General features: G+C 32.7%; 50 protein-coding genes, 6 long non-coding RNA genes and 3 other non-coding genes across 100 annotated transcripts; 26 read left to right on the plus strand and 33 right to left on the minus strand.

Moving 5' to 3' along the window:
* Positions 1-267: 267 nt before the first annotated feature.
* On the plus strand, positions 268-5,841 carry LOC135134326 (phytanoyl-CoA dioxygenase, peroxisomal-like). 2 transcript variants are annotated; one of them, XR_010281284.1, is made up of 10 exons: positions 268-350; positions 406-500; positions 1,958-2,074; positions 2,129-2,240; positions 2,531-2,698; positions 2,749-2,892; positions 5,005-5,139; positions 5,198-5,335; positions 5,389-5,524; positions 5,576-5,841. XR_010281284.1 is itself a non-coding variant. In XM_064062967.1 (9 exons), the coding sequence occupies exons 2-9, from the start codon at positions 472-474 to the stop codon at positions 5,461-5,463; spliced, it is 918 nt and encodes a 305-aa protein (XP_063919037.1). In that variant the 5' UTR covers positions 268-350; positions 406-471; the 3' UTR covers positions 5,464-5,841. The 2 variants fall into 2 exon arrangements, 1 of the variants encoding a protein (XP_063919037.1); XM_064062967.1 differs by having other exon boundaries at positions 5,389-5,841.
* Positions 5,842-7,476: 1,635 nt separating this feature from the next.
* LOC135134446 (phytanoyl-CoA dioxygenase, peroxisomal-like) lies at positions 7,477-11,459 on the plus strand. Its single transcript, XM_064063123.1, has 6 exons — positions 7,477-7,578; positions 8,825-8,938; positions 8,993-9,107; positions 9,359-9,526; positions 9,577-9,720; positions 11,342-11,459. The coding sequence occupies exons 1-6, from the start codon at positions 7,538-7,540 to the stop codon at positions 11,393-11,395; spliced, it is 636 nt and encodes a 211-aa protein (XP_063919193.1). The 5' UTR covers positions 7,477-7,537; the 3' UTR covers positions 11,396-11,459.
* LOC135134448 (uncharacterized) lies at positions 11,455-11,824 on the plus strand. The gene is made up of 3 exons (XR_010281311.1): positions 11,455-11,472; positions 11,531-11,586; positions 11,708-11,824. It is a non-coding gene; the product is annotated as an uncharacterized LOC135134448 (long non-coding RNA).
* Positions 11,825-12,797: 973 nt separating this feature from the next.
* LOC135134307 (protein phosphatase 1 regulatory subunit 42-like) lies at positions 12,798-14,878 on the minus strand. Of its 4 annotated transcripts, none has more exons than XM_064062948.1 (7): positions 14,778-14,878; positions 14,011-14,142; positions 13,651-13,956; positions 13,360-13,594; positions 13,200-13,316; positions 13,014-13,148; positions 12,798-12,963 (listed from the first exon to the last, which is right to left on the minus strand). In XM_064062948.1, exons 2-7 carry the CDS (start codon positions 14,113-14,115, stop codon positions 12,854-12,856), a joined length of 1,008 nt encoding a protein of 335 aa, XP_063919018.1. In that variant the 5' UTR covers positions 14,116-14,142; positions 14,778-14,878; the 3' UTR covers positions 12,798-12,853. The 4 variants fall into 4 exon arrangements, with proteins under 4 accessions (XP_063919018.1, XP_063919020.1, XP_063919017.1 ...); XM_064062950.1 differs by having other exon boundaries at positions 13,360-13,552; positions 14,747-14,878; XM_064062947.1 differs by having other exon boundaries at positions 14,747-14,878.
* Positions 14,879-15,453: 575 nt separating this feature from the next.
* On the minus strand, positions 15,454-163,085 carry LOC135134368 (pikachurin-like). The gene is made up of 9 exons (XM_064063022.1): positions 162,646-163,085; positions 126,657-126,773; positions 115,186-115,548; positions 84,611-84,812; positions 55,377-55,711; positions 46,604-47,001; positions 33,347-33,681; positions 18,565-18,885; positions 15,454-16,407 (listed from the first exon to the last, which is right to left on the minus strand). Exons 1-9 carry the CDS (start codon positions 162,755-162,757, stop codon positions 16,143-16,145), a joined length of 2,448 nt encoding a protein of 815 aa, XP_063919092.1. The 5' UTR covers positions 162,758-163,085; the 3' UTR covers positions 15,454-16,142.
* LOC135134387 (uncharacterized) lies at positions 81,827-82,279 on the minus strand. The gene is made up of 2 exons (XM_064063049.1): positions 81,973-82,279; positions 81,827-81,913 (listed from the first exon to the last, which is right to left on the minus strand). Exons 1-2 carry the CDS (start codon positions 82,277-82,279, stop codon positions 81,909-81,911), a joined length of 312 nt encoding a protein of 103 aa, XP_063919119.1. The 3' UTR covers positions 81,827-81,908.
* On the minus strand, positions 100,934-101,005 carry Trnap-agg (transfer RNA proline (anticodon AGG)). Its single transcript has one exon. It is a non-coding gene; the product is annotated as a tRNA-Pro (tRNA).
* Trnap-agg (transfer RNA proline (anticodon AGG)) lies at positions 101,350-101,421 on the minus strand. Its single transcript has one exon. It is a non-coding gene; the product is annotated as a tRNA-Pro (tRNA).
* Trnap-agg (transfer RNA proline (anticodon AGG)) lies at positions 112,454-112,525 on the minus strand. The gene has a single exon. It is a non-coding gene; the product is annotated as a tRNA-Pro (tRNA).
* An 8,416-nt stretch (positions 163,086-171,501) lies between the features above and the next one.
* Positions 171,502-182,590, minus strand: LOC135134399 (putative ferric-chelate reductase 1 homolog). 4 transcript variants are annotated; one of them, XM_064063066.1, is made up of 9 exons: positions 182,339-182,590; positions 174,179-174,582; positions 173,664-174,129; positions 173,450-173,606; positions 173,172-173,398; positions 172,883-173,120; positions 172,716-172,828; positions 172,547-172,663; positions 171,502-172,492 (listed from the first exon to the last, which is right to left on the minus strand). In XM_064063066.1, exons 2-9 carry the CDS (start codon positions 174,577-174,579, stop codon positions 172,349-172,351), a joined length of 1,863 nt encoding a protein of 620 aa, XP_063919136.1. In that variant the 5' UTR covers positions 174,580-174,582; positions 182,339-182,590; the 3' UTR covers positions 171,502-172,348. The 4 variants fall into 4 exon arrangements, with proteins under 4 accessions (XP_063919136.1, XP_063919138.1, XP_063919137.1 ...); XM_064063068.1 differs by lacking the exon at positions 182,339-182,590 and adding an exon at positions 182,004-182,081; XM_064063067.1 differs by lacking the exon at positions 182,339-182,590 and adding an exon at positions 175,219-175,301.
* On the plus strand, positions 175,376-177,482 carry LOC135134408 (uncharacterized). Of its 3 annotated transcripts, none has more exons than XR_010281298.1 (5): positions 175,376-175,851; positions 175,901-176,082; positions 176,132-176,482; positions 176,535-176,829; positions 176,882-177,482. It is a non-coding gene; the product is annotated as an uncharacterized LOC135134408 (long non-coding RNA). The 3 variants fall into 3 exon arrangements; XR_010281297.1 differs by having other exon boundaries at positions 175,376-175,510; positions 175,654-175,851; positions 176,132-176,829; XR_010281296.1 differs by having other exon boundaries at positions 176,132-176,829.
* A 432-nt stretch (positions 182,591-183,022) lies between the features above and the next one.
* LOC135134407 (protein lyl-1) lies at positions 183,023-185,661 on the minus strand. 2 transcript variants are annotated; one of them, XM_064063086.1, is made up of 5 exons: positions 185,268-185,661; positions 184,977-185,183; positions 183,443-183,615; positions 183,334-183,394; positions 183,023-183,276 (listed from the first exon to the last, which is right to left on the minus strand). In XM_064063086.1, the coding sequence occupies exons 1-5, from the start codon at positions 185,268-185,270 to the stop codon at positions 183,028-183,030; spliced, it is 693 nt and encodes a 230-aa protein (XP_063919156.1). In that variant the 5' UTR covers positions 185,271-185,661; the 3' UTR covers positions 183,023-183,027. The 2 variants fall into 2 exon arrangements, with proteins under 2 accessions (XP_063919156.1, XP_063919155.1); XM_064063085.1 differs by having other exon boundaries at positions 183,023-183,394; positions 185,268-185,659.
* A 5,573-nt stretch (positions 185,662-191,234) lies between these two features.
* Positions 191,235-199,424, minus strand: LOC135134196 (uncharacterized). Of its 2 annotated transcripts, none has more exons than XM_064062822.1 (6): positions 199,015-199,424; positions 193,325-193,545; positions 193,094-193,275; positions 192,279-193,044; positions 191,673-191,902; positions 191,235-191,622 (listed from the first exon to the last, which is right to left on the minus strand). In XM_064062822.1, exons 1-6 carry the CDS (start codon positions 199,043-199,045, stop codon positions 191,295-191,297), a joined length of 1,758 nt encoding a protein of 585 aa, XP_063918892.1. In that variant the 5' UTR covers positions 199,046-199,424; the 3' UTR covers positions 191,235-191,294. The 2 variants fall into 2 exon arrangements, with proteins under 2 accessions (XP_063918892.1, XP_063918891.1); XM_064062821.1 differs by lacking the exon at positions 199,015-199,424 and adding an exon at positions 198,799-199,000.
* Positions 199,425-201,227: 1,803 nt separating this feature from the next.
* On the plus strand, positions 201,228-203,121 carry LOC135133943 (spliceosome-associated protein CWC27 homolog). Its single transcript, XM_064062506.1, has 6 exons — positions 201,228-201,519; positions 201,572-202,113; positions 202,167-202,276; positions 202,332-202,542; positions 202,597-202,878; positions 202,927-203,121. The coding sequence occupies exons 1-6, from the start codon at positions 201,478-201,480 to the stop codon at positions 203,078-203,080; spliced, it is 1,341 nt and encodes a 446-aa protein (XP_063918576.1). The 5' UTR covers positions 201,228-201,477; the 3' UTR covers positions 203,081-203,121.
* A 1,019-nt stretch (positions 203,122-204,140) lies between these two features.
* LOC135133944 (uncharacterized) lies at positions 204,141-205,485 on the plus strand. Its single transcript, XR_010281221.1, has 2 exons — positions 204,141-205,083; positions 205,142-205,485. It is a non-coding gene; the product is annotated as an uncharacterized LOC135133944 (long non-coding RNA).
* A 508-nt stretch (positions 205,486-205,993) lies between these two features.
* Positions 205,994-208,181, plus strand: LOC135133942 (transmembrane protein 209-like). Its single transcript, XM_064062505.1, has 8 exons — positions 205,994-206,150; positions 206,205-206,348; positions 206,398-206,576; positions 206,630-206,791; positions 206,844-207,170; positions 207,228-207,691; positions 207,742-207,954; positions 208,006-208,181. The coding sequence occupies exons 1-8, from the start codon at positions 206,137-206,139 to the stop codon at positions 208,132-208,134; spliced, it is 1,632 nt and encodes a 543-aa protein (XP_063918575.1). The 5' UTR covers positions 205,994-206,136; the 3' UTR covers positions 208,135-208,181.
* A 2,314-nt stretch (positions 208,182-210,495) lies between these two features.
* LOC135134389 (RING finger protein nhl-1-like) lies at positions 210,496-212,908 on the minus strand. Its single transcript, XM_064063053.1, has 4 exons — positions 212,776-212,908; positions 212,177-212,579; positions 211,803-212,126; positions 210,496-211,753 (listed from the first exon to the last, which is right to left on the minus strand). Exons 1-4 carry the CDS (start codon positions 212,880-212,882, stop codon positions 210,719-210,721), a joined length of 1,869 nt encoding a protein of 622 aa, XP_063919123.1. The 5' UTR covers positions 212,883-212,908; the 3' UTR covers positions 210,496-210,718.
* Positions 212,909-222,249: 9,341 nt separating this feature from the next.
* LOC135134136 (uncharacterized) lies at positions 222,250-234,145 on the plus strand. Its single transcript, XM_064062752.1, has 6 exons — positions 222,250-222,520; positions 222,596-223,044; positions 229,723-229,988; positions 230,042-230,408; positions 233,518-233,667; positions 233,720-234,145. The coding sequence occupies exons 3-6, from the start codon at positions 229,724-229,726 to the stop codon at positions 233,790-233,792; spliced, it is 855 nt and encodes a 284-aa protein (XP_063918822.1). The 5' UTR covers positions 222,250-222,520; positions 222,596-223,044; position 229,723; the 3' UTR covers positions 233,793-234,145.
* A 5,034-nt stretch (positions 234,146-239,179) lies between these two features.
* Positions 239,180-240,482, minus strand: LOC135133970 (ras-related protein Rab-43). The gene is made up of 3 exons (XM_064062536.1): positions 240,095-240,482; positions 239,703-240,044; positions 239,180-239,640 (listed from the first exon to the last, which is right to left on the minus strand). The coding sequence occupies exons 1-3, from the start codon at positions 240,305-240,307 to the stop codon at positions 239,530-239,532; spliced, it is 666 nt and encodes a 221-aa protein (XP_063918606.1). The 5' UTR covers positions 240,308-240,482; the 3' UTR covers positions 239,180-239,529.
* A 142-nt stretch (positions 240,483-240,624) lies between these two features.
* LOC135133969 (superkiller complex protein 2) lies at positions 240,625-249,923 on the plus strand. The gene is made up of 12 exons (XM_064062535.1): positions 240,625-240,789; positions 240,842-241,027; positions 241,078-241,291; positions 241,341-241,502; positions 241,553-242,414; positions 246,948-247,365; positions 247,818-248,096; positions 248,148-248,375; positions 248,427-249,177; positions 249,227-249,417; positions 249,468-249,602; positions 249,655-249,923. Exons 1-12 carry the CDS (start codon positions 240,787-240,789, stop codon positions 249,859-249,861), a joined length of 3,636 nt encoding a protein of 1,211 aa, XP_063918605.1. The 5' UTR covers positions 240,625-240,786; the 3' UTR covers positions 249,862-249,923.
* Positions 249,924-250,034: 111 nt separating this feature from the next.
* On the plus strand, positions 250,035-251,539 carry LOC135133914 (uncharacterized). The gene is made up of 3 exons (XM_064062463.1): positions 250,035-250,236; positions 250,287-251,111; positions 251,161-251,539. The coding sequence occupies exons 1-3, from the start codon at positions 250,176-250,178 to the stop codon at positions 251,439-251,441; spliced, it is 1,167 nt and encodes a 388-aa protein (XP_063918533.1). The 5' UTR covers positions 250,035-250,175; the 3' UTR covers positions 251,442-251,539.
* LOC135133913 (protein-cysteine N-palmitoyltransferase Rasp) lies at positions 251,529-254,085 on the minus strand. Its single transcript, XM_064062462.1, has 6 exons — positions 253,250-254,085; positions 253,001-253,182; positions 252,395-252,940; positions 252,127-252,344; positions 251,733-252,073; positions 251,529-251,684 (listed from the first exon to the last, which is right to left on the minus strand). The coding sequence occupies exons 1-6, from the start codon at positions 253,356-253,358 to the stop codon at positions 251,572-251,574; spliced, it is 1,509 nt and encodes a 502-aa protein (XP_063918532.1). The 5' UTR covers positions 253,359-254,085; the 3' UTR covers positions 251,529-251,571.
* Positions 254,086-254,235: 150 nt separating this feature from the next.
* Positions 254,236-254,847, minus strand: LOC135133917 (transcription initiation factor IIA subunit 2). The gene is made up of 3 exons (XM_064062465.1): positions 254,660-254,847; positions 254,379-254,613; positions 254,236-254,326 (listed from the first exon to the last, which is right to left on the minus strand). The coding sequence occupies exons 1-3, from the start codon at positions 254,729-254,731 to the stop codon at positions 254,295-254,297; spliced, it is 339 nt and encodes a 112-aa protein (XP_063918535.1). The 5' UTR covers positions 254,732-254,847; the 3' UTR covers positions 254,236-254,294.
* Positions 254,848-254,927: 80 nt separating this feature from the next.
* Red (red Malpighian tubules) lies at positions 254,928-256,330 on the plus strand. Its single transcript, XM_064062464.1, has 3 exons — positions 254,928-255,479; positions 255,530-255,789; positions 255,867-256,330. The coding sequence occupies exons 1-3, from the start codon at positions 255,315-255,317 to the stop codon at positions 256,057-256,059; spliced, it is 618 nt and encodes a 205-aa protein (XP_063918534.1). The 5' UTR covers positions 254,928-255,314; the 3' UTR covers positions 256,060-256,330.
* Positions 256,331-256,887: 557 nt separating this feature from the next.
* Positions 256,888-265,502, minus strand: LOC135134398 (protein bicaudal D). The gene is made up of 5 exons (XM_064063065.1): positions 265,146-265,502; positions 263,244-264,585; positions 258,753-258,980; positions 258,448-258,702; positions 256,888-258,366 (listed from the first exon to the last, which is right to left on the minus strand). Exons 1-5 carry the CDS (start codon positions 265,353-265,355, stop codon positions 258,116-258,118), a joined length of 2,286 nt encoding a protein of 761 aa, XP_063919135.1. The 5' UTR covers positions 265,356-265,502; the 3' UTR covers positions 256,888-258,115.
* Positions 265,503-265,632: 130 nt separating this feature from the next.
* LOC135134397 (dynein axonemal heavy chain 10) lies at positions 265,633-284,153 on the plus strand. Its single transcript, XM_064063064.1, has 15 exons — positions 265,633-265,924; positions 266,196-266,363; positions 268,830-269,123; positions 269,172-269,311; positions 269,366-270,091; positions 270,157-270,396; positions 270,448-270,638; positions 270,689-271,280; positions 271,328-271,628; positions 272,009-272,466; positions 272,524-282,928; positions 282,976-283,107; positions 283,157-283,536; positions 283,585-283,764; positions 283,814-284,153. The coding sequence occupies exons 1-15, from the start codon at positions 265,687-265,689 to the stop codon at positions 284,108-284,110; spliced, it is 14,742 nt and encodes a 4,913-aa protein (XP_063919134.1). The 5' UTR covers positions 265,633-265,686; the 3' UTR covers positions 284,111-284,153.
* A 48-nt stretch (positions 284,154-284,201) lies between these two features.
* Positions 284,202-287,588, minus strand: LOC135134406 (trimeric intracellular cation channel type 1B.1). The gene is made up of 4 exons (XM_064063084.1): positions 287,468-287,588; positions 285,073-285,229; positions 284,749-285,021; positions 284,202-284,688 (listed from the first exon to the last, which is right to left on the minus strand). Exons 1-4 carry the CDS (start codon positions 287,586-287,588, stop codon positions 284,409-284,411), a joined length of 831 nt encoding a protein of 276 aa, XP_063919154.1. The 3' UTR covers positions 284,202-284,408.
* Positions 287,589-287,770: 182 nt separating this feature from the next.
* Positions 287,771-294,673, plus strand: LOC135134402 (putative glycerol kinase 5). Of its 3 annotated transcripts, none has more exons than XM_064063073.1 (11): positions 287,771-287,859; positions 291,857-291,974; positions 292,028-292,121; positions 292,562-292,731; positions 292,782-292,871; positions 292,924-293,235; positions 293,285-293,516; positions 293,569-293,663; positions 293,713-293,876; positions 293,930-294,063; positions 294,121-294,673. In XM_064063073.1, exons 2-11 carry the CDS (start codon positions 291,867-291,869, stop codon positions 294,276-294,278), a joined length of 1,557 nt encoding a protein of 518 aa, XP_063919143.1. In that variant the 5' UTR covers positions 287,771-287,859; positions 291,857-291,866; the 3' UTR covers positions 294,279-294,673. The 3 variants fall into 3 exon arrangements, with proteins under 3 accessions (XP_063919143.1, XP_063919142.1, XP_063919144.1); XM_064063072.1 differs by lacking the exon at positions 287,771-287,859 and adding an exon at positions 289,224-289,564; XM_064063074.1 differs by lacking the exon at positions 287,771-287,859 and adding an exon at positions 289,276-289,340.
* A 2,134-nt stretch (positions 294,674-296,807) lies between these two features.
* On the plus strand, positions 296,808-303,798 carry LOC135134404 (microtubule-associated protein RP/EB family member 1). 7 transcript variants are annotated; one of them, XM_064063081.1, is made up of 7 exons: positions 296,808-296,913; positions 297,161-297,225; positions 297,412-297,680; positions 301,055-301,265; positions 303,113-303,222; positions 303,272-303,409; positions 303,466-303,798. In XM_064063081.1, the coding sequence occupies exons 1-7, from the start codon at positions 296,834-296,836 to the stop codon at positions 303,520-303,522; spliced, it is 930 nt and encodes a 309-aa protein (XP_063919151.1). In that variant the 5' UTR covers positions 296,808-296,833; the 3' UTR covers positions 303,523-303,798. The 7 variants fall into 7 exon arrangements, with proteins under 7 accessions (XP_063919151.1, XP_063919152.1, XP_063919147.1 ...); XM_064063082.1 differs by having other exon boundaries at positions 303,119-303,222; XM_064063077.1 differs by lacking the exon at positions 301,055-301,265 and adding an exon at positions 301,712-301,976 and having other exon boundaries at positions 296,811-296,913.
* LOC135134409 (uncharacterized) lies at positions 297,691-301,048 on the plus strand. Its single transcript, XR_010281299.1, has 3 exons — positions 297,691-298,978; positions 299,024-299,270; positions 300,548-301,048. It is a non-coding gene; the product is annotated as an uncharacterized LOC135134409 (long non-coding RNA).
* Positions 303,799-303,800: 2 nt separating the features above from the next.
* LOC135134400 (TRAF3-interacting protein 1) lies at positions 303,801-306,809 on the minus strand. Of its 2 annotated transcripts, none has more exons than XM_064063071.1 (5): positions 306,739-306,809; positions 305,726-305,985; positions 304,545-305,648; positions 304,301-304,496; positions 303,801-304,238 (listed from the first exon to the last, which is right to left on the minus strand). In XM_064063071.1, the coding sequence occupies exons 2-5, from the start codon at positions 305,976-305,978 to the stop codon at positions 304,094-304,096; spliced, it is 1,698 nt and encodes a 565-aa protein (XP_063919141.1). In that variant the 5' UTR covers positions 305,979-305,985; positions 306,739-306,809; the 3' UTR covers positions 303,801-304,093. The 2 variants fall into 2 exon arrangements, with proteins under 2 accessions (XP_063919141.1, XP_063919140.1); XM_064063070.1 differs by having other exon boundaries at positions 305,726-306,040; positions 306,739-306,756.
* LOC135134403 (protein arginine N-methyltransferase 1) lies at positions 306,602-308,802 on the plus strand. Of its 2 annotated transcripts, none has more exons than XM_064063075.1 (2): positions 306,602-306,859; positions 307,236-308,802. In XM_064063075.1, exons 1-2 carry the CDS (start codon positions 306,617-306,619, stop codon positions 308,310-308,312), a joined length of 1,320 nt encoding a protein of 439 aa, XP_063919145.1. In that variant the 5' UTR covers positions 306,602-306,616; the 3' UTR covers positions 308,313-308,802. The 2 variants fall into 2 exon arrangements, with proteins under 2 accessions (XP_063919145.1, XP_063919146.1); XM_064063076.1 differs by lacking the exon at positions 306,602-306,859 and adding an exon at positions 306,990-307,096.
* Positions 308,803-309,134: 332 nt separating this feature from the next.
* Positions 309,135-312,323, minus strand: Sec10 (Secretory 10). Its single transcript, XM_064062661.1, has 15 exons — positions 312,043-312,323; positions 311,869-311,993; positions 311,698-311,815; positions 311,454-311,651; positions 311,342-311,406; positions 311,106-311,289; positions 310,729-311,057; positions 310,581-310,676; positions 310,371-310,530; positions 310,080-310,315; positions 309,942-310,028; positions 309,785-309,890; positions 309,575-309,731; positions 309,363-309,520; positions 309,135-309,310 (listed from the first exon to the last, which is right to left on the minus strand). The coding sequence occupies exons 1-15, from the start codon at positions 312,073-312,075 to the stop codon at positions 309,224-309,226; spliced, it is 2,139 nt and encodes a 712-aa protein (XP_063918731.1). The 5' UTR covers positions 312,076-312,323; the 3' UTR covers positions 309,135-309,223.
* Positions 312,324-312,363: 40 nt separating this feature from the next.
* LOC135134067 (transmembrane protein 50A) lies at positions 312,364-313,206 on the plus strand. Its single transcript, XM_064062663.1, has 3 exons — positions 312,364-312,573; positions 312,623-312,890; positions 312,939-313,206. The coding sequence occupies exons 1-3, from the start codon at positions 312,469-312,471 to the stop codon at positions 313,043-313,045; spliced, it is 480 nt and encodes a 159-aa protein (XP_063918733.1). The 5' UTR covers positions 312,364-312,468; the 3' UTR covers positions 313,046-313,206.
* Positions 313,192-314,366, minus strand: LOC135134066 (G patch domain-containing protein 11-like). Its single transcript, XM_064062662.1, has 3 exons — positions 314,024-314,366; positions 313,511-313,970; positions 313,192-313,460 (listed from the first exon to the last, which is right to left on the minus strand). Exons 1-3 carry the CDS (start codon positions 314,071-314,073, stop codon positions 313,200-313,202), a joined length of 771 nt encoding a protein of 256 aa, XP_063918732.1. The 5' UTR covers positions 314,074-314,366; the 3' UTR covers positions 313,192-313,199.
* Positions 314,367-319,450: 5,084 nt separating this feature from the next.
* Positions 319,451-320,921, plus strand: LOC135134142 (pancreatic triacylglycerol lipase-like). The gene is made up of 4 exons (XM_064062760.1): positions 319,451-319,548; positions 319,606-319,977; positions 320,032-320,406; positions 320,466-320,921. Exons 1-4 carry the CDS (start codon positions 319,494-319,496, stop codon positions 320,723-320,725), a joined length of 1,062 nt encoding a protein of 353 aa, XP_063918830.1. The 5' UTR covers positions 319,451-319,493; the 3' UTR covers positions 320,726-320,921.
* Positions 320,922-324,419: 3,498 nt separating this feature from the next.
* Positions 324,420-326,364, plus strand: LOC135134102 (phospholipase A1-like). The gene is made up of 5 exons (XM_064062709.1): positions 324,420-324,449; positions 324,509-324,732; positions 324,789-325,160; positions 325,217-325,591; positions 325,643-326,364. Exons 2-5 carry the CDS (start codon positions 324,678-324,680, stop codon positions 325,912-325,914), a joined length of 1,074 nt encoding a protein of 357 aa, XP_063918779.1. The 5' UTR covers positions 324,420-324,449; positions 324,509-324,677; the 3' UTR covers positions 325,915-326,364.
* A 2,975-nt stretch (positions 326,365-329,339) lies between these two features.
* Positions 329,340-331,229, plus strand: LOC135134416 (pancreatic lipase-related protein 3-like). Its single transcript, XM_064063097.1, has 4 exons — positions 329,340-329,435; positions 329,626-329,994; positions 330,282-330,638; positions 330,940-331,229. Exons 1-4 carry the CDS (start codon positions 329,375-329,377, stop codon positions 331,158-331,160), a joined length of 1,008 nt encoding a protein of 335 aa, XP_063919167.1. The 5' UTR covers positions 329,340-329,374; the 3' UTR covers positions 331,161-331,229.
* Positions 331,230-347,976: 16,747 nt separating this feature from the next.
* Positions 347,977-420,875, plus strand: LOC135134294 (leucine-rich repeat-containing protein 15-like). Of its 2 annotated transcripts, none has more exons than XM_064062931.1 (4): positions 347,977-348,282; positions 417,603-417,778; positions 417,830-418,137; positions 418,190-420,875. In XM_064062931.1, the coding sequence occupies exons 2-4, from the start codon at positions 417,604-417,606 to the stop codon at positions 419,858-419,860; spliced, it is 2,154 nt and encodes a 717-aa protein (XP_063919001.1). In that variant the 5' UTR covers positions 347,977-348,282; position 417,603; the 3' UTR covers positions 419,861-420,875. The 2 variants fall into 2 exon arrangements, with proteins under 2 accessions (XP_063919001.1, XP_063919002.1); XM_064062932.1 differs by lacking the exon at positions 347,977-348,282 and adding an exon at positions 416,967-417,033.
* Positions 406,509-408,628, minus strand: LOC135134372 (lysozyme). The gene is made up of 4 exons (XM_064063027.1): positions 408,294-408,628; positions 407,700-407,788; positions 407,527-407,590; positions 406,509-406,724 (listed from the first exon to the last, which is right to left on the minus strand). Exons 1-4 carry the CDS (start codon positions 408,421-408,423, stop codon positions 406,594-406,596), a joined length of 414 nt encoding a protein of 137 aa, XP_063919097.1. The 5' UTR covers positions 408,424-408,628; the 3' UTR covers positions 406,509-406,593.
* LOC135134144 (uncharacterized) lies at positions 412,121-412,631 on the plus strand. The gene is made up of 3 exons (XR_010281236.1): positions 412,121-412,190; positions 412,300-412,426; positions 412,486-412,631. It is a non-coding gene; the product is annotated as an uncharacterized LOC135134144 (long non-coding RNA).
* Positions 420,876-421,032: 157 nt separating the features above from the next.
* On the plus strand, positions 421,033-428,090 carry LOC135134761 (neuronal acetylcholine receptor subunit beta-3-like). The gene is made up of 11 exons (XM_064063592.1): positions 421,033-421,143; positions 421,190-421,510; positions 421,561-421,727; positions 422,571-422,711; positions 422,854-422,898; positions 426,765-426,871; positions 426,935-427,154; positions 427,209-427,386; positions 427,438-427,590; positions 427,641-427,807; positions 427,854-428,090. The coding sequence occupies exons 1-11, from the start codon at positions 421,068-421,070 to the stop codon at positions 428,007-428,009; spliced, it is 1,731 nt and encodes a 576-aa protein (XP_063919662.1). The 5' UTR covers positions 421,033-421,067; the 3' UTR covers positions 428,010-428,090.
* On the minus strand, positions 428,083-467,207 carry LOC135134762 (synaptic vesicle membrane protein VAT-1 homolog-like). Of its 2 annotated transcripts, none has more exons than XM_064063595.1 (7): positions 466,850-467,207; positions 448,702-448,831; positions 438,758-438,973; positions 429,692-430,003; positions 429,449-429,643; positions 429,115-429,398; positions 428,083-429,009 (listed from the first exon to the last, which is right to left on the minus strand). In XM_064063595.1, the coding sequence occupies exons 1-6, from the start codon at positions 467,104-467,106 to the stop codon at positions 429,156-429,158; spliced, it is 1,353 nt and encodes a 450-aa protein (XP_063919665.1). In that variant the 5' UTR covers positions 467,107-467,207; the 3' UTR covers positions 428,083-429,009; positions 429,115-429,155. The 2 variants fall into 2 exon arrangements, with proteins under 2 accessions (XP_063919665.1, XP_063919663.1); XM_064063593.1 differs by having other exon boundaries at positions 429,164-429,398; positions 466,850-467,206.
* A 3,536-nt stretch (positions 467,208-470,743) lies between these two features.
* LOC135134050 (retinoblastoma-like protein 1) lies at positions 470,744-479,266 on the minus strand. 4 transcript variants are annotated; one of them, XM_064062639.1, is made up of 17 exons: positions 479,004-479,266; positions 478,696-478,942; positions 478,506-478,639; positions 478,241-478,450; positions 478,000-478,190; positions 477,650-477,943; positions 477,436-477,516; positions 477,341-477,372; positions 477,120-477,289; positions 476,876-477,065; positions 476,621-476,824; positions 476,313-476,490; positions 476,131-476,262; positions 475,286-475,446; positions 471,677-471,977; positions 471,499-471,617; positions 470,744-471,444 (listed from the first exon to the last, which is right to left on the minus strand). In XM_064062639.1, exons 2-17 carry the CDS (start codon positions 478,831-478,833, stop codon positions 471,136-471,138), a joined length of 2,844 nt encoding a protein of 947 aa, XP_063918709.1. In that variant the 5' UTR covers positions 478,834-478,942; positions 479,004-479,266; the 3' UTR covers positions 470,744-471,135. The 4 variants fall into 4 exon arrangements, with proteins under 4 accessions (XP_063918709.1, XP_063918708.1, XP_063918706.1 ...); XM_064062638.1 differs by having other exon boundaries at positions 477,341-477,375; positions 478,696-478,957; XM_064062636.1 differs by having other exon boundaries at positions 477,341-477,375; positions 479,004-479,265.
* A 455-nt stretch (positions 479,267-479,721) lies between these two features.
* On the minus strand, positions 479,722-482,870 carry LOC135134031 (WD repeat-containing protein 64-like). The gene is made up of 9 exons (XM_064062597.1): positions 482,830-482,870; positions 482,148-482,466; positions 481,768-482,091; positions 481,550-481,708; positions 481,308-481,496; positions 480,965-481,156; positions 480,270-480,613; positions 480,059-480,212; positions 479,722-479,990 (listed from the first exon to the last, which is right to left on the minus strand). The coding sequence occupies exons 1-9, from the start codon at positions 482,868-482,870 to the stop codon at positions 479,754-479,756; spliced, it is 1,959 nt and encodes a 652-aa protein (XP_063918667.1). The 3' UTR covers positions 479,722-479,753.
* A 2,464-nt stretch (positions 482,871-485,334) lies between these two features.
* On the plus strand, positions 485,335-487,117 carry LOC135134344 ((Lyso)-N-acylphosphatidylethanolamine lipase-like). 2 transcript variants are annotated; one of them, XM_064062990.1, is made up of 6 exons: positions 485,335-485,653; positions 485,716-485,810; positions 485,870-486,076; positions 486,132-486,458; positions 486,505-486,619; positions 486,677-487,117. In XM_064062990.1, the coding sequence occupies exons 2-6, from the start codon at positions 485,720-485,722 to the stop codon at positions 487,038-487,040; spliced, it is 1,104 nt and encodes a 367-aa protein (XP_063919060.1). In that variant the 5' UTR covers positions 485,335-485,653; positions 485,716-485,719; the 3' UTR covers positions 487,041-487,117. The 2 variants fall into 2 exon arrangements, with proteins under 2 accessions (XP_063919060.1, XP_063919059.1); XM_064062989.1 differs by having other exon boundaries at positions 485,335-485,810.
* Positions 487,118-487,785: 668 nt separating this feature from the next.
* On the plus strand, positions 487,786-496,228 carry LOC135134178 ((Lyso)-N-acylphosphatidylethanolamine lipase-like). Of its 4 annotated transcripts, none has more exons than XM_064062803.1 (9): positions 487,786-487,881; positions 491,686-491,792; positions 492,257-492,366; positions 492,668-492,747; positions 494,394-494,600; positions 494,653-494,973; positions 495,027-495,141; positions 495,193-495,379; positions 495,625-496,228. In XM_064062803.1, the coding sequence occupies exons 3-9, from the start codon at positions 492,308-492,310 to the stop codon at positions 495,802-495,804; spliced, it is 1,149 nt and encodes a 382-aa protein (XP_063918873.1). In that variant the 5' UTR covers positions 487,786-487,881; positions 491,686-491,792; positions 492,257-492,307; the 3' UTR covers positions 495,805-496,228. The 4 variants fall into 4 exon arrangements, with proteins under 4 accessions (XP_063918873.1, XP_063918872.1, XP_063918871.1 ...); XM_064062802.1 differs by lacking the exon at positions 487,786-487,881 and adding an exon at positions 488,858-489,192; XM_064062801.1 differs by lacking the exons at positions 487,786-487,881; positions 491,686-491,792 and adding an exon at positions 491,968-492,193.
* A 329-nt stretch (positions 496,229-496,557) lies between these two features.
* LOC135134177 (uncharacterized) lies at positions 496,558-498,073 on the minus strand. The gene is made up of 4 exons (XM_064062799.1): positions 497,266-498,073; positions 496,944-497,215; positions 496,788-496,895; positions 496,558-496,731 (listed from the first exon to the last, which is right to left on the minus strand). The coding sequence occupies exons 1-4, from the start codon at positions 498,005-498,007 to the stop codon at positions 496,609-496,611; spliced, it is 1,245 nt and encodes a 414-aa protein (XP_063918869.1). The 5' UTR covers positions 498,008-498,073; the 3' UTR covers positions 496,558-496,608.
* Positions 498,074-498,524: 451 nt separating this feature from the next.
* LOC135134509 (uncharacterized) lies at positions 498,525-500,305 on the minus strand. 2 transcript variants are annotated; one of them, XM_064063210.1, is made up of 5 exons: positions 500,013-500,305; positions 499,247-499,958; positions 498,920-499,194; positions 498,764-498,871; positions 498,525-498,710 (listed from the first exon to the last, which is right to left on the minus strand). In XM_064063210.1, exons 1-5 carry the CDS (start codon positions 500,217-500,219, stop codon positions 498,588-498,590), a joined length of 1,425 nt encoding a protein of 474 aa, XP_063919280.1. In that variant the 5' UTR covers positions 500,220-500,305; the 3' UTR covers positions 498,525-498,587. The 2 variants fall into 2 exon arrangements, with proteins under 2 accessions (XP_063919280.1, XP_063919279.1); XM_064063209.1 differs by having other exon boundaries at positions 499,247-500,305.
* A 1,053-nt stretch (positions 500,306-501,358) lies between these two features.
* LOC135134413 (fibrous sheath CABYR-binding protein-like) lies at positions 501,359-503,093 on the minus strand. Its single transcript, XM_064063095.1, has 6 exons — positions 502,543-503,093; positions 502,394-502,493; positions 502,311-502,339; positions 502,141-502,256; positions 501,665-501,858; positions 501,359-501,610 (listed from the first exon to the last, which is right to left on the minus strand). The coding sequence occupies exons 1-6, from the start codon at positions 503,030-503,032 to the stop codon at positions 501,445-501,447; spliced, it is 1,095 nt and encodes a 364-aa protein (XP_063919165.1). The 5' UTR covers positions 503,033-503,093; the 3' UTR covers positions 501,359-501,444.
* Positions 503,094-505,507: 2,414 nt separating this feature from the next.
* Positions 505,508-509,608, plus strand: LOC135134507 (mitochondrial potassium channel ATP-binding subunit-like). 2 transcript variants are annotated; one of them, XM_064063207.1, is made up of 11 exons: positions 505,512-505,684; positions 505,738-506,065; positions 506,118-506,276; positions 506,329-506,474; positions 506,539-506,755; positions 507,467-507,829; positions 507,891-508,010; positions 508,059-508,162; positions 508,215-508,568; positions 509,281-509,428; positions 509,477-509,608. In XM_064063207.1, exons 1-11 carry the CDS (start codon positions 505,638-505,640, stop codon positions 509,558-509,560), a joined length of 2,070 nt encoding a protein of 689 aa, XP_063919277.1. In that variant the 5' UTR covers positions 505,512-505,637; the 3' UTR covers positions 509,561-509,608. The 2 variants fall into 2 exon arrangements, with proteins under 2 accessions (XP_063919278.1, XP_063919277.1); XM_064063208.1 differs by lacking the exons at positions 509,281-509,428; positions 509,477-509,608 and having other exon boundaries at positions 505,508-505,684; positions 508,215-508,389; positions 508,448-508,519.
* Positions 509,609-509,709: 101 nt separating this feature from the next.
* Positions 509,710-902,370, minus strand: LOC135134514 (hemicentin-2-like). 3 transcript variants are annotated; one of them, XM_064063218.1, is made up of 9 exons: positions 902,019-902,370; positions 725,953-725,979; positions 655,358-655,404; positions 565,749-565,833; positions 538,336-538,529; positions 536,914-537,078; positions 531,379-531,519; positions 515,387-515,600; positions 509,710-510,901 (listed from the first exon to the last, which is right to left on the minus strand). In XM_064063218.1, exons 4-9 carry the CDS (start codon positions 565,822-565,824, stop codon positions 510,798-510,800), a joined length of 894 nt encoding a protein of 297 aa, XP_063919288.1. In that variant the 5' UTR covers positions 565,825-565,833; positions 655,358-655,404; positions 725,953-725,979; positions 902,019-902,370; the 3' UTR covers positions 509,710-510,797. The 3 variants fall into 3 exon arrangements, with proteins under 3 accessions (XP_063919288.1, XP_063919289.1, XP_063919290.1); XM_064063219.1 differs by lacking the exons at positions 655,358-655,404; positions 725,953-725,979; positions 902,019-902,370 and adding an exon at positions 591,492-591,600; XM_064063220.1 differs by lacking the exons at positions 655,358-655,404; positions 725,953-725,979; positions 902,019-902,370 and adding an exon at positions 566,903-566,977.
* On the minus strand, positions 582,623-584,498 carry LOC135134510 (phytanoyl-CoA dioxygenase, peroxisomal-like). The gene is made up of 8 exons (XM_064063211.1): positions 584,110-584,498; positions 583,934-584,050; positions 583,770-583,881; positions 583,549-583,716; positions 583,345-583,488; positions 583,147-583,281; positions 582,957-583,097; positions 582,623-582,905 (listed from the first exon to the last, which is right to left on the minus strand). Exons 1-8 carry the CDS (start codon positions 584,115-584,117, stop codon positions 582,831-582,833), a joined length of 900 nt encoding a protein of 299 aa, XP_063919281.1. The 5' UTR covers positions 584,118-584,498; the 3' UTR covers positions 582,623-582,830.
* LOC135134511 (phytanoyl-CoA dioxygenase, peroxisomal-like) lies at positions 585,608-587,656 on the minus strand. Of its 3 annotated transcripts, XM_064063214.1 has the most exons (9): positions 587,551-587,575; positions 587,181-587,246; positions 587,005-587,121; positions 586,837-586,948; positions 586,618-586,785; positions 586,418-586,561; positions 586,095-586,229; positions 585,905-586,045; positions 585,608-585,848 (listed from the first exon to the last, which is right to left on the minus strand). In XM_064063214.1, the coding sequence occupies exons 2-9, from the start codon at positions 587,186-587,188 to the stop codon at positions 585,774-585,776; spliced, it is 900 nt and encodes a 299-aa protein (XP_063919284.1). In that variant the 5' UTR covers positions 587,189-587,246; positions 587,551-587,575; the 3' UTR covers positions 585,608-585,773. The 3 variants fall into 3 exon arrangements, with proteins under 3 accessions (XP_063919284.1, XP_063919283.1, XP_063919285.1); XM_064063213.1 differs by having other exon boundaries at positions 587,181-587,656; XM_064063215.1 differs by lacking the exons at positions 587,181-587,246; positions 587,551-587,575 and having other exon boundaries at positions 586,998-587,115.
* LOC135134512 (phytanoyl-CoA dioxygenase, peroxisomal-like) lies at positions 589,380-591,534 on the minus strand. Its single transcript, XM_064063216.1, has 8 exons — positions 591,023-591,534; positions 590,847-590,963; positions 590,679-590,790; positions 590,460-590,627; positions 590,260-590,403; positions 590,062-590,196; positions 589,872-590,012; positions 589,380-589,818 (listed from the first exon to the last, which is right to left on the minus strand). Exons 1-8 carry the CDS (start codon positions 591,028-591,030, stop codon positions 589,744-589,746), a joined length of 900 nt encoding a protein of 299 aa, XP_063919286.1. The 5' UTR covers positions 591,031-591,534; the 3' UTR covers positions 589,380-589,743.
* LOC135134032 (zinc finger MYM-type protein 1-like) lies at positions 742,480-743,892 on the minus strand. Its single transcript, XM_064062599.1, has 3 exons — positions 743,856-743,892; positions 742,560-743,146; positions 742,480-742,491 (listed from the first exon to the last, which is right to left on the minus strand). The coding sequence occupies exons 1-3, from the start codon at positions 743,890-743,892 to the stop codon at positions 742,480-742,482; spliced, it is 636 nt and encodes a 211-aa protein (XP_063918669.1).
* On the minus strand, positions 816,011-816,879 carry LOC135134033 (uncharacterized). The gene is made up of 3 exons (XM_064062600.1): positions 816,699-816,879; positions 816,367-816,628; positions 816,011-816,302 (listed from the first exon to the last, which is right to left on the minus strand). Exons 1-3 carry the CDS (start codon positions 816,877-816,879, stop codon positions 816,011-816,013), a joined length of 735 nt encoding a protein of 244 aa, XP_063918670.1.
* Positions 891,539-893,290, minus strand: LOC135134314 (uncharacterized). Of its 3 annotated transcripts, XR_010281277.1 has the most exons (5): positions 892,650-892,729; positions 892,519-892,591; positions 892,086-892,460; positions 891,646-892,035; positions 891,539-891,594 (listed from the first exon to the last, which is right to left on the minus strand). It is a non-coding gene; the product is annotated as an uncharacterized LOC135134314 (long non-coding RNA). The 3 variants fall into 3 exon arrangements; XR_010281276.1 differs by lacking the exon at positions 892,650-892,729 and adding an exon at positions 893,034-893,290 and having other exon boundaries at positions 892,086-892,591; XR_010281275.1 differs by having other exon boundaries at positions 892,086-892,591.
* A 46,060-nt stretch (positions 902,371-948,430) lies between the features above and the next one.
* LOC135134306 (myb/SANT-like DNA-binding domain-containing protein 3) lies at positions 948,431-949,725 on the minus strand. Of its 4 annotated transcripts, none has more exons than XM_064062946.1 (6): positions 949,653-949,725; positions 949,186-949,576; positions 949,080-949,126; positions 948,948-949,013; positions 948,780-948,866; positions 948,431-948,701 (listed from the first exon to the last, which is right to left on the minus strand). In XM_064062946.1, exons 4-6 carry the CDS (start codon positions 949,003-949,005, stop codon positions 948,502-948,504), a joined length of 345 nt encoding a protein of 114 aa, XP_063919016.1. In that variant the 5' UTR covers positions 949,006-949,013; positions 949,080-949,126; positions 949,186-949,576; positions 949,653-949,725; the 3' UTR covers positions 948,431-948,501. The 4 variants fall into 4 exon arrangements, with proteins under 4 accessions (XP_063919016.1, XP_063919015.1, XP_063919014.1 ...); XM_064062945.1 differs by having other exon boundaries at positions 948,927-949,013; XM_064062944.1 differs by lacking the exon at positions 948,948-949,013.
* Between the last annotated feature and the right edge of the window lie 29,453 nt (positions 949,726-979,178).

Here is a 979,178-nt window from a genome sequence, read left to right on the forward strand (position 1 = left end):
AACATTTAAAGAAGGATTTTTTTTTGGAAAATGACGAGGACCGAGTGACAGTGATGCTATGGGTCAAAGAAGAATCTGAGAGCTTTTTGCCCACAAGTAATATCTATTATAGAAAAAGCACATGTTTATTACTAGATAAATGTCAATATTTATGAGTATAATCATATAATCGTACTTTAGACCTGACGCCAATAATTGCTCCTACAAAAAGTGAACTTTATTGTAACCAAAAAGAACGCAGAGTTTGTTGTTGTGTTAAAGTTGTGAAATCAGCTTACAAAATAATTTATTGTCAACACTTTGGCTCTGATGATAATGAAATAAACAATGTACTGATGGTTAATCTTTGCGTAATTGATAGTTTGTACAATTTGAAATGTCATGCTTATTGTTTTAATCTCGTAGTGAGTGCTGTATGGTTCAGTTTCACTGGCAGTTTATCTGTATTCACGAACATACAAACTTAGAAAAATGGACCGTAGTGTTGGTAACAATCATGGGTATGTATTTAAATTCCAGTATAAAGGTGCTCGGTTAATAGAAATAATTTGAAAACATAATTTTTTTAATTATAGGTAAAAGTATTTTTCAAAATTGTTAATAGGTTTTCCTGAATCTTCGGCACATTTTCTGATCATTTTATGAAATATCCTTTCAAATATGTACTTTTAAATTTCACTATGTTTTTGGGTGAAATTTTTCTTGGACAGTATCCAAAAACGTAGGATTCATTTCACAACTATAAATATACCGATATCCCACATTTTGTTTTATAGCCAATAATGTTCTTATTAAAGTCAAGCTAGGTCATTACTAAATTAGAGTCAAAAATGTTCACATTATAAATATTCACCGAAACAAGAATTTTAGTTCTAATAATTAAAGAAATACAAAGGGCGTTACTGTGTGATTACATGTTTTTTTTTAGTTATCAGCCCATAATATTTAATGATTACTTATTTATCTTTATTTATTTATTTGATAAACTTGTTATTTTTATCACCAATCTGTCCTCTCAATCTTGTGGTCACTAGTGAAAAGTTTGTTTTTGTAATTTTTTGAATACTTGTACTCTGAACTGATCAAGTATTATAACAACATTAATAACCTAAACTCTCGCTAAAAATCTTCGCTCATGCGCATTAACTCAAGCCACTGAATAACTTACAGACCATGACCTATGCCGTTCGCAAGGTGAACAAGAAGTTCCTGAAGAGAAAATGTTTTTCTTGATATTTTCCCATTGAGATGAAGATTTTGCGAGAATTTTACTTACCATAATTTATTATTCATTTTTGTATATACAAATTTTGTTTTATTTTATTTTATTGTATAAACCATCACCGGTTAGAATGTAGTCTAACACAGGAATAATGATATATATGCAGTTTTAAAATCTATGTCAAAAACAGAACAAAATAAGAAACGTGGAAACTAGGATAGAATGACGTGAATGCGATCTGCTAATAAAACAACGTTTTTGGAATCTTTAGCTGGAGCAAAGGTTGCCTGATAAGAAAACATAAATAACGTGCGATTAACAAAATTGCCCTCTAATCGGCCCTGCATTTTAAACAGTTTTTTCATTTCCTGTTTTGAGCAGTGGACAATGAGAAATATAGTTTCCTCGTTCATATTATAAATTAAGCTTAAGCGTATATAGATACTAAATTAAGCTTCTTCCTTCAACCTAAAAACAATGACGTTTACAGTATTTCAGTATTTCTATCCGTTCTCACCTATGTATAGTTTTTGGAAAAGATAGCATTTAAAAACAAAAATTTGTTCTAAATTCGATTTTTACTTACATATCTATATTTCTACCAATAATGTAGAATATAGGCTCTTAGATAGAATTTAGGATACTTTATACAAAATTGATAATGAGTATCACTTTTTAAGTGAGTTGTGAATAATAAAATTACATTTCTATTTTCATGATAAATATTTACCCCAGGTTCAAGTACACTGTTGGTGGAGGTGTTCTTTCCGAAGAGCAACGCCGATTCTATGAGGTTAATGGATACGTCGTAATAAAAAATAACGTCAGTGAAGCTCTCATAGACGAAGTTAGGTATTTACTTTACTGAAGCATAAAGTTAATTCTTTATTATAAATATTATTGTAGTAACAGGCTTGTGGAAATTTGCGATGGCAAAGTTAAAGGGGGTTTAATGAGAATCGTGAAAGATCCTTCATTGAAGCAAAAAGGTGTACAAGGCATTAATTCAGTACATAAGGTATTTTGCTCCAAAAATAAATTTGCTTGTAGAAGAATAAAAAAAAAGCAATTCATGTGTATATCTGTTTCATTAAGCAAATTGTACTACTTTGTCGTTATTAAAACAGACATTTTAGTGTCATATTCTTTTGCCAAATTAATTTATTTTGTCCAAGGTTATTGAACCAAAAGGATTTTAGCAATTCATTGCAAACAAATTTATTTAATTTTATCAAGAAAAATACAGATGTGATAGTGACATAATTAACTTTGAGCTAACTTTGAAATAAGTGAGTATGTAATTTTTAGGTTCAAGATTTCCTTTATGATGATATTCTTTTTAAATATGCCAGTGATCCTGCAGTAACGGCTGTTGTTACTAGTATTATAGGACCTAATATTACTGGAACACATTCTATGCTTTTAAATAAACCTCCAGATGCCGATCCTGGTTCTTCATTGCATCCGGTGCATCAAGTAATTTTTTATATTTTAACACTCAAAAATTTGGCAGCTGAGTATTTTAGGATCTTCACGCTTTTCCATTTAGGCCCGCGGACCGAATTGTAGCCTCATGGACTGCAATGGAAAAAATTGATAGGAGCAATGGAGGTCTTTATGTCGTACCTGGATCACACAATCTGGAACTGCAACTGCATGATTATTTTGAGGTAAAAAAATATGTATATACATTAGGGTGATTAAAAAAAAAAATAATTTTTTTTTTCGTGTCAAAGAGGCTCAAAAGTTTCTTTTCAACGTAAAAAAATACCAGTTAAAAGTTGAGCTCTTAATATTAATATTAAGACCGTCCGCATCGCGTTTTTCTATTTCCCATAAGAATAACATGGGAAAATTTTTGTTTGCACCTTCTGATTTTTATTGCTAGCCCGTCGTGTGTCGTGAAAAAAATTCAATCACATATTTTTATAGAGAATTGAACGCTCTACAAAAAGTGTCTCCTATGATTTTGCGAGAAACCGGACTATGATTTTTTAACCCACTGATGCTGAAAATGTTCGGAAAGAGTTTTACTGGCCTTATTATAGCATAAAATTATAAACAATTACTGTTTAAAAAACTAAATTTAAAATGTGTATACATTTTTGTGGTGATTTATTCCAATAAGACCATCAAATTTATTGTAATGCATCAAAAACGTCAAAATTTGGATAAATTTAACTTTAGCCTAAAATAACTCTTCAACTATCAGGTTTCTCGCACAATCATAGGAGACACTTTTTGTAGAGCGTTCAATTCTCTATAAAAATATGTGATTGAATTTTTTTCACGACACACGACGGGCTAGCAATAAAAATCAGAAGGTGCAAACAAAAATTTTCCCATGTTATTCTTATGGGAAATAGAAAAACGCGATGCGGACGGTCTTAATATTAATATTAAGAGCTCAAATTTTAACTGGTATTTTTTTACGTTGAAAAGAAACTTTTGAACCTCTTTGCACGAAAAAAAAAATAATTTTTTTTTTTTTGAATCACCCTAATATAATAAGCATTCACGTTCGGTAGAAGTAACTGACAGAAACTTTTCTATGGTTAAGTTGCAATCTTAAGATCACTAGAAATTTAAGATTGGCATCAACTGTCTAATTTTCTAATTCAAATGTCAAATCTGAATTGTGTGGAAAAAAACCGAAGTTTTTCTAATTTCAACACGCTTCGTTTCAAGAAAATCCTTAAATACAGCATGGAAACAATTTCCATAAAAGTAATCACGAGAAAGCTCATTTTAAAGGAAAAGAAACAAGAAATATTTCGTGGTTTTCAAAAAATTGGGTAAAACGGAAACAGTTAAACTGGTGGCAGAAATATTCTCCGTAAAGTTCGCTAGTGTTGTCGAGTGTTTTTCGAATTTTAAAATAATACAGATACAGCGGCGCTTGTGCCGTTAATATTATAATCAGAATCAGAAAGACGCCTGCGCAGATTTATATACCTACATGCTTTGTTGGTTCCGTTCTACAATTGGTTTTTAAGTTTTATATAATCGTTATTGTTTTGTAAGAGGTAAAACACTCGGCTTTGAAAATAATTGTACGTAATACACGTATAAATTTAGGTTTCCGAAGGCGAAGTTTTTCACATTTTAAACACGTTATAGCTGCCAGAATCAAATTTCTAAGGCGGTACCTATCTCCAATTGCGTGATTGTGGTGAAGATTTACTTTTCATTTTCTTGGATGAGACATGGATATACCAGAACGGATCCATGGTGAAATTGTGGATCCATGATGATGACATCAAAGCTTGTCCTCCTAAAAAAACTAGTGAAGGGAAAAGATTCAAAATTTTACATGCGGGTTGCTCTTTGGGCTTTTAGAGGGATGCGATTTTCTCCTTGGTTCAAAAATAGATTCACCAGATTACCACAAAACCATCACATTTTCGATATTTGACCTTTACTTACTTACATGTCACATTTTTGATACCTACTTTCTGACATTCCAGTAATACATTATACACTAGAACAATTATGTCCGCAATTACACAGCTTAAAAAAAAAAGTTACCAAATCTAGTTACATCTACCGAACGTGAATTCCTTATACATACATGTTACAGTGAAAAGTTTAGATGGTCCTTATTTCAAGTCTAGGAACGGTTTTTTATTTTTATTTTGTAGAAAAATTTGTTTGTGTATTACTAAAAAAGTTTCGCTTTTGGTGAAATATTCATAACAAAATTACAAAAGCATTATCTGTGCATATTATGAAAAAAATATTTATTGTAGTGGAATATACTGAGCTGTTCTTGTTTGTTTCAGGATTTCAAAAATACTTTATATTTTGGGGTAAAAGGCTTTGATCACTTACCTAAAGCCTATTTGGAAATGGAGAAGGGGGACACCGTATTTTTCCATCCACTTATTTTACATGGCTCTGGACCTAACTTCACAAAAGTACTTTCTTGTGTAAACATATATTGAAGTGATAAGTAGTAAACGATGTTATTTTCAGCGATTTAGAAAAGCAATATCTTGTCATTATGCTGATTCCAATTGTTCATTTTTTGATGTAAAAGGAACAGTGCAAGAAAACGTTGCGGTTGAAATCATGGATCTTCTTTCAAAATTTGGATATTCAGGCAATTTTATTGTATGTGAGATATTACTTGAGTTAATAGTAGTTTTAATGTCAATTTGTTTTAGGGATACTGGAAAATGAAAAGTCGTTTAATCAAGGGACCTCCTGGAAACTTTCAAAATTTTGATAGCCATTTATAGAGTTTGTGATATATTCTCTCTTTTTTCCTCACATTAATTAAAACTAAATGTTTAGAACTTTGTACTGAGGTAGATATAGTGTAAACTTGTAGTGCTTTCTTTTTTTTTACAGGAAGTACCACAAAATAGTATGCCACAAGTAGCTGTGACTATATATATCGGTAGCAATAAGAATTTTCTAATCTGATTGAAATTAATTTCACAGTGTGATCTATTTGTGAAAACAACAAAAATAGTCAGAAGGACGTTGTAAAAGGAACCAGAAATGTTATATATCCTTCAGGGTGTTTACTGTTTAAACTAGTACAGTAGAATTGAGTTTTAGGATTTGTGCGTAAACCATTGTTTTTCCTTGCAAATTATAGGAATTACGAATGCTATTGTTGTCTATTTTACGAATACAATAACCAATTTGTGGTAGTGAGTAACACTGTGTTAATGGTATAACATTAAAAAAAAATCAAAATAAAATAAAAACATTGAATTACTCTCTCTACTAACTACTGGACTAATACATATATGTTAATATAGTGATAAATGAAGAACATACAACGGCTGTGGGTTAATTTTCTTTTGGTGCATGGAACTCGTAAACACTGTGGAAAATTCTTGTAAGAACGAATTATAAAGTATGATTTAAAAGTTGAAAGGACAGTGATTCACTTCAGATTAAGTGATATTCTTTTTTGGTCTAATTTTTTTCAATCTGGTTATATCATCTACAAATTGTGATTTTTGTTCCTGGTTTTTGGTGAGTTATTTTCATTATTATTTATTCGTCAAAAATACAGACTAGTGTCTTTTTGGCTTTCTCAAATTTGAGGCAAATTTGATTTTTAAATTTATATTACCGGTGTTATTCCTTCATTTCTTGTCTACTGATAAGTCGTTCTTTTTTTGTGGTGAGAAGTACGAGATCGTGCTTCGATTTTTAAAGTGTACTTGTCCATATTTGGAACAAAGTGTGAGTTTAGCACCTGATAGTACCATCAGAGAATACCAGAATGGTATTTTTATCAAAATTAGTACCCATATCATCAGAAGAACACCACTGAAAAATATTACCCAAAGCCAAATCCCTTTGTAATAACATGCAATCATCTAAATTCTTAATCGCTTTGCACACCGTTGAATCATCCGCGAAAAGAAGTAATTCTGAAAATTTAACGGCATCGAAAATATAATTGATAAAAATAAGAATAAAAGTGGACCACAATACCAGCCTTGTGGGACACCTGGACAAACTATAACCGGATCAGAGATAAAATTCTCTATTTTGATGAACTGTTTCCTATCACTAATAAAGCTTTTAATCCATCGAAGAAACCTGGTACCAAAATTTATCATCTTTAATTTATGTAACAAAATATTATGATTAACTCTATCGAATGCTTTGGAGAAATCTTCATAGATGGAGTCAACCTGAAGTCCTTTATCCAAAGCATTGACAATGTAATCCTGATAAAATATTAGTGGATCGTCCTTGACAAAATCGGTGTTGCCGACTATGAATAAAATGCTTGCACGATAATTTTAGCTGGTTAGATATAAGTTTGTCTAAAAGCTTGGGAATAACCGACTGAGTACATACCCCTCTATAGTTTGTAACGAGTTCTCAGTTTCCAGATTTAAAAATAGGGACTAAAAAACTTTCTTTCCAGATATTCGGAACCACACCAGAAGAAAAGAATAAATTATGCAAAAGGTGTATGTATGGGTTAGGTACAAGAAACCAGAAATCTTGTTGAAATTTCATCAGTATAAGTTAATTGATTATTACTATGGATTTAAATATTATCGACTAGAGGTTTTAATAGTGTGAAATACTTAGTTACGTAATCATTATGTATAGTGGTGGTGTTTATCCATTAATCTGTTATGAACTCTCATATAAGAGTTGTTCTTACCAGTGTAAACAGCTCAAATGCACATAATTAAACAGTTTTTTAATTTTTCAGATAACTTTATGGTTACTACACAAGTTAAAAAATCTGTTCTTAAAGGAAATTAAAATTAGGAAAAAGAAACAAAAAGTAATTATTCACTTAGTAATATTACAGAAAAATTTTACGAAATGATGGGCTTTTTGCGGACTATTACTACTTCCACATTGGGGTAAGATTGTACTTGTAGTCTTTGTATTTTCTTAAACAACTTACTAATTTAATAACTTTCTTATTAGTATTACCAATACATTCAAAAACTTGGGAGTTTCTTAATTTCTTATCGTTAATTCGAACTCTATTATAACTTTTAGACGTCAGCTGAGATGGTGAAGAGAGCACATACTTTTTACTGTTAATGGTTTTCATGTTTTTGTTGTTTTTTTAATATTATTTGCTGTTTTCATGTACAACCTTCTTGTTACTAACCCATGCTGGGAACAGCAAAAAATATTCTTTTTTTTTATCATTTCTTCCTTGAAAATAAAAAAAATTGAAACCTCGATGGAAAAATTATAGTAGGTGCATAAATCACATTTAATAAGGCATACAGTTTGTTTTTCCAATTTGACCTCGTACAGTGACTTTAAAAAACATACTGTATTAGACTTTGTAACGGTAAGTTTGTAAACATTTTATGCGTAGTGGTTGTTTTATTTCATTTGAAAAGTCATCCAAATATTATCTAAATTTTGTCTTGCTCATCCCTCCTAAAAAATTGATGACGTCACCTCAAAATATTGCTGAATAAATCCTATCTTAAATGTGTAAAATATGATGAGTCTCTACTTGTGATTTACCACTGCATTAATATTTTTTAAATTTGCTTGAACAGGTGTCTTGAAAACATTAATGACTGAGTTAATTTATTTTATTGATTAAATCAAGAATTGCGAAACTGATTACTTTGATATCTTACACACGTTTTGAAGTTGTTGTAAGAACAGTAACTTTTTAATTAAAATGTATGTGTTTATCAACCTCAAAAAATTTTGTCGGAAAGATAGACAGACGGAAACGGGAGACCTATTTCTTCGTAATTTAGGGGTCATGAAAGGTCGAGAAAGAATAAGTAGTAGAGAGTATTAACTTCTGGCAAATAATGTTTATTACTTGTCTAATTACGAATAAACATCTGCACAGACGCAAAGTAATGTCAGATGGAAACGATTGGCACATCTTTTGAAGAATTATTTTTTATTACTGAGAAAACATGAAATCAGCGGATTGATTCTGTTACAGTCCTTCCTTAGCTTACACTCGTGAAATAAAAATTTAACATGACATTAAACGAAATATTGCCTTATAAACAGATTGTGTTAATATCTAGGAGTAAAACATTTTAAGCAAGTTGTTATAATCACTTTTTGCAGATGATTAAGTTAACACCCTATATTTTAAACTTTAATCGATTGCAGGAAGTATACTCATGGTGGAGGTGCTTTGTCTGAAGAGGAACACCGATTCTATGAAGTTAATGGATACATTATAAGAAAAAACAATGTCAGTGATGCTTTATTAGACGAAATTGGGTACCAATTTTTCTGAATCAGAAAATTAATTTCGTATCATAAATATTATTTTAGTACAAGATTTGTTGACATTTGCAATGGTAAAATTGATGTGGGTATGGAGATCAGACTTGTGAAAGATGCTTCGCTGAAGCAAAAAGTTGTAAAAGGCGTTAATTCAGTGCGTAAGGTGATCATGTTCCCCATATTTGAACTTATCTGCTAATGAAAGTAGCGAGTGTTCAAATATTTATGCTTGTTTCTTAAATCAGTGTGTTTATGTAAGACTTTCTCAACATTAATTAAATTTGCACCAACTAAAACATATTTTTGATACTATATTTCGCAGAATTTAATTTTTTTCGATTGAAATTTTTTGTGTATAGGTATATAATTCAAGTAACTGATCATGAAATAAATCAATCTTTAAGTAATTTTTAGGTACAAGATTGTCTGCATGATGATATTTTTTCTAAATATGTTAGCGATCCTGCTGTAACGGATATTGTTACTAGTATTATAGGGCCTAATATCACTGCAATACATTGCATGCTTCTAAATAAACCACTCGATGCAAATCCTAATTCTTCAATGGATCCACTACATCAAGTAAATTTTTATAATTTATTACACAAAAATTCGACTGTGCAGTATTTTAGGATCTCCATGGTTTTCCATTCAGGCCCCCGGAACGAATTGTAGCCTCATGGACGGCATTGGAAAATGTTGATAAAGACAATGGAGGTCTTTATATGGTACCGGGAACACACACTTTAGAACTGCAACCACATGATTATTTTGAGGTAAAAATATTTATAAATAATAGTTATTTATGTATTAAGGGCATAATCAGGGAGATTATGGCACGAGGGAATGTTTAAAGCCCGACGAAGGAGAGCTTTTAATTTCCCGAGTGCCACAATCGACAATTATGCACGTGGTACATAACAACGTTTTATTCTATTTTAGATTCTAAACTATTTTTAACGAAATATTGAGTATTTTCGGCAAGACTGTGTGAATTGTGCCGATGCGAATTTTAATACATAGCTGGCTATTATTTTGATGTTGTTATGGATACCACGTTGATTATTTGATAATTCGTTTTTCAAAATGTAAATTAAAGAAGCGGAAAACGTTTATTCAAACGAAAGTTTAGAAGAATTTGAAGTCGGTCAGGTAATGATTTGATAAAATATTGTTTTTCCAACTTAAGAAAAACGTTGAATATCGAAGCGTGTTTGAATAATTGATTAGTGTAAATGAACAATCAATTGTTGCTTAACAATTTTTGACAGATTTGTGCTAAAAAGGCCAATTTAAGCCCGCATTTGGGTGCTTATAAATAAGATTATGGTTCTAAAATAGAATAAATGTATATAAATTGTATCACAGTGACAAGTTTGTATAAAACGTACTGTTACGTTGAGCACCATGGCTTGATTTGTTTAAGTTTCCTTTATTTAATAAAATGTAAAAAGGACTAACTATTATAACGATTTATGTACAGAATAACTTCGTGGTTCACTTGTATGAATTCGCTCACTCGTTGAGCTCGGCTTCTTGACTGTATAATCGTTCCCGACGGTGGCATCTATTTAAATCCCTGCATTTCTATAGATGGATCGCAAACGCCGTTTCTAGGTTTTTTCTAGACCCCACAATCGAGACTTCCCGGTAGACGACTCCAGACTTGTCTTTATGCGAACGCCGCGTTCGCGTTCGATGAGTGATCACCGGCGTACGACCAGAAAGTTCTCGACGGCCCATAGACGTCGTACTGGGGGGGTGGGGGGGGGGGGGCGTATGAGTTTATTTCGTAACAATATATAACTAAACGTATTTTTTATTTAATATTTCAATTGTGTACTGTTTTAATTGATTTTATTGTTTTTAACAGTGAGATTATGACAAATTACTAATTAATGTTTCTTGAATTTGTGTCTTTCATTCAGTCCATTTTTTGTTAATATCTTTTTGAAGCATCATTGTAATTTAACATTTACTTTTAAACCTCCATTACAAAGCAATTCTTTCACAGTTCTTATACATATTACTTTAATGGATGTCGACTGATGAGTAATTTTTTGCTTTTTTCGGTAAACTTAATTATGGTAAAATATTGATATTTTTTTTGCTGGCAGGCTAGTTTATATTATGAAAGACGGATTGTAGTGGAATACACTCAAGTTATTTTTGTAACATCATTAAATTATAAAGATATTGAATTTTTGTTTTCGGCTTTTAAAAGTACCTTATATTTTGGTGTAAAAGGTTTTGACCATTTACCAAAAGTCTATTTGGATATGGAGAAGGGAGATACAGTATTTTTCCATCCACTTATTTTACACGGCTCTGGACCTAATATCACCAAAGTATTTTGTGTGTGTATATGAAGTAATAAATAGTATCCGTTATTTTCAGTGGTTAAGAAAATCAGTATCTTGTCATTATGCTGATTCTAACTGTTTGATGTGAAAGGAACGGTGCAAGAAAACGTTGGGACTGAAGTTGTGGATGTTATTTCAAAATATGGGTATTCATGCAGTTTTGTAGTACATAACATAATTATTACTTAAATTAATTGTAATTTTCATATCTACCATATTTTAGGAATACTGGAAAAGAAAAAGTCGTTTAATAAAGGGCCCTCCTGGAAACTTCCAAAGGTTTGAAAATCACTTATAGAGTTTTCATGTTTGTATTCTCTAATTTGTATTTAATTACTGAAAATTAATGTAAAATTTTTTATCCAGGAGGATACATGTAAATTGATTATTTTTTTTACAGAAAAGACCAGAATGTACTACGGTGGAAGAAATTATACTAGACGTTATATGGGTAATAAGAAGAATTTAACCCTATTGAAATTAGCTTTACAGAATGGAATATGTTGGATAATGCAGCAAATACAAAAAAATATTTTAAAAATTAGTTAACAATGGTTGAAATACTCTACGAACTAATACTAAACTAAAATGTGTTACTAGAACTTGATAAATAAAGTTTGTTGCTTCAATATTTTGTTATCGGTGTATATAACCAACATGGCGCACAGTATCTGTATTTTCATATATAATAATGAGATAATAAAGTATAAAATCCCTTGATCCTTGTTAAAATAATATTAATTCCCATGATCTTAAAGTGTTTTAAATTGTAACGGGCAACAGAAGGTTTAATAATTTTTTAATTTCATTGTTTTTTATAAAAATATTGTAGGAATATTGCGTGAATAATTTTAATAGGCGTACGCACTGTGAATAGTTTTCAGTTCAAATTTTTTGGATACATATATCATTAAATCAATAAACAAATGACAAAAGTGGTGATACGCATTATGTAGGGCTTATCTTTTATAGCTAATTAGCTTTTCGCCCGCGGCTTCGCTCGCGTAGACGATTCGTTGTGTTGAAGAGCTTTATTATCAGCCTTCAAGTAAAAAATGTGTTGAAGGACATTAATACAATTCCAGTAAAAATCAACATAAAAAATGTTTGCTCATAAAAACTTTGTCACCCCCTTTCATCTTCTTAGGGGTGGAATCTCGAAACAATCTGAAAAACGTGTTTCATTATTTGTGTTGATGAGTATTAATACCAAGTTCCCCGTAAAAATTTAAATTTACGGTAGAAATATTTTTCCATACAAACTTCGCCACCACTTTGTACTCCCTTGGGGGTTGAATCTTGGAAAATGCTTAAATACGGGTTTCATTCTTTGTATTGACGAGCATTAATTTAATATCAAGTTTCACGCAAAATTTTAAATTTACCATAGAAATACCTTACTATCTTGTATAAGAACGAATTATAAGGTATTGCAAGATCATCAGGTCGGTTCGCCGGAAGGTGAAGATAAATAAATTAAAAAAAAGTAATATTTGTATAAACTGACACTTTACTGCTCCTTTGAAAAACAATAGAAAATAAGCCATCATATTTTTAATTGGGCAAACTTATCTTCAGCATTTACGCTTCGTTTTTTTATTTTCTTCCGGTTTTTAGTAACCAGTTGCAATTTTGAAACATTTTGAGGTGTTGGTACTAGAAAATACATGATAATTTAAAGTATTTTGCTATTTCTGCATCCTTACGTGTTTTCCATGGAATGTAAACAGCATTTTTCTCGTCGAAAATTTCTGCATTGTCTTCACTTAGTTTTTTATTTTGTTTCAAAACACTGATTGAGACAGCTTTTTGTATAGCTGAGGGGTAATTTTTTGGTAGATCTATAACATGTGGAATTAGTGATTTTTTTCTTAATTATTGATGTTGATTACCAGGAATTTTATCCGCTAAGTTGATATTTTTATGCAGTCTATGCGCTATTCTCTCCCCGTGTAATCGTTTCAAAAAATTTCTCGTATGATCAGAAATGTTTTTTTGGTCCAGAATTTCTAAAATAACACATCATTTTTTTTAGTGAGGGATTATGCTTACCTAAACAATAAGCTGCGGCGATTAAGTCTTCTTTGTATAAACGATTTTTACAGATAGGATTATGAGCCAAAGAGAGATCTTTAAGATAAAACCATTCTCTTATTGTTTCACAAAGCTCATCAATGTTGCTGAGGTCATTGTGGGAAGCATTAAATACCCTTATTGATCTTAGTGGCGCTAAAGATGATATTGTCTGTATTTTATTATAAGATATATTTAATACTTGAAGAGATTGCTATATAGATAAAGTTAAAGAAAATATGTGTATATTTTCAATTATTTTATACTTACGGAAATTGCATAAATACTTCTAGGGTCAAAACACAAAGCATTTCCTTCGCATAAATATTGCTTTTCCAAATGCAATTCTTCGAGATGCTGCAAATTTTGTAAACCCTCTACTACGCTAATTGTATTGTGGCCTAAATACAATTTTTTTAGCTTTTGTAAATTATTTAAGTTTTCTATCTTAAGTATCCTATTTTTTTGTAAATATAAACTGGTTAAGTTATGGGCGCCGCCTAAATTTGCTATTTCATCGATTTCATTGTTATGAAAATAAGCCACAATTAGGTCTTGAGGATTTGATAATCGAGGCTACAAGAGGCTCTATAATGAAAGAACGTATCTAATTTATCAGCAAGTACTTACGATTTTTTTCAGGTATCTGTCATTCAGGTATATGTGAGTAACTTTTTTGTCTTTAAATTTTTGCACCAAATTTCTGGAAGATTTGACTTCAACTTTATCGTTCATACTTTCTCATTTTATCTCAACAAATTTCTAAAATAATAAACCTGTCAAAATAATAGTGTTACTTAGCAACCTTATTTCCATTCAAACATATGCACAGGGATCTTTCAATCGATAGTTTCAGTGTTTTCTATCTCTGCTTCACAATGTTATACGCTAAATATTAGTATATTAAGTATTAAGAACGGTAAGGGGTGTTTACTGGTCGAAGACAAAAGTTTGAAGACGGAGCGAAGCGACGTCTCCAATTTGTCTGAGACCAGTAAACCCCCTTAACGTTCGTGATGCTTATACTATTTTTTGTACGACCATCAAAAGATTTGCATCTTTTTATCAAATCCATAAATTGAAAGAATTTATATCGAACATCAACAAGGTCGTTTTTATAATTTAAAATTTGTTACTATGGTTTCGTTTAATATTAACAACAATTTTAAAAATCAATTTCCATTTTGACCTCTGTCGATTTAGATTTGATCTGGCTCTATTTGGAGTCAATTTTCCATCCGCGACTATTAGTGAGTGGTTTATTTGCTTAAAATATCAATCACGAGTAACTCTGAAAGCGAAAATATCGAAGTCGAACAAGCATGGAATTTAAAATAAAAAAAATCTTGAATGCATGATTACTTACCGTTCAGCTGAACAGTAAGTAATTTTCTTACCGTTCGCCTCTTGGTTGTTAGTCATAGCAACCCGTAAACTGAACTTACTGCTATGGAAACGTGTACGGTAAATGATCGAAAAAGTGATGGTCGTACAAAAATGTATTTTAGGTTATTTCATATAGGTCACTCTTTATTCTAAGCTTATGTATTTTTATTTTTGTCATTTTTGACACTACAGGCGTGCTAATACTAGATGCGACGTGACAAATCTTTTACTTAGTTAAGGGTGTTAAAAAAATAATTTCGCCAATTACAGTTTAATGAATATATTTTTTTAAATTGTAGGTATTTATTTTAATATTTTTTATTGATTAATTTTTAAACCAAGAACAGTCATCCCGTCCAGTATCTTGTTGTTATTATTATAAAAAATTTGAGTTTGGCAACCATACTTTATTTTAAACATCATTTTTTGTAAAACATGTCAAATAATTTCTTTCTGATGCAACTCCTACATATTTTTTTTATTCCGACAGGACAATAAAACCACGATCAAAGGCAGCCACGGATTTTTAATCATTGTATTTTCAATCTGAGTCTTCAATTTCTTAACGGTAATCTAAGAAATAAAGTTCATTATATAGTGTATCCAAAGCTCTGGGTGTCTACGTGCATCATACACGTCTGGAAGCTCTTACAACAGAATGTGAATTTTTTAAATTAAAAACATGTATTTAAGTCAAAAGCGCTTTATTGTTAACACACAGTAGTCTACCTGTACAAATTAGGTTTTCATATACATACTTATTTAACAATGTGAATTTTACACTGGACCGATTAGTATCTACTTTATTGCAAATGTAAAATAGGCAAGGGAAAAAGTCTAACGATCACACTGTATATGATTGCTCGTCTAGTGTCAGCTACTCTACAATGATATGAAGACAGTGCGTTTGTGTGTAAAGGCACGTTTACACCACCTCCAACTTCAATCCTTGTTATTTAGAAAGTGGAAACGTTCCCTAATGCTTCGTTAACTCTTTCCCACGCGCAGATCAAAAAGAAATGAAAAGATACAAAAAGCTCATCCTTATTCTTAATCAAGACTATCTACAATCCTAACACAAATCCTTAGAGACCTGCCGGAGCCGTGTTAGAGGCTCGGATGCAGATATGACACACAACTATTATTAATAGGGGCTTTGTGTGAAGAGACGACGACACGAATCACCAAAAACACCTAAATTAGGCCTTCTCTTCAGACAGATTCGTATCGTTTGTTTCTTACTATTGTTCCCTTAATAGCTCCAAGTAGTCAGCCTTATTTTTAATTTCAGAAATCACACATTAATTAGTACACATTAATGTCATCGGTGAAGTAGAAATTGTTTTTAGGCTCGCTTCCACTTCTGTTTATTGACTTTAAACCTCACATTCTCCCACGTTGTGTCCCACTTCTGAATGATTAATTACTTGCAGTCGATAGTCTGTGTTCAAGACTAAATCTGCAACGCAGCCTTTGATTCCATGCTTGTACCTTGTAAAGGACTGAAGGGAAGTGTTTGGCATTCCTCCTACGTAGAGGCCTTCATTCTCTCCTAGAGAAATGCTCATGGGAGGAATTTCTACGGACTGACGGGTCATCGCTGGCCCGTTGTCAACAATCAAGACAGCGGACGATCCATCTCTGAAATAAATTTTCATTACAATCCGTGATCTACAGCATGTGAAAAACGATTTTATACATCACCACTTCTACGCTCATTTTTATGTGACAAAACAATTTCATTTTAAAGAAAATCAAATGGCTTAAAAAAATGTAGAAAAAAGAAAATTAATCTTCGTACCAAATCAGGATAAACTGTTAAATTCTTATTGATCTGTTGGGAAAAGGCCATGTATGTGAGAGAGCGAGGGAGAGAGAACCGCAATTTGTTAAAATATAATGATAGTGTTATTTTAATTTTTAAATTTCAGAACAGCGTCATGTTGACCAAGGGTTTAATAGCGTGACCAGCATAAGATTTGATTTAAAGGTGAAGTTAAATGAGCTGTGTTTGAAACAAACGTGCTAATACATACATATGTAATTTTGTTTTAGATAATTTGCTATAGATAAAGCAGAAAGTTGAGCATGCACGATTTCTGCCTGAAAACCCGATCAGTAGCGAATTCAATTTATAAATAGCGTTAGACGGAGAATCCTCATAGATAGGTAAACACATTTATAAATGTAGTAGTCTACTGTCCTTGTGCAAGGAACCACGTTTTATATAGTTAATAATAAATAAACGATGAAACCGGTTTTCATCTTTTAATGCTTTCGAAACGTTCCTACATAAATTTGGTCCTTCAAGTTGGATGAAGGAACGGACATAAATTTGGTCCTTCGGGTTCAATCAAGAAACACACAAATAATGTAAAATGACATTTTTTCAAATTGTTCATCCATGTGACATTGTTTTTCATTTAGCAGACCGTTGGAACAAGCACCTATCGAGAAATGTGTAGATTATTTAATGTTACTTATCCTGATCCAATGCCACAATGAACAATGAAAAGTTTTATAAATGTAGGACACGTCCGAGATCTTTCTCATACTAGACGTCCTACAATGCAGGAATGGGTACAACTGGATGTATTATTGGCTTTATTAGCTTGTATCAGATGCTGAGATAAGAAAAACCATGTAGACAAAATATCCCGAATAAAAAAGTAACATATAAATTCCAGTTGTATGAGCTTGCTGAAGGAGACTTCAACAAACACGTAGAATTTTGCGACACAATAATGCTCATGTCTGATGCAGATCCACCTTTTGATCGTTCAGTAAATAAAAAAAGATGTAGATAACGTATTCGAGTAAGTAAGATGGATGCGAGAATTCCGCACTGAACATTCTTGTAAAGTCAATATTTCTTTGATCGGACTTTTCTTTTTTAACAGGAATCAGACGAAATAGTGATTTAGATTTTCTGAACAGTGTTTTTATTTCTGAATGATGAAGATCCGCATGTACTTGGTTGAATAATACTTTGTGTTACGCTACAAGGATGAAAGATTTTTGTTGGTCAGTTTCACCAGTACTTATTTCTTGTAATGAGTTTGTTATAAAAACAATCAAATTGCGAACTCTGTCACGCTTACTTTTACGGCAACGTTTAGTTGAAAACGAACATGAATTTTTAATCCCTTGCAGCAGAAAGAGGACAAGGTGGTAATTATTTATTAGGTTCGTTTAGATAGCTTTTTCTAAAAATACATCCAACGTTGTATTGTAACCAAGTATCAGAAAATAAATCCACTAACGTTACGTTTACTAGAACTAATGAGTTTCAGACAAAAGCTATAGATTTTCGAGTCAAATCCTGCATAATGAAACTATTCATCAGTTTAATTACAACGGTAAAAGGTACAAAGACAACGTAGTCATTAAAAACACGAAAAGCTAAGAAAACGAAACTTGCAATAGTAATGCGCAACTAAATTTGTTTTAATGAGCAAAGTATACCCAGTATATAAATTAATCATAATCACCTGATAGTGCACACGACCCATTAGACAGTTAACTGTAATCACCTAATTTAAGTTCATAAAACTTTGAATTCATTTTTTATTCTTAGCTTAATGAGCTGAAGTGAAGATTTTCCGAGTATGAAACGAGTACACCATTTGTCATCGTATGAATTTTCTTAAAGGCGAGCGCAGTTTGAATAATTAACCATGTCGCAAGATAAAATGACAATGGTGCTGTAATGTCAGCTCATTTTAAATCTCGAGGGATTCCACCGTAATGAAAATTAGTTATTTCGTGCAGAATTAAAGAAGACTCGAGCCTTATTACCTGACTGCTTTGACCCTGTGCCAGAGATTGTCATGGACGGTAGTAGAATTGTGCACAACAACCACTTCCTCTCCTCTCACAGTAAACCTGAGCACCAACGCGCCTTCTTCGAGTCCTAACGACAAGAATTCTCCATAACCCGAATTCATCCATAGTAATAATCCGGTTTCTGATGACACCTTAAACCGAACGTTAACATCTAGTGGATCAGAATTGAGGGCTTCGAGAGTGAAGGGCTCGTTATAGTGGAGGTAACTGTCTGTGCCGCGGAAGGAAGGAGGCCCTCTTGCACACAGTTGATCTCGGTAGCCCGGCTTGCATCTGAAACAATTTTCATAAAATTTAATACTTGATTTTAAAAGATAGTGTCATAAGCTTTCTAGTGTTATATACGGAAAACAATTTACGATGCAACATCTAAATCCAAATCTGGTATCTACTAAATCTCGACGTTTCAACAGAGCTGGAAGCGGTTATTATTAATAAAGATGGCACGCCAGAGGATAAAAGGCCCCAAAGTAAAAAATGTGTGAATACCATAAAAAGCATCACCAATAAAGTTTGATTAATCAGCAAGTGAACTAGACCTCCACACCATACCCAGATAGAAAAAGCTTGTGTGAGTAGTTAGTAAAGCAAAACCTGGTGATAAATCATCAATTCAGGGCGTTTCTAACTTGAATTCTGGTTGCAGGTATATTAAGTTGAAACCGGACACTCCGGAAAGGATTAAATTCATTTCTAAAATACAAAGTTTGGAACTTCATTTCCAAATAAAGCAGCTCAACCCAGATCACTAATATTCATCTTTAGAAAAGCAAGTGTAAACTCTGTGTGCTGTCAAAACGTGGTCATCAGTAGTTGCGTTGGGTTTTGCGTTGGTGTACATTGATTAACTCAAAATGAAAAAAATATACGTTTTGTTAATTAATTTTTCTTTCGTTCATTAAACAGTTTCAAAGCATACGGTGTATATTTTATTCAAGTGAACAAATAAATCAGTTTGGAATTATTATTTGTACAAGAAATAAACCGCTGTTGGACCACTCGTTGTATTGTATTGACCCAAGAAACATTTACTTTAAAGTCATTCATAGATTTCAAACTTATATTGACAATATTTTTTAACGAAGATGCATTTCTCTTTTAGTATTGCATCGACACACACGTTCTTTATAATGACGTCCATTGATTTTCTTCGTGTTAGAAGCACGATGTTTAAAAATGGACCTTTCATGGTGACACATCCTTTTATACCGTCGTTGGTATTCATAAAGCTGATCCAATTCGTTTGCTACACTTTCCAGAAAGCAAAAAATATTTTTAACATAGTTTCCTCACTTGTCCTAATTGTGATTCCAATTTCGTCAAACAACTTGTTTTGTTAACTAAAAATCTTTCACGTAAGTATAACTAGGAACAACTGATAGTTGCCTCGGTTTGAATAACGGCGTGGATGTTTCATTAATTCCAAGCCAGCTTAAGCAATGACAGATATTGCAACAGACGATGTGTTTATCTTGATGAAACAACACACCTCGTCTGAATTTGCCTCGTTGTCTGTCTCTTAATGTACGGTGTAATTTCGTTATTAATTAAGCAATTGCGTGTAATAAAATCACGTAATTGGAGTTCGTTTATGCAAATAATCAATTAAAATTATTTTCTCTGTAGACGGAATTATTTTGAATTTGCCTGCTCTGGCGAATCTTGTCTCCGTGTCTTGCTTTGGGATTTGCTTTGGGAATCGTGGTGATGAATCCACGATTTCACGATTCATCCATGAGTAAAATAGGAAATATTTAGTGCATTTTTACCATCAACAAAACGAGATTGCTCCTCTAGGAATACTATCGCGATTCAACTATGACATGATTATCACATTGTTCAATCGACATTTTTTCCGTGACTGCTACATCATATCCCATGTCGATAATACTGGTAATGGTATCATCAACACTCAAAAACTATGTTCTCATTTGTTCTTTAATTAACATGCCGGGTTTTTGTATAATTGTGACTACGACATAATCGTTATACACACGTTATAAGTAAGTATGTTATGAATACTATGAGTCAAATATTTAATGTACTAAGAATATGTGCGTGTCCAGAAAAAAAGTTGCTATTACTTAAAATTCACTTGACAGACAATATGTCAGATTACGCAGGAGAAGTTCTATCCCACCACGCAATGTCTCAGTATTATAATAACTAATAACTTACACTGATTCTTTGTTTATTTATTTTTGAAGTTTCGAACCTATTTATTTTCGTTTCAACTTTGAACAAAATATACTTCGTTGGTTTATCGCAAACAAGAATCCTCAGGGTTCGTCTCTTTGAGTTGTCTTTGTTCGTAATGCTAAATCAACGTTAGCCTTTAAAGACAAGTCGATATTTACAGCATCTCTGATATACTTGACCCATATTTTAGAGACTAATATGTAATAGTATTTCTCAATACAAATACAATACTTCCGTTAAAATAAAGCCAAAAATGCATTGCTTTGCAATAATTTTTTAATAAGTTAAAGAAAAAATGCTACTTCATCCGTCTGTAGTGTTAGTTTTTTGATTTATAATTAAAGAAAGGAAATACAATCTTACAAAGTTAGCCCTATTTGGCTTGGTTAAGATGCTAGTTTCTATGAAATATAGGAACATTTTTAAAAAAGTAACACTAGAGACATATAGATTAAAGTTTTGTCGTAACGATGGTAAAAATTATTTTTTGAAAATACCTTGTTTATCCAGAAAATTGATAGAAGTACAAACTATCTACAAAACGATTTGTACGTCAATGGGATGTGCTGCCTCCTGGTGTAATTTGATGAAAGTTTCAAAAGTACATTCCACTTCAAAAGTCGATTTGTATTGAAATAAGTAGTAGTGACGAGAGAGGCTTATATTTAAAAAATTTAAATTGTTTACGATGTATCTGAATGCTTTAAAAGCATAGCGTATGTTAGTTTAGTTGACGTTTCTACCGGAAGTAGCGAGCCTCTACTGCTTATGTGATTGATTTTTTCTTCTCCTCAGTTATTTGAAAAAATAGAAATTTAAAATATAGATTAAGGATTAATTAACACAAAGAAATTTTTATGTGCGTCAAATAGAATATATATTTTTACTATTTAAAAAATTTTTAAATAATGACATCCCAGGTTGGGGTACCATTCCCTAATTCGTTAAAATTTGTGATGACAGTTATATATTACAGAATGACGGTACCCCTACAGGAAACAATCCGGATTTAATTTTAGCGACCGATAAAGGTTTTATTCCCAATATTTCGTTGCTTGCTCGTTGCCGGCGTTCAAAACTCAATTCTCTTCTTCTTCAATAAGCTTATCTAAAAACTGTAGGCGATGGTGGTATAAAATAAAAGAAAAGAATGCATATTGTAGATAAGATAAACTTGCAAATATGCCGAATTTGCGCTACTTGATGTCTGGTCAACTGGTTTTACATAATCTGTTTCAAAGCTTTACCTAGTTCAGGTGCTTTTCTGTCTTTCAACTCGTTGTAAGTATTATATAGAATTTGAATACCACTACGGATACCTTATCAGTGAATTTAGTGTGTTGTGACAGTGTAGTTATTTCAAAATGGTAAAACGGAAAGGAAACAAAACAGGACTTTTTTTATCCGCGAAACGTCGGAAGTGTACAAATCTAGTAAATTATAACAGGTAAGATACAATTATGTAATTAGATACATAAAAATTGGTGTATATTAGTTAAAATTTATTTGATATCGTAGATACATACAGGGTTGCTAAAAAGTAAGGAAGTAGTTGAATATTGCGAGAACGATTTAACGGAACTTATTGACATTTGATGGTATACAAGTAAAAGTATTTGAACTCTTTCCTCTCAAATAGTATTCAAAGTTCCATAAACAACTTGATTTTTTTTTTAATTGGCATGAGGGGTCAAATTTAATTCTTTCTTTATTTGCACTAAAAAAAACATTAAAATAATAAATACAATTTGGAATATGTGAATTTTATTTGGCTTATAGGAAATGTTGTCTTTACCTATCATTGGTTCTTTACCACTTGTGCGTTGATAGAAAAATTAAATAAAAGTTAATAATAATTTTAAAAATTTAACTGAAATACAAGCAAAAAAATCCAAATTGTATTATTTTAATAGTTTTGTTGCCATTTATTTGAAAGAAAGAAAGACATGTGTTACATTACTGATTGCAGAAAAAATTTCTTTTTTAAAAAATATTAAATTTGACCCTTCGTGTTTTAAAAAAAAATCAATGTCGATAAAACAAATATTGATCAAAATTTGAATAGTATTTTAGACTAAAGAGTTCAAATATTTTTACTTTTGTACCACATTTCAATGAATTCTGATAAACCGTTCTCGCGATATTCAACTGCTTCCATACTTTTTAGCGACCCGTACATACAATTAATGGTTTAAAAAAACACGGGGCAAGATTAGCAAATCAGCTTCTCATAGATCAATAAAAAGCAATGGGAATGAGACATTTATGTCACTCTCATTTGCTCTGTTTTTTTCGATAAATGTATGTATTATATCAATGTTTATCTTAGTACCTATATTTTGGAAAACAATTTCTATATCTACTAATTTTTTAAAGGTGTAAAAGAGCTGGTTTACCCTACCTTAATAGAAGTACAACCTCGAAGAAAACATCAGCATCTGATAATGGAGAACCTTCTAATAACGAGAGGTATGAGTGTGTCTTTACCTTAGATCATATAATAAATAGATACCAATACTCAAACTGAAAGGTGTGACTAGACATGAAGCTATCTGTTGTCGTTTTCTACGTCCAGGGGAGTAGTATAATGCTATCCTTGTGAGATCACCACATCTTCATCTTTGTTATATGCATTTCATCTGTATATGTCTATTTCACTTCCATCCTTGTACCGCACCAGCGCAACAAGTCGCTTTTGACAGATGTTTCTTCTAACCTCTCTTTCGAGTTGTTGCACAAAAAACAATTTTAGAATTTAGAACAAAGATCCTATTTTAAGTGATGTAGTCATAAAGGATCACAATTGCTGCCCAATAATTTACTATTGCTTTCGTTATCTACTGTGAATTATTTATAAAATCAAGCTGTCAACATCTTTCTTCCGAAGTTAGTTCAGACATACTTCCTAAAACTTAGGCGCGCAAAATTCAAATAGTGATCAGGCAAGGATAGCTTCATTGTAATCCCTCCATGCACGAGAGAGATGTGTGACAGGAGGATGTCGTCACAGGCTGTCCTAGGGAAAGAACACAGCATGGTGGTATCTATTTATTATATGATCTAAGGTCTTTACTACATTAAAAATGCATTCTTTACTCTTCATTTTTTTATTTTAGTAGCACATGTAATGAAAGATTAAATTTTCCTTCTACGTCTTCCGCACACATTGAAGACTTTGAACAAGTAGAGAGTTCCGAAGTAAGTGTAGTATTTAACGTGTTTTTTTTAATTTGTATAAATATTACTTACAGAGTTATGTTTTTTCGAGCTGTGAAAAAAATTCAGAGGGTCCTTCAACAAAATCTTCTAATGAAACTCTTATTGGAAGACGTGTGGTTCACCTTCAACATTTTGTGGATTCATTGAAGACCATAAGCTGCCACAATAAAGTTTTTGGCTGTGATATAACAAATTTAGAATGTCGTAAGGAGACTCGACTTGGATTAAATTCTATCATTACTTTTAGATGCAATATGTGTAACGTCGATCTTAGTATACACACAAATCCTTTTGAGGGAAAAAATGAAAGTAGTAGCGAAAATATAGTGCAAGAATGTACTAAAACTATTAACATAAATACATCTTGTGTGGAAGGTATCATGAGTATTGGGTGTGGTTTTTATAATTTGCAAGAATTTTTGTCCTCTATGGAAATTCCTTGTATGGATGAAAAGACTTACAAAAAACATCATGACACAGTTAGTAAGGTTATAGAAAAAACTGCATTGGAAGAAATGAAAAAGTCTGCTGAAAAAGAAAAACAAATTGCAATAGAAAAAGGACATGTTGATAAAGACGGTATACCGTGTATTACAGTGGTAGGAGATGGCAGCTGGTCTAAGAGAAGTTATAGAACTAATTACAATGCTTTGTCAGGAACCGCGGCTGTTATGGGCCTTCAAACGGGTGAAGTATTATATTTAGGCATCAAAAATAAATTTTGCGTAATTTGCATCATGGCTCAAGAAAAACGTGAAGAACCTAAGCAGCATCAATGTTTTAGAAATTATAAAGGAACTTCTGCCGGCATGGAATCAACGGCGATCGTGGAAGCTTTCAAACAAAGTATATCCATGTATGGGTTAAAATATACAAAATTTGTGGCTGATGGTGACAGTAGCACCTACAAAAAACTTATTGAAGCCAGACCATACAAAGATATAACTATAGAGAAAATAGAGTGCAGGAACCATCTTCTCCGCAACTACGCTAATAAATTACGAAAATTGACCATAGACACACATTATCCTTTGAAAATGCGAAAACTTTTGACCGAACATAAAATAATGAAATTAAGAACAGCTGTTAAATGTGCTATTAATCAAAGGAAAAATGAACCCGAACTTCTTTCCAATCAGATAGAAAACTTAAAAAATGATATAGAAAATAGCATTTTACATGTTTTTGGATGTCATAAAAGTTGCAGTAGTTACTTTTGTAAGCGCGATGATGAAGACAACAATTTAATTAGTACATTAAAGGCTTCACCTCAATTTTATAATAAGTTGATGGCAATTGTTAAACAGTTATCGCAGCATTCCAGAAGTTTAATTCAAGATCTAGACAGTAATATAGTAGAGCAATTTAATTCGAAAATTGCAAAATTTATAGGAGGTAAAAGAATAAATTACTCGAAAGGAGGATCTTATCAATCACGGTGTTATTTTGCTGCAATTAGTCACAACACAAAAAGACCTCACTATCTTATTCACAAAAACCTCGTAGGTAAAAGTCCAACAAAAATCAAAAGTACATTTGAGTTAAAAAGATTATCTAAATCCAAGCGACAATTGCAGTATAAAAAAAAAGTTACTTATAAACCACAAATTAAAAAAAATATTAAAGATCCTGACTATGGTGTATACTGCCAACAACCGGATATGGATATAGATTTATTCGAGAAAGAAAAAGAGGTGTTTCTAAATTCGCTTATATTAACAAAAAATGAGAAAATAAATTTAGAAACTAGTACCACGTTACAGGCAGAAAGCGGCTTATGGATCGAAGAAAGAAGAAAAAGACTAACAGCTTCCAATTTCTATCGAGTATGTGCAAGACGTTCTACAACTAGTTGCATAAATATAGTTCGCAGTCTTTTATACGATTCAAAAGAGATATTAAATCATGTAGATGCTGTTAAACATGGAAGAATGTATGAAGAGCAAGCACGTCAGCAATTGGAACACCAGCTCGATTCTCTAATAAACAAATGTGGACTGTTCATAGATAATGAGTATCCATTCCTGGGTGCGTCACCTGATGGGTTAATTGGAAATGACGTCATTGTAGAGATAAAATGCCCATTTTCAGCATTTAATACTCCAATAGATGTTGCGATTTCCAAAAGAAAAATCACATTTTGGAGAAGTGATATGTCAATCAATAAAAATCATTCCTGGTATTATCAAATCCAGGGACAACTGAGGATAACAAATCGGAAAAAATGTATACTTGCAGTCTGGACCTCGGAGAGTGAACCACTAAAATTGGAAAATATAACTCGAGACGATGACTTTTGGAAAGTAAAGATGGAAGGGAAGTTGGTTAATTTTTATAAAGACTGTCTTCTTCCCGAACATGTTGATCCTCGTCACACTCGAAATATGCGCATTAGGGACCCATATTTTACAGAAGCGCTTCAAGAAAAAACCTAGATTCTTTTGTTTTTCTAAAGATATAAAACTTTGAAAACATTAACTGTTCTTTAATTAGTATCTAACTTTTTTCATTGATTAATTTTTAAAAATATACATGTATATTCATATTATGTCTAGCTGTCTCTCGTTGTACGATAAAGTTTTTTCGCTGTTTTTGAGTTTTTTTTTTTCGATTAAATTAAATATTGCATATACCGAGTGTCTGGAAAATGGCGGATTAATTCTCCGCTACGCTCGTAACAATCAACTGGTGAGTCTAGGAAAAATAGTAAAAAAAATCCTTCTCACATTTTGTTAGAGTTATAATGATTTTAAAATTAGGCCTTTTGCTACGTTTCACAACTAAACAACACATTCATTATCAAAATAACTAGTAATAAAACTTTTAGTTAATAGTTCTCTTGCCCATGACCATCTTTAAAATTACCATTTCAGTTAGAATGCACAAAGATATTACTGTGTTGTTTGTGTAATAATTTGATAAAATTCCATTTGACAACAATGTTTGCCTGATATAAAGCGAGGGTGGATTTCAGTCACCATCGTTACTAAGAAACCAGAAAGTAAGCCGGAAGTATTCACGCATTAGGTGTGTGCAGTGTTGCCAATTTTACTTCTATAAAATTACGCTTTTTTCGTAATCTACATCATAAAGAATTTTTTTATTATTTTTTCGGGACTCCCGAAACACCCGTATATAATGTACTGAAGAGGTAATCCGCCATTTTCCAGACACGCGGTATAATACACAGTAAATTATAAATTTTTGCCTCTCACCGGCGCCGTATACGTGAGTAAATTGTTTCGTTATTTTATTGATTATAACAAATCAATATTCAAAACGACCCAATTCATTTTCACGAAAATTTGGGAATATAATAATTTTATTCTTAGTATTACACTACATCTATCCCAACTGATATACGTGTCCTCGCAAAAATGTTGATGACGTCCTCGCATTTTTTTTTTTTTAAAGTCGTCAAGTTTCCGACAGCGAGGGAAGTACTGTCTAAACTCTTTAGACCAATTTTTTTTTACTTCTTTTCTCGTTTCCATCTCTTTGTTGTTATTAGACAGAAAGATAATCTCTGAAACTACTGGTTTTATGGTTATTTGTCACTAATTTACGCAATTTTACATAGCGATGTATCAATAAAATATTAACATCAGCGAACCCAAATATTCATACATATAATAGGCTTAAACTGATTTATTGCTGTTTAAAATTAAGTCACCTTTAGGGAAAAAAGTAAAACAATTATTAATATATATAATTCAGTAACAATCAACAAATTCTGCTGCTTTCTGTTAACGCTAAATATTGAAGTTTCCTTATCAGAGCGGAATTTGTTTAATTATACTATGCCATTTATCTGCGACACCCAGTTGACACTCAATAGCGGCGGGTTTCGGGTTACATTAGGTACGCATCGGTATCGTTTAGATTCTGGTAAGAACTTTTTCACAGACGGTACCAATAATCCAGTAGTGGGGTGGCCGTTAACGCCGCCTCCAACAATACGTTTTTTTCGTCCCACCAACCCCTCTAAAACTCAACGGCACGGTCCTGATTCCTCTTAAGGGAAGTTTGCCTCTAACTCTGAATGATTCATGTACGATGTGCATTTGAACAGTGAACGATAAATGGTATTGTTATGTTGATCGGTAATTTAAAATCGGCGTGGGTAAAACTCAACAATTTATTTTTCAGTAATACAAATGTACACAGCGGTTATGTACAGAATAATTTCGACCCGATTGCAATGGATTTGACTAGACTCAGTCTCTCATTTACTGGACTCCACTGAATGAATCGTTCTCCAAAGGTATGTGGTATTTAAACCCATACTTTTCTAGAAATTCCGCGATCCAGTACCCATCGCGACTTCCGCTTCCCGGTTTTTCTTTAGCGAGCGCCGCTTTGCGCCGTCACCGATGATGCGTCACCCATCATCGCCATACATTCTAGAAAGCTCTCCAGAAAACCCATAGGCGTCGTATCGGGACGGCGTATGGGTTTATTTCGTAACAGTATCTGTGTCTGAGATTAACTAGAAACTGGTGGAGCTTTTGTTCTTTGTGGTGGATAATTTTTTTTTAACATCTACCCTTAGGGTGTACTTTAAGAATTTTATTTAATGAACATGGAGAAAGACTCATTAAACAGGCAACAAAATTTGTAACCGACATTATTATAATAAGTTTAAAAATTGAGCTTCGTCCAAGATGCATTGCGGTAGAGCGCCGTTCTTGCAAGAATTATTTTCTTTGTTTAATTTCTACACTTTCAAACAAAAATCTGGAAAAATGTAATTTACAAATATTAGTGCTATAAAGGCGTTTTCGGGTTTGCACATTCAATTTTTTTTTACAAATATTAATTATGATCGGTAGACAGTCTAGAGTAGCAGGCAAAACTCAGACTTAAGAAGTTTAATTTTTTTTCTAAAAATATGTAGATAAAAATTGAAGACGGATTCATAAACTTCACGTGTAGGAGTAGTACTAGTCATTCGCTGGATGGCTTCTATTACAAACTTCTTAAGATTGCTCGAAAAATAATAAGACCATGAACTGATCTAAACAATTTCATAATCAAAAAATCGTTTATTTAGCTGAGTTTTCACCCGAAATCCTATAACTTATGGTACGTTTACATCTGACATTTATCACACGATATGTCGGACAGTAATTGTGGCTAGTGTAAACGGTACAGAATTTGTGTCTGACATACGTGTTTCGCACATCGGTAATATATGTATGTCCGGTAACAGGTGTAAATACTGATAAGATCCGACGTGTCTGAGAGAAATTACTTTAGTTAACTCCGCGTCTACTTTGGTGAAGCTGTCGGAAACATTGACTGAAAACAAATTGAAGATCGAATTAGTATGTACACGGGAACGTTAGGGCAAATCATTCTCGAACACTAATGCCTAATCTGAATTTGGTATCTTGCTTTGTTACTGAAGGTCCAATTTTTACAAGCTAACTTTTCAAACTCGGGTTGTTTTACTCTCAAAAATTTGAAAATGGAGTTGCATCCTCAGTTGTGAGTTCGGACATCAATTGATTAAAAGCACTTGGTTGATCATATGTCAAAATTCTCTCTCGAACCAACACAAAATGTTGTATCTTTCTTGTTTTCAATAAAATGTGGAGAACAATCGCATAGACTGCAATTTTTGGTCTTTCATCCGGTAAATTTCCTGATTTTTGGAAAACAAGTTATTTGATACCAATTTACGAATCTGGTGACAAGGAGCTTATAACAAACTATAGGGGGATTTGCAATCAGTCTGTGTTACCAAAACTTCTAGATCGATTAATTGCTGATCAGTTAAAAGTAGTATGTAAACAAATAATCGTCGATGAACAACATGGATTCTGTCAAGGCAGATCAACTTCAACAAATCTACTTATATACCAAAACTATATTGTAAGCAGTCTTGAGAGGGGTAATCAAGTTGATTCGGTCTATGAAGATTTTTCAAAAGCGTTTAATAGGGTTAATCATCAAATTTTAATATATAAACTTAATGCAATGAATTTTGATGATAGGTTTGTTAAGTGGGTAGAAAGCTTCATTACAACTCGTTCTCAACTAGTAAAAACCGGCAAATTCCTCTCAAAGGCAGTTATTGTAAAATCCGGAGTTCCTCAGGGGTCCCATTGTGGGCCTCTTTTATTTAATCTCTTTATAAATGATATAGGCAATTCGGTAAAATATTCGAGAATACTTCTATTTGCAGATGACTTGAAAATATTTAGGAGTATATCTTCGGTACTGGAGTGTTCGCTTCTCCAGAGTGATCTCCTAAAGGTTGAAAATTGGTGCAAATGGAACGATATGGAAACAAATTTTGACAAGTGTTATAAAATCTCTTTTTATAGGACTAAATATAGCATTGTTTTTTCATATAAAATCAATCAGATACCGGTCAAGGTGGTTTCGGAAATTCGTGATTTGGGTATTATAATGGACTCCAAACTGTGCTTTGTTCCACTTACACAGTACATTGTTAGTAAGGCTTACATAATGCTTGGATTGATTAATAGATCATTGAAATTATTCTCCGTCAATTCGTATAAATTAGTATATAGCTCCATTGTAAGGTCTCATTTAGAATATGCAAGTGTGGTATGGTCGCCTATGTATATGACCCATATCAAAAGTTTGGAAAAGGTTCAAAATTCGTTTCTACGCACTTGTGCATGGAAATTAGGGTACACAAGAGAAGAATATACTTACCAGAATATAAGGAACGTACTAAATTTAAGCACTCTTGAAAGCAGAAGATTACATACTGACCTTATTTATGCTTTTAGATTATTTAATGGTTATATCAGCTGTTCAGAACTGTTTTTAGTTTAAACTGCCCCACAAGACAGATGAGAAGCAATCCAACTTTTCACACGAAGCTGCATCGTACGAATTATGGATTTTTTTCTCCAATAGCTAGATTAACTCGGGAAGTTAATGCATATGATGTGGAAATTTTTGGTCCGTCCTTAAGACAATTTAAATCTAGCATTGAGAATTTAGTTATTTAATGTATGTAATAATGTAATTTGGGTTTAATTTTAAGTTTATTTAATCTGATTCACCTACATCAGCACTAATTATTGTAATGTGTACTAAAGGGGTCTCCCGTGAATAAATTTATTTATTTAATTAATTATTTATTTATTTATTTATTTATTTATTTATTTATTTATTTATTGATTTATTGATTTATTTATTTATTTATTTATTTATTTATTTATTTATTTATTTATTTATTTATTTATTTATTTATTTATTTATTTATAGATTTGTTCGAACTGGCAATCTCAACAAAGGGAAATCTCCTCCTTTCAATATCTGAAGAAGTTGTTGATGATTTGAGGTGTCGAACTGACAGTGTCAATAAAGGGAAATCTGGAAGGCCTTCAGTGTCTAAGGAAGTTGTTGTGGATTTGAAATGACTCGATCAGAATCCATAAACACCTTTGGCAAGATTGTCTCAGCAGTCAGGAGTTCCTGTTGCAACATGGAATGAACAATGGGTCCAAAGCACTGACGACATTTTGTAAATTAAATAGAATTTTTTTCTTTTTATTGTAATGAATTAGTTTTATTTTTTTGAGATATGAAGAATTTAGGCAACCAGCTATACAGATGCGTCTGGTAACTGTCGTGAATCCTTGGGCATTGAGTAACATTCGCATAAAGTGATAGGCGGCACACATCCATGACCTACTTCGACCCGATAATCACTTATAGAAACCCTGTATAATCCCTACAACTGGGCGTTTTTATTGTTATTTAAGACCATGCGTATATTTTTAGCATTAGTTGGTAATGAATGAATTTTTAATGTTTTAGATTTTCTAGACTCATAAAAAATTAATTTACAATAACCACATAAGTACCTAACATGTGTGTGGGGAAGTGATCCAGTTTTAATAAACTTTTAACATTTGGTTTGAATAATTTAAACGACTATTTGCCAGAATTCCAATGCCCAGTGAAATAATAAAATTTTACAAAAATTTAACACATTTTATATTTTTTATTTTTTAGTAATTCCGAGTATAGTTAATTGATGCGGTATATTTTAATAGTTTCTCATCAATCCGAATACTAAAAAGTACTAATTCATGGTTTACTTTTAAGTGACCAGGACAGTTCTATTCAAAAATTTTTATGGTAAGTAAAGTAGAAACTTTAATTCAGGGAAAAATCAGTCAGTCAAGCGCCATTTTTCATTAAAGCACTCATATGGCAAAAGTGTTTCAATTCAATAGTATAAAAGCTACTTAGAAATCTCCACTCGTATAACAAATAAATTTAAATTGAAGATTCAACAAAATAAAGTTTCCTAAGTAATGTCATAAAATGATCGTAACGCTACCACTTTACTTACGAGATTATCTTTACCAATTTAAGTTCTAAAATCTTGGATGTACAATATGCAAAAGAAAATAATAAAAAAATTCAGCGGAGATTACAGTTAAAATACTTTGTAACATCCAATTAAAATGCTAAAGCAAATACATTACAAAGAATATAGGAGCAATTGTTCATTTTAAGCGAGCTAAAGTAAGGAAAAAATAAAGACCCAAAATTCTAACAGTTGCAAATAATTCCAGTGTAACGTAAAGCAACTTCAACTTGTTTACTCAAAAACCATAACTAACTGATAAAGAAAATGAAAGACAAATAAAAACGGGAATAAAACTTAGATGAAGAACACACGACGAACAATAAAAAAATGTTGATTTATACGTCTACAAGTAGTAATTAATATTGGACAAAAGAATAACGAAACTAGGAATATTTAAACGTGTATTAGATATTTCTTCACTTCACAAACAATAATTATCAGTCAATAACAACATTTGTTAATTCAGTGTCAAATTCACGATGACGGTGGAAGCAACATAATTCCACAGGTCTATTCGAAACTACATCTGACATTGATGAGGCATAAAATAGCTGTTGCGTCTGCTTATTCTCATAAATCGCTCTACTCCAGCCAACCGTGTTATTAACTAACTACAACAGTCTGCTTTTCCATTGTAATAATTTAAATTAATGCCTGACTTTGTTTCGTTGCAAACATCGAAACAGAGAATTATACATTTTTCTAGAAATAGTCAAATAAATATGTTGCATGTAATGAAAATCGACGTTCGCTTTAACAAACCGTATTCGTCTATTTTGATCGTTATTTGTAAGAAAAGAACTGTTTCCACTCAATACATTTTCAATCAACTTTAACGTGTTTAATATGTTACCATAGAACGTATATGTATGTATATTTGTATTATGAAGATTTTGTTATTTCAGTTCTTTCTTGGAACACGTTACTAAAATACGAAATAAAATTTACCTGCAGGTGAAGTAATCTAATTCGGGGACGCATTCGCCGTCTTCTCCACAAGGTCTTGCGATGCAAGGGTGAGGGCAGTTGTCGACGTTCGCTCCGCCGAGGGCCTCTGCCAAAATGGGGACGGTTCTGCCGTTGATATTTACCATTTGGACACAGCCGATAAAGGCTGTCCGTACGCGCACTTGGGGAGAAACGATGCCGAAGTTTGGCACGCCTCCGAGGTAAAGGTTTAAAGGCAAGGAAAGTTGGGTGAAGGCGCCGGGAGAGAGGACTTCAGAGGGTAATTGATTATCGACGGAGAGGATGGCTAAACGACCGGTTCTTGATACTCTGACCTGCAAAAAAATATACAGCGTTATCATATCATCAATAAAGTACCTAATTTTATTTTCAAGAGCAACTTGTAGCATTAAGCGGATTAATTTCGATTGTCTGTTTTTTACAGGCCAAACTTATTGTCAAATGAGATTTATAACTTTTGCTTGACAAGTATGCTTGTCGTCAACGAGGAAGGAAGTTTTACATGTCGGCAACTATACAAAATTCAGACTTCCTTCTTGCATTCTGCAATAGGTTGTCCTGTGTAAATTTTAGAAGTTTGTTGGGGTTAAATTGTTTTTCCTTTTCTTTTATATTTATGAGTTCTGCGTTAAGTGTTTTTTGTGAACTTCATTTGCGCTCAACAGTTGGCCTCGATGTTAAATTTATAACATAAAACTAGTTAAAACGTGTTCGCATGTTCAATGTAATTAAAATTCTCTGAAAACATTGATGTTAGGTTTTCCTGTACTTGAAGCTTAATACTTTCGTGCACCGTATTAAGACACTATTTTTTTTATCAAGTAAAATATCTTTTTTCACGACATTATGTTAATTAAAAAAAAAAGAAACAATGTTGTACTTGTGTGGACTGTCATTTGCATAATAGTTAAATAAAGTGGGCGTTTCAGTACTGAAATTTATATCGTACAAAAAAGTTAATGTTTCGTGATGGTTTAACGTTGTTAATTACGCACAATATATTTATCAGTGTCTTGACCACACTTGATTAGTAACAAAATCTATATTAAATTTTACAACTTAGTTTAGAAATTAAAATGTTTGCTCTATGATGAATAAAATCTTTATTCTTTCTGGTAACAGTAAAATATGTGTGTGGGTAGCAAAGATGGACATGTTCAGTTTTTTTTTTTATAAATACGTAGTAAAAACGTTGGTTACTCAGTAAAATAAATAGTTCATTGCATTCACTTTAATTCATGTCAGTATAATAAATAATATAGTTATAATAATAATTAGGAGTCATATAATACGAAAATCAGGCGATAACTAAAAATAGTTGTTGCCATCTATTGATCCAGTCTTGTTTGTTTTCTAGCCTGTTCTAAAAATAAATAAACAGAATAACTGATGTTCAACAACTTGATTTAGCCAGAGAATTAACCCGGTCCCCAAAAAATACATACATACAAAAGTACTGAATCTTGTTCCACCATTCAACCTTTTTAATTTTTAAAAACCGTAGCCGCAACTTTTTTCATCATGAAATATTTAACACGCATTCTGGAGGTGAAAGCTTAATGTAAAGGTTTCTTACCTCAGTAGCATAGTTTCCCAGCTTTCGTTGATAAATTTAAACCGATTACAGTTGGGTAAATCCGATGGGTATCAATTATTCATCGAATCGTAATGCTGTTCTCCCTGTATTATCCGTTCCCTTGAATGTAGCTAACCAATTAGCTAACAAACCAGTAACGCCAAATTCCATACGATCCGATTTACAAAAAAGGTACCCATTACAAGTAAAAACGAGAATTGCTGAATCATTGCGATAAATATTTATTCCTTTATTCTGTTTAGGCAGGTTTTGTGGTAATGAAACACGAATACTTGTAGCAACCTCAATAATGTTGAAGGAAGTTTGAGTGGAATTTAGATTTTTTTGCTGCTTTGATATTTCAGCAGTGTAAGGGATCATGGACAAAGTTAACTTTGGAAGTTGTTGTATTTGTTTTTGTGATTTACTAAATTAATATTCCACGATGATACAACTACAAAAGTTGGTGAATATTTATTAATATATTTTTTGTCTAAGAATTTGTTTCACAGAAACACTAATGTGTTTATGAGTGCATATTAGGTACAAACTTTAAAAGCTAGGTTTAATGACATACTGAATAATATATAAAAATGGAGGTAAATGTTTATCATACCCAAGCTATCGGCCTCTATTTTTTGATATCAAATGGAATTTTACGTACAGATTTTTTGTAATATGTCGACGGTTCTTAAAAAATGTGTCATAAAATGAAAACATTATATACTGGGTGGAGCAAATTGCTGAAATCGTTAAGTGTGTTAATTTTTGAAGCAAGTTTTTCCGGCTACGTGAATAGGTCAGAGGGGAGCAACTGCACGACCGGCTAGATCTCCAGAATTGACTCCTCTTCATTTTTTATTTTACGTTTTCATTATTGTCAAAAAGAAAATGGTTAGCATTTAGCCACCTGTTGATTGTTTCATTTTATAATACTTACTCCACAGAATTCAGAAAAAAAACCAGTTTTTTATCTTAAATTTAACTCATACTGTCATAAAAAATTGCACTGGTTTTTATTTTCAAAACGAATTTTACGTTTTCCAAGATTTATGCAAAATAGTATGCGCATACCTATATTGTAAATATATTCAAAATAAAGTTCTCAAGATATAGATAACTACCGTTCTTCCATAATTTTATCAAAACATCCAGTTTTAGGAAAACGGCAATTTGATAAATTGAAATTATCTGTGGAACAATGATATATTTATAATAAATGCGCTAAAAATGTCACTTTTTGCTGATATTTTCCAAATGAAATCGGTGGAGGAGTGCAGCAATATTACAAACAAAATAAAGCAGTTTTATATTTAATAGAGTGAGAATACTATGAGAAGAACATGTTGGCCATCACAATCTGTTATTTAGGCTTTGACAAGTGGCGTATGATTTGCGTTCAGAAAAGGGACATTAGTACTAATCCTTCATTACAAAAGTTGAAGAACTCTCTGGATCCGAAAGGAAGTGATTTGAATAAAGTACGAAGAACACTCATAAACTTTGAAAAGACAAAACGAAGCATTATTAGGTTAAATCACTAAGAATCACAATAATGAACGCTGTGGCCAGTTTCAGTGCACTACGTTGTATTGGTGTATTCTTCTCAAAGTATTTCTACTCTACCATGCATATCACATAATATTATAACAGCAATAAATAAAAAGTTTACATTTTTTTGTCGTGTATATTTTTCGATTTAAATTACGCTGTTAGTGGATCTTTGAATAAGATGAATAGAATACATATATTAATATGTACTCGTAATATTGCGTATCACTGAGTTCGTCTATTCTTGAGGGTTTTTATTGAAGAGGAAATCAGGGTTAAAAAAATTTTTAATGACACATTAAAATTTAATAGGCTGAGTGAGTCATTTTAATAAATTATCGCTCCTCGATATCTTATTAATTATTATTAGATATAGCCCTAGTTTATTTTAGAAATTCCGATGTGACATTGCTAAGTTATCCCAATTTTTTGAAAATTTTTAACATAAAAAAAATGGAATAGAGTTATTTTTCAAATCTGGTTTACAATATTTTGTGAAAAGATAAAAAAATATACGTACTGTATTGTAGTTTAAATATATATATATATATATATATATATAATCTGTTACCCTCTTTTACCCATTGGGTGTCGAGGGGGGAGACGCACCGAGCCGCTCAGATAGGTATGGCGATCTTGGCCACCTATCCACAAAGTGACTGCGGACAGCGTTGCTTCATGAGCATTATCGCTGTGCCGCGCTAGGGGCTATCTGAGCCGTACTGCTCCCTTAGTTTAAATAAATTTGGGTTTTAATCTACAGTGTTTATATAAAAAATAAATTATAGGAGTAACAAATAATAAAATTGGCAGCTATGGAGATTTTTAAATTTTTTAAGGAACCCACGGACACGCCGAAAGAAAGAAAAAATAAATAGAGTAAAATGTAATAGTAAAATACAGGGTGTTTTAAGTGAAGAAAAAAAAATATTGATAATTGAAAACTGAAAAGTTTATTTATTTTTTTTTGTATATTAAAATTATATTTAATTGATACCATAACAAAACACGCACTTCTGTTTTCCTCTGTAAAATATTGCAATACAGATCTTGAAAAATAAGGTTGTTGATTTTTTTGTGAACCTTTGATTAAAAAAATAAAAAATTAAATAATTTGGCAACGTCCCATTGGAATTTCCGAAATGAACTAATTTCACACTCTGTAAAGTCGAAAATAATTTTAATGTATGCTACTCCAAAGTATCGTATAATTTTTGACCCTGACTTTTTTCTATCTCTAATAAATTAATGAGATATTGAGAACCGCGAGTTTATTGCCTCACCCTGTATATAATTTTGGTGATATATCATAAATATCCTTCACAAAGTAATTAGCTTTAAGTTTATAAAAAAAAAACAATTCTGTGATGCAGGTGACAAAAACAGAAAACAATTTGACTACATTTTCATTTTTATAACATGGTTACTGTTTATAGAAAGTATGCTTCAACAGGTGTCAAAAAATTTACCTTTTACCAGGGGCGACTGGTGCCAAGGGGCACAAGGGCACGTGCACCCCAAAATTACAACATCTACATATACGTTGGACATAGCAAATAGTAATTTTCAATATTTAAAAAATTATCCGGAAATTTGTGTCATAATTATCAAAACTAATTTTTATCTCGCTCCATTTGTATAAAATGTATCAAAACTTATATTCACTTACATCTAAAGATGTTGTGTCTTGGATATATGATAACGAAGTGCTGATAAAAACCGGAGACCGAATCATGGCTGCTTTAGACTTTTGTTTACACCGTTACCATGGAAACCGTGCGTTTTATCGCGGCATTGAAGTGGAATAGTGCACTGTTCCGACAGTGCCCAGTTCCTGTAACTTAATTGTGGTTTTAATTTTTATTCGGCGAGAGTGAAATTGTTCGATTTGAAATAAAAATAATGAATTCGGTGGAGTATTCAATAAAAAACCGTCTTCTGGCTTACAAGGATACAATTTTAGTGAAAAATTTAGAGATAACCACCCCCGATTTATGAATGAAAAAAAGTGTTTATGACAAAACAAGAGAGTAAATTTTGTGCATGTGCGGTTTTGAAAAAAATAATAAATTGTTTTGTTTTGTGTGTCTCCTCAGTGGACAAGTACTTTTTTACTTTTCTTGAATGTATTTCTGTATTTGTTTCTGTCACACAATTTTGTCTATTAATTGCTAATAACAGCCTGTTTTATTTTATATCTTCATATTTAACTCATCACTCAAATTGTGTCCCCCTATTTCAAAACGTCACGAGCCGCCACTGCCTTTTACCATTACACATCAGTATGATCTCTTATCAAGAAAAGAAAATATTTAGAGTGAGGTACGTACGATTTGGAAAAAACAAGATAAAAAAAATTGTCCAAGGTTATTTAGATAGAATTTCTCTAACCCCTAAAATTTTTTAAAACAAACCCAGCTTTTTAGAAAAAATATAGTTATTGGGAGGGGATAAACATACATTTTAATTAACGCTTCCCGTGCTTACGATAATCTTAAAATGTTTCCGAGATTTCAGAGTATTCGATTTTGCAGTTTCTATGTTATAAAATATATTGTTATACAATTTTGATGTTTATCCTAAAAACCTAGATGTTTAGGGTAAACAATCAAAGTGGATTTATAAAGCACATCTGCAGAAGTATATTATTTTATAAAATTTAAATAGCATTTATTACGCAAAATTTTGACATGATGTCATCAAATTAATTATTGGTGGTGATGATCAGACAAATTTTTGTTGGTGATTTACTCTCTACACGATATTCTTAAAATATACATAAACTTCACAACAAACAGTCCAGTAGTGTTCGAAATTGTTTGTGCAATAAAATCGCCAACAGGCCATAGACGACAGACGGAAACGGGGGACCTCTTTTTTATATTCTAGGTGTTATGAAACATCGAGAAAATATTAAATAGATTCGATTACAATTTGCACTACTTTCCTCACTTATGCTCCGAAAGTAAACGTACAGCTTTGTCGTATAACTTAAACGGATCACTGTGTATGTTTAATTAATTATAGTTCTATTAGACTGGGCTGAACAATTTTTTCTTCAATCTACAGTGCATATTTAATTATTAAAAATTTTAATTCGGTGTTGTGTCAAAATAAAATAAAAACGCCTATTTAAATTGATTTTTCTAATTTGTTTTTGGCGAAATGTATGCAACGTTGGTAATTTCTTATGCATCCAGACAACGCGAAAATTATGTTCTGCTAATAATACTAATGAATGATCTTGTAGTATTTTAATTAGATTCATTTACTGTGCGTGTGTCGGTGAATAAAAACTCTGCAAAAAACATTTGATACGGTATATGGCGATAATTTTTTGTCCATTTTTACTTCCCGAGCGTAAGCAAAGGAAGTATTGTAATCGAGTCCGTCGGCCGACTCTCTACTTTTACGTTTTCTCGATCTTTCATGACCCCTAGAAGACGAAGAAATAGGTCTCCCATTTCCGTCTGTCTGTCCGTCTGTCCGTCTGTCCGTCTGTCCGTCTGTCCGTCTCTCCGTCCGTCTGTCCGTCCGTCTGTCCGTCTGCCGTTCCGGATTTTTATTAGACAGATAATCTCCGAAAGTACTCGACCGATTGTTGTGAAATTTTGTAGTTATATTAAGAATATCATGTAGATGGTAAAACGCTAACCAAAATTTGTCTAATCATCCCCACCATTAATGCGATGACGTCACTTCAAAATTGTACATAGTAAATGGGTTTTCAATTGTATAAAATAACATAGTCCTGCACATGTAGTTTACAACTCCGAATTGACTTTTCACCCGAAACGTCCAGATTTTTGAAAAAAAAATCAAAATTATAAAACAACATTTTGAAATTTAATTTTCAATCTGCTAACCAGAATGCTTTGAAATGTTGCAGATGTTTTAAGGCTATAAAGAGCATCATAAATCTTTAGTCAAAAAATATTTGCTTATCCCCTCCAAAAACTTGATGACGTCAGCTCAAAAGTTTGTGGAATAAATCATATCTAAAATGTACAAAATATGATGAGTCTGTACTTGTGATCTATCACTCCATTCATATTTTTTGGATTTGCATATACAGGGTGACTCAAAAAAAATAATGAATGCGTAAATATATTTTATTGATTTAATCAGGAACTACAAAACCGAATTCTCTGAAATCTTGCAGATGTTTTAAGGTCATAAAGAGCATAATAAATGTTTAGTCAAAATATATTTGCTTATCCCCTCCAAAAACTTGATGACGTCAGCTCGAAAGTTTGCCGAATAAATCATATCTAAAATGTACAAAATATGATGAGCCTGTACTTGTCATTTATCACTCCATTCATATTTTTTGGATTTGCATATACAGAGTGACTCAAAAAAATTAATGAATGCGTAAATATATTTTATTGATTTAATCAGGAACTACAAAACGGAATGCTCTGACATCTTGCAGATGTTTTAAGGTTATAAAGAGCATAATAAATGTTTAGTCAAAATATATTTGCTTATCCCCTCCAAAAACTTGATGACGTCAGCTCGAAAATTTGCCGAATAAATCATATCTAAAATGTACAAAATATGATCAGTCTGTACTTGTGATCTATCACTCCATTCATATTTTTTGGATTTGCATATACAGGGTGATTCAAGAAAATAAATGAAAGCGTAAATTTATTTTACTGATTTACTCAGGAACTACAAAACCGAATGCTTCGAAATCTTGAAGATATTTTAAAATTATCATAAGCATGGTAAATTTTTGATCAAAACGTATTTGGTCGTCCCCCCTAAAAAATTTATGACGTCACCACAAAATTTTGCTGAATAAATCCTATCTAAAATGTACAAAATATGGTGAGTCTCTTCTTGTGATTTATTATTCCATTCAAATTTTTTCGATTTGCATATACAGGGTGACTCAAAAAAAATTAATGAATGCGTAAATTTATTTTATTGATTTAATCAGGAACTACAAAACCGAATGCTTTGAAATCTTGCAGATGTTTTAAGGTTATAAAGAGCATAATAAATTTTTAGTCAAAATATATTTGGTTATCTTCTACAAAAAACTGATGACGTCAGCTCAAAAGTTTCCCGAATAAATCGTATCTAAAATGTACAAAATATGATGAGTCTGTACTTGTGATTTATCATTCCATTCATATTTTTGGATTTGCATATGCAGGGTGACTCAAAAAAATTAATGAATGCGTGAATTTATTTTATCGATTTAATCAGGAATTACAAAACCGAATGCTTTGAAATCTTGGGAATATTTTAAAGTTATTATAAGCATGGTAAACTTTTGTTCAAAATGTATTTGTTCATCCCTCCTAAAAAAATTGATGACGTCACCCTTAAATTTTGCTGAATAAATCCTATCTAAAATGCAAAAAATATGATGAGTTTGTACTTGTGATTTATCATTCCATTCATATTTTTTAGATTTTCTTAAGAGGTGGTTCAAAAAAATTAATGAAGTCAATTTATTTTATTGATTAAATTAAAGGCAACACTTATTATTAGTATTACACCCCAACCAACCCAATTTGGTAGACACAAAATTTGTTAAAGGAAAAACTCAGTTGAAACATAAGGGTAGCACGCTTATTTACATCGACTTTAACATTACAGACCTGCATTTGTTTTATGCGCTCACTTGGTTCCGCGAATGTGAAATAGACATGTTTATAATCAACCAATTGTGAATTTCACCGTCAAGAATTAAAATAAAACCCAATGTTTTATATAATAAGCGGAAGTCGAAGCAATAAAACCGATGGTCGTTTTGTTTATAGTTTCTCTGTTTGACTCTCACGTATGCTGTTACGCCTGTCATCTTAAATTAAGAATGTTTATACATACACGATTTTCAGTTGCCTCTGATACGTATACGTGAGTAAATTGTTTCGTTATTTTATTGATTATTACAAATCAATATTCAAAACGACCCAATTCATTTTCCCGAAAATTTGAGAATATAATAATTTTATTCTTAGTATTACACTACATCTATCCAACTGATATACGTGTCCTTGCAAAAATGTTGATGACGTCATCGCAATTTTTTTTTAAATTCCCACTTCAAAAATGTAATGAGAAAAAAAACACAATAGGCATGCAGTCGTCAAATTTCCGACAGCGAGGGAAGTACTGTCTAAACTCTTTAGACCAATTTTTTGTGTTACGCCACAGAGCTCTGTCGGTTTTGACTTTGTTAAGTGCGTGTGCGGTGTTGTGTCAATTAGTTTGTTTAACTGGTTAATTTTTGTTAAAAATAATTTTGTTTTGGGGTTTAAGTGAAAGGTGGGTGTTGTGTTGTGTCCATGAGGAAGGAGTTTGCAAGAATCGGCGCGGAAGGAAAGGAAAGCAGGATTTAAAGGGTAAGTGTTACTATTAATCTTTATATATCGATTTATTATTCGATATATTGTGCCCTATTTCTTCAGTTCTTTTATTTTTATCAATGTTAAGAACGGATCGTTCTTACGTTTATTATTCATTGCATCTTTAGGATGTCGTTAATTTCCAAACATAGTGTATCAGGGTTATTTTGATTAAACTTTCAGTTCTTGTTTTCTGGACGTTCCCCAGTTTATGGAGTACGAAAATGTCGATTTCCTGTTTCCGTCTCTTTGTTGGCGAATTGTTAGACAAATATTTTCCGAAACTATAAACTGTGAATTTTTGGGTGTATTTTGAGTCTGTTATATAAATGGTAAAACTCTAACCAACTTTATTGCTTATCCTCACCAAGAATCCCATGATGTCATTGTAAAATTTTGCTCAAAATTTATATTGTTATTTCAAAACTTCTTCTGATTAGTATTTTTTAAATCTTATCCATTTAAACCTAACCGTGTAATGTTGATTTGGTACCGCGTCAATTCGTCGCGCACAATTCGTCGCGCGACAATTGATCGCAAACAACTGATCGCAGCGTCAATTGGTCGCAGCGACAACTGGTCGCAGTCACAATTCATCGCAACACAATTCGTCGCAAGTACAACTGGTCGCATGCGACAATTGATCGCAGGCGAAAAATCATAGCGTTTATAGAGAAAATAAGTAATTGTTATGAATGCGGAAAATAAAATAAAGTGCTATATTCTCAAAAATTTTATTATTTCTAAAAAAGTGTCAAAATAAATACATACGAGTTCCATAAAAACAGTAACTATTAGGCTCATTTCCGACTAAACCATAGTGCAAAAAAGTGAAAATATTATAAAATATTTTTTTTAATGCTGACATATCTCGTCGGTATGCTACTGTAATGTTCATTTGGATTACTCATCTTATTGATTAGACACTCGAGTAAGTGATTCAAGCTTTTTTTCTCACAAGTTTAAAGTTTGTCAATTAAACGAGTGAAAAAAATAGCATTTAAAACGTATTGCACACGTCATTTTTTTTAATAAAAAATGGTTTTAAAATTATTACAACTGTCGAATTAAAAAGTTATAGATTTATCATAATCAATGAAATCGTGAAAAAACTCTCGTTACAGTTTTAAGTGAAAAAGTATTATTTTCATTACGTTTGATAGTTTAAAAAATCAAATATATATTTTTTTTAATAAATTTGGTACAAAGAAATTTGAATTTATATATTAACAATTAATCTTGGAGTTTACTGCATTCTTTGCAGACAATTTTTTGGTCACTACAAATTAGTTCTGGATTATCTTTAATCCATGATAAAACCAAAGATGTTTTTTCATTCAGACCTTTTTTGAACGCTCACACTGTTAATGAGGCGCTTGTAGATACGAAAGAATGAATAATTTATCTCATTCCCTTTGCTAAATACCTACATACCAATCTCCACTTTTACGCCATTTGTGTAAACAAGATCGTAAAAAGATTAGTTTTGACCATGGAGAAAAGAATATACTCATACTGGAGGAAGTGCCAGACTTAAAATGATGGTTTCGAGCCAAACCGGTAAAGTGTCATAAACAGTACCCCTCATTACCCAGATAAGACTGCTGATGACAGTGACGTACAGTTTTTTTTTTTTTGAAGCTGCTCATGGAATAAAAATTGTTGAATAAAACAACGCACATAACAGATTTATATTCTTCTCTATTAATTAATATTATTTAAAATATTTAAATCAATCAATACATCACGAGTAACAAGTAATACAAACAGTGAAAACCGTTAAAAAGTAGAAACGACCAGGATGACGACGCCACTGAGTACTGGTTATTCGCAATGGCGTGACTAATTTTTAGCTTGGGAAGTTTGAAAAGTTTATTGAGGGGCATTTCACTCGAAAGGACGACTATTCACTCAGAATTATTTGCCTAATCTGCCGGATGTAGGTGGGCTTCCCCAGCCCATGTTGTAAATTTTTCTAGGATGCAAAGTGCAGAGAATAATAAAATCAGGTAGCAGCCCGTAGTAGGGTCATTCATGGAAAACTGCCAACCAATTATTTCTTCTTTTTTTTTTAGATCTAAGAGCTGTTTTACACGTCACAGAAATATCTATCGCAAAAGGAATTTTTAGAAATAATTTTCTGGTAATTAATCGGTTGCAAAAGATCAAGAGGCACTCGAAGCAAGCCCTGATAAACTTATTAGCGGCGCTAGCGGAGATCTTCAACTGGCTGCGGTACATACATACAACCACCATGGACACTCGCGTAACCTCCTTTTCCAGAATTGTCAAAATGACATTGCCAAACTCAAAGCAATCATGGATTAAGCATTTCATTTTAAATTCAGTTAGGGTGTTCGTATTTTGGGTAGCGTAAAAATAATTTTCAGAAGTAATTTTCTCGTGACTAACCCTGTATATGTATTTTTTACACCCACATATGGTACAACAGAATTTTTCTTCAGTACAATACTAGTCACATAATAATAATTAAAAAGTAAGTTTTTCGTTGCGTAAGTACCCACATTTCTTAGATTTCCCGGTAACACAAAATTATTCTTGACGCTCTAACAAAAGTTTTTGCAATATATATTTACAATACACGTAAACCTTTCTCAAACCCTGTAAACGATCCGTTGCAATTTACAAGGGATTAAAATAAGTATTATATCCGTCCAGTGGAATTTACATTCGCTGCATATGGATACTCTAGGTGTACTATTAGTTCATAAATTTTATTGTTTGGTGATATGTATAAAGACAAGAATAGACAATAGAGGCAATTCTGTATCAAAATGTGTTAAAATTTAAAGGTTGTTAAAAATATGATTTTTTAAATAATTGTATAATAAATCTAGTTAAGAACAATAAACACTTGTTTTTAAATATGTTGAGGACTTATTATAATGAAGCTAGTTCCTATAATATAATAGGTAAAATAAGCAACGACATAAATAGTAACAATCTCTTAAAAAAAATAACCAAAATGACAATTTATGAATAAAAAATCTTATGTATAATAACAAGGTGTTTAGGCTCGTATTTTTTAATTTTTAAAGTGCAACTACAAACTTCGTCATTTATCTATATTCAAATTGTTTTTAATTCGATATTTACACCTTACCTGATTGCTAAATTTATTGCAACTTAAAATTCAGAATACAAAATATTTAGTTTTAATAAATGAAAATACTTCCCGATGAATTTTACCTTGCGATCAATTGACGCTGCGATAAATTTACGTGCGATCTATTGTCGCGGCGATCAATTTACGTGCGATCAATTGTCGCTGCGATCAATCGTCGCCGCTATCAATTGTCGCGTGCGACCAGTTGTGCTGCGACGAATTGTTTGCGATCAATTGTCGCGCGATCAGTTGTTTGCGACCAGTTGTCGTAGAATCGTTGATTTGCCCCGTTGTTAAAAATTAGTGTGTATAAAGTTGATGGCATTTTTTTTGTGTACACAAAAATTGCATGGTGGTTGGGTGTTGTTTTTTTAAGTTTTTTTATCCTTTCTAAAGCTATAATCAATAAAATAAATTGCGTGAAAAGTGGTTTAACATCACGTTGTTTAATTCTAAATGGAGCTTGGTAGTTAAATTATTCTGAAAAAATGCATTATTTGCACGAATCAAACTGCAATTAGGGACTTTTAATTCGACAAAGCTCCATTAAAAGCTCTAGTTTTAGACGATCGTATAAAACCATTCTTTTAATTCACTTGTTGCTTTCAACTTACCTGATGCCATTCCCCTAGGCTGATCCTGTGTTGGCTAGTAACAATCCCGGCTCCGGTTCCCAGATCGTAAGCGAATTCTATGTATCCGTCATACAAATACAGCGCCATGAAATCGCCCAAACCGTCACCTCGATGACCGTTATACAATATCAGACCGTTCGATGCCGTCGGTTTTAGAGTAATCTCGAAGTCTAGCCATGTTAGGGCTTCTTCACCCAATCCTCTATACCTCAAATGACTCGATCCGTTGAAAGACGGAACTTGGAGGTCGACGCGAATCTCACACAAGTCGCCAGAAAATCCCAAGGGACATAAACAAACAGCTGAATCTTCACTGGTCAAACATTTGCCTCCGTGTTGACACGGAACGCGGCTACAACGGTCAGCAGTGCACTCCTCTGTAAAAATAGAACAAACAAAGTATGAATGTTTATACCTTCCAATATGCTCGCTTTTGGAAGGCGCTATTGTTCATTTTAGAATTTATGGGTCAAAAGCGAAAGTTCCTTCATAAATCATATAAATTAAAAAATCGTTAGTCTTGTAAAACAGTTTGTAAAAGATTTGTTGCGACAACCAGTGAAAACGTGATAGCTAAATGGGGCGGTTTTCTGAGCTGTACTCGACTGGATTTTTAACATTTCTCTTTAATTTTATGCCAGGTGCTACGTTGTTCACTGCTTTATTTTGCATAAAACTGTTGATAAGATAAATTTGAAGACAAAAGAGGACGCTCATTAAAGGGTTTTTCAAGCTTCAGGTGTGGTAGGATTTGTTGTGCCAGACATTTAAAAGATGTGGAGATTATATACATTAAAAAAAAATTCGCAGTCCCGGTATTACATTTTTTCTAACAGTAGAAAATGAAAACACATTGATGAAATTTATACAACCGTAATTTGAAAAATTTGCGGACTTCTTGTAATGAAAGACTGGATTTCTCTTTTTGGAATTTCTGTTATTATTAATGTAGTCCTCCTGAATTTAAATGTAATTTGCTTCGAAACGCTCTAATGCCTGTATTATATCCTGAAGTCTCATCCTCAAAAGGTTCTTTGTTTAGCTTAATATTGGTAAAAAATCGTTAACCAGGCCAACGTTTTTAATGTTAACAAAAATCACACATTGTTTGAGTAATTTTGCACACTACATTTCCAACTGAATTATGCGACACTTTCGTGGGATAAAACTGATTATACCTTTTGTTGAAGGGGAATCACTATATTTGCATTGTTTTATATGCCATTTCCTTTCTGAGACATTATGGTGGCTTCAAGCTTTATCAGTCAATGAATAAAGTTAGTCGTATTCTCCATAAATCAATACAAAATTTTCGAGAAATTTGCATTTGGTGCGTATTGATCATGCGGCATCTGGTTTTTAAGAAGTTTTCAGTTATGGTAAAAAATGCAATACTTTCTGAAATTATGACACATGTTAGTGCTTACAATAGGCGAAGCTGTTAAAGGAAATATGACGATGAATGAATTGTTGTGGTATCTGGTTAAAAATTATATGATTATTGATCAAATAGATGAAAACGAGAACCCTACATTTTCGTATTGTACAAGCTGCGAACCTTTGAGAATATATGGAATTAGACGACATTCATCAAAACAATCTTATAAAATATTTCCCTAGTTTAGGCTCGGGAAACAAAAATTATCCAACCTTGGTGTGTGTGTGCGCGAGTTTTTAATAAAAACTTGAGAAATTGAGAAGGATGGTGAAAGCGATACTTTGGGATTTTTTCACAGCTAAAATTAGGGTAATGTAACAGATACGATTTTAATAAGAAGTATAAAAATTACTCGGAAGTAACTATTTAGACCTTGGCGCATACTAAATGAATATAAAGTACAAAAAGTTTGAGAGTTTTTAAAACACTGAATTAAAGTATGTGGTTCTATGCATATTTTACGCCGAGTAATTTTATAAAGCGAAACATTATCGTCCACAGTAACCGCGTTATAAAAGTCAGAATGTTCTTTTTTATCCTGTTATTAAAATAATTGCTTCAAACTTTCTGTAGTTTGTGATTTATGGCCAACAACTTTTGCTTTTATTAAGTTTCATGTCATATGATAACTCTTAATTTTTTTACGATGATAAATGGGACTTCATATAACTAACGTAAAGTTTTGGAAATATAGAAAGTTTCGAAACCATGTAATTACAAAAGTCAGTGTGTTTGGTTGAAAACCTTTTGTGTAAAATTACTTTCCCATAATGTAACGGCCCTGAAAATCAATATGCATGTAAAGCTCGAGTTAAAAATTCACACATGCTCTTAACTAAAATATATAGTGTTAGAGTTAAAAATGGTTCACGCTAACCAAAGGCATAATAAAAAAGTCTTTGATCCATTTTTAATGCCTCTCACATATGGGTCAGGATGCTGAAAGCTTTGTTACGATACACACATAATTTTGTGTGTTTTAGTAATTTGAAGATTAAAATTTTAGGAAGAGCAATTTTGTGGATACTGTGCCTGCTATATGATGGAAACGAAGGAGTTTTTTGCTACTTTTAAAATTGAGTCGAGGTTCAGTATTAGAGGGATTAACAACCTGTTATATTAATTAAGATGATTTAATTAAGGTATGTGATTTATAGGTGAAAATCCAAAATTTGCCTACCCGTCTAAACAGGTTTTTTATCCACGGTTTAATAATGATTAGTAGCGCTGTTGTTTACTTAATTCCACTGAAATTCGTTCATTATATACACAACTTAAAAAAAAAAATAGATCAGTGTGTCCCTGTTGTGCCTTTGAGGAGAGGAACGTTCGGTGCAACGCCATTGCTATTGATTTCTTACCTCCTGTGTAGTTTTAGTTTACTCTGTAATCAGTACAAACTGTAATCTTCTTTTAGATATGCACGAAATCGCTCTTGCGTAATTGTGTCAACGAGCTTTCAGCTGCTTATTTCTCTTAATTGGTTGTTAAACCTCAGTTTGATGTTCTAATTTAGGGACTCTGAGTTGTAAATCATTTGATTCATCAGAGTAACGTTGATTGTGACAGCTGAGGATAGCAGTCTAAATTTTAATGGTGCGAATGTGGTTTGACCGTCTTATCCAGATTGATCAATGGTTATAAATCGTTCAGAGGATTATAAGCACCAGCGCTAGAAGCGAGCTTTCGGCGTTCGTGTAAAGTAAGCGTGGGAACTGCATTACAGTTATCCGGCTTTATTCCCTTTAATTTATAGTTCATTACACCGAACAAACAATTATTTTGCCATTAAAATCTCCACTCGTGCTTCGGCTAAAATAATCAATAAAGACTTAATAAATGCAAATATGAAAAATGATGTCATAAAGTCGTGGCATCAAAGCCTGCGCGCTGGTGTCATAAAGGTAAGTGTCGTAACTCCGTAAGTTTCATTTAAAATGCAGTGCCGTATCGACGCTTTTTTATATTCAGATATGCATTAAGTGTAGACCTTTTATACGAATAAATCTACATAATGATATTATGTCGATAATATGGAAAATACTTCATACACACGCAAAGGGAAACCCGGCCAATTTCCATTCAAATTATTGGAGACATGTTCCAGAGGGTGACCCTCTTCAAGTGCTTATGTTCAGCACCACGATCAATTTCCTCTCCATCATAATTTTTTCCTCAGTTGACAAAATGAATTTTACTTCAGTCGCTGATGTTAAAATTCAACTGTTTGCGGTAATCCTTACTCAGCACATATGTTAGATTTTAAAAATTGAACGAGAATTATAAATGAATAACGAAGGGTTGTTCAGATGATACTTGGGGGAAACGATTTAGATTGGATAAAAAGAGTTTAGAGGATATGTGAGTCGAATGGAGAATCTATAAAAGCTAATAGAGAGACATCGTCGGGATAAAGATACCTAAGATGAATTCTTTGCATTGGTGGCAAAAAAGTTTGAACGATAATTTGACTTCATTTAGATTTTCATGAACAAATTCAAAAGTATACAAGCACCCGAACATCCTCTGCTCTAGTGAAAATTAGTATCGAGAAAGTTTTACAATAGAAGCCAACTTCATACCTACTTACCTTAAATTTAAAATGTGACGCTTTGAGTCAGGACGTTAATAATCTCCTAATCCAATTCACTCTGTTTAATTAACACGATTTTTAACAAAGCAAAATTTTAGCACATTTCCCAGCATATTTTTGAGAGGCACGTTATAATCCAATATTTAAGAGTGTGTAGACGATTTAAGCACTTAATTTAACAAAATCAGTGTTCTATTGGAAGAAGAACACAAGGAAAAACAATCGTTTTGAGACAGTTTGTCATTATTAGAACTAACAATTTGCTGTATCCAGTACATTTTATTAAATCACTGCCAAGTTTAATTATTTTCCCCTAGTACAAGATGGCAAGCCTCAACTTTATGATCAACAGGCTCCCTACTTTTCGTCTGAATGAAAACAGGAGCGCTGAACTTAGTCACCATCATTAAAACTGGAGCCAGGTTTAACGATTTAGTGGTGTTACTATTAGCTTATTTGTATTTTAAGATATCAAATGGGTAGTACAAAAGTAGTTTACAATTTTGGGTTAAAGTTACAAACCTTCTCGACAGCTTGAAGAAAAAATAGGGAGGAGAATTTGTGAAATCAGTGGTCACGAGCATAACCAAAAATACACTGGACAAATAAAAAATTTATTCACGACCAGAAGTAAGAAATTTGATAATTTTTAAAATTAAATACTTATTAAAATAAAAAAAAAAATGCTTTTAAAGGAACCCTGATTGAAAAACTTAAAATACTTTCCTATAATAGCTATTTATTTAATAGTGTTTCAGAAACACCTATAATCTCAAAATAGTGTTGTTTCCAAAAGTCTGTTGTGAAGTTTTCAGATAAATTTTGAAGTCTCATAATTTTTACGACCAGTTCCATAAAACACATTAAAAAATGTATACATCGACGTATAAAATATTCATCTAACCAAATCCTGAAATTTTGGAAATACAATAAATAATCTAATGATTACACAGAGTTGATGATGTCATTAAAAAAAAAACAACTAATCTTCAAAGAAAAATACGCTCTGATGTAAAAAATTCAGGTCCATCCAAAGTCAAAATTTTACTTCTAGTTTAGACTAGTTTTAAAGAAAAATTAGTTCTCTTATTTCTCAGCTGCAACAGTACTATTGAAGTCAAAACATCTAAAATAACAAACGAAATATATTCACATATTTTGTTTGTGTCCTTTAGATTTTATTGGAATATTTATTGATAAATTTCGTTGTAATTTATTTCACATTAACTTGTTTAATTTGAATTGTAACGTCAAATTGCATTTTAATGTAAAGATTTTAAATAAATGATAAGTTTATTGGTTCATCAATAATCGATTCATTTTACAAATTTAACTGATCTTACAGTTGAATAAATTCGAATTCAATAACATAAATAATATTATGATATTGAATGATGATTTCCGAGCATTTTTAACACAAAACGTAGTTTGTGTGCCGTATCTGATTATTATTGTAAGTATAATCGTTTTCGTTAACATAGTCATACTAGAGTAACAGGAATGACGTTCTTTGATGTCATTCGTCTGTGATTACAGCAGCAATCTACAAACACAATTTAGATATTTTTGACTATTTTTTGATTTCATCTTTTACCTGCAGTATATATTATAAGTAAATTATACTTCTTTGAATACTTGTATGTAGTTCCTGCCTTCAAATAATCCCGGCAAATTAACGCATAAATATTCCATACAACACTGCCAAGTAAATGTGATACTTGTGAGATACTAAAAAATCTTCTGAGCAACTTACAAGACGTAGGAATGCAGAAAATTCCTACGACACACATACGCCCAGCAGCCGATCCGATTAATATGCAGAACACCACAGAACTTATTTTGTTGTACCTCATTTTTTCAGAACGTTACGAAACAACAAAAATGTTGTTGACTTTTCATTAAAACCGACATTGTGTCGCGATTAAGGATACTAAAGGCTTAAAGAAACGACGATACTTTAAAGTTTGTGTACATTTAATTATCATGTTTTGAAGTAATGGGACGTTGCTCCTGGAAAAGAAATGGGATGTAAAACACTGAGTGTTTTTAGCGAAATGCACATGCTTTCATGAATCGAATGGGATGTTCTTTATTTCATTTGCAGCTCCTGCGAAAATATACCAATAAATAGTTCGTCTGAGGATAGATTCAAATTTATTCAAATGCCGTTTTGAACAGGAGATGATTCTATTGTGTCCATATGCTGTCTTTCCCACCCCAGAAAATTTAAAATAACGGCAAATCGCCAAAGACGAAAAATTATCACAAGCTACTTACAGTAACGAGAGACTGTTCTTATGAGATGACTAGCTAAGAGGAGCAGTTTGTTTTTTTGTTTCCTGATACATTCCTTGTTTCATGTTAAACTTTATTTCTTGTACGAGTAACGATTTTATATTTTACGCAACGGCGTACAATCAGGAGATTTAAACGAAGTAGGAAAGCAAACATAAGTCGATAATGTTGTCCCGTTTTAAAACGTGAGGTTTCCATATGTGTTAATTTTTGCAAACAACAATAATTTCTGTCAAACTTAAACCACTGGTCCATTAGAAGAAACCAATACTTCTTAGTTCACTCCATGCACCAGTTACCCGTTTCAGCAATGGAATGCATTGTGATGGATGTAATCTATAAAGTTTGATGCCTACATCGGACTGATTGTGCACCCTGTTCTGTGTATCTCCAGCAGAATGGAGCATCACCATTATCTTCGTTCCCTATAAATGTCTGTGGATTCGGAATGCTTCTGTTAGAACAGGTTAGTTCCTGGTTCTAGTGTCCTCACTGTATACGCCAACCTAAGCACAACCATTGTCAACGGTTGTTCGGATGTTGTTATTGCCACTACTACTATTCCAATTATTAATATAGAAAACCGACTAAAAATTTTATAAATTGCCAGTGATGATACCTCCAAAAAATAAATTGTCAAGTTTATGCTAATTTCTTCGAGATGTGGTGTATTAGGCAGACTTACACAGTTTTCTATCTCCCATTGTCAGATCAAGCACAAGGAAATATTATAACAGGAGCTTTTTGTTAAGGGAATAATGGTATAATTTTATTTCAACCGACCAAATATCAAATATTCAAATATTTTACTGGTGAGAAAAAGATCATCACTGCTTTTCATAATTTAATTATTTCAACATTGTGCAAAATCCGATAAATTAAGAGCTTTTAGTGTGTGGCAAGAGAAACCTAATTTAATATTTAAATGAAGTGTGGTCAATCTGGATTTAATTGTATTTTCTAGTAGTTGTATAACTCACAAATAGTTATCATAGCCTGAAAAGTTAATGTAGCTATAATGAAGGTTTTAGAGAATGTTTTCTTTCCTACATATACCTAAAAAATAGTATTTTGGAAATAAATTTTAGGTTCGGGTCATTCTTCTCGCATAGAATCAAATTATGTACCGTTATTATACTGAATCGATAAATAATTCAGACAATGATGATATTATGTGGACTATTGAATCCTTATATAGCATTGGGTCTACGCTTAAAACCAATTCGTTTATTGTGTTATTTATTTCTGACTGTTAGACTTCGGTTGATTGGTTGATTTGTCTCCACCGGCTTCAGCCGAATATTCTGGTAATAGATGTGATATTTCTTTCTTCTAAATTCGCTACATCAACCACAATATGGTAGGTCGTAACATTTGAACACACCATATTTGAAAATCCAGTTGATTTAAACAACAGTTTGTAGAACTACATAAATTATTGTATTTTATTAATAAATTCATTAAAAAATAGCTTTAGTTATTATTAAAATAATATGCAGTGTCCACTAGACATTTTCCTGAAACATTCTATTAAATTTTGTGAAGGATAATTATTTTTTAATCACAGCATTATGATATTCAATATTTAATTTTTGGGGCCATCATTAACAAATCTTCTAAATGAGCTAATTTATCAAATAATGTAAAAGACGTACTTTGTGTGGATACAAAAACGTAATTCTGCGACATTATACAATCTGATAAAAATTCGATAATGTTAAAATTTTCGGGTTGAAATCTAAGTAAAATCAATAGACAGTTTAATGAGGCTAAAAATACGAAATTATTTTAACTCGATTACGTTTTTTTAACATTTATGAAAACTGAGTAACTCCGTTAAACATGAAGAACGATTCTGATAACAGTTTTTTTTGTGTGAACTTGATATGATGTAGTTTTGAGCGAGCAAAAATGAAACAAAAAATTGTGAAACTTAGTAAAATTTAGGCCTAATTAAACTGCTGGCAGATGCTTATGATTTAAAGAACTGGTTGAATTTGCAACAACTTTTACCCTCTGCTTCTGGATCAGTTAATTAAACTAGATTCAAAATATTCTCAAAGCCTTAATTTTCTTCCTTTATGCCATAAAATTTTATACAAAAATGTCAGCGACACAATTTAACTAGTGGTCTGGCGTACGGCGTATTTGCAATTTTTGTTGACCACGTTAACGAAAACAACTTCGAAACAGAAACAGTTCCAGCAGGAAAACAGATGTGTGATATCACTTTTTTCCACAAAAAAATGTAGAAACTTTAAGAAGATGTTAACATCTAAACTTGAAAAATATGTTTCAAACGCAAGGTCAGCATAAATTTACTGTAATAAAAAGGATTTCTCGCTTAAAATGGTAATAATTCACGAATTTTTTCGGCATGGTGATTCGGCTCTACCTTCATATTATATTCATAAAGTAAACATTACCAATGCCGTATCCTTTGGAAGCCTCCCCGTGTGGTTCGAGAGCGAATTTGTAAACATGGTCATTAACTTCCAAGTGCCGAATGCACCCCTTCAAACCAACTGCCACTGGTAACTTTTCCGACAAGCCTGTGGTGTTCCCTGCGCCGCCTATAAACAAGGGCTCTCTGAAGGTAATTCGAGAGAATAGGCCTTTGGAGCGACCCTGAACGTGTTTGCCCCCGTTTAGTTGCAGCCACGCGTCCCACCTGTGTCTGTACAGGGTGATGTGATTCCACTGGTTGAGCAAAACTGTTTCTTCTGATCGCACGACTCCAACGCCGGAGCCGCAGTCGAACCTGCAACAGAATAAAGTTTAATGAGCTTTGAAACAGAAATTAAATGAACTACGCATAAGGTAATGGTAATAGCCGCCGACACTGACCTCGGGGGTGTCATTCCACATCTTTGCAGAGAAAGAGACACAGAAAACTTTCTTTGAAAATTCTAGGAAAACGATAATGGTAATAGTAATAAAAACAACAGCGACACACGTCTTTTTTAATAGGAATTGTATTGTTTTAATAACGCTATATAAAACCTTTGAAATGAAAAAGTCAGAAATAAGACATATCTTAACCTAATATAATTTTTTAACTTCTAATTTAGATTCAGCCTCGAGTTGAAGAAAATATATGGTAAACAAAATGCGATATAAAAATGTTCGTATTATTATCGAACGCTTGCTTACGGGGCTATATTTTAGCAATAAATATGTTAACGTCAGTTGTGACTTTATCTACATCCACTGAGTATATGGTGTTTGTTCGACAAAACGTCGGTGGTGTTATATCGGTTTTTATATTTTTTTATATCTATCCAGTATCTAATTGCTCGACATTTAATAATAACAATAACACTGAAAGATTGTTTGCTTGACTGCAGTTGTTAATTGTTTTCTAAATGGAAAAAAGCATACAAAGTTTATTTTTCATTAAAATGGGGTATGCATTATATTAATGATAAAACAATGATAACTTCTAGGAATACTAGAAACATATAATTTATGCGAGTATTTAATGTAATTATTACTCAAAGCAAAGTAAAAAAATAGTTTTGAAGTTGGTTTACTACAAAAATAATATTTATAGAATAATACCTCAATTCCCTTCAAACGGTAAACACCCTAAATAAATGTAATAAAAAATTCAATAACGAGATTTTATAAAAAGCATCAGGTGGGTCAAACGCCACGTCACGTGTTCTACATTTAAAAAATAAATTCAATATTTAACTTGTGCGACACAATAGTTATTTAAGTGATAAACTGTGTTTGCAAATTATATTTTGAAAAACTATCAAAAATTTGGAAGTACCTATAACATTTCAAACAAATATTAAATAAACATTAACAAAAATAATGACACAATAACGGTATTAGCTCGACGCATATTGATCATTGTTTGCATACTTTTATTACCAGAAAAAAAAATTGAAATTCAGTTAGAGCACGGAAACATTGCAACTAAGTACATCTTGAAATACTTGAAATACTTGATGTTATATTTATTGATGGTATTTTAAATACGTATCATTAAAAACGTGGTTGAAGGTTATTTCGACAGAACTTCCCTCGCCCCTGAAATACAATAAGACAAATCCAGGTTTTTCGAAAAACTAGACAATTTATTTATGCGAATTTTATATTTTTATGAGAACCCTTATAAGTTAAAATAAAAGTATGTATGTATGTACGTAGCAAATGACTTTTCCTTTAACAAAATTTTGTGATGACGTCATCAACATGTTTGCAAAGATATGTATATCACTTTGTGTAATGATAATGACAATCCAACGGGCAAATTTTTAACCAGTGACATGACGATATAGTTTCAAATTCAGCCAATGGGATTCATTAAAAAAATTTTCAGCAAAAAATTTATGTCAAATTACTTACAAATAGAATCTTGTGTTCTGCCCGTATATTTGCATTGGGTTTCTTGTGCTGCATTGTGTATTTCAACTACCGTTTTATTTCCAAATCTTCCACTTATACCTATCTACCTATCATTAAATTTAACCACCAAAAGCACAAATAAAGATCGATGTGATTTTATTGTTTATTTTCTGCGTTGTCGTTTTGTTGCTAGACTGCTGGGTAGACATAGTTAAGCGCTGGACACCAACTAATTCTCTGTTCATACTTCACACGCGAATAAAAATTTTCTTGTTGGATTGTCATGCTGAATATTTATAATTCGTGGACTGATTTTTTCTTCAAAATTTGTTCGACAAATTAACTAGTAGCTGTTGCTTTATAAAATCGTCGCAACAGCTACTCGGTAATTTGTCTCACAAATTTTGTCGGAAAAAATTAGACCACTTATTATATTTTATGTATATGATAACAGTATTGTATTTTGAGACACCGGAGTGAACCGTTCCCGATTTAATTAATAATTGAGTCATTCCTTAATTTTTATGAGTCACCCTGTATAAGAAATTTAAAGACTTTTAATGCAATGGTAAATCGCAAGTTTAGACTCATCATAACTTGCATATGTTGGATAGGATGCCAAAATTACTCTTATCTTAACAGGTACTAGCGCTGTCCATTCGCCATCTATTTTCTTAGAAGGTATTTGATTCGCTAAAATCAGCAGGTACTAGCCCCGCCCACCCGTCCTCTAATTTCTTAGAGAATATGTCATTTGCTAAAATCAGTGTTATCTTAGCAGGTGCTAGCCCCGCCCACCAACCCTCTATTTTCTTAGAAGATATGTGAATTGCCTAAATCAGTATTACCTTAGCAGGTACTAGCCCCGTCCGCCCGCCTATTTCCTTAGAGGGTACTTGATTTGCCTAAAATAGTCTTATCTTAGCAAATACTAGATCCACCCACTCACCTTATATTTTCTTAGAGGGTACTATCTTAGCAGGTACTAGGCTCGCCCACCTGACCTTCTTTCTTAGAGCATATACCTAGCATTTGCCTAAATCAGTCTTATCGTAGCAAGTACTAGCCCCGCCCACCCGCCCTTCTTTCTTGGAACATGTACTTATCATTTGCCAAAATCAGTCTTATTTTAGCACGTTTACCATGTTTACGATAACCTTAAAATATTTACAAGATTTCAGAGCAATCGGTTTTGCAATTCCAAACTTATATTGCAAAATAATGTTATTCAGTTTTGAATATTTTTCTGGATGTCTATGGTGAAAATTCGACACGGATTCACACACCATAACTGCAGAAGTATCTTATTTTATGAAATTTAAAAAACTTTTTATTACAAATTTTGGAGATGACGTCATTGGTGGTGGGGATGATTAGCCAGATTATATAATCTACATGATATTACTAATATACATACAAAATGTGACAACAATCGGTAGATTACTTGTCTAATAAAAATGGATAACGACACCAGACAGACAGACAGACGGAAACGGGAGATCACTTTTTTGGTACTCTAGAGGTCATTTCAAACATAAAAGTGGCAATTCGGCCGATGGACTCGATTACTATGTACTTCCTTAGCTGACGGTCGGGAAGTAAAGATTGTTTGAGATTTTGGTTTTCTGATAACCTCTATAAAGTAAAAACCAGTGGCGTAAATTACACTCCCGCAGCTTTTTTGACTTGATTTTTTTCTTCATTTTTTCGATTTGCATTTTTTCGAATTTTTTAGTATAAATTTTTCAGTTTTTCAATTTTCCAATTTTTGATTATTTTAATTTTTAAATTTTGTGATTTTCAAATAAAGTTTTTCGAGTTTACAATTTTTAATTATTCAATTGTTCGTTCCGGTTTTTTATTTTCTTTATTGTTTCAATTATTCGATTTTCTAGCGTTTCGATTTTATATTTTTTGCTTGTCCAATTTTAATTTTTTCAGTTTATTCTATTTCTATTTAACATTTCTCGAGTTTTCAATTTTTAATTTTTATTAGCTTACACTCGGGAAGTAAAAATGTAATCATATTAAAAATCATTTAAGCATAAAATATTGTTGTGGAATAATTTAGAAAGCGTCATTAATTTTAAACAAAGTTGTTAAAAGTTTTAATTTACGTTTTTCTTCTTTATTATTTTTTTACAGAGTCCAATACTTACCAGACATTGGGTAAGTAAACTGCCTATTATAAGTAAAGCAACCGACTTTTTATTTCATTTCTGATATTCACAGAAGAATTGTGATTAGGTTATATACATATTATTCATGGGGATAGTTGAAGCATCACAGAGTTACATTCATACGAAATGACGGCTCAGAACCAAGTTACAAACTTGTTTTAAAACTTAATATTATTTTAGACAAATGTACGAATAATAAATTACTTTTGTTGCCCAACTCTAAAAAAATATACTCTACTCTTTTCGAAGTTGTTCATTTATTTGAAATGTCATTAATAAGTTAATAACAACTGTGCTTCGCTAAATTTCATTTTTTGTTTCCTCGTTAAATTTTAAAGACAAAATTTAGGTTTTTTTGCAGAGTGATCTCATGTTTTATTTGATGGTAAAGTGATTACTAGTCTAAAAATAAACTTGTTCTGAAATGTCACCGTATCGAGTTTACTTCCTCGAACAATCCAGCAAAATTCTTTGTTTTTGCTTAATGACTCTTTCTCGATTATGACGCCGGTGCTACAAGAACAAAAATAAAATTAATTGTGCGGTTGATTGTACTTTCAGCCGCAAGAGGCTTGTGTTCGTAAAGTACAACTTCTGGCTGGTGCCATGTTTATGAAGTCAGCGGATTCTACTTGGTAATCCACGGACTTCCTGCTTGTTTTACACCACAGTGGTTGTTGCTGTATGTACGAGCTTCCAAGTGAAATTCTAATTAACTAACACGTTCATTATGTTACGTAAACATTTGACTTCGTGAAGATATACGGGATGAATGTCACCAGCTTTAGAATTAAATTGCATAATTATTGCTTGTATGGTTTATCTTAGAGCTTATTGTTTTTCAGAATTATGCGTTACCTACTTACTGGGGTGTGTTTACTTGAATGCTTTGCAACTAGGGCTTGAAAGCACAACTGATTATAAGTTCGGAAAAGCGTACTCGAGAATGAGGTTGCATGTAAGATAACTGAAAGTCTTCAATTATAATTAAATACAAAGGTGTCAACCAGTGGCGGCTCGTCAGGGGAGGCAGGGGAGGCAGTGCCTCCCCTGGAAAAATTGACTATTAGTTTTTGTTTTAATATCTGTTAACTTCAAATATATTTTACAGATATAGCAAATAACTTTCATGGAACACTGTGATTTATTAAAACGCGTCTTGGTATAAAACATATTTTGAAGTACGCGCTTTCGACAGGAATAAGCGCTGATCACCGCCGTGTAGGCCAGCTTCAGACAGAGGCATGCCTCAGAAAGACGGATATCTTCAGTATGATTAGTCAGTGGCGCTAATATGTTTTTGAGTAAGACAATAGTCATCAGTGCTTTATCAAAGCGCCAGCGGAGGCACCAACGCCTACCGTCCTTAAGCCAATCAGATCGGATTTTTTAATCTCACGGTGAAACTGCACAATGCTGAACAGGGATGCTGAATGCATTTACTTAGTGTGCATTTAGTTGTGCATTAATTAGACGCGAGGAAAGGTGTTCACTGCATGTGCATTGCCAAGGTTGTGTATTAAAACTTTTAAGTTAACTTGAACAGAGTAGGACAATGAAAATGTCAGTTTTGCAATTCTGATAGCAACATAAGAATCTATAATCTCCAGAATTTCTTATAAAGTTTAAATATTTAAGCACGGTTTTCTTACGACGAACAATTGTATGTCAAAGATTTAGAACCTCTCATCCAGATTTGAGGAGAACTTTATTAATTAATTGATTAATATATTTAAATTAGCCCTAGATCATATGAATTAATATTTAATGCTAAGAAAGCAAATTCTATAGTCTTTAAACCTTCTCGTTGGTTTGTGTGAAGCAATTAAATGTTTTTTATTCGAGAAGTGTACTCATATAGAATAGAGATGTGTTACTGACTCAAAGCTATTTGTATTGTTTTCATAAAAACGAATAAACAATCTGTCTTTTAACAAAAGTAATTGCCAACATGTTAATTAATACCTGCTGATTTTGAAACGAAATTGTTGCCTCACCTAACGAAAGGACCACCAGCCGCTACTGGTGTCAACACCGCCGCATGAGTAGATGATTCTTGTTTAAAATAAGACATTTCTGCAACTAAAGTAAAATTATTATTTTTTCAGTCGTAGAAACATGTTTCACGATTATTTTTTTCTTTTTCATCTATTTGTAACAGCATATTTTTGTGTATTAAGCCTGTTATACATATATTAAAACTTGACGCCATCTATAATAATAATTTGTCAGTAAATAAATCTTGACTAAAGAATACGTCTGGCAGTGCAGTATTGCTTGAGCTTCAGTAACTGAAAATAAAGTATACTTATTTTAAAAAATATTCTTAATATTTTAGACTTTTTCAGTTATGTTTTATATCAGAAACAAAACATATTAAATCGATATTTACTGAATAATTTCGCCTAAGGATATCGCTTGTGCTTGGGTTTTATTCTTCTATTTTTTGCTAAAAAAATTAATGTATGAATCGATTTGTTTTATCAGAAACGCCGATCTAGTTTCCTTGAAATTCTAGGAAGGCAGTTATAATATGATTAATATTACTTCATATCTATCAAAATCACAACCATAAAACTGATGACGTCATTAAAAAGAATTATTAGATATATCCTTTGAAAAATTGACTCTGACACGCATGCAGTACTTTTTTAAAATAGTTTAATTTGAACAAAGCTTTATGAAATATCTATTTAATTTAATAAAAATCAAATCCGTTAAAGAATTAATTTTAAATGCGTATAATTGTAATATTTTATGTCTATTCATTTCGTGTACAATATCGTAGTTAATAAATATTTTTAGCCCTGAGTTCGTGCTTATAGTCACTATAAAGTATTATGCCATTGAAAGAAAGAAAAAAGTTGACTAAAATTTCGATTGGCATTTCTGCTTTGTGAATATCCCATGATGCCATAAGCGTGTGTTGAGGTTAAGATTAATTGCCACGATGACAACTAACATGGGTCTGTGACATTTAAATTAATTAACTCTAACTTCAAAACACATTGCCAGCATGGTATGGTACGTACAAGTGGATTTGCTTAAAACCATTGCTAACTCTAACTTATTTTTGTCTCATGGCGTGTTATGTCCAAGCCAAGCAGTATAATTTATCAGAAAGTATATATTTTTAGAATTTCTTCCATAGGAATTTATTAAACTCTTACTGTAAATTGATACAAGGCATATTCAAGTTTTATGGTATACACAAAGCTATAACGAATTTCAGTGATGTTACGTTTTCATCATCTTTCATCCAAGTTTGTAAATGAATGTCAGTATGAATATAGGCAATAAGAGAGAATGTGCATATAAAGGAAATTTCCTCCCATAAGGTGACATTTCACTAATTTAAAGCATGATATTTAATTGTAAAATAACTTTAGAGATGTGATGTGTAGGGTTACTTTCAACTATTCGCTTCGTCGAACCAAGTACAACGTTCGTTATTGCAGAAAGTTACGATAATGTGTTGTACATTTAAAAATGACAAGGGTCATTTTATCAAAACATAAAATATGAAACAATTCAGGATGGACAAAAATGTTAATATATAGTACTATATTTAAGTTATTTTTAACTTATCAGTTATGCTATACATATTATATTATTATATTAACGTTGTGTCAAAGATATTGGAAACGTATAGAAGTACTGTTTTACATTTATGGTATTCGTAATTTAAGACAAGTAGCGATAACACTTATCAACCTATCGACGCGAGAGTGAAATAGAAACTACACTGAAAGATGTTTTCTACGAATTGCAATAACCGAATTACCGCTTATTCAATAAAACACTACATTTTATTTTGATTTTCGATGTTGTAATTCACATTTGGTTAATTATAACTTGTCTAGATTTAGGGGAGGCTCAGCATCCCCTAGCCTTCCCCTAACTACGGCCTTATCTAGGGGTTATGAAATATCGAGAAAATATGAAAGTACCAAATTGCCCGATGGATTCCATTACCGTACGTCCTTGGGTTATTCTCGATAACAAAAACAATTTGAAAGTGACATCGGAAGAATGTCACGTAGAAATTAGTTTGATTTGAATGAGTTTATTCGTTTATTCCCTCCCAAAAAATTGATTGCGCCATCTCAAAATTTTGCCGAATACATCTTATCTAAAATGCACGATTTTGATTAATCGCATTATTGGCGGGGATGATTAGACACAAATTTTGGTTAAATTTTACCATGATATTCCTTAAATAAACACAAAATTTGACAACAATCGGCCCAGTATTTTCGGAAATTATCTGTCCAATAAAAATCCGTGACGGCAGACAGACAGACGTACTCTAGGGGTTATGAAAGGTCGAGAAATCGTAAAAGTAAAGACAGACTCGATTACACTACGTCCTGCGCTTACGCTCGGGTAGTAAAAACGTAAAATTGCACAAGTCTCATAATATTGAAGATTATCTGTCTAATAAAATCACCAACAGATGACAGACAGACGACCGGCAGACGACAGACAGACGACAGGAATTCTACCCATTTCCTAGATTCTGCTCGTTAAATAAAAACCTACATTTCAGGTATTTACATATTGAATACAATTTAGTGGTGTTTCTAAGTTATTTTTATTTAAAAACTTCTGAATACAAATGTGGAAATTATTTTAAGTATGTAATACTTCAAACACACTTACAGCATGACTCTACCGCGTGATACGTAAACAATTATAATTTAAATATTTTAAATTTAAAACTATTTAACATGAATAATAGAACACTTTTATACAGCATTTATACATGAAACAATTCGTGTCTGGATAAATGAAAATTAAAAAAACTGTCAAGGCCAAACCATAGATGTAAAATGTTTTGTTTCTATGTGAAACAACCATTAGTTTTGGGTTCGTGACATTTTCCATAAAAAATAATAAAGGTAAATTAAATACTGCCATAGATACCTGTCATACATATTTTTGGGCTCTATTAAATTTACTTGTTTTAGAGTGTTTTGTGTTGGTCTGTGAAATTTGGAAGTAAATTAATTTAATGTTGTTAATTTTTAATGTTTCCAAATTTTGGAATGGAGCACTATTTGACAATATTATAATATAATTTCATATTTTACCACAAAAATGAAATATTAAAATAACTTACATTCAAGAACAAAACCTATAAAACACAAACAAATGAAATATTAGTGTGCCTATTTAGTTAGTAATCTAAAGTAATACATTTTAGTTTGTTTGAGAATAATTGTAACAAAAATTTTACGATTAAAGCGAAAATTGAAACTAATTATTTTCATACATAAAATATTATGATAATTATTACATAATGTTCAATTTGGCCACGAAACTGTAAATTTTATTGTAAAATAAAAACTTATAGCGGCATTACACTTTATTTCTGCTATAAAATGTTTCATTTTTGTTTTAAACATCGCTTTATGATATGGGTTCACATAAAGTTGTCTCCATTTTTGAAGTTTATTATCTCTGTGCTGGTAGTGTATAAGAATTTTTTTCTATGTGTTACAGTAGCTAGGTATTTTATTTGTGCTGATTTTTCCTATTATTTATGGATGAAATTATTATTCTTGCTACTTCTGACTTTTACTCGTATGTGACGTGCACTTTTTGAAAATCGACTTATTACACATTTTGCTACAATTTGGGTAACAATAGTTTTGTTTATTACCTTTAAAAATTTCTACTAGAAAAGTAATATGTTACGAAAAAATTGTGTGTATATTTTACGAACAACCTACACTGTAAAAGAGAATATTCAGAACAATATATTCCAAAAAGATATTTTTAATATGAAAGTTTAGCTCATGGAAAGCTTCTCTCTTTAGTAAATAATAATATTACTAATAATAATAATAATAATAATAATGTAATTAAAATTTCTGAACGGGTTACGAATTTTTTAATTTCACACTCGCACCTGAAATCTTTTATATATTACTTTTATAGAAAGAGATAAAATACAATTGGTAATTTGATTAAAAAAGTTACAAAGAGCGGCAGATTATAAAAGGTTGATTAATTTTTATTATGGAAGGCAGGCTAAATGGACAGCAACTGAAAACATAACAAAATTAATTTTTCTCAGACGAAGAGTGGATTAGCTTCGGACGTCCAACAAAACAAAAATATGAATATTCCATAAATATCAAAGTTGATAGCCTTTTTGAATTTTGCATGTTGATACAACGTTATTTACTTTTTGTGTGGCGCAAACGAAATCCTGTACACTCGTACAAAGACTTCATCCACTTGGTGTTTTTTCTTCATCCATCTAAATAATGCCACATCGCGTCAGATAAATGTCGTTTCGAGTCAACCTCGCCAACAACTCATCTGCAGGGTTTTAGCACGAAAGTAATAAAAGCGAGTGAGAGACGTCAACTTGAAGCCTCCTCGTTATTGACACAAAATTTTCCAATTCCTGGGTAATTAGAATTCGAAAGAAATCGTTTTTGTATTAATTACAGTCCGACTGACAAATCGTCACTTATCGTGAAATATTTGTGGAAGTTTCAACAAGACAAATGGGACAGCGTTTTCTCAGGGCCGTACTGACTAAGAAGTGGCTGTCCACGGTGACAAATTGAAAGCGAGCGGCAAATGCGAGTTGTCCTTTTTAAATAAATACTATTTTCATCACAAAACATTTATCAAAGAACTGTATATCTCAGAACAAAAATGGAACAAAAGACACAATGATTGTATGAATCCAAACGTGCCGCTTTCATAGATGGAGTACTTGGCGATGCATTAGGGGAATGTCAGTTAATGATCTGACTTGCCTGTCTCAAACTTTCGAGATTAATTGTTTAGTTACAAAATAAAATTCAACTGTAATTATGGATACAAAAATTCACTTTTAAGCCATACTTTGACGTAACCTCATATGTATTATAAATAAACTTAAACATAATCGACATTTGTACCCCTTATTTTGGTTATTTTTTCGCTTATTGGTGTCATATAATTTGTCAGTGACGTCGGCTCGAGGAGGTAATTTACGCGCGCCTAGAAGCGGCGGGTTTGTAAATACGGCCCTGCTTTCTTCTAAGACCGGCCGTCATTTTTCCTGCCGCACGTAAACTCTTCAAATTTGCCATGAATAAGGAATTTGACCCCGAGCACGTGTCGGGCGACCCCTGGTGCCGGAATTTTCCGGGTATACACCACCTGGCAGGTATTCGATCAATATTATCGTCTGTTGAAATGCGTGTTTTCGTTAAATACGCCATTCCATGTCATTATTATACATTTTTGTGGGTGTAACGTGATGCTGATCGACCAGAACGATACCGGTAACGAACTTGACTGAATCGAATTCAGTTGGATTGCTGTGTTTTAACGAAATCATTTTCTCAGCTATGGATTTGATTCTTTTCTTTGAAAGGTTTCTCCATCGTTCCTGGGGGATACGGATTTTCTTGCGCCGTATGAGTCTTGGGGGTAGTAAAGGTTTTTACAGTAATATAAACAAAACCATCGGGGACTTTTATTTTGGAACACGAGGCGCATGTATCACGTGAAATATTTTCCCGAGGCCACGTTTTACTACTAGATTGTGTTATTCAAATATTTAGCATAATAGGATAAGCGAAATAAAATTTCAAACTCTCGTGCATATCAAGATGGACTAGAAGTTTCAACACGAACTGCTTTCAAAATAGTAATTACAAGAACTAATGATTCCATAAATTAACACAGTTTAAATACGACAACTTAAAAATATATAAATTAACAAATAACGTACTGAGTATCACTCAGTCATCTCTGGTTGACAGAAAAGTGATCAAGATTTGCTCTTCCAACTTAAATCATTTGAATTGTGGCTTTCCATTTTGATTTTAATATTTTCGAAAAATAAATAAATACTATTTCTAAGACCTACCTACTGGAAACTTTTGTTTCGCCCGGTATATACTTTAATTAGACTGTTTTCCAACACAAACTTCACTTTTCAAACTATCTAAAAGTTGTTGATTAGCATTTCCCCATTTGAAAGCTTTATTTTTGCTTCCCGAGCGTAAGCTAAGTCCATCTGACGAATTGGAACTCTCATATTTTCTCGACTTTTCATGAACCCTAGTGTACAAAAAAAATAATCTGCCGTTTCTATCTGTCTGTCCGTCTGGTGTCTGTATCCATTTTTATTAGACACATAACCTCCGAAACTACTGGACCGATTGTTGCCAAATTTTACATGTATATTAGGAATTAGGAATATTAATCATATAGATAGTAAAACGAAGTCCCAAAATTTTTCTAATCGTCCCCACCAGTAACGTAATGACGACCGTTCAAAATTTTTCATAGCAAATAGGATTAATGTTTTATAAAATAACGTACCTACTCCTGTACTTCTTCTTTATGAATATGTCTTCAGATTTTCCCCAGAGCATCCAAATTTTCGTGTTTGGTCTCAAATAGGTACGCGAAAATAGTTTACGGTTCGAATGTCGCATAGATTCTTATTATGTTTTTTTATATTATTACACTACTATTATCCTTTTTTTTATATATCAAATCTCACTGCATGTAATATTATTAGTATTACACTGCATGTCGGAATTGTGTATAAAATTTAAAGCTTGTTAAAAATAAAGAATCAATCAAATTTACGAATTTAACTCGTTACTCTGGAAATTGTCAATTTAACACCCCTTAAATTTAATAAGTTTTACAGAATTGCACATATAAACTCTACCTTTATCAAAGTATTCAGGAACAATTGTTAATCCGTTTCCTGTCATGGTCACTCCAAACGAAATTTAAACAAGTGCGTTTTCGTAACATATTGCACTTGAATGCAAACTGCCAGAGTATGGGCAATTAAAGTATAATACATCAATGGATTCAGAAAGACAAGCTCTACTAAATTTCTGAAAAAAAATGTATATGTATAGTATCATAAAAAAAATGGGGATCTTAGACATATAAAAAAAAAGTATGTCAAAACACATTTATCGCATCTCATTTAGCTTTTTAGACTCTTACTGGTATTGCTTATCTATTCAATTATTTTTATTTTAATGTATAGAGATTATCATAAATAAATGTTTGGATTTTTTTATTTTTCAAAGTAACGGGATTTGTTGCCTTTTCTTGAATATTAAACGACACAATGTGATTTCAAATTTAAATCAATTCACGGAAATATATATCATCTGGGAATCTTTGGAAAAATTTATGTCAAAATCATAGTTAACTTTAACTTCAGAGAATTAATTATTATACTGAAATGGAATTCATAGAAGAGGATTTTATTTTTTTATCTGGTTGAAAACAAAAACGAGAAACTGCCTGCATAATATTTTATATTTGTTAATTAAATATAATAATTAAACAAGGAATTATAAACATTTTTTAATGTTTTTAACCTTAATGAAAAATTCAATTATATTTGCTTGCATAACATTTAATCAGTTTAAAAGGTCAGCTTGTTTGTGATAATAGTTACCTATTTATAGCATCATCAACAAATAAAAATTTCCCCTTTATATTATGAAGCCAAATATTAATTTGGCTTGACACAGTTTCATTTGTGGTAATTTTCCCGGCAAAAAGTACTGTTTTATTTGACTTCAGAAGTTGCATCAACAAACTGTGCCTCGTAATTAAGCTTTACGGTATTCTCCACAAAAATTAGCTAACCTTTGATATTATCTGCCACAAAGCTTAGTGAAACTTCATGAAATAACTTGTCTTTTAACGTAAACAATGTTTAATACAAAACTAAACACAGCAAAATGCACATTATTTCGCAGTCTTCGAAAACGTAATTATTTTTTCCTGGAAGAGTAAATTTATCGGTACTTAAAGTCAACAAAGTTTAATTAACAAGGGTATTTAAATTTAACTAAAAAGTTAGTGCAAAGTAAAATGCGTTGCTGCAGTATTGCTTATGTCAATAGCAAAAATTCAATTACGCCGCATATGTATATTCTGCCAACTTTATAATTAAACATTCATTATTAATTACTCCTGATTTTTAATTTAGGTTTTCCTTTGTAGAAGATCAACAAAATCCTTAACACTATTATATATCATATTGATTGCTTTAGTTAATTAATTAAATATGTACAAGCAACAATTATTTTCTTTGTCATTTAACTAAGTTGGTATTGTAGATGTTACTATGATGTACAATGGATATACAGCCTGCTTGGAAGTATCGAACCAAATGTTGCCCTCATCAGAGTATTAGATTGTACGTTGTCTTCCCCATTAGTGGACCTTTCATTAGAAGAATACAAGTTACGTCGAAGGAAAGCAAAAAAGGAAACCGTTTCCTATAAAAAAAAACAGGCAATCTGATTGAGTTCGGAAGTCATACTCATTTATATAAAGTACATCTCTATTGTTTTTGTTTGTGTGTTCAGGTTGTCATATAATCTTAATCTTATGGTTCATGCTTATTATTGGCAACAAAGGTTGTTAAACTTAGTTGTAGATAGAATTTTGTTAAGCTTTTAATTCTTGATTTAACCTACGGGTAGCAAAAATGTAGTTAAATGAGCCCTCGTGAAAAACAGGATACATTGTTTTACATATCAAACAGTTTTAAACTGAAGTGTAATATTCCGGTCATCAAATGACGCTTTTGAATGGAAATCAGGACGGCACAATATTGCTAAAGTGAGAAGAGCATAGGGAGATAAAAGATCTACATTAAGTAAATTGTTTTAATGCTGAGTTAAATTGGAGTTTTACGATAAATTTATCGAGTAGTCAGTTATTATATGAATTCTTGTACAACGAAAACATACAAATGTTAAAAGGCGCCAGTCCTAGATACAAATCAGGCTCATAGTTTGGAACAAAAATTTGTATGTATGTAAGACGCTGAATTTCATGGTAGATTAAACATTCAACAGCTTTTTGCGTCTCGTTATCAGTTAAAGTTGCAGTTGCAAGAATATAAAGTTTATTCAGAATTTTAGTTTAATATTTAGATGAAAAATAAGTTTACATTTTACTGTAGTAGTCGTAAAGCTTAACACATTCTCACGTCAACACTGTTACTCGAGCGTAAGCTAAGAAAGTATTCTAATAGAGTCCATCGGGCGAGTGCCTGCTTTCATGTTTTCGAGACATTTCATGACCCCAAGAGTACGAAAAAATGGGTCCTCTATTTCCGTCTGTCTATCTGTTTGCCGTCTGTGTCGATTTTTATTAAACAGATAAAATAATAATTTAATATGTAAAATTTAGCTAATTAAAAAATACAAACATTCTGTCTCAGATTTTATAAGCACATCATTCTCGACCTTTTAGCAATTTTGTAATTTTTGCCACTTGTCTTCTATCATTAAAAGCTAAATGAAATCGGTCTCCGTCTGCGTTGCCTTTTATTTGAATTATTTTTTTTACTGGCAATTCCCAAGTTATTGATCGATCAGTTGAGATTAAACACACTGACAGTTAGGTAACGAGTGATAAGCTTCTGTATTTATTTCTGCAATAACGATTCACTCCGAGGAACTCGAGACATTTACATATTTTTCATTTTCATTAACTGTCTGCTCTTTTTTCATAAAAAATTACTTCATTATGTAAAACAGTGATTATGTCCGACTATTAATCATTTGGAAAATACAGGAAACTTCGCGAAAATTTCATTTTATCTGGCATTTTAAGTTTGAATTTAGTCATTGTTAGTAAACGTCAGTTAGCTGGTAAATTAAACGTCTTTCACCATAGTCGTGGCACGTAAATATATTCTAGAAATGTTTCAAAGTTGCGAACAAAATTTAGGTCGACAAATTTTATAAACCACTAACTAGTTTTTATTTAATAATTAGAAGATTCATTTTAGTTCTGTGGAAGGTTTTTCTCTGGTTTACATCTCCAACTACCTCTGCTTTACCACATCAGCAACAAAGTAAAATTAGTTCATCAAGGGTTTCTCAGCGCTGGATATTTAAAACCAGCTGAATTATTTAGCTTGAATTACTTCCCGGAGCAAGCTAACTGTAAAACAAAGTAGAAGAAAGGATAAATGAATTTATTTTATAACGAAAAACCTTCACCTGGACACTCTTTATTAAAAACTTGAATAATTCACAGCTAATTTTGCGCTACGTCTTCTGATTTAACAAATTCCATCGTGACAAACTCTGGATTGTAAACAGAATTAAAAGCTTTCTTGTGTCTGTCTTCAACGTGCTTTCTTTTTGCCGACAACAAACTTAGTAATATTTTTGTTTAACTTTAATGAAATTAATTTTATATAAGGTGAGACGCTACGAAATCTTGTTCAACTTGTCAGCAAAGTCACACAATAGATATGAAGTAGCAACTTGACGCTCTAAAATAAAAGTTTTATATGGCTTTCAGAAGGTATTAAGAGTAAATCGATCTTGCCATAGGGAAAGACTACAGGGTGTCTTGTTTGAGTGGCTCTCGGGATTTTATTGTGGTCTAAGGTTGCAGAGAATCTGAACTGAAGACAAACTGATCGACCATTGCCAAATTTGCATGAGAGGGTTGTTAAACTGCCTCTTCAAATATTTAGGATGGAAACACCAAAGCCTCCTAAATTACCGGAATTTTAGACACTGTCAGCAACTAAGGTAATTATCGGCTTCTGCTAACAAGTCTATTTATAAAATTTGAATGTCGGACAGATTTTTAGACTACGATATATGCAGCGATAGTAAATTTTAGCACACTTAATTATGCATGAACACTAATGTTGAATATTTATTTATGGAAAACTTTATTGAATTGAACGTTTTAAAATAAGGATTATACTAAAATTCTGTCCGATTCAATATTGTATGTTGGTTTGACTAAAAACAACAATCAGATAAAACCGTAAAATTTGAATCTGTAAAAAAATATTTAGAATCTTGTGTCCTCGCTGAATATGGAAGATACGTAAATCCAACTCAACAGTATTCAAAATAAGAATCAGATTGGCAGAATCTGGTGACTATAAATCCCAGAAATTCCCAACTACAAAATTTCTTGGTTGCATTTGTTTGCCTCCATTAACTATGAAAGACTGATTACACTAAAAGCAAAAGTCAACAGTTTTATTATATTTAACATCCTTAGAACGCAACATTTCAGTGTTAAATTTGGAAACTAATTAAATTTTAAACGTTCTTGCTCCCCTTGCTTTTACACGTGACAACAGTTTTATGTAAAAGCTTAGGTAAGCACGTTTAAAAGATAATTAGTGTTTGAAGAAAGACAAATTTAATTTCAACACATCATACAGCTTAAAACTAACTGATCACTTATTGTTTAAATTGAATAAAGTGAGTGTTTTATTATATCACAGATACTGAAATCAAATGGCCCGTTTATAATCGAAAACTATCAACTGTTGGATAAGGGTGTAAAACATTTTTCAATTAATAAAACCGACAATTTGCACCAAAATATGATTTTGTGGTAGTTTTTATTGTTTTGTGGAAGTGGCAACTAATTGTACGTTGGTTCATGTCTGTCCTAGTTTATTTCATGTTTATGCATTTATGTAAAACACGTATTTTCATTTAGATTTTTAAATACTTTGTAACTAGTGTGAAAACCATTTTTCCACTCTGTTATTGAAATAATGGCAAATTTGATATATAACTATTTTTGTTGCTTTTTCAGTAACTTTAAGGAAAATTTGTGATCTTTTTTTTTTGAAAAAATCTATTATTATTCGTTTAGCGTTTCCTGTTGTGGGATTTGATAATTTCATAGCAACCGTATAGTACACACAATACATGAAAAATTGATTTGTTTGAAGGCAAATTAATAATGATTTTTCCCGTAAATAAAAGTTTTACCAAATAATCGTTTAATACGACGAAACGATACCAAATTATATAAAAAATGAATAGTTGTTTTTGGGGCAGCTGATGATTCCTGAGGTAATCATAACATATTCGAACAATATTCTGCAGAATTCGCTTGCTTTTGTTTTTCAGTGTTCTTGCGTAAATAATTATCCGAACAAAAAATCATTCCATTACCCTTTAATTCCGCACAGTTTGCTGCATTAGAACTCCCCAATTTGGCCGATTATTAAGTTAATTAATTACCGAACTTCTCGAATACCTTTCAAATTTCCGTTTCAATAGGATTACAAACTTTACCGAGATCTAATCTGATTCACATCACCCTGGAGCAAAACATACATTAACGTGGTATTATTAATAGACCAAAACAATTTCTAGATTAGTATAACTGTTAACACGGTAACCAACTTCCAAGCTGTTAATGATCCATAAACTATTCAGTCATCAACATTGTAATTTAGATGACATTTTTGATGTCTTCAGAAAATTTGTTGAGGATAAAGTGATAGTGTAAGCGTGAATTTTTTGATAAACATTTTTCAAAATTTACCAGTATTTTCAAATCCTTGAAATGTCGAAAAGTTACAGCTAAAATATTGTGCGAATTGTTGTATTGAGTTTGCGTTCATTTTTTTATCACCGACTGTTAAATATGTAGCATGTTATAAATATATTTATTGTTTCGGCTAGCTTAAATTAGTTTTTTTCTTATACATCTAACCCTCCAATTATGTTTACGACCGTGCCTCCGGTCCGGCCAGACGTTCGGGATCACCACGTCTGTGACCCTCACACGTGTGTGTGGGAAAAGGGGATGAAAGTGCCAAAAGAACCACCAGCGGCATTTAGTAGCCTTTCGATCTTCAAATCGATCAGTTCGATAAAACACCCCTGCGTGTCCTTTCGTGTCGCAATTGACTTTCTTCGTACTCGTTATCGCTTAGTGCCTATACGGTACTCATTTCGTCGTCTGTCGCTACTCATCCCCTTCTTCGTTACATCGCTCACAGTCGCATCACCAGGTAAGTCGTAACTCATTGGAGGCAATTATTTTTGTTATTTAATAAATTTTCGCGAACATTTATTTAATCCGATTATCGCGTAAATAACCAACAATAGGATGGCGTCAACCCCAAAATTTACATTACTAAAATAAATATTATGAATCGGTGTTTAGTTTTTACCCTAGACATCCAGGTTTTTGGAAAAAAAATCAAAATTGTATAACATCATTTTGCAATGTAACATGTCAGAATCTTGCAAACGTTTTAAGGTTATCGTAATCATGGCAAATCTGTAATCAAAATTTATTCGTTTAACCCCTTTCAAAAAATTGATGGCGTCATCTCAAAATTTTGTCGAATAAATCCTCTCTGAAATGCTATGACTCTATAATTGTGAAAATTTTGGAATACAGTAATGTTATTATTAGTATTACACTGCATCTATCCAAACTGATATGTGTCCTTGCAAAAATGTTGATGACGTCATCACAAAATTTTGTTATAGAAAAACTCACTTCAAACACACGCCTTTACATTTACTTTAACATTACATACATATCTTTATTTTAACTTATAAAAGTTATCATAAAAATAAATTTCGCAAAATGAAACGTTGTAATTTTTCGAAAAATCTGAATTCATTTACCTTCGACCAGTTTTTTTTAAATTACTTGTTTATAAAAGTAGTCCAGTCATATTAGCAATCAACCTCGGAATGAGAGATAATAAGCTGAATTTTCGTATATACCTTCATTTTGGCGTTCTGAAAGTTGTGTCAAAAGTCTCATAAAATCTCGTGTCTGCGTCGTGAGTTATTCCAGGTCAAATGTCAAAAGAAACAGTTTTTCGCGATTATCTTGGTTTCTATTGCTCCAATGAAGTTAATATTTATAATCATAATTGTAGAGCACAAAATTTGGGACAAATTTTATTTGAAACATTTTTTGATGCGCTCAATCGTTTTTGAGATAGATGGCGGTAAGAGTGCAGCGCTCATCCATACGTACTGTAATGCAAGATCAACCGTGAATATCTGTGAATAGCTTGAATTTTGAATAATTTGTATTATTTATCAATTAATACATTGTATTTAACAACATTTTACATATTTTCAATATATTCATTTAATAATACTTACCTACTTTGTGTAATTTAAAACTCTTTAAATGAAATACTTATTGTATATATTAATTTATTGATAGTAGATTTTAAGTAGAAAAATAATTAAGTACTTTATCTTTAAACCGTGTAAGTTTAGTAGATATATTAGATAATATATTATACTTGTTATACTATTATATATGTTAAAGTTATATTAATTTATTCAAAGTAAATTTTAAGAAAATAAAACGAGTTAATATATTTTAATTTTATCTTTATTCAGCAGCTGTACATTTCTTACGATTTTTTTTTGATCTTGCGCTACAGTACATATGGATGAGCGCTGCGCACTCACCGCCCTCTATCTCAAAAACGATTGATCGCATCAAAAAATATTTCAAATAAAATTTGTCCCAAATTGTATGCTCTACAATTATTATACTAGACTTAACATCATTGGAGCAATAGAAACCGAGATAATAGCGAAAAACTCTTAATTTTGACTTTTGACCTTGAATAACTTACGACGCAGACACGAGATTTTATGAGACTTTTGAGACAACTTTTAGAATGCCAAAATTAAGGTATATACAAAAATTCAGCTTATTATCTCTCATTCCGAGGTTGATCTCTTTTTTATGCTAAAGTGACTGGACTAAAGGCTCAGTAGGAAAAAGTTAAACTTAGCCCCGCCCACCCACCCGTTCTTTCATATGTTTCATTTGAAATAAGAAATACATCTAACTATATAGTAGTTAGTATAGTAAAATATAACGAAGAAATGCCGCTCAGCATTTTTTTTTTTTTTCTTTTTAACAATTTACGTTCTATTTGTTCCCATTCCCACTCTACATAAAACATAATGATTCCTCCTCCATTTTTGTGATTCATTTTATCTAGCGAACAGCGAAGGTGAGCGGAGCTAGTACTTGCTAAGATAAGACTGATTTTAGCGACCCTCTAAGAAAATAAAGGGTGGATAGGCGGGGCTAGTCCTTGCCAAGAAAGTTTAATTTTGGTAAATGATGTACTCTCTAAGAAAATAGAAAGCGGGTAGGCGGGGCTAGAACTTGCTGATATAAGACTGAACAATATTAACAATAATAATCATTGGAATGAACAGGGGGTGGGTGGACGTGATTACTGCTCGTCAAGACTTGAATAAAGCTAAATTTAGCCTCGCCCACCTCTTTTCTCCATTTCGCCGACTTATTTTATTTATAATGGAAATTGAATTCTATTTTGAGAAGCGGAAGAATCTAAGATTTAAAACAAAGTCGTTAGTGACGTGGGAAAAACGACGACACAGTCTGTAATAAGAAAATATCGAATTAAATCCGGGCCAGTTGTTAACGTTGGTTTAAGCTCACGTATTCCTTCATTTTTCATTTTCTCGATTTTATATCACAGTTTTTCGTTTTTTTATTTGCTTTAATTTATTTAGTGTTTCTTTTAATTTTATAATTTTCCGTTTATTCAATTTTTCAAAGTTTCAATCTTTGATTTTTAATTCCTCGATTTTGCAATTTTTAGATTTCTCAATTAGGTATCCGATTTTCAAAGTTCTTTAATTTTCAATACTTTGATTTTACAATATTTCGTTTTTTTTGAATTTGCACTTTTTCCATTTTTAAATCTTTCAAGTTTGGTCGAATTTACAATTTTTTGTTTCTTCAATGTTTCAGGTTCTTGATTTTTCAAATCTTTCACTTTATAGGTGCCTTTTCGTTTTTTCATTTTTACAATTTTGCAGTTTTTGGATTTTTTTTTATTGGAAAAATTGAAAAATCGAAAAACTGAGAAACTAGAAATTGCAGAACAGAAAAAGTGGAAAATCGAAAAACTGCAATTCGAAGAACTGAAGAAACGAACAATTGAAACAATGAAAAACTAAAAATCGAGATACTTAAAAACCGAAAAAAATTAACGAATCGGAAAATTGGGCAAAAGAAAAAGCTAGTCGAATCGAAAAATTGGTAAACCCAAAAACTGTGAAATCGACAAATTATGGAATCGTCAAAATTGTCGGAAAACTGTGACATTGCAAAATCGAAAATTTGAAAATTAAATATTTAGAAATTCAAAACTTAAAATCGAAACATTGAAAAATCGAATAAATGTTACAGTTTTAAATCCAGTAATTGAAAAATGAAAAAATTCTCAAAGCGAAAATGGGTTTTTTTTATATTATGTACTTAAAATGAAAATTAGAAAAACTGCAAATCAGAAATTGAAAAAGGAAAAATTAAAAAATGTAAAAGTTTAAAAACAAAAAAATTGAAAAATTAAAAATTGAAAACCCAAAAAATTGCAAAATTTATAAATTGAAACATCCAAGAGTCGGAAAATCAAAAAAATGAAAACTCGAAGAGTTACATATTGTAAAATTAAAAAACTGGTTTAAAGTTGTTTCGATAGAATATTCCTCGCTCCTGAAATACAATGATAATTTTTTTTGAGTCACCCTGTATATGCAAATCCAAAAAATATGAATGGAATGATAAATTACAAGTACAGACTCATCATATTTTGGAAGGGATAACCAAATATATGTCGGAGCCTTTATTAAAAAAAAACGAATTTTTTGGGCGCTCAGGGTCGTACTACGAGCACTTTGTGGAACTTCGCGATCCGACGTGACCGGGCCTCTCTTTCTCACTGCCCCCTTGTCCCGCCGTTCCGCGCGTGGGAGAAACCCTTTCCCCCTCGTGTTCCTGCTCATTACCATATATGGCTATATGTCCGTCGACCTTCAATATTGTTTATGGTTCTGGGAATCACACAACACTTTGTGGCGCCACCTATGACGTCTAACGTCTTGCTTGTATGTTTGGTTGCCTACGCCACAGCCACAATGATCACCGTCGCCGACACGGCCATCCTGACGTGTGCACGCCCCTGTGCACCCTTCTCTACTTCCTTTGCCTAGTCTGTAATAAACTAGTCCGCTTGAAGACACTGCGCTAGACTTATATCATCTGGCCTGAAACCAGGATCGACTTTGCAACGACTCTCTTGCCTGCCTCTGAGTTTTGACTCAGGCTCGACCAAGTACTGCCATCCGATTGACACATCGGGCTCAACCTCAACACTCAATAAGTACTTGACTACACTAGAACGAGGACCTCCCAACTGGTTCGACACAGATAAGCTCATCCGACCCCCTTTTACCTCAACTCTTTGGTCGGGATCGACACTCTACTAGCCAACTCGGGCAACTCATCAGTTGGAGCGACCTTCAACATCTGACCAACCCTCGGCCAGGATCGACAATCGACATTCGTTATCACAACGCTACTGCAAGAGGACCTAGCCACTCAAATCATTCCACAAGCCTACCTTTATTAATTAGCGTTGACAGAGGCTCTTCATCGCTATCAATTAACGGAGAGACATGTCCCTGTCCATCGGGAACTCTGGTCAGCTGATCGTGAGCAAACTCAAAAGCGCGACCCTTACCTTTTTCCGTGAGTCTAACTACCTCATACCGGTCATTGTCCAAAACTTTGATTATTTTAAAAGGTCCCCTAAATTTTGGGTCAAGTTTTGAAATCATTCTTTCGTTCTGTTTGCTATCAACAAATTCGCCCAACGAAAATGGCTGAATAGCGGCTTTTCCAGCATTTTTACGTTTCAAATCGTTTGCAGCTGCCTTGACCATATTAGCACTAGCAATTTCGCGAATTTTTGCTAACGCAGTGGTTGCTTCGGCAGCTTTTACCGGATCATAACAACTTTTCTGAATTTCTAGCGAGCGAATAGTAGGTCCAAACAAAAGCTCAGCTGGACTGTACCCAGTAACAGTACTGTTTAGAGATAACTGGACCTCACCCAAACTATCTTGCCAATTTTGCTCACTCGCGGTTTCTACAGTAGTCAAAACATTTTTCAGCGTCTGCATGACCCTCTCGACTTGACCATTTGCACGGCTAGAACCGTGGGCAATGAAATGTAACTCAATGTTGAAGGTATGACAAAAAGTACGGAACTCACTACTCGTGAAACATTTGCCCTGATCAGTTATGATTCTAAACGGGGCACCAAAAATGTAAGTAAACTCTTTTAAACACTGGACGGCCACGTCTGCTGCTCAAGAATGAATCTTTTGTAATAAAACAAATTTAGAAAAGGCATCGATAATAACAAACACATACTCCTTTTTATCGCTCTGTCCAGTGAGTTTTCCCGAGATATCAATGTGCACGGTATGCCATGGTTGAGAAATCTTTGGAATTGGATGCATCTGAACCTGTGTTTTTCCAGTTTTGTTCTTGGATACTTTACACATTAAACAATTGTCAACAAATTTTCTCACTGTTCGCGACATTTTGGGAAACCAGTACAGCTCATAAATTTTGTCAAGAGTTTTTTTTTCCAGCCTAAATGTTTTAGATTTGTGTGCACATGATTAATAACAGACCAAATCATGGAATGCGGAACAATCGGCAAATAATGACAAGAACGGTTGCGTTGAATTTTACGGTACAGCACATTATTACGTACGTCATAGGTTTTGGCAAGATCAGGGTTAAGTTGATCAGATTTTAATGCGGTTGTAAGTTTAGTTAATTCGTCATCGCGTTGTTGTGCCGCCGCGAGCCAGTCCCGATGTAGGTTAAGTGCCTGAGTGTGATAAATTTTATTACACTGGGTATTAACACGTCGTCGATATACGCAACAGCAAATTGATTTCGTACCTCACCAAGAGCTTTGTCTCTTACGATTTCACGCTCTACTGGGGCCAACCGATATGGTCTCCTTTGTACTACCTTGTTAGGATCCTTTAGACGTATGTAAGACGAATTTTGGCCAGATAGCGGCTTTAGCGCAAACTATCAACAAATATTCATTATCAATGACGGTCAAACGGCTACAGCCAATTGCAAACTACAGATTCACTCACCCCTACATGTGACGCTCTAGTACAGGTCCGGCCTCGCGACAATTCGGCCCCAATCATGACTATGAAAACAGACACACCTGACTTATCCGTCGCCAATGACCAAGAATGGGGCCACTCACCGGGGGGTCTCCACCCCCTAGCCCACTCCTTGTCGATCAGCGGTTCCAACTCACGGCGTCGTCTTCAGCGCGCAATCTTCTGGTGATGTTGTCGAGTTACCTGTAATCGCCCTAGCCGTACAGTTTGGGATGTACTGCCCGCCCACAGCCCCCCTCAGAAGGAGCGCTGTCTCGGCCAAAGTGGAGAGGACACCTCCACGTCCATACGTCACTAGGTTTCCTCCAGAAACCGGGCTAATCTCCCAACCTAACCAGCAAACGTATTCTCTGTTGCATTCGGTTGCCACCACCGCCACCACCGGTCGGTCAACAGCCAGGACACCCCTTTCACGGCTTTCGCCAACCTGCCGTGTCATGAGCCAAAGGCGCCCCACCTGAGTACGCCCTCAGTGCTCAGGTACATACCATGGTATCTGCCGGAGCTTTTACGCGTTCACATTACTCTCGTGGCCCCAGGTTCACCGTAACCTGCCACCTTCTCTTATCAACACCTTAACACCCAACTCTTTGGGCTTAACACTCAACCCGAGTCCGGCCCTGTCACCACACAGCTGGGCCTTCACGCCCACCGCTATTTTACACACTTTCACGGACTCTGACTAACTCGGACTAACTGCCCTCAAAATGCACCCTCTGCATCTGAGATGTGTCTTCAGTGGGGGTTAATTATTAAAACTGATTGGTTTGTCGCCTTAAAGACCTGCACTAAAAATTCCGCTTACACGTATTACTAAATTACCTGTTGTTACTCGGCTTGAAGGGGCTCCATCGATAAAATTATTCTAGTACTTGTTCAACAGGCTTATTAACTTGTCTTTATCAGTACCGGTCGCATCAGTCCGAATGTGGTCCGAAGTAATCACTGCTTTTTGACAACTTTGAACTTGTAACTCGCGGGATAAAAATAAACCAGTTGAGCTATAATTAACACTAATCCTTTGTTCGACCAAATCATTTCCTAATATAACTTGGGCGGAGATGAAATCATCTGGTACGACAAAAAATAATATGTCAACAAAAAGACCTTGAATTTCGATTCTTGTCAAAATTTGTTCAGAATAAACGAAAGAGCCGCTGCCTATGCCCTTTAAGTTGGTAATCTTACAAATTCTTTTACCGCAGAAGCGGTCGGCTACACTCCTTGTAATTAAAGAACAATCGGAACCCGTATCAAACAGAAAAGGAAAGGTCTCACCGCTTCCAAGTTTCAGCTGTCCCGTCTGCGCCATCGTGCAGAGATTGACCCGCTTTTCAGGAACTTCCCTTTTGCTCTTTGGACATTTTGTTGATATGTGTCCCTCTTTTTCCGCAAGTAAAACAGGTGACAATCTTGGACTGGTAATGTGTACTCGTACTTGCAGTGCTCCTTTCCGCATTTGTGGCAATTTCCGGTAAAACGGACAAACTTTTCAGGCTTATGTGGTGCAAGCGGAGATGAGGCGCGGTGCTTCGAACCGGTGTGTTGACCGGAAGGAAATAGCATCTGGCGCTGATCTCATCTACCCTGCAGCATCGCGCACATAGATTTTGCGTCTGTTGGATGCTCTTTCTGGTAGGCACTACCCACAAACTCATCCCGTCGGGAGCCAAAGTAGCATGCAACGAGAACTGCGAACGCTTCATCACTCTCCCGGTTTTGCAAAAGGTTTAATGTAACCCGCATGGAGTGCAGCATTTCCTCGATCAACGGCGAGTCTTGTTTCATGTCACGTCGTCCGGTGACAGCTTCCGAAAATTGTTGCAACAGATCGACTGGTTTGCAGAAAATGGAGAGAAATTCCGCTTTCAACGCCTCCCAGTTCTTTTCGGTGGGCTTTGCCGAAATGAGCCCACTGGCTGCTTCGCCTTGTAAAGTATTCGAAAGGCCCATAACCAAAGCCAGCTGGTCGGGCTGATGTTTCGCCACACATAAATCCACGATAGCGGTTCATCCCTCGGGATCGGCAAACCGAGAGGTTGGATCACATGGTGGAAGTTTGACCTCGCCAGACCGTGTCACTACTGTCTGCGGTGAGGAAACACTCGGCGTCGTGGTCACAACCGGGGGTTGATTTTGAAATCTTTTGGGAGGCATTCTGGCACGCACTTGTAGCACTTTAATCCCACTTCTGATGTCGGAGCCTTTATTAAAAAAAAACGAATTTTTTGGGCGCTCAGGGTCGTACTACAAGCACTTTGTGGAACTTCGCGATCCGACGTGACCGGGCCTCTCTTTCTCACTGCCCCCTTGTCCCGCCGTTCCGCGCGTGGGAGAAACCCTTTCCCCCTCGTGTTCCTGCTCATTACCATATATGGCTATATGTCCGTCGACCTTCAATATTGTTTATGGTTCTGGGAATCACACAACACTTTGTGGCGCCACCTATGACGTCTAACGTCTTGCTTGTATGTTTGGTTGCCTACGCCACAGCCACAATGATCACCGTCGCCGACATATATTTTGACTAAAAATTTATTATGCTCTTTCTAACCTTAAAATATCTGCAAGATTTCAAAGCATTTGGTTTTGTAGATTCCAAATTAAATGTCAAAATGTTGTTTTCTAATTTTGTTTTTTTTTTTTTTCAAAAATCTGGACGTTTCGGGTAAAATCTCAATTTGTATTCAAAAAGTACATGTGTAAGATGTTATTTGGTACAATTTAGAACCCAATTACTATCTACAATTTTGCCGTGACGTCATCACATTATTGGTGGGATGATTAGGCAAATTTTGGTTAGCGTTTTACCATCTACATGATATACCTAATATAAATACAAAATTTGACAACAATCGGCCCAGTACTTTCGAAAATTATCTGTATAATAAAAATTCGGGACGGCAGACAGACGGACAGACAGACAGAAACGGGAGACCTATTTCTTCGTCCTCTAGAGGACATGATAGGTCGAGAAAATGCAAAAATAGAGAGTCGGCCGACGGACTCGATTACATTACATACTTCCTTTGCTCATGCTCGGGAAGTTAAAATTGAAAAAAACAGAAAAAATGAAAAATTGAAAACTCGAAAAATGCATATTGAAAAAATGATAAAACAGAAAAAATGAAAAATGGAAGAATTGAAAAATTCTAGCCAAAAAACTACAGAAGTGTTGTTTCCGCTACTGGTTTCTGATAACCTCTGTAAAATTAATACAGAGGTTATCAGAAACAAAAATTGCAAAAATATTTATAATTTTTCAAAGAAGTGGGATTTGTTGGGCTACATTTCAGGGGCGAGGGAGTCTTGTCGAAATAACCTTCGACCAATTTTTTTTTTAATTTATTGAATATCAAGTTAAAATTAAACCAGATTTAAACTTTAAACTTATTCAAACTTTAATTAAACATCACTTCCAATTTACGTTAAGAAACCCAGTGAAAAAACATGAATTTAACTGACGTTGATCTTCGGACAGAACAAGCAGCTGCTCATGCTACGGAAAGTCATATATTTTATTTCTGTCCGTTTTCGTAAGAACATATTTTACTTCTGAATTTTTTGCACACGAGCACTTTATTGCATTCTCGTTTTACGCACAAGTATTCGGTACAAATTTTTTATAACTTTTACAGTTTACATGATGAAAAAATATCCACATATTGCGTTTATGTAAGGTTCACTGAAAGTTTGGGACGCCCACCATTTTTCCTGAGCGTTTCTTTGGCTACTTAAATTGCATTATTAAAAAAGTCTAATCAATATATTTTCAAACTGAACGAGAAGAATGTTTCTTTTTAAAAACTTCAGAACAAATATTTCTGAATAAATTCCATTTATACAAAATATTTCACACGGCTATAAGAAAACTGTTTTTTTTTTTTCTCAAAGCATTTCAAGCAGAAGTTTTCGTAACATTATTAAATTCACCACTACAACCTCCACGACACCCGGAAACCCTTTTTAAATGTTACATGTAGTACCCTCCTTTGTTATTGAAAACACAGTATTTACAAGTCTTCTTCAACATTATCAAACCTAAATACTTCGGACAAAAGTTTTCCCTCGTGTGTTAAATTTCTAATACACCTTGCAGGATTGATATCACTTTTGATATTTCCCCTGTGACACTTTTTTATTCCTGTGTTTTTCCACATACGTTAGAATGCACGTTTCGTGAAAACATCCACCTGTGTGTTTCATTTCTCACAATGATCCTGTCATCATAAATACTGCCAAGATAAATTACCTATCTGCGAGCAACACTGACAGCAGACTTACCTAAACTCCACAAATCCTTGATGCAGTAAGAGGGCCATAAAATCGCCGGCCATGTCGTCCCTTTCTCCCGTCAAAAAGAAAATTCCGTCGTAGGCCTCCGGACGCAGCTCCAGGCTAACTTGGACGTGCTTGTAGGCGCCACGAAGGGCCGGAAATGCCAGCCAACTTGATCCCGTGAACCGCGGCGACCGGATTTCCATTTCTGTTCACGAGAAAAATAAATAATACAAGGGAATATAGACACCGATATGGGTTTATGGGGCAAAATCAATCGAAGAGAAAATGCCGCTCTCGATTGATTCATGTTATGTGAACTACCTGTAGCGTAAAATGAAATACGGTGCCCGTAGATCATAACTGTGTGCTGAATAAAAAATAACAAGTTTTTGTAGTTCTGTTGGAACTTTTAAAATTCAATTTAAAAAAGGTTTTTTGTATTATTAAAAGTGACAACTTTTGCAACCGAAAGGCCACTTTTTACTGAGGAAAATATTGGTTAAAACGCTCACTTTGATGTTTCCGTGGCGTTTTACAATATATAGAATACGTAAATGTAGATCTCCCTTTTTTTGCATATCTGTTGAAAAATTAAGTATGTAATATGTATATAAATTCCTGTCAGATGATTTCATTGGCAACCGTATATTTATGTAGTAATTCACCTAAATTTTTCAAAACTTCGAATTCGAATAAAATTCATCATTTTGCTCCTGCCATCTTTGACCCGGGTGGATAATTTTTAGTGTGGCTCTTTTTTAGTTTCGTGCGATGTACTTTGACGGATAACAAGAGTTTGGATGCAAATTTAGTCCGCAGCCGCAGTAAATATAATTACGTATTTAATACAATTTTGGAAATTTCTGTTTCTTAAAAGAAAACTGAGGGCAAGCAGACCCTGGACTTTATGTTGAAAATAAGCGGATTATACGGGTCACTAAAACATCTGGTGGCTTTGTAGACACCGTAATGATGTGACTCCTCACATATTTTCGTTTGTTTCGTTGAGTGGCATTTACTTCTTCGTATTTATTTATCAAAAAGATTTTTTTCTGAACTTTTGTAAAACGAGTAATGAAATATCTGCTTGCTAAAAATTTTGAAAGTATTTTGCAAGTCTGTGATAAAAAAAATTGGTCGAAATATCGCCAGAACTTCCCTTACCACTAGGGATATTTGTTTTCTGATAAACTCTATAAAGTAAAAACCAGTGGCTTAAATATCACTCACTCCCGCAGCTTTTTTTATTTCAATTCTTCATTAATATACATTTTTTGTTTCGTCAGTTTTTCTATTTGCAATGTTTCGATTTGAGTTTCTGGAGCTTTCAGTTTTTAATGTTTCAGTTTTTCGATTAAAAATTTTTTGTTTCGGTTTTTATTTTCTTTTTTTTTCAACTATTCGATTTTTCAATGTACGATCTTATAATTTTTTGTTTGCTCAGTTTAATTTTTTTTTAGTTTTTCATTTCTTCAATTTTTCGATTCTTTAATTTTTCATTTCAATGTTCTCATTTTATAGTTTTTTCAATGAAAAATTTTTCAGTTTTTGATTTTCTTCAATTTTAGATATTTCAGTTTCCTGAGTTTTCAATTTTTCGTTTTTCTAATTTTTGAATTACAATTTTTCTAGTTTTCATTTTAAATATGTAATAATGATAACTATTTTTAAAACTTTTCATTTATTCAACTTTTCAACTTTTCGAATTTTAATTTTTCAATTTTTCGAATTTTAATTTTTCAATTTTTCTTTCAATTCTTCAATTTTCTTTTTCTTCGAATTTTCGATATGCAATTTTTCGTTTCGGTACTTCATTTTCATTATTTTTACAATTTTTCAATTTTTCAATGTTATAATTTTTTGTTTTTTCTATTTAAATTTTTTGAATAATTCGTTTTTCAATTTTTCAATTTTTCATATATATTGTTTTGTTTCTCTCAATTCTATAACATGCAACTCTGAGTTTTCATTTTTAAATTTTTCACTTTGTCGATTTTCCAACTTTTGGATATTTTAATTTTGCAATTTTTCGATTCCTTAATTTTTCATTTCTTCAATTTTTCGGTTTCCACTTTCACGATTTTTTACTATTTAATGTTTGTTTCAATTTTAGATATTTCAGTTTCATAATTTTTCAGTTTTTCGTTTTTTAATTTTTGATTTGCAATTTTTCTAGTTTCTTTTAAATAAATGGTAATAATTTTTAAAACTTTTCACTTTTTCAGTTTTACGACTTTGGAATATTTTCATTTTACAGTTACTGGATTTTCAAACTTTTTCATTTATTCGACTTTACAATTTTCGATTTTTAATTTTTCATTTTTTCGATTCTTCAATTCTGCCTTTCGGTACTTTATTGTCATTATTTTTACGATTTTTCGAATTTTTAATGTTTCGATTTTATAATTTTTTGTTTTTTCAATTTTAATTTTCCCACTTCCTCGTTTTTCAATTTTTCGATTTTTCAACTTTTAGATTTTTTAAGTTTTTGTTTTTTCATTTTTAGACTTTTTAGGTTTTCATTTTTTTCGGTTTTTCGTTTCTTCAATCTGTTATTTACATTTTTTTCTATTTTTCATTTTAATCATATAATAACTCTCATTTAAATTTTTTTTCACGTTTTCAATTTTACGATTTTGGGTTTTAAAACTTTTTCATTTATTGCATTTTTCGATTTTTAATTTTTCAATTTGTCGATATTTAATTTTTCAATTTTTCGATATCTTAATCTTACGGTTTTTCGATTTTACAATTTTTTTTTCAGTTTTTCGATTTTTCAGCTTTAATTTTTCAACTTAAATGGAAAAAATGCAAAATTGTGAAACCGAAAAATTAAAAATGAAAGATGAAAACGTATAAAATGAAAACTTAGACAGGATGGACAATAAAAACATTTTACAGAGGTTCAAGCAAAAAATAATAATAATAATAATAACTAAATTAAAGATCGCAAAAAATCGTAAAATGGAAAAACTTTAAAATTGGAAAATCGAGGAACTGGAAAATCAAAGATTGAAAATTTGAAAAATTGAATAAATCAAAAATTGTAGTCGAAAGAGGATATGTAAAGACGAAAAATTGTAATATAAAATCGAGAATATTAAAATTAAAAATCGGGAAAATGAAAAATAAAAATCAAGAACTTCAAAAATTAAAGCAACGAAATATTGAAAAATCAAAAAATTTTAAAAATCGATTTTTTTTAAGGGAATAAACGAATAAATTTTGATTACGATAACCTTGAAACGTCTGCAAGATTTCACACATTCGCTTTTGCAGTTTCAAAGTTAAATTAGAAAATGTTGTTATACGATTTTTGTTATTTTTTTCAAAAAATTTGTATGTCTAGGGTGAAAACTCAACACGGATTCATACATCACAGTATCTCAATGTATAACTAAATTTTGGATAAAATTGGTCCAGTAGATTCGGAGATTTCGTGTCTAATAAAAATCGACTCAGACGCCAGACAGGCAGACAGACAGACAGACAATAGACAGAAACAGGACGCCACTTTTTTCGTACTCTAGGGATCACGAAATGTCGAGAAAACATGAAAGTCGCCCGATGGATTTGATTACTGTTCTAATAAGTAACATATTTGTTTTTGCCGTTTGGTTATTATTATTATCAAACAATTTAAACTTTTTCAATGTAAATAATTATCTCTGAAACTCTTTTATTACTTCTGAAACTGGGGGAACTCCTGTTACAGATATTTTCTCGTGTGAGGTGTGATATACAATTATTGTAATATGAGAAAATTCATCATTATCATAGAATTTCAAAAAACAAGAATAATAAACTACAAATAAAAACAAAATTTAAGTCACAATTCGTGAAGTAAAGTATTTTCCATTTTAACACAAGCCACTTACTTGCACAAATACTGAAAATTCGAAAGGCGGCAATTGAGCAAAAAAAAAATAGGTAAACATAAAAATAAACTCCGAACATGACAGCAATATTGTTACAATGTCGTGTAAACTTTATAACCCCTATAGCTCTATAACTTTATTGTGGCAAGTGGAACACAAACAGATTTTATTCAATCGATTTTGTTGCCGAGAAAATATGATGGCGTCTTGGCTTTGGTGTGACAGTGTTTGCATTCAATTTTCCAACAATTTTCAAGATCTTATATAAACGTGTCGTAAACCCCTCCAAATAACCGCGCACGCACTTTGTACTTGACACTAATCGTACACTTTTTAATCCAAAATTTAAAATTGCTAGCCAGCGAAAAAGTGTCTCAAGAAATTTTCCATTTCCATGTCTGCGACCCTATTCTCCTTCATCCATCCTTTCCTAATAAAATCTTATTTATTGTACACTTGACTTTATTCGCCGCCAACTTTTTTCTGGAGGGAAAATTTAATTTTCTATTCAGGGTGAAGCCGTATGAATTTATTTAATACAAAGGGTTGGATTTGCCAAAAAAAATCGGACAACAATTACAGAGATTTATTGTTGATTTTAATCAAAAAGGCGGTTTATAAGCGGCGAAGTTTTATTGATTCAATCTTAAATTGATAAAATTGATTTCGAAATGTTTTCATGGATCTCTGGGGAACGTGAAGCGGAATAAATAAAGCCGAGTTAGGCATTGCCACTGTTGTTGTAGGTAATTCATAATTCCCCTATTCTCGACGAGTAAATAATCGGTTACTGCTTTCATGTAACTCATGGTAAATAATGGATGTACACTGGACGAATTTCGTGGTTGCGTAAGCGGAATTCGAGTGTACCACCGCTCTTTCATTTAATCCCTAATGACTAGAGGGGACTCGGATCGATGTGCATTATTGTTGAGTTATTGCTCATCATTACGTTATTACTAAATATCTAGGGGAACTTTTTCATTTTCCGCTTTTCCGAAACTGAAAATCGTGTTAACAAGTGGTAAGTTAATTAATTTCAGTAATTTAGCTTCAAAGAGTTCGCACTGTTTACTGCTATTAAATGTTTTCACCTCAAAATCACTTTATGTTGTTCGTGATAAGTACCAGATTGATAAATGTGTAAATTAAACACTGTAAAACACAACATTAATTGTTATACAACATTTGAATTGTTCTAAATATTTAAGCAAACGATAATATATGAACCCAGCTTACGTTGTACAGATGTTGAATTTCTCATTGTTGCTATATGGTCAGTCACAATACTTGAAAACAAAATTGGATTAGTAGATTAGTTCACTGTGTGAGAGGAAACTTCAATGTCAAATTAATGTCATAAATGTGGCAAGAAATTTACTATATTTTCGACAAGACAGACATACCGATAGACAGACAGACGGAAATGAGTCGAAGGTTATTTCGACAGAATTTTCCTCACTATTGAACTACAAGTCCAACAAATCCTTTGAAAAAATACAAAATTAGATTTTGGGATGTTTCTTTTGTGACAACTTCTATAAAAGTATAATTCAGCATCATAAAAAACACCCCGCAACCCATGCGCTGTGGAAGCACAATTTCTTGAAATTTGCGCTTCGAGGTACGAACTATATAAAATATAGTTAAAGCAAATAACCTGTCCTCTCAAGCTTAGCTTCAAGTGTTTATGCTTATACATCGAAAGAATGTCACGTAGAAATTTGTTTTAATTTTGTGATGACGTCATCAATATTTTTGCAAGGAGACGTATATCAATATATGCAGTGTAATACTAATAATAAAATTATGTACTGTATTAGCAAATTTTCGGGTGAATGGACTAAGTCAATTTTGATTTAATTAATAAAATAAACTGCCTCATTGATTAAACTTTTGTAGTTAGCTTGTATAAGTAATTCTAAAAACTATGAGTGCATTGATGCACATTTCATAAAGGATTTATTAGGAAAAAGTTTAGCATGACCTCATCAATAAACGAATAAATTTTGATTAAAGACCTTAACTTGTAAAGTATTGTTATACAGTTTTGATTTTTTTTTTCCAAAAATTTGTATGTCTAGCGTGAAAACTCAGAACGGGTTCATATATGACAAATGAACGAGTATCTTGTCTCAAAAAGTAAAAACATATAAATTTTTATAAATTTTGGAGATGACGTCATCCCATTTGTGATGGGAATGATTAGCCAAGTTTTGATTATCTTTTTACCATCTACATGTTATTTCTAACAGACATACAAAATTTGGCAACAATCGTACCTAATAAAAAGCGACACAGACGCCAAACAAACAGGCAGGCGGAAACGGGAGACAATTCTTTTCGTACTCTAGGAGTACTTATATAGTGGGGCTCCTAGGCCAGGTCAAATGAGGTCAAACTGGCTTAGTAGCCCCACTACTTTTTATCGAAGGTTTGTCATCTCCTTGTGCTCAGTCGACCTGACTCCCAGTTCGGCACGGTCGTGTCTTGCTCAGACTCGAGTTTTCTTCCTACTATTATCTCATCATATAGTCATAGGAAAGTACTGATTTATAAATAAGACGATTTAGTGTATTCAGGTTGGCTGAGCCGCTTAAGACGTCAGATTTAAGCTCTGATTTTCGAAACAGACTGTGGCTTCGAATCCCACACCTGGCAGTTTTTTTTTTATCAATTGATAAATTATATACTAAATAAAACAGTTAAGTGTAGTCGAGTTGGCCGAGTGGTCTAACACGTCAGCTTCAAGATCTGATTCTCGAAAAAGAGCGTTTTGCCTAGATCAGCGCGAAAAATTCGAATTATCGGTCATGAAACATTGAGAAAACATGAAAGTGGCAAGTCGCCGATGGATTCGTAAAAATATTAACTATATTAACTATATTATCCATAGTTTGAATGTCATTAATACATAGTTTTTAGATATACGTAAATAATTTACAAATGTCAAATGTCCCAACCTCATATTGTAGTCACAGTACAATAAGTTAATTCGAGCTGTTTGAATTAATAATGAAAATGCAAGGTAGAAAAAATCACAATTTTTGGACAGTAGAGGAATTTAATGCAGTTAAAATTAACAATAAATTTGCTGTTGTTTGTAAAGCTTAGTCGACAATACTTTTCATAAGACGTATGGCGAGAGAGAGGACACATGACAATATCCATTTTACGTCTTACGATAAACCAATCAGAGAACACTGGCAGATTACAAACGAACAACATAAGGTTATGTTAAATGTCTTTTTCGTAATCTACAATGGTGAAAACGAAAGGTTTTGTATTAATACTCTTAGCCGCTAAACTAATGGGAGTAATAGGTGTATACCTATTAATACCTACGTAAAAAAAGTAAAAGATGGTTAAACAGGAAATGGCGGACTAGGCAAGTAAATATGAGAAAGTCCGAAAACGGTGATTATGAGAATTTATTCCAAGAACTAAAAAATGACCCATGGATGTTTTTTAAATAATACACAAATGACCGTGCAAACCTTTAATAATAATCTGGCAAAGCTAGTGATACCGTATTTAGAAAAACATAGCAAAAGACCATCTCTTCCTCCAGAACTTCGTTTGTACTTATGTACTTAATCAATGTAATAACGTACAAGGGAACACCGAGTCTGACAAATGACAAGTGCTACAACAGAGAGGAAGGGAGGTAGAAAAAGTGATTTGATGGGTTATCCGTAAGTGCTGTTCCGTAAGATTCCAACCTTACGGAAATGTCCGTAACCACCCTACGTCGTACGGAGTACTTACGGATTACTGCCCATTCACAATGGACATAAGACATAAGAACGAGCGCATAACATAATTTACGTTTTTAGTCTGTGTCTGGCTTATGCTTATCTACGTTCACAGTGGACAGAGTGAACTCTGTAAGAATTGTTAAACTGCGCAAACGCAGAACGGAATAACGGCTAAACATAGAAACGGCTAACCTCAAACTGAGTCAATCAAAATATCTAACCTACAATTTCATACGATATTCGAACTTGACAACTCGCAGTACAGAACAGACTCGCAGTGTGAAGCTTTGATTATAATTTATATAATATAATCAAAGGTGTGAAGTGCCAAGTGCCAACTGTCAAAGGGAATTCAATAGCAGCATTCAAAAGTCCCTAGATTTTAACATAATTTTGACATAATTCGTGCACAAAGTTGAACTTGTTTCAACTTTGTGTACGCACACAAGGATTACATAAAACGTTCATAAGCATAAGAATTACGTTCGTCCACTGTGAACAGGGGTACACGTTTTCCATCGTTTCAACTTTATGTATTTATGTAAGCTTTATGTACTTGTTATGCCTTATGTCCATTGTGAATGGACAGTTATTGTGTATTGGTGTATTCCAATATCAGTGACGAAATTTTGTTACGTCTAACGCCATACGTCTTACGTGCTATTGTGTATTAAGCTTTATATTCGTAATAAAATTCTGACAAATACCGAAAAAGAAAGACTTCTTCCTCATATGTATGTTTTATATTTTATATTATTCACAGTTTATAAATATTTTTATTTATAAATTAATTATGTTTGAAGAAATATATTTATTGGAAACAATTTTGGTTAGCGTTTTATCATCCCAATATAAATACAAAACTTGACAACAATCGGCCCAGTACTTTCGGAGATTATCTCTTTAATAAAAATTCGAACAGACGGCAGACAGATGGACAGATATACAGACAAACAGGCAGACAGACAGACAGACAGGCAGACGGACGGACAGACTGACAGACGGACAGATAGAAGGAAACGGGAGACCTATTTCTTCGTACTCTAGAGGTCATGAATGGTCGAGAAAACGTAAAAGTAGAGAGTTCGCCAATGTGCTTGATTACAACACTTCCTTTGGTTACGATTTCTCATAAAAGCACTGCATTCTCAAATTTTCTGGAAAATGGAGTGAGTCATCCTTGATTTAATTAATAAAATAAACTGCCTCATTCATTAATTTTTTTGAGTAACCTTGTATAAATAATTGTAACAACTATGAGTGAATATTGACAAACCAGAAGTATAATAATATTTTGCATATTCTAGAGAGAGGATTTGTTAGGCAAAATTTTGAGATGACTTCATCAATTTTTTGGGAAGGGATAAATGAATAAATTTTGATTAAAGATTTACCATGATTAGGATAGCCTTAAAACGTTTAGATTTCAGAACATGCGGTTATGCAATTTCAAAGTACATTACAAAATGTTAGTATACAATTTTGATCTTTTTCCCAAAAATCTGGATGTCTAGGGTAAAAACTGAACAAAGATTCATAAATCACATGTAAAGGATTATCTTGTCTTATAAAATAAAAAAAATATATTATTGTAAATTTTAAAGCTGACGTCATCCCATTTGTGGTGGGAAATGATTAGTCAAATTTTGGTTATCAACTACATGAATACATGATATTCCTGCTGTACTTACATACAAAATTTGACAATTGGTCAATTAGTTTCGGAGATTACGTGTACTTATAATAAAAATCAACACAAACGCTAGACAGACAGTCGGACGGAAACGGAAGATCACTTTTTTGTAGTTCATGAAACGTCGAGAAAACATGAAAGTGTTAAGTCGCCCAATGGACTCGATTACTATTATACTTCCCGGAAGTAAAAATATAAACGACAATAGCTACATTACTCGTAGTTTTTAATGTCATTAATACGTACCTATGTTTTTAGATTAGAACGTAATTAATTTACAAATGTCAAATGTCCTAACCTCACAGAATAATAAGTTAATTCGAACTGTTTATTAATAATAAAAAATGTTAGGTAGAAAATATCACAATTTTTGGACAGTGTTTAAAGTATAATTAAAATTGACAAGAAAGTTGCTGTTGTTTGTAATATTTGTAATAAAGTATATTTTATATTATTCACAGTTTATAACTATTTTTATTGATAAATGTATTATGTTTGAAGAAATATATGCAGAATAAATAATCCGAGTGAAGCAGAAAATGTAATCGAATACGAAGTCATAAAAAGTTCTAAAATGAAGTGGAAAATGATGATATCAGGGTGAGATATAAATAAAAGTAATCATTTATTAATACATTTCATTGTACTAAACAAGTCCTGTCCTCTGGCAACTGAACATGAAACTGACATTTATTTGGCCAAAAAATTTAAATTTGGTAAATGTAAAAATTGGCGTCATTCATTGTGTAGTTTATTGAAAATTAGTAACGTAAAAATAATAAAAACTATGCATAATTATACTGCATAATGACACCTCATTAACTACTTACAAACCCTGGTTATGACACGTTAAGAACGAAGAACGTCAACTCCAGTCCAGATGAATTATTTAGTTTCACGTTTGTTTCTACTTGCATGGATTTTGAAATTGGAATTTAAAAAGAGGACAGCTAAAATGTATGAAAAGTTTACAGTGAGGTGCTCTTATCAGTTTGAGCTATGAGGGATTAAGACACTTCAGGTAGTGTGATATGATCTTTGAACCGGAATTGATTATCGTCCGTTCAGAAAACATGATGAACCCTATTACAATACTTCCTCAGCTTACTCTGCGGAAGTAAAAAATTACAAAAAGAAGTACATATTGTAACTTTAGAACTGAAAATATTTAGAATCAATATGAATATACGAGTATTTAAATGCACTGAATTATTAATTACACTTGGGAAAGTTTTAACCGATGTGCGTAAATAAGTTTCCTGCAAATTTTCATCTCCTCGATTATGTTCCGATAACTCTTCCGTACTTACAAGTTCCACTTCGCTGTGGTGTTCTTTGTAAAATCAACAGAATTTTACCGAACCAGCAAACTGGAAAAAACTGAGGTAGAATTTTTAATTTAATTCTGGCCAAAAGTTGAAAAACAAGTAGTTGAAACGTAAATTAAATACATCAAAAAAATGAAACACGAAATACCGGTGATTCTTTAAGTGACGATCGTAAAACCGATTGCTATTAAGCTCTTAAGCAACTCCATAACTCTGTTATCTGATGACCTGTGCCTTGTAATTAGGAAGTTATCAAATTGCCATATCCAATTTGGAAGTTCTGTAACAAGCAGTTATACACAAATCTTTGCTCTTGCCGGAATCACGAACAGTTGCAGTGCCGTGTCGTGACTTCTGCTGAAGCTAAGTATAAACATTACGCAACAGTAATATGTGAATAGTGAAGTAGTAATAACTACACAGTCCACTATCCGACAACGTTATGACGAATCTAAACTAATTAGATTGTAAACTATACTCCTGCATTGTTTTAATGCACCGACTTATATGCTATAGGCTACCTCAGCTCTTCATACTAAGAGCAATGAAAGAGAAGTGAGCGTCCTTCCCCGGAATTTCCCTAAGCTGAAAGCTACTACAGTTTAAATTGTCCATGCTACGAGATTTGATGTGTGACTTATATAAAAAATATGATTTATGACCTTATTAGGCGCAGGGAAAACAGGCCTCCCTTTCCTTCCGTTGAATACCCGCCTCTGTTTTATGCAGACTGTACTTTAAACTCCTCTTTCAACTTAGATTTGAGCGTGGTTTGTTTAGTGCCGTCCCTGCTGTCAATCTCGTCAACCCCATGCATTTTTATTTCCTTTGCATCTGCAAACGAACATATTTCCTGAAATATGGTGGTCGCTGGTGCATTTTCAGTACCCGAATCTCGTACGTGATCCAATAAAGCCACAGTGAACAGTCAATTTTCCGTTACACTTGTCTGCGGCACATATGGTGAATCTGATCATTGAACGTTTCGAATCCCTTTAAGTACGTAATTTCAGACATGTATGACGTATGAGAGTGTACTCCAATATGCAGCAGAAGATGTCTTGCTAAAAATGCATATGCTTGTCTGGGCAGAAGGTCGATGAATTATTATAGTGGAATATCCTTCAGAAGATGAATTTTAATGATTGCGCGTATTATACTGAAAGATAAATGGTGCAGGAGTTTTGCTGTATAACTTATAACATATTTCAAAAAGTAAAATTCAAGTTGATGAGAGGAAAAACGACACAAGATTTTTTCACGTGCAAGAACGCATCACGCTGCTGATTGATATCGTTTGAAAATTGGATTTAGGAACTCAATTTAGGACATGACTTTTTATGGAACTGCTGGACCCAATGTTATATTATTACCGAGGACTTTTTCTGTATTGCGATCAATTTGTGATTTATTTGTTCCTGATGTTACGGAATGATTTATGTCGTGTCTTTTACGATCGCCTGCAAAATATTATCCATACAGTTATTGCATTACTAGATATTAGTTTAAAATATATTGTATGTAATAAGTAATAAGTAATAACGTAATCCGCGATTTAGCACTAAAGGATGCAAATGCATGCATTTTCCCATATTTGTTTCCCTTTAAATGTGTTGGCAATTTAATGACATAAAGTGTATATTTGGTTGCATAACTTAGTTTTTATTTTTTATTTTTAAAGATTTCGATTATCAAAAAAATGTTGTAACTAACACCTTGGTTAATGGATAGTTAACAATATCTGGATTGTCAATAGCCTTTGTTACTCAACTCGTTTAAACATATTTCTATTTTTAAAACAATATTATTTCAGGGCAATATTTAATGGATATGTACTATATATTTAATTTGTTTGAAATTGATACATAGTAAATGGGTTTAATGACGTTAATATTTTATTGTATTATGAATATATCTGACATTATAATTCAAAAGTAAAAAAAAGTATTCATTAAAACGGAATATTGATATGAAATATTATTGTTTCATTCCACAAGCAAATATATATTACTGTATAAATAAATATAACATATACGAATATAAATTTGATAGGCTGCTCTTTTCTAATCGTTCTGTAGTTAAATTTATAAGTTTTGAGCATTTTCATGAACTGTTATTCTTGTTGTCAATTTCCATTCAGCACAATTATGTGTATATAACAAAAAAATATTCATTATGGTTTAAATTTGTATCGTTAGCAAAATGAATATTAAAAATGTTGGTTACTTTGTCACCACACCTAATTATCAGCAACCATTTCTTCCCAGCCAAAAAATATAATTTGAGCTTCTGTTTTATTTTTTCCGTAAATCTTTCCAATAGGAGCTCTACTGTATGCCAAACCAAAGAATATAATAAATAATGCATGCTTGCAGAGAGTACCATCAGACTCTATTCAGGCAAATATTTGAATAGGAATGTGCACTTAAAAGAGACGCAATTTGTTGAGTAAATACGGTGACAATTACTCTATTCTTTGGCAAATAGTCACTACGCAACACAATTTCATCGGCAGATCACACATTACACCCCCATTGAACCCTGTCCTTACAGTAAAATTCTTACTTTAAAGTTTAAACGGTTGCGAGCAAAAATGCCACTCACAACGCACATCTGCATAAAAACTTCCATTCAGCAATGTTTTAAGCAATAAGTCGTTATTAGTTTTACAGATTTACAAAAATTCAACCTGAAAATTTTGCATTCATTAAAACTTTATCCAGGCACCTCCATCTGCATATTCACTTCGATATGAAAATGCAAATCAGCTTCGACGTAGTAATTTCAAATTTATTACTTTCATAGAGACTAACTTTGCAGTGATTGCATTTCATGTTAAACTAGCGGGACCCTTTTTTATGAAAGATGTAGAATTCTGCATTCTATTACCTACTTTTGCAGAATCGGATGTTTAGTATACTTCTTAAATATGTCACTACGAAAATTAACATAAATTTAATTAATATGTAAAACATAAAATTAATATCAATGTTAATAAGAATGTGCTTCAAAGATGACATTAATTAATATAAAGCTAATAATATTTTATTTATGTATGTCATAGCTTGACTATATATTTTTCTCAGAGTTTTTCTTTCAGGCAAAAAAAACAATGCAGCATTTAGTTAAAAACTTAGAATTTGCTTTCTGTTAAGAAAGCGAAAAAACAATAGGAATTATTACTAAGTTTTTATGCAAAATACAATTGCAGAAAAATGTTTCAGACGAATTTTAAATTCGGTTACGTCTCGGAAAAAAAATTTCGCTTTCGTAAGCGGCAGACTATATCTTGGATTATTTGTATAAAATAAGAAAAGAAATGTAATTGCCAATTTAAAGTTTGCGTAAATTTTTCACCTTAGAGAAAATCAATACAGAAACGAAAATATGTAATAAAGAATTAACGACGCTTTTAAGTTCGATTAATCTTTAAAAGGAAATCTTAATGGCGGGATCATTTTATTGGTTGATCCATTAACAATAATTTAATCATCACGTCCTACCACTCTTCTAATGTCCACTAAACCATTTTAAGAGCACCGAAGTTGAAAAAAATGGGCCAATAAAAAAATTCCATCGACTTTCGTCCGTAAATAATTTTCCTTGAAGTAGAGTTCTGGATCTCGCCTCGAATAAAAGGAAATTGTCGTGTCAAGTTTGCTTGTATTTTTTATTTACTGGTCCAGAAAAGTATGAAAATTAAAAGAGTCACAATGAAAAATGTGTTTATGGAAGAACAAAACAGGCTGTAATAGCTCTGTCTTCCGTTTACATTGTTATCTGACCGAATTAAAATTGTGCTCGCTTGGCCTGTTGCCAAAGTCTTGCTAAGTTTATTTTATAGTAATTAAAGAATAAAAACGCTCTGAAAGAATTTCCCTTTTGCGAATAAAAGCTTTTGTAGGATTTGCTTAGTATTTTTTCTGAATTTTATTATTACTGCGACGTACTTTCCACATTCTTCAACAAAAAATTGTCAAGAATTTAGAACTGTAGATGTCTAAGTACATATTACGTAATTAAATAACTAATTATTAAATACTTCGATTTCTACAGGTTCGGATTCTTCACTCATCGAAAGCTAAAAATTGAATAATTTTGTGAAGGAATTCGTTCCAGCGTTAGACATTTGTTTAATTAATAAGTCTGAAACTTCCTTTACATAATTTGAGTGTTGAAATTCAATTTAATAAGGAACAATTGAAAACTTGACAAAATACGCAACACTTCCAAGTTTAATGAACGTGTCTGTGGTGAAAATTTTATTGAATGCTGCAACAACAGTCAGGAGGGTAAGTCCCCCTCGAAATCAAAGGATAATAACTTGGAATATAGCAACCCGATCCTGACGGATTTAATATTAATCAACGGAACGATTTCAAACAAAGCGTGTCATGTAATGTTACAGGGCCTATTAATTTCCGGGTTGAACGCAAATTGCATTAAACTTGCCGAAAGTTTGAGTGGATTCAAAATATTAGAATGTTGAAACCACGGCAAAATTAGCAAAATTAAGTTGTTAGGAGGGTCGACAACAACAATTTATAATAATAATCTGTTCTCTAATGGTTAATTTCTTTTTTAAAGTCCTGTGGATAAGTGTGAATGAGCTTTTGCTGAGATAATATATGGCGTCGTGAAGCTTTTGGAGGAGATAAATTTTGACTAGCAGTTACCACGCTGACGGCACTCTTAAAGCACATGTAAAATTTCAGTGCAGTTGTTAGCTCTAAAGTTGATTGTAAAATAATGTCACAGGATTTTGATTTTTTTTTTCGAAAATTCATATTTACGAAGTTATAAAATAAGGACGGATTAATAAACTACAGGTACAGAATCAGAAGTTTTAGGCAGAGGTTGTGATAACCTTAATGCTATTTTGCCCATTTTATGTGCGATTTATCCTGAAAGTTTCGAAAACAACAGAGCTCTTGGTGGCATTTAGAAATGGTTCATGATAAAAAAAAATTGGTCGATTTGGACTTGGCAATGAGTATGCAAAAGCTGATATTCTTCTACAAAAAACTAATATAAACGAGACTGTCAGAATATACAAACTCACAAAATTACGACGAATCCACTTCAAAAGAAAACGCCGGGAGAGGATTAACATCACTGTAAAGAATTAAATAGAAGAACTGAGAAAAAATGTGTTCAAATGCTTTTGTTGTACTATCCTCTAGTCTAGACAGGTACAAAGTCAATTTATTTTAGTTCAATATTAATTAGATAGACAGTTAGAATTATTTTATTGATTGATAAAAATTTTAAGACTGATAAATGGTAACTTAAAGAACATTTTTGTTATCGGAGATTAAAGTAACAACAAATTTTTAGTGTAGTCGTAAAACTTATTCATTAATAGACTATAAAATACTAGGTTTACTTATTTAGTAGGCACGGATTATGAGATTGCCTACAAAATTAGCATTACATAATTCGATTCCTTTCCCGGTCTCAAGAGCATAATGAAAAATGAAGAACTTGCAATTTAGCGGTAATTACATCGGAACTCGCATTGCATAATTTAGGTAAAATATAATTTTGGTAAGCCAGCGAGGCAGTGTTTAAGATTTCCACTAAATTATAGAACAGGTTAAGCTAGTTTAAAGGAGATTAATTTTATTTATTATTTACCATTAAATTTAAATTTTAGAAGAAAAAAAACTGGGCTCGTCCGGGATTTGAACCCGGGACCTCCCGCACCCTAAGCGGAAATCATACCCCTAGACCAACGAGCCGCGTTGGTCATTGCGCTCGCGGAGTGGTTCATCCAGGTCACGTGTGCCGATATTTCAATGTGGCAAGAGAAAATTGATCCTATTAACTCTCTAATTATATTAAAATATACGATAAGTTAGCCAATTTTACTGATGCTAAGATACAAGAAACGAAATAAAGGCTGTGTTCTCTTCAATGTTGGTTAAAATTGTACCGTTTAATAAATCTGTATATTAAGTGTGTTTGTTCTGTTTTCAATAACTTTGCCGACGGAAATTTGACATTCAATTTAATTGTCCCTTGATTAAACATGAATGGTAAAAATAACATACAAAGATGGAACTTCTAGGAACAAAAAAGATGTGGGCTCGTCCGGGATTTGAACCCGGGACCTCCCGCACCCTAAGCGGAAATCATACCCCTAGACCAACGAGCCGTTATTGCAATAACAAAACACCTAATTTCACGCCATATAATATTAAGTGAAAGTTTAAACTATAGTGTTTTAACGATAAATCCGGTGTACACATAGTTATGCTACAACCACCGAAGAGACACAGTAGTCAAAGTGCGTGATCAATGCGTGAACAATGAAGCTACCGTTCCTACTGACTAGAAAATACGCGTGTTGAAATTGAAATATAAGATCTTAAAATCGCAACTCCAGATCTCGTTGAGTAGGCGATTTTGTGGTGTTTTATTCAGCTCAACCATTGATTTATTATTTTAATGAAATCAGAATTTAAGGTTTATACTAGTTCACGTAGAATTATTGTTTTGATTGTGGCTGCTACTTTTTGTACTTTTCCTGGTTTTACTAGTGGAAATTAAATATCGATTTAATATTAGAGAACCTTCATGCTGGCGGTTCACTTTTACGTAATAACTGTACTTATTCGGCAATTCTAGTGAACTAACACTAACTTGCAGCCATTTGTTTTAAAAAATTATTTAATGTTGAAAATTTTACAACCGTTTCACTTTTCTTTTTATTTTTTAAATTTTATCAAACAAAATTACAGCACTTATTGTATTATTTACGACAAAATTTTAAAATATGTATATGGTAACTGTTTCCAACATTTTTCTGTTAAAGACCAACTGATTTCATTTACTTCATATACTAGACAAAATTGAACTATTTTTTATTAAAAAAAAAGTACTGCTATTTATCTTTCAAACTATATACATATATCCTATAATAATAGTGAAAAACGTAAGTATTCTTCGATTTATTTACCGTAATATTTGCACTCATGTGTTTCGTGTAAATCCTTTTACAGCGCTGAATCCACAAAAACAACAATTACATTCATCCTGTAATCAAATTATGCATTAATTGATGTTTTCAATTAAATTCTAACTAAATTTTATAGTGTAATGGGAATAAAAACTGTTGGACATATAAATTGTGGAATAACTGGTGCATGTTTTAGACAGCCGCAAACCAAATTCAACATAAAGAGTAATTTTAACGTTATGCATATGGTGAAAATTATTGGTGTATATTTATTGTTGAGATTAGCGTGATTAAATTAATGTTATCCTGTTGCTGTAATGAAAATAACATGGTAACAAAATAATAATTGGCTGATTGTAGAAAAAACTACCTGTACGTATTATTTTTAACACTTCTTACGGATTTTGAAATTTTTTAATTTAATAAGAACATTGATTTTTTTTATACCACACACTGGTGTGCTATCGTATTTATTAAGTCACGGAAACATTCAATATAACCCCGATTAAACATAAATTGGCTTTTATTTAAAATGTAGTCAATTTTCTAACATTTTTATCTATAAATAACATGAACTATTACATTATAACGCCAAATGATTATAGAGTTTTCAAGTATTTTTATACAATATATGTCTTTCATTAAAAATGAAAATGATCGTAATTTTATTTTGTTGGATATGATATAAATATATTGTTTAGATAATGCCAACGTGGTTGGCGAAATGCGTTGACAATTTTACTAATTTTGTATTTTCGCTGTTGTAGGGTAATAAACGTTATAAACTTTAAGCGTCAAAATTCAAACTTCTTAAATTAAATTTCGAATAAAATTGTCTGTTTTCCGACTCATGAATTATTGGTTGCCTATACCACAGGGGTGAAAACTGACAAGAAAAATTTCACGACGACAAAAAGTCTAAAAACAAAAACTTTTCATCAATAGAAAAATTCATTGACATAAACGTTTGACAATTATTGACATCAAACAAGTAAACAAAAATTGACTAAAATTCAAGAAGGTTTGTTACATGAACAAAATCAGTAAGCTTTTATGCTTTTAGCAGTTTAGTTATGTGCGAAATTACCCTCAAATCTTCATAGTAAACCCTCTATACATAGTTTCACTTTACGTTCACTATTAATATTCAGCTCTTTCAACATGCACAAATGAGCTCTAACAGGAGCGGAATGAAAGTGTTTGTATTCGTAATTTTGAAACATGTGTCCTTGAATAGCAGAAGTTTTCTCTAACCCATTTTTTTTATTTTAAATATTTGAAATATTTCAAATATTCTTAAAAGTTAAAGTAAAAACCTTAATACTTTTTTGCAAATTACATTTTTGGATCAATCAAATGATACAACAATAACCTGCTTCAAACATTCTTAGAAGAGAACGCTCAATAACTAATTTTTAAACAGTTTCACCGGAAATGACATCAATTTTCTTTTTTTTTTATACAAAAGGGTATAATTTTTCAATACATTCAATAGTGCCCTCTTTTGTCTTTTCAACAATATATCACATGATACGATGTTATTTACGTGAATGTTTTAATACGTCTTTAAAATATATAAAAAAAGAAATTTAAAACGACTATATACAACGAAGTATTTTAATAAAATCAAACTTTAAAGCAAAATAAAACGATACAAAAACAAAAACTTTAAATTAAATTTTCAAATTGACGAGGTTCTGCCTTTAAACAACATTCTGCTGGATGAAGTAGATCTCTACTTGTTACTATTTGTAATATTTCTGGATTAATCCTATCAAATTCTACCCTAATTCTTTGGTTAAGGTCTTCTAATAAGTCCCTTAGAGGTTGCTGACACCCTATCTTTTAAATAGCCCCACAAATAAAAAATCGAGAGGTGCTAGATCTGGAGATCTGACAGACCACCAAATTACTCCATTTTTTCCAGTCCATCTATGAGGAAATGTATCATTTCAATAATCTGTTATTATTCACGTGTTATGTGGTGGTGCACCATCTTGCTGGAAATACAATCATTCTTTCTCTCAAGACGAGTGGAACATTTAATAACACGGGAAGTTCGTTTACCAGAAATTCTAAATAAATTTACGAATTTAGATTTCTTTCGTAAAATTTAGGCCCGATAATTTGAATATTGGTAATTCCACACCAAACGTTGATTCCCCAAATGTGTTGAAAATTACTTTCTCTCAGTCAGTAAGGATCTTCTGAAGCCCTGTAATGGGAATTATGTCGATTCACAATTCCATTATTATTAAAACGAGTTTCATTTGACCATAAAATATAACTTATGATACCATTTTCACGTGCCTCCAGTAGCCAAGCAATAAAAGCCAATATTGTTTCAAAATCAGGTGGTACTAAAGCTTGATGTAAATGAATTTTATAAATATGATATTTGGCCGTTTTTAAAATTCTTTGTATAGAGGATTTTGAAATATTCGTTTCTTCGTGTATTTGCCTGATGGAAATATGAAGATCCACATTAACCCTCCCCAAGACACCGTAGGTACGTTCTTCATCTGTTCGCTTTTCGTAAAAAGACTGCGTTTTTTTTTTTGAAGACCCAGATTGTTCTAAATTTTTTGCTAATCTTGCGAAATACACACATTTTGGTTGTTGTCTCTTCGAAAATCTTTCTTCGTATAATGTTCTGGATTGTTTTCTATTTCGCCTACACTCTCCGTAAATAAGTATCATAATCATATCTAACTTTTCGGCATTGCTGAATCTTTCGTTTTCTATTTCTTCACACTACAATATTTTATTTATTTTAATTTAGAAGTGATAAGCCATAACACGAAAATAAGAGGAAACGTTGCTTGAGAAACGCCACCATATTATTATTATTTTTTTTTAATTCACAAGCGTTTTAAAGCTTCTAGCTCTGTTATACCGAGTCTCCGAGTCACTGAAAAGAGAAAAAAAAAGCTCACTTTTATAACTGTACTCTTTTAGATTTTGAAAAAAAAGTTGATGTCATTTCCGATGAAACTGAAGCTAATACGATGCCAATAGTCTACTCATTTAATATATTGTATTACATATATTGAACATGCCTAAGTTCAAGTTTTATGTTTTAAAATATGTAATTGAGATATTTGAGTGGAAGAGGCACGCTGGGATATGAATCTTTTGCTCAAAATAATACAGTATCGTTAATAAAAAATTCGTAAACGTACAGTTTGCAGCCATACAATTTAAATAGACCTAAGCAAAACACGATAAAAGTGCCTAAAGGGGATACTATTCGTGGAAATGACAGTTTAACGATACCCGTTGTAACAAGATGGGTTGTTCCAAACCCCCAAACAGCCGACAAAGCAGAACACGTGATGTCTTATTCTTGTAAAATTTCAATTTACTGTGCTCTGTTATAATAGCATATAAGATTGAATGATCCAATTTAATGTAAATATGCCTCAACAGTGTTCAATGCAGACTTTTTATTATCATCATATTCAAAATTTATACTTATGGTGTCGTGGTCACAAATGAACTGATTTATTTAAAAGTAATTTTTGCATTACTTTTTTCAAATACAGTGGCTGTTGACAGCAGACGAAAAAATATCACCGAGCCATAAATACCTCAGGATACGGTTAAAAGCTCCTCAGGAATAAGGGCCTATAAAACTCAGCTTCGCGATGTTCAGAGTCACGCAGATGTTGTTTGAAAGCACGCTACTGTGTGTCTGTGTCAAATATTCCAACCCTGATCTTCACCACAAGGTTTATTCATTAAATTACTTAAATTAGGTTTTCCCTAGGAAAACTAACAAAGGTCGAATTGTTATAATGTTCAAATTTGGTGCCGTACAAAAGTACAGTTAGTTTTTCAAGCAAAATTTTGTTATTTTCTCTGTAACCGTTGTGCAAAAGCCATTCACTCTTAAATTAGTTGAACAGAAGCAAGATTTCATTAATCACATTGTTGACTCTAAAAACACACAGAACATCATTATTTTATTATACATGACATAAGTTTTTTGTGGGTTGGCTTTTCTGTTTAATCCGCCCAAAAAAGCTGTTTGTCATATGTGTAATTTCATTTCCGGCAAAAGTAACCACATAAGTTCATATCTGAAAAAAAAACATTATTTTCTTTGTAAAAACGAAATGTCCACTGACGTTAAAGGTTACTAAAAATAACCGGCTATTTGCTTTCCGAAATTTGTTGTAAATTTAAAAATAAAATTGGATTTATAGCCACCAAAAATTAAGAAAAGTGCATTTGTTTGTTCTATAATAATTAATGCGAAAATAAAATAGAAAATTTCCAGTGTGTACAAGCCGTTTCCATTTAGGGTTGTAGAAATGGCTTATTTACGGTTATCGATTTTGCAATTAAGGTGTGTTCGGTGCCATATTTTACCACGATTATCGATAACGATGGCAAATGTAGCTGTGCTCCATTATTTAACTGGCAATTTTTCAGTATTGTTTATTCATTACTAACATAAAGTAGAAAACAGAAATAAGTATTAATAAAAGGGATCGTTAGGAGCAGGCTAAAATGTCATTATGTGCGTAAAATGAGTAGGCTCAACAATAACTCAATCATGACAGTCTTTGCTTGAATAAACCTCCTGTAAATACAAAGGGGGAACACAATGGATGCACTTTTTGTTGGGAAACATAAAGAAATTTTAACAATGAAAAAATACGATTGTTAGAATCTGCGAAATTACGAAATTGATTACACAAAGGAAAAATGATAACCTTAATAATAATATTCTATCGATGAGAGCCGGATTTTCTTTAGTGGCTAAAACTCACTACGCATTTTAATGGGGCGATTGGAATAGAGCCATTGTCAATTTGCGTCGACTGAATGTGCTATTCTCGTCTTTGCTAATAAAATTCGTGGTTCTATTGGTTGCTTGAGTAATCCACTATCCACTATACTTGGATTAAATCGTTTTTGAAATAAAAATCTTCAACTTACTTAATACTATAAGTTGTAAAATTCCAATGAAATATAAAACTAAAACACTCTCGTAACAGTTTCAGTTACATGTATAACACAAACTTTCGCGGCAAGATAGAAAAACAATGCTACCAACTCTCAAAACACATAACTATTTTTTCTCCTTAATCCAGTTCCCGTATCATCAAAGAATAGAGATGTTGGAATAAAACAACTTTATCTGAGCGTTGCACACAAATACACCGGCAATTTCTTCCCCGAATTGATTGTTTTCTATTGAAATGGTAGCAGGATACGACTTCTTTCTTATTGTATTTACCTCTAGCCTTTGTAAAGAAATTTACGACGGAGATAGAACTGGCATAATATAACACACATACATTTTAAACGTGGATAGAATGATCGAAATGTAGAAAGAACGAACTCTCGAAGTCGTTTTCAGTAACTGCTATGAATAATTGATGAAAAGTCTTCGGACCATTATATTAGTCTTGCTACATGTTTTTTCTGGGATCGCTTAACGACGTACATCACTAAATTAAAGTTGATTTGAATGATGCTGAGATATTCCATTATTTGGTTTTTATTTCGGCTTGCATTATAAACAAACTCAAACATTAGTTGAGTTAAATAATTCACATTTTTATACATTTAACAACCGCATCCACAATATGTGATTATTTACTTATAGTAGAGGTTTTGTTGTGCAAAATAAATTTCAATAATTATGTGTTATAAATTAAAAACTGTGTGTAGAAAAAGAATTGAGAGAAATGAAGCTTGAACAGTAGTAAAAAAGACCTATCGACGATTTTGTTACACATGCATTATATTATACACGTTAAAAAATCAAGACTGATTCATAAACCACAAGTGTAAGAGTATGTTATTTTATAAAGTGTAAATAACATTTACTATGCAAAATTTTGAGGTGATGTCATCACGTTGTTGGTGGGGATGATTACACTACTTCCTTAGCTTACGCTCGAAAAGCAAAACATGTAAAAAATTCGCTCTGATATTCCGACATATTGTGTTCCACGGACAAAGGAAGTTGTGTCTAAATAATTTAAGATCATTCTGTTAAGAATTGGTGAACAGCGTTTTGTTCTTGAAGAGCCCTACTAGAAGTTTTAACTATTGAAATCCTAATTCACACAACCACTTTTGTTTTGTTAAGCTGTTTACTAACATTTGTAGTTGTCGGAAACGTCGGCATGCTTTACACTGTTAATCACAATTTATCACTGTTTATTTCTCCACCTTCTGGGCAATCTCACGTAGGAAATAAGGCATAGCTGTCAACGTCTCTCTTTTTATGTCTGTCATACCGTACGATCAATAAAAAACGTTCTCAAAACAGTTCTTAAAGAAACAGGCACTGTGATGTGAAATATTAACATTTTTTTGTAATTTATTTTCTTCATATGACACTATGAATGTTCTAAAATTGTGGAGTTTTCCTATGACAAACCTAAACAATGTATTCATGAATTAACTATTTAACCATTTGTAATTGCTAATTAAAAAATGTTGTAAATATAAAGGGTTATTCTGTTTTTCATTTTGTATTTTGACAACATTGCTGAAATAGATGATTGTTTTAATTAAGCAAAAATAATTTGACTTGGAAGTTATTTTCGTATGCAAGAAATACTTTTTGGTATTTAACTTTTTTCATTTTTGCATTTTTGGACAAAATTTAGTTAGTAATGCTTTAAAACCTTATTAAAAATGAGAAGAACACCCAGTAGGCGAAATGTGCTCTTTATTAAATACTAAACTTTCCTCGTGAATACTGCAAAGTCTCGCCGGACGTAACAACTTCAATCTGCAGCAGTTAATAGACGTGGACCGACCCTAGTTTCATTCTGAACCGCCCCTGTTAGCAGTCGAGCCGATACAGTGGGTGGAAATACGACGCAAGGGTCAGATTACCCACCTGCAACCCTTATTTATTACGTCCCACACGTTTGCGACGGGAGTACTACGTCTAGGCATTGCTACCAATCTTTGGAAAAGTTTCTCACAGGAAGGGATGGAGCTATAACCTCTATAGGAACTTTTACGAGTTCTGTTTGTTGGATTTGTAATAAAGGAAATATGTTGTGGGGTATCAGTTTGGAGGACATGTCGTCTTCCTAGCATTTTTCTTAATTATTATTGCGGATATTTCCACAATTCTCGGCTAAAGCCCTCTTACGGCCAGTTTGATATAGAAAGCCTATAATAAATCTTTCCCGCAATTTCAAAGCATGCCTTCGCTGGATTTTATTAAGGAATTCCCTTTTGCCCAACATAAATAGGTAATTCTTATCAGTGCAGGCACCGAGAACTGTAATAACTATTATAAGTTGGGATAAAATCAATACTTAACCCGGCTGCATTAAGCACGAACTGATTTTCCACTGCAACACTTGGGGGGATATAATAACTAGTGAATTATCTAAAGTTTTGCAGTGTGTTGAGCAAAATTTAAATCCGCTTACCTCAAAAAATTGTAGACTGTTAGTAACGGGTTTAATTAGTTAAGAAAATTAAGTGCCGTCGTTACATTATCTTGTGCTGTTCTTACAAACATTAATGTGAGGACAGCACTTTATTAACAAGACAGAGACATTGTTATAATGTTACTAAATAAGTACACACCTCGCTTTAATGTATTAAATTGTCAAGAACTGTAAAATAATCTCTTATCTCGAAATAAATGTTGTAAAAATATAATGGTTCGCCGAGTAGCAAATAATCTGAAGACTTATCAAAGTCTAGACAGTTGCTTAAACTTTGAATACAAAATTTTATTGCGGATTCCAATTATATGACTACTGCAGTATTTTATTGATTGAAAGAAAAGCTTCCAGCGATTCTAGCAATATTATAAGCGCTAGAGCACACAGCGTATTGGAGTAAGCATAAAGCAAAATTACATGCCAAATTCGAACAACTGAATTATAGATAAGTCGCTTCATATTTGTCTTTGTTTAACGTAATTATTATTTAGCTTTTAATAAATATTTGTTTACAAGGTGTAAAAATATTGCCAGAAACTATGAACAATGAAAAAACTGAACCATTTTTTGTTCTGCCCGTGAAATTTATCTACTGAGACCGGAAAGTCGAAGATTTATTTTAAAAATAAATTATTTATTTACAACTAAATAATTGTCAAAAAAATTTTTCAAAAATGAAATTGTTTTTGGTTAACATGCAGAAAAATAATGTCAGTATTACAGGCTGTAAAATATAGTAGTATTAATTTTGAAAAAATAGTTACTTAGTAAAAAACAACAAACAAAAAAAGTGGTGAAATATGTTACAAACAATTTTCAGATTTTTGAAAAAACTGGTATTAAAGAGAAGCAAGTCAAAGAGAAAATTGTTTATAAAAAAACATTTTGGGTTATTTTATAAACACAGAAATTCAAGCATATAAAACCATACCACACAGTTAAAATTGTTTTTCAATTACGATTTTTATAAGCAGCAAAGACTGTAGATTGGAAAAGTTGGGAAAGTTCTTCAGTTCAATGGCCAGAGTGGAATTTTGCGTAATTACAAACACGTCATTTGGTAGATTTTTAATATACAAAGAAATGAAGGCATCGGCGATGTATACAAACTCATTTAACATTTTTGATACAAGTATTTGAATACTCTTCGAAGACACCTTCAACAAAATTAATGAAAGACGCTGGAAAATGAAGAGGCATAAAAAATTAATTACTGCGGTAGCTAATAGATGGAAATTTTATTTAAATAAAAGACATTTATCATCCAACAGAATTCGTTCAGTCTGCGCAACTAAAAGATACTCCCATTTTTGGGAATTTTTACTTCCCCAGCGTAAGCTAAGGGTGGCGACTAACTTTCATGTTTTCTGGACGTTTCATGACCCCTAAACCTTCCGATTAAAAAAAAACGACAAAATCTTGTAACACTATCTTATAATTAAGTTTGAAACGGTAGAATCGAATTCTCTTAGATGTTGTAAACGCTTTAAGGTAAACCGTTAATAATAACAATGTTTTAAACTCTAAACTAACTACGATCTGCATTATTTATTTCTATTGAATCGGTACATTTCTGACAAAAATATGATCACGGTATTTACGTTTAATTTATGCCTAACTGAAATTTATCTCTGAAAGTTGATTCGTAATTAACAGAAAACATTAAATTAGAAACGTGTGTTTTCATTTTCGATGATTTACAAAAAGTTTCATTTTCAGTGTAATTAATCAATTTCTATTTCCACTCCGTCACTTGGTTTTCGATGTGGAGGTTTTCCCGTTTCACCTGTTAGTTCGTAACTTGCACCAGTTTACTAATAAATGGCAACTAAAATCAGTCTGGATGTGTAGAGTTACAGTGGATTCGATTTCGTTATCATACATCCTATTAATTTGTTGCTTCGTCGGTCTCTGTAACGGTAAATAAACTACAAATTTGTTGTGTATGGGGAAATTCTTGGTAAATATGGTTCTAGTATCTATTTTGACGACAGATGTTTGCTTCCTGTGCAATAATTACAGAATTGTTTAAATGTTCGAAAAGAATGTGAACACGTGACCATGGAGTACCTAGTGTATGCCAGTAAAAGTCACAATAAAATTAATAGCCGCAAAATTATGGATCCATGATCTTCCTTATCTTATCTATAATTCAGCTCTATGGCGAATCAGATGAAGTACGTAGAAGACATTTAGATTGTGACACTTGTGATTTATAAAAACTTATTTTTTAATTACTTCTACTATATTTTAAAACAATTATTAGAAAACCTGTTACTTTTAAAAGACAAAAACAGTAAGATTAAAATTCAGACCCACTGCATGGTCAAACCGGTAACACAGTGTTCTTGACTTTCTCTTTTGACGGTGCTGAATTCTTTATAAAATACTTACTTAATCATACACAATGCAACACTTTCGAACACATTTTGAATAAACCCACACTCAGTTTCCTTTTTTTATTTATACTTTTAATGAAAAGTCTTCAAGACAAAAGAATCAACAAAAAAAATTAAGACCAAGTACAAAAAATAAATTCATCAAAAATTAAGCAATAAATCATCTCGTTTACAATATTAACAAAAAACGTAATAATTCAAACAATTTAAAATTTCAAAACTAGTGAATGTGGTTTCCATAGTGTGCAATACCCAATTATAAAATTTCACTATTATTGCAATTTTGTTACTGATACAATTCATTTTAATATCGTGAAAAGTAAATGGGTAATTAATATTTCGGAAGCAGCAGTAAAATTTGCATATTGCGAACATTTAAAAAAAAAGTTTGGGCTCGTCCGGGATTTGAACCCGGGACCTCCCGCACCCTAAGCGGAAATCATACCCCTAGACCAACGAGCCAGCTTGCTTACAAATTGACCAGTAATGTAATCGATTGGAAAGTATTAAAAGCTGAAAACTAAATAAGCTTATATTGATTTTTTTAAGCTGTTAACACAATTTTTAATCGAATTATTGATTAAATTCAAGTTTAATATTTCATTTCTGAGTTTACAAAAATAAAATTGACAATGAAAAGACAACAAGCCAAATAAGTAAATTTCTTATTTTTAAAATTCGCTCTTCTTTTAATTTTCATAACATAGTTGTGGAACATTCAATAATTGTTATAACCTTTGTTGTTTCAATGCGTTTCAGACATTCGTGTTAATTTAGTAACAAATTATTCTGTTTTTTTTTATGATCATAATTAATAGATATAAATTTTTGTCTGTCAGTATTCAACAGTAATAATGACGAAAATTTAAAACCAGCATACATTGTACATGTAGGTATTAATTAGTTTGTTATGTGAATATTGGACACGACGTAGCGCAAGTACTAGAGGCATTACTGACGCAAGCAAAAAAATAACTGCTCTATTAAATAATAAATTTGTAATACTCATGCAAATTTATCATAAAATTTGTTGTAATTATATTTTAAATTTTCAAACAAACAGCCGAACATTTATTATAGTCAATTAAAAATGTATCGTTAAGACAAAATTAGAAGCCTACCCAAGTTTTTTTAATGAATGAATAACCCCCTTACAATACTTCAAATATTTTATTTTGCCTCCATTGTAATTAACATTTTATAAGGCAACATTTTTATCCTATTCAACTCACTGCAAGAGACAACAAACCAGAAACCCCTACAACAAAAAAGGTAGAAATTATAATCAACGAAAACGTATTTAAATTTGAGGGGTTTAAAAGTAAACAAATGATATTTAGTTCAAATAAATTCCCCTTATTATTTTAAAATGAAAATTTTACTTGAAAAGTTGAGAAAATCTTTTTATAAATACGGTGATGTTTTGATAACGAGTAGGGAGTTACCTTAGTAACAGGTAGACCCCAGCTTATCACATTATAACTGGCGGATGGTTCACAACGAATTTGAGAATTTCCAGATGACGGATTAATTCAACATTAACAAGCAATTTATGTATTTTCAGATACATCGTTCCTTATAATTGGATTTTTTAAACCAAGAATAATTTCCGTTGTAACTTTTGCAATGAGAAATCGCACCATTAATAATTATGGAAAGTTTTTCTTACAATATAAACAGAATTTTAGACTGAAGCAGCACATCGCCTATTTTTTGTTAAAGACGTTGTATGTGAAAATAGGGGCATAGCTGAGCGAGTCTCAAGACACCATCTATTAAAATGTAAACAGAAAGAGAGTTGTTTGTGCGATGTTTATCTAGTCAGGCCTCCATTATGCATTCGAATGGACGGTAAAAAGCTCCCGACTAGCTTTCTTAGCTATGAGCTTTTTGTCGGTTTGATATAAAAATCAAAGATTATATCTGCTACGTGCCTGAAAACCTTTTTTACGCTACATTGAGTGAACTGGAGTTATCGGCATACAACGATCCAAAAAGGTTCAATTGTTAACCCAGAGATTAAAAAATAAATTGTATTTGTTTATCATAATTGAGAGAAATCATGAATTAATACTTTTTTATTTTTCACGGGCCGCTGAAAAGCGTTACGAGCAGTTTATAAAATAGACGTGCCTCAGCAATTATTCTCATTTCTGCAGAAACAGAATAAATGAAAATGAGTAACTCTAGAATAGTCCGTTATGTTTGTCTACTTTTTATTTAATTGTTAAACTATGAACCAGATAATAAAACATTTTCACATTTCAGGTTCATTAACTAATTAAATATGTCTTTATTACGCTACTGTCACAATTTTGGTTGCTCGTATTTTAAAAGTTCTTCAACCAATTGACCAAACAATGTTTGAGGCAAAATTCATTAATGCTACCTGTGTTACATTTTGATGGAAACAATTCTAGCAACAAACTACAGTTCCGGATGTTTTTTTCTTTAAAAAAAGTCGAAAGTAATAATATTCATATCTGTATAGTATAGATATATAGCAATGGTTTAAATATTAAGTACCCTTAATTAAGTATTTAACTCAATGCTTCTAGAAAATTCATAACGTCATCTCAAAAACTTGTTAAATAAATCTCTAATAAAATGCAGGCTCCGAGAATCGATGTCAACAAGTAGTTCTTGTCAAAAGTTGTCACTGAAACTCTGTATACGTACGATTATGTAAATGACATTTGTAGTCAATTAAATGTGCATACATTATTGATATTGTTATTATTTGTTTGATATTAAATATAATGTCTCATCTGTGGGTTGCAACCTGAAGGCATTTTTTTCCAACAAAACCAAGACAAAGTAAATTCCCTTTTCATAACAGAATATTGTATAGCATCCTAAGGCTTTGAATTATAAACGACCCTTGACATTATGTTCACTTATTGTTAGACACACTAAAGCTAAATTACGTTAAACTCATAGGTCTTTACCGAATAATTGAAATTTGAGTCAGGTAAACTGAACCAATAACATAAAATCTTTCAAGAGCTGTCACATACAGACGAAATCGAATTTCAAGTGCCCCAATTCATCATCAATAATCGACACCTCGACTTTTAGCCCAATTTACGTGACCTATCCCTCATAAACCTCTTTAAACTCACCCTTTTCGCATCGGTCGCCGCCCCTTCCGAGCGGACATAGGCATGCGGGTTCTTCATTTGAATTTCTAAGCACACAGCCGCCCCCGGGGCCGCAATCCAGGGGACACGGTCGTTCAGTCGAGATAGGCAAAGTGGCTCGCGGGGCACCCGATACTTCGGTTAGTTTTTGCTCCAAGCTGGGACCTTGCGTTGTGCTGGATGGGGAACCGTTGGTTAGATTACTGACAGCTTCCGTCGAAACGTTGGGGGAAACTAGTTCTAAAGCGTCGAAAACGGCGTCTTTCTGGTACAGGACGTCTTCTTCTTCTTGATTTGAAGATCTTATTTCTTCGGGAGTTGGGGGGGAGGCCGTTGAGTTAATTTCTGAAAGTAATCGAGATGTATTAGTCATTTTAAATGTAACATACATGTTACATAGATGGTCTAACACTACTTCAAAGTATAAGCTAATTTATTTCCCGATAGCCTCTGTTTGCCCAAGTTCAAATTTGTATATACAACATGGCGTAATCCTTTGTCTGTTATCCGAAAATTTATCACAGAACCTAGAATACAATTTTTTTAATTGTGCCATTATGCTGTCCAATGATTTAAATCTTCGTTTATTAAATGAGATTTATTTATTTGTTCCTCCAAAAGTTTACGGTACTATTTGAAAAAAAATCTTTTTTGGTATCTACGTTGTGTTGATTTGTAAAATTTTGATAACAATGGTATTAAAATTAATATATGTATTAATCATCAGCAAAAAGTTAGTGGCGTCCCTTCGAGATGTATTAAAATAAAACGTTACTTAAAAAATTCCTCGTACGGTACTTGGTGTGTTTTAGAGGAATTTCGACATTTAAAGTACGTGACCTCATAAGAGCATTGGTCGCAACGGACACATCGGTGGCTGCTATCGAATTTTAGCAAATGTGATTTCGCCCATACGCAATTCAGACGGATAAACCCACTCACATTTAGACAATATCCTGAAATAAAAAAAATTAAATTCTTTGCTGCTGACAATATTAAAGTTTCTGTCTCAAAGTGGGATTTGTGTAAACAAATAATGACATTTCTGGATTATTTACACTGAGAACTTTGATGAAGTGACATGTAATAAACTAGTAAAGTGGGTAAGTAGATTAAAATAAAAATATCACTCGGTGTAGTTCGAAAATGTCGGACTTCGGTGACACAGTTGCTAATTAAACATACGTTCCCTTTCGCATTGTAGAAAAGTTGTTCTTTTTTTCACAGACACAGTAGCATTATTCGGTACAAATTTTCACTGAGAAACTCTATACGAGAAGATTAAATGTGGTGAATTACAAAGGGTGTAAGCAGACCTTTATTCGGTTGTATAACTTCTGTGCTTAATACATGACATTTCCTATTGTATATTCATTAGATGTACATACTGTGCTTTAAACAGTTCAGATCAATAGTTCTTATAAGAAATACATGCTTTGAAAATGCGTGCTTTATTCTGAATAATATTACCATAAATAGTTATTTAACGAATGCTATGAAAAACAAAGTATCCAGATTGTTAACTAGTCATTAACTAACGTGTTGGTTACAATATTTTTTTGATGATCGAAATCTTTAAAAATTAAAAAATTAAAAATGAAAGAACATTATGCAACCAAATATACATTTTATATCATTCAAATTTCTGTGTTCCATTCTTAGATCATATGTTGCATTCTCCCATTTCAAAGTATGAAATTGACAGACAGGCGGAAGGGAAAAAATTACACATTTTAAAGACGATTACTAAAAAATAAGAAAAATACAACTTCAGTAAGCCAATAATCCTAACATGAGTGTGATCTTATAACTTTTATGAAAATTTATGGTAAGGTTTATAATTGTACAGTTACTGAAAGTGAAGCGAGGTTGCAATGAATTATCAGCAGGCCTATGATATTCTGAATTTAAATTCAGGTCTATAGCTTGATTTTTGATAAAATACGTCTGTATTTGTGATGATTAAATGAATCTGTGTTGAGTTTTCACCCTAGACATCCAGATCTTTGGAAGAAAAAATCAAAACAGTGTAACATTTTGCAACTAAACTGTAAAACGAAATACTCTGAAATCTTGCAATTTTAAGGTTATCGTAATCATGGTAAATCGTTAATCAAAATTTATTCATTTATCCTCTCCCAAAAAATTGATGACGTTATCTCAAAATTAATAAATCCACTTTGAAATATGCAAAATATTATGACAAATTCGACCAATTTTTTTGTACGTAAAACCTATCCTTCTTCCTTGCACTCAAGCCATCCTTCGACATGTCGCTTAATTTCTGCGAAATCCATACCAGAAGCAGAAGACCGCCGAAAACAATGTCCAAAGCGGTTGCTCTACTTTCAAAAATGTTGCTTTTCGAAAATATATTGATTCAAGAAGGCTGTGTTGAACATCTATTAATTGTTTTTTTCTAGAAAATGAAGAATGGGTTATGTAGAGTATGAAATTTAATACCGTCTTTTTTCGTTTTCTACAATCGTAAATATTCTTAAATAGGGGTATTTAGTTTGCATATATTATGTTGCTTATTTTTTCCGCCCCTTTAACAAATGAACTAAAATGGACTAAAAAGAAAAAAATTAACTGCTACATTGTGATCAATATAATTTGTGATAACAATCCCTGACAAAATAACTACTGGACTGATTGATTCATACTTTTACAGGAGCCTCAAATTCCAAATTAATGGCACAAAACAGAATCTCACTTTTGACAGGAGCCAGACGAAAAAAAAAATTTTAATAAACAAAATTTTGCGGCCAAACTTTTAGGCGAGACTACGTAGGCTGTCATGCTGGAGGCAGGATTTTATAACATATCATCCAGTCTCAGTAAAAAAATGTGCAAAATATAGTTAATAGTAGACACATAAAAACCTTAGCACGGCAGAAAATACTAAAATGTTATACATTTCCTGAGTAAACATTAAAATTCGACGTGCTTTACTGAATAAAACAAGTAAAAACCCTGTCTGTATCTGAATCCAATGAACAGGGCAACTGAATTTTAAACGAAAAATGTTTGTTGCAACATTTGAAATGGTGAGACGTGTATAAATAGAAATGTATAAATAAATATTATAATATACTTTTGAATTTACTTTTACATGTGCTTCGGCACATAAGCTAAATGGGCATATTGCTGGGAAAGAAACTGTGGCAATTACTCATATAATTTTAATTTAAATGTAACAAATGTGAATTACTAATACTCTTTGATAATAAATTAGAGTAATATTGAAGTTAGTCTATCAATTAATTCAAGAGTATTTTATTTTGGACCTTGTTCTTGTTTTGATGTTCTGGCCAATTTGGAATTTGAGGTTCCTATAATTGAATAGACAAATATATGTTCAGATCCAATTGTTTTCTCAAGAATTAGGATCACAAGTTATATTGATCCTAGGCTACACGTCAGTTGTTATTAAACTGTCCAAACAAATATACCTAAATAATGTCCCTAACTCGAGCTTCCTTTATTCTGCCCCCAGTTATAGCTGTCTTAAACAGAGCTCGCTTGCAGAATCGTCTAAAATTGCTTATGGAAGACACGCAAGAAACACAATAGGTTGCCTGTTAGAAATTACTAGAAAAAATTCTGTCATCTTTTCCAGTATTACAATTATGTAGCAGCAAATGTCGATACGAATTTAAATCGTGAATTTGGATCTCATTTTTAAATCAACACATTATTGTTTTGTCTGATTATAATTTGTGTAGACCACGATAACATAGAATTACTTTTATTGAAAACAACGGACAAAAATATAAATCAATTTTACGTTTTTTATGAACAGTTTTACCAATTTTATTTATTGATATAGAAAGCAATTTTAAACAATTTCTGCTCCATATGTCATTCAAACTGAATATAATTCTCGACAGCCTGAAACTGTATATAATTTAAACGTTATTTATTTATTAAGGAGTACCTCCATCGCAGTAAAATCATGCATAATTAATTAAGGGAATGTTAATATTCCTTTTGAAGTTATTTTTCGATGTAACTCTGTTTCATTACTGTATGTATTTGATAGTACAGAAAGTCTAAGAGGAAAACATTATACGTTTTATGACGGCTTAATAGCAAAGGACAGTCAACCACCTCCATATACAGAGTACGAAGAAATATAGCCATTCTTCAATCCCAAAGTGTGCGTATTCATAATCTTTTTCTATTTTTTTCGTAACTATGTGGATGACACTTTTGCCCCATATTTATATTAAAGCTGTTAATAGTAGAAATTTGTGTCTACCAGTCTTAGCAATTTCATGAGTATAAGGTGAAATGGAGGCCAAATAATCTTAAGAGTATCAACCAACAAATCTTTAAAATTCGTATGAATTAAACAGAATATTTGATATTACTTATATTTTTCCACTAACTTCTTTGTTGTCTCTCAGTAACTTTTCTACAGTGTTTTCCTCTGACCACAACCGCGCTGTATTTTGTTCGCCAAAAAGTCCGTAATTTAAAACCGTTTTTCAGCCCACAGAATATCACTAAGCTTATAAAAGCTTAATTATTCGTGCATTGAAAATAAAAATGCAAAGTGATAAAATACCCATGCAAAGCGTTGTTTCCGGATGGATTTTTGGGTGCTCGCAAGCGCAGAAGCAATAAATATGCTGTGTGTTTTGTGTTCATGTTTATGCAAAGCCGATCACACCATGCGAAAAAATAAACGCAACGCAACACAGAGGTAGATGGTAGCGATTTTTTATTTAAACGATTTCACTGCTGGAAGTATGTTATCTTGTTGGCTGATTTTTCAAGAACTGTAGACTGCGTGGGGTTTTCACCAGGCCTGGAATCGTGCAATAAAATCTCCAAAACCATTACTCATACACACGTGAACATTTATCTAAAAACACTGCAATTTCGTCGCACGAAGACCAAATCAGCACCACATTCGCAATGTAAAATCAGCACTGGCATGTTATGTAAATGATTCCTCAGTGAAGTGGCGGAAAAATAACCGAGGAAAACATGCAAACAGAGTTTATCACTTTCGAAAAGCTAATTTCATTTACACTTTATGATAATATTTTGATGTTTTCATTTTGGGAAATTTAGAGTGCAATCTGGACAAATATTCATGGGTATATTTTACATATAGATACATATATGAAATATAAATTAATTAGGTACCTGTTTTTAATTTAAGTAAAAATAGATTTATTTTATAATGCGTTCATTTGCAATTGTAACTGTAAGCCCTCATTTTGAAGTTTTTTAATAATAAAAATATTACAGAAGCTTTTATTTATTCATAAATATATACGTATATATCATCAGTTACTGTGTCTTTAATATAAAATTAAAATGAAAAAAGGATCCACAGCTGTTTTTTTTTATATTTTTACATTCCCTTGCTAGACTATTGATTTTTACCAAAACATTTCCAGTTAACAAAAAGAATCAACTACATGAAGAAGTGTGAAAAATGCACCAAGTATTCATAAAATAATCTGTTTTGATTATGCGTGAGCACAGAAAAGAAACCGATTTTATTTATTTCAAAACACACTATACATATGTATTAGATACACCACTTGTTGGTTTAATTGATTTATTATAAAAGTTTCGCCACAAACTTCTCCGTGAAATTTATGCGTTGAAGGTAAAGCTCGAAACGTATGTAAATTTAAAACATAACAACAACAGTTTCAATTAAAAAAAGTCGAAAATTCAAATAAAATTTCGTTCCAAAACTCGACCTAGTCCTGAAACTTATCGCCTACGTCGACTTTTTTCACTTCCACAAATTTCAGATGCGTTGCCTCTATAAGAACAAATTTAGATGCTATTGGTGTCGTAAATTTGACTTAGTGAGACGCATCTTATTAATTAAAGTGGGTAAAACTTGAACAATAAGTTAAAAGTTTCGGAACAAGCTTCTAAAACAAATAAATTTGACTCAACGGAATAGACTAAGATATCATATCCGCCAAATTATGTTTTCTTTCCTTCTGTTTCCATTACCCGAAAGCGTTGGAACGGAAAGTTGTGTCTCAAGTATACTTACTTGTTACATTTTCATGACAAAAAGAAAACCAGCCGACCAGACATTTTGCATCATATATCCTGAAGTTTTTAAATCAGGCGTTTACCAGCAGCTTGTTGCATAAAAACATCACCAACACTTTTTATTATCGTGTCGGGCGTGGATTCACAAAATTCGAGGGATTAAAATTAAAGGAGTGCAACAGCGAGAAATCCCAAGTCGATTTCGATGTTATCCTGAAATGATCGTCGCTGTGAGTGAACAACTAAAGTGAATTTGTATTGATCGAAAACCTAATATAATTTGACAGATTTGGAAATATAATTTATAGATATATTTTCGTTCATAATAGAAAAAATATATAGGGGTTTTTCATTCACCTAAATTGACAAAATTCAAAAGTCAAAAATTGTTTACCTCTACCATTCAAACACTCAGATCAGTAAAACACAAACACAGTTCGTTTAGCACATTATATTCATAAATAATAATTACCTTTAGTATACTCTGATTGTAAGTTATATACTAAGGGATTGAATGGGCCTTTCAATTCCCTAGTGTGAAGTTTGCTGCTCGAGTCGACTTTAAGGGATTAAAATATACTTAAGGCCTGCGATACATAAGGCAATGAATTTTTTATTTTCCGCTATTGGGATTTTGTGGGTGGTAAGAAATACGAACTACGTAAAAGTATAAAAAAATGGTCTAAAGAGTTTCCTTCGCTTTCAGAAACACGATATTCCGTGCTTGCCACATATTTGACCGAAACTTTCAAGGACACAACAGATAAATTTATTAAGGTACCTAATTAATTTAACCATGATGTTGTAATTAGTCACAAAAAAGCATCCCATCCTGGAGGGTTTAACGCATAATAGACGAAAACAGATCATCGGTAGGCTATATTTAGATACACCACAAAACCACAGACAAAGCAACATCCCACAACATGAATTTTAAGCGAGTTTTAGTTCGTCAAATTTTCAAACCAAGTCATGAAATGTTTGCTGAAAATAATAAATACATCGTCGCTTGAGAACTTGTTTGATCTATAGACCAGAGCGTACTCAAACCAATATCGACTCTAAGCCGACTGTCGTTAGAACTGATTTGACTGATACACATCCACTGCAAGGAACTAACCGGTTTCGACCATCTGGTCGGACTTTACAACGAATAAGTGAACATCTTAGCGATTTAATACATGTTCCCGAATGACAAAATTTACATTTCAAATTGTACATATTATCAAATGGTGAAACGCTCAACAAAATTTGTCTACTCATCCCCACCAACACTAAATGTAATCTCCAAATTTTACAATAGTTAATGTTATTTAAATTTTATATCCTCTGTTTATGGTTTATGAATCCGTGTTGAGTTTTTACCGCAGGCTTTAAGATTTTTGGAAAAAAATCAACAACATTTTACAATGGAAGCATGCTAAATCGTTCGTCAAAATTTATCCGTTCATGCTCCCCAGGAATTGATGATGTCATCTTACAAGTTTGTCGAATAAATGTTATTTAAATGTTAAAAAGTAGAAACGTATTCATAAACCCTGAACTTGTGGTTTATGAATACGTGTTGAATTTTTATCCTCGATATTGGAATTTTTGGGTTTTCCGATTTCTTGCTTTTTCAACTTTATATTTCTCAATATTTTGATTTTGGGGTTTTTCAATTTTTCGATTTCTCAATTTGTTTCAGTTTTACAACTTCTCAATTTGCCGATGGTTCAGTTTTACGATTTCTCAGTTTTTGGATGTCTTCCAATTTTGAGATTTTTTAATTTTTCGATTCTTCAATTTTTCTTATATTTTTTAATTTTTTGATAGTTTAGTTTTGACATATTACAGTATTTCGATTCTTCGACTTTTCGATTTTTTTAATTCTGGAGTTTTTGATTAAGTAGTCGATTTTGTACATTTTGAATTTTCAATTTTTCTTTAAACTTTAGATTTTTCAATTTTTCGATTGTTTTATGCTTCGATTTTTCAATTTTTCAACTTTTCGATATTTTAATTTTTCAACTTTTAAAATTCTGGATTTTTCAACTTTTAAAATTCTGAATTTTTCGTTTTCTCGAGCTTTCGATTCTTCTATGTTTCAATTTTCCAATTTACGAATTTTTAAATTTTGGATTTTTTAAATTTTTAATGTCTTGATTTATCAAGTTTCCGACATTTCGATGTTTTGATTGTTCAACTTCTCCAATTATCAGTTTTTAAATTTTTAACTTTTCAATTTTTCGATTTTGGCCTATTTCGGTTTCCCAATTTTTGGACTTTTCGATTTTTCGACTTTCTCGATCCTTTGATTTTTCTATTTCCCGATGTCTCAGTTTTTGAAATTTTCGATGTTTCGATTTTTCGATTTCTGGGTATTTTGACTTTTTACTTTTCGGCTTTTCGGTTATGCGATTTTTCAATTTTTTTAAAAATTGAATTTTGTAGTTTCGATTTCCCGATTTTTGAATTTTTCGATATTTAAATTTTTCAATGATTTAAATTTTAGATTTTTCGATTTACAAATTTTTCAATTTTTTACTTTTCGATTTTTTGATTTTGGCCTATTTTGGTTTCTCAATTTTTCGACTTCTTGACTTTTCAACTCCTCTAGTTTTCGATCCACTGTTTTTTCAATTTCTCGATGTTTCAGATTTTGGAATTTTTCGGATTTTCGATTTTTTACTTTTTACTTCCAATTTTTCGAAATCTCGATTGTTCAGTTATCCGATTTTCAATTTTTCAATTTTTTAAATTTTGGAGTTTCAATTTCTCGATTTTTTTCGATTTCTAAATTTTAGAAATCCGAATTTGTTTTTTTTTATGTTTGGATTTCTCGATTTTTCAATTTTTCGATAGTTTAATTTTTCAATGTTTTAAATTTTAGATTTTTCGATTTTTCAGTTCCTCATTATTAGCCTCTTAGTAAGTAGGTATATTAAAAAAAAAACTCAAAACTTTTCTTATTTTGAATTGTTTTTATAGTTTTGAGGATTATCTTCGGTGTAGAAATTCTAACAGTTTATTAATTTAATGTGTTGTATTTGACTTGTGTAAAACTATATTTGGAAGTTTTTAACACCAATAAAGTATTGAAAGTGAAAGAAATATTTCTAGTTTTCAATTTTTCGATTTTTCAATCTTGCAGTTTTACGATTTTTTATGTTTCGATGTTTTGCTATCTTGTTTTTTCGATTTTCAAAGTATATTTCACTTTGCAATTTTTAGATTTCTCGATTTTTCATCTTTGCTATACTTTAAGTTTTCGATGTTTAAAATTCTGGATTTTAGGATTTCTCGAGCTTTCAGTTCTTCTAAATTTCAATTTTTTAATTTCCCGAATTCTTAAATTTTCGATTTTGCAATTTTTGAATTTTTCAATTTTTTGATTGTTGAATTTCGTGATTTACTTATTTGATTTATTTTTAACTTTTCGACTCCTCGATTTCTCAATCCTCTTATTTTTCGATTTATCGATGTCTCAGATTTTTCGATTTCTCGATTTTTCGTTTTTTCAATTTTTCGATTTCTATATTTTAGATATCCGAATTTGTTTTTTTTTTATGTTTGGATTTCTGGATTTTTCAATTTTTCGATATTTTAATTTTTCAATGTTTTAAATTTTAAATTTTTTGATTTTTCAGTTCTTCAATATTAGCCTATTAATATATTAAAAAAAAAACTCAAAACTTTTCTTATTATGAATTGCTTTTATAGTTTTGAGGATTATCTTCGGTGTAGAAATTTTAATAGTTTATTAGTTTAATTTATTGTATTTGACTTGTGTAAAACTGTATTTGCAAGTTTTTAACACCAATAAAGTATTGAAAGTGAAAGTGAAAGAAATATTTCTATTTTTCAATTTTTCGATTTTTCAATTTTGCGGTTTTACGATTTTTTTATGTTTCGATTTTTTGCTATCTTGGTTTTTCGATTTTCAAAGTATATTTCACTTTGCAATTTTTAGATTTCTCGATTTTTCATCTTTGCTATACTTTAAGTTTTCGAGCTTTTGGTTCTTCTAAATTTCAATTTTTTAATTTCCCGGATTCTTAAATTTTCGATTTTGCAATCTTCCTCTTTTTAAAATTTTTCAATTTTTCAATTTCGTGATTTACCAATTTGTAACTTTCCAATTCTTTCATTTTGGACAATTTGGGTTTCTCAGTTTTCAATTTTTCGACTTCTCAACTTTTCGACTCCTCGATTTCTCAATCCTCTTATTTTTCGATTTCGCGATTTTTCGGTTTCTCAATTCTTCAATATTTCTATTTTTTAATTCTTCGATTTTTGGATTATTCATTTGCCATCTTGGTTTTTCGATTTATAAAATTTTTCGACATTCCAATTTTTAGATTTCTTGATTTTTCAAGTTTCTGATTTCTCTTTTTTTTTTAATTACCTGTTATGGAAACTTTACAATTTCTAGTTTTTTCAATTTACCAACTTTTCTATTTTTCAGTTTAATGACTACAAAAATCGTCGTTAATAATATGTAAAAAATAATGCAAAGTAAAACACAATACATATTTCTAAAAACATTAAAATAACTGCACTTACTGTTCCACTAGTATTGCTAATTTAGGATGTTTTGCTAGTATCAATCACGATTAAATTAATTAATTTTTAGTTAAACAAAAAAAATGGTTGCATGTCAAAATCGAATGAAACATAGGAAATGTGATATTATGTTTGTAAATAAAAGCATCTAAATAATAACCCCCAGAAATTCTGAACGCTTAGAGTCGACATTGGCCTGAGGGCGCTCTGGTCTGTAGATCAAACAAGTTCTCAGGCGATGACATTCTAATTTGTCATTGACCATGTTCACGATAATACATATTAAATCCTGTGCAAAATTTCATGACAATAAATTTTTTTAATTTCTAGCTACAACAAACTAAAATTTTTTTGCTCAATTTTGATTTTTTTTTTCAAAAATCTAGATATGTACAGTTGAAAACAAGAACGTGTTAATCAATGACATTGCACCAAAATAGTTGATTTATTTTTGTAATGTAAAAGTTCTGAAACATGATTGAGGTCTTAGAAAAGGGGTTGGAATAGCAGAAGTTATGACGCTTCCTTTATCTAAGACCTACGTGCAAAATTGTGAAAGTTCAACTGAATCATACTAATGGTACATAAGCGTCAACTTTATTACAAAAGAAAACTAACATACATATATCGTTGTCACAGCAGCTGTATATTTTTACTTTATTCCTACAAAACTAAAATTTAGTTTTAAAAATGACGCTTTGGTTCTGTCAACTAAAGAGAAAATTGCACTGCAGTCCCGTGTGTGTCAAAAGTTAAGAGTACAAATATGAACGAGTGTTCTCACAGTGCACTGCATTATTAAAAAACCATATCCCTGCTGCATTTTGTCATGTCTTCCCCTGCCGTAATTTTAAGAGCAAAGCACTTACCGTAGCAGCTGTAACCGTCGGCTCGGAGTATAAACCCGGATTTGCAGTCGCACTCGTACATGCCATCATGCAGTTCGTAGCACAGCTGTTCGCAAGGACTCCCGCGGTCACATCGCCCTGAAACAGAAATGGCACAATTATCCTTACTCTCTACAAGCCAGAATTGCGACACAGCTATCAGGATAATGCGTCTCAACGCCAAGACAAATCCTGAGCTAAGCGTATTATCTTCAATTCTTCAGCCGTCTTTTCAGCAATTACACACCAAAGGTTGCCATATTCTACGCTCGCCTCAGGAAATTGGTGTTTGTGCGACAGCCACATGTTCTAAATTAGCAGTTTCTTCTATTAATTAATCATCTTAGAGAAACCTCAAGCCGAGATTTGCCCTTTGTAGATCTGACAGCCGTGTCTCATGAGTCGCGATGTTTGAAATTTATGGTTGATGATTTCGTATAATATAATTGCTTAGATTGACACAGCTAGCAAGTTGTTAATAGCTTTAATGAAACATCTTGCAAATAAGTTCAAATAAGTTCAGAGGATAGTTTGATTTTTCTAGATTGATTTAGTTGTTATAGCCACTTTAAACAAGTACAGAATTGGTGTTCAGAATTCTAAAAATCCAAGTGGGATAAACCAAAAACTTCGATAGCCAGGTTAAATGACCAATAATTGGGTGTCCTGTTCAATTTATGAAAAAGCTCCAGGGCTCGGGGGATTTCTACCCATAATTCAAAATCTGTCATTGTCCTCACTGCTGTCTATATAATTAACTGATTAGATCACTCTCCAATCCCGGCAAAATTTTATATTGACGTTTGCGGAAGCCAAAAGCATGTTGCTATATCAAACATAAAATAATGTACCATTGTTTCTGCCTTAATATTTCACAAAATAAAAAAAATTAGTTTGCTTGACGAACCCTATGTACCCAAATTAGAAAAATTATACACAATTTAGAAGGATTTTTTTTTATCATGAATGTGTAAATGTAAAATTTCCTGGTACTGAAAAATATAATAACCAAATTTTGTTGTGTGCATATGCCGACATGTTGTCAGTGTGTATTTAGATTTTAGAAAATCCATCTGTTGCCAAGCCATTAAATTTTTAAAAGCCTTAATTGAAAAAGAAAATGGAGATAGCAATTACCAACGAACATTTCAGGTGTCATTTTAAAAAAGAGGTAGAAAATTGAGAAAATGACCTCGGTGCGCTTTTTAGCTTTGGAATTATATGGAGTATGTAAATGAGACGGGGACCTGTATTTATTAAAAAAGTCCCGGATTAATTAGAGAAGTTTTATTTCGTTGCGCTCTAAATCGTCCGAGCCCGGAGAAGAAAATTCGTAACGTTTACTGTACAGCTGTATTGTTGCTATTTGCCTTAAAATTACAATAGTTCTAGTAGCGAAAACTAATTCATTCTTAAAATCATTACCTCAATTTATTCTTTTCGAGTTTATGTTAAAGACAAGTATTGATCTGTTTAGCAGATCTATTATCGATAAAGTATATATTGGAACTTTTTCTCGTTGCTTATTTTCGGCGAAAAAGCGTAAAAACATACTTTGTTATAATAATAATTCGCATGACCAGCCCCAACAAACAGATACAACAATACTAAAACAATGTTGGTCTATTAAACTATTTTATTGTTAAATTCAATTGTACTTGCGCAATTTTTTTGTAACTTTAGCGCAATAGTTCTACGTCTGTGCGTTATTTTTAGGTGCAGTGAGGTTAAAATTCAAACCGTCGATAGTTTCCATTTTTTAAGGTTACTTATATTCAAATAAAAATAATTACACAGGAGTTTGTGTCTCAAGATTCATATTAAAGCCATGAAATTGTTTTTAATTAAACTGAACCAGCTATTTAGATTTCAGTAAAATCAGCAGTTTGTTGCAAATTAGTATTGTCCGTTGCCCAAATGTAGCCGCTACTCGTCCGAATAGGGATGTTATGGCTCTTTTAAACAAATTTTAATTCTTAATTGCTTTTAACAAATTAGTTTTGTATCTTCACCCACCTCCATAGCGCTAACACAAATTTTACTACACATTTCCCATATATGTCTAAGAGTCACAATCGTGTAAAAGTATAAAATTAAAGTCGCTTCTCTGGTAGAGACACTTCTGTGTAGCTTATTGCAACTATTTTATTTTTTCACTCACTTTGTACTGTGCATTTTTTTTTAATTTCTGCTCTAGTTGGCAACTAGAAAATTAAAAAGATTTTAATAAGATTTCTTATTGAAAATAAAATGAGTCTATTTCTAGAAAATTGCCACGTTTTAATCCCATCAAATTTTTTATTTGTAGGAGCTTTTTAACAAAGAAAGCCATTCAGTGCTAGCAGATATCTGAGAAAATACGCAACGACTCTCTACCCTTACCCGAGTCGACAGAAATGAAAATTGTAAAATAACTCAAGTGTCACAAAGGAACAAAATATAATATAAAAACTTTTCTTTTTAAATAGTTTGTGTAGAGACGATGGTCTCCAACTGAGCGGGTCGAAATTAAAAAACTTAGTCTGACTTTAATTGAAATATCACACAACACAATTTCCTGTTGTCAGAAGAACAGTGTAAAAAATTAATACTTCCAGGATTTCTGCTTTATGAGTTATCTTTGATAGTGGCGCTTAACACAAAAAAGCAATTTAATAAGAGATAATATCGACTCAGCTCGGTCAATATTCTCTCCCTTGACATAACGCTTAAGACTAATATAGTGCTCTCCCTTGCTTATGCAAACCTAAAGCAACCCTCTACTTTCAAATGTGTGCCTCTAGATTAACCCGGGATTAGATAGTCGGTAATCTCTGTCGTCACTCCTTGCTATCTTAGATGTGGTTGTCAAGTTCACTCCATGTAAATTCCTTTTACATTTTCTGTTATATAAACTTGGATGTTTACTTTTCTGCCTTCAGAGCTTGAAAGTTTATATTTACAAGTTTAGTGTCGCTTATATCTAGATGTAAGAGGCACGTAAATTAAAAAAAGTGTTTAAAACTTAAAACTTACACACTCAAAATAGGACAAAAAGTGCATATTTACAGTTTTCCAGGTCCTTAGCTATGTTACTTTTCAAACTGTGACACCCCTTTACTAAGACTCCCCGTCCAGTTATAACTTGTGTGCGAATCTTCAATCTAGAATCTGCGTCATTATTTCCACATTTAGAATTCTGGACCGAGCCATAAAACCTTCTCGGCAACCCGAAGCATAAAGTAGCACCAAATAAAAAATCGGGAATGTATGAAATCAGCTGTAAAGATTATAACCGAAAATATACTGAACAAAAAATAATATCAAGCTTCACAGAGTTTAAAAAGCACAAAGAACACATATGCTTTGATAGATGCGAAATATGAAGTCTTTAAAAATATCAAAAAGGAGGAGACCTTTCAGGGTAGGTATATAATATATAGTTGCATAAACATCCTGATGATGTCCTCGGTAGTGAAACGAGTAGACATTTTGTGTCAAATTTCGTATTACCTACTTTACATTTGAATATTGTGTAACATTTTTGACAACAAGTATTTCGCTGCATATTTCACCCTGCAGTAGATTATCAAAATAGGAATATATAATTAATATAACAATTATATATTAAGCTAAGCAAAGCAAACAAAATTTTTTTTTACCAAACTTGTGAGATAATCTAACCTATACCATTCATTTGAGTGGGACGTGTTAAATGAGTGTGGTAATGTCATTACCTAACTCAAATGAGTGGGATAAGTTAAATTTGTCCCATTGTTATAAATAAAAATTTAGATCGTTTCCAACTTTGCTCCGGGATCAATAGTGAATTGTACAGCAAGCGTGAAATTGTATTCATTTACTCTAAATGCAAAATGTGCGATCATTTCATACAGGTTGTATATTAAATTTTTTCTACGATTATTCTTGTCGCTAAATTTTACATTATGAAACTCATTACTTTGTATTTAATGGTAAATAATAATTAACTATAATTAAACATAGTTAAATTATTCTATTAATTACTATTTGTGTACGGGTAATGAATACGTTAATAAATATGTACGTACTCAATTATGATTACTAAATACTTAGCCATTAATGACAACAAATGAAGTTGAATTAATCACATTTAATTACTAGTTCATAATTGCTGGAATTAATTTTCAAACAGTCACTGTTTTAGATGCTAGCAACGAAAATTGGTTCTAATTGTTTGAAATGAACCAAAGCAGCAGGAAATTAATTAATTCGACAATTCTTACGGAATGTAGAATACACATTGTTCCTAATCAATAACACATTCTGTTACATTAATTTTCTTACGTCTGTTAGTAAAGTTTTGCTCTAGCTGTGCATTTCGACATCCACACAACAAAGACTTTTCTAAAAGCTCATACGAGGAAGTTGTAGAACTTACGAACGATTTAGTCAGAAACTATACAATGGGTTTATTCTGTACATACGCTTACGAAATGGATAAATAATTCAAAGTTAAGTATACCCTAACAAAAAACTGAAGAGAATATAAAGTAGATTAAAAATAACTTCAGGTGTTTTTACATCGTTTTTATATTTTATCAATATTTTATAACCGATACCTGTACGTATCCAAGTAGATTTCTTGTTTTTTTTTATTGGTATGTAAATTTGTCACGATCTGACATTTAAAATACGCATATCACCCACAAGAAATTTAAAATACAGATAACCGAAGTTTCGTTGCGTAGGCTTTCTACCCTTTTTTACTCTAATTCGAAACACCTACACAATCATGAAGTAATTTTATCTTCAAAGGCAGTTTCATTTTATTACACACCGTAAAACGTTGCCGTAATATGTTTATTAAACTACATAATTTAACAATACACTGTACGTAATTTAATGAATAATAATTTTTAAATCCGTGCCGGCCTTAGTTACGAGACAATATTGCGGACGAATATCCATGTTGATTTTAAGCATACACTGAAAATACGCTTAATCTCGTGGTTAGTAAAAACCCTCTACACTACAATGCTGTCGACATCAAGCCTCCAGTTTTAATTAATGACTCGGCAATCTGCATCGCAAACAGATTAATTATGAACCACCAAAAAGCGACTTCGCGTTGCTATAATATAATGAATTCCGATTCTGTAGAGATTCCAGTGCTTCATTACGGCTATTTATTACGATCGAGATGTTCGATCCGGTACTGGAACGATAACTCCGGGCCAAATGTGCCGGAATTGTGCTGGAAACGTGCCCCGAATATCAATAACACTTGCGGTGGTGAGGACGCGATATATCTGAATTTTCATTTTCAAGCAAGATAACCACCAGTAAAAGGCTATTTTCGTTAGATGCGGTCTTCAGTACAAACGTTCGAACAAATTGAGACAACCAATAGCGGTATTAAGAAATGAAGCGAGTTTTATCTGAAGACACCGTAATATTATGTTAGAAAATTGAAAAGTGAACTTGCGTAAACAGACGTATTTTAACATGAAAGTCATTAGCATAATAAAGCGTTAATATTATTTTCACTGAAAATTAACTGAAGTAATGCTGTTGCTAGCAAGTGGATAAACTATGACCCCTATTATTGATACTTATACTGTATGTTAAAAAATAATTTTAAATTGTAGCACTAAATGAGTTCTAACAAACTGCGTCAAAGAAATTCACGAGGGATCCGTAATCTCCCCCCATCAGATCGTGGGGACCTATATGTGTATGTATATATGTAGTGAGCTTACAAAATATTAAAGAAACTTTTTTTAACTGAGGTAGAACTTAATGCGTGTCAAGGGATATGAATGTAGTTGACCATAAGTTTTGTGAAAACGAAAAATATTCTACATGACAGAATTTTAGCTGTCGCTTTAACAGCAGTTCATATAAAGCTTTCGCAAACAAGTTATATTTCCATTTATCATAACAAGTGCGCATTGTATCATGTTTCACGCGAATATTTCAAAATCTCAGGTACAGAGTGGGAAATAAATAATACACAACCATATGTAGATTTATTTTGATTCATCGCAATTTAAGCTCTTTAATCATAAAATATAGCGTATTAGTCCCATCAATCCGCCACCTTCCGGCTTTGCAGAGATGAATCAGACGTTTCACAACAAAGCTTAACAGATGTAGGTACAACACAATTTATTCGTAGTTCAACCATAATAATTCGAGTTTATGTCACTCGAACAATAGTCGCCATTATCTTGATTTATGACTACGAGTGAATAATTTGTTAATTGATGGCATGTCAGCGGCGTCGGTATCGAGCTGCCGACGCCGACGTCGAGATGAATTTTTGCTGGGAGTTTCTCGTGGGATGCAGGGCCGTCGTAGGGGGCAGCGGAATCTACATTGCCACAGGCCGTTTTTTTTATACGCGTGGGCTTCGTAAAGATAAAAGAAACACTCAAACTTAACAAGCTACCAGAAATTAAATTCCTTTCTGGAGAAAAGAAATGATATTTAAAACCTACAGAAGAGCTACTTTTTGATTTTATCATCCACATGGCAATCTATGCAAAAGAAGCGAGGCGAATACAAAAAGAAACAAAAACAAGCGGCATTACGAAACAAACAAAAATGATGGAGTAGAACAAACGAAAAATAAGCACCAGGTAGATTTATAAATTATAAAACACGGAAAATGATAGGAATTTAATAAAATCGTTGTGAGCTGAATATATATATTAATTACTTGAAACGGCTGCATTCTTCGCAAATTCCTAATCATTATTACACACAATTTTGATGGTTTTTTATTGTAAAACACGCAAAAACTGTGCTGTTGAAAAAACATTTATAGATTTTTATTAAACAGATTGTTTGTTATTTGTTCAGGTAGTTCTGTCGTTTGTAATTTTAATATGAATTTATTAGACACACAATTTCCCTCTTATGACGCGATTACTTTGAATTTTAGGTGTACCATGCAGTGTCGGATTGAGGATATATAGTGTTGTATACAGATGTTGTTTGGGTATTATTATTACTATTATTTTTTTCAGTTTTGCTGGCGACATTGGCGTTTTGAAAACATGATGTTTTTGGACTTTTGATGACGCTACCAAGAAAAACAAAGCTATTAAAAAAATTGTGGAAGGTTATCTTGACAGAACTTCCCTCGCCCTTGGAGTATAGTTCGACAAATTCCGCTTCTTTAAAAAATTATAAAATGCGTTTTTAAATATGAAATATATTTAAAGCAGATAACTAAGGGGAAAAAATGTAGACATTCTCAATTTCTCAGTATATGGTTAACTTCGACTGTTTATGTTTATACTTCGACCGAATTCGACTATTAGCACGTTCAGATTACAAGCATGAGTGGTTAAAAGAAAATGAAATTTGGTTGATTCTGTGTCCCCAACGCAGTTTTTTTCCAAAAACACGTAAATTTGAAGAAATTCGGCAAAAATGTAAGATGATAAACTTTGATTACCGGTTTACCATGTCGCAAATTATCTTAAAATATTTGCATGATTTAATCGGTGGATTTTGCAATTTGAAAGTTAAATTGTAAAATGGTGTTATACAATTGCTGATTTTTTTTTTTTCAAAAATCTGGATACTAAAGATAAAAACTCAACACGGATTCATAAATCGCAAATACAAGAATATGTTATTTTATACTTAAAATTTAAATTTCTTCGGCAGAATTCTAAAATGACGTCATAATTTTTTGCGAAGGCCTTAAACGAACAAATTTTGATTAACGATTTATCATCTTTCCTATAACCTTAAAACGTTTCCAGACTTTCAGTACATTCGCTTTTGCAATTTTGAAGTCAAACTGTAAAATATAATTTTGAATAAAATATTATTTTGCACTAAGTTTACGCTCTGAAAGTAAAAAGATGCTCTTATTTAATACTTACATATATAGTTTTTTATACGTCTGTTATATTTTTAGGAATATTTATTGCATTTAGAATTGTAACATCCTGTATATGTAAACAATCTAAATAATTGTGCATAAAAAAAGAAGTGACTGTTTCGTACTTTCTCTACCCCAGTTTATTAACCAATGCAAAGAACTGGAAAAAAAGTGCACACCTCCTCATAGAAACCACAGGAGCCTTGCTCATCTCTGAACCCGAGACCATGCTGGAGAAAGCTGACTCGGAGTCGACTATCCTTTTCCTTTTGTCTGCTCATCTTCTCAAAGAAATGGATGGAGTCACATCAAAAGAGCACTTAAAATATACAGCCTGTTATGCTTGTTTGCCTGTGGTTAAATAATCCTTCCACAATTGCTTAAGAGGTTACAGAATGCACTTCTTTATTGTAGCAGGACGACACTAACTTTAATTAAGTATTACAGACTTTGCCCGTAAAAAGTAACGAACTCTTCTAACAAACATTATTACATAAATTTTTATTCAAAAATAATCCCTTAAATGTGTCACTGTTGGTGCTTCAATAACTTCAACTTTTTTTTAATTACGTAACATGTCTTTAAAAATGAATATACATTAATCTTTGGGTAGATTCAGCTAGAAATTATTTATATCAAGACTTGGAGGTTAAAAATTGACGGTAGTTGGTGAGTAACTAATATGTAGAAACTTCCATTAAAACTCTGGCAAATATTTGTGGAAAATGTTCATCCTTTCAAGATCCCTTTAATCAAAGCATGCATGTCGAGATCTCTATCTCTTGAGAATTCTCACCAGTCGAATACTTTGAAACTAAATATTTCAAAAATCGTGAACCGATTAATTACCATTGTGTATAAACATTTTTAAAATTGTACCTAGTGTATAAAAACTATAAAACTGACCCATCACATATCCATTGATTTCATTTCAAAATTTTGCTAAGTAAATCTCGCTTGAAATTTTCTTTTTTCTGTGTAATTATATCCAAAATGTAATTTAATGAAAAAGCTTGCCTATTTTCAGTTTCAGAAATTCGAATCGTACTCCTCTCTACACACTTGGATTGAGTAGATCCTTCACCATTACGGAATGTTCCATTACGATAATAAGACATCACAATAAATGTATCTTATTCCAAAGAACAAACCATTATTATTGATAAAACAACATTCGAGTAAATTGAAATGTTTTTAGTCCAAACAAATAAACTTCTCCTTGAAGTAAAGCAAAATAACGAGTTTACTTAAAAAAAAAAAGATTTGTAAAAGAGTGAAACAATTTTACTCCAAGATGAAAATAACAGTTATAATTACTTCGACTGATAACATATTATTTAAAGCTCTAAAAATATCCAATTATTTTGATTCTATTACCTAATAAATGTTATAGTGACGTTCAACTAACTAGGTATCTGGATGTGGGTGACGTGGAGTACAATACGGTGGATAAAACAAATGGTTCAAACTTTTTCATTGAGTGGTTGGGACTTTTGCTCAAATATCCACACGAGGTATTGGTCACGTTTTAGAAGGGGAAAGACGTACTCTTACATTCTTTGGATCAACTTTTATACGTTACTCTGTAACCATGATATGAACTACCCACTTGTCTGAAATCCGTTGGGTCCTAGCAATTTCGAACAAACTCAGTCGACAATTTCCAAAAGAGTGTAGTACAATTTATTATTAATAGTTTGGTGATGTAGTTGCATCTTTTAGGGTTCCATTACGGGAATTCACTTCTAGGCTTCTAAAATCTCGTTTTAAATTCTATAACTGATGTTTTACAGTCGCGTGTGGAAGGACATTATAAAGTTAATATATTTTTCATCTCGTTAAAAATTTACGTTGACAATAACTCTGTTTTAACAATAAACTTTATCACAATAGAATGTGCATTGTTATACACATCGAAAATTGCAGTGAAACGATTTTGTCTGAAGAGCTCTCGACAAGAAAACGCTTGATAGCTTTATTTGGTACGTTAGCAGGGGCGGCTTGTCCTGTAGCCAGTGCCTGACGAATGAATCTGCGTTTTATTATTTTTTTGTTATTACTTCTGATCGATACATTTCTCACATTTATGTGTTTAATCTTCAAGTTGGATAAAACCGGTGACAAAGTTTGATTCAGATTACAATGCATTTACGTATGCAAGAGTTAGTAATGATGCATCGAAAAACTCTTCGAATCGTGGAAATTTTAAAGAACTCGTCTCTTTAATTAGCAAATTCAATCTCCACTTAAAAGCTTTTTTGCAAAATAATAATGATATATTAATGTCAGATCTGTTTCTTCCTGGAACATGGCAAAGAATTCAAAATGAATCAATGGTAGATTCTGTTGCGTTTATTTTAAATAAGGAAGTAGAAAATTAAATTTCAATTCTATATTTTTTCTTGACAGGTCGACAAAAGCACAGACATCAAATGCCATTCAGAATTATCTGCGATATTTCGTTATGTGCATGAGGGGTGACCTGTCGAGCGATTTATGAAATTTTGTGATGTTAGTTCCTGACTATCTGCCGAAGAACTGTCCCAGTATTTAGTAACTCAAATTTACAACAACTGTAATGTGTCTCGAATTGAATGGAAAAGTTAAATATCTCGCACCCATTTTACGAACATGTTTTTAATTTGGTTTTAAGTGGACCCTGTGTGGTTTAATACAATCGATTAGAATACAACTTTATAAGGATTTTCACCGTATTTTGCTAAATTTATTGAGAGCACGTCTTGGATGAATATTTTTCTAGAAACTTTTGCAATAATTTTTCAGCAAACCAATACTGTTTTTCTCTTGTACAAAGTAAGTTTGCGGTTATTCTTGGAACCAGGAATTTGTTACAAACAACTTTAGGAAAATTATGCCAGTTTAGAAGCAGCAATGATTAAAAAAAAAATGTGAGAAACATTAATTTATATATAAATTACTGTCGAAATGTCGTAACGAAAGTGAAATGCATTATAAGATAGGGAGTAGCTATTAAGTCAAACCTTTTTCAAAATTCTTGATAATATAATTTATAATTAAACAAATGCAAGTTAGATTTTTTGATATAACCATTTACTTTTTTAGGCGACCATTATAAATCTAGTCGTTTAACGTCGATAAAACGACCATTTTTTGTACTCAGATGTCGAAATAGTATATTATTAGCCAAGGTTGCAAGGCTAAGCATTCTAGACCGAGCGCAAATTAGAACCCGAGACGCGCAGCGTCGAGGGCTCTGAAGCGCGAGGTCTAGAAGTGGCTTTGCAACCGTGGTTAATATACTATTTTTTTCACTAGTAGAAACCATAAGACAATAAATTGAAAAAATAAACGTTCAATTTTTTGACGCAACATGATTTTGTTTTGATTTCTAATCAAACTTAATCTAAATCTTCAACACAAAGAAAACCGTTTATACTTGTCGCTGAGTTAATCATTTTATCTTCCACCGTCTACCAACTACCATGTGTATACTCAAGTAATGTTTGTAGCACACATTTGTTCGTTTTTTAAGAAATAATCACATCAAACATTGCGTACATAACCTCAATTTTACTTTTTGAACCCGTGGTAGCAAAAGTTGAATTTGCTACCACTAAATGAGTCGACATTTGCATGCGTCATGGCTGCTAGTGAAAAATAGTTATTTTTGTTACAAGTACCTAAAACATAGTTTTCTGCTGCGAAGCCGAGTCCGAAATAGCAAATGAGTCCCAAAACACGTTTATTTTTATACGCTCCTGAAAATAGTTACTTTACGTACTCAAAAGTGTAAAATGAGTCTTTTTCGGACTCAATCCCAAAAATTTACCATGGCGACTATTGACAATCTTCTCGGATGATACATTTTGTGCAAAAACGACCGACAAATTTGTTCGTGTTTACGTTAAACAATCTGGTTATATGGTGGCAGTCCACTATGTATTTTCGAGAAATATTTGCTTTACAGGGCATTGCTTCCGGCGAAGTTCTGCATCTCTGGCGGCAGATAGTGACGTTGATTTAATCTACTTGAAACGGATAGGAGGATGGAATAAGTTTTTTCGCAATATTATTGTCTTTTTTTCTAAATAATAACAAACTCCGGGTCGTCTTCAGTGGCAAAAACATATATAGAAGGATCTATTGAAAAGAAGAAAAATATATGCAGAATGTTAATGGAGGAGAAAAAAAGAGAACCATCGAATAATATATTATCGGTTAGTATTGAAGCTACTACTACGACATCAAGAGAAATTAACATTATTCCTTCAAGTTCGGGTAATTCGTTTGCGGATAACAGTTTCCAAAGTGCTCATGACTGTTCGTTTCATTTTCATTTTGGGAAATAAGTATTTAATAATCATAACATTATTAATTTAACTTAAACAAACGTATTTTCCTATTGTTGCCCTCTTTAGATTAAATATAGTTATTTAATTATTGTATTTAACCATTATGTTTTATTTACCTAAATGACAATCCGAGATGATCATCATTCATCAATATTTGCCATGGTAATTTTTTGGGATTGAGTCTGAAAACGACTTTTTTTACGGACACTTTTGAGTCCGTAAAATAGCCGTTTTTGGGAGCGTATACAAAAAACTTACTTTTGCGTCCTTGATCTTATGTTTTGGACCAACAATTTTTTAAGTATATAAAAAAGCAAAGAGCGCAGTTATTTGAACTCTACCTTTACTGAAAATCGATACGATTATGAAACATGACCGTACCAATTTTTTTTTAACAATGGAATAAAGTATCATTTTGGCTTTTATCAAATTGCAGGGATTTTGCTCTAAAAAAAAAGCTATTCTAACCTCAAGACCTAAAAAACGTTATGTATACTTCGGTCAAAGAGAACTTTTTCGACCTCACTGATTTTTAGACCTTGCTACGCCTCAGCCTCAAACTTCAGATCGTCCTAAAAAGTTCTTCTTTATAGCCTTGATACACAAATAACTATTAAGCGACCATTACAAATCTAGCCATTTTCGTCCCCAATCATCTCTGAGGCGACAGTTTTTCGTACTGAAACGTCAAAATTACCCTTTTGAACTCATTTGTCACTTTTTTGTACTCAAATATCAAAAACTTATTTTGCGTTCTTTCGCTTGTGTTTTTGTTTTTTTAAATAAAAAAGTCAAAACTGCCGTTGGCACAGAGAATTTTTCTAATATTTGAACCTTTAAACCCGGTTTACAGAACCTCAATTCAATATTTAATTGCGATTTAATTTTTAACACGGCGTTAAAGTACCATGTGACTGACTCTACGCCAATCAGACGTCGCTAATGGCCTTGTTGAATGCATGATCAACTTAATCTCAGTTAAAATATTCTATAAACTGGCCCTTAGCGTTTCAACCTTTTATCGTTGTGAAGCATGACGGTACTAACTTTTTTTTAGTAGAAGAGCAACAACATCTCTTGGTTTTTATCAAATCTCCAGGGCTCATCAAAACCACTCATATAACGAACTATTTTTCTGTACGATCGCCTAAAAAATGTTGTATGTACCTCGGCTAAAGAGAACTCTTTCGGCCTCATCTAATTTATAGACCTCGGCTACGTCTCGACTTCAAGTTTCAGATCGGCCAAAAAAGGCCACAAATAGACTATTGTGCCGTTATTGTACTGCCAGTAAGATCTGTTTCCACAGAAAGTAGTTTTTCGGGGTTATAGAGGATGAAACTTATTTCAGAACACCAATGGACAGGCGCGGCTAAATAACATGACCAAAATTATGATTGAAAGATACTTTGTAAAATCTCAAACTAATAACTTCATTAAAGAAATAGCAAACCATTTCGCTGACAAAAAAAATTGGTCTAATGAGTTTAGACAGTACTTCCCTCGCTGTCGGAAACTTGACGACTGCATGCCTATTGTGTTTTTTTTCTCATTACATTTTTGTAGTGGGAATTTAAAAAAAAATTGCGATGACGTCATCAACATTTTTGCAAGGACACGTATATCAGTTGGGATAGATGTAGTGTAATACTAAGAATAAAATTATTGTATTCCCAAATTTTCGGCAAAATGAATTGGATCGTTTTGAATATTGATTTGTTATAATCAATAAAATAACGAAACAATTTACTCATGTATACGGCGCCGGTGTGTAATATGAGAGGCAACTGAAAATCGTTTATGTATAAACATTCTTAATTTAAGATGACAAGCGTAACAGCATACGTGAGAGTCAAACAGAAAAACTGTAAACAAAACCGATGGTCGTCTAGAAATTTTTATTGCTTCGACTTCCGCTTATTATATAAAACATTGGGTTTTATTTTAATTTTTGACGTTGGAATTCACAATTGGTTGATTATAAACATGTCTATTCCACATTCGCGGAACCTAGTCAGCGCACAAAACAAATGCACGTCTGTAATGTTAAAGTCGATGTAAATAAGCGTGCTACCTTATGTTTCAACCGAGTTTTTACTTTAAAAAATTTTGTGTCTACCAAATTGGGTTGGTTCAATGTAATACTAATAATAAGTGTTGCCTTTAATTTAATCAATAAAATAAATTGACTTCATTAATTTTTTTGAGCCACCTCTTAAGAAAATCTAAAAAATATGAATGGAATGATAAATCACAAGTACGAACTCATCATATTTTTTGCATTTTAGAGAGGATTTATTCAGCAAAATTTAAGGGTGACGTCATCAATTTTTTTAGGAGGGATAAACAAATACATTTTGAACAAAAGTTTACCATGCTTATAATAATTTTAAAATATCTCCAAGATTTCAAAGCATTCGGTTTTGTAATTCCTGATTAAATCGATAAAATAAATTCACGCATTCATTAATTTTTTTGAGACACCCTGTATATGCAAATCCAAAAATATGAATGGAATGATAAATCACAAGTACAGACTCATCATATTTTGTACATTTTAGATAGGATTTATTCAGCAAAATTTTGGGGTGACGTCATCAATTTTTTAGGGGGGAAGAGCAAATACATTTTGATAAAAAATTTACCGTGCTTATGATAACTTTAAAACATCTCCAAGATTTCAAAGCATGCGGTTCTGTAATTCCTGATTAAATCAATAAAATAAATTGACGCATTCATTAATTTTTTTGTCACCCTGTATATGCAAATCGAAAAAATTTGAATGGAATGATAAATCACAAGAAGAGACTCACCATATTTTGTACATTTTAGATAGGATTTATTCAGCAAAATTTTGTGGTGACGTCATAAATTTTTTAGGAGGGACGACCAAATACATTTTGATCAAAAATTTACCATGCTTATGATAATTTTACAACATCTTCAAGATTTCAAAGCATTCGGTTTTGTAGTTCCTAAGTAAATCAGTAAAATAAATTTTGCGCATTCATTAATTTTTTGAGTCACCCTGTATATGCAAATCCAAAAAATATGAATGGAGTGATATGTCACAAGTACAGACGCATCATATTTTGTACATTTTAGATAGGATTTATTCGGCAAACTTTTGAGCTGACGTCATCAAATTTTTGGAGGGGATAACCAAATATATTTTGACTAAAGATTTATGATGGTCTTTATAGCCTTAAAACATCTGCAACATTTCAAAACATTCGGGTTAGCAGATTAAAATTAAATTGCAAAATGTTGTTTTATAATTTTGATTTTTTTTCCAAAAATCTGTACGTTTCGGGTAAAAACTGAATTCGGAGTCGTAAACTACATGTGTAGGACTATGTTATTTTATACAATTTAAGACCCATTTACTATGTACAATTTTGAAGTGACGTCATCGCATTAGTGGTGGGGATGATTAGACAAATTTTGGTTAGCGTTTTACCATCTACATGATATTCCTAATATAAGTACGAAATTTCACAACAATCGGTCCAGTACTTTCGGAGATTATCTGTCTAATAAAAATCCGGGACGGCAGACAGACGGACAGACGGACAGACGGACAGACAGACGGACGGACAGACGGACAGACAGACGGACGGAAATGGGAGACCTATTTCTTCGTATTCTAGGGGTCATGAAAGATCGAGAAAACGTAAAAGTAAAGAGTCGGCCAACGGACTCGATTATAATACTTCCTTTGCTTACGCTCGGGAAGTAAAAATCAAAGTAAATCGGTAGTGCAGAATGTATAAGGGAGTCATTTACAATTTTTTTATTTTTAGAGAATTGTGTTTTAGAATTTTACTTCCCAAGTGTAAGCTAAGAAAGTATTGTAATCGTCTCCATCGGGCGATTAACTACTTTCATATGTTCTCGAGTACGAAAAAATAGGTCTCCCGTTTCCGTCTGTCTGTCGGTCTGCCTTTCTATCTGTCTGTCTGCCTGGTGGTCTATCTAGCTGTCTGTCCGCCGTCTCTGTCGATTTTTGTTAGATAATCTCGGAACTACTGGACCGATTGTTGTCAAATTGTATATGTGTATTAAAAATGTCGTGCCGTTGGTATAACGATAACCAACAATGTGATGACAGCACTTCAACGTAGTCATATACGTGTAGTTTTTGAACCCGTGTTGAGTTCTTACCCGAGACATTCAGATTTTTTGAAAAAAAAATCAGAATTGTCTAACATTTTGTAATTTAATTTTGAATCTCCATAATCGAATGCTTTGAAATCCCGCAAACTTTTAAAATTATCGTAGCATGGTAACATCTTAATTAAAATACATGTCTAATCCCCCAAAAAATTAATGACTACATCTCAAAATTTCGCCTAATAAATCGTATCGAAAATGTGCAAAATAGAATGCGTCTATTCTTGTGATTTATCATTGCCCCATATTTTTTAGAATTGCTTATACAAAAAATTGAATGAGTCAATTTATTTTATTGATTAAATCAGGAACGGTTCACTCTATTTTCCCCAAAAATTGGGACAACAATACGGACCTATCCAAATTGATATACCTACGTGTAATTGCAGAAATGTTGTTAACGTCATCACAAAATTTTGTAAAGGAAAAACACCTTTGAAACATAATCGTAGTAGGCTTCTTTACTTTTAATTTGACATTATACATATATCTTTATTTTAACTTAAAAGGGTTGTCGTAAAAAAAAATCGCAAAATTTAATTTTGTAATTTTTTTAAAAGCTGAATATGTTTTATAGTACTTTAAGGGCGAAGGGAGTTCTATCGAAATAATCTTCGATCAATTTTTTTGTTATAAATTACATTCAATATATTGTTGTCCTTAATCATAGTTGGTAAATTTTCAGGTCAGACCTATTACGTCGTTTTGAACATGGTTAATGATATGGAGAAAGGCGAACATAATTTGGTCACCCTTTGTGAATTGAGTAAGGCATTCGATTGCGTCAATCATGCCACATTAAGCACAAAACTTGAACTCTATGGAGTCAGAGGCTTATAGCTCAAGCTCTTGTCTTAATATCAATCTAATATACAGCAAACTATTAGTACAAATAATGGTCTGGAATGACTACGGTTAGACATGGAGTTTCTCAGGGGACCATGTTAAATCCGTTACTCTTTACAAATATACACAATGATTTTCGTAAGTTCATTATTGACACATCAGTAATTACTTTGGACCGTAATATTAATATTCTATCAACGAACTCGGTTTCAGCCATGAAAGGTGTTGACAATTGGGCTGCAAATTTATCTTGGTTCGATCATGTTAGCAAGCTAGCTAGTAATTTATCCTCCAAGAAAAGCAAAAGTCACTGTCGGCTTCGTCGTGCCTTATGTTTAAATTTTAGCAATCGTGTCTGTTTGTATTATTGCAATTATGGCATATGTAATTAAGTAAATATGACCTTTGTTGTACAAGTTGTATACATTGTTTTATTTTTATCTCTACTTCTTGTAGCGTGTACCAAACACTCTCTGTCTTATGTTCAAACAAATTATTCTTAGAGGGTCATCAACTCCTCCAGTCATGAGCCTCCCCTGTACATAAGACCCGTTACTCCGAAAGATAAGACACTATAATGCATTTTGTCTGTTATGCCGCGAATATTTCAAGCCACTCAGACTACGAAAATAGGACTTTAAAGACGGGGGGCTCTTTTTCCAGGCCCGGTACTGTCGGAATGCTTTCCAATTCGAAATTGAAAAAGCCTGGCATTATTGAAATCATCGCTTCCTCCGAGATTGGCGGCGTTTTGGCCCGGCATGCAGATGGCCCCGGAATGTTGTTTTCCGTCGAAACTTCGTACGTGACAGACGTCCTTTTCCTAATTTTCCAGATTGAATCGGGGCAAAGTCGCGTCGGTCATGGCCGTTTCGGACGCGGCGCTATGCGGACCGTTTCCACGGAGACACGATCAAACATTCACCTGACGCCTACTACGAATTGATTCAAGAAATTTCAAAGGGCACGAGCAGGCCGCCCTTCAGCTGGCGTTAAGCGCCGGGATATTAATGTGGGTGCGAACGACGGAAGATCAACCTGTTAATCACGATTGAAATATTTATGGCGGTTTTAATTGGAAAAAAATTGTCTATCTGAATTGTGATAAGGGCGAACCACGAAGGGTTTACGAGCGTTTCAAGGGCGCACTCATCGGCTGTGAAAAAATTACGCACAAATTCAAAGTTAAAGATTGGTTTACAACACATTTATCAGAGTGTAAACAATCATAATAAGAATACATATTAAAAAACAATAAAAAAATTAAGGAATTATTAGACAAAAATGTATTAAATGAATTATGGATAGTACATTTCTGGTTTTTACTTCCCGATCGTAAGCTTAGGAAGTATTGTAATTGACCTCATAAGATATTCCTGCACTTGTGGTTTATGAATCCGTGTTGAATTTTTACCGTAGACATGAAAACATTTTTCAATTGAACTCTAAAACTGCAGCCTTTTCAGATTATTGTAAGATTGGTACATCCTTAATTAAAATTTTAAACAAATGCATTCGTTCATGAAGATCCCCCAGAATTGATGTACTTAATCTTATAATTTTCTCGAATAAATGTTACTTAAATGTTAAAAAGTAAAATAGTCCTGAACTTGTGGTTTATATATCCGTGTTGAATTTTCATCGTAGATATCGAGATTTTTGGAAAAAAAAATTCTCGGTTTTCCAAGTTGCGATTTCATAATTTTTCGATATTTTAGTTTTGGAATTTTTCAGTATTTTTAATTTAAATTGTTCGATTTTTCAATTTCTCGATTTTCCAATTTTTCAATTTCTCCATTTTCAGTTTTTCAATTGCTCAATTTTTCGATATGTTATTTTTGAGATTTGCGAATTTTTCGATTCTTCAATTCTTCTATTTTAAAATTTTTGGATTTTTCAATTTTTGCGTTTCTAAATTTTCGATTTTTTGATTTTTCGAATTTTCGATTTTTCGATATTTTGATTTACCCATTTCTCGATTTCAATTCTTCAATTTTTAGATTTTTCGATTTTTTGAGTTTTTAGTTTTTCGATGTTTTCGTTCTGGGATTTTTCAGTTTATCGATTCATCAATTTTTGTCGATTTTTCAATTTTTCAAAATTTTATTTCTTCGATTTATCGATTCATCAATTTTTCGAAATTTGAGTTTTGGGATTTTTCAATTTTACTATTCTTTGATTTTTTATATTTTAATTTTTTGATTTATTAAATTTTAGCTTTTTCGATTTCCTGATTTCTCGTTTTTTCGATTTTTCGGTATAAATTTTTCAGTTCTTCAGATTTTATCAACTTTTCGAATTGTCGATTTATCGAAATTTCCATGTTTCGATTTTTCAATTTTTCGATTTTTTGATTTTTCGACTTTTCGGCTTCTCGACTTTTCGACGTTTACCTAGATTTTTCCATTTTTTTATTTTGATTTTCCCATTTCTCGATTTCAATTCTTCAATTTTTCGACTTTTTGGGTTTTGAATTTTTCAGTTTTTAGGTTTTTCGACTTTTGGATTTCTCGATTTTTCAACTTTTCGATATCTCAGTTTTTCTGTGTTTCCATTTTGGGATTTTTTAGTTTTTTGATTCTTCAATTTTTTCCGATTTTTCAATTCATCGATTGATCAATTTTTCGACAGTTGGGTTTTGGGATTTTTCAATTTTTCAATTTTTTGACTGTTATTTTAATTTTTTGATTTTTTAAAATTTAAAATTTTTCGATTTCCCGATTTCTCGTTTGTTTGATTTTTCAGTTTTTCAGATTTATCAATTTTTAGATTTTTCGATTTCAATTTTACATTTGTTGAATGCTTCGATTTTTCGATTTCTGGATTTTTCAATTTCTCGATTTTTCAATTTATCGCTTTTACGATTTTTACATTTTTCAATATTTTAATTTTTCTCTCGACTTGTAGGTTTTTCAATGTTTAAAATTTTTCAATTTCTCCATTTTTGAAGTTTTTGATTTCTCAACTTCTCGGCTCTTCAATTTTGGGAATTTTTCAATTTCTAGATTTTTCAGCTTTTCGGTATTTTAATTTATGATTTTTTGGTTTGTCTATTGCTCAACTTGTAGACTTCTCAGTTTCTCTATTTCTGGATCTTTTGATGTTTCGATTCCTCGATGTTTCAGTTTTTCGATGTTTCGGTTTCTCGATTTGTCAACTTTTCGGCTTGTAGATTTCTCGATATTCGAATTTTTTTAATTTTGACTTCCCGATTTTTCAATTTTTCCGTTTTTCGACTTTAAAATTTTTGATTATAGAATTTTTCGACTTTCGATATTTCGTTTTTTCTATATTACGTTTCTTGGATTTTTCAATTTTCTAAATCTCGATTTTCGAATTTTAGGCTTTCGAATTTCCCGGATTTTCGAGTTTTCGAATATTTGTTTCATCTAATTTTCGATGTTTGGAGATTCGAATTTTCCATTTGTTTCCTATATATTTATACCTATATAGTATATTTTTCAATGTTTCAATTCTTTGATTTTTCAAATTTTGGATTTTTAATTTTTTGAATTTTCGATTTTTCAATTTTTATATTTTTCAGTTTTAGACTTCACTTTTTTACTTTTCGGTATTCGAAATTTCAATTTTACTTCTTGGTTTCTCGGATCTTAGTTTTTTTAGTTTTTATGTTGTTTAGTTTTTAGACTTTTCAGTTTTTTTAATATTCGATTTCCCAAATTTTCATTTCCATTCTTCAGTTTTCCGATTTTTACATTTTTTTACTACTCGATTTTTTGATTTCTGGAATTCTCTATTTTTCGATTTTTCAATTTTTTATTTTTTGGTTTTCCGAACGATTTTTCTACTTTTTCAATTTTGAACTTTGGATTATTCGATATTCCGATTTTCGAATTTTTGATTTGTCGATTTTGAAGTTTAGGTTTTCTAATATCCCGCATTTTCGATTTTTCGAATATTTATTTAATCGAATTTTCGATTTTTCGATATTCAAATTTTCCATTTTTTTCCTTTTTGATTTCTAGATTTTTCAGTTTTTCAATTTTCCAGTTTTTGGACCTAATTTTTTGTTACTTTTCGGTATTCTAAATTCCAGTTTTTTTACTTTTCGATTTTCAATTTTTTCATTCTTTAATTTCTCGGGCCTTCGATTTTTTCATTTTTATGTTCTTTGGTTTTTATACCTTTCAGTTTTTTTGCTAGGCGATTTCTCAAATTTTCATTTCCATTCTTCAGTTCTTCGATTTTTAAATTTTTTTCTATTTTTGATATCTGGAGTTCTCCATTTTTCGATTTAAAATTTTTATTTTTCGACTTTTTCAATTTTCGAACTATCGATTTTTCGATTTTTACGTTTTTCTATTTTCTGTTTTTCGGAGTTTTTATTTACGCCACTGGTTTTTGCTTTATAAGGATAAAAAACAAAAATCACAAAATCAAATTTTAGAATGTTTCAAAGAAGCGGGATTTATTGGGTTTTACTTCAAGAGCGAGGGAAGTTGTGTCGAAACAACTTTCTACCAATTTTTTTTGTAAGTATAAGGTTTATTAAAATTTATTCACACGATCCAGTGATCTATAAATATTTTAGAGGGGTTAGTTAGGTGCTTTTTACGGTAAATTGAAAAACTGTGTTGTAGATTTTTTTACAATAATGTGAAACTAACAATAAGATACTTAAAATATCGATAAGGCTAAAATATCGAAACCTAATCATGTCAGTTATTTATATACTTTGTTCATGGAAAAGTATAGAAAAACTTATCCAACAGTTTAAAAATTAACAATGAACGCTTACTTTTATGCATAGCATAAATTCCCGACAAAAAATCAGTATCACTGTGAAAACAAGGTTTATCTCAAAAACAGATTAACAAAAGTATAATTTTAGGAAATTGAAGTCATACATAACAGTTGTTCAATTAAAAAAGTCATCAAGTTGGCTTTGATTTTTTGTAAACATTGCGAAGTATGTCTACAACGTCGTCTTCGTTGATTCACTATTAAAGTCTCTCCAATCCCTTAAATGTGACATGTGAGGGCGTATACGTCGGGAGGGAAAGGAATCTGTAATGTCGGCGAAATGTCTGTCATGGTCTGACTTTTTGACACAATTTGACATCATGTATTTCGGTTTTTACTTGAAAAAGAGGCAAAATTTCGGTACCGGTGCCAAAGTCACAACGCCATGGGCGTGGATGGTCTTCAAAGGGATATGCAATAGGAAAATTTTTTTTTGAGGTGTTTACATTGTTATCGGAATGTGTCTCAGGAATTATGAAGCTGCATTCTGGATTACGTTTAGTGTTTGCTTGGTAGCTTGAAGAAGTAGGAACAGGTAGCGGTGACTTGGATCCATGGAGGAACAAAGTAGGAACAGAGCCGGGTTTAAGTCTTTTATTTGAATAATAACAACTTCTCTCAAAAGTGTTTACCACAAATGTATAAATTATTGGCAATATTAACACCTGAAATGGTTTTAATGGCTATACATTCCCTTAGGTAAAAGATTCATGTTGGGGTACCTACTTGTAGCATTAAAAACCTTTTTGCACCACAACCTTTTGTTCACAGTGTTTGAAGGGAATCTGTGCATTATTTTGTGGTCTCTAGGATCCTTGATTACTACACAAGCAGGCACAGAGCAATATTTTTTGGACATTTTGATAATATCAATTCAAGCACAAACTGTTTTGGCGCGTAACAAAACGGATTAATTACAGGTTCCTGTAACTCCCGAAGGTGGTGACATCTTTTGATATTTTCCCTTTTGACAAGTCGGACGATTGTAACCAATTGGAGAGACTTTAATAGTGAATCAACGAAGACGACGGTCTACAATTACCCCCAAATTTAATCGATGACAGCTGACAACAAGGAAATGTCAATTATATAGAGCAGTATGAATTAATAAAACACATGGGTTTCTCTACGTTTTCTTCTATCAAAAAAACAAAGCTAACTTGATGACTTTTTTAACAAACAAACTACATAAACTACAGACAGATATAAACGGGAAACCTGCGTTCTATATGTGAAATGACAAAAAAGAATAAAATTTGACTATCGTCAAAACATATTCCAATACATATAAAAAGATTCAACTGCTTCGTTTCAAAGGCTCGCAAATCCAATATCTGCCGTCGTAATATTCTGCGAGTGTTATTTTTAACCTTATTATGATCCCGATATAGCAAATGAAAATTTATTCGTCCAATATTTAATTAGAGAATCTAACCGTGGAGCCGTCTAGCCCTTCGAGTACATAACAACAAGCCATTTAACGACCTCTAATAAATCTCAAATATAGATTTTGATTTTACCTTAAACAGTATTAATAATACATTTCCAGCCTGTAAACTCTAGATTTATTATTAATTTGTGCTACAAGGATGCCTTTATTTCTGGAGTACGGATTACACATTTTATTGTCTGCAAGAATCCTCTAATGAATACAGCATTCAAATGGAAGCACCCCGCCCAAACCCTGTTTAAATAACATCAGCTTCTCTTTTGTTCTACAGTTTCTATTATGCAATATATTCCATTTAAATGAAATGTTTAGAAATTTGCGATAAATGTCTTTAACATGGGAATCGTAATTGGAAGAGTAAAAAATAAGAAAATCGTAAAAATCTTGAAGGATTAAAGGAAGTAGCGAAACAAGGATCAAGAAGTAATGAGGAAATATTACCGCCAATCTTGGGGATTTTACGTAAATTCTGAAAAATATCCCCCCTAATGTAACGCATCTTGTTACTTTAATTTAATTTTCTGGCATAAATCTTGTTAACAATTTAAATTATGTCGAAAAAGAAATTGTTTCAGGCTTCCGACAATAAAGACGCGATAGTCGGAAAACGAATTCCACCCTAGTAATATTTATATGCCCTGGAATCCACTTCGGGTAATATTTTTTTATGATTAAAAATCGACGATTCTTACCAGGTAAGTAATAATATTTTTGTAGACGCTTTGGAAAAAGAAGGTTCATTGCCTGGTAATGGCATATAGATAGCTGGCTGAATTATACATGACCACTGGAGTGGAATTATTGATTGGTTCTCTTTCAAGAAAACCAACTTCGCAACTCTAATTTATCCACTAAACATGGAAAAATGTTTCAAAGATGAGTGCCTTTAACTCACGAAAACTTTTTACGGTTTCTCACAGGAAACTGTTTACACTTTCGCCAAGTCAATTTCTGTTACCGCTAACACAACGATAACTTTAATTCGATAGCAGCACATGGTGACCCTCCAGACACTTTATACCCCTAAATAAAGTTTTGCCAAAATTTCATAAAATAATATAAAGTGTTAGATGCTTTTACTTAAAAGTTATAAGCGGTTATATTTTTGACCAGATTAGCAGCTTTCATGGATTTATTTTCTTAACATTTCTTTCCAGAACTTCGGAAGCTAGTCTCAAAGACTGAAATTCCGATGCAAACTCATAAATACCAGTGCGAGTGAAAATACATTGGCAGAATGTTCATGTCCTGCGTAATTCATTTTTAGTTTTGCAATTTTTTTATCATAATTTTTTAAATCGTCTGCAATGTGCAGCCTATAATGGTATCTAAAGGATTAATTGCAACCGATATCACTATGTAAGAATATGGTTCAAAGGTTGTTACAGAGTATTACTATTTTTACTGCTTCCGTCCGTGTAGCTGTCGAAACGCATCGACAGGTTGTTGAAAATTTTCCGTTGTAGCGTAAATAATCAGAGGCATGTGGTACCGGGGGGCACGGGGACCCCCCCCCCCCTCCCAAATTACAACATCTATAACACCTCCTAACACACTGGACATAGCAAAATAGTAATTTAGGTTGCCATGGGAACCGCGCCTCTAGTCGCTGTATTTGGCTGCCATCGGGTCACATTTGAAACAGTAACCGGTAGCAATAATTCATCTACGGGAGTTCATTTTCATTCTGCGCGAGTGAAATTGTTTGATTTTAAATTAAAATAATCAGTTCAGTTGAATATTGACTAAAAACATGTTCTCTGTCTTACGACGATAAAATTGTAGTGAAAAATTTAGGGAGAGCCACGCCCGATTTATTAATATAAAAGTGTTCATAGAAAAACGAAAGAGTTTCATAGATATTTTAATATTCATTATTATTATATTATTGTTATATTTTTGTATTTATCTCCGCCACTCAATTTGGTCTATTAACTGGTAATAACAGGCTGTTTTATATCTTCATATATAACTCATCAATCAAATTGCGTCCCCCCATTTCAAATGGTCACGAACCGCCACTGGAAATAATAAGAAAACTATAAAATACAAGAACACAAAAATTTGCAGAAGTGTGTTATTTAAATAATTCTAGCCCCGTTTATTTTTAACACTTTACTTCCCCAGCGTAAGCGACGAAAGTATTGTAATCCAGTCCGTCGGCTGACCCTCTACTTTTACATTTTCTCGACCTTTTATGACCCCTAGAGTACGAAGAAATAGGTCTCCCGTTTCCGTCTGTCTGTCCGTCTGTCTGCCGTCCCGGATTTTTATTAGACAGATAATCTCCCGAAAGTACTGGAGTCAAAGTTTGTATTTATATTAGGGATATCATGGTGAAACGCTAACCAAAATTTGTCTAATCAAATCATCCCCACCAATAATGTGATGACGTTACTTCAAAATTATACATAGTAAATGGGTTTTAAATTGTATGAAATAACATGTACCTATATTCCATATTGAGTTTTTACCCAAAATCAAAATTATAAAACAACATTTTGCAATTTAATTTTGACTCTGCAATACCGAATGCTTTGAGATCTTGCAGATGTTTTAAAATTATGATAGGCATGATAAATGTTTAATCAATGTACATTTATCCAAAAAAATTGATGACGTCAGCTCAAAATTTTGCCGAATAAATCCTATATTGCATATACAGGGCGTATCGAAAAAATTAATGAATGCGTGAATTTATTTTATTGATTTAATCAGGAACTACAAAACCGAATGGTTTGAAATCTTGGACATGTTTTAAACTTATTATAAGCATGGTAAATGTTTGATCAAAATGTATTTGCTCATCCCCCCCCTAAAAAATCGATGACGTCGCCTTAAAATTTTGCTTAATAAAACCTATCTTAAATGTGCAAAGTATGATGAGTCAATACTTGTGATTTATCACTGCATTAATGTTTTTTAGATGCGCTTATACGGGGTGTCTCAAAAAATGAATAACTGAGTCAATTTGTTTTATTAATTAAATGAAGAATTGAAAAACTGAATGAATGAGTGACGCAATTATTGTATTGATTACGTTAACAACACTCCATTTTCCCGAAAATTTGGCAATACAGTACTGCTGTTATTAGTATTACACTATATCTGTGCAAACTGAAATACAATCCTTGCAAAAATTTTTAAGACGTTATCACAAAATTTTGTATTGGAAAAGGAGGGATCTTCTGTAGACATTTTTTTTTTTTTCATTTAAAACAATAAAACCGTTTAAACTGTCATACAATTCAAAGCCCATTAATTACCTGGAATTGTTTAGTATTGTGCTAAAAGTGCACATATTGACATAATCACAGGTTAACCCGTCGTGTTTCACATAGTTCTATAGCCTTATCAACTAATGTGTATCAAACAAAGGCAATAATTTTCTAAAATATGGACCCAGTTTACTGTTACGCTTACGAAGTGACGTTTAAGATGTATTCTTACCACTTAGCATTAAATTCAAATGACAGCCCTGATTAAAACTTTTTTCTTGCTGGCACTGAAAGACTTTAAAGTTGCAAAGCCTCCTCTTTCAGGAGTCAGCATTCCATTTTTCCTGGGAAAACTCAGAAATATTGATACCAAGGATGGAAAGCTATTCTCGAACAAATAGAAGTTGATAATCATTCTATACAAAAATAGGATAGATGGATAAAATTAATAATGAATCGCTTTTTTTTACACATTGTGAGCAACTGAATTAAATTAAAAACCCTCTATTGTAAGCGTATTTCCTATGAAGAATATGCTTAATCCCAAAACTTCAGCTAGCAACTTTGATTTTTTATTGAAAATAAATTTAGATTTAATTGACATGATTTCCCGTTTTATCCAGATTGAAGCGAGGTGCGTAAATTGTTGGCCCATTGTTATACACCCTATGAAATACAAGTAAGTCAATAACTTAAAGTAACGACGCCGACGCTTCATGGAATATGTATTTACAGCTAGCTGTTACGTAGTTACATATCCCCTGACACATTTATAAGAAACAATGCTTTATTCACACCATTCATATAAAATATTGAACCGATTGTATTGATTAGAAACCTTTTTCAATAAAAACAGGTCAGTATGATTGATTGTCGAAGGTTAAATATCAAATTTCGAAATCCTGCGTCAAATAATATGACTGATGTGTCAGTTAACACATAAAAGTGATGAATCCGATTTACAGTAACTGTAAAATATAATTTGAACCGAGTTGAGCACCGAAGTCCATAAATTCAGTTTAACAATTTTCCACTTGCAAAATGACGCGTTGATCAAACAGATGAAGTAAGTAGCCTGGATTTTTTGCTTTTAATGATTATTATCTGAAGAAACATGCCCATGTACCCTTACTTTCATTTTCATTTCCATTGTTTCAAAATTAATTGGGGTCTCCTCTAAAACTCCAGAGGAAAACCGCAGGTCAAGCCAATAAAGCCGAGACACGTTGTTTCTGATGAGGGTAAATGAAGCTAAATACATTAAAGATTAGTACGTACCCAGCTGATTACTTCTTGTACTTAGATATTTAATAATACATTTTCTCAAAGTAAAGCAGCATTTGATTTATAGTTGCATTTTGTTGCTGTTTTTACTTGTAAATGTACTGTTCTGTTTTGAAGATGGTTGATTCGAAAATACCCAGTTGATTAATGTATGTTTGGTTGCATATACTAAAGCTGTTTATAAACGAATAAAGAAACGATTATCGAAAAAATAAATTCAATAATCACATCACCTTCATACTTCAACATCACCCTGTTGTTGTTTCTTAAAAAGTTGATGACTTCATTACCGTGAAAGCAGTAAACAGAAATTCTAAAAATGATCATTCTCAGACAGAAACTGTAACAAGCCACGAAGTCTGATTAATGTTCAATTTTAGAAAAGAACTTCTCCAGTCTTGGAGAAAGAGAAGTATTTAATTATTTAGCACAAAAACGCCTCCTTTAATAGCTCCCTTTCTTATTTCTCGATTTACTCATCCATTTTCAGTAAATAAAATCGAATTAATCTTCGAGCTAACACTGGAGAAGATCGATTGCGGTTTCGAAACAATTACTATTATTACATGTATTGATTGCACGTAACAGTTCGTATTTGGGATTGTTGGATGCGAAATAATTTATGGTCAATATTGGTGATCACTATGTACATAACCCAGTTTAGTATGCTACTGTATAATTTATAACATAAGCCGAGATATGTGCAGATAATAGCCCATTTCCACCGACGGTTGTAATGTCTATTGATTGAAAGGACTCCAGCAGAGACACAGTTCATATTGGTTTTGTTTCAAAGTTCGCTGCCAGACGTATCAAACACAAACAGCTAGCACTTAACTTGGCATTACTGCAAGTTCTGTCGACGCGGTTTCGCAACATGTCCACTATCACCAAGAAATAAAAACTAAGTTTAATTAAAAAATAGACTATATACGAAAACTGAAAACCACAGACAATGAACTTCAACTTCACACTAATTTTAAGACATATGTGAGCTTCAGGTAATAGATTTGGCAGTTTCCATGATAATCTATAAACAGGAAAACGGACAGACGGAAACGGAAAACCTGAATGTTATATATTATACGGCTATAAACCTTCACGAAACACGAAATTACTCGAGAAGTAAACACCTGAAATAGTTTGCGCTAATCTGTCTGAAATAAGCTAGTTCATATTATGACACGAATGAAGCAAAATTTCCTTGGTGGTAGTAGTAAATCGGCCTTATAAAACTGGTTTTTATATGTTAAAGCAGGATCTCATTAGGAAGCTTCCACTCTGCTTAAAGGAATTAAAAAATACTAACAGTTGTAAAATTTTTCACATTTTGTAACTCTTTATTAAATTTCTTTGGAAGTGTCTGTTTCAGAAATTAAAATCAAACAAACGATTTTCATTTAAAACGAAATACTAAACGTTATTATTGTTCTTTTTATCATAGTAATTTGCGATTTTTCAGACAAAGAATTATAAACCCGAGGCACTCACTGCCAAAAAACGGTAATTTTTTGTGTCCTGAAACTGAAACACTTATTAATGTGTAAAAGTCGCACGAGCAAACAAAACTAATTACCAAAATGAGTGCAAAACGAAGAGGAATAAAGCGGTTATCCCAAACGTTTTTTGAAATTAAATTTGTATTGCGGTGGTCTGTAAACCTCCAACCTGTCAGGAATTGCGCGACAATCTCTCCATCAAACTCTCACAGAACAGCTCTCAGTCTTTAAACTAAAACTAATAAACGTGTTAAAAGCTGGAAAATAAACTAGAAAACTGATTAACGATTGGACCAAGCCTGCATCACGTTCTTCATTAACTTTGTAACATTAAATTGTCACAGTTTACGCCATCGTCATTTCCACCAATATTGGCAGTTGTGGCTTATTGATTGGGAAAATAACAACCAAAGTTCATACGCGTGGGTAGGCTGCACTATATTATTAGTTATTAGCAACTAAAGTAATCAATCGCTTATTTAAACCATAACAATTAAAATTTGAACCATGGTGCCTATACAGATGTCCCAGATGAAACTTTAAATTACTTAAATATTAATGTACTATAAATTAAAAAGATTTCGTCTTGCCAAGATAAACCGTATGTGGTAATCAAAACTTTAAAGTACATTAGAGTCACTTTATGAGTGGAGCTTATAAAATACTGCACAGAAACTTATTTTATCCCTAAAGTATCTACTTTCTTGGCTCTAAAATGCTTTTAATGCTAAGCGCCGTAACTGACACATAAATATTTTTATTGGTTAATTTTCAAAGAAAATGAAAATTCTAGTTTATAAGCACGAGGAAAATCCTAATACAAACTAGATTTAAAATTGTAAAATTGTATTTTTCTTGTAGCATACAAATTAAGTATCTATCTAATAAAAGATACACTCACGCATTCGAAATAGCTAGTATTAAACTTTTAAGAGAAGCAATATTTGTTTTATTATCTCTTGAGTTCCGTTTCACGATGAGTTTGCAAATAAAGATTTCTTTCAGGTTACGAGCAAGCGGTTACTGAAAAAATATTAGAACATCAATTTCCATCAAGTTGTTGCCTGGGGCACCCCCACAAATGTAGAAGCCACAAATAGACGTAAAACAAATAATCAGCGTTGTTTATCATTGCTTCGTTCATCACAACGAAACGAAAATACAAATCAACCACGGAACCACCCCAAGACATAATACACTTGCAGAAATATTAAACAAAAGCGGTCTTTTATGTAATCATTTTTTATCAAATAGGCAACCTTTCCAAATCAAAGAAATATTGCAACATTCAAGAAAAAGCTTTTTAACATAAAGTGCCGTATGTTTCTTTAAAATACACTTTCCTATATTTCACTTTATCCTTCAGGATAGGTCTAAATATATGCTTCCGCAACAATTTAAAATAGAATTCTTTCGCTGACAACGTTGTTTGATCTGAATACCAAAAACAAAACCCGTAGCGGTCAGCAGCTTCAAAGTTCTGTCCCAAACCATCAATAAAAAGAAACAATATGCTGCCTGACAAAAATATTTAATATCCGCAAACATGTTTTGTGTTTCGACTTGGAATTTTTCTTCGGACAGAGATAAGAACATCAAAATGATTTGGTAGAGTGCTTTTACACTCAAAGTTTTATTAGATATTAGAAAAATACAAAACCAATTAAGTATTTATAAATTATCTCCATATATTTTTCCCGCTCCCCTTTTAGCGACAAAGTTAAATTTCTTTATCAGCTCAGACGTCTACTCGAACCAAGAATAACATTTAACCTCCGAGAAAAAAGGCTCTGAGCTTGCAACAACACTGCAGTATTACACTTAGTAATCTTAAAAATGGAAATTGTTTGACAATTTTCATGAGTTTCTGCTTAATGCCTAAATCTACATTGTAAATCCGTTAAAATATGTACTTACTTTGGAACTTCAGACAACTTGTTAAGAAATATACATTAAAGAAAAGTCATTTCATGCAAATTATTGTTGCTCACAAGCAGCTTTGACAGCAAAGTCAATATTACATGTTTACATCCAACACAAATCTCACTCCAAGTTCACTCGAATATTGTAAATTAGAAGCCTTTGCCTGGCATGTTTTTTAAATTTAAACGCACAGCAGTTGTACGACGTTTTCAATATATTACAGAAATATTATGTTTCTTTTAAATGAACAGAAAACACTTACGTGTCAGGAAATAAAATAAATGGAACGACGTCGATTCTTGCACCTGCTGGAGAGAAGCAATTTCAGCTCTAGATTTTTAGCAAAAAAGGTGTTCAAAGCTGGTTTGAATTATCTTAAAAAATTAACACTTTTTTAAACATTTTTCAGTGAACATTTACTCACAAGTTTTTTTATTGCGTTACTTGTACGCATTGAACCAATGTTGCAAACTTGTAAAATTTTATTTTTTACGACAACCCGTGTACTTACCCAACGTTAATAATGTGAGCACGTTATTAGACAACAGGAATTTAGTTAACAAAATTTTAGCAGTCTTTGAAAATGGATGAATAGATAATAATTTATGTTTAGAGTTTTACCATCTACGTAATAATTCACAAAAACACGAAATTGGTCTTCTCAAAGTAACCCTACAAGAATACCTTCTTTAGCTTGCTTATGAGAAATAAAAATACAAGAAATCCGACATACAAAAACTTGTAGTAGAATTCCACAAGTTGCATGTTTAAAATGTACTCGTACGTTTGGTTTTATTCAGGAGTACTACATAGTTTTATTACATTGAACTGAAAGAATCGAATGTTGTCATGAATGTACCTTGCTTTCACAGTAAACTGTTTATTTTACATTACAAATTGTTAGTTTAAATAATGAGATTACACCTTGTTTTTGACACATCTGGGAGAGAAACACTCATGTGGCTTTAGCTTAATAAATACCGCTTTAACCTCGAGAGCTACCAATTTACTCAGACTCCAAAACAGTTTGTTCTACTGTTATATTCGAGGTGCACTTTACGGAGTCAAAATAGATAAAATAGAACTCAAAGCTAGATGAATTTTTTACTCAAATACTTTTTTGCAGATACTACGCTTTAAATGAAATTAGAAATTCTTCAAATCAAGCAGGAACATGATATTACTTGATCATACTCTTAACACGGCATGAACTAAATGCCGTGTTAAGCCGCTTAAAAAAAAATTAAACTGAGATGAATGTTGAAGTAGTCAGACCTGTATGTCAATTCCGACACGTGCAGCATAAAACTAATAATAAGACACTGCGGTGTATTGTTCTTGAGATTTGATCAATAAAAAATATAATAGAGTAAAAAATAACAGTGTAAAAAATAAATAACCCTATGCCAAATCGAACGTGTGCGATTTTTTAATTCGAAGGCAAACACTGCTATAAAATAGCAAATAACCTTGTATGAACTCCGAATATACTAGTATTAAAAGTTATTGTACAATTTTGATTTCTTTGCTAAAATTTGAACGATTCGGGGAAAATCTCAAGACGGTTTCATGCACAACAAGTACAGGAATATGTTATTTTATAGAATTGAAGTCATTGAAAGACACTAGTAGTGGTAGTAATTTATTTCGACAGTACCACATAAATCCAGATTTTTCGAACAATTCTAATATTTGACGAATTTTACTTTTACTTCACGAGCGTAAGCAAAGGAAGTATTGTAATGGAGTCCGTCAACAGACTCTCTACTTTTACGTTTTCTCGACCTTTCATGACCCCTAGAGTACGAAGAAATAGGTCTCCCGTTTCCGACTGTCTGTCTGTCCGCCTGTCTGCCGTCTCGAGTTATTTTTTTCAGATAATCTCCGAATGTACTAAGCCGATTGTTGTCAAATTTTCTCATGTAGCGTTTTACCATGTAGATGGTAAAACGCTAACCAAAATGTATCTAATCATTCAAACCAATTATGTGACTCCAAAATTCTACATAGGAAATAGATTTTAAATTGTATAAAATAACAGTCGTAATATGTAGTTTATGACTTCATGTTGAGTTTTCACCCGAAACGTCCAGATTTTTGTAAAAAAAAATGAAAAATATAAAACATTTTGCAGTTAATTTTGAATCTGCAAAACCGAATACTTCAGAAATCTTACAGATGTTTTAAAGTTATGATGATAAGTATGATAAATTTTTAATCAAAATATATTTGCTTATCCCCTCGAAAAAATTGATGATGTCAGCTCAAAATTTTGCTGAATAAATCCTACCTAAAATGTGCCAAATATGATCATTGAGCAGTCTATACTTGTAATTTATCATTGCATTCATATTTTTTAGATCCACTTATACAGAGTGATTCAAAAAAATTAATGAATCAGTCAATTACTTTTATTGAATAAATCAAGAATTGCAAAACTGAATACTTTACAATCTTGCAGACATTTTAAAGTTATTGTAAACATGGTAAATTGTTAATCAAACTATTTAATCCCTTCAAAAAAATTGATCACGTCATCTCAAAATTTTGCCGAATAAATTCTACCCAAAATGTGCAAAATATTATGAGTTTTTACTTGTGATTTATGAGTGCATTCATATTTTTGAGATTTGCTTAAACAGGTGGCTCAGAAAAATTAATGAAAGAATCAATTTATTTCATTGATTAAATCAGGAACGGCTCACTCCATTTTCCCAGAAAATTTTGGGAATACAAAACTGTTATTTTTAATATTACACTCCAACATCCAAGTTGATATACGTGTGTCCTTGCAAAAATGTTGATGAGGTATCACAAATTTGTGTAAATAAAAAACTCAGCTTGAAAATGTTGGAGCGCAAGAGCGAAGGAAGTTCTATCGAAACAACTCGACCGAATTTTTTTTACTTGTAATCTTGAAATAAACAAAAACGAAATAGACTTGTATGTTTCAAACGTCTTTTCTTCTCGTCTTTTGTTTCTTATCCATATTATAGTATAATGATTTAATCAACCTTTGTACAATATTGTTAGGAAACGGGAGTTCTTGAAGCTTTCCTGGCCTCCGAGGCACGTAAAATATCGTATTACATGAGAAAACGAATTTTCGAAAGCTTTGTTTAACAGATAATATTTTAAGATGACGTCATCAACTTTCTGATGATAATAATTATTAGATTTTTTAATCATAATAATGTAACGCTAATTATAACGCGACCGTATTCTCACAGTTTTAACCAAATTAGATAATCGATAACACAAAAAGGTTCATTAATTTGTTGAAGCAACTTATATCGTCCACTCTAAAAAATTAACGTACATTTCAACTAATAAATTTATTTATCATATTTAATTTGTTACATGACATCATCATCTTTCTGCAAACAATGAATTGATTAATATCTTCTTTATTAACTTTAGTGTAGAGTTTTATCATAATTTAAAAATTATAATTTATGTCGTTTCAAAAATAGAATTTAAAATTCATTTGTGCTTTTTTGTAACAATATGAATTTTCCAATATATTTCTGAAATATAAAACGCTTCAGGGATGATACTGTTAGATATCAGGTGTAAGTATTTCTAAAAATAAAATTCCCATCTCAGGACCTCCGATAAATGTTTGTTTAATCATTTTTCCAAAATAAAAGCATCAATTTCGAACATGATAAACAAACTTTCTTAATATTCTGTGATCTATTATTTGATCCATAATCTTTTCTTTGTTGTTCAATTAAATAGTATTTGATTTTGTTTTTTATTATTCCTATAAAATTGTAAACTCATCTAGTTCTAAAGGTACTAAAACATGCAAATAAAAGTAGTTCAAAACTTATAATTTACGCCTGCATGATTTATTTTAACAACGTGAGAAACACTTTGTCGTGTTGTTCATCAATTATTCCACTATATAAATCAATAGTTTTAAAAAAGTGTAAACTGTAAGGAACATAAAAAATGACTTGGCTGGTCACCGGCTAAAATACTATAATTACTAGATTAAATTAATATTTCATGTTTCTTTAAAAGTCATAATAATTATATTATTATTAACTAGTTTAATATAGAACTCATGTATATCTAATTTACTTTAATAAGCTACCGTTTGTAAATTTTAAATTTCTTGTACAAAGTTCTATTCAGTTCCTGACGGAAATAAGATTGTATCTTGATTAGAAATATTAAAAGTATAAATTAGTTCTAGAGTTTATATACATATAAAATTAGTTGTTAGACCTACAATTAGCTAAATATACACCCTAGATTACAATTTAAAAAAACATAAATTAGATAATATATTCAATAAAAATCCATGTCCATAGTCAGTCAAATAAAATCATTCCGGTTTCCACTGTCTTAAATATTTGATAAATCTTTGAAAGTTCATTATCAACCAACCCCAAATATTGGAAATGTGATGGTCAGTTTTCCTTCACGCTTCAGTTTCCCCACGTGAACTAACTTCTTGTTTTCTAGCAGCAAATGCCGTCCTTTTAAATGACACAAGTAGTAAAGTAAGCCGCAAAAACGCATTATTCAAAAAATGTGTAAACACTCAAGCTTACGAGCCTCCGAGCAACAAAAGCTGTTTATAAAGCTCTCAGATGCCGGTGAATTACCTTGAAAAGCCGCCTCGAACTGTATTTTATTGGGGTCGTCGGCATCGTGTCCGCCGCAGTCGTGAAACTGGAGGGCTGCCAGCCCCAACAGGACGCCCCAAAACACCTCCATGGCTAGTGGTTCTTCATCACGTCAGTCATCACACACACGCCACCCGGGAGACCAGTAAACCACTTACAATCACATTACACAACATGCCACTAATTAACTAGTTATTATTCATGAACATTTAGCGTCAAACTGTTGCATGCCGCCGCTGTGCGGACACCTTTATTAAAGTCTAACCCTTGTTATGTCCCCGTAATATTTATTTTAATTGACGTGGTGGCCTGAGCTTGAGTCGTCGGCTTGTGATGACTGTTAAGGAATCATACCTGCGCGCACTACACGGCCCTATAATTGACTATGGCTGGTGAAATTCTATACGACGTTCAATACTCTGGTGGTAGTGCGATCGAAGTGGCGGCAGCGCCAGTCGCGGTGAGCTTTGTAAATAAGAAAGGGTAGAACGACGCCGGCGACGCCTGGAAAAGCTTCGCAGGAAGAGTAGGGTTGACTAGCGAAGTGAAGCGACATCTGCAGGATGTACGCCTCGGCTTATTTTACATGGAAACAGTTTACTCTATAGTTCGTTTCGTCTGCAGAAAATTTCCTGTTTCGTAACAGGACAACAGTTGCAGGAATTGCAGGACTTCGTTTAGATTTCTTGTAGAACTTTTTTTTAGGTCCAGTAGACGGAAAGGCGGCAAAGTTTAATTTTGTGAAAAAGTGACATGTGACTTTTGAAAGATTTTTTAATGTTAACTGTTCTGTAGTGATTAATTAGACGCTGTATTCAGAAGGAACTGAAAAAAAAACATTGGTCAAACGTAGTCAGAACCTTAGATCATATAATAAATATTATATGATCTAAGGTCAGAACTTCCTTCGTCCCTGCCGTACGAGTATAGAAAAATTAACCAGTTTTTTCGAAAAATTTTGCATATTTAAGATGGGATTTATTTGGCAAGATTTTCCTAAAATGTGGATGTCTAGGAATAAAAATTAAAACAGACTCATAATAATAATTTAGCTAAAGCTACAATTTTGTAAATAGAAGCTTAATACTATTTAAGGAACTATACTATACATAAAATGTAAATTATTACTAAAAATATTATACAAAGTTAAAAGCTATTAATTTCCTCAAAGGATTTGTTGTATAGTACTTAAATATAATTCCTTAACTTGACGCTTGGATTTTTTTAAAGTTGGTTGACTTTTTATACTCTCTGTTAACGTGTTATATAGCCTGATGCGTGATGCGCTTGTAAAACAGTGAATTTATTGAAGACTGTTTGGTTTTTGACGTTAGATATAAATTTCCTTCTTGTCTCGTATTATAACTATGTTTTGCCTTCATATTTTGAATTTTTTTGTTCAAATAGTCAGGTCCCATTTTACTAATTAATTTATGTATTAAAATTAAGGTCTGGAGCTTAATGATATTAGATACATCCAACCACTCCAAGACTCTCCTTATATCAGATATTCTTGTATATCTACTGCACTGCAAGATAATTCGCATTTCTCTGTTTTGGATCCTCTCTGATAATACCTACATATGAATAATTTTTGTTGCTTATGATCAAATATTTTGTTTTATCGATATTTAACTTGAGTCTATTATAATTCAACCAATCCATTAACACTAACATTTCCTCATCTAATGTATCTAATATTTTATTTAAATCTTCGCCTGACAGGAGGAGTAAATTATCATCTGCAAACAGATGGATAGTCCATTTGTTTACAGCGTTTATTATGTCGTTAATGTATAATATGAATAATATTGGACCTAGAACGCTTCCTTGGGGGACCCCGTATTTTACATCTACTGATTCAGAAAGAATATTATCACATTTTACTCTTTGTGTTCTGTTTGCCAAATAATTTTCTATCCATTTTATTACGTTTCCGTCTATTCCTACCTTTTTTAACTTTTGCAATAAACTTTTTCTGTCTATTGATTCGAAAGCTCTATTGAAATCTAAGAAAACTGCTACTGTGGTTCCGGCGTTCCTTCATATCTGCTATTACATTTTGTAGTGCTGTTTCACAGTTGTGTTTTTTTCTAAAGCCAGACTGATTTGCAACTAAGATTTTGTTGTGATCGATAAATTCTAGCAACTGATTGTACACTGTCATCTCAATTATTTTTTCAATTGTTGGTAACCTATGTTTAGGTTTTTGACTATATTTATTTCCTTCTATCACAATTTCATCATATTCAGTCTTTTTTGTTCTTATTAAGCTAAGTACCTTATTTCTACGTGTTTTATATTCTGTCCAGTCTTCTTTATTTCTTGTAGTCTTAAATTACTCTGTATTTGGTATCTCCTTCTTTGATAGCCTTATGAATATCTTCACTAAACCAAGGAGTTGGTTTACTAAGAAGTTTTAAGCGTTTTATTGGTGCAACTAATTCTAATATTTTTTCAATGTTCGTAGTCAAATTTTCATAATATCCGTTCGCAAAACTCCCGCACTGTCAGAATGACATTCTGTTGGTATGAGAAATAATCCCCTAAAAGATTTTTAAGTTTATGTGATTACCGCCTTGAATTTCAAATTTTCAAAATTAATGAATGAAAAATCAAATGTTTATTAACTATTTTACTTTTTTGAGTTGCTGAAGTGTTCAATGTGTTTAAAGAACTTGTCAGTAATTCAAACAAATTGGAGCACCAGAAGCATAGAAGTGGACAGTAAGGTCAAAAATATATATTATTCAAAAAAAGCTTTCGTTGTCGTTCGTGTGTCATAGTCTTTCTTTACTTGAATTGATAAAAATCTTCAATTAATGTGCTCTTGACATTTTTATTTGACAAGTTATTTTTAGTTACTAATTTGTCACTAGATTGCAATTTTGCAACATATTGTACAGGTTTTTCGCATCTCACCACTGAGTACACTCAGGTCATTTTTTCCAAATCTGACACTGACAGTGCGGGAGTTTTGCGAACGGATATTATTTGGTATCAATATCATTGTACTTATATATAGATTGCCAGTTCACTGAACTAAGATTTCCAGCAAGTCTTTGGTAGTTAATTTTTCCCCGATTGCTGAACGTTTTCTTTTCCTCCGATTTAACTTTGAGAATATCTAAATTATCAATTAATATTAAACTGTAATCAGTAATCTTTGGTTCATCGAGTACGTGTACATTGCATTCTTCATTGGTCAACCAAGATCAATGGTACTTTCACTTACACGTGTAGGTCTATCAAGAAGTTGTAGCATATCATATACCTCAATCTCTTTAGTTTGTTTTTGTAAAAATTATTAGTGTCAGCCCAATCAATATTAAAATCTCCTACTATTACCACCTTATTTATAGACTCTAATAAAGCTTCATCTAGATATTCCAAGAATTCTGCAATATTCGTGCTTGGAGAACATATAACACACATTTTCAAGTATTGATATGTGACAGGGTCCACTTCCTCCACAATTGACGAGTCATCATACCTTTTATTGTACCATTTTGTGATTATCTTAAAATAAGAACCCTCTTTGTGTCGATGTTGTTTTCCTTTATTATGCCGGCTTGTACGTCTTCATTTTTCATATTTTCTACACATTTTATTCCATTTACTATCATTGACTCTTCTGTCAGGACACCCTTTCAATTCCTCTCCATAGTGGAATCCGATTTTGCCAATAAACAGTTATATGAATGGGTTTAGGCCGAACTCCGTCCTCCCCAACCGAATTCAATAAACCAAAATTCATGGACTACATCGTGAATTAAATTCCCCATCACATAGATAAAAAACACCTGTTAAATATGTTAAAATAACAATTTTCATAACCATTAAACTTTGTTAGAACCAGGAATAGTTAAAAATTATAACATGGACGGTGATTTTACAAACAATAAACACAAATTTACAACACGTGTTAACATTGGTGAAATTTTGTAACATTTCAAATTAGAAAACCACTAATAATTAATTACGCTTATGGGGGAACAGAACATTGTTTAAATATTACAACATTATCATTTATCACTATCAATTTTCCCGTTAATTTAGAAGCGGCTTTAAAAATGACTATATCAAAGACGAAAATAACAGATAAATAAAAACTGACATTTGGAAGAACACAATAAGTAAAATTAATTTACTTCTCGTTCTTGGAGAGTTCTAACTACATATGCTGGAATGTCTTCTTTCAGATGATCTGTTCGTTTTAACAAGCTATCTCCAATCTCGTTTTGCTAATCAAAATGTTGTGCTAACTTTCTTTTAGTATCCTCCATCTAGATTCCAAGATTTGTTTAATACATATATACTGTTGTTTTATAATTCCGTTAAATAGTAAGTAAATTTTCTCCATAAACCAGTCTATTTTTTCTGATCTTCAGGACACAAAAATGCTTTGCGTTATGGCAAGAAACATTATCCACTACTGTTGCACTATTTTTGCCATACTTGAAATTTAGCAATCCTATGGATGTAAAAATCGTGGGAAAATTCTTGACCTCTAACACTCAGAACGTCTATGCCTACACCACCGTGATAAGTTCGATGGTTCTCTGCGGTGGAGCTTAACGATAGCTAAAATATTTCTGATCCTCTGAATATCTCCTCTGCACCTGTAGGCTAATGGAGATCAACTCCATCTTCAAGATGGAGTACGGTAGTAAGATGTTCCTTATGGTGACAAATGATTTATACGAGATCTTGATCTCCATGCCAGGGAACATGCAAGGGTCGTGAGAACTTTCAATAGAATCTACATATTCACAGATAACTAAGCTTCTCTCAGAGATTCACAATTAAACAGGAACACATCAAAGCTCGTCTGGGAGTGTAGAATGAAATACAGGATTTAGCTAAACGCAACAAAATCTGCTTTAGCAGATAATTGTTCAATTAGTTCAATTATTTGTTTTTAAATCTGAAGTGGCAAAACACTCTTTAAGCAATAATCGATTACTGTTATAATTGTTATTAACATCAAGACGAGCATTTCACATTTCAACAACATATGTAATTAGATCTTCTATATAGTATGAAGTAATTTCTACGTAACTTTTTATTTCTTTATTTCATTCGTTTAAACAGAGTGTCATAATTGTTATTGTTTATTATAAGTATAAAAATTAGTTTCTGTTTCTGTCCTTCGCTAACAAAAATAACATATGTACAGAGAAAAGAGACCATCTTTGACGTAGCATTTTTTTTAAATTCTATTTTTTTAATCAGGTAGAGGTCAGATAATACAGGTAATCAAGTATAACGTTTTTAGCATAGATATAATAAGATCATTATTAATAAATTGATCTCTGAAACTTCTTCTGGTGAAAATAAGTTTAACAATACTTCTGTTTCCTCTGCAGTTAATAAAGACTTAGAAACTAATTTTGTGGACTGTTTGAACTTGCTATATGTGGACATGACGAAAGTAGGAAATCACAAAATCCACGTATATTTCGAGGTCCGATTGATTTTACGGCTGAATTGGACTCTGCTTGATCAGATCATTTGAAAGAAGTAACGGTTTTTAAAGGAACGCCTAAAACTGTCCAACATGAACTTTTAGATGCCATCAACATAAAATTTTGACTGAAGGCAAAACGATATGTGGACAAATCCTTTTTTACTTTTATTGAATGTATTTTTGTATTTATTTCCGTCACCCAATTTCGTCTATTAATTGGTAATAACTAGAGAGCGGATTTATAAGCACAAAAAAATTAAGAATAAGAGCTTAAATAAGCGCAACATTTTCAATAAAAAAGTTTTATTTTAAGCAAAAAAGCATTAAATAAGCATAAAACTTTCATTAAAAAAGTTTTATTTTAAGCAAAAAAGCATTAAAAACATAATCATATTACAAATCAAAGAACACTTCTTAGAACTTTGGATAAAATGTTATTACAATAATCCTAGACTTTATATTTTACACAAGTATTTCAGTTTTCTTTAAAACAATTTATGATTGTAATATGTTCCAAGTTGTCCACTGTAAAATTTTTTCGCTGATCATTTAAAATGTAGGTATTTAAAATTGGAGAATGTGCGTTCAACATCCACACTCGTTGTTGGCGCAAATTTGAATTTTGCAACTAATGTTGAATCTAACTCCAAATTTTCCACCTTCTGGCCTTGTAAAACACGAGCAACGTCGGAAAGAACACCGAAACCTGCATTTTTATTTAACACTTCGTCAAGTTTTTGAGATACTCTAGTACCAATATCACCCCTTACTGCGTTTGCTTGTTGTTTAAATTCTTTCACTAAGTTTATGGCATCTACCAACAACATGTTGGGTTTTTCTAACTTTTCTGTTATCTCACATACGAATTGATAATTGCTTCTTAGAAAAGCTAGATTTTGTCGCAAATCTTTGTTTTCCAAAATATTTATGCAATCTTTAATCGATTGAGAAGAATCTTCGCTAAACTCCGTAACTACTTCCTCAAATTCTTTGATATATTTGCCATAATAAAATGTCGCCTGAAACCATGTTCACCACCTCGTTATAATCGGCTCTGGGGGCAATGGTATGTCTGGAAACTTTTCCTTAAAATGCTGCACTCTTAGTGGAGCTTTAACAAAAATCTTTTTACCATTTGCCACTAATTTATTAACAGTAGGAAACTGCAAACGTATTCCTTCAGCCACTCTGTTTAAACCGTGGGCAATGCAAGTAGAGTGAATTAAATTGGGGTACAATATTTTTAGATTATTCCCTGCTTTCAACATATAACGAGCTGCATCCGAGATCATCAATAAAATTTTATTCGCCGGTACGGCATTTGGCAAAAATAGTGACGTAAGACTGTCATTTACAAATCTGATAATCGTATTGCCATTTGTTTTATCTAACATTTTCAAACTTACCACTTACCCTCGATTGGAGAAATTTTCATTTAAGATTCCAACAATTAAACTTGCCACGTATCTTCCACAACTATCGGTTGTTTCATCGACAGCGAACCATAAATAATTATCTCCAATGCGATGTTTAATTTCGTTGTAAACTCGCTGAAACACTGGGCCTACATAATTTTTTCGGAGAGTACTTTCAACCGGAATATGTCGATTGCGGTGTTTTTCAAGGAATTCTTGAAGAGGGCCTTTCTCCAATTTTTTTAAAGGTATATTGGACTGGATTATCATTTTACATAAATCGAAATTAAACTAAAACTGCTCATCTTTTGTGGAAGTAGATGCAACAGATTCATGTATGGTCTGCTGTTTAATTTTAGAAACTTGAAACATTTTCTTCCTTTCTACATGAAGAGTCGTTCTGACATGTTGCGTCACGTTATATTTTTTATCACTTTGAATCTAAAACAACGTACATACACAGGATTAACAAAGGAAAATACATAAAAAAATTAGTGGGCTTACGGTTTTCACACAAGCTCTGCAGAATATTTTGTTGTTTTCTAATTTTAATTCTGGAAAATCCCTTATCCACTCATCCGGCGTCGATTTTACTTTCGGCATTCTTTTAAAATATTAGTAATATTACCAAAAAGAATTCAACATGTAACAAGGGAGAACCACGTATAACACTGTACTACGACAGATGCGATAGACTGATGGTTGTGAAATAAACGGTTCATTTACTTAAAAGTTTCCATTAGAAAAAATTTAAGGTAAGTAGTTGGGTACAATAATCCTTTTTTCTAGAAAATCTTCAACGGTCTTGCCGCAAAATGCCGAAAAAGAACATCTGGTTAAAAGCTTTAATTCATTATCAACGGAAGTAAGGATTTAAAGTCATAAAATCTATGGAGTATTTTTCCAATCCTATAATAAAATTTTATTACCCAAACGACCGGAACCTATTCACAGAAAGGGTCTTGAGTAAGTGTACTTCAATGGTCAAGTCCAGGTAAAATGCATACGATACGATACGCCTAACTAACAAGTATTTGTCATCCCGACAAGGCCGGCATTTGAACAAAATATGCATTAAAACTCATATTCGTCGAAAAAAGCATTAAATAAGCATATAAGTTTTAATATGCATAAAATTGAAAAAAAAGCAAATAAGCATAAAAAAATGTGTCAAATGACTCCAAATTGTATCATAGTTACAGATATAAAAAAGTTTTGAAGTGCTTACATTTTTCACAAAAAAGCATTAAATCTAGAAATCCGCTCTATAGTAATAACAAGCTGTTTTATATTTTCATATTTAACTCATCAATCAAAGTGTGTACCCCCAATTCAAAAGGTCACGAGCCGCCACTGTTTTATTGTCCGAGTAAATGCTAACTTAGTACTTGTAAAATGCATCTTATTTATAGAAAATCTTTTATCTGTAAAAATTCTTCGAACAAATTCCACGCTGCTTACCTACTTGTTATCAGAATTCAAAACCTATCGTACTCATTCCAAGATATGAATCTAAACGTCTGAACTCTCAATACTACTTACTACTTGAACATCAAGTGCAGATATTTAAACTCTGTGTGAAACGAGAGAACCGACATTTTAGTGATCTGATATTTAAAAGCCGCCTAGTGCATGTCTAGTTATTATTATCAGTTCACATTTAATTGGGAACGAATGGACACTGCTAAACAAAACACTTTTTCTAAAATACCTGGAGACATTTTATAACATCTAATAAATAACTAATTCGCACACTGAATGAATATAATTTTTGATAATTAATTTATTTGAAAATGTTTTGATAATATTATGAAAAAACTGACGAAATCCTTGACATACAACTTACATCACACAGCTCTTTACATATTTTTGCATTTTTGATTTTTGAATACAAAATTTATAGAAAACACAAGGTTTGTATGAATAAGAATCCTTCTCTTTTAACTTTTATTTAAAATTTAGGTACATTTAAAAATTTGCTGCTCCCTCGTTTTTAAAAATGACAGACAACAGAAATATAATAAGGACGGAAATGTAATAGACATACATATTTTAGTTAATATTATAGTGTTTTTATAAAACATTGATAAGTATTAACTGATGGGATGTGCGTATTGCAATTTGCGATAAATTAGGTAAATAGAGTTACAGAAAAATGAAAAACATAATTATGATAATGTTGCCCATATTCCATCCAGATACATATTTTATGCTATGGAGTTATTTTCTTCGCAAGAATATAAAGCAACTAAAATCACAAAAATGTCTTCTATTGTCAATTTTATACTAAGATGGCATGACAAAATATTTATTGTCTCCGCTAATTAGTTCTGTTAATTTGAAAAACATACATTCATAAATTATAAATTTTATTTACAACCGTATATAACATCTAACATTTATTATAATCTAACAATTATCTGACGTATTCGAACTAACAATATATTAAAAAAATATTTACGTGGTAGTAATTACTGTTCGACATCTACGTACAAATTACATAATATATAAATTAATTGTGTTTTCACTGATTGTCCAGTGCATATAGGTAACTTAAATATGAAACGGTACTTAAACATATTTAACACAGCTATACACATAACAAACTTAAAATTCCAAAATCTTCACTATTGCACTCATTCATATATTTCATGCAAGCACCAGATTTAAGATGTACAATTTTGTTAAAATCTTAGTAATGTAAAACAACTGTTATAAAATAAGTCAGTCATATGTTATGAGTTGCACGATGTCATTTTATTTGGTACTTTCCAACAATACGTTTGTATGATACTAACTATTCCGACTTCATCACCGAATCTCTTAAGTTTTGCCACGACTCTTCGATTGGCGCTAATGCTGTGATTACGATTAATGCGACAACAATCGCCAATATTACTACAATGTAGATGGCTAAAATAAACTTCCGGAATCCGGAGTACTGAAAAAATAATATAGTTACAGGTTAGTTAGTGCAAATAAAAATTTAAGTTACCGGGGCATCCGCATTTCGATCTGCGTAAGCAGAACTCCTACCGGAACCACCCAAATCTTTCATTGGGAAAGAGGTCACCCTCCTTTCTGACGATTTTTCAGATATGCATCCTATAATCTAGTAGAAAAGTGTTTTTACAATTGTTTATTCCAGTTTCTGAATGTCTTACCGATAACACTAGATGAACTACGACATGGAAAGCAACATAGGCAACTAAAATCCAATCCATAAACTCTGGTAATTCAGCTTTGGCTAATTTAACAGCATAAAATATGGTTACAACTGAAACAGTCATTTATATAGTAAGTAGATAAAATCAAAATTAGTACAACTCACTGCCAATAATGTGAGCAGCGTTTCCACCAAACCAATGAATCCAGTTAAAAATAGGTCTTCTTGGAGTTCCAGGATGTGGCCTAAAGTATGCTCCTATAGGTTGCAAGAAACATAAAACTGTCGTTATAGTGCCTAAAATTGGGTGTGGACCAGGTGACCATGCCCTCACTTCGACAAAAATTAAAACAAATCCTGTAACCGTTAGTGCCCATGTGAGAACCATAAACATTCTATGCCACTAGAAAGATTCGATTAATGGCACTGAGACAAAGAATTGTGAAAATCTTACAGCAAACCATATGTCTTTACCACAAATGGAACTTCCAACCCACGTGGTACGATAATACCGGGCTAAAAGTGTCCCAACAGAAACTGTACCAATCCAGGCTGCTAACATAAAGGAACCATGTAATCTTATCAAAAGTTTAGACGCAGCAGCAACGGCTGACACGTCCGAAAGTGATTTCTTTTCACCACTAGCTAGATAAGCTAAAGAGTGGAATCCTACTGACGTAGCTACAATGAATTACTGTAAACTAAGGTCTAAATTTTTGGGTTGCTACCTACCAGTGACGTCCGAACCAGCTGCTACTAACAAGTGGTACTTATCATTAGCTAAGTCAAAATCTTTACCATTGACTTTAGTTTTTAGGTCTCTCGCTACTTTGCAGTATATTACGTTGTTTACTACGCTACTATTTAATAGACGAATTCCTAATTGAGGCTACAGTGACAACATAAGTAAGTATATAGATTAGTCTCAAAACATTTTTACACTTACATTGCGAACTCTAGCTGCCCCAAAATTTGGTGAACCACTAGTCCACGACATAAAGGCTTTAATAGGACGATTTCCGTCTCGCACACACTCAATAACAGAGTCATCACCCATTTTGGCATCGTCTGATAAACCTACACCTACCCATCCCGGATTTACATTGGCTTTCATCTCAAATTCGTATCTGTCACCACTTACAGTAACAGCAGCCACAGCTTTACAATTTTTTGAGTTAACGCAGTTAGCAGGAGCCCCAAAACATAGCTTGCTTACGCTACATCCTTCGTAAAACGGATCAAAAACAGTTTCAGACTGTTTGACGGTGTCAGGGAAAAAGTTTGGAGGAGTAGTTGATTTGCTCCTACTAGGTACGTTAGGCACGGGATCATCAGCAAACCTTTTTCCCACGCGCAGAGGTTGTGACTCAACTCCAACCCAGAATGTCTGGTAATTCTGAGCGAAAGTAGTACTAAAATTGTATTGTAATTGCAGAAAAACCCATCACGTCAAAAACCTACTTGAATATCACGGGTCCTTCGTAATCTTCAGGTGGTTGCCACTCGACCTCAATCATATCTTTATTTTGAGCAGCATTGTGTGTTAGTGTGTCTTCGGACTGAACGCAATCAATAGTATGAGCTTCGTTTCCGATAGGTTGGAAGGTTCCCAAAAGTTCTCTGTTGGGTGTTTTTGCTTGTAACATGAAACCTTGGAATGGAATGTTGAGGTCTGATTTAAGTGTGACAATCACGTTTCCTCCTTGCCGTCTCATGTATATAGAATAAGGAGAAGTATCAGTCTGTGGAGGTATTCCACCCCCATGGAAAGGTCTTATGGTGCCGCATACTTTTGTAGGGGCACCTTGAGGTAACGCTTTAATACTGGCGAGAGAAAGGAGGAAGAGAAAAACCACGATCATAACCTGTAACAATAGTAATTAAATTATTAAAATTTTATGAGAGTTCCAATGTTAGCGAAATCATTACTTTCAAAACGGGTGATATTATTTGCTGCAAAACCTTAAAATGTTTCTTAATCTGGCCACATATTTTTTGTTTTTTAGTAATCCGTTCAAAAACTTTTAATTGTACGAAATAAATATAACCTTCATTTCGTATACTCCGACTACATATGAATCATGAACAATGAATTGTTAAAAAACCCAAGGAAAAACCATGACCCTGAAAAGTCTAACGCATTTAAAAACTGAAACAGTGTTGTGTGCTGGATTTCCGAATGAATCACTGATGGGACCAGATAATGAATGAAAAGTATGATATAATGATGTATGTTTATTATTAATTTACGAAAAGTCGTAAACAAAAATTGTGGATATATTTATTTGTTTCCGATTCCCAGACAGATGTGTTTTAATTACAATAAACTCATCTGTTTGCAGCAAATGAAATGCTTATGTCACGGCAAAACAAATTTTTCTCGGAAAAATAATTTAAAAGTATAATATATGCAGAATAGTACTAAGAAAAGTAAAACTTAAAATTTAGAAAATTCAGTACAATTAACATATGAAAATAACTAGAAATAAATAAGTACTTACATCGTTTTTAATTCAGATAACTTTATACAATATAAGATTTTGCAATAAATTAAAAAACATTTTTTAGCTAGGCCAATTCAGTTGGAATCGCTAATATCGTAATTTTGTCAAAAAAAAAAAATCTAAAAATTACTTTCTGAAGGAAATAACCACATCACTATACTCAGGATCACGAAGCAATGCGTACACGTCATGGATGACGTAGATCCGTTACCAACACTAAATCAAAAATACGCGCCGCAATACGTGGCAATACGGATCAAAATCGATCAATTTGGGGGAAATTATATTGGTACGACTGATAGCGAAACATATGCTAAAGTTTTATCGATTTCACAAGTGTCATTGGTGTCAACTTTGGTTATGTTGTGTTATTGTTTGATTTTTCGCGTTTTTCTACTTTTCTGCTCGTGTAATCTTATCAGTTCTTTTCAGAACTATAACAGTTCTTTATAGAACTCCAAGTTAACTGTCCTGTACCGTGGTACGTGTCGCTTGCTTGAACGTAAACATTCCACCATGCCGAAGCCCTTGCACAAAGATGTAAAGCAAATGGACGATAATTTAGTGGACTATTTTGCTAAAGAACGCGATAGCGGGGAACCTCTTTTACCACTAACAGCTGTTCAAGACGTAAGTAGGTGTATTTTATTACAATTACTAATGCAGTCACATTGTACAGAGGGTTGCTGCTGCTCTGGGTGTATGTGTGCGAACAGTGAACTCCGTGGTACAACAAATAAAAACCGGAGAAGGTGTACATTCTCCCAAGAAATAGAGACCCCCGAACAAAGCAAGTGTGTGATATTAGCACTTCGGAGCAGTGTGCTATTCGAGAATGCTTATATGGAATGGTCGAAGAAAGTATGAATTTGATGCGCACGCCTTATAGATACTAACGACTATTTTACAGAAATACATGTTACACGATCGCCATTAATTGATTGCTTGAAGGAGAAACATATATTTGAGGGTTCTGTGAGCTCGTTAAGAAAAATTTTACATTCTCAATTGGGTTTCGTTATTCGCCAACCAGTGTACGGAAGCGTCTTATGGAATTACAACATGTTGTTCATGCAAGAACCAAATTCTTACGTGAATACATGCACAATCAGCAGAACCCAAATTCTTTGCCATGTGTATGTCTTGATGAAACATGGATATTTGAAAATGGTTCGGTAGTTAGGTCATTGCAAGACGATAGTGTCATAAGTATCAGGATGTTCAAAATAGAAGGGAAAATTTAGTAATGTGTCAGTTTCACGTTGGTTATTTATTCTTCTCACTATATTTTAGGTATATTGTATTACATGCAGGTACAAGCAATGGATTTATTGATGAAGCAGCGCTAGTATTTTCTTCTAATACCAAAAATCCAGACTATCATGGCGAAATGAATCAACAGAATTTTCTCAAGTGGTTTCAATTGCTCATGAACCTTGAAGAACCATCACAGATTATTATAGACAATGCAAGCTACCACAGTACCTTTGCAAACAAATGTCCCAGTGGTTCATGGAAAAAAGCAGAAATTCGTGAATGGCTTTAACAACATGACATAAGTTCAGATTCACAGCTGTTAAAAACGGAACTTCTTCATTTGGTTGCACAGTAATGCATATACTATTCTCTATCGTTTCATTTAAAATATCATGTTTTTCAGAAATAAACCTCCAAAAACGTATGTTGCCGTGAATTGGGCCAACAGAATGGCCATAGAGTATTGCGATTGCCGCCATATCATTGTGTGTTTAACCCTATAGAAAATATTTGGGGAATTACTACAAATTTTTATTCCAAACACATTGGGCGTGATGGTTATGGTCAAAAAATTCCGTGGAAATGTGGAAAGAAGCGTTAGCACATGTCACACCCACAATGTGGAAAAATACTGTTGACCATATGAATAAAATAATACGGGAGTGGTGGGAACGGGAATTAGTATTTGACCGTGAAGAGATTGCGCCGTTTATAATCGACATTAACGAAGATTCACATTATAGTTTTAGTGATTATGACAGTGAAGATTCTAATACTGCAGAGGGCATTCAGCCACTGTAACATGTAGGTTATTTTCCATTACCATCCTAATTGATTGTACTAGCGGCATGTTCTGCTGATGTCTTTTATAATCACACTATCACTTCACTGGCCAAATATACAAATCACTGGTCAGACGACGACGTTGTGCAACATGCATACTTATTATTGTTTATACTTTACTTTTGTATCTATTCCATGTCAATAAAGTAACTTATTCTGTAGATGTGACGTGCCTATTGTGGCATTGAAGACGGTAAGCATATTTCTCTAACTTGAAGCCTGTCACAACTGTTCAATGCTGTCTGTTTGAGACGTATGTTAACATTCTCGTTGGTAGCTTTAAGTACAGTATGAAGCCTTGTACCACCCTCCAAGTATGTGTTTAACACCCAATTGTCAGCAGTTTTTACCAGCAGTCAATGCAAAAATGAACGTTCTTAAAGCCAGTCATTCACGTTCCAACGCCGGGGTACGATTGTATTGGATACAACTGCTGTACAATTCTGCTGAAAAGCAGCAGTACACACACGTTACGACCTTGCAGTTAAAAATTTGCGATCGTGGTGGCAACATGTCCGAAGAAAATGGACTTTTATACCTGCTTTCACGGTTTGTATAACATACACTGTCCCCACACGATTAAGTTTCCAACCAATACAACACGATTGTACTGCTGCAGACAGACTTGTTCACCAACCGTCCACATCCAACCGATTTGCTTGATCGCATACACAGATGTTCGAAAACACTTCAATTTTGTCATATCCTACACAATTGTACCGCGGCGTTGGAACGTGAGTGGCAGGCTTCAGTGACTAGGAACACGTGAAAGGGGTTACAGTCGTGATCTTTCCTGTGCCTGAGTTTGTAATTCATAGCGTCTATGCAGCCTGCAGCATGCCCTTGTATGCTGAAACACTGCAAGTGTAGCTTATTTCTAAACTGTTGCTTCACACTAACGGTCTTCTCATGCTATAATCATAAATAGAACAAACCAAAACAATAACAAGCCGACATGTTTGTTGACAGTTTTCAAACCGATTCATTTGTATGATAAACGTAGTAGACGCATGACGTCATACAGAGTCCGTGACGTGTACGCATTGCTTCGTGATCCTGACTATAGAAGGTGTTTAGGTGCAATAATAATACAAGTACGCATGTCAGGTTATGCCCATGGTCACTTGTGTTGTCGTTATCGGTTTCGTATGAAAATGTATTCAAAGCGAGGATATACTTAGAAAACTTGTTTCTACATTCAAAATCTGCAGTTATGTATTTGCACTTAATCTTGAAAAGTCTGTTATGCTGTTTCTGGGACAGTGTAAACTTTAATAGTTCTAATTTTTTTTTTTTGTGACTTTTTTTTGTTTAAAGTTAAAAATACAGACGGATTTCTAAATCATGAACAAACAATATGTAATATACAATCATTTAAATAAACAAATAGACAAACGGAAAAATGGAAATTGCACATTTTTGTATTCAATTATTGCAAAATTTTGCTATGTGAGACTGCGCTCAAAAAAAGTAAACTATATTGTCAACCACAACATAAATCCATAGATCAATTCAAGAAAATTTTTGAACTGCAATTTTAAAATTTTAAACATCAAAGTAATCGACGTACCTGCACTTATCGGCTACAAAAAAATTAGATAAGATAACAAGTAGAAAACAGCATGTACCTAAGTGTATAAGTTGTAAAATAAAGTACCGGGCCTCATATTAGGACTACAATCAACGTTTACGCTCCTTAATTTTAACACAGATTTTTCAATTTTGCAGTTAATTTCATTTTCTTTAGGAAAATATTTTCTGTGTGATTCAATACAAAAAATTCATTATGTGGAAAATTGGACACTTGAAAATTTGAACATTTACGAGATAGTAACTACATTCAGATTTAACGAAATTTGAGTGACACTTACACTTTTAGATATTTTATTTGATAAAAAGTTTTCAATTCATTTAACTTTTAGAGTGGTCTGTGTTAATTTTTTTTCCAATTAAGGTGATAGTGAGCGTGAAGCTCCAAGACGCAACTAAATAAACCCAGAAAATTAGATTCTTTTAACCTAAAAATAAAAATTTAAACCGCATTTCTTACAAATAATAACTCAATTAGAAATGGTAAAGACACTCCTTATGGGGATAATTTTCTATGAATAATGCATACAATAGCTTTGAAGCATAATTTGCAAATTGACAATCCGTTTGCATAATAACTGCACATACTTTACGACACTAGAAATATACATATGATACTTTAAATCGCTTTAACATCAACTGTTAAAAAGAATACAAAAGATTTAATCCGACAGTTAAAAAACGGATAACACATTTCAAGAAAAGTCTAAGAATCTTTAAAAAAAATAGACACGAGCATAATTAAATAAAAAAATTAATTAATCTTAACAAAAATAGAACTACGCTCCAATGATTTATAATATTAACACAACAGGTGTAACTCATAAACATAAATATGCCGGTATAGAAACACCGATACTTGCAATTTACAGTTATCAATTTTCAGTTATTATTATTACAAATGGGTGTTGTATGAAGAACAAAGACGCAGAAATATTGTGCATCGTCCATAAAAATGTGCAGTTACTTTTAATAAACTTGCCGTAATGATAATTAAAAAAACAAAACTCACGTGCTCCTAGCGTCAAATGCACGGCGGAATAAAAATTAAACTGGCGTCACTGACCAGCAAAGACCGACAGGTGATTTATAAATTCAGGTCAAGTAAGAAGCTCAATACCATTACTTCTAACAGAAACATGCTCTTTTGTATTTTTATTGCATCAAAATAAAATAAATTTAAAAGAGCCTGCTGTAAAAGTAATTAAAATTCACAAACGAATCAAAATTCATTTTGGTGCCTTGGTTGCGCGGATTCCACGTTTTGTAGTGTCAATAGTGAAAGTTATTGGGGTGAAAAGGAGGTAACCGTTCGCTGTAACACCAACACCGTAGTTGGTATTAGTAGATGATCAATATTATTAGAAATTCATGGCGTTATGGAGAACGTACTTTACTCAGAAACCTAATTTTAGCCGACATTTAAAAAGCGCTACAATTACGGTGAAAAAAGTGACTCGTGTGACTCAGACCAATTTTATTTTGTTTTTGCAATTTATCAAGAAATGACAGCCAATTATTCTAATTATTTCCCATGACTGGGTAATAATGAAGCCAAGGCAAGCTATCAATAAGTATGCATTTTCAAATACTACTGTCGCGGTTTAAAAACAATTAAAGATTACAGAAAACAGTTAAATACGTGTAACCTTCACGCATTTGTGACGGCAAAAATTCGTTTTACCTAATTCGTGTAATGATAATTTAATACGTTGAGTACAATAACCCTTGTTGTAAGCTTACACTTATTGTCAACGTGAATAAATCAATTAACATTGATTAATGGTAAAACTTATCGCAGGTAAATAGTGTATCAATATTTGTTATTCACTTTACGTAAAATTGCGTATGGTGTTACTTCATACACTACCTATCTTTTATTTAGAGAAAGTTGAAGCACACTTATACAATTTTATCCAAAGGCGGCGACTGCACTACCTACTTACAAGTGTGTCAGCATTAATTCGAATTATTAATTTAAATTGTTGTAAAACGTACAAGATTATTTAACAGAATCAAGGAAATACCAGGATGAATTTAAACCTAAAGACAAATCTTGATTCGCACTTTTGCCCAACAATATTTTGAATTTTGATAATATTTTTTCCTAATTAATAATGCACAAGATTATTCACAAAAAGCTTACAGCCCAAAAATTGAAGACACCCCAGAAATACAATTTCAAAAGCATCTGGAAAAAATTTGTGTCAGTGATAAAATAATAAAGATTTTTTAAAAAATTTTGAACTTGAACGACAACTAGCAACACCATATGATTTTATCATATGACATGATCGCGTAATTTGTGATTTTTTTAAATAATACACAGAGTCGTCTAGTTTAATGAACTACTAAATCGCATTCTATGCAAATTATTCAACAATTATTTAATATTACATTTTCATAAAAATACTTTTTATATTCAAAATTATACTTTCAGAACTGCTAGAAAATTTATACTAGTATGTATGTCAATAAATATGAAACACGTTCTAAGAAATCGAACAAAAACAATCAAATCAATGAGAAACCGCCACTTGATGTCACGCAAATGTCAAATTTTTGGTTGAATCGGCCTAAATCGTGAGGTCACTGACATTTTTCAGTACAAACCCAGTTTTTTTTTTGTATATTTCAAGAGAATCTACACAATTCGATGCAGTCGGACTAGTTTTATGACTGACATAATGTTTATATTGTTCATTCAGTTTAGAAAATACCAAGACCAAAAGCTAAATTAATTTGTTCTACAACTTTTGCTAAATTCATTTCTAATTTTTTCATGAATTTATTCCATTGTAAACGGAATGGACAAGATTTATAATAATTAATTAATAAACAACTATTCTTTCTTTTAAATACCATAAAATAAAGAAAATACTTATTTAAATAACCACTCAAGTTAAAACCTTATTCTTCTATTAACACAACTAGTCCCATTAGAAATTATTACTATTTAATGTCGCATTAAATGACCTCCGTTAACTTGAAGTTGACACATCGACTTTTTATAGACAACAAATTGAACTGAACGGCGCCAGTTTTCTTTAACAAAAATTTGAATTTTCACTTTCACGATAACCGATACTTACTTGGAAAATATTACTCCCTTTATTATTGCGAACTTTTTAGTACAGCGAATCTTTGATAGTACAAGTTAATATTTACTTCAAATGCAGTTAATATACCTACAAATTCTACAACATATTTGATTATCCAGCCGTGACACAACTAAAAACTTAGTTAAATTAAACTCTCGTTTTTAATCTTAATAAATTTCAACCTCAAATAAAACAGATTACTTTAACTCTTTACAAATACTGAAATGTACATTTAGGTACTCGCATCATAATGATAACGTTAATTAAATTTTAATAAACTAATCCAACTATATATTAACAACAGGCATATTCTCACTGACCCTCACCTTGTTCTTCGTTCTTATCCGATCTATAAGATTTCTCTTTGGTACTACACCAATAGTCCAATTTTCACTTTTTTAGGTTCTTAATCACACTTAACACACAATCACTTCATTTTTTAACGATCACAGGCGCACAATGTCACAGTATTGTTGAGTTTACACACTGTTATATTAGAAAGGATGGTATTATTATTATTATTATTATGAGGTCGGCGAGGAGTGTGCACACGATACGTGGTACCTATCTCAATTTCTTCGACGCAGTGAACGCCATCGGACCTAAGAGCCCACTCCCATTGGTCACAAGGTCGACAGGTGTGACGTCATGGTACTACTAGTGAAGGTACATACCCAAGTGAAGATGAGAGGAAGGAAGAACTGCATATCTACTTCCGACTGATTAAGAATCTACGATAAGAACATTTAAATGACAGGATGTTGTATTGTTTTTTCAACACTTGACAATACTCACACATTTTTCGACATCAACGCTGTCGGCGAAAGAACGACTATTGCACAAACGTTTATTTTTACGGAATTTTGTAATACATAGTATAGTTAGGTATTCCACAGTAAATGCATTGAACATGTCGTAAAAACAACACAATAATGATAAAACAGGTACTACATCACATTATACTTAGATATATAAATACATTGCTTTATAAAACGTATAGTATTCTTTTTTGTTTCTAATCTTTGGCATATTTTTCTCTGTTCACTTCCCTGTCTTCGTCTTTATCTTTCGTGGTTTCATCTTGCTCGATTTTGATTTTTCCCTCATTCCTTCGACCGATATCGACAAAAACATTCACTTTTCTGAGCGGCAGGTGATTATTGGGTGCAATCATTAATAAATTATTTCCATTTCTATCACATAAAGGAAGTGGTTGAGATGGTAAACCACTTCTTCTCAGTCGTGCCCTCATGCGTAACGATTGCTGTCCGGAAATAACAGATGAGTGACGGCTAATAAAAATGGAATCCTCACATTTCACCTGTATAGGACCTTCATGGGTTTGTTGCCATTCTAACACGTTACTCAATAACCTAATATATCTAAAAATTACAAAATTAGCACTTTCCAATTTTTAATAAACTGCGTACCTTATCGCCATGCGTAAAATTTCATTTTTTGATAGTTTCTTATCAGGCGGATGTGTTGGAACAAGTTTACGTAATTCTGCAAATGCTCCACTGACGTTCTGTTGCCTCCAGCGTTCCCGGCTGTTGGTGAAAATTTTTTTCACCACTCCTCTGGTTGGAATTTCCACTGGAGTCTAAAATTGACACAAAATGAAATTTTTAAAATTGCATGTCGTAAGGTTTTTCTTGAACCACATGAAATGGGGAAAAAGTCTATCTTTAAAAGAGTCTTAGATTTCATTTAAAATATGGATTCGTTTTTTTTTGCATTTCTTATCTCGTAGAATAAGAAAATGAAAGTTTCTGCTTGTTGTCGCCTATCCGTCTGCGCTAAATTTTTTGAAGAAATCTCTAATATTATATGTCAATTAAACAAATATTTTAAATATAAATTAAAACTGTCTTCTCAAAAATAAGGGTTGATACATTTTACCTATTTTTGGTTTAGGCACAAGTAAATAAAATTTGTGCAATAAAATTTTATAAGTTATCTTGGAAATTACTTGATGAATTTCCTCAAAATTTCAATTAAACACTACTCGTATAACATTGACTTAATGATTGCATTTTGCAATAGTCTGGAACGACTCATCTATTTGCCCTGCAATTCTAGGAACATATTAACCTTATGATTAGTGTTAATACACAACTCTCCTAAAAAATTGATGACATCATTTGATCTGATTCTACATAATAAATCTGTGCTGAATAAACGAAAATTTATATACGTTTGTAAATTCATAAAATTTTTATTTTTTCTCTGTTGTAGATCAAGTTTAATTGATGAAACTGGGTACTATTAAGTTTCTTCAAATTCAGCAAACGAATTAATTATTGTAGTATTTACAATTACAATTGGTGAGTAAATTAAACGGGGCATAAATAACTCGAATGTAGGTACAATGTACACTTTATCTACAAACAGTACAAACGTCACACTCATCGCAATTATTTAAACTGTTTGTAGGTAAGTGCTACCGAAATGCTAAACAAAAAGTTCTCTATAATGATTTTTATCACTGACACAGTAAAAACTGAATTGCATTGCCTTGGTTTGTAATATCTATTTTGGTTTACCAAGTTTAGCACCACTTTAGCTACAAAATATGTCACGGTTAAATTTAAAAAGCGTTAAAATTTTATAATAAACAATTTTGGTTTAGTATAATACAATATTTAATTTTCTGGAGTCAATTCGACTGTTGCACATTTTAAACAGTCTTTCACAGTTGGTTGCATTTTCTGGAAGTCCATTATATTAGTCAACCTTGAAAGCTTGCGACAACATTTAGATTTTGTGACTGATATTTTCAGGTGTTTGTTAAAACTTACTAACAACACATTTATCATGTTGAAATAATAAAAAAAAATAGCTAAGATATAATAACTTCTAATATTAAAGTTTGTGAGTACAATTCTGTGACTCATGTTAGATGTAAAGACAGACAAAATATAATTAGTATATCTTTTTTTAAAGTATGTAATAACTAAATACCTGAAGAACAGAATGTTGCGAAAAAGCTCTTTGCTTTTCATCATCGCTATCAATAACCGAAAATTCATCCGAAAAATCGTCTTCATCTGACAAAGAATCCGGATCTGGATTCTGCTGAGAACGTCTAACAATTGGAGATGAAGAAGCGCTATAATCCGTATTGTCCCCATCTGCAGGCCATTCCATGTCCGGAACTGTTATCATAGGCTACCGAAAACAATAAGCGTCATTGACCAAAACCACCGTAACGCATACTTCCATATCACAAAATACCACTTCCATATTACTCACCATTTGACTCACGATTTTTGTTACATTAGCACTCGACCAGAAACAATCGCGAAATTTTAATAACACTAATTTTATTCCATTATTTCGTCGTAAAAAGCAGCTGCCCTAAGTGTCCGCGAAACAGCAACTGTAATGCCAGTTTAAACGGAAGTGATCAAAGCGACAATATCGAAATATCAGCCACATATCCTGTTTGCCGGGACTGTTATCTCGAGTTGGCAGCCACCCCCGCTGGACCAATGACTTCAGCAAATATGCAGCATAGGCGGGAAAGCAAACGAAACTCCACCCCTTGCTTCCACGGGGAAGTTTTAAGCTCTGTTACGGGGTAAAATAAGAATAAAGCAAACATTTTATGGAAATGTTTGGACGGCATCAAAATGTGTTTGGCGATCTGGAAAATTAAAAGTAAATACTTTCTTAAATAACAATGCAGAAATTACTGCAATGTGACAAATATCTTGGTGAATCGTCAGTACATTATAATATTGTTAATATTATAATGTACTGACGATATAATCACCAGGATCAGCTGAAACTTCAAAAATAAAAATCCTTCGAAGTTATTAGCACATAATTTAGATTGACGGAGGAACGACCCAACCGCATGCGTTTCTAAGTATATTGTCATTTATTATTAAGTATATTTTTATTTTTATTAGATAAGCAACTTGTACATTGTTGACTCATCAAAATAAAAAAAAAGAGAAAGCTATGAAGTAGCAAAAATCGTATATAATTTTTTGATCCTTGCAGCTAGGAACATCAGTAAATTTATCGCATTATACCTACATTATCAGCATTACTATTTAGAGTTTATTCTTTATTTCCTTGTTTATTCGAGGAAGTCGCAGGATGATTTTGCTCAATTTTCGTGAAAAAAATTACACATTTTTAGTATATGTAGCATTCACCTCTAAAAAACTCATTTGTACACAATAATCTTCTAAATTTGACAGAAAATAAAACTAAAATACGAATGACGACTGCTTTACAGTATTTTCAAAATTTATACTGTGTTTTATAATAGGGTCGAACGGACTAGCTACTTTCATGTTTCCTCGATCTTTCATGACCCCTAGAGTACAAAAAAGTTCCATCTTTCTTCTACCGCCCGCTGTCTATGTTAACTGTTATTAGTCAGATAATTTTCGAAACTACCGAACCAGTTGTTGTCAAATTTTATATGTAAATATGTTAAAACGCCAACCAAAATGTATCTTATCGTTCCCACCAACAATGGGATAACATCATTTCCAAATATTACAGTAGTAAGTGAAAATAAAATAACATACTCCTACACTTGTAGTTCATGAATCCGTGTTGAGTTTTTACGTAGACATTTAGATTTTCGGAAAAAATCAACATTTATATCTTTACAATTTAACTTTGAAATTACAAAACCGAATGATCTGAAATCGTACTAACATTTTGAGGATATCGTAAGCATGGTAAATCGTTAATGAAAATGTATCCGTTTATGACCCTCCCAAAAACTGAAGACGTCATCTTACAATTTAGCCGAATAAATGTTATTTAAATTTTATAAAATAGCATACTCCTGCACTTGTGGTTTACGAATCCGTGTTCAGTTTCTACCCTAGACACAAAGATTTTTGGAAAAAAAAAGTGAAATTAAGTAAAAACTTTTTAACTTTGGAAGCGGAAACCGAATAGTTGAAAATCTCTCGAAGGTTTTAAGGTTATCGTAAGCAAATTGTAAATTGTAAACCTCTTCCCGAAATTGATGACACCGTCGACAAATTTTGCCCGATACATCCCATCTAAAATGTACAAAATTTTATGAGTTATCACAAAAAATAACAAAATAAAATTTTATATATACTTTTAACAAAGAAACGGGATTTTTGGAGTGTCCCTCAGGGGTGAAATCACTTTCGACCAAATTTTTTAATATTGTTTTATTTTCGACAAGATTTGTCGGTGTAGTAATACTAGGTAATGTTTAACTTCCAAAGAGTTATTTAAATCGAAGTATATGGTTTGATTAAGTTTTATTCGAAGGGTGTCTAAGTAAATAAAAAAAAAATAGATTCAGTTATAGACAATTATGTTGTTTCAGGAAAATTAATTGAGCGTTTTCTAAATAAATCGATTCATACATTCTTTTTTTTTATGAAACTGTGAGCAATAATTAAAAGAAAACATAATATTGTCAATATATTTTATATATGACGTCATCTACTTTACGAAAGGAATGAATCACAGATTTTAATTAATATTTTATGGTTTCTATCTTAAGGTTACTGTTTTACTAAAATTTCTAGCAGATTCAGACACAGATGGTGGACCATGAACAACGAAAGATATCAGAACAAGCCTAGAAGAAAAATAAATATTTGACACTTCAAAATTAGTTCGACCGTCCCAAATCACTTGGCCCCGCTACGAAAATTTCAATTTATATGGTTAATATAGGGAAGGTACTAATTAAATAATTAGTAATGTTATTTTTTTGTTTTCTCGGGTACTTAAACAGTAATGTTTTTAATAAATACGCAACTGGAAATGAACCAGCAACCTTTTATATTTATGCATATTTACAGTAGTCCCTTTTGGTTCAAAATTTAGATGGCCTGTACAAACTTACATCTGGGCAAAATCATCTTAAAAAAGTTGTTACCAACTGATAATCGTTAACAGAGTTTCAAAATTAATTTTATTTGTGAACATGAGCAGGAGATAAACGATTGACTTTCAATGCAATTTCCATTAAAAAAGATTCCAATTAAATTTATGTTGTTATTAATTTGTTTTCATAATAGTTAATTTGTGATGACTCTTATGACACACAATGTTGGAAAACCCATGTTAAAAATAAAAGTTTTCACAATCATTGAGTCAACCGACCCGGGGTGAAGCTCATACCTACGTCGATTTTAAAAATTAAAAACTATGTAAGAAAACGGCGAGATTTGGAGAACCTCAAGTTCCAAATTGGAACTATCCTACAAATGAAACAGTCACCTAAAACCACATGAGCAAATCGAAATTGTTAATAATGCAGTCAACACCAAAATGTTAACTATTTAGTTATAAATCATCACAAAATTCTAGCAAAATTCTGAAGATGGTGAAAAAAGGCAAATTCTGGAATTTTATATATATATATATATATATAATATAAAAAAAACAGTATAATTGCAAACTTTTTTCGAAATTGTAATTATCCCTACAAAAAGACAAAACTATGTATTTAATTCTCCCAAAAATGAGGGGCATACAAATTTTTATTAATTTTTACCGAAACAAAACAATAAACTAAATTTACTTTGATGAAATGTGAGAACATTCAATTTCTAGCACAATATCTATGTAAAAGAAATAACAAAATTAATAATAGGCAAAAAGTCTTTTACATAATCTAATGAAATGAAAACACATCAGAAGCGATACTTTTTTAGCTTATGTAATGACAAATTTAACGGTCGAATTTATGCAACACTAAAACATTGAGAATTGAGAATTGTGTTCTCTGATGAATCTTATTTTTTTTTATATTTTTTATAAACATAATTTTATGCACCATTCTTATGAATTAACACTGTATGTACATATCCCAACTAAAACTATTAGACTAGGCTCCGTTACGTCCCTCTATCACACTTTTCATTGAATTAATTACCTTACCTATTTTGCAGTCTCTCATCTCTTACCATTCTTCATATTCCATCATTTCTCATCGGATGTTTTGTCTTCTTCAAAAAATTGTTTTGCTTTCTGTTCTTCGCTTTTGAATTTTACATTTTCTTCAATTTTGGCTTTATAATAAATATTGTTACGATTCTCCGTAATTTAAAACTCAACAATTTATTCCTTACTAATTCAAATTTACACGACTAATTAAGCGATTATGTACAAAATGAATAAATCGTTCCCAAAGGTGGCCTCTATTTAAACCCATACTTCCTTCTAGATGTACGGCGATAGGGGTCTTTCTGGAATATCCATCGCGAGTTCCGCTTCCAGGGTTTTCTTTAGCGAACGCCGCTTGGCCTACGTCATCGACGATGAGTCATCATCGCCGTACAAGTATGTAAGTTCTAGTAAGAACTCACAGGCGTCGTACCGGGGCGGCGTATGGGTTTGTTTCGTAACAATATCTTTATCTCTTATTACTGTTCTACACCAAATTCCTTCATTTTTTTATTTTTAGATCTGCACGTTTCATTTATAGCTGTTTCTTCCTTCATTTTTTCTTCCTGTTGTACATTTGTTCTTATTTAGAGCGAAAAAACATTTATTAAGTATATAATCTTTTTTTCCTACGAGCTACGTTGAATTTATACAGTAATAATGATCTAAAATTACGAACTGACAATAATAAATAGGTACATTGATGGAACGAAACACGTTTCTATGATAACATTTTTAACTTAAAGGAATTTGCTTCGAAATTTGGTAGCCAACTTGTCCAATTAATCACTTTCTCTGATTTCCTTGTTTTTGCAAAGAGGAATACATTTTTTACGAATACCCGCCTTAATCTGATCAGCAATTAATCATATAAAAATAAATTTAATCCGTGGATTAGATGCTTTAGTCAAAACAAAAATATTTTGACGAGACTGATTCGTGGTATAATCTTGTGAACAACAGTAAAATTCGAATTAATTAATCACGATAAACAACAATAATAGTATTAAAATCTAGTTTTAGCACGTGTTTAATAAATACTTTCTGCTTCGATACTCAAACAAAAAATCCAGTTTCTACTTAAACAAAAACCAAACTTTTGAATTGTTCTTCCGTTTGTACAAATAACAGAAAGACTACTAACGTGTTTCTATTAATCTTCAGACTATGTATACTTCTTCATACGTTATCGATGAGTAATCAATATTTTTAAAAAGACGAGAAGACATATCTGCTCTTTCTCCGCTAAGCACACAATTGATGTTTTTCCAAGTGTAAACTCAAACATACCTGCAACTGCGAGATAACGTTGGAACCGCCCCCAAATCCGCTGCCGCCCTCCCCCAGTCACCAAGCGTCGATCCATTACGTGAGAACTAACTTTACATGAATATAAAGGGACATTAAAAGTTTCAGACCACCAAATAACGTTAAAAACTAATGATTCTATATATGAACTTTACTATTATTAAAAAATATAGAAAAGATTAGAATCAATAGCATCTACTCCTCAATTTAAAAGGACTAGATTTCAAAGCTAATATGCTTTTTATGGGCATATTAGGGTCGTGTGGCAACACACGTGATCAAAACACCCTTATAAAGAAAACGTGCTGGGAACCACCTACGGGTGGCTTTTTATTCATAACTTTTTTTAGATGAGGGAGCAATCATTCGTTAAAAATAGCATACGCGTAAAAGTCACCTTTCAAATAAAAGTACTATTGCACTGCTATAAAAGATTCATAATTTAATTACGAGTTTCTCAACACGGTGGCCAGTTGCATCGGAATGTGAATATAAATGTTTGTTTAATTTAATTTTCATGATCACTCGAGCCTAATGTGATAACAAAGGTTGTTTTGACGCATCCCTAAGGCAAACTGAAAAAGGGAGGGATGAAAGTCGAAAGGGGATGACGCTTTTGTCAGTCTGTCAATGGTCCTGAGGATTTCAAACTAATTCATTGTTATCACAACCAACAGATTATCTACACAAAGCAATAGTACAAGCACTTAAGACGATAACGCATTGTTTCCGCTCGCTTGTAAGATAGGTTTCTAAATTTTTCTTCGATAAATGACTTTCAAAAAATAAAGTTTTCGCGCAAAATTACAACTGAGAGGATCGACGTAGAGAGTGAAGATTCACCCCACATTTTTAATCAGTAATCCGATCTTCTCGTCGCTTGACTTAATTAATTTGGCCGAGGGATTAAAAACGCGTGTCATACAAATTATGCTTAGGATTAAAGTAAAAGTTATCTCTTTCCCATGGAAGCACTTCAGTTTGAGAGAGGCATTTAAAAGCTTTGCGAATTTGGAATAATTTATTTTTTTTTTTATAAAAATATCCACATGTTTGAATATATCACGAAAATGCAAAAAGTATCACAAGAACAGGTACAGCTATCACACAAATTGCATAAATCATAGTTCGTGGTTCACATTCTGATACAACCACAAACTCCTCGTTCCAAAGCGTGCCGTTTTCACGGAGTGGTAATTCCATTACTAATTTTTCCGATGAAAAAAATTTCAGGTCCATTGTGCATTCTTCAGAACTGTTTAAACAGGTTGATACGGCGTTAGTAACGTTATAAACAGATTTTTTCAAGTGAAACTGTACTCGGATATAGTTTGGTTGCACCTCATTTTCACTGTTGAAAACAAAGAAGTAATAACCATTCACAGGCACTCTAAAACAAAACTTGTAGATTCATCTGTATTCACTTGGCGTAGGCCATACTTATAAGTAATCGTGTTGGCAAGATATGTTTCTTCAGCTTGTTCTTCTGTCAAATGGGGACCACAATTGTGGTGAGGAGTCAGTGGCAAATTTAAAATCAGTCCAGCGCAATTTAATAAAGCCTCTTCAGAACTTGAAAACGAAGACCAAAATTCACTATTACTGTAATCGTTCAGTGTGGTTTCATTGATTGTCCCCCTGTGATCTGCAATGCCATCGGGAGTGAAATCCTGAAAAAGTAAGAATAACGTTTATTTATGTACTAAGGACACCATTTACAATAAACATTTTTCCAAAACACTAACTCAAAAATCTATGACTGACTTGATAATTCAAACTGACTTGTGAAAATCTACAAGGGATTTGATCTACGAGGTGGTAACGAGTTTGAAAGAAAAATTAACATTTTTTGCTGGACCGATAAAAACTTAATTAACTTTTAGAATGATCTTAATTTGCACTACGCTTAACTTTGTTCAGTGTCATAGCATGCAAACTCTGGAATCCTTGAAAGATAATACCTTTGAAAGTCAGCATGAATTGTCATTTCAGCCGTGTTTGTTAAAAAGTATGAAATTTTCTTTGTAATCGAAAATGTTAATTCACCTCTTCTAGTCCCAAATCATGCTCACTATCATCTTCAGTAAAATTGGACCTCATAGCATTTGAAATAACAATTTCTCGCCTTCTCCGTCTAGCTCTGTCAATACTGTCGTCAAACTGAACCGAAGGTTTTGAATAGTGTCTTCCTTTTACGTCAAATTTCTGTTCATTTTTGTCGTTGGTTTGATTATTTCTCCCAGTTTCAGTGTTGTTTCTAAATTTTCTGTTAATTAGATCTAGAACGGCATTACTTTTATTACCCAAACTTTCCAGCCGTCTAATAATATCATCATATGCAGCTGCCGAGTTTGCTAAATCAAGATGTGGTGGTTCAATCTTAAAATTTTTGTCTTCGCCTTTCGCTATTGTCGAATTTCTGTGAACATGCATGTGCTTCTCTTCCAGACTCTGTTTTTGATTTTTCTTTGCTTTAACTTGAAGCGAGTCCAATATAGGTTTCAACATCTCGGGGTCTGTAATATCAGCGTCGTCAACAGCTTCCTTTATGGTATAGTTCTTGGAATTTTTTTGATGTATTGGGTGATGAAACTCCACGTCTTCCCTGTGACGTTTCATCATATCTGGCTCGTTAGCTGGAGCGCGATGGTCAGTTGTGGCATTGCGTTTATTTTCATTTGTTTCAATATATCCTTTCTCACGAATTGCTTCCATTAGTTCATCTAATTCTTCTGATGAGTTGTCGCCAATGTATGCACATTCGTGTAAGTGCTTGTGGCCTCTTATGACAATTAAGGAGGCACCGGGCCACCTAGAGACTAGTAAATATACAAAGTTTTATTGTGTTGTAAATTATGTACCTTACACAAGTGGATACTGTAACTTTAGAACCTTCCAAAAGATAAAAACCCCAGTATTCCTTTGTATCGTCTTCCAAAGTCAAATGGCGGACCATTGTCAATGGTTTTAAGTGTGGCGATAAAACTGGAGAGTTTTCCAAAAGGAAGGCATTGAATGTTGTATTGACTTTTACTAGTTGTCTCTGTAATTTCAAGATTAGTCATTTAGTGAACGGATGGACAATAACCTACTTGACACCATGTTGTTGATACTTTGTTATCAATTAGTCTCATATCAGACATAGCCAAAGGGTAGAGTTGATGGCCATACACATGATATCTCATGTACAAAGGAACGGCTATCAGCACACTGGGAAGAAATATTCCTAAAACACATAGTCGGACGACTCGAAGAGGCCCTTTAAATGTTCTTGGACGCTTTTGGCACTGAGTATTATTTTTTAAAGGGCACTCTGTAAATTATTTTCATTGTATTATAATAGAATGGAGCTGTACAGATAAAAATATATGCGAATTTTTTGAATAAAATTTATTTTTTAATTGTGATTCTAGTACAAAAATAATTAATCTTCATTCACATTATTTAATTTGAGAGGTTAGTCGAGACAAGTCATCGTTCATCATCATTATCATCAATTCATTTGATATACATATACCTACGTAAGCTAGTTTAGTATGACGCAAAATCAAATATGTACTTACAAAGTTGGAATGAGTGGAACTTGGACCACGAGAATAGAAAAAGTCACAAATTATTACTTTAAATTAAATTGAAATGAAAAATTGATTATTCTTTTCCTTGGCCTATACCATATTGTCAATATAAAATAATTTGCTATGACAGCCATTGATGTTACGATCACCCATGATTTTTTGTTAATTAAATAAGATGCATAGGAGTTTTTTGTGTGTCTGATTTTATAGCAAACTGTAATAATGAAGTAAAAGTTAGGTCAAATGATATGATACGAAATTCTATGTTATTCTGTTATTACTGGTATTTTTTTAATTTCACTATTTTTTAATGTAGTGAAAATTTTCAGATTTACAAACCTTTCTGAACATCTACAACTTCACATTTTTGACTACTTGTATTTATGAAAATTTGTTAAGCGATTTCATTTTATTTTAAAAATAAAAAACAGTGTCATTCTTCCAGTCAGAATGAATATTACTCAGTGTATAGTCAGTAAGGAACATTCTTAACCAAATGTAGATATAAGGTGCGATCAACAAAAGACATCTTCACATTGCCACTGGAAAGTACATTCTTTCTCATCGTCCACTTTTACAGAGGAAAGAGTACGACTAAAAATCTAGCGTTAACTAAAGGACGATTTTTGTGTTTCTACCTTTTGTAAAACCAAATAAGTTATATGTTTTGTCGATTTCCTGTCTGTTTATGAATGAGTCCAAATTAAAAAAATGTACCTTTGGTTGGAAAATGCCTAAACATGCCTCTGGTTGTGATTTAATGCTTATTAATACGTAGGCATACACTGATGTAACATTAATAATGATATTCGAATCGTTACATTTTCTGGCATAACTGCTTCTTATTTATTAACTAATGATTACATACTATACATATAGAGCGTGTAGTTTATTTTCATCACTTTAATATTTGATTGATGGAAAACTTATGGACTATGAAACCCCGTAGGAATACTTACGTCAATCGTACTGTCAAAGCAGATTAAGGAATTAGCTATACGTCAAATGATCAAATACCGACATTAAAGAACCGCGATTCGTAAATAAACCGATAGCATCAAAAACTATCCATATTTCGTAAATCGATGGTCATCTGACGCAATTTCGTATCATTTTAGATACGATTGGAAGTAAATCTTTCTTTCGCACATAACATTCATAATAAAAAATACTAACAAATAAATAAATCATTACAATCATTGCCAAAACATATTCAACAATTATGGAAACTAGTGCAAGCATTTTTAAATGTTGCTAGTCAATTTCAAATTTACTTAAATGATGTGTTTTTTCTGTTTGTAAATTAATAGTTGCAACTGTTTACAGGTATTTTGATATTTCAATACTTTAAAACTGCTGAAGCTATCTCACTACTTATTTTATTACGTAAATCAGTAAATCTAATTTAAAATGTTCCTTTAATTGCATTCTTGTTTTGAATTGTATAAACATAAGAATGTTTACAACCAAATTTTATATTTTATCTCAGAAACTACACAACTTTGAACTTTGTAAATCAAATTAACAGTGATTTAACAGTTGCAGAAAATTAAATGAGATTCACCAATTCACTCCATTGTCCTATAAAAATTGATATAATTTTATTTGATAAAAAATTGATAACGTCTTAAAAAATTAAATTTATTAAATAAATTTGCACAGAAAAATACGTGGTCACCAGAGAGTTAATGAGATCACCTGATCTGCCAAAATTGACTATACAAAAGTTTTATGTTAGATATATTATGCAGAATTAAAATTAAAGCCTCTGGCAATCTGGTTTCATTGTGACAATAGGCATCTCCCTGTCACACACTGAACTGTACTAAAATATTTTTTATATATATAATTCATGTTCAAAATGTGAACAATGAAATTAAAACAAAGTAGTTTTACACCTCGCCTGGGACAATAGAAGATTTCAATCCATTAGAACGACACAATTAAAGTGCTTGTAATAAAAATGCCAACTGATTACTTTAATTGTGGTCAATGACCCAGTGTTTAGTTGTAATAAATATTATTTTGCAGATATATTTGCTACTATAATTTTGTTATTCCTCATGGTTGACCGAGCAAGTAACAGTAAAACCCAATGTTTAAAAACATTTTTTTTTAGTTATAATTGAAAAGAATTTGGAAATTGATGCTCTTCATAATTGTATGACTTAGGAACGTTATTTCATTTTTTTTACCTTCTGTGTATCTGTTAATTATTTTCATTTTATCACAGATATAATTTCATAAAAATAATTACAAATTACCATAAAATGAAAAAATTTACGCTACTAAAAAATAAACTAAGCACACGTGACTAATTTTATTAGTAAGTAATAAAATAAAATACGATTTTCTTAATTTCAAGTATCTTAAATTGCATTTTAGATAAACCTTGATATTTATGGTTAAAAATTGCGGTATGTGAAAAATATAAATTTTGATTGCGACTACCAAAACAATAACCAGTCATTAAAATCCTTTGATAACAAGTTTCATTTTTGATTTAATAATACCGTGCGTTCATTAATTATTTAGATCAAAGAATACTGCGAGATTTTGAACATATGTCCTCTCGGTATAATCGCTTGTTGAGTCGTGTCGAGTCGTATATTGCGATTATTTTAATAATTTCTCTAATTTTCAATTAAAAAATATGTACCTAAGGTTATAACATGTGATTTTTTTTTCAATTCCTGTTCTAGTTAATCATGACGCGTACGTCAGCATTGAAACGACTGACCTCATGGGCAACTTGAGCAGAAATTTAAAAAAAAACACCCAATATTTTCAGACATCGTAATTAACTTTAATTGGGATTTAATATATAAATTTGATAGCATAATGTAACACTAACCCTAATGTTATTATGATCCCAGATAATCTACAAAATAATTCGATTCATTCATTCATTTTTCTCAGATATTCTGTATGACAATTTCTTAAAAAACAAATTAGGATTACCACTTGTCATCAATTTCCTGAGATTAATAACAAAAATTAGTTACTGTCTTGAAATGCTGGTGTCATACCAAAATTTCGAAAAAAATCCTGAGATAAGCTGTACAGTTTGGTACTCCAAACTTATGTTAAGATTTACATTTTTTCATTTTATAAGAAAGGATTAAACCACAAGAGAACTGCATGTTGTCCGGTACATTTAAACAAATTTTATTCAAGATTTACTAAAATAAATTTTTAACTAGCGGTTCACTATCTTGCCTATAATTTTAAAATACATCTAAAATTTCAAAGGAATAAGTTGTCTGGTGTTGCAGGTTATTTATTTAATAAAATTATGTCAAACTGTGTATTCCATGAGAACATGAAAGAAGTAACACTGATAGTGTAAAAAACATTAGCTGTGACCAGCGGCTGCTCTGGTACCAGTGATATTTTAAAAATAGAAGATTTATTGATTGAAAAAATGTTTATCTGAGTTAACAAAGTTGAATAATAAACGGGACTCTCACCGTCGATTATTTATTATAAAAATATTATATTCACAAATATATAAACTAGTTAAAGTAAAGGTATTTTTTTTGCATTTTCTGACGAGTGGCCTGTACTCTGGCATAGGAAACTTCTTTAAAAAGATCAGCTTTCCAATGTTTGATGATATCAAATTCTAACATAATGTTTTTAAACCAACATTTTGCGAACACGATTTGGCAAAAGTTAAATTTAGTCACTGATTAAATGTGGGAAGATACATAATCTTCAAGTTGGAAACACTTTTTTCTGTTAGACGGGAACATTCACAAAAATGAAAACTTAGATTTGTGAAATTAAAAATTTAAAGTAGGTATATATTTCTTTGTTTTGTGGATGCAATTTGAAGAGCAGATTGAAATTTTTAATGCTGTTAGACATTAATTCACCATTTTTTGACTTCAGCAATATGCCGTATACATCTTGTTGTTCCACCTAAATACAAAAAAAAGAAAACTTAGAAGTGGGCATAAGATTTAAAAGCATAAATTTGGTTACTGTGTGTGTTCAACTTTTCACTCAACTTAGCTTTTACCACAATTAAGCTAGAAGAAAAGTGAATAAATAAGTGAAATCTGAAATATTTAACATTCAAAAATACCTGATAATGAATTTCTTATTTGTTCCACGGAAAATAAATTGAATTATTTTAGTATCTCAATAATCAATCATGTGAGATAAGTGGGTCTTTAATCAAAGAATGAACTTAAGTATGTATATAGTGAAGTTATCCCACTATAGTTGGGAAAACGGCTTAAAAGATATCTTAAACAAAAATTCTAATGGACTGTAAAATCATAGATTCATTATTGTCCTATTATTTAGCCATAAAAAACAAATACTATAAACTAATTGTTTTATCAACCCAAACAGTTTGTGTAACACTTTTGTGATTAATGCAGATTTAAAATAAAGTGATAAGATTATTTTGTCTGTAGAACCTTTAATAAAATAATGGAAGTGTATTCCATAAAGATGAGTTATTTGAACTATATTTTATTATCAGTTACAGATAATTAGAGGGCTCCATAAATGCTAATCGCTAAATATGTCAATTCAGTATTTAATTTTGCAAAGGAAAATTACTACAGTTTGAAAAGTAATTTGTATACATTTTTCTATTTACTTATTTTAAATTGCAATTAACGATTCACTCAGAACATACACATTTTGTTTATCAGTCGTTTTCTGGCGAATGTATTTTCACAAGAGGAAATTAAAGTCTTATAATGACTTTATCAAGAAGTATAATTTCTAATTTAAAGACATTTTAAAGTATGTATGTATTAGAACTATAAAATTTAACGAAATGCAACAAAATTAAATGACACACAATAAAAACAAAATGTTTGATCGTTAAATTGCATTTTTGGGTCAGGTTAAATTAAACTCAAATAATCTTCACTTAAACGAACTTCAACAATATCAAGCATTCTGAATTTTTGCCAAAACTGTGACAAATAAACTGCGCTATCACAATTTATTTAGTTTTACTGTTTTACCTTCAACAAAGGTGAACGTTCTTCGAACTACATTATCAATACATAGTTCCATGTCAAGCACTACACAAAGTAATGTGTCGAAGAGACCCCAGTTGCATCTACTGACCCAATTTTAATTAAAACATTTATACAATCGTTTGTTTAATATTAATTACGAGGATAAGAATTTCAACCAATAACATTAAACATGATGTGAATAAAACAAAATAGATTTACCTTCAATACTTGAACTGTCGGACTTGAGCATATCTTTCAGTCGGTGCACTTCAACATAATATTAACACTTTTTGGTAGTTCTCGCAGACAGGTGAGCAATCATATTGTAAGAAAAAAACACTTATCTGTCAGAATTGTATTCAACTTTGTTATCGCTGGATTTCTTTATCATTTCTAAAACACTAGCCTTTATTTAAATGAATGCTGCGTCTGATTTAAACACAAGGAAACCAATTCTAATTCTAGTTTACACTCGAAACTGTGGATCCACTACACTTTAATGATATAACAACATTTTAACGTTAATCAGTTTACACAGATATCTATTGGTTATTTGATTTAGATAACTCTGATCCTGATAGTTGTTATAATACAATAACCAACAATTAAATAATTATTAATGTACAGTTTCCTTTTATTTAAGGTCGATGGTTCTAGACTGATACGCTCAAAAGCAAAATAAGATAATAAAAACAGAACTTAACAGAGAGTTCTATGAGCAAATCTTTCTTGTCATAGTAATCGCATGTATATTTAAGTCTCCACAGAGTTTTATAAAACTAATTTAGCTCTTTATTCGAAAACAGTGCTAAAAATAGAAGAGAATAAATTGAGACACACGAACAAACACCTAAAAAGACCGATGAAACACGTTTTTGCGCACAATTTAATTATCATAATTTTGAAAACATTTCTACAAAAGAGAACATCAAAGAAAATATGCTCCGCTTTTGGTATGATATGAAAGGTATGAAATATACACAAAATAAACAGTTAGAATAAATCGTGGAACAGATCAATATTATGTTTTTACAAATATATCAAAATAAATTATACACATGATTTCCTTTTAAATAATAAGCTATTGACGTCACAAGCATTTATATTTCTGAAAATAACAAAATGGTTTCGTAGTTTTAATAATTTTTCTATTTTCTAAATCGTTCTGTAAAAAGTTTGAATAAGAAAGTCCCGGAAAAATGAAAAAATAATTGTTTTAAAGACAAAAGATCGTCATTCAACAAAAAGAAATAGTATCTTATCATAAAAATTATTCGCTTTTTTAAATTTACTAAAGTCACATCTAAATTAAATTAATAACCGAAATATTTTTGGATAACAATGAAAAAATATCTGATTGTTATTCTCTTATCAATTATCATCCAATAAGTTTATTTCGAAAATTTTGTAAGGTTTACTTACTGCGCTATTTATATTATTCAGGTATCACCAAAAAAATCAGTGATTGCTAATAATAATTATACTGATAACTGACTTGACCTACAAATGTGTATATTTTTAAAAAACAAAATCAACTTGTTTTAGAATTTTTCCGTAACTTGTTCTTTCCTCATTTTTGTATCTCTGATATTTTAAAAACAGATTGGCAATCATAACTACAAGTCTGAAAATTAACTTTTTGGAGCATCCTAGATAAAGCACACACATAAATTCAGCAAACAAACTAGATGTTAAAAATATATAAAAACTGGAATGAATCATCGATCATTGTCTGGCTTATCATTTTAGAGTATTGACATTTACCATCAACGAGAGCAAAAATTCCGCAGACAATCGTCTGTAAATCCTGAAACATGTTTGAAAACTGTGATTAAACTACATAATATGTAAATACTTTTTCAAAAAATATGTAAATGTAGATATACAGGATGTCCCAACGGTCTAGAGATTGTACACATCCCCCATGAATTACCGCAAAAAATATTTACGTAGTCTGATACATCTCATTACAACTACAATTTTATATACAGGTGTTTCGTTCGAAAATTACACATCATAATTGGATTTCTTACACATAACATCCTATATATTTTCACAAATTTAGACTCCTCGTTACGAAGGGCGAAAAATTATATAGGCGCAAACGTTTTTTGACCAACAATTTTCAACATAAGTAATAAACAAATTTATACACTGCCCCTTTTTTTTTTTAATATGACCATTTTTCCAAGGAACGCAGATATCTTGGAAACTGTTGATAAAAAACCTTCGTATCTAAGTTTTTTTTTCATAAAAATTGGAAATAAATATTCAGAAACAATTTCCAGAACGTCTGAATTCTGTACAACCCCGCATTCATCGTATTTAAATGAAAATTTATTGAAGAACCGTTCACTATATGACAACATTTCCTATTTTCTATGCATAGTGCGACTATTGTGCAAAAGTGTTTAAGCAAAGAAAGAAGCTTTTTAATATTCTAAGGTTTAAGCTTTACATCAAATAACTAAAGCATAACTGAAGGAGGGAAAATAATATGAAATCGATATACATGATGACGTCACACCCGCCTGACTCGGTTGCCTTGTCCGCCTCACTGAAATTGGTCTTATTAGAAAACTAACAAAAACTTAACCTCTAAGTTTGACAGTTACTATTCATCAAAGTTAAATGTCACACAACACCTTTAAAAAAGTAACAAAATAACATTTTGTGGGAAAAATGAGTAACGTTTACATTCTAGAACCTCCAACTACAGGAAAGGTAAGTCTCACAAACATTGTTAACGATAGATTACTCAAATCGTATATTCTAGGTTCTATTAAAAACAACAGTTGGTGATATCGATGTTGAACTGTGGACTAAAGAAACCCCCAAAACATGCCGCAATTTCATACAATTATGCCTTGAAGGCTACTACGACAATACAATTTTTCATCGAGTTATAAAAGGTTTCATTGTGCAAGGAGGTGATCCAAATGGGGATGGAACAGGAGGTGAATCAATTTATGGCGAACCGTTCAAAGATGAATTTCATCAAAGATTGCGCTTTACGCGTAGAGGATTGCTCGCTATGGCGAATGCGGGAAAAGATGACAATGGGTCCCAGTTTTTCTTCACACTGGGGGCTGCGCCCGAATTACAAGAAAAACACACCATTTTTGGAAAGATTACTGGGGAGACAATTTTTAACATGCTTAAGCTTGAAGAAGGATTAGTGAGAGATGAAAGGCCGGTTTACCCACATAAAATTATAAGAGCAGAAGTGTTGAACAACCCTTTCGCCGATATTGAACCTAGAATGAGACAAGTGGAAGTGAAGGAGAAGAAAAAGAAAGAGAAAAAACCGGGAGTCAAGTAATCGTGAACCACTACTGGATTTGATTGTAAATTCATTACTTTTATTTCAGAAATTTTAAGCTGCTATCTTTTGGAGCAGAAGCTGAGGAAGATGAAGAACAGTCAACAAGAGAAAATGAAAAATTTGTAGGAAAAGGAAAATCAACACATGATATATTAGGTATAATGTTTGTTTATCATTTTAGTAATGAGTTAAACAAAATGTATGTTTATAGATGACCCAAAACTGAGCTCCAAAACTGAAGACATTGATTCAGAAGATACTGAAGATGAGGTTGATCCTGAACAACAACTTGAGACCATACGGAAAAAGTTAAAGAGGGACCATAAAAAGGCCGTACCTGTTGCATCAACAACAGCTGAACCATTAGATACCTATGAATCTTTTTTAGAAGAACAGAGGCAAGAAAAAAAGAAAAAGCAATAGTAAGTTTTGTTGCATATTTATCCAATATGGTAAACAAATCACGTAATTTTTAGTGACGAAATTCAGAAGGAAATTCAAAATGTAAAAAAAGAATATCACCAAAATAAATTAAAAAAGAAAGAAGAGAAAGCTTTAGAAGAAAAAGAAGTGGAGAAAAATGAAACAGTGCAAGAATACATCAATGAATATGATAAATATAAAAATAAAACTAAAGCGTTACCAAAAAAAGGCGCAGGGAGGGAAAAGTTTACATTAGAGTTATTAGACAAATTCAAAAAAAAGTTGCAGTCAATGAAAGATGGGGAAGAGACACAAGATGAGGAGGAACGTGCTTGGTATATTTAAAAAATAATAGAGAAAATACAGCTCACATATTTTTTTAGGTTAAAACATAGGCTCTGTTTTGAAGAAAAATCTCCTATTTTAGCTAAAGATGCTAACAGAAAAGACGATGATTGGTTTGAAATTTATGATCCTAGAAATAGTTTAAATAAAAGAAGACGTGGTGAAACTGTTGCTAAATTTAGTGGAAAGTAAAATACAATTTTTGTAAGCACCAAATAAATTAACATTTGAATTATGCTGTTTTATTTGAGTGCCTCATGCCAACCACCCAGAGATATGGAGAAGGAGAATGAGCTTCGACTTCTGCGCATCGGTACACTATGGGGGCCGCCATTTTATCAGTTAACCTTAAAGTTTTGTTTACCTACGAGGTTAGGACGTTGTTGAACCAGTTGTAATTTGGAGTTAAAATTATTACTTAATTTGTTTTACCGTTAGTGTACGTGTGAACGTGCTTGTTAGTGTTAAAGGACATTATTATTGACAACAAACATGTCTTGTACAGTTTCTCACTGTAAAAATTGTCAACGATTTCGTTCAGAAGGTGTATCTTTTCATCAGTAAGTTTTCTTCATTATCTTATTAAAATCGAATACGTAGATATTTATAATTAATAACAATTGGTTATTGCAATACTATGTGATCAATATTTATTATATCTGATTTTAGGTTTCCGAAAGATCGAAAACTTTTAAAAAAGTGGCTGATTGTTGTGAAAAAAGATGACAGCTTCAAACTGACTAAGTATAAGCTGGTGTGCTCAGATCATTTCACAACAACTGATTTCATTGTTGTAAATGAGTGAAAACGATTGAAATCGAACGCAATTCCCAGTGTGAATTTAGATGAAAGTCTAGAAGCTTCTTCAACTTCAATGAGTACTGTGAGTGCTACTTCAGCTGATATTTGAGAAGAGTCTCCATCGATTATACCTCAAGGTGTAAAGAGGACATTAAGGTTTGAATATTTTATTATATTGAATTTTTTACTACTGTTAATAATTATTATTTAGTGCTGCGCAGAGATACCATGGAAAAAGCAGTAGCAGTACAAGTGGAAGTAAAAGCAAGAACTCAAAAAGTAGTTCTGACAGTAGGGAAGGTGATAAGCTGGCGTTACATAAAGAAACTACATGAATTACAAAATGATGAATTCCTAAATGTTGCAAATAAATTGAAAAAGGCACATTTGGAGTGATGGAAACATAAAATGAAAGTAAGTTGTTTTCCTTACAATATTCCTTATTGACAATAATTAAGTTCTATTATAAGTGAGTTTAGCAGCACAAACTCTTAGCAAGAGTTGCGGATGCACTTGAATTTTTAAAACATCTTGGTATTAGTGACTTTCAAGGTTGTGAAACAACAATAGAATTCATCAGAAGGATAGATTCTTTATTTGATATTCTCAATTCCTGAAGTGTACGTGCTAGAATTTTAAGGCACCTTTGAGAGAAAACAATGAAGAAATGTGGCGTCCATTTCTCATCGACACCAGTGAGTATCTTCTGAATTTGAAGGATGTCACTGGCGGGCCTTTGTGGTGCACGCCCCGAAAAACGTCAATTCTGGGCTTTGTTATTTCCGCTACGTCGTTCATGGGAATTTTTGATGAATTTGTTAGTAGTAAGAGGTTGAATGACTTGCTAACATAAATGTAGTCAAGATCATCTAGAAATTTTCTTCTGCTCAGTGCGGTAAGCTTTTAAAAAAACAATTGTATTACTTTTTTATGCACTGGAATTACACAAATCTGTATTTATTTTTCTGTTTTCAGATCGAGAAATGGGTGAAACAATAACCCTACTCCTCTACGATTTTGTAAAACTTAGAAGATTGCTTCTATTTACAAACATAACGAGGGAAGGAGGAAATTGTAAAGTGCTTTGCACCACCTGTCTGCTCTCTGTTAGCATTGGCCCAAAGCAAAAGAGCACAAATGTTCAACAATCAGTTGACGTGTTTGTCTTGAAAAAATATGATCTCGATATTTTGACTGAAGCACTTGCAGATCATGACTATGAACGTCTAATTTTATTGGGCAGAGTGAAGTGGCAGAAAACGTGGCATATATTGGTAGCTATGTTGTCAAAATGCTGGTGAAGACGTTTAAGTGCGCAGACTGCATTTCTTCTTGCATTGAAACACGAGGAAGTGACTTACAGTTTTACAGATTATTGGACAAAAAAAACATGGGTAAAATAAAATACTTACAATAGTTATTTTTTAAGTCTTAACAAAATTTTGATTTTAGGTGGGCTTATTAAACCTTTTGCTGGGGTTGTGAAGACTTGTTGTTACTGTTAATACGAAAAATTTTGCAACTCACCGATAAACTTCCAAGCGATGAACAATTTTTTAAAACTTTCGGCATGCCAGCATTCTTTTTCCTAATTTAGAAGACCCACGCACTCGAGACGGTGGCCATCGATGAAGGCCATTTATATATTCTTATTAAACAAATAATTAATGCCTACATGCGAATAAGAATGTTTAATTTGAGCAAAAGACTTTCATGTCTTGCTCAAGGCACTTCTGTTAGACATGTGTACACATAATTAGTACTGTTTTCGCATCAATAAATATATTGAAGTATAATTATGTTTATTTATTCGTTTAAGGTGAAATATATTTTAGTTGTGATTTATTATTAGGTGATTGTAATTAATGATTTTAAACTTCCCGCCCAATAATGAAGCAATTGTCTAGGGATATCAAGTTCTGTTAGTGATTTGTGATTATGTTGGCAACAGTCAACTGATAAAATGGCTGCTTTCAATTTTAGACCAAGGATTTCGTCTGCGCATGGGGAAGCTCATTCTCCTTCTCCATATCTCTGCAACCACCACATAAATTAAGGTTCATAAGACTACTGGAGCTTCAAATATACAAATTTGAGAATTTCCTCAACTGCTAAAATTATACAGAAATAAAGAACCGTAAAAGTGTGTACAGCCAGTGTATTTATTAGATTTAAGTTTTTCTAAATAGATTTAAAAAAATATTTTCTATTTAGAAAACTAGTGTCAGTATTATCTGCATATTGCGCAGAATCCGAAATCCAAAAGCAAATAAATTTTGTCTTTTTCTTGTTGGCAGAATTGAAATTTTGCCGCCGTCGTATATTTTAGGTTAGATTTATTCAGCATTTTAGGTTATAGTGCTGTGTTTGCCGGAAAAGTTCATCCACTTTTTGGAATATTTTTAGCTCGAAATGTGAATATTAAGTAAAATAATAAATCACTAATCATGAGTATTTGCACGTAAGTTTATTAAATATTGATGTAAATCAAATTTTAAGTTAATGTTATATTCAGACCAAATCGTAGCGTTTTCAATCCGAACAGTTCTTCACTATTGGAAAAGAGTTTATCGCTGAACAAAACTCGACGAGTGATACGCAGAAGTGTTATATGGGGCTCTGTAAATTTTCTTATTTTAGGAGTTTTGCTTTATGATATGTAAGTTAAAGTTGGTTGTTGTTTATAGATACATATTTTAATTTTTTAGCGCGTATTCGTGTCCGTTATACTACGATTTTTACGATTACATTAAGTATGCATTTGTTGCTTTTACAACTGTTAATATTTTTTATTATGCTGCAAAAATTATAACTTCGAATTTAATTTGCCAACAAAAAATATTTATTACTTCAGAACAGAAGAAACTATTAGGAATAAAAGATACAGGTAACTTGTGTCACGTAAAAATAGTATCGTTTTTTGTAATCTTGTGTGTTTAGATCCAAACTTTAAAGTTGTTGATCAGTTAAATACGTCTGCTGTTCAAACTCCAACACATTCTTTTCCAAACACTCCTAATAGTAGCCCCAATTTACCTTCTTCAAGCACACCAATGAATACGACAGCACATAGTTGGAGAACTAGTTTGAGCCCAAATGAAAGTTAGTTTTCTTCATTTGCTTCATTACTTAGTATAACTGTATATGATTTTAGGCTTAAATTATTCATTATCATCTCCCTCATGGACTTACCACAAAATAACTTCTGATCAAAATTTATCTCCTTTCTCCTCTGGCAGTTCCATTAATGATCTTCAATACAGAGACACTTCAGGAATAGAATTCATTTCAGACGAAAAAGATTTAGACACATATTTAAAAGAATTTGAAGCAAATTCCAACATAAAGAATTTAAACAATCAGACACAACAAACATCAAACTTGTTAAGTTCATTTTGGAGTCACCCTGTAACAAAAACCGCAAAAGATATGTCAAGTTTCTTACGAAGATGTACATATCAACTGTCAACACAATCACCCAGTATGAAATTTTACCATTTACTATATTCCATTCCAAACTAATTATTAAATGTTTCAGCTAATCTTAATTCAAGTAGTCCAAAAAATAAGACTGAAAGCAAAACCTCACCAACCACTGCACAAACATCAACCCCTTGGACTAGAATCAATGTTGATATAGTGGCTTTAACACAGTGGAATGAAAATTTGCGTAAATGGTTTTCACAGACGATTTTAGAAAGACTTGTTAGAGAATTTGACAAAATTAATGAATCTTTTGAAAGACATGGACTAGCAGATATGAAAATAGGAGGTGTAGGATTAGACCGATTAAGAAAGACTGCTCAAATAACACATGTGACACATTTTATTCCCAGCTTACCTACTTTAATACCGTTTCTGGAAATCACATCAAATCAAGAATATCTAGAAAAGAGAATTCGTGAACTCGCGAAAGGGGGCTGCATGAGTGAGTTTAAGTGGAATGGTGGTAGCAGCTATAATGGGAAAGAATGGGAAGAGTCTCTTCCAACAGATTCAGCTGTAATGTTGTAAAAATGTATGTGATCTTCATTTACTACTGTTTTTTTTAGATCATCATGCATCTGCTAGCGTGCTATTTAGATACACAGCTTATGCCATTACCGAGTATGCCTGATACTAAACCTTTCAGCGGCTTGTACTATTTGAAATCCAAAGACAAAATACCTCCGCTCACTCCAAACAGCCTGTTTATTCAACAAGTATCAGAAAAACCGCCACATTATCGCGTGGTAGTAGGGGAAACGGTCTATGAAATGGTCAAGGTAGTTTTTTTTGTATGTGTCTATAATGTTGTTAAAAAATTGTTATTTTAGGGTTACAGTAACTTATTCCACAGTATTTTATTTTTTCTGTATCACGTGAACAAGGAAGAACATGGAATGTTGGGAAGAGTAAATTTAGGTAGAGCTGGAGTAAATATGCTCTGGATTATTGGACAGTAAGAAAATTGAGTGTTTTAATGATTTCATCAATAAACGTATTTTTTTAATCTGTTAATAGTTTCTTCTTGTCTTCTCCATTAACGAATTTACAAGAGTGGGATACAATTTTCAATATCAAAATTTTAACAATATTTGCTTAATTCAAGTGTTTCTCATGAATGTAAAATATTGTGAGAATTAAGTCATTTTTTAAACATTTAATTTGACCTTGTAAAAAAAGTATAACGCGACAAAAGAATTTTTATAAATAAAATATTCCTACAGTGTTAAAATATTCAACATTTAAGTAGACACAATGAAATAAATGGTATTTTTTCTTTGGGTGGATACATACACCCTCATCCTTCATATACCAAGTTTTAAAAAACACAATCAGCGCATTATAGAATTGTGATTATGCAACCAACATTACAGAGCAGAACGCAATCGTTAAAAGAAATAACAAGGGCATTGTTTTCTTATCACAAAAAGTATAATTTTGTCAACAATATTTATGTTTCTTGTACCTGTTCCCTATGTTATTTTTAAAACAATATCTAACGAGAAAAATTGAGAAAGTTTTGATTATTCTGATCTTTCTCAAATTTAAATTAATGAGAATTAAACTTACACAAAATTAAACACTTAATTACTCTGCGAAGAATTTCAAACAACAAATAATTTGCACGATGTTAAATATATAATATTATCCAAGTTATTGATTAAATCAAAAATGTGTTCACAGATTACATTGTCATGGGCCGAAAGTAAACCCCACATTACATAAAACAAAGCACATATGAAAATAAACACAACAACAAATTTAAATATAGTCAAAATCAAAATCAGGTGGATTTGGTGCGCATCCCACATTGCGAGAATGTCGCAACAATAAAATCTCCAAATTCAAATTGTCGAACAGTGATACATAAACAAGAACAAAAAGTTTCAAGATTCTTTCCCTCAGAATGGATCAACGTTTAAGATTAGTTTAAATGCTATAAATGAACTATTACAATTATAAATCTCGTTTAAGAAAATCATGAAGTGTGGATAGAGTAACAACTTAAGTAAACATATTCAGAACTTTCAGATACATGGTTAATTTAAAATAATCTAAGCGTGAATAAGTAGTAAATTTATAAAATTACAAATTAAATTTAACCTACCCATTCTGTTTGCAAACACTTGTTCACAATGGCACAGCAAAACAAGAAGTAAAACATGCATGGTTGCCTACGTTAATAAATGATTTTTCTTATTTTTAATTTTTTAAATGCGTTTCGCGGCGTTTTTTTCGCAGCGCGAAATTTTAATTTTAAAATACAGGACACCACAAGTCATTGATTTTTATACATTTTTAAATATCCTGAATAATTGTCGTATTATCATATTCTGTGTAGTTTTCTTTTAAAAGCTATCAAAACATATTACTCATTCGACAAATTTTATCGATTAATTCGAAATTAGTGTCTCTATAAGATATGCAAGTCCAAAGTATTTTGATCCACCGTATGCGGGTCCAAAGTACAAATATCGCGTACACGATTTAGTAATTAAAGGAACTGAGAGCATTTGCTATTTCTGGAGTAATATTAAAAATAATGTAGCAACTGTTATTTGTTAAATACTAAATTAGAATCGTAAGGTGTTAGCAGTTTGGATTATAGACGCAAAAATGGTGGAATCTACGTTGTGTACACAGTGCATATTTTTAATCTTACTGGTACGGTGGAATTCGAACTTTGGATGCATGTATTTTGGACAGTTTAAACTTTGAAACGAAAGATATATAGGTATTGGTTTAGAATATTTCGAACACATTTACGATGGACTCAAGTATTTGAGGCACGTTTACAATTTAGACACGTTTAAGGTCTCCTAAATAAGTGCACAGAACTACTAAGTAATTACGTTAAGAAAGAAAAAACCGTTACCTGTAATGAAAGTGAATAAATAAAAGCTTGAAGAGGAAATTCAAGAATTTAATAAGCAACAAATTTCAAAATTATTCAAAGCTTACGAGTAGAGATTTATATGGAAAACTAATTTAACAAAGAGAATCTACAAAATAAAATTTATATTAGAGCACTAGAAATTGAAAATTATGTTTTTATTTTTTATAATATATGTATTTACTAAGTGGTGTCCCTATTTTAGTTTTTAACTTCATTTTAAAAATTAGAGTTGCAGGAAGTTCTTAAGTCGAGAATCCATTACAGGAAAAATCCAGGTTTTTATTTCATCAGTCTTGTAATTATGTATTTACCGTAATACAGAGATAATCTTAATTAAAATTCTTCCATACATATGGCTCATATACATAGTTTTTTATTTTCAAACAAAATAAAAACAAATTAGAACAAAATAAAAGTACGTGTATGTAGTATAAAAACAAATATATTTACCCTCCACCGTCTGCTAACATTTTAAATAAATTAAGTTTATTTGTAACCACTTAAAATTAAGAACCGCAGAATTCGCATTTACGTTGCAAATTTACAGTCATCACGCTATTTACCTTTCAGCAATCATGAAAAACTCGTTCTTAATTTTAATACAAGAGATACAAAACTTTAAAAAAGTTCGTGCCAAGCTTAATACGTTAAAATATCTTCAAACATCGCGTTTTACTATCAGCAACAATAACATCGAATTCATTGGTTATGCAAATTCCTGACACCCATCCAAATCCGTCATTGCCTTGTCCGGGCCCTCCAAAAATTTTGACTACTCCGCCGTCGGGTTTAAACACTTGTACTCTAGCATTTCCTCCATCTCCTACTAAAATAAACCCTAGAGGATCCACAGCTACAACTTCAGCTGACCTAAATTGACCTCTGCTTTTTCCCAGTGAACCAAATTCGTGAATTTTTCTACCATCTAGGTAGAAGATTTTAATCCTGTGGTTTCCAGTATCAGCCACGATTATTTTATCACCGCTAACCGCCACACCTGTCGGCATGTTCAGCATTGTTTTTTTATCAATAATACCAATGGTGGACAAGTGTTCTCCCGTTTTGGAGTCAATTAGTATTATTCTGTCGTTTCCACTATCACAAATAACAAGTTCTTCATTTGGGCCCATTGCAATACCATCGGGACTTCTCACCTTACCATTTCCATTACCTTTGGATAGCATGTCTCGAAGGTAGTCACCATTTTTTGAAAAAACGTGGATGCAGTGCTTCCATTTATCAGAGACGTAGATTTCTTGATGCTTTTTGGAAAATGCTATCCCTTGAGGATACAACATTTCAGAAGAGGTTAATCGTCCTTGCAGCTTCCTTCGATCACGGTTGAGAATAAGAACGGTATGGGTATCAGTGGCTGCTATATATAGCAAACGACTATCCCATGGTGGAACTGCAACGTTTGCTGGTCTTGGACATTTACTCCACACTAATTTTGGAACAAATGAACGATTCCTGTATTGTTGACTCGCATTTTCATATCGTTCCAGAGAGTTGGTACCACGTGGAGGTGCATTTTCACCATCTTCGACTTCGTTGTAAATACCCTCCGTAGCCTGGTCCAGTCTGAAGGACTCAGGGTCAAAAATAACACGAGCTTCTACAAAACGGCTGACCGCAGAAAGAAGACTAGAAGTTTCTCGGTGGAAATTCATGAAACTGAAAACCTACCACAGATATTACACAGTGTCCACGACAGCGGATACAAGAACTCACCTTCCCATTGTTGTTATGAAACGAATTACCAGAGAGCTTCGTTTTTAGTTCTTCTAGTCTGGTACTAATATCGTCATAAGTTGTGTTTCCTTCCCCCACAAGAGTCTCCACGTCCTTCAACACTTTTTCTTCTTTGGCTTTCAATAACTCGATTTTTTGAAGGGTCGTTTCTTTAATTCTTTCAACCAACCGCTGGCACCGATTTTCGAAATTTTCCAGTTTGTGGTCCAGCCGCACTTTTGACTCATCAACTTGTTTGACTAACACGGATAAATTTGATTCTAATTCGGTGAGATGCTCGTTCCAGCAAACATTGCAAAATACCTAAAATCCGAGATTATAAAACGATATGGATAAGGTGTGATTTCCGGCACCTGCATGCAGTGCTGGCAGCACTGTTCTTCTTGCTGTGAAAATGTGTGGCATTTTACACAACGATTGTCAGACTTTGTACTAATTGGGGAAATGTCCCCTGCGACTAGTTTCATTACTGAATCGATGTACAAGTTTTTCGGTAAATCGGCCAAAGACTCGACGCCCTTTTCCAGGTCAACTCTCTTCTGACAAACAGGACACTTGATAGCTGCTGGTTTTTTGGAAACTGCATTTTGACTGTCTAAACTTTGTTGCTTTATTAGCACTCTGTGAGCCATCAGATGCGAATGAAGGCAGTTTAGGCAGAATGTGTGTTGGCAGGGTAACATTTTGGGTTGTGTTAATTTTTCTAGACATATTCCACATTGTATTAATTCTTCTATAGCTCCAAGAGAATCCTGTCTAAAATGTAGACACCAAATTAAAATTGTACTGATACTGTTACATGTTTAGAGATTTAAATGTCAACACGATTAAAAACAGTTTAAAACGTACTTAGGAATGAACATACTCTATTTTTTGTAATATCTTTTCAAAAACATACATCTGTTTATACAGCTAATTTTTTAAAATTTAGTAAAATTAAATCAGATCTTACCTTTGCAATCGCGGTTGCCGCCTTAACCGCACATTTTTGGTAAAGCCTTTTGATTTAGAAAAACTTTCAGTTTTTGAAACTACGGAATTTCTTTGAGAGTCGCCCATTCTGTATAAAAAAGATTAAGAAACTGAATTCATTGTTGGATTAATACAGTTATCTTATCGTTTTATTGAAAATAATATCGTTTATTTTAAAAACAAGATAAGAAAGATTGACACATATCTATTGTTTTTGAAACGTAAACATATTTCTTTTAACAACAAACGCACGGACATTGATTGTATTTATTTTTTGTTTTTCTTTCAGCATTAAGTATAATTATATGATAAGAGAATTTTAATTAAATATTTATCTTAAAATTTACAAGTGCGTTATGGTGATTCAAGTAGTTTACTACTTAGAAGGCGAATGAATAAAAAATAGTATGATAATATGATAAACAATTTGTGCCATAGGGGTTAACATAACTCTGTAAGACATTGTACACACATTGTTGTCGCTATAACACATATTATGTTGTAAAAAAATAGGACATTGCCTTTTTCTATAGTTTAATACCAAGAAAGCAATAAAAAACACGATCAAAGGCAGTCATATATTTTTGAAAATTTGTCTTTGATAGAATTTTCGTCAATTTTCAAAAATACATGGCTGTCTTTGATCATGTTTTTATTGCTCCTTCAGTAGCCTGCAGCAAAAAGTTCATTAGATGTCACACTTGTGACTTAAAAACCTGACAGATAAATTAATTAAAAATTGATAGACTTGTCAACTATAAACATACTTACAAATACGACAAAATTGTTAAACTGGTGCTTTTTAATCAATACTATGTCCGAAATATGTAAAATATTACACATCTGATCATGATTTAGAAAAAACAAACACTAACTGGATGATTCCTGATATTTTTTACTGCTTTTCGAGTATTTTATTAACTATATAATTGCAATTTCTTACGACGGTAATTCACATGTTACAATAACTGACATTCTTAAGTGAGGGTCCCACAGTAGCTACTAATCCATCAACATTATGATAAGTATTTGAATAGTAGATAACAATTTTCATTTTAGGTAATTTTATATTCACTTGTAAAAGATCATAACATGATCAATCAAACTACAAAAAAAAATACTTGTCCGTTTTGATGAAATGTGAATAGCTTGTTAGTCTTTTGTACATTTGCAGTCTCAAGTAATTCACAAGTGTCATTTTCTTTTTTTTTTTTCATATCGACTTTGTACATACAGGTTTTGTTAGTTTTTAAGTCAGTTTGATCATCACTAGACTGTCAAATTCATTCCTAACCCGTAATTATGTATCGAAAGAACCATAAAAAACACGATCACAGGCAGTCACGGATTTTAAAAGTTGTCTTTGATATTTGTATTTTTAACTCAAACTTTCAAATTGACTACAATCTAACAAGGCGAAAATTCTATCAAAGACAAATGTTTTGTGGCTATCTTCGATCGTGTTTTTATTGCTTTTTCGGTATGTAGGTATACAGTGGCAGCGTAAAGGGGGTCCGCCCCGAGTACCAAGCACCAAGGAGTGATAACGACAACTATGATAATAAGGTTCACTAATATTAAGCCATTTAATCACCTGTTCACCGAAACCCTCATATTTTAAAATGGCTGCCATCATTTTCTACAGTGTAGCTTTCTATCAGTACTTATGCATTTTTAAAGATAGTTCTCGACATTTAAATCGACAAGATTTATTTCTATTCGTCTCAAAAACAGATTACGTACAAGGGCTTACATTTTGCCCTTTGTTTCTTAATATGTGTAGTCTTCTTTTCACAACAAGAAAGGTAAAACATCTTTAAAATGGTAAATTTTTGTAGGAAATGTATCGATTTTGCAATTTCGCTCCGCCTCTCGGTCTGACAACGAATGAAAAATTCATCACGGTTGACATCGAGACGGACGGGTGGGGCTTCTCCTTTGGTTTTCTTTTTTAATTAATAGATTTAGTTCTCTTTGTATAACACGATTACTTAAGAACATATTTCACATGGTAATTTCTCTTAGAAAAATTAGCATGTTTAAGCTCCGCCCGTCGGATTACGATGAATAAAGAAAAATAATCAGAATTAAGATAGGGCGGGTGGGTGGGGCTTATATTTTGCCTTTGTTTTTCTTAACATACATAACCATCTTTTCAACAAGAAACTTAGAACCTGGTTAAAATGGTACATTTTTGCAAGAAAATTGGATTCTGCAATTATGGGGCGGAGCCTAATTGCAAAATCGATATTTCCTTATACAAATTTTCCATTTTAAACATGTTTTAAGTTTCATGTTCTGAAAAGAAGTGTACACATACTAAAACAAAAAGGCAAAATGTAAGCCCCCCAAGAAATTAAAAACATGTTTTTGAGTATCGTGTTGTCCAAAGAATACTATGTATTTCAGAAAAAAAGACAAAATATTAACCCCGTCCGCCTACCCCATCTCAATTGTGATGATTTTTTCAAATTCTTGTAAACTTAAAACACGTTTAAAATGGTAAATTTTTGTAAGGAAATATGGATTTTACAATTAGGCTTCGCCCCTAGGTCCGAGTGAACACTTTATTACCATTTAGATCAGGGCAGGTATGGGTAGGGCTTAATCTTTGGCTTTAATTTTTTCTTAATATTAATATAGTATTTTTTGAAGAACACGAATCTCAAAAAAATGTCTTAGATGGTACTTTTTTAGAGAAATAGTACAAATTTTGCATTTAAATTCCGCGCCTTTGGCTTTGGACAATTAAATAAAAAATCATCACAATTGACATAGGGCGGGTGGGCGGGGCTTGTAGTTTGCCTATTTTTCTTAATATTCGTAGTCGTTTTTTCAGAACAAGAAACTTAAAACATGTTTAAAATGGTAAATTCTTGTAGACAAATATGGATCTTGCAATTAAGCTCCGCCCCTCGATCGGACAACGAACAAAAAATTCATCACAATTATAGTACATACATACATAGTATTTTTTGAATAACACGATACTCAAAAACATTTTTTTAATTTCTCGTAGAGAACTAAGAATTTTGCAGTTAAGCTCTGTCCCCTTGACTCACGACGAATAAAAAAAATCATCACAATTTTATATAGGGCGGGTGGGCGAGGCTACATTTTGCCTTTTTTTTTTTCTTAGTATGTGTAGACTTATTTTAACAACAGGAAACTTAAAACATATCTAAAATGGTAAATTTTTGCAGTAATCAACTTAAATCCTTCACTTTTCTTCTGCAATTCTTTTAAATACGACAAAACTTGAACATCTAAGTTACTATCAACGCCAACTTGCCAACGGAGTTTATAAATGACAAAACTTCAACGTCAACAGTAGATAAGTTTGTAAATCCCACTGCTAACGTCATCAAAAAAAGATGTTCACGGACTAGTTCCAAATCTGATAAAAATCTACGATGAATTTTCTGCAGAGGTCATAATTTTGGATATTTTATGACTGAGGCGCCAGCTGGAAGCCGCCAGCATTTCTTCCCAAGAAGTGGTTCAGTGGACTACATTCGAGTTTTTCTGATTCGTCGTAAAATGGGGCTATTTTGAGTCTGTTTTGAGTGTAGCGCTGTCCCTAAGATTTTTTTAACCATTTGGTGGCTTTATATGGAAGAAGCTTTTCAAAATTCAAATTGACTAAATCATGCTTTAGGTCCACAATGAGCTAAACGCGACTAAACAATATTTCCATTTTATCAATTGAAAATAAGAGGAAAGTAAATTTTGATAACATAATAGAATATTTTGCTCAAATAAAGACCCGTAAGCACGTTCAGTATTTGTTGCTTTATTATATGAGGGGGGTGCTCAATAGAAAACCGCCCTGGGTGCCAAACCACGCTACGCCACCACTGTATATATGTACAAAATACTGGGAAAGCGCCGAAAAAGTGTCAGACTTTAAACTTGCTTCAGTATTTTATTTAATCTTCGAAAATTTGACTTCAAATTACTAAGTTTTGAAACCAAATTTCGAAAAAGTTAAGACATTTGCAACTTGTAACTGATTTTTTGGCATCAGACAGTGGCTTTCTAACCACTGCTGATCATTAATTGACTCAAAATCACTTTCCTCTTTCCAATTCAGCGTTCCTATTAGCGTTAAATGTTGCACCTTTCAAAATTAATGTTTATGCTCACAAATAGTTTTTATCGCATATGCATATTTTTAAATATCCGTTAGTTGTAATTTAAAATTCGCTGAAGTTAGCTTCAGATTGGGAATTAATTAATAAACGGTTCACACCGATAACGAATATATCTTATAAATCTATTTAGATTTTGAAAAAAAATTGTGATTTCACAAAAAGTGAAACCTATATTTTTTTACATGTATTTCGATAGGACCTCGTAGAAACAAAAACTAACTAAAGCGTCAGTGTCATTTTCTCACCTACTAAGAATCGCCTAAATTTATCAACTACATATGCTTGTGCGTTAAGTGAGTTCTAAAATATTAAAAATTTTTTGCTCTAACTGTGTTCTTGATGGATTTCTTTAATTGTACCCTCAGGACAGTCTTTGAGACGCCCAATTAATTTTAAGTTTAAAAAATAAAGTACACACCACAAGACTGAGGTACCTTTTACTTTCTCATGTGACTATCAAACTTCGCAGTTAGGATTAAAAAAATATTTAAGTATGCAATACACCATTCCTACACTGTTTCGTATGTAGGTATGTCAAATTAAAAAAAAAGTACACTTGCTCCCTACAAGCCGCTACTGCAGCAGTTCTTTACCCATACTCACCAATTACGAAAACCCAGAAGCAAGTGCTTATTCCAATTATTTCTTTGTCTCGAATCAGTCAAAGAAACGGCAAAAGACGTGTACACACATGAACGTCCATGGAATTAAATCGAAGCAAGATAAATTATTAAAGAATCCGTCCGTTATATAAGAATAACAACTCAGATAACCGGTCTCGTTTGACACTTGGTCAGTAGAACTGCACCGGTTCATGTGCGACTTCTTTCCAGTATCAACCAAGCCTCCAGTACTACTCCATTTGGCAAAAATCCACCAAAAAAAATAATGGCATCTAGCCGCATTCTCATTTTCAATTAAATCTAGACGTGTCTTCGTCCCAATTAGAGACCGAGAGCACGGAAATGACACTTCTATATTAATTACAAGATATCCCAAGAACTGAGATTGAGGTGTTCGTTCGATTAGCTGTTATGTTGCAAAAACACGAATGATACAGTGCCGATGGAATTTTATTGCATTACCGTTTAATGAAAATTTGCATCGTATTATAAGGTCAAGTTGAATGATGCAATTATTTAACAAGACCTAAATATTGTTTTAATGCATTGCCGATAAAAACACAACGGGTCTTGGGGAAGAGATAAATATAAGTATACCGATTGCAGTACCAATTTTTGGTGGAGAAGGTATCAGTGGACTAAATAACTTCTGGGTAAAGGTTCCAATACCTACTTATTAAATGCAGTCAGTTACAAAATTACGCATTCTACCCGAATATAAGAGTCATACATTTCTGTGGCTTATTTTTATGATAATCCGTTACATGTTTGTTTACAACCAAAGTGGCATAGCCTCATATTCCACAAATACCACAACGACCTACGAATAAATCAAGTAATAGTGTTATTATTACTATTATTAGTAATAACATCTACTAATCTTTTTTAATAGAGTATGAATAAGACATAAACATAAAAATTAGAGCATCATCACAGAGAACTACACAGTTCTGTCAAAAAATTCGAACACCCTAGTTCAATTATTAAAACAAAAGAGAAATACAAAGTGAAACACATTAAAGGATTTCTTGTACATAGTAGATACTTCTTCATTTGACTTGATAAATATGCTAATGCCAAAAACATTTTAACAGTAGTTCAAAAATATCAGGCGCTATAAATGATTAAATTTAGGTGTGGCTCTTAGAAGTTGCAAAACTATTCGTACTATGTAATCGTATTACCTATTTATTAGTTTACTGTTATATGTATCAGGAATAAAAATTTTATTATTCAGAAATAAATTTTATATTTAAAGTAAAAAAAGTACAACAAATTATTTTTGTTTAAGCCAGCGTTTTCATGTTTATTAGGTCATGTATTATATTGTCTTATACATATATCACAACTAACAGTGTCAACTGATGCTGAATTTTTTATTTAGAAAATAATATAGGAGTTTAGCTCGTACGCACTTTGCCATACCTTCCCCTATTTGAACTTTCTGAACTCACTATTTTAGGTATTTTTCATACGTTTTTAAAAATAGTGTTAACACTATTTACAGCATGTAGAAAACTATCTACAATCCGTTTATTTAGGTATCTTTATCGATTACTCTCAAATCGTCAGTTAAGCTTTTCGACACCCCTAAAATGTATCAGTAATTGTTGTGGCAGTAGCTAATTTCAAGCACCTGTCAATTTTTTCAAATCGTATCTAACTCTCGTGTTATTTTCGTCGATAAGTTCCAGATTAAATCTCATCCACTTCAAATAATTCCGTGTTTCAAAGTGATACCTTATAGAATAGACTCACCCACTAATTGCTTAGGAACAGGATCGTAAAAATTCCTAAGACAAGTCACAGCGACCAATGAAAACATTTACATCCCGCACATTTATGAAACCGAAATCTGGAAATCCAGTCTTCGCAAAATTAATTTGATTAAGAGTCCCGTTGTGCGTGCCACGGGTTTTTCTTACTGGGTCACGGTCTCAAATAAGAAAAAAAGTGAAAACCGAAATATACTGTTTTTGTTTTATATCAACTAGAGTCCGAACGTTATGCAGAATATGCCTTATAATTAAGCAGCTTTGATTTAGATTGACAGAGATGTGTTGGTTATACCGACCGTACACAGTGTACATTAGATACCAAAATATTTTTAAATGTGTTAAAAAATAACCACTATATTTTGTGATGCCATTATACATGACACATTTAATTTTTTATTTTGTCACACTATATATCTATATATTTATAAAAACCGTAATTTTGTATGTAAATTAAAAGAAGCGGAAAAATCAGTATTTGAATAAATTTAGTACAAATGATTTTAATTTTCTTTGGATTTTAACTTTGTAAATTTTAGAAAGCTTACAATGAAAATAATTAATAAAAATATTCAGAGAAAACTTATCTTACTTTTACTTGCGTCTATTACGCAAAAACTAGTTGTTAGGTACCATATTTTCCTTGAATTTTCTATATTTTATCACTGTTGCGATTCTGTGAAAAACACGACGTAACTTCTAATCTAATCCTAAAATCAAGGATGTTTTGAGTTACTCTGTGATTATTTGGTGATTAATAATACGTAATAAATACTACAACAAGTATCATTTATGAGAAATTAGGACATCACTTAAAACTTCTGATACTCGAAATTTAATTTCTTTAGTATAGACGTATTCATAGTTCCAAAATTTAGGTACTTCCATAATTTCTTCTTTCAATGCTATTATATCTAGTTAAAGATGTCATCTATCGTCTGTTGGCGATTTTATTACGTAGATAATCTTCGAAACTACTGAACTGATTGTTATGCATTTTTAGATGTATTTTAATTATATCGTTTAACATTAACGCTTTATCACGGACAAAGTAAATCACTATTCAGAATTCACCTATCCACTTATTCCAAAAACTGATGAGGTTGTCTTGAAATTTTGTCGAATAACTCTCACCGGAAGTTTATAGCGTGCCTTATTCCTTTATTTATTGTTTAATGATGTATCCATATTTTCTAGAATTGATTATCCACGATTTACGGTTTACTTAATAAGAAGTAGAAGTGTTAAAACTGAGAAAGATGTAAGGAACCATAGATTAGAACAGCTAGAAAAGAATCTATTAAAAAAAAGACAAAAGAATTTTGACTAAATTTCAAGAGTATAGAGACATCGAATAATTTTAATCTAACTAAATAAAGAAGTTTACTTGTAAATTCGATAATGTCCTAGAAAACTTCTTTTGTTCAGCGCAAAAAGTTAGCTGATGCGAATTCAAAAAGATTCTAGAAAATCCATTCAGAAACAAAAAGAGACCGACGAAGGTAGATAGTACGGAAAAGAAAATAAATGAAGTTTCGTGGATATTGTAGAACAAGAATTAGAACTGCTAGAGACAATCTATTGAAAAGAGCATCAGACGACAATGGAACGAAAAAATTCCATCAGACTCATTGGTAGAGATAAAATGAAAGAAGATTTGTATTTTTGCGAGGTAATTCAGCAGTTACAAAGGGACTATATGAAGAATTTTAGATTTAGATTATTCTATTAAAAAGGAATATTGGATTTTTCTTTGTAAATGAGAACGATAGTCAGTAATTTAGCAAAATTGCTCATTGTTCGAAAAGATCAGGCACAAGAATTTTTCGTAAATAAATAGCCGAATCGGATCGTGCCAATAGTTATGATTTAGAAAGTGACGGAAAAATAAATCAGACAGCGGAAGTACAAAAAAATCACAAAGAGGAACAGTTAATTAAAGCAAAAATGTTATCAAAGGAAGTTTAAGAAAGACAAGATAGAGTGCCATATCGAATGTCTATACATCAGAGTTGAATTAAGAAGAGAAGCTTCAATAAAATATCAGAACATAAGTAGATTAAAATCGAAACGACCAGAATTAAGGGAAGAACAGTAGATATTATGAAAAATCCCTTCAAGAATCTTCTAAAAAGAGAATAGTTGAGGACATTCCATAAGGATATAACGTAATGTTTTAAAAAGTTGCGCCACCAGTGAGTCAAGTTCTGGACTGAAGAAGAAGAAGAAGAAGAAGAAAAGAACCGTAATTTCTTGCGTGATATGAAAATGAAAACTGTTTTTCTTACAAATGAAAAAATATGTGCAAATTTTTCTTGAACTTAAAATTATTGAAAAATGTGTATTTAGTACAAATTTGTAATAGTCGGCAGCCATAAAAAGCAAATATTATTTGCTTAACTTAAAATTTGGCAATTCTTACGATATCACACCTCAAAACACGGTGGCGGATTAAGATCACCATAAAATATTGAAACATTTTTTAACTGGATCATTTCTATTCTCATTTTTGCGATTTTCAAGATAAGAATAAAAGGTATATAATTAGATAAATTAATCGCTTAATTAATCTTATTAAGCTAGAGTAAGCAGAAAATAATTAATAACGCTTTTGTATAAAAATAAAATTTATATGATATACAACAGGTATTTTTAAATTTACAGTGTTTATCCGGGGTTTTATAAACAGGTAACACGAAAAACCCAAAATTTTAAACAAACATTCTAAACCTAAAAATTTTGTTATCGTGGTATTGATTAGATATTTTTTATGATCGAAGATATTACGTTTACAGTTACGTCTTCTGATACAATGCATGTTTTATTTATTCGCTTTATAAAACAGTTGCATCACGAGTTGGACCCACCTGTTGGCAGTGTGACAATGCAAAACTTTAAAGCCGAGTTGTTCTCATTCTTAATCTCAAAGAGATTAAAAAAATTTTCAACATCTTCGATCGACTTCCCAACGTGGTTCTGTTAATTATCGCCAAAAACCATACAAGCGCCTTCACCTCTTAACGCAAATTCCTCACCCATTTAGATCTAAGTTTTGCAGTCGCCTCGAACACTTCATTAAAATAATAACAGAAGCCCATGACCAGCTAGCATAAAATCCACCAAGCTTAAACGTAACCCAAACACGTTCTTCCCCAGCTTGAATCAAAAAGAAAGTATGCAAATTAAATACGTATTACTCGAATTTGTAAACCAAACAATAATCACTAACAGTTATTTTTTCTCCTTAGGCCGACTGACAAACGACCAAACCGTTCCGATTCGAAGAAAAAAAACACACCAGTGATCTACTTTGGCTCGCAGCCCCGAAGCGGGCACTGGTTCAGTAAGTTCAGCAGACGACATCCTGAAATGGTGACGTTGGTCAGGACAGAGCTTGATTGCAGAAGAATTGGCCAGCGTACACCACGGACTCGGTCAGCGAAGTAGAGAGTGAGCGCATTCGCACGCGAATAATCCTCGACGAAGCACCTTCAGAACTCTTCGCCGGTTTCGCAAAGACGCACCTTGACCATAGAGAGTACTTCACTATTATTTTGTTTTTTGTTGTGTGGCTACTGGTGCAAGCCCCAGGAATGAGGGTGACGAAAGAACGTGGGTGTAGCATGCTTTGGGGTTTTCAAGACGAAGTCCACGCTTCCCCTAAGGTCTCGGACTTGTAGAAGACGCAGGATTTGAGGTAATGGCACCATTTTTATTGACTTTAGTTCGAAACTGACTTTCATTTCTCCAAATTCTCGAGATAATAAACGACAGTTCGAACTTTTTAGAAATCGATAAAGTGGAGAAAAGAAGACTGAGCCACTTTTTGAAATTCAATTTTGATGTAATAAATTAAGTAGTAGGCATTTTTATGTGTTTAAGTCAAGTGTAGAGAAAATGTTTAACATAAATATAGTGTCCGAGATTTGCTGTCTGATTAAAGATTTATAATACGAAAAAATGTACTGCGGGAATTCGTTCGAGAGCACATGGTATAAGTGTTATTACTTATTATATAAGAAACAGCTGCGTTATCGACTTTTGGTCCTAAGACAACTAATTACTTATAGTTTACACATATTACCATTTGCATTAAATTTGTTTTTTTTTTTCATATTTTGAAATCTGTTTCAAATTTGTTTATACTTTTTAACAATAATAAAACAAAACAACGCCAAATGTAACAATGTTTTTTTATTGCACTAACTGTTTAGAATTTGAAATAAATACTCTTTTTTAAGTCATACAAAACTCAGTTTTCACACTGAAAATGGCAGAGTTTTATGAAAAGAGAGATTTGTTGGCAGTTTTTAATCTTTCACTAACAATTTTTTAAAGTTAACCATTGTTTTAATTAATTAACACCTAGATATAATCAATATACTACACAAAACAATTATTATTAACTGCCATAACTTAAATTGTAAGTGTCAAAATTTCGGGTGATGATATTGATCAGATTATTCATTATTTATTTGTACAAGTGATAATGATCTAATTAGATAATAATTTAGTAATTAAGAAATTACTTTTACAAAATGTCCGAATCACAAGATTCGCGACACGTGTACACAATTATATTGCACAAAAACTAAACATAAATTGATAAATGATATCATAATATAATACTATCAAAGTTCCAGTGAATTCTATTCTGTGAATTATATGTATTTCTATATCATAACAATTACTAACAATTTTGAACAATACCTATGTATAGTGTGTACTTTTTTTTCTGTACGGAAATTCGTTTTTAGACAAGTCTTTGGGTATCATATTTTATTAATATCAGAACAGCACTGACTAATTTTCATTTCTGTTATCGTCAAGAGATATATTCATATACTTCATAAACATTCATTTTTGAATTTACACTACAAAAATGTGATTAATTTTCGTGACAAACGCAACTTAAGATATACTAACAGAAAAAAAAACTTTAATACAACAACATTAAGACACTCTAGGCCACTATTACATGTAAATTAAAATTAATTATGCCATAATCACTGAATTTTTTCAAAAAATTCTAAATTCGTTTATGACTAAGAGAAATAAGTGTAAAAGAAAAAAGTTTTCAAAATTTTAGCTATAATTCATATTTTTTTAATCTACTTGTTTAGTGTTTAGCTCAAAGTTTCTTTATTTAATACTTGACAATTGAATTAAAAAATATAGATAACAAATATGCTCAACTTTGAAAAAATTGAACAAGATGCTTAAAATTAAGGTTATTTTGTTAACAATAATATCTACAACGATAACAACAACAAAGAAAACACACAAAGTCTGACCTACTTTTTATTTATAAAACATATGATTTTTCGGTTTTTTATTAATCACCCGTGTTAAAAATCTATCTTATCTACATAAAACTTCCCTCACCCCTGAAGCATAACAAATACACATATCGGAGCCCCTTTTTCAGCAAAATGTATCTAGTGACCATTGCTCAGTTTTTGGTGCTGATAAATTATTTTAATTTTGGGCACGGACTTTGTAACGGTAATCTAATGGATGAAAGAAATTGATTTTCTGATACAGAATAATTGATGATGAAGTCATCAACTGTCTGGAGGCGATCGATAAAATTTTATATAATTTTCTTTAATCTCTTAACCAAAGTTTTAATCAAAATTTCAAAGAACTTCAGTATAGTTCTGGATATTCATAATACACGTGATGTTGTTGGTTGGCAGCAACTAACTTGGTGTCAAAATGTCAATTTGACAAAATTTTAAATATGTGCCAACCTAACAAAAAAAAAATACCAACATTAATAGTCACTCGATATTTTTAACAGATAAAATACATGTCGAACTACCAACAGACGATAACAACAATTAGGAAATTTATATTTTCGTGTTCTACAAAATGTAAAACGCAAGAAATTATGAAATTAGACATTCTCGTAACTATAGCTCCGGAAGCAAAATAAGTAATAAAGTCTAAAGTCATCACTGTTAATAAAGTTTAATAAAATCTTTTGACGATTCCACTTTCATCATAATTAATTTATTATTAATTTGAAGTGTTTATCTACCAGCGAACGTGATCTTGGCAACTTTTAACAGCACTTTGAAGCAACCTCAGTTCAAAATTAAATTACGATTTATTCCAAGACTCAACGAAAATGGCACTTTTTATTAAATGGTTTCCACAAAATGCGTCAAAATGATCCACAAACACAATTAAGCTCCAAGAATGCGCTAGATATCGTAACACGAAATTTAAATGAGCAGATTCACTCTCTATGCGTTTCGTGTGACAATAATAATAATAAATGTGTGTCGGTAATTAGTCGGTCAGGTTGACATTTTGGGCCAGTAAGAACGTTAACTTTATATTCCTGTAACATTGCGATTACGTATAAATAATTCAACGACTTTAATAGTATTCGCAAACGGTACCGTCTTATGGACGCTGTCTAACAAACAACTGTAAAAATTACTTGCATCCACAACAGTTTCCAATGTAATTACTGCCGGGATGATTTTGCCAAGATTTTTTTTGCACGCTGTACAGTTAAGCGAGTGCCAAGCACGAGGTCTTCAATTTGAGTATATGCTAATCGTAAAATTATCTATGTAGATCAGCTGGTTAATAACGTGTTTATTACATTGCTAGTTCTGTCAACTCAGTTATTTGTCTAGCTAGGTCGATGCTGCAAATTTGAAACAGGTGTGACCGTTAACGCCCTTATTCGATGAAGATAAGGCTAACAAAATATTTTAATGACAAAGGTTATTTTAATGGAAATATTGGAGTGCACTGTGTGGCTAGCAATAATTATCAGGAGAACTCAACTAAGCGATTACTAAATAATTATAAATTCTAATTGAAAGTAAAATAAATGAATTAAGTTCTAGTTCGTTGGGCTCAGATTCCATATAAATACTTCAAGCATAATATGTATGTGGAACGTAGTGTCATTTAAGTATGAATAACATCACTATTGTTATATTAAAATTAATACAATGTGTGGTACTGTACATGAACATATTTCAGCTCAGATCAAGTCCTTCAGCAACCGTGGGTGTTGTATGTAAATACTAATATGGTAAGTACATTATTGCAACACGGTCCGTATCACAATCTGTACAGTTATTAAGTGGGTCCACCTAAATTTAGGTACTTCTTTCTTTGAACTTTAACATGACAATGACAGCCCAAAACTGTGCTGGAATTTGATAACGATTTAAACATCAAGATTTTTTAATACCATATATAAAAATTAAAAAAGAGAAAACTTCACTTAAAAGCATAAAACATCGATTTTAAGCATCTTAAAGAAAAAGCAGAATCGATTTCTTATCGACTCCTGTCGAATAAAAATTAGATGAAAGTTGTTTTGAATAGAGTGCGTGCTGAACACACTGATTCGCATGCTTTAAGTTTGTACAAAACGTGTTAAAAGAAAAGATAATCGTATGTCTACAAAGCAGAACAGCTTGCAAAAAACACGAATGCTAAAAATACTGTCTCCCACATTATCTCTTAATTACAAAGTGCAATATAATTTATTGCCGATTAAGAGTGATAGGAAAAGTTTGAAAAAAACTTGTTTTTTCCTAATAAAGAACTGTTTTATGGTTTTTTGTTGTCATGATGAAAATATAATACCTTCAATAATTGAATCTTTTTATTAAAAAATCCAAGATTAATAATAATAATACAAAAGTCTGGTCAAAAATTGTTTCGCTAGTACACTTCATTGTTTCAGTATAGTTTAGAGTGAAATTATGTGGGTTAAGAAATTATTTTTAGAAAAATATGTCTCAACTTCATATAGTTTTTATTTCAAAATCATTATATTTAATCTCATAATGTAATTTTACGTCGTATATGATTCCAGTTTTATCAGACCCCACTTAAGCTAAAAATACACATGAGATAAAGAATGGCTCGCCTTCATTTAGTACTGCACTTCTTTCTTTTGAAATTCCAAACAATTTCGATGTACTTTCACTAAAAAAAATTGTACTGAAAATGGTGACACAATCTTGGATAAAAATACAACAAAAATGGATAGTAAAACGTCGGTTTTTTAATAAAATGCGTAATGTTTACAACACATCGTTTATCAAGCGATCGACGCAGTGCCGTCAGTGCCGATAAAGATTAAAAAAGATTAGATGAGGTCTTAAAAAATCTCAAGTATTTCAAAATCGAAGGTTAATTGACATAAACCCACTGCAGTGATAATAATTATAAACAAATCAAAAAATAAAAGCAATGTGTGTTGTCAACTCTGTTGGAAAGAAACATGTAAAATTTGCAGAACATCCGAAAAATGTATAATTCTAAATGCCATAATTATGGTTATATAATGGTTCTGGTGCACTGTGTACATTTCCAAATATGTAGGTACCGGTTTGGTACTCTTTCGGAAAACTCCTTACTTGTATGTTGATATTTATTTATTACAGAAGCAATTCAGTGGGTTAAAATCTTGATTGTAATAAACGTCATTTAATTCAGTTAAGATAACATAAAATGATAACATAGTAAAGCGTAAAAGTAAAAATACAACAAATAGATAAAACTATTGAGAATATCTCAAAATCTAGTAAGAAGAAACATTTTTCTTTGTTTTTTTATTTCGTTTGTAGTTAACACATATAATTACTACCTAAAAAAATTTGTGTCAGAGACTTTGCAACTCATATTATTTAATAACCTGGTCTACCACATCTCAGTTTTCTGTTTCTGAGGCAGTGAAATAAAATTCATATATCTTAAAGAAGGAGTTAAAACTATAATTACTCATATTTTAGATTTTTTCTGGCATATAATTTGCTGTAAAAAAAAGAGAAAGGCAGATCTATGGTTTTTACTGTTCATCGGGTCAAACGGTGCGTCCCTGTAGGACATTGGTTTATTCCCAATTAATCATTTCAGATGAACCCAAAAGTAACAGTGTATATCTTCGCTAATGTGGAATTACCGAAATTTTCGACTTTTGCAAAATTCGACAGAGTTTAAAGTCAAATTTTAGGTTTTAAAAAGTAAAATAATTCTTACTCTTATGGTGTGAAAAAATTTGTAGAATGTTTAATTATTACAAGATAAAAATGAAATAAAATTTAGTGTGATATCTAATCAAAGCATAGTATGGACATTAGATACTCGTGGTTCGAGCAAAGAATAATCTATGGAATTACCACACTTATCTACTAGATTCTATCAGTACATTAATTAATGCAAATTTCCCATTTATATCAAACGGGACAATGGAAATTTATCACACATGACAAGCAATAAACGTTGAAGAGACTTATTTATGGAATCGATTGTCCATGGTACTTTTGCATGGTTATTCAATCAATCAAACTCCATCAATCACTTAGAATTTTCTCGTCAACATATCTTCCATCTTACATCATAATGTGATTCCAAAAACGACCTAGCATGGGTGGTGCCTCGAATTTTTTATCGTACCGGCTTTACATAACCTGTTTCGCATCTTAATGACGAACTCGTTTAAGTATCAATTCTTTTCGCAAATTGCACCTGACCGACATTTTTGACTCGATCAGAAAAAAAATACCAGGAACCACCAATAAGTAGTACACACCATCGCGTGTTTCTTACATCATAATTTCAGACCGTTATGCGATAGTGGCGTTTAATTATTATCAATAAACATATGGATTTTTTTCCCGAAAAAAAAAGCGCGACACTGATGAGGCTGGAAAATACCGGATTTTCCGAACACTCGCCAGTCTAGTCTATAATTCACCCACTTAAACTCATTGCCCTCTTTTGGCATTTTAATAACGGGTACGTAGCCTCCTGTCTTTGTTTCAAGAACGTGATGGAACTGATGGATGAGTTACAAGAATGGAAAAACGCCCTACAAAGTCGGCTCGAAAGTTCGAACACATCCGTCATATCAATAAGCGTTGTTGAAATGCAGGAATTGAACTGTTAATTATTCGAAAGAATTTGCAAAACGCCGAGGACTGCAAATGATTCGGTCAAGGTTGTGGAACTCGTTCTGAGTTGCGTAATCATGTGTAAAAATCCCACGATTACCTAGTTTCGATTCAGAAGAAATGCACTTGACTTGAAAGTCGAAGGAGACTATTACATAACGCGCAGCTTTGCAGCTTCGCATCAAACTTTATTGCTATGCACAAAACAGGACCCGAAGGAGAGCACTGAGGTGACTCGCGCTATTCGGAAACGACGCAATCGCTAATGCTGATTTATTTCTGACGTTTTCCGTTAGAACACTTTAGCTTATTTTGCGAGGAACGGTTGCCATATTAAGATGTTTTTGGGTGAGGGATTTGGATGAATTTGGGTTACGTTTAACAGCTTTGTGAGCATTCTCGAATATTCAGATTCTGAATTTACATTTTTATTTCAGGATGAAGATTTTACTACCGAGGAAACACATGTGGAGAGAAGTAAATGCCATATCGTTCGTAATACTATCTCTTTTATTACCTTCGTGCCTATCCAAGGAAGAAATTCATTCTAGACAAAAAAGAATATTGTGGGTAACAGCCGATGGTAGATTGGCTTTACCTCCAGGCACCACTCTAGTCATTTCTCCTTCTTTATCGTTGCCATTTGTTAGGTATCCCCCCGATGGATTTTTTTCCAACATGACTGTCAGTTTACCCTTCACGAGTAAGTTTTGATTTGTTATCGTTAACACATTTTCCTTATTTTGATTTTTACAGTTGACTTTAATAAACTCGGTTTAACCGACAACGAAAATCCTTTTGGTGTAGTGCCTCCAGTTTTAGCACGCTCTATGGGAAGAGCGGCAGGAGGAATTTTAGCAGATTATATAGGAAGTTTCTTAGATCATCGAAAAAGAAGTAGAAACAAGAGATCACTACAAGATGCTACTCCTCAACCACCTGAGCAATATAAACATGCGTTTCATGGTGGTGAGAGAGCATTATTGTATGTAGTTTTAGAAGAATTTTTGGAAAGTTTTGGAATGGACGGTAAAGCTTGCCTATTACGAGCAATTTGTGAAGTACACGCTCATCCATTGAAAAACTTTGGACTCGTAGGGGAAATGCTGAAATTATTTTTAACGTAAGTATTATTTAGATTTTGAAATATATGTAGTTTGTGTACTTTTTGGTATTGCTGCATCAAAAGATCTATAAGTTTGTGGTTAGCAAATGCATGCACATAACAACCATAGTACATTTCATGTCTCAGTGAGGTGAAAAAATACTATAATAATTTTATTTTGGAAACTTAAGGTACCTATTACTGTGTTCTAGAAATGTCCAAAATATACCAATAATTTGTTTTTTTATTTATATTTGTGTCTCACACTGGACAATTATTTCAAAGTTATTAATATCAGTTTCTCATAACTTCATTCATTACTGTACAACACTTAAAATCGAATAAATATATACTTTATCACAATTTTAGGAATCCCAAAATTAACCCTAAACTAAAATTTAATAGTTTTAAGAAAACAAAATAAAAAGACGGATATGTATTTAAAAAAAATAATATTATGGCTTTTTTCGAGTCACTGAGATACGACCATTTTTAAAAAGATGAATTAGGTATTCCCTTTAAACCTAATAATAAAATTTTTAACCAAATAAGTATGAAGCCACGTTTTAAGTTTGTATTGGTATTTTGTCTAATTTACGTCAAAAAAAATGTAAAAATAGTAACACATTTGTCACTGCTCAATAATGTGTCTAATATAAGATCTAGATTAAATGGATTGTATCCAAAATGAATGACTTAAAACTAGGGATGTACCGACTAGTGGCCGACCGGTCGGATAAGCCGACTATTCGGCCGTTTTTCATCGTCGGCTGCAGTCGGCGACTGGTCGGCTAAACAGCCGATCGGTCGGCTTCTTTTATTAAAATTAAAATAGTATATAAAACAAAACCCGGTTTACACAACCTCAATTAAATATTTAATTGCGATTTAATTTTTAACCCCTCGTTGAAGTACCATGTGACCGACTCTACGCCAATCAGACGTCGCTAATGGCTTTGTTAAATGCGCGATCAACTTAATCTCAGTCAAAATATTGTATAAACTGGCCCTAAATTGTGTTATTCTTTATTTTTGTACTGAGTTACTACAAAAAATTAAATGTTAAAATTATCCAAATAAATTTAACACATTTTTTGGAAAACAAAGGAACTTTAGTTATTCCCTTTATTAATAAAAACAAATTTTTAAGGTAGTCAGAGAAATAGAAAAAAAAACACACTGTCTGTCGCATTTATAAACCGGTTTTAGCAAAGCCGAATAGTCGGCCGACTAGTCGGTTTTTACTGGCCGAACAATCGGCTAGTCGGTTAGTCGGCCAGACCTACAGTCGGTACATCTCTACTTAAAACATAATTCAGTTGTAGATAATTCACTACAGGTGAAGTAGAAAGTGGAGAATTCGTGATTTTCACGTCTAAATTCAATTTATAAATGATCACTACAGGAATCTGGTTTTTTATATAGAACTCAGACTCAGGTGCACGTGACACTTATTAAAGATTAAAAAAAAAATGATAATAATACGCACTTGTGTTTTTTTTTTTAGTGATCTGAATGTCAACGTTCCCTTTACTATATGGTGTGAAGACAGTTAATACGAATCTCCTGAAAATTTTGATTGTTGCTAAATTTTGTCTGAGTTAGAAGAAACTCAGAAGTCAAGAAACATTAAATACAAAAAAACATACTATTAAAATTTGATAAAATTGGACGAACATTTTAATTACAGTTTTGAGACTTTTTGATTGACACTTTCAAACTTATCCATCTTATGTGTGCTACCTAGACAATACCTCGACGATGTCACAGTTTTGATGGCGACAACTAAAAATATTTGTTCGTTGATTCAATTCATCTAGTATTATCTGAACTTTTTTTACAGTTAATTCCCTTTACTTATACTTTGTTTTATCTGTAGGTACTTATTTTCAAATAATGGCATACGTTTTTTTAATCAAGTATAAAAATTTTCTGTTAAAATGTGATCTGAATAATACAATCAGTTTGTCTGGCAATTTAATTCTCTCTCTCGACATTTTATAGCTTATATAGAAATAGAAAAAGTAGATCTCCCGTTTCCCTTCGTCTATAGTTTGTCTGTCGTCTATTTACCCATTATTTTATTAGAGAAATAATCTCCGACAATACTGGAAACATTGTTATAAAATATTAGACGTATTTCAAGGATGTGTGGTGCAACTGGTAAACGTATAATTAAAGTTTGTCTGTACATCCCCACCAAACATGTGATGACGTCGTTTCAAAATAATATGCTTCTATACCTCTGATTTATTAATCCAGTTTTATTCTTATCTTTATACCTACATGTAGATTTTTAGAAAAAAATGCAAAATGATACAACATTTTACAATTTGTCTTAGAAATTTTACAACCAATAATTGCATTCAAATTTTGCACATGCTTTAACATCATCGTAAACGTGGTAAATCGTCAGTCAGAATTTATCTTCCAAAAACTTTTCTATTATTTGTACAGGGTATCTCAAAAATTATTGAATGAAGCAATTCAATTTATTGATTAAATGAAAAACAGTTAATGTTATATTTCTTCATGTTGTATTAGTACTAATAGAGTGTAAAATCATACAACGAAAAATGTACGCCCGTTTTTCGAACAACCGTTTAATTTTATGACTAAGTACTACGCAAGTGGCGATAAAATAGAGAAGCTGGTCGTTAATGAAACCGGACTAGAGCATTTTTCTGTTTAAAAACCACCGTGTAGTCCCAAAAAGTTACAACATGTTTGTTTGTTGTACACAGTTTTTTTTTTTGTTACGTTTATGACAAAAATTATCAGTTTTGAAAGCATCCATTTAAACAATTAGAAAAATCAAAAGTTTTTCTTTATAAGGTGTGTCACTAAAAGTAGAAATTAATCAAATACCTTCGATAAAAATGTGTCGCCTCTTAAGTTGCTCTTCAGCATAATGAATTGGAGAAATTATTGTTTACATAGTAAATCTAATTAGTAATTACGAAAACGCATGCATTCGAGTACTAACACACTTTACCTGCCGTTAAAATTTTAAACATAATTTAGCAGATCGTCGGTACTTGTCGTGATTACCAACCAAAGTACCTAGCTTAAGACGACACGTTTATTTGTAAATTCGAAACGGTGATAATGTTTATTGTTCTTTTAGAGCGAGTAAATCGCCGTACTCAGAATTACTAAATGAGTATGTAGAGGCTGAAAATGCGGGTCGTGGCAAGTCTGGTGGACCAGCTGAATGTTGGCCTTACATGAAAGACTGCCCCAAATCCCTGTTTCTCCCTAAGCATAATCACTATAGGTATGTATACACTTAAAACGACTTTTATGATTTACTAAGTGACGTTTTTCAGTGAAACAAGTGAAGAAAATGTGATTGAAGAAGAAAACAAAGTTACCTACGACACCACACTAAAGAATATGTAGTAAACCCATGGTTCTAAAATATAGTGATATAATTTATTATAATTTAAACGGGTGAGAATGAAACTAAGTCAGTGTAGACGATTTGCGGTAAATTGTGTATAGAAAGAACCGTGCTCAAATAGTAGGATATCTTTGGCGTTAGGAAATGGTACGACTGCCTAAACAGATTACATGCCTGCAGTAGGTAACTGCTGTAAAATAATTTAATTACTACGATTAAATTTCTTGATGGGAATATCAACAACGTAATTTTATTATCTTCATTATCTAAGTAACTGTTTCTGAAAAATATTGCTTGTACAGAATGTAAATTTAAATCTTGTAAATAAACATTATATGTATACGTCTTGTAAGAGTTGTTTCATTACCACCAAAATAGAATCCCTCATTAGCGACGCAATAATATTGAAAAATATTGGAAATATTTCCAGTGAGGTTGTACTTCAAAATATGTGTGTCACCAAAAATGCGTAAATTATACAAATATCCACACAATCTTGGTCAAGCAGACGTACACACAATAAAAAAAACAACGGTTTAACGCATAATTGGTGTCATCTAGCTGGAATCACGGAAACATGCAATTTGGATGACTCGTATTCGCCATTATTTGGAAATTGTATATATTTTCATCATTTTATAATTTACACTTTAGGAGAAATTAATGGGGAAATAAGTTACATAAACACATAACAGAAAACAAAGGTTTATAAACACAGAACAGTATTATCCCCACGACACCGACTTTTTTAACAGTTTGTTCACTCAAATAATAACTTAATTGTGTTAGTAGTGGTAAAAAATCCAAAACCTTGATTGAAATCCTATTTTTATAACAACTGTTAACAATTAACGCTCTGACATTAACTATTCTTTGGATCTCAACAGTGGTTGTTTTCTACTAGCCACTCAAGTTCAGAGTCAGACTTCCGTTCACAACGTTGCGCTCTAGACGCTTCCTGTTCCAAAGTATTCTCAACACTTCACATCGGTCACCATAAATAATGACAAATAATTCTTAACTTTAGTTGCAGTTACCAGCTATGTAACAAAAGATGAAACTCTACGCAAGAATCCCCTTATCATCTTATCTAGCAGTTTCAGACAAAGAAATTTCTTTCTTGCTAACCGCTAATTCATTTTTTTGTCTTCTGGATTTTCCTGGATGCTGTTCTCATACTGGTTGTTCGTTGTCGTCTGCTAAGTACCGAGAGTAATTTTGGCAAATAACATACCCTCTAAGAAAAAAGGGGGTAGGTGGGCGGGGCTAGTAGCTGCCAAGATAATACTGATTTTGGCAAATGAGATCGCTCTAAGAAAAGAGAGGGTGGGTGACTGGGCCTAGTACCTGTTAAGACTGATTTTAGCAAATGACGTTTCTTCTAAGAAATTTAATTAAATTGTTACAATAAAAGACACTAGAGGCTCCAAAGCACTATCAAATTATTTCCAAGCAGGAACACCTAGAACCTCAAGATTGTTTTAAATTAAAAAAAAAAAAAAAAAAAAAAAAAATGGGGTCTCAAAATTTACTCAAAAACGGGTCAGGTCAAAATTTTCCAAAAATAAAACACCCAAGTCCCCCAAAATTGTTTTAAATAATTTACAAAAAAGATCTCCATGGGCTTCCAAATTAATACACCATGGGCACCTAAGAGTCTCCCGAATTAAAAAACAAGAAACACACCCCGCCTTACATTGACATGCGAAAAAAATTTAAAAAGCCCGCGAAAAATTCAGAAATTCAAAAATGTGGCTTTGGGTGTGATCGTCTAACAACATGGAATCCTGCATTGTATTTATTTTTTTTGTGGCGGAATGCATTCAGATGCAAGTGGTGGACCCCAAGGTTGGAAAATTACCGCTAAATAAAACACAAAATATATGGAGGACACAAAATCATGTATTCCTTCCCTGACGAAAAAAAAAAAAGAAAAAAAAAGCTCCGACTAAGTTGGGCAGGTTGAATACCTCTTAGTGCTCAGCTACAAAAAAAAACTTGTCTTACTTTAAATGAAATCAAATTAAACGTTCTGAATCAATGCAAATATCTGAATATCACAAATTTAATAAAAGCAAAGAAAAATTTGAAGGAAAGTAACTAACTAATTTAAAATTATGGCATTCAACAAGAGAACAAAATTTTAATAAAAACTATGCAGCGGCAGCGGCACTAGAGCGCTTCCTCGTGAAAGCTTATGACCCCAAAAGTGAGGCGGCACCTGGATCGTTATAAGAGTGTGGCAATCGAACTGTATCAATTTCATTCTAAAGCACAGCAAAATTACCCATAGATGGCGTTGTAGCACGAGCGGAGTTTGGGGCTCCTGGTTGTGACTGTTCTCCCACCACGACGGTGATTTTACTCTATCGGCAAGCACATACCGCGTAGCACCCCTTTATCTAACGAAGAAAGGTGCCGCGCTAGCAGGTCGTTACGGTCGCAAACTCGTGGTTGGGTCCCGGCTATTTGGACAAGCCGACAGCGTCACGTCATCCCGACCGCCCCTGACTTCTATTCTAGACCTGCGGCTTTTATGCAGATGGCGCGATAAATCCCGCCAACTCGGCTAGGAACCACGCTCTCCGCTTCGGCCACGTGTCTCTGTGTTATTTACCTCAATTCCACTTTAAATGTTCACTTTCAATGACTCTGAGATTAAACTTCAACTGAACAAGTGTTAAAGCTTCAAAAACAACATAATAAACCACATTTAAATTCGCCATACGCTCCCGCGAAATTTTAAACAACAACGAATTCTTATCTGGGATTAATAAGATTGGACATCAGGCGATTTCTACATATGATGGAAGCATTAATCAACAAAATATTTACGTAAAAAAAACTCGGTTGTCTGTAAAGTCGGTTTACTGACGATAGTTGAACGTGACAACGGAAATATTTTTAAAAGTACATGTACGGCGTTCGTCGTTTATGAAGTACGGCGTTGGTTGTTTATAAAGTACGGCGTTTGAAATTTATGTATTACGGCGTTCGAAATTTATGAAGTACGGCGTCCCGTACCGGGTACGTATTTTAAAATTGACTAAATCGTGACAGAGCGAGGTAACGCCGCATGAGTCATGCTTTTTCGTGCGTGCAGCCGGCTCCATCGATTTATAAGACGTTGTCACGTCAAAAAAGATCTGGTGTGAAATAAAACTTGTGTAGATAAAAAGTTACGTGAGGTTAGGAACTGCAGAGCATGAAAATTTACGTTCAATTTAAATTATACAACAAAAAAAAAAAAAATACTGAAGTTAAAATTGTGAGATAAAGAAAAATTGCATGAGGTGAAAACTGCAAAGCTAACAAATTTACATGAGGTTAATATTTTGTGTCCATTCGAGTTATTGGTTAATTTATAAAAGTGAAGTTATCCATCTGCATTGTGTGTTTTACATCCCCCCAAACAAACACATAAACAAAAAAACATGGCAGACAATCTGGGGCCTCGGGTAAAAATAATGGTCTAAATCAAAGGAATAAAATGCACGCCCCTCATGACTCACAATGTTGTTCATTTGTTCAACGAGATTTTACAGTTCAAACATATGCTTGGTTTAAAAAAAAAACCCTTTCAACATGGCCTCTGCCAGAACAAACAATTTACATGATGCTAAACTATGTCACACTTTATCAACGACTCAAGCAAAGAATTTACATTATGTGAAATTATGGCACACTTTATCAACGATTCAAACAACGAATTTACATTATGTTAAATTATGCCACACTTTATCAAAGATTCAAACAAAGAATATATTATGTTAAATGATGCCTTGCCTTGATCCAAATGACTGCTTACTTAAAACAATTAGCTTGGAGAGTTTATATCGTGAACTGTCCCCAACTTATCCCAAACAAAACACATTATAAATAAACACAAAATGCATCCGGCGTTGCGAGAAAAGCTTGTCGATTACGTAAATTCAACGTTGCGAGAAAAATGTCTCGGTGATGTGATGATGGTAACGATGATAACTGCCTAAAAGGAAACATTTATAATCCCCCGGACCTCAGACCACGATATTATGCATTCTACCGTACTTTCACGATCCTTTTACCAGAGTGGGACAACGTTAGATTGATTTATCTGCCGTAAATAAACAATTAGCAATCTTGTGTGACGAATTAAGAAGTGTTATAAGCATCCAGAAACCTTATTCATAATTCGATAAACAAATGATGAGCCCTGCAGCCCTGACTAAGTGAATTTCATGAAATCTGTATCTAAACAATCTCTGACGGTTAAATTGCGTTAGAACTAGTTAACGATTAAAATCCTCACATGAACTGTGAATTTACAAACAATAAAACAAATTTACACCACGTGTTAGCGTCGGTGGAAAATTCTCATATTTCCGTTTGGAAAAACCGCAAGAATTAGCTACACGTGTTGGGGAAAACTGTGGCATCGCAATCAGTACGGTTAATTTTCGTTAAACAAAGGCTCTCCCTTTTTTATTAACTACCAAACCAACTAAGTAAAAACGAAACAAAGTAACGCGCCACCTACACTTTACCAAACAAGTCATCTTTTCGCTACCAACCCTCTAACTAAAATTCCCTAGTAGAGCTACCAGCCACCAGAAAAGAAGTAAACGTGCACATGGTTGCCTATGTTTAACGATTTTCTTGATTGATTTTTTTTTTGTTCTCAAATTCAAATTATTCAAATACGATTTCGCGCCGCTGTTTTTTTTTTCAGCGCGAAATTTTAATTCAAATTTGGACACCACACTACGAAATCTATTTTTAAAATTATAAAGTTGGCAACATCAACGCGTTTGTTGCTGTTTGACAGTAAACGGTCAAATAACTGTAATGCCAACATCATTACTTTAAAAATAAATTTCATAACCTACTAGACGACTTTTTTCGTACTTGCATTTGATTTTTTAGATGCAAAGTGTTTAATCACACCGATTTTTTAGATGTTTCGTTTTTTCCATTGATCCAGTTATCAATAGAGCTCATTGTTTCTTCAAATATCGTCATTACTGTTTCTATTATTTGAAAAACAATTCATTTAATTTCTCAAAAATTCGTAGAAAATGTTTATTCTTACGAAAAATGTATAAATAACGTTCTAACGTGCATGTAAGATTTACTGTGCTTCAGAGACGAGGGAAGTTAACTTAATTTTAGGTCAGTGTCATAATCATAATACACAGACAAGAAACGTTATACACAATTGTAGTACAAAACGTCTGATGGCGTTTCAGACGATTATTAAAATTCTAGAACCACAGATGTTGCAGCCTTCTAACAACTTGTTTATCAAGAAACCAACCTGCTTACAATATATGTGACCTACTTACTGTTAATATGGTAATAAAAAAAGGCATAAATGAATTTTTTATCATTATTATTGTTACATATTTTCCACATTTTTTTACTGTATTAAAATCACTAAAGCTAATAAAATCATTGATCGATTACTCCACACACAATAAATACTTTAAATATCAAAAATTAGATTACATCTTGTCAACAACATATCAATAGGTATAACTACTACGTAACAGTTAAATATCACCTTTCAAAACCTAAGATTAATTACTGAAACATATCATTTAACTTTACGTGAGTATTAGCTCGTCAGTACATCCATATTCATGAGAATATCTACAAAACATTGTAAAATTTCAAAAGAGATTAACTTTAAAAATGCACATATAAAACAAAAAGTAATAATTATTAAGGCACAAATGTGTTATGCTATCACACTACTTAAAATAATTTTTGCGTGCAACTACTACATTTTGACACTGCTTTACTATCACCTAACTTGACAGTATCTTCATCATCATCATTTCCCAACAAACCGTTGTCATGTCGTCTCTAAAAAACTCACAATCATAAACGCTGTTATTTTTTCATTAATAATTATTAATAAGACTTACCTTTAGTTCTGTGGCAAGACAAAGGAAGGCTTCTTCAATATTCGAGTTATCTTTTGCACTAGCTTCTAACACAAACAAAACTTCAGGCATATACTGGCACATAACTTCGGCTTCTTCAAATTCGACTTCTCTTAAACTTTCCATATCAGCTTTATTACCTACCAAAGCTAAGAGTACAGCACTGCCTGAATATCGACGAACTTCTTCCACCCATCGGGCCACTGACAAAAATGAAGATCGCTTTGTAATATCATAAACTATTATCACGCCGTTTGCAGATCTGTAGTAGCTTTGTGTGATGGTACGAAATCTTTCCTGTCCAGCGGTATCCCAAATTTGTAGCTGTTACAGTGCATGATTAACAAACGATGGTCATTATTAAATCATATTACCTTGACTTTTTTTCCATCAACCACTACAGTTTTCATTGAAAAATCCACACCTATTGTATTACCGTGCCTTTCGATAAAAGTTCCGTTTTTGAATCTTTGTACTATGCAAGTCTTTCCAGTTCCACAGTCCCCAATTAAAACAATTTTAAATAAAAAGTCGAAGTTATCTTCTGGTGGTATTGCCATCAAAGTTGTAGGATTTCGAGCCGTCATGGTTTTTTTTAGAGTGTGGGGCTATTTCGAGGAAATTCTTTAATTACAAATATTTACCTCCCATTTCGAAGGTTATAATTAAACCCCATTACTAGATTAAAAACATCTGATGAGAGAGGGCGCTGACCCCGTCAACTTTGTAGAATAGCCAACAAAAAAATATTACAGCTAGATTTAACATAATTTTTTAATTGATCTATTACGTTTCAGATTGTAATAAAATTTTCCAGTTACATGAGAAAATAAAATTGAGATGTTCGAAGGGTGAAACAAACGGCATTTACAAGCACACATCTCGGAAAAATATTTTGAAATTTTATGGAATGTTGGTGCTACTTACAAATGACAACAATTATTTCTGACATTCTGACATTTCTGTGATTGCTTAGATAAAACATAACCTCTTATAACCCACACATTTTATTTAAAACTATCAAAAATTTAGCAAATGCATGCCGTAATTTAAACATAACTCAAACATGGTACGAAAATATATATCCTTTTAAATTGTAATTTTATTAAATGTTTTTGTAGGATAAATTGGAAGTAGATCTACCTCCAATTTTACCTGACGTTACTGAAGTACTTAAAGATTATGTTATTTGTCCAGAAAGACTCCCTATTCACAGATATGAAAGAAATCAAGAATTTTGGCCTCGAAAGCCAAATTTGAAAGATTTACTACATTATGAAGGGTTTCCCTTATGCACCACATTAAAGGTTTATTATTTTGAATACACTTCTACCAGTTTTCTGAATTAATTCCATAGGTACAACGCGATCCAAATACTGGCGAAATAATTGAATTTAAAGAAATACTGATTCAAACAACTGGAGCCAATGCTAAGAATTCAATGTCTTTAAACCGAGCACCTGCTCCTCCATCAGAAGCTGTCAGAGGCAATGCATCATACATACCCTTTCAACCAGGCAGCTTTCCAGATCTAGTTTCACAGTTGCCAAAACAAGAAATCCTAGATACTGGTTCATATTTTTCTTCCAAAATTATTTAAAACTAATTTTTCACTTACAGAGTTATTAACAATACCACCTGGTTTTTCCCGAGGGATTATTTTTGATAAAGATGGAAGAACAGTATTATCAAAAGATAAAAAACCTGCAGAAAAAGAATATGTTGAGAATTCATCTGACGTCATTAACTTGTTAGAAATTATACAAGAACATGGTTTTTCTGGTAATTTTAGATCAACTTTTTTTTACACTATTTTTAAATCAAACTTGCAGGATCCCCACAAAGTCAGGCCATAGAACAAACAGATGGTGAAGAAATTATTCAAACCGAAAAACGCGATACACTTCCAGAAGAGGACGAAGTTTTGCCTAATGACCCCCCTGTTTTAAACATTAGCGCAATACCGCCTCCTACTGAATTTAAAAGCACTGAATGGGCTATTCTTCTTGATACTTCTAAACCAGTTAGAGATTTTAAAGAACGAATACCAGAAATGGCCTACCAATTTCCATTTGAATTGGATACTTTCCAGAAATTGGCCATTTTACAGTTAGAACAACATAATCATATTTTTGTAGCTGCTCATACCTCAGCTGGTAAAACAGTTGTAGCTGAATATGCCATTGCATTGTCACAAAAACACATGACAAGAACTATTTACACTAGCCCTATTAAAGCTTTATCTAATCAAAAATATCGCGATTTTAAAAAAGAGTTTAAAGATGTTGGTTTAATTACTGGTGATTTTCAAATAAACCAAACCGCTTCTTGCTTAATTATGACCACAGAAATTCTGAGGTCAATGCTGTATTGTGGTAGTGATATCACTCGTGATTTAGAGTATGTGATATTTGATGAAGTTCATTATATTAATGATCGAGAGAGAGGGCATGTTTGGGAACAAGTACTTATTTTGTTGCCAGCGCATGTTTGTGTTGTGTTACTGAGCGCAACTGTTCCTAATACTATAGAATTTGCTGATTGGTTAGGTAGAACCCACCAAAGAAAAGTTTATGTTATCACAACTTACAAGAGACCTGTGCCATTGATTCATTTTCTATACACAGGAACAGGTGGGGGTTCCAGAGATAATCGCTACATGGTTTTGGATTCTGAAGGCTGGAAACTGAGAGGGTAAGTAAAAATTTACTTCTAGTAGCGTTGTCATTAAATTATTCTCCAATTCATATACCGGGTGTCTGGAAATTAGCGGATTAACTCTCCGCTACGCTCTTAACAATCAACTGGTGAGTCTGGGAAAAATAGTAAAAAAAATCCTCAGATTTTGGTGGATTTATGATTTTAAAATTGGTTCTTTTGCTACGTTTAACAACTAACCAACACATTCATTATCACAATAACTAGTAATACAACTTTTAGTTAATATTTCTGTCGCCCATGCCATGACCATGTTTAATTACCATTTCATGTAGAATGTGCAAAGATATGGTTGTGTTATTTTTCTAATAATTTGATAAAATTCCATTTGACAACAATGTTTGCCTAATATAAAGTATTGTAATCGAGTCCATCGGCCGACTCTCAATTTTTACGTTTTTTCGACCTTTCATGACCCCTAGAGTACTATTCCGGACAAAAAATTTCAAACGACTTCACATTACATTGACATTAAATTGTAAATGTGGCTTTACGAACACCTAACCTGGGTGCCGGTCTACAGACCCAGTCGCTGTCCACTTGCGAACAATTGAGTATAATGTAGCCTTTGCAATACCCAACTGAGCCGAAATTTGTCCATACGACATGCCAATTTTACGAAAACTTATAATTCGGGCTTTATCAACTGGAGACACTGCCGGCATTTTGACAAAATAAATTCAAATTGCCAAAATTTGAAATTTATTTACGAATGTTTGTCAGAATGACAATAAAGGGTGATTTACAATGATGGTTTTTAAAATGACAGAAGCTGATTGTTTGAAATTTTGTGTCCGGAATAGTACGAAGATATAGGTTTCCCGTTTCCGTCTGTCTGTCCGTCTGCCGTCCCGGATTTTTATTAGACAGATAATCTCCGAAAGTACTGGGTCGATTGTTTTCAAATTTTGTATTTATATTATTTATATTTTGTCCAATTTTTCTTAATGTACGAAGTCTTTTTACCCAACAAAAAACTGATGACATGTTAACCATCTTATTGTTGAAAGAAAACTATGTATGTTAAAAAAAAAAGATTAAACCCCACCCTCCCATCCCGATCTCAATTGTGATAAGTTTTTCATTCCTAATCAGATCGCGGGGAGGAGTTTAATTGTAACATCAAAATTTCTCTATAAAATTCTACCCTTTTAAAAACATACTCCTACTTCATATGGTAATTTCTTGTAGAGAAGTGATAATTTTGTAACTAAGCTCCATACTTTAGCACACGATGAATAAAACATTCATCACAATTGAGAAAGGGTGGGTGGGCGGGGCTTATAATTTGTCCATTTTTCCTTAATAAACGAAGTCTTTTTTCCCAACAAGAAACTGAAAACATGTCATATCATATCCTGTTTAAAAAAAACCTATACTTATATTAAAAAAAATAAAAAAAGATTAAAGGGGAGGAAGTTTAATTATAACATCAAAATTTCTCTAGAACATTCTACCCTTTTAAAAACATATTTTATATGGTCATTTCTTGTAGAAAAAGGAGGATTTTGTAACTAAGCTCCACCCTTCAGCTCACGATGAATAAAAAAATTCATCACAATTGAGATTGGGTGGGTGGGCGGGGCTTATCTTTGGTCCATTTTTTTCTTAATATACGAAGTCTTTTTTCCCAACAAGAAACTGAAAACATGGTAACTATCCTGTTGTTGAAATAAAACTCAATATATTAAAAAAATGCAAAAAAAAAACAAAAATTAAACCCCACCCACCCGCCCCTATCTCAATTGTGATGAATTTTTCATTCGTTGTTACAGCGAGTGGCGGAGCTTAATTGCGAAATACATATTTCTCTATAAAAATTGACCAGTTCCAACATGTTTTAAGCTTCTTGTTGTGAAAAGAAAGCTACTCATATTAAGAAAAAACGGCAAGAAATCTGTCAAATTAAACAAAGGATAACAATCGAAAAAAGGAAATATTGTAAATTCGAAATATTGGAAATTAAAAAATCGGAAAATCGCATAATTGAGAAATCCAAAAATTGCAAAATTGAAAAATTTGAAAATTGGAAAATCAAGGAATTGAAAAATTTTAAGAATGAAACAAACGAACGAAAAATTGTAAAATCGAAAGAAACATTGAGAAAAAGGAAACGAAACGAAAAATTGTGAATAAAATCAAAAAAATGAAAATCAAAAAATCGAAAAATTAAAAATTGAGAAACTGAGACGCGAAAAATGAAAAATTATAATATCGAAAATTAGGGACGCTTTATGGAAAGGGAATTAAAATATGAGCCCGTGATTGGTTAAAAGTGTTAAAACATACATGTTGCATAGCAACGGACCTCAATTAATGGACCTCAGTGGCGATGAACTTTTAATTTAATTCGCTTTCCATAAACCAGATCTTAAAATTGCAAAAACGAAAGATTATTATGAAACCGAAACTTTGAAAAATGGAAAAATTCAAAAATGAAAGAAACTGAAAAAACATCTCAAAAATAGCTTAAAAGTAAATATAAATCCAGATTTTTCGAAAAATTTTATTTTTTTATGATAACCCTTATAAGTTAAAATAAAAATGTGTATAATGTAATGATATTTTGCATATTTTGGATAGAATTTATTCGGCAAAATTTTGAGATAACGTCATCAATTTTTTGGGAGGGTATAAACGACTAAATTTTGCTTAACGGTTTACCGTGATTACGATCACCTTAAAATATTTACAAGATTTCAGAGTAATCGGTTTTGCAGTTTCGCTATGAACTAAATTTCTAAAACGACTTCACGTTTAACAAGTCAAGGATACTTGACGACAGTAATTTGAAATTGTTATGTTGTTATTTTGAACAGTCGGCTTATCAGTCTGCAACAATAATTCTCCATTTACGAATACTAAACCTATATGTAGATGGTAACACGCTAACCAAAATTTGCCTACTCATCCCCACCAATATTGTGATGACGTCACTTCAAAATTGCACATAGTAAATGGGCTTTAAATTGTATGAAATAACATAGTCCTACACATGTAGTTTACGACTCCGTATTGAGTTTTTAAATCAAATCAAAATTATAAAACAACATTTTGCAATTTAATTTTGAATCTGCAAAACCGAATGCTTTGAAATATTGGAGATGGTTTACAGTTATGATAACCATAATAAATTTTTAATCAAAATATATTTACCTATCCCCTCCAAAAATTAATGACCTCAGCTCAAAAGTTAACCGAATAAACCCTATCTAAATTGTACAAAATATGATGAGTCTGTTCTTATGGTTTATCACTCCATTAATATTTTTTGGTTTTGTGTATACAGGTGACTCAAAAAAAATCATTGTATTTCAGGAGCGAGGGAAGTTCTGTCGAAAGAACTTTCGACCAATTTTTTCTAAGAGTGTATGTCAATTGCCAAAATCGGTCTTATTTTACCACCCACCAGCCCTCTATTTTCTTAGCGGATATGTCTGTTGCTAAAATTAGTTTTACCTTAGGCAGGTACTAGCCCCGCCCACCCACCCACCCTCTCTTTTCTTAGAAAGTTTGTCATTGCCAAAATCAGTTTTATCAGTTATCAGCAAGTACTGATAACTAACTTTTACAAAAAATGATCAAAATGTGGAAACATTACGAGCTTACTTATATGCCCAAGGCAGGAATTTTGAACATCTCCAGTGTTCTCTTTTGTTATTTTTGTTTTTGTTTATAATTTAAGTCTTATTAAATTTTTTGGTTTATGTATTAATGAAAAATAACAGCATGTTTTATTAATAATAATGCACAACGATTAATGACTACTGGTTGTAATGGTAAAAGGTATATTCAGCCACCATCGTTACCAAGAAATCACAAAGTAAGCCGGAGGTATTCACGCATTAGGTACGTGCACTGTTGCCAATTTTACTTTTATAAAATTACGTTTTTTTCGTAATCTACATCATAAAGAATGTTTTTATTATTTTTTGGACTTCCGAAACCCCCGTACATAACGTACTGAAGGGTTAATCCGCCATTTGTCAGACACCCGGTATAGAGTTGACAATATAGGAATCTCAAATACAATGTATTTTGAATGAAAGACTTTGAAATCCTGTTGCCAGCTTTCTTGAAACACCGAATTTCTGAAGAGATTGGCCTTATGAGCGTTATGAAAAATTATCGTAATCACAAATTTTTAGAATTATTTATACAGGGTATATCAAGAAAATAATGAATGAAGTAATTTATTTTAATAAGTAAGTCAAACACGTCTCGACCCATTTTCCTTAAAAAAAAATAGGAGTACATTTGAAACATCAAGTTTTACAGCTTATTTCAGAAATTACTGCCCAGAAAATTTGTGTAAAACATTAACATTTTTTAATCATTCGCTCTAGAAAATTGATGATATCATCTCAAAAAATTACGGAAAAATCGTTTCTGAAAAATACGTTCTGTAATGGAATATTTGTAAGACTGGGGGAGTTGCAGAGCTATCTCTCTTTAAATAGCTTTAAAATGTTGATTTTAATATAACCATATGTTTAATAATTTTTTCAGTTACGCCGAAGCAGTTGCATCCCTGCCAAAGGCTGATCCGAAATCAACATACCCTCATACAAAACCCCAGTATCATAATTTTACGCCTAAACAAGAAAAGGTTCTTTGGAACGGCTTAGTAGATCATTTGAAAAGAAATAATTTATTGCCGATCGTTGCGTTCACTTTTTCGAGAGCTAAATGTGACCAAAATGCCGAAAATTTAATGAGTTTAGACCTAACAACAAACAAGGAAAAAGCACAGATTCATATGTTTTTTGAAAAATGTGTAAGAAGCCTTAAAGAACCAGATCGCAATATACCTCAGATATTAAGAATGAGAAATATTTTACATAAAGGTATTGGAGTTCATCACAGTGGAGTGCTTCCGATTATCAAGGAAATTGTTGAAATGCTCTTCCAGAAAGGGTTGATCAAGGTGCGAATTTTAAAAAGTATATTTATGCAGATTTTTGGCCATCTACATAGCTGATAATGTTTTTAAATTAAATCATCACTTTTTGTTTTTAATGTGGTTTTAGGTAATATTTAAGTCTTATTTGAACAAACAGTATTTTCAAATTTTTTACAGGAAATGTCACAGTAAGAGAAAATTTTGATGATAAATACGAACGTCTCTTCTTTGTAATATTTTGCAACATATCGAAAATATTTTTCGTTTAGTATATACATAATCGTACTGTCAATTTGTCAAAAATCAGCTTTGTATGAATACGATCGAACCAAATGAAAATTCACAAAAAAATTGAGCTAACAGTCACTGTATCTTTCATCTGAAAGAATTTACGGACCAAACTATTACTAAATATTTACTGTTTTTTCATGTGAAGCAAACTATCCTAATTTATGTGATTAATCCTTTTATTGTAGTTGCTTTTCGCAACTGAAACTTTTGCAATGGGCGTGAACATGCCGGCACGTACTGTAGTTTTTGACTCTATTACAAAACACGATGGCCAAGAACGACGCAACTTAAAACCTGCCGAATACATTCAAATGGCAGGACGAGCAGGACGTAGAGGCCTTGACAGTGAAGGAACTGTTATAATTTTGTGCAAAAATAAAATTCCGAAAGTGGAAGAACTTCAGGCCATGATGATGGGAAGTCCTAATGTATTACAAAGCCAATTTCGACTAACTTATGGAATGGTAAAATTAAACTAAATTGAAAATTATAATCTTACTGTATACTACATTCAGGTACTGAGTTTACTTCGCGTTGAAAGTCTCAGTGTGGAAGGAATGATGAGTAGAAGTTTCAGAGAAGCGGACCACCAGAAGAAAATGGTGGAAAAACAACAAGAACTTGTTACAGTTGACAAACAAATCAATGAACTGTGCACCCAAGAACTAAGCGGTTATCTGCAACCCCTCGTTAAATTTTATAATTGTGCCTCATCCTATTTGGACGCAAGAAACAAATGTTTGGTGAGTAAGTTTTTGAAATGTGCTTAGTAACTATTTTGGGTAATTGTTTAGGACAATGTAATGTCATCGCCTAAAGTAATAAAGGTTCTGACCCCCGGACGAATTCTTTTATTAACGCATAAAACGCACGTGAATAAACTAGCTCTCTTACTATCTGTACTTAAAGGCAAAAAACCCTCTTACAAAGTCCTAATCTTGACTGACTCGAGCGCAACGGAACACCAATCGCAGAAACAAGACCTGTGGTATAAAATGATCGCTTTAGCTAACGACAACGTCTTTATACCCATCGGTTCGCCTGGTCATGAAGTTTTAACTATCTCAGCTCAAGATATTTTTGAAATCGCTGATAAAACAATAAAAATCGACACAGAACTAGTTATTAAAGACTGGGAAAAGCGGCAGATCGAACGGTTTAAGAATGATCCAATTGGACAAACATGCAAACAAGCGATTCAAGAGTTGCACAAACTGACCATGTCACTTAACGAATTGACAAAAAATAAAGACAGATTGTCGTACCTTCATATGATTCAAGATCTAAAAGTTAATGAACAACAGATTCATGAGGATCTTCTGTTGATGTATAAATTTAAAGACATCTTAATTGATCATTTGCCGAGTACACAAATTCCTAATTTTGAGGAGCAGTTCTCGTCTGTTTTTATAAGGACATTTTTGGAGAGGAAGAGAGATAGTTTGAAACATTATCTTTCCAGTGCTAGTCTGTCTTTGTATCCAGATTATGAAAATCGAATTGAATTGTTGAGGAAACTTAATTATGTTGACTTACAAAACAGAGGTGGGTAAAACATATAAAGCTGTATTTTTACTTGATATACAAATTTTAGTTCAATTGAAGGGGCGTGTTGCCTGCGAAATGGGTATGAACGAACTATTAATTACGGAATTAGTTCTTCGCAATGTACTGACTAAACTGCAACCTGCGGAAGTCGCAGCGTTATTGTCTGCTTTAGTGTTTTCGCCGAAGAAAGACAACAAAGAAGAAGAACTCGTACATATTACGGAAGATTTGACCAAGGTTTATTTACCATTGTTCTGCAACAAAAATTGCATTTATTTTATTTTCAGGCTATGAAAGAAATGCAGAAAATTCATTATGATATTGCAAACCTAGAAATGAACTTGGACATCAAAACAGACGAATTTCAAAACGATTTAAATTTTGATTTGGTTGAAATTGTGTATGAATGGGCCTCAGCAAAGGTGTGTGTGAAATTCTGCAATAATTATTGCTATTTGAGATTTTATTTTTTAGCCTTTTGCCGACATTATGTGCCTAACTGAAATCCAAGAAGGTATCATTGTACGCTGCATACAACAACTGAACGACACAATTTGTGATGTTAGAAATGCTGCAAGAATTATAGGAGACCCAGAACTTCAGAATAAGATGGAAGAAGCGTCCACTGCCATCAAAAGAGATATAGTTTTTGCTGCCAGCTTGTATACGAACGATTTATAAATCCGTTTTTTTTTACTTACGTGACGTACGTGATTTCCAATAAATAAAAAAGTTATAAATTTTCTTATAATATTCCTGAAAACCACCCAAATTCAAAAGGAACACAGTGGCGCGAAATCATTTGTCAAATGTCAAACAGTGCGACAACAAAGTCACTAGTAAAAGTGTCTAAAAAACTGTTTGGTTCGATTTGATTTTAAAGTTCCTAACCACACTTTTTGCTTCACATTGAGTATTTGTTATTATAAATTAATTATTATTTTCATCATTCCAATAATAGTGCACATTGTATGTGATTTATATAATAGAAAGACATGACCACAACACCAGTCTCTAAATCAAAGTTATCATGTAGAGTGGTAAAAAGTAAAACAGGTACAAAATTCATTGTAAGTTTGATGTAAAATCTAACCATTTCATTTAAGATGCCAAAAAAGAAGTTGAATCTCCTACACTTCAGTCAGTCGCGACCACCCCAATTAAAAATGGGCATGTTAATGCAGATACTGACTACAGTCCATTGTACTTTCCCCTCACACAAGAAACAAATGAAGAAATTGATGTTCTCTGGGACTGGCATTCGCCTCAAACCAGCCAAAGAAAAAGAAGGACGCAGAAACGGTTAATACCTGCCCAATCTCCAAAATTTCCCCTCAAGCGACATCCTTCGAACAACAACAACACTCAAAATTTTGAGAGATTGCGAAATGAGCTTAAAATTTTACAAGAAGAATTGGCGATGCCGGATGATGAAAGTTGTTTGTGTGTTTCGCCACAACAGGAAATGGAAATTAAAAGGGATGAAAGCAATATTTTAAGTTTAGAGCAAAATTGTGATGAATTCGAAGATTTGTTTAATGATTCCATAGATGAAGAACTTGTTTTGTGTAGCCAGAAAATAGAGCAAGAGTTGGAAAGTAAAAGTGGTATTAACAACGCACGAGTGGATTTGTCTACAAATATTTGTGATAATACAGAGATAAATAGTTTAATTAACAAGTATAATGACAAAAAAATTATCACTTCTAATAGGGATTTAGCACAGGAAAGTTTTGACATTTCATTTGATACCTTTCGAACAGAGGACAGAAATTTAGGTGTGCAAGTATCAAAACATTCTAAGCTGACTTTACAAAGAACACTTTCTGATATTCCTGTTAATAAAACTAATGTTATACACACAGCATCTGGGAAGTTGGAATTTCATAGAACAAAGAGCTTTGAACTAGCTGGACTTAACACACATAATCGTAAGTTGCTACTATTTTAGAAAATAATATTCTATCTTTGACGTTTTAGAGAACTTATCAAAGACTACCTTGGATGAGATTGAAAGGAAACGACTTGAAGCCAAAGCTAAATTAGAATTAAAGAAACAAAAAGACACATTCATAAGATCACCAGACAAATGTTCACCTGAAGAAATAGAGAAAAAAAGATTACAAGCGCTTGCTAAATTGGAAGCGAAACGAATACAGGATATTGTAGAAAAGAAAAGACAAGAAGCTTTGAAAAGGCTACAAATCAGTAGAATGAAAAATGCTTCTCAAGTAAAAAGTACGCTGACAACTAGACTTTGAACAAAATAGTTTACAGTAGTAAGTTAAGAGTTATATTTGTTAATCCATATTTTCACTACATTTAAATTGATTATTAAAAAAACCAAATTTGTATGAAACTTTTATTATCTGTTCTATTGCATTTACATTCTTAATTTTTTTTATGTTTTTGGGAAGATCTCTTTTCTTTTGATTTAATTTCAGTTGAAATTTGGCACATGGTGTATAAAATTATCAACAAAATCAAATTGCTCCACAGGATATCTAAAAAATGATGAATATATCACAGTTGCAATGTATAACAATCCTTACCATAATTTAGGAGTCTTGATACAAAAATATATCCAACTTTATTGCCACTAAAAAAATAAAAATTCGAGACGCAAGACATTGCAAGAAGAGGGCTAGCAGCTGCACATGTTATTCTTCTGCGCCATTTGGGCCCAACCATGATTTCCAGTGTTGATTTTTTCAAATATTCGTTATCAATCCACTTACTAAACTGTTCAATTACAATGCCAACATAATTTAAAACTGACCACACAAGGATAGACTCGTCAGTTCCATGCCATACGTAAATAAAAGTAAAACATATCAGACTAGGAATTAATCTGTACTTAAAATAATTCTTCATGAGCGGAATGTACATATAGCTACAAATGTTTAACACTTTAGTCAATAACTAACATTTTTCTTATCTAATTACCTTTGTAAAAAGTTATATAAACCAGCATCAAAGTACCTCCACATATCTGAATATAAGTGGACACGTCCAATACAAATAGGTAAAGAAGGCACTTCAATATTTTCAAATTTCTGAAAACTAGTAGATAGGCCATACATTATCACATATTTGATATGAAAAAATTGACCCATCGTATAACCATACCCATATAAAGACCATGAGCCAAGAGTTTGAATCCACTTAAAAAAATATATTTTTTCTTTATAACTTATTTATAAACAACACATACCTCGTAGTGGTAAACAACGGCATTCACATAAATAAAATGTAAAAAAAAGTCAGTAAAGACGAACCAAAATAAAAATCGAAAAATATTCAAAATTAATTTTAAAAAACGGTCCCACAAGTACTCGTCTGTTTTGTAACATCCTTCAAAATTTTTGTATGAAACAAATGGGCCAAGAACAAGATTCGGCATATGTAGACAATATGATGCAAAAGTTAGACTAATATGTTCTTGTTTAGAATCTATGAAGTCAATGCAGTATGATACGCATTTGAGATTCATCCAGTATATTGTAGTTACAATTACATGGGCAGACTGTGGGTTCAATTTATTTTCTGCTAGAAATTCTTCACTGAAACCAATGTACCTGTACATGAAAAGTAACAACAAAGTTAATATATTTGTAACCCAGATGATAAATTTACTTCGCGTGAAAAATAATACAAGTGCAAATAATAAAGGCTGAAATACTATTAGTCCCAGTGGAAGAATTCCTAACTCTGTAATTATAAATGTAGTTGAAATTAATATTTGCCACACTTGTAAAAGCTGTAAAATATAATTGTTAATGCTGGGTATTACCTACTAAATATGTGCCGTAATAATTACTTGAAATAATTTAAACTGACGGAGTACTTCTGACACCAAACACGAAAAAATAATCCATAATGGTATAGTTTTCAGTAATAATTTCATCAACCGCCATTCAGCATCACTATTATCTTTTCTTCGAGAAATTAGTGACCATCCCTCAGTAAAATCTGAGTAGTGATCTTCATAATTTTGAAAATCTACAAAATGATGACGGTATTGGTAAACAAAGTTTCTTTTGGGTAAATTTATGATTAATCAACTTACACTTGTTGGCGCTTGTTGCAAAGCAATATATTGAGAAAAAAACACACGTAAACCATATCAGAACATAAATAACGAATTCACTTTGTGAAATATCACGCCTCAGGTGCATTGCTTTGGGTAAAGTGTATCACGTGAAATCTATCAAATTCTTAAAAATCTTTTCCAGTTTACAAATGTTTTGTACAAAGTCTATTTTTAAGTAATCTGGATTAAAAACATTAAATCTGTGTTTGTTAAAATATGTTTGCTGCAAAATGAGTACACGTATGGCTTGTACCTTCGAAACTTGGAAAATAATACACGTTTTATCAAAAACATAAAACATTTTATAGTTTCATGAAGGCGTCGTTATAGATAAGTACTTCGTATTTTCACAGAACTTTTTAATTATCAACATGACCTTTATTTTCTTTATGCACTTCATTAAAAATATGTTTGTTCATATTAGGTCGTTCTACATAAAAAGTGCACAGTAGGTACTAATTGGTTGTTTTGTACTTCTGTAGTACTAATAATAGTCTACTTCACTAGTCAAAATCGATTATCTCCCGACACAAAATTAATTGAACACCACACAATTATCGGTTTTAAATATTTATATAAAAGGACATGAAGTACACCTATTTGGAACAATTTATAGGTTATGTAGTTATGTTGATTAAAATGTAAAATGTAGGATAGTTTTAGTTTTTTGCATTCAAACTCAGTGCACTTGTAATTTGTGCCTGGGAAATTAACAAACTTTATTAATGTATTATTTGAGTTTTAAACCATTAAAAAGTTTCAATCGCCGTGAACGATTACAACGTATTTTTATAAAACTATGACTACCAACATGGCCTTCACTTTCTTTGTTTACTTCATTAGAAAATTTATTTGTTCAAATTAGGTAGTTCCACATAATAACAATAAAAAAAATGCACACCACTCAGTCTACCTCACCAGTCAAAACTGATAGTCTCTTAACACGAAATTAAACATACAAACAATTATCAGTTTTAAATATTTACATAAAAGGGCATAAAGTACACTTGTTTGGAATAATTTATTTTTTTGAGCTGCCTTCATCACCAACATCTACAAAAAAATAATCGGTTACTTCACTTTTCCATATTTACAAATAACTTACTTTTTCCATCACAGGCTACAATTTTCACTTTATCAACTTTAGTAATTTCTTGTACTTCTCTAAATTCAACATCGTTAAGCATGAAAGTCCACACATTGTCACAAAAGCGGTACGTATTGAGTTTACCTGCTTTAAAGGTTAAACGCGACTTTACACGAGTCGCTAAAGTCATGTTAATAGATTTGTCAAATAGTAACAATACTTTGCACGCTAACTGTGGAGTTATTTGACCATACTGAAAAAAATTAATGTTAAAATATCCCATAAATTGTCCGATGTACCTGTATTAATTCGTCCAAACTCTCCTGTAACGTGTGTCCTAAAGTTGTATTTCTATACAACTGATAAGACATTGCTATGCAATGTTGCTTTGCAACGACTGTTAAAAGTAGTAGAGTAAATAATTAATGGTTAGCAATAACTTTAACACAATCAATTCTGAACCAAATAAATTGACAGGACATCAACATGCCAAATGTCAAATATCAGGAATACCAAATGACACTAGATAAAGTCCTAGATTGCTGCCTTGTCAAATTTGCTTCTGTCCGCAACGAAAATCTTGTATATTTTAACATGCACAAAGAACTAAAGAGTACGCAGTTTGTACCTCTCATCTGCAACTTCGAATAATGTTGGGTTAATTTTATCCATAAACTATTTTTTTAAATAATTAATCCTCGAATAAGTGACAACACCGGCAGAGGTATGAAAGAAAGTTATGAATGACATTTTGACGTTTCAAATGTCAACATTCTTTAATTTATTTTTTTCACATTGAACAAAATTCGCAGCAATGTAATCCGTTAAACGATAAGTCCCACATTTCTTATCACCAACGGAGACGTAAATAAAACGTGCTAGTGGATCAGTTATCATAAATTTTCCATAATTCGAACCGTCTCTCTTTCATTACTCTGTCTATAAATAAATACAATGGACAAGGGATCATACGAAAAATTATCAATAAGGGAGTCCGCCCGGTCCTTAAAAAAATACGGTAGTACTAGCAAACATGTAAATAGAAATGAAAACTGTATTAAACACTATGTTTCGAATACTGACACACTTCAAGGAATAGCTTTAAAATACGACGTTACGGTAAGAATTTTAGGTTTTTAGGACAAGTGACCTTATTTATTTTGTTGCAGATTGAGCAGATTCGTCGGATTAATCGTTTATGGGCTTCGGATAGTTTATTCCTTAAAGAATATTTATTAATACCAGTACGTGATAGTAGTGTGCCCGTTAAAACCAGTGAACCTCCGCCGATAGTCAGTCCAACACAGATCTCATCTCCCATAAGCAATAGCAGTTTCGATGAAGACAATGTAGAAGATTTTTTAGGAAAAATAGATGCCGCGATTGCAAATACGAAAAAAGAAGTGAAAAGAACACAAAACAATAGCGAGTAATTTTATCATTAGTGTTTTTGTTACTCTAGAAATGTCGGCTGAGCTGTAAAAATAATATACTTACTTGTTACAGATATGCATCCAATACAGAATATGAAATAGAGAAAAGGAAAGTCCCCATTTCTCGAATGAGAAGGTCGGTCAATAATAATGGCTCCAGTGATCTGTTTTCACCACCTCATACTATCGTAGTACAACAAGGGCGAAAAGTAAAGTCGTCGCTACAACAACACGAGCAACAACAAGATGAATTGTTCGAGTTGTAGCACACGCATTCAATAATCTCATTTTAATGCATAATCATACTGAATGATTAAGTACGTATTTAAATTACATTCTTATTAAATTTTAAAAGTTTGTTGTTTATGTTATTAATTTAATTATGTTACCTATGAAGACTTTATTTAATTGTAGTCTTAAGTTTATTTTGTTTGGAGTTTTATTTTTGTAATAAAATTGTTAACTGCAGGAGTTACTTCCAATTGGAATTTATGGCTACTTAATGTTACTACTAATAAAATATTTGTACTACTGAAAGTCAACTTATATCACTGGCGGTACGTCTGCTAACAAACGTGAGGCTACAAAATTTAGAAAACTACTACTAAAATCTAGGATCTTCCTTCAGATCATAATAAATCTAGAATTTACTTTAGAAATGTCACCACTGATATCATATCCTCTGAATATTGGCACAATGTTTCGTAGGTTTCTTTAAAGAATTATTCGTTGATGTTTTTTACTTTGTTCAGTTAGAGAATGAATATATAGAAAATATTAGATCGATATAGCAAACCATATATTTTGTGATTTCTTTGAAATTATAAAATAAATATATCTTTTCTATAAATGTTTTATTTTGAAATCGTGAAACAGATAAAGATAATATTACTGATTTGTTTATATTCACACATTACAAATATAAATATTTGTTTAGCTTTTGTTGTAACCTTCATTTTATGAGTAAATGATAATTTATAAAGGTCATATTGTGTAATGGATTTCCTTGTTGTGTATTGCGTACAAGCAATTTGGTTTTTCTGTCTTCTTAATGTTGATGTAAGGTGTGTGAAAGGCACAATTAAGAGTCGCTCTTAGTTAAAGTAATAATTATATTAAAAATATTAGGTACAATTAAGTAACATTAACCACATATAAGCAAAGTTAAAATAATTTATAACAATAAATATAAAAAAAGTAACAGGTTAGCTGTCTGACGAACAAAAAAATTGAATCGTAATTGGTACCATCATAACAAAAATACGTGTTAGAGCATGCACATTTTTTTTTCAAACATTAAGGATTTTTATATTATTGTAAGGGACGGGCATTTCCGTGGTCCATAGGCTCGGAAACAGGACAAATAATCAACAAACGTCATCATCTTTATGATTATGGACTTAGAACCAACGGAAAAGACGAATTGTGATATTATAGTCACTATTAAAATTACAGCAATTCGCCATTAGTTTATAATATTATTCTTAACCTACGTCTTAACAAGTTATTTTTAACTATTTTTCAAACCGTAACAATTACACTTTAGTACCACAGTTAGAAAATAAATATGTTTACTTACTTCTTGGTTAGACTTTCTTCAATTACACTTCAGACCACAGTTTTTTATTATTACGTTGCCCTTTAGTGGTATTAACGCCAATTTTGGGTGAAAACTTTCAACCAGTTTTCACTGACAATTATTTCACAATATTAATTTACTAGATTAGTTTAGTTTACACCACCAAATAATCACTAACTAATGTATATTGCAAAATCCCCTCAAGGGCTAATTTCAGTAGACTAAATAAACACAACTAAAACTGTTTAAAATCTATACATCACACGAAATATGGGCCACATCTACCAATAAATATATATTTGATAATTAAATTCAATTATAGGCTACTCTAGCTTGAAAATTTCACTAAGGGTCAAGTATTTTTTAAATGCTATAGTTTGCAACGTAAAACAACTAGTATTGAAGTTACGACGAATTGGCACCGGCCACTCCTACCAACACAGAAATTAGTACCTGCCAATTTTACGAAAATTAAGAAAATGGAAAAGTCTGTTAATTGACGACATAACACTAATAAAAACTACAAAACGTCTAATATATAATTTAGAAATAAAATATTACTCCAATAAATAAATGCACTATTTACCTCACATTTCGTTACAATCAAAATACTTTCTCCAGAACTGTCCACGACACTTCTGTTACGTTAACGCCAATTAAAAAATACATAGTTGATGAAAACTCTAAAGTTTGAAGAATGTGGTGATAAATGCAATCGCGTAAACCACAGGTTTTGACCTGCGCTAGAACATGTCCCTGTTTGATCGCCCCGGACGTTGAAAACTGCGATTGTTAGGCTTACGTGCGTTCCTTATTTCTCTATCCACTTCCAATTCTTCCAATCTTTGCGTCAAACCCAATTTTTGTTGCACAGCTAATCTCAAAAGTTGATTTAAAGTCTTCTTCTCTTCTTCTGCGGCACTTAGTTGTTGCTGTAACTCGTCAACTTGAGTGACGTACTCTTCGCAACGAGCTGCGAACATCGCACGCAAACCTAAAAAAGAGTCAAACGGAATTTAGAACCTTTTAAGTACATAAATGACTAATTTCGGAGTTTTAAAATTGCGATACTCACTCGAGAACGTTGCGGCATCTTCTTTAAGCAATCTTAGCTCATTTCTGAGCTTCATCATCGTTTCAGATACGATAGTCTTCTCGTTTTCATATTTGGCCTTCAGATTCGTGAGTGCCACTTCGGCAGTATTTTTGTTAGACTTGAGGACGGTTCTTAACGTGGCGATTTGTTCCCGTTTAGTCGAGAGCAAACTCTTCAATCTTATCACTTGTTCTTGTAATTCGGCAATTTCTTCGGTGTTCTCATCTTTAATAGCTGTTAATGGTGATATGAGAAAAATAGAGTTTGAAATACTTTTAACTTACATTCGTACAACCCGTTCGATTTTTCTCTTTTTATTTTAGATAATTCTATTGTATTTTCGATGGCGTTTCTGAGATGTTTTATTTGGTCCACAATGGTGCATACATTTCGAGCGAAAGCTGATGTATCATTCAAAATTTCGAGGTCGTGTAGAGGAATATCACTCTTAAGCCGGCTTCGCAAGAGTTCGATCTTTGATATTTCTCCAATAGGTGGTGCTGTTTCCGTCACTATAAATAAAACAAGTCTATTGTAAGAATTCTTGCTATGTAATGTTGGTAGATAAAATTAGAAGGATTTCAAAGGATGTACGTTAAAAATACCGTGATACTAAATTTACGATAATCTTAGTGGGAAATGCTCAAATAAATAGTGGTAGTGGTATTTGTTTAATGAGCTATTTTCAATGTATGTTTTCTGTGTAAAAATTGATTGGGTCGCAATGTATGAATTAATTGATGTAAAACGAACCACTGACTACAATATAATTCACCAATGCATTTAAATCACTGTATATATTACAGAAAATGGTTTACTGATATACCCACAAATATGAATACGATAAAAAGAAGAAAGTAACAATATATAGAATCTACTAACACTGTTGGTGGGCATACAAAATTATCCACCATGAAATTGAATTGTGAAATTGTTCTGTTCATACATTACATTTACGCATTTTGTGGCATCAAGAAAGAACACATGGACTTCTAAATTTTGGGGTCAAATGATATTTGAGCATCCTGGGCTTTATAAAAAAATGACAATCAAGGTGACAACAGTCTGAAGATCTTGTCATGTATATATGTATTAGACTAAACTGTAATTTTTTTATTTAAATATATGTATGTGTGGAAAGACGTCGAGACTTATTTTTTATACATTAAGAAAAACGAAGAAAGTATACTGGTCCACATTATGAAACTTTTTGTAATCACCAAAAATTAAAATATACTCGTATGTTCCTAATCTAATTTTTCCTGCTGATTATTATGAGTCATAAGAATGAAGTATTTACGCGAAATAAATCATCATCGAAAGGACATAAAATTCAATTAGTTTGTGATCAGTTAACCATAAATATTAATAAATCAAACAAAAATTCCATGTAACTCTTTGAGACACTATCACATTGTTGTCAAAAATATACCGATTTGCATATTTCCTAGTCATGAATGCATATTACTTACGTCATGTCAAACATTTCGATAATGTGACGTGCCAGAAAAACTAATTACATGTTCAACTTAGTAAAATCCACCTATTCTTTATCTTGATAAGTTTTGATTATAGACTAGTGTAATTTTTAGATAGTTGTCTTGTCAGAAAAAAAGGTGATACTTTTTAAAAAATTGGTCGAAAGTTATTGTGACAGAACTTCCCTCGCTTCTGAAATACAGTCCAACAAATACTGGTTTTCTGAAAAATTATAAAATTTGATTTTGCAGCATTTTACTATTTCGTGAAAACCTCTATGGAGTAAAAACAATATAGAAGGTACTAGTCACAGTATGATAGCAAAAAAGAAGGTTTCATCTTCTTAAAAAAAGACAGTTGGAAGCCCCGACAAGATTTAATGTTCTTAAAAAAGACACTTGGGGCTCCCGAGAAGGTTTCACATTCTTATAAAAAAAGACATTTGGGCCCCCAAGAAGGTTTCACATAAAAAAAGACATTTGGAGCCCCTGAGAAGGTTTTACATTTTTAAAAAAGACAGTTGGGACTCCTGAGAAGGGTTCACATTCTTAAAAAAGACATTTTGGGTATCCAAAAGGATATTATATTCTTAAAAAAAGACAGTTGGAGCTCCCGAGAAGATTTCACATTCCTAAAAAATTTGGACATTTGGAATCCCGAGAAGGTTGTACATTTTTTAAAAAGACAGTTGGGACCCCTCAGAAGGGTTCACATTCTTAAAAAAGATATTTGGGGCCCCAGAGACGGTTTCAGATTCTTAAAAAAAGACAGTTGGGGCCCCCGAGAAGGTTTCATATTCTTAAAAAAGATATTTGGAACCCCGAGAAGGTCTTTTGTTAAAAAAAAAGACAGTTGAGACCCCCGAGAAGGTTTCACATTTTTTAGAAGAACTTCCCTCGCCCCTGAAATACAATAAAACAAATCCAGCTTTTTCGAAAAATTTTAAATTTGATTATGCAAATTCTATTTTTTTACGAGAAACCTTATAAGTTAAAATTAAAATATGTTTGTGAATAAGCGTGCTGGGCTACGTTCGAAATGAGTTTTCTCTTAACAAAATTTTTTGATGACGTCATCAACATTTTTGCGAAGACACGTATATCACTTTGAATTCCTGATTTAATCAATAAAATAAATCGACTGATTCATTAATTTTTATGAGTCACCTTGTATAAAAAATTAAAAACATTTAATGCAATGATAAATCACAAGTATAGACTGACCATTTTTGCACATTTTGGATAGGACTTATTCGCAAAAATTTTGAGATGATGTCATTGCTTTTTTGGGAGGGGATAAACGAATAAATTTTGCTTAATGATTTACCATGATTATGACAACCTTAAAATATTTATAAGATTTCAAAGCAATCGGTTTTACAGTTTCAAAGTTATACTGCAAAATATTGTTATTCAGTTTTAAATTTTTTCCAAAAATTCTGGATGTTTAGGCTGAAAATTGGACACGGATTCATACTCCACAAGTGCAGAAGTATCTTATTTTGTAAAATTAAAAAAAACTTTTTATTATAAATTTTGGAGATGACGTTTTCTCTGACCAAAACCACGATATTCCAGTTTTTAAATTAATAAAAAAAATCTATAGTTATGCGACTTTAAAACTTGAGATAACACCGACATAGAAAACGAAAAATAATCCTTTGTTCAAACAAGTAACAAAAATAAATTAGTTCCCTGACTTTCAACAAAATTCGGTAAATTTCCCTGACCCGTTACAGAATTCCCTGACTTTTCCCTGATATTTTCAAAATTTCTAAACTCCCTGTCATTTCCAGGTTTTCCAGAAAAGTGGCAACCCTGTTATCCAAATTTTAGTTAGTATTTAACCATATACATGACGTTCCTAAAACACATACAAAATGTAATAACAATCGGTGCAGTAGTTTCGGAGATTACTTGTATAATAAAAATGGATACAGACAGACAAACAGACAGACAGACGGAAACGGGAGACCACTTTTTTCGTACTTTGGTGGTCATGAAACGTCGAGAAAATATGAACGTGGTCATTCGTCCGTGGACTCGATTATTATAACTCCTTATTAAAATAGTAGTACTACTTTGAAGAGTGATTTTTCTGTGAGAGGTACAGGTCAGTAAACTTGCGCAGAAACGAAATTTGAGTCGGCTTTGCAAGTGACAGAATCATTTCCAGTGCAGTTTCTTATACCAAACTCCTTAACTGAACAAAAAATACGCTACTGACTATTATAAACTAACCTATAATTTATTTTTGCCCAACTCCATGCGCAGAACTCTGACTCCGCCTTTCTACCTCTTACAGAAAAGCACTCTAGGTGGTAATTCAGTCAGATTGATCTTTTTTTTCTTTGAATGAACAGCTCTGTATAAAATCTAAATAATAATTACTAGTGTAAATTTTGGAGAGCGTTTTACTATCTGCACGAAATTCCTAAAATACGTATAAAATTTGAATAATCGGTCCAATAGTTTCGGAAATTATCTGTCTAATAAAAATCGACACAGACAGCCGGAAACGGGAGACCGATTGTTTGGTATTCATGGGGTCATTAAACGTCGAGAGAACATAAAAGTAGCCAGTCGTCCGATCGACTCTTTGTCTTAGTTTCCGCTCAAGACGTAAAAAGCAAAGTTCATGGACAAAACAAATAAAATGTTTCGTCATTTCTTTCTTTAGAAATGCTGAAACTCAAGTATCTTATATCATTTTCCTTCTAACAAAGCAACTCAAAAAATTGTATAAACTCCGTTTTCGCCATTTTTCAATAATTATTATTTCTTAACATACTTTTACAGCTACATTGTAATTGGCATATTCAATATCAAATACAAGAGTATAAGAAAATTGATATGTTCTAATCTAACCACACAGGATGAATAGATTAAAAGATAACTTTTGTTCTAATTTATTTCAACTAGATTCACACGTACTCAGAACAAAATTTTATCGACGATAAAAAACGTCGCCATTCATTTGATCCCGTCGGTTGTGCGTGCGTTCATCCATTCACGCCAATTTTATGCAACTAAAATTTGTCATCGGCGCTCATACAAAAAAATTCAATTCATTTGAAACACCTGTTGATTTTTTACTCAATGCTATTTTAATCAATAGTGTTTCATGTGCAGACTCATTGTGACTAATTCTGAATCTCCTAAACAATCATTTTGTAATAATTATAGGAAGTAGTCTCTGATTTTTTCATTTCAACTGTACGACAATTAACACAAAATATATTTCAATTTTCTCGATATTTTGGAAAAAAATTAATATTAATGGTCCTAGAAACTTACTTGGGGTCATCCCTTCTTTTTCATGGTCCAGAACCACCCGTGTTGGTGTCTCCCCATTAACAGTACACACATGATGGTACAACTGCGCCAGTTCTTCCGTAACAGTTTGTAAATTATTTTGAGTTTCATCCAATGACGTTCCAGCTTCACTGGCAAATTCCCGCAACAGTTTCAAATCACCTTCTAAATCCATACTCTTCTGCTCAGTATCAGACAGCTTATTTTTCAAATTCGTGATCTCGTTCCTCAATTGTAACGTCGCATCTGACACATTCGTCAATTTTTCCAACTCCCTTATATCTTGTTTCAGCTGCTCTATTTCTTTACAAGACATTTTAAACCACTGTTGGTACTGATTTAAAATTTTTCCAGCCTCTTGTGCCGGTTTGGATACATTCTTATCAACATTTTGGGAAATGTGTTGTAAAGAATCAACATGAGCCGCCAGCTGCGTCAGTCTTGCAATAAAAACTTGTAATTCGCCTTGACTCTTCTCAACCATGGCTTGATTATCCCTCAAGTTTTGAGTCAAAGTTAATTTTTCTTTTTCCAGTTGTTCAAGTTGTTTCTCTAGCTTCCTCAGTTCATTCAAGTGAACTTCAGAGAACAGATCGACTTGTTTATCATCAGGTGATGCCAAATCTGACGCGCTACTGCCACCTAAACTGGCTTCGATTCTTCTGAGTCCTGGAATATCGTCTTCACCGTCGCTGCCCAGCGCCGGCTCGTCACCCATCCCTCTAATACTGTATGCCAAGTTGTTAATGTTGTAGAACGATTCTCGATTAATATGCTGGTCCAGTTCTTTCTTTAAAGCATATTTCGCCTCTCGTTCGGTCTGCAGAGATTCTAAAGCCTCCTCCATATGTTTTTCCGCTATTTTCTTTAAATTTGTAAGTTCTTCAACTTGAAGATTCAGCAGCTCCATTTCTTCATGTAACCTTCGAATTTCATGCTTAAGACTTTCAAATTCGACTTGCGAACTTTTTAACGCCGACACTTGCTTTTGTAATGCTATATTTTCTTCTTCTAATTCGGCATAATCGTTTATTAATCGGTTTTCTCTAAATTTTATTTCACGAAGTTCGGTTCGCAATTTCTTGCACTCCATGCTTTTGTCTTCTTTATCTTTTCCCATATCGGTGTTCTCCTGTAGCATGCGATCTCTTTCTGTAGTAACTCTGTCCAGCTCATGGCGAAGTTGTTTTATTTCGTTTTCTAATTCGATTATTTGGGAGTTTAATGATGTTTCTCGAGCGGCTGATTCAGATAATAAGGATTCTTCCGTTTCAATACCTGTCTTTGTTGTTACTTTGTGACTAGACTGGAACTTGGCTAAAGCCTGTATGAAAAGATCAAAGTTAAAAAAATTGTTGGCAACAAAATGTACATTTTAAATAGTATTCATGAAAAAATACACTTAATAAAAATTTCTCATTTGTAATTCGAAATTTCAAATGTATGTGGTATTTTAATTTTTTCTTACTTTAATGTATTAAATATTAAGAAATGAACATCATACAGGTAATCCAACCACAACTAATGATGTAATCTACATAAATATATGATGATAAAACCTCATATGAAACTATCAAATGAACAGTAGAATTAACAAACAACTATGTACATAATTTCATGTTTTTATACAAAAGCCAACAGCGCGTGATAATCATCAATAGAACACCTGAATTTCATTTAAATAATTAATGTAGTTCCGACACAATTAGCAAATTGACTAATCAATAATTCCGTCTGTCGTTTTTTGTAAATATAGCGAAACTGCAATAACGGTTTCTGTATCACTTGTTACTAGGACTGCTAAATTGTTCGTTTTAAGCACAGTAATGCTTAAATCGAAAATGTGCTAAACAAACAATGCATGTCATTTCGAAGACGACTTACTTCCTGTGTAACCTTAAGTTCGTGCTTTGTATTTTCATAAGCCACTTCTAGATCTTCACATCTTCTTTGCAAATCCGTCTTTTCTTCGAGAAGCACAAGGCCGTACTGAGCAGATTGTACTTTTTCGCTGCTTGCCTGATCGAGTTCCCTCGAAAGTCGTTCGATTTCATTTTTCAGCACTTCAATATCACTTTCATTGGTCGAAGCCATTTTCAATAAATAATAAAATTAGAGGATAATTAATAATATCTTAAACTAAACTGTACGGTTATCACTGCATCGTTCCAATAAATATTTTGTTCAAAACATGTCAACTGTCAAAACAACACGTCATTTTACAGAACGTCAAAAATTTAGTGGAATCTAGCGACTTTCACATTTTTAAATGTGGTAGGAAGTTGGCGCGAACGCAGCTTTTTTTGAAATTGACTTAGCAACCGCGGCTAACATGGAAACTTGTTTGTAAATATTTTGACAAGAAAATAATTTTCGGAGCATAATTTATTTTTGAATACTTTTTATATTATAATTATATATTAAAATGACTACGGATTTTCGGCGGGACTGGGTCAAAAACAGCGTCACCAGATACTTTGGCCTAGATTCTGGTGAATATTTCGAAAACATGATGGTCCAAAACGATGATTTGGAGTACCAGCTGACATCGTTTTTGGATGACGATTTCCTCAAAAAGGATGAAGCGCACAGGAGGCTATTCTACATCTATAAGACCTCCTATGAAAAGTTGATCGATGAGGAGATCATGGTGCCTGAAGTTGGTAAGCAGTTAGTTAAATATTCACACACTTCTTTTTGTACTTACCACAATAAAAACTAACTGTTTGGATATATAAATTAATATACCAATTAATAAAACAATATTGAAATTAAAACTGAAAATAAAATTTGTATAGATATATAGGTACATAAAAAAAACCAGTCGAATACAAAAATTGAACCACGTTCGATGTCAACAAAAACAAAAAAACAAACAAACGAAAACTCATTTCAAAGCTAGATTTATATAATAGCTCATTTTTACTTTTAAAGTTAAGAAAGCGTCAGTTCATGAAGAATCCGCCGAAGAAGATAAGACAAAAAAAGGTAAAGGAAAAAAAGGAAAACAACAAAAAAAAGGAGGAAAGAAGCAAGGAAAGGGACAGAAGAAAGGAAAAAAGAAGGGAGACGGAAAATTAACCTCTTCACCGTCTGCTGAAGGTAATTAATTACATACCTACATTTTTCATGGGGGCAAAATGATATTTTGTTATTTACTTAAATAAATGTTGCTGCAATTGCTAGTGGCACACTGAAGTTCTTATAGTTAAAATTGCTCAATAAAAAGATATTGAAAACTTCAGATTTCACTGTAAAACTTTAAAACAGAGAGTTTAAATGCAAGTGATTAGATATCTATTTGAAGTTACACTATATAAAATATATGACGAATTTTAAATGCAACCCAACATATATTTTCAACAATGACACAATAAGAAATTAGGTACCTAAATGCGATTAAATTAATGATTACCTATATACATATTTATCAATTTTATAAACATTAGCTCAACTTAATTCAACTTTTATAAAGTTAGTACGTAATGCAATAAATGTTGATTTAGATTTGGATCCCCTTTTTGAAAACTCTTTTTCGAAGGACCTCTTTTAAACGCTGCTTCTCGATATATATGACATTGAAAGATTTTTTTTCTTTAGGATATATTCATTTCAACTCTGACACTTTTTACCGACTTTGTCCAACGCAAACTGACCTCCATATTTGCAATATACTAAATATAAGCTCCTCCCTTCAAGTTAAAAACAATGGCGTTTACAGAATTTCAATATTCTATTCGTTTTCAAGATATAAGACCGCGGAGTTTCTGGCATACTTGTGTAGTACTTAAAATTGTAGTAGTCAATGTTTACAATTTTTTGGCATATTGTTTCGTAGGAGACCGACATTAAACACAGAGAGAAGATAACGTGAGTTCAAAAAGATTCTAAAAAAAATTCTATTTTGAGAAGAGAAAAGAATTAGGTAATTAAAATATCCCTAACCTTTGGCACGCAGTTTATTTGTGTTTATTACTAAAAATGCACGGAAGTTTTTTTTGTATAACAGGATATTGTAATTATTAGCTTCAACTCGTATAGGCTAAAAATATAAAATTTTAAAATTTTGGTCTAGCGGTTGAAAATTAAGTATATAAATCAGAAAAAAAAGTTTCTTTCTTAGGTAATTTTCTGAAATATCGAACTAAACCATGAATTGAATTAAATTAAATTAAATTCTGGAAGTTGAAATTAATAATAAAACAATATCTTTTCTTTTTCTTCAAGAATAAGATTTTCGAAATATTTTGTTCAAATTCAAATTTTTGAATTATTATTAATTCATTATTTTGAAATTTGCCTTATTTCATTCATTTTGGAGATTCTGGGAGTATGCATGATAAAAATTTTCAAAGAAATAAAACCAAAAAACATTTCTGGAAAATGAAATCAACTAAGCACTTTTGGTAATTTCTGAATGTGTTATGTTCCCAAAACCAAGATTTTCGAAAGATTCTATTTGGAATTCAAATTTTAAAATATTTAAAAAATTGCCTTATATCATTTTGGAGACTCTTCAAAAATGATAGGAATTTCGATGAAATGAAACCTCAAATCTGGAAATCACAATCCAAAAAAGAATCGCTTTTGGTAATTTCCGAACACGCTGTGATCCTAAACAAAGATTTTCGAAACATTCTCTACCAAATTCAAATTTTAAAATGTCCCAAAAATTGTGGTATATGATTTAGGTGATTTTCGAAAAATGGTAGGAATTTTGGAAGAAATGACACAAAAAAAGTCTGGAAATCGAGTTAAATAGAGGAATGTCTTTGATAATTTCCAAATGTGCTATGTTCTAGAAGATTTTCGAAATATTCTGTTCAAATTCAAATGACCCAGAATTTACCGTATTTGATTCATTTTGGAAATTCTGGAAAAATGGTGAAAATTTTCGAAGAGGCAAAACCCAAAAACAATTATGCAAATCAAAATCAACAAAAGAATCTCTATTGGTAATTTCTGAATGTGTTATGTCCCCCGACCAAGATTTTCAAAATATTTTGTTTGAAATTCAGATTTTAAAGTATATATTTCAAAAATTGCCATATTCTGGAAATTGAAATCAACAAAAGAATCTCTTTTGGTAATTTCCGGAGGTGTTGTGATCCCAGACCAAGATTTTCTAAACATCTTTCAAATTCAAGCTCCCCCCACCCGCCCTTTATTTTCTTAGAGGGTATGTCATTTGGCAAAATCAGTCTTATCTTGGCAAGTACTAGCCCCGCCCATCCGCTCTTTATTTTCCTAGAGAGTAGGTCCTTTGCCAAAATCAGTCTTATCTTGGCAAGTACTAACACGTCCCAGCCGACCTTTATTTGTTGAGAGAGTTTGTCATTTAACAAAATCAATCTTATCTTAGCAAGTACTAGTTCCGTTCACTCCCCCTTTATTTTCTTAGAGAATAGTTCATTTACTAAAGTCAGTCTTATCTTGGCAAGTATTAAGTAATTTAATTTACCTTTAGTTTTATAACTCTGCACGTAATTAAAAATGCATTATTTAATATAAAACGAATACAAACTTTCCAAAAATACTAATAGTAAATAATCGTGAACGTAACAACAGGTACAGACAAGGAGGAAGGAGAAGAAACAAAGATGGAAAGTGAACAAGAAGAAGATAAACAAACGTCCACAGACGCAACAGAAAGCAAAGAATCACAGAAACATCACGAAGAACGTGATGAACCGTCTCCAAATCAGGGAACAGTCTCAGAAATAACCGAAACAATAGGACAATCAACGGAAACAGAAACAGCGGAGAGTACAGAACCTGAAAGTACAACGGACATATCGAAAGTTAAGAAAAAGAAGAAAAAAGGAAAAAAGGGTGCTTCAGAATCCGAACTAACAACTGAAGGTTTAGTAAATTACATAAAACTAACAAAAACTAAAGATGTAATTTAAGGTTCAAGTACTGATCGAAGTGACAAAAAGAAAAAGAAGAAAGAGAAAAAAGGCAAGAAAGGTAAAAAGAAAAAGCATAAGGAAGACAAGGAGGAACCGGAAACTGTGGAAGAGGAAGAACCAGAAATTATTTATGTTCCGGTAAAAACGAATAGTGTTTGTTACGTACTCGTTGGTTGAAGTATAATTTTTCAGAAAATTGTCCAAAAACTTGTCATAGACCACACTTTGCATGGGAACTTTGGGACCATAAATGAAGCTGTCATTAACACAGACAACAAACGTTTTGTTTATCTTTTTAGAAAAACCGAAGAAGGTATTTCAGTCTCAAATTTTGATACACAGGAAGAAGCAGAAGCTGAAATGCCATCATATTTTTTGATCGGCTCTTGCAATGGAAATTTCTTAAATTCCTTGAAATATTCTTTCAAAGAACAATTTAAGCCCATGATGAAGGATTTTTTTGCAGAACCAGTCATAAAAAGAACAGCTTATAAAACACCTTCAGATCAAGGTCTGAGTAATTCATCTGATCAAGCCTTTAAATCGCCGTCTGATTTTCGAAAAATTAGCCCTGACAAAGAGAAGAAATCGGAATCCAAAATAAAAGCGACGGAAAGTACTGCTACAAAAGCTACGGTTGAAGAATCGGAGGAACAGAAAGGCGGTACACTTTCTAGCACCCCTATTAAGGATGATTTAATGGTCGAAATAACGGGACTAGAAAAATCCTTAAACTGGACTTTAGAGCACGTAGACGATGATATCGATTTACCTTTAACCGCGTTTCCAGAAGTATTAATGACTGACGTTCCAAATGAGGAGTTGATCAAGGATAAGAACCTTATAGAAACACTACAAAACATCGTCATGGCTTGGGAACGACATATTCTTAAAGTTCTTGAAATCTACTTAGCAAAGGTAATAATCTCTATCAATGACAAATAAAAATGAATACAGAAAAAACAATTGCTTATTTCTTTTAGACCCCCGAGGGATTTGGTCCTATTCCTGAATACGAATATTGGAGAGAAAGAGAAGCAGCTTTAAGCGCTATAGTTGAACAGTTGAAAAAACCATTAGTCGTTAGAGTTAATGACGTTCTAGAGTTGGCAAAATCTCCCATCATGGATGCTTTTATTAATTATTTAGTTGATTTGAAGAAATATCATATTCAAGCTCGAGACAATGTGAAGTTCTTATCAACAGTTTTACGTCACTTTAAGGTCTATATTTGTAATTTAAACCACCAAGCAGAATTAAATTTAATTTTACAGACTGTAACAACATGTGACGATTTTGTGCGGGTGAAAGAGTGTATTCCAGTTCTTATTGAGGGTTTACATCTTATTTGGGTTTTATCTCGATATTACTGTGAAGACGAAACGATGGTTCCACTCATGGAAAGAATTGTCACTTGTTTGGTGGAAAAAGTTAGAGTTAATTTAGACACTGAGTTTTTGTTTAGGTGAAATATGACATTATTTTAGCACTCAATACATATTTTTTTTTTTTTAGAAATCCAATAGAACTCATCAAAAAGTTGACGCAGTCAGCTCGGGAGATGCTTGAAATTTGGAAGTCTTCATACATGGAAACGAGACAAAAAATTGAAGATTCTGGAAAAGGGCAAAGATGGGAATTTGACCAAAAGAAACTTTTTGCCGAATCAGATTATATGGCAACAGTTTGCAGAGATTTGTATGATGTGGCCACTATCGTTGAAGAATTTAACAATATCTTTGGTCCTGAATTACGAGCGATGGTTGTCGACCCACAAAAAATCGATAACGTCGCGAAACGAGTTGAAAAATTAGTTATTCAAATTGAATCTGCGGACTTTGATATTTTTAGCACAAATCATAAGGAGAATTGGGAAGCTATCATGAATTTTTTTTATAAGGAAGTCAGAAAATTGGAGCTCGAAGGCGTTAAATTCATCGATCAAAGCTTTAAGAATCTTAGGTCATCAGAAAGCGCTTTAGAAATGCTTTCTAAATTGAAAAATGTTCAAACGAGACAAGTTATTTTGGACAGACTATTGACAAAGTTCGATGTTATTTTGGATCAATTTAATAAAGAACTCCTGGTGATTGATGACGCGTTTACGGTATGTTTTGGTTTAATTGATGTCTTATATTACGCTGTAATTTACAGAGGAATAAGCGCCACCCTCCAATCTGTAAAGATCATCCTCCACATGGAGGAGCCATATTTTGGGTCCAGTCGCTTATCAATTTGGTGAAAATGCCCATATTGAAATTTCAAAAAGTTCCTGAACTTGAAAATTCAAGTCAAAAAGAAGAAATTTTTAAGAACTATTTAATGATGGTGAAAACTTTAAGGTCCTATCAAAATTTTAAATACAATTTATGGCTGGAACATTCAAGTCCAATCATGGATCAAGCGATGCAGATGGATATACTGAAGTTTGTGAATGCCGCACCTCAATCAAAAAGTAAGTGAAGCTTCTGTAAATAATTAGTACACTTAATTGTATTAAGCTGCTAAGTAGTTGCCTTTCCAATACATATTATATAAAATTCTTGTAAAGAATTTCAATTTGTCACTAAAATTTTAAAGACATCGTTGATCTTTATATTCGTATTTCTAATAAATTTATCCCAAGTAAGTGTTACCAAGACGAAATATAACTAATTTGTATTCTTATTTACTTTATCTAATAGTTTTTGCAGTTACAGTCAGTCAAAATTTTTGGCAAACGTAACACACTGACCAAAATTCTTTTGATATGAATAACCTACGATTTTTTCTTAAAAACTCTAAAATAACTTGTTCTTAATTTCGTGACAAATGCTTATCTAATCAAAAATTTAGGTCCTGAAATCGGGAAGAAACAATTCGGCAAAAGTGTGACGACGTTACAGTCAGGTTCTTCGTTGGCAACCCCAAGCAAAACTAGCTTGCATCAGGTTCGGTCACAGCCTAAGGTTTTAAAAATATCCACGGCTGGTCACGTGGTAAAATGGGTTTCGGGTAAAAAAATGGCCAACCAAGTCATGGACAAAATTCGTTCTGAACGAAGTCTCACTTGGCACGAAGTCATGGGCGACAAGATAGTGGTTGAACAGAGTATAGAATTTGCTCTTAATTTCAACGACGATTTGTTCAGCTGCATACGTGGTGCGGAACTGTTAGATTCGCTAAAGTACGAACTCCCGGACAAGGTGAAAATGATTGCGTCTAGAAAGGAACGCCTGCAAAAAGACGTTTTTGCCGTTAAAAATATGCTGGAACTTTATAATGCTATCATGAAGAAACTAAGCGTTCCTCAGGTACTTAAATTTTACTAAAATTGAGCAGATAAAATCATAATTTTTTTTCTTAAACAGATGAATATGCTAAGAAACAATATAAGACAAGTCGAGTTGTACATTCAGCAAGGGTTAACCCGAATTAACTGGACTTCTTTAGGCATTGTAGAATATGCAGAGAACTGCAGTAAACAAATTTATTATTTGCGAAACTTGTACAACCAGGTGGTACACATTGAAAATGAACTCAAGTTGAAGATCAAATTACTCTCTTCTTTCAATCTTTTCGACTATCAGACCGTTGATGAAGAACCAGAAAGATTACCGTGCAAACAATTCTTTTTACAAATGGCAGAAACACGAGTAAAACAAGTTTGTCAGATGATAAAGATATACGAAAGTCTGGGTCCTATTTTAATAAAAATTGAAACTTTAGTGCTGGGTACGAATACAGGACAATCATCGTACATGGCCAGTAGTTACACATTTTGGGAAGTGGAGATCTATAAGGCCTTTATTAGCTTTACTCTTCGAAATTTCGACACTTTCATGTCGAAGATGCAGTTAAAGAAACCGATATTTGAAGTTGACGCGGTTATTGTAAGTCCTGAGCTATTTCTAAAACCGACTTCGGCAGAAATTTATAACATTATGGTAAAAAGTGTTAGAGATTTCCTCGATAAGCTTAGAAGATTTCCACGGTGGATGAACGGCATGTGTCTTTTATCTCAACCACAGAAACTTCCTAGTGGAGAAGATTACCTCTACTCGTTTTATGACGATGTTCTACGTGTCCCGGACGTTGCTGATATACTTCAAAAGCTTCAAGATATTGCCCAAAAGACGATACTAGAAGTTCACAGACACCTACAGAAGTGGAGACGTTATCGTAACATATGGTGCTATGATAAGGAATACACCTGTGAAAAATTTGTAGAAAAAAACAGCCAACGTGCGAAGTTTGATGAAAAGTTCATGTTCTATGCCGACATTATAAGGGACATGGAAAATCATGAGAAACATGTTGATGTTATGTGCATTCGTTTAAATCTGAAACCTCTCTTGGAGACCATAATAGACCATACTGTAGAATGGAAAGACACACTTGGTGCAATTCTCGATCAGAACACTAAAACCAAGATGGATGAAATGAAAAGTACGATGGACGACCTTCGATCAATGGTCAACCAAAATATTAGAGGCTTAGAAAAGTTTAAAGTTGTGATGAACGCAATTGCAAGTATACTAAAGAACAACGTCGACATGGAATTGGATTATCTATATTGTCAAGATATTTACGCCATCTTGGAGCAACACGATATAGATTTTGATCCAGCACATGAAGAACTGGCCTACCAACTCGAAAAAGACTGGAAATCGCTTCATTTTTCGGCACTGTATAGAGAACAAAAGTTAGAACTGACCAAAGACAGATTTGCTCAATTGACTCTTATAGAAATTGATGACTTTTGTCAAATTCTAGCAGAATTTGTTGCACGATTTGAAGAATATGGACCTGGTGCAGTTGGTGAAGACTTAGATAAAGGTGTTCTTTTGATGGAAGAATACGGTAAGGAATTTGCCGAGTTAGAAGCGCGTCGAATTGATTTGGTTAACGCGGAAATGCTGTTCGACATCCCTCTAGCAGATTATTCTGAATACTTAAGAGTGAAAGACGACTTTGACGCTATGACGATTATTTACAAATTTTATAGAACTCAGAAACATGCTAGAGAAGTTTGGGGGCGCACTCTATGGGCCAATCTAGATCCTCAGGCCTTGAGTGATGGTATAGATGGTTTTATCCGGGACTACAGAAAAATTCCAAAAGCAGTTAGAGCTCTTCCTGTTGGACAGACCATGGATTTGAAAATGAAGCAATTTAAAAATGTCATTCCTTTAATGGTTGCACTGAAAAATGAAGCTATGAGAGAAAGACACTGGCAGGAATTGATGCAGAAAACTGGTATTGAGTTTGATATGTCTCCAGAGAGATTCACATTAGACAACATGTTTGCAATGGAACTTCATCGTTATCAAGACATTGCTGAAGAAATAATCAATCACGCCATTAAAGAACTGGCTATAGAAAAAGGAGTCAAACAAATAGCGGAAATTTGGACTACTATGAATTTTATATTACACAAACATATGAAAGGGAATGAAGACCGTGGCTTTGTGGTTGGTTCTACTGAAGAAATTATGCAAGTACTGGAAGATAATTCAATGAATTTACAAAGTATGGCCGGATCTCAGTTTGTAGGACCGTTTCTAGTACAAGTTCAAAAGCTGGAAAAAAGTTTAGCCAACATTGGAGAAGTAATCGACGAATGGTTGTCAGTTCAAAGAAAATGGTTATACCTGGAAGGAATCTTTATCGGTGGTGACATTAGAGCACAACTCCCAGAAGAAGCGAAAAAATTTGATGACATCGACAAATCATTTAGAAGGATCATGATAGAAACGGCAAAACGACCGAATGTAATGGATAGTTGTAATTCAGCTGGACGCCTAGAAGAATTCCAAGGTCTTAGTGAGGGTTTAGACAAATGTCAAAAATCTCTAAACGATTACCTAGATTCGAAACGGAGACGTTTTCCAAGGTTTTATTTTATTTCTACCGAAGAACTCTTATCCATTCTTGGAAGCAGCAACCCAGAGGTGGTGCAAGAACATATGATTAAAATGTTTGACAATATCAAATCTCTACGAATGCATTTAGACAATAATGACAGAATGATTGTTAGTGCTATGATATCTTCGGAAGGGGAAGTAATGGAATATCGCAAAGTTGTAAACGTTGTTGGGAAAGTAGAGGACTGGATGAATGATGTATTGAACGAGATGCGTCGATCAAATCGATTTATTACAAAAAGTGCTATTTTCTACTATGGCAAAATTAGAAGGCCACGAGCTGAATGGATGCTGGAATATCAAGGTATGATATGTCTTGCTGGTAGTCAGGTTTGGTGGACAGCAGAAGTTGAAAATGTTTTCGTCAAAATCACGAAAGGTAACAAGAGAGCCATGAAAGAGTATCTTCAGACGTTAAATAGTCAATTAGACGAAATAGTGATAACAGTAAGGGCAGATCTTTCCTCCAATGACAGAAATAAATTTAGAACGATAGCTATAATCGAAGTACATGCACGTGATATTATCGAAAGCTTTGTAACCAACAGTGTTACGGACATTAGAGAATTCGAGTGGGAGAGTCAACTGAGGTTCTATTGGGTTAATCATTTGGACAACTTGTGGGTAACCCAATGTACTGGATCCTTTGAATATGGCTACGAATACATGGGATTAAATGGGCGTCTTGTGATCACTCCTCTAACTGACAGAATTTATTTAACCGTCACTCAAGCGCTTATCATGCATATGGGAGGGGCTCCGGCTGGACCAGCCGGTACTGGAAAAACGGAAACTGTTAAAGATTTGGCAAAAGCTATGGCTTTGTTATGTATTGTCACAAACTGTGGCGAAGGAATGGATTTTAAAGCTATCGGAACTACACTGGCAGGTCTAGCTCAATGTGGTGCTTGGGGTTGCTTTGATGAATTTAATCGAATTGATATTTCCGTTTTGTCTGTGATCTCTACACAACTGCAGACGATCAGAAGTGCTCTTACGCTACATCTTGAGAAGTTCACGTTTGAAGGGGCTGAAATTAATTTAGATTCTAAAGTAGGAATTTTTATAACTATGAATCCTGGATATGCGGGAAGAACGGAACTACCAGAATCCGTTAAAGCATTGTTTAGACCCGTGGTTTGCATCGTACCCGACTTGGAGATGATTTGCCTCATTTCTCTATTTTCGGATGGTTTTCTTCAGGCCAAGCTTCTTGCCAAAAAGATGACAGTTTTATATAAACTTGCCAGAGAACAATTATCTAAGCAATTTCACTACGACTGGGGTTTGAGAGCTTTAAATGCAGTTTTACGAATGGCTGGTGTGTTAAAAAGAGCGTCTCCTGATCTAAATGAAGCTGTAGTGCTTATGAGAGCTTTACGCGACATGAATCATCCGAAATTTGTGTACGAAGATGTTCCTTTATTTTTAGGTTTAATTAGAGATTTGTTCCCTGGTATGGACTGTCCTAGAGTCGGTTATCCTGATTTTAATGCTGCTGTAGAACAAGCTCTAAAAACACATAACTACATCGTACTGCCATACCAAGTTGATAAAGTCGTTCAAGTTTATGAAACGATGATGACCCGACATTCCACCATGTTGGTAGGACCTACCGGTGGCGGTAAAACAGTCGTTATTCAAGCATTAGCACGTGCGCAAACTATTCTTGGTTTGAAAACTAAGATTTTTACATTAAATCCCAAAGCGTGTTCTGTTATCGAGCTTTACGGAATTCTAGATCCAGTTTCTAGAGACTGGACCGACGGACTTCTATCCAATATCTTTAGAGAAATGAACAAACCCACTGATAAACCAGAAAGAAGATACATTTTGTTTGATGGAGATGTGGATGCGTTATGGATCGAAAATATGAATTCCGTTATGGACGACAACAAGTTGTTGACTCTTGCCAATGGTGAGCGTATCAGACTTCAAGTGCCAGTTTGTGCTCTACTTTTCGAAGTTGGTGATTTACAGTATGCTTCACCTGCGACAGTTTCCAGAGCTGGCATGGTTTACGTTGATCCTAAAAATTTAGGTTTTCAGCCATACTGGGATCGGTGGGTTCAAAGTAGAAATCATCCTCCAGAACGGGAAGCATTTCAAATTTTATACGAAAAGTACATTCCCGATTTGCTAGCTTATGTTTTAGAAGGTGTAGTGGCTAACAAACAAGTTGCTCCATTAAAAACCGTAATTCCTCAAAGTGGGCTCAACATGATGACGCAGTTGTGTATCATGATTAACGCAGTTTATCCGCAACCAGTGGAAGATACACGTGATCCTGAAGAAGAAGTTGATATAGACTTGATTGAATCGATTTTTCTTTATTGCATTTACAATTCTGTTGGAGCAGCACTTCTTGATAAATGTCGTGAAGAATTTGATGAATTTATTAAGACGCTGTGCACCATGTTAAAACAAGATGACACGATAGATAAAAAGGCTGATCACAAACATCTACCCGCATCTTTCCCTTCGCTGTATGATTATTACTTTGATGTAAAAGAAAAAGTTTGGACTGCGTGGAAGTGGGTGGTTCCTGAATATGTTCATGATCTCCAGAAGAGATTTTCTGAAATTCTAGTGCCAACTGTTGATACTGCTAAGGTTACTTATCTGCTGACTTTAATGAATAAAGTGGGAAGACCCATTGTACTGGTAGGTGAAACTGGTACATCCAAGACTGCCATTATTCAAAACTTTCTGAGAAATTTAAACCAAGACATTAACATATTGCTAAACATTAACTTTTCGTCCAGAACTACATCTATGGATGTACAGAAAAATTTAGAATCATCTGTAGAGAAACGAACTAAAGATATTTACGGTCCTCCACTTGGAAAAAAATTGATATGTTTCATAGATGATATGAACATGCCCCAAGTTGACGAATACGGAACGCAACAACCTATTGCACTATTAAAGTTGCTCTTTGAAAGAAAAGGATTTTTTGATAGAGGAAAAGACTTGAACTGGAAAATTCTTAAAGATGTTTCGTACTTCGCTGCAATGGGTGTGGCAGGTGGAGGTCGAAACGAAGTTGATCCTCGTTTCATGTCAATGTTTTCCGTATTTAATCTTGTTTTTCCTACGACAGAAACTTTACATCATGTATATACTTCAATCCTACAGGGACATTTGCAAGCATTCCCTGAAGAAGCACACCAAGCAAGCACTTTAATCACAATGACGCTGAATCTCTACAACGTAATTATTGTACAACTGCCTCCAACTCCAAGTAAATTTCACTACATTTTTAATATGAGGGATTTATCAAGGATCGTAGCTGGAATGTGTAAAACTACACCGAAGTTCTTTTTTGCTGTTCATCAGATTGTTAGAGTTTGGAGGAACGAATTTACACGAGTCATCTGTGATCGACTTATTAATACAGATGATCAAAATTTTATGACCGATCAAATTAAATCGCAGATAGAAAAGTACTATCCTGCTATAGTCAAAGAAGAAGTAGTAATTCCAGAAAATATTGAAGAGTTGTCAACATTTGAATTTCAAGATCCAGCCGAACAAGTGCAAGAAGCACCATCTGAAGAACCAGAAGAACGCGTCGACGTTACAGAATATGCAATGAGAGATCCTTTACTGTTCGGAGATTATCGTAACGCGGTTAACGAAGACGAAATTAGATATTACGAAGATCTTTTAGATTACGAAGCGATTTATTTCCTTTTCCAGGAAATTATGGAAGTGTATAATGAACGTAACGATAAAATGAATATCGTGCTTTTTGATGATGCTTTGGAACATTTAACTCGTATCCATAGAGGAATAAGGTTAGAAAGGGGGCATGTGATGTTGGTGGGAGTAGGAGGAAGTGGCAAAACTAGTCTGACCAGAATTGCGGCTTTCACGGCGAACTGCGAAGTTTTTCGAATCGTCCTTTGCAAAGGGTACAATGAAACCACGTTCAAAGATGATTTAAAGACGTTATATACTCAATTAGGAGTTTCTGGAAAACCTACCGTTTTTTATTTTACTGCGGCTCAAATCGTAGAGGAAGGCTTTTTAGAATTCATTAATAACATTTTGATGATTGGTATAGTGCCAGCGTTATTTACTGATGACGACAAAGAACAAATTATTTCGCAGCTAAGAACTGCTGCTGTAAATGCAGGTTATGGAGTGGCGAAAGATTCGGTTTGGCAGTATTTTCTTCATCGATGTGCTGATAATTTGCATTTAGTACTTGCGATGTCTCCTTCTGGTGACATCTTAAGTAAAAGATGTAGAAGTTTTCCTGGTTTGGTTAACAACACAACCATCGACTGGATTTTCAACTGGCCAACCCAGGCATTATTTGCAGTAGCACAAGTTTTCCTCAAAGAGAATCCAAAAATTCCCGAAGTATATCGCGACAGCATAATAGAACACGTTGTGCATGTCCACAAAAGTATGTCAGATTACGTAAGAGATTACCTCCTGACACTGAGAAGAAAAAATTACGTCACACCTAAACATTATTTGGACTTAATGCAAATATACTTAAAACTCTTGGACGAAAAAAATGCGTACATTGACAGTCAATGCAATCGACTTCAAAGTGGAATGACAAAAATTAATGAAGCAAGTGCCGAGCTCGCCGTATTAAACAAAAAACTAGCGAAACAAAAAATTCGAGTAGAAGAAGCAACACGACAGTGCGAAGAGATGTTGGCTGAAATCGACGAAGGAACGAGAAAGGCAACGGAGAAAAAAGACTTGGCATCTTTAAAAAGTAGTGAAATTGAAGAACAAGCTAGAATTATTAGTTTGGAGCAAGCTGATGCTGAAGAGGCGTTAGCTGCAGCTTTACCTGCGCTAGAAGCTGCCAGATTAGCATTATCAGATTTGGATAAAGCTGACATTACTGAAATTCGATCCTTTGCTACGCCGCCAGAAGCCGTGCAAACCGTATGTGAATGTGTCGCTATAATCAGAGGGTACAAAGAAATCTCGTGGAAAACAGCGAAAGGAATGATGGCCGACACGAATTTCTTGAGAACTCTGCAAGAAATGAATTGTGATCTTATCACTCAAGCACAACAACGAGCTGTTAAAGCGCACATGAAGAAGTCCTCTAAATTAGACGATATGGCGTCCATCAGCAAAGCAGGTTATGGTCTTCTAAAGTTCGTGCAAGCTGTGTTGGGATATTGTACTGTTTATCGCGAAGTAAAACCCAAGAAAGAGAGAGTAGAACAACTGCAAAGAGATTACGACGCAGCAAAGAAAAGTCTAGAAAAACTGTACAATGAAATAGCGAAGTTGGAAGCAGCTTTAGCTGAATTAAATCAAAGGTATGCTAAAGCCATGAAAAGACGGCAAGAACTTCAAGAAGAGACCGATATAATGATGAGACGACTTATTGCCGCTGACAAACTCATCACTGGTTTGAGCTCGGAAAGGGACCGATGGACTAAAGATCTAGAAAATTTACACATGGAAAAAGATAGACTAGTTGGAAATTGTTTGTTATCTGCTGCTTTCTTAAGTTACGCAGGTCCGTTTACTTTCGAATTTAGAAGACAGATGATTTACGAGGACTGGCAAAGTGATATTTTGGAAAGACAAATACCCTTAACACAACCCTATCGAATTGAAGGAAATCTTACTAGTGACGTGGAGATTAGTACGTGGAATTCTGAAGGTCTTCCACCTGATGAACTATCTGTTCAGAATGGTATACTGACTTTGAAAGCATCTAGGTTTCCACTTTGCATCGATCCTCAGCAACAAGCACTCAATTGGATTAAACGAAAAGAAGAAAAGAATAACTTGAAAATTTTGAATTTTAATGATTCCGACTTTCTTAAGTTTTTGGACATGGCTATCAAGTACGGTTCTGCGATATTATTTCAAGATGTTGATGACTATATAGATCCAGTTGCGACTAACGTTATAGAGAAAAACATAAAAACCGTTTCGGGAAGGGTTTTTGTAATGTTAGGAGATAAAGAAGTCGACTACGATCCGAACTTTAGGATGTATATGACAACAAAATTTTCTAATCCGGTTTTTAATCCAGCAGTATATGCCAATGCGGTTGTTATTAACTACACAGTAACGCTATCTGGTTTAGAAGACCAATTATTGAGCGTCGTCGTAAGAAATGAAAGACCCGATTTAGAAGAACAAAGAGAAAGTTTAATTAAAGAAACTAGCGAAAATAAGAATTTGTTACAAAATCTTGAAGATTCTTTGTTGAGGGAATTGTCAACTACAACAGGGAACATGTTGGATAATGTTGAATTAGTGGAAACTTTGGAAAACACTAAATCTAAAGCTAAAGAAGTGTCTGATAAGTTGATATTAGCTGCAGAAACTGCCCAGGATATCAATAAACTCAGGGATGGTTATCGCTCCGTAGCTCAACGAGGTGCCATTTTGTTTTTCGTTTTGTCGGATATGGCTGGAGTGAACGCTATGTATCAGTATTCATTGGCTTCATATTTAGAAGTATTTGCTTATTCTCTTCGAAAAGCACTACCTCATACGATTCTTGTAAAACGATTAAGCAATATTATAAACACTTTAACAAAAAATGTTTACGATTATGGGTGCACCGGAATCTTTGAAATCCATAAGCTGCTATTTTCGTTCCAAATGACCACCAAACTCGAACAAAATGCACAACATATTTCTCAACAAGAACTGGAGTTTTTCATTAAAGGCTCTGTGACATTGGAGAAAACTCCTCGAGAAAATCCAACAAAGTTTATATCTCCTAGCGGTTGGGAAGATTTAATGAAATTAAGCACAGACTTTCCCGATGCCTTTAATGAACTTCCTGATGAGGTAAAGAGACGTTTAGACGAATGGCAACGGTGGTACGATTTGGACGCTCCAGAATCTACGGATTTCCCGTGTGGGTACAAGCAAAAATTGAAACCGTTCGAAATACTGATGTTACTACGATGTTTCCGGGTTGATCGCGTGTATAGAGCTGTGGGTGATTACATCACAGAAGTTATAGGAGAGGAATACATAATGCCTCCAGTTATCAGTTTCGACGGCATCTACGAACAAAGTAGTCCACTGACACCTGTGATATTCGTTTTAAGTCCCGGTTCCGATCCAACAGCTGAGTTGATGAAATTAGCCGACAGAAGTGGTTTTGGTGGAGGAAAGTTCAGATATCTGTCACTTGGTCAAGGCCAGGAAGCTGCTGCTTTAGCACTTTTAGAGACCGCCGTTGCAAGAGGACAGTGGTTGATGTTTCAGAACTGTCACTTGTTGCTAGCTTTCATTCGACAACTGGAAAAACAGTTGGAAAAAGTTTCGAAACCCCATCCCGATTTTAGACTGTGGCTGACCACAGATCCTGTCAACAACTTTCCCATTGGTATTCTTCAAAGCTCTCTGAAAGTGGTTACGGAACCACCTAACGGACTTAAGCTGAATCTGAGGAACACGTATTTTAAAATCAGAGAACAAACGTTGGAAGCTTGTGCTCACCCTGCATACAAGTCGTTAATTTATGTTCTTGCTTTCTTCCACGCAGTTGTGCAAGAACGTCGAAAATATGATAAAATTGGATGGAATATTTGCTACGACTTTAATGAGTCAGATTTCCAAGTTTGCGTGCAAATTTTGGACACATATTTAACGAAAGCTTTGGAAGCTAAGGATACGAAAATGCCTTGGAACAGTCTCAAGTATTTAATTGGAGAAGTGATGTATGGAGGGCGAGTTATTGATGATTTTGATAGACGTATTGTTGCCACATATATGGATGAATACATGGGCGACTTTCTTTTTGACACGTTTCAACCTTTTCATTTTTATCACGATAACACCGTCGATTATGTAGTACCACCGGATGGTGTAAAGGACGACTACATTGGTAAGTTCTTTCCTTCCCGAACAACACTAACTAAGTTCTATCTTCAGCTGTAATCGATGAACTTCCGTTAACAAACAGTCCAGACGTTTTCGGTTTACATCCGAATGCAGAAATTGGCTATTATACACAAGCTACAAAAGAAATGTGGCGACTACTGATCGAATTACAACCACAAACAGGTACAAAACGTTAGAAATATCGATTTTAATCACAATATTTTTTCCGCAGCTACTAGTGGTGAGGGAATAAGTCGGGAAGAATTTATCGAAAACGTTACCAACGACATACTACAAAAGATACCCGAGGAATACGAAGTGTGGAAAATTAGACGATCCTTTCAAAGAGTTATGTCTCCGACTGTAGTCGTACTTTTGCAAGAACTAGAACGATTCAACATTTTGATAGCAGTAATGCGGCGTACTTTAACCCAACTTTTGAAAGCACTAGCAGGCGATATCGGCATGGACGCAGTTCTGGATAACGTTGCATATTCTCTATATAACGGTCAACTACCAAGTGCTTGGAGGAAACAAAGTCCAGCAACTTGTAAGAGTTTAGGAGGTTGGATCGAACATTTTGAAAAACGACAACAACAGTTCTTCAGCTGGGTAGGTCTCAAATGTTTTTGCTTAATCCACATTCACTCTTCTTTTTAGTCAAATACGGGAGAACCAGCAGTATTGTGGATCTCAGGGATCCACATTCCAGAAACATATCTAGCTGCACTGGTACAAATTGCTTGTCGACTGAATAACTGGCCGTTGGATAGATCAACTTTGTATACCAACGTCAGCGAATATGTTGATCCGAATGATGTCACTCTTCGACCACCTCCAGTAAGTGAGCTTTAATTTTTTTCTAAAAAGATTTTACAATAGTTTGTAGGGGAATTGCATGATTCATGGTTTATACTTGGAAGGAGCTGCTTGGGATACAGAAAACAGACGTTTAAGAAGGTCTACACCGAAAATTCTAGTAGAGCCGCTGCCCGTTATGAACGTTATTCCTATCGAGGCTTTCCGATTGAAACTGCAAAATACTTTAAGGACACCAGTGTACACGACCTCGTTGCGACGAAACGCCATGGGTGTGGGCCTCGTTTTCGAGGCCGACCTAGGAACCCCCGAACATATTAGTCATTGGATTTTACAAGGAGTCTGTTTGGTTTTAAATACGGACTGAATATCTACCACATAAGTTTTGAATAAAAATAACTGCAACAAGACTTTCTCTTTATTTCTACTACGATTATTTCGACAAACAAAACAAAAACTGAAGAGAAATAGTTTATTAAATACAAATAAAAATATCTTGGTACATACGTAATTATTGCTGTTAACATAAAACCCTACATCTCTTTCCAATGAAGGATTTTATCTTGTAAGTCTTAACCGAAAACAGACAAACAATGAAAAGATAAATTTGATCTTCCGCACCTAATCAAATTTATCCTTTTCTTAAAACTTAAAAGAAAATCAGTTCAATTCGTTTTCTTTGCATCTTTAACTTCTCCTTCTTTGGGTTGTCCCCTGCCCAAAATCTTTGCCAAACTATCCCAAATGCCTCCAAAGAATAATGCACACATTAAGTTTTCAAATGGAACGAACGGATCGTGTATTCCCAAAAGTATGGAAGATAATTTGAAGTACACAAAGAAGATCACAATTCCGAAATAGACTAAAGCGTGTGGTGCCGAAATCAGCTCGGTCTTCCTGTCTAAAATAAAGATGAGGGAAGCCACAAGTGAAGCTTTCGTGTAGCTGGAAATTAGTTTCAATTAAAAATGTAACCATAATGTGTAGAAAAAAAATGAGACATACAAACTCGGCTGCATAAATTCCATGGCAGTTGGTGTCCATACGCCTCTGATAAGTCTTTCTAATAACCTGGTAAATCCAGCACCATTTCCTTTTAAGGTTCCAATAATTATCATTATGAGGTATCCATTTGGGTACAATTTGGCAGCATGAGTTACACCGTCGTACACTTTTTTACATCTATAAATTTCTTTCATCGCTGAGAAAACTACTTTGATTGGAAGAAACTTGGCTAGTTTGTATCCCAAGTCAATTGGCGTGTAAAAAATTACATACCTGCACAGAGTTAATTAAAACGTGAAACACACAACTTTTGCAATGTTTTACCAAACTAATGTGGCGACTACTAACTGAGGTGTGTTTTTGAGCGGTGCTAAGATCGGTTCTGCGAGGAGTCCATTTGCTACCATACCACCAGCAAACACCACCAACATATACGACAACCAACATGCTAAGGGGTGTTTACGTGAAAATGTTTGAGCGCCTAAAAATTCACAACACGTTAGAATTAAGCAAGCCGTACCTATGTAGCACACTCTAAAAATCGACTAGTTTCTTAAATCTCAATTTTTACAATAACTGTATATTATTGGCCTCCAATTTTAAGCTACATTATGGGTCTTACTTATTAAACTTGTCTGAGAGAAACAATACTATAATGCAGTTTATTCGTAATCATTTTCATACTTATATTGTTTCACTAATGCAAGAGTTGTATGTAGATCCATTGCATAAATTTATGTGTTTAGTATCCTTAATTGTATTCGTATTTATGAAAATTCCATTTTTTGTGGCTCAGTAAGACTACAAAAACGAAAATATATTTTGAAAATTCCACACAGCACCACCTTTCCCCAAAGGAGCCAACAAATATTACAATTGTCAGATCTAATTGTTCTAATAGCAGACATACGACAATTACAATTTTGGAATTAATTAAAGGAATTATTGTCACAACATGAATAACCAGTAACGTTATATCAAACAACAATAACGATAACAAACGTTTAAAATAAACGTACTATCCAACAGAAAAACAAGTCTGATAAGCCAAACTACATAAGTAGAACCAGACTATTTAAATAAATATTACAAGGCCGTTGGCACTACTCATATTCATTATTAATTATATACAGCTGTTTCAAATTTTACTAATTTTACAAAACTAAAATACTCTTAAATTAAATAGAAACATTAATACAGAAAGCAACTTTTCATGCTTATAAATGAGAAATCCTGCAGCTATGATTTTTAGACCCACCCTATTATTATTATTATTATTATTATTACTAGATAATTATTTCATGCCCGACAAACATTTACTTACATATTTGCTATACCAACTAAGAGTATGTATTTCTATAATTTGATTTCACACATTTGTAAATTTACATCTGAACCTAAGGTTGCATGACCTTTAAAAAAATTAAAAAAAACCCTTTTGTCATATGATGTGTTAGACTTTAAAACATAATCTTTACGTCAGTTCACGTTTAATTGGCGGTATTGTCAATTCGATCAAAGTACCTCAGATTTTCCAAAAAGTATACATGAATCCTATACGACTTATAGTCGAGAAAGATTACCATTATCACCTATTGTTATTCAAATTTGATTCGAAGTTTCGATTTTTCTTAAATCTTCATGTTTTAAAACTACATTTTTCTCTTAGTTATTACAAAATACGAAATTTTATCTTGGTTTTTAAACGTAATTTACTTAAAAACGGCAGATTCTAGGTAATATGTTTTTATTGTATTAATTACTCAAATTGTGGTTTGAAATTTTAATATAGAGCACTACAGACTTTTATTTACTCAAATTTTATCGTTATTTTTCTGTATTAACCAAAGTTATCATTGACAGTTATATATGCGGTCTAAATACATGTATACATATGTGATTGGACATGTGTTTTATATAACACTATGTAAAGAACAAACAAATATCACATCGTGATAATTTTACAGTAAATATAATCTACTACTTTGGTGTTGATCTTTCGAAAAATTCTCGATAATAAAAAAAAAAAACAAAATTCTAACATATTGCAAAATACGACGTGATACACAGAAATATAATTTATAGGAAAACTGAAAATTGAAGAAAAATTGTAATTTAAAATAAAATATTTAGAACTAAATAAATTATGGAGGACCGACGTATTTATCAACTTCTTCAGTAATTCGAAGTTTTTTTTACGAAGTGGCAGTAAAACCAATTTAATAAAATTATGACAGTTTAGACAATTAAAATTTATCGTTTTACACATGAACTTGTAGTTTACAACGTAAGGTCATTTATTTATAAACTCATGCTTTCGTTTAATCTATTTTTTTTACCGTCATGAATGTGTGAAGAGGACAGGATCTAAAATACGAAATACCAGCTGACCAAATTTAAAACTTTGACATCAACGAGTGCATCATGATACATCCGTCTATTAAAAAATAATGTACCTACAATTCCTTAAATAACTCCGACTCCTGCTTTATTTAAACTGAATGAAATCCATAGATAAAACACCCATATCACGCAAGCGCCGCACCGCGCTGCGGCCTCGTTACATCATAAAAATACACTCTATGTAGAGGCTTCTGAATAAGACGACACCGAAAACTATTCTTAATTGCAAGTCCGATCTAAACCGCAAGTCATAATAAAAGTAGGACGGCCAATGTTGTCTCTAGTCGTACGTTATTGTGTGCATTCGTTCACCTACCGCTTCCCAGGTCTTCCCTTACGGACAGGGCGCACAAGGTGCAGTGCGCAATGTCGAAATAGGGAAACATCTTGAGCTTGACCACCTGGTTGGCGATGTCGAGGAAAGCCTCCGGATCCATCTTGAGGCCGGTGCAGATTGTTCACACTTTCACTACGAAACACTGAGATAAAAGGCTTAAGTGGTTGGACCAAAGATAGGAAATTAGCGACGCTCGCACATGGCTGATTGCCAGGCTCGGACTAGGTTATAGCTCGCTGGGCCCGACGCCGCAAAATCCTGACCCTGACGCCGCGACGCTATTTTAAACCTTCAGATGGGAGAAAATTTTCAGGATTTTTGGGAATGCTCGGAATACTGACAGTATTGCTGGTTGTCTACACCACAGACAGGTAACTACTAGATGCTTTGTGCACGTTGCTTTTATAGACAGCCACGTATCTGTTCACCTAGAAAGTCATTTGGAAAACTTTTGAAAGTTTATTGTTCAAGTGTTTTCTGTTATCTCATCATTCGGTCTATGGATGTAATTACTGTGTACATGAGTCGTTAATTATGTGTAAAATCAAAAATTTTACCAAACTTCATCAAGTTTCTAGAGATGTTACGAAAAATGCAAACATTCACAATTATTAATATTTTAATTTTATCGTAGTCGTTAAAACATCCTACAACGAAAAATTTGTTATGTTAATGAATGAGGACTTAACGCAAATTTAAATAATAAATGTGGTGATAAATTAATTTGTTAGTTCGTAGTTATCGGGTTTCAAAGTAAAAGTGTCCCTTTCTGGGGCGTTCCTGCTCAAAGAAAATCGCTTTTCAACTATTATGCTGAATGGACTTTGACAAATAGCCATTTTCATATTTTCTCTATATTTTACGGCTTGTGCAATACGAAAATGTCAGTCTTCCGTTTGAAGATTTTATTACGTACAGTTGCGGCCCCCAAAAGTCCACGATTTTTCGTTGTCATGGAATTTTTTTAATTTTTAAGTTAAAGTAAATTTGCCTATTACCAGTGGCGTAACATTTTTGAATAAAGAAAATGTCAAATTTGACATACATTTACAATAGAGAAAATTATCGTGTACTTTTGGAAAGCCGCAACTGTACACAATTTCCGAAAGTGCTATACCGATTGTCATGAAATATTAGGTGTATTTTAGGAATATCGCATACATGGTAAAAAGCTAACTAATATTTTTCTGTTCATCCCTACCAACAATTTGATGGCGTCGCTTCAAACTTTTATCAACATACTTCGATAGTTGTTGTTGTTGTTATTAATCCGCCCTTTTTTTGTCCTAGAGACACCTAATTTTTGGAAAAAATATCAAACAATTTGCAATTTGGCTTAGAATTTATAAGACTGACTCTTAACTTAAAAAATTGTTTTCAGCGTGACTATTAACATACATAACAACTAGGTATGTCGCATATTTTCAAATGTGTTTGTGAAATTTATAATAATTGCAATTGCATATTTGTGGTTGGTTTAGACACTGAACAGATTTTAACAATTGTCCCATGTTAAAGTAAGATAACTGTAAAAAATATAGTTATAAACGAGTAAATAAATAGCTTATTTGAAAAATATTTAAAGTTAAACTGGGATATTATATTTCTTCAGTTTTAACATACTTGAAATAATAAATTTTATTTTATTTGATTTTATCAATGTAAATTACATCACACCTAAGTAATATGTAAGTACTTGGAATTTTTGATACTTGACATGTATTCGGATTACACTAGTTTCAACTGTAGATGAAATCATTAAGGAGATTGCTAAATCAGACATGCGCAAAATACTCAGAGAGTATTGCAGTAATTGTAAACACTGATATCCAACTCAGTTATCATGAACACGGTAAGACGCTATTGTGATAAACAATACTCAATTGAATCGTGAAGTCAACGATATTCATGTTGTGATGTGAACAAATGCTTGTCATTCACCAAGCTCTGGAGGTCAACAACATAGTTTCGTTGGCTTAGTGAAACGCATTAGTAGTGAAATGCATAAGAAGTGCTGTCTAGCGTGTGTTATTTTAACAGTGAAGAAACTAAGATACATTTGAAAACAAGATCCAGGTAATTTATATATGTAATGGGTAAATCTAATTTAAAATTATGTGTGTTAATTGTTTTTAATTAGTTGCGATGTAGCTGAGTGTTTTCTGTCTGTACACTTGAAACGTGTAATTTTCTCATAAGTTTTTTAAATGCTACTTGAACTAAATTCCAAAGATCTAAGTACAATTAACTAACTACACTTATACTTAAATGAAAATGTGTTTCCTTGGTTATTTCCAAGTTATATATTTTTTGAATTCTAAAAATGTTCCAAATTTTTGGAGTCATATGGTGCAAATAATACATCAAGACATAATTAACCAAGGTGATGAGGCGACGAAGTATTGAATATAATATCTAGCTTTTTAATTATGGTTACACAAACAGTGATTGGAACAATTACTTTTAAGAACCAATGCATTACAATTACTCATTATTCAGTAACAATGGTAACTCATTACAATTACAAATTACGTTTTTTTTTAAGGAATTCATTACAATTACTCATCACTTGTAAAAAGTAATGAATTACTTTAACAATTACTTTTTGCACACAAAATTTGATGAAGACAATTTTAGATATTTGTTGTATGGGTCCAAAGGGTCAAGAAAAACGTGTTAGAATGAAAAAGGCAGTGAGTGATTTATTTTACTAACGCATTTGTTATATATTCACATCAGTAAATAAAATAAAACAAATACTTCACGCAAGAGGACTATATTCATGATTTAAATTCAATAATAATTGACATTCAAAATTGTCGTCAGCTAAGGCATGACGTTTGTCTTTAAAACATCCGCGCCAACACTAAACATCCATTCCACTGCGGCGCTAAATGGAATTGTTGTGTTATATTTTATAAGAAACAAGTCTCTAAAACATAGAGCACTTTGATTCAGTAGATCTAATTGTCTCCTTTTATTCTTTAAACAATTGTCAAAATGTGTTTTTATCAAATCTTCATCTGAGGGAATAATTTTCCAACTTAACTGCATTTCTATGAGTCTTTATCTCATCCATTACCCAGTTGTAAGCCTCTTGTTTTTTTTTTCAGGGGGAATCCAATCCAGTTTGAATTGTGGGTGGATGCAACTTGAAATTACTATAGCTCGTTTCCACCAAATACGTTAAAATCTAAAATTTGATTAACACACTTCTTACTTGAATACCAAAATATTTCCAACTTACCTTATTAAAATGCCGTCAATTAAATTTTATGGGTTTTATGAAAAATGGCTAAAGTTTGTTTGACCACAAATATTAAATTTTCTGCTCCTGTTTACTCAATTCTTTATTGAGATATTTTATTTCTGTAAAGCGCAATGGATTTTTTAATACAATTTCTACTAACGTACTTTTTTAAAAATTTAAAACTGATCCATAAATAGCGAAAACCAGATAGTCTCATACCCATCATAATTTTAACGAGTTGTAGTTTATTTTTGATAACAAAATTTAAAAAACGGAAAAGCAGTCTGGATACGGTTTTTACGCTCATTTCAACGGTCTGAAGTTTATTACAATCGGGCGTATACTTTTGGCAAAAACTTGGGCAGAAGTTTATATGTCTTTCCCTATGCTGGAATATGCTTTAGCTCACCCTTAAAATGATGCAGAACTTATGTTATGTTATGGTTACCTGGTTCTTTAACAAATTCTGTGCTAAAGTGGTTTTACATTTTAACTACCTACTCTTTGTGGGGACGAACCAGGTACAATAATCCCAGCAGGTCCGATAAACCATTCGTAGAGAAAACAAAACAATATTTTTGAGTATTTATGTTAAAAATAATTGCAAAAAGTAATTGTAAAGTGACTGAATTACTCAAAAATGTAATTCGTTGCAAATACTCATTACTTAAAAAGGAATTGAATTACAGTAATGAATTACTTGTAATTGAATTACTTCCAACCACTGTACTTACACAAATAAGCTCTACGTTAACACTTGACAGATGCTGCCGATTTTCAAACTATTTTGATTCGCTGTAAAAATTGATAGAAACTTAATGATTTTTGCAATGTCATGATTTAATATAAAATAAAAAAGACATTTGTCACACTGCCAGATAGCGCAAATGAGATTCTTGATAACAATTATAGTAGGTACATACTACAATCATGAACGAAGTTCGTAGTTGAGTTGCTATTGTTGTTGTCAACCACGCCTATGACGTATATACATTAATTACAACAACTTCGAAAACATTCATTCTGATTACTTTTTAAAGGCACATTTTTACCTTTGCAAGTCTAGGCAGACCTGCTCCACATTTAGTATACTTTCTATTTTCTTTTTATTTCTTAAGGTATTGAGCTATGGAGTCTCCGGATTCTTACGTAGCTTCGTTAGACATTGGGACTACCACAGTACGATGCATTATTTTAAATCGTTTGGGTCAAATTGCTGGATCTGCTAGTTCCACTGTAAGTACCGATGAATAGCAAATGTTCCAAAAGTTTTTTTAACCAATTTACAGGTGAAACTAATATACCCTAAACCAGGCTTTGTTGAAATCAGCCCAAATCATCTGTGGGATCAAATTCTGAATGTGATTAATGCAGCCGTTTCTGGTAAATACTATATTTATATTTCAGAAATATATTTACACAAAATACACACTTCATTATAATGTCAGAATGGGACAGTATATAAACAATGATTAACCTATAATCACAATACAGTACAAAAACTCAAAGATATAAAACTACGAAAATGTTTCATTACTGTTGCGTAACTGAGTTTTTTTTTGGTGTTTAAAACTTTTAAGAAGTCTAATCCGTGCCACTTTGAACGGCTATTTTCCACAGGTTAGCAGCTATTAGCCGCACATCTATATTTTGGATGTGTACAAGACATACTGAAGGAATCTACTTCTAAAATTTGTTCCGTTAATATATATTTCTTTTTTCATTATTTTCAAAGCAATACAATTTTTTTTCCATCAGTAAAATGATACTCCATCTTGGTTAAAACAGCCCTAAACTAACAGATATACTATTTTATTTTTTAGACGCCAAACTAAATATAACAAACATCAAATGCCTTGGAATAGCTACTCAAAGATCAACATTTTTAACGTGGTGTCGAGATTCCGGAAAACCGTTCCATAATTTCATCACATGGAAAGACATAAGGGCAAAAAAACTATGTAAACAACTAAATTCGTCTCTATATATAAAAGTATTATTGTAAGTAAGCAACACTTTCAATATTTAATGTTAAATATCTAGGCACTCCGAGTGGGAGCTTACGGTATATATTTTGTAACCAGAAGCAGCAGATTTTTAACTGGAAGTCGACTAAAAATTTCGTCAAATCATGTACGTAACCAAATATCTTTCACTTACAAGTAGGTACTAAAACCATTAGTAGGTAACCGGCAGACTACTATGGGTTCTCCAAAACATTCCAGAATTAAAAGCAGCTGTTAGTCAAAAAACTGTTATGTTTGGAACTATTGATACATGGTTATTGTACAAATTTTCTAAAGGAAACCTACATGTGACTGATATTAGCAATGCAGCTGCGACTGGGTTTTACGATCCCTTCGTTTCTGAGTGGGGTTCCTGGGCAACTCTTCTCGGAATACCTGAACAAATTCTCCCTCAAGTAGTAGAAAATGATTTTGATTTTGGGAACACGGCTGAAGATATTTTTGGGGTTTCAATACCCATACGGTGTGTGGTATGTAATGCAACAATTAATTGCAACAAAATTTGAATTTCTGTTTTAGATGGCCGACCAGTCATCATCGATGTTTGCATCTTGTTGCTTTGCCACCGATGACGTTAAAATTACTTTAGGGACTGGCGCCTTCTTGGACGTTAATACATCAACAAAAATCCATACAAGTGTTACAGGGATCTATCCGTTAGTTGGATGGAAACTTAAGGGTAGGTCGACATGCATAGGAGAGGTACCCTGCAATGACTGTGGTTCTTTAATTCAGTGGCTCTTGAATATAGGTAATCCACTAATTAATGTAGGTGATCAGATATTAGTTCCAATATTTTGAAGGCTTAATTAACAATCCTTCCGAGATTGGCGATATGGTTACCAGTATAGATGACAGCGACGGAGTTTATTTTATACCCGCTTTCAGTGGATTAGGTGTAAGCAACCATAACAATGAAAATTACAATTATTTTAATTAAAATTCAGCCTCCAATTAATGACGAAAAAGCCAGTTCGGGTTTTCTGGGCATCAAACCAACTACAACCCCCAATCACATGGTTCGATCAGTGTTAGAGGGAATAATTTATCGAATAGTTCTTGCCTTTCAAACTTTAAAAAACGAAAGAAACAAAGAATACGATAAACTTGTGTAAGTGATTTTTGTCAAAATTCGTCCCTTGTCTTTAATTATTACTTGCGCAGTGTTGATGGAGGCGTGTCCAAATGTGACTTCGTTTGTCAGATGCTGGCAGATTTAACAGGAGCGGTTGTGGAAAGATTACAATTCTCAGAGATGACAGCCCTAGGAGTTGGATTTTTAGCCGGATTGTCATCAGGTATGTTTTAATAAATAAACAGTGTGGTCAATTGTCTAATAATTTGCTTCTATGCAGGTATCTGGAAAGACTACGGTGAACTGAAAACGCTCAATCAAATAGAAAAGTCGTTTAAACCAACAAATAATTTTGATGTCAGACAAAAATATTCAACGGATTTTAAGATATGGTTAAATGCTGTAGACAGATTTAAAATATGGTACGAAGAAGACTGAAGACGTATTTTCACACAAAATGTTACTACAGAGGTTAGAAACCTCTGAAACAGTTGTTTTATAATTCTTCTGTGATAGTGGCAACTTAGTAATGTCAATCATTGATACAAATATAGAAAAACAAAATTTTACACTTTTATATAAAAAAATAACACTTAAATTCTACATTCCTGCTATACATTCTTTTTCATTCAGTATTCATAGATGCGTTAGATATTAGACACATACACGACAAACGCATAGGTACGTTATGTTAATACAACGTTTACGTTTTAAATAAATTACTCTATTTTTGGTATCTCTTTAGAAAAATTATATACATGAGGGTTTATACTTTATGGTGAGGATAATGTTAACAAAAATGGTTACAGTTGTTAATAGATTTTGTTGTTGTACGATGTTTGTTTTTTTTAACGACACATCCTTAAGCTAATTTAAAGTGTTAAGGTAGAAATTACGGTTTTAATGTATCTAATTGGATACATGCAATGATAATTACAGGAAAACTAATGGCAGCGACAATTAATGAATTTAAATATGAATTAAATCGATATCCATACATGGAATATCCAGTAAATAACGATTTATAGATGAGTCATTCCAAATAATCGATACAACTGTAATCAAAATATTTCATACCACTATGTCGAGGTCGTAAAAAAATCATAATAACGAAACAAATCGTGTGGTCAAGGAACAACCGATGTCCAAAACGGTAAAATTTGTTCTAACACTCTACAACGTTAAAAGAATTCTTGTTGCATGTGTCCAAATTTTAGTCGCTTAAGAATGGTTGCATCTGAGGGGACTATAAAGAAACTGTTACTGTCACATCATAATTGCTTCAAAACTACTACCTGCTTAGCAAACAAATTGAAAACTATTAAAAAACTAACCACAATAAAGTCTCTTTTAGAATATCAGAAAACTGGTCACAATAAATGCAGAAAACTTTTATTTTTAATGTTTGTAAATGTATTTATATACGGAAGTGAATTTGGCTTTGTTGAGATAAGTAAATATCCGGGAAGTTTGGCGACGTGTATCGCCGTGGTTTCCCAACAGATTGACAAAAACCGATACATACAAGTAACAATATGAGCACCTACTTAAATAGAATATAAATTTAATCATTAATCATTGTGTATCTTCACCTACACTTGTAATAAAGCGTAGTAGATCTCCTTGTAGAATGTGGACGTAAATTTTACAAATACATTTTATTTCTAAAATTTTTTTCTAGAATGTTGTAAATTTTTATTCTTTTACATAGCTTCTCCAAATTTATAATTTTATTGGAAAAATATATAAAATTCTCAGTCTACATCCATGATAATTCTAGAATATTTGATTCACGTTTTTCAAATAATTACACTAAAGCACACGATACGATACATAAATCTTACCTGCCTTGGCAACGCTGACAAATCAATAAAAGCAAACCGTATAAAAAAATAAACAGGTTAAATTGTTTATTAGGAAATGCTCTGTAAAAAAATTATCGAAACTTTTTTATTGTTAATGTTACGCCGAAAAGTTGTTATCAAAAGTTGTAGATAAGTGTATTATCTACAAAAAATGCGCCTTTCAAAATTTTTGTCATGCTTACGATTACAGAGATAAATCAGAAAAACTACTGCAGCCTTATTTTCAAGATGGCAGCGGAATGAAAATACCCCCACTCCCGAAAATTCACTGTTACATCCCCCTGTGAAACCCACAAAAAAAAGTTCGCTGCCTACTGAAAATCCACGGTTAGCTAATTTTTACGCTTGGACTTACTATAGGTATGTTTTTACAAAAACTCTGCACTAATAACTATTAACACTAATATTTAATAGATTTACGTTACATATTTGATGTGGGTGTTATTACTGATGCAAGCAAGTTTATCACACCGTATTCAAAAATTCAGTTGTTTATAGAAAAATCGCAAAAACACCGCGGCCTAGAACACTAGGAAATATTTTTAGTTCTCAAGGATAAATCTAACAATAACAAGTCCTAGGTTGTTGTTGTTATTGTTATGTATGTATTATTTACAGTGACCATATTTATTGGTTAAACTATTTCATAGAACATGTTAGACTCAGAATTCAGTATCTTTGAGCCTTTCAGAAAATGGTGTTAAACTGGTCAAAGTAAATTTAAGACAGATCATACAAATACATTCATTATACATTTGCGAACGAATGTGTTATATACCTTACCAGTTTTTTAATGTTCTGGCCAATGAATCAATTTCTTTTCTATGTTGTGTATAGAAGTAACTTCCCACCATGGCATGGAGGTATTACAGGTAACCCATACGACTTAGACTTGACAGTATCTAAAAGAACAACAATTAAATATAACTAATTCCCTACCATGCCTATACTTTACGTTTCATTGTTTTCACTTCACATATTTGTATTTAAATTTTAAACTGTCTGGAAATTGTTGGTTTTCCACTATTCCACTACACACAGTTATGCAACCCGTGTGTCTGGTGACTTTCAACGGCGCCTTTGACGGATTTAGGAACTTTTAGTTTTATTAAGTTTGGAATATGGTGAATGGCCGGTAGGCCGGTGTTAAATTCTCTGCTAAATTTCCAACCACTCCCGATCAGAGACATTAAATTAATAATTCACAGGTAAATATTTCATTAGTATTAAACCCACACATTTTAAATACCAACTAAAATGTGAGCAAATTTCTCATGATTTCCGCAACGCACTGCATGGAGGTTTGTTCTCAATTGCAATTTTTGAAACGTCAATGCCATGGCCGAATTACAAAATTTTCACCAAATTTAACGAATTGTTTGAACTTTTTCCAAGTAAAAGTGCTACAATAACGTCGATTAATAATTTTAAGGCACTAATGAGTCTTATTTTTAGAATCGACGCGTTGGTTAAGCTTTACACATTTCACAATAACGGAACAACATCCCGTGTAAAAACCGGTATGCATCATTTTCGCCTCAAGTAATTTACAATCAAACTATTGAGTACAGCTACCGAATTTGACTCGTCTTCGCAATCCGTGTGGACTTTGTATAAAGTGGACCGTGTTTTCATTTAAAAAAATTAAAATATTTATCTTTGAAAAAAATGTGACGGTTTTTCTTAGTAAAAAATTTTTATTTTAGAAATGGCGGTGAATGTCTATTCGACGAACGTTACTTCAGATAACTTATCCCGACATGATATGCTAGCCTGGGTCAATGAATGCTTGCAAAGTAATTTTGCCAAAATTGAAGAACTATGTACAGGCGCTGCGTATTGTCAATTCATGGACATGTTATTCCCTGGTTCGGTTCAGCTTAAGAGGGTGAAATTCCGTACAAACTTAGAACATGAGTACATACAGAATTTTAAAATTTTACAAGCTGGATTTAAGAAGATGGGTGTAGATAAGGTAAGGATTTATTTATGATTCATGTACAACAATAATTTTGCGCATCATCATACAGTTGGACACTGCCCTAGAATTAGGTTACTTTATTATTCTTATAGTAAGAGAAAAAGGCACCATTTACACAAAAACGGTTAATTATGAGCGATTAGCGTACTATATATACTTCCCCATAATAAATAAAACCCATTTTTAAAATATTACATCAATGAAAGGTTTGCATCACACTATATTCCAGTTCATTAAAGGCAGAAAGCCAAAAGATTTCCAAATATAAACATTACTAACTGTGACATATATGCATTATTTAAGTAGTTCATTTGTGCATTTTTTATTGTAACTGCTATTGTTGTCATATTCGACATTTAAGAAACAATAAGATAACGTTATTGTTATTGTTTTAATTAAAAAAAAATGTTATTTGGTTTGTTATTAATAACGCAGTAAGTGGATATTACTGGAAATGTCATAGTAGTATGAGTATTGACGAAACAATTGTTTCCTCCATTATCTGAAGGTTTACTTTAGGGCTTATACCACTTGAGTTATATAGTTTAAGAACTTCTTCATGCCAAAGAGAAACAATTTGACAATATAGGACTGTTAATGATTAATCAGTTTAGATAATGTTATCTTATGTTAATATTTTTAAAATTAAATGATGTTGAAATTACATTTTCTCATTTCAAATACATATATGTACTTTTCTCGTGATTGTAGATAACATACTGTTCCAGCTGAGTGATTGCTTTCATAAAAACGCGTAAAAAACGAGTCAATCCAAGAAAGAAAATTATCATGTTTCTTGAAATGAATGGAATTAACCTAATTTTAAAGATTATGACATATTACAAGAAATTTTTCAAGTCTGTCGGAATTTTGTTCAGTAGCATCATTTTTTCATAATTTCAAATTTTGTTGAACTTATTGAAAACGAAAATGCTATCGTCATACCAAAGTGTTTGTTTTACACTTGTTATTTCTTCAAAAATTGTATGCGTCGCGGAAAAAACCATGTAAGAGGGTAATCAAAAACCACTTGAACTTTTATTTTCAGAACCATGAATTCATGCATTCATACTTCTTGAAACTTGCAAAATGCCAACTGTTATCTTTGAAAATTTATAGATAAATGATTTAGTAGAAAAATATTCAACATTGTATGATATTGGGTGACTCATATTGGTATTTCCACCCAGTGTCTTTGAACTGCCTTAACGAATAATATTTGTGACACCAAATTAAACAATTAAAATCTATGAATGTGGAGGTTTTGTAGACCGCGGAATATTTTGCTTACGGTTTCCGATCAATTTAGTTTATTAAGATTTCCATTGAGCATTAAGTGGTGTTTGATTTCATATTTGTATTACAATTATTATAAAGTTAAAAAAGTATCAGAAATTTTGTAAACAGAAAAACTTTATCAAACAGACTTTATAATATCTATACCACTGTGTTTGGAAAGAAAAATTGATAGTCACGTCCGGAGAAACTTGAGTCATAATTTATTCTTTGTCCCAAAGTAAGCATCTTTAATATCATTCTGAATCATCCGGTATATTGTACATTGATATCTACCTGAAGTAGATTGTTTCTATTTAAGACTGATTCTACAAAAATGGGAATTATTTTATAGTAAATATGGATATACAAGTTATCTAAATATTTCGAGATGATGAGTATTTTATGAATTGATCGATATTGTATCAAGGCTGAAGCTAAAAGGATCATTCAAAATAACAAATATTTATGATTTTATAAGCAAGGAAGTGAAATCTGAGTTCTTGATCTTCCGAAATGGAAAGCTTGGACTTCCTCATAATACTTGGTGTAATAATTTTATGAAAAATCCATATGGATCACCACATCTCGTTCAGTTAACGATGCTGTTAGTGCTTTTAATGCGCTGTACTGATGAACAATATTGGTCTCATGATAACAAAATTTTTTCAAATCATTCTCTAAATTTAAAATCATTCTCGAAGTGATAATTCCAAATGTTGTTGTAGATGAACTTGATGTGGATGGCATATTTTCTATAGCGCACTCATTTGCTGTTGTTTGTTTAGATTCTTGTTTCGAATAATAAGTTGGCTGTTTCTGTTTTCTCACGTTTTGTGGCCCAGGAAACTGAGAACAGGGAACTGAGAATTTTGTCTTTATCATGTAAAAAAAGCTTTTTATAATATCGTATGTAGTACAACATTTGCATAAGAGTTTTGCACCAAGTGTTTAATTCATCTATGAAAAACATAAAGTTTCCAAAATTGACAAATGTTAAATAAATACTTGCCAGGAAACTGATAATTTGACTGAAACCACACGCGTTCACTGATGAAAAACATTTTATTTAATAACGGACATTGAAAGTTTATCGTCAAATTGCTAACACGCGCCAAATAGACATCAAATTGGTCCAAACTGTCTAATTGGTATCTTCGCAAAAGTAACGTGATATTGTAATAAAAATTAAATATTGCCGACCAGGGAACTGAGAAATAAAACCGGTGGACCCTGTTTCACGTTGGTTAAAAACAAAAAAATAATAAATATCAATTCAAATATGCTAATATCAATTATTTTCACTAATATTAATTAAGTATGTGCCACAATATTTGAATTAGCAGCAATGCTACTTATTTTATAACACACCACATGTCAATTTACAGGGTGAGGACAGACCAGGGAACTGAGAATTTTATGTTTTAAAAATGTTTCTATAAACTTATTAGCATATTTTATCAACTATTTATCATTTGTCGGTGTCAATTCATGTATGATCTTTTGTTGTAAACAAATTTCAAGACAATATTTATGTTACATAAGGACAATCATTGGTGGTCTTTTGAAAATTCCCATTTTTGTAGAATCAGTCTTAACGAGGTCGTTATTTTTAGTGAACATTAATATTTATTGTTGTTTGAGATAACGACATGTACTTAGTACAGTCAAAAAACGACCTTTAAACTGGACCATAATAAGAGTAATTTACGCCAAACCTGTTTCTTTGTTCAAGATTAATTTATTGCAGATCATTAAGTTTAGGTAAAATTTCGAAAGTGAATTTTAAAAAAGTGTACATCATTTGATATCTAGAAAACAAACAATACATAACCAAAAATTTAAACAGTTGCGTACGTAGCTACTGGGTTCAACGTAAGTAGTTACTCGCAACAGTAAAAATTTGTATATTTCTGCTACCAACCATTGTTCTTATTTACATAACATCCTCATTTAAGTATCAAGTTAAAAACTTTGCTCTCATGTAATTTTCTTTCATATTTTCGCATCATTATGTCGAAATCTTTAACATGAACATTTTGTTTGGTACGAAAATTAATGATCAATTAACGGGTTATTTGCGATAATTGTAGATTATACCCGTAGATAAATTAATAAAGGGACGTTTCCAAGACAATTTCGAATTCTTGCAATGGTTTAAGAAATTTTTTGACGCTAATTACGATGGTAGAGATTACGACGCAATAGAAGCCAGAGGTGGTATCACTCTCGGTGCGGCTGCACACGAGCACCACATTGGAGGACTTGTGCCCCATATAACAAAAACCGCACCTAATAAACAGGGTAAATCGACGTACCTGTCCCACGACGAAATCAACCCTTAACCATATAAAATACTTGTTCAGTAAAAACGTTTTCAGTGTATCTGATAAAACTTGACCGCCTTAAAGGTCAAAGACCAACCCAAACCACAAATCATAATTTGTGCAGTTGGTTATTGTTCTGCTTTAAGCATTGTTTGACTGCCTTATCACGCATGCATCGAGAGTTTGCATTATTCGCTGAATTTTATTGGAGTAGTGAAAACGTTTCTACAAAGTGTGGGTCGGTTTCGTTAGTTTGCGCGCTTTTGCTTATCTCCCTGTAGCCGTGGGGTAGTGGCCTTCAGAACGACGTTCCACCCCCCTTTTCGTTCGACCATTATGTTATTTTGTTTTCGTCAAGCATGTTGTCTTTCCGTTCTAGTTTGTTTCATTTCGCTTTGTTTTTGTTTTGGTGGCTGCGATTAGATAGTCCCCATTGACAAATTGGTGAAAGGACGGTTCCAAGACAACTTTGAATTTTTGCAATGGTTCAAAAAATTCTTCGATGCTAACTATAGGGGTAACGAATACGACGCTCTGTCGTGTCGGAACGGCGAAGTTATGGGAGGGGGCGGCATTAACGCTCCAAGAAGTACCAACTCATTGGTGGCGAGAAGAGCAGTTCCGACTTCGCCAGCCAAAACGGCACCGGCGAAACCAATCGGCCGAGCGAGTATGTCATTTATTTATGGTACGAGGGTAATTTGAAAAATTCGCGGCTTGCCGTACACAATAGGGGTGATAGGTCTTATATTTTTAATGTATTGTAATGCCTCGCCTTTCTCATTGGTCTGTCAAGTAGTTTGTTATAAACAGCAAGTCAAAGCCATACACCGTATTTTTCGTTGTGTTTGAATTGCACGGCGTGCTTGGAGAAGATGGTTGATAGAACCGGTTAACATCAGCCAGAAATTTTAACTAAATGAGAATGCTGCACTTTCACATCTACGGGAAGATGCCTGAAGAATTAAAGGTGATGCCAGAACTTCAAAAATGGACTTCAAAAAAATGTCATCACGCCAGAACTTTTAATAACTACGATTTGTTGTTAATTAAGGGTGTCCGAAATTGCCAACACTGGTGTTCAGATAATCCAAGATGGTGTGGTAGGCTGTTTCAAAATTAAAAAATTCTAAACTAGTGCACTTCAGTACTGTGAATTTACTACTAAAACTTAAATAGGAAAAATGGTTACAAAATTCGCACAAAAGAAGTCGCAATCCATTGTTTGTTAGACCCACCACAACACATTAGGAACCGTGTGAATATTTAAAACAATGAAAATATAATCATTCTCTGTCATCTAAGAAGAAATTGTCACTTTTATTTAAATTTACTGCTGTTCTGATATCTATGATGGGCAAAAAAGGGCACCAAATTCATACTAATTTTCATCTACGAAACAAGAATATTTGAAAAAAAATCCTCATACTAAGCTAATAATTCATTGTATGTAGTTAACAATTTTTGAACGCCACAGCAAATTGTGATGACTTTTAAGAATCTGATTTACAAGATAAGATAGACATTCAACAAAACTCTAATTCACTAATTACTAAAAAGAAGAGTATCTTGCTCTATCAGGCCGCGAATTCTTCAAATTAGCCTCGCAGTAACATCTGTAGTATGTGTAAATATAACTTGATTCACCAAAGAGGCTACCTGGAATTGCACTGCCAAAATTAACACTTCAATCTTCCTACTAGCCTTTTTACCACTGCACAATTGTTGCTGCTTCAATTGGTTTGTTTGCATATTTGAACATTTTTGTTTACATTTTTGCTAATGCCGATTTAACATATACATTGGCTTCGTTCAATATAACAGTTTTAGTGCCCAAAGTCAACACCGTTCGACCCATCACTAAAAATCCTCAAAACAAAGGAGGAGATGCAGGTAGACTAGACGAATTGACCAATCAGATCGCAGAGTTTAAGGTAATATCGGTGTTTTTTTGTGTTGCTCTTTCAGTGTGTGAATTTTTAGATCACAATCGACGGCTTGGAAAAGGAGCGAGACTTTTACTTTGGAAAATTACGAGACATCGAAGTGATGTGTCAAGAAGCGGAAGAGGCGCAGAATCCGTTAATTCAAAAAATCTTAGACGTTCTGTATGCTACAGAGGTAAACATGTAGTAACGTTCCAGTTTTTATTAAAAATCGTTTTTTGGAAAATTTAGGAGGGTTTTGCACCACCAGATGAAGTGGAAGCTGGAGGAGACGAGGATGAATATTAGCATAAATCATGCCTTTTATATGTTTAAAAAAAATTTTGCAATGTTTTAAATAATGCGGATTTAATAATGCAACTTTATGTAAGTTTTTCTGTTTAATTTAAGATAATACTTCTTTTTATATGAGTGTTGCTGCTTACGTGTGTGCGTTGGTCTCATACTAGTAAGTTGTTGATAATTGTCTCTATTTATGTTCGCCATTTAACGCCGTTATAATATTTAAGTTAAATGGATAACATGTTTGCAAAATTATTGTCACATAAATCTCGGTTTATTTAACATGGTTGCCTGTTATTTATTCACCTGTCCTTTCTTTACTAATATAGTTTTAAAACGCATTGCTATTTATTTAATTTTACTTATAAAACTATTAACATTACACTTGGGCCAGTTTTGTAATAAAATGTAAATTTTACAACAATACAGTTTCAAAATCGATTTTTGCTTTATAATTATTTTAATGTTAAAAATTTAACCCGTGGTCTAAGTTAAACGTCTAAGCTATTTACAAAATTGTGCAAAGAAATCACAAAATCAACAAAATCGTAAATAACAGTAATAAAACCTTTAAACTTTATTTTGATAATAGTTCCTTTATTTTGGCGTCGTTGCGTAAGATGTTATTCCTGGTGATCACCAATTCGTCTTCGATTTTGCGTATTTCCTGATTCAAATGTTCAAGCTGTAAAACCAAAGGTTTGTTCTTCTCGGCGCTTATCCTAAAATAAAAAATCATTTTAAAATACCGCACAAAAATAAATATCTCTAAATAACATCCTACTTTCTCTGCTTGTCAATCTCGTCGGACAACTGGCGTTTAGTGTGGGTCCACGATTCAAGTTCAGCATGCATCGCATCTATATCTTCATGAAGATAATTCAACAGTTTCCCCAAAGGATTTGCAGTTTTTGTAAGCGTTTGTATAAGTGATCTCAAATTGTTAGTTTCTTTAGTTGTGGAATCTTTCCCATAAAAAACTTAAAAACACATAGTCACCATCGCCAATCACTCAAAAACATACTTACTGTCTTTCTGCCACTCATTCTCCGTCGTACTGACTTTATTCACTTCACTTTCATTGATCTGTTCCAAAATCTGCTCAACCAAATGACCCTTATTATCACGAGGAACATCGCTAATGTTGTCCACATGCTCCTCTACGACTTCAGGATTACTCTGAATAATTACAGTCTCTTCTTCGTCATCTTTATCAAAATTTTCAACGATAACGTTAATTTTCCCCATTGGAACAATCTCTTTAATAGGAAGTGCGGAATCAGGCCTTAAACGAGGAGCACCGGGTCTGGCACTCGAAGGTCTAACGCTTGGCGGTCTCAGGGAACTTTTAGGACGACTTTGAATGTGCACCGGTTCTCTACTCTCTTCTTGAATGACCTTATCCTTCAAGTCACCACTTCTTGGTCGTGCAGATTTTGGGCGTGACGCCGATGTGCTTCTTTTTTTCGTTTCATTTTCAGTTTTAGTTTCACTGACTAGTGAAGATTCCGGGCCTTCCACAGATATTTTAATCGTGTCTTCATCTGGAACGGATCGATTACTATTCGCTTCATTGTTAGAAATTTCAGCAGTTTGAGCGGCGTTTTTCGCGTTAATTTTGCTGACTTCTGCGGCTGCATCCAGAGTCGAAGCTGCGTTCTGAACGTTTTCTTTCTCGGTTTGAATGACATCGTCAGACACAATTTCTTTGACTTTGTCTTTCTTTTTGGACTTTTCTTTCGTTTTGGTTTTTACTTCTTCTGAATCTGGTTTGCTTTTAGTCTCTTTGGATGTACGTCTTGTCTTATTTTTGTCTCTGTCTGTGGATTTTGGGGTTTCATTATTCACTTGCTTCTCGTTAGTTTTTGAAGGGCGGGTTTTCGTTTCATTTGCGTTGGTTGTTTTAGGTGTTTTTTTAACTTTATCGTTTTTCTCTGCAGGTTTCTTTGTTTTTTTATTTTTTTCGTTAGTAATGATTTGTCCAGACTGTAATTTATTTATGTATTCAGTACTGTCTACTTTTTTTTCTATTGCTTTTGCAATTGCTTGCAATAACAAGTTAGTCTCAGTTGGTTCCAATCCAGCTATGATTTTACTCGGACGCACAGCCAAATTGGTGTTTGTGAGTGCCTCTGTAAAGAAAACAAAGAATCACAGCATTTTTTAAGTGCATTTGAGAATAAGCATGCAAAAGAGTCGAATTACTTACTAACGGCATCAATTAATTTGCTCAAAAAGGCCAATTTGGCATCTTTTTCTTTCACTTTTTCGGAATTTAACTCTTCTTCTGAGAAAAGTCCTTTTAAAAATCCTGTTTCTTTTATCACTGTATTGATCACATCATGTAAAAAACGAAATGGCGGTTTCTTTAGCAATTTATCACTTAGTGGCGGTTTTTTCACATATTTTCCCAAAGATTTCTGTGTTTTCAGCACTACTTCGTGTTTTATCTCCTCAGGCATTTTACGTCTAAAGTTATTTTATAACAAGAAATCATCATGTGGCAATGTTGACAGGGGCGTTGCTAAGGTAACATTTAATGTATATCAAAAGTCACGCTATAATTATTCTAAATAAACGTTCTATCAGTTTTATTAGATAAATACATAATATTCCAACAATCAATTATTCTTGTATGTGACCAACAAAAAATCGATCGATTTTTAGACCAACAAACAGAGTTTTAACTTATAATAAGTAAGAGAATGTATATTATGCATTAAAACTTGAAAGTTACTCATTTGTCACGAATGTGAAAGCTTGGGGCATGAGGCAAAGGCGAATGTTGCAGTTCGTACGAATAAAGAGTGAGTATTTTTTCATGCGAGTTGCATATTGTATGTTTTTTCCCAAACACTTTTGCGGCAAAACGAAATTTAATTAAAGTCGTCAAATACTTTAAATAATACATATTGTCCATGGTTGTTGTTTCCTTGATCTGTTCGCAAAATTTTGAAATGACGTCATCTAAATTTTTCCGACGATGAATAAACAAATTTTAATTTTGGTTATTTAGCGATCTATCAAGTCACTTAGTAAATTATTTATAAGACTTCAATAATGAAATGCCTAAATTGTTTGTGATTTTGGTCATGAATACATGCCTGGCGTCGGTTCAAGGAATATATTTAATCCAGTTCTGTGCAATTACGCCAACTTGTGCGCATATGCTATTAATCGCGAATGCGATTGGCTGCAACAAAATAAACGTCAAGGGCGCACCTCTCCCCTGCCTCCCTCTTTTCGACCAGCTTCAGTTGTTTGTAAGTTGACAGGAATGGCGTCTTGTGAAATAAAAGAAACGTTGGTGTTTAACAACAGCACAGGAACCGTGGGATCAAATGTTCGTACACATTAATTATCTAGTAATTTGTATTGTAACAATAATGGCCGAAATTTTAATTGCGTACTTGTAAACTTCTTGGTTTTCGGCATTTTGTAAAAAGCACTAAAATTGGAAGCGGTTTAATATCAAATTTCCCTAAGTCGTCAATTGTCATTCCGACTGTAGCGTGACAAAAAGCGTGCACGTTCGGCGCCAAAAAATTAGAGAACTTGAGTAAAATCGGAAATATTGCAGGTAAAATTATCACCAAACTGTTCTTAGAAGTTTTGTTCGTCTATTCTGTTGCTTAGATTTGATTTTTGCGTAGTATATTTACCGCGTGGAGCGGTAACCAGAAAATGCTTTGTATCAATTGCAATTATCTGTTCTGCAGGATAATCTCAGTAAGATGGACACGACGGATATTGCCACAACAAATAACCATGTGCACAAGGAAGAAAAAATGGAAGATATTCCGGCTGAAGAAATGACCTCCCGGGACTATTACTTCGACTCGTATGCTCATTTTGGAATACATGAAGAAATGTTAAAAGATGAAGTAAGGACTTTGACGTACCGTAACTCAATGCACCATAATAAACACTTATTCGCGGGTAAAACTGTGATGGATATTGGGTGTGGAACGGGAATTTTAAGTATGTTTGCTGCCAAAGCTGGTGCTAAGCGTGTTTTTGCAATTGAATGCTCCAATATCGTTGATTATGCACGAAAAATCGTTGAAATGAATAAGCTGGATCACGTTATTACCATAATTAAAGGCAAGGTTGAAGAAGTTGAATTACCCGATGGAGTCCAGAATGTGGATATAATTATCTCCGAGTGGATGGGCTATTGCTTATTCTACGAAAGTATGTTGGATACAGTATTATTTGCGCGCGATAAGTGGCTTAAACCTGACGGCCTATTATTCCCCGATCGTTGCTCTCTGTTTATTACCGCGATTGAGGATAGACAATACAAAGATGAAAAAATTAATTGGTGGGATGACGTGTATGGCTTTGACATGAGCTCCATCCGTAAGGTGGCCATCAGTGAACCATTGGTGGATGTCGTGGATCCAAAACAAATTGTTACCAATTCATGCTTAGTGAAAGAGGTTGATTTGTACACTGTAAAGAAGCAGGACTTGGAATTTGCAGCACCATTTAGTTTAATAGTTCGTCGAAATGACTACGTCCAAGCTCTTGTCACTTTCTTCACAGTGGAGTTCACTAAATGCCACAAGAGGATTGGATTTACAACTGCCCCAGATGCACCTTACACACACTGGAAGCAAACAGTGTTTTATTTTGAAGACTACATGACTGTTAAAAAAGGTGAAGAAATTAGTGGAACTTTTACAATGAAACCTAACCCAAGAAACAATCGAGACTTGGACTTCGTTATCGAACTTAATTTTAAAGGCGAACTGTGCGAAGTTCATGAAAACAATAGATACCGTATGCGTTAAAACATTCAATTGGAAATACAAGTGCTTATTTTTCAACTTCCCAAATGATATTTTCACAACTTTTTTCAGACATCTTGATTTTTGAGGCTAGTCTAACAGTTTTATTATTCCCTCATGAGAAGCCAGTGTGTTTATAATGTACAGTTCTTTTTTTATCAGTTTTGCTTGTTTTAAATTGCTGTTTTCAGTATCCCCCATCATGAATCTCCCTGTGCATTTTAAAATTAGGCAGATAATAAGTTGTAACATTTTTTTTTATTAGTTGTACATCTTGGTACATGTTGTAATTGTTTTGCCGGTGTAAATTTTTAAAATACTTTGAAAGCAGCTGATTATTGTAGGATAACAACAATGAATACTTACTATCAATATTAAAAGAAAAGATTTAAGTGAATAATTAGTTTCAGTACCTATTACTATTATGGATTAAGTATGTAATTCTTGCAAGTTTACATTGTAAACAATATAATAATAAAAGGAAGTCCTTTAATAGTTTTTTTTGTACCTTATGACAAACATGTTAATAAATTGGCTGCATTTTCAATCATTCATTTTTTTCCCCACTTCATGGCAGTTCTACAGATGTGATGTGGAACCAATAAATATTGTGGCATTCTTTGGTGTTTTTTTTAATACTGCAAAAAATATATATAAAATTTTAACGTGTTGTAAATGTAAACAGCTTTCAATACTCGCCTTCCATTCGGGAAAAAATCATTTTGAAAATCACAAAAATTGGAGCTTATGAAATTTAGATGTTGGGGAAATTTAATAAAAACAGTTCCAGTTGCATATATGTACTTAGGAAATAAACACAACAGAAGAGTTTAATATTTTTTTTATTTCTAAAAAACAAATTGTTATAAAACAAACTCTTATATACTTCAGTGTTACATAGTACATATATAAATTTACACCTTCAAGAAATTTTGTTTTTGTGTCTTAAAATCACTGCGCAATTGAATAAAATTATGAAGCACCGATCTGTCCAAATTAACCTAAAAAAAAAAAAGAATTACCAGTGTTTTAAGCCACTCAAAGAAAAAATACCAGAGAGTCTTCTGAACAAACTTGCTGCAAATTTTCTGGTTTTACTAAAAGCAGATTACATAGAGCATGCAGAGTTTCAAACAATTCAGCCACCAATGGTCCTAGACGCTTTGTACATGATCTGTACTCATTTAAATCGCAAATTGCAACCATCGCTCCTATGAAACATAACAATAAGACTTCAGTCCACATATTTATAACAGTAACTTTACCTGCAGTGTTGAACTGAAATTGTAATAAGTGATCATAAATAACTCTGTGTAGTCGCACGCCTAATTCTTGCAGCAAAGCTGATACATTATTACCATCTAAATTTGTTTGAATTTCTTTAATAACATTAGTTATATACTGAGAAACTGCCTTGCAAGCCTGAAATCATATAGTGTTAAAATATAAATTTATAATAAAACAAGGTTGAGTACTGGCGAAGCGACAGTATCAAAGTCATCAGTCTCTGGCTTGAAATCTGTCTTTTTCTGTTCTGACTGTAGATAAAGTTTCACCCAACTGGCGATTGCATTCAAAGTCCTAGAAAAATATAGATACCAAAGTGCATCAAGCACTGAATCGTTAAATTACCTGTCCAGTCCAGTGTTCACTTTCTTTTCAATGTCTTCTAAGACAAACTTTTTCTTTTGGATGCAATCGTTGTATTTTGGTGTGTTACTAAAATATTGATTGTTTATAACAAATACTAATACCGTTTGTTACACTCACATAATCAAGGGTACCGCCAAATCAGTAAACTGTTTTTCTAGCAAGTGAGTAATATTATTGCTCTGATGAACGACAATGAAAAAATATAAGGTAGGTGGGGTCTTTGAACCTTCAACGACAGGTATCGCTTGAAGTCCTAATTCCAAAGCATAATCTACGTGTTCTATCATTAAAGAATTCAATAAACGGTCCAAAATTTGTGTGGCATTAGAGGCCTTATCTTCAGATTTTGAAAGCTAAAGGTGCGGTAATAATTAAAATATAACTACGTACTTAAAAAGAACCCATTACCAATTGACAACGCTGGAAAGCATTTTTCGTGTCCTGTAGAATAGTGATGGCTAATTCTTCTGATAAAAATGTTTCTCCTCCGTAGTTTTCTATTTGCGCAATATTTATATTAGCTCTCGTTCCTATAACCGCTTGCAAATCGCGACGCAAATCTTGAAAACTAAAATTATTTATTATTTTTTTGTGAAAAACCCGTAAGAACTAAAATACCCTCCTGATTGGATTTGTTTTTTCTGGTGATTTTTAGATTCATAGTATCTTTGCAAATTTGCAGAACTGCGTTCTTTTAAACATTTAAGTTCTAGTCTAGAATACAGACAAGTAAAAAATTGTCAGATAAAACTTACTGGTAATTTACGCTATGTAATTATCTATGTATTTATTAAATATATTACTGGTTAACTTATTTAAATAATTCTTGTCACTGCCCATGTTAAAAACGGACAGTTCTTGAGACAACTGGTTTGTCCTGAAATATAATTCATATAAAGTTTTCAAATAATTATAACTGTCTAATTTTGAAGACAGCTTCGAAGCTATATATTCTTGTATTTTTAAATGGTAAATGTTGAGAACAAACTTTGCCATTACTTGTTCTGGATTGTTAAAGACTTTCTTAATAACTTCATAGTTGAGTTGACATAATGGCACCAAGTGTGCAAAAACATCTTTGCTCAACAGGCACCCCTAAAACAATTAATGTATTATCAAGATTTTTAAATTTTAGTATTTTACAGCTTGGCTTTTTTCAATGTAGGCATCAATACACTGAGGATACCCTTTAAACTGTGACAAAACGTTAGCTATTTCCTTCATTCTTTTGAAATCATCTCTCCTCTGTGCAGCTGAAAATTCTTCAATTAAAGCTCTTTCGGTTTCATCATATTTCCTTTCAATTTTGCGCTTTAAACCTTCAAACCTGAATAATGTCACATTGAGTATTATACAAAATAACTATAGAATAGAATTACTTTGGTGATGGTAAATCTTGTGAAATTAAATACAGCTTTTGTACAATTTCTGCCGCTTTATCAACCTATGTAGGATAAAATTACTTTCATGTTAATATTATTAATCATATACCTTAGTAGGATCTGTAAATATTCCAGATGTGAGTGGTCCAGTGGTTAAAAACTCATTCAAATGTGTCATCAAGTTTTGGGCATCTACTACCCTTGCACGAGGACCATTCACACTGTCCAACTGATCACCCAAATGTAAAACTTTAGTAGCAACATGGTTAATTTTGCCATCCAATTCTTGGAATGTATCAATCGCTTTCTACAATACATTCAGTGCATTTTAGTTTCAACTGAAAATTTGTTACCTTATTCTGTTCTAACAGATTATGGATTTCTTGAAAGAATTGAGCCTCATCTTCGCGAACTGCAGCCTCAAGCCGTTCACATTTCTTTTTCTGGCGTTCTTGCAACAATGTTAAATCTCTAATAATAATAAAAATGATATTAATTATCAGCTGTATCTATTATGTACTTACTTTATAGCTTGTACAAAGGAATCATGCAACAGACTAGGATTAAAATTTTCGTCGTCATCAGTCTTAGTTTCAGCTATGGTTCTCCATGCTAGTCTCTCGACAAATTCCTCTGCATCAAATGGTTCCTAAGACAAATTCTGTTAATACTTCAAAATATGAGAAAATTGTTCATACTTGTTCCAGTTCTTTCATATATTGTTGCATCATTTTGAACGAATAATATGAACTGTTTTTCCTGTTAAGGGGTGTATTGTTGAGTGACGTTGACAAAGTGTGTATTACATTTTTAAAATGTTTTGAATGAAAGCATTGGAAGACTGTCAACTTGCCTTATTACCTCTAACAGTGAATTTTATAAATTAATATTTAATATACGCAATATGCAATCTGTTTTACTTCTAAAAACTTAAAATTTATATTGATAAATATTGAAATAAATGCTATTTTGACATCCTTTTAATGTTCGTTGACAGTAGTAATAAAAATAAAACCACTAGGTAAATGACACGCCTGACAGATTTGTCAGATGGTTGGATGTCAACATTGTGACAAAAGTAATATACACATTTACGTTTTACACAGTGCGTTTTCTTGATAAATATGGGAATTGGTGATTGTTTCGAAAATATAAATCTGCCACCATGTATTTGGTTTGAGGGCGGTGACAAACGGAACGCCTATGCTTCTATAATTTCCGGATTTCTGGTAAGGATTTTGTATCACTAAAAATGGTTATGATTCATCTTGGTTTTAGTTTTTTGTAGGATGGTGGATAATAATCGATGCCGCAAGTGTCTACCCCGGAACAGTTGTCGCGGGTTACCATATGTGTGGAGTTGTCGGAACTCTTTCACTTATAATGATAAATTCTGTGTCAAATGCTCAAATGAGAGGTGATGCTTATGAAGGTGGCTGTTTGGGTCCCAGAGGCGCCAAAGTTTGGTTGTTTGTGGGTTTTGTTATGGGTTTTGCATCAGTAATTGCGTCATGTGGTATTTTATTTGCTAACTTTGCAGGCAAAAGTAAGTGTTAAAACATTATTTTTCTTGTACTAATAAATTTATTTTCAGAAAATGCCCATTACTGGCCTGGTGTAGGATTATTCTTACAGAATGTTTTTATATTCATTGCTTCTCTGATATTCAAATTTGGTAGATCTGAAGATATTTGGACATAAGTTACAAGTTTAATTTTAATTTTAAGCTTTTGTGATTATTTATTAGGTTGTAGTGTGTGCAGAAAGTTTTTTTGTAACAAAGTAATCTTTATGTTTGTATTTAATATTAGCTATTTATTTGTTAAAAGGATGTATTAAAAAATAAAACTATTTTTTAACCATCATCATGATCACTTCGAGATGGTCCTGGACAATTCATTTTTAAATCATCTTCATCTGTAGCAACGAATGCGCAGAACATGCAATATAAGTGCGTTTCTCTAAGATAGTTAATAACCTGAAATAAGTTTTCATCTGAACAATAGGAATTAAATTCTTCATTGAACTCTTCTTCCTCCTCTTCATCTTCAATTCCTTTCTTCTTTTTTATTGTTTCTCGTGTCCAAAAGAATTCTTGTACTGGTTCATTGATTTCCTACGAGTACATTTTTCAATCTAATTTTATATATATAAAAAAATACAAACCTTTCGTGTATCCAGATCTTCACATGCTCTCTGTGCTGTCACAAAATCCTTGTATAAATATCGCTGCATTTGTTTCATTTTATTACTTTTTTGAAATTCATCTAACGTCTTTGCTAGATCTTGAGTTTTCAATTCTACTTTCTTTTTAATTTTTTCTTTGAAGTGGTTTTCCATTCCTATGCCTGACTTACTGTTTCTTACTTCAATTTTTATGGGTTCTGTAATGCCAGTTTTCGCTTTTCCTAAACCTTCACCAGGCTTGAAACCCATTTTTGTTAATAATTTAAATCCCTTATTGTCATCTGAAATAGCCGTGTTTAAAGCATTCTGTCGAAGTTCTTCTTCTCGTTCTCTGCTGTTTTTAGGTTTTTTAGCTTGTAGTTCTTTTTTCTTTTTTTCTAATTCATGTTTTCGCTTTGTTGTACGATTAAAGACTAATCCGGGACGAACATCTTCTTGGCTTAAATAGATTTGTTGTTAGTGGTGGTAGTAAGATCAAATCACATATGTTACCAGGTTTGTAGAAGCTTGTCGGACATGTAATCATCTTCAGAATCAGACATTCCAGATATTTGACCTGACTTCAGAAAACGACTAAATACATTAATACGATCAATTTGATAATGTGGGCTATGTATGGGTTTCACTTGGCTTTGCTTTGAAGTGCGTAACAATCTTAGGGTTATTTCCACTACTGTTTTTAGGTTACGTTACAAGATGTCAGTTATGTTTGGTTATGTTTAAAGGTCCTAGATTACCAGGGACTTTAGTTATGTTGAGTTACTTAAAATGTCAGATGGAATACCCGACAGGTGACCTGACAGTACTGAACTGGTACTGACAGTTTGTTACTGTTACTGGCAGTCTGTAGGCGAGATAGATCTTTACTGCCAAATCTTTTATGATAGGGACAGAATTGAATTCCCTATAACCGATTGTTAAGTTTGTATCGTCAAATCTGTACAAATATAAATAGTACCTGCTACGATAATTAAGATGATCTCAGAAACTATCAAAAAATAATTAAAAAACAACAGCTTTTTGTCCTTCGAACACTTCGAAAATTAGCCATTTTTTATTAATTCAGATCTGTAGAAGTTATTTTCGGTTCCATTTCTTCGAAAATTCCAACAATTTTACCAGAAATGATTAAATAAAAAAATGTCAATTTTCGAGGCAAAAAACTCAGGATCAAACAAAATTTTTCGAAAATTTTAGTCCGGAGGCATTAATACTTTGTTTTTTAAATAAAAAAATTCTTTGAGTATTTTTAACCAACTTTTCAAAAATCTCAAATTTTTAATACCCTCCTCCGCCGTATACATGTTTTCACCGTTTTTCGAGCATGAATCGGAAATTACTCAAAGACATTCACTTGTAGATTTCAACTGGTTCTTGTAGATTACAACTTTTGGGCTTCATTTTCAAGATGTAGATTTGAAAAATTTCATTTCAAACTGAATTTTTCGAAAATTTTGGTCCGGGACCATTACCATGTTATATTTTTAAATCACTTAAAATTTTGATAATTATTGCCGTAATAACCACTTATATCAAAAATGATTAAAATATGCTTAGTATTACTGGGTGTTCTGATTTCCATATCACTGAATATAGAAGGTACTAGTCACAGTGTAATAGAAAAAAAGAAGGCTCCACCTTCTTAAAAGAACACAGTTGGGAGTCCAGAGTAGATTTAATATTCTTAAAAAAAGACACTTGGAGTCCCCGAGAAGGTTTCACAATCTTAAAAAAGACAATTGGGACCCAGGACAAGGTTTCACACAAAAAAAAGTTGGCTCCCTCGAGAAGGTTTTACATTTTAATTTAAAAACCTGCATATGTCAACTTTGTTGGTATAAAGTGATACATTTTTATTAATGTACACCTAAAATTTCACAGTAGGTAATCAGTTTAGTAGTTTCTGAGATTTTCTTTATAATAAAACTGACAGACGGAAACGGGAACATTTTCGTTTTCTACAATCGGTGAAATACTATAAGAAAAGATGAATTGCGATATTTGTTGAAATTGTGTCATAATATTTACATACTTTAGTTTACGGCTTACGCTCGGAAAATAATAAAGTTTACTACATTTTTATTTTACTAATTACTTTATTCATACTAAAATTTATTAGCATCGTTACGAAAGAAACCCATACGCCGCCCCGGTACGACGCCTATGGGTTCTAGTACGAAAGCGGAAGTCGCGATGGGCAATCCAGAAAGACCTCGACTGCTGAACTTCTAGAAAGGAAGTATGGCTTTAAATAGACACCACCTTTGGGAACGATTAGTATTCAGTCAATTTAGTTCACGAGAGTACAGTCAAGTTGCGCTGGATTTATTATGTACATAATCGTTGTGTAATCAATGGTGTAAATTTGAGTTATTGAGAAATAAATTGTTGAGTGTTACCTACGCCGACTTTTTAAATACCCGTTCAACAACACTGGTGTCGAAAGTGAGATTTGAGATCAATAATAACTGGTTTTACGACGACTTCCGGGCAGATTGGACAATAATTCTGAAGATTGATGCGTGTTGAGAGTAGAACTCAAGCTGCGAAAATGGAGGAACGAGTAAACAAGATGATGGCTATGCTCGCACAGATGGACGCAAGAAATAAAGATATGAAAGAAGAAATGGGGACAAAAAAGGAAAAAATAGATGAAAAAATGGATGCAAGAAATCAAGAAATGGGCGAAAAATGGGCTCAAGATTGGACGAAATGAACGGAAAGATAGATGCAAGAATGGAAAAGATGGACGAAAAAATAGATAATTTCGGAGGCTTCCACGGCCCGAATCAATACATGATCGGTTTCCGTGTTGGGACTGTGTAAATTGAGTTTTTGGGCTCAACGTTTAGCACACTTTCGTAAGTGGCATCTTCAGGAGCAGGGTTAAGAATAAGATAAAAGAGCACGGTAACTCAGTATGTCAACCATACCAGAGGCGAAACTCTGCAAACTCTTTGCAGTCATCGAGTACCTCAGCAGCGTACTTTCAAAACCCGAGAAGAACTACTGTGCCACTAGGAAGGAGTTGTTCACGATTCTCAGAGCTATTGAACACTTCCATAAATATTTCCATGGACGCGAATTTCTGATTAGAACCGATCACGCAGCGCTTACATGGGTCTTTCAGATGACGAATCCTGAAGAATAAGTGGCTATATGGCTTGAACGACTCCAAAAGTATCACTTCAAAATTCGACACAGGGCTGGTAAGCTTCACAATAATGCGGACTTTTTGTCGAGAAGACCGTGTAAGAACCAAACACTGTGACAAAATCGAGCAGCGTGAAACGTCGTTCAACTATGGAAGGACAGAAGTCGCGATAGGCAATTCAGAAAGACCTCGACTGCGTAACTTCTAGAAGGGAAGTATGGCTTTAAATAAAGGCCACCTTCGGGAACGATTATTGTTCAGTCAGTTCAGTCCGCGAGAGTACAATCAAGTTGCGCCGGATTTATTTTGTACATAATCGCTGTGTAATCACTCAGTCATGTATGTATATGGAATTATACCTGTAATACCTGACCATCTCATTCACAAATTGACTAGGTAGAAGATGATAGAGTTCTAATCTAACAGCTCTTTTCAAATAAAAAACCGAGAGGTGAGATGAGGCGATTTGAGAAATTGAATGTACATTGTGTGCTCGATAAAGATAATATAAATATGTAATACTAATGATATTGAAGATTTTATTTGAAAAAATGACTAAGATTTTTAGGTATCTACATTATTACTTTTTTTCAAGATGTGGCAAATTGCTTACATGAATAATTAGAAACATAATTGTAAATGTAATGTACTAGATAAAGTAAGAATAATAATAATTAATAACTTTTGACTTTTTGATAACAGTGATTGAATAAGCATCACACTAATAGCGGTGCATACAATTACAAAGTACGCATATCACAGATAATAATAGGTCAGAAATGTTATCGTAGTGATACAGAACACTTCCTGTCAAGAAAGATACCTGCCAAAATTACACAAGAATAAAACACAAAGATAATAAAAATTTAAATGATATGTATATGTATCCACTGTAAATTGGGGTACAAACGACCGTTAGGTTATTATCAGCAGAAATAAGAAATTTTTAGAAACGACTGTTTAACACAACAGAGGATATAAACACACAGTGCCTTAATGATAACAAAATCTTCCTAAATGTTTTTATTTTTGTTACCAGGGTACAAGGTGACTGTAATTTGGACCACTGTGGCCATATATTAGTTAAACTTAGAAGTTTACCGTTCACTAAATATCAAGTGGTACACTACCAAAAGTTATATAGTTATAGTGACACCCTTGTATTTCGAAATTAAAATTTATGAGTTGTAGTGCAGAAATATACTTGTAGAATTTATTATATTGGGAGTTGTGTGTAACTATCGTAATTTATAAACATTCTTAAATTTGTTTAGTTTTTAATAAAAAAAGATGTGATGAGTTATACGTTAGTCTGTAGTTACAAAAAGAAATATTTTAGCTGTATGTATGTAGTTAGCTAGGGATGCACAGGTCGAGCTCGGGTTAGCGCTACCCGGATTCAAGACTTGAATGGGTGAACGACGAGGATCGAATTGCCCGTCTGTAACACAAAATGGATATGTGTGTATGTATGCGCTTAAAATTATTAAAATATATTTTAAACATATAGTAATACAATATGAGATCCCCTATAATTTTATTTTGTTCTAAATTCATGTGTTGGAATAAGCAAAAAGATCTACAAAAAGTTCTGAATTACGATTATTTTTGTGCTGTTTTGCAATTTTACAGTATATTTTTGTCACAATGTTTTGATTAATGGCTTCAACTACACATTTTCCGTTAGCTCAGCGAGCAAGATAACAAATGCTTTATTTTTTGCCCATAAATTATCTTATCTCCTTTAACTGACTCGTCAGTAAAAGTAAATTTTGCTTGGATATAAGTTTTAAATCTTATATTTTATTTTATTGCTTTTATCATGTAGAATTATAAATAAATTAATCTTACCTTTATCATTAAGACTCTTCACCCAAAGTTTCTAAAAAATAAACCTGATTATTTTTTTCTCCAAAGAGATTCCATGCTTTCACAACTCGTAAAATAGGAAAATCCTAGTTTACCATCAAGTTTAAATTTTAATGACTTTGCGAGGACCGAAAACGTGAAGAACGATAATCAAAATTTGCTGTTCGTCTTTTTCGAAAAGTAAGTGACGCCATTTGAAAACAAAATTTAACAAATTTAACAGAAATGTCCGTGCTTGTTTGCTTGTCCATAATACTCGACTCTCATTTTTAACTTCAGGATGGAACTGCATTAAAAGTAACACTTATAAGACGTGATTAATCATATTCCACAGTTTTTTTAAGTTTCAGGAGTAGAATAGAACTTATGAAAAGCTATAAAAAGAATTAAAATAAAACCTATGTAAAATTGATGTCTTAACATATAAACGGATTTTCAGAAAATTTGGTAGTAGTACTAACATTTTTAACAATTATTTATATTTAAAGCAAATGATTTAAAAAAACACAAAAGTCTGTCATCTGACTTAATGAACACGTAGAATCATTTAGTTATTTAATTTTTAAAAATGAAAATTATTGAAAATATGACGGGCTGATTACAAAGCATTCAACTTATGGGTTTTTATTCTTATATTTTTTCATCCTGCCTGGCAATTACTACGAAAGTAAAAAAAGGATAATTGTAATAATAATAATGATTTTTTTTTAGCAAAGTTAAGAGTATCTAATTGCGTTTGACATAAATAATAATTAATCAATAATAATTTTACTGCATTTTAGATTTGTCAGCATCAGCTTGATTTTGGTATCTAATTGACTGTAATTCATCTTCTGTATTTTTAGTAAATAACGATTAGTTGAGCAACTTGACCTTCTGAACTTTACTTTACGGGTGCATATATTCAAAATATCATTCTTGTAAGAAATTTGGAGAAAAATGCAGGAACAAATTTTAGTGCTGCTATTTTTGATTTCAACTGTCTGTTTCTCAGGTAAGTTAAAAAATTATAAATAATCAGTTTCATTTAACATTATTGCCATTACTTAAGAAATAAAGTCGGAAATCGAAGACCGTTTCAAAGAAGATTTTTACAACATCTACAAACATGTCGCTATCGATGAAAAGGAAGTTGCCAATGAACACGTTACCCCGGATAAGATAAAATATGTTTTATTTACTAATAAGAATCCAGAAAAATCTATAGAAGTAGATTCTTCTGATCCAAAAGAACTAAATAATCCCAACGTTCCCATTATTTTCATTATTCACGGCTGGATTGAAAATCGCGAAAAAGAGTGGTACAAAGACCTGAAAAATGCATTTTTAAATAGGAAACCTGAATCCTACGTTATTGAAGTAGATTGGTCAGAACCAGCTCATCAATTGTACTCTGTTTCGTCTTGGAATACCAAGGATGTTGGTAATATTAGAAAATTAGATACATAGTAGAAACATACACATTTCATTATTTTAGGAGCAACAATTGGAAAATTTGTTGTTGGTTTACACAAAAAATATTCTGTACCCCTAAAGAACTTCTTAATAGTCGGTCATTCATTAGGTGGTCAGGTTTCTGGTTTCATCGGTAAAAAAGTCAAAGAACTAACTAACGAACAACTACCGCGCATAATCGCATTGGATCCGGCCGGTCCTGCATTTACTAATCGACCAGAAGACGAAAGACTGAATAAAAACGACGCAAAAGTAGTCCATGTCATTCACACTAATGGTGGTACTTTTGGTTTTAAAGCATCTTGTGGCACTATCGACTTTTTCCCAAATGGTGGCAGTTTACAACCGGGTTGCGCTACAATTGATTTAATGGACATCAAGAGCGTCGCGGAGCCTGGTTAGAAATGAAACATTTTTGTCTATCTATTGGTTTTTAAATAAACAATTTAATTTCAGTGGCGTGCAATCATCAGAGAAGTTGGAAATACTTTATCGAAGCAGTTTTAAATCCTACGAGTTTTATGGGTGTCAAATGTGGTGGATGGTTGCAGTATAAAACCAATTTCTGCGACAAGAAAGAAGTAGCTATGGGAGATTTAGAAACTACTGAAACAGGAGATTTTTATTTGGAAACAAACAAGGATAAACCTTTTGGAAAAAAAAGCGGAGTAGATGATAATCCTTATGTGTTACCTGTTCCGACAAAAATATTTTAATCTGTAAACATGTATCGTATTTACAAGGGCGTAATATTAATGTAAGCATTTTTGTTGGGGTTTTATATTATGTTTTGGGGCTTTATTAGTAGATATCATATTGTAGCGCTTTTAACAAGTTCAAAATTGGTTTAGTTTAGTTTAGTTTAGTTTAATCTTCTTTAACATCGTTTATATTACCTAATAAATATCTAAATGCATAAGAATGTGTTTTAGTGTTAATTTGATACAACCTACTCTTGGAGTTGTCTTTAATATTCGAAGATATTTCAAAAGTAGTCTCAAGGTATGGCTATATAAGTGGGTTTATTCGTCCGTAGACGTCGAAATTTACCTAAGGACGTTCTGTTGTACCTACCATTTTTTCAAAATCGCCCATTGAAATATGACAATTTTTAGAAATTTAATTTTAATTTGAAGCTATATCCTCTTGCATGATTGTTTTGGTTTCGGCGGCTTGTTATTTTAAACACAGGTAGACATTTCAGAGAAAACAAATTTACAGTACCCCTATACATTATAACATAGATAATCCGAATTAATTGGGGAAAAACTGTGTTTGGATTAATGATTTATTCGGATCAGCGAATTTTCCAAAAATTTGAAAGGAAATTGAATAACAACTTTATTCATAGCTAAAAACAAGCTTTAAAATAAACCATAATTTTATTAAACAAAAATAAAGTTTTCTTAAGCAACAATAGATAATAAATACATTAGAAAAAAATATTACTATGTGACCATAAACACGCTATATTTTTGGAATCAGCACGTCAAGATATACAACCCTGAATTTTTTGAGAATTTTTAGACGGTTTTTTCAAAAATAAAATTTTCTACTACGCATATAATATAATGAATAAAAAAATCATCACAATTGAGACAGGGTGGGTGGGCGGGGCTTATATTTTGCCTTTTTTTTTAATATGTATAGTCATCTTTTCACAACAAGAAATTAAAAACATGTTTAAAATGGTAAATTTGTACAGGAAAATATGGATTTTGCAATTACGCTCCGCCCCTCGGCTTACGACGAATAAAAAAAATCATCAGAATTGAGACAGGGCGGGCGGGCGGGGCTTATATTTTACCTTTTTTTTCTTAATATACATCGCCATGTTTCATGTTGTGGAAAGAAGTCTACACATATTGAAAGAAAAAGGCAAAGTGTAAGCTCGCCCACCCGCCCTGTCTCAATTGTGATGATTTTTTTTATTTGCCCTGAACCAGGGGGGCGAAGCTGAACTGCAAAATACTGATTTCTTTATAAGAAATTAAAAACATGTTTTTAAGTATCGTGTTGTTCAAAGAATACTATGTATATTAAGAAAAAAAGGCAAAATATAAACCCCGCCCACCCACCCTATCTCAATTGTGATGATTTTTTTATTCTTAGAAACTTAAACCACATTTCAATTGGTAAATTTTTGTAGGGAAATATGGATTTTGCAATTAGTCTCCGCCCCTCGGCTTACGACGAACAAAAAAACTCATCAGAATTGAGACTGGGCGGGCGGGCGGGGCTTATATTTTGCCTTTTTTTTTCTTAATATACACAGCCATCTTTTCGCAAGAAACTTAAAACATGGTTAAAATGGTACATTTTTGCAAAGAAACGTGGATATTGCTATATTTAATTTTCGTCACATTATTGGTGGGGATGATGAGACAAATTTTGGTTAGCGTTTCTATCCAAGCGAAAAATTCACCCTAGATTACGAATTTGTAATCCTATTTGTCATCTCTCGTAAATTGCAGAACAGAATAAAATAAAATTTTCAAAAATTTTCAAAAAATAATAAAATTAGGTGTATTTAAAAATTACCCTAAATTCATCGTATGAAGTTCTTTTAGGACACCTCTTTAAATCTTTAATAAACTGAAAGAGTTCGATTTTAATTTTCAAAAAAAAGGTAAATGTGCTATTTGGGCGGAAAAATATCTGTCTGTAAACACTTTTCCACGGTTACGAATTTGAAATGTTTTATGCGACACTTCTTTAAATAATCGAAAAAATGAGATTTCGATTTACAAAAATTTTCCAAAAAACGATGAAGTCGGAAAAAGATAATATTTTATAGAAAACTGATGCTAGATTAGAGATTACCAATCTCCAGTATTATTGGCTTCTTCAAATAATCAATAAAATTAAAAAGCAAAGCAAAATGTAGCCCCGTCCACCCGCCCTTTCTCAATTGTGATAATTTTTTTTATTCGTCGTGAGCCGAGGGGGCGGAGCTTAAATGCAAAATCCTTATTTCTCTACAGGAAATTAAAAACATGTTTTTAAGTATCGTGTTGTTCAAAGAATATTAGATATATTAAGAAAAAAATAAAGCCAAAAATTAGGCCCCACCCATACCCGCCCCGATCTCAATTCTCAATTGTGATGAATTTTTCATTCGTTGTCAGATCAAGGGGTGGGGCTTAATTACAAGATCCACATTTGTCTACAAGAATTTACCATTTTAAACATACTTTAAGGTCCTTGTTCTATCTCAATGTAGTGAGTTTTTTTGTTGTTGTCGAGAGCCAAAGGAGCGGAATTTAATTGCAAAATCCTTATTATTTCCCTACAAGAAGTTACCATGTAAGACATGTTTTGAGTATCGTATTATTCAAGAAATACTATGTAATTAAGAAAAAATTAAAAACAAAGATTAAGCCCCACCTAGCCCTGATCTCATAGTAATGAAGTCTTCATTTGTTGGCAGACCTCGGGGCGGAGCCTAATTGCAAAATTCATATTTTCTAACGAAAAACTTACCATTTTAAACGTGTTTTACATTTCTAAGAATAAAAAAATCATCACAATTGAGATAGGCCTCATTTTTTGATAATTCCAAACGTTCTTCTAAAAGCGCCCACTGAAATATCGCGATTTTTAAAAATTTCAAAAAATTCGAATCGTTGCAAATGGATTTCGACCCATTTTCAACGATTTTTGAAATTTAACTAAACACATTTTCTTGTAAATTTCGGGCCGCAGAAGTCACTCCCGGTTTCCTTTTTTTGATAATTACAACCGTTTTTCCAGAAATGCCCTGTAAAATATCGTAATTTTATTAAAAATTTCAAAAAATTCGAATTTCACACCTAATTTTTCGAAAATATTACTCCATAACCCTAAACACGTTATATTTCTGGAATCAGCACGTCAATATCCATAATCTTGAATTTTTTCATAATTTTTAGACGACTCTTTCAAAAATGAAATTTTCCTCATTTCTTCGATAACTCCAACCGTTTTTCCAGAATCGCCCATTGAAATATGTCTATTGTTTATCTTAAAACTTAAGAACATCTAGGAGAAGAGAAACTACTAATTAATAAGTACGTTCACAAACATCAAAATAAGAATTCAGGACAAAACCACAAAAAATGTTTATCTGGGAATTATTGAAAAAATTGCTGGTGGGCAAATATTTTTCGGTGGTAATGTAGATACATACTTAATTGCCATTATAATATTGTTGAATTAAATTGGTTTAATGCCGTAGGACGGTAAATAATTATACACTAGTTTTTAGGAAACTATAAAAACTGGCGTCTGCTATAAGAAAATTGTTTTATCGCCAAGAAGTAGCATTCGTTTGTAGGTATCAGGTGTATATCTTTAAACAAAGTAAGTGATTTAAATTCTTGTAATGTTATATTAAATCTAAGATGATGTTTATTTATACAACAGTAGTAGTTTTGCTTTAACCGTGACTTTTAAAACAGCGTAATATCTCATTCTTTCACGCTGTCAATAATAATTTCATTAACTCAAATCCATTTCAGATTTATCTGGGTTTAGTTTCATCCTAATATCCACCTAATTTACTCTAATTAATTTTCTATACCATTAACAAATAACGACTAGTTGTTGAGCAACTTGTCGACCTTCCGAACTATCTTTTATTGGGTGCTTAAATTGAAATCGGCATTCTTGTGAGAAATTTCGAAGAAAATGCAGGAACCAATTTTCGTGCTGTTATTCTTGCTTTCAATTGTTTGTTTTTCAGGTAAGTCAGAAAATACAGATAATCAGTTTCATTTAACATTACTATAACCATTTCAGAAGTAAAATCAGAAATCGAAGATCGTTTAAAAGAGGATCTTTTTAACATCCACAAACACATCGCTATTGAAGCAAAGGAAATTAAAAATGACCACGTCACCCCGAATAAAATAAAATATTTTTTATTTACCACCAAGAACGGCGGCAATTTTACAGAAATAGATCCTTCTAATCCAAAAGAACTAAACAATCCTACCGCACCCATTATTTTTATTATCCACGGTTGGACTGAAACCCGTGAGAAAGAGTGGTATGAAGACCTGAAAAATGCATTTTTAATTAGGAATAATGAATCTTACGTGATTCAAGTAGATTGGTCAGAGCCAGCTGATCAGCTGTATACTATTTCGTCTTGGAATACCAAGGATGTTGGTAATGTAAAAAAAATGGTACCTAGGTAACAAAAATGTACACATTGTATATTTTAGGATCCATAATTGGGGAATTCATTGTTGGTTTACATAAAAATTATTCACTCCCGCTTAAGAACTTCCTAATCGTTGGTCATTCGTTAGGTGGTCAAGTTTCGGGTTTCATCGGTAAAAAAGTTAAAGAACTAACTAATAACAAACTGCCGCGTTTAATCGCACTGGATCCTGCCGGTCCTTGGTTTACTACTCGACCAGAAGAGGAAAGGCTTAACAAAGATGACGCAGATGTAGTCCATGTTATCCATACTGATGGTGGTACTTTTGGTTTTAAAGATTCTTGTGGCACTGTCGACTTTTTCCCAAACGGTGGAAATTCACAACCGGGTTGCGCTAGAATCGATTTACTGGACATAACGAGTGTTGCGGAACCGAGTTAGAGATGAAATATATTTTTGATTTTTTAAATAAACAATTCTATTTCAGTATGGTGCGACCATCACAGAAGTTGGCAATACTTTATTGAGGCAGTTTTGAATCCTAAGGAATTTTTGGGCAGCAAATGTGGTGGATGGGCCCAATTTAAAACCAATATCTGCGATAAGGCGGAGGTGGCTATGGGAGATTTAGAAACTACTGAAACAGGAGATTTTTATTTAGAAACAAACAAGGATAAACCTTATGGAAGAAAAATTGGTGGTTTTGGATTACGTAATGTAAGTGATGTGTTGTCGTCTGTTCCATCAAAACTGTTTTAATTTATTCTCACAAACATATGTACAACGGCGTAATATTAATGTTAGAATTTTTGGTGTAGGTGTTTTGTGTTATGTTTTAGGACTTGATTACTGTAATTGTGTTGTAGTTCGTTTTAGTCTTTTTAACATGGTTTATATTGCTCGATAAATAACTAAATGTGTTACCAATAGGTTAAAATTAATATTTTTATAAGATTGCTTACTTGCTGTTACATAAAATTAAGCAGGTATATACATATTTCAGTATTAATTTAATACATACAAGATAGTACTAGAACAGTCTTCAACTTTAGAAGAAAAAAATAATGCAGGTTAATATAGTTTAAACGATTTTTAATTATCAACGTTTGAGTGAAGTCCACGCGGTTTTAGATTGGCCACCAAAATTAGTCAAAAGTAGATGTGTGAGGAGTTAGTACTTTTATAACGTGTGGAAAATTACTTTTTTGTATTCGTTCCAGCTTTTTCAATAAAATACAATAATTTAAATTGTTTGTTTTACTTACTGTACTGGTATAACGCTCTTCTAAAATTGCTATTATAAAAAAATTTTGAATGTTGGCTAAGAACCGGTCGCCTTCTTGGAAAAATTTATAAATAGAAATTCTAACAATTAAATTTCTCGGTAAATATACCGAATGTTATATATTGCGCAGTCGCTTACTTTGTTTTTTACAAATATACATACATAAAATACATGTAAAATAGTACGTGTCTAGTTTAATGGAAAATTTTCTTAACGTTTCACCTTGATTTTAATTATAACGTGTTTTTTGTCCTGACATGTATCAAATTCTAATTAAACGAGAATTTTTCCGCTTAGTTTACATATTTGGACATGTATTAGATTGGTTAGCAATAGGAGTAATTATTGTTAAAAAATAGTGATATCTACAGGGTTTTGTCATATTGCGGTTCTTGTAAACAACACATATGACGTTTGATCTGCGTAAGAAATGTTCTTTTTGTAACAAAACTCAAAACTGACTTATAGGAAGAGTATGTTTGCTAGTCAACAAGAAAACATTGCAACAGAAATTATCCTTGTACCTTCACAAGAAAGTGTCTAATTAAGAGCCACTTAATTGATATGCGTAGTAGTAGTAAATCCAAACTTGTTTCTTGAAAAGGTTCGTTAAACGTTGTTTTAAAACTATTCTGTCAAATGTATTTTCTGTAGCACCTTTTTGCATGGATACTCTGACCGAATAAGAGGTCCGTTCACTAACCGTAGGGGTTACGGGGTTGTAATAGTTTGCTTAAAGCTTTAGTTGCTTTAATTAGGAGAATAGAAACAGCATTTAGTATGAATCAAAATTTTTACATAAAAACGAAAAATTATACATTGAAAAGGGTTTAGTTCGTAGACTGATTTTCATAGAACCTAAAATACTGTCCAGTAATACAAAATAACGAAATTTCTAGGTATAATTTTGTAAAATGTGCTATCAATGTGCTGGTGTCACAAACAGGATCGAAAATTATGTAGAATAAATTTACTGACAGTAAATTTACTAAATTTTTATTAAAAGTCCGATTCAGAAATTTTGAGAATTAAATAATTTTATTTATGACTTAGGTATCTAATTAAAGCGAGACAGATTAACCCCTGAGAAAAAATTTTACCGCAGGTCTATCAGAGATTATATGTTACCTACCAAGTAATTACAAAATTTTGTACCACAATTCGGTCATGGATTAAAAGTGTACCATAGTGCGGACAGGGCGGTGTAAAAATGGTTGCATACTGTTGAGTACCAAGAATCGGGGTTGCATTTCTTCCGACCTCAGGTAGCAGTTTCCACTTCAGTATCCATGTTAACATTCATCAATATACTCTATACAGTTTGTTACTCATCCAACAAAATCATCCTGAACTATAACACTCAGCTCATACTAAGCATAAAAATAGACGCTAAGTTGCTATTAAAGCAGTCATCGAAACTTATTTTTTTAACCTGCATTTACTGCAGGTAATTATAATATGTTAAGATAACATTTTAACAAAAGACGTCAGCAAATGTTTACTGCCTTGAAACATAAGCCAATAAATATATGTGAAAAAAAAAATAGATTTCAAATGTTTCGTTTTTAACTTTGTTTATTGGAAAAAGAATATACAGTGGACGCCGCTTAATGTGATCACTTTGGGACTCAGACAAATTGATCACACTAACCGACTGATAATAATAAGCGAACTCCACCATCAAAGACAGTAGAACTCGAAACAAAACAAAATCATGAACAAGACAGTGTTTATTATGCTGACAGATGAAGGTACATAAACATTAGAATTTATTTTAAATTTTGGTTACCATTCTGAGAAAGGAACCCTTGATTTCCTTTGGTTGTTGTAGAAATTTGTTAAGTAAGGGCTGGGAATTTTTTTTTCTCTGATAAACTAAGATTTCGTCGTTTCGACGTGCTAATTTTTACATAAATACTACTCAAATTTAAAACAGAAAGAATTCGTTCGTTCAAAAGTCGAAAACACACTGATTACTTAAGCCTGTTTTTGACCACTGATTGTGGTTGTATAAAGTAAGTGGTATAAGCGAATATACCTTTTGAGAGCAATGAATGTTCATTAAAACACAATACCTACTAGTTTCAGTCGTCTCGCTTCTCCAAAAAAGCAATTCCCGTTTGTATAAGAATTGCGAGATTGATCACAATAAGCGAAATATTGATCACAATAAACGGAAAAACTGTAATACATAGGTATTGCGTGGGTCCGTCCCAAGCCATTTTGATCACACTAAGCGGTTGATAACATTAACCGTGATCATATTAAGCGGCGTCTACTGTATTTTAACGGAATTAATTTTCTGTTGCTTTTTAGTGTAATAACAAAAAAATTACAGTTACACAACAAAATTTTATAATAAGTGGCCTTAAACTGACCTTAAACAAGGTTGTTATTGCAACTTACCGTTACAACTTTTGGAAAACAGTTATTAATATCGTGTGATTTTTTCAATGTCTGCTCTAGTTGGCCAAGACATAGAATAGTTTTTATTAATGAAGTGAGTAAATGATCTCCTCTGAACAATTGTAAAATATGGTGAAGAGTTTCGCCAGCGTTTTTTTTACAATGATAAGCTAGAGTTTAATGTTTTGAGCAACTCATTTTGAATCGCTACTTTCTGATTTTTGTCCTTCAGTCAACTTGTTTTTGATATAAACTGTTTAGATTCTTTTATTTTGAATTCAGTGGGAGTGCAACTTAAACACAATTTTTTCTGTTGGTTTAAATAATTTATATTTATTTATGCAAAATACTTAAAATATCTAACGACTATTTTTATCACAACTTTTATTTATGGATGCATAAACGTTTTCATTTGTTAAACAAATTAATTTTTGGAAGCACATAAAAACTGTGACTTTTGGCAAAAATAGAACAAACGTATCCGTGCCAAGGAAGAATATTTTGAAAATAATATAATATTAACAAAACATGCTAGCAAAAATTTTTCGAATATTACTTTTTATAAGTGTCTTAAAAATACAAAGTATAAGTGAGTATAAGTGATATTTTACTGTTAAACTCAAACCAACCTAACTTTTTTTTTCATTTTCAAAATTGAAGAACGTTCGTACGCTTAGTTGTTAACATCGATCAGTATTAGTGCTTCGTACAATATTCTGAATGATACTGCTTATTTTTTTAAATAAAAAATATATTATCTAAATTCTACTTGGTTTCAGTCTTAATATCGGATTTTTGGGATCGTGACGATATTAAGGAAGATTTATCTGCTATTTACTCCGGTGGGCCTCTCAGTCAAAGAGACGAAAAAAATATATCAGTTACAGAGGAACAAATAAAACTGTATTTATTCACTGAAGAAACTTCCAAAAATTATTCCACAACCAATTTTTCTTATCCTATTGATAAATGTAAAAGAATCGCTGTTATAGTACACGGATGGGGTGAAGATGTTAACGTACAATGGTATCAAGACTTAAAAAATGCATTTTTAAAAATGTATCCTAATTATTGTATTCTCGAAGTTGATTGGTCGTTTCTTTCGAAAAGCGGCTATCTTACAGCCACATATGGCATTAAAAATGTTGGTGAGTTAGTATTTACTGAGTAAAAAATATTCAAGTACATGTTTCGAAAAAATAATTTCAACTAGATTTGTAAGTAGTATTGTTAACACACATTTTACAGGGGCACATCAACATAACAATTTCAATCTAAAAACGTGTTAAAATCAGTACATAACCTTCGTTGCAAACTTTAAAAACAAGGTTAACCCAAAATCTTTTTTTTTGTGATAACACGGTCAATAATTTGGCCTAATGTATAATCATACTGCATACGTTTTCAGAAAAAAAAACTGATTAATTTTTTTTAGGAACAATTTTTGGAGGCTTCGTCTTAAATTTGTGTAAAAAATATTCCGTTCAAATGTCGAAGTTTTTATTTGTTGGCCATTCATTGGGAGCACAAATTTGCAGTTACATAAGCGAAGAGGTTAAGAAATTAGATCAGTTATCTAGAATTATAGCTCTCGATCCTGCTGGTGTTTTATTTAATACTAGACCAGCTAATGAAAGATTAAGTGAAGACGATGCTGAGTATGTAGAGGTTATCCATACGAGTGGAGGCACTGCTGGATTTTTGGAACCTTGCGGTAGAATTGATTTTTTTCCAAATGGTGGAAGCATTCAACCTGGATGCGTAGCTGATTCACTAAATCCAGCTAAAATAGGTAAAAATAGATTTATTTTATGTTAAAAAAACTGTTCCGTTAGTGAAACAGTCTAAACTGGTATGTAGTTTATTACTAAATGGTGTTTTTGCGGTACATACATACAGAGGTTCTCTATAAGGAAAATGCACAATTGTCAAAAAACGATAGTAATTTGTTTAAAAATTGATATCAAGTAATTAATTTAAATCTTTGCACAATAAGAATAATCCTAACTAAATATGTAAGCAATAATAAAAAAGAACACATCAGTTTCAAATTGTGGTGGTATATTATTTTATTTAAATTAACTTTTTTTTAGTTGCATGTTATCATGCAAGAAGTTATGAAATTTTTATTGAAGCCGTTCTTAACCCCAAAGAATTTAGAGCAAGAAAATGCGATAATTATTTTAAATATAAACATATGTTTTTACCATTCGTTTCATGTGGTAAGGAATATGTAGATATTGGAGATTTAAAAACCAAGGAAAGTGGGAATTTTTATCTTGACACTAATAGTAAGCCGCCGTATTCTAAATAGATTAGAAGAGGTGCAAAAATGAGGCAGTTCCATCTTTATCAACAATCACAGTGATGTTAAGAATTGATTACCAACTTAGATAAATGATGTATATGTTTTAAATAAAAGTGAAGATTAAGCTTCTTAGTTTTTTTTTTAATTTAGATTTCTTCATAATATACTCAAATTCATTTTATTTAGTCCGTACAAATTTTATGGCAGAAAAACTTGAGTCCAAGATTTCAAAAATACAATCTCAGTTTTTTAAAGAAACATTTGAATAAATCTAAGTTGATATAAACTTAGAACTTTCATTACTCTGAAGAAGAATCAATTCTGCATGTATATTAAAACGCATTCTTTGACAAGCATTTAGTTATTAATTTTTTGCAAGAATACACATTTTAACACATAGTATAATGCAACATTGTCATGACGTTACACTGGTCAACAAATTTTAATTTCAAATTTCGTTTTGAAATGAAAGTTAATAATGTGTTAAACAAGCCATGCATAGCTTTTAAAGCAGATCGTAAAATTTTGTTTTATTTTTTTACTTAGAATTTTTGTCGATAACCCACTTGAATAAATTTGAAAATAGTTGTGGGTTAATAAATCACTTGTACAGAAGTATAGTCTCTCAAATACTACAAGGTTATATGGCTGCTGTAAAATTAGCGTATCGTGAAGACGAAACTGGAGCAGTTAACAACGCAAACCCACAGTTGTAAATCTTTGCGACTCCGCGAGTCATCCATTCCAGAGACGGTTGAGAAGATTGAGCATGTTTTCAAAACATGAACAGACAAATTATATTTGGTTTAATGTACCAAAAATGTTTAAGTGGATTACCCAGCAGTAGATATTGATGGGGCAAAATATTAGTACAAATCCTTGAGCTGTGCTTGAGCCGGTAACCAGCCGTACAAAAGCAATTATAACATCCCATTACTATTTATATAGGATTCACTTAACAGAAGTTTTAGATGACATTATTTATCAAATCAGTTTTCATCATGTCCTCCCAGAAATTTGATCGGAAATTCTAAATTCACGATAGGGTACTCGTTACGTTTTAACTGGGTTATGCTGTGCCATGTTTATATTGTTACGAAATAAACTCATACGCCACCCCCCTACGACGCCTATAGGACGTCGAGAGCTTTCTACTATGCACAGAAATGATCTCATGAACTCATCGTCGATGACGGCGGCCGAGCGGCGTTCGCTAAATGTTGAAATTAATTATTTTATACATCTAGTGGTTAGTATGTTTGTAGGTGAGTGAGAGGACCAGATAGAAATGAGTAATAAAAATGGCGGTGTAGTCTTGATATTTATTGAAGGTATTGAAAGCAAAGTCTGTAAGGGTCCGTCATTTTAATATTAGTATGTGAATTGCCAGGGATGTTTCTTTAGTTACAAGGCGCCTTTTTTGTTCAATAAAGAAACCCAAAGAAAACTTAACATTGTCTGACTTGAAATACAAAGAAAGCTTAACAGGTTATTGGCCCAGAGACGCTGGACAAGTCAGACAAGCAATAAAAGTCAGTTAAATCAGTTCAGCCTCTGTTATTGTTGTCAAGTCTTGAGTGTCAGAAACGTTGTCGAACTCAGCAGAGTGTAGTCCAGTAGAAAACAACCAAGTCGCCTTCAGTCGAGACCTGCCCAACGAAACCATCATTTGTCAACAGCATAACGTAAAAATGTCATTGCAAAATGGACACAACAAAGTCGAATATTGAAATGTTGTCAGAAGATCAAAATGGTGAAGTAGATTATGAAGCCTGGCGTTTTAAAATTATTTTAATTTTAAAGTCGGAGAAATGTTTTGATTATGTAATTGGTGCAGAGCCAAAACCATCTGGTGATCCAAACCAAAAAGAAGTAAAAGAGTGGTTAGATAAAGACGTAGAGGCTCAGACAATTATTGGTTTAAATGGTAGTAAGAAAATCGCGAAACACATCATGTGTCGTAAAACGTCGCAACAAATGTTCGAAAAGTTAGAGAATTTGTATGGCAAAAAGTCAGATTATGAAATTGAAGGTCTGCAGCGAAAATTTTTCGGCTTTCTGTTTGACAGCACAAAATCAGCTGTTGAAAACTGCTATGATATACAACAACTAGCTCAAGATCTCAGTGCACATGATGGAAACGACTATGAACAGTGGGCAATGACTCGAATGCTCACCATATTGCCACAACGTCTCTACCATTTTCGCACATCATGAGACAATGTCACTGGAAATCAGAGAACCATTTCAAACCTGATTGAGAAGTTGAGATTAGAAGAGGACAGAATTAAAGCAGCTGAAGGATCAAGTGAACCTACAAGCAACAACGCACTCGTGATGCAGCACAAGAAGAGAAGCCAACAAAAGACAATCAAAAACAAAACAAGCAAGGTGGAAGTGCTGCCAGCATTTGTTTCAAATGTGGACAGAAGGAACATATAAAAAAGTACTGCAGAAACAAACCTTGTGGAAAGTATTTGGTCTACTGTAAAGACAAATTGGATAATGAGAGGTCGGAAAGGAATGAGAGAAGATTCGGAGGTCGTTCGAACAAACTTTATGTAGCCGTCGGTTTGTCGAGTACTGAGCCCCCAAAACAACAACGAGTAGAAGATGTCAATGCTAACTGGTCTCAAGACAGTGGAGCCACACAACATATGACTTCCAACAAAAGCTGGTTTGTGAATTTGAGACAACTGAAGCAACCTGTAACAGTCATTATGGGAGACTCAAATCAACTCAAGACCTCAGCGGTTGGAAACATAGAACTTGAAGCCTACAGTGGTAACAACTGGAGACTAGTCATTCTGGAAGACGTACTCTATGTACCAGGTTTGAACTTTAACTTGATTTCACTCAGTCAAGTGATGGACAGAGGACACATTGAGACGTGCAACAAAGATGTATCAAATATCAAGTCAAGTGACAACCAGACTGTTCTTACCATGGCTCAACGAGAAGAAAATTTGTATAGAGTGATGCTCCGACTACCCAGTATGAACACCAGCCTAATTGCAACTTCAATTGTCACCTGGCATGAGAGACTTGCACATCAGAACCTGAAATACGTCAAGGACATCCTAGACAGGAATAACATCAAGTACATAGACGACTGGAACAATCGAGTCTGTGAAGGATGCATTTATGGGAAACAACATCGAATTTCACATCCCAAAAATGAGAAGGTAGCAGCTCAATTATTGGATCTAGTTCATGTAGATCTCGGGGAAATCGATCGGAGGAGCGAAGTATTTCCTGATCTTTAAAGATGATTATTCGCACTTTCGAACTGTTTACTATCTGAAGTCGAAAGATGAAGCTCCAGACAAGCTGAAGATATTTCTGACACAAGTTGAAAATCAATTTGGAAGGAAGGTGAAAGAACCGAGGTCGGATCATGGAACTGAAATAAAGAACAAAACCACATGTCAACTTTTGGAGGAGCGAGGAATCAGGCATACGTTCTCAAACGTTCACACACCACAACAGAATGGCAGAGTTGAAAGGGAAATGCGAACCGTGGTGGAATCTGCGAGGTCGGTCATACATGCGCGAAATTTGAAAGAACATCTATGGACAGAAGCTATCAACTATGTCGTGTTCACCTTGAATCAGACTGGCACCAGCTCAGTCAACGCCAAGAGTCCAGTAGACTTATGGTTCGGTCGTCGTATTGATATCAACAAACTGAGGAGTTTCGGATGTGACTGCTACGTTCTGAAAACTGATCATAGAAGGAAGAAACTCGACAAAAAGTCTAGGAAGGGAATCTTTGTTGGATATGACACCGAGTCATCAAGCTATCGAATATACATACCTGGAGAAAGAGAAGTCATTTGCTCTGATAATGTGATTTTTGATGAAGAGAAAACGAGATACCGAGACATTATAGGAAGTGTGCCAATAATATCTGAAAAGACTGATCTAGGTCATGAAGATGAAGAATGCGAGTCTGATACAAGTCTGAAGGATGAAGATCAAGAACAAGAAAATCTTGAAGGCGAAATTACTGAAGATGAAGATGAAGAGACAGCACCTCAGACAAGGCGAGGACTTCGTGATCGATCAGCGATAACAATGCCACACCGACTGAAAGATTATGTATTCGACGGTCTCACACCGAACAGAAGTGCAAATGTAGCTTTGATAGGAGAAATCCAGGATATCACTGTCAATGGGGCACTGAAGGATGATAGATGGAAACGTGCGATGCAAGAAGAACTTAATTCTTTGACACAAATGAAAACTTGGAGACTTGTGAAATGCCCTGAAGGAGTTCAGCCGTTGACATGCAGATGGGTGTTACGTGAGAAGATTGAAAGCACGTTTGGTAGCACGCGGTTTTGAACATGAAGAAGGGATTGATTATATGGAAACGTTCAGTCCAGTAGCTCGCCATACTTCAGTTCGTCTTATGCTGAATCATGCAGCTACCCAGAAGATGAAACTTGTTTCCTTTGATGTCAAGACAACTTTCCTATATGGTAACCTGGAGGAGGAAATTTACATGCATCAACCGGAAGGATTTGAAGATGGCACCAACTATGTCTGCAAATTACAGAAAGGATTATATGGACTAAAACAGGCTCCGAGGAACTGGCACGATATGATTTCAAAATTTCTTGAGAAGAAAATAGGATTAATGAACACCGATGATGATCCGTGTTTGTATTATAATAAGGATAAGACTATCCTAATAACTTTGTTCGTCGACGACGGACTTATCGCTGGCTATGATGAAAAGAAAATCTACAAGATACTCGACATCATCAACTCAAAATTCGAAATCACATACAGCCGTCAAGTTCAAAACAAGGTCTCATACCTCGAAATGGAAATTCACATTGACAAAGAAAGCATCTTTGTAGGTCAACCAAAATATACAGAGAAGATCATTCGACGCTTTAAATTCGATACGTGCAATGCAAAGTCAACTCCCATTGAGAAAGGCATGGTAACAGGAGAAGAGGACAAGATGAACGATCAACCCATATCGCCATCTATCCCATACAGAGAAGCGATTGGAAGCCTGTTGTACCTGGCCATAATTTCTCGACCGGATATCAGTTTTGCTGTTAACTTTCTAAGTTGCTTTAACGGAAAGGCAATGATGAGTCACTGGCGAATGGTAAAAAGGAATTTTCAATATCTCAAAGGAACACCAAATCATGGTGTCTTCTTTGACGGAAGCGACACACTCGTTGCTTACTCGGATTCCGACTATGGTGGAGATCCTGAGACTAAACATTCAACTACGGGAGTACTTGTGATGAGAGGAGGACCAATCGTTTGGTACACACAGAAACAACGTTTAGTAGCAACATCCACTGCTGAAGCAGAGTACCGAGCAGTCGTATCTGCAATTGACGATATTTGTTGGATCAAAAGAATTTGTCTGGAACTTGAAATTGAAAAGGATGATAAACCCATCGAATTACTTATCGATAATAAAATCAAGCCGCAATTCATATGATGTACAACGCTCATGAAGGTAAAACTATAAAAGGAAAGAAGCATATAGAAATCCCACGAGGTTCATTCAAGAACATGTTGACAAGATCGTCACATTCAAACATGTTGATAGTGGTAACCAACTTGCTGATATATTTACAAAATCTCTCCCAAGAAAATTGTTTGAATCACTTTGTTCTAAAATAATTAAGGAGGAGTGTTGAAATTAATTATTTTATACATCTAGTGGTTAGTATGTTTGTAGGTGAGTGAGAGGACCAGATAGAAATGAGTAATAAAAATGACGGTGTAGTCTTAATATTTATTGAAGGTATTGAAAGCAAAGTCTGTGAGGGTCCGTCATTTTAATATTAGTATGTGAATTGTCAGGGACGTTTCTTTAGTTACAAGGCGCCTTTTTTGTTCAATAAAGAAACCCAAAGAAAACTTGAAATACAAAGAAAGCTTAACACTAAAGAAAAGCCTGGAAGCGGAAGTTGCCATGGGTATTCTAGAAAGACCTCGATCGCACAACATTTAGAAGTTTATGTATGGGTTTAAATAGAGGCCACCTTCGGTAACGAGTCTCAACCAACAAGTGAGGTCGAGGAATTATTCTGTACATACAAATAAATTGTTGAGTTTAACCCTTGGGTTGGCTACCGATATTTGGAGATGACTTCACTAATTTCTAATCGTCTTAAGGGCTTTTACCAGCGGGATAACCGCCCACTGCAAGAAACGATGGGACTCGAAAAATTTGAATATAAACTTCTTTATAGCACAGTCGTGATGGACACATTTACAGTGGGGCTAAACAATAAACCATCCTAAGCGCATTACCCACAGTGAAGTTACCTCCAAATATCGGTAGCCAAACTATAACAATATCATATACATATTAAAGTTAAAATTTTTATGGTCAAAGAGTATTACAGAAACCACTACATCATGGTGTCTTAAAGATTTGTAACAAGGAAAGTTATAATATTTTGTACTTGTCTGAATGCTGCGCATTACAATGTAATTTAAAAATGAGCTATCTTTTCCAACAAAATGAACACATGGAGAGAATGTGGAAAGTTATGCACCACAGTTTACACTTCCGCTCGCTTTGCCTACCATAGATGTTCACGCTCACATATTCCTTTTTTTCGCAATCGGTTTTTTAGTACGCATATTTAATTTTCGTAATCTGTCATACTATTACATCTTCTACAAGCAGAAATGCAGTGTAAAGATATATGAAATATATGAGGCACAGCTAGATTTCTTGGACTGTGTTTCAGGAAAGAAAGAACTTCTGTTTAACATTTAGACCAATTTTTTGACAGCAACACTTGAGACGAGTACACCAAAAAACTGTTGAGGAAGGATTTTTGGGCATAGCAGACCAAAACCTAAAAAGTGATGTATAGGTTGCCCACATAAATAATGGTTTTAACTTTTCCAAACTCCTCGTTTGCGAAGAAATAGCGTCTTCACTAATATCTCTTAATATAAACAATTCAATCGGTTGTTGTTTTGATTTGATTCTCCCTTTAAAAGAAAAATGAATGATACTGATAAAATGAAACTATTATTTTTGGGAATCATTTATTCAACGTATATTAGATACACATATGTGTCTATGATAATATGTACAGTAAAGTAAATAAAATTACAGCTATAAATTATTTTTATTCCATTTTGACAATTTAAACTGACTTTATTAACTCCATAGTAACCTTCATAAGGAGTTCATGATTCACTAGTGAAATCAAAGCGTTTGAATTCACTAGTAGAATCAAAGCGTTCAGTGAATTAAAAAATTTCAATTAAGAACAGATTTTTATTTCTTCTCCAAAAATATTAACATTGAATTAGTCTTTGTCATTGTAGTGTGAAATATAAAAGTTACAATTATTCAAATTATTAAAATTTATATCAAATTTCCGATGAATGGGCAAAATAATGTCTTGATGATTAGTTTCTTGTTGTGACACGGAATTTGACGCAGAGGAGCCTGCTACGGGATTCAAGGCAGATCTATTATCAATTATTGTTGATGATCGCTCAATGATTTTTCTCGAAATTTCGATTTTATTATTCAGAGAATCCTCTATGTATCCTTCCACAACACTATTCGAACGCCAGCCACCGTGTCTCTTTACAACTGTTAAATCTGCCCCAGAGTCTGCTAGTAGAGTTGCACTCGAACGCCTAAAACTATGACCGGTGTATTCTTGTGGATTTTGGAGGCCTAGAAATTGGGCAATTTTTTTGGGAATTGTTGAAAAAGTGTTCACTCCAACTGGTTGTACCGTGTATTTTTTGTTCTTGTAATTAATGAACAACCGTTTGTGTGAAATCTTTTCAGGCCGTAATATTCTGTACTTCCGAAAAACGTCAATAGCAGGAACAGAGTTACTTCCATTGATGATGGTAAATGTTCTGGGTTTATGAGTCTTCGTGTCTGGAATTTGGACTACAAGTACGCTACCCCTGTCTTCAACATCATCGACTGACATGGCCACCAATTCACCCATTCTACATCCTCCAAAAACTCCCACGACAAAAATTACTTTTTGCAGTAAATATTCATCATCAGAAGCATTATCTAAAAACCTTTCCATTTCTTCGAGCGTGAACACTTTGGATTTCTTTGGTCTGTGCCTCTGTGCCCTACAGACTGTTGTTTTAAGAAAGCTGACACTTGATGAAATCTATAATAATGAATATTTTAAACCTTATATTAATCATTGCGATGTCACAAACCTGCTTATATCAATATTTTCCTTCACAGATAACATCTTCTTCAGTTGGGAATAATATGACCATAGTGATGAAGATTTAGCATTTTTTGACCGTTCCGAAATATAAGCCAAAATTATTCTTTCATCTACTCCTTTTGCATGCTTTCGTTTCCTCCATTCACAAAAATTCGTATACTCTTTTTCATATGAATGCTTGGATTTTGCTGGCACCACCTTATTGATAGCTTCCAAAGCTTCGTCTAGGACTGCTGAGGGTACAAACACTTCGTTTTCGTCTTTATCTTCCAAAATTCCAGACATTTTTGTCTAGGAAAACACAAATGCCGCCAGTGTCACAAATTTAGAAAAATGTAAACAACTGGTTGTTAAGCTGGTTGTCACGAAAATTAGTTTCGCAGTTTACACGATTTCTCGATTCGAATTTTTATTTATTGAAATTTTATTAATAAAATTCGTCAAAATGGAATAAAAACATATATACACCGCGTGAATCAAACATATTTATTCACTCGAAGAAATGATCTCACCCGCACTGCGTGCTCGTGATATCAACATCTTCTCGTGAATAAACGTATGTTTGATTCACTTGGTGTATAATATTTATGAAATTTAAATGTATGGCATATAGAAACAAACCAAAAATAAATACTATTCAGTTTTGTTTTGGCCCATTGTTTACTTTATATTTGAAACAAAATATAATAGTAATTAAAATAAGTGTATGTATAGTAAGTAATACCTATTAGGTGTAATCGTTTTGCGCTTATTATTATTTTTTTTTTGGTATCGTTGCAATGATGAACGTTATAAAATAGTAACTTTAACTTCAAATAAAAAATGTATAGGCTTAATAGCATCTATACCTTGAACTTCTGTATTTAAGTATATAACATTTACAGAAGATAATATAAATGGAAATACTATAATATATATACATATAATAAATAATCAATAATCTGGATAATAAAAATGAAGAAAGTAAAAAAAAATAATATCAATAACATTTATAAACGGAGATAATTCAACTATTTCGTACCTACTTATTTCCAAGAAAAAACTTAAAATTGTGTCTATAAATCTTTTTCAGTATGTATATTTCGGAGTTGCTCATTTCAAATTCACCGCGAGTCAATAATTTCTGGCATACCAGTTAAATAAAATTTTTCTAAATCATTTGCCATATGTTTATACCAGAGGTCCTCATCTCTTTCATCAAACAATATTCTAAATCTACATCAGTGTAAAGTGTAGATAATAAAATAGCACCATTAGTTATATGCAGTTGACCCTGCACCTGATACATATAGTGTGTTTCGAAATAATTGTATTATCTGCATTTATTGTAGAATAATTAATCAGTTGTTTTTTGCTTTTGTGCTTACCAAAAAAAAATTTTTCTATGAAGAATGCGCAATGTCCCTAAATATATATCTGTCTACCACTTACCTATTCACTATTCTAAAAAATATTAAATTAACCTAAATACTGCATTAACTAAAAATTAATCACAAATATTTGCCTATTATCCGACAGTTCATAAAAGTCACACAAAAATACACGAAATAATATGGATAAGGATAACACAATCAAGGAGGTATGTAACTTTACACTGACAAATCACAAATAATGAAATCGTGAAGCCTTTCCATCCATGTATACAGAATTCTCTCCCCCTAATACCATAATATTTTCTAGAATTTTTCTTTACATTTTAGATTTAAATTGGCATTATATTGTAAAACTTTTATTCTTACCTGAAAACCCAACGGAGTAATGATGCTAGTAACTAATACAATGACTTCAGAGAATGCCTGATAATTCTATAATCACTTCTGCGAAAGCTCAGGTAAACACCAAATTTATTATTGTTAGAATATTTCGCAGGGGTATATTTATCTAATTAGGCAATAATAATGTTGAATAATGTATAATCAAAGAAAAAGAAATTGGAAATAAACAAGTGCGTAACGTGATAAAGAAAGTTAAACAGCAAAATATTAACTTATAATAAAAATTGTGTTTAAATTTTGCGAAGGAGAGGCGAATGTAAGTCTACCAGCTACTGCTATTGTAAAAGGGATAAATATAATCCCTTGCCCAGCTCTCCGCCCTGACCAGCAGGCTTTTACTGAGAGATTTGCATCGGGGTCGGTAATTTTCTACAAGTTGCATATTTCTTGAAACAGAAATTTCCTTGAACTGTGGTAGAACCTTATAATATATTTTTTGTGAATTTGAATTTAGTAATTTTAACCTTTATTACTATCAGTAATGTTGACTCATAATCAGCAGGTAGAAAGCAGAAACTCATTGCTCCGCTCTGACAAACTGTGTAGGCACCGAACTGAAAAACATTTTACTTATTTTATCAATGTCGTTGAATATGAGGCTGTCAACATCACCTTGGGGTGAAAATTTTTATAACAGGTTAAACTAGACACTTAAATCACCTTTAAAAACGTTTTGGGGTACCGATACAACTCCATGCATTAATTAACCTTTTTTGTAAGAATGAAAATCCAGATTTAGGTATGCAAATAACTGCCTACCTGCCTGCAGTTGGTGTGGTTGATACCGTGGGATGACTCATCCATTCACCCATCATGGTGGTACAGTTTAGGACAGGAAATTGAAATGGAAATTGGTTTGGAGTGTGTTAATTTGTCAGTATGTTGAATGTATAACATATGTTTCATATTTGCGGTCTTTGGATACAGTTTTAGAAATAACAATATGGAATAATTGTTATTTTAATACATCTTAAACAAGATTGTTGCAAATGAATTCTTGTAAATATTTTTACAATATAGTTTTCAAGGTTTGGCCATACTGTTTAGACTATGCTTTTTTCTTGGTTTTTATGAATTCAGAATTATTGTTATTAATTACGTTATTAATAATAATAATAACATAATTTTTATTATTTTTACAACTTTTCGAAAAAGCTGGTATGCTTTATTATATTTCAGAGGCGAGGGAAGTTCTGTCGAAATAAGCTTCGACTGATTCTTAGATAACAGAATCACAAATTAATAAGTGATAACAAAATCTAATGAAAAGAGAGAAAAAAAAATAGATAATAAAATTCCTTCAGTTAACAGTTATTCACTAAAAAATTAGAGTAGGTATTAATGTCGAAACACAAAAGGGATAAATCAAAAATCGAAAAATTATGGAAAATTTAATTCGAATAAGAGTTTATTCTGACAAAGTATAGCAGATTCGCGTTTAAATAATAAAAAAAAACGTGTGTTAAAGAGGCAGTAACTGAAGTAAAATAAAAAGAATTCGATAATATATATTTAGTGGAAAGAAATTGCCAACTCCCAATTTAAAATGTATGCTAAATTCTAACCTTTAGGCTTCTTCTTCTGCTACAATTTAGCGAATCCCCTCTTCTTCATTTACGAACCCACTGCAACAAAAACATACAAAATTTTTGTGTACCATAGAAGTCAGTGGCGGCTCGTGACTGTCTGATGTGGTGAGGCGATGATAGAAGTTTGACAATAATAGTAATATTACTTGATCTTACTAGTTAGTAATGATAGAAGTCTTGCCTGAATACCGGTCATTCCCGGGTCAGTGGTAGGTCCTAATAATAATAATAATAATAATACACCCATAACACATTGAATCAACAATGTTTTTACGAGTCAAAATTTTGTTGAAAGTAGCACTTTCTTGGAGGGATTCGGGAATAGTTGTTGTGTTCTTTTCTAAACGTTTTAAGCCCATGAAATTTTTAATGTGTACTTTGGAACTTTCATGTAACTTTGCACTTGGGATGAAATTATTTAAATCGTTATATCCCGGGTCGACGTCCTATAAATATTACGGCAGAGCCATTTTATATGTTTCGTACCAAGTTGATTTAAAAAACTTGGAGTACTGACGATTCTGTCGCTTATCAATGGAAGTTAAATGAATTAACGGTTTTGACTGCTCGATATTTAGCAAATTTGCCGATGTTCTAGCTCGGTTCGCCGTGAAAACGGCGTTTCAAGAAGCAACATGACGACGTCGTACTCGGGATTCATTTTTCACTCACCTGTACCTATGAAAGAGACAATAACACAAAACACCAACACGTGGGTTTTTATTCACGTTCATGCTAATTACCCACGCACCCCGCAACCCTACCGTTCTGTAAAATAAATGGAAAAATGGTTTAATGAGTACGCCGAAATTGGCCGAGAAGCACTGAAGATATCGCCTCAGTTCCGAGCGAACGCATGTATAGGAGTATAGGAGCTGAGCCATCGAAATCCGTGTCTGTGACTGGGCTTCGCTGGTTCAAGTGAACCGACGTTCTGGCCGCTTCAGTTAAAGAACTAGGGGCATAAATCGTACGGTATTCAACGGAAAATGTCAGTAGGAAGCGTAAAAAATAAAAAATCATGTACAGATTTCCCCTTTCAACATATTTTTGTAACTAATGCATTGAAAACTCTTTTTTAATTATAAATTAAGTCAATCTGTTCTTAAGATATTATGCTGTGAGGCGCCGCCTCACTTGCCTCATCTGACGAGCCGCCACTGATAGAAGTTAACATAAATTTTATATACAATTGTTCTTAACAACGCTGCAAATCAACAATACACAGTTAGGTTTAAATGTATAAGATTAAGACTAATAAAAAACAAAGTTTTGAAATCACAATATAAATTCTAAGCAAAATTTTACAATGACATCATGCGATTCTTGGCGAGGATGAACAGAAAAAGTCACAGTTTAATAGTTTCAGAGAATATTTGTCTAAAAATTCGCTAACAAACAGATAAAGGCGAACGGAAAATCGACATTTTCGTACTCCATAAACTGGGGAATGTCCAGAAAACAAGAAATGAAAGTTTAGTTAATATTACGTTTGGAAATTAAGAACATTCTAAAGTGAAACTGTTTTCAATTAAAATGATTGTCTCAAAGTTTTGGCTAATTTAGTGAACTTTTTTTAATTGTAGTTAAGTACTACCCAAATAGGAAAAAAATTTGAAATTTACATATTTAATTTATTATCTAATTGCAGGGACGTGTAAAACGTAAAGACGGTCGTAATCTGATAAAAGTCAAAATTGGATTTCATGTTTTTGAATTTGTGTTTGAATTGTATGTGACATTCGTAATTTCTTATTCATCCACACAACGCGAAAATTATGTTCTGCAATGAGTAATGTTGGTGGTCTTTTAATTAATTTACCGTGTGATGTGTCGATGAATAAAAACTCTGCAAAAAATTTCTGATACGGTGTCCGGCGAGAATTTTTTATTCGTTTTTCGTGTTACGCAAAGAAGTTCTGTCGGTTTTGACTTTGTTGACGGCGTGTGCGGTGTACAAATTAGTTTAAGTGGTTTATTTTTATTAAAAATAATGTGTTTTCGGGCTTAAAGTGAAAAGTGAGTGTTGTGATGTGCCCATGAGGAAGGAGTTTGTAAGGATCGGCGCGAAAGGAAAGGAAATCAGGATTTAAAGTGTAAGTATTGTTGAATAAAGCGATACATAAAGCCTAATGGCTTATTATTCGTTGTATTGTGCCTTATTTCTTCAGTTCTTTTATTCTAAATTGATTTAAAAATAAAGACATTAAGGGAGAATTAGTTGTGACGGTTACTTAACGACTTAACAAATATGTTTGTTTCAACAAAACTCAAACGTATCTCGTCAGATATTTATTCTTTAAAATTTCTTTTTAGCTGAAATAATTTGAAATATCCAATTAGTTTTTATCAATTTTAATTAAATTAGAAAGCTTAATTTAAATACGTGTTTCGAAAATATTTTATTCTTCTACAATTAATGACAACATAAAATTCAAACCTTTTCACCAGTTCAGTCAAAATATTCACGTAAAACACTTTCATATGGGGTGTTCCAACGGTCAAAGGGCGGAAAATTAAACATTCGCTGTAGACTGCAGAAAAAAATCTTCCAGGCAGTTTAATAGAGCTATAATTTAAAAGTATTTTCAAACATACAGTGTTCTGTTTAAGTTATACAACAGAGCGCTGTTTACTTTTGGAGCGATTGTTAGGAAAGTATTATAATACAATCACTACTTTCATGTTTTCTCAACGTTTTATAACATAAAATATAAAAAAGAGGTCCCCCGTGTCCGTCTGTTTATTGCTGATCGGATTTTATTAGACAGACAATGTCCGAAACTACTGGACCGATTGTTGTGAAGTTCATATTCTGTACCTGAGAGCTAACTAGTCGTTAGTCCAGAATCCATTTAGATTTAGAAAACAGTAAGAAATTATAACTTTTTTAATTTTTATTTTACATTACACTGAGAAATACATAGATCTTTTGGAAAAGATCAATCAAAATTTGTAAGGTAAGAATTGTTTAATCACAGATTGCTACTATTTTTATAAAGCTAAGGAATTTAATACTTTTTTGCTCTAAAAAAAATACAATTTATTGGACTTGAGCATAATTTTATTTTCAACGTAATGTACCTAAAAATCAAGATATTTGAAATATTAAATGAATATTTTAAATATTTTTTATAGTTTTGGAAATTTCATTCTACCCTATAAAATTTTATTGGCGAGACGGACAGTAGTATAATAGCAAGAGATATTTATAACTTAAGTTGTCGCGTGCCGATAATCCCCAGATGTTAGAAAGCAGAATAATCTAGGTCCGGACAGGGACCATCGTTACTCATGAACGAAAGTGACCATTATTTTATGAGTACAACTACCTGCTAAATGTTCACAGACAAATTCGAATGAACTGGTGTGAGCCATACCTAAATATTTCTTAACATGGTACTACTGTCCGTCTCGTTGTCGTCAATAAAATTTTATAGGGTAGAATGAAATTTCCAAAACTATAGCTTTCAACATCTTTTGGCTTTTTTAGTAGGCTATTTATCTGATCATTCCTAATTCCCCACCAACAATTTGATGACGTGGTCTTAAAATTTTGGATAGTAAACTTTATTTAAAAAATAATATAATACTTGTGGGTTATAAATCCGCCCTAAACATACAGATTTTTGGGACAAACATCAAAATTGTATAACAAATGCAAATGAGTCTACTTGTGGTTTATCAATGCATTTATGTTTTTTAGAACTGTTTTACGGGGTGACTCAAAGAAATTAATGAATCAGACAATTTATTTTATTAATCAAATCAAGAATGGCTCACGCTATTTTCTCAAAAATTGTAATAAAATAGTATATACTGTTATTATCAGTAATACAGTGTACCTATCCAGAGTATAAACAATGGTAATACCATATGATCGAAAAAAAGTAATAAGGCATGACATTTATTTTTAAGATAATGATATAGGCAGCACAGTTATTTGACACTTTATTTGACCGTAAATCTCAAACGGAACAAGGGACGCTTTAGCACTGCCAGAATAAGTTTCTGAACATTGTTGATTTCCATAACTCACTGTTACATCCAACCCCACAGACAAAAATCACACGGATTGAGATCGGGTGAACGCGGAGTCCACGAATGTGAATTTGAGGCTTGAAGGCGGGCCAACCTGGCATTTCCATCAACCACACCATAAAGCATTACCATGTCGACATGCTCTCAATTTGAAAAAATCATCATTGTCAAAGACGTTAACCGAACACACGATTGCAACCAACTGATACATGACTGGCCCTTATTTTTCCATTGAATAGTAGTTATGGTAAGTCAAGAAACACTACCAGTGGAGTATATAACAATGTATATTAAATTTCAAACAATTTTTTGTAGACATTGCTACCACTCAGGAACGTGAACTTTACACAGTCTTATTGTGAGCTATTCCCTATATTTTTTTTTTTTTGTTGCACAGATTTCGATATTACCTTGTATAGTCTACTTGGCGTTAATCCCTCATATCACTATGATCAAACAGTTTGGAAAATTTACAAGTAATGTGATATGTTCCTCATAGAACAGCTTTTTGAATTTTGACAAGGACTCTAATTCGTTTAAATGTCAAAATTTACTTATAACTACACTGTAAATATTTAGGATTAGGTTATTATTCAGATTATCTTAACAGTCTGAATGAGTGAACACTATGACAAAAAAAGTCTTTAGAATTATTATCTGTTAGCGGAACTAAGTAGTTTAAAACGAAGATTTGGGGAGAAAAGTGTATTGGAATAGGTCAACCGACTTTTTCCTACCATTTTGAGTCACCTGTATATGAAATGTTTTTAAAACATCATGGACCAGTCCGATTAAATTAAAATTATCTTGTTGTGACCAAAATTGTCCCATACGAACCATTATAATGATAAAAAGACGATATTTGGCTTTTCGTCATCCAAAAAAGCTCTGCACTTGCCAGTTGGCCAATTACCGTCCCATGCAAGGATAATAATGTCATTACCTTTACCATCTAAACTTTTGGTGCTGTTTGCGTCTGAAAAATGCCCATAATAAAGTCTGCCGCATGTAGGAAGATGTATGTAAATGCTGTACCCTGTTATTTACGCAACTCAATGGATAATGCATTCAAAAAGACGAATCGTGGGTGTATGACCCTATTGTTGGTGGTTAAGCCTCGAGCACGCTTGCGCGCATCAACGCCGCGACATGCAATGGGTAGATTCAGTTTCAAATGTTTATTTCGGTCGCGACTGTCATCGGAGCGAGATCACGCAACACCCACGCACAACCATCGTCCGCACCTGCTCAAGATCCAGCCGATATTCCGACAAAATGTAGGGATTTTCGGGATCCCTTCGAATGTCCCGCCGGGAAAAGCGAAAAACTGTGGAAATTTCAAAAATTTCAGCGGAAACGATTTTCGTGCCGTTTCCGGAAACTTTGGTGCCGATGTGATCGAACGTGCAGATTTTTATGTGTTACAAACAGCCTGCTAACCGGAAAAAGGAAGCATGCTTTGCATAGTACTGGGTTGTGGTGTGAAGCTACATTATTAAAGGTCAGTTTTCACATTTTTCAATTGCGAAACTGATGCTATTATTAAAATATATCTGTTTATCTGAAAAACTTTTTCACGTTTGATTAATAACTGTTTTATTTACGATAAAAAATTTAAGAGGAACATGAGGAAATATTAGTTTTAAATCTTACAAAAAAAAAAGAACAATTCGCATTTATACCGGTAATTGTGTAATCTTCAAATAGCGCCGTAATTGCATTACTAATATTTACAATATAGTGTCATTTAAAATTTAATAATTACGTTTTAAAGTGTCCCATGATAATTGTCTTCTATAATCCGTTGGTTAGAAACTTCACCAGTTTCATCACAACTTATTTGAAAGAAAATCAAAAACTTAACAGATGCAAGTAAATTAGACTGGTGAGATGGAACCAACATTTGCACTCAGTTTATATTGGTTGAATTTTATGTTGTCATTACAGAGTTAATCAAAAGTTTGAGGGTAAAACTGTTCGTCCTTTTTTATAAGTTATTCATTACAACTTTGTTTGAACTCTATTCCGAAATTACATGTTCATTAAGTATTAACAATATCTTTGGAAACTTTCAAATACACGGTGGAGTGTTTAAATTTGACGTGTATCTGTTGGTCGTATATATTTATGATGTTTTCGTAAACGTTTTACAAGAAAGTCTTTAACCTAAAAGCATTAGAAATTTTTTGAGGCTTGACGCAAACTGTTATTTACATATTTTAAATAATTTCTTGTCGCTAGTGCCTTTTCCAGAGTTTTAATAAAAGTGTTCTTAAAACATTTGTAGTCAGTTGCTTTAGTAATTTTTATGGATTTACTATGAGGGATAGAGTAAAAAAAATATTGCGCAATGTGTGTTACTATGTGATGATTACTTGTTGTTTTTGTTTGTTTTATAATAATTAATAAATAATATAAGATTTTTAACTGTGTAAAAAAATTAAGTGTCTTGACCAGGGGAGATGAAAGTAACAAATAAGTATTAAAAAAATATTTGATCAAAAAAGAATTTGCAAAAGTCAAATTCGGTCATAAAATGTAAAATTGTATCAAATCTGAGTACCTATTTACTGTTTATTATAAGAAATCAAGATTGCATTTTTTAATTATTTCGTAAAGTGTAAGTTTAAGAAAAGTTTGTCAAACTCTAATTTGATAATAATAATCTTTTATTTGTAATATTTTTCACACCAAGGTGTTGTTTATATGTGACTAATATATAACTTTTTATGTTCATTGTACAACATACCCGTGTATAGTAATGTAGGCCTATATGCGACAAATTAATATATTTTAAGTAAGTACCAAAAAAAATTAGAGGATACAGTGATATTTTAAGCAAAATTTCTCTGTTTTCCAAATTTCGGTTTTTTGAAAATTACAAAATTATAATAATATTGTCAGCAAATAGTGTTAGTAAATTTTATAATTTTTAACAACTCTGCAGTGTAAATAAAAAAGAATAGGCCCTAAAATTGAATCCTGCTATACTCCAGAGTTGTGCTAATTTTTTTATCATATGACAGACCTCAATGTGTTTATGTTTTATTATCAAGGTGGGTCTGCTATTATTTTGTAAACTCGCCAAACCCTATTGCCAACTCTGATCAAGTCTGCTTGGTGTTAATTTACCCAGATCAATATGATCATACTGTTGGAGAATCCCCATAGCATAAATTTTTGAATTTTGGCAATCACTGTAGATATTTTTTGGTCATCTTTTAAGTTAAAAAAAGTTCTACAGTAACATCTAGTTTGATAATAATATGTTTTGTAATATAGGAAAACAGTAGTCCAAGGGCTCATTTCTCGCCATAAAAATGATATGATAAATTAATATCGTCGTACATTTTTGAAAAATACTCTGCGTTTTTGTAAGACAAATGGACATTCTAATCCATAGGCCTCTGTTTTTAAGTATTACGTAAGTCCTGTGTTTCTTTATCATTTTATTTTTCGTTTTCAATTGTATTTATAGTGCAAGTCAACATTTTTAACCACTTTTAGGTGAAATATCCGGAATTTTTAAAAAGTTACGAGTTTTTATGACTCATCAAAACCACCCTACTGCTTTGATATGTTTATATTAAATTACGGCAATTAAATTCGTTTTTATGATTTCTCAAAAAAATGCCCCTTTTGTTGTTATATTTTCATACTTATATAATTTTGATAATAACTCGACTTACTAAAATTATCGAATGTTGGAACTATGTTTCTCTTCATTTAATTATGTAAATAAAAAAAACAAAATAAAAAACAAACAGCGTAAAAAAATGCAAGTAAACCCATGAATGTTTCGAAACGCTATTTTGTCGCACGGTTTAAACATTTACATTGACATGGACAGCCAATTAAGTAGGTTATGTTAAAAATGGTTTCGGGTTCGTGAGTTTTTGATATTTGCATAAAACGATTTCAATGCCACTAATTCCGCCAATATATCATTCATTGTAAAACTTTTCATGTGGTTATTCCCGGTTGACGCAAAACGGGGTGTCCCAGCCACAACTCTTATGAGGTTTTTTTTTGAAGAGCTTCTCTTATATGGATGATTCGCTGAAAGAAACTTCCAATTTCACCCATGACAATTTTCTGGTGGTCAAAATTAGGCTCCCAATTTCTGGGAAACAGAAGTGCAATCCCAGTCATGATCTTACTAAAACTATCCCGATAAAACTTCAGGATAACATAGGTTAACTTAGCATCAAATAGTCAGAAAGTGGAGACACATGCAAACGCTATTCCTGTATCTACTAAAATTGTATTACCTTAAAGTTAAAACGATAATAATTGTGTAAACAGGACAGGTTGAATCCCACACCAGGGACGTACTTTTAAAATTTCAGTATGCCGTCAAACATTTAAAACTTGTATTTCGTTGCAAAATATCTTGTATATGTAATTAGATTAATTAGATTTTGGAACATGGAATCGGAAATTAACCCGAGAAGAAAATTAAATAGTGTTACCATAAGGATGATTTTTTTTTGCCTGATTCTGGCATCTGTTAATTGGTCTAGGAGATAGCCTTAACATGCCACCATTGGTATACTGGGAGTTTCAGGTTGCTGATTTTGTTTCAGACCTATCCTGTGAGTACTTTTCACAATATTATTATCAATAAGCCTGTAATAAAATTACACTACCTTAAAGTTTTGTTCCAGGGGCTATATAACTCATATCTAGCTTGATAAAGCTTGATAAAAAGATAATAATAAAAGTCTCCCAAAGCCACATATTGGTCTGTCTTCCTGATAATAAAATAAAAGAGAAATAAATGACATATATCGAACGAGGTAACCGACGTGATCTCGACCTTTTTCTATCTTTTCGTTAAATCAAATAAAGTCAAGATCCTCGAAAGAATTAAGAAATGGTGGGATAAGAAAATTCATTACGATATTACTTATATTTTATTCTAAGTTTTATTGTAAGAAAGTAATTGCGCATCACTAATATGTAGAACAAAGTTCTATGCAGGAAGAATTGACGTAGTCGACTTTAATAATATAATACTATTAATCATAGAACCCTTTAGGGTTGACAATTCTGTGTTATCTCCGTAATTTGCTGTCGAGATGTTTGATAAATTGCATATGAAATTCTGGAAGAATAAATTACTTACATGTATAAGCATATGCACCTCCTCTACTTCAACAAACAGGAATTTTTCTGCTTTAATTTAAATCAATATTTATTAGTTGAACGTTTCATAAAAGCCTGGTCAATTAAAGCACGGAAATTATCACTAAAGATCACGTATTTATTAGCAATGTTCTATTGAGTACAAACAAGTTGGTTACAAATTGCTGCATTCTAAAATTAAAAAGTTGAATTCCTAATTGAACGAGTGTCAAGCACTAATTAGCACCACCATGAGGGTAGTTTTTATAGATCCTGTTATAAAATAGTAATTTAGCATTAATTCTGAATAAGTATGTAAAGTTTAGGTACCTTCTGTGCACAGTTGCTAACTTAGTTGCGCTAAGTTTGTTTATTAAATACCAACTTTGAATTATTGTAGTTCGCTCTAATTTCAAGTTGGATTAAATGCTACAAGACCTCAAACATAGTTTTGTTTAGGATCTTTTGTGACATGTGGAATCAGTGCGGCTTGTGTATGCAACTTGAAAGAATTTCCGTTTTCGCTAGTGTTCGTGTTCGCTGACAAACTTCTACAGTAGGTTGCGGCATAGGCGGTACAGAAAAATTATTTGCATTATTTTTTGGAAATGTACAGATTTGCATAACGTCTGAAATAATATAAATCATTTGTAAAGAGAATTTGCAAAAAACTTTTCCAAAATATTCTCGATGGAAAGAAATACTACTTAGTTCTTTTTTAGAAAAATGGAACAATTTTAATATTACGAACAATTTTATTATATGTTTCCTCTGCTACAGTTTCATTGTACTTCCAAAATCTTGTGTGAATGACTTCTTTTCTTTGGTGCTTCTCTTCGTAGGCGAGCCATTTGTGGTTTTGTCAGTAACAAATTTATGACAGCTAAAAAATCTGTGTATTTAATATATTATTATTATTCCATGAAAAGTGAAAAGTGAATTTTTGGTAACTTTGAAAATGTCTTCGTGCCGTTTTAATATATAAAAAAACCGAGTAAAAACATTCTATTGTTTCGATTACAACAACAAAGAGAAAATGCAACGATGATTAAGTAAGGTATTCCTTGACGTTTATGGATATGTGTTTTTTTTTCAGTGATGTCTCAAAAATGCGTTTTGCAATAATTACTTTCAAATTTGGCATATACTTGTTATTAAGTCAATGTAAGACTTTTTCAGCGATAATCACATAAAAGGAGCGTAACTGAAAACTGGTTGAACAAAATAATATGGAACTGTGGTCCATAAGTGACGACTTGTTTAATTGGAATCAATACTTACATAGTGGAATAAGGCAACATTTTTTTACTCTTAAGTTTATGCAATGTTTGTGTTTTTTTCATTGCCAATTATATGATGTTGGAAATGGTAACAAATTAATTTAAAATACATAAACGAAGTACTTAATTTTCATGGCAAATAGAAATGTAGTGAAAATTTACAAAGAAATGTATGGTAAAACTTAAAAGAGAGAAGTAGAACTATAACCAAGTTTAAAAAGCAACAAGTTTCCTCATCAAATAAAACTCATTGAGCCACATAGCTAAAAATAATTTTTGCCATCGCTTGATTTTGCAATCTTTAACATGTAGGGGAACTAGGGGCTTGTTGTAACAGGGGTAAGTTGTAACACTAAATTTTTACCCACAATTTAAACTCTTTAACGTCAGGTATTTTACTGAATTTAATTCTTGCACCATAAGACATCATGTCATCACAACCACTGTTCCTTGAGCCAGCGCAGTGAGTGGATGTGTGCACGTGTTTCGTTTTGGCCAAGTAATGTAAAATATTGCTTTAGTAAAATTTGGTTTTTCGTATCAGTTATTAATTAATTTAAAACTTTTAGTTTTGCATGTAGCTCAAAAATTACTCAGCTTTGATATTCCTTACACATTTTGGTGCTAAGCCACATAATTTTGTCGAAATGTAATTAAATGTAGAAAATTGTGCTACGGGGCATGTTGTAACAATAGCTTTGTGGCAAGTTGTAACATGTTACAACTTATCCCAAATTCACTTCTACAAATCTCGTACCTAGCATACGAAAAGGGAGCCAAAATTTTGACCTATGCCATATATCGCTTTCCAGATATATTAAGAAAAAGGAAGACAACACTCAAATTTTTAATGTTGACTCTTTTTCTAAAAGTTTATTTCAGTTTTACTGAAAAAAAATTGTATATAATGAAGTGTTGTGTTGATTTTTGAAAAATAAAGTCAAAATATGTATCAACATCAGCTTTATTTTTACTGGTACTACCTGTCTCATGGCTGTTACAACTAGCCCCAACCACGGGGCAAGTTGTAACAATGCACTTTTTTTAAGAAAATGCCTGGTGTGAAGTGAAGATGAACAATTTTGACCTTTTGCCTGTTCAGTCCAATAGGGGAATAGTTAGACTACCGATATATACTTTTACAATGGTCAAACAGCTAATAGATACCAAATTATATTCGTTTTCCTAAAAACTGTTACAACAAGCCCCTCGTTCCCCTACATGAAAATACTGGTCACTATGGCGATCTAATAATGATATCTCTGTAGTACCGAGTACCCATATTAATTGAGTCTCCCCGGTTGCTATTGCAGAAACCAGTGTTGAAAACGGAGATACTTCCTTTAATAACACGAGAACTACACCGACGTAAATTATAAAAATGTTCAGTTATTTCGATTTTTACAAAACACTTGAACATCCTCTTACCAATTTAGCTGTAACCCCTATTTGATGACTCATTTAAAACGAAAAAAAAAATGCAAAATTAGAGTAATATGTTGTACGATTAAAAAAAAAACCATGCTGTCAATCTCAGTGTGTTTCGAGGTTCAAATTAATCTATACGTTTGATATAACGTATTTTTGCAGGGCAGCACTGTAATTAATTTTCACATTCACAAAACAGAATCATCAGCTGAAGCTTTAAAAGCACACCCAACCCTAATTCCTTTTTTCGATCTTACTCACGATACTTTGTACCGACAATCGCATTACGAAATAAATAATTCATCTTGACAATCCGATAAATGAAAATTGAAACTTTAACTAATCCAATATAGCAAGTAGATGCAGATGTAAATTCTACCCAGCACTGCTGCATCTAAAACGCGTATGTATATTTTAAAAGTTAATTGGTGATTTATAGAACGTCAGTAGATATATAATTATGAGTTCCAATTAGAAGAATAGGGTTTGTGGAAGTTATAAATTACTACTGCCTTTCTACCATCAACATGAAGGTGCAGTTGAGATCAATACATCGAACTCTGCCGAGATTAATGGAGAAGAACTGATTTCCCATTACCATCAAACTAGAAGTTTCAATTTCTGCCATTATCACATTATTAGACACAACGATCTGATTGAAAACCGATAATTAAGCGCGAACACGCACGGGAAATGTTACTGCCCAGAAATGCCAAGGAAGTTATTTATGCAGTCAATTTTTACGTTGCTGAGCTCCGGATGAAAATTTTTACCAGAAATTAATTAATTTCGTTGCATTCCTAGTTGCTTGAAGGTAATAAAGAATTCACTGTGGATCAATGCTCACAAAGCAATGAAAATATTGTGTTCTAATTCATTTTTGTGTCAAGATTTATTGAACCTGCTTGACGACTTCCTTTTAGGAATAGGTGTTAATAAGAGACTAGTAATGTAGAAAATTTGTGTGATAGATTTCACCAAAATTCCGTAAGAACTAATATCGGATGGTGGAAACGTCCGCAAAGCTGTTTATACCTGAAGCACGACAACCAGGAGCATGTCAGCGGGGTATTTTTAATAAACATTTGTTTAAAATTTTTTTGTGGGTGTTTGGTGGGAATAAATATACTGAATTTGGTATGAAAGGGTGAGCCTAATTAATCATAACGATAATGTGTTCCTAAAATTTTAGGAAACGAAGCTTTCTGAGATCATCGCCCAAATCTGGGTTGTATTTTTCATCAAAGATTAATTTAGTAATTTTTTAGGAGTTTGTTATGCTCGTATCTTGTTTGAACTAAAATGTAAAATTTGATGATCTAAACATGCGTTTTTTGGAGAACACGTATTTAGACTAAGATTACTTTTTGTTTGAAGATAATCATAATAAGGAACACTCGATAATACGGGAAATCTGTATTTTTGTATATTGCATTCTTTGCAACGCCAAAAAATGCGAAATTACGCAGCTGTCAGGATGCCTTACAATTGCACAGGAAGTGTCGATGGAATCAAAGTTGACTGTGATTTTATAACTATTACGTCCTCTGAATGTCATATCCTGTTGCCAACGTGTTGGCTTTTAATATAAATACCAATCTGACAATTTTAATTTCAATTAACTTTCATTTTTTCCACAAAATGGTAACTAGTCTCTAGTTGTTTTCCAAAGTGTTGAAATCTTCAATTGTGATTTTTTTACACCTTACTTAGCAATTGTAATCATCTAATACTGTACAGGTGGTTGTAACATTTTCTAAGGTTATACTACATTTCCCTCGTGGGTTTGTCCGCTTACGGAAACCCTGAATACTGCACAAGGTCCGAGATGGCATCTGGTATTGTTCTAACAATAGCTGACCACGCGCTTAATGTTGAATCACGTATCGTCGACATGTGCCAGTAAAACTACTAACCGCAAAAATAACTCATCGGTGCGGTTTGCCCTCGACCTGTAGCGAGCTAAAATTTAAAGTGCCGCTTGTACAGTTGCAGTTTTGCCAAGTAAAAATGGGACAACAGTAAGTGAAATCAGCGATGTAAAAGGGACATATTTCAACGTGGGAGATGAGACGGCCAGAGCCTAATTTTTAGGAGTTTGGTGCCCGATGAAATATAACTTGTTGGACACACTGTATATATAATTCATTCAATGACATTTTTCATGTCACTCGACTGAAGTAGTGTTGAGCTTTTTTATAAAATTATAACGATTTGGCCATAAATACCAAGATTACCAAGTAATAGCTGTCCCAGCTTTATTACGTCTCAAAAGAGCAAGTATAGTACAGAAAGAGTCGATATCTGCTAGTTTTAAAGTATGAAGTTGAAATTTAAATTCAGATGAACCACTTGCTTTATCTGTATTCAATTAGCAAGGATTCACTCTGGAGTTTTTCTGAAAGCATGTAAACCATCAATAACCTACATATCCCACTCGACCATTAATCAAGATGATTTATGTTTCACCCATTTACAGGTATTAAGAAATTTAAAGAGTTAAGCATGGATTGTTTTCAAAATAGTTTTTTTTTGTCGCGGGCATTCTGCTAAATTAAATTGGAAAAATGACATTATATTTGGCGAGTTTTCCCGAGGAAGTAATTTAATTTTATAAATTGAGGCACTATAAGTTAAGCAAATATTTCTCAGACTTTTGCCGTATAAATTCCATCTTATGTTAATATTAATACATAATAAAATCATAAAATGATAAAACTAAAAACAGTGATCTAATGTATGTGGCTAGTCTCAGTGAATTTTTCCGAAGAAACGCTTTTCACATAAAGAATATTCAATATTTTGTGTTATAATATTAATATTAGTTGTATGTATACATTTCTGTGAGTTGTTTAAAAGTTTGCCATGTGATCAGTAGAAATTCACATGGAGCTTGGTATCAAACGACGTCTACGATTTGAAAAATTGGAAAGCCGTTTTCTTCTCACGTTCTTTGAAACTTTTCTTAGTGAAAGATTCCGCAGACTGTAAAGTTCATGATTAAGAAGTTTTACGTCAGGAAGCTTGTATTTTATTAAAATTAATTGCTTTTTCGTAATTGTTATTGCAGTGACCATGGTTAAATGGTGCATTAGTATTAAGCGCAGTTGGTCTGATTTATGGCTAAGTCCGGCTAATGAAATCATTTAACGCAGCAGCTTTTAAATTGATATAAATTAAATCGGACGCGTTAACTACATTTTCATTAGCTCATGTGTTATGTAAATTAAAATTCTTTAACTGGAATTCAAGGCAGTCGTAGATTGAGATTGATGGACCGATAAGCTTCTGTGTATTGTTATAGTGGTTAGAGGAAAATTTATGGAAATGTTGTTAAAGTAAGGATCATCATCATGAATTCTGTATTGCGAACGCTCCAAACATATCGATTACAACGATGTAAAGTTTAAAAACTGTTACGGTACTGTAAATATTCATGTTCTTATTAACATTTTTAACTTTCTTTTTTTCATATTCATTCCCCATTTATATTTAAATTTTCAGTGATGAGTCTATAATATATATTTTTTTTTTGTCAAAGCTGGTTCGATACAAAACGAAGCAAATTTATATTTTTTACATATTGTCTCGTAACTGTTACCCTGTGACGGATTTTTATTTGATGTAGAAATTAATCACTTTATGAATATGATATATACATATAATAAACGAATCAATTTGGACATTTTCACTTTGGAATGTTGAATTAACTTTTAGAACAATTCCTAGTTGTCTTTATGACAACTATTCATAGTAAATATTTTTCACTTTTTAATATTTTCTTGGTGGATCATGACTTCTACAGTACGAACAAATAGGTATCTGGTCTCCGTCTGTCCGTCTGTCGGTCGTCCGTGTGGATTTTTGTCAACCAGATAATCTCTGAAACGACCGGACCGATTGTTGTCAAATTTTACTTGTGTAGAATGAATATCATGTAGATGGTAAAACGCTAAGTAAACTTTGTTTAGTCATCCCCACCCACAGTGAGATGACGTCATCTCAATTTTGAGATGACGTACATAGGGAGCGAGGGAAGTTCTGTCGAAATAATCTTCCACCAATTTTTTATGTTCACCATATATACAAAAGACCGAAGCCATAACATTTCAGTTTAGGCAAAGAAAGACTGAAAAGGCTGGATTTCGAATGAAGTCTATTTAAATCTTAATTATTTATGAAGCAAGTTTTTAAGAAAATACTAGTGAGATGTTTATAGTTATATAATTTAGCTAGTAGTTGTTATGTAAGCAAAATTTGATTATCGTGCTGAAAAAAAGAATGTTTTTGACATATTTTAAAACTTTGAATGTCTTTTAAGTATTTTAATTTTCAATTGTTTGTGATTTGTAGTTCAGATCAATTTAATAGTTAGTTTCGAATTAAACTCAGTTTGAAATTTTAAACTAAAAGACCTTACAATAACTTCTCCATAACATGTTTACATTATTCAAATATGATTCGAAATTTTTAAATAAAAACCTGACTTTAGTTCACTTTCGTCCACATTATCACTTTTAGTATGCAGGAGAAGTTGGGAAATCTCTTCGGTTGCGACAGTAAATTACGATCTATCTTGTTCAGTGATCTAAAATTAAAATGACCCGGAATGAATTTCCCTCTTTAAAGACCCCCCGGGGTGGTTTAGAACCGGTCTAATATTCGGACAGTGTCTTCGGGGCCTCCGTGATATTGCGAGGTTAAAGGTCGAGACTGCACTCTTGGCTACCACACCGATTTATTAGTTTATAGTGGTTTATTTCACGACTTTGTAAACAAACTTGATTTTTGGGCACTAGAATTAATTTGGAACTTTGTTGCATAAATTCTCTTCTACACTGTTTGATCTCGGAGTTGTGCGTCTTGTTTTACACAAGTGCAAATAATGAAGCGGGCAATTTAACTTGGGCAACTAATTACAAGCAACCCATTGGCATTCGGTTGGTATAGTGTGGAAACTCCGCGAAGTTCCTGTGCTTAAAATTAAAATCATAATTTCTCAGATGAATTGATTGATTCATGTTTTAATTGGTTTTCGGGGGCTTTGTTTAACTAAGTAATTTGTTAGGATTAATAAATAACGATATTACGCTGACACCGAGACAGAGAAACGAATTAAAAGGTATCTCCGGGGATATTTTCTCCTGACGTGCAGAATTTCGTTTTTAATTGTGCGGGCACGTCATTTTTCTATGGGATGATTTAATGTTAACGGTTAATCACGCAATTGTTATGGTGATAGTATAATTAACTATATTTTCCAACAAAGTTTTCGTCTTCTTTACCTGTAGTTGGATACAGAATAACGTTTGTCTAAATTCGTCCATGACAATAGCCTGTTTAACATTTACATACTAGTTTGTTATATTCTAAAACATATTCTTGCTGAAAAAATTCTGTTGCAGAGGTGGGTGTATTGACACTAATTTTACATCTTTATCGTGTATTTGTCCAGTAAGCAACAGTCAAGTTACAAATTTTTTGTGTCTGGAGGATTGTTTTTCGTGTTATAATGAATTATCTAAGTTTATTATCTGGAATAAGGTAAGGTGAACAATAGTGTCACAGTTTCGATAAAGCCTTATTTAATGGTTCTGTGTGTAAGAGAAATGTGCTCTAGATATAGGTGCTACAACTAAGAGCTTTGGGCAATATGCCGGCCATTATTGTCTTATCTAAAATGGAGCGGCTTCCTGAATTTATTTTCAAACAGCAGTGAACCACCTATTAAAAGTTTGCAAGCCTTTTTCGTCTTATTTTCTGCAGCGAGAATAAAGTATGGGAACATCTATTATAAGTATAAACGTATGCATATAAAACTAAATTTAAACTCTATTACCTCACGTAAGTTTTTTTTACCATTATATTTTGTTATGAGAATTGATTTTTTAGTGGACCGATAATTAGTGAACGACATTTTTACAAAACCTACAATTCTAGGATAAATTAACATTTCCAGGGTTTTCTAAAAATTATAAAATTAGATTGTTTTGTGATAACTCCTACAAGTTGTAGGTATGTCTGTAGTGTTAAAATAAAGGTTAAGAAGCTTATTTCAACTAACTTTTTTCATTACAAAATAATTCTTTTTAAATTTTGGTAATAAGCAAAATTTTATGTACACAATAATGTAAAAAAAGACTTGTTCAAGCGTTTGTTGTTTTAACTGTATTCCTAGATGTTTCATGGAATTGTGTAAAATAAACTGCCAAGGACGAGTTACGAGAAAATATTAATTTTTTTTTATTTAGTATACTAGGTTATTTTGAATTTTCGATACAATATTTAGTTTAAGGCCAGCCTCCACGTTTCCGCATGAGATTTTCAATACATTTTCGGAATATCTAACGCAAGGGCAGCTTTGTTTAAAACAGTTTATCACTATCGTCTTTCTTAAATTTAGTGACATTTTTGCAAAAATAATTGAGACATTGATTTTTAAAAATACGTATGTAAAAATTTCAACAAAATTAAAAAATATATAATAAACTTTTAAAAAATCTGCCTATGTTTAAATCTAGTTTGCTCAGCTTACTTAACCTTGGTTCATTTTCTCTTTGTCGTAATATACTTTACTATAGTTTACTTTAATAGAATTTCATCCACTTTGTGTCGTTGCATATTAAAAAAACCACAGTGTAATTAAATTCTAATTTACTTGAAAGCAAATTCAAATAAGCAATTACCACATACACTGTATCTATAAATTTATCAGTGTTTTTGTCTGAAGCCCATAACACTTATGGAATACATGTTATGATTAGTGTTACCTTGTACCTATTAAAATTAATACAGGTACCCATAGCAAAAAATGATGACATCATGTCTAACAAAATTTGAATAAATCTTATATAAATTTTTTGTGAATACAGACTAAAATAAAATTACTAATTGTAATTATTTATGCCAAGATGAATTCTACAATACAATTAACTACATTTATTATCGAGTTTGTCCTGACAGAGGAAAAAGTACGTTTCTTTGATACGATATGTATCAAAAGCAGTTTTACTATTCCTCCGATTGGTGCTATTTTCCTAAAGGCATTCAATATTTGTGGGTGTTTATTACTACAGAACGTGAGGAAAGATCCTGTGTTCCACTTTCATTGAATGTCTTTGCCAGTTGTTGAGTAGATGATTTGATTAGATTAATTGAAAAACTTGATTCAAAGTTTCAACGCATTGTAAAAAAAGGATGCAAACCAATTACCGAGTAGGTGTTTCAATATTTGAACACACGTGGATATTGTACCCACATATAGAAAATGGAAATTAGACTTATCTGTTTACACCATGGTTTATTCAAGTACAATGAGTGATATGTCTACGATTTTGTGTTTATTTACGGCTCTGTGGTTGGAAATCAATAAGTTTGTAATGATCATTCTGTCAGCAAGACAGAAATTTGCTTATGGTTCTCTAACCATAATTAACAAATATGATGCTCGATCTCTTTTATATTTTCAAAAATGGTACGTATTGGCAGATGATAAAGCTAATCAATCAAAATACGTCTTGGAAAAGAGCGAATAAAATCGTATCTATCTTTTTTGACACGTTTGAGCGACTTTTCACCTCATTTATTTAATGAATTATAAAATTCACTTTGCACAGCCAGGGTGGAGTTGTTGGCACGGAAAAAGATGCATCAGGATGTTTCTCACAATTTCTTTTTCCACACGTTGTTGACTGTTTATTAAAATTAACCACACATGTCCAACTTCTAACCTCTTGGAATGAAAGTCTCACTTTATTTGTGAAAGATTTATAGGTATAACGTAACCCAAGTACATGGATGTATGTGTATATCTAATGATGTTGTTTGTAGAACTATCTACCAAAATATCGATCATTCTTATACGTAAGTATATGAGCAAGCCAAAAAATAACTACTACTTTTACATACTAAAATTTATCAACATTTTTTAATTCATGGGCAAAATAACTTTCCCTAAAAACTCCATCTATTTTTCATTTATTTCAGTGAAATTTAAAGGTAAAATTTGATTAAACATGAATCCGATACCTTGACTGGAATGTCGTAGATCAAAGAAAATTAAATGTGACATTTATGAACTCAGTTAGGGTCACCTTAATAATGAATTATGAATATTTAAGGTATGTAATAAGCTGGCGTACAACTGAATTAATTTTTTCTTAACTTAAATGTAAAACGACGAAGGGCGATTTAAGAGCAATCATTTAAATTAAAATCTTGTTAATTAAATTTAACAGTAAATAAATAAAGCAGCCGATGGCTATCTTATCTCCAATCACATCTGGCGACACTTGCATAATGTATTTTTATTAATGAGCCATAAAAGATGTATGTTTCGACGTAAAATGTCGTAGTCTTCACCAATCAAAAGGATGTTTGCCAAGCACAACAAATATTTTTACACCCACCGTGTGAAATGGTCAAATGTAATTAATTTTTTATGAATCCTCATGTAAAGTGTGTTAACACTCGAAAATTATGCGTCCGATCACTGTTTAGGCTGCAACGTAAGTTTCACAATATCTGAAAATTAAAAACTTAATTAAGCATTCATCGAGAGGCTGTGTAAAGATTGAATAGAGAGCCGGTTCTTGTGTACCATTTACATTAGGGCGTTTTTTTCGCGGTCGAAACGTGGGCCCGATGTGTGGGATGAGCGTCAGAACACTCCTAGTTCAAATATGTTGTATTATGTGCATTTGAAAGAGATAAAACTCCATCTAAATATTCTACCTCTCACTCGCCTCTTACCTGAATCAAACGGCCGCTCTTTCTATCGGTTTGTCGTCCAACGTTTCATTAACGTCTTCGAAAGTCGAACCATTTGGGGAAAATAGTCTAATAAGGTATACAAGGATTGCGCAAGACCTGTATTACACGTATGCTGTATTTCGGCAGGTGGTGGGTAAATGGTATAAATAAATGACTTGCATTTACTATTTTAAGACACGAATGCAGAGTATGTCCTGAGGACAACGACTTTATGCTAATAAAAGCGCACAAATGCATCTGACGAAAATAGTAGGGAATATATTGAACATGTGTTCATCATTGCATGTTTTTGTGATGCAGAATTACCAATAACGGCTTCCAAATTTAGTGGTAATTCGTTACACCTGTTAGACAGCAAAAAGATTTTTCCTTGTACCCACCTATTACACCTCGTTTAGAATTGTCACATTCAGGTTGTCAATGATTTAGCACTAATTAGTTAAGCCTTGACTACGTGATACATCGGTTGTATGCATTGTTTATGTAAAGTGTCCAATAGTTTATTTCATGAATGAGAGATTGCTATCGATCTGATGTAATACAAACAGGATAGTGAAAGATAAGCAAGTTTTGGAATAATTTAGGTACCTAGTTCATTTTGTCACAAGTTTCTCAATATTTTCACATTCTTGCACAGTTTTCAAATTGTATCAGATATTAAACTTTATTGAGTTGGAAGGTTTGCTTGTTAAAATATACATTTACATAACAGTTTTTGAAACATCCCAGGTCAAAGTGTTCTGATGAGGCGAAGTTACTTAATTTCAGGAATGTCGTGTCGTGAACAAGTTTGTGATTTTACCTGACAGCCTACGTCTTTTGCAGTGTTAAAAACTCAACAATCCAGATGGTGGAAATTATTGACGTTTTCCTAAATTTCGAAAATTAAACGCCAAAAGTTATTAATATTAATCTAGTGAATAAGAATTATTGGACAAAGAAACCTGAATCAGGCGCCACAAAGCCCGATATTGCTTTAGTCATCAATTTTGAGGAACATTTTCTCCGACCTTGAAGATTTATGCAGACAAAATAAGAAAATATTTGAAATTTTTTTGTGCAAAGTAATTTACATCCACATAAAGAGATTCCTGATATGATTCGTCAATTAATTCTCAAAAAAGTTATGTTTTGTATGTACAACAAATTCAAGCTTCTTAATAACAAGTATTTCCATTTTATTATGGTTTCTAGACTGGCAACGACATTTTTTGTTTCTTTGCTTACTCGTTTTTTTTTCATTTTTGTCGTTGTTAAACGATACCATATTCACATCAAAGTTTGCCTTTCTATTTTCTGTGGCAGTGACAATAATTTATTTAAAATGCCTTGCTGTTCACTCTTAATCCAAATGTGTGTGAAGGATTATATTTTATCCCATTTTTTACCCTAAAATTGTCATGTTGCATTCCAGAACGATATAAAATGCTATACCTACAATATGAAACACGTCTGTGACGCATCTTTGCACATTAAGCTTTCCCTTACTGACTCACAATGGCGTGCACTAATAGCGCATACCAAGAACCAAGTTCTCTAATTTTTATTGTTTTTGTTGTCATAATGCTGTAAATAATAATTAATTATTAAATTAATGTACACAAATTGGTGTAGTAATTTTCTCTTTTTTGCATAACTTTACAGTACTTATCTTCTTCATTCGGTGTAAACTGTCACGTTGTTAGCTTGACAGCAGATCTAACTTGTTTGGAGTTAAAAGGTACAAAATGTGTACTACAACAGCACGATTTGTATCCGTCGAAGCATTAAATTCAAACATGATAATGATTTTTATCATTATTTTATGATGTTTCTTACACATTATTTTTTCTTTTTCTTCTGATTGAAATGTTCCAGTCTAGGCAAAGACACGTGTTTTTAGATAGCAACAAAAGGTTAACTGCTGCAGTTTGTTTTATTCTCCATCGTTGATTTCCTTTGTAATATATTTATGCATATTAATGTACATAATTGAGCCGGTAACTATATCGCCGATACCTATCAAACGACATTTATGTAATAGCTGATACTTCATTTCATTCATAATTACTATGATTAACGATATGGTGTTACTCGACAATGAACTGTTACTACAAAATAAGACGTAGCCTTTTTAGCACGTTTAACAATCAACGTTTTCTTTGCCTTAAAGCTGATTATGTGATTTTAATTATTTATTTTCAACAGTTAAGGATACAATTAACTTCTTTGTATTCATGGACTAAATTTGATAATTTAAAGCCCAGTTTCAAATTGGCTTTGTATCACTGTAAACTAAATTTACCAGCTAACACTAATCATATTGATTGCTGGACAGTCGTAAATTTCCGTTAACAATTTGTTATTATTCGATAAAAATCTGAGAAATTTACAGTTTAGAGCAAAAATTATTTTTTACAAGCTACACTTAATACCGAGAGAGCAATAATAAATGCAATAATAAACAGCCATGAATTTTTGAAGATTTGTCTTGAATAGAGTTTTCGTCTTGTCAGATTATCGTCAGTTTGAAGGTTTGGGTTTAAAATGCAACGATCAAAGACAAATTCCCTAAAATTGACGACTATCTTTAATAGTTTATTCTTCTCTCGCTAGAATCGCTCTGAAATTTTCATGAAAACTAATAGCCAAACACTTTGCACCATAAACAAAGTTTGTAGGTTTGTTTATAGTGCTTGATTGGTTCCTTTTATCAGTTAGCAGTAAGGCTGTATAGTTAAAACTTTGACTCATTATAATCATTAGTGACTCACTAATGAAAAAAGAAAAGCTTTCTTTACATATATGAACAGAGAAAGTTGCGTGACGAAACTCACGTAGAAGTTTGGAATCGGCAAAATTTCAACGTATAGATTGTTAAAAACTTAGAAATAAATTCATGGTTGGTTTTAATCTGATAGTGATAACTTTTTGATCACCCGTTATATTATTTTGAAATATAGTGGACTAAAAACTATTGTTAAAGGTTTTTTTATTTATTTTTTTGTTGTACGATTTTAGTTTCAAATATCATAGACAAAAGTTGTGGAATATATTACAATATTTTATACAACGGGCCATTGTCATAAAATGTGAAAAACAACCAAACAAATTCTTCAGCGCCTTTTTCTATTGGAAAAAATTGGTCGAAGGTTATTTTGACAGAAGTTCGCTCGCCTTCGAGGTTATAGTCCGTCAAATATCGCTCCCTTAAAAAAATATAAAATTTGATTTTGCGATTTTTTTTTGTGGAAACCTCTACAAAGGAAAAACCAGTACCAAAAATAACACAGCTGAGTGTGGACAATATGAAATATATTTAAAGCAGATAACCGATTCTCAATTTCTCTATACATGCTTAACTTCAACTGTTTATGTTTATACTTGGAAAGAATTCGACTATTAGCTCGTTCAGATTACAAGCATGAGCGGTTAAATAATATAAAATTTGATTGATTTTGCTTCCTCAACGCAAAACAGGGGACTGATTAATTAATTAACTAGACTCAGTTTTTTTCCCAAAAACGCTCATTTATTCGGCAAAACTGTAAGATGATGGATAAATTTTAATTATCCATTTACCATGCTTCCAATAAGTTTAAAATATTTCTATATTTATAAGATTTTGCAGCATTCTGTTTTTACAAAGTTAAATTATTGTAAAACGTAGTCACAAATCTTGATTTTTTTCACAATATTCTGAATGCCAGGAGTAAGAACTCAAGACGGATCGGATGTATAAATCACCCATGCATGTCATTTGATAAAACGAATTCTTAAAAATCACACATGCAGGAGTATGTATATCTATAAAATTTAAGGAACGGCAAAAATGGGGCGCATAAAAGGAAAAATTTTGATTAGGTAACGATATTTACAGTACACTTAAAACGCTTGCAAGTTTGCTAGTGCTACGTTTATTTCCAATGACTCTGAGTTGGCTTGTACAAAAAGTATTACTATAAAACATATAATATATAGTAAATAATAACACATCAATTCTATTATACACAGTGAGTCTTAGTGACTTAATGCGCGCGCTCCTTGATATCTCATAAAAATTGTAAGACTAAAGTTGTACGGTTCTTTGAGGACTTCATAAACGAAGAGTGGGTGAATTCTGTAACCGCTTGTAAGCAAGAATATCTGATCAAATAACGTGATTTAATAATTCAAGAAACATCCGTAGAGACTCACATTAGAGATGTAGTCAACAGATTTGTTCGAACTGGCAGTGTCAACCCTGTCAACACACAAAAATCTCGTAGAAGACCTTCAGTATCTGAGGAAGTCTCTGATGATTTGAAACGACTTGAGCGTAATCCGCAAACATCTATGACAAAATTTCCTCAGCAGTCAGGAGTTCTTGTTGCAACATGAAATTGAACAATGGGCATTGACGAAAGGATTACAGAATATTTTAGAAATTAAAAATAGAGTGAACATGTACCTTGAACAAAATGGTGAACATTTTCAACATTTACTGTGATGTTTAACCGCAATAAATTTGTTTCTTTTTATTGTAATGAATTAGTTGCGTGTGGTCTTTCTCATGCGTCCTTGGGCATTTGGTATAGTTCAAATCTGAGAGGCGGCACGTTTACATGACCTACTGCGACCCTATAATCATTTACAGAAACCCTGTATTACAAACTTTACAAAGTATTAGTACAAGAATTTATTTGCTGTTAGTAGTATTTCGAGTTTGAATTAAGATATTTCTAGTAATATCGACTAATATATTATCTCATTGATGTTTCTTAAGCAATCATTGTCGTGAATATTTTATTGACAGGTTGTTTTACATTCTTTATTGGAGTTTATTGAAAGCTGTGCATCCCATAGATCAAACTAATTATAGTAATGGCATTTTGACAGGCTGTTGTTCAAGATATTGACACTAACCATTATTCGAGTAGCCGCCATGTGTAATACACGAATTTATGCTTCGATATAATTGTTTAATTAAATTAAGAAATCCGCTTAACTTATTCGAAAATAAAAACTGATCAAATCGCGTCAGTTCTCGTACATTTTATTTTTCGCCTTTGTGACGTCTAAAACAAGAACAGTTTTATCAGACAGAAAATTTATATCTAGTGTTAAAGATTCAGCTACCTGTTAATCCAGGAAACTAGACCTGGAGCGTGGCGAACGTATAAAAATTTGATCTCCGCCGCGCTATGAGACATTGAATGTTGAATGTTTTCATAACCATTGAGAATTTTTCAATTCTGTAACCTACATTTTGCATGACGTGTCAGAGGTTTAAAAAATGTTGATCGTTGCCTTTCGTTGTTTCAGGTATTCATGGGCCTCCTCCTTATTTGAAGAGTTTAGCGGCTGACAGACAAAGTGTTACGAAAATGCGGCTGCATTCAAGTGATTTGTATGCAAAACTATGAGTAACGAGGTACATTAGCGTAGTGGGAACTGATACAAACATATGTGGGCACACTCGTTGGAGTGGTGGGCGGCAAGAACAGTTTATTGTGCCTTATGTTTCGAACAGCTTAAGAATGAATGAAATTGTCTGGCTTGCTTACAATAACACAGCAAAAGAATAAATTGTGCAGGATGCAAAACGTCGATCCCACATCGGGTCTGCCCCCGCGTAATTTCTTATTTATTAGATCTCCTAACTTCTTTACATACTGCGAATCGAGTAAGCCGAACCAGAATTAAATTTCGGCAACTTCCACACCAGAACCTTAGAGGGCGATTGAATCAATTATCTTATTATGACTGCCGAATATTAAACTCGTTACATCAAAGTGATGGAGTCTGTGATGAGTTTCAACGTCTCGGGGGATCCCAAAACAGGTTTTGCATAAGAAAATTTTCTGAGCTACTGAATTTTTACAAATTTCTTGTTTATATTGAAATCTGGAATGTGACATACAAGCATAAGCGCCGATAAAAGGATTGTAAAGGCTACAATTTGCATAATAGTAGAGTAGATGATGGCCATACGTTCATTTTAAATATGCATTAGATGTTGTATTTGAATTTTGATTAGAGAAAAGATTCCCTTCATATAAGTCGATGCGAAGAATACGCCGAAAAACCTAAAACATAAAAAATGTGTTGTTATTTAAATCGGACCCCGTCAATTCGGAAACAGACCCTATAAAAATTGGTGTGATTCAGAAGCAGAGGATTTCATTTTTTCTCTTTTTAGACATACGTTACACCAAAAATGGAAGGATTAAAATATTTTTGTATTACGTTTCTTTATTTCTAGTTTGTGATAACTCTTATAAGCTAAAACAAAAAAATGTTTTTCATAATAAAATTTTGTGATAACTGCAAAAGACTTAATAACAAATTAGTTCGGCATTTACATAATTGAGTGAGTCATTGATCTCAAAAATAAAATATACATCTGTAGTATGTTGATAAAAGAATAAGGCAAATGTTACTTTATTATATGCTGTACAGAGGTATAATTTTTTCCTGAAAAAACAAGGGTTCAAAACTTTCTTCGTCTTTCTCAAAATGATTTCATATTAACTTCACTCAGCCACATTTATACCATTATATTATATGCTGCCCCAAATCACTCCAATATACTCTTGACGATTGTTTCAAACTTCCCTTTTTGTGATTATTAAGGAACCAAATTAAATTTTTCGTTGGAAATTAATTGCGGAGTGTGGAGGTGTCGTGGGAATCGTTCTGAAGTTTCTGAGAAATCGAAAGATCTGGTCGTAGCCCTACAAACTGGAATGGAACAGCTGAATTAACATAACGATTCTGGCTTTGGAACTTAAAAATTCAAATTGGTGCAATAAATTTGATATTCCTACGAACATTGTATCGCAAATGCCTCTTTGAATTTTTTTATTTATGTTATTATAATTTAATATGTGTTTCGGAGTTGTAAAGAATTTCAGCGTAAGGAATGGACCATCAATAAATTTATTGTCTATATTTAGATATTAACATGCTGAAAAACTTGGAATCCGTAATGATGCAGAAGAGTTGTAACTTGTTTTTAGGTAATCGTACAAGTAAAGAAACGATAAAAGGATTTCATTTTATTTCACACTGGAAGTTTATTCATAAGATTTAAATCTGTGTTTACTTATACAAACTGGAAATAGTAATTGCTGATAATGATAAATTAATCTTTAAATTAAACAAATTTCATTTAAAAAATGGAATCAGATTCATGAAATTTACCCAACAACCATAAATTCTAATTTCGTCCCCATGATTTGTTGTCGATTGCTCATACACAATCTGTCTCTGTCTATAATTTAATACGGTGTCCAAATTTCACTAACTGAATTGAGAACGCTTGATTTAATCATGGATATTTCCGCCTGTAGACAAAAGGATATGGAGTGTGGAAATTATTGGTTAAGTTAACAAGAAACAATTATCGAACTAAAGAACATTGAAAACGTGATCTTTATTTCGCATTTTTAAATAATAAAATTTACAAAACAAGTTTTAATCTCAAACAATATTGTCATATGTTTTGTATAGTCTTGTTAATGTCACCAATGTAACTATACGTGGAAGATTAATAAGAATAGTAATGGATTTGCATACATTAATTTTTTTCTTATTGACAGCTTAAGTCAAATTAATAAGTTGTTTTCCAAAGTGCGAATTTAAGACCTGACGCATGTGATATATAATAATATGAAACGCAGGTCGGAGATTTTCTGAACAGCTAATATTCGAAATTACCACACCGACTAATCTGAAATTTGTAAGTACATTTTAATATTATCGTAAAGTTGGTAAAACACTAACAGAAAACTCACCGGTTAAAATTTTGTAGGATAAATTGCTTTATTTTTTTTGAGACATCCTATATGGAAAATTTAAAAAAATATGGATATATTATTAAACCTGAGATTGTGAGTCAACAGAAAACGGACAACAGACAGACAGAAACAGGAGATCTACTTTTTCAAATTTTAAGAGCTATGAATCGTTGGGAGACCATAAAGCTGACTATTTAATTGCTTACACTTGGAAACAAAACTGAAAGTTGTTCAAGTACTTAAATAAATATACGAAATCTAAAAAAAATATGCTTTAATTATCTTTACACAATTGCTCACACAGAATGTGAAAAAGTATATATTCAAGGATCGATGTCCTTAAACCTCTTGCAAAAATCTGATTTGATGTAGATACCACATAAATCAAATTCAAAAATAGTGAGTGCGCTGCAGGCGACACTACACGAGTTTTTTGACATCCTGTACATTTGGGTTACGCCTGCTGTTATTCGTAAACATATGACTTTATGATAAATTGCTATATTCTCTGTTCTGTTCTCATTTGTTTCCGGCGATGGATGGTCAATAAATATAAATTCTAAATTCCATTCCAAATGAATGCGATTTCTGGCCAAGTTTGATCATTAAACAGTGTGTTTATAATTCCATTGTCGTGTCCGAATTTTTACCTGCAGATATATATAGAACCAGTTATTTAAAAAATATGAGCGGTCCCTTTTAAGTTATAATAAATAATTGCATTATTCACATGAAATTGAGTTGAATGTCATAATAACAATTATCAAAAAGGTAACAAAATACTCATATTGTCAAATATTTAATGGTAACGGTGTAAAGTAAATCTAATTGTGATTGGTTACCCACCAAGATAAATCCCGAACCAGAAATGTTTAATTAGTGGTGCGAATGTGATAATTAAAAAAAAATTAAAACGTAGGTATGTGATTTCAATTTATTCAGTTTTCAAATTGAGACGGAACTATTGGTTTACAAATGACGAGGAGTATGATGGGCAATTCCAAATTTTGTTGTTTGATGGCACAAAAACAAATAAATCTTTCATTCATTGTGTGAATCATAATTTTACACACACGCATAACGAGGGATCCTGTAAGTGAGATTAAGCGCTATTTGCCTTAAAATATGATTTAGTGTTAAATTATTTAAATAAGAGAAGTGTCAAAAGATTAATGTGACATCATTATCTAGCGAATATTCATACGCGCCGTAGCACAAAGAGTGTTATCTTGTGCTAATTTTTAGCCGGGCGTAAATTTGCGCCCCATGTTTTACAAGGTAGGAGCAATTTTCAGTCGACAGTTTAATTTGAAGCTAAAATGAAACAGGCCAATTATTGTCTAAAGTTATTTTATTTCGTGAAGGAACGGAATTTTGTTATATGTAATTGCTTCTATAAAACGGCCTCGTTGCCCGTATAATTCGAGCTCATTTTTAGTCCCATGAAATAAAATTTCATTTTTATTTTTATGTCGCCGAAGAAGGATGAACCTGCTCCTGGACAGCATAATCCTCCGCTAATTAGGCCATTAAATATCGATAAATCGTCAATAAAAATTCGCAGCGTAAGCTTCCAGCACTATCGCAGATCACATCACCGACAAGATCCCAATCTCCACCATATTGATCGGAAGATGCAATAAATTTTCGCGGCTATTTAAAAGAAATCCAAATAAATTAAGCCGAGCAAAAGACTTTGAAATGCGCGATACGAGTAAATAACTCCTGATCGAAATTAAAACGGTGAAAAAATGTTCGGATTGTTCTTGGGCGGGAGTTATGTTGTTATATTTTGTTCCATCTTCTTCTACTCTGGTGGGCGAAACGAAACGGATATAAATCTGTGCGGTAACGAGGGAGTTTTTGCTATTCCATATGAATTATAGATTATGCATTGTATTCGGTTAGATTTATTTTATTCTGTCGAACGGCAGCCAAATGGAATTAAAACGATATTTGACGTCAACCAGGCTCGGATTTATGCCGAAATATCTGTCCCTATTCTAGCCTTATGCCTTCTTTTTCAATCAGTCAGATGAATAATAAATCGCTCACCAGAATTAACATGAATATGAAAAAATGTCAGATTTATGTCCTATTGTTTTTGATGCTGGTATGACATATGTCGCCTCGACATATTAACATATGTTTTGTCGCTACGATGAAATTCAAATCTTCGTGGGCAGCAGATTTCGTAATTTTTTTCCCGCTCACATCGATGATTGATGTTGCGCATACATTAACAGCTTGGACGGCAGATAAGGAGGATAATTACAGACATTTGCATAAACCTTATTATAATTCTTGAGGATCCTTCCTCTTGGTACCACTTTTTTGTACGTGCGTGTTTACTCTTCCCGTCATCGAACTAATTAATTATTATTGAAGCCGCGTTTCCTCTACCTTATCGATCAAAAGCCGCAACATAAATTACTTCGTGAAATATCCTGTTAAATTGTCCAGGCTGAAATTTATGTGAGGTTATGAATTTCGGAAAGCATTTTTCGGCAGATGCGGGAAATATGCATGGGTTATTCCAGAGATACGTGTTATCTATGCACATTTTTATTAAGAAATTTGATGTATCGTCCGTGTTCATGTCTACCCGTTTCAAACTACCTTAATGTATTTCCTGAAATTGGAAATTTACGTTTTTACGCCGTGTAAAAACGTGGAAAATTTCGAAATAAAACAGATGTATTGTTGTAGGGAAATTCATTGAAGCATTTTCGTAAATAAACGAGAACTTATGTTGTTTTTTTCCGTAATTTTTGGTAAGAAAAACACTTTATATTCAAGGAAGGAGGATTGCACTTTAAATTTTGATTCTTCGATTTTTGAAGTAGAATTTGTAAAACATTATTTAAGGTCACTGAATAAAAAACACAAAAAAGGTGTCTCCCCGTTTCCGTCTCTCTGTCTGTTGTTTATCGTCTGTGTCGATTTTTATTAGGTAGATAATCTTCAAAACTATTGGATCGATTTGTCTAATCGTCCCCACCAACAATTTGATGACGTCTCTTTGTCATTTGGAGTAGTTACGCTTACGTAAATGTTATGAAATAATAACACCTGTACTCGTGGTTTACAAATCTGCCTTGATATGACATTTATTACAATTGCTTTACAAACATATGGGCAGATAGTAGCTTCCTTATTTATGGAGATATATATCAACATATAGTAAAAATCAAGTTAACTAAAGACAATTTTTCATGAAAAAATTCTGCAAGATGCAATTTAGTTTGGATTGCAAGGAAGATTGACCCAAATTAGTGATTTTTTCACTCATTCATTTTATTATTTTTATTGTATTCCAAATTCGTAATAAAAATTGTTACGTACATCCGTATTCGACGAATCGTTATTCCACTTATTTAATTTAATAATAAAAACTTCTACGTTTTCCAAAATATGGAAGAAGTCTGTAATTTTTCTATTTTTAAAAAAGACAGTATAAGCTAAATTTAAATTTACAGGCCAGTGGCATTAATTTGTAACTTTTTGCAGTAAATTTTTTGACACGCAAATGTTATTAAGCATTTATTTATATATTTATATATTTATTTTAGCATGGTATACTCAAAAATTATCTAAAATTTTGGACAATACCAGTCAATTAGACGCCATCTTCCAGCTGCTGTTCTTACAAGTTTTGCTAAGGTTTTAAATAATTGGTTTACCAGGTGATTTATAACAAAGTAAAACTTTCGACAAAATTCAATACAACATTCTACTGAAAAAAACTTAGTAGTTTTGGTTTAAACTGTAAATCTATGGCTTTAATTGGGCCTAATTTATGGACCAGAGTTTATTATGTACATTGTAATTAATGTTCTTGAAAACATTTTTTTGCTTTTTTGGGTGTTTCTCAAAGATCTCATTTAGGTACCCTGTTAAATATTTTATTTATAAATGACTTATTGGCTCCGCTATTTTCTCTCATGCTGATGACATTAAAGTAGGTTTTTTGTTGAACAAATAAAGATTATATTATTATTCAACAAGCACTTCATCAAATAGACGTTCTTGTATTACTAAGGAAGCTACATCATTTACGTTACTCTGACTCACTTTTAACACCCTCTTCATCACTAATTATATCTTAGAGGAAGCGATTACTAAATTAGGTTCTGAAACAGCATATATATAAAACTCTTTTGTGCCACGTTTGGAGTGCCCCAAAGCTCCAATCTGGGGTCAATTTATTCATGTTATTTATAAATGGCATCTATAAAGTCTTCACTGATAGAAACTTTTTATAACTTATGAATTCATCATTTCTTCGCCGAAGTACACTTCAACGAATCCCGAAAAATTATACAATTTGATTGTGCGAGTACCTTTATATGTAGAGGTATTTCTGATAACCTCTACATTTAAAAAATAGAGGCAATAACAGTAACAATGTAAGAAAAAAAGAAAGGCCCATGAGTCAGAATCGTCCTATTCACTGTCGTCTACAAAAGCTTGTTATACAGTTGAGATTTTTGGCGAAAATTGTAATGTCTTCATAAACCACAAGTACAAGAAAATTTTTGAGAGAACCTTATCAAATTGTTGTTGAGGATGATTAGACCAATTTTGGTTAGCGTTTTACAATCCACACAGACGACAAACTGACTTTTTCGTACTCTTGGGGTCATGAAACGTTGAGAAAACATGAAAGTAGCCATTCGTTGAAGGAACCCTATTACCATACTTGCTTAGATTATTACGTTTAATACAAACGATTGCCATTGTTTATAAAACGATGTTACTCTTTTATTGATTTGGTGTAAAAAAATATATAGAATTGCTCTAAATATTTCTAAATGCTTATCATGACTTACTAACTCTAGAAAAAATATATAGGGTGAATCACTAAGCCCGCGTTCCTCGATATCTACTTAATTATTAGAAATAGAAAAGATGACAATACTCTAAAATTATTTTTAACTATACAGAGTGTTTTGTATGTGTATTTTATTTTTAAGACGTAACATATAACTTATTTTTTTTTTATGAAACACCCCATATATCTTTGCATATTTTGAATGATCTCCTCTTAAGCTTTACAACCACATATTATTTTTGAAATTAGATGCGACGCCGCCACATTATTCCAATTTTCTTGAAATTTTTTGGCAATGGAAGGGTCATAAAAAATCAGAGTAGGTGTATTTTTAAAATCTGTGTTACGACATTTTGTAGAAAGGTATGCGCTGTGTGGTAATAAAAATGAGGTTAAATTTTCATCTACAGAGTATTTTTAAAAAATGTTTTTTAAATATCGATATTTCAGTTTTTTTCAAATAGAACACCCAATATTTTATTACTGCATTTTATTTAATTTTTTATTCTCTTTCTTTTTTGCCGAGTATAATCTATACATAAGTATTTAAGGTTGATAATGCCTGCGATTTTTTACTATTTTAAAAGACACATCGCTATATTCGAAGAATGAAGACAAAAATAGAATAAGATACCAACATCAAATACAGAGTGTTCCATTTGAAAAAACTGATTTATCGATATTTGAAAATTGTAAAGTTTTAGATGTTTTTATAAACACTCTGTGCATTAAAATTTGATTCAGTTGATACCACAGCACAGCGTGCATCTTTGTTTAGCCTTCCACAAAATATTGGAATACAAATTTTAAAAATGGGCCTACTGCGATATTTTTTGCCAAAAAATTTCAAGAAAATTAGAATAACGTAATAATGTATCGAAATTTCAAAAGTAAACTGTGGTTGTAAAAACTAAGACAAGATCAATCAAAATCTGTAAAGTTATATAGGGAGTTTTATTTAAAAGAGCTAAAAAGGAGAATACTCTGTATACTTAAAAATTTCAGATTTTAATCCTTAAAAAACCGTATAACTTTGGTCTTTGACTTTTTTGCAACCTATTGTAATCGAGTCTGTTGGCCGACTCTCGACCTTTACGGTTTCTCGATCTTTCATGACCCCTAGAGTACTAACAAATAGGTCTCCCGTTTCCATCTGTATGTCTGCCTGACCCTCTGTCTGTCTGTTCATCTGTTTGTCTGTCCGTCTGTCTGCTGTTCCCGATTTTTATTATACAGATAACCTCCGAAAGTTGTCAAATTTTGTATTTATATTAGGAATATCATGTAGATGGTAAAACGCTAACCAAAATTTGTCTAATCATCCGCATCAATAATGTGATGACGTCACTTCAAAATTGTAAATGAGTTTTAAATTGTATGAAAATAACATGTCCTGCAACACTGAATGCTTTGAAATATTTAATCAAAATATATTTATTTATCCCCTTGATGACGTCAGCTCAAAATTTTAACGAACAAATCCTATTTAAAATTCACATTTTTTGATTTGCTTATACAGGAACGGCTCACTCTGTTTTCCCAGAAAATTTTGGGGATACAATACTGTTGTTTTTAGTATTACACTGCACTCCAAGTTGATATACGTGTCCTTGCAAAAGTATTAATGACCTCATCACAAAATTGTGTAAAGAAAAAACTCAACTCGAAAATACTGGATATGTTTAATTGTACTTTAGGTGCCTCGAAACAACTTTGCACTAGGTAATTTTTTTCTATTTCGAATGATATATCGAAGACCGCGCGCTTAGTGACTCACCCTGTATATCCCATTATATATCCTTACTATGACCTTTATAATGACTTTTAATTATCTTTGATTAAATTTATTGATCATGTACTGAAATAGTCAACAAATCAGTACGGATATACGGTTTCATTTATCGAAACTGCAAACAGTTTACGAATATTGGTTTTAAGCTGTGTGTACGTTGCTTTAGTTCGATCCAGATTATTCTAACTGCTGGGTACGTTATTGTCTGGATTCCATTGTTCGACACACGTAAATATTAACCACTGTGGCAGTGTGCAGTGATACGACCAAATTTTGTTGTTACAAATATTGAATTTTACTTCTTTACAAACGCGAAGAATAGTTTTTACTTTTGGTCAGTTTTTTAAGCAAAAACTATTTATTATAAAATGGAATGTGTTTGGTTTAATAAAATCACTTATTTGTACCATTCCTAGATTGTATGCTTTTTTTTTTCTTTTTTTTTGACATTTATCAGCGTTAATTTAATAACCGACATGTTTTCCAGGGATGATTCGATAACAAATTATGTTGATCGCCCGATAGAAAAGTTGATATTTTCTTGATTTCACGTTTCACGTTCTTTTTTGTTTCAGAACAAATTCATATCGTTTAAAGTTTATTTTAAACAATACAGTATGACACAATTTCTTCAAGTAGAGATGCGATCATTTATTAATTTATATTTTTTCAATTACTAAACTATAAGTGAATTAGCCAAGAGCTTCTACAACGCCATGTATCAGACCTACATATTACATTACAGAAGCGGTTGCGGCCTGATACATTTTAAATGAGGGCCTAAAGAAAAACCAGCAGATATCTCGCTCCGCAATCGACTTATTGAATAATGTCCTTCGAATCCTAAAATCTGCCCACATCCTCAGCAGGATCGGTTCTCCCATTGTTTAATTTCCTGTCACTTAAAACCTAGTTTTCCGCACCCAGCGACGATAACATCCGCGCTTCCATTGTTCTTTGAACGGCAGGACATTCGATATGTAGTTCCTGCTGTAGCAGCAGCAGCTGGCCCGCTCCGATCGCTGGAGTTAACCACCGTAACACGTGACCAGCAGGAGAATATTCAGCGACACACGTCGGTCTCTGCTGTATTTGGACATGTCTCAGGGGCCGGTAATCGAACCGAGAACGAAGGACCGATAAGAAATCGCATGCTGCAAGAACTCGATGTATGCGAGACCTGCTTCAACAGTTGCCACTACGGAGTGGAATCGTAATGGGACTTTTGTGTCGACATTTCGACGGAAGCCCGCCGGAAAGCGAGATATTTCGTTCAAACACGTCTTTTTAATATACCGAACGGAGGGATGTTCGTTCTTATCTTATTGTGGCGCCTTTTGTCCCACTTTATTGGAGAACGTAGAAGAAAATCTTTTTTCTTGGAATAACTCTGGTGGCGGGTTTATGTTTGTAAAATGTTGATATAGTATACATCACTTTTGTTTTTACTTTCGACAGGTAGGTAAATGAAGTTTTGTAATAGGGCGAGTCTAAATTAATGATTTTCTAAGAATTTCATAAACCACCAGCATGATTTGGAGTATTTTAATTTAAATAAATATTCGGATCGCGTTTTTTATATACCGAGTGAGTCACCAAGCGTGCGTTTCTCGATATCTGATTAATCATACTAGTTTGTTTACAAATTTCGGTCAATCTGTTTTATCCTCAGAGGTAACATTTCTTTAAGTTTTTTAACATACTGAATTCACATTCATTAACCAAAAAATTCCAAGATTCTGGTTCACGAGATAAATTGGTACCCTGAGCAGAGCGAACTGATCGTTTTTTTGGCAGTTAGTTTTTAAATGTTATCACATCAAGAATGTTTTCCTTTACATTTGAGTTCCATAAAATTGAACATATAAGTATATAATTTCATTAAAACTTAACAATGGTTTTTCTTTTTTTTTTTTTGAAACACAGGTGGCTAAATGACAATTTTTAGATAGAAATAGTAAACTCTTACACACAAGTCATATGGGTAGGAAAGATTAGAATAAAACCATAATTAATATAATAGGTGACCAAAATTGACAAAGTTTGATTGTCTTATTCTTTTTTCCAGACGTAAGAGAATTATTTTGAATATTTGTAGATTCACATTCAGTGGAAAATTCTCTCAAAAAAAAAAATCGTTTTTCTGAGAGTGAAACCTTGTAAACTACTGTTATTAGAATAGAAAAAAATTCTATAAATAGTTCTATAGTCATTAAGCAGGACAGGTGTCAACATAATATTTAAAAACAATTTCTGATGGATGGATATTTAATAAACATGTGAAATTATATTGGTGCCCGAAATTAATTGATTAGCATTGAACATACAAAACTTGACAACAATCGGTTTAGCAGTTTCGAAGATTATCTGTCCAATAAAAATCAACACAGACGACATATGACAGACAGATATGTTTTGGTTCTCTAGAGGTCATGAAACGTGAAGAAAATATGAAAGTGGTCATTCGTCGGATTCTCAGATTCTATTAGAACACTTCCTTATTTTACCCTCGGGAAGTAAAAGTTTAAAGACTAACGTTACATTGTTACATATAATATAAAAAAAAAGAAAATAGTTAAGCCTTTTTTCGATAAAGTTCTTTTTTTTTCTAACTTTGAATACTATTCAAAACTTTCTGATATTTATATTACAAAGGACAGTCCTTCAACAATACAGGTAAACCATTTTACTTATTCAAATATACAAGGTGAGCGATTAAGCACTAAGCGAAATTGAAAATTGGTCGAAAGTTGTTTCGACAGAACTTCTCACTCTTGAAGTATAGTGAACCAAGAGTTATAAGGTTATATGGCCATCATAAAATTATCCCATTGTGTCGAAGTTAAGTTGTTTACAATAGAAAAGGTTTTAGGGTCGTAAATAACGTGTCCACTGCAGCTCGACCGGCTCTTGTGGTTCGTTCAGGGGCGGCTTTCACTAAATATGAAAATTCACCACTCCACTATTTCTTTACTACCTGCAGCCGCTGAGGGTTCCGAAATAACCACTCGCTTTGAAAGCCGGCCCTATTAAATATGAGCAAGAAATGTTTAGAAGATGATTTATTGCCAACCGGTAAGCTTAGTGCGAACCACACAAAGGGGGTATTTATTTGTGGTCAACTACTTTTATGATGGCCATATAACCTTATAGCTCTTGGTTCACTATACAATGAAACATATCCAGCATTTTCGAGTTTTTTCATATATCAGCTTGGATTGGTGCAGTGTAATACTAAAAATAACAGTATTGTATTCTCAAAATTTTCTGGGCAAATTCCTGATCTAATCAATAAAATAAACTGTCTCATGTTTTTTGAGCCACCTGTTTCAGCAAATCTAAAAAATATATATGCAATGATAAATCACAAGCAAAAGCTCATCATATTTTGCACATTTTGGGTGGAATTTATTCGGCAAAATTTTGAGATGACGTCATCGACTTTTTGGGGGGAATAAACAGATAAATCTATCTGATTAACAATTTACAATGCTCACAATAACTTTAAAATGTCTGCAAGATTTTACAGTATTCAGTTTTCCAATTTTTGATTTATTCAATAAATAAATTGACTGATTTATTAATTTTTTGGGAGAGCAAATCTAAAAAATGAGGCTCTTAATTTGATCAATAAAAAATTGGTCGAAAGCTATAAGTATAATCCGACAAATCCAGCTCTTTAAAAAAATTATAAAATTTGATTTTACGATTTTCATTTTGTGATAACAGCTGTAAAGCAAAAACTAGAGGCATAAATAACACCCCTTGTCTTTCAGCAGTAGGTAATAGCGGTCTGAAGTTCAAGTGCTTATTTATGTTGTTTATGCATCGAAAGAATGTCACGTAGAAGTTAGTTTGATTTGAATGAGTTTGTCTTCTCAAAACAGGACTAAAATAATTAAACCACAATCGAACAAAATGTTCCGAATATTATAATTCTTATTTTATAATTGTTATACATATAAAGAAGTGCGTATTCTTCACATTTTCAAAAAAATGGGGGACTCCTTCTTAATTTAAGCAATAAAAAAATTGTGATGACGTCATCAGCATGGATAATTCTAGTCACATCATAAAAGAAAAGTAGTAACAGCGTTATACCAATGCAAGAAAAAGAAAGGAAAGGGCCAAGTTCGGCTTCGAACGAAAACGTTATTATACCTTGCAAAAGTTTTTGCGAAAATTTGAATGTTTAGCGAAGAATCTAAAAGTGGATTCATACACAGTATATAAGTATATTTTTGTGTAACATTCAAATCATTTTAGAATATCATTGAAATGACGTCATCAAATTGTTGGTTGAGATGATTAGCCAAATTTTGGGTAGGATTTCACCACCTACATGATATTTCTAATATACATACAAAATTTGACAACAATCGGTCCAGCAGTTTCGGAGATTAGTGTCTAATAAAAATTTCATACTGTAGGGGACATGAAACGTCGAGAAAACATTCGTTCGATGGACTCTATTACAATACTGCCTGTGAGGAACATACACTTATGTTCAACCATACAGAGGTTTCTGGTTTTAAAGTGTAACATAGAACTTTTTTTTTTTATAGAATACCCTATATACTTTTAGGTGCTCGAATGGGCCTCTTCTTAGACTTTAAAAGCATTGTATATGTTTCTGAAATTTCGATTCAACTTACCATATTATTCTAATTTTCTTCAATTTTTTTAGCATCGCAAGGTTTCCAAAATAAATAGCTAAGAGACTATTTTTAACACCTATGTTCAATATTTTTATTCAGAGACAATTTTTGATAAACACTGTATAGATTTATAAAAAAAAACCTAAAATATAACAATATACACCCTATATTTTACCGTATTTTTTTTATACCAGTTTGTAGCGGAGCTTTCAAAGCGCTCCGCTAGTACCCTCTCGAGGGCGCTGTCCTCGGCAGCGCCGATATCAACCCCACCAAGCTCACCCCCACTGGAACGCACCCCACCTGAAGCTACTTCATTGTGCAGGTACTCCCACGCATCTCAACCCTGCCTATAAAAGGGCAACTCGGACGCTTTTCAGGCAGATGGAACTCCACCATCTCCACCTTAAGGGCTGCACTGTCTCGGTCCCCTTCTGGTGATCACCAGGGCTGCACTGTGTTACGGTCCCCTGCGCCGCTTCGATATTATCACCAGGGCTGCACTGTGTTACGGTCCCCTGCGCTGCTTCGAGATCATCACCAGGGCTGCACTGTTTTACGGTCCCCCTGCGCCGCTTCAACGACGTCATCTCCAGGGTCGCACTCTCTAGGTCCCCTGTGCCGCATCGCCGACGTCGTCATCTCCAGGGTCGCACTCTCTAGGTCCCCTGTGCCGCATCGCCGACGTCGTCATCTCCAGGGTCGCACTCTCTAGGTCCCCTGTGCCGTATCGCCGACGTCGTCATCTCCAGGGTCGCACTGTCCAGGTCCCCTGTGCCGCATCGCCGACGTCGTCATCTCCAGGGTCGCACTCTCTAGGTCCCCTGTGCCGTATCGCCGACGTCGTCATCTCCAGGGTCGCACTGTCCAGGTCCCCTGTGCCGCATCGCCGACGTCGTCATCTCCAGGGTCGCATTCTCTAGGTCTCCTGTGCCGCATCGCCGACGTCGTCATCTCCAGGGTCGCACTGTCCAGGTGCCCTGTGCTACATACATCGCTGCCGTCATCCCCTACGACGCTCTGAGTCCCAGGAGCCGCCACCATCCCCGACGAGAATTGCCACCACTTCGATAACCCATACCCATATTTTGCTTTGTATTGTTTGCTTATTATCAATAAACCGCTGAGCTACCACAAACTGGCGCCCAACGTGGGGCTTCGAACAAGGAAGGATACCACAAACTGGCGCCCAACTTAGTGGCTCGAAGGAGGCAACATTCTACAAATCTATCGCCCAACTTAGTGGCTCGAGGTAGGCAAAATACTACAAATCTATCACCCAACTTAGTGGCTCGAAGGAGGCAAAATTCCACAAAACTGTCGACCAACGTCGCGGCTCGAAGAAGGCAAGATTCCACGACAGAAAAGAACGGCATCACTCCCAGTCCGAAGAAGTCCCCGTAACTCCACAATGGCGGCTATACAAATGACACCGGAGCAGTTCCAGCAGCTCTTGGATAGGGTACAAGTTGTCCCACAACCGCAAGTGGTCAGGAACCGCCACTTTACCCACTGCCAGGCCCGTTTTGACGGAAAGCGCGCCCACGCTGCTATAACGGAATTTATTACGGCTGCGAGTTTATACAAGGATATGGAAAATATCACGGACGAGGACGCCATAGCCGGCTTACCCCTACTATTGACTGGAGAAGCCAATCAATGGTGGAATGGCGTGAAAAATCAAATACACACATGGAGAGAAGCTACGGAACTTCTACGAGAAGCTTTTGCCCCCAGGCGACCTAACCATCGCCTTTTTTTGGACATTTTTAATAATCCCCAGGACGAAAAGACGCCAACCGATAAGTTCGTAACCATCCAACGAGAACGACTGGCGCAAATGACAAGAGACTTGGACGAGGAATGGCAGTTAGACATAATCTACGGTCTGCTGAGATACCATATTCGGGATAAAATCGCCAGGTCCGACTGCAGGTCCTTCGCCGAACTTCTCGATAAGTCCCGAATCGTTGAGGAGAACGAGCGAGAAACGAGGAGAGTTAGAAGTTGCTTTTGTTAAGTATTTTCTCAGTATAAAGCAATTTTTATCTTTTTTAAGAGACACCGATAGAACACACAAAAGGAAGAGAACCAAAAATACCGTAAGAAGCAGTGAGAAAATACATTATATATATTAGATTATATATATGACACAGGATTTACTATTTATCAAAAACGACAATAGTTTAGAACTTTTTTAATAGACACTCAGTATATTGAGTTTCAGCTTTATTGATACCACAACAAAACACGTACCTCACCCATAAAATGATGCAACACAGAAGTTAAAAATAACAAATATGTAATAACATGCATTGCTAAAAAAGTCCAAGAAAATTAGAATAAAATGGCAACATCGCATGGGATTTTCAAAAATAAACTTAAAAAAAACAAGGTAATAATGCCTAAGAAAAAACTAATATAAATATGAAATATATAAAAAAGTAAGTTTTATAAAAATGTGGAGTACAGGATTTGTTTCTACTGAAATATTGAAACATCACGTGTTGATCGTAAATTGACAACGTTCAGGTTCAAACATTTTTATAATAAAAGCCATTCCCAATCAACCGAAAGTTGTTACAGTTGTTAAATTGCTAAATTGTAGCCAAAAGCAACAGTTGGTATTTCAATAGAAATGGCAAAGACAATATTAATTTTTGCCCCGTTTCATGATAAGTAAAGTAAGAGCCAAACAGTTGCCAACTAATTTTGAATAACGGTGTACGGCTGGATTGGGTCAAAATTTCGGAACCTCTATGTTGGTTTTCAAAAATGCAAAAGATCTGTGTTAATGTCTCCTTCATGCAGCAAAAGTAATTTTTTCACCGAAGTGGATAGTGTTTCCAGGCAAGAAAGAATTTTTGGGTCGTATTTTTCTACGAAGGCAAACTTTGGAACCCTAATTTTTCCTGCTGCACTGTAATATTTTAATTGTATATAATAACCGACAGTTTTGCGCTTTGTATTGCTGTATTTTGTTATGGAAAATTTGTTGGAATTTTTATGTAGGACGTTATATAATTTCTTTCTTCAATTCTTTGGACTATTGACTTACTGGTTTATATCGAGTGATTTTTTAATTTTTGCTTTAGTTGGCCATGACGGTTACGTCAGCCGTTTACTTCCATATGCGTCATGATCAACTAGAGCAGAAATTTAAAAAATCACACGGTATTCTCTCCTATATGTTTACAGTCTATCTGGTGATATTCATTTCTTTTATAATATGAATAAACCATGTTTTTTTTCATGCATCTTTTATAAACTTTTGTTAAGACGTTGTCGGCGCGGTTGTCACCACTTTTACAGCTGACATATAATAAAAAAGTTATCGCGTTGATGTACCTACTGTAGAGTTTACTATTATTTCCTTTTAGTAGTAAGTTTTGCAAACATAAGGATGTTACCAATAATTGTGTTAAAAAACTTGGAAAACTTTCCGGGAGAAGCCTCGTATCACCCTGCGCAATTATCTTTACAAAAAGTTTTAGGCTTGTAATCAGTTCCCTGGAAATTTTCATTGTATGCTAGGAGCATGTTGAACCTGTTTTAGAGAATGGCCATGGTAAAACTCGCAGAACGCATTAAAACCCCCGTATTGGTAGTTACAAAAATTTGCATTGCACGTATATCGTTAATTTCACTGTTCCAACAGTGGGCGTTCTGAGTGTGTAAGAGGATGACTTCTCGTGGTTGTGTAAATAATTCGAATATATTCTCTTAGTAAATACAAAAAAAGGACCCAGTTTGAGAAAGAGGCGTAAGTCTCCTATTTTGGTTTCAAACGAAAATAAACGCCGAGTTTCACTTCTTGTGGCTTAAAACTATGTCAGAGATCTAATGTATGGAAAAAAGTTGAAGATGGAGGAAAACTCATGACTTTGTTATGAATTCTGCTTTCGTTCTGTTAATATAAAAGGTTATAATACCCAAAATAAACAAAAAATCATCCTCAAAATTATCACTTATTAATGTCTACGCCATTTAATATTCTGCCATATTTCTGGTTGTTTAATTAGCAGATTTTTGTAAACGTATGAGACTGTGCGAGTTACAATTGCGCAATTATAAAATGTTTTCATTCATTTTCACTGAAATTGAAAGAATCCTAGAAAAGGATGGAAAAATTTAAATATATTTATTCATTCAAAAAATTAGTGACGTTATTACATTTAAAAATGTTTAATGAAATAGAAACAAGTGTAAAGTTATTTATATCGAACTTACGTAGCCTTGGATGCACAGACAATACGCAGTTAATTGTGCTTCAAAGGCGACGGTTCATGCAATGAATAACTTGAATAATATGAAAAATTCAAAAATTTTTAATGAAAAGCCGCTATTAGACGCGCATTAGACATCCTGCGTCGTATACGTTCTGTTTTTTCTTCTTGATGTCCTGACAATGGATAATAATTTCTTGAACATAAAAATACATATTTTGAAAAATGATGTGAAAGTTTCTCAGTCATAAATGTTTTTTAATATACATCATCTAGGATGACATCTCGTCTAAAGTTTTACGGGAGACGTCATAAAATCCAGCCACATCCGTTGCACAAATTAATAATTGTCAAAGAGGTTCAGGTGCAACTATCCGAACCTGAAGTAAACTTGAAAGTTTGAAGACATTAAACATTTCCATGGAACTAGATACAAATTGCATGTTCGTTCCGAAACTGAAAATAAATAAAACGCTTTTCTATAAAAATAGTTTTGGTGTAATGTGTGTTATTATAGAGTGAAAAGGGCTTTTAGAAAAGTAAACAGCAGCTGGCACGTTGTGGCGCTGTGTGGAGCTGATGGCTTCGACCATTTTTTTACAAATATTGAAGCGGCCGGTGATAAAAACAAGGTATTACTGTTATAGCCCCAAAAATAATATAAAAAATAACAAGAATCGGGATTATGGCCCATTACGTTTGAAATTTGTAAGCGGAAACCCTTGTCTTTTTTAATTTTATTTATTTTATCCGGATGTGTTTTGTAAATGTGATAAATGTTCAAAAAGCCGTCAGTATTTCATTGTGATTATTAGCAAAATCTGGCACAACATAATAAAAGGGAATAACACGTTTCACTTTTTCATCTTTTATTTGTGTTTTATTGTAAAGTGAAAAATGGGAAGCTAGCTAGATTGTGTATTTGATATTGTTTAGCTTCACGTCTATTTAAAATATTACAGTTGTCATAATTATTATTTCATCAACAAAACAAATGTGTTTTTGTTGTAGTATGCTTTAATTCTTTATCTGCTCCACATGTTCCAGTCATATTAATTATGTTAAAGAACATCAGATCAATGTTTCCAACCTGTCTTCTACAATATAAGAATGAAATACTGTCGGTTTCATAATTAAAGTGTCGAACCTTAAAGCTTAAGCTTTGTGCTTTCGTAATATCTTTAACAGTTTGCGCTTTCATTTTGCTGTAGGTGATGAAAAAATCAACTCGGCCGAAAATGATGAATTAATTCCATAATTATTATTAAAAAACGTTATTTTCGTAATTTAGTTATACGAGTTGATTATAAAATTGTAACCTCGTTAATTGAAATATTAGCTCGATTATACATTTTTAACAGGTCTAATTCTTTAATTTATTCTAAACATATAAATATTTGAATATGTCAAGTCCAGTATCTGTTGAAAGGCCTGGAATTTAGTGAATAAAATCTAAAAGAAATTTACCAGTTATTTGCGTGATTTATATTAAAATATTAATAATTGTTGATGTCATCACGCGGCTAAAATTAATCAGATTAATTTACTTAATAGAAAGAAAATTTATCTACATATGTGTTTGTATTAATATTTATTAGTAATATCCGTGGTCCGAGAATTCTTATTGGACTAAAAATAAAAATTCGGACAAGTTGAGTCTAAATTATATGTAGTTTTACTTTTATCCATCTACCAAGTTTTTATCAGAGATTATCAATAAATTTGTAGTAATTACCTAATGTAAAAATTGGATCTAAAGTTATTTACACAGGACGTCCCTCACTTCGTTTGGTATATTGTAAAATTTGAATCTGCCAATTTTGGCTTCTTATCAAAACGTTGAAGGAGATGAGCAAACAAATTTTGCTTGGCGTTTTGATGTTTACTTTACATTTCCACCCACCATATCTAAAATTTCACAATCAGTTCAGTTGTTTGGGAAATTATCTGTCTAATAAAATCACCAATAGACGACGACAAACGACAGCCAGACGGAAACGGGAAACCTATTTTGTGAAACGCTGGGAATTCTAAAACGTCAAGAAAACATGAAATTAACCATTCGCCCGACAACCTTATTACAATATTTCTTGAGCTTATTTTCTGGAAGTAAAAAGGAACAACTATTTTAGGGTACTCTACGTATCGTCTGTCATGTAACCATATAGCAACGTTTACATCCAGAGATCTGGTCTGGCTTTATCCAACGTAAAGTTCATGTACATGATAAAAGGTAACATTTATACTGTAGTATTTATTATATTATATTAAGTCAGTCTTGTTTATTTAATTCTATGAATTTAATTTCCACACCATGTTATACGGGTAGGTGATACAGTTATGCAGTTAAATTATCCAGTGGTGAAATTTCATTAAAATGTTTCATTCCATGCAATATTTGTATATATTTTTTCAGTTATTTTTCCAGAAACAAAATGAATGTAAACAAACAACACCGACGATATTTTGTCAAATTATTTACTGTTTCTCTTCCATCACTTTCTATTGCGCCAACAACTTAGCTGTATTCTGTTCCTCCTTTACAAGAATTTTCCCAACACAACTTTCACGTTAAGAATTTTCTTAATAGAAAAACTTTCGAGATACCGCACAAACACGAGAAAAACGCATAACCTATGTAAAATAAAAGCAGTTTTTGATATCGCAAGTCTGCAACACCGCCAGATGGCAAATTCCGCACTTTTTATGCACAAACTGGTCCCGTGAAGTGGGCAAACAGCAAGCATACATGAATACCGTGTTGCAAATGAAAAGACATTTGAGATGCAATCCCGGTAGCCCTTTCCACCGTCTTCTGACGACTTCGGATTTGCAATTCAGCCCGTTTGAATGACAGGGCCGTACTCAGATTTCCCATTATTGCAACAATAAAAGTTGAGGGAGCGTAGTTAGGATATCCGTCACCGGAAATCCCGCCATAATGCTGCGAATTAGGCTGTTTAGAGACGGAAAGATGGAACTTACGGTACGGTTTCTCCGGAATTAAACAGCTGTAACATTTTCACGGCAATAAAGCTGAGTCACAGTGCTTTTTCTTGTCGTCTCGCCTGTTGACTTTCCAAGCGCTTTATACGAGGGTCATTTCAAAAATTGGAGCCCGGTCTATAAAATCGAACAGCAGATTAGTTTTTTTAACACTGTAATGCCCCATTTACCGGTAAATGAATGTGTGAGGTTAAAATCGGTTCCGTAGTTTTTTAGATTATTTGTTCAATAAATATGGACACAGACGACAGACAGAAACATACTACAAATATTTACTATTTATGTTTTCATACTCTAGAAGTCACTGTTGTTGGTATAATGTTAGAATTTGGAAAAAGTTTGTTATGTAGGCACATTTACCACATAAACATACTGAGAGGGCTCAAAACGTGAAGATTTCTTGAGATTTCTATATCGAGGATTTTACTTCAGTCAGACAGATAAGTTTTCCACTTGTAAATTTTTGAAAGTTACCTCGTAGTGACTGTAAAAGAGAACAATGGAAGTGGCCGCATAGCATAACTAAATTATTATTGAAAACGTGTGAAACGGTTCTTCCCATTAGAATGGTTAGTTGCGTTTTTTCGAGTTGGCGCTGGTCATGGCGCCGTTCTGCGTGCTCTGCTTTTAAATTCTCCTTTTCTCTTTCGATTTTATGAAGAAGCAGTATCCGAACTGTGGGTGGTCCGAATTCTTGATCAGCTTCACTTACCGAAAAAATTTATTGTGGACACTTCTCGCAGCAGGTAGCTCCATTTTTTCGAATTCACTGATTACAACTTATTCTCATGTTTAAAGCGGTGTAAAAGTCGCATTCTACATTGGCCGTCCGGACATGTTTCAAGATATAAATTTGAGATGATGATCTTGAGCATTTCTAAGATTCGTAACGATGTCGAGGATGTCATTGTTGCTCAGACACGCGCGTTTGTCATCTGATGGCGGCAAGAATGAATGTCGTAGATTGTGAATGTGCTGCTTGTTGCTTGGGACACGGAATAAATTACTTATGGAGCGAAAATGATGTAATTTCATGATTAATTGAGCTGGGACCGGATTTAAATGCGGAGCTTTCAGCTGTCGAAGCAACATAAATGAATCAAAACCAGCGAGTTTTTGTGGGTATTGTGGTCTTGACACCGCAACGCAATACACAATTTTCGGACTGCCCGCACATCATGATGGAAAATGCTTACGATAATGTAAAATTTCGGAGAGATGGGAGATCGATCGAAAATTGTGTACAACAATTCAATAACGTCTAGAGATTGAAGGATAAGATAAAAATGTTAGTTGTGAGTGATGAAGCTTAATCATGTCTTGCTTTCTCCATTCATTGTAGACCCGAATCATATGGGTTTGGAAATGTTTGTACAGCATTAGGGAATTTTATAAATTAAATTAATATGTATTAAATCTAGAATGTATCTGTCTTTTGTTTTAGTTGTATATTTGTATCATAACCAGAGGGCGGATTCTTGCGGGTAAGGGGGCAAACCGCCAGTACAAAGATGCATCTGATCCTCGCGTCGGAGCGATTATCTTTTCTACTTTAATTCCAAAGAACTAAACTACATGCAAAAAAAAACGCTATACGGAATATAAAAAAAAACTGTAGGATATACATAGTATAAATAAAAAAATGCTTACATTTATTAACTGTTGTTGTTTCTAAACAATGAATATTTGCTTTATAAGGGATATTTTTCAAGATATATTTATTTAATAACCTTTTAAATGGCAGTGAGATCCTTTTCTTAATTTTTATTAAATAATTTACAATAAATGGCTATTTATTTTGAATACATGAAATACTTCACTTCACTTATGTCAGAAAATCCTCCTGTAATAATATATTTTTTAAAAGTTTATCTATACTTCTAGAGCGTTGGCTCAGAAAATTATTGCAGGTAGCGTTTTGAGAGTGTTCCATTTCATGTTTTATTGACACCTTACAACTCGTAGAATACGAAAGTATTTTCTCTGTGTCTGTCTATGGTTGATTTTCCTAATGGAATTTTTAGTAACTATGGGAGACAACAAAAAAAGCTTAACATTTTTAGAATTTGCAGAACTTACAGGAGTTAGTAAATTAAAATAAGGATATGTGTGTACTTTACGCAGTAATTTTTAAGTGAATTTTTCTTAATAAACTTTCCAAGGTAACAAATACTACCGGATTAATATCTCACAAATAATTAAAGAAACCTGTTATAGTGGCAATAATTTGGTTAGTATTCTATCACCCATGTGATATTCCTTAACTCCACCTAAAATTTTAGAACGTTCAGTCCAGTAGTTTCGAAGACTATCCATCTAATAAAATTGCCAGTGGACCACATGAAAATGTGGACCTACTTTTTCATACTCTAGGAGTTATGAAACGTTGGAAAAACATAAAATTAACCTTTTTCCAAATAGACCCTGTTACAATACCTCCCTAGCTTATGCTCAAGAAATAAAAACGCTTTATGAACTCTTCTGAATGCTAAAACTGTAAATTTATCACGAAGAAGGTAAATTAACCAGAATTTGTAGATTTATCCGCTTCCACCGATGGCCTGGGGCAAATCTCACTTAAAATGTGCAGCGAGACACGTCCCTTGCGTCTGATTTAATAGAGAAACTAAACAATACTGTTTGTGTCGTCAAATTTACAATTTATACTAGAATTTACCTGAAAGACCGTATAAGGACTTCGTCGAGACGTTGGGAAATCACAATGATTACCCCTCATTATAAGGACACAGCCACAAATAAATTGAACCAAAATTATTCAACCTTAGTTGAAAAATAACTGTTTTGTTCATCTACCAAAAAGTTTATGGCGGATTTTGAAAAAAGAAAATAATTTTCTAACTATTTTGAATTTTTTCACTACATGTTTAAAAAAATCTAGGTGCAAACCGAGGATTTCATCGCTTTTTTCAGAAATCAATCAATTAATTTTCCCAAAAATTTAAAATCGTTAGTGTTATCAAAATCGGTAAGGATTAGTCAAATTTACAAACGTGAGGATATCGTGTCAAAAATGTATTTAATACATTTTTTTTTAAATAGAGAAAGTTTGGTGTGCTTTAAAAATAAGGGAGTTGCGTTTGGGTAATTAATTAAAATCAATATGGTATTAAAAAGAACTGTTGTTAATGTAAAGTAATACATATTCCTAAAGTAATTAATTGATTACATTAGTCAAATTAACACAGTAAAACTTTTCTTTTCGTATCTGTGACAGCCAAATAATTTACAACGCTATTATCAAAGGTGTCTATCTTATAAATTATTTTTCAACAAAATTGTATAATTTGTTCTCTATACTGAGTAATTTCGTTTAGAAAAAATTACCAGAAAAAATTCATTGCTTTCGCATTATTGTGAAACACTTTAGCCTTATTCTTTCTTGGTAGTCACACATTGAGTGTGAGTTATAGCGCACAATTTTAAAATTCATGAGCTTTTGGAAACAATGAGATTTAGCTCGAAACATTACGAAAATTAAGGATTTAGGCAGAATAAATACAAATCAAAAGCCAAATAATGGCATTAAATTTGTCGTATTTCAGGAACGGATTAGCTGTGTAAGTAGGTAGAAGTCATTATTGTATTTAAACTTGTTAAACTCGTGCGCTTGCAGTGCACTAACTTAAGATGGTTCAAAATCTCCATGTTTCACAATATTAATCAATAAATACGTTATTCCAATTACAAAAACACTAAATTTAGACTTATAAGTAATTCACATCCTCACCTTTTCGTCTCTTGATATCTGTCGATTTTGTTTAATTTTGTCTTCATTTGTAAAAAAATATTATTTAGTATCACACTCCCATCTTAACCAGAACTCGAGCAACCGTTTCCGTAATGTTATCAACAAAATAAATATAAAGATCCTGTTTGTTCCGTATTTTGAAAATAAATATGATTTCATGTATGCACACTTGAATAAAATGATTGTAAGGAGTATCAGATAATAGAAGACGAACATGCCAAACATACATAACATTTTCTTGTGGTCGTATTAAGTATGTCATATTAATTCTCACACATATTTGGTTTTTTTCTTAACGAATATAATAAACATGTGTGTATATAAATTGAAGGTACTTATTTTGTTGAATTGCAAGTTATACATGTGCATGTGTGTGATAAACTCTATGATCGTTTTTTTTAAAGATCAAGGCTAAGATAAGTGACTTAGGGTCACATAATGTGACAATTTTTAATGCTTCTGGCGTTATAAGTATAACCCAAATCTGTCTTTAAAATAGGACCCTACTTTTTGGAAAATTGTAAGTAACCTGTAAACTTTTAATAGTGTTTACGTAAAATATAAAATAAAAAGTGATTGTTCTAATATCGCAGATTGTGGCAATAATTTTCCAGTTCAATGCATTCTCTTCGTAAACTGTTAAATTCCTTTCTAAAAATAACAACTTAAACGGGAAATATTTACATACCGTTGAAATTTATTTTTCTTAATGATTAAAAGTGTAAGTATGTAGCAGTGGCTAGTTATCTTTTTTGTCACACCCTCTATAAACAATGAAATAACTGCGTTTTATCGTTGTTAGTAAGAACTATCACTTTTTATCCTATATGTTTTATAATTTAAATACTTAATTATCGCAGTAAACCTTCAATGAAACAAGAATTTATTAAGATCTGCCATTTATTATAAACTGTCAGTTCATATTGAACCACCTTTCCATTCCCACTTCTATTGTTACAAAATCGGTAGTGTCTAGTAGGTTGAGTTGGTGTATAATTTTGTAAGTATTTAAAGTTCATTGCTTTGATTATTTTTGTTAAATACATTTATAAATATTGTTCAATAATGTGGACTTAAAAGTGCACCGGAGATTAATTTTGCAAATACATACTTAATTATTTTGGGGATAATTTTTTTTAAAAAACGTGTCACGATTGATCTCTCTATTCGACTTGTTTTGTTCAAACACCACCACTTGTCGTGAAAAACCTATTTTACATTTTCGATGGAAATATTAAATTTTGAATAATGCCTACCTTTCTGCCACAGACGATATATTCCCATGAGATACGTACGTGCTGATTGTAAGTATAAATTTTTAATCTCTTTAAAAGGATGAAGCGAGCCACAGGCCATATACGAGTAGATATGCTTTGGAATAATAATAAAAATAATCAAAAAGAAAAACATTTATTATAAAAGCAGATTAATCAGTTGGTTCTATCTACACTTGAATGTGTTTGTTCTTGCCAAATAAGGTGCTTCTCGACCACTGCCACATTAATTTATACGTGCTTTAACGTTCCGTGCAATTACATAAAAGCATATAATTCAATAAGTCCTAAGTGTCTATTGCCATTTAGCGTAGAACTAACAGTCCACTAAATTTTAATGATTTAACAGGATTAATGTGCATGTATGACAAAATTTACAACAATTGTTGCCCTTAATTAAAGAAAACGTATCAATTAGTTTAGATTACGTTTAAAAAATATAGATACAAAATTAATGTAGATTCTTTTTACAATTTAGCGCACTTAATTTCGCCAATTCTTAGTTGCATTTGTTTTATGTTCATAAACAATACTCGCAATGTCGTATTAGTAATTTCGCTGTGTCCACACTACGACAATTATTATTATTGTTTTCATCTTTATAGTGATGCAATAATTTTGTAAAGCAGTGCAGTTTATGCTAAATACCTACTACTATAAATTGGTAGATAGAATGGGTTGATAGTTATTTATGTTACACTTAAGATAAAAGCGTTATTGCCGTACGAGCTTGCAGTTTGTTCGCAACGAGGCGATAACCGAGTTGTATAATTACAGGAGTACTATACATATTTAATAGTATTAAGTGTTACCTGCTGCTAATGAAACGCCAAAACAGTAAATTTATCGAAAATTCCAAGTAGAGATAACAAAATTAGAATAGTACTACTACTAAAAAGGAAAAAGAAGTTAAAAAATAGCTTCTTGGACTTTTTTTTTCAACGCCTATGTATGTATACAGAAGAAATCAAAATAAAAAATTTTCCTGCGTTCCCAAAGTTTTGTGAAAATTATATAAACTTTTTTTAGTAAATCAATAAAATCATTTCATTCGTTTCATTTTTAAAATATCCTGTACAAACAACTGTAAAACATTCAAATATATTAATAAAATGCAAACAACGTTACAGCTCGAGGTTATTTTTTAATAATCAATTATTTAATAAATATTTGCAATCACATTAGTAACTTTCTAAGGGAATGAATAAATAGATTTTAAGCTTGTTCTACAATCAATGTTAGCATCTTGTCAAAATAAATTTTTATTTTATTACTTACTTAATAAAACTTTTGAAACAGGTAAATAAAGGACTTATAATTTGCTATACTATACTAACAAGTACTGTGTTCTCAGATTTAAAAAAATTAAATAAAACCTTTTTGATTTAATCAACAAAATATTTTGCTTATTTTTTTTTTACTTCCTGTATAAACAATGAAACAAGGTACAAATACAAAAGCATGATGTTTTGAACATTTCAGATGAGTCAATGCAAAATTCTGGTATGACGTTATCAAATTTTTTTGGAGCAATTAACGGATAAATTCTAATTAACGATTTATTACTTCATAACCAAATTTCCAACCAAGCAATTTTGAAACTTCTAAGCTAAATTGTAAAATTTTGTTTTTTCTTCCAAAAAATTGGTGTAAAGGTATTTGGACAGAACTTTCTTAAGTATAGGTGCACAAATACAAATTCTTTGAAAAATTATAAAATTTAATTTTGCGAATTTTATTTTTTATGATAACCCCTATAAGTTAAAAAATTGGTCGAAGATTACTTCGACAGAACTTCCCTCGCCTATAAAGTACAGCTTGTCAAATCCAGCTCTTTCGAAAAATTTAAAAGATTGTATAAGCAAATTCAAAAAATATGAATGGAATGATAAATCACAAGTACAGAGTCATCATATGTTGTACAATTTAGATAGGATTTATACGGCAAAATTTTGAGCTGACGTCATTAATTTTTTGGAGGGGATAAGTAAATATATTTTGATTAGAAAATTATCATGCCTATCATATCCTTAAAACATATGCAGGTTTTCGAAGCATTCTATTTTACAGATTCAAAATTACATTGCAAAATGTTATTTTATAATTTTGATTTTTTTTCAAAAAATCTGGACGTTTCGGGTAAAAACTCAACACGGTGTCATAAACAACATGTGTATGATTATCTTATTTTATACAATTTAAAACCCATTTACTATGTACAATTTTGAAGTGACGTCATCAAGTTATTGGTGACGATGATTAGACAAAATTTGGTTAGCGTTTTACCATCTACATGATATTCATAACATAAATACAAAATTTGACAACAATCGGTCAGTACTTTCGGAGATTATCTGTCTAATAAAAATCCGTGACGGCAGACAGACAGACAGACAGACAGACAGACAGACGGAAAATGAAGACCTATTTCTTCGTACTATAGGGGTCATGAAAGGTTGAAAAAACATAAAAGTAAAGAGTCGGCCGACGGACTCGATTACCGTACTTCCTTTGCTTACGCTCTGGAAGTAAAAATTGGTTTAGGTTACTTTGACAGAACTTTCCTCGCCCCTGAAATACAGGTGAACAAGTACAGATTTGTCGAAAAACCAGAAAATTTAATTTTGCGACCTTATTTTTTTTATTATAGCTTTTAGAAGTTTAAATAAAAATATGTATGACTGTTAAAGCATAGTTAAAGGAGCATGCTATGCGTGTGTTTCAAGTTAGTTATCCCATAAGAAAAAATTATAATGACATCATTTACACTTTATCAAGGCCACATATATCAATGGCAAAAGGTAATGTAATACCAACAATAAAAGGACTGTATACTTAAAGTTTCGACAAAAGGATTCGTAATTTGATCAATAAAATAAATTCATGATTCTTTTTGAGTTGTCTTGTACAAGTCTTAGATAAAATTTATTTGAGAAAAAATTAAAATTTTAATATCATCAGTTTTTTTTGGGAGGGGATAAACGAATAAATTCCAATTAACGATTTACAACTTACGAGGACCTTACAATACTTTTTACAGGATTCGTTTTAACAGTTTCAAAGTTAAATTGCGAAATGTTTGTTATACAATTTTAATTTTTTTCCCAAAAATCTAAATATTTAGGGTAATAATTCAACACAGATTCATAAATCACAAGTGTGAGAGTATCTTATTCTATAAAATTAAAAAAATATGTACTATTGTATGTTTGTCTGCACGATATTCTTAAAGTTTATTACTTAAAATTTCACATTCATTAGTTCAGTAGTTTTCTAAATTATATGCACACAGAAAAGACAAACCTGCTTTTCCATATTTTAAGGGATGAAACGTTAAGAAAACATAAAAATGGGCATTCGTCAAATAGATCGATCTCTATTTTTAACTTATTAATTATAATATTTCTATGTATAACCATAACGGATACAACTTGCTTCAGAAATTACATAAGGGACTTTTCTGAAATTTCCAAAAAATACTATTATTAATTATATGTATTTAATCATCGTGTAGAAAGTTTATTCTCCAGAAACTATTGAATGAGTATTTACTGAAAAAACGCTCTGAGGTGTATGCTGTTACGGTTGTTTTAGGGGAATAAAAATTTTGTAAACAGCTTTAAAGATTTTCTAAAATTTTTAACCCAAAAAGAGTCAAACTAGTCGATATATGAACCGGATGATTTTGTGTATTAAAACGATTCACATAATCGTCCTAAGATGTGAGGAGACAGTAATTTTGCAATTAGTGTCACATTGTACATACGAAAATTAATACATTTATCCCAGTCAAAACGCTGACGACGTCATCTCAGAATTAATTATTAAATTTTTACTAGGTGTACGTTTTGAAATGTATATGATCACAAACTTGAAAAATTGTAGATTGCGTGTTATGTTTTAATTTCTTATCACTAAATATAAATATCACTTGAATCAACATTATCATGGCTAAGTTCTATAACAAAAGTCATTTAGTGACTCTTTACAAGACGGTGTTAAGGCAGGAATCACGAATATCCCACTTCCTCTTTACTTCTTTCTACAAAGAATAAGCACAGATGTCCCTAATAAACTCAACAGTGAAATTTTTGCTTCAACAGAAAATCAAATCTCGTATTGTTTCCACTTGTCAGGGGTAGTTTATTTCAAAAATTGATTGCGTGTAGAATAAGTGGTTTAAAATATAATTTGATTTTAGTTAAATAACTAATAGGAGAACAAATAAGAATACAGTAATGATTTCTGATATAAAATCAAACTTGTAAACAGTCGCTAAGTAAACCTAGTAATTTTTTAAGCTTAAGGCAAGATGCAAGTAGCATGCCGTTAAACGTAATGGTCTATATTCTTTGTACTCGCAGGGGCATAACTCATTTAAGTTAATGCTAAAATTATATGCTATGTTAGTCTTATTATTGATCGTCTGATAGTGTCCAAACAAAGTGGAGTATATATTCAGAAGGTGACTACATTTTCCATTTGAGTGGTCCTACTGTGTATAATTCTTTTTAGATTTATCCCTGTTGTACGAGCCCTAACAACTAAATATTGGGACACAGACAATTTCTCAAAAAAATCCGGTACATATTTTTGATATCATTCAATTCGTTTGGACTAAATGCAAATTTTGCATGGGCATCTATTTTGGCAGAGATTGAGGTATTTTGCAAATTAATAAATTTTTTTAGAGCGCAAAAACTGTCACCTAAATAAAAAATGTGCCATTTTTGCTGACATTTAAATGTTGGGACACCCAAGAAAATTTGCTAAGTATACCATCGAAATACAAACGTAGTAGCTGGTAAAGGCTGCCATTATTATAGGGATCGTAGCATTTCATGCTAGTGTTGGTTTTATTTAGAAAAAAATAGTTAGCGGTGGGCTAATTTTAGTAAAAGTTCTGAAAATAATAATTTCGCAGTACTGCAAGGGAAAATAGATAAGAAAAAGTGAAAATTTGTTCCAAATAGCTTAGTCGTCGATGGTAAACATCGTAAAATATTACCCAGATAGAGGTACCATAGGAATAAAAGGTAAAATTCCCGGTAGGCCACCACTTGTGAAAGCGCGTGATCAACGACAACTGATGAAAATTTATAAAAGTGGCGACGGAGTACTTCAAGAGAAATTACTACTTGCTGGAATAACGATAACCAACCAAATTTTTCAAGACAATATTGTCGCGAATGGATACACAAATCAGGCCTTGGTTTTTACATTGTAAATCTTAAATAAAGCTATCTTTGATGGACTTTATTATTTATTTATATTATTTTAGGCTAAAGTAAAACCAAAATTAAAAACTGCCCATAAGAAAAATCGGTTAATATGATCAAAATAAAAATTGAAGAAAAGTAATATATAACGCTGAGTCCAAATTTGATGTCTGGGTGAGATAATAATCGAAAAAGAGTTATTGAAATAAAAAAGAAATTTTAATATGGATTATCTCAAACAAACAATCAAGTTTGCAAGCGGAAAAATGGTTTGGGGGTGCATGTCTATTAACGGAATTTAAAGAACAACGTTCATGGAAGGAAAATTACAAATGCAAACAAATATCAAAAGACTTTGTAAAAAAATATTAACAACTACTGAAGCAGTCTATCCTGTTGATATTCATATTTTTCAACAGGATGATGCTTCAAGTTACACACATACAACACTTGTTACCAAGAATAATAATATAAATGTTTGCCCTGACCATCGAATAGCCCAGATCCTAATCTAGTAGAGACGGTATGGCGTGAAATAAAAAAATATTTAGGAAATCATCCATGACAAGCGATTGTCAATCTTCAACAGGAAATTTAGCGAGTGTAGGATAAGGTAACAACTCCTGTGTATTGCAGAAAATTAGTTGAAAGTACGATGGCAAGAATTCCTGCAGTTATTAAGGCAGAAGGAGATGTGACCAGTTACTGAATTTGCTGTGTCCCAATATTTATGTGTCACAAAATGTTACGTTGTTTTAGAGTTTTATGTCACTGTTTGAGTTAGAAATTAGTTTTTGTTGTGCTGTAAACATTAACAGTTTTGCAAAACGAATTAATTTTAAAATTTTAATTATCTAAAATAAATTACATTTTTGTTAAAAAGTTTGGTGATTTTTTTATAAAAATTTTTTGTTGTCCCAATATTTAGTTGTTAGGGCTCGTATTCGTGGTGCTGTAGAAGCGACGATCTAATGTGCTAATAAAGTCAAGTCTCACGTTTAAAATCATTAAACACTACGACAAAAACCATTTTATGGATTTTTATTCGTTACCATGCACAAGCACGTAACAAAATGTTTAGCATAAGTTGTTCCTTACATTCAAAATATTTCTGTGGTTGCGGATCAAAAATTTCTGTGCGTAAAGTTTCTAAACTCTGTTCTTCTGCATCGTTGATCTCGACGACAGCGATTTTCTCTAAAGCATGTATCGCCGAACTCACCGCGAAGCTTTCCCTAAGCATATATCATGTTTAACTGGTTGCATTGATACAAATCAAATGCCTACACAAACACAAATTCCGTTCCTCATCTCATAAACCGAACCCAAGCACCGAAATAAGCAAACAAATGATTCAGAATAAAACATCATCTCCGATAGGGCCGTTGATCGAACGGATGCGGCTTTTTCTTCCCCGATCTGAGCTTTTACGGTATGAATAGCCGTCATGAAGTGTGTTGTTCGGTTGTGGAAGATGAATGTCTGCGATACATCACCGTGTAGCATGGTTGCAAGCTAGATTCAATCAGACGCGAGGACATCTGATGTCTCCCAGGCGATCTCTTCCCATGCAAATCACGCAGCTACTGCAAACAGCTGTCGAGGAATCTTCTAATATCTTAGCGAAATACAACCCTCTAACCCATTACCCCTATAAAACGAACCTAATTTACAAAAGTCGGCTGTTACGTCGTAAAAAGAACCATCAGTTATTATATACAAGGTATCGCGAGTAGCTTGAAGAGGGGTATTATTTGTCACCTCGCGGGAGTCTGATTACGGAATTACTTGTTTGAGGAACTTTCTTCCTAATGAACAAAACTGATGGATTGCACTTGAGCTGAATTTAGTGCGGTTGCCTGCGAGGAACTTGTGCAGAAATTACAGCTGGCTTTCTAGAGTAAAGGCAATTTAACACGGTGATGGAAAAAGAGCAATGCTTTGACATCAGATATTTAATTTTGACCTAAACTTAAATAAAGCCAAATTTTGACAAAAAATACGTTAGTTTTAAAATCTATTTAACATTCTCTCTCTCTCCCTCTTACCATACTCGTAACCGTGAAATTCGATCCAGCACTGATTTTAAACACCTGATAGAAAAAATTCTAACGGAGTAAAATCTGGTGAGTGGGGTGGTCACTTTAGCAACCTTCATCTGTATATAGAATTTTCTCGAAACAAATGGACTAAAAAAAATATACTATTGCGTAAACCACAATGCGGTGGAGCTCTCTCTTGTTGAAATATTATGTCTACATCAGATTTAACGAGTGTTTTTGTATATTTCCAACATTGCCACATATATCTTGTTGAATACATTTTCATGAAAAATATGGGACCACCAAATGATTTTCTAATATACCTACCATTCATTCAATTTTTCGGGAAATTGGTTATCTTTTCTATAAAAACATGTATTACCTATCACTCCAAGGTTTTACGTTATGTTTATTTACAGATCGTTTTAAAGAAGTGTATTCATCACTAAAGTAGATAATTTTAACGTACCGAGAAGCGGAAAGCTGCTGCAAAATTTGTACTCGTAGTTTCTAAAAGCCGTGTTTCCGTTTGCTTTTTAGAATTATTTATGAAAAGTCGTTCGCTTGTACTATTTTTCTACACGATTACTGTGGGTTTAGAACACATATATTTCATAATTTATCGGGTGGTGGTCTTTCTGGTATTTTAACGTTTTGAATGCTCCTTGTCCACAGATATGGGTGAGGTTTTCTCACGTATTGTCGATCTATCGATCGATCAGGTGTCCATCATTAAAAATTCTCACGGACTCGTAATAACTGAAATTAACAGTGTCAAGAATTTGTTTCTGTTTTATGTTCCATTGAACGCAAGGTTCATTCTAGTATAAAATAAGAGATGTCAACCACAACAATACAAATAAATAACACTACTTTATTTTATGAGCCTGCTTAGATAAAAATATCAACACGATGTTGTACAAATTTTGTTTTAATATCTCAACTATCGAGACGAATTACTCAGATCTCATATTAGAATATGTAATGTCTTTTAGTATCTGTTCATTTATACAAGGTGATAATGAAAGATCGTGCATCAAGTTTATTGAAAATTTGTCACTACATTTTTTATATGAATTTTCCGCTCTGCTGAATTATTAGTTGCCTGCCTGTCAGGCGTTTGTGACATGCGCCAAGTAAACTTCAATCATCAAAAGGAGGCGGCAAAGTTCATGAAATTTCAAAGCCAGCTTGATGTATAACCTTTTATAATCGCCTTGTACAAAAAAGTTTAGAGTGACTCCTTCAAAACAAAAACATTAATATCAGTTCCGATGAAACCAGAAGACTTTTTGATTTAATCAGTAAACTATATTATATATTTGTAAAAAATAAAGAAATAAGTTACTTTTTAAAAAATTGCTATTTCAGTATTGTACTCCCAGTTTAAAATGGTTTTTATGATAAGATAATAAACATTATCACCTCATTATTACCCCACGACGGACAATATGAGTTGAATAACAAAATACGGCCCTGTAAGAAACCGACCAGTTTCTTATTTATGGGTAGGGATTTACTCCATTGTTCCCATCATCAACTTCGACACAATGTACTTATCATAAAAACCACTTTAAACTGGGAAGACAATACCTCTTGCGCATGTAAATGTAGTGCCTCAACATTTTTAACGTCACTGCTTTAACCGCTGAGTCAATCGCTACATCATACAACCACGCTGAAAGTGCACTATGCTTTTCTTGCTTCAACTGGTTTACCCTATACTAAACGACAAGGACACCCTTAGATTTAACGTTTACCTACGAAAAAAGGGAACAGCTTTTTCTTTAACAAAAGAAGGGCGGTAAAAACCTACTTACTCGGTCATAACTGCCGATTTACATTCACCCCGTCACCTTAGGCGAACGGAGTTCTGAAATACACTATAAACTACTTTATTGATTAATTTTTTCAGACACTCCGTATAAGCAAACCTAAAAAATATTAATGGGTTGATAAACCATCAAATTCTATTTTGTACATTTTAGATCAGACTTATCTAGTAAAATTTTGAAAAACAAATTTTTGGAAGGGATAACCAAAAAAGTTTGTCGGTTTATCATGTTTACAATAACCTTAAAGAATCGATTTTATGCTTTTTATTTATTTATTTATTTTTTATAACAATTTAGACGTCTAATGAGGCAGAGTAATAAACCACAAGTACAGAAATATGTTATTTTATGAAATGTAAGTACAATTTACTTTGCAACATTTTGGAATGACGTCATCTCCATTTTACCTATTTTTTTTTTCTTAATATACGCAATCTTCTTTTCACAACAAGAATATGTTTAAGATGATAAATTTTTGTAAGGAAATGGAGTAGTTAAATTAGATAATTTCTCGAAGCTGTAGTTGTTAGACTGTACTTTAGGGGCGAAGAAAGTTCTGTCTAAATAACTTTAATGTTTTGTTTTCCTTCGAAAATGAAGTTGCAAAAACTTTCAATGGTTTTTCAAATTCACAGACCTCTGAAACAAATGTGAAGTTTTTGTTTTTAGAGAAATATATGTATGTAGTTGCCTCAATAAAAAAAGTATATAGTACACTATGATAGCAAGTGATACAATAATGGAAAAAATGCAGCTAAACATTGAAATTTAAAATGGTTCATGTACAAATAAAAATTAAAATATTTATAAAAAGCTAACGGGTATTATTGTGCTTGGTGTATAATACACTTGGAGTTGACGTAAGTTTAGGAGTAAGAGATACAGCACAACAGCACACCAGTTCTCAGTTTATGACACCACGAACTTTATATGACAATAATGTGCAACGTGTTCTGGTTTTACCACCAGTGATATGATAAGAAAATATCTTGTGAATAAGTTTTGCTACTTGTGTAGACTGACATTAAGCGAATTTTGAACTTTGTTCTGTGTAGTATTCGACATCGACCTAAAAACGTAAACCTAATTCGACTTTTGCAAAAAATAAAAATTTAGACTTAATGAAGCTTTGTAAAAATAATTTTGTATTACTAAGCAAAAGCTAATTAAACCATGTTTCTTTTATCTTCTTCAGCATTCTTGTTAATATATTTCAATCATTTCTCGATATCCAATTGCTAATGGATCGTGTACTAGGAATAAATATGAAAGGTATATTATAGTTATTATATCGTGAAAAAATTGTAATTTGAAGGTGTACTAATTTATATTTGTGTAAAAACGTGAGTATACAATATTTTTATAATTTATATATGATAAACATTAAAGTGTTCGTTTTTTTAACAAATGTATTTTACGTTTAATTTAGAGAGTCAATTGTAATTATTGAATTTCATTTACAAAAACAATTACATTTTATTTTATTGTTTTAAAATGTACAAAGAACGTCGCTACAGTTTAATATTTAACCAAATATTAAATTGTAATTGAAATTTTATTATACAGGAGAACTAAAAGTACACAAGACTAATTAAATCCATTTCATCAAAAATTAAAGTGCGTTGGTCATGTATAAATAAAATGGTGGATGCGCCGGACTACATTAAATATTAGTAAGTAACTCACGATAATCATCAAAGTAATACTGTTGAATATTAATGCGGAGAGTTTGTGTTTCTATCAGCCTTCTTTGCCGAAATATCGCTTCAACCTTACATACATTATATAAATCCGAAGTGTCTGGAATAAGAAAGAATGTTTCTGGAACTTGCTTACTCTATTCAAGTCAGAGTCCCGTGATTTTGAATTATTATACATATTCTTAAAAAATGTATGTAGTTTCAACCTGTTCCTACAATAGCTGTCACTATAAATTTCCAAGAATATGAAAACAGTATAGAGTAAGTTTCTTTTTGTTACAACTTTCTAAGTGCTCTTTCTACGGCATCTAGCGCTAACAAAGTCTTTAATTTTAAAAAGTCCGCAAGAGGAAATTAATTTTCTCCGCTTTTCCGTAGTTGATGCTGAAACATTTATTTGTACGGGGTAAAATTTGCACGCTCATACATACTAAAATCAAACTAAATAAATTTACACTGAATTAACCAAATCGATAACAATTTTTGCAGATACATCTTACTTAACAAGAATCATTCGGGGCGAGTTCGATATTCTAAGCAATTTAGCTGGTTTATAATTTAATCTTATCTGCAAATTCCAAACGCAAATTTCGTCTGCTGGAATGTAAATCGTGAACCATAAGCAATTTGTGGAAATAAAGAATGGCTTGGGTAGCACAGATAATTCTCTTATTTACTGCAACAATACAGAAAAGCTTTTCATCATTGTCGACTGGGTTATTTATTGTTTGTTTTATTAGTTACAGTTCTAACTGCGCATACAAGGGTTACTAAAAGAAGAACAAAATACAAATGCAAACAACTTAATTTGATTTCAAGCTCTGTTATTAAGCAAGCAACTTTTGTGGAATTAAAGCTCATTAAAAATTTAATGGAGGCAACAGGGTATATTTTAGTAATTATGATGATTACAGTATCAGTTTCCAAGGAATGCGGTTTCGTATGAATTTGCTTTCGTTATTTCAACTTTCTTCGTTTAAACTTACAAATAAAAATTACAAAGAATAGTTCGCCACTAACAAATGTTTATTTTGTATTTATAAACAAGAAATTGGTATGTTGTTGTTTTTATTGGCCAACATTACATATTCTAGCAATTAGGGAGGGGTAACGTTCTTCTATAACAATTACGTTTCCATCCTGCCCATGCTTGAAACCCTAGCTGTCCATGAATTTTTTTGGCACACGATGCGTCGTCGGATATATCTTCATTTATTAAATCTGCAACACAAGAAAATTGTTTCACTGTAGATTAATTTTCAATCAGTTCATTGTAAGCTACACGTATGAGAATAATCGACTTAGAAATTATTCAGACAAGCCGGTAGACAGTTCAATAGAATACAGCTTTTGGGTGGATTTAGTTGTGATGGAAGCCTTAGAATTCGGAAATTTTAAAGAACATGAAAAGCTCGTGAATCTACTGTCTCTACATCTGAACATATTGATCACATAAGTGCACAAATTTAAACATTTTTGAATTTAAATATATTTTTGTTCGGACTGAATGAGGCAAAAAATGTTTGTTAGCCCATGAAAGAAAAATCCTGTCTGTGTTCGAACCTAATTTTTGAGTTTTGACAAACGACTAAAAATTTGAATCGTGATACTTTTCAACACAGCAAAATCACTCAGCTTTGTCTTTTTTATGAGAGCATATAAACGATAATCGTCTGAGTCATCGTCCACCAATAAAATTAATTTATAATCATGTCATGTTGTAAGTGAAATCTTGTGTTTGCACTAAATTCAGCGTATAATTCCCATAATGAGTTTACGTTATGGAGCAGACACACTATTTCACGTTGAAACATGACTCGCTTATAAAATTTTCTTGATCACACGCCATATGCCAACCATAAGCAAAATAATGAGCCTTTTGCACAAACTAAGCAATCTAACAAATATTTGTCTCCATAAAATGTCGTTCCTATCTAAATTAAAAATTACACATACGTGCTGTGTCTGCAATAAAGCGCATTGTCCCTATCATTTCCATTCTATATTTTTTAATGAGAATTACCTTCACATTTCACGTTGCATTTACCCCCTGCAGTCTGATATGTGCACCACTCTTTGCTGCTTATCTGCAAAGTTTAAAAACGAAATGAATATTTTAACACAATGCAACGGAACAAACGGATGTGGTCGCACTGCAACACAAAGGATTATGACTTCCGTTAAAACGAACATTACCTGAAATAACCCGAGACCTTTGCCTCCGTTCGCTTTGTTGGTTACTTTAGATGTATCCTTAGCGCTTTCGCTTTCAATCAAACAAACCCCTGCAAAAATAACAAAATATAGCCCGTTTATTTTTAAAAACAAAATACATTTTGACGCGCTGCTACGTGAGAAGAATTTGCTTTTATGCACGTTTTAAATGTACTTTTGAAACAATAAAGTATCGGGAAGCGACACATTTCAATTCACGGACACGCCATGCATAAATTTCGTTTGAATTTTTATAGAACTGTAGATGTTCGAATACGTTTAAATAAATAAACAAAGTGTAATGTGGTGCAACAACAAATATTTTGATACTGTAACTGACTATCTTTTAGATTAAAAAACGACGTCTAGTAATGTAACTTTTTAAAACTGTTAATTAGGTGTTAAAAATTGCACAACATTTAAAAAACAACGTTGCTTTTTGCCAACAACCGAACAAAACAAAGTTGATATAACGGTCAAGGCTGCACCAGGCTACGGTTCCTATATGCGCAAATACTGTTTCATGTAAATTTCAATCTAACAAGGAATAAAAATGATAAATTTTGGAATACGTACAGTTTCCAACAAAGCTCCTCGGAAACCCTTGTCTCAATAACTCTTGTGTCAGACCGCATCTCGTGAATACTTTGGATGAAGTTTGTTGAAAACCGAATACAAATAATACAAAAACTACACAATATTTCATTTTTATTTATTACTATTCACCTCAAAATTCGCACACACGTTTATGTTAGGCTTGGAAGTGCGCCACTGACACTCAGGTTCCATAGCATGTCGTCTTTTAATCGTATTGATATTTACCACTGGGTTTCTTATCTGTTACGTAAAGCGTGGATACGACTTCGTATATACACAATAAAATTTATATTTAGTGAGCCTGGCGTGTTTGTGGTAGGTGTGAAACCTTGACTTCAAATTAGATGAATGGATTACAATTAATTTCAATACATTTTATCTAAAGGGAGACATAATGAGTACCTCCGATTGAAATTGAAGGATACCGACAGGTGTCACTCTATATGTTGCTGCTGACTATAGTCACAAATTCCTGAAAGTCATACAAATTAATAACTATAATTTTGCTTTCATCTTTTTATTCTAGGTAATTTATCATTAATAGAGAACGATATTATTTACAACAACCTTTATTTTGACCTATAATCTTTCAGCAGAAATATCGTTTTTCTTTTTAATTAATAGCTACGAATTTTTTCACACTCTGAATTTATCACACTAAATATATCACTGCAAAAACGATAACATGAATTTTGGTGATACTGTTTTACAATTGTACCGGGGACCATTTTTACAAATGTATAGTTTCACTTTTTTTTGGACGTCTGCATTAGATTGATTCGTACAAAATTTCAGGTGTTCTCTAAGATTATTATCGTTAGATTTTAAAATTGTGTTAAATAAATGTCGACTAAAATTTACATCGTGATTTTATTTTTAACTTTATCAACATTAAAAAAAATGGTCTAAAGTTGAACAGACAAAACTTCCCTCGTCCTTGAAGTACAAGCGAACAAAAATTCCAAACGGTTCTTTTTGCAATTGAAAGCCCGGATCACATCTCCAAGTGTTTATATTATTATTTCAAAAATAATCTATTTAATTTCCCATAAGTTTGTAGAACAACGTACCTACATTCATTGATATCAACAATTTTTTTATTGCTGTCATCTTTTTCGAATTCGAGACGAGTGGAAGTATGTTGTGAGAACGCCTTTTTTAACAGGTCAAACATATCTTCAATGCAGCTGCTAAATTAATCAACCAATTAATTCAACTTGCGCTACGAGCAGCACATAAGTAATCGTCCTCGGCTACGAATACTTCCGGGTCCGTCGTAATTGAGTCGTAGATTCAAAAAAGAAGACTACAATTTTTCACAAAAGAGACTGTCTTTAATTTATTATATTTACAACGTAGAAACAAATCTGACAAAACTAAAAAAAAAAAACTTTGGTGTAAAAACACATGATATATGTATGTATATGTTTGTTATAAACTCCTAAAATCTTAATATTGTAATATACAATTTTATTCACTTCCGCTATTTAGTTATAAGTTCTTAAAAGTGGTTAAAAATAAAAAAGTCGAATGCAAAATCATTTTTAAAAAATATCCAATTTTTTAGGTGTTAAACATAATATTTTCAGATTATCCTTAAAATTAACGTAGTAACGTTGTATTTTTAGAAATTTAAAGGTAGGCGCATACATTTCTAATTTTGTATCTGATTCCGTTATAACAAATAGACCCAAAATATTCTGTTATTATGAAAAATAGACGACCCAAAATAAAGTATTCGTCATTTTTAACTCAGTTCAGTCGTGTGCTGTCTTTCTAGTAACTTTTTGACGTTAATGGTTGTTAAAGGACAATCCACCATTTGTAAGACTGTGTACTAATAATTATTACATGAAAGTGAACTTTGACTTTTGCTAACCTAGGAACTACAGACGAATTCTGCAATTAAGTAAATTTATTTGGTAGTGAAAGTTGACTACGATGAAGAAACGTATATTTCAAGAAACTCTAATTAATCTTATCTACGTCTAAAACCCAAAACTTCTCTAAATGGAAATTTTTGAAGATATCTTGTTTTAGTTATGTTTTTTCAGCTTAAATAACCAGCACGTGTTGTATATGTCTCAAGTACAGTACTTACATTTTAGATGAAAATAACTCAACAGCAAAGAAAATATTTATTTGTTTTTTAACCTTGTTTTAATTCGTTCCTTCACATGAAATATGAGTTTTTCTAGAATAATATTATCGATGTAAAAATAGACCGTAACTAAATACAAGTCCAGCAAAGGTTATTACTACAATTTTAAATGTTTTACAATTTTTGGAAGTACTGCAGTATCACTACTATTTATTATCATTGATTTATTATAGAAATTTCCAGGACTGAAGAATGTGCATGCGATTGATTAGTTTTCTTATCATATGAGTCAATTATTGTTTATTTAGAGTTTTTAAGTTATTATCAATTAATTATTAAATCAAGTTTACACATTATGTTTCTATTAAGATTATAAATACATTTTTACAAGGAAAAGTAATTTAATCTATTAATAAACACCAGAAGCAATATTTTATCAAAACTGGATTTAGCAATTTTCAGTCTACAAGATTACGAAATGTTTTAAGAAATAAAGTGTTATAAATTACATCTCTGTGTAAGTTTACATGACAGTTTACCTAATTTCGAATTTAATTAAGTGTTTTCATTATAAACATGTTATTAATGCCACCCCGAAAATTGTAGTTTATAGTCTTAGATGCACGTTTTTCCAAGGGTTCTTGTATCAAACATTTAAACAACTTAAAAGTAAACTAAAATTAAACTATAGTGCTCGCATTATTTCTCCACCGTAGCCTAATTAAGTCATTTCGAAGCTCAAATTGCCATTTTTGTATCATGACGTCGTACCCAAGGTCTTGTCTGAATATTTGCATTACTTTTATCAGATATTTCCTGCATTTCGTCGGAGCACGTGACCTCCTAAATCTTCCATCTGCACAGACGTACTGCATACATTACTGGGTTGCATCTGTTTATCCGTAATGTACTGGAACAGATGCAGTAATCACATGAAAGTTACATGAAAAACCCCTGCTAAAGCGCTATTGAATTTATTCAAGCTTCAAGAGACATGTTGTCTAACTAGTAAGAACGCTACTACATCTATTCGGCGAATCTAGTAGGTATAGACGTTATAACTGAAGCATAAAATTTAAGTTCAATGTATAAACATTTTCTAACACTTTTTTGGTATGCCAATTTCAGCGTGACCTGACTTCGCTGTAGATTATTATAGATACTAAAAATTTAACGCAACCACAAATAAATAGGTTTTACCCATGGTTTTACCCATCAACTTTCTATTCGATAGAGCTGCAGTCCGCATTTTAATAGTCAGTTTAAAATACTTTTGAATTAAAATCATGGTCTGTTTTATGGGATTTGTGTGTTCTTTTTAATCCTGTAACAAATAGAATCCAAACAAAATAAAATAAACCAGTTTTTCGTTTAGTTTATAATCTTTGATTTTAATAAAGTATTAGTTATTATGAAACAAGAAAAATCACAAAACTAAATTCAAGACTCAGCTTCAGTCGACGTCTAACACTACTGGAAAACTGAGCTTTGATTGGTTAGTTTAACTCGTCCAGGTGTATTATATACACGTAATGGCGTTGCTGACGTAGAGTCTACAACACCAAACCTCAGACAGCGACGTAAGTTTGTTTTGTATATTCTGCGGTGTTTATCAATAATAAAACACAATATTAATAGAACAAACATTGGTAGACTTTATGTTGTTATACTAAATAAGGTATTATTTAGTGTAACATAATGTTTTCGATCGAATGGTAATGTGATCAAAAAATTTAAAAATGGCTACAACAAATTTTCTAGATGACATATTCCTGGTCTGTACTCTAAAAATTAATTTTTCATATTTCTAAGTTCTTCGTTACTTTTATTTATTTTTTTTTATTCTAAGGACACAGCCTGATAATATTAAAATTTTTATTGCAGATTTATTCGTTTTGAATTAAGCAAAAAATGTTATTCCTACGTCATTTTTTTGTAAAATAGAAAATACAGTTTTTTTTTCCTCTTGTGAACTCAATCCGGGGACATACTGTATGTAACAACATCTAGTGTAAGTATATGCAAATTTAAATCCACACCTGTTCAGTAACGATTAAAAATTATCCACAGATTTTAATGTCAGCCTACTGATATCCATATCCATAATCGCAATGTTTATCTTCTTCGAATAGTTTCTACTGAAGAATTTAATGAATAAAATTTTATCTGTAAAATGAGCAAATGTATTAGTTAAAATAACATTAAAGACAAAAAGAGAAGACAAACGAAAAGTTAGTGAAAGAAAGAGACCGGACGAGTAAAGAAAGTGTCAAAGGAGATGAAATTCCTTTAATATTTGAAGCTTTTTAAGATTCTTTAGAACGATGATTTGCAATCATTTGAAGCAACAATTTAATTTAATACCGAGAATTTTGTGCAACGAACAAGACGTTGTATTTTATGCAGCAGCGATTTAAATTAGCAGATTGTTGATTTACATTACTTTTCCTAATTATTGATCACCTTATTTATTAATTATACCCACTAGTATAAATCTACAGTTTTCTGATGTTGAGTGTCATCTAAATAGATCGTTGAACGATCAGCTGCACATTTCTAGGACTTCAGTTCAGAGAAGCGGCTCGACTTTTTGTCGCATTATTCAGGCTGGATTTAGCACATGATCACAATTTATAATGTTCGTCAATGTCTCTCTGCAATGCAGACTTGTTCTATACCATAACAAAAACCCAGTTCACGTCATTTCTCGTCTTCTTATTCACCTCTTTCCGAACAAAATATCAAAGCACACCTTAAGATGACCGTCTCACCAGAGTCCACATTTTAATGCGGAGCCTTCTGTTCTTGCCAGCAAAGAAACGACCTGACGAAATGTCTATACATACATAATAATGGAATTAATACGTCCATAAAGGAACTTATACACTTTCGATACCTTATTAGGTGTTCCATTGAAACGGGTGAGACTCGAATTGCATACATGTGGAAGGAAAGCAATAAAGGCTGCTTCATAAATAACGACAGATCTGCAGTTAACGTCGGCAAAATTAAACTAATAATAATGAGGACTTGCTCTAACTTAATTGCGTACGTGTGAGCCAAAGATGGAGCCCCCAGGAGCCATTTCTGTCGATTTCAGTTTTCCTGTTCTGACTGAATTAAACTCAGGTGTTGGTGCTACAAACTACGATTTGGCAAGCGACAATTAATTTATTTGTGTAGTCGTTGTAAGAGACACATCTATTCGAGTGCTGAAAATTGGAAATCCGGGGTTTGGGGACGAGAAGAAGTTATTTCTTGGAATCAAATTAAAAGTACACACAATATGCAAACAACTTCTCCGCTGTATTTTTCTTCCCGAGCGTGAGCATTTAAAAAAGTCTGTATTGAATGACTTCTTGAAATAACGTTATCAAGATTTTAAGGCGGTAAAAATGATAATTTAATTAATGAAGGAGACATCAGTTAGTTAATAATAATAAAAAAATAATAATAAATGAGTAGCAATACATTTTACGAGATTTTTTTGTGATAATGAGAAAATATCATCAAATGTTCCACAGTTGATGTAATTTCACCAATAAATTGTAGGATTTGATGACTCAACTTATTTTAGTGAACGTTTTGTCCTTACAATAATGTTAAGGCACATTTAAAAGTTCAAAGTAATCAACTGTAACAGACTGAAGACCGATAGAAACAGGAAACCTCATTTCGTATTGTACGACCTGCACAACGTCAAGGAACATCAAATTATACATTTGTACGAAGAATTCCGTTACAATTAGCTATTACGCGGAAAGTAAAAACATGGTAACGTTAAAGTAAAGAATGTAAGAAAAGGAACAAGAGAAAATGTTGTCTCAGCAGGAGTCCCAGCGGAGGTTTTGGTTTTATTATGAGGATTATTTATTTTCTTTAAGTTTCTTTGAAACCATATATCGTACTATCCTTGGGTTGAATCACTTTAAATTTAGTAATTATTAACACCGCTTATTTTTATTGTTGCTGACTGTTAGTGTCCTTAAGATAATCATTTTCTTTCATTTGTGAATATTTGACTCAAAAAATCAGTCAACAGTTAGTAGTGAACATAGAATATACGTCATGTCAAGTGAGTTTTTCTATAACAAAATTTTGTGATGAGGTCATCCAATTTTCGGAGCGGATAAACGGATACATTTTGATTAACGATTAATGATTTACAATGTTTACCATGACCTGAAAACGTTTGCAAGATTTCAAAACATTGGGTTTTCCAGTTTTAATTTCAGCGTTAAATTGCAAAGTGCTTTTATACAATCTGGATGTTTAGGATGAAAACTTAACACGGATTCATAAACCATACGTGCAAGAGTTTGCTATTTTGTATTATTGTATTATGGTGGGGATAATCAGAGAAATTTTGATTATTTGATTATCGTTTTATCATCTACACGACATTCCTAACGTACATGTAAAATTCGTCAACAGTTGCTCCAGTAGTTCGGAGATTATCTGTCTAATAAAAATTTATACGGACGCCAAACAGACAGACGGAAACACAAGACTTATTTTTTCGTACTCATGAAACGTCGAGAAAATATGAAAGCAGCCATTTGTCGAATGGGTCCTATTGCAATACTTCCTTATAGCTGAAGCTCGCGAAGTAAAAAGATACAAAATTATGTTATTTTTTGAAAAATATTTTAATTTTATGAATTCAATGCAAGTAATGCTAAAATTATTATTGTATTTTACAGTTACAGTGGTTACTAAGCATGTAAACAATAGTTTGGAACTAAATAATAAATGTATTTACCTTAATCCATTTCTAAAAGGAGTTTATAAAATTATTTACGGTCGCCTGCACATATTAAAAAATAATTTGGGAGTGTATAATTTCATTCTTGTTCTGTGTAGCTTTCATTTTGTTCCATTATTAGAGAAAAGTAACAAAATGCACGCGTTCTCATTTGACTTTATTTTCCTCTAAAAGATGTCTGTGTTAATATATGTTATACTGTGTATTTGTGGTTTATGGCTCCACCTTAATTTAGTATTATAATTATGATTGTTTAATTCTTCATAGCACTTTAAATACATAATACGAAGTTCGACAAGAGGATGTTGTGGATTAGACAATCTAGTGTCCGCTTTGAAAGGCCTGGGTTCGAACTCGAACCTTGGGCATTTCCAATGCTTTTTTTATTGATCAAATCAAGTTTTAGTTTTCTCTAAAATATAAGAATATGTGGCACAAGGACTTCGGGTGTGTTATTTACGGCACTGGGTAGCATGTACTTAAACATATAGACATTTTTATTTTTTTAAGTTATAGGGGTTATCATAAAATTTTATAATTTTTCGAAACAGTTGTATGCATTCAAGTGTGTGAAGTCAATTTTGACTAAATAAGCTTAGACCGCTTTTTTAAAACAATTACTGCTTTAACAACTTTTTGTCTTCTAACTCTATGTCGTATTATTTTAAGAAATAACGACAAATTTATTTTAAACTAACAAAAGTTAATTAATACACTCGTAACAACATTTATTAAAGTATAAATTACTGCTGTATCATTTCGCCCACAATAAAAATTAACAAAAATTACTAAAAGCCACTGCAAATCTGTATAACAGAATGTTTAAAATTTACATCATTTTTTGTTCGTTATTCAGCATATAAATGTTTATAAGTAACTGTTAGTGGCTAAAACTCTGATTATAAAATGAAATACCATTTAAATTTTAAATACTAAAAGTTCAGTCGAAACCATATTCAATTAAAGTGACAAAGTAAAAATAAAATAGGTATATTTTTCTCAAACTCAAGTTGTTAACATTTCTATAAATAATATACCACGTCAAAATTTTCAGTTTAATAATAATGTCTACTTTAATATTTGCAACAAATTATAGGTGCAGTGTAATAATTAAATATAAATATTACAATTCTATCATTATGTTTTTATCATCTTTAATTAATGTATAATGTTAGCTTTTGTAAAAACGTAACACTTTTAGATTAAGTTTACAAATTAATCTAAAAATGACTTTGTAAACGTTATGAAAGTATATATAAGATAATAATAATTAGTCGTATGAAAATTTTTAATACGAACAACAAAGCCGTTTTTTTTTTTAATTATACAACAGGTTAACTCAGAATTGATTTGCCACGTATCCTCTTTTACGTCTATAAGAATATAGCGCCACTTTGTCACCTCAGTATACTTAAATTTCTGACAAATTTGGGTCACTAAGACCAAAGTGGTTGTATAAAACGACAAAAGTAACTTAAACATAGACCCCACCAAAATTCACCATCTCACACCGTTCATGTTTAATTATTTCAAATTATTAGTACTAAGGTAGATACTTCTGAAACAAATAAATTTTATCAAACTGTTTTGTGCATGGCATAAAATGTTATCATAATTAAATACAGTTTTTTATGACACTGAAATACGTGTGTGATAAAAGTACCGTGTACTTAATGTCACTCGCTGAAAATTATATTCAGCTAAATTTATATGTACTTTAAATAAAATACCTTCAACTCGTAAAAATGAACCAGTCGTACAAGTGAGAGCAACTAACATGTTTCTTTTGGGATTATGAATGTAGGGTAAATAACGCAGATTCTTTGCTGTTGATGTTTATTACACTATTTTGAGTAAGTTTCGTTTGTTTCTTTGCAGTTGCTATTAAATTTGCTTCATATATTCAAACACTGCTGTGTTTACGCAAGCGTCTGCTTACTACTTACGCCATAAATTATGACAATTTTAGTCTCTTGCAAGAGCCCGAGAGGAACAAAGACACAGCTGATCACCATAAAATAACTCTAACGAAGAGCCATACTGAGAGAAGAGAAACCAGTCCTCTGTGCAGCCTACATAAATGATTCCGAACTAAACACAATGAATATTTATCATCCGTTATTGTTCTTTCATCTACTTTACCATCTTGATCCGGAACTGCAATGAAATTAACTTTTTATAAATGCATGTGCTTAATTTTGTGTATCATCGAAATTAAACAAAACTAAAAATTACAGCAACCTCAGAAACCTGTATAAAGTAAGGTTCAGATACATATTTTATTATTAATATGTACAATGTAACACTAAATGTGAGATTTATTTTACAGTGCTTCAATCGTTGTGTTTAACGTCCCATAATTTCGGTAGCTTTTTTTAAGCTGTGGTTGGAAAGGTCAAATAATGATTAATTATTGTTTCAGGATGTGGTGGCTGTTACTGTCACTGGTGTGGTGGTGCGGAACGTGCGCCGTCGCTGCTCCGGGCCCCGGAACCTGGAAATGTCCGAAAATTTCTGACCAACCTGTAGTGGAGTGCAGCTGCGACATGCCTCACACGTTAAGATGCACGGGAGACAAATCGGCGATGACAATCATTGGTAATAACGTTTCTTGTAAACCTGATAATCGTTTCATAAATTAACTTGTAGCGAAGACATTGCGATCCCTTAACGCTGCTTACGTCTCTCTTTTGGACTGTACACTGCAAAATGTAACCGTCATTTCCGGTCCTTTATTGGAAGGCATTGCTCTTCATGGTTTGGTAGTGTCCTCTGGAGAAATTACAGACATCGATCAATCAGCATTCCAGGGTTTAGCTTCGCCTTTACAAGCTTTAGGTCTACCGAATAACAAACTCACAGCAGTGCCTACGCAAGCATTAAAACCTCTACCAGAATTGGACCGCCTTGACTTATCCAGCAATAAAATGAAGAGTCTAGAAATAAATTCCTTCAAAGTAAGTACGAATTTAGTGGAAGTTGTAGAATTTGCAAAAAATTTGTTTTCAGGGTTTAAGAAACTTATCATTTATCGACTTAAGCGATAATGTCTTAACGAAAATAGCACCAAATACTTTTGAAAATCTTCCACAGTTGAAGATATTGAGACTGAGAGGAAATCGCCTCACTATACAAACGATTTCGAAGTTAAACCCTCTTCGAACCGTCGAAGAAATAGATTTATCAGGAAATAACTTAGTGGGACCTTTAGGACCCAAAACGTTTCCAAAAATGGAAGTTTTAAGAGATTTACAATTATCACATAACTCACTAAGCAGTATTAAAATGGGAGCCTTGCAGGGGATAAGCAAACTTTCTTCGTTATCCCTGCAACATAATCAAATTGACGTTCTAGAAGATCACGCTTTTAACCATTTGACTTCATTGGTGAATTTAGAATTAGCTCATAACAGAATTGTTGCTGTCTCTGGTGCTTCACTAGCACATTTAAATAAATTGACAGATTTAGATCTAAGACACAATTTTCTTCGTGCTTTAACAGCAGACTTAATTTTACCTTTGAAAAGTCTTAAAAATTTAAGACTTGATGATAACGACATATCAATTGTGGCCAGTGACGCTTTAAAAGAAACCACAGTTCTAAAGCACTTGACATTGTCCGAAAATCCTTTAAACTGCGATTGTAGTTTAACAGAATTTGCCGTTTGGTTAAACAATTCAAGTTTGCCAAATGAAGATAAATCAAGCGCAATATGTACAACTCCTCCGTCTCTAGAAAACGGATTACTAATAGAAGTACCTCTAGATAATCTTTTGTGTGGTGAAGACGAACAAGAAACCCTAATGGCTCCTCTATCTACACCTTACAAAGCCAAAATTAATTTAAACAGTTTTAAATTTGACGGGGAGTCCATCAAACTACAGTGGAACGTTGAAGATGAAGCTTCTCCATACACGTGTGACGCAATCATTGTGTATGAAGAAGAAGGTGACAGAGAAGTTTTAGTGGAATCTAATCCCTTGAAGTGTAACTCCTCAGATCTTTCCGATCCAAGAGTATTAAATGTTACAGTACCAAATTCGATTCAACTACAACACGAACACAGATATAGATACTGTGTAGTACTTTTCGAATCTGGTCAAACCGATGACGTGTCTTTGATTCTGGGTTGTTCCGACATGATCCCACTGATACCAAATGCGAAGCTTCAGCATCAACCACAAACGAATGACTTCTCTGCGAAATTTCCGAAAGTATTAGCTATTCAAGCTAATCTAACTCACTACGGGAGCTTATCGATAGACGTCAAAATCTACCCCCAGCTCACGTGTGAACTTAATTTAGCAATTTTAGAGCAAAGCGCGTTGTTATCACAAAGAAAAATAAACTGTAGTGAACCTAAATACGTGTTCGTGGGATTACAAGAAGGACCGTATAGAGTGTGTGCTAATGTTGTTACACCTGGACCAGATATAGATATAGGTAAACCTAGATGTGTGACAGTTTTTAGAAGAGAATTACGTGGCTTTACAACTCTGGATGTTATTTTTGTTTCTGTGTTTTTCGTGTTATGTTTTATTGTGATAGCTTTAATATGGGGAGTTCGGCGAGTTTTGTTAAAACCTAAAATACAAACGCATCAGTGTTTTATGCCTCCAGAAGGTGAAGAACAGCAGCATAGTCGATACGTTAAGCTTCAAGCTACAACTAAATTATAAAATACGTTATTTGTTGTTTAAAAATAATTGTGATGTTTTCAATGACAAGATAGTGCCATATAAAATATAGAATTACTAAGTGCAAATGTGTCAATTTTGACTTTCTGATGTTAAATAAATCTTTATAAGAATGTGTATATAGTCGTTTAACAGTTTATAATTACTTGTTACGAATATGCGATTGTTTTAACGGACGTAAAGTAAGTTTTGTTACAAGTTTTAATTTTAAGACTCGCCTTGTACTTGTGCGTGGTGCACACATAACTAACTTTAATTTAATTACTTTATGGAAACTTATGTACTTAGTTTACGTACTAGTTAATTAGAACTCTTCATATATATTTACTAAATCTTAACAAACATTACTTACTTGAAAAACTGCCAAATCTATTTTAGAAAAATTAATCGCTGGTCAATGTGGCAACTTGGAAATAATGATTTTTCATTAAAAAAATGCATTATTCACTTTTTAGTGTATAAAATTGTTTGAAAGAGGTAGAGAAGATGTAGGTAATTAATTATGTTGACTTTGTTAAAAGTTTCACGATATTAGATGGTTCATGCGATATTAAATAGTAAATACCCACACATTTTTCTTTAATAATAATTTTATAAGCAACATTGTGAGTTCTAGTTACCTAATTAGACTTATATTACAGTTTATTAAATTAAAAAAATACTGTATCATAAAACCGACATAGTCAAAATAAAACTGACGGTGCTATATGTTATTTTTTCTTTAAATATTGCACATTTTTTGTGAAAAAGTATGATTATTCTGTACATAGTTAAATTTATTTGTTAATTATAGTCGTTCACGAGATTCACGCAAAGTAACCGTTATTAGGTATAGTTGTCCTAATAGTCAAGCATGAATTATTCTATGTGCGATGAAGTAGTGGACCCTACTTTTAATAAGTTTTTTTTTAATAAGTTTGTAAATAACTGTATTACTAATGCTTGTTTTGACCTTTGTTATTCATGTTTATTAAATATTTATGCACTGCCTTGTAAAATAAAATCTTTAATATAAATGATTGCTTTAATCTGCCCTTGTCTTATTCCGCTTCCATGAAATAGAGCTTCCACCAATCATCACGAGCCGCTGTATGCATATCGAGATAAAATGAAAAGGCACCGGAAATACGAATGTCTGCAACGATAAAGTCTTTTTCCTTTTAGTCGTTCAGCCTCGCTAGTTGTGAAAATGTTGTGTGGTGCACTAACATTTTTCATCCTTTTGTGGTCCACTGAAGCAAAATTTTATAAAACCAACGTTACAGGTAACCGTATCTTTTTGTGGGTCCAAAACATCAACAACACTTTCAGATTTCTCCAAGTGTAAAATATATTACTCTCGATCGGGAACCGTCTACAAAGACTTCTTTGAAATCAATGACGAACCACAAAACGGAAGTCTTTTAGATTTCCATTTCTCCGTAATGTCTCCCAGCGATGCTCATATCCTTTTAGCCCCATCCAGTAATATACAAAAAGGAGATCCTGTTTACGAAATAGTGATAGGAGCGGGCGGTAATACGTTTTGTGATATAAGGAGAATGCAAAAATCGGGAGTGAAAGCCACTGTCAGAATTAAAGGTTTGCTATCGGCCTTGGATCTACAGTCTTTTTGGATTCATATCAGCAAAGGTATGTGAAATTTATTCAAGGGCCGCGGTCTCTAGTGTTGTTATTCGCAGACGGAATAGTAGAAGTAGGGAAGGAAGGAGAGGAATTAGCTTTTTTAACATGGACAGACCCAGATCCGTTACCTTTGAAAGTGTTCAGTTTCAGTACGTGGCCAGGAATTGAGGCGAAATGGTATTTCGATTGCCCACGGAATGATAACAGCACTAATCATTCGAAGGTATCAATAAAACATTTTTATGTTAGCTTAGTCAAAATAAATATTTATTCTCTTGTTTTGGGAGTCACTCATTGGAGAGTGAAAATCAGCATGTCAGAAAAATACAATTTGTTTTAATAGCTCATTCGCTCATCAAAATTATTAAACTGATTGCTTGAAAACAAGCTCGTCAGATTATTTAATCGTTATATTGCCATAATTAATGTCTCTATGAAAAGTACATAGTCTAGATTAAGCAGCTGTACACAATTTTCAATAATAGATTCACATCAGTCTCTTTTAACTATTGTTATTGACCTCTAACATTACTATTTTAAACATTAATAATATATTCCCTTGCATCTATTAACAACGACACGTGGCGAAATCTGCTGAAAACTACATTCTGTATAACATGAAAGGTGAAATAATTTGACATCTTCGGATTTTATACGCAATTTTACATTTTTCTGTGTATACAATGCAAAAATACAGATTTCCGTCTCCAACTTAATCATCTGTTACCCTTCTATTGAAATTTATTAAATTCTAAACCCACAAAATAGACTTTTTAAAGAATTAGTATTAGCATACGATTATCCTGAAGTGTAAGTCTTGACCATAAAAATTTACATTGCATCTCATGAAAAGAAAAAGAAAAAAATTCTTTTTAATCCAATAAATTTGTTTTTAATTCACGTCAGTTGATATGATATACTTAATAGACTTCAAAAATTAAAACATTCTTTAAAAAAATAAAATCTATAAAAGTAAAGGTGCGAATTTTTTAGAATTAAATGCATTCTCATATTTTATTCTTAGGTGATGTGTTTACATTTAATAAAACTGTAACATATTTTTCAGAAAATAGAAAACCCCATGACTTCCCTGGAAAAACTGCGACATGACTTATTGTATCGCTACGATCCTTACGTCAGACCTGTTTATAACACGTCCAGCATTACAGTTGTGACTTTGCAGCTTGCAACAACTATTGTAACTTTAGTGAGTAAAAGAATTCTATATCCAAGGAATACTTGCTTTTATACCTGTGGGTGTTTGAAATTTACTTTTAATAAGTTTAGTAAACATAAGCTTTGAAAGTAGTAGATTAACACAGTTTAACCGAGTTTAACTGTTATTTTAGGACGAGCATAAGGCGATGTTACATTACAGCGGAACTGTTTTAATGGTAAATAATATTTAAGTAGGGGAAATGTGCCTAAAATGATCTATAATAAAAAACAAAAAATTACAGAATACTTTGAAAATAGGTAAATTGGTATTTTTATTTAAATAATTATAACTGCTATAGCAACTATTTTGACTAAATTTGGAACAATAATTATTTTGTACTGCATTGCGAAAGAGTTAGTACCTATACTTCAACAATGTACCTGATGTGAACATATTAATTTTGAATAAAAGCAATATTTTGATAAATTCACATGGGATGTAGAATTTTGTAGATAATGAAAACCCACACTTCCGATACACGTTCTGATATGGAATTTATTTCTAGTGAAGAATCTGAGCTACCCATGGACTTACAATTTTAATATATTTTTTTTCGGTATATAACATTTCTGGAGCTACCGAAGTAAAATTTTTACAAAACTTTTAACACTTGATCCATATCGTTCAAACCCTTTAAGCAGATAAACTATTTATTTATTTCCTAGTTAACACAAACTAGAGCAGTCATATAACGGAAATTTAACAGGGTTATATACCGCTGATATATTGTTGTTATAAGGTATTTAAGTTAAGTAACAAAATTATAACAAAATTTGTTGCTATGTGACGTTACAAAACAATGTTTTATTAGAAGTATATAACATCAGTACAACAATGTTATATACCACCGTTAGGGTGACGTTATGTTGCAGCTATATAACAAGATTATAACATTATTTATTGTATTCACAATTTTTTGTGGATTTTTAGGCAACTTTTCCAAAAGACCAATTTTTCAATCGTGAAAATTTCGACCTTTTATTCACCACCTTAGGTAATAATTACGTAAAGAGTTTTTTCTAGAATTCAACCTCCAGAAGTTACTTTCGGTCTCATTTCTTCGAAATCGCCTACCTTTTTTCCAGAATCTCCCAACAAAATATGTCCATTTTTACTTTTAGGGTTAAAAAAAAAACAAACCGAATTATTTCTAAAATCTTCCTGGGGGCTCATAAACTTGCTATATTTTTCGAATCAGCATGTGGAGATCTGAGTATAACCCAGAATTGTTTATAGATTTTTAGACAACTTTTTCAAAAGCTCAGTTTTTTTTTTGAAAATTTCGGCCTTTTTCGATCACCTTCGAAAATTACCTAAAGAAATTTTTTCGTACATTTCGTCCACTAAAAGATGCTTTGGTCTCATTTCTGTGAAAACTCCTACAATATTTTACAATATTCGGATGAATAGGACAGTTTTTTGGGTTATTTTAAAGAATACATTTTTCAAACTGAATATTTCTAGTTGTAGTATTAATTTATTATTTGCCTTACAGGCTTAATAATATTCCCAGTAGGGGTACAAATTAACTTAATCTACCTCAGATAAATCAATAACAATAAAAATAAATAAAATAAAATAAAATAAAAATTCGAGTGTTATGTAATAAATATTCTATTCTTTCTGGTTGCCCACCCCTTGTCATAGTTCCCTTATCTTCCATACTTCTTTCATCCAGTCCAGTCCTCTTCCATCTTCGTTTAGCACTTCTTCCTTACTTTCCTCCGATTCTCTCAATCCTTCACATCCTTCCAGCATATGCTCTATTGTTTCTTCCTCTCTCCAACATATCCTACACCTTCTGTCAGTTTCATCCATCCAAAAATTATTCTCTTTCTCTTCATTTCCACACCTAAATCTCGCCATCATTCTTTTCTTCTCTATACTCTCTCTCTCTGTGTACTTTGGTACTTCATCCTTTACTATTTTTCTATAGTCTGCATTATATCTAGACTCCGATATTCTCGATCTACGTTCTTGCTTATCTATATCCTTATCTCTTACACTCAGCTCTTCTTTCATACTCCTTCCCATTTCTCTCATTCTCTCTATTTCTTCACATGCATATCCCTTTCCTTCATAATACTTGTCCATTAATTCACACCCATTTTGTTTCTCAATTTCCCTTTCGTTCCAAACATATTTTCCCCCCTCCTTTCTTATTTCTTTCCAACATTCTTGCAATATCTTGCAATCACCTCTCTCACTGAACTTCTCTTCAAATCCAACCGCCCTTTTACCCGCTTCCACTCTCATTTTCTCCCTTTTTGTTTCTTCTCTCACTATATACCCCGGCGTATACTTTTCCAATCCCAATGTCCATTTCAAGTATTTTTCTTGCACTCTCTCTATTTCTTCATATTCCCTCCATCCCCAAATCTCAGCTCCGTGCATGAATACACTTTTGACCAAACTATCAAACATCATTATTCTTCTCTTATAATCATGTCCAAATTTTCTCTCTCCTATTCCCCATACTATTCCTACCACTTTGTTCGCTTGTTGGACCATTTCTTGAATATGCGCTCTATCTGAGTTATTGCTCTTTAATGTATATCCTAAGTACTGGAATTCTTTCACCTGTTCAATATTCTTGCCTCTCCATGCCCACTCTTCCTTCTCCTTTCTTACTTTCTTCCCAAACACCACCATTTTTGTTTTTTCCACATTCACTTCCAATTCCTTTTTTTTTACATACTTCTCCAAACTTTTAATCATTGCTTTCATTTCTTCTCTTTTCTTTGCCACAATCACCAAATCATCTGCGTACGCCAACGACCACACTTTCTCTTTGCCGACAACTGAATATTTCTAAAATCTTGCTCCGGAATCATAAACACGCTATATTTTTCAAATCTATATCTCTGAATTTTTCCCGGACCTTTAAACAACTTGTTTATTAAAATTTCGACTTTTTTGAGCACCTTCAAAAATTATCCAAAGAGATTTTTGTAGATTCAACCTCCAGAAGTTACTTTCAACCTCATTTTTTCGAAAACTCCTCCCATTTTTCCAGAATCTCCCAATAAAATATGGCAATTTTTAGGATTAAAAAAAAACTTTCAAACCGAATATTTCTAAAATCTTGCTCCGAGTCCATAAACACGTTATATTTTTCGAATCAGTGCGTCGAGATCTATAGCTTAATTTTTTTCTAGATTTTTGCACAACTTCAAAAATTACATAAAGAAATTTTTCGTACATTTCGACCTCCAAAAGATACTTTCGGTCTCATTTCTTTGAAAACTCCTACCATTTTTCCAGAATCATTCCATGCAAAGGGACATTTTTTGGAAATTTTTCAAACCGAATATTTCTAAAATCTTCGTCCGGGATCATAAACACGCAAAATTTTTCGATCACTACGTTGAAATCTATATCCCTGAATTTTTCCTAGATCTTTATCACAAATTTTATTAAAACTTCGACTTTTTGACCACCTTCGAAAATTATATAAAAATATTTTTTTATAGATTTTGATCTCCATAAGTAAATTTCGGCCTCATTTCTTTGAAAACTCCTATCATTTTTCCAGAATCGCCCAAATGAGATATTATATCAAATTTTAAAAAACTTATTTTCAAACCAAATAAATCTTATTTATAAAGAAGCCAACTCTTTAATAAAAAAATTGTAGAATTCCTTAGACTATCACGCTGTCAAGGATATTTGAAACACTTCGCGGGATTTAATCATTTGACTTGAGAAAACTGATAAAAGTAAAATCCACTATTAAACTTGATTGTAGGTATATAAACTTTTTAACTGATCGTTCTAGGCACAACTACCCAACAAAATTAAGTATCGTGTACTATATGATCGAAAAGATTTTGATACAGAGGTGGCTGTAATTGTGAAATGTCTGGTGTCACTGTTTTAGTTAAAATATTGTACCAATTACGACTCTTTCTCGTAAATCAAATAGAAAACAGAATCTGTATGATCAGATACTTTGAAAACAGCAACACAGCTGAAATTCCTTAATTACAGCCAACTGAAAATCAAATGTTACCGACCATGTAGGCTACTACTTTTTTTTAGAATTGGACAGATGAGAAACTACATTGGAATGTATCAAACTATGAAGGTATCAATAATTTACATATATTCCGACGAGAAATATGGATTCCAAATCTATATTTATTTGAGTAAGCCAAAACACAATAACATCCACCAGATTAACAATAATTTATTATTCTATTACTAAAAAGTGCCGTTTCGGATGGCAGCGACATCTTACAAGACACACTCCTCACGGTCAACTCCACAGGACATGTAAACTGGATGACCACGGTGAACATGAACTCTTGGTGCAGTCCCGACGATCTCGGACGATGGCCTAGAGATGAGCATACCTGTGACATCGTGCTTGGCTTCTTTAAAGATTTCGAAAATTTGCAACTCGTATTTAATGGAAATGAAAGCACATTTGTAAGGCAAATAAAGGGACGTGAATTTGAATGAAAAACTTAAAAAAGTTTGTAGGGCAGTCCGTATTCGTCAACATGGGCGGTTTTACAAGTGGACAGTTATTCAAATAAGGGATGGAAAAACCCTGCTGTTCGAAATTTGAATAATTTTGACCCTCCAGGCCTAACGTTGCATCTTAAATTGAGAAGAACGTCCGATTCGTACGCTATTATGCTTTTTACTCCCTTTTTTGGTAAGCTTATGTGTTTATGCAGAGGGGAAATTTCAAATGTTTTCTTTTTAGTGATAGCTGTTTCACTGTTAATGACATTTTGGGTGTCACCATTCGGGCATCTGAAGGTATCGCTAGCCTGTCTACAACTGATTTTAGCTTCGATTGTTCTAATAGGGTTAGGAATAATTATTCCCATACATTCTCAATTGGTACCAAACCTAGGTAACAATAATCACTATGCTGATATTAGGTGTAATATAATGTATTTTTAGTTTTATTGTACAGTTACAGCCTTGTAGCAACAGCTATTTGCATCGTGATTGAAACTATTGTTATTAATTTATCAAGAAATAAGCAAAAAAGTGCACTTCCCCACTTCCTGACAAAACTTCTGCTATCAGTTTTTCTAAAAATGTTCCTGTGTTTACCCGATATTAAAGTAAGTAGGCCAACTTATCTAACTAAGGTTTAATTTTATGTTTCAGTCATCTCAACACTATGGTAACTTGAATGACTCTTATTCAAAACTTAACGACCAACACCAAAGTATGTGGATTCTTCTAGGCGTGGTGATTGACCGCATCGCATTTTTCATTTATTTAGGGCTAACAGTTTATGCACTGTGTGTTGTTACCTCTTAATTAATTAATCCGCAGTATTCGAATTATTATCTGCAATTTAGGTCTTACGTTTTGTAAAATAAAAAATTTTAGATTTGGCAATTATACAATTTATTATACAGGCTTTCAAACGAACAATATGCATAGCGTTAACACATCAGTCTTACATTTATATAATATAAGCGGTAAATAGCAATATAATATATTTTAGCTTATGATAAAGATTATACACTCCTATCAACAAAAATAATGTTAAAATACAAACTTACTTGTCGTTTTATACCATCTTACATTTTTCGTATATGAAAATATATCGCACACAAAATTTACATTGTATAACTAATTACAGACATATATGTGTATTTGAAAGCTGGAGTAACAAAAACTGAATCACATATAATTTCGTAGTGTCAGAAAGCAAAAGCTTACAGACTAAAAGTTTCGTCGATATGCTTGAAAAATAGCAAATAGCAAAAATATGCACGATAAAAAATTTTCAACTAGAATTATTTGTCCTCACTTGAACTTTTCACGTAAAAACCTAACTAAGCTTGGAAAAATATTTTGTATAAAACGCTACCTAATGATTCTTTTTTTGGTCTGATTCACACAGATATGTGCTCCTGAACTTTTTTGAAAAATGAAGAACGTGCTATCTCGAAAATTGATGATTTTGCTTGAGAGGGTATCGTAATTTTCAATATAGCACCGAAATGATTAATAAACATCTTAAAACTTACGCATTAACAAATTGGTAATAAAATAAAAATACAACTTGGTGAAACAAATCATAAAATAATGGTCTCTTTTGACTGTTCACACTCTAAACTATTTTCCTATACAATATTTAAAATTAACACAGCTCAGATTAATGAATGGTAGATTAATTTGAGATCTGTTCTTAAACAACACATAAATTAACGTAGCAATATATAATTAAACACAAATGCTAAAATTTTGAGAAAACTAATTGCTCAACGCATCTAAACAATTCAACTCGAATTCTCCTTTCCCTTGGAATCTGCAAAAAAAGAACGTGTACTCAACGCTCAATTCACTCCAATTTTTACAAAATCAATAAATTTGTGCAAAAACAACATAGAACATAAAAGATATGCAAATTTACCTGATTTGTAAAAAAAGTTTGTACTATGTAGTGTGTTATCTCTATTTACCGGAATCTCCAGCAGAATCTCCATTAGTAAGTTGTTCTTCCTTCTTCTCCTCTTTTTTCTCCTCTTCCTTCTTCTCTTCTGGCTCTTTCTTCTCCTCAGAAGACTGCTTCTTCTTGTCTTCTTTGCTCTTACCTTTAGCTGGAGTCGCTGGTTTAGGCTTAGGTTCTAAGCTTGGATCCAAAATAACTTTACCGACGTTTTTCCTGTCGTGCATTTTTTGCATAGCCTCGGCAACCTGACACAAACGTATTAACATCTCACACAACCTACTTTCCAAAAACTTACGTCCTCAAGAGCCCAAGTTGAATCAAGAAGAGGCTTAATTTTTTGCTCTTGGAATAGAGCAAAAACTGATTGCACTGCTTTTCCTACGAATTCGTGTCCACCTTGTTGGAACATAAGCCTGCGCAAGTTGAAACCGCAGAGGGTTCGGTTCTCGTCAAAGAGTTTCAGTGGGGACACTTTGTCCACTTGCCACCACTAGAAAGTCGAAAGTAAATAAAGTAACATAAGTACTACTAAACTTACAGAACGAGCAGCGCTGAAGAAGCTCTTAGTTTCTCCCGTCACCACATTCGACGAACCATAAAGGATGTATTTTCCCATGGGCTTCAATAAATTGTAGCCTTTGTTGCATTCCTCTCCGCACAGACAATCTAGAACTATATCGACCCCATCCGGCAAAACTTTTCTTATTTCACTAGTGTAGTCGCTGCCACGTTCCAAAAGATGATCAATGGGCGATTTCGCATTCTTTAAAGCTTCATGTTTACCCTTGGAACAAATTCCGAAGATGGTAACGTCGGGGACGGTCTTCGCCAATTGCACCACAGCCTGGCCCTGAATAAGACAGCTCGATTTTAACAAGGTTGGAGGCGAAGACAATAATAAAGATGGCGACGTAAACTCAATTACGGGCGTATAAGATTAAGCTGAAAAAATAACGAACCACCTACATCACCAGACGATGCTGGTTTTTTTTCTTTTGTGTGGCAATTTCTTAACAATCGTTAATGAACGGCTAGGTTCTTAACGTATGGAGCAACCTTCTGGGACCCTCATCTAACCGGGTGTTTCCTTTCTGATTAAATTAAATGTTAAATTGACTTGTTTCAAGCAATCTCAGTTGCATTATGCTCGTTTATGTAATTGAAACTTGAATTAATAATTTAATTTAGCAGCGATGAATAATACCGAGATGCAGATAAGAAATTAAGATAGCGGTTGAGAATTGCTTAGGGCAGGCGAAATTAATTCAGCGCTTAAATTTTGGAGAAGGCGAAAGTGGCACAGACTAAATATAAAATTAAAATAAAAATCAGAATGATTGAAAGAAGCGTCGCGACGGTGGCGGAAAACTTACACCTAAAAATATAGCCACAGCTTAGTTCTGAAAATTGTTGATTTTTAAATTTAATTTCGGTGTTTATGCTTTTCGATGTGCCATACTATAATAAAATTCCAAATACAAATAAACGAATTTTATGACTTGTCTCAGAAATTATTGAACCTGGGATTACAGAACAATAACTACACAGATTGTTTACCATTTAAATTAATAATGCATTCTCAAGTTTGATAAACAGATTTTTATTGCAAAATACCTCACGAGAATTGTTTACATAAGATATCTCACAAAATTGATGTAACGTAATGCATTATCAAAACATTTATTCCCTCGTTATCTCAAAAAAATATTACATATTTTTGTACAAAAATACGCACGTGGTGTAGGTTTTGTTTCAAAAGCAAAGGAAATTCATTACAAATAATAATAACTGAGAGCCCTGAAAAGATAAATTCAAGATGATTCATTTCTTATTTGTTTTTTAACAACTATGTGGATGAATCATGGGGAACTGGTAAAGAATTAAGTATTAATTAGAGTAATCTTTCAGTAAACTACTCAATAATTCGTACTTGCATAGGTTACAGAAAATATATCCAGTATGTGTCATGTTTACTATAATATTATTCCATTGAGCTCAAATAATATCACGATAGTCAGACATACAGGCATATATCTATATTTCATTTCAATGTAAAGCTATCATGAACAAAGCTGCATCAGGGGCGAAATAAATAATGTCGTTTGATTGAAATGAAACTGACTCAGAGTTGGCGTTGATTGGCATGCTACATTTAGCATCACTAATCTAATTAACAAAACAATGAACCGGTAAAATAACAACAGTGGATTTACCCAACAGTCAAACCATGTAAGTTACTTTCTCCACAAATGTTTAAAAAGTAAGTATATTTTAGTTTTTCTTTTGGTTCTTATTATTTGTTATGAATCGATTAGGCTTACTTTGATTCATTTTTTTTTTATTTTGATGGCAGAACACACTTAACATACTTCTCATACGTCAAAATAGTTATCAGTTTGACTTTGGCATACCTTCATTTTTTATTAGCACAAAGGTTATGTAAGTTAATCAATGATCCATGTCTCACTTCTAAGATTTCTTTCATTTCCTTGCTTCGATTGCTAACCTGATTAAGCAATAAGGAAATATATAGAAATTGTCAAAATTTTCAAAAAAAATCTTACATTTTAATTTTTACATTCACTTAACCAAATAAATCACAGCCTTGCACTAGCCAGTGACAAAAGCGCAACAAGACGAAAAACTTTTAGAGTGAAAGCAAGAATTAAGTTGATCGAAGTAGACAATACCGGCATCGCTCGGGTATGACGCAGAGCTCTCTTACGAGTCTGGTTTTATTCGCTATAAAAAGTAATCATTTCAAATCCAGCACAACGGCAGCTTTAGCAAAAAACACTTGAACCGAATTGGATCAAGAAAAATGAATTCCGGATGTAGAATATTAAAATAATGAAGACTGCTCGCGAATGTGTGTTGAGTGAGTTAGACGGGCTGGAGAAACGTGAGCGGAAATTTAAAAGGGTCGTCGCAGAGACCCCTTTTCGTAGCCGCCGCTAGAAACGGCGCTGTTTTATTGCTGCGTGTTGGCGATCAATACCTGCGTCGTCTGGTCGCGTCGGGACGGATGGGATCGTTTGCCCACAGTAACACCCATTCCAAACTGGCACCGAGAATGAATTTATAATAATTTTTGGCGGCGATTCCGCTCGCTGAAGCAATATCCTTATCGCACTCGTTTGTTCGTTTCAGTTGTTGGGAAGTTTTTAATGTGTCTTTTGGGGTATACGAGCAAAAAGGGGTGTCTGTAGTTCGGAAAGGTCCTGAAAGGTCAACGACATCAGTCTGGAGGCGAAAGTTGCATGTGTGGTCCTGACCTTGCATGGAAAGGGAGCTTTTGGCGCATAAAGGGACTAAAATAGAAGCAAAATTTATACGAACACAAAAAATCTTTGCTAATATATTTGGGAAACGCGTGACTTTATAAAATAGATCGAAATCAACTAAATAATTTACGAATACTACTGGACACAAAAAAATGGGTCGAAAAACTTGAGCCAATACTAACCTACCCCTCTAAAGCGTGACCATATCTTGCGCGTAGTCTTACTTTCGTATAGATTTCTTTTCAAAAAGATTTTTATGAGAAAAAACCAAACCAGCTTTAGTGGTTTAAAATGATTTTCATGTCCGAACACTAAATGAAGCGTTAAATTTGAGGGCCCGAGACAACTTATTCAACACCTTCATTATTGCGACGAAATCAATGGCTATTATACTGTGATTTAATGTTAAATGTTTGCTTTTAATTATTTATTTTAATCAATAATCAGTTCCATTAATGTGTTTTTTCTTCTAGACTAAATTCATCGACCTAGGGCCCAATTTCAGGTTGACTGTGCGTCGCCGCAAACTGAATTTGCCACATAGCAACACACCAAACTGCCCACAACCCGCAACAGTCGCAAATTTGCATTACTACGACAAATTTAAAATTGGGTCGTTAGTTGATAACAAACACACTTTATTTTCGACAAACTAAAAGAAAAGAAAATTTATACACTTTTCACGAAGGTGAATTGCAGAATTGTTAAATTTCGAAAATAGTAATATTAATTAATATTTTAAATACTCCAGCTTTTTACAAAAATAATACATTTTCACCCTACTAACATTATTTTTTGCATATACTTATAAATGTTGATTTGTACAATGTAACACACGAGAAAGTATTTCAAAAATTATAAGAACCCGTGTATTTTCAAAAAATAAAATTATATTGTAAAAAAAAAACAGTTTTGTCAATCAACGAAACAAAATAGATGTTAAATATTTAGAAACTATAATTTATTAATCACCTGGTCAAAATTAATACAATTCTTTTCTATTTTGGACTCAGCTCATAACCAAAAAAAGTCGAAAATTATCAGCTGAATGTGGCACAAACATAAGATTTATATCCCAAGAGTGGACTACAAATTACGCTGAATCGTGAGGCTTTCCAAAAATAAGATTTCACAAATTTCGTGATCTCACTAAATGATCGTTTATCCTTTCACTTGACTGTACAAGACTGCCTTTTATTCTTACTTTATGTATAAGCGTGATAACAAGCGTCAAAATGCTTATCATCACACAAGCGAAGGCGGAAGTGTTGTACCCACTAGAATACCAAATTAGTCAATTAAATACTGGTGGAATTTATTTCTGTCTTTTTATTTTTATCCAACGGAGATATAGTAATCATAAATGAGTAAACACATTGTGTTTAAATACTCATTCATTTGTATGTATGTCCAAAGCGTGAATAATGCTAAATAAACGTGATTGTAAAATGGGACATTTCTTGAATTAAAAGAATTACGATTGATGGGTATAATTTAACAAACACTTAACAAATCGCATTTATAATATATGACAAGTACAGTGGTATATTTGTGTAAACAAAACTATTCTCAGGCAATATATGGTACATTGTAGTACCTATTATTCAATACTGTTCCACGTACCTCAATTTCTTATAAATATAACAAACTTGTATGTACAGAAATAATCTACCAATTGTGGTGCATGTATTTGTTTCCAATATTGATCGACCCTATTCGTCCTGTAGCGCATTAACAATTTACCGTAACATCAGTTCTGTTCGATTTATCTAATTCATTTATGAATTTTCATTTTTGATTTTGCTTGGCGGTTTCAGCTATTTTTGAAACAAATAACCTTATTATCAAATGTATGTCACATCGTTACTTAATAATATCATGAAGTATCATTTCCTTGCCACCACGGCTTTCACAGTAATCGAATCTAACGTTATCAGATATATTTCTCGACATTTCGTATTGAAATATGATACGGGAGCCATATATGTATGTATATCCTGTTTAACATTTCGTTCCTTTCCAAGCGAAGATGTTATCTGAGAATATATTCATTATAATTTGATGACTTTAACAATGAACATTAAATTTATTATGAGAACTTCTGAAAGGATTACAAATAAATTTATTATCAGCTCACTATGAACTATAGCAAACAATGTTTCCAAGAGGCGAGATAATGTCAAACCGTGATTAAAAGGAGACATCATTGGTGGTTTATATGTTGTTTAAAAACAAAAGAGCATTAGTCATAGTTGGTAAAAGATAAATATGTGGATGCTGATGTACGTACTGTGATGAATACACATATTTATTTTAATAACAATGCCTGCTAAAAATTAAAATCCCGTGAGGGCGTCAAAACGTAGACAGGTGGATGCTGGAAAGCGGAATTTTCGTGTTCTACAAATTGTGAAAAAAAAAACCCAAATCGAATACATTAAAATTTAACTATTATAAGCTGCAAAATTTCAAAAACTGAGGGCTCTGAGCATGCTTTCAAATGTGGTGATTCGTGACCATGACGGTTAGTAATATTCCTTTTCGTCGATTGGCTTATTGACTTTGTGATATAGCTAACAACTAGATGTTGGTATTACAGTTTAAGTTAAAATTAGGCACAACAGCGTTGCGACGCTTAAGCACGTACAATCTATTATAGAGTAGTTCAAAGTTTCGTCGATACTTAAGCACTTAACAATATGTACCGATGAAGTTACAACCAGTTATTTTCCGCCAGTGTTTGCATAGAAATTTTAATTTGGCAACTCATATTGCAAGGTTTCAAACGAATAACAATTTGAATTTTTTAATTAGTAATTTGTTTCAGTTTACATTTTCATGCGTCATTTATAGAAAAAAAACTTTGCATGAAATCGAACGTAATTTGTGCTATACATTTTTTACCATACTGATAAAATAAATTCAATGATTTCAAAATCTTTGGAGACGCTATATAGATGATGCAGACTCCCGAGCACATGCTTATGTGTAATTCTGAGCTCACAAACTGATTCCACATAAGCTAACATGTTAAAAAATTCATCCGCTTATCTCAAAACCACCATACCAACCACCCTCCGAAACCTAACCTTGCAACAACACTTTTGGCAGTTAAGCTAATTTATGAATTAATACCACAAAGTAAACAATATTAACCAAACAAAGCATCCCCACGTTACACACTGCGTCACTCGTATATAAACATTTAACAACCCCTTCTCGTTGCCTACCTTTCATACCATATACGTATAGCACATAAATTACCCGCTGTAACTTTGTTTGGTCGCTTTTCATGGACTTCTTCGGGTTTAGCCAATCTTGAGTCAGACAGTGCAAATTTCAATAATTAATTCAAGATTACTACTTCTACATCAGCGAAACAATGCATCTAGAGCTTCTTGTAGCACTGTCCTTAGACAATCTGCATACAACAAAAACTTACAATTATTTAAACATGGAGCTATATCATTTACACAAATAATAAAACTAAGTGGGCCTAATTTGGATCCTTGTGTTAGTGCTACTTTCCTTACGAAAAAGTATTTTGAAATCATCTTTATTAAAAACAATAAATCCCCCTTGAAACTCGGTTTGAAAAAATCGTCTGGTAAAGACTAGTAATAGGTTTTTCCAGCCGTAATAACCCAAAGGATTTTCGTGCACTAATTTCGGGGGTGGGTTGTGACGGCGTCTTTCCATATGGTGTAGTCGGGACATCGCGGTTGTCTGGACGCGCCCCAAGCCCTAATCAATATGAATCTTAAAACGACCAGACTCGGAGACGCCGTCGCGGCGCCAGTGACACAAACGGGAAACACGCTAGTGCAAACACCCACAACCTGTTGCTGGGGACGGCGGCGGAGGCGGCGCAGCTGGTAGAATGACGCCACGTTCCCAACTCGTTAAGCGTTCAACTTGGCAAACCGAGGAAAAGTAACGAAAGGCGATCGAAGGTCCATAAAATATCTGGGGAACTATTTCGAGACGATAAAGCGGCCAAATTGTCGCAAATGCCATAAGCAATAATTTCGTTCAGTTGTAGAGGCGACAGTAATTGAGATCGTTTCCTAAACGAATAGATGTTTAACCGATTTGGCAGAATTAGTTTATTGCGCCTGTCGCGCTAAACAAGCTATTTTGACAGTCTGTTCTGTAATTTCTGAGAAAAATGATTAAATTATGTGTCTAAAGAAATCAGCAACAGACGGGAATAGATAAAAATCAGACTTATAGTTTCGTGCTCAACAAGTTCAACTGAACAAGAACTGAGGTAGTAGTGGAACTCCAAAGATGTCCACTAGGAAACATAAAGGGTAAAGTTAATTTTAAAAGAGAATTGTTTCATTACCTTTTCGTTTTAATTAAACGAACGAATAACTAGTCTAGTATATATTTTCTAAACAAAATGACGACATTGAGCTAATTTTCTTGTAATCTGTTTTCATTAACTATTAGATGACTGATTAGACTTCAATATTAATGACACGAATTGTACGCAACTGTAACCTTTATCAGAAAGTACATAGGGACACAAATTTGTACTTGACCTTTAGGGTGCGATAGAAAATACAAGCAAGCACGAAATTTGTGCTAGTACTTATGTTCGTGTTGCTAAGTAATTTGCTGAAAGATTGTTGTGCGAAGCCTAACAAACGAAAATCCCCAACTTCCTTTTTTTTCTACTCCCACGTGCATTACTTTAGATTTGAGTAATATTACGTATTCATTGAAGTGCAAATCACCGTTATTCTACCCACAAAAATAAATAATAATGTGTAAAAGCTTTTCAATTACCTATCCACGATTGAAAAACTTTTCCTGAATTTTCACATTTTTGTGTTATATTGATGGTAATTTGCACCAGAAACAATGTAGACTAGCGCGTGATCAGAAATGACTGGGTCTGTTGGTAGTACTTACGTTGAATAAAAATGTGAAATTTTCTTACCTTTATGTTGGTATGATGGAAATAATTCTGTGGATATGTCAATCGTGAGAAGCGATAAATTTAGGTTATATTTTGGATCTTGACACCTGACAACTGGAAATTATAAAAAATATCACGATACCAATTTCAACTAAAAATCCAGGATTGCCAACAGACTCAATCCTTTCTGATCACGCGGTATTTAAATGCGTAATATTCTTCGCTTTGAAATCGTAAATTAATTGTGGATCGTCCAGGATGGATAGCCCTCAAGGGTCATCGTAGATTAATTGTGGATCGTCCAGGATATCCCTCAAGGGTCTTTAAAAAAGAAAAGTTATCTTTGTTTCGTTGAACACCGGAAGAGTTACAATTTAGTTTGTGCTGTTTCTGAATAAGGAGCTCTTTGAGGATTTTTCATCTCATAATTTGTAGCCACTGCAGTAGCGATATATTGATCAACTGAGATGAAACACCCTGTATGTTTGAATTCTAAATATGGGTATCAAATATGGTTTTATTAGCATATTATCGGGTTATTTATGTAAATGTCCTTGGCATAATTTCCGAGGAAATGAATAATTTAAAATTAGAAAAAGTTTAAAGATATTGATTTTTAAAAGCAAAATTCGCAGTAAAACAAATATGTTCCCGAATAAAATAAATAAAACATTTTCCATTAAAAAATATATATCTGCCCATATTGCGAAGAGCATAACAAAAAAAATTACCAATGCAGACGTTTTTTCGTTGACGGAGAGGTAAAATGTATTCAAAAATAATTCCCAGGAATGTCATCATTTTGCTAAAAAAGCTTTACACAGTTACTCGTCAGAAAAATTTAACACTATGTCACGTTATTTAAAAAAATGACTATATAGAAACATTTGTAGAAAACGCATGCCGACAGGCCCACTAATGTAAACGTATATGTTTTCGATGATTAACTTGTTTATATTACACTTGGAAAGTAAATATTTTGAAACAATATCCTCGATAATGAAATCTACACTTGCAATTCACGTGAAAGAAAAAAGTCTGTGTACCTTCTCTAAAGAAACATTACATTAACACTCGCATAGTAACCACTTATTAAGTGAACAAAACAAAAGTTTCTTAAAAACCTCCTTACATACAATTTTCACCAGTTTATTTCATAAAAATAACTTTTTTATCGCACAATTTTAAAACTAAATTGTTATAAATGTCATAAAGATACATCGAACTTTTGAAAGTCAAATGTGAACTCGCATTCAATAAAACGCCGACATTTTATTATGCTTATATCAGAGGTAAATATGATTGAATTTTGTGATAAAAAGAATAATAAAAGTCGCATAAAAATACAAAGGGTTAGACAAAGAAAAATACAGCTCGAGCTTTATTAACTTACCACTCCACCCCCTACTGAGTGCACCAAAATAGATTTTCCCTTTGACAGTCCTGCAAGCTCGAAAAGAAGAATGTAGGCCACAGTATAATTCATTGTGATAGTAGCAGCATCCAAGTGGGAAATATCCTTAGGAAGCTTGAACACATATTTGGCGGGGACGGCCACCAGTTCAGCCCATGCTCTATATTCCGGTAATGCAACTACTTGGTCCCCTACCTGCAAACAAATAAAATAATAAAGAACAAAGAATCGACTGATTCAAAATATACAACGCAATATATTTAAATACATGCAAAGTAAAAAAGTGTCATTACTATTAAGACAATATCTATTTAAACAGAAGATACTATTTTAAATGTCATGAAGTTAATAAATATAGGTATTGTTTTGTTTTTGATATTAAATAATAATAATTGGATTTTGAAAAATATACCAAGTGATTTTGTTGTAATGATAATATTTAGTATCACCTGAACTGATGCATCATCGTTCTTAAACTGTTATATGGCTTAACATTTCCATATTTAACCGAAGTTAAAACGAGTCCTGATAAGCTGCATACGTACATTTCATATTTACGGCATATCTTGAAAATCATTTTTGAAAGTCGTTGACTTACTACATAAAGATTAAGATTACTTTTCGAGAGTCTACGACCTATAATCGTGCTATCAAGGAAGTTGATTTCAACGTCCCCTACCGTAAACTGCTACTTCCAACTAAATTTTAATATTAAACGAAAGAATCTACAAAGTTTAGATAGAACTTGACTCATTCGCAAACTGACTTAGATATTGTTGAACAAAAACTTAGTAAATATCTTTTATCTTTAGCTTGTTGAATTTCTTTTATGAATTTAGTTAATAATTATTAAATTTAATTAAGTACAATTAATTGGATACCTGTTTTTAAGATTAAGACAGATGATATTAATACAGATTATTACATGACAATGGCCACAGGCTTTTGCCGCCTTGTCGATACAAGGATTATAATCAGATTATTACAGTGTTACAATTAATTTATTCTGAGTTTGGAACGTTATATTGCAAAATAAATTTAACAACAAATCTGAATAAAAAAAAATTTGCAGTGACAATTACTTATGTCTGTATATAATTTTTCAAATGGACGTTAAAATAACCAAGTCATTTATTGTGTCACAGTACTGACAAATTATAAAATAGGACTGAAGAAAAATTCAAATTTTTAGACCGTTTTATTTGTTAGAAGAGAACTGTAGCTGAATATTGTGACTATAAATCTCGACTTTTCTTCATGTTTAATTTCTCGCCTGCCTGGTACAACAATCGACCCATAGTAAGTCTCGAGACATGCTTTCGTCTTTCACCAACAGAATTAAAATACCGTCTTTCAACTTAATCTCCTCGTCTGGAATGAATTTTTCATTCACATCACCATATACCAAACAATAATTTCGCAAACCTAGAATTCTAAACACATGCATTAAATTTCAACCTGCTTGGAAATTTACTTCAGTTTAATTTCGCAAGCGTGGGGCTGTGCTGAGCTAGTTTGCGGTTCGGTAATCCTCTTGATCAGGATCATTGATAGGAAACTAATTCAATTAAGTGCTAATCCAATTAAATCTAACATTCATTAAAATTCCCAACGAATCAAAAACCGCAGCGTCAAACGACTTTTGTTAACTAAGGGCAACGTCGATATTGGAAATTTAATGACAACAAAAACAAATAAACCCCGGATTCATTATTTATTTCTTCCTCGACCACCCAGCGCTTTTTCCCTCTAAATAAATTCCTCACGAAGCCCAACACGAAAATATTATATAAAATTGTGTAAAAGCCGGGATTTTCGGCTAGAGATAATTTAAGTTTCGGTTCGGGAATGTCTTCAGCCCTAAATCATTTATAGAGGGGCAACTGGGATTCACCCCCATTAACCCCACCACATTACTCGGATATAAAATCTAGTTCAACTTGGACGGGAGGATTTTTACGAGCATCGGTCTGCCTGGTAACAAGTTTTCTACATTCAAGGTCACTAAAATGGAAATTCAACACGCATAGCGGAAACTCGGGTCGGGGAAAACTTCAGTACTTACACCAAATGAAATCTGAGTTAAGGGTGGCCGCACTTGTAAAGAGAAAGGCGAAAAAGGAAGCGAATAATATTGAAATAATTTGTTCGGGAAAGAGAAAGACTGAAAAGGACCAACAAGTTACGACGTCAATGTCGTATTTACTGATAACATCGAATTGTTCGATTTATTGTTTTACAGAAGGAACTTTCATTTGAAAAACCTGTTAATTAAATCTGTAAATATTGTAATTACTCTTCATGATTAGTTTTTTATAAAAGTCGAGAAACGAAGTGGGCGGATTCTTGGATATCTATAAAGTTTTACAACTCAAACTTTTATAATTAGATTTACATTTTAAACACTTTGGAAAGTCGTATAATACGTGTAATACGTTTTAATTTAATAAAAATGATAGGCTGTACATTTTTGCTCAATAGACAATATTAGTTATATGCATTATAATGAAAGCAATTCTAAAAAATATGAATGCATTGATAAAGTACAAGTGTGAAGAGATATTTTGCACATTTTAGATAAGAGTTGCCTAGAAAAAATCTGACATGAAGTCAAGTTTTTGAACAGACAAGTAGACCAATTTTTATTAGCGGTTTACCATTACATCAAAAATTTTACAAAATTTCAAAGCATTCGTATTTCCAGTTTCTAAGTTACATAGTAAATGTTAATTTTGACTTTTTTCCCATTATCTGGATGGCCAAGGTAAAAAATATAGGCGGATTCATAAACCAGCAGTACTTATAGAAATATTTTTACCACATTTAAACTTAAAAATAGGATTCGGTTTTTGTATCAGTAACAAATGACATGCATATTACATACATTCTGGAACATAGTATTAAACAATAAAATGGGCATTTTATTAAATTAAATAGGTTAACTTCTCTCTTTTGGTGTTATTTTAAAAAGGTTAAATCAGTAAAACGTTGAAAACAACACATCACATTGCGTTACATAAAATCGGTTACAGTAATTTTCGATTAGTGGGTAATCACCCCACCACCAATGGGAGGAAGTCATCAATAATTTTTACTTCCCGAGCGTAAGCAAAGGAAGTATTGTAATTGAGTCCGTCGGCCGACTCTCTACTTTTGCATTTTCTCAACCCATCATGACCCCTAGAGGACGAAGAAAAAGGTCTCCCGTTTCCGTCTGTCCGTCTGTCTGCCGTCCCGGTTTTTTATTAGGCAGATAATCTCCGAAAGTACTGGGCCCACTGATGTCAAATTTTGTATTTACATTAGGTATATCATCATGGGCGCCCATAGAAACCTTTCTCAGGGGGGGCCACCCTGAAATTTTTGTAATATACTCTGTTCTTGTATATATAAATAATATAATGATATAAATCTTTACTATTATAAATATATATTTTAATCATCAACTACGTTAATCAAATCTACTCGCAAATAACCCTACAACATCATTATTCTTATTATTAACAAAACAGTGTAAAATATTAAAATTAAAAAGTTATAAAAATATAAAATTAATCAAAAGCAAATTGCTAATTTCTTTTTTCTTGGCCAAAATCGTCAATTACTCTACCAACAGATGTTTCTTCGGCATTAACTCTCTCTCTCTCTCTCAAATACTACTGTCAAGTTTTTTTATTTTTACAAAATCCTGCCAATTTTGGATTTCGTCTGATAAATTGTCAGTGGAGTAAAATTCGCCCAACCCTTTAAAGCAACTTGGTTTTAAGTTATGTACATTTTTTGGATGTAAGGAAAATAATGAGTATGATGACACTTTTGTTTCGGAAAATCATGTCGTTAAGGAAAGAATTAAATGATCCAGGTATGGAATAAAAGTGCCACAATAATTTTCTATGCTATCTGTGTTGTAGTTCGCACGCCCACTGGTGAAACGTTCTGGAGCAACCGAAATTTCCACTCGAAATCGATGGCTACTCTGAAAATCCGCCATCAGTAGTAATAAATAACACCACTTTATTTTATACTTCTTATTAGCTGATGAAGTATCATCATCAGTATTTGTAATTTTTCACTTGAAGAAATTTCAAATATCCATATTTCTTTGTTTTTAAATAAAATATTAAATTTAAAATTTAAACAGACATTTAATCAAGAGTACTTACGCTTGTATTTTGAAATAAATAAATAATAAAAAGTATAGTCAACAAAACGCCGGTTTAACAACTATTCGTCTTTACACGTCACTTCACCACAGATCAAAAGTGAAAACGGAATGAATTTTTGGACGTAAGCAATAAAATGTTTGCTCTTGTGTTGTAATAACTGTAAAAATCAAATAACGAAACAACCCATAATTCAGTACCAGTTAAAAAGGATAGATTTATGATGTTTCCAGGCAAATCTGGGCCGAACAGAGGGTTTCAAAACCAGATGGTCTAAGTTTGTCACATTTCTGTGTTTGTGTGGCCATAAAACTGAAAGTGTAGGGTATGTATCTACTCTTACAAATGTGCTGAAGTTTAACTTTGACAAATAAAAAGGAAATTGACGCAGAATCTCAGGGGGGGCCATCGCCCCCCCTGCCCCCCCCCTATGGGCGCCCATGTATATCATGTAGATGGTAAAACGCTCACCAAAATTTGTCTAATCATTCCCACCACTGTGATGACGTCACTTCAAAATTGTACATAGTAAATTGTATAAAATAACATAAAGACTATGTTAATTTATACAATTTTTACATAAACTACATGTGTAAGAATGTAGTTTATGATTCCGAATTGAGTTTTTACCCGAAACATCCAGATTTTTTGAAAAAAAATCAAAATTATTAAACATTTTGCAATTTAATTTGGAATCTACAAAACCGAATGCTTTAAAATCTTGCAGATGATTTACAGTTATGATAAGCATGATAAATTTATATTCAAAATATATTTACTTATCCCTCGAAAAAATTGATGACGTCAGCTCAAAAGTTTGCCGAATAAATCCTATCGAAAATGTACAAAATATGATGAGTCTGTGCTTGTGATTTACCTTTTCATTCATATTTTTTGGATTTGCATATACAGGGTGACTCAAAAAAATTAATGAATGCGTCAATATAATTTATTGATTAAATCAGAAACTACAAAACCAAATGCTTTGAAATCTTGGAGATGGTTGAAAGTTATCATAAGCATGGCAAATTTTTTATCAAAATGTATTTGCTCATCCCCCCTAAAAAATTGATGACGTCACCCCAAAATTTTGCTGAATAAATCCTGTCTAAAATGTACAAAATATGATGAGTCTGTCCTTGTGATTTATCATTCCATTCATATTTTTTTAATTTACATATACAGGGTGAGTCAAAAAAAATTAATGAATGCGTGAATTTATTTTATTGATTAAATCAGAAACTACAGCAGCAAATGCTTTGAAATCTTGGAGACGTTTTAAAGTTATCATAAGCATGGTAAATTTTTAAGCAAAATGTATTTGCTCACCCCCCCTAAAAAATTAATGACGTCACTCCAAAATGTTGCTGAATAAATCCTATCTAAAATGTATAAAATATGATGAGGCTGAACTTGTGATTTATCAATCCATTAATATGTTTTGGATTTGCGTATACAGGGTGACTCAAAAAAAAAAGTACTTCAGGAGCGAGGGAAGTTCTGTCGAAACAACTTTCGGCCAATTTTTTTGATATTACAGAATAAGATACTTCTGCAGTTATGATGCGTGAATCAGTGTTAAGTTTTTAACCTAGACATCCATATTTTTGAAAAAAAAATCAAAATTTTATAATAACATTTTGAAATTAAACTTCGAAACATATATTTATTTTAACTTATATCATATATCATAAAAAAAACATTCACAAAATCAAAACTTATAATTTTTCGAAAAATCTGGATTTAGTTACCTTGGACACTCTTTCAGTTTTGTAATTTTCTTTAATTGTTTCGTTTTTCATTTTCCAATATTTCCGTGTCATAATTTTTCGTTTTTGCAACTTTAATTTTTTTAATTATTCTATTTTTCGACTTCCAAATTTTTCAGTTTTTCGTTTCTTCCATTTTTCGATTTGCAATTTTTCGGTATTGCAGTTTTTCTTTTTTAAATCTTTCAGTTCTTAATTTTTAATTTTTCGTTTCCCCAATTTTTCAAGTTCTTGACTTTTATTTTTCTTTTCAACGATTGTTTGTTTTCATTTGTTGGATTTTAAATCACATTTTTTGCGTTTTTTCGTTCCCTTAATTTGTTCAATATTTCTTTCGTTTTTATAATTCTTCAAATTTTCAGTCTTTGATTTTTTGATTTTTCAATTCCTCGATTTTCCAGTTTTTCAATTTTGCAATTTCTAGATTTCTCAATTAACCAATTTTCCGATTTTTTTTTAATTTTCAATATCCCGATTTTGCAATATTTCGTTTTTTCGTTTTTACAATTTTGCAATTTTTCCATTTTTTTTATTTGAAAAGTTGAAAAATTGCAAATCGAAGAACTGGAGAAACGAAAAATCCAAAAATTGAAAAACTAAAAATTCAGAAAATCGAAAAAATTAATGAATCGAAAAATTGGAAAGAAGAAAAAACGAGTTTAGTCGAAAAATTTGCAAACCCAAAAATTGCACAATTGAAAAATTATAGAATCGTCAAAATTATAAAGTCGAAAAACTGTTAACAAAGAAATCGATCGAAAAATTGAAAATTTGAAAAATCGAATGATCTTTTTTTTAAATCCCATAAACGAAAAATTAAAAAATTCTAAAATCGGAAAATGGAAAAAGTGGAAATTTTTAAAAATTATAATTATTATACGTATTTAAAATCAAAACTAGAAAAATTGTGAATCAAAAATTGAAGAAACAAAAAATTATAAAACTGAAACAATGAAGAATCGAAGAACAGAAAACAATTAAAAAATTACAAAACCGAAACGAAAAACTGCAAAGTTGAGAAACTCAAATCGGAAAATTGCAAAGTCCAAAAATTCAAAAATTCGAAAGTTGGAAAATTAAAAAACTGAAAAAATTGAACTTGAAACCTCGAAAAATTGCAAATCGAAAAACTAAAAAACCAAAAAAAAAAAGGAAAAATTGAAGAAAGAACTGGAGAAACGAAAAATTCAAAAATTGAAAATCTAAAAATTCAGAAAATCGAAAAAATTAATAAACTGAAAAATTGGAAAGACGAAAAAACGAGTTTATTCGAAAAATTAGCAAACCCAAAAATTGTACAATTGAAAAATTGTAGAATCGTCAAAATTGTAAAGTAGAAAAACTGTTAACATTTAAAACCATCGAAAAATTGAAAATTTGAAAAATCGAATACTTGAAAGTTTTTTAAATCCAATAATTGAAAAATTAAAAAATTCTAAAATCGAAAAATGGAAAAAGTGAAAATTTTTAAAAATTATAATTATACATATTTAAAATCAAAACTGGAAAAATTGTGAATCAAAAATTGAAGAAACAAAAAATTATAAAACTGAAATAATGAAGAATCGAAGAACTGAAAAAAAATAAAAAATTACAAAACCGAAAAGAAAAACTGCAAACTTGAAAAACTCAAATCGGAAAATTATAAAATCTAAAAATTCGAAAGTTGGAAAATTAAAAAACTGAAAAGATCAAACTTGAAAACTCGAAAAATTGCAAATCGAAAAACTAAAGAACCAAAAAAAAGGAAAAATTGAAGAAAGAACTGGAGAAACGAAAAATCGAAAAACTAAAAATTCAGAAAATCGAAAAAATTAATGAATCGATAAACTGGAAAGAAGAAAAAACGTGTTTAATCGGAAAATTAGCAAACCCAAAAATTGTACAATTGAAAAATTATAAAATCGTCTCAGTTGTAAAATCGAAAAACTGTAACACTCAAAAATCGAAAAATTGAATAAATGAAAAAATTTTAAAATCCAATAATTGAAAAATGGAATAAATGAAATCATTGAAAAAAAAAAGAAATTAAAAAACCGAAACGAAATACTGCAAACTTGAGAAACTCAAATCGGAAAATTAAAGAACTGAAAAAACCAAAAAAGCTGCAGGGGTGTTTTTCCACCACTGACTTTTGCTTTATAACGGTTATCAGAAAACGAATCGCAATTTTTTTATAATCATTCAAAGATTCGGCTGCATTTCAGAGGTGAGAGAAGTTCTGAATTTTTTAACAGTAGAAACCTTAGCGAAAAACGTATGTGTTTTATTAATACGTAATGTCTATAATTAACATTTCCGCTATGTCAACTCTTATCGATCAAATTTTAGGTTTATTGTAAACATACTTCACAATGTTTAGAAAAAGTCAAAGCCAACTTGATGACTTTTTTAATTGAAAACCCAATATCTTTACTAGGCTGTTATATTTTACTCGTCGTTACTTACTATTCGAATTACAAGTATCACAACGAACGTGGGAGTAATTGTGAAACATTTTACAGTTGATGGTTATGCACAATAGTATTGACTTTAGAAAAAAAATCGTACACAACAAAAATTAATGTCTTTTTCACCTATACAGGCATTACATATTTTCACGTGCCTAGTAGCTTTGAAAGTTTTTATAATTCCTATACATTGGTGCCACAGTCAACTGGTTCAACAAAGTTACTTTCTTCTATTATTCAGGAGACAAACACGAATCCTAGGTAAACCCTAATTTAGATTATTTTGGAATCAATATAGTGTTGAATACAGTATGCAAATCAAAACACAATATATATTTAAGTTGATGTAGATTTAGTAGGTGTCACCCTTTGATCCATTTAACCCGTTAATTTCATTATGACAAACTAACAATAACATTATCATCAGTAACTTACTTCGGGTATTAATTTCGCCAAACTGAAGGAGGACTGCATATGACAAAAATTATAACACTGTAGTAATTTTATAAATAATTATAGTTGTTGTTTCAACGTACATAGACACCAACGCTAAAATAAAAAAAATCTTCCAATTAGCACAGTTAAAAGTTATTTCCGATTACTCGATCTCATACAACAGTTCTTAGTCTGCGAATTTTACCAAATTGTGAAAGTTTCACATCCCGAATCGATCGGATATTGCTATGACATCGAGTGCAATTATAACCCCACTTTTATCTATGATTGACTTATAAACAACAGAAAATTGTATTTTCGTTCTGTTGGTCTGGAAACTTTTGTTCCATTTTCACTAACGTATTTGTTTTAGTGCTGCTTTTAAATTGTTGGGTTAATTGAAACTCGTAAATAGAATTAACAAAACGACGCCTTCAATGAGCACGTTTAGATCCTTTGATTTTATAGCAGTTGTTTGTACCTTCTTTTTCGTCTGACTATTACATTTGCATTCATCTAGATAAACATTTGCGACTGTTGTGCATGTGTGGTGACGTATTGCAACAAATGTAATGATATTACAGACCAGGATTTTAATAGTCTATTTGATTTTCTCTTAATTGTGCGATTCAAATGCATGCACTAATTTGCCAGTAATTCTGCAGCCGTATTTATAACAACTAGTGCACACAATGTGATCAAATCGAGTTTACGAAAATGCCGCACTGGAAGTACCTCTTTCCACAAACCAATCGATAATTAATTATAACACATTGTATGTTATTATGTTCGCAAAATGATTAACATGGGCGTCAGCATGTTTTACATGCACTGGAAACTAATACATTATTTACATTATATTGAAAATCAATAACGTTAAGTTAAAACTCCAAGCTGTCCAGAACGCAAAGCCGTGTAAATTATCTCTCCGAAAAGCTTTTTCCACTTTGACGTGAGAATAAATCAACTCGTTAAAATTCATTAGTACATTGAACTATCACATTAAAAAATGGGAACTAATTACTCGGTCTGCTTATAGAGAGTTCTCAGACCAAACAATCGCTGTTATTATCAAAAAATGTGCAAAATACATCTGAATCACTTACCGAAAAGCCTTCGACACCTTCACCCACTTGTTCTATCTCCCCTGCACACTCAAAACCAAGAATGAATGGGCATTTTGGTGGTGAATCAATGGCTCCTTGACGCACCATCAAGTCTTGGAAGTTGAGACCGCTGAAACGAAAATAATAGATTCCATTATAATGGTTAAAGTTCATCAAACTTTAGATTGCGCGAAACGGATTCAATTAAAACTAGAAATAAATAAAAACGAAGCGTTATGGACCATTTGGCGTATTATCAAGAACGAGCGTTATGAAATCTAATTTACAGACAAATTCCAGTGCATTTACTGCAATCTTCCACATTTCCGACTGTTATGAAAATAATCTATTTTTCATTTGGAGAGCGCCCGGCTGCAACTGAGCTGCACTATGGTATATGTAATCAAAGTATATTATGGAGCAAACAACATAGTACATAAATGTAGCATACTAGTTACAGCAACTGCATTCAGTAACGATTACGAATAAATGCAATTTTTTACAATTTTTGTTGCGTCAAAACCGTTGTATGGAATAACATGATAAATATTGCTGCATGATACAGCTGCATGCGCAAAATATACCGTTGATTATACATAGATCATAAATAGAAATTAAATCCGCAATGCCTTGTTATTATTTATTTTTGAATACAGTAAAATAATAGTAAGTGATTTCTTTCTATTGGTAAAAATATTGGTACATGTAACGGATAATAATCAGTGGTCTTTTTGTGATGCTTGATTGTCGAGCGCCAACTAGACGACGATTTTTATGTCACACCGTACTCTAGTAGTGTATTATGTGTACACAGGGTGGTGATAAAGGAACGTACGAAACGCACTAATGATAAATATGTACTTCCACAAAGATAACTACAAGATGTAAAAACGGCGTCATGAGACATATTGGAGGGTTCATTTTCCATGAATTAGACTACTTATTTCTGATATAACGGCGACGATATGATATCTTCCAACAATTTTAAAAGTGGGGTCATATCATTTCTCTGTTACCAATTTTAACTTTCAAATCTTACGTATCGTTCAGATTTTCGTATTTGCAGCATCATTGCAAACAAAATTCTCTTTAAAATATGTTTAGTAACATCAAAATATTTTTAAGCACTGCCAACAACATTATTTTAAAAATAAATTTCATGCCTTACTAGACGATTTTTTTTATCGTATAGTATCACTGTAGATAGGTACACGGTAATACTAATAATTACTGTATTTCCAAGTTTTTGAGAAAATAGGGTGAACCGTTCTTGATTTGATTAATAAAATAAACTGCCTGATTCATTAATTTCTTTGAGTCACCCTGTAAAGCAATTCTAAAAAATATAAATGCATTGATAAACCACAAATTTGCATTTTTAGTAGAATTTATCAAAATTTTTGCACAATTTATCCAGTCTAGCACAATTTTGAGATGATGTCATCATATTATTGAAGGGGATGATCAGACAAATTTTTGTTGTGTTTGACCATCTGCGCGATATTCTTAAAATATATATAAACTTCACATCAATCATGTCAGTAGTTTCGGTGATTGTATAATAAAATCGGCAACAGACCATGGACGACAGACGACAGAGAGACAGACGGAAACGAGAGACCACTTTCTTATATTATAGGGGTTGTGAAACGCCGAGAAATCAAGAAAGTAGCCAAATGGATTCTATTATATTTACAATACTTTCCTAACTTACGCTCCTAATTTCCAAACGTAGTGTAGCAGGGTTATTTTGGTTAAATTTTTATTTCCTGTTTTCTTGACATTCCCCAGTTTATCGAGTACGAAAATGTCGAGTTTTATGCCCGCGCAAGGCGACAGTTGATGGAATCACAAATTGTTTCAAATATAATAAAACAAATATTTTCCGAAACTATTAAACTGTGAATTTTTGAATGTATTTTGAATCTATTGTATAAATGGTAAAACTCTAGCCATTTTTTTTCTGTTATCCTCACCAAGAATCGCATAATCTCATTGTAAAATTTTGCTTAGAATTTATATTGTGATTTCAAAACTTTTTGTGGTTAGTATTTTTAAAATCTTGTCTATTTAAAACTGTGTAATATTGATTTGCACCGATGTTAAAAATTAGTGTGTATAAACTTCTATCGCATTTTTCTTTGTGTACACAAAAATTTCATGTGTTTTTGTTGCAGTGGGTTCGTAAATAAGAAGAATGGATTCGCTAAACTGTGGCAGAAGAAGAAGAAGCCTGAAATTTACAATTTTGCACTAATTTTAAATTGGGTATTGTTTTTATTTTAAACATTTTTACTTCTTGAGCGTAAGCTAAATAAATCTGACGAACTGCTACTTTCACATTTTCTCGACGTTTAATGACCCCTAGAGCAGAAAAAAAGTAATCTCCCGTTTCCGTCTGTCTGTCTATCTCTCTGTCTGGCGTCTGTATCCATTTTTATTAGACAAGTAATCTCCGAAATTACTGGACGGATTGTTGCCAAATTTTGAACGCATATTAGGAATATCAAGTAGATGGTAAAACACTAACCAAAATTTTTCTAATCATCCCCACCAACAACGTCATGACAACCCCTCAAAATGTTTCATAGTAAGTAGGGTTTCAATTTTATAAAATAATTTACTCCTGTACTTGTTCATTATGAATCCGTCTTCAGATTTTTCCCAGAGTATTCAAATTTTTGCAAAAAAAATCGAAATTATACCGCAAAAGAAAGAACACTACAACAGTGCCTAGTAAAATTTTACAACTGCTACTTTGAGAAATTGTTGGACAATGCAAGGGGATAATGACGCCAATAAAAAGAGAAGGGTTGCATTGAATTTGTGGTTTATGGTTTTGTGTCCAACCTTCATGGTTAACTTTGAAACACCAATGAAATTTTACTAGGTACTGTTGTAGCGTTCTTTCTACATAAGCGAAGAGCTTTGAAGGTTGGTGTTTCAAACATGTAACGCGAAAATTGTTTACGCTTCGAATATCGCATAGAATTTTTTGTTTTATGTTATTACTGCTATTATCTATTTATTAATTTTTTTTGTTGATCAAATCTCAAGAACAGTACACTCCAGTGTTTTATTATTAATATTACACAGCACGTCGGAATAGGCCGACGTGTCCTTGCTGAAATAATGTTAATCGAAACATTCTCAAATGGGAAAACTCCCTATACAGGCCCAATTGTGTATCAAAATGTGTTAAAATTCAAAGGTTGTTAAAAATAAACAGCCAATCAGATTTACGAATTTAACTCGTTACTGTGGAAATAAATTTGCAATAAGGAATTGCATCTATAGACTCTACCTTCATCAACGCGTTCATATTTTGGGGCAATTGTTCGTTTCCTGTCTTGGTCACTTTAGACGAAATATACACAAGTGTGTTTGTGTAACATAATGAGCTCGAATGCGAAGTGGCAGGGTATGGGTAATTAAAGTATAATACATCAATCAATTCAGAAAAACAAGTTCTACAAAAATCTGAAAAAAAATGAATAGAGTATCATTAAAAAAAAGTTGGGAATCTTGGACAAAAAAAAATTCTAGAATGTCAAAACACATTTATAGGATGTCATTTGCTTTTTACACTATTACTGCTATTACTTATCTATTATATTTGTTTTAATGTATACAGGTTGTCATAAATAAATGTTCGGAAAATCAGTTTTTTTATTTTTCAAAGTAACGGCATTTGTTGGGCTATACTTCAGCGAAATAAACTTCTACCAATTTTTAATGAATGTGAAACCTTCTCGGGAGCACCAGATGTATTTTTTTAAGAATGTGAAACCCTCTTGGGAGACCCAAATGTCTTTTTTTCAATATGTAAAACCTTCTCGGGGGACCAAATGTATTTTTTCAAGAATGTGAAACATTTTCGGGGGTCCCAAATGTCTTTTTTAAAAATGAAAAACCTTACCAAGGGCCCAAATGCCTTTTTTTTTAATGTGGAACCTTCATGGGGGTCCCAATTGTTTTTTTAAAGTGTAAAACCTTCTCGGGGGGCCCAAATGGTTTTTTTTAGAATGTGAAATCCTCTTTAAAAAAATAGATTTTGTTATAACGTCTATAAAGTAAAAACCAGCGGTGTAAATAACACCCACGCAGCCCCTGCGCCGTAGGGATGCAAATTGTGAGGGATTGTGCAAATTGCACAAGTACGGACAACGTAGAATACATATGCTAAAGCAGATAACCAACGGAAAAAATGGCCTCTCAGCATTAATAAACTTTAGCTTCGAGTGTTTGTTTATACACGTAGCCCCAAAACAGAAGACTAAAATTATTAATGAAGCCATAAACGGGAGACTACTTTTTTCGTACGCTAGGTGTCATGAAACATCGAGAACGCTAGAAAGTACAACTTAAGTTTGTGAAAAGACAAGTATCCTGCATACAAATAAATTTGAAGTTTTTATATTACACTAGTATTGATGCTGACTGTGGAACATCGATTAAAATTAATTTTTTATTATAGTTTTATTATTCTATTATTGTTCTAGAAACACAAGTGTTCGGAAATCTTATAATGTCAAGGCCGGGGAGCTTAAACCATGTGGATGCGTTCATTTTCCAAATAAAAGGGCACCTTAACATGTTAATGTTTTATTCAAACTAAAATGTTTATGAAAAATTGATAAACAAATCTTTACTGAACATGCAAGCAAAACTGATTGTACTTCAGAAACAAAGAAACCTCTCTCTGAATAACTTTAGGTGGATGTTTTACAGTAGCGCTCTTTCAACTCTTCAAACACAAATATTTGAAGTAATACAAGCCACAACACACATGATTAGAAACCGCAACGAAATACGAGTAAGTACTTCCGAAAGTCGGCGGCAAAAAGTAACTTGGAGTCCTCTTCAAAATGTCTCTTTAACATTGAGAGGTTTCGTCAATTTATAAGAAGGTTGAAAATCGAAACCACATATCCGGATTAACCGCTCGTTCAGCGTAAGTGACTGTGCAAAAAAAATCCCCAAAGCTCTCCAAATACAATCCGGACCCCTTTCTTTATCAGCAGTGATTTATTTTGACGCTGAGTAACTCATAATACTAATCAGTAAAGCACTGCGGGGAACCCACACTAACAATAAAATTGGAAGGCGCCCAAATCTAACAAGTTGTCCATAAAACTCATCTTTGTCTCAATGTGTTGTGACTAATACACAGAAACAAATAAATCTACTCCATCGGAAGTTTTCTTGAATCACTAAAAGATGATAAAGCTTGAGAAGGGAATTTTTTATTGTGGGAAATTAATATCAGTAATGACTTGAACACGTTGAAACCGCTAACTGGACAATAATTCTTCGAAATAATAGTCTAGGAGAGAAAATAATCTAATATCGAGTGCCAGTGTGATAAATTACAACATCCGGTCACGCCACGATTAAGAACAAACAAGAGGGGTTCATTACAAAGAAATGCTTTTTATTACAAGTTGAAAAAAGCCGGGGGGCATAAAATAACCGAAACTGATTACAAACCATCATTTTAATGGGACACAAGATTTATATTGCGCACATGTTGCCTATTTTTTCTTAATTATTATTATTGTTTATACTAAGTAACAAATTACAAGCTATTTGTGAAGCGCGTACACAAACCGTTTAATAATATAAACAATTTGAGTGACGTTGATAACTCTAAAAATAAAACTGTCTTTTACTTATATAGTAAATTAACAACAGCTTAACACAAAAATGCCAGACATTTCCTGTTTGCGAGACGAATGTTCGTAATTTTCTTCGCCCTTACCAGCCACCACCCACTGTATTGACCAAATCGATACACGAGTAAATAAAATGAACAATGGTCATGCGACCGTCAATGTCTGACAGCTGTCGTTATGGCACTTTGATAAATCGGAAATCGATAAAGCGCAATTTTCGAACTAAGACCCCCACAAGGTGTGAATTTACAAATACAAATCAAATTCAAGTTGATATCATTATTCTCAATTAAAGCTCAGTTTTGAGAATGATTCATCCCTTAATCAACTATGATTCAAAGCGTTTTCGTAACGATGAAACCCAGACGAATTCCACCCCTTGGTAGAGAAGGCAAAGGCCATTACCAGAATTAATAACTATGAAGAGTAATTGCTTTTTTAATGACAGTAATTAATAATCTGCCAACATGTTTTACTTGCGATTACTCCTCGGTTCTTTGCTAAAACGCATTGTGCATTAGAACATGGCGCCACTCAGACCGGAAGTGCATTTACCCCTTGCATACGGCAAACGGAAGGGTAAAAATAGAAAATGCAACATGGTAAAAACCCGCTGTGTTACGGTTACCATACAGAAACGTTGATGGAAGATTTATTGGGTGCTGAGAGGCCGTGAAACGCTGAGGGAGGCTGATACCTGGGTATATTTTCCATGTCACGTATTAGATACTTCTACAAACGGTATGTGACATCCTTCGCGTGTAAAAGATCTAACGCCGAGTTCTAAATTCGACGAAGCAAAATGTCTATAAAATTTCGATTTATTTCGTTCTATGTATTGTGAACACGCAGAGCGTAAAATCAATCAATAAATTTATGATAACATGTTGGTATTGTTGGTGCTTGACTAAAGGTTGTAAAATAAAAATGTTCCATATATCTATATTACAGTTCTATAAATGACAAGACTTCTTTAAAGCTGACTATAAAATTGTAACGTGAATCAAGATTTATTTACGATTGTCAGAAGGTTTCATTCATAATTGAATTGTATCAATGTTAATGCGTGTTTCAGATAAAACGAAAATAGAAGAACTATAAATTCTGTAGCACAAGATGTAGGAAGTTTTGCCTACGCTGTTTTGGAGGACGCGAATTTAATTGTGGTGGTTATAGATTCATTGACTCAGTTCTTAAATTAAGTGATTATTTGATACTAAAGATAGTTTACTAACTGTAATTATAACAATAACAAATCAGGAATTTTTTTATTGTCAACATTTTTAAAATTCTAATCAATAATCAGTTGAATGTTAACTACGATATACAATTTAAGTAAGTTCTAAGTACTCTTTTAAAACGCAAACCAAAAAGATAAAGCCTCTATTTAAAACAAATATTGATGAAGATATCACATTCTTAGAATCAGGAAAATTGTTCACATTTGTTCTTCAAAAGTAATACGTGTGAAAACAAAAATGTGTTTTACCAGATTTGATTGATTTAGGACTTTTGTCTGAAAATGGTTGAACCCATTGGTATGTTTGTGGCATCGGACACCTAATTAAAAGAATATCGATAATGTCAGCAACTTCGACGGCCGCAGCCACAGAGTGTAATTTGTTCTTAAAATATAGCTCGCAAAATCGTGTTCCATCTGTCTGAACGTTTTTTGTCAAATCTTACTATTGATTTTTTTAATACATTGCATTATATACAAAAAAAACACTGCACTATTTTCTTCAAATTTTATTATTAAAAAAATCATGCTACTACAATTAAGGTTTGTTTCATTACTGTAATAATTAAAGAACGCATTGGATGGGTTAAACTAATGGTCTCTAAAACATATTCTGGGCTAGCTAATATGCTCATCAGTCAAACCATAATGAAACCAAAGATACTAAGCAGAGACTCAAAGAGCAGACAAGACAAAAAATTTTAACATAAAAATATAACATTTTCAATATAAAGAAGAACTTTTTCGGCCAATCTGAAGTTTGAGGTATAGGTAACGTTTTTAACAGAAAAAATATTGGTAATATAAGTGGTTTTGAGGTTAGAAAATCATTTTTTGACGATCAATATAAAAAGAGCTACTTTAAGACTCGATTTGCGGCCGTAAAGTGTTACTTTTTCGGACTGAACTGTCAAAATTACTTTTTTGGACTGAAGTGTCATATTATTCGAACTTTATTCGAAGTCCTTGTGTGTTTACTTTACATTTAGCACTTTCAGCCAGCAAAGTTCTTCTTATATCGTATCAAATTACCTTAACAATAAGATGAGATATCGATTTGTCACCATTAGCAAGAAGCAAGAGGGACTGAATATTTTAATCATTTATTCTCTTAATTCAAGGCAAATTAAACTTCCGATTTTGTAGCAAATCCTTCGGGGTTTTGGTCCAACAAAAAAAGCAACAGTTTTCTAACCTCAAAAATGTAAATATCTGCATACTAACGAAACAAATTTTATTAAGTATTAATGTTAAATTATTATTCAATATTGCTGCATTTGTAAATTTTGTGTTGTTTTTCAATAAAATAATGTTTCATGATTATTTTTTCAAATTTAACTACGAACAACTATTTTGTTGTTGGAGAAAAAATCATGCAGATCTGATAAAAACCAAAATGCTACTTTGCTCTTCTACTAAGAAAGAAATTGGTACGTCATGTTTCATAATGATATTCAGGAAAGGTGGAGTTTAAATAACGGCGCTTTTGGCTTTTTCATTAAAAAAATGTTGGTCAAAAACACAAGGCCAAGGACGCAAAAGTAAATTTTCGAAATCCGAGTTTAAAAAAATGACAACTCATTAGCCCAAAAAAAGTGACAAGTACGTCCAAAAAAGTACTTTTAACATTTCAGTACAAGAAGTGACAATTCATGAACGTGACTGAACATAAAATGACCAAATTTGTAAAGGTTGTCTGAAAAATTATTTCAGTTTTAATTATGTTAGGTAGACCAGTAGGTTTTGTCCATATGAAACACATTTAATTAATTTAATAATAATTAACGAAAATGAACTTTAAAACTGAAAGTAACCATAAATTTAAAATGAAAAATCATAGTGCTGTCATAAACAGCCGAAAATACCTTTGAAGTACGGTTGAAAGCCGAATTAAAAAGGAAATTGAAACTGTATCTTAGTACATATGTAGTTACGAATATCAAAAAAAGAATTGATATTCATAAAGTATATAGCCGAAAATATTGGTATAACGTTCTTTAGATAGAATTTTCCTTGTCCCTAAAGTAGAGTCGAATCAATAGAACTTCTACGAAAAATAAAAAAAAAATTTGCGAATTTATTTTTTTTTATAACCCCTGTAATAACGATATCTCTGGACTGTTAAAAAACAAGTGAAAAAGCTATCCAATGATATAGATAACATCCCCGCAGCTCCTCCGCCGCGGGAGCACAAATTTCAAGAGGGTGCGGTATGCACAAGTGAAGCCCATAACCAATGGGAAAATGTATTCTCATTACATGCTTAACTTCCAGTGATTATGTTTATACTTCGAAAGAATTCGACTATTCAGCATGTGCAAATGACCAGCATCAGTGAAGGCAAATCAAAAGTATGCAGTAGTGTTAAAATAAAATGAAATTTGATTGATTTTGTCTGCTCAAAACAGAAGAGAGGACTAATTTATTGAATTAACCTACAATGGAGCAATACGGTCCCAGTATTATTTTGAATGAGTTTTATTATGATAATTATTATTTTATTACTATTAAATGTATGCAGACCCGACATTATTGTATTCCTACATTTTCCAGAAAAAGGGGTGAATTGTTTGGATTTGATCAATAAAAATAAACTGGAAATGTCGGGGGATTGATTTCGAACCCAGGACTTTCATTTACAAACCGGACGCTCGATCACCTGCTCCACGAACCCCGCTTGTAGAATGCGTATTATGTATCTGAAGTAGAAGAATTAAATAATTAAAGCATAACAATAATTGTAAAGAAACTCAAGGTGGATTTATAAACCACAAGTACAGAAGAACATTGTTTTATGAAATTTAAATATGTTTTACTAAGCAAAATGTAGAGCTGACGTCCTTTGACAACAATCAGGAGTTTGGAAAATTATCTGTTTAATAAAAGCCGACACAAACAGACGGAACCGGGAGACCTATTTTTTCCTACTCTAGAGGTCATGAAACGTCTCGGAAACATGAAACTAGTCATGGATGGACCCTATTACAATACTTCTTAGCTTACGTTCGGAAAGTAAAAAACAAGCGACATATTTTATAAACTGTTATTTTAACAGTTTCTTAAAACTAGACAACTTGGCATTAAAAAAAATAACTTTCTGTTCAACACACTAGTAGATAATATTTAACAGAACTGAGAATAGCACTGTGGAATATCACATCAAGAGTAGATTAAAACCTAATCCCAAATATTAATTGTCACTCATGGTTCATGGTCAACAAAAATTATAACATCGATGTAAATACACTGAATTAAAACGGTTTTTTATTAGATTGATTTTACCGCATTTTTTACATTTCTCCAATATTTTTACTCTTACAACAGTATTATAAGCAACATTATTTAATATGTGTATCTCTTCTAGATCTACCCTCGGAGTGGATTTGTGGTATAAAATAATATTTATCTGTGCAACCACTGTTTACACATGAGCAAAACGTGCAAATTGAAAACATCTTTTATCAATGTTTCCCAATTAACAACATTCCTATATAATATTTGTATTATTCCATTAATTAACAAATACAAATCCATTTTTTGATTAAGTCAGTAATTAGCATTAATTGTCTAATGAATGAACGAATGAATAATTCCCCACAACTACTAGCCATTCCACTACCGCCTTTTTCATATACGGGATGCGAAATTCGAATTTGTTTCACACAAGATTAAAAAAGATAAAAGTCTTTTAATGCAAAAATTCTTATCAAGATAAATCCTTAAGTAAAGCAATAAAAATATCAGCGGAAATGAAAGCCAAGTTGAAAACTTATTTATTCAGGATTATAAGAAAAAACGAACAAAGATTAAAGAGACGCTGCGGTCGTTGTCATCTGCATGTCTATGTACGCTCATTATTACCAAACTCCAATCCCGAACCTCGTCTAAACTAAAGAAAATGAAAAGCTGTCTGTTTAATACCGGTTCATCAGTAAAATTCCAACGTAGAAGAATTGTAAATATTTACAAAAAATTTGATTATCCTATATTTAAATAACTGTCAACAATAATCTACATTTATATATATTTAAAGTGTAACAAGCCACAATATAGTTTGCCAATACTCGTATAGTACAAGAGAAAACTATCCACGTACCAGGCGGTTTCAAGAGGATTATTTTATGCGAAAAAGATAAACCAACAACGTTCATTATTTACATAACTCCCCAATAAATTTCCTCCGGTTTATGTTAAAGTCAATATAGTAGCAATTTACTTGTTCGGAATTTGTCGCATTTAAAGCGAATTTATTGTCCGTTAAATTTGAAGTTGAATACCAGCAAGATGTCTTATACTCGTCGGTATGCAAGCCTGTTCATTACATCAAATTAATTAAATGATAATGACCAACAGAGCCAAAGTTATTCCTATAAATGAAACGAGTCAACTCAAGAACTAGTGCTAATATAATTTAACTCACTGTGCGAATGTGAGAAGGAAATGTTCAAAAAAATATGAGAAAATTCACTAGTGGTGAAAGAAAATCCGCCATTTATTATTTACATCGAATGTCTTTGGGCTTTTCTCTTCACAAGAGTTATTTTTCGGTAGACGTTACAGCAGCCCGAAGATAATTCCTGCAAGGGAAAGTTAACAACAGGGGAGGATTATTAAATTACAAGTATAGGTAAACAGGGTGACGTTACACATATGAAATGAAATTTATTGAATAATATTTTGAGATGCGAAACCTGGCGTTCGTATTCTACCCCCAATAAAACGCCAAATATATGTGAAATAAGACATTCATTAAAATTATTCCATTACAATACCACAGTGCCAAAAGTCAATACCATAGAACGGCATGTGATAATAACATATCAGCATTTATAAATTTTGAAATGATAACAATCAAAAGGGAATCATTCATCCATATTTTTGTCGCTAAAAATAATCTGTGAAATATGGCACAAACAGAATTGGTATCATTTACTACCCACGTGCGAATAAATGATCCGAAGAGATATTGTTGTTCCAGACGACTGAATTATGTCTGATATTTACAGAGGGCATTATTTAACCAAAGTAAGTTGTGCACATGATGGTTCGAAAAGCAGATTACCAAATACCAGACTACTGATTACAATTTTAATTAAAACCCTCTGCCGATAGCTGACTCAAGAAAAGAATTCACCGTGGTAATCTTCATAGATGCTTTGGTTGTAAATATGATACAAAATAGTGCAGTTACAATCAAACCCATTAAAAGCTTTAAAAGGAATAATGTTGATAACGAAGATCGACACACTCACAATATAACTAACGTCAAATGTCCTCTGTCTAAGAATAAAATTAATCAACTACCGGAGCAACAATCTTGTTGCTTGAATAAAGTAGAACAATTTCCGGTTGAATGATTCACTTACTGCTATATCAGAACGTAAATGAAAATGACCAATATCTTATTCACAGCTAGTAGAAGCCTGGCTAAAGATAACATAACAGAGTTCATAAACACTATATCTAACAACAAAAGAAAATGCGAATAAACAAGAAATAAAGTCTCTATCCTTCGCATAAATCCTCGAAAACTTTAAAAAATTTACCGTTTTAGCGAATGTATGTTTCAGGAGAGGATGTCCATTGATGAACCCTAGTTTGTGGAATTTACTACAAATATAAAACAGCGGAAAAGGGTCCCTTTTGTTGCATTTCATTTGCCTTTTTAAATAATTCCACAGTGACATGTCTGCTGAAACTAGCCGTACTTCCTGTGTTTGAATCATACACCGACTAAATTTGGCGTGAGTGGTTATCATGATGAACGTACATCGATTCATAACACAACAAAGAGCATCATGTAGAAATTAGAATTTTTGTTTTTGTGTGTGCTTAGAGATAACAGTATAAACAAGAAGATAAAAAAATATTTTGTGTTTGCTGCTGAAAGTTAGTTTGCAAAACCAATATGCCCCCTTTATCTATGTAAATTTATAATCACGTGTGTTCTAGTTTTATTTACTTTTTATCGTAATTTATGTACAAATTAATGTAACTATGATGGTGGCTGCACAATAAGAAATTAGGCATAAAAATTATAATCAGCACTTTTTTATGACAAATGTTGCACAACTACGACAAACAAAAATTACGAAAAGCGTTTGAATACGAACAAGAGAGCATTTAGATAATTATAAAATTTCATAAAAATTATGCTATGCGACCTCTATTATCTGTTTTAAAAAGAGATAAATAAAAATCTTATTAAACACAAACATGTTTTGCTCTGGACTGTCATGAGGAAAATTTCTGAATATAATAAATCGTTATAAATTTTACGCACCGGTGCCTTTGTATTTTGATGCAAAAACGGATGTTAATCAGATGATTCATGCAAGATACATTTTCTGGGAAATAGATCCACAAAAACTTGCGCAATTGGATGCTCTCTGTGCCGTCACGGTTCAAATTCCTCACAAGCAGTGGATTTTTATTTCCCGAGATGAGGAGTTATTGTGTCTGTAATACAATTGTCATTTTGATACAATTCATGTCTCTTCGGTGTCTACAACTCGTAGAATTCGGAAACGTCGGTCTCCCGTTTCCACCCGTCTATTTTGTTATGTACATAATTTCAAACTATTGAACTGATTATTGCGAGATTTCAAGTCTACTTTTGGAATGTTGTGTCGATGGTAAAATAATTACCAAAAAGTCGGTGGCGTGATCCCACCAATAACCAATTTACTTGTTCATTCCCTTTACAAAGTTGATGACGGCATTTCAACAATTTATTAAGTAAATATTTATTTAATAATATGTACTCTGTGTACGTTTACGACTGCATGAACAGGAGGACCCAAAGAATTAATTAAACAATTTATTTATTGATTACACCAAAAGTGACATCTAATTTTTCCGAAATTCTGAGAACATGAGGCTGTTGTTATTAGTTACACTGTAAGTATGTGTCATATCTAATATGTTTGTCCCCATTATAAGTTGATGACGTCACCACAAAATTTTGTTATAACAAAATTCCGCCTGAAACATGTAGCAAAGCATGTTCCTTTACCTGTGATTTAATAATAATAATTCATCCCTACTTTTATTTTAATGTTTAGTTCCAGAATTACATTTTAGAATCTATCCCAAAAACTAGTCTAAAATGTGTGGTACCTAATATTATCTTAGTGATCGATTAGAACATCAAAAATTTTAACTATACTTTACCTTTTTGACTGCTTACAAAGGCGTCTAAAAATAACAGTCCGTTTAACTTTTTCTGTTATTTCAAGAACGACCAATTTCAGTTCTTCAAAATTTGTTGACCAAATAACGTCATGGAAGTGTTACAAAGTTACAAAAATAATTTCACTCATGTGTACCTACTTCTGTGCAAAGGCGTACAAAAACAAGGATGCGAGGCTTTCATTTAACCTTCTTGGAGTCCTGTTCTACGAGTGAACAAAGAACTTTTTTTCAAGTTTCTTAGAAATATTTAAACTTTTTTGTCACAAAGTTGTATATCGTTATCTAACGGTCGGCTGCGGGTGTAACCACATCCAGTCGTTTTTCCAGTAGTAAAATTTATCAGAAGTCTCTTTAAAGGTTTAGTAGTTCAAACTTTATTTATAGATTTATACCTCCTCACTACTTTTTGAACGTCCCTGATTAAATTTCATTCCCTTCAACTGATTTTCAATTCCTAAAACTGACCCTGTGGATTACTCAAACAGCAACTAGAAAGAAAATAATTCTGCCAAATTTATGCAATCGATAAAATGCAATGCATGTTAACTCTTTATCAACTAACGTGCTAAATATGACCCCACCCAATTTTTTTTTCTTTTACAGACGAAAGTATATATTTCATCAGGCAATTTTTAGATCGATATGTCTACATTGCATGTTGATGCATGTTACAAGTCTATTTAATGCTCTCGTTACAACAGTATCTAATATTCGCTGTTAAAATTTTGATTAGATCATCCTAAATTAGAATTTTTTTAAGTAAAAATGATCTTTCTATTGGACTGTTCAAATCACATACTTCGATGGCTTTTTCCTGTTTCTTATTCACTAGCAATATAAAGCAAATTTATTGATGTTCTTTATAATGGCACCCCAATATCCGCAGATATTTCTTTACAAAAACTTTATGATTCACTTTGAGTGATGTATCTTTTCTATTCAATCTGATGCTGCGTATAGGCCTTTACAACCCTTAAACCAATGGCGACAGGACAAATATTTAAAATTGTTCTTTCCACAGTTAAATTTGCAGCTGTTGCCAGGTGCAACATGTCAATACCCAGTGGCAGCATATACCAGTGTTAACTAAAATATTTTCTGAAGTTTGGCATCGTACGACTGATAAGCACAATGCGATGAAACACGAAAGAGTGTTTTACCAATTAGAATATTCTAAACTCAACTGTGTTGTTAATTACTGCTGGAAAATAATGAAAAATGACGTACTAACAGTGTGTACTTCACGGTAAAGTTTAAAACTGTTATCTAACAATGATAACATCAACACTTCCAAATATCCCAAGCTGAAAGCTTTTTATAAGAAGACTCGCTGTTCGAGGAATAGAAAATTTACTAATCGAAAGATAAGACATTGATTGGCTTATCAGTTCCAGATAATGTTTTCTATTTAGGAATGTAGTGAAAATCGATGAAGATAATATCAATAAAAAAATCTGTGGTCTAGTGCAATTCCACTGCTGAAATATGATTTTGAAACCCAAAATATCTTCAAAAGATATATAATTTAAAGGATTTAAATTTTACGTTTAAACATCAACGTCATTCCTGAGCGTAAGATAAAGAAGTATTGTAATAACTAATAAGGTCTATCCGAGGAATGGTTACTTTCATGTTTCTCGACGTATAGGTTTCCCGTTCCCGTCTGTCCGCGCCCATTGTTGTCAAATTTTATACTATGTTAGGAATATCGTATAAATAGCAAAATAAAATAACAATCAGACTTTGTCTAATTATCCTCACCAACAATGTCAAAATATTTCATAATATAAAAAAAAAACCTTTGGAAATTCCTTTCTACCCTATAAAATTTTATTGGCAATAATGAGACGGACAGTAGTACAATAGCAAGAGATATTTACAACTTGAAGTTGTCGCGTGCCGGTAATCCCCAGATGTTAGAAAGCAGAATAATCCAAATGAACATTATTTTATGAGTACAACTACCTGCTAAATGTTCTCCGACAAATTCGGGTGAACTGGTGTGAGCCATAAATATTTCTTACCATTGTACTACTGACCACCTCGTTATTGTCAATAAAATTTTATAGGGTAGAATGAAGTTTCCAAAACTTATAAATACTATTTAAAGTGTATAAAATAACATACTCTTGTACTTGGGGTTTGTGAATCCGTTTTGATTTTTATCACAATTACTTTACAAGAAATTTTATGTAATATTTGGCATACAAGCATAACGACCGTTTATAATTATATTTTATATATATAATTTGGTTTTACATTAAAACCAAATTATTTTGGTAAGACATTATAACAAAGCTTCAAATTTACGCAAATATAATTTTAGACAAGGACTGCGACGAAAGAAAACTGATACTTATTATTATCTTTACTACTCAAGCAAGAGTAAGGGTCAATACAAACAAAATATTTTAAATTTTCCCACCAGTTTCTAGACGTTTAATTTACATTGCTTCATTCTTCAAATAACACCAATAATCGTAAAGAGCAACAAAAATTAGCAGAAACCAAATAAGCGGGTACATGAAAATGCATGTCTGAGGAAATGTTAATTAAGTACTAAAGCGACGAGAAACACATGCTAACCACTTACTGAACTTGCATGTTTTTGTCTACTGAAAAAAATTTAAAGATGAGTGATAATAAAAAGGTTCATTAAACTTTGTAGTGAGTTTAGTTTATACGATATATATTTTATTTGTTTTATTGTAAACATTAAATTTACTGACGGCACCCATCTTTTTAACCACAAAAATTTAAGAGTACTTTTTATGTTGTCTCTTCCTGGATAATTAACTTGTCGGGCTCACCCAAAGATAATGAAGAGGATTCTTGGTTTTCTTCTAATTGTTTCAATTACATCAACATTCTTCACATAAACTGCGTGTTTTAAAACGAATTCATTATTAACGCTGCCTACTGTAATAACGTACAGCTACAGCTAATTGTACCAGTTGTGTGCTGAATAATGCATAAAGAATTAGCAACTAGAGATGTAAACCTGGCAATTTTTTTTTTACTTTTTTTTAACAAGATTCTTTATATTAATATTAGTGTCTTAACAAGATTTCCAAAAATTTCAAATTAAAAATACAAATATAGATACTACCAGTAACCAGTGTAACAAACTAAACGACACCCTATATATTAATTTGACACCTCGTAAATGGGTTTTGTTTGTTCGTCTACGGCATCCAACTTTTTTTTTTAATGACACCTATTTATTATTTTTTGCGGAGCCTTATAGAGCTAGTTCTTTTAAGCCACTATAAATCAATCAACGAAATATAATAAGTATTTAGTAAAGAAAAGGCTATTAAAGACATACATTAACTCAAAGTGCATATTATTTTCTAAGGATTAATTTTAGATCCTTATGGATATTCTTTGGGATTTAAAAAACTCAAGGATGTTAATTATTAACAAATGCATCCTATAGATTCCAAATTTTGTAAGATTACTTTTGAGATCTTTAACTCATTCCGCATATATATTAATTAATGTTACTAATACACTAATAATGTTAAACATTCCCATCACGAACAAATTAAGTTGTAATCAAACGGAAGACCATATCTCTGATTTTTCCTAAAACGCATATATTTTAATAAACGCAACAGCCTGCAAATACAGATTGAATAGTCTTCAAACAAACTAATATTCATTCATATTGTTTACAATAATAACATACTTTTAGATTATAGTACCAATCAATTGCGAATTGAATAATCCGTCGAAACCTTTGCAGACCTAGCTGTAAAAATTGACAAATATTTACGTTTTTTTTTCAGAAGAAAAAGTGCAATAAAAATGTATTAAGTTAACCAGAAACGCAAATTCTCTGACTGGACTATAAAAACCAACAAATATTTACTCTCTTTTTTACAGAACAAGTGCTATAAACAGTTAATTAAGTGAGTACTACATAAATTCTAAACGCTCCTCTACCGCATTCGCCGGTTTAAATTCAAAAATCAATTTTACTGTCAATAGCAACGCAAAAAGCTCATTAACGTAAAAAGTAAAAAAAAAACCTCACCATGCCTTGACCCGAATCAAAACCTCCCCCTCGTTGACCGTGGGCTCGGGTTTTTTAAGTATTTTAACGGATTTCAGCCCTCCAAAGCCGGTGAGGACGACAGCCCTCATCTCTTTGGGGGCTTCTTTTTCCTGTTCAGCAACAGGTTCGGCTTCGCCGGTTCCGTTTTCCTTGACGTCTTTGTTTTCCTCGGGGGCGACTTCGGTCTTTTGCTCCTCTTGGGTGGCGGCGGGGGCGGCTTCAGCTTGTTCAGACATGGTGTACGTTCTATTGGAGCACTCGCGATGATACAACCGTTATGCACTAAATGCCGGCCGGCTTCTCGTTGAACAATGAAGAATGTAACAGGTGCTCGGCGCGTTTAGGGCGCGCCAGTCGCGTGCGCATGCGCAGTCGGGCAAATAAAAGCAAAACTACCCCAGTACAGTGAAAAAGAAATTATCGAATTAAATAAGGAAAGGCGACGGATGAGACGACGCTGCGACACGGACTGACTGGGTAATGACTTTAATTCTGTTGTAAATATTTGACGTGATAATATTGTCTTAAGAAAAGCTAAATTAAATAAGCAAATAGTGAAAGAGATGTCGCTTCTGAAGAGGTTTATACATTTTTTTCGCACAGTCTGTATTTTAAAATGGTTATTTGTGTAACTAGGGATACATAATGGCACACTAGAGACACAAACTTGCAACTTTTTTGAGAAGGCGCACAACTAATAGAAAAAAGTTCCGAAAGTGTTTTAAAAAAATAAGTTGCGTATAACCAGTGTCAGATTTTTCAGTGGGGGAATCCAGGTCCCTAGACACCCTGGAACCCCTTCGTGTGTTACACAGATAACGCTTAATGGTGACTTTTTCATTGGTAGCAAAAACTGTAACAGTTGCGTGTCCGGTAGTTTATAACTTATTATTTACCAAGTTTTAAACAATGTCATATTTTTTAATTATATAGGAGCTATGTAGGTATACATTTAGAAATAAGTTATAATACAGGCTGTGGTTAATTAAATACCAGCATTTTACTAACACATTCTCTGCTAAATAAAAGTTGGTCTAAAATTGTTGAAATACAATCAATAATATTTTTCCTTACAAAAATGATAAAATTTGATTTTAAGAGTCATATTGTTTTTGTGACAACTCCTATAAGTTAAAATGAATATACACAGCGTGGTTCAGAGCACTACTGCATAATTTTAATGACGAATTATATAGCAAAAAAGTAAGTAAAAACTTCTAGGTAAACTATGACAATTTCACAAAAATTTCGAAGGTACAGAATTTTTAAATTTGCTTTCTCCTTAGAAATGTCATTATTACCTATTTCTAAAAATCGATTACTAATGTGTTAAAATAAGAATTATTTTCTAATAATTAACCACGTAGACAGTAATTCTGATCATTCGCGAAAATTTTAAAAACCTCTGATAACCATATTTTAAACTATTGACTATCCTATCATTACAATTATTTACGTATTTTTTGCTCTAGATTTCGCCATTAAGATGATGCAGTAGTCCTCTGAATCACTCTGTGTATGTGGACTATTAAAATACAAGTAAAAAAGCATCCTATGCGTAGTTTCAAGTTTGTCATAAAAAATTTTGTGATGATGTTATCAACTTTTAATTCGGCTAGGTGCAGTGTAATACCGATAACTACAAGACTGTATTTTTAAAATTTCGGGAAAAAGCCGTTGATTTTTTTGGCTGATATGAAATTCTAAAAACTATGACTGTAGTGATAAATCAAGTGTCGACTCATATAGCATTTTATATATTTTAGGTACGATATGTTCAGAAAAATTTTTCCAAAAATCGCAATGCCTCAATACAGATTCATAAACCTCAAGTGTAGGAGTATGTTTATCTGTCTAATAATAATCGACACAGATGATAGGCAGAAAGGGAGACCTATTTTTCCTTATCTAAGGGTCATGTATTAGCTTACGTTCGGGAAATAAAAATATAGATAATACCATCCACAATGTAAGAAAAAAAGTGGCCCATGAAGGGATCAAACCTACGACTGTCATGTTATTATGACGCACTTTAATGTACTGAGCTATGACCAGTCATTAGACGTTATCATACCATTTTTATTAATTTGTTATCTGGACTCCAAAGGTAAAAACTCAAGGCGAATTCATAAACTACGAGCACGTAATTTTATTTTAACAAGTATGTTATTTTATAAAATTTAAACAGCATTTACCCCGCAAAATTTTGAGATGATGTGATCAAATTGTTGGTAGGAAGAATAGAACAAATATCCACATGATATTCCTAACATACGGCAAAATTTGCAGGTACTTTCGGAGATTATCTGTCTAACAAACTTCGATAGTTACTGTCGACAGACACAAATTCAAAACCTATTTTTTCATTTTCTAGGGGTGATAAAACGTCGAGAAAACATGAAAATATAGTTGTCCACGGGCTCTAACGTTATGTGGAAGGGTCCCATTGTTATGGCGTCAAATACCTCAACAAAGAAGGTAATAATCGAGGTATTATGCGATCGGGTTTATATTACCCCCATTATGACCTTTGTCGAAATATTTGACTCCATAACGATGAAACTTCACCATATAACGTTAGAGTTTGTCGAAGACTATAAAGTAGCCGTCACAATAAGCTGAACGCCTCAAGCGCTCAATAAAACCCTAACCACAATAGATGCCATAAATTTGGGCCCACAAGTGGAGAGTAATAAAAATTACAACCATCCTAATGACTTCAGTGAGTGGCAGCAAGACCGCGCTCCAGGCAGCATTCAGTATATCTTGACGGCTACTTTACCTAGCCGTTCGCTGAATGGACCCTATTACAATACTTCCTTAGTTTGTTTCCGAGATTTGTTTTTCTATTATTAGTTAAAATTTCACTGTGAATCAACCATTGAATTAGCTTTTCTGAATGAGATTTTGTCATGACAATATTTAGTTAGTTTACAGCTTCATTCTAATTTTTTTAAGACATCCTGAATTATGAAAAATATGCAAGTGTTAACCCATGATATTTTCTACGTTGTAGATAGGATTTATCGAGCAAAATTTTCGGGTGACGTAATTAGATTATGGGTGGGAATTTCCTACCAAATTTTGGTTAGAACTTAATCATCTACTTACCGTAAGTTCACTAGTTTCAAAGAGTTAGTATAATAAAATCGCCAACAGGCGACCGAAAACAAATAAGCGGAAACGAGAGTCTCATTTTATACATATAAATAAATGTGAAAAATGTTTAACAAAGTGTCCTGGAAATCGTAAAAATATTGTTCATAATGGATTTCGAAATAATATAGATAAACCACCTAACGCTTACGACAATAGAGGGTTGCCTATAACATTGTAAGTGCACAGATTACGGAAAGTCAGTTTTATACGGCTCAAACATACAAAAATGTTGGCTTTTTTTTTTAAGAAACATCTTTGATGTCACTATATAGTACCGAATCAGCGCTGGTGCGTTGCAAGTACCCTTCATTACTCGTTCTTCATAGTCCTCTCATACCCAGGAGAGTCTGATGTCCAATCTAGAAAAGTGCACGACGAAAATTTAATTGTAAAAACGTTTCTACACTACACAACACCTCTTGCACAATCGCACCTCTAGGGGAAACTATTTACAAAAAAATATGAATAAAATAATCTGTCCCCATTTATATGATCAATGAAAAACAAGTTGTTAGTTCTAAGTCTAGTATTAGTAAATTAAAACAATTATGTTATTTTATTCTACACAATGCTCGTTACGGGAAATAAAAAAGAAAAATAGAATCAATATTTCTGAAAACCAAGTTATCACTATGTTTTTGTTACAAAAGTTATTAACAAGTACACTTCATCATCAATTCTACTAAACAAACGGAAAGAAGAGTCAAAGAGCAATAAAATCTAATAAATTTATTTAAAAAGATGTAGAGTTATTCGTACAAAGAATTAATTGCCCCTCCGACCTAATAAAGATGTATCTTCTGTTTAATAAAATAGACAGGACACAGTAAAATTTCAACGAGAACTTTTTTAATAAAAACTTTTAAAATGACAAAACCGGAAATAAATAATCCCTAGAACATGATTTTCACTACTTTTTGCTACACAATTGAAAAAGAAATAACTTATGAGATCACAATAGTCATAGTTCAGAAACTTTCCAATTAAGAATTGAAATACAGGTCAATCAAATCGAACAGTCATAATCAGAGTTTAAAATTAAAATTACTTGGATTACCATAAAATTAAGTTCTATACATACTTAATGCTAAAATCTAACTGAAAATTCATTCAGTATTTTGACTTCGTCTTTCCTCAATCAAAGACTGAACTTTTCTATTGGCGATTCTTTTCGTATTCGGCAATTCATTTTCACCTTCGACTAAGAGTCTTTTTCCTGTGACACCGTTCCCTTTAATAGCTTTATTAATGTCCTTCAAATCTTTCGAAGGACTACGACTAAAGTAGTAATTGAGTACTTTTCCTGTACCAAATGGCATCGTCGGACTTTCTAAAGGTTTGATAAAGATATTATCATAGACCTGAACAACTTGTCCTCTGGAAGCTGGTAAAGGACTTAGTAAAATATCACCATTCTGAAACAAATATAACAATATTCTTTTGCAATGTTGGAATGTGTAGTTGCTTACATGGTCGTCGCCGTTATCCACGAATTTTTGCGCGAACTTCTTCATTGCTTGAATTATTACATTGTTATAGAAATGTATCAAATCTCCACGTTCTTCTGGAACTTCCTCCGTAACTCCATCTGGTTAAATAATTATTACGATAAAAAGTTGCGTGTAAAATTCTAAAATCTAATCTTACCCACAACTTTGGTTTTTTTAGCACGAATCAATACTTTACGATAGATATCGCTAGTAGCCTGTGGCTGAGTTCTGTAACTTTTAATAATTTCGGCGAAGCTTTTATTTAAATTGGTCAGTTTGCAAATCATGTATACGGCACACATTAAAAGTTGGTCTAAATTTCGGTCCTTCATCAATTCACAATGGTTTTTTCGGACTAATTCTTCAAAAACTGTCCAAATTTTTCGCTTCGTATCGATATTCGTGATTTTTAAATGAGTGCACAAATGCTCCATTCTTTCTCCTGATAAATTATAAAACTGAAAGAATAACCAAGTAAATAAATATACGAGCAGTAGGTATCTAGTTAACAAAGTGAAATTTTAGTTCGTTTTCTACTTTTCGCAACCGAAATTTAATTAACACAGCTGTTACTTAAAATTTAGCAATAAAATCTTTGTGGAAGCTCTTAACTTGACGCATTCACTTGGGAAAGATGTTCATTTTTATGAACCTTACTCATTTTGTGCAATGATGTAGAAACTTTTCTTTTAATTACGTCTTTAAAAGAATGTATTTAGGCTGTGACTTAATGTATGCAACTAAAGTACAAACATAATATAAACAAATATTTAAAATGCGAAGTGTTGTAGTAAAAAATTTATGTGTATCCTGAAGTGGTCCCCAGAGTTATTTACCCTGGAATTTAAGAGAATATAACAATTTGTTACAAATAGGAATGTCGGCACTATATTTTAAAGTTTTGTTGGCGTAATTTAAGTCCTTCCACAAAACGTATCCGTTGAATAATGTTTGTAAAATTGAACAACATTTATAAGATAAGTGCTCATTCAAACTGTATGTAGAGAATTTCTGTGGATTACTGACTTAATCTCTTAGAATTTATTGTGGTTCTTTCGTGGTATAACGCAAAGGGCTCTGATTTCAGAAGGTAAATAATACCCACTAGTTAAAACCTACGTAACAGGTTGTAACAACTCAATATATTCTTCCCCTATTATTTACACTCTACATACTATTTTTTTCTCTTTTGTTTCAATAGTACACAAGAAATGCATGATATTCTAACTTCACAGGCTTGAGAATATTTGAAAATGAAGTGAACCATATACGGCATACGGCATATTTATATACATATAATAGATTATTCTATACCGGGTGTCTGGAAAATGGCGGGGGTTTCGGGAGTCCCAAAAAAGTAATAAAAAAATTCTTTATGATGTAGATAACGCAAAAAACGTAATTTTATAAAAGTAAAATTGGCAACACTGCATGCACCTAATGCGGAAATACCTCCAGCTTACTTTCTTAGTAACGATGGTGACTGAAATCCACCTTTTATTTTTTTTACGACAATAACTGTAACAAGCAGTAGTCATTAATCGTTGTGCATTATTATTAATAAAACAAGCTGTTATTTTTCATTAATAACTAAAAAAAAAACATTTAATAAGACATTTATAAATTATAAACAAAAACAAAACCAACAAAAGAAAAATCCATTAAAGCATAACCAACGAAACACTAGAGAAGATCTTCAAAATTCCTGCCTTGTGCATATAAATAAGCGCGTAATGTTTCCAAATTTTGATTATTTTTTGTAAAAATTAGTCATCAGTACTTGCTAAGATAAAACTGATTTTGGCTAATGACTAATGAGACACCCTCTAAGAAACGAGAGGGTGGGTTGGTGGTTGAGGCTAGTGCCCGCCAAGGTAAGACTGATTTTGGCAAATGATATACTCGCTAAGAAAATAGAGGGCGGGTGGGCGGGGCTAGACATGCTTAAATAAAATAAAACCGATTTTGGCAATGACATATCTTTCAAGAAAAAAGAGGGTGAGTGGGCGGGGCTAATACGTGCTATGACAAGAGTGATTTTGACAAATGACGTATCTTCTAAGAAATTTAATTAAATTATTATTAAAAAAAAAAGACACCAAAGGCTCCAAAACCCTTTCAAATTCTTTCCAAACAGAAATACCTAGAACCTCAAAGTTGTTTTAAATTTCAAAAAAAAAAACTGGATCCCAAAATTAACTCAATAACAGGTAGGTCAGAATTTTCTAAAAATAGAACACCAAAATCCCCAAAATTGTTTTAATGATTTCCACATACAGGGTGTTCATTTTATCTGTTCACGCCTGACAATTTTTGCATAGGCAACATATTATACACCCCAGAGGCGACTCCAATTTACATTTTTTTTTAATAAGCTATCACAGCAATCACAGAAAAAAATAACAAAGATATCAATGCCAAATAATGACAAAATTTAGAAAATTAATACTCAGTTTATTAATGGATCAGATTACAACGAAAACGAATTTGTAATAAATGTTCAAAATGCCTGCCTCCACTATCTTCACAAAGTCCTATGCTACGTTCAAAATTTCTACGAACTCTGTCTAACATGTCGGGAGTTATAGATCTGCCTGACGCCTTCCCCTAAAGAAAAAAATCTAATGGCCTTGGATCAGGGCTCCGTGCAGGCCAAGCGTACTCTTTTTCTCTAGCAATAAGTCTTGGTCCAAACACTCTGTATTAATAGTTCCTAACGTCTCTCTGATAATGAGCGGTAGCACCATCATTTTCAAACCAAATTATTCTTGGTATGTCTAGCCCTACGTTTTCCAACAGTTCAGGTAAAATATTCTTTAAAAAATTTAGATACATAAGTCTGTTTAAATTTCCTTCAAAAAAATGTGAACCAATGACGTGGTTACCAACAATTCCACACCAAACATTAACTTTGAAAACTTCTTGGAAGTGCTTTTCCTGACATATGTAATAATTTTTTTCAAGTTTTCTAAACGCTTAATTTGAGGGAATTCTTCTATTGGGATATTGCCTGGCGTAGAGACGAAGAAAATTTTTGTCACACTTTCTCAATAGCATGTCTGTTTTTTCAGAATTCGAAAACATTTTAAAGCAAACGAAAATTGAAAATATTTGGGCGATAGAAATAACTTGTCATAATTTTGGTTCTGATCATTGCTATCTATGCGTTCAATATTTAAAAACAAAAACTAATCAAAGCTGTTTGTGAAACGTAAAATGGGTTGCCTATGCAGAACTATTCAGGCGTGAACAGATAAAATGAACATCCTGTACACATAATAATTTTATAAAATGATTACAAAAACAACACAACCATATCTTTGTATATTCTAACTGAAATGGTAATTAAACATGGTCATCGGCGAAAGAAATATTAACTAAAAGTTTTATTACTAGTTATTGTGATAATGAATGTGTTATTTAGTTGTTAAACGTGGCAAAAGAACCAGTTTTAAAATCTTTATAATTCCACCAAAATGTGAGATTCACCAGTTAATCCGCCATTTTCCAGACAGCCGGTATATTTCACCTCTATTTTTTTCACGACTGATACTGAGTGTTTCAACACAAATACAATGCACATTTCTAGAAACAGCAGCGGGAAAATAAATACGGATATTTTAGTACGAAAAAGAAACGGTTTTTTTCTCATATAATTTTTGCCGACTATTTGCAGTAAAAATGTTCTACTTTTTTTATCAGTAACAATATCACAGACCATAAAACAATACCTTACCATAGTACTATTAATCTTCTGAATACTTACCTTTCTGAAAACTATCGATACACCTCCTGTTCTTTTTGGTCTTGCTAAGGCAGTATTTTCTGAACGTTTTGGACCTGTCTGGGGTACTTGAGACTGCACTTTTTGAGTGTCATTGTTAACGATAGGAATCATTCTGGTGTTTCCAGTACGGTCTTTGATCACTTATGAAACAATAAATATATTAATTTTCAAACAAAAGTTATAAATAAAACATATTGGATATACCAAAAATGATTAACATAAAACAAACTGCAACAAATAGTAATTTAGTTGAAAATAAATTTAAATTCAGCCACTATAAGAAAATATCTGCTAAATAACTCTACATAAAGTAAAAATTATGCAATTTGCAAATTTCTGTAAATTTATGCTAAAAATTAACTAACATTCTGCGTTTGGCAATATCAAAAAAGCTTTGCTTATCTTTCCCCATAAAAATAAGTTATTTTCTTATTTTTAAATTAACTATACTACGTTTATTTAGACTTCATTGACCTATTTTGACTGACCTCAACAAATATATAATTTCTTAATTTGTAGTCACAATTAGCCCCATAAAAAAGGTAAGAGCGTTAAATTTAACCTACAAATTTTCTAAAAAAACAGTGCAAAAAAACTCGTTAAGACGTGTGCACGACGATTTATTTACAAGTTCGTACGCCTCCGAACTTTCATTACTTCAGTTGATAAGTTTATCCAAACATGACACCAACTTTTATTCTAAAGTAGCCACAAGTCGTTGTAGAAAAATGTATTTAGTAAATATTTTGATTATAGTTGCTGAATATTATTAAAATTATTTTGCAATATTTCGAATTTTTACTAGTTTTGCCAATGATACTTACTTAAATGAGTGTGTTGCAACAACGATTGATTTGATTGTACAGACGGGAACAATTCTCGATTTACAGCACTACTATGTGCTACAGGTGATTGAAACCGGTCCGTCGCTGAAGGCCCAGGTGACTGAATTTGCCCTGAAACAACACATTATAAAAAGTGTATTGTTTCATAAAATTACTATTACTTGGTTCAGAATTAAGAATATTTCTTAACGTGGAACTTTCAGAACTAGGTTCATTTTGAAGATGGCCAGGTAACGCAGTTTCTTCAAACTTCGGAACTTCTTTATCTGAAGAAGCAACTGCTTCCCAGATTAAGCTATCAGATTTCCACACCAATGAAGATAAAATCATTTCTTCTATCTGAAATGTTCAAGATCTTTTACATCAGCTTATTTTAGATTGCGATTGTTACAAAAAAGAAAAACCGGCCAAAAACAAAGTCACGATGAAAGTTATTTTTTTAAATAATTTTCTGTAAAAAAATATTTACCATATTTAGATGTTTGATGGTATCTCTGGATAGCTTATCCTTGGAACGGATTATGAGTTCTATCACTTTCACAAAATTATATGGCTGCACTTGCAACGCCTCCAAAATCCAAGGAAACTTTTGTCGACTATTATATGAATAAATAACAATTTCTAAACAACATGCAAACATACATTCATAAAAAACATCTTTTTCAACAATAGCCTAAAAAACAAATATGTAATATACGAAAAAACCAACACTGCTATTTATTACAGAAATATCTGAATGCATTGAACGTTCATTTTGCAAAATATTTTCAATAAACTTGTAAAACAACGTTATTCCAAACTGCAGCCTTCTTTTAGCCACTTCTCTCTGATCTGTGGGACAAGAATTTACAAATCTTTCACCCAGATTTGCGACAATTTCACTGATTCTTTCAGTGGGATTTTGAACACAAGACCTACAAAGGGAAAAATTGCAGTTTATTCATTTCACGCTCTGTGCAAGTACTCACTCAAACAATTGCACCAAAGCTTCACTGGGAGCTGGTTGCCGTCCAAGAAGCAGACTATTAAGCCTTGAAATGCTCTCAGTTGCTGTGACCAAAGGAGTCGATTCCTGCGATTCTTTGGGCCCCAAATACTTCCTTCCAGTAAGAGGCGTCAAACATTCTTGAGTAACAACCTGCAGCTTTTATATTAAGCAACGTTACTAAAGAATTAATATTTTACAAACCATATCTTTAGACAACTCAGGACTAGAAGCGCCTGCTGAAAAATTATAAACTGTAATTCTTTTGTTTTTATAGATGACTCTGTTTTTGAAATTACCTGCATTTTGGTCCTGGATGGAGGAGTTGTGGGCATTACTTTGGTTCTGTTCCCTGATTATTAATTTTCTTCTGTACTCAGCTGTAAATAGCAGGTGTTAAATTCAAGGTCAAGACCATCTGTTCAGGTAATACAATTAGTCAGCTGTTCACAACAGCTGCCCTCAGTCATGAAAACATATGATTCTACTTGACAGTTCAAAATCATAGCTTACCTAAAAATATTCTCTCATCGAAATCGCTCTTACTCAAATAATTTGTTTCATATGTATTTGTAATATTCTTGAAGTTATGTTCAAAAACGGAAAAATCAAGTACATCACCATTGTCAGGATCTTTTCCTGAGAGTACGCCTTGCTCAAAAAGATTTTTAATCGATTTTTTAAACTGATATTCTTTGATATATTTCACTTCCGTAATCATATTGGAACTTGGGCATAAAAAACTAACAATACACGGAGCCTCTTCAGGTAATACATACGTGGACATAGGCCACTCAGCTGGCAAACCTGTGGAACATATTCACTAGTCATAGTCCGAAAAAAAAAAAAAACAAATTACATACCTTGAAACTCTGGGTTCAGAAGATCCCTACGGTCAGCAAGAAATGCATTTTTGAAAGCCCAATCACAAATCGCAATTAATAAATGGCACGAAGTGACTAAATCATTGTTATAATTTGTGTCTTCTCCTTTAATGGCAATAAATAGAGTCCAACAAAACTCAAAAACTTTCAGAGAGGTACAAGGCACAGACCTAAATTAAAAAACCTAGTTTGTGCATCAAAATGAAATAACACTACGTACTTCTGTTTCCTATTTCTGTGTTGCTTATTTACTTCGACGTCGCTAATTTCTGGTGCTTTAAATATTAGTAGGAACAGTGGTTGATATTCTTTAAACACATTATAAGCAACAGCAAAGCTTCCCTCTAAATACTCTATCCGTTTCTTAAACTCTTCAGACATATTTGCCATATCAGACCATTGTTTAATTTTGAAAAAGAACTGTGCTATGCTGTAACGTTATATACACTCGCATTAAAATAATAAAAAGCGTACCATTCACCTACCTTAAATTACAGTGCCGCAAAAGACTTGTTAAATTAACGCAATTACTTTGAACCGTATTTTGATTTGCTGTCGAAGCTGTGGATTTCCAGCAAGCTACATATATTGCACAGCCTATCCAATGAAGGGGCTCTCCCTGAAAAACAAAGCCTTATAAAGACAAGATTTATGAATAACGCGACCATCACCAACCTCCAATGTAAAGTTCTTGCTTATGGACTGAAAACGATCCCAGGCGTCATTGGAAATTTTAAAATCTAGGTTTAATTTATTGCAAAGTTCGGTGTGTTTATCTTCCAAATCAGCGTCTGTCTCGTAGGATAACACCATGGTTTTACAACAATTACAACACTCTACGACGAAAATAAATTAACTACGTTCGCCACCATTAAACTCTTTGACAACGCCTACAAAAGGCGGGAATCCACACCAGGTATCACTAAAAACAATACGACTGCGGTAAAAATTTTGATAGTATGTTGCGTGTTATCTTCGCTAACATTCAACGTTGCATCCCAAAAATTTTTCGATATTTACGCGCGAATCCGTACACATTTTTTGTTGCTCACTCACAGCACTACTTTTGAGCGCGTACGATCGGACGAACTTGACAACCTACAAATAACCTCAAAACTGGAATTTTATGCACGAATTTTAAGGCTCAGTTTACGTAATTCGAAACGACATGAACAGAATTGAAAAATTTTAAGTTGAGTTCAAATGCAATTATGACCAATTTTGTTGTTATATGAGCCAAAAAATTAATTCTTGAGTTCCCGCCAAATTTTCGCGCCACACGACCTACACACTAAACAAAAGAAACAAAACACACCATGTTCATCACCAAAATAAGCGCGGCATTTCGGTAGGGAATTTTGTGCTACAAATTTCCACCAGAAATACCAATGACCTAAAGATCACTAGCTGGCCTTATCGGCGAGGCGCGAATTTTGGTCACCATTTCCCAAACCTTACGTAACTTTCCTCGCTATTAAAGCACAGTACTTTTAGAACGGATTTGAAAAATTCTGTTTATTCACTTGCAAAGTTTTTGATTACACTTACATTTTTCGAAGTTTATGCAATGACTGAATAAGAAATTAAAAAAAATAGAAGTAGAAAGTGATCATGTTAAGTACATACTACCACAATGGTTCAAATTTCTGACAAGCATAGTAAAAGTTAAAGTAAATCATAATGGCATTCATAGTAATTTGGTAAAGCTATTTAAAAAATTGTATACAATTGTATCAATAATCAAATTCTATAACACTACTTCTAGAAGATCTGGGCGAACGACTCGTCGATGGTTCCGAAAAAATCAAATCTCGGCAACTAGCATCCTGCAAAATAGTTTCAATTTTTTCAACCATATGTTTAATTTTCTTCTTATTAGGTACTGGAAGATCGGGTGTTAGGCGCAGTTCATGAACTTCGTGTAAATCCAACGCTAAGTAGGGTGCACCACGTGCTACATGATGCTGCATCTAAAAAACATTTTTTTTATTTGCGTTATATATAGATATGTTACTTGAACCAAGCAGTATACACCTACTTCTAATTTTTTACGTTCTAAAGTAGCAATTTTGAAATTGATGTCACTCCTATTGGATCCATTTTCCTCAAAAAGATCTTTCTTAAGTATAAACTCCAACTCTTTTAATCTCTTGTCTATAATAGACATGTCAGGTTGGTTAAATTCGTTACACCTAGTAGTAATTATATCACATAATACGTGTATTAATTCCAAAAAAAGTACTTTTTACCTGACTGCTTCTGTACTGTCTGAAGTATTCCACATCTTGGGAATCAGTACACTGTTTTGTAAAGGCGGTGGAGGCAAAACCTGTGTTTCATTATTATCTAAAATCTCTTTGTCTGGATGTTTTAGTTTTATAAGGGCAATGTGGTTACAACATGCAACTAATATTGGAGATCTTTGCCATACACCTAAAGTTGTGTTATTCTCGTTGCACAATGTGCGCTTCGGGCCAGGGTAAATACATTCGATTCCCCATTCTATTAACTTCCCAAATACAGCAAAAGAAGGAAAATTGATCACAAAGCTTTGAATACATTTTTGTTGTTTTATATCCCACAAATTAAACGTCTACAAAAAAAATATCATAATATCTAACACTATTTATTAAATGAACATTATAACCTACAATCGAAAACGAAATGAGTTTGTTTGTCAAGTTTTGGGTGGTACAATTGCCCGCACTTTGTGTCAATGTGTGTTAACATAGGGAAACATGGATCTTTTTGAACTTGTTGAATTTTGTCACCAAGAGGTGAGAGACCTTTCATGGGAGAGAATGATGTGATATTCAGTTGTACCACTACAGACGACGGTCTTGTAGCCAACTCTAATTCATTTTATTTTCGATCGTGTAGTACATAAACACTAATATATCCTATACATTTTTCTAACAAAATAAATAGAACTGATGAGACTTACTCCATCATGAGAACAACTCATGAATAAGTTTTCTTTATCCATCATTTTCAAATCTGCAATTGCAGTTTTATGTCCACTTAAAGTTCCGATAGATTTTGAAGTGATTATTGGATTCCACAACCTTATAATTCCGTCTTGACTTCCAGTAATCAGTATTTTTCGTTCTGTACTCAAGGCAAAACAGTTACATCCCTGTCACATATTACACAATCAAACTGAGTTAAGCACGAAGCACTTATAAATTATAATTAAAATGTGTATTTGGGTAGTATCTCTTGAAAGTTGATTAATTTGAGTTTTGGAAAAGAAATCGTTACGTCTTACATTCTATTATTTTACTTACTTTGGGCATTTTAAAAACGTAAGGTGCGTTTTTCTTTCCCACATATTTTATTATTAAAGAAACATTAGAATCTTTACTACAAGATACGAGCGTTTCATTATCATCAAAATATATAAGTCGTTTTATGCTTTCTTGATGGGGTCGGCCGATACGTTTTACAATCATAAAATCTTTTTCTTCTGATAATTCCTAAAACAAGTAGTTTTAAAATAAATATTGCTAAAAACCACAGTACATCTTACATCCCAATAAAATAAACTAAGTTTGTCGTTATGTTTTTTCCTTAATATGAGTACTTTTGGTTGCAAAAAAATAAAAGAAAATACTAAACCACTGTCATCACCCATATATAACGTACTTTCTCCTTTTTCACTAGCATCACTGCTTTTATAGGCAAAACACTGCAATTCAAGAATTGATACTGACGATTACAAGTAGTGTAATGAGATCTACTTATTACCTCAACAATGTTAGGTGTGCTTAAAATAAGCCACAAAGGCACATGTTTTAACCCTGAAGCTTCATAAATAATTACACTTCTCGCAGTATTAGTTACGATAAACATAAGGACGTCACTACAAAAAATGGCATCTGTAACCCATCTATTCCTTCTTCTTCTATCTTCCTCCCGCCGATTAATATCTTCTCTCGTCATTATTAACTGATATGTTGTTAAAAAGTTCAGATTGCCATCGTACAGACCAACTCTACCATGCTTGGATAATATGGCATAACAAAAATATTTTGACGTTTCGATAAGCACAATTTTAACTATTGCTTCTCTCTAAAAGACATTACTTCTTAACACTGCATGTCTATACACATGTACAAAAAGTTTACTCTTGTCTGTGGTACTGCTATAATGGCATTTATTTGTAAATCTATTACACCAGCACCATTTGGTGATATGTTTTGTACAAAGAAATCCAGTAATTGACCCCACGTGATTCTAGATTCATTATTTTTGTTTATAAGATCATATAATGCAATTATTTGTTGGGCACAATCCGAGTGTTCAAATACTTCATCAACTGCTTGAAAAAACTGTTCCTTGCTAAGACTTGATTCATTACTTTTAAAAATATTTTCCAATTTTTCTAAGTGGTTTGTGCTGAGATTTTGTAGGAGCTCATGCCATGATAAGGTTGTAAAGTTGTCGCTTGAAAAAAGGAAAATAGCAGTTATACATAACTCAAAAAATTTTAATTCATTGTTGTGTTGTGGAGAAGAAAATAAATACACATTTAGCAAAAATTTCATTTTAACATTTCTAAATAAATTTATCACAACAAAGTGTATTATTGATGGTCATTATCTTTAAAAAGCTCGATAATAATTCTAAATGTAATTTTTGTTTATTACTGAGGCACATTATAATTAATATGGATCCTGTTCATAATACAGAAGGCAACACCTTACTCGTATAGAGTAGAGTTATACTATGGGTAGCTGTAAAAGTACACCGAGTGAAGCTTTGTTTTAATTAATAGGTGTATTTATATTTTGAAAGTCTGTAACTTACCTAGTATTGATATTTTGTTCTTCTTGAATATTTTCATTCATTGTATTTACGCCGCTGTATACAAGTTTTTACTCAAAACCGAAGATGGTGATCATCGATCAAACAACACCAAATAGGTAAATGAGTAAAATGATTCGTCTTGCTTAGACCCCGTAAAAATTATCCGCTTCTTTATACTCTAATATAATAAAGTAAGCTTACATACACTGGCAAATTTTTTATTTGTAGTCATATTTCAAGCTTTGAAAATTTTTGTGAACGTGATTACCAAATTTTAAAACATGATATAATTATGCAGGTTATTACGAGTCGCTCCGAAAAAAACTGTAAAATTATTCACAGTGATTTTCTCTATCTAAAAATGTATTCCGTGCTGCATACAGTCCACGTGGACTTTCTAAATAATTTCTTAAAACGAACCTATCATTTTTTGAATAGTATAAAGGCATATATTATTAATTTATTATTGCGATACACATTACAATTAAAAACTTCATACAACACTGGATTTCCAATGGAGAGTAATTTTTACCTGTAGTTATTAATAGGGTCTGGTACGGGAGCATTCAGGTAGTAAGCGCAATTCGGACTTTTCCGAGCGGTAAAAGTCCTAACTTTTTCAAGCCATGTGTGCAATTGGGATTCCCCTCTTTAATTTACCACATTTTGGAAGTTTCAGGCATTTCTGAATACTAGAAGATAACTTAAAACTTTCCATTTTTGTGAAGTGACATCTAGGGCTCTAAATATCCGAGAAAATGTATTTAGTTAAGTTTCGAAAATGGGTCGTAAAAATTTAGGATGTTTACCGTCACGGAGCAATATTTTCGAAGTATTCAATTTTAAAAACAAATTTTTTAAGAAATCCAAAAATTGCGATTTTTCATTGGGTCATTCTGTAAAAACGGTTGTAGTTATCGAAGAAACGAGCCCGGAGGTGACTTCTGTGCTTCGAAGTCTATTTAGAAAAAATTCACTTTTGAAAAAGTTGTCTAAAAATCCAAATTCTGGAATATAGGTTTCGACGTGCTGATTCCAAAAATGTAGCGTATTTATGGACGCAATATTCGATTTTAAAATCAAATTTTTAAAAGATTCCAAAAATTGCAATTTTTAGTCGACCATTCTGGAAAAGCGGTTAGAGTTATCGAAGAAACGAGCCCGGAAGTGATTTCCAGGGTTCGAAATATACAAGAAAATGTATTCAGTTAAGTTTCATGGTTGAAAATGGGTAGAATTTTGAAGTAAGGGGGGACTGGTAAAATTTCGCTTTTGAAAAAGGTGTCAAAAACTCAGATCTGGACGTGCTGATTCTAAATCGCACCTCCCATTTTTTGTGATTTTTAGAGTTTTATTCCACTTTTTCCATCACAGCTGCATACCAACAAAAGTATTCCTGTATCTACGAGTTTACGCTGATCAATAGCTATTAACCGCGAATTCTTTTTGAAACAGGAGGTACAAAAAGTATAATGAGAAATGAGGTTTACGCAACACTGAGTTGTTGACCTTGTCGGAAGCTAAAGTAAAGCCATCAACCCATCGAGTAATAGTCTAATAGTTGCAAAATGTGGAGTAATGCCAATGACGGGATGCCAATAAATTTCGACTTTTTAAACTTGTGTTTAGGACCGCATTATGCTTAAATAAGATTTATAATCCTGTTCTGCCGGCCATTTAATTTTCCTATAACAGTTATAATTCTAGGGTTAATAGTAACGTCTGTTTGTTTATATTTTGTCAAAACGATGAATTTATGAATTCAGTATTTAAGTTTTCAGAAAATTTAGCGAAACATTGACAAAGTATATACTTGGTTGGCACATAATTGGTCTTTATTGGAACCTATATCTGCATCAAGGTGTTAAAAAATCCTAAACACCCTTTTATCCCTGTTACGACATTGTGACAGACACAGATTTAGTGCCTATCAGTCAATTTTGGAGGCAGATTGATTAATCATAAGTAAATAAGCATGTCAATATTTCAACAGCTTAACAATATTTTGAAATAAACGGAGGAATTTAGGTGTGTTAGTACTTATTCACAATGGACATCAAGCATAAGGATGTCCTAAGCATTAATGCATAAAAATTTATGTTTAGTGCTCTATGCTTATATTCGTTCACAATGCATGACCATATTGCTTAAGACATCCTTATCCTTTATGCCCTTTGTGAATGTGTACTTATGCTCATTGTGAACGAATACAAGCATAGAGCACTAAACATAAATTTTTATGCATTAATGCTTATGCTTTATGCCCATTGTGAATGAGCACTTATAACTGTTTTTACGATAATCCAAAACTATAGGTTTGACAAACAGACGACACACGGAAATGCATTTTTGTATTCCATGATAAGATAAGATACCAGCCTGGCAACCATTTATAACACGAAGTTTAAATTTATCAAAACGACCCTTTTACAATATGTAGGTATTTCCCTTGGCTGTTACTTGGGTACTCGAGAATGATTTGCTAGTCGTAAAAGATCGGTTATAACCGGCTGGTTTTTAACGTGTAGACGTAGCATAATCAAATCCAAATGTTTCCAAATATTTAATGGTTCGTCAGGTCCGTGTGCTATGTGATTTGATGGTTCACGGTAATATGTTGCGCTGTGAATGTGAATTAGATAGATTAGGTAGGAGAGTGGGAACCTGCGATTATACTGTGATAAAATGTGCTATTTCATTCTATATAATTGTGTTCTGCTGATTCATCATGCTATCTAGTCGCGTATTAACGTGCTTAAAATTATTCAATCTGCAGCAATTTAGATCAATAAACCAGACATTAAGCTTGCGATCCATCAAAAAAGTAAGGTTATACGTGTGATTGTAAGTGTGAAACATGTCAACAACAACAGAACAAAATTCCAGTGAAATGTCAGGACCTCCAGAAAATCAAGAAAAATGCGGCTGGGTAAAGTATTCAGAGAGCAAACTTGTATCACTGGAAAAGAAAATATTTCAAGGTATAATTTAAATTTTCAGACTGTTGTGTTATCAATTAGTAAAATGAATTTTATCTTAGTTGTACAGACCGCATATAAAGGGTGCCATGTCCTTATCGATCATAAATCAAGTATAAAAGCTAAAATATGGACGATTTCAATGAACACAGAGTCTAAAAATACACCATTGGTTCTTTTACATGGTTTTGGTGCAGGAGTTGGATTTTGGTGTTTGAATTTAGATTCCTTAGCAGCTAATCGGCCTGTCTATGCTATAGACATCTTGGGTATGCATAACAAAGATATAATTGCTGTAGTATATAATAGTATAGGTTGATATAGGTTTTGGAAGATCTTCAAGACCAGACTTTAGTTGTGATAGTCTAGAAGCTGAACAAGAATTTGTTGAATCCATAGAACAATGGCGTAAAGAAGTCAAACTAGACCAGTTTATTTTATTAGGACACAGTATGGGTGGTTATCTAGCAACCAGTTACACCATTTCATATCCAAAACAAGTAAAACACCTAATATTAGCAGACCCTTGGGGTTTTGTAGAAAGACCATCAGATTTTAATCCACCTCTATGGTTGAAAACCCTTGGCATTGTATTATACCCATTTACAGCATTCAATCCATTAGCAACTGTTAGAGCTGCTGGACCTTTTGGTAAGAAGTGAGAATTAATGATGTGGTAATTGTCAATTTTTTATAGGACCATGGATTATAAGAAAGATGAGATCAGACATTTCAAACAAATATGCCGGACATTTAGAGAATCATGAGATTATCAGTGATTATATTTATCAATGCAATTCGCAAAAACCAACGTAGGTTATCAGATAAATGAAAATGAGTACTTATGTTAATGCAAACTTTCATTGTAGAGGTGAAACTGCTTTTCATAGAATGATTAAAGGTTTTGGATGGGCAAAAAATCCAATGCTCAATAGGATACATAAACTGGATAATAGAGTACCAATTACTTTAATGAATGGATCAAACACATGGATGGATAGATCAGTGGGAAAGAAACTTAAGGAGCTGAGAAAAAGTTCTTATGTCAGATTAGAAGTTATTAGTCAGGCAGGGCATCATGTGCATGCAGACAATCCTGATTCATTTAATGAACTTGTTGTTGATGCATGTAATCTGACAGAAGGAGGGGACAAACAAAATGATAAATTGCCACTTGAAATTATTCCTGATCAAGACACAATAGTTACAGATACACAGGTTGTTGCATCATAGTATTTTACTTTTATTCTATTGCAATTATGTAAGGCCTAATTAAAACTATATAAAGAAAAAATAAAATATTTGCTCAAGTTTCAAGTTTGTTCATTATTAGTTATTTGGAGTGTTATGCAACCAACAAAACATGCGCACGAGCTTCACGTCAAGACTGCATGCAGCTAAATTTTTTTGTCGATATTTCGTCCATACTATTTTCTGGATTTTTTAATTTCTCAATTATTAGTCATCAAGTGGTAAAGATCTTTTAATTGTCAATAAACTTTGTAATTCTTTAACTATTTTAGAATCTGCGTATTTTCAGTGGTTTAATTATGATCAGTTTTATCGGACTTAACAATAGAAACTACGCAACATTAATTAAATTGAAGGTTTACACGGCTACAGAGATAATAAAAAGACTAAAGGATTTTTATAGCGTGTAAAATTTTCCCAAAATTGACATATACGGGAGGCATCTTTCTGTTAGCAGCATACATAGAAATTGTTGCATTTAAACAAGATACAAGATATCTCCTATGTGAATTAAAAGCAATAAAAATATTATTCTCAATTTATAAAATCAAATTTTCCCGAGAAAACTAAAAAAAAATTACTATAACGTAGGCAATTACCCATACATGTTTTAGCGCGTTTAGAGAATTATTGAATATCACCCTGTATAAGTGTTGAGTGCAGGTAAAAAGTTGACTTGAGCGCATGTGATTGGTAGTGCAGTGCAAATACGTGTACGTGTCTGACTGCTTTTTTTGCTTGTAACTTCACTTTAGAGCAATTATTTAAACAAAATTAAAAATCGCATTCGACGTCAGGATCCCCCTCAACAAGTATAACTAGTGTAAGATCAGTCTATTGACGATTTTATAATCTGAAATGTTGTGAAATTTTAACGATTCCGTTTCAGTTTGTAAATTCGCGGTACAAAACCTAAAAAATTTGTAAAACTGTAGAATGTGCAATTTCTAGAATGTAATTTCGGAGGCCTCCACGGTCGGAATCAATACATGATCGTTTTCTGGGTTGGAACGGTGTAAATTGAGTTTTTGAGCTCAACGTTTCGCACACTTTCGTAAGTGGCATCTTCAGTTACCGTCCTCTTTTGCTTTATTTTTAACCCTGCTCCTGAAGACGCCACTTACGAAAGTGTGCGAAACGTTGAGCCCAAAAACTCAATTTACACGGTTCCAACCCGGAAAACGATCATGTAATTTCTAGAATGGATTTGAACAGTCGAAAGTCTTAATAGCATCCGCGGGAAATAAACATCGCTTCATGTTGTGCTCTCACTTTAGCATTCATTGTGAAAGCGTGGCTTCAAAATTTTGGAAACATAACGGTAATTGTGGTTTTTGTATTATCTTTTAAATAATTGAGTCAAATTTTAACGGTAGAGGCACAATGATCGAGGATTATGCATTAGCGAATATAAACACTTTTGTACAAAACAGGAGAAATCTGCTTTGCTGGCAAAAAGCTAATGATTTTTCTCCAAATGTGTAAATTCAAATTTGTTAAATATTAAAAAAAAAAGTCAAGTATATGTATAACTTAACATGTTTTATAAATAATTTCCGCTATTATGTAACTACAGCTCTTTGTAAATATTTTAAATTGATAAGTTATATACTTTATCGCATTTTTATATGCAAGATAATTATGTTTATAATTTGTCGATGCTGTAACGTCGGCTACCACCGCCGCCAATGCTGCTATATACCATTGCCAACGCACGAATTTGTGTGAATCTTTCATTTTTCCTAAAGCGTCTAACAACACTACGCATTAATCCTTTGCGATTACAGGTCAAAACGACTGACCACACAAATTTGAAAGTTATAACTATTGTTGTGGTCAAGTGTAGAATTTTCCCATCGTACTAAATGCGCCTGCGCTACTCACCCCGAAACGGCATTACCAACGTTTTCACCACGAGAGACGACAAACGACAAACAGTTCGGGATAAGTCTTCTTATCTCTTACAAGTCTTGCATTTTATGTGTCTTGTATACGTCTATAGAAATATATATATATCAGTGAAATGCAGTGCTAGTTTTATTAACGCACAAATTCGTCAGCATATTTTGGTCCTTCGAGTCGGATCAAAGTAGATAGTACCCCGGTTTTCATCGAAGATTTCTCCGCAAATTAGGTCAGTACCACTTCTCTTTTTCCTCTACAAGCTTTGATCATTGTTAGTTCGTATTTAGTTTAAATTTACTTAGTCATGGGAGGGGAAATACCAATGAAATCAAATCATTAAAAACTAAACGTTCGATAATTAAAACTCGTCTTATAAAAGTTGTTACCTTTATCAGTAAGCTCTAAAATCACACAAAAATCACTGAAATAAAAGAACGCTTCCAAGGTTTACAATAATCTCTTAAAGAATTTGAGGATATGCATTTGCAAATTTTTTAATTTAATGGGTCAGAAACAAAACAGGTTCAGTTGTCAGACTTTGAGAACAGTTGTTTCGCAGCCCCAGAACAATCTAGTTCAAAGGCCATTGGAATCAGCAACAATCAAACTGTTCCATAGAATTCAGTCCAATTGCAACTCCTTTATTAGACGCTTGTTATGTCTAATCCCAGATGTAATATCTGCTAATCACCCGTTAATTACCTATATTCGATCTAGCCCCATTGAACATAGGTACCAAATAACTTCAAATTATCTCATCTATCATTCAATATTTCTAGAACAGTTGATATACTTAGGGCTTATTAGCAATAAAATATTGTTTAATTTAATGCCCCGTAATCAAATTCGTTCAAACGGTCCTAGTGGCACTACTCTCTCTCTTTACTAAAGAGTACTTCTTCAGTAAATATAGGTTATCTCAGAATTCAATATTTGAACATCAGATTAAACGATTCTGGAAAGTAGCCGATGTTCTTAGTTCTTCTAATAAGTTGGACAAATGTATTTGCGAAGAGCATTTCAAACAAAGAATTTTGCAAGGGAGATTTGTCGTCAGATACAGTTCAAGACTAATCCTCCTAAATTAGATCCTCAAAGGATACAATGGGCTACTTTTAACAAACAGAAAATTTAGTAGAAACCAGCAATTAAAGCAAGATTGCACCGAATTTGTGGTATGGGACACATCGAATTTGTATACACGTACTTCCTTCAGAATCTCTAAAACTTTCACCAGCTTTGCCCTTTTATCTTCCGCATCATGGCATGGTAAAACCCACCAGCTCTGTTCAACTAAATTAAGTGTTTTATTCGGTAATTCTGAGAAAAACAACAATAACAGAAGCTTGAATGATAATTTCTTATTCTTAGTTGGACCCACGTTGCAACAGGATTTGTTTTCCATCTTAATTCGTAGGATAGAGATTACCAGTTTTAATTCTATAGCTTGAGAACCTACATTAACTGGTAAACACTCATTGCAGATTATAAACAATGATATACGGTTTTGCGTCTGCTCCATATTTAGCAGTTCGGTGTTGCCAAGAACTTGTCTTGAGGAAACATAGTGATCCGACCATTTATAATTATATAATACCGACATATCTAAACTAGTTCAAACCTAACAGTACATACTTTACTAGGAGTTGATTTAAATTTACGATAACAAAACAACAACACACGTGTATTATTATTAACGAAAACAGTTTGTTTTCCTCTTATATGGCCAAAAACATCGTTAAATAAGTCATTACCAACGCGCGGAATTGTGTTTCATACGCTCGATCCAGTGCTGTCGCGGCGATAGTTTGATTACAAATATATTTTTCTTTTGGACTATATCAACATAATATAACATTTCAAGATCACAAATCTGTGGTCATGTGTTTGAAAAATTAAAAAGGGCATCGAGTATTTTTATTTGAAGTAATATAGTAATATAGAAGTAGTTTTTTAACAAGCTGTAAACACTCCAAGCGACGCACTGGCTACGACCTTGTGGACCAGATCAAAGCGTCCCCGCTACTCGCCGTAAAACACACCTTGCTTCAACTGGGGAATTGCATCCGTAAGATATTTTTCCGCCCAGTGGTCATTACCATAGTTATTAGTGATAAGCACTAAGGTTTAAAATGCACACTATTCTAGTAGTTTACGCTTTACTCTTTCAAGGAATGTTCGAATCAAACTCTGGTAGGACTTTTTGTTAAATCTATTTTATTTTATTTTTATTCATGTGTTAGCTCCAATACCATGAGAGCAATACAAAACACGATCAAAGAGAGGCATGGATTTTTGAAAGTTTGTCTTTGATTGTTGCATTTTCAACTCAAACTTCTAAACTGGCGGTAATCTGACAAGACAAAAATTCTGTCAAGATAAATTATTGTGTTTTTATTGCTCTCCTGAAAAATGAATTTGTAGACTTAGGAGAAATGACCAAAGGATATGTTTTTTCACTTTTGCCGAAAACCATGACTTAAAGCTTGCTTAACTTTCGTTCGTTATCTTGTATGTAAATATTTAGTTTTACATTATTTACTATCAACCGAAAAATCTGACATTCAAATGGAATGACCAAGGTCATTTAACTTATACTTTAAACAATAATATACCGGGTGGATTAATATGAAATTTTATGCTATTTGCAATAAAATAAATTTTTTGTTATTTTGAAGTTCTTTTTCGTGCAATGTTACTAAATGCATTCTTTCAATTTCAGAACAAATTGGCTTCATACTTGTTCGTTCTAAGGTGAACATGGATAATGAATGATAAATGTTCCTAATTGATCAAGTTCAAATAACATCGTTAGCAAAAATATTGCAGGTAAATTACAGAGTAACATTTTTTTGATTAATATAAAGTGTTTTGCTACTTTTCTACTTTAAAGTGGCAGCAGGTAATTTGTAGAAATAAACCTTGACCTTTTTTGTACTGTAAATTAAAGTCATCTATTCTTCGAGTACAAACCTCTACAACTGATAACCACGTGTGACTTTAATTTCGTAAAAAATAAGAGGAAATTGTTATTATTAAAGATGCAAGTCAAGGTCTCCCATTATCAGTTTAGTGTTTATATCGTAATAATGACGTTTTTAACAGTAAACTGTGTGAGTGGATAAGGTTTTTACAAAGCTAGTTGCAATAACAATAATAGTGTAACTGAGGCATTACTAGTTTTAATTTACGGAACAATATGTGCTGTGGGGTTCAAATTCCGTATATGAGTAATATTGATAATCGCTGATTTATCTAAAACAATGGGACATTTATACTCATATCGGTTTCAGTGTTAGTGAGGTTAAGATCATAATTGGGGGCTTCTTTACACGGAAATTGCTATGTTTGCTGTTACGGATCGTGGGTCTTCTCAAACTATAGCTCGACAGCAAGTTACCAGGTATGTTTTAAATAAATTACACACTAAATAAATTCATAAATAAGGTTCACATTGTTCACCTGCAAACGTCGATGTCAAATTGATTGTCATTTTTCAAATCCTTTATTTGTGTCATGAAGACTGAAATTATTTTCAAATTTATGTTGACCGCAATTCTTGCGTTGTTGGTCGCTGTCTATTCACTGTATTATAAATTTGTTATTTATATACTAAGGTAAGCACTTCCAAAATTATATAACATAACCTAACTTTCTTGTGTGGTATTGTTCAAAACTAATTTCATGGTGTTTTTTAATACTAGCTGGTTTAGTCCCGATTGGTTAACATGGAATAAATACTCAGAGGGCATGTTGAGAACATTGGAGAAAAAAATTCTGCAAAGTGAGTAGTTTTCATGTTTATTTGTACATTGTTGTTTAGTGTTGATTTTTTTATTATTTTCTTGTGTGATCGTGTTACAACTATACCCTATGCCCCCAAGTTTGCACGATTAGCGTATAAAAAAATTCGTGTGATGATGTTCATAATAAATGAGAGCACTGATTTTACGTCTGTAATATTTGCGTTTCCATTTAGTAATTATTATTAGCATGGTTGTATTTAAAAAAATCCGCAGAAAATCTTTTTTATAGGTTTTAATTTATTTAAATTCTACCGTCCTTTATTCCATGTTGTAAGTAAACACTGTTCCGTTTTTTGAAAATTTAATTGACCGCTGACTGGGACAATCCTACCAATTAATTACAAAAGATTAATTTTTAGCCTGAGACAAAAAAAAACAGATAGGTACAGTCGAGGCCAGAAAATCTTGGACGTTATTTCTTTGTCATTTTGCTTTTATTGTCACAGTGTCTGATGTGTATAGTGATCTAATTATATCCGCGCGACAAGAAGGAGACGTGGGTTCGAATCCTACTAAGCTTGTGACATTTTAAATTTTTATTTACTTATTTATTCTATATTTGAAATATGATAAAAAGTAAGAGATCAAACGTAGTGGGAATTTCATGTCTTAAATGTTTATAATTTTTTATTTTAATAAAATTGTGAATTGGAATAGTATCTTATTACTCATTCAAGTTTCAGCATTTATAACCAGACCTGAACATTTACACATTATGCAGAGCGCCTACTTCGAAGTTAAATGCTTATTGAATTTTATGTTCAAGCGAAAATTGTTAGAATATATTATGTATTTGTCGTATAATTTGCTAAAGTGTACCTTTATTGACTGATTAAAATTTTAAAGCTCCGTGTCAGCTCCGTAAGACAAAAACAAGGATGTAGTACAATAGAACAACATAAAAAATGCTCAAAATTGTTTCAAATAAAATTTTCCGCGCCCCTGAAGCACACACAATTCAACAAGCCTGGCTTCTTAAATAAATAAGATTTGACTTTACAAATTCTATAAATGACGAGCAGATGCAAATGGGTTTAAGCCCTTCACAAACAGATTCTGGTATAATATTTCTCTCGGGAAGTAAAAACGAAAGTCCTATGATAAGTTAAATGACCCTATGACGAATATCTCATTCCATCTGTCTGTGGTTTGTTGGCAAATTTATTAGATAGGGAGCGTACTTTGACATTATCGTGTTGTTCGCCCCCTTTAAATATTTAATGGCATCGTCGCAAAGTGTTGCTAAATAAATATCACTTCACTCCTTTACCTGCAGTTTAATGATATATCAACCTTCCGCTGCAAGTTATTTTGGAAAAAATGTTCAACGAAATTTTGCAGTTTGTCTTAGAACACAGAAATTAACATATTTGTTCCCATTAAAAAGTTGATAACGTTATCACAAAATTTTATCAGGAAACTTACACTTGAAACATATAGCGTAGTATGTACATTATGTCTACATTATAAATAATTTTTAATGAAGATTACGCTCTAACGTGCATGCAGAATTGTTTGGGCTTGGGGAAGTTCTACCTAAATAACTTTCCACCATTTTTTTGTAATATTGGTCATTTATCTGTACTTTGTGCAGAATCTATTAATCAAATTTGGGAATTTTCAGTTGTAAAAACCGCTTATCGAGGGTGGTATGTTGACATAGGACCGGTAGTAGGGCCTGCGGATAAAATTTGGACAATATCTTTTAACACTGATTCCCCAAATACGCCATTAGTTCTCTTACATGGTTTGGGAGCTGGAGTAGCACTATGGTGTTTGAATCTTGATGCATTTGCCGCCAGTCGACCAGTATATGCATTTGACTTGTTGGGTATTTAATAGTAATAAAAACATGCTTCAAAAGAATTAACAAATGTGTGTAGGTTTCGGTCGCTCTACACGACCCCAGTTTAGTAATGATGCTACGGAAGCTGAGCAACAAATGGTAAAATCGATTGAAGAATGGCGAAGGGAAATGAAACTGGAAAGTTTTGTATTACTGGGACATAGCATGGGAGGATTTCTTGCCGCCGCATATGCTCTTTCATATCCAGATCATGTGAAACACTTAGTTTTGGCCGACCCATGGGGATTCCCAGAAAAACCACCAGAATTTAAAGAATTGCCGCTCTGGATTCGAACTCTATCTTACATGCTTCAACCTTTTAATCCTTTAACTGGAATTAGAGTTGCAGGCCCTCTAGGTATTAATTTTTGACTAAGCTAGTGAAATATTTCACAATGAATATACTTACAGGACCATGGATTATCAATACTTTAAGATCAGATATTACGAAAAAATATGCCGCTGCTCTAGAGCAACAAGAACTTATCCCGCAGTACATCTATCAGTGTAATTCCCAGACACCTAGGTAACACGTGTTTCATTTTGAACTTCAGGCGTATAAATTTTGCTGTTTTAGCGGTGAAAGTGCTTTTCATGCTATGATGTCGGGTTTTGGCTGGGCAAAAAATCCAATGGTAAAGAGGATAGACCAAATGCGGAAAGATGTACCCATAACATTATTATATGGATCTAGGTCTTGGATAGACCATTCGGCTACTGACATTATAAAAAATAAACGAATTGATTCGTATTTTAAGCTGCAAGTAAGTAACAATCTGTGATTTTTTATCAATCATGAGAAATTTCAATGATTAAAATACATGTGGAAGTAAGTAGCTATGAAACAAAAGATTTATCTTGAAGGTGGGTGAAGACACTCAAAATTGTTGTTATTGTTTATTGAATTTCGAAGGATATTCATTTTGAATTAACTCATGGTGAATTTTAATTGTTTTATGGTTACCTACGAAGTAAAATGATCACTTTATGTATTTGTCCCCTATTTCAGGTCATTACAGGGGCTGGTCACCATGTTTACGCTGACAAACCGGAAGCTTTTAATCAGATCGTTTTAGAAGCGTGTTCACATGCAGATCGATCAGTAAAAAATAAACATCTAGCTTTAATGCCATCGCATGACGAGTCAGAAAAAACTGAGAGTGATGCAGGTAGTCGATCTAACCAGTGACAATAATATTTAGTAAATAGTCTAATATGTATATTATATGACTCATATTTCTTAACTCGTTATTTTTTTCTCACTCCTGTTTTAAAGTGAACCTTGGCGAAAGTCATTAATTTATTTTTTAATCAAAGAAATTTTGAGAAATATATTTTTTGATATTATTTATTGAATGATTAAAATTTTTTACTTAGACATTTTATGTAGGTGTATAAAATTTTAGTTTACTGGTTTATGGATACCTTTAATTTTAGAATCCTGTTGTTGCAGATATTTTGCTTGTTAAGCGCAAGCAGTAGGAATATTTAAACGTACAGGTATTTAAAGTTGTGTATTTTTATAAGTCTAAAGGTATTTAAAAATAATGTTATATGTAATTTTATAAGTGTGTATAAAAAATGTTGTGATAAATAAATTTTAAACTGTTAAACTGTTTAATAATTCCATCCAATGCATACTACGTCGGACAAAAAATTTCAAATGAGTTCAAATTATATTGCCTTTAAAGTGTAAATTTGTCTTTATGAAAAACTAATCGTATTTCTTACTTTAGATTTGTTTTGCTCAACTAAATGTACTTACAGAAACCTCAAACATATGGATGACCTAAAATTTTGGCTTTATTAAAATGCGATGTTGCTGGCATTGTTGATGGTTTTTAAAATAACAGCAGTAGTTTGAAATTTTTTGTCCGGCATGGTACCTTTCGATTCCTCTATACTTGTTACATTTTTACGTTGGTTGGGAGTAAAATTCATATTTTCAACTACAATTTTATTGTCCTACCACTGATTATTAATTTACATAATGTCAAAATGTTAAGTTTTTAAAAAAAGTAAGTTTTGCATCGATTATATAGAACAACCATTTTTCTTGACATGTAAATTTTCCCGGGGTGCATTTTAGTCTCTGCCCTTCAAAACTGTAATACACCTATAACAGACAAAATTGGGTATTTGTGTTCGTATAAAAAAAGTTCTAAAAACTACATCTACGTTACAGTTTCGAGGTTTAATTCTAGACACTTCAAATGTGAAATATACACTGGCTGTAGCTTGCGGAATTGGATATTCTTTGCAAGGAATACCGAAGATGACCTACGAGATTTTTTAAGGAGTTAAAAGAGAACATAACACTAAAAATACTTCATAGCGAAAAAAAGAACAAGCTGCATCAGCTTCTTGGTATAAGTAGTTGACACAATGTTTCCAGTTTTCATTAAAATGCCACGTCGACAAATATTCCTTGATTTTTGTTATACCACTTTCAACAGTAAACTGATCAATGATGGGCCACTTCAAAACACGCATTGGAGTATCAAAACTTTCAACGAATGCACTGTTTTCAGTCTCCAAGAAATATTCTATACCTTCAGAAACTTGTCTGGAAAGTTCACGTTGAAGTATTTGTGATTGTGCTGCAAAGATTTGTGGTATTATAAAATATAAACACAGTTCAAACGAGTACATAATGCTTGTGTAGTGAGTCTGTCAACAAGTAACTTGGTATAATTTTTAATACTTAAAAATCTTTCACAATTGCTTGGAACCGGTTGGGTTCCCATTTTTGTCTTTACTTCTTTAAACTTTTTTGCGTGTTGGTGCTTTTCAACTGTATGTGCTTTTGGTTTTGCTATCTCTCTCATATCTGGAATTCTCACAAAAAAATGTTCTTCGTCAATTCCTTCCTGCAATGGAGTCCCGTCTTTTGAATATGCAGAACCAGTCTCATCACTTTTTTCACTCAGGTTAAACTTTATTTCTGATCTTCTGGCTGTATCATCAGTTTGTGGGGTTACAGGAACTTGTGTCATTCCTACTTCTTTATCTGCCTGTGATAGAAGTAATGGTAAGCGTTTCGTATCTGAACCTTTTTTTTGGCTTGTCTCCTCGCTTCCCTCATGTTCTTCATCTTCGGGCTCAGTATTTCCGAGAAGATATTGTGATATATCTTTTAAGAGATGCTGTTCTAACGTTTCAGAAAACCTTGCTTTTCGAGATGGTTCATAACTTTCATGTTGTATGGAGACAATATCTTCTTCTTGCGAATTCTGTGATGATTTTTCCCACTTTTCTTTAATAGATGCTACAGTATGATAACTTATGGGAACATCATAATTTTCGTCAGCTGATGATTCTGCGCTGCTTATATGTACTTTAAATACGGGTTTATGTGATTTTTCATGTTCTTCTTTTAATATATCCGCCATATTTCTTGTTTTAAAAAAATAAAATGAAATGCTGTGAGATATGCAAATATAATAAAAAATGTCATAAAATTATTATGATGAAAGGAATGATTGTGTTTTGTTCTTCAACTAACTTGTGAATTTCGTGACTATTTGATCAAGATGGGTGCGTCTCGGAAGCTCATTATTTTGAATATTTTCTTATTTGCTTCATTTTCAATCTAATAAAATAACTAAGTAATACAAATCAAACTAAATTGATTCTTTTTCTCGACTTTCAGGCATAAAGATTGATTTTTGTATGCCCGTTTGTTTGTCCCGTTTTTTTCAGATGCTGAAAATAGGTATACTACATTTTATGAACAGAATTTTTATTTTCGGAGCTTAAGCGAAAAAGTAAAATTTGCGCAAAATTTAATTTTATAACGTTTGGAAAACACTGTATTTGTTTAGACGTACTTCAAAGAAGAGGAAAATTGTTTTTATTCTTTATTAATTCTAATTGTTTTACAATTTACTTTTTAACAATTTTGCTTGTAGTAAATTTTATTTTGACAGCATTTGAATGACCAAAGTGTAGTATTATAAAGTTACAATTTTTTCAAAATGTTAAAGTTTTGTAAAATTTAATTTTTGCATCAACAATGTTAAATAATCGCTCTTCTTGAAACGTAAAATTTCCAGGTTTGTGTATTGATCTCTGCCCCTCAAACCAATAATACATCTAGAACCAATATACAGGTATTAAAACGTTCATCTTAGTAGAAAAAATCTTACATCAACAAGACAATGTGGAGGTCTGATTCTGGAAACTTCAAATGTAAAATATACACTAGCTGTAGCCTGTGCAATAGGATATTGCTTGCACGGCAGACTGAAAGTTGCCTACAATTTCAATGCAACATTTTTAAACTAGGTATCAGTGTACATTACTTCATAGCGATAAAAGTCACAAACACTGTCGCTAATTCCCTCTAAGTAGTTAACACAGTATTTCCACTTTTCTTCAAATTTCCAGTATGATACATATTCATTAACTTTATATGTACCAATTTGGATCGTAAATTCTTCAATGGTAGGCCACTCCAAAATGCATACGTACGTGCCAATACTTGAAATCGTTGAACTTTCATTACTGTCGTGAACAGTGTATTCAATTCCTTCAACTACTTTCGTCGACGATTGGCGAGCAGCATTTTTTTCTTTGGCTGTAAACATATACACATTAAAATGATTCAATGTTGATATACTACTCATTACTCATTGCAGTTTCAGCAATGTCATCTACAAATATTTTTGCATAGTCTTCAATATTTAGAAACCTTTCACAAGTTTTTGGACATTGTCCATATTCGAACCTCATGCCTTTAGATATTTCTTTCTTTTCAGCTAGATCATCATCTTCGAACCTTAATTTCTTGTCAGTTGAGTCCTCAGAAGTTAGCATTGTTGACTCTTCATCTAATTCAAAAGAATCATATTTCGCTTTTTTGTCTAATGTTAATGATAAAGACATTCCAACTTGGGGTGCAAATTTTGTCTCTTGAATTACAGATCCTTTTCTTGTGATCTTAGTGTCAAATTTTAATTCTTTTAATTCAGAAATTTTGTTTCTGTCTTGGTTATCATTTTCTATTGACAAATAATCTTTTTTTGCCAGCGATAGAAGTTTCTCCTTATCCGTCTTTGAATCTTCGGTTGTTTTTTCTTCTTGCGTTTTTGGTTTGGGCCTGTCTGCTTCACTTATTAATTTGCCTCTTGCTATATCTTTTTTTGGTTTCAATAAATCCTCGTACTTGACGTTTGGTTTTTTTTCTTTATGTTGTGTTTCCACTTCAGTGACCTGTTGCTGATCTGAGTTAGTTGTTGCCGTATCGTCTTTCATGTCTTTCTGTCCTTCTCTCTCAGAGACTTCTTCATTGTTATCTTTTTTTTCTGCTGTTTCGACATCTTTCTGTACATGTTTTTCCTTCTGTAAGTGTGGAAAGTTAAGCAGTTTATCTTCTAACGTCTCAGAAAATCTTGCTTTTTTTGTTGCTGAAAAACCTGAACGTGTCGATGTTCTACTCTCCGCCGACGACTTTGAAGAAATTGACGGTTTTCCTTTTACGGATGCCTTTTTAGAAGAGGCTTTGTTTAATTTTTGAGTAGTTTCATGTAGCGGAGAATGCAGACGTTCGTTACTGTCTCGTCCACGTACCCTATAAAATGTTTTCTTAGTATTCTGTTCCATTTTTCTAAGTAAACGTTGTTTCGCGAAATAGTTTAAATAAGCGAAATTTAGTTCACTACTATAAAAAATCTACATCTAAAATGACACCTACGCTGTCAAATAAATTTTTAAAATATGAAATCACATATAAATCATTTGTTCCTTTTTTATTTTAGCCGACTTTGTAAGTTTCATACAGTCTTATCGACTAAAATAAAGCAAGTTGATTTTGGTCCTTCTTGCTGTGGTGTTCCAGTTTGAATTCAAATTTCGCTCTGAGAAAAAAACAAGGCACCGCACTTGAATAATTTGAATTTGTAATAATGTTAGTCTTTATGTTGGTGAAGGATTGGTACGCACGGGAATGTAAGGAAAGTAGAAGGGCAAAATTTAGTTTGTAGTTTCATTAAATAGATATTGTTTAAACGAAAATTAATCGTACCGACGGCGACTGTCAGTTTTTGTTTATTGTTTGTAAATGTACAGTTCATCTTAAGATTTTTAACTGCGCCTGGTTATAACACTATTTAACAGTTGAAAGTGTTCCTGTAAGCCATGTGTCAGGAAATTCACTTATTCAGGTTTTCCTCTTTTGTTTATCAAGTTATAACTAGAACTTCTGGATGTTTTTACTTAAGTATTACATTATAGGACACTTCTTAACTTCTCACATGAGATTTTGCTAACAGTTCGTTTATGGCATTTAAAATCAGGTTAATATTTTTGCGGTTTGAACTGAATATTTACTCTCGATGGCGTTACTGCTAAGCGAGTGTTTCCAAGATCAGCTAAATTTGATTTTAATCGTATTGAATATGTGTTTTTTGTTTGTATATGACGTAGGGGTTTGGGTCCACGAGGTGCATAATCTGTGAAAGCGATTTCATATACTTATAGACATGTGGCAAGTATACAATTTTAATTGCAACTTGACCTTTTTAATCGGGCTGAATGGCTTATGGCAGGAAAGGGCAAAGTCAACTGGCTTCAGTATATTATACCGTCGCTCCAGAAAATCTTGGACATCAAAATCATTCCAGTATCACAAAGTGTGGAAAAGAGAATCGAAATGTAAATCATAGGATATGTGGCAAAACTGAAAATCTACGTCCTTTAGTACTGTTCTGTATGACTTGACTTTTTAGATCAAACGTGACGAATGATAACACTCGTTTTCTCAGTTTTTATTTGAATATAAGAGTTTTACATAGGTAGGTACATGTGATGAAAATATTGTTTATTTTCTTTATTCATAGTATACTCCAAAACATTGTGCTATTCCAAAGACGTAAGTATTTTCAATACAATATGTTGCATACCGGTCTCTGTCCACATCCCACAGAAATCTGAGAGATACCAAAATATCTTGCGAATTTTTTTCACCGATGGTCACCAAACAAATTAATTTGTATCTAAATAAGAAAATTGTTATGTTAGGTTATATTAATACTATGAAACATACAAACCTATCAAACTGTAATTCTTTAACCCTGGCTCTGATAGCACTAGATGCCCACTTAGCTTGTTTAGGGCATTTATCGGGGTCATAAGTTAAGTTTTCGAAAACTTCGGTCATAACGCTTTCCAAAATCTTTCCAACTTTCTCCGGATTAAAAGGATGATCAGAATCCAGTTTGTAAGAGTTCATAAAACGAGCACCCTAAAATTCAATTGTTTAAGACTTACCCAACCTTATCATACATTACCTCAACAAAGACTGGTGTTGAACTCATGTTACGGTAATTATTTAAATGCGGAATGGCAAATAGACGAGATTATTATGCAAATATTATATTTTGGAGCGAGAGATGTAAGTAAATGCTACCGAAGTTTAAAATCAACAAGTCCGGATGACTACATAAAACATTTTATCTATTATTGATCGTGGTGCCGGCGCTTCCTGGCACTAGGACGTCGATACACGAAAATAAAAACCTTTTACCTTCGTCCTATCGAAAAATTCTCCTGTAGTACTTAGACGATGTATAGAAATTGTGCTACCCAGCACGTTTTTTGCTTTGCTGCTAAGACGTCCTGAACGACTTTTTCGAGTAGTAACTGTAGAAAAATTTGTAAGTAAGACTTTTGTGAAAGTTCATGGTGTCACCGGACCTTCATCTTTGCCAACTGAACCGTGTTTTCTGCAGATAGATGTATTTATAAAAAAATTAAACAGAATTTTTTTTTAATTATACTTCTCTAAACTCTCCGAAGATACAAGACCACTTGGTTTTTTGTCAACCAGGCGGACACTAGACTCTTTTTTTAATGCCGCTTTGGAAGATTTCGTTTCAACTACAACATTTAAATAGTCTCGAACTCTAATTCAGTTTTTTTAAGTAACCTTTGGTAACTTTAGGTTCCGCTTCTTCTTTTACTACTTCCTTGGACGTACTTACTTCTACAGATTTTCGTTCATCCTCTTGTTTTTGTTCTTCTTTCTGTTTCTCCTCTTGTGGTTTTTCCTTTGCCTCTTCTCCTGCTACTTGCTCTTTACTTTTAGAAGGTCTTGGTTGCTGATCTTTACTTGCAGAAGGACGTGGTTCTTGTTCTGCGCTTTCCGCGGGTTTTTGAGTTGTACCTTCTGAAGTTTCTTGGTCTTGAGTTTTAGTTGCCGAAGGTGTTGATTTTGAAACCGTGCTTTGTGAAGGTCGTGCTTCCGCAGAATGGTGAAATTCGACGCCACTTTTGCGGGACTGAGTTACGCTTTCAGATGGGCTTGCTTCTGCAGCTGGTGTTTCTTGAACCTGTTCTTCAGGTGGAGGTGGAGGTGGTTCTTCTGTTGTTGTCGCGGGAGCTTCTTTAGCTTGCGTTTCATCTGGATTATCACCCATTTTATTCAATTTTCAATTTTTTAGGAAGAAAAGATAGACAGCTTTTACGTCAGAGAGTTGAGTTGAGTTTATTTGTTGCTTAGCAGCTAAAGTCAACATGATGCGGTTAACTTTGTTGCAATAAAAGATATACTAGAAAAAAATCAAAATTGTAGGAGTATTACTTTCTACGATAATGCCATCGTCGCAGGCTCAGCATAATTACGTATTAAGTTTGTATTTAAAGTTTATTTTGGAAGAAACAAGTCATAGATTGCAATATTATTAATTTTCATGTATAATATTTATGTTGTCATTATTTTTTGTATTTCATAAACAAAGATGTGGTAAAACATGAAGAGGAGTCATTGCGTTTGGGTCATGGGATTTGCAGAATCTAATATCTCTCTTTTAACAAGCTTAATTGTTATGAAATTTTGGATATAACCTGTCCACAATTTACTCTATACCGGGTGTCTGGAAAATGGCGAATTAACTCTTCAATACTTTATGTACGGGGGTTTCGGGAGTCCCAAAAAAATTTTGAAAACATTCTTTATAATGTAGATTACAAAAAAAAACATAATTTTATAAAAGTAAAATTAGCAAGATAAAACTCATTTTGGCAAATGACATACCCTCTATGAAAAGAGAAAGTGGGCAGGCAGGGCTAGTAGCTGCTAAAATGATAGGGCGGGTGGGCGGGCATAGTACCTGATAGGATAAAGCTAATTTTGGCAAATGAGATGCCTCCCAAGAAAAGAGAGGGTGGGTGGGCGGAGCTAGTACCTGCTAAGATAAGAGTGATTTTGGCAAATGAGATACCCTCTACGAAAAGAGAGGGCGGGTGGGCGGGGTTAGTACCTTCGAAGATAAAGCTGATTTTGACAAATGAGATACCCTCTAAGAAAAGAGAGAGTGAGTGGGCGGGGCTAGTACCTGCTAAGGTAAAGCTGATTTTGGCAAATGAGATATTACATACTGATTTTAGCAATCCTCTAAGAAATTTAATTAAATTATTATAAGAAAGACACTAGAGGCTCCAAAGCACTTTCAAATTCTTTGCAAACAGGAATACCTAGAACCTTAAGATTGTTTTAAATTAAAAAAAAAGTAGGGTCTCAAAATTAACTCAAAAACAAATCAGGTCAGAATTTTCCAGAAATAGAACACCAAAGTCCCTCAAAATTGTTTTAAATAATTTACAAAAATTTCAATGCGCTGCCAAAATAATACACCATGGGTATCCAAGAGTCTCCCGAATTAAAAAAAACAAAAAACACTGCGGCACTTTTTCAAATTCATAAAAAATAAAACACTAAAACTCAAAAGATTTTTCAAGTTCATCCAGCAACAAAACACCAGATTCCTTTAAAATTATCCAAAATAAAACACCAGGGGACCCAAAATTAACTACGAACATTTTAAACGTATGGTTTTGAAAATTTTGTCAATTTTTGATACGTCTAACATTTTTAACTGCTTACTCGATTTTTGCTGATTTGTGAAATAGAATTTTATCAAATTATTACAAAAACAAAACAACTATCTTTGCACATTCTAAATGAAATTAGAAATGGTAATTAAACATGGTCATGGGCGAGAGAAATATTAACTAAAAGTTTTATTACTAGTTATTGTGATATTGATTGAATGTGTTGTTTAGTTGTTAAACGTAGGTAGCAAAAGAAACAATTTTAAAATCTTCATCATAACTCCACCAAAATGTGAGAAGGAATTTTTTGACTAGTTTTTCCCGGACTCACCAATTGATTGTTAAGAGCGTAGCGGAGAGTTAATTCGCCATTTTCCAGACACCCGGTATAATGTAACAGCTAATTTTTTAAAAACAATCATCTTCTTAACATTTTGCTGAAATTTTTCACCACGTATCTTTAAGAATTACTACTCAATTAGTTATGAAAATTTCGGAACTTTGTAAATCGTAGGAAAAACATTTCCAACTTTTTTTTGCCAGAAATGAGTTACAATAAAAAGTAGCTTCTTTGACAGAACTTTTTTTTATTGTATCTCAGTTCTTATAAAAAAGTCAACAGTGTTTTTTCTAAGGGACTGAACCCGGGGACTTTCACAGGCAAAAAGAGCATTTTACCACTCAGCCACAGTCTATCTTTTTTATTGCTTCATATTACACACCTAGTTATAAAGAACAGATATGCGATTAGGAGGTTTAAGCAAAAAATTAAAATAATTAAAAAAATCAAAGTGGATTCATAAACTAAATATTGGTGGATTTGGTGGGGATGATTAGACACATTCTGGTTAACGTTTTACCCCGTGGTTTTACCACTGATTTTATCATCTACCCGCTTTTAGGGCTTTTAATTTGAATCTTGTCACTTATCAGTCATATCACTTTTGCCTTTTCTTTTATCATTCCGTGTTTAAATTACCCACGTCCACGGTTAATTTTATTATTGTTGGTGTGTATTAGCTACCTTATCCAACGATTATCTTATCTACTGGACTCTTGATCTACTGTATGCTACCGATGACTTTTTAGATTGGGTTAGGTTTTTAGTTAGGTTATGTTAATGAAAATCACACTGTTTAACGCTTTAAAAATTACAATTTACGTTCAGTTGTACAAACTTATATTTTTATAATGTGGAAATTTATTCATAGTTTCTCCAAATTCACCAATCAGACAAGGTTAAATCATACTTATACTTTGAGGTTATTTATATAATTATTCGCTTTTTTAGGTATTCTGTATTAAACAACAGCTGTATTTTTCAGTACAAAAATTTTCAATACCCTAAAGTACATTTAAAGCGTGCATATACAAATTTAGCGAAAAAACCAGCTCCAAAAGTACATTTCACCTTTTCAACATGTACGAGAATAGGTATTGCTATAACAACAGGAGGAATTTTACATGTTACGTTATTGAATAGTAAAGCTCTCTGCAAAGCAAAAAATACAAGAATGAGTACATATCGAGTCTCGTCGGATAACCAACAGAAGTTCGATTGGAGACAATTGTGGCATTATTTAAAGCCTTACATTTGGTATTTGGTGGCAGCAATAGCCGTTTGTTTAAAGCTATTTCTACTATATGGTAAATTACTTACCTGACTTGTAGGGTGCCTTGGCGGTTGCAATTCTAAATATACAAATCCCTCAAATTATGGGAAGTGTTATTAACGTGATCGCCCGATATACAGAAAACAAAAATAGTGAAACATTCATTCATGAAATGAGAGCTCCTGCTCTAAAACTGATTGCAATGTATGTTTGCCAGGTTGGTATTTATAATTGTTTTCCAATTTTGATATCTTTGTATATATTTACAGTCACTCTGTACCTTCTTTTACATTTATATGTTATCAAATCTAGGAGAAAAAATGTCATTTCAAATGAAAACTGATTTATTTTCGGCGATACTAAAGCAAGATATTGCATTTTTTGATGAACAAAGGACTGGAGAGATAATTAATAGGTGCTGACTATAATAAATTTATGTAGGCATATGTGACAACATATACAACAATGCAAATTTTTAGACTTACCAGTGATATCCAGGACTTTAAAAGCAGTTTTAAGCAAACTGTATCTGGAGGTTTAAGAGCAGGTGCACAGATTGTGGGGTGTTCAATTTCACTAGTGATGATTTCTCCATACATGACATTTATTACATTACTGTGCATTCCAACTGTGATTGCTGTTGGTACTGTTTTTGGAGCTTTGCTGAGGGGTATCTCAAGAAAAGCCCAAGCACAAGTAAGGCATATTTCTAGTTGTTTGTTATTAGTGAACAAATTTTCACATCTCTTGTAATTCACAAGAGGTAGCTAAATATATTGGTTTAAATTTTTCTGTGAAAATGAAGAAATAAAGAAAGGAAATGAAACTTTGAGTGGGCACTAAATAAAAATATGTAACCAATTTTCCTAATATTTAATTGTGGTAGGAAATTAAGCTACTGAGACTGTTTGTTTAACTACACTGACCAGAAAAAACAAAACCGGCCACCCTGAAAATATGCATAGCGCTGACTACGATCATCCTCGATCAGAGCGACAATTTGAGAGACGTCTGTAAGAGTTCAGCCTCCTTTATTGTTTTAATTATGGAAATATCGAACATGATCTGTTTCTGTTATTTTGTTAAATTAAATTTAATTCTGCGTTTATATGTCTTCTCTTTTTGGCTAATTTTTACAAGATATGTCAATAAAATAACGATCACTAGTTAAATTTTGAATTTTTAAAGTGGTTTTGCGAAATTTTTCAGGGTGGCCGGTTTTTTTGCCGGTCAGTGTATATGAAGCTCGAAAATCTTAGACATCATTTTTCTGTAATTTTGAAATTTTTGCATAATTTAATCCACCTTCCGTAAAGCTAGTTCATTACTTTTATTAGTTAATAAACCTACATATTTTAGTGAATTAATTTATCATCGTAAATTAAGACATGATTCCGTGTTACGTAGCTTGAGAAAACCACAGCTGTAGCAGACGAGGCCGTTAGCAACATCCGAACTGTTAGGGCATTTGCAATGGAGGATCAAGAACAAGAATTATTTGACACAGAAGCTGAATTGGCGATGGTCTTAAATGAAAGCCTGGGTTTTGGTATTGGCTGGTTTCAAGCTGGAACTAACATGTTTTTGAATGGAATGGTTCTGGTTACACTTTATATGGGAGGCTACCTTTTGTCAACAGAGCAATTAACGCCGGGGGAGTTAATGGCTTATTTGATGGCGTCCCAAACGATTCAGAGATCGCTGGGTCAATTATCTCTTCTTTTTGGTTCAGTGGTTAGAGGTCTTGCTGCAGGATCCCGCGTTTTCGAGGTTAGCGGTAATTCCATAGAAATATTTAATTGCATTTCATCAACAAACTATAAAAATCTAGTACATCAACTTACAACCAAGTGTGTCATTAAAAGGGGGCCAAACCATTTCAGAATTGGATTTGAAAGGGAATATAGAATTTAATAATGTTACCTTTGCATATCCGTCGAGGCAGGAACAGGTTAAATAGTCATTTTTGTTTGTATTTTTAATAATTTTGACTTTGTAGAGTATTTTGAAAAATTTCAGTTTGAGAATTCCGTCGGGTAAAACTTTAGCTATTGTTGGTGCTTCCGGAAATGGAAAATCCACAGTAGTAGCACTTATAGAACGGTAAATACGTCGAATTGTAAGTGTGAGTACATTACTCTACCTATATATTTAGCTTTTATGATGTCGACTCTGGTACTATAACTATAGATGGGTATGATATTAGAAGTCTTGATCCATCGTGGTTGCGAAAGCGTGTCTTGGGTTTAATTAGTCAAGAACCTATTTTATTTGGAACTTCTGTACTGGAAAATATTAGATATGGTCGTCCTAGTGCTACCAACGAAGAGGTTAAAGAAGCGGCCATGTTAGCGAATGCTCATGATTTTATTAGTTCTTTTCCTCAAGGTTATGACACTATGGTAGGAGAGAGAGGTGCGACATTATCAGGAGGACAAAAACAAAGGATAGCTATCGCAAGAGCATTGCTAAAAAATCCAACTGTACTTCTGCTGGATGAAGCTACAAGGTATTTTATTGGGGAAAAATCAAAATTTTATAACTGAAAAACTACAAAACCGTTTGTTCTGAAATTTGTTCAGAATTTATCTGTTTACCCCCTCCCAAAAACTCGCTGACGTTGCTTCAAAATTTTGCGTAGTCCGATTAATTTAAAGTATTGATTGCGCTTCAGGATCGGGGGAAGTTCTATCTAAACAATTTTAGACCAATTTTTATTTGTGTTATTTAAATAATTTAAATGTACTCCACTCAGAATTTTAAAATTTTGTAGAATACAAAGAGTACGACAGTTATAAATACACAGAATAAAGAATATTGGAATACCGTGACCTTCCTTCCTATTGGAAAATTAGTTCAATGCAATACGTGCATACAATTCTTTGCAGCCGTAATGATTCTGACACAAAAATTAAATTCCGTTGATTTTTTTTTAGTAAATAAATCTTTCACAATAAATGTACATTGCATGTTGGATTAGCCAACACCGTAAATAAAATTAAAAAAGTTCACGGCAAAGAAGCAACGTTTTTGCACATTTTTGTGCCTGCGTTCGCAAATCGTGAACAAATGGCACGTGATAGTAATTAAGCTTTCCTTTATGCAGTGTTTAAATTGCTTAATTGCTATGGTTCTGTAAGATTTCCTTAATTCCGTTAGTATAAACACTCAACTGCACTTTCATTTTGAACCACTTCATTTTACATTTAATCTTGACGTAGTGCTTTGGATACGGAATCAGAAAAGATAGTACAGCACGCTTTGGAAAGAGCTAAGGAAGGAAGAACTGTCATTGTGATTGCTCACAGGCTCTCTACAATTCAGAACGCAGATATTATTGTTGTTTTGCATAAAGGAGTGATAGTAGAGGTAAGTTCATCAAATTAATGGACACATTTAATGTTACAATTTTATTAGATGGGAACCCATGAAGAATTGACCGAAAAACGTGGACATTATTGGTCTTTGACGTATCAGCAGCAAGAAGTGCCGGCTGCTTAGTTTGATGATTTTGTTGTTATAGTAGTAATAAAATGTTTTTAATTAAAATTGTCAGTTATTTCACGCGTAGTTCGGTTAAAGTGATAATTATTATGTACATTTCATTTAGTTAGTTAACTTTAATTCAGCTGGAATTTTATTGAAATTACTTCTTCATTATCTGCTAATGGCACGTTTGGTATAAATTAATAATGAAGCATTCCCAGGTATTCATATTGTGTTCAATTGATTTATTTGTGTTCAGTAAATAAAAGAATAATGTCCTATAACGAATACATGTGATCAATTTACTTAACATTACATGACATGTTTTGCTATATAATGACAGTAGTAATAACAGGGTGATTGCGATACAAAACTGAAACGTGATTAATTTGAAAAATGTGTTTCTAAACATGTAGGTAATGATGAATTTTAACGTAATTATGGATTCAATATGATTTTGATTTTAATTCGAATTAGTTTCACACATTCATTCAAGAAATTATATAACAAATTAACTATATTCTATTATTTTTATATTATCTTACAGTTATAATGAGATAAATATTTACAACGTTAAGTAGAAATAAAGAAGATATGAAATTAATCTTTCAGTAAAAGTGAGAAATTGTCGCGTTTGGTCTGAAAGTCTGTTGGACTCAGCGTACACGGAATTTCTCGCTTTTACCGGTGACGAAGCGCTACTTACAAGCCCGTAAAATTTAAATTTGGCAGTTTTGCTATTGCAAAATATTTTATAGAAAGGAATTTAGTTAATTCGGAGGTTTTGGCGTAAGTAACAACAACGGTAAATAATCTTATGTTACAATATTTAACAACGAAAGAACTGAGTATGTACAAATTGAATAAGTGCAAGAGATTAATTGTACGTGTTTGTACACATTATGGAATATGAAAATTTCATAGACACTATAAATTGAAAACGTTTGAATGATTTTGAATTTTGCGTCAACGGGGTTGACGATGGAATCACACGACGGATATTGTGAAATCGTCCGAATCGATATCCATGCGACACTATTGAATGTTTCGTTTTTCCTGTACTATTACATCTTTAAAATACTGATAACTTTTTACAGTTTTACATTTACGTCGATTATTACTTATGTTAGTTAAATCTAAGGAGAAATCTTCAAAACGTGGTCTTTGGTGGTTGACAGTCGACTGTTTATCACTTTAATAATATGCACATGATCACTTTTCACCGAAGTGTTCGTCACTGGAGCTACTGCTTCTATCGCATTGCAGCCGCCACCGAAGCTATCAAGAGGAGAACCAGTTGGCTTGCGACGCACATAGCGCACGATTTTCGCATTAAGATTGCATCCACATTGTCACCTATAACATTAACTCGGGTATTTTATAAGCAGTTTTCACAACAGGACTATTCCATACCAAAACGACAAATAAAAATAAATGTAATATACCAGATTTCGTCTCCACAAAGGATGGTTTATATAAATTATAGTCGGGAAAGTATTTACACAAAAAAATTAATAGTTTAAAAACCAATAATATCACATAAAGTATTATTATTATTATCATATAAGGGAATTTGTTTATTTAGTATCTTAGTGACCCCGTTAACCGTTTTAGGGAATGGTAAGTATGTATATTCTTTTATATTTTTGGATACTACTTGGATACAACTTTCCATAAACATTTAATACTCTTATCCTTATATTCCCCGCATTTTTATATTGACGGTAATATACCGGGACATTTTTATATCTGAACATTATTATTATTAGTTGCTATGGTTCACTTAAAAAAAAAACACAGGTCAATGTGTCTCAAAGGATTTTCGTTTTGTTAAATTACCGTCAGTTTGAAAGTCTGATTTGAAAATGCAATGATCAAAGACAAACTTTCGAAAATCCATGGTTGTCTTTAATTGTGTTTTTTACTGCTCTCTTGGTACTTAAACAGTACTTTTGAGTGAAATAAAAGTGTAAATTTTTCAAAAACAATCAAACAGGGGTATTAAATGTAGGTTTACTTTTTTTAAAACATCTTTAGTTTTTAAACAAAATTATACACGAAAAAGCGAATTACATTAAAAAAATCAAAAAGAAAAATACTATTGTATGGGTGTTATTTTTTGTCCAAATTTCACTTGTGGTTTCGTATTACCAGATTTTTCTATAACACATTTTTGATGAACCGATTAACAACATCAAGTACAAAATGTAATTCAAATTACTTACATATCTTATAACAAAAAATGGAGTAAAGGCTATAATTTAAATTTTATATTTTTACACGTTTTTGAAGCCCACTCGACGTGTTTGTTGAGACTGGAATTTGGAATAAAACGTGGTTATTGCTGGTAGCCCTCTATTTACATAAAAAATATACTGACGAGGCGTATTGCTCCGCTTCTTTTTTTTGTTAACATAAAAATATTTACCGCCCGCTATATTTGTTTTACCAAATTCATACATTCAAGAGCTAATTCGTAAAGGTCTCATAACAATTAAATTTTAACACCGAAGGAGTTGACTGATGCCTTCTTATTTTGACATTAATTAAAATAGAATCAAAAAAATCTTTTCTCTTAAATCAGTAGTGTAAAATAGGGATATATTAGGTATGTTATCCCATTATTATCATTCTAAATGCAGTAGGTGTTAAATAAAACGATTTTTTAAAAATAGATCAGTCATCACCTATTATAAACTAATATTGTCCCAAAATTGTTTTTATTTTTACTCCCGAGTGTAAGCGAAGTCCGTGGGCCGATTGTCTACTTTTACGGTTTCTCGACTTTTCATGACCCCTAGAGCACGAATCTACCGTTTCCGTCCGTCTGTCTGTCTGTCTATGTATAGGGATTGATGAACGTTGGGGTTCGGATGGAATTGCGCTACTTCGGCAATCTGCACTCTTATCATCACGGGTGGATGGAATTGCAGCTTTCTGCATGATCCGCTCGTCGTAGAAGGAACTGTGTCACTCGGCGTAATCGCAGCAGTGACCGTAAATCGCCTCGGGTGGAGTGGAATTGCGGTGATCTGCGTGATCCGCTCGTCGTAGTCGTAATAAGTCGGAGTGTCAAAACGCAGAAATACAATTTTCAATGATGAGTTGATTTTTGTTGTTTATACCAAAGTTAAAAATGTATTTTTGCCCACAATCCAGGGCATGCAACACGTTATTGCTGCCACACAGATTCAATAATCTGTCCAGGGTTTTCAATTAGAATACATTTTGTTGTGGAGATAACGTATTTTAATTAGTATTAATAAATTAATAAAAATTAATTTTACCAAATTATCTAGTTGTTAAAATGTAGTTATACAAAAAAAATATATATTTTTAAGTCGGCTACGTCCCGACAAAATAACTTCATTCTCGTGGGACAAAGTAACTCCCCCGACTACTGGCTTCCTTACTAGAGATTTTTAAATCATTACATTTCCACTGAAATGAACAGGCTACATAACAGTCACTTTCCATTTGCGGGGGTATGGTTTTTAGCATTTTTTTTTAAATTAATATTATACACTTGGCACAAAAATTACGTAGAAAGTTTCTTCCATAATCAGTTCGATGTTTCTTGGTTAGAGCTTTCGTCTGTTTTATTAATGCAGTTTTTTAAAGTAAATTTAGTTCAGTTGGGTTGTGTTAATTACTCTTTTCCATTCCCTATATTGTAGCACAGTATTATAACATCAATTTGATGGAAGTAAGCCAATTTTACCAAACAAGTTTTGGTTGCTGTTGGCAACGGGAAATAAGTTAATAACTTACATCCCTGAGGGAAGTAGATAAGAAAAACATTTCAGACTGAAACATATCCTATATTTTTTATTTTTTATTTTTTATTTTTTATTTAGTATTAACAAAATTCGCCTGTATTGTTCTACATAATTTTGTTAGTCATCTTACTTTTATTGGAAAGATTGTCTGCAACGTACCTAACTCTCAGCACTGGTGTCCTATTTTCAGTCTTCATGTTTTTTAAGTGCTAGTACGTAGAATCTAGTATGAATGAGCAGAGAATTTAGTGTTCGTTTGGCAAATTTGGAATTTTCCAATTTGCTTGGGATTGATGAAAATGTATTTTTTTCACTAGCAGCCATGACGCATGCAAATGTCGACTCATTTAGAGGTAGCAAATTCAACTTTTGCGACCACCGGTTCAAAAAGAAAAATTGAGGTTATGTACGCAATGTTTGATGTAATTATTTCTTAAAAAATGAACAAATGTGTGCTACAAACATTACTTGAGTATACGCATGGTAGTTGGTAGACGGTAGAAGATAAAATGATTAACTCAGCGACAAGTATAAACGGTTTTCTTTGTGTTGAAGATTTAGATTAAGTTTGATTAGAAATCAAAACAAAATCATGTTGCGTCAAAAAATTGAACGTTTATTTTTTCAGTTTATTGTCTTATGGTTTCTACTAGTGAAAAAATAGTATATTAACCACGGTTGCAAAGCCACTTCTAGACCTCGCGCTTCAGAGCCCTCGACGCTGCGCGTCTCGGGTTCTAATTTGCGCTCGGTCTAGAATGCTTGGCTCTGCAACCTTGGCTAATAATATACTATTTTCATCAGGTCGATCTAAGCATTTACCATTTTGATAACGTATAAAGAAACGTTAGTGGGTCCTCTTAACCGTAGATCTTATTTTCGAGCATTTATTTAAAGTCTTGAAATAACAGACAGCATTTCCCTTATTTGTGGTAACAGTAAGTAGAGGAATAAAAGCTGGACGAGTATATCACATGACAGTCAAAAAAGTATGCCAAGAGAAAAAATGCCAAGAGAGAGAGAGAGGGAATCAATGATCTACTCAGTACACTAAAAAGGAGAGGAGACTACGTGCGAAAATTATAAGGGCTTTGCTTTGCTGGATATTCTTTCCAAAAGTACAAAATAAACGAAATGATAGAGAAGGAACTAGATTAGCAAGCAAATGTAAGATAGAATTAATAAAGGAAACAGAACTATGGGGAGTGTGGAGAATCTGTGGCGAATGATCAAAAAATGCTAAAAAGAGAATCTACAATATCACAAGAAGACGGTGGTCACTTATGAATATGAAACTATGATACTGAACAAAAAAGATAAAGATGCACTAAACTTTTTCTACGAAAAGTCCTAAGATGGATATGTGGGGAAAAAAAATAGGGGGTTTTCGGGAGGAAAAAGACAAATGGTGATGTAATTCTATGGAGAATCGTTCATAACCAATTTAGAGGATGAGATAGATGGGACATGTGGCAAGGATGGAAAATACAAAGCCAACAAGTAAGTATTCAAGAGAGGAATATCAAGAAGAAAGAAAGAAGGACTAGACAACAGCAACGGAGGATAAGAAAAATGGAGGAAAATCTGTAATCTGTAACCTTGTTGGGTCAGAATGCTGTTAATATATTGCTAATAGGAAGACTTTCCATTTCTTGAGCATTTTCTATTATTATGCTCCTTTATCATAACTACTTTTATCAAGAGAAAATTTTTGTCATCAGTCACCAATCAAGTAGTCGTTCAAATTCAAATGTATAACTGCGGTTGAGTTATGTTCAACTATAGAATAGCTCTGGCGCAAACATCGCCCTTGACTTATAATAAGTTTCCGCGAAGTTGCTTAGACAGAGCAAAAATGTGTTTTATTTCAATCGATAATAATTATTCAAATTATAATAAACTATACATTTATAAAACAGAGTAAAATTCAGCAGGGGGAAAAGGGGTAGTTTTCATATACTTAGAGACAAAAACTTTTAATTACAGACCAAAATCTGGCATATACCTTATTTAATTTTGTCGTTTCCGTATAGAATAACCATAAACATTATATTCAGCTCACCTTCGGACACGAAGACGTAGATGGAAGCGGGCTCGGTGTTCGAGGCCGAGCAAGTGTAATTTCCTGAATCGGCGTCATTTGTGTCTCTTATGGTGAGACGGCTCTGCGTTCGAGCTCCTGGCACGGTCTCCACAGTTATGCCACCCCTAGCGGTGTCGTAGTTGATCATGTGTTCATTGTGGTACCAAAAGACGTATTGAGGAGGTGTAGGACTCTGAAACAGATCCACATATCATCAAACTTTCTCGGAATACACGCTTTAGTGGCTTCATTATGGCCTGAGATGTTTATAAATGGATTCACATGTGACTATGGACATTAACGTGCCAGCTTAGCGGGTCAAAAGCTGGAGAATCAAGCGTTTGCGGCTGAATTAAGGAACGATCATAAATCAACCCGAGGTCGCTACCTACATTTGCTGCATCGCGCTAACTACTTCGAAGAAGTTTCTTCAAGAATACTTGAATGTAGTTTGATGATCTTGCACGGTGCGACGATCACAAACGATTCTAGAGTTCTTGTTGAAATTGGATAAATCTTTTGTTTATAGTTGAATGAACGCGTTTGTGGTGTTACATTTGTTTACATTTGTGTAATTGCTGTCAACTGCAGCATGAATAAGAAACAGTGTGTTACTGGTTTTATTGATTTAGAAAATTAAGCTACACAATTAATACACACATGTAATATATATATGTACATATGTACGGTCGGCACGTATCTCTCAAAAAATTTTAGACATAATTCTATTTTCCTAATGTATTAAATTTGTCTGGAAATTTTTATTCATCTACAAATAAAAGTCAATAATAAACATAAAATGTTAAAGTTCTGCGTCCAGTCTGAAATAAATTAAAAACTGTAACAAGTTTGTGCTCGCCCACAACAGTTTTTGAAACGCTGCATTAAAGTTTGGTAGATAGTTAATTTTAATAGAGCAATGAAAGAGTGGAAGGCGTTATGTTGCAGTTATTTTTATCGGGTTGGTGATATACGAGTAGACAGGGTGATTTCGAAACATATGCAATAACTGTAACCACGGCACCACGTATCGTAGTAATGTGGAAATACAGAAAAAACAAATTAAAAGTCGAATGGAGCAAAACCCCCATGAACCACCCTCGATGCGATGCCACTGATCTTTCAAACAGTAGGTGGAAAAACGTTCGAATAAAAACGATGCAAACACTTTCAGTTTCAATTAAAAGAAAACCGATTTTTTGCTGGTTGTCATTTGTTCATTCATGCATTCATTCATCGTTAAACGTCAATGCGAAAGATTATTAGTTGTAGAAACAAATGCTTCATGATGAACGAGTTTTTATTCTGACGGATGTTTGGTTTTACTGCGGTTGTATAGAGAGTAAGAGACTTCTAATTGAAAACGAAACATAACTAAGTCGTATAAATTGGCAAGGGGAACCAACAACAAATAATGCACTTCAGTTATATGAAAATTGTAACTGATAATGCTGGTGCGATGAAGAAAAAAATATTTTATGTGCGTTTAACGAAATCCGGGAACAGGTTGACGATTCATAACGCTATGGTATTTTCCAACATAATAAACAAGATGAAAACACATATAAATCACACTTTGGGTAAATATAAGTTGTGTGATCCATTTTAACTATGTCTTTTCTGTTTTAGATCAATTGGGATCATTTCCTCAGCCAAAAAAAATGTTCGTCTTGGTCTACCTAAACCCAGTGTGATAGTCCATTAAAGATAATTTACGAGAACAGCGAGGAGGCTAAGAATATTTTGCGTTCAAATAAAAACAACACTAACAAGCAATTTCATTTTCATGCCGATCTGACCAAATTGCAACGTGAATCTAATAGTTTGATCATAAAAGAGTTCAAAGAGAAAATTTCAAAAGGTGACAACAAAATAACTCTTAAATACAAGAATAATATGGCTTTTATTTCGAAAAAAGGGGAGGTCCACAAGTCTCCAAAAAACTAAGCTTTCTGTACTTTAATACGGGTGGCCTTCGTACGAAGATTAATGACTTCTCTCTATATTTTAATTCTTGTGTATACGATGTCATAATAATAACTGAAACTTGGTTGCATGGTGTTATTTGTGACGAGGAACTGTCATTGTCAAATTACAACGTCTTTCGTGCGGATCGTAATGTTAATATTAGTAACAAAATGTTAGGTGGCGGCGTATTAATAGCAGTAAAAAAGATATATCGTTCTTCGTTGGTAAAGTTGGGTAACAAGGTGGATAGTGTATTTATCCGCATTAATTTAAATGATTTGCAATTGGTCATTGGGGGTGTTTACATTCCACCTAACTCGGCTGTGGAATTTATAAAAGTCAATGCGTGGATCTGGAAAGTGTTTATAACATAATCCCTGATTCTAACGTCATAATTGCAGGTGACTTTAATTTACCTCATATTCGTTTTGATAGGTTTGGTATGCTCAATTCAGCTTATTGCTCTCCTGTAGTGGAAGTGTTATGGAACACGTATTCGTTTTTGAATCTGTATCAAGTTAATAAGATTGCCAATAGCAGAGGTATATTTTTAGATTTAGTATTTTCCAATTTTTGTGACCTGGAAGTCAACACTGCGATTGATTCTCCCTTTTCTGGTAGTTTACACCATACTCCTTACTCATGGTTGATTAATGGCTCAATTGGAGATACTTTGAGTATCGAAATTGAAGTTTTTGATTTTGTCAAGGGCAATTATATTCTTATTAACGAGTTTTTTGCTTCTGTTCCTTGGGATATTTATTTTCGTGATTTGAACCTTGATGATAGGATAAAGTTATTTTATGAGATTCTTTACTGTGCCATTGACCAATTTATACCAAAGAAAATCATTAGGTCAAACTCCTAATGGTTTAATAAAGATCTTAAATCTTTAACATTTAAAAAGAAAGTAGCCCATCAAAAATTTAAGCAAACTAGAAACCTACATGATTACGACTAGTTTAGCTCACTAATGAGAGCCCACTGTAAATAATTGAGTAGTAAACTTTATGATTCTTATATTAGAAAAATTAATACTAATATTTATAATAATCCCAAATTTGTTTGGAAATTTATTAAGGATAGAAAACGCTGCAATGATATTCCAACAGAAATGTTTTTGAACCATAAAGTTGCTAAGGATGGCCATGACATCGCTAAACTATTTGCTGAATATTTTTCATCTGTCTATTCCCATGACAACCTTAGTGATTATGATTGTTCTTCATTTATTACCAACAGTATTAACGATCCTGGATTACATGTCTCTACTACTGATGTCTTTGACAGTATTTTGAATCTGAAAGTATCATGCAATCCTGGCCCAGATGGTATTCCAAGCCTGTTTATAAAGAAGTGCATATTTACGTTGTCTCCTCCCATATGTAACTTATTCAAGTTGTCATTGATTGATTTGAAGTTTCCAGATGAATGGAAAATTAGTTATATTGTCCCTATATACAAAGCAGGCCAACGTAATCAAGTTGATAGTTATCGTGGGGTGTGTAATCAAATGATATTGCCAAAAATTTTTAATCTAATTGTATCTAAACAGCGATCATGGATGAGTTCTTCTATTTTGACTGAAAAGCAACATGGATTCCGTCCTAAGAGATCATCATTGACCAACTTAATTCAATACTATTCTTATCTTAACGAATCCTTTGGGAATAGATGTCAAGTGGATGCAATATATACCGATTTTTCGAAAGCATTCGATAAAGTTAATCAGAGGATCTTATTATTAAAACTGTCCCATTTGGGATTTAGACGGGAAACGATTATCTGGCTGAGATCGTTTTGATGTGATAGATGGCAACAGGTAAGGTTAGGTAATTTTCTATCGGAGCCTTTTCAAGTAACGTCAGGAGTGCCACAAGGTTCGCACTGTGGTCCTCTTTTGTTTTTGTTATTTATAAATGACCTATCGCAAGTATTTCATCATTGTAATTTTCTATTTTTTGTTGATGATTTAAAACTTTTTAGTTGCATTAGAGATCTATTCAACACATTTCTTGTTCAATCTAATTTGGATGCATTTTGTTCATGGTGTACACTTAATGAATTGCACTTAAATACTATCAAATGCCATTCTATTTCATTTTGTAATAAGAAGTCCATAATACATTTCGATTATGTACTGCATAAAACTGTTATCGATTATGTTAATGAAGTTAAAAATCTTGGTGTATTATTCGACTCGTCATTATCTTTCAAGAATCATTACCTTACTGTTATAACTAAAGCTTTCAAACTGTAGGGATTTTTATGGAGAAACTGTAAAGATTTATCTCCTGCTGTATTGAATCCTCTATTGCTCTTTAGTTCGACCTCATTTAGAATATGCTTCATCCGTTTGGTATCCAATATTCGATGTCGATGCTGCTGCTCTCGAAAAAGTCCAAAAAAATACTCAACTATTCTTAATTTCCTCAACATGCAAACTTTACATACACGTAGACTAACTAGTGATTTAACATTTCTTCATGGGGTCATCAATAGTTCCATTGATAATAGCGCCATTCTGGAGAAATTATCCTTCCTTATTAGCCCTCCGGAAATTAGAAACACCAGAAGCAAGCAAATTTTTAGAATTAGTTCGTTCGCCACAAATTTAGCTCGTAATCACCCCTTGAGGAGAATGATGTTAGGTTGTAAATGATCTTTGTAAACATGAAACATTTAATTTATTTGATAGTCCAAAACAAGTGTTTAAGAAGAATTTAAGATTAATTTTAAAATAGCAAAGTTTTTAATTTAGTATTTTCTAATGAATATAATAATTTTAAGTGTTAAGTAAAAATTATTATTATTTTTTTTATTATGCTTGTGCCGTTATATATATATTTTGTAAATGGATTTCCGTTAATAAATTATTATTATTATTATTAACTGTATGTCTTCCTTAATTTGCATTCACGAGCTGTCACTGTAGGAACTTATTGCTGCTTTGTTTGAGTGGGTCACGTACCAAGTTGCTAATAGTAGGTACACAAAATTAAATGAAAAACATTACAAAAAAACAGATGATTGATCAGTGCCTCACACGAACATTAGTTGTGACTTTCTGTCTAAATATTTAGTTCTAAAAAATAAAAGCGCATTACCGAAGAGCAAATGATGTATCTCAAAGTTAAGGCAAACTGTCTTTAACAAATATTTATTTTGTAAGTTTTCCGACGTCAGTAACTTTCTTGAGACCATGGAGTCATGGAGAAATGGAGTTAATCGTTGTTCTCAAAGTTTCCAAAATGTAAAGAAAGTTTTTTCGTGATTATACAAATTTTACCTTCACGCCTACATGGTATTTTTAAAATACATATATCGATCCAGCAGTTATCTGTCTACTAAAATCATCAACAGACAATAGACAGACGGAAACAGGAATCCTATTTTTTTTTATATTCTACGTCGAGTAAAAATTCGACATTCACCAGATGGCACATGAACTTTATTACTTCCTTAGTTTACGCCGGAGAAGTAAAAATGTAAAATAAAGAAGCAACCAGTTTTTAAACGTAGTCATAAGTCATCATTTTATTATCCACTTTTGTAGAGTTTCGGCCAGCGTAATTTTTGTTCCGGCCTTAATCTATTACTGGATGTGGTGGTATCATCGAGTTACTTTTCACCGTGGAATTATAAAATATTAAATCGGTGTTCAAGATTTACTGAGGTCGAATAGAGAAACAAAGGATTATTATCCTTTATATATCCCAGAAACAACTAGCATGCGCCAAATTCCTGTAAGTTTATTGCGTCCTGTCTACTGCGAAAATATTTCTTTTGTAGTGGGATAATCACAGTACGGTACAAAGGATCAATTTATATCTGGCCCCCATTTTCTTTAGAATGACCAAATGCGAAAAACTGCACTTAATTTATGGATTGGAATATAAGTACAAGCAGCGACGTATGCAGTAAAATTCAAGATTTATATCGAAGTATGCTCGATGCTGGTGAACCGAACTGAACATTATATATTTAGACCTTCTGTAGCATCTGTTTTTATATAGTCTGAAGTCTATATATATAACTGGTGATTCTTCCGGTTAGGTTCAAGGAAATTCCAGGCACGTACTAGGCAGTGGTGCAGTCGTTGCTGGGACGACGGGAATTTGAGCCGTTGGCTGTTGTCAAGAATATTACGGCCCTTTGCACTCCGCATCGATATAATGATGTGAATTTATTCCACGGAGTGAAATTCGTTTGTTACTGTAATTCTACGTTATATGGAATAAGAAGTGATTCGCGCTACTTCTATCAGAGTAACGCGCTATAAGAAACACGTAGACACAGTCAGACTTATTTTATTTTTACACATATGAGAACGACTACATTCATTCGTACCAACTGAACAATTCAAATTTCGCTCTTTCGTAGTACAGCGGCGATAATTGATTGGAAATATGGAAACATAGAAATATATTCTTTTCCTTTGACGGAAAAATGAGATTTTATGGAAGTTGCAGGCTTTCCAGGTGTGAAACGGAAATGCTATTCTTCTACTCTGCGTTAACATTGGACTCATTTTAAAATTGAAAACACTTTAAGAATAGAAGTCATTGTTATATTTTTTAACTGTTTCTAGAAACGTGTTGTTTTGGATGTCGTTTATAGTTGAATTCATTATTTAAATTTTGATACTAGGTATATGTCACACACTGTTGATAATGAGCGTGTTTTTTTGCAGGTCTTTATAACTATTAAATATTCTAGTTTTAACAATTTATTTTAAATCTGTGAGGAAATCTTACTACATATTAGAACGGAAGTTGTTCTGGAATTATTGTTAGACGAGCCTCAGATAGTTCAGAATGAAACAGGGAATCATTCGGGATTTCACCGCAAACGTTGGGAGTTGCGTGCCCAAGTGAGTCAGATTTGTGGCGGGGTGGTATTATGGTTTAGTAAGAACTGAACAATCAAAATGTACTTTTTTAATCGACTGTACTATACTTGCGTTACAAGAATACTTGACGATTGTTAAAAGTTTTCGAATAATGAATTCACCCTACTTACCTGGAAGGTTTTGGCGCTTCCACAAAATTGAAAATTTTTACAGACAAGATATCGACAGGCAAACAACATTACAGCCACTTGAATTGATTAAAGAAAGGCCCAAATGCTTCAATAAATTCACAGCGGGAGATGATCTGTTTTCCAGTTTCATTGTTTGTGATTGTAGATATAATTTAGCTGAGTCCCTATCAGTTATTTTTAACTTTTTGCAATTTTTTCAGTAATCTAGAATTTGACCAATTCTGAAAAACGGTGATATTAAAGTATAGTCAAATTGCTACAGGCATGTATTACCAAATTTTTATAAACTTTTTGAGCACTACTATATTCAGTAATTTACAGTAATATTAAGACAATTAACATGGTTTGGTTAGTGATCGATCTACACCCTGTAATTTAGCCACACTTAGACAATATTTAAGAAGAGCCGTTGTATGCGTACAGTACTCGTATTCCCCGATAATACAAAACTACATATATCACTAATATGTTAAATCCAAATTGCATTTGAGTAAAGATCATATTATTAAACAAAAATATTACATGAATAAGGATCTAGGAGTAATTTTTTATTTCGAACTGTCATTCCTTCCACACCTAAAGATTGTTTGCACATCGAAGTACATCAGTAGGGTCTGTTACAAGAGTAGGAATATAGGAAGTTTTCTGATTTAACTTTGTGGCGGCACAATATAACGTGGAAAATGAAGAAAGATAATCACATCCGATAGTTCACTTAGTAGAATACTCGCCCGACAAGTGAAAAAGGTGGGTTCGAATCCCACCCCAACTGTGACGTATTTATTCACTCCCACAACTTTAATTAAATAATCTGGTGGTTAATAAAAATTAATTTGAGCAAAATAGGTTTCATAACCTCTGCTCGCCTTATATTAATAATAATAATAACTTTATTCTGCTTAGCCATTACGTAAAATCCAGTTTTCTATGTATCTTATATCACAGTTAAATATGATAGAGTTTACCCACAGATGGAATTTATCAGTTGGATTTTTGAAAAATCGAATATTTCAGGATGGCCAGTTAGTATATTTTGCAATTTTTACTTCCAGAGCAAAGAAGTATTGTACTTTAACGAATGGTTATTTTCATGTTTTCTAGAGATTTCGTGACCCTTAAAGTATGAAAAAATAGGTCCCCGTTTCCTATATATCGTCTGTGTTGATATTTATTGGAAAGAGATAATCTCTGGAACTATTAGACTCATTTCCTATGTATATGAGGAATACTATGCAGATGGTAAAACGCAAGCCAGAATTAGTATAATCATTTCCACCAATAATTTGATGACGTCTGGTTAACATTTCGCGTACTAAAGTGTATTTAAATTTTTTACAACAATGTACTCCTACACTTGTGTTTTGTGAATGTACCTTGAATTTGTTTATTATAACTATTACAACTTGGACAAGCCGATTCCGTTAGAGTTGTTGATCCCTGGTATTTTCATCTTTTTAATTGATTAAATCAAGAATGGTTCACCCTTTTTTCCCGAATATTTGAGAATACATATCACACATATTCAAATTGACACCCGTGTCCTTGCTAAAATGTTGATGACCTCATTACAAAGTTTTGTTGTGGAGAAACTCAACTGAAGCGTATACATAGTATGTTTCTTTTTTTTATATTAAGAAAACCTCGTTTTTAGTTTAATTGCAAAATGCTGAGGCAGTTTATTTTATTGATCAAATCGAGAATGGTTCATCTTATTTTCCCGAAATTTTGGGAATACAATTAAAAAAATAAAATTCACAGAATCACATTTTATACTTTTCCGAAAAAGCTGGATATGTTGTATTATAATCGATAAGCTTGAGCACTTTGGATTCTCTGGCAGACTTATCCAACTTCTTACTTCATACATTTTCGACCGTGAACAGTATATTCGATATCGCAATTTTACATCTACTGTTATCAAACCTACTTCAGGTGTTCCCCAAGGATCTAACCTTGGACCACTTTTATTTTTATATTTTATTAATGATATCGTTGATAACATCTCTTGTAAAAAGTTAATGTTTGCAGATGATTTAAAACTTTTTTTCCAAATCAACTCGATACAGGATTGTCTAAATCTACAAAACAATTTAACAGCTGTTGTTAATTGGTGCTCAGTTAATCGACTTTACTTAAATCTTGATAAATGCTCCATCGTAACTTACTCAAGAAAACATGATGATATACTCTTTTCTTACAATATAGATGGTACTTTAATTAAGCGAAGTGAGTCTATTAAAGATCTTGGTATCCTCTTTGATTGTAAGCTTAGTTTTGTCGATCATATAAATGATATGGTTTCCAAATGCTTTCGGACGTATGGATTTATTTACAGAAATTGTCGTGACTTTAAGCGTGTCGACACGTTACAGGCTCTATTTTTCGCACTAGTCAGATCGAGAATTGAATATGGTGCCTTAATTTGGTTTCCAATTTATCAAAACCATATTGATCATATAGAATCGGTTCAACGCTTGTTCTTAAAATTTATGTCTTTTCTTTTGGATGGGGTCTATCCTTGTCGAGGATATGACCACTCGTTATTATTATTAAGATTTAATTTTTTATCATTACATAAAAGACGAATTATTATCGCCATTAAATTTTTGTTTTTTTTAGTTAGAAATCAAGTAGACTGCCCTGAATTGCTTCATTATTTAAATTTTCTTGTACCAAGAATTAGTGCACGCCATAATCATGTATTTTATTGTACTGCTGACAGAACTAACGTTTTAAGAAGATCTCCAGTTAGTATTATGTGTAGTTATTTCAATCAAATTTCACACTTATGCGATATAAATTTCGACTCGATTAACAAAATTGTTAGTTGTGTTAAGCAATCATTATATGGGTAGAATTTTCTTTTCTTTTTAGTTTTACTTTCTTGTTATTGTTAATTTTTAATTTTAATTTTTAGTTTTTCCTGTAATTGGGTGTAACCCCGTTGGAAAATAAAAAATAAAATAAATAAAAATAAAAATAAATAAAATTATGCTTCAAGGGTGGGGGAAGTTTTAGACAAATAAACTTAGACCAATTTTTTTGTTAAATTCATTACAAATATGTTGTCTTTAAAACTAGGAATATATGTTAGTATAACCTTGAATTGTGGTTGCTTTTTTATTCTATACACTTCTCGAGATTAGAATCTTTACAAACATCCTTTTTGAAAGAAGTATGTTAACTCTGAATGCCTTGAAAATGTAAGGAAACATGTTCCTTGTCTAAATAAATAAATAGGGTCATATATTTGCTATATAAAATTACAATTAATGTTCCTCTATGCTTTACACGACATCCAGATATTTTTCTGTGTTATCTAAAAAGTTTCGCAATAAGAAACCTATAGAATACTTCTAATGATATAGTTGTAATGACTGAACTTTTCTTTTTCCATTCTACTTTTGTAAATGTTTTTATTATTATTATTCCATAAGTGTTACTAATAAACGTGATGTCAGTGACGATGGCTCGATTAGTTCTCTGATTTTTCTTAAGTAAATTATAAGTACATTTAAAAAAAAATGGTCTAAAGACTTTAGACAGTACTTCCCTCGCTGTGGGAAACGTGACGACTGCATGCCTATTATGTTTTTTTCGCATTAGATTTTTTTTTAATTGAATTAATTTTTTCAATTTTGTCATTATTTGGCATTGACATCTTTGTCATTTTTTCTGTGATTGCTATGATTGCGTATTAAAAAAAAAAAATAAATTGCATCGCTTCTGGGGTGTATAATATGTTGTCTATGTAAAAATTGTCAGGTGTGAACAGATAAAGTGAACAAATAAAATGAACACCTTGTATAGTATTTGTAATTTAAGACAAATAGCCATAACACTGATATCAACCTGTAGACCTGAAACACAAACTAAACTAAAACATGGTTTCTACGAATTGCAATAGCCCGATGACAATGCGATGGTCCAGACTTTTTTATTGTTTTGACTTCCATTCATTGGATAAAACACTACATTTTATTTGGTTTTTGGATGCTGTAATTCACATTTGGTTAATTATAACTTGTCTATATCTAGGGGAGCATCCCCTAGCCTCCCCTAGCTACGGCCTTATGAAATATCGAGAAACGAGTACTAAATTGACCAATGGAGTCCATTACTGTACGTCTTTCCTTAGATTATTCTCGATAAGAAAAACAACTTGAAAGTGTTTATGTTTATACATCGGAAGAATGTCAAGTAGAAATTAGTTTGATTTGAATACGTTCGATTTCTCAAAACAGAGGAACAAAACAATTAACTAGTAAGCTACAATCGACAAAATGTTCTGAATATCATTATTATAATTCCTATTACTTATGCTGTGATGAATCACAAGTAAAAACTCATATTTTGCACATTTTGTGTAGAATTTATTCCGCAAAATTTTGAGATAACGTCATTAATTTTTTTGGGGGAAATAAGCAGATTTATTTGGATTCACAGTTTACCATGCTTACAATGACTTTAATGAGTCACCCTGTATAAGAAAATGTACAATATATGAATGCAATGATAAATTACAACCATAGACTCATCATATTTTGTACATTTTAGATAGTATTTATTAAGCAAAATTTTGGATGTCGTCATCAATTTTTTGGAGGGGATGAGTAAATATATTGTGATTAAAATTTTATAATGCTTATCATAACTGTACACTATCTGCAAGATTTCAATGCATTCGGTTTTATAGATTCCAAATTAAATGTCAAAATGTTGTTTCCTATTCGGAGAGATGTGTAAGACTGTTATTTGATACAATTTAAAATCCAATTACTGTGTACAATTTCAAAAAAGAAAACTGTGTTAAAGAACAGACCCAAAGGACAGGAAATATATATTAACCCAGATTACACTGTGAAAGAAAGGATAATTCAAAAGAAAATACGAGAGTTTGCAAAGAAGGAGAGAGAACACGGAATCTCTGTGAAAGTTAAATTTCAAAAAGTTGAAGTAGAAGGGAAATTATGGAAGTGGAGCAAAAAAGACGATAAACTTATAGAAGATAAGATAAGAGAAGACTCAAAAAACTAGCAGAAATTGAAAAGGAAGGAACGATGATGACATTTGCTACGGAAAAGGAATATGAACAAGAAAAAGAAAAGGGAAGAAAAAAGAAAATCGAACAAAGAAAGAAATCAGGAGAAACTGAAAATACAAAAGAAACCTTGGACGAAGAAAAGGATAGAATAAGTATTATTTTTTGGAACATATGTGGGTTGAAGAAAAAAGATAAAGACTTTTGGGATTATATAAGGAAATTCGAGGTGGTGGGCTTGGTTGAGACTTGGGTAGAAGAAAAAAACTGGGAAAATACTAGAAATAAATTGCCAAAAGAATATAGATGGAAATCCGAACATGCGAAAAGAAGCAAGAAGAGGGGAAGAGCAAAGGGTGGAATAATAACAGGCATTAAGGAAGATGTAGAAGAAATAGAGGAAGAGAGAATTAAATCAGTTGAAGGAATACAAGAGAGAAGAATTAAAATAGGGGACAATAGTTGGAGGATAATGACAGTATACAGTCAGAACGTAAAAAAGACCAGTAGAGATTTAGATGAAATAAATTATGAAATAGATGAAAAATATTGCTTGGTGGTAGGCGGGGATTTCAATGCTAGAATTGGAAACAAGGGAGCTGAATGGGAGTGGGACAAGGAAAAGGATGAGGGAAAAAGGAAATCAAAAGACCGAACAGAGAACAAAGAAGGAAAGAAACTGTTGGAGTTGGTAGAGGAAAAGGGATGGAAAATACTGAATGGGAATACAGAAGGTGACAAAGAGGGTGAATACACATATATAGGGGGGCAAGGGAGATCAGTTATAGATTATGTTATCTGTAATGAAATAGCGGACCATGGCATCAGAGATATGGAGGTTGGAATAAGGAGCGACTCAGATCACCTACCAACAATTACACAGGTGGAAAAAACTAAGAAGGAAGAGTTAGAGAACAGAAGAGAAAAAGAGATATACGAATGGAATGAGAAGTCGATTGAAGAATATAGAAGAAAACTGAGAGAGTACAATACAGGAGGAGGAACAGTGGAAGAGATGGCCAGAAAACTAAAAGTAGAGATGGGGAAGGCATCTCGTAAGAAGGTTATCAAAATGGGAGGAATAGAAAAGAGGGGAATTTCATGGTGGGACGAAGAATGCTGGCAGAAGAAAATAGAAGTAAGAAGGAAATTGAGACGATGGCTAAAGAACAGAGGTAATGAAAAGGAATATAGAAAAGAAATTAAGGACTATAAGAAATTAATAAAAGAGAAGAAAGCAAAGAAACAGGATGAAGAAGACCAGAAATTAAAGGATATAAGAACGGAAGCGGAAGCATGGAAATATATAAACCAAGAAAGGAAGATAAAAACGGGACCAAGTAAGAACATCAAGATAGAAGAATGGCGGGAATATTTTATAAGAATTTTAGAAGGCGCAGAAACTAACGAAGAACAGAAGACAGAAGTAAATAGACAGGAAACAGGCACAATAGAAGAAAGGGAAGAAATAGGGAAGGAAGAGGTGATAAGAGTAATAGGGAAAATGAAGAAAGGAAAAGCTGCAGGAATAGACGGCATTCAGAACGAACACTGGATTTACGCAACAGAGAATATAGTTGAGGGACTCACGAAAATGTTAGATAAGATCTGGAAAGGAGAAGGGTTACCAGAAGAATGGAGAGTGGGGTTAATCAGTCCCCTGCACAAGAAAGGAAACAGAGAAAAAGTAGAAAACTATAGAGGAATTACGTTGTTGAATACAACTTACAAGATCTACAGTTCCATTTTACAACATAAGTTGGAAAGGGATATAGAGGAAAAACAACTGCTACCAGAGGTGCAAATGGGATTTAGAAAGGGAAGAGGAACAATCGAATGCATAGCGACCCTGGATCACATAGTAAGGAGGGAATTAAACGAAAAAGGAGGAAAGGTATACGCGCTCTTTGTAGATTTGAAAGCGGCTTTTGATATGGTTAATAGGGAAAGACTATGGCAGATAATGAAAGACATGGGGCATCAGTAAAACACTAATAGAGAGAATTAGAGAAATCTACAGAGAGACAGAAAATAGAATCAGAGTTAATGGAGAAACGTCGATGAATTTCTGGACGAAGAAAGGAGTTAGGCAAGGATGTCCATTAAGTCCAACGCTCTTTTCCTTGTATATAGCAAAATTAGAAGAAAATCTTAGGAAGGCACAGATGGGAGGGGTCACTTTAGGGAAAACAAAAATCTGGTCACTACAGTATGCAGACGATATCGTCCTACTGGCAAAAACGGGTAAAGAAATAAGAGAGATGATGAAAACCCTACAAACATTTTTAAGAAGGAGAGAACTGCAAATGAATGTAGAAAAAACGAAAATGATGGTTTTCAGAAAGGCGGTAGGGAGAAGTAAGAAAGAGGTTTGGCAATGGGAAGAAAAGACGATAGAAGAAGTAGCGACGTTTAAATATTTAGGGTATACATTTCAAAGAAATGGAAGAAGAACCCAACATTTGGAAAATACAGTAAAGAAGGCAAATAGATTGTTGAAGGCGGTATGGGGACTGGCAGAGAGAAGGTTGAAGAACGATTTCGTTAGAAGAATATGGCTCTTCGACAGCTTAATAAAAAGTGTTATTATGTACGGTGCTGAAATCTGGGGATGGAAGGAAAGGGAGAGTCTAGAACGAGTACAGGCAAAGTATTTGAAATGGACGTTAGGGTTGGAAAAAGAGACACCAGAGTACATTGTATTAGAGGAAACGAAGAGAGAAAAACTAAGAATAGAAGCAGTACGAAGGGCAATGAAATTTGAAGAGAAGATCAGGCAGAACGTTGAATGCAAAATAATGAAAGAAATGTGGGAAGAGATAAGGGTAAATTATAAGAAGACAGCGGAAGAAAGAAGAGAATTTTACGAAGTAAGAGGTCTAACGGCAGAAGAAGTAGAGAGAAAAAGGATAGAGGGAGCAGAGCCCAGGAAGGAAATTTTAAATCTAGATGAAGAGTTACAAAGAAAAGAGCAAAGGAAAAAAATAGCAGAGTCCAGATATAATACAAAATATGGAGAAATAATAGGAGGTCTAAAATTACCGGAGTATCTAATAAGAGGGAGAAAGAATGAAGACAGAAAGACAATAGCCAGATTTAGGGTGGGAAATGAAGAAGGAGAAAACTGTTACTGGAAAGAGGAAGAGGAGAGAAGATGCGGATTATGCAGGGAATTTCCGGAGACGATTGAACACTGGCTAAAGGATTGTGAAGAGTTACGGGAAGTCGAGAAAGATAGGAATGAGCTATTGAACGAAACAGGTGATGGTCTGGAATGGATGAAAATGATATTAGAAAAGAAACGAAAATAAGGAAGCATTTCGAGAAAGAATATTAGTTTAAGTTAAAATATGTTTAATTGATATATATTTGTACATATATAGATATATTAAGGGAAAAATGTAAACCGGACTTCTTTCAAGTCCCGAATGGGAAAGAAATAAACAGTTACATACATACATACATACATACATACATACTGTGTACAATTTTGAAGTGACGTCGTCACATTAATGGTGGGGATGATTAGACAAATTTTGGTTAGCGTTTTACCATCTACATGATATACCTAATATAAATACAAAATTTGACAACAATCGACCCAGTACTTTCGGAGATTATCTGACCAATAAAAATCCGGGACGGCAGACAGACATACAGACGGACAGACGTATCTTGACATGAATTTCTGTGGTGGGTACAAGATATGCTGTCAGTTTGCTTTACTATTTCTAGTGGCTCCAAACCTACTTTGTGAGTTACTTAGAAATCAGCTGAAAAGACGTCAATAACTAGTTTTATATAAAATTATATATTTAAGCAACTCAACGCAGAGCAAAAAAGTGAACCTTCCTTATATCTCAGTTCGCATATTGTGTGCGGATAGCGTAATGAAAAAATTAACTCTAAACCGACTTACCTTTTCTATAACACAGACCAAATCTATAACACTTCCGACATCCACGTGATGTTCTCCCGACCGTGTCCCTTGGATGGTAGCCTCCGGTACGACGATTTGTAAGTTGACGAAGTGCGATATAAGACCAGCGTTTGTAGATACCTAAAAAACGAAGAATTGTAACAGATGGAAACTATAAACACAATTAAAGCAAATGCTACAGATGAATAATTATCAAGTCAATTATTCCCAGTTGGTGGCGCGCTTCTAAAATTTATGAAACCTGAAATTTCATGAATAATTCTCCGCGAATTAATTGGAGACGAACGTTGGCGCCACACACTGTCTGTTTGTTTTCCTCAGAATGTTTGTGTGCTGCGTTACGATTTAACCCTTTAGCTGTGCAGGTCAGCACTGGGCAATTGAATTTAATGCAATTCTCGACAACAATCAACTCACGTGTCGAACTCCAGTCTGATTGGTCTCTAAACCCTGTGCAAGAGGACGAGACCGGAAAGACAACGCCTTACCGCCACTTAGATCGACTACGTGTTCCTTTCACGGACTTTTGACTCTTCGGATACACACAGGACTTGTTTAGAATTAAATAGAATTTGTGTTGCGGTTGGGATGGATATAAATTTGGCGTAATTAAATTTACCCATAATACGCTTTGAACCGAAGATTCGTATCGCTTCATCTTGGTTTGTGGAGCAGGCGAAAGTGCGAATGTATTATTAGATGTCTGATGAAAATAAGTAGATAATAATATAAGAGAAGACGTAGAGTCGTTGGAGCACTAACCTTCATAATAATTATTTCCCTTAATATCATTATTGCACGGGGACTATAAAACTTGGGAGAGCACGAGCTTCCACGAAAAATCATGGTTCATGGAAATTGGCTCGAGAGAAAGAATAAAAGCCGAAATTGCTAAAGATTAAAGACTCAACGAGTTTTTCAAAGTTGCACATTTCATTCACAATTGCTGCATAACAGTCATACTTTTAACTGTAAATAAAGGGAGAATAATAATAATAGTTCTCAGTTAGTTTCGATATTAGTTATCTCTTTCTGGCTGAACAGAAAAAAATCTTGATAAACTCTGTGATTATATGATTAAAGATTAAAATTTCATGGTAACGTAAATGTGTATTTGTGTAAATAATTTTAATATATTTTTTATTTATTATCTCGTTTATTATTGAGGTTTTGTTCATTGTCAAGCTTTGAATAATGCGTGGGTGTGGAAGATAATTATATTATTGTTGCGTTATTGATTGGCACACACATATTTGATAACATGTCAGTTGTTATTCTGGTTTTCGTTCGGATGAATAAGTAATGAAATAGCTGGTCGAATTTTAATTAAAGGGACGACGCGACGGTTAAATATCGTTTCGCTTTTATTATTCGGATGCTTGCGCATTAAAGATGAATTAACAAAAAGTAAAATTTATTTTATTATGAAGGTAATATGGAAGAAGTTTAGTTAATGTGCGCGACTAAAAAAATAAAGTAAAAAATAAGGCGGATCTATAAACCACGGGTAGAGAAATATGTTATTTTATAAAATTTAAAAAGGATTTACTTAGTAAACATTTTGAGAAACGTCACCAAATTGTTGGTGAGGGTGATTAGACAAATTTTGGTCAGCATTTTGCCATCTATAAGATATTCTTAAAATGCATCTAAAATATCACAACAGTCAGTTTCGGAGATTATCTGTATAATAAAATCGTCAACAGACGACACAAATGGAAGCTGCTTTTCCAAACTCTAGGAGATTATGAAACATGAAAGTAGTCGTTCGCCGAATGGACCTTTGGAATGGACTCTTGGGAAGTAAAATGGAATAGTCTAATTTGATTGATTTTCTATAAATATTGGAACCCATTGTAAAAAATGAGTTTTTCACAACCTGTCAATGTACTTATCTGTCTACAGTAGCTTAATGAGACAAAAAGTTACTAAATTTTGTGAATGTCATAGATAAATTCGTTATTATTTCTGACAGTATGGGTTACCTGTCGTGTAAAAAGTAATCACTCAGCCGTAAAAATTATTGTGCTTTTATTTTCCATCCATGTCCATTTCAGGTTCAGTTGACAGCGTATAGTCTGTAATCAATGCATTTTATATGAGAGATTTGAGAGTGCTGCAAATTCATGGTGGAATTTTTGTCATCGGATATTTATAAAATTTAATCGAAGCATTCTTCAACATAATCAAATTATAAATTTTCCCTTAGTTACCTTTGGGGAAGTTAAAATACGTTCATAATATCGAATAATCGAAAGCCGAGCGGTATAGCCATCAATGCCTTTGTTATTTAACCGTTCAGTTCTGGTTTTCAACGTTTTTTAAGGAAATGTAAGTTGGTGTTGTTACACTATATTTTGTGGTTGATAGTGGAAGAAAGTATTCGAATTATATATCAACATCAAAGGCAACATCTGAATAAAAAACTGAAACTATTAGGCATACAAGAACACATAGGTAATCTTGGTTACCAATTAAAGGAGTTAATAATGAAAATTATAATTATTGAAAACTATAGAAAAATAATAAGTGGATTGTGTTGAAGAAACTGCTTTTTACAGTATCTCATTTCCGACAAAAAGTCGCCATAGTTTTTGATACGATTTATAAAGTTTTGTAAGCTGAAAACAGTGGTGAAAACCGCACTCCGAAATTTCCTTAAATAATAATTGATTTTCGAAAAATTTCACCAAAATTTTAAAAAGATGATAATAAACTGTAAAAAAGCTGTGGACAGGTTATATTTAAAATTTTATAACAATAAGTCTGTTAATAATGGATATATTACATTCTGAAGAACTGAAAATCTCATGCAGCAAATGTAGCGACTGACCTTAAAAAGATAGTAAATATCAAACACTGTTATGAAATTGTATTTTTGGTTGCATTTTTCGACGAGAAACTTATCGTGAATGACCTGTACATGCTCGAATGAATATTGTTGAAAAATTCGAGAAGATTGGTAAAAAAACATTGCCACACATTAATAAACCACTCGCGGAAACACCATTTTCTTCTCAATTACACATTGCAAACAAAATTTTCGTATTCAGCCTCAAAATTACTTTTCGATTCAATTTTTTGTGTATGTTGATTTTTGCCCTTTTATATTTGAATACATTTTTTTGCCGGTTAGGGTGAGGGTTAACATTAAAACGGCAATTTCCTGTAGCCCTGTAAAAGCACGAAAGGAGCTAGAATGAATAAATATAAAGCATGGAAAACTTACAAACTATTTTCCTTGCCTCTGAAGCACATCGTCTGCATATCTTAGTTAAATGGTCAATTTTTTGAATAAATACGATAATTTTGAAGTGCTCAATTTATTAATTTTTTTATACATATACTGGAAACAGTTAGTCCTCAAGAAACAAAGACCGTCTTTAAACATGCACTTTTTAAATTATTACTAGTTAAACATCGTTTGTTGAGATGAAATTGTCGAGTTTTTGGAGAAAATAGGAAATTAACAAATTTTGATATGTTGAGGTCTGTTCTATACAAGTTTGCTCGATTTTGCTGGTATTTTATAAGGCTAAATTGGTGAATATTTACTGCGCTGAAATTAATTTATTTACTCATATGTAAAAGTGCCGATCTAGTGAAAAAATTGCTGTAATTAACTTACTCCTGTTTTCTTATGGACTCGAACAATTATAACTAGTGGCCGTGAGTTAGACAGGTTATGCAAAGATGCGAAACTTGACGAAACCATTATAACTTGTTGATTGTTACTGTAGAATTTGTTTACGTAACGGCCTTTGTCGGACCTTGGAGGTGTTTTACCTATGTTTACTGAAATTAAACTCGTTTTCATGCTATACAGTCGTTAACTTTCTGCCAACTATAATATTAGAACATTTTCACCATTTGCCGGTAGAGTTGCAAAAAATGTCAGTAGTGATCTATCGTTTTTGAAAATTAAGGATCTTGATTACAATATAATTCTTGCTTCCCAAGTGTTCGCTAAGGAGGTATTGTGATAGAATCCATGGTATTATCTAATTTCATGTCACCATTTATGTCTCCTAAATTATGAAAGAGTAGATTAGCCTGTATTCGTTGCCTCCCTCTCTCTGTTTGTCCGTTGATGATTTTATTAGATAAGTAATCTTAGAAAGTACTGGATACATTACTATGTAGATGGTATCTTCCAATCTTTATATTTGAACTATGCAAAATAATATGCTTCTATAACTGTTATTTATTAATACATCATAATTTTTTACCTATGCCTAGATTTTTGGAAAAAAAAATTCATAATTGCACATCTCACTTGACACGGCTTGAGCAACATGCGTTTATAAACGTAGGTTCTTATTTCGCGTTATTTAAGTGATGGGGCTTCAAGGGCAGGGGAAGTTCTGTTTAAATACATGTAGATTTTTTTTATATTTTAGAGAAGTTTCTAAACCTCGAATCCCTTGAAATTTAGTTGATACTGTAAATAATATAATTCTTCCAGTGTATATTTATGAGATTTTATTGTTTGAAAATAAACATACCAATGTCGATGTCCTAGTCTGTTATAATATAAGCGATGAAATTCTCGTTAATAAAGTATTTCGTGCTTCCCTCGCTGGAATTATGCATAGCGTAATAAAAGCTTTAAATTACAGACGCGAAAAGAATTGCGATATTTTCCTTTTAATGCGTCTAAATTTATATTCCTTCGACTATACATTACGCCTTAGAAAATTTATTTCGGGAATAAATTAAATTTTCACGTGGAAATGAATTTGAAAGGAAGAATACCGTTTTATGTATGACCGATGTTATTATCATCATCGCCTTCGTTTAATATTTAAGGCCGTATTGTTTTAAATTTATCTTTCCCATTTTACGACTCTACAATTTATTTCCATTTAGCAAGTTCTTTATTATCAAAGCAGAATCTTCTTGGAATCAGAAATTCCTCCGTTAGATAACACTCTATCAATTAATGATAGCTTGTTTGTGATGTTATGTCGCAAATACGTGATTAAGTAACACTAATTGCCAATTATTGATAATCATGATATATGCCAAGTTTCCATTCTCTTGCATTATTCCGGTCAATCATATCATTAGTTATGCCCTATTATCTTCCCTTCAGTCTGCCCGTTACGGATCGATGGAATTCTGTTGGGTAACATTTTTTCGTTAGCCAGCTCGTTTCGATAAATTATGCAGCAATTGGCAATAAATTTAAAAACTGTGAGCTTTGCGTTTTCGATGCAACGGGATGATACAACAAAGTCGGTGTCATTATTTATGGCAAAGGTGATTCTAAGATGAGAAGGATGGTTTCAGTAGCTCGCTGAAACTAATTACGTCTTATTCAGACATGGTACTCCAGGAGAAGTGGCTAGTAAAATTGCAATAAAATCTCGAAATCGACAACAAGGAGAGCAAGCAAGCGAGATACTGAATGAAATAAGTTTTGAGTCAGAGTGTTTACATCCTCTCCTTTTTTTTGGAGAGTTTCTGACCAATGTAGTGCGGAGTTCGTAATTATATCCTTGATGAACTTACTTGGCATTCGTATGTTCCATTATCCCTCTTCTGGACGAACTTAATTTGAAGAGTCCAATCGTCTGAACCTTCCGCGTGCAGAATTTGAAATCTCTCGTCGTTTGTGTAGGTAAACAGTCCTGAAGAAAGGATGTGCCAGTCTCTCCTTCTCACCCACGACACTTGCTGTAAAAAAATTATTAATATATCTAGCTAGCTATAAAAAAGCGTTTCTTCCTAACAAGATTTTAATAAAGTGAAAAGATGGAAAATGTTATGTCGTGAATATTGGAGCTATTTTTTATGGGAATTCAATTTCTTTTGTAATAACTCTGGAGAGAAATTTGTTACATAATAAATGCCCTGTCGAAGATGTCTTCATATCGGGTGGTGAATGTGTCTGCTAGATCTGCTCTGGCCATAAAAGCTTTTATGTAAGTATCGAGTTAATTAATATATCGAGACTGGAAAACGCTTTTGGGTAATAACGTTAATTTCATAATATGTCTCGTAAGTCGTTTATGTTCACTCTATAACTTTTAACAAAGGCGGTTTACGACGACCATTTTACGCTCAACTGACTTTAGGGTGTCACATGAATGACGAGAAGGTTACAAATACTGCTTATTGAGAATCCCTCTCGTTTTTGAAAGGTATGTAATTTAACTGACGATTAACATTTAAATAATTAAAAATATATTACCTAAATTAATTCTTACAATATGCTGTTTTTGTAAAATCAGAAAGTGTATTTGGAATTTGGTTGAAAAATTTGTGTTACACATTGAAAATATGCAAGAATTTGATAAACAAAAACCTGAGCTATATCAATTGTACAAAAATCTAGAAGTGTGTAATTAACTAATTAGAAAAGAAACATGAAAAACCTTTATTATCATTTATCACTTTTTAAAGTCAGTAGAAGAATTAGGGAATCTGTTGAAAAACCTTAGTCACACTGTACGTGATATAGCAAATCAAAATTTTCAATAATTCTTAAGTTATTCAAAAAAGAGGTTTTGCCATGAACTACATTCTAAGGTCTAGGGAATAACTAATGGCCAGCTCACAAGTCAATCCACTTATGTGTTTATAAAAAGTGGCGAACAAATAAAATTACTGTTACCGCATTTCTTCTTGTAAAAAAGATTACTCCCTTCGCTAGCATTTAGACAAATTGTTTGTATCGAAGCAGCAAATCCACTTATTGGAAATTGGTCTCCCGAGTGGTAAACACAAGTGTGAGTTAGTTGGCGCGTCGGATCCATAAATTTGATTTTGCGGTTTGAAAGTGGTGTATGTTATTATTGACCTTTTTCAGAGCGTATCCGAGCCTATTAATTAGACGGAATTAATGTGTTGAATTAACAGAGTGCGGTTTATAACCGAGTTTCATTTACTGTTATAGTATGTATCATGTAGCTACATTTTAAGTGTTATTACCTCGGCTCCGGCGAGTGCCCTATCTCCTGTACTTCTCACATGGCAGTGCAGATACGCCGTGGCTCCCAGTTGCACCGTTACGTTTGTAATGGTGTTGTTTTCAGCCCCTGCCATTGCCTCCGCTCTGCTGAAGTCTTCGAAGTTGGGGTACCACAGCTGGCGCCAGTCCGAATATTTCTGCAGGTCTCTCCGTTCTGCAACAATAAGTTTTTTATTGTCCCTTAAACGATCGTAAAACTCGGAGGGTTGAGGATCTGACTGGAGGTCTCTCCTATAAAGGAAACTTGAGACAACTTAAAAATCCATTTGCCACGGCATAAATACATATGGTCGAAACATTCATTCTGAAGCGAAATCGCTCAGTTGCAAGACCTAAACTTTGATATGCCAGTTGCGTTTTCGTTTTGCAAAGTGCAAATGTCAAAGGCTGATGGCTCGTAAAGAAACACTACATACCACTAAGAACGTCAATTTTTCAACAGTTTCGTTTATAAAAGTTAGCATATATGCTTACTGTAAAATTCTGCTTTCTGTAGTGTGATAATAGGATTAAGTGATGAGATTTAGGGTCAACACTAATACTTAATATCTTTGGATTATTAGGTCTAACAACTATAAGACCTACTTATTCTAGTTACCATATTGCGTCGTTTTAAACTTTTATGTATGTATCCTTTTCCTAAAATAAAAATCTTTAGCTACATTTGTATTAACAATGTAATGTATGTAGTGAAATTTTGATAATGTTCGTATTTGATTGACTTAAAAATCCTTAATAACACAATTTTAATACATTAGAATAATTTCAAGTTAGACAAATAACGGTTCTGATGGTTCGTTTCTTAGTCAATCTGTTGATCTTCCTTAGTTTGGAAAGATAATGGGTTACACATAGTTGTTTCAAGTTAACTTGTTGATATCAGTTCCAAGATAATTAAATTACATATATCAAATTTATAATGCCTCTTTTATACCTCCTGTGCGAAGAGTTGTCGTTATCTGTGTATTAGACTGTAGATAGTAAGACCACTGGAGTGAATTTTAAGTGGTAAAATATAATAGTAATAATTTCAAATTTTCAGTTCGGTGTTAATTATCAAGACAGTTTCAAACATCAAACACTGTTGTACAAGTTAATTCGATACAAAACAGTATGTTAGTATTAGGCTAGAACGAATCTTATTAGAGTTTAATTCACTGTCCCCTAATGTGTCCCTCACTATTGAAAGGAAAAATGTGTTTCACAGGGTTAGTAATGCCTGATCACGTTAATGGGGTCTTTTCGTTGACGTTTGCTAGACAAAAACGGCCAATGCATTAGGCTAAGCCTTTTCCGGTGTCTAGGACGAGTCCGATTAAAAGCTATCCTAGAAACACGAGATTGGATAGCTTCCAGTAAATTAATGTTGTGTTTCAAAACTGTCGTACAGATACACTGTACACGGACTCACAATGCTTCCGACATAGCTTTATATTCGAGGACAATTGCACTCTTATTAACACTGGAAAAAGTTTTGCTTAATATATACACTAATGTGTTTGGCTTTTTTGTGGCAAAAAGACCAAGAAACATCCCTATAGGTTTCTGATTCGACAAATTTGTTACCATCAAGGTAGTGACTTCCATGCAGGCCATTTTAAGTTGTTTAAGGGAAGTAGTAACGAGCTTTGAGAGCATCTTCAGTGCTTTAATTTCATTGGCTAACGTGAACAGGTTAAATACTTTTGGAATTGTAGACTTTTATATCGTTAGTACACATCGCGCATTGCAATTCTATTTTACTTTGTGCAATACTTTTGACCGAAAACTAAAAAAACCGTCAATTCTAACTGTAAATGTACGATTGGTGAGAAATCAGTCCATTCACCGGAGAAGGTTTCCTCGCGTTCCGTAAGGATTTAGCTTAATTAAGAGGCGCCCCCCAGTCGAAAACTTTGGAAAAAATCTAGCCATGCGAACTCGACAGTGTGACCTGAATTAAGTGCCTTGGTCGAGTTGAACGACAGCTGAGAACGTTGCGGTTAACAGATTTACTCTGTGAAACCCCCGCTGTTTAAGAAGTATTGTGAGGTGATTTGATTGACAAGAACTGTGTCCAGTCTGGACTTGAGGTTCCCGTTTCTAAATTTAGTATGCGAAATAATCAGCATCGATTAGAATCTTTTTAGAATAGTAACTTTTTTAAAAGTTCTAAGATCACCGACTTTAGTTGTCTTAGGAATTGATTTTCAAGATCAACCCGGTTGTTGTGATTACATGTTTCATTTTCGTATTTAATTCTTGCAGAGGGTTTAAACTAATTTTAATTAATTAATCGGTGCAGTAATTTCGGAGATTATTATCTGTTTAATAAAAATCAACACAGACGATAGACGGCAGACAGACAGACGGAAACGGGAGACTTGTGTTTTGCAATTTGGTAGACGTTTTTCTATGACAATGAAGTGGGCCGGCTCATAGAGAGTATAGTGTAATTATTATTATCAAACTTGTATTATACAGCTTACACAACATTTGGTCATTAATAGAGTGAAACACCCTTCGGAAGCTTACAAATGTCACGAACAGCTTATCATCTTTATTTCGTACCCCAGTCTGTGTAGGGCTTAATAAGGTGAAAATGTTGTCATCACAACGTCTTCCTTTAGGAAAGCCTGCCTGAGGGTTGGTAGGACTGAATAATCGTTGGCTCAGGTGCACAAACGTGCTAAGAGAACAGAAGTGAGCAGTGTCCTTATGATATTAATTAGAGCAATCTATGTCTGTTTGACGGGCGGCAAAACAATATTTGCTTTTATATATGTACGTTGTTAATAAAAAATAAGGTATGAAGTATTAATCATGACCTAATAGATTTTCGATTAGAATCTTGAACTTAAATTTATTCCTGTAATAATTCCTTAATAGTTGGGGGAACTCTTTATCGCACTTTGATAATATCAGCTGTTTTGTTATTCATTGTAATTACTACTGTTGTTCATCATCCTTTTTATTCCTTTAATTCTTAACCACATGTCATTATGCTACTAAATTTTGTATTTATGAAAATCTACCCCAATTTTCTCCTATTCATTTCTGTTTCTAGCGCAGCTTGTAATTTCTCTAATTTTACGTAGTTAAGTAATATTTTCTTGGAAACGTTACACCAAAACATAAACTTCTGTGACAAATTCCTAAGAATGTATTGTATCGAACCAACTGCATATAACTTTTGCTTTAAACATTATATTATTTCGATCTCAATTGATGCCTAGAATGAGAAATCAAAGCGCAAGTTAACATTTTGCTTTTTACATGACTGAAGTTTTTGTACGAAAATTGAAAGAACTTTTTTAATATAATAAAATGTAAATTATCTTTCGCCAAGTTCTTTTATAAAAAATAAATGTAGGGTATTTTCAACGCAAAGCTGGCTGTAACAATCAAATTTTTTTCTTAATCCTACGAGTTGTTTTGCCACTGTTTGTTTTGAGAACAAACTCACTTTTTTATGGGTTTGAGCTTTTAAGGGTATTGTTGTAAAAAAGATCTCCGAATGAATGAAAAATAAATATTGACACAATTTGAATAAAATGTTACCTCTAATATGCTTTATAGGATTTTTTCATTTCTTTGTGAGCCGGCTGATCTACATTTAAAGAATAAATTTTTAATTTCAGAATAAAAATTTACTGCTCCTATAATTTTCTTAGACTGATTGGTTTAGATAATACATAGATAAGTTTTCTTCGTTCTTTTTCTTCCGGTAATATGCATTATTATAACAAGTTTTGTATTTTCTGCTTCTAAAGATAAGACTTTTCTCGAATGTGCGCGTTGAAGTGAACACCCGAATATATATCAATAACTTTCAGACTCCTTGTCACATTGTGTTGTAAGATGATATCGAACTTCTCACTGTTTGCCAACAAAGGCAAGATAATCTCTAGATACTTTAGATGCGATTGTAGAGTTTTATTTCATCTGAAAGAACGACCGCGGCCTTTATTCTCTTCTTTATTTCTCTTTCTGTGCACTTGCATTCAATGTTTTTAATTACATCAAAATTTAATAAACCGTTATTCTTTGTACCGATATCAGCAGCATAAAAGTAATTGATTCAAATACAAATTTAATTAAACTAATCTCTTTTTCAACGTGCGGGATTAACTGCAGCCTTTTATGCGATCCTGCAGCGTTTGCACTGTGGTAATTAAAAATGTACGGTTCGTGATGATAAGCACTTGCAAGCGTGTTATAAATTGCAAAAACTCCCGAATTAAACAAAAACACCCCTGTATTATTTATTTTTATTTTAACAGCTGCCGCTTTTACTACAGTTAGCAAACTGTAACAAATGTAGCCAATTCAGGCTTGTTTTACACACGGCGACAGTTAACACTGCTGACATTTGCGCGAAGTGATGAAAAAGTAATTTTAACGTTATGATTTTGAACCCGGAAAGGGAAGAGAGGCGGATAATTTTTATTTTACTTTAGTGGCATTTCCAACGGGTCGAGTTTTGCGGCGCTAATCATTTAATATGTTTTGTGCGGTTTTCTGGAAATTGGTGAATTCTGGGCCTGTAAGGGAGAAAACACATTTTGCTAATGTTTGTTTCTTTGGGCTTTGTAAATGACAAATAAAACTTAACAATGTTTTAAATCGATTAGTTGGTGGATTTAATTGTCAAAACGGAAATAAATTAACATCCACCACGACAAAGTTTTAATTAAAAAACTACTTTCAACTTTTATTACTAACAGAGATCTCGCTACTGGACTCCTCTGTAGTGTTGGTTCTAATGAGTACCATAGTTCTAAATCTTGCAGTAATTTGAGATTAGAAGGGAACAAGTTCAGAAATGTCTAAAGAGGTCAATTTTGTATACGAATAAATTAATTGGTGAAATAATCGAAATAATCAATAATAAAACCAAACACCAGCAATTTTAGACTAACTTTTTAAGGAAACATATTAATAGATATTTTTATACAATATTTGTAATTAGCTCTGAAGCACCTGTAAATTACCATCAAATGCCCTATTTTGCAGTTAAAGAGATATTATCTGAAAACAAGTCATACTCATAACATTACTTTATTCCACCTCACGTAAAAGTTCTGTAGTTATTTACTTCCCATTATTCGTGCAATAAAAATAAATATACTTCGAACAGCGAAACACCCAAATCTCTAGTGTCAGAGAATTCCGCTTTTATTGCTCTTTGTTTTCGCAAATTTTCTCTTCCGTAACAAATAAACGAGTAGATACTATAATTTTATTGTCAAATGACATGCAAGATCAAAATTACCCATCCCATGTACGAGAAGATTAGGTGGAAGCAGGGTCTAACTGGATTACGATGTTCAATAAAGTAATGAGCAGCACAACCGTTATAATGTGGAAATAAATTCTTTTCGAAACATTTTGACTGAACATAGTTACAATCGTCAAACAGTAATAATGATAACGATAACACTACAATTTCAGCTCGGTGTAAAATTAACAAAATAATCAAATACACGCTATTTCGTTGATACAGTGGCCATTTCGACTTATAATTTATAATCATTCTATGAATGGTGTGAATTGAAAAAGAAAGTAAAAGATATTACCCAACAAAACGATTTAGCGATAAAGTTAACGTAACAAAAAATTGCATTTGATATCGTAACTGACTTCACTTATGATTTTATATTAACAGACAGATGGAAACAGGAGACCTACTTTTTCGTACTCTAGGGTTTCGCCAAATGGACTCTATCACAATGCTTAACTTACGTTCGAGAAGCAAAAACATATAACAGTTTGAAGGTAACCCAGTCTTATTACATACGACTTCCGGCTAAAACTGGATAGTCAACGCTTAACAAACCAGTACTGACCAAGGACTGCATGTGTATAGAACAATTAACAGAAATTATAAATACATTTCAAGTTACTTAACGACAATGTTTGATAACCGGCTGTATTGAACCGAATTGAGTTCTAGATGAACTGTTTAATTAACTATGAGACGTAAAAAAACAATGAATTTGCTTCAGTTTTATTGCACCCTCGAAGAGTTTTTAGAAAGTGGGGAAAACACAGTTCGTGAACTTACAAGAATTTTTCGTTAAACTTTGGAATGTGAAGTTGCGACTTTAGTTTAATTTCTTAATTCTGAGGCTGGATTTCTCTAATTGGCTGGATGCGATAAGAAAAAAATCTCTTTTAATTGATGTTTTACAAAGTGTGATTTAGTTTTGCCAAAGTTCCCTGAATATATCAAGAAGATTACATCGATTCTGAAGTTTGTATGAACATGACTACTTATTTACGACTTTATAGTTAGGCTATTAAAATCGCTTACCAACTCTGGAAGGTTCGAATTTATAACTAAGCAAAACTTAGTTGTCAACAGTTTTGGCAGCAGTAAATATTAGGTATTCGTGAGCAGTTTCTACAAAAGGGAAATATTTGATCAAACGGAAATATGTCAGGAACTGTATTTCATAAACTATAAATCAACGGGTGAATTTATATTTTAGTAATTTATCTAATAAAGTAGAACTATATAATGTAATAATGGCAATATTTTTTTAACTATTGTACATTATTTTCATTAGATTCATTTTTTTTAATTATGCTAAATAGTAATGTTTTTTAATAAATAAACAATCAGGCATAATTCATTTCGATAATAAATATGCTTTACTGAAAGACGCATTTAATTAAAAATTCCATTTAAACGTCGATAATAAACATTTCGATAACAAATAGTAGTGCTGACAAACGACAATAAATTAAAATTATTGCTAATTACAATCAGTAACATGCATTGTGCTAACACGACTCTCAATACACAAATGAATTATTATTATTACTTCGTGTAAAAAGCTGTTGACATATTTTATTAATATTTATATTTAATGTTGGTGTAATCCAGCGCGTCGGAAAATCGATGAAAATTTAGTTTGCTTCGTTTAAAAACTAAAGCTGTTGTTAAGAGCATGTAACTTTTAAAACAACTATTAACAAAGTTATGATCCGCCATTCGAACTTTGAAGGCTGAACGTGCAGTCAGTTCCAACTTATGTACGTGTATCGAGTACCGAATTTAAGGATATTGTTGAGAAATTCACAAGGACTAGATACTTGCAAAAAGACAATAAACGTATTGGATTGTGAAACGGGATTTAGACAAAAAAATAAAAATCCCGGACATGAGGAACATGAAAGTAGTGGTTCTTTTATTGGTGGAGATATCGATATGAAATGAAAGCCAAGTTTAATTCTGTGTTGATTCGTAGTGACCACTTGATTGATTACGTCATGTGTAAGAAGATGTATAGGAAATTGTGTAAAAATTATGTAAATATATATTTATTATACCAAAAATGTTGTTGTTTTGTAAAATTATTATTATTTATGTATACTTGATTTACAAATGTTTGTTTGGAGAAAATATGACTATTTGGTCAAGTATATACATCATATTTATAAACAAGTGACTTAAACACGATAAAACGCACACTGTTAAATTCGTCTGGCAAGAGAGAAATTTAAAGCAGTTAATTCGGTTTGAAACATGCGTTAGGCTTTGTAATAACATTAAACAATGTTTGAAGTATAAATTTACCGTCCGGATTAACAAACAGATGAGAGTATTTATGTTTATGATATGATAATTTTGTGTAATGCTGTAGCATAACTGAAACGTTGCAGATTTGTGCGGGGAATAAACATTAATTAGGGATTTATCAATAAATGTTAAGTTAAATCCCCAACTGTTGCAGAAATTTATGATTAAGCAAAATATGTGGCTTGTTCTCTATCGGATAACAAACTGAGAATTAGTGGAATACAATTCCGAAGTTGTTGAGTTTCACAGGAATTCGCAGATGCATTTGATTATTTCAAGTATTCTTAATATTCAAATATTTAGCGATATTTTTGAAAATAGAAAATATTTTACAATTTTCTTATCGGATGAAATAAGAATAATAATGGTGGATGCGCCGGGATATTTCATCAAAAGTTGTGCTAATGAGAATTTTCTGTAATTCATTGACAATATAGTTATAAATATAATAATCTATAAAATGGAAGAGTACATCTTAATTATTAATTAACTTAAAACAGGGCAATCCTAATTTTCTCCTTTACAAGGATTTCAAATCTGAAACAAATGCCTCCATAACATAATTAAGTTTGTTGTACTGAAGTCCTTTGATTGCAAAATTCGGATGGGCTTAATAAATTTAACAGGGTGTGGTCTATCTTCGTGGAAATTTCAGATTTATTTCTTTAGAATCATACAAATATAGTGTGTGTAATTGTTTGAAAATGGAGTTATGAGTCAAAACAAGAATCAAATGAAAGTTTTGTGTTGTAGTTGAATGCTCAAGTAACGTCACTTGCATCTGTTATGAGTAGGTAGCCTCTTATTACAAGGAATAAAGCGGTGCTTTACTCGTTGCGAATTAATTCCTCACCTTGTTTTCAAATTCTCTTTTAGCAGCAGATTGTCAGGAAGTATTTATCTCCATTTGTTGTCGACTATAACATGTCCTTTGTTCTCGGATAACAGGAACATATAGCAAATAATTTCTCCAGTGACTTGTATTACATTTGCACTTGGCATTAAAAGCACCAAGAATTTACGAAAGAAGTATTTTTTCCAACACATTGTTTTCTTTAATTAGTTTTTGGTAAAAGTGTGTTTAAGACGTGAGATCATTTTATGAAGCAGGTAGCATTTTGATTTGGTGTTCTTTGTTGTCTTAAAGTAAAATACCATCACTGAAATTTTCGTCTATCTGTGCGCCGTGGTCGGTGTATCGACATAATTTTTTTACTCATAAAACATAAATCTTGATATTTTTGGTACAGGAGGTGAATGTTATTTTACAGTGAAACGTAAACCTGATAATTTATTGGCTGTTTTCACATTGTTGCTGCTTAATAGTGCGAATGAAAGAAAAGCTTTTGTGACAAAAAGACCGATTTCTGTAAAGTAGGTCACAGCACCGTTTAATCAAACACTGAAGTGGACAAGAGAAATTGATTACGGTTTCTAGATATTTAACCTAAAGGCGCGGCACGAGTATGCTGTGCTATTTACTTTAATAATGACAGCAAAAACCGAAGTGTACAAGGAAAGGGTTGACATTATCTCAGAAATAATCTACCATGTTAAATTAGAAACCTAGGTTTACTTATTAATTTTGTCAACGATTTGACTACTATCCCATTTAATTTATAATCAAAGGTTGTTTTACTTCATATCTTACTTAATACTTGATTATCAAAGAAAATGTTATAGCCACACTATCTCAGTTGTTGATCTTGGATTTGCTGGATAGATTCCAATGAATTTTGGGATTTGCAGTTGATAGATTGTTAATGGTATTGACACAAAACAAATAAGTCAAATTAACGTCATTAATCTAAAACAGAAATTATCTTGTAGACTAAAAGTAGGGCAAACTGAGCCTCAGAATATTTATTGGTTGTGATGGCAGTTTTTTGTTTTAACAATGTGTAACATAACATAAAATCAAATGTTCTACGGAATCTAAGGAAGAAGAAATGTGCGAATAAAGAAAACGAATCGAAAAATTCTTGCTTTCACGTCTAGCACGACTGGGGTAATAAAACGTAGAACATAGGTTTGGAATAAAAGATTTTCTACGACTACTAAGAAAATGTGCACCACATGTTAGGCCTAAAGCAAAATTTTTGTAATAGTTATGGAAAAGTAATCCTGTGATATTTGCCCGCACACTTTTATTGAGACACTTTCAGATCTCAAAAGTTTAAATAAAACTGGTTTCAGTCAACTGATCGTGAAGTATATTATTTTTTGGACCATGATTTCTTCATGTTTCTTGTAATTTTTAAAGCAAATTGAAACCGAATGAAACATGTGTTATTCAACTTAAGTTTATGCTAAGTTAGAGAAACTACCTGTCAGGGGAAGTAACTTGCCAACGAGTACGGGATGTACTGTACAAGCAACCTGTAACTTAAGATTTTGCTTAAGCGCCCTTAAATACGTTGTTAATTTAATACGATTAAATCTAATTTGGTTAGATTTATTTTCGTAACGAATCCATCACCGATTTTGTGACAAATGATAAATTAGTGGTCACGCAATGTTTTCATGCAGCATTTTATTCTGTGTTTTAGAAAATTGCCGCAAAATTTAATTTGAAGTGTAAAATACTCCCAACTAATTTTTTGAATGGATTATGTAAATTAACCTCACTGAAATAAGACTTTGTAAGACGTCAAGATTGTTAGACGCTCTAAGTTGTTATCAAAATTAAGAAAAATGTAAAATTTAAAAATAGAACTGGTTGAATTTTTTGAGTTTTGTCGTTTCTTTGACTGTGATTATTTTGGGCATAATTATGAATTCTTATCTGAATAACGCTAATGAAACGTTTTCATTCATGTAAATAAAATATTAACGACGATAAAAAACTTATTTACAAAAGTAATTCTAGTTCATTAGGCATAAACAAGTGGAAAAACAGCGGGTTGACTTAAAGGACGGATAAAATAAAATTTTAATTAATTTAGCAGTGAAAGATATTCAAATACACTTAATCCTTGAAAAGTAATTTTTCTGCAGTAGCGACATTTAGAAAACAGTTGTTAACTGAGTACCAAGTTTAAACTCCGTGGATAATTAATTGTGTAGTTTCGTTTATTGGAGTTCTTATGCACAGTGTGCGAGTTTGATAAAAGTATCGAAGTTCGTTCGATAAAATTTCCTGCATATAGTAGAATCCTGTTCGTTGTTGGCTCTTTTCCAGATGTAAAGAATTTCTTTGAGCGGCTTGTGGCTACGTCGTCTATTTTCATAGGTCTCAAATGTGGTCCCATTTTATTAAAAGACTTTTAACCCTTTCAAGTTTCTTACTTTGCACACAATTTATCTTTTGTATAACTGTCGGATTATCGATTTAGGGCGCGTCCATTTATTTTTCTCCCCTTAAAATCCGAACAATTGTTAGGTAGGAGATTACGAATTTTATTCCTGCAGGGAATTATTTATTTTTTAGCAGCGTCCTTTTAATCCATCTTTCAACTGAAACTTTGTTTGCGAATTTTAGAAGCGTTTGGAAAGAGAGATTGGTAACTTTTTAATGCGGTTGGCGACAACTTCAAAGATAACAATCACCCACAATGTAACCCCAAGAAATGATTAAATTTAAACGAACAAGAAAAGCTGTTACGTTTGTAAAATATTTGAAAGCTATGTCGATAATATAGCGGGTCGGTGTGTCTTGCTGAATGGCCTGAATTAATCATGCCAATTACGTAAGGTACTCTTGTAAATCCTTATACGCGCAACACAAGAAAAAAGAAAAGTGCTCCATGGAAACGATTCATTGTATCCAGACAAAGGAAAGTTCCAGCATTACGCGGGATTTTGCGACATTAGCCTACGAAATGAGATGCAAACTGCCAGCCTGTATTGTCTTTACTTATTCTCTACACTGTAAAAGTCCTTATTTGTACGAAAAGTTATCACCGAAATGAGGCTTCTCTCTAAACAAGCCTTATTAAGACCATTTTCCGACGCAAACATCAACTTAGAAACCGATGACTGAAAGACTATATTCTAACTATTTGCCTGTCACAAAGTTAGAATTTGCTGAGCAAATCTTGAGAATGTCACTTCTAACTTTCAGTCATTCCACGTATATTGAGTTTCGTCCCTCGTTGTATGTGGAAATAATTTAACACTGCAAATGTGAAAATGTCACATATGAAAAGTAGCATTCGCAAGAGAAGGTAAATCATGAATTTGATACATCTCGGTGTTTTTAGAAGAAAGTAAACTTAGCTTCAGAAATTCCATCCTAATTTTAATGAGTGTTTTAATTATTAAAGACGTTAGAAATACCATGATTATGTTTTTGATTTTAATCTAAGTAATTATGGGTATAAAGATAAAAGGCAGTGAAATACTCGTTTCGGCTTTGTATATTACTTATAAATCTTTTACTTGAAATGTTTACCGTTTACGTGAATATTTTATAACGGGAGATGAATATTATATCTATCGGTTTTTTCAGGTAGGCAATTTCGCACTTTTTCTTTAAAAAACGAAATAAATCTCAATCAAATATGGCATTACTAAGTTTATCTGAGTAAAGGAATAGAGTTAGAAAAAAAGTTAAAAAATTTTATTGGATTTTTCTTAGGATTTTTTTTTTAAGAAAACTTTAAAGACATTTTTTTTTGTTAAATGTTAACTCTTAATTAATGAATTCTTTTCGTGTTTTTATATCATCACTCATCAGTAACTGACCAGAAAAAAATAGAGAATCCACATGTCGATGAATAAACAGTCAAAAACGTCGATTAAGTTCACGTTCCCCTATTATCAATACAAAAATTGCAGTAATTAGTTTTGCTACTCTCTGATGTCATGTTTGTTAATTGTGATAGTTGAGACTGAATTAATCATTTATTATAATTACATATATTGTAACAGATCATTTATCAATTAAATCAATTTTAATTGATAAATGATCTGTTACAATATATTAATTAACACAGTACTGATTAGATCAGGATTAAATATAGTTAATTATATTCCTCTTGTTTGGTAACAACTACTACTATATGAAATCATAATCAAGAACGAAATCATAAAATAACTAACCAAAGATTTGCTATTTTAGTTAATTATTATTGCTTTAAATTATTATTAACTTTTGGCACGTATTACATGTACACATTGTAAACTTTGCTCAAATGCCATTAATATCTCAGAAGTGCAACACTTAAAGACAGAAAGCAATTGAAAGCTCCTTTTCCCCAATAATTTTAGAAAGTCCACAAAGCCAGAGAGAAAAAATAGTTAACCGATGTCAATCGATTGAAATGTCTAGTCACGGGAGGATCCCTTTCAAGCTAAATTTATTACTGAAACAACAGAACGTAAATGAAATTGAGAACCGATTTGAAATTAAATACGAAAGTCTTAGTGTAGAAACCAGCGAAAGAATTCGTGATGAAGTTCCCGAAGACCTCGATAATGAAAAAACCAGCTTGGCATTAACACTAACGAAATGGCAAATTGACGAGAAGTCGTCTTATCTGGAGTACAAATCGATGTGGGAACAGTACGAAGTGCTCAAAAGAAACTTGGAATGTGTATATCATTATTTTACTTGTGTCAAACTGACAGCGAAAGCTACTAAAGAAGTGGCAAATATAATAACAAATTTAGATATCCAAGAGGATACTATTGGGGCATTTGAGGAAATCGAGAATGACAACTTGGAACAAAACGTTCTCGAGCTGATTCATGATAACGAAATTAGAATGTCTTGGAATGAAATGGAAATGCGTAAGAAGGATTACGACATCGCCACGAAAAATTTTAGAATATTGCTGGAAATCATCGATTTTAGTTGGGATGAACTAAATCAGTTGAAAAAGCAATACAACGACGTTTTCTTGAAGTATCAGCACGCACGATCCGAGCTACGAAAGCTGCCGGCTTTGTTGGAAAAAATGAAGGACATATTTTATAGCTGCTTGCAATTGCTAGGAAGTAATGTGGACGAGTTTCTAAAATCTACCGCTAGTTTAAATAATTTGCTTAAAAGTACGTCTGAACAGTTAATTGAAAATAAAGAACTGGATGACAGTTAACACATTGTTTTGTTTTTTTTTTGAAGTGAGCTTAAAGCAAATGAATTCAATTCAACGGTAATGCTAATATTTGTTTTAAGTAGAATAATCATAAATTGCAGCGAAGTTGACAGAGAGGCAGCAAGAATATTATGGCACTAAAGTTTCAAACACATTGTCGACCGTTTTACCACTACCACTGGCACTGTAGCAAAACTGAAACATTACATTGGAAAGTTTACGTTGATCTTGCTGTTTGCACAGTGCGGGATGTTTTGTTGCGGTCGAACAAAACCGTGCAACAGTATTGCATCGTAAACTTTTTAATTAGACTTGCTTCCAGTTTTATTAAAAAATCCAACGCAATTAGGTCTATCAATTAAAGTTTTTTACGCTGCTGCCGTTTTACTATGAATTTAGAACTTTGTTACAAAATTAAACCTTCACATACCGGAATACTTTCAACCTAAAACGTGCTAAAAGGTTTTTTTAGAGGTAACCAATACATGTATAAAAGCATTAACTTCTTGTTTCAACATTGCAACCACCACACGGTGCATCAGCGTACAATATAAGTTTAAAATAGAAAATATAGCAATAAGAGTAAAAACAAGCTTTTTTAAAATTATGTTAATGCAAGTGGAAAGTTCAAGTTACGTAATACGAAGCAAAATATATATTTTTAAAATTTTCTATTTTTATATGTAGGCGGCGAAATGATTGACAAATAAACTGTGTTCACAAAAGATTTCAAGAGGTCTTGTGAGACCAACATTTACGCGTTAAAGCTTAGTGAAATAAAAATAAAGCTCAACCTTTTGCCTAAAGCAACGCGTGTCAAGTTTAAACCTTATCCACCTTACCAGCAATGATCGATGTTGACGTTAGTCTCCACAGTTAATCGCCGGACACGCTTGTTAAAGGATTTATATACAAACATTTATATAGTCACTTTAAAACTTGGGGATAATCTATCACTGCTTGCTGACACATCAGTGTTTCAAAAATATGTTTTTTTTGTTCAACAGATGCGGCTCACCCTTTTACAAAAATGAATAAAAACAAAATTTCAAATATTCAGTTAATCGTGCACTGGTAAACTTCATTCCAAGATTTATTTTTTCTGAAGTTATTTAAATTGTAGAAGCATAAAATACAATGTTGAATTAAGGGGTTCTTTTTTTCAATAAAATTCACATCACATTTTTAATTCCGAGTGACTTCAAATTTTTGAAAATACAGTGGAACTTTTGAAATCATTACACAAGCTATGAACGATGAATAATATTTCAAAAATACCAATTTTTGACAAAATTTATAACATTATTACCCACAGACTAAAGCAGACATCAAATAATAAGATTTCAACTACAACTTTTAACCCCGCAGTTAGTCCGGTGTGAGTCGATTTCGAATAGTATAGGATTATTAAGTACTTTATAGCCGAAGACGACTATGGCATTTTTCCGTCGTGACTCCAATGATGGTAGACCCACTAACTCTGAAATTGATTTAGGGTGCGATACCAAAACTCATCCTCAACTCAAATTCAGCTCAATGAGTTACGTCAATTAAAGTGAAAAATTGGAACATAAGATACTCCTTGCAGCAACGTGTCTGTAAAGCTTTAACAAAATCGAAGTTCATGTGTACAAATTCGTTTTCAATAATTGCCAATTAATTCTAACAAGAGAAATTTAATGCTCAATAAAATTGATGTGTGGACATTTAAAAATACACAACCGTGTGCGTGAGACCGTTACCGTCGCGTTCATTTGGTAATTATGGTTGAGGTCGTTGAGTAATTGTTAGAATCAATCAACCGCCAGAAGGGAATTGTCAAGAGTTAGAATTTGCTAACTACACCTTTACCATATCACGCACAACAATTTAACTTGTTCAACTAGTTTTATTGTTTCCAAGAGGTTCAATTAATAAAGTGTTTTTTCAACAAAAACACACAACATTGTATTGAACTTTAATAATAAATAAATCCTCGAATTTAATCTCTTCACTAGAAGTTTTCTAAGTAGACTTAAATTGTACGAGGCACTAACTTTCAAATTACATTTGGAGCGAATACGCACAAAAATTAAATCAAATAAAAACTTCGGCAAAGTGAATCGCTGGAGAATTCCAAATAATGGTCATCAATATAGAACTGTATCGCATGGAACAGATAAAGTGTTTTCAACTGGGTATAAATTCACATCGAGGGTAGATGCTTTGGTGGAGGTATCAGATATGGGTACTTTATATTTTTTAACATAACAGTATTCTACAATAAGCGAGCATTCCTTTACAAAAAAGTTGAATGGATTTTCTTTTTTGTAAACACAGTGTTATCAATGTTATCATCCGTTTAAATGCTTTCACTGCCGAACGTATTTCGGGTTTTCTTTTAATCTTAATTTATCTCATTATATGACAAAATACGCACATCTGTTTGATCTACACTTTGTGTACTACATAAAGACTTGGTTGGTGTTGGCAAAGCTAAAAGTTTATGAATGAATTTTTTTTATCGTATTTATTTTAGCTTAAATCGAAAATGTGATGTTAATGTTACGAAACGATGTTGGTTTTCAAATTAAATCGTAGATATTGGACATTTTGCGAGAAAACCACGATTGAAATGGAACATGTATTTAGATATTTATTTTGGGATTAGCACGTCGGGTTCAAAATTAATAATGCAGCTGTTGTGTCAAATAATCAAGTTATTTACACTAAACGCGGTTTAGCAGTTCAAATGTCTCTACTGAAATATAAATGTGATTGAGCATCGAGTATTAATATTTATTTGGTCGGCTTAGATGAACATTACGTGTATTAAATCACGGCATGATGAAGTATAGTTTGACTGAACTTGGAGTTCTTGTTATAATGAGAATATCTTAATTATGCAAAGCTTAGTACTTTCACTTCAATATTTGGTACAGCCCAAACTCAGTTCTTTATTGTGTTGAGATAGTAACGAAGAAAAATTGGTCTGGGTTGTATTTAAACATAAATTCTTTCGCATGTGAAGTTTTTAGGTAAAGTCATTTTTATTGGGAGGGATAGATAATAATATTTGTTAGCGATTTATCAGGTTGACGATAATCTAACACGTGCTAAATTTTAAAGCGATTGGCTTAAAAAACTGTGTAATTTATTAATTTCGATTTTTTTCCAAAAATTTGGATGTCTAGGGTAAAAAATTAGTACGGATTCATAAACAACAAGTGTGGCAATATGTTATGTATGAAATTTAAATAACATTTACTACGTATTAGCACCTTTCGGAAAATTTTCTTTAGAACACAATTCACTTGGTCTTAATAGAATCGTCAAAAAATAAAAATTAGAGTACGCAAGCGAGCAAGATGTTTTTATAACAAATATTTGTGAGTTCAGCATAAGGATGTCATTTGCGCATTGACTTACTGATATCGCAAGGAAACTTTAAACAACTGCCAAGTAAATGCTCTGCAAGAATGAGGAAACGAAATTATTCGATCAAGTGAACTTCCCACTGACGTTCGATCGTATTTACATGAAGCTCTTCGTTTCAAATAAATCAGTCCCACCCGAGCGCTCTATTTATACATCCTGCATACATTACAGACGCACACATTATATACATTGTTTTCTTTAAATGTAATGACAGAAAGTTGTTGAAAAGAGTAGAGATTTGTTTGATCGGATAATACTGGGTTTCAATTCTCCCAGTTTAAAAAATAGGGATTAACTTTGTATTTAAAAAGAAAACTAATGTATCTGTTTAAGCATTTTGTGATTAGATCAGGAGTAGCTTTTTTTATGGTGGTGACTAATAACTGTTGATGTTTCGTATATATCTACTCGCGGCGAATTTAAAATTGTAAAAGCACGGTTCATTTTGAGTAAAGGATATAAATACTATAGTTGTCCTGCAACTGCCAACCTTGTTGGCGAAATGTGACTGTATTTTATGTCAGTCTAATGTTCGTGATTTGTCTTTTGTGGGGTGTCTAAAATGAGTCATAAAGGTATAAAATAATTGGACATCCTAATTTATGTTCACTGATGACTGGTTATAAATCTGGTTCCTTTCGAACTTTTCTTTCAAGTTTCCACTCAATTTTTTTTTTACACATTTTTCAAAATATATTTTTTATAAGTATACATGCGGCGTATTTACTTTATTTCAGCACGTCGAGATCTACATCCTTGAATTTTTTGAGAATTTTTAAACAACTTTTTTGAAAATGAAAATTTTCCATTCTTCAAATTTCGACCCATTTTTAACTATTTTCGAAACTTGATGAAATACATTTTCTTGTAGATTTCGAGCTCTAGAACTCACTTCCGATCTCGTTTCTGTAATAACTCCAACCGTTTTTCCAGAATCGGCCGTTGGAATATCGAAATTTTTGGAATTTTTGAAAAATTTGAGTTCAAACCCGAACATTTTGAAAATGTTACGCGATGAACGTAAACACGCACATCGAGATCCACATCCCTGCATTTTTTGAGGAATTTTTAGACAACTTTTTTAAAAATGAAATTTTTCCATTCTTCAAATTATGACCCATTTTGGACCATTTTCGAATCTTAACTAGATATATTTTCTTGTAGATGTCGAGCTCTAGAACTCACTTTTGATCTCGTTTCTTTAATACCTCCAATTGTCTTTCCAGAATCGGCCGTTGAAATATGGAAATTTTGGAATTTTTAGAAAATATGTTTTTAGAATCGAATATTTTGAAAATGTTGTGCAATGAACATACATCCGGCATATTTATGGATTCATGTCATTATTTTTCCTCTACGGCGTCAAATAAAGGAGATTTGAATTTTTATTTTGGCGCCCCCACCATTTCTTCACAAAATTTAAAGTTCACTAAAATTTTCCGGAAGAAGCATCTGTTTCAACCAAAATTTTTCCAGGATCATGAATCTGTCTTTATTTTTCCTATATGTCGTCAAATAAGGAAGACATGAATTTTTATTTTGTCGCCTCCACCATTTTTATACAAAATTAGAAATTTGCTGAAATCCCTAAAACCTTAGTGAAACGCATCAGCCTGAACTAAAATTTTCTAAGGATCACGAATCTGTCATTATTTTTCCTCTATGGCGTCAAATAAAGGAGATTTGCATTTTTATTTTGGCGCCTCGACCATTTTTTCACAAAATTTAAAATTCGCTAAAATTTTCCGGAAGAGGCATCTGTTTCAACCAAAATTTTCCCAGGATCATGAATCTGTCTTTATTTTTCCTATATGTCGTCAAATAAGGAAGACATGAATTTTTATTTTGGCGCATCCACCATTTTTATACAAAATTAGAAATTTGCTGAAATCCTTAAAATCCCTAGTGAAACGTACCAGCCTGAACCAGAAATTTTTAAGGATCACGAATCTGTCCTTATTTTTCCTATACGTTGTCACATAAGGAAGACATTAATTTTTATTTTGGCGCCTCCACCATTCTTATACAAAATTTAAAATTTGTTGAAATCCTTAAAATCCTTAGTGGAAATCATTAACCTGAACCAGAATTTTCTAAGCATCACGAATCTGTCTTTATTTTTACTGTACGTCGTCACATAAAAGAGATATGAATTTTTATTTTAGCACCTCCACCATTTTCATGAAAAATTTGAAACTTGCTGAAATATTAGGGAACGAAAATCTGGTCCGAAATTTTCTCAGAATAATGGATTTGACCTAATTTTTCCTCTAAGCGACGTGGGGGTGGGTGGGCGAAGCTATTGCTTGTTATAGGACTGTAGAAAAAGCTAAACTTAGCCCCACCCACCTTTTTTCTCCATTTCACTCATTTATTTTATTGACTGGAAATGGGAATTAAATTCTATTTGGACAAGCGGTAGAAACTAAGATTCAAAATAAAGTCAAAATTAATCATTTATTTTCCTGTTTCGATCAATGAATTCATCATTAAAGTCTAACTCGTTTTCACTATCTCACGTAATTTAGACCATCAACATTCAAATCAATATCATGTCCTCTAAAATTATTTGATCGGTTTTGCAAGGAATTATTTCCAAAATTTCCACCATTATACCATTGCTATTAACTTACTGAAAATTCTGTATTCCTTTTTTTAAGCATACTTAAATGTTACTAAGTATTGATAAGTATCTCATTTAGTTAAGTTTATTCACAATCGGTCAGTAATGTTACAATTTCAAACTTTTTAAAAGTTCGCTTTCAAAGTGATAGACAAGTTTCATATGTCACTTTCCACCCATGAGTAAGAAGTGAATTAAGCTCTTTAAAACAATTGTGAATAAAATAGTATACAAAATACAATGACCTATTAAGAACAATGAAATAGGTCTCCCGTTTCCGTCTGTCTGTTTGTCTGTCGTCTGTCCGTATTTTTATTAGACTTTCTTACAACAGGCATAGCTCAGTCTTAAAATTTATGCTTCACTGACCCAAGATCGACGGTTAGGTCAAATAAATTTAATAAAATTAATCACACCTTCATTTTTTATAGATCAAATTAAGAACGAGCCACCTCATTTTCTCGAAAATCTGAGAGTACCCACGTCTTTATAGTATTAAAATAACGATAAAATAAGAACTATCATAATAATATTCGGGACATTTTGTTCAATTGAGGTTTATTAATAATTTTAGACGTTTTGACGCGATAAAATCATTCAAATTAAACACATTTCTACGTGACTTTCTTCCGATGTATAAATATGAACACTTCAAACAGTACGCATGTTGCTGAGAAGCCATTTTTCCCGTTGGTTATTTGCCGTAGATATATTTTACATTGTCCGTACTTGTGCGGCGTCCGACCAGGGGTTGATTTATAAGAATGGTTGTGATGCTATGGCTCGGGCCCTCAAAGTTCAGGGGCCCCTTCTGGGGAAAATAATAAATAAAAGGAAAATGAATTTTATTTGTTTTTAATTTGGTTATTATTAAAATACAATTTCGTCGTCGTCTGAGTGTTTGTTGACACATATGAACTCGAGATTGTGCAAAATGCAAAACTGGCAACTTCCGGCCGTTCCAGTAATTTATGACTTGCAGCCAGTCAAGCACCTAAATAAAAGGCTGTCGCTGTTGGACAGCTACATTTTGTTTTCAATATCGATGAAATTTTGGTGAAATATTAACATTGTATACATTTTGTTTGTAAATCTGTGGATGTTGGTAATTAATTGAATTACTGTACAGTTGTTAGAAAATATTTAGGAACAAATTTTTGTATAACGTTAATATAATTTTTTTGATAGATTCGGAGCTTGTATTTATGCATTTGTTAACGACCAAACAACTAATAATTTCAAATTGTTATTATTCCACTCATTCATGTGAACAAAATAAACTTTTGCCGATTTATTAATTTATATTTGTTAGCTAGTACCATTAAATGAGTTGCACTTGTAATACTGACACTGAACAATGAAATGAAACACGACAATTCGATAAATTTATTTTAATACGGTATAAAATCGCAACCAATATGGATGTAAATTACATTATTTTGTTATTTATGTAATCTACATTGAAATTCCGGTATCAGGATTTTTAAGCAATCACAATACTGTTGAATTATAGAGCGTAAAATTCTCTTTGACAACTTCAAATATGAGAAATGGGTAATTCCTACGTCTCCATTAATTTCTTAGCATTAAATGTCATCTTCTTGTTTTAAATTCATTTCCTTAATCTTTACATTTCTTTGTAGAGATTAAACTATCATCTGCGAGATGTAAAATTTAAATGAATTTAAGCGGCTCCTAACGAATCTTCGCGATCCCAGTAAAAAATTTTAGCTTCAACTTTCCCAATTTAAATTGCATCCGTCTCTAGTTGAGCTAGACGGAGATTAAACGAGTTCTTACGTGCGCCCTCTTTTACAACAGTCCAGTTTTCTGGAGTCCAAACACGTAATCGTTTTATATTTTATATAAAGACGTCAAAACATTCATGGCGCTTTCACTAAAACATATCTGATATTTCTTTGATCAAACAGTATATGCATGAACTTGGTGTTTCGTGTAAAATTTGCCTCATGTTGAGTTTGGCAGTCTTTATTATTATTCTCACGTTTCGCCGTTTTTGCCATTAGCGTATTAAATCATCATTATTGCTTTTCAGCTGCGTTTTAACGCCAAATTGTGCGGAAGGTCAATTGTACTAAAACAGGGCTGAAAATATAAAGATGAAAAATGTGTTTCTAAAACCATGGTTAGAAGAGTAGCAGGTCAGGTGAGGTCAGGTCGTTTAGCTAGATTGCTGGAGCAACTACGCACCTGCTTCGTAAAATATCTTTTTTTATATAGGGTGTCTCAACACTTAATGGCCAGTGTAAAATTACCGAAGGCGTAAGCTTTGGACATATTTTATTATTTTTAATCCATGTTTGTACACTTCAGACTATTTTTTAGTTGTTTGTATAATTCACATATGTACTCTTTTCTTTTTACAATGATGATAGTTTAATCTCTGGAAAATCTGAATAAATTATATTCTGTAGGTTTTATATTAGGCTTCTGTGACATAAGTTTTTTTTTAATTAAGAAACCTGGAATTAAAATATGGACTTGTTGTTGACAACTTCGCCACTAAAAGTAATTTAGAAGCCTACAAATTTATCGATGTCTACATCCAGAGCAAAATTTTCATGTAATTACTCAATAACCGCAGTTAAAATTAACAACACAGGATGCTTTCAAGGTATAGAAAGTGTGGCAAATTAACGAAAAAACAGTTTTTAATATGAAAGTGTGTGAAATATTGACAGAGCAATAAATTTAAGGTAGTTACATTTTTTGATAAAATAACATGTTATCTTTTTCGAGGATTGGATTTTATTTTTTCCGCAAATAGATGTCATATTAAGAGATTAAATCTGCCTCTTGTCCCTGAAGATTATTTCATTGACCTCTCCACTGATCAGCTGCAGCTGGTAATTTCAACTTTCCAAGATTCCAATTAAACGCTTCAAATAATATTTTAATTTCAGAGAAAGCAATTTTCGTCAATTGTACAATCAACCGCTTTCTATAGATTGGTCGTTTTTGAGAAATTCAAAAGTGATAAATTTTATCTCTATCTAATGATACTTTTCTGTAAAATTTGTTACTGCACTCACCTCACTGTTTTTGCTTTTGGAAAATCACTTTAGATTCTTCAGTCACTTGCGTGATTTTTTGCTGATCAATAATTTTAGTTTTAAATTTTAGCGGACGAAATTAAATTACTCACTTGAATAGTAAAGACATATTCTTGCAATAATTATAATTAAATCTAGTTTTTCTTTTGATATTTAAAAACAAATCAAGGATAATATCGTGTTAAAGCATTCCTTATTAATTAACAAAAATTTTTACTATTAGCTAATGTGTTTTAATCTATGCTCTGTGAAAATTAATAATCTCGTGTACGGCAAAAATAAGAACAAACAGATCGGTATCAAAGAAAATGCATGTACCGGTTTAGACCGGATATTGCATGACATTATCATGGCGTCCTTTCTGCAATATTTCAGTTGAAACAGCCTTAAAAATGTGCTTTCCAGCTTTTTAGATAACGCCGTTCTTTCCTCTTGAATCTGATGTTAATAATAGATGACGAAGATAAAGCAAAATTTAATTATAGGTTCAGCATTTCTATTAAAAATTACATTGACTTACGCATTGTAATTAATTCGATTTTAATTCTTTTCGTTTTTGTCGCTAATAGCTGACGACAGTTTAATGTACGAGAATTTATAAATCAAAAATCACTTATTTGTTATCGTTATTTCAGGTACCATTTTGTGTGACTCTAGTACATGGACAAATTAACAGAAATTAGCGGAATCTGGTGTGTCGAGAAAATATTCTGTTAAGTATTATTCTTTAATTTTTACTTCGTGGGCGTAAGCAAAGGAAATATTGGAATGGAGTCCGTCGGCCGACTCTCTATTTTTACGTTTTGTCGACCTTTCATGACCCCGAGAGTACGAAGAAATAGGTCTCCCGTTTCCGTCTGTCTGTCCGTCTGTCTGCCGTCCCGGATTTTTATTAGACAGACAATCAACGAAAGTACTGGGTCGATTTTTGTCAAATTTTGTATTTATATTAAATTTTAAATTCAATAACGAATATTTATTTTAAAATAAGTTTCAAAAACAATTTCTTCAGAAGAGTTTCGCCTCTAGTATGGTTGATATACTGAGTTACCGTGGTCTTTTGCCTTTTTCCTAATTTCTCAACCCTGCTCCTGAAATGCCACTTTTTAATTTTATAAAATAACATATTCCTCCACTTGCAGTTTATCTATCCGTGTTGACTTTTTACCATATGCATCCAGATTTTTGGGGAAAAGAAAATAAAAAGCTGTATAATAAAACTTTACAATTTAACTTTAAAATTGAAAAACCAAATGCTCTGAAAATTTCCTAATGTTTTATGGTTATTGGAAATATGACAAATTGTTAATCAAAATTTATGCGCCCCTAAAACTGATGACGTCATCTCAAAATTTTGTCAAATAAAATGTGCAAAATTTGAGTTTATACTTGTGATTTATCGTTTCATTAATATTTTTTAGAACTGTTTACACATACAGGGTGACTAAAAAAATAATGAATGAGTCAATTTATTTTATTGATCAAATCAGAAAGCGCAAAGCAGAATGGTTTGAAATGAAGGTATCGTAAGCATGGTAAATTTCTTATTAAAATATATCTGTTTATCCCCTTCAAAAAACTGATGGCGCCATCTCAAAATTTTGCTGAATAAACCCTATCAAAAATGTGCAAAATATGATGAGTATTGATGAGTCTATACTAATTTTTTACAGTTTCTTATATAGGGTGACTCAAAAAATTTAATGAACGAGTCAATTTATTTTACTGATTAAATCAAAAACTGCAGAAACGAATGCTTTAACATCTTACAGACGTTTTAAAGTTGTCGTAAACATGGGAAATTTGTATTCAAAATACATCTATTTATCACCTCCAAAAAATTGATGACATCATCTCAAAATTTTACCAAACAAATGGGATATGTGCAAAATATGATGATTGTAATTATTAAATCAGGAATGGCGCTCTCTGTTTTCCCGAAAAATTGTAAACACATTGTATTATTAGTATTACACTACACCTATCCAAATTAATATACTTGTCCTTGCAAACATTATGATGACATCATTACAAAATTTTGTATAGGAATGAATATATTATATATAAATTAAATCAGCAAAAGGAGGCAAGTCTGTAGAAATAACGTTTGATCAATTTTTTACCCCAGGCATACAATTTTTTTGCAAAAAATCCAAACTGAATAACAACCTTTTCATTGTCTGGTTTTGTTTTTGTTCCGATAAAAGAATTTTTTTTATGTTTAAGATTAATGTCCTGTATTTATCCGTTACTTAAAAGCGTGTATTTTATGAAAATTTCTACCTAGTGGAAGAATTATCGATAAATAAGTTCATATACATATGTGGTTGTTACACTGGTGAATTTTTATATGCAATACCGTAAGTTATGACGAATATTTTTGTGGTGGTATCACGAATGTAGCTTAACCTAAAACTGTAATACGTCAAATATCACAATAATAGCAACACCTAACTTTGGCATCAAAAGTCAAATTTCAAACTGAGGTTGACAGTCTATCAGTAGTACATGCATGGCTTACTAGAGCTCAAACATTAATGTAAGTTTTTATTTTTTTTTTACCCTACGGGCTTAAAAGATTCTTGACACTACAATTTTTTCCCTAGTTAACAAAAACCAAATAAATACATTTTATAAACTAAATAACTAATTTTTCTTTCCTTTACCCCATCCCCCCTTGCCCCAGCCTTACTCTTGTCCTCTCTACTTCTGAGCTCAAACATTAATGAAAGCCATGTATTTATAAAATAATATCAAGGCTGATTTATTTTCAAAATATTAGAATATAGTCATCTGAAATGTGCTAAATAAACATTTTTAGTATTTAATTTATCCCAGAGTATGTTTAAACAAGAATGAATGTTACACTGTGTACATAAGCGTCTGTTGTTAATCGTTGTGTTCCTCAAAAACTTCATGTCGGACATGCATTTAGCATTTCTTGTGCTTTAAGGGCGAGGTAAGTTTTATTCAAATAAGTTCGTGTGAAACTTTGTGAAAAAATATGTAATTTTTTCCGAGCAATTTTAATAAAACGAAAGTTGGTCGCAACGTCAACGAAACGTAGTAATAAATTAACAAGTTAGTACGAATTGTACATCGTACAAATGTTATCGACGACAGCTTCTGTTTTATTCAAATGTTTCAACGGTGGAGGTGTTTCCGTGTATTTTATAATATATGTGTTAATTTTAGAAAGAAATTTATAGCTTACAATTGAATGTTACGTGGTACACATTGGGGACGTGTTTTCCGAGAATATTTTATCGCTTGATGACTGGACGTTTAAATAATGTGGGGGACAGGTTACAGCTGACCATTCCTAGGTGGCAAAGTTTGCCTAAAAATGGACCAAACTCTTAAAATCAACCAAAAACGCGAAATTAGCAAAGACAATAATTGTGATGTTTGCATTTACTAATTGTGCTAATTTCCAACCACCTAGCAACATGAGGGACTGTCAGCCCTATAAAAAATAACAAAAAACTGTCTTGTCGTGTACAGTAACAGAGAAATATGTTGTTCGTTGATAAAAAATGTTATATTCTTCAAATACCGTGCTGAAATACAACGTAAATAAGTTTCATCATATATTAAACGTAAAAAGGTTGTGTAGCGTAAAAAACGACGACAAATTTTTGTATGTTTCTTTCCCTTTTAATGAAGCGAGCAGCCGTTTTTAAAATTAAATGTTGATTAGGAAAAGAAAAAAGCGAACGAGAGATAAGACATCAAACTTTAGACATTCGTTAATTTTAATAAAAAAGAAATCATGCTGCCTGCTGCTTTTAGGTTAATTACGTTGTGTAAAATGTTTAGCTGCAGTAATAATACAAGGATCTGGAAATAATATTTCTTATTGTGCCGCGTCTTTGCAGTTTCATAAAAGTTAATAGAAAAATACATCCCTTCTTGTCTTGAAACTTGAGATCCTCTGCTGTATGAGTAATGGAGCGTTATTAGGCTAAACCTCCCCTGATCATGACTGAAATTTCAACGTGCATTTAGATAAAAATACGGTTCCTAGGGCCCAAAGCAATTTGTCTATGGTTATTGTAGGAATTAATAACAGAGATATGCAGCTGCCGTGCGGATAAATACGAATATTTTTATGAATATGAGACCTGAGGGAGTTTCTGCTTGACACACTGCCATACTAGAGATAAAGAGGCCACTATTTAGCCTTAAATGCCACGATATTAAAGCGCGAAGCTCCGGAAAATTGTCTGTACTTATTACTTTACCTTATTACCGGCTACTTGGGACCCTTCTCGGTCCTATTTATTTGCCGCAATAAAATTAATTAAACCAACCCAACTTAAATTAAAAACAGTTTCAGGTTTCACTCCGCTAGTCTGAAAGCGTTGTTCATAAATTTGTGCTGTGTCGTCCTTTCGTCGTTAAATTGTGAATTAAAAGCATGTTACGCATGTGTCAAGTCAGTTCGACTCAGGAATTTGTTGAAGAGTTTTCTGCCAATATTGGGGTTTGTTTCCAGAATTATTCTCTTGTGTTTCTGAAGGACCGCTAGTCAATATTTCTCGAGTGTTTGCTCACTTATGCTTTGGAATTTTTGTTAACATTGACGACTTTGGAGACTCCTTATTGCTATCTAATACGTTTGTTTTTGTGTGTTGGATTTCTTACTTACTTATTTCCATTGAAGTGGCTAAAAGTATTGGGGGAAGCCACAGCAGTAAAAGGAGACGCCAATAATCGGCCAACATGGCGGCGGCCTGAAAATAAGAAAGAATTGTTAGGGTGTCTACTCAACTCCTAGTTACATTAAAATAATTCGATTTGGAGATATTTTACACTGAGCTACAATTCGGAGAGTTCTTCGGACGTTTAAAATAATTGTGCTATTTAGTTTATATGTATATTTGAAATAGACGAATAGTATATTTAAAATCAGATTAAGTACGCTTAAATAAGTTAGTTTAAATTATTTCTTAATAGAAATAAATGTTAAAAGAACTGCCGGGGTGTACATTTTTATTTTGATCTCTTACAAATTTAATTGTTTCAGGTAAATATAATTATTTAAATGTTAAACTGTTAAATGTTCTGTCCCATCGGATTTGGCAAATTTCACTTTAAGTTGATCAGTGATTATTTCATGAATTAGCTGTGTTGCTTTGGGTCGGTTGCATAATGAATTTGAAGACCCTTTAATATTTAAAGTGAGTTTTCGGCACAGAAGTACATTGTTCTAAACCAAAATGAATTAAAGGGACTTTAATGGCATGTTCATGTCAATATTGATCAAAATCAGAAAATTTCTAACGGTTAAAGTATTGATTTGTTGAGAAAAGACAATAATTAAATTGTGTAACATTTTCATTAGCATTGATTCATTAATAAAATTAACATTTACGTAAAATTTAATTTACCGTAGTCTACCTTATTATGCAAGTGGATTTAAAAGAATAGAAGATTATGGTTATCTTATTTACAAAGTTGAATAATGGTCTGTATTATATTTTTAACAAAGACATACGAAGTCTGTCCTAAATTAATTCTACATATCATTCGTATTAATTACAGTTATTCACTTGATTTATCTAGTCCAAAAAAAATGTACTTTACCATAAACCGATAAGAATATATTGTTGCAAATAATGAAAGTGTTTGTTTATATTTTTACACTGCAAAGTGTAAATAAACTGATGTAAAGATGACTTTTGGACGGAAATTTTATAAATCATAAAAAAAAGTATACAAAGCGACTAAAATTGAAATATGTTTACAACAAATATCACGTAGCCACTTTTTGTTGCGCAAATATTAGTTAGCAGAACTTACGAGTTGTTCCAAGGGTCGTTGATTTGGTGTTGATAAATATGCTACAACAATTTAATAATAAAAAACTATTTTATGCCGCCGAACTTGATAATAATTTGGTGATGACTAATTCAATACACGATAATGAATCTCCTCTAGTCATTCTATTCTAATAAACAACGCATGATACCCTTATCATGTTTATAAATTATTAAAAACAAAACTCTACGTCGTGAATGACTAATGGTAAGGCTATAATTAAATTAATATGATACATGTTAACAATATGGTAATTAAATTTAGTTTCAGTTTCATAAGTTTGTAATACCGTACGAATCGATATGTTATGTTTTAAAATTATTTTTTTCATTAGTGGATTAATGGATAAATCGTCTATAAACGTCTTTGTCTACTAGTTCTTAACTGGTTGTTTTTTCTAGAGTAGTTCAATTTTTCACGCCATGAGTTACAAAATAAACGGAAGGAAAAATAGTTTTTTTTGAACAATGATGTTCGTTTTTTCATTAACTATTAGTATTATCGGTGTTGGTAAAAATCTAGTGTTGCTTCCTCTTGAACTATCAAAACAAGCAATATACCCGATAATCGATCGGCATAAATAAATTCAGCAACATATCCAAGCAGTAATTACATGTGTACATTTAAAAGTTCTGAATTATATACAAGACACTGTTTCCAACGATCGTCGGCTATGATACGTGTTAATTCAGGAGGCTTCTTTAAATAATTATAAAATTAATTTGATTGTTACACACCCTTACACTATTACGTTACAATTATTTATAACACGTCGGTCTTTTAATTTGTTGTAGCTGTAACATCTCTTCACGTGAATGCACCAAATGTTAAACTGTCGTTAACATTTTGTGGCACGTGGTTATCGCAGAAACGAGAATTAATTTTAGACGAGAGTACTCAAGGATAATATTTTAGAATTCAATACGTTTTGCTTGCTTAGTTTTGCTGATGTTGATAAACAATGAGTGATATTTGGATTTGGCAAGCTATGCACATGACTTAGCTGATGCGAGGGTTCCTGACAAATAATACCTCCTGGGGCATAAATTCAAGATCAACATCTCTAAACAGGTAGTATCTATTCACGTTGTTGGTTTCACAATTTTGCATGCAATAAATATTGCAATTTTATGTTTTGAAATTGCAGTGAGGAAATGGGAAAATAAATTGCAGTAACATTACGAAGAGTTTTGCATTGTTTGTGGAGGTACGAACCTAAAAATATTTCAATTTTTGAAATAGAACTACTCCCACTTCATAAAATTTTAATTGAATTCCTCCTATTTAATGCAAACATGTTGAAATAATTATTTTTTACTAACTCAGGTTTTGGAAGAGCTTTTTATTCGTATAATTGGAATAAATATGGCTGTATTTTTTTAGTGCGGGGAACAAACAGGAAATGTTGAATTTTATCATGAAAACCTTTTAAGGTAAACACACAGCGAAATTATTCTTTATGTCCTTTAATCTTTTAAAAAATACGCTTCCCTTTTTCTTGCAGATTTGCTCAAAAACAGTTGATTAAATTTGGCAAGTACAGATTAATTTAAAAACCGTTCCTACACGGAAAAATAAACAAGCTCGGTAATTTATGTTTATGAGTTAAAATTTAACAAACGCAAAAGCAGTTACCGTTTTGATATATTTTTCATTGCAGCAAATTATTACGAGTAGCGACTTGTGTTTAAACTTCTTTATGCAGGAATGCTAAAGGCAAATAAAAGTATACATATTTGTGTGGTAATTTGTATTTAAATTACACGCGGTTATTTTCGATAAGCTAATAAGAAATTCTACGTGAAATAAAGCAATTTTAAGAATATTAGTGACTTACTTTGTTACGTGTGTTTGTTATTATTAAATTAAAACAAAGTTGTAAATTGATTTATTCAACTGATGTTGATATTTTGTTGCGTGGACATGCAATTTTTTACTTAAAAAAAATAATACAACAGTTTATTCAAGTTTTAAGGGCTAACGGTTTGTTAAAAGGAAAATCTTTAATCATACAGCCTGCACTTAGCTACATTATACTGCTGTCTATTTTGGTTACTGTGCTCCAGGCAACACTATGAATGGCGTTGGTTCGTGAAGTAGCAACGTGCGGTTTTTCACCTCAAGAGGAACAGCTGACGAGGGTCCAACTTCCTGAAAGCTATTTACAGTAAATACCAACTTTGTTATGATTATGAGGGTTTCCCTTGCTAAAAATTGGTTTACTGAGGACCTATTGTTCGTCATATTGCAACTATTTTGGACCAACTTTTGAATAGGATTATTCCCTTGTTAAAAATGGTGGAGGCGCCGGGTAACTTCGAGTATAAAATTATGTTTACAAATTTGTAAGACTCTATTAATCTCTGACAGCCCCAGAAGTGTTTACCTTCACATTGTACGAAATTAATGTAACGTGGTGTAATTCTCTTCCGCTGTGGACTTCTTGCTACTTCTTGGCTGTAAACGTTTTTATGTTTACTCCATTTTTCTCGAGACAAACATAAACACTGCACAAATATCTAGTCATCGATCGGTTTGCACCGTTGTTTCAAACGTCACAAAAACAAAGTAATTTGCGTCTATAAATTAGACATATATACATAATTATTCTATTTCATAAAATCCTTTGAGTTAGAAAGAGATAATAGAATACTACAGACGCTGCATTATCATGTTCATGTTCATGTTAATTTTGATTTTTAATCATATGTCACCGCCAGTTCGTGTTCTGGCGCATCCTTTTGCTTTTGTATCTGGATTTATGAAAACAATTCTTTTGAGTATAAATGAAGAGCTTTACCGTTAATTCATAATTTACCGTTTATTCCTGTTTTGTTTACTACAATAATTGAGGTGACAATATGTTGAGAAACTTTTGAAATTCGTGGATAGAAGATGATAGCTAATCTTATAAACTAATTTACCATTGGACAGGAAAACAGCGGATTTTTATTACCTTTAGATACTACAGAATAAATATGCAAAATTAATGTTATTTTTATTGTGGCATAACATTTTCTATGGAGTTGTTAATGACAACGGAATAATGAATTCGAACGCAGTTTATTATTAAAATGAAAATCTCTTGAACGCTTAGCGGGATTAAATATTGTTTAAATGTTTAAGTCAAAAATTCACTTCTACACCTACAGTTATATAGATCAAGAAATAACACAATCAATCAAACTTGGAAAGTACGTTATTTATTTCGTAAGATTTTATGAATTCGTGTATTATGGATTTAAGTTTCAGATATTTTTATATTTGGATGGTTATCGTATTAGACAAAGTACATAGCTCAAATTACCCTATTTCGAAAAATTTGATTATATTTTGTACTTCAGTGAGAAATCAACCCGAGTTCTCCGGTTGCCTTCTTGTATCTTAACAATTAATCTAGTTTTCCAAGATTGTGCCGAGAAAGCAACAAAAAAGATGATCACAAGCAGCTATAGACTTTTGAAAGTTTCATCGTTACATTTTCAACTCAAATTTTGAAATTGACTAGATGAAAATTCTATCAAAAAAATTTCCAAAAATCCACCACTATCTTTAATCGTGTTTTTTATTGTTCTCAGTGCGTCAAAAAACATTCAAAATTTTAAATTCTATATCCAACAGAAAGTCAGAAGTTTCAGATCAAAAGTTATTATTATTTAGTCTTATGTACGATTAAGGTAATAGTAAACATTATATAATAGATATATTATTGCAGTCACAGAGATACTAGCAACCTGTCGTATTATCAGTACATGTTTAACTTCGATTATTTATCTTGAATATTTGAAATTGAAAGAATGCGACTATTAAGCAAGTACAAAGATATCTCCTAAAAATGAAGCAAAGCGTTCTGAATATTATTTTAGGTAACTAGTTGTTATGCTGAATCGTTCTTGATTTGAATGATTTGATTAATAAAAAATATAAACAATGCTAGAGAGAGAGTAAAAAAATACAGTCGATCAGGATGGGATTCGAAATAATATAACATAAACATTTTTTTGTAAAGTATTTGTAATAAAAAAAAAAACAATGGGATAATGAGGGTATCCACAATCGATTTAATTTAATGTACAACTTTCCACTGTTCACTATGGAGTCTAAATTATTACGACATTACCATTTAACTAGCAAGTTCACATATTCCTGAATTTAATGAAAAAAAATGTGTAACATGTAAGTAACGAACAAATATCACGGAGTTCTTGATAATATGCTGCTTATTATTTTTTATATGTATGTCAGACACAGCAGTGGACCCAGGTGTGAATCCTGAGGAACACCCGCGTTACTTCACAATAAGTAAAACAAAACCCATTAACTTTTACAGCTTCTTTATGTCCTAAGACAGACGATTTAAACCAAGATAGAAGAGAATCTGCAATCCCTAATTTTTTAACTTTAGAGATTAATCTGTTTTGATTAACTCTGTTAAAAGCTTTGGAAAGTCTATATAAATCGCATTAACGAAACAGCCTTTTCCAAACGACTTGATAATGAAATTTACAAAAATGAACAAATTAAATGTTAAAGAACGAATTTCAACCAAATCATGCTGTTACGTTTATTTTATAAATTTTGTTTCATCAATTTATTTAAAATTTTGAGAAAATATGACTGAATACTATAATTATTATTTGAGTCCATTTTCTAACCATTTTTAAAGGTGGGAAAACAGTGAGCGTGTTTCCATTCATTAGAAAAAACACCCTCTGAAATTGTATCAAATTATGTGATATATTTAGTGACTCAGTTGTAGATAATAAAGTTAAAGCTGTATTGTCCACACCATAATTAATTAGAAGATCACACGCTTGAATATTTACAGTTTCTGCTGCCTTGTAGTATAATGCTGTTTTGTCAAATATTCACCCTTCCTTTGCAGTTTCTATAGAACAAAGAAATAACTAAGTTAATGGAAATACTCTATAAGAGCAGAGAATAAAGTGCAGACACAGAGACGTGCAAACCTGCCTGTGTTCCACGTGAAAAGCGCATTGAATATTGCGAAAACACAATTTTCAATAGGACAGAAAAACATGATTAAGAATTTTACTTTGTCTAATTCTAAACTTTCTTTGTGATCTGTTTTCGTAAACAAATGTCAGTTATACCTGTTTCGAAAGTTACTAAACTGTGACTTTGTTGTGGTATACTTATAATGGCGTCATAGATGCAGAGCTTTAGTAGACGTATCATGAATATAGTCGTAATTTCTTGTTTCAAAAACTGGATTCTGATCACGTGTGTGTACACATAAAAACGCGGATTTATGTCTACGTGGAATCATGTCAACGTCGTCACAGTGTAAGTTAGAAAAGCAGCACATAATTATTCACCAAGTATATGTAAATGATGTTTCTGCCGTTCGGTCCACGAAGGGAAGGAAAACAGGCCGGAAAGGTGATAAATGGTCAACGTCAATTTGAACACTTGATGAATGATTGCACAAATTAATGGCTGTATAAACAAACATCCGAATGAAAATTTTAGAGGCCATATAAATTCGCCGTGCGATAATTACGTATATAATTTTATTTTATTCCAGCGCTTCTGGCAGAATATTATTCCCGTTGAATATTGGAACAATACCAGAGAATTGTATTTTTAATAAAAAATGATGACACTACGGCGGAATGCTACGTGACGAATTTTCCTTTTAGTTTTGTATTGAAGTGAAAGCAGTGTCTCGCCTGTGCAAACAATTGGAATTTCAAGGCTGTAATTTCAGTAGAGCGGCGGAAGATCGTATATTTGTTGAGTGACTGAATGAAAATCCACTAAGACCACCTTAGCAATATCGCTTGATGGATCAATATGTATAGAATATTACTAGTGTTTGTATGTTGCAAGTTTCCGTTTGTCTACGATATAGTGCACACATTTTTTCTTGTGTGTTTTTCTTGCAACACAGGAAGAAGAGAGATTTTTGATATTTTGAATTTTAGTGAAAATGCTAAAATAATTGTAGAGTTCGTGGGGGTTAATATAGGTTTAATTCAAAGCAACAGCTTTAGGTCATTTATCTGTGCTTGTCACAGTTTGGGTCTTTATTTTATTGTTTGCTTGGAGATAATGAACTCATCTAAACATTTAACACTTCATGGGATAACCAAATTTCCAAATAACGTATCTATATGCAGGTATACATAAGTAAACAACATCGCTTTATTTTTTATTTTAGGTAGTAGGGGAAAGGAGACTAATATCGATCAGCGGGTAATCGCAATCACTTCAATTTTCCAAATGTGAGCGATTTTTAAACGCTACTGACAGGTGCTAGTCGCTCGTAAAACTGTTCGGAACATCTGTGAATGGCGCCATTATCTTCAGATTAAAACTTGGCGAACAAAATACTTCGCCAATCGGATTACGGCACGTGTTTTCTGTTTGTTAGGTAAAAACACCTTTGGTTTAAAGCTGTTTACAGGAAAATTTATAATGGTAATTCAGGCTCGCACTGCATAATTTAAACTGTTAGAAGTCGAAGCTAGTTGTAAAAGCTGAAGTTCCATACGTAAGTCTTAGTGTTCTTTAACAAAAATTATTCGTCAATATCACCGATCACTGTGATTATTTTTGTTACAAATATGTTCGGCTGCACTTTGTAAATTATTTAAAATAACTTTTTGAAGATCTTAATTCTTCATTCGCTGGCAAAGTACACAGAATAACAGTTCAGAAAAAAATGCCGGTTTATAAAATCATAGTTAACTCAGTTATACAGTTAATTGGTTACGTGACCACGTTTTAATTGATTTTTCTTGTGGAATAAATATGCGGTTAAGCCTTTCCATATTTCACCTAAAATAGTTAGAAATACAACACTTCAGTTTTCAGATTTATATATGGATAATAACGATTCAACGTTTTGAACCATATTAAGTAGTTGCAATTATAAATCGTATTAGATTGTTTACACTTTTTTCGTTTATTACGTTACATAAACTGTTTTAAATCACATTAGTTATTTCCAAATTATGAGTATGCCTTCGTTTCTGAATATTTCTTTGTCGCACATAATAATTAGTAGCATAATTATTAAAGGAATTTTGATTTCTGTTATCGTACATTGCAACCAAATCATTTGGGGTTTCATAGTGCTTAAATTTAGAGTAGCGTGACTTGAGTGTGATTTATTTCCATAAAATTGATTTGTCAGCTTCTGAAAACGTTTTATCAACCGCCTACACATAGCCTTAAGTATCAACAAAAATACCAGTGCTATCAGATCTAGGAAGCATATTGGTAAATAAAACAATGCCTAATATTACCGAACTTATCAAGTTCGAACATCAAAAATATAAGTCTTCTATGACAACACTTGTTTGATTCAGTCGGGAGCACTATTATTATTTCTTTTTTTTTTGAATACCATAACTAAGTTACAGAATATTGGACTACTGAATGAAATAATTTGATATACATTCTATACGAAACTAAATATTAACAACAAAATAATAAATTCGTAATTTTTACTTGTCCTAAAATTGTACATCACCACGCAACAGGCGAAGACGGAGACAGATCATGGAAAACAACGGTGGAATGTTTTCCCAGAACGTGATTAAGACAAAACGAAGCCAAAACAAAACACTTAAGAATAACACAATTCTGTAAAAAGATGTCACTACTCATTTCAATAACTTCTACTCCACCGCAACCGCACTGAAGTGTTCATTAATTTTAATTCTTTCAAAGCTAATAGTTTTTTTAATTATTTCCATATTTTATAAATAACTAAATCAATAAATAATAATAAATATGGTATTCAAAATGTGCAAATATTTTTCAAAAATTACACATAATTCTAAACAAATCAATAATAATAATTACTAGTGTATGGCGTTGCATTCTAAATTTTGTATGGTTATTATTATATGTAAATATCCATGCATGTGCGTGTATATAGAGTACACGTAATCAAGGCGATAAGTTCTAAAACGCAAAGAGCAATTTTAAAACAGTGTCGGGTACGGTTGGCCTCATCTATTTTTGATAATGAACCGAATATTCAATCATATTCTATGCATTATGCATCATATCTTCCATTATCCCAGCTCGCGGCGCATTGAAAACAAATAGATGAATCGAGGACTGCGTAATGGTTCTATGTCATTACATTTTCAACACAACTTGGATGTTTTTGATCCGAGAACGTGACCATAATGGGAATAATTGCGTTTAGAATTGGCATTAACGGTTCAGGTACTATTTTATCTGCCACCTATCTTGTCACGTCAGCGTCCAATGGGCGAAAGAGATGGAAGCAGCGTGCCAGATACATAATGCATAAAGTAATCGGTCCAATAAACCGTGAACTGATATGCAGATGACTCTGCTGCTATGATGCGGACGAAATTTGATGGTTTTGTTATTACTTATTTTTAGGTGGACAACGTGCATCTAGTTTTAATACTTTTCTTTAAAAAGAAGGCGATGTCTTGCTTTTTTCATTTTGACTTGCTTGATAAATTATTCATAGTCTGATATTGGCTGAGTGGATAGGTATTGTAAAGGTAGAAGCTATAAAAAATAATTCAATAAAACTAGAACTCGTTCCGTAGACGTTTCCAGGTTAATCTATTTAATGGCTAAACGACTTGAAACTTCCGTACAATCTGCACTAATTTAATTTTGCTTTAAATTTTACCTTACTTTTTTGCGCAGACTGTAGTTCTCTTTGTCTATTTGTTGACTGCAATTTTACCAACGAAATCTGAGCTGTAATTACAGTGCACCGTAACAAATAGTGCTGAAAAGTATCACGTTCCAGAAGAGCAAACTTTCAAAAACTGCTAATAATTATAAACAAAATTAGAGTTCGAGAAAATAATAGGAACCCTTCTAACAATGTACAGTACAATGTAATAGTTTATCTAAATTTACGCAAATTTAGTTCAAAATATACCACATTTTATTGTATGACCTACAGATAATTTTAATAGTTTAAAATATATTTTGGAATTCAGAACAATTAGCAAAGGAAGGTCTTTACAGTACCTAAAAATATTTCTTGTTAATTTTGTTTTAAGAAAATGAAGATCTTAACGGCAAATTATTCATTGGCCTAAAAGCGTCATATTTATACCTAGATAGATACGCAAAGGCGCCGATCATAGTACTAATAACATTAAAAGATTTGCTTGCACAATGTAAATTTTGCTTCCTAATTATGTCTAAGCGTCAAACTAGAGTCATTAGTTTTAACTACCAATCGATTCAAAGCGTAACAAACTTCCTTAAATTAATTGAATCAAATTACTAAGGTGACAAGGATTGTAATGAGATCGAGCGTTTTATCACGCTGCTGATGATCTTTCGTTCATACGGAGAGTTAGAACAAATTTCGATTTTCTAAGTTAAGGGTGACCTATTTAGAAAACAAAATTAAGTTATCTATCTTTGAATAAATTTACTTTAGCCAAACGAATTGTTACTTGTAAAGATCTTGTATGATACTAATTAAGAATTTATATTATTACAAGGCTAACGTTACCCCATGACAACGTAATCAATGAATCAGATCAGTTAGGCGATTAGTAAGTAGCTGTACTTAAATACTAATTATTATTTAACTAATTCATTAATCCACAGTAAAACTTAATTACACACAGCAGATTAATCAATCAGCTACTAATTTTGGTCAATTTTTGTTAATTTAATAATAGAGTTGCTATAATCAATGTAACTTAAGGGCAGATAATAATTAGTAATTATGATTTAATGAACTTAAGAGTGGAGGAACAGATATGGTGGTGCTGTGAAACTTTATTTCGTGTCCACTCCTCAAAAAAATTTTACCATGCATAGGATGTTGCAGGATTGACAAATTGGGCTCCAACTTATAGCTGAAACTTTAAACATTTCATATCGTAGATCATGATTTGAGTATGAAAAAATCATCTTTTTCATGAATACCTGAATGCTAATCAAAAATGACACAGAATGAAAAGTTTGGATGTTTTTGATCGTAACTGCGGACGAAACATTGGTCACTATAATCCAGAAACAAAAGAACCATCAAAGGAATTGAAACTCACTGATTCCCCTCTACGGTCAGTTTTGTGCTCAAAAAGGAGCATTATATCGGATTACTTAGAATAGGATATAACTGCAGAAGGGAGCATTATTCAATATTACTACTGATAAGATTTCTGGAAAAAAGTGGCAGAAACGCTACGGAAAAAATTCCAGAATCGTGCTTTTCTTGCAGGACAAATCTGTGACTGCACTACAGAAAATTGATTAAATTGGCTTTGCATTGATTGACCATCCTTTTGTTCGCCAGATATGGTTTCTTAGAGCGTCATTTATTTCCAAAACTTAAAAAATTGTGAAAGAAAACAAGTTCTCATCGAATAAAGTGGTTTTCAGACCAAAACAAAGAATTTGTTAAGGCTTAGAACTGCTTTATGAGTTTATAGAGTTAAAAGGTGATAAGTTGAATAAATAAAAATTTGTTTCTGAAATATAGTAACGTTTTCTATGTTAGGTTTCGGACTTATCAATACCTTTCCCGCATTAATCGCCTTTAGCTGTTGTTATAAACATTTATACTTTTTTGCAATGAATATAGTTCCAAGTTCATTATCTTTTATCAAAATTAAATGTGGGAATCATTTTCCATTTGAATTGTAGCAATGCTGTTTGTTGCAAGTACACTTGATGCCTTTTAACCTAAGTAATATCTAACTGCTACAGATTTAAACAGTATATTCCACTGTGGTTTAAGTTACTCATTCTGTTAATTAAAACAACAAATTTGGGAACCAATTTGATAGCAATGTGATAATTTGGAAGTGTATGAAATTCACTTCAATTTTTTTTGTTGTTGTCCTAATTTCAACAGATGTTTCTATGTAAACACTTTGAAGAAAATAAATGGAAACATTGTTGGAAAGTTAAATTGGATTTTATTGCCGAATTGAAAAATTGTCCCATTACCCCTTTTGGTTTTTCATCGTCATATTCATGATATAATGAAATAATGCTTTTAATATCTTTAAACTAATCTATTTCTGTAATGATAAGTTAAAAGGGTGTATTATTTCAATATGCTTTTAGAAATAATAATAGTACGGTTATCGTGACAAGTGTAGCCATTGCAGTGTCGTGTAAACTACATATACGCCAACTGATGTGTTTTAGTGATTGGTCACGTTACCTATTTCAGTGTGCTCTAATAATTTATCGAAGTTTCTGCTACTCGAGCTAATATCAACGAATGCACTCACTGAGAAACACGGATGAGTGCAACATTTCGCCAATTTTATATCCCACAAAACGGAAAAAGGAAAATATCGGTTTGGTCGACAGATAAAGGCAACATAATAGACGAAATTTAATATCTGAAATAAATCCGATTATAGTCGGGCCAGTAATCGTAAGCTGGTCGTGACTTTCTTCATTGCCTTCGGATCAAACATTCATGATATATACTGCAATAAAAACAACTCTTGCGGACTAAACAACCTGCACTTGATATATATTTTGAAAAACACAAATAAACAGTTTGAAGTTGAATGTTCCTGGCGTAATTCATCTCATGTCATCTACTGGATCGATGATATCGTATCAACGTTCTGTTGAAATTCTGCGAGATTAGCTGGAATGAAAATTACCAGCTTGTAGACGGACCAGTGCTGACATATTTCATTGAGGTAATGTGGGTATGCGACACATCACGAAATGACTGATTAGGAACTAAATTATTTAGCTGAAAATATGTTCCTTGATTCGTCGACAAAACTGAAAGCGAAAAGCGTGAATTCCGGAATAATTTATGGAACCTGAATTTTTATGTAAATGACTTCTTTTGTTAGACATTCTGCACTTAATTGTTCCAACTTTCTGCAGTCAAGGTAAAAGCCATTTTCCATAGGCTGCGAATGACGTTCAATATTGTGTTGATCATGTCAATGACACGGTTATTAATTTATTGTATTCTAAATTGATAAAGCATAAAAATAATGAGGGGCTTATCATATGCCAGTCATTGTTGTGTCCGTGTCCGGAAACTGAGTTCACACTGCAGCCGTCTGAAGTATGGGTACTACTTTAATATTTAATTTTTGTTATAAAAAATAGCAACGAATAACTCTACATCTATTATATTGCTTACTAAATGAGATCTGTATATTTTTGATGAGCTAATATCGATTTAAGATATGAAACCCCGTTTGGGAATTATATTGGCAAATTAATAGGAGTACAATTTTGCTAACAAAATTTCATTTCTTTAAAAAGTTTTTTCTTTGGTATGTGCTGTTGCATTTAAAACAACATTCATTATAACCAGTTCTAAAAAATATGACCGCAATCATAAATTATAATTGTAAATTCACAATATTTTGTACATCTTAGGTAGGATTTATTTGTCAAAAATTTTTTTTGACGTCATAACCTTAAAAAAGGTTTGCAAGATTTCAAAGCATTCGGTTTTTAATTTAGCTTGTAAAATGCTCTTTTGGATGTCATAAAAAACTCAGAAAGAAATTTATCATAATAAATTTTGAGATGATGTTATCAAATTGTAGTTGTTAGACGATTAGACAAATTTTGACTAGCACTTTACCGTTTACAAAATGTCCTAAATCATCTTAAAATTTCACCAACGCTAAAGAAACTCTATTACAATACTTTCTGAACTTATGCTCGGGAAGTAAAAAGAATAAGATTTACGTTATTTATTCTAAAAACTTATTTCAGAAGAGGTATTTCTGGTGAATGGGTACTTTCATGTTTTGTCGATATTTCATGACATCTAGAGTATGGAAAAATAGATCTTCTGTTTTCGTCTGTTTGTCGTCAGTTTTGATTTTCATTAGACAGATTATCTCCGAAATTATCGGACCGAACCGATTGTTGCGAAATTTTATATATATGTTAGGAATATCGCGTAGCGAGTAAAATGTTAACCAAAACTTGTTTAATCGTCACCACCAACAATTTGACGATGTCATCTCAACATTTTGCATCGTAAATGCTATTTAAATTTTATAATATAATATATTCCTGTGTTTCTGCTTTATGAATCTGCTTTGATTTTTTACTCAAACCATCTGGATTTTTGCAAAAAATGTTATAACAATCTTTGTAATACAAGAAAAAAAATATGGACCGGTCGTACAGCTAATTTGGTTAGAGTTTTGTGCTTATAAAACGAAGGTCGAGACTTCGATCCTTCATGAGCCATTTTATTTCTTCTTACACCTATTGTCTATATTTTTTTCTAAAACAGTGGATTGTTTTATTGTACTTTGGGAACGAAGGAAGTTCTGTCTAATAATTTTTTTTAAACGTATCTTGCTTAGTAACTATGTCATACAGTTTCCTTGTTAGCTTATTAACGTAGTGAAAAAAATATCTATATAATATCAACTTGTTAGCTCCAATGTACCCGCTGAACTGTCAGCAGATTCAACATCGGCCTAAAGCGATCTACCAACTTTGCATCTCCATAGATCGGGAACTACAAGCTCTGGTGAATTCAGGTCAGAGTCAAGTTTAAACAGTTTGCTTCAATGCGGAGGTAGAATTAACTTAATTGAGATAGGCTATATTGTTAAGTTACGTCAGATTGTACCTTGCCTTTCGCGAGCCCAGCGTACAGAGGTAAAACTTACTAAACCCGATTTACCGTGGTTGAAGAGCCCAGGATAGTCTAAAGAAAGCAGATTTTTCATATTCGTTTGCATTTTAGAGCCTTAGTTGTCATATTTCTTAAGGCCAGTCGCTACGTTTTCTGAATGGAATTTTCGGTCTATTTTCAAAATGTAATATCTCTCTTATTAACAGACCTATGATTTTGAAATTTTAAATGTATGTTGTACACAACTTTCTTTATATAACGGAAGAGCAATTTTGTTAAAAACAATTTGTGATCATATTTTTCTTTTAATTTTAGTGAAATGTTTGCATAACGTATTTTTAAAAATCAATATCTCAATTATTAGAGGAAATTTCAAAACACCGTTTTCAACACTGTTTTCAGGTTACAAAACTCCAGAAATCGTACAAGATATAATGTCGACTTTTTTGTTAGAAACGATACACAGTAAAAAAAAACTTGTGTCGTAGAAGTTGCTAATTTTTATTTTTACCATATCCCAGTAATAAATAAAGTCAAAAATAGATCTGGTACGATTTTTAAAGTTTTGCAAGCTGAAAACAGTGATGAAAACCCTGTTCCAAAATTTCCATAAATAAGAAATTGTTAAAAAAAACTGCCGTCGCAGTTATGTAGTGAAAGTTGTGGAGAAATTACATTTAAAATTCCCTAACAATAAGTGTGTTAATACTGGAGATATTACATTTTGAAAATACATTGACATAAGAGCCAAACGGAGGGACTCCTCTTAAAAGATGAAATGTCAATTTTTTTAACTAACCTCAACCAAATATTTATTTTAAATCATTTGTAAATGATGGCCGCATGATGGTCTTTAAACTATTGCGTTGGCAACACTTGATCTGGTGCAGTGTAAATATATAAAAAATATAGTTTCTAAATATATGTTTTTTGAACCGTTTTAGAGAAAAACACTCGGTTTAGGGGCATTGATGAAAACATTTTCAATTTAATTAGTAAAGACGGGCAAAATTAGTTGCCGCGCTCGAAAAGTGCTCCCACTACTCACTCTCATTGCCAGTCCAGGGTCGCGCGACCAAACATGCAGCGATGGGCGAAGCGAAACAATAACAATGCGCGCTACTGAAGGAAAGTGGTGGGAGTCACATGCACTAATTTTGCCTGTCTCTACTAATTAGGTCTAATGCAAATTTAAAGTAAGTATAAAGTTTATCATGTATTACATAACACACACACCAATTCTAATAACTCATTGTACTCTTAGAAATAAGTGATAAAAAATTGTTTTACTAGAAATACAAGTAGGTACACTTACAGAGCAAAAGCAAGGGTACAACCGTTCTTTAATTCATTCGGATCAACTCGGATTACCATTTACCTAGAACAGTGTCATATTTTTTTGCTTTTTCGTTCGATCGGATGGGCAATTTGGATCAGCTTGTATTTCATGCACCCGAATAAAATAATAAGGAAACCCGGAGACCGGGGATAACCCTTTAAAACCCGCAGTTTCTGAGTCAAACCTGGGAAGGTGGTAACCGATATGCAAAAATCTGAAAGTGGAAACACTTACAAACCGCAGGCGGGTTCACACAAAGTAGGGGAGAGTGGGGATGTTTGGAATAGTTTAAATTAACAGATAAACGATATTTCGTAAACTTTGGCAGGTAAAATCATCATTGTATGTAATCTTATTTACACCTGTGGCGCAAACTACACCTTTTTACTGTGTTATGTTTTAAATGAAAAAAATATTGAATTTATACGTATAGAACAAAAAAAGTGATAATCTATAACACATTTATTTTATAAAATCCTGAAAGGTTTTGTTTTAAATATAATCACGATCTTTGGAATCTCTTCAGTTGTTCAATAATTTTTAGATAATATTTATTACTCCTACAGTGGCCTCCAGAATGTGAACAAAGTTCACGAAACAATAGGTTATTAACTGCTTTATCTTGAAAACACCTTTAACAATGATCTTCTCTATTCAAATATGTTCGAAAAAAAATAATCGCTGATCCTTATCAGTTTAAAATCTTGACAGAGCACAACTCAATTATCCTAAAATGTTATAGGCAAATTAAAAAAAAATAACTTAATAATTCAACTTTAACATTTTATTTTCATTTCTGTTTAACAAATGTGTAAAATAACAACTAACAATCACAAAAAATATTGCACAATGATTAATATTCAATAACAACCAGGGGTTTTGGTATTTAGAAAAATGTATATACATATAACACGATGTTCATCACATTTGAACCAACGGCAGGCTACATAAAAGTTACTGTGGCAACCAAATTGCTGTTACAGGTGGCTGTCAAAGTTTTGGAAGTTGCCAGGAGTTCCCGTCACTAAACGACTCTTTGATTTCCAGACATTCTACAAAATCAAACATCAACTTTAGTCCGACAATCTAAATTTTGGCCTTACCTCAAATGAGATGCCCACAGCTCCCCTTTTTGCAGCGATTTTTTCAACTTCTTGAGAGATATTTTCTTGCGTGGTTCCTTTTACGTCAATGAAGTAGCAATTACTGTCAGCGTAATGGACAGAAATTGCTTTTCTAAATCCCTAAAGAAACTTTTTAAAAATTTAGCTAGTAGAAATGCAAAAATCATACTTTTGTGTAGTTTGGACCTGACCCATGTAGAAGAATAGGATGGAAAAACACTGTATCACCTTTTTCCATTACCACATTGACCTTTGGTAGATGATCCAAGCCGTGCACTCCATGGTACAATTTATTTTTATAACCCTGATAACGTAGTTTTTAATTACATGTAAAGATACCAGTTTTTCAAGGAAAATATTTTAATACCTCAGGATAAGAATGTGGATATAATTGCCCTTTGTGGCTTCCTGGAATTACATATAGACAACCATTTTTTTCATCAACTCTTTCCATTGCAGTCCATGAAGCAGCTATTCTGTCGGCGGGTCGAAATGGGAAATAGTGGAGATCCTGAAAATACATATATTTGAATATTTCTAAATGTAATAAAAATAAAATCGATATAATTACTTGATGTAGCGGATGTAAAGAAGCGCCGGGATCGGAATCTGGTGGTTTGTTGATAAGCATGGAATGTGCTGCGGTAATGTTTGGACCTACTATGCTAGAAATAACATCTGTTACCGGCTTGTCTATGGCGTACTTGAATAGTACCTCATCAAACAGCCAGTCTTGTATCTTAAAACAGTACAATATAAGATTTAAAAAAATTAATACAAGTACAAAGGTACCTTATTTATCAAGTATTCACCCTTCACGCCTTTATTTTTCAAAGAGGGATCCTTCATGACTGTCATAAAACCAGGGTCAACCTTACCATCACAAATATCAATAAACCTTTGTCTAAAAACGATTATTATTACTTTTTTAATTTTCAGGGCCAAACTAATAGTACCGAACTTCATCAAGTAAAGCAGGATTAACATTATTTCTTATAATGATGTATCCATTATCTTCATAGAATTGTCTTTGTTCTTCTGTCAACACACCACCCCCATGTGTGTACTTAAATCTGTCAATATATTTATTAATCAGGTACCAAGTAAAAACAAACAAAAGTAAATAACTTACCTGCTCATATTGATAAAGTTACTGACTGACTAACAATAGAGCTCCAAAAAGGTGAGTATCAACAATCTGTAACAACTACTTGTGTTCACTCTTTTATATCACACAAATAAAAAATGTATTGCGTCACGCGGTCATAATCTGTGGTATATCGGACCACTTATGTTGGTTGTTTTACTACAAACATCGAATAACAACTATTATTCAGCACATTCATTAATCTATGTTGACAAACCGATGGATAATATTAATAACTCAAGTACACTCTCAATGAGTACTAGGTTATAACTAAAGTCCACTACAGTGCCAAATAATGGCAACTTTTACAAACACAATCTCTTTGCTACTGATCACCGAACACTGCATAGTGGAGCCATAAATAACGTGGATACAAGGTTAACAAAATTACGTACAATAGTTACGTCATTTTTATTTAGCTGCCTACGTAACAAGTTATTGTGTCAACAACCGGGCCGGTACTGAGGAGTAAATATATTTTATAAATTTTGGCAGGTAAAGTCATCATGATACATAATGTTATTTACATTTGTCGTGCAAACCACACCTTTTAGAAGTAATTTCACCACGAAAGGTGACAGGGGCGGGGCTTAAGTTGCGCGACTTGTAGTTTGGCTAGCAGTGGCGTAACATCGATGTATTGAGAAGGGAGGCTCTGCTGATATTTATTTATATTTCTCTTAGAGACAATTAAAAAAAAGAACATGTACAAAAAAAAGAGACAACCATATAAAAAAATAAATTTGTTTGATAAAAAATCGATGAAACATAAAAATATTGTCAGATATTGACATGAAAATCGTAGAACATTTGGCGATTGATTTTCTCAAAATCTTCGTCTAATTAGTGACTTTCGGTACAGGTTTTGTTTTCGTCAGTGTAGAGAAGCTTGATTTTTCCTCAGATTTGGCTTTTCCTTGCTTTTTGGCCATGCTGTAGTTCCCTCTTCAGCTTCTTATTTCATGAAGTGTATGATCCTTGGTATTATTTCTCTAGTTTGAGAAACCTTTTCCAGTTTTAACAAATCTTTAAATTCGCTGTCTATAACGTCAACGCTAATAAAATAGAAAATTGATATTCTTATTAACGCCTACAATATTTTAATATTTCAAAGTAAAAATATTTTGAATACCCCTCGGATTACACCCAGCATGTTTTTAAATTTTCTTTGCCGCTGCCACTGCTTTCACGATATTTGTAAGAACAAAGCAAAACTGTGTTCTACGCACTCCCACCTGCTGTACCTTTCGTGGTGAAACCTACTCTCCTGTACTATAAATGAGAAAATATTGAATTTATACGTATAGAACTAAAAAAAAAAAGTGACAATCCAAAATATATTTATTTTACAAAATCCTGAAAGGTTGAAAATTAAATAATCGCTGATCCGTATCAGTTTAAAACCTTGACAGAGCACAACTCAATTATTCTAAAGTGTTATAGGTAAATTTGATACTTCTTCAACGTTAAATAAATAAATGTGTAAAATAACAAGTTATAATCACAAAAAATATTGCAAAATAATTCATATTCAATAACAACCAGCGATTTTGGTACTTAGAAAAATGTGTATACATATAAAACGATGTTCATCACTATTTGAACTAACGACAGGCTTTTCATACTTTAGTGTGGCAACCAATTTGCTGTTACAGGTGACTGTCAAAGCTTTGGAAGTTGCCGGGAGTTCCTGTCACTAAACGACTCTTTGCTTTCCAGACATTCTACAAAATCAAACATCAAAATTAGTCCGACAATAACATCTATGTTTTGCTCTTACCTCAAACGAGAACCCCACAGCTCCCCTTTTTGCAGCAAGTTTTTCAACTTCTAGAGAGATACTTTCTTGAATGGTTCCTTTTACGTCAATGAAGTAGCAATTACTGTCAGCGTAATGGACACAAATTGCTTTTCTAAATCCCTATATAAACTTTTAAAAAATTTAGTCAGTAGAAATGCAAAAATCATACTTTTGTGTAGTTTGGTCCTGACCCATGTAAAAGAGTAGGATGGAAAAACACTGTATCACCTTTTTCCATTACCACATTGACCTTTGGTAGATGATCCAAGCCGTGCACTCCATGGTAAAATTTGTTTTTATAACCCTGATGACGTGGTTTTTAATTAGATGTCAAGAAACCAGTTTTACAAAGCAAAAAAACGGAATGCTAGACAACTCGATGGGATGGGCTGTACTGATGAGATCCAACAAGATCGAAACTGCAGTCTACAGCTTCCCAACGGGTTGTCTAGCTTTCGGTGTGTTTAAACACTTTGCAAAAAAAATTAATACCTCAGGATAAGAATGGGGGTATAATTGTCCCTTGTGACTTCCTGGAATTACATATAGACAACCATTTTTTTCGTCAACTCTTTCCATTGCAGTCCATGAAGTAGCTATTCTGTCTGCAGGTCGAAATGGGAAATAGTAGAGATCCTGAAAATATATTTGCGTATTCCTTTATGTAATCAAAATAGAATCAAAATAATTACTTGATGTAGCGGATGTAAAGAAGCCCCGGGATCAGAATCTGGTGGCTTGTTGATAAGCATGGAATTTACTGCGGTAATGTTTGGGCCTGTTATGCTAGAAATAACATCTGTTACCGACTTGTCTATGGCGTACTTGAATAGTACCTCATCAAACAGCCAGTCTTGTATCTTAAAATAGTACAATATAAGATTTAAAAAATAATACAAGTACAAAGGTACCTTATTTATCAAGTATTCACCCTTCACGCCTTTATTTTTCAAAGAGAGATCCTTCATCACTGTCATAAAACCAGGGTCAACTTTACCATCACAAATATCAATAAACCTTTGTCTAAAAACGATTTTTATTACTTTTTTAATTTTCAGGGGTAAACTAATACCTAGTACCGAATTTCATCAAGCAAAGCATGATTAACGTTATTTCTTATGATGATGTATCCATTATCTTCATAGAATTGTCTTTGTTCTTCTGTCAACACACCTCCCGCATGTGTGTACTTAAATCTGTCAAAATATTTATTAATCAGGTACCAAGTAAAGACAAACATAAGTAAATAACTTACCTGGTCATATTGATAAAGTTACTGACTGATTAACAATATAGCTCCAGAATGGTGAGTATCAATAGTCTGTAACAACTACTTGTGTTCACTCTTTTATATCACGCAAATAAAAAATGTATTGCGTCACGCGGTCATAATCTGTGGTATATCGGACCGCTTATGTTGGTTGTTTTACTTACAAACATCGAATAACAACTATTATTCAGCACATTCATTAATCTATGTTGACAAACTGATGGATCATATTAATAATTCAAGTACACTCTCAATGAGTAGGTGCTAGGTTATAACTAAAGTCCACTACAGTGCCAAATAATGGCAACTTTTACAAATACAATCTCTTTGCTAATGGCATTGATTAAATACATACAGGTAGACCCATGCTATTGTCTGGAGCGAACAGGCCAAAGGCCGGCGAACAAGAGATGGTGCACCAACATTTGGGCGTCAATCGCCGGCGAATAGCTTGGACCCCAATCGCGTGCATATGCAACCCACATAACAACATCAATACAGATGGTAAATCTGCCACTCGATAGAGGGCGACGAAAAAAATGTGTAAAAATGTCATAGTAAAGCGGGATTTATAAACTCATTCGCAACAGCAATAGTTGCTGCTGCAGTTGTGGTAACTGTATCCGCAACAGTAGGAGAGTGCCTTGTAATTTATAAAAATTCTTTTGTCAACTTTATTGGGGACCAATGTCAAACATTTCTTATAACCTCAATTATGTTCGTACACTTTTGTTGTTGTTTGTGTGGCGTCCACTTAGTTTTTTATTCAACTCATACATCATAATACAGCATTAACAAACCTTTGAATTCATTTTCTATAATGTCAACGCTAATAAAATAGAAAATTGATATTTTTATTAACACCAATAATATTTTGATATTTCAAAGTCGAAATATTTATCGCTGCTGCCACTGTTTTCACGATATTTGTAAGGCCAAACCAAAACAATGTTCTGCGCACTCTCACCAGCTGTACCCTTTCGTGATGAAACCTGCGAAGTAATTTCACCATGAAAGGTGACAGGGGCGGGGCTTAAGTTGCGCGACTTGTAGTTTGGCTAGCAGTGGCGTAACATGGATGTATTGAGAAGGGAGGCTCTGCTGATATTTATTTATATTCCTCTTTGAGACAATTGAAAAAAAGAACATGTACAAAAAAAAGAGACAACCATATAAAAAGATAAATTTGATAAAAAATCGATGAAAAATAAAAATATTATCAGATATTGACGTGAAAATCGTAGAACATTTGGCGAATGATTTTCTCAAAATTTTCGTCCAATTAGTGACTTTCGGTACAAGTTTTGTTTTTGTCAATGTAGAGAGGCTTGATTTTTCCTCAGATTTGACTTTTCCTTGCTCTTTGGCCATGCTGTAGTTCCCTCTTCAGCTTCTTATTTCATGAAGTGCAAGATCCCTGCTATTATTTCTCTAGTTTGAGAAGCAAACCTTTAGGCCTGTTTTTGAAGTAAACATTTTCACTTGATTTAAAATCCAAAAAAGGCAGTAACGCACTGTAAATTGACGGATTTTTTTTTCAAAACACTTCTTATTTTGTAATACAACACTTTATATTTACCAAAAAAAAAGAACATAAGTAAAATGGTCTTGAAAAAGACAGATTTCTTACAAACGAACTTCCAAAACACAAACGACCAACAAAGCAAAAACACAACGAAACACGGGAAAGCAGTCAACAAGCACGAGGCATAGAAAGATAAATGTAGACAAGAAGTAAAAGACGAGACGAGGCAAGAAAAGGAAAAGACGGGCAATGAGACGTTAACTTATTTGAACAGTTTCTTTTATTTTCAATAGGATTTCTATTTCTTACGTGATTTTGACTTTGTTGGTGTTTTCTGTTTTAAACAACAATTTTATTCATTTCATATCATAATACGGCATTAATAAATCTTTAAATTGGCGTTCTATAACGTCAACGCTAAGAAAATAGAAAACTGATATTCTTACTAACGCCAACAATATTTTAATATTTCAAAGTAAAAATATTTTGAATACGCTTCGGATTACACCCAGCATGTTTTTAAATTTTCATCGCCGCTGCCACCGCTTTCACGATTTTTACAAGACCTAACCAAAACTGTGTTATGCGCACTCCCACCTGCTCTCCGGTGCTATAAATGAAAAAATATTGAATTTATAGGTATTGAATAAAAAAACGTGACAATCCAAACCACATTTATTTTACAAAATCCTAAAAGTTTTTTTTAAACTGTAATCACGATCTTTGGAATCTCTTTAGTTGAAAATAAATAATCGCTCATCCTTATCAGTTTAAAATCTTGGCAGAGCACAACTCAATTATCCTAAAGTGTTATAGGCAAATTTGTTACTTCTTCAACGTTAAATAAATAAATGTGTAAAATAACAACTACCAATCACAAAAAATATTGCAAAATAATTCATATTCAATAACAACCAGCGGTTTTGGTATTTAGAAAAATGTATATACATGTATAACGATGTTCATCAATATTTCAACAAACGACAGGCTACACCATAGTTTAGTGTGGCAACGAATTTGCTGTTACAGGTGACTGTCAAAGTTTTGGAAGTTGCCAGGAGTTCCTGTCACTAAACGACTCTTTGTTTTCCAGACATTCTACAAAATCAAAGATCAACTTTAGTCCAACAATATCTACGTTTTGGGGTTACCTCAAACGAGATCCCCGCGACTCCCCTTTTTGCAGCAATTTTTTCAACTTCTTGAGAGATATTTTCTTGAGTGGTTCCTTTTACGTCAATGAAGTAGCAATTACTGTCAGCGTAATGGACAGAAATTGCTTTTCTAAATCCCTATATAAACTTTTAAAAAGTGTAGCCAGTAGAAATGCAAAAATCATACTTTTGTGTAGTTTGGTCCTGACCCATGTAAAAGAATAGGATGGAAAAACACTGTATCACCTTTTTCCATTACCACATTGACCTTTGGTAGATGATCCAAGCCGTACACACCATGGTATAATTGGTTTTTATAACCCTGGTGACGTTGTTTTTAATTAGATGTCAAGAAACCAGTTTTATAAGGTAAAAAAATTAATACCTTAGGATAAGAATGGGGATATAATTGTCCCTTGTGACTTCCTGGAATTACATATAGACAACCATTTTTTTCGTCAACTCTTTCCATTGCAGTCCATGAAGCAGCTATTTTGCCTGCAGGTCGAAATGGGAAATAGTGGAGATCCTGAAAATATATTTCAGTATTTCTAAATGTAATCAAAATAGAATCAGAATAATTACTTGATGTAGCGGATGTAAAGAAGCGCCGGGATCAGAATCTGGTGGCTTGTTGATAAGCATGGAATTTGCTGCGGTAATGTTTGGGCCTATTATGCTAGAAATAATATCTATTACCGGCTTGTCTATGGCGTACTTGAATAGTACCTCATCATACAGCCAGTCTTGTATCTTAAAATAGTACAACATAAGATTTAAAAAATAATACAAGTACAAAGGTACCTTATTTATCAAGTATTCACCTTTTACGCCTTTATTTTTCAAAGAGGGATCCTTCATGACTGTCATAAAACCAGGGTCAACCTTACCATCACAAATATCAATAAACTTTTGTCTAAAAACGATTGTTATTACTTTTTTAATTTTCAAGGGCAAACTAGTATGTAGTACCGAACTTCATCAAGCAAACCATGATTAACGTTATTTCTTATGATGATGTATCCATTATCTTCATAGAATTGTCTTTGTTCTTCTGTCAACACACCACCCGCATGTGTGTACTTAAATCTGTCAATATATTTAGTAATCAGGTACCAAGGAAAGACAAATATAAGTAAATAACTTACCTGCTCATATTGAAAAAGTTACTGACTGACTAACAATAGACTTCCAAAATGGTGAGCAACAACAATGTCTAACAACTACTTGTGTTCACTCTTTTATATCACAGAAATAAAAAATGTATTGCGTCACGCGGTTATAATTTATGGTACATCGAACCACTTATGCTGGTTATTTTAATTACAAACATCGAATAACAATTATTATTTAGCACATTCATTAATATAATATGTTGACAAACTGATGGATAATATAAATAACTCAAGTATACTCTTAATTAGTAGGTACTAGGTTATAACTAAAGTCCATTACAGTGCCAAATAATTGCAACTTTTACAAACACAACCTCGTTCTTTCTGGGCACCAAACGACCAAACATTGCATAGTGGTTACTAGGTTATAAAAACTAGTAGTACAATAGCTGCTTCGTTATTACTTAACTGCGTACACGCATTCTTAATAAATTGTGCTTACCGTTAGTTTAATTATCTCACTGCAGTGCTTAACAAACACTATGTTTTAATGTTACCGATAGCATGAGCCAGTTACATTATTAATGAAACACGTAGAGTAAAAAGTAAAACGAAATTGGAGATAAGTTAAACTGATCGTTATATAGAAATGCACTTATACAGGGGAGTATAATAAGTTGCCTACTTTAAGTTGGTACCGATTTTTTCAAAGTCATTTAATAGATAAGGTTGCCACATTGGGATGCCATATTGATACGTCACAAGGGGCTCTCAAATGGCGCGAAAATTGCCCGTTTTAAATACTCGAGTAACGCACTAAAAACGGAAACTTTTAATCAAGTGACCGCTTCTACTTCGCAAATTTCAATCCTGTGTAAAGAACAATTTAATAAACCTCAAGAAAAATGTTTTGCTGCCAGTAGAACTTGAAAATAAAAAATGTGACACTATTAACTGATTTTTTTATGCAAAAAATCTGAAAATCTGCATTTACTGGTTTACTTTTTCCTTTCTAGTAATATATCAAAACATTTCATTTTAGCTTAGACACAAATAAATTTAATTTAAGGCAAAATAGGGTTACACGAGTCGCAGTACTAACACCAAACGTCAGAATTAGCGGTACAGATCGTACCAGAGATATGTAAAAGACTAGATACAGATATTTAATGTTCTCGTGGACATACGTTTAGACCCAAGATGTCACTGTACGTTTATATCTCCCTCTTTTTCTCTAGTACGTACAATGGTAACCCGATATCTGAAGGTCTCGCTCTGTACGGCGCAACCAATCAGTTGGCGCAACGTTTGTCGTTGATGGCCGTTCTTGTGTTTGTGCCGGTCCCTGTCAGACCACTCAGACTGTGGGTGGTTATGATTATTTATAATTGCCGCCATCAGAACGGGCCAATAACAAGACAACCACATTTTAGAATGTGATCGATGTAGCCTACACTTGGCAATCCATAGTACTGGTGCTGATATAGAAAAGGATAGGCGACACAAAGTATTGCTACTCTTAGATCATAGATGTTGGCCCTAGATCGGGAAAGCTATAACCGCATCTGTCTTTTACATATCTCTGGATCGTACAGATTAAAGGCATCAGCTGATCGGTCACACCAACTCAAAATTACAAGTTACTAAAAATTCCCAAGTAATACCAACCTCATTTTGACGTCACATGGGGCTGACACCTCTCCTCCCCCGTAAGCGATTTTGCCCACATACTCGTTTATGTGGTAACCTGTTCTCTATTAACTAACCTTGCGATTTTTTGAACAAGGCGGTACATGAATTTGCACAACTTCTGGAAAAACGAAAAAAGATGCCGAAAACAAGGGTCCATAGGACTTCTTGTTACAGATTCGGGGTATTTGTTCTACACTGCGATTTTCTTTAGTGTGTTAGAACTAAATTAAGTAGGAATTGCATTCCATCAACAAACCTCAAGTACTACATACTCAGCCTACACCATTCGAATAACGTTGACGCTATTAAAGGGAAATTCTTAATGCGATTTTAATCAGTAAATGTTGATTTACAACCTTTAAAAAACGGATTTAGTTAGTTATTCACCCTGGTTCCCAAATAGATGAAGAAACAACAGCTTATTACAGAATACTGAGTCAAAAATAATTTGACCTTTTGATGTCTAATTTGTTCAATATTTTTCGGACACAATATGTTTTGCTCAAATGAATATATCCTCTGGTGTAATCTGTTAATTGTAATTACAACAAGCAATTTTTATTTTAATTATTGGCAGAAATACCAGTAATTGCGAAAACGGTGAACTTTATCCTGAGCTACGTCGGTATTGTTTTGTTAACTTAATTAAATTTCCGAGTTATTTAGACTTCATTACCAAACTGTGATTTACAAAGAAACAATCGTCAGTATTTAAACTATTTTATATTGTTTTGTTTGTGGTATGTTCAATGAAGTAAATAAAGACTTTACAAAGTATTATAAATACCCACTTTATTATTAATGAAAGAAGTTTTTCAGTTACAATTTCTCATTATTCATATGTAATAAATTCGTATTTCATTTTAGTGGATACAAGTTTGGAAGAAAATTAATTACTTTGACTTTGATGTGCCGCTACCTATAGACATCCGCATACTAAAGAAGTTTATTATGGAAGGAAAAATTAAAAGTGCTGTCATCAATCTTTTATATTTTTCTGCTCCTAAATTAATTAATCACTCAGGAATTTGTTCGTAATTAGTTTCTTTATAGATCAGAATTCATCTTTAGCGAACCGATATTGATTTTTCTTTCAATTTTTTATTAGCAAACATCTGAAAAAAATCGCTTGAATTAATTTTTAATGTTTTCGGGAGATAAGCTGAAACCACAGTGAGTTGCGAATTTGAAATCGATAGGAAAGAGCTGTTCCCTGTAGGGACATACGCGGAAATTGAATTGAAATTTCTAGAGAGAACTTTTTTTGTTATTTCACGGTTAGGAAATGTTGCAGTAATAACGTCCTATTTCAATTAAACTTCGCCGAAAATAAATTTATGAATTCATAAATCAGTTTACTAAAATTTTAATATTTACTCAAGGCCTGGAAATTTAAGCTGACGGAGTTTGAATTATAAATTTCATTTCGGTTCTTAAGTGTGAGATTATAAATCCATCACAGAATGATTAATCCATATAAATATTTTGCAACATTTCTGATAAATTTTCCCACAAGGTAAACAAAAACTTATTAAAGTTTCAAGATTGTTTACTCTTTGCACTAACTACTACATCAATTTTAGGTTTTCTCTCTTCATATAGAGAACCTATCAATGATTATTACGCTGAAGTAGGGGTTTATTCTTGCCACACTTACCAAATCGCGTTTCATGTTAGTTTATAAAGAAAATGAATAAATCTTGAATGTTAATAGTCATTTTGCACAAAATAATACAAATAAAAGTAGAATGTTTTTGTAATTTGGTAACTTGTGACTTGTAATAAGTGGTTTATTTTGTCGAGGTATGAGCATTTGTTTCTGTTAAAGAAAAATGTTGAAAACATAAAAATATGGAAGCTCTTAACACTATCATCGCCTTTCTCGTTATCTTGACATATAAAGATGGTTTACGTTAGTGTGTTATTTTATCATCACTTTGTATAAATACATGTACCTACCACTGGAATGATACCAGCAGTTACGATTACTTTACTTTTATGACCATTACATGTCGTGGAAGGATAAATTGCAAGTACACGTGTCGATACCTGGCTTTATGTTATATGGGCCAACCACTATCGATATATCTATCCGCCTTTATAATTATTAGACTGATATGCAAACTGCCTTTGGCACTTGCACCTGTTCGTAAGTAATGATATATTGAATGATCCTTTACAAGTAATTTCTGGAATAACTTGTGAAGCACAGCATGTTAATGTACTATCGCTGTTTTTCATTTCACCTTATTTACTCCAAATCTGATTTCTTAAATTTCTAATAACAGGCCAAGCCATAAATTCCGTATTGATTATTTGGACCAGAAAGTTTATTGCTTCCATTATTTTTGACATAATTGAATTCCTGTAAAAGAGCGAGATGAAAGGAAATTCATAATTACTAAGTAAATAGAGATTTTGTAAATTTAAATTATGTAGAAATGGGTTGACGGAACTCGTTTGGAAAGTTAATTATGTAAGAAACAAAAAATGGGATGATGTGTGTGGAGCACATCAGTGGCAGGTTTAATAATTGAACTTGTAAGCTACACGTCAAGACATGAACGTAAATACTTATTTTCATGACAAGTTTGCCAAGATGTCAATATTATGATTATGTCGGTAGACAACTAGGAATTCCTAATAAATTATTCTCATATATATGTACATTTATGGTTCAGGGACTTTCTACGAATTCATTGAATAATTATCGTAATAATTTTCCTCTTTGAAAACTGTTTATTACATATTGTTGCTTTAGGATGGGTTTAAAGCTCTACAACAACAGTGGATTACGTGATTTAAGCTTTCCGAGTAAGAAAAACAATATATATACATGTATAAAGGATGAATAAACGCGTAATTTCACAATTAGTATTAAAGCGACCTGAATAATAAGTATTTCAAAATATGTACTTACTTCAAATTTTGACTTTGTAAAACAATAACTAGATATGTTAAAAAACCGTTTTTTCTTTTACATTTTTTTTTTGTTTTTTGGTGCTTTCTTTGTTGTTATAAAGATTTAACAGTTTAAATAAGCAGTTAAAATATACTTTTTTCCTAAATTGGCAAGTATTTGTTATTTACTAGAGTCAAGGTTTCCTTAAAATTCTCAAAATTTTAAAATTTACTCTATCCCCATGTTTGGGTTTAAACTTGATATGTCTGGACGACAGCGAATACTATCACAATTTCGAAATTCTGAATACAGATTGGAACCAAAAAATTTTTGTTGATATGTTTTATGGTACGGTTTTAGATTTATATTTTATGCTACAGTTGTCAGCATGCAATTGGTAATATTATTTATTAAAAAAAAAATATATAAAAAATAAATTTATTTGATTAATTACACTGGTCAACAGCTAAGCTCTAACTTTTATTATAGCAGCTAATTATTATTTAATTAACAATTTTAAATGATATTATAAACGGCTAAACCCAAACTTAGCTCTCATTTAAAAGTAATCTTCAATATTATCCTTTGAAAAATACAAAAATCGTACTATTAAGTAATAGGAAACTTTCTATAAGGTGTATTTTTTTGTGATCAAATTGCTACAAACTTCTTGGGAAACAATAATAAAACTACGTTTAGTAAATAAAAAACATGTTATCATCATATAAAAAATTTTAAATTAACATATTCTTAAAAGTGCATTTTATGTATTCGCATCTTGATTTTTTCCCCAAAAATTATGACGACATGAGTGACGGACATAGAGAACGCTTCCATCTGGGCATTTTGTGGATACAAAAACGTTACCAAGATCGATGGAACACCTAAATGCTCGCAGAATACTGCGGGACCATCAAGCGAGAGAGCTCCAATGAAATCTATAGGAGGCAACCGAAAAAACGTCGGTCTTAGCTGTTTCTTTTGTTTTTTTCGTTTTTTAAACTACAATCGTTGTTTTTTTCTTAATTATGGTTGTTCTTTTATTAATACATCACTTTTTGCCGTTAAAGATACAAAAATTAAATTGTTTTACCTGCTTTTTTGTTTTTAACATCAAACATGCATTTTTATTTTTAATTGAGCTAAGTTGTAAGGTTTATGCCCTTTGTTACAAACACAGAGACAAATTAAACGAAAACATTACAATTATGTCAAAGTTAGAGAGAAAAAATTGAATTTTGTTGACCAGTGTTATTTGCATACTGTTCTAAAATTTCTAAATTTCTGCGCTTTCTAACAAAAACTAATATCAGTTACATCTAACATGTAAAAACAGTAACTAAAAAAAACTAAAACAAAAAAAACTGTTTTAAAACAATTAAAATAAACCGTTTTTTATTCTCTAACAATGACTGTTGTAAACCGTTAACTTGCGTTTAAAATAATTACCACTGGGAAAATGTTTGTAATTCTTTTCATTACATATTCGCATAAGTACAGGACAACAGCTGAATTGACCTTCAGTTACTTGTCACATACCGATAAGTGCCCTACTTTCTTTTAATGTGTGGAACTAATTCACTGGAATCAATAAAACAGGGGAACGCCACATTTTACTGGAAATTTGTTATCATTGCCTGCTACTGCAGCGTCCATTTTTGGCAAATAAAATAAAAATGGTTCATCTAACATTTTGTACAACCGAAAACTTTTTGAATTGCAGTAGGCCAGTAGTTCGGGTCATTGATTTGCCAATGACATTACAGCCTTATGATATTTTTAAATTTTCCACAAGAACAAGAGCTTTCATATAATAAATAAAACGCAAGGATTATGTAAAAGTTACATTAAGACTTTTTAGTATATTATTGTTGTAAAAAAATAATAATATCTCTACAGAAAAATATCTCGTTTCGTTAATACACGAAGGAGTATATTTTTTATTAAAAAGCAACAAATAACACAATATGTACGAGTATATGCAAATTCACTCTAGAACATGCAAAGTCGAGATTTTATTCTGGTCAAGGATGTGAGCGATCTATGCTTAGTGTATAAACTAATCAGTGTAATAAACTTCTGACAATTTTAAGTGACTTCTGTTTAAAACATAATTGTTTTATTGTCTCTTATTATTATTATTTATGCAAAAAATGAGAACAAAATCTGCACAATACTACGACATTATAAAATACGGCAACGCTGTGTTGTTTTCCGTCCGTAATTTTAATAAGTTTAGTAAATTCGCCGAATACTTGACATTGTCTTGCGTCGTATGAGTTGGCAGCAAATCAAAAATTTCATGTAGTCTTCCGTAGTAATAACATACAATTCGGAGGCAGAAAAACAATATTACCCACGCATCAAAGAAAATATAAAAACTTTTTATTGGAAAACAAGCACCATCAGCATCTACCAGTCCATCTTTCTGAAATAGCACTCGATTTGGAAGCGGTTCAAGTAAACCTTCATTGAGTGAGTTGGCACCTAGTTCGGCACGGTAGATAATATACGTATCCTCAGTGTATAATTGGTTCAGAAGGGCGTTGCCGCGCGATCGTGTTCGATTCCCGTCTTCCGACAGTCGGATATCCTGGGAGTTCATTGTGTTCCTCCTATCCCTCGTTTTAGGCTTCTCTTCGCGCTAATTTCCTCGGCCATTATGCAAATCTCCTTGCAGATAGCTACTTATAACGAGTTAATTGGCGCAGCTCCGATCAAAACAAAAAGAACCAACCTTCTATGAATACGCTGGTGCCGGCGATGCGAAAACATTATAGATGTGTCCATCACAGATAGTGGTAATCCGCATCAGGAAATGAAAGGATTAGCTACCTATTTAAGTGGAAATTTTCATAGGAAAATTGCGTTTAATAAAATATTTTTTGGTAATTCTAGTTTTTTGTGATTTTTGGTACCTACTTAACACTAAATAAAGAACTGTGCAGTGACAACAGGGCCCGATCCTGGGAAAACTTTATTCATTTTTGTATTTATTCCTGTTGTCTTCTGTACGTTTCCCTTGGAATTAGATTACCTTATTCCATTCCAAATAAATAGTGACGACATTTTTTGATAGCCTTCTCAACCTTATTGTTAAAGATTACAACAGAAATTTCTGTCCAAAAACATGGCAGTTCAAATTGTTCTTTGGTTTTTGTTGTACTGCCAACATAATTGATATAAAAAGAACGTGGTGCATACAGAATTGAAGTATTTTGCATTTCTATACATAACTGATGCAGTCACTTGTGTTAAAATTTTCAATAGATTCGTACAAATAAAAATTCTTGTCATTTATAACACTAATTTAGAATATGGAAAAGTAGGTGTCGTGTTTCCAATTGTCTGTTGTCTGTGTCGTTTTTCATTAGTTTGCGTAGTTAAGGTTATCTAAATTTTATGAAATAATATACTCCTGTACTCGTGGTATATAAATCGGCCTTGATTTTATTACAGTTACTTTCCAAAAATTTGATTTAGGGTGTTGTCATTCAGGTGTTCAAATTTTGTAAGAACATTTCAATACAATTATCTACAATCTTCATTTCAAATTCCGAGTGACATTAATAATAAATAAAATTCTAAGTATAAAAAAACTGAGGGATGAAGAAGTTTGAAAAGATAACACTGGCATTTTCAATCCTACAAAAAAATCATCTTCTTAGCTTGGTTATAGAGCATTAATATATTTAACTTATTTACTTGTCTGCAGTTTATTTCTATTGATTTGTTCATTGTCTTGTGCTTTAGATTTATACGACAGTACTGGAAAAATTTTCTGCAGATAAAACTGTGTGATGGGTTTAAAACTTTGACAATAAAATTTAGAATACAAACAAATCTAAAACTCATAACATTTGAAATCTTAAAGAAACTTTTGAAAATATATTGGTATTAAAAAAAATACTGAAAGCTTTACTTTCTTTCGGTAGAATCCACATCTACATTTGGAACTTGTAAATTATTAGAAAAAATATAGAGGTCACAAAAATACTAAACGAAGCACATATGTTTTGTACAAAGTGCAATTTCAAACTTTTTTAAAATACAAATGCACGGAAAGCTTGAACGTTCAAATGTTAAAAAAATACCATATTGAAAAAAATGGTAAAAAGATAAAATATGTCAAATTAAAAAAAAAAGTTTTGAAAGAGTTTCTATGTACAGCCTGGGGTTTTTATCGTATTTTATTATATAGTGTTTTGTTTTACTATTAGTATAACATTATTCAAGTAGCACTAAGTGCACTTAACACTCCTCTTGGCTAAAACAAAGAAAGATCTCTTGTATCGTATTTTTGATCTCTGCTCTGTTCGTTTTTACTCAGTTAACCATAATTCGCCCATTAGCCTGTCTTGCTTCTCCCATTTCTATTCCCTATAAATCTCCCGTTTTTCTCCCTACCCAATTGAATTTTAATTAATTTATTGCTTTACTTTTTTCTTAACTGTTGTTCCAGCTTCGCAAACCGGTTTACAACAAAATTATGCAATACAATAATATACCAGTATTTTTTGTGGACCTGGCAATACAAGAGTTATCCTGCCTCGAAAGTTTTTCATTCCTTAATTTTTCATTGAGCAGCAAACTGCTCATAACTTTTATTAACAGTGTTACGTAGAAAAGGTGTTAATAAAAGCGGTGGATAAACCTATTGTTAACAAAAGTTCTCCTTCAAAAGTTTTGTAGATTCATCAATACGGAGATAAATAAAAAAATAATTGCACCCTTACTTTCAACAAACCCCCTCCTCAGTTTTGAAAACTTCGAAACCCTAAAGAAATCACTATCCACTCAAAATGCACGGTTTCATGCTAGATTTACTGTAGTATAATGTAATTGTAGAAAGGAATTTGCTACCAGTGTGTGAAAAGGAGCTAAACCTGTTTTAAAATTTATAAGATTAAAATTCGATTCGGAGGAGTAATAGATATGTTGTGAGCTGGGACTGTCGTGGCCACTTATTCACAATTACTACCTTACATACATAAAATCGTATTGTCTGAATTCTGAGTTATCCATAAAATAAATCGACTGTTTTGAGTAAAAATTTTTAATTGAAGCAGAAGCACCAAAGCAGTGGGCAGTGTATTTTATGTCGGTGAGTTACTGCGTAACTACCACTGTCAGCATTTTAAACAAAGTAAATGAAGGATATAACAAACCAGCCAAAAATTAAAGTCGCTGTAATGTTTACCGTTACTGAAAAAAGTATTAACAGTTTGAGATTTTCAGAAAATGCAAGTGTCGTAAGAACAGATGATTATTTGAGACAACCATTAATGTTTCACAAGGAATTAGTCATTAGTCACTTTTTTTAAATAATTTTATACTTTCTGGAAGATACATGAATTCTCTCAAACTGTCGTCACTATACTCCCCTTTTTTGTATGGTATTGGCAGTGAAAATGTATTGACTAACTGGTCATTTCTTGTTTAAATAAATCTATTATAAAAAATAATGAACTGCAATCCATAGCTTTTGCTCTTTGTTATAATGATTCCTTGTGAATTTAGCATGCTTCATTTTGTACATTTTTCAGCGCGAAACAAGAGATGTAAAAAGTACGTTAGTAATTTAATTACCATAGAAACCTGGACTGGACTGAGCGAAAATACATTTTTAGCCCTGCTGCGAGGGACTTATAAAAAGAGCTATCATTAAAAAGAGTGTATTTTCCCACACAAAAATCGACATAATAAAGTTGCCCTTTTGATAGTTATACCAAAAATAAAAGATCCATCTCTTTGAGATCACTCTGAATAAAAATTTATACCCGTGTTTATGTTTAAAAATTTTATAGTTTATAGGGGTTGTAATTTTCTTACTTCACCATGCTACGTCGATATTATTTATACCAAACTGTAGTAATGTAAGATTATTTGCCGACTTCTAAACCTTTTCAGAAAAATATATTTATAAAACAAAAGTTCAGCTATATGTAAAAACGTTCACTGTGGGTCGCCATTTAACAGATGAACTTTTTTTTGGGTTAAACGGCTTTTGTATCGAACGCACGCGATTCACGAGGTTTGGTGGAATGTCAAAGGAAAATGTATTCACAGTTTCATTGAAACGAGCTCTAATCTCAATGCCAGATTATCGGATTGTGTTGTGAAAAATTCAAGTATGTAATTACCGGCTGAACTGAATTTACTTTTAAACATATGAATGGAACATGCAATGTTTGTATTACGTTGTAATTATATCCTGTCCGTGGAATTTCAACTGAATAATCTCGACGACATATCTTGCTGCAAGTAAGTGAGCTGTTAGTGAACAGGTAGATGCATTCTAAATTTGAGAGAAAGTTCAGGATTCAAGTACTGGAGTGCTCTACGCTCGGCTGTACATGCATCAAAGCCAAAGCAATCACATTTTTAATAATGGTTATAATAATATTTACGTAGTACCTGCAATAAAAAGACAAAAATCAGCAAACTGAAGTGGAAAATGCCATGAAAAAAGAATATGCTTTTACAGTGAGGCTCTGTGATGCTCTGACACAACTGAACATCGAGCTGAACACCGCACATTGTTTCAACGCGTTGATTCGAAAGCTGGATATTGCATCAGCTTTACTGCTAGGTTCCAGTGGAAATGAGTGGACGTCAAACGAATTCACATTTGCGGAAAATTAACACTATTCAAATCGTTTGTGTTACGAAATTTTAAAAAAGTCGGGTAAGTAAAGATAATAAATATTTAAATTACTGCTTAAAGTTTCATAATTTTGCATTGTTTGAATTTCAAATAGATTACATATACTATTAGCTTGAAAAACGTGTATTTTAGAAAAAGAAGAAGAATGTAGAATGTGTTCTTTCTGCTAAGTTTAGTCCTCTTATCACTGTATATCTTATATATATTGTCGTTTACATTTACACGTAAATTTAATATGGCAGTATTTTCTCTTTTGGTGCTTTATAGCAAAATCGTAAAAGTGAAAAAAAAACACCATAGTCAGAGAAAAGTTCAGTTTTGGCAAATAGGCAACTTAGGCTGCGTCATGTGAACAGCTTAGACGGAGCAATAGTGACATAACCTCCTGCTGTGTAATTCGGTTAGATAATTATTAACTACTCGAAGTGCAAGCTGGAATTGAATGTTTCATTTCGGTTTGAAAGAAAAATGTGAATATACCGAACCTTGCTAAATATGAATAATTTACAGTATAATGTGTAATGTCTAACTACATTTTATTATTCTACGAAACTGTAAAAAGGAAATTGATTTCTTGCGAGAAGATAAAGTGCAAAATAATTTTTCTACGTACATTATAATTTTGTTGATCACAATAGAGTTTCTGTAGCCGAAAACTACATAATTACCATTTTTATCGAAAATGAGGATTTGATATCACCGAAAAATGTGACACTACACAAGTAATAGATTTTTAGACAAGAATTCAACTTTCTCTTTTTGTAACAATAGATATATACTTTACCTGCGAATCAATGCTGCGGATTATGAATTAGTCGAACTTCGTATAACAAGAAGGTAGGGTTCGTGTAGTTACTCATTTTTTGACCGTTATTTGGTTATTTGAAAATACAAACGGCTTAAAAGTTTTAGAATCTGGTATAATTTCTACTTCCTGAGCGTCAGCGGGCGATTGTCTACTTTCGTTTTCTCGACGTTTCATAACCCCTAATGGACGACAAAATTGGTCTCTCATTTCCGTCTGTCGGTTTGTCGTCTGTGTCGATTTATGTTAGACAAATAATCTCCGAAACTATCGGACCGGTATTATCAAATTTTATTTGCGTTTTAGAATTATCGTGTAGATGGTAAAACGCTAACCAAAATTTTTGTTAATCAATAATTTGGTCCCTCAAAACTTTGTACATTAAATATTTTTAAATTTTATAAAATACTTCTATACTTATGGTTTATGAATTCGCCTTCATTTTTGATATTAATTACATTACAAAATTTTTTGTGCAAAAACTTGCAGCAGGTTCAACTACTTGGGCTCTCCGCCCCAGGGTTTGAATCCCGTCCTTGACATTTTTTTTAGTATCACAAAAAATTAAATTTTACAAACTCAAATTTTATAATTTATCAAAGAAGCGTAATTTGTTAGACTGTACTTCAGGGGCGAGAAAAACTCTTTCGAAATAATCTTTTACAAAAATTTATTTAATCAGCCCCACCAACAATAAGATGACGTCATTTCCAAAATTTACAATATTACATGTTATTTAAATTTTATAAAACAATATACATCTACACTTGTGTTTTATGAATCCGTATTGAGCTTTTTATCTTTGGTATTTAGATGGAAAAAAAATCAAAATTTTATACCAACATCTTGCAATTTAAAATTGAAACTGCAAAATCGAATGATGTGATATCTTGCAAACGTTTTGAGGTTATCTTAAATATGATAAATTGTTAATTAAAATTTATTTATTTATCTCCTCTCAAAAAATTGGTCACATGTTCTCAAAATTTTGCCTACTGAATCCTATCTAAAATATGCAAAATATTATGAATCTATATTTGATTCTTGATCTCAGCAAACAACTGACCCTCGCCTTTCAGGTAGTTTGCGTGCAACTGTCCTGAGAGATAGGACCACTTGCCTGCATATTTTTTTACCGCAGCGCGCAACTGACCCATGCTCCTGAAGTACAATAAAAGTTATAATTACTAACTATAGTAGAATTCTTTCAATTTTGGCAACATGTTATCGGATGAAGCTAAGACCCACCCAGATGTAATTGTTTTCTATAACTGAAAAAGTTACAATTTTAAAGGCAAATAAAAAAATTCAGCTCAATGCACAATAAAATTCTCTACCAGTCTATTTATGTTTCATGTCAAAATATTGTGTTATCTTCATACAAACGAGCTCTCGTATTTATACGTTGTAATTATTTTAAGAAAAGCTACAACAAAATTTCGAAAATAACATTTCTTCCCCAGAAGTTCTCATGTGAGGAACACATATCAGGGTTATTCAGCTAAGATGACCCATTTATGTTTTTAAAATACGCAACCCAAAATACCGATTCCACCTGAACCTGAATTACAAAAAATGTTTCAAAATTAAATTGTATCAAAGTTTGCTAAATGTATAGAAACGTCAGTCAACGTCAGTGTCAGAAAAACGCCTATGCATTCAGTAACGAGAAAACCGACATGATCCTTAGTTATGGACACGTTATGGAGAATGACACAAAAAGGCTTGGCGTACAGCACAATTGTATGCACGAAGATACCCTACCGTGTGGCCCCCACACCCAAAATTTTCAAGAGGCTAGAAAATTCGTTGCGTAAGAGTGGCCTGCTAACAAGAGGAAATGGAACCAGACTGCGACTAGTTTGGAAAATGAAGTAAAACTTCTTGCACAAGTTAATGAGAATCCTTATATGGAAGTTATGGGACAAATTGCTATTGCTAGACAAATAAATAAATTTCAGCCTAACTGCTCTAACCATCTGCATCTGGAGCATGCACTTTGACCCACAAACCAACTACAAAGATTGGTCGGTTTTCTCGTTTTTATCGTAAGAATGCATAGGCATTTTTCTGACACTGACGTTTCTGTAGATTTAGCAAACTTTGATATAATTCAATTTTGAAACATTTTTTGTAATCCAGGTTCAGGTGGAATTGGTATTTTGGGTTGCCTATTTTAAAAACATAATTGGGTCATCTTAGCTGAATAACCCTGCATGTCCACTCCTTCAAATGCCCATGTGGAACTAGAACCGGGAACGGCGTTTTACGTTATTTCTTACATAGTCTGGCTACGTGAGGTACTGCTTTAACAGTTATCCAGAAGTACGTGAAATGACCATTGGGGAAAATGAATTTTTGTACAAACATGATGGTCCTCCCGCGCACCATATGCACAAATCATTGCGTAGATCTTGGTGGTACCATTAATTCATTGGCTTGCAAGGTGGCCAAATTTGGATCCAAATGATTTCTTGTATGGGTATAATTTGCATGAAATTTTGTACACGCGTAGAACCTCGGAAAGTTGGAAAGGTTGAAAGCTGCTGTAATTTGAAGATCGAGATAACGTGAGAGAGTTTGGAATAATTTGAAACAATCTGAAAAAAATTGGTCCAAGGTTACTTTGACAGGACTTCCCTCGCCCTTGAAGTACAGTTCACCGAATTCCGCTTCTTTGAAAAAATATAAAAAATGCATTATGTTTTTGCAAAAATTTGGAGGGTTAGGGAAAAACTCAAAGCGGATTCGTAAACCACAGTTACAGGAGTATATTGTTGTATAACAGTAAACTCAAATAAACATAGAATTCTTTGAAGTGACATCATCAAATTGTTGGTGGGGATGATTAGCAAAATTTTGGTTAGCATTTAACCATCTACATGGTAAACTTCTAATATATGTACAAAATTTGACAACAATCGGTCCAGCAGTTTCAGAGATTACGTGTCTAATAAAAATGGATACAGACACCAGACAGACAGACAGACGGACAGACAGATAGACGGAAACGGGAGACTACTTTTTCGTACTGTAGGGGTCATGAAACGTGTAGAAAATATAAAAGTGGCCATTCGTCCGATGGACTCGATTACAATACTTCCTTACGCTCGGGAAGTAAAAAACTGGAAGAGGCTAAAAGAATCTGAAAGACTATGTGAGAACCAAAGGGACTCAGAGAGAAAATGGGTAATCTTAGAGAATCCGGAAAAATCTGGAAGAGTCTGTAAGAGTCTACAAAGTTTTGAAGGGATGTGAACGCATCTGAAAATATCTGGAAAATCTGGTCTTATCTAGCAAGGTCTGAAAGAGTCTGAGTGAATCAGAGGAAATCTGAGATTATCTGATATAGAAGAATCTGAGATATTCGGAAAAAATTTTAGATAATTTGAGACAATTTGAGGAAATCTGAGGCAAGTAGAATCTGAAAGAATCTGAAAAACTGAAAGGATCTGAAAAAAACTGAGAGAATAAGTAATAATTTTAAATTTAAATTTCATTCTAATAAAATTTTCACCAAAAGTACATGTAATCATCAATTTTTACAGGGCGTATAGTATTCTTTATAGTATCGACACCTGTAGATGGCGCATATTTTATGTCTAAATTTAGAAGCAAATTGTGAAAATAACCTAAAACACACAAGATCCGATCATTTATTATTTATTACTATTTCCTCTTCAGAATTTTCCCTTGCCATTTAAAACCGTTAATATATTTTCTCTTGATATGGGGTAAGTTTTGGAATATAGACAATAAAGGAAAAAGACCCAGAAAAAAGTTAAGAGGAACTAACTAGGAATATATTTTAGGAAAACACAGTACAAAAACTGATTAGGATCAGCGGAATTTTGAGACTATTTTCAAATATTGATTTGATTCTTACTTTTGTTGTAACCTTGGGACGAGAGTCAATCTGCACAACCTGTTGTAAATATTAATAAGTTTAGTTATGAAAAGGGCAGCGTGATTTTTTGAAAAAATGGGAACAAAAATTTCAAAAACATCTTTGGTGGTGGCGCATTAATAACAGCAGATTTTGTTCAAAGTGTTATAAGTTCAATAGCTTGATGATGGGTTGTAAAGTTATCAGAATTTCATTTGAATTACAAAAGTTAACGGTGATAAGTTGATAGGAAATAATTTGACACCAAAGCGACCATCTGTTTAAAAGATTTTTTAAGTAAAATCAACATTTATAGCGACGCTTCTAGTTGCGGTGATTTAAATTCTGTTCAACAGTAATAACAGCAGTGTCTGCAAAATAATTGATATAATTACTTTTTATTGTTTTGACAAAAAAATGTTGCCAGACACAAAGCTCTGGGACACGGTCCAGTAATTTTCTGCTTTACCAAATTAACGAGATTTTCGTTTTCATGCAATAACATGTTGGAATAGATTGTTCAAAATTTGAGCAGAGCAGACATAGTATGTAAACAAAAAAGGGTTACAATTTGTCACGCTACTCAGATGGTCAAGTGTCAAGTCTACCAATTCAACCTCTGTTAAATTTAGTTCTTGCGAAATTATAACAGTAATTTTATGTTACTATGGCTACATAGCCTTTAAAACGTAGAAGATAAATACTGCGTTTACGAGTCTTACAGGAAGACTATTTTTGTTAGTTGCGTCACCTATTTCCCGCAACTGTAAAGCACTGGATTGAATAAACATTCATGTTCTGTTCGTGTGTACATGTATTGAATCGTTGAGCCGTTAAGACAACATCTCGGCAAACTGACAATCTATAAAGGTGAAACAATGGATGCGTCATATTTTATTTACTTTGCCTCCATTGGGAGTGAGAATAAAAACGTCGAGTGAACTTGAAAAGGACGAGACACGTCGTCCTGCGCTTCGAAGGACGAGTTTATTTGGAAGCAGTGGCATGGCAACCATTAATATGTATAGTTTTTCAAGTGACCCTTTTCTTTTAGTGTTCTGCCCAATAGTACGGCAAGCGGTCAAGTCAGTCCAGGCAACGGTGTTGCCCCATAAATCCGGCCATTTCAAGGAGCAAGCGAGCGACAAATCAGGCTAACACTGTTGTTAAATGAAACTGCTGGGTTTTACAGCGCCTTTATGACGTCCGGCCTCTAATTGCCTTGGTTCACATTCTGACTCCGCAGAAGATCCCTGTGTGCTGGTAGTGTTCTATTTATCCTCGACCGGATTTATATATGCACTCATAAAAATGCAAACATGGAACTGTACTGGTTTAACTTTTAACAGAGAGCATAATAAGAGCGTGTGTTGGAGGTACTTTCAGCGGAAGCTGGAAAACTGCTCGACCGATTTCGTGTTTGTGATGCTGGATTGTTCGCTCATAATACATGAGGATGAGGGACGATTTGGATGGCCATAATCCTATGATCTACGTTCTGCAGGTTGCGCCAGGATATTACCGAGCATTATCTTGCATATTGCCTCCCTAAGTGCACCCACTCATACGCTATTTCAAGCAAGGATTATGGGTGTGGTCTGGGGAAGTCTCCGCTTATTCCACGACAGGTAAACTTGTTGTGACTTAATGCGAGAAAATTAGGTGGGTTATTTATAAGTGTTTGTTAGGTGCATTAATAATTCACTGTCTATTCATCTCCTACTTGGTAAACTAGCAAAAGAGACAAAAGTGGATGAGGGTAATGCAGTATGTTAATTAAAGACAAAATCTAACGTGTTTATGCATAGTAGGTTAATTGCCGTGACAATTACAAACAGATTTACTTTAAAAGTTGTTAACAATGAAAATAGAGTCTTAATTTTTTTTGTAGTGTACCTACCTCTATTAGCATTAGTGTTGAAAGTTGTCGTATATCATTTGGACATGTATAAAAGCACTTATTTGGTTTAGGCGAGTAAGTTCGTTAACTTATTTTCATTAAATGGCCGTAAAGGTTATTCAGCTGTCGCTGAAAAAGTCGCAAGTAATTTATTTGAAGTCTTGGAGGTAGAATGGAAAAGTATGGCACGAGCAGAAAAATGTAATTAGAGCAGGTTTAATTCAACCACTCAAGACATACTTTCAAAATATTTTGTAAAAAAGGTCATTTAAGAACATTATAAAAATTGTACAAAAGAAAAAGCACTGAAGCCGAAGTGCATGAAAATGATTCTACTTTTTTTTACACTACTACTTCCGCTTTAACCTGGCAGCATACAAAATCCGTAAGCTATTAATTAATGTTATATGGGAGAATTCGCGGCGGTGTCAATTATATTATCTAAAAACCTACTGATTGCTAACGAAGTTGATACATGAATCTTCCACAAATCATCATAAATTTTTTGTTATTTACCTTAAAATTTGATTTTCATATATTAACATTTCACAATAAATTGAATTACTTCTTGAATTTTCATAATTTTAAAATTGTGTTTTTTGGTTATCACATCATATTTTAAGAACTATACAAAATTTTGCCTTAGTTTTATAACCGTAATAATTTTTTAAATTTCTACAAAAACATTTTCTCCACAAAAGTTTATAGAAATTTTCACCATGAGAGTTTTTTTTATTATTGAAGGTTTTAATCAGCGGCAAAGTTGTATATTATGGTCTAAAATAATTTTTATAATTAAGAGGTATTTGACAGCGATCTTTGCCTTTGTGGTAACAATTTTTAAACTCGAGCAGTGTCATGGATGCGCCACATTAACTGAGATACGGCATTTATGCGCCGTTAGAGGTACGAATTGCTTTCAAACATACTTAGACGAAAAATTTGTTATTGATTATCTTCAGTATTCAAAAATAATTTCAGTGTAACAACTGTTACTCTGCCATATATCAGCTTCAAAATTTTCGCTAATGAAAAACTTCGTTTAATTAAAATTTCGAAATGCGTTCGTGTAAGTAACGGAATTTTTTTTTAAACAAACGTAAAGAAACGAATACAATCACAGTTACATGGCTAGAGTCAGTTATTGCCGTTGAAAATTTAGACATATAAAAATTCAGAAAAAAAATCGCCCAACAACGAAATTTAAAAAATAAAAATGTATGTATAATCTCCGAAATACCACAAGGTTATATGGCTGTTGTAAAATTAGGGTATTGTGAAGACGACAATGGAGCAGTTAGTAAGGCAAATTCACAGTTGTAAATCTTTGCGACTGTTTAATTAAGGGCATTACCCAGCAGTTTTGAGGTGACAAAACGAATTTTTGATTTATGATGATAAGCTTGAGTCGGTAACCAACCCCACCAAAGGAAATATAATATCCTATTATTAAGGTTAGTGGGGCCATATTACCTTGTAGTATTTCGGAGAATATACTTACTCTTGAATTGTGTGGTTAAAATGTAATTTATATTTACCACAATTTCGTTGTATGTCGATTTTGTATTGAATATTCACATTTTTAACATTTCATTTTTCTGCATTTATCACAACGTATTTTAAAATGTACTCAAAATTCTGCCACAGTTTTTTTACGGTAGTACTCATAAACAGTACTGATTTTAACAATGAAACTGTAATGTAATTGTATTCATGTTTTTAAATTAAAAAAAGCTTTATTTGTTACTTAACCGAAGCGTGTTTCGAACTTTTCAGTAAAAGAGATTTTTTTATTAAGTACTGAGAATTCTGATTCATTCAAATTATTTTTAAAAAATGAAGATAATAAGAATTAGATACGATTGAAGTCAAATTATGACTCAAACAATGTGTAAATGCGACATGTTCTAGTTAATGTGCCTAATCCGAGTGATAGCTCGAGTTTAAATTTTTTTAACTCCAAGACAAAGACAGTTATCAAATATTTCTTCATTACAACACCTGTTGTGGAAGTAAGAAAGAGTATTTTCTGATAGAAATTGAAAAACACTATTACAGTAAAAGTTACACTGGTAGAATCAGTAGTGTTATCTTACAGTTAAAATTTTGATTAGTTTTTGAAATATGACGTGATAAAAAAACAAAATACGCAATTTCAAAATTATGAAAATTCAAGAAATAATTCGCTTTATTATGAAATTTTAATATATAAAAATGAAATTTTAACACGAATGGAAGCGGAATGACAAAAACTTTATGATTATTTGTGTAAAGTTCATGTATCAAATTTGAAGAGCGTTGTCGTCCTGTGAGGGTATTTTTTCTTCGACTGATAATGTTACTGACATTTTGCGTAACTCTTTTAAGCTTAAACTTATTCCTGATAACTGCAATATTTCTATTTCTTCTGACCAAACACCAATGTAGCTTCAGGTTTATAAAGCTGTTAAAAATGAATTAACTAATCGCTTGGCCAATGGAAAGTTGAATCTTAAAATCAAATATAAAAATAGAATTCGTGTCATTGTCTCAAATTTAAACTAAACGCGCCCAACAATAATCCCACCACCAGTAATATTTACTATCAAAATACACGGGGTCTTCGATCTAAAACCCATGATTTTTATCTTGACGTCTGTGAATCCTCCTATGATTTTGTTACTGCTACTGAATCATGGTTAAATAACTCCATCAGGATTATAAATTATTTCCTTCTTGTTATAATATTGTTCAAGTTGACAGATAATTTGATGTTGTTAACAAATCTGAGGGTGGACGTGTTGTAATTGGCCTTATTGATAAAATATTATACATTGTTGTTGACATTTCGAACATTCCTCTGGTGACATTAATTGATATTGCTGTATGTGAATGTCACTTGTCTACTAGAAATTTTTTCCTAATGACTATGAAATCTTTTTTGAAGCACTTGAAATATTTCTTGCTAACAAATCTGTCTTAATAATTGGGAACTTTAATATAACATCTGATATTAACAAAAATACTACTGTGCTAGAGCTAGATCTCTTCAAAACTTATGCAGTTCTCTTGGTCTTGCGCAATTTAATAGTATAATTAGTACCAATAATAGAATTTTTGACTTAAAACCATCACCCTGCCCTGGCAATTTCAGTTCAAATCCCGGCCATTCTGAAATCACTACCGTTCCCGTCTGCACAAAATAAACGATTCAACTTCATGAAAGCGAATTTTATTACATTATACAATGATCTCCTTAACCTGGGCTGGTCCTGGCTTGAAAGGTACTCTGAAGTAAACCAAGCACTTTACGCTTTTTATAATATTCTATATGGAATTTTGGAAAATTCAGTTCCCCAAAATTTAATACAAAAAACTCAGTAGGGTCCTTGGTGTTCTCCTAGTATCTATTTTATTAATTATCTAATTTAAAACTCAAAAACTGCTACAGGCGGAAGTGGAGATCTAGTAAAAATGTTATTTATTTAGATTTATTTCTACAGTTATGCTTGTTATATGGGTCGAATTGAACAATCCCTTCAATCGGATCCCAAATTCAAGTACTTACACATGAATCAAGGCACAACCAGGATTCTGGGCATAATCTATAATGGTACTCTAAGGTGTATGTTCTTTTAGTCTTGATCAAATGTTCCAGTTGTTGATATTCATATTTCTTATGACACTTTCAATTTACAAAGCGTATGTGAAGAGGATTTAATAAAAATAATGTCAACCCTTTCAAACAAAAATACAGCAGGTGATGATCTGATACACAGCTTTTTAGTTCGTGATTGTAGATACGTTTTGGCTAATCCTTTATGTACAATTATTAATTTAGCTATTACTTCATGTCGTTTTCCCATATTGTGGTGGAGTTGTTCCGGTATATACGAAGAATGATAAGTCTCAATTAAAACACTATAGACTAATAGCTATATTCAGTAACTTTACCAAAATATTTGAACAAGTTGTATACAGTACCATGTATCTTAACACTCATCTTCACATCTCTCCTTATCAACACGGATTTTTAACTGGAAAATCTACCATTACAAATCTCATGATAGTAACGCAGTATATTTCTGAGGAATTGGATAAGGGTGGACAAATGGATGTTATCTACACGGACTTTTCTAATGCATTTGACTGTGTTGACCGCAACTTGCTCCTCAATAAGCTCAGTTTTTTTGGTATGTCTCCATCATTTATTAAACTTATTGAATCCTACTTGGTGGTACGAATTAACTGGCTTTTATAATGGTTATATATTACATGCGTATGTGTCAACGTCAGGTGTACCTCAAGGTTCCAACCTGGGACCTCTTCTTTTTATATTATTTATTGATGACTTATTGAGGTCACTTACATGTCCCAAACTTGAATTTGCAGATGACTTGAACATTTATTCTTCTATTGATAACCTTAATGACACGAAGCTTCTGCAGGCGAACCTAGACAAGATTTAGAGATGGTGTGTAGGAAATAATATCCTTTTAAATATTATTAAGTGCTGCTTTGTGACTTATTATATCAATGACCAAAATCTTATTAAAAATGACAGCGTTAAAGATCTGGGCGTAGTCTTTGATTCACAAGTAACTTTTTCAGAAACTCTTCTATCATCAGCCTCAAAGTCTCTGGGATTTGTAATACGCATTTCTAAATATTTCAGAACTCATGAATGAATGAAATCATTTTACTTTTGTTTTGTTGTCAGTAAACTCGACTGTGCTGCAGTCATATGGTCACCATATTATTTACAATATGAACTTATCATTGAGCGCACTCCAGGTTGATTTCTTAAGTTTATGTCATTTAAACTGTCTGGTTATCGCTCAAAGAAATATGGAATATAGTGCTCTTCTTGATGAGAACAAGTTTCAATCATTGGCAATGCGAAGAGATATACACTCTGCGAAATTTCTTTGGAAAATTGTACGTAACCGAGTTGATTGTCGTGACATTCCATCGATGATCAATTTCTATGTGGCACTTCTGAATAATCGTCATGCGGTGACATTTTATTTACCTAAACCCAAAACAGCAACATGTTAAAAAATCTCCAATAACTAACTTACTTCGTTGTGCTAATAAGTTATATAATGATCTTTTTGCTAATCAGTAACTTTTTAATTTATGTTTTTATGTATTTATGTTTATTTTCGTCTATTATTATGTTCAATAGTAATTCAAATTAATTTAAGTTAATTTAATTGAATTTTATTTTATTCTACATGTACACAAATACATATGTATAAAGCAGTGAGTTTGTATTACACTATAAAAAATAAATAACCAATCCTACCTTAATTTCTCCCTTCATTTTAAAGGTTGTCCAAATTATAAACTTTTAATGCAATCACTGCAATCGACAAACAATGAGTTCGAGATTGTTTTGACGTCTCTACTTCCATATTATTTTTGTTTTATTCTAAACACTCCACGGTTGTATAATTTTGTGATTACAGAGCTCGACAAAAAAAGTTTTATCGGATAAAAAATGTGTTTTCGCTCTCGTAACCCACTCACTCGCCTCGAAAACTGACACTTTTTATACTAATGAAACAAATAACTAGTATTGCTCGTCCAATAATTCGTAACACGAAATTACAGTTGTGCATGTGTCGGGTGAACACTATAATTGGTGATTACTCATATTCTCACTTTACGACGAAATTATGTCAATGAAAATAAAATGCAGATAAAGCGGGGCGATCAAACACGTCAGCTGGATTGTGGTTGTCAAATAATATTCATTCCTCTGTTCCATGTCGGATTTTACAATACGGCGCTACAGATTCCGTGTTTTTTTTTTAGACTAAATGACATGACAGTAGTTGAAAACAACAAGTCGTAAATAAGCGTTGGGGGGTTCAATTTTATTGTTCATCTAAGTAACTTATGAAGTTATAACATCATCGATTAGCATCGCGAACTTTGGAAGCTAAAAACTGTGAGAATTCGATAGTTTTTTAAATTTAAAATTTTAAATTGCTGCTTATCAGAAAAATATTGTTCGAGTTACCATTACAAATATAACACTATATATAGTCAAGATTTTTTTTGTAGGCTCATCGCTGTGAGCGTTGTTATATAATTTAGTTAATAACAATAAAAAAGTAAATAGTCTATTGACCTGTTTTCAATTTCAGAAATCAAATTCTTTTTTGGATTTGAAGTACACGAATTGCTGAGACATTCAAAATTAAAAAAATATTGAAGCATGGTGCTTCCAAAGTTCAGTCAATCTTGTTGAGAAACAATAAAAAGATGTATAATTTTCTTGTCAGCAAGTTTCAAAGAAATAAAAATAAATGTATTGCAACTCTGCTTTTCGTTCTTTATTCCAGCATGTTCATATTATCATTACTTTTCCGCAGTGAGAGCCAACGTAAGAAGGTATACTAGCATGAAGTTTAATTTAAGTAACATTGACGTCGACTGTTCTTAAGAAGTAAAATATAGAGAGAATAACAAATCATATTTCAGGAAATCCTTCGTCTAGCTACAACTACAGTAAATGTTCTTTTTAACTTTTACGTTCGGTGCAGACTAAAGCATTTGCTTTGAAAACAAAACAGTGTTGGTAAAAATAAGTTGTAGCCGTTGGCGCTAGTGCTATAGTGAATCAATATAATTACAATGAGGAAACGTATTAAAATTATTTTTCTACCGCCCACGTTTTTTGGTTTTCTAATAGAGCTATTAACGCACGCAAATGACGTCACAGCAGTTCGTTAATAGCGGAAAGGCGTTCTTTAATAGATCTGGTGTAATTTAGATCGGTAAGATTGGTAGCAATGACGAGAAATGTCAGGTGAATGTCAGTGGCAAATCTAAACTTAAAATTTCCCACGTTTCCGGACGCGTAACTTCTTCGCAAGACATTTTAACCAATTTTAAATTACGAAAACTCGAATTGATTCGAATTACAATTGTTGTTGTGAAAATTCGAACCTCAAATATTTCGTGGTTAGTGTCAGACCAACCCATCACCAACCACGACAAAAGTCCCCAGATTAAAAAAAATGCAAATTTTAATTAAATTTAGGAAAAAAACGTGTGCAGTAGAAAAAATAGTATAAATAACTCGTTCATAAGGCCATTGAGGCACTCATTCTTTATATAACTCGCGGCTTCGCCGCTCGTTCTATAAACTTGGATTCGTGCCTCAATATTTGCCTTATGAAACTCGTTCTTTAATATACTATAAGTTCTCGTTGTGTGATGTTTTTAATATTTCACAATAATTGGTAACTGTTGCAAAATGGTAGACTAAAATTTTGTTTTACAGAAACAGATGATGTTGATATCTTGTTTCGAGCGTAAAAAAGATGAAGCCGTTATCCTATTCTCTAGCTAAATGAGAACAGTCTCCTTCTAAAACGACGGGAACTTGACTTTCACAAACTTTATTAAATCGCTGAGAGAAAATTGTTAATAAAGTTGTGTGTGATAATTTCATTAAAAACATGGTGATTGTAAATGTACTATCTTCTACAAATTGCTACTGAAAGTTTGTATTTAGCTGTTCATTAATAATTCGAAACACAATGTTATTGTAAACAGGCAAATTTAGCTTAAACAGCTATTAATATACCTATTTTGTTTTGGATAGTTTCGTTTTAGGGGCTAATATCCACATAAAATTCATTTACGGCGTTTTAGGTGGTTTATGTATGAAATAGTTGCAAATCTGGTGTACGGAAATAGAACACCAAAATATTTGTAAATGATTGCTGTGATGTGTTCACTAGTTACAGATTGCTGAAATTCTTTTTAAAAAGCTTTGGTTCATTACAAAACTACCGTCAAAAAACAAAAACAAAACTTTCCCTTCTTGACAGTTTGTAAATGCAGTAACAAGTAAAGAATTCAGGAATCCCTGTAATAAAATGAGCAAAAAATAGCAACTTTTAAAATTTAAACACTGATAAACAAAACAAAAATAAACAAACTTTTTTTATGTTTATAGATATTTAATGTAGAAGCTAATGTCAGTCGAAAGTATTACTTAGCGTTGAGATGCTTGTAAAATCACGTTGCTACCAATTTCATAATTGCAAACATTAGGTAATTTGAAACTTATCCATTAAATGAAGGATTTACTTCGGGAAACAATGTACGTCGTAATAAAATGTAATTGATAGTAAAATTCATCTACAGTTTAGCATAAAGTACCCATAATCTCAGAGACGTATTATTGTACAAAACAAACAATGTAGTAATTTATAAGTTTGACTAAACTTGATACTTATGTAAAGTGTTCCTAAAAAATTTATGAAATTTTTTGATGCATTGAACAAATAAACATATTCTCTATTTATGACTATCAAAAATTAAATTTTCCACTCAAACAAAAGTGACATTAAAAATTAAAAGTTAAATGATAATTTTGCATTCTCGTATTCTATGAGTTGCGAAAAGCCAAAAGAGCAATGTTATGTCAGACTGAGGTGAATGTTCGTTAATATCTAATACGTACTTTATTATTTATAATTTATATATAGAAAGTCACTCATTTGAATTTTTTTAATTTAAACGTGTACATTTATCAGAACAGCGCTTTATTCAACACGATTTAAGGATGTAACGCAAACGATGTCTGAAAAAATATTTACTATTGATATAAGCCTACTGAATTTAATTGGAACACTGTTTCAACATTCGCGGTCATGCATAGGACACTGTTTAATTTCCTTTAAGAGGGTTCTGAAGCGGAAGCAAATTCTCTGATATTGATAGAAGTTAAACGGAAAATCTCTGGTAGGAAGCAATTTAGCTAGGTTGGGATTTACGTTTACTATCGACAAAGGACAGGTAGAGAGGTTAACCAAACTGGTAGATGGAAACGAAACTCGCTTGAATCGCAACCCTTTCCGGCTATGAAGCGCAACCTTATGCTCGAAACGCTAGAAACTGATATTTTTGTTGATATTTGTACCAATAATTATTTCTAGAGTACACAATATTATGCAATGATTTTTAATTTTTATTTTTAGCAATTATTAAGGGTATGCGTAATTTTTACCTAAAATAATTGTTAGAAATTATGGAAAAAAGGTTGCTGACCACCATCGTGTTATTTTATAAAATGAAAGGATCAATGTCTTGAAAAACGAACTTCAGCTCAGGCGATTTGTGGGTATAATATTAACAATGAAGGTACAGTTTTGAGTATTTATACTATGCGTAGTCACTACTGATTTTAGATCATTTTCTATTCATGACGAAACCTCCACAACGTCTTTCAACAGTACGGGCTCATTTTCCTCCATAAAATTTCTCCGCTTCAACAACGGTTGTTGATTTCCAGCTTCCACGTCTTTTTAGATTTATTAGATTTTTCCTGGAGTTAGCGACTAATGTATTCAAAGAACGTTTAAAAGAATGGCCCTTACATAGAACAGAATTGGGCAAATCCAATATTATAGAACAAGACGAAGACTGCAGTTTTTAACGCAGAATAGTTGAAAATATAGTACAAAACACTAAATAGTGTAATAGTTAATTCTGATCGATGTACCAATTAGCAGGAACAGCTTGAAATAAATTGTTCTCTACGTAAATGTGTATTAATGAGAGAAATTCACCCATTTCCTGAAAAATATAATTACAGTCAACGGAGTTGCCTTCTGATGAGGCTGCGGGTTTGTGCGCGATCTGCATATCCAATTAAATTTTTGTCTTCATCAAAATTCGACCATGACGTAAAAAGCTGACGTGGTATGAATTTTGGATATAAAAACCACCATTACCTAAGCCGTCTGGATTTTGTGCATCACATTCCATCCCACACCATGGTGCGGATTTTAAACGTAAATTGATGGTATTAAAAAAATAGTAAGTATCGTTATTTACATTTTTAACATCACAAAAGATTACCTGATCTGTGAATGTTAGATGCGGAGATAACAAGCACAACATTTCTGAAGTGACTGTTTGATTTTCAGCCATAAATTTTATACGACTCGATATTTACTCAGAAAACAGGAAATAGGTTCTACTTTAATGCAGTAAAAGTGAGTACGGACGGCTATACTGCCTGAGTAACAAGCTTTGTTTTTCGATAAATTGTCATTTCACGTATAGTCCTCGAGATAATATGATGTTGTTTAACCATAAGCCGAATATAGTGGTTGGATTGTATATTTTTATAATATAGTAAAATTTCACAAAAACGTAATGGTGTTAATATCGTAAACCGTGTAGAGGGGATATTACGTTGTGTAGTAGCGATTTAGCTAAACAAGAAAAGTAAAATTAATTACATATGTATATTTTTGTTGTTTTACTAGGACCGTCCCAATGATTCTTTTGGACCTAAATTACGCGATTCTGGGAACTAGGAAATGACTGAAATGAGTAAAGTTTATTTAATACGAACATATTTATTTATATTTATGTGGACAAGTCTCTATGGAAATATTATTATTAAATAAAATAGAAATTTCAATTCGTTTAGTAGTGCATTGTTATATATTCCTTTGTTTTCACAGCTTTTACTTCTAGTGTATGAGACAAAAAATTTCTCTAGATACTCTAATGCACGTCAAAATCTACATTAAGTGACTGTGTGATCTGATTATTTTTTTGAATAAGTTAAAAACATGCGTTTTTAACTTATTCTTTAAAGTATCTTGCCCTCGGTTGAAAAATCGTGTGCTGTGTTTTGACATCTTGTTGATTAAGGTCCCGCATAAGTTTTGTTTAGAACTAAAGATATTCGTATGTTATTTCAGAATAAAATGAACAAAATCTGCTTATTTTATTTATTTTGCTTTCGTTTTTTTTTTTTAATTTGATGAGTGTTTCAGTCTGTTGTGTGGGTATTATGCTTGCTGCTTAAACATGAGCGAAAATGATGAAGTGGGTGGCTTCGGTGTAAAAAACAGAACAGATGGTTCTTGAAAAGAAGCAAAAACAACCCGCTAAAATAATGACAAAGTGTGGTAGCTCAGCGGTTTATTGATAATAAGCAAACAATACAAAGCAAAATATGGGTATGGGTTATCGAAGTGGTGGCAATTCTCGTCGGGGATGGTGGCGGCTCCTGGGACTCAGAGCGTCGTAGGGGATGACGGCGGCGATGTATGTAGCACAGGGCACCTGGACAGTGCGACCCTGGAGATGACGACGTCGGCGATACGGCACAGGGGACCTAGAGAGTGCGACCCTGGAGATGACGACGTCGGCGATACGGCACAGGGGACCTAGAGAGTGCGACCCTGGAGATGACGACGTCGGCGATACGGCACAGGGGACCTGGACAGTGCGACCCTGGAGATGACGACGTCGGCGATGCGGCACAGGGGACCTAGAGAGTGCGACCCTGGAGATGACGACGTCGGCGATGCGGCACAGGGGACCTAGACAGTGCGACCCTGGAGATGACGTCGTAGAAGCGGCGCAGGGGGACCGTAAAACAGTGCAGCCCTGGTGAAGATCTCGAAGCGGCGCAGGGGACCGTAAAACAGTGCAGCCCTGGTGAAGATCTCGAAGCAGCGCAGGGGACCGTAACACAGTGCAGCCCTGGTAATAATATCGAAGCGGCGCAGGGGACCGTAACACAGTGCAGCCCTGGTGATCACCAGAAGGGGACCGAGACAGTGCAGCCCTTAAGGTGGAGATGGTGGAGTTCCATCTGTACGGTGCTCACCAGAAGGGGACCGAGACAGTGCAGCCCTTAAGGTGGAGATGGTGGCGTTCCATCTGCCTGGAAAGCGTCCGAGTTGCCCTTTTATAGGCAGGGTTGAGATGCGTGGGAGTACCTGTACAATGAAGTAACTTCAGGTGGGGTGCGTTCCAGTGGGGGGTGAGCTTGGTGGGGTTGATATCGGCGCTGCCGAGGACAGCGCCCTCGAAAGGGTACTAGCGGAGCGCTTTGAAAGCTCCGTTACAATCTCCCCCTCAGGACCATTAAGGCGTCCCGACTATGGTCCTGAACTTGCTTTCTGAGGCGGCCTCGTTTTCGTAGCGGGGCCACTGGCGCTGGCGTAGGTGTAGTGCTCCCGTGAAACGGAGTATGGTAGAAACCTAGGGATGCTTGGGGATGCTGTGCGTCGTATACCTTATAACTCGTAGGTCCTTGTGGGCGCCTAATGTAAGGCCTCTCGCGTTTAGGAGCAATTTGGGCGCTGACTCCTTTTCGAGCGTTGATTCGTGGATGGGTTACTACCAGTACTTGATCTCGGGGTTGGTACTCGTGTGCGGGTCTTCGCGACTGGACGGTGTATTTCCTTTCGGCGCTCGTGAACAAGCGGCTACCGTATTTTACAGGGAGTTCGTTGGTGGCCTCCCCCTGGAGTGGAGCTACTCCTCGTACGTAGCTGCTATCTGTCGTTAGCACAAAGGGTTTCCTCATCTTCCTCCGCCCTTTACGCCGGGACATCTTTTCTTTGCGGAAGGTCCGTCCTTTCTCTGCTGGAAGTTGCAAAGAGGAGAACGTGATGCGCGGAATTTCGGGGAATTTCTCATTCCCAATGGCGGAGTGGGCGTCAGCCCCCATGTATTCCATCGCGGAAAAATCTCGGGCTGGTGATGGTGCGGAGAAGGTCCGGATGTCATCGATTTGCATCGGTACGGTGAGTGGCAGTACCTGCATATCTCGGAGGATTTCTTGTGAGCGATCTATGGTGGGTTGCGCTCTAGAATTTATCCTCGCTGCACAGAGGTTTGTCCGTCGTGTCTCTGAATTGCAGTTTGGACAGTTCCGGCGGAAAACGCCGGGACGTTGGCATCCGTAACATCTAATGATCTCTTGGTCATTGGCCGGTCGTCGCTGATCCTGTGTTTTTCTCCTGCATTCTTGTGTCTCGTGGCCAAAGTTCTTACAGAAATCGCACCTGGGCCGTGGTCTTCGGTCGATTCTTGGGAATTCTTGCCGTCGGAATGTTTGGCCATTTTCTGGGGTTTCTGGTGCGTGGTTTCTAACTCTCGTTTCTCGCTCGTTCTCCTCAACGATTCGGGACTTATCGAGAAGTTCGGCGAAGGACCTGCAGTCGGACCTGGCGATTTTATCCCGAATATGGTATCTCAGCAGACCGTAGATTATGTCTAACTGCCATTCCTCGTCCAAGTCTCTCGTCATTTGTGCCAGTCGTTCTCGTTGGACGGTTATGAACTTATCGGTTGGCGTCTTTTCGTCCTGGGGATTATTAAAAATGTCCAAAAAAAGGCGATGGTTAGGTCGCCTGGGGGCAAAAGCTTCTCGTAGAAGTTCCGTAGCTTCTCTCCATGTGTATACCTGATTTTTCACGCCATTCCACCACTGGTTGGCTTCTCCAGTCAGTAGTAGGGGTAAGCCGGCTATGGCGTCCTCGTCCGTGATATTTTCCATATCCTTGTATAAAGTCGCAGCCGTAAGAAATTCCGTTACAGCAGCGTGGGCGCGCTTTCCGTCAAAACGGGCCTGGCAGTGGGTAAAGTGGCGGTTCCTGACCACTTGCGGTTGCGGGACAACTTGTACCCTATCCAAGAGCTGCTGGAACTGCTCCGGTGTCATTTGTATAGCCGCCATTGTGGAGTTACGGGGACTTCTTCGGACTGGGAGTGATGCCGTTCTTTTCTGTCGTGGAATCTTGCCTTCTTCGAGCCGCGACGTTGGGCGATAGATTTGTAGAATGTTGCCTTCTTCGAGCCACTAAGTTGGGCGCCAGTTTGTGGTAGCTCAGCGGTTTATTGATAATAAGCAAACAATACAAAGCAAAATATGGGTATGGGTTATCGAAGTGGTGGCAATTCTCGTCGGGGATGGTGGCGGCTCCTGGGACTCAGAGCGTCGTAGGGGATGACGGCGGCGATGTATGTAGCACAGGGCACCTGGACAGTGCGACCCTGGAGATGACGACGTCGGCGATACGGCACAGGGGACCTAGAGAGTGCGACCCTGGAGATGACGACGTCGGCGATACGGCACAGGGGACCTAGAGAGTGCGACCCTGGAGATGACGACGTCGGCGATACGGCACAGGGGACCTGGACAGTGCGACCCTGGAGATGACGACGTCGGCGATGCGGCACAGGGGACCTAGAGAGTGCGACCCTGGAGATGACGACGTCGGCGATGCGGCACAGGGGACCTAGACAGTGCGACCCTGGAGATGACGTCGTAGAAGCGGCGCAGGGGGACCGTAAAACAGTGCAGCCCTGGTGAAGATCTCGAAGCGGCGCAGGGGACCGTAAAACAGTGCAGCCCTGGTGAAGATCTCGAAGCAGCGCAGGGGACCGTAACACAGTGCAGCCCTGGTAATAATATCGAAGCGGCGCAGGGGACCGTAACACAGTGCAGCCCTGGTGATCACCAGAAGGGGACCGAGACAGTGCAGCCCTTAAGGTGGAGATGGTGGAGTTCCATCTGTACGGTGCTCACCAGAAGGGGACCGAGACAGTGCAGCCCTTAAGGTGGAGATGGTGGCGTTCCATCTGCCTGGAAAGCGTCCGAGTTGCCCTTTTATAGGCAGGGTTGAGATGCGTGGGAGTACCTGTACAATGAAGTAACTTCAGGTGGGGTGCGTTCCAGTGGGGGGTGAGCTTGGTGGGGTTGATATCGGCGCTGCCGAGGACAGCGCCCTCGAAAGGGTACTAGCGGAGCGCTTTGAAAGCTCCGTTACAAAAGGAATTAAGTAAATAAAAAATGAGGTTAAAGGACACTGTTTGTTAAGACTGAAACATTTGCCAGTTTTAGAACACTTTTTCAACTTTTAATTTTAAATTAATATGCAGGTTATTTCCAGAACTTGAGATGATCATAGTAGATTGGAAAACAAATTTTTAGTCGATCTTTACTTGAAAATTTTCTTATGTAGCTTGTCATACATTTATCATCAGCTCATTCGGAAAAGACGAACTTTAAATAAAACAGCACGAAAGGAGTAATCTCTTTATAAAAATTTGTCTCCATTTCTCTCGAAACCGGAAGTGCTACGATTAAGATTAATGTTTCTAAATAAGCTTTTTCGTACATTTTTAACGTATAATTTGTAGTCTCTACACGTATTTAGTCTATTATGATAAATGAAAAGCTTATGCTATTGTTTTGATAATGAAACCGAAGAGAAAAAGTTATTTTGGGTTGAATTAATTAAAAATTTCACTCTTATAAAGAATGATGTTCATTTGAACTTTCCCTATAATACAAAAGTTTCCACAATTCCTGAATTTTGAACAAGCTTTATATAATTTTGCCGCTTTAGGTTTACCAAGATTGTGGAGTTCATTACAGTGGATAAGAATATTATTTAATTTTTTTCTATTCCCTAATCTAAAATCTTGTTTAATCATAGTTGCATAATTCGTGACTCTTTAAACACTGGCCGAAGATGCGATCGGGCTCATTAATCACGTCTTGAGTGCGTTCGGCAGTTTTCTGTTCATCAAACAGGGCTTGGCTAAAAGCAATGTGAAATCGAACTACTTTTGAATAGCGACATTTATTCTTGTCATTACTTGTCATTTCAAAACGGTATCGGGCATAAAGTGCATTGTTTAATAAATACGTGTAGACGAAGATGGATGCAAAAAATACTGAAAATGAAGACACTTTCATAGAAACTGATTCCTTTTCGGAAAATGTTTTGTTCACCTACTTTCGAAAGTTGGATAATTATGGTTTTAATCAGAAGTCGTAGAAAAATTATACTCCTAGTTCGTAACACGTTTATAAGCTTCTCTAGACTCGCGACTAAAGAGGTGTTTATAAAATTTGTTACGTTATATTAAGTACGTTTTGCAAGTTTGCTATCTATTTACTTTTTTTTTAGTTTTTAACAACTACATAAGTACGTATTCTGGAGTACTTGTGTACCTCTATTACCATGGGAGTTGAAACTATTTTAATTCTACACTTTTATAAAAGTAATATCCGGCATGTAGGTATAGGCATGTATGTATTAAGGGCATTATCAGGAGACGGGACGACAACACAGAACTTTAAATTTGTTTAAAAAAATTAAAAAGAGTTTTAAAATTAGTTGTTTATGAAGCCGTTTTTTAGGGAATATGTGGCGCTTTTGTATACAAATCTGTTTTGAGGAAATGAAAAGCAACGGGTTGTAATTCCTGTAGAAGTTCTTGCAACGGCAACCACGGCGACTGACGATTTAATCCCACAGTCCAGAATGTCATACGGTAAAGAATACAACGAATTTCGCGACTGGAAAGTTTTAATGATAGAGGAAGTGTTAAAGTTTCTGCATGAAGCACTAACTAAAACGTTTCCTGTGGTCGAGATTGCTTTGCTGTTTAGGGTGTTTTGAGGATACAAAAAACATGAATTGGTAAACGCGCTGGCTGACCAGAGATTTCGGCGTCGTTGTAATTGTTCCTTACGCCAAAACTGATAAAAAGTGATTGTTCAGAATTATTGATGAGGAAGAAATGGGAGTTTTGAATCTATTTGGGAAATATGCGTCATTGTGCAATAAAAACACGCTCAAAGACAGCCACCGATTTTTGAAAGTTTGTCTTAGATCCCTGCGTTTTAAACTCAAACTTTCAAATTGACGGTAATTTGATAAGACGAAAATTCTATCAATAACAGGGTGCTTTAGTTTTGTATGTGTGTGATTTTTAGTAAGGCAAAACAGGTTTTAGGGTGTTAACCTAAATCATTATGTTTTCTATAGCATGTTCATCTATTTTAGTATGTTGTATCATACCGTAAAACGTGCCGCGTACTTCAAAGCTGTTGGCCAAGATTGCAACTTCATGTTATGTGGAATTTGAACTTTGTCCGAAACTGGTTCACGAAACTATAAAAGATGAACGTGGAGATAGAAAACATAAATTAACTTGACCATAGTTTCAGTAATAACAACAATGTTATCTCATCCCCCGCATTAACAAAACCTCGGTTTCTACTTTTTGGTGATGGCTGACCGAAGAAAAAGCGTATCAAATTCGTTGTTAATTGCGGGTCAGGCCTCGAACGAAAGCGTATTTGTCCGTAGGCGGTTTATAAGGGTGGTGATGGGTTATATCGCCCAGTGTGCTGCTGATTGATAATTGGATTTATTTCCGTTTGGTCGCTTTGGTTTCCCTCACGAAGTGGCGTGTTATCCTTGAGAACAATTACCGACGAGGGAGGATTACGTTTAGCATCGTTCGACCTGCTCTGAATTAAGTGCTGATTCCGCCAAGCTAACGTCTCCACCCAGGGCAACGCGCTTCATTGTTATTGCCCCCCAGTCAGAACAACTTTATTCAAAATAGACCGGAAGCACTCAAATTGCCCCACGATTAATTTTTACGCGTACCCTAATCCGGGAGATCGAAGCACCAATCGCACTTCCGACCTTCCGGCCTCCCACAATCAGGAACTAAATCTCACATTTCGCTTTCGTCGGCTCTTTTAAAATTTTTTGCTCTCGTATTATGATTTCGTGTTTGAAGCGGTGAATGTCAGTAAACAATAATTATCTTCGTGTCGAGGAACTTTCGAGTTGTAAAGTTCTGCTCAGTTTTCAAACTATGTATTGTATGTGTATGGTTATTTGATTATAAGTAGTCCCTATTTCAGTTATAATGAACGCAAAGCGGTTCAATTTTAGAGAGAAGTTTTCAGAAGTTCTAAGGCGTAGATTTAGTCGTCGCTACGAGTTAACTTAAATATAATAAACTTACAGTTACTGAGATAAGAACTTTGTTATTCTAGAGAACATACGAGATAGATCAAGGACTTGCCAGAATAAGTGATAAATTGCTCGTAAAATACCTACAACAAGAACAAAGTTATGTAAATATATTTCGAACACATGAGATACTTGTAAAAGAAATTAAAAAGGATAAAGAAAAAAATAATTTCGCATATCAACCAATGATATTATAAATCTCTATTCACATAGTCAGCAACTTCGGATGTTGCGATCATAGACCAAAAAACTAAAATTAATCACACTTCTTATAACTTGGCAACTAGGTCAGTGTCTTAGTTCAATCAGAACACGTGGTTCTGAGGAGTGTGGTCAAAAAAAAATTGAAAATATTTGCAGGAATAATGCGGATTTTTGTCCACCACATGGTTTGCTTTGGTTAAATAAATAAATAAAAAAAATCTAACACGTACATACGTATTCCGAAACCCAGGATTTTGTAGACTACAAATTAATTAATAATAATCCTGAAATATTTTAAAATCTAAATACTCATTTCCTACTCAAGCGTCAATTTCAGGGTTTAGGGGCCAGGATTCAAACCTAAAAAAATTTAGTTAGAGGTCACCACCTGTGTTGGACCAACAAACTCGGCTTTTTCTAACAAAACATCAAAATTGTCCCTTACATCATGTTTAAAACAACACAACCGTGATATATATTTTGCCAACAATTTTTTTTTCCGAAAATGTACTAATTTTGTCTGAATGTTTTTTTTTGTTACAAAGTTTAGCCACAGGGGACTTCATAATGAAAGTCTGCATTCATTTAAATTTTTTGCAGATTTAAACCTTAACTTTTAACCAACTCCGACTGCCTTACGATGTCAGATTAAATAACGTTACTGCTGTAGTTGGAACGTAAAGCTTAGATACCTTAACGGGAAGTTAAATATAAGACACCGTGTTGTAATATCTTAGCTTACAACTCCACCAACATGTATTTAGCATAGAAAACGCTCTTCATTCGACGAGAAGGTTTTTTTAGGATTAGCATTTACATGCTATACCTTGATGGCTCTTGTTGTTTTTAAAGTCAGTCTAAGACATTTAAGGTTTAAGTTGAAGATTAAAACTTACTGGAATTGTGGAGAAAATATCTACCTACGTTAACACGAAAATGAAGCCATTAGATGAAGGTGGACACTATATTCATACTTTAAAGTGGTTAATAGTAAAAAATAAATAACTAAATAAAATATTTCTTTATCACTAAATAAACTATTCAAGCTTTTCGCTGTTGCTCTAAACGTTATGGACAAATTGTATGAAAAATTGTATAACGTTCCAATATGCTCGATTATTCATTTACAAGCAAACGGTTTAAAATATTTACATTTTTGTTTTATAAATATGTTGTTGATTTTATCACCGGACATTTTATATTACTACATCCGTAGCGGCGTTACTGTCTAATTGCATTCCTGAATATTTTATTGAATGTATTTTACGTTTGATGGACCCAATATAAACGAGCACGCAGATTGTAAATAGAGCAATGCTCCAATTCACAGAATAATGGTCCTCGAATTTCATCACATACTTCAGTAATCAGCAAATAAAATTGCTCAAAAGGGATTGTAACCCTATGCCCCACAATAAAGAACCTAATGGTTAAATATGAATAAAAACTTTATGTCCCAATTGCTGCCTTTTAAGAAAAAACAATTAAATTTGTTAGTCGAATCGTAAAAGGAGAACGCATTTGGTTCAAAAATAATTTTTGCAATGGTGCCATAATTATAAAACGTCGCCGAAACGGGGGAAATGAGGCTTACTTTTTCGATATAATCCAGTTGAATGGAATTACAGCCATTAAGCAGCTCGTTTAATTGAATCTGGATCAGCCGGGTTATAAATGATCCCCATCCAGTTTCGGTCATATCATCCCTTCCTTCGTCGCGCCCCTGATAAGACAGACGACAGAGAGCAGTGGCGGGTGGACAGGAGTGGCACCCTGGGTCAAGGGCGTTAGTTATATTCACTTAAAACTAATAAATTTGTACTCTGAAACGAAAAATTAGTTTTTGAGTTCTTTTGGTTTTATATCTTGGACTAGATTTTGTTTTTCCATTTATTACAGTAAATCAGTCTCATCAATTACTAAAATTAGGTGTCTTTATTTTAAAGGCACTTCTTTAATATTATATTTAATATTAATAATAATAATACTTGTTTATGGCAATGTAATAATTGTGAAAGTTAAATCTAAACCGTTTATTATATTTATTTCGGGGAGTTTGGTATTAAATTAGGAAACCTAAACAATATTTTTAATAACTTCCCCGATTTTATTTAGGTGCAAATAAAATTTCATTTCCGCTGAAATAACGCTTGTTGAAAGAGAATATATGCACAGTAAGAAAAATTTCGCTCTGTAGATATTGATTCTCCCTTCCACAAGCATTCATTCACGATGTTAACATTATGTTTGTTATTAATTCTGGAAAAAAACGAGAATGGTATACAATATGTAAATTGTGGCTAATTGTATTCTAGTAACTTAAGGGCGTGTCCTAGTTTTTTATCTGAGGCGTATTCTTAATATCATCACTTTTGAACTACAATGTACAGAAAATCTACCAATTAGGACGCATATCACTTATTGTTACTATTACAGTCTGTTTTGTGATTTTAATGTTAAGTACAAAAAATAGATTCAGGTTTGGGGTACACTGACAGAATTTTTGACAATTTATTGTATAGTAACATTGGCGATGGCGTATCGCACTTTAAATACAAACCCGTTATTATTTAAGCCATTTTAAAATATAAATGCGGTGCTTGAATTTAATTGTGCCTTTTTAAAATTCATAAATTGATTTTCCATTTATTTTTTCAGTGAATTTGCTCGCTTTCAAAATCACAAAGGTATCCATGGCAAGTATTGATTGACAAATCAGAATCATAGATTTTGATTAGATAATCTCTGAAACTATCGCACTGATTGTTGTCAAATTTTAAATGGGTGTTACGAATATCGTTTAGATAGTAAAACGCTAACCAAAATTTGCCGAATTATCCTTACCACCAATGTGATGACATTACCTCAAAATTTTTCATGGTAAGTAGAACATATATAAAACAATATTTTCTTGTACTTGTTGTTTATGAATCCGCCTTCAGATTTTCCCAGAAACATCCACATTTTCACAAAAAAAAATCGAAATTGTACAGCAAGTTTTTATACTAGTATAAGCGGAGTTCCTGCAAGGTTGTTGCTTAGTTGATAATGTCGAGGGTTGGAGTTCAAACATGTGACTCAAACATTGCGCAAATTAGAGTGGCATGGGTTTTTTATTTTTTTAGACTGTTACTATTGTTATCTATTATATTTTTTTATTTGTCAAATCTCCAACATTCCAGTGTTTTTATTAATAGTATAACACTGCACGTGTCGGAATTGATTTACGTGTCTTTGATGAATTAATGTTAATCGGAACATTCTCAAATGGCAAAACTCACTAATACTGCATAACCTTCCCCTTTATTGATGCATTTATATTTTTGGTAATTGTTAATTCGTTTTCTATCATGGTCACTCCAGACCAAATTTAAATAAGCGTATTTTCATAACATAATGCGTTCGAATGAGACGGTGGCGGATTATGGGTGATTAAAGTATAATACAGTAATGAATTCAGAGAAACAAGCGCTACAAAAGTATGTAAAAAAATATATATGTATATAGAGGGTCATTTAAAAAAGTTGGATGTTGTAGACAAACAAAAAATATATAGGGCGTCAAAACACATTTATAGGATATCATTTGCTTTTTACATTGTGACTGTTATAACTTATTTATTATATTTGTTTTAATATATAGAGGTTATCATAAATAAAAGTTCGCAAAATATTTTTTTTATTTCTCCAGGAAGCCGGATTTATTCGGTTGCACTTCAGGGGTGAAGGAAGTCCAACTTCTTCTTTTGCTAGTTAAATGAACTGGTACAATTCAGCAAAAATAATGTTCTCAACGCTTTAGAGACAAGAATTCTAGGTTTTTGATCATTAATGAATGTTTCTGTGTATCTCCAGCGTATACACAGAAAATTTAAAAAATTACGCTAAAGTAACTTAGGCAGAACTCTGCACGTCCCTAAAGAGCCATCAGTTAAATAATTAGTCCCTTATATGTTAAGAGGGGTGCACTATTAAGCTAGAGCTAACGGAGCAAACTGGGCTGTATGTTGAAATTTTCTAAATAAAATTTTATGCTGATGTCATCGATATTTTAGTAAAGATAAATATATCACCATTTATATACAGAGTGTTCTAAGTTCTTAATCTTTTAGGAAGAATAAAAGGGGAGCCGTTTTGTTTTCCTCAGTACAATACATTGTTTATTAATTTATCAAGATACGTCCCTGAACTACAACAAAATAAATCCACCGTAAGAAAAATTGGTCAAAGGCTATTTTGGCAGAACTTCTCCCGTTCCTCAGGCTCAGTACAACGAATCTTGCTTTTTTGTAAAAAAATTAAGGCAGATTCATAAAGCACAATTGTTGAGTATATTATTCTATAAAAGTTAGGTAATGTTTAATGTAAACATTGTTGACAGGATGTCATCAAATTGTTGGTTGGGAGGATCAAACAAACAATCGGTCCGGTAGGGTATATCCATATAATAAAAATTGACATAGACGATAGACGGACGATATACAGACGGAAACGGGAGATAAATTTTCATATTCTAGGGGTCATGGAACGTCGAGCAAACATAAAATTCGCTGCATGGACCCTATTACAATACTTCCGTAGCTTACACTCGGTAAGTAAAAATGTACTACTTAATACAAAAAAAAAAAAAATCATAATAACAGTAATTAGTTGTGCAACATTGTACGAAAACTGTTTTTAGGATGACGACAGTTCATATCTGGAATGAGAAAATTAATATTACCTACTAACAAGGTAAAAAACAATATTAGCAGAAGATCTTGTTGCTTTTAATAAAATAATATTAAATTCAGCTGCCAACGAAATATTTGGGTAAGATCTAATGGAATATGTACCACACTAATAATAAAGACGTTACAGAACGTTCTTTGAATACATTCCACAGATGAAAGGTGAACATCATAGTATAGATTCCAAATTACGTAGCAGTATTTGAAATTACATCTACGAGTAATATAAGCATTCAATAAAGCAAGCAGAGATTCGATATTAGTGAAACGTGATCTGATGTGTTTGTTTGTATTGATAAAGCCTGCCATTTTTGTAGAGTGATGACAAAAATATTATATGTGTGACACAAAAAACAATTGAGAATCGATGATAATCCTTAAATCCTAAATACATTGAAAGACTGACAGTTTCAAATTAAATTTCCCAAATATTTGGCTGAATAATGTGTAGGATGAAATGTTAAAAATGCTTTGACTCCGATTCCCCAAATTCAGTATGTTTTTATAAACTACTTAATGGTTTCAAAATTCTTGTCAAGCCACAGACAATTACCCCGTTATCGCTGATATGTATGATTTCGCTTCCCGACATCTGTAAAATTGGCGAGTACAGTTACTGTGTTTGTTCTAATCACATTATCTGCAGGCCTAATGACCGCCCTAAGGATTCAAACCACGAACCGCCACTGCCATAGAGCGCCAGCCAGGAATGTTAGTTATCATCTCTGATGGTCAGTAGCAAGACAACGCGTCACACTGTGTCGCCCTTAATTAGAGGATATGACCTCGTTTATTGCAGCAAGAGAAAACGGCCTGTCATATTCTGGGAGTACGTGCGTATGTGTTGAGGTCAAGGAGGAGCTTTGCTGATAAACGACGCCCGCAGGAATACGGAAATTAATGAAGTGAGAAGGCGTCTCCTTGCACTTGACTGTTTATTTCGCCCCTCGCTTCGCACGATAAATTATTTAATTCGGACGCCTCCGACCTTACAAACTGGTTCATCGATTTCGGGACATGTGTTCGTACGGTGGCATTCGTAAACCTATTACCTCCACTTTACCTTTGTCCCGTCCAGAAGTACTGACCTTCCGGGAAACTGATAAATCAGCCTGAATACGTACGTTATAAGCAGCTTAAACGCGAATACGAGATGTCTACAGAAACGGAGAAAGGAAATGATTAAAGGCTGCATGTTTTATGAGTACGAAAGTTCACACGGTCGCTAATCGAATTGGCCTGTATAGTCTTAAAGGCCAGTCCCCACGTTTTTAGGGTGTGTGGTGTTCCAATATATTTTCAATTATTGCTATGAAATTTTAAATATAACTTGTCCACAAATTGATCGTTATAACTCAATGGCAGTTTTTAGAAAGCAGTTTACCATGATCCTTCTTTTCATTTTGGTAAAATTTTTCATCATATATTTTTAAAAATCAATATCTCAGTTGTTTATGGAAATTTCGGATCGCGCTTTACGCTACTGTTTTCAGCATTATTGACTTTTTTTTGTCAGAGATGACATACAGTAAAATCATTAACAAACATTACCTACATTGTACATTTTCCAATTATAATGAGACAAAACAACAAATTGTTGCTGTTTTGTTTTATTAGATTTTAATTTCAGAAAAATAATGCCACAACTTTAGAGAATTCGACCATTACACAGCAACTTGGTGGTGCGATCATTCACTTGATAATTAAGGAAACTCGTAGGTGTTGATAAGGGGCGACAAATTACTTTTTCGACATCAGTAGATCCTACTAACGGAGGATCGGACAGTAAACAAATAAATAAATTTAATACTAGAACTTACTTTCTACGTTAAATAGCAAGGACCATATAATTTTCAATGTTTCCATGTTATATAACCTTATAAACACATCCACATTACTTAATCATGACGATGGAAAAAGTTCGATAAAAAACTTTTTTCTGAGAAATAAGTAACACAAACTTGAACATTACTGTTTATCGACTCCTTGCAAATAAAACGAGAAGAAGGTATAGTTACAGTGCTGACATATAAACTGAAGAAACCTATATAAGATCTTAATTAACTACGAATTTCACTTTATTTAATTACGAAAGAAATAAAATCTATTTAGCTGGGATAACACAAGTAACAACAACACGCTCTTGTGTCTTGTTGAATTAAATTTTTCTGCTGGTAACGAACACTGGACAAAAGAACAAAAATCGACAATAATTACCGAAAAGAAGACTGAACTCTAATTTAATTTTACGATCGCGTGAAAGAAATCCTGACCAAAATTGGCGGAAATTTAATAAAATATCTCTGATTGAACTTCACCGTTTGTAACCGACCCGCATCAAACAATCCATCATTAACCGCTAAATCCGGTATACGCGTACAGCATTGTACTTGATGGCGCTTTAATAAACTATTTACATAACAAGTGCGATAAACGCATGTTACTTTACATATTGTTAGCGTCGATGATGATTTAATGACGAAAGTAAAATTAGGTTTTTCTGAAATTATAAATTATATTTAACACAGTTGGCTTAGTTTAGTACAGGGGGTAACGTTTCGTGAAACATCTGAGGGATTTGACAGTTAAATGGAATTCTTGGCTCAAATAGTGTTCCATTTAACAATTTGGTTAATACGAAACGAAGTGAAGAGATCGTTTCGGATTCGTAATTTACTCCTAATTCTATTGGAAAAGGAAAATGGTTAATAATCTAGACCTCGTGCGGAAGCATATGGCCTTGAATTTATCACTTGGACCAAATTTGTAAATTTCAATCAACTTCCAACGTGGAATGAGTACACAGGCTATTGCTTTCGGAGGACATGACCACATTCTTGATTGATGTGGTGGCCGTAATAATGAAGGCCAAGTGTTACATACCGATTAGTTTAAGAATAAATTGGGGGTTGTTAAAAAGTCAGCCACCAATACGGTGCCCACAGCCACCAATTTAGTAGTATTTAATTACATTGTTCCATTTTACTGAGTTGAAAAATCTATTTAGCGTAACATCATATAAAAATTTGTTTTTGTAATACATATAACGATTTTACTGTCACGAAAGATTCAGTGTTGTTTAATAAAACTTGTTAAAGATTTTCTATTACCTAACAAATTGCGTCTACAAAGTTCAGAAGCGTTTTTTCCTATGGTAACGTAAACAACTTGATCAAACGGGCCATTTCATCCCTTCTCCTCGATATCATTTTCTTTATAATTTTAATTTAAAATTAACCCTGACATTTTCGCATCCCTGCTTCTGACCTATTTTTATCGCTATGCCGCTTGAAATGTAGAGTTTTCGATAGTCTCAAAGGACCCCGTTCTGAGAACAAACTACCGCTTGCGGTGGATAGCTTAGGTCAGGGGTCATCGTGGTGGCACCCCTCGAGCCAAGCGTGCACAGGGGATTATTGGGAGAGTTTTGGTCAACCCCATTGTTTACTTTTTCTACTTCGACGTGCAACGTGCCAGCCCTCGCGGATCTCCCCTCTGCAGTTATTCTACAAAGTAAACAAATATTTTTAAAATTTCACTAAACATTTCATTTGAATTTATATCGGCAACCCAGCCTAGATGCGATATGTCAACCTGTCAAACCAACAGGAATAAATATGTTTAACTAGATATGCGAGAAAAACGATGTCAATCTGTCTTTAAAGGACTCCAATAGTAACGTGTAACGAAATGAAGGTTACGGTGTACTCAATAAGGTTACCTGTATCGTTTCAATAAATTGGGGTTAATTTTTTGGTGCAGTATTTCGTTTCACACCGACTTCTGCTCTTTCTTTAGATCTTTAGTTTTATATTTTGTTTAGTTATTGTGTTATATACCTACTATTAATTTTATTTAATTTTAAATTATCGCTAGAAGTGCTTTACCAAATGTTGGGATTACAAGTTTTTAAGTAATTTTTTACCGTTGAGAAAACTTTTTTAATTCTTTGTGTGAGGTGGCTCTAATAACAGTACAGTTTGTATGGAACACTAGGTACACATTTTCATATTCTTACAGATATTACTCCTGTTGTGAAACGTATCAAAAATATTACAAGGTGAAAAGACCCGAATAACTCAGATTTGACAAGTGGGTACCTCGTTGGAAGTGACTCGATTTGTATTTTCAAATACGATGCAGTCATCTTATTGCTATCTTATATAGTTGGAGAGGCAATGAAGTGAGATCAAATATGTTCTGACATTCGCAACTGTATTTGGATCCCTTTCACAATGCGGAGACTTTTTCAATATCTCAAGGGTATCAAATATATTATAGATTACAGCAAAAACTCCTCGAGTGATTCCAACATCAAAATGAGATAAAATCGACGGCGGCAGAGTTTCCACTGCGCTCCAGGCTGACGAGAAATAGATATTCTCTTATTCCGGGGTGATTCCGGAGCCACTCCTCAACCCTCTCTAACCTACTACCCGGATTTGCTTTCCACACTCACGTCAAACGCGCCAATATTAAAATCCTCCAGTCCAACATACTGCATTTTATGACTCGTAATTCATAACACTCATATCTCACATATTAAGTGCACAAGGAAACACATAGAACAACATCTGTTCCGGAGGGGTAACATTTCACTTCCATATGAAAAAAATATTCCTATACTTCAGCACAAAGATGCACTGTAATGCAAAAAATGCTGAACTTATTGTTTATTTAGTAGTGAAATTTATGTTTAAAATAATAATCTTGCCATGGTAGTTATTTGACACTTTGTTTGACTGTTGTGTAACCGCAAGTGTCAAACTATTAATTTTTCCAAAAATTTTCAAAGGTTTTAAAGTACGAAGCTACAGCCAAAAGATACCATTCAAGCTACCATTGATTTGAAATGTTCTGCCGAAGAAGGTCAATTAAATACCTTAAAATATGAAGAACAGAAAATATGTTCATTAATCTGTTCAGTGTTCTTGGAAAATATCAGTTATTTAAGAAAATAAATTTTAATTTTTTGATTTTGTGTTATTTATTTTTTTGTTGTACTGGTTTGCGGAATTTTGAAAATTTTGTACTGCCATAGATGAGTGTATATATGCATATGCATATAAATTTTATTATTTACTAGCGATATCAAGGCGATTATGCCCTATTGATCAAACACTGTATTTAATATAGGTTGCTTTGTCAAAATTCCGTATAAATAAATATCTTACGATATTAGACCTTCAGAGTTTCTCGTTTGATAGATGATGCCTGTCCTGCCACACAATTAATTTAGGCATTAGTCCGTAGAACTCACGAAATAATCTTAGTTTTGAAAACAAAAGTGATTATTATTTCTGTGAACGACTGGAGAATAATAAATCTCGCTGAAGTGCTAAAGCCAATATCACTTAACTAAGAAAATTAAGGGTGCACACTTCTCTCAACTAATTTATAATCACTTACCGAAATTCAATTAGAAGAATCGAATTAAAGTAAAGCAGAGTCAAGGCTCCTCCTAAATCAATTAGATCTTTTACGTTACAGAAATCTTTATCGGATTAGGAGCTCCGTGTACCACGAGTACTGTATTTCATCCCTTGAGGAATTAGTGATGTTTTTCAGTGCAAAAAATATTCGGTTCGAAACCAGAAAGAAAATAAATAGCAGACATTAAGTGACAGCACCAATCAAAATTTAAATTGAAAATTGTCAAGTGAGACGCATTTGTAACACACGACAGAATTGTTGTTTCCGCACATTCTGCGTACGGGACTGATTCGTGCTATATATTGCAACGAAAACAGATTGCGGATGTAAATGACCATTTGTATTGCCACCATAAACGAATTAAACAGACAAATGCCAGGAATCTTTTTTTATACTTTGCAACATCGACGCTGTAATGTAAACTAACCGAAAACAGAAAAAAGCAAATGGAGCATTTTGGTTGAAATTCCAGCACAAAAATGTGAAAACAAACGGCGAACAGTGTGTATAAAATTCGGTAATTATTTTTAAGTTAAATGTAAAGAGAAATATCCACTCGCATGAATGCATTTTCTTTTCTTTGCAATGTAAATAATTGCCTTACCGAAGCACTCGTAATTAACTCGTTTGTTTGTCAGTACTTACTTAAAATATGCACGTTATAAGTGTTAAGTATAATGATTTATATGAAACGTCTTTCAAGAAAATGGTAACTACTAACGTCATATCTTCGTGTAATATTGACGTGGAATTAGTGCAGCATAATCAAAGTTCCTGTATGTACGAAGTTAGTGCGCTAATACAGGAAACTAATAACTGATGAATTCAACGTTTCCTATTTCATTCTCAAATTTGTATTCATTCATTATACTTACCCCCCTTTATTAGGTGTCGTAAAATATAATTTCTGTCAATCTACCCTTTGGTTGTTAACACTTCCTTAATTGCAATGTGGTTGAACGACATTCAGAGTTTGTAACGTTGATTAAATAAATTAATCAATGAGTAAAAAACCTAACTCGTGTTACCACTCCATCATATTTATTTGTCCTATCCAACAAACTTATCCTAACTTACCCCTAAGAAAAAATCTTGTTTCGTGCCGTATAAAACTTTAACTGGATGTACAGTCTGGAATGTGAGGTTATGTAACAAAAATTAGAAATGTAATTGACCAATCAGCAAATCACACTGGAGGCAGACATATTTAAGTATAGCAAAATAAATAGATAAAATAATTAACATTATTTGGCCCATTATTAAAAAAGACTTAACTTAGCATTACTTGGGAGAAAAGTTCATCTCGTAAAAGAAATGTAGACAAAAAATCTTTGCTCCATTAGTGTCTAAACTTTTTATTTTTTTCTCACTTTATAGCCGACGTTTTGCTTATAAAGTAACTTAAGAATATTTTTTGAGTAATTATTGCGTTGTTCTTAGGACCGACTAATAAAAATTTTATTAATCTCTTTAGCGTTGGAAACTAAATTTAAAATTAATTTTAGAGGTTACTTAAAAGGACGTTATCCATTATCAAAATCAAACAAACTAGTATTTGAATCCTTCTTGTTTATTATTCAGTTTTGGATATGTGTCATGTGTACAATAAATATTTTTTTTAGCAGCAGTTCTTGACTACAAATTTTAGTAATTGATTAATCTTTTAAAACCCTGACGACAGGAGTTGGTGGTTCCAGATTACAACTTGTTGTCACTGACCAACAGCAAATTCAACTACAGAAATTAGTACATCCAAAATTTCCAGCCGGTTTTAACTGTGTTAACAAAGTGCGCTACGTTTGCATTACATGAAATTTAATGTCAAATCTGCATGATTGTGTTATAAATTTATTAGAACTAGAATTTTAACTTATACAAACATCGTTTTTATCCATACTGCTAGCGTAAATGTAATACCAGGTACTTTGGAGATTACTGTTTACATAATACAAGCTTGTTATAAAAAATAAACAAATATCACTACTTTTCTTAAAAAATAAAGATATCACAGGTTGGCGATGACAATCTTGTCTTAAAATAAATAGATGAATTAGTAGATTTTCGGATGATTGTTTAATATTGTGTATTTCTTAGATTTTAGTTTTTCGTATTCTTTTCCAAATAAACTTACGTGATAACAAAAAATGAAGTTCATATTCGTAATTAGGAATACGACAAATATGCAAAACAGTTGTTAAAACAAAAACAAGCATTTGTGTTTGATGATACGATGCTACATTATATTTATTTAGTATCTTGAAGATTCTAAAATGAGATAATTAAATCGTGTAACGGTTTGATTCATCTGCAAGAATATATGGCGTTAATTAATGTTTCACCGTATGTTTGGTGAGTTGTAAAACATCACGTTATAGCCTTAATGACTATCTTATTTCCATGGCAGGTACATGATACCAAAATCGCTAGTTCGCTGGCTTTAAAGCTCATCATGATATCTAATGATGAAAAGGGGTAGGATGTCCTACAAACAAGAGACCACTGAATTATCTCTATGTGAAGAGTCTAATCTCACAGAAGCTTATTGTTTGAGGAAATTAGGTTGTAAGTAATTTACAATGCGACAATTTCTCCTAATGAAAACACCGCAGATATTCATTAAAGAGAACAGTAATGCGATTTATTAAAAGAGAATTTATTTTTTAATAAAGAAGAACCGCCAGTAATTAATTCATGCTCAGAAAAGGGTTATCAAGAAACCGTAAACCATAATGAACAAAGCCAACTTAATTGAAAATTTCCATATCTAGAGCCAGTATTTTGGATACTAATTTATTAATATTGAATTAGTGGTTTGGACACAGAAGCGTTTTTACTCGGCTTATAGCTCTGGTAGTATGTAATTTACCGCGGACATAAATCTTGCATAAACATACGCCATTTCTAATGTAAATATAGTAGTATGTAATTTTTTGCGCGTTTACAAAATGTAAAGGTAGAGATACCATCTGCTTCGCTCGAGGGCGGAAAAGCGTTACTGGACGATACGTGTGAAGTAGAACATTCTCTGATATTTTGCATTCGCTCAGGATTATACGTGACAACGTAAAATTTACAAACAAAAATAAAAATCTACGGATAATGTGCATGCATGTGTATCAGATTTTCTGTAAGACGATATTGCATCAAAACAATTTCTTCCTAAAACACCTTTAGCTTTGAGACAATCTGAACTTATACATGAATTATTTCGTCGTTGAAACTATAATAGAATTCGTATCTAAATATGCGACACCAGAAAATTAAGCACTGGTTGGTCAGAAACAGTGGCTAGCTGGACTGTCTTGGTTTACAACGACGCAAAATAGGAGTATATGGGAAAAATTTAGGCCTATATCCGACAACGAATAAGTCACGACTGAAAGAAGAAGAAGAATCAGTTGAGAATAGACATTGGATTTGTCACAAAATTGAATCGAAATGCTTATCTACTATTTTATAAATTAAGAAAATACTATTTGTGTACTAATAAAATTGTTAATCAAAAAACTTTCCAAGTTTATTACCTATAAAAGCCCTAGATATTCCGTTACAACATACGATAAAATCTTTCCACCTCGTTATACGGTATCCTAGATATTTTATAGCTATCAGAAAAACAAATGAAAGTCATATTACTCTATTGGTTTACTTTATTTTTTCTGATGTGCAAAAAAAAATTTCAGATTCCGTAGATTTATAACGTGTTATTAAAAAACATGTTCTATATTCATTTGGTTATAGAGACATTTATTCATAATAATGTCCTCTTGTCAGACCAAACGTTAAATGAGTATTATATAATATAGTTATTGGTACACTAATATAAATTTAAGCTTCGGTTTTCCTTTTTAGCACAATAGGAAAGGTAATATATCTGTACTTTGTCGTTTAGACGTTTAATATTGTTCTAAATTAAACCCTTTGTTGAACTAATCTTGAATATTAATCGAAGGATGATATATACACCAATAAAATGTGTAGTTTCAGAACTACTTTATCTAAAACAGGGCCTTAACACGTTTACCATTTTTACTTAATAGCACTCTTTTCGTCAACGCGGATGGTGGTATACGTGCATAAAAATTATCTCTTTGCGTTTTAGCGACGACACCGAGATAAAATATGAAAAGGATGTGACAAGAAAAGATGGTCGGTAAGTGTATAGTTTAGATACATCCGTATTTTATTACTTTTATGAAGAGTTTTATGAGATATGTGGTGTATAACTTCCTACGTTTTGATGTTATCTAGAAGTAATAAAAATGTGCTGACTACTGAAAAGCATCTCGCATTTCGCGGTTGGTTTTGTTTTCTGTTTGTTGAAATGTAATAAATCGCGAGGAAAAATGGCGGAAAATATATCGCACCACCTACTGCAATATAAATCATTTTAAACATAATTTTAATATTTTTATTTGTAGCGTACGCCAGATGTGCAGTCAGTGTGTTTGAACAATTGACAAGCCTTCATTGAGAAACTTTCATATTTTATAATAAATCAAGGGAGGGATAAAATTGCAGTTATCGGAATTGGTGAAATTCTGATTGAGATATTAGATGTTGCAAGGTTGACGACACGAAGTTTGGGTAGTTAATTATCAGCTGAAGTGGAAGCCGAAGTCGACGGTCGGAGAGAAATTGCCTACCTATATTTTATAGTCTCTGTCACCGAAAATACGTTGAGGCAAAAAGTCAATCTTTTGTGTATTTTCAACTGCCTGTAGATAGTCTATACCTTTTAAGTCTCAAACTTGTTGAAAACAGGCGAAAGTTATCTATTTAGAGGCAGTTAAAGAGAAACAACTTTCACAACTATGCGAACGATACAGTGGCATAGAACGGATCCTATACACTTTGCACAGCACAAAACATACAAACCTTTGTAGTTTGAAATTTTTGTTCCTAATTTTGTTTGTTGCTGCTTTTGTAGATCTTATCTGCCAAAGCATTTTCGTCCTTATCACTTTCTCATAACGTCGATTGCTTTTATTTCTGATGTTCGTCGGAAGCCGTTTACAAAACTTTACGACGAACAATTTTAATATCAAGTAGATGGTACGGAAATATGTTTTGCAGCTCATAATATTGAGTGGAATTAACCGTTTCTCGTTCCTCTCCCGAATATTAATGGCCGTTCGGTGCTTCTCTCTGTTATTTTCCGTGCCTTATCAATATTCCACTACTTCGCTAAATGCTCCAAGACTAATTCTACTTCATTTACTCACTTGCTATTCTGCTACATTTGTTCTCGAAAACGAAACAACGCATTTACTGGAAAATCTTAACAAAATTTTCAACTAGCGACTGTCTTGAATTACTTAGTTGAAAAATTGATGCTCTAAATTATGTTATGAATTCGGAAGTTTTGTGCTTTGAGTGGTAAATTAAAAACTTTTCGGTGTAATTTTAACAGTTGACTGCTTATTGTGTTGATTTTTGGATAATTGTTTTAGTTCTGAATTTACAACCACATCATGATACAAGTAATAGTAAGTCTACTCACTGAATTTATTATATGTTTGTTTATAACCGATAAATTTTATGTGTCATATAGCGTAAATAACATGTTATGTGATTATTATAATTGGTGTTTTATTCTTTTCTGAGATGTGCATGAATTGTCACTGAAATAATATTTTGAACGTCAAGCAAAATTCTTTTAAATTGTTCTTAAAAACTTGTTGAACACTTTTTTTAAATTTCGTTTTAAGGAGATGTCTTGAGTGTCAGAAACAGGTTAAATTATGCGCTTTAGCAATTACATTTAGTGTCACAAAGTTTAAGAACAACTGACTGACAAAAAGAGAATATTTCGTAATCCATCGCGGATCTGTTTTGAAGGTACGTACATAAGCTTTTGTTATTCTCTATTTCGTTCAACTCTATTCAGTAGTGTTAGTAATCCTGTTGTTGTTCCAAGATGAAAGAGACTTAGTGAGATGCGAAGAGCGTTTTTACCTAGTTGAGGCGGCTGTGTTGAAAAAAAATTTTGAATAAAACTGAAAACGTTGGTTCATAACGTTATACCATTTAAGTTAATGAACAATTTTTTGGAAGAAAAGTTTAACATTTTTTTGCAGTGAAGTAATACTATCAATACACATACATATTTTAGAGAATGAACTAATGTCAAATCTAATTAAACACGTCGTATTACGATAACGCCTGAAAAAGTAAAACATTAAGCCACAGATTCGTGGTTTCCAGTGTCATAAATACGGACGCAGCTATTTCATTATGGTCAACTTTAAATTACTTTCACGGTACAGTTAAACAGAGCGTCAAACTTTGTGGATTAATGTTAGTGAAATTTGAGAATCAAGGAATCGCTTTGAGTTAATTTTATAAATGTACGACGAGAGTTGAAAGTTTCAGTTAAAATCTTGCCGTCCCACAAATTCAATTCGCTTTGTAATAATTAAGTTCACAGAGAAAAGCTTTGTGTGTGCTCGAGGCATTACAGTCCATTGTACACATGCTCTAACACCACGTTTTGTCTTAATCTTCATTAGTTGTACGAGTTCTCAAAAGTGTCTCTTTCAGTAAACTCGCTTTTATCGTCAATTACTTTATTGAAATCATTTGTGTTATTGCGCTGTTAACAAATAACGTCGGATTTTGAGGGCGTGATTTAATATAAATTAGAGAGAGAAAACGATGTTAACAAAATATTACTTTTCAACAACTTTCAACTTGCTTGCGGTAATTACATATATAGCTGGATTTAAGAGAACTCAATTTTAATTTCCTTTAAACGATAGGTACTCGTATTATTGACAACTATTTTTCTAAAACATAAATGATTTTATAAAATTTTGCTTCGGTTTTTAGAATGTAACTAAATTGTTATATTCCAAGCTACTTCCTAGAGCATGACAACTTATCAGTAGTTCTAGGTCTACTGTTAACTTTTACAAAATAATAGATCTGTTTCTTGTCTAATTCTATGACATCTTGTGTTCGCTATTCAGAAGTTGGTGTTGGTCCAAAATTAGACCACTTGACTAAACTTAGCTCGACTAGACGATACTATCTCAAAATCAAGACCACACACAATAACCCTTAAATGTCTCCTCGAGAAACTTTCAATTTACGAGCAAGTCTCGTCGTTCTGCATCTTTGAATCAAACGCAAATTAATATGTATCAGGTGTCGATGGAAATAGTGAGGAAACCTGCCACATATTACCCATAAAAATTTTGACGAAATTTTGTTGGCAGAGATGCATATTTATGAGGTGCTAAAGCGGTGGTCGTGCAGAATAAACGTTATTGGGATTCGGTGACCAGCACGCAAGCAAGAACTTGATTTAATAAAAGAACAAACTGGTAGAAATGACCGGTTTTGCTTGAAGTGTAAGCTGGGAGCTTATTTTTCTTATCAAGTGGAGGTGGTCAGCAACATAGCAAACAAACACGTAATTATATCTCGCATTCGTGATTCTAGAAGCTTTCGTGCTTCCTGAAAGAATTCTTTTTTTTGTTATTGTTCTTGTGCTTTTTATGCACAAGCTTGTGGATATTTTTAACAATGCGATAACTAATGACCTAGAAATCATTGACTAATCCATTCAGGAATTGCGACTGTGACGAATATTTATGAAATATTAAAAGCGATAAAATAAAAGTCTGGAACGGTGTATATAAAATATCTGCTTTCATATTAGCACTTAAAGCATATTAGAGTCTTTGGAAGGTCGCGATGTTATTATGTCTAATTAATAGTCAGAAACGGGGTCAGAACTGGCTTCCTTTAATCATTCTTTCAGCCAAATGAACCTCCGGAAGCTTCGATGGAGAAAAAATGGAGGAACAATCTCCTGGCAACTACGATTATATGAAGCATTTTATTACAGTGAAATCATCTTCAGCATTTAGAGTATCAGAAAGCTTTTTCGCGTCTCCTCGGTCTGCTTTACAAAATAACGCCATCGAAGAATTCGATACGGATTAAATTACAAAAATCGAGTGGAACGATTTCTCCACGACTATTTTCATTTGAAACAAGCCGTCCATGTCGCTTGTTTAATTAAACGGAAGTAAAAATAACGAATCTTATCAGAAAAAAAGAAAGCACAAAGGAACGCAGCGTCTTTCAATTACTTTTGTAGATTAAACGGCTTGAATCGACAATCAGTGGTAATTGTCGGGTCATCTGGTAATTTAGTCGAGTGTTACGCCCCCGCAGTACACCCTTTCACTGTTTAATCACCCTGGATTCTTTAAGATTTATTAACAATGTATATTAATGCTGGGACAACGGATACAATGCCTTCAGAGTATAAATTTACTCGTAATTGAAATAAAATGACTCATATTTTAATTAACATCATTTCAATTTTCATCGCAAATAAGTTCATCTAAATTAACATGAAAATTGCGAAATCAACGCTCCACTGAGCATGCAATTTCTTCGGCGTGTCTTTGACATTATTTTCCTGTTTTAATCAAGGACAGTTTATTTAATTTCTCATTTAAGATTGCATTTGTTAATAAATTTTGCAAGTTAGCTTTTATTAGTTGATGCTAATAATGTAGCATTTTAACAGAAGAACAAAATGTCTTGTACATCTAAACAATAAAAATACTATAGCATCTAGCATTGCTTTCACAGTGAATAAATCTCAAACAATCTGTGTTAAGCGTTGTTTTTTTTCACACCGAAAACATAAATGATTAATTTATTGTCACATTTTTGTATCCTACTACTTAATAATCAAACTTTACATAATCAAAATTTTAATTACTGCGGGGTTTGTTGTTCATTTGTTTTAACGAAGTGGCATTGTTAAGTCGTCAAGCTGTATGGCAGAAAAAGTTCATTATAAATAACGAGGGAATTATTCATTTGGACATCAAAAACTGCATATTATATGATCATGTACAACAAAACTCCACGGCAAAAAAACGTTTTATATATTTGGAATTAATTCATTTATCGGAAACACCATTTCACAAATGGTGGATGCGCCGGGTAAAATGGAGCATAGACCAGTAAAACGAATTTATTGACCACAAATATAAAAGTTTATTCTATTGCACATTTTAAGTAACATTTTGTATAGCATAATTTTGATACGAAGTCGTCAGGACCAACAGATAGAATGCTGTTATGCTCGGAAAATATGAGTGAGTGCAAAATATACTTATTTTTGGAGGTATTCTTAGAAATGGTTTGTCAATAAGAAATTGAATACATGCCAAATTACCAAGTGTACACTGACTACTGAGTGGAGTGCATCTACAAAGTACTTTGTGCCTGAGTAAAGTTCTCTAATTGCACGCTTTGTGTTCAGTGCAATGCGGATGAAAGCTTCACATTCAATAATACACTCAACAACCGGATAATTAATTAAATGTTCGATAGTTTTGGGATGTCCAAAGAGATTTGTGCTAAGTAACGTACGTTGCAAAAGTTTTCGGAACAAAATTGAATTGAGAAACTCAAACTTAATTTAATTCAATCTGGGACTGAATTAAATAGGCACTCCAATGTTTAATTTAATTATAAAATAAATACAGACTCATGCTCTTTTATAAAAAGCGGCGTTGTCTTGACCTACAGAAGTTTTCACTGTGTCAGTTTAAAACCTAACGTTGCCTTTCATCTTTAAATTAGTAACTTTAAAATATTTTGTGTAATCCATAATTAATGAACAAGTGATTGTTTGCAAAGTGAAGAACTCTTATATTATTAGCTTCTAAAGATTCTTTTCACGGTTGAATATCTTGCAACATTTTAAGTAGGTACTTTTTACTCATTATTGCAGACCTCTTTGTCTTGTCAGAAACATTAAGATGTTGATTCAATTTTTTTACACCTTGAGGGACATTCTCCCAGTTTCTTTCCTTCTAGATTCGCGATTGTTGTTTCTCAGACAGTCTTAATATTTTGTGTGGACAATTAAGTGATAGATTGTATTTATAATACTTATAATATAATATACATATGTATGAGTGTTCCTACATGCTACACTAGAATTGGTAAATGGCCAATTGTTAATTTCGTTTTGTTCAATTTTGTATAAATAAATAAAATCTATCATACTTTATATATATTTTGATATATTTCTTTTTTTACAGGAGAAACATTTAAAATGTGGGTAATACTTCATCTAGAGTTCAAAATATTAATACTGCCATAATCACGCATACACAATATTTTGTAATCGTTACGTACACGTTCCGCAAAAATAAGAAGAGTTTGTTTTCACAAAAGTATTAATATTTACAATAGAACATGGTTTTGTGTTTAAGATAAATAATTTTAGTAATGTTGGTTTATTTTGTATTATTCATCAAGTTATTGTGTTACAATTAACGTATTATTTATATTTTATACCATATAGTGTTTGTATAATTCGCTAAATTTAACGAAATTTGCAATTCAATTTTACCACAACAAGGCTATGTCAGTTAGAAATTGTATTTAATAACGATATTCCTGGATTATTCAGTTGGCGGTTTTACTCAAGTATCATCTACTTCATACTCGACACTTATCTAGTAGAGATTAATCTGATTTATTGCCACGGTACTGATAGACACTCCAACCATACAAAATGAAAAGAAATCAATTTTACAGATATGTACTTCATACAATATAAGACATTTTTTTTAATGCTCCGTAACATGAGACAGTTTTTGGAAAATAGCAAAAACGTTGGATCTTTTTTAAATGGCATTACCTACATTTTATTTAGAAATATATTTAATAATATATATATATATATATAGTTAATAATTCTAGAAAAAAAAAACTGTCGAAGTGAATTCCAGCAAATCTTGGGTCAAAAGAAAACCTACTCAGAGACAAGTAGAAAAACTACAGAATATCCTATTTGAGCAACATGAAAAAAGGGATAATTTGCAAATTTAGTCATCCTACGTAAGTAGGTTCAAATTTAGTCCAACCTTTGTGGTTAATATAATTATCTAAACAAAGCTAAACCATAGTCAAATTACAACTTTGATGTTTATTTATACCCTGATAACTAGGACTCCTCCCATTCCACCAGTGGTGTAAATTTTCACCAGTGGCGTAGAGGGACGATTTTAATATTAATTACATTTTTCCCTTTAAAAAATTCAAAGAAGTTCTTAATATTCATATGTAGTCTTCTTTTCTCAACAAGAAAGGTAAAACATGTTTAAAAAAATTGTAAACATATTTTTATTTCTTATAGAGAAATAAGGATTTTGAAATTAAGTTCCGCCCCTTTGGGTCACGACGAATAAAATAATCATCACAATTGAGATAGGGCGGGTGGGTGAGTCTTACATTTTGCCATTTTTTTCTTAATATGTGAAGTTAGGAATCTTAAAACATGTTTAAAAAGGTAAATTTGTATAGGAAGATTACGCTCCGCCCCTCTGTGTGACAACGAATGAAAAATTCTTCACGATTGAGATCGTGACGGATGGGTGGGGCTTCTCTTTTGGTTTTCTTTTTTAATTAACACATTTAGTTTTCTTTGTATAACACGATTACATAGGAATATATTTCACATGGTAAGTTCTCGTAGACAAATAAGGATTTTACAATTAGGCTCCGCCCGTCGGCTTACGACGAATCAGAATTGAGATAGGGCGGATGGGCGAGGCTACATTTTGCCTTTTTTTCTTAAGATGTGTAGAATTATTTCGACAACAAGAAATTTAAAACATGCCTAAAATGGTAAAATCAACTTAAATCCAGCATTTTTCTTCTACAACCCCTTTAAATACGTAAAATGTTTTTTCACCGCACTTAGACTGGAATTAAAAACAGAAAATGGAAATTTTATTGCAGTTAAATGAATTTATAAACTCTCATAACAAAGAAGCCCATTTTGGTATTGACTCTTGCTATGGACCGGAAAACTGAGGTAAATAATATTGTTAAAGTAATTTTTTTTTTAAATGGTTTCTCCAAAGTTATTTTCTTTTAAAGAAGCAAAAACAAAAACGACGTGGGTGTTGTACGAGAATGAATCAGAAAAAGATTTTTTTTGAGGAAATCTAAGAAAAAAAAATTGGATAATTAAACCTGAAACCGCCGGATTTAAAAAACTAATCAACTGCTTTGTATTTTTTTGTATTGAAATATTTCTACAAATATATTATACCGAAAATTAAACGACACAAGAATCATTAAATTCAAGGGTGAGATTTTAGGTATAAGACTGTAATTTATTAAGTATTGTCCAACTAATAACCGTAACAAAATTAAATCACTTTCTGTTATATTAATAAAATTATCACCAGGAAAATTAATAATACGAACTTTTCCATTTCGCACGTTAGCCTCTCGTGCAGTACCTATACATTTATTCTAAATTTCACCTTTGCTAAGCTGCACTTTCATGATACGAAAAATAAAGATTCTTTATAGATATAAGTATTAAGTAACCTGGGTAAGGAATAGTTACGCTATTGTATTATTATATTATGTAAGTTAGGCAAACTTCCGACTTCTCCCGAAGGACACAAAGTCCTGTTTCAAGTGTTATTCGTAAAAGGGATAATGTGTTTCTGCACACAATTGTATCTGCACTTGAAGCAAATATCACTTTCAAACGATGACGAAGGTTGCTGTGAACGTGCTCCAGGAATTAACTCGGTCAGAACTTGGTATTTTGCTCACAGTCGCTGCTACAAACGCGTAGCCTTTGTTGGGAACGTTTAGTTAGTGTTTTTTCGCCATTTCCTTTCTCCTTCTTCGGTTCTCTTTCTATTCTGAGTTATATTGGGTTCAATCAATCACAACTCGGCAAGAACGGTTTCTAAAATCCAAAGTAATTCCTACAGCAGATTTGCAATTATTAGAAAAAGTGTCGATTCGGAATTTCTTCAGTCTCTTTTTGTAAGACTCGTCGATTTAGTAACGACGTAACAGTTCGAAGATTTGTTTTGATTTATTTACGAACACGTACATCTGCAGAACATGATTTATGGTGGTGTTCAGCGCTCTGCGACAGATGAAACAAAAACACACAAAGCTTGCACAGTCGATCCAACAGTAAAGGCACAACACTTCCTCTAAGCCCGGACTCCCGGAACTCACACATACACACACGGGTGCTCGCTTTCCCCAACTAGTCTGCTCTGACAAATGGCTTTTGTTAAAACCTAACCCAATTTCGGATATTTTCACTTAAAACTTTTCGCGCCCAACCCTCCGAGCTCCAACAAATATTTAATTACGAAGCGGGAAGTGTAAACAATTATTTATACAGAGTGTACGAGCTTCTGCCTTTACCCCAGGCGGTTTACGAGCACACTGTTTATACTTATCATAAGCCTTGTCATAATGTGTGTTAATTTTGAGTAAATGGAAACGCTTCTACTTTATTATGTACGGACCTGCCCTTCTTAAGAGAGTTATTAACGAAACGATGTTAGTAAAACAATGTGCCGACTAACGCTGTGCATGAGCTAAATAACTTAATGTCTTAACTAATTATCTGCTACACATTTTTCGCCTACTCATTTTTAAAAGACAAAAATGTGCATCCAATTACAATGGAAACAGTTATTAAGCTCGAATTACGTAGCAAACTAAAAATGAGCTAAAAATTGTTTCTCAGTTTTCCAATTGTCCTCTCATATTTCGAATTACTTACTTGCCTTATTCAATTATCAAATTGAAATAAAAGTAAAAGCTAATAGTTCATAATTTTCTGTTCATTCTTGTGATTTATTTCAGATCTAGTATGAAAATTTGTAGAAAAGTCAATAAATTCACTAATTTAAAAATGCAGCTTCCGTTTAAATAAAGTAGGTACGTATCATATGGTCAAGAAATAATAATGAAATAACTTAAGTTGACATTTCTTCAAAAAATAAAAAGAAAATCATCATCACAAGAGTTGACGCCCTAATGAACGGGCAAGTGTTCTCCAAGTACTCTAACTAAATTGCCCGTTTTTGGGCATTATGCAAAGAAGACTACAGAAAGAGAAAAAACCCATGCAACAACATAAATAAAGATTTAAAAGAACCCTTTGAAAATTTGGGAAAAACTGTTGTGGATAGTGTTGGGAAAACCGGTTAGTTGTTATAGCTGATTCAGTACTTTATATTAATGTAACACCTTTGCTACATACATTTAAAAATTTACATTACTAACCGCACATCCCTTATCCCCCATAAATCTTTTTTCCAGTATATATAGGCAAATTTTAAAGGGTTATCTAGAAGTTACGACATTCCGGAAAAAGCAATATGAAAGATAAATATGAAACGCAGTTTTGCTAATATTATTGTTAAATTAATAACGATAAATTAATGTAATAGAAAGCTAACATCGCATGTGTTATCTAAGGTTAATATTTACCAACCAAAATTATGTTTGATTTCCATTTGTCTCCTCGTTCGACACAGAACAATGCTGCCTCAATACCACCCTTGATCGAAGCACTACCTCATATTAGGTTCCCTGCAGCGTTGACCAGTTTTTGTAATAACTCCTTTAGACCAGCTCCAGCAAACTTATGCAGTTTGTAGTAATTAGTGACCACCGACAAAGCTTTGTTTAATCAATTTGGTTGTATTATTTGCACTATAAAAGACACACGTAATAATCTGAGTAAATTTGAATAACTTTGTGTTCAATTTGCATAGTAGAAACAAAACATGGACGTAGAACAAGACCGGACTGAATAAGCAGGAATTAAAGATGTTTGCTAACAATTCGTGCGTCGAGAGCGCAAAACGCTTTTGGTTTATGTGTACATAAAAAATCCCCTGCTTACGCAAATTTTGTACTTGTTTTGTATTGTTAAGTAATTTTAGGAGCTGGTGGTATTTGCTCAATGTTTTTCTTGTTTGTCTTTCTTCAAGGGTTTTCTTTACTAGGCATATTGTTTAAAATTGTTATTGCTTTATGTTTCACAAATTTACGCCTACACTCTATCTTTGTTCTTTTGTAAGTAAGCTTTTCTCGAACGAGATGGAAAGAAATTTTAAATCCACCCACGTTAAAAAAATAATTAAATTGGATTGTTTTGTTTCGCTTTGCTTTGTTTAATCAAGGTGTGTACAAAATATGATAAGGTTAAAAGAGTAAATGAATATTTTAATGTATATAAGATTTAGACGAATGAGAGAAATTCAAATTCGAGTAATCAGTTGAATGCGTAGAAATGATCATTGCCATTACATTAGTTATAAAAATGTTCCATTATTTATTTATTTCTTATAGCATTTTGCCAACTGCCACCTGATTAGCTGTAAGAACTGTACAAAACAGAAAATGTATAAACTTTTTTAATATCTATCTACCTATTTAAAAAAGTTCTAATTCAATTTGTTTGAGTCACTGTAGAAATAATTTCTCTTCATGTTTGCATTATTTATTTTATTAAAAAAAAAAAAAATTACTGGTATTTTATTATATGTACTCTGCAAACAGTGAAATCTTTAAATCTAAAAGTTCCTACTCAGTAGGTATTCTATGTTTTTCAGTAACTTTCTTCTTGGCTGCATTTTCGAAGAGTTCTTTGTTTTGGATATTTCTTTACTTTCTACACTGGACTTTAAAATTACCTTAACAGAGATTTAAATTTAACATATATGTTACAGACATAATTAAAACAATCACTGACTACGAATGGTTCTTTCTTTTCTTTGACCGAATTTCGAAAAATAAATTATGTTTACGTAGGCATTTATTTATTAGAGTATAATTTTTTTTTTGAAGCAAGAATTAATGTACTTTGGTAGGTATTTTATGCAGAAAATTGGACGTACTAAACAGATTAATCGGTTGATCAGTTAATCAAACATTTGAATTTTTACCAACAAATTTTAATTTCACTCTCAAATGGGCAATTTTTGCTCAAACCTTTGTATTTTAAATTTAAATTTGGCAACGATTTTCGGAATCATTTTCGCTTGAAAAATTTTAACGCACTGATTAAGTATCGCATAAAATTTATTACTTAGGAAGCGTAAAAATTAGTAACCACCCCCCTTATTATTAAGAAAATGTTGGTGCAAAAATATTTAAAACAAATTGCAATTTTCATTTCACTTTTTTATGAGATGCGAGGAAATTTTGTGAAAATGTTAAGGCTGTTCATTTAATTCAATTTGTTAATACAGTTTTAAAATTTGGAAAAATTCAGGAAATGTGTTAATACAACAAGCAAGTAACGATATTTCTTCTGATGTGTAACCAGATTATTTGCTATTCATTAAAATAACTAGAACCGGCACTGCAGCGTTTGCGGTCCAACATTCCGAATGCAATGATAAATTGATGACAGATTTATTTAATATTCATTTAAAATTTCTGTGACAATGTTATTTACACCGCAATGATTAAAATGCTTCCAATTTCCAGTTTGTAGTAGCATTGGGGGTTTCATGCAATGTTTGATGAGTTGCAAACCCGCTGCTAATCTCACGGAACTTTCCTCAAGTATAAATTTCTGAAATTAAAAGAGATTTAAACTCAATCTATTTAAATTTCAGCACCGTGTCTTTGTTTCGTACAATTAAGGATTTTGAGACGGATTGAAACATTGTTGCTAAGTCTGTTGACAGGACAAGATTGTGAGGCTTCAGTTTCTGTAACTACCCATAAAGCTTTTAATCGTTATTAGTCTCCGTCTCTTGCATAACTTTCCAAAGTTATTAAATTCATCTTGCGAAACCTCGCAAAATAATGTCTGAAAAGTGGAATAATGCGATATTAACTACTTGGACGAAACAACTCTGGTTACAAATGAGGATTCGAAGTAAGCTTAATCAGAATTCTAACACACCACTACTTTCCTAGGCATTTTTACTTCAAATCATGGTGAAATATCATTACAGTTTTCCAAACTGTGCTTGCAAGAAATTCTATTCAGTGAAAATATTCTTTACTGTGAATTTCATTATAACAATGAATTATCATTCTAGTGTGAAATACTCATGTGGTTTGCTGTGAGGTTGAAAAAGCGACAGGGTACATTTGGAATAATTCGTGTTGTTGGACTGAATTCAATATAGAAATTTTTATTCCAAGTGCTGAAACAAAGACTCTCTCGCTAGTGGCAATTTATATGGAACATCTAATAAACAGCGTTGCAGAAACTTCTAATAAAAGGAGTTTTTGTGTTTCCACCGCAAACTATGTATTTTTTTATTCCCAGTTCACAATAATGCTCATCTTGCAAAAAACACTCGTTACAATTTTTGGCAAAAGAGCTGATCGAGTGAACTTTGTGCCTCAAAGTTTGTAAGCGAATCTCTTGGTGAACTTTATAACATGAGTAAAATGAATTCGTTTTATATTGATACAAATATCAAACATTTCGACTGTGGTCAGTGGCGTACCCACAAAGACAGATATACTTTTCTCTTCACTAACGCGACTCTGTTTGTTTTCTTGGAGGAAGAAGAAAACATCAAATAATAATTTTAAAATTGTGTTAGCGATTCAAATTCATGTAAAAGTATTTGCATAATTTAGAAGTGAAGGATTTATCTGGAAAAGAAAAAAACATTTTTCCCTGGAGTGCAATATAAGAAAGTGTACCCTGCACAGATGGCTCCAGCCGGAAAGAAATGAAGTCGCCGCGTTCACCTTGAACATTTCGCCCTTTTATTCATATTTAAGTTGGAGCGTTTAGGGCCTGTCTTGGCGTAAATTCGAGTTATTCTCGTTCTTATTCTCTCTTCAATGCTTATTCGCCGTCTACGCAATTTATAATGAAGCCTTCCGCAGTATCATGACACTACTTTAAAATGTATTTTTATCGATCTTCGAGATTCCAACAAAACGAATGAAAGAACACGTACGTGTTGACTTTGCTTTGGATACTTTTACTCAAAAAGTAATAAATTTTCGAGGTTATATTACAAAGGCTTGTAACTAGATCCTTCTCGTCTTTGCGTTTGCTAAATAAAACTGCTGCCCTCGATCTAGGAATGCCTCTTCTTTGTTTTCTAAAAAGGTGTTTGCAATAACGTCAGTTTACAGGTCAACTGATTTTTCTTTATTTAAACTGTACTTTTTTGTGTACAAATTTTGAAAAAATTGGCTCTCTTAGTTCATTATTAAGTGTACTACCAACGCCTGATTAAAACTTTTTCAGATTAGGGTAGGATATGGAAATATTTTTCATTTCTTTGAGTAATCTGTATGCGTCAAAATTCATGTTTCAACGGTGACGCACACTTTCAAGAAACACTACCAAGTGCTAAATTTTTGTTTTATGGTTTTATATTTTTTTATATGCGGAACATTATTATATTGCAACACATTCAATTTGTACTTTTTCATTTCCATTTGTCCCCTTAATGTTAAACAACCATTTTCACGTAATGTATTTACAGAAGAAAATTGATGTTTTGTTTAACTAAAAGTGACGTTTTCTGTTTATGGATACAATGTTAGACGAACACATACTATCGACGGATGTTTCCGTTATTAAAGTTTTTTTAAAAGCGCATAGTGAATTTTTCTAAACAATACCGTCGACTGAAATTTCTCTGTAAACAGTTATTGTAACTCTGTTTTCAAAATAGACAGCAAAAACACAAAGTATTATGTTACTAGAGCTTACCGTTTAATTGACACTTGCTGTTAGTTCCTTTTCATATGGCAGTTTTCCTGAAACAACAACAGAAGTTACAGAATTCGAACATTAATATAAAAATTGGTTTTCAAGTGTGATGTACAGTAATTCTTGTTGATCGAAGCTCAAAACAACAAAACAGTCATTTTCAGAACTCTTGCTGGTTGCGTACGAAAATTTTGTTTTTGTACTAAGAGCGAAGACTGTGAAAATGGTTTATTTTGTTGAACAAGACACTTTCATCGTTATGTCTTGTTATCGCAATGGGAGTTCGTAAACGAAGAGTTTGTGTATTCTGTAACCGCTTGTAAGCAAGAATATCTGACGAAATACCGTAATTTAATATAATAATTCAAGAAACATCGCTAAAGGCCCACATAGGAGATGTAATCAACAGATTTGTTCGAATTGTTGATGATTTGAGACGACTTGAGCAGAATTGAACAATTGAACAACGGGTCCAAAGTATTGACGAAATTATGTTACAGAACATTTTTGAAATTAAAAAGAGAATGAGCATGTGTTTTGAACAGAATGATGAACATTTTCAACATTTACTGTGATGTTTAACCGCTATAAATTTGTTTCTTTTTATCGTAAAGAATTAGTTTTATTTTTTTAAAAACATGTGAAGCGTTTAGGCAACCAATTATACACATGCGTGTGGTCCATGTATGATCTTTGTCATGCGTCCTTGGGCAGTTAGTACGGATCTCCGTACAGTTAAATTTGAGAGGCGGCACGTTTATATGACCTACTGCGAGCGTATAATCATTTATAGAAACCTTGTATAAAATAAAAACCAGTGGCGTAAATAACACTCCCGCAACTTTTTTGACTTGAATTTTTCAACTCTTCAATTATTCTTCTTTTGTTTCTTTAGTTTTTCGATTTGGAATTTTGAAAAATTGAATAAACGAGAAATTATTAAGTCGAAAGAAACATTGAAAAATAGCGGAAATGAAAAAACGAAAAATTGTGACATAAAATCGGGAAAATGAAAACTGAAAAATCGGGAAAATGAAAACTGAAAAATCGGAAAAATGAAAAATAAAAATCAAGAACTTCAAAAATTGAGGAAAAGAAAATATTAAAAATTGAAAAATGAAACATTTTAATAACGAAGAACTGCAAAATTGAAAAATTGCAAATCGAAAAATTGAAGTTGAGAAATTGAAAACTCAAAAAATTAAAGTGGAAAAAAGAAAAAATTATGAAACCGAAACATTGAAAAATGGAGAAATTGAAAAATGAAAGAAAATGAAAAAGAAAAATTGTGATTTGCGAATTTTATTTTTTTTTTATGTTAGATTTGGGTTAAGAATCGACGAAACGTGCTACGTGTTTGTTTCAAGTGAATTTTTCCTTACAAAAACACGTATATCGATTGGAGTGAATCGTTCTTTAATTAATAAAATAAATTGTCTCATTCATTAATTTTTTTGAGTCACCCGGTACAAGTAATTCTAAAAAGTATGAGTGTTTTGCTAAACCACAAGTATATACAGTATAATATTTTATATACATATTTCAGAGAATATTTATTAGGTAAAAGTCTGAGATGACGTCATCAATTTTCTGGAAGAGGATAAACTAAGAAATCTTGATTAAATTGCAAAATGTTGTTTTACAATTTTGATTTTTTTTTATTTTTTTAAAAATCTGGATGTCAACAAGAATTCACACATCACAAGTGTAGAAGTATCTTATTTTATAAAATAAAATATATATTATTGTACATTTTGCAGATAAGGTCACCAAATAAGGTGGTGGGGATGCTTAGGCAAATTTTGGTTAGCGTTTAATCATCCGTATGATATTGCTAATATACATACAAAATTTGACAACTATCGGTCCAGTAGTTTCTGAAATTACGTCTCTAAAAAAAACGACACAGACGCCAGACAGACAGAGAGACACAAGGAAACGGGACACCATTTTTTGCGTACTATAGAAGTCATGAACGTCGAAAAACCATGAAAGTAGTAATGTCACTTGATGGACTCGATTACTATATTTCTTTAACTTACGGTTAGGAAGTAAAAATGCATTTCGAAGGAAAATATGTAGTAAAAACCAAAAATTATTATAAAAAAGTTGGTGGAAAGTTATTTCGACAGGACTTCCCTGAAATACAATAAAACAAATCCAGATTTTTCGAAAAATTATAAAATTGTATAATGGGAATTTTTTTTTTATGAAAATCCTTATAAGTCAAAATAAAGATATGGATGGAACGTTAAAATAAATGTAAAGAACCGTACTGGACGTACGTTCCAAATGAGTTTTCCCTTAACAAAATTTTGTGATGACGTCATCAACATTTTTGTAGATACACTTATATCACTTTGGAAACGTGCAGTGTAATACTAATGATAACAGTATTCTATTCCCAAATTTTCGAGAGTGAGCTGTTCCTGATTTAATCTTTAAAATAAATTGACTCATTCATAAATTTTTATGAGTCACCCTGTATAAGAAATTCAACACTTTTAATGCAGTGATAAATCACAAGTCAAGACTCATCATATTTTGCACAATTTAGATAGGATTTATTCGGCAAAATTTTGAGATGACGTCAACATTTTTTTGAGAGGGGATAAACAAATAAATTTTGCCATGATTACAGTAACCTTAAAATATTTACAAGATATCAGAGCAATCCGTTTCGCAGTTTCAAAGTTATATTGCAAAATATTATTATTCGGTTTTGAAATTTTTCCAAAAATTCTGGTTATCTAGGGTGAAGATTCAACACGGATTCACACACCACAAGTGCAGAAGTATCTTATTTTATGAAATTTAAAAAAACTTTTTATTTTAAGCTTTGGAGATGACGTCATCCTATTGGTGGTGGGGATGATTAGCTAAATTTTAGTTAGTCTAAACTTGTCTAATAAGAATGGATACAGACAGACAGACAGACAGACAGACAGACAGACGGAAATGGGACACCATTTTTTTCGAACTCTAGAGGTCATGACACATCGAGAAAATATAAAAGTGGCAATTCGGCCAATGGACTCGATTACTATGCTTCCTTAGCTTACGCTCGGGAAGTAAAAATATCAAATTATATTATAAATTTTAGTTTAATTTTAAAATTGTTAATCAACTGATACACAAAATCGTATACACAACAATATAATGATTTTTTAAAAAAAGTAGTTTTGGGCATTGTTTTCTTCAAAGTGAATTCATTACATAGTTATTTACATACATGTTAAAGTAACTATAGTTAATTGTTTTACCATGTACGTTACGTGACTGATCGACCATAAAAATTAACAAAAATTATCCAGCTACATATTTCAAAATATTTAATTCTTTGTACATTTTAGGGAACAATTTCTTCATAATATGTAATGTGGAAGTTGTTGCTATTATGTCTGTGAAATATGAGCACGAACTAAAATAACGTACGGTGGCGGCGCTATTTCTAGCATACTCATAGAATACAGAGCATTGTTTTCGGTGAAGAAAGCCTCTGAACGTGAAATTAATTAGGTACTTTTAATTTGATTACCTGATAAAATACATGTCTAAAACAGCTTTACTTACAGTAGCGAAACATCGGACGTTACTATGGGCTTACCGTCGAACAAAGCGAGAGCGTAATTAATATAATTTTCCATTAAGGTTCAAAATTGGTTACTCCATTTTGAATAATAATAAATACTCCAAAGAAACTCCCAAAACAAGTCTGATATATTGTACAAAAGAAAATGTTATCCCTTTTCCGCCAAACACACAAAACAACATATTTATCATACGTTGTTCAATTATCTTTAAGACCACATTTTGTAGAACAAAGCCAAAATGAAGCTATTCCAAATGTAATATCGGGATTTATGTTTGTAAGGTATTTCAAATTAACTACGGTTCAAATTATAACGGTTAATGATCTGGTTTGTTGAACCTGTGAAAAACATAATACGGGCTTGGTTATATTATGTCTATATGTACGAGTATATTTTATCTCTTAATACGCAGATACTGTTAATTTATTTTTTGTTATACGCCCCTAGCGTACAATTTCTCTGTTATGTAATTAAATGTGTTTTTTGAAATAATTTAGAATACGATAGCTAGTACATGAACTAATATCGTTTCAGGTTTACAAAAGATAAATTTAAAATGAAGTGACTTCTTTTCATGAAGTGCAACTTTCAGCTTTTCCGTAAACATTCATCCATTTACCGAACAAAGAATAACAAAACTGCCCATTTTTGTTTGCTTCTCTGCTTTTCTACGGAGAGATGACACATACATTGACCTTTATTGGATTGTTATATTTGCTTTTATACGCAATAAAGCTTTGAGAAAATATTATTTTTTGCGTATAATGTCATATCATGTAGAGCAGGGCAAAAATTTAATCTAATAAGATACGTGTAGTCCTGGAAACAACCAAGAGCAAATCAAAATACATTTACAGTGAACCGAAAAAAGATATTTTATTGAAGGTTTGTGTGGGTTAGACAACCTAATAGTTATTTATGTTACGAGCGGGGTTAAGGCCATTACGAGTCTAAAGTTTGCTCAAAACAAGGCGTTAGCCGAGTCGTGTAATCACAGGAGTAGGTATGAAATAATGCGTCGTCTATTCGTTTGAGTAGTGATTCGATAACTCGTCATAACTCATACAGTCACTGAATGTTCCAATTAAGTCCTAAGTTGAAGATGAATCGGCTTTTCTGGAACACGGGGGAAGTTTAATATAATTATTCCCAAGCACTTTTTAAATTACAGGCGAATTCTTGAGAATTATAAACTTAAAATTGTGCTTATTTCAAGTTATTTTTCAAGAACAGTATTTTACTAGCATCAGAGAGTAAAGTGAAGGAACACTATGAGTTTTCAATATCAGGAAAATAATCAAATATATAAGTTATACTTAGAGTCGACAAATTAGGTTAAAGATTTCGATTCATCCCATTTAGAATGCCATATTACACAGTAGGCAGGATCTGTATTATTGTGAGTTCCCTGAAAATTCAATTTGTTGGATAGGAATTTCAATTTTTCAGCAGAAAAATCATGTTAACGTTATTTGCGTGGATATTTTGACGTGAAATGTAATAAATTCAGATATTTTGAGTTTTTTAAATGTTGCCTGAAGATTTCCGATATATGAGTTAACATGAGCATGTGTGATATACGTGGGTGTATATTTCCCAGCCTGTAACAGAAGTTGTCATTTGTCTGAATCGGTGTTGAATTCAGGACGATCCTGGCATCAATTTCGTCGTAAACCGCGTCGGCCAACTTCCGGTCACCCCCAAAAATAGCATCAACACTCTCTAGCAGCACGTTGCCCGCAAAGGTTTTTATTGGTTTTACGATTGTGTCTCCGCCTATCGTTAACACCGATATATTTTTATGGTACATAATAATTTTTAACCCTTATACAGAAGTTGCAGAATTAAATCTTTGATTTTATCAAGAAGAGAAAGAAAATTTATTAACGCTTTTAATCTATAACTTCCACAAAACCATTCTTGTACTCATATATTTGACACAATCTTTATAGTTCAACACTTATTGTTGAAGGTATCAGTTCTTTTTCAAGCTCCATTTGTCAAATTTACAATTTCCGAAACTGCATTCATGTAGCTACGATTCCGATAAGTTAAATGAGACACACTTTAAAAGTTACTTGTAAGATCTTGCACAAACTACGAGTATTATTTTATAACTTCTCTGTTCACAACTCATTCATATTAGTCGAAACTTTTAGAACACGGAAGTTCTCCATTTCCTAACTCAGCTATTGTTTTACGTTGTTTTAGCTTTTTCCCTTGGTAGAATAAAGCCGACGAAGCGATATGATAGTAAGGTATGCAATTTGAGTTGAAGATATGTTTATTAGGCCATTCCATATCTCTGCAGCAACTGTCGAGATTGCGAGATGCATACTTAAAAAACTGCAGAGAAGCTTTGAATTCTTAAGGGTTATGATTCGTTTTAGAACGACGGGCGTGTTGCGTGCACCCCTACACTCTATTTGAAATTCTTCCCAAGACTAAATTGGAACTGTCTCGTTTCGTTTGATCAATTTTATGAAAGGATATGTTTCCCTGCAGTATAAAAGCAAATCATAAAACAACTGGCCTTGCTTAGAAGAACAACAAGCTTCGGGATGTAATATTATAACTCGTACCTTTGATTCATAAAGGCTTTCATAAAATTGTATCCAGTTAAGCAATGGGTTTAAAAACAAAAATTTCCATGTGCCTAAAGGGATGCGAAACGAAATAAAACAAAAGTAACAACATTTAAATTTCTTCATTGTTTGCACAGGTTATAAGAGCTGGAACTTGTTTTGTGTAGAAAAAGTAGAATTCATAAAACCTTGATCACTACGGCTAAACAACTAGAACTTTGTATTCCAAACAAGAAGCAACTATTTTAGGAAATAGCATTGCATGTAATCATGGTTTAATCTTTTGCAATGGCACTTTATGACTAGAGTAAATAGAAAAATATATGAAAACTGCACTTACGTTGAAACTTCATTCCGACGTAAATTAGAACAAAGGGTTACTTATATTGAAATGTTTTCTTTGACAAAAATCTAAGCAGTTTTTTCATCTTTCTATAAAAATTCCAGTATTAATGTGACTGTCAAAAATAAAGAAAATCGTAAGTTTGGCATTACGTGTTTTTTTTTGCTAGAACTAGTAATAAATCTCGGTTACATTTATTGATAGATACGGAGACAGAACTTTAGACAAGACGCTTGCATTATCTTCTGATAACAGTTAGTTAACGAAGTACTTAAATTCTATTTTAAAGTTAACACGATGAGAGATGCTTGCTGTGAACCTATTTTATTTACACACTATTCAAAATGATAACCCTCTTTATAGCACGACTAGGTCATAAACTATTTTATTGCTTTTAATATATTTTATTACAAAACTAAAATACGACGGCAATTACTGAAAGAATGTTAATTTTTTAAGTTTTATATTATCAAACATTTTCTCTTATGCTTTGGTCTTAGAAAGTTTAATTATACACATTATGGAAACTACTAATAGACTAGAGTTTATTAATATGAAAATGAAACAGATTTTGAAAAAATGTGTCTTATGTTATTACGCAGAACTTCCCCTGCACCTTAAGTATAATACAAATAGGTACATAATACCAGTCACGCAAATAATTTTTAATAATAACAACCAATGCACCCGCTTGTAATGATTGTAGTCGAATTCTTTCGAAGTATAAACATAAATACTCGAAGTTAAGTATGTTCTACCTTACGCTCTCAAAGTAAATATACAGAGTTATTGTATAAATTAAACGGAACACCCTAATAAATGTATGAAAATACATTTAAATTATAGCTCTATTAGATTCCTTAAAGACTTTTTCTACAGTATACAGCCACTGTTTAATTTTCCGCCCTTAGATCCTTGGAACACTCGGTATGAATCTATTTTACATGACTATTTTGTCAGACATGGTGAAAAAATCTGTGTTGTGTCATTAAATGTCGAAAATGAAAATATTTTCGAAACACGTATTTAAATCGAGTTTTTATTTTTTTTTTTTTGGCCAATTATATGTAACATTTGTAATTTCTTATTCATCCACACAGCGCGAAAATTATGTTCTGCTAATGAATAATGTTGCAGTATTTTAATTACGATACATTTATTATTACAATTAGTGTGCGACGCATAGATAAAAAAAACTTTGCAAAAAATGGCTGATAAGGTGTCGAGGAGAATTTTTTGTTCATTGGTCGTGTTGCGCAAAGGAGTTCTTTGACTTTGACTTTGACTTTGTTGAGGTGTGCGGTGTCTAAATTAGTTTGTTTAAGTGGTTTACTTTTGTTAAAAATAATTTGGTTTCGGGGTTATTGAAAGGTGAGTGTTGTGATGTGCCCATGCCATGATGAAGGGGTCTGCAAGAATCTGCGCGGTAGGAAAGGGAACCAGGATTTAAAGGGTAAGTCTTGCCGTTAGGCTTTATGTATCGGTCTATTATCCAATGTACTGTGCCTTATTTCTTCAGATATTTTATTGTAAATTGATATAAAAATACGGATATTAAGGGAGAAGTAGCTGTTTTGTACAAATGTTTACTTAACGACTTAATAAATATATTTGTTTCAACAAGAACTCAAACGTTAATATCTCGTCAGATATTTATTGTTTAAAACTGGCCTTTTGAGTTGAAATAATTTGGAATATCTGATAAGTTTTTATCAATGTTAATTCTTATTTAAAAATTAAATCCAATTTTGAATTTTATCTCATGACGGACTGTCTTTACGTTTTACGCATCCCTGGTATTAATGATATTATTTATTGCAATCATTGTTATTGTTTTGTGAAACATTTAAATTTCAGAATCGTTTTGAAAACATTTTTGTATTTGGGACATACTTAACTACAACCAAAAGAACTTCACTAAATCAGCAAAACGTTTCAGACAATCATTTTAATTGAAAACAACGGTCGGTCTTCAATGTTTGATATTATTGGCAACTATTTAAATGAAGTTTTGTTTAAATTAACTTTAGAACGTTCTTAATTTCCAAAAGTTGTGTAGCAGGATTATTTTTATTAAATTTTCATTTCTTATTTTCTGGATATTCCTTAGTTTATGGAGTGAACATATCGATATTCCATTTCCATCTATCTGTTTGTTAGCAAATTTTTAGGCAAATAATATTTTCGGACACTCTTTTATTAGGTGCATTTTGAGTCTGTTATATAGATTTTTTTCTGATCATCTTTACCTAGAATCGCTTAGTACCTATATATTGTGAAAACATTTTCTGATAAGTATTTTTTAAATCTTATCTACTTATTAAACCTGCGTAATGTTGAATTTAGTCATTAAAAATTAGTAGGTATAAAGTTGATGTTAACTTCTATGGTATTTTTCTTTGTGTACATAATAATTTTGTGTTTTTTGTTACAGTGGGTCCGTAAATGAAGATGAGGGGATTCACTAAATTGCAGCAGAAGAAGAAGCTTAAAGGTTAGAATTTTGCATTAATTTTAAATTGGGTGTTGTTTTTTTAACATTTTTTTTTATCTTTTATAAAGCATGTTTTGATCGCTAATTTTATATTATTTTTGTTTTATCAAATTAGTTTTTACTTTTTTTTGTTACGTATTTTGCAAGTGTTTTATTTTATTTTTTATGCACTCTTTTCCTTATGTGCGTCTCTTTAGACAAATTCGTGTAGGGGAAAAATGACGTTTTTTTTTATAATTTTTTCCCAAAATTATTTAAATTATATCTTATTAATAATTGTTTATAAACAATTTTATTTAGTGCCTGATTCTGTTCATAATCTATTTTAAACATATCATTAAACTCCATGTAAAATAAACTTTGCCGGTTTACAATACAGTCTCATTTATCTTTATTTTTAGAATGACATGTAAATATGAGGTTTTTAAAATTTCGGTATTCTAAGTGATCAATTTCTTTACATGTCGACAAAAATTGCTTCTTTAACACATGTTTTTCTTTTCTTTATTTAAACGTCAACTTGCTATACTGCGTCAGGATAAACTCGTTTTGGAATGAAATTTTCCAGAATTTTTCGATTCTTGTTTATTCCATTTTTGTTTCCACATTAATACCTGCTCTGGAGTCCCAATTTTAACACATTTTTCTATCTTTAATAAAAATTCTTGTTTCATAAATAAGATAAACAAGATATAATAATAGAAAGGAATTTTTTTTTTAGTTAATAAGTTAACTAAAGGAATTTTATTATCTATTTTTCCTCTCTCTCATTATTATTCCCTTGCCTCTGAAGTACAATAAAACACACCTTAAAAGTACGCATCCTTGCAAACAAGAAGTATTCCTCAATGCTATAAAAACAGTTTGACTTTAGATTTTTCATTTTAGTTTTGAAATTCTGTGGATTTCGAGCTTTAAATTCTTGTGGTAGTACATTATACAATTTAACACTAATGTATTTTATAGACTGCTGTTTTTTATTTAAGCGGTGGAATGGGACGACAAATTTATCCTCATTACGAGTATTGTAGGTGTGATTATTTGAATTTTTAACAAGAATGTGTTGATTCTCGTGAGCATATAGGAGAGCATGAAAATAAATAAATTTGGAAGAGGTAGTATATTTCATTTTTTAAATAGTGGACGACTTTGTGTACGTTGATCGTGAGATTTGCTAATAATACGTACAGTCCGCTTTTGCAAGGTAAAGATTCTTATTGCATGATTAGAACTATCCCAAAAAATTAGGTTGAAAAGTTAACACTGTTTAGCCTCTTCGCCACGTGGCCCATATGAAATTGCCAATTAAGTTTACTGTCTAGTATAAAATCTAAACATTTGACTTGAGATGTATTAGAACTCTTACCGGACTTTAATGAGAATACAATAGACTGAGTTTTGATTTCACTCACAAGTCTGTTGGCACATAGCCACTCCTTACAGTGTGTTAAGCTTTCGGATTCTAAAATTTTAAGTGAGTTCAGATTGTCGCTGTAGTTTATTAAAGTCGTATCGTCTGCGAAGACTTTTTTTGCATAATTATTTATAGGCAGATCATTAATAAATATTGAAAAAAGCAAAGGGCCCAAATGAAACTGGTTTCATGTCTGACATTTAATTTTTTTCACTTACTGCTTGGTACCTGTCCGTGTCTCTTTTTCTTACCATAATGGTAAAGTAAAACGGCCGTCTGTCAATAATTAATATTATACACAAAATATAATCAATTTATTTAAATTAAACAAAAAACAGCCAACAATAATTATTTGTATATTCTTTTCCCTTCCTTTTTGAGATAGGGATTAATTGTAACATCCGTACCTTCTTTTAAATTAATTGTACTTCGCAACATAGAGTATTTCCTTCATAGACTGGATGATTTCAAAGGAGCGAGTTCAGTATTTAGATAAGCCAATAGGGTATCTTTTGTGGTTTTTTGCGATCTTATGCTTTCCGCATTTGTTTGCAGGCGGAGTAATTTTTTTCGTAATAACCTCTTGACTTTATAGGGAGGAGTGTTTCTTTAAAAAACAAAAAGAACAATTTCATGATTTTTAATAGCCAACTTGCACAAAACAATTTTTCAAAACAAATGAAAATTTACATACATTTGTCACTTTTACAACTCTATAGCATGACTAGATGTTTAGTTTTTTTTTGTATTTTTACATAAAAGATTTAATCGCTGCAGTCGGAAAAAAGCTAAAATTGGCTCGTCAATAAAGCCCTGGTATATGCACTTATTACATAAATAGTTATTTGCGTGTAGAAAAACTGAGCTTAATCATTATCCATTAACGTAATCATGAACGTTTATTACTATTTTTAAATCCATTATATTTTTGATTAAATAAAATTGTAAATGCACCGAAAGGTAATGAAAATATATTCAGTCTTGACTTAATCGAAAAATATTCGAAAGTGCTAGCAATAAATAACGAAAAGTAAATCATTCAGTCTAAAAAAATTTAGACCATTCGTTTTCTCAATTTTAACAAAAAAAAAAAACGTTACTGCCATTATCTTGGTATTAATCGTAAAAAAATAAGTTGCTCTGTTTACGACATCCAACATTTTGTATTTTTTCGAGAACACAATTTCTGCAGAGGATAAAACAATGGATATAGTAGCTACAAATCAGAGCACAGTTGTGAGATTTTGTATTGTCGCTTTACACGTAACGTTAAAATATAAGCTGGACTTGCGATTTTTGTTTTGCGCTGAAATCGTTACAGATTTCCCCACATCCAGCAAGTTAAACCGTAAAAGGAATGCTAAAATACATGAAACGGAATAACTAAAGTGATTTAATGCGTTAAACACTCTGAATTAAATTTTTAACAGTTTTTTTGTACTGTCTTTATTAACTGAGACATTTTATGTTAGTTTCAGTTTCTGCTTGCCATCGTTCTGTGCGTCGCAATTCGGTTAATTTGACTCCAAACAAAATTAAATGTTAAAACATCGCTATTCAGGGCGACAGTAACGGTGCTGGTGTGAATACAAAAACCCGAATAGCTGTTTTTCTGGGCCAAATTTTAATTTCGTTCCTGCAAAGCTCAGTGATTGATTCATTAGCATTTTTCAGTGACTAGGTCGTGATGGCTGAAAACGAGTTCTTCGATCCGAGCTGCTTTGATTAAGCTGGACTAAACAAGAAATGTGAGGGCGAGGTTGATGAGAAAATAAAGTTGGAAGTGAAGAACTCACTATTTCCTTCTTTTCGCTTGGATATGGGTCATTCGTAAATTTCTTTTGTTTAGAAAATTTTTGCGCTTTAATTTTTTGTTGCTTAATCTGATTGTCGAGGCAAATAGTCGTTCAGGAATCTTATGAAAAGCCCACTGTTGATTTCGCAGAGTAAATGTTTGTATAGGTAGGCAGGCACCTTCGAATTACGTAATTGCGAAATTTCATGGCTTCGTTCACATATTATGCTACTGGAGTTTTGTTTGTGTTTCGTTGTTTGACATAAAAAACTTTTTGCTTTCCTCTTTTTATACCATTCTCATTAGCGCCAAGTTTGCAAATTCGTTTATTATATTAAATTAAATGAAATAAGTTTTCTGCTTCCATTTACTCGTAAACATTGTAAACTTTTATGCAGCTTTGTACAATTACGTACCGAGAGCTCTTAATTATGGCGAAAAGAAGTAAAATGTCAAAATAATTTTTTGTAATGTGCGATGGAGGCGCTGTCACGTCTTGCTGTTATCTATTTAGGATTTCGGAATGAAAGTCATAAAGCGACCCTAAAATTTCATAATATAAAAATAAACCCGACTCCGTCATATTCTTCTAGGGGTTAATAACACCAACACACATACAACTCCTGGTGATCATGGACGATAATGCGTGTAGAGACCCCCGTTATAATAACGTTCTTTTTAAATGAGTATGAAGAAAGTTTAGGATGGCACGTAATTGCCAACATCTTCTTTGTTGTTACGTACTTCTAGGATTTTTTAACGATACGGCTGTAGACTGCGAGGAAGCGAGCTTGTCCGCTAAGTGCCTATTCAAAACCAAAATGGCACAATTTTCAAAATTAAACCGCATGTAACAACCTAAAAACGGAAAGGATCACTTAATTCACTGAGCTTACTGAAATAAAGTTATTTTACGTCCTGAAATGCGAGATGAAAGCAGAAATATACAACAAAGAAGAGGTTGTACACAACTATAACGACAAACAACTTATTCGATGGCTTATTTAACTATTTTTTTTATGATAATAATCCACATGGTATAAATGCTGTTGTCATGTGATACCTCTTAAATCTACTACAAATGTAATACGCTGAACCGAGTTACACCCAACCTGAACACTACTAATGAAAATGTAAGGTAGTTGCTGTCCGTGTTGCTAAAACTTGATTTATTGTTGACACGTTTAGGCGTTGATTTTAAAACAGCGGGATCCTATTCCGAAATTGTTTATTTCTCATTAGTCTTGACATTTGGCAGTGTAGGTGGCATGGAAAGGTTTTAATTTCAGTATCAGACTTGCTTTCATTACTTACAAAATAACCCCGCTGTGTATCTATCGTAGTTATATTATCTTATAAGATTAACATAAAATTAATTACGTAAAGTTTTTCTAAACTTTGTTAATGTTGCAATGGATTTTCGCTTTGTCTTATTTTATTTGCTTGCACTTCCACTGAAGATAGAACGCTGCAATGAATGCAGTTCAGTCCCCACGAAACATCGAAAGGTTTTTCGTCGCCCTCGTTTGGTCTGGATTCTCTATGAGAGCAACAAAGTGGGATTCGGTGAACCAAATTTAAAATTTAAAGTTTTAAGGTTACGAATTCAAGTTGGGCCAACTACTTTGCATTGCACAGCACGTCACTGAGTGTTTAGTAAACGTTCTTTTTGGTAGTGACGGAAGTTTTTCACTGATTTAGCCACCGAGAAAAAGTTTTTTCGCCATACCTGTCATATACTTAAGTTGCCTTTTTAAAACGAAATTTAAAAACAGTGTCGGGTTTATAAATAATGCGTCATTTCTATGGTTACATCAGGGCAGTAATTAATGGACGGTAAGTGAATAAGGTATGAACACCTAGAAATTAAATTTTTTAAATTTTACGTTTGAAATTTTACGTTTTATCATTCGGATCCTTGATTTGATGAGGACTGTCAGCCTCCGTGTCTTTTAGCTCAAGAACGTTCGCTCTAGTATCAGGCAGAAGAGTAGCTGAGGTTCTACGAAATGAGTGTCCTGTATATTTATTTGCATTTTCCAGTTTCAAAAATTTTGATATCTTCGAAGGAATTCTTGCAAAAATGTTCTTACCAACAGGTTGATTTATGCATTTTCCATTTTGATATCGCAGACAGAATCTTGTAACTGCACAGTTTTTTGGTCGAAGATTAATTTATTGTCTCAATAAATCTACACAACTGATATTTTCATTGACGTTGTAAAGCTTCGTGGAAAACGGTTTTTTGAATCCGTTATTTTCACAAAAAAGAAGTTTATCTTGCCTATAACATTATCTATCGTCATTTTGCACAATTCATCTTTGCAGCACCGCTTTTCCCATTACTGCTATCGCCTTCAAAAATAAAGAAATTATTATACGAGAAAAAGTGTGTTGTTTCTAATTACCTACTTTTTTCATCAGGAAAGTACGGTCAGATGCTTCAGTCAAGACACCGTGGTATAAGTAAGGTGTTTCAAATCCACTTATAAATTTTCCTAAAATGGGCGCTTAAAAACTGGTATCGTAATAGATTGTGGGAGCTTAAGATGACCACCACCATGTGGTAGTTAAATGTACTATTTAAGTTATGGTTAAGTTCTGCTCAATTGTCTAGTATTCGTATACTCCGTATAGCGCCACTTACCCGTTAATAACACATGCCTACTGCTATAATTTTCAAAAATTTTTACGCAGTATTTGTCATTCCTCAACCGTGTCTCTGGTTTCTAGTCTGTTTTAGTTTATTTGTGGCTAATTATTAGACTCGAGATTTACAAGCGCCGTTTCGTTTCGTATTTGTTTACGTCTATTAGTGCTTTATGTTGTGTTTCGCATTTTAAAATGCCTTATTCGTTTTGTTGTGTTCCGTCGTGTTTCTCCACAGATCCTTCAACATCCTTTCATGAGTTTCCCTCTAATTTTAAGTTAAGACAAGTATGGTTAGGAAAAATATACCCTAATACCGGTAAATCTTTAATAAGTATTTTGATCAAGTACCTATTTTTATTTCCATACAGTTTGAAATATTTTATTAAAAAATACACTTCTGAATACGAAAAATCATAGATCAGTGCCCAAGATTATCGGACAAAACGGTTGTTTGTGGTTTACATTTCCCGACGTCATGTTTTAAAACGTCTGAATAAGGAAGAAAATTGCTGAAACGTGATGCTATTCCCAATTCTTAACAATGATATCGTAATTAATCAAAATCATTTTCCTGTAAGTTCTACCTACTTATAGTACTCTATTACCAGAATTGTCTAATTTGTGTTCTTCAGAATGAAATTCCCACATTATCAAATCCTCGACCATCCTCAAATCCCTCATTTGAAAATCTGCCAGTCTTTCAGGTAATGGAATTCTTACCCTTTTTCACATTTTTATCTATGAACGTTTTCTCAGACGAAATAGAACAGTACAAGAAGGAAATTAAAATGTTAAATTTGAAAATCTAACGTCTGATCCAATACAATGATAAAAATACCAAAAGCTATAACAAATGGAAGCAGATTTAGGCAAAATAAGTGTTGATACCTGCGGCCAGTCTTTATAATTAACAATTAATTGACAATTAACGAAAAAGTAGTGAAATTTTGAGTTTTCTCAGAATGAAAAAACAATGAAATTCAGGTTGAATGAGCAGGCCGTAGTTAATAGACAAATTAGTGATTATTGTGAACAGTTTCATCATAGTATCCAGCAGAGGGCGCTAGAAACTTTAAGTTCCCGTGGCCTCCTGGGATCTCTCGAAAAAAGACCATTTTAAACTCGGACTTCGCAGACCTGTTATATACGGCCGTGGTCAAGAATGCCACAATTTCTGCCTCCTAAAACACTATTCTTTGGACGATATCCTGTATTTTTACTTTTTAGGAATGCTCTTAATTTTGGATATTTAGAAATATCTATATTTTCATTTAAACAAATATTTGATCGTAGCATGGAATATTCGCACCATAGACTTGCTGCGGACTGATATATTTGTTAAATTGAGGAAATACGCCAGAAGAATCGTTTGGGTACTGGAAATGTCCCCTTATTCTTTCGAATTACACCATTCCTTGAATATTTTGTAAGCTGTTTCATACCGCTTTTTTGATTTGTCTGGAATAACTGAAGCACAAGCAAGATTCGCAGCTCCTTCCACATCTATTGTCAATGATGGTACTTCAAAAAATACAGCGCACAATATGGGTTTAGAAGTTTTAAAATTTCTGTTGGTTTTAATTTCAATTCCATAGTAACAAAAAAAAGCTTACTTGCTTTACCTGACGGTCCAATCGCGCAATTATTCTTGAAGGATTTGTCAAATATTTTTTAAAATTAGCTGCTTCAGGTATGGCGAAAAATACTGTATGCATCGTGGAATGTTAGGGTCTTTTGTGGTCTCGAAATCTTTAGAAAATCTCGGGCCTTGTGGCCCTCAATTTCCCAAATTTCATTTCTCGACCACAAAAGTGACACTTACATTCCGTAGTATATAATACACTATTTCGTTGTCCTTTTTTGGCCTGGCTGTTTGATAAGTAAGACGAACAAAGTGGGATTCCCTGAATAAAATTGTAGTTTGAAGTCTTGAAAGGTGAAATATAATAAACTCTTTTTCTTAATAAGATAACTCTCAATAAACTCTTTGTTTAGTATTAGCGGCAATTTTTCAGTGATCTAAATTCGAAGTAAGTTTGTAATTGGAATTTAATCAGAGAAAAATATATGTGGAATTTGATGATACACTTTACTATTTTTATTTCCTGAACGAAAACTATTTTTTGCAGTTCATAGAATACGAAAATGACGGTCTACCATTTGCATTTCTCTGTTGTCTGTCTCTTGACGATTTTACTAGAGAAACTTCGAAACTCCTAAACGCATTACTGTGAAATTTTTGTATTTTGACGATAGTTGTAGGTACGGAAATGGTAACCAAAATTTCGCTGTTCAGTCAATTTCGCTAGCTTGAAATTTACATTATAACTGTTGTATTGTTTAAGAATGCCTTAAAAAATAAAATTTGTAAAATGAAATGTTAATTTTTTTGTCCTAGAAGCCACGCACAAAATTTGATCTAGTGATTATAGAACTGACCTCATTATTATCATCCCAGAAGTTTCATAGCGTCATCTGAAAAAATTATTAAATAAACATTTATTAAAAAAAAATGCTCTGGGATATTACGCTAGTGTTTTCATTATACAGGGTGTGGCGGAAAAAATTCAAGAGATTATTCTGTTAAATATGATCTTGATTTTTCGTCTCTGAATAATTTTCGGAAAAACACTGTTTCGAAGATACGGGGCGATAAAAGTAAAGTAAAACAGAAAAACCGGTGAGGTGGATTTTTATTTATGGGGCCATTTGAGAAAATTACTGTACTTCAGTCGAAATTGAGAAATCGGATAATTGAGGGGTGTAATGCAATAATAAAAAACAAACCTGGTATTTCTGAAAAAGTTTAGTAGTCGATGAGAAGAAGATTGGGAACTGATTTACATGTAACATGAATTAATAAAGTATTGTTTTTTGTCGAAAAACTTTTATCCCGTGCACCTTCGAAACAAAGCTTCTTTCTGAAAATCAACCAAGGACAAAAAATCTTGGAATACCCCAAGGAATAACCCCTTAAAATTTTGCTGCATATTTAGCAAACATCCTGTATATTCTTATTTTTTGAAATTATTTAAACAAGCTAAATGTCTTAGTCTTATGAATGAAGCAATTCCTTTATTGAAAGAATAAAACACAATTTATCTAATTTTTCTGAAACTGTAGGGAAACAATATTGTAGTTATTCGTGTTACATACATACGAGTAAATAACGTCATCAAAAAGTTTATTAATAAAATTTCATTTTTACAATAATATCCGGCATAACGGCTTCATTACTAGTGACATACTTATCTTAACACATGGAAGTTATTATCAAAAATTGGTCTAAAGTTATTTGGTCAGAACTTCCCTCGCTCCTGCACAGTTGAACAAATGCAACTTTGAAAAAATATAAAATTTAATTTTGCGAATTTTCTTTTTTGTGATAACCTCTATATGTTCAAATAAAGCTATGTGTGGACTGTTAAATTACAGATAAAGAGACATGTTATGCGTATGTTTCAAGTGAATTTTCCATAACAAGACTTTCTTATGATGCCATCAACGTTTTAAAAATGACAATTTGAATAGGTCTAGTGTCATACTAATAATAACAGTACTGTATTCTCGAATTTTCGGGAACTCTCATCTGCGAAGAGGGCACACTATTGCTGGAACATCGCTATGCTTACGGAGGTTAATACTATGTATCTAAAGAACAATAAAAGAATTTAATGGCTTTTACTAAAAAACATTTTGTGCGAACGCCATCAAATTGTTGCGAATGACTAGACAAATTTTGGTTAGTATATGTCATTTGTATGATATTCCTAAAGTATATATATAAATAAAATTTAATGACAATCGGACCAGTAGTTTCGGAGATTATCTCTGTTCAATAAAAATCGACCTTAAAGAGACGACAAACAGATGGAAATGGGGTACCACTTTTTTCGTACCCTAGGAGTCATGAAACGTCGAGAAAAGTTGAAAATAGTCAGTCGTTCGATCTAAGAAAGCATATAATGTATAGTTTTAACTAACTGACTTCTAGTGACTACAAATTATGAACAAAACTCTTTTTATTCATCTGTTCCAGTAAATTGATGAGTGATGACGTCGTCATGAAATTTTGGAAACAAAAAATATCACTTGAAACGTGTAAAATGATGTTTTCTTTGTGGATTAGTAGGCCATTGTTATTTTTAATTTTGGGCATAATAGGTTGTTTTGAAAATAATAATCAATTTCACCTAGACACTACGTAACAAATTCCTTTGATAACTTGGTAGTTCACTAGGTCGTACGGTGAATTAAATTTAGTAAATGCTTCTATTTTAAGAAGAAGAAAATGGTCTAATATAATTTAGACAGAACTTTCCTCGCTCCTGAAGTACAGTTCGACAAACTAGCTTCTTCAAAGAATTATAAAATTTGATTTTGTAAAATTCTGTTTATTTTATAATCACGTTGAACGGTGATAAAAAATCGGCCTGGGTAAACTCAACAATTTATTTCTCAGCAACTGAAATTTACACGACTAACTATACAGCGATTATGTACAGAATAAATCCGATTCGACTGGAATGGATTTGACTAGACTCTGCTTCTCCCATTGTCCGAATTTCACTTGTTGACTGAATAATCCTTGTTACCGATGGTGGCCTCTATTTAAACCCATACGTTCCTCTGAATGGATCGCGAACGCCGTGTCGGGGTTTTTCTAGACCCCGCAATCAAGACTTCCGGTAATCCACTCCAGACTTGTCTTTATGCGAACGCCGGCCAACCGCCGTCAGCGATGATGACCCATCATTGTCGCGCATACTAGAAAGCTCTCGACGGCTCATAGGTGTTTTGTCGAAGAAAAAAAATGTGTTTTTGTTATCATCTATATTTATGAATTGCAAAACGTAAGGTGTTGTGAAAAAATTGGTCTGTTACTCAGAATTCACAAGATGAGAGAGAGACATTTTTTAAACTACATATTTAAAGTAATTTTTGTTTCTCGACATGTAAGCGTTTTTTGAAGTTTATAGTTTTTGACTATGGGTATATTTTTGGTGGAAATTTTTAAATCAAGGCATATAAGTAAGGAAAAGCAATAAAAAGAATGTTTGCCTGCTGATAGAGAATAGTGGAGTTTATGGTCTATCTATTGTCGAAATAATAATGCAATAAATAGTACCTAAACTAACAAACATTTCAAACATGAATTATTAAAGGTAACAAAAACAGGATCTATTATTGCTATTTGTTTTGAATAAATATGTTGATTTCTGTTAATAAAGCAAATTATGTTTATCTGTTAATTAAGAAAGCTTCGTTGCACTGTCATTTACAGCATGACCTAAATTTGTCAAGAACGATCGGTATAAATATCATATAACACAATATACGTAAGTACATATTTGAAAATTTCCATCACATCAGTTTCAGCTAAATATCACTTCTATTTGATTCGCCTCATCTCTTTAAAATAACGTCTAGTCTCCATGTAAGTGTAATATGGCTGACGCCAAAATTGAAACAAACATAAAAGATCACGATCTAAAATGAAAGTTTTTCAAAATGACTGAAGCGAAATGAAGCGAGCTCTAATAGGCAATTTGGTTCCGGTTTTCTGCGCGCGTCATCCAGGGTGGATGCGGGCCTACGGCCATCCCTTCGTCTCATCCAAACTAGACGACCTCTAACCTTCCAGATTATCACGTCCAGCGGCCGATCTTGCAAACTATCTTATGACAAAATCCTTTATTAGAGACCCTGCCGGGTCAGGCAAACACACATCCCATATGGGTCTCGTAACCCCGAAAAGAACGTCACGTGACTGGCCATTTGCATTTTACGATGTTATAAACACTGACGTGGCGCACGCTCTACTACATTTTTTCATTTCGTTTTTGTGGGACATCGTTTATTTTATTTAATCGACGTGTCGGATAGAGATTATTGCGTTCTCAACAGAAAAAAAGAAAAAATGGCCTAATGCAGATAACACTAGTTTTCAAATCGAACATTGTGGCATGCAAAGGAATAGATAATATGGTGACATTGATGACTAATGGATTCAGCAGTGTTTTCGTGCGTTTGGTTGATTGTTTTTTATGCGGTGGTATTTTTTACTGAACGATTATATTTGTAGTTTTGGAACTGCAGATATTAGTTAATATATTCTTCGTAAATTTTAATATGCAAACACCTGAAACATTTGTCATATGTTGACGTATTTCGATAACTATCGTGTTATCCTGCTATTTACACTTTGGCTTTTACTTATCTGATGATTATTTACCGTTCCTAATACACAGAGATATAGATATAGAGCGAAGAAGGAAGAGTAGGCTAGAAGACTGGCATCTGCATGGACCAGACTATCCTCGTTTTTATTGAATATATTTCTAGATTCTCAAAGAAAGTTAAATACAACTATTAAACTGATTTAAATAATCTTAAACAATTTTCAAAATTACTGTTTTTCAGTGGCAACATGATAAAAACTATTTTCTCCAATTTAGTTTTTTGAGAGGTATATTTCCTTCGAAAATTTAGCTTTTCTTGTAAATCTTTTTTAGTTAATTTACTAAAAATTGTAGTTATTAAAGGAAGCAATAACTTGTCCATTACGTTTCTTTCATGCTGTTGGAAAAATTTTCAGTAGAACTGAAAAATGTTTTATGTTAAATCGACATTTACTAATTGGATAAACAAAATAAATGGTCAGCTAAATTAATAAATTGTTATAAAGTGTGTAATTTAAAAGGACTGTAATAGTAGTTGTTAAAAAATTTGTATAGCATACATGAATAAAGCGATTTTATCTACCTGCGGAAGCTAGTCGGTTAGTAGTTTGATTAAACGCCTTGTGTGCTAAATTTTACATTCGTAGATAAAATCTTTATTCGCTTATGTTTACTAGAAAGATCTATTGTATTTTAATAACACCGTTGTTATTATTTTTATTCGGCGCTGCAATAATTAGTTGCATTATTAAAACAACTGAAAGCTTTTATTGTCCGGAGAACTCGAATCCAACAGTTACACACTAATCCTTGATGTTCACTACTAAAGTTTATACAAAATATCGTAATTAAGGCGCATTCAAGATGAAATTAAGTTTGGTAACTTGGTGCCTAACGTAGTCCTTGGGGCTCAATTTCGGAGACGATACCGTTAGTGATATGACTGTAGGAATGTTATAAGCCCTTCGTACATTTATGACTTCAGTTAATATACATGAGAAAATTAGTTTATGTGGGTTAGGCTGAATACATTAGTTAGAATTTTGATGGTATGGACATTATTAAATATACCTAATATACAACTAACAAAACAATTAGGAGGCTGTGTTGTGTCTTAATGTCGGTAAAATGACTAATGGGTTTGATTACATCGATGACATGATAAATGTTCAAGTATGGATGGTGATACAAACATAAGCTTCAACTTAACGAGCAGTTGCTCTCCAGTGATTTGTATTGCAATACATTGTCAGAATAGAGCGGTGATAACATTCTGAGATTAGCCATTTGGGAGAGGAATTTAGAACCGAGAGCGTGTCAATATTTTTACTTCAGTGTGTTTAACGCACAATAAAAAACTGCAGATTAGAACCGTTGTGTTTTTGGTATTAGAATAGATTGCATACTAATTGATATTGGTAACATAAACAATCGTCAATCAAAGTTATTTAACACCAGGATTTTTTGACTATAAATTGAAAAATTTCGTTCAAAGCGTTAAATTTTCAACACTTTTGTAAATATATCTTAAACTGAGCTGAAATACATAAATGAACAGGTTAATTATATCACGAGGGCCCTGAAACTCGTTACACCACTATTAATACAAAGTAAGTCAATTTACTCACTGTAATGTGAACCATAAAGTACTTCAGTCTTCTTAATAAGTTATTAGCTTCTGAAACAAACCCTTGATTATGAAGTGTAACGGAAACGCAGACTTTTCAATTTCAAAGCTGTATTGCGTTGTAATTTTGATTAGTCTAAATTTGATTTGTGCCCAAAAGTAATAACAAGATGCAGTCATAAGGAGCAGGGGTTGTTAAACATAAAACTCAAAATTGCGCATTGATTGTGGTATATTTAGTAAGTGGGATTTCAATTTTATAATATTAACAAACTCCTGTATTTGTGGTTTATGAATCCACCTTGAGGTGTTTTCTCAAAAATAGAGATTGTCAAGCAATCTTTTATACCAATATAAAGGAAGCTCTTACAAGGATATTCGATAACTCACTGGTTACAGTGAGCGGCGCAGGATCGATTCGCTCATGAGCTTTTTTGTTTCTTACACTGTTACTGTTTTTATTTATATTTTTTAATGCACATAGGTTATCATAAATAAAATTTCGCAAAATCAAATTTTAGAAAGAAAGTGCTTGTTGAAAAGCTATCTGAGTATGGTATAGTAAAAAGCGACGTTACCGTAATAGACTTCAATAATAATAACATACAATATAAGAGTCGATAATTTTCCACAGTATTACTTTGGTTTTACCACATGCAATTTTGGTGTTTGTTTTATCCACCGAGGATAGAGTGTACAGCTAGTCGTTTACTGCGTACGTACTGCTCAATTATTAATAATGTAATCACTCGATAGATACGATCTCACAATAACGGCAGAAATTTTTTCTGGGTGGGTCGTTAAATTAAATCGCTGATGACATCAAATCGATAATTCGTCAGCTTCTCATTTATTAATACCACAAAAGTGGGTAGAGATTTTGCATTACAATTGGTTAAAAATTGACTGAAGAATATAATCAATATTCCGTCCACGAGCGATGACATTTTTTTCTGAATATTGAGAGTAAAAATCAAAATCATTGTATGGAGTCTCGTTTTCCTCATTTGATAAGCAAAATAAATATGCAAAACGTTTCATTCAGTTCATATCGGGTAGTCGAAGTCATTTATTACGATAGCGGGTTTTACCAAATTTGATATGCACGTCTCTTTCTTCCTATTCATAGAACATATGGAATGGATGGAATAATAATTAAGTCATTCATATCAAGAATAATAAACTTCAGCTTGAATTAAGTAAGCCATTGCAATCATGTAAAATTTCAACAAGGGGTTTTTATCTAAATTGGAAAATGTATAGATTCGTATTTCACAAACTGTACAACACAACGAACACACGAATTTAGTCATTATTAGTACATTATTAGTAGTCACAATTACGCTCTCGGATTATTCTTTGTAGCCAACTCTGCGAAAATAAAGTAACTACTTAAAAAACTAAAAATTTAATTAAAAATTACTATATTTACATGTGCATTATACTACTCTAAAAATATCTAAATGTTCAAGTGATTCCTTATTCATTATTTATTTTTACTTATCATTGCTGGTATAAATAATTTTCAGTGCTCTATGTGTAAAATATCGTTCTTAAATAAACAAAACCTGAAAATTAAACCGAATAATTCTCGCTGTACTAAAAGACCACATGTTTTTGCCAATTATAAACGCACTGCTGGTTGTATAAATAATTTTCAGTGTCGTATGTGTGAAATAACGTTTTTCCAATCTATTCATAAACATATATTCATGCATGCAAAGACTGAAAATTAAGCCACATAATTTTCGCTACTCTAAAAAGACCAACATGTTTTTGCCTATAATAAAGAGAAATCACCGAGCCGAAAACTAATTATTTCGTGCACTCAGTGTGGTGTGCTGTATACGCCGTACGTGCGAAAAAACAGATAACGATGATATATGACATTAAATATTACCACTTTTTCAACCTACATTAAGGAAAAAATAAATAGCTTAATAAATTTATATAAACAGTTTAAAATTCAATTTTTGAGGTTGGGTAGGGAACTGAAAAAATATCTGAAATGTACATATTTAATATCAAGATTCTTTGAAGTAAAAAGATGGGATGTACAAATAGCCACGTTAGGAAATTCTGTTATACCTTTTTTCCCTTTTGAGGAAGATGATTTCTTACAACCTTTCATTTCCATAAAGTCACGCACATTTTCTTTTTATGTTTTAATTTAAAGAAAAATTACTGCTGTTGTGGTCTTTTTATTATTTAGAGCTCTTGTAAAATAAGCACAAAATAACGGTCGTTGTTTGTAGCAACTTCCGTTAGATGAAAAAACAGAGCATCTTAAAGATTTTCCTTAATGGGAGCTGATAAAAGTACGGTTATAATTTTATTTAAGAGTTATTATATTACATTTCACGAAAAATTAATCCGTATGTAAGTTACACGAGAATATTTATTTAGTTGCCAAAGAAATTGTTGTTGTCGTAATGTCAAACTGGAGTTGCAATGAGTACCGACTACAAGTGCCTTTATTAATTTTAAATTTATTTATGACAAATACCGTCATCCAAAAATTGATGTGTGATCCGCAATGCTGTTACAGGTTTTGAATTTTGAATTTCACCTCTTTCTGCGTTGTATAAAACGTGGTGGAGATGAACAGTTTCCAGGCTAGCCCAGATATACATAAAAAATGGTTTCAGATTTAGATCTATTTTTTAACCTAAAACATTTATTTTATCTCCGAATTACGTTCAATTTAAATTCACCAAAAATGCTTTGTATGCGACTAGGTTAAAAATCCTATTCTGATCACAACCGAGCATTAATCATCGAATATCAGGCATTACTACCTACCTTGACTGTTACGTAATTATTGATCAAAGTATTTCCTCAACCGTGTAATGGTAAGTGCCATTCCATCCTCTACATGTTTTTGTCTTTAAATACTTGTTCGGCTAGTGACATACTGATTTCATCTTCTTAAAGGAAACAATGAAATTTTTATAGAGAGAAACTACTGTTTTTTGATGCAATAATGTAATAATTTTGTCATATTCGGTTAATTTTTGGAACACAGAATAAACTTCAGCGACATTCATCACAGACCAAATATTCTCTATTTCATATAATACCGCGATTACTCAAAATATACAAAAAAAAAAAACAAATCAGTAATGCACGTATTAAAGCAAACATTTCATATTTTTTTCACGTGTCACAGCTCATAGAACAAGGAAATGTAGATTTCTAGTTTCTGTATCTCTACCTGTTTGTCTAATCTACCTTTTGGCGATTTTATTACACCGCACCGTTTGGAATTTCAGGTCTGTTTAAGATTCTCGTGTAGACTGTGAAACGCTAAAAGATCTTTTTATGGTCTTGAGAAAATACTAAGCTAATCTAGGGGTTATAGAAGATTGACTTAAATGTATAATGGATCTATATATCTGTTGTAGTACGGACACAGAGAAATGAAGTTATTTTAAAGTTTGCCCAGAATTATAAGAATTTTATGGACTCCCAACGTTAATTTGTTTCACAGCTCAGGCGTCAATTCTATTGTACAGGTAATGAGCCTGTCAGGGGTAAGCCGATCTTTTCTGCACCTGAGTTCGCCCCGCTCTTCAGCTAAACAATAAAACTGACAACAGGGCTGTAAAATTGAATTCACTTTGGGAGTCCATAAAATTCTTATAATTCTAGACAAACTTTAACTAGTTGAAGCACTACATCCGGTTCGAAAGACAATTCGTAGCCCGTATGGAAGAACAATGTTTTAAAGGAAACTATATTCACTTATACATATTAAGATTATTATGAGCCACGCTTATTCTTTAATTTCCCGAATATAGCACACCAACGAAAATATTGGTGGGTCAATTTTGACTCCTCTACCACCTTGTTAACGAATAATGGAGTTTATTAGATGCAAATTTGTGGCACTATCCCAAACATAAATATGTGGTTACTCTTTGGTGTGTGCACTTGACACGCTTCTTCTAAACATGAAAAATCAAAATCATAAAACCACTATTTTCGTTGGAACACTATACCTCTCGTCCAGAGTACTCCTGGCTGGAACTCTGTCATAAACAACTCAGGGTTGGTAGGTGGTGGGAGCATGGCGGTGCTCTAATCAACTGAGCTAATAAGCAGTTAGTTAACGTCTCTCTTATATTCCTATAAAATGTTGTTATTGAATTATGCTTTTTTACCGAAACCACAAGTACGGAAGTATGTTATTTATAAAATTTAAAATTGTTGATTAGCGCTTTACTATCTACCCGATTTTTCTGAAACATTTGTTAAATTTCACAGCAATCGGTTCCGTATTGTCCAAGATTATCTGTCCAATAAAAATTGACACAGACGACAGACAGATGATAGACGGACAGATGGAAACAGGAGATCTATTTTTCCATACTCTAAGCATTAGGAAACTTCAATAAAACATAAAAGTAGCCGTTCGTCAGATGGACGTGTATTTGGTTTGATTTCGTTTATGTTATACGCGTATCATTTGTTCTATTTTTGTCAAATAGAAAACGTTTCTTGATCATCAAATTCACATTAGGCGGCAGACCAAGAAAAAGTTAGTCTACGAATAATGAAAATGGTTAATTGTCCTGTTCATTAATTAGAATAAATAATTAAAATCAAACGATCGACACTAAAGTAAAGAATAAAACAACATTTATTTTACACAGGTGTTTGAAGGGTTTGCTATTTACGCTGCGGTAGTAATGAAAGCTTTGAATACACAAATTTTCTGGGAAACTTAAATTTTAAGACGCAGTAATGTTTTGATTGTTGTTATATTAAAGACACTAAAATTAATTTAAGCTTCACTTGGTTTGCTTTTCTATTGTAAAGGTGTCTTTGACAAGGTTTTGGTTAGATTTCGATTGTGATTGGTAAGGAAAGTATATTTATATATTATTTAAACTTTTTATGCCAGTTTTATTTTGGATATGATTTGATTTGTTCTACAAAACGTATTTGACATAAAAAGGTTGTAACTGAAATAATTGAACACAACTGTATCAGAGGCTGTCAATTTTAATTTTTACCTGTCACGGTGCAATAAATTATTTTACATGGAATTGTCCAGATATACTTTTTCATTCCACCTACATAAATTTTTTATCCAGGGGAATGAAACTCTCTTTTTAAAATGTATGAGCAAAATAATATTCATAAAAGTTGAGATTTTTATATCTGACTCCTAGCTTTTTTTTTAATTCTGCCCTTAATTTCAACGGTTAAATGAAAAATAAATTAAAAATCATTTTTCTGCCTTGATAAATATTTGCTTCTCCAGAGTTTATATATTGCAGAAAATCTGGAAACTTTATGTTTTAAAGAGGGACCATACTATGGGAGGATGTTGTTTCCGAAAAAGAATACATTAGTTACATACACAAATGCTAGGCTGTGTTCAGTTTTGTAGTATTATAATTCTTTAGTTTTGAACTTTGTCATACATGATTTATAAGGCTCGGATTGTATGTATAAAAATATCGAAGAAATATGCGCATAATACGCACACATTTTCGTCAAAATATGCACCACTTTATTAAAAATATGCAGCTAAGTAAATATGTAAAATATACATATGCAAACACTTTATTTGAAATAATGAAAAATCGAAACTAAATATGACAATCGGAAATTTAAAAAATTGAAAAATGAAAAAACTGAAACATCGAGAAATTAAAAAATTACAAACTGACATCTCAAAAAATTGGGAAATCTAAAAATTGAAAAATCGAAACGTTGAAAAACTAGAAAATCGGAGAATCTAAAACTTAGAAAGCCGAAAAATTGAAAAACCGTGAAATCAAAACACGGAAAAATTGAAAAACTGAAACATCGAAAAATCGATAAATGGAAAATTCGAGAGGTTGGAAAATTGGAAAATCGAAAAATTCCAAAATTGGAAAACTGAAAAATCAAAAACCCGAAAATCGAAAAACCGGAACATCCAAAAATTGAAAAACTGAAACGCCGAAAAACCGAGATTTATTTAAATTATATATATACATGTGTCATACAATTTAATTTTTTTTTTACAGAAAATTCATAAAAAATTTACTCTTTTAGACATGTTTTAAGTTTCTTGTTGTCGAAATAAGTCTACACATATTAAGAAAAAGCGGCAAAATGTAGCCCCGCCCACCCATCCTATGTCAGTTGTGATGATTTTTTTATTCATCGTGAGCCTAACTGCAAAATCCTTATTTCTCTACGAAAAATTATAAACATGTTTTTGAGTATCGTGTTGTTCAAAGAATACTATGTAAGTATGTATATTAAGAAAAAAATTAAGCCAAAAATTAGGCCCCACCCATACCCGCCCCGAATTCTCAATTTTGATTGAATTTTTCATTTATTGTCAGATCGAGAGGCGGGGCTTAATTGCTAGATCCATATTTGTGTACAAGAATTTATCATTTGAGACATGTTTTAAGTTTCTTGTCGTAAAAAATGACACATTAAGACAAAAGACAAAATAGTAGACCCGCCCACCCACCCTATTTCAATTGTGATGACTTTTTTTTTAATCGTCGAGAGCCAAAGGGACAGCATTAAATTTCAAAATCTTTATTATTTCTCTAGAAGAAATTACCATGTAAGACATGTTTTTGGATATCGTGTTATTCAAAGAATACTATATATATATTAAGAAAAAATTAAAGCCAAAGATTAAGCCCCACCCATACCTGCCTTGATCTAAATACTAACAAAGTTTTCATTCGTTGTCAGACCTAGGGGCGGAGCCTAATTCCAAATCCATATTTCCTTATAAAAATTTACCATTTTAAACGTGTTTTAAGTTTCTAAGAATACCAAAAATCATTACAATGGAGATGGGGTGGGTGGGCGGGGTTTATACTTTCCCTTTTTTTCTTAATATATATAGTATTTTTTGAACAACATGATACTCAAAGCATGTTTTTAATTTCTTGTGAAGAAATAAGTATTTTGCAGTTAAAAAATCAGCACAATTGAGACAGGGCGGGTGGGCGAGCTTTCATTTTGCCGTTTTATATTAATATGTTTAGACTTCTTTTCACAACCAGAAACTTAAAACATGTCTGAAATGGAAAATTTGTATGAGGAAATTTCGATTTTGCGATTGGGCTCTGCCCCATAATTGCAAAATCCATTTTTCCTTGCAAAAATGTACCATTTTAACCATGTATTAAGTTTCTTGTTGTGAAAAGATGGCTATGTGTATTAAGAAAAAAAAAGGCAAAATATAAGCTGCGCCGGAACGTGTTGGGCGGAGCCTAATTGCAAAATCCAAATTTCCTTACAAAAATTTACCATTTTAAACGTTTTAAGTTTCTAAGAATAAAAAAGAACATCACAATTCAAACGGGGTGAGTGGGCGTAATTTATATTTGGATTTTTTTTTCCTAATATACTTAGTATTCTTTGAATCACACGATACTCAAAAACATATTTTTAATTTCTCGTAAAGAAATAAGTATGTCGCAGTTAAGCTCCGCCCGCTAGGTTCACGGCGAATAACAACATTCATCACAATTGAGATGGGCGGGTGGGTGGGTTTATATTTTGTCTTTTTGTTTTAATATATCTGGACGTTTTTTCATAACATGAAACTTAAAACATGTTTAAAATGGAAAATTTGTATAAGAAAATATCGATTTTGCAATTGGGCTCTGCCCCATAATTGCAAAATACATATTTCCTTGCAAAAATGTATGTTTTAAGCTTCTTATGTATTATAAGATGGCTATATATATTAAGAAAAAAAGGCAAAATATAATGTTCACACAGCATTCGTATATTAGCTATAATTTTTATTAAACCAATAAAATTGATCTTTATTAAATGTCAAAATAGACCATTAGAAATGATTCGCGATTTTCACATAACACATCTTTTAACAGTGAATATGATCTATCAACATCGACAGAGGTTATTAGAGCAAATTTTAAATTCTGTTTTTTATCTGCATCTATATCCACATTTACAAATTCTCCTCCCAAAATTTTACTCACAAGCGACAAGCTATTAAAACCTACATTTTTTTTCTACGGCAGACTTAAATTTCTGTAAAACTTTTTCAACAATTTTACCTTGAACATTGGGTTACTAGCTGACTAGAATCTAGCAGTGGTAAATTGTTACATTCAAGTTTTAAAATTGTATCAGAAACTATGGAAAAATTACCTGTAATAAATGCCATTTGAGATGGCAGTTCTGTTTTAGCAAAAATTATTTTGGATTATTTAGTAGATATAGCATCATCTGACAGCACATTAACAAAATTCTTAATTGAATTGTAGTTTTTGGTATAAAATACAACTGCATTTAACCATGTTTTCCATCTAGCGATGCATTTCGATAAAAGTGTACTCTCAAAGGTGATTTAACAATTTTTTTTTAACATTATTGATTTAATCATTTACTATTGGAAATAAATTTCTAATTTCCTCAGCCACACTATTTGTACCATGAGCTAAGCATGTATTACGGATTAAGCGAGGAAAAAATATTTTTAGGTTGGATGAAGCTTTACACATGTATGTGGCAGCATCTGATGACATTAATATGAGTTTTTCAACCGAAATTAGTTACAAAGCTTTTGTGCTTATCAAATATGAAGTGGCACATTTTTCAGTGGTCAAAGTTCAAATTAACACATTTGCGACATAACGTCCACTTGAATCAGTTCTTTCATCGACATGAAAATCAATTAGATTATCGTTTATAATTTTGACGAGTAGCCTGCTTTTTTTTGAAGCACTTTGTCCACGTAGGTTTTTCTAAAGGTACTCTCATTGGGAAGTGACATAGTACATTTTTTAAGAAATGATCGTAGCTTGGGGTTATTCACTTTAAGTAAAGGAATATCGGCACTGAGGAATGCTTCACATAATTCGAATTGTTGATCTGTTATCACTGGGTTGTGGAGAAAGATTCTGCGAGCAGAGTTTGTGATTTCACATTAATAGAATTCTTCAGCTTATGACGGCTTGTCGCAATATGCTCAGTTATCGAAAACTTCTTTTCACAGGCTACCTGAGGAATAAAATTAATTCATATGCCATGTTTTACTTCTGGCGTTTAATTGAAAGCAATAAGATATCAATAAATTAAAGCAATTGTTTGAAATTGGAACTAATAAAAATAAATGTGACAAATTCAAAAATACAGCAATGATAAAAATTTAGATACCCTTATTTACCTTTTCCCAGCACTTTTCAAAAAACAGAATGAGAATTTTCATCTAACATTAGGATAAATATGCACTTAATCAGTAAATATGGAATGAGATTGAAAAGTATGCAAAATATGCATTTGTTTAAGCCCATTGTTTAAAAAAAGAAGCGAAATGTCCAGAAAACATCTTTTTTGTGAATAAGAATATGCATACAATCCGAACCCTAGGTATACATTAATATGAGTGACACATAGTTAAACAAAATATAGTGATATAATGTATTATCTACAAATGTATAAAATAATAAAACAAACAAGCAAGCCATAAGTGGATAAATTCTGGTGGTGGGCACCCCTGTATTTAACCTTCCTTGATAAACTTTAAATGTAAGTATTTGATGTAAAGTTTAGTCGTTAATTTTCATGTTACGTCTGTGCGATTACAGCATAGTTCTAAAAGTTAAATTGTACTCATCACGATAGTATCAATTTAAACTTGTGCTGATGGTATAGAGATAAAGCAGCTACATGAACCCGCCGACAGGGGAAAAGCTTTGGTAACGCGTACAGAGCTGGAAGTAACGAAATTAATTTTACTCTAAAACATCAAAATAATATGATATCGAGCTCGTTAGAAGAGATGCGGGCTCCTTGGGTGACACAATCCTCCCGTTGGTTTCTCTTACAGTCCCCAGCTCAATAGGAACTTGCTGCTACACCGCCCCCTATTATCCAACTCCCGAAGCAATTAAGCTGGAGTATGACGCCACTTGACACGGGTATGCGTAATTGTGGATCTGAAATACACTCTTTCAACTTAACGACAAGCTGCTGCGGGGCGGTTAGAAATCCGATTTGCCTCCCCCGAAGGTGACCGGATCGACCGACCAATTATTCGATTCGATGGGAATACACGCATCACTAGACCCAAATTTAAGTATTAACAACGCCGAAATTCAATTAGTACCGCAAAGTAGGTGCACGTTGTCAATGGTATTTCACAGGAGGGATCATGGGGATATCCCTGTAAGCGGGCTGCGGTAAAATCCCGCCGCAGAGTCGGGGTCAATGGGCGGCGGCGGGTGGAGCCGTCCCTTTCGCTTCGTCCGGCGGCATCGCCGTCCTCTGTTGACCAGCCCTTTGCCTCTTCCCTCGATAAAAATGAGGAAATTACGATTCAAAGCAAATTGTTGAGAAAAGAGCAAGTTTTGGACTTTGCAAACGCGGATTTAAACGTATTTACGAGGGGATTTAAAGAAGGGGTCCGTCCATTGCGGTGTACTGAAATTTTCCGAGTTAAAACGATGACATTTTTTGAATGGCACGACCACAGCTAAACCCAGCAAACGGTATACGAAATACAAAGTGCGGCGCCATTGCTATCACGACGCCGTGATATTTTCATCTTTGTAAAAATTCAGGCTTTTGCTTTGATGGTCGCTTTGTGAAGTTTAATTTAATCCTCGTACATATAGTGTAAACTGGTTAAATATTAAGTTATGCTAAACTTTTAGATCCGTACCACAAAATATAAAGTATGTCGTTTCTAACCAACTGGTAAATTACCACAGATGAAATATATAATATTAATGACAATTGACATAAAACCTCTACTCAGAACTCATCATGGATCATTTATTTTATTTTATATTCTATTATTTTTTTGAAAGATCGTTAGCCAGTCTACTGATCATTAATTTTTTAGTGACCATTGATTAAAGGTGAAGTTTACTTCTAATCTGAGAACCCAGCTCTAAAATTTTTCTGGTTCGCGTTCATAACTGAGCTATTAAAACACCCAAATTGAGTGCTCTAATAGCTTAATTGAGTTTCGTAATAGAACTGGTGCAATTTATGTTTTCAAGATTCTTCAAAAGAACGAAATGATATTTTAGTACGCAAACGAGATTTATTCGGCAATAAATTCTGGGTGCTACTTTGGGCATTTCCGTATTTCGGTGAGCGTAAGATTGTCTTCAACGGTAGTAATAATTTATTATTGTGAAAATTTAAACTTCATATGTTATAGTCTGACCACGTACCAACCACGAGAAGTTTAAAAATTCAAAATTTCATTTAAAAGTTAAAAGAAATGGTGCGGAGTCTTCGGATTTGTGCTTTAAAATAATGTCTTACGAAACTAGTTTTTTATTTTCACGTATTATTGAAAAAATGCAGTAGTTATACCAACGATTTTTTTTCGATACAATTAACGTAACAATTTTCATGACCTATTGAAGTAAATGTCCTCCATAGTAAGCTGTTGTTTCCGTGATTAGGTCTAGCAAACTGAATAAAATTATGCTAAGAAACAACACATTCATTTACGGTAACATTCCTCGTAAGGCTTACCAGACGAGCGTTTATTATACAGCTGCGTCCAAAGTCCACGCACAGTCAGTTACCTTTGTTATTTGAAAAGCGATTTTTTTGAAAATTTGCCGCACACTTCGTAAGATAGAGAATTTATTGATCACGTTTTTAGTGTTTTCACACCTTCGGTTTAGCCGAAGTTAATTATTAATTAAGTATTATAAATGAATTATCTTGTATATTTTTTAATTTTTTGATGCATTTTCATAAAAATCTAATGAACAATTACAATAATGGGTATCTTCGAATAAAAATAACAAATGTTCCAAATATTAAATGAGTCGATAGTGACCAAACCCATGATTAAAATATTCCACAGTATTTTCTATTTCTATACGAATTTGGCGTACTTTCCTATACTGCGATGCCAAAGTTTTTCCAGACTAACTGATCCATTTTTATAAATCTTCTGGCAAAATAGTAGAGCGAAAATAACTTGAGAGAAGATATTTTGTGCTGAGGTTTGGAAACAGATTATAATAGCTGATACAGTTTCATCAGTGCGACTTGTTTCTGGACCGATTTACTAAACCATTGAGGCAAAACGGGACTTCATTCGAAAACACACTATCCTGTTTGAAAAATTAGGATTGGCTCTAATCATCTCCATGGAAATTTCACGAAACCGCTGTCTTTGCGGTCTGGATCATCTTCTTCAAACAATTTCTGGACAAACTGAATTTTACAAGGTTTCAACTTTTCCGATTTAAAAATGCTACGAACACGCGTTTGAGCAATCTAATCCTACTTGACGTGAGGAAACTTGAGGATTTACCTAGACGATTATGATTAATAATACACTGAACTTAGTTTCTTTGTCAGTAGCTGATCTAGGGCGTCCCATTGTCGGGATATCCTTAACATACGGCTTGCTTCATATCGCTGAATTCAAGGAAGTCTACATATTGTAGAGTTACTAACGTCGAGATCAGAGTGAATACTATGAAACAAAATCTCATTCGCGGAGTCTAGTAATGATTTAAGTTTAGGTTTCATAAATAACTATTTTCCTTTGTTATTACAGCAATTTTGATGATGATCACAGCAGTCAAACTTCCCTTAATTGTGTGTTAGGGGGTAACTCCTAAGGAATACCAACCCAGAATCTAAAAGTATTAACAAAAAAAGTAAGGCCATTTTTCAGTAACAACGATAAACCGAAAGAGAAAGGCTCGATTTCAATCCACGGATCACTTTCACACCGAGTTTACCAAACCCTTCTAAAGGATGGATTTTTTTCTATAAAAACTATTAATTTAGTATTAAATTAAATAAGCTAGCGCAGTATTTAACTCCATACTTACTAATTTCTTAATAACGTTTTTATAACCAATTAGAAATTATTGGCGGGGTACGCATTTTTTGCGCGTTTATTGTTGTAGCACTATTTAGAACTGTCTCGATACCCTCAAATGTGTGATGTAAAGGCACGTTAGGCGTCAGACACGAATTTATCGTTTTGATTTTGAAGGTAATCGGTATGAATATGGTCATAAAAATACGATATGCAATTACAGTCGGAAATTTATTGCAACCGCCCTTTCGAATATTCTTTAGAGTTATGCAATTATTGTCGTAAATTATTGCCACAACCGAATTCAAAAAGTGTGCAACTTTCCGGGATGGAAAAAATAGTTTAATGCAGGAAAAAATGAGACATATGTACATTATTTTTGGATTATTTATCGAATGATAAAAAACTTGCAGCCTTACATGAATAAGAAAGTTGTAGTAATAGATATCGCCTATTAATTCACTATTTATTAATGAATACCTACATATAATTTCAGTAATCTTGGATAGGCGCTCGATGTAAGCATTAACAGACGTTCGGGAGTTTGCTAAAGACTCCTGAATCACTCCTAGCATATTCAATTAACTATAACAAACAAAGAAGTTAGTGCCAAAGATAACGGTAACTAATCTCCCAAAGTTTTACGAGCACATAATTTATTTCCTGACATAATGAAAGATGCCTGGGCTACTCAACTATAGCAGTATGTTTGGTCTAGGTCGTTTTATTAGTGACAACCACAATATTGGCTAAAAATTATGTTCTGTGTCTGTATTTGAGAACATAGAAATTCCGTATAATGTCATTTCCTGTCATCAGTGTATTGTAAATTGAATAACACCCTAACATTATTTCTTAGTACCTACTATGTTTCACTTTGTATTTGTTAGCTTGATACAGAAAATGTGTCATTAATCTAAACAACTGTATTTGGACCAAAAATACTGGCAAGGAGAAGCAATTTTTTAAGCTTGGACACAAAGTTATTTTATTTAGGTTTTAATGTCCTTTGGGATCTTTTTGGACAAGTATAAACAAATAAAAAATTAAAGAGTTCTCAGACGCTTGTCAGCCGGGGGCTGCTTCCATAAATATCTACAATTCGATATTTTCTGAACGAGTAGACTGTTATGAGAAGCCACGTTTCTGTCAATTATGAGTTGTAACACATTTTTAAGAGGTAAATAAATATTGCCTTAATCTATCCTAATGTTTTAGGATACATACCTTTATGTGTAATTTAGTGAATTAAAGGCAAGTTAACCAAAGTAAAATTGTAACGGTAGACTGATTAAAGTTCCTTGGTAAAAGTCCATTTCCAGTGTTAAAGTGGGTGGACTTTGTTTTCAATTACTCCGTTCTGTGTGTATTTAAAGACTATAAAAGAATTCCGCTTTACAGCTCCCAGCTTTTCCGCAATTTATTTGAGCGGGAAAGAATAAATACATTTTCTAATCGGTGGAAATTGTGCAATACCATCAAAAATCCGCCTTCGAATTGTCGAATTTCCATTGTAACGTGTGCTAAAATGATTCCCTAATGAAAAACCTAGAAGACAATCTCGCCAATCCGTATTCTTCCAACAATAAATTTAGCATGAAATTGCCAGCAAAGCAAATAAAATTAATTAAATTTAAGAGACGGCATGAACCCAATTTAACAAATTAACTTTAAAAATGTATTCAGCCTATAATTAATGAACGTTCAAGAGAATGCACGGAAACCACAAAACACAAAAACACTAGGAAATAATTCATTAAAAGCGTCGAAGAGTTTTCCACAAAATTAAATAATGTATTTTCGATGTAAAGTCTCAAGTGGGCTGGACGGGGTTCGAGAAATATGAGGTAAGCAGATTAATGATGTTTTGAAAGTAGCATTTAGGATGAAATTGGAACTGCAGGAGGCCGAGAGTGAAGGCTGCTGGAAGTTTGCTTAGGAAAACCGATAAATATCGGAGGCCCACAGAATGTTAGACGGAAACTGACTTTGAAAGTACTTTAATGTGTTTGTAATTTTAAATTTGCCTCCCTTAAGTACGGGTCTGGCCTTTATAAACACCTAACTTTGCTCCCTAAGGTGCGCATGGGAATTTAGGGTTCTACTGGGCTTAACCTAAACTTTTACTCACTTTTTTCCACTTTATTGTATAATAATCAGCACGAATATTTTCGTATTCTCCAAGGTTAGCACTCTTCGCTTTTGTGTATTCTCCTTGTACAATTGTTTTAAGTCAGCGTTTCTCAAGCTGGGGTTAGGTCTCTCAGGGGAAAACAGAAAATCGTTGGGTACCTAAATACTTGCAAAAGATACACTGCGGAACAATTGAAGTGGACCACTTTAGTGAAAGACGATCGTTTAAAGTAAGTGGCCACAGCATTCTGTAATACTTAAGTATTATTGTAAATTTAATTTATTATATTCAATCGTTACATAAATAACACTGATTTCATTTACGTTAATCTGTACTAATTAGGCTTAATAGCTGTTTCCATAAAGATTTACGAAAATAAGGCTCGAACACGGTACTGTTTGCGAGTTTCACAATCTTCAAGGTGAAGTTACTGGATTATTGTTACTAAACGTAATTGTTTTTTTTTTGTGATAATTTGTTGTAAGTACTGTAATGAACCTTAACTTGAAGAGATAAGTGGGCTAATGATTTACTGAGACTTTGTTCTAAACTTTCGTTCAGGTCTTCAACAACTTCATCGCTAACATTAAGTCTTTGTTTATACCTTTTGTTTCCACAAATCTGCCTACAGTACATCTAATGTATTGAATTAATGAACTTTCAAGAAGGTTTTCGTCTAGAAAGTTTAGCTTGTGTTCTTCGTTAGTAGGTAATATACATACAGCGTGCTTGTCTTCGGTAGCTCATTAATTTATTACACAGAGAAAAAAATGAAAGTTCCACGGTACTCTGAGCAATGCATTAAAATTATTTTTAACCATGCAGACTGTAGAGCTATGCTTATGATCATATAACTTTTTTTTCTGTTTATCAAAATTAACCTTAAGAATGATTTATTGGAAATATATATTTAATAATTTTCAAGCACATGTTTCAGAAGTATCAATGGAACTTATGAAATCAAATGACGATATTACAATTATAAAATTAAATATAAAGAGTTCCTATCGGAATTAACTGTAGGACCTTTCAAATTATGTTGTATCTAATGACTAAAGAATACGAAACTGTTTTAATAAGTCATAACTACTTATTTATCAGCGATTCATAATTGAATTAGTTTTTGAGAGTTAATTGTTAACATAAAATACTGGCAGCCACCCCTTTGTTATATAACTATTATTTGGTTTTTTGAATAAATAACAGCATATATCTGGTTTTAAAGCGTTACGGTTTTATTTTGAAATTAAATCACAAGCTCGACACTGTTTATCGATAGAAAAAATTTGCATAATAAATGAAATGATAAAAAATGGCAACAATTTGTATGGAATGTTTAATTCGAAGTTGTCTGGTGTGCGCCCTCTTTTGCCGTAATAATTTTAAAAAACATTCACATTGTCACCGTTGCTAGTGCCATATGAATACTAAACTACTAACGCAGTTATCGCCAGGATGAGATTACAGAACATGCAGTCTGATGCTGGTCACACTATGGTTTTATAGAACTAATTAAAAACTAGATTTTCCATTAAGTAGAAAACTTGCATCCGTTGTTGTAACGACGATTCTACCACCATTAAAGAGTTTCTACTGTTACCGTATTCAAAATATTGGTCCTTATGGGCTAATTGAGTCATAGATTGTGTTATACCTCGATTAAAAAATAACTGATATATAAAAATACAAAAAATATTAGGAGTAAGTAATTTTGTTAATTCATGGAGATTTTCATTTGTCTTTTGTTCTTTTTTTCTTTTCTTATTTTACGACAGCTGTATAGCCTTTTCACAAGCTAATAATCTATTAATAATAATACACGTAGATCAAAAATTTTAGCAAAATTTACAATATAGCACATACATTTGTTGTGACCTCCTTTTCAGAACAGGCGTTCATATACAGGATGTCTCAGAAATAAGTACATTAATTTTAATCAGTTATAGAGCTCATTGAACTCAACAACTTTTTTTAGTAGAGTTTTGTCAAGAAGTTTTTAATTATCAAGCTAAAAATTGTTAAAGTTATATCCCAATTAAGTTTACCCGCCCATGGATCCTCAGTCACCCATGGACACTAATAATTATTATAATTAATAATTTATGGTCAAAAACAGTTACTAGGATACGTATTTTCCTAATCTTGTCAATGTGACAAATATTTAGAGAGAAATTGAAAATCCTGCTCCCTAATGGCGTATGGAATTTCATCGGCCCAAATGTGGGTATTGAACACTTTCCCTCGTGTGACCGACCTCATCAGTTGATGGTATAAGAGATACAAAATTTGCTTGTTCGTTTATTTTTCTATTAACCCACTCACAAAAGTTTTGCCTACGTGGTAAGTCTGTTAGTTTCAATAACTGAACTTTCTGGTCCTGAAAGGGGTACATTTGTTCTCTGAATATCCTCCAAATACTACTCTCCGATACATCACACTAGACAGTGGTACGTGCTAGTGCCCGGTCGAGCTTCGACACTCTTCAAAACAGCCTCTTCAATATTAGCAATTCTATTACTACGTAACTTACCCCGATCCTGAGGTTCAGGTTTAAAAGATCCGTACTCTCGAAAATGCTGCAACGTTCTTAAAACTGCGCACATTTGGTAGACGATGATTTGAGAGGTTTTCTGAAAAAATTCGTTGGGCGCGAGTGCCGTTTCCCCGAGCTTCACCGTACGTTAAAACGATATCGGTGCATTCCAGATTTGAAAACAAAGCCATTTCAAGACATTTCGTCTATAAATTAGAAATCTGTGCCAAAAAAGACTTTAAAGTGACAACGTTTAATAAAAACATTGACATAAAAATGATTGTCAGTGTCAAAACGGTTGCTAGGGTACCTTCTTCATTGTTGTAGTGTTGTTATTATTTAAGTTATTATTTAAGGTGAACATAGACGGCTCGTGAATATATGGGTGGGAAAATTCGAAATTCGACTTGAGTTTTCGAAAAAATGCTAGATAAAAAAGTTGTTCCGTTTCACGAGTTCTGTTACTGGTTAAAATTAATGTACTTATTTCTGAGACACCCTGTATTTATAATATAGTTAAATAAAAAACTGTACCTAGAGATTCGAATTAAAATGAACAGGTTTAGCGTATCTATCTCAAACTTTTCAAATTTAATGTCTTGAAAACAGATATAGATATTGAAATTCTGTAAACGACACACCTTTTAGTTTGAATGGGGAAGTTTAATTGGTGTCGTGATATCAAATTACGATTATAATTATCTAAAACAATTGGGTCTTTATTTCCACATCACTCGATAAAAATAATTTACATTTTTAGAGTTAAAATTAATACAACACGTATAAGTGATAATCTATCAAACTCTGTCAAACATATATGCGGTATCTTTGCAATGTACTCAGTTAAGCTTCCCCCTACAAGCTAAAAACAATTATCTCTATCCGTTCTCAGGATATAAGGGCGTAGATTTTTATCTAGGACACCTGTATCTATTTATGGTTACTTGTTCTGGACTGTTATTCTTTACTGTGATAAACGTAAAAAGTGATTAACATACTAGAGCTACGTGATAGTAGGATCTCATTGTCATTATAATCATACATACAAAACAGACAAAATAAAGTTTTGCGGTTAGAAAAATAATCAAAACATAAAGCGAGGATGGTAGTCGCTTTATAACAGTTTCGACAAATAATGATATTTCGTAGTGTCCAAGTATCATCAAGTTCTTAAACTGTAAACCTACACTAATAATAAAAGTTCAAAATAAACACCAAACAAACCTAAGACATCCAACTTCACCCTTAAATAAATTGAAGCTATTACTTGACACGGAAATTTCAAGACTAAAACTTCTTGCCGTTTCAAATTTCCATGTATGCTGTTATACGACAGGCAGTAGTAATCTTAGCCATTATATTATTTTTATTATCATTACAAAACTGCAATCCTAAGTACGGCTGTAATACGAGAGTTTATACAGTGTGGACGTTTAGAAATAGAGCAAAATAAGAAAATTGTAGGAGCGACCGAAGATAACGACTTCAGTTCCGTCTAAATGCTTGACGTAACAATAATGAGATTTTGCTGTGGCAAACAACTATCAGCTTACACTTACAATTGGGTTTTATACTGGTTTATAGTGGTGAAAACTCTAAAGAATGATGTAGTGTTCAGTTGTTAACATGCTGTAATGAAAATCCTGTGTGATTTTTTAAATTTCTGCTCTAGTTGGTCATGACGTTTACGTCAGCCGTTTGAAGAAATTATGACGGGTTAAAGGCTTAATTACATGTTAAGCACAGTTTCTTGAACTCCCTAAAATTGTGAGATATACACATATATACATTTTTAGTTTAAAACAGTTTTTTTAACGGCATATTTTAACATTAATAAAAATAGTAAATATGTAGCAAAGTAAAATTTTGGATGGTATCGATCGACACAATACAAGTATTCCAGTCATGGGTAACTAGAGCAAAAATTAAAAAAATCACCAGATATAAAGCATAACGCAGATAAAAAATTTTAAAACTTGTGTCTATAGAACCCAAAGTTGTAACTTCATCAATCAGGTTGGCGTTAGGTGAATGAATGTCTTTGAGTTCTTTTATTGATCGCACTTTACATATATTTAGTCAAGTAAAATTACGAAAAACAAGCAAAACATAAAAGAAATTTATTAATTTTCAACCAATATCAGTAAATATAATGTTTAAAACGCTAGAGAATTGAAAGTTTTTCTTATAAAATGTTCATCAAAATTTTATGAAAGAGGGGGCAGCAACTTTGTGTTCGTAGTATTTCAGGCTACTCAAAATTGATCCCCCAAAACTCGACCCCAATAGATTGTCGTCTTTAAGGTACAATAACTTATTTCTTAAGCAAAATAGTGGTTATTAAGAATTTTCGGGTTATTGTCGTTCAGAGAATACGCTAGTAAAGTTTCGGCAGTTAATTAAGGCACACGCTGTGCATCTTAATTGTATAATACCCCAATCCAACCGAACGTAATTTCCCGCCAATTTTCAACTGGCGTTGTTTCGTGTGGGTGGAATCGTTTACAAGCAGATTAGGAAAAAATACCAACCTTTTAGGTTATTAAACGAGAAAGAATAACATGTGTTTTTATTATTTATACTTACATACTTAGGCAAATGCAAACTTTGAACTGTTTTATCATTATCATTTCATGGGGAATGAGAATAGACTTGCTTGTCTATTAACTAAGGTCAGCGCCACCAGAACGCACTACCAGCTATAATAGGATTTTAAATAATTAAAATAGTAATCCTCCGGCGCCAATAACGGCATTGACAGTTTTGTTAGTCGAAACGTGATGTTTTTAATTTACGAGTATTCTGAGGGGATACAGCTAACTGATTAAATTCAAAGAGCTACAACAATAATGGGTGGACGTAATGCTTTTTGCGGAAAAACAACATTTTTTCATGTCACTGTCAAATGTACACATTAGAGTAAGTAACAGTAGCAACTTTCAGCTTTTGAGACAAATGTGTGTCGTATTAAGTAAGAAAGACTTAAAATAATGTTGCAGGTTTTCGCCGCACAAAATACACGAAAAATTGAATATATTTCAACTAATAGTTCGTAATACATTTTGGAAATAGGGATCTAATAAAAACATGTTTGTATCTTGTTGGATTGTAACTTATAGTTACTGTTCTGTTTCACGATTGGCACTTAGGTTAATATAACCCTTAACTAAAATAACTTGCAACAGATTACCTATTGCGCTATTAACTTCATGCCTCAATTGCTTCCTATAATGGCATGGTTTATCGAATCGTATGGAAATCTATTTGTGGCAACTAAATATCTCTGTGCAAACTTCACGTCAGAGAGAGTGAAGGGGGCTCGTTGGCAAGTCTATTTCTCTCCAGTGAGAGTGTTTGTTTGTGGGATGGCATGGATATGTTAATGCAATTTATATTCAAATTGTATTATTTTTGAGGCATAGTGATGAACATGTCTATAAAACCGAGATCAAAGACTTTATAATAGTCTGCCTTGTATGTGAACCCCATCATCCAATATCGACGCCTGACAAGACGAAATTTCCCTTGAACTCTCATCTGATATTTATTGCATCCCCTGTTCTGTTTTAACACAACATCAAATTTCGGAAAGCTTTATATAAGATATTGGTTTATCTTTTGGGTTCTGAGCCATGTAGTGGTTTATCTGCGGTCGCTGGGAGTCACCTAGATAATTGGATAGAGGTGTCCCTATGGCCCATCCCTTAATCCGGCCTTAGTCCTGTTAGGGTTCATGTAATGAACAGAAGATTATATCTCCTCAAGAATAAACTTTATTTATGATGGTCTGAAATACAAGCTAAAATATCAACATCATCAATCGGATACTAAGTTGTAATCAATAACGAAGGAACACCGAAAACAAACGATATTACAAAATCCCATCAGCTCAAGTGATAAATTTCCAATATTGTGCTATGCCAAAGAACGAATCGTAGACGCGTTATTAATAAAATGTTATAAAAGATACTAATAACCACATAATCCGTCATTTTTGCGACACTTGAGATATCGTAAATTCGACGTGATAAAAATGATGCGATCGAGTATATGAAATACATTTACATTAAGCAGTGATATAGTGTTCGATAAAATTAATATTACCTTTGCGTTGTGGTTGATGCATAACTCTTTTGGGAATGCTCCCAGTGGTATAAAATAATAATAATCGATCCCTAAAGTATTAGTAGTAAAACAAATAAAAATGCTGGTTTGTTGTTCATTTTCGACGTTAAAAATTAAAACAGATTTCATAGTAACGGTTATATTGTAGATTTTGCTTTTCATCTAACCGCTTTTCCATCTAAACTCAGTAGAACATAGCATTTTAATGAGATTTTAGCAATAAAAACTCACTAAAATCGACCGGCACTGCAACATAACCTCATAAAATATTTTATGCAGTTTGTACATTTATTCTGTTTACCTAATTTATCCTACAATAACCATCACACTGGATCAAATGATTCAATTTGAGTTGTGCAATGATTTCTGAGTGAAGTAGCGCGGAAATTCCCTAGCTTAACGGGTCCTTAGGACGAACTGCTCGAAGGGCTTCATCTCTGGCTTCTTGGACAGCCGGAGATGCCTCGTGTGACGGGATCGCGTACTACCACCAGTAGTTTCGTGCACGAATTCATGTGCTGAATCCAGCACCAATAAATTGACCAATTATTCCGTTTAATTTGTCATCACACTGGATAAAATAATTCAATTTGAGTTGTTCAGGGATTTCTGAGTGAGAATCGAGGAATAGTTTGTAAATTGACTTTGACACTTCGATTTTCCATGGCTAATCCAAGAACGCGATGGTCGAACTGCCACGAAACGTGTCGCAACAAATCGGACCGAGCGCTAATTTCGAAATACTGGTATATTTTATATTATAAAGTAAAAACCAGTTCCCCATGTTAATTCCCTAGTATGTCCAAACTTGGATGCGGCACCCTGTATTTCAGCACGTAAGGCACCAGACTTGAATGCTGTGACACATATGATTTAGTGTTTACCATATTATATTTCTGACATAATATAAGAAAAAGATGTATGAACAGTAGGAAACCCACTTTTCTAACATTGTTTTTCAACTCATAACTAATACTTGATGAGGGTCAGGATTAATTAATAATTGTTTGAGATAGTACCATTTACCTTTTGGTGGCGATATATTAATTTTAAAAACGAGCGATGAAAAAAACCGTCTAGTTACTTGCTGATTGTCGTTTATTACTAAAACGTATCTCTGAATTTACATCGATACGACATGTCAAAAATGAGGTTACAACGACGCAAACTTGGAAACACATTTGGTGAAAGAACAATAAAAAATTGATCAAAGACAGCCATGGATTTTTGAAGATTTGTCTTTGATCGTTGCATTTTTAACTCAAGAAGAAAACTCTTTCAAAGACATTTCTTCAAAAATCCATGGCTGCCTTTGATCATAAGTTTTATTGCTCGATCACTTAATAATTTTCTGAGAATATCTTCGACTTTTTAAGGAGAGGGTAATAAATTTTAGTTCATGTTTTGTTTCTTATACGTAAATATTCCATCACTACTTTTATTGAGACCAATTATTCTTATTTCAAAAAAATTATATTCATATTAAAGAAAAAGGAAGGAACAAATACAATTTTATATTTTATAAGGTATTTGACAAAGTGGGAGTAAAATCGTAGGTAGATTAAAATTTGGTTTAAGTTTTATTTCAAGATTAACGTGTGCACATTTTCCCGACCCTTTTCTCTTCTCCTCTGTGCCTTTACTCAAGCAAATTGATTTTAATACCAGACAATAACCTGATTAATTTCAGTCTCATAATTGTCTTTCACTGTTTTATTAACACTAATAACTACATTCGAGATATCCTATTGTGGTGTAATTAAATTATCTTGTTTTCGATTTATTCGCCTCGCTGGCATCGCCAGGGTGAATCTGTCGGTGGTCGAGCACTCTAGTGGCACCAACACGTCTTCACGCCATCGATCGAGTTGGTCCGTTTCGAGGTCTTCTCCTGAGACACAGATTGATTGCTCTCGGAAAGACTTCATCTGGATCTCTTCAACTTGGATACATCAAATCAGATTTTATTGCCTTAATTTTGAGCTCTCATCAAGCATCCTCTCAGACGTGGCCATTAATAAAGAGTAGCAGATTCTGTTTCGTTCTTCAGAGGCGTAAATCTATTTTCAATCAACACCAGATGCGGAATTTAAGATTGCTTCATTATACGGTTCTCACTTCGATGGCAAACTTTCCAGCGATCATATTTTTAAAGGGGGCGGATGTATCAACATCGAAACGGATTTATCTCTTTTTAATAAAAACAAACTTCGAAACTTTGTTGGCAGGGTGTATTTTTCTACAGTGTGGAGTACGAGGAAGAATGAGGTCACCGCTGCTGATGTTGTTGTGCTTGTTTAAAACATTGTTTTGTTTAACTGGTTCTGTTTCAAGTTTTGTGTTTTTTGGGATTTTTTGGGTTTATATTATTTAATTTAAATTAAAATATATACAAGTTGATACAACTGGTGCTGTCGGTTCCAGATCTCGAAAACGGTAAAATATAAAAATAAACGAATTTCGCGTGCAGATTCTTTGCTTCAACCGATTGAAGGGAAGAATCTATTGAAGGGAAGAATGAGTATATTAGAGGACACTGATTACAAAAAATATGAAAGGTTGTTAAACAAAAATATAATTACATGTATGTTTTGGTATTACACACTGGAAATGAGATGCATCATAGAAGAATGTCTATAAATTCCGAACTATGTTAATTGACTGAATGATGTAAATTAATTATAAACCATCAAAAGGAAATGATACGGCTTTTTTTATAAAATCTCAACCACTGGCTAACAGTTCGGCAAGCTTTTATACTTTATAATAAAAAAAATAGTGAAAAAATTTGCTTACAACTTAATTAAATTTCTTGTTGTTACAACATATGAGTGTAATTTCTAGGAGTATTTTTTAACAGAGAAAAGGAATTAAACATTATTTTACATACTTCATTACTTTCAAGTGGGATTATGGGACACACATTTTTTACTGTAATAACAGACTTCTTTAAAAAATATAAGGTGCACTGGAGGTTATATTGCCCAAAAACGCATCTTCTACGATGAAAGCAAACAAATAGCAGTCCTTTGTGATATCCTTAATGATGCAACGGTATCTGCTGTGTGCTGAAACAGCGCTACTCACCAAACAAATGATACATCTGTTGACATACAAGCGCAGCAGAATGCAGTTGTTTGCCTTGATAATTATAATGGTAGTTCTAGAATTTTGCAGGTGCTTTGAGTATTGGTCCATGATCTGCGTTGTTTCACAGGGTGTAAAACGACATTTTTTTTTAGCGAAACAAAGGATTTCTCTGTAATTATACAAATTAATTATGCAGCTAGTTGCAAAAGTGCTCTAATATTACGAAATTTAATTGTTTGTGTAAGGATTTTTACCTTTTGATCTTCTAAAATGTTCAACGGTAATGCTGTGGTATCTAATAATAATTTCGATTAATTAAAATTGTATATAATGTGTAATTTGACACTGACGTACTTTGCAGTCTTGAAATGTGGAGACACAGAGAGGGCATAATAAGTTCAAGCATGCATTAATATGCAACAATGTAATTAAAATTGAAAGGAAACATGTGAGAAAATCTTGTACGATATACTGGGTAATTGTTTTGAATTTGTGATCTAGTTCCCAAGAATTTGCTGACAGAACGAAAAGTAGGTCGTAACTTGACACAGTTTTTAATTCTTTTAAAAATCACAAAATTTTAATTACTCGCAAATTCACAAAATTTATTTACCTTAAAAAATAAATTACTACACCATGTTATTATTATTTCCAAGAGAGCGACAAGCACCAATAAAACTAGTTTTGTCTCCAAAGACTGCCTACCAAAAAAAAAAAAAAACGGTTCACTTAACAACTACATTTTGTTCTCTCTTATTCAGTTTGTATCCGCTTAATATGAAAAAGCTTCATATTTCATTAGAGTTAAATATTTAATTAAAGAGCTATTTCTTTCACGCTTGCAAAAAATCGCATTATAAACATCACCTCATTTCCAGCTCAGACGTGGGATTAGAGCGTGAAGAAGCGATTTTTTTGGCACTTATAAACATTTTAAACTTGGAAGCGAAATCTCGACCATGCAAATTTCCCTTGGGAAAACACTATACGTGTTAGTGGAAAATGGACTTTCCAAACTAGAAACAATCGCGCCGCCAACATGTTTAATTATTTATTTTCAGGACAAGCTTCCTACACTTAGTTTACAAGTTCGATGGGGCGAGATTGAAGAGAAAAGGGCTGCTGTTCTAATTGAAAAGGTTCAGCAAGATGATTTTTCCAACTTCAGGTTGAAAACCTTTTGAAAATTTAAACACTCTTACCACAATTTGATGGTAACTGACGGTGAGCGGCTTTAGAGTGAAAATTCGACTTAGAAACAATTTCCAACACCGATATAAAGCGCTCATAATCGAGAAAGCGCGATAAAGTTAATCCACCTCATAAAATTGGTATGCAAATCGGCCGAATTAGATCTTAACTCAACATATAGATATTCTCTTAAAGTATTTTTCACGGTTAATTAATTAATTAATTAACTTTGATTTCGCATAACTCAGCTAATAAGGAGGTGAAATGTGTTAACAGAGTGTTAGGAAAATGAATTACTCATCCTAAAATTGAAAAATCTATTGAAACATTATAAATATTAATATATCTTCGTACAGGCTGAATTATAAAGGATCGTATACCAAGTCAAAATATTGTAAAATTGACAAAATTGTCCATAAATTGTTTTGTTAATCCTGTTGTGTTATATCTGAGGGTCCACTTTTTTTAAGTGTTCCTACTCGGCAAAACTGCCAAGGCCCTCGATGAATTTGTATTTTAACTTCTTTGTATACTTGTGGGAATCGATACATCTGCGGAAAACGATATTTCATCTTTTTTCTTACGCAGTGTTTAATATGATTGTTAAAGCCCAAAGGTGAACTTTCGGAATAAAAATATATCGATTTTCCACCTACTGTTTGTGGTTTCTATCTTTCTCTGACTTATTTAAATGATTCAAGATAAATTTCGTTTCAGCTGAGCCTGATGTTCGACTAAATTTGATATAAGTGACAACAGTGGCTACGAATTAAAATCGTAACAACGGCATTAGTTTTAAAGGACTGGATGACTTGAAAGTCACTACTTAATTAGTGGGGTCGAATATTGTAGTTGTTGTAATTTTACTGTCGACCCTAACGTAAAACCGGATATTTCGGCAACATCAAAATTTTGATAACACAAAATATCTTTAGCAACATGTTTATCATTATTAAGTTGGATAGTAAAGTTTCGTCCTTTGAACTCGTCGTACTTAAATACGGTCTTTTTATTTTATGAGTCATTAAAAGTTTCTTCCGAACCATCCATTTATTGGTCTGAGAAAGTCAATTCCGACTAATCCTGAATATTTAGGGTTGAATTGTCATTAGTTTAGTTTTGTGTTGGATGTATAGTTTGGGTTAACACGGTAAGAGTGTATTTTCTTTGTAATAGACTTGTTAACTCGATCTGCTGTTGATAAAAGGTGTGTAACTCACATGTTTCGTTTTTCGTTAAGTCTTTTATGAAATTTTCAAAGTGCCAGTTGCCCTCTATCATAATTTTTTGTGACTGCACTTCGAGCGTTTGTCAGATTTCTATGTGTATTATTATGTCAACTTCACTTACGTCTGTATTACAAATGCAATCTCAACTAAAAGGCTTTTCGTGTCTTGTATAAGGTGATAAAAAATCCTTACTTTGTTTCAATCTTCATCTTGTTTCAACAATGTACGCATTAGCGAAGTAGTGAGTGTGAAATATTTTTTTAGAGGTTCTTGAAATATTTCTCTTCATTCTTTAATTACTTTATAATATTCCGTTAATCTGTATAGACGTGCACTTTCCAGATGGCGGAAACATAATAAATATTAACTAAGACGTTGTTGATTTCCTTAATCAATTAAGGAATATCTTGTCATGTTGTTATTTGAAAATTAATCAGTCGATTTGATACAACAGTAAGAAATAAAAATTGAAGGTCCGCTCAGTTTTTGTGACCTTTTATCAACCAATGTTTTCCTTTGTTTATCACTAAAACTACCTTCGTCGGCCTTTCTTGTTTGTCTTTTTGTTGGTCACCTCGATCGGCATCTTGGAGCGAAGCTATCGTGTCCCTGTCTTATCCTATCAGCATCAATATGTTTTTATAACGAGTGTCTGAGTTAGTTGTGGCATCGCCAATAATAAATCTAATCCATGTACAGATCAGTGCGATGTTGGCAGACACCAGGAATAAATCCAAAATTTTTTAAGTAGTTTTGTAATTCATATAACAACCTTATCAATTTAAAGACCTCAAAGTAATAATTTCGCTACATAAATCTGAATGATCAATGAGTGGTGTACTGGTTCGATTTTGAATAGTGTGTTACAGAAATTAGTTATTATTTTAGGGTTTAATCTGTAAGAATTGTACTTTAACTTCTGTTATTAACAATCCATGTAACTGGGTGTATAACCTGTTGGGACTAAAGTTTACAGATACTGTAATTATTAACGGAAATTACCAAAATATAATCTGACACAAAAGCCTCCATTTTAACCAATACAAGTTTAGTGCATTGAATTCGCAACTACAGTGGGTATTTATAGTGATAAATGCGTACAATTAATCGGTCTGTTTTTTATTATTACTATTGTTATTATTAATATAGGGTTAATTCAGGTAGTAGCAACATATTAAATGAAAAAATCTTTAGTTGTCATATTTGTCCCTCAAATGTTACATAGAACGTCCTGACCAGCAAAAAATTCATCCAATATAATTGGGAAACATGCTCGAACAATGTGCTAAGTAATTGTAAAATGGTTTGTGCAAACTCGAAGATGTATGTCTTACTTTGAATCAATATATAGCTAGAAAAAATAAAATCATGCAATAATACCGTTACGATGATCGGTAATTAAAGTCGGCATTGGTAAAACTCAACAATTTATTTTCTTAGTAAATCGAATTTGCACGATTAATTACACAGCGATTATGTACAAAATAATTCCAGCACAATTTAACTGGCTTTCTCAACATTCGCTGGACTCGACTCGACTAAATAATCATCCTCGTTCCCGAAGGTTGCCTCCATATAGTTCCCTTTTAGAGGTTTCGTGATCGAGACCTTTCTAGAATACCCATCGCGACCTCGACTTTTCTTTAGCGAACGCCGCCCGGCCGCCGTCACCGACGATGTTATTTCGTAATAATACCAGACACCAAGGTAATAAAAACGTTAATTATCATTAATTACAACATAGCAATCATTTCACTGGGATTTAAAATTAGGACTTTTAATAAACATTCTAACACAAATAGAATTCTACAAAGACAAAAGCAATATTGACTTCCTGCAGGGAAGCGCAAGCTATAATCGATAAAATTACAAGCTATCTAACACTTTAATTAAATATTTCTAAAAGTAAAGAACGCCTAATCATGTATTGTATAAAGTAAAATGTCTCTGCCGTTGGTAGTTAAAACACTGCAACGTCTTTTCTCAGAATAATCAGAATGTAGCTAAAACGTGCGATCAAATCGAATAAGATTTCTCGTGCCCACACTTCAAGTAATAATATTCCATAACCGGGGTAGGAGGCTACCTTTGAAGAGGTTGAAATTTTGCTACGATGTTTTTCAAATGGATATTATTGTAATACACGATTTTTAAACATTGCTGGATGGGAAATATACGCCGGGGAAAGTAAGTTATTTGAGGTTTCTTTAGTAATTATTATAAATTATCAGTCAGAAACAATACTACTTTTTCTCAAACAACCCGTTTTCAAGCAAGAGCAGCGACACAAGTTAAAATCTATTCCAGCGAATTTTGTTGGTAAATTAGTTACCTAAATACATCCCCAATAACACGCTGCTGCTTCCAATTATTGAAAAAACGCAGTCATCATCAAAAGTTATGCAAATATCAAACAGACTGGTGTTTGACAAATTTGTAACTGCCTGTACGTAATTTTGTCTTTTGAAATGTTATTTGTCCATGACCAATGTAAATTTTCGCAGCAGCGTCATTATTTACATATTCATTGAGCACATGAATAATGTGCAACTCTTTAATTGCATGTTTACTTTTAGGTTTATGTTGGTACGAGTATTTCACTCAGAATTGTATGTGCCGGGCTGTTCATCATTCATTTACAAAACCATTAAAACATCGTGGTTGCGTTAATTTAAATTAAACACAATGAGCACGAAATGAAACAGTCGATACTTGTAATGGAGACACGAAAAAAACTGTAACAAACAGTGTTTTCCATTTCAATTGATAAAATTAATTTCCAGTCTGGGAGAAAGTTACGTTGTTTGAATGTCGAAAAACAAGCTGACTGTTTACCTACAAATAAGAGAATACATTTCTTTAAAAGAATAACAATACTTTTATTAATGTTTTAGTCACAAACTGAATTTATATTTGTCTAATAACATTTGGCATTTTGCCTTCCCACGCCTTTTTGGGATCCTTTTTACGCCTTATGCCTAGCTAGTTCGCTCCAAGGACGCTACAGTTTCGGTTAATTGAACCCAAAATTCTCTTGGACTCGAATGAATTAACAGTATTTGTGTTTTTAAGAGAGCTGCCAACGTATAACAGCTTAAATTAGGCATTTTCCCAGCTGGGTATTCATATTTTAGAGAGGAAATATTTTCCCTAATTTTGTTATGTTTGCATTTGCGAATACTGGTTTAAAATACAAATTAGAAGGGAATCAAAGTCTGAAATTACTTATCTAATCAGGATCTACTGTCATGGAGATTAATACAGAGTGTGAATTTTGAGTGTAGCGCCGTCAGGTAATGAATACGTCACGGTTATAACAGAATAATGTGTCATTTAGTAGTAAGTATCTATACTTATTTTGTTTCAGTGATGTGAAACTTAAGTAATTTCAGCGTGAAAGTTCAGGTAACTAAATATTACAGTTTATATCCAAAGTTGCTGGAGTGCTCAAAAATTTTGATAACACACAAGTAATAATTTAGAAATCACAGAGTACTGGTTAAATTTCTTCGAGAAAGTTGGTGCTTCCACAAAATATATGAAAAAATTGTGTATTAATGTTTAATTGAAGTTAAGATACAAGACAAAAATCACTCGCAAATGTTAATAAAGGAAAAATAAATAAACGAAAAACCCACCTGATGTTATGTTAAGTTCGTCGTGTTGCTAAAACAATCCTAATTATTCTCGTGGATAACCAATTGTTGATATTAGTAAAAGGAAACAAAATCTCGCTATTTTACTATAATTTTAAAATTTTCATGCAGCAATAGAACGTTCTGCTGATAAGCTAATAGTTGAACAAGTATCTCCTTTATAGTGCATCCCCTTTACGAACAAAATTGAAACTCTTTACCGCAACCCTCGTTTGAAACGAAAGACAACATCAATTTGCAACTCAACTATGCGCAACCTTAGATAAAAAGTGCTTCTCTTTGCAAATTATTGAGCAGAAAGTCTTTTCATGACACAGATAAAATAGTCCTATATTTCAGTATTTGGTAGAACTTATTAATTAGGTTAATTGTCTAGAAAACGAGAAGTATTGTAAAATTATTTATAGGATAGAAAAGAGTAAAAAACACGATTCCGAAAAATACAAAAAATAATCAGTTTAATTAATGTCAATAGTGGTTTACAAATGTTTCTCACACGAATTGCATTTTAAAGTTATGATTTAATATAATTTGTTCATGATTCATTCCACATTTGTGGCTGACAATGTAAAATACAAACAAATTTCATATATTATAATTACATGTCAAGTATTAAACAAAGTGGTAATGAATTGCTTTTGCCATATATTTCTAAATATAGTATTTATACAAAAAATTAGTCGAAATTTATTCAGACAGATGGAAACGAGAAATCTGCTTTTTCATATTCTAAAGGCTACGAAACGTTGAGAGAACATGAAATTGGACGTAAAAAGCTCTTACTAAATTTCTCAAATGTCTTTAAATAATTAGTACTATAATTATGAGTAATTTACATTGGCTGGTCTGGCACGTCACATTCGAATTTTCGATGTTTCCCGTTAATGGCATTTAATTTATCCGTATTGTATACGGTAAGTGGGCTTGAACTCAAGATGCATAGTTTATCGGTTAGTTGATGGTAATTACGAATTATTGATGTTGTTTGCTTTGTAATGGCTTCCTTTAAAGGTTAGCTCACTCTATTAAGTATTTACTATTTCCTTCCGGTGGGTAATTACCTCACGTCTGGCATTTCCTAAAGAAGTAATAAAAATACTAATTTTTAAAATCTGTGGTTAGACGTTTGTACGAAATTTTTTCTGGAACAAAAGTTCGGCAAATTAATTTGCTTTAGTTATGCGTGATATTTACTTAATTAAACTAACGTTTGTCCAAAATAACACAAATATTTCACAAAGTTCGCAAAGTGAAAAAACTGTGAACTGATGCATGACTCTACAACATTTATTAAAAATATATTATTGAAGTATAATATAATGCAGGTTTTGTTTTGTCCGGAACCGAGCGATTTACAATGCCGCTGTCAAATATTACAATGTTTCAATATTTTCCTTTAATAAAAATGCGGTTATATTTTAAACCAATTTATTAATAAATCAATAGCCCCTAATTCATATTATGCTAGCATCAAAATCTGATTGTTCGTTTAGAAATTAAATCCATTTGAACAAAATAGTCGAAATCAAGGATGACAAAAATTTTGATCCATCCCATTCAGAATCACATAAAAATGTAATGAGTGGGGATGTTTTTTGTAGCAATTCGTTACGCTTGATCCCATAGATGGAGAGTTCGAAGATAGGTTTTTTGCTTTTATAAATTTACACTGTAATTAGTTAATTAGTTAAAATCATAATTATATATTATAGAGCCATAATATCTATACGTGAAGTGAAACTCCTCCATTATACACAAATAAGAAATACTCCTCATGCAGTAGAAATCGGTACAGTCAATTAGCAGTTGTTATAATACTTTGATGACTTACGGACGACAATAACTCTTAAGAGATTTAAATTATTTAAACCATTCCATCATCATTCATTCAACTTTTTGAAGTCTATCACTTTTTTGGTGACAATAGTAACCCTTGGTCGCCTCATACAACATATTTGTAACTCAGCAGTTAGAACGCCTGGCTCCGATTTGCCAATAGGGTTTAAATAGTCAAGGTTTACGACTGAACTTACGTCGGAAATCATGAACAAATCGAGCAGTAACGGTCATTGATTTAATCGGAATCTTGTTGGTTTCGTAATTAAGTAATTGACTTAGGTGGTTATTTGCCTGAAAGTCGACTAGTAGTTGAGACGATGGCGACTAAGCGCGGTTACCTCGGGATAGGTCGAAAATGTAAACTCTATCATATGAATGTATGACCTCCCTAATACAACTTTGAACACCATGATCGTCACCTAAGTTGCAAAATGACGGTCTATAAATGCACCCCAAAATAAGAGACATATTTTTGTTAGTGAGCTTTATAAATAAACTCTCCATACCAGGAGTCGCGTAATCTAAAAAAGAGGCAATAAATTCCACAAGGATCTGATCACTCATATACAGTGTGTTATTGAAAGGTACGTACCAAATAAAATCGGCAATTGGTCTCGAAGTATGGGTGCTAAAAGTAAAAAAAGTTCAGGTAAAAGTGTTCTCCTTTTAGAGATAAAAATTATTAAAATTTATGTCCAAATTCATTGTACGTCTCTGATAAAAAGGTCATCTTTCGTTTCTATAGCAACAAAAGGGTCTCTCATTTTTCTATTATTGTTAGAGTTGCTAGGATTAACTAAAATAAATTAATTTTATCTATTTATCCTTCAGTAGCGTCTAAAACGGTTGGATAAGGGTTAATTTTGATAACATAAAATAAGTTTTTCAGGCTTCTTAGACTTCGCGAAGAACTGTCAATTTTGTTGTACGTACCTTTCAATAACACCCTGTACATGCAGACACCCCCACCTTTCTTGTCAATACGGTCGGATCTGAAAATAGTATATCCCCCAGCAGAGACCATGGAATCGGGCAATCGAAAGGTCAGCCATGTTTCGGTCAGCAAGATGATTGACGGTTTGTATGTGCTAACATGGGCACAGAAATCGTCATACTTTGCAACCAGAGATGCAACATTCGAATACATTAAGGAAGTAACGAAGTATTGTGAAGAATACTTCTCGCTAATTGGAGGATGTATTTTGATAAAGAAATTTTATCTTAAATCGGGTAGCGTCAATTTATCGGATCTTCTACCTGAGTAGTGTTAATCACCCATCACAGAAAAATGGGAATTCTCTTACCTTTCGAAACTTCCCTTTTCGTTGCTCAAGGGCACGGAGTCACTCACTGATACCACAGTTTCAATGCACTATTATTTAAACGGAAGGGTTGGCTGCAAAGTCCGCGAAAAGAAAGTCCAACTTTAAGTTGAAAATGGTCACCCCTATTTATTTGTACACACTAAATGAGTTAAAATTTACAAAAAAAAAAAAAAACAAAAAGAACAAATGAATCACCGCTCACGGTGGTTTCCATAAATTTAGAAAAAAATAATGAGAATTTGAACACTGAACAAAAATGAAAATTAAAACAATGAACAAAAGTGAAAATTAAAACAGCAAATTACGCGTCGAGAAGGAACGAGTCGAACACTACGAAATCCCGACCAGAGAACTGACAAAAATTGACCGAACTACGTTTTTATCATTTTGCCAAAAGTGGAGACTCCACCCGGCATCACGGGGCTAACAAAGAAAAACCAATGGGATGCAACCCCTGTGTTGAAAAGAAGTGCCTTCTCGTTCTCTCTTGAACCATACCAGCAAACCGCCCAAATCGCGGTCGATTTACATATTCTTATCAAAATTTAACAACAATGTCATTTACATTATAAAACAAATCTATCGAACAGCTCTCTAGAGTAGCCATTGGCTCGCGACTCAATTAGGATAGCCACACATAGATCTCGAGCCCATCAAACTTTCTGTTACCTGTGACTCGGTTTCCCCCAGGTGGAATCGCAAACTGCATTCTACCTGTGGTAGGCTAGATCTATGCCTGTTATCCATCCGAATTTCCAACCTTTTCTTTTATCAAAACATCTGTGCATATTTACAAAGCGAAGAAATCGCATCATTCCATTTTGATAACGGGATTTCTCGAACAAAGCCCTTATCTACCGTTTTCTTGAAATTCAACAAAAAGAGCTAGGCACACTTGAGACCCAATTTACTTTCTAACGACTCACTCGGAAAAGATTGAACATGTGGTACCATAAACTTAACCCGAGGGTCCAGTGCCACATAGGGAGAAAACGGGATATAGCGAGATGGGACAAAAAGAAGTATATGGATCTATTTGTTGGGATTTTCTGGGAAGAATTCGACCCATGATGGACAGCCGAGACACATTAGCTCGCTTTAATGGGTGACATTTGGGGGCCACGTGCGGTGCACTTGTTACAATAGAAATATCCTTGCCTCCCACAACCGAACTTTCCAGATTCATCGCATTTTTCATTTTCCTTTATACTTTCTTACACCTGTGCGATATTGGATCAAGCTTCTCCGATTGCATTTATTAATACTTGAGTATTCTGCTATTGTAGTCCTTCTTCGTAAATATTTCTTGATAAACAACCCCACAAATTTTCAATGATGTTCAAGTCTGGAGAATTGCTAGGCCATTTCAAGACTTGAATATTTTTTTCGGCTAAACCATTGTTGCACCAGGGTTGCTGTGTGAATTGCAGCATGGTATTGCTGGAAAGCTGACTTCCCACCTTCCATGACAACTTCAATAACGGGTTTTCCTGTGGTAAGAAGATCTCGGTACTTTTGGGGATTTTCCACTCCATTTAAAATTTCTACATGCACGGGTCCTTTAAAAGAAATACTGCCCCATATCATCACTCCTCCTTCTCTGTTGTGACGTCGGGACAAATATTTTTTTCTTTCCTTAAGTCATGGAAATAATGTTGGAAACCATCTGGATCGTCCAAACAAAACTGTTTTTCATCAGTAAAAATTACATCTTACCACTGGTCTACCAGTCCATATGGTTTCAAGCAAACTCTATTCTGGTTGTTTTATGCCGTCCTGTTAGATTGGGTTTCTTTCCTAGGCGACGTCGTTTTAGATGTTGAAAACCTTTTATTTAAATTGGAACTAATAAAAACAAATATGACAAATACAAAATATACTTTTCTACCCAGCCGTGAACACTTGGAGAGACTTTTGGCATTTTGGACTAGAAGTTCACTTGTCAGTACTCAAATAAAGACTGACACAGTTAAGAATGAAAGGGAGATATCACATACTTTTAAATTGGTATTCAATATAGCAATAAACCAAATGTTGTCGGTTCGGACTAGGATGTCTTAATTACTGATTTTTCCATGTAAAGATTCTACCAAAATGTCTTGGTATTTGCTGAATAAAGATAAAATTTAAAAAAGATTGAAAAATATGCAAAATATGGATTTTTTAAAGCCCATTCTGCAAAAAAAAGAAGTTACATGGCTAGAAAACATCCTTTTTTCACTAGCAACCTGGACGCATGCAAATGTCGACTCATTTAGTGGTAGCAAATTCAACTTTTGCTACCACGTATGTAAATGTGTACTACAAAGATTACTTGAGTATACGCATGGTAGTTGGTAGACGGTAGAAGATAAAATAATTGACTCAGCGACAAGTATAAACGGTTTTCTTTGTGTTGAAGATTTAGATTAAGTTTGATTAGAAATCAAAACAAAATCATGTTGCGTCAAAAAATTGAACGTTTATTTTTCAGTTTATTGTCTTATGGTTTCTACTAGTGAAAAAAATAGTATATTAACCACGGTTGCAAAGCCACTTCTAGACCTCGCACTTAGAGCCCTCGACGCTGCGCGTCTCGGGTTCTAATTTGCGCTCGGTCTAGAATGCTTGGCTCTGCAACCTTGGCTAATAATATACTATTTTCCTGAATATCCATTTTGCATACAATCTGGGCCTTAAATCGACAGGCATCAAAACTATTTTTTGAATTTAAATAGTTGTGTAAACAACTGTGGATAAACTATTCGAAATCGGAGCACATGTTTAACGTATTTAAGCTTTCCAAATTATTCTCTCCCTGTTGCATTAAGTTAAATAAGTTAATTTATCATGCACAAGACCAAAGTACTGGAAGCCGAGTGAAGCTAAATTTGCAAGTTGCACCATTCACTTAACCCAGTTTGCAAACGATGTTATCTCCGAGTTATAAAATTTGAACTAGCGCAACTAGCACCTCTTTAGTCCGATATGATCGCCTTTAATTTGATGACTTCATCGAGGTAATGAGTCGACCCCGCAGTAAAACACGAATTGCATTCATCCGTGTCGGCAAACCATCGGCCTATGAATTACCGTTCGCCATATTTCACGGCGACATAAAACGCTAGGTGGACATAGGGATTTGCCGTCCCCATTTAATTGGTGCCCCGGCCCTGAGAAGGGTTATGCAGCGAGATAAATTCAAGTTAGGTCGAATTAGCGAGAAATTAGTATGCCCGTTACAGTCGAATGAATTAGCTCGGAGGGCCGACGCAGCCCAAAAATTGATATAGGAATTCCGTTCTATATGCTGCACCTGGATTGGAAACGTTAATTGAAAGTGTGCTCGTTTTCTGGGAGCCGTCGCCTCCGGTACGCGCGAAATTAATTAGGAAGCGGCAGGCGGAAATGTGGAAGAGCATTTTTATCACCATGATGAGATGTGTTTGTAAAAATTTTGCTATTGGGATGAAAAATTTCTGTACTTATTCGACGTCCGGGCTGAATGAGATGAATCTAGATGATTCGCGTTTAGTGTAAATTAGCCACCATTGTTGCAAGTCATGCGACGAACCGCTAGCAGCAGGGAGAGGGCAGGCTTGAAGGGTGCTGGCGAGTGTTAACCTACATAAATTGTCTGCGAAATCCCAGGTCCTACGCTGTTAAAATAATTAAAATAAATATAATTACCACTTTGGGTTACAATATTTGAGATATGAAACACCGGTTACCATTTTCAATATATTATAGTAGGGTACAATTTAAGTGCTATCGTTGATCTCGTGTAGAAAAGGTAGAAGTATTCTACGATGGAAATTGTATTCCACTTGATATGCAGATTTATTAAAATCTTTGGGTCGAAAATTTGAGGGTGCAGGGGTGACTGGTAGGTTTATGATTTGTGTATTTTAGGTATTTGGTTATATTTAAACTGCCTTTTTGTGAGACCAGCCACTGCGGCTTTTTCCTATACAGACACTGCATCCATATTTGGAGCAGAGTGTAAAAATAGCACTTTGTCGGCAGTAAAATGAACATATTAGCATGAATGGAAATTAATCAATTTCTCAAAAAATATTAACATCACGTTAAAAATATTTCCTTGAGAACTGATGGTAATCAAAATGAGGAGTACGAATTTCGTCTTGGTTTTCATTATCGTCTTCTGGTTCTGACATACATGTACGACATTAACTTTTTATGTTTTAAGTTTTAATGTGCCATTCACCGGCAGAACTACACTGCATTTTGCAAACGATTGCTAACATTGCGACCAGCACCCAGAAGTAAGTATTGGAATGTTTCCACTTCACTCGGTTAAAGTTTCTAACGTTTAACGATTCTTGCGATTTATTTTTGTAGACTTCACACGTTGACACTTAACCACTTTATCACGTTTCTTTAAAATGTATTATTTCCGATGTATGCTAAGTTAAAACAGTTCTCAGTAATAAATATTACAACGTCTATTAGTTCACCGAAGTCACCGATTTAATTCCACTCAAACACAGTTTTTGAAGTTGATTCAAAAACAATTGTAATGTAAGCACATCGTAACTTTTGAAACACCTTGACAAGCTCTGCACCTTGAAATTTTTATACCATTGATGAATTTTCTTTCTGAATATCAAATGGAATAAGATTTGTTTGAGCGTGCATTTTTACTTTTTCGTGCAAACGAAACTAATTTCGACGACTTTGCAGCCGTCGGAAACTACTAATGTAAGCATGTGGTATTCGTGAATCATGTTTTAGAAAAACCTGCAAAGTTATTTAGAATTTCCATCATCTTTGCAGTTTCAATACTTTTGCACACATAAAGTTGCGTATACCAGGTGTCCCAGTATACCGTTTCCGATTTATTAAAAGTTCAGTTATTTCAAAACGCAGAAGTTTGTAATTTAGAACACTTAATTAACACAAACAAATCGATCATAATAACTATTTCTAACGTTTTTACAATCTAATACACGTTTTGTTGAAATAAAAAGTGACTTAGTAGTAGACAGATTTTGCTTCGTTAAAATTTTGAAAAATGCGATGTATTAAACTAAATTGTTTCAGTTTTTTTATTTTCTTTAGTTTCTCCATTTAATGAAACGTTTTATGTGTTTCTATACGGAATTTTGTACTTACATTGTTGGTAAACCATGCAAATGGTAATTTTCTATAAAATTTATTAACAATTTTGCATGTTTGTTATCACAGCCTGCCCCTTATTAATAATGCAATTAAGTTGTTTTATCTAATATGTAATTACTCAACATCCATTATTTCTGTCCGGTATTACAGAGAACGTAATTGTGTATCATGAATGGCAGAGTTCCTCGTGTGTTTTTTCATCCTTTGCTTTTGCCCCGGGTGTAACGCCCACGACCATAAAACTTCACTTGATAAATATATTTCGAAAGCTCTGTACATTACGAGGTAATTTTGTATAACCATATCTCTGAAAATCTCCTTTGTTATTTATCTAAAATACAGTATCCTACGCTCGATTTTTTTCGAATTAGCTGTCCTTTTAAGCATTCATTTACTAATTCTGACGTATACATGGCATAATATGTATGCACGTTATTATATTGAAAATAATATTTGCATATTAATTTTATTCCGATAGATACTCGTAATTCTCGGGCTAAACAGCTCACCAATTTTCCTCTTAAATAAAGATTTCGGTTGCTTTCAAATTTTCTCTTGTTGTTCTCAGAATTGCTTTGATATTTTTGGATACCTGCAAATATTCATACGTAATATTATAAGCAGTCAAGGCAATGTCGAATATTTTTACTTTACGAACGTAAGCGAAGGAAGTATTGTAATCGAATCCATCGGACGAGTGACCACTTTTATGTTTTCTCGACGTTGTATAACCCAGTACGAAAAAAGTGATCTCCCGTTTCTGTAATCTGTCTGGTGTCTGTATCAATTTTTATTAGGCACGGAATCTCCGAAGCTGCTGGACCGATTGTTGCCAAATTTTGTATGTAACCTTCGACCAATATTTCTAATCGTTATTTCTATTTGTCTAACAATAAGTAACTTTGTAACAGATTTGATTCATTCGAAATAAATGCTTCTTTGCTTAGAATATTCACCTGCACTACGACTGGTGTATTCTGTATTCACGGAAATACCTGGACGTGATTATATTCGCTGCAACCCTTCGTTAATTATAGTAACGAACGTAAAAGCTGCATTTGCTTTGGTTCCTTTTAAAGAATTGACAGATGAATGGAATAGTTAATGTCATCTGTTTTCTCTAACGAGTTTTCTTCTCTAACCATATCTTATTTTCGTAACATCATTTCACTCAAACAATTTACTATTACATATGTTGTAAAAAGTATGGGTTATCTAAAAGTTCGTAGTTTTTCAAATCCCTTAGTTTATTTCTTTAAATCACTAAATTATTCTAATTAAAATAAAATTACTTGTGTCAAAATCTTACAAAAGTATATCAAAAATGTCACATCTCCCTGAAAAAAACACATTTTGTTGTGTTTAAAATCGTTCATGTTATATTTCATTTGACGTGCTAATGAAAAAATCGCAACAGGTGAAAGCTACATTTAACGGCATATTTAACTAACATTTACTGGTAACTTATTAATTTTTCAATAACCATTATTAAGTTTTTTGGTTTCATTGAAATATTAATGTAATAATAGCAGTTTAGAAACTTTAAGTGGTCCTATAATGAAGTTAAAAAAAAAATGAAAGTTTAGTTACTGGACAGTTTTTTACTGACAACGACTAAAACCGGCATCAAGGACATCAAGGACAAATTTAGTAACATTAGAGAGCTTGTAATAAAAGTTCATCATCGAAATTTAATTACGTTTGGGAATCCGATTAATTGAGATACTGAAAACTTTTTGTCATAAAACTTTTTCCAGCGGCGCCAATGCGATGTAAATCGACTGATAAATTTAAAAAGACTAAGATCTAGCGTTTTTATAACTATTCTTATATTGATAACATTTTCACGAAGTTTGTATCTAGAAAAAGGGTTTTTTAAATCACACAGTAAGGTAAATGAAACTGTTAGAAATAAAATACAAACATACATATTAGGAATAAATATTTTATGCGAATAAGTAGATATTTCATTACTCGTACATTATTAAATTAATTAATTAAACGAACTAAATATTCCTTGTTGCCAGGTGAAATGAGTCTGATGAAGTAGAACTTGTTTTTGGAGCACATTCATTAAAACTTCCTTCTAAATATTAATAAAATTTATAATAGTGTACTATGTGTAACGCAAAATATAATCGTGCATGTTCACAAGTTTGGGGTCAGTTTGGGTCAGTTGTAGAAAACTTGAACCAGCACCTAATATATTTCGCGCTAGTTACATATACAATTTTCCCTGCAACTGCGAATTACTGGAAAAAAGTAGTTAATGCTTGGAAAAGTGTTTTAATTTAATTAGATTAAACAGAATGTGGACAACTAAATTAATTATTTATATGAAAGCTCTTTGAATTAAATTCATATAACATTTTCCACAAAATTGCCTGCACCTTTTGAGAAGTAAATAAATTTAATATAAAATGTGAGATAAAAATGAACGTTTGTGAAAATTCTAAATTCATTTTTTTATGATTAGGTATGGACATCTGACGTAAGTCAAATAAACTTATTAATTTCTTACATTTGTCAACAAGGTGAAAACCCTACCTGTAAAAACAATCAAAAAGAAGATTAATTTTTCATTGTAGGGCATCTACTTTGTTTACTAGGGCTTTGAACGTAAACTAGAACGTGATTTTTATTGGTTCTATAATCGTCCGTGTTACATGCAATTTGTTTTTACATATGTGTATGGATACTGTGTAAATATTAGATATGACAGATAATTTGGGGTTGTTTTTTACAGTACATGAAGGTATTATTAGAAAACGTGATTGTTATGTCACACAACAGATAAATAAAACGGCAAATCCGTTTAGAATGATTCAAACATTTTGTAAATTTGGTTTCCTAAGGACAAAACAAATACTTCAGTTGGCATATCTCAATAAATGCTTAGCATGATGAAACAATTCTCCCTGGTAAATTATGGCTACTTGGGATTAGCATTTTAGTTGTAGTTGTGTCTAAAACTCCGTGAAATTATACACACAACTGGTGAAAGGCCCTTTATTAAACAAAAACAGTAGCAACATCACTTAAATTAAATTAAAAAAATTATATACATCTTTAAATTTTATATTTCTGATTTGCATATTTGTATCTTGTACTTACATCAATTGTTGAATAACTATTATGAGGCTATTTAAGTACATAATTTTAAAATAGGGTAAGAATTGGATAATTCAATAAATAACATCATTTGTGAAGTTAAAGATGTTTGATATTCTTGCTGCGACAAAGAATAGATTGTAATGGAACATGAATTTCCACTAGGTTGTTTTCCTTACTGGGAAATAATGTCAGCGATGTCTGTCTGAACTAAAAATATCTCATGCCGCCACTCCGAATATGTGTTTCTCCGCGAAACGGCTAAAAAATTATTTATTGGTCAGATTTAAGCTCCGGAATTCTTTTTGTGAAGTCACGCGATTTGCATATTGTATATTCAATTAGGTTTTACTTTATATCCTGACACACGTTAATATTTTTGACAGCTGACAGGTTTGATATTATTTAAACCTTTTGTTGAGGACACGAACTTTTTTCGAGGAAAGACTAACGCCTAGCCTCCGAGTGGAATTACATTCAAATAACTTCTGATTTAAGCTGGTGCTGTTGTTTCAGTTTGACGTAGAAAATTGAAACAAAGCAGACTATTTCCATATAAATCTTTACTTGCAGACAATTACTCGCTCTCAATTGAGTTTATCAATATTTCCAGAATGTAAGGAGTTTCTAGTGGTTGTGTGTTCTACAGATAACAAACATAGAGAAGTTCTAATATATATAGAACATTTCGCCTCTGCCGCTTTCAGCGTAATCAACGAGAGCAGGAGGGATGATGGGACTAAACGCCGTTCTTTGTCTCTAAGAGTCGAGGTAGATGTTTGTAATCTCTTTCCAACTATTTTAAGACAATGCCATTTGATAAGAATTGAAGTTTCTCTGCAGTTCCACTCTTGTTAGCGGTTAGATCTCGATTGAAAGCATAGTGCTAGGGACACCCCGTCTACAACTAAATCGACAAAACGACACGAATTATAAAGACGTTTTGTTCTCGTTCAATAGAAATAAAACTCCCGTTCTACTATCAGACACTCAATATCTTCCCATTTAATAATGACATTTAAATTATTAAAGTGATTGCTCCGTGTTTACTCTGGTAATAGCTTAAATGATCGTAATTCATTGATGCTATCTCGTTCGTCTCGTCATGGCAAAAAGTCAAATACTAATAACACACTAGCGAGGATCAATATTTCCAACACGCTATCAACAAATTGGGAATATTTTCGTTCATAGGATTCCATCATGAAATATCATAATGGCGACCCGCACTAATTGCATTAGCAAGGGTCGCGCAGCCTTCCAACTCAAATTATGTCCCTCATATTTTCGTAAAACATTTACATATAGTGAAATTTTGCAAAAAATCATTTTCCCTTTTTTGTATCAAAAATTGATTAAGAATCTATCTACAACGTAATATTTAGTAGTATTTATTATGTAAAAAGATGTACGTACAACACGGGAATATTTCAAAGAATTTTGTCAAAATATGTACATGCAAGAAACTACAAAACCATGAAGCAATATTTATCTTTAAAAAAATGTAGAAAATTTAGGACCCGAGTTTAATAACATTCGTGACTTTGAATAAAAAGATATAACGGGCACTGAAAGAATAACGACCGGTGGTGAAACCGTGCTCAACCGAAATAATGTGTGAGTGGAACGTATTCATTTTAGAGTAATAAATCAGATTAGATACACTTTAGTTGATGTTTTTTTACGATAATTGAGAATTTCGGATATTATCTGCAACTGTCTACAAATTCTGACATTCGGTAATAGAGACATGTTTTAAAATTTTTATTTCACTTTAGGTTCAATTATGGTGGATGCGCCGGGATAATTTGTATCAAGTAAATAAATATTCCACGTATTTAATTATTATTGTTTTTTATTATTTTGTTACGACAACAAAATGAAACAGAATAAACAAATTCCATCTTACGTGTGACCATTTGTGTCAATATTGTTTATTTTACCATGAATTAAGGACAATCAGTTTGTTAACATTGTGAAGCTATATTTCACAACTTTTACAATGGTATTTTTCAGAAAATTTAATACTAAAGTAATTGGGTTTAAATTATTTATTTACAAATTGGTTTCGATTTTCAGATTTCCATTTCATACACTAGGTTTTCTAAACTTATTATTTGAATATATCCAACAAATTGAAAACACACCCACGCCAAGCCTGGAGTAATTCTTTTAATTTTTTGTCTTCAACCGCAAAGCGTTCTCCTACAAAAAAAGCTTAACAGAAAGAAATTTTTGTTACGTATTTTAATCTACAGAATTTTGTAGAAAACTATTTTTTCAGATCTTCATCCTTTAACAAGGTATTTGTAAAAAACTAAAACACCCCGTCTTCTTTGCTGTTTGTGGGCTTGCTCTGACGTTCCATCAATCCTTGTGAATTTCCAGTATGTTTAACAGAATGACTAATCGAATACCTGTGTCAAAAATCAATCTTGGTGGATTTTTGCTGGCTATTATACAAATTTATATCTAAATTTTTGACTGCCACTTACGGAATTATTTTGACAATTGATTCAGTATACGTTTAAAATTTTTCTTATTCTTTTCAACTGCTTCCGGAGAAATCTGAAATTGTTTAAAAGTACGTTTTCTCAATTTTTACTAAAGTCAATTGAATTCAGCTTCTGCTTTAAAACTGATGATTAATAAATAAACTTTTGTGAGTATTTTAAAAATTCCACGTTGATGGTAAAGTCCTCTAAAAGTATTTAGTTTGCTATTTCAGAAATTATTTCTCGAATAAAATCTCCAACAGACGGTAGACAGAAAAAAAAAAAAGGAAACCTTCAGTGTTGTATATTACAAGCTATGCAACGCCAAGAATAGTACATTATGGAACTAGTGGATGAAGTTGAATTTCAACGGCGAGAGTGATTTTTTCACACGAGCGAGTGCAACGAGCGAGTGCGAAAAAGAAACTCGAGCCGTTGAAATTTCTTCATCCGCGAGTTGCATATACTATTTTTTCTAAGAAATTAGGAAATAAATGTTTGTTTATGGTAGGTATTTTATTTTTGAAATACATTAACTGTAATAGAACAATTTGTGCAATTATCACCAATAATATTTACACTTTTATCGTAAGTATTATTTGAACTTGTATCTTTGTTTAAATTTAGTTGGCTGCTTCCTGTATCAATAACTGCACTTGTTGAAGTTGATGGTTTATCTATAAACAACCTGTTTGCAATATCTTTTCTTGCAGATAACGATTCGTCGATGTATCCTTCAGCTACGGTGGATGATTTCCACCCACCGTGTCTTTTTAACATCATAATATCGCCGCCTGCATTCACTAATAAAGTAAAAAAATATGCACCAAAAACGTCTTCATTAAATGAACGGCATTGTTTTCTCTCTCTCCACTTCATAAATTTTCGGTATGTTAGCTCATAAAACTTTTTAGACTTTTCGGGTATCAGATTCGAAAATGCCGCATTGGCAGCATTCAAAATTTCTTCAGAAACTTCGTCAGTCTCACTCATGTTCATTGTTTTCACTTGTGTAAACTAGCAGTATTAAACGTCAAACACTAACGGGTCGTCCAGCCTAGGCGTCATGATTTTCGAAGCGCGCGAAGCGGACGGTGCGGTCGGTGCAGGCGATACGCGACACGTTTCGCTAGCTGCGAAACGCTCAGGCTGGACGACCCGTTAAAATCGTAGACGGCCGAGTATTTTTCCACTAGAGGGTGAATAGTTATTTACATTATGAGTGCGGTAGGTAACATTTTGCAGGTTGAGGTCCTAATTTGCCACCCGACGCGAAGCGGAGGGTGGCATGGGACCGAAACCTGCAAAATGCCTAACGCACGAAAATTGTATTAAATTTTTTCGCCGACATTGATTTTATTTTAAAAAATATTTGTTTTTAAAAATATTTTTCGAAATGGAAATAATGGAGTGACAGCTTATAGACTTGACGTTTACTGAAGGAATCTATAATACCGGCAGCCACGAGATGGCGCCATGTGATTTTTTTTTAATAATTAATTTTTTCTCATTCAAAAGGTTTGATCCAACAAAGCATGATGTAAAGTAGTATTCTAGTATGTTTTCTTTTATTATTTATACAGAACTTTTTTTATTAGAGCTTCTAGAGGCTAATGCATGTTGAATTACTTTGGCACCCAAAGGCGGTAAAGCAACGGTAAATTGATATTTGGTGCGTAAAGTCATTGCTACGCGGCATGTCAAAGGTGTATGAATGTTTTGTTTACATGTCAGGAGGCGAAAAATGAAATTTCATCCACTGCCAGCGATAGGAAAATGACAAACTTCAACCTTAATGAGTAGAAAAAATATATAAATAAGACGTTCGTACTACAACTCTGTTACAATTTTCTTTCTAGGTATCACTTGGAAAGTAAAAGCAACAATTCTTATCCAGTGGCAACACGCACTGAAACAATTTATGGAAGAGCTTATTTTCATTCGTTTCATTAAGCTCAAAATAAAACTACCTAAAGTAGGTAATTGTAAAAAATTAACAAAAATAAATTAAATTTTAAGACAGGTTATTTTCGTTTTGTAATAAACGTATTAAAAGATATCTGAAGTGTTATGTTGCCGCATTAAAATATCCGTGAAATGAAAACAGCTCGTTGTTAAAATCCATTTCAGAAGCAATTATGAAAATTATGAAAAGAATTGCACCTAATTCCTCCGCTATCACCGCATCGATAAATTATTTTGAGTCTATTTAGTCGCGGAATACGATCTCTCGAGACCAATTAGAAGCAGCGAACGAACAAAATACACATTATATCTTCGGATTAATTTTCTTTTTGAGATGCACTTACGAATCAAGGATGTCCTTTATAGGGCAATTCCCATGAAATGTTTCCTTTTAATTGCAAAAAGATAATCGTTTTTCAAGCTTCCAACAAATGAAATTATATGAAAAAGTGACCGTAGTCACAAAAACCCGGCCAAGTTTGCTTTCACTTAATAATAAATTAATTAGCAAAAAGTGTAGCGGTCCCTTTTTTGTGCATAAAAGGCAATCCGTCATGCCCTAACAAGTGTATATGAGTTTGAGCTGCTATAGTAATGTCGCAATAAAGCAAAATGTGTGCCTCATAGATCATAATAAAGCTCGGCTGGTCCAATTACGGTCGAAATACAAAGAGTCGTAAATAGCTTATAAAACTTACATGGATCAGGGCCAAAAGCGGTTTAAACTAGTAAACAGGCTCCTTCTCGATAAGAGTAAGGACCCATTCTGATAATAAAACTGGTTAAAACGTGAACATATTACCCTCATGCGTTATTTGCGTTTAATGTTTATTTCATTTTCTCCCCCTCATGTGATAATACTGTTCTATCTAAGGTTTCGCATGCTGACAGTGTTTTAAACTCCCACGCAGAATAACACGTGTTTAATTAAAAAACTTTTGAGGTAGGTAAATTTCATGTTCAGCTGTGCAATAATTTTAACTGGTATTTATTTAATATTTAATTCTCGACTACACATCTGCCGATTTTCACAACAGCACTTGAATTGTTCTTTTGTTTTGTCTGCAACTCCAGCAAACTTCGATATCTGCTCTGATCTAAACTTTCTTCGATCTGCAGTATTTCGCTGTAGTATTATATATTGTTTCGTTTTTGTTGAGAAACACTTTCGAGAATAAAATTATTTTGAAAATTTAATATAGTCTTACATTTTTCGTTGTTGTGTCAAACAATATCTAAATTATAAGAATGAATTTTTCATTACCGGGACGAAAAAATTACTCACCGCTGCTCCCTTGCGCTTCTCCGAAACCTGAAAAAATATTTTTCATTAGAATATTTTTATTAAGGTTACAAAGTAATTTTCAAAGCAAAGTATTACTTTTGTTTTTGCGGTATTTATTTGCGAAGCAATTCTAAGAACATCTCGTAGGTTGCTAATAATTAAATTTAAGATTAAAAAAGCGGCAGTACTCAAGTTTGAAATTAAATTTTAAAGAATTTCATTTGAAATCTTGTTTGTTTCAAAGAAAAAGGTAAGTGTTAAAAAAGCAAACGATAACGTGTGCGTAAATCTCAACTAAGGATAAAAAGAAAAAGGTAAGTAAAATCTCCAGTGGAAGGGTAAGGTAAGGGAGACCGAAGAAAATAAGAGGATTTACCCCAATCGGCTGAAAGGTAGATTGGGGTCATCGTCGGAGGGACATTTTGTTGTGCATATGTGTTTACAGGATAACGTTTAAAATCTGCACAAAGGGAAATAATTCCCTCGTGAAATGTAGTTAAATGTTTTCAACTAAACGTCAGAAAACAGTTATCCACGCATTGTTATGTGAATCTAAATGCTTTCTGCTTTTTAATGTCATCACAGTTTCCGTTCTCAACTTACATTAACTTTCAAAATGCGAACTGCAAGCTTTATTTTGTTTTTAGCGGTCTAAATTAAAATCGTTTTCTGAAAAACGAAAAATATTAATATTTTTGTAAAATACAATTGGCGATGATGTTTTTGCTACAACTATAATTGTTACCGAAGGAGGTTGGTGTCTGACATCAAACGACTTTAATGTAGAGTAAACAGGGTAGTTTATACTTCACCCTGTTGAGACATTGATCCGTACACAAAAACCTTAATCGACATTTTGCGGTATCTCAATCAATCAAAACATGACACTTACATTGCTTAAGCTGAAAACTTCACTTTCACATCAACGAAAATGTATTACCGAACGATAAGTGCAGCACACAAAAAGAAGAATAAGACTGAGTTACCAAGTATATGGAAATAACATGTCGCAAACTTTTAAGACGAAAAATAAAGGACACTGAAAAATAAACAACAAAGGACACGCTGAGCTTAAATTTTCAATACTTTGATATTTATAGAACATAGAATTATTATAGAAATTTTGTTATTGAAGATGTAAGTAAGTAAATTCACATTTTTTTTTATGTTACAGTACATCAACATATATTTCCATATATGTATGAACGTCAAAATATCAATCACTTTGCAGTCGTCAATTGATTGGAAGTATTCCACACAGCAATTTCTTATAGAATACAATATTATTATTTGTACAATTTCCATAAGTCCACTCTCCAATAAACTTGGATTACTTTCCACAAAATTTCTAGATGATTTGATGGATTTATGTGTATAATTCTGAAATAAGTAAAATACGAGTAAAATAAACATGAACAAAAAAAATAGATTTTATTAATTTTATACCAAAAAACTTTTAAAATTTTGTTAGTTTTGTGAATAGCGTTTGTTCTAATAATACAAACATAGTTATAAATTCGTCTGAAGTCATACTCTTAGCAAAAGTTGACAAAATGCGATTTGTCACTGTTGCCATTAGGAAATTTGAGGGATTAAAACGTACTTTAAAATTGTTGGTTACTATGCAGATGGAATTGGCATGTCGTTTATCATGTTTATTCTCGCAAAATGCGGTCGTTGCAGTGTTTGTAATATTAAACTACTGTAATTACTCAGAAAACTAACTAATAAATTCGTCCAACAGCTTAAATAGTAGAGCTAGTTCATGCCCTAATTTGTAGGTGGAGTGGTGGTTAGAAGTACATTTGGACCGTACTTCAAAGTCACTGAGAATTATTACCAGTATTAATATTAATATCCAAAGGTCGTTGATAATTATAAAATAACGTTATCGCCGTTTTCTTGGAGAGGATTATTCGAGACACAAAATAAGTTTAATAATAATTTTCCATAATGTATAAACAGTGTTTAACAACACCGGAGATTTTAAACTGGCTGTTCTGATTACTTTTATAATATATTATAAGAGTTCGTAAGTTGTATTACAGGTGACTCGTAAATGGTTTTAGTACGTTTTCCAAGAGCTTTGTAAAACACTGTTATCGATCTGAGTAATAACTGAGGGACTGCAATTTATTTAATCCTATTGTACTAGTGTTACAGGGTAATTTAAAACTTAACCTGCTTTTCATCTTTATATAGGTACTACGTTTGTAAGCTTTGTTAATGTCCAAGGTGGCTCATTTCTCTGAAGCATATCTTTATTTCCATGTTTATCTAAAAGTCAGACCACACTGACTGAGCCCAAGGTGAGGAAATTTGCAGCCCAACGACAAGTATCGAAGATCACCATAACGTCAACAAAAAATACCCGCTGCCAAGAAACCCGAAAAGTAGGAAGGACAGAGATATATTTCTGTTTCAAATATTTTCATACCGGTAACTACTCGTGTTATTTTTTTTGACCAAAGTTATTTTGATTTTGCGTACATCATTCATTAGATGTAAGTAGGTCAATTTGACTCGGCTTTTTGGAAACCATTCCACACGTAAGTCGGTGCCAGAGAAATTCAAATGTCAAGTTTCGGAAATGCCGCATCACACAGGATGAAACGTGCTTAGTGCTGCGATTGAAACTAAAAAAAGAGAAAGTCACCAGCAACTCCGGCAATATAAAAGTGGTGAGTGCAATAAACACACCGCAGACATGAATTCTTACTCAAAGGATACGACCACCAATTTACCTCGGTCTCCGATAAAGATCAAAGTGAAGAAGAACGTCGTGAATAAAGGAAACAATAAACATTTGATAAATGGAAGAGTTCACGCAACGGAATGCGCCGCCGGATTCTCGAGTAATATCGACGTCATGCGCCTCCAACGTCACTCAATCACACGTGCTAGGAAAATGTGTTACCGGAAGACACGTGAACGGAATGCTCGTGGAGGAAACAAAGCCGGATACACCGCAACCTGTTAGGTTTCGTCACCCCTTTCGAAATTATGCCGAGTAGAATGGGTGCTGTAGGGGAGGCCTTATTGTTTGAGGAAACGATGGCGAAACGACTAATTTTACAACTACGGTAAACATCCGCACGAAGAACACTCATAATTTCAATTTTTTAACACGCAATTAATTCAACAAAGAGAAAAATAATGAAACTCGAATTGGAATAGTCGAAAGTAGAGCCCTGTATTCTTTCAAAACCTTTATTTTTTCAAAAGAATTTTAATTGTTGTTTCGGGTTAGCTCGACGGCAAGAAATGTTGTGGAAACTTTATTCTTGTTTATGAATGACTGAAGCATTTCTCCTGGTTCTTCTCATTCTGGATATTTTTGTGTTTCTGCTGTGACGTTTCACCAAGTGTTTGTTAATCAAATGGGTTATGAAAAAGTAGTCAAAAAGTGTCGTGAACACGATTTGCCAATTTTTAAAAGTAATGTATGATTAGTTGAAACATTGAACTTCGATCACTAATTCACTGTACATGTTTGTAGTGAACTTGAACATGTGTATAATGCAGACTATGTTATCTCTTACATCACCACAGTACGAGAACATAATTATTATAACTAATCTTAATGCGAATCAGTTTTACATCCGTTCATTTACGACTCTTAACGACTCTTATCGAATAGGACTCAAGATTTTAACTGAAATCGTTTTTATTAGGTATGCATTCGTTTTATCGAGACTAACTTTTATTTCAAAATTCTTTTTTATCATCTCTCCTTATCACCTGAAATTCGAAAAGTGTACCTATATATAATTCAGAAATATTCAGTGAAATCTATTAATTTTGTTAAAACATGTGGACTAAACTAAAAAAGAAACAAATTTTGGTCCAAATATGTAAAAGAAGGTTAATTTTTCCCTTCTCAGGTTCTAAACAAATTTTGTAGTAATTTAATTTTTCTAAAATACCTTAAATGCAACCAATATTATTAATTTAAGCAAATGTATCTTACATTTACAGTTTTTTGAAATATGTCTTTTTATATGTACAAATAGTAGCATCCTATTTTACTGGGATATGATAATAATATAATAATCTCGTACCCTGCAAAAGGCTTCGATCATGAGACTTTACTTTCTAGGTTTAATATTAACTCGCTGAGTACAAGAAGAATAATATTGCTGGTTCGATTTTTGTATAATTTAGTTAATTATAAAATTAACTGTTCATCACTTTTAAATGAAGTAAATTTTGCTATTCCGCGTCAGAGCACACGGCATGTTTATACTTTTTATAGTTCGTTCAATAGAACCAATGCTATGTATAAATCCCCCATATCTTTAATGTGTAATTACTATAACCAAATATGTAGGAAGTTTGATATTAATTTTGACAAGGCGAGTTCGTTAAGCCGTGCTGTTATTGAAGAATTTGGTCTTTAAATTTAGGAAGTTTTATTTAATTTTGGTGCAGTTTAGCCAGGTTTCTCTTTATTTTTTTTTTCTTTTTTATAATAATTTCTAAATTAAGTAACTTATGTACTCTCTTAATCATATATAGTTTAATTTTATTATTTCCTGTAAGTGGGTGTAAAACCTGTTGGAAATAAAGTTTATTTATTTATTTATTTATTTATTTATTTATTTATTTATTTATTTATTTATTTATTTATTTATTTATTTATTTATTTATTTAATCTCGTTAAAATTGAATAAATATAGTAAATCAGCCTTTGATCACAACCGTTCGTACCCACATTGTGTAAGGTAATAAACTTAAGTAGTTTATGTATAGACCCAATTCTCATCAAAGTTTAGCAAATCTAGGGAGATGTCAGTGGCAAATTATCCATCTCGGATTCTAGTAGTTCCTTACACTAAATCTCTGGTTGACCTCTGACTTAAAGAGGCCTTAGTAAGTTAAACAAAGACCTATCAAGCAACTTGTACACAAAGACTGCTTCTGTACATTTGCACAACATCTAGTTTCTCATGTTCTTACAACTTTGACCAACTTCGGTTAGGCAACATTAAGTTCTCTTCAAACGAAAAATATTTTATTTTAACAATAGGTATTTGCTCAAGTACTTGTAGGAAAATTTTGAATAATCTTAAAGCTTGCTCCTAAAGCCTCGTAACTTAGTTTAAATATAGTTTAATATTTGTCGGAGCGTTTTCATTAGCATAATAAAGTCTGGCGCTGACGAGCAGCCGTGAAAACAGACGCCTTTGAAATACCTGAACTAATTTACTGAAAGACTGAAAGACAATGTTTTTGATAATATAAATTATAAAGTCGGAGTAACTCGCAGCAATTATTATGAGCCCCTGGGCGCAATTTGGGAATAAACATGTACATTAAGTTAAATGATGGTGTCACCGATTTTTCCGACGCAAATTTACTCGGTGATTTATGAATTGCAGAAAGCGACGTTTTATTAATGATGTGAACAGATCAAATTTTTATTTAGAAGTCACGACAGTGGAAACCTTTGAGGGAATTGAACGAAAACACGCTCAAAAAAACATGCGGTGAAGATAGTCCGGGCATGCAATACTCTTCCGGTGGAGAAAGATGAGATTTTCCGACGAAATCGCTGTGTTAATATGTCGAAGTTTCAAATAAAGTTAGTAGCAGAGTTTCGAACTGAACGAATTATTCTTGAGAGGAAAGTTTTGAATTTAGTTGTGATAGCGCAACAGCGAAACTTGTTTATAAATTATTTATTAGAATATATTTTGGGAAAAACTTAAGTTTCACCCAAGTAAAACAAATACAAGGAAGTCGTATTATCCAAAGTTACGAACTGATGCGCCTGTTCCAGTAGAATAATGTTTTACCTAGAAGAGAATTAAAACATTTCGCCTGTTTCATACAATGTTGATAATGATAATTCATTAAGTGCAGCAACCTGTATATTTAAAACGATCACAGAAGGCAACAACATTCCAATTATGCCAATTTATAAACTTTATTTGTAGATACCGTATCCAAAGTTAATTTCAAACTAGAATACAAGATAGGTACTTCAGATATCTTACAATAGCGGAATTGTTGCTAGACGTCTGTCAAAGTTTGTTACTTTAGAAATTGGTTTGGTCACAATGTCACTCTGGTTCTCTCTCTGTTTCCAGAATTAGAACCAAATTAAAAAATATATTATTAAAGTATAAAATATACCGTATCTCAGACCGAATTTTGCAATAAACATTTATATCCTAATTTTTGAGGAAGATGTTTCGAGTTTTCCCGAGGGATGAGTAAGTAGGTTTTAATCTTCTGTAATCCTTAAATCAATGTTATTGTTTCACCAAAATTTCCACGGGTAATCTCTGATATAAATTGTTATATAAATATTATATTTTTGCGCAATTCGTGTAAGGTAAAAGAACATGGATTATGAAACCAGAGGTAAAGGACCATATAAAATTCCACTGCATACTTCAAGTCATCATCAAAAACATGAAAATAATTTTGAGTAAAAACCGCATTAATATGGAATTAGAAACGTTAATTCAGTTTTTTTCTTCTTATTCCCAGCTGATACTTTATTATGCAATACCAATACACAATGCTTAAATATAAACTCTGTTTGAAGTGCTACCTATTACCGCAAATGAAATCCAGGCCCTAAACGTTAACAACAAGTAAAATCTATACACATTATCCACAACACTAATTGCAATTTGCATACCGCGTGTCAAATTATTGATCCTAAATGCATCGGCTGCACTCATGTGACTTTTATTAAAATGATCAATACTTCCGCTCATCCTGTGCACGTACGGTCATAACTGAGTTCTTGGATAATTACTTAACTGGATAATCATTCTCAATCTCAATAAAAAATGGTAGTACCTCAACCAATATTTCTTGTACCCGACTTTTATAATGGCCAGTAGCTATATTTCAGGCGGTTCTAATATGACCTTTATCGTATACATCACCATTCATCCCTCTGCCCTCGTGGATGTTGAGGGAGAATATATCATTTATTCCTACCTCATATTGCCCACCATGAAATATGGTCAAAAAATTGTTGACCTCTCCAGATTTGACCCTATTAATTTTTATTTACTGCCTCTTCTTAAAATGGGTTATTTATGCAGGCTTCCCCAAATTTTATACCACTCTAGGTGCGAAAAGGGTCGGCGTTTTATAGTCGTCGTGTATAATGTTTTAGTATTCATAAACAGTGTTTCGAACTAATATTACACATTTACGTTACATTCAATTTTTCAAATTTTGTTTGCTTTTTCAATTTTGTTCGTTTCATCGCTCCACGTAGTTCACTATTAACCGATACGATATCTAAATTTTCATTTAATAAACTCGCTGCCTCCAGCGTATTGTAAATTAACATGATAAAAGGGGTTTTGTTTTTTCTTGCTCTTTTAAAAATTAATCCCACAACATTTCTGTCTAAATTTGTAGCTTCTAAGGCATTTCAGACAAGAATACTTTTTTGAATAGAAAATATTACTGAAGTTACCCGAAAAAAATTATTCAAATTATATTTTATTTTCAGCTCCTATTAACATAAAATTTGATCGGACGTTACGATAGTTTTTGGGTTATGATGGATATATCCTGAGAGAGAGAGAGAGAGAGAAAGAAAGCAAGTGAGGTCTCTTAAGACCGATTATTACACTTCTCAAAACGTCGAAAGCAATTAAAAATTCCAAAGTAAAAAGTTTGTTGCTTGAAAGTAAAACTCGAACACAGCATCAACATTTATGGGAATCCATTTCATTTTCATATGCTGACCGTAATATCGCATCCAGTTTATTAAAATGGGTAATGATATACAACCAATATCATATTATACTACTAAATTTAGTTGAGGTTGATTCCTTGAAACTGAATTAACATGTTAATAGCTAAAACTAGTTTATATAGCAGGGTAAATACATATTAATAAAGTGAGTAGTTGTTGGAAACCTTCATTAATAATAATTGCATATAAATATGAAAATTAGTTTGGTTACACGAAACAAAAATACTTAAATAAATACATAATGAGTACTCCTAGTTGTATCCATATTATGTACTTAAGCAAAATTAATGTGCACGTAATCAATAGAATTGTTTCCAGACTTAGATAGAAAAAATCTCTGAAAAGATAAATGTCTTTGTAGTCGTCGTTTTTGCTTTTATAAAAGAAGGAGATTTATATATTATAATTCCTTTTTCCTATATATTTCAATTTTTCAGCTCCTCGGCGTTATAAACCTGGTTAAACATAATTTACTGAAATTCCTTGCGTGTCAAGTATAAAGGCTACATGTTTTAAAACATTTACTTCTGTCTCCTTGTGACGAATGGTGCAAGTTACACAATGCGTGTGTAAAGTGCCTCCAAGGTTAGGTAGTGGCAATAATAATTAATGACCATCCGAGTCGGTGATTTATAGCAAAAGATCTAAATTCTCCTACCACAAAAACTCCTGCGTGTAACCCATATTTAGTGTTTTCACTAAGAAAAAGTGGAGTTTTTGCTTGGTGAAATGGGTTGTCGAGGGTCTAGCTGGCAAGAATTTGTAGAGCACCCTTCCGAAATGCAGAAGTAATCAGGGAATACTTTCCAAGGTTGACCTGAGCTTTGTTCCCTTTGTTGTTCCTCCTGTCGCTAGTGTGAAGAGTGTGTACACACGAAATTTGGTTTCGCAACAAAGCGTGTTATGAAATTGTTAAAGTTGTTAAGATCAGATTGAGTTTCAAACGCAACTAAGAAAACTCCTGCTAGTGGGGTGAATTTAATTAGCTTGGTGTGATTTACCTGCGTCAAGCAGTTCCAATAGGAATTAACACCAAGAACATCATTAATTTTTCATCGCTTCAACTTCGACGTGGTTTCGGTGAATTATTGAACGACTCGTTTGCATGACTTTTGCTATTTCCGGTGTGTTTCATGGGTAAGAATTTCCGTATCTTAACTACGCATCTAGCAATAAGGTTGTTAAAACGCCACAAAATGCCCAATTTAAGCCATGTTGTCTCGGTAATGCCCCAGCAAACTTAACCGTATTTAAACCGTCAACGCTTTATTAATGAAAACACAGGCCACAAAGCTACTCATGCGGACTATATGTCTCATATTTTTTTCAAGTATTCCCTTTATATCGAGATCCTCAGAATATTTTATCATTCAAATCGAATTTCGGTTGTAAGCTTGGAATATGAAAGGACAACCGTTTAAGTATAATGCGAAATCAATATTTTTTCAGACCAAAATATGTCGTGTTTGGTGCGCTTTTAGAAGTATTATCTGCGTATATCTCACATATGAAAAAATCGAGAACAGAGATGAAGTGACTCCTGAAATTTATTGAAAATCCGGTTTTCATTAAATGGTAGGCACTTTTTCGTGGAGATAAGGGTTGACGACCCCCATATTTGCCTCTTGTAAGTAGGGCGCAGAGAACGACCTGTACTACGTAATTTATAGCACCATTTGTCCTTTAGATTGTGTCATAAGAGCATTTAAATAGCAAGTTGGGTTATTATTGAGAATTTATTAAAATTCATCTTTCACGTTATCTTTGTTTCTTGATTCATATGCATGTGAATTTTAGATAAAGCGCATTACAGTTTTTATCTTTTTGTCAGTAAATAATTCGTAGGATAAAACTTTATTATTTGAGAAATACATCGCAGATTTTTGAAAATTTATGAACCACTTTGCATACTGAATTTATAAAGTTAATTGTGAACATTTCTAACATAATCTATAAGTAAAGGTATGTTGGGGAATGATTTGCCGTGACGCTTTCAAATCAGTTATATTAATTTTGATGTGCACAATTTAGCACTAATCACTGATCATATACTACGTAAATTGTGATACAGACATATGTTGGGGCTTGAAAGTAAATACATTTTCCTTAAATTATTATTGCAGTTATGATTATGGTCAAACTACTTCATAAAACTTTTGCCCAAGCTGAAATTTTTCATTAACTCGTTTTTAATTAAAAATATACACATAACACAAAAAAATCAGTGTTTCCATCAAAAGCCGGGTAAAATCCAGTGAAAAGTTGTATACCTACTATAATTTCGGTTTTATCTGAACACATCCCTACATCATGCTGCGTCAAACTGTCTATCAAGTTGAATGTACTTCACATACAAGCTTAATTAGGCAAATATTTAAATATTAATGAGATGGAATTACTGTGAATTATGGATTTTTTTACCGAACTATTTGAAAAACTGCCCCCACACAAGCCCTGATGACGTCACCACTTAATGTAAAAATACTACGCTGAAGAAGTAAAAATATAATTGTTTGTATCTTTTTGGAGGTTGTTTTTCTGAATTTATTAATGTATCATACTTTACACCCATACTGCGGCACTGCCTTTGATTCGAACACCTTTTGTTATGAAAACACAACTCTTTGAGCTTATTCATATTTGGTCTGGCGCGGCGTGTCATTTCGTACTTCTTTACCGATTATAAGGAAGGCAAGCTCGCAGCAAAATTTTGGGAAATATGACCATATGATATGCACCAAATTTATGGAAATATGCAGTAACTTTCTTAATATATGCAGAGATATGCAGTTGCATATGCTCCAAAAATTAAAAAAAAAAGCTTAATAAGTGAACTAAATTGAAGTACAAATTACAAAAACAGGTTTCCCGAGTTTACGTTTTATTACAAAAAATACATAAATCACATTTTTAAAGATAATATTCTTATACTAAAAAATAAATATAAACAGAACAAATCAAAAAATAAGTAGTAGTAATCGACTATTTAATTACTGTTTTGGTAATAATTTAGTTTTAAATATTTTTCGAAGTATTCTAACAAAAACTGATTCTAAAGCATGTAGGTATTTGTCAATAGAAAAACTGCGTACCTACTACGTCCACAGATGTAAAAATACTTACAGGTTTAGAGCAGGCGCGACAAAACACAGTTCCGTCTTGAAGAATAAGTTCAGGAAAAGGTTTAATCCATAAATTAATTTAAGTTATCTTCGACATATTGACACACCTGTATCGCTTTAAATGCTTTCAATGCAAACTCACCATGAAAAATAATAGCATAAGTCCCTTTGGCCACCACAAAACATGCCATTAATACACTGAAGTAACGAACAAAAATATTGGGAATAAACGTATTTCCAAAAGTAATTAGGGCGGGAATTTACCTGTAAGGATGGTTTAAGTGGTTTCTCCAAACTACCATAAAACTCAAACCTTTCCTTGTTATTTGAAGCTCAGGAAAATATTTGCTATATGATTAATAGGTCCATTGTGTCGAAGTTGACAAAGGGGCAATGAAGTCAATCCCTAGCCAAAAATAAGAACGTGGTTGGTTTCTTTGCAAGGAGGCCGTACTTTGTTATTTAACTCACATTGTCCGTCGTGGGGTAATCACGAGGTGATAATGTTTATTATCTTGTCATAAAAACCACTTTAAACTGGGACTACAATAAATGCCGATAGAAAGACAATCTTTTTTTTTCAAATTAGCACAAAAATTGATAAAAATGCAAAATATGCACCCGTTACGTGAAATATGCAGCAGAAGGCAAATATATGCAAATATGCAACTTTTTTATAGCTGTATTCATTTTTAATTAGCATGATTCGTTCACATATTAAATATCAAGACTTATATGCAAAAAATAACGGATATGCAAATTTCATAAAATCCGATCTCTACTCATTGGCGTAAGGTTGGTGGGGTGACAAATTTTGACAGCCAAGCCGTCGACACACAGACGGAAATGGGGGACCTATTTATTCGCACTCTAGGGGTCATGAAACAAGCAGCCGTTCCTCGGATTGACCATATTACAATACTTTCTTCATTGACGCTCGGGAAGTAAAAATAGGTAAAATACCTTCGAATGCCACACAACTCTTTGGAATGTGTTGTACTGATGAGATCAAACAAAGCAGAAGTTGCAGTTTACAGCTCTCTATTCAGGTGTCTAGTGTTCGGTGTAAACGCTTTGTACAGTGTCCAGCCACGGGTACGTGAAAAGTGATGATGCCAGTGTGGCAAGTATAGTTCAACGTACGTTGGGGCTTTTGTTTGGGAAGTAGTCATTTCCGCTCATTGGTTTGTTCTCCAAATAGTTCGGAATATACGAGTTTCCAGCAAAGGAAAACCCATAAGTCGCCGCAGTTTCATCTCACTAATAACTAAATAAACGCAATATGCCCATCCAAAAAATATTATTTATTATAAATGTTTATTGATTTCATTTTCAAGTCAAACTAGTTTATTTGATAACTAATGGATCACGAATTTAATTAGTTCTTGAGAACAACTCCACTTAACATATACGACTCCAATCTCTGATTTAATTCAAGCTTTTGGGTGCTTAATTTAAACACCTACAATATTAATCCTGCACTAAATATTTACGGTTTACAATCGTCAGCTTTGCCACATTAATAAATGATGCATAGAACTATTTAGCAAACATGTTATACTGAGGCAGCATCAAGCATATGTGACTTCAGTGCTTCTACCTATATTTGAATTAATTAAAATGAACACATAACTACATGGTGACCACACATCGTTCAAGTCGATACCACCAAACTGTCCCGCTGCAACATCTGGATGGAATGTTCTGCAGTCATTGTGTACCAGTAGTTAGAAAAAGGAGATATTTATCGCCATATAGGTGAAAATGTTTCCAAATCTTGAAAGTAATTTTAAGCAAAAACACTTTTGAGGTTCTAGTCTCGTATGATCAAGTTTTAATACGTCTATTATTAAAGAAAATATTGAAAATTAATTTAAATAAATAGATTTATTGATTGATCTCAGAGGTCGATCCCCTTCAGAAACCAATGTTCTTGTAGATTTATGATAATATATAATTGTAAAAAATATTTCAACAAAATAAATAGAGACATTTTAATTTCGTGAATTAAAACAAAATAGTTTTTGTGAAATGACAACAGACAGAAATAAAAGATGTATCGAGTATCCATCGAGACGATCTCTTTTAGATGTAAACATAGGTTTAAATAACGAAAATCTATCGGTGTATTAGTGAAAATCTCACATTTTAATACTGTCAAGTTTCCAGTGCATTGACAGGTCGTTTATTTTCTATAAAATTTTGTTCTTTTACCACGTACAACGTAAATGAATTTTTTTATACTTTTATTATTTAGAAAGCTTTCATTCGACGGACTGCATTTTATTCCTTCTATGTTATGGAATGCAATTAGCTTTATGGTCCGTTTCAATAGAGTATTGACATTATGATTCTATTCAGCTTTTTGAGCAAAATTATCAATCAGTTTATTCTCTTTAATATATATTTTAATTAAGTGCAGCCTAGTATGTGTTACAAAGGAACGGCCCCTAGTAAATTAGCTCAAACTTCATTTCCAGCTTTGAAATCACGAAACTCGATAAAAAACTAATCCAGAAACAATAATAATTAGAGAGGGATTTTCTCAAACCTATAAAATTAATATTGGAATTAATTAAAATAATGTTTCGGGGATATACAGTGAGGAAAATTGGCAGTGATGAGAGATTTTTTTTTGCGAAACGCTCGGAGGGAACAAAAACCAACTTCAACAAGCTTCATGGCAACCTCTATGTCAGCACCACAAACAGGAATTTAGGTTGATGACTGAGAAACTAGGAACACCGAGTTTAGAGAACGTTCTGTCTTTATCAGCGGTTACAAAATTACTAGTTAATTTATTATGGTCTGATCACAAAAAGTGTTACGGAATGAAAAAGGTATGATTTATTTTACTACACACATAAAATGATTGCAAGGTATATTGTTGTAGGGACCTCACACTGAACAATCCGTGCCGCCCAAAGCGATGGCTGACGCAAGGGAATGCCGACAACACTTTGCAAACACAGGAGTTGGGAAAGTTCTGGTAACGGAATGTTCGAGAAGGGGAAGCATTCCAGAGGGATCTGGCGTTTTAAATAGTGTTTGAGGCTAAAAGCGAGCAGTTTCGTAGACTAAAATTAAAGAAGGAAACCGTGATTATTTTATATTATAGCCAAGGAAAGTGTTGTAATGTATACGTGCAACTTCGCAGAGAAAATTATGAACTGAATAAATCGCCCGGTGATTCGATTATTTACAATGTATATTCTTGCCGAACTAGTATAATCTTAAATCTCTTAGGACAATAAAATGGATCTTCCACACCGAAAGCACAATAAAGAATTCGTATACATACGTATGTATTAAAATAAAAATAATATTGTGTTTCTAGAATTTTGGTAAAATTGCACCTTGTGTAGAATAAAGGCATATAAGATCTTAGAACCAATTTTGCAATTTTTGATAATAGTGAAGACTACAAGGTTAACAATTACTGAGTCCAGAATTATAACAACAGAAAAAAATTTGGTTGGATGTTATTTCAGCAGAATGTTTCTCGTACTTAAACTCCGACAACTACCACGTTTTTAAAAGATGACATTTTTTTTTCGTTTTTTGATAACGTGTATAAAGTAATAACCAGTGGCGTAATTGCAGCCCCTGCGCCACGGCGGCGCAAATTTCAAGGGGGTGCCTCAACACAGATTCATAAATCATATTCGGTTTGCCATATCAAAAATAAATTGTAGGTAAAATATAATTTTGATTTTTTTTTAATATAATATTGTCACTTATAAAAAAAAGCGCCTATTAGATAGATTGGGTTCATTCACTGCAGATTTTAATTTAAACAAAAATTAATACATAGTGTCCAAGAGAAGTTTTTCTTCTTTAAAAAAAAAGTTAAAAAAATGCGTTGGTTTTCCCTTGGAAGCGAAGATAGTTCTAAACTTATTTCTTAATTCGTATCATTTATTTCGTTCGCATTTTTCCAAAATATAAACATAGGTAGTGTCAGCTTTTGTAAACAGAAGAAAACAAGAACATGTAAATTTAAGACGCTCGTCAACTGACAGCCTGCCTCATTTTAGTAGTTATTTTATAATTTATTAAGTCGATATTAAGACACAAGGGAATTTGCTGGTTAGGGACGTGTTTTAACAGATGAAAATATGAATTTGGGACGTCCAAGTTCGAGTGCTGTTGGCCCAGGGGCACGATGCAGTAGTCGCAGGCACGTGCGAATCAGTGGCGGCCCGTGAAGTTTTCTTCAGAGGAGGCTCAAATTTGAAAAGCACTACTTTTTACATCTTTATGTGTGGTAATCGTATTACATCATATTTGCAAGTTTCCACACCACCTTGCGGTATTGCAGCGGCGCGTTACCTTTTTGATTTTAGTGGGTGGTTCGCCGACAGCCCTATTATCCCACTTACTAAGTATAAAATAAAAAGTAAATTCTCAAAAAAATAACAAATACATAAATATTCTTAAAAAAAACAAATTAAAATAAATTCGTAGGATTAAAACGAAATAACAAATAAAAATAAAATTCTTTGGTTTAAAAAATTATGCACTACCTACTGCAATTAAAGCTTCTTATAGCAAAGTGGTAATCTACGATTTTTCATGTTGGCAAAGTGATCGATTATATGTTCATAAAATGAATTATTCTCTTTTAATTTGCTTACCAAACGCTTTTCAATTGCAATTAACGATACATTTGATAACCGGTCTTGAGACATTCTATTTCTGTTATATGTTTTTATTCGCTTAAGAGCTGAAAAAGATCTTTCGACGGAAGCAGAAGTTACTGGAATTGATAAAACTAGGCATAAAAGCTTGTATAACTGAGGCAAGCAGTCTGTTAGATTATTTTTATAAATAAATGCTACCATTTCTTGAACTGACGTAGATTCTCCTAGAAGATGTGTATCCGAATAAAGAACAGAAAGTTCATTTTTCAGAGATATTTGATCAAAAGACGAATACTGCTTGGTAAGTTCTTGTAGCAAATTACTAGGAAATTCTTTCGAAAACGTTCCAAAATTCTCATAATTTACCAAATCAAAATACTGTAGAGCCCCGATATCAGCAAACCTGGTCTCAAGTTGAACGATAATGATATCCAAAATTTGTGCATAAATTTGTTTGTAATGTAAATCTTGTCTTTCTAAATTAAATGACGTTTTCCGTTTTTTGTGCTGCGAAGGTCCTGGTTCATTCTCGGTATAGTTTTCATTTGCATCGTCCAAAAATATATTGTATAAGTCATTAAAATGAATTTCATTAGTACGAAAATCTTTCAATTTTTTTATTAATGAGTTAAGTCTATCCTTGGAATAATTAACATCTGTTGATCTGTTTTGCAAAATTTGAAAAATTATATCAGTTTGTTCAAAAATCATTGTAAAAACTTTTAGGTAAAAAATAAAATTTTTATCTAGCAGTAACCGTTTGAGCCCATAAGCTTCTCTCAAAGTTTGATGATCATTTAAAAATTCTTCACTATCGGAAATAAAATCAAAAACCTCAATTAATTTTTGTCTGTGTGAATTAATAGTAAACACAGCTCTGCTTGAAAAATTCCAACGAGTAGGCGCGTTACTTGGCAGCCTATGCTTAACGATTGAATTTAAAACTTCTGATCGTTTGCTTGATTTTGAAAAAAATGATGAAAATCCTGACAGATTTGAAAAAAATATTCTGACGTCTTTTATACCGTTACAAGCTTTGCTTAATACCAAATTGAGTTTATGGGCATAACAATGTGTGAATAAGGCTTGGGGTGCAATATTTTTTACTTTAGTTTGAAGACTGTTTAAATGTCCTGCCATTACTGCAGCACCGTCATAAGTTTGGGCAATTAATTTATTTTTCAGATCAAACCGATTGAATTCTTTTGTTAATAACTGAAATAAACATTCAGCATTTCTTCCACTACTAACGTCGTAGAACCCAGTAAATCTCTCAACAAGTTCGCCATCTGTAACATATCTTAAAATTACGGATAGTTGGCTTTTACAAGTTATATCTGTAGTTTCATCTATTTCCCAAGAAAAAAAATCGGCTTTTTGCAGTTCTTCTTCTGTCTTATTTTTAATTACAAAACAGATGCTTTCAATTAAATCGTTTTGAATTGATTTTGAGGTTCCAGTAAAAACTGTAGCTTCATTTAAAAAATTTTGTAACTTTGAGTCGTAGGTTTTTAATAAATCGATCAATTCTTTAAAATTTCCCTTATTATCTGAATCATTTTTTTCGTCATGCCCACGAAAAGAACACTCTTGCGTTGATAGATAAATTATTGCATCGATTAATCTTTTCAAAATTGCCCTATTTTCAACAACTTTCTCGTTATAGTTCTCAATATCCCTCTTATGAGCCGAATCTAAAGTATTGGCAATGTTTTGCTTACCAAGCATTTCTAATTTAATCGAAGAAAATATGTGTTCCTATGATTTTTCATGCCTTTCTACAGCTCGTGATAAATTTTGTAAATTATTATAGCCGGTTTTGCCCCAAACGGAAGATTTATTACTTGTGAATAATATACAATTCCAGCAGTATAATTTGTTCCTTAAAACCGAAGCCGTTAACCATTTAGTTTTGTTATAATTATTTGCATGAAATGCTCTGTTTTGTTTTCTGCCTGTCATTACCATTAATGGGAGTGATGGTGTTGGTCTCCCCTTTTGTTTTATAGCTATCTTTTTATCATAATCAAAGGTAGTAAATTCATTTTTTAATAGATAATCGACGATATCTGCACAAGAGACTGAATTATTTTGGTTGGTCATTCTCGTTATGTATAAGTAATATTAATATGCCGGTAATACTAGTTGTTTATAACGATCAGAAATTAAACGCAAATAAATGATACAAAAAACACCTTACCAACGTAAAGCCTAAACACCACTGAACAGGGAACGTGCGAAACCACCTCAATGTTTTTCCTGTTTTCACCCGATCGCGCCAATTAATAAGAAAGAGATAAAATTATCCGTACGACTTGATCTGAAAAGAGATGAACTAGCCGGAGGCTAGCGGCCTGAAGCGGCGTTCCGTCCAACGTTTTAGCCAATGCAGTGCAGAATCACCATGCGTCAAGGTTACAGTTTCCATAGTAAGATGCATTTCCATCGGAAGCTAGCCTCTACGGCTGAATCCAAACGCGGAGAGGTGTGAATTATGATTGTAAGGGCGCAAATATAAATTTTTTCGACATTTTAACCTGATATATGATGAAAGTAAATAAAATCAAACAAAATATTCTGAAAAACAACAAATTTCTACAAAAATACAAATTCTTTCATCGAAAAAATTAGAGGAAGCTCAGCTCCAAAAAATAGAGGAGGCTCAGCCTCCCCTGCCTCCTCTGAGGAGCCGCCACTGGTGCGAATGTGAATTGCACACTACAAAGTCACGTATTCAACTTGGTTGCGGTAGATTTTTCGAAGGAGAGGCCCAGTTTTATTAAAGGTAAAAGGCATTAATTATTTTAGGGTGAGGTCCAGTGAACTTTGAAAGTAGGGAGGAGTAACGATGCACACGTTGCTCAAATAAATCTCAAAATAATCAAGAAGTTAATTTAGACGTTTTTAAACTGAACTTAGGGTAAATATAGTGGTGGAAATACCCCAGATAAAAGTTTTTCTCTTTCTATCTTACGCACTTTGTGTGAGCCAAAATTATCAAATTTGCAGTATGTAGTAGAAATTTTATGTCAAATTTTAAAATTTGTCATCAGAATTATTTGTTAAACATGGTTAAACATAATCTTTGTTTTATTTAACGTTTTGCTACTCTACTTAATTCTGAACAATGAAACGATTTAGTAATCAAACAAAACAAGATATATTAAATGTGTTGGATTATTTAAAAAGAAACCATAATGTTGTGCAAATTGAGAAAAAAGAAAAAAAAAAGAGTGCACGGACGCACGGATGGAGTTTTAACTCTGCGTTGTTAATTTATACAGGGTGTCTCAGAAATAAGTACAATACTTTTAATCAGTTATAGAGCTCATTAAAATCAACAACTTTTTTTAATAGGGTTTTGTCAGAAACTTTTTAATTATCAGGTTAAAAATTGTTAAAGTTTTATCCCAATTACGGTTACCCGCCCATGGATCCTCAGTCATCCATAGACACTAATATAATTAATAATTTATGGTCAAAAACAGCTACTAGGATACGTATTTTTCTAATCATGTCAACATGACAAACATTTAGAGAGAAATTGAAAGTCATGAAAGTGCTCCCTAATGGCGTACGGAATTTCATCGGCTGAAATGTGGGTGTTGATTACACCTTCCCTCGTGTACCCGGCCTCATCATTTGATGGTATAAGAGAAATTTGCTTGTTCGTTTATTTTTCTATTAACCCACTCACAAAACTTTTGCCTACGTGGTAAGTCTGTTGGCTTCAATAACTGAACTTTCTGGTCCTAAAAGGATTACAGTTGTTCTCTGTGTATCCTCCAAATACTCGTCTCTGATACATGACACTAGACAGTGCTACTGCCCGGTCGAGCTTCGACACTCTCCAAAACAGCCTCTTCAATATTAGCAATTCTATTACTACGTAACCTACCACGATCCTGAGCTGCAAGTTTAAAAGATCCGTACTCTCGAAGATGCCTCAACGTTCTTAAAAGTGCGCACATTTGACAGACGACGATTTGGGAGGCTTTCTGAAGGTAAACATAGACGGCTCGTGAATATATGGGTGCGAAAATTTTAAATTCGACTTGAGTTTTCGAAAAAATGCTACATAAAAAAGTTGTTCCGTTTCACGAGTTCTGTTACTGCTTAAAATTAATGTACTTATTTCTGAGATTATATATATATATATAGAGTATAAATTAAACACGTATACGCGGCGAAGTCATTAATTTTCTCTTAAAAAATATTAAAAACCAAAAATATATTGCATTTGTATTTTTTGACAAAATTATGATTAATGATGATGATTATTGAGCTAATTAAAGTAAATATCCATGAATTGTCAATTGTTGTTTATTATAAAATATACTTTTTTAGTACTTGATAAGGTAAGACTGATGACATATCCTACAAGGAAAGAGAGGGCGGGTGGACGGGGCTAGTACTTACTAAGATAAGACTGATTTTGGCAAATGACATATTCTCTAAGAAAATAGAGGGTGGGTGGGCGGGCCTAGTATTTGATAAGATAAAACTGATTTTCGCACTTTTGACATTTTCGATTATTTTTCAACTATTTCCGAAAATTTTTTGTTTGAAACAATTAAAAGATGATCTGACCCAACGGAAAACATTTGGTTCATAGATAATTTTTCGCAGATTACGAATATAAAATATTTTTGACAATTTGTCTTCAAATAACTGAGAACTGTGGGAGAAAATGTTCCAAAACTCCCCAAAATTTCCATACAATTTGAAACCGTTCCAAATGGGTTTATTTGAGAGGAAAACATTGAGTTTATAGTTTTATAGAGTATTAATCGCAGATTTGTCTTATGAAATACTAGCCCCGCCCACCCACCCAGCTTCTATTTTCTTAAAGAGTATGTCATTTGCCAGAAATTGTCTTATTTTAGCGAGTATTAGCCCCGCCCACCCTCTCTTTATTTTCTTAGGTGGTATGTTATTTGCTAAAATCAGTTTTTTTATTTTTAAGACCCACCACTGATCCGGAAATGACCGGCATTCAGGTAAGACTTCTATCATTACGGGTACTAAGACCAAGTAATGATATGCATTGATTAGATTAACAGAACAACTTTATTTATCATATAGTATAATAGTATATTACGCGACGTGTGGGGTAAGAAGCCAATTACAGACGAGTGGAAAAATTGTGCGCGAGGCGAAGCCGAGCGCAATAATTCCACGAGAAGTGTAATTGGCCTTACCCCCGAGTCGCGTACTTTATTTTTTTTACGACTCCTTCTCCCGCAACCTTGCATTTTTTCCGATTATTGATAAATCACAACTAAAGTTGAATTTTACAAGATTTTTATTAAAACCTTGGTAACATTTATAATAAGTAACAACTCAAATAGAACAAAACAACGCAAAAAGAATAAAGAATAAAAACAATTTTCACAAATTATGAACAATTCACAATTTTTTATTGTTGTTGAAATTTATTGTAAAGTTGGAACAATTTTTAAGTACGAATGGCACAAGAGATTTGGTCATTTGAGTGTTCACTGCGAAACAATTAGGGGAAGTTTCTACTTCTTCAGTGACCGTTTCTAATTCGCTGAAATTCACAGATGAACAAGATGTAGTGAAAGTAACCTTGGATGTAGAATGTAACACGTCTTGAACGTTTGGCAGTCCTATGGATTCCAGGATTCTTTTGGAAGTTGCAGTTTTATTTGCCATTGAATCGTCAACGTATCATTCTGCAACCGCAGAGGATTTCCATCCTCCGTGCCTTTTTAATGCGAACAAATGACCTCCAGCGTTTACCAAAATTGTAGCAGAAGTCCTTCTGAGACAGTGCCCAGTATAGAGTTCTGGAGTTGGCAAACCTAAGTACTGGGCTTTTTCTTCAGAACATCAGCCAATTTATTTATTCCCACCACTTGCCTAGTCATTTTGCCTCTTTGATAATTTAAAAAGAATTGGGAATGTTATGATCCTGTATTTGCTGCCGAAGATTTATATATTTCTTACAAATGTTACAAAATTGTCCGGAGATCACAAACGATCGAGATACTTTAGTTTTCCTGTCAGGTATTTTCACTATAAGGTGGGATTCTGAATCTTCTATATCCACGAGTCTCATATTTTTTAGTTCTTGGGTTCTACAAGCTCCAGTAATTCCAATAATCAAGGAGCCATGAATTTGCTGAACACCGACTCATACAGCTCTTTTGACTTTTTCGGCAGAAGATTATTAGTTGTATAAACTGCCTGAGCCGCAATTTCGGGGGGTGTAAGTTGTAATTCACTCTCGGAGTCACTCATCAGGATGAAGCATACAAACACAAAAATGGCAAATGTCACTTTTGACAATTTTTTATGACATCCACAGCAACTGCTATTCCTTTGTACAATTATGTATATTATACTAGCTTTTCACCCGCGGCTTCGCTCGCGTAGACGATTCGTTGTGTTGAGCATTATTGTCAAGGTTCAAGTAAAAAATTTGTTGAAGAGCATCAATACAAAATTTCAAGTAAAAATCGCCATAAAAATATTTTTCCTCATCCCCTTTCATCTCCTTAGGGGTGGAATTTTGAAAAAATCTGTAATACATCTTTCATTATTTGTGTTGAAGAGTATTAATACCAAGTTCCCCGTAAAAATTTAAATTTGCAGTAGAAATATTTTTGTCATCCAAACTTAGCCTCCACATTTCACTTCCTTAGGGGTTGAATCTTGGAAAATGCTTAAATACGGGTTTCATTCTTTGTATTGAAGACCATTAATTTAATATCAAGTTTCACACAAAAATTTAAATTTACAATAGAAATACTTTTCCCATACAAACTTAACCAGTATTTTTCACCCCCTTAGGGGTTGAATCTCGGAAAATGCTTAAATACGTGTCTCATTATGCATTAATACTAAGTTCCATGTTAAAAATTTACAATAGAAATAATTTTTCGATATAAAGTTAGCCACCACTTTTCACCCCCTTAGGGGTTGAATTTCGGGAAATGTTCAAATACGTGTTTCATTACTTGTGTTGAAGAGCATTAGTACCAAGTTTTACGTAAAAATTTAAATATACTCGTACAATAGAAATATTTTCCCATACAAACTTAGCCTCCACATTTCACTCCCTTAGGGGTTGAATTTTAGAAAATACTTAAAGCGGGTTTCATTATTTGTGTTGAAGAACATTAATACCAAGTTTCGCGTAAAAATTTCAATTTATAGTAGAAATATTGTTCCTATACAAACTTAGCCACCCAATCTTAGACACCACTTTTCACCCCCTTTTGGGGTCGAATCTCCGAAAATGCTTAAATACGTATTTCTTTATTTGTATTGAAGAGAATTAAAATGTATCAGGTTTCACGTAACGATGTAAATTTACAGTAGACGTATTGGTTCTATACAAATTTTATCACCTCTTTTTAACACCCCTTTTTAACCCCCTTAGGGGATGAATTTCGAGAAATCCCTTCTTAAACAACGCCTTCAGTATAAAAATTGAACATTCGCTCGAAATTTCAAGTTTCTAGCATCAGCCGTTTGGACTGGGCGTTGATAGGTCAGTCGGGACATTGCCTTTTATATATAAAGATTACCCACTGGTCATTACCTAGGTACTTATTCTCGAGCGTTTGAGTCGAGACGTATAAGACTCATTTCGAATGATTTTGACAGTTTCGTATTCTTGACACCGTTCGACTGTGCGAGTAGTTGTCAACAAAACAACAAAGTAACAATTCGGCGTTCGAATCGAGTGTTAGTCGAGTCACCGGTGAGTCGTATACGTCCCCACTCGAACGGTTCGAAAATAAGCCCCCATTCGTGTGGGTAATGATGGATTTACTTTAAAGGACACCCGTTTGTAATTGATCGATTACTATAAGAGGAGTAGAAAAAGAAAATTGAAGTACAATATGTAGTTTACCAACTAAAGTAACAAGTAAATATTTACAAACGCTAGAGCAGTATTTATAACTTATTCGATTTAAAATACTAATTACTGTTCAATCATAGCGTTATCGCCTTCGGTATCTATATTACTATCATTTAATATAGCTATTAGTGGCCTATGGTGACTAAAATGAGTGATATAAATATCAGTTCTTAAATGAGTAATAAAGGGTGTAAAAACGGCATCAATTGTTGTACCTAATTTAGTCGTTGGAACAGTCAAACGAATATATTTTATTAAATAGTTTATTTCTCTTTCTCTCTCTCTCTCTCTCTCTCTCTCTCTTCAGATCGGTGTCGGTGTCCTCGATACCGATACCGACACCGACACCGACACCGAGTTCGAGCTCGTAGTTCGAACTCGACATCCTATTCCCGGCGCGCGTCGTATACGTATTCTATAATACGAAGAGAAAGGAGTTAAAACTCCAACAAACATGGCAAGACGGTTCAACACACTCTGCAATTAAAAAAACGGGAGAAGGATGAAAATATATTGTAGGTCACGCTCGCAATAAACACGGATTTATTGAAGGAGCGTCTCTAATTTTTAAGGCAACAACAAAATCTGGCGATTATCATGATAACATGAACCAAGAAAATTTTGAAAAGTTGTTTAGAGAGCAATTAATATTCAATCTTCCGGAACCGTTTCTTATTGTAAAGGATAATGCAACTTACCACAGTACACTTATGGTGTTTATTTTAGGTTTGATAACTACACTATGCTTATAGTTCTGCTATATTTATAGGAAGAAATTCCTTGAAACAGTTGGACAAAGAAAAAAATGGTGGCATGGTTAAACGCAAAAAAGATAGATTATCCTGAAAAGGCGATGAAACATGAGATTTGGAATATTGTGCGCAATAGACGGCCCGAAAAATTCTCATCATCATCATCATCATTTAGATGGCAAGAACATGGACATTGTGTCCTAAGACTTCCGCCATACCACTATCATTTTAATGCAATTAAAATGATGTGGTCAGAATGTAAACGAAAGTATGATAAACGTATTGGAAAATTTACATACAAATAACAAATCAAGTCATTACCGATGTTAATTCCGGTTCAGATGATAGTGATAGTGAAGATGACGACAGCAGTGTTGATGATTTAGAGTTGCATTAAAAATTAATATCTAATTAAAGAACTAATACTAAACGTTGTAGTCTATAAGTATTTTGAATAGGGATATTTACATGACTTTATTTTAATACATAAACCCCACAATGATAAAAAATTACCACTAATGGGAAAATGTACATGAGTTTCTAAACATAAGTATATACAATAGGGTTTCATAAGTAGTTGTTTATTTATTTTTTAAAACTAAACAACCTTTACATACCACCCGTGCGAACAGTTTGGTCATTTGATTGTCTCGTCTAATACCACAGCGCCCCGTACGTATAATCAAATAACCTATTTAATTGAGAAAATTTCAGTTTCTCTTGAGAAGTTTTGCATTTATTCTGACCGAGCTCGAGACGGTATATCTGTATTGTTTCAAAACACCAATAACAACCAAGTTCCGGGTAGTTGGCTGAAACCAGTTAGTTCCACAGTAAGCAAGCATCCGACATTTTGCGCGAATTCCCAATGCGCGATGTAAACATACGCTAGAACAGCGGAAATATACACCAACAATTTTGTAATGTGGCACTTGTATCCTATTGTTATTACTTGAACCGTACAGGTCGTCATATGCAAAATTCGCCCGTATTACTCCTGCACCCTTTCGATAGAATAGAAGAATGTAAAAACGTACAGATCCGGCTGTATTACATTTCTCTACTTCCTTCTGTCTCCTATTTTGACAATGGCAACATTACATGCTTGTGATAAATCGCAACCAAGTTTGCTGACTGCCTCTGATACATGTACCATGTTTATTTCTAAATGTGAACAATATGTAATGTTTGCTACAATAAACATCAGCTGGTTGTTGATGTTATCCTGTTGTGTTGTGTGTAATTAAATTAAAATATAAATCTCAATTTGTCTGCGGCAAAGTGAACTTTGGATAATTTGTTGTTCTATAACGAAATAGTTTAGGTTACAACAACTCCCACACGTAAATATAATAGATTACAAAGAGATTTTTTTAACTATGTTGCAGTGGTAGTGGAAACAATCGCCGTAAGAGATGGCCGCAAAAAATCTTGAAACTTTCGTGGATAGTTTGTTAGCGTGAGCTTATTTATAACCAGAGATGAGGAAAAGCGATTATTTATAGTTTGCTTTCTAAGACTGTTTTTACGAAATTGTATGTGTTTATAATGTCTTAAGCAATTATACTGCAATCATTTGAAAGTTATTGTAGTAGGTATAACAAAATGTTTGCTTAGATTGAGAAAACTTGGTAATTTGAATTAGATTGGCCAGTTTTATTTGAACAATTGTGGGGCGAAAAGTTTTCTATTTAAATTACGCTTCCTGGAAATTATGAGAAAACTGTTCATTTTAGAGTTTCGTTATGGCTGCCCTTTGTCATTAATTTTTATATTTGAATAGATGAAATCATATATATTGTAAGCTATCAGTTGTATGAATAATATTATTTGTGGTTACCTATAAATAATGCCATCAAATTAAAAAGGAGTATTATCTGTTATTTTATTCTAAAATACAGTAAAGTAAATATCTTGCCACTTTTGTATTTTTGACTTTGTAGACTTTTTGTAGACTGTGTCATAAACTGAAAAATTATATAATAAACATTTTAACATTTACATCAAAATGTATAGACATGGAGATAAAGACGTACAGGAACCCTAGGCTGACGAACTGGGCTTTATACAACGAAGAACTGGACGACAGACTGGGGACCTCCGTGCAGTCTATACCAACAGAATACAGTTCGACAGAAGACATAGAGAAAACCTTGACCATTATCAACGACTCTCTAATGTCAGCGTATGAGAAAAGTTGCCCCCTAAAGAAGGAAGGTCTGGGCAAAGGTACACCATGGTGGAACCGAAGGCTCAGCCTACTTCAATCGGGGCTAAGAAAACTTTTCAATAGAGCAAAAAACACTAAGAAAACTGAAGACTGGGAAGCCTATAAAGAGCACCGGAAAGAGTTTAAGAAAGAATTAAGAAAGAGGAAACGGGAAACGTGGAGATCCTTCTGCAGCGACATAACGTCGACTGCTTCGGCCGCAAGGCTGAAGAGAGTTCTCTCGAAGGACCACACACATCAACTAGGTTTCCTAAAGAAAGAAGATGGCACCTTTACAGCCACCTTAGAAGAGTCCGCAGAACTTTTGCTGCAGACCATGTTTCCAGGCAGCACACGGACTACCTCCCATTCCAAAAGGGATGTAGTCGGTACTCAACCTTCCCCGAAGGACTGGGCGCTGGCTGCAAAGGTAGTCACGGAGGCAAGACTGGAGTGGGCAGTGGACAGCTTTTCCCCATACAAATCTCCAGGAGTTGACGGTATTTATCCCGCCCTCCTGCAGAGGGGAATGAGCAGACTACGCCCTATTTTGTTGCCAATGCTTCGGGCGTGTCTGGCTTTCAGCTACATACCGAATGCATGGCGAAAAGTAAAGGTTATCTTTATACCTAAGCCAGGACGACAAGATTACACTTTGGCTAAATCCTACAGACCAATTAGCTTAACATCATTCTTGCTGAAAACGCTAGAAAGACTAAGCGAAAAAGAGATTCGGGAGACTGCTTTGAGCAAGCAACCTCTACATCCGAACCAACATGCCTACATCCAAGGAAGATCCACCGATACGGCCCTACACACAGTTGTAAACCGTATAGAGTGGGCGATGGAGAACAAACTCTTCACCTTAGGAATGTTTTTGGATATTGAAGGAGCGTTTGATAAAACGACTTTCAAAAGCATAGAGCTAGCCCTACGAGAGCACGACGTGGACCCCACCCTAAGTAGGTGGGTGGCCGGTATGCTGAGGAACAGGGAAGTAATGATTAATGTAGGTGGCACTGAGATCGAGGCTGTTGTAGACAGGGGATGTCCTCAGGGAGGAGTTCTCTCTCCTGTACTGTGGGATACTGTCGTTGACAGCCTGATACGACGCCTCAATGATCTTGGATACCACACAATTGGATACGCGGACGATCTAGTCATTCTGCTAACAGGAAAAAACGCAGATACATTATGTGAGATAATGCAAGCTGCAGTAAAAATAGTCGAGGAATGGTGCAGCAGACATACCCTCTCCGTTAATGGAGAAAAGACGAAACTAATCCTGTTCACCAGGAAAAGGAAAATTGGCACACTACAGATGCCAAAAATATTTAACACAACGCTTCAACTTTCGGACGAAGTCAAATACCTGGGAGTTGTATTGGACTGGCGACTGAATTGGAAGAAGCATGTAGATGATAAAGTAGAAAAGGCACGCTCGGCTCTTTGGCAATGTCGTAGGGTGGTGGGAAGGTCGTGGGGTTTAAATCCCAAGATCGCCCTCTGGATCTACACGGCAATAGTCAGACCGATGCTGTGCTATGGAGCTTTAGTTTGGTGGCCCAGAGCCAGACAAAAAACCAAAAACAACAGCCCTGCAACTTGAACACGTTCAGAGAATGGCGTGTCTCAGTGTTACAGGAGCAATGAGGACCACTCCCACAGCGGCTCTGGAGACTCTTCTTTGCTTAGCACCTCTTAACCTTTACATAGAGGAAGCGGCAATGACGACGTCTCTAAGACTTCACTCTCTGGGAGTATGGAACAAACAAGGCCGCACAACGAAGCACACTCGGATCTTAACGGAGGCGTTCAACAGAATACCCTTGTTAAGGATGGGTTGTGACCGAATGGGCACAAAATTAATATATGAGAAGACATATAGAATATCAATGAATGATAATTCAGAAGGACGAGCCGACATAGATATCTATGTCGATGGTGCCAAAACAGATAGTGGTTCAGGAGCCGGCATCTACTCCGAACAACTGAACGCACAAATCAGTGTACCTCTTGGCACCCACACGTCTGTCTTACAAACAGAACTGATGGGAATAATACTGGGAGCTAGAATCATTGCTGAACGTGAAATCGGCAACAAATCAATACGCATACTTACTGACAGCAAGTCTGCACTACTAGCCCTGGACAGCTGTATGGTTCGATCCGGGCTGGTTTGGGAGTGCAGACAAACGCTAAAGTATGTAACGCAGAGGAATAGTGTGGAACTTTGTTGGATCAAAGGACACAGTGGCAACGAAGGAAACGAGAGGGCAGATGAGATGGCGAAGCGAGCCGCGCGCATGCCCTTCTGGGGACCTGAACCGGCAATCACGCCTTCGGTCGCCCTCTCGAACGAACTCGTAAAGCAATATACCCAGAGACGCCATGAGCAGATATGGGTGAAGTTGAGCAGCTGTCGGCATAGTAGAGCTTGTATGGCGACACCAGACCGTAAGTTGACGAAATTTTATCTCTCACTTTCAAGGGACAAACTGCGTAAACTGGTAGGATTCCTTACGGGACATTACCAGTTTAACAAACATCTATATACGATAGGGGTGGTAACAGACCCAATCTGTCGTGGATGCAATGAAGAAGAGGAAACAGCTGAGCACATTCTTCGTGAGTGTCCAGCCCTAGCCTCCTACAGGGAATCCATACTAGGGGACATCTGGCCTAGTATGGCAAATATCAGGGAGTTTCCACCCTCTGCATTACTCAAGTACATTCAAGCAGTTGGGTGGCTTGACGAGTAGAGGAGCGGGAAAACACCCTGATATGGACTTGGGGAAGGTACAATGGGCCCAAAGGCGAGGCCTAAGTGCCGGCTGGCTACGGTCAGCCCCCATAAATTAAGAATCCAGAATCCAGAATCCAGAACATTTACATCTTACGTCTACAACGGAACAAAATTTACGGCAAGAAAAGAAACACTTTAGAAATACTCCCAAATACTGAATCTAATGGAATATTCAGTCGTCTGGCAACCTAAATTATCATACACAAAGTAAATTTAATAAAGTAAAGTTAAACATTTACTTATCTTTTTTTTTCGAAGAACTTTTGCTAATAATATTTTGCTCCGTCTAACATGAAAACAAAATAAAAAAAAAATAATCACTACTACGGCACTAAATAAATCATTAATAAAATATTTACGCCATAAAAATATAAACCTTGTTCTTTCTCAAATAAATAAAAATATGAATATCCTGATAACAAATGAGGCACTAAGATTTCAGCATATTGTTACTAAAAATTTAAACAAAAAAATTTTATTTGTTTTTTCCATTCACGCATTTCACTTTTGAATTCGCGTAAGTAAAATAACTGAACGTAGCTGAAAAGTATTAAATAATCATGAAACCCGAGTTTTAATATTAGTGACATTTTAGTAAATAAATATTTATCTGCTGAATTTTACGCTTTACAACATCGCAAGTCTTATTTTTGTTTTCCAGAATTGTAACGTATAGTAATTATATCGGACACATTTTGATTATAATTTGTTACTTAAACCCGAAGAAGTAGGTATTTTGTTTTAGCGTCTGCTCTGTAGTTCCGTTGATTTTGGACTGTTTGTATATTAAATTTACAAGACAGAGAATGGTGACTGTTATTCACAAGAAAAATAGTATATTTAAGAGTTTATAAGTATTCATGGATCTTTTATTAGGTATTCAAAAAGCAAAACAGGTTTTGTATTATTATAATTTATAAAAAGAAATTTTTGTGGAAATTAAAAAAATAACAATTAATAAAAAAAAATGGAATAGGCTAATTTGATTTTATAATGGTTTTAAAAATGTTAAATGAATATCTAATATTCAAGCTCGATTTATAAAAATGTTATACATAATTGATATCGTAATCCACTGGTTCTGATAATTAAATTGGTAAAACCAAGGCCTAATGGGCAATTAATTATTTAATGAGGCATCAATTTTTTATTTGTTTTCTTTAAACTAACCTTTAAGTTATTTACGTCTGCTTTAAAATAGCCATGTGAATTAATCATGTAATTAATTGATCACATGATCAAGTGTAACGCAACAGGTACACAGATTCAAGGCTTTTAATGTGCCATTAACTATTTAAGAAGGTACTAATTTTTAAATTTTTAATTTACTTTCCATAAACCGACTATCAATGTCTAAAGATGTTAAAGTCACAATAGCAATCGAACAGGCACAACTTTGAGAAACTTTTTAGCAAGGATTTTTTTCTTAACAATTTATGAGATTTTGTAACACCGTGTGTTTGGGTATATCAGCAAAGAGAAAATATTTGATGATCTTCCAAAATCCTTCTTGCCTAATGATAGTAAGAACCCTAGTGGGCACATGTATTTTATTTGACGGAAGCATCAGTAATTTATTACGACAATGCTTAATGGCGTTGAATAATAATAATATAACGAAGAAAATTACAATTTTGATAAATAAAATTAAGGCAAAGTTTTAAGTAGACAATCAAGAAAGAATTTAAAAAAATATTATCCTTTAGGTAAATGTAAAATAATAATTTGTTTTATGTCTAAAACAAGCAAAATTAACATAATATATAGATAATCATACACGAAGCAGTTTTATCACAATATCAGTTTCGTGAAATTCATTACCACTGAGAATTTTCTTTTGAAACAAAAATAGGCACTGATGGATTGTTGCAAACAATATTATTAAGACCACCAGCTGTTAGAGCCACGATTTACTACTGTCTGATATTTTTGAGTGATAACTGTTTGCACGCTTAATTTATAAAGTTAATTTTTACTTTTCCATCAGTTTCAACTTGAGCTTTTTATCGTAAAGTTATATCGCGGTAAAACCAAATTCGCTCCATTTATAAGAAAGAAATGTCGTTAAGTGTGAAAGTAGTCTATAATAGCTGCGTTGTTAAATAATTATGAACTTAATTCTAGGTTTTTACTGGACGTTTCCGATCTAGCTAGTACAAAGCCAAGCTACACTAAAATATGGGCAAATAAACCCCCAAATAAATGAAAATGTTCCACAAGAAATTTTGCTCTATGTTTTATTGACTTTTTCTTTGGTTAATCTGTTTTTGGATTTTTGGTATATATGTTTTACAAGAAAATTAAGGTTTTGCAAAGGTTGCAGATGAGAAATCAGAATATTTTAAAAATATGAAAAATATGAACTGACGGATATTTCTATAGAACTGATTAAAGTGCATTGTTAGACTGTAAATTACAAAATATCGTAGACATACCACAGAAACGGCTACAGCATATTACGTGTTAGTAGTTCGAAACTTTTTACCAATGCATGACTTTAAATAGGCAGTTCCGGAACTATCAGCATTACAAGGTATTTCGAGATTTTGGGATTCTAAATTTTAAAGCTATTTGTGTCTATTGGTGTTATCATAAACTACAAATAACTGGAGGAAATCTGAGCACGCACAAACATAAATACGGTAGTTTGTGCATGCTTTGCCCATCCGAGGATTTACATAGATATCTGAATATAGGTATCATACATTAACTTTATAACCCAACAAAATACATGCATGGGCTGTTATTCAAACTTCCCTTCTTAAAGCTTTTGAAAATTTGGCAACAGCAAAGGCTACGGCTTAAAAGTCAAGACTACATGCTTAAAGAAACCGTAAAAACAAATGTGAAACGCGGGCTTTGGCGGCGATTATTTAAGTGTATTATAGACATATATAAGCATTATCTAGTTGTATACAGCATCCTCACCACTAAATTTAAGATTTTTTTTTGAGATATTAAGGTACATGTATTTTATATGTAGACAGAGTAAGAAGCAACTAAGATGTAATGTCTTAAATTCAGGGTAAGTGTGCCTAAATTAATTTTATCCCTTGACATTACTTTAAGAGAGCGAAATATGTATGCAGAATTTTTTTTCAAAGACCAGTATTTTATAAAATGCATCAACATTTTTCAAAAATGTATTACCCAACATGATTTTGTAAAAAAATAGTTTGTTGCAATATGCAAAATAAAATTTATAAGTTTGTTAGTTTGTTGTATCTACGGTAAAACATTATTCAGAACATCAAACATTCCACTGTTTAAAACTTTTAAATTCTGATCAGCGTACAATTACAAACAGAACTAGCAATCGTGTTCTGGTTTAATTATCCGAACAATACACAATTTCCAATAGGTAGCTATGGTTTGCGAAGTGACAATAACAGATGATCCTACAAATTTAATTTTCAGCATATTTAATATCATGTGGTTATGAAGTTGTTTAAAAATTCGTTGAAAATTAATGTAACTTTAAAATATTAAACGACAATCAATTGTTTGAACCTGCCACAACATGCGACGCTATAAATCAAATATACATTGTAATTAATTAATATTCATAATTTTTTGTCATTAGCATTTAATTTACATCAATTTTGTTTAACCTATGACAACATTAATAAGAGTACTCGAAAAGTTTGCTCAATTAGAGTAATTGATGTGGTGTTCTTATTAATTTGGGAAGCTACAATTCAATCGATATCAATTAACAAAATTATCGAAAAAGAGCAACAACTTGGCAACTCGGTAGTCTATCGATTACGTTCCTGCAAAAAATATTAAAGTTCTGCTGCGGTTCACAAATTAAAAGACCACCATCGCACCGTTGTTACGTCAATCTTCTGTATTCTGGTCCAAAATTGGCGGTGTCAGACGTCAGTAGAACAAATTGATGGCCATCATATATATAAGCAGATCAGCTAACGATCCACACGTCTGCTCTTGAGGGCAATAAAGTAGAACACCAAGCGAATAGCACAATAGAAACGCCTGAAACACATTTAAATCAAGACATTCGGTGATATATTACGAAGGCGAAGACATCAATAATGCAGACATTTTTCTAAATCGGAAAAAGGAAAAATAAATAATTGTCGAGAGAAAAGTCAGTTTATACCTATACGGATTTATTACCCAGCTCTGGAGAATTCAAGAATAACCGCAACAGAATAACAGATACAGTGGTTTGATCAGATATCTATGAATTATTGGATAATTCCTTCATATTAGTAAAGATTTTGCTAAAGATTCATAGACCACTTTCTGATTTTTGATTAACGGGAAACACCACCAGAATAATGCCAGGAGTGTCAGCCAATAAAATAAGATTAAGGAAAGACAATAAGGCACAAATCTATTCTACAAAAAGAGCACGAAGTTATATATTTTTTAAATGGTGCAAAAGTTGGCACATTATTAGATTTCAATTCTTTTTATTCGAATCCCAAGCACCTCGCTCTTCAGATATGTTCAACTTTGAAAATCTGCATTTCACTTCCATTGTGGCGGGGTAATTTCGTTCTCCTTATGGAAAATTCGACTTGAGGCAAATTTACAAAGAATAATTTTTCGATATGGCTCTTTAGACGAGGCACGTCCTTAAAATGTCTGAAAAAGCTGTGAACGGACAAATGCTGGGTAAAATTGAAACATCTGAAACAAATCGTTCATGAAATGTCTGCGCGTTGTATAGGAAATGTAACAGTTAGAAGAGATAAAATGAGAACAGGAAGTGCAAAAAAGGAGATAATGCATTTAGCAAAAGTTTCCAAGTTTTTAGGCAGATTCGTGTGAAACTCTGGTTGAGAAATTTATGCTGGTTACAGCCAACAAAAAAGCAAATTTGCGCCACAGAACTATCCCGCCCGCGTAATTTCCACGGAAAAACAACGTAACCTCAGGGAGCGTTTAATATTCCGGTTTCCGGTTCATTTTTTCTACATTATTGATCTTAGTGTTAGAGTTCAAGTTCTTCTTACAAAGCGAGAGGCGCTAAAGTTCATTGATTTTTACAGCGCAAGCAATATTTCTTTATCAAAGAAAAAGTAGCGTCGCTGCTAGCGATTGTTTTACTCTTATTGAGAGTCTATCGAACCGAAGCTGGGACGAAGAGGTTGCAGTTAATAAAAGCACGAGTTGAGGGAGATGGAAAAAAATGCCGTGTGCGGCGTGTGAAGGAATTACCATATTCGAAGTTGTTCGACCATAGCCAGAAGAAACATATGGAGTTTCCGAGGCAAATCTTTAGATATTCGCAATATACGCGGAAAGAATCTAAATAAGCCTAAACATAATACCGCGGGAGGGTTGGAGCACACAAGTAAATCTCGACGTATGTCTCAAAGGATTCCAGCGCTATGGTGAGAAACCAAATACGTCAACTTCTCGCGCCACCTCAACTTACACACTACGTGTTCTATGTTTTCCGTTTCAAACTCAATTTTCTGCCCGCATTTAAAAGAAATCCCCAGGTATAAAATATTTGCCAACTTTCACACCGAAATTACTTATTTCTTATCCCAGGGGCAAAAATTACGCAATATTAGTCTCAAGATCCGAAGTGAAAGATAGGGACAAGATACCACGGCTTCATGCTGTCTTCAAGCAACATGGTCATAAATATTAAAGTGACAGAGGTGAATGTATTGCGAATAAGGTAGGTAGCCGTATATTGATCGCAGGTGTATGATTTCCCCACATTGACAAAACTGGGAAAATTATTTCAATCACGTTTCACTTAGAACTCCCTCGATGATTTACCACTACACAATTTTGAAAGTATGAATAGTTTTGAATGTAGTTTATGATGCATTGACTGTAAAAAAGGGTAAAAGCTTTTTGTGTCAGTACACTGCACCTTTTATGTTGTTGGAATACTTCTTTTCGCCAAAAATGTAACAAATACATGGATGGAAATGTTTAAAAATTATGTTACTACGTACACAGTTTTACAGTACTGAACGCAGTATAAATTTAAGAACTACGTTTAGGTTAATGAGAGGAATACCTTTTTTCAAGTATCTACATCCGATAGAATATCAATGCCTTGTCCTTGCTTTTGTAAATTTAAAACTTTTAACGACCATGTACTTAGGTATATGGTGATAAACTTTATCTACGTGCTTTTAAATCACAAATTTTAAAGGTTAGGTCATAAGATACTCTGGGATGGTCCTATGATAAACTTACTTAATTAAAAATGCCCGTGTAAGGAATAAATAGGAAAGATTTTAATCATCCACAGAAGCCAAATTTTGAAAACTGAAAATGCAAGCAGTTCTTCAAGGAATATGTCATTTTATTTTTTATTGTTGGTTCTGTGTTCAGGGTGAAATATTTTACATTTCGATAAGTTTTTCACAGGTACATTTTTTTTTTTGCAAAATAAACAAGTCTTGTTGTTTTATTGATACTATCATTGCTCTCTGTTTTTCAAATTCAAATACACAATAGGTGCCACTACTTTTTACATGTGCATTTGTTACTGCAAATCTCTAATTCTATCTGTGCATAACGAGGAACTCGCTAAGTGCGAGGAATTTGTTTAGAGAAATTCTCGAATAAATTAACAAGACTAGTTGTGAACGATTTGACTGGGGAATTGCCATAAGCGACACGACGTTATGTACATTTTACGCTATTAATGAATGCTTGACAATTACACCGCAGGGAAATTTACTCCGCACATATATCACAAGTTGGAAACTGAAAAATTTACAGAATCCACGTTGTTTTAAGTTACGAACCTCCCCATCACGTATTTTCTTAGAATTACCTAATTTACTCGTCACATAAATTTTCTTCTCGAACAGAAGTATACCATAAATTAATTAAACACGCACAAATTGATGACAGGTACCTTTTGCATAAAGTGCAATAAATTTTTAAAGTGTTAATACAGCTGCACTTGAAGCAAGTTTCCTAAAATTAAATTAACTTAAAAAGCTGCCTCAACACTTCTCCAGTTTTCAACAAATTAAATTCACATTTACCGAAATATATGAAAAAACAAAAGTAGAAACGCTAAAATTTGACCAACTATGGAAGAAGTCTCCAATATGCCTTTAGCCTACCTTTAGTATGTGTTCGAACTGGCAGTGTCAACAAAGAGGAATCTCGTGGAAGATCTTCAGTATTTGAGGAAGTTGTTGATAATTTAAGACGATTTCAGCAGAATCGGCAAACATCTTTGACAAAATTTCCTCATCAGTCCTGTTGCAAAATGAAATTGAACAATAGGTCCAAAACAATGGCGAAAGGCTGCTACAGCACATTTTTGAAATTAAAGAGGGAGTGAACATGTGATTTGAACAAAATGGTGAACATTTTCAACATTTAATGTGATGTTTAACCGCAATAAATTTGTTTCTTTTTATTGAAATGAATTAGTTTTATTTTTTAAAAAGATGAAGCATTTAGGCAACCAATTATACAGATGGGTGTGGCCTTTGTCATGCGTCCTTGGGCATTTAGAACATTTCACATCTGAGAGGCGGCACGCTTACATGACCTACTGCAACCCTACAATCATTTATAGAAACCCTGTTTAAAACAAAAATATTGTAAAAAAATCCATTTGGAAAGATGGGCATCTCATTTCATAACGCCAAGAAACATTACATGACAAACAGATCGAGACTATGTTAATCAAAGCAAATCTGGAATAATCATTCTAGATCAAGGATGCGTGATCTTACTAATCTCTACTAATATCCAGGAACATCAATGTCTGCCCGTGGGAACAAACCAGGATTCGTCAAAAATATCAGTACTCAAGGAAATTGTGATTCAGGTGGAAAATACCTTAAATAATTTAGAAAAGGAAGACAAGAAGTACAGTTCGACCACCATGAAAGGTGTGGACAAAACTATATGCACACACTATAGGATCCCAAATCCAAGACAACTATCTTTACGCTATAGGTCAGGGTTTGGATAATGTAGTTTTTCATACATAGCATTCAAAATTAATAAAGGCAGCAAAAGTAAGACTATGTATATAATCGAAATGAGCTCCTTTGTCGTTCTTGATTGTTCAAACCTCAAAAATTTTGAACAATATTTTTAGTTTTTATTCTAACGAATTAATAGAAATATTTGAATTGCTTCATAATTTTGCGAAATTACTTGCCTAGATTTAAGACACTATTATACTTTAAATTACTTGAAAGACCAAATAAATTTCTGACCCGCATAATTTACAAAGCGCTGTTTGTTCTTATCATTTATATGTTTTTAACTTGTCAAAAGTATTTACGGATTTCAATTAACAAACTAAAAGCAATTTAATGTATTTATTTATTATTTAATTTAATACAAAATGTTATTTCATGCAGCTCACTTGAATAGGAATTTTGAAAATAGATTAATATTTTGCTAATTTATGTTTGACGATACTTTTGTAATTTTCGATATTGTTGAATACAATGTTACAAACAAATAAACAAATATAACTTGACACAGATTAATAAATGATTTAATGTGCACATATGTAACCTCAGCGGTCTAATATTAAAAATATTAATGTTAATTTTAAATTTGATTAGGTACATATTCGAAGTTTGAAATATGAAAAGTTGACAAATCTGATCTATACTAGCGGTAAATTTAATTTTTAACTTTATTAAATCTAAATTTGCATTTAAAGTGTATATTAATATTCTCAACTTGTGTCCATACTACTACTAACAATGATCATTGTTGAGCCATGATCCCAAACCGTGGCAATTTGTTCTATTTAAATATACATGTTTTAACTTAACGTTACAAAAAAACTATGTTTGCCTGTCGGAATCATTGATAAAATATTTATTATTAGATTATACGTGCAATGCTTGGGCAATTACGTCTCAATTATTTCATGGTAATATCTCAATACGACACAATTCCAAGCTGATTATCTGTGTTCTGCTTAAATGAACTGAGTTTAGATTATTGTTGGGGACCAATCAATAATTCAAAGCACTAGTTAAATTGCCTGTATTGTATATCAGACAATGATTAATTATTCTGTTAAATAAATACTGACATGAAGTATTTGACTCTCGTCGTTTTTAGTACATGACATTTATTCGATAACCTTTCAACTGAAAGTTTTGTGAAGAAATTTTGTTCGGGGGACGGTCCCAGCAGGCAGCTATTAGTTTTTGACTGAGCAGTCAAATTACAATATTTGAGAGTAGTTGATTGTGTAGTAAACGTGCAATCAAAAGCAGAAAGTATGATCGATTAAAAGCGAAGTATGTAACTCAATAAAATCTTAATGCGACATTAATGAACGCATTTAATAATTACCATTTGATAGTAGAAGCACATGTCGGAAACATTATTAAAATTTTAAAGTAGAGTTGAAAGCTGGCTTCGGTGCATAATTGAGTATAAAAGCTGGTTAAAAAGTTATCAGGAAACGTTAGATACGGTTTCCCGCCTGTAATTACCTGCTGTTCCCGAGGGACTAATTACCTCGATAAATAAGTACCACACTCACACGATTGGGAACTTTTTTCTATTGGTGTGAAATTTACGGTGTTTATCATACATAAGAAGGGCAAAGTGTAAATAAAAAAACATGTTTGACAATTTATAACGCAGTGTATATTATTGTTTAATTTTAGAATCCTACAACCGTAAAATGTCGCAGTAATTTAATAGCGGACATAATTAGCAGCCTTGATTATCTAAATTGCTAAAAGTTGCATACTATATTTAACAGCTTTTAAACTTGTTCTTTCAGGAGCAATAATGGTAAACACAGATTTATAAATCTTACATTTAAAGATACGAAAAAGCAACAGCAATGCTTTAGAGGTACTTAAAAGTTAAGTTTTATAAATGTACTAGTTGTTATATAGCATTTTCGAAGATGAAACGAAACACACGAATCACAAAACAGGATGACAAATGTCACTGACGGTACGATCAGTACAATTTCCTCCCCCTAAATTTGCAAGTGGACTCGTCCGGACGCTTAACATGTACTGAGTCGTTTTATTGGTGTGCCCATCTCGAAGTTTTTCCAGTTTATACGCAAATTCATCAAGCGGATTTAAAAAATTCGCATTGTCTGGATTAAAACTACGTATTTACTCTTCTTTAGTTGAAACGGTTTGTAAACAACCGAACAAAAAATCACAATTAACCCGACCAAAGTGGAATTATAAATTTTGTGCATGAATTTGTTTTCCATTCAAATAGCGACTGGATGGATAAATGACAATTTAAAACAAATCTAGATTTCGCTCTAGTGACAAATTGATGGATACAATAATTTAATAAAACTGTATTAATGGAAAATCCGTTGCTTTATCCGAGAAATTAATTGCAAGAACTTGCCGACAAATTCTACTCTTTACAGATTTCCTTAAAAGTTTCTCAGTTCATGGTAAAATTGTTCATTTATTTATAAGTTTTCTTAAATATCAACAAAGTTTCAAATTACTGGCAGGTAAACAAAAATGTAAATATGATAGCATTGTTAAACACTGGCTATTTTTATAAAAACGAATCTCAGTGGCCTATATGAATTATTAGGTTTCATCTTCCTTCGCAATTTTTAGATGGTTTCCAGAGACCAAGGGGAACCGTCATGAATGTGTAATAACGAAGCGCGTCTTCCTCTTGAGCTATTTTTGAAATTTTATTGAATCTTTTAGCCCCGTAGTTAAAATCATTTGTAAAGATTTCTCTCAGCAAACTAGTGATTCTTCTATCATTAAACGTAATATACTTGGGATTTTATCGCTTCTCATTTAGGGTTATTATCCCATTTTGCAAACAGTGTCGTGGATTTGTATTGATACTTTATGTTTTACAATTCATTGAAGATAATGAGTAGAAAATCAAGTTTCCACGATTCTCCTAAGCTTCTACGAAGTTTCTGGGTAGTTAATTTGAGCAACTCTAATATTCAATTAATTTATAAACAATAACGGATGCAATGAACCGAAAAAAGGCATAAAAAATTCAGCACAGCAGCAAAAATGTTGAGATGATGAAACAATGAATATTTATTATAGCGCTTCCGCGTCTTGAACGTCTCCTGAAATATCCTTAAAACGCACGCTTGGCTGGAAAACTTGGGACTTGTGTTCATCATTAACAATTTAAACATGTCCTTTTTGAGGGAAGCATGCGCGGGCATGCGTTAAAGTTTAAACTAAGTATACGCCGTGGCGGGATTAAAAGAAATTTCCTGCAACACGCATTTGCTCGTGTCCTGTTTTCATAAGTAAGGCTTTCGCCGAAATGTCAGTGTGATGTGCAGGAAAATATTGGAAGGAATGTTCGGGAGAAGGTAATAGTGTAAAAGTTTATGAGGTCACGGGTTTTAGCTACCTGCTGATACTCTTCACACTTCACACCCCGATTGACGGGTCGATTATGACGTGCAACTGACAAGATGAAAGGGGTAAACCAGTTTTTTATTGCGAGATAAAATAAAGCAAGCTTTTATTATTTTCGCGCAACGCCTGCCTCTGTTCGACGCTCATTTACATATTTTTCTTGCAAATTGTTCTGGTCGGAGTTCTATATTGCCTGCGTGTTTGCAATCAATGCCGCCTAGGTGTTTCCTCCGCGGTTTTTGGGACTTTATATGAAAGAGCTTTTCCTTGGTTTGTTTCGTATAATATGGATGTCACCCTCAAAGATATATTTCCTGATTTCTTTTGCAAACTTTTTTCGCTGGAATTGCAAAATTATCTGAAGCAAATGGAAGTTTTTATCCACAACTGGATGAATTTTGACAGTTTATGAACTCATGCTGTAGTAGTAATCCCCTACCAAGATCTCGTCAAAAAGATGCAACCAATATACAGAGTGTCTAAAATTTGTTTGAATTTTAATCAATGATCATTTATCACGATATTGATAGTAGTCTTCTAAAATATCTTAAAAAGGATGCAACTAAAACGTATACAATACAATAACTAAGTATATTGTAGTAGTAATATATTTCCAAACAATTGGTGCAAAGGTATTTCGACAGAACTTTCCTTACCCCTGAAGTACAGTGTAACAAATCCCGTTTCTTCGGTGTAAAGTTTCAAGAAGTTGTAGTTAACTGTCAAGAAATTTAACCATCACTTTTCTTTGCGCAAAATGTTAGACATGTTTGATTTTTTTTATCGAATATCACTGTTCCCAAATTTACTGTTACTAGTTGTGTCACCACATACTCATTTGTATTTTTGTTTTACATTTCTTTTTAGTTCACAAGCATAAGATAGTATGTATTGTAATTTCATATGTTTTCGATGTTCTGTACAGCTTAGAATAAAGAAAAAGTAGTTCCCCCGTTTCGTCTGTTATCTGTAGTCCACTGATGCTTTTTAAAACTACATTGATTTAATGTTTTAACGATATTATGCAGATGGTAAAACCCTAACTATAATTTGTCTGACTGTTACCACCAAAAATTTGATGACGTCATTTATTTTTGACCACTTTCGAAAATGACCCAACGACAACATTTATTTATTTATTTTTTTGTAGATCTCGATTCCCAGAATATATTTTAGGCTTCATTTCGTCGAAAAATCTTACCTCTTTTCCAGAATTGCCAATTCATATCTATATTGGAAATTTTGGGATTTTTTAAAAATCACAGCCGAATATTTCAAAAATTTTGACCCGGGTCCATAAAACGATACATTTTTGAAATCAGCACGTTGGAATCCATATCCCAGAACGTCTTGTAGATTTTGGGCCATTTTTCCTAAAGCTTGATTTTTCAGTAACACTTTCGAAAATTAGCCAAAGACATTTTTTTGTAGCATTCAATTTCTAGATGTTATTTTAGGCTTCATTTCTTGGAAAATTCCCACCATTTTTGCAAAAACCCACATTCAATGCGGCAATTTTTCGGATTATTAAAAACAAATTTGCAATCCGAATATTTAAAAAAACTTGCTCTGGAACAATATTTTAAATACTCCCCCGCTATGAAATTTTTGATAATTTTTCAACCACTCTCAAAAAATAGCTAAAGATAATAATTATTGTAGACTGTATTATTTGTAGATTTCAATCCCCAGGAATTATTTTCGACCTCATCTCTTGAAAATTACTACAGTTTTTCCGAATCATCATTTGAAGTTTGGCAGTTTTTATGATTTTTAAGACTCAAAATATTTTGCACATTTTACTTGGGATGTATAAGAGAAAATTTGGGGGAACGGTGGAGATAAAGTTTTATTACTACATATTTACTTACGTTACATTAAAACGTTTGCGAGATTCCCAACCGTTCGATTTTCCCTTAATACGGATTCACAAATCACAAGTACAGGAGTAAATCACATTCATTTCGGCAAAATTTTGTGAAGATGTCATTAATTTTTTGGCAGGAGATAAAGGGAAAAAAATTTTAGAACATCCGGCGGAATGTTAAATTGCAAAGGGTTATACAGTTTTGATTTTTTTTTTTCACTCACTACGGATTCATAAGCCATAAAAGCAAGGGTATGTTTTTTATAAAATTTAAATTACCTGCATTTCTATTACAAATTTTGAAGATGACGTCATCAATTTTGGTTAAGATTTTACCATCTACACGAAATTCATAACATAAATTTAAAATTTAACAACAATCAGCCTAGCAGTTTCGTAGATTATCTGTCTAATAAAAATCCGGGCAGACGATAGACAGACAGACAGACAGGCAAACAGACAGACAGATGGAAACGGGAAACCTATTTTTTCGTACTATGAAGGAGATGGAATTCTGGGTAGTCTGTTCTTGTCATTTCTAAAAAGAGTCAATATGATTGATATTTTGTCAGTGTCAAAATGACACATACGTCAAACATTAAAAGCGTGGTTATGAGTAGCTAAGGTCTGGTCATGGCCGACTAGTATAAATATTATTGCCTGTCCAGAGGTACCATACGTGCTGCCATCTATTAATAATTCAAAAACGACAAAAGAATTATTAACACTTTTTGAAAGGCACATAAAGCATTCATACCGAAACAAACGACCATTACACGTTTTGAAGTCTCATAATGTCAAATCAAATTAAAATTTTGCTAAATTATTAAGTGTAATTATTAATAGATGGCAACACGTATGGTACCTCTTGGACAGGCCATAATCTTTATATTAGTCGGCCATGGTCTGGTTTAGAAATTTTGACAATTGTATGACACCTCTGCCCACTTTTCCGTGTCCCCGATGGTACTCTAGGGTCCATGAAACGTCGAGAAAATAGAAAAGTAGCTATTCGTCCAATGAACTCAATTACAATACTTCCTTAGCTTACGCTCGGATCACAATGCGATGGTTCAGACTTTTTTATTGATTCGACTTCCGCTTTTTAAAGAAAGAAATGCATTTTATTTTGATTTTCGATGTTGTAATGCACATTTAGTTAATTAATAATTATAACTTGTCTAAGTCTGGAGAAAGCAAACATTTCTCTGGCCTCCACTTAATGGCTCACGGCCCTGTGAAGGACTCATGAAATCAATAACTAAAAATGGCCTCTCAGCAATAACAACTTGAAGTGTTTATGTGTATACACGAGAAGAATGTCACCTAGAAATCAGATTGAATACTCTTACATTTTTTTTTAGTCACCCTGCATAAGAAGTTCTAAAAATATGAAGTCAATGATAAATCACAAGTATAAACCCATCATATTTTGCATATTTTGTAGGATGCATTAGGCAAAATTTTGTAATGACGTCTTCAATTTTTGGGGGATAAACAGATCTATTTTGATTAAAAATGTACCGTGTTTACGATAACTTTACAACGTCTCCAAAATTTCGGAACATTCAGTTTTGCAAATTCAATTTAAACTGCAAAATGTTTTTAGACGATATTGATTTTTTTTTCCAAAAATCTGGATGCCTTGGACAAAAACTCAAGACATACATCATCTAAACTACACTATTTACGATGTACAATTTTTACATGACGTCATCACACTGTTGGTGGTGACAAAGTTTAGTTAACATTTTACCATCTACATGATATTATTCATAACACACATACAAAATTTGACAATAATCGGTTCGTTAGTTTCAGAGATTATCTATGTAATAAAAATTCACACGGGCGGCGAACAGACAGACAGACGGAAACCAGAGATCTATTTGTTCGTACCCTAGATTACAATACTTCTTTACCCTACGCTCGGGAAATAAAAAAAAAGATTTGCCAAATTTGTTTTACCACACCTATATCGCCTATTAATAATAATATCGATATACCGTAAAAGCTAAATTTGACATTAATTAGTATACAACAATAGCCTCAAAAATGTCTTAGTGGTAACCGTCCAAGTTCTCGCCTCCAACAGTTTTATTTGAAACTGCGTTATCACTTACAAACTTGTTTACACGACTGTGACGCCATTGGGGATACCGCTTACTTTCGCGTCTGAAGAGATGGGGTCGGCTTGTTTACACCAGGATCTATTATAACGCCTTCTAGCGCATCACAAGAGCGTAGTATAGTTGAAAATTCAAGTGTACATGAATTCAAATAAATTTCAGTGGCTTATGTTACGTTTATATTGCATTAGCGTTTAGATTGGTTTCATGTTGGAAGCTCAGATTACCACGCTATGTCAATGTGATAAACATCTAATTAAAGAAATTGGTATAAAGGTATTTCGACAGAGCTTCCCTCGTTCCTGAAACCAATCAAACAACTTCAACTTTTTCGAAAAATTATAAAATTTGATTTTGCGAATTTTATTTATTTCATAAATCAATTTGGGTAAGTGCGGCGTAATACGAACTGCATTAGAAATACTGTCACGAGACCATAACGAAACAAGCGTTTCCCTTTTCATCTAAGGAAAATGTAGCTCTGTAATAAAACAGCCATTAGCAAAACAGTATTAACTCAGCAATGTCGAGACAAAATAGCAGCCAACACAACAAATTAGCGGCAGAGAGAAGACCGAGCGATAGTCACTAAATATTAACGACACAAATAAAAGCCACTAAACACTGCTTCGGCAAAGCTACGTATGACAGTATAACACCTGGACGAAAAGGCATACGACAAAGTAGGGCCTCGACAAACCAGGGCTTCAATAAAAAGGCGTGGAGCATAATAGCAATCACCGTCGTGCCATCCTTTAAATCCTTTTTCGTGCAGCGTCATGAGACTGAGTTCGTGTGGTTTTATCTTTTCTATATCTTATCTTCCGTGATGACGAATGTTACCACCTTTCCGACATTTTGACAGATCACTTTTTCATAACCGCGTCGATCAAGTTCGTAAACGACGAGTACACAGGCTATACAACAAGGATGTCTTGAATAATAATGTCATGAAAGATTCATTACTATCGTTTATACCGCACGAAATGTAGAATGAGCTGTTCTAAAATAATATGTTCTGTGCATTCATACGGTAATTGTAATAATAATTGAGACAAATGTGATGTCTTCGCCTACTATATAACCAACAAACAACAAAAACGATTATAGTTTAAGTCGGACTCCACAAAAACCGGAATGCGGTTATACCACGCTAGGTATTACAGCTTCTTGCACTCAAGTGGAACACGAAGTGATTATATCCATCTGCAGCGTATTAATTATTGAACACAGCCAACTAAGAGAATTCAGAGTTTTGATATATTTTTTAGTATATCAAAAATTTGTTAACTGATAAATCGCTAATCACAATGCATCCATTTATCACTTCCTAAAACTCGATGACGTCACCTCCAAATTTTGTTATAATTTACAATTTATAGTATGACATGCTAATAAATAATAATTTTATTGTCTAACTTTAGATCAAGCAGGATCCAAATGTTGCGACGAATAGTCACATTTAAACTACATGACATGAGTAAATCAATGCGATAACTGTAACATCATCTGAAAATGCTAATATTCCTTAGATAATAAATATAATTAACTATGTTGCAAACTAAAAAACCACAGTACTAAATCGACCAAAAACACACATTGAAACAAAATTTCATATTCCGTGTTTTTAGAGTTCGTCATGTGGTATTTGGATCGACAGCAAATGTGGAAAATTCGCCTGCAGGCCTTTTTCTTTATTTATAGACAATAACAAAAAGCGAACTATCGTGAATTATTTATAAATAATTTACCAGATTTCAGGATTTTCGCTAAAATTAATTTACCCATATAGTTTAAAAACGAATTTTACATTTTAATAAATTAGTTAAGAAGGTACAAATGTGATAACATCATTGGGTACCAAAACCTAGACATCTCATTTGATTGAAGTTTAAATTCCGTTATTAGGATACCGTAAATAAGTAACATAACAATATACAATAATACTGACTGTTTATCTACTGAAAGTTAGTTGTTAGTTTCTGAAGCCTCATTACTCCTATTGTACACCTACATCACACAATATATCTTACATTAGAAAATGGCAGTCTAAAGTGTAATAACTAATAATTTATTACTGTTATGAAAGTGAACAAATGCTCCGGACAACATTAAGTAAATTGGTTCTACAGAACGTACCTCAGGGTTAAAGATTCCGAAAGTTTGATCCAATAGTAATCTACCGTTCATTTTTGGTCTTTTTTACTTTCCGAGCGTAAACTAACTAAGAAGTATTTCGAAAAATTCGTCTCTCGTTTCCGTCTGTCTATCTGGCTGTCTGTCTGTGTCGATATGTATTAGACAAATAATCTCCGAAATTCCTCAACCGATAGTTGTCAAATTTGAAATGTATGTAATATAATGCAGACGTTAACTAAAATTTGTGCGAATCATCACCACCAATAATTTAATGACGTCACCTCAACATTTTGTGTGGTAAATACTCGAAAATCAATTTGACCACATTATCTATTATGAAAAAAGCAAGTTTTTTAATTCAACTTATTTGGTATCTTTCCAGGCCCTCTGAATCACAGATTTCGAAAATGTAGAACCAATACATATTCTGCTTGCATTTAAAAATATTTACATTATGATATACTTCAGCAATTAATAAACAATAAATAAGTATACGTGGAAATGCAGAAAGTAAAATGGAGTAGTATTGTGGTACACTAATAGTAAACAAAGTTATGTATTATTAAATTCTCTTAATGAAAAATGAACGAGTATGATCCTTTGAGATTTCATGGAAAACCCTGTTGTTATATAGAGATGTTGGTGTGCTAATGGTTTAGGTGGCAACGTCTTGTCTAAAAGAAATTGCACGATCAACATTAGACAAGATGACATTTTTCACCTTAAGTCTTCAGGGACGGTTTCTTTACATCAAGCTCCATAGCAATGTTCGGTGCAAGCCAGGAGATTAGAAGTTATCCATGAGAGCAAATTTATGATCAAAGAGAATATTCCGGTTTATACGACCTTATTGTCCCTCGATCATCCCTTGTAACAAGGAAATATAACCTCCGAAGCTTTGAGAACAACAAATGATAATAATGTGTCAGGTTTACTGCCGAATAACGATTTTGTTTACATGCAGATGATTAACGTAGAAATAATAACGACAAGATCAAAACAGAAGTTGAAAATCTTGTCTTTGTGATGAGGAGAGGCTGTGTTTATGTAGAAACGGTAGGGATTTTGTGTTGCTTTAATAAAAGTATAAGGAATGCAGCAGCGACGTTACGGGTAAGTTGAGTGCTTAACTTACAAAATTAAAGTGTCTCAACTTCAAAACGCTGAAATGGTGACGGGTTTAACGACAAGAAGTGAAGAGTTAAATATGTTTATGTGTACTATGTGAATACCGATTTTTTCCAACTTTTTGTAAAATAAGGAAATCAAAGTAATAATAATATTTATTTATATTTATCCGTAGTTAATAGTTTATGAACTCCCGACAAAATTTTTGTAAATTACAACGTTTGAAAAACAGTAAGTGGTTTGAAATTAAGGAACCTAAAGAAATTCGTGACGTTGGTTAAGCTGCGGTCTGAATTTATTGCCATCGAAGTCAAGAGAACTATACGATGAAGCGTACAATCGTTTTAGAAAATGGAGCTCTTGAAAAAATGTACAAACGTAACTAAGAACGTCATGGTGACCTACTTCAGTGAAAAACTAAGTATTCATATTTTCTACTATTTGGGTCTAATACATATTATATGATTAAACGTGTGCTTGGATAAGGTATAAGGTATAAGTGAATCTACTAAAAAATGCTAAGTTTGAAAAGAAAGTCAACAAATCATATTAAATATGTGACATAAATAAGTGTAAAATATTTTGTTAAATTTATTATTAATTACATTAACATTCCAAGTTTTCGTAGGTCGCATGTAGCGCAGATAAACTTGTAAATTTGAAAGCTGGGTTGATATGATACTAGGGACGTGGGAACATCGTTAATCATAAATATTCTTAACACAAAGAATACAACCCTAAGAACATTTGTAACAGTAACGAAGGCAACGTCGGATAAACTTGGTTTATGCCAAAGATACGTTGATCTTCGCGTCTCCTATATTAATCATCGTAGATTTTTTATTCTACAAGTAGGAAAATACTGTCCAAACAGTCAGGAGAACATACTAAGTACGTTGGCCACTTCCTTGGATTGACCCTATACAAATTTATACACAGGTCACTACCCATGCAGATCTTTTGCAACAATAGTAGAAGTTGGAAATCAGCGAAGATCGCAAAGAATTATGTAAAATTCGATTTTATAACTCAAAGTACTCCAAATTTTTGAACAATAATTGTAAAAATATATCGTTTATTTTTAATATAATGTTAATAGATGAAATTGCTTGTCTACTTTTTTTATTAAAAAAGGGCACATAATGAAAACTCTCTAGGAGAGTTTCAATATTACCTCCCTACGGAATAGTCGTCGGTTTTTTCCCGAGTTTGGTAAACGGAAAACAGTTTTTCTCTCCCGACCGAAAAAAAATATTCATTAAGAGTTAATTACACTAAAAATAAATATAAGGTAATTACAATTACCTTAATATTGTGAAACAAGGATTTATTGCAATTTTTCTTGAACAACCACTCGATAAACTAGTAGGCAAATGCAATTGGATTTATTGATTTTTCTGTACAAAGAAAGCTGAAAACAAAAGAACTTGCCATCCAACTTTTCTCCAATTAACTTCATGATAAATTGATATTACGTTTTATATTATTACTAGTTGATCATCCTTAACAGATGCCTGATTCTTATTAAATTGTCGTACGTAAATCCGGCTTTATTAAAAACTTTCGCCGAGAAAACTTTTTTCATTTTCGTCATGTTTCAACATATTCGCCTAAATGCTAACAGTATAAAAAAAGCGAACTGTGATATAACTATCTAACAACTCTGCTTATGAACAATATTTGTTTCCCTAACCATTTGATACTTTTCTTTTGAGAAATCTTATCTCGTTCTTTGTTGTTTCATAAAATCGCAACGGTCATTCCAGACCAAATCATAAACAAAATATAAACACAGTACCAAATAAACTTCAAAGTTAGTTTGTTTTTTCGTATCAAGTTATCTATTATTTTACACTGATAATAAACTACTAAATTAATTTCTACACAACCGCAAAGATTTGTAAAACCAGAAATTTAATGAGATTAAAGAACATCTTATTTCTATAACGCTGAAACACCGCTAGTTTTCACAAAGAACCCTACGAAAGACTGAACTAACCAGCTCAGTTACAATAGTGCTTTCTCAGTGAAGTTATTCTACTGTGAAGCTTATCTTCCGTCCACAGAACTATTTAAAATCTCGCTAAAGTATATATAGTTCTAACATCAGACATTCTGAAAAATAATTTCGCCAAGTTCTTATCTAATGTTGAAGATCTTTCTATCGCTGTGAAAAACTCCCCAACTAATAGAGTTCGCCGCAATAGAATCACATTCTATTAAATCGGCCTGAATATACCTACTGACGTTTATTATCCTGTCAGAAAGTTATCTTGAGAGACATTTCAATTTGAATTCACTCTTTCTGTTGTAGGTGGTTTCCAATTTACTTCTCGTTGGCGACGACACTTCATAGTTGGAGCTAACTTTAAGTAAATTCGATAACTGGTTAAAGAAACTGCTCAAGACTAGTTATAAATCGAAGTTAAACTGCATTTCTGCAATTCGAGCCATTCACGGTATTGTGTGAACGAGTCCAGAATTAAACTGCAAACGTATTAGAACTAGTGCTGCTAAAGAATGTTATTTCGTATTCTCAACTTTCCTTTAGCACTTCTTTCCCATGTAAATCCCTTTATTATATTATAAAACAGAAGTTTCTTCGCACTGCATCGAAAGAACTGAAAATAGAAACATTTGTGGAGTGCTAAGTTATAGAAAAGCTTTATTGTGATGTAAACTTGAAAGCACGAACCATAAAGCAGTGTGCTTTATTTTTTTGCGGTCGAGCTTTATTCCATAAAGATGGCATTGTTTAAATCACAAGCGTGCACGTGAAGAGTCCAATTACTGCGTAAACCAATATACTGAATTACCCCCGAGTTCAGATTGCATAGTCAGAATTTCTGTCAAATATCACTGACATTATTTAGTTCAGCGTGAATCCTGAGCTTAAAGGAAGCACATAATCCTGGCTCCTTAATTAGCCTGGCGAGATTCATCCAAAAGCTGCTGCTTTAAAGCTCTATCACAGAGTTGAGAGAACATAATTTATTACGTAAGTCCGTGTCCTGGCAGGTAGATGTGTACTCCAAAACTTCAGTACAATTAAACTTTCAGACACTTACTAGTCAAAATTGTCTATTTATTTATAGTAGCGTGATTGTAGCAAGTCTCGTACTAATCGCGTGCTTAATAACAATTGTTATTTCGTACGATTACATCTTTGCCGTTCTTTATCATCAGCATGATTGAACACCAGGATCCCGAATATGGTTGTAATGAATTGCATTATTTTCAACAAGAATGAACAGAATTTACACTTTTCTCATTGTGTTCTTTGTTTTTGCGAAATTTCTCTATATTGTCCTTGTTGAAATAAATATATCGAAAAACATAGATTTTCTACAACGAAGACTTTAACTCCGCTGTTGCGGTTACCACCTACATTGTTCAACAGTTGTGCCTTCATTATCGTGCCGATAAAGTATTTATTGAGAATTCATAAAATTTCTAGAAGGGGTTGCGTGCTTCTAAAATAAATTCTACTGTGTAGGTGGCGTTCCAGATTTCTGATTCATTCCAGTTATTATTATTTAAAGCTGTAACTGGTAATTTAATGTATCTACATCCAACACATAGCACACAGAAAAAAGTGAGCTTCAATCAACATATTTAAGTCGTTCGTGATACACGCGTTGTTGACATTTGTAATAAAACTGTTAGTAATTTTACCACACTGTTTAAGGAAATGGTGCAAGATATTTTACAAATATTACAAATAATTTGTCTTAAATGATGTGGTAAATTACAATCTGTGCTAAATTGCTACACAAACTTTGTTTCTCGTGAGTAAAAATCGTTTTGTTTTTTCTAAGGTTTCTGTGGTATGTAGCGATTTATACTTACTCCATTACAAAATCTACAAATCCGGCTTTTTCAGAAAGATACATATTAAAGGACACAAGATATCATTTTCAGTACTAAGTTCTAACAACTGTTTTCCTCTGATAAATTGATTTTTTGAGTCAGTTTTTTTTTTGAAAATGCTAAATATAAGCTTCTATTTAGGAAACTAATTAATGTTATGCAAAAATGTACATAATGTATATCAAAATGTTACTTAGATGTGGTATTAATAAAATCCCTTCCAATCAGTAAAGGGCAAGAAGTAAATGAAATTTTGGTGACGCTATTAACCTGCTTTAAGTTTACATCAAAGGAAAAGTTGAAATAAATTACTCATATAAGGATGCACAAAAAAAGTTAAGTATTCCATGCTATCATACGACCATTTGAATACATATAGCTATTTACCTCTGAATAGTTATTTATGTAAACGCTATAAAATGCGAATCATTTTCTTTGGAAACGTGCAAATTATTCATCGATACCGTAAAGACGTCGGACAATTTTAATAGAAATTTCAATTTACCAAATACTGCATGTAGTATGCGGTTGCAATGAAACTGATTAAAATTTAGTAGCTCGGGCGGCAACGTGCTTACTCTTCCTTTAAGAACATGATTTGTTAAAAAGCAAAGTTCGATCTAAAATAAATCCTTTATTTCCGGCTGAATTATTTAAATTATGACTTTTTCTACTACGAATACCGCAAAAATCGGTAAGTTACCATTTTCTCAAGTCTGACATTTCTGAAGCAATAAAATACTTTATTACTCACACAGCAAGATGAGCACCAAGCTAACAAATTAAAATCAAATAATTCATATTCTGCTACTGAAGAAAAGTGAATACAAAATGGAGTAAGATGTGAAAAAATTGATACTCGTATATGGCTATTTGAAAACGATAAAGCTGTATAGTGTTACATTTTTCATAATATTATAATAATAAATTCAGTTTAATTGGTACTAAAAGATCGAATAAGACTTGTAATTTGTACCTTTACAAAAATTATCAAAATGTCATTAATAGTATCCTACTAACTATGTGATGACGTCACTTCAAAATTGTACACAGTAAATGTGTTTTAAATGTTATAAAATAGCATACTCTTACGTGTAGTTTATGAATCCGGGTTGATTTTTTGCCCGAAACATCCAGATTTTTGAAAAACAAATCAAAAACGTATGACAAAACGGTTTTGCGATTTAATTTTCAAACTGCAAAACCGAATGCTCTAAAATTTTGCAAACGTTTTAAGGTTATCATAAGCATGGTAAATCGTTAATCAAAATTTATCCGTTTAACGCCTCCCAAAAAATGGATGACGTCTCTTAAGAACGGCTCAAAACAATTTGCTGAAAATTTTATAAATTTCTAACAATTTTTTTAATAAAACGTGACTGCGCCCGCCTTCTAAAAGCTCTTTATTTAAAGTTTAGTTTCAGAAATATTCAAGTGTACTAGCGAAATTGTTTGGGATCATTTATAATAATAATTTTGCAGATTGTCGGAAACTCACCCTTAGAATACGAGCGCAGTGAATGTGCAGATTTTCTCATCATTAGTAATCACTAATCACACTACGTTTCGAGATACACTTTTTTCTAAGCGATAAATAAATTTGTTGTTATAATGTAGCTTTTCAGGGACAACGGTGAATTATTTTTAAATCATCTACACATATTCGTTACGCTCACATTCTAAGCGATTTGTTTCTGCATTTTAGTCTCATGAAAAATAAATATAAAAAATTATATTTTACTGAAATGATATTAAATCCGACTTAAAGAAATGAATATGGCTCCTAATGCAATGGAAGAAGCGTCAGTTTTTAAAATAAATATGTTATATTCTGCTCATTTTGGATATTGTAAAATTGGTAGTTTTACTCAAGCATTTTTCAATGTCTCAAGAGTTTTGACATTCCACGTTCCAACTAAATTGCACATTTTTCTTACTTAATCTGTTTATTGGCGCTGCTATGTTAGCAAAATTTTGTAAAGTTTTTTCTCTTCTTCGTTCCCTATTTTTTTTTTCAAAACAATACGATAATGCTTCAAAGATAGTGTTACGAAAGAAACCCATACAACGCCTATGGGTCTTCTAGTATGTATGTGTTTATTCTGATATGTACGGTGGTGATGACTCATCGGCCGGGCAGCGAGGCGTTCGCTGACGAAAAGCCTGGAAGCGGAATTCGCGATGGACAACCCAGAAAACCCTCGAAGTGGCGTTCTCGAGCCATCGAGAGGTCTAGGGTAGTAAATAGGGGCCACCGTCGGGAACGATTTATTCAGTCATTCATAATCGCTGTGTCATAATCAGTCGTGTAAATTTGAGTTACTAAGAAATAAATCGTTGAGTTTAACCTACGACGATTTCATTCACCGATCATCGTAACAATATTTCACTCCGTAATTTCTTGTACAGAAATATGGACTTTGCGGTTAAGCCCACCCTCATCACAATTGAGATGGGGCGGGGGGGTGGGGCTTATCCATTTCAATAATAAAGCACCTACTTAAAATATCAAATGGTTATTACCTCGAGGTTAGTATTAGGTTTTAAGTATTATGTTGTTGAAAGTAAACTCTATACATTAAGAAAAGGAAGCCAATGATTAATTCATGCATTCATTAACTTTTTTGAGTCACCCTGTATAAGCAAATCCAAAAATATGAATGGAATGATAAATCACAAGTATTGTCTCATCATACTTTGCACATTTAAGATAGGATTTATAGTCATTGATCTAATAAAGAAGTGGATGGAGCCTTGTATACGTTTCCATACGCGAGCGAGTGTAATCAACACAAGAAAGAAATAACAAGAGTTGTTATGCATCAGTGGGAAAAGGACGGCTGACCACGTAGCAGGTGCTGGGTGGCAGAAAATGCTTCATTTGAACGGGAATTAATATGTTTTCTTACGAATTTGTTCAAACAATCAATTATAACAAACGTTTGTTAATGAAAACTATATTTTTACAGTTTACATTAAAATTATGTGTAATATGAAACAACAAAAATCATGTTAAGTGGTGGAGATAGTCTTTTAATAAAATGAAATGTATACAGAATCTACAATATATTACGAATTCAGTTAATACAATAATCTTCTACAAGTTAACTAATCTTGTAGTGTATGTTCATTGGTAAATCTGAAATTTTTAGGATAAAATTAATTAAACTTTCGATAAAAGTGACAGGGTGCCTAATTAAATTAAACATATTAAAGTGGGTGGAATTTTCTAGTAAAATCTATTTTCTAAATCCACGTACAAATAACTAAAACAATAATCAATAGATATAAAATTCCCTCTTTTTGTAGTAACAATCCATTTTTTTCGTAACTCGGAATGTTTAGGGAATCTAACAAAAATTTTAAATTATAATTACGAAATCCTTCGTCTCTATATGTGATTATTACCTATGAAATGAAACAGGATTGCTTTCTTTGCACGTTCTTTGCAATTATACGCACAACACGATTTCACGATGTTTAACAAATAGTCCGATAAAATACAACTTAAGAAGACTGTAGTCATTTAAATAAGGTAACTTGAGCCTAAAAAACGTAAATTTGCAAAAATACACCTTTAAACACTATGCGACAGCACGAAAGAAACCGCCAGAAACACAGTGCTCTGCAGTTTCGCGTCAATGTTTTGCCACCCAGAAAGCCCTATCTCTGTCCCACTGTGTTGGCAACGCGCGTCTCTCTCTAAGTTACTTCCATATAATATTATTTCTATGATTTATAGTAAGTAAATAAGATTTTTTTGCTTCATTTGACCTACATTCTAAACTGGAATACATCGTGAAGGGATTTATTTGCAAGTAAACATATTTCAAGAATTAAAAAATTAACAAAGGGCAACATCTAATTTATTAAAAAAAGTAGCTTATTTATTTTTTGGTTTCGGTGCTGGTTTATTTTAGAGACGATTTTAGCAGCGGAGTTGGATATCCACATATTTTAAATATCGACTCCGGTATTTATATCCACATTGTGTCTACATCAACATTCACATTCACATCCGCACCCACACTTTTGCTTTGATGTGATTTTACGGATAAATTAAAAGCAAATTTTAAGTCTCTATATTACATTTACTCTGAAGTTTTTCGTCTCCACTTATAAGTCTAAGAGAATTATGCAAATCATCGTTTCGTTTTACGTTCTAATTAAAAAGACTCACATATTTTCAAAGGAGGTCTCTAAATCTCTTTGAAAGGGAAAAGCGTTTTTGATTACGCAACACAATGTCACTCTAGGTTTCAATTTTCGCATCACTTTCATCATGTTGTGTAATACTCCGTTCGTTGCGTTCGAATGAAATTGGCACGCTTATTGGAATTGTATCAGTGATTTTGATAGATGGATGATTTTTACAGCTACGTTGGTTTTTCCAATTGACACTTACATTTTGAAAATGGCACAGTTACTTTCCATAAAAAATTTTGCTCTTCCATATTGGCAGAATTTATTGGTGTCTGGGCATAGAACGAGCTATAATAATAATAATTTATCGTGAGGTTCGAAAATGGAAATAACCTGAAAATAGCAAACAAGAAAACAAAAATATCCCATTTGAATAACGGTCGTCTTTAAATCTTTCCAATTCCGTATTGCTGGATATTGATCGGTTAAATGCGATGTGTTAGGAGGTTGGGGACGAGAGATTCGGGCATGAGACACCCGGAGCCCTACAAATAAATCCCAAATTTACACTGAACACACATTAAAAAGGATCGGAGATAGAGAAACAAAGAAAGTTATAAAGTACCTGCAATAAAGATGGGAGGAAAGCCGATTTTTACTCCGTTCGGAATTTCGTTATGGGGCGATAATGAAATAAAACAATAAATAAAGTTAGGGAGGCGGCTATTTGCTAAAGTAGAATAAACCAACAGATGGGAGGATGCGGGTCAGACCAATCAATACAGGAATTTAATTAGCGAAGATTAAATTATATCTGACACCGCGAGCTACGGATCATGGTCAATATTTGTATGCAACTTTTAGTGCCGGAAACCCTTAATTCCCGGTTGATTAACAATACTGCATAATTCAACAATCATCGCATGCATATATTCCATCAAAACAGTTTGTTTTTCGGTGTTTGTTGCGTTACACTGTCTAACTAACTTCAAATCCCGTACAGAGTTTTTCAATATAGGACAGGGTGTTTTTAGTATCAAATAGATTTATAAGGGATTTTCGGTAGATCTATGGTGTCATCCCTGAACATAAGGGATTTAGTGGGTTGGTAAGCTGAGTTTATTGATTTCATGTGCAGACTTGATATCTCTTCGACAATCGAGAAGAGATTTTCACCAATCTGCCGAGGTCATCACCGGCGCTTTACTTGATTAACCACATAAACGTAAAAATAAACCTTATAAAACAAAGAAAACTAAGCCAAGGAGTAATTTCATAATAACAGCTGACAGAATTAGATTTCTTATCGTACATCGAAAAATATTTGGGGTGAGAAAACTACAACTCCCTATAATTTCAGGTCACGACTATATAATTAACCTGCTAACAGGTCGTGAACTATAGTTTTTCAGTTGAGGTTCTCGTTTCAGTTTCTTTCACATCGATAAATCATGCAATATTTTCATAATAGAGTTAGTTTATAGGGGGTATGTGGTTTATCCAGTTTATACAGAAATAAATAATGACCTAATTCATTTTTACTTTTACGTTTTCTTTCAATACTATAGATAGTTTTTGGCGTACGTTCAATAAATCGCGACAAGATGGTTTCCAACGCCACATTAAACAAACCTTTTACCCGCTGATCATCAGTAATAAAAAACCTTGTATAACATAATAAAGAATATCTAGTAGCACTAATAATGAAAACTGTGCCAACATAAGCTGCGTTGTTTACATAAGAAACATAAGAAACGACGAGGAATCTAATTTTTCCGTTTATGTCCTTGCGACAGAATAAAGGAATAAAGGACAAAATATTTGAATGCTAGCATATTTTTTTCAAAGTTCTTTATGTGTAAATGAGCAGTTTTCAGGCTTTCAACAACAGAAATATATTTATACATGATGTAGGGTGCAGCTGGTGGTGCAATATGTGAGAGTATTTTAAATAAAACTATGCTCGGTTTAGTAAATACTGTTTTAGACGGAGTTATGTTTTGGTACACAAACGCAACGAAAGTTTTGCTGGTGTCGTAAGCTGGAGTGATATATGATTAGTCAGAATCTAGTATAATGCCACCATTTGCCTAAACGAAATTCTGAAGCGAAAAAAGAATTGATTTTATGCAAATATCTTATCCGCTGTAAAATATTTATTTATTGATTTGTCTGTTCCATTTGCTGATGGATAGCTGTATGTGTAATCAACAAAAACGATGTTAAATTACTGGTTTATTTTAATTTATATACATTACATACTAAGTATTAAATTTTATAACTAATTTTTGTAATATTCGTTGATAATACAGTTTCGATAAAATGTCCGTCCTCTCCATAACTACTGAATGTACTAATAATATATACATAAATGGGAGTGATTGAAAAATCGACGCTTAAAGATAAGCGCAAGGGTAGATGGTAAATTCTGCTTCATCATAACTATCTATTTATACAGCCTTCGTTAGCTTCTGTATAGTCATTAAATTTGAAATGCATGGAAATGTTATCCAATCAAAACGTATCCCTTAATAATAGATTGTTACGAAACTAACTTCCATATTGCTTATGTTGATCTACTAAATGCCGATTCGCATATTTGAAATAACATTGCTCGAACATATTATATCTCAATTTTCTCGCAACCGCAAAGTTATTTCCCAAAAGTGTCAAGCTTAAAGAACGAAATTATGTGTTATACAGACTGCGTAAGTTAATAAAGACATTATTCTAAAAAGACTGAACAAACAAAAACATCATTATGCTCAATGCCTGTTTTAATGGAAAGGATTTATAACAAATTTAATGTTTCAAGAGTCCGCATACAAAATCACAAAGTTGATGGTTATTTTATCTGAAACGTGATACCAAATTATGATTATTGATTTGTAATAACCTGATCGCATGCCGTTGCACAATTATAACTTTTATAACAACATTCATTATATTAAATTATCAGATTCATTAGGAAGACTTTGATAAATTTTTCTCGATGTGTATTTAATTGGAAACAAAATAATGCTTAAAATGAATTTGTTTTGTCTCACAAAGTGTATGCACCACATAAATCAACTTGCAGCTGGAGGGTTGTTGAAAACCATATTAGTTTTATTATTGCAGAAACTCCATTGGGAATTTTAATGAACAAATTAAACACAGGTAAATTGTCTTTACTAGACCAGAATAACGTTACTTTTAATACAGATACAGGTTTAATTTTAGATATGAAAAGTCAAAAATGTATCATTAATATACATTAAAGTGATGTGTTACATGGTGGGCTGAGCATTAACATTAATCAACGTTGATACATTGGGGCAGAGTGCGGAACGACAAAGAGAATACTGAAGTTCTCATAGTTTTAAGACGCGCTGTAATCAAGATTTCTTATACACGGCTTGGGGCCTTTCGACAAAAAATAATTTATCAGCTGCTTAGTAAGTTTGTTTAATGCCTGAACGTTCAGTATTCTGTTGTCGATAATTGCTTATACATAAACTAGAGAGCAAAAAATTTATAGGGGACAGAATGTAACAGATTCGGTATAAACTTTGGCGTTGCAGTGAACAACAACTTTGACATAGTTCAAACAATTTTTAGCAGCTTGATTATATACTTGTAATTAATACTGAATATATCTGTCGTTTTTTAGAATCAACATCACGTTTGTGAAATATTTTGAAATCTATTGTAGATTACATGCAATTTTAAATTTTCTAGAATGGGGAGACACTGTTTATAGTAGGTAGTGAAGAAAATGCACTATTTTAATCAAAATTAAATCCATGGTGCTGTAATTTTACCCTGTACACTCGAGTTTTAAGTCAGGTTTCACGTTTTGGAAACGCGTTTAAACTTTTATAGAAATGTCGGCCGAGAAAGAACGTGCTAAACGATGTAGTTGGTAATATAAAAGCGATCGTAGGTATACCGAAGTTTGGTTTACCACTTTTCCAAGTACTTTAAAAAAATCGTAAAATGTTCCGTGATGGTCGGGGAGGGTAAAATTTGAGTTAACACAATTTCCGAAACGTAATTTCATTTTAAATGATCTTACGGTTGTATTTACATACAACAACGTTTTACGCTAGTGATGAAAATGTTAAAAAATCCATCAAAATGTTAGTCTTTTATTCCAATTCTGTATGAAAACCCTAGAAATTTGGATGTTCTCGAAATAGATGCCAAAATTTATTAGAGAATTTTTGGAGAATAGAAATGTTGTTCAAATCTCAAAAAATATTATAATCTTCCCTATACTATATGTATATTTATATTCTTCACAGATTCTAAACGCTGATTAAAATTAATTTTGTTTAAAATGAATGATAAATTTATATTTTTGGAAAAAGTAAATGAGTTAAAGTCAATAACTAATGTACCCTGCTTACTGTTGTTCTGCACTTTCTTCATTGCCTTAAATATCTGTATATAATATATTACTTTATTATGACAGTGTTTTGTGCAAGTACTTAGTACATTTTGCAATGTATCGAATTATATAAACACAATTTTCCGATTCAATTATCTATACTCTATAGTATACAAAATTTACCTCTACAGAATTTTTAAACCGTTATTTATTGAACTAATGCAATATACGAGTAAAAGCGCTTTTCAGAATCTATCAGTTTAAAAAAATCAACTTGAGAAATAAAGAATAACTTTATTGTTTGTACAGATTTGTAACAAATATCCTTTTTTTCCACTGCACAATAATAGGTTTATAACCAACTGGCGAGCTTAACTGTTTTTCTTTCCTGAAAGTCCGTCTGCGATTCTCGTAAGGAACTTAACATAGACAATAATAAAGCACTCCAGATTCAGGAACCTTCTACAACCTTTAAAACTACATACCCCACTGTAAATTTATTGATTTTTTAAATTCATGTAGCTACAAATTGTCTTGTCGAGGGTAATTAGATAGTGTTCCAAAACTATACATATGTACACAAATTTTATTTTTCTGTGAGACACCCTCTAATTTTCCACAGAAGCTGCATAGAGAATATTTTGCAAATTTTTGATAAAATTTATTCGGCAAAATTGTGATATGACGTCATCAATTTCCTGCGAAGGGATAAGCAGGTAAATTTGACGTTTGCAAGATTTATGATCATTCGATGTTGCAGTTTCAGAGTTAAATTGTAAAATTTTGTCACACATTTAAATCTTTTTTCTAAAAATATGGATATCTAAGGAAAAAATCAAGACAGATTCGTAAACATTAAATTAACATATATTATTAAAGATCTTGAGATGACGTCATCACATTTTTGGTGGGAATGATCAGACAGCAGACGGCAGATGGCAGAAGAACAGACGTAAACGGAACATCTATTTTTTCATACTTTACGGGTCATGAAACGTCGAGAAAACATGAAAGTTCGTCTGCTGCAATATTTGCTTAAGAAGTAAAAATATATATCTTTACAACAGGTAGTAAAAAATAATATTGTAGTCCAAAATTTCTGACGATAAAGGTTTAGAATAGTAGGTAATTCCGTTTGAACATGTATTTCTAAGACAATATATTATGTATCAACTAGATATATCTCTTTATTTTGATAATTTATATCATTTGCAATTTGCAGTTAAAACTAATGCAAAATACAACACATCTACGTGTTCAACATGACAGTAATCGTAATTTAATGATCTGTCTGCGGACTAAAATAATTATCAATTAATCTCCCTCCTCCGTAACAACCATAGCGTTTACAAAACCCAACATTTCACGGTAATCTGTCCAGTGGTTATAGAGATTATTATTATTTGGTTAATAATAGCTCCAGAAAACATTTGACAGACAAACGCAGGAAAGCGACATTTTTGTATTCTACTTACTGAAAAACAAAAACTTCGTTGAGAGGAGTACAATTATTCAAATACTTTTCTCGGACGAGGATTTTGGCAGATGGGTAGAAAAAAAGTGAATTTTGCCCAAAAGGTAGTTCTGAAACGATACTAAAATCAAGGTAGTTGAAACAATAAAATTGACGAGTTGTAATCTTCGTAATTTTAGTCGCTCACCGAAAATTTCCATCTGCTCGAAAATAATGTGTTTAATATTTTGATAGAGATTTTTTTGCTCGAATTAATAGTTCCGCAAAAAATAAAATTTTTTGTTGGTCTACGTTACACAAGGGCGTTTAATGCGTTCCAGCGCAGTGTTCGTTCGGTCTGCAAAGTGGCTAGTTCAAATGGTTTATTTTTGTTAAAAATAATTTATTCCTTTAGTAAAGCAAAAGTGAGTGTTGTTATGTGCCCACCAGGATTCCTCGGGGACCGGCACGGTAGGAAAAGGAATCGGGATTTAAAGGGTAAATGTTGTTACTAGGTTTTATTTATCAGTTTAATTCGTTGGATACATAGAGTTTCTTAATGTAAATTGATATAAACATTTTTAGTAATACGATTTAATTTATTTAACATTTTAAATCAAACGTAATTCGAAAAACGCCAAACCAATCTCGTCAGTTCTTTATTATGAAAAAGTATATTTTTCTCTGCAGTTATGTGAACTATAGATTTTTATGAATTTTCACTATTTTAAAATTAAATCAGTTGTAATCAACAATCAATAATCGCATTAGAATACGGGGTTCTGCCCGAGCGGCAAAATACGCCAACGCCTCAAAATACCTCGATTTTGTTTTTCCATGTTTTTGTGCAACATTGTAATCATATTTAACATTTTCTTTGTGTACATTTTCATATTTTCGAAAACATTTTACTACTTAGGCGGTAGATATAATTAACATGAATTTAATACATGCGTAAAATTATTCCAAAAATATTTATTTTTATAACTTTTCATAGCTTTACTAGTTTGTTACATAAAAATCTCTTAAATTATTGTCAAACTGATTACTGTGAAATTAAAGATTTGATAACATCATCTCAAAATAAATTGTTTATTTTGTAAATCTTTATCTTCGGTTTGACAATGTATCCATATTTGTATTTATATAATAATATAAATTTAAAGAAGAAATTTTACATTTTGTCATTAAAACTAGATTATGAACACTACTACAACAATTATTATTTCCTTTTAGAAAGTTGATGACGCGATCTGAAAACTTCACTAATAAATATTATTCATTGAAATATTGTATGCGACGTGTTAGTCGGTACTTTGGTAACATGATCTTATTCTTTATGATAATAATTTAATAAAAATAAAAAAATATAATGATTCCCTTCAAGTAACTAATGACGTATTCGACCAAAGTTTGAAATAAATATTTATTAGGGAATGTAATCTGAGGTGATCTCTTAGTAGAACAACATGGTTTTATTTTTACTACTTACCGAGAATGTTTAAAAATGAATTAAATCAATCGGATAAATATTTTCAGTTTACTTATAATTTTTCTTTGCATCAAAAATGGCTCCTGAAATACATCGAGTAAAGTAACGTTACCTAATGCGTTTGTGGCTAAAAAAAAATTAAATAAATTTGTGTTTTTCAGTATCATTTAACATACGTGGAAAAACGTTTATGCTTCAAATGACGGCTGTATTTTAAATTTTGCTTTTTAAATATTCTGTACGTTTACTAAAACATTTTTTGTATGTTTAAGATTCAATTTTAAACTAATTTTATAATGTTGATCGATAACTTTGGTAAAGGTCAATGCTGATAACTTAATTTCAGTGGTAATTTTGTTTGTTTGAAAATCAATACTATGTTTTTTGTTGTAGTGGGTTCGCATCGAAGAAGAGGGAATTCGCTAAACTGTAGCAGAAAAAGAAGCCATAAAGGTCAGGATTTTGAACATATTTTTATGGACTGTTGGTTATTTTAAAATTCTTGTTAATCCTTCTATTTTTTTTTTTCGTAAGGGGTTATGCTGTTTTTTTTTTTTTTTTTTAATTATCTTTTCTGTCTCGGTTGTTTTTCAGATTTATAACTTGTGTTTAAGGCTATAATCGTATAATGATAATTAAATTTCTTTATGTAATCTATGTGAATACAGATTAAAAGGAGTGAAGGGTAGCCAACGCTGCTGCGCTTAACCAACATAAACATATACTTCACTTATTTTTCTGAATTATCCCTTTTTTTGATAGTATTAATTTCTCCATGACGTCATTAATGTTTAAATCACTGCGTCATATATATTAAAAAAAATTTATAATTAAGTGTTTGTAGTATTTCAAAACTACTTTAGAATATATTCAATGAACCTAAATTTAATAGCCTTTTAGTTTTATTTTAACTTAATCTTTGAGTTTGCTCTAGATATTAATATTGAAAAATTTTATTATAGGGAATGTTATCTATATGTGTAACACTGCTAGACCTGATTACATATGACTTTTTGTGTAAAATATAAAATAGTGAATTTATTTCACCGGTAATTACCATACTGTTAGTGTATCAAGTCTTTCAGTGTCTTTAAAACTTTGATTCCTCCATCTGCTTTGTCAACGAACATGCAGCTTATTATACATGTACTCACAAATTCTAACAGCCACTAACTGAGGTTGAGCTATTTAGTATTTAATTTTTTAGTTTAGCTTTATCTAGATAATGCCACAGTGGTTGGCGAAACGCGTCGAAAGTAATTCTTTTAGGTGACAACTCTCATTCGTAGAAAGTTTGTCCGACACTTTCATGTGATCCTAATAACTATCTGTATAAGAATTTTTCCTTCCTTATTGTACCTCACCGCTTCTAGGTAGAGCAATAAGTTTGATTCACTTTCTACAAAACAGTTTGTTTCATTAATTATTCATGTTTGAATTATGCCATATAAATAAAGTTAAAGAGAAATTTGCGTAGCGTCAAGTATTATGTTCGTAACTGAACTTCAGGGGCAAGGAAAATTCAGTCTAAATAATCTTAGACCAATTTTTGCAACTACTACAGGGAAAAACTAGATAGTGTTATTTTCATATGTACCTAATTACTGATAATTATATTTAGGATACTAAATAAATGACTCTGAATGAATACGAAACACTGCACATTATGAAATTTTAATAAATCACAAACTTTGTGGATAATCAATAAGTTAGAAATTAATTCCTAATAATATTTTTCATTTGATGCATTAATATTTCACAACTATTGATAGATAGATAAATAAAGACGCCAAACAACATGCAATATTTAGCCTATTTGTTGTTTAACATGTTTAACAGTTCGAAATATAATAATGTTTCATAATACAACTTTAATATTTAAAGAACTTTTTACTACCCCCAACGTAAACTGGGGAAGTATTCTATTTTAATACAATACTTCTCCACTCTTTTATACTTTACTTGGATTAGGATTTGTGACTCTGCATCTCAGTTTCCATTTTTAGCAAAGAATGTATGAAGGAGATCGATATAGCTTTAAAACGAACACGAAATATATACTTACATGTAACAGAGCTCAAAAGTCAGATTTAATAGCATTTCATTGGTTCTTCACTAATAATTATTGATTTATACAAAAACAACAAAACAGTAAAGAAACAAAATATTTGTTACGACTCAACTTTTAGTTCCACGTGTAACGCTGTATTCTTCAAATTGTGTTCTTAAAATGAAACAAAACGTTTCCAAACATAGTGTGAAGTTTAAATCTTATCAAAGTGACAATGAACCCTGTGGGAATATAGGACTGAAGAGTAGACAGCCCTCTAGAGTCCTTGTGTACTTGCCACGAGAATTTATTTCCAACTTTTCAGTAAAAAGAGCTGTTCAGTTATTTTATTTCTTACGTCAATATTTTGACTTGCCAAAGTTTAAGGGTGTCTTGAAACGAATAATTTTAGGGCTGTTCTATTTTTTGTATACACATATTTACTGTGCTTTTAAACAAAGTAGTAACCAAGAACTTTTAAACATTTCCAAACCATTAAACCCTTAATAAAAGCTCTTAATTATTCTCGGGTACGTTATGAAGCGCACACACGAATATAGGTCTGATTTCCTGATTCGCTGATTACACCGTAACACTGAAGCAATGATTTTTTTTTAACGGAATGCAGCACTAAAACATCAGGTTACACGAAAAGCTGCGCTTTTACATACTCATCGTTTACATTCTCTACAAGCTAATTATTACTCAATTACGTGTTTCAGCGTATAAACAGAGGTTCAGTTGGAAGCTGAAATCAAAAAACGCCAGATTTCCAATAAACTCACTCTTAGTCCGTGTACCGAATAGCAGAGAATCTTGTTCAACTACCGTTGGCTTACCTGCAACAAAAAAAAGACATTGTTAAAATACCGTACAAGCGAATATTGAGGCGTTGTTGTGGTTGCTGTTATGTCGGTTTATCGATTGTGCCAGACTACCGCATCATTAATAGTTAAACACTATAATAATTTAGAAGTTTGTTAATCCAAATCTATCACAGTTTTCGTAAGTTGTTAGCGGCTTGTAACAGGGTATTCCCTCCAGGGAATCGAACCCCCACCAGGTTAATTATCGGCCACCGTCTTGGGGATTACAGGACAAAACTTAGGAAAATTATGAATTAATATCACTAATAAAATAAGAAGACAACGTTTGTGATTGCTGAAACAACTTTTTAATTGTTTTTTATAATGAGAAATTTGTTTTCATTAACGGAGTTTAAACTGCGTTCTTTCTAATTCATTAACTTGTTTTAAAAGTAAACTTAATCATTTTTAATCCTTATAATCTTTGCCTTAAAGAAGCCTCACGAACGTATCACCCAGAACATAAAGAAAACAAACATTTTAACTAAGCCGGTATTATTTTCGGGTATTATTCTTCTTCAGTTCTTCTCCTATTACTTCCAGCAATTTTTCATTGTATTAGACTTTCTTTGCCTCTAAAGTGTAAGATCATTTTTCTTTCTTTTTTAATCAATTGTTAATTGCGGAAGCGTAGAACCAATTTTAAATGATATTACTTTTAAAGCATCTATTCCAATTAAAAAAAGCTATCAGTAGAAAACTTTTCAACTATCAAACAATTTATAATCCGATTTATTTCTTTTAAAAGACGATCTTTCGGTAAGAGAATTTGTATGCCGTCTTAGGATAATAGATTGAATGCCCTAGATAAGTTGCTGTACAATATTTTTGTTTGTGTTTAAAGTTTTCAGGAATAATCTCGTTAAAGATTTTCTCTCAAAACTTTTTCCTAAAGTTGATGTTTGGTGACAAAGTTAAACTTTTCCGAATACTGCGTTTTACACAAGACAACTGCCTTACGCTTGAAGAAAATATATTTACATTTACATTAACAACAACACTGTTAAAAACACAACTAACCATATTTTTTATTCATTCAGACGTTGCTAGCAATCGAGAAAAAATATAATATATATTTTGATTTACTATTATTGAAACACTACAATTCGAAAATCATTTGTAATTGGTGAAAATTAATAAATTGTACCATTTATCATGTAAACGACTTTATCGTTTTATTGTTGTATTCTCATAGTTACGTGAATTTGTTAGAAATTCGATTCATATTTTAACTCTTTTTTTAAACATGGTAAGAAAAAGGAACGTGTAATATATCACACGAAATAATCGAAGCTATTTAAGTCAAACGTTCGAGTGTGTATTACACGAAGTACACTTAAATAAATTATTATTTTACCGTGTCAGAGGCATAACATACCAATTATAATAATTGTATTTATCCAACAGACGGCAATACGTTAACATTGATCATTCACGTTTTTCTTGTGAAATTATTAAATATGAAAACCTTCAAGGATCGATCTTTGTATCCTTCCTGTGTGTCAGTGGTTTATATTCTTGTATGTATTCCAATTTGTGTTTGCCATATGCCTACTCTACTATATTTATATTAGTATATTACTTTATTTAACCACTGTAATGAAGTTAACAGTTTATTAAATTCTTTGAGCGTATCAACTATTACTGTAACATGTAATTCAATCTAACTTGTTAAATAAACTAGATCGTCATCATCATCATCATCATCACCACCATCACCATCATCGTCATTATTATTACTATTGCTTTATTGTATTTTTTTAAAACCCGCTAATGAGTCGAAGATGGCCAACCTTCAATAAGATCACTATCAGTACAGACAAAAGTCAGGTAATGATAATCACACTGATGACAAAATGAAACTGGTAGAACTGCTATGGATATCGTATTGGAGCGATTTTTGTAGTATCTATTGTTTATATTTCAGTACCAAAGGTTCATTAATTTATTTGAATAATTTTCTTTTTAATAATTTTGTAATGTATTCAGTGTTCTAGAAACCACTTTTGAAGTTTGCCCATTTGTTATTCTCAACAAAACCCTTTGGTACTATGTCCATATCCAGAATGTTAACTGTTTTTATTAGAAATAATTAAACTTATTATCGTATAAACCTCATGTATCCAGAAAAAAAACATGACTATACATATATATCATTGTCGACGTAACCAGCTTAATATTATCAATTTTCCTGACCTCAGTCTCATTATTCTCAACTTAAATTATACAAAGTTTATAATTATTTCACAAGCTCATCATGAACATCGATTGTATCACAATATGGGGTAGACACATTTAACAAATGGGCCACCACTCTAATTCTACCCGGAGTAACTTACCCAACTTCCAGAATTATTAGTTACTTAATATTTTGTAACATTTACATCTTAGCCAATAACGTCCTAAATTTTAAACAAAGCAACAGAGGACTGAACTTAGGAACAAATACCTAGTCGTTTATAAAGGATCATTATTCATTACTATATGTCCAGTAATTAAAAAGTCAGGTTAGTAGTCGTCACTTTTTACTTCCATGTAACTTCGTTTTTGCTTTTTGACTTTTTTAACTTCTCTATATTTTGCAAAGCAATCACTGAATAAAGTTTCTATGTTACACATCGTCCCATTCACGAGTTTGATATCTGATAAACTTTGACAACTTTTTAACCTCACTTAACTTTTCCCCATTTTCCCCAAATCCCAAAGCAAATTTACAAATACAACGATTTTCAAAAAATTCGCAATGGCAATGAACCAATAGTAATAATCCAAGCTCCAATAATTAAATATTCAGCTCACCAACGATTAAGAATTAAAAAAAAATGAGACATACAATTTAGAACCTTATCCAATAATTTGCTTTAAAACTAAGCAGTAAATTATCTATATCTGAATATTCATTAGCAGTGTCATTTTAGTAGTCGTTAAATTGAAAAACAACTAGGTTGAACTTCGACAATATATTTCTTATTATTAATATTATTATATTAGAAACACACAAACATATATACGTATATTTCTATCAACCATACATGTAACTGGAGATACTAAGTACTTAAGTATCTATAGTCGATGCAAATTAACCGTTTTGCTTGTAACGTGTTTTGTAAAATATTCTCCGCAAATTACACCTCGTTTAGGCGGTTTTGATCGATGCCAAGTTTCCTTATTTTGTGCTCCAATATTTTGACGTAGGCAATTTTATTCGGGCAAAGTGGTCCTTGCAGATAAAAGCTCGAGAGCTTTTATCAGACAGGTACCTACTTTGCACTCGTAAAACTGCCAATCAAGATGTTCTCACCAATACTCTCGAGTTTAGCCACCAATAAAACCCCTTCTGTTTTGTGAAACAGAGTGAGATTACAATAGTTTGTGTTTAGAGACACAAGAAAAAAATTTTGTGGCAACACATGGGTTCGATATTTGTGCACATCAGTTCGCTTCAGTAAGTGACTATTACGATTCTTCTTGAGGAGAATTTACGCTTCATTGCCAACCCAGATGCAATTAGACAACAACTGAGCGTGCAGTCTCGAAATTGATGGTAATTATCCATCAAGAAGGCAAGCTTCTGTTTTATCAAACTGAAATGTTACCCTTCCATTTCTGTTCATTGGAAACTTGGGGAGAATATTAATGGTGACATATTAAAGCATTTATGTGGGTTTTTTGTTGTTGCTTTAATTACTATAACACGAAGAACGAGCTCGGTGCCGTTGAATTACTGTAGTTTTTCATAATTCTTCATGTCTTTCAGTGGCGTGGAAATTTTTGTTATGTGAAGTAATTTATCACCGACGCATTTAAACGAATATGCAAGCTCGACTATGCGGATCATTATTTACGGATAAAATCCCGACTTTTTCGGACCGTCCAATTTAATATCTGATAAAAATTTGTCGAGTAGAAAATTATGCTTGAAAAGAGTAGTATTTAAATGGGCACTTTCAAAAGAGAAAAGTAACAATTACTCCTAATTGTAACTCTTGAAAAAGAAGAGAAAAAGTTTTACAAACATGTGCTGCTATAATTACATTATTATTTAAACCCAGTTACTTTAAGCAAATATTAGACATGGTAATCGATAAAATAAATCATAGTGCATTTTTTGAAGCAGCTTTAGAAAAACACATTTCTGAGGTTCGGACAATAAAGGCTGATTAATGTTGTAAAGGCGTGTTTTTCAGTAAAGACGAATTCAAAATGTAATTAGCAACGTAATCATCTCCCTAGATCTAGTAAGATTTACTCGAAATAACTTTAAGAGGACGTCGTCAATTTTTACGAGGATGAATACATTAATTAGGAACTTAATACATATATTCACAATGACATTAAAATCTGTTTTAATTTCCAGAAGAGTGTACATACACTGCTTAAAAAAAATCTCTGAAGAAAAATTCACAATAGAAGGGCGATGAATTAACCACAAACAACAGAGTGGGACCTATATTTTCATTTTCTACAACCCATGATACACCAAGAAAAAATAAAATGAAGCATTTGTTTAAACGATCCTACTGCGACACTCCTCTAGCTATCGAACGGGAAGTTGAAAATACGATAGTTGTGACCTCTTTAATGATTAATCAAATTGTGCTCTTACCTTCGCTTACAATAATGGATTTGGCATCGATCTACAGCTTTGTCACAATTCTCAATAACGGGGACAAAGAAAAATCTTGTTCTTCAAAGAACCCTAAAGCGATAAAAATGGCACCGCTGCGATATGCAAGGTTTATTTATATTATTGTTAAAAAATTAAAACAAAATTTCACACATTTAACTTTTCGTAAATTTCAGAATCGAACGAAACAGTTAAAATCTGCTTCTTTTAACAATCGTGAAAATCACGGATCAAAGATCAAAGTTGAACGATAAAAATCTATTTCTTTTTTTGATTATAACTAACTTCCGTTTTATGTGTTTCCCTATCACATTTGTTATGAGTGCTACACCTTAATAATATATTTGTTAACACAGAATTTATGTTTATCGTTTCATGTACTTATAATTTTTTTTCATGTATATTACTGATGAATGATGAATGATATTTACTGAATTCATTTGTTATCGACTGCGTAACTTTTCAGAAAAAAAAAGTATATTTTTGAGCATAAGTGATTTAGGTCAGTCGTTCATTTTCTGTTTCACTTTGTGGTTTGTGTCCCCAGGCTCTGCCTCCGGTTGCTGCACGCAGCTGTGTTAACTATTAATGTACTGTCATTAACAATAAACAAACAAATAATTTAATACTAAATTAAACAAGTAATTTTAGAGTAGGAAAAGATAAACAACAACGGGTAAATAAGAAAAATAAATGTGTATATATTTATATAAAAGCCATGTAATGCAACTCATTATCCAACTCAGATGAATGGAATGATTAAATTTATTCTACCATTGCAGGAAAATTAAATTAATATGTTATATAAATTTAATCTGTATAACTTAAAATTCATAAAGCACTTCTACTAAGCAATAATGGATATTTTAATAACATTTTATCAAGTTGTAATTAGTCCTGCTCCCACGCGAAGCTTTTTATTATTCATAATTCAAGCCCTTTTTTTTCTGTGACTTAATTCTGAATTTTGAACAAATAAACTAAACAGGACAAAATTCGAACGGAACGCAATTAAGTTTTTGTCGCTACGGAGAAAGGAAAAATCTAAATACAATTAGTCGGATGACTGAGATTTCATCCTTATATCAGGCTTAATCAATGTTCTTGTTAACAATAAAAGGAATTTAATTTGTCGGCCAATGTTTCTGCGAACATTTTCTATGGAGTCGGTCAGCAAAAACTACACGTGGATTAGATGGAAGGGTCGTTTGATAAAATCAGGACACACGCACTGAGCTTTTTCGGATAGGCACTTCCTGTTGTCTTCTATACAACTCTCATTTCCTCGACTCGATGCGGATTGGTTACCACAAACAAACACAAAAAAGTTTCGTTCGTTGTAGAAAATTAACCGAGCCTACCGCTAACTTTCCAAATTTAAGATTTGCATCCTAAATTTAGCACTCCAAACAATCGGCTAAGGCCACTATGAATATTTAAGTTTAATCCAGCGCCCGATGTAGTAATACCGCCATTGTTTACATACATATATCTAAATTTACAGAAGTAATTTAGTTTAAATTATGAATATAGCTCGCCGGATCAAACGTCTGGCGTATCGCGTGCTTCCAAGAAAATTACATGTCTTTTTAAGCGAGAAAGCAAACATGAGACATGTAGAGGGATAAATGTTTATTAAAAATTCACAGGGCCTTTGAAAAGTCACCGGAAAGACTTTTTCCGAGAAGCTTACAAACAAGTACGTGAAAGATAGGCCGATTCGTGCCTAAAAAATTCGGATTAATTGGACCAGCAAAAATTGCTTCAAAAGGGAAAACCGTAACTTCATAATATAAGAGCTACTCAATAATTAATAAGACCTTTTGTTGACCCATATACATTCAGACTTTATTAATATTAACAGTGTTGTAGATATCATGGCAAACATTAGAGTTTGTTGGTAATAGATTTTTTTTGATTCATTGATTTCTTGAACATAAATTTTAATGCAACATTTATATTTTGTCCACGCATGTTGCTATGGTCAAAGCACAGTTTACTGGAAATGCAAAATTTTTTGAATACTAGGAACCACATATTACAGTAACCATTACTGAATGAACAAAGCGCTAGATAATTAATCTGTAAACATTCGTTCATTTAAACAATCTAATTTTAAAAATAAACTAAAAAATATTAAGTCGTTTTTTCGTTAGTAATGGAATAAAAATCTTCATTTGTAGAGGAGAAATGTTGACGGTTCAGTTGAAGTCATGAAACATAAAAATGGAATACGATAATAAAAATAATGGTAACAGTAACAATAAAAACCCCACGTTGCTTATCGGTGATCGATTTTCAACATTTTACGCCAAGATCTTTACAAAAAGCTGGTTCATTTTAAAACGCGAAATTTACAGCTGATTTTCTCAACTTGCAAACAATAAAGTCTAAAATTGCGTCAATTAGTAAACTCGATCTCTAAATAATAATTATGTAGATATATTCACTATATCCCGTTGTATTATCAAGAAAATGTATATATAATAAACGGAGTTAAATAGGTTATTAACCGGTAACCTGCAAACTTAATTAAATATGATTGATTATAAATTTCAAACATCGATTATTCGTAGCTTGAGAAATTAAGTAACAAATGTTCACCGTACAACCCAACATATTAAAAAATTTACCTAATGAAACTATATTACAAAGTACAAACGACTGTGTAGTTTTAATAATATATAGATATATATGAAACTCGTTAGTGTCAACAAACTGTACTACAAATAAAATAATGAATAATAAAATAATATCGTGTGGAGAAATATTCGAAAATGTCATATTGTTCTACGCAACTTCACAAAAAGGTTATTTCAACTCAACCTCAAAAAATTGTTTCATTTATAATTAAATATCAAGTAAAATATTTTATGCTTTCCATGAGGATATTTTTATTACCACTTACCTCGTATTTACTACAAATGTCAGCAATTTTAATTGAAAATGAGTGTGATATGTGTTGATACAGTATGGTACCAGCTGGTACGTGATACCTAATTATAATTACTAAATGGTCAGTACCAAATTCAGTCTCATTGTGGAAAACGTGCTTCCAGTAAATTTGAATTGTAAGTCTGAGCTTATTCCTGAAAGAGACAAGGGATAATTTAGCGTTTTTACTAGATTTTCGTAGAATTTTATAAACCAACTAATTTAAATCTGATACAAGTTCATAACTGTAAAAAATTAACATCGTACTTTTTTGCACGTTTTGAATGCACAAATGTTATTAAAATGTAAACAGTCGTAAAACGCGTTTTACGTTCTCAAAGATTTTCTAACTCGGCTACAATTAGTCAAAAAAAAAAAATTATTCCCGTGAGTTGAAGTATTATTTGGTGCCATGGATGCAGAAATAACTATAATAAATGTCCACATGTTTTAAAAACAAACATCACGTCACGTGAAAAAAATCGCAATGGATAACTTTAGTTCAATTAATCAAACAAATTGAAAAACTCTGTGGACACCCTGGTGTATTATTTATTCCTTTTTTTGTAACTGAAAAAAATATGTTGCATGTGAGATAATTGCTTTTACGATACAAGTGAAATTTGTTTTTAATTAAAACATTGGATTTGAAACCAGGTTTTTTTACAATAAATGACAATTTTTTTAATTTACCTTAAGTACCTATTTACATTTAGGACAATTTTGCAATAGCTAAACTAAAGGCGGATAATAATTGACAAACAACTTATAACAATATTACTGTTTCAATACTTTAACTTTTTCAATACACTGTAAGGTTTTTTCGTTAGATATAGCTATCATGCAGCCTTAAAAAATGTATATTCACTTGAAAATCTCATATTTAGACAAAAAAGATAAGCGTACAGTTTTTAAAAATAGAACAGAAATCATTTTCTGTATTATTCTCCACGTTTGTAAGTACTTTTTTACAAGCACTTGACGATAAAAGAATTACGATAACCACTAATTTTTCTTATTTTCCTACGTATTAATAAGTTAAAATTAAAGTTAAAGTTCATGTGCAAGAAATGCTATAAACAACGATTCTTTTGTCACTTTGACAGCGGTTAAAGTTAGCCATAGCTTTTAAAAAGCATAAATGTTATTTATTTGAATAAAAAGTTATAGTATCTCTAATTCATTTCGTTAATTTACATAATATATTTTAATTAGTGCTGATATTGCTTAAAACTGAACAAGCAGTGCAATAAATTATACGTTTTCGAAATGTTACAATAGAATCAATAATTATCAAAAATTAAAAGATAAGAATCTGTTAGATTAAGAATTTTGAGATTAACCTACTAAAATTCTATCACAAATTTAGCAACATTTTGAAGTCGAGGCAGGAATCTTTTAAACTGTTTCTTCAAATAAAACTTAAAACACTTCCATTTAAAAGTATGTTGTATACTAGAACAAAATGCCCGATGTCAAAATTTTTAAATATTTGGATCTCAGACTTTTTCACAAAAACAATTTTTTATGAGATTGTATATATTATTTTTAATTGCCAAATGTCATGTGATATATTTTGAACTTATTGTATTACTAAATCAATAAGAAAGTTTTACTACTCAATACGTTTGTAATGTAATGTAATCTCGAAATTTAAATCTTCTTAATGTCGGCGTGTAACTGGACAGAATCCCCATTAAAGTAACTCTTATGTCAGAGATATAAAAGAAGTAGATTTATGGGAACTCAGTAACATCATGGGCAAGGGCATGTCAGCGATGTAAAATCACCAATTGAGAGGAAGCTTCGCAGCATCATTTTATTGGATTTCAATTGTTCGGTTGGTAATTCATCTTGTATTATCTGATGCATAGGCAACACCTCCACTGGCGGCAATGTGCAATGTTGGAGAACGTCCATAAAGTATCTCCTGCGCCTCCACAAATAGCTTGGCGATGAATGACCAAAGTGAAAGTAAATCACTGCAATAAAATCTAGGAATAACCTCAAACAAATGTATTTTCAAGCTTAATAATAAAAGCAATTGTCGTCGGAAAGCGCAAACCAGGCGTAGTTGGGTCGATATTAAATTGGATTTATCACTTGCTTCGTATTTCGGAAGGTGTATATTTCCACGTCACGGCATTCACTAAAAAGTTTAACAAAAAATCGAACAAAAAGTGATGATGTGGTCATTTGAAATAGTCATGTATACAGGTCATTATTTTTAACCATCTCTTAAAATTATAATTTCGTCGAATGTACGGAGCTGGTATAATTTATTTTATAAAAACCACAAGCTCTAAAAAAAGGAAGGTAAATATTCTGTTGTTGATTTATTGTGTTAAAAAACAATGAGCTGCTAATGTGAACTTTTTATTTGTATTATTCCAGACTAATGAGTTTTAAGTATCTCTGAAATATTTATTACAATTATTAAGGTAAAATACAGACATCTAATTGAACAGGCTTGCTACCGACGGATGATGGTGCAGATATTTTTCTAAGAGCGTCATAGGTACTTGCCACTTTTGTGAGTATTTTTTTAACTCTTACTAGCCGTACAATGGAAACAATTCCCAAATCAATATTGACCCCAACGGATTAAAGTGAACACTAAATTAAAGACTGGCCAAACATAATGTTTATTTATCCTAAAAAAGCAGTCATTTATCTAATGTTTGCCTAACTGCTCTGAATTTCTTATAGGTATTCATGATTTCAAGAATTACCCTTTATTTAGTTTTTCATTTGAAATCATAATCAATAAATTATATAACGTCGAATCTACAAACTTTCTTTTGAAGTTGTTTTTACCGTTGTCTCGACCACTATTGAAAAACTTTTTTCGGATCAAATTTACTAGACTATTTCCTTCAAAAAAAAATATCCAATGAAATCAATTGCATTTCTACTTGCACTAGCGCAAAATTATCAGATTTGACAATCTGATAAGTTTAATTTTTGTAAGGTACAATTATTACATTTACAACAATTAAGGAAACTTCTAACAAGTTGTGTTTTGTTTGAATCTTGTGATGAGCGACTTACTTATTCGTCTAACACATTTTAAATTACAAATTACAGTTACTTCATAAACCGGAACTCTCTTTTTGGGGCTATAATAATCTGCTGATCAGAAGTATAAACCACTTTCACATTAAGTCCCTTGGAAATTGTTCCTAACTCCTTGCTGACTGAAGAAACAAATAAGATTGTGAGCGAAATTGGTTCCTCTGTTTCTCTATGAATAGTAAAAGATTCTGAGACCTAAATTTATTATTTATTAGCAATTTTATTTACAATACCCATGTCCGTATGGTTACAGAGCTTATAAGTTTGAACTTTAGCATAAATTTCTGCAATGAATAAAAATGGGATGTAGGTTGACCAAATATTGAGACATATTATTTTCTGTACAAAGATGGGAAGTAAAGGGTGCTGGTAACTTTTCTGAACAGACAAAATTCTGACTTTAATGTTATTTTTAAACACAGATATAAATCTTTCGTGACCCACATGAAATGATTATGTCAGTTTGTGTTTCATTTCCATATCGACAACTAAAATTCGACCCACTAACAGTATATGGCTAATTATTTAACATTTATGAAGAAATTAACGATAAACCTGTAATATCAAAACCAAGCAATGCCCATTTTGCCCGAATCTAAGGTCCTGGGACTTGATCGTATCGCGTTAAAATCACGCTATATCCTGCTGTAATTATGTATTAAGAACAAACAGTGAAATACAAATTACAATTCTACATTCCACACGGAGATCTTTCTTCATGTGTTTCATTTTAACAAAGCACTGAGGGTAATTTTTCAAAACGTAATTTTTGAATAATTGAAAATAACTACCACTTTGGATGCAATTTTTGGCAAGAATAACAAGTACAAGCTATGTGTACAAAATGTAGGACTTATTTATTATGCAACAAAAATGTATAACTGGTGTAAGTTGTATTTCTGGAAAAACTGGAACAGTTCTTTCGTTAATTGCTGTCTGACTATCTTGTTTATATTTTTGGAATATTTCTCTCTGCGTCTACAAAAAGTTCGGAAGTAAGTTTTTGCAATATATATATTTAAACGTGAAAACCCTGTTTTACCTCTTTCCGCGCAACAACACAGCAGTCGTAAATTTTTCTCATCCCCAATCACAAAGAATCTTCGCGCAATTTTGGAAACTCTTTTATCCCAGAAAACTGCAGCACTGATATTGGCACGGCAGAATTTACTAGCAACTTGTTAGAATCTCTATTTTGCCATCTGTCACACAACGTGTACGTTTCTAAAATCCGACATCAAAATTCCCTACTTCCGAAATATTTTAAAGTTCATAATCCTCACCGTATCACGTGAGAGAATTGTCTCATGCATTCTGATACATTCAGCTGATCGATCGCATCTGACAATGTGATTGTCGATTCGTTCAGCTGAAGAAGGTCGCCATGTAAGTGTACAAAGACAAGGCGTCCTCCGATAGCAGTAAAAACACTGACCTACGCCATCACGCAATTGGGGATGGAATGATATCTGCAGCGCCCTAGCGCCGATCGATTATGACCACGACCATATAAACCCAAAACCTCTTGTTCCAGCAACCGCTTCTTCTGTCCCCATTCAATTTATTTTCACTTGAAAGCAGTTTTTAATAAAAACAAAAAAAAAACGGTAAAGTTAACTCAGCATTGCGACAGAGTAAGTTTCAACGTAATTGATACCTGATAACGAACAATAGTTTCGAACTCGCTGCGAAAAGTTTGCTTTCCATTCACCCATGGAATTAAAACTTTCTGACACATTCTGGAATGCGCTACAGTTTTCTGTACCTGTGTCGTAAAGTTTACAGCACCGTATATTATATGGTGGTATGAATAACTTTTGTTATTAAATAATATTGTATGCAGCAAAAATAAAGGAAAATATATTATATCCGGAGAGAGATTGGACGAAATATAGGTTAACGTTACATGTAACATAGGCATATGAAGTTTTGGATGATTTAAATGATTATATACAGGATTTCCTTTCAGTCTAAATTTTAGACCCACAAACTAGTTTTACTGTAACATTTAGTACTTTAATAAGAACGGGAATTTTTTGGTTGCAGTAGGTTACGAATCAAATAACTTCAATAATCCTTACCATTTTTGGTAGTCTGTTTTTAATATAGCGTTCTTATGCCGTATTTTGAATACATATATACTATACATACAATATTTTCATGGAGCAGATTTTACATAAATTGATTTTGTCTTTTTTTGTTACCTCGGTCAAGTATCATACAGATGGACAACTTAAATTTTTTCTCAACTGACGAATCCACTCAGTCTAAATTCAATTTTATAAAATATGAGAATTTCGAATCACTAGTAATTAATATATACTGACTTCAGACATTTATGTGATGAATATTTCAAACCATATGCATACTACGAGTATGTCGCCGGATTGAGATTACAAAGGGAGAAATATTTTTATTTGCGATTTTCTAAAGAAATGTTTCAGGAATAAAAATTGTGGCTTCACTTAATGTAACTCATATGTTTAAATAAATAATGAATGAAAAAAATTCTCTTGTATACTCACTCCAAAGACATAAGCTAAACACAAATTATGTTCTGAATTTAAACTGGAAGCAACATTTTAGTGAAGTTTTCAGTTTATAATTAAAATTGTATTTTACAAAAATTGTTAAATTGGATGCTGTTTAATTAACCTTTAAATAATTAACAAACTGTTGTTGAAAGGTTATAAGTGCATAAATTAAATAGTTCTGAAACAAATTATACTATCGATTTTGACATTAAACTGTTTCGCTCCTATTGATTATTGCTATCTAAGGTGTGTGTAATATTATCAAACTTGATATTTTGATACTTCAATCAGAATAATTATAACAAAAAAATAGTGTCGCTTACAATTAGGTAAATGACACTCATATCAGCGTTATAATACGGACTAGCACTGGCACTATTCATAGATATAAATTAAAAATATTTGCGGCAGTTTATCAGCATACTACAAAGCTTTAGTATTCCTGAAAATTTTCCATTAATATTTAGTGTTTTTGCAACTTTCTTGTTGACAGTTAGATGTTGAACGTTGTTTTGATAAATTATGTTTTTCAGTTTCAAAATTAACGTAAATTTTAAAGTATAATTCTGAAATAACAAAATTAAAAAACCGCCACATTTCACTTTCAGCAAGATGAAAAGTCTGAAAATATCTTCTCTGTTGGAATTGAGCCGACAAGAAGTGCTTAAAATTATGTCCCGGTCATTTATTATATATTCAAATGAGAATTTCCCATTTTTTACCCTGTATGTATGAATATTACACACTCTTGCCAACTCTGTTCTTCTGTAATAGACGAGAGTCGAACAACTCGCTTATCTCGTGCTCACTAAATTATTCATAAAGGAAATGACGTCATAAAAGGCGGAAACAGGGCGTGTTTTCTTCATTACATTTCCTCTACCACCTTGAATTGCATAATGTGTACTTGCAAAATTACTATTTCATCCAGACTTTACTCGTTTGTCGAGATGACAGATTATATTTCCTCTAAAGTACATACAATATTTTATCAAAGTGAGACCGTGCGTGTTTCCTACATTTTTATGTAATTTGCAACAATTAGTGTCCAAAATATCAGTCCTTATTAATAAAAAAGATAAATTGCGCTGACTGATAATCATGTAAAATATAAATATATTATATTCACTTGTTGCGTTATTTCTGGATTGATTTATGAATACAAAGATTTGAAAAGTAAAAGACTTGATAGGTCGTCAATCGGTAACTAAAAAGTGGAAAAGCTGAAATATTGATAGAGGCAAAGGTATTCAATAAATTTCACGTTTTCGGTTGGATGTAATTTCTTGAAAGTACGTTTCGTCGAGTAGTCACTGTCAAGCTAATTTTACATTCCTTGGCTTAAAATTAACTTAAATATACAGTTAATAAAACATCAACCGTGGAACATGACATCTGTTCAACGATACGTAGAGAGTTGAAACTTGAAATTTATTGACCTATGAATTTTTTTATCAAATGTGGTATCCATGTACCATTAATGTAGCAGGCGTCGCATATTTTAAACAGTTTTTTCTCTGAAGACAAGTCTCATAAATTATCTAATAATTAGCAGAATTCCATATCATCTGCTCGTAAATGGTTATATGATGAAAAACGTATATCGTTGTTAAAATATTGTCATCATCATGCAAGCCACAAAGAACATTTTGCTTGCATTCTTGAAGACGTTAATAAGTAGTTAAAGTCAGCAAGACTTTCTCATCAGTGTGTACAACCGAATGTTGAAGATCGTGGTCAGAAACTTCTAGCAGAATATACGAGTAAATATAACATTTTATTCTCCGTACTCCACGTACCTATATAAAACATTTCTAATTTTGTGAAAAGGTTGTGTTAGACAAAGTACAAGGAAGTTGCAAACACGGATTACATTTTAATATGAAGAATGTGCTGCTTTTGCTTGCAGATGTAAGAATTCATATAAATTTTTGCAACATTTCTAGAAATATTACATGAAACAAGTTAAACTTGGCTGAAGGAAAGTAGTTGTTTTACTTACTTTTGTGTAATTAATTTTCATCTTAAAGTGTTCTTATATTTATCCCGTGGATTTTACAGTTGTTTTAAGACAGACTCCTTGTAGAGTTCTCTAAAATACTACAGCTTTTACTATGCAGAAATGTAGAGATATAATCAGACAATTACAAAGTTTAAAGGGTAGGAGTTGCTTTAAATTAAACAGATTTTTATAGCAATGAAGATTGTAATTGCAAGTCAAATTATAAAAGACGTTGGATCTAGTGTACCTATATAAAGAAAATACATATGTATTAAGTATGTGAGTCGACAAAACATCACGCGATCTTTAATCAGAGCTAGAAATAAACATTATTAGGTGAAAGGTATATGTATGTTCAACTACAATAGATCACAAGTGTTTGTTTCAACGTCAATGTAAGTAACATAGCCTGAATTAAAAGTAGAATTTTTATTTTTACTTTTCAAAATTTGGAACAATAAGAAGCAACCTTTATTGAAAAATACTAATTACTAATAACTGGTTTTTAACACAAGTTTTGTGGATCTAATATTTTGACATAATAAAATAAAATCCGCGTTCATGTTTCATATTTAACTCTCAACCTCGTGTGGGTGTTTACAGCACATTATTACCAAGTCAATACCAATAAAAAACTTTCATTTTGTAGAGCGATATCTAATTATAAAATGTGGGTACAAATGTTGTAAAGCATAAACTGATTTGTGGATGTTCTGCTAACACTATTGTTACACGAGTTTCTTGGTAGAATCAGCTAATCTCTTGTAGTTTAGTTTACTATTATTCCCCAAAATTGAAGTTTACTTAATATTCAATTTGTTTGCCTCAACTGAAATTCTCAAATATACCAAACACAAATTAAATTAATTTCTTGGAACTGTTTGTTCGCGGCCAGTTCGATTCAGCTTCTGTAACAAAATACACATTTCATATTGGTATTCATTCCTAATATCCTGTTTGCAGATTTAAAAGGGTCACGTTGGGAACATTAATGTAAATACGAAATATTATTTTCGGGGAAATTATCATATATCAAACTCACAATGAAAAGGATACCGCGCTGTGCATCTGTTTAAATAGCAACCGAAAAAAATCACTTATTAAAATACATTAAGATTCGTGACTTGGAACGATTGGAAACGAAAAGCGATACTAGGCTTTTTCTTACCCTTTAACGTCAAAATGATTAATGATCAAATCAACAGCAGTCGCTGTTTACTCACGGAATAATTTAAAATAGAGTTAACTGTATTAACGCCAGAATATAAATATCCGTACGTACAGGCTTAATCGATTATCTCAGATACAGTTCTTAGATTTTCCTTTCGAGTTCCATAACCCAAATTGTAGAAAGTTGCGCAATAAGGATATTAGGGTTGTGCTACTTTTTCCAAGATAATTCTGAAAAGAAAGTTTTTATTTTCATAGAGTATTACGTATATGGCAATGAAAACTTGCAACACGGTGAGGAAACAAGCAAAGTTTTGTTGTAAAAATGTAATAATATAGCTCGATGCTATTCCAACACTTTTCTGTTACGTTTTGTGTCTTGTGAAATGAATACAAAAACATACTGAACTTGCTTTTAAAGCACTGAAGGTTTATAGTCAAAAGAATTACGCGTAAACTGAACGAGCACTACACCTGTAATTACAAACTCATAAAAGTTGATTACGAGAAAGCTTGTTGTTGCCTAATTAAATCTTCATTCCGTATTCACGTTTGCAAAACGAACACTGAGTACTGCATTATCAAATAACAGATTTATCAAAATTCTAATTTAGCTAAAACCAAAGCGCGCTGGAAATGCGTTAAATAAAAATTTCATAACGAAATTACAATACACGTAAATGGGAGAGACAGGCAAATGCATTATAATTTCCGCAACTGAGTTAGGCCGGTGTGTGTTTCAACTTTGCGGTGCACACTATGTGTTTAGTATGTTGGCAGCTGCCCAAACTCATGACATTTTTCTTTAATAGGATGAAATTTATTACCTATCTTGTATTTTTAAGTATGAATTTAGATAACTATTTGGTTTTGTTTAAATAACGTCAGAGTTATCACTGTAAACTTAAAATCAATATAAACATAAAAAAAGTCACAGCCATTTTTTGGGTATACCTAACTATGGATGGAAACAATGTAGCATAAATGCAAAGCATAATAACGTATTACATTAAAATCAAACAAGTTAATTTTTATGATTCTAAAAATGTTGAGGCACTTTTCTTTGAACATATTCTTTACTGTTTTCATGTAATTTTGAGTCAAGGTTAAGTTATTTTTCTTCTTTAATAGTCTTTTCTGTTTGTAAATAATCGTTTAACAAATAAGCTGAATTTTTTCAGATTACATTTAACATTCAACACGGCTACTAAGTCGATGATTTTATTTCAGTTGGCAACAGTAGTCGAAATTTAATATTCCACATATATTTTACTTATCGTTATAGACACGAATGAGCAATAAAAATGCAACGTTCTACTACTAAATTTTCATTGTAGTTTCCGTATTTCGTATTGAGTTACGAATTGAAAAGGGGAATTTAATAACGGTGTCGTCGACACTGATTCACGCAATAAAAAAATCTAGAAAACGCCACAAAACTGAAAAGATATTCACGCAAATGTAAGAATAAAATATTTCAAAATAATAACGTAGAGGAAAAGCTTTTATGATAAAATACTCAATAGGTAAGTAACTAAGTTAAGCAATCACTAAACTTTCATGTGTCGAACATACTATTAGAGTAACGACTCTTTAACTAATGTATTATAACTAGGTGTGATATTCGATTACTACGAAACATTAAATTGATGATAATGGTTGAAAAAGCCGGTGATATTTCAGTGCGATCAATACGTTACCATTATGACAAAATTTTGTTTAGAGGAAAATCTAGAGGGATTAAATTAGGGTGCGAGCGGGTCAACACTTAATTAATTTTTTAATGATAGCAGGAGTAATTAAGTTCAAATAGCTATCGATTAGTAAACAACACAGAAAACAAAGAAGTTATCCATCCATGCGTCGAACGAATTTTAAACGGAAGGGGTAATATTACTTGCAGAAATTGTGTTATTTTGTGTAATTGGTGCTCAATTACCAGAATATTTAATATAGTTGCTAGATTATAAATTTTAGGTTCAATCAATACCTATTGAATACTCCAAATACCTTTTCACCTGCAACATGTGAACAGAATTGTGAGTTAGACGCATGTTTGTAGTGGTTACTTTTTGCTTTTCGAATATCAATGCTGTGCTCTGACATCTGATATTTTTTTTATATAGTTTAAACATCTAAAGTTAATTAATAAATAATCTCAATTTTTTTTCATATTTTAGAAAGAGAAAATTAACTAACCCAGACTTTATAGTTCGAAAAAATCCAAGTAATGTTTTATAGGTTTAATACACTTTATGAATATGCAACCAGATGTGCAGTTATTCACGGCAATCGATATTTTTTTTAGGACTTTATTGTTTACACTCTAGGGGAGAGTTATATCACTTTAAATGGTTGGTAATAAGATTCAAATTAGGGTTAAGTAGATAAGTAAACAAAACAAAACTTAGATTTATGACGGTAATAAATTTGCAAAGCTGTTACCACTAACCACCTAGTTCGGAGGTACCCTGAATTTTATCATGGTAAGATTGCTATTACTTTCTGGGATTCTCACACATATTTAATCGATCCACACCGGTAAGTTAGGTACTCTAATATCTTCATTTAATGTTGTTTGTCTTTTTTTCCTTTTTAAAACAAGGTCGAAAGTGCGGAACCAAACTTAGTAACTCAACTCAACTTCATTTTTCTTTGTTTACATCAGCCTTCCTTTTCCTTTATTATAAATATTCCTTAAAAAATGTTATCTATCCGGTGAAGACGTAAAGCACAGGTAATAAATCAAATAACTTCGAAGTACACACAGATATTCGTTCTGCGGTTTCATGAATTTTTCAGCTTCAGTTGTTTCATTATGCATGTTTAGACGCTTACCTGTACGTAGTCCCCTCCTTGTGAAATGTTCACCAACCACGTACGGCCTTGACCTCGCGTGTGTTTCATTGTGATAATTATTTGTGAAATTTTTATTTGGAATACGATTACGAGAAAGTGTTAGTTCATTTTTACCACTATCAAAATATTTCAGGGGTGTTAGGCACCCATATCTAAAATTTATTAAACATGCAAATCAAAACTATAATTTTTGTACTAATTAGTAGATTATTTGCAACCAGAATTCACTGCAATATATCGAACCTGTTTCTCCCACCTGGAAAAATTTAGTCGTTTCAGTAAATTTCACCACTTATGTACGAATCCCTGATGTGTTTTCAATTAATTGATACTGATTTACGAACATATTAAAAACAAAATCTACAGTAGTTATTCTTGAGATGTTCAATTTGTGACATTAAAAATACTAAATTTAAACTTTAAATGAGTTCAGCAGCAAACGAATTTTGCCGTTGATACACAACTAATTAGAGGTATCAGCGGCAAAACGCCGCACTAATTGTGAATCATTGTTACACAAATTTCAACAAATATTTTAATAACATCATCATGTGCCTGATATAACATGTTTAATGTTCATGATCGGTATTGTTCATTAAACTAAAAACCACAAACAAAAGCAATGTAGGAAATTCACCCAGTATTGGAACAAAACGCTCAAAGCACAGTACTAACAAACTTTATATATATACAGCTCATTCATTCACAATTAGGTCAACTCTAAAGACATCATAAAGCAAATCTTGGAATTTTAATCAACGCACTGCTTTCCATTTACAATCCTTTGTCTTGTAGTGTACATCTTTATGCTTCTGCATATACAGCCTCTACTTAAAATTATAACATAGTTACATATTTCTTTTTCACAGCCATTTCATCTTCTCTTCCATCCGGGTTTTTGCCTATACATCTTTGCGAACTCTTTTCTCGACTCCAGAAAATTAATTTTGTGATTTACTTACTACATTTTGAAAACACTATAAATAGTAAAGTATCTACTTTGTATGGAAAAAATTGTATCACAATGAACTATATTCTTTGTGTTTTATATACTAAAAATCGTTTTCGTGTATCATTAAATTGACTACGATTTTTTTCCAACGAATACCGTTATCTATCCATTGACAGGACCCTGTAATAGATGTCCACTACACCTTTTTTAGTAACATTAATTAAATCTAAGTTCACAGTAGAAAAACAGGCTTTTTGTCCCACGCGAAATTTGTCTCCATTTACTCTGTCATGTTTTCAATTAATAAAATGTCAATTTATACAAAAAACAACACGTTAATTACTTAGTTTGAAGCGTATGTCAAAAGGCGATTTTTTTAATAATGCCACTCGCAAAGTCGATTGTAGTTCACGGTTTGTTCATACAAGAGTGATCCATTTAGTAATTTTGTTGTCACAAATACACCTCATAATTTCATTAAGTTGACTTGTATTCTCTTGTTACGGTGTTTAAAAAGTCGATAGGTGTGTGAATTGAATATATTATTGTATTAGTAAATAAAATTACGTAGACATCGCCTATTAATTTATTAAAACGTGTGTACTGTGGAAGGTTTGAAATGAAATGAACATTTATTAGTCTCGTTCTAAAAAATCTTCTTTGTTAAAGTTTCGTATCTTTTAAATGTACAGAGCAAAGCAAAAATTATTTAAAAAAGGTGATTTTGCGCAGTAACATCCATAACTACTGCCCATATTGTAATGCGACTTTACTTGTGTACTGCCAAAAAGAAATTTAATACAACGGTTTCCACTAAATTTCATCCTAAGATAGTACGAAAATTAAATTCTATTTAGACATACATATCTCTTCCGTTTATCTTAATATACACGATTACTGTTGCCAATTAAGGACCCACATACCCGATTAACTTCAAACTAAGAAGCATTTATTATTACAACATTAGACACAGTTAAGTTTATCAATTATAAAAACGAGACATTACACACATTAATAAAGGTCAAACAGGATAATCACCAATAGTTAGTTACTATTGCTACTGAAGCGTAAACTTGACGTGACTTGACCTGACTTGACCAAAAAACCTGTGCATTCAAGTCTCACAACTTTTACTAGCCTGCAATGTTTCCAAATTTGTATTTTTATAAAGGTATCAGTCGTAATAGAGTTCATATCGTTAGATAAACGATCATTATTCATTGGGTTGTTTGAAAAATGATCTATTGTCAATTGACTAACAAATAACAGACTAATTGTAATTGGTAAGTATACACAGTTAAAAGTTTTTTATCAATTATTGACTTTCGAGACACCTGTACATAATTGTTAAATATATCATAAGTGGGATAATATTTATCAATATATGTATATATATTTCTGGAGAGTGTATAAAGAAAAAAGTCGTCGTGCTTTAAAGCCATTTTCGAACTTTATGCAGTACATCCCGGACCTCATTAAATTAATGTTTCATAACTTTAAAAGCACATAAGTTTTAACAGGCAAAAAACTTTTTAAAACAACTTTATTTCATATCACTGTTTGAAAAAAAGACGTCTTTTGTTTTCAAATAACAAAGAAAATCATGTAGTGTTTTTGTATGGCCCGTTTTTCTCAAAAATTACTGACAAATGTTGTTACACTTTTGCATTATACCTATCCTTTATTTTTACGGGAGGTTCAAATTGTAGTTTCTAAATATAAGAATTACTACTTCATTTAGTTATATATTATATATTTGATATGTGATATACATACGCAGTGATATAATTCAACAATTTTTTTATTAAAATCAGGACTTTTCGTATAATATGTATAATTAGAAACAATTTGTAGGCGGCGAATGTACGAAGAAAATTGTCCATTATTTATAAAAATTGATTTACAGTTTATGGGTAATCATAAGGAACTTGTGGATATTCAGTATGCATTATTTTACAAATTTTCCTCAGTTATAGATTTTGAATACTATTTTATAATATTATTGTTATTATAAAAACAGTTAAAGTCTATAAAATACTAACTAGAAACGTAGAAGCAGTAGGTTAACAAACCAAATGTGTGCGTTAGGTTACATACAAGAAATGTAATCTCTTTTTGTCGGATTTAGGTCCCACCCTAAATAATTAATGGCTTTAAACTCTTTTTCATTAAGCTTGAGTGTCTGTGCTTTTTCGAATTAGGTAACATAATTTACACATCCAGAGTTTCAGCGCCTTTTCCCTCACGCATTATCGTACGTATAATTACAGTATTTTTTTTTGTGGAACACGACAAATTCCTAAATTTTATTTTCGCAACCATAGCAGTGACACGTTCATTGTGTATTCAGCGTATGTTTTTGGATTAAATTTCTGATAAGCTTAGAGATTTACAGACCACCCTTGACAAGTCTATATAAATAATATAAACGGCTGTCCCTTTTCTTGTTTCCTTTTTTCTCTTGTACTTGCTTAAAATGAGTACGTTTATTTTCGCGCAGAACAGAGATAGACCGGTGATAATAATTAATGTTTCGATGATGGCACATTTTTATAACTTGCACAGCAAGAAACAGATCAATGTACGCTTCTAAAAGCTCTCTGTCAAAGGCATGATAACCGTTTAAGATCAACAATGGCGGTCTCTTCACAAAGGAAACGAAATGTGTCTCGTTTTTAATGCAAATGGTGCTTTAAAAGATTTCTGGGCGAGAGGCCAGCACTTTAGAAATATGACGCTTTCTTGAAAATGCTGCTGCTTGGGAGCAGTGCAATCAGACGAATAAAAGATATCCAACACGGACTCTGAAGCATCCTAGATATCCGATAGATGTTTGAACAAGCAAAATAGCGAGCCGAGATATTTCACGTCACTATGTGAGAAATAATCCTAAAAGGTGCATTCATATCACTCTGTTATTTCTTTGAGGATCCGAAGGTATAGGAGTGTTAGTAACCGTCAAACACACTAAGCATACACCGACTTTCGTATCATCACTTCTGAAAACCTGATACACAAAATGATTTTATAAATCGGGTTTATCAAAATGCAACTTATTAATTAAAATTCGGGTTAATAGGTTCTCGTACATATCACTGCACTTTCTGTGTACGCCATATTGATCATTTAAAAAAATCCACTCGCTGCATATTTTTGTCGTTCTTATAATTATAACAGCTTTTTTTTCAAAATAAATTATGCCAACATTCCTTTAATTTACTGATCTGTGTAAAATAAGCTACTGATAAGTTTCTAAAATTGGAAATCCCACATACTCCACATTCGGCTGTTCATTGAAATTTTAATACTAAAATTAACCGAGCGAAAAAAATTGCCCCAAGGAGTGTTAGGTTGACTGTGATCGTGAAATAAATAATATTTAGTGGTTATTGTTATTTCAATTAGTGCAAATGAAGTAACCTGAAAGGGTTATGGTGTGATTTAGCAGTGCCATATTTTATTTCTTTGCACATTGCTTCTACTTTTTTGGTTGGTTGTACTTGTCGCTGCTTGATACTTTTATATCGCAGCGACTATCTGCCGATAAAATGCCGACCTGTAAACTCTGTGAAGTAAATATTAAAAACTTTGATAAAGCTCAAAAATGCTTTTCTTGTGGTAACAGATCTGACAATATATGTTGGCTATTATACACTTTGTTAACTAAAATAGTAGTCGCCCCCTTTGGAACTCTTGTGATTCTTACTTCGCGGTGAATCGGTCCGCATCTTCTTTTCCTGTAACTTCGTAATCAGCTGTGTGCGTACCTGTATGTTCTTAGATTCTGTTCGCAGTGCGTTTCCATTCATCTCTGTTTCTTATGCTGTTTCTCCAGTTTGTGATGTTAAAGTCTCTGATGTCTTCGTATATTTGGTCTTCCCATCTTAACTTTGGCTTTCTTCTGGGTCTATCTTCCGTTGGTCTCCATTTAAGTATCTTTTTATTGTTGTGTTGTTGTCCCTTCGCAGTATGTGGCCGAACCATCTTAGTCTTTGTTTTTTGGTGACTTTGACTAGAATCTGTAGTATTTCGGCATTTGTTAGTTTTCTGTATTGGTCCCCGTTTGTTGTTATGGGAGCCGAGATTGTTCTAATTACTTTCCTTTCTAAAATTCTCAATTTTTCTTCCTCTTGTTTTGTCAAACACATGGTTTCCGCGTCGTCGGTAGCTACTGATCTTATTGCCACTTTGTAAAGTTTTAGTTTCGTTTGTTTGGTTTTATATTTGTCTCTCAGTATACGTTGGTACTCCAGCAGGCTTTATTCCCTGCCTTATACGTTCTTTGATTTCTTTGTTTCTGTCGTTTCCTCCGGTTATTGTCACTCCTAGGTATTTAAACTCTTCCACTTCTTGGAATTTATATGCGTCTATTTGGAGAAAGGTTTTTTGCTGGCGTTTTTTCTGCTGCTTCTCATAAACTTTGTTTTGTCTTCGTTGATTATCAGTCCTCTTAGTTTCGCTTGTGCAATGAGTAATCTTAGACTCTCCTCCAGACTTTTTCTCTTGCCACCAACACGATGTTGTCATATGCTATTAATTGTTTTGAGCTGTTTGTTATCGTTCCTCTTATACTGGTTGCTTCTACTGCGCCGTTTAGTGCAATGTTAAACAGTGTAGTGGAGAGGGAATCTCCTTGTCTGACTCCTTTTCTGATATTAATTTCTGCCGTGTCTCCATCTTGTGTTGCAACTCTTGCCAATGACGGTTCCATGGTCATTTTAGTCAATCTCACTAGTTTGGGTGGTATGTCCATGTCTTATATGTTTAGTAGCATGCTTCCCCTATAATTTTCCAGCCTGGTTGGATCCCCCCTTTTGTATTATGGTTCAAATCGCCCGTTCTTCCATTCTTTGGGCATCTTTTCTTGTTCCCATAACCTGCTTATGTGGTTATATAATCGTTGTGGTAACTTGTTACCTCCGTTTTTTATTAATTCATTGGATATCTCGTCTGGTCCTGCTGCCTTGTGTAATTTTAACTTGTGCACCGTTTCCAGGAATTATTCATAAGTGGGCTTGTATTCATGTCTTTCCTCCCCTTCTATACTTACTTTAGGTTTTTTGTCTTCTTGGGTTTTTTCTTCGTACAAATTTTTGAAGTGCGCTTTCCAGTCTTTTTTATCTATTTTTGCGTTGATTTGCCGTTTGTTGAGTTGTTTTTTTATGAGTTCGGTTGTCTTTACTTTTGTCTTGTATTTCTTTCATGTAGTTGTTAATCCATTCTTCTTTTTTATTTTTGCATAGCTTGGTTGTTTCTTTTTTCTTTTATGTAATCGTTTCAGTGTTCTTCTTTGTTGGTCTTCTTGTTAACTTTCTTTTGACACTCTTCGTCAAACCATTGCGTTGTTTCTTTTTTGGGTATTGGTCCCAGGACCTGTTCTGCCGTTTGCATGATGCTGTTTCTTATTTCTTCCCATTCGTTTTCGATGTCTAGTTTTATGGTTTCCAATATTTTTTGTTGTATTGCTTGGATATACTCTTCTCCTGTCTCGTTTTCTTTTAGTGTTTCTTTGTTCCACTTTCTATTTTTCTTCTGGGTTTGTTGTTTTTTTATTATCTTCAACTTGACTTTAGCTGTGACGAGTGCGTGGTCTGCGTTTATGTTGCCTCCTCTGTAAGATCTTACATCGTTTATAGTTCGTAGCCATTTTTTCGAAATTAATAGGTAATCTATTTAGTTGCCGTCTGTTTTCCCTGGTATCAGCCGTGTTATTTTATGCTCTCTTCTGTGTGGGTGCTTGGTGCTTGCAATAAATGTGTTAGTTGCCACCGCAAGGTTACATAGGTTATCTCCGTTTTCGTTATTTTTGTCGTGTATTGTTTCTTTCCCTATTTTGGCGTTAAAATCTGCGACTATTTTTCTGGGGGGGGGTGGGGGGGGCTACACGCTTCCTCCAAGACTCCATAAAACTAACTCTGTTTTTTTTCTTCTTCCTTTGCTTCTTCTGTTGGAGCATAGGCATTAAGCACTGTGATGTTCGCTTGTTTGTTGTCGATCGTTATATAAGACAGTCTACAGTTTGCTGCTTTCATTTTTTTTATCTTCGTCCGTGGTGCTTTATCAATTATGAATTTTGTCCCGTTTTTGCCTTGTTTTGCTTTTCCTGAGTAGTAAAATATGTAATGTTCGTTTTCAATACTCCCTTCCTCGCTCCACCTGCTCTCTTGTAGTATCAGTATTTCTATGTCGTATTTCTGTAACTCCCTTGCAGCTTCTTCCATCTTTCCTGCTTTGAGTAGTGTTCTTACATTCCACGTACCAATCCTTATTATGTATTTCTTTTTTCGTTTTTTTTTATTTTTTTGTCCTTTATCCCTCTGTTGTTTCCTCAAGTTTGTTTCCTGAATTTATTATCCTTATTTTTAGTTTCCTCTTTGTCCTCCGTTTTACTTAGTTTTTTGGATGTACTGGGGATCGTGTTCTTCCAGTTTTTGTTCATTCTGTTTCCACTTCATAATCTTCCAATTTCACAAATTTTATCTTGACGTTGGATCCCCTTCGTCTTTCTTCTCTGGCTGTATCTCTGATAACCTTTTGTATTTCTCGCTCACTTGTAGTCATTTCGGATTCTATGAAAATGTCTTTCCTTTTAAGCATGTTTTTCTTTGCCAATATTTCTGTTTTACCCTCGTAGATATTTGTTTCTATGATACATTTTTTTGGTCCTATTTTGTAAGATGTTTCGATTTCCGTGTCTATTGTTCGTTCTTTAGTACATTTTTCATTTGTTGTTTGATATTTTCTCTGTTGTAAGTGTCAACTCGTATTCCTGTGATTGCCAGATCTCACAATAAATGTTTAAAAATTGATGAAACCGATGTCAAGATCTCTAGTAAAAATGCCAATTTCCGTTTTATGTGTGGTGAGTGTCTTATCTTGAAAGGAAGCTCGCAAATAGGTACTCCGAAAAATCTGTTGAAAATGTCTAACTTTGAGTAAGAATCAAATTGACCTTTATTTAATTCTTAACCAAGCGCAACGTAAGTCATTCTCTGGAAATGTACCAAAAACTGCCACTTGCTGTGCAAGCATTGCCGGTAATAAAAAATCATCAATGATTCTTCAACCCAAGAATAACAACCAGTCTATAGCTGTTACAAAAAAAGATTAATTAGCCAACGTCGATCCGGTAAAGTCTAATACGGAAATTTCCTCTGTCAAGGGTGGTCGACGTGCAAGTGTTACCATCAGCTGCAATAACACTGCAGACTCTGAGAAAATAAATATCTGGTTTCACAGAATTGATCTGACTATAGTGTAAAAAAGTTACCAACTTTGGATCCACGATTAAGAATTTCTGGCATCGATAAAGAGATTCCTGAGGAAGCAGTAATTGATTATTTTGTGTGTGGAAATAAGTCACTGTTTGGTACCGGATATACTTACTTGTGTTTTAATAAAATATCATGTCTTTAGAAGTCATGACAAACTGAAGCAAGCTGTTATTGAAGTAGATGTAGCTTCTTATAATAACCTTGTTACGGGTGGTAAATTACTACATACTATTGCAAAGTATGGGATGCAGTCGATGTTCGTCGATGTTTCAAATGTTCAGGTTTCAATCATATGTCAAACCAGTGCTCTGTGAAGACTCCTATCTGTCCTAAATGTGTGGGTACTCATTTGCTGAAAGAATGCTAATCCGATTCTTTTAAGTGTACACAATGTAATAGCTTTTTTCGAAAAAATCCATATTTGAGTGTTAACCCTGCGGCTTGGGACAAAGACAAATGTCCGGTATATCAAAATTAACTCCTGAAATTTAAGGCTCGTATATTTGGTACTAAATAGCAACCACAGAATACAAGGATATCACACTTTTCCACTTTCCCAATTTTCTATCAAAACGTTATAGGCCTTCATTCTAAAATTGATAATTCCTGATTTTGAGGTCATTCTGTTAAGTGAAACATGGCTTCATTGTTCTGCTTTTAATAATGAATTGTTTCCTTACTTATAGTATCACACGTTGTGATCGCATTGCAATTTTCGCATGTTGGTAGGTCTAGAGGTGTTCTAGCAGCATTCAATGATAAATTTAAAATAACTACTTTAGACACTGAGTTCAATAATCTTGTATCTCTTAATGACGTTGTATTATGCAGGTGTTATGAGCCCCTTAAATATTATTTTAGGTATACTTTACATTTCTCCAGATATTTCAGTTGATAATTTGGATACATTTACCTCGGCCATGGAACTACTTCTTATTGATTTTAAAATTTTATTTTTATGTTTTTATTTTGATACATATTAGTGTTAATTTAGTTTTCTATTATATTATATATTTTTTGGTTTGTCCTGTAATTAGGGTTACCTTGTTGGACAAACAAAGGTATTATTATTATTTCCACAGAACGAGGTGAGTTCCTAAAGTGCAGTCCAACAAATGCCGCTTCTTTGAAAAATTTGATTTTGTGAAAAAAAGGGTCTCTCATTTTTTTATTACTGTTACAGTTGCTAGGATTCACTAAATTAAATTAATTTTGCCTATTTATCCTTCAGTAGCGTCCAAAAAGGTTGGATAAGAGTTAATTTTCCCGTTATAATTTTGATCACACAAAATAAGTTTTTCAGACTTCTTAGACTTCGCGAAGAACTGCCAATTTTGTTGTACGTACCTTTCAGTATCACCCTGTATATATAAAATCAATCCAGTAATTTCCAAGATTATCTGTCTAATAAAAATCGACAGACGATGATGATGGACAGAAGGAAACTGGGAACCTTGATCTTTTGTAATCCCTATAGTATAAAAAAGTAAATGTCCCATTTCCGTCTGCCTATCATCAGTCTGTTGCCTGTGATATATACGTCGTCTGTCGTCTGTCATCTGTTAGCTATTTTATGAGACAGATGATCTCTGAAACTACCGAACTTGTTGTGAAATTTTGCTTTTCTCTGCTCATCCCACTAATAATAATTTGACACGATTTTTGTCCAATTTTATAACACATGCGCTTTCTTCCAGTTCAAAGGGTGCTAAAATGTCTCATTTATGACATGTTTACATGTACTTTTTAACAGAAACCATATGTAAAAGTGTGAAATAACAGTTAAGTCTAATACAATTATGTCTTACAGACTGTAAAACTCATACCACCTGAAAGTTACATTGTTATGAGTTATAGGTTACGCTTTTTAACAGACGATTTTAAATTGAATATATCAGTTCGACAGTTCGAAATAGTTCGAACCATTTATATGTCTATAAAGTATCGTCGGCACTAAATATATTTATTCATGGGAAAGAATAGTTAGTTTTATTGGCAAATTGTCACTGATATTTATTTTCACAGGCAACAATTGAGAATATCAGATATTCATTTAAAATTGCACCTTCATTTACAGAATAAATATTAAAAATATTTAATTTTTCAGTTTTATTTATCAATTTTAAAAACACTGACAGATTCTCTCTATTGTTGCTCCTATTTTTCGTTTTATGTTCAATATTTGAATAACGTGTTGCAAAAGAATGACATTTCATTCAAATTTGGCATAAGTAGGAACGAACTATATCTGTTTCTCATATGACTTAAGTAGACCAAAATTAATGCAATTGTAGAAACTTTAAAGCTATACTGTTGTTTTTTAAAACATACGCCAATTAAATCGTGAGCTTCAAAGTTGAAAAATCTACCAAAAAAAAATATGAATGTACAGAATGTACAACTCGGTCATAAAGATGGGTAAAAGTACCTAGTGTTGGATTTTTTGGACTGTTTGTTTATCCAGAGTGATGAAAAAATGACATATAAGTTCGATGGTACATTGTTAAGAAAACCTCTGAAAATAGTAAACTTGAAATTTGGATAATAACTTCGTAATTCCATTTGTTTTAATAAACTGATCCACAACGTCATTTTTTACTGTTGACCGATGACACTTTTAACAATTTTTGTCGGAATTGTGTTAAATTAAGTTCATATTACAAAGTTAATTCTTCAAATTTGAAGTTTAATATTTTCCAAAAATTTGGTTCAGGAATTTTTTAAACCATTTTTTCCGAGTTCTTCAGAGTTTTCTTAGTAACATAGTATCGAGCTTATACGTCATTTTTTCATCACCCTGTATTTGCTGTATTCTATACTTGTGACGTTGGGTGTACAATAACTGAGAATATACTTGAACACACATCTTGTAGGTGTCATTTTATAATATTATAATATGTGTAAACTTGAACCAACTCGACATTGCTAAGTCATTTTAAAGTACATTTTCCGGTACGATCAATATAAAATGGACGCGTTTCTTTATTTAACAGCGATTTTGACGGAAGCTGTTTATTTTTCTCTCAAACGTGACGAAGTGCGGGTGGTTTGCCGGACAGCTTTTTAAAAAAGTGTGAAGTAATTTCCTGTGTAAGGACAGAGTAGCGTGTAGGTGCAAGTGCTGAATGTGTGGTAGTCAAACTTTTCAATCGTGGTTTTGATGACCCAATTCGTTATACATTAGTGGTTGTGCAATCAGTCCTTTTTGTTTTAGCGGTTGATGACATATGGATATTTTGTCCAAGCGTTAATAGAATTGCCAGTCGCGGGATCATCTCTCACTGCGATTCCAAGACATGAACTTACACATTATGTTAAAATTTGGAGCGTCAGTCATGTGCAAAAAGCAACTTCAGCAATTTACTCCGTGTTGATGCCGAATGCGCTTAAGCAGTAAAGTTTGCAGCTGTCGGATAGTTTGTCTTTCTTTTTTTATGAACGGTCTGAACATGGGGGTTGGCATATTGTTGATAAAAGATGAAGGTATATTGTAAAAACTTGAATCGTGGACCTTGTAGCTCAATGTTGTTATCTACATATAGTGTGTTAACGGTCGGTCCACAACTCTTTCCTTTATGTGCTTCTGTGTATTTTCATGGTCAATAAAACCTCAACCCCTCTTCTCGTTTAACTGCCGAAATCTTGGCTCTACGTTTTGACTCCATTAGTCCAACTGCTGCCATAAAAACATTTCTTTCAATATTCCATTCCCTTTATTTTTATATAAATTGTTGAAGAACAAATAACTAAGTGTATATTTTCGAATTAAATTGGAAACAAAATCTTATGTGGGTACTTATCAGTGATGTGGATAAACAAAAAACACATACTTGCATACCCCAATACAGTAAACGTTTACACTGCATTGCAGAAGTATATTTAACAAGCATTCTAGAACTATTAAAAGTGGTTTGTAGAGAGCGAAAACAACTACTTGGTACAACAAAAATCTGTCACTTACACCTTATGAAAAAAAAACTAAAAAAGCTTCTATTAAAGGGATCGGTTTGATTCTGTGATAATTGAATGCATAATCCGGATTATTATTGATGTTTTCGTGTTAAAACAAATAAGGTAGGTAAAGGTGAAAACTTGTTTATATTTCATTTTTTAATTAACACAGATGCTGTAAACAAAAATATCAATAACTGGGACTAAACCCACGATTTCCGAAGCAGTAAAAACAAAGGTAGCAAAGATTTTTTCTATATTTTTACTGTAAGGTGAAAGCAGCTCCAACAAATTTTTTTACTCACTGGAATTAAATTTTCGTACATTCAGAAAAAATATGTGGAAGTTTATTTCGACAGAATTTCCTGAAGTACAAGTCCAAGAAATTCGCTTCTTTGAAAAATTATAAGTTTTGCGATGTTTGTGTTGTGATAACCTCTGTAAAGTAAAAACCAGCGGCTTAAATAACACCCCAGCAGCTCCTACCCGTGGGGGCGCAAATGGCAAGGGATTGTGCAAACTGCACAAGTACTGAGAACGAACCTAAAATATATTTAAAGCAGATAAACAACGGGAAAAATGGCCCCTCACCAATAATAAGCTTTAGCTTCAAGTGTTTGTTTATGCACCGAAAGAATGTCTCACGTAGAAATTCGTTTGATTTGAATGAGTTTGTCGCCTAAAAACAGAGGACTAACATTATTAATTAAGCCACAGTCGAACAGAATGTCCTGAATATTATTATTATTATTAAAGAAAGACATGCGCATTCTCATCTTTCCGAAAAAATGGGGTAATTCGTTCTTAATTTGATCAATAAAAAATTTGTTATGCATCATAAACATAGATAATATACACAACGTGAGAGAAAAAGTTTAGCATCGAACTTGCGACCTCCGGACCCCTTAATCCTTGACCATTGTGGCTTATATCTCTCAGTTAGTGGTAGCATGCTATTATACTGTGTTAATTTTTTTTGGAAACATTTAGCCATTTAGGAATTCGTATACCTGACCACAAGTATAGGAGTTTATTATTGTATAACATTTAATTCATTTTAAAATAGAATTCTTTCATATGACGTCATAAAATAGTTGGTGGGGATGATTAACCACATTTTGGTGAGCGTTTAATCACCAACATGATATTCATAATATACGTACAAAATTTGACATGAAGTAAAAATATTAATGCAGTATAATTCACAAGAACCATTATATTTTGCACAATTTAGATATGATTTATTCGGCAAAATTTTGAGATGATGTCATCAATTTCTTAGGGGGGGATAAGCAAATAAATTTTAATTAAAAATTTACCATGCTTATGATAACTTTAAAAGATCTGTAATATATAAAAGCATTCGGTTTTGCAGATTCAAAATTAAGGTGCAAAAATTTGGACGTTTCAGGTAAAACTCCAACACGAATTCATAAATTACAGGTATAGGACTATGTTGTTTTATTTAAACTAACACCCAGTTACTATATATAATTTTGAGGTGACGTCATCACATTTTTGGTAAGGATGATTAGAACGATGTTAACCAAAAACGTACTAAGCGCCAAATCGCAAAACATGAGTTAAACATCCTAACAGTCAGAATTTAATGTCAAAAACTAATTTGTATAAATCCTTTATTTGTCTTAATTATTTTTATACCAAAATTTGAGATAGAACTATGCGCCTTTAATAAATCTGGGATTATGTTTTAATCAAAAAGATACCAAGCGACACAGCACTTTTTTTAATTGATTGTGCAGTGCTTTGTTTCCTTGTAACTATCCTACAAACTTATTAATGTTTTATAAGCGTCAATTTTGGCATTATGACGAGGGTATTTACTCCGGTAAAACAAGGAAAGGACACTATTTTATTTGGAAAAAAAGAAAATAGGTCGTGGCGCACAAAAGGTGGGATCTTATCTTAAGAGCTTAATACCTACTGAAAATTTTACCAAAAAGGATATAACAGAACTGCCTCTGTGGTCTGACTCTTGTGGGCGTCAAAATAGTAATATAAAAACTGTATTCATGCTAAAATCAAATTTATAGCAACATTCTACTTAACAAACGATTTATTTGAAATTTTTTGATTCGGAACATAGTGTTTTACCAAATGACAAAGATTTTGGAGTCATTAAGTATATACGCCACAAGATTACACCAATATTCTGATAAATGGTAGAAACAAAAATCCACTTATTGTTTAGTTTATGCAGAAAGAACATTTTTGTAGTGAAGTCGATTTAGAGTCTAGTGTCACAAATAGAAGGCATACATGAACAAAAAATTAGATGCTTGAAAACAAGAGTGATTAAACTTACTAAAGATAAACCGCTTTCTATTTTTATGAAAAGTAATCAGGAAAATGGGATCTACACTGAAGTTTTGATGCATAAAACGAAAAGACTTCTAAAAATTTTGGAAAATTGTCTACATTATGGCCCAATGGAAAAGCAATATCGCGTAAAAAGTTGGCAGATATAAAAACATTATGCAAAACTCTTTTACAAAAACTTACGGGGAATACTCTGTGAATTTTATGTGGATGGTTTTTCAAATGATATCGATTTCGAATTAGGGGAAACAAATTTAACTTAATCATTTTTGTTTTTGTTTCATGGCATATGTTCCTTTTTATAGCAGGTCGTTAAATTATTATAAATATATATAATATTTTTAAAAAAATTACTTAGTGCCTTTTTACAGAATAATAAATTTAATATCATGGTTTTCTCAAAAAAGAACCAAGCGCCAAAATGCTTCTTTAAAACTGTAAAGGACTGCGTGTTTTTGATGCCATTAACAAAATAGACTACATTCATAAAGTCAAGCATTGTTAAGGCAAATATTTTATTCAGACATTATACAAATTTTTAGTTTTTAATGAAAGTTTACTCTAGTATTACTCAAATTGCAATTTTGTCGCTTAGTACGTTTTTGGTTAACGTGGTCCATTAGACAAAATTTGATTAGTGTTGTACCATCTACTGATATTCATAATACACATACAAAATTTGACAGCAATCAGTTCGGTAGGTCCGGATATTATCTGTCTACCAAAAATTAAGACAGACGGAAACGGGAAACTAATTTTTCCGTATTCTAGAGATAATGGCACCTCGAGAAAATATGAAAGCAGTCAGATAAGTGTAAGATTATTAAAAAAAAAAAAACAGGAAAATTGGAAACTGTAACACCAAAAAAAATATCTAAACAGAATTTCCCTTTCCCTTACCATATAACTAATTGCTGACGTATCAATTAAGATTGAAGTAGATACTAAAAAAAAGAGCTTAAAAAAAAACTCGAAGGTCATTTCGACAAAAATTCGTCCCTGAAGATAAAACAAATCCAGCTTTTTCGAAAAATTATAAAATTTGATTATCTGAATATTATTTTGTTATTTATAACAACCCCTATAAGTTAAAATAGAGATATGTAGGTAATGAGTTTTTCTTTAACAAAATTTTGTGATGACGTCATTAACATTTTTGCAAGGACATGTATATCTATCAATTTGGATAGGTGGAATGTACACTAATGGTCAAAGTATTTTATTTCCAAATTTTCGGGAAAATGGAGTGAGCATGTTTTGATTTTAACTAATCATGATTTACATATTTTCGATAGGATTTATTCGACAAAATTTTGAGATGACATTTACCATGTTTACGATAATTTTAAAACGTCTGAAAAATTTCAAAGCATTCCGTCCTACTGTTCCTGCTTTAATCAATAAAATTAATTGACCCTTTTATTTTTTTTTGACTCACCTTGTATTAAGTAATTCTAAAAACTATGAGTGCGTTGATAAACCACAAGTATAGAGTCATAATATTTTCTACATTTTAGAGAGGATTTCTTCGGTAAAATTTTAAGGTGACGTCATCAACTTTTTGGGGAAGAGATACGATAAAATTAAAGTGTTTGCAAGATTTCAGAGCATGTGGTTTTACAGTTATAAAGGTAATTTGTAAAATCTTGTTATATAATTTTGATTTTTTTTCCAAAAATCTGGATGTCTAGGGTGAAAATTTGACAGGGAATCATACACCAAAAGTGCAAAAGTATCTTATTGTACAAGAGAAAAAATCTATTGTAGATGTTGGGGATGACCTCATTCCATTGGTGGTGGAGATGATTAGCCAAATTTTAATAATACACATAATACACATAGAAAATTTGACAATATTAATCGATCCAGTAATTTCGGAAATTATTTGACTCTTAAAAATCCGGACAGATGGCAAACAGACAGACATACAGACGGAAACGGAAAACCTATTGGACTGTGGAATAATTCTAAGAAATTAATGAAATATCGAAGAATGTGGGCCTAATGACTTACTTTGTAAATATATACAGGTGTCCCCGATAAAACTCCCCGGTTTTATATCTTGAGAACGGATTGAACTATTGAAATTCTACGGAAATATTCATTTTACCAAAATTTCGAAAAATCCCTTTTTTGTAAAAATTTAATTTAGTTATGACAGAACTTGGGTGAACAAAATAAGGATTTATTGTCAAATTATGACAATGAAATAAGTTAAAGGACACCACCTACGAGTAGTTATCCTTTCAGCATCTAGAAAACAATATTACGGAATACTCCTATTTAATACTTCGGAGATTATAGATCTAACAGACTCTAACAGACGGCAAAGAAATAGATGACAAACTCAGAAACGAGAACAGAATACAGTTTATTACTGTTGCGGCGAGACTAACATGCACCACATGTACTGTGTATCAAATTAACCTTGCCTCGTTACGCTAAAAACAATGGCGTTTACAGAATGACGGTGTCTTAACCAGTTCTCAAGGTGTATGTCTGCAAAGTGTGGGACATGTACATGTGTTATGCGGGCATTCACATAGGTTGTTATTAATACGTGTTGGTTTGTTTACCCGGCGCCTCCACCATTTTGCATAATCGAGCAAAGCTTTTGAATTTTCATTAAATAAGAATGGTTGGTAATTTCGTGCTGACTATTCACACTAATTTTATGCCAGATTTTGAACTAGACGCAAATTTAATGAAACTATGATAACAGTTTATAATTTAGTTATTGTTTCATCCAGTGCACAAACGCTTTATAATGAAGTTCATCAGCACCTGTGCAACACCATGTGCAACACCGTTTAAGATTATATGCCGCGATGATACGCCACATTAAATATCTTCAACAAGGTGATTATAATATCGTTAAAAGGTAACTATATTGCGTTTACAAGAAAATAATGCATTAGCGCAAGAATAAATCGAGAATTAAGTATTCCACAATGCAGCTTTATTAAAAATCTTACACTCTCTCCACTGGCAGGCACAACGACTGGCTCCAATGGCAATCGAGCTAAAAGGATGATTTATTTTTTCCAGATATATACATTTGTATGTAAAAAAATAATTCATATTTAATATCAAATAAAGATGTTCATGTGTAATTCTATTGGAATCGAAATAAATCGATAACAGTCAAACCGACTGAAAAGCATTTTACAAATCGAACTAGATCATTAAACTCGCTAAAAATACCAAACCCTTCTTATCTATAAAGTACAGACGATGAATTTACAGGATGCATTAACTGACATTAAGTGATATGGAGAATAGATATAGAAATGTAATTGTCGAATGAATACAGATTACTATTTAAATTTAAAAAAGGCCGAGCGAAAAGCGCCACGATATGGATAAATCTCAGTTTCCTTTGTAAAGTTGCCTTCAAATGAATCTCTTTCTGTATTGTTAAAACTCATCAACTTTTAAAATCTGCTTATCTCCTAAATTCCAACAGATCGTCTTACCGATGCGTGCTCCAAAAATAAAAAATTCATGAAAGTATCCCATTACATACCGTTTACGATACATCTGGAGTGAAAATCAGGAGTTGAACGTACCTACCTGAAAAAAAATTTACATTAATAGAATACATCGTGAAACGGAATAGTAAAAATTACGAAACACAGTTTCACTGCCTGCACAAATAAAAGCGGTAGAAGTGGGACCGATTGGTCAATTACGTTGTTTATAGAACGCAATAGAGGGTTTGGGTAACATTATCGATCATAAAAGCCTTGTAAAAGCCACCTGTTTAATAAAGTAGTTTTCTGCTGCATTTTGTATGCTTGATTTAGTTTCGTTCTTCACCCTTTAATCACTTTTATGTTCCAAGTGGCTCGTTAAGAAGGAATTAATTAACTATAGTTAGGATGATACTTTAATTAAGACAGCGTTTCAGCTTTTTGGTCCTTTGATTTATCGAGTGGATGATGAATTCAGAACAAACAAAAAACCTTTGTTACGGTATTTTCTTCAATTTTTGTTTTGCCGTTGAGTAGGAAAATTGAAAGCAACGTTATTAACTACGTTTCCATTAAAATGAAAGGCTAATTGGCTTCACTGCAATCAATCCTTTTCAATTAAGATATGAATAAATATAAAGCGAGCCCAGTCGACAAACACTTTAATTAAAATATTGTCGTGTACCTACCTACCGAAACTACAACAAATACGTACAAATTGAGTTGCGTTCTCAATAGTGTACTTACGTAACAAAGTTTTGGGCAAAAAATTGAAATCGTAGTTAATTATTTTTTCCTAAATCTTTTATCTAAATATATCAGCATTGTGCGAGTATGTAAATTTTGAAAAAAGTTTCCCTCTATTCTTAAGAGGTATATTTGTGAAGACACGTACTCTATTTACAGTTCGCTGACCTGAACAACAATAATTTATAGCCTTAATTATAGCAAATGTAAAACTTCGTAATATTTTTCTTTTCAGAGTCTTTCGCAATTTACGACTGCATTTAGTGAAATAATGGAAATGAACGTACGTGGCAACTAATTCGGTTTACTATCTCGTAATTATAAAGGATCTGCTGCAATATTTATATTTTAACAGGACTGTTTTCTATCTCAACTCAACAATCAAGCTATTTAAACAGGATAATCTGGATAGAAAATAAATAACTCACAAAAAACATACATATTTCGATTTCATCGAGTTTTGTGTTTTAAATACTTCTACTACTTTTTATATTGAAGTGGTTGAATAAATGTGAACAGAAAATTATTTTTAGCGATGGTAGAAACAAACGTATCCGTCAAAATGTCACTTCCATAATAATTTTTTATCAAAGCTCAAGCGCTTCGTATGGCAAAAATATTGCAAGTATCGGCAAGAATATATCTTTAATCGATCGTATTCGAATATTTTATCATATACCGTGATATAAATTCCATGTTATTGCATCCAGAAAATAATCAAATTTCCTGAAATAAATAGAAGAAGGATATTCCCATTGTAAAAACAAAGCTCGTTTTCATTTTCGATTAAATCGGAAGTTGTATTACAGCTACACAGTAAATTTGAAGTCGCTGCTTTGGTAAGAAATTATTACAGATTTTTTTTTAACTCCACGAGTAATCACTGGACATTTTTCAATTTTACGAGTAAATAATTCAGAATATCGCACTAAAGCATTGAAAACTTGTAACATAACGGTACCATGCTCTTTTAGAATGAGGTCTGCCTAATTAATTAAATTCTTATTTTATTTTTTCCCTTAGGTCTTGTATATTTATCAGAATGTTTAACATTTACAAGCTTCGTTACAAATTTTTTTTGCTAAACGTTTTCTTCTTGCAAGTCGAAACGAACAATAAGCGCTTTTAAATGTAGATTACAATAAGAAATATCCACTGTACACGAAAGCAAGCAAGTGTGGCAAACTTCTCTTCAAAAGACTGCCACTGCGACGGATATGAACGCCACTATTTATCTACTGAAGTAATGTATAAAGTCGTAGCATGTCGGCAATAAATCACCCACTAAATGTATAGACTTACGTCACTTTTACTTCATTTATAATCGCGAAGAGACTACGAGAATGCCTCTCATTTCTCATATTGTATGCATTGTTGTGCAAAAGCTGCGGATGTATACTTATCTGTTTTTATGTTCCGCTTTAATGTAAAAGGAAAACTAAAATGCTAAATGCATTCCCTCTAAAATAATACATAATAGATCTTCTAAAATTTCACAGCGTTATTTATTAATTCAACGAGTGGATGAAAACGTTTAAATGTGGTAGATATTTTTGGAATCATGTGTCAAAAATCCATTTAGAATATAAATAACTATTGTTTTATTTAAATCAGTTATTAAATTTTGTTCATTTTCAACTACACAGTTAAATCTCTAAATTGATATGAAAAGTTCGTTCTCTCGTGAAATATCTGGCAAAACGTTTAATAACTAAAAACTAGAAAATATCATTATATTTTAAAGAACGTATTATAGTATTACTATCATTGTTTTTTATTTCCAATATCTCAGAATAAAGAATATACTTCTTCATTATATAATACAACTTGTTTGTTATTTTTGAGATAAATATTCTCACTTTATTGTGTAATTTAAAAAATTAATTTACATACCGTTCTATTACACCGTACTAAATGCGGAAAGCTGTGTGGTAAAAGTTGCCTAAGTTTTTACAAAATATTCGATTTAGTATTATAAATTTACCAAAGTTTCTACCATTCAATCTGCAAAATTATGTAAGCTCTTGTCAGACCACTCTAAGTTTTCCATACATATTCCATGTTTTCGAAATAACCTTCAAAATTTACATCTAGATAAGGATTGATCCTAATCTTTACCGCTTTCCTGTTTGTGAGTTTAGTGACAAGACGTTAACTGCCTGACTTAGAGCATGAAACTTTAGTCGTGAGGATTTAGAGTAATGCACTGAATTAAGTGGAAACTTGAAATAAGATGGAAAACTGTTTTTAACTTATTATTAAAGAAAGTCGCCAAAGCTGTAACTTAAGCTTAGACCAGCTTACACTATTATGTCTTTAGAAAAACAAATACAATATGATTACAGCTGCATTCATAATTTTTATTTTTCATAGTGAAATTCTCTCCAATAAAAAAATCATTGCTCATCCATAGATACACAAATTTTCGATATCTGAGTTAAACATAGTCCACGTTGAACCGATTGGAAGGTCCAAACTGGTATTTTGTAACCACTCGCTCCCACGATATTAACATGTCGTTAAAGCACAATGGTTCGTATTCAGAAACTTTACTAAATGTTGCTGCCTTTCCTTAGTCCCCGTCATTCTGATAGGTTATTACAGTTTTCGGTTAATTAAAGCAAAATTATTATCTGTCGATTAGAAGTACTTACAACGCTAATCAAACACAAATGTATTCATCAAGCTTCTTTTTCGTTTTATCCTATATCAAACTAATGTAAACAATGCGTAAATCGCGCTAGAAGTGCTATTTTAATTGTTGTGAATCAGTCATGCATTCGTCGCTTACCTTATCATCTACTTTTGAGGTAAGCGTTGTAATTCTAAGCAAATCATAGTTAAAATGAACTACATTATCATCCTTACAATTTTTTTTTTGTTTTTACAAGTTTACAATTTTGCTCATGACTGTTTCAAAATTTGAAGGATTTTGGAGGTTAAGATAGAGTGTTTTTGCAACGAACCCTATTGTTGAAGTTCCAGAGGATATCAGAGATATTATTCCAAAGCAAAAATTCCCAAGGTGAACCATTTCATCACCTTCTTAAATTCCTATTTACATGACCTGGGTGTCATGCCATGTTAAATAAACTATAAATATAAATTGTCTAAAATTACAGTATTCCAGTTACGCTCTTTGTATACTTTCTAATTTCTTTTGGACTGTTATCGCCTGGAAGCTGACGGAATGATAAACTAGTATTATATACGATTTTCAAAGCTACAACGTGTTTTTATTTTTTGATAACGCTGAGAGGTTGTGAGATCTACAGTCGGTAGCGTGAAACTGGAGTGTGTTAAGCTGGAAATTTTCACGCCAATATTCAAAAAGCTCTATCAAACAATATTAAAAATGAAAACATAAATATATATGTATTTAACATTTTATTTTGAGACAATCAATACACAATCGATATCAATTTGCCAGAATGCTTTCAAATTTAATCTGCTGTTAAATTATATTATACAACGAACAAAACAATGAACATCGAATCCTACTTTATGTCGTTCATTGTCAATCGCATATTATGAGATCAATTGCATCGAAATCAGGCTTGGTTTTGATATGAACTTTACAATAAACGTTCTCCAGAAGATATAAAAGTAGAACTGACAAAAACCTACGCCAATAATTTTTTTGAGGGTTTTTTTTTAACCCATTACATTAGTTCTTTTTTTTTCATTATGTAATTTAATTACCAATTAACTTGATTAATGGACTCTTACTAGTAACTTTTTTAAATTATACACTGTTTAATTAACACCCATTAATGGGTAGACGTTAATGGATATGGACTGTCACGCGATTTGCCACAAAACACGACCAACTCCTGTCAAGACAATTCCGGATCTGAGTCTTTGCACAGTATTACTCTGCGTACTTTGAGCGGTCCAACACAAAGACCTAAATGACAGGTTAACCTTACGGGGATACGACGCACCTTAGTATTCTATCATTCATCGCATTACATAGTGCTGGCTGCTTATAAACCATGAGTTCACCTACTTCGCTGACGTAGAAATGCTTAGATTATATAGTTGAAACAAGAGGATAACACCAAAGTCGCCGTTCTTTCATTCTACCAGTACCTGAAAGTGCAACAGGTAAAATTAAAGTCTAAAAGATTCACACAAGAAGCTTTTTAAGATTTGCATTGACTGTAGAAACACTAGTAATATTCCGGTTATGCACAGGTGTTCCAATGTTTGATACGCTCCCACGGGGTGTAACTGGGCTCTAAACTATCCCACAAAATTTTCCCCTGTTAGACGCAGCAAATCCTTGTTTATAAAATATTTCGAAAATCAACTCGTGCGCAGCTACAGATACGAACAACTAAATGTCATAACTATTTTTTATCCGGAAGATATTTTATGATAATGCTTACTCACTCGGAAATTTTAGGACCAGTCTGGACGTTAAATAAATAAAGTAATCGACAGTATTGTCACGTTAAAGATTTTTATCATATCGGAAGGTCGTTTTACGATTTAGTCGCAATATTTCAGATCCTTGTAATTTTTATCACTTAATTGCCAGAAAGCCATTTAGGAAGTGGATAGCGAGTGTGTCGTCGGACATAAATCAGCACCAACAGAAGGAAGCGTTCGTGTTAAGCCAGAACAACCGCCTCCTATCCAAACATGTTATCATGTAAATCCATGGTAGAATTTGAAAAGCAATAAATCCGAAGTTAACCTAAAAGCAATTCCCTGAGCACCCCGTATATAACGCAAGCCTGGATCGCGGCCAATCAGATACACTGCGACCCAGCTAGTAAATGCGGATTCGTCCTAGAAATACATTAACGATTCGCGAGCATTAGCATCATAATCTCTGCTTTCTTCTTAGCTTTGATGGGTATTTCAGTTGCTTGTTTTAGCGGAGGGAGCAAAGGTTAATAACACGGGTTTATAATACTTTTGGGGATAGTAACGGTCCCCGGGAGAAATAGAAATTTTAGCTGAAAGCAGATAAGCTGACATCAGTAATTTGTCAGGGATCTAAATTCGCAGTCATAAATTGGGAAAAATACTATTACTTTTAAAACAGTTTAAAAAAACTGTTACTAATACTTCTAGGCGTAATTCTTATTTTTCAATGAGTTTAGCAGATACATGCTATTATCCCACACTTTTATTTTGATTTACAAAAACACACCACACTCCTGAAGAAAAAAAGAACGTACTATGCAGCCGAAAATAAAACTAAAATTGTTAAATTAATTAAAAAAAAATGATTATATGCTGCAGGACAAGCTCACTTAATTGTTAAACAAATTGTCACTGAACTTTTTGAAATACAACAGGTCAGAACATTTATACAAGGTACTGACAAAAGTTTCCGATTGAAATATGTTTGGTGAGTGTTTACCTCTCCAAGGAACAACACTTCAAGAGTTGAAGACAAGGTTATGTTCACTTAAGCAAAACATTCACAGCAGTGACTGTTTTGTATTGATATTCTTCAGTTTTTTGTTAACTAGGACTACCTGGTGGCATACCATTTTAAATCATTTACAATCAATAATCCAATGTTTCTTTAAATATCATTATCTTTTTGATCTAGAGGTAAGGAAATAAAATCTGTTTCATAATAATAATAATAATCATAACAATAATATTTATTGTATTCAGATTTATACTTGTCAACCAAAATATATGTGAATATACAAGAGGAGAATACACTGTATATAAGAATATTTCTTACAATGTAATAGAAATAATGATAAGTACAAAAATAAAAAATAATGGAGTGGTGTAGGTCAGTTTTCAAGTGATGCACGGGTAAGTGATCGGTAATTAGGTTCTTGAGGATGGGGTGAGATTAGAGAATAACAGCAGACAAATTTATTTGCTGTAAATGTTATCGAAAGTTTTTTGATTAATATGATCAATCCATGTCATTACCTGGGCTTAGTACACGTAATGACAGAAGTGGTGCCTGAATGCCGGTCATTTCTGGCTCAGTGGTGGATTTAAAAATATTAAAAAAATGCTCTCTTATTATTAGAAAATTTTCTCATTCCGTAAGAAAAAAATTCGCCTACAAGAGAATCTAACCAGCGATCTAAGCATTCGTATAAAATATTGCTGTTTCATTATATTAAAATTCAAGATCTCAATTATTTATGAAAACTTCGGAAAACGGTTTTTACTAGTGTTTTCAGATTACAAAGCTCAATACTCATACGCTACGCAGAAAACATTATCGATTTCTGTTGCTGAAAATGAGATATAGGAAAAGCAGCTTCTTCGATACAAAGTTCTCTTTGGTATATCTCAATTCCGATAAAAAAAATCGACAAATATAGCGTAACCTATAGAGTTCGGTAAGCTGAAAATAGTGGTAACAACTGCGTTATGAAATTGCCATAAATAACAGAGATTGATTGATTCTGAAGATACGTGATGAAAAATTTAGCTAAAATGCTAAAAATAAGACGACGATAAGTTATTTATTAAAAACTGCTCTTGCGTTATATCGCAAATGTTGTGGAAAAGTTATATTTAAAATTTCATAACAATAGGTCTGTTAATAGAGAAGATGTTACGCTCTGAAAATATGTTGTAAATCCCATGAGCCAAAAGTAAGGACTCCGCCAAAGAGACACAGGAAGTCACTAAAGAAGATGATGGTCGAAGAAGGATAACAAATTCGAAAAAATTATAAAATTAATCTAAAAAAGATAAAATCAAATTTTGAGGGGCAGTGTAGAAGCTTTTACTGGATGCGTTTTATGGACTAAAAACAACATCTTATGAACATGGCAATTGCTCGAAGGGTCAGCTCGAGTAAATTCTGGGATAGGAAAATACATGCAAACTTTGGCCCGTTTTTCAGAAAACAGTATATGCTCTATCACATTATATTGCTGAAATCTGCTTAAACAATTCTAGAGATCCCTGTGAAAAAAAATACGTTATCCGGAATATGACTATCTACAATCACAATTTTTAAAAAACGGGATCTATAGAACACCTTATAAGAAATCTATTGCGCTTTTTAGAATTCACATAGGTCAATAAATAAGCTAGAAAAATGAGGACATTTTATTGAAAATCTCTTGTAAATAAATTTTCGTTATTTATTTGGACCACTATCTGCACACTACAGGTAGTATCTTTGTTAAACTAGACGCAAACATTTAGTGCGTTCATGGCTTCACACCAATTTAACTCCCATTATAATTCTATAGGCCGTCACAGCCGGATGTCTTAAATCCGCTTACTGGTAACCTACTTGAAAAGACATTTTCTGGTAAAAGTACAAGGCATCTCGGCCTCCCTGACACGTGGCACTAAATGTTTGCGTCTAGTGTACCTAGATAATCCTATCCTTACGGTAACAAAGAGAATTTCGGTCATTTATTCTATTCCAACGTGATAATTGACAAAGACTTTTCTAAGTGGTCCTAAGAATTAATTACATTCAGAGAATATCCACCCCTACCAAACAATAATTCATATGTTGCAAAAAAATAATTATTTTTTAGACTTAGTAAAGGTTTAATCCATAATGTAATAAATAATTTTGTATAAATTATTTTCATCGTCGAGTTTATCATACAAGGTGCGAATTAGCGGTCATCCCCTTCAATACAAAATACCGAGTTCGGTCCCGAACGCGGGAACCCAAAAATTCTTCAATATACGCATTATCTGCAGAAAGGAGGCAACAACGAAAACTTCAGTTAGCTGGTGAAAAAGTACAGAACACAGGAAAATACTTACAGAAAAAAAACTGCAGAACCGACGATTTCTCTCTACATTACGGGTAGAAACGCATAAAACCCGATATGGAACCTGATTTATTCAAAGAAAAATTTGATGAATTTAATAAGTTCAGTTATATCTGAAAATGAAAGGAATGGTATACAAGAAAAAATTGTAGCCCAAAGTGATCCAATAGAATGGAACGAAATTAGAAGAAAACGAATCGGATCTTCCTTTTTTGGAAAGATATGTATCTTTGACAAACTTATAACTGTTTATAAGTTAGACAAAAAGGATGAAATATCATTTAACAAAAAGTACCCTTATTTTTACCAAATACAAGGGCAACTACATATTACCCGGAGAGAGTATTGCATATTTGGCATTTGAACAGAAAAAGGGGTCAAAATCGACAAAATCAACTACGACAAAAATTTCTGTAAAACGATGGTGCAAAAACTTAAAAAGTTTTATAAAATTTGTGTACTTCCCGAGTTAGTAGATCCTAGATCCGGATTACATTTTGAAATCACAAAGAAAAAGAGAAGGAAAACGTACAATACGTGCAATAAGAAATAAATTCTTGCATTAATTACATTGATGGACTTGTAAAAGTACAACAGATTAATAACCACCAATTGTTTTAACTCTCGTATCTGAGATCAGTAGTAATCTATAATAGCTGCTGATGTGTTAAACATTTGCTATGAATTTTGAAATTACTTTTATTTACATTTTTACTTCCCGAGCGTAAGCAAAGGAAGTATTGTAATCGAGTCCGTCGGCCGACTCTCTACTTTTACGTTTTCTCGATCTTTCATGACCCCTAGAAGACGAAGAAATAGGTCTCCCATTTCCGTCTGTCTGTCCGTCCGTCTGTCCGTCTGTCCGTCTGTTGTCCCGGATTTTTATTAGACAGATAATCTCCGAAAGTACTCGACCGATTGTTGTGAAATTTTGTACTTATATTAAGAATATCATGTAGATGGTAAAACGCTAACCAAAATTTGTCTAATCATCCCCACCACTAATGCGATGACGTCACTTCAAAATTGTACATAGTAAATGGGTTTTCAATTGTATAAAATAACATAGTCCTACACATGTAGTTTACAACTCTGAATCGACTTTTCACCCGAAACGTCCAGATTTTTGGAAAAAAAATCAAAATTATAAAACAACATTTTGAAATTTAATTTTTAATCTGCTAACCAGAATGCTTTGAAATGTTGCAGATGTTTTAAGGCTATAAAGAGCATCATAAATCTTTAGTCAAAAAATATTTGCTTATCCCCTCCAAAAACTTGATGACGTCAGCTCAAAAGTTTGTGGAATAAATCAAATCTAAAATGTACAAAATATGATGAGCCTGTACTTGTGATCTATCACTCCATTCATATTTTTTGGATTTGCATATACAGGGTGACTCAAAAAAATTAATGAATGCGTAAATATATTTTATTGATTTAATCAGGAACTACAAAACCGAATGCTCTGAAATCTTGCAGATGTTTTAAGGTCATAAAGAGCATAATAAATGTTTAGTCAAAATATATTTGCTTATCCCCCCCCAAAAACTTGATGACGTCAGCTCGAAAGTTTGCCGAATAAATCATATCTAAAATGTACAAAATATGATGAGCCTGTACTTGTCATTTATCACTCCATTCATATTTTTTGGATTTGCATATACAGAGTGACTCAAAAAAATTAATGAATGCGTAAATATATTTTATTGATTTAATCAGGAACTACAAAACGGAATGCTCTGACATCTTGCAGATGTTTTAAGGTTATAAAGGGCATAATAAATGTTTAGTCAAAATATATTTGCTTATCCCCTCCAAAAACTTGATGACGTCAGCTCGAAAATTTGCCGAATAAATCATATCTAAAATGTACAAAATATGATCAGTCTCTACTTGTGATCTATCACTCCATTCATATTTTTTGGATTTGCATATACAGGGTGATTCAAGAAAATAAATGAAAGCGTAAATTTATTTTACTGATTTACTCAGGAACTACAAAACCGAATGCTTCGAAATCTTGAAGACATTTTAAAATTATCATAAGCATGGTAAATTTTTGATCAAAACGTATTTGGTCGTCCCCCCTAAAAAAATTATGATGTCACCACAAAATTTTGCTGAAAAAATCCTATCTAAAATGTACAAAATATGGTGAGTCTCTTCTTGTGATTTATCATTCCATTCAAATTTTTTCGATTTGCATATACAGGGTGACTCAAAAAAATTAATGAATGCGTAAATTTATTTTATTGATTTAATCAGGAACTACAAAACCGAATGCTTTGAAATCTTGCAGATGTTTTAAGGTTATAAAGAGCATAATAAATTTTTAGTCAAAATATATTTGGTTATCTTCTACAAAAAACTGATGACGTCAGCTCAAAAGTTTGCCGAATAAATCGTATCTAAAATGTACAAAATATGATGAGTCTGTACTTGTGATTTATCATTCCATTCATATTTTTGGATTTGCATATGCAGGGTGACTCAAAAAAATTAATGAAGGCGTGAATTTATTTTATCGATTTAATCAGGAATTACAAAACCGAATGCTTTGAAATCTTGGGAATATTTTAAAGTTATTATAAGCATGGTAAACTTTTGTTCAAAATTATTTGTTCATCCCTCCTAAAAAAATTGATGACGTCACCCTTAAATTTTGCTGAATAAATCCTATCTAAAATGCAAAAAATATGATGAGTTTGTACTTGTGATTTATCATTCCATTCATATTTTTTAGATTTTCTTAAGAGGTGGTTCAAAAAAATTAATGAAGTCAATTTATTTTATTGATTAAATTAAAGGCAACACTTATTATTAGTATTACACCCCAACCAACCCAATTTGGTAGACACAAAATTTGTTAAAGGAAAAACTCGGTTGAAACATAAGGGTAGCACGCTCATTTACATCGACTTTAACATTAGAGACCTGCATTTGTTTTATGCGTTCACTTGATTCCGCGAATGTGAAATAGACATGTTTATAATCAACCAATTGTGAATTTCACCGTCAAGAATTAAAATAAAACCCAATGTTTTATATAATAAGCGGAAGTCGAAGCAATAAAACCGACGGTCGTTTTGTTTACAGTTTCTCTGTTTGGCTCTCACGTATGCTGTTACGCCTGTCATCTTAAATTAAGAATGTTTATACATACACGATTTTCAGTTGCCTCTGATACGTAGGTATACGTGAGTAAATTGTTTCGTTATTTTATTGATTATTACAAATCAATATTCAAACGACCCAATTCATTTTCCCGAAAATTTGAGAATATAATAATTTTATTCTTAGTATTACACTACATCTATCCCAACTGATATACGTGTCCTTGCAAAAATGTTGATGACGTCATCGCAATTTTTTTTTAAATTCCCACTACAAAAATGTAATGAGAAAAAAAACACAATAGGCATGCAGTCGTCAAGTTTCCGACAGCGAGGGAAGTACTGTCTAAACTCTTTAGACCAATTTTTTATATTATTATTGATCTGTTGCATATTATTATGTTGGTCACACCTGCCACTGATACGGAAAATTGACCGGCACTCAGGCAAGACTTATATCATTACAAAGACCAAGTAATGATGCCTAGAGATTGTTGCGATCTTTTAGATGGAACCATAAGATTATTATAGAACTAAAAATTGTAACACTATAAAAATGTTATGTATGTATTCTAATTGGATTCATATAACGTGCCGTTAGTTTTTTTCTATCAAGCGTAAAAGGAATTAAATTTTACCTTTCCACAGCCTATCTATAATAAAATGTGACATATTTATCTTCGACATTATAAGTATATTTATCTATAAAAAATTATTTTTGAAAACATTTTTCAGGCAAGTACATAGTTTTTATAAATATTTGTAGCTGAGAGCGAATAGTAATCGGATTAGTCTTACGCTGGTACCGGTCAAGACAGCACAGCGGAAAGTGTTGCTCATTGCCATCCGATTGCCCGCGCTATTGCAGTCATGGCCTACAACTTTTTCTAGGTTTTCTTCAATTATACGAATTCTTCTAAATGTTAAAATGCTTTAAAAATTAAACATGACTGTTCAACATCACAATTTTCGTGTTGATCTTGATCAGATAAACATCGAATTGCATCAAACGCCACTGAGGTTGCGACTGCACAGTCGGCCAGCCAAATTTAGCGCCTGACGTCGCCCCGTCGTTTTTAAGATTTGTCTGATTGATTCCCCATCACTTCGGTTTTGCCTAACTTTGGTGATTACGATCCCTGAAATACAGGCGTCCGTATAAGCAGTGGTAATAGTGTTATTTTATTGCCTCCTCTCAAAAATTTTACTGGAGCTTACCCTTAAACTTATCATCAGCCATCTCCTTTCGTCTGTCGTGTACTGGGCTCTCTGAAACTACTACATGTATTATAATTTGACAATAATGGTTATACTTCAAAATTATTCTGTAGATGGTAGTGTTAAACAAATTATGATTATTCATGCCGTCCAAGAACTGGTAATGACAACTGAAAATCCTTTTAAGTATAACTTTTTATTTCCAGAACGTAAGTATTGTAATAGGTTATATCCTGCGAATAGGTACTTTCATGTTTTCTCAACGTTTCATGACAACTAGAGTACGAGAAAATAGGTCTGCTGTTTCCGTCTGTCTGTCGTTTATCTGTCTGTTGACTATATCCATTGTGGTCAAATTTTAAATGTATGTTAGGAGTATCGTGTAAACCAACTACAAAATCAAAACTTGCATAGTCATCCCCACCAACAATTTGATGACATCCTCTCAAAATTTTGTACATTAAACATTAAGTTTTATAAAATGTTATACTCCTACAGTTGCGGTTTATGAATTCGCCTTGAATTTTAATCGCAGTTACTTTACAAAAAGCTCGCGACCGTGTGGAACAAGTGGGTCGTAGCGGCGCAAGCTAAGGCGATGAATTTGAGCAAGTCGAGATCGCTCGTTCGAATCCTTCTTGACAATTTTTTCCAAGATACTGAATTTGTTTGAATATTTATATTTAGTCATAGTTCGTTTAAATTTTGCTATTGATTCGTAAATTAATAAAAAAAACATTAAATAAAATGTATTCATTCGTCTCTATAAAATTAATAGTGTTGTGGCAAATAATATACAACATTGATTGTAGTTCGTTCTTATACAGAATGTTCAAAGCATGATTTGTTACACAAAGATATCCTTAATAAAAAAGTACGATCAAAGACACTGATGGATTTTTGAAACTTTGTCTTTGATCGTTGCATTCTCAACTGAAACGCTTAAATTAGCTGTAATCTTACAAGATAAAAATTCTGTTAATGGCAAATCCTCAAAAATCCATGGCTGTTTAGGATCAGGAAACTGAAAATGTATGAATAGGCAATATTTTAGAGCTTGAAAACATGTTGCAAGTGACAAATCCTGTGTAATAATAATTCATCCTAGAAATACATTACCGGTTCGCAGCCATTAGGTCCGTAATCTCTGTTTTCTTCTTATTTTTGATGGATATTTCGGGTGCTTATTTTAGCGAAGGGAACAAAGGTTAATAACACGGGTTTATAATACTCGTGTGCGTGGCAATGGTCCTCGTGGGAGATGCAAATTGTCAGCTCGAGGTACAATGAAAAACAGCACTAGGAAAAAGGATAGATCAATGTGTGGTTAAGGATGAAAAACATTGGGTCTCAGTATTTGTTCTCTACGCGAATTAAACAACGAGAATTACGAGCCCACGTTAAATATTTGTAGCTTCACCAGCTTTTATGTATTCGCTCAATAAAAAGATGTATATAAATTTTTTATTGCAGCACTTTGTGACTTTTATGCGTTGACAGTTAATAAAAGTTGAATTTATAACGCGGCGGCTGGTCAGACATTACAAAAAGAACTAATATGTTAAATTTACAAATACAGGTAACTTCATGTTGCTAGTATTAATGTCAATCATATATTAAATTAATTGATAGAGAAATAGCTGAAACATCTCATCTGTGTCTACTGTTCATCCATAAATTTTTGCGTTATGACAGCTTACATTCGTCAAAATTAATAAAAGGTTTTATGGCTGAGTGTAGAATGTAAAAAAAATAAAAACAAGTAAACTGATTGTATTTTCCCTAACGTAACGTATGAGCTAAATAAAAATAAGAATACAATAAAAATGATTGTACATTCAACACTGTAGATACACCTGGAATAAACATGACTACAGTAAAAAAATAAAAAAACAAAAGCAGCGTAGTTTATTGTTTACCTGTCCGTAATGTATCCGGTAGCGCCAGCCGATTGTGGTTTTATTGACAGGTCTGAGCTTTCAGACTTGATCCCCTGTTGTAATATTATGTATTGCGCTGTCTAACTATGTTGTTGACCTTATAATAGAAATTCGAAACAATAAGAGGTAAAATTTTGGCAAGGCTGCATGGACTTTTAATCTGTAGGTACGTCGTCGCCTTCTAGTGTAAGATCTCAATTTCCAAGTATTTGATAGAACCCTAAACTACCTGTATTAACACATTTTAGGTTCCGCCATAAAAGGATCTATTTGAGAGAAACTGTTAGTTACAGGGCGTTATACGTACAAACATTCTCCATTTGCCGCTAATGTTCTAGTTAGTGTGAGGGACTACTTTATAATGGGTTTTAAAATTTAACGGGTAAATCTATTTAATATTAAACTCCTTTCGTACGCAGTAAAATAAAATTACCTAAATATATGCCTGCTTCGAATAAACGGTTTTCTGCTTTATAACGAAAACCTCGGAACTAGTAGTTGTGGCTGAAAATCCATTTAATTTGTATCGCCATTGGATGGCAGTATTTGTCGCATGACCCAGTTGCACACTGCCTTACTGTCTACGATTCGAGCTGTAAATCACACAGAAATTCATCTAAACCGCTCAAACTGTCATCAGAATAAAAAATTTAGACTTATTATTAAATCAGAAAATTCTGACGTTCCATAAATTACAAAAAAAAAAACGTTCGATCTGCGATGAAATTTTGTAACAGTAATTAATAAAAGTGTATTTGAAAATTTTTATCAACTGATTTAAATCAAACGTTTCTGTTATCGCGAAAAATATAAAGCAACCATAAATCATACCCCTCTACATTCATAGTATTGGTAGAAATTGGCGATAAAAAGGGCGCTTATCTGCAGTTTTCATACACAGACACATCAATCACAACCGTTCTGTCGCTGTGCATCTAGTTTTACTATCGCTGAATTGATTAAACACAAGCATTGGTTCAAAGCAGACCTAATTGAAGCTTTTCACGCCAACATAATTAGATGATTCTGCTAAATCATAGCCAGAAGTTTTACAAAATGTAATACGAGTACATTAAACAACGGCATGTCCTTTGTATAATGCTGTAATTACGCTCATTGTAAATTCTTACACATTGAAATTGAAGTTGACCTAGTTGGTTTTTATTAAAGCACTGGAACTAACTAGGACACATCTAGGAAACAATAGGTCGGTAAAGGTAACAAGGAAAAAGTTATGAATTTTATATTTACTTTTTTATGGCTCACATAAGGCTATTGCATTTCTACCTTTATATTCAGAGCTTTAGACGTGAATGCTATTGGAAGAAATTCAGGCAGAAAAGGAATGTTATCGTCTAACTTGTTTACTTACACGTTCCTTCATAAGCTGATTTGCAAGTTCCAATCAATGGACAGGTTCTTTCTCACAATAAAACTTTACGTTTCAACTATTTCAAGGTTTCATGATTTAATCATTGTGGAAAGAAGACAAGCATGTTCTGTTTTATATAAAAGGCGTATTAGAATTACAGTTTCAAAACTATAATAACGTACGCAGACGATCTTAATTTAATTCTGCTTTGATATTTAATTGAGACGAGTTTTTATAGTCCAAGAAACGCAGCATATTTCTAACGAAAATAAGATAGGAGTGTAAGTTAGCTAAAGATTTTAATTAATAAGTTGGCGGATTCACTCCCCTATTTAGGTTTAATTCAGACGAAGACTTTTAAGAAATATTTGTATAATAAAGATGTTTTCTAAGTAATTATTTTGTATAATAAACTAAGCATCTTAATCACTATATACAAAATAATACCACCTTCAATCAGTAAAATGTACGATATTACGATATATGTACATATTTCGCTATTTTCTGTTTGTGCTTTGGTCTTCCTTTTTCCCACTAGACGTCAAATATTGACTTAAAAAATCCTAAATAAAATGCGTCGTTATTATAATGACATTTCTTTTTTACTTTTCGAGTGTAAACTAGGGATGTAATAAGACCCACTTAATGAATCTCTAATTTTATGTTTTTTTCGACGTTTCATATCTGTTACAGTACGAAAATCTCAGTCCCCCAAAAACCTTACTGCGAAACCATGAATTTTTGGGATTTTTTTTGAGAACTTTTTCAAAAGCAAAATTTTTCAAAATCAAAATTTCGGTCAACTTTCGACCATTTTCGAAACTTAATCAACACATTATCTTATCGATTTCAACCTACACAAATTAATATCGTTCCCATTTCTTCGTTAACTCCCACCATTTTTCCAGAATCGGCCATTGGAGTATTGCAGTATTTTGGAATAAAACAAATCTTAGACCAAATATTTCTAAATTCTTGCTCAGATACCCTGAACACGCTAGTTTTCGGAATTAACAGTCGAAATTTTTAACCCTTAATTTTTTGGTAACTTTTTGGCAACTTTTTCGAAATCAAAATTTCGGTTAATTTTCAGCTATTTTCGAAATGTTTTTGATTTTTGGTAATTTGAGAATTTTTTTAAAAGCTACATTTTTCAATGTCAGTTTGCGACTATTTTCAAAACTTATCCAAGACATTTTCTTATAGATTTTAACCTAGAGAAGTTAATTTCGGCCTCATTTCTTCGATAACTCCTACCATTTTTCTAGAATTGTCCATGGGAATATTGCAATGTTTTGGATTAAAAAAAAAATAAAAACTTTGTACCAATATGTCTTCACTTCTTATTTCGACACCATGAACACGCTATATGTTTAAAATCAGCATGTCCGAACCCTATATCTTTGAATTTTTTGACAACTTTTTCAGAAGTAAGATTTTTCTAAATAAAAATTTCGGTCAATTTTGGAAACTTTACCAACACATTTTCTTATAGATTTTGATTTGAAAACTTAATTTCGTCCTCATTTTTTTGATAACACCTACCATTTTTCCAGAATCATCCACTGGAGTATTGCAATTTTTTGTATAAAAAAAAGGATTTTAAACCAAACATCTCTAAAATCTTACTCCGAAGCCGTGAATACACTGTATTCTTGAATTTTTCAAAAACAAGATTTTTCAAAATTAAAATTTCGGCCAATTTTCGACCATTTTCGAAACTTAACCAAGATATTCTCTTATCGATTTCGGCCTAAAAGTTATTATCAGCCATATTTAATTATCGATGTCCTTTGGAATGTAGGAATTTTTGGATTTTAAAAAAATTGAATTTAAAACCAAATATTTCTAAAATCTTGTCCCGAGACTATCATCACGATATATTTTTGTAATCAAGTCTATATCCTTAATTTTTTGGGGATTTTTTAACAACTTTTTCAAAAGCAAGATTTTTCAAAATCGAAATTTCGCCCAATTTTCAATCATCTTCGAAACCTATCATTTTTCCAAAATCGCCCATTGAACTTTTCGGATTAAAAAAAATTGAATATCAAACCGGATATTTCTAATTCTTGTCCCAAGACCATGAGCACGCTACAACACGTCGAAATCTATATGCCTGAATTTTTTTGACAACTTTTTCAGAAGCAAAATTTTACAATACATACTTCCTCCCATGGAAATTTTAAACTATTTGCAAAATTTAACCAAAGACATTTTCCCCTGGTTGTTGTAAACGAAGTAAAATATCAAATAAACACGAGAAGTAAAGCATGCACAATATCAATTAATTAATTATTAATTAATTTAGCTTATGAAAGAAAGTTTTCGGCAACTCAGTATATTGGGACAAGTCTTCACAGAAATAAGCTGAAAAATTTTCAGAAAACAAAGCAGGCTATTCGTTAAATTATAAGCGATAATCTAATTCATTTTCATGTCGATTACACAACCGATTCATGTGGATGTTATATCGCGAATTCGTTCATTGGAACTTTGACCAGTGAAAAATGTATCACTTTATATTTGATTAGCACAAAATCTTTGGAAAAGGCAAATGATAATAACCACCACAAGGTTTATTCATGAAGGCTTAACCAATTTTTTTTCCAGAACCAGTTGAATAAAATCATATTAATGTCATCAGACACTGCTACATATATACATGTGCAAAGCTTCATCCAACCTGAAAATATTTTTTCCTCGTTTGATCCATATTACCCGCTTACCCGCTTAGCTCATGGTATAAATAGAGTGGTTGAGGAAATTAGAAATTTATATCAATTTGATCGTCCATACCTCCATAACTTGTTGTAACTAGTGGGGGGGGGACATGGTTAAATGCAGTTGTATTTTATACCAAAAACTACAATGCAATTAAGAATTATGTTAATGAGCCTCTATTAAAGAATCTAATAACAAATTGTTTTCAAAAACTATCCAATGTTCTAGGTAAAATAGGTGAAACAGCTATCCAGAAATTTAAGTTTATTTTAGAAAAAAACGTAGGTTCTGATACGTTGTCACCTTGTGGGTAAAATTTTGGGAGGAGTATTTATAAATGTGGAATAATTCCAGATATAATAGATAATTTAAAATTTGCTCCAAAAATAATCTCTGTCGACGTTGAAAGATTGTTTTCAATATTAAAACATGTGTTGTGTGACAAGCGCGAGAGTCATTTCTAATGGAACATTTTGAAAAACATTTAATAATCAAATGGTTTAATAAAACCACAGTCGAACAATTTTAGAAAAATTTCTTGTTACAAGCGTTCTGAAAATGTATTCTGAAAGGTTATTTTGTGCTGAATAACTATCTCATAAGACAATATGCCTACGTCGTCAAAAAAAATTTTTTTTGGAGTTTGTTCATAGATAGTTCCAGTTAAGGGTGTACTATTGCATAATGGGAACACTTGTTAAACTGTATTAACGACAAAAAGTTTGAGTGCAATTTGATAGGCAATTTGAAAATTGTAGCTTTAGTAACTGGCTTCCAATCTGGATAAATCAAGCATATGTGCTTCTTATGCAAGTGAAATACAAGAGAGAAAGCATTTCAACATCTGAAAACAATATTTCCTAAGCTTTCAGCTGCTAACATAAACCAGGGTAAAAACTAAAATATTACAGTGCATTTCAGTTTTCATATTATGTACGTTTTCTATATTTAGGAGTTTTCATTGGGCTTGAAATTCGAATGAAGGATCAAATGTTCTACACCTATTTGAATGATACGGAAAAATTTACTTGGGAATCAGTTAGCTTAGTGATCAGTGAATTTTTAGGAAACAAACGTTCCACAAATTATGTCTCATTTAAATTTCTTTGCTGATAATATTTTCATCGAGAAATCAAGAAAGTCGAAGAAGGATTTAAGAGAAAGACCCAAGTATCTATTCTTTCCGAATACATGAGGGTTTTATAAAGAGTTAGATCCTTCTACATATTCTAGGCAAGTTAAACATTCGTAGACGTAATTAAATATCTGTCGACAGAAATCTGTGGAACATTTTTTTAGTGATTCTTGCGCGTTTTTCTATGTAAAATTAGAATTCACTTCATTTTTTTCTAATTGTTCACCGGACGACAATAAAAATTTTAATATATTTTTTTTGACGGCATGGGTATATTATCTCTTTTAAGAGTTGTTCAGCACAAAATTACCTTTCCGACCGTGTTTAGAAAAGATATGTAACAAAAACACTGTTCTACTGTGAAATTATATCTAAAATAGAAATACTGTGCAAACAGTATTTTCTTACATAATTGAGTTATAACTTGAATTCTTATATTACAAATAAACGTTACAAGACCTGTACTTTAACAATAAATAATTAAAAATGTCATTAAGTATTTGCATATGCATGTTTTGCATATTATGCGCATATTTCTTCGATATTTTCATGCATACAATCCATGCAATGTAGACCCCAATTCCACCAGGGGTCATTTTCACCTTTTACGCGAATCTAGTAAATGTGATATGACGTTAAGTTTAACCACAAATAATGTTTCTTGATATTCTTTAAAATTCCTTACATTTGTAATAGGTACGTAAAATGCAACAAATATGTTTTTTCATCCAAATTTCTATCACTGACCATCATTATTATTATAAAAATTGTTTTCGAAACAATTTTCAAATTAGATGCCTGTTGGGTAGGCAATCAGTAATACACTTATGTTATTTTGTAACAGTTTTTTAAAAACGGCACACGTGTCATGGCAAAGTTGATGGACAAACATTTATGAGCACCCAGTATAAATGTAGGCATTACATGTAAATTTCACATATAACAATATCTATATTGCTACTGCAATTGTTTTTTTTTAAGAATGAAATAATGGTAGCGGAGTGAATGGAAGAAATTTTGAGTTAGAAATTGAAATAAAAATACCTGTTGTTATTTTTAAGTGCAAGTCTGTAAACAACTTCACGATATCTACGACAAGCTACTAATAAATAATGTTCCCTTATTATCGACGGTATCACTCCGTCCGCAACACATCCCCCAAACCCATAAAATTACCGGTGCAAAAAGGTTTTATGTCAGCTTGCACACGAAATCTAGGTTTTTCAATAATTCATGTAACCACGCAAACGAAACACGAAACACAAACAGATAGAGTGTCAATGGTTGAGACATTTCAATATAAGCAGTCGAAGAAATACGTTTTTTATTATATTCTGAATTGCCGCAGGTGGGGTGTGCAACTTCCAAATTTGATCATCGCGCATTGAAAAGATGGCTTAAATTGCCGCGAACGTAACCTGCCGATTTATATTTAAAAAGTGTCAGTCATAGGTAATAAATCAGTTAGAAGAGATTCCAGCTGTTCAGAAGTGATTACTATTGATTTGAAAATGGATTTACTCAATTTAGAATAAACCCACAATGGAAAAAGATGACCTCTTGCTAAAAAATATTTCCGTTCCAACCTAAAACAAGTAATTTTTTTGTTAGCATGACGCAGCATAACCACACCCCGTAATTTTTCATCTGGATAACCGATTCTTTTTGCCTATTTGTGTTAGATGTGGATTTATTATTCCGAACTTTTGACGAAAAATATTGTTATGCAATGTGGTGATATTTTCGAAACTTAATATTTAATTAGTACGTGTATGTTCAGGATACAACAGTTTGTATACTCCTTATGAAAGCATGCTTCTTAAGAGCTCTAAAACAAATAGAGGATCCGGCTGTATTTACAGAAACTTTAATAACGACCTTCATGTTATTATGCTTTAGAACAGCTTTTGTTATGTCTGAAATCGAGATAAAAAATAAATGCGACGATAAATGTAATAGAGAATTAAATATTTTCATAGAACTTTTTGTGTGTTTTGTATTTATAAATCTGTTCTAAATCTATATTTTTGTTAACGTTAGGTACGTATATAATTTTCCCCATTTTAAAAACAATGTATTTTTATAAATCAATAATTCATCTGAATATATCTTGTTTTGTTTCAGCGGCTGGGACCACAAATCTAATATAAACAGAGCGTTGGCGGTATGGTTCGACAGGGGAACGTTTAGTTTTACGCCTCCGGTGTTTAGATGCAATACTAAATCAAACCATGTCCCATTTAAATAATATTAGGTTAGCTAAATTTAATTCACTCAGGTGCATCAATAAAATTAATATTAGGTAAAAGTAACGTATTGTGTTAGTGTATAACGCTTAAAATAAATAATGTAATTATCGAAGTATGGTAGCTACCAAGTAGTAATTAATTAGTTTATTATACAGGGTCGCTAAAAAGTATGAAAGCAGTTGAATATAGCGAGAACGGTTTGTTGAATCTTTTTGAAATTTGAGCTGTCCTTAATTTTTTCAAATTTTATATTTCATTTGTTTAGAGATGTAGGGCTAATTTGTTTTTTTAAATATCGCCAATAGTTAAATGTTCCATTCAGTACACACTGATTTATTCATAATAAATTATTTATCATTTTATTTGCTGTTTTAGTTAAAAAAGTGTATGCATGTGTTGGAAAAAATCTTCTATTCAAAAATTGACGACTTGACTAGTAGTGCTGTTAAAAAAAATCAAGTTAGCCTTGCATCTTGGAAACAAATGAAGTTTAAAGTTTAAAAAAATTACAGAAAATAGAGCTTGAGTATTTTTAGTAACCCTGTATAGATTATTACATATAAACACAAATCAAAACTTTTCGATATTGAAAAATGCCTAGAAACTAACATGTCAAAAAGATATAGCTCTGAATCGTGAAGTATTCGAAAAAATCTGTAATTATTTATCCACTTTCATTACGTTAGGGATACGTAGATATTTAAAATAATGTTTATTTATAATCCGAAAATTATGAAACAAAACCATATTGTTTTAAATAAATTAGAAACATTCTAAAATCAAAGGAATTTCAACGTTGTTACTAGTGAATTTGGGGTAGAGGAAATAACAGAATACTTCAGAACTACCACTTAAAAAAAAATAACTCACACAGAGAAAATATACAAACAAGTCTTTATAAGGGCGTCATAAAATTGAACGAAACACAGATTTTTATATTTTTTTCAATGAAAGAAATAAGACAATAAAATCAACGATTCCCCAGGGACGCAATATAGATCTTTATTTTATCTGCAATTTTTATTACTATACAATTTTTTTATCAATAGACTATTTGGTTTTGTCGAAGGATATAAATGCTTTGCGAGGAAAAAGATATAAAAGTTTAATATAGGTATTTTAAAACACTATAAATACAACTTACAACAAATTTTGCACCACATTGTTTAGCTATTTAAGTACTTGAAAAACTGAGTCGATAACGATGCAATTAAAGTCAAGACATAATTCGACGTTTCCAACTTCATCTCATCTTTGTCAAAGAATTTTTCATATCTATAATAGGTAATTTAATTTTTTGACAAAACATTTGCATACGTTAGATCTTAAAGTGGAAAGTTTTTGCAAATCTAGTTACTATAAGACGTGCCTTCCTCTGCGCTTGATTTGTTGTTTTAAGTGACAGCTTGTTCAGCAGTGGAGCATTTATCTGCCTCCAGAAAATTGTATTCTGTTCTGCTTTGGTTGATAAATTGTGCAGTAAATACAATCAGCTTTGCATTCTTGCAAGACAAGCAAGCGCTTACACTTATGATCAAAATGTTATCTGTTTTCCCCGGTTGAGGATGCAGCTTTTCTTCCCGTTTCCATTTTTTATGCCACTATCGTTTTGGCTTTTCGTTTAAATCATCAGCCATTACCTAAATAGTGACCGATAAAGTCAGAAAAAAAGACTCATGGATGACTGAACCCCGTACATTTTTTGCTGTCGCTGTCAGTAATGTATTGCCAAGAAAAATGATAAGCGTAGGTAACACCCCTTAAATATTTCACAACATAATAATACGTGAAAAATAGCGAAGAAAATGGAGAGTTGGGGTAGATTAAGCTTTAAAAATATGGGAAAGAGGTAAGAAAGCATGTTGGGGAAAAATCGCTAACACTTAATACAAAATAGCGTGAAGAATACAAGCGCTTTTAAAAAAAGCGACACCCTGCAAGTTAATCACTGTAAAAGCTCTACATTCCGACCACAACTCACAATAACTCCTGTATGTGGACGCATTTATCGCATTAACGACTCCGGATGTATTCGAAAAGCACACGAATACAAAATCTCAAAACCCTTACGCATACTTACAGGCATGTATAATGCAAAACCACGCAGCAAGGAAATATTGTTATCTTCGATATGCTGGAAGTATTGACACCAAAGCTTTCCGGCAAGGTGGGATGCGAACAGAGCTTCTCGGAAACGCCCTAAATCCCTTGTGTATAATAGCGTCTTCACTTTCAACATAGTTTACAGGGTTGACAAAAAAGCTCGGCAATTTGCATGAACTTTAAGACTGTCTACCCATAAACTCAATCACCTCAAAATGAAAATATCAAATGTCGGTATTTAGATATTTTTTTTATAAACACAGCCCCACAAAAAAATTCTTTATCTCGTAGCTGTAGGTGTAGGGCGAAACTTGTTAATAAACTCCTTATTTAATTAAAATAACTTAACAAACTGGTAAATAAGTAAACAGGTATAAAAAATAACCACGTACCACGTCAGCTCTTTGTGGGTTAATGCGTTATTGTTTATCAGAAGGGTTTGATCTTAAATACCAAGATAACATCCCAAATTTAATAAAAGCATTGTGGTTATGTAAATTTTTATACAGTGACAGAGACAGAAACAAATTATGGCAAGTAAATAAAATATTACTTGTACTTTTTTCACCGATAACTAGTAAGTAATAAGAAAGATACGAATACGTACATTATAAATGACCTTCGTTGTTATCTGATGGTCATAAAGTAAAGTGATTTCACTTTTATTACGGGCCACACCGAACTTGCTGTACTGTATTATAATAGTCACACTTCCTTTGTTTCGTGTGCTAGTAATGAAAAGGTGAATGCACGACATACTTGTATCAATCATACATTCTCTAGCGCTCTCTTATCACGATAACAACTGTATAAGTTTTTAACACTCTCGGACCTGTAGGAAATGACAGATGGAGATTTTCTCAAACCTCATGAAGCTCTAAAAACATCTATTGTGAGAAGTGTATACATTACATTAACTAAATTTTCAACTAAACAAATGTAGCAACACTCAAATAGTGCATCTACAGTTTAATAAAAAAAGAAATTTTACTTTTTAGCAAAGAAATTACGGAATTTCCGACATTAAAATAGAAAAGGAAGTTGATTGTCAACTGCTAATAAAATATTGATGTCAAGTTTACTTTTTTAAAGCGTTAATTTATGTTTCAAACACATTATCATTTTGTTTCTTGAGTTTCGTGTTTCTTTTAATTACCTGAAAATGACTTGCGTTTAATCAAAATAAAATACTAGTAGTAATTGGAGCCAAACTGGACTTGTTTACTTCAATTAGGGTTAGTTGAGGTACTTAACTTTTAGTTTTATCTGCGTGGTCCTTTTCTTATGATTGTTAAAATTGCAAAGTACTACCTGACGGGTGTAATGGTATGACGAGATATGTTTTGAAATATTTATTTTATTTTATTATATGTATGAATTAATAATAAAGCATGTTAAATGTCGATTTTTATTTGCATGTAGATGGGAGCACTGTGTCTGTCCACAAAAAAACTTATTTGTTACCAACAAACAGGATCAGTAATTTGTATAATTAAATTACGTAACCGAAAATTAAAACATAACTAATTAGTTTGACATGAAAATAGAAAAATACTACCCAAGATTTATCTCTTTACATGTTTTCTCTTTCAGAAACAATTACGACGTCGTCGTAAAATATAGTTAAGTAACTTAGTTGAATTTAGAAAGATATACCTACTTAAAAATTCAATCATAAACTAGTGAACATTAACCAGACTGGTATTAATTTAGAATTTAGGTATGGATGAGCAATAAGCACTTTGCGAAATTCATTAAAGTGCTTCAGTTTTGAAGCAGAGTATATAGAAACCTTTAACTTTTCAGATAAACAACCCCAAAGTAGAACAAGACCAGTACCAAAATGCGAAGTAGTGTAAATAACGCTGTCAAATCGTTTGATCAGTGTGTTCAACGACGAATTTAAACGACCTCTTCGAATTAAGCCACATTACATCAAGATCTTACAAAAAATTATTTATATATCACTTTTGAAAAGTTTATAACGCTATCTTAAAAAAACTATTAAGTAGGACCATACTTTTTTGACTCGCTTTTACACAAAGTATCTAAACACGTTATATTATCGATTTTTTAAGGTAAAGTGTACCTAATAAGTTTCCTGCGTTTGTGATTACAATTAATCCTTCGTTACTCATATTTAATTTAAAAAAAATGTACCTCTTCTATTCCTGTTGATCGGTTTCATTTAAAAAAAAAATTAAACATTTCTTGGATGTTGTATATATGACTTTGGAACAAATAGTGATCCATCGTTTATTGTGCAAATCATTTGTTCTTGTTTGAATATAGCGGCATTAGTAGATCACTGCTAAAGAGGATCGACTCGTTTCTCAAAGACAGGCATAGGAATCGACGTTGTATCTTAAACGGCGCTCCCCAAGGATCGGTACTAAACGGCTCTCATTTAGCTTTGTCGGTTTCGCGCCCACCTGCAGTCAGTTACGTCACGCATCCGTACGCCACGTAGTATCAATTTTTTTTTAACATGAGAGTTCAAGTTTAATTTAAAGCATTTTTGATCGATTTCTAATTACAATATTTAAATCCTCCTGACGTTTGTTAGAACTAAAGATAGACGGAATTAAGTTTTTGATTCCCACCACTATGAAGTGCATGTAGTGGGGGTTAATCGACGAGCTCTCACTTATTCCCGCCTAAGACTAGATATAACGTTTTGGAATAAAAAATAAGTAGCATTGGTTCCAGAAAAATCCTATTTTCTAAGGAGGTACCTTGTGAAAGCCCTTATTTTTACCTTACTTTTCATTAAGTCCACGACCAGCTTGCTCTAGATTTACAACTACAGTAGTCTTTTCTAACGATCTGAAAATGATAAGAGTAGCACCAACAGCAACATATTATAAAAAAAAAGTAATAAGCGGGATCTGAAAACTAGTGCTATTCATAAACTATTTTATTAACCATCAAAGAGGAGACTGTTGAGACTCATAAGAACTTATAAACGCATGTTTGTAACATGTATCATCACAGTTTTGATTTCATTTTAATGTGAAAAGCGATTGACAAAAATCTTCAAATGAAATTGTCGTCAACATAAAACTGAAGATGTCAACACTAAATATAAGTCATTGACAATTGCTTAAATTCCCGAAAATATACACGTTTGATTTTGTTAGCGACAGTAGAAATTGTCTCCATTTTAAGTTGAAAAAAAGAAAACAGAAGTTCCTATCAAAGACCAGCTTCTAACAAGAACTTCATAGATAATAGTCAAAAGTAGTTTAAACTTGTACATAATTCAACTTCAAGGTAATGTTCAGATATTATGGTCCTACCAATGCTTTGAATTTGTCTATTAATTATAATATATTTATATACGTAAATAAATAGCGCTGGTGGTTGTATTTCAGAAACTAAGGCAGTTCACAAGCTTCTAATGTTGTTGAAATATTCGTATTAGTAATAATTACAAATTTTTCATGTTTCTTGGTTCAAGGCAAAAATTCCAAAAAAAGCAAGTTCAAAAGAGTTGAAAGTTGATATTTTTCGCAAAACGAAAAACGATGTTTAATATGAGGAGAGAAAACATTAACACAATTACCCACAGTAAGTCAATTAAAATAATTAGACAACTGTATTCTAATCTTAAGAAGCACCACTACAAAAATGAGAAAGGCCCGATGATCGCTTAGCTCAGTTAACAGTTATCACTTACAAGAAAGTGTCACAAGAATTGTACGAATAGTAGATTTTGTAAGAAACAAGTGCAAACTGTAACTAATCCTTACTTTTTCGACTTTCTCTTAACATTTCCATTGATGAAAGGATGAGACATGTTCTTGTTAGAACCCCGTCACAAATTTATAAGCAAGGATTGAATAATTAAATAGATCCAAAATAATTAAATATTTTGAAACCGAAAGGTAAATTCGTGACTTTTTAAACGCCCAACGCACCGTTACAGCATTTTTAGGAAAAAATATCTAGTGCGGTGATGGTTTCTTAAAAGGACAGATAGGTGTTACATCATATTCGATTATAAATATTGTAATTTACCTTTAATTATTACAACATGTGTATATTATCGAGATGAAAATGGTAATGATTATTATATAACGTGAATTGTCATTTATATTTTGTGCATTCTCAAACAAATTGGTTTCAATAAATTGTGAAAATAAAAAACAAACGCTCTAACTAAATGGCAGATTCACTAATCAATAACTAGCAAATGCAGTATTTATATCGAATTAAAACCTTTTGAAATTTAACAATATATGCGACACAGTTTGCAAAACACATTCAATGTAAAAAAAAAAACAGTTAAAATCCACCTAGAATTTTAAATTACGGAAAGCTACAAATTGATATATACAAAGAAATCTCTGAATGCAGTAGTTTGCAAAAGAAAATATAAATATCCGGTTGTTGAAAATACTTACCAATTACTTACTTTGTGCGTTGAAAAATCTTTTACCTAGCAGCTCGTTAGGGGTGGAAATAGAATTCTTGAATATGTATAACAGTTATTAGAACGTACATTCTTTACACAAAACAAAATGTGATTTCTTTCAAAGAAAATCTCGGCAGTAGCAGGTGTACAACTTTAATTATTCTGAATAATTGATTACTCGATTTAAAATGTACCTTGCACCTAAACTTAATCACTCCATTAATATTTATGACCAAGCCTCTGATGCATCTTTTTGCTTAAGCCTTAGGATCTCGAAGAATGCCTAGCTTTACGCGAATACTACAATACATTTTCAGAACCCGAAGCGCCTTATTAATTATACACTGTATACTACAAGCTATACATCATAATTTAAGCCTTTCACTGTATAATGGACGTAGGGGTGTAAGTCGTTCGCGTCTACACCTCTTTTTTAACAGAAACTTCTATTTGCATTAAAAAGCTTTTCGCTGTGCTTTTTGAGTAATTTATCTTTTATGGTAATCAGACTTGTTTAAGAAAAAACACAGAAACTACACTTCGAGGAACTGATCATGACGTAAATAACAATTCCGTAAGATGAAACATAAACATATTTTGAAGCTGCTTTTCCTGGTTTCTTACTAATATTTGCTTAGTAAAAACTGACATTATTAGTATAGTCAAGACGACTATTCATCATATTAAAATGAAAAATAATAATATGCTTCTACGATTCATAATGTAAAATTAGTGTAAAATTATTTAAGAAAAACGTCAAAAGACCGTTATTTCTATATAAATCACTTCACTTAACCAAACATCCTCACTTGTACATTTAAAATGTTGTTGAAAGTTATGCTATATTGCGTTCATTCAATTTTAGTGTACTCGAAGGACAAATCAAAATAATCTACAATGTTCGAGCAGCAACCTTTTTCAAACAAAAATAGGAACTGGTTTATTTACATAAATTCTAGCTGTGTATTTCTGATTTCAAATTTTCTAATTTTTAATGTTAAAATATTATAAACTCCACTCAAAATGTTTGCTGCCTAACTCAGTCTAAAATATAACATATATCAAAGTCCATAGGTTTATAGGTGTAATGTTGGCTATTTGTTCTGTCCCACATTCGGGATAATCTACTAGTCTCGTTTATATAATGGTATGGGATCTACCACTTTTCCCATCAGGGAACTATACAAAGTATCTCGTTGCATCATAAATGCATTTTGCATGTTCAGGATCTCGTCTTGCATCCAATTCAGGGTTATGCACAGCGCACACAGTTAGACATTAAAAGTTTTCACAGAAGAAATTTAACCAAAGAACAACGCAATTATACAAAATTGCACGAACTTTGCAATCTAACTGAATATGTAGTTTGCCACTTATTCTAAGAGTTTAAAAGTTTTTTAACTTTCCTAACTAATATCCCTAATTTAATGAGAATAAAAACAAATTTAAACATAATGAGCATTTAAAAATGAAAAAATTGTTAAATGTTTACTTGATAAAGTTTTGAGATAACTAAATTAATTTTGGAAAAATAAATAACTAAATAAATTGTACTCGATGTTTTGTAACCCCTAAATTAATATGTGTATCTTACCAAAACTGTATTCGTTGTGAGATATGTGTGATAAACTGTAAAATTAGGTACCCAAGGTGTTTTTTTGGGGAGAAACCATATAAATAAATTTTAAAATGAAAGTGAATTATTAGAACAACTATGGATGCATAACTACAGAACACTTTTAACATAAAACTGACTTAATAGTATTTTGGTATGATGATTATTGATTAGAGAGCGTCAGTAAACAAACGACCATCTAAACTCACATTTTCGTGTTCTATAAACTGGCAAAGTTCGTCAAAATTACTTTACAGGAATAATTACTTACCAGAAATCAGAAAATATGTTTTTGAACTACAATCAATAATACTATACCGGTCACTACTACAAAAGATCTTAAACATCACTACGACCAATGCTAGTGCTGATATTTCGTACATGACAAAAGACGGGGTCAAAATTTCACAAATATGTCGTGGAAAGTAAAATTCTTGACGAATGATGGCTTAATTATTTTACGAAAAGTCAGCTTTTTAAAACAAAATTGCTCTATTTTTAAATACACGAGACAAAAAATAACTAAGTTTAGTGAGTTATATGAGAGTTTTCGTGTGTTGACAACACTGTCAAAGATGCGTTGCGATTTTTCTAAACTAACTTAAATCTAGCAGGATCTCCATCAAGTTATCCTTCATATTCAGCCCCTTAGTAAGTGGAATAACATTAATTTATAACTTTCCTTTCTTAAAGTCTATTCGCAAGAAATAAGCTTTGCATAATTCATTTCTTAAATTATTTCTATCCTGCTTAGGTGACAAAACAATAGGTGAGAATGAACCAAACATCTTAGGAGTTTTAAAGTAAGACAATCAGAACTGGAATTAACTTGTCACAATTAGAGACAGAGTAATTCTTCGCGTAAATCCGTAACTTTATCCCGTCGATTTTGAAATGAAATAAAATCAAATGGCACCACCACCACCGGGCTTAACCGTTTAAATCATCGCCAAAGTTCCACTAATTCTTCTTAGCCGACGCAGAAGAGTGAAAGGCATTTCTGTGGTTTTTGTAAAGACGTCGTTTTGTTCCAGCTCGTAGATCTTTTATTTCTTCCGTAAATTATCCCCAACTGCTCATTATTTAATGGAAAAACACTGTCGAATGAATGCTATTTACCCAGTAACGCTGAACATTATGAAACACAACATTATCAACTCGTCACTTTTATAGCGGCTTTATCTGATAACAGTAAACGGATCTTGTCTTCATTAATAAAGCTGAAAGTCTTTTATTGATCGTTTAATGAAATTAAACTTTTCACACATTCGAAAATTTGAAAGACGGATCTTCCCTTGCTTTAATTTGCAGCTCACCACGGTTTATTCCTGGAAATTGTCAGTACTCCGAACTTGAATCCACCGCATAAATTTTAATTCCGAAAGCAATTTATTCCGAAAATCGCGTTATTGTGGAGCTTCAATGATAAAGCGATAAAATCGAAAACTCGTTAGAATTGGAAAACTGAGCAACATTGTAAGATTAGACTTTGCTACAATATTTCATTTAACGAAACGGATACAATATCTCTATTAGAACATAAACAGGTTAATTTATACCCTGACATGGAACGGTGGAAAATAAACATTTGCAAAAGTGAAACTGTAAATACAAGTATTCCTCCTTGACTTCTTCCTCGTCTAGAATTACATTTAAAAATGTACAAGACGCTTGTTAAAACTCCGACAAAATTTAGGCTTCTCAATTCTCATCTCGGATTAACAGTAGCTCATATCGACACTCACACATGGCGTGACTTGTGTTAGCAATTATTGTCAAGTTAATATGATAACAAAATTTACATCCGCAAACAAAATCAACCCTCTTGAGAATTTTGATATATAAGCAGTTAAAATGTCGCACTGTTTCAAAGTAGAAATTTATGGGTACAAAACAGAATCGTCTGATGAATTCGTAAATATTAATCTATATAATGTAGAACAATCCTTACTGAATAGCAACGCGTAACGCAAAACCTTCAGCCTAGAAACATGGAATTTTAGAAGTGTCTTTCCTATACAAGATAGGCACCTACTAAGCAGGAGATACCTCAAATTTAACGCAAAGAGAAGAAGAAGGTACAGTAGATTTTTTCAAATTCTTTAAACATTCTTTTTTTTCGCTAAGGAGATGAAAACATTGACATTCTTAAATAAATTTGCCTTCAAAAATTTCTAGTAGACAAAAATTAAAAATAAATTTACTAAAGATATAGCTTTAAAATTTAATAATTTGATTGATAAGGTTAAAGTTATTTTAATGGAAACCTTACGAAAACGACAATACAATATGTAAAAATTCAGTGATTTAATTGAAAAAAAAATGGAGTTTGTGAAATGTTCCATTGCTAAACATAAACAAAATTTGACTTCTTAGAGAAAAGGTAAAAATTAAACGCAACACTGGCAACAGTTCTGTGAGCAAAATAGCACAAGTACTCTGACAAACTGGGCCTTTATATCCATAAAGTTATTCAACTAACTATGTTAAAAAATCGGTAAAAGCTGTGGCATTAAAATAACATAGTATTATTATGTTGTTATTATTACTCTTATTAACGAATCAGCAGCTTCAGAAGATATTATTTTCTATTTTAATAGTTTTTACATGTTATATCCAGTTCTTCCAATTTAGCGAAATTTTTCTTACTTGGTCCGCTACAACAAATTAATTTTGGAGTAATATTCTTAAACCGTAAACCATCAAACGTCCGTTGACACCAATAAAATCCTGGTTTTAATAAACCTAATTTGCTGGCAATTTATTAAAGACAAAACGCTCATTTAAAAGTTAAAAAAGTGCATTCAATCCCGGCGAGATTGGAGGTTTTAACTAATCTTTGAAAACACGATAACTTATTTGTTGTAATATTTCAATTTGGTTCTCTTTGATACGACAGAAATGGAATTTAATTAATGTTTCGTTGCTGACAAAATTTAAATTTTTGGACATAACATGTCTCCTTTTGATTTATTTAGCACTATATTGCTCAGTTTATAACACATCGATTATTAAAATAGTCTGGGCAGCGACTGTTAAAAGATGTATGGGTATTACCTCAAAAGTGTTTTGAATGCAGAGAAAACAGTGGTCTGTATTTTACCCATTACTGTGCCTTTAAAGCACTTATGCCGAGTTACATAAACCCTAATGCTATTACATCCGAATTTGTAACAATGCGTCCTGCTATCCTGAAGCAAAGTACATTAACAAATTTTATTGTGTTGAATATAGAAATTAACACATGTTAAGTTGATAAAAATACCTCGTAACAAATGACTGGTACCACGCAGGAATAGTTCCTAAACATAGCAGTAATTTGACGTCTATCCAACTTGAATTGAGTTCTACACTAAAAGTGGAATACTAGAGGAAGGGTAAACGTGACCTTTACTCGACTATAAGATTTGCATATTCGATATCAAAATATACAGTCTCTATGTTATGTTAAGCTCTACATAAATAATTTTAGATAAGTGGATTCGCAATAACGGGATTCAGGAATCGGAATTCCTAAGACCAATAGAAATTCGGAATAATATTATTATTAATTAAATTAATATTTAATGTGTTTTTTTATTTTTAGATCAGTTGTGGCAGCATCTTCTTCGAACGTCAATTTATTAATCCGCAAACCTGTTATTCCAAAAAATCCTACTACATCGAATCATGATTGTTATACAAAACCCTGTCATTAGGAATCGTGTAATCCTCTATCGATTATACAAGCTGAACATAACATACATAAAGCTAAAATCCAATACTGAATACTCAAATTTTACTTCTCCTCTGTATATTATTCCAATTCTAGGGCATGATAAGTTGGCTAGTGCTTATTTTAGTTCTCAAAATAAAGTTATACATCACAAGGAAACCTGCACTGATTAAAGGTTGTTAACAGATCTTCTAATTTAATTTTAACAAAAGTGTCCATTTTTATTTGGGTATTTTGACCCACTCATCCAATGAAAACACGAAAAGTCTTGCTAAAATTCATCATTGCGTTTCGGGGTAATAGAATTCGATTCGAAAATTAGGGACTATAGAATTCCGTTTTAGGATTCGAGACAAGGATGCGGCATAACGAAATCTAGATTACAGGATACTGCATTGTGGATTTGGGATAAAAGAATTTGCTGTAATAAAATTCTGAATTATAGAATTCGGAACAGCGCCGAGTATTGTCTATACATAATTATATTGTCGATTTTTGTTTTAAGCAAAAAACACCACCAAATTGTTACCCCGTGATATCACAAAAGTTTAAAAATTACACAGTACTCGTTTAGAAATAGGTGATGGCGCGCTATTATTTTGAGGTTATTATATTCAAATAAGTCGACAAGTTTATAAGAAGATCTGGTAAACGCTCCTGAATAGTCTAATAAATTCGGGTGTAACTTTGCGATATGGTTGAATTAATGAGAATTAGAAATTGAGAATCGAGTGGTTCGGAAATAATCTCCTGAGCCGCTAATTCTGTTTCGCTCTTAAAAATCGTAGAATTATCGCGTTTTCGTTACATATTCATGAACGATAAAATTTAATATCCGTAATTTTTAGGTTATACTATGTATAAAATGTTTTATAGTGAGCAGGATCCCGGATCGATAAGTAGTAAATTTTCCGGTGTATGTGCTTAGCGGCTGGCCGTAGAGCTGCGTATTTAAGATAACTTGTAATTTATATCAGCACAGATCACTCTTGCTGTCACATAAACCACCAAACCTAACCTGGAAAGTCCTTAGGAGGTGGCGGTTTGGTCCAGCCGCAACAACTCCCGATCAACTCACATAAATTGCCGAGTGTTTTTCGACGATAAATTTAATTTGTGCGTTTTTCCGTCGGAATTAAACAAGAAATATGTGGCGGGAAATGGCAGAATTAATGAACCAAATTCGGTATTCACAAACCATAGATATCGCATTTTAAGGGCCGTCATCTGGCCACATCGAGAAAAAAGTGCTCATCAGCAACCTACACCAAATAAAAAATACGACGTGACGGAATAAATGAAATATCACTGGGAACGGGAATTTGTGTTCATCACGTACGGAGGTACGGCGATTTATTCATCAATTTTTCTCTCGCGCAATTCGTATTTGTAGCGCATTTTGCCTTGGATTTGAACCAGGCCGGTCTTATATATCGCTTGTCAGAAACTCCCTTTTTTCGCAAAAATATGAATAATGTAATGTATTGATTTTGTGATTAGCTCCTCGCCAGCAAGTGTCATTCGTCGCCTCTACTTGACTAAACCAATCACGCATCTTCAATTTTTATCAGAGCTCGACATGAGTGCCGGATAGCGAACGTGCATTTTAAAAATTCTAAATGAGTCCACCTAAAGTTAATAGGACCTCCGTGACATCCCACGTTTCGACAAAAATTGCGACTAACTTAGCAAACGCCGACATGAAAAGATCGAGTAAGTATAATGGTCAGTTGTCGTCTTAACATTCATCCTGTGTATCTACATCTAGAAGCTCTTTGTCTAGCTACCTTAACATAAAATAAAGCTAAAACTACATAAAATCCATACAAGCGTTGTGCAGCTGGAAGAGATAATAGTCACGTCTTCAGCTGCATGACCATGTAAGAACGTTGTGAATTCCCTGAAATAGAATTAGGAATATTTTCCAGACTGTCAACGGTCTTGAAAAGGGTGAAGACTTTAGAGAAAAATGCTAATAAAGAACGCCTGTTATGGGAAATGTAACTTTAAAATACGGTCGCTTAATACCACTCATGTCTGTCTAGTCAGGAGTTTTCTAATCAACAGAAAATCTAGTTGTGCTTCACAAAAACAGAACCAAACTGTGTATTAATTCGTATGCTCGAAATTTAAATTTGATAGCTGAATCCGTACCAACATATTTCATATATCCAATACCTGTTTCAGGATACAACGTGAAAATTTTATGTTCTCTTGGGCAACATGCATTTGACGGGAATTCCGTTCAATGCATTTCTCTTCTGCAGGTCTTGCAGAATGCAGATTATTCCCAACGAAAAGACACGCAATGCATGCCCGCCCAACGAATGAATGTGGATCGTGAATACAAGCTTAGCAATTCAAGCACAAAATGATAGTTTTGAGATGTTAAAATCAAATTTTAAAATTCACACACTAATAGCTTTCTACTTTTTTAATTTAAAAGAGGATTTTAATTTCAAATTGGTCAAAAGTGGGATGAAAGCTGGAAGCTTTATGATGGCAAAAACACAGATTGTTTTAACCTTTCGTTACAGAAGAGTTAACTACTTTGTTAATGAAGCAGATCAGGTGTTTTGAGTTTTATTATCGACGCCCTGAACCAATAAATCTGTTCTTGTTACCGTTAAAATTCCAACTAACGTACCCACATTCATCTCGCTATTTCAGAAACTAATTACCAAATCATTATACCTACTATCAAATACCAACTGTGTCAGATAAAATTGCCTGTAAGTCTGATGTGAGACCAATATGTGTTCCCCTACGAGCATAATAGTGTGTAGATGAAGTGATAAAAATCAATAATCAACTTCAGCAGATTTTTAACACCGACACGTTTTTATTGTCTTCCAAATGTCTCCGTCTTTAAACAAATTCATGCAAAAGTATGTTTATAAAATAGATATTGAATATTTTAAATAATTTTACAAATAACGAACTTAAAGTTAAAAAATCGGTAAAAGCTGTCATGTTAAAATAACATAGTATTATTATGTTGTTATTATTACTCTTTTTAACGAATCAGCAGCAGCAGGGTATATTATTTTCTGTTTTGATAGTGTTTACATGTATTTCCAGTTCTTCCAATTTAACGAAATTTTTCTTACTTAAACGTTAAACCATCAAATGTCCATCAAATTTAGCAAGTGATACCACTAAAATCCTGTTTTTAATAAACCTAATTTTCTGGCAATTTATCAAAAACAAAACGCTCATTTAAGAATTAAAAAAAAGTGTATTCAATCCCGGCGAAATTAGGAGTTTTACTATCAAAATTATAGTAGTCTATAGATACGCTCTCCAAGCAGGAGACTGAAGTATTTTTGACAAATGAGTTGAAATAGAACACTCTGTATATTTGTCTATGCCTTTACTTCTCACGTTGTCTCGGTCCCGACGCTGAGGAATTATTGGCAGTTTATTGCACCTCAAATATATAACACTCGTTTCAAACGAAAACATTGTCTCGAAAATTGTTCTTGTTACAATGTTGAAAACACGCCGGTTCCGAGTTTTTATAACCATTTTGGAAATAAATAATGCAACGCCTTTGAGGATTTCGCAGCCTCTATCTTACAGTTATGTATAAAATATTAGTCACAAGTAAGGGCTATTGATTCCTGAACAAGTTTGCTTTAGTAAAGTTTACACTTTGTATGTGGTAATACAAAACCATTGAGATGATAATCTATTTAACAACTTAACGGTTACGAAATCCTGAAATCCATTGCAATAATCTTCGCAACGTAAATAAAAAATAACTGGTAAAGGTTTTACTTTCCCACATTTGTTTTACACGAAACGCGTATTTAATACAATTGAAAAAGTACATAGTTTTATTTTGTATTGTAAATGTGAAATGAATTTATTTTGGAAAACCATTGTGATTTGTTCGTCAATCATTTCAATTTTAAACTTTAATTCGAAAATGATGGCTCCATTGGTGTGATTTTTAAAAACGTTTAAAATAACTGAAAATAGGTCAGCTCCATAGATAACTGTAACATCAGCACTATTTAAAATTTAAGAATTGTTTAGTGGTGTACGACTAATATATGCGTATTATACTTATTAGTCTACACACAAAAAAAAACTCTAGATGTTAATATTAACAATGAATATCGCATGTGTCACAATATATTTCTTTTTATAAATTTTTGTTTTGACTTGGGTAGACATATGGGCATTCTTCCTTGCATGAATCAATACCCATTTCCATAGACATTTTAACGTCTTCACTGGTGGGTCGACTATCTGCCTACGCCTAATTTTGTATGCAGAAAAATAACCAATAGCGGACTTTATAAATTTCGCTCAGTTTGACTTTTAGGAAGAGTCCCACACTGGGTACTAAATTATATGCTACTCTGAAACATCTGACACTAACAAACTTATAAAGATTCCGCAGATATACATATATAACAATTTAGGTAAACCCTGGAATGCACGAAACACGTTAGAATAATATTTCGCTGTATTAAACGCAAATGCAAACCCAACTAATTCTAACCTATAAATTATAGCAAATATTCCAGCAAATATTTGGTGGGAAAAGCTAATACAACGATGGCAAAATGCCAACAGTAAGATACAATAAAACCTGCATTGTATCTACCTCCTTCTAGATGAAACAGGTACAGGTAAAAACGCTGTATTTTCTACCTTCTACCGAGTAATAAATGTCACTACACAAGGTTTACATACTAAGCAGTGTTTTAGATTTTTTTTAATCTTTTCGCTAATAACAGTTTTTCAGCTAAAATAGATTAACCCTGAGACTGAGTGATATTTAAGAAAACATTTTTTCCCTTTTAAATCTCGCCTGTAAAAATAATCATTGTTATTCTGGAAACGATATCTCTACCCCAGACTTGTTCCTTTCCTTATATATATTTAAGATTCAGGATCCTTCGCCGCCTCACAGTCCTGTCAACAAAATTATATTTTCAATGAATAAAATGAGAATAAAAATGTAAAACGTTGTTATGAAGAATTTTGCATTTTTCATATATCATAATAAAATAAAACTTGTTCCTTGGGCTTATTTCATAATACAATTTCTGAAATATTTGTCGTTCCTTCACAGCTACCGTAATTGTAATTTATGTCGTCGTATAGGAACCCAAAGATTTATGCTGATGTATGTTCGCATCCTGCTTCACTTTTATTTTATATTGAAGCTAATATTTGCATCAGGTGTAGTTTTATTATAAGGCAGACTTTCATACAATATGTTTTTTATAACGCAATATTTTTATATTTGCGTAGGTAGGTAAGCCTTGATTTTACACCAAAATTGAATCATTTTTCTGAAGCCATACGTATTTAAATATATTTTACATTCATCTGTTAAAGTCAACAGCTTTCCCACTGACAAGACATCGATCAGTAGTGTTACATTTAAATTGATTAATTGTATAGGTATGACAAAAATTGACGTACTGACGTACCTACGCCGGAAAGACTAAAATGTAAAAGAGCAACATGTAGTTATAAAGTTGGTAAATGTCAGAATACAACAAACATATTAGAGTTCAAATATTTGGAGTGTCTACATAGAATAGTAGGTCAGAAGTCTACAGTTAGTTTTAGAATATAGATATCAACACAGCTATTTATCATCTCAAAAAATTATTAAAGAAATCTTTGTTGCAAAATATTATACCGTTTCAGCTCACGGTTAGAATTTAATTATTTACGTTACTTGATACTCTTGATCAGTTTTCGCAAAATTATCGGTTGAATTTGAATCGTAAATATTTTCCCTTGTAATTAGTAACTATGTTACAGCATACCTGTAAAGGAAAAAGTGGTCGAAAATTGAACAAGATGTGTAAAAAAAAATCTAAAATCTCACCATGCACCAGAAAATTAGTTTTGGATATTTATTTAAAAAATAATCTTTTGTAATATTTTAACAACCTTGGTATACACGTGAAAACATACAACATTTTATAAAACTTGAATGTGTTAACAATTGTAATGTAATATTCTCAGTCCATTTAACAATAATAATTTTAGAAAATCCAAATATATTGTGATAATAAAAAATATTAATTTCAGAAAGGGTTTGTAGTGGAATTTGTAGGGACGAAATCTGCTTCCTGTTCCAATGCCTGGAATAACTAGAAACAATAAACGAATTGTTTTCTGTAGATACTCACATTTTGATTTAGAATAAAGTGCGCCATTAAAAATGTAATATTAGCTAGTAATAAAGTTTTCTCGGTATTTAAATATTAAAGGAAATTAGAGTAAATATAAGAATGATTATTGCGAACATGGATATTAAAAATCTTCATTTTTGCTTCCCGAGTGTCTAAGGAGGTGTTGTAATAGGATCCATCTGGTGCACGGATGCTTTAATATTTGCTCGACCCTAGAGTATGAAGAGATAGATCACCCGTTTCGACTGTCTGGCATCTGTAGTCTGTCTATCTGTCTGTCTGTTAGTCGGTATCGATTTTTATAATAAGTAATATTTAGTTAATTTTCGAAACTACGTAACCGATTGTTGTCAAATTTTATATGTAGGTATGTGAAGAATATCGTCTACATTGTAAAACGAAAACCAAAATTTATCTAATCATCCCCACTGGCAATGCTTCGTGACTTATAAATTTTTCACATTAATTATGCTAAGTACTTATTTAAATTTTATAAAATACCACACTCCTCTACTTGTGGTTTACAAATCGGTCTTGAACTTTTTTCCTAGGCATCCCATTTTCACAACAAAAAAAATCCAAATTGTACAAAAACCTTTTATGCTAATATTTAGATTTAAAATTAGTACTTATTTTTTTCCACATTAGCCATTTCTTTCTAAAGTTTGTTGTAAATTGTAATACCATTTTTTTATTTTCAATTAACGCTTAAGTGCGTCAATTTAATCCCCACCTTTCCCTGTCGGAAATAGATCGGCAGTTTCTTCCAGCATTTGTGTAAAACTGTCGACAAACTTTTTCCCTCACTGACAGTGTATACTAAACAAAAGAGCATTAAAAGCATTAAAACTTTTGTATATCCTTAATCGTTATCGCTCAGGACGAAACATTTTAAGTTTTAAGAAATTTTAGTATAACTGAATTAAAAAACTAATAAGCTGTTCCTATTATTCTGCTTTTTGTTTAGTATTTCAAAAGACCATTTTCGAGAGAAATACAATATTATCTGCAATTTGAAATTAATACTTTTTAGATTACGGCACAGGTACTCACACTGTAAATATCGAACAGATTTAATTTTAAACAGCTAAACGACTAGATAAACACCAGTGGTTAGTATAACCCATGTATGTAGACGGAGCTAATGACTTTCTTTTAAATTATCACTCATGAATATCAACTATAAGCGGAAATTTTCACTAGCTGAAGCCACGACACAAAGATAATTTTCCAGCAGCATGCATCAATGAACTTATATCAAACCACAACTTATAAACTATTAGTGCATAAAAATAGCAAAACAGAATTGCGACTCGGTTGAATAACTAACCTACAAAGGCATTATAGTGCTTTGGAAGGAATATTATTATAGTACATATCATAGTTACAATTCATAACTGAATTTTAATACATAGCCAAGAATACATAGACCCTTACATAAACTCCAAGACACTTCAAGTAGAAATCTTAGTCTAAAAGGCGTTAAATTATGAACCGGCTTGTTAGTCACAATGTTGACGTCTCATTCAGTCTGCTCATTTCAAATGAAATTTCTGAACACTTTCACAGAGAAAACAGCTGAAGACAAATTTTATTTCAAAAAAGGAGAAACATGCTAATGCCATTTCGTCTATTGCATTAGTTACTTAATTGCACTTGGGACTGCTAACAACAACACAGCGTTCGTTGAATCATGAGAAATAAGAGACAAATCAAGAAACTGTCTTTAATGAAGTAAAGGACCGCAACTACGGCTGGGCGCTGATTAAATAACTAATAAATTTGAATACATAAATAATAATTAATCACGTATACATCAACTCAGCATTTTCATTTTATAACTTATTTGGGAAATTATTAACAACCAATACAAAGCGCGCAATTTCAATTTTTAATATCGGTAAATGGATGTGACGCTTTTAAGCAGACTAATGGCACATTTCCAGATTAAAATATGTGGTAGTTTTAAATCTAATTGAAAATAATTATCACGCAATCGCTTTGAATGAACCATTAATTTACTTAGTGCTTATCAATAAAATCTAATCATTTTACCTTTGTGCGCAGTCATACATTTCTATTATCGTTAAAGAGTAACGTGCACGATAACGAAGCAAATGAGATTTTAAGACGCAATAAAGTTTCAATTTAAACCTTTAAACCCTTAATTGTTCCAAAGTATCCTTAATGAAAGTGAATTTTCAATTAAATCAACATTTATAACGGATATCAAAGAATGGTTAGCGGTATTCAAAGAAAAATTTCCTAAAACATTCGTTTTGAACAAGAAGTAATTTAAATTTGCTGTCGAAATAGAATTTGCATTTGTTATGGGTAGGCGATTTACAAAAATTGTTGTAAAACTAATTTAAATTTCCACGTGCTTTATGATATAGATTTCGTTCAAAATAGTTGCACTAAATCGATAAAAAGTTAATAGATGAAGAAAGACGAAAGACGATTTAGAATAATATCACCAGTACGAAAAATTTGTAAGAGAGGAAAGTTGATTTAAAGCGTTCAAACTATCACTATAAATAATTATAATAATAATTAATATGAAAAAATCATATTTGTAGATTTTCCGTATCAGGGAAAAGAAGTTATTAGGGCTCAAAAATAACACTGGTCAACAAAATTTAATTTTTTCTCTCTAACTTTGACATAATTGTAATGTTTTCGTTTAATTTGTCTCTGTATTTGTAACAAAGAGCATAAATCTTATAACTTAGCTCAATTAAAAAAAATATGCATATTTGATGTTAGAAACACAAAATCAGATAAAACAATTTAATTTTTGTATCTTTAACGGCAAAAAGTGATGTATTAACAAAATAACAACCATAATTAAGAAAAAAACAACGATTGTAGTTTAAAAAACGAAAAAAACAAAAGAAACAGCTAAGACCGGCGTTTTTTCGGTTGCCTCCTATAGATTTCATTGGAGATCTCTCGCTTGGTGGTCCCGCAGTATTCTGCGAACATTTAGGTGTTCTATCGATCTTGGTAACGTTTTCCTATCGACAAAATGCCCAGATGGAAGCGTTCTCCATGTTCGTCACTCACGTCGTCACAATTTTTAGGGAAAAAATCAAGGTGCGAATGCATAAAATGCACTTTTAAGAATATGTTAATATTAAATTTTTTATATGATGATAACATGTTTTCTACTTATTAAACGTAGTTTTCTTATTGTTTCCCAAGGAGTTTGTAGCAATTTGATAACAAAAAAATTCACCTTATAGAAAGTTTCCTGTTACTTAATAGTACGGTTTTTGTATTTTTCAAAGGATAATCTTTCAAGATTACTTTTAAATGAGAGCTAAATTTAATAGCTGTTTATAATATCATTTAAAATTGTTAATTAAATAATAATTGACTGCTATAATAAAAGTTAGAGCTTAGCTGTTGACCAGTGTAATCAATGTCGCAATTTTAACAGATGCTAGCCTTGTTCCAACAATTGCTTAGGTCGCAGAAAACGCGTGATATTATTTTTGTTTTACACGCTCTTCTTATCCCCCCTCCCCCCCCCCTAATACCGTTTTTTTTATTCATGAGGTTTAAAACAAACTCCTTAAACCCCTGTGATCCACAGTGTTACTTAGATGTTTGAAATTAATATAATATATTAAGGCCTTCAACTTACGAACTTTATGTGTTATTTAAACTGTTCCGGAAAGAAAAATAAACGACTGCCATAAAAGTGAAAGAAAATTATTCGAGTAAGGATTGGAGTTTTGGTTTTTTGTTTCAAAATCTTTATTTTTACTTGCTTTTCTATGATTGACTTATTTACCAATTATATATTGATTCTTATTTCTCTAAATCTAAAAACTTCTGTTCCCGCTTTCCTCCGTCTTCCCGAATGCTCAAAAAATGTCACTTATTTCGATAATCTAAGCATCTAGAGGGAAAAGTATTTTATGGGTGGATTTATTGCAGAATTTCATGGCCATTATTTTTTAAGCTATCGCCAAGTGTGGAAAAATAAGTGCGAGCGGAAATCACTCGACTTCTAATCTTGTATCATCATTACGTATACTAACTACTTTATCTGAGTTATTTCACCCCAATTTATATCGCATAAACTTTCTTCCTCAGTGGTTTAGATAACACAATCAATACCGAGGGTTGCAGAACTCGGGGTATTAAATGTAATCACATCTAAAATAGGGCTTTCTGCATGGCAAGACAAAATTCGCTGCTAAGAGCACCCCTCCACGTCGTATTATTCTTGGCGAGTTGTTCTCCCGCTTCTATCACGAAGACAAACTGCTCCGTCTATTAGCACTCCTCGAATTTATTTATTTGCTGACTTTGATTTAAAGCCTCTTAAAAGTTGTAATCTAACGACAATTTTTCTCTGAAATAATCACGACTTTTCATTAGGACAACATTTAAGGTGCTATCTGCAAACGCATCGCGTGCAACAGAGTGACTTTCTCACATAGGAAATAGAGAAGGAACTGTAAAACCCTATCAGACTTGCTCGTGGACGATGCAATGATACCGTTTGAATGGACTAAATCCCGAAACTGTTGTTAATTCTTACCACTTCTTTCAACTTGTTTAAATATTAACATATTTCGTATTTCAAATCCACCAGACTGTTTTATCAAGAACGGTAAGAGATTTATTGTCATGCTATTTTTCTGTTTAGTAAATATTGCGTTAATGAACATGGTTCTACACATTTATAACAGAAATATTATTACCCCAACAGACATTTGTATTTAATAACTTGATTCTTTTTAATTTTAAAACAATTTAAAAATGTAAAACTAGGTGAATTAAACTACACCCATTTATTCCAGTTTGCACATTACGTTTTAAAAATATTTTTAGGAAATTTATAACAGTTAAAACATTCGTTTAATTTACTATTTATTTATTTATATTGACCTAAAAGTTGCCTTTTATATGGTAAAACGCTAAATTTGTCTGTTCGTCCACAAAATTTGATAAAGTCATCTCAAAATTTCCCTGAAAAAAATCTAACTTGAAACTGATATTGTGACACGTTGCATTTGTGTATTAAGTTTATAATTAATCACTACAACAGAACCTAAATGGACTTTTGGAGAGGATTGATTCGGCAAAATTTGAAGATGACATGATCAATTTTTTGGGAGGGGATAAACGAATAAATTTTGATTAGCTTCGCCAATAATTCAAAAGAAATTAAAACTGCAAAACGGGAGGCAATTTGATGAAAAAAATGTGACCTCTTTATTGATACATTAGTACGATACATTCCAGAATGCCTGAAAATTAATTAAATAAAAATCCACCCTACTAATATTTTTTTAGAAAGTCTGGCAAGGCCTGCTATCCCTGAAAACACGCTACTGTAATCACACTATTCGTCGACGCAAGCCATTCATACACTTTTAATTTTTCACATAGCCTTTCGTAGCAGACGATACTTCAAGATGTACCCATCCTACATTCACTCGTTGCCTCCAGGTACACTCATAGTCCCGTAATATATCTACATTATGTGCGGTAAGGCATTGTGTATCCGGCACACGGTATGAAGACTGATGGTACCTATAATAACGCCCTCCCCTCATGCCTTGACTCTGCTCTATTTGTATTCTGCCTTCGCCATATCTAACCCATTTAGAAAATGTTGTGAAAATAATGACCCATATTGATGAAAATATCGCTACAAATGTTTCACTTTTGTTATCTATTGTTAAGGATTCTGACGAGAATTGCCTTTGCAGCTTCTCCAATTTACGTCGCACGCATTTTTCACGTTTTATACGCTTAAACATAGGCCCAATCAGATATATTGTTCTCGAGAGCAAAAATGGATCGTTATGCCAAAAGCTTCCCGGCCGTAGCAATATCTATAAAAACGGATTTATAGGATAACGTCATCTTCCTCAACATACTAATGACAATTTACATTTAAAATTTATAAGCAATCGATCACTTCTCTCAAAAGTTGAATGGAGCGTACACCAACCCTTGAAGAAACAAACACATAAAACTGTTTAGTTGACTCGTATCTTCTAAAATATAATTTATTACCGCTTTTAATATTATTTGCCGTTGTCTGAATGTTTGGCATAAAATAAAACGTAACTTTACAAGTTAAATACACACAAAGGTATACGGTAAATGGAATTAGTTGAACTACAAAAACAAACATCTGCGTAAGCTTAAGGGTTTAATCGTTTGTAACTTTAGGTCTAATTGGCTACGCTGTACTCGTGAAGCACGGTTTAATTTTTTGCCAAATTGTGTGATCAAATTAGAGAAAAGCAAAATTTATATACTTGTATGGTTGATAACAATTCTTACACTGCGCATTCCCTACAGTTGTCGCCAAAATTTCTATTTTTATATAGATTTATTTTATTTAATTAATTAATACATCGGGTCTTCATTCTAAAAATGTTAAAACCATCGAAATATGTTTTCGTTTGTTCACACGAAAGAATGTAATAAAACGCTTTGTTTAACACATTCATTAGTGAGAACTGGATTTAACAGAATTATTCCTTTCTACGCACATGAATTAAATATGATACAAGTATGAAACCAAAACAATAATTACCACTTGTATAGCATACATAGAGTATTTTTGATCGTCAATGCTTTGTACAAAAAGAACTGAAAACAAATATTTGACACTTTTGACAGCTTTGTAGAATACTTGATCGTCACAAAAAGGAAAAATTTTGTATTACATCTTAATAATATATAAAGGGTGTTTCAAAATAATTTTCATCTAGTCAGCTTTGAAATCGCTTCAACTCCTATATTTCCCTTGATGAAGATCATTTTGAAACACGTTGTATTTCTAACAAAGACTGACTGAAATCCAATATTCAACGACACGGAAAACAAAAGCAAAAGGTAGACATTTTTACTTTTTGCGTTGAGTCAAAACTGTCACAAAAATTATCATTAAAAATAATGAGCAAAATCGAGAGAGTCCTCTGACGGCAACTAACAGAAAATCTCTAGCGCTAGAAAAACTGAACGACCTGTTGAATTAATTTTTAATACATTCTGTTGTGTGGTAATTCATAATTTCAAATAACAATAAAATAAATTTTGCGAAATGAATCTGACAATTAACTAAATGTTATTTCGTAGCTACTTGATAAATGTTAGTGGTGATTTCTTTTTGGGCTTATCTTTCTCCTAATTATAAATTAAACAGAGATAACAAGAAGCTAAAAGCAATTTTGAGAGCGTTCTTTATCTTATCTTGCTTTTGCATAACTTTATCAATAATAATTATGTAGTTCGGAAAAAATATTTCAGATATTGAAATTCACGTGTTCAGTAGATCGACTATAATAAAATTTTCTCACAAGCTTCATAAAATGTTCTGAAATGAAATTTTAATATAACAGACAGCAAATAACAAAGATTCTGTGGTAAATCGTGCGGAATTCAGGGTGATTTTAATGAATTGCCAACACTTTTGCAACATCTTTCATATAAAGTGTATGGCTTATGGGCTTTGTATAAGCTGTTGGTGAAGTGCGACCACAGACTTTAGATTTTATATACGGCGTGTATTACTTTTATGAAGACATTGCCCTCGCGTTAAAAAAAAAAGTGTTCTAAGTTTTTGTAGCTATAACATGGTTTCAAAATATGTATGGATTTAAGCGTGACCTTATAATATTAAAATACAATCAAAGAATTTTTCAGATTTGCATGGAAGTTGAATTTCACAGCACATTTTTAAATAAACTCGGTGAGAATATTTTACAATTTTCAGTAGTAGTATATTTGCAACAGGCAGCACAATATTCAAACACCATAATAAGGTCGATAATATAACCTAAACAATTACTCTCCGCGTGCTATTCGAAAGCTCGACATTCCACACAAATTTCCGAAAAATTCTCTGTCGACTGAATGAAATATTGAGAGACTTTTTCATGAAGAGTGAGACACATGATGCACAGACGAATCTAATACACAAAGCTTATGAGCTTTAACCCGCTTTTTCCCACAAAATCGCTTCTATCATAACATCGAAACAATATCTGCATTTACCACTGTAATATTCTAGATTGAAAAAGCTCGGGTAAAACCACATACATCAAGCACTAAACAATAATGGGTACGTACAGTTGGTATAAAACTGCAGTAATTCCAAATATAATTTTTTTATTCTTTACCATCAAATTCCCGAATTTTTCTATTTTCTATCTCATACAGTTTTTTAGTAATAATGACGTGGTTGTCGGTCGGTAAAAATACTGATGTATAAATAAATGGTAAATTAATTACTAATTAAACTTCCATATGTTCACTGCGACCGCAAGTGGTAAATTCAGATACCATCAATCTTTTAAAAAATCGATAACAATACTAAAAATACAACATGCTTTTACACATACGTTATAATTTCATATAAAACGATACAACGGTGTGAATTTTTCGTCTAGAATACCAATCTTTCGAGATGAGTAGCCGTTCCCTGTGATAAATTTTAAACTAATAAATAATAATAATAACACGAAATGACGTCATATTCTGTCCATTATTTTCGATGCTTTTCTACAACTTTATTTATAGCTAGAGGATAAAATATCGCGGTAATAAAAATCTCTGTATGCGACAATCGGAATGACAAATGCAAATTCCAAAACCTTTATTTTGCCGCTAAGAATGGATGCAATTCGGGCAAGGCTAAATCCACCTATTGAAGCTATTTTGTCCGTTTTATTATTCTTTTTTATTTCATCTAGATTTTACGGATATACTATATATATATTACTGGCAAGATAGGAAACTCAGGCACTCTAAAGACGGTCTAAACAATGCGTGCGCTCGCTTACAATACTCACAAACGTCATCCAGACGTGAAAGAGAAGTAATTGAACTTCGACAATGTTATTGTGAATTTTAAAACATTTTATCGGGACATTTTACTTCTTTGTCTTCTGTTTGATTCCGGCAACTGCTCCGACCGACAAAATTTGGAAGTTTACTTCCGAAATGCTTTAATCATGCTGATCTTTTGTGCACCAATATCAGGTTTTTTTGCTTCACTATCTGTATTCAAACTTAGTTGCAGCTGAAAGAAAGCATCTCAGAAGCCAAGTGCACGTTAACGGAACTTTAAGCGATGCTTCTTCCTACTAGCATTGGAAGGAGTGAAAAGTCTTAAGAAAGGATGCTTTTTACCACATTTTTCATATTTTATAACTGAAACGATGCAACGACTGGTTAGAACTTACTTAGATTTTTATATGAAATTGTAGATAATAGCAGAATAGGGTCTACCTACGCTACACGAGATACAGGCATCTTTTTCCACATAGCAATATCAAAACTAAAAAATTATGAAAACGGGAAATAATTGCCAATGAGCGTTATTACACATTTTCAATTAACGGACAATGTTTTAAGGCTCATCTAATATCCTTACCGTAAATATAATATTCTTTATCAGAGCCCACGAAGTCGGCGTCGCAATTATGCCAACATCACGTTCAACAATGAAAATATCTACCCGGGTATCTCTCGTGGGTCTCCACTATATGTTATAAAATAGCCTTAATATTCCCGGTCAAATAGCTAGGTCGGTCATTTATTTATGATTGGCATACAAATTAAAAGCAAAACATCCACTACATACATACAAAATTCACGGTTAACAGTAAAAGATTTTACATTCAGGACCAAGACACCTGCACCCTTTCTTTAAAGTGTCGGGAGCGTCGGTAATGCGCCACAGGGGAAATCATTGTATACGGTTGTTTACTTTTAATTTCATTTAAAGTAGACATGCGCATGTTCATCGCAACGCCTCTTTTATTAACGACATGCTTCCGTAATGACGATTAAAGAGATGCAGCCGGAAAAATACTGGACGTTTTTGTATTCTCATTTTTTCTTGCAATACGTTACGGCCGTTAGTAATTTTACTTTACATAATGAGATCAGTTGAATAACGGCAGTGTTAGTGGAATTATTAATTTTATAGGTGTTAAAATTAGGCGGGTCAACAAAGTCCAGATGACACTAAGTGAAACTCATTATGATGCTATATTTGAGAAAAAGATAAAAATATTAAGCAACATTAACTTAATCTCAATTAAAATTTTATATAAACTGGCCCTTAGAGAAATAAAATATTTACACAATAATACACTGACGTAGTATGTATGAGTATGCCTACCTAAATCGCCGAAAAATATACGTACCAGGAACACAGTTCAGTTGGCACTGAATTACTTTTTTCTAAAACTTGGTACTCGTAAGAATCATTCATAGTTCCGACTAGAGCAAATGGTTACACTAACCTTCTTTCTTTTGGAGATTTTAACACGCCTCAGATAAAGCGGCTGTCAACTTCTACACATGCTCCAGATCAATGTTCTCAGTTTTTATTGAATTTATAGTTAACACCCATCTTTGCCAAGTCGGTCAAAGTCCTATAACGTGCAGACAAAATCAAAGATCATCGATTTTAGATGATATTATACTCTCAAATAAGAATCTTCTTGAAGTTATGGCTCACCTGTTGGTTTTTCGGACTACATTACTTCACTAGCAAACTTATACCTTTATTCGGCTTTTCAAAGAAGGAAAACTATTTACATTAGACTGAATACCAACTGCATATTATTAACTAAACCATGACAATATTAATAGTGACTGGAACGATAACAACTGTGTTTAAAAAGCTATCTTAATCTGCACAAACCTCACCAAAGAGACAGTTTCAAAAGGGTCGTAAATGAATGTAGACCGTCGTTCAGAAATTACAAATGCTAAAAGAATCTACCAGAGTCGACTGGCTAGCTCCAAAGATTCTAAGTTTCGGTATGTTCGTAGCATTCTGTCTGGTCCTGTTAGAAGTCCGAAACTTTGTAATGAAAATGGTGGTGTGGCAGAAAATGAAACAACCGTTAACAAATTTACTAAAAGTTTTGGGCAATTATATTCCTAAGAGGATCTCTCAAATGTAACACTTGCACATGCTACGCCTAAACCTGATTTTCGTCTTTGCAATATCTTTTTCAAAAAAACTGTTTGTGGTGAAATTAAGTTAACTCATTGTGGCGGGCATTATTTTAATCGTGGAACAAATTGTCTGAAGGAAAAATCTACACCAGTATTGTTAACAGTTCTGAAGATAAATTTGATTAGTGTCATAACAAGATGGACAAGTATGATACTTATTTTAGAGAATTTGTACAGGTCTTTGAGTATATCAGGGCTTGTTTTCTACACTTAATACTCGTATGTAATCTACGACTTGTTTAAAATCCTCATTATAAAGTCCTGGAAATATTCCTGTTAAAAACACTTGATCTGTGACGTTTTGTTAGTGACCAAAAGTATGTCCTTTCTTGTATGTTACGGATAACTTGCCATGATAACTTGTCAATGCAAGTTGCAGACGTTCAAAATTAATTGAATTGAATATTTATAAGTTTTATTCTTGATTAGATATTAATTTTTAAGACAACTCTAAATCATTAAAACTATTGTCGCCATCTTCACTATCACTATCATCTGAAACGGAATTAACATTGATAATGACTTGATTTGTTTCACAGTACACCAACAGGAGAAGCATTAGTTTTTGGAATACTTTTATCGTACTTTCGTTTACATTCCGACCATACAATTTCAATTGCATTAAAATGACGGTGGTATGGCGGAAGTCTTAGGTTAGGACACAATGTCGATGTTCTTGGGCATAGTGATCTAAATGATACAGTTTTTAGGGTAGTCTATTGCGCACAATATTCCAAATCTGATATTTTATCGCTTTTTCAGAACAATCTATCTTTTATGTGTTTAACCATGTCACAATTTTTTTTTGTCCAACTCTTTTGAGGAATTTCTTCTTACAAATAAACCAGAAATAAAAATACAGTGTACTTATCAAAATATACACCATAAGCTACTGTGGTAAGTTGGATTATCCATTTTAATAATTAATAAGGCAAGTTTCCCGCAGATTGGATATTAATTACTCTTTAAACCACATCAGTTTTTTTTAATTGCAGTTTACGTTGCACCATCTTGCCATGTTTTTTTTCACTATACAGGGTGTCCCAGAATTCGCGCCATTCCCGTGAATGACATGTTCCCTGTCCCGAACTGTGCCGTAATTCGCAAAAAGAATTGTCCAGGCTTTAACCGTGTGAGAACTGGAAGGCGATTAAGTTGACCAATAGAGAGGCTGCTTTTATATCCGAACGTTTCTATGTTCAAAGTTACCTATGCCAAGAACAAAAAGTCGGGTAATACTAAAGTTGAATGAATTTTTTTCGAATCCCCCTCCGTCAACAAAAGGAAACAGAAGTGTGGTTATAAATTTAATCATTTTGACAATTGTTTGTCATAAACTGTCACGAAGTTCATCACTGACCTGAACAGACGCTTCTGCCCCCAAAGATGACTGATTAATGTACACAGAGACGTCAAGGTTTACTTTAAGGCAAGTAGCATGGCACAGAAGTTATTTCTGCTGCCATTCTAGTTAAATTGTGTTTAACTGGGCTGTACATGTCATAAGAGAAGCTGTTTCATTTCATCGTAGGCAAATAATACATTTATTACTATTCTACATAGAGTAGCTACCGAAGAGCAGGTATTAGAAGTGATTTTCTTAGAGCCCCGTGAATAATGTGTTGTTCTTTTTAACGAAAATTAGTACATTTTCAGAATGCATCATATGCCTGATATTAAGTTTATCGTTATTTCTAAAAAAGAGTACCACATGTCCATTCAAAGAACGTTATTAAGTGTATTTAAACATAAATATCGCTTTTGATTAATCAGTGATTATGATTTTCAATAAACAGTATCAATTTTTACTGAACAGCTTTGTTGCTGATACCTAATCTAAGCAACGAAAAAATAGACGAGACTCCACTTCTCTGGTGTATTAAGATCATAGGTATCTGCTGTGGTGTCAATCATGTGGGGAAGATACTGAAAACTGAGACTTATTCAAGAATAATATTGATGTTGCACATGATGATTTAAGACAGTTTCTTTAAAGTTGTGAGTACATACTTTCTAGAGATTGAAAAGATACGAATAAAAATTATAACAATAGTTGCAATTTTTTTTAAGAACAATACAAACAATTTATGGAGAATGTACACGCTATGCAGCCACTGCTGTGCGCGAATATACAGGTCTTTTCCCCAATCATCGGCTCCTTGACCAGCATGTGTTTCGTCGTTTGTTGCATCCAGCAAAAGAAGATGGATCTTTTCAGCCTATGCGGAAAGCCGTGCTGGGGCTCCACGGATTATACGCATAGACAGTGAAGAACAAGTGGCACAAATGATTGGATGCTCAAGATCGATCATGCATCGTATCCTTACAGAGAAAAATCTGCATCCTTACTATTGACGAAAGTGCAGCATCTGCGACGAGCCGACTGCGCGACGAGTGCATGTTGCTATATGGTTACTGCGACAAAATGAACTAAATCCTGATTTTTCACGGCACATTCTTTTCGCCGACGAATGTTGATTTTCCCGAAAAGGAATATTTAATGCGCACAATTCACTTCTTCTGGGCAAACGAAAATCCACATTTCGCTAACGTGAGAGCATATCAAGAGCAATACTATTAATCTATGGGCTGGAATCGTTGTACTGTAACGTTATTAAACAATGTGCTCAAAATGACCACCATTAACTTCAATGCAAGTTCTAGCTCGTTGAATTATGTTGTGTTGTGTATTATGTAACATCTCAGGAGTAACTGTAGCGTAGGCTTCGTGCAGTCTCTCTTCCAGTTCTTCTAACATATCTAGGGGTTCTCTATATACGTAATTTTTAATTTGATTCCAAAAAAAAGTCCAAAGCAGAAAGGTCTAGAGATCTAGGAGGCCAGATATTAGTACTGCCACGCCCAATCCACCTATGACGATACTCTTTTCAATGTTCGTCGTACAAGTATCGAATTATGTGGAGGAGCGCCGTCGTGCTGAAACCACATATTCCGCCGTACATTCAAAGGAACGTCTTCCAACAATGCCGGAAGCTCTAGTCGTAGAAAATTAGCATATGCATCCCCATTAAGGCGATCAGGTAATCTGATAATTTTATCAGATGCATTAAAATTTTTACCACAGTAGTACCAATGATTCCAGCCCATAGATTAATAGTAAATCGCTCCTGATATGCTCTCACCCTAGTGAGATGTGGATTTTCGTGTGCCCAGAAATGCCAATTGTGTGCATTAAACATTCCTTCTCGGGAAAATGAACATTCGTCGGTGAAAAGAATGCGCCGTGTAAAATCAGGATTTAGTTCATTTTGTCGCAGTAACCACTGAGCAAAATGTACCATCGGTGGAAATAAAAAACTGGGACACTGAAAATTTTTGCATTGTAAACAGCTCTTTAAAATGTAATTCAACATGAAATTTAAAAAATGTCACCTTGATTAATGTCAAGTGCCAATTCAAAAATGCCAAGTTTGAATGAAGTTCAAAAGCAAACTATTGCCCAACGTTTAAGGGATGGGGTCTCAATTAGAACAATAGCAACTGAGCTGCATATTAGCAAGAGTACTGTCCTACTGGCGAAAAAAAAAATTAATGAATATGGTAGAATTATCAGACGAGCGGGGTCGGGTCGTCCAAGAAAAACGACTGCAGACGAAAACATTCAATTGGCAAATTTCATTCGAGAATATCCTTTTGAAACAGTGGTTAACGCAAGGCAGCAAACGAATTTCCCTGCATCATTGAAAACAGCCCGGAAGAGAGTCCACGAAACTGAATTAAGAAATCGGGCTGCTGCCAATAAAATATTTTTAACTGAGCAAAACAAGGCAAATAGGGTATTATTTGCTCAGGAATTTGTCAATGAACCTGCAGATATGTGGAATAATGTGATATTTTCCGACGAAAAAACTTTCAAATCATATAGTAATGGCCGTCGTCGTGTCTATAGACCCCCAGGAACGAGATATGATGAACGCTATTGCAATAAATATAAACAATCCGGTCGCTTTTCCGTTAATGTTTGGGGGTGGGTTAGCAGCAGAGGACGTGGAATTTGCGCAATAGTAGAAGAAAGATTAAACGCTAATGTATACAGAAGGCTTCTAGAGGAACTTATGCTCCCCTCAGTAATACCAGTTTTTGGAGAACGAAACTTTATATTTCAACAAGTTTGTGCTATTCTTCTTTTCATTTTTTTTTTTAATAATTATAAAACCCATTGCAGGATAACTGTCCAGTTCATAATGCCCGACTGGTAAGTCGGTATTTGGAAGCCCAGGGAGTGAATGTTTTGCCTTGGCCCTCTAGGAGCCCAGATTTAAACGTAATTGAAAATGTTTGGGGAGAAATGCAAAAATATATTTATCAAAATGATTTTCGACCTAGAAATCCACTAGAATTACAAGAAAAAATTGTCGAGGCATGGGAAACTGTAACACCTGGATATATGAGGCAGTTAATTGCTTCCATGCCTCGTCGACTACAGAATGTGATCGATGCAAATGGTGCAATGACAAAATACTGATCAGTTGAATTGGCATCTTCAGTATAATGTTTCTAGTTATAATTCCAGTTTTTTATTTTCTCTTGAATAAAGTTACGTTCCTAATTTTACGCTCTCGTTTACGCCTTTATCTTTTCGACTAATTTCTTGAAAACAATAAATAAAATATGCGAAAATGTTCCACAAACCTAATAAATAATATTTTTGGCAGGAAAAGCCCAACTTACACGTTTTAAATTTCGAATTTTCAAAATTATCTAGTTACCTATTGTGTCCCAGTTTTTTTTGTCCAGCGATGGTACTCGTCGCGGGTAGTCGGTTGGTCGCAGATGCTGCACTCTCGTGTAATGGTAAGGATGCAGTCTTCTCTCTTGAAGGATACGATGAGTGGTCGATCTTGAACATCCACTAATTTGCGCTACGTAGAGGACACTTCTCCTAGGATCCGCTTCCATGTTTCCTAACACTTGCTCTTCAGCACCTACACGTACATTCCGTGGAGCCCCAGCACGGCCTTTCCGACTAGGTTGAAAAGATCTTCTCTTGCTCGATGTAACAATCGGTGAAACACATGTTGGTCTGGGTGCCGACGATTATTCACGGGGCTCTAAGAAAATGACTTCTAATACCTGCTCTTCGGTAGCTACTCTATGTAGAATAGTAATAAATGTATTATTTGCCTACGATGAAATGAAACAGCTTCTCTTATGACATGTACAGCCCAGTTAAACACAATTTAACTAGAATGGCAGCAGAAATAACTTCTGTGCCATGCTACTTGCCTTAAAGTAAACCTTGACGTCTCTGTGTACATTAATCAGTCATCTTTGGGGGCAGAAGCGTCTGTTCAGGTCAGTGATGAACTTCGTGACAGTTTATGACAAACAATTGTCAAAATGATTAAATTTATAACCACACTTCTGTTTCCTTTTGTTGACGGAGGGGGATTCGAAAAAAATTCATTCAACTTTAGTATTACCCGATTTTTTGTTCTTGGCATAGGTAACTTTGAACATAGAAACGTTCGGATATAAAAGCAGCCTCTCTATTGGTCAACTTAATCGCCTTCCAGTTCTCACACGGTTAAAGCCTGGACAATTCTTTTTGCGAATTACGGCACAGTTCGGGACAGGGAACATGTCATTCACGGGAATGGCGCGAATTCTGGGACACCCTGTAGATATAGGAAAAAGTTAAACATAGCTCCGCCCACCCACCCGTTCTCCCAAGGTATTTTCTTGTGGAGAAATATGAAGTTTGCATTTAAGCTCCGCTGCCCGCCTCAGGACGAATAAAAAGATTAATCACAATTGAGATGGGGCGGGTGGGTGGGGCTTATCCTTTGATTTTCTTAGCACATATACAGTTGCGGTCCCCCAAAACTCCAAAATTTTTCGTTGTCATGTAATTTTTTGAATTTTTAAATTAATTCTGTTTATTACCAGTGGCGCAGCATTTTTGAATAAACAAAATGTCAAATTTGACAAATTTTGTTATTCGAGCGCCCATGATTTGAAGATACATTTCCAATGGAAAAAATTATCGTGCACTTTTGGGGGTGCACAACTGTACATAGACTTCTTTCAACAATAAAAATTTCGTGTTATATTTATGTTTTAAATATCGTGTTGTGTATACCGTGAGGGTTTTTTTTTTCTCTGAACATAGGATAAATGTTAAGTTGGTTGCATACCTGCTTGTAATGGATTGACTTGGACTTTTAAAAACTGAACATAAAATCAAATCGAGATTTAGGATATGTCTAAAGATATTGCGATTGACATTTTGGCACTACTGTCTTCATGTTAAGGTATTGTAATAAGTACAAGTTTAAAGAACAGAAAATTTACGTTTTTGACCTTTTTAAAAAAAATTCGTCAAAAATTTTGCTGTAAATGTCATCGTTGACATGGCCTACTCCTCAATTATTACGAATCTTATGTTATCTTATGTTCAGTCCAAATCAATCCATTGGAGCATGAATATGCAACCCAACATACATGCATTATCCTATGTTCAGAGAAAAAAAACCTTCACGGTACGTCTACATTAAGACAAAGAATCCAATAATTAAGCCCCACCCACCCGCCCTTGTCTCAATTGTGATGAATTTTTTATTCGTTGTCAGATAGGGGGGCGGAGTTTAATTGCAAAATCCATATTTATCTACAAAAATTTATTATTTTAAACATATTTTAAGTTTCTTCTTCTTCTTCTTCTTTTCTTCAATTGGGGTAGTACTTTTTTACTTCCCGAGCGTAAGCGAAGGAAGTATTGTAATCGAGTCCGTCGGCCGACTCTCTATTTTTACGTTTTCTCGACCTTTCATGACCCCTACAAGACGAAGAAATAGGTATCCCGTTTCCGTCTGTTTGTCTGTCCGTCTGTCCGGATTTTTATTAGACAGCTAATCTCTGAATGTACTGGGCCGATTGCCAATTTTGTATTTATATTAGGAATATCATGTAGATGGTAAAACGCTAACCAAAATTTATCTAATCATCCCCACCACCAATGCAATGACGTCACTTCAAAATTGTACATAGCAAATGGGTTTTAAATTGTATAAAATAACATAGTCCTAAAGATGTAGTTTATGATCCCGAATAGAGTTTTTAGCTGAAACGTCCAGATTTTTGGAAAAAAAATCAAAATTAGAAAACAACATTTTGCAATTTAATTTTGAATCTGCTAAAACGAATGTTTTGAAATCTTGCATAGGTTTTAAGGTTATAAAGAGCATAATAAATTTTTAGTCAAAATATATTTGCTTATCCCCTCCAAAAAATTGATGACGTCAGCTCAAAAGTTTGCCGAATAAATCCCATCTATAATGCACAAAATATGATGAGTCTGTACTTGTAATTTATCATTCCATTCACATTTTTTGGAATTGTATATACAGGTTGACTCAAAAAAATTAATAATTGCGTAAATTTATTTTATTGATTTAATCAGGAACTACAAAACCAAATGCTTTAAAATCTTGGAGATGTTTTAAAGTTATCATAAGCATAGTAAATTTTTGATCAAAATGTATTTGCTCATCCCCCCTAAAAATTGATGTACTGTTTGTTATAAGACTTATTTTTTATTTCAGAAAAAAAAATGAGAGAACGGGTGGGTGGGCGGCACTAAGTTTAACTTTTTCCGATATATATGTACTACCTTTAATAAATATCCATGTTTCATCCAGAAAATTAATAATTTTGTTTTTTTGTGGTACTGATTTCACCAAAAATGTTGTTCTTCTTAGCTTAATGGATAGTGTGTCCATTAGAAACGCTCGATTATTATTTTTATAAAATTTAAAACCAACTTTTCTAATCCATATATTTAGTGTCCTGGGTCCAGCTTTAAAGTCCGGTATGTCTTCCACAGCTCTAGCATGAAGCGCTTAATGCTTACGTGTTCGATGGATGCAATCATTTTAAACATAATTTCCGTGACTGACATTAAATCTACAGGATTTACTTGAGTTTTTATATTTATAACAGTCGTAGGCATATTCCCTTTGTATTCTGTATCACTTGAATCTGGATTTTTTTGTAAATTATATAAATATTTTTCAGAAGTTTTTCGTTTTTTCTTAAATTGCACATCATTATGGTTTCACATTTAATATAACTTTGTTTTGTTTGATCACTAAATCGGTTCATTCTTCAGAATTAAATAGAGTAGTAAAACCTTAAACGTACCAAGGATTCTGTTCGATAAATAATTCTGATGACAAATTTCAAAATTTGACAAAAAATTTCTACGACAAACTCAAAATTTGGCGTAATTTTTCGTCTCACACAAAGTACATAAGATAGACAGAGGAAAAGTTTTACCTGGGGGTATTTCCACCACTATACATACATAAACAACCAAATACATTTATTTATTCTATTTTAGAACCATAATCTTATTTATAAGCACCCAAATGCGGGCTTAAATTGGCCTTTTTAGCACAAATCTGTCAAAAATTGCTAAGCAACAATTGATTGTTCATTTACACTAATCAATTAATTATTCAAACACGCTTCGGTATTCAACGTTTTTCTTAAGTTGGAAAAATAATACTTTATCAAATCATTACCTGACCGAGTTCAAATTCTTCTAAACTTTCATTTGAATAAAGGTTTTCCGCTTCTTTAATTTACATTTTGAAAAACGAATTATCAAATAATCAACGTGGTATCCATAACAACATCAAAATAATAGCCAGCTATGTATTAAAATTCGCATCGGCACAATTCACACAGTCTTGCCGAAAATACTCAATATTTCGTTAAAAATAGTTTAGAAACTAAAATAGAATAAAACGTTGTATGTACCACGTGCATAATTGTCGATTGTGGCACTCGGGAAATTAAAAGCCCTCCTTCGTCGGGCTTTAAACATTCCCTCGTGCCACAATCTCCCTGATTATGCCCTTAATACATAAATAACTATATTACAGTCGGGACCGTTACTATAAAACCATCTGATAAAAAGTAAAGTTGGCAGCACTGCCGTTTAGTATTTTATGATCAATGCGGTTGGTAACGACAGCGCGCATGACGCTTCGCGTTAACAGCTAGTTGACAGGCGCAACAATAATTTTCGAAAAATTCGAGTCGTGCTTTTTTAGAGCTATATTATGCCTTCCCGACATAAAAGAACTTTGCTGTCGCAAAAAATGAAGACTGCTGTGGTAAAATGTTACCGAGAAATTGGCGAGCTCGGTCCCACTTTGTCAATTCGACAATTGGAAGAGAAAGTCGCAACCATATTTTCGGTACAGTACTCCTTTTGAATAAGCAGCGGCTTTCAGATATTCTGTCCTATGTACCCGACAATCACAACCGTTAATTTCTCATTATTTCCTTATCCTTTATAGTGCTCAAGAAGTCAGATCCGAACCATAATTTCCCAAAATAATGCCGGCGTTCCTACTCTTGATCTCCAAACGGGCAGAAAACCAAGATGTCGATTTCACACTGATTTCCTATTTAAAGAAGAACTGAGCCTACATATCTACCAAAGAAATAAAAAGAATGAATATTTCACCGCAAGGGATTTATTTCAATTTGCAAGAACTGAATTAGAATACACAGCGAGTTTAACAACACTGAAACGCATTTTAAAATCAATGGGGTATAGGTACAAGAAAGTGAATAACCGAAAAATTTTAATTGAGGGACCTAGACTTCAATCCCAAAAAATTAAATTTTTAAGGCAATATTTGCAACTGGTAGATCAGAATGTAACGTTCGTTTTTCTCGATGAAACGTGGATCTATGAACATGGTTCTGCTGTAAGAAGGTGGGTGTTTGAAGGTGATAGAAGGGGTATGCCAGAGAAAGTTTGCATGAATGAAGGAAAGCGATTCACAATACTTCACGCCGGGGGCAAATTTGGTTTTCTCGAAGGATGCCATTTATTTTTGGATAGCAAAGTAGATAGCAGAGATTATCACAAGACGATGACTGGGGACCTGTTTAAGCAATGGACTGAGCAACAACTAATTCCAAATGTCAAACAGATGAGCGGCAAAGTGGTTGTTATTATGGATAACGCGCCGTATCATTCAGTCCATGCTGAACAGCTCCCCAATTTTTCTTGGAAAAAGTCAAAATTACAACTTTGGTTGCATCAAAACGAAATTCCCTTTGATAGTAATTTAACGAAAAAGCAATTGTATGAAATAATAAAACCTAATATTCTTTCCCGAAAAAAGTACTTAATTGACGAGTTGCTATCCAAAAATGGCATACAAGTATTACGACTTCCCCCATACCATTGTCAGTACAACCCCATTGAAATGGTATGGGGTTTTTGTAAACAATATTACAACAAGCATATTCTTGAACAGCCTTCAGGAAAATTAAAAGTTGCTAATTTATGGAAAAAAGCACTGTCTAAATATACTCCCGAAATGTGGCTAAATAGTGTTAAACATTGTGAACAAATAATTAAGGAAGACTGGGTACGATTGATGTTGAATGAAAGCGTGCAAGATATACCACCGATAAATTATATCACTCGCAGATTCTGATGATGAATCAATTATAAGCTTTAGATCAGAATCTGCAGACGATATTTCCTTGGAGGATGAGAATCTGCTTGAATGTAGTGAAGAAGATGAAAGAAAAATAGTATGCAAGGATGAGCAAATGATTTGTTTGTTAGAAACAACAGAATCTGAAAATCAGAGTGATGTGGAGCTTCTTACAGTAGAATTTGTTGATTAACTGTTTTGGTAATCTACATAGAACGGGAAATTTATTAATCTCTATACAATTGCACTGTATTGTATTGTTTTTTTTACGTTTTAAAGTAATCACTGAGAATGATAAATTAGATTTCACTAGTCCTTTCTTGTTTCTCTGCATGAATATCCCACAGTAGGGTTTTATCATATTGCTATAATAAATTTGTTCCAATAACACTGGTGTAGTTATAAGTTCACCCATCTCATTTCTGTCTTTTGTATTCTTATCTGCATAAAATATACACAGTATTAAGTTCATTGTGATAATATTAAATTTGTTCAAACGCTACTCTTAAGTTATGAGTCCACCTTTCTTATTATTTCTCTTTCAATTTGTTTTTAAATGTTCATTTGCATGGACATGCACATCTTATGCCTGGATTGGATCTGTTCTAATTCTACTGTCAAGTGGAAGTTATGAAGTCACTTATCTTATTATAAGCATCTGCATAAAATGTATAATGTAAATAGAGCCTTGACTCTCAAAACTACTCACAATTTTGTATTTTTCCCTCATAAAACTGTATTGCTGTTTCGTGTGTTAGAGATTTTGTAATAAAAACCTTTTGCTGTACAAATCATATACTATGAAGCACAATTAAGCAATTCAAAGAAAGATGTGTTACACACACCTGTCCTCTGAAACAAAGTTTTTGATTTAACCACAGCTATATTCAAGTGTGTACTACAAATTTTGAATTTTAGTTTCCATGGGGCATTTTTCTATGTATGAGTTTCACTGTCTTCTTTTCCATGTAGCTGTCCTATTTGAAGTCGAAACATTTTTTAGTAATTGTAAACAGATTTAGCAGTTGTGTTTGCAAATAAATATTTAACTGCAAGCCTTTTTAATGCTCTTTTTCGAAGGATTCAAACTTTTGAGAGACTGAAAAAAAACTAATGATGACTAGTTATCAAATATGTATAAAATTTTACCCTTTGGAAAATCCATAAGTACAAAAAGTACAGAAAAATTGGTTTGCCACGTTTTGTCACTCGGAACTCTTTTTTCATCAAGTCAAGAAAACCATCTTAAATTTAAACAGTTAGCGTGGCAGGATATACAAGTAAATTTCCTTTATTTGATATATAGTGGGAATTGAGTATTGTTTGTTGTCTGACCTGAATCGAAATACCTACGCACCTACAAGCGTATAATTAATTTTTTTCACTAGTAGCGTAGAGATGCACCACTATCATGCTTTGTCTGTGAGTAATAAATTCATTTTTCTCCATGATGGTAATTAAATTTGGCTAATGGAAGTGAAGTTAATGTTCACCGAGGGTCAATAACCATTCTATTTTAACGGTCTATAGTAAAGATTGAGGTTATGTAACGCCTTAACAAACGAAAATTGGCGATTATTACCAGATTTTTTAAATCATTTTCACGAGGAACAGTATCTCTAGAGGAGTACATAGTTCACAGCTTGATATATTTCCTAAAAAAATAACAAATTAACTGACAATTTGAATTTACAAACCTCATCATCTACAAACCAACATGAAACCAAAACTTTTCAAACGTCGAAAAATAATGACGGAAAATATCAAAACCTAGTTAGGTGATGTTAGTGATGAAAATTTTTCAAATGTGTTTTGTAGTGCGCTACTAGTGAAAAAAAAATAGCATATACCTATGCCATGGCAGTGAAGATATATAGACCTCACGCTTACAATAATCCTTGACGCTTCACGTCTCGTGCTCTAATCTGTGTTCAGTCTATATAATGATTATCTTCAGCATAGATAAGAGACATATATACTATTTACTTCACTACCTTGGCCTATAATATACAATTATTTTACAGTCACTGTTAACTCAACATGAATATCGTAGAAATTGGATTTGGGTACGTTTCTCAAAGTTCTTGGCATACTTACATACGTTAATTTATTCAACTTTTTGACTGTTTCCTTGTTTTTATACAAAAGTCCTCGGTAATTTTGTATCTGCGTAAGTGGTAACCACCTGTGCTGATCAACAGATATTTGGATACTCTTTATCATTTTACTGTTTTACAAATCCCTATTTGACAAATTATTGACAGCATCATAACCTAACAGAAGATTTCCCCCAAAAATCTCACCAAAACCCATTAATTCAACTTACACTCAACAAATTTTGAAAACTTACACTAGGGAGTGGTTTTATACTAATGGTCCCGACTATAAAATCATGCACTACAGTTGAAGTGTATGTCACATATTCAGCTAACCCAACCAGGTATTCAGGCCTATATTTTTAACTTACTTTAATATGGGCTATTACTAAGACGTTTACAACTACATGAAACAAACTACATTCGCGTTTGTTTTCACATATAACTCGACATCAAGTTTTTTGATCACTCGATATATGCCTGTTGGTCACGACAGTGTAACCTGGACTCTTAATTTAGACTCTCTAATTGGCAGACACTGTAGTAGCCATGCAGAAAATATCGGTTCTCTAGACCAAGCGTAACATTCGCTCTAAATAAACCAATGTCGTGCAAAATAGGGGACACTTTCATGAATATGGAATTGCCGCTCTTACATGTGGAATAAAATGTGATGTGGACATTTGAACAAAAAGGATGACAAGAGGTTTTCGGTGTGTTCTGTGTTTAAATTACACTAAAAGCAGGAGGTGGCCCATATATTTTTTTAATTCGTTTTACGAACGTCCGGCTTGATTATTTACAATATCCTACCATTTTACTCAGCCTCATTTATTAAATCCCTCCTAATTAAATGTTTCGCAATTATTACGATGCAAATAATTAAGTACGCTCTCCGGCCAATTTAATATATAGCCAATTCTTGCAAAATTATATAACTTATCTTTTTGGTTTAATTATGAAGTGCTTTATTTGTAATATTAAACCAAAAATGTGTAAAAAATTACTTTACCTCTATCTCAAAACATTTGAACCTAAATTTTGGCACTCTTAAGATCGACCTCGTTTCATTTTAAATATAGCGCAGCTTTTTTAAATAAATTCATTAAAATAATAAATCATATAACCCATTATATATACTGAGCCAAAATTTGTGATGTATCAACTATTACCACCAAATTAAAACAAACTCCCACACATGGTGGTTTATAGTATAAAAAACGATGTCAGTTAGGTGCAAATTATATCTAATTTATTCAGGATCGGCTTCAAACAATAAACAACTGAGGCAGCAGCCTCAGGGCTCACCTTTGTAACGGAACGCAAAGTAGTTAAACAGAAGCGCCAAAATATAATATGACATCCTGCTAAAATACCCTCGCTTCCGTTGGACCAAATGTTTGAGCCCAACGCTGTAGAGGCACTATTTTTGTCCTGCTTTAAGGGCACGTCAATTTAAAGCCAACTCTGAAATTATGAAAACATTGTATCGAAAAGTCGACACGTCAGGTTACAGGTACACTTAAACGACTCCCATTGGACTAAATAGTCCGTAAGACATTTTCACTAGATAATCAAGTGCAGATAGTCTAACTGTCATGAGCGGATTTAGCCATCCGTCATTACCACTGAATATTTATAGAAACTACTGTCGTCTTTACAGGTAGTGTCTGTTCAGTGAAACTAATTCAGCAAAGCCACATGTTATTGACATCGGCTGTCTTGAGAACAACCCAAGTTTTTTTAAATAAAAACAAAACAGTCAGTATCAATATTGTAAAAAAAGGAAAACTCCACCGAAGAGACCTAAAAAAAATGTATCATTCTATCCAAAACAGATTGTGAACAGCGATCAATACATATAGTAATAATTATTACTATATACAATAATTCAAATCTATGATACAAGTGTATTTTTTTGTAGTACCTATAATTATCAACCAAATAAAATTAGGTATATTATATACTATATAACAAAAACTGAAAAGTTACTTTCTTTAACAAAACAATTCCTGCGGGAATTGATATAAGAAGAAGAATATTTTCTGAAATACATTAAGCCATCAAATATTAATAAGAGTAAATAGTTCAATCGATTATTAAAATAAGAGATTCGTCGTGCAAAATTACTTACCAGCTACGATTTATGTAATCAATAATTAATGCGTACTTTCTCGGTAGAAGTAAATATTCTAAAACATTCATAAATATCGATTAGATAATATGTCCATCATTAAAATTGAAACCGACCGGTTTGAGAGAACTTTGTGTAGTTGAATCAGTTTTTTTCTATTTTTAGAACATTCAGAATTCATGTTTGCGATTGAACACCAAATACTTGCACAGGGTTGTAGAAAATTATAGAGGAGAATTAATTACTTTATCAGCAGTTATTTTCTTAAAAATATATCACTTAACTACTAAATGATTTGTAGTAGCAAACTACTCGTATAACTAACAAACATTTGTTTCATAAATGCGTGACTATTTTTTTTTAACTAGTAAAAATCGTTACATAGAGGAGTTTTAATTAACGGCAAGAAAGTAGCCTGAATTGCGCAACGGATCGAACCCACTCATCTTTCGAGAAGTGGTGTTGAAGCGTTAAGCCCTGTCACAACGTTTGACATGTCGATATAATTCTCATTGTCAGTTCATTTATAACTTGTAAATAAATGAAGCACATGGAAGTTGACATCACCAATTAATTTAACAATGCTACCAGGTCTCCTTGATTGTACACGATACAATATTACCAACTATCTACGACAGAGCATGACGTCAAAATAATTCAGGTAAAGTTTATAACTAATAGTTAAATAATTATCAGCACATCACCACAAATATAGCAGAACAAAGCGAAAAAGAGGAACATGATAAGTACTGAATAGAAATGACTGGGCACGTGATCAACAATGGTGTCGAAATGTATAGATAACTTAGTCCTTGTCCATTTTCTGGTCAAATGCTAAATTTATTTATATTTATTTTACGTCAGTGAAAATGTGTGTTCTAAATACAATACATTCCAAGAACGACAACAGAATACGAAAGGATATAAAATCAGAACGAGAAAATAAGAAAAGTGTAGGAGGTGAACAAGGATGATGAGATAATGACAAAACCGAACGACAGATGATAAAATTAAAAAGTAAAAAACTCCAAGAAAGAACGGAGTTATGAATTATGAATGAAAAGAGAAAGTAGGACAAAGTTTGAGAAACGCATTGAGTCATATCTAAAATAATTATTATATACATATGACCATCGAGATATCCCAATTCTTCCAATATCAATAAAGATCAAGCATGTACAAAGGAGGAACGCACACTTCTCCACGTCATACAACTAACTTACTAAAATAATATATAAAATAATGTATGTTTTTACACCATAACATCTTCTAATAGCCTGATTTTTAGTGTACGAGTATCTTCAAACACGTAGACAGCGATAAGTGAGATAAAAACTAAAAAGTTATAAAAACTATTCTTTGCATAAAGAGCGGTATGGCTAGGAGAAAAGACGGATAAAAAGTTTTAACAAGGTGAAATATATGGAAAGAAAACAAAAAATTTCAAACAAATACAGCAGACGTACGTAATTGGCTATGATGTTTGCAACCAAGTACAGCGGAGTATATTATAAACAAAAAAATATGCAGGAGAAGTAAAATAGGTAGACACTGAATTCAGAGCTACAAAATTCCAAATCTTAGATAGTAGTAGATAGTAAGAACGGCAATAAAAGGAATATGAAGCAACAGGCGAAAATTATTGCCTCAGGGTGGAAGAAAAAAAAATACGTGTGTAGTGAGACAAAAAAAAATGAAACGTGTAAAGCTTAGGATTATCTACATACAGATTTATTTCAAATTTCTGTACCAAAAAATGCTACAAAGTTATGAACAAAATGTGTCGATGACTAATTAATAAAACAAACTGTATTAATTGGGAAATTAATTCTACGTGGCAATTAAACCTGCTTATTATACATTTAATATTTATACAATTACATTTATCAGGGCTTGGAATGTGTTAAAACAAATACTGAAGTTCACAGTTGGTAATTTATCAGTAACAATAATTTTACAACAATTTATTTAGATTCTTCCTTTTCCCGCATTAAATGCCACCCGATTAAAAATTGTTCTAAAATCGAGCACCTACTTTATGTTAAATAAAAAAAATGAATGACCAAACTATCAACAACTTTTTAACAGTAAATATTTGGCATTATTTTTTAATTACTCTAGAGCTATAATACTTACTTCAGGATGAAGATTTTAATTGAACCAAGCACTTTTTATTGCCACTTTCATATAATATACTACGCTAAGCACACCCATTTATATACATATATATATATATATATATATATGTATTTACTAAATTGGAAAGGTTTTCGATCACTCGATAAGATTTCCTGAAATATTTAAATAATAAATGAACTGACAATAAATGCAAAGACACATTCCAATTTGAACCATTAATTTAAGTTCGTTCGTAAAACTAACAAAGAAAAATAACGTAATAATATGATAAGGAAACATATGATAGTCGCATTATGAATATCGACAAACCTCTAACACATAATCTAAAGTCGAGAAAATCGTTTGATGTGTCTTCCAAAACGCTGGGAATCATTAATGTATGCTATAATGACACATAAATCACATAGATCTACACAGACCCACAAACAAGTAACACCCATCGTGTTCAAAGCACTTAAACGTTCCTCTATCTCCGTTTACGTCATGTGTTGTCTCAAAGCATTTAGAAGAGGGCTAAACTTGTGGAGACAGTTAAAAAACTTAGGTTATAACAGGCTCTTCTGACACCACCAATCTAAGTTATAAGTTGGTCTCTTTCGAAGCAGTTAAATAAAATATGTCTCGTTTAGATTTGGGGCAACGAGGCAATTCTCAAGCATCCATTAAATTTTATTGTGAAACGCCATTTTGTGTGCTCATCTAAACCATATAAATTAAAATTAGATCTACTCTGTGCCTTCAAATTATTTTTCTAATCAACTTCCCGGGCGCTAATAATTGCAGGCATTAAGTTAATCGCTCCGTGCAGAATACAATTTACTTCCAATAAAATGATATCGGCCAATTTTCCAAGATTATCTTTCTAATGCTTTTAGGGTCATTTCAGCGTGTTATTATTTTCTGCGGCGTTTAAAAGTAACAAAGAAGCTCTATAGATAAGGGGTGATATTAGAGCAGGCCGCTCATTCTTTATAAACTCTCTTTTTCGGTTTTGGTAAGAGGGTCGTAGGAAATTTTATAGTTTGTGACAGGAATCTGTCAGTTTGATCTTCTATCCAGAAGCATTTGCAGAATCAGTCAAAAGTAGTAAACGACGTAATGTTGAATGTGATAGGGCGGGTCAATTATAATTAGTCTAAAATAAACAGCTTTCAGTGAAACGTAACTAATTATTGGGAATAAATTTCCATAATAATGATGCCATTATATACGGTCAACAAAGACGTTTTAATTATTGGAGGAGTTAGTTCAATAATTCAAACGAACTTATTTAATAGTAATCATTAATTCAAATAGTGTGTGGGCGCTGCTTGTAATAACGTTATGTAAGAGTAAACTGAAATTGACAGTTTATCAATCAATCATACTGAATGAACAGTTTTTTCTTCCTAATATCCAAGCAAATTTTATTTAATTACTAAAACCAGAAAAAGGGCACTCTTTGAAAAATACGTGTAATGAAAGAAAAATAACTTGGTAACAACAAGCTGCAAGAACAGAAAATTCTGTTTTTAAAAATGCAAATAATAAGATATAATTTGTCAAAAATTACTGTACGGAAAATAAATATGGTAAAAATAATGTTTGCGTTTGAACAAGAATAAAAATAGTCCTTCCATCAAACCTTTGGATAATATTGTAAAATACATTAATTCTAATTTAGTACTTAGAACTAATTTCTTATGTATCTTTCTGTAAATTTGATAATGTACAATTATAAAAAAAGTTAACAAGTGGGCACCTATTTTAAAAATCAAAATTGCAGTAAATTGCCCAAAAATTCTTTATATTTTGCATCTAATAACTTTTTTTTTATTAGATTCACTTAAACTTTATTTTTATTTTAATAAAAAATTTATCTCTGTTGAAATAAAATAATCGCTGAAAAGCTTAAATCTACCAGCGTAGATCAGAACTGTTCAAGAGCCAGAGCAGTCATAAACATATAGGTTTTACAAAAGTTCTGACTGCATAAGTTCACAATAAACGCCGACTTTTTCTCGACACTTTAAATATAAAAAATACATTTTATATTTAAAGGTTTGCAAATGTGAAGAGAATTCAGAGAAACAGCGATCAAGTGGCTAAATCTCGGGAGACTTTTCTGACATGGGTTTAAAAAAGCTACTGTCACTCTAGACAGAATGTGGCGGAAATCAATAGTGACTTTATGAAGATGTATAATATAATTTTCCTATTATTTTCTGGTGATAGGTTAACTTTAATTTTCAAATTGGATTAGAGATAGAAGTCGTATATTTCAGCGTTTTCAGATTAAAACTTCCTAGAACAGCTTGATAACGGCAACATATTTCTGTTTATTTTTGTTTAAAAATGGGTGACCGATCATGGCGACCTTACTGCCCGAACAAAGAGAGAAGAAAATAAGGGCTTATCTTTCACCTACTAGACATAGACTAGATATTTTTGCATTTTTCGAGATCACAAAAGGAATAAAATAATTTAACACAGTCAACTAGTGCTTTAGGAATCATATTCCTGTATTTTGTGGAATATTGTGTTCCCAATAGTTAGAATCAGGAAACAGTACCTCAAATATTCCTGGTTGTTAAAGTTTAAAAGATTAGTTGAATTTTATAAAATCGTTTTTACTAGACGCTAGTGCTGCAATCTGCAGAAGCTGAACAAGGACTAATATAAATTACCAGCTATAGACAACCATTGAAAACTTATTAACCTTATTTTCTGTTGGACAAAATGGGACACTAAACTGGTGAAGTGTAAAACGAATGAAAACAAAACGAATAAATCAAAGAGCTGTGAATCGCTTACTATAAAAAAACCTGCTTATATTGATTTGAACCCTTCATTAATAATGTCGTAGAAAATTACCCACAATTTGTGTGAGAAATTTTTCAAACCACCCACTTATTAAATCTTTCGGGAAAAGTTACTTGTGGATTTCATACTTCTAAACGGGTATTAATTAACCAGTAATATATGTTATAATGCCATGAAATATGAAAACTAACATTAAATGAATTTAACAATCGCAAATATTGGTACATATTACTGACAATAGTATTTCAGGCTAAATTTAAGGAATTTGAGTAATTTATGAAGCTGTCCTTAAAGGTTATCCCGAATAAGAGAATAAATTCCACAATATTAAAAATTTCTTCAATTAGTTGTTAATCTCACTTTATCCGACGATCAAAATTTTTTATTATTGTTTAAAACATGTATATCTTATGAAGTTCACTCATCTTTGTGTCATTTTTTTCTTCAACATAATTATTTATTGTTTAATTGAAATTACTTAACAGCGTTATAAACTGAAAATTCTATTCCTATCGAAATTTGCGTCGCATCGAATTTAATAATTCAGAAGTGTCGAACAAATATTTATCTTTCTTGGTTGAAGGTTTAGTTTTCATTCGTGAATGAATTAATAAGTGTCAGGTAAATGTGAAAACACTACTTTGTGAGTTTCTATGGACGTATTGAACGATGCAACTATTGTCCAGCACACTGAAAAATGTTTCACACCTATAATGGACGCTTTTATTTAGTCTTTGAATGAGAATGCATGAAAAAACTTCCTAAACATGAACATATTGACTTTTGTTCGCGGCAGCTATTGTAATTATCGTACATAAAACTAGAATCTGGTAAATAAATACGAGCTCCATAAAAATTTCCCAAACAAGCGAACTAAACAGTATAAAATAAATTAATTTTTCAAAATGTGTACATGAGTTTAATTTTAAAACTATTTTAAAAAGTGCGTTTCAATGTAATGGATTATTTTGATGAAACATAAACACAGAGTTTGCAAATTGTGCAATTATTAGTTAATATTTTCCATTAAAACGTGCCAATTAAAAATGATATGATTTCAAACTGTTTGTACGCTGTTTATACATTGAATAAATGTTTGATCTTCTGCATTAACACCAAAACATGGTGGTGGGTGTTTTTTTGCCGCAAAATATGTTCATCAATTTTTCTTTTCGCGTCATGTTTGGTAAAACCAAAGACAAAAATATTCTTTAAAAAGTATTTCACGACCTTGCTTACATATTTAACTACCGCAGTGCAGCTTTATCAATAGCATTTACCAGTCTGTAATGCAGTTTAGTCTCGCTAATTCTCTTCTAAGCAAGATCAAGATATTGGCGGTAAATGGAGGTTGTCACAAACCAACTTTGCTCGATTGCACAACTCCTTTGAAGACAAAACACAATAATGTGTGTTTTACCCGGCGCATCCACCATTCGCCAGGATCTGCCGCAACTTGTGACAATTTGCGCCCAAGTTTAACAAAATTTCTTTTATTATTACGTGATACGCTCACCAACAGGTTTAATGAACTCGCTACATTATTATAGTTAGAATTCTTGAGAGAAAATTAGAAACACGAAACGTAAGCACCCCATTAAGTCGTTTCATTTAGTTTTTGGGAGGTATGTAGTTGAATCATGAAGATTTGATTACTCGTTATAATATATCCATTATGCGGAAGGGTTGCAAACGGTGTAAACGATTTCTTCACTTGCGTGCACATCGTCAGTGCGTTAATAAAATGGAAACATTCGTCCGAAATAACAACGCTCGAATAATTTTTGCGGTGACATCTACTAATAAATGTTTGCCTGAAATTAATACGGGGTGGGATCCGGACATAAATAAATTAGCTTAAACAGCAATCGCGGCAAGCGAGTGGTTACAAGTGACTGAAAACACACTTACCGCTCTGAAAATGAAAGTTACACGTTTCAGGCTTTATCCCTGTTCACCCTCATTAGTCCGTAATAGGAATCAATCTCACATGTCACAAGTTGATTTATTGAGCACATCACCACAGATCCGTTCTTGTAATTATCACATCGACCACCGATTTTTTTGCGATGGCATCACGATGACTAACCCGAAAATCCGGCTCAGAAAGGACCGTTCGCCTGACTTTGTGGAGAGAACACTCGGAATGCAACGTAAACAGTTACCGCTCTCTACACGATTTATTTCGAATCCGGTGAACAGCGCCCGGAACGATGTTTACTCCGGTGAGGCGCTGAAGCTATTGACTGCAGCGCCTCGAAACGGTGAACGAACTGAAACGGAACGACGCGAGCACAACCGATCTTCAGTCGACTTATTGATGTGGCCACCAGCCCTTTTTGACGAGGGAATCCAAAATTCTCCCGGACCTCAGATTTATTTCAATTTAATTAAAGGGATTTAGTGTTGGTGAAATTATAATATAATGTGTGATGGTGGTATCTCGCTCAGATCGCAAATTTCTCTTTGAGAGTAGTGTCGAAAGCTCTGTTTCTTGGGCGACGAACGTCGCTTTTAACGGCAGCGCAGGTATCGAGTCGTCACGGCTCGCCGTTGTGGTTGCAAAAAATTAAATGAAAAATCGTGCGAGAGAGATACAAGTCACACACGTATGAGTAAGGAAAGATATAGAATGGCGCGCATTCTTGAAACATAAACATAAAAAAATACAAAATTGTAACAGTATAAACTCAAAACACACACCCACTTTAAATAATAATGAATAGACTCAATTTCATGTGTAAATAAATGAAGGTAAATAGTCGGAGCAATCACACAAGTATTGTAAGAAATCTTCTGCCTATTTTATACCAAGGCAATTCTAACTTGTAATTGTAGTTAAACACCTAAACCAGACAAGTAAACATGAAAGACTTGGCAAGTGAATTACTGAAAGAAAGCAACGGCTTCGAACTGTATTCAGTGTGTTTCTGTGTCCACAATCACAACTAGCTGTGTTCAGTAAATACGAGATTCATAAGTTTGTGCATACAAAGTTCACCACATTAACATATTCCAAAAATTCTGTGCAATATTAAGTTAAATAACTTTCGAAAAATGGCAAGCGATGAAAGTAGATAATGTTCTCAACGATGTTAATAAAGTGAATATATCTAAATATATGTCGGAACACAATGATTTTTAGCGTGAACCTGCTGCTTGAAGTCACAATGCCACCCATATAAAACACTTATTAAATAGCGTATAGTCAAAATAAAAAACAAAATACAAACTTATGTATGTATATTGTTTTTAGCGGATTTAGATAGATCATTATCTGCTAACTTTTAAGGCAAGGAATCTTAAAGTACTACAATATTTCTTTGCTACCTGTCAAAAATAGTTCAATTGCGGTCACAAAATTTCAATATACTTTCCTATTATCTATTCTTCAGGCCCAATTTATAATAATATGACTATTTACGGTAGATATATTTGTCACCAGAAAAAGATATTTGCAGACATGTACAATTAAAATTATCTCTGGTATTAGGATCGCAGACAATGTTAAGCCATTCATAAATGTAAAATTCGTACAATTTTCTTTAATTATTATTACTTGTTGTATGTAAACTAAATCTAGCCATTTATTTTACAATGAACAAAGTCAAATCTATATTTACGACGCACGAAACAAACAAATTACCTATAATCTGATTATTATCTTCCTCTAAAAAAACCTCTCGTGAGATTAACTAGTAAAGAATTCTCCACAAATTGCCTGACAAATTATGAGCATTGCTTTAAAAAATACAATTTTGCTGTTGAGAAACTCTCTATGGTGCTGACGCTTCCCTCAACGAGAAATTTTAGATAATGACAAATGTGGTCTTCGATTTCCGTCTGTCTGTCTGACTGTCTGTCTGTCTGTCTGACGTGTGTATCCATTTTTATTAAACACGTAATCTCCTAAACTAACAGACCGGTTGTTGTCAAACTTTGTTTAAATATTAAGAATATCATGTAGATGGTTAAACGATAACTAAAATTTGGCTAATCATCTAAGTCAAAAAAACTAGTGAAAGAGTTAATTTATTTTATGATTGTCAGGAACTGCACAACCGAATGCTTTGAAATCTTGTAGACGTTTTAAACTTATCGTAAGCATGGTAAATTTTTGATCAAAATGTGTCTGTTTAACCCTTTCAAAAAATTGCTGACCTCATCTCAAAATTTTGCCAAATAAATCCTATCCAAAATGCAAATGTGATGAATGAGTCTACATTTGTGCTTTATCATTGCATTAAAAGTTTTTAAATTTCTTATACAGGCTGACTCAGAAAGTAATAAGTGAATCAATTTATTGTATTGATTAAGTCGGGAAAGGCTCACTTCATTTTTCCGAAAATTTGGGAATATAATACTGTTATCATTAGTATTACACTGCGCCTATCCAAAGTGATATACGTGTCTTTGCAAAGTGATATACGTGTCTTTGCAAAAATGTTGATGATGTCATCAAGGGAAAACTTTACATTTGTTTTAACGATATCTTTATTATACCTTATAAGGGTTCTTATAAAAAAATAAAATTCGCATAAACAAATTTTATAATTTTTCCAAAGAGTTGTATCGAAATAACCTTCGACCATGTTTTTTTAAATGGAATTAGAATTTCATTACTTAATCCGGCTTTTTAAAAATCTGAAATCATTATTACTTATGCCGAACAAGCCGTCGTTTGTATTTATGTTGACGTGTGTTTGATGGTGTAAAATTTTTATTTTCTTTATTTTGTGGTAAAATTGGCTGTCATTAGTTGTTATCGGTGCTTGAGTTTTATGTTCACTGCATGTAACATTTCATTCAATCTGTACCGCAAAGCACCATATTCCTACTTCTATAATCATCGGTTGACCTAATGGCTTTTTGTTTAATTTAGCATCTGCAACATGCAATCTAGCGCATTTCACCCTATAGAATGTACGTGAAGTCATTAGCTATAATAATAATAATAATAATAATAATAATATAATATTGTTATTTGTGCAAAGTAAACAAAAGAATTTAATCATATTATAGAAACATGTACACCGAAGCCTGAGGAAATATTTAATCGTGAGATGAGATTATCCAATTAATAGAATATTTTTTCAGTCAAATATGCTTTGATACGTTTTTAAAACGAGTGTAGTAGAATAATATAATAAATCACTAAATATTAAATTTGGAAATATGATACAATCTTCTCTATTTCATATATTTACTGTATTCTAAAGGCTCTTCTTTGCAATTTAAACAACTTCAGTAAAGAAATCAAATGTACCCAAACTAAAATACAGTAGTTAAGAACACGATGTATTAAGGCGTAATATTAAACAAACAAGTTAAAGAAAGGTTATTTGCTAAATTTCTTAGGAGAAAGCTGCCGCTTTAAATTTTGTCGGATATAACTACATGGCCATAGTCATTCCAACCAAATTCATTATCCATAAATATTCCTAAGTATTTAGTACAACTTGCACGAATAATCGTAAGATCTTAAAGTAAGGAACACTGAAAATGTTTCTCGCTGTATTTTCCGCAGTAGCAATTCACATGTCATCTGCATAAAGTGTTACATCTGATTTAAAGAAATAATTAAGGAGGTCATTTACGCACAGTGTAAATAGTGTTTGCCCAGAGATGGGGCCTTGTAGAACTCATGATGAAATTCATACTAGATGAATGAAATCTTTCTTAACGAAATATCATATGTTACACAATTAAAGGCTTATAAGATCAAAGAAACTGGTTACGAAAATTCATTGCCATTTGAACTTTGAATAATATAACTTGCAGAAAAGTGTTTACTAAAACCAAACTGACGCGAACACAGTAAATTGTTTTTATTTAGGTAAGTATTCAGCAACCTGTTAAAAGTATCCTAAATGGGAAGAGAATATTTAGGTATATCTGTTAAAAAGTGAAAAAGCGCAGAACTATCAAGTTTAGATCGAAAAATCTTTACAAAAAAGAAAAAGACTAAAACCGAAATAGAATTGCTTTTGATTATCTTAGAATATATATTGATAGTATACTATCAATCAATCAATTTTGGTGATACCACAACGAAGTACATACCCTTATTTATCCATTATTGCAACCGATATGTTAAAAATGGCTTTAGTACGACGGTAAAAAACTCGGATCGAAATTTCAAAAATAAAATATTATTAGGAACAGTGTCCAACGGGTAAAAAAGACCCAATTACAGAACACAGAAGGCAGTAATAAGAGAATTGGACACATTACATTTGGAATTTACATGTATTATAAGTTATAACGTCCTGTGATATGATTAAAGATACAATTGAGAATATCTAGATGATTTTCTATATCCCTATGATTTGAAAGCATCTGCACAAGAGGAGAACCAGCTGCACCTACCGTTCTTCTGGTGGGCAAATGCACATTAGTTTTGTTGACCTTCAGATAGATATTTTGCAAGATATTCAACAATCTTGGGTTCCTTTGAGAATTTTAAACAACAAAAGCTGAATGAAAGAACACTGAATGCTCTAAACCTAGGTCACGTATTACTTCTGGTCTAGTTAGAATAATGTTATCCAAATTGCAACTGAAGATAATAGGTATTTCTTTCTTTGCAAACGTCATCACGTAACATTTACATTTATTCAATATCAAATAGTTTCTTACTCACCATACAAAAACTGCATACAGACATTTTTTCAAGCGATGAGAGTCTTGGAGCGAGTCAATATTACAAAATTTAAGGTCATCTGCAAGCAAAAGAGAATGTTTTTTTATAGCCTCCGCGATATCATTAATATATATATCAAACAATAAAGGACCCAACACCGAATCCTGGGGAACACCAGTTTCTTGTTTGAACAGTTCCGACTTGATCTTAACCAACAGGTAACGATTATCCAAATAAGAACTTAATAAAGAAATCAGCGGATCAGAAAACCTAAAGAATTCTAATTTTTGGAGTAAAAGCCGGTAGTCAATTTTGTCGAATGCCTTCGACAAATCGGTATAAACAACATCAACGTTGATTATCTAGTGCATCCCATAGAAACTGAGCATAATAATCTGCCAAACCGTTTACAATATCCCTAGATTAGATAGAGATTAGCCTTCTTTTTGGAATTCAGAATGCCCAAAATTTCTTGGGATCTGACTTAACAGAATTATTCATTTGCTGTATGTAGAGCTGGTAAGCTTGTTTGATTTTTGATTTTAATAGCTTGCGCAAATTTTTGAAAGATATATAATCATGAGGATTTTGTTATTTGATGTTTCCGCCAGGCAGATTTTTTCTTTTGCATTGTAATCATAAGAAGGCGATTAAACCACGCCGGATAATTTCCAGAAAAATTTCTTTTCTTAGGTGCGCAAGAGTCAAAGATATTAGCAAGTTTCAAGTACATAACAAAAATAAAGAATAACATCTTCTACGTCGGAATAGTTATCGAGAAAAGTCCAAGGCTGGATGATGATAATCTTCTGGTAGAAAAAGATCTTGTGACTTGTATACAATGATTGATCTTAATATTAAATATGTTTGCAAAGCCCAACAAGATGCAAACCAGACCCTATAAATTTAAATTAAAATTTTGGCCATCCAATGTAATTAATTCCGAGGCACAAAGATATATATATTATCAAAATTGTGTTTTACGTTACAATATAGTTCCTGTAAATTTTTTGTCCTGTTGGGATCAATTAATTTATTTGGATTTGATGCATACTCTATTAGAAATAGTTATTTAATAGTAGTCATCTAAAATATTCTACAACCAATACAACAAGCTTAGTATTTTAGGACCACTTATGTAGCTTCAAATACGAATCGTAAAATTTCAATTCAAAATATATTTTTTATAACTTTAAAGAAATGGGTAGATTTCTAAATCACAAATAAAATATAATTACCACATTGAAAATTGCAAACAGTGTTCACTTAACATTTTGAAATACCGTCATCAAATTTTTTATATGAATAACAGACATTTTGCTCAGCGTTTTACCATCTATACAATAATCCTAAAAACATCTAAACATTCGCAGTGCAACACAGAGAAGAGGAAACGGGGATCAAAATTTTGGTGTTCTACAAGCTATAAAACGCCAGAAAAGGCATGAAATGATATATTTAGTTTAGGCTGGGGAAACAGTCAGAACTGAAAGAAGAACTGAAAGACAATTCCACCAAACCACTGTTTGGTTTCACAGTTACTTTAAATTCGAGAAATAATATTATCCATAAATACATAAATGAATTAATGGAATACTGCAGCTAGCTCATCAGTGGTCATTATATCTGACCTGGTAAATAACGTGACTATCAAACTGTAAATAAATAAATTACTCAAAAAGAAATACATTTTGAATATACTTTCTGACAATATCAGAAACTCCTAAACTAAAATTAGCTATCGCTAAAAAACTAAATAAGACATCCAGAGAAATAAATAGTAAAACAGTAGAACACAAAATTCAATACAAAAAAGAAAACAATTCAAAAAAGTCTAGAAGATATCAGAACACCCCACAAAATAAATAAAACACAATTAAATTTGAAATTAAGGACAAACTATAAAAAAACAAGGAAGTTACGCCATGTACAAAATGTGGAGGCTGTGAAGGCGCGTACAATAAGGGACATAAGACAACACATAAAAGGCTGTCGACCAATTAATTGTACAATGGAGAACAAAGCGCCACGAAAAGCAAACAGATTCAGCACAGGACGTCTATCCGAGTTTAAAAACTTTTATAGACAGAACAGAATTAGAATCATTTAAATATAAAATATGGGTGACATATTTTAACTTTCAACACTACGAGTTTTAGTTTAAAATAATTGCAAGCTTAATTATGTCAGATTTTAATGTGGTTAGAATAAAAAAAATTAAATAACCTAGGCCAGAAATAAGACAATAGAGAAAACGACCTTAAATGCTTAGATATTGATAGGCTTGAAATTTTCTAGTAATAATAACATCATTTATTCACCATTAAATCTGAACTTTCCACAGTTTCACATTGTTATGTTATAAGTTATAAGACTAGTCAAAACTAATATAACACATAATAACAATAACACTTAAACCTATCTCTTCCTATTAACACACTTAAATATTAGTCACGGTTGTATGTACTCGTCATTATTAAGTAACTAATATCTGGTTGACCGAGCTTCACTCGGCTCGTTTGGTAGTATTAGATCAGATTAGGACAGATAAATATGCGTATAGTATGCATTTTGAAGTACACGCGCTAGTTAAAAATACACATTAAAAAAGAAATTCCATAAGCAGTCTTTGTTTTAAATAGTGATGAGTGACATGTAGAGATTAAAGAATGGAAAACTGGAATTATTGCTTGACATTTTTATTAAAATCTCATTTGTTACCCAAGTTCTCTCTCTGTCGTTCTCTTTTTTTCCTAGTTCTCTCTCTCGACTCTAGAAAAAGGTCACAACCACTTTCTTACTGCCAGAATGGTTTCGCCTCTGGTGTGATTAACATACTGAGTTACCGTGCTCTTTTGCGTTATTCCTAATTTCTCAATCTCAACCCTGCTCCCGAAGATGCCACTTACGAAAGTGTGCGAAAAGTTGAGCCCAAAAACTGAAATAATACGGTCCCATCCCGGAAAACGATCACATATTGACCCTGACCGTCGAACCTCTGAAATGAATGCTTGACAACATAACCTTAACTCAACGCACTTTCGTGTGCCTTTTATCCGCTCACTGTTTAGTTTTCCGTAAATTTTGTCACCTCAGAGGGTGAATTTTAACGTCCTCTATACAGTGGAGTATGTTTCGGTACGTACAATTGAAGATAAAAAGGTACGTCAAACGTACTGTCAGACTGTCACCCAAACTTCTCTTATAAAACAATCTCGTGTTCGTGTAGTGTCATCCGATGTTACCTAGCAACGAATATAATTCACTGCCTGAAAATTGCTGAAAATGTATGAAGCTGTAATTTTCAGAAGTTAAAACTATGATGAATCGATTTCTTGACCCAAAAAACCCCCAACCTGTAAATTTCATCGAAATCGTTAGAGCCGTTTTCGAGAAACCCATTATATATATAGATATATATTTATATATATATATACAAACTTTGCTCGTTTAATAGTATAAGATAAGTCTCATTTAGGGTTTACGCTCAACGCTTATTTTATGAAGCGCTAGGAGAGCATCGGTATAGCGTCAAAAGTAATACTTAAAAGGGTTGTTTGCAACCGTGCTCGCAAACCCTGCGGGTAAACTCCGTAATCCATAGTTTGTTGCCGATAATAACATGTTTATATTTTAGATTAGAACCTAGTAAGACTGCGCTTTATTGTTAGATTTGACTGGGCGTAATTGGATGGATGCATGAAAGTGGGAAGCAAAAATATCATACAAGGTTTTTGATAAATGGTTAGCTATCAAATTTGCGAGGATCTACGGAAAAAAATCTTTGCGAATTCATGAAAATTTAATATTGATGAAACGTATTTCGTGCGCAAATCACCGTGACAAAAATAGATGATGCAAAAATCACAATCGTGTGAACTCCAGGCGCTAGCGAGGGTGGCAATAATATCGTCTGTTACACCAACGATTTTACGACTCTCGTCATTACGACCTGACAGCACAATACGCACCTACTTAATTTAGCTACAAATGTTTACTCTGAATAACAAAACATAATAAATTGCACTAGTGCTGAAAATACGGCCTCGAAAGTATCACCAACTTACAATACGTCGGTGTTAGATTTTAAAGCATTTACTTTGGTTATTTTACGTAGTAACACGTTTCCATTTTACATTAAACCGAAAATAATACGCTACAATTACATATTTAAAACAAGTTAACAATCTACAAAACTACCAAATGTCTTTTTAAACTTAATTTAGAATAGGAAATGGAAAATCAAAAGCCACGTAAATAAAGTAAATCGGAGTGCTGCGGATAAAAGCTGAATCAGTAATATGTTATGTCAACAGAGTCGGGTGATAAAAAATGGGAGCGAAAAAATTGAAATTCAAGACGAGTGAAACAAATAAAGCGAATGTAATTTTAAAAACACGACAATTAAAAATCTGGCTATAAACGAAAAAGACAGAATACGAAAAATGTTTCACTTTGTAGATGTATTTTCCCAAAACGGACAGTCACAGAGATCGCAGTTGAACTTTTTCAGAAATAAAAAAGTCATGTGACAATTTTCAAAATTACTGTTTACCATACACTTACTGGTAATAAAAAAGCCCTTAACGGTGTTTGAGGATGCTTTAAGTGAAAAACTGCGCATGGGAATAAATATTCATGATAATTTGACTTATTAGCACATGATCAATAAATATATTCCGACTCGAGTTAGCTTATTAATATTTTCTATTTTTAGCGACCTTTGTCAGGGAAAGCCGCTACTGGATTTTCTTTGTCTGTTTGTCTCCTCCAGATCGCGTCGAATATGGTAGACGACAGAAGCCAACGATTTTCATCCGTAGACCCTACTAATCAAACTAGAAAACAACGGATCATTTTAATTTTAAAAACACAGAAACAACAACGTATTTTTTCATTAAAATATTAAAACATAATTAGTACAATAATTAAGTAAAACAAACTACGAGTATTTATAAAAAATGATGAGCAATAGCGAAAAAAGGTTCCTTCAGTTAGGTTAAAACTCATTTTTATTTAAACAACAGAAGTGATTGAATGATCATTACGCAAGAAATTCAGAGTACATAAAATCCCTGTAATCATAAATATCAGCAATTTTTTGGGTGATATTTATGAACGATATCCGCATCTGACAGCTTCGCGTTATAAAGTGGATGCAGCACGTAGTTTTTTACCGGTTCGACAGCTATTAAGCATATCTCGATGTTTGGTACGAGGTAAATAAGTCGTATGAGAGGTCCTTTGAAAAGCTCTGCGGGTTTATAATGACATCTACTCCCGGAGTGAAGCGGTGGGTATATTAAGAAGTTTCTCATGGTATCATGTTGATCGATACTCTGCATCAGATGACCAGCTTGCATACTAATAAAGCAAACCTAAAACACCCAAATTAACTGATTTGAAATTAGTTACGTAGTGTGTAGTACGGTGCAGCATTTGCATAACACTAGAGGCTAGACGTTTCAACTGAAAATGCTTTCGCCTTTAAGATCATCGAATGTTTTGATATTGCTGATGCTCCGAGACATGCATGGTAAAAGCAGCGGAATACTAAATTATAATTAGAGAGTTGTATGACGCTGATGCATAACTTACGGTGTCACAAGTAGCAACCTGATAAATAATAAAGTTGTTAGAGAAAATGGGGTCGCTCCACATGCTAGGAATGATTTAATGAAGTCTTGCGCTGCTGCTACGTACAACTTCATGCATACAATATCACCTATTTTATATAAAGGTGTCTTGGTTTATAAAGTTGCCGATAGGGTCCACGTAGCGCTGATGTCTTTCAAAAAGTGACCATTAAATTACAAAGTATAATGTGATTGGGTTGCGACCAGACGTGTTGTGGTTGTGATGCTTATTTAAGGACATGCTGTAAAATATTCATTGCGGCTACTGGTAGGATTGATATGCAAAACAGTCAAGCTCAAGATCACTTTATATTATGCACTACATCACAGTCCCAAATATAAATTGAAGGTGAACAAATTGAAAAAGAAAAGTAGATTAAAGTCTCCTGATATTATCATCAAGTCTGTAATATATAATGCATAAAAAATTTAGAAAAGGAATTCCGTTGAGGAAAATGTAAAATTGTAATATCTGAGACTGGTGCGTAACTTATTTTCAGGGATCAACAGTCATTTTGTATATGGCGACCTAAACGGCATATATATGTATACGGCTGAATGTTCGGAAAAAAGAATCCTCTACTGGGAATGTTGTTTCTTTTCTAAAATTGCCGGGACTTGAAAATATGTTTTGTCTGCATTACCAGTTTCTTAGATTAGATTATGCAGTTATTTTACTTCTGCATCTAGTTGTCAGAATTGTATATGCGAATATTTTTCACTGTTGAAATTAATACACTACGATTCAATTAATAATAAATTAACTACGATTTCCCAACATTATTTGTTCATAAGAGGTGTAGAAAATACTAAGAGTAAATTTCGAATTCTCAACATCTGATAACGCTGTAATTGTTAGGTGTCAATGGGTGACCTAATTAAAATGATGTTTGGCTCAACGGACCAGGCCACAATGGATAAGTAAATTTGAAGCCATTACTAAGGCTCAGAGAAACTCGTCTTTTCCCTATGACGGTTTATTTTCAACCCTGTACGTACACTATTTACAATAAGGAAGATACAACAAAAAAATTGGGGGTGAGACGTAAAGAGTGGATTTTAGACTAAAAAATCCAAAGTAGACCCTAAAAAAGTAGATAAAAACGGAGGATTTAGACCGGAAAATAGCATAATAGGCGCTTTTGGAAGTTTTAGGAAAAATAAATGTTTTCTACTCCCACTATTGTAAATAGCTAATTTTGTACAATCTAGTCACTGTGTAAATGATTCTTTACGCACAGTTGTGTGTAATGGCTGTGTGTAAGGAATAGGGAATTATTTGTTTTACTAAAAATATGTTGGCAGTATATCTCACCTTCTTATACTATTTACAGTGATAATATGAAATTGTTTTTTCTTTTCAAGATAAATCTAGTTAAGAATTATATTCTACATATAACATCCTTCTGTTATGTATTAAATTATTCCTTTTTTTATCTGCAGATAGGAACTTTTTTCTTTAGTATATGCGTAGTGGTAGGCATGCGCGTTTGACTTTTGTTGACAAAATACAACAGTTATGTCAGAGAAAAGTCCGAAGAAGGTATTTTGTGGATTGTGAGTATCTCTATTACTACAACAACGTAATGTCATCTGAATCAAATTCCGAGATTGTTTGTACACCACCAAATATTGTCGACAAAGCTAATGATAATGGCTTAATGAGGCGACAGATTACCTTGTGGCAGCAAAATCTAAAAAGCGATATGAAATAATCTCTACAAATTTTACGGACTGGAGATTAAAGAACAAAGTGAAATCGTTTTCTGAGAATGTTGTTCTCGCTTATTTTGGCGAAATTTCGAAACAGTTCAAAGCATCGTCCTTATGGGTTATTTATTCAATGTTGCGTAGTATGTTAATTATTATGATAAAATGGAATACATTTTTTTGTTAAAATGTGCTTTTTTGGTGGTCGTAGAAAAAGTATAGTACATAACTCGAATGCAAACGCCTATTCCGCACTCGTTAAATTACTGTACTCGCCCCTACGGGGCTCGTGCGCAATTTTTGAACTCGTGCGTAATAGGCTGTTTACTATTCTCGTTATGTAATATACTATTATGCAACGTCTGGTTTTCTTTGAAATCTACATTTATTTTATTATTTTACATAATCACCAAGATCCTAATCTTCGCTAAAATTTGTATAACAAATTAGATAGTTTTCTAAATTTTCGGCAGAAAAATTTTTCTTTTTAGCTGTTAGGACATTTTTATACATAAAGAAGGATCTCTCATTATTACACGATGTTAAAGAAGAAAGTTTGGAAGTAGAGATTTCGGAAAATATCTTGCAGCTTTTTAATGCCATTTCACTTACTCTCCCCAGGGTATCTTGCAATGGTCTCTAATCTAGTTATACTTGTTTTTAAGATGGGTAAAATGGGTTTTTATGTACGCCAAATTTTATTTGAGATGCTTTTGTTGGAAATAGTACTGAGCATCGGCGATGCATTTTCACAATGTAGAGTCAAATTCCATAATAACCTAAAATGTTTCATTTAATTTATAATTAGTAATTACACAACAAAATTATGAATAGCAATAAAGGAACCTTTTTTATATCATCAAAATGTTCGCAATAATATATTGCCGCTTCAGTTCATGAACCCCATCTTACCAGAACAGGTTCTGGAGGCAATGGACAATCCGATAAGACATCCTGGAAGGCTTGCACCTAAAACGGGCTTTAAGAAATACTTTGTTTACGTTGGAAATTAAACCATGGACATTTTCATATTAATTCCGGATACTTTCAGTTACTGAACTTAAGGCGTGAGCCAAACATATTAAATGAATTAAGTTGGGATAAAATATTTCCAGATGTTTGCCACATTAAACCATTGTACACATGGCCTTCCGTTGGTAATATATATAGAAAATTAAAAAAATATATCAATAATGCGCATGGTCCTACTGCTTGAAACAGTCTCAAAAAAACTAGACGAAGTCCTTAGTAAAAATGGGGGTTTTACTAGACTAACTAATGTAACAAAAGTTTTAGATGGACAGTTTTCAGATGAGATGAATGTAGACCCTCAAATTGTGTCGTCCCTTAAATGTGCCCCAATAACATATGTCGATGTAGAGCGTAGTTTTTTAGTGTGTAAATATATTTTAGGTGATCGAAGACATTCATTTAAAATGGATAATCTAGAAAAACATATTATAATAAATAATGTAAATAACAATATTTTTCAAGAGAGTAACTACTAACTAGTTAGTCAATAAAATAGCTAGTTAATAGAGTAATAGAATATACCGACAGACTTAGTTTTAATTTGTAAATGTGTAGTTTATGTATTATTTATATTATAAGATAATTGTTGTAAGAAACAATAGAAATAAAATATTAATGTGTAATATAAATAATTTTTCTTGCATATTTTACATACATTTCTTGGATATTTTAGCAATTTTTTGCATATAATGACAATGCATATACAGTTTCCGAGAAAAAATTTCAAACATCACTTTTCTGTCATGTCAAAAATTTTAATGTAGTCTATGCTTTATTGTCATTATTTCGGACAGCTGGAATGTCAAACTTTCAAAATACCTAAACATCTAAAGGTTGATTTACACTATCTGACGACTGAATGACATTGACGTCTGAAATTTTTTGGCGGCAACTGTATATGTGCATGTTTACATATTTTTTTCTCCAAATAATTCCGAGCTTTACGCATAATTAACCAAAAATATGTAAATAGGAAAAAAACAAGTAGGGCTCAAATAAACAAGATTTTCTCAGATACACATTTATATACAACTTTCAAGCATTTGCCTACAACCAAAATAAAAGGGATTTGCCCTAGAATCCGCTCTTTTTCAGTGTAGCTAGGGTGAACAATCATGGTATAACAAAATCAGTCAAAATAATGTATAAAGTTATAACACAAACCTTCCCTTGCTAAAATGTTTTCGACATATGTCGAGTGACATTTAAAAACAACATTACTAAAAATAACATTTTAAAGTTACATCGTTAACTTTATCGCGACTTAAACTTACCTACTTTACCAAAACTGCACAGCAATTATATGAGCAGTTTTTGAGATAATCGAAGAAATAAACAGGTTTATGATTATATGAATGTGTAAAGCTTTAAATCGGTTGAACAAATCTGGAAATCAGCGTCGATACGGAAAATGACTTCGGGTTATACCAGATGCAACCGAGATAGCAGCAACTAAAATTTATATTACAACGTTATTGCCCTATGTAGCGAGGTCCTTGAATCAATATATATATTTGTTATTTGTTGATGCTACATTTTGAAATTATCCATTGCTATTCAAACAAATAACTAAAGAACAAAAAATATGCAGTATTTGTCTGAAGTTAAAAAACTCATCATTTTAAAAAATAAAATTGTTGTTTCAGTGCACTAAATGTTTTTCTAAGTAAATTGAAATATTGATTTGTTGCAAAACAACCTATTGGACAAACCTCTACATTTACAAAATTATAAGCAAACAAAAGTTTATCAGTATGTCTATCTAAGTGTCTGTCTTTTATTAAACTGAAATTATTTGTTGTGAATTTAAACATTTCAAGCAGATAATTTTAACTCACTTTTACTCCAACAACACTACATTATACGTACGCTAAACCAAAAATAGCCATTCATCAAAAGCCGGCAAATCGCAGAAATGAAACCTGCAACCGACTTCCTAATGCCTTACATGTTACACGTAATCTAAATAGAAGTAGGTAGTCGTCATTAAGTATAATTTCCCAAATGCGTCGAATTTTATCCTTTCTCGATCCGGCGCCATTTCCTTAGATATCGAAGAAACATCCGCTTTTATTAACTGTTCAGAGGCGGGTAGTTATTTTTGGTGGCATTGATTTTCAGGGGTCGAGTTATTGCCGTATTGGTTGCCTATACTGTAGGGTTTAAAATACGGAACACCGATTCCTGTTTATTTCGCGACTTCCTCTTTTATTCAGCCCTTGCTTTATTATAAATGAACACAATCCTGGTTTGTTGGTGTTGATGGGCCGATAACGCCTCCCGTATTTGCGTACGTCGCCTCTTTTACACCCGTTCGCTGCAAACATAAAATAGAAAAATTTGCAAATTTAACAAAACATGTGCTTGTCTTTATGATTATTACAGCGAAACTGCAGTCGCAGGATTTGTTTCGTATTGTTTAGCTTCGCAGTTACAGATAAAAATGCACTAGCTCTGGCTCGAATACGGCTGCAGTTAAGTGAAAGAAGAGAAGCAAATGGAAAAAAACTGGTTAACTTCATTAAATAGTCGGAGATAAGCAAGACACAGACGTACTAATCCAAACAAGTAAATGGGGTAGATTTGAGTTCGCGGTAACTACAACCTCTTCTTTTAAACTCTCATTTGCAACTCATCTAGAATTCAGTTCTTATAAGATGTGTACAAATAAACGAATTTATACAACTATGATCCAGCATTTTTTGTAATTAGCAATTTAAATTAAAAGGTTGTAACATAAACGGAAATTCATATGCATAAATGAAGCTTACAAAATTTTTTGTCAACTTATATTTGTAGATAAAAACGAAAATTTAAAACACTGAACTCACTGTTAAATGAAAAATTCTTCTACGAGTATATTCTTTTCCGGTTTTGTAATACTTCTCACTTCATCGTATTAAAAAAAAAACTTTAATGACAAAAATGGGCAGATTTGTCATAAGCAGTTGACGGCTTGCTAACAGTCAGCTGAGATTGGCATTTCACGGCGTAGTTTCAGATATTTCCATTCAGACTTCAGTGTATACTTTTTTCTTAAAAAAGTCGATTTGTTGGGTTCACAACATTAGATTTTTGTGTAATTATTGTTTGTATACATTTAAATAGAGTCACTGGAATGTGGCGTGTCAAATGTGTGAGTGAACTTTAATAAGTTCTGTCGAATATACACCAAGAAACAAGGGACATGAAATTTACTGCAAGGATGTCGTCGGGTGCAAAATAAAACAGTTTTTATTAAATGCATGCAGCAGTTTTTTCAGAATCGTTAAATTGGCAACCTCGTAGAGTTTATCCGACGGAACGGGGGAATATGACTTTTGACTCAACTGCAAAGCGATTACTAACAAATAAAATTACGCAGGGGTTGTAAATAAACTACCAAAAGGATTATACCCTTCAATTTAAACGCTCCGTTTTGCTCAAAGGGTCGATGAACGAGAGCAGGTATAATTATTATTAATCACATAATTCCATATGTTATTTCAAAATTTGAATACGCTCCGATTACATCCTGTGATGTAAATAGGAGTTTTTCATGTTATAAAATTATTCCGATCGATCGTACACGAAGTTTGTTTTATATACGGAGATATTTAATAACAATAATACAATACATAATAATGATTTTTATATTCACATCAAACTGTTAAAAAAAATCAATCTGTAATTCAGTGAACACAAAGTATGGAAAATATTTAAAAAAATTTAAATAAAATTTACTATGTAAAAATTTTGGGATGACATATTGTTGATGAGGATGATTAGACAAATTGCGGATAGCGTTGTACCATTTATCTGTCTAATAGAAATCAACACAAACAGACGAGAATTTAAAAAATCTGCAATATTTATGTTGTGGGCAAGATTCTTAGATAAAATATGAATTTATTTGTTGAAAATTAAAGGTGCTGTAACTTTTAAACTAGAGACAAAAATAAAATATTGTATCTAAACTTATTGTTGATGCATTCTGTCTTGCCCTACACCTTTTCTGTGATAATTTTGGAACACCTGTTTATTTTTGAACACATGAAAACTACTCTTCACATAATATTTGATTATGCGTGCGTTTAAAGAAATATTAAATAACTAATAGAAAAACCGAAAGAAGCAAATATATTTTAAATACCATATGTTCGAAAAAAAAGTAGTGGCCGATTGCTTTTTAAAATAATGATGGTGGAATTGCAACATTTTACATTTTATTTGACCGTTATTTGACCAAACAAGATTTTACCAACATCATTATTTTAAACATAAATTTCATGACCTACCAGAGGAGTTTTTTTCGATCATATATACTGTCAGAGACAGCTTTCATTATAACATTAAATGTGTGGCTTTCATCGCATCATATGAAAAATATTGTCTCTTAAAAAAGACTTTTACTCACTGCTTGGAAACGTCACACAAGATTGCGGTTCTTTAAAGTAGAAAAACTTTATCTTTATTACTTTTATTCCTTTTAGAAAAATGAAGGTGCATTACGTGCGCCTTATGCTTTGATCAAAAGATCAAACAAAATTCTATTTTCTAACAATATTTACAATTTCTAGGATACTCAGCAGAATTTCACTTTGATACTGTAATTTGGAATACACTTTTATTACTTCTTAATTGTGTGTCTTGATCTCATGGTTCGTATAGAAGTCAAAAGCATATTGCATTGTACGATCTAGATCACAAAACATCTGCGTTGAAAACTGTGTGGGAGATAACAATAGTTTTGCTCTTTGTGGGCAGGTAATTTCGACTGTTTGAACGCTTGCTTTGTAGATAAAGAGATTTTATTCAATAACATTTTATCCCACAAGTTAACTCGTTTATATAAATTTAGTGACACTTTTTTTAAACATAGGTGTGGATCATCTAGAAAACAGCAAGGCTAATTTAATCACAATTCTTCCTACTTCAAATACACCTGGATATGTTTAGCTGCAAAGATGCATGTTATAAACACCACAGCTAAATGCCCAAATAGTCGCACACAGAGTTAATTATATTATATTTGATCATTTGATCTCCATCGTCCATCCCAGTCGTTATAAAGCAAACCTATTTAGTAATCCATGCAATGAGAAAACCGCACATACTCATTAACCTGTTAAAATATGCAGTTAATTTTAAAGGAGTGCGAAATAAAGTTTTAGTACAAACTCCCATTATTAAACGTTGAGAGTTACCACAAAACTCGATATTCACTCAGATTAACAACCAAATATTAACACCGTTTGACGCTTCCACTTTGGCTCGTTTGATCACTTTTGTTAAACAATATCCAACGGTAGGCAATTAACATTTATTTTGATGCTGTGAAATTTAATTATCATCTCAACGAATTAATTGCTTCCGCTAACGAGAAAAGTAATTCCGTTTTGTCGAGGTTTTAAAAAAAGTTTGTTGCTCTGTCTACCATCTAATTTAAAGTTGCAGTTACGTTTAAATATATCGAATATTTCCGTGCGACGAAGTAGAGTGCTTATTATAACAGCAATTTTGTAGTCGTCAAAGGTTTTTTCTAATAATTAAATCTAACGTGACCTGCGACAATTATGTGGCATTCAAAATTGCAAACAAAAAAATCGGAAATTAATTAAAACCGAATATATCACGAACAAAGCCATGTTTGTTCAACACTGGTTTCAGATATTTTATTGTGATAGTGAACAAGTACCTAACACTCGATTCTCGGAAAGGTGGAATATGTAACTGTTTTTTTATTAAAGTACATTTTGCGTTTTTTCTGTCTTAATTATTGTTGATTATTACTTTTTTTTGTATACATGTCAACGAACATCGCAAATACATTCAGGGACAACCTTCTTCTATTTTTTATAATGTAATATTTCATGTTTATCATGTATATTCTGAATTCAAGATAACCAGAAATTCAAAATACTTACACAAAATTTAGATAATAACTGAGTTATGTTTGCGACAGTTTTTTGCCAAGAAAATACAATTATTTTTAATGCCAGAAGTGTCACATAAAAAGAATTGTTTATTAACAATGACAAAGAGAGTGACCTTTCCAACCTTCAGAATGTGAAAAGTATATGCTAAAATATTCCAGTCTCTGTATTTTTACTATTGAGCCACGTTCCACTGTTAATCAGTTGATGAGATGTACTCTGTGTTTTGATAAATATATAAATATTTTACTCCACGGAGAAACATTTCGTGAGTAAGGTTTGACAATACAGAAAAGAACTTCTAGTTTTTAATTACAGACGGTCACGTAGAAGTGTACATCCTCCTTGTTTAATTAATCACCCGTTTTTGCCACAAAAGACGTTCTTAGACAAATTACCTTCGCAAAACACATCCTACCTCGAGTCAATAAGTTGAGTAAAAACGCAAGGATAAGGGATATCGCATTCACCCAAAACGTTCAATGAGGCAGGAATGGCTGCTTCTTGCATTTTTCCAGGCAGTAAAGGATGAGATTATGTGTTTTCTGAGATCAAGTGTCTTTCAAAAAAAAAACTTTGTCTTACACTGACCTATAAAAATTAATTTGTTCCTACTTGTCTCTCATCTCGATCTACTTGAAATATCGAACTGAAATTAAATTAATAACTAAATAATAATCACTATCAAAGGAACACCATTTTGACAATGATTTTATGCATAATCACGTTCAGTGCAATCTCACAATTATTTCGGGTTGCTGAACTACACCTCCACTGCATCAACCTGGGTTTCGCAAATATAATTTTAGACGATACAGATGTGATCGTATTTCCAACTAAAATAAACATTAGGAAGGTAGTAGGTATCTGTGCACTTATGAATAATTTATGAATTCAGCGTTGGAATTGGCAAATTCAATTTTCTGTTTCAAAAATAACATAAACTGTAACTTACATTTTCGTAATTGCTATTTCTCTCTGCATCGAATAATTTCTGATAAATTTGTCATAGATGATTCGTCTCAACTTGAAAAGATTTCAAGCTGTGTAAAAATTTTTAAACGAAGCTTTTATATAAACGTGTAGTCATTAATAAGAAGAAAGGTGAGACAGAATGGGGGAGAACAGGCTTAACGTGACCCATAAATTTCTTAGGACAATGGGATAGAAAAATATGGGCGAACATTTCGCTTCATAATTGACACTTCGTTCAGTTCTCCAATGAAGATTTTCTTAACTTAATAGAATTAATGACTGTCTACATTACAAAGTAAAAATGCCTTTCAACTCGTTTTTAACTAAATGTATGTGTTCTACCGTTATTTATTTCAGGGTGTGATTTTATGGCAAGAATGCCAGGATATTACATTTTCGTTTTATAGATTAACAATAAAAAATTACCGTCTCTTAAAACATGCATTTCAATTAGACTGACATTAGTATTAAAACAAGCATTTAATTTTTAATTGTCTGCTTAACTGTGGTAATTATTCACAATTATGCCTGTAAGCGTATTTTTTGACATCAGGGACATTTTATTACTCTAATTTTAATCTTTTCAACATCAAAATCACGTTAAGCTTAAATTAATTTATGCAGCTTTTATTTAATGTGTTCTAGTTTAAACACTGATTATGGTAAAAGTATCGTCTGATTGGAAATATTCGTGGTTAAATTATGTTTCTCCTAGTTAAAAATATCTTCATCATTCGTAGGTTTTGGAAGTAAAAATATTTTACTAAACTGTACTCCCTAGCTAGTTTTTTCATGCCATTTAATTAATGTCGAAAGTATATAATATAGTAAGCTGAAAAAGTATTACCTAACAAAAGAACAGAGTTCTCGTTAGTAACTGAACTAATTAGTGGAAATGTTCAAGCACATAGTAGATAACACATGAAACATAGCTGTATGAGTAATTTTGTTAATAAATCCGACTTAAGATATATTTGGAAATTTATCAAGTAGGTACATTTGAGAATTTTGGTTAATTAAAATGATAATACAGGATAACTTAAAATATGTTAATTTTAAGGTAAGATACTGCTGCAAAATTTAAAGTGACGGAGTTCATCCACAACTTTCAGAAATTACTTTCAGTTAATGAAATCATAATGGATTGGGTAAAGTTTAACTAGTTGCTTCATGTAGCTTAACCTACTATTAAAACATCCTCCATTTTTGATGGTTTGAACAATTTCATACAACGCATTAAACATTCAAAGCCCTGAATACAACTCTATGATTTATGTTGTAATATTCCATTAAATTTTAGAAGCAAAAACGGAAAAAGTAAGATACGTTAATTAACGTTTGTATTTCAGTTAATTCTCTGTTAATATTGTTCGTCATTGTCGGAATATTTCTACTAATTTTAAGTACTGTTATTAGTTAGTATTGCACAAATTAAAAATAATATGATGATATTCGTTTGAATTTCATTTTAATGGTAATTAACATTAACAGAAAATACCATTAATAGAAAATGTTTTAACAAAAAACGCAGCACAACGTTTCTTGATGATACGTTCCCAAAGCAATGAACAAATAACTTCATTATTCCAACCCACATCGGCATAAATGTTGGATAAAAACAAACACAGCCGTTTTCACAGAACAACTCAACAAAGAAAAATATTATAGCAAATTACATACCAAACCTCGATATCAATTTTATCTGCAAATAACAACTCTAAAATAAAGATGGTAGACATAATTACCTGTGTTGTCATTCACACATTCCTCATTTATAAAACAAAAATTATAACTAATAAAAAGTATATATTCATCCTGCATTTGGTTAACTGCATCTAGAAACGGTGTCCGTGAATTTGAATAAAGCTTTCATTTGAAACTTTATTTATTAAAGAGTCAAAGTTGTATAGGTCCTCTCTTCCATTCATTCGTGAATGTGGAAAAAATCTCGTGAATGTAGACATCACAGACTGAAAGTTATTTTTAACAGTGTTTTACATTGCTGAAAATACAGCAGATAAATGAATAAATAAAGACGCCTCTGCAGCAAATAAATATTAAACTGTACTGTACATTAATTCCATCCAAATCTGGATAGGACTCAATTCTCCATTGGTTCAAAGTCTATTTAAGAAAAATTATACTCTCAAAATATGAGAGTACAGGAGTACTATCCAATCTGTTTGTGCATCAATTAAAAAAAACCTACTCTGTTACTGAATTTCTTGTGTTGTTAAAGAAATTGTCGTGACCTTAGCACATTAAAATAAGCAGTGATTAGGACGTAATACAGTTTTCAGCTTATTGTTGCAACGTTTCGTATTCTTACTGACGTGAAATTACTACTTAGAAAGATTACTTAATTATCAATTTAAATAAATTAGTCAGAGTATAATATGTGTACCTATGTATTTTATTGTTTTACTCCAACGAGAAGAGTCTGATGTGCACTCACTCTCGGAAATCTCCATTTCTGACAATTTCCTTTCTGCTGAAAGTCATTTATTATTATCACATAAAGAGATCACTCGATTCATCTAATCCTTAAACGAAGGAATTTCCTTTAAACCTTACAGGTTTGAATTTACAGAGGTATTTCTGCAACGACACTCTTTTGAATGTGTCTGATATTTGCTTTTGTGTCATTGTCGTACATTTTCTATCTTTTTAGATTCACATGACGTAGAATGTTGGTTGAAATCCTGTTATCATGTTTTGTCAGATTTGAAATCAATATCCAATCTGATCCTATTGAAATTTACCAGCTTATTAATAACAATCTCATAAATTTCGAAATCGGTTCTTGTTCAACTGTATTTACTTTCATTGTACAAAAATTCACTTGCATTAAAATACACTGTAATTTCACTTCTAATTTGTCCATATTAAAACATGTTGATTAAAATTCAAATCCTTTGTAGATACTCATGAAAACCTTGGTGTTTACTAACTTTGATACGTCGCAGCATCCTGATCTTACCCGTTTTTATTAATTAGCATTTGACAAGTACCAATTTTTTTTAAATCATTCAATCTTAGATAATATTTAGGCGAAACCTCAACTATAATTTGTCAATTTTTAACCCTTAGTAATAAAAATATTGCACTAGTAAAGTTTAAAAAATGCCAATAAAATGCCAACTTTCCCATCGTAACATTAAATGAAATATTTGTTCTTAGACTCGGTTAAAATGTTATTCATGCTGCAGCATTTCTTTGCCCAAGTTTAACTTGCCTGCTACACTTCCCTAATCTTGTGGTAAAGTTTTGATGAGTTGACATTTTTATCTTAAGAAGCTTACCTTCATGTAGCGGCTTTTCACTTATCTTATTTACATAAAATTAAATACAATTCCATTTAACCAAAACTTGCTTATTATGTACATCTGCCGTTCTCGAAGTAAAAAATTAGCCATAATAATAATAATAATAATGTAATAATGGAGCTATTTCTTGCGAACGCTACGTAAATTAATAATTCGTGTTGTACTTAATTACAACTGTAAGTATTGCTGGAAAGTGAGACTTTGCCAAACATTTTCCCGATTGGATTCCACAATCTTTGTTTCCAATTTTATCGCTTGACTATAAAGGAAAATGTAAAACTTTGCGGTTGTTCAAACTGCGGTTTAACAACAGAACAACTTGACAGTTTTACTTCACAAAACGAGTGTGCCAGAACGAGAGTTCTCATCTTTCAAGTGGCGTCCGATCAATTTTTATGACAAAAGGGAAGAATTTCAATACTTGTGGTGTGATGGTTTATAGGGGAGACATGAGAAGCAGTTCACCGATTATCAGCCAGAATCGAGAATATGCTGTGAACAGGAAGTGGACTCGTTTCACTGACACATTGCAACACCCTCGGGTCTCATCCTCAACGTATCTGTCAATGCTGTTCAAAACCACTAAATTCATCTCTAGCTGTATTGGAATACAATACGTAACACGATTTTATGAATAGCGACGACAACGAATTATTTATCAGAGTGAATGGCCATCCTTGTAATAAAAATATTGATCGTTCTTTTATGTAGCTAACGTGGTTGACCCGGATAATGGTCATCCCATACTCACGTCGCAAAATTTACACAAATTTTTCCTTAAATAAAATCCGTTGCAGTTGTTTGTGTAAAATTAACTAGAACAGCAACAGTAATTTACTAAGATTATTTTATAGATCTTATAGTGATGCATATAACTAATGCGTTATTTTATTATTATTAAAATAATTTAAAATACGCGTACATTATTCACCTATTTTAAAAGTTAAGTTAATGCTGCAGAAATTTTCACTTTTGCACTAGTAAGCACTTCTCGATGAACCGTTCTGTCATTACTGGCTATTTTACAAATTGACATGTCTGCATTAGCCACTAAAGGCCAGTTTCAAGCTGTCTTTGCGTTATCGCAAAATTAATTTTCCACATAATAACACCATCAGATTGCTTGTTGTACCCTAACACGGCTCAAATTTACATTGGCGGAATAACTGAAATTAAGCTATAAATTACAGAAAATCTGTAAAACAACACACTAAAAATATTTTTGTTCCTTTCCTTTGCCAAAAGCTTTTAAATAGTTCATTATTATTATTATATCAACGAATAAATAAAAATAAAATACAAACCTGAGAATTGTTAATACTTAAAAATCTTCCAGCCAACCCTTAGAAGGTCTGAAATTGGTTAAGATTCCTTGCGACGGTCGACGCACTATTCCCACCTTCCCGAACACAGCTGACTAGATTGGATGACTGGATAATTGGATAATAATAATCAGTCATTAATCACTAAGTATTTTCTCGTAAGGAAAAGAGTTAGTTATATTATTAAAGTTTATTATTTTGTTTTTGTATTCGTTACAGCGAACAAAAGGGTGCAACTATTAAATGCATTGATGACTACTTCAATATTTTCCCTAAAAAGCTAATCAAGAATTCTAGGTACAGATTTACTGTTTTTTTACAAAATCAATACAAAATCTAAGCGACTCATTGTAAAAATAGCCATGAAGGAAAAGTTTTGTTACTATTATTGTACTGTAGGTATCTCACATTTATGAAACAATTTCGTACATATTTTTTAATTAATCAAAAATGAGCAGCTTGTAAAAAGTGAAGTTTTTCCTCTCAACGAATCAATTACCATTACACATTTACATTGAAGCGGTTCATATGTTTTGTTTACCCTTCTAAATACAATCAATTTAAGCATAAGGTAAATATTTATTTTTGAAACTACGTTTAGTTGCATCATGTAGAATATTGATAACGTTTCCTGGCTATGTTCTGCCCGTTCGTAATTATGCAAATGTTTAAACAGTTGAAGACCAAATTATCCTCTGTTAGTAGCGCGAAACAATAGTGAGCCGGTCTAATTAACAGAAACCCACCAACCCACTGAAAATGCAAACCTAAAATATTACACAGTCGTCGTAAATAGTTTATTAGTGTTTTATATACCTCCATAATGAAAATGAGTCGAAGAGAACATGCACAATACCTGTGATGTATGTAACGTATATATGTTTTGAATAATGAATACGTCTGTAAAATGTGGAGCCTAAATAGAACAACTATTTAACTACTTCCTTGATGAATATTGTAGTCACTCCTGGGTACCTCAAGAAGGAAAGTAAGTGAATAATAAGTGTTCAAATTAAGCAACCATAATTAATATGGGGTTGAGAAGTTGCTCAGGATTAGATGTTAGTAGGAAACGGAAGAAGGGTTTGCAGAAAGTTAGCGGAGTTTGACAAATGAGGTTGATCTTTCCGTCATCGTATTTCAACAAATCATAATAATCTCACCTAATTATCGTCTTTTAATACATAACAGTCACGACATTTTATTACTATAATTTTTAGAAGCCACGGTTAACAAGTAAGCTTAATTGGCGAAACAGACAGTGACATATCTCCTTCGACAAAACAAGATGTCGGATTAATCCCGCGAGTTTAACCCAAATTCTTACTGTTTCCCTTAGGGAATTACAACGAAACTAAATAAAGCGAACGCAAACAGTTTGAAGTAGTGAAAATGTGTTTACAACAAAAGACTCAGAGGGAAGTTAAATTTCACAGAAAAACGGAAGTATAAAATCTTAATACCAGACAAATACTGCCATATTTTCCTTTCGTGTACAAACAGATTAAAATTAAATCCCATGGTTTGGTCTATAATAACACGGCTTGGATTTACACACGGCATTATTGTTACCAACATAACACAGAAGTTTATATCTAGTCCAATATTGGTGAAAGCGGAAAATTATACCTTTATACTTATGAGGACTGGTCAGTATCATAAAATAATGATTAGTATTGCAATTCGTCTACCCCACCAATTTTTGTCTGAAAAACGTATCACTGAAACTCGTAATTTAGTTCATTTATTTTGATAAAGGTTAAGCTTGTGTCGTATAATACAGAAAAAAATTAAGCGAAATACTTATTTACGATTTTTTGTAACATTTATGTGAGTAAGAAGGGATTTCATTAACGCGAAATAATACGTTTAGTAACGGTAATGGAAATAGCCAGTGCAGTAAAATTCTAGTCTAAAAGTATATTCAACAGCGTGTAAAGAAAGCGTTTACTGTGTTTTGGAGATAATGGGTCTCACGCTAGAGCCCCTGACTTTTAACTGTTAAATGTTGGCCAATTTTCTACGAGTTATGTATTTTATACTTCCTCAGCAATGGTTAAGGAAAGTATTGTAATAGGGTAATTTGAAGTAATGTTTCTTTCATGTTTTCAAAGGTTCACAGATCAGAAAACTTGACAATACAAATTTCCTGTGTCGGTCTGGCAAATTTAAGAGATAAATAAGTTTCAAAACTACCATATCGATTATATTTGAACTCTATGCTCCCAATTAAAAAAAAATGTAATATGTTTTATATCATATCTCCAGAATGATATTACGAAAAAAAGAATTGTGTAAATCTTAATTTTTGCAGAAAAAATCAAGATTAAAGTACAAATAAATATTAAAGAATAAAAGACATTTATATGTTTGTAAATAGAGCACAACAAATTAGATTTTTTGTCGCTTGCTGATTTTGTCGATGAAAAACTCACAAATGTCAACTCTAGTTGTAAAAACGATTTGGACGTAAGTAAATAAAAAACTCATTACTTATTTAAAAGGTCATCCATTTGGTTATTTGAGAACGATGTCAAAAATGTTTTTAAGTGCAGATATTCTAAAATTTTTAACATGGACATCTGACGAGGATCTCTATCCGAAAAAAAAATACTCCATAAACACAAAAACAAATGTAAAAAAAAGGTATCGTGATTACCAGCAACAGATAATGCTGCTGGCGTTTCTGCTTTTATGAGAAAAATATGGGTCTTCGATAACATAATATGTATAATGTAAAATCACGGTTTACTGGAAAATGTATATTTTAGAAGGTGGAAGTAAATGCCATAAAAACTGATGCTTATTACACAACATTCAATTTTACCAAAGCCTGTTCTAATTATACACGAGACAGTCTTTTAAAAGTTCTTCGATCACTTGCAACGCAACGGAAATTCTAACAAGTCGTCTAAAAAAAGACGTGGAGGTTGGAGATCAATCGCTGTCGTTGAATTTCATATTAAGGTTACAATAACGGAAAAAAATACGGGGGAATATGAGCAACCGATAATGCTGAAAGACACTGAGAACCGTTATCAATGCCGCAGCAGATTTTAAGTGTAATTTCTTTTATCTACTTTCATTATGTAATGTGCCAGATTACAGGTTTTTCTTTGATATTGTAATGGTAGTTTTTACCGCACTAAGTGCGGTAAAGGAACAATTACCGCACTAGTGCGGTAAAGAGTGACTTTTAGAAAAGAAAGTTGCGAAACCATTTATTAACATAAATTACACAGTTTGAAACATTTTTAAAGTTAACTCCAGACGCTGTTCCTATGCTGAAGCTGGGCTTCTCCACCGTGACTTAATTTGTTGAACCCACAGTAACTGAAGAACCCATTATTTTTGTAGCAATTATTTTCTTATTTTCGACAGATGTTTCAACATATCCTTCTGCCATGCTATCCGACTTCCAACCTCTATGACCAAGCAACATGTTAATTATTCCCTGAAAATTTCCTCTCGTTATAGCAAATTCCACATAATTTTAGTTTTTGAATTCAGTTAAGGTGATCTTGATAAATTTTTTTTCGGCTCTAACGTCTCGTGTCGTCAAATTTGTGATCTCCTCGCGTCGACAAGCACCAAACACTCCGACTATCAAAACAACCTGAAACTATATAAATTTGAGATTGTTTTTTATCAATATGAGCTGCAATTTGCCTTCATAAATAAGAAATCCTTATCATTCATTTTCTTAAGAAATTGATTTATCTCTTCTTTGGAAAAAATAAACGATTTTCTGGGTCGGTAACCTTCTGATTTCCGAGAAGAAAGCCACAACCTGATGATATTCAGTAATATCAATATTCTTCGTAATCAACACCAAGGTTCGCAACATGGAATATCGGCACCATAAGGAGGATGGTTTTAACTTCTCTGCTTGTTCAGTAAAATAGACATGCATCACCTTGTTCAGAAACGTCACCAATTTTCTTAACTTCCATCCATTCATCAAAATATTTGTATGCTACCTCGTAACGTTCTATAGATTTACCAGGAACTAACGTATCGATAGCAGATTGAGCAGCCACTTAATATCAGAAGGCAAATTATCCTCTGAATCGCTAATTTTTGCACATAAATTGCTTTCACTGAACCGTCGTCTTCGTTGATTCACTATTAAAGTCTCTCCAATTGGTTACAATCGTCCGACTTGTCAAAAGGGAAAATATCAAAAGATGTCACCCCCTTCGGGAGTTACAGGAACCTGTAATTAATCCCTTTTGTCGTGCCACGACCTTCTCTATTAACTACGGCCTGCTCAATCGTCTAGTTTTCGTGTTCTCCGCGTAGAGCCACTTACCCGTTAAACGCCAAAAAAGACACCTGCCTACTACTAGATAATTTTCAAAAATTGTGACAGGAGTATTTGTCATTCCTCAACGTGTCTCTTGTGTCTAATCTGTTTTAGTTTATTTGTGGCTTAAATAGATCCGAGATTTACAATCGCCGTTTCGTTTTGTTTTTGTTTACGTTTGTTTTAGTGCTTTGTGTTGTGTTTCGCATTTTAAAATGCCTTATTCGTTTTGTTGTGTTCCGTCGTGTTTCTCCACAGATCCTTCAAGATCCTTTCATGAGTTTCCCTCTAATTTTAAGCTAAGACAAGTATATTATAAATTTAAATCAAAATTTCCAGTGTTTCCTAATTCTTGTTAACCTGTAAACCGACAGTTGATGGTCTAAAATTAATTGACGGTTAACGGGTAAGTGGCGCCAAAGTGGCGACATTTTGCGTTTTCTCAGAATCAAAAAAACAATGAAATTCAGGTCGATTGAGCAGGCCGTAGTTAATAGAGAAGGTCGTGGTCGTGCGAAAAAACAGTTTGTGCTTGAATTGATATTATCATCATGTCCAAAAAATATTGCTCTGTGCCTGCTTGTGGGGTAATCAAAGATCCTAGAGACCACAAAATAATGCACATATTCCCTTCAAACACTGTAAACAAAAGGTTGTGGTGCAAAAAGGTTTTTAATGCTACAAGTAGATACTCCAACATGAATCTTTTACCTAAGGGAATGTATAGCCATTAAAACCATTTCAGGTGATAATATTGCCAATAATTTATACATTTGTGGTAAACACTTTTGAGAGAAGTTGTTACTATTCAAATAAAAGACTTAAACCCGGCTCTGTTCCTACTTTGTTCCTCCATGGTTCCAAGTCACCGCTACCTGTTCCTACTTCTTCAAGCTACCCAGCAAGCACTAAACGTGATCCAGAATGCAGCTTCATAATTCCTGATACACATTCCGATAATAATGTAAACACCTCAAAGAAAAATTTTCCTACTGCATATCCCTTTGAAGAACCATCCACACCCATGGCGTTGTGACTTTGGCACCGGTACCGAAATTTTGCCTCTTTTTCAAGTAAAAACCGAAATACATGATGTCAAATTGTGTCAAAAAGTCAGACCATGACAGACATTTAACCGACATTACAGATTCCTTTCCCTCCCGACGTATGCGCCCTCACATGTCACATTTAAGGGATTGGAGAGACTTTAATAGTGAATCAACGAAGACGACGCACTGAACGCTTGTGAAAAACGTAAACAAATCAGTAACTAGGGTTACTAATTTAGCCGCCTTATTTTTTCTCCATAAACACAATTTAAAAAATTACAAAAATATCTGTGTTAATTATTATGAAAATTATTGAAAGTAGATAAAACGTTGTACAATATTTGTATCGTAATGTTTCTTTACGATACTTAATGGATTATCCAACTCGCCTTCGGCTCGTTGGACAATTATTCCATCGCGTATCGTAAAATTCCACATTACGATACACATATCGTAAATATCTATTACAGGAGTGAATTTGGAGCCTGATTTTGTTTTACATCATTTTTATAGTTTCGTTGATTGATTGCTCCTAGGGCGATCTTAAAAGCTTACGAATTTTTAAATCTTAGAGCGAAAATAATTTTGTAAATTAATACATATCAAAAGCTCGACAATTATAAAACTTTGTCCTAGAAATTATGAACATCAAAAGCAAATATGAAATAAACATTCTTTTTTGGCGACGCGCAGTTTCAGTAACCCATTAGATATATGTACTAATTTTCACAATTTTAGATGACAAAAATCCCTACCTTGACATTAACACCGACAGTAATACGATGCCAAGAGTTGTCTTTATACCAAAGTAGGAATGAGTGCAGATAAAATTTCCTATTAGTTATCAACTCGCGTGATTTTTCAATTTTGACACATATTTTATTTAAATGGGTTAACAACTGGCATTACGAACTCTTATTATCGTTGCCATCATCAGTTATCAATATTATCACATATACATTAAATCATAGAGTGCCTAAGTATATTAGATGACAATAACACTATGACAAAGTTCCATTTTGATGACAAAAATAAAATTTCAGTGTTAAGCTGAAATGAATGTTGTAAATTTGTGCACTACCGAGATTTTGTTACCCTACAATTCTTGGCTAATAAAAAGTAAGCATCTACATCGCTTGATGTTGGAAACATGTAATGATGGCAATTACTCATGAGGATGAATAAAATTACCCGACTGACTTATCCTCATTAGACACCACTTTTTTAAGCTTGTCACAAATAAGTAGCAGTAATTTTTTTATACGAAGCTTACAGAAAATACGTATTATCCAAGCTTGCAAATCAATTCTATACAACGTGTGTAAAAGCAATCAAAATATCCAACAAAACTCGTACTATTTTTAATATGAATACAAAAATTGTTTCGTTTTAACAGTCATCAACTTATTTACGGTAATTATTTCAACTTTGTTAGTTAAGTTATATCTACATATAAATGTAGAATATAGAACATATGTATTTAGTTCAACTGATCAAATCTCAAAAGAATAACCATTAATAGCCTCAATCAATATTCTGTGGGTTTCAACACTCGGCTGCGTCATGTGAGTCTCTCACTATCAGTTTGCTTATTTATTTATCATCAGACAACATCGTCTAACCAAATAGTCGACATGTGCTATTTTGCACCCTACATCAACGTTAAACATTGACCGACATACAATTTAGGATAAAATATTCACTCTCTGCCCCAAACAATGTACCTAAATTATCAATAAAACTCGGTTTAAAGTTACAAGCATATCCCAGAGGATACTTCCTCAAGAGGAAAGCCTGTGTCAAGCCGCACATCTCCAGCTTATCCTGCACTACACATTTTAAAGTCGGCATTCTATGTGAGGTTGTTGTGGGATGACTTGATTAAACAGAGGAGTACATTGAAATGTTAACGACTTCACGGAGCTTCGAAGTCACTTAGCGTCGCATCAATATCTCATTCATAAATTTATTAGACGTTGAATCGAAAGCCCTTATACGTTAACTAGTTTGATGAATATTCATCAGGAACGGGTTAATTTATTAATAAGGCGCCGCAAATGGCAGCCAAGTCGCGAATTAAGTAATGAACTCCTTAAATTCCACGGCGCTGGCGGAAGTAAGTGAAGTTTCTACCTAAATACCACGTACTACAGCAATAAACTCAGTTTATACCCATCCGACGTGCTGTTAATGTTCCTCTTAGACAGGATTTACCCACGGGTACAAATAAAACTGATGACTAACTTTACTGCAACTCTCAAGAAGTGACATGCAGGGTGAAAGTAATAAGTTAACTGTGGCCTGCAACGTACCTAACCTGAACGCGACTGCTAAACAAGAACGGATTTGAAAACTTTACCAGTGCAGTTTTTTTATTTTCTGCTAACTTATTTGCCTGTTTGTAATGTCATGTTAAACGTCTCGTGCCTTAAACAAAATAAAGCTCTTACTGTCATGCTGTTGTTTCAGAAAACTTTAAATAGAAAGCAAAGTCGAGCATGAGAATAGCGTTATTATCCAACCTCTTTCAAATTTTTTAAACGTGTTCATAAACGAGAACTCATACCGTCATAAGGGGTTAGTAGATTGTTGTCTAACGTTTAATGTTTTCTTGACAATTCATTTGCGGTGAATTATTATTATCGCTTGAGGTTATTAAAAGAAAATTATTTCAACAAAAAATTAACACACAAGGTTTAGTTAAAAAATGTACAAGTTATCTTAAATTCTACGTAACGAAATTTCGGAAAGACGTTGATTTAAAGTACACAGAATGTTTAACTAAAATTTAAATCTTCGTAGCTCCAGCAAGTTGGCGACACTCAAACACCATTAAACAAACATTTACTAGAAACACTGTCGCTTTAACTGAGCTTTACTTATATGTGTAATCTTCTATTTTTAATGCTTTGTAAAGAATCTCTCAAAAAATTGTGTTGGCTGGTTTATTTTGCGGAATATCTCAGGAACAGTTCATTATTCCCATTATTACCGTCAACTTTCTGAAAGAAACGTTAAATAAATTCTAATTAAGACTCTATACTATAACCCTTCAAATTCGCTATGCTTTCTCTACACCAAGAAGTTCGTTATATTTTTACTCACCGAGGGTAAGCTAAAGTACTGTAACAAGGTCATCCATCCAAACGCTACTTTCATGTCTGCTTGACGTTTCATGACCTCTGGAATATGAAAAAATAAGTTTCTGTATTGTCTGTTGTGTGCCGCCTGTTGATATTTGTTAACCTTCTTATAGGTATTTTAAAAAAATCGTGTCGATGTTAAAACACTTAATAGCTCATCCTCACCAACAATTTGATGACGTCACCTCAAAATTTTTCATGCGCTTCTTTTCTTAATGTAGGTATACAGTTTTCTTTTAATAACACAATTCTTAAAACATGTTCCACATGGTAATTTCTTGTAGAGAAATAAAGATTTTGCAATTAAACCTCGCCACCAGGCTCGCGACTAATAAATATTTTTTATATTTTGCATTTTTTTCTTAATGTACGGTTTCTTTTCACAACAAAAAACTTAAAACATATTTAAAATGATAAATTTTTGCAGAGAATTTGGATTTTGTAATGAAGCTCCGTCCTTAGAACTGACAGCAATCAAAAAATTCATCACAATTGAAATAACAGCGGGTGGGCGGGGTTCTTTTTCTTAATGTATAGAGTTTACTTACAACAACAGGATACTTTAAACATAATTGTAACCTCGAATTCACCATTTGATATTTTAGGTATTTTATTGTTGAACGGATAAGCCCGCCCCATCTCAATTATGATGATTTTTTTATTCGGCGTGAGACCGGGGGGTGGAGCTTAACCGCAAAGTCCATATTTCTGTACAAGAAATTACGGAGTGAAACATTAAAAATAGGGAACGAAGAAGAGAAAAAACTTTACAAAGCATTAGTCGTAAATTGGTTAGAACGTTGTACTTACTAATAACACGAAGTTCGCAGGTCCGATCCACTCATGGGCCACTTTTTTTCTTACACTGTGAGCGGTATTATTTATCTATATCTGGCTAAAAAAGTAGATTTGTTTGAGTGTAGTTCAGGGGCCAAGGGATTTCTGTCTAATAACACAGGCCAACAAAATTTAAATGTTGAAAACCTGTTTTTGTTTTAACAACTGTTTTGCATTTGTTGTATTCGTAATTACGAATGTGAACTTCTTTTTTTGCTATCACGCAAGGTTTATTTGGAAAAAAATACGAAAAACTAAAATTGAAGAAGTACACAATGTTAAAGAACACTTAAATATTTATTTTATATGGATATGCGTTTCTTATAGGTATAGTACAAAAATACTTTTATTCACTTTTGAAAATCTTTACGAAATCGTTGTCGTTTCTCCACAAAAGTTATTTTATATGTTTTTCTCTCGACTTTCTGTGGCACTCATAATTATGACTTCAATTTATTAACACTATTTTCCAATTTTTGACATGCCCCAAGATGTGACGGTTTTCGTGCAATGCACTCATATATATGTTTCCATTTCAAACCCCTGAAGGCCTAGGATCGTATTTTTTTCAAACCGATAGCTTTTATTTATTATTTATTTATTTTTTTTTTTTTTGGAAAAATGGTATGTAATGAAATTTTTTAGCTATTTTAATGGTAGTTATTATCTGAAAATGTATCACACTTATCTGTTAATTTTAAGACAGGTCTGTATAAACGAAAAGCAATTTTTTATTTGCACTGTAACTGATTTTGTTTTAACTTATAGGGGTTATCATGAAATAAATAATATTTTCCAAAATCATATTTCACAATTTTTTGACGAAGCTAGATTTGTTTGTATTGTATTTCAGGGACGGGGGAGTTCTGTTTAAATAAAGTAAACCAATTTTTCAAGATTTTTCAGGTATTCAAAGACAAAAATGTCTAATTAATAAGGTAAAAAATGATCGCACATTATGAAACGATAGGTAAAGGTAAAACGTCAACAATTTTTTTAACAAATAGACAAATGGTGGTTACTCTTTTACCATTTTCATTAAAATAATGAACAAATTAAGAAACGGATAAAATTTGAAAGTAACTGTTACCGTAACTTTAAAAATATCATCTGACACATTCCCATAAGCCATAGATCACAAATTGACAAACAACAAATGAAAATAAAAATCTTACATTTTCGGAATCCGTAAAGTATGAAATATCAAGAAAATACAAAATTAAACATTTGGTCAAATATCTTTATTACAATATTTCCTTAGCAGTACAGAAGGACCGTGTAATTTTTAAATTTCAGCTCTTATTGACGTGTACGTCAGCAGTGCAACTGGAACGGCGTCCTGGACACCTAAAGCAAAAATTTTAAAGTCTACTGTTGAATAAACAAGAAAGAAAGGAAACTGTAGTAAAAATTTGATAAAATCGCTCAATTCCCTCAAACATTGTATTCACACTGGCTATGCTTTAGCAATAATTTAAAAAAAATGCTATCTTCCACACTTGAGCTTTTCAACAAGTTCTAAAGGAAACAGTTCATAACGCAAAAAAATGTATCAATGATATGTATGTTATGTAATAACATAGTCATAACATGTCAAAAGCGTCACCCAAAAATTTTTAGTTGTATTTTTTACTCCTACTCTACGAAGTTTTATATGTAATACAATATGAAAAAGTAGGTCTTCTGTTTCCGTCTAATTTATCTTCTGTCGTATTTCTAAAACTAGTGGTGAAATTGCTGTGAAAGTTTATGTACTATGATTTACCTTAAGCTTTGTGATTATCCCCACCAAAAATTTGATGACATCATCTTAAAATTTTCGTGTGTAAAATGCCCAAAACAGTGTGTGGGTACACTTTCGATTTAATCAGCTATTCCGATTCTTAAGTGGGTGCATACAGATTTTTGGAAAAAATTCACAGTTGTACAATTTTACAATTCAACTTAGAAACTCTACAAAAACTAATTGTGTTGAAATTTTGCACATCTTTTGGATCATGGTGATCAATTGATCATACTAAACCACTAATCAAAGTTGATCTGCTTCTCTCTTCCAAAAATTTATGACGTCATTCTAAAGTTCTTTATATTAATCTTGCTTCAAATTTATTTAGTAGCACGGTCTTTATTTATGATTAATGAACTAATAATGTTTACTATATTTTTGAAAAAGTATGCCAGTTATCTTGAAAACTATCAAACTTATGTAAACAAACTTAGTGTCTTATAAGAATATACAGAACACATTTTTGAAATTGTGATAGCACTATTTTTTTGTTTTAATATGTAGGTGTTATTACTGAGAAAATTATATTGTGCTTTAAGGACGAGGACAATTCTGTGTAAATAATTTTATACCAATTTTTATACATATGTATCTCTACATTTCAAATGAGATGACGCTGTAGTTACAAACAAATTTTGTACTTTCAGTTATGTTCCCTTGTGTAATTTACAGCTACAAACCGCCACTAGAACTCGCTAATAGAAAATAAACAATTCCGCTACCCCAAAGTCAACCACATACAAACGATCGAAATATATAATATAACGTACAATCAACACAAAACATCCTTTAGTTGGCACTGATGTTTTTTGTTTTATTCGATGTACGACGTAACGTGAGTCGAGTTTACATTCCATCTGCAAAAAGATTTGAAATTAGATTTTATCCAACTTGTTTATTGACAATGTTGAATATACACTAGATCACCATTTTAATTGCCACAAATTTACAATAAATGAGTAGGGGAACTAGGGGCTTGTTGTAACAGGGGTAAGTTGTAACACTAAATTTTTACCCACAATTTAAACTCTTTAACGTCAGGTATTTTACTGAATTTAATTCTTGCGCCATAAGACATCATGTCATCACAACCACTGTTCCTTGAGCCAGCGCAGTGAGTGGATGTGTGCACGTGTTTCGTTTTGGCCAAGTAATGTAAAATATTGCTTTAGTAAAATTTGGTTTTTCGTATCAGTTATTAATTAATTTAAAACTTTTAGTTTTGCATGTAGCTGAAAAATTACTCAGCGTTGATATTCCTTACACATTTTGACGCTAAGCCACATAATTTTGTCGAAATGTAATTAAATGTAGAAAATTGTGTTACGGGGCATGTTGTAACAATAGCTTTGGGGCAAGTTGTAACATGTTACAACTTATCCCAAATTCACTTCTACAAATCTCGTACCTAGCATACGAAAAGCGAGCCAAAATTTTGACCTATGCCATATATCGCTTTCCAGATATATTAAGAAAAAGGAAGACAACACTTAAATTTTTAATGTTTACTCTTTTTCTAAAAGTTTATTTCAGTTTTACTGAAAAAAAATTGTATATAATGAAGTGTTGTATTGATTTTTGAAAAATAAAGTCTAAATATGTATCAACATCTGCTTTATTTTTACTGGTACTACCTGTCTCATGGCTGTTACAACTAGCCCCAACCACGGGGCAAGTTGTAACAATGCACTTTTTGTAAGAAAATGCCTGGTGTGAAGTGAAGATGGATAATTTTGACCTTTTGCCTGTTCAATCCAATAGGGGAATAGTTAGACTACCGATAGATACTTTTATAATGGTCAAACAGCTAATAGATACCAAATTATATTCGTTTTCCTAAAAACTGTTACAACAAGCCCCTCGTTCCCCTACTGAAGTAGCGAAATGAATATTAACGCATCAGTAGAGTAGAACTACTGTTAGTGAAGAATTCAATATCAAACATCAAATTACTTTCAATCAATCAAGTATTTTGAAAATTTAAATGTTTTTAATTGTTCTAAAAACATATTTAAAATAGTTAAATATGTGTGCTTTATGTGTGATAGTACTAATTATTTTTAATTGCTTGCACCACTAAACCTCAACAGTTGTTAAAAGCAACAAACATGTTATCACCGTAAATATAAATTGTGGAAACAATTGTACAAAGGCACAACTGGCGTAATTTATATATTTAATTTCGAGTCTGAGGCGAGGAAATATTAAGACGATACTCCAAGGGACTTGCAAATATACGCGGAAAGTTAAGGATACGGTATTAATGGGCTAATAACTCTCTTATATACTCATATTTATTTTTTATGTGCCCCGCTATCAGACATCGAAATGAAAATTGAGGTAATATCCTCTAATTTTAAGCACGTCGTTTATACATTTAAATATCGACCTCTGAAAATTTAATTAGGATGCTTCAATCATTACTTAATTTTTTTGGTGTGAATAAAAACCCAATTTAGTCACTTTATTAATTCAATTTCGGGCTAAATTACGTTACGAGTGCTGCAAGCTTTCAACCCCGTCCCAAATAGGGATAAGCGTGAAATTCTTTAAAGAACAGTTGTTCAAATCCGTTTCAATATGTAATTTTTGCGTCGAACCAAACCAAAGAGGTTTTGTAGCAGCCACCACAAAAGCTGAAGGAATGTTTCGATTTCGCCCTTAAACAAAGTGGCCCATTCAAGAAAAATTACTACTGCAAAACGCAATCAAATTCAGTGTGCAAATTGGTCAACCAATTGTTTTCGGGTTTCGTAAAATCGCTTAAAAGTTTCTTATTAAGGTGGTGGTAATTTATATTACATATATTTATATAGCAATATTCTTAGTTTAGACAGACAGAAGTAACGAACGGTCCATTAAGTAACAGATTATAACAAATTACAATTTTCATTTTTTATTTTCTCGTTATAATGTCGTATATATTCTTTTAAGAGCTCATAAAATTTGGCAAATAACAAGGGGAAAACTTTTAAAAATTATTACAGGCATGAATTATTATCACCCACTTGGATTATAACACGCCATCTTTTTAGGGATCTTTAAAGAATAATAAATCTCAAATGTTTTATTACAATACAGTTATCATCTTCGTTATATTTTTGCAGTTGGGCGAACGAAATTAAAATCTAGGAGAAGACTAAGGACGTGTAAAAATTTGCATTAAGACATAATTCTTATTTCAAACAGATTTCTTTTATCTCCTACGACAGTTTTGTGACAACAATGAACACTATATTCAACAATTAGGGAAAAATAATTGAATGTACGAACAGACAGTTAGTTATTAAAATCTTTTGTTGGACCTCGAGTTAGTAAGGATTTAAAAATACTTGAAAAAACTTACGGCTTCTATAGCGTAACAATATTTCCTTACCATTTTGTTTTAATTTATGGATGAAATAAATTATGTAACAACGAAATTTTGTTAAGAAAATGTCTCCTGCATAAGTAATGCATAAAGTGCCATTTTAGAAGTGATATTTTCTTGTTAGTTTGTCAAAATTGCACTTTTTTAATACGAAGTTACCGCAGAATACGTCATACGTTAAGAGTTATGAACAGAGCTGCGACGCCGACGCTCACCGCAACCCTAAATGGATAAAAAGCTACTTTATTCAAAAGGAAACAGCGGTAGTTTTAACCTATTTGTGTGAACTGTTCAGTGATAAAAACACAACATAAACTACGACTACTGTCCCAGAGTATGAACCCCAGTTTGATTAAATTCTTTGACAGAAAAGAAATTGAACACGTGCCGTCTTTCCCCAATCTAAACAGTGGTTCCGCATACAGTCGAACTTAAAGTAACGTACACGCTATGAATGAATGAAATCCGTCCTTCCTAGAACTCGTTATAATAAAAATAAAAAATCATTTGCTACATGTTTCGGCTTTTTAGCTATTTAAAGACCGAAAAAATTCGCAGCAAATATTCGGGAAGCTTGCAAAAACGCCCTTTTCACCATATTAACAGCAAAAGCTTGTTTTTCCACTTCGTACATATACTTATAAACAACTATAGTTTGCCAACTCCCCAAATATTTACTGTAATTTTTTCTTTTAGGTCGGTAATGGTTTTTTAATATTCCAAGAGTCGAAACTTGTAGCAAATGATTTTTTATTTTTATTAGTTAGTAAGTATAACGAGTTTACGAAATTGGAATTAGGTCGCAGTGGAATTTTTCTGTTCATAGAGTAAACATTTAAGTAAAATATTGTAGATTACGTCTTTCTACTTGAATTGTCTATTTCGAAGTTTTTTCTTTATTTTAAATAGATAAGAGTTGATTATCAGGTGAACTGAAGAATGCAAATTTTCTTATACACAATTGATCTTTTTACAGCTTAAAATTAAAAATATCCCTGTGTTACGTCTTAATCAGAATAAATCTTGAAGTTTTGGCAGCATGATCCCGATGTAAGGTAATATAATAATAAATGACCTTGTGGCAGAGACGTAATTAAAAAAACTTAAACGTCGCGCCCCCCTATAATTTAGTAATAATAAAATAATAATTATCATAATCACAGGTACTTATCCAAAATAATATTCAAAACGTTTTAAGGGGACAAAATATATCAAATTTCATTTCCTTTTAACACAAATGCATATCTGTACGTGCTTAATAGTCGAATTCTTTCGATCAAGGTGTAAATATAAACTGTCGAAGGTAAGAATGTACTGATAAATATTTTTCTCATTGGTTGTCTGCTTTAAATATATATATTTGATATTGTCCGTACCTGTGCAGACTGCTCCTCTTGGACCTTACTTAAAATATTAATTACTTGGAAATTCTTTCTTTCACAAATGCAATAATCATATACTGTGTGTTCAGAAAAATATTACAATTTTATAAGTTACACACCAAATGCAAACGGCGCATTACCGCCAAAGCTACAGTAATAATAGAAATTGAATATATAATGTTCCAATTCATATTTAGCTACATTATTTAACCAACGACGCTGCTCTGAGATTGTGTCAATACACATTACAAAAGTGTAGAAACATATTTCTCTCCGTGTATACAACACAAATTTTCAGTGACACTACTGGATTTTTTTCTGAAAAATGCTTTTACATACAAACATGCAGAAATGTGCTAAAAACACTCCTTCGTCAGCTTGGACCCCTACGGTCTGCCAGGACAATGGTTGACAGACGCCTTGAATGCCACTGTGTACACTTACGAGGTGGCCTCAGTTTTTACCCTTATAGAAACACACGTCATAAGAGAAGTTTGTCGAATGGCCGAACCGCAATGGGGTGACGGCGTGTTTTGTCCAGGAGGGTCGACCGCTAATGGCACAGTCATCAACTTGGCGAGATTCGACCATTGTCCGGATATTAAGGTACGATATTAAATCTAATTGTTGCTAGACTTGGTAACCAACGTAACAGGGTTCGTATAAAGTTTAGTCGTAACCCCGTTTAACACATACAGGAAATCCTTAAAGTCTCACAATTTTACAGAAGTTGGGGAGTTCCGGCCTGTCATGATTCATATTATTCACCTCCAGGAATGCGATTACTCTATCTACTAGTTCGCATCCAATTCTTTTATAGAAACGGGAGAGCATAACCTTGTTCTGATATCGACAGACGCCATCGGGCAAATAGTTTCAGATTTGCTTGAGCAAAAATTAAAAGCAGTTGATTCGCTGCTTCTTCCGCTTGCTGATAAATTAATAACTTGATCATTTAGATAACGCTCTTTAAAATGTCTCCGGTACAAAGGAGTTCTTTTATCGCATCAAATTTTGAGAAAATAACAAATACGTTGAAAGAAATATACTGCATTTCCCAAAACTTTCTTATTGAAAGATACCGCTCTGAAAATCAATTCAAATTAATCAAACTTTAAGTAACAGTTCATAAATATATACCTCAGAAGTAGCCATCAATATTTTGTCCCATGACCTGTATAAATAGCTTAATCAAATCGCTATAAATAAGTAATTGACAGACATGTGTAATAATAATAATTTAATAATAATTAGGGAGTTCATGTTAGTTTCCCCACAACATTTGCCGTTAATTTTTATTTTTGTTAACTTCGTAACGTATAACATATTTTGTTGTATTCATCGTCTACTTTTAGAATTATTGGATGTGACGTACTTAAATTTCAAACCTATTTCTTTTATTTCAACGACAGCGTACATCCTTTGATATCTTTACTACTGCGTCAGAACATTCTATTGAATTTATTGAATTGAAACCAACAACAAACTATTTTCATTTGTTCGAATGCTTGCTGGAATTTTAATCTATAAACATGCGTTTTATTTTATCGGCTGTTATTTCATGTATTATTCTCATAATAATTATCTGCAACAATATACGTGACAGTTGGTGTATATTTCTGTATTTGAAACATTAATGTAAACGCTTTTACTGGATTGTTATTTACAGAAAGAACCCTATATGATTAGTTATGATTTCAGACCCGAGAAAAAATATACTGCATTGCAGTGTGTATTTGATTATAAAGAATACTTTAATTTTTCACTTTCTTTACATTAACCATGTCAGCCTCATTATTCGATACTATAGTTCAGATTGACTATTTGTCGTAAAGTGAACACATCTGTCTACACTATTATGAAGAATTTTTTACCATGTTAGATTATTATTTGTCCAGCGGTAGTTAACGTGGAAATAATCGAATAATCCATTGTACTAGAAGTGCGAAAAAGAGCTAATTTCTCACGAATATGTCACGAGACGAAGTCGAAAAATCAGAGTTTTAAAATTATACAATATACTTTGTCTGTGATCAAATTTAAGTCACAGTAACTTTTTAATTAACACTTTTTTATATATAACTAACTAAGAATTATAATTAATTGTAAAATTTGAACAGTTTTGAATAAAAATGGCGGATTTTTCATTGACTTGTTAAAAAAAGCGACTAAAAAGGAGCGACACTTCTTGGCAACGACAAATTACTCGACGAGCGAATTTTCATTTTCTGTAATAAACAAAACTTTTTTAAATAACATTCTTTCTCCAAAGCAGAAAATTGCTCAAAGGACAACGAAATTAACGAACATGTGGCACGTGAAGGTGTGTCAAAGAGTGTTAGAGCGATGACAGTTTGGGGTTTTAACAACAGTGACCCTTAATAGCCATCCACGGTTGGTTAAAAATCCACGAAAACTTCTGGGAGATTGATTTCGACGAGCTGAATTGAATTGTTCAAATATTGGTACAAATTTTCGAAGAAATGAAGCCGTAAAAACTTGTGGAGGTCGAAGTCAGCGTAAGAAATTGTGTGGTAATTTTCGATAGTGCTCAGAAAAATCAAAAATTTCGTTTGAGTGAGTTTTAAATAATTTACCTTTGGCCAAATTGCTTAACATTCACAAACAAGTCTGGAGATAGATTTCCATGAATCAAAAATCTGTGAAAAGCCAAACATTCCGCCTAAATTGAGACATGCGTACGAAATTTAAAAACCCGCACTTTTTTTTACTTTTTTCACATCATAGATTCTATTAGTTGACACTCCCATTCGACAGAAGAACATAATTAGCCCCGCCCTGCGTCCTTTTCAGTGATTAATTTTATCCGATATGAATGATCTTGTACTGAAGAGAAATAAAATTAGTCGTTAGAATGAGAAAAAGGGGGTGGGTGGGGCTAGTACTTGCTAAGATAAGACTGTTTTTGGCAAATGACATTCTCTCTAAGAAAATAGAGGGTGGGTGGGCGGGGCGAATATTTGATACGATAGAATTAAGTTTGGCACTTTTGACATTTTCGACCATTTTGCAACTATTTTCGATTTTCTTGTAGATTTCTATAACCAGAAGTGATTTTCAGCTTCGTTTCTTCGGAAATTCCTACCGTTTTTCCAAAATCGCTAGTTTTTACAGTTGCGTCAAAATCGCTCGGTATAAAATTTTTGTAGACAACAAAGGATATTTTTATTAATTTTGTTTCACAAAATAGAATTATTAATTAATGTCCTTCGTGGTTTTTATATATTCACACAAATGTTTAGAATTTATTTATTTGAGACAACAGAGAAGTCAGAACCGGTCAGGTCACGTTAGGTCAAGTCAGGTCGGGTGCATAAAATAAGAAATGAATTTTGTAGCATATAGTATCATAAAAAAAAATACAATTAGCGTTTTTTTTACTTTTTTCACATCCTAGATTCTATTATTGGTTGCCACTCCCACTCGCCAGAAGAACATAATTAGCCTCGCCCACCCACCCGTTCTCTAATTTTTTTCTTCTGTAATAAGAGATAAATCTCATAGCAAATAGTGTACTGAAAAAATTACGATTAGCGCTTTTCTTTCGGTTTTTAACAGCCTACGTTCTATTAGTTCCTATTCCCAATCTACAAAAGAACATATTATTAACCCCGCCCACCCACCCTGTCTCTATTTCAGTGATTCATTTTATCTAGTTTGAGTGAAAGGTGGATCTTATACTGAACAGAAATTAAATAGTTAGAATGAGAACAGCGCGGGTGGGCGGGGCTAGTACCTGTTAGGCCCGGTTTTACTATGCAAGCTTGGTTCAACTGCAGTTGTCCGTTTTACAATACATAGTTCAATGTTAAACCGCGCTCAAACGAAGGCTCAGCTGAGCCACAGTAGAGATAACAATCAGTATAGACAGCTCGTGTCGGCGCCTTTGTTCTTTCTGACCCGAATTTTAAGCCGTCATGGGTGGTCGTTGCCTAAACTATTCCTAGATGTCGCCACCCAATTTAAAAAGTATCACTTCATTTACAATTTCAAAAATTGATTCGTGTACGCAATTTATTGCAAACTGTGTAGTTTTAAGGTGGTCTTCTGCATCGTGGTGACTTATTCTTCTTCATCAAAACGACGACCTACATTTAACTTTAAAATTTCTTCCATATCAGGCTCGCAGTTTTGATTACCTGTGTTCGTTTCATCAAAATAATCTTGTATGATTAATTTTCTAAAAGCCATTTGAAATTGATTAGATGTGGGGTTAATAGAATTTCCATTTTGTTTCCTAATCCATCCAAAACAGTTTTCTAGTGCGTCTTATTAATATATAGTCAAACCCATTTTACCTAACAACTTAACCCGTAAGCGTAATATCATATAAAGTAAAATTTTTATTTAAAAAAAATTATTACAAAAAAAATGCATATTTGTCGGCTCACATAAAGTGCAGGTAATTGGTATGGGTCGACGCAGGTAAGAATAATTAGGGAATTCATGAAACCGGAAGTCCATAGGGATTAAGCGCAAAAGGATATTTGACAAAATGTACGGCTTGGGTCATTTTTATCCACGCGCGACTGCTTATGGGTTAAGCAACGTTTCAAAATAAAACTCAAGATTGTGTAGGTCAAAAAATATATATATACATGATGAATAAAAAAATTGTTTATTGAGAGAAGGTCTGCTTATATAATTTTTTGTTACGTGTAGTTTGTTTCTTATTATTTTTATATTTAATTTTACCACAACAACGGAATCATATATAATAAATTTTTATTATTTATTTCATAACCACCGTTGTTGTCCGTCTGCGACGACTTTTTAAACAAAAAGTGTGTTATGTTTACTATCTTATCCAAGAATTCCAAACACGATGGAGAGAATAAGGCGCACAACAGGGATCCTGTATGAAAATTCATCGGACAAAGATTTTACCTTTTATTGTGAAAATTACATTTTTACACTATTTGTACAATTCTACCGGAAAAGCAGTCTTAAACAAGCAAAACCGGCAAAAATATTGTAACAAAACTGTCAAATTTCAAATATTTTAGACGTCAGTTGGGCGCCCTCATTCGGTCATAATGCGAACGACCACCCACGAAAACGGGTCACGAAAAACGGCGAGCTGTCTCTACTGATTGTTATCTCTACTGTGGCTGAGCGCTGATGTCAGGGTGGTTTAAGCTTCGCTCAACTGTCCATAACCTCAAATGTCTGTGCTTTATCGTTTTGGTGGTGTGACAGCATTATAATTGAAGATGGAAAATTTATTAGGAGTATTAACTGACGATGAAGACGTTTTAGAAGTGATAAACATATTAGAACCGGCACGTATGCGACGACCAAAAGTTTTTCAGTTGAGAGAAAATCACTTTGAAAAGTGAAATGCTGGGGAATTTTTGAAACGATTTCGTTTTTCCAAGACTGGCGTACGGTTTATTTTGCAACAAATACAGGAGCAAATTACATCGCGAACAGAAAGAAATCATGCAGTATCACTGGAGCAAATGTTACTTGTGACTTCACGTTTCCTTGCCACTGGATCTTTTCTGCAAGTTGCTGGTGACTTTATAGGGATTAGTAAAGCAACAGCTTCTCAAATAATTAATGTTTTGGGGTGTGGAAAAGACGCTTTCCAGCATTGGCTTTTGGAATTCGTTTAAAAATGTGTAAAGTAGAGGCAGTGGTTGTGGCAACAGCAGTTTTACACAACATTGCAATTATTTTAAATGAAGAAGAACCGCCAGTGGACGCAGAAGAAGAAGCAGCAGTGAATTTTGTGAACGATATTCTAATTGAAAACATTGGAGAATATAGTGGCAATTATAATCAGAACAATTTTGTACGGAACCAGTTCATCAGAGAATATTTTACGCTTTTTTTGATTTCGTTTTTAGTTGCAGTAAATAATAAAATGTAATGTAATTATTTATTTAAGTTTTATTATTTAAAATATTAAATTTTTGGGCAATTAATATTTCAATCTTCATTTGGTGTTCTGCTTTATTACTTCTAATTCAAGTGCAGCTTTGTCTCTCATAATTTGCATTTCTAGTTCATGTTTCTCTTTCATGGCTTTTAATTTAAACTCTTGCTCCTTTTGGATGTATTCCTTTCGACTTAGTTCAACAAGTTCTTTGGCAGCGGCCCATTGCTCTAAATTATCACTCGTCTGGTTTCCTTTACCTATACAAACAATACATTAATAAAGTTTTAAGACAAGTGTCAAACATTTTTTAATATAAATATATATACATATAATACCTCTACGATATGGCGTGAGTGCTGAAAATTTTTTTTGCTTCAAGATTTTGGGGGAGTATTTAGCCCAATTCCCAGTTTGACCATTTTCTACAAAAATAACCATAGGTACAAGTCAAAACGAATTATTTGATTATTATTAATGTTTACCACTTTCTTTATTGGGACAACTTATTTTATCCATAACAGGCACTTCTCTCGAAATTGCTCCGGTTTGATCTTTTGGCATAAAACAATCTGAAATAAAGAAAAAATAGTAAAAAATTTCTGAATAAAGTGTATGTAAGGATAAAAAGTATTTACCATCATTTTCGTCATCAGACAGATTATACCGCTGTTACTTTGGAATGCTGAAAAGCATCAACATTTTAATTTTACAATACATATTATTCATAAAAATACTTATTACAGGTTGTTTCGGAATCGCCATCAAATTCGCTGCTATGCCCCATTAGTCTGGCCCCGAGAATTTCTTTTACAGCCACATCAACATCGGTTGCCTCAATACTTTGTTGTGACCCTCTCCCAGTACCACCGACATAGGCTTTCTCATCAGCAAATTTTTTCATTGTCCTCTTCTTAATGTTATCGTACTTTTTGTTCAAAACTTTGTAATCCCGGAAGGTCTGGCCAGATAAAGAATTGAAATCTACTTCAATTTTCTTCCAACACTGATTTTTTTTTTGATTTGCATCAGTGTTGGACAATTTACACTCCAGAATATTTTTATACTTGCTCACTAAAGATAGGAGCAAGTTTTCTTCGGATTTTGTAAAATTCGGAGCACGTGTATTACTCATCTGAAACGAAATGTTAAAAACCATCATAATCATCTACTTATTAAGGAGCAAATGTTGCATATACAAATATACGTACCCCACTAACGCAGAAAACTAATTACTTTGCAGAATTTGTCACAAATAATTTATAATAATGTGAACAACTTCGAATCAGCGCACACAAATGACAACCATGGATGACAAGATGACAACAACAACACACTCCCAAAGTGGCCTCAACTGTCAGATTCTCGGGTGCGCGCTACCAACCTAAGGACATTTGTGGTTCAGCTGAACCGGACGATAGCGGTGTTTGTAAAACGGACGCATGAATTGAACCTCAGTTCAGTTGAACTCGTGTTGAACCGGACATTTGTAAAACCGGGCCTTAGGATGAGATTATTTGTGGCACACGACATACCTTCTAAGAAAATAGAGGGCGGGTGGCGGGCTAGTGCTTGTTAAGATAAGATTGATTTTGATCAACGATGTATCCTCTAAGAAAAAAAAAGGGTGGGTGGGCGGGGCTAAAAGTTGCTAAGATAACACTGAATAATGTTAAGAGTAGTCGCTAGATCGAAGAAGAGGTGGGTGGGCGGAGCTACTGCTTGTTCATAGAATTAGAAATAAGCTAAATCTTGCCCCGCCCACCTCTTTTCTCCATTTCACCGACGTTATTTAGTGTAAAATGGAATTTGAAAAATAACAGTATTGTATTCCCAAAATTTTTTGGGAAAAACGTTCCTGACTTAATAAAAAAAAAATAAATTGACTCATTCATTAATTTTTTTTAAGCCACCTGTTTAAGCAAATCAAAAAAAATACGAATCCACTGATAAATCACAAGTTAAACTCATCAGATTTTGCACATTTTGGGTAGAATTTATTCGGCACAATTTTGAGATATAAATAAGATTGATTTTGGTAAATTGTTTAAACAAAATTGTCACCTCCACTATCTCAAATGTGTGTTAATTTCTGAAGTTAATTTTTCGAATAAACTTGTCAATTTTCGAGGACCGATAACTCGAACGCTACAGATGGCGAACCTTCAATTTCTGGTAATGTTGAACACAAAAATATATCCACTAATCACTGATGATATGATATATTAAGTTCCATTGGAATCAGAAAGCAGAAATAAAAATGCGAAATTTATATGTATTTGGAATAACTAACATTTTTCATTGCTATTATATGCTATATGCTATGTGTTAAATGTTGACACAGTTTTTTATTAATAATTTTCAATTTTCTGTATTAAATTGGCATCTGAAATATACTGATTTCCATAAAAATTCGAACACCTTGAATTAGTTGACTGATAATTTGATAAAACTGAAAATTTCACCAAATGTGCATTAAATCGAACCAAATAAATCATTAAAATAACAGTCATAAAACTTGTGAAACAAAAACATTAAATTTATTCAATAATGTGTGGGTCCACCGTGATTTCTAATGCACTCATTTACTTGGGGAGGCATGCTTGAAAGAAGATGGTTTATGGTATCTTGTGGGATCTCGTCCTAAACTTCCTGAAGCCCCATACGAAGGTCATTTAAATTATTCGAGGGATGCTGCAAGTTACCTAGATGTGTGCCCATGATATCCCACACATATTCGATTGGTGACAAATCTGGTGAGCCAGCAGGCCAGGGGAGAACATTATATTGTTGAAGGCATTCCGTTGTCACTCTTGCCGTATGTGGGCGTGCATTGTCTTGCTGAAATAGGGGTCGATCTAACCCTTTGAGCTAAGGAACTGCAATCGGCTCCAGTACTGTATCGATGTATCCTCTTGCATTCAAATTTCCCTAAATGAAAACGAGAGGGCACCATTGCAACCTACGAGCACGATGTCTTGATGTCAATGGGCGGCAAAGAAATGGTTGATACGCAACCCAAACGACCTTATTCGGCGATAAACTGATGACATGGAGATCCTTTGCTCCAACGCACTCATCCAATCAGTTGCAATTGCTCGAATGCTAGAACGTATGTCTCGTAGGGCAGCAATTCGGAGATGACGATCTTCACGTGCTGACGTTCTTTGAGGCCAACCAGATCCCCGAATTCGCTCATGCACTCCTGCCTCAGATCACCTCCTCCAACAGTGCAACACCGTTGAAACACTACGGCCGATACGGTTCGCAATTTGCCGCGTTGAAAAACCGGCTTCTCTCATACCGACAATGCGGCCTTTTTCAAACTCACTAAATTGACGAAAATGAACCGGCTCACGACGTCTTGGCATTTTTCACTTTGTTTTCTACACGATAGCTCTAACATTTTCTACACAACTAACGCAAATCAACTAGCAAAGCAAAATTCTGCTAGACGAAACGTTGTTTCAATAGGTAAAAAGGGTACGATAACGTTAATGGTTTTTGTTGAAATTTTAATCATTCCTTCCATGACTGTCCCCAAATCGTATCCGATAATATGAACAAAATGGCTCGATTCCTTTGAGGTGTTCAGATTTTTATGGAAATCAATATCTATACTTCTATACTTCTATACTTATATTATAAAGCTGAAGTGTTTGTTTAATTGAACGCGCTAATGTCAGAAACTACTGGTTCGAATTCAAAAACCTTTTTGTGTTGGATAGTCCATTTATCGCATCTACATATAGGCTATATAACATCACTCTACGATCAATAGGAGCGAAGTAGCAATGAAAAATTCGGAGAAACGGGAAAATTATTCCTTCTTTGACAGCTTCCGTTGCTTACGCTGCTTAAACGGTTAAAGTTACGTAAAAACCATGTATGACGAAATTGTTCCCCTCTAAAAGTTCTAAAGAAAAGTCCGCGACAGCATATGTCTATCTTTTAGGATCGACTCAGTATAACCTTTTTTATGGTAATGAAATTTGTTCTAAAATAATAATGCATTTATGTTTAAAATTCTGGCGTCACAGTGTTTGTAACCGAACTCCTCCGAAATGAGTTGACCGATTTGTATGAAATTTGGTATATATATTCAGTAGATCTGAGAATAGGTTGTAAACTATTTTTTATACCCCTAAGTGATAAGGGTGGCCCACCCTAAAAAATGTTTGTTTATTTTTGGACATAATTTTTTATTTTTATTTTTTTAAGATTTGGCATCAAAAAATACATATAACCCTAAATTTTCACCTTTCTATCACAAACCCCCATTTTTTAATCTTCTAGATAATAAAAATCAATTGCTGTTCCTGTTAGTCTCGCTAAAACTCAAAAACGGCTTGACCGATTTGAAGAATTTTTTATATCACGGGGATAGTTTATATAAAAAGAATAGCTAAAAAATCAAAAAATTCTAAAAATTTTGTATGGGAATCGCCACTTCGAATTAATTTCAATAGTTGGAGTTCCTGACGGACCTAACTGACGTGTCATACAAAACTATTTCGTTTCGTTTTCGTCGTTTATTTTAAGAAAAGTCTTGGGTAACAGTGAATTTAGTTACACATTTCTGCAACCCTTGAGTTATTCTCTAAAATAAATTGACTGATCCATACATTTTTTTTGAGTCACTGTAAAAGCAAATCTAAAAAATATTAATGCAATGATAAATTACGAAAATATACTGATAATATTTTGCACATTTTAGATAGGATTTATTCGGCAAAATCTTGAGATGACGTCATCAAGTTTTCGGGCTTGATAAACAGATATATTTTGATTAAAAACCTTACCATGTCAAACAGTAACTTCGAAACGCCTACAATATTTCAAAATTCAGTTTTGTAATTCTTGATTCAATCAATAAAATAAATTGACTCAGTGATTAATTTTTTTGAGACACCCCCTATAAGCAAAACTAAACAATATGAATGGAAAGATAAATCACAAGTATAGTCTCATCCTATTTTGGACATTTTAGATTTGGCAAAATTTTGGGCTGACGTCATAAATTTTTTGGAGGGGATAAGTAAATATATTTTGAATAAAAATTTATTATGCTTATCATATGTTTAAAATATCTGCAAGATTTCAAAGCATTCGGTTTTGCAGATTCAAAATTAAATTGTAGGTGAAACGACGTTCACGGGGTCAGCTAGTGTAATAATACATTTTGATCTGAAATTCAATAACCAATTGCATAACATTTAAAATGCCTTATCAAAAAAGACAATTTCATTCCCTCAAACTGTGGAAAACTTATTAGTCTTATTACTTTATTACTTTAACGTACTAATTTTTTTAATTTTAATATTTTACCACATCGTTATAATACTTGAGGGAAGCCTTTATGTATCCTGACTCATGAATATATTTTCCGAAAGAGGTTACCTGAATTAAAAAAAGGTCTCAGTATTAAATTTATAGACAGTAGCCATTAACGTAATTATCTACAGAACAAAGATATTTACTTTGTCGCTTCGAACAATTCTTTGACATACTCAAGGCGCACATATCAACAAAAATCGAATTACAAAAACTTTTGTCACGATTCGAGAGATGTTTCGAGAAAACATTTAAACCATCTTCTTATTATTTAAAAGTGTGTATTTAGTTAATTAACTATTACTTGTCACTAATTAATTTGATTTTAATAACGGTTATTAAATTAATGATTTAATTATAGTTAATCGTCAGTAACGTAGTATTAACTATTACTATGCTTAGCTGCACTTAGGTTAATTAAGTTTCACTATATTTATTTATATATAAGTGCTTTTAAAAACCCATTAAATAAATAATTAAGTATCGATCGTGGTTAACTGCGTTACGTTAGAATTAATTATTGGAGTTGATTACATTTAATTAATAAATTAGTTGCAGCGTTATTATTTAATATCTCTAATTTATTCATTCATCGATTACCACTTCATTATTAATTTTTGAACACTCTAGGAGTTACGAGATCCATAGAGTTGCAATGAACAGTTTTTGATAATTTTTACATGTCTTAAGTGTAAGTGTGTTAAGAGTTCCTTTGTGACGCTGCCGTAAGAAGGACTTTAGCTCCTTGATGTATAATGTCTTCGTAAGCTTAACTTAATTGTGGTCTTCCATTATAATATTTCTAAATAATCTGGACCAGCAAAGAGAATAAGTGACATTTTAAGGTAACTTGAAGGGATCTTAGGTCTTTTATTCACTTTTAAAGAAAATTGTATTATTTTTGACAGCTGTTATTTGATATGTATTTTTTCAGAAATTATTACGTATTTCTAAATCTACCTAACTTAAGTCTCATTCAGACTAACTCATTCAGCTGAGGTAAGGTTGGGTTTCCTTACGTGACGGCTATGAACCTCGCCCTTATTCATTAATTTTCTTTTCTAAGTCAGTCCGATCTCTTGGTGTGAACCCAATTCGTCTTCAGCGGACTGCCTCTTCAGCTCTCGTCTCACTCAAAACTTCTGTATTTTAATAAATAATCAAGATGTTCAGTCCTATTCGTTTGAAACGTCACAGTTTTACTCAAAATGTCAGCGTGTATTTTTATTTTATTTGAAAGGCCAAAGTTTCAGTAAAAACATTTTAGAAAAAAATGCATCCAACATCAGCATTTTGTGGGCTAACCTTCAACCTATAATTTTATTCCGAAAGGGAATATAGCACCAGTCTCGTTATTTTCCAATCACTCATTGTAATAGGGCACAGTATTATAACTGATTTACTAGAATTACTTTGTCATGTTAGAGGCACGGCACGCTAACTTTTACTTTTTATTTGTGTCATATCGAATTAACCAGTCAATGTATAAAAAGTTACAAAGATTCTGTTGATGCACGCTGGTAATTTTCGAAGCCCCATTTCATCAAACCACGATAATTAATTGTACACAAACTGTAATAAGATTGTGATTTGATGGTTTAATTTAACCCGAAGCACTGCTGAAATCGAACAAATAGTATCAGTTTTATGGAAACTGTATACAATTTTTGCAGTATAAATTTCAGATTAATGACATATTACGGGGCAAAATTCTCAGATCTGCTTCATATTCCACCAGTTCTAAGAGCAAATCTAAATCATTATTTACCGCAAAGTACTCTATAGCCACTGTAAATTTAGCACATTCAAAAAATTTTAAACAAAATCATCCTACACATTTTATTGAACGTATTACTCGTTGTTCATCAAACTGTCCAAGTTATCAAAAAATTGTCAATAGTAGGCGTTATTCATTTGTATTCAGTTAGTTGGTGAACCATGTATATTCCCACAAAATTATTTGGACATTTACTTTACGTCATAGACTCAAAAACGCAGAAATATATGTTTCAAATATATGTTCGTGACTATTTATATTCACATATTAAATAGTTTTCAGCAGAAAAAAAATCAATCTTCCGATCACATAATCCGACAATAAACGATGTTTGTGTACGTATATTTTATCAAACTGCTGTTACCCTAAATTGTAGGATTATGTTTCTAATGATCCAATTATGACTTTTAATTCATTCATAACTTTTAATTGATTAGCTCAATAAATTGCTCTCATCGGGACATTACAGAGTTGAATTATACGACAAGTTCAATCAAATTAACAACCACTGTAAATATCTTACATATACACTGAATTAGTAATAACCAATCAAGAGCAGACTACTGTCAAAGCGAAAGTCAACATCTGGCCTTTCAACTATCCATTAACAAAATTATGACGTTTCTAGGGACAACTGTATTAAGCGTCTTTGACCTAGTATATGAAATAGCTGAAATTAGCAAAGGATACAACATGCGGCTACACATCGATGCAATTTGGGGTGGTGGTTTGATTTCCTCGCAGAAACGCAGGTCGAAACATAATGTAATAGACAGAAATTCAGTCATCGTTAGTCTGCATAAACTTCTGGCGGCACAGAAATAGTTTTCCATACTTTGGTGAAAAATAAAGATATTTCACTCGAACGCTGAATATCTCTCTCAATACTATTTCGACAAATTGTTCATTGTTGTTAACTAACTCAATTTCGAGTTCATTTAGATACTAGTGTTTCTGATCGAAACTATCGAAATTATCGTTTCAGGTAGTTTTTCGTCTGAAATTGCAAATTCTGAGAGAGGATACTCCCTGTTGATAGTTTGCTGTTGTTTAGTTTAACAATTATGATATCAATTGTGTATAACGGCCGCCTGAAAATGAAAATAGGTGTTTGTTATTTCAAGTTGGCGTTCGCGTTGTGAATGCACGGAAAAGCGATTTTTATAAAATTAGCATTTGGCGTGCTATTACTTCTATTTTTGAATTTAGTAGAATGCCTGGGTCGTTTAATTTTGCTGCTGAAATGTTAGAAAAGTAAATTAGTACGGAAATCACCATATCGTTTACAGCTTTTCACCAATTTTAATCTTTCGGAAACTGAAACAAGGAAAAAGACGATTAATTAATTAATATTTACTCAAATCCAAATTATCTTCACTGCTATTTCAATCTAAGAGGAAATAGAAAAAATAACTCTCCATTGCTCATAATAGTCACAACTAAGGCTCGGATAATATGCAAAATATTCTACATATTTGACTATTTTTTTTGCATTTATTGCATATTTAATGTTAAGTGCACTTTTATGCATATTTTAAAATTTTTCGTGGTAATTAGTGAAAATCTTAATTTTAAAATACAATTTCAAAAGACTAATGCGGACGGGTTTTTCCAAGACTTCATTTATGGGCACCCCCAATTAGGGGTGTTACTGGAATTCTTTACTCTTTACTAAGCCGGATGTTGTAAATATAGATAGTTCTGCAAATGTATTTAACGTCTACGAACTCGGCGATAGATCAGTGATATTACGAATAATTAAAAAAATGTCTTTCAAACTATCATCGTGGATTCGGCCCTACTCTGAGTTGATTATAGACGGAGATGGTGTTTTTTGCAAACCTTGCGGCAAAGCAGTAAGTTTTTATAATATATTTTCAGCCCTTAATAAATATTTGTTTTCAATTTTTTTTATACATTTCGAGCACAAAGAAACATCTTATAGACCAACACTGCAGAACGCCTCTTCACAAAAGAAATTGTGAAAAAAAAAACTCAACCAGTGTAACTCAAACATTAATACGAGAAATTTTATCTGCTAATACAGACAAAAATGAAACATTTAAGTTCGAATTATGCCAGGCCATGCTTCCCTCGAATATTCCATTAAATAAGTTAAGTAATTCTACATTTAATTCATTTTTGGAAAAATACTGTAAAAGGACCATTCCAAACGAAATCATTCTCAGGAAATTAACTGTAGATAAATGTTATACCGAAACTGTTGCTAAAATTAAGACACAAAAAAAATAAATAAATAAAATTTCCATGGGTAAATGAATTAATTAATAATATCAAAAAGGTTTTTGTTAAGGCTCCTTTAAGAGTACAAGTATGTCAATGTACACCACCAGATGTACCATTGCCTTCTAAACCTGTCATTACACGATGGGGTACATGGCTTGACGCAGCTTTATTTTATTTCAAATATTCCTGTGAGATGAAAGAAATCATGTCGAAATTTTATGATAGTTCATCTGCAGCAATCAAGGAAGTTAAAAAGGTTTTAAATAGTCCTAAATGAAATCAGAACTTAAGTTTCATAGATAACAACTACGAATTAATTGGTGTAACATTAACAAAATTAGAAAGGTAAAAAGTAGACTGGACTCAAACATTTAAGGCGTTTATGGCTTCACACCAATTTGACTCCCATTATAATTCAATAGGCCGTCACAGCCGGATGTCTTAAACCCGCTCACCGATACCTACCTGAAAAGACCTTTTCTGGTAACAGCACAGGGCAGGACTGAGTTTTGCATTTACCGACAACTGCGCCTTTCGATTTTTCTACTCATACTTATTAAAAATTTTATGTTTTTTGCTTTCAGTATCTTAATAGGAGTAATATTTTCAAATGTGCAGAATAATGATTAAATAATTAAGGTACGGAAGAAACGTTAAAAACAAAATTACTCTTAGTCGGGTCCTTCGCGTCTCGGCCGTCTCTGGCACGTGGCATGGTTTACATTTACGTTTTTTAAGTTTTATGAAAGGTCGGCTGTAAAGTACTTTAAACGCCTTAAATGTTTTGAGTCCAGTCTACCCCTAAGGGAATCCGTACAGCTAATAGAAAATTAAACAAAATATATCAATAATGCATAAGGTCCTTACTGCTCAAACAGTCTCAAAAAAACTAGACGAAGTCCTTAGTAAAAATGGAGCTTTTTTAGTGACTAATGTGGCAAAAGTTTTAGATGGACAGTTTTATGAAAAATTTAGAAAAACATTATAATAAATGTAAATAATAATATTTTTCAAGAAAGTAACTAGTTAATCAATAAAATAGCTAGTGCAGTGGCGGCTCGTGACCTCTTGAATTGGGGGGACACAATTTGATTGATGAGTTAAATATGAAGATATAGAACAGGCGTGGAACGAAATTGTGTGACGGAAATAAATGCAAAAGTACATTTAATAAAAGTAAAAAAGGATTTGTCCACATACCTTTTTGCCTTCTGTCAAAATTTTACGTTGATGGCATCTAAAAGTTCATTTTGGACAGTTTTAGACGTTCCTTTAAAAACCGTTGCTTCTTTCAAATGATCTGATAAAGCAGAGTCCAAAGTCATGTCCACGTAAAGCAAGTTCAAACACTCCACAAAATTGTATGCACATTATCAATCGGCGTAATATATGGCGATTTTTGTCGACCCTTGCGTTATATGCTCGAATGTTATTAATATAGGCGGTGTTTAGTTGTTTTCGAATGTCCGCATTACCGAGAAGGTTATCCAAGAATATTTATCATACCTGTTTTACGATTACCTCGCGCAGCATGAAAATTTAAAACCCGCGATTGAGTTACTCCTGCCGAGCACTGTCAGAACGGGATCACAGTCCCATTGACTGAAATTACTAGGACGTGTGGTTTCAAAGGCAACGGTGTAAAAAAAAACGTGTAAATCAGCCATGATTCCGGTCTCTGTGCCCGGCCTTTATCAGCAATAACATATCATATATTCAAGACACACATCTTTAGATGCAAATGGATGTAAGTTTTGATACATTTTATACAAGTGGAGCGAGATAAAAAAATTAGTTTTAATAATTATGAGACAAATTTCCCCCCGGCACTAACCGCTCCTGAGTTAGTGTTGTAACAAAAGTAATTTTTTGCATATAATGCCAAATTTCCGAGCTTTAGTTATTATACTACGAATATCTGTGGAAAATTCTTGAATTAGGTAAGTGTACAGTTGGATGTAAGTATTCAAGCAATAAATTCTTACAATTTCGTTAAATAACTCCGTTTTTAACCAGAGTGTTTAGCTAGGAAATTTAGTAACTTATCAATTAAATCATTTAATTCGTCAGTCAAAAATTCAGTTGAGTTATACAATAGTCAAGTCAAAGACATCATTCTGTAAAATGAAGAATTATTAATTTTATGACTCTATTTGAAAGATTGTCGTTTCAAAGCTGTTGAATACAACAAATTACTCAAACTATACTCAGTTAGCAAATATTTACCTGAAATAGAACCAGAACACTTTACATTTCAATGGAAGGCTTTTTCAGTAACATGAAAGAACAGCGTGAGCAACTCATTGCACCCTTTCATGGCTGACCTTTTCGTAGACCAATTTGAAAAACATTTGTAGGAAAAGCTTGAATATTTTCCAAGACATCATGGATGATATTTTTATCATTTGACTCAAATAAATATAATAATAATTGAATCTATTTATACATACCTTAAACGTTAAACAATTACACTGAATGCATCCAATTCACGTTGAAAAAACAATGAATTCGAATAAACAGTGGCAAACTACTGTTGACAGGCAACATGATTACAATAATGGTAGGTTAGAATTCGATTGTCACATGAACTTCTGATTCCGATCACTGCAACAGATGTCCAGATTCCTTACTTTTGTGTAAATGAACAAAAGTATGTTAAGGATCTAGTCATATTCAATGGGTGTTATTAAAAAAAAAGTTGAACGTAGTAGACAAACACAAATGAACATTAAACATTAATTTTTCAAATCTCATCGCAGTATCTACACTTAAAACGCTTTAATTTGAGGTACACACAATGCCGTATTCCAAAAATAAGACACCTACAAGCCTACATAATCGTTTATTATTTTAGTACATGGATATGTACACCAACCTAAAAACTTTTTCGGACAGCCGACGATTATGGATTTTAATAAATCAGTACAACAAAACTTAAATTAAACAAAACTAATACTGTTTCTGGCTAAAGGTATTAAAGTTTAAGTGGCAGAAAATATCAAAATTGAAAAATATGTGAACCACTGACAATTAAATTAATTAAGGAAGAAAGGTCAGCCTATGAAAATTTACAAGGTTTATTTTGAAAACATATGTCTTGATGACTTCCTGAATCAGACAGACAAATTCATTGGCAATATGACAAAATACCAAAATATTTTATCCTTCTAATTATGTGTATTAGAAAGTATCGAGAATACCTTGTAAATTTTATGAATATCGTGTCATCGCATTTTCAGGTTTACAGAGCCACGTACCTAATACCTTAGATATTGTAATTAACTTTAATTTTAAATCATAGTAACAACAAGCTGTGAGAATAAAATGCAATATTCACAGAACGGAGTAGACCAATACGCATTTTTTTAAAACACAGTCAACTGTAAGTCTTTTTTTTTTCGATGGCACAGTATTTTTAATATACCTATGAATTTATTAGGATCTAATCACATTCAGAATCTGAAAATAACGTAATGCAATAAAATTCAGTTAAAAAGTGATAAATCTCTATGATGAAATTAGCGCAAACACGTTACCATTTGAGTAGGACACTCCAGAACTTTTGTATTCAAATTTATGTGCATATTTACTAAGTTATTTTAAGTCACTTTTATGGGTAATTAATACATTTAACGCTGAAATGTGAAATTATTTTAATAATCGTGACTTCTTTTAGTAAAAGTGACTGGTCTAGAATTTTATTACGACTATATTTTTGTTAACCGTCCACAAAAATAATAATTAGGCGCCCTCGATCTAACTGTGATAATAGTCGAATAATGGGGGTCCATATAGATGACTAACATTTTCCAATAGTTGGAACTGTATTTTTAAACCACCTAATATCGTAAAAAGACAACAGGTGCGGCTGCATAAACATATTAGCGTTTTTATTTTTGTCGTGTTTTAGGATTCTTCCGGAATCGTGAATCACATCGACACTTTAATGGATTTGGTTCACTACTTTGAAAGGCAGATAATATGAAAAATTCATCCTTCCATTGTGTGAATGTGTACTTTTTGTATTTGTGGTATTGACCAAAGCGCGCAAAAAAAGCTAGATAATGTGACGTTAAGTTAAAATTAACCGTTAAGAGATCCGTTGTAGTAAAACACTTAAACCGTGTATGTAATTTTTCATTCAGTCTTTTAAATTTCTTTTTATCCTGGAGAGAACCCAACGACACAAAGTGGATGAATTATAGTGTAATTTTAGGTAACCACTATAAAAGGACGTTATTCTAAGATGCTCATTTTGACGATAGGTGGCACCAACAATCAGTGTTATATAAGTTTGCATAACTGGGTCGGTAGATAATATTGCAGTATAGACCATAAAAAATAGTTATCTAAAACAATTTGTCATAATTAATTCCTTTCTAGGAAAGGAATTAAAAGTAATATCTTGGTATAATTAATCATCGTGCTTACAGAAACTTGGGTTTCCATGTTTGAATCGAGACCTATGCTCTTTTACAGTATTATATTTGCCGTTACGTAGTACTTCTGCTTCCACGCAATAGATGGCAGGGTCAGCATTAAAGTATAACAGACGTTCAAATTGTGACAATTGTTTTTTATATGCTATAATACTTTATTTAGATTTATTGCAAACATTTTCTTTATTATTTGCCAACTCCTGTGTTCGTCCTTTTTTTCATAAAAGAAAATTATTCCATTCTTATTTAAAAGCACATTAATGACACATGTAAGTGGCTCTTTTACTGGCTTGTTCTAAAGTTTCCTTACTTATTAGATTGGTAGAAATTTGAAAAATTGTAATATTTGGTTGATTTATAAAATAACGAAGAAAATTAATCGTTTCAAATGTTGAGAAAAATTTTACACAGTGGCGTAAATATTTATACATAGTCTTTGCCATTTCTATTGAAGCACCACTTGTTAATCGTAAATTTGGCAACGTTCATATTCAGACAATTTCCTAACTAAAGCCCGTTGTCATTTAACCGAAAGCTGTTACCAATTGTTCTGTTTTTGATTATATCTTTTGTATATATAAATTTTTCATCATGTTATAACACTTTTGAATTTTATTTTAAGTATTAATAAACATTTGTCATTGTTAAGAAACAAATAATTTCTTTGTTAGGTTAATGGTAATCAAATGTACGCTCACCATTAACAGACACTTGCGTACCATTACCAATCTAGGTCTGATAATCATGCGCAACGCAATCTTTTACATTTTAAATAATAACTATGGATTGTTTAATAATAATTTATTGTATATTAGGTATGTTGTTAAGAACATATATGGCTATGCTCATAATTAATTTAATAACAAAATCTTTAATAATTCACAAATTACAAGCAAATTGGCTTAGCTGCGCACAATTCACTAACTTCCTCCTATCGTTTGCACTCAAAGTAGACTTGAGCATTGAAAAATGGCTCCATAAGGTGGAAGGCTTGTAAACTTTCGACTTTTCGGTGAAGTACGCTAATAACACGTTGACGGAAGATTTTTGAACTTTATTGCGTTTGCACCAAGTCTTGAAATAGTCGTATACCATTTGGTAGCGTTCTTCTGATTGTGCGGATAGTGTAGCATTAACTGCTCCCTTTGCTGCTTCACATACCTAATTCGGGTGGAGTGCAACATTCGCTACTAGAATCATTCATTTTTGAACTAGCACAAGCGGACACGATACGTAAAAATGGCGACTGAACACAATAACACATTAAAACTAATTAAAACACGTAAAATTATCAATAAAATACCTTAGCAACGCATAAATGGCACTAACTTGATGAAATGTATCAATTGAGTGAAATTTTAATTCTAGATTATTTTACAGAAATCCTTCTAGTCAGTTGTAGGAAAACGTTAGGTTCACGCGTGCAGATCTCCGCACTCGGCTCCGCCTCGTGCGAAAAATTCTACACTTTTGCGTAATGGTTCATTTTCGGCACTCGTTATAAAAATAATTATATTCGTGTTCGTGTCATAAGCAACTATAAATTATCTTTTTTCCACTAGTAGCATTACAATGGCTAATTGTCGACTTGTCTAGAGGTCTGTAATTTGGAAAATTGTGAACCTTGGTCAATAATGTAAACGTGAAGTTGGCCACCTAATGTGACAACTGTCCACAACTGTCAGAAAAACTGAGACATAACCTGAAAACGATCATTTTGGAAAATTTGCTTTTAAATTATGCCCTGGAATGATTTCCAAACCCTGAATTGATTATAAATTGAGGATAAATTGGTGAAACAAAGTTGATGAAGTTGATGGGAGTGAAAATGAAGTTTACGGGACTGAAACTGAATCATGGTTCCGATTTGGTTTGACTTGATTTGCCGTAGATGAGCTTTGGACGATTTCGGCGATTTTTTTTTATTGAAGATCGAGCCGTCGTTGTATCCTTCTGCTATGTTGGAGGATTTCCATTCCCCGTGTCGCTTTAACGATAAAAGGTCCATACATTTTTCAGCCAAATTTGTCGCGGTCGCGTAAGTACGACGGAATGAGGAGGGGTACATGATGGTTCACTTTACAACATTTTTCACACAAAAATTTATTAAAAACGGGAAATATGGAGGAAATTAAAACAAAAGTTCTGGACCATTTCTGGATTGTCAAAAAATAATAAAATTCCAAAGCTTACTAAAATGACGTGAGTACACGTTTTTATTGATGCACTTCAGAAAAAACATTTTGAAAATTCGCAAACTTCAAATGGGCTACTAGTGGAAAAAATAGTATATTAACCACGTTTGTGAAGCCAATTCTAGACCTCGCGCTTTAGAGCCCTCGACGCTGCGCGTCTCAGGTTCTAATTTGCGCTCGGTCTAGAATGTCTGTCTTCACAACCTTAGTTAATAATATACTATTAGGTACAACTGTGTACAAATTTTACAGGTAACCTCAAACTACATGTGTAAAATAGAGTATCTAAGAGGAACGTAAAGCGACAGATTTTGTTTTTTTTTTTTTTGTAGGGTTTCTTGCGGATAATGTGAAATTACGAAAAACGTTACAATTCCATGACCGTCTACTCTAAACCTATCATTCTGAAAAATTGTAATTTTTAGCATTTAGTCTTAATTCCTATTGCTGTCCTTTTGATTTTTATTCTTTGTATTTAAAAATATATCCTTGATTGTTATACTTTAAACAATGACTAATTCTTCGTGTTCTTCACCCCTAAATTTTGAAATATGTAGATTTATTAATTTCAGTAAAATCATGTGAAGTACAAAATTAAAATTTTCATGTTTTGAACCACGTTTTGGTGTCATTTATGACTTATAAAAGCACTAACTCTTCATTTTATTGTTGCCTTTTCGAAGTAAGTAATGTAAACACTTTTTATAAAAATCGAATGATTGTCAACGCAAATATAAGACTCAAACTGCTTTACCTATAAATCTATCTGAACATGCCCTCATCACTATACGTTTGATGTTTACTCCTTAATGAAGCAGCTGTCCATGAGCAACACGTATTTTTCTGAAAACTGTGAACAACTTTTTTAGCATTAAAAATAAGTATATCTTAATATCATATTCATGTTATAAAGTAAGGTATTATAAAAATGTATTAATTTTGTTATTTATTATTATTATTATTAACTCTGTTATTGCCCGAAATATAGCACCGCTTATTTAAATCTAGACGTTTAAATATCCCCAGAAAATCTCTATTTTCTTTATAGATATACACTTGAATTGAACAACCACCCATGCAGATACAAAATTAATTATTACTGACAGCAGAAATCTATAAAGTAAAATTATTTTGAAATTACATGCTCTAAACCAGTGCAGGATTTACACTATAAATAAATCGACTTCTTTATAACCGGCAACCATAATTCAAACCATTGCAGTAACTGGCAAAAGTTGCGAGAACTTGCAGATTGTACCGTAATTATACGTCCATGTGCTGCTAATAATAGACGGCAAAAAAAAACAAATATCAATCCTTTTTAGCACAATTCTGTCTCTGCTTTCTTTATGAGCTACAAGCTTTCCGAAGAGATATTTGGAAAATTATTTTTGTCGAAAGTTCATAGCTAATTTACATAAAACTCACTCGATTATTTTTGCATATATCCGTATATTTTACAGCTAGATACACGTATCAGTTCCCAAAAATGTCAATACGGATTACTCAAGGGAGAGTTATTATCAAGTATATTCGGTTATATGTGACTCATTAGTTGCTTCGTTTTTATTAGAACGCCATATGTATTTCACCTTATTTAAATTTATTATATGAAAAAAAAAAAAAAGAATGACACGGTTGACAGTTGTCAAACAATTGTAATGTATTTAAGAAAAGACCATATTTAAAAATTATAAAATGTTACTTAAACACAACCAGAAAAACGATAGGAAACAACCGAAAAGGGTCTAAAATCCTTCAAAAATCACAAATTTTTACAAAACCTATTGTTTTTAGACACCCCAAAAATGGATTTTTATTTCTGGACCAGACCAATTAGTACACGAAAAAACCGTCGAAAATTACCAAAACCAAGCATGGTTAGCGTAAAACCACTAAAAAAATCCTATACAATCTCTTGTTTTTAGACACCCGAAAAGGAGCTTTTATTTCTAGACCAGACCATTTGGTACGCAAAAAAATAATTGAAAACGGCCAAAAAAATCAAAGCAACGAACAAAAAATCCCAATTTTTGTACTTCCCAAAAGTATCCAGATATTTAGACCACCAGAAATTGGGCACACAAAAAAATTTTTGAAAATCACCCAAAATCATGCAAAATTACTTCAAAATCACCCTAAACTTCTTCAAAAAAACATGATTTTGGACACCTCCATGTGGCTCTTTACTTCTGAAGCAGACCAACTGCCATATGCAAAAATCACTGAAAATCACCCAAAATAAGCAAAATTACTTCAAAAGCACCCTAAAAATCTTACACAATCTCCTGTTTTCAGACACCCCAAAATGGGTTTTTAAATCTGGACCATTACTCATGTGGAAAAATCCTTAAGAAACTACCAAACAGAGCCCAAAACCATCACTTTTGAACACCCTAAAAGTACTCCATAGACCACCAATAATTGGGCATATGAAAAAATTATTAAAAAAGACCCAAAATCAAGCAAAATTGTCTCAAAAGCATGCAAAAAGTCTTGCAACATCACTTGTGTTTTAGATACCTCAAAATGGCTTTTCATTTTTGGACTAGGTCAATTGGCATAAAGCATAAGGGTGATGTCCTAAGCATTATGCTCATTACTGCTTAGGACATCCTTATGCTTTATGCCCATTATGAATGAGGACCAATGATTTATTTATCTCCATTTGACATTTCACAAGCGCGTAATTAACCTTACCTTCAAGTTGCGTACTATACTTTATCTACGACCCCTTCCCTTCAAATCATTATTTTTTTCATAAAATTACACATAAGAAAAACCGTGATAAATTTAAAATGCTCTTGTGATATGTAAAAATTGGGATTTTTTAAAAGATTTTGAGTGCATTTTTGGTCGTTTCTTTGGTGGGCTGGTCCAGAAATAAAAACATTTTGCGGTGTCTATGAGCACGAGATTTTGTAAGGCTTTTTGAGTGTTTTGGAGGTAGTTATGCTTGATTTTGCATGATTTTAACTTTTTTTCGTGTGCCAAATTTTTGGTGGTCATAGATCTTTGAGTACTCTTGCGGTGCACGAAACTAATTTTTGACGGATTTTAGACCCATTTAGTTTGTTTCATATCCTTTTTGTGGTCGGCGATTTTTCCGTATGTCAAATACCCTGGTCTAGAGGTAAAATTTTATGTATACCTACCCTTTTAATGACACACCGTATATCTTAGAATAGTTCTAAACACAGGTTGCAGTTTTTGTGTTAATATTGAGTGTGCTATTTTGAAGTTGGTTCTAGATTCTCCGGTTAAGTAATTTTAAATTAGTAGATCTTTTAAGTACATAAATATAATAAACAAAAACCCTTAGTTTGTGACCACACAATGTAAATGCACAAAAAATGTTGAACAGAATCGCAGTAAACACGGTGTCAAAAGAACACTTACTTATTGAAAAACATAAATTCGAAGTAGCTTAATACACCGGCTGTTTCATTGAAAAAATCACAAAACTTGAGAATAAAAATTCATTTAGATATTGAGCACCTATAATACTGCTTCACTTTTTATAGGGTTTTGAAAGCAAAAAAATTAACATGTTTTCCTTATTTTTTTTTTAAATAGACAGGACAAATTTTATTAAATATGATCACTTTTTTATTAAACGAAAATTCTAGTATTTCATATCATCTTTTTGTTCTTGATGTTTTAAGGAGCAGTTCCTCGAACTACAAAATATTTTAAGTTGTAGATTTAAATAAGTAAATTTCTCTTCTACCATCAGATCACTGGAACAACTCTGGTATAACTTCTACCATTACTTAAGATTTGATTACCATTTTGATGAAGTTGCTAAATCTCTGTCTTTTCTGTACTGTGGATATAGATTACTATCTATACAAGTTATTATCTTGTAATAATTTTACTGGTTATTTGTAATCGAATACCTTGTACCTATATAATAATAAATGAATACGCTATACCATCAAGAAAGTACACCACATTTTTAGATTTATTAATTATTTTACGTACACAACTGTACCCGTTGTCAGCAACAAAAAAGCGTGAACTGGAACTTAGCACTTTTTCAATTTCAACGTTAAACCTCTAAACAAAATGACTTTTAAACACGTACCTACTACAAAAATAAAAGCAGTGAAATAAGTATGGATTTCCTAATAGCCTTTTCATAATGAATAACTTCATTAGATAACGTAAATTTGTATGCTTCTGACGGACTTCGCTTACCTTAATAGCTACTATATAGAATGATCACGTAGGAAGTAATTATTTCAGTCATCAATTATTAGTAATTAAAAAAATTGAAAATACACGTCGCGCATATGGATTTTACCAAGACTTAAGTTTTTCATTTAATTGGTGACCACATTTTAGAGAAATTAACAAGTATAATTTATTAATTACTGATAATTACATCCAACACAAATTAAGTGTGTAATGAAACTTGCTGCTGTAAATTTTCACATCATTTACGATCCGTCAACACAAATGTCATACATTCTTTTGATTAGTTGGTCTTAATATTTTCATGTGCTCTTACCTTAGTTATTATTTGTCCGAAATTGACTCCTAAAATTTGGAATTAATATGTATGTACGGAATTAGAAAAGCTGGACGGTAAATTCTAACGTTTTGGTAAATTTATGTTAAAAATTTTATTTACTCAGACTTCAAGAAATCATTTTAATATGCGTCCTTCCTTGATTTAGTTTTCGCAGTCAAAAATCAATTTTACAAAGACTCGTATCTGCCTTACAAATTACTTATAACAATCTGTCATAATGTGTCATTCGGAAAATCCGCACCAGTTTGGTGGCTTGTGTTTTAAAATTTTGGATATATTTTATTCCAAATTTAAAATTTTGAACAAGGAAAATGCATATGAAGAATAAATATATCAACCCAGTAAGAGTGGGATCTAATTCATTCAATTCAATTAATTCAATCAATTAAAAATTAATTCATCGCATAATTGTTAGTTTATCAACTGGTCAAGAGAACTAACTAACCGAATAAAGTATAACTATCCTATTCGGTGAAACACACTTCATCATACGGTTAGAATCACACAGTATCTTGATTGAAATAATAATAATAATCGAAGTAGAGAATTGTTTTCAATTGTCATTTAAACACTGGAAAATTACACTTCATTACTTGCGTCTTCAATGTCCATGTTACCTGATACATTAAATAAAGACTGATATTTGCGAAATAAATTATAATAAGTAATATACATTGTAAATTTTTTCTGACTAAACTGTTGCTCACGTCAAATTTTTTTCAAAAAAGATCAAAAGTTAAATAACCTCAAAATTTTGATTTTAATTGAATTTTTTTGCATGCTACCTCTCGTACCGTTGTGCCGCCACTTTTTACGACGGAAGCATTCCGCCATGTCATTTTCAATATAAAACACTGGTCCTATGCCATGACATGGCGTAGCTTCATGCGTGTTGAACCTTACCTGTCTGTCAAAAGCGTTATACTCGAATGCGCAGTTTTCATTGTTTTACAAACAACTTTTGTTTTAAAAATTTTCCTCTTATAATCAAATATTTTTCTAAACAGAGCTTGCGTCAAAATTCTGATATTTATTATATCTAAAACCATGCATTCCGCGTGAATTTATTAAGTGCTTTTTATAGTAGGTAAGCGTTTGTGTAGTTTTATTAAAAATTGAAGAAAAAATTACTATACTTTGAAGTCATAAAATGGTACAAACTCTAGTTTCTATTTTTCGCGATCCCTAGGTTATATTATAATTATAATATACCATTCTGCACTTTCATCTACCATTAAAAAAAAATGAACTGAGCAGAGGCAGTTACCAAGTAGTAACAGGTCTGGTGACGTTATGTGTGTACAATATTGAACACATGAACCTCGACTTACATCGCATATCGATATTTATAAATGAGTAGGTACGATGCTACCTGTTAAATAAAGTCTGTGACACTTTTCGACTTCGGCGCCATGCTGTCTGTGCACTGGGGAAATTAATTAATTCATAAGTCCCCCGGTAAAAGTTAATGACTAAATTTCTCAGTTATAACTTGATCAGTACGAAATAATATTTTTATGGTGGAAAAAGAAAATATTTTATTACATAAAGAAAAATAGTGCTTTCAATTGCTGACATGAAAATACAAGAACTTAAATAATAAAACTTAGCCAATAAAATTGGTTTATAGCCAATAAATTTTCAGTCGTAAAACCTTTAAATGTAGGTAGGTCTGTGAGTTGATAGCATATCTCAGGCATCAAGGTAAGTATCTTTAGTTGTTTTAATTTAAAGTAGCAGCTTTTATGGATTTCATATAAAACTATTTGAACCTCCTTACCTAGCGATTTTAGCCCCGTAATCCGCTTTCAACTTCGATTCCAAGATGGTATCTTTATTTACCCTTTACCCGAACGCTCGACTATACGACTCTCATAAACTGCTCCATTTTAAATTATATTCTAAATTCTAAGTTAAAATGAGGTGTAACGTATTGTTTGTATATATGTAATATACATACAGTATACATATGCGTTTTGGTATATTGGATTTGTATCTAATTTGCATAACTTGCTCTGCAATCATTGATACCTAACGGCCATGGTTTCTGGTATTAATTTTAGTATGTCAGTGTAAAATCAACCATTTTGGTTCGGAGAAATGTAACATACAACCAAATCGACCCACACATATTTTTTTGAGAACAAACAATATGGCAAATTTTAAATACAATTGGGTAGATTGTGTGGGGAAAGTCAACAACAATAGTTGGGCCTATTCTAAATAAATAAATAAATAAATAAATAAATAAATAAATAAATAAACAAATAAATTTATTGCCCAACAGACTTTATCCATTTATACAACAATATATAGGTAAAGTAAAATAAGATATAGCTCGAGGATATACAGAATTAAAACAAAAACTAATAATTAACACATAGAACTACAATGTAAATACACTGCGTTTCATATAAAATGCACCACCTAGAAGGAGTAGGCGTAGAATGTAGAAATTTGGTGGAGAAGACTGTTGCATATAGACAAACAATTGATTAAAATTTGAAAGAAAAACTACTACTTGTTTAGATAATATACCGAGTGTTATTCGATTTTTATTAATTTTTTGATTATGTTTTAAAGATACTTGAGTAAGATTCTTTTGCAATTTTACTTGACATTTGTCATTATTGTGCTTGCAAAAATGCTACGAGTTCACACACGAGGTAATTTTCAACAGATAACACCTATTGAAAGAGGGCGAATGATTGGGATGCATGAGGCTAGTTTACCATTTCGGGAAATCACCAGAAGACTCGGCCCAACGGATTCTACGATATTAAGAACAAGTCGAGAATGGAACAACGAAGAGCTACAAATGCGTCGCAGGGGTACCGACCGTTTCAGAGTCACCCAAGAACGCGAAGATCATTTGCTAAGAAGAAGTGTTATTCAGTACCCTTGGTAACCATAACGATCAGTCGGGATGGACTGGATGACAGCAATTGGGCACAGAATCCGAGGAGTACCATCTACCGCCAAATTCGTTCCTTTGGCTTGAGATCTTATCGTCCAAACTGCAAACTTCCCTTACCACAAGATCACAAAACTACCAGGCTTCACTGGTACCAAGACAGGCAGCAATGGCTGTAATAGTGGAATGTCATAATGTTTAGGAACAAGTCTAGGTCTTGTTTGTGGCACTCTGATGGACGCATACGTGTTCGAAGGCCTTGAGGCCAAAGGTAAAATCTGGAATTTGTACAGAGATGTCATATCGCTCTAACACCTGGAGTAATGATATGGGATGGTATACACATCTGTTGAAGTACTCCCTTAGTGTTCATTCCAGGCACGCTAAATGCCCGGCATTACATCGTTAACGTGTTAAATCAATTTCTTTTTCCTTATCTCTCGAACCGTCGAAGAACATCTTTTGAACAAGATAATGCGTGGCCTCATGTGGCCATATTAACTTAAAGAGTGTTTGACGAAAATAACGTCAACTTCTTACCCTGGCCTGCCCTATCACCAGATTTATCAACAATCGAAAATGTTTAGGATTTAATGCATAGAAGGCTGCGCAATTTACCACATCCTCCAAAGACTTTGGAAGAATGTCTACAACAAATTCAAAATGCCTGGAATGAGATACCCCAGCAGGCAATAGATCATCTCATTTTAAGCATGCCTAGAAGAATACAGTCTTGTATTCGTGCACGTGGAATTTTAAAACATTATTAACATTTCTTGTGTTAGACATTTTATTTTTTCTTTGAAATTTTAATCAAATGTTTGTCTACGTGCAATAGTCTTCTCCACCAAATTTCAACATTCTACGCCTACTCCTTCTAGGTGGTGCATTTTATTTGAAACGCAGTGTATAAACAGCGCAAATGGTAAACATTACATTAAGGTTAAATAACTAACTAATATGGAATCTGGCAATGACAAGAAGAATTAAATTATGTTATCTTATATCGTAAATTATTATCAATATATTTTAATATCGTATTCAAACTGTCGAAGTGTAAGTCACAATTATGACAAAGAGTGTTAAACTTATGTTCCATATTAGTTAACGGAGCTTTGGAGCCCAAATTAGTTCTGACACGCTCTATGCTAAACGTTAGAGGATACCTAGATTGAGGTCTTGGTACATGAAAACGGATTTGCGAAAATAGGTGTATACAATCAATCTTATTGTGGACTAAATTGTATATGAATTTGATTAGCATTTTAGTTCTCCTAAAACACAAAGCTTCAATATTATAGATAGAAAGCAACAACTCCTGAGACGTACCACGAACAGGATAATTGCCAAACTCTTTGTGATATAGATATTTTATAAATCTACGTTGAACATTTTCCAGTTTTAAAATACTAACATGATAATAGGGGTCCCATATCACTGAGCCGTATTCTAAGCGTGATCGAATTAAACTGTAATAAAGAATTTTTAGGGCCATGATACTGGTAAAAGTTTTTGTATTACGTATGACAAACCCTAATGTCGCGAGACTTTTTTTTACAATGTCATCAAAATGATTGCGGAAAGTTAATGCAGAGTCAAAGTTAATTCCTAGATCCTTAATTAAATCACATCTTTTTAACACAAAGTTATTAATATTGTATTCATATGAGAGCTTATTTACAGACCTGCCGTATGTGCGTATGTCACCGCTAAACATTTGTCTTTATTAAGACAAAGACTGTTAATGTCACACCATTGAATTACAGAGTTTACGTCTTCTTGCAAGCGAAGGCAATCTTTGATATTAGAGATTTCAATAAATATCTTTAGGTCATCAGCATACATTAGGCATTCACAGTTTTTTACAGATGATAATAAGTCATTAACAAATATAATACAAACAGTAACGGACCTAAATGGGAACCCTGAGGTACTCCAGATGTTTGTAAGATCATTGGAGGTAAAACCATTGACAACTACTTTATTATTGCGATTGTGTAAATAAGAAGCGAAAAGTCTTTCTAAATTTTCAGAAAACCCTAAACGTAATAACTTCGCAAGCAGTAATTTGTGATTAATTCGGTCAAAAGCTTTTGACATGTCCATATATATAACATCGACTTGTTTCTTTTTATCTAAAGAGTTCATCAAATATTGGGAGATAGACGTGAGATTAGTAACTGTAGATCTTCCAGGTACGAAGCCATGCTGAAATTGACTTATCTTTCCATTAACAAGTTTGAAAATTTTATTATGAATAACCTTCTCAAATATCTTGGCAAAATTATTAAGAATAGAGATTGGACGATAATTAGTGACTTCATCTTTATTGCCGTGTTTATATATAGGACAAATTCGGCACATCTTCCAAACATCAGGAAATACACAGTTTTTTATACTTAAATTAAAGATATGTCTCAGAGGATCAGCAAATATATTAGAACAATCTTTGATTAACATTGCTGGTATATTGTCTAAACCGGCAGATAAGTTAGGTTTCAAATTTTTATTACATTGAGAATTTCAGATTCGCTTATGGAATTGAGTAAAATGGAGTCACTGTCCACTGATACCTCAGCTGGTGATGGTATATCATTATTTTGATAGACGGACGAAAAGTATTCGGCAAAAACGTTAACAATTTCATTGGGCTTATCGTAAATTAGACCATTGGAGCTAATTCGTCCAGAAACAGGAGTCTGTCCTTTCCTATCTTGTACATAGGTATGACCAAAAGCGTTTAGGAGTTTTAATAATCTCTTCTTCACAGCTCAGTTGGTAAATACGAAAATCATGCTTGATTTGACTTTTTACTTTTTTCCTAATAGCAATAAATGCATCACGTGTTTCTGTTGTTTTGCATTTTTTATATTTATTGTATAACCAGTTTTTTAGGAAAATGTTGCGTTTTAATACAGATGAGTACCATTTAGGAAACCTTGCTTTCTTACCTTTAAATTTCGGGACGTGTAGGTCTAAAATGGAGTACAAGTGGTTATAAAAGACAAAGCAAGCTTTCTCTACGTCGTTAATGTCGTAAATAGGAGACCAGTCATAAGTTTCTAGCATTTTGTACAGTTCTATAAAATTAGCGCCACGAAAATTGTATTTGGTTGTTAATATGTTATTTTTAAATTTGGAAGTATTCTTAATTGCTAAGCGTATATTTATTTCCAAAGCCGGATGATGGTTATCTTCGTCAACAAGAGGAAAAACATTGCGATTTACTTCACAAAATGTTAGATTATGAAACACAAAATCAAGCATTCTACTGTAGAAGTTGAGAACATTATTTGCTTGTGTAAGATTAACGAAGGATATCAAATCAGTTAAAGCATTGGATTTAATATCACCATTGGGTGTTGTATATTTTGTGGCATTAAAATCTCCAAAATATGTGACATACAAGGCAGCATAAGTTCAAGTTGAGTATAAAATTCTTGGTATTGTGCAGATGTAATATTTGGGGGTATATAAAGAGCTATAATGTGAAGTACATGAATCCCGGTAGAAATTTTGACAGATACAATATCAATTAGTGGATTGAATTCATAAGCTTGACATTGGATAATCTCATAGGAGAACTTGTTATGTATTGCAAGAGCTATTCCTCCTCCTTTCGTACGACCGGTTGCATGGAAGTTCCTGTTACTTCTTATCACATTGTAGGCTGAAGGAAAGTATTCGGCGTTAAGGTTACTATCATCAAACCACGTTTCACTAAGGCAAACAATGTCATATTCACATTCACATAGGCTTGTAAAAACTTCATCATTTTTATTTCTAATAGAATGAACATTTTGATAATAAATAGTTAAGTCGACGAGACTGTTGGGCTTTAAAGGTTTAAAGACGGCGATATTACTTCCGAAACAGAAGAAATGGTACTTTCAACAATGCGTGGAACACCTTTAATATATTTTATAATTAAGTTGGTTTCACCTGCTGACTGACGTTTACATAGTTCATCGCGAAGGGTGCTAATACACGCAAGTTGGTTAGGCGTCTTGTCATCAGTCACAATAACACCAGAGAACGAGGATTCCTTTAATCTTAATTTTTTCTTGAGTAACAGTCTGGCAGTTTCAGTATGTTTGAAGCGTAACTTTAGAATTCTAGGGCGATTGCCGGACTTCTTACCAATACGGAAAATGTCCTCTGGAGAAACCGTTACGCTATCATCAATCACCTCCAAGGTGTCATTGGCGATATTTACGTCAGAAATATCTGCATCCTCCTATTCAGAATTTACAGTCTACTACCTACTTAATGATTTGAGTCAACTGTTTAATTAAACGTAACTTGAACACGTCTTCAATAATATTCATGCCGTTTTTTTCTCCTGTGGAACTAGTAGTAACTGGATATACATTTAAATCTCCTATAAACCCTTGATTTCATAACAATGAATGAGTCTGTCTTTTATTTTCATCAATAATTTGTGAAATAAGGCAAAGGAAGTATTAATGAAACTTTGGTTTAATTTTTTCTTAGACATACCCATAAGGGGTGTTGGAACGTTTGAAGGGATGAGTAATAGGCTTGTTGTCCCTTCGATGGTTTATTACGTTCTATCTTAAAATTACAAGTGAGACCTGAGCAGGGTGGGGGTGACAAACCCACCACTGGTCTATCGAATGAACAAGGGGTGTCACGAAACCCAGACAGGATAATTCAATATTGAAAAATAAGTTGAATTTTATGAATAATAACTTTAATACTTAATTTACAACATTTGACAAGCGCCTGATACGAATGGCAGACTGCTACCCATCAAATTCCTATTAAAAATGCAACGACAGATTTTCCAAAGCTAACTTGATGTACGATATTTTATAATCACAGTATAAAGGATATTAGTCTGCAGTATTTTCACTAGTTACAATATTTCTACAGAATTATCTTGAAAAACTGAATTCTATCGTTTCCGAAAATAATTATCATAATTATTCGTATATTTTTGTTGAATAAATCTTATTACACTTGATCATCAGAGTGTACGGTGTAATTAGTAACAAGTTTTCTTGTACATTAGCTCTCCGTTAGTATTTACATAATTGAGATATTAGTAAAGTTAGGTATCTCGTTTTTACTTTAATTCAGGAACCTTTCTAAATTAGTAAAAAAAGGTGTTGATTTTTATTACCATAGTAACATGTTTATGCAACGCCGCATAAGACATCTGTTGGAATGCCGATGCCGTTCGAACTCATCTCGATTATAATTTAATCGCGCCAAAACCGGCATTATTAACGACTAGAATATTGAACTGGTTTCGCACAACTAACTCTTTTTACCGCAAATCTGACTACATAGAGCGGTTAGAACAAATATTTAAAATTCTAAAAAGTAAGTAGCAAATAAAATAATTCAAGAAGTAGGTTTTTATGCAAGTTTCAGGACCTCTACGCGAGTTCGAGTTTGGTTCGTTATTCACTGGAGAGCTACTATATTAAAAGAGGGTTGTATATTTACACTTTACACTAAAAATTAAAAGTATTTAAGCCGACGCGACTATAGCTGTGGACCGTGAATTTAAGTGCTGTCTTATTTTTTCAAAAAAAGGCCAGCCACTACCGAACTCTTCGCATCAGAGTTTTTATGTTAATTTAATCCAGTCGTGATATTGGTGTTACAGGTTACAGGTGACTCAAAAGGATTTTTTGCAGGCTTCAGAACTACGACTTATAGGGGGAAAAATAAAAGTAGAAAGAGAGACAGTGACTAAGATTTCAATTTTATGAAATTATACATTCGTAGTTAAGTTTGATTAAACTATACACTTACAACAAAGTTTTGCTTCCTTTACTTATTTTTTACAACTGAAAGAAACACATTTTTTTATTAGAAGAATTAAATATGATTACCGAAAAGACAGCAAAATGCTTCTGTATTCCGAATTTGAAATTTAAATTTCCCACTGAAAAAAAAAATCCGCCGCAAAACCGCGTTTGACAAATTAAAAATAAGAATAATCAGTTAATTTCGTAGGCAACCATGTGTAGAGAAATGTCACCACCCTTGACTTCGTAGGAATAAAGGAATTGAATGTGGCGCATGTAGATTTTTACGTTCTTTTCACGACTGCTTATGTAGGAGTGCTGGTTGAAAAATGTGTTAGATTTTGGTATCTACAGTTTTGTTTGTAATTTCGTCAGTGTAATATCATTTTATTAATGATTTTCTTATCTGAAATGTGTAAAGCTTTGATGAGTCCATAAACACTTCCAGTTGTTTTCATTGTTTGTAAATTCAGAGTTCATGATTTTTAACTATTCATGGTTCTGATACAAATTTACAACAATCATGTAAATGTCCATATAACAAACACGTGACGGAAATTCATTTATTCGGGCCTAATTTATTTTCGATAACAACGATATAATTAAGTAGTTCTGAATGTTTTTACTTAAGTTAATAACACATCTCATAACTTCTCACTCAAGATTTAATAAGTTCATTTATTGGCATTTAAACTAATCTGAAACGTTCATCCACACTAAGGTGAAAAGACTTTGAAAGTTTACATCGATCAAATTAGTAACAGGTGTGTACACCGAGGGATGTGGGGTTTAATTTGTGCTTGTTTTTTTAATTGTTTCTTGTGTATCACCTTTCAACAAGCTGAATTTGGACAATTTATTGCTGAGACATTTTCGCACCAAACCCTCCTGATTTTGATTATGACCGTATTTAATATTCGTGTGTTGTGTTTTTTGATTTAAGCATTAACTTAAATTAATGCATGATTTAACATCATGTAAATTTTTGTTGTTTAAAATTTTTTATAGAGTGTGGAGTCATCAAATGTTTGCTTCATTTCTTGAAATCCTAATTACAGTTTTGGAAATTTCTTTCTACCCTATAAAATTTTATTGGCAATAACGAGACGGACAGTAGTACAATAGCAAGAGATATTTACAACTTAAAGTTGTCGCGTGCCGGTAATCCCCAGATGTTAGAAAGCAGAATAATCCAGGTTCGGACAAGGACCATCGTTATTCACGAACAAATAATTATTTTATGAGTACAACTACCTACTAAATGTTCTCCGACATAAATATTTCTTACCATTGTACCACAGTACGCCTCGTTATTGGCAATAAAATTTATAGGGTAGAAAGAAATTTCCAAAACTATACTAGTCATTCTGCGAATAAACTCCAAAAAAATGGGATTTCAATTTTAATTGACATAAAGATACAAAATCGCGTGTTGAAAGCGGAACACATGGTTGCAAGCTAAAACTGGCAGTTCTCTGATATCCAAAAACTTCATGCAGCATATGGTACAA

Source organism: Zophobas morio, unplaced genomic scaffold (genome assembly GCF_036711695.1).
Source record: "Zophobas morio isolate AGI-343-1 ecotype UQ-CSIRO unplaced genomic scaffold, CSIRO_AGI_Zmor_V1 ptg000023l, whole genome shotgun sequence".
Taxonomy (NCBI): Eukaryota; Metazoa; Arthropoda; class Insecta; order Coleoptera; family Tenebrionidae; genus Zophobas; species Zophobas morio.

Excerpts from the sequence above, each read along its gene's own strand:
- LOC135134031 (XM_064062597.1), bottom strand. The coding sequence starts at position 482,870 with ATGAATGAAAATATTCAAGAAGAACAAAATATCAATACTAG. Across the intron at positions 480,614-480,964 it reads TGAGTTGTTCTCATGATGGA|ACGTTTAATTTGTGGGATAT; the intron begins GTAAGTCTCATC and ends TTTTTTTTGTAG. Across the intron at positions 480,213-480,269 it reads GACAGTACAGAAGCAGTCAG|GTGTAACGAATTTAACCAAC; the intron begins GTAAAAAGTACT and ends AATTACTACTAG.
- Sec10 (XM_064062661.1), bottom strand. The coding sequence starts at position 312,075 with ATGATGCAACAATATATGAAAGAACTGGAACAA. Across the intron at positions 311,816-311,868 it reads TCCTTTGTACAAGCTATAAA|AGATTTAACATTGTTGCAAG; the intron begins GTAAGTACATAA and ends TATTATTATTAG. Across the intron at positions 311,652-311,697 it reads ATCTGTTAGAACAGAATAAG|AAAGCGATTGATACATTCCA; the intron begins GTAACAAATTTT and ends AATGTATTGTAG.
- LOC135134326 (XM_064062967.1), top strand. The coding sequence starts at position 472 with ATGGACCGTAGTGTTGGTAACAATCATGG. Across the intron at positions 2,241-2,530 it reads GCATTAATTCAGTACATAAG|GTTCAAGATTTCCTTTATGA; the intron begins GTATTTTGCTCC and ends TGTAATTTTTAG. Across the intron at positions 5,336-5,388 it reads GATATTCAGGCAATTTTATT|GGATACTGGAAAATGAAAAG; the intron begins GTATGTGAGATA and ends AATTTGTTTTAG.
- LOC135134387 (XM_064063049.1), bottom strand. The coding sequence starts at position 82,279 with ATGGGCCTTTCGAATACTTTACAAGGCGAAGCAGCCAGTGGGCTCATT.
- LOC135134400 (XM_064063071.1), bottom strand. The coding sequence starts at position 305,978 with ATGCCTGAGGAGATAAAACACGAAGTAGTGCTGAAAACACAGAAATCT. Across the intron at positions 305,649-305,725 it reads CAAATTAATTGATGCCGTTA|AGGCACTCACAAACACCAAT; the intron begins GTAAGTAATTCG and ends TTTTCTTTACAG. Across the intron at positions 304,497-304,544 it reads GAATGAGTGGCAGAAAGACA|TTTTTTATGGGAAAGATTCC; the intron begins GTAAGTATGTTT and ends TGTGTTTTTAAG.
- LOC135134050 (XM_064062638.1), bottom strand. The coding sequence starts at position 478,833 with ATGGTGTTATCCTACGAGACAGACGCTGATTTGGAAGATAAACACACC. Across the intron at positions 477,290-477,340 it reads CTGAGTTGTCTAAAGATATG|GTTGTTACTCAAGAATGTTT; the intron begins GTTTGTAAAATA and ends TAAAAGCTGCAG. Across the intron at positions 471,618-471,676 it reads TAAAAAAACCAAAGTTGTGG|ATGGAGTTACGGAGGAAGTT; the intron begins GTAAGATTAGAT and ends TTATTTAACCAG.
- LOC135133917 (XM_064062465.1), bottom strand. The coding sequence starts at position 254,731 with ATGTCTTATCAGTTGTATAGAAATACAACTTTAGGACACACGTTACAG. Across the intron at positions 254,614-254,659 it reads GTTTGGACGAATTAATACAG|TATGGTCAAATAACTCCACA; the intron begins GTACATCGGACA and ends AATTTTTTTCAG. Across the intron at positions 254,327-254,378 it reads TGTAGCCTGTGATGGAAAAA|ATGTTGGTGATGAAGGCAGC; the intron begins GTAAGTTATTTG and ends ATTTTTTTGTAG.
- LOC135134511 (XM_064063213.1), bottom strand. Across the intron at positions 586,786-586,836 it reads GTGAATACTTGATAAATAAG|ATACAAGACTGGCTGTTTGA; the intron begins GTACCTTTGTAC and ends TACTATTTTAAG. Across the intron at positions 586,562-586,617 it reads CTTTACATCCGCTACATCAA|GATCTCTACTATTTCCCATT; the intron begins GTAATTATTTTG and ends ATATATTTTCAG.
- LOC135134102 (XM_064062709.1), top strand. The coding sequence starts at position 324,678 with ATGCAGGAACCAATTTTCGTGCTGTTATTCTTGCTTTCAATTGTTTGT. Across the intron at positions 324,733-324,788 it reads TTCAATTGTTTGTTTTTCAG|AAGTAAAATCAGAAATCGAA; the intron begins GTAAGTCAGAAA and ends TAACCATTTCAG. Across the intron at positions 325,161-325,216 it reads TTGGAATACCAAGGATGTTG|GATCCATAATTGGGGAATTC; the intron begins GTAATGTAAAAA and ends TGTATATTTTAG.
- LOC135134372 (XM_064063027.1), bottom strand. The coding sequence starts at position 408,423 with ATGAAATATTGTGTAGTTTTTGTATTATTTGTATTCGGTTTTCAACAA. Across the intron at positions 407,789-408,293 it reads GAGGAGCTTTGTTGGAAACT|GGGTTTGTTTGATTGAAAGC; the intron begins GTACGTATTCCA and ends TTATTTTTGCAG. Across the intron at positions 407,591-407,699 it reads AAGGTCTCGGGTTATTTCAG|ATAAGCAGCAAAGAGTGGTG; the intron begins GTAATGTTCGTT and ends TAAACTTTGCAG.
- LOC135134413 (XM_064063095.1), bottom strand. The coding sequence starts at position 503,032 with ATGGGTGATAATCCAGATGAAACGCAAGCTAAAGAAGCTCCCGCGACA. Across the intron at positions 502,257-502,310 it reads TTCAGTTGGCAAAGATGAAG|TTACTACTCGAAAAAGTCGT; the intron begins GTCCGGTGACAC and ends ATTTTTCTACAG. Across the intron at positions 501,611-501,664 it reads AAAGAATTACAGTTTGATAG|ATACAAATTAATTTGTTTGG; the intron begins GTTTGTATGTTT and ends TTTCTTATTTAG.
- LOC135134389 (XM_064063053.1), bottom strand. The coding sequence starts at position 212,882 with ATGGGCGACTCTCAAAGAAATTCCGTAGTTTCAAAAACTGAAAGTTTT. Across the intron at positions 212,580-212,775 it reads CGGCAACCGCGATTGCAAAG|ACAGGATTCTCTTGGAGCTA; the intron begins GTAAGATCTGAT and ends TCTACATTTTAG. Across the intron at positions 211,754-211,802 it reads TTCATAACAACAATGGGAAG|GTTTTCAGTTTCATGAATTT; the intron begins GTGAGTTCTTGT and ends TATCTGTGGTAG.
- LOC135133969 (XM_064062535.1), top strand. Across the intron at positions 241,503-241,552 it reads ACAAGAACATGGTTTTTCTG|GATCCCCACAAAGTCAGGCC; the intron begins GTAATTTTAGAT and ends TCAAACTTGCAG. Across the intron at positions 247,366-247,817 it reads TCCAGAAAGGGTTGATCAAG|TTGCTTTTCGCAACTGAAAC; the intron begins GTGCGAATTTTA and ends CTTTTATTGTAG.
- LOC135134403 (XM_064063075.1), top strand. The coding sequence starts at position 306,617 with ATGCCTGGCGTCGGTTCAAGGAATATATTTAATCCAGTTCTGTGCAAT. Across the intron at positions 306,860-307,235 it reads CAGGAACCGTGGGATCAAAT|GATAATCTCAGTAAGATGGA; the intron begins GTTCGTACACAT and ends TCTGTTCTGCAG.
- LOC135134344 (XM_064062989.1), top strand. The coding sequence starts at position 485,687 with ATGTCAACAACAACAGAACAAAATTCCAGTGAAATGTCAGGACCTCCA. Across the intron at positions 485,811-485,869 it reads GGAAAAGAAAATATTTCAAG|TTGTACAGACCGCATATAAA; the intron begins GTATAATTTAAA and ends ATTTTATCTTAG. Across the intron at positions 486,077-486,131 it reads CTATGCTATAGACATCTTGG|GTTTTGGAAGATCTTCAAGA; the intron begins GTATGCATAACA and ends AGGTTGATATAG.
- LOC135134032 (XM_064062599.1), bottom strand. The coding sequence starts at position 743,892 with ATGCATCTTACTATGGAAACTGTAACCTTGACGCATG. Across the intron at positions 743,147-743,855 it reads AACTGTAACCTTGACGCATG|ATTCGGCTCATAAGAGGGAT; the intron begins GTGATTCTGCAC and ends CCAATACTTTAG.
- Red (XM_064062464.1), top strand. The coding sequence starts at position 255,315 with ATGGACAAGGGATCATACGAAAAATTATCAATAAGGGAGTCCGCCCGG. Across the intron at positions 255,480-255,529 it reads CTTTAAAATACGACGTTACG|ATTGAGCAGATTCGTCGGAT; the intron begins GTAAGAATTTTA and ends ATTTTGTTGCAG. Across the intron at positions 255,790-255,866 it reads AGAACACAAAACAATAGCGA|ATATGCATCCAATACAGAAT; the intron begins GTAATTTTATCA and ends TACTTGTTACAG.
- LOC135133942 (XM_064062505.1), top strand. Across the intron at positions 206,349-206,397 it reads GGAGTTTTGCTTTATGATAT|CGCGTATTCGTGTCCGTTAT; the intron begins GTAAGTTAAAGT and ends TTAATTTTTTAG. Across the intron at positions 207,171-207,227 it reads ACTGTCAACACAATCACCCA|CTAATCTTAATTCAAGTAGT; the intron begins GTATGAAATTTT and ends TAAATGTTTCAG.
- LOC135134178 (XM_064062800.1), top strand. The coding sequence starts at position 492,480 with ATGAAGACTGAAATTATTTTCAAATTTATGTTGACCGCAATTCTTGCG. Across the intron at positions 492,748-494,393 it reads GGAGAAAAAAATTCTGCAAA|TTGTAAAAACCGCTTATCGA; the intron begins GTGAGTAGTTTT and ends GGGAATTTTCAG. Across the intron at positions 494,601-494,652 it reads ATATGCATTTGACTTGTTGG|GTTTCGGTCGCTCTACACGA; the intron begins GTATTTAATAGT and ends AAATGTGTGTAG.
- LOC135134399 (XM_064063066.1), bottom strand. The coding sequence starts at position 174,579 with ATGATCGTGGTTTTTCTCTTCCTCCTTTCTCTCGCCAGTATTAAAGCG. Across the intron at positions 174,130-174,178 it reads GAAGGACCCGTGATATTCAA|TACTACTTTCGCTCAGAATT; the intron begins GTAGGTTTTTGA and ends ATACAATTTTAG. Across the intron at positions 172,664-172,715 it reads TAGTTCATCTAGTGTTATCG|ATTATAGGATGCATATCTGA; the intron begins GTAAGACATTCA and ends CTTTTCTACTAG.
- LOC135134066 (XM_064062662.1), bottom strand. The coding sequence starts at position 314,073 with ATGTCTGATTCTGAAGATGATTACATGTCCGACAAGCTTCTACAAACC. Across the intron at positions 313,971-314,023 it reads GACAAGCTTCTACAAACCTG|CCAAGAAGATGTTCGTCCCG; the intron begins GTAACATATGTG and ends AATCTATTTAAG. Across the intron at positions 313,461-313,510 it reads AAGATCTGGATACACGAAAG|GAAATCAATGAACCAGTACA; the intron begins GTTTGTATTTTT and ends ATGTACTCGTAG.
- LOC135134398 (XM_064063065.1), bottom strand. The coding sequence starts at position 265,355 with ATGGCTTCGACCAATGAAAGTGATATTGAAGTGCTGAAAAATGAAATC. Across the intron at positions 264,586-265,145 it reads AACTTAAGGTTACACAGGAA|GCTTTAGCCAAGTTCCAGTC; the intron begins GTAAGTCGTCTT and ends CTTTTCATACAG. Across the intron at positions 258,367-258,447 it reads AGATGCCGCAACGTTCTCGA|GTTTGCGTGCGATGTTCGCA; the intron begins GTGAGTATCGCA and ends ACTCTTTTTTAG.
- LOC135134510 (XM_064063211.1), bottom strand. Across the intron at positions 583,717-583,769 it reads GTGAATACTTGATAAATAAG|ATACAAGACTGGCTGTTTGA; the intron begins GTACCTTTGTAC and ends TACTGTTTTAAG. Across the intron at positions 583,282-583,344 it reads ATCCACATTCTTATCCTGAG|GGTTATAAAAATAAATTGTA; the intron begins GTATTAAAATAT and ends CTACGTTATCAG.
- LOC135134136 (XM_064062752.1), top strand. The coding sequence starts at position 229,724 with ATGAAGATTTTACTACCGAGGAAACACATGTGGAGAGAAGTAAATGCC. Across the intron at positions 230,409-233,517 it reads ATGCTGAAATTATTTTTAAC|AGCGAGTAAATCGCCGTACT; the intron begins GTAAGTATTATT and ends TTGTTCTTTTAG. Across the intron at positions 233,668-233,719 it reads CCTAAGCATAATCACTATAG|TGAAACAAGTGAAGAAAATG; the intron begins GTATGTATACAC and ends GACGTTTTTCAG.
- LOC135134406 (XM_064063084.1), bottom strand. The coding sequence starts at position 287,588 with ATGGATCCGGAGGCTTTCCTCGACATCGCCAACCAGGTGGTCAAGCTC. Across the intron at positions 285,230-287,467 it reads AAGGGAAGACCTGGGAAGCG|GCGCTCAAACATTTTCACGT; the intron begins GTAGGTGAACGA and ends GTGAATTTTTAG. Across the intron at positions 284,689-284,748 it reads GAATTTATGCAGCCGAGTTT|CTACACGAAAGCTTCACTTG; the intron begins GTATGTCTCATT and ends ACTAATTTCCAG.
- LOC135134402 (XM_064063073.1), top strand. The coding sequence starts at position 291,867 with ATGGAGTCTCCGGATTCTTACGTAGCTTCGTTAGACATTGGGACTACC. Across the intron at positions 292,732-292,781 it reads ATTCGTCTCTATATATAAAA|GCACTCCGAGTGGGAGCTTA; the intron begins GTATTATTGTAA and ends TTAAATATCTAG. Across the intron at positions 293,664-293,712 it reads CCGCTTTCAGTGGATTAGGT|CCTCCAATTAATGACGAAAA; the intron begins GTAAGCAACCAT and ends ATTAAAATTCAG.
- LOC135134177 (XM_064062799.1), bottom strand. The coding sequence starts at position 498,007 with ATGGCGGATATATTAAAAGAAGAACATGAAAAATCACATAAACCCGTA. Across the intron at positions 496,896-496,943 it reads GTTCTTTTTTTCGCTATGAA|GTCATCTTCGGTATTCCTTG; the intron begins GTATTTTTAGTG and ends AAAATCTCGTAG. Across the intron at positions 496,732-496,787 it reads CTCGAAACTGTAACGTAGAT|GTGTATTACAGTTTTGAAGG; the intron begins GTAGTTTTTAGA and ends TGTCTGTTATAG.
- LOC135134033 (XM_064062600.1), bottom strand. The coding sequence starts at position 816,879 with ATGGACATACCACCCAAACTAGTGAGATTGACTAAAATGACCATGGAA. Across the intron at positions 816,629-816,698 it reads CGGCGCAGTAGAAGCAACCA|AGAAAAAGTCTGGAGGAGAG; the intron begins GTATAAGAGGAA and ends GTTGGTGGCAAG. Across the intron at positions 816,303-816,366 it reads AAGCCTGCTGGAGTACCAAC|ATCAGTAGCTACCGACGACG; the intron begins GTATACTGAGAG and ends AGTGGCAATAAG.
- LOC135134761 (XM_064063592.1), top strand. The coding sequence starts at position 421,068 with ATGTTGTGTGGTGCACTAACATTTTTCATCCTTTTGTGGTCCACTGAA. Across the intron at positions 422,712-422,853 it reads CAACAACTATTGTAACTTTA|GACGAGCATAAGGCGATGTT; the intron begins GTGAGTAAAAGA and ends CTGTTATTTTAG. Across the intron at positions 427,387-427,437 it reads GCTTTTTACTCCCTTTTTTG|TGATAGCTGTTTCACTGTTA; the intron begins GTAAGCTTATGT and ends TTTTCTTTTTAG.
- LOC135134397 (XM_064063064.1), top strand. The coding sequence starts at position 265,687 with ATGACTACGGATTTTCGGCGGGACTGGGTCAAAAACAGCGTCACCAGA. Across the intron at positions 265,925-266,195 it reads GATCATGGTGCCTGAAGTTG|TTAAGAAAGCGTCAGTTCAT; the intron begins GTAAGCAGTTAG and ends TTACTTTTAAAG. Across the intron at positions 282,929-282,975 it reads TGTAAAGGACGACTACATTG|CTGTAATCGATGAACTTCCG; the intron begins GTAAGTTCTTTC and ends TTCTATCTTCAG.
- LOC135133914 (XM_064062463.1), top strand. The coding sequence starts at position 250,176 with ATGACCACAACACCAGTCTCTAAATCAAAGTTATCATGTAGAGTGGTA. Across the intron at positions 250,237-250,286 it reads AGTGGTAAAAAGTAAAACAG|ATGCCAAAAAAGAAGTTGAA; the intron begins GTACAAAATTCA and ends ATTTCATTTAAG. Across the intron at positions 251,112-251,160 it reads TGGACTTAACACACATAATC|AGAACTTATCAAAGACTACC; the intron begins GTAAGTTGCTAC and ends TTGACGTTTTAG.
- LOC135134407 (XM_064063085.1), bottom strand. Across the intron at positions 183,616-184,976 it reads CGCAACATTCTGTTCTTCAG|ACTCCAGTGGAAATTCCAAC; the intron begins GTATTTAGTTAT and ends TGTCAATTTTAG. Across the intron at positions 183,395-183,442 it reads ATTTTACGCATGGCGATAAG|ATATATTAGGTTATTGAGTA; the intron begins GTACGCAGTTTA and ends TGTAATTTTTAG.
- LOC135134512 (XM_064063216.1), bottom strand. Across the intron at positions 590,791-590,846 it reads GGTTTGCTTGATGAAGTTCG|ACAAAAGTTTATTGATATTT; the intron begins GTACTACATACT and ends AATCGTTTTTAG. Across the intron at positions 590,197-590,259 it reads ATCCCCATTCTTATCCTAAG|GGTTATAAAAACCAATTATA; the intron begins GTATTAATTTTT and ends CAACGTCACCAG.
- LOC135133970 (XM_064062536.1), bottom strand. The coding sequence starts at position 240,307 with ATGACGGCTCGAAATCCTACAACTTTGATGGCAATACCACCAGAAGAT. Across the intron at positions 240,045-240,094 it reads TTGATGGAAAAAAAGTCAAG|CTACAAATTTGGGATACCGC; the intron begins GTAATATGATTT and ends GCACTGTAACAG. Across the intron at positions 239,641-239,702 it reads GTCTTGCCACAGAACTAAAG|AGACGACATGACAACGGTTT; the intron begins GTAAGTCTTATT and ends TGAGTTTTTTAG.
- LOC135134294 (XM_064062931.1), top strand. The coding sequence starts at position 417,604 with ATGTGGTGGCTGTTACTGTCACTGGTGTGGTGGTGCGGAACGTGCGCC. Across the intron at positions 417,779-417,829 it reads ATCGGCGATGACAATCATTG|CGAAGACATTGCGATCCCTT; the intron begins GTAATAACGTTT and ends ATTAACTTGTAG. Across the intron at positions 418,138-418,189 it reads TAGAAATAAATTCCTTCAAA|GGTTTAAGAAACTTATCATT; the intron begins GTAAGTACGAAT and ends ATTTGTTTTCAG.
- LOC135134307 (XM_064062948.1), bottom strand. The coding sequence starts at position 14,115 with ATGAACGATAAAGTTGAAGTCAAATCTTCCAGAAATTTGGTGCAAAAA. Across the intron at positions 13,957-14,010 it reads ACAGATACCTGAAAAAAATC|CCTCGATTATCAAATCCTCA; the intron begins GTAAGTACTTGC and ends AGCCTCTTGTAG. Across the intron at positions 12,964-13,013 it reads TTACATTCCATGGAAAACAC|TACCAACACCTCAAAATGTT; the intron begins GTAAGGATGCAG and ends TGTATTTTCTAG.
- LOC135133943 (XM_064062506.1), top strand. The coding sequence starts at position 201,478 with ATGAGTAACGTTTACATTCTAGAACCTCCAACTACAGGAAAG. Across the intron at positions 202,277-202,331 it reads ATCAACACATGATATATTAG|ATGACCCAAAACTGAGCTCC; the intron begins GTATAATGTTTG and ends GTATGTTTATAG. Across the intron at positions 202,543-202,596 it reads GAAAAAAAGAAAAAGCAATA|TGACGAAATTCAGAAGGAAA; the intron begins GTAAGTTTTGTT and ends CGTAATTTTTAG.
- LOC135134067 (XM_064062663.1), top strand. The coding sequence starts at position 312,469 with ATGGGAATTGGTGATTGTTTCGAAAATATAAATCTGCCACCATGTATT. Across the intron at positions 312,574-312,622 it reads CTATAATTTCCGGATTTCTG|TTTTTTGTAGGATGGTGGAT; the intron begins GTAAGGATTTTG and ends TCTTGGTTTTAG. Across the intron at positions 312,891-312,938 it reads TGCTAACTTTGCAGGCAAAA|AAAATGCCCATTACTGGCCT; the intron begins GTAAGTGTTAAA and ends ATTTATTTTCAG.
- LOC135134416 (XM_064063097.1), top strand. The coding sequence starts at position 329,375 with ATGCTAGCAAAAATTTTTCGAATATTACTTTTTATAAGTGTCTTAAAA. Across the intron at positions 329,436-329,625 it reads CTTAAAAATACAAAGTATAA|TCTTAATATCGGATTTTTGG; the intron begins GTGAGTATAAGT and ends ACTTGGTTTCAG. Across the intron at positions 329,995-330,281 it reads ATATGGCATTAAAAATGTTG|GAACAATTTTTGGAGGCTTC; the intron begins GTGAGTTAGTAT and ends AATTTTTTTTAG.
- LOC135134196 (XM_064062821.1), bottom strand. The coding sequence starts at position 198,850 with ATGGAACTATGTATTGATAATGTAGTTCGAAGAACGTTCACCTTTGTT. Across the intron at positions 193,045-193,093 it reads ACAGTATCCACTTGTGTAAG|GTGGCCCGGTGCCTCCTTAA; the intron begins GTACATAATTTA and ends ACTAGTCTCTAG. Across the intron at positions 191,623-191,672 it reads GCCAACACGATTACTTATAA|AGTGCCTGTGAATGGTTATT; the intron begins GTATGGCCTACG and ends GTTTTGTTTTAG.
- LOC135134142 (XM_064062760.1), top strand. The coding sequence starts at position 319,494 with ATGCAGGAACAAATTTTAGTGCTGCTATTTTTGATTTCAACTGTCTGT. Across the intron at positions 319,978-320,031 it reads TTGGAATACCAAGGATGTTG|GAGCAACAATTGGAAAATTT; the intron begins GTAATATTAGAA and ends TCATTATTTTAG. Across the intron at positions 320,407-320,465 it reads CAAGAGCGTCGCGGAGCCTG|TGGCGTGCAATCATCAGAGA; the intron begins GTTAGAAATGAA and ends ATTTAATTTCAG.
- LOC135134368 (XM_064063022.1), bottom strand. The coding sequence starts at position 162,757 with ATGGAGGTGTTTTGGGGCGTCCTGTTGGGGCTGGCAGCCCTCCAGTTT. Across the intron at positions 126,774-162,645 it reads GTTCGAGGCGGCTTTTCAAG|GGCGATGTGACCGCGGGAGT; the intron begins GTAATTCACCGG and ends TTTCTGTTTCAG. Across the intron at positions 18,886-33,346 it reads TTAGATTACTTCACCTGCAG|ATGCAAGCCGGGCTACCGAG; the intron begins GTAAATTTTATT and ends AAATTGTTTCAG.
- LOC135134446 (XM_064063123.1), top strand. The coding sequence starts at position 7,538 with ATGATGGGCTTTTTGCGGACTATTACTACTTCCACATTGGG. Across the intron at positions 7,579-8,824 it reads ATTACTACTTCCACATTGGG|GAAGTATACTCATGGTGGAG; the intron begins GTAAGATTGTAC and ends AATCGATTGCAG. Across the intron at positions 9,721-11,341 it reads AACCACATGATTATTTTGAG|TGGTTAAGAAAATCAGTATC; the intron begins GTAAAAATATTT and ends CGTTATTTTCAG.
- LOC135134509 (XM_064063209.1), bottom strand. The coding sequence starts at position 500,219 with ATGGAACAGAATACTAAGAAAACATTTTATAGGGTACGTGGACGAGAC. Across the intron at positions 498,872-498,919 it reads GTGACTTTTATCGCTATGAA|GCAACTTTCAGTCTGCCGTG; the intron begins GTAATGTACACT and ends TTGAAATTGTAG. Across the intron at positions 498,711-498,763 it reads CTCCACATTGTCTTGTTGAT|ATGTATTATTGGTTTGAGGG; the intron begins GTAAGATTTTTT and ends TATTGGTTCTAG.
- LOC135134762 (XM_064063593.1), bottom strand. The coding sequence starts at position 467,106 with ATGTCTGAACAAGCTGAAGCCGCCCCCGCCGCCACCCAAGAGGAGCAA. Across the intron at positions 429,644-429,691 it reads TCTTCAGCGCTGCTCGTTCT|TGGTGGCAAGTGGACAAAGT; the intron begins GTAAGTTTAGTA and ends TCGACTTTCTAG. Across the intron at positions 429,399-429,448 it reads CAACTTGGGCTCTTGAGGAC|GTTGCCGAGGCTATGCAAAA; the intron begins GTAAGTTTTTGG and ends CGTTTGTGTCAG.
- LOC135134404 (XM_064063077.1), top strand. The coding sequence starts at position 296,834 with ATGGCCGGTAGGCCGGTGTTAAATTCTCTGCTAAATTTCCAACCACTC. Across the intron at positions 297,226-297,411 it reads AACATCCCGTGTAAAAACCG|AAATGGCGGTGAATGTCTAT; the intron begins GTATGCATCATT and ends TTTTTATTTTAG. Across the intron at positions 301,977-303,112 it reads GAGTATGTCATTTATTTATG|TTTTAGTGCCCAAAGTCAAC; the intron begins GTACGAGGGTAA and ends TCAATATAACAG.
- LOC135134507 (XM_064063207.1), top strand. The coding sequence starts at position 505,638 with ATGTGGAAATTTATTCATAGTTTCTCCAAATTCACCAATCAGACAAG. Across the intron at positions 507,830-507,890 it reads CAGGATCCCGCGTTTTCGAG|TACATCAACTTACAACCAAG; the intron begins GTTAGCGGTAAT and ends ATAAAAATCTAG. Across the intron at positions 509,429-509,476 it reads ATAAAGGAGTGATAGTAGAG|ATGGGAACCCATGAAGAATT; the intron begins GTAAGTTCATCA and ends CAATTTTATTAG.
- LOC135134514 (XM_064063218.1), bottom strand. The coding sequence starts at position 565,824 with ATGTTGGCCGATTATTGGCGTCTCCTTTTACTGCTGTGGCTTCCCCCA. Across the intron at positions 515,601-531,378 it reads TGGTCTGTGTTATAGAAAAG|AGTCCTACACCTCCTCAATA; the intron begins GTAAGTCGGTTT and ends GATCTGTTTCAG. Across the intron at positions 510,902-515,386 it reads CTACGTCTTCGTGTCCGAAG|GTGACAATGTGGATGCAATC; the intron begins GTGAGCTGAATA and ends TTAATGTTATAG.
- LOC135133913 (XM_064062462.1), bottom strand. The coding sequence starts at position 253,358 with ATGCACCTGAGGCGTGATATTTCACAAAGTGAATTCGTTATTTATGTT. Across the intron at positions 252,941-253,000 it reads GTCAGTTTAAATTATTTCAA|CTTTTACAAGTGTGGCAAAT; the intron begins GTAATTATTACG and ends TATATTTTACAG. Across the intron at positions 251,685-251,732 it reads ATCAAGACTCCTAAATTATG|ATATCCTGTGGAGCAATTTG; the intron begins GTAAGGATTGTT and ends ATCATTTTTTAG.
- LOC135134306 (XM_064062943.1), bottom strand. The coding sequence starts at position 949,576 with ATGAGTAATACACGTGCTCCGAATTTTACAAAATCCGAAGAAAACTTG. Across the intron at positions 949,127-949,185 it reads TGGCGATTCCGAAACAACCT|CATTCCAAAGTAACAGCGGT; the intron begins GTAATAAGTATT and ends GATGCTTTTCAG. Across the intron at positions 949,014-949,079 it reads GTCTGATGACGAAAATGATG|ATTGTTTTATGCCAAAAGAT; the intron begins GTAAATACTTTT and ends TCTTTATTTCAG.